At 41.0% G+C, this 1,153,433-nt stretch overlaps 8 protein-coding genes and 2 pseudogenes across 19 annotated transcripts; 4 read left to right on the top strand and 6 right to left on the bottom strand.

Moving 5' to 3' along the window:
* Window positions 1-44,759: 44,759 nt before the first annotated feature.
* Window positions 44,760-135,850, bottom strand: LOC126454743 (beta-1,4-glucuronyltransferase 1-like). Its single transcript, XM_050091134.1, has 4 exons — window positions 135,691-135,850; window positions 74,875-75,213; window positions 45,119-45,751; window positions 44,760-45,032 (listed from the first exon to the last, which is right to left on the bottom strand). The coding sequence occupies exons 1-4, from the start codon at window positions 135,808-135,810 to the stop codon at window positions 44,760-44,762; spliced, it is 1,365 nt and encodes a 454-aa protein (XP_049947091.1). The 5' UTR covers window positions 135,811-135,850.
* An 83,636-nt stretch (window positions 135,851-219,486) lies between these two features.
* LOC126413247 (protein DPCD) lies at window positions 219,487-287,916 on the bottom strand. Of its 3 annotated transcripts, XM_050083151.1 has the most exons (5): window positions 287,743-287,848; window positions 287,376-287,641; window positions 263,804-264,006; window positions 220,343-220,579; window positions 219,487-220,025 (listed from the first exon to the last, which is right to left on the bottom strand). In XM_050083151.1, the coding sequence occupies exons 2-5, from the start codon at window positions 287,437-287,439 to the stop codon at window positions 219,921-219,923; spliced, it is 609 nt and encodes a 202-aa protein (XP_049939108.1). In that variant the 5' UTR covers window positions 287,440-287,641; window positions 287,743-287,848; the 3' UTR covers window positions 219,487-219,920. The 3 variants fall into 3 exon arrangements, with proteins under 3 accessions (XP_049939108.1, XP_049939122.1, XP_049939116.1); XM_050083165.1 differs by lacking the exon at window positions 287,376-287,641 and having other exon boundaries at window positions 287,835-287,916; XM_050083159.1 differs by lacking the exon at window positions 287,743-287,848 and having other exon boundaries at window positions 287,455-287,644.
* Window positions 287,852-350,629, top strand: LOC126413216 (protein FRA10AC1 homolog). Of its 4 annotated transcripts, none has more exons than XM_050083116.1 (5): window positions 287,852-287,986; window positions 302,953-303,103; window positions 303,268-303,433; window positions 336,549-336,708; window positions 350,246-350,629. In XM_050083116.1, exons 2-5 carry the CDS (start codon window positions 302,958-302,960, stop codon window positions 350,518-350,520), a joined length of 747 nt encoding a protein of 248 aa, XP_049939073.1. In that variant the 5' UTR covers window positions 287,852-287,986; window positions 302,953-302,957; the 3' UTR covers window positions 350,521-350,629. The 4 variants fall into 4 exon arrangements, with proteins under 4 accessions (XP_049939073.1, XP_049939096.1, XP_049939081.1 ...); XM_050083139.1 differs by lacking the exon at window positions 287,852-287,986 and adding an exon at window positions 288,013-288,080; XM_050083124.1 differs by lacking the exon at window positions 287,852-287,986 and adding an exon at window positions 288,619-288,744.
* Window positions 350,630-359,072: 8,443 nt separating this feature from the next.
* On the bottom strand, window positions 359,073-824,458 carry LOC126413160 (cytosolic purine 5'-nucleotidase). 3 transcript variants are annotated; one of them, XM_050083065.1, is made up of 12 exons: window positions 824,151-824,458; window positions 476,758-476,831; window positions 468,442-468,559; window positions 467,820-467,915; window positions 456,246-456,392; window positions 448,876-448,969; window positions 432,061-432,243; window positions 418,609-418,783; window positions 410,374-410,596; window positions 410,033-410,270; window positions 383,528-383,647; window positions 359,073-359,996 (listed from the first exon to the last, which is right to left on the bottom strand). In XM_050083065.1, the coding sequence occupies exons 1-12, from the start codon at window positions 824,276-824,278 to the stop codon at window positions 359,865-359,867; spliced, it is 1,728 nt and encodes a 575-aa protein (XP_049939022.1). In that variant the 5' UTR covers window positions 824,279-824,458; the 3' UTR covers window positions 359,073-359,864. The 3 variants fall into 3 exon arrangements, with proteins under 3 accessions (XP_049939022.1, XP_049939015.1, XP_049939029.1); XM_050083058.1 differs by lacking the exon at window positions 824,151-824,458 and adding an exon at window positions 762,601-762,811; XM_050083072.1 differs by lacking the exon at window positions 824,151-824,458 and adding an exon at window positions 602,007-602,135.
* LOC126425115 (5S ribosomal RNA) lies at window positions 472,507-472,625 on the bottom strand (annotated as a pseudogene).
* On the top strand, window positions 578,914-579,031 carry LOC126429670 (5S ribosomal RNA; annotated as a pseudogene).
* A 456-nt stretch (window positions 824,459-824,914) lies between the features above and the next one.
* LOC126413194 (SRR1-like protein) lies at window positions 824,915-847,280 on the top strand. 3 transcript variants are annotated; one of them, XM_050083101.1, is made up of 3 exons: window positions 824,915-825,059; window positions 846,200-846,332; window positions 846,431-847,280. In XM_050083101.1, exons 2-3 carry the CDS (start codon window positions 846,202-846,204, stop codon window positions 847,128-847,130), a joined length of 831 nt encoding a protein of 276 aa, XP_049939058.1. In that variant the 5' UTR covers window positions 824,915-825,059; window positions 846,200-846,201; the 3' UTR covers window positions 847,131-847,280. The 3 variants fall into 3 exon arrangements, with proteins under 3 accessions (XP_049939058.1, XP_049939065.1, XP_049939050.1); XM_050083108.1 differs by having other exon boundaries at window positions 825,059-825,183; XM_050083093.1 differs by lacking the exon at window positions 824,915-825,059 and adding an exon at window positions 825,138-825,293.
* A 1,154-nt stretch (window positions 847,281-848,434) lies between these two features.
* Window positions 848,435-911,510, bottom strand: LOC126413183 (short/branched chain specific acyl-CoA dehydrogenase, mitochondrial). Its single transcript, XM_050083082.1, has 9 exons — window positions 911,356-911,510; window positions 886,586-886,727; window positions 882,563-882,663; window positions 874,692-874,898; window positions 869,716-869,886; window positions 869,494-869,619; window positions 854,772-854,954; window positions 852,030-852,165; window positions 848,435-848,775 (listed from the first exon to the last, which is right to left on the bottom strand). Exons 1-9 carry the CDS (start codon window positions 911,383-911,385, stop codon window positions 848,600-848,602), a joined length of 1,272 nt encoding a protein of 423 aa, XP_049939039.1. The 5' UTR covers window positions 911,386-911,510; the 3' UTR covers window positions 848,435-848,599.
* Window positions 911,511-1,046,611: 135,101 nt separating this feature from the next.
* LOC126413142 (60S ribosomal protein L26) lies at window positions 1,046,612-1,056,784 on the top strand. 2 transcript variants are annotated; one of them, XM_050083039.1, is made up of 4 exons: window positions 1,046,612-1,046,705; window positions 1,047,055-1,047,235; window positions 1,056,112-1,056,252; window positions 1,056,596-1,056,784. In XM_050083039.1, the coding sequence occupies exons 2-4, from the start codon at window positions 1,047,068-1,047,070 to the stop codon at window positions 1,056,737-1,056,739; spliced, it is 453 nt and encodes a 150-aa protein (XP_049938996.1). In that variant the 5' UTR covers window positions 1,046,612-1,046,705; window positions 1,047,055-1,047,067; the 3' UTR covers window positions 1,056,740-1,056,784. The 2 variants fall into 2 exon arrangements, with proteins under 2 accessions (XP_049938996.1, XP_049939004.1); XM_050083047.1 differs by lacking the exon at window positions 1,046,612-1,046,705 and adding an exon at window positions 1,046,706-1,046,783.
* A 38,942-nt stretch (window positions 1,056,785-1,095,726) lies between these two features.
* On the bottom strand, window positions 1,095,727-1,147,227 carry LOC126413125 (ribonuclease H2 subunit A). Of its 2 annotated transcripts, XM_050083020.1 has the most exons (6): window positions 1,146,926-1,147,227; window positions 1,130,073-1,130,271; window positions 1,116,917-1,117,043; window positions 1,116,634-1,116,820; window positions 1,116,028-1,116,151; window positions 1,095,745-1,097,018 (listed from the first exon to the last, which is right to left on the bottom strand). In XM_050083020.1, the coding sequence occupies exons 1-6, from the start codon at window positions 1,147,095-1,147,097 to the stop codon at window positions 1,096,880-1,096,882; spliced, it is 948 nt and encodes a 315-aa protein (XP_049938977.1). In that variant the 5' UTR covers window positions 1,147,098-1,147,227; the 3' UTR covers window positions 1,095,745-1,096,879. The 2 variants fall into 2 exon arrangements, with proteins under 2 accessions (XP_049938984.1, XP_049938977.1); XM_050083027.1 differs by lacking the exons at window positions 1,130,073-1,130,271; window positions 1,146,926-1,147,227 and adding an exon at window positions 1,118,617-1,118,895 and having other exon boundaries at window positions 1,095,727-1,097,018.
* Between the last annotated feature and the right edge of the window lie 6,206 nt (window positions 1,147,228-1,153,433).

The raw sequence follows: 1,153,433 nt of genomic DNA, 5'->3' as shown, positions 1-1,153,433 counted from the left end.
GTAAAGGACAGCAGCACATTGATAGATAACACTTTTATAGACCAAAATAAGTTTAAAAACATAAATTCTCGTCCTGTTGAGAATGGTCTTTCTGATCATGGTGCTCAGCTAGTTAAAGTATATGACATAGTTCCATTCAGTAATTCAAAACTACCCTCCAAAGTTGTGCGTTCAGTTAATGACTCAACAATTAGAAATTTGAGGGAAAATCTTCAGCGATTAGACTGGGATGAGGTGTACAAGGAACCCGATGCTAATTTAAAATGTAACTTATTTTATGATACAATTGTAAGAGAATTTGAAAACTGTTTCCCCAAGAAAGTAGTTAAATCTAATTATAAGAAACCATGCAAAAAACCTTGGCTTGCTACAGGAATAAAAATATCTTGTAACCACAAAAGGGTACTGTATCTAACAATAAGGATGAGTAATGACCCAGAAACAGCCAAATATTATAAAAACTACTGTGCTACATTAAGAGAGGTTATTAAAAAGACCAGAAGCATGTGCATCATGTCTGAGATTGATACCTCTGATAGCATAATCAAAACAATTTGGAATATTATTACAAGGGAGACAGGGCAACCAAGAGTACAGGATGATGGCATTACCATCAAAGCAAATGGAAACTTGGCAAACAACAAGCCAGAAGTCGAAAACATTTTGAATAATCATTGTCTAAATGTTGTAGAGAAAATATGATCTAAATGTTCATTAGAAGAAGCAAGGCAGTTAATGGAAGGGGCCTTACCCACACAATTTGATACAATTGAAATTCCACCCACCTCTCCTTCTGAAATTAGGAAGATAATAAACTCTCTCAAGAATAAAAGCTCACATGGAATTGATGGCATTTCCATCACGATAATAAAAGCTTGTTCCCAAGAGATAAGTGGGATCCTTAGCCAAATATGTAATAGCTCTCTGAAGCAGGGTATTTTCCCAGATAGACTGAAGTATGCCATTGTTAAACCACTGCATAAAAAAGGGGATATCTCTGATGTCAACAACTACCGCCCAATCTCTCTACTGACTGCCTTATCCAAAATTCTTGAAAAAGTAATGTATTGTACAATAGCTTCACAGCTTTGTAAAAATAAAGTTTTAACAAAATGTCAGTTTGGTTTCCAGAAAGGTTTTTCAATGGACAATGCTATATATACTTTCACTATTTAAATATTAAATGCTTTGAGTAACCGGAAGTCACCTGCTGTGATTCTTTGTGATCTCTCAAATGCTTTTGATTGTGTGAAATCATGGAATAATTCTAGATAAGCTCAAGTACTGTGGTATAAATGGGACAGCGCTTAAATGGTTTAAATCATACCTAACTGGAAGAATGCAGAAAGTTGAAAGAAGCAGTTCACATAATATGCAAAAAACTGGTGATTTCTCAAACTGGGGAACAATCAAGAATGGGGTGCTGCAAGGTTCGGTCTTGGGTCCTCTGCTGTTCTTAATGTATATTAATGACTTGCCATTCTATATTCACGAAGATGCAAAGCTGGTACTTTTTGCCGATGATACAAGTATAGCTATCACACCCAACAGACAAGAATTAACTGATGAAATTGTAAACGATGTTTTTCAGAAAATCATTAAGTGGTTCACTGCAAATGGGCTCTCATTAAACTTTGACAAAACGCAGTATATACAGTTCCTCACAGTAAATGGAATGACACCATTAATAAATATAGAATTTGATCAGAAATCAGTAGCTAAGGTAGAATATTCAAAATTTCTAGGTGTATGCATTGATGAGGGGCTGAACTGGAAAAAACACACTGAAGATGTGCTGAAATGTTTGAGTTCAGCTACTTATGCTATTAGAGTCGCTGCAAATTTTGGCGATAAACATCTCACTAAATTAGCTTACCATACCTATTTTCATTCTCAGCTTTTGTATGGCATCATATTCTGGGGTAACTCATCATTGAGTAAAAGAGTGTTCATTCCACAAAAGCGTGTAATCAGAATAATTGCTGGAGCTCATCCAAGATCATCCTGCAGACACTTATTTAAAGAGCTTGGGATCTTCACTGTAGCCTCACAATATATATATATATATATATATATATATATATATATATATATATATATATATATATATTCACATATCAAATTTCTTATTAACAATCCGAACGAATTCAAAAGTAATGGAAATGTACGTGGCTACAACACTAGGAGAAAGGATGATCTTCACTACTCAAGGTTAAATCTAACTTTGGCTCAGAAGGGGGTAAATTATGCTGCCACAAAAGTCTTTGGTCACTTACCCAATAGCATCCAAAGTCTGACAGATAGCCATATAGCATTTAAAAGGAAATTAAAAGAATTTCTGAGTGACAACTCCTTCTACTGATTAGATGAATTTTTGGATATAGTAAGTGGGTAATTTCCCCACCCCCCACCCAAAAACAAAAGAAAAAAAAAACGTTAAGTGTCATGTAATATTTTGTGTAATGTAATATCTTGTATTGACACCTTTTATTAACCTGACTTGTTCCACATCATTACGTAGTGTCGTATTCATGATCTGTGGAACAAGTACTAATCTAAACTAATCTGAACCCATGTTGTTCATCGTTAAGAATATTGCACATTAGTATAAAATTTAATATTCTGTCTTTTATTATGTTTTCTACTATTTTAGAGAGTGCAGATATAATAGTTATAGGTCTGCAATTTATTGGGTCTTTTTTACAGCCTCCATTATACATCTGTAGATCAATTTATCAGACAGGCTAATGGCTTTACTACCCATTTTAAATGGCATTTAATTATTTTAGTGGATATACCTTCTATGCCCTCAGTGTTTTTTGTTTTTAGACTTTTTTACAATTTCTGATTCATTTGTTGGGGCCAGGAATAAGTATTTTGTCTCATGTGGAATGTTTATTGTGTTTGTTTTGGAAATATAATTTTAATTTGTTAATTTGTGCACAACTTCAATATAGTATTTGTTTAAAGTATTGCTGACATTTTGTGCATCCCTGAGTTCCCTCCCATTTACCTCAAGTCTTATGTTTTCAATCTTTTCCACATCTACACCTTTCCCCTCTTCATTTTCAAGAGACCGTATGATCTTAGTGATATTTGTTGAGGTTGGTATCTCGATTTCATAATATGTCGATTTAGTTCCTTTTACCAGTTTGGTGTATGATTTCTTCTTTTTCCTATATGCATCCTAATTTTCTTGTGTTGGCCTCAGTCAACAATTTTTATACATACTTTTCACCTTGTCCCTCTTCCTTCTTACCTCTACTGTGACCCAATTTTTATCATACTTCTCATTTATTTCCCTTCATACTAATAGACATGCAACATCTATGTAATGGCCTAATGTATTGCAGAATGATTCCCATCCTTTACCTAGGTTTTCTGTTAAGTATACTTCACTAAAGTTTTCAGTTTGTAATAGCCTTTGTAGCCTATCTATGTTTGTTTGCTTAGTTTGTCTAAACTCTGTGAATATTTATAATGGACTGCGTGCTAATTCAACTATACCCATAGTGGTCTGCAATGGTTGTGCATATGACCTGTACTGTCTGCTTGCTCTGTGGTGCATTAGTGATTAAATGATCTATTAATGTTTCTGTACTTTTACAGTATCTCGAGGAACTGTCTACTGCTAAATTAAGTCCACAAATTTTAATCAGATCTTGAAAACTTCTTGTATAACAGTTGTCTTTTAGTGTGTTAATATTTAGGTCACCAGCTACAATTATATAAGGGAATTCCCTGCTAGCCTTATCTAACAGGGCTTCTAACTCTTTTAGAAACCCATTTATCTGACTGATTGGTAATCTGTAGAGCTCTCTTGTCACACACTTTTCACCATTATATGTTGTGTGTACTGCTGCAGCTTCAAACAGCATTTTTGTACAGTCGTCTGCTGACCAGGGAATGGTACCCTCTATTTTACTATGTACATAGACCGCCACCCTGCCACCCCTATGTTAAGATCTGTGAATTTAGCAACTTTTTTACATTCCTGTATGTTGTAAAGATTAATTTCATTTCCTGTTGGCCCTTGTCTGACATAATACATATACATGGTAACTCTGCAGCTACTAATACTTTTATCCATTCTAGTTTACTGGATGCATACTGTAGATTCTGCTCCAAGATTCTTATATTATAAATATTTGTGTTAATATTTTGATTTTCTGAGGCATCTTTCTTTTTACCTGCTGCTACAAAAAATTCTGCTCCTTGAGATGCTTTTGCTTCCTTGTTCTTTCACCTCTCTCGTATCTTGCCTGCAGGATCTCTGCACAGCTTCTTCTTCTGCAGGTGGTGACACAGCTTCTTCTGCCAGTGATGATACTGATTCTTCTTCTGCTGGTGATGACACTGCTTTCCCTCCCTTTGCAGAGCAGAGTGATGTTACCTCTTCTGTTCTTTTGTCTTGTGACTATTTTGAGTTCGTTACTGGATACAGAATTGAATCTTCTGTTTCTTCCCTCATTGGCGCTGGTATAGGTCTGTGTACCTGTTCTTGTGTGCTGCTAATTTTGTCTAATATTTCTTTGCACAGAATTTGTTTACCATAGTTGCTTCTGTGTAGGCCACAGTTTGTGAAATGTTCTCTCACTGATCTTGTAGCTTCAATAAATTTAACGTTAGAGAAAATGCTTCATATCTTCCTGAATGTTCTGTTTGTGTTGATGATTTCTCCATTTACACATGAAGCTTCTAGCAGGTCATGACTGTGTGGAGTGCTTACGACATATACATCAGACTGTGTAAGTTTTCCTAAAAATTCTTGCATTCACACTTTTGTACTTATATATGTCATTTCCTCCACCAATAAGAACACATTTGGAACCTTTTGTTACTGTTTTTTTCACAGTCTTTCAGCACTTCATTTAGAGGTGCACCAGGATGGGTAAAACTAGTTACTTTTAGTTTAGTTTGCATAGTGGTCATAATACCTGTTAAACCTCTTCCAGGGCTAGTTGGAAATATGCAAATATCACCTTTCTTATTATTCTCACTTGGTGAAATATTTCGGAAGTGTTTAGTATTTTCTTTCTTCTTCAAGATACTTCTTGGAGATGTGAAATCATTTTTCTTACTTTCCAGCGTTTTATAAGTACATTTAATGTATTCTTTTTTTCATTATATATTCTACATCCTTGAAGATCTCCTTATTTTGTATTTATGGAACAAAAGATACATCTAATCTAATCTAAAAACCATACTGCTCACACTAACAGTTTAAAACTAATCTTGCAATATAAAATTTAATTTCTCACATAATTTGATATCACTACATGAATCTACAAAAATAATGGCCTTGTTTTCACTTATAGTTTTTTTTTTCCTTCCTGAAAAAAATTATTTATTTTATGATTCAGCTTATAGCCATGTTTCCAGTGATATAGAAGTAAGATGCACGTTTAGAAACGGTACTGAATAATGATGAACGTATACTGTTTTCTTAATTAGCACATAATCAGCCTTGGTATGCAAATGGAACCATTGGCTGATTAAAAATGCTCTAAAATATTCTGTTCCAACAAGCAGTTTACATAAATTACAATAGTGACCTTCCTGCTGTATTCATGTTATGATCATATAATCATCCAGATCATGGATAACATATTGGAGATGTGGCTATTAGAACTCAAAGTGTGCATCATTATAGATTCAGTGTTAACAAAAATCTTAGAATGGCAACATCAACAGCTGGCAGTTCCACAGGAACAATAAATGTAGCAAGACATGCTCCAGAAACAGCAGCTACAATAACAGAAAAGTGTTATCACCTCCAATCTGAAGAGCAGCAGCAGCTCCTGTTTAACTGGATTCTGCAACAATTACTACAGCAATTCACAACACTGTCTACACCAACCACACATTTACACCTGGTGATGAGGCCAAGGACTCGGTTATTCCAAGTATCAGTTCTGTCTTTAGAGAAAATGTTGCGCAGATTTCAGGCATTTAAGATGAGAAAGACTGACAAGAGGAAGGTACTGTATCAGAAGTATATAGCATTTTCCTGGATCTTTCCGGTTTGAAAGAATCAGGACAAACATGATGTTACCCAGTGGGACATTTCATGCAGTGCAAGAAGAAAATGACACAACAGTTCATTCCAGCGAACAGCAGTGCATGATATATCGTCTCCTCAGTACTGGAGCATAGACATCAGCATCATAGTGAATATCAAATATGTGAAAAATTTAAGTGTTTCATCCTGGTCCTTCATGTCTGGATTGTGGGGTGTGGCTTGATTATAACAGTAGACAAAGCCACATAAGTTATATTCATTTAATCAAATGACAGCAGGAGTGCTGAATTTCTGTATACAAACCCACAAACACAGGCTTGATTTTACTGCAATACACTCTTAGTACAAAATTTACATGAAAACTTTTTATTTTACAAGGATATAACATTTCAAGCTGATGTGGGTGTGGCAGCCACTTTGATAAATATGCAGCATTGTTGCAGGAAAAAGATTCCAATAAAACTGAAATTTTCAATCAGGCGTTGATACGAAAAAGTAGTATGAATGATAGACATTATAGTAGTGAATTTACTGGATGTGGGAAATATCTTTGGTTTATATGCTATCAGCATTTTTGGTTTCTCAAATGCAGGATTCAGTAAATTTAAATCTAACTACCATTACTTGCACTGAAATGAAGAATCTTTGTCAAGAGTGTATTTCAGCGCAGACTGAAATGTGCAACTCAATTCGAAACACATATTAGTCTTGGAGCAACAGCTACCACAGGCCTATTTAGTCTTCACCAGGCTGTGATATGACCTACCCACAAAATCTTTTTCTGCACTTGGAGTTTCACTGAAAAAAGTTTGTTGAATTGTTGTAGAACTGATCTTGTGGTAAATATTTCAATGCTGTACACTCGGCAATTTTTAACTACTGTGACTTTTCCCTCATGTGTTATCAATACAGATAATACAAAGGACAGCTCCAGTTCTCACAAAGAAATAGCTTTTGCAAGTAGACATCTTCACTGTACTAATTAATCGGTATGGTAATTGTGATGAAGCAAGCTGGGATCTCTTTACTTCCTCTCTTGTTTTGCCATCTGCCACCTTAAATTCATTTTATTTTAATTTTTGCCTAATTACCATTAACATGGATGAGTATAGTCTGCATTTATATTAAAGAGAAAGGCTGGCCCTCAGTCTTAAGGACTATGGCACCAGGTATAATTTTGTGCTTAGTTTTGTGTATGTAATTAATCTCCTAATTCACTTTGACCATTCCTAGATATACCTTTTTTATAGGGTGAAATCAGTAATTGTTTCATGACTTAGCTTACATTGTTTCCTATAAAAATATAAATTGTGGACTAATTATAAACATTTGGAAGAAGAACTACTAGGATTCTTAAAGTATTTATTTGGACCAGGTTTGTCAGAAGTATTATTTGTATAACTATTTCTGTTAATTTCATTATTTAAGCAAATAATTTGGCCTAACCTTTATGATAGAAGGAACTGTTAAAAAGGAAGAATTTTTCAATGTATTCAGTTAATTGAATGAGTTATGTTTTAATAGTAATTTCTATAACTTAGACATTGAACAATGTACAGTTTCAGTGCCTATTAATGTGAGGATATTTAAAGGACTGATTTTTGGTCCTGAGACAGTCAGTCCATTGCCAATTTTCAGACAGGGATGATGTACTGCTTGAAATAACAACAATGCATCAACTCAGCAGTGGAATATGTGTAACACAAATAGGCTGTCTGTTAGATCAAGTAATGACAATGTCTGTTCAATTTATGTGAGAAGTAGTGGCACACGTACCTTATTATTCTGCAAGAACTGTGAACTGTGTGGTTAGGTTTTTACTGTTCATAGATGTTCAACAGCAAACTACTGAAGCAGTATGCTGATGTTTGCCTGCAACCTATTAATGAGCGTTATCAACATTTACAAATAGTGAATTGGCCATATATCTGCGTAATATTGGGGGGTTGTGAACAGTGAAAGTAACTATGCAACTGATGGCTACGTCATTTACAGTAGTCAGTGTTAAACTTCCAACCTCCCCCCCCCCCCCCCTCCCTTTCTTCAGCCAAATAACAAAGCAGTACATCAACACCGAGGACTATCAACAAAGAAATAAATCAGGTGAACATCACACAGTGACAGAATATTCACAGAACACAATCACAGTTGAAATCTGACACAACAAACATATGACAGCAGTGGCTTCGGTTAATACAGTCCATCAGTACATCATGTCTTTTTATAGGTGACACAAGTAAAAAAAAAAGTCCCTATGTCACAGTGCATAATTGGACCCCCAAATTATTCACATACTGGCTCAAAGTAAAATTCATAACACTTAATACTGGCCACTAGTTGAGGTTAACAAATTAACAGAGTCATGTGGGTATACTGAACGTATGAATACTGATGTCAGACTTCCACAGAAATATTAATTATGTACATTAGTGCAGATACTAACCAAAATGTTGGTCATGTACTAAGCAGGCAAAGACTTTAACATAATACTGAATAGCCACAAGTTCCCAAACGTTCTCATATATGTGAGCATGTGAGTATAGGGTTCCATGGCTTTTGTTACAGTCAATAAAATACTTCTGGATATATGAGTATGTTGTCAGTGTGTAAAATTTACACATTGATAATGAGGTCACATATTCAGAAGAATTTTATTGACTTTCCCATAGAAGTTGCCTCTCATATTTCCTGGCCAAGACTGAAGATTTTGGAATAGGGTTGGCTTCATAAAGACTGTTGTATGCATATTTTAGTATTTCAGAAGGTTAGACTTTGTATGCCTGCATTGGGAATAAACCATTTAAGAGTAAAGGCACCATTTTTAGACTTACAAGCATTTATGACAATTTATGCAAATTCTTAATTACTGGCCTAATTATTTAGAGAAGCATGTCATTCAGTTCATAAAATTAGGACAACAGAAGCATAATGGTAAAAGCTGGAATCTACCAAGTACAAGTGTTAAATTTACACTAGAAAAATCTAAGTACTTACAGACATTAATTATCTGGAAAGTTAATTAATTTCAGGAAAATCAAAATATGTTACAATAAGGTCTGGGTGCTGGTCTGTCTAATGAATGGTGTTAACATCTTTAATATGACTGATTAGCTCATACAAAATCTTTTCTTGTATGTTGTCATGGTAAGTTCAATTATTCATAACTTTTAATTAATAAAGGTTCTAGTAACATTAAATATACTAATGCAATCTGCAGCTCAACAGTTATAACAGGAATCATGAATTAGCAAGAAATATAGTGTGAATAATGTTTGGGCCAATTTGAGCACCTACTGGTCGTACTCAATATGTACAATTAACTTCAAAATGGAAAAAAATAATTATTACTAGGGATGCAATAAGAGCAGACAGAATAATTCCAGCTTGCTTGGTTTTAATGGCCATTCATTCTCAAATAGTCACTTAAACAAGGACTGGACAGATTACTTGAAATGGGAGTCATCAAATGCATTTTTACTAGACACTGGGCCATAACAAGACTAGACATAAATAAATCAAATGACCTATTAAGAGTTTATGGACTTAAGAAAATTATGATTAACGATATTTTTCTGAACTTATCAACTGCCCTGAACCCCTCTCAACAGTCCCTAAGGAAATCTCCACTTACAACCACATTGAATCCCTACCATTCTCATTATTGGAGATTCACATGTTTTTCCTAAAACTGAAAAATAACAGAGCTTCAGGAGAAGATGGAAACACCACTGAATGACTAAAACATCCTGGACAAAGTGTCCTCAAATAACTCAAACAAATCATGCCAGAAATTTGGCAGACTTCCTGAAGACTGGGAGAATGCCTTAATCAACCCACAGCACAAAAAATTCAACAGAACAGATTTAAACCACTATCAAGCAATCTCCATTCTCTAAGTTACATACAAAATTTTATCAGCATGCCTCCTGCAAAGAGGACAGGTCCAACTCAGTTTTAAAATTACTAAATATCAAGCAGGCTTTTGCAGTGGTCAAAACAGTATAGAAAAAATAATTTAAGAAAGTTAAAATACAAAGTGCTCAGGAGCAGCCCCATCATAATTATGCTCCTTTGTGGACTTCAAGCATGCATATGGCCCATTAGAATGTCAATCTCTTTTATCATTTTCGAAAAACAAAGACTCAACCTAAAAACACTAAATCTCATGAAACAAACACTCACCAACACAACAACCAAAGTAAAATTCATGGGTGAGGTGTCAGGACCATTTCTGATCACAGCCAGAGTTTAGTAAGATGGAAGTCTGTCTCTCATCCTCTTTAATCTAGTTTCGGACAAAGTCATTTAGAAGTGGGAAAAAGAAGTTAAAAACCAAAACTTGGAAACTCATACAACTTGGAATACCTAAAAAGACACAAAAATTTATAGCCTAGCTTTCAAAGCTGATCTGGCAGTAACACCAGTTGATGAGACAACAGCTATTAAACAGATAGAAACTCTCAAGGAAAGCACTGAAAGAGTTGACTTTGAAACGTCCCTCCAAAAAACTAAGTACATCTGGTCATAACATCCTATTCAAAAACTGATCAAAAAATATGGATGGATCAACAGATTTCCATACTTCAAGTATCTAGGCAAAATCAAAGAATCTTGCAACAAGAAATGTATGTCCATACACACAAAAGTGAGCCACTATAACACAGTTATCAAGCCTGAAGTCTTGTATGCTAGCAAAATGCTTATACTTCAAACAGAAGGTGATCTGGAAGATATCTCAAAAGAAGAATGCAAAATTCTAAGAAAGATAATAAGCCCCTAAAGAACAGAAAATAGATACAGACTACAATCCTGAAAACAGACAAAAACTACTGAATTTGATGGCAGACATCAGCATCTCACAAAATTGCTACATACACAAAACAGCTCAAAACCATACCCTGGATCCAGCAGGTCAAAAAGGATTTAGAAATTTTCAACAGAATGTTACACAATTGAAAAATTAACAAATGGAGAATACTGCCAGAGAATGAAGTCACCACCAGACCAGAGACAAAAGTGGAGTGGAGGAAGAAAAAGGATCCATGAAGGAAAGAAAGAAAGTTGCTTAGAAACTCCAGGGATTGAAACACAATAACTTTGGATCATCTGATAGGGTCCAAGTGCACCAATAATAACAATAAATAAAATAAAATAAAATGCACACTTACCTCACTGTGTGCCTGGTTGAATTTTTAATTAAATTAGTGGACAGAAAACAGTTTTCTAAAATTGACCTCAGAGGTGCCTACTTACAGTTTCCCTTAGATGAGACACTGTGGAGAACTTCTGAGACAAATAATCATTTAGGGTTTTATCAGTATAATAAGCTATTCCTTGTAACCTCAATACAACAGATACATTCATATATGGAATAGGTGCAGTACTATCATACAAAAATGCAGATGGTAGCAAATATCCTAGTACATGTAGTTGTTGTCGTTGTGTGGTGGTCTCCAGTCTGAAGACTGGTTATATGCAGCTCTCCATTTGTAACAACAACAACGCTGTACTATTATACAAATAATATTTTTTTTCTGATTTTTCGATAAATTAGTGTAATCGATGTTCCGATTTCATTTCTTTTTTTTTTTGTTTCATGCCATTATGTTAAAGAAACTGTAAACAATTTCCAATGTGAATATTAATGTTTATGTCAAATTTCAAGCAATATTGTAATAGAATTGAAGTGTAACAAATGTTGAATCTATTATAACATGTTTAAAATTGTAATTGTGCGTCTGGTCCATAGGTAGGCAATGTGTTAGGATATGTAGAATGCAAAACCTCTGGTGAATACCCTGTCTGTAGGGGAGCGGTAAAACGTGGATGGGAGGTGAGCGCGGGAAAACGCACATGGGCGCTGCACGGCATAAGGGGCTCAGCAGTAGTAGTCGGAGTTGGGCATTGGTCTCAGCAACACGTTCTGGATCGAGGAGGCTCTCCTGGAAGACGTAGTTTCATTGAGCCTCGGATATGCCGTTCCGACGCCTATACAGCATGGCAAAATTTCATAGGCACTAAATGGAAAAGTATTGCAACGCTATGAAGAAGTAAAGTGCCGATACATCAAGAGCCATTGCTGTGGTTGTATGTGTGCTCCGTGCCTCGCCATCTCGCCGCCCGGCAACCGCCACATCGATACGAACAGGTTGAAACTTTTAGTACTGTATTCGTGTGGACCAGTGTTACTTTTGTTCCATACTGTTCAATAAAAACTTAAATTTTACCAGAACTATCCTATCATTTAATTATCCTCACAACTAACCTAGCCAGGGTCCTTTCCAAATGTTGTGCAATCCGAGTGTCCCGAAATGAAGAATTAAAGTTTATGTTAATAATAATTATCTGCAGACCTAGCTAGCTATGTTAGAATGATGTTTAAAGAACTTTTTTGTTAATGAACTAACAGATGAATAACAAAGGTCTGACAAAGTTGGAAGATAATTTTGATATTGATTTAGTAGTGAAGTTTAATCATTTCGAGACAGATATAATGGTATTTAAATGAGCAGGAAATAAAATGAAAAGAGTAGTAACTAATATATTGGAAATCTTGAGCACATAATGAATTCAGTAATCGAATTTTTTAATACAGTGATCATAACAGTTTCAGGGTCCCCCCCTCCCCCTCTTTTTTATTCATTTGAATTCTGAAGTGTTCTAGACTGATTTGATCAGCAAAGTTAAAGTCAATATAAAAAACTAAAATTTATCAGTGTTTTACCTTTATCAAAATTGACATTGTGTGTGTGATTCGAAAGTGCTATTTCTAGGGTAACCTATGCCCGATTTTAATCAGATCAGTAGACAGTATGAAGTTTTGTAGTAAATATTATAGTGTAGTGTTATGTATTTATGGTTTATCTCTATCAGTACAGAAAGTGAAATTATCAGTTCAATAGATTTTCTGGTTCTAAAATTTACCATATTATGCTGTGTTACTACGTGTTGTTTTGCTTGAACGTACATCAACTTGTACAGGGAAGAAACTCAGTTAATGCCTAATTAGGCTGGCGACCGTATTATTAACAAATTGGTAGCATCTTCTGTGTTGTTTCTTGTCCGTCCTGACGTGTAGTTGCATTTCGGACTTGCTTGACGTATCATTGTTATTACAGAGTGAGTGTAAGTCTGATTTGCCTCCATTCAGGTACACGCGGTCAATTTCTATACAAAAATCCTTTCTCATAAGGTGAAGCCCGTCAACTTACCATAGTACAGGCTTTAATGAGTATCGTGTGCACTAGCGCAGTGTTACAAGTGGCGACCGTGACAGGACATCCAGTTGTTATCGGTCACAAATTTATGTGAATACCGAACAGTGGATGTTCAGTGGCACGAATTGCAATAATATTTAGTAAAATAAATAGCAGTGAACGTCAAGTACGGTAAGGTGGTGTAATTTGCGTTCAGTATGGATAGGAACGTAGAAACAGTAGATGTGCCGAGCGTAATGGAAAATGCGGCTGGCAATAACAGAGGAGTTTACGCGGCCAGATAACAGATGGCGTTAGCGGAAGACAATTGGCGTACATACAATATCACGAACATGTTAACGAACAGATTGAAATATCGAGATTGCCTAGAACACAGCAAGGAATAAAACAGGAAGTAGAGGGTGACTTTGTAGATGATAGTGGCTACGTGAACAAATCCACTGAGATGTTTGATTCATCACAGATAAAGAAAGAACCGAAAGAAAATTTTGATGTAGGATCGGAACACACCGATTCCATAGAACAAGAGTGTGAAAATTTTAAGCATGAACGATTTATTTGTACAGTTAACCAAACAAATTGCTGGACAGAGTGAGCAGCTCAAAACACAGAATGATCAGCTTAAAAGACACGTTGATGAGCAGCTTAAAACTCAAAGTAATCAGCTCAAAACACAGAATGATCAGCTTAAAACACACGTTGATGAGCAGCTTAAAACGCAAAGTAATCAGCTCAAAACACAGAATGATCAGCTTAAAACACACGTTGGTCAGCTTAAAGCACAGGTCGAAGAACAAGGAATTAAAATTAGTAAACAAATAGAACAGCTAGAACAAAAAGTGGGTAATTTAAGCTCTGTGATAAATACTATGAAGTTTGAAATTGACACAATTAATAAAAATATGAATACTATGCAGGGGGAAATTGACAACATTAACAGTAGGTTTGATGTTGAAATTCTCAACATCCAAGAGAAAGTAGAGCCTCTGGTTGAAACAAAAGTAGACGAAAAAGTTTTCGGTCTTAAAACTGAGATCGTAAACGAATGTCAACACGGAATCTCACAGTTGAAAAAGGCAGTTTCAGACACTGAAAGAGATTTAGACGAGAAAGTTACCGGATGTGTACAAAAGTGTGAACAAAATACATCGAAAATTCAAGGCAAAATTTTCGATCTCGAGAGTAAAATCAAAGATAGGCCTGGTGTTGTCTGTAATGGCACACCACTTACGAAGCTGTTGGAAGGTGAGGAACGCTTCGATCCTGCCAAGAAACATAACGGATGTTATACGTTAGATTTCATCAAAAATTGCGAGAGAATGTTTCCTGAACACTTGTCTGGTCAGGAAAAGATAAACGTAGTAATTAGCGCCTTAGCAGGTGACGCTAAGCGCTGGGGAATTAATTTGAATACCGAACAAATGACGTTCGAAGAATTTAAGCAAAAGTTTACGGAAGAATATTGGTCCGAACAAAAACAGGATCATTTGTGGCACGAGTTTATCATGGCCAAGCTTCATGATAACAGGGGCAGGAATTCTTTGAAAGATTTCTGCGAATATTGGTACCGAAAATTGACACATTTAAGAGGGAGAAGATCCGATTCTGAAATCATATGGGAGCTATATAAAAAGCTTCCAGAAGATTCAAAGAGATATGTGGGAAGCAGTCATCATAGCTTCCAAGCGTTCCTCGAGAGGGTCGAAGACGAAGACCATTGGCGCGAAAGTCGTGCCAATTATCAGAATTTTGGTAACAGAAATAATCGCAATAATGACGGGAGAAATGACGGCGATGGGTTTCGCGTCAACTTGATACAAAGAGGTAGAGGCAGAGGAAGAGGAAGAGGAAGTTATCCAGGTCGCGGTAGAGGGTAAGCCGCGCAAAATAATAACGACGCGGGAAACTGATTTCCGTGAACGTTGCGGGCCAAACGGAAGCGGACAGAACATACCGGCCCCGATTTAAGAAATGTTACCGGACTGACAGTAAAGTTATGAGACAGGTTAGAGACAGGCATGGAACGACGCAACGTGTTGTTGCGAAACAAGCGTCAGGTGCGAGCGCTGGTGAGTCATCTTCGCCGCGCAGAGCAATACATGTTAACAGGCGAGTGGAGCATCAGAGGGCAACGGCCCAGCCTAGCAGAACAGCTGTTCAGAGAGAAGCCGCCACCAAGGCGGCAGCATTAGGTACGAACATTGCCGTAAGAGCTGGTGAATACATTACGAGTGGTAATTCCGTGGCGAAGGAAATAGTAGATAAAACAGTGGATACACAGAGAGGTGCGGTTAGCAGTGTTAGCAATAAAGTAAAAGGCGAGAATGAATTATCAGAAGTAACTGATTGGCGTGTGCAGATCAACGATCTGTACAAGGGCCTCAAGCAATGTGAGTGGGTGGATTTTAAGAAGGAATATGAGGCAAGGAGGTTAATTAGTGGAAAAGGAAATAGTAGGGACGTCGATAAGGTGACGTGGCCCAAATTTGAAGAGGAGAGAGTAAATAGCACCGCGCAAAGTACGCGTGCTGCTGATAGGACAAAGGTTAAAGATAGGAAGGAATTGGAGGATGAAATCCTGAGCATTGATGAGGAAGTAACTTCTGTTAGCGATCCGCCAACAGTACGCGCTGCTACCAAAAGGCACCGTGGGGAAGGGGCTGATAATTACCTAAAAGTAATTGAAGTCCACGAGGATTACACTAAATATGAAGTAACAGTGGATGTGAGTAAAGCCGATAATAAGGCCATTTTGCCAAAAGAACATACTGAGTTAAAATCAAAGCCCGATGAAAATGCAGAGGAAGAACTTAGTGCCTGTCTCAGAAAAGCTTTTATGTTAGAACCTGAAAGCGATCCAGAATGGTCGGATTCGGACGATAGTTCAGATGACGAATATTTCGGTACTAGTGAAAATAATGGGAATACAGCTAATTGTGATATTGTACCTACCGATGATGAAGTGTCAAAACAAAACCCAGATGTTGAGACTGAACACAGAAAGAAAGAGCCACCTGACGACTCAGGGTCTATTTTACAAAGAGTTCAAGTAATTAATGACTTTGAACTCCCGGAACCAAAGAAACCGCCAGATATAGGTGATGTGAATGTTAAAAGCATATCTTGGGACGATGTTATCATCGACCCAGATTTGCTTAGGGCAGACCACAACAATGAAAAGCATTTGACGGTTAAACAAACTGTAATACCAGTTGAAATTTTTAATGTGAAATTGCAAGTACTTCTTGATACTGGATCTCAGATAAGTGCAATCTCCCAGTCGTATTTCGAACACATTTGTGATAAGCCTGGGCTAGTAATTATGTCAGTGACGGGTGTAAAAATTGTTGGTGCTACTGGCAAGACTAGCAAGCTGGTAAAGAACCAGATTTTGGTTGAATTTAGTATAAAAGGACAAAAATTTGAACATGATTTTTTAGTTGTGCCAGACTTGAGTACTGAAATGATTCTGGGAATAGATTGGTTAGATAAAGAAAAGGTTATTATTGATTGTAGCCAGGAAGTGATCAAAATTAATAATGCATCTATGAATTTGGAATTAAAATTTGAGGAAAATGGGAAGGTGTTCGATTCAGGAATTGATTCTTTATTGTTGGAGGTCGACCAAGGAAATGATGGTTTGACAAACATGTATGAGGTGTACCATGTCAAGAGGTTAATAGATGAGAGTGACAAGCAGGGACATGATTTTAAAGAAATTGTGGAAAGTTTGAAGGAGATATCTCCTGATCAAAAAACAGAATTGCTTGATATTTTAGAAAGTAATAGCATCGTATTTTCGGACAAACCTGGCCTAGTTAAGAACTTTGAATACCAGACTGAGACAATAGAGCATAAACATTTCTTTGTAAGACCGTTTTCGATACCCATATCAAAGAGGCAGGCTGTTCAAGTGGAAATAGATAAAATGATAGAATGGGGTGTAATCGAACGGAGTAGCAGAGAATATAATAGTCCCCTTATCATCGTGAATAAAAGGGATGGGGGAGTAAGAGTAGTTATTGACGCCAGGACTTTGAACAAAATTGTAAAGAAGGAAATAGACAGACCTGAAAATCTGGACGAATTGCTCCAAAAATTTTATAATGTGAAGTATTTAACCAGTCTGGACATGACCGCCGGATACTGGCAAATCCCATTGAGCAAAGAATCTCGTAAATATACCGCTTTTCTATTCGCCGGGAAATGCTATCAGTATAAAGTAGTGCCATTTGGGCTTAGCACTTCTGTGGCAGTTTTTATTAGGGCACTGGACTTTGTATTAGGTAGAGAATTGAGTTCCCGGCTAACCATTTATGTAGATGATTTACTGATTGCTACAGAAGAATGGCAAGAGCATTGTGAATTATTGCAGAAAGTTTTTGTTGCTCTACAAGCAGGGGGCATGACACTTAAGTGGAATAAATGTGAATTTGTGAAGTCGAAAATAAAGTTTCTGGGGCACATCATTACTACGACCGGTATTGGCAAGAACCCGGAAAAGTTAAGTGCAATAGCAGGATGTCCAGCTCCTAGAAATAGAAAACAGTTAAAAGCCTTTTTAGTTTTATGTGGGTTCTATAGAAAATTTGTCAAGGGGCAAGTTTTTAATAGTCCTCATTTGAATAATCTACTTAAGAAAAATAGTGCTTTTGTGTGGGCTGAAGGGTGCATGAGACATTTTGAAAATTTAAAACGTGAACTTTTGAATGACAATATTTTGCATCACCCCATACTGTCAAAACCTTTCCACATGAGTACTGACAGCAGTGCTTATGGAATTGGTATAGAAGTTTTCCAAGAAATTTGTGATGGCAAAGAAATCGAACACAGGACTATCACGTTTGCAAGTAGAACTCTAACAAAATATGAGAGAAACTACACTATATCGGAAAAGGAAGCTTTAGCCATTATATGAGGGTTAAAGAAATTCAGAAATTATCTGTGGGGCCATAAGCTCATCATACATACTGACCACAAAGCTTTAACTTTTCTTAAAGATTGTCGTTTATTTAATGGCAGGCTAACTCGTTGGGCTTTGTACCTGCAACAATTTGATTACGAGATTTGCTATGTTAAGGGTACTGAGAATTATGTGGTAGATGCTTTATCTTGATTGCCTAATGGTATGAGTGAATTGCCCAATGAAAATGGTGAAGAGGGTACTTTTCAGATAAGGTATATGAAAGAGGTTTCAGGAAAAAGGAAAATTGAGCAAATATGTAAAAATATGAGATACCATCAGAATAAGGATCCGACATGGAAATCTGTGAAGGTAAATTTTGACAGTGTGCAGTATCCTCAATTTAAGAAGTATTACAAAATCTTTAAAGGCATTTTATATAGGTGGAAAGATTTAGTCACTGAGGAATGGAGAGTATGTTAGCCACACCAGTTTGATACGGATGTCATAGACTATTTTCATTTAGCATTGGGGCATAGTGGGCCAAAGAAATGTTTGGATAAATTGAATAATGTAGTAGTGATTGCTGGTAGTGTCAGTAAGAAGGTGAAGGAACAAATTAAGTCGTGTGATGTCTGTCAAAGGGCCAAAGTACCGAACAGAACTAGTAGAGGTCCAATGCAAAGTACATTACCTGAAGACACCCTAGAATTATTATCAGTAGATTTGTATGGTCCCCTCCCAAAGACTTTGGGAAATTGTGCATATATTTTAGTAATTTTGGAAGTATTCTCAAAGTTTGTGAAATTATACCCCTTGAAAAAGGCAACAGCAAAAGCTGTATTTAGTAGGATGATCGAATACTTCAGAACCATTGGGAAACCCAAGGCAGTACTATCTGACAATGGACTCCAGTTTATATCCAAAATTTGGAAGGAAGGAATGGAGCAAATTGGTGTGGAGGTTACATATATCTCAGCATATCACCCAGCTAGCAACCCGGTTGAAAGGTACATGCGAGAAATCGGGAGATTGTGTAGAACGTACTGCAGTCATAACCATAGAGCCTGGGGTAGATTTATATCGGATTTTGAGAATGTCATGAACACTTTACATCATGAATCTACTGGGTTCCCTCCGGAAGAAATTTTGTTAGGCAGCAGAAGTAAAAGTTTAATTGAGGAAAAACTAGAGTTTCCACCTTGTACAAGCTTGGGGTTGAGTCAAAAGAAAGAATTAGTCAGAAAAAGGGCAAATCAAAAAGATGAATCTAGATCTAAAAGACATGATAAAAACCTGAAAGTTTCAAAATTTAAAATTGGGGATTATGTTCTTTTAAAAACCCACGAAAAATCTAGTGAACTGAACCATGAAATTTCCAAATTTAAATATATTTATAACGGACCGTATATAATACAGAACATTCCACACGATAATGCTTACTACCTGATCTACCCAAAATCCAAGAGACCTTAAGGTGTAAGAAATGTGGACCTGAAACTGTATGTTCCTAGGAGTGAGTGACCTAAGTACACTCAGAGAGCAATTTGCAGTAAATGTGCTGTATCTTATGCTGAAACCATTTTATTCTAAATGTAACAAATCTTTGTAAATGTTGGTTGGTTGGTTTGGGGAAGGAGACCAGACAGCGTGGTCATCGGTCTCATCGGATTAGGGAAGGATGGGGAAGGAAGTCGGCCGTGCCCTTTCAGAGGAACCATCCCGGCATTTGCCTGGAGTGATTTAGGGAAATCACGGAAAACCTAAATCAGGATGGCCGGACGCGGGATTGAACCGTCGTCCTCCCGAATGCGAGTCCAGTGTCTAACCACTGCGCCACCCCGCTCGGTTTTGTAAATGTATGTATACCAATGTCAGTGTGCTAATGTAGTTATGTGAGTTTCAGATTACCAAATGTCCTATAAATGTAAAGATGTATGGAGAAAAGGGTTGAAAAGAAAAAGCAAATGCTGTAAGCCAGATAAAAGATGGGACTGCCGAAAACCAAAGTGGGCAGTATATGAGTCATAATATAAAGGACTGCCAAAAATCAAAGAGGGCAGATAAATAGTCAAAGGAGAATTGTAAGCGTGGTACAGGAGATGTGATAAAATAGTGCAAAATGGACTGCACAAATCTGAATAATAGGCAGCAAATATGTGTAGTAATTTTCTAAATATTATTGTGTGTTTATTAGTAAATAAGGAAATGGACTGCCATTCAATGCAAGCAGCAACAAATTGTTTTATAGTGTATATAGGTGTTTGTATCTGCTTTATTGTTTAAGTATTAGTGTTCCAGAATTTGAAATTATTTCTTTAATAAAAAATGAGTAATTTGCTATTTAAATCATGTTGTGATAGGAGGTTGGACTGTGCCAAAGGCACTTAAGCAAATGATAAGTAAATGTTCTTGATATGTTAAAAAGTATAGACCTAGATAGTATGAGTGAAAGGAAGTTTGTGGTATAAACTTTTGTGATGGGACATTCACACAAAGATTCAGAACCCCTGTATAAATACACTCCTGGAAATTGAAATAAGAACACCATGAATTCATTGTCCCAGGAAGGGGAAACTTTATTGACACATTCCTGGGGTCAGATACATCACATGATCACACTGACAGAACCACAGGCACATAGACACAGGCAACAGAGCATGCACAATGTCGGCACTAGTACAGTGTATATCCACCTTTCGCAGCAATGCAGGCTGCTATTCTCCCATGGAGACGATCGTAGAGATGCTGGATATAGTCCTGTGGAACGGCTTGCCATGCCATTTCCACCTGGCGCCTCAGTTGGACCAGCGTTCGTGCTGGATGTGCAGACCGCGTGAGACGACGCTTCATCCAGTCCCAAACATGCTCAATGGGGGACAGATTTGGAGATCTTGCTGGCCAGGGTAGTTGACTTACACCTTCTAGAGCACGTTGGGTGGCACGGGATACATGCGGACGTGCATTGTCCTGTTGGAACAGCAAGTTCCCTTGCCGGTCTAGGAATGGTAGAACGATGGGTTCGATGACGGTTTGGATGTACCGTGCACTATTCAGTGTCCCCTCGACGATCACCAGTGGTGTACGGCCAGTGTAGGAGATCGCTCCCAACACCATGATGCCGGGTGTTGGCCCTTTGTGCCTTGGTCGTGTGCAGTCCTGATTGTGGCGCTCACCTGCACGGCGCTAAACACGCATACGACCATCATTGGCACCAAGGCAGAAGCGACTCTCATCGCTGAAGACGACACGTCTCCATTCGTCCCTCCATTCACGCCTGTCGCGACACCACTGGAGGCGGGCTGCACGATGTTGGGGCGTGAGCGGAAGACGGCCTAACGGTGTGCGGGACCATAGCCCAGCTTCATGGAGACGGTTGCGAATGGTCCTCGCCGATACCCCAGGAGCAACAGTGTCCCTAATTTGCTGGGAAGTGGCAGTGCGGTCCCCTACGGCACTGCGTAGGATCCTACGGTCTTGGCGTGCATCCGTGCGTCGCTGCAGTCCGGTCCCAGGTCGACGGGCACGTGCACCTTCCACCGACCACTGGCGACAACATCGATGTACTGTGGAGACCTCACGCCCCACGTGTTGAGCAATTCGGCGGTACGTCCACCCGGCCTCCCGCATGCCCACTATACGCCCTCGCTCAAAGTCCGTCAACTGCACATACGGTTCACGTCCACGCTGTCGCGGCATGCTACCAGTGTTAAAGACTGCGATGGAGCTCCGTATGCCATGGCAAACTGGCTGACACTAACGGCGGCGGTGCACAAATGCTGCGCAGCTAGCGCCATTCGACGGCCAACACCATGGTTCCTGGTGTGTCCGCTGTGCCGTGCGTGTGATCATTGCTTGTACAGCCCTCTCGCAGTGTCCAGAGCAAGTATGGTGGGTCTGACACACCGGTGTCAATGTGTTCTTTTTTCCATTTCCAGGAGTGTATAAAGTTCAGTGTTCCCATAAAATTTGCACTTAGTGAAATTTACTGGAAACAGGGGCATGTGTAACAACAACAACGCTGTACTATTATACAAATAATTTTTTTTTTTTTTCATGCCATTATGTTAAAGAAACTGTAAACAATTTTCAATGTGAATATTAATGTTTATGTCAAATTTCAAGCAATATTGTAATAGAATTGAAGTGTAACAAACGTTGAATCTATTATAACATGTTTAAAATTGTAATCGTGTGTCTGGTCCATACGTAGGCAATGTGTTAGGATATGTAGAATGCAAAACCTCTGGTGAATACCCTGTCTGTAGGGGAGCGGTAAAACGTGGATGGCAGGTGAGTGCAGGAAAATGCACACGGGCGCTGCACGGCATAACAGGCTCAGCAGTAGTAGTCGGAGTTGGGCATTGGTCTGAGCAACATGTTCTGGATTGAGGAGGCTCTCCTGGAAGACGTAGTTCCATTGAGCCTCGGATATGCCGTTCCGACGCCTATACAGCATGGCAAAATTTCATAGGCACTAAATGGAAAAGTATTGCGACACTATGAAGAAGTAAAGTGCCGATACATCAAGAGCCATTGCTGTGGTTGTATGTGTGCTCTGTGCCTCGCCATCTCGCCGCCCGCCAACCGCCGCATCGATACGAACAGGTTGAAACTTTTAGTACTGTATTCGTGTGGACCAGTGTTACTTTTGTTCCATACTGTTCAATAACAACTTAAATTTTACCAGAACTATCCTATCATTTAATTATCCTCACAACTAACCTAGCCAGGGTCCTTTCCAAATGTTGTGCAATCCGAGTGTCCCGAAATGAAGAATTAAAGTTTATGTTAATAATAATTACCTGCAGACCTAGCTATGTTAGAATGATGTTTAAAGAACGTTTTTGTTAATGAACTAATAGACGAATAACAAAGGTCTGACAAAGTTGGAAGATAATTTTGATATTGATTTAGTAGTGAAGTTTAATCATTTCGAGACAGATATAATGGTATTTAAATGAGCAGGAAATAAAATGAAAAAAAAGAGTAGTAACTAATGTATTGGAAATCTTGAGCACATAATGAATTCAGTAATCGAATTTTTTAATACAGTGATCATAACAGTTTCAGGGTCACCCCTCCCCCCCTCTTTTTTATTCATTTGAATTCTGAAGTGTTCTAGACTGATTTGATCAGCAAAGTTAAAGTCAATTTAAAAAAACCAAAATTTATCAGTGTTTTACCTTTGTCAAAATTGACATTGTGTGTGTGATTCGAAAGTGCTATTTCTAGGGTAACCTATGCCCGATTTTAATCAGATCAATAGACAGTACGAAGTTTTGTAGTAAACATTATAGTGTAGTGTTATGTATTTATGGTTTATCTCTATCAGTACAGAAAGTGAAACTATCAGTTCAACAGATTTTCTGGTTCTAAAATTTACCATATTATGCTGTGTTACTACGTGTTGTTTTGCTTGAACGTACATCAACTTGTACAGGGAAGAAACTCAGTTAATGCCTAATTAGGCTGGCGACCGTATTATTAACAAATTGGTAGCATCTTCTGTGTTGTTTCTTGTCCGTCCTGACGTGTAGTTGCATTTCGGACTTGCTTGACGTATCATTGTTATTACAGAGTGAGTGTAAGTCTGATTTGCCTCCATTCAGGTACACGCGGTCAATTTCTATACAAAAATCCTTTCTCATAAGGTGAAGCCCGTCAACTTACCATAGTACAGGCTTTAATGAGTATCGTGTGCACTAGCGCAGTGTTACGCATTCTACCCCATCCTGTGCAGGCCTCCTTGTCTCTGAGTAACTACTGCAACCTACATCTTTCTGAATCTGCTTGCTAAAAAGATATTCATCTTTTGGGTTCACTCCACGATTTTTACCCCCGACACCTCCCTACAGCATTCAATTGGTGATCTCTTGATGTCTCAGAACATGTCCTATCAATTTATCCCTTATTTTGGTCAAGTTGTGCCACAAATTTCTTGATTTCCCAATTCTATTCAGTACTTCCTCATTAGTTACATGACCAAACCATCCAATATTCAGCATTCATCTGTAGCACCACATTTTGCAAGCTTATATTTTCTTTTTATCTAAACTGTTTATCAACCATGTTTCACTTCCATACATGGCTACACGCCAGACAAACGCCTTCAGAAAAGATTTCCTAATACTTAAATCTATATTTTACATTAATATATCTCCTCTATTTTGGCTGTCATCAGTTATTTTGCTGCCCAAATAGCAAACCTTATCTAGTACTTTAAGTGACTTGTTTCCTAATCTGATCCTTCAGCACCACATGATTTAATTCAACTACATTCCTTTATCCTAGTTTTGCTTTTGTTGATGTTCTACTTATATCCTTCCATTCAACTACTCTTCCAAGTCCTTTGCTGTTTCTGACAATTAAAATGACAGCAGCAAACCGCAGTATTTTTATTTCATCTCCCTGAACTATAATTCCTACTCAAATTTTTTCTTTGGATTTCTTTACTGTTTGTTCAGTGTATGTATTGAATAACATTGGGGGTAGGCTACAATCCTGCCTCACACCCTTTTCAACCATTGACTCCCTTTTATGCCACTCAAATCTTGTAAGTGCTGTCTGGTTTCTGTACAAGTCATTAATAGACTTTTGATCCCTGTATTTTACCCCTGTTACCTCCATAATTTCAAAGAGAGTATTCCAGTCAACAATGTCAAAAGCTTTCTCTACATCAAACTGTAGGTTTGCCATCCCTTAACTTATCTTCTGAGACAAGTCATCGGATCAATATTGCCTCACATGTGCCTACATTTCTCTGGAATACACACTGATATTCCACAAGGTCTGCTTCTACTAGTTTTTCCATTTTTCTGTAAGGAATTCGTGTTAGTATTTTGGAACCATGATTTATTAAAGTGATAGTTCAGTAATTTTCACACCACTCAGCAACTGGTTTCTTTGGTTTTGTAATTACTACATTCTTATTGAAGTCTTAGGGTATTTCTTGAAGTATGAGAGTACAGGTCAATAATTTTCACACCTGTCAGCAACTGCTTTCTTTGGGATTGGAATTACTACATTCTTCTTGAAGTCTGAGGGTATTTTATCTGAGGGTATACATTTTGTGCACCAGATGGAAGAGTTTTGTCATGGCTGTCTCTCCCAAGGCTATCAGTAGTTCTGACATAATATTGTCTAAAATACTCCCGGGGTCTTGTTTCAGTTTAGATCTTTCAGAGCTTTGTGAAATTTTTCTTACAGTACCATATCTGCCATCTCATCTTCATCTATGTCTACTTCACTTTGTATAATATTGCTTTCAAGTTCATCTTCCTTGTACAGCCACTCTATATACTCATTCCAACTTTTAGCTTTCCCTTCTTTGTTTACTACTGGTTTACTATCTGAGTCCTTGATGTTCATATAACTGCTTCTCTTTTACCCAAAGGCCTGTTTAACATTCCTGTAGGTAGTATCTGTCTTTTACATAGTGAAATATGATTCTAAGTCCTTACATTTGTCCTCTAGCCATTCCTGCTTAGCAATTTTCCACTTCCTATCAATCTCATTTTTTAAACGTTTGTATTTCCTTTCACCTTCTTCATTTGCTGCATTTTTAAATTTTCTCCTTTCATCATTTAAATTCAATATCTTTTGTACTATCCAAGGATTTCTGTTAGGCCCTTTCTTATTTGATGCTCTGATGCCTTCACAATTTCATCTCTTAAAGTGACTCATTTGTCTTCTACTGTATCTAGTCAACCATTGCCTAATGCCCCCTCTAAAACTCTCAACAACCTCTGGTTCTTTCAACTTCTCCAGATCCCATCTCCTTAATTTCCTACCTATTTGCAATTTCTTCAGTTTTAACCTACAATTCATAACCAATAAACTGTGTTCAGAGTCCACATCTCCCTCTGGAAATGTCTTACAATTTAAAATCTACTTCCTGAATCTCTGTCTAACCATTATATAATTAATTTGAAACCTTCAGCATGTCTCCAGGTCTCTTCCACATATACAACCTTATTTTATGATTCTTAAACCATGTGTTGGTGGTGATTAAAATAGGCTCTGTGCAAAATTCTTCCAGGCAGCTTCCTCTTTCATTTCATTACCCCAGTCCATATTCACCTACTATTTTTCCTTCACTTCCTTTTCCTACTATTGAATTTCAGTCCCCCATCACAACCAAATTTTCATTTCCTTTAATTATTTGAATAATTTCTTTTAATTTGTCATAATTTCTTAAATCACTTCATCATTTGTGGAGCTAATTGGCATGTAAACTTGTACCACTGTGGTAGGCATGGGCTTCGTGTCTATCTTAGCTATGATAATTCATTCACTATGCTGTTCATAGTAGCTTACTTGTATTCCTATTTTCTTGATCATTATTAAACCTGCTCCTGCATTAGCCCTATTTGATTTTGTATTTCTAACCCTGTATTCACCTGACCAGAAATGTTGTTCCTCCTGCCACCAGACTTCACTAATTCCCACTATATCTAATTTCATCCTACCCATTTCCCTTTTTAAATTTTCTAACCTGTTGTTGTTGTGATCTTCAGTCCAGAAACTGGTTTGATGCAGCTCTCCCTGCTACTCTATCCTGTGCAAGCTTCATCTCCAAGTACCTACTGCAACCTACATCCTGCTGAATCTGCTTAGTGTATTCATCTCTTGGTCCCCCTCTGTGACTTTTACCCTCCATGCTGCCCTCTAATACTAAATTTGTGATCCCTTGATGCCTCAGAACATGTCCTACCAACTGATCCCTTCTTCTAGTCAAGTTGTGCCACAAGTTTCTCTTTTCCTGAATTCTATTTAGTACCTCCTCATTAGTTACCTGATGTACCCATCTAATCTTCAGCATTCTTCTGTAGCACCATATTTTGAAAGCTTCTATTCTGTTCTTGTCTAAACTATTTATCATCCCTATTTCACTTCCATACATGGCTGCACTTCATTCAAACAGGTGGTGGCAAGTAGTAGTGAAATGATTCTTAATTCATGTAAAACCACATCTTTAGTCGATAAAAGGTGGAGAAAGTGCAAAAAAATGTTGAAAACTAGAATCACATGCAGCGAATGCAACAATGTGTTTCATGTTTGATGTATTAAAATTGACTCATCAGTGAAAGAAAACAACGAATTTATGACAAGCTGGAACTGTATTCAGTGCTGCTTTAAAAACTCAGGTAAAATTACAAACACAAAATGTTGTGACTGTAAGTGTGAATTCTCAGCATTAGTTGAAGATTCAATAAGTGAAATTCAGTGTTTAAAAGCTGAGGTTACATTACTAAATAAAAAGTTGAACAAAATTTATCAACAGCGCCTGTTGAACGATAGTAGGCCTAAATCAAAAAGCGAGGAATGCTTTCCGACTATTATAACTCAAAACAGGTATCAGATTCTTGACGAAATACTGATAGCGGAAGTTGCAACATTGAAATCTGTGCAAACTAAAAACAACCGTTCAAACTGTAAAAAAATTGCCAGTAATAATTTCAAAAAATGCCAAGTACCAAACTCATGTATTAATGCTAACGTAGTGAGTGAACATAAACAAAATGTTCAATGTAACGGCAGTGAAATCCATGAAAGAAATGACAGTGTAATCCATGAAAATGTATGCAAGAAACTGTTCCAAAACGGCAGTAGAAGAAGCGAGAAGAACCACAAGTACAAGAAGGGCCAGATTGCTTCAAAGACCGCAATGATGGAATTTAACACAAGGAAACAAATAGAATATGGCATGAAATTATCCATAGGAAATGACATTGTAAAAAAGGAAAAATGGACAAAGTTTTTGGGAATTACAATCCAGGACAACCTCAAATGTGGCATGCATATCGATTCCTTAGCCTGTAGGCTGTCGAAGAATGTATTTGCTATAAATATGATTAGCAAATATTGTAAGGATATGGGTGTACTAAAAACTGCTTACCATGCCCTATTCTCATCAAATTTAAACTACGCCATAGAAATATCAGGTGCAACAACTCAAGCCAACCTAAGCGCTTTATTAATACTACACAAAAAAGTTATCAGAATTATTTGTGATGCCAAACCCAGAGAATCATGTCAGAATCGGTTCCCAAAATTAGATGTGCTTACCATTATAGGTGTATATATATTGAAAGTTATAATGGTAATGAAAACAATAAATCCAAATTCCAACTGTGACCTGCACCAATATGATACAAGGCAAAAGTTCAGATACCGTGTGAACAGCCACAGAACAGCTTTATATGAAAAAAAAAATGCTCTTCATGCTGGGCTGAAGCTAGCTAATGCCCTACCAAAAAGTCTCACAGCCCTCCCTACTAACAAATCAAAAGATGAGCTAAAAAGAATTCTAATTGAAAACCATTTTTATTCCCTTGACAAGTGCTATATCTATGTGAAAAGTGCTTCGTAAGTATGTCAAGCTCATTGTTTTAAGTAATCTACAACTAATATAATGTTGATAACAACAATATTTGTAATATTGTGGTTGTATACTACCAAATGTAAAATTTATCAAAATGTAAAATTTATTAATGAAAACAAATCTTTAGTTTGTAATTTATAAACTGACGTATTCAGAAGAATAATCTATATGATGTCCTGAAACTGTATTATTTCTAGGGACTGTATTTGATTATTCAGTGTTGAATAAATATTATTATTATTATTATTATTATTATTATTATTATTAAATACTTTCAGAAAAGACTTCCTGATACTTAAATCTATACTCGATGTTAACAAAGTTTTCTTCTTCGAAACACTTTCCTTACCATAGCCAGTCTACATTTCACATCCTCTCTACTTCGACCATCATCAATTATTTTGCTCCCCAAATAGCAAAACCCATCTACAACTTTAAGTGCCTCTTTTCATACTTTAATTCCCTCAACATGACCTGGTTTAATTTGATTACATTCCGTTATCCTCATTTCGCTTTTTTATATGATCATCTTATATCCTCCTTTCAAGACACTGTTCATTCCATTCAACTGCCCGTGCAGGTTCTTTGCTGTCTCTGACAGAATTACAATGTCATCAGCAAATCTCAAAGTTTTTATTTCTTGTCCATGGATTTTAATTCCTACTCCAAATTGTTCTATGTTTATTCAATATACAGATTGAATAGCATTGGGGATAGGCTACAATCCTGTCTCACTCCCTTCCCAAACATTGCTTCCCTTTCAAGCCCCTCAACTCTTATGAATGACATCTGGTTTCTGTACAAATTGTAAATAGCCTTTCGCTCCCTGTATTTGATCCCTTCAGAATTTCCAAGAGGGTATTCCAGTCAACATTGTCAAAAGTTCTACAAATGCTAGAAACATAGGTCTGCCATTCAGTAATCTATCATATAACTCGTGGGGTCAGTTACTAGCCCTCATCTTTTTACCTACTTGATCCTCTGCCGCCTTCACAATTCATCTCTCAAAGCTACTCAGTCTTCCTCTGCTGTATTCCTTTCCCCCATTCTTGTCAATTGTTCCCTAATGCTCTCTTTGAAACTCTCTACAACCTGTGGTTCTTTCAGTTTATCCAGGTCTCATCACCTGAAATTCCCTCCTCTTTGCAGTTTCTTCAGTTTTAATCTACAGTTCATAACAAATAGATTGAGGTCAGAGTCCACATCTGGCCCTGGAAATGCCTTACAATTTAAAATCTGGTTCCTAAACCTCTGTCTTACCATTATGTAATCTATCTGAAACCTTACAGTGTCTACAAGCCTCTTCCATGTCACAACCTTCTTTCATGATTCTTAAACCAATTGTTAGCTATCATTAAGTTGTGCTATGTGCAAAATTCTAGCAGGCAGCTTCCTCTTTCATTCCTTAGCCCCAGTCCATATTCACCTACTGCTTTTCCTTCTCTTCCTTTTCCTACTGTTGAATTCCAGTCCCCAGTGACTATTAAATTATCATCTCCCTTCACTATCTGAATGATTTCGTTTATCTCATCATACATTCCTGCAATCTCTTCATCATCTGTGGAGGTAGTTGGCATATAAACTTGTACTACAGTGGTAGGCATGGGCTTCGTGGCTGTCTTGGCTACATTAATGCATTCATTATGCTGTTCATGGTAGCTTACCCATGCTCCTATTTTTTTATTCATTATTAAACCTACTGCTGCATTATCCCTATTTGATTTTGTATTTATAACCCTGTATTCACCTGACCAGAAGTCTTATTCCTCCAGCCACCAAACTTCACTAATTCCCACTACATCTAACTTTAACCTATGCATTTCCCTTTTTAAATTTTCTAACCTACCTGCCTGATTAAGGGATTTGTCATTCCATGCTCCAATCTGTAGAACGTTAATTTTCTTTCTCCTGATAAAGACATCCTCCTGTGTAGTCCCTGCCCAGAGATCCGAATGGGGGACTACTTTACCTCCAAAATGTTTTACCCAAGAGGACACCATCATCATTTAACCATACAGTAAAGCTGCATGTCCTTGGGAAAAATTACAGCTGTAGTTTCCCCTTGCTTTCAGCTGTCCACAGTACCTTAGCAAAGCTGTTTTGGTTAATGTTACAAGACCAGACCAGTCAATCATCTAGACTGTTTCCCTGCATCAGTCAATCATTCAGACTGTTTACCTGCAACTACTGAAAAGGCTGCTGCTCGTCTTCAGGAACCACACGTTTGTCTGGCCTCTCAACAGATACCCCTCGATTGTGGTTGTACCTACAGTACAGCTATCTGTATCGCTGAAGCACGAAAGCGCCCTCACCAATGGCATGGTCCATCGTTCATGGAGGGTGGGGTTCTTACCTGCCTGCCCAATTAAGAGATCTAACATCCCATCCTCCAATCTGTAGAATGCCAGTTTTGTTTTTCCTGATGATGACATCATCCAGGGTAGTCCCTGCCTGGAGATCCAAAAGGGGGAGTTTGATGGAATACAATGAAATAATAATTTTTCTAAGTGATAATTTTGTCTGATCATTAATGAAAGTTAAGTTTGCCATAGCATAAGGGTCTGTTACTGTGGACTTCTTTTAGTATAATCAATTTTGCATTGGATAAGCAGAGCAGGTGTTTATTTATTAGTTAATGAAGTAAAAATGAAATAATAAAATCATGTTTAGGGAGCCTGTCTCTGCAGTAGGGATATTGTTTGAGAATGCACTTCACTAGCTAACAAGGTAAGAAAGGTAAGCAAAATAATGGATCTGATGATAACTGTACACAAACAAATGCGGTGTAACTGTATTGATGATCTAAATTTTGAAATGGGCAACAGCGGGTACTGTGTATATTATACAATTCATGACACTGCAGCTGGGAATGAGAGCTTAACAGAAAGAACAATATTTTATTGAGGTACAAGTCATATAATGCTGCATTATTAGATCTATAGGTTATCTGAAAACTTCTGTTTGTGTTCTGAGAAATTATGAGCTTAAAGTGGTAATACTGGGACAAAGAACAATAGTTTTGCTTATTTTCTTATAACTGTGATGTGAATATTCTGACAGGTCAACTACTTCGTAACATTTTGTGATTTTGTGAGGATTTAATCTTCTGGCTGAATGATAGTAGTGCTCAGAGTTGACTGGAGAAATAGGACAATGATTTGGTACAACTTCCATCCCCTTAATTTTGATTTGAGTAGTTACTAAGTTATGTGATGGTGACAAATTTTTTTTTCATAGCATAATGTTTAGTAAATCTATGCTTTTATTTATTTAGCCATCCATGGACATTTTAAAATGTATGGATGCTGTAAGTTTGTATACATTAATATATTTGTGGCGCCGACAAGGTTGACACCAGTATCGATATGAGCATTGTCTTTGAACTAAGGTAAACATTATCTTTGTTCAGTTTCGCCATCCAGTTCTTTGTAAGTCTTACTTGTGTAAAGAGGTGAATAAATGAACTCCTGATTATAAGGTGTTTGGTGTAATCGATCCGGGCATCCACCTCACTGGTGACCCCGAGTTGTAACGTCTTCTGTTTTCACTGTTTTACTGTGTCTGTGGCCTCCACGTCGGTTATTTTCACGTGTATTACATCAACACAACATTCGAACAATGGCTTCAGCCCAGCGCCTAACGCTGGATTTTGTGATCGACATTCATCGAGTTGCAGGCGATGTACGCACGCCAGGACTGCAACACGATGCCTCTCACTCAACGATTACGCCGATTTCGCTGGACGTTTTTGTGCCTGCAACAATAAGTGAGGTTAGAAGTGTGCATGACTCCGGCTATCAGATGCCTTTGTTCCCACCACATGTGCCCTCCCTCATCGACGGTGCAGTTACCTCTTACGGATCTCAGTGCAGTGCGGGATCAATGCTGATTTCTGCAAATGCTTCGTTGGATAACCTACCACCGACAGGACAACGGTTTGCCATGCCACAATCCGTGCAGTACCACACAGATTCCTGCCATGTGGCCAGAACTGCTTTGTTCACAGGTCAACCTCCTCAACATCTGACCACGCCCACGCCTGCCTCGGTTCAGCATCAGCACATGCCTTCCTGCTTCAATACCACGGCCTGCAACAGGAACAATAGCTTGTTATCTGTGACTGACCTCCATCTCCGTTCTACTGCTACACCTCAGTGTTTTGTGCCACGACATTCACCTTATCTGCACACCGTTTTGAGTGGAGTGACTATGAACAGTGAACATTCACACATTCTGTCCGACATTCATCATTTTCCTCACTGTGCTTCTGGACAGCCCGCACTTCCACAGCCTCCCTGCAACCAGGTGTCTCCGACTCGTACGTTGAGTTTCCCGTGGACTGGCCCGCGTTTTCAAACTTCGAAATTTTTCTCGCCTGTCGCCCCCGCGAAGGCTCCAGTCGAGCTTCTGCTACCGTTCTCGGCACATCTTGGTGCCTCATCCTCATTGGTCTTCTGTGAAACATCAATCCGTAATGTGTTGAACTTCCGCAACCGCAATTGACACATTACGGTGTCTCACCTGCGCTGGCCTTCCGTGTCGCGACGGATCGCGCTCAACTACAATGCGTCACCTTCACGCTGCCACCCGATCAGCCATCGTCGCCACATATCCTGGAGACACACTCTCCTGGAATACTGCAGCAACAGCAGCTCGTTTCAGGCAGTGCCCCAATGAATTCAACTCAACCTGTTCTTCCGAACCTTCTACAATGCTTACCGACACTGCCACCATTCAATCCTGACAAACCCGGTTCAAAATTGTGGACAAAGTGTTCGACCATTTCAAACTCGACGAATCAACCAGATTTCTGTGCCTTATCACCCACCTGCGCGACCAGGAGGACTTGATTGCTGACCTGGTTGTGCCCCGGACTCAGCCACCCGGTACACTTTAGCCAAAAACACTGTTCTACATTGGCTTGTGTGCTCAACTGAGACAGCAATACAGCAAGTGCTCCACGTCGAGCAACTAGGCAATGACAAACCTTCACAACTCTGGAGACGGCTACGGGCCCTGGTCAGCAATGATCTACTCTCTGACACAGCTCTCCTCGCCATCTGGTTAGATAAACTAGCTCCTCACATTCGCTTTGCTCTGGCTCAGAGATCTCCTGAACCTGTCAAGCAATGAATGGCAATTGCTGACAAACTACATGATGCATCACTGCTCTATTTCGCCAGCCACTGCCTACCTGGCAAGTCTCAGGTTCAGGTTCCTCGTCCCACTGCTGGGGCCACACTGTAGCGACTGTTTTGCTTGCTCTGGGACGCAGTAAACAAGCAGCTGGGACGTCACTGGCTCCGCCCTTGGTCCTGCCCCATCCTGCAACCAAACCGGCTGCGGCCACCGCACCTCAACCACCACCTCTGGTAATGAACTTTCCACAGGAAATGCAACCGCACTACCCATACTGTTACTTCCAGACACGGTTTGGTGAGGCGGCACAGAACTGCAGACCACCCTGCTGCTTCCCAAATGCCAATTGCAGGTAGGTCTGGGTGCCGCCTCCTGCACACAACATGACCTTCCAGTGCTCCATTCTGTCAGGGAACGATCGGATGATTGTGGACGACTTTACATTAAAGATATTTCGTCAGGATACCTCTTTCTAGTGGATACAGGCGCCGATGTTTCACTGCTGCCCACGTCCTTAGCGTCGTCGAACATCCTTCATACTTCACTGCAAGCTGTGGATTCAACTAAACTACTATGCTCGGGTTCAACCTCACACGTCATCTCACTCTCCGCAAACTGAAAACTCAAGTGGGTTTTTTTAGTGTGTGAAATTGACGAGCCTATACTGGGCATTGACTTCTTGTGACACCACAAACTTTCACAGGACCTAGTGCGAAACACTGTGATTCACCACCCGTCCAAGACTCACTTCGCCTGTGCTCCGTCAAACAACCCACCCTGTGACACATCGCTCCAGGATCATCTCATCCGTACATGCTTGTCTCTGTCGACGACGTTACAAGAAACCACACATAAGTGCCTTGTCGAGCTTGAACATGTCGCTCACCTATGCAAGGAAAACTTCGAGCTCTCCCTCTGGCTCTACGAAACACAGCTCCAGCTCTCTGATGGAGCAAAGGAATTACAGACACTACATCAAGGACAAAGCAAGGTCAGTAAGTGTGCTGAATCTGCTAGCAATCCCAGCAATCGAGCTTCTGTGTGTTTACCTCCCGCTACCCCTCACAACTGTGCTATCAAGACTGCCATAATGTGTACTGACAGTTCCGCAGTGCCACACCCCCCTAACACGGCAGCGTTTGACACTCAGCCAGACACAAGTGTGCATGCACGACGAGCGTCACGTGTTCCTGAACTGATGGCTCCTACCCCGCCCCTCGCAGACAGCCCCTCAAACAGTGCAACTTCGGCTCCTGCGCGCCACCGTGCGACTGCCACTGACAACACAAACAGTGCACTCACGCCAAGCATGTCGCCCGCGACTGTGCTGCCACAGCCGCGCCCTCGGACAATGGACCTTCACAAGCTCTATCGAACTCGCCCAACCATGGTGCCACTGCTTCGGGCCGGCGGCCATCTTGTCACGTTGACTCCTGGGACACTTCGCCGCCTCGGCTCTCGTCGGATCCAACGAGTGGCTCCAAACATGACGACCTCGCCTCGCCTGCCCTGCCCGCAACACATTGTAAACAAACTGCCTCCTGTGCCGCCGGCAACATTTCCGTCATCACCAATGGCATGGTTCACAAGCTTTGCCTCACGCCAGGCCCCCCGATCTCCAGTAAACCACGTCGACTTTGTCCCGAGCGCCTCTCCGACCTTTAAAAGCAGATTTCTGAACTTATAAGCTCCGGCGTCATTGAACCCTCTGCCAGCAGCTGGTCTACACCCATTCATATGACACCCAAAAAAGACGGGTCCTGGTGCATGTGCGGAGACTACCATCGACTAAACGCATGAACAATTATGGACACCTACCCCATACCCAACACAGCCAACTTTACCAGTTCCTCGCAGGTGCGACCACGTTCTCTGTCATAGATTGCAAATGGCCCTACCACCAGATCCCCATGGCTCCTGAAGACATTGAGAAGACAGCAATCACCACCCCAATCAGGTTATTTCAGTTTCAATTCATGCCCTTCGGTATGAAAAACGCAACCCAGACCTGGCAACGCTTCATCAACAAAGTGCTATTCGAACTAAAATTCTGCTTTGCATAGCTTGATGACATTCTTGAGTTCAGCTCCTCAGTCGAGGACAACATTCGACATGTGCAAACTGTTTTGAACACTCTCGTGACAGCAGGCATCAAGACCAACCAGGACAAATTTCAGCTACATCAACCTGCTGTCACTCTTCTTGGTTTTCAAGTCTCTGCCGACGGCATTTCACCGCCCCCTGAGAAAGTACAAACAATACTAATCCTACCCAGACCTTCATTATTCAAAGAGCTCTGGTACTTTCTGGGGACGGTTAATTATTATCGCCGTCATCTACCTCGAGCTGCAGAGATTCAGGCTCCACTGATGGATGCCTTGGCAGGCACCAAGACTTCTGGATCTCGGCCTGTGCCATGGACCCCTGCTATGACTGCCTCTTTCACTGCCCTCAAAAATCTTCTTGCCGAGGCCTGCACCATCGCACATCCTCATCCCAATGCGCAGCTTTTCATCACCGCAGATGCGAGCGATACCGGCATTGGTGCTGTCCTTAGCCAGACAGTTGACAGCCAAACTACGGCTCTGCAGTTCTTCTCGCGCAAGCTCACCAACGCACAGAGGAAATATTTCGTGTTTGACAGGGAGTTGCTCGCGGTCTACGAAGCGATCAAGCATATTAAGACTGACGTTGAGGGACGCTCTTTCTATGTTTTAACAGACCACAAACCCCTGGTTGCGGCCATTTCAAACCCGCCAGCTGACCCGCCTCCTCGCCGCTTCAGATGCATGGACTTCATATTTCAGTTCACTACCAATGTCAGACATATAAAGGGTGCTGACAATATAATTGCTGATTTCCTTTCATGAGTCAACGCCATTCATTCGCTGTTAGACCTCTCTGAACTGCCCAACCTCCAACTTTCCGACGAGGACACGCAAAACCTGATTTCAGACTCTGCCTCTTCACTACACTTCGTCCGCACCAGCTTCCCTGGCATTTCTGGTGAGATCTGGTGCGACAACAGTATGGTCACGTACCACCCCCTCATCCCAACCACGCTCCGTCGAGCTGTCTTCAACGCACAGCATAATTTAGCCCACCCCGGTGTTCGTGTATCTGCCCGCCTCGTAGCAGAGCACTTTGTGTGGAGAAACGTCAACAAGGACTGCCAGCAATGGGCACACTCCTGTGTTGCGTGCCAACGCTGCAAAGTACACAAGCACATTTCAACCCCCACCCCCACCCCCCCCCCCCTCCCCCTCGGCGCTTTTTTTATCCCTCCTGGGCATTTCTTCCAGCATATTCATATTGACATTGTCAGCCCTCCCCCCCCCCCCCCCTCCCCTCTAATGGCTTTCATTAAGTTCTCTCGTCTATTGACCGAACAACTTGCTGGGTCGAGGCTGTCCCCCTCCCCTATGATGGCAGAAACTGTTGCTCGAGCTTTCATCGAGTCATGGGTATTGCGTTTTGGATGTCCAGCTATCATCACGACTGACCAGGGCAGACATTTTGAGTTGGACCTGTTAATGAGATTTGTAACATTTGCAGCATCCAGCACCACAGCATATCACCCGCAAAGTATCGGGCTAGTTGAGCGCTGGCACCGCACTTTCAACAAGGATCTTCAATGCCGCGACTCTCTATGGACGGAGGCCCTTCCCCTTGTCTTACTCAGCATTCGTGCGATCTATAAAAAAGAACTCAAAGGCACAATAGCAGAGTTTGTATACGGCCAAAACATTGTTCTCCCTGGCGAACTTGTGAGCCCTTCCACTCCTCTCCCTCAGTCTGACTTACCTTCCTTTGTGGAGTGCATCACAAGCCACTTCATCAACCTCCACATCCCTCTGCCTGCCAGCCATTTCCACCGTAAGGTTCACGTCCCAAAATCTCTGAACAAGTGCGAGTGTGTCATGCTCCGAGATGACACTGTCCGTGCTCCCTTCCAACCTCCATATACTGGCCCATACCGAGTTCTCTGGCGCTCAGCCAACACCTATGACATCCAGATAAAAGATTCAGCTGTTACAGTCTCTCTCAACAGACTTAAGCCTGCTCATGTCGAGCCTGCTTCTACCCACTTTCAGGCCACGACCACGCCACTCACTGTCGTGGCTCACGACGCTCCGACCACTCCCTCTACATTGGACTTACACACTTGGTCGAGTGACTTCCAGCTCCAGTCGTCATGCTCTTCTCTGACCTTGCCCTCTACTCCAGTCTCACGCACTCCATCGAGTGATCACATGCTCCCCACATCAAGCTTACCTACGATCACGCCCTTGCCGCCGGGCCCTTCTCTGGTCACTTCGACCTCTCCCCATCGCCTGCCTCGCCCTGTCAAGGTTTCTCACGCCGCCCCCCCCCCCCCCATCTTGAACATGCCCTCGCTCGAGGTGTTTGTACTTGTCTCCCCGGACATAATCCACGACATCTCTATAATACTAAGTGATGACACACTGTTTGTCATGTGTTTCCCTTCATCCGGTGCTCATGACACAACCTCCGCCATTCCCTGCCACCTGGTGAAATGTGTTCCCCTCTCGCTCGATGTCAACCTGGACATGCTTCGTGTGTTCGCCACGCCCACCGGGGACATCGTTGTCGTCGCTCCGTTCCTCCCGCAAACCACTGGCCTACCTGTCACCACATGACCAGCATGCCCAGTATGACGCCCGGCGTGCTTCAATGACTTCCAGGTTCGGTGGTCGGACCTTCCTTCGTGACATCTACCCACACAGCTCCCCGACGACGCTGTCGAGCTGACCGTGGTCCAGCTCCCACGAACCACCCCTGCCCATGCCATAGTCACTCCCCCCCCCCCCCCCCTGGCATCTCAAGAGTACTCCGTACTGTGGGGGGGGGGGGGGGGCTATGTGGCGCCAATGAGTTCGACACCAGTATCAATCTGAGCATCGTCTTTGAACTAAGCTAAACATTATCTTTGTGCAGTTCTGCCATCCAGTTCTTTGTAAGCCTTACTTGTGTAAAGAAGTGGATAAACTCCTGATTATAAGGTGTTGTTTGGTGTAACTGAGCTGAGCATCCACCTCATATTTATACAGTTTGTTGTTAGATGTAGTTAAACCTTGTGACATATGTTATTTATAATCATTTTTGCTCCTTATCAGAACGATTCATATAGTCAAATATTGTGAAACAAAAGTTATTTACGATCATTTTGTACTAAGGAATTCACTTATAGTGTAAAAGCAGTGTTCCTGCAAAAACAATTTAAGATTGTTTCCTAAAGTGGTCCATGTTATTTGTTTCTTTTCTTTTCTTTTCTGCGGCAGTTTATTATACAGTTTTACACCTTCATACAAGAATCTATTTTGAGTCTTATGTTTATTCTCCCTGTCTAGGTGAAGACAGTGACTTGTTCTTGTACTATAGTTATGAAAACTGTTATTTATGCTATAATTTTCTATATTTTTCTTGAGGTACACTATGGTTTGGAATATAAATTCACAAGTAACAGTTAGAATTGATAATATTTTGAAAAGTTCTCTACAGTGGGCCCGCTTACTGTTTTTTGTTATTCTTATTGCTCTCTTTTGCGCTTTAAATACTGTTTGTAAATTCTGAGCACTGTTTCCCCAGTAAATAATACCGTAACTATTTACTGAATGAACATAACTAAAGTATACAGTTCTCAGACATTAATTACTGCATGTGGATACAAGGACTCTGAGTGCATAACATGTTGTAGATATATTTTTTGAGAATTTCATCGCATATTCACTCCATTTCATTTGACTGTCAGTGTGCAACCCTAAGCATTTTGTTGTAGGTAGATCATCTATGAAGATGTTATCTAGTTTTAAATTTAAGGGATTCTTTTTTCTGTTCATTCTAAAGCATATTGTATTTGTTTTATTTATGTTGAGGATTATTTTGTTTTCCTGAGACCATTTGTGAACATCCCTCAGCACTTCAGTAGAATTTTCCAGCATTTGTGCTGGTGTCTTACTGCTGATTACTATGTTACTGTCATCAGCAAACAATGTCTTCTCTCCATGGCTGATATGTTGTGGGAAATCATTTATATATACCAGAAACAATACTGGGCCCAGTACACTTCTTTGAGGACCCCAATATTGATATATAGTGGATCAGATATATGTTTCTCAGTGTACTTAGATCCAATGGAGACATGTGTGATCTCTCCTGACTGTACTCTGTTTTCTAGATATGAACGAAACCATTTGAGAACCACTCCCCTTACTCCTAGTGCCTCTAACTTATGCAACAGCTTCTGGTGGTCAACTGTATCAAATGCCTTGGACAGGTCTAGGAAAAGGCCAGTTACATAGCTGTTCATATCTAGTGCTTCTAAAACTGTTTTTGTAAATTGTGCTATTGCAGATTCTGTACCTCTACCAGGCCTGAAACCATGCTGGTCGTTGCAGAGGAAGTTGAATTTACTTAGATAGCTCATAAGCCTGTTTTTCGTTATTGTTTCTATCACTTTGGAAAAACATGACAATAGGGCTATTGGTCTGTAGTTCTTAATATTTTCTACATCACCTTTCTTGTGAACTGATAAAATTTTAGCATGCCTCAGATAGACAGGCAAGCAACCAGTTTTGAAGGATTCATTTATGATTTCTGTCAGTGGAGCTTTGATACCATTTATGCATTTTTTCAGCACACACATTGGGATTTCGTCTAACCATGGCAAGTTTTTGTTCTTTAATTGCCTTACAACATTGCATACTTCCTCCTCAGTAGTTGGAAGCAATACCATTGAGTCTACTATATGCTTCTGTATTGGTTGATTAGCACTTTTTGGAACATTTTTTGGTAGCTTCATTGCAATGCTGCTAAAGTAGATATTCACATATTTTACTAATTCTTTTGGGTTACTTTCTAAGTTTTCCTTGCTCTTGATTTGTGTGTTTGTACCTCTCTGCTTCACAGTTCCTGTTTCTTGTTTGACTATAGCCCATGCAGCTTTACTTTTATTACTGGCTAAATTTATGGCCCTATTGTTGCTTGATTTTTTTGCAGTGTTGAGTACCTTCCTGTAGATTCTTTTGTAGTTTTTGTAGTAGTGCAAAAAAACTGGATCACTATTGTCTTTTTAATAGAGTTTAGGTATTTACAAGTTTGAGCACGTTTTCTAATTCCTTTAGTAATCCATTTATTGTTGGTGGGTGTTCCAATAGGAATTAATGCTTTGGGGAATGTTTCTTCAAATTTTAATTTAAACTCAGACATAAAATTGGAGAATTTGCTATTCACTTTAGTTTCTCTATATATTCCTTCCCAACTTTCGTGTTAACTTTAAGGAAAACTCTTGCAAACCTGATGGAGAGTAGACTCTATTATATACATGCAGTTTTGATTCTTTTTTTTTACACAAGCTTTTACTTTTATAATCTGACATAGATGGTCAGACAGGCCCAGATTTTTGGCAAGTACATCACAGTTTTCTCTGCCTACATCTGTAGCTACATGGTGAGTGGTAGATGATGAATGTGTGGTTATTCTTGTTGTACAGTTGACTAGTAATGACATGCCAAAACTACGTAGGATATTCATAAATGTGTTACTGGTGTCATCTGTTTTAGTTGTATTTATGTAAAAATCCATGCAAAGAAGGATATTATGCTTCAGAGTCAATGCTAGTTCTAGGCTTTGTATAAGTTTTGAAAAGAATATCCCAGAATTACCACTTGGAGAACAGTATAACATAATAAAGTTTGTTTCATGGGCATATTTATAGCAACTATCTCTAGTGCTGACACTTCAGAGTCTTTTTCTACAGTTAGCATGATAATATCATTTCTGACTTTAAAATCAATACCATTCTTAACATAAATACATGATCCTCCACCTTTCATTGTGTTTCTGCAACAAGAACATGCTTGAACATATGTGGGTAAATTAATATATAAGATTTCACTTTCTTTACACCAGTGCTCTCTAATACAGATAACAGTGCTTTCTAAGATTTGTAACTCGACTTCCAGATGTTACACTTTCTTTTTTACACACTGAATATTTTGGTGGAGTAGTGTTAGACATTTAATGTTACTTATCTTGGTGGCTTCTTTTCTCCCATATCTGCAATTAAAAAATCCTTCAGTTGGGAAGGAGGTATCCTTTTTCCACCTACTTGCTGCCCTGTGGATGGTTGTTTCCATGTCTGCTGCTGCTCCTGCTATTGCTGGGATTTTTGCTGTTACTGTTGTCTGTGATGCTGCTGCTGATGGTGATGCTGTTGTTGGCATTTCTGCTCCGATTATTATTTGTACTGCTGCATTTTGTGTAACTGCTGTTGGTTGTGGTTGTTCTGCTGCTTTTTTTGTTGCTGGTATCATCTGTGATGAGATGGCTTCTCCATTTTGAGTTGATACAATAATAGGTGTGATGATGTTGTTTGTGTACATCATCTCAGCCATCTAATTTATTCTAGAACCTATGACCTTTTTCCCATGCTATTGCACATCTTGAGTTTTTGCTATTTTGCAAACGGGAAAGAGACCAAATCTTTCAAGTTTAACCTGTTGCAGACAGAGTTATGACTTAGAGTAATGTTTTGTAGTGTAAGGTGTACTTGATTTTAGATTTTTATTGCTCCCCACCTTTCGTACTTTAGCCAATTTTAGTGCTAATTATTGTAATGTTATGAGAACTGTCTGGTAATGCATTTATTCATGAAGTAATGACCATTATTTGCCATTACTGTTAAAAATTTTTTTCTTACCCTTAAGTTACAAGTAAAAGTAAGTGTACTAAAGTAGAGTATTTTGTTTAATTTTTCATGTACTGTGGCAGAGGAGAACCACCTCCAAGGGAACTGATAGCAGTGCATTTTCTTGCTAACTGCCACTTGAACATTTGAAGCTGTGCACAACTTGGTGAGAAAATGTATAAAAGCTCATTAAAAGTGTGAAAGTGTTTGTGAAAAATTCTTAACACTGAACAAGTGCAATTTTCTGTCTAAAAAGTAAACTGCAATGCACAGTGTAATTTAAATTATTGCAACCCATGAGGATTTATTATTTGAAGCAAGACAGGACTTGTACCAAGTGATATGTATTTTAGACTGTAATCTTCACTTACCCAAAAAGGTCATCACTTACAATAAAGATGCCTAATATTATGTTAAAAGTATAACTTGTGGATATTTTGTGACACTGTAGAATACAGTGTGTGTAAATATTTTATATGGAGATTTTCATATGGCCAGTTGAAAAAAAAAAAAAAAAAAAAAAAAAAAAAAAAAAAAAAAAAAAAAAAAAAAAAAAAACATATGTACTGTAGTTTTGATAAGATTTCATATGTAATTTTTTTGTGTAGATTGTTTAACCCACTTCCTGGGGTCACTTGTAGTAACTGAACTGCCCAGTTAGCTATTTGCAATATCTGTCTGCTCAATCCAATGAGGGGGGTGATGTGATGAAGCAAGCTGGGATATTTTTACTTCCACTCTTGTTTTGCCGTCTGCCTCCTTAAATTCTTTTTCCCCCCCTCCAGTTTTAGCTAATTACCATTAACATATGTGAGTATAATCTGCATTTTCATAATCATGAAAGGTTGGCCCTCAGTTTTAAAGAATATAGCACAAGATATAATTTTGTGCTCAGTTTTAGGTATGTAATAGATTTTCTAATTTATTTCCACTATTCCTAGTTAGTATCTTTTGTTATATGGTGAAATCAGTAATTGTTTCGTAACTTAAATTCTATTGTTGACTTATAAACATAACATGTGGAAGAACCACCAATAGAAGTCTTAAAGGATCTATTTGGCTCTATTTGAAAACATGCTAGCAAAGCCAGTCCTTAATTAATTCCAAAGTAGTTAACAGTTCTGTCAAAAGTATTGCATAACAATATCTGTTAATTTCATCAGTTAAACAAATAATTTAGCCTAACTGTTGTAGTAGAAGAAATTGGTAGTAGAAGAAATTGGTAAAAAGATGCAATTTTTCAATGTATTTAGTTAATTTAATGAGTTAAGTTTTAATTGTAATTTCTGTAAATTAAACATTGAACAATGTGTAGTTTCAGGGCCTATTATTATGATGATATATACCAAGGGCCCAATTTTTGGTCCCGAGACAGTCAGTCGCAGCCGAGTTTCAAACAAGAAACCTGTGTTGGTGAGAACAACAACAATGCATCAGCTTAACTGTGAAATAAGTGTTACACCAATAGGCCACATGTTAAAGCAATGACAAAGTCTGTTCAATTTATCTGAAAGATTGTGAAATGTGTGGTTAGGTTTTTACTGGTCACAGATGTACAACAGACTGTACAATAGTCTAACAGTAAGTTGATATTTGCCTGCAAACTATTGATGAGATGTATATAAAGTTAAACAATAGAGTGCACTGGTCATATAATTGTGTCTTATTGGGGGGGGGGGGGGGTGAACAGTGAAAGTAAAGAACTGTGAAACGCAAATGTGCACCTGTCGGCTACATCACTTAAAGTAGTCAGTGTTGAACTTCCAAACTCCATTTTTCAGCCAGTGTAGCAATGCAGTACTTTGACACCAATGACAACAAATAAAGATATAAAGTAGGAGAATGTCACACTGTATGTTACCATTTTGGGAAAAACCTGATGCTATATTGATAGATAGCAGAGCAGCAATTGTTAAATAATGGAGACAGCAGGACTGATGGTGTTATTGTGCAGATCACATGGTTGGCAGCCCCACATGATGTGTTACATGCCTCTCATTACAAAGAAGTTACAAGACTGAAGTGCAGAATTCAAAATCATCTGATGTTGGCCAGTATGCATAGTGCCTGCTTCAATTGGTATTACTATTGTGGATATTGCTTGTACAGTATCACAAACTATACATGAGCTTTCATTCTGGATTACTATGAACAGAATGTTTTGCATTATATACATTGCAATTGCAGAATATATTTAAATCCACTTAACTATTTCTCTCTCTTTTGTCACATGCACTCATTAGCACTAATATTTTTTCTTATGAATTGGCACATTTTCTTCTTCCATTACAATAAGAAGATCAAGAGTAATGTAAATTATCACAGTTTATTATTAAGATAAATTATTTTGCCACAGAAAGTTACTAAACATGACCAGAAATTTAAGTAAGAATAAAATTTTCAGATTCTGTTACATTCAGATTTTGTAGTTTTATTCTTACATTCATTTTCTCATACATCTGCAACAGGTTCAATGGATCCTTGTCATATTTCACTGACTTTTCTCTAAGGAAGTCCTTGAAAACAGCAAAATTATCGAATGCTTGTTTCTTTCTCAATGCACTCTGACTGCTCCGATTTTGGAATCCCCAATGTACTAAAAAGATGTTATTTACAATCTTAAAACTCCATCCATCTAAATACATTTCATAAATCTGTAGGAAAAGGAATGAAATCAGATTTAATGTGCAGAGCCAATATGACAGAATAGTAAAGAACCAACCATGTTGCGGTTACATACCTGTGTATTTCTTGTAAGGCCATAACCTATAAATCTTTCATCATAGAGAGGTGCTGATGTTTGTGCAACATAAATAGGTTCATACCAAAAGGAATATTTACCAGCATCATATGATACTGACATTTTTGAACTTTCCTTTTGATTTTCCCAGTAAGATAAATTCGATAACCATTGGTTTCGCCAGAAGACATTTGAGTGGAAGACTCTTGCATTTCTTTGTTTTACCATCTTAGTCAATTCTGTTTTGTTATAGGGAATTCTTGTAACATTTGAAGATATCTCATATACAGGAATTACATAGGCACATTTGAGACAACTTTTTTGTTTTGGATTTTCAAGAAACTTGTTCAGTTTATCACATACAACTTTTGATGTTGGTATCATATCTATATCAGGGCACACAAAATACTGGTTTTGACAAGTTTTTCTAGCAATATTTCGCAATATATTTTGAGGGTATGGCAGCTTTTCACGCCATAAAAACATATTCTGAGGTCGCTTCTGTAGCATTTTGTCAAGTACTTGCTGATGATTAAAACTGCAAGTTTTTGGAATAAGTTTTCTAAGCCCTTCATTAAAATCTGATGAATTAATAGGTGGAAAATCTATTGGATATATGATGTGGAGGCTGACCTGGAAAAAAAGAAAAAAGTTAGTGAGAACGACATGAATTTTGACCTTTATTGGTCTCATGAATAACAGTCTTACACTGCACTAGTGTGTTACATTGGTACAGATGGCAACATATTAAAAATAAAAATTTCCTTGCAGATATTACTGGTGTTTTCCATTTTCTTTCATTTCATTGATATGGACGAGGGCACATTTTATGTTTGGTAAGGTTTCCACATTCAGTCTATATAGAGGAGGGTACTTTCCTATTTCGTTCCATTTACATTTGCAAAGCAGTGGCATCATACAAATTTCATTATTTAACTGAAACATGTGCTGCTCCAGGGCAGTGTTTCTTATATTTTTCTATTTCTTCATTTACTATTAATTTTCATTAATATTATTTCTGTACTTTTATTTTTATTGTTTCTCCTATTAGTTTTGCCAGAAGATATAAATGATAGAGATGGTGATTATCACTGTACATAAAATTAGAGTTATGGTGCATAATAAAACTTTAGTGCATAGTCAGAACAAGATTAGATTTGATTATATTAGATTAGAACTTGTTCCATAGATCATCAATACGACACTTCATAATGACGTGGAACGTGTCAGGTTAATAAAAGGTGTCTATACAAGGTATTACATTACAAATATATTTTTTTTGTGTGTGTGTGTGTGTGGGGGGGGGGGGGGGGGTTGGGTAAATTACCCACTTATTATATCCAAAAATTCATTTAATGAGTAAAGGAGTTGCCATTCAGAAATTCTTTTAATTTCCTTTTAAATGCTATGTGGCTATCTGTCAGACTGTCAGATCTGGTTTCCTAAAATTAGATTTAACTACTTTCTTGGGGAAACAGTTTCCAAATTCTCTTAAGAGTGTATCATGAAATAAGTTATATTTTAAATTGGCATCATTTGTACACCTCATTCCAGTCTAACTGCTGAAGATTTTCTCTGAAATTTCTAATTGTTGAGTCATTAATTGAATGCACAACTTTGGAGGGTAGTTTTGAATTACTGAATGGAGCTATGCCATATATTGTAACTAGCTGAGCACCATGATCAGAAAGGCCATTCTCAACAGGACAAGAATGTATGTTTTTAAACTTATTTTGGTCTATAAAAAAGTTATCTATCAATGTGCTGCTGTCCTTTACTACCCGAGTAGGAAAATTAATGACAGATGTCAAATTGAAAAAACTGAGCAAGACTTCCAGGTCATTCTTCCTATTACCCTCTTTCAGTGAATCAACATTGAAGTTCCCACAAATAATAATTTGCTTTCCCCTATCTGACAGATAGCACAACAAGGCATCCAAGTTTTCCAGGAATAAATGAAAGTTTCCTGAAGGGGACCTATATACTGTTACAATTATAAAAGAGCCCTCCTTCAGTTGAAGTTGACAGGAAGATGCTTCTATATGTTGCTCTAGACAAAACTTTTTTGTATCTACACTTTTTACATAGTGATAACTTTTGACATATATGGCAACTCCTCCTCTCACCTTATTCTCTCTACTCATATGTGCAGCTAGTTAATGACCACTGACATTTACCTTTTCCATATCAGACACAATGTGATGCTCAGACATGCATTGTATACCATTACATTATCAGATCCAATGTCATCTAAACAAACCAGGAGCTCATCTACTTTATTCTTCAATCCCGGAATATTTTGGTGAAAAATGGTAACATTATTTTTTTACTTTCCTTTGTTATGCACTTTTTCCAGTGGTGAACAAAAGCCTCCTCATATAGCACAAAAAGTGTTTCAGATTGCTGCTTATTTTCCTTCGTTGGGTTCCATAATTACAGTCACCATGAAGGAGAACCTTTAGGGATGTAAAATGAATATCATTTTTTCAATAATGGATGAAGGAACACCAAGACTGTATCATATATTACTGAGGGAGGAACCGTAGTAATTTTTTTTTAATTTTATTTTTTTATTTTTACAGTGCTTGCATGTCTCAAGAAAGAGACATTGTTGACAATGTGTTAAATTCCAAAATGTTACTCACAAATGCAGGTAACTTTGACATTGGCTGCATTAGGAATTGGAACAATACCTATTGGAGACACATGGAAATTGTGGCAGACCAGAACTCAAAACTTGATTTCCTTCTTATTGCAAGCAGTCACCTCAACTATCAGCTATTTATGATCACTTCCAAGACTGATCCAAACTGTGGCATATGGAGGTATGGATTGGTCTGGAAATGTACACAGGTAGCTGAGATGGTTAAGGCAACCACTGGCGATACATGAGAAATCCAAGTTCGAGACCCATTAGGGCACAAATTTTCTTGTTTCAACAAAAGGTAATGGTTCAATACCTTATGCAACGGATGTCTACATTATTCACAGTAGTGACTAATATTTTGGAACTGTAGTAACTAATCACTTCTTATGTCATCAAATTTAATTTGTTATCTTATGCCAGTTTCAGGAATTTTCACACTCGGTTACAGAAGGTGCTCACTTAGGTTATTATGCTAATGATGGGAAGATTGCTTAAGCTTGCAAGCATACCTAAATTTTATATCTTGATGATTAAAAAGCTGCTATAGAGGTTTAGTTGTAGTGCATCTGCAGCTGTAGAAATGTTAGCATATGTGTGCTCACAGTAATTAAGTGTCAAACAGTGTTAATAATAGGAGTCCCAGGTACAACAAAGCTAGGTACTGTAGTTTAGTTTAAATAATAGTCAATATTAGTCAAATCACACAAATGCCTCAGGATAAAAACATGAAGGTATGTGTAATGGAATTATTACATAGTTTCAGTTGTAGGATAAGGCATGCGGCAGACATTGCTTCGTTGGCAGGATACTGAGAATATGTATGAGTCTAAAAAAGAGACTGGTTACAAATAACTTCTTAGATTATTGCTCAATTATGTTGGATCCATACCAAATAGGACTCACAGAGGTTATTAAATGTATGTAATGAAGGGCAGTACAAGTGGTCACAGGTTTGTTTCACTAACAGGAGAACACCACAGAAATGTTGAAAAACCTGAATTGGCGAGCTCATGAAGATAGACACCAATTATCCTGCAAAAGCCTACTTACAAAGTTTCAAGAAACGGTATTAAGTGAAGAATCTAGAGCTATTCTTCATCCCTCTATGTATCGCTCCCATAAGGATTGCTAAGACAAGATTAGACTAATTGCACATGCTGGTCCTCCTCAGCCCAACAAGCGACCTTCCTTAATGTCGGCCTCCACCTCAAGGACGGCAACATCAGTACCTCTATCCACAACAACCCTGCCAACCAGCAACAATTCCTTCACTTCGAGAGCTGCCATCCATTAAACCCTGAGAAATCCCTCCCATACTGCCTAGCTGCCAGTGGTCACTGCATATGTAGTGATGAGTAGCCCCTCTCCAAATATATCAAGGGCCTCACTGAGGTCACCTCGTCCGGAAACAGATCTCCCATGCCTTGTTTCACCATTCACCTGCCGTACCCCACATACCCACAACCTGATCACGAAGAAGCATTCATCTCAACTCAGTACCACCTTGAACTGAAGCAACTACATGCCATATTATTATGTGCAACTGAGAATGACACAACAATAAAAACTGAAGATGAATCACATTTTCTGCCAACATTTTGACTATCTCTCATCCTACACTGAAATAAGAAATATTCTCTGCACCATCCTCCCCACATCTTCCACAGTGGTATTCCAACAACCACCCAACTTACACATTATAATTGTCCCTACTACAGTCCTGTTCCCAACCCCCTGTCTCATGGCTCATATCCCTGCAACAAGCCTCGATGCAAGACCCATCCCACACATCCTCCCACCACCACCACCACCACCACCACCACCTCCAGTTCTAATACTGGCATATCCTCCCCATCAGAGGTAGGGTCACTGTGAAAGCAGCCATGTGTTCTACAAACCTAACTGCAACTACTGTGCAGCATTCTTTGTGAGCATAAGTGCTAACAAGCTGTCCATCCACATGAATGGCCACTGCCATAATGTATCCAAGAGATGGCTAGACATCTCAGTTGCTGAATATACCATCACCCAACACAGCATGCTTCCCTTTAATGACTGTTATCTTGCTTCTTCAGCTAACACCAACATTCCTGAACTGCACAAGTGGGAACTCTTCCTACAGTATATTTCTCCTTCATTTCCATAATCCCCCTTGCCTCAGCCTTCCCTACTCCCTGTCTGCCACCTGATTATCCCCTTCCCTGCTCCCACCCACACCACATACATGACTTCTGTCCTGCCAATGCACCTGCATGTTCTTTTCTCTTCTTTACTTCTGCCAACCCCTCCACCCCCACCTGCACTCCCATCCTTCTGGCCATCACAGCCTCCTGACACTGCACCTAGCACGTATTCTGTCCCCACTATCTCCCTCCACATTCCCATAGGCAGTATTAGCATCCTCCTGCGCCCCTATCTCTGCTCCTCTCCTCTCTGTTCATGGCCCATGTCTCCTTGTTACACCCACCCTCTGACCCAAGCAGATTGCTGTTCATATCAGACACAGTTGCAGTTGAGCCCTAGCAGTCAGGGACGGTAACCGATGTATGTGTCAGTTTTGCTCTGTGACTGTCTGAGAATTCTACCTCTAAGGAAGGAGTTTATCCAAAAGTGTAAATACTTCTAGTATTCTTTTCACTATGCCTTTATGGTACTCAATGCCACCTCTATGTGGTGAGTAGCAAACTAACCTTTTCATATTGTTGTTAATCCATCCTGAACTTCCCATTTCTTGATTTACTTTTTTTAAAAAGTCACTTACAACATGTTTCACTACAACATTTGTAACATTGCATGTGTGTGTGTGTGTGTGTGTGTGTGTGTGTGTGTGTGTGTGTGTGCATGTTGCAGTGTGATGTTTGTGTTATGTGATGATGATGATGAGAGAAGGGTGAGGCTGAAACCCAGTGCTGGCACCTAGCCTACTCCTCGTGAATAGCACCAAGGGGACCACCAAGCTTAATGTCCCCCACCTGATAGATGATCACCATCAACAGTGTCATGTGCCCTCGCTTCATGAGACACTGTTAAGATGTTGGATATTTAAGCCAGGATATTGACACAAAGTCTGGTGGTCAGGAACTTTATGCCACCACCTCTCCTCCCCATGCCTACTAAGTACTGTAAATACTGGTAGTGAAAATTTTTTCCACCACCAGAATTGAAACTGGCTCCCCCTCCCCCCCCCCTCCCCCTCCCCCCCTCTCCCCCCCCTCCCCCACAAGTCATGTGCCATTGCACAAGAAGCATGTGTTAGTAATCTTGGCCATGAAGGTGGTCTCCATTTTTTAAAATTTCAACCAGAAATTTAATTTGATAGTCCATATGATCATACTTTCATTATTATGCTTTGTGATACCACTCAGGAATATGTTTATTGGAAATCAAGAAACACTGCATCTACCTGAATGCCTTGTCCATGCCTTTTAGAATGTTTTATGAGAAAAGTTCAAGTTGAGTTTACATGATCATTATTTTCAGAATATGTGCTGTTTGGCATAGAGGAGCTCAGTTTGTTTGTGATACATCATTGCATTTGAGCTCAGAATAAGTTCTAAGATTCTACAACAGATGGTTATCTTTGAGATTGGATCACTTGTGTGCATGTGTGTAACTTGCACTTTCTTCAAATTACTGGCACAGTTTTTTGCGCATGGTAAGTGGGGCTAACGCAGCTATAAAGTCTGTGTGGAATACGACAGTTGTTGCTACAACTGCCTCATGATCATATTTTTGATGTAAACAGCCTCAAAGAGGTCAGGTCTAGTTGTTGCCATTTGATTCAGTATATTTCTATCACCTATCTGTTCTAATTAGCTTTCAGAGAAAGCATGTAGTAATGTTTCTCAGGATAGATTGTGTTTTTCATGACTTACAAAACTTTTTTGGATGATTAAAGTCTTCACTATTGACAAATGTATGATTGGGGAACATATGTATTAGTCAGTTGAGATTTTATCTGAAGTTTTCAGTTACATCTGTTGGTGGGTCAGATCGTCGGTAGAAGTCTATCTCCACCATTTGTGATATAATCTTCTCTTGTTTTGCCAATATAAGATTGCAAGAACACTACATCTGATTGACTGCTTGAGGCAGAAAGCTCTTTGTTCATCATAACCTAAATTTTCATGTAATAAAAGTTGGGTCTGATGTAACATACCACACACTTTTGGCTGTGACATAAAATTGCTTTAAATTATTCCTCTCCCTTCATACAAGTCATTTTACTTAAATGTAGTCTGTCAGCTCTCACTGTGTGACTCCAATTTCAGAAATCATACCTAACATTACTATGTCTTGGAAGTCAGAACAACGTCAAATTTACAGTGATGTAATAGGTTTTGAAAGTTATTGGCAGATTAAAATTGTGTGCTAGGCTGATACTCAAACTGATGGAAGTAAAATTGTGAGGACAGGTCATGAGTCGTACATGGGTAGCTCAGATGGTTGAGCACTTGCCCGCAAAAGGCAATAGGTAACGAGTTCAAGTCTTGGTCTGGCATACAATTTTAATCTTCCAGGAAGTTTCATATCTGAGCACACTCCATTGCAGAGTGAAAATGTCATACTGGAATAATAGGTTTTATTGGGAATAATTTCCATGAACTGAAACCACCAAGCATTTTATGGGGCTACTGTTTGAGTTCCTTTTCGACTCATTTTTGAAAATGTCTTTTGAAGCACTTGAGGTATCTCAATCAGAGCAAGTGGTTAAAATACCTCAGTTCAGGTAACTGGTTGCACACAGAAGATAATGTTTCAACTAACTGAAACACTGATGTACCAGTAACTTTCAAAATACTTTGCCTTGACAAAATCTGCTATCAGATTAGCCCATAATCAAATGCAGTCATTTGATATAGGCAACAACATTCTGTTCAAATTTAATTATTGTAGTTATTATTGTCTTTGAATGTTTTTAACCCTTCTGAACTCATGTAAACTCAGTCAAATCAACGTATTGTAAACATAATGAACAGCACTAGCAATCTGTGTGGGACTGATTTTTATTAAGATGCATTGCATCTTACACACAACTAACCCAATATGTAATTTGAAATTATATAAAGGATCAAATTAAAATACATGTTGTGATTAGGATGTATGGCTTGGCTTATGCTATAACAATGAAATCATGTCATCTCCTTGACAGGTCAGCGGTGCAGTACACAAAGGAAGCAGCTATTCTAAAATTGGATGCTTTCACCCATTCACTGAAGATGGACTCCATCTGGGTGGTAGATTACAGTCTGTAGGTCTCACCAATGAGCCATGACATCCAATAGTCCTTGATAGGTCACATCATTTCATGAGAGTCCTCATCTTTCAAACAAATATTGATCTTCATCATCTTGATGCATCTCATATGGGTCTGTGCAAAGCATTTTAACTGATAATTTGCAAATGAGATGAGTGAGTGCAAAATTTGTTATCTGACTTTTGACTGATGAACAGAAGGAAATCATGATTCAGATTCCTTAGTAGCCATTGACCACATGTTGTGGAATGGGCTTAACATTGATGTACAGCCGCAACATCTGTATTAATTTCTGTTCAATTGCATGTACAAATAATTTATTTAATATTAACCTGTTGTATAGGATAGTAATCATAGTCCTAAAATTCAGTTTCTACATTACTCATATCCAAGAAGTCTCTTAAACTGTAGAATGGATTGTTTATTAATCATTTATAAAACTTACTTTTAAAATTGTTGAAAGGTGTAATAATTGCAGAATTTGACAGTTTATTTAAAAAAATTTAAATAGTTCGCTTTGTGAGAGTTGCCTGTTTTTGACATCCAATCCTAGGATTGTCAATACACTTCTTGTTTCTGGTGTCATGACAGTGTACATTCTCTCTAGTGTCAAACTCTGCTATGTTGTTTTTCACATACATCAGTGATGCATAGATATAAAGATTTAGCATTGTCATTAATTTGGTCTTAATGAATAAAGGGCAGCAGTGTTCCCTTGTACGAACCTTATACATTATTCGTAGCATCTTTTTCTGGATCAGTAATACATCGATGATGTGATTTGAGTGTTCCCTAACAACAGCCCATAAGATATGTGAGATTGAAAAAGTCACAAATAAGCTGTCCTAAGATATCCATTTCTCATTAGATTAGATACTTTACGTATGAGGTAGGACATCCTTGATATCTTTCTGCAGACGTGGTTAATATGGTATTGTTAGTTTAGTTTGGAATCAATATGTATTCCATGCAGTTTTACAGATTTTGCTTCTATGTCTTTAGCTAATCCCAGCAACAGATGTTGAGTACTCTTCGATTGCACATTAGTTTATTAGATGAGAATCAGTTTAGAGTTAAGGCGAGAGAGTCCTGTGAATTTTGGTATAACCTCAACATATCTTGATCTGTGGTGAGTAAAGTTGTGTTGTCCACACAGCAAACAACTGAGTGAAGCCCAACATAATGTGGCAAATCATTAATTGCAACAATGATGAAGAATGGTCCAAGGACAGAGCCTTGAGGCAGACCAGATGTGACTTTCTTCAGGGAAAAATGCCTATTTTGAATTGACACAAATTGCCTCGAGTCATTTAGATAAGAATTAATTTATTTCTAATCTATATTATTTATTCCATAATATTGTAATGTGGCTAGTATGTGTCAAAGGGGATGCAGTCAAAAGCCTTGCTCAAATTGAATAGCTCAAGAGAGACTGTATTCTTATTTTCAAATGCATTTATTGTGTGATTAATAATTTCAAGGACTGCAGAATGGGTACTTCTACCTTGTCGAAAACCATGCTGTGTACTACAAAGTAGATTATGTTTCTCGAAGTAGTTAGAAAGCAGTATGTGGAAAATACCTTCAAATATTTTGAAAAACATTATAAGAGTAGACACTGGCCTATAGATCCCGAGAAAATACTTTTTCCACTTTCTGTATGTAAGTATAACGTTTGAAACTTTGACCTCGTCCAGGGAAAACTCCAAATTCTAGGTATTTATTCACAATAAAAGCAAGTGGTTTGGAAATAAGGTGTATTGTTTTTTGTTAGTTTGTAGTTAGATAGCCAGTAGCAGTCCAAGCTTTTTGGGTTAGAAAATATTGAAACAGCATGACAAGATATCAATGGAATTCATGTTCTCTAGGAACCTGATCAGGAAGTATATCAGCTGCTGATGGGTTTGACTGGTTAGTTTTAGATCTTAATTCATTTACTATGGTAATAAAGTATTTATTGAGCTCTTCTGGCTCACGCAGGGCGTCTTTAGTTTGGGTAGAAGTGGGTTATTGTTTTATAATATCCCTGGCAGCCTTACATTTTTTCAGAGCTTCTTCTACATAATTTTCATAGGCAACTTGTTTGGTAAGTTTAAGTTCAGCTTTACAATCTTTTTACATTTCAAGTAAACTTTATAAGAAATGTCATACTGCTCTATGCCACATTTGCAATTACTTTTATACATCTTGTATAGTGAAATCATCTTTTTCCTGATACCAGCCAGGTCATCAATGCACCATTTAACTTTTTAGCTTTTCTGTTTGGCGTAGAATCATTTCTTTTCAGTGATGAACAAGAGTAACATAAATCAATATGTATCTTAAGCAAATATTAAAGAGAGTTTCAAGAGTTGATTTATCTACTCGTATTCATAAACAAAGTCCCAATTTGCATTTCTAAGGCAGTCTGTATATAACTTAATACATTCCTCTTTCCAACCTCTAACCCATGTCATGCTTGGCTTCTTACCTGCAGTCACATAATCATTATCTGACCATGTATTGTGGTATGTGCACTGTACTGGATCATGATCTGCAAAACATTCGTCTGCTATGCTAAAAGTGTATAGGTCTATTGAGAAATTAATATTGTCCAAACAGTCTTTCCCACATGTTGGGCTATTGTTAGTACAATATAAATTTAATGATCTGAGTAGGTTTAAAAATGTTTTTGAGTTAGGCTCATCTAAGCCAGACAACTCTAAGTTCAAATTGCCACATTCTGCAACATATGCTTTGTGTTTTAAAAATTTTCTCTTAATTTATTGAAATTTCTCAAAAAATAAATTAACATCATCATTTGGAGAGCTATACAAACTGACAATTATGATATTCTGCATGACCAGTCTTATACAACTAAATTCTCTATTTAATTCATAGTGGTATGAGCTTATATCTATTGTAGAAAATTTTGTGTATCATCTTGCAAATATCGTAACACCCCCCCTCCCACACCCCAGGCCCCCCTTCCCCATTTCTTCTCCCATTTCTGTACATTATAGCTAACAGGATGCACTCATTAAGTATGAAAAAAATCTACTGATTTTTCTGTAAGCCAATGTTCTGAGACACATAGCACATCACATTTTTTAACTTGCAAAAATGTTCCAAATCTAGTAATTTATGCCTGATACTGTGAATGCTGACTTGCAAGAGCGTAAGTAATTTGCATTTGTTTTGCTTCTCCTCTAAGCAATTAGGAACCTGTTTTTTTGAATGAAGTATTTGTACTCTGTGATGATTCTGGAACTAAACTTTTACAATTTTCTCTAAAAATGAGACTTTTTCACTGTACAATTTGTTAAACCCATTTATTTATTTATTTTGAGTCTTTTCTCAATTATTCTGTTAACCTGATTACACAGAAAATATTTCCCTTTGCAATTTAAGTGTAGTAAAATGAAAGATTGATCAATATTTCCTATATCTAAAATGTCACAATTATCACAATGTGAACAAAGTTGTATGATCCAGATGTTTGATTTGTGTACTTTCCTGTTGACACATGAAGTTGAATCATGTCTTTGGGGTATCATATGTGTCAGTTTACATGGAGTTGAAGGATCATCTTCATTCAGATCTGGACTTCATGTCCAAAATTGAAATGCACCATGAAACTTGGGCCTATGGATATGACCCTGAGCCATCAAAAATGTCGGCATTCATACTGGAGCAGATCTATAAATGTACCGCATGTGTTATTGAGCAAGTGAACAGTCTTATATAGGTCTTATCCATTGCCATGCCTATCTTGATGTAGCTGCAAAGTCTACACCAGTGACATGGAAAGGCTTGGATGGTCTCATTCGATCTGGAGGTGGGAGAGCTTCAATTTGTTATCTGCTTGGAGTCTTCATGATATTGGATGGCAAACGTATATTCAGGGCCTTTTTAATGGTTTGATGCTCTTTAAATATCCAAAAACAGTTTTGAAGTTTGGATAACACAATTCAGACACCAAAATGTGCTTGAAGATAAGTAAGTGTTTGAAAGATGAGGGCTCTTGTTACGTGATGTGACCCATCAAGGAGCACTGGGTGCTGCTGTTCATTAGTGGGGTTTAAAAACTGTAATCTATCTTCCAGATGAAGGAGTCCACCTTCAATGAATGGACAAAAGCATGCAATTGTACAGTCTTGTTGGATCAGCTTCCCATGTAGAGTGTGTAGATTTCCTTGACTATTTTGATCCAATAAGTGCACGCATTTGCAAATTTGACTGCTGTCAATTTTCAAGAATGAATCTTATGTTTGTGGCAAAGGACCAGTTGGTTGTATGAATTAGTCTCCCGTGGAAACTGAATTTGGAAATGTCTATGAGGCTGGGGGATACAGTGAGTGCCATCAAATTTTATATTCTTTCTCTCTTCTGGGAGGTCATGACACACATTTGGAGCGCCAGACAAGCAAAATTCTACTTGGTGTGCAAGCCATTGTGGTCCTCTATACCAAACATGTGCACATTGTGTTTGATTGCCTGTGTTGTGAGGCAGTATGACGCATGCATGTCCGAGGGAACATTGCATTGTACTTCTTCACAACACAGACACTGCAGTTCCATATTTATCAGCTGATACCGGGCCTGCAACTTGGAAATGAGGTGCTTCCCCTGAACGGCAATAAAATTAATGGGATATACTAGTACAGGTATGACACATGGATGGTGACAATGGAAGTCTGCTTGGACAGCAGAAACAGTTAAGGTGACTGCATACATAAAGTGGAAAATCTGGGTTAGAGTCCCATTTTTCATTGTCATCATTCCATTGTACAATGGGTGTGGTTCATATTTCCAACTGTGAATACATTTGGCATTGTGCAAACATTAATTCATCACCGGTTAAAGGCAGGCAGTTTCAAATCTTCTATTAATAACTTTGCTATGAAGGATGATTGAATAAGTTTACTTAGTCTTATTGGTTCTATGATGTGCACCTGGCCTGTTTGCAAGAATGTGATGGTTATGTAATTGCATCTATTTTATTATCTGAACAATGCGAGAGAAGGAAAGTTGCTACTCACCATATAGCAGAGATGCTGAGCCGTGATAGGTACAATAAAAAGATTCACACAATCATAGCTTTCAGCCATTAAGGCCTTTGTCAGCAGTAGACACACACGCACACACACTCACGCAAACGCAACTTGCATACACATCTGCAGTCTCAAAGAGCTGAAACTACACTGCAAGCAGCAGCACCAGTGCATGATGGGAGTGGCGACTGGGTGGGGGTAAGGAGGAGGCTGGGGCGGGGAGGGGGAGGGGTAGTATGGTGGGAGTGTTGCAGTTTGGACGGAGCGTAGGAGAGAATGTGCGGAGGGGGAAGGGGAGAAGTAGCCGAAAGGAGAGAAATAAAAATAAAAATAAAAGAAATTAAAAGACTGGGTGTGGCGGTGAAATGATGGCTGTGTAGTGCTGGAATGGGAACAGGGAGGAGGCTGGATGGGTGATGACAGTGAATAACGAAGGTTGAGGCTTGGAGGGTTACAGGAGCACAGGATGTATTGCAGGGAAAATTCCCACCTGCGCAATTCAGAAACGCTAGTGTTGGTGGAAATGATCCAAATGGCACAGGCTGTGAAGCAGTCATTGAGATGAGGGGTATAATGTTTGGTAGTGTGTTCAGCTACAGGGTGGTCCTTTCCTTCTCTTGTATTGCTACATTCCATTCTGGATTTTCCATTGTTTGTTTACTAGCTGAACACCAACAAAAGCAAAATGAGGATAATTGAACGTAATCGAATTAAAATGAGGTGCTGAGGAAACTAGATTAGGAAATGAGACACTTAAAGTAGTAGATGAGTTTTGCTATTTGGGGAGCAAAATAACTGATGATGGTCAAAGTAAAGAGGATATAAAATGTAGACTGGCAATGGCAAAGAAAGCATTTCTGAAGAAGAGAAATTTGTTAAAATCAAGCATAGATTTAAGTGCCTGGAAGTCTTTTCTGAAAGTATTTGTATGGAGTGCAGCCATGTATGGAACTGAAACATGGACAATAAATAGCTTAGACAAGAAGAGAATAGAATCTTTCAAAATGTGGAGCTACGGAAGAATGCTGAAGATTAGATGGGTGTTTCACATAACTAATACAGAGGTACAGAATAGAATTGAGAAGAAGAGGAATTTGTGGCACAACTTGACTAGAAGAAGGGATCGGTTGGTAGGACATGTTCTGAGGCATCAAGGGATCACCAATTTAGTATTGGAGGGAAGTGCGGATGGTAAAAAGTGTAACGGGAGACCAAGGGATGAATACACTAAGCAGATTCAGAAGGATGTAGGTTGCAGTAGTTACTCGGAGATGAAGAAGCTTGCACAGGATAGAGTAGCATGGAGAGCTGCATCAAATGAGTCTCTCGACTGAAGACCACAACAATGACAATGAAGGATGTTTGGCTTCCATTGTCTAGCACACATTGAATAAGTTTACTTAGTCTTGTTGGTTCTATGATGTGCAAATGACCTGTTTGCAAGAATGTGATGGTTGCATGATTGCATCTATTTTACTAGCTGAAGTGACACTGCTCTGTGCTGCTGACATCTCACATGTCATATCTTCAAAACATATTGATTTGTGATGTGGATTTTTTACAGTTAAATAAAGTACCCTACCCTTTTTCCTACAATTTCACACTTTATGCCCCCTGTTTAGGTGCAGAAAACATTTTCTAGTATTAAATGATAATTAAATCAAGACCCTAAGCTGTCAACAGGCATTGATATACATCAATGGGGACAGTTGAAAATGTGTGCCCCAACCGGGAATCGAACCCAGGATCTCTTGCTTACATGGCAAATGCTCTATCCATCTAGCCATCAAGGGCACAGGGATTTATCCCTTGCATGCTCCCTGTGAGACCCACATTCCTGGCTTAATGTCCACACACAACATTCGTAGTGCCCCTGCCCACTACACTGATTACTCGCAGCAGGCAATCTTACCGAGTCCCATAAGAGTTCAGGCAATGCATGTGCATCCAGCACAAAAGAAGAAGGTCAATGGCTGGTTAGCCTTAACTATATGAAGATGGTGTCTGCTCTTTAGGATATGTCCGAAAGAACAGATACCATCTTCATATATTTGTTAGTATTTGTCAGTTTCTGTTTTATTGAGTGACATCAGTAATTTTATTACTTTCTTGGCCCCAGTAGCCACATTCTTCACAGCAGATTAGCGTGGACATGAAAGACTACAACCATGGGTGTGAAAGTCAACATTTTATTCTCATTGCTGATCTTCTGCGAGGCAAGCACTGTGTCTATTTCCATTCCTATAAACTGCATTTCCATTCCTATAAACTGCATCAACTAAATTATATCCCCTTCTGAAAGACCAGTCTGCTTGACACAAATAAGCCCGCATTGACAGATATCATCAGGAAAAGTTTTGAGAATTTTTGGTGCTAGTACATACTCACAAGCATTTACCTCTTCACCAAGCACACACAAAGCTTCGATGTGGTAGTTACAATTGGTAAATGTTGAATTAAGCAATTCTGGATTTGGAAAGTGCATGGGTTTGATAGATTCCAAATAAAGGTGAGCTTGTATAATTCTATTTTTATCACCATATTGCGCTGTGATGATTCTCTTGGTTTCTTCATACGTTAGAGATCACTGCGATACCAACAACTAAACACTTTGCCTCCCCCTCTAATCAGCCACACAAAAATGTGTGTTTATGAATGGTGGATATTGTGGGATCCTGACAAATAGTTTGCTAGATCTGTTCCCAAAAATGAGCCCAAGACTCAGCATCTACAGAAAAGTCTCAAATTGTGTATGGGCAGTCTAATATTAGTCAGCAGAACAAGAGAAGTGAGAATTGTAGCAGGTTGTTTATCACTGATGGTAGCGTGATCCATGAAATTCATCAGTTTCCCTTCTACTCCCTGTAATGTGCTTCAAACAACAAGCTTGGCTGTGTCTATATATTTGTCACATTTGGATGCATCAGCAGCATAATCGATGTCATCAAGAAGATGGTGTATTTTGTTATCATAGTCTGTTAGTATATACAATACACAACAGTTCCTGTAAATGATCTTTAGAAAATTCCTCAATTGAGGGGGAGGGAGGGGGGGGGGGTGGGGTGGGAGAGGGTTGTATCATTGAAGTTGTGTACTTTGTTCAAATAGCTCTTTCTCTTGCCCATACTCTTTCCAAGTGTTGTAAGTGATTGTTGATATCAATGTTTTCTGTGTCAGACATCAAGAAGTGGCTGCAGTTGTCTGAGTGGGCCAAAGTAGTATACAGCTCGATGAACAACTAACAGATGGCAGCATCGGTCATAAGAAATCTACAGGCATAGGTTAAGATCTGACAATCTGTTAAGTGCCATCCAAGTGGCTACAATAATAGCATACACCGTAACATTTGAATCAGCTGTGGTTACAAAAGGCACTGCAAAATGTGTAGTTTGACAATTCAGTTAAGCATATTTGTGTATGTAGGCGGGTGCTGTCAGAAGAGTTTGTTGCCTGGCATGACACTCACTGCCGTGAGCTCTCATGGTATTTCTGTGTGAAGTACTTTCAAAAAATCCAGCACTCATGGAAAATTTCCTGGGTTTTGGCACCAATTTTTATGCTGTGTATGATAGTAGTAGGTAGCAATTTGCAGTGTAAAACAGTTCTTTATTACAAGTCACAGAACATATATAACAAAAGAATTCATAACAAGCCATCATTGAAATAAGCATTACTAAATCAGAGGTATGAAGGCCTTTGACTACACTAATTTTTAGCAACAGGGATGGCTATGGATTTATTGCAATTGGTATGGACAGACAGTCTTGTGAAATAGTTTTGAACATATTTTCCAAAAACCTGAGGGATATTGTGCCAAGTTCTGTTCAATTGGCTTTAGAGTGTCAAAATACTGAGCTTTTTGGGGGTTCCTGCTCGTAATGTTCCAAAGAGTCTCAGTTGGGATGAGATCTGGTGACTTTGCAGGCCACAATAGGGTTTGGAAGAATGAAGACAAACATTAGAAACTCTCGCTGTGTGCGAGCAGGCATTATGTTGCTGAAATGTAAACTCAGAATCGCTTGCCACAAAGAGCAACAAAATGGGGCCTAGAATATTGTAGACATACCGCTGGACTGTAAGGGTGCTGCTATGAAAAGAAATGGCATCCAAGACCATCATTTACAGCTGTCAGGCTGTATGATGGGTGACAGTCAGTTTGGTAGCCCACTGTTGTCCAGGGTGGCTTCAGCTAGATGTTTGCTGGTCATCAGGGCTCAATTCAAACTGGGAATCATCAATAAAGACAATTATATTCCAGTCAACGAGATTCCAGGCCAGAGAGGTGGTATCCCACTGCAGCTGTTGCCTACCATATGGCCTGTCAGCCAAGAGTGATGGTGCAGGATGCCATTTCTTTTCATAGCAAGACTCCTTTGGTTCTTATCAGTGCCACCCTTACAGCAGTGATAAGGCAATGAATTTCTGCACACCTTTGTTGCTCTCCATGGCAATCCATCTTGGTTTTATGTTTCAACAAGATAATGTTCATCTGTACATGGTGAAAGTTTCTATTGTTTGTCTCCACACCTTTCAAACCCTGCCTTGGCCAGCAAGGTTGCCAGATCTCTCACCAACTGAGAATATTTAGAGCCCTCTAACAAGCTTTGGATTTTGGGAATCTAGTGTATCAGTTGGACAGAATTTGACACAATATCCCTCAGGAGGACATTCCCTACATACATTAATGATCAGACAAACAGGGCGAGAAGCAATCTACAGGTGTTTACTGATGATACTGTGATGAACGGGAAGGTGTAGTAGTTGACTGACTGTAGGAAGGTAAAAGATGACTTAGACAAAATATCTAGATGGTGAGATGAATGGCAGTTGCTCTAAATGCAGGAAAATGTACATTAATGCAGAAGAGTTGGAAAGCAATCCCATAATATTCAAATTAGCAGTGTGCTGCTTGACAAGCAACATTGATTAAATATCTAAGTTTAGTGCAATTTATATGTAAGGATTGTAATAGAGAAGGTGAATGACTGACTTCTGTTTATTGTGAGAATTGTAAGAACGATTGGTTCTTCTGTAAAGAAGACTGCATAAGAACACTAGAACAACCCCTTTTGTGAGTACTGCTCAAGTGTTTGTGAACTCCAACAGGTCCGATTATAGGAAGACATCAAATCAGTCCAGAGGTGTACTGCTAGATTTGTATAGGGAGATTAGATCAACATGCAACTATTACAGAGATGCTTCATGAACTCAAATGGGAATCACTGGAGGAAAGACAATGTTCTTTTCATAAACACTATTGAGAAAATTTAGAGAATCAGCATTTGAAGCTGCCTGCTGAATGATTCTACTGACACGCATGTAGATTTCACATAAGGACCACAAAGATAAGAGATTTTAGGGCTAATGTATAGGCATATAGACAGTAATTTTCCCTTGCTTTATTGTGAGTGGAACAGGAAAGGAAATGAATGGTAGTGGTACAAGGTGTCCTACACCTTGCACTATACAATGACTTGTGATTATCTATGAAGGTGTAGATGAGAACATAATCCACCATTACAAAAGACATTGCCTCAGATAATTGTGGGGAGTGGGAGGTAGTGGTCAGTCTGACAGACTGACAGGCTGTAACAAGTAGTGGTTGGTGTGACAGCACATACTTCACCAGAGGATAATGAATATGATACTCATTCAAACATCATGGTGTCTTAATGCTGCCATACAGTTGGAAATTGAAGAGCTTTCCATCAATAGTATACACCAGGAAAGCCCACATTAACAGGCATGACTGTTGTCAAAATGTCACAGTATGTCAACATTGCCACCCCGACAGAAGGCAGGATTCCTTTTAGTCTAGGATCAGAAGACCCTATTCCCTATTTCAAAATTATACACAATGTAGAGGATCCCAAATTGAGTACTTTTAGATGAGCAACTAATGGTTGAAAATGATGGTTGTTTTTTATTGACATAAACTACTTATATCTCACATTGATAACTTAAGCTTACAGAAACCACTGTTCAAATTGAAAACATGTATGACAGAACACTGTCATAGCTGGTCTTTGGATTCAAAATCATTTAGCCCATTTGCTTAGTATCTTCATGACAGGGATGTAGTTGTTGCTCCTTCAGAACTGTCCACAAAGGGGTTTCAAATGCATTTCATGGGCAAATTGATGGTTGTTTACTGATGGTTCTCTTATATAATCCAATATCAGCTCTTCAAATTATACTGAGCAAACAGTTCTTTATCAAGAACCTTCGGTGGCTTTCTGTGGCTTGAATGTCCCAGTTTCTATTTATGGTGATAAACTTCTATCCAGTGTGATAAATTTCTTCAAATTATGACGATGCTTGTTTGAAATGTTTTCTTCTGCTTACTTATTTTGCTTCCCAGTCATGCCATCCTACTGTACCATAATTACATATATGTCTGCAAGTTACTGTAATGAGTAATGTTTCATCTTTGACAAACAATCATGAACTGTAAACAGTAGTTAACTCCTCCGAGGATGTTTGACAGGTATTTGCACATTATTTTTCAAGGAAGTGCAGCCAATTTCAAAGCAGCAGGTACTTGTCTGTTATGAAATATAGAAATATACAAATGTATCCTATGTGTGTACTGGTTGTAACATCTGATATTAAATTTCCAATCATTGCTTCCTTAGCTCAAAATGCTGAGTTCAAGAGCCTCTTCCAATAATTTTAACATTTAAAGTTTGGGGCATCCTGGTAAAATTCAGAGATATAAAATATATTACTTTTAATAAATACAAAGATGTTCAGCCCACTGTAATGGTAAGCAACACTTTTCTTTATGTGCCTGACCTAGCACTTCCTACTCAGGCAACAACTTTTGAATTGATTAAAAATAAACTTCTCACTTCTCTAGATATCTTGGATACTCATGGAAAGTCAAACCAATTATGACCAGATCCCGCCAAAACACAGGTATGAACATTTCATCTTGAAAAAACCTTCTAAACCACAACATGTGGTGCACATCACTCCTTGCTGTGTTTGACCACCCTGTTACCATGCTACATGGCAGCAGAATATGCAAACCCAACCTACTGCACTGTGGCAGGCTGCCAACAATAGCCATCTTATAATTCTGCCTGGAATAGTGCTGCCAGGTATCAGGAGAGAGGTTATGATAGATGTGGGGGAGGGGGGTGGGGACAGCTCCACAACTCAAACTATTTGCTCTTTGGGAAATAACAAGCAAGATAATGGCTTAAATCTAGAAGGAGCTTTGTACAAACCACCAGCAACATCACTAGCACACCCAAAACAGTAAGGCCCCAAATATTGGCAGTGCATTTGGACAATCCCCAGGGATGGATCCAACCTCAAGAAAAGCTACCAGATGACGCAGAAAATGGATGAATGGTGTGGAGATCTATCTACATCTACATTTACATCTACATCTATGTATTAAATCATGTTGGGAATTTGAGAGAACTAACAACATCTGAATGAAATATGGACACATTCTAACTGACACCAGAAATGTGTGTGACTTTGGTGAAATCTTTACAACAGCACATCTCTGAGAATGTCCCATCATGTTTACATAATGTCCTAATAGTGGCAAGTGCAAATGTGCAGAACATGGCTGACATTGGACTCATATTGTCTATCTACCTGTGTTTTATAAACTTAATGAGTTTCTTAGCAACATTCACAGAAATGAGAAACTGTCTACCTATAATCCATCCACCTGTCCTTAAATGCTTTAATGCTACCCAATTCGTGAAATATCCTGATTCTTCCTTATATCACATTTACTTCCAACCCCTTGCCACCTGAGTTATATTCTTGTAGAAAACGTAGGTGCAAGGCTAGTCTTGTGCACTCTTCCAGCACATCATATTACAGTACATACCTTTCCCAGAGATGTTCTACTTTACCAGAGGTAGGACCACCTCTAAAAGCAGTCATGTCAGGTACCAACTATGCTAAAACTTTTGCATGGGCTATTTTTTAGGCTTGACTACCAGCTAACTGCTCATCCAAATGAACTATGCAAATGATAATTGTCTTCACACCACATCCTTTTGTTCCACAACCCTCCTGCTCTCAATCTCCTTAGTTCCTGTCTCACTCGCATCACCATCCATGTCCCTGTCCCCATGTTTCCTCCTCAAAATCCACACTTATGCTTCATTGTATGCCACAAGCAACTCCCCTGCTTGTGCCAGAGTGAGCCTAACAATGCCACATTTCTATCCCATCCATTTGTTGCCTCTCCCCCCCCCCCTCCCCCCAAATCATTAGCCACTCTTCCTTTCACACCTCCCTCCTCTCTCTTCTGCTTTCTCCTCTCATGCACTCCATCCGAAGCTACCCACATCTGAGTTGAGATGCAGCACCAATGCAGTTGGCAGGGCCAATGCAACCACACTCGTGTGTGTGTGTTTTCTATAGTAGTCAATTCTGATGAAAGATAGTGTCTGAAAGTTTAGCAACAAATAATTTTTATGTGTCTATTGACCACTCAATGCCTCAGCCATGTGGTGCTACTTTCACTTTTTCTATTATTTATATTGTCTTACAGGTTATTTCTCTAACTATGCTGACTAACAAAAAAGTGAAGCACCCACAAAACTTGACTGGATGTCAGTGTAACTTCATGCATGTACATGCCATTAGTGGCTATGTAAATGATTTAGAGTTTCAAGCCTCTGTTGTGAGTAGAATGGCCATCAAATTTCATTACTGTTGTTCATGTTTAATGTTGTTACTAGACCTGGTAGAGTAAGGGACATGAACAGTGTCAAATATTGAGTGATCGCTTTGAAGGATGTAGAAATGGTGTGTACTCATGTATCATTACCAGAACCTGACAGAGTTCAAAAGGGACAAATGTGGGCCTCCATTTGGCCTGCTCGTTGCATCGTGCAGTGTTCACATTTGTGGGGCATGTGGATGTGACAGTGGTCCACTGTTAAACTGCTTGGGAAAATGAGTGCAGGCATGCTTATCATCAAGGTTCCAATCAACCATATCTGATCATCACAAGGGAAGATCACCATATGGTGCACCAAGCACATTCTAACTCTTTCATATCTGCCCCTGCCATATGAGAACAAGTAATGAATGCTCTGCAACATTCTGTGTCAACCTGAAACACTGGTCAGAGACAAGCAGAAGCTGTACTAGGGAATCACCTTCCCATGCATAGGCTACTGTTAATACCACAAAACAAACAGGCCCATTTGGAATTATACCATGACTGGGAAAAATGGACTGATGATGAATTGTGTGGCTTTGTGTTCAGCAATGAACCATGGTTCTGCTCTACACTGAATGACTATCATCAGCATTATGGTGGTGACCTGAGGAGAGATCCCATCCTTCCAATGATTTGGAGAGGTACAGTGGTGTCACAGATGGTGTTATGGTATCGGGAGTCACTCAGTATGGTTACAGGACATGGCTGGTACTGATCGAGGGAACTCATGGTACAACAGTACGCCATGAATATCCTGCATCCTCATGTGACAGTACCATGATGCCATTTTTCAGTGGGACAACACATGCCTACAAATGGCATGTGTCTTGATCAACTGTCTCGATAGGATGTAACTAAATTCCTGTTACAGGCTTTGAGGAGTTGTAGTGTGGACAAAGGTGGTTAAGTTTAGTGTAGGAAATCACGTACAGAAACGTATCGTTTCCCTGCTAAACAAAATACCACAACTCATGTTCAAATCTCCCATGGTTTTGGTGCTACTGTCTAGGGCATTACAAGCATCATTCATTGATCACCCAGATCCCATGCCCTCCACAGGCTGGATCACATACAGTTCAGTTGAGTTTGTGATCTGCCCAGAGAGGTTTGTACCTGCTGCTGTGTTTGTGGTCTTTGTCTATACTACTTACAGTAGTAATCATTCATTTCAGTTTAGAATACAACCTGAAAGTACTTTTCATTTTTTGTGTGCTGTAGTTGATCATGGTGAACTACATGTTTGTGGAGTGTACTGGCATGATGTTATTGTGTGGTGAAGCTCAGTGCAATGGGAGGGCTCTGTGCAGAGTGGTTTCTACACCACCAGACACCTTCACTCTTCCTCTTTTCTACAGAGTACCAGTGGGCCTTGGAGACAGGTACATTCACTATCAGCAGAGTTGACTATAGTGCTCCATGGAAGTATCACACACCCCAATTTGAAGAAGCTGTACTCCATGATGGGGAAGAGGATCCGACAACAAATACCAAAAATGCAGCAGGTAGACTGAATGTGGATCACCAGTCTGTCTGTTGTATTCTGCATGAACAGCAGCTACAACCATACTGTGCCAGAAGATACAGGCAATCCAGCCATAGGATTTTGCACCACAAGCCCACTTCTTCAGGTGGTTCTTGCACTTTGTGTGGCTTAGCCTGTCCTTTCGCGGTGAACCCTTTTCACAAATGAAGCGAAGTTTACCAGGGAAGACGTTCTCAACTCCAACAACAGTCATGAATTGGCTGATGAAAACATGCATGCCATCATGTACACCCCCCCCCCCCCCCCTCCCCCCATGGGTTTCAGGAATGATATGATTTGCACATTATGCAGGGTTCTTGAATGGATATGTGATTTAGTCATACCTTCTTCCACCACATCTCACAGGTGCAATGTACTTGTGATTCCTTGGTGGGGCTCTTGAAAGATGCACTGTTCAATGTGCATCAAAACATGTGGTTCCAGCATGATGACACAACACCTCATTTATTGTGTGCGGTTTGAGATCATCTGGAACAATGATTTGGGCAACAGTGGATAGATTGTGGCAGCCTGATTATTTGGCCTGCACATTATTCTAACATCATCCCACTACACTACTACCTATGCGGTCACATGAAATACTTGATTCATCCCTGTGGCATCCAAGAGAAACTACTTGTGTGAGTTATGCTACATGGATACACAGATACCATATCTGAGTTGATGTTGGCAACGATGCCCTTACCTTGGGGCAAGAGGGGCTACAGCCCCCTCTAGTTCTCAGGGAAAGGGAAAAGTTTGGTAGTCAAGTGTTTTTGTCTGAAGAAAATTATTTAAAAATCAATATTAGACAGGTGCTTGACAGGCAACTTTTTATGGGTACTTACATGTCACTATTTGTATTCCAAAATATTAAAAAATACTCCACATCCCCAGATCTTGGACCACCCCACTCCCCCCTGTACTAACTATTCCATGGGTGCTCTCGGATAACACTACTTGGAAGTGGACCCAGACAATAAGCAGCAGGAGGTACAGAGCCACATGTGTTGCAGTATTTTGCATGTAACAGGAAAATGATATATTTCCAGACCAGAGTTCCTACGCTAAACTCAACCATCTTGATCCCCACTACAAGCCCTCAAAGTCTGTAAAAAGAATTTAGTTACATCATATGTAATGGTGATGCACTCCCACGGCCAGCACTATCCCCAGATCTGTCCACAATAGAACATATTAAGGACCAGATCAGATGTCACCTCTGTCCCAGTGCCAATGCCCAAGATATCAAAGACCAGTTATAACAGCTGCAGGCCAGCTTGCCTCAAGAGAAAATACAATGGATTTACAGAACCCTTCCCAACCAAATTGGGGCACGCATCCATGCCAGAAGCTTTGCAAGATTTTACTGTAAAGTGGACTCATACTGTCAAGTTCTTTGTAAACTTGAATCAGTTCTGTAATCACTACAATAGCATCACCCATGAAATTTCATTTCATTCTCCCCGCTTGATCTGGTTGCTTCACTTTTCTGTCTAGCATTGCTTTTAAGAATATTTTCATTTTATAGTTTTTTTGTTCAGTCTGAAGATTGGTTTGATGCACTTCTCCAAGGCAGTCTATCCTATGCAGGTCTCTTCATCTCTGAATAACTACTGCAACTTACAGGCCATTTGAACCTGTATCCTGTATTCATGCCTCTACAGGTCTCCCTCTACAGATTTTAACCCCCCCCCCCCCTCCCACTATGTACTCACACACACACACACACACACACACACACACACACACACACACACACACTCACACTCACTCTCACACTCACACTCACACTCACTCTCTCTCTCTCTCTCTCTCTCTCTCTCTCTCTCTCTCTCTCTCACACACACACATACTGTTACCAAACTGACAATTGCTTAGTGTCTCGCAATGTGTCCCTCAATTGATCCCTTCTTTTAGCCAGGTTTTGCCATAAAATTTCTTTTTTCTTCAGTTTGATTCCTTACCATCTCATTAGTTATTTGATCTATCCATATTATCTTCAGCAATCTTCTGCAGCTTCTATTCTCTTTATGTTTTAACTGCTTATCAGCCATGTTTCACTTCCATACAAGATTACACTTTATAAGAGATTTCTCTATACTTAAATAATACAAATCTAAAATGAACAAGCTTTATACCAATGAGTAGGGGAAGTTTCAAAGCTTTTTTTCATGATGTTTGATATGAATTAATGAATTTATAATAATTTGTAATTAATTAGTTTTTAATAATTATTTAGTAATTAGAAATGTGATAAATGTTATAAATGTTCAATGGTGCTACCGTTGATTGCACGGCAACCACCAACTTGGTAGCCAAACTCATCCCATACACTTGAAAGTGTATCTGCTGTTACTGAGTGCATGACAGCAGTGATCCGGTCCCGCAGATCATTCAGAGTGGTCAGTAGAGGTGGGATGCAAACAGCTTCCTTCATATAACCCCATAAGAAATGGTCGCAGAAAGTGAAATAAGGAGATCTCTATGGCCGTAAGTGCAGAGCCAGGTCCTCAAGTCCCTTGTGACCGGTCCAGCACTGAGGAAGGCAGTCATTCAAAAAGCCTCATACATCTTGGTGCCAATGGGGCGGAGCTCCATCCGGTTAGGTACACAGGAGATGCACTAACCGAATAGTAAAAACATATAGTTGTCAACAGGCACAAAAAAGAAGAATGAAAACTGCTAGTTTTGAGAAGTGTCAGTTTAACAAGCTAGAGGATACACACACACACACACACACACACACACACACACACACACACACACACACACACACACCTGTGCAGCCACTTTGTGCCAGCAAAACACACAATGCTGGGATAGCAGTTTGGCAAGTTGACTGGGATGAGCAAATGTGATGGATGGGGCAGGTAAAAGGAGAAAAAGGCAGGAAGTGGAAGGTAGGGTTGGGAAGGGATAGCTGGTGGTTTGGAGGGAGGCAGCATGTATGTGGTATAGGAATACATGGGGGGAGCGCGGGGGGGGGGGGGGGGGGGGAGATGTAGCAGGTACATGGAACAGGAAAGTGACACACAGGCCTCGGAGCTGGTGAGTTCATGCAGCACACAATGATGATGTGGAGGTATGGACTGGGAGAGAGTGACTGGGCAGAAGAAGAGGAGACTGTTTGGTATGAGGTTTGTGTGCAGTGGATTAGCAGAGACTGAGGCCAGGAGGATTATGGGAGTGAAGCATATGATGCAAGGATAGTCTGGTTCAGAAAATCTGGTGCTGATGGAAGGATCAATATCACACAAGTTCTTAAGGGAGCCATTGAAGTCAAGTACATTGTGGTCAACAGCATATACTGCCATTAGTTGTCAACTGCCACTGGATTGTCAGTTCTGTTCTCGGCCACCATTTGGTAGTGGCCTCCACTCAGATGGATGGCTGTTTAGTGGTCATGCCCACTAACTGCTGTACAGAAATTGCAACAGGAGTGGTATGACATGGCTAATTTCACAGATCTCTCTTCCTCTGATGGGTTAGGATAAAAAGACAGTGAAACGTCTAGAGAAGGAAATGCTGGGTTGTGAAAGGTGCAGGTCTTTCACCTGGATGTGCTGCAGGATATGATATCTCTGGTAAGGAACCGGGAGTCATAGTGGCATAGGGATGGCCCATGATGTCTGGTAGGTTGGGTGGGTGATGGAATACCACTTTAGGTGGCATATGATGCACCTTATTTATGGGCATGATGTTATCTAGCCAAAGCCCTGGCAAAGGACATACTTCAGTTGCTCCAGTTTGGAATATTACTGGGTGATGACAGGGATGCTTCTTTGCAGCTAGTTCTTGGGGTTGGTGGGAGGATTATGGATGTGTGAGGATAAAGTGTGGAAAATCTGTTCAGGACCACGTTTTGCAGGTAATGCCTGTCTGTGAAGGCCTTTGTGAGACCTTCAGCATACTGGGAAAGGGAATTCCCATCACCGCAGACATGCCATCCATAGTTGGCCAGACTAAATGGGAGCGATTTTTTGGTATTGAAGGGCTGACAGCTTTCAGAATGCAGGTAATAATGGTGTTTAGTCAACTTGATGTAGACAGAGAATTGGATGGAGCCTCCAGAAAGGTGGAGGTTAATGTCGAGGAAGGTGATCCATTAGGCTGAAGAGGACCAGATGAAATTAGTGGGAGAGAAGGTGCTGAAGCCGTTGAGGAGTGAGAATATGGTATCTTGGTCCTGGGTTCAGGTCATGAAGATACAATTTGTGATCCTGCATCAGACTAGAGCTTTGGGGTGCTAGGAATATTTCCTCTAGATGGGTCATATGCAGGTCGTCATAGAAGGATGCCATGCGGGTGCCTATGGGTTTGCCATGGATTTGTTTATATATCTCCCCCTCAAAGGAGAAGTAAATGTGTGTGAAGGTATAATTGGAAAGGTTTTAAGGAATGAGGTAGTGAATTTGGAGTTGGAAGGATATTGGGAGGGGTAGTGTTCCCAGTCAGTGCACCTACTGCCTCTCCCATCTTCCTATCCCGCGTTCCTTATCCCACATATGTGCTGCCTGCCTCCAATCCCTCTGAGCCACTGGCTACCCCTCACCAACCTCTTCTTCAGCTTCTCACTACTTTTTCTCTCTACTCATTCCACCTGACTCAACCTCTCGCCACTGTCCACTTTATTGTGTGTCTGCCAACAGTTCAGTGCTTCTGCTATTTGGTCAGTGGTCTCTTTTACATCTAAATTATTTAAACTATTACACTGGTCTTCAAGTCTTAAGAGTATTTGTCTGTCTCGCATATCCTGTATACCAGGTGGAAAAGTTTTTTCATAGCTGGTTCTTCCAAAGATCTTAATAATCCTGACAGAAATTTGTCTACTTCTGGGGTATTAAAAAGAAACAAAACAAATTTTATGTATTACTGTAATGCAAACAAAATGTGAGCAGCATGCAGACTGAATGGTTTTTATAAACATCCATCACAAATAACATCAAAAATTGAACAGGTAGAAAACAGAATATTTCTCATAACAACTAATACACAAGAATCACAGCAAGAAATCAAGCTTCTAAAATCAAAACATTCATCAGGAATAGATAACATACCAGATTTTGTTGTGAAAAATGTGTAGACTTAATTTCTGAAACACTGATGTATCTTGTAAACCTATTCTTCTGAAATGGCTGCTTTCCAACATATTGTCAAACTATAGACCAGTTTCTCTACTGTCTGTGTTTTCTATAATTCTAGAGAAACTCTTTTATAAAAGACTGTCAAATTTCATAAATAAATATAATATACTAATGGCATCTCAACATGGTTTTAGGATAAATCACTCTACTGAAAACAGCAATCTTTTCTTTTCTGTATGAAACTCTACAGGCCCCAGATAGGCAGGAACATACGTCAAGTATATTCCCAGACTTGTCATAAGTGTTTGATAACATCAATCATGATAAATTACTAGGTAATATTCAGAACTGGAGCATTAGGGGAGTAGCGAATAACTGGATTAAATCATACCTCCATGAAAGAAAACAGCTCTTAGAGATAACACACGAAGAAAACGAGACAGTCAAAACTCATCAGTCAGATTTATTAGTGATCAAACATGGAGTTCCCCAAGGTTCCAAATTGGGTCCAATTCCGTTCTCACTACATGTAAATGAGTTACATATAAACTGTAAAAACAGTAAGCTATATCAGTTTGCAGATGACACCAGCATCTTAATTATGGGAAGTAGCAAAGAAACTTCGAAAATGACATTTAGACTGCCACATAGAAGATAGTACAGTGCTTTGATGCAAACAGTTTCATTATAAATCTGGAAAAACTGTTGCAATAAATATTTTCACCACCCAGACTAGGACACCAGCTAATGCTTCTGTAGAAAGAAGTGGACAAAAATTGAAATAACAGGGAGTGCAAAAATTCTCAGTATATGGATTCAGCAAAACATGAAGTGGGATACACACATGGACTATGTGAACAAAAAACTGAACAAAACATGCTTTGTAATGGGAGTAATAAGAAACTGTATATCACATGATAATCTCAGGCTCATAAATTTTGCTTATGTTCATACAATATTGAAATATGGTGTAGTGCTTTGGGGAAATTGTGGAGCTAGTCAGACATCATTTAGATTGCAGAAAAAGATTATTAGGTTAATGGAAGCCACTATTTAGGAAAAGTAAAATACTGCCACTTCCATGTATTTATATACTCCAACCTGGCATACAAGTGTATAATACACTACCCAAATCCACAAAATAATAATGGACTTAAACAAACCAAATCAACTGTGAAGGGTTATTTGGTTGAGCACTGTTTCTATACAGTAAGGGAATACCTAGAAAAACAAAACCTCTTCACCGATTTAGATCGTTTTTGTAAAATGTGTAGAGTAAGGAAATATTGTATAATTTTATCTTTTGTTAAAATGATGTCTGAAAAAAAGAAAAAAATCAAGGAATGTGTATTGTAATTAATGAATGGTCCAATCTCTTTTGTACACTGTACAGTCCTAGCTTCACAGGACCTATAAATAAGTAAATAAAATCACAACTGATATTCCATGAGAGTTTCTGTACATTACTGAACAGCAATAACTATAATAAAAATTACTTTAACATACCTGGCTGGTAATATCTGAGAAACATTGTCTTAAATAGGAAATGTATGCTTCTGCTATCTGGTAATCTAAGTCAGGGGCAAATATGCTCACAGATATGGGACCACACCAGTGGGTAGCTACATCAGCAAGCCAATGTAAATGTTCCACGGATGTGTGTGTTGCAAGGCAGAGAGGTTGTCCTGTCATATTTTGCCAATTACTTGCTATCATAGCAAATGTATGAACTTGGTATTTTTGCGAGGCATCTCTCTGTCCTAGCCACGGAGTAAAAATAAATGTGTAATATTCATCCTTCTGACCACTATCATTTTCTTCCTTTGTATTATTGCAGGCAGTCACCTGTAAAATGTGTAATAATAAATTAAAACACTAATAACTGATAAATATGATCAAATATTTCAGTAATAATTTAACTGTACTGAGTAACCAGAGATTCAGATGATGGACCAAGTAACCACTGCAGACCATAGTCAACAAGTTCATTGACCAAATGGACTATTACAACAAGGCTAACTGCTGGTTGATTTTTTTTACTTCATGCAGCATACAAAACTTTGAATGAAGTTAATATCTGTCTATTATTAACAGTTAGTCATAACCATTTCTCAGTTAGTGATCAAGCAAAGTTGCCAGTGTCTTTGCCCCTTCTCTTATAACTAACAGTAACATCTGTTTGACAAAATTTAGTATCAAAGAACGTAAATGATTGTTACAAACAAAGTATGTATACAGGGTGAGTCACGTAAAACATAACACCCCTTTTATTTTGTGTGGCTCAAGATACTGAAACAAAGTTTTCAACAATTGATTGTGCACTGAGGGGCATGTAATTTTGTTGTATGTTTAATTTTCATAACTCTTGTATCAATGAAGATACTGAGGGATCAATAAACTATTTTACTTTTACTGGCACTTGAAAGCTCTTGAAAAGGCAAGTACAGTGTTGGTGTTGAAACATTTTGCAAAAGTATCCCAGAACCTTGCTAACATTGAAAGGTATACAGGCTGGCATCAGCTGATGTAGTGTAAACAGTGCTGAGTGGTCATTTTTATGCCAGGCTCCATTGTTATATCTAGAAAAATGGAAGGCCTGCACAACTAAGATAAAACATATTTCCTCATGACCCTAATTTATATGGGATAGACACAGAATCAGATATAACTGTTGTAAATGGAAATATATGATAATTTCTAGGCTAACAGAAGCAGCTTAAGAAATATTTAGCATTTATGTAGGGAAATACAGGTAATATAAAGTATTTATTATCCAACAGTGATTCCAATTACCCATCAAGCCTGAGTATTACTAAGCAGAATACATAACAAATACTCGGGCTCCAGGCAACAGCTGCAGCTAGCACCTGCATGAGATGCAGCAGCCTTGGGAAGCAAATGAGGTAGCACCACTCTCTGACAAGAGGTTACCATGAAATACCACAACCTGACCATTGCTAGCCCATCTCTCACTAGTATCTGAAGCCTTAGTTAAGTGCCATTTTGACCTTGCCAGATTTGTGTTCGTGATTTTGATTGGTCTCTGGATTGTTGTATACGCTTAATATTACTTTGCCATGCACTGGACTGGTCTTGGTTATTCATTCACTTCATAATTTCTGCTGTAATTTATCTCTGGAACCACTTGCTTTGTTCCTCCGGTCTCTACATTACCACCAGTGCGAGTTACCATAAACTGTGTTCTAAGAGTAGGATACTGAACAAAATACAGGGTTAACATTAATAAAACTGACTAACTGCAGGGACAGATTCCTGACTGGAAATTGAGGAAGTAAGGTCCTATGAACACATGTCCAGAAATGCATTGTTGCCACAGTGGATGGTACTCATGAATAAAAGTTTCTCTGAGGATGTGTCATGTGTTCCTTGTGTGTTGCAGGCTGTGTGATTGACACAGCATACTGTAAGTGGCAAAATGGTCCAGTATTCATGTTGGGAACAAGCTGAGATAGTGTATGTGTATGACCAAGCAGATGGAAAGGTTGAGACGCAGCCTGGCTATATAAAACCAGTACCCTCACAGACACTAACCAAATCACACAGCATGTCAAACTCCTTTTAGGCATTTGTGTGATCATGAGTCCTTTCAGACAGATAAAAATGCAGAAAGATGGTGGACTGTGCATACAACAGATTTGGAGACCGGGTTCTACAGGATATTGAGACAAACCCTAGTCCAAGCTCCAGGCAAGTAGCCTGCCTACATGGTGTAACTCGTAATCACACAAACATCCAAGAAGGGCTTGAAATGTTGTGTGATGTCTGTGAGGGTACTTGTTTTGGTACACCCATGGTTGGTATATGTTAGGCTATATGTTTTGGCAGAGCCATACTGCCTCTCGGGCATTTCCATCTGCTTGGTTGTACATAAACACCGTCTCAGCTTGCTCCTGACCCAAATACTGGACCATTCTGCTGCTTATGGTATGCTGCGTTAATCACAAGTCTGAAACACACAAGGAACACATGACACATGGCCAGAGCATCTTTCATTCGTCAGTGCCATCTATCATGGCAACGATTCATTTCCGGACACATGTTCATAGGATCTTTCTTCCTCAATTGTCAGTCGGGAATCCACCCTTCCAGTTTGTCGGTTTTATTAATGTCCACCATGTATGCTAAAATCAGGATGGAGCAATAAGAATAAAAGCCCAAGAACCAAGTGATCAGATTAAAAAGGATTTATAACAGAGATGCAGTCTTTCACCCCTATTGTTCGGCATATATATAAAAAAGCAATGGCAGAAACAAAAGAAAAGTTCAGCAGTGGGAATAAAATTCATGTTGAAAGGATTCATAGATGGCACTGCTGTCCAAAGTGAAAGTGAAAGAGAAGAAGAATCAAAGTAATGGCAGAATGGAATGAATGGTGTAATGAGTAAATAATATGGACTGAGGGTAAACCAAAGAAAGACAAAAGTAATAAGGAGTAACAATAGTGGGATTAGTGATAAACTTAACATCAGGAATGGCGACCATAAAGTAGATGAAGTGAAGAAACTCTTCTAATTTGGAAGCAAAATAACACAACAGATGAAGCAAGGTGGACATAAAAAGACTAGTACAAGCAAGCTGGGCATTCCACACCAAAAGAAGTCCACTGGTATCAAACATATGCCTTAATTTGCAGAATATATTTCAGAGAATGTTTATTTGTAGTACAACATTGTATGGAAGTGAATCATTGGATGTTGGAAAACTGTAAAAGAAGATGGTGGTTACATCACAATTGCCTTTTTCAATACACTTGCCTTTCAATTTAGCATGTTTCTCTGATGTATTTGTGAAAGGTTTCAACACCAATATTAATAAGTGGTATATAATTGTATTCATCTTTCCAAGAGCTTTTTAATCCTTTAAAAAATTATCATTCCATGAAAAAAAAGAAAAGCATACTTGTTTCAATATCTTGGGTGGTACAAAAGTTAAGAGGATGAAATATAGATAAACAATGATGTGCTCCTCTGAATAGTATCAGGTATTGACACTTTAACCCTTCATGAAATAAAAGGGGTGTTACAGCTTACATTTTCACCTTGTATATATGTTTAATTGATTATATAGCAGAAGTTGTACCACTCTTAAGAGACGGAAGGATTTAAATCTCAGTTCCCAGAAATCAGGTTGTAATTAAAGCCGCTTAATGACAGGGAAGTTTTGACTGGCAAACAAGCAAATCACATTAATACTCACGGAAGGAAATAGGAGTAATTCACTGAATTACAGACCCATATCACTTATGTTGATTTGTGGTAGGATTTTGGAACATATACTGAACATAAACATTACGAATTACCTCGAAGAAAATGATTTATCGACAGACAGCCAACACGGATTTAGAAAATATCATCCTTGTGAAGACAACTAGCTCTTTACTGTCATGAAGTAATGAGTGCTATTGACAGGGGATGTCAAATTGACTCCATATTCTTAGATTTTCAAAAGATTACTGACACCATTATTCACTAAGTGACTTCTAATCAGACCGTGTGTCTATGGAGTACTGTCCTAGTTGTGTGACTGGATTCATGATTTCTTATCAGCCAGGCCATAGCTTGTAGTAACTGATGGAAAGTCATCAATAAAATGGAGGTAATAAATATATGGCATTCCCCAAGAAGTATTATATGCCTTCTGCTGTTTCTGATCCACACAAACAGCTTGGGAGACAATCTGAACAGCCGACTTAGATTGTATGCAGGGGATGCTGTCATTTACCATCTTGTAAAGTTATCAGATGATCAAAAGGAACTGCAAAGTGATTTAGACAAGATATCTGTATGATGTAAAAACTGGCAATTGACTCTAAATAATGAAAAGTGTGAAGTCATCCACGTGAGTGCCAGAAGGAATCTGCTAAATTTTGGTTACATGATATATCACACAAATCTAAAGACTGTCAACTAAATACTTAGGGATTACAATTAAAAATAACTTAAACTTGAATGATCACAAAGGTTGAAATAAGCAGTTCTCATAATATGCAAAGATCAGCACATTCCTCAAACTGGGGAACTATCAAGAATGGGGTTCCACAAGGGTCAGTCTTGGGTCCTTTGTTGTTCTTAATATATATTAATGACTTGCCATGAAGAGGCAAAGTTAGTTCTCTTTGCTGATGATACAAGTATAGCAATCACACCTGACAAACAAGAATTAACTGATGAAATTGTCAATACTGTCTTTCAGAAAAGTACTAAGTGGTTCCTTGTAAACGGACTCTCACTGAATTTTGATAAGACACAGTCCATATAGTTCCGTACAGTGAATGGTATGATGCCATTAATAAATATAGACCTTAATCAGAAGCATATAGCTAAGGTAGAATATTCCAAATTTTTAGGTGTGTCCATTGATGAGAGATTAAATTGGAAGAAACACATTGATGATCTGCTGAAACGTTTGAGTTCAGCTACTTATGCAATAAGGGTCATTGCAAATTTTTGTGATAAACATCTTAGTAAATTAGCTTACTACGCCTATTTTCACTCATTGCTTTCATATGGCATCATATTTTGGGGTAATTCATCACTGAGGGATAAAGTATTTATTGCACAAAAGTGTGTAATCAGAATAATAGCTGGAGTCCATCCAAGATCATCCTGCAGACATTTATTTAAGGATCTAGGGATATTCACAGTAGCTTCTCAGTATATATACTCTCTTATGAAATTTGTTATTAACAACCAAACCCAATTCAAAAGTAATAGCAGTGTGCATAACTACAATACTAGGAGAAAGGATGATCTTCACTATTCAAGATTAAATCTAACTTTGGCACAGAAAGGGGTGAATTATACTGCCACTGAAGTCTTTGGTCACTTACCAAATAGTATCAAAAGTCTGACAGACAACCAACAAGCATTTAAGAAGAAATTAAAAGAATTTCTGAATGACAACTCCTTCTACTCCATAGAGGAATTTTTAGATATAAATTAAGGAAAAAAAAAAAAAAAAAGAAAAAAAAAAAACCACAAAAAAATAACAAAGTTGTTATAGTAACTCAAGTATGTTGTTAAATTAACTTAATTATGTCATGTATTGGAAAATTTGACTCGTTCCACATCATTACGAAATATCGTATTCATGATCCATGGAACTAGTATTAATCTAATCTAATCTAATCTAATGTTGTGGGACAAGAAACCAGGTTGTGATTTATTGGCAGAACTCTTAGAAAATGGAACAGGTCTACCAAAGAGACTGCTTACACTAGACTTGTCCACCCTCTTCTTGAGTATTACTGTGCAGTTAAAGCATTACATCAGTTAGAATTGAGGGAGGACATTGAAAAAGTCCAAAGAAGGGCAGCTCATTTTGTATTATTATGAAATAGGAGAGACAGTGCCACAGATACGAAACACAAGTTGGGGTGGCAGTCATTAAAACAAAGATGTTTTTCATTGTGGCAGGGTCTCCTCATGAAATTGCATCACTAACATTCTCCTCAGAGTGTGGAAATATTTTGTTGGCATCCAACTACATATGGAGAAATGATCATCATAAAAGCACTCTGGCCGCGCGGGATTAGCTGAGCAGTCTAAGGCGCTGCAGTCATGGACTGTGCGGCTGGTCCCGGCGGAGGTTCAAGTCCTCCCTCGGGCATGGGTGTATGTGTTTGTCCTTAGGATAATTTAGGTTAAGTAGTGGTAAGATTAGGGACTGATGACCTTAGCAGACAAGTCCCGTAAGATTTCACACACATTTGAACATTTGAACAAAGCACTCTGGCAGACACTTATCTGTGAATTGCAGAGTAATCATGTAGATGTAGATGTAAAGATGTGCTCTTTGAAAATATCAAGGATTGGTTTGTCAAAAATAAAATAAAAATGAATGAAGAAAAAACACATCAACTGAAATGTAACCTCAGTGATGTTGGATGTCAGGATAATAGGGAGGGTATCAAACTGCTGAACTTCATGACTGGTAGTAAACTAGCAATGAATGGGCACACAGCGTACGTGTGCTCCAAGTTCTCCTGTGTAATATACCTTCTGAGGAGACTAATGATGTATTAAGTGATCAGTACCACATAACAGTGTATTATACAGTATTTCATAGTCACATTAATGATGGCCAGCTGTTATGGAGTGACTTTTTCTGGTTGCAAGGACATCTTATTGTTACAAAAAAGCTGTTAGGATCAAGCAAAGTACTGGAGCACCGCAGGCCTGTATTTGCCAGTTAGGAATAATGATCATTTGCAGCCAGTAAGGTTTTTCTGCCTCTCCAGAGTAAAAGAAAATCAAGAAATTTTCAGCTTGAGGCTTCTACAAAATTATATGTTACCCTACTATAGGTTTTGATATCTTGAACCATTCATGAAAGGATGTAATGAAAAAATGAATTCAAGATAGAGAAGCCGTGACTGGCGAACAAGCACTAATTAGAACTATTACATGTATAATCTTTAATTATGCAGGACGATGACAAGACATTGTTATTATGCACTACAGGTATTAGCACACAGATATCTTGTAAAAACATTATATTGTGACCATCTTCTGTAAAATAGCAAGGTGTTGCAGTTGTCCCCTTTTATCACTAACCCCTGCTCTGAGTCCTTTAAGTAATCATTAACTGTATAGTATGCTTTACTTATGAAGTATTGTATGTTTTAGCTACCTTTGTATGTAGGTATTTTAGTAACATTTTTCGTCTCTCTGGGCAATTTATTATACAATTTTATTCCATGATAGAATGCTGTTCCCTGCAGTTGTATTATGCTATTACTTCTTATCATTCACTTATTTTACAATTTAAAAATATTCCTTTTCTGTCTTCTTCAGTCTTTCTTCAGTTCTTAACAATTTGAAAAAATTCATTTCCTTTCTCAATTGTGTTTCTTGACTAAATCTTCTCATAATATTCCTCCTCGCTTTTATCTTATCTATGAGGTGCAGCTATAAAACAATGGGACGGTTGCTGTAAAACATTTTCTTTCAAAAACAAGAAAACTAGCCATTCATACAACTTTTGTTTGAATGCTTGTTCAGGTAGTTCTTGTACATATTGTGGAAGCTTACTACATAATTTGTACCCCATCAGTTCATAGCTGTTAAGTGGATTTGACAGTTTATGGTAAGCAGTATAAATGCATCTGCTCCTTCTCATGTTGTAGAAATGTATATTTTCTCTAGGTTTTGCTTTCAATAACTTCTTTTTAGTGTGGGGTAAAGCCATATCTTAGGATGCTTTGAAAAAATGCAAAATACAACATTCTGATATAATTTTAAGTACTCAGTCCATAAGTCACCATAGAAAATACATCACTCTAGACAATTTACCACTAATATATTGTACATGTTGACCCCAGGATAATTTTTCATCCATATGTACCCCTAAAACCTTAACACAACAACTGATAGAGGCTTGTCTTTTAGACTAAAAACCATCTGCTGAATTTTGTTATCATTCAGTAGGAAGCCATTTGCTTTAACCCAGTAGGATGCTTGAGCCATTGTCTCTGCAACACAAGCTTTGAGGCTACTAAAATCATTACTACAATGAAGGAAAGTTGTATGGTGTGCATATAGTACTATCATGGACTCGATGAATGATGGCAGATCATTAATCATTATTAGGAACATAAAAGGCCCCTGTACAGATCCCTGTGATACACCTATTTTAACTAATTCAATACCACCATCAAGAAGTGAGGATTTTTACTGGCCACAGATGAAGACAGCACCTCCATAGTTCATCCCAGAAGTGTTCTTCAGATTAAAACAAAAGGACGGCAGAGGCAAATAAAGGTAAGAGATGAATCAGATATGCCAAGCAGAAACTCCAAGCTTGTAACTGTCCATCAAAATGTGCAGTCATTGTGAAACAAAATTAATGAGCTAGAAGTATTACTATCTGATCAATTAAAATAACAAGTGACCACTGGTATAGATAGTGTAGACATTTCAGGATTTAAGCTAGCTTCCTACTTCTGCAGAGTAGATATGGATGGAGGAGGAGTTGCCACATTTATTAAAAACTGCCATAAATTCAAGAACATTGACATTAATAAATTCTGTTTAGAGCAGCATCTAGAAGCATGTGCAACAGAAGTAGAGTTGCATAACAGATCCTATATAATAGTAACTATTTACTGCGCACCTGCAGGAAATTATAATCTATTCATAAATCATCTAGAAGCTCTATTGGTTATTTAACCGAAAGAAACAAAGAACTTTTGATTGCTGGTAACTTTAATACAGATTTTATATTTATTGTGAAGATTTTATAATGCAATCTTCCAGTAAACATTTACTGCAGTTAGTAATGTTGTCTTTCAATTTAACTCACACTGTAAACTTTCCAACTAGGATCACTAAATCCTCAAGGACAGCCATTGATAACATTTTATAGACAAATCAAAGGAACAAAATCATATCATAAAACCTGTAATAAATGGACTATCAGATCATGACATGCAGCTCCTTGTTTTAGATGTAAATTCTAAGCAGATTATCATGACTGCTAAATCTGAGTACAGGAGAGTAGTCAATCAAACAAAAATTGAGTGTTTTAGAAAAATGCTCAAAGATATGAACTGGAAAGATGTTTATAGTGCTCATGACATGAATGAAAAATATAACACATTCATGAACAATGTCAGTACCATGTTTGAAATTTGTTTTCCTCTAAAAGTTACTCAAATTAAACAGAAGTCTATAATAAAACCATGGATTACACAAAGAATAGAGATTTCCTGTAAGACAAAAAGAAAAATGTATCTGTCGACCAAGAATAGCTCCAATGCTGATGATTTAGCTAAATACAAGGAATACTGTAAAAAATTAAAAAAAGTAATTCAGACATCTAAACAAATGCACTACAAGAAGAAGACAGCAATGTCAGGGAACAAAATAAAAACAATATGGGATATAGTGAAAGAGAAGACCAGAAACCAGAAAGGAGCAGGAGCAAATAGCATTAAGGGTCGATGACACATTAGTAACCGATGGGCATAGTGTGGCAAATCTATTTAACAAGTACTTTATATACGTTACTGATAGAATGGGACTGTCAGGATCAGTAAATAATGCCCTTGAATATCTGAAACTAGCCTTTACAAATAGCTTCAGGTACATGAATACGTCACTCACTTCACCAAAAGAAATAACTTTCATAACAAAATCTTTAAAAACAACGCATTCTAGTGGTTATGATGAAATATCAACAAAGTCAATTAAGGCATGTTCTTGTGAGTTTAGTACAGTTCTAAGTTATTTGTGTAACCAGTCAATTATAACTGGGACATTTCCTGACTGGCTAAAATATGCAGATGTTAAGCCTCTATTCAAGAAAGGGGATAAAGAGACACCATCAAACTAGAGACCAATTTCAGTTTTTCCAGCATTCTCAAAAATTTTAGAAAAAGTAATATGCAGGCAGCTTCTCAACCATCTGACCACAAATAACATATTATCAAGAACACAGTATGGATTTCTGAAGGGTTCTGATACTGAGAAGGCTATTTACACCTACAGTGAAAATGTACTTAATTCATTAAATAACAGATTACAAGCAGCAAGTATTTTCTATGATTTGTCAAAGGTATTTGATTGTGTGAACCACATCATCATCCTAAATAAATTAGAATTCTATGGTGTCGTGGGCAGTGCTGCAAAATGGTTCAAGTCATACCTCGCTAACAGGAAACAAACGGTGTCAGTGCAAGGGACTAGTGAATTAAGTCATCAGTCATCATCAGAATGGGAAGAAATTACATGTAGTGTCCCACAAGGATCCATCTAAGGGCCATTGCTTTTTCTTGTGTACATTAACGATTTAACGATCTCTCATCAGTTACACTGCCAGAAGCAGAGTTCATTATGTTTGCAGATGACACAAGTATTGCAATAAATAGTATGTCAAGTGTAGTTCTAGAAAGATCTGCTAATGATATTTTCATGGATATTAATAAATGGTTTAAAGCCAACTCACTGACATTAAACTTTGAAAAGACTCACTATATGCAATTCAGAAGCTGTAAGAGGTTTCCACTCAGCATATGCGTAAAGTATGAAGAAGAGCAGATAGAAGAGGTTGACAGTCTTAAATTCCTGGGATTACAATTTGATAATTAATTCAGTTGGGAGGAGCACACCATAGAACTGCAGAAACAATTTAACAAATCTGTATTTGCAATTCGAGTGTTAGCTGACATAGGTGACATAAAAATGAAAAAGTTTGCATACTTTGCCTACTTTCATTCCATAATGTCATATGGTATAATATTTTAGGGTAACTCTTCAAGTCAAACAAAAGTTTTCAGAGTCCAAAAGTGTGTAATATGTATTATTTGTGGAGTAAATTCACAGACGTCCTGTAGAAACCTCTTCAAAGAACTGGGTATACTAACTACTGCCTCTCAGTATATTTACTCCTTAATGAAATTTGTCCTAAATAATATACTTCTTTTTCCAACAAACAGCTCAGTTCATACATACAATACCAGGAACAAAAATGATCTGCACAAGGACTTAAAAGCAATTACTTTAGTTCAAAAAGGGGTCCACTACTCAGGAACACTCATCTTCAACAATCTGCCAGCAAACATAAAAAATTTAGTTACAAATAAAGATCAGTTTAAAAGGAGCCTGAAAGACTTACTAGTGGCCAACTCCTGCTATTCCACTGATGAATTTTTTAATAGAAACAAATGATGTATTGTATATATTGTATATATTCATACTATTAGTATTGTTATTTCAGCTTTAAAAAAAAATTAAAAAAATTGACATGTTCCACATCCACGAGAATCTCCTCAGCATGGATATATGGAATGAAAAACTAATCTAATCTAAGTATCTGTAATGTGTTTTAGTGAACATTGGCTAACTGATGAGATGTTAGCAATCACAAGTATACAGGATTATGTCATGACATCTCGTTTCTGTAGAAAAATATCTACACCTGGAGGAACATGTATATTTGTGAAAGACAGTATCAGCTATTGCTGCCTAAAATATCTCGAAAATTTAGGAAAAGAAGACAATTTTGAAATCTCTGCTGTAGAACTAACCTCAATAAAGACAATCATCATTTGCCTGTACAGAAGTCCAAACTCAAGCATAAAAATATTCTGTAACTAACCTGACAGTATCAGGGACCTAAACAAAACAGTTATAATAGGTGGAGACCTTAACATTGACTTTAACAAAGTTTCAAAAGATAGAGATGATCTTATAGCTAATTGTGCAACTTACAACTCGCACCCAATAATAAATTCCCCTACCAGAGTTACAAGTATATCAAGCACCACTATTGATATGATACTGATAAACAAGGAAAGCCACGAATATGCAGCTAGAAACTTCAACACAGGTTTCAGTGACCAATACGCACAGCTTCTTGAAATACCTTCAATGCCGAACTTAATTAAACAAACAGAAACAATAAAAATAGGAAGAACATTCAGCCATCACAACATTGAATACTTTAGGAATTTACTAAAGAAGGAAACATGGACTGAAATGTACAGGTATGAAAACAAAGATGAGAAGTTAAACATATTTATGGATATATTTACACATTATTTTAACATGTCATTTCCAGCTTAACATGTCATTTCCAGCTAAATACCAGAAAATCAAGTGTAGTAGGGTTAACAGAAAAACTGATGGTTGACAACAGGTATAAAAAATTCATGTGCTGAAAAACGAAGATTATATGGGATCTCCAAGTCTTCCGTAGTATCCAGTGAATTCCTTGCATATTTCAAGAATTATAAAATTATACTTAAAAAAGTGATCAAAGAAGCTATAGTAATGGCAAATGACTACTATATAAATAATGCCAATAATAAAATGGAAGGTGTGTGGAGTAGAATGAAACAGCAAACTGACAATGTTTCTCCTCAAAATTCCAATATTAAATTGAATTGCAATGGCAAAGAAATTAATGATCCTAAAGAAATAGCAAATGTGTTCAGTACTTATTTTAGCAATATAATTGAGCAATTAATCACTGAAATTAAACCTTGCAATACAAACTGCCCAGTATCATCTGTAAATACCAACATAAATCCTACTTCATTGTTTCTCTTTCGAACAACCCAGAAAGAAGTCCTGTCAGTTATCAGAACTTTAAAAGTGAATCATTCCACTGGAATAGATGGCATCCCAGACAGCCTTATTAAAAAAAAAAAATGTGGAGATCTCATTAGTGAACCATTAGCTCACCTTTATAATAGTTCCTTTCAAACTGGAATTTTCCCATCGTGCCTAAAACAACTAAGATCAAACCACTATTCAAAAAAGGTAAAAAGAATGAAGTTGCTAACTAGGCCCCACTGCTCTACTGTCTGTAGTCTCAAAAATTATAGAAAAAAATTTTTCAAAGAAGAGTAGCAGATTTTCTCGAAGAGCACAAAATACTATCCACAGCACAACATGGTTTCAGGAAAGGTCGATCAACTGATACAGCAATTTTTGAACTATTAAGTGAAGTACTTCAGAGACTAGATAGTGGCAAAAATGTTTTATTTATTTATTTCATTGGAATATCTCTCTAAGGCTTTTGATATCATAGATCACACAAAAGTACTGCCTACGCTTGACAACATGGGGACTAGAGGAACATCTAACAAATGGATAAAGTCATACCTAAGGGATCGAAAACAAGTGGTTGAAATGTAACATCAAAATTTCAACAAACTCACTCAACACTATTCAAATTATGAAACCATTAAATATGGGGTGCCACAAGGTTCAGTTCTGGGACCTCTCCTATTTCTGTTATATGTGAATGACCTAAACAAATTCTGCGGGAACGTCATCCAGTTTGCTGCCAATACAAGTGTGCTAGTGAGTGGGAGAGAAATGGCAATGCTTCATAAGTCTACAACAGAGACACTGAACAATACTGAAAACTGGTTCAATCACAACAAATTGGTAATAAATGCAAGTAAGACAGTGGCACTAAGTTTCTATAATGTGAAAAAAGGCGAGCACACTGTTAAGATTCACATATCTGACAAAGACCATCAGAATGTAGACAACATTAAGTTCTTAGGAGTATGGCTCCAAGATAATCTTAAATGGAGGATGCACATTGAGAAAGTTTGTAAGAAATTAAGCACTACATGCTACTTAATGAGAATATTAGAGGGATGGTGCAACAAAGATTATCTGAAAACTGTGTATTATGTCTATATATACTCACAACTGAAACATGGAATTATTTTCTGCGCTAAATCTTCTCTTAGCCAAAAGATCTTTAGGCAACAAAAAAGAATTATAAGAATAATGGAAGGTGTAAAATGGAACAAAACCCGTAGACCACTCTTTAAAAGGCTAGAAATCCTCCCACTTCCGTGTATATATGTGTATGAGATAACTGTGTTTGTGAAAAAATATTCAATGGATAATCACTCTCTCTCCCAGAAAAATGAAAATATCCACTCCTATAACACCAGGCAAAAAGGCGACTTTCATCTAGAGCCCACAACATCACCCTGAATAAAAAAGGAACCCTGTATTTTGCGAAAGTTATTTATAATAAACTTCCCCTACAAATTAAATCAGTCAGTAAATGACCTGGCAAATTTCAAGTCAACTGCTAAGGCATATTTGACTCATCACCGCTTCTACAGCCTCCACGAGCTCGTTCAGAAAGTTCACTAACGATTTATGTCTTTGCCTTGGTGATGTAGCACATAAATGTTTCTAGAACTTTAATGATTGCACATGTAAATGTTACTGTAATACAAATATTAATCGGACAGTACAGTACATGCTCTTTCTGCTTTAAAATATCTACTCTTTATTTTTGTCCAATATTTGCTCTGTATATTGTAACTCAGTGATCAGTTAAATGGAGAAATAATGACATTAATGCAAATTTAATACTATATTTTGTTATACATTGACTTGTCCTACATCAGAACGTACCATTTGTGTACTGTATGATTACCAGGACCAATAAAACTCTACTCTACTCTACTGGACTTTTCTTTACCTACACAAAGAGCTTGCTAGCGCTCCTGTAGGTATGATTTTAATAGTTTAAGGCTGTTACCTTCAATGCAGTAGTACTCCATTTTTTCAAGGAGTATTTTATTCTCTACACAGTCAAAAGCTGTACTTAGATCACAAAAGGTGACTTGAGCAAATCCTTTATTCTCAAACACTTGATGTACGTGTTTGACTGCTGAGTCTATAGCATCAACAGTTGACAAGTTTTTCATAAACCATACTGTGATTCACTAATTATTCCTGCATTTTCGAAGTACATGGATAACTGTTGGTATATTACACATTCAAACAGTTTAGAGAGAGCTGGGACCATGGAAATTGGTCTGTAACATGAAGGTGAGTCAATATCTCCTTTTTTATATATTGGGACTACCCTAGACACTTTTAGCTCATCAGGAAAATATCCCTTATATATACACTTATTTATGCAGTATGTTAAAGGATACACAATATAATCTATTACTTTTTTACAATGTTACAAGAAATGTCATATATGTCTACACTCCAGACGATTTCAGTAGAACGAGACTAGGTGGGACCTCAGAGAAGGTTAATATACATGTATTTACTAGTGGTTTACAGACATTTTTTGAAAGAAACTCAGATGAGCTAATGACAGGTTTGGTGATAGCATCTCCTACTTGTTGTACTGATTTAATAAAGAAATAATTGAATTTCTGAGGGCATGTACTGATTTTTTTTATTTCTTTCATCTTTAGTAACACTAATTATTAGTTTCCATGTAGCTTTGCATTTATTCATTGAATTCTCAATACTGCTGAAGCTGTGTGCTCTTTCGGCTTCCACAATGGTTTTTTCATACTTATTCCCACATTGAACATAGGGTGATTTGGCATGGTCGGTCTTCAGATTTTTGTGTATACTGTGCAACACCATAACTTTGTTTTTCAGATTCTATGGCATAAATGATATATTTCAAATGTAATATAATTTTGTAATGTTAATGACATGCCTCTTATTTTCTTTGAATTAACAGTTATATTGTATTATATGCCTGACATTATCTATTGCTGTAATGGCCGAATGACAACAAAATTACTATTGTTATTATTACTATTATTATCATAGATATTTAGTTATTGTCATCCTCAATATAATTCCCTCCTCTATACCTGCAATGCTCCATGTGAATCATCCATTGATGGAAACAGTGCTGGAAGTCTTGCTCTGTGATCCCCTCGATGATTCATACCATTTTTTATTTCATTGCTTCAGCAGAGTTAAATCTTGTTCCTTTTAATGCAGATTTGACCTTGGGGAATAGATAAAAGTTGAATGGTGCTAGGTCAGGCAAATAAGGTTTGTCTAACACTGGAATGCTGTACTTTATTAGTCGGGGAGCACAGGAGCCGCCAGCAACAGCAACCACACAGAAGAGGTACCTGAGGCCTGGGAGATCAACAGCAGAAGCAGCTTCCAATCAAGACAGATGCCTGAGGACTAGGAGACCTGCTACACTAAGAGGGGATTTTTTATGGTACCGAGTAAGCAGAAAGAGAACATGGAAAAAGATGTAAGTAAAACTGTCCAGCTTAAATACCAGTGTGACAATAGTGAGAGGAATATAAACACCGGACAAAGAAATGATCCAGGTTTAATGACACAAACTGAAAAAAATCACTGCATAGTACCAGAAGCAAAGGGAGCAAGTGAAGTGCTTAGTATATTACAGGAAGGGGAACTATTACATTTAAAGCCAACTGTTAGTGAACCAACTCAGTGCATTTTAAAGGAAGATAATCAGAGTGACCAGTTAAAAATACCACTAAGGCTCATGCACCTAAACATACAGTACCTTAGAAATAAGCTTAATATATTACAGGTTTTTGTAAATGAACAGTCACCTCATATAGTAGTACTAACTGAGCGTGGATTAAAATCTGATGAAATTATTTACTGTAAACTAGAGGGCTACTCCTTAGCAAATAGTTATTGTAGACAGCAACATAAGGGTGGTGGTGTGGCAGTTTACATTAGTGAGAATCTTGAGTACAAGAAATTAAACTATCTAGACCAGTACAACAAAGTGACAGGCATCGAAGTCCACACCAAAGAGTGTAGAGAGGTTATGAGAAAACATAAAGTTATTGGGATTTATCATCCACCAAAGGCTGATGTAGTTAGCTTCATAGACATATTTAGTAGAGTAGTGGGACGTTGTGGTCCCAGTGACCTAACTATACTTGGTGATCTGAATATTGAGGCAAAATCTTCCAGTTTGTGTAATATGAGGTTAATAGATACTCTTAACCCATATAATCTCATAAATGTAGTAAATAGTGATACCAGGGTAACAAAGTCCACATCTAGCAGAATTGATTACGTTATACTATGTAAACATATTAAAGACAGTGTTAGGTGCTGGAATATGGATTTTCACTACTCTGACCACAAATGCCAGCTTGTAGAGTATGTAAACACAAGCATCCCAAAATGACAAAAGTTACCGCAAATAAAAGAATCCTAAAAGAGGGTAACATCCTTGCCCTAAGAAATGAATTAGCTATAGAGGACTGGGATCTGGTTTACCAGACTGAAGGATCTGAAAACAAATGGGCCAAATTCTATGATACTATGCTAAGACACTTTGACAGATGCTGCCCTGTTAAAAAAATACAAAGAGTGTTCACCCGTAACTAAAGTGCAAAAACCAACAGACTGATACTTCCAGCAAATATGATAAAACTCAGGCAAAACATCCAGGACCTGGATGTGTTACACAAGTCAACAAACCTGCAGGTTTTTAAGGGCAAGCACAATGATGCCAAGAAAATCTTTAAGAAAGAGCTTTCAAATCTAAGAAAACAGATATACAGCAGTGAAATAGCTCAGTCAGACAATATAGCCGAGACCTCGTGGAGAATTGTAAATCAATTCTGCAAAGCCACACCGAAGCCAGAAACTGAAATTGTAAATATAAGACATGAAGGAAACACAATTAAAGATCCTAATAAAGTCTGCAATGTTTTCAATAAATACTTTATATCTGCAGCTGTTAGTCCAGTTAATAACACAACTGTGAGTAGTGAGGTAAAGCTCTGCCCCTTTGAAGAGCCACCTTTTGAATTCAAACAAGTAAGTGAAAAAGAAATAGGCAGGATAATAAATAACCTAAAGAATAAGTACTCATATGGATGGGATGGTTTGAGTAGTATGTGATTAAAAAATGTAATAAGGAATTAGTTAAAATAATCACCCACCTGGTAAACTGCAGTATTAGAGAACATACATTTCCAAATGTATTGAAATGGAGCACAGTTAAAACAGTGCATAAAAAAGGATCCAAGGAAGAGGTTTCAAATTTCAGGCCCATATCATTAATACCTGTCTTCAGCAAAGTATTTGAAGTTGTGCTGCTGACACAACTTAGTGACTATTTCTTGAAAAATAAGTTCCTAACAGACACACAACATGGATTCCGAAAGGATCATAGTACTACCACAGCAATTACGGAATTTCTTCACAAAACGTATGGTGCCCTTGATCAAGGAATGCAAACAGCTGGCATATTTCTAGACCTCGCTAAAGCCTTTGACTCGGTAAACCATGAGTTACTTTTAAGTAAACTTGAGTCATACAATGTAAATGCTGCATCCATGCAATTGCTGGCTACATATTTATTTAACCGCAAGCAGTGTACAAAGCTGACTTACAAAATCAATAATCAGATCATTAATTTCCAGTCCAAATATGAGACAGTCATGCAAGGTGTACCCCAGGGCTCAATTTTGGGCCCTTTCCTTTTGCTAGTGTACATAAATGATATAGAGCAACCTTTCAACTCCCAATTGGTAACCTATGCAGACGATACCTCACTGTTATTTCTTGGTAAACAAAATGATGAGTTAACGTTGGTAGCAACTGAGGGCCTACGTCAAATAACTACTTATTTCCAAGATCAAGGTTTGAAAGTTAATATCAGTAAATCTCAGTTATTGCCATTTAAACTTACAAACTCACACCAAACCTCTATCAGTAACATAGGTGGAATGGAAGTAGTGGACACAGAAGGCTGCAGATTTCTAGGTATTCACCTAGATGAAAATCTAAGATGGGTAAACCATATCAAATTTTTATGCAATAAATCAGCAGTTCATTACATCTATTCAGCCAGTTATCAAAAGTAGTCCCACATCAGACATTAAAAACAATTTATTATGGAACCATTTTTGCACAGATTAATTACGGGATAGAGATATGGGGTTGTGCTGCCGACATACATATGTACAGAATATTAACCCTACAGCAAAGAGCAATCAGAATTATCCATGGATTAGGGTATAGAGATTCATGCAGGGAAATCTTTGTTCATCATAAATACCTCACAGTCTACTCACTGTATCTTTACAAATTAATTATATTTTTTGTGACACATCAAAACAAAGCAACAAAGTGCTCTGATATGCATGCCTATAATACAAGAAATAAAGACTGCTACTACAGACAAAGAACAAAATTAAAAACACCAGACCATAGTCCATGCATTAGAGGTCAAATATGGTACAACAGATTACCGAGCTCTATAACGTGCCACAAAGGGAACTTATTCAAAGTGAAACTGAAATATTTCTTGATTGACAAGTGTTTGTATCATGTATATGTAATCACATATGTATATATGACTGTACTAAACTTGTGAAAGAATGCTATGACGGTTGCATAAGACACCAGTTGGTGTCTCCATGCAAAAAAAATACAATAAATAAAAATAAATAAATAAATCTCTTAACAGACAACATGGTATGAGCCAGTGCATTGTCTTGATGCAGAATCTGTGCCTTGTCCTTCCTCAATTTGGGTTTTTTTTCTTGTTTTCTCTTGGAGTTGAGCAGAACCTCAAGGTAGTAATGTTGATTAACAGTCTGACCTTCAGGAACCCAGTGAAGAGACACAGTTTCATGAATATCAAGGAAAAAAAATCATCATCGCTTTGAATCTCGATTTCTCATTTGAGCTATTTTCACTCTCAGTGATGTTAGGCCCTTTCAGTGCATGGAATGGTGCTTACATTCTGGATCATAAGTGAAAAACCGAGATTCATCACATGTTATCTCTCTTTCCAAGAAATTACGCTCATTTTCAATGGTATCCAAAGTGTCTGTATAAACATTTTCACAAGCTTCTTTTTATTTGATTGGGCGTCGATTTGGAGAATTTTCGGCACCAGTTTTGCACACACTTTTCTCGTGTTAGTTTGGTTATGTAAAATTTGCTTTACATATTCTTTGTCAATTCCTATAGTTCCAGCAATCGATCAGGTACTCAACTGCATCAGATTACCTACTTTTCTGATATTTTCACCAGTTTTTTATGTTGAAGGGTGTGCTGGGAGTGAATTGTATTTGACACCTTCTTGGCCATCTCAGAAATGCTCGAACCACTCAAAAACTTGCATATGTGATGAAGTCTTTGCCATACACTTTTTTTAAGGAAAAGATAGGTTCCAGCAGCAGGTTTTTTTTTTTTTTTTTTTTTTTTCAAATTTCATGTGAATCTTCAAGACATTTTGTTCCTCTATTAATAAACTTACCTTTTTCTGGCAAAGCTAAAAAACAGCTCTTACACAAACAAGGCCATGGCCACAGTGATTTGTCTACAGACAGCAGAGATACCACATTCAACTGAGATGACTTCATGATTCACAGCTATTGGTTGTTCATGTTTTGTCCATGAATAGTTACTCTATGACAGCATCAGTCACATTATTTTATTACCACACCTCATACACAAAATACATCTCTATCTTCCAGCAGAATGATATAAAAATGAAAATTCAGGATGAAACCAATGTACAAAACACCAAGAAACAAACCATTCAACTGCAGGTGAATGAGAATGCACATAAGGCACACATGAGTGCCTTTGCACTGGTAGTGTTTCTTAAATATTTCTTTGTTTCCAATAGAATGAATTTTCTGTTCATGTATGATACTTCAGAGATGGTCACTCAATGAATGTAAGTCATGAGGCAGTGGTAGATTTGAATACAGAGAGAAGCACTAATCAAGAGGTAGGAATGTGTTTTGAATAAAGTGCATAATTAAAGAAGAAACAGAAGCTACAGAAGTAGAGAACATAAACATTAAGAAAAATACTGATAATAATAAACCAAAAGTTAAAAGGGAACAATAGAAGATTCCATTTCTGCCAGAAAGAGTCAAAAGACTTAACTACGATAACGGTAAAAGTCTACATCATGTAGATTTAGACACCAAGTAAGAATGTAAGAAGACAAAAGAAAATTTGTGATCTTTGTGATTTTTGTTTTATAGACATTAGGCTATGGTCCAAAGTATATTTCTCTGCAATTAATCAAAAGTCACTGAGGATGGAAGTATCAGCCAAGGAAGCCTGCAGAGTATGAAAATTTATAACTTTCCTTTTTTATGCACAACTGCAATAGATTATACTTAAATATTTTAAGTGTAATACACAGGAGAAATATGGAATGAGCTTAGGTGTAAATCTGTCAAAAGTGCAAGAATTTTGAATCAGCTGTAAGAAAGTTTTTGAGATGATCTATGAATCGGCAATTTATTTCTTTGGGTATAAATATGCAAGCAGTCACTTTTTGGGATTTTTGATACAATTATTTTATTGTACTATTAACTACCTTTGGATCCACTGCAGGCTCATCATCAGGTGGAAGTGTTACAGGAACATTATCTGGGCCATGTGCAGCTAGGTAATGTATTAATGGTCAGTGGATTGCCTCATGACATCCATGGCAAATCCATTCTCATAACGAACATTTTCAGGTTATACACATGCATATACAGTATTTTGCTGCACTTGGTTATACACTTATTAATAGGAAGTCATGAATTTATGAATAACATAAGAATGTGAGGAGCTTAAAATTTCAGAAACACAAGAGACAAGTTTTCCAAAATAAAACAACTCTCGAAATGCAGGCATATGATTTAAAAATGTCAGCAACCAGGCTAGAGGTGGAAATAACCAGAATGTGGCATTCAAGGACACAGCAATCCAAGACAGTATTTTGATGAGGTACAAATAGACTTGATCTCTTTGAGGATGTCCATTCTGTAACCTATATCAGTGACCATGAGGCAGTTGCAACAATGATTACCAAAGTAAAAAGACCACTTAAAACAAGTAGAGACAATTGCAAGGACAGAAACCTAGATAAAGAGGCAGCCATGTTGTATCCTAAAGAGGAACTCAGAACCTTTACACACTGGTAGGAATATGTAGAGGAACTGAAGAGCAGTTGGCCAAGCACTGGATACATATGTAGCTAGTAGCACAGCACATGATGGATGACCCTCCATGGTCTACAGCATTGTAAGGAAACTTCTATAGAAACAACAAGGTTAGTCCAGTCACTTACAAATATCATATGAATGAATTGAAATTTTGTTAGTAGAAGTTTCTTTAAAATTTATGGTTACATCTGGAGGTGAGTCTGTTGTTAGATACAAGGAACTAATTATAAGTTTATGGCTGCCCTTGATACTCAGACTTGCTCAAAGAGCCTTGCATGGAGCTTCAGTTTGTATCTCAATGGATTTGAGTATCTTGTCCACTGAGACATAAAAGTGGTGGACAAAAAAAAAAAAAAAAAAAAAGAGAAACGTCACAAACACAACACATTACCATAGCAGATATAGTGTAAGGAAGGTGGTGGCATTCAAAATAGCTTGCAGTCATCTTGGAATGGATATATGTAGGACCTGCACAGTTTTCAAGAAAATCTTATACCACCATTCTTGTAAAAGTTCAGGTAACAATGATGGAGGTGGATAGCAATCATATGTCCTTCTCTCCAAAGACCACAAAGGCTCAATAATATTGCAATTTGGTCACTATGGTGGCAAGAGAAGATGCAAAAATTCATCCTTGTTCTCACACAAACGTCTCTTGGAACATTTGAGCTGTGTGAAAAAGGGTCCAACATCTTGGAACACTGCATCACCATTGGGAAACAAAGATTGTACCATGGGATGGACATGATCAGTCAAATCAGTTACATAATTCATAGCAGTAATGTAGCCTTGCATTGTTACCATGGCCCCATAGTACATCATGATATGGCTGCCCAAGTCATCACCAAACCCTCATCATGTTTCACTCTTGGGACATAATCTCAGCCTGAATTGGAAACAGTGTGAAACAAGACTCATCCAGCCAAATGAAATTCTTCCATCCAGGTTTTATAGCTTCAGCACCACATTTTCCTGTTATGACCAATGGCATCACTGATGAATGGTTTTGGAATTACAGCTCATCTTGCAATTCCTTGCTTCTGGAGCTCTTATAGGGGTCCACAGTGACTTTTGCAAATGTTGTCCTCTTATTTTTCATTGCAATCCTCTTCAATGGCCATTCGTCATGATCATTTAACACACAGTTTTAACTGTGTTGAAACATAACAGATAATGCTTTTCATTTTGCCTGTATGCAGTATAAACCTCTGATACAGTGCCTCTTGGAACATCAAAGCCTTAAATATTTTTGGTATTTTGGTTACAGAAGCACCCACCATATGTGCACCAACAATTTGCCCACATTCAGATTCATTTAGCTCTGATATAATGCACTCAAAGCTAAACAGAACACTGTTCTGATCATGACTGACATTTGAAATATATTGAGAACATAGCACAGGTGCTGTTTGTGGTCAAATACCTGCAGGCTTGGGTACCAATGCATTTATGTGAAAGCTTGCATTTCTAATGGTGTTTTTATATTTTTGTCCAACCCCTGTATGTCAACTTCATTCCCATTCTTTCAACACTCACTTATGTTTACTCCAAAAATCTCAGTGCTGTCAATTACAGATTTTTACTAGCTTTCTGTACCTAGGATTATACATTCTCTTCTGCTTTGCAGGACTGTTTCAAGTACTCGATCTTTGTTGGGAATGCTTTGGCACACGATCACTAAAATTTGAATCAGTTCATTTGTGGGGTGCATTTCTTTGGGTGTTGTCATAGTACTTTCAAGCCTCCTACATTTATCTGGATTGGAAGGAGAGTTGCCTAAGCTGAAAAAAACTTAATGTTCACTCCACAAACAATTTGTCATCTAACGTGTAGGGCAGCTCTGACCCATTTAGGGTGACCCACCAATTTGCATTCCTATGTGCAAATCCAGCAAGTCTAAGCCTGGCTTGTTGAAGAACCTTCAAAGCTTTTAATTTATGCCTTCTAGTCGGCTTAAGCCAGATGATCTTAAACAATTCTGGGGAAAATGCTGCAGATTGTGATCTTTGATGAAACTCCTTGAGCAAGACTGGATATCCCAATCTTCTCTGTCATTTACTGAAATGAAACAAGTGTGACCTCAGAGCTCAAACAACAAGCATTTTTCATACCATTGTGGACTGCAATCCACAGATGGTCACATCCTGTTCCCTGAATCACTATCTAGAACAGCCCCTTCAACAACTCCACCAGGCACATATACAGAGAGCATAAGGTGAGCCTTCCCATCCTTTGTTGACAATTTCCCAAGAGACACAATTATCCACTGTACTTTTGAACTGCTGATAACAAAGAGGCCAAAAGCAGGTTGCAGACTTTGGTTCATTGATGATTTGATTTGATTTGATTTATTTCGTGTTCCATAGGTCAACTGTGTTGAATACACAAGGACGTGGAACGAGTCAGTTTTTTACAAATACAGTCTGATAATCTTATAGCATATACAGAAATTTGAGTACATAATTATATAAAAACTTATACAGTAAATTCTTTGGGCAGCAATATAGAAAAAGAAAATACATATTTTCTTAGAATTATTAAAACACTACAGAAAACAGATACGGAGCACACACAGATACAGATCTCAGGTTAAATAAAATTCGTAGTGGCATTATGTCAACTTGTATAATATAATATTAAAATATTACAATTTATTTAGTTAAAAATTCATCTAGACTGTAAAAAGCTTTTTCTAGCAGAAATATTTTTAGTGCTTTCTTAAACTCGCTATTGTTATGAATCTTTGTCTTTATTTCGGGAGGAAGAGCATTGAAGAGTTTTGCTCCAGTGTAATGGACACCCTTTTGTGCCAAGCTCAAATTTCTGAGTTCACTGTGTATGTCATTCTTCCTCCGTGTGTTATGCTCATGATAATTACTATTTGGTTGAAATATATCTATATTTTTACAAACAAAACACATGAGAGAAAAAATATATTGGCATGTAGTTGTGTATATTTTAAGATTACGAAAACTATTTCTACAAGAGTCTCTTGGGCGCAATCTACATATAATTCTTAAAGCTCGCTTCTGTGCAATGAACACTTTCCTTGCTAATGGCTGGTTGCCCCAAAAAATAATTCCGTACTCAATGAGACAATGAAAATAGCCATAATAGGCCACTTTTGCAGTGTTAGGTTCAACACATGTAGTGACAACCCGTAAAGCATAGGTAGCAGAGCTAAGCCTCTTACAGAGATCAATAATATGTGAAGACCAGTTCATTCTCTTGTCAATGTGCACTCCAAGAAATTTTGTTGTTTCCATTCTGACTATTGGTTGATTACCACATGTCACACTTATCTCTCTCTCTTTTTCTGTTTTTGTACAGAATTGAATAAAGCTGGTCTTACTGGAATTTAATGAGAGACCATTCACCTTGAACCAATTAACCATATCTGAGAGTATGTGATTACTGAGTTCCTCAAGATTGTTGACTGTTCTACTGCTCATAAAAATTGTGGTATCATCAGCAAATAATGTAAATTTACACGGCAGGCTTGTACATGATGGTAGATCATTTATAAAAATCAGGAATAATAGTGGCCCAAGAATTGAGCCCTGGGGCACTCCACATGTAATGGAACTCCATTCAGAATCTGAGGAAGTGTCACATACTCCACCCGAGCTATTCAATACAACTTTTTGTTTTCTGTCTTGGAGGTACGACTGTAGCCAATTGCCTGCAACACCACTTATTCCTACTAATTTTGCTTTTTGCAAGAGAATCTGGTGATCAACACAGTCAAACGCTTTGGATAAATCGCAGAAGACACCAAGTGCTAGCATTTTTTCATTAAGGGTTTCTAGAACTTCATTTGCAAGTGCGTAGACTGCGTCTTCTGTTGAACGGCCCTTTTGAAAGCCAAACTGGCTTTTGCTGAGAACTCCATTCTTCATGAGATGATCAGTAATTCTTACATGTATTAGCTTTTCTAGAATTTTGGAGAAAGCTGTCAGCAAAGAGATAGGTCGATAGTTAGTTAGTTCAGCTTTATCCTCCTTTTTGTACAGGGGCTTCACAATGGCATACTTAAGTCTACTGGGAACAACACCTTTCTGAAGGGAAGCATTGAAGATATGACAGAGAATGTCCCTTATCCACACACAAGAATATTTCAATAAATTACTAGATATATTATCAACCCCTGCAGAATTCGTACTTTTTAGAGACATGATGATTTTTTGAATTTCTTCTACAGTGACAGGATTAAGGTGCATTTCTGAAATTGTGTTAGAATATACAGCTTGACAAAGAGTTACAGCTTCATCAACATCGGGCTTGCAACCAATCTGTTGAGATACTGATAGGAAGTGTTTATTAAAAATCTCAGCCACCCTTTTGGGGTTATCTATTAGGATACCTTCATATCTGATATTATTTATATCATCTTTACTTGTTGCATCTCTTCCTGTTTCTTTTTTTACAATGCTCCAAATTGCTTTTATTTTATTATTAGAATTATCTATTTTCTTCTCATAATAAAGGGCTTTTGATTTCTGTATTAGTTTCTTCAAAATTTTACAGTATATTCTATAGTGTTCCCATTTTTCTACATCTTTACAGAATCTTATTGCAGCATATGTTTCCCTTTTGGTTTTACATGACTGTTTTATACCTTTTGTAATCCAAGGCTTGCTTACAGAATTGGAAGCACTGTTTCTGACCCATTTCTTGGGAAATATTTCTTCAAAAAGAGCACAGAATTCATTTATAAAACAGTTAAATTTAGTATCAACATCATCATGGCTATATACTAAAGACCAATCCATTTGCTGCAACCTGTGGTTGAAAGTTCCTTTCGCCTCTTCATTAATTATTCTTATGACTTTCCATCGAGGAAATTCTTTTTTGAACAGATTAACGTCATAAATAGTGAGAATTTGTCCATCATGATCTGAAAGCCCACTTATAACCTGCCTGACAATATAATTCTGATGTCTATTTACATCTAAAAAAACGTTGTCTATCATAGTTTGGCACTCGGATGTAATTCTTGTTGGGAAATTTATAACTGAAGTCAGATTGAGTAAGTTCATCACAATCTCAAAGTCTATTTTATTCTTATTTTCTGTCAAAAAGTTTATATTAAAATCACCTAATACTACAATATCCTTCGCTTTTGAAAGTAACCATGACAGAAGGAGTTCCATTGAATGCAGAAAAGTTTTTATGTCACCTGAAGGAGCCCTGTAGACAGCCAACACTATTATTGGATAGAATTTAGTTGTTATTTCTGTGGCACATGCCTCAAATTGTTGTTCCACACAATATTTCTTAATATCTATAGCTTTGTATGCTACACTATCCTTAACATAAATTGCTACTCCACCTTTATCTTTATTTTCCCTACAGTAGTATGTTACTAAAGTATAACTTGCTATAGATGGCAAGGCACATTTATCAGTAACATGGTGCTCAGTTAAGCACAAAATCTGGGCATTATTTATACTGTCCTTTTCACTAATGTTAATAAGGAGTTGATCTATTTTGTTTAAGAGGCCCCTTATATTTTGATGAAAGAAAGAGATGCCTTCCTCTTGCTTTTTCATTCTATTAGTGCTGTTACCTGACTGAGAATCCATTGGAGTCTGCCTTGAGACAGGAGAGAGGAGACACCTGACGCTACCTACTGTTGTCCCTTCTTTTTCTTCGGGCCCACACATAAAAAATCGTTGAGATGAGAAGGAGGCTCAGCATTTCTTCTGTCCAACAGCCTTCTATTTGTTGTTGTTGATGGTGGTGCTGTTTCTGACACTTCAAATGTTGGTTCTACCACTACTGCTGTGTTTCCTTGTGAACTTGGAGTCTTCTCGTTTTTGTTATTTTCGTCTAAAATAATACTTGGCTGATGAGGAACAGTAGTTCTTTTGTTGTTGAAATCGATGTCCACTGTTCTTTCTGTTAAAATTTGGTCTTTTTTTACATGTTTAGCTGCTGCTGATGAAGTTTCTAATGAATTTTTTTGAAGTGTTTTCGAAATGGAGTCAGGCGATGGCAATGCAATTATCGTTTTGGTTTTGAATATGTTTAGGTGGTTTTTTATTACCCTGGTTATCAGGCTTGTCAGATAATCTTTCCCCAAGCCATTCAGGTGAAGTCCGTGTTGCGTGTGGAATCTACGTCCAATACTGCTTATATCAACGCATTTCACGTTTTTAAAATGTTTGCAGATTTTTGCAAACTGACTGTTGGCACTTTCTATTTCCCTGTTAACACATGACCATCTTGCAAGATCATAGCGCTGCGGAATATTTACAAGTATTACGTTAGTGTGAGTGAGGTTCCTCAGACACTGTTTAAGATCGCGCGTTGCACTCAATGTTTCATTTTTGTAGACATCGTTTGCGCCTCCCATAAGTACAACGAAGTCTTTGTCATGCAGATTTTTTGCCTCTGCGGATTCGGTCATTTTTTTAATTTCGCTAAGTGGGGCTCCCGGATGCAGTCTGGAAAGATGCAGTCATTGTACAAAATAAGACAGCATACAAAACACTAGCATATCTCGTCTTAGAATATTACTCAAGTGTGTGGTACCAATACTAAATAGAACTAACAGGGGATACTGAGTGTATTCAAAGAAGGGAAGAAAAATTGTCACAGATTGTTTGACACATAGGAGAGCATTGCAAAAATGCTGGAAAACCTGAACTGGTAGATACTTGCAGACAGATGTAAATTATCCCATGAAAATGTACATATTAAGTTTCAGCAAGCAGTATGAAATGAAGAATCTAGGAATATAGTTCGGCCCCCTACTATTTGCTCTTAGAGTGCACACAGAGGCATTTCAGCAGCCATTCCTAATGCAATCTGTATCTGAATGGAACAAAAAGAAACCCAGACAAGTGCACATTGCTGAGTACCCTCTGCCATACAATCCATAGGGGCTTCAAGACTACTGGTGTAGAGCTGAGCATATATTTTCTGATGATGTAACAATTTTAAATATCTCAGTGGCCTTGGCGCCACTTCAGTGACTTGTGCATCCTAACCTACCACAGTAATCCTACCAGGGAAATAAGACCTACAGTTTAACGTGGAATCCAAACCAAGTGTTGTTCCTGGAAAATCTTCACATCATTAAGAGATGATAGAATGAAAAATTTCCATGGTTCAACCATAATTTGAACCTGTGACCTCTCAGTCTTGAGGAACACTCTTTACCACTAGAGCAGTTCCCGATGGTTAACAATTGGCATTGTATTTCTATAGGACATATTGAAATTTTGATGCATTTAGTACTTTCTCTCATAGAAGTACATGAGTTATTTCATATCAACAGTAGAAAATCTATAATGTAATAAATGTTTATAGAATTTATTTCAGTTTGCAAGACAAATGTGTATTTGTTTCATATGCAGAAGTCATAATTCATTGTAACAAAACTTCTGAAATACTAGTCTATATTCAAAAGCACAGTTCAACACAACATTTCAGGTATTCTTCAGCTTATTTATAACTCTTACATAATTTTTCAGCCACTTCTGTTCAAGAATTAGCTCCTTTTTTAAAGTCATTAGCTATAAAATCAGTCTCTCTCTGCCTCATGTCACCAGTACAATACCATTAACAATTCTTACTCTGGATTGCAGAAACTGTAGAGTTCTCCATAAAATTTTTTGGGAATCTGTGCTTTATGCAGATGAACAGCTTCTACAAATACTCCAAAAGATATGAATGACCACATAACAATATCTTAATGCATATAAAAAATTCTCCTGGAGCCAGATAAATGTTTATTTGGCAGCAGAAGGCTGTGAAGTGGATGGTTGAAGTCTCTAAAGGTAAAATATTTTATAGCCCTTATTTTAAATAATTAAATATACTAATAGTTCTATGTATCGAGAATAATTTTTTACACACTTGCATTTGAAAAGTGTTCAAAATAAAATCTAAATATCTAAATAATATGTAAGACTAAACAGTGTTATTTTACATCTTAGATTTTTCTGTGTTGGAAATCACTGTGACGAAGTTCAGTCAGCCTCATGAGGCCAAATGAGAGGCTGTTTTGGATGAAATACACTGTGAAATCAAAACAAAAGTTGTCAAGAGGGTATCAGATTAAGGGCTGACACAAGGTTGGAAGCCAGATCACTTACTTTAAAACTAATTGTTTCTATTTGAGAACTTGTTCATGGCAAATGAATTATTATGAAGGAATGACTTTAATCTGCACTTAAACAAACTTGTGAATATATTTGTACTTAGTACTCCATAATTTAAACCTTTTCTTTGCTGTACAATTCATTTGGTCCTTTCCAGTTCAATGAGACACTCTGGCCAAGAGTTTGTCAGCCCCAGAATACATATCTGCCAAATGCTGAATGCCTTTCCAAGACCTTCACTGACAGGCGCTACCTACAAAACCTGGTGTACAAACCAACTTCCTCTACCCTAATCTTCCATAATCCTAATGCTTCAGCCTCACCCAACACTCAGTGCCAAAAGAGCAATCCATTATTAACATTTGTCAATGGCTAATCAGAAAAGCTACACTTCATCTTACAGTAGGACTCTGCCTCCACTGAAATCAACACTAACATCTGTAATATCATTCCTGTATTTCTAAAGCAGAATTCCTCTGTCCACACAAACTATGGAACACCATTGCACTTACTATGAACTGCTGGAAACATGGTCAAAATTACTCAAGTGTAAGATATTCTCCTACATTCACCCAAAACATTCTGTTCGAATCTTGGCATTTACATTCTTTGTAGTTAGGGGTAGGTAACAAATAAACCTCATTTACCAAATATTGTTACTTATGTATATGTCACCTGACACTATAATTTGCTTTGTGCTGATCATGTATTCTCACTTAATAACTACTGCTATCATGTGCAGAAGCAATGTAGTATGCCACTTAATATTATTATGCACTTCGATTGTGTTGGCCCTGTAGTCTCAATGTATTATAACCATAAATTACTACTCACCCTATTGTGGAGATGCTGAGTCATGATCAGCACAACAAAAAGATTCACACAATTATAGCTTTTGGCCATTAAGGCCTAACTGGCCAAAAGCTATAATTGTGTGAATTTTTTTGTTGTGCCGATCACGACTCAGCATCTCAACTATATGGTGAGTAGCGACTTTCCTTCTCTCTAATATTGTTGCATTTCATCCTGGATTTTCCATTGTGTGATAATCATAAATTAGTTATGTCTGCACATGTCCTATATCATATATACAAATAATGTGCTGAAATGATCCTTGGACCAAAAAAATAAATATACAAGCAGTCCAGCTTATTTCTCATCTTTTGTTTACTTTGTGAGCTGGGTACATGAGTGGGCCTTCAGCTCCAAAAGCCCATATCAATGATGTTTCATTGAATGGTTCTCACACTGACAGTTGCTGATGGGCCAGCATTGAAATCTGTAGCAATGTGCAGAAGTGTTGCACTTCTGTCACATTGAATGATTCTTTTCAGTCATTGTTGGTCCCGTTCTCGCAGAATCTTTTCCAGCCATAACGATGTTGGAGATTTGATGTTTTACTGGATTCCTGATATTCATGGCACACTCATGAAATTGTTGTATGGCAAAATCCCCACTTCATCACTACCTTGGAGATGTTGCGTCCCATTGCTCATGCGCCGACTATAACACCACATTTAAACTCACTTAAATCTTGATAAAATGCCATTGTAACAGCAGTAATCTATCTAACAACTGCACCAGAAACTTGTCTTGTATAGACATTGCCAACTGCAGCACCATATTATGCCTATTTACATATCTCTGTAATTGCATACACTTGCATATACCAGTTTCTTTGGCGCTTCAGTGTAATATTGACTTACATATTCTTCACTATAGTGGTACTGGTTGAACCAGCACTTCTTTTCTACAGGCTGTTAGCATAGATTTTTTCGAGACTGTATCAAAAGCTTTCTCAAAAAAACTAGGACTAAGTAATTCATACTCCTTGCTCTATTGTATGATTCTGTATTTGGCAGAAGTTTCACAGAACCACTTTCATACTATTCCTCGTCTGTTCTGCTCTCGAATAGCATGTGGAAAAAATGAACACCTAAATCTTTCTGCTCAAGCGTTGATTTATCTTATTTTATTATAATGCTCATTTCTCCCTATGTATATGAGAGTTAACAGATTATTTTGACATCTGAAAGGGAAAGCCAGTGACTGAAATTTCATGATACGATCTTGGCACAATGAAAAACATTTTTTCTATCTGTTAAGGATCCAATATCATGCTTCAGTACTCTAGGAGAAGATGAAAAAGTATGGTGTAGGTCTCTTTAGATGACTTGTTGTTACTTCTAAGTGTTCTGCCAATAAAATATAGCCTTTTGTTCACCATCCCCACAATATTTTCTATGTGAGGGTTCCAATTTAAGTGGTACATAATTGTAGTCCATATGTACTTACTTGAATCAATAACTTTTATCATGTAACTGAAATTTAGCAGATTTCTTAGTACACATGTGGAGGAGCTCACACTTTTTAGGGTCAGTTGCTATGTTTTGCACCATACAGATACCTTGCATGAATCATTTTGCAATTGAGGTTTTGATCTCCTCATGACATTTTTTGCTGATAAATGGCAGCATTGTCTGCAAACAATCTAAAATGGCTGTCTAGATTGTTTGCTAAATCGTTTATACAGATGAAGAAAAGAAGATGACTTATAATATTGCCTCGAGAACCCCAGCTATCATTTTGGTTTCAAAAGATGATTTCCTGTCAGTTCCTAGAAACAGTGATCTTCCTGACAGGAAATCACAGTTACAGTCACAAAAATTAGATGATAGTCCATAGGCATGCAATCTGATTGCCTCTTGTCAATAACAGTGTCAGAAGCCTTGTGGAAATCTACAAATATGGAATCAACTTGAGATAGAATATTACTGTGAGACAGGAAATGCTGAAAATGGTATAAATTGCACTCCTCTTATAGAAAACAAAGAGTCTCAATAAGAAAGAGTCATTTATTAAACTGTCAAGAGGAGGAGGTGTGGGAGAAAGAGGAGGAGGAGGAGATCAGTGTTTAGCATCCTGTCAACATCGAGATCATTGGAGATGGAGCACCAGCTCAGATTATGGAAGGATGGGGAAGGAAATCAGCCATTCCCTTTTTCAAGGGAACCATTCCCACATTTGCCTGAAGCGATTTAGGGAAATCACAGAAAACGTAAATCAGGATGGTTGAATGTGTATCTGAACTGCCGTGCTCCTAGATGTGAGTCCAGTGTGCTAACTACTCTGCCACCACACTCAGCATTAAGCTGTCAGACATCATCCAACTGCTTACTAATTACTTGTAGAGTACCACAAGGTTCCACCTTAGGGCTCACACTTTTTCTCCTGTATACCACTCACCTTTCATCAGTAACATTGTCACAAGCAAAGTTTGTTTTGTTTGCAGATGAAACAAACATTGTAATAAAGAGAAAGTCAAAAGTAGTTTTAGAAAGAGCAGTTAATAAAATTTTCACATACATTAATGAATGGTTCCAAGGCAGTCCTTTACCACTAAACTTTGGAAATAAACACTATATGCAGTTCAGAACTTGTAAGATGATTAATGCCAAACTATACCTCAAATATGACAATAAGCCAATGAGAGGTTGACAGTGTTAAATTCTTAGGATTACAGCTTGATTATACACTGAAAAAAAAAAAAAACACTAAGAAGAAGTTGTGCAACATAAGTGAAAGCTGGTAGGCATGTCTCTACATCTGAAAGATGATATCTATTAAAATTTAGCACCAGTCACATATGAGTGGCAATAGTACACCATTATGAAGATACAAATCAGATTTGCTTTAAGTACACACTGTAGTGGTTTTAGTGCTAGTTATATTTGAGACTGGACTTGTTGAGGTGATGTTAGTCAAGAATGCTTTTAAGGTCACTATCTACACTGCACTGAATTTAAATAAGGTCATGTAATTGGGCTATTACAAGCTGGATGTTCCTGCAGAAAGACTTGGCAGCAATGTTGTCCTGTGCATGATTGCTGGTGGCTGTTTTTGTGAGAATGTACCATTGCAAGAAGAGCAGGCTGTGGTCGACGGCCACTTGGCACTACCTAGAGGGAAGACCATCGTGTTCAGTGTAAGGGCTTTGGCAGCAGCAATTGGAGCACCAGTTGGCACCACAGTGACACAACATCTGGTATTTGTACACTACAAAGCCTGCATGTTTGTATGCTTGCATTCAACATTTTGGTGGTTACATCAGTTTTTATTCTTTCAGCATTTCAGATTTGCAATGGGTTGTCTCACACTTACATTAACCAGCTGTAATCTTGCTATGTTTATCACTTAAATATGTTACCAACAAATCTATTCCCAAAATTTCATGACTCTACATTAATTATTCTTTGGTGTTGCAATTTTTTCTCTGTCATTGTAAATTCAACTGCGGGGCAATATCTCAGACTGCTAATGGTCAAAACAAATCTTTATTCACAAGGCAGATATTGTCAGATACAGGTGATGCAAAAATAAAGAGCTGGCATATTTTGCTTACTTTCATTGTGTAATGTCACACAGGATCAGTCTCTTGAATAATTGAGCAAACCAAGCGAAAGTTTTTTGAATCCAAAAAGTGTAATAGATATTGTTTGCAGTGTGAACTCAAAAACAACATGCAGAGGCCTGTTCAAGAAACTAAGGATACTGACTACTGCTTCCTAATATATGTATTCATTAATTAACAATGTAAGAAAAGGCAGATTGCTACTTACCTTAAAGGAGACATATGTCTTCTTTATGGTAATTACAATCTATCTTTTCCTAGATAGCTGATATTCCTAAGTGGGATTTCAATCACATAATGGAAAATCCAGGATGGAATGCGACAATATTATGAAAAAGATAGTTTCCACTCACGATACAGCAGAGATGCTGAGTTGCAGATAGGCACAACAAGACTGTCAATATATAAGCTTAAATAGATGACACACACACACACACACACACACACACACACACACACACACACACACACACACACACAAATGAAACTCACATGACAGCAGCCTCTGGCACTGATGCCACCCAGTGAGCAAACAACAGCAGTGCATGATGGGAGTGGCAGCTGGATGGGGGTAAGGAGGAGACTGGGGTGTGGAGGGGGAGGGATAGCAGGGTAAGGGTAAGAGACAGTGAAGTCCTGCAGGTGGAGAGTGGGTAGGGCTGTTAAGTGCAGTCGGGAAGTTACACAGCAGACAGGGGAGAGGTGGTGGTGGCAGGGGGGGGGGGGGGGGGCAGTGGGAAAGGGGAGAAGTAAAAAGACTGGGTGTGTTGGTGGAATTAGGGCTGTGTAGTGCTGGAATGGGAACAGGGAAGGAACTGGATGGGTGGGAAAAATGACTAACAAAGGTTGAGGCCGGGAAGGTTACAGGAATGTAGGATATATTGCAGGGAGATTTCCTACCTGCACAATTCAGAAAAGTTGGTGTTGGTGGGAAGTATCCATATGGCACAGGCTGTAAAGCAGTCATTGAAATGAAGGATGTTGTGTTGGACAGTGTGTTCAGCAGCAGGGTGGTCTACTTGTTTCTTGGCCACAGTTTGTCAGTGGCCATTCATGCGGACAGACAGTTTGTTGGTTGACATGGCACATAGAATTCAACAGGGTGGTTGCAGCTTAGCTTGTAGATTACATGACTAGTTTCACAGGTAGCCCTGCCTTTGATGGGATAGCTGATGTTTGTGATTGGACTGGAGTAGATGGTTGTGGGAGGATGTACAGGACAGGTCTTGCATCGACGTCCATTACAGAAATATGAGCTGTGAGGTAAGGGGTTGGGAGCAGGGGTTGTGCAGGGATGAATGAGTATATTGTGTAGATTTGGTGGATGGTGGAATACCACTGTGGAAGAAGTGGGAAGGATAGTAGGCTGGACATTTCTCATTTCAGGGCACGATGAGAGGTAGTCGAACCCTGGCAGAGAATGTAATTGAATTGCTCCAGTAATGCACTGCAAGGGGAATGCTCCTCCGTGCCTGGATCATGAGACTTTGGGAGTTTGTGGGAGACTGGAAAATAAGGCATGGCTGATTTATTTTTGTACAATGTTGGGAGGATAATTACAGTCCGCAAAGGTCCTCAAAGAGACCTTCAGTATATTTCATCAACTGCAGGCGTGACTATTACATATGGCTAGGCTGTATGGAAGGGACTTCTTGGTATGGAATTGGTGGCAGCTTTCAAATTAGAGGTATTGCCTGTGGTTAGTAGATTTTATATGGACAGTGGTACTGATGTAGCCATCTTCGAGGTGGGGGACAACATCTAGGAAGGCGGTTTGTTGGGTTGAGTAGGACCAGGTGAAGTAAATAGGGAAGAAGCTGTTGATGTTCTGGAGGAATGTGGAAAGGGTGTCCTCACCCTCTACCCAGATCATAGAGGTGTCATCAGTGGATATGAACCAGGTGAGGAGTTTAGGATTCTGGATGTTTAGGAAGGATTCTTCAAGATAGCCTATGAATAGCTTGGCATAGTATGGTGCCATATGTTTACACATAGCCATTTCCAGGATTTGTTTGTAGGTAATGCCTTGAATGGAAAAGTAATTGTTGGTGAGGATATAGTTGGTCATGGCGACTGGGAATGAGGTTGTTGATTTGGAATCCATCAGGCATTGGGAAAGGTAGTGTTCAACAGCACTAAGGCTGTTAGGATGTTAGTGTAAAGGGAGGTGACATCAATGGTGATGAGCAGGGCACTATGTGGTAAAGGGACAGGAACTGTGGAGAGTTGGTGGAGGGAATGGTATCTTTTATATAGGAAGGTAGGTTCCGAGCAATAGGCTGAAGGTTTTGGTCTACAACAGCAGGAACTGGTGTGTCCTGGGTGGTTAGGTTTATGGACTTTAGGGAGAATGTTAAGGGAGGAGTGTGGGGAATGGTAGGGCTGAGCAGAGAGATGATCTCCAGGGAGAGGTTCTGGAATGGGCCCAAGGATTTGTGGAGAGACTGTAGGTTCTGCCAGATCTGTGGAATGAGGTCACTGTGCTAAGGTTTGTGGGTGGATGTATCTGACAGATGGTGGAGAACTTCCGCAGGTAATCCTTGCAGTTTAAAACAACAGTGGTGGAACCTTTGTCCACAGGTAGGATCATAAGGTCAGGACCAGTTTTTAGATGGTGGACTGTGGTTCTTTCTGGGGATGTAAGGTTAGTTTGCATGTTGAGAGATTTGGGGAATGGTGCTGAGGCAAGGTTCAAGGTTAATAAATTCTGGAACGTTAACAGGGGTGGTTTGGGGGCAGTGGGGATGGATCACGGTTGGACAGAGGAGTGAACTGAGTCAGGCAGGGCTCAACATTGGTCTTTGGTTGAGTCTGATTGCTGGTTGGGTTGGTGGTGAAAAAGCATTTCCACTGTAGGGACCAGGAGAAGGAGAGAAGGTCTTTAACAAGTCCTGCATGATTGAATTTGGGAGTGGGGCAAAAGGTGAGGCCTTTGTAAAGGTCTGATATTTCTGTGGGGCTAAGGCTTCTAGAGGAACAGTTCATGACTGTGTTTTGTGTCTGTTTAGATTCTGGATTCTGTGTGGTGGGGGGAGGGAATGTTGGGGTGTGGGGTAAATGTAGTTGGTCTGTGAGACAGGGTTTGTCAGCTATAAGGGGCTGTGGGGGAGGTTTTGTAGAGGTGGTGGACACTGGTACTCCAAAGTGGGAGTAGGAAGTGAGCAGGGTGGAGAGGTTTTTGGGGTGGCATTGTGCATTTTGCTCTAGTTTCTTGAGGACAAGAATTTCAATGTGTTTTATGGGTTCCAGGAATTTGGGGTTGCATAGCAGGAGAATTTTTTTGGATGGATAGAAGGTATTGCAAGGAGGTTTGGTCTTGGTTTATACGGTTTTGCAGGACTATGTTAGTGAGGGCAAAGGAAACACTTTTTCACCACCAACCCTGCAAGCAATCAGACTCAACCAAAGACCAATGTTGAGCCCTGCCTGACTCCGTCCACTCCTCCATCCAAACGTGATCCATTCCCACTGTCCCCAAATCACCTCTATTAATGTACCAGAATTTCTTAACCTTCAACCTTGCCTCAGCACTACTCCCCACCCTCAACATGCGAACTAACCTTACATCCCCAGAAAGAACCACAGTCTACCATCTAAAAACTGATTCCAACCTTATGATCCTACCTGTGGACAAATGCTCCACCACTGAACTGCAAGGATTACCTGGTAGAAGCACTCTGCCAGCTGTCAGATACATCCACCTACAAACCTTGCCACAGTGACCCCATTCCACAAATCCAGCAGGATCTCCAGTCTCTCCACAAATTCTTGGGTCCATCCCAGAACGTCTCCCCAGAGATTATCTCTCTGCTCACCCCCATCCCCTCCCACTTTGGTCCAGAAAGGTGTACATTGTTCAAGAACACAGAGTTTCAATAATTTGCCAGCAGCCATAAATAGTTAAACTACTAATCAAGTCCAGCTTAAGAGAAACCTAATGGGGTTTATTGGTGGCCAACTCCTTCTATTCCATTAATGGATTTTTAATAGAACTGGCTGATGTGCATATGTTACTAAGAGTCTCAAATTATGTGAGTATTACATTAAATCTGACTCCTTTATATCCTCAGAGCAGTAATGTAACAGTAAGGTGGCCAAGCTGATATTTCTCTTGGCTCACATGTGGCTACAATAGCCTAAGAGTTATCATATGTATCTCTGTGTGTTGTACATAGGTGTTTTGGAACAAGTTTATTTTATTAGCATTTAAATGAACATATGTTTAAGATTTTTTTACTTATCTGAGATCCCTAAGGGCCATTTTACTTGGGATCTGTGGAAGATACTTTATCCTATTGTGGTGCCAAAAGCACAGCAAGCACTACAAAGCAGCATCACAGGCATCAGTTGGTTGACAACCCATTTCAGAGATGGTGTATAGCCCAGTAATTGCTGCATCAAGAAGTTGCTGCAGTGGCACCGCAAGAGAAGTTATATACACCAGCATCACACCACGGCAGGCAGTTCCAAGTCTTCTTGACTACCAAGAAGACTTCTTTCTAGTTGTCTACTTCATGTCACATCATCTGCTTCTAGCGAGTCCATGCCAGCCCTTCTTCAGTGAACATTATAGTGGGACAAGAACTGTTTATTATCTGATTATCTTCTGGAAGCAATATTCAGCCAAATGGTATATCCAAGTCACTGCAAGATACCGCCTCTACAACAATGTTGAAACACCTGAAAGAAAACCCAGTTACATAGCCTCAGCAATTGCAAATTTGGGGGCCCAGGCACCTCCTAAGCCAATATAATTAACAATGTGATGACGTCAGCAATGTGGCAACCCGATGGCAGGGTGTGGGTACGGCAAATCCCCAGTGAACATCATCTGCCAGATTGTGTAGTGCCAACAGTAAAATTCAGAGGCGGTGGTGTTATAGTGTGGTCATGTTTTTCATGGAGGGGACTTGCACCCCTTATTGTTTTGCATGGCACTCTCACAGTACAGGCCTACACTGATGTTTTAAGCACCTTCTTGCTTCCCACTGTTGAAGAGCAATTTGCGGATGGCGATTGCATCTTTCAACACAATCGAGCATCTGTTCATAATGGATGGCCTGAGGCAGAGTGATTACATGACAATAAAATACTTGTAATGGACTGGCCTGCATAGAGTTCTAACCTGAATCCTGGAACACCATCTTTGCGCCAGGCCTTACCAACCAACATCGATATCTTTCCTCAGTGCAGCACTCTGTGAAGAATGGGCTGGAATTCCCCAAGAAACCTTCCAGCACCTGATAGAATGTATGCCTGCAAGAGTGGAAGCTGTCATCAAGGCTAAGGGTGGGTCAACACCATATGGAATTCCAGCATTATTGATAGAGGGTGCCACTAACTTGTGAGTCACTTTCAGACAGGTGTCCAGATCCTTTTGATCACATAGTGTAGAAGAAACACATTATCGCTCCAGATCAGGAAACACCATTGGCTCACACAGTTTAAGGTATCCTGTTAACAAACAACCAAGGCCAGTATCAACTCAGGAAAAGCAAACAACACCCACAATTCAAGCAACCAAAAGGTGGTGAAATAGATCAGCTAAGAAATCACAATGATCACAACGGACCTATAGGTATCAATAAGAAAATAACAGTTAAGACTTCGAAATCCAAAACTTAACTGAAGTTCACAAATCGAAGTTGAATCTTTCTGGTTTCAGCACAGCACAACAAAACTGGCTTCAACTCCCTCATCAGTGTGCCACATTCCAGAGCTGGCTGGCCATGTTGTACATGAAGACAGCACTCAAAGTCAGCCATGGATTCCAACTGTCCCTGCAAATATGCCTAACAACAATTCGCCGGACTCCAGGCCCAAGACGCTTGTGCAAGTGCTCACCTTACTTGCCAGGCGGACCTCTCACACCATCCTCCTCGCTCCATTACCACTCATCAACTCACCACACCACACCACACCCCATCCCCATCAACAACCTTCAGCAAAGACTATGGTGGCTTCAAACCAGAGGGACAAGAGCCTTAGGGGTGACCAAACCAGCTGAAGATGTTGGTTAGATGTGCAATGGTAATGGTCGCCATGATCCCAAGACTAGGGATTAACCACACAGATCTGGCAAATGTGTCAACAGACACCAGAATATATCAGCTGCCCATTTTGGTATGAGAAAGCGGCCCTAAATAATCAATAAGAGTTTGTCCATAGGGTTCTCCTCACTCTCGGATTGTAACTACCCCTTTGGAGGTGTATTATGCTGCATGGCCAAGTGAGGTGAGCCTTAAGCTTTTCCAAGGTTTTATAGACTCCCAGATGTCCCTCAAATGCAGAATTATGAAAATAATGGAAAATGGGAGGCACCAGCTCCTGAGGCAAACAAATTTTAAAGTCCCCGGCTTTGTTAACGATTTTACGCAGTATCCCATTCCTAATGGAGTAGACACTAAGCTCGCCAGCAGATAAGAGTTGCTTTCTTAATGGACCCCACAACAGATCTCAATTGCATTTGGTTTTAAGGTCCACAAGCACCTGGGGAACATAAGCTAAAACAGTACACAAAACTGTGTGAGACTCACTAACACCCTTATTCTCAACAGCTCCCTTATGAAACATGCGACTGAGGGGGTCGGCAACTTCGTTGTCAGATCCTTTTATGTGCTGCACCTTGAAATGAAATGTGAAGATGTGGACTGCCACCTGGCAATCCTACCAGTTTTCCTGAGTCAAGCCAACACCTAATTTAGGGCCTGATTGTCCATCTCGAGATCAAACTACCTATGCTCAAGATAGAACTGAAACTTCTCTAAGGTGAAAAGCACAGCTAGCACCCCACACTCATAAATGGAGTAATTCATCTTGGGACCAGACAACCTTCCAGACGAAAAAGCACATGAGCATTTTGTACTGTGCAAAAACACTGCAGCAATACTGGTATTGGAGGCATCAGTTTTAATGATAAATCTTTTAACAAAATCTGGGATGCCTAAGACCAGCGGGTTGGCGATAGCAGCCTGTTGGCTCTCATTCCCAACAAATTTCTGCCCTTCTTATGAAGTTTATTCAGGGGAGTGGCCATCTGGGCAAAATCAGGGACAAAACAGCAAAAATAATCCACCATCCCAATAAATCTGGCTATCTCCTTCCCATTTCAAGGCTGGGGAAATTTCTTTGACACTTTAGTCCATTCCTGGTCAATCCTAATGCCGTCCCAGCAAATTAAATGGCCCATAAAGGACACCTGTTTACTAGCCAGTGCAATCTTGGATGGCTTAATGCTCAACCCCGCATCCCAAAACTTGAAGGGGACCTCCTAAAGATGGGAAATATGATCCTCAAATGACACCTTCATCAAAGTAATTGAAGACACAAGAAATCTTCAAGCTGCCCAGGATATGATTTAACAAATGAGACAAAACCACCACCCCAGTGGACAAGCCGAACGGCACCCAGTTAAACTCATAAAGGTTCCAGTCAGTGCAGAATGAGGTGACATTTTTAGACTCTGGTAAGAAGAATCTGATAATAAGCTTGGTTGAGATCAAGCATTGTGGACCACTTAGTACCCAAAACCAGGTAAAGCAGTTGTGAAGATCTGGCAAGAGGACACATTCTAAGACCTCCCAGAGTGATCTTGTGACAATAGAGAAATAGAAACTCACAACTGAGTGCTACAAAAAGTTTGTGCAAAAATTCAGCAATGTAAAATTAATAGATATTAGCAAAATGAACCACGATGAACACACCAAGCATGAGCTACACTTGAACAGGAAGGGAAAATTAAGGTTAGTGAATGAAATAAAAGTCCTCTGTGCCCCAGTCACCAACAAGAAGGAACCAATAGCACTAGGTTATAATCCTGAAGCCTTTTTAGAGAAAAGAACCATTACAGCAATGATCAACCAGGCAAATTAGATGTGTGTGAGCCCTGAGCACTCAGTGTAATCACACATGTACAAGATAAGTACAACAGTGAAGGTAATCTCAGTTCCACTCTCACAGAACACAACAATATCCACAGACATATAAACAGAGACTAAATCCAGGTATCACTTAGCGTGATACATCTGAATGTGCAGTACCTTAAGAATAAACTCACTATACTACAGGTATTTGTAAAAGAGCATTCACCACAAGTGTTAGTATTAACTGAACATGGTCTAAAATGTAATGAAATTAACTGTCATAAACTAGATGGTTATGTACTGGTAAACAGTTACTGGTATTGTAGGAAACAGCATAAGGGTGGAGGTGTGGCTATCTTTGTAAGAGAACATATTATCTGTAAGAAACTTACATTATTGAGCACTACAGTGAGGAGGCGATATTAGAAGTAAGTGATATTTCAATTTGAGTAAAAGAGCATGGAGTCAATGTAGTAAAACAGAAAATAATAGGAATATACAGACCACCTTGTGCAGATGTAATCCATTTTCTCAACAGCTTTAGTACCATAATTAGGCAAACTAGTTCCCATGACCTTACTATACTTGGAGACTTTGATGCAAACTCCAACAGCATTGCTAACATGAAACTTATAGATGTATTAACTTCATACAAACTTCGAAAGATTGTTACCATGGATACCATAGTCTCTGATTCTAGTTATACCAATAATTAACAAAATTGCATGGAGTCAAACTGCTAAGTCTAGTAACATAGACTTTCATTACTCAGACCACATTGCACAATGGATAGAATATAGAAAAACAGCTCCTAAAATAATACCAAAAATGTTTGAAAAGAAATGAGTTATGAGCAGTAGTAATATCAACTCTCTGAAAATTAAACTAGCTTAGGAGAAGGGGAACAAATCTACCATGTGCAAGGATCAGATAAGAAATGGTATGAGTGTTATAACATCCTACTGAGATGCTTTGATTCCTGTTATCCCATTCAAGAAATGCAGACAGGGCCAATACACAGTCAGAGTGGAAAAAATAAGAAAAAAATGGCTCTGAGCACTATGCGACTTAACTTCTGAGGTCATCAGTCGCCTAGAACTTAGAACTAATTAAACCTAACCAACCTAAGGACATCACACACATCCATGCCCGAGGCAGGATTCGAACCTGGGACCGTAGCGGTCGCTCGGTTCCAGACTGTAGCGCCTAGAACCGCACGGCCACTCCGGCGGGCAAAAAATAAGAAACTCAGACTTACATCCAGCCATTAAACACCGGAAAGTCAACAACACTGTACATTTTCGAACAAAAATATCCTAAGAAGACCTTTAAAGCAGAACTTTCAAACCTCAGAAAACAAGTCCACAGTAATGAAATCTCTCAATCTACAAATGTAAGCAAGATGTCATGGAAACTGATCAGTAAGTATTGAAAAACCTCCACAACTAGGGACAGTAAACCCTTATGCATTATACTGGATGGTAATATTTTAGAAGAACTCAAAGCATTATGTAACATTTTTCATAAAAATTTCATATCAGCAACCGGAAATCCAACACACACTTTAGAAATGAATGGAGAGATACCGAAGCACATCCCCCAAGCAGTGAGTTTTGAAATTAATAATGTTAAATAAAACAACATCAGAAAGATAATCCTCACATTAAAGAATAAGTACACAGCTGGATGGGATGATATGTCATGTGTAATAGTTAAAAACACATAAAAGAAATAGTTAAACCACTAATGCACCTCATAAACTGTAGTATTAGGAAAGCACTTACCCTAATAGTTTAAAAATAGGGACTGTTAAACCAGTGCATCAGAAGGGGAGTACAAAAGAGGTTTCAAACTACCACTCAATATCCAAAATGAAATTTTCACTCTGCAGCAGAGTGTGCGCTGATACGAAACTTCCTGGCAGATTACGGGATGGGGTGAGAGTCGTGCTTGGGTAGCTCAGTTGGTAGAGCACTTGCCCGTGAAAGGCAAAGGTCCCAAGTTCGAGTCTCAGACCAACACACAGTTTTACTCTGCCAGGAAGTTTCATACCACTCAATATCATTGATCCCTAGGTTTTTGAAATGGTTATCCTTTCTCAGCTCTCTGCTTATTTTACAAAGAACAAATTGCTAACAGAAACACTGCATGGCTTTAGGAAATGTCAGTGCACAACTACTGCAATTGCTGAATTTCTCCATAAAGTGTACACTCTCTTAAACAAGGTATGAAGACAGCTGCATATTCTTAGATTTTTCCAAAGCCTTTGACTTAGTCAACCATGGGTTGCTCATTAAGAAACTGAAGGCTTACAACAGCAAGAACTCATCTGTGCAATTACTGACCACATACTTGACAAATCGCAAATAATGTACTAAACTTTCATGTAAAGTAGATAACAAGGTAACAGATTTCCAATTTTCTAGAGATACTGCAATCCAGGGGATACTGCAGGGATCGATCCATGGTCCCTTACTCTACTTGGTTATGTCAATGACATGACACAATCCTTCAACTCACATTTAGTAACCTATGCTTACTTTATGAAAAAGGCTTGGAGACATTACACTCAGTTGCAACTAAGGGTGTGATGGAAGTAATCACCTATTTTCTACATCAGGGCCTAAACACAAACATCAGTAAATCTCAGCAACTAATATTTAAAACAACTGTTCTCATGAGGCTGAAATAAACAATATTTGTGGTATTACAGCAGTAGAAACAGTTAACATTAAATTTCTTGGTGTCCATCTGGACAAAAATCTCTGTTGGGTAAACCACATTACTTCTGTGTGTGAGGAAATCAGCAGTAGCCTGTATCTTATGAGTCAGATGGTAAGAAAAATGCCAATACAAACCCTAAAAATTGTTCGCTATGGAACACTTTATCTATTTGTTAAGTATGGTATTGAACTGTGAGGTTGTGTGGCAGACCTGCACCTGAACAGAATATTAGTGTTGCAGAAAAGAGCCATTAGGTTAATGCATGGACTAAAGTCCAAGAAGTCTTGTCATGAGACCTTTGTCCAGCATAAATATCTAACAGTATATTTCTTGTATTTGAATAAACTTATATATTTTTTTCTGAATAGTAAAAACAAACTAAATAAGTGCTGTGATACACCTAACTATGGTACTAGAAATAAGGGGAAGTACTTCAGACAGAGCACAAAATTAAAAATAACTGACAATAGTCCTTATATTAATGGGCAGTATGGTTCAACAAGCTGCCATAAGGTTTGAAAAGTTATGAACCAAAGCTGTTCCACAGGAGGTTAAAAGCTGTCATAGTAAATAGATCTTTATATTCACTGAGTGAATTCTAATCTACTTGTTCTCTCTTGTAACATGTATTATAATTAGAATACTAACACAAATGTATGTACCTTTACATTATGTAAGTGCTATCAATAGTAATTTATTCAACCTCTGTATGAGGTTTGTAAAAGACATCAGCTTGATGGTCTACACACTAAAAATGTAAATAAATAAAAAATAAAACAGCTTCAGTTAAGTAAAATTACAAAGCAGAAAATAGCCAAACCTTCAATAATAACAGCTTCAAGTAAGCAAAATTACCAAATGCCAAACAGGCAGGCCTTCAATAACAAAGGCTTCAGTTACATAAAATTACCAAATACCAAACAGGCAGGCCTTCAATAATAATGGCTACAGTTAAGTAAAATTACCAAATAGATAACAGGCAGGCCTTCAATACTGATACCTATAGGTATACTGTTAAGACATCAAAATCTAAAACTAACTGAAGTTCACAAATCGATGCTGAAGCTTGCTGAGTTTGAAAGGTGGCCCAGAATTCAGCACAGCAAAACTGGCATGAACTCTCTCATGGATGCGACACATCTCTGAACTGGCTGGCCAGGCTACACAGTACGACAATACTCAAAGTCAGCCCTGAATTCAAATTAGCCTACAAATATGCCAAGCAACCACTCGCTGGACTCCGTGCCCAAGACACTTTTGCAAGTTCTTACCTTACTCCCTAGGTGAACCTCTCACACCATCCTCACTGCTCTGTTACCACTCCCCAACTTGCCACACCATAGCACACACCATTCCCATCAACAACCTCAAGCAAAGATCTTAGTGACTTCGAACCAGAGGGACATCACATGATGGATCGAGGTAGTGGCACCAGGAATTCAAAAGGCGATGCTAGCAACCCTGCTATGGTTCAGATAGACAAGGATGATGAGTTAGACTCCTCTGAGGTATTGTGTTGTGAGACAGATGCTCTGGATGCTTCCACAGTTCACAGTTTCCCCATGGAATTTTGTCACATAGCACAGGAAACAGCCACAAATGCAGATTTAAACATCGTGATGAATTACATGCGCACAGGGTGGCCAAGGAAAATGAAAGACATTGATCAGCCAGAATTATGTCAATACTTCACTCACTGTCAAACCTTGTCAGTACAGCATAGTGTTTTACTGTTACACATTGGGAATGACCAGGCTTGAGTCATCATCCCATGCCCCTTTCATCAGGATGTTTTAAGGAAGTTGCATCAGGGACACTGGGGTATTGTGAGGATGAAGCAGCTTGCTTGACATCATTGTTCTTGGCCAGGAATGGATGCCCAGGCTGAATACATGATTTCACACTGTGCTGCTTGCATGGAGCAACATGCAGTTCCATCTCAATGCTTTTCTGACTGGCCATGGCCCAGAGGTCAGTGGAAATGCATCCACATTGATTTTGTTGGACATTTCTGGAACACACCATGGCTTACTGTAGCTGATGCCTTCAGCTGTTTTCTCTTTGTGGTTCTGATGAAGTCTACAATGTCGGCCATTACTATCTGAATGCTTACTTCTATTTTTTGCATCAAGGGCTTGTTGTAAGTGTTAATGTCTGATAATGGATCATACTTCACCTCACAAGAATTTGAATAATTTTGTGTGGTGAACAGTATTGAAAATATGACCACAGCACCATTCTAGCTCCAATTAAATCGTGAAGCTGAACATTTCATGCAAACATTCAAGGTGCAGATGAGTAAATTGCATGTAACTCACTCAAGGCAGCAGACCTTGCAACTCTTCCTGTCCACCTGCCTTGTGTTGCCTCAAGATGGACCTTCCCTGCCTGAACTCCTGCATGGTTTCTGGCATTGCACCCTGTTTCATCTGCTGCACCCACCGACAAGGAGTACCAGTCAGTACAAAGTTTCACATTTTCAGATCCAGGACACAGTACCCTTCAGGTCCTTCTGGCAGAGACAGTAATGGCAATAGGGACAATTTTGCATGTCCTTGGACACAACATGTTCCTCATATCTTCTTCTACAGGGTCACTGCTCAGAAGACACTGGAACCAGCTTTGGCCTCTTAGACTCTATAATCTTGTTGCTGAGTTTTGTTCTACAGGTTCAGCACACAGCCAGGAGCCAGGGTCACAGCCATCTGCCATGGACTGGTTGGCATCTCAGACCAAGGCACTACCCATGGGAGTGGACATGCCCTCATCCCTAATGCCATCATCACAGCAGCCCATGTTGCCATGGGTGACGCTTCTGCCCCATGCTGCCTCCCTCTCTGAGGGGGGCCTCCAGTATCCAATATTCCAGCCCTGGATGTAGGCATGAACCCTCTCTGCAGTTTGCCAATTGTTCCTACAGAGACTCAGGGTAAATGCTGGGGCACAGACAACAGCCTGTCACTGGTTTCAGTCCCAGTTCCCATTCCATCTGCTGCGGCTACACCCAGACGTTCCCCTCACCATCAGTTCACACTGCAACCATATGTGGCCACAGCCAGGAGGTTTGGGAGGGAGGAGTGTGGTGTTGTAAACTCAGCACTCACCACCAGGCAGCACCACAGGCATTGATAGATCAATAATTCACTCCAGAGATGGGATACAGGTCAGTGATTGCTACACCAAGAAGTTGTAGCAGTGGTGCCGCCAGGGAAGTGGTATGTGTCAGTGTCACACCAGAACGAGCAGTTCCAAGTCAGCTTGACTACCAAGAATATCACCTCCTACTTATGTACTTTGCACCATATCATCTGCTTCTAGTGAGTCCATACCAGCCCATTTTCAGTGATCATTCTAGTGGGACAAGAACTGTTTACTATCTGCCTTACTTCTGGAATAATAGTTGAAGTTTAGGATCTGCTGGATGAGCCAATTTGTACAAAATTGAGTATTCATCAATAAATCTGTGTATCCTTGTCATTAATCATTATCAGTGTTTCAATGTAATCCTCTTTCTCCTCTCATAGTTCTTCCCTCAGCACACTATAAATAGTTGAGAGTGGCGATGAGTAAAATCTCCTTCTGTGGAAGTACGATACAACAAATGGACTTTTTCTTTGTAAACATGTATTATGTTTTCTTGTTTCAAGATATGTTCTACACACTTAAGGATCTCCTCACTATTGATCCATAAACAAAAAGTTCGTTTAATCTAATTCCTGCTTGATAGCAACCATTAATTCATGTGAACAAACAGCCTTTGGTGTTTCACAAGAATCTGTGCTAGTTATGTATCACCAGAGCATTTTCTTTGAGGTATTTCATAAAGTTGGAATATGGTATATGCTCTAAAAGCCTATTACAAATTAGTGTGAGTGATATGGGTCTATGATTAAGTGGATTGCTTCTACTTCCTTTACTGTGTATTGGTGTGAGCATGCAACATTAGAGTTTTCAGGTACCAGTGCAGAACTTTCATTAAGTGAGCAGTTATATATGACTGTTGATGAGCTATTTCATCAGAACAACCTGAAAGAAACTTAACTAAGATACAATCTGGGCTGAAAGAGTTGTCTTTATTAAATATTATTTTCAGTCTTTTCCCCATACAAAATTTTCATTGTGTCATCTTGCATTGTGTCATCTCAGACAATTCCTAACATTTTTGTCTAATTCTTTATATTCTAGCATATGCCTATTACTGTTTGCTTAAAACCCTCATCTTTTCATTAACAGCTCCCCTTATGCCATTTGAGATTTTATTTTCTAAGATGTAGAACCTGTTATTTATTTTAATCTGGTTACTTATTGGATGTTTCTGCTGGCAACCTGATTCAACTGTTACAATTCAAGAGTCACAGTCAGTAGCACATAAATACCCAGATCACGCAATACTAGTTGGAGGTGACTTTAACCTATCACATATACACTGGTACGTCAATGGATTAAATGCAGAGGGTACAGACATACAGTTTTGTGAAGTACTTTTGAACACTTGTTCTGAAAGCTGTCTTGAGTAACTAGTTCAGCAGCCCATACAGAATGGAAATATCTTAGACCTTGTAGCTACAAACAGGCCAGACTTTATCAATAGCATCAGTATAAAGAGGGGGATTAGTGACATAGATGATAAATATATTTCTTTCCTTAACACATTCCTCATGCTCTTTGAAAGTTGCTTTGCATTAGAATGTTCTAAACAGGGTACTAGCAGTAAAAGACAGTCTGTGTGGTTGACTAATGGGATAAGGATATCATGTAGAACAAAGTGGGAATTACATCATAACGTTAGAAGTAGTCGCAATCAAGCTACAGTAGCCCATTACAAACAGTACCATAAGTTGCTTAAAATGTTATTAGGAAAGCAAAGATTATGTGATATGCAAATAGAATAGCTGATCCACAGGATAAAGTCAAAAACAGTCGTGAAGGAAGTGCCTGGTCAGCAGCATGAGGTTGATGATATAAAGTCAGTTCGTAGTAAAAATATTTCTGTTCTGTTCTGTTTCTAAGTCAGATATATGTACACTACTTAACAGTCACTTCCTGAGAATACCTGGTGAATCAAATAAAAATTCAGATTCTACAGGGAATCATATAACTCTCTTGGAAAATGTTTTTCGAAGGCTGATGACTGAAATACTCCTCTGTGATACTGACAAGGGGGAGATTGAGTCAATAATCAAATCACTGAAGATTAAGGACTCTCTTGGATATGATGGAATACCTAGCAGAATATTAAAGTACTGTGCTGCATGTTAGCCCTGTACTTAGCCATATTTGTAACTTTTCCTTTAAGAATGGTCAGTTACGTGGATGATTAAACTCAGCAGTAAAGCCACTTTATAAAAAGGGAGAAAGGGATAATGTAGACAATTTTAGATCTATATCTATGCCATCAGTGTTTGCTAAAGTTATTGAAAAGGCTGTATATGTAAGGATAATAGTTAATTTCATTTCACATAATTTGTTATCCACTATACAGTTTGGTTTTAGAAATAGTTTAACAACTGAAAATGCTATATTCTCTTTTCTCTGAGAGGTACTGACTGGATTAAACAAAAGGTTTCGAATGCTAGGCATATTTTTTTTATTTAACTCAGGCTGATCACAAAATATTGCCTCTGAAGTTGGACCATTGTGGAATATGGGGAGTAGCTCACAATTGGTCTACCTCTGGCCTTAAAAACAGACAGCAAAAGGTCATTATCCAGAAGGTTGAGAATGGCTATGGTGTGGGGCCTGAGTGGGGCATGATCAAATTGGGGGGGAGTGCCACAGGGATCAGAGGTAAGGGATCCTGTTCTAGTATTATAGGTGATTCTAAAATATTTTCTAATTGCTGATGACACTAGCTTGGTAGTAAAGGATGTCATGTACAACACTGGCACTGTTTCAAATAGAGTAGTTCATGACATAAGTTCATCACTTGTAGAAAATAAATTAATACTAAATCACAGTAAGACACAGTTTTAACATTTTCTAACACACAATTCAACAAAACCCAATGTTTTAATTTCACAGAATGGGTATATGAGTAGTGAAACTGAACAGTTCAAATTTCTTGGCGTTGAGAAACATAGTAAACTGCCGTGGAAAGCCCACATTCAGGATCTTGTTCAAAGACTTAACGCTGCCATTTTTACTATTCGAACAGTATCTGAATAAGTGATAGTTTTACACAAAAAGTAGTCTACTTTGCTTATTTTCATTCACTTATGATATTTGGTATTATGTTTTGGGGTGACTCTACCCAATCTCAAAGGATATTTTTGGCTCACAATAATGGGGAATAAGTGGTGTAAGTTTGTGAACCTCTTGTCAAGCCCTGTTCACTAGTCTGGGTATTCTGACATTGACCTCTCAATATATATATTCTTTACTGTCATTTCTTGTTAACAATATCAGCTTATTCCCAAGAATTAGCAGCTTTCACTCAGTTAATACCAGGCAGAAATCCAATCTGCATTTGGATCACAGTTCCTTGATTCTTGTGCAGAAAGGTGTGCAATATAATGCTGCATCCATTTTCAATAAGCTACCACAAGAATTCAAAAATCTTAGTAGTAATCCACGTGCTTTTAAACTGAAGCTGAATAGTTTCCTCATGGGTCACTCCTTCTCTTCTGTCAAGGAGTTCCTTGAAAAATTTAGCTGATTTCTGTGTTACATTGTTGATTGCATTTAAACTTGTGGCTTGTCTTTTTTGTGTTCATAAACACTTTGTTTTGTCTGTTATTACTTTTATGTTGCAACTTCATGTACTGGCATGTTTTGTGACCTTGGAGATTTGCTCCTCAATTTGGTCCTATGGAACTGGACGTGTAAAAAAATCATACAGAAAATACCACAATCATACTTTACCAAAGGGTCTGGCTGGAAACTTAAGAAAATTATGGTCCTATGCAGAAATGCTCAGCGGGTCTAAGCCTATCATACAGTCATTTGTTGAGCAGTCTAGTGTTGTAGTAGAAGATAGCAGAATGAAATCTTAAGTTTTAAATTTTGTGTTACAGAAACCATTCACACGGGAGAATCATACAAACATACTATTGTTTGACCATCGCACAGAGTGCCATATGAAAGACATAGCAATAAGCATCCCTGGCATAGAAAAACAACAGAAAGAGCTAAAAACAAATAAATCAACAAGTCCAGATGGAATCTCAATTTGGTTTTACGAAGAGAATTCCATGTCATTGGCCCTTAGATTGCATTTATCGCAGACCTCTCACCCAACACAAAGTCCCAAGTGACTGGAAAAAAGTACTGGTGGCTCATAGTACAAAAAAAGGTAAAAGAACAGACCCACAAAATTACAGACCAGTATCCTTAACATCAGTTTGTTGCAAAATTCTTGAACATATTCTGCATCTGAATACAATAAATTTCTTAGAGGCTGGAAAGCTTATGTTCATGAGTAGGTATGGTTTTAGAAAGCATCATTTGTGTAAAGCTCAACTTGCCCTCCTCTCACATGGTGTACTGTGAAGGATGAAGGGTAACAGGTAGGTTCCATATTTCTAGATTTCCAAAAATCATTTCTCACACAGTGTCCCAGTGCAGACTTTTAAAAAAGGTACAAACATATGGAATAGTTTCCCAGATATGCAAGTGCCTCAAAGACTTCTTAAGAAATAGAACCTAATATGTTGTCCTCGATGCCGAGTGTTCATCAGAGACATGTGTATCATCAAGAGTGTCCCAGGGAAGTGATAGGACCACTATTATTTTCTACATACATATATAATCTGGTGGCAGGGCAGCAGCAGTCTGCACTTGTTTGCTAATGATGCTATTGTGTTTATGAAGGTGTCAAAGTTGAGTTACTGTAGGAGGAGGAGGAGATAAAGAGTTTAACATTCCATCGACAAGGTCATTAGAGATGGATCAGAAGCTCAGATTAGGAAATGAGAGGGAAGGAAACTAGCCATAGCCTTTCAAAGGAACCATCCCAGAATTTACCTGAAGTGATGAGTGACTGTAGGAGGTTACACGATAACTTGGACAAAATTTTTAGTTGGTGTGATGTATGGCAGCTGGCTCTAAACATAGGAAAATATACGTTAATGTGGATGAGTAGGAAAAATAAAGTTGTTTACAGCATTGGTAGAGTCTGCTTGACACAGTCATGTCATTTAAATATCTGTGGGTAATGTTACAAAGCAATATGAAATGGAATGAGCATGTCAGGACTGTCGTAACAAAGGCAAATGATAGACTTTAGTTTCTTGGGAGAGTTTTAGGGAAGTGTGATTCATTTGTAAAGGAGACCCACATATATTCTTGACTACTGCTCAAGAGTTTGGGATCCACACAAGGTCAGATTAAAACTAAAGCAATTCAGAGGCAGGCAGTTAGATTTGTTGTTACTGGTAGGTTCAAGAAATATGCAAGTACTATGGAGATGATTCAGGAACTTAAATGGGAATTGCTAGAGGGAAGAGTGACATTCTTTTTGAGGAAAGCTACTGAGAAAATTTAGAGAACCAGTACTTGAAGTAGACTGGTGAACTATTCTGCTGCTGCTGCCAACATACATTTCATGTAAGGACCATGGAGATAAGATACAAGAAATTAGGGCTCATATGTAGCCAGACCCCCCCCCCCCCCCCCTCCCATGAACCATTGACCTTGCCGTTGGTGGGGAGGCTTGCGAGCATCAGCAATACAGATAGCCGTACTGTAGGTGCAACCACAATGGAGGGGTATCTGTTGAGAAGCCAGACAAATGTGTGGTTCCTAAAGAGGGACGGCAGCCTTTTCAGTGAAACTTCCTGGCAGATTAAAACTGTGTGCCCGACCGAGACTCGAACTCAGGACCTTTGCCTTTCGCGGGCAAGTGCTCTACCAACAGAGCTACCGAAGCACGACTGACGCCCAGCACTCACAGCTCCACTTTTGCCAGTACCTCGTCTCCTACCTTCCAAACTTTACAGAAGCTCTCCTGCGAACCTTGCAGAACTAGCACTCCTGAAAGAAAGGATATTGCGGAGACATTGCTTAGCCACAGCCTGGGGGATGTTTCCAGAATGAGATTTTCACTCTGCAGCGGAGTGTGCGCTGATATGAAACTTCCTGGCAGATTAAAACTGTGTGCCCGACCGAGACTCGAACTCAGGACCTTTGCCTTTCGCGGGCAAGTGCTCTACCAACTGAGCTACCGAAGCACGACTGACGCCCAGCACTCACAGCTCCACTTCTGCCAGTACCTCGTCTCCTACCTTCCAAACTTTACAGAAGCTCTCCTGCGAACCTTGCAGAACTAGCACTCCTGAAAGAAAGGATATTGCGGAGACATGGCTTAGCCACAGCCTGGGGGATGTTTCCAGAATGAGATTTTCACTCTGCAGTGGAGTGTGCGCTGATATGAAACTTCCTGGCAGATTAAAACTGTGTGCCCGACCGAGACTCGAACTCGGGACCTTTGCCTTTCGCGGGCAAGTGCTCTACCAACTGAGCTACCGAAGCACGACTGACGCCCGGCACTCACAGCTCCACTTCTGCCAGTACCTCGTCTCCTACCTTCCAAACTTTACAGAAGCTCTCCTGCGAACCTTGCAGAACTAGCAATACCCTTTCTTTCAGGAGTGCTAGTTCTGCAAGGTTCGCAGGAGAGCTTCTGTAAAGTTTGGAAGGTAGGAGACGAGGTACTGGCAGAAGTGGAGCTGTGAGTGCCGGGCGTCAGTCGTGCTTCGGTAGCTCAGTTGGTAGAGCACTTGCCCGCGAAAGGCAAAGGTCCCGAGTTCGAGTCTCGGTCGGGCACACAGTTTTAATCTGCCAGGAAGTTTCATATCAGCGCACACTCCGCTGCAGAGTGAAAATCTCATTCTGGAGCCTTTTCAGTAGTTGCAGTGGCAACAGTCTGAATGACTGACTGATCTGGCCTTGTAACAATAACCAAAACGGCCTTGCTGTGCTGATACTGCAAACAGCTGAAATCAAGGGGAAACTACAGCTGTAATTTTTCCCAGGGGCATGCAGTTTTACTGTATGGTTAAATGATGATGGTGTCCTCTTGGGTAAAATATTCCAGGGGGAAAATAGTCCCCCATTCGGATCTCCAGGCATGGATTACTCAGGAGGACGTTGTTATCAGGAGAAAAAAAACTGGCATTGTATGGGTCGGATTGTTGACTGTCAGCTCCCTTAATTGGGCTGGTAGGTTAGAAAATTTAAAAAGTTAGATATAGTGGGAATTAGTGAAGTTCAGTGGCAGGAGGAACAAGACTTCTTGTCAGGTGAATACAGGGTTATAAATATAAAATCAAATAGGGGTAATGCAGGAGTAGGTTTAATAATGAATAAAAAAAATAGGAATGCAGGTAAGCTACTACAAAATGCATAGTGAATGCATTATTGTGGCCAGGTAGTTACGAAGCCCACACATACCACAGTAGTACTAGTTTATATGCCAACTAGCTCCGCAGATGATGAAGAGATTGATGAAACGTATGATGAGATAAAAGAAATTATTCAGATAGTGAAGAGAGACGAAAATTTAATAGTCATGGATGACTGGAATTTGATAGTAAGAAAAGGTAGAGAAGGAAATGTAGTAGGTGAATATGGAGTGGGGGGCAAGGAATGAAAAAGGAAGCCACGTGGTAGAATTTTGCACAGAGCATAACTTAATCATAGCTAACACTTGGTTCAAGAATCGTAAAAGAAGATTGTATATGTGGAAGAAGCCAGGAGATACTGGAAGGTTTCAGATAGATTATATAATGATAAGACAGAGATTTAGGAACCAGGTTTTAAATTGTAAGACATTTCCAGGGGCAGATGTGGACTCTGACCACAATCTGTTGGTTATGAAATGTAGATTAAGGCTGAAGAAACTGCAAAAAGGTGGGAATTTAAGGAGATGGGACCTGGACAAACTGAAAGAACCAGAGGTTGTAGAGAGTCTCAGGGAGAGCACTAGGCAATGATTGACAATAATGGGGGAAAGAAATACAGTAGAAGAAGAATGGGTCGCTTTGAGAGATGAAATAGTGAAGGCAGCAGAGGATCAAGTAGGTAAAAATATGAGGGCTAGCAGAAATCCTTGGGTAACAGAAGAGATATTGAATTTAATTGATGAAAGGAGAAAATACAAAAATGCAGTAAATGAAGCAGGCAAAAAGTCTCAAAAATGAGATCGACAGGAAGTGCAAAATGGCTAAGCAGAGATGACTAGAGGACAAATGTAAGGATGTATAGGCTTATCTCACTAGGGGTACGATAGATACTGCCTACAGGAAAATTAAAGAGACCTTCGTAGAAAAGAGAACCACTTGTATGAATATCAAGAGCCCAGATGGAAACCCAGTTCTAAGCAAAGAAGGGAAAGCAGAAAGTTGGAAGGAGTATATAGAGGTTCTATACAAGGGCGATGTTCTTGAGGACAATATAATGAAAATGGAAGAGGATGTAGATGAAGATGAAATGGGAGACATGATACTGCATGAAGAGTTTGACAGAGTTCTGAAAGACCTAAGTCAAAAAAAGGCCCTGGGAGTAGACAGCAATCCATTAGAACTACTGATAGCCTTGGGAGAGCCAGCCCTGACAAAACTCTACCATCTGGTGAGCAAGATGTATGAGAGAGGCGAAATACTGTCAGACTTCAAGAAGAATATAATAATTCCAATCCCAAAGAAAGCAAGTGTTGACAGATGTGATAATTATGAAACTATCAGTTTAATAAGCCGTGGCTGTAAAATACTAACACGCATTCTTTACAGACAAATGGAAATCCGGCAGAAGCCAACCTTGGGGAAGATCAGTTTGGTTTCCGTAGAAATGTTGGAACACTTGCGGCAATACTGACCCTAAGACTTATCTTAGAAGACAGATATAGGAAAGGCAAACCTACGTTTCTAGCATTTGTAGACTTAGAGAAAGCTTTTGACAATGTTGACTGGAATACTCTCTTTCAAATTCTGAAAGTGGCAAGGGTAAAATACAGGGAGTGAAAGGCTATTTATAATTTGTACAGAAATCAGATGGAAGTTATAAGAGTTAAGGGGCATGAAAGGGAAGCAGTGGTTGGGAAGGGAGTGAGACAGGGTTGTAGTCTCTCTCCGATGTTATTCAATCTGTATTTTGAGCAGGCAGTAAAGAAAACAAAAGAAAAATTTGGAGTAGGAATTAAAATCCATGGAGAAGAAATAAAAACTTTGAGGTTTGCTGACGACATTGTAATTCTGTCAGACGCAGCAAAGGAGCTGGAAGAGCAGATGAACGGAATGGACAGTGTCTTGAAAGGAGGTTATAAGATGAACATCAACAAAAGCAAAATGAGGATAATGGAATGTAGTCAAATTAAATTGGGTGATGCTGAGGGAATTAGTTTAGGAAATGAGAAGCTTAAAGTAGTAAATGAGTTTTGCTATTTGGGGAGCAAAATAACTGATGATGGTCAAAGTAGAGAGGATATAAAATGTAGACTGGCAATGGCAAGGAAAGCGTTTATGAAGAAGAGAAATTTGTTAACATCGGGTATAGATTTAAGTGTCAGGAAGTCGTTTCTGAAAGTATTTGTATGGAGTGTAGCCATGTATGGAAGTGAAACATGGACAATAAATATTTTAGACAAGAAGAGAACAGAAGCTTTCAAAATGTGGTGCTACAGAAGAATGCTGAAGATTAGATGGGTAGATCACATAACTAATGAGGATGTATTGAATAGAATTGGGGAGAAGAGAAATTTGTGGCACAACTTGACTAGAAAAAGGGATCGTTTGGTAGGACATATTCTGAGGCATCAAGGGATCACAAATTTAGTATCGGAGGGCAGCATGGAGGGTAAAAATTGTAGAGGGAGACCAAGAGATGACTACACTAAACAGATCCAGAAGGATGTAGGTTGCAGTAGGTACTGGGAGATGAAGAAGCTTGCACAGGACAGAGTAACATGGAGAGCTGCATCAAACCAGTCTCTGGACGCAAGACCACAACAACAGCAACATGTAGCCACGCAAGCAGCCAGTTTGCCCTTGCTTTGTTTCTGAGTAGAACAGAAAAGGAAATGACTAGTAGTAGTAGTACAGAGCGCCCTCTTCCACGTGCCGTATAGTGCCTGCTGGAGTAAGTATGTAGACATAAATGTTTATTACAATATTCATAAATAAATGTTCAAAAATATGCATTCAGACACTTTGTCTCATGAGTCTGTTTCATTCTGGATTTGTGTCTATTTGCACTCTGCATCTAAGCACTGGCAGTTCTGAAGATGTTTAAGACTCTTACATACTGTCAATTTTTTTTAGGGTCTGATAATAAATTTTATATCTAATTCCATTTGCACCTTGCCAAACATTTTGTCTACTTGTTCCTTCTAGAGAATTGTGATAATCATGTTGCACCTTCTGGTAATATACAGCTCATTTCAGTTTTACTATTATATCCTAAGTTTCTCACTGAAGAATCATTCATTAGTTTATGGTCAAAATTTCCAATAAAATTAAACATTATCATTTTGTAGAGGCTTTTCTGTCATTTATCAGTTTCTACAAAATCTGTGTTGAAGCCTTCTCCAGGGTGAGTCAGCATAACCTGACATTTTTGACTCAAGTAGTAGCGGGTGAGTCAGCGTAGTTGAGGGGCATGCTTGGGCTAATTGTTTTCCACTACAGCAGCAATTTAGTTACAATGGACAGATTGACTGTGCAACACCATGTATTTGTCATAGAGACATTCCTTAAACTGCAGAATGTATGGCTACCACTCAGAGGAAGTTCCATCTCCAATTCACTGTTCCACATAATGGTACAATTCCAACCTGCAATATAATTCTTCCCTGGGTTAAGAACTTTTGTGAGACAGGTTCTGCATTGAAGAAAAGTCCAGAAGGCAGTAGAAACATAGCCACTCATCAGAGCCCCAATCAAGCCACAAAATGACATACACAGTCTCTTGGGTTATCAAATTTGTACCTTTGATGCATTTCATCCCTAAAAAATTGCAATTGTTCAGGAGCTGAAGCATCAAGATTTAGTGAGACTGACACTTTTTCTGAGGTAATGGAAGAGACATTGAAGGAAGAACCTGGAATTGTGATTTTAATGTCAGATGAGGCTCATTTTCACCTAAACAGCAGTTTTAACATACAAAACTGCTATTATTGGTCTCCAGACAACCCTCAGCAGCTGTACCAGTACCCATTGCATTGTGACAGGGTTTCAGTGTGAGGTGGATTAGGGACATTTGTTGTCATGAGGCTTTATTTCTTCAAGGAAAATGGGAGAGCCATCTCCATGAACTCAGAGTGTTATTTGAACATGCTGCGTGAATTTTTCCTCCTGGAACTTCGTCACCATGGCTTAAATCATCAAAATGTTTGGTTCCAGGAAAATGATGTGAAAGATCACACTTCCACTGTGTGTATGTCCATAGTAAGGAAATTGTTTCCAGGGAAAGTGATACCCAACAGAGGAGATGCTGACTGGCCACCCGTCTTTCCAGAACTTATTCCATGTGACTTTTCTTGGGGGTGTTCTTTGGGAAAAAAGTAAACATTAGTAAGGCACGTACTGTACTTGAATTAAAGGATACAACTGAGTGAGACATTTGTGCTATTCCCTGTAACATGTTGGAGGAAGTGATGACAAACTTCACACTGAGTGTTGACGAGTGTGCTAAAAAGAGGGCCAGTGCTTAAAGGACATTATCTTTCACAAATAACTAAATTTTGTCAAATTAATATATAAGATGTAAACTGTTATTCATTGTTTATCTTTTGGGATAAAATAAGTTGCTATATCTTAAAATGTCACTGTGTACTATAAATTCAAAAACCATCAGACAGCACTGACACACCCTGTACTTGTTGATCAAAATGTGGGCACACTTGCACTGATAAAATGACTTGCATGTGGTATTCATTCTGAGTTTCCTTGATTATGAGTAATATTATTTTTGGTGTTGTTCACAGTGCAGCACACATGTGAATTTTCTCCTGCTCTGTTCCTCTACAGTGAAACATTTGACCTGATTTTAATTCTACACCACCACTTGTACGCTGTAAAACTGAAGTACATAGCAGATGGTTAGAGTTTCATTTCATTCTATTTGTCTACAGCATATGAGAACAAGAACTGCTCAAATGCCTTCATAAGCACTGTAATTAGTCTAATCTTGTCTTTGTTGTCCCTGTGGGACTGATACTGATATGTGAATAACATTTCTACTACTTATACTTAGTGTAAATGAAGAAACTGCAGCTTTATAATTTTACTTAGCAGTGAGAAGTATGTTTGTCATGAAGTGCAGTAACTCAGTATGTGAGTTCATGAGCATTAGCACTGAATGTCTGTGCATTGTTTATGTGCTATCATTGGATATCTGAACAATTATTTGCTGTGACATCTTGGATTGATGTATTTCATGCTATTGTAATTCAACAGATGTATGTTTCCTTTAACAGTTTGTTCAGAGTGTATTATAAACATCTCATCATGGCCATAAGTGCTAGAAGTGACTGACCACGAGCTTAGCTCTATATTTTCTTAAAGAAAACAATAAAAAGAAAGCAAAATGAACTGAGTTCAAATGTTTCTTGCAATCTGTGCAGTTGAGTCACTCTCTAATATACACAATGCTCCATCCCCAAATTTTGTGATTCTTGGTGAAGCATCCATATAATCCATTTGAAGGGGCTGGCAGTACTTACCAGTTCTCTGCTTGGTGTATTATAGTTCTCCATTTCCAAGGTTTCCCTTCAGCCCTGCAAAACTTATTCTTCATCTTTCCTGCTTTGTCATTTTCCCCTTTTCCTGAAGAAAGAGTTTTTAAAAATTCTGGGATTCTGAGTTCTGATTTCAGTCTTTAATTTATAAATCGGCTGGATTTCCTTCAGTTATTCCTGTTTTGGTGGCTGTTATGCCAATATTCATCTTCTACCATAAATGTCATTAACAATATTTTTTTACTTCCTTTTGGGATATGTTAGATTCCGAAAATTATTTTAGAATTACTTACCTCTGTAATAACATTCTTCTGGTCAAGCACGAATGAGTCTTGCTTCACAAATAACTGTGACCATAGCAACACACTACTTAGGACCAAAAATGCTGTAAAAAGAAATAATTTCTTCACCATCAGAGCAGTGTTGTTTCACTAATGACTGTTTTGGTATTGATTTCCTGGGAACATAAAAGAATTTGATTATAATTTCTGTATAAAGAGTACATGATATGAGAGATATTCTGAAGTCATATGAAGTAACATACTTCATCACAGCTTTCAAGATTGAGATTTATTTCATAATTTCATTTGAATGGAACAGATTTTCTTTTTGAAGCTATTCACTGCCATTGGGAAAGATATTTACCAGTAAGGTACAAACATGAGCACTTCAAAAACCAGGAGATTGGTACGTAATGTTTTATATAAATTTGCATAATAACAAAAACTTCCAGTGTATAACTTGTGTTTACTTTCTGACATAGACTGGCAGTAACATTAAGATTTCCAGCTACTAGGGAAACATTCTATTTGTGGTCTATAAAATAAGAATATGTTATTTATCCCACAAATATCATAAATGCTAAAGTTTTTATGTGAGTATGTTTGTTATTCCCTCATGCTGAAACAGCTGCACTTATTTGGAAGAAATTTGGAATGAAATTGGCTTATACCCTGAATCAACACATGGCCAACTTTTAAAAGTGTGCAGTACTATGTATTTATTAATCTGAAGAACTAGAACACAAAATGTGGAACTATAATTACTCTTAGAAAAACATTTTTGCTCTTTGGCTTTTGAACTGTATTGTATTTGTGAAAATTCTTTTATTGATTAATATGGCCTAGACAATATGATTCAATGTAATGAGTACAGTGCTTATACAATCCACAGACTTCCACACAAGCCCACTGCATTTTAGATGCTGAGTATCAGACATACCTTATTACTGCTGAGACACTGGAAGATTCACAATGACAGTGTCATTTAAATTCTGTATGACAGGGATGTTGTGCCTTTACATACTGAATGTGGCAGGCTTTTAGTGATGCTGGATTTAATTACGATATGCAAGCATATCTGCTCATAATAGGCACACAGGTGAGGGCAACTGACATTGTTACACATACAAATATTATAAAATTTTCATAGCACTGAACTAAAAATTGCTTATTTTCTTTCTTTGTCAAGTTAGTGTGTTTATTAGTCTTTGACAAAAGTTAACTATCAAATAAATGCAATAAGTTTAGCTCAGATATTAGTTTTTAACTATTTTGACAAATGAAATAAGTATGTACATAAAACTAGGACAGCAGAAATATTCCTATAGGGTAAATTCATCGCTACACTCCATAACAATACAACTGATGCCTAACCTGGATGCACCAAGACTGTGCAATCATCATGAAGCTGTGAAGGGATATTGTGCAGGCCATCCTCATTATAGGCAGAGCCAAAGGAGAGACGGTATTGATACCGCAAATACCTATCACCCCAATGAACTTAACCTTTCCAGTTCAGACACTCACAATTCCCTTTGTGAGTGGCCTTCTTGATCACTATAAATTAGAGTCAAGGACAAATGTTAAAAGTGGCAGGTATTCATCTGGGCACACCATGTTTTTCACACAGACAACCCTATGTTGGCTGCCCATGTGTGTCAAGAGCCACAAATCTCACCATATAAGCAAAGAACAGAAAGTCTCAGAATTTTGTTTACAGACATTTATTACAGAAGATTTCAGGCTCTCCATATGCACCAAGACAATTATGATCTTTCCCATGCTAGGCATGTTGCAAATAGTCATAAAATTATTTACTCACTTTCTTGGCACATTTCATGATTTGCTACTCAGAAACACAAATTCTTTTCTGCATTAAGGAAATACCTGAATAAATTTCTTCATGGAAGGAAAAAATTAAAAAAATTATATTGCCCTAGAACTACCCGAAACACTCATGACATGGCAACACATGTCAGTAGTGTTGCTAGCTTTGTGTAGACTCTGCACCTACTGGCACTGATGCTTGAAAACAGTTAACTTTATAGTTATTAGAGCCACACTGGTATAATGCGAATTTGTTACAGCCAGCATTAAGGGGTTAACTAGACTTGTGAGTTGTGACTGACATGTCAGCATTTCCTGTCACCTCAGTTTTTATTTTTTTATTTTCTTTGATTTCAAATGGTTTGTTGGGCTGCAAGTGGCTCGTGCTTCAGTACCTCCATGAAATAACTTTTGTGATGGTGCATACACATCGATAATGAGTGGCATTAACATTTCTTTGTAAATAACCGTTGAACCACAGGTAACATCATGGGGCACAGCCAGTAATAAATAAAATTGAGTATTGCACATTGTAGTTCTATTCAATTAATGAGAAAATCTCAGAATCTTTTAGAAAAAATAAGATGGAAAAATAAGAAAAAAATAGTGGTACACTTAAGTGAACCTGCTGTCTTTCTGTTCACATTACAGGATGCTATCGATAATACTACCATCTGAATATAATAGTGAAAACTAAGTTGTGTTGTATACAAGTTTTATAAATGTCTAAAGGCTGTAATCACAGATGTTATTATTTGATATTTAACTATGACAAATTGTACCAAAAATTATGTGCTTTTGATAAATTATCATTGTGCTGCAGCACTGAAATGAAATACTTTAATAGTGTGCAAGTTATAATATTTAAGCATCAAATACGATAAGTCTTTAACTGCTGACATGTAGTTTTCTGTCTTTTTATTACAAAAAATTTACCAAAAATGATGTATTTTCAAAAGATTCTCAATGTGCTGGTGATTTAAAGCAGCTTATTTTCATATCATGTATGCTGTGATACAAAAACAACTGAATATGGAGTTCAACTCCATATGGCTTAATGCAATGTGGAGTCTCCTAAGTTCTGCTTGTGATGTAAAACTGATGCTGCATTACATTGGCTATGTTCCTCTTTAAGGAAAAAAAAAATGCTGCCATGACAGATTCTTGCTTCCATGCTTTGCAATGTAATGGAACATGGAATTCCACGCTGTGATCTTGCCAGCTACTTATTCACAAATGTTTTCACATCCCATGATGGGATGCCTTAAGACTGATGGTATAATTGTCCCACATACCTAAAAAATCACTTGTGCAACCCATTGTTGAGTACTGCATGAGTGTTTGAGGTTCCCTCCAGGCCAGATTAATGGAAGACATTGAAGAAATTCAAAAGCTTGCTATCAGATTTGCTATCAGTAGGTTCCATCAACACATGAGTGTCATGGAGAGGCTTCATGAAGCAAAAGGGAATCACTGGAGGAAGACAATATGCTTTTCACAAAACACTGCTGAAAAAGTTGGAATAGGCATTTGCATCTGTCTGCAGAAGTACTGCTGTCAATCTACGTTTTGCATAAGGACCACAAAGACATGATAACAAAAATTAGATCTTATATGGAGGCATATAGCCTATCATTTTCCCCTTGCTCTGTTTAAAGATGGAATAGTGACTAGTAGAGGTTCACAGTACCCTCCACCATGTACTATACAGTGGCTTGTGAAATATGCATGAGGGGCATTTGAAAAGTCCATGCAAAGTCCGAGAGATGGCACCTCCGGCGCATATTGACGTCATGTTTAGTTATCAGTATCTTTGGAAAGAACGCACACCAAGTTTCAGCCATATTGGTCTATTTCTTTGTGTTTGGCATTCGTGTGAATGAAGGAAGTCGAGTGATTGTCAAAAAATGGACGAAAATGAATTTCATGTGGTGATTAAACATTACTTTATGAAAGGCAAAACGCTTCAGGAGGCTAAAGAGAAGCTTGATAAACATTACGGTGACTCTGTAAGTGGTATCAAAGTTTTTGGAGTGGCCATATGGGCACAAGTGATGCTGAACATTCTGGATGCCCTGTGGAGGTTACTACTCCAGCAATCATTGATAAAATCGGTGATATGGTGATGGAGGACAGAAGAGTTGGCATCTTGAATGAATGGGTACACAATATTTTGCATAAAAATTTGGACATGAGATAACTATCCGCAAGATGGGTTCCACGATTGCTCACGCTTGACCAAAAACCAAATCAAGTGAACTGTTGCAAGGATGGTTTGCAGCTGTTCAGGAAGAATCTGCAGGACTTTAAGCATCGTTTTGTCACTGTGGATGAAACATGGATACATTACTATACTCCTCAGATCAAACAACAATCTAAACAATGGGTTACCAAGGGAGAATCTGCACCAAAAAAGGCGAAGACCAGTCCTTCAGCCAGAAAGATTATGGTGACTGTCTTTTGGGATTTGCAAGAGATAATTCTCATCACCTATCTATCACTATTATAGGTGCATATTCTTCATCTTTATTGAACTGTTTGAAAACCAAACTGCAAGAAAAACACCGGCGATTGGACCGCAAAAAAGTCCTTTTCCATCATGACAATGCACCAGCACACACCTCAGCAGTTGTGGTTGTAAAATTAATGGAAAAAGGATTCCAACTCGTTTCACATCCCCCCTATTCTCCAGACTTGGCTCCCTCGAACTACTATTTGTTCCCCAATTTGAAGAAATGGCTGGCGGGACAAAGATTTTATTCAAATGAGGAGGTGATTGCAGCAACTAATAGCTACTTTGCAGACTTGGACAATTCCTTTTTATTTGGAAGGGATGAACAAATTAGAACAGAGCAGGAAGAAGTGTATAAGTCTAAAAGGAGACTGTGTCAAAAAATGAAAAAGGTTTAGCCCAAAAACATAAGTGGTTTTTATTTTTGCATGGACTTTTCAAACACCCCTCTTATGTAGACCTAGATGTAGAATGAACATATTGCCTATTGGATGAGTACACATACCAATATAGCCACATAAATGTCACTCATGAAACAAATATGTATATAACTGGCATGCATTCTATAATGGCCATCATGTCACATACATACTGGCACTAATGACAGCAGTGCTGTACTATTATCTATAAGAGCTGACTGTTTCAAATACCAGATTGCATAGTTCATCCAGAGCACTGCGATTCAGTGACTCATTTGTCAGATGAGTTTCAATATCTTCCTTAATCACTGAGGCACAGAAAGATGATGTGGATGATAAACTCTTGATATTTTCATAGACCGAGAAGGAGCTTATCTCATTGCAGTGCCCTGCTGCAACAAATTTGTGAGGCAATATCAGGTGGGTGTAGCATGTATGACCCATGCCACATTCTGTAATCGCTCATGTTGTTTTCCTGACATGAAAAAGTAAACACTCACAGAGGATCCTTTATGCACCTACCTTGGGTAGAAACTACTCATCCTTCATTGAACCAATGAGAACAGCTGTCTTTGATAAAGAGCAAGATATTATTTCACTTTATGCTTACAGATGATCTGGCCTCTTTTAGAAGGCTGACTCCAAACTATAGACCATGGATTTGAATATTTCTTTTTCAGCCTCTTGGTTCTGGGTGCTCGCTTTTGGTTTGATCTGCAGACCCATTTTGTGTGGCAGGCAGCAATTATCTTCAAATACTTTTTTGAGATATTTAAATTACTCGTCCATATAGCCGTTGTCCACAATAGTATGTGCCCTAGAGACAAATGTAGTGAGGACACCACTTGTCTGTGATGTTTAGTGACAGTTGTCTGCTTATGATGAAACAAGCTAGGATACGTTTACTTCCCCTCTAGTTTTGCCGTCTGCCTCCTTAAATTCGTTTTTCACTTTTAACTAATTATCATTCACATACATGAGTATAATCTGCATCTTCATAAAAGAGAAAAGTTGGCCCTCATTTTAAACAATATAACACCAGATCTAATTTAAGCTTAGTTTTATGTATATAATTGCTTTTCTAATTAATTTTGACTATTACTAGTTGGAATCTTTTGCTATAGGGTGAAATTCTGTACTAATAGTAAACATTTGGAGTATGGTAACAATTAATAGCATTCTTAAAGGATCTATTTGGCTCTATTCAAAAACATGTTAGCAAAGCCAGCTCTTAATTAATTCCAAAGTAATTAACAGTTTTGTCAAAAGTAATGTTTGCTTGACAATATCTGTTAATTTCATCATTTAAACAAATAATTCAGTCTAACTCTTGTAATACAAGAAACTGTTAAAAAGAACCAAATTTTTGATCTATTCAGTTAATCGAATGAGTTAAGTTTTAACTGTAATTTCTGTAAATTAAACATCAAACAATGTATAGTTTCATTGCCCATTATTGTGAGGATGTATAGAAGGGCCTGATTTTTGGTCCCAAGACAAGTCAGTCCACAGCCAAGTTTCACAGGAGGAACCTGTATTGGTTAGATCAACAACAAGGCATCCGTGAAATAAGTGTAACACAATTAGGACATGTGTTAAAACAATGACAGTGTCTGTTCCATATGTACCTTATTATTCTACAAGAACTGTAAATGGTGTGGTTAGGCTTTTACTGATTGGAGATGTTCAACAGTAAACTATTGTAGCAGTATGTGGATGTTTGCCTGCAACCTATTAATTAGGCTTACGAAAGTTAAACAATAGTGCACTGACCATATAACTGTGTAATATTGGGGGGTTGTGAAGAGAGAAAGTAAAGAACTGTGAAACACAAATGTGCACCTGTTGGCTTCACCATTTAAAGTACTCAATGTTGTACTTCCACATTCCATTTTTCAGCCAGTGTAGCAATGCGGTACATCAACACCGAGGATAATTGATGAGGAAATAAAGCAGGCAAATGTCACATGTGGTGTCCCAGGTGAGGCCTGTTGTATGTGGGCACAATAAACAAGGACTCATGAACATTGACAGTGAAGTGTGAACTTGAGTGGTTTATAGTGACTTAAATGGAGGAGTGCTTGGGTTTCATGAACACATTATGACAGCAGTCAATCAGCAAGCAGGTTCGGAAGCAGGCATTGAGTACAGGAGCAGCAAATCAGCAGGCAGGTGGACACAGCCAACTGAAAATAAACAAGAAGCCTCACCAAGAGAATTACAACTTGCCGCAGCTGTGCAGACTGAGGTGACAACCACAGCAGCAGCAGCAGAAGGAGAGTGAATGAGAATAAGGTAATTTCATAGCAAAAGTTAATTTATTATAAGTGACACACAATGAGTGGCCTTAACAAACAAGACAGTGTGACTGAGAACAAAGCTGTAGAGGTTAAGTTGTTAAATGAACAGAAAGATTAGAGTGGGACTGGTTCTGTAGACGATAGTGATTATAAACCAAACATGAATGTAGCTTTGAATGATGGGGATGACAGTCTTATTGTAAAGAGTGAAGTGGATGAAAACAGTACTGTAGTGGATGAGATAGTTAAGATTAAAGAGGAAGAATCTAGTAGCGAAAGTCAGCAAGAGCAAAAGTTTATGGCAGACGGAAAAGTGGAAGTAATGCTAATGCAAATTTTGAGTGGTTTGAATAGAATATGTGTACTAAAAAAGACATTAGCATGGTGGAAAAGAAAACTGAAAACTGATAGCAAAGAGAAATGACATGGTTAACTTAAAGGATGAACTGAAGAAAGAAATTAAAAAGGAGGTTAAGGTAGTCAGCTTTAATCTTTCAGAATTAAATAAGAATGTTGAAGAGGTAGTTAAAGATTGTGATGAAAAGATAAAGAGAGTAGAGCAGAATACTAATGAGAAATTAACATTAGTGAGTAGTAAATGTGTAGAAGAGAGAGAGAAACTTTGTGATGACAATAGCAGGAAGATGGACGTTTTCGAGAAACAATGTGCTGAAAGTAGGGTTAAACTTGAGAACCAAATTGATCAGGTTAAAAATGATTTTGAAACAGAGGTAGAAACCAAGTGTGCAGTGGCTGTAGAGGAGAAACTGGTAAAAGTGCGTGTGAGATCGCTCTCTAAGTTTTCATCTATTTTTAGGTTTCAGATATATATTTTAACTGTTTTTGTGATAATATTTACTATATAAGTGACTTATTAGTGGTTTCTTCATTCACCTCTGCATTTCTTGTGTTGTGGCCTGATATTTGTGAGTGTTTCGTATCGAGCAACTTAACCTCTTACCCATGTTTACATTCCGCGCTGACCAGTTGCAGCTGTAGCGGTGCATCGAAAGCTAAGTACTAATTAATTGTTTGTGTATAGTAGTTTATTTAGGAACTTTAGTAGTCTTCAACCGGTGTTCTTGGTGTTTTCCGGTGAAATAACTTCAGAAGAAATTTTTGCGAACTGCTTTCAGTTTCGTTACTGTCATTAGATGTTTGATTTTCTTTCTGTGTTAGTATTTTGTTATATTCTCATTTGTTGTTGATTAATACTGTCAATAATAGTAGTTACTTCCCTTGTAGAGCAAGTTTGTGATAATTGTAGTCAGTTTTTAACATCTTCTTATTGTAGTAGCGGAACTTAGATAAAGTTGTTTTCTTATTTCAATAATTGTAAAATTTTACCATGAGTGAGAAGTGTGGGCTTTGCCGTAGGTTCGTGAGTAGTGGATTGCGGTGTGAGACTTGTTCGAAGTATTTTCACTGGGGGAGAATGCAGTGGGGAAGCCAGTGGGCATTCTGGTGAGATCCTCTCCTGGAACTGCAGGTTATGTAGCAAGAGTAAGTTGATAGAGGAGCAGGAGCGTAAGATCTGTGCCCTTCAGGTGCAGTTGAAAAACGCACAGGAGGAGCTAGATAGGATGAGGAGGGAGAAGGGGGTTGGGGAATGGGAGCTGGCTGTTGGCAAGAGATCTGCTAGGAGAAGGAGATTTTCAGATAGTTTTACTATTGGTGTTTGTAATAGATATGACCAACTGTCAGAGTCTAGTGGAGAGGAATCTCTAGTAGCTGTAGATGTAGGAAGTATGCAGCAGACCTCAGCAGTTACAGTGGCTAGGACAGTTGCAAAGTCTAAGAGAAAGAAGAAGGTTCTGCTGTTAGGTAGTTCTCATGGTAGAGGTGTAGGCCACCAGTTGCAGGAAGTTTTGGGGAGTGAGTACCAGGTCACCAGCATTGTGAAGCCTAATGCAGGATTGGCTCAGGTGACTTTTAACATAAGGGGGTTATGTAGGGATTTTACTAAAGAGGATCAGGTAGTGATTGTGGGTGGGGCTGGTAATAGTATTGATAGGGATGGGGAGTATGACATAGATGGTGACCTGGAAAAGATAGGCACTCAGACTGGCAACACGAATGTGCATTTCGTGGAACTGTTTCAGCGTCACGATCGGCCTCATCTTAATACAGCCGTCAGGCGTAATAACATGAGACTTGGGGGTGCGCTGATGACAGAAGGCATGAGTCACATTTCAGTGGTGTTGGTGGAGTCTATCAGTAGGACGGGTTTCACTAGACATGGCCTGCACCTCAACAGGTATGGGAAGGGGAGGTTGGCAAAACTTATAGGTGACAGCATAGGTGGGGGTGGTGGGATCACTCATGGGAAAATTCCGGTAGTTGTGGGTGTTAGAGCTGTACCTTTTTTAGATTGAAGTCAGCTGATAGGTATTCCTGCTTAAGGGAAGTCTCTCTAACAAAGAAACCACTTTCTACAAAGCTTGGGTATCTGATTAATGAGGGAATTAGTATATTTCATCAAAATATACAAGGTATTAAAGATAAAGTTAGTGAACTGCTTATAGATGTTGACTCTGAAATTATTGGTATATCTGAACACTTCTTAAATAAGGAGATAATTCAGAGGCTTCCTTTACCAGGATACAGGTTGGCTGGCAGCTTTTCTAGGAGCTCTTTGCGGTGTGGGGGAGTAGCCATGTATGTGAAAAACGGTATCCCATTTGAGTCAATTGATGTTTCAAAGTACTGCACTGAAAAGGTGTTTGAATGTTGTGCAGGTGTGGTTAAATTTAGTGGAGCTAAACTTCTTACTGTTGTTATTTATAGATCCCCAGACTCCGATTTCACAACATTTTTGCTAAAGCTAGAGGAGGTTCTTGGTTCACTTTATAGGAAATACAAAAAGTTAGTTATATGTGGTGACTTCAATATTAATTGTATAAGTGATTGTGCAAGGAAAAGGATGCTGGTAGACCTCCTTAATTCATATAATCTAATGCAAACCGTATTCTTTCCAACGAGTGTGCAAGGGAACAGTAGAACAACCATAGACAATATTTTTGTTCATTCATCATTATTAGAAGGGCATTCTGTTAGCAAAAAGGTGAATGGCCTTTCAGATCATGATGCACAAATTTTAAGTCTAAAAGATTTTTGTGCTGCAACACATGTTAAATATAGTTACCAACTTTTTAGGAAAGCTGATCCAGTTGCCATACAGAGTTTTGTAAACCTTATCAAGGAACAAGAGTGGCAAGATGTTTATAGTGCTGATACAGTAGACGATAAATATAATGCTTTCCTCAAGACTTTTCTCGTGCTCTTTGAAAGTTGCTTTCCATTAGAACGTTCAAAACAGGGTACTAGCACAAACAGGCAGCCTGGGTGGCTGACTAAAAGGATAAGAATATCTTGTAGAACAAAGTGGCAATTATATCAAAACGTTACAAACAGTCAAAATCTAAATGCAGCAGCCCATTACAAACAGTATTGTAAGGTGCTTAAAAAAGTTATTAGGAAGGCAAAAAGTATGTGGTATGCAGATAGAATAGCTAAGTCTCAGGATAAAATTAAAACCATATGGTCAGTCATAAAGGAAGTGGCTGGTCTGCAGAGACAGGTCGAGAATATAGAATCAGTGCGTAGTGGGGATGTCCGTGTTACTGATAAGTCGCATATATGTACAATACTTAATAATCACTTTCTGAATATAGCAGGTGAACTAAATAGAGACCTAGTCCCAACAGGGAATCATATAGCGCTCTTAGAAAAAAGTGTTCCGAGACTGTTACCTGAAATGCTCCTCCATGATACTGACAAGAGGGAGATTGAGTTAATAATTAAATCACTAAAGACCAAGAACTCTCATGGATATGACGGGGTATCTAGCAGAATACTGAAGTATTGTTCCACGTATGTTAGCTCAGTACTTAGCCATATCTGTAACTTTTCCTTTAGGAGTGGTCGGTTTCCTGACCGATTAAAGTACTCGGTAGTGAAGCCACTTTATAAAAAGGGAGACAGGGATAATGTTGACAATTATAGACCTATTTCTATGCCATCGGTGTTTGCTAAAGTTATCGAGAGGGTTGTATATACAAGGTTACTGCAGCATTTAAATTCACATAATTTGCTGTCAAATGTACAGTTTGGTTTTAGAAATGGCTTAACAACTGAAAATGCTATAGTCTCTTTTCTCTGTGAGGTTTTGGACGGATTAAATAAAAGGTTGCGAATGTTAGGTGTTTTCTTTGATTTAACGAAGGCTTTTGACTGTGTTGACCACAAAATATTACTGCAGAAGTTGGAACATTATGGAGTAAGCAATTGGTTCGCCTCCTACTTTAAGAACAGAAAGCAGAAGGTAATCCTCCGCAATATTGAGAGTGGTATTGATGTTCAGTCCCGATGGGGCACTGTTAAATGGGGTGTTCCCCAAGGGTCGGTGCTGGGGCCACTGCTGTTCCTTATTTATGTAAATGATATGCCTTCTAGTATTACAGGTGATTCAAAAATATTTCTGTTTGCTGATGACACCACCTTGGTAGTGAAGGATCTTATGTGTAATATTGAAACATTATCAAATAATGTAGTTCATTATATAAGTTCGTGGCTTGTGGAAAATAATTTGATGCTAAATCACAGTAAGACTCAGTTTTTACAGTTTCTAACCCACAATTCAACAAGAACTGACATTTTAATCAGACAGAATGGGCATGTTATAAGCGAGACGGAACAATTCAAGTTCCTAGGCGTACGGATAGATAGTAAGCTGTTGTGGAAAGCCCATGTTCAGGATCTTGTTCAGAAACTAAATGCCGTTTTATTTACCATTAGAACAGTATCTGAAATAAGTGACATTTCAACATGAAAAGTAGTATACTTTGCATATTTTCATACGCTTATGTCATATGGTATTATTTTTTGGGGTAATTCTTCAGATTCAAAAAGGGTATTTTTGGCTCAAAAACGGGCTGTTCGAGCTATGTATGGTGTAAGTTCGAAAACCTCTTGTCGACCCCTATTCAATAGTCTGGGAATTTTGACATTGCCCTCACAGTATGTATTTTCTTTAATGTCGTTTGTTGTTAGCAATATTAGCTTATTCCCAAGAGTTAGCAGCTTTCACTCAGTTAATACTAGGCAGAAATCAAATCTGCATGTGGAATGCACTTCCTTGACTCTTGTGCAGAAAGGAGTGCAGTATTCTGCTGCATCCATTTTCAATAAGCTACCACAAGAACTCAAAAATCTTAGCAGTAGCCCAAACACTTTTAAGTCTAAACTGAAGAGTTTCCTCATGGCTCATTTCTTCTATTCTGTCAAGGAGCTCCTGGAAGAGATAAAAAATTAAGCAAATTCCAGTGTTACATTCTTGATTTTCTTTATTTAAACTAACGACTTGTCGCCTGAATATGTTTCTTATATTTCATTTTATCTGTTTCTACAATCGTGTTATAATTTCATGTATTGACTCGTTCCATGACCATGGAGACTTCTCCTAAATGTGGTCCCACGGAACAATAAATAAATAAATAAATAAGTAAAAAATGTAGATGCAAAATTGGCTGAAATAGAGAAAAAGATGGAAGCGGTACAAAATCTAAAGTATAGAGAAAGGGACAGTGGGTCTGATAATCATTTTGGTAAGCAGGATGATAGCTTTTCCAGGGAAGAGATTAAGGGGAGATGGAAGGCAATTTTTATCCCTATTCTGCCAATGCTATTTTACCCTTTGAATAGGTACACTTTTCAAAAGAACTATAATTGATAAAACAATGAAATTTTTACTGCATATATATAACATACATGCCTCAATTGACAAGTAAAATGAACATAATACCTCTTCTGGTTTTGAAGAAAAAAAATTTATTCTTTCACTAGTAAAATTTAACTTTTTTTGTACATTAATTATTATAGAACAGTTTCTGGTTGTTTGGTGGTTCTCAATTTACTTGTAATAACTTATTACCATATGCAGTACAAATTGACTAATTTTCATGTTTCTAGACCCATTAGTTTATCAAATAATGGTACATGAGAGTAAAAAAATGTAGTTTTGTGAAAAATCCATTTAAAGTTTAATATTGCAATTCTAGTATAGTTGTGGCATCGTTAGGTCACATCGACCACGTAAAGCATGATCTTTGAACTCTGACTGCTCTGACGAGCTGCCATGTTAATGTTCCAGTCAGCCTTTGTACCTTTTAGTGTACACGTGTATCATTCATGGTGCTGAAATCTATGTATGTATAGACAGCTTCTTTTGTGCATTTTAAATTAGCAATATCTGCTTTGCAGATTGTCTATTTATCTATTTGCACCAAGGATTTTGCAGTATTTCCACTAGATTTTATGCCTAATAATTCTAAAACATCCAGTTTCTAAATACACCATCACTGAAGCATAAAATAGCATCATAAACACCAAATTTGAGGTTTGTAAGCTGGAAAAATACAGTTTTCGGTAACCGGTTGCAAACAACAGAATTCAGACATTAATTTAAATTTTGGGTTTTCCCATGAAGACATTTCTTCAACAAGGTATCTTTACAAAGGTCTCTAAATATGGATTTAATTTAATTTAATTTAATGCTGTGCTTTATCTCTGCAAGGCGCAAAAAGGAAGGTGTGGCATTTAAATGCCAGATTGCACAGAGTTTCAGGAAAACCATCATACACCATGAAAAAATTGTCATATCTATATAAAATGAAAGCTGTTTCACGCAAGAAAGACCAGGCATTTCAAATATGCTAAAATCTAAAAATCAAATTTTTGAAGCCCACTTGCCTTCTGTATCCCCTTAATGAGGATTTGTTGTATGAAGAGGATCACATGCTGAGTAAAAAGGAAGTGTGGCACCCTGTAATAATAGCAAGTGTACAAGGTATACATGTTAAGTGTTTTCTGGACAGTGGTAGTAATTTGAATGGCATTTTACAAGCATGTTTTGAATCTATTAAGAACACAGAGGGTACAGTAGTTATGCATGTTTCTGGAATAAAAATTATTGGTGCTACCGGTAAGCTATCAAGGAGTGTGAAACAACTCTGGAAACAACTGTGGAATTGGCAGGACAGCCGTTCGAGTGCAATTTGTTGATGATTCAAAATCTCAGCATTGATGTAATATTTGGGACTAATTTCTTGCGTAAATATCAAGTAGGGGGTTCATCATTCTGTGTTGGATTCATTACATGGCGATAATGCTTACCCCAGCTGTCTGTCTCATTTTTCATATTTCCTGAGGCAGTCAAACTCTTCTACTTTCCTATCCATAGTTTACAAGTGAATCATAAACATTCTATCTTCTACTTTCATGTGATTTTGTGCAGTAGTGTACTTTAGTATGGGGATATGTTAGAAAAAGTTTCTCCAGTGTTGTGTGTATTGTGTTAGTAATAAGTAAGGGAGTGGGAAGATGGAAGAAAGTAAATTGGTACCATGAGTAAAGAATTTCTGTCAAACAAAGAGGTAAGGTGAACAGAAAATAAAAGGCGTCAGTATATGAGGAGGAAAAGGTGCAGATTACCTGAAAACTATAATTAACATCTGAAGTAATCAGCTCATGTGCGAAATTAGTAGAATCTGACGCAGCAGCAGAGACAATATGCAGTAAAACCCATCTTAAATACTAGATCTTAATATTAATTGTGGTGTAATAGAAGTGTTTGTGTTCAGTGCAATCAGTATATGGAGATAACTATCTACCTATAGAAGGGTGTCATGGCACAACATTTTCTAACATTAAGGAATTACAACTTTAAACATAGTTGCCTGGAGTAATGTGTGGAAATACTAAGCAAGATTTGTAAGTATATTGCCCTTCAGGCTATAATCTTAAGCAATTTGATGGAATACAGTGAAGTAATAGTTTTTCTAAGTGATAATTTTGTCTGATCGGTAATGAGGGTTAAGTTTGCTTAGCGTAAGGATCTGTTACTATGGAGTGTTTTTCAGAGGAATCAATTTTGCATTGGATAAGCAGAGCAGCTGTGTATTTATTAGTTAATGAAGCAATAATGAAATAATACAATAATGAATAATGTTAGGGTCTTAATGGTTAGGGAACCTGTATCTGCAGTAGGGATATTTTTTGAGAATGCACCCCACTAGCTAACAAGTTAAGAAAGGTAAGTAAAATAATGGAGCTGACAGACAAGACTGAGTAATGAAAAAGTTAACTGTATACAAACAAATGTGGTGTAACTCTACTGAGGATCTAAATTTTGAACTAGGCAACATTGGGTACTGTGTATGTTGTGCAATTGATGACACTGCAGCTGGGAATGAGAGCTTAACAGGAAGAGCAATATTTTAGTGAGGAACAAGTTATATAATCCTACATCATTGGATCTATAGGTTATTTGAAAACTTCTATTTGTGTTCTGAGGAATTATGAGCTTAATATGGTAATACTAGGGTGAACAAAAGTAATTTCACTGATTAACTAATAACTGTGGTGCTAGACTGATGTGAATATACTGACAGGTCAACTATTTGGTAACATTTTGTGATTTTGTGAGGGTGTAATTTTCTGATTGAATGAGAGTAGTGATCAGAGTTGAGTAGACAACTGGGGCTATGATTTGGTACAACTTCCATCCCCTTAATTTTGGTCTGAATAGTAATTAAGCTAAGTGATGGTGACTCTATTCTTTTTTTCATGACGCAATGATTAGTTAATTTAAGTTACTGCACTTGCATTTTTACTATTTTTCAAATGTGAAAGAGACCCAGATCTTTCAATTTTAACCATTTTCAGATACAGTTATGACTTAGAGTAATGTTTTGTAGTGTAATGTGCACTTTTAAATTTTTTAGTTACCACCTTTCCTACTACAGTCAACGTATTGCTAATTATTGTGATGTCATGAGGACTGTGTAACATATCTATTTGTGAAGTAATGCCCATTATTTGCCATAAGTGTTAAAAAAAAATTTTCCTTTTATTTAGAAGTAAAAGTGAGTGTACTAAAGTAGGGTATTTTATCTAATTTTTTCATGTACTGTGGTGGAGGAGAACCACCTACATGGGAACTGATAGCAGGGCATTTCCTTGCTAACTGCCACTTGGACCTGTTGAAGGCATGGACAAGGTGGTGAGAAAGTGTGTTAAAGTTAATTAAAAGTGTGAAAGGGTTTGTGAAAAATACAAAACAATGAGCAAGAAAAATTTTGTCTAAAAAGTGAACTGCAGTGTGCAGTGTAATTTAACTTTTTGTAGCCCATGAGGATTTATTCATTTAAGCAAGACAGGACTTGTATTAAGTGATACAGATCTTTGAATGTAATTCTTGTTTACCCAAAAAAGAACATCACTTATGATGAAGATGCATAATTTTTGTTAAAAGTATAACTTGGGGAGATTTTGTGACATTGGACAATACAATCTATGTAAATAGTTTGTATGGGGATTTTCATATGGCCAGTTCATATAAGTTTAAATTTGAAAAAATATACATACTGAAGTTTTGATAAGATTTCTTATGTAATATTTTTTTGTAGATTTTTAACCCACTGACTGGGGTCACTTGTAGTCATTGAACTGCCCAGTTAGCTATTTGCAATATTGATATGGTCAATCCAATGAGGGGGTGATGTGATGAAGCAAGGTGGGATATTTTTACTTCCCCAATTGTTTTGCCATCTGCCTCCTTAAATTTGTTTTTTTTGCTTTTAACTAATTACCATTCACATATGTGAGTATAATCTGCATTTTCATAAAAGAGAAAGGTTGGCCCTCAGTTTTAAAGAATATAGACCTGATTTAATTTGGTGTTTAGTTTTATGTGTGTAATTGATTTTCTAATTTATTTTGACTATTCCTGGTTAGTATCTTTCATTATAGGGTGAAGTTAGTAATAGTTTCGTAACTTAAATTCTATTGTTGAATTACAAACAAATATAAATTCTGTACTAATTGTAAATATTTGGAGGAACAACTAATAGTATTCTTAAGGAATCTTTTTACCCCAATCAGAAAACATATTACCAATGCCAGTTCTTAATTAATTCCAAAGTAATTAACAGTTTTGTCAAAAGTATTGTTTGCCTAACGATATCTGTTAATTTCATCATTTAAACAAATAATTCAGCCTAACTCTTGTAATAGAAGAAACTGTTAAAAAAAGAACCAATTTTTCGATGTATTCAGTCAATCAAATTAGTGAAGTTTTAATGGTAATTTCTGTAAATTAAATATCGAACAATGTATAGTTTCATTGCCTATTATTGTGAGGATGTATAGAAGGGCCTGATTTTTGGTTCCAGGACAGTCAGTTCACGGCCAAGTTTCAGACAAGGAACCTGTATTGGTTACGTCAACAACAATGCACCTGTGAAATAAGTGTAACACAATTAGAACATGTGTTAAAACAATGACAGTGTCTGTTCCATACATACCTTATTATTCTACAAGAACTGCAAACTGTGTGGTTAGGCTTTTACTGATTGGAGATGTTCAACAGTAAACTATTGTAGCAGTATGTGGATGTTTGCCTGCAACCTATTAATGAGGCTTATTGAAAGTTAAACAATAGTGCACTGACCATATAACTGTGTAATATTGAGGGGTTGTTAATAGTAAAGTAGAGAACTGTAAAACACAAATGTGCACCTGTCAGCTGGATCATTTAAAGTAGTTAAAACTATAGCGGAGAAGTGATTCAGTTGCTACAGTCCTGGGTGGTACTGACTCGTAAGGGAATTGCTCCTCTGTGGTCAGATGGTGGGACTTTGGGATGGAGCATGTGACTGGAGAGATAAGGGCCAGGGGATCTGTTTCCCTTACAAGTCAGTACCACCCAGGACTGTAGCAACTATCTATATCCTTCCTACCAACACTAGCTTTTCTGAACTGTGCAGGTGGGAACTCTCCCTGCAATATACCCTACGCCCCATAAACCCCTTGCCCTCAACCTTCATTAGTCACTGTCCTTCACTCACTTATCACCTACCCTGGCCTCAACAGCCATCTATTCAACCAATGCACCACTCCCTCCCACCCTCCCCTTTCCTGGCCCTGTCTAATATCGTGACTGCACCTAACTGCCTGATCCTGACCCCACCATGTCCTTGTACACTCCCACAAGCAGCGCTTTACTGTCCCTCACCTCTGCTCTGCTGTCTTTCCCCTCCCCGCCCCAGCCTCCTCCTTACCCCCACCACCCAGATTGCTTCTCCCACCATATACAGTTGCTTGCAGTCTGGCATCATGGCCCCACACAGAGAGTGAGTGAGTGTGTGTGTGTGTGTGTGTGTGTGTGTGTGTGTGTGTGTTGGCGCGCGCGCGCACGCGTGCACATGCTCCCGGACACAGAGCGTGGTGATATGATGACTGGAGGCGCCCAGCGTGCCCGTAGGTGAGAGAAGATCAGCACCCAGACCTCCTGACCTCCTGCCTGACATGGAAGGAGTGCACCAGAGTGCGGGCGGGAATGTGAGAAGCCTCAGGAACAAGAATAGATAAGGGAGAGTGGAATGGTCGACTGTGAAGTATCTCTGCTAGACTTTTACCGGCATGGGGAGCGTCGCAGTATGTAGCCAAAAAAAGAAGCACAGCCTCCTCCAGTGGGTGATGGCTCAGCAGCTTATCGAGCTGGGTATTGAATGTCCGCACAAACCATTCTGCCCAGCCGTTTGACACAAGGTGAAATGGGGCAGTACGGATGAGAGAAATTCCATTGGAAGTACAGAACTGCTTAAACTCAGTTGAAGTAAACTGTGGACCATTATCTGTAACTATCATTTTGGGCTTTCAACAGCAAAGAGGCACCAGAGAATTTTGATAGTCTCAGCAGACGTTCATCATGCAGGAGCCATAAGGATATCCCAGCCCAGAGTCAATCAGAATGAGTCACCAGGAACCATGAAACAGCCCTGCAAAATACAAATGGAGATGTTCCCATGGAGGAGCTACATCTGGCCACGAAAAATACTGGTGCAGGGGTGCTAACTGACGTGTTTGGCATGTGGTGCAAGCTGACATGAGGGAGGCAATGTCTTTATCCAAACCACGCCAATAAAGGTGTTGGCGGGATAGCTGTTTGGTGAGGACAATGCCCCAATGGCCACTGTGAAGGAGGTTGAGGACATGGCAGTACAATGCATGTGGTATGACCACCTGGGGAACGTCTGAATCACTATGCAAAAGGATGATGGCACTGCAGAAAAAGAGACTGTGCTGATGATTCCAAAAATGATGGACCTCTGCATCACAGACACTATGGTAGCTGGTCAGCCAACCCACAGTGATTTGGCAGCAGACAGCTTGCAGCGTCTGATCCTGAGCAGTGGCCCACTGGACTACATTGGCATCCAACAGAAGCGTATCCATAGCTGTGTCCACATCTGGTTTCACATGGAAACAAACCAAGGGGGAGGCGTACAACTCACGGTCTGTCACGGCAGGCAGCCGGGACAGATAATTGGCATTTGCGTGCTGTTGAGAGGTGCAATAGACAATATCAAACTTGTACAATGCCAGGAAGAGCGCCCAATGCTGGAGGCGGTGCATTGTCTGGGTGGGCATTGCAACACCTGAGTGAAACAAAGAAACCAAAGGTTTGTGGTCGGTGTGAAGAGTGAAATGACAACCATACACAAAATTGTAGAATTTCATCAGGGCGAAAACCAGTGCCAAAGCTTCGTTTGCAATTTGACTATACTTGGTCTGAGCATCGGTCAATTTTTTGGATGAGAACCGGCCTCTCAATGCCATTGACCATTTCTGAGAGGACTGCACCCAGGCCATATAATTTGATGCATCGGTGGTGACAATTAGGGGCAGTGAAGGATCATAAGCGACCAGGTAAGGAGGGCGGGAGAGAGCTGACTTCAGACGTGTGAAAGCCTGCTCACATGCTGTGTCCCAAACACAATGCACACTCTTGCCTGATAACCTGGTCAGGGCTGCTGAAATCTCGGAGGTGTGGGGTATAAAATGCCAATAATAGTTGATTTGATTGAAGATGGATTGCAATTGCTTCACGTTGGTGGGGGGAGGCAGGTGTTTTTTTTTTTTTTTTTTTTTTTTTTTTTTTTTTTTTTTTTTTTTTTTAGGGCGCACAACTTCAACGGTCATTAGCGCCCAGACTATGTTAGGAATGCACCGCGAGTCACAAGTTTAAAACAGCAACGAAACGGAAAACACGATAAAAGACAGACTGACAGGCATAGGATTAAAAAAACAGCATAATCAAATGTCCTTAGAGAGGTCTGTCAAGTTGATAAAACGAAGAATGCGAGCAGCTGCTCATGGGTCATCCGCTAAAATGGCATCTAGAGTACATGGCAGGCCAAGATCAAGACGCAGTGTGTTAAAATCCGGACAGGACGTTAAAATGTGGCGGACCGTCAGCAATTGCCCACATGGGCAGAACGGCGCCGGCGCCGGCGCAGCCGTCAGCAGATGGCGATGGCTGAACCGGCAGTGTCCAGTTCGTAACGAGGCCAAAACAACCTCCTCCCGTCGAGAAGGGCGGGAGGAGGACGTCCAAGCCGCGGGAAGAGGTTTCAAGGCCCGAAGCTTGTTGTCCGTATGTGCAGCCCAATCGGCATGCCACAGCGATAAAATGCGCCGACAAATGACCCTGCTACAATCTGACGAAGGGACACAACAAGAAGCTGTCTGAGGCTGGAGGACCGCAGCCTTGGCCGTGGCATCTGCAGCTTCGTTCCCAGGGATACCGACATGGCCAGGAACCCACATAAAGCTAACCGGAGAACCGACGTCCACCAGCTGCTGAAGAGAGCGTTGGATCCGGTGCATGAAAGGGTGAACCGGATACGGATCACTGAGGCTCTGGATGGCGCTCAGGGAATCAGAGCAGATGACATAAGCAGAATGTCGGTGGCGGCAGATGTAAAGAACAGCCTGGTAGAGGGCAAAGAGCTCAGCTGTGAAGACCGAACAATGGCCATGGAGCCGCTATTTGAAACTTTGTGCCCCGACAATAAAAGAACACCCAACCCCGTCATTGGTCTTAGAGCCATCTGTATAAATGAAGGTCATATTAATGAACTTCAAACGAAGTTCGACAAAATGGGAGTGGTAGACCGAACCGGGGGTAACCTCCTTTGGGAGCGAGCGGAGGTCAAGGTGAATGCGAACCTGAGCCTGGAGCCAAGGTGGCGTGTGGCTCTCGCCCACTTGAAAGGTTGCAGGGAGTGAAAAATTAAGGTGCTGAAGGAGGCGACGAAAGCAAACTCCAGGGGGTAGCAGGGCAGAGACATACAACCCGTATTGACGGTCGAGAGAGTCGTCAAAAAAGGAACGATAAGACAGGTGGTCGGGCATTGACAGTAGCCGACAGGCATACTGACAAAGCAGTATATCGCGCCGGTAGGTGAGTGGCAATTCACCAGCGTCAGCATGAAGACTCTCGTCGGGCCTTGTATAAAACGCTCCGATCGCAAGTCGTAAACCCCGATGTTGTATGGAGTTGAGGCGGCGTAAGATGGATGGCCGTGCAGAGGAGTATACGAAGCTCCCATAATCCAGCTTGGAGCGGACGATCGACCGATATAGACGAAGTAGGACGGTTCGATCCGCTCCCCACGACATACCACTGAGAACACAGAGGACATTCAGAGAACGGGTACAATGGGCAGCCAAATATGACACATGTGGAGACCAGCTAAGTTTCCTGTCAAATGTAAGACCTAAAAATTTTGTAGTCTCCATGAATGGGAGAGCAATGGGACCGAGTCGTAAGGACGGTGGGAGAAACTCTTTGTAGTGCCAGAAGTTAATACAGACCGTCTTCTCGGCAGAAAAACTGAAGCCATTGGCGACACTCCAGGAGTAAAGACGGTCAAGAGAATGCTGAAGGCAGCGCTCTAGGAAACATGTACGCTGCGCGCTGCAATAGATAGTAAAATCGTCCACGAAAAGGGAGCCTGATACATCAGCTGGGAGGCAATCCATTATTGGATTGATCGCTATGGCGAAGAGAGCGACGCTCAAATGAGCCCTGTGGCACCCCATTCTCCTGGCGAAAGGTGTCTGACAGGACAGAACCCACACGTACCCTGAACTGTCGATCCATTAAAAAGGAACGAATAAAAAGAGGGAGGCGACCGCGAAGGCCCCATGTATGCATGGTGCGGAGAATGCCCACCCTCCAACAGGTGTCGTAAGCCTTCTCCAAATCAAAGAACACAGCCGCGGTCGGGTGCTTCCGCAAGAAGTTATTCATAATGAAGGTTGACAAGGTAACCAGATGGACAACAGCAGAGCGGCGTCTACGAAATCCACATTGTACATTGGTAAGTAGGCGTCAAGACTCGAGCAGCCAAACCAAACAAGAGTTAACCATTCGCTCCATCACTTTACAGACACAGCTGGAAAGCGAGATGGGTCGATAACTGGAAGGCAAGTACTTGTCCTTCCCCGGCTTAGGAATCGGGACAACAATAGACTCGTGCCAGCATGTGGGAACATGTCCCTCAATCCAAATGCGATTGTAAGTATGAAGAAGAAAACCTTTACCCGCAGGAGAAAGGTTCTTCAGCATCTGAATATGAATAGAATCAGGCCCTGGAGCGGAGGACCGTGACCGGCCAAGTGCGTTTTCGAGTTCCCGCATGGTGAATGGGGCATTATAACTTTCACGATTCGAGGAGCGGAAGTTAGGTGGCCTAGCCTCCTCTGCCTGTTTGCGGGGGAGGAAGGCAGGGTGGTAATGAGCGGAGCTCGAAACCTCTGCGAAAAAGCGGCTGAAGGCATTGGAGACAGCCTCAGGGGCCACAAGGAAGTCATTCGTGACCATCAAGCCAGAAACTGGTGAGTGGACCTTAGTGCCAGATAGCCGGCGCAGGCTACCCCAGACAACAGAAGAAGGAGTAAAACTGTTGAAGGTGCTTGTGAAAGCAGCCCAGCTGGCTTTCTTGCTTTCTTTAATAATACGATGACACTGTGCACGTAATCGTTTAGAATCGATACAATTCGCCACTGTAGGGAGGCGTTTAAAGGTGCGTAAAGCACGTCGACGAGCACGTAAAGCGTCTCTACATGCTGCGGTCCACCAGGGGTCCGGTACGCGGCATGGAGAAGAAGTGGGGTGAGGGATGGAATATTCAGCAACAGTGAGAATGACTTCCGTGAGGTGTGCGACCTGACGATCGCAGCTTGTGAAGGTTTGATCCTGAAAGGTTGCCCTGGAAGAGAAGGGCCCCCAGTCTGCTTTGGAGATGGTCCAACTAGATGAGCACGGAGAGGGGGTATGCTGCAGGAGATGGATAACACACGCGAAGTGGTCGCTCGAATATGTATCAGAAAGTGCATACCAATCAAACCGGCGTGCAAGTTGGGTAGTACATATAGAGAGGTCTAAATGGGAATAGGTGTGAGATGTGTCCGAAAGAAAAGTAGGGGCGCCAGTATTGAGGCAGACAAGATTGAGCTGGTTGAAAAGGTCTGTTAACAGGGAGCCCCTCGGGCAGGATGCTGGAGAGCCCCAAAGGGGATGGTGGGCATTGAAGTTTCCAGTTAACAAAAATGGTGCAGGTAGCTGAGCAATAATTTGCATCATGTCTGCCCTGGTAACGCCAGACGACGATGGAGTGTAAACGGTACAAATGGAAAATGTAAAAGTGGGGAGAGTAATTCGGGTGGAAACTGCCTGCAGGCCGGTGTGCAATGTGATGGGATCATAGTAAATATCATCCCAGACCAGCAACATAACCCCTCCATGAGCCGGAATCCCTACCACAGGGGGTAGGTCAAAACGCACAGAGGTGTAGTGTGCCAAGGCAATTTGATCGCATGGGCACACCTTCGTTTCCTGGAGGGCTACGACGAGCGGACAGTGCAAGCGGAGCAGCAACTTCAAGTCCTCTCGGTTGGAGCGAATGCTGCGAATATTCCAGTGAATAAGTGCCATCGTAATAAGAAAAGGAAGATGAAAGAAGGGGTCACCTCGAAGGCCGCTGAGGGCCTGGCTTCGAGCGGGCACTACCGCCGCTATCAGTAGGCGGACAGTCATTGTCCATTGGTTCTATAGGTTCATCGGCCATCTTGGTAAGATAGCCGGGAGGGGGAGTTTCCTCCGCCGGTGAACGGCCAGATGTTCGGCTACCAGCGGTGCGGCCAGGCGAAACGGATGACGGCCTGGGGTGGCAACCGCTGGGTGGCGCAGGAGAAGAAATGCGCCGTGGCGGAGAAGGAGAACTGTGCTTCCTGTGAGCCTTCTTGGAAGGTCGTTTGGTGGAAGTACTGGCCGATGGCTGGGAGGTCGAGGTGCGTAGGAAGTCTGCACGGGACGGTTCCTTCTTGAAGGCCCGTGCATCTGACTTCTGGGTCTTCGTCTTACCAGAAGCTGATGAAGGGGCTGGTGTCTGTGGGGCGATGGGAGGAAGAGGAGACGTCGACCGCGCGATCTTAGCACTGGCCAAACGGACGACCGTGGTGCTGAAGGTCAGATCGCAGGTCTGGGTTGCCACCTCCCTGGTAGTCCGAGGAGAGGCGAGGACAGTACTGTATTTCCCCGCTGGGAGCAGCGTGGGCTTCCTACTAGCTAACAGCTTGCAAGCAGCCGAGGTGGACACTTTCTCTTTGACCTGAATTTCTTGGATACAGCGTTCTTCCTTATAGATGGGACAGTCGCGGGAGGACGCTGCATGGTCACCCTGACAGTTCACACAACGAGGAGATGGAGGTGGACAGTCACCCTCATGGGCATCCCTGCCACAAGTGACACATTTAGCCGCATTGGAACAAGACTGGTGAGTGTGATTGAAACGCTGACACTGGTAGCAGTGCGTAGGTGTCGGGACATAGGGGCGAACAGAAATAACCTCGTAGCCCGCTTTGATGCGCGATGGCAGCTTAACACTATCAAAGGTCAAGAAAAGTGTCCGGGTCGGTACAAGGTCATTGTTGACCTTTTTCATGACCCTATGGACAGCCGTCACGCCCTGCTCAGCAAGGAAAGACTGAATCTCCTCATCAGTCAATCCGTCGAGGGATCTAGTATAGACCACACCAAGAGACGAATTCAAAGTTCGGTGAGCCTCCACCCGGACAGAGAACGTATACAGGAGTGTGGCTCGAAGCAGTTTCTGTGCCTGAAAGGCGCTCTCAGTTTCTAGTAACAAGGTACCATTACGCAACCTTGTACAAGACTTAACAGTACCGGCTATGGCATCTACGCCCTTATGGGTAACGAAAGGATTGACAGAAGAAAAATCCTTTCCGTCCTCAGATCGAGAAACGACGAGGAACTGTGGGGCAGGCGGTAGTACTTTTGTCACTGGGGGCTGGTCATGTTTCCGTTTGTGGGCAGAAGTCGAGAGAGAAGAAGAGAAATCCATTGCGGAGGAATCCCCCATGATTGCCAGCGTCTCCGATGGCGCGCTCCTTCCTTATGGGGACCCTCTCAGAGGGCACTCCCGCCTTAGGTGAATGTTTACACCTCAGGTCACACCTCCCGAGAAACAGAAGGAGGGACCAATCGGCATGGTCAGAAGGTATCAGCTCAGGCAATCACCCCTCCCTGGGTCTGGCCTTTACCAGGGGGTACGTGCGTGCCTTACTTGTCTACCCAGGGCGGGGAATTATGCATTACCCTGTCACCGGCTACGCGTGCGAATGCGTGGGTCGGCCTTCAGGTGCGCACAGGAAGGAAGGAAGAAGAGGAAAAGGAAGAGAGAGAGGATAGACTGTCTCAAACGCTGAGGAGGAGACCAGAGAAGGCAAGGAGAAGAAGGCAAGGAGAAGAAGGCAAGGGAAAGAGTAAGGAAGACAGTGAGATGGAGAAGAACAAAGAAAGGAACCAACCAAAGGAAGGAAGAAACGAGAAATGAAAAACCAAAAAGACCACAAATATAGGTCGTGGAACCGTCCGTCTCTGGACGCAGGCGCTAACTACCCCCTTGAGGGGGATGGACTCCTTTTAGTCGCCTCTTATGACAGGCAGGAATACCTTGGGCCTATTCTAACCCCCTGACCCGCAGGGGGGGGGAGGCAGGTTTTGAATCACTTCAACATACACCTTAGAGGCATGTAGGCCGCAGGCATCAATCATGACCCGAGATAACTGACATCTTGCGTAAAAAAAAAGTCACACTTTTCTTTCCGGCAACACAGGTTAGCCTTGGAAAAAACTTGAAACAGCCTATCCAGCTTGTTCGCAATGTCCACTGTGGACGATGATGATGACATCATCCAGATAATTTGCTACACCGGGCACCTGGCTTGTAAGGCTTCCAAATAGTGTTGGAAAATGGCGGGGCCACTGGCAATGCCAAACAGGAGGCAGTTGTACCAGAAAAGGCCACACGGGGTATTGATGATTAGGATCTGCTGCGATTCCTCATCCAACGGCAGCTGCAAATAAGCATCGCTCAAATCAATTTTGGCAAAAACAGTTGAGCCCGCAAGGCATTTCAGTATGTCGTCCACCGATGGGACAGGATATGCATCAATGACGGACTGAGAATAGACCATGACCTTAAAATTGCCACAGATGCGTAAACCACCATTCGGCTTCTTGACTATCATGACAGACATTGCCCAGTGACTATGTGCAACAGAAGAAAGGATGCCTTTATCTTGTAAGCAGTGAAGTTCCACCTGGAGCCTGTCCTCTAGAGCAAAGGGGACTGAGGGGCAGCAGAGGGAAGAAGTTGAACATACGTGGTGGAACTCTTCACCCCTGGTGTGGAGGATGAGAACAACATTTCGTATTTTCTGAGGAACAGGGTGAGGAGGGTATCCAAGGAGAAGATCGAAACTGCCTGTACCTTGTCCTGCACTGACAAACGCAGACAAGCAAAAATGCCCACACCCAGAATGTTAGTAGCATCGGGATAACCGACCACCAAAAACTGAGCAGTGAAGTAATGATCATTGTAAGAGATTTGTGTGGAAAAACACTGTCGACTGATATAGAATGATTACTGAAACTATGCAAGGTGCGAGTGTATGGGGGTAAAGCCACCAAGCCCAGGCGTTGGTATGTGGCACCATCCACAACGGAAATGGATGATGCCATGTCAATTTGGAAGATCACTGGAACATGCGCGACCTCCAAGGTAAGGAGAAAACAGGTCCACGACGGGGGAATGATGGAGAATACTTGTCCATCAATGGAATGAGAGGCTTTCAGGTCCAGAGGTAATGATTTGTGATGAGCCTGTGCACCTGCAGGAAGTATGGCATCTATGTGATGTTTCTGTGAAGCCTGACACACCACGGCGATATGGCCTGCTTGGCTGCAAGCTGTGCACCATTGGTGAGTGACTTTCTGTCACAGGATGGACCAACGGATCAACAAAACTCCCGCTCAGTGCCAGGCCAATGGCGAGCCGAGAAAACAGCCAGATCAAGATGTGGCAGTTATAGCCGGTGAGACTGTTCAAACACACAAATGATTTGCAGACAGGTGTCGAGCAACAGGTCTTATAACTTCAAATATCAGCCCAAAGACCCTTGTCTGGTGCGTGAAACGCCACCACATCACAAATCAATGAAGAGGCATAAGACTGCTTGCAGGCAATGTTGGTGAACCAAAATTTAAATTGTGACAGAAACCCTGGAGCGTCGTAATCCATTCCCGATATGTCTGACCTGAGGACTTTCGACAAGAAAAGAAAGTCTGATCGCCAGAGATGACATGTATTTGCGTGTCAAAGTACTCAATAAGGCAGCCCTTAATATGGGTAAATGAGAAATCATGAGAGGACTGCTCAGGATTTAATTGTTGAATTAAACAATACAACTGTGGACTGACTGTTGCTAAAAACAAAACCCGACTTCAATTTTTGTCATGGATCCCATGTGCCAGTAAATTTTGTTCCAACTGTTCAACATAATTTGACCATGGTTTGACAGACCTATCAAAAGCAGGAAACATCAGTGGAGCCATGTGCAAAGTGTTCAATTTAACCACAATAGAATCAACTCTATGAGCTACTTCTTGTAACGCTGGGGATTGAGGATGAACTTCTGACCTTGTGAGTGCTGCTTCAATCTGCTGTAGAGTTTCTACCAAGGACTGAAGAGGTTCCTCCGAGGAGGCCATTTCGATTGAAAATGGAAATCCCATCCTCGTTGCCAATAACTGTAGTGTCCTGCAGTCGGCAGAAATGAACTAATAGTCAAGTTTGAATACAGTTTATTATAATAAAAAAATGACCCCTTGGCACTAATTTCCAAATGCAAGAACAACAAGAAACACAACAATTCTTGTGGTGGCAAAACCAGATAAGAGTACAAGACAATGAAAGAAAATCAGGACCAAAATACTACTCTACCAGTTACAAAGATGTAACATGCTACTGAATGCTACGGTGAGTGTCTACTATGCTAGAGCCACCGTAAGTATTGGTTGGAGCTGTCCTAGTTGTAGGTACTCACTGCTGATCTGACTCTCCTGGCATACTTATAACACCAATTCGGCAGAGTACTACATGTAGTCACATGAGTTCCAATTAGTGGATCCCTGTCGCATGTCTTTTTGTGAAGTAGTTCGGTATTTATGCACAAAACCTGTTTTTGTTTACATCCACTGGTAATGTTCCGATCTGAGCTCTTGAAGGGAGGTCAGCAGCCCACCTTGCTTGTCTGTTGTGCGAGCCTTCTAACTGATAAGGGGCCACTACGACAAGACAAATTGCTCCATTACTACATTATGTATGTGGGTTTGTGGGCACTCAGATGAATAGTTGGTTGAGGCTAGCATGTCATATAAATCACAGATTACAACTATACACAGAAAATCACTGTACGGTTAGGGTGGAGATGAAGAAGCATTTTTAGTGTTCATTATGTTAAAATTCTTCCCATTTACAAAAAAGGAAAAGGAAAAAGTATTAGGGTTTAACGCTAGAAGAACCATACCAGTCAATCTGACTGGTAGGCATAGTTTAACATTTAATAAATAGTGTAAATTTTAATTTAAGGGCCTTATTTTTCATGACATTTAATGTACCTTGGTGGTTTATAATTTCTGCAAATGACAAATGTATATTACAAAACCTGAATGACTAATACTGGTAAACATTTTTACCTTAAAGGGCCACAGCCAGTCGTTCTGACAGATGAGATATTTTTATGTTTCATGACTGTGGACTTTTTCACTCACTTACCTTATTTTATTTCATTGTTGTGATCTTGTTCCCTCTCTCTATTTACATTTTAACTTTATTTAGTAGAAGATTGGACATACTTTAGTTACTGTTCTCTGTCAATATGCTGTTTCGCTCTGCAAAGTTTAGCACTTCTCCTCATTATTATGGTGCGCCAGTGTTTCCATTTGGATGAATTACAGAATTACGTGAACAGTTTACCAGAAGAAGATTCTGAAGGAGAAGATATTTTTGAATGTGATAAGTTGGATAATAGAGATGATGAAGCTTTTAAAGATGACACAGAATATTAGCACCATGAAACAGAACAAGGCAAATCATCAGAGTCGGAAGATGAATATTCAGATCCTGTACAACAACATATGAATAAACCAGTGCTTACATGATTAATTCCAGTGATACCACAAATTCCTACTCGCAGCAGAGGAAAAAAAAAATCACAACCATCTCACTATCTGAAAGTTGGAAGAGCAGAGACTGCAGCCAAACTGCACCAGGGCATGTACCTGGAAGATTAGGGCAACAGAACATGTTGGTAGAAACTCTTGGGCCAACTTCTAATGCTAAGAAACTTACAGTCACAGGCAGTTACTTTGCATGGCGAATGTTGATAGACAATAATATTCTACAGAACATAAAAACCTTTACATAAATTAGAGGCTGAGAACTTCTCCAGGACGACACATGGGTACTTGACATTGCCCAATTAGAAGCTGCCATAGCTATAATGTATGTACATGAAGTGTTTGGAGGAAAGAATTTCCCCCTGACACTTCTGTAGCCTCAAGTGTGGGGGCTGGCATTTTTTCCCTCATGCTATGGAAAGAAAGAAGTTTAGAGAAGTCTTGCAAATTTTAAGATCTCATGACAAGCACACTCGTTCTGAAAGACTCAAGCCCAATGGCTTTGCAGCAGCTACCCCATTTTGGAATTCTTTTGGAACTGAATGTATCCAGAACTATAAACCAGGTGCATTTATAACCTTAGATGAGCAGCTCTATTCATGCAAAGCTTGGTGAAGCTATATCCAAACCAGACAAATTTGGTTTGAAGTTCTGGTTTGCAGCAGATGCCAGATGAATAGATTTCCTTACTTGGATAAATAAAGTGAAAGGCCCACTAACATACATGTTGCAGAGCATGTTGTTACACATCTTATGCAACCTGACACTTTGAAAGTAAAATATGTAATGTAACAATTTCTTCACAATCAAACATCTTGTAGAGCAACTGAAGTGGGAGAACACAAGCATGGTGGGTACAATGAAGCAAACCCAAAGAGAAGTTCCTCGATCAGCAAAGTCTACTGTCAGGTCTTTGTACAATACTATTTTATACAAATCTCTGACAAAACAATTACATCCTATCAGGGGAAGACCAAGAGAAATCTTGTTCTATTGAGCATAATGCACCAGTCTGTTGCAGTGGAAAAACAAACACAGAAGAAACTCCCTGAACTATGAGCCTCTACAAGTTCACTAAATTTGGAGTTGATATTTCAGACCAGATGTCTCATCTGTACACTGTCAAGCTTGGCTGCCACAAATGACCTATGCACATGTTTTTCAACATCGTAGATCAGGCTCATCCAAACTGTGCCCCTGGGGCACTAGCATCCAGAATCGCCCGAGGCCAGCACCCCAGGCGAATTCATGTGATGTTGCAGTGGCCCAGCAGTGCCACTCAGCTGACCGTGTGGTGTGCCTGCTGCACCTTGCCATGCCGCTGTACGCAAGCTTCTATGGAAGACAGAACGCCACGCCAGCACTGATATGACACAAAGAAGTTAGTCAACAAACGTAAGGCTAGAGTGCATCAAGATGAATGGTCAACAGCAGCAGACAATAAGCGAAGGAGCAGCACACCCACACTATTTAAACCCAAGTAGGAAATTAAGTTTTTTAAACTGCTGTTGAAAATCAAGCTAAATGTTTAGTATGTCATCGGAAGCTCATGTATTCAAAAAAAGTACTCGACTGAACAACACTTTAATACCTGTCACAAAGATCACTTCAAAAATTTGTCACAAGAGGAATGCCAGTCAAAGCTTGAAGTAGTAAAAAAAATTTCAAGCAGCGTTACATGGAAATAAGTGTTTCTTACTGTATGACTCTTTATTATTTATGAAGATGATAAATAAAACTATGTTCTTTGAGTGACCTAACTGGTCATTTAAATACTTTGAACATTTCACTCTGTTGATTTAGTGCAGACAATTCAATCATTTCAAAAAAACTTAACAGTTGTGCGAGGAGAATTGTGGACACTTCCCTGCATTAGACAGCGTTAAAAAAGCTGTGGATTTTTCAGATTATGTTCAAATTTTTTGTGAATTACAAGAAGAGATTGAAAACGGATTTTTGGAGATAAGTGAGTTTCAACTGACCTTAGATGTATTTGTTCGCTTGTTTTCCCTTCAGGCAGAGGATGTCTCACAAGTATTTCAACTAGAGCTGATTGGCCTGCAGTGCGATATCCTCCTGAAGGACTGCTTTCTTGTGGGTAAAACTTTGGATGACTTTTACAGCTTTTTTCCATGAGAGAAGTATCTTCTTCTGCACCAGCACACCACCAAAGTTCTCTCAATGTATATTTGTGAGCGCTTTTTCTCCCTTTTAAAGTTTGCTAAGACTAAGAACTGTTCACTAATTATTGATAAAAATTTGACTAATTCTTTGAGGTCAGCAGTCTCCCGGAATATTGTACCAAACCTAGATAAAATCAATTCCTCAAAAAAGAAAATGCATTCAATATTTTGTCTTCTTTAACAATGTTGACTGTAAGGATTAACAGTCTTTATAACCTTAATTTTATTTTTAATAAGTTTTTAAACTTGATCAATTAAAATTATTGCATACAAAACAGAAAACTAAGGATCCAATGTCTAAACATTGAAAAGGGATACAAAAAGCTGTAGCACGAAGTACAACAAAAAAATATTTTGTAGCAGCACCACAGTTTAAGATTGGGAAGTTAGATTTGGTGCAGTATTTTGGAGCACACAAGTTACAGCACAGCCAGTTGTGGGCTGGATTGCAGTAAGTTACGCTGACCAGCAATTGCGGAGTGGAATGGAGACCACAGGGGCCATCGAACCGCTGAGAAGAGTAAATGCACAGTTCGCATGTCGCAAGCTATAGGCAGAAGGGGCCCACTGGCGCAAGCGGAGTGTGGGGCGTACGTGACTTGGAGTGATATGTTAGCGAAACTGAGGTGCACGGACGAGTATAAATAGTTGCCATTTTCTAACGAGATTCATTCAAGTGTGGCAGCTCTCCTGGACAGTGGAGTGAGTCATACTACTGGCGACACACAGCAGCAGATGGGGTGACAGCGTCCCAGTCCACGGCGGGTCACTGGTTCGACCCTCTGAGGCCAACACGGGGGATTCAAGTGTGGCAGCTCACCTGGGCGGCGGAGCGTGTCACACTGCCGGGCTACACGCAGCAACAGATGGGGCGACAGCATCCCAGACCAAAGTGGGTCGTTGGTTCGACCCTCTGAGGCTGACACGGGGTCTGCAGCAAGCCATGGTGGGCCACTCTTTGGCTCACTACCACAGGCAGTCGTCATGGCTCCCGACACACACTGTCCTCAGCTACGCTAGTGAGGAAGAAGCAGCAGTGGGGTCGATCTATGGCTCCCGGCGGAGCAGCGCAGAGTCAATGAGTTCAGCACTGAGGCGGCTGCTAGCGCAGCCATCCTGATGTAATTGGAACTTTGCAGCTGGTGTACAAGGCCGAATGGACACAGTGCATTGCACATGTCGCTGGGGTACTACCTTAGCTATGTGGGGCCTGTGACGTGGACCGAGGTCAACGAAGCTCCGTAGTGGAAAAAATAAATCATTTGAAAAGCTCGGACGAGTTTTAATACAGCCCCTCCTGGCACCCATCCACTACATTTGGTGTCAATTTGCCACATTTGGCATCTGATACCCCCCGCCCCCCCATGAACCATGGACCTTGCCGTTGGTGGGGAGGCTTGCATGCCTCAGCGTTACAGATAGCCGTACCGTAGGTGCAACCACAACGGAGGGGTATCTGTTGAGAGGCCAGACAAAACGTGTGGTTCCTGAAGAGGGGCAGCAGCCTTTTCAGTAGTTGCAAGGGCAACAGACTGGATGATTGACTGATCTGGCCTTGTAACAATAACCAAAACGGCCTTGCTGTGCTGGTACTGCGAACGGCTGAAAGCAAGGGGAAACTACAGCCGTAATTTTTCCCGAGGGCATGCAGCTTTACTATATGATTAAATGATGATGGCGTCCTCTTGGGTAAAATATTCCGGAGGTAAAATAGTCCCCCATTCGGATCTCCGGGCGGGGACTACTCAAGAGGACGTCGTTATCAGGAGAAAGAAAACTGGCATTGTATGGGTCGGAGTGTTGACTGTCAGCTCCCTTAATTGGGCTGGTAGGTTAGAAAATTTAAAAAGTTAGATATAGTGGGAATTAGTGAAGTTCGGTGGCAGGAGGAACAAGACTTCTGGTCAGGTGTCTACAGGGTTGTAAACACAAAATCAAATAGGGGTAATGCAGGAGTAGGTTTAATAATGAATAGGAAAATAGGAATGCTGGTAAGCTACTACAAACAGCATAGTGAACGCATTATTGTGGCCAAGATAGATACGAAGCCCACACCTACTACAGTAGTACAAGTTTATATGCCAACTAGCTCTGCAGATGACGAAGAAATTGAAGAAATGTATGATGAAATAAAAGAAATTATTCATATTGTGAAGGGAGACGAAAATTTAATAGTCATGGGTGACTGGAATTCGAGTGTAGGAAAAGGGAGAGAAAGAAACATAGTAGGTGAATATGGATTGGGGCTAAGAAATGAAAGAGGAAGCCGCCTGGTAGAATTTTGCACAGAGCACAACATAATCATAACTAACACTTGGTTTAAGAGTCATGAAAGAAGGTTGTATACATGGAAGAACCCTGGAGATACTAAAAGGTATCAGATAGATTATATAATGGTAAGACAGAGATTTAGGAACCACGTTTTAAATTGTAAGACATTTCCAGGGGCAGATGTGGACTCTGACCACAATCTATTGGTTATGACCTGTAGATTAAAACTGAAGAAACTGCAAAAAGATGGGAATTTAAGGAGATGGGACCTGGATGAACTGAAAGAACCAGAGGTTGTACAGAGTTTCAGGGAGAGCATAAGGGAACAATTGACAGGAATGGGGGAAAGAAATACAGTAGAAGAAGAATGGGTAGCTTTGAGGGATGAAGTAGCGAAGGCAGCAGAGGATCAAGTAGGTAAAAAGACGAGGGCTAGTAGAAATCCTTGGGTAACAGAAGAAATATTGAATTTAATTGATGAAAAGAGAAAATATAAAAATGCAGTAAATGAAGCAGGCAAAAAGGAATACAAACGTCTCAAAAATGAGATCGACAGGAAGTGCAAAATGGCTAAGCAGGGATGGCTAAAGGACAAATGTAAGGATGTAGAGGCTTATCTCACTAGGGGTAAGATAGATACTGCCTACAGGAAAATTAAAGAGACCTTTGGAGATAAGAGAATGACTTGTATGAATATCAAGAGCTCAGATGGAAACACAGTTCTAAGCAAAGAAGGGAAAGCAGAAAGGTGGAACGAGTATATAGAGGGTCTATACAAGGGCGATGTACTTGAGGACAATATTATGGAAATGGAAGAGGATGTAGATGAAGATGAAATGGGAGATATGATACTGCGTGAAGAGTTTGACAGAGCACTGAAAGACGTGAGTCGAAACAAGGCCCCCGGAGTAGACAAAATTCCATTGGAACTACTGACGGCCTTGGGAGAGCCAGTCCTGACAAAACTCTACCATCTGGTGAGCAAGATGTATGAAACAGGCGAAATACCCTCAGACTTCAAGAAGAATATAATAATTCCAATCCCAAATGAAGCAGGTGTTGACAGATGTGAAAATTACCTAACTATCAGTTTAATAAGTCACAGCTGCAAAATACTAACACGAATTCTTTACAGACGAATGGAAAAACTAGTAGAAGCCAACCTCGGGGAAGATCAGTTTGGATTCCGTAGAAACACTGGAACACGTGAGGCAATACTGACCTTACGACTTATCTTAGAAGAAAGATTAAGGAAAGGCAAACCTACGTTTCTAGCATTTGTAGACTTAGAGAAAGCTTTTGACAATGTTGACTGGAATACTCTCTTTCAAATTCTAAAGGTGGCAGGGGTAAAATACAGGGAGTGAAAGGCTATTTACAATTTGTACAGAAACCAGATGGCAGTTATAAGAGTCGAGGGACATAAAAGGGAAGCAGTGGTTGGGAAGGGAGTAAGACAGGATTGTAGCCTCTCCCCGATGTTGTTCAATCTGTATATTGAGCAAGCAGTAAAGGAAACAAAAGAAAAATTCGGAGTAGGTATTAAAATTCATGGAGAAGAAATAAAAACTTTGAGGTTCGCCAATGACATTGTAATTCTGTCAGAGACAGCAAAGGACTTGGAAGAGCAGTTGAATGAAATGGACAGTGTCTTGAAAGGAGGATATAAGATGAACATCAACAAAAGCAAAACAAGGATGATGGAATGTAGTCTAATTAAGTCAGGTGATGCTGAGGGAATTAGATTAGGAAACAAGGCACTTAAAGTAGTACAGGAGTTTTGCCATTTGGGGAGCAAAACAACTGATGATGGTCGAAGTAGAGAGGATATAAAATGTAGACTGGCAATGGCAAGGAAAGCGTTTCTGAAGAAGAGAAATTTGTTAACATCCAGTATTGATTTAAGTGTCAGGAAGTCATTTCTGAAAGTATTCGTATGGAGTGTAGCCATGTATGGAAGTGAAACATGGACGATAAATAGTTTGGACAAGAAGAGAATAGAAGCTTTCGAAATGTGGTGCTACAGAAGAATGCTGAAGATTAGATGGGTAGATCACATAACTAATGAGGAAGTATTGAATAGGATTGGGGAGAAGAGAAGTTTGTGGCACAACTTGACCAGAAGAAGGGATCGGTTGGTAGGACATGTTCTGAGGCATCAAGGGATCACCAATTTAGTATTGGAGGGCAGCGTGGAGGGTAAAAATCGTAGAGGGAGACCAAGAGGTGAATACACTAAGCAGATTCAGAAGGATGTAGGTTGCAGTAGGTACTGGGAGATGAAAAAGCTTGCACAGGATAGAGTAGCATGGAGAGCTGCATCAAACCAGTCTCAGGACTGAAGACCACAACAACAACAACAACAACAACAACCACAACAATTTACTTGTAACCACTAATAGGAAGAATGAGACTCTATATCCCTTACGTACAATTATTTCTAAAATAAAATATTTATGACACCAGTTAATTTAAGAAATTGATATATATTTCAGAAGACGCATACTGTACATATACGAGTGCTCATGTACAATACAAATAGAATCAACCTGTGGGTCAGAAAACAACTAAGTTTTTCTTCGATTTTTGTTTTGGATATTATTTTCTAAAGCTTTGCTTAGTAATTCTGCACACGAACACTAATTTTTACCTAAACAGTTAATGGTTTGCTTGTTTTTTCGCTCATCGACCACTTTTACAGAATTGCGCTTCCTGTGTTATTTTGTTTACATTCGATCTGATCGCAGGACAGTCCAGGGCAGAGCAGTGCTGTGTGGTCTCACTTGCTCCGCAACTAACTCTCTCACTCCTAACCTGGCACTAGTGACACATGGTCGCGTATGGGGCGCTGAACTACACAGCCTTGCGCCCGCAGGGCATGGCCGCACCTGCCGAGCACAATTCTTGGATGAGCCTGTCCTAGACCTTGCTGGAATCAACACCTGTATTCCTTACAGAGAGAAAATAGGAGGAAAAGGTCACTCAATTTCTTTTCAGACCAGCAAAAGAACTTTCCTGTGTGTATCTACAATCAAGAGAAGGACTTTTCTACACTTTCACTGCAACCACTGAAATATGTAAAGTACCAGTAAAGAAGACCCGGCAGCTAGGAGGATGCAAAAGTTTGAACAAAACTAAAAATCTGTATGTGCAGTGCAAGAAATTCATGTGGTTCATATACTGGAAGATTTCAGTATATGTGTGCCAAGTTTTTTGACAAAGTTGGTGGCTTTGGTTTAAAAGACATCATACAGAGAAAAAAATGTTATTTTCTCATTATTGCTACAGCAATTTGTGTCCATTTTTCTTTATTTTTCCTTCTAATTATATGTTTATGACCTGTTTGGGGCTTTGACTGAGTAAAATTCCTAGAGATAAAAAATGTTATTGCAGAAATTATATGTTCATTTGCATTTGTAAGTTTAGTTTAAATTGATTTTGTATTTACAATGTATTCTTTACTTCAATCTGTTTTATTTCATCAAACATACTTTCGACAGAAATTTTTAATCGTAATGCATTTTTATGATAAGCATGATGCACTACTGACCTATTATACTGAAATATCTCAAGAAAACAAAGAAGAAAAACTTCACCAGTCAAAGTGACCAGTAGTGTCCTTCTAGATAGTTTGCTAGTACTGGTTCTCCTAGTCTTAATGCCCCATTGAAAATGAGGTCATTAATGACAGAGCACAAGCTTGGATTGTTTTGTTAAGGATGGGAAAAGAAATCAGCTGTGCCCTTACAAAGGAACCAACCTGGCATTTACCCAGTGCAACTTAGGGAAATCACAGAAAACCTAAATACGCATGGTGGGATGCAGATTTGAATTGCTGCGCCCCCCCCCCTCCCCCCCAAATGCAATTCTAGTCTGCTAACCACGCAACTCTTCACTCAGCCCCATTTTACAATTGGACTGGGTGAAGAATCACTGCTTGTATCTCGAGCTTTTATTACTTCTGTATATTCATTGTATATGTGGGACTTAAATAAGACCTTTCTGTTCTTTTACTATTGTGTCCTTTACTTTAAACTATGAACTATTACTATTTTTCAAGCATTAAACAATAGTTTTGACAATTAAACTAATATTTTTGTTATGTGCAATCTTGAAGAGAGAGGAGGTTTGAGAAACATTGAGATACACAGTGGGTGCATACAATCAAATCAAGAAGTGTCAGTAGACATGTGACTGAACCAGTGTAATGATACGGCTGCTTTAATCCCTGATGAGATCAAACAATTGCAACATTCGAGAACACTGCTGTAAACTGATATAGCTTGTGATCCTACCATTTAAATTATCTTTGTTTTGGAAACATTGCAAAATTAAAGTACAAGTTCAATAATTATCACATTAAAAAAACAATAAAAGGTTCTATCTTTTCAGATAATTGATTGTAGGCAACACCAAAGGATTTAGATTTTATGACTGATTATTTATTCAACCAGTTGAAATAGACAAGTAAATAAAATACTGGTCCTACAAATATACACACAAGCATGAAATAAAATAACCATAATAAACAATTACAGTAAAGATTGCATATGTGCATACCGAAGTGTTAGAAGATTTCTTAAAAAAAAAAAAAATGAAACATATGTGGTTCACAAAATACCAATCACTAAACAGTTCATAAAATAACTGAGGGCTCATGAATAATAAAAATTCAATATAGTGACTAACAGTCTAAGCAGTAATGATCGTGAACTGAAAGCAAAATAAGTGAATATCAAAAGACGCACATCACCAAACATTCGTGAAATGTTAAAGTTTCAACTGGGTCACAGAGTCTTAAGTTCAAGAGTCTAAGTTCCGGAATTCTCTAAAGTATTCATGTTACCACTAGCTGCCCAAAATCTATTACCTTACAAGTCGAACAGCTTTCCAACACACAAGAAAGTGCTCATACTTAAATGAGCACCTGGAACAGAATGACCAGGAGCTGCCGTTCATGCACCCTTATAAGTATTTGTTAAGCCGAACACATTTTACAGCCAACACAAAATGATCACCATTTAAAATATATACAATTTACAAATACAAAATATATGTTCAATCAAGCATATCTCTCTCTCTCTCTCTCTCTCTCTCTCTCTCTCTCTCTGTTGGTCATCCTCACACCACAACAAGGTCCTAAGTCTAATAGTTTATCCACACTTAATTTAAATATTAAATCTGTGCACACACTCAACATTAATAACAAAGAAAATGCCATTAATACGTGGCTAACAGTAAAGACAGCCCACTCAACAGAAGCTCTTTTTGCACTCTGTTTACTAGTGGTATCAGATATTACATTCAAAGTACCACTTTCAAGTGCGCTGCATCTTTACTACAGGCAGAATTAACATTTTGTTAATTAAACAAAAATTACTTACTAACTGTACGTATGATACATGCTGCTTTCGCTTTCTGTGTAAGTGAGGAGAATATGAAATTCTCAAACATTTGCATAATTAGAAATCAATAAAATATAGTACAATTCAGTAAATAGAATAGATACAGGAGTGTGACCTACTGTGGTGATAGCTAGCATCCTCAGCTGTCATCCGATGCCTTGCTTATTGAGACCCCTCAGAGTTTTCGAAAGCATTATTGATTTAGTTAAGGGTTGTACAACACTGAACATTTACAGCATCCATGTGACTCCTGTAGTTTTTTATAATATAACAGATATTACAGGGTCAATAGATGAACCTCAGTGCCATAATTGAGCAGATAAGTTTAGATTTGCAATACAATGAATCTGCGAATTACTACTTAGTTTCAAAGTATTTTTTAGTCACCATGTTGTGCCTTTTGCAGAAGCCACTATGTTCGGATCCTCAGCCATCATCACACATGCTGCCTCCAGTCTAACCATCTCACCTCAACTCCACTCTTTTTCCTGCCATTGGTCACTTGACAAAGGCTGCACAGCTGGTAGCAACTGTGATCGACTCAGCTGCCTGCACTGGCTCAGCACCTGCCTTACCTTGGCCACTCATCCAGGGTGATACTTCTGATCTCAGTAGTTTTACTCCAGCTGTCAGCTCACTAGCATACGTATTGTCTTACAAACATACAGAAACAGGGACCTGGACTATAAGTGCCACTTAATGGGGGAGAATTGGAGCAGCAGAGAGAAGATCACTAGATGGTTACAGACTCATAGATTGGGAGCATAACAGTGAAATTAGAAATGGAATGGGCATCAAAAGCACATGATGGTGGTGGTGGTTGTTTGAACTTTGTCCTTCCCAAATGTGAGTCCAAAAGAGACGTTTACAGATAAATTTAGTGGGTGATGTCATCCAGAGTCCCTGTCAAGCAAGAGACAGAGAATGTCAATGATTAAATATCCTCCTTTCATGCAGCACTGCCTCCTCTATGACCCAGCATTTTGCGTCATTTTCCTACTTTATTCTAAACTCTGTGTTAGACTTTTCTGAAGATACTAGAGAAAACAGCAGATCAGAAGATATAGTTATTTCTGATCACCCACCTCTATCTATTGAGCTTCTGAAGGCAAGCAATCTTAAGTATCATCAACTGTATATAAAAACTTTTCAGTGAATGAAATTTCAATTTTTTATGAAATACCCTAAATGTTGCAAACTGACTTGCAGACCACTACCACTTAAGGTCCAGAAAATATGAAACTTCTTAAATTGTTTCTTACATTGTCCAACAAATCTTTTCCTCCTAGAACTTGGCAAATGTAAGTCAATGCTAAAATGATATGGATTACATCAAGAACAAAAATATCTAGCACTAGAAAGAGCAGCTCCACAACCTAAAATACTCTTTATTAAATGTGAGATGCTAGAAAGCTGTATTCATGAAAGTTTCAATGGTAGCAAAAAAATGGCAAATAATACATTCATCCACTAACACAGAAATAAGACAAAAACAATGTGATCCATTGCTCATTTAGAATTAGGATCCAAAGTCAATAAACAAGTTAGAGAATTAAACTTGAAAATGATATCATAATTAATCCTGTTCAGATTTCAATTAGCTTCAGTGAATTATTCTTGAATGTAATGAGACAAAATGTAGATGAGACAGCCTGTCAGAACAAGGTAAAATTCATAAGCTTGGTCAACAACCAGAAAACAGTATTTCTTCTTTTTTAAAATCATACAAACAGATGTTGAGAACATAGTATTGTCTTTAAAATAATTTATCTATAACATAGGGTGTGTATGACATTATTTCAGAATCACAGAACATTGTTATAAACCACTCCTTTGAGCAGGGGTGTTCCCTAAATGTGTAATTATATACTGAGGAAAAAAAAAATTCAAAAAGGGAGGTTAAGGGGAATTAACACACCATCCTTTTTCTGCTAGTCTTCTCTAAAGTGTTTGAAAATACTACAGTAAAACCAGTTCTAACATTTACTACAAAAAAGAAGTAATTTTAAAAAATCTGTTTGGGTTCCAACAAGGAATAAGCATTGTAAATGTCATTAGAGGATTTACAAGAAAGATAAGCTCCGCATTGGACAAGGGTAAAAAGTCACAGAAATATTCTGTGATCTGACAAAAGCATTTGATTTAGTGAATCCCTCCTTGCTTCTCTACAAATTAAAATGTATGTGGTCAAGGATAGTGCTTTATGGTCAATCAGCTCAAATTTCAAAGAATAATTTAAAATAAAATTAAAAAATAATTTATGCAGAGGTCCTGCTTTGCTATTAGATCTTTAGTTGTCATTATTCTGTATAAATTATATAAATGACCTACCACTCACTATTTATGTCCATTCAGTCTTATCTGCAAATGATATAAAAGTTCTGATAGAAAATGTGGTGCCCAAAAACTTCCGGAAAGAGCCTAAAAGATTTCATAGAAGTTTGGTTCCTGGTTGTATCAAACTGGATTAAAATGAATGTCACTAAAACCCAGGTGATGCAATTTGTGACTAAATCATCAGAATGGAGAGACATAAAAATAATGTACAATAATAGGGAAATCACAATGGCAAACAGTGACAAGTGCTTAGGCCAAAAACTTATGAAAAGCTTCAACTGGGATGTACACAAAATCTACTTACAGAATAATTCTCTTTCTTTTTCTAATTAAGGCTGTGTTAGTGTCTTTTAATTGTGCCCGTCTGCAACTTCACATGTCATCTTTACAGTAAGTAGCAATCTATCTTTTCTTACATTTTTGGTATTCCGACCTGGAGTTTCCATTGTTTGATTTGTAAAACCAGATGTACACTTCTGTATTATAAATATCGTAAATACTGACATGACTCCTGTACAACAGATTAAATTATTTAAACATTTTATGTAATGAGAGGAATAAATCAAACATACCTTCACTTTCTGAGACCTTTACCTCCCTCCTATCTGATGATAACTCCAAATTCAACATTTCATATTTACATTATTTTTATTTGGTCGGTATCTACCGCGACTTGGAAGTGAACCATTTGTTACTGTTGTTACAAATTATGAATTAATTTTTTAATATACATCTTATATCACTGCAAGTTAGTTCTGATGAAGCGGAAGTTATATTCCAACCTTGCTTTGCCAGATAGTAGAGGTACAGTAGACACTGTCATGGGCATGAATTTAAGAACATTACATGTGAGGTACTGCAAAGAACAGTTCTGAGCCCATCTTTTTCTTCATCTATTTGTTTGATTTATGAATGACTTTAAAGGTTGGTGATACACTGTTATGTTTGCTGGTGACAAAATCACAAAGTGCAATGATATATAAGCAAACTTAGTACACACAATTCAGATGACAGGAATACTGGTTCACAGTAAACAGTTTTTTAATCTAACAAAGACTCATATATGCAATGACAAACAAGTAGATATCATCTGCTAGCACCAGACGTAAACCTCAATAGTCATACAGTACATGAAGCACACTGTGTAAAACCCCTTATGGTCCAGCTGGATAAATAGTTGAAATAGAATCAACAGTAGATAAACTAATTAAGAAGCGTGCTGGGCATGTCTTACCCTTAGACACATCTTTCATCATTCTGACCAAAGACAGGAGTGTCAGTTTATTTAGTTTAGTGTGCCTAAAGTAAACAGAGAAACTAAACAGCCTACTGCAGTGTTCCTCTTCTGCTCTCCCTGCTACATGAAGTTCAAGAAAAGGTGAGTTACAGCAATAAATTTAGTAATATTAGATTCTTACAAACCACTTGCTTTGGTTACAAGGATAATTTATTTCTGGATGTCAGGCTGTAATTGCTAATTATGCTTATGACCACAACCTAACATGAAATTATTGACCACACTGTCACACCAATTCAAAATTATATGCTTGTGAAATGAAGTATCATGAGACTGCAGCATTTAAAATGTCACATTTATTAATAAGTCTCATTCACCACAAGTTTTAAGTAGGAAACCATCATTTAACCTTGCCTGCAAAATATTTGAGACTATGCAAAAACATCACAAAAAGCGTAAAAGGGGTTTTATTACCTTTGAGTGTTAGTTCATTCAAGTTACTAACAAGACAGTCATGCCATTCACACTATCACAGAAAGCTGCTGAAGTATGTATAAAATGCCAATTCACTACCTTCTTCATATATATCACAAATGGATTAAACATTTAAAAAGCAATTCTTTTCACACCAGTCTTCATCTAAAGTGTGCATTACACAACAAAATTCACAATGAAGTGTTTCAGGTCACATTCAGACATTTTTCATGTAGCTTCATTATCTTTTTTCTTTGCTTAGCTAAAGAGATAAGGTAATCCTTTAACAATTTATCTACATAGTAGACTTCAGAGTACACACTGAGAAATATATTACTTGTGCAGTGCTTTCAGAGAAAGGTGTGTGGTGATGTTGACAATCTTAATATGAGAACTTTTGAAAAATAATATTGGTATCTTTACTGTGTAGTGTTTCATGTTTGCTGTTGTACTCAGTTATACAACTTCATATATATTTTTTAAATTTGTTCATCAACCACTCATTATATACATGATTTGGGTTTTGTGCAGGTGTACAATTCAAAGATTTTAATTTAAAAGTGATGTTAGATTTAGGACACCATACTATTATAGAATTTGTCTATCTTATGAACACATCTGTTGGTTAATAGATTCTGTAGACATCTCTCAAAGAAATGTACAGTAACTCTATCATTGTCAAGGATACCTTATAGTATAGTTTTAAGCCACTATATTTAAAGCTATCTTGGCACATACTTAGCCTAGTATATTCTAAATTTATATTATTTCTGTTCCTCATTTCATAATTGTGGAGAGAATTTCTTGATGCTAAAGTCTATGGCTCCTTTTTCATCAATAGGAGATATGCCTTAATATAGAGGGAAAGTACTGTAAGGTATTTTTAGTTATTTGAACTCTGGCCAGCACAGTCTCTGTTTTCAGTGTTAGTAATCATCTGCACTGCTTTTTTTGCCCCATAACTGTTCTTGCATCAGAAGAGTTGCCCCATAAGATATTTCTATTTCTGAGACAGGGTTCTAATTTGTGCAACAGGTACATCACTCGCAATAGTTTAGAGCACAACGGCTGTGTGTGTGCATTCCACTTCAGTTGTGAATCCAACTGTATTTATAGTAATCCAATGAAGAGACATTCATATACTTTATTACTCAGTTGATGGAGAATATATAATTTACGTTCTTTTAGTTTGTTTTTGTGTAGCCACTGTTAATGCTTTCATTTGACATTTTCGCATTATTCATATTGGGATAAGTCATTACAACATTCATCACGAATGAGATCTATGGAACATATACATAGTTAATTAACCAACTCAACATTGGATAATTTGTCCCTGAAGAGCACAATATGATCTGGTTTTATCATCCTGAACTTCTTTACATAGGAGACTACTGTACACAGTGATTAAGTTTTGATGATGTGTCAACAATGGGTTTAACATGCCATTATGTAATTAATTTTTATGAAGGTTGGTAATTATTGTCCAAGCATAAGTCTTTTGTTTTTGGATTTCATTGATACAATAAGTACTGACATCTCTTAAATAGATCAAAAAGCAGTGCACAGTTTGTATTTTACACCTACGTCTAGAGTGATACCTCTGATAAACACAAGTTTGAAGTTGCCATATTTCTTCTCCAGATAATTAGAGACAATCTTGATACATTTATTAAACACCCTAACACCATCAGAGTGTGGGTTATATTAGACATAGACAAGTATTAGCTTAATACTAAAAAATGATGCAACTGCAAATTTCAAACACATAGTCTTGAGAAAACGAAATCAACATCTGGTGTGTGACGGTTAATGATAGGTATTTTATTTACAAAAATAGTTACTCCTTCATGGCTAATTCTATCCCTATAGAAAGTAAATGCTAACATACATCCTCCAGGAACACATGAGACATATGAGGCCTGTTCAAAAAATTCCAGAACATTCATAATTTCACACCAATTGTGTGTTAGAGCAAAATGCGGTTGGCATCCCTGCACACACCTGTGTTTAATTTGTAACTGCCAGAAGTTTCATTGTTGTAAGTCTGTTAGTTATTGTTCAGTGCTCTATTTGATAGAATGTTGGGTTGCACAGTTTGTGAATATCGAGATGGCAGAGTTACAGGAGTGATGCATCTGCATTAAGTTTTGCATGAAACTCACAAAAACTTTTACAGAGGCACACTGAGTGATGCGGAAGCCTACAGTGATGCGAGCTTAAGCCATACTTGGTGTTACGAATGGTTCACACGGTTTAAAAATGGATGGATGGAAGTTAAAGATGACCCTCATTGAGGACACCCTTTGACGTCTATCAATGATGCCCATGTCAGAAACGCCAACAAAATTGTGCATGCCAATCAAAGACTGACTGTCCAAGAGATTGCACAAACTATAACGTTTCTGTTGGATCATGTCATGAAATTCTCACAAAGCATCTTGGAATGCATCGTTAAAAAATGGTTCAAATGGCTATGAGCACCATGGGACTTAACTGCTGTGGTCATTAGTCCCCTAGAACATAGAACTACTTAGCCTAAACCTAACTAACCTAAGGACATCACACACATTCATGCCAGAGGCAGGATTCGAACCTGTGACTGTAGCGGTCGCGTGGTTCCAGACTGTAGTGCCTAGAACCACTCGGCCACTCGGGCCGGCTGAATGCATCGTGTTGCTGCCAAGTTCATCCCATGGCTCATGAGTCAAGGCCAGAAGGCCTTTCACCTCACAATCTGTCGATCTGTGAAGAGCATTTGGATCATGCAAATGAAAATGAGATGTTCCTTTAGAGAATTGTAACTGGTGATAAGACCTGGGCCTACGATTATGATGTTGAGACAAAGATTAAATCTTCACAATGAGTTGTGAAAGGTTCTCCAAGACCAAACAAAGCTCATCAGGTCAGGTCGAATATCAAAGCCATGCTGATAGTTTTCTTTGACTTTGAAGGATTAGTTCATCATGAATTCACACTACGGGGACAAACTATTAATTGATGGTACTGTCAGGAAGTGCTGTGACGCCTATGAGAAAATGTGAGAAGGAAATGGCCTGAAATGTAACAAGACAATTCATGGCTCTTGCATCACAATAATGCACCCCCACATTTATCCATCTTGGAGAGTGACTATTGCACAAAAAATGAAATCACTGTGCCGCCTCATCTTCCATACTCTCCAGACCCGAACCCTGCAAACTTTTCTTTTTATTTCCAAAGTTGAAAACCCCATTGAAAGGATGAAGATTTGCAACGATAGAAGGGATAAAAGAAAATTTGCAGACTGCGCTTCGCATGATCCAGCAAGAGGCATACCAAGATTGCCTCGAGAAGTGGAAACAGCATTGGGAGTGTACCCCAATTGTGGGGGAGGACACCATGCATAATAAGTAAAAGGTAAGTGTAGAAAAGTTTTGCAGACAAAGTTCCAGAATATTTTGAACACATCTAGTATTCAGCTTGTGTGAGTCAGTGTTACTTCATACAGAAGATGTGACAGGGGTTTCTGTGTATGAAGATATCTGTTTAATTTAGTTTGGCAGCACATTTAAGTGGAACACTCAAAATCTAACTCTCTCATTAAATGTCCCACAGATCATCACCTGCTATACATTAAAAAGTGAGCAGACCTCCAACCCCTATGTTCTGTAGTGGGGCATAAAACTCCTACACTTTGTGGCCTACTTGTTGATTCCCCATCACTCCACCACATTCCATAGATGCTAGTGATAGTAGCACATGAACAGCAGGCTAGCTTCACAAGATATTGTTTCCAGATGCCAGGCCATAACAATCTGCTCTTTGTCAAAATCACTACGTTAGTGGATTTCTCCATTTGTGGCCTGTATCATTAGAATGATTCTCGATTCATCTCTTCTTGGCTTACCCATGCAATGCAATGTTGTGTTGAGCTGGCCTTGGCCAGCCACGGAGTTCTGATGGCGTTAGGATGTGCTGGCTGCCGACTCAGCTGCCCCCATTTTCATTGCCTCAGCGCAGCTCCAAGGAGCCGCCGAGCGGCCTACTGACAATTGCAAGATGGTCCATGCTGTGTTTCAACACTGGCATGGCTTAGGATGCGGCAAAAAACAAGCACCCATGATCTGCAGCCAAATCTGCGACCCTTGCCCCGGATGTCTCCAGTGCGTGTTGGAACACGGAAGACTGCCTGTTGTAGTGAGCCGAAGAGTGGCCCACTGCTGGCTGGCTACAGACCCTGCATCGGCCTCAGAGGGTTGACCCAGCGACTCACCGAGGACTGGAATGCTGGTGCCCCATCTGCTGCTGCGTGTAGCTGGTGGTGTGACACACCCCACCGTCCAGGAGAGCTGCCAAACTTGAATGAATCTTTTTAGAAATCCACACCTATTTATATGTGGCTGTGCACCTCTGTTTTGCAATACATGCCACTTCATGTCACATACTCATAACACGCCAGGTTGGCAAGTGGGCCCCTTCTGCCTGTGACTTGTGACATGTAAAACCGCTACATATACTCTTTCTGCAATTTGACGGCCCTGTGGCCTCTATTCTAATTCGCAACTGTTGGTATGTGTAACTCACAGCAAACTTGCCCCCACCTGGCTATAACTTGTGCTCAGAATATGGCACAGAACTAACTTTCCCTATCCTACATGGTGGTGCCACTATATTATTCCCCTCTTTGGAAAGACTCGGTCCCCAGGCTGACCCTTAACTAGCTCTTAACTTGTTTGAGTCGGCACCTATGACATATTTCCTTACTATTAGAAAACTTAAATGTGGTCTAGTGCCCCTTAAAACCATGAAATGAAACAAAATGTAAAAATTCCTTACTGGACGACCACTGCTCGATCAACCCCTTACCTACTTGTCTCACGCCCTTGGTATCCAATCCACTGGACTTGGACTACCCTTGGCCCCCTCTTGGAATTCGCTCTCCACCTGATCAAAAAGAAAACAACACAATACAAAGTTAAGGCTATGATGACACTTGGCACAGAGGTGCTCAAGAAGATTGTTATTTGCCATTGTCTTTCCCTATACTGAGCGACATGTTGCACAAGCTGTTCAGCTGCTGTGCGCCCCTCTTGTTCTAAAATGAACTGGCTTATGGATGTCAACAGACCTGGCTCCAGAGTTTGATTGAACAAGGTCAGATTCCACCTTGCCAAAAACTCTAAAGTGGTTTCTGGCCAGTACAGCTGTGGCTGCGTAACATTCAATTGCGTGACTCCTGAAACTGATGCTGGCAGGTGGGAGATTGGTCCTATTGTGTTACACTTAGTTCCATTGATTAAAATTCCGCTCCCCTCGGAGCTCTATACGTTTTGCTTCTGCAAATACTCACCACTAAAAACAACTTGCTACTACTGCCAAATTCTCGTAGGTATAGAAGATCCAACACATCCCGACCAGTTTAGCCCAATTTTGGCTCCATGATGTCCCTTGGACAGTCCATTCCTTTCCCCTCTGGTTAAAAATAACTGCACCATGCAAGTGTCCCATATTTGTAGCTTCACAGATTTTCCTCCAACATTCACTATTTTTGATCCAAACTCAACACCGATTGTGTGACTACTTTCATCCTTAAATTTACATTACATGAACTGGTGCAATAAACATGATTTTCCTGAGCCAGCACTGTCAACAACTAAAACTTTAAACAGGAAATCGTATGACTCCGACATCATTCAACACATATTTACTACGGCTTTGCTGCAAAATTTACTCTGATGCACTTATTTCTCCAGAACTGCGTTTGATTTCTCCTCCAACAACACTCCACATACATCAGATGCTACACTTCCCTTTTCAGTGACCTGAGGACAGGGATCACCATCACCCTTCCTCCTTCTTCAAAAAGATTGCTGCCCCTAGCAGGCTCACAATACTCGAAAACACATATAAAATACAATGCCAAATTAATCTATGTGAACTCAATGGTACATAACCAGGAAAACAACAACAACTACAAATACTAAATTACTATCTAGATCGCAAAGCATACGGTATTTCATGGAGTACTCTATCTTCCTGGTTTTCTCTGCGCTTAGCACCCCTATTCACTCTCTCTTTCTTCCTCTTTCCTTCCCGTGACATGCCTGGAATCACATCCGGGCAACCCTTAAATGGCCGTAACCGCCCAATATGTACTATTGTTGCTCTAGTTAGCACCTGAAGCTAAACATTAAAGGGAGATGTGGTTTCGACAACTTGGTATGGCCTTTGATATCTCATGAGGAACTTCTTCGTTATCCCTTTTTGTGTATAGGGGCGGGATAGCATTACCCATTGCCCCACTCTATATCGCGGTAAACTTCCTTTCCACTTTACTGCATCTTCCTGCCTTTCCAAAGCCTTTGTATTTGCCTTTTGTACCCGTTTCCAAACATCCTGAATTGTCCTTGCGAATTGATGTACAGATTCACTGGTCCTTCCTTTCTGTAGTCCCACCAAATCAAACGGTGACAGTCCATACAACACCTTATATGGAGACAAACTGGTATTTGTATGGACTTTTGCATTTTATGCGCATACAATATGCTTCAAATACTCGTCCCAGCGATGCTGATGAGAATCTACGTAAAAACTCAGCATCCTCCCAATTGTTCTGTGTGCCCATTCTGTCCTTCTGTTGTCCTGTGGCTGCAACTCACTCATCCTCAACTTCTTTACATTCAACAAGTTACACAATTCCTTCATTAAATCCAACATGAAGTTGGTCCCTTGGTCAGTAATTATTGTCTCTGGTACACCAAACTTCAAAATCCAGTTGTTTACTAACGCTTGCATGACCATTGCTGTCTGTTGATTTGGCATAGCCACCACCTCCACATACCTCGAAAAATGGTCTATTATTGTGAAAATGAATCTGTTCGCCTGAAAGGTCCTAAGACATCAATCCGCAACAAAGAAAATGGACATGTCGCTTCCGGTAATCGTTGTAGCTGTATCTGTTTCTGACTCAAATTTGCTCTCTGCACACGTGGTATACAATTCTTGAAATACTGATCCACATCTACTTTCCAACCTCTCCACCAAAACCTCTCCGCCACTCTCCTATTCATCGTTCTACACCCTCCATGACGATATGACGCGTGATCATATGCTTCCTTTAAAACCTCATCCCTCAACTTTGCTGGCACTACTACCCTTGGCCCTAACTTTGTTTCCCTGCACAGAAGACCATCGTACATATTAAATTATGGCTGTGTCCGATACAATTTACAATCATTGTCCACGTCCTGTAATTCTTGCCATACTGCTAGGTCATAACCTATGACTTCCACTTTTGCCACCTTCCTACTTAGTGCATCCGCATTACCGTGCTTCTTCCCAGGCTTGTGCACTACCTCTTAGTGGAATTCACTAAGCCTCGCAACCCATCTAGCAGGTCTAGTTGACAGATCCTTCAACCCCAACAACCACTTCAATGCAGCATCATCGGTCACTACCCGAAATCTTCTCCCATATAAATAACATTTAAAATATGTGATTCCATAGATTACGTTAGGCATTTCCCTCTCAGATGTTGAGTAATTCCTCTCCGCTGCATTCAACTGCCTAGATGCATAGGTTACAGGATGTTCTTTCCCATCAATTTCTTAACTAAGAACACACTGTAATGCTTGATTTGATGCATCACATGCTAGTTTAAACTCCTTTTCAAAATCCGGTAACACAAGAACCAGACTTGATGTTAACACTTCTTTCAGTTTGTCAAACGCTTGCTGACACTCTTCTGTACACTCAAATTTCACACCCTTCTGTAACAATCGCATCAACGGCTGTGCTAAATCTGCAAAACCCTTCATGAACTTTCAATAGAAACTGTAAATTTTGATGAATGACTGCACTTCCTTAACTGTTTTTGGTTCCCAAAAATCCCTTACTGCCTGTACCAACCTCGGATCTGTTCGCACTCCATCCTTACTGATAATATGACCAACATATGTTACCTCTTCTACTGCAAAATGACACTTCTCCAGGCTCAACATCAAATGAGCGTTCTTAACCTCATAAAGACTTCCCTTAACCACTGTCTATGTTGCTCCATACTACTTGAAAACACTATAATGTCATCCAAATAGACCAGACACTGCCGTAGTTTCAAACCCCTCGAGACACTGTCTAGTAACCTTTGAAATGTTGCTGATACATTTTTCAAACCGAATGGCATTCTAATGTACTGGTAATGGCCTCCAGGTGTAGAGAAAGCAGTTTTTGGACGATCCTCTGGGGCCATATATAACTGATGATAACTACTTGTCAAATCCATCGTAGAAAAGTACTGGCACTGTCCTAAGTGATCCAAAGTCTCCGATATGTTTGGAATGGGGTATGCGTCCATTACTGTCTTAGTATTGAGGTATCGGTAGTCACAACAGAACCTGTATTTCTTAGTTGCATCCGTAGATTTTTTAGGCAGAACTTCAATGCCCGCTCCCCAGCAACTATTACTATGCTCTATAATAACGTCCACAAGCTGCTGATCAATGAAATCCTCCACAATCATTTGCAAATACCTCGGTATTCTGTATGGTTTACGGTAAACAGGTGCTTAATTCCCTGTTCGTATCCTATGTTGAATTAATGGAGTTGCTGGTAACGGCCCTTGCAGAAAAATCAAATCCTTAAATTCCCATAATAATTCTTCTGTATGCTCTCTTTCTCCTCCTTTCAAATGTTGTTTTGTCAAGCAATGCAGTTCTATCAGCAATTAGCAGTTGATTGTTTCACCTAACTTTCCAGCACCAGTTTTCGTCATCTGGCACATCCAAATTTGCTACTAAAACTCCTTTCCTGAAATTCGCATCTACAGCACTAAAATTATCCACGTTCACGGGAACTACTCACCTGTCATTGCCCTCCCGTATGCGTACAACACTACGTACCCAAAACTTCATTATCCTGCAATGGTTCAATAACACATACTGTACCCACAGGTAGATTTGACTCCACACTTACTCAAAGTGACTTTCCGGTGCCACTAGACACACACTCATGCGAATTAAGCCTTAATGCTAATGTACGCGGTTCAATTGGTTTGTTAATTACATTGAACGCCCCTCAGGACAGCTCTGCATTGACAACAGTTTCCCCTGAAATAACATTCCACCAAGTTCCACAGTTCGTTGCCCAAGGTCAATTTTGGCATGATGTTGATGCAAGAAATCTACTCCTAGGATCATGCAGTAGCCCTCGCTTAACCATGGCACTACCTCCATCCACGCAATAAATCAGATTTTCTCTATTTGAAAGTCAACTGTCACCTCCTTATCCCCCACTCCACACAACCTATAACATGGTGGGTCTAACTTCCTTCATCCCATTATATTCTTAGTAGCCACCGACACTTGCGCCCGTGTCCAACAAAATCTTAAACTTTTTAGTTCCTGTGGGTCCTACCACTGAACATTCCTCCTCTGCATTCGTATTTATAGCATTAAAATTAAATGGGGGCTCCCTCAGGTGGGTCTTGGGGCCCCCTCGGCCGTTTAACACTTGTCCACCTCTCCTATCTCCACTACTCCATCCTCCCCACTGCCGATTTCCACACCTTCCTTTATCCCTCGGTGAAAGGATACATTGCCTCTGCACATGTCCTGTATGACCACAATTAAAACATTTCACACCCGCTGTTAACACTATTTGCCTCTCGCGTACCCCTGTTGCCACGTCTATTTTCTCACATTGAATTGCCAGCTGAATGGCTGAATACAAATCTTTCATAGTCCCTTCACGCACTTTCCATGACATATGCGGCAATAATCCTCTCAAAAATACATCAAGTGCCCTTTGCTTGACCTCCTGCAACAGAACACTATTCCCTTCATTGCTCTGACCCTAATCGTAAGTATACTCATTAATTTCCCTTACCCCGTCTGCAAATTTCTCCATCGTCTCCCCGTCTCTTTGACATTGTACTTAACCTCTCTCTAAAGTACCGAGCACTATTCTGTTTTTTGTACCTTTTTAAAAGGTTCTGACACATCTCGCATCCCTGACCCTGCCATTGTGTTGCTTTCGTTCCCAGCTAGTGCTGAAACAAAACATTTAAGTACAAGAATAACCCGACAACCTATGCCTCAGTCTCATCATATTTGGTAACATCATACTCAAACCAATACAAAAGTAATTAAATGGCACAAAAAAAAATCTTACTGACCCAAATACACTAACACTTATTCTGACATTAAATAAAATAAATAATATGCCTACACAAAACATCTAAAATGGCCTGCCATGAGCTATGCTCAAAAACACAAAAAGACAAGAAAATGTCCAGTACTCAAAAGAAAACTGGTCAAAACTCAGCACATCTTGTGAATGTAATGTGGGCAGTGGGCTTAAATGTCGTACTGGACAGACGACGTCCGCTATTCTGACACCAAATGTAGTGGCAGCTTCTGCCACCAAATGTATCAAGATGACCAAATGTAGCGGAAAGAGGTAGAAGGCACCATATTAAGACTCGTCTGAGCTTTCAAAATGATTTATTGTTTCCAACTACAGGGCCACGTTCCCCTCGGTCCGTGTCACAGGGCCCCGCAATGCTGAGGAAGCACCCCTGCAGCCCATGCAATGCAATGCTGTGTCAAGCTGGCCTTGACCAGCCACGGAGTTCCGAAGGTGTTAGGATATGCCAGCTGCCGACTCAGCCGTCCCCATCCTCATTGCCTCAGTGCTACTCCAAGGAGCTGCCGAGTGGCCCGCTGACTACTGCAAGATGGTCCGCGCTGTGTTCCCTCGGTGACGTGGCTTAGGACACAGCGACAACAAGTGCCCGTGATTCACAGCCGAATCTGCGACCCTCACCCCGGATGTCTCCAGTGCATGTTGGAACTTGGAAGACTGCCCATGGGAATGAGCCGAAGAGTGGCCCGCTGCTGGCTGCCTACGGACCCCACATCGGCGTCAGAGGGTCAAACCAGTGACCCGCCGTGGACTGGAACACTGGTGCCCCATCTGCTGCTGCATGTAGCTGGTGATGTGACATGCCCCACTGTGCAGGAGAGCTGCCACACTTGAATGAATCTCGTTAGTAACCCGCGCCTATTTATACGCAGCTGTGCACCTCTGTTTTTTCATATGCGCCGCTTCGCGTCACATACTCATAACACGCTGGGTTGGCCAGTGGGCCCCTCCCACCTGTGACTTGCGACATGTAAATCTGCTATGTATACTCTTTCAGCAATTTGATGGCCCTGTGGGCTCTATTCTACTTTGCAACTGTTGGTATGCATAACTAACTGCAATCCGGCCCGCACGTGGCTGTAACCTGTGTTCAGAATATTGCACAAAACTAACTTTCCCTATCCTACATGGTAGTGCCGCTACAGTATCTTTAGATATGGATTAACGAGCTGTAACATTTTGACCACTGCCCACCACAAAACTGAATGGTGCCTGGTGGCGTATCAGGCATGTAACATGGTAAGGGAAGTACAGTATATAAGCTGAGAAGAGATGTATGGGGAATCATTGTAATGATACAGGCAACAAATGGAGAAATCCACCAACATAGTGATTTTGACAAAGAGCAGATTGTTATGGTCTGGCACCTGGGAAACAGCATCTTATGAAGCTAGCCTGCTGTTCATGTGCTACTATCACTAGCATCTATGGAAAGTGGTGGAGTGATGAGGAAACAACAAGCAGGCCACAAAGTGTTGGAGTTTTATGCCCCACTACAGAACAGAGAGGTTGGAGGTCTGCTCACTCTGTAATGTAGAATAGGTGATGATCTGTGGGGCATTTGATGAGAGAGTTAAATGCTGGTGCAGGCAGAAGTGTTTCAGAGAACGCCATTCAGCACACATTGTTGCCGATGAGGTTCCACAACAGATGATATTACATGTCCCCATTGTTGAACCAATAATAATTACCATTGCAGTGGGCAAGGGGCCAGTGAGATTAGACTGTGGATCAATGGAAACCTATCACCTGGTTGGATGAATGACATTTCTTGTTATAAGAGGTTGATGCCTACGTATGCCAGCATCCGAGTGAATTGTTGCTTCAAACATGCATTGTGCAATGGATGTACCTGGTGGGTGGAATATTACACTATGGAGGACATTCAATTGGACTTCAGTGGGACCTACAGTCATAATTGAAGGCACCATGACAGCTGAGGGCTACATGGGCATTAATGCAGATCCCTTCGTGCTTGATGTCTACCCCAGTGACGATAGCATCTTCCAGAAGGATAAGTGTGTCACAGTGCCAAAATCATGCTACAGTGGTTTGAGTAGCATCACAGTGAACTCGCATTGATGTTGTTAGCCACCAAAATCACTTAATCTGAATTCAATGGAACACATCAAGGACACTATTGAGTGGCAGCTCTGTGTCCACAAATCACCAGCCTGTTGTTTACGGGAATTGAGCAACCTGTGAAAAGGCATACCTCTAGAAACCTATCAACAACATGTGAAATCCATGTCACACGCAACCACTGCTGCATTGTTTTCTAAACATGTGTCAACATGCTAGTAAGCAGGTAGTCACTATATTTTGGCTCATCAGTGTGACTGTCTGCTTTAATCAAGTATATTGATTTTCCAAATTTTAGACGCTACTGACCTGCCAATTAGTTGTACTTCATTTTTCTGAAGTACATATGGTACACGTATGTTGTGACTGCCTAGTTGGGAATCAATATGCTTACTTGTTCTAAAAAACATAATTTTTCATGAGAGGGATCATGCCTGATACAATTGTACAGTTCATTCTTCTAGATGCCCTTGGTCCTTGTCCAGGTTTGCGACCTGAATAACTTTTCCTTGCTTGGCTAGTTTTGTATCTACTATTTAAAACAGCTTTGTAATTACAAAGGCCAGTCATTGCAAAAACTAAAAATATTATCCATATGGAATATACTAAATTGCTTTCAGTATCTGTAAAGTTTTTTATTTCACAGTCCATTTAGTTTCCTCCCATTAAATCTTAAGGACAAACAAATAATATTGTCACTTGTAGGTTCATTTCTGCTGTATTGAACAAACTGCTATCACAGTACAATACTTCAAATCTTTATCTAAATTTAGTGACAGGAATTTTGTGGTGCCTTTGATAAGTCTCAGTTTTATCACCCATTTCATTTTACCAGCTTTTTAGCTATTTGTTTCTGTACTGCATAGTTTGGCCATTTCAGATGTTTAGAGTAACAACATTTAGCTGGACTCATATTTCTAGGATACTCAATGTATTAATGAGAGAGTAAGGAATTTAGACAACTTCTTAATTTTCAGTCAATAAAAATGCACCATATCTGAACAAACCCAGTGAAGTGAATTAGTATGAGCAAGACATCAACATAAAATTAAAACAGAATGAACTCTAGAGTGACACTATGAGGCTTCTTGAGTGAGACAATTCACAAGACTAATCAGCCACATTTGAAGTCACCAGTATTATGTTGTCTTTGCATGGTCAAAAAAGATTACTGCAACTTTATTGTTCTTGTTTGCTGATGTATTAATCTTTATCAACACGAGAATGGCTTCTCACAGACACAAGTAAGATGTGCTCTCCAATCGAGTAAGGAGACAAAATAAGACAGTCCAGAAGAAGAAACCAAGTAAAATTACCTGGTGTTCTTTACATATGTAGGGCCACTTGCAACCAAGATTGCTGGAATAAGGGAGAAGCACAACACAAAAAACATTTTCTGCTCAATAGTTAAAATCAAGAATATGTTTGGGTCAGTCAAAGACCAACTAGTGTTATGGGTATCTGTAGCATCAATTGTGAGTGTGGCAGGTAGTACACCGGATGGACAAAGCAATGCACCTCACAGCATTGCTCAAGATATGAAAGGAGTATTCGTCTCAGTCAAGAAGACAAGTCTGCAGTAGCAGACCACAGCATCAAGAAACAGACAAAGGTGTTGATGTGCCATGCCAAAGGGGACTGGGATTCAGTCATCAAGGAGACAGTAGATACAAGAGTGCTTGGCGGACTTGTAGACTGAGTCAATGGTTTCCAACTGAGTTCTGAGTGGGTAGTGGTGTTAGCAAAAATACCTCAAAAACACACTGATGTGAAAGCAGCGAAGGCAGGCAGCACCAGGACTCAACACGTTGAACTCCCATACTTAGCTATAAAGGAACGAACTGGACATGAATTAGACAGTTCATATGAAGATGATGAGTAGGAAACATGTTGAAACATTGTGATAATGCAATACAACAACTTGGCTGTTAATCAGGGAAGATATAATTGATGAAATTTGTCAAGAAAGTCTGCATTCATTTATAAACCTCTTACACTCTTGCCAGTCTTTTCAAGATTTTTTGAGAAAGGTGCCAATGATAGAATATTCACTCATTTTTCCAACTAAAACTCATTAACTGCATCTCAGTTTAGCTTTTGTAAAGTAAGTAGGCCATACAAGATCATATAAATGAAGTCCTGGGACAAAAAAAGAAGAAGAAGAAGATTGATTACCCTGTTGGCATTTTCTTGCACAAGTTAACACATGGATAAATATGAATAGACTGATTGACTTCATGCAAGAAAGTTGAAACTTCTTCTACCTTTCATCTCTTATGCATAAGCCGGCATGACAGTGTGTCAGCAGTCTGTTTACAAACGTACGCTGACTTATATTAGCGATGGTTGAGGAAGGTACATATAAGTAATTCATGTCTGCAGAAACTCAATAAAATATGAACAATTCTCTGATATCATATGTAATATAATTATGTTTCTAATTCCTTCTACGTGGATTGTTGGAATATCTAAATCGAAGGAACACACTTTGTATCAGATATTCTGATAATAAAGACACAGCAAATTAGAAATGAAAGTTGGTTTATTGTTCTGGACATTCTGACAACATGAATGAAGTAAACTGAATTGAGTCATTGATAGGCACGTACAAAAAGAGACAGAAAATTTGCTAGCTTTAAGAATAAATCCTTAGTTGAGCAAGAGTACACACACACACACACACACACACACACACACACACACACGTAATTTGTGATGGGTTGTCTCACAAAGTTGAGGATTGCATTTTGGTAGCTGTACTAATTCGGTGAGGTAGGAGTTGTGTTGGGTGGAATAGGTACAGGGAGATAGTAGTAGGCAGATGGAAGGGGGAGTGGGGTGCGTAGCTAGTGGCTAAGAGGGAAGGTAGCATATCTGCTGCCAAGGAATGCAGTTTGGAGAGCTGGCAATTGCTCAGGCTAGGCCTGTGATGCACAGATGCAGGAGCCAGTAGCATACATCACACAATGAATGTGATATGGAGATGTGGACTGGAAGTAGGTGATAAGACAAGAGGGTTAACAGCGGGTGAGGTTAGATGGTTAAGGGAGCAAAGCATGTGATGCATGGATTACTCCCATCTGCATAGTTCAGAGAAGCTGGTGGTGGAGGGAAATCCAGGTTCCCCAGGTTGTGAAGCAGCCATTGAAATTGAGGATGTTGTGGACCATTGCATGTTGTGCCACTGGGTGCTCAACTTTGACCCTGTCCACAGTTTGGCTGGGGCCATTCATTCTAATGGATAGTTGGTTGGTTGTGCCATGATTGCAGCAGAGTTAGTATATGACACAGCTGTGCTTCTCAATTCTACAATATGGTTGTCTTCACTGGTGGTTCTGCCTCTGATGGAGAAGGATAATCCTCCAACAAGACTGAAGTAGGGAGTGGTGGATGGGTAGATTGGACCAGCCTTTCATTTGGGTCATCCACAGTAACATGATCCAGGTGGAAAGGGGTCACGTTTGGGAGTGGCATAGGGGTGGACCAGGATGTTGCATAGGTCTGGTGCATGATGGAAAAACACTTTACAATAAGTGATAAGGAATTTGGGTAGGAGTCCCTCAATCCCAGGCATGATGATAGGTAATCAAAGCCCTGGGAAGGATATGGTTCAGTTGTTCCAGTCCAGAGTGATACTAGATGACAAGGGAGGGAGGGAGGGGGGGGGGGGGGTCTTTTGTAGATGATTCTGGGGGATGGTTGTAGGATGTGGCATGGGTAGTCTGTGTCCTAGGTTTCATGGTTATGCTTGTCTGTGAAGGCTTTCAGCAAACTGGGAAAGGGAATTCTTGTCATTTCAGACATGCCTTCCATGGGTGGCCAGACTACATGGGACCAATTTTGTGGCATGGAAGGGATGACAGCTGTTGAAATGCAGGTACTGTTGGTGGCTACTCAGGAAGGTGGCTTGTGGAGTTGAGGAAAACCAGGTGAAGTACTGGGAGAGAAGCTGTCGAGGTTGTGGAGGAATGAGGGCAGGGTGTCTTGGCCCTGGGTCCAGAACATGAAGATATCATCTGTTAACCTGAACCAGACATGAGGTTTGGCATTTTGGGAAGTGGAATAGGTTGCCCCTCAATGGCCCATAAAATAGTTAACTAGGATGATGTCACGTAGATATCCATGGGTGTGCCACGGATTTGTTTATTTACTTTCCTCTCAAAGGAGATGTAGTGTTGGATATAGTTGGTAAGTTGCATCAGGAATGAGGTAGTGGGACTGCAGTCTGAAGGATGTCAGGAGAGGTAGTGTTTGATAGTGGTGGGTCATGGGCATGAGGGATGTTGGTATGCAGAGATGTGGCATCAACAGTGAAAAGTAGGGAGACAAGGTTCAATTTTAGGATTAGGTAGGCTCTTGTTACAGTGATTGGAAGCAAAGAGGTGCTTCCATTGTAGGGATAGTGAGAAGTGGAGTAGGTCTTTTATAAGTCCAACAAGATTAGAGTTGGGTGTGGGAATGAAAGTGAAGCTTTTGGATCAGACTGAAACTTCTTTGGGTTTAGTGTTTTGGATTTGCATGTGATCTGAATTTTGTGGAGTGTTAGAAGGGAGTTCAGGAGAATGTAACAAACTGAAAAATTCAGCTAGGCAGAGTTTGGATGCTTTGAGAGGTTCATCATGAATAGGATAAGTGCTCCAAGGTGGAAGTAGGATGTAAACTCATTGGGCAGTTTTGGAGGTGGTGTGTGCAATACTCTTCCAGGTGTTGGATGTCAAGGGTTTTAATTTTGAGGGTTTGATGTATGCAGTTAGGACTGTCCAGTAACTAGATCTTGTGGAGGGAGGAGATGTGGTTCTGGGATGCCCGTGCCATTGAGATATATTGTTCCACAGTACCATGTTTGTTGGGGATAGGGACTGGTGAAATCTGAAAACATGAAGGACATTGTGAAAGGAGGGTGAGACTGGGAAAGGAGAGGTGGGATGTGTAGATTAGGCAGCATTTAAGGAACAAAATGTTGGAATGGATTTTTAGCTAGGGAAATGGTGTCTTTTCTGAACTGATTCAAATGAATGAAGCAAGTACCCATTTGAGCTGGAATAGTGCTAGGAAAATGTGAACTGACACAGGGAATGGACAGATGAAAACATTTCTGTAAAGGGTACTGGATAACGAAGTTTGAGTCTGTGGAGTAAAAAGTATAGAAATTGTGCTGAGGGCAATAGGATAGTTCTGTGACATGCGGATATTTGATACGTACAAATTGTAGTCACACACAGGAAAGAAAAAGGGAAAGCGTAAAATTCTTATGGAAGCAATGTATGAGGAGGGGTATGCGGATTTGGAGATGACATGCAGTGGTTAGTTGCTAAGAGAGATTTTTAACTGTGAGCTTGAGCACAGGTGTCTTGTATAATAGCATGTAACACAATTCAAAAAGCCGCACCTGATGCTGCGGGATGGGATACATGACTATGCTAGTCGAGGTTGATGAAGCATGTACATTACAAAGGTGAGCAGGGAAAATATAGGAAAAGTAGCGAGCATACAATACAGGAGAGACAAAGTAGATCTAAATTATGAGGCAGTAACAAAGGACAGACAACACAATGTTTAGGACTGAAGAGAGGCACTAGGCAGTATAAAGATAGCAGGAAAGTTCTGATAGAAATAAACAGTTTAGAAGAGTTAGCCCATTTGCAAAACCAGCTATGTGCATGATAAGCAATTTGTAAGAAATTGGGAAAAATGAATAAAACAAAATAAAACTGTGGTAGAGAGCTGATATTTTCATATGCCATAGGTCTACCTGATTAAAATATGTGTAACAAACCTCTGAAATATCTAATGAGTAGAAAACAAGTTATTTATATATTTTAACTGCATATAACAGGTTTTGCAATTACGTTGTTCACATAGCAGGTTTTGCCATACTTAGTTTGCAAAACCAGCTACACTTGTAGTGGCAGAGGTTAATTAATTACATGCTCTTGATGGATGAAATTATTTATTGCACACATTAGAACGGACCATGCATAAAAATGTAATGGAAGAACATACTGAGCAGAGTGGAGTACATTACGACGTAAAATACATTTCATATCTTTGCATTCTGTCTGTGTTAATATACAATGAAAGTACAGCAACATAAGAGGTTTATGCTATGTCTATCAGCTTTCATTTGTTGAAAGCCCAAAGTGTCATCATTGTCATCTGCATCTTCATTCAAAATGCATGTGTCAGCACACTGATCTGCAAATACATTGGCATCGTATACCAAATCTGGAGAACTTTCCCATGATTCCCCAAATTGGATGACAAGAAGTCTTTTAACATCCTTGATTTCAGCTGGTTTCACAGCAACATCCATTGGGTATCAGGGATGTTAGCAATCTTAGAATTCTTTCTGCACAAACTTTTTGCTTCACCAATGTCAAAACTGTAGAATGATTCTCCTTGAACTGGGAGAGATTTGTTGCCTTTGGTTCTTGCAACTTTGATCTCTTTGATTTCTGAAGAAATTAGAAATCCCATTGTCCAGGGTTTTTAAGAACGTCATCTTGATATGCTTTTCAGTCCCTAATAGGTGCATTTTCTCCTAGATGTGTAATGATTCTGTACCTCTCTCTAGAAGTGCAAATATCTGATCCTGTGGAATGAATGAATGTCTTAATATAGGGAACATTGGTTCAATTTTTTCAATATTACCAGGTGCTTAAAGAATCCAGAGTAATAACATCCCTGCCACTTTCTTATTTTGACCACCACAACTGTCAAAGAATAAACTGACTGTGGCAACAGTTTTCAGGTCTGTATTCACAAAGCAGTTACAGCAGATGCTATCTGATAATAGCATTTTTAGAATTCATTTTCTGACCAGACATAAGCAAAGGTGTTGGCTTTACTTTCAGAAGATTTGGAGGGACCTTCACAGATCGTAAAGTTTTAACGATAGAGTTGTCTTGCATAATATGCAACCTGGTCAAGTATTTGCAGTAACACAAGGTTCTTTTGACAGTCATAACAGAGAGTCAATTCATTATCAGTCTCTTGACATAATTTTTCATACAAAACCTCAGTTCATTTCTCATGAGTGTTAAGCTGCAGTTTCCATTTTTTATTTATTTATTTTTTTCCTCAGGGTTACTCTTCTTAGCTGATGTCCTTCTCTCAAGAAGACAACATGACAAACATTTGTCAGCACAAGGGCACCAAACCTGATATTGAAATGTTCACTGAAAATGGATCTGTAGTAGTCATACACTCCTGGAAATGGAAAAAAGAACACATTGACACCGGTGTGTCAGACCCACCATACTTGCTCCGGACACTGCGAGAGGGCTGTACAAGCAATGATCACACGCACGGCACCGCGGACACACCAGGAACCGTGGTGTTGGCCGTCGAATGGCGCTAGCTGCGCAGCATTTGTGCACCGCCGCCGTCAGTGTCAGCCAGTTTGCCGTGGCATACGGAGCTCCATCGCAGTCTTTAACACTGGTAGCATGCCGCGACAGCGTGGACGTGAACAGTATGTGCAGTTGACGGACTTTGAGCGAGGGGGTATAGAGGGCATGCGGGAGGCCGGGTGGATGTACCGCCGAATTGCTCAACACGTGGGGCGTGAGGTCTCCACAGTACATCGATGTTGTCGCCAGTGGTCAGCGGAAGGTGCACGTGCCCGTCGACCTGGGACCGGACCACAGCGACGCACGGATGCACGCCAAGACCGTAGGATCCTACGCAGTGCCGTAGGGGACTGCACCGCCACTTCCCAGCAAATTAGGGACACTGTTGCTCCTGGGGTATCGGCGAGGACCATTCGCAACCGTCTCCATGAAGCTGGGCTATGGTCCCGCACACCGTTAGGCCGTCTTCCGCTCACGCCCCAACATCGTGCAGCCCGCCTCCAGTGGTGTCGCGACAGGCGTGAATGGAGGGACGAATGGAGACGTGTCGTCTTCAGCGATGAGAGTCGCTTCTGCCTTGGTGCCAATGATGGTCGTATGCGTGTTTGGCGCCGTGCAGGTGAGCGCCACAATCAGGACTGCATACGACCGAGGCACACAGGGCCAACACCCGGCATCATGGTGTGGGGAGCGATCTCCTACACTGGCCGTACACCACTGGTGATCATCGAGGGGACACTGAATAGTGCACGGTACATCCAAACCATCGTCGAACACATCGTTCTACCATTCCTAGACCGGCAAGGGAACTTGCTGTTCCAACAGGACAATGCACGTCCGCATGTATCCCGTGCCACCCAACATGCTCTAGAAGGTGTAAGTCAACTACCCTGGCCAGCAAGATCTCCGGATCTGTCCCCCATTGAGCATGTTTGGGACTAGATGAAGCGTCATCTCACGCGGTCTGCACGTCCAGCACAAACGCTGGTCCAACTGAGGCGCCAGGTGGAAATGGCATGGCAAGCCGTTCCACAGGACTACATCCAGCATCTCTATGATCGTCTCCATGGGAGAATAGCAGCCTGCATTGCTGCGAAAGGTGGATATACACTGTACTAGTGCCGACATTGTGCATGCTCTGTTGCCTGTGTCTATGTGCCTGTAGTTCTGTCAGTGTGATCATGTGATGTATCTGACCCCAGGAATGTGTCAATAAAGTTTCCCCTTCCTGGGACAATGAATTCACGGTGTTCTTATTTCAATTTCCAGGAGTGTATTCTACACGAAAATCTTCACCACGATACTGTGCATTGTACTTAGCCCGCATTTTCTGAACACTGAGGTCACTCTGCAAATACTGCTGATATTTATCTTTTCCACAACAGTGGTGTCCTTGCAGATGTTTGAATGACCGTATGTGAAATTTCACAGCTTCTTGCTTCTGTTTGTATTTCTGTGATCTTCTATCATTGCCACGAGTCTCAGGTGGCACTGTACGTTGGCCAAGAAACATTTGGCATAGTCTGTTCAGCAGATCCATAACTATTTTTAGTAGGATGTCAAGAAATACTGCCCCACAGACTCATACACTCTTACTAGATTCTCTCTCTCCCTCCCCCCCCCCCCCCCTTTTTTTTTTTTTTTTTTTTTTTTGCAGAGAAAACCTTGTGCTCACCTGACGTTGACTCAAGTTACCTGAAAATGTACAATGTCTCTTTGGGGATGAATTAGAAGCATGTTGAAGGATGAAATTAGTCTGTCATTCTTTTTTGGATGCTGATAGAATGTATGGTGAATCCTTCTTACATCTAAGACTATAGCTTGCGTTGAAATGTACACGACTGATTTCCAAAAGTTGGCATACTTGGAAACCTTTTGCATTGACATCTGAAATAATAGGAACCAGCAGGCAATAAGAGAATGATGCTAACAGTCAATATTTAACTCTAATATGACCATTACAGATAGAGGAAAGTAAACCTGCTGTTTCCTTACTATAATGCTTATTTCACAGTTTTGTTAGATATAATCATGTCCTGTTCTGTGTGGAAATAAGAATCTATAAAATACCTATTCCTACACTTGTTCTTAAAAATAATCAGAACCATTTTTTCATACAAAATATTAAAAACTGACAGCCGATTTCTAAGAAAGTTAAACACAGAGTAGAATTCTTGCAGGCATATGTAGTATTTCTGGTTAGGCAGCAAAATAATACCAGAATGTAAACTAATTCTGATATAATACCAAAAAATATAACTTAAAACTTCAGCTACATTTCTTTTCCCTTTTTGAGGTCATCTCTTCCTCGTCTTCAATCTTCGTGGTTCAGTCTTTGCAATAAATTCTGTATCACTATCACTACTGGTATTTTTTCTTGACATATTATCTTCTTCCACTTTAAACAAATAGCACTGAAAATCTCTTTTGGTACAAGATGTCAGCTTGTAGGCTGCATCAACATTGAACTCAGAGAAATTGGCGAATGAGTGAAACAGTCGAAAGTAGAATTTCACAGATGAATCTCCACACTAAACAGTACAGCCAACATAACTATGAACAACAGAAATAAGCATTTTATCATTATTTTCTTTGACAATGAGGAGTGCAATGCTGTTCCTATGGAAAGGCTAATAGCAGTTTTTGCAACTCCATCCATGGGGCAGCTACATACACATGGCAGGCTTTATAAATGTAAACATTGGCTTGTGAATTTAGCTGCTCTGCATTCCTATAGGACTTAGCAGGCTTTGCAACATTTTGATGTTTCTGAGTTGAAATTTAAAGTGATTACACCTTGTTTAGGAATCTGAAAAGATAGCTAAATTAGAAGCCAGTATCACAAAGCAACTTGGGATACCAGTATCTCATTTTCATAATTTTATGCACGTAGCGGATTTTGCAAATGGGCTACTCAGAATTAAATGAGCCCTTTCACTGAATAGCAGAAGTTTGAGTTGTCAACATGCACATACAAAAGATACAGCTTTCGAAATAAGCTAGTGTGCAAGCATGCAGAAATGCACGCGTGCACTCATCTGTGCATCACAAGCCTAGCCTGAACATCTGTCCCCTGTCCATCCCACTTTCATAACCAGCAACCCTGCAGTCTCCCTCCGAGCTGCTAGGTACCCATCCCAACCCCTCTTCCTTCTTCTCTCTTTCTCTACCCACCCCATCCAATATAAACCCCACCCCTCCCTAGTCCACCTGCTGAAATGCAATCTTTGCATAGTCAATCCAGCCGGCATGATGTCGGGGCACAGGTCTCTCTTTTGTGTGGGCCTTTGATGACACAATGCTTTTGCTGTTCAGTGTGTGATCTCCATTACTCCTAAATTATTTACATTCTAAATGAACTTTCCTTCTACATTTGTACCATCAAGTGGCTCCTTTCCATCATGAACCTTGTGTCGTCCATCCATTGTTACTGTCATGTAAATTACATCTACTTTCTCTCCTGTATAGTCTGTCTGCAAATTTCCCCTCTCACCTTTGTTACACACAGGCTACACCAGTGCCAATCAGTGTAGTCATATATGGTGTTTGTGGCACCTCATAGCATCGGCTGTGGTTGTTTGAATTGGTACACGCTATTGTACACACCGCCCACTTATGTGGTCACAGTTAAAAAGCTCACCTAGCAACAAGCCACTGAATTTAATCTCCAAATTTACCTACCACTCCTCACATATCACTCCCATCAGAATTTCACACGTTTCCTTTTTCTTCCCTGGGTGTAAACATAATTTACATACGATCAAATATCCTCATGTCACATAACTATCCTATTGCCCTCAGCACAATTTTTTGCGCACTTTTCACTCCTCAAACTCAAGGTTTGCTGTTCAGTTACCAATACAGCCACCCTATACTTTCATCTGTCCATGTCCTGTGTGATTTCACATTTTGCTAGCACCATCCCAACCCAAATGGATCCCTGCTCCACCCATCTGCATCAGTTCAGAAAAAAACTCTTTTTCCCTGGCTAATATCCAGTCTGACCTGTCCCTTAAATGCTGACTAAGCCATGGAATTTGCCACAATAGCCTAACCACAAAAAAACCCTTTTCTCGAAACAAGTCTGTGGCACAGCCATGGGTGCCTGCATGGCATCCTGCTACTCACTCTTTTTATGGACCGTCTAAAAGAAAGCATTCTAGCCACCCAAAACTCCAACCCATTTGTCTAGTACAGGTTCACTGATGATATCTTCACGATCTGGACTCAGGGCCAAGGCTCCCTACCCTCAGTACTCCACAACCTCACCTTTTCTCCCATTCACTTCACCTGGTCCTCTTCAACCCAACAAGCCACCTTCCTGGACACTGACGACCACCTCTCTGATGGCTCGATGAAGACCTCCATCATATTACACCCGACTTCTGACAGTATTGGCATTTCGATAGCTGTTGTCCCTTCCATACCATAAAATCACTCCCATACACACTGGCCACCAGCAGACAGTGTATTTGCTGTGACGACAGGAACTCCCTTGCCCAGTAACCATCCACAAGAATTGGCTACAACGGAGTGCCTCCTGTGTCACCCAATATCACCTTGGAATGAACAGTTGAAGCATATCCTTTGTCAAGACTTTGATTATCTATGGGGTGTTCAAAAAGTCTCTCTGCAGTGCCATATGGTTGTTAGCCGTGTGTGCCGTATGCTGCAGTGAATATACCAAAATGAAACTCAGTGAAATACAAGTTATTAATTTACTGAATATTCATTTTTACTTACGAATTTTCACATTAAATGCTGAAAGTGTCCCCCCCCCCCCCCCCCCCCCATCCCTGTTGTTGAATACACAATTCAATTTGTCTAATCATGTTTCCAAACACCAGCTGTAACATTCTTCTGTAACAGAAGCAGTGAAAGTGGATATTGCAGTTTTCAATTCATCAATGGATTTTGGACAGTTTTTATAGAGTTGTTTTCGCTGCACCCCAGGAGAAAAAGTCAGGTGGTGTTAGGTAAGGCAATTGTGGAGGCCACAGTCCCTGTGAAATTATGCAATCACCAAAAACATCAGCAAGCAGTGACACTGAAACGCGAGCTGTATGCACAGTTGCACCATCTCCTTGAAAATAACTGTTCAGTATTTCACTTAACACAAGTTCTCCTATGAATGGGTACAGAATATCACTGCAGTATTGTTGTGCGTTTATTGTTTCATTGAAAAATATGGGACTCACAATCCGATGTCTAGAAATTGCAATCCAAACTCCTATTTTCACAGAATGAAGTGGCTCCTCTTGAATACACAATGGATTTTCCATACTCCACATATGAGAATTTTGTGAGTTCATGTACTCAGATAAATGAAACCACACCTCATCAGTAAAAACCGTTTCATTAAGAATATCCCTTCCATTTTGTTGAATGAAATTTTTTGAACCATCGACAATAATGCAGTCTCTTGCCATGAGCAGTATTTTTCAGTTCTTGCATGACGGTCACTTTGTATGGGAAAAGTTCTAATTTTTTCCTTACAGCTATGTGGGCCGTTCCGACACTAACATCAGTTTCCTGGGCGAGCTTTCTCACTGACTTGTTCGAACTTATGGACATTTTATCGGAAATATCAAGTAGTTTATCCTCAGGCAAAACACTACGACGGCCACTTCTCGGTGCATCCGTCACTGACCCGTAATTCGAAATTTGTTAATCAAATCTCGCACAGTATCGGGATGTGGGAGTGTTGTCTCCAGGAGAACTGAATTAAATGTTTGACGAACTGAAACTGTGTATTTACTGCCAGATTTGAACACTTGTTCGACTAAAAACACAGTGGTTAGCATTTTAACAGCGACAAAAATGAAACAAACGAACAAAGGAACTAAATTTAAACATTCACGTCAACACGTAACGACACAAACCAACAATAATACTGACACTGGCTGAGTTAAACGAAACAGTGGAATGTTGGGCGAGTCCACTTGAAGGGAAGTAACCCAGGCAGGCGAACAATCATAAGGCACTCACAGCTAACAATCATACAGCATTGTGGAGAGACTTTTTGAACATCCCGTATGATTGTGCCCAGAAATTAGGTACATCCTACACAAGGTCTTTCCCACCCACCCTACAGTGGTATTCCATCACTCACTGAACCTGCACAGCATCCTGGCCTGTCCCAATGTTACTCTCACTACCATCCTCCTGCCACAGCGAACATATCCCTGTGGAAGAACCAGGAGCAAGACCTGTCCAATGTACCCACACAGCACTTCCTACTCCAGTCTTGTCGCAGGCTTATACCATTCCATCGTAGATAGAGCCACCTGTGAAAGCAGCCATGTCATATATCAAGTCTGCTGCTATCACTGCATAGCTTTTTATGTCAGTATGACAATCAATCTGCTGTTCACCAGAATGAATGGCCTTGCCAAACAACTTTGGCCAAAAAAAGTTGACCAGCCAATAGTACAACATGGAGCTGAGCACAACATGCTCAGTTCAATGGCTGCTTCACAACCATGGCCATTAGATCCTTCCTTCTAGTGTGTGTGTGTGTGTGTGTGTGTGTGTGTGTGTGTGTGTGTGTGTGTGTGTGTGTGTGTGTGCGCACTCGTGTCGTGTACACTTCTAGCTCGAAAGGAGTTATTCCTACAGCTAGTAAATTTTCTCTCTCTTTTCTGAACTACACAGGTGGGAGGTATCCTTGCAAAACATCCCTCACTACCATAACCAGTCTGTCCTTAATCTCCGTTAACCCATTGTTCCTACACACTGCAACCAACAGTTTCTCCTTCATCTGCCTTGTTACTCGCTCGCAATCCACATCTTCACATCACATCTATCGCGCGCCACAACCTACCAGTTCCTGTATCCGTGCATCACAGGCCTAGCTCGAGCACCTGGCACCCATCCCTTTCATATTCCTAACCAGCAATCCTACCACTTCCCTCAACACTACTAGCTACCCAGCCCGAATCCGTTTTTCTGTTTCTACGCAGCCCATCCAGCACAAACTGTACGGGTCCAAGAGTGTGTGTGTGTGTGTGTGTGTGTGTGTGTGTGTGTGTGTGCGTGCGTGTGCGCACTCGTGTCATGTACACTTCTAGCTCGAAAGGAGTTATTCCTACAGCTAGTAAATTTTCTCTCTTTTTTGTGTGTTCCTGTTGATGACTCAGTGCTTGTGCTATTTGGTGACATGTGTTCTTTACACCCAAGTTATTTACGTTCTACTACAGCTTCCTAACATATTTCTACTTCAGAATATTTGCATTCGGATTATGTTCCAGCATTCATTGACACATGACTCACAATGACATTGGAAGCATAGTTGCTACTCACCATATAGTAAAGAAGCTGGGTAGCAACTATCCTTTTGAAAATTCACATAATATTGTCACATTCCATCCTGGATTTTCCATTGTTGAACAACAACATGGAGGAAGACTTTTGCATCACTTCTACTACCCTCATTGTAGGTGGTCAGACCTGCGTTTTCTCAAACCACTGGGCATGGCTTTTTATTTGAGGGACCCAAATAATATTATCAATAAAACAGGTGATGCTCAATTGCAAATACTGTATAAAATCTGACTGGGATATCACTGTTAAATTTTAGTGATTTCACTGTTACTTAGTGTCACTGGCACTGATATCTGGATCTCTTTTTTCTTCTTCTCCATAGTAGTAAATTTGAATATGAAATAATATAGTGTAATCAATGGAATATCGTGTGTGTGTGTGTGTGTGTGTGTGTGTGTGTGTGTGTGTGTGTGTGCGCGCGCGCACGAGTGCTGTGCGATAGAGAAGTTTTGAACATGGTTAAGCATGAATCACCATATGTAAAAAGAAAAAAAAACTTTGGATAACCACCTAAACGCTTTGATGTGTTTCACTGGGGAAGTGTACCATACTTGTGAAACTGATTCATTCCACATCATAGTGAGTGACTGTGATGATACGCAGAACGCAGAAAAAATTACATCAAAACTAATATCACCTTCGTGGTGGTGCGAGATTAAACTGATGTGGTATTCCTGGGTCTTTCTTTGTAAAGGGACATTTGAAAATGGAGTTCAGCATTTCTGATTTTCCTTTGCTACTCTGAATTTCAGTTCTTGTGCCACCAATGATGTTGGAACATTAACTTGGGTCCATTAATGGCCTTAAGATGTGGCCATAATTTCTTTCGGTGTTGTTTAGGTCAGATTCTGCTACAGTAGTTGCTGAAGACTTCACACATTGTTCTTTTGAAAGCCATGCATTTCATTTAGTATTTCTCTATCACGGCACTATGCTTTGTTTTACATGTACTATGTGGTATTCTCTGTTTCGTTAGAAGTATCTTTACATTGACTGCTTACTTTGGAGAATTCCTCCTATCATGAATATTCTACTAGTAATGTATCAGTCCAGTGCATGGCAAACTAGTCTTTCAAACTTGAGTCACAGTTTCTCTACATGTTCTGCCCAGAAGCAAAGGTTTTGTGTTCTTCTTTGAGGTGCGACCCAGCTGCCTCTTTACCGACTTCACTAAATACGTAAATCTTTTTTCTCGTTTGAGTCAATCTTTGCACCTTAGTTGCCATTGTTGATACAACTGCCTCCTCATGGTCGCTGATGCCAGTTTTGATAAGGACATTCTTAAAGAGGTCATGTCTATTTGTTGCTGTTGGATTGAATATATTTCCATCATAGCTGGCCTTTTGAACTATCCAAGCTAAGTGGTATTCAGAGAACACATTTCATATTGTTTTGCAGTTCCTAATGAGGACCGTGTGATTAGAGAATCTATGTACTACCTGGTTGAGTTTTTATCAAAAGACCTTCGGTAGCATGTGGGCTTAGTTTGGTCAATAGAAGGATTAGATAATACATTTTTGCCCATCCTTGATGTCTTGCTGAGACAATCACAAATATACCTTCAATTTATATTTCAGGGGATTGCAGTTTCTTGTCTACTGTGACGAATGCACTGTCTTCATTTTCCATTAGCCTATCCTTTCAATATACACTTAAGGTTACTATTAAAAGTTACTGCAAGCAATTTTGGGTTTTAATCAGCTTTCTGTATCTGGTAGATGTGAGCTTAATCACTTTTTAGGACTGTTTCAAACTATTGTCATTCTGTTGTAAATGCTTCAGTAGCTGACCATAAGAATTTTAATAGTCTCTCCTGTGGGGAAAATTTGTTTGGTTCTCTCATTAATACTTTGGGATCTTTCACTGGGCTGGACAGCGTGTTGCCTCGGTACACTGCACACAGAGTCACCTACCTGGATAGTAACCTTTGTTATGTAGCACATCCCTGAGCCATGAAGAGGGTCCTGCAGTTTTAAAACAAATGGCCAATATTTAAGAAGTGGCAGCCTGGCTATCACAGACTCTTTGTTGTCCTTGCTTTAAGGTTTCCACTAGACTCTGAATCAGGGGACCATGATCAGTTCTGGGAGCAATTGCAAGTAGTGAGTTTCAATGCTCGGTATCGACAGAATCTTTGTTGATTGCACATGGCATACCATATGCCGCTCACATCTCCATGGATGAAGATTCATTTAAACAAGCCGCCAGTGCACCACCGGGAGCTATGCTCTCTGCAGTGCTCTCAGTCTTCCTATAGATGGCACTATGGATGCAGCACAGGATGCCGTCTTCACTTATACTCTCTGCATGAAATGTATCTATCCACATGTCTTTTTAAAATATCACAAACTTAGCTCCCCCAGTGTCTCACTAGATTTGCAGTGAGACAACTATAATAACATACCAGCAAAATGCTATTGATATTCATTGACTGAAACTGTTAGCAGATAATTAATACTGTACAGAAAATGCAGCAAATGACTGTGTGAGAACCAATGTGGAACAGATGACTGAGAGTCTAAGTTGTGTGTAAAGTACTTTACTTAGCACACTTTGTAATAACATGTTCATGTTTCATTCATTTATTAAAAGTTGGTAGTGTGCTGTGCCATCTCATACCAATTACTGGCACAACAGACATTTCCACTGATGAGGTCAGTCACAGGGTAGGGTAGGCAAACTGACATTTCTTATATTATACTGAGGTGTGGTTACATGCAAAACAAGGGGACTGGGTGGAATATAAACTACAGATTGGTAGCACTTCTCAGCCTACAAAATCTCAGGTGACTCATAACATTCTTTCTTTTTTTGTGGATATTTGCATGTTCCACCTAGTAGAATCTCAAATCCTACCCTATGAGAAAGTCATTAGGGAACTACATAAATTTCCTGAGTCACAGATTCATGTAGCTGCTGCTTGTTTCAACTTCCTTCATATGCATCATCATAATAATCAAACTTAAAGGGAATGGATCACTGATTAGATTAGATTAGATTAGTACTTGTTCCATATATCATGAATACGACACTTCGTAATGATGTGGAACGTGTCAGGTTAATACATTTCAAGGCTTCGCAATCCTGGCCTCACTGATGTATTTAAAGTGACTGAGTCTCAGGAAGTGCAAGACTTTGTGGAATTTGACTTTAACATGTCTGCTGTTGCAAAACTGACTGCGGATAGCTCTAAACGGGCCCTGTCCTGCACAGCACAAACTGACAATGGCCACAAGCAACAGTGTAACCGGTACATGAGGCACCCAACCAGTTTTCCTGCATGTTCAGGCACTTCGAAATCTTTCGTTAGTCGTTAAGTAACACAGGACTGCAAACATCGCTTCTTCCACCAAGTGGAATGCCACCACTGCTACAAGTCAGGACACATAAATCAGTTTGCTTGCAAAAGAATCACAAAGTAAGTTCTGTTCCTGATATAACTAAAACTTAGAAAATTAAAACCAATGTGATTTCACATTCTGACTCCTCATATGCTCCTCCTCACAGCACTCACAGGAACTGTAGATGCAAGTGCAAGAATCACAATGCTGCATTCAGATCAGCTCTCCTCAAACAGATGAACAGTAAAATGCTCTGTCACTCCCAAATCAGAGGAAGGCAGTCTTCTGAAACTCAAAATTAGCATTCGCATTCAGAGGACTAACTGCAAAATGTTCATATCCTTACAGATTTGCAATCAAACTATACCATTTCAGTCAGACATTGGTGCTTCAATCACATTAATGAATCAGAATACATATGAACAATTGGGTCACCCCAAGCTACAGAAATCACATTTGCAGCTCATAGCCTATGATGCTGAAAGTGTCTCTGTTCTCATGATGTGCACTTTGTGAACAAAATACAAACACACAACTATATTAGTGGCATTGTACAGCTCACGTCTTATTCCAAATATTTGTGACATGGCTGCATTTAATTTGTTTGGCATGGATATTCAATACAATGTGCATGCTATCAATATTCAAGTACCTTTGCCAGTGTTCAATAATTGTGTGAAAAATACAGAAATTTGTTTAATGGCACATTTGGACAGGCAAAGAATTTTCTAGCACACATTATGCTCACAGACATTGCCCGACGAAAGTTTTATCTTGTAAATCCGATACCTCACACTGTTCACAATAAAGTTGCTTCTGAATTCCACAGACTAGAATGAATTGATGTTTTCAGAATCCATTTTGGCAAGTCATTGGGCATCTCCTCTAGTTATCACAAGAAAATTGAATGGAAAATCAGATTTTGTGCAGATTTTAAATCCACAGTGAACACATAGATAACTACTGATTCTTACTGCTTCCACATATCAAAGAAAATAGATCACCTAGCAAGTGGCCAATTATTTTCCAAAATTGATTTAGCTAATACTTCCCTTCAACTTTGCCTATATAAATAAAAGGAAAAAAAAGGATTGTGATCAACATGCACATCTGCCTGTATCAGTTCCTATGTTTTTTCTTCAGAAGTGCATCTGACCCTCCACTGTTTCCCTCTCTGGTGAACATCACCTTGAAGTAGCTCTGACCGTGCAGGTGGAGAGGCTTGTGTGTTCGCGTGAAGCTGAGGGCAATGCCGGCTATGGGAACCTAAGGTCAGTAAGATCTTGGCCGGTGGACCACACTAAGTGTGCCCACAATGACCTATCATCCCACATTCATTGCTTGTCCTATCGCAACTCCTCGATACCCAATCCAAGGTGTGATGCAATCCGTGCCAAGTGGTGAGTGGCACATGGGAAGGTGTGTCATGAATAGAGCCTCAGGGGTACTGGATGACCCAGACTTGTCTGGGGCTCAGAGGAGGAAACTTCTTAGAGAACAAAAGTTAAAGGAAGGAAAAGAGTGGCTTCCTAAACAAAACTGGAGGGAACTAAAAGGGCTTGAGCCCAAGAGCTCCAAGAAAAGACTGTCCCAGGGCAAAGGGGGTGTACAAACCCCTTCTACATTTAGGGCAGAGAGTAAAAGAACAAAGGAAAAATCTAAGACTCTCACTTCTCAGAATAAGCGCATTCAGAAAAAGCTGAGGCAAGAAATAGGGAAACAGACCTATAGTGCTGCAGTCTCAGTTTTTAGGATGACAGTTACCCATCATGGCTATCCACTGGTCAAGATCACCTCGCAGCAGGAGCAGCTTGTGCAGATGGCTCTCTTTGAGAAGATTGGAGGGGGACACTGGTCCAGGACCCAAATTCAGGAGTCTACCTGGATCACGTTGCTCTAATGTTTGTCTGTGAGGGGGTGGGTACTGTGGACTGGCTTAAGGAAAAGTTGCCCCTAATATCACTGTGGGAGGATGTGAAGCAGCTGGTAAACACAGCGACGGAGCTCTTCAAGACAGCAAAAATATTAATCTGGGTGCCAAAACTCTTTAAGGATACCTTTCCAGAGACTGTGATTGAGAAAATAGGGTCTCAAAACCCGAAAGTCTCAACAGGGGATTGGAAGGTAATCAACCGGACAGTTGCATCTAACGGCCAAACCCTGGTAGTGGAAGTTGGAGAGATGTCCCTGAAGGCAATGCGGGAACAGGACCTGAGACTATTCTTGGGGTTCTCGCAGGTCGCCACCAGGGTGATCAAAGACATCAGAAGCGACAATGGTGGCAACATGGAGACTGAATGTGCTGCAGATAAATCTGTAACACAGTACAGGGGCCGCTGCTGCCCTGAGTTGTCTTCCGGGAAGACAAGAAGTGGACGTGGCCCTGATTCACGAAACCCTATTCATATAAAGGGGGTGTATCGGGCCTCAGCGGCACTGGAGGTAAGCTGGTTTATGCTAGAAATATAAGAAAATCCAGAACGTGCATTTATGTAAAAAATGGAATCCCCTTCATGCCGATGACAGACTTTTGCTCTAGGGACTTAGTGATCATCAGGATGTGACAAAGTGAGGAAGGTATCATGAGGGAGTTTGTAATGGCCTTAGCATACCTTCCTTACGAGGACAGTGCTCCTCCTCCTCAGGAGGTGAGGAGACTGACAAAAGCCTGTGCACAACAGGGCGACCAACTATTGGCTCGATGCAATGCTAACGCCCACAACTTAGTGTGGGCCAGCAGTGCACCAACAGTAGAGATGAGTACCTTCTAGAATTTCTTCTAACTAATAACTTAAGAAGTCCTCAATAGGAGCAAGGAACCTACATTCAGGAATATAAGAAGGGAGGAGGTAATTGACATAACCTTCGGTTCCACTTTGATGGGTAGTTATGTCAAAAAACAGCATGTGGCTTTAGAGCCATCCTCATCAGACCACATATATATTAAGTTCGAGGTTGAAATGAGCATTATACAGACCACGACCTACAGGAATCCCAGGAAAATGGACTGAGAGGTGTATAGGAGGGACCTCCACTCAAGCCTAATGGAAGTCAGTACTTCGACAAGGAATCCAGTAGAGTTTGAGGTAGCAGAGGCAGTGACCTCTGCCATCGGTGACCTCATTTGTATGCTCAGTCACCAAGAAGTGCACAAATAGGAATGTATCTTGGTGGAACAAGAAGCTGGAATTACAGGAAACAGGTACGAAGACTGTTTAACCTTGCAAGAAGAAAAGGACAATGGGCAGAATATCAGGAGGCCCTTGTCGAATACAGTCTCGCAATTAAGCAAGCAAAGCAGGCGTCCTGGAAGGTATTCTGTGAGGTGGTAGAGGGTGTAGCTGTTCAGGCCAGACTTCACAAAATCCTCACGAGGATACCAACTAAACCAGGGAGAAGCACATGAAACGATGGAACTACTCTTCAAGATTCATTTTCCTTCAATGTACTCTGACCGACAACACAGACCAGGACGATATCCCTGTGTGATATCGGTTTTCAGGTATTCGAAGGGAGAACTGGGAATCTGTCAGAGAATGTGTTGACCATAGTAAAATCCAATGGGTGGTGGGAACATTCCAACCGTTCAAGTCACCTGGCCCAGATGGAATTTTTCCAGTGTTCCTGCAACAAGCAGGAGTGAAATTAATAAGATTCCTATGCAGGTTATTTAGGGTTAGCCTAGCAGCAGGAATCATTCCTAACATCTGGAGGTCAGTGAAGGTTGTCTTTATTCCAAAGCCACGGAGAATTGATCATACCAAGTCCAAGGCTATGAGGTCAATCAGTCTGTCCTCCTTTCTTCTTAAAACATTAGAAAACTGGTCAATATCCATATTAGGGAGAGGAAGTTAACTAGGGTTCCTCTACACATAAACCAAAATGCGCAACAACCAGAAAATCAAGTGAAACTGCACTCCACCAACTTGTTGGGAAGGTGGAGAAAGCACTACAATTTCAAGAAATAGCCCTCTGCATCTTCTTGACATATAAGGGGCTTTTAGCAACACGACCTTCAAATCGATGGTTAAGGCAGCAGAGGTGCATGGCTTGGAGACCACCATTGGCAGGTGGATTAGAGCCATGCTTAGGGGTAGAAAGGTAGAAGCCATCATGATGCAAGAAAAAAAAGGTAATCATCACCACCAGAGGGTGTCCACAAGGAGAGTCCCCCTCTACTGTGGAACCTTGTGGTGAATGAACTCATTGTAGAATTAACTCTAGACAGTACTTTTGCCAGGGATGCACAGACAATCTTGTTATAGTAATACTTGGCAAATTTTCAAATACAGTCAGAGCTATGGCACAAGGAGCATTGAACATTGTGCAAAATTGGTGCAGGAAACGGGATCTAAGAGTCAGTGCTAAGAAGACTGTTGTAGTACCATTTACAAGGAAGCAGACCCGACACACATATATTTAAATTTCAAGCCTCTCGATGCAATTCTACCAGTAAGGGGATAGTGAAATATCTAATGGTAACTCTGGATGAGAAACTATCATGGAACCCTCACGTAAGGAGCACCTGTTCCAAGGCAAAAGGTACTCTACCTGGAGAGCTTGTGGTATAAACTTAAGCACCAGGAGTATGTACTGGATATACACCATGGTAGTAAGACCTATGATCACTTATGGGGCTACAGTGTGGTGGAAGAAGGTAAAACAGCAGGTAGCTGCTAAAGAGCTTGCTAAGGTGCAGAGGTTGGCCTGCTTAGCCATTAAAGCGGAATTAGCACCACACCCAAAGGTAAAGATGGAGGCAGCAGCTGGAGCACACAGGTTAAAGACTGGCAAAAACTGGAACTCACTGGGGTATCCAGGATCTCACACTAAAATACTGAGTGAGGTAGACATAGGTATGGCCGGGGAAATGTTGGCCGACTATATAATAACTCCCAGCTGCTTCAACAAGCCTTTCAATGTAGCAATTGGAAGTAGAGAGCTCTGGGAGAACAAATTTTGACACCATACTGGGGACATAGTCTGGTTCACTGATGGTTCGAAAACAGACCAAGGTGTTGTGGCCAGGGTATACGGAGTGCAGCCAAGGCTGGAGAGTGCAATCTCTCTAGGGAAGATGGCCATTGTTTTTCAAGCAGAAATATCTGCTATCAGGGCATGCATGAAGGAGAATGCTACAGAGGCCGTAGTATTTTCATTTATTCAGACAGCCAAGCAGCCCTGAAAGCACTGGCAGCCTCTGTAACAAGATTAAAGATGGCACGTTCTAAGAGAAGTCTCTCAATCCTGGGATTGAACAGGGGAGAAATGAAACTCATGTTGGACTATTGACAGGTCATGGGAATTTCAAAAAATACCTATATACAATGGAGATAATAGAAGAAGACTCGAAATGTAGGATGCGTGGTGTGGGCAAGGAAACCACATCACATTTGATCTTTGAATGCGAGGCATTGGAGATTAAAAGGCACAGAATATTCAGATCAACCAAACCTGAAGAAATTGTGTCTATCAAAGCACTGGTAAAGGATTTCCTTGCACTGTTCAAGGGCATTGGTTGGCTTTACTAGCGACACAGGGAACGATACCACACAATAAACTCTATTCGGATGCAGGCTTACCAACGTTGTTTTTGCTTTCCTGATAAAATCAAATCAATTCACTGTTTCACTGCTTTCTCATACAAGTGATATCAAAATTTCCACGCTGTACAAATTATTTGGTGACATCATTGTGTCTGGGCAAACAAACAAAATAGTATCTCAAAAATTTAGAATCAAGTTTTAACTGTCACTAGGCAAAAGTGCAATCTGACAAAACGTTCATTTTTCAATACTGAAATGAAATTTTGGGATATCTCATTGACATCCACTGCACTCATGCCCCCACTTAGCACTTAGCAGCCATCCAGAGATTAACCTCTGATAATAATAAGGTACGGGACTGCAAGCAGTTCTTGGAGAACACACTTATTTCATTAAATTCAATCCAAACATATCATGAATTGCTGCCCCCTTTGCATCACCTCTGACGTAAAAGCGTTCCTTTCCAATGGACTGGAGAATGCAAAATCATTTCAAAGTTGAAAAACGCATCACTTCATCACCCACGTCTTATTCCTTTTTATCTGCAGAAGCCAGTAGTGCTTGCAGTTGATGCACCACCACACGGAACAACAGCAGTTTTATCTCACAAGGTTGGAAACAGTGAATGCCCCACCCCGTACCATTTGCACCCAAGACATTGCACAAGGGTGTCACAAAATTCCATAAATTTTTTTCCCTGGCTAATCATAAGCCACTGCCTGCTATTTTTCATCCAACAAAAGCTGTACCTGATCGTACAGCACAGAACCTGCAACACTGATCATTACTTCTTTCAACTTAGCAGTATGAAATTCTTTAGCTTCCTACAGCACAGTATGCAAATGCAGACACTCTGTCTCACGTACCTAGGGGGACTAGTCCAGAATTCGAAGCATCAGAAGCTTCTTGCCTTCAAATTGATCAATCTGATGTGCAAGCACTGCGAGCTTTTCCCATTGATTGTTGGCAGACTGCACAAGCTACAGAATGGAATCCACACTACCACTGCTCAAAGTACCACATTCAGATGGTTTGGCCAAGTAATCCGAAATCAATTTTAGATGCAGCAATGTGAAAATGCCACACTCATAGGAACAGTCTTTTTCTTCAGAATGGTGTAATCTTCTTGCATACTCCAAACATGAGTCATAATACCCACATCACTGCAACAAAATGTTTTGAAACTTTTACATACACAAGATTGGGGGTAGCTAAAAGTAAGCAGTTAACACGCCAGCATTGTACAAGGCTCAGACTCGATAAGCAGGTAGCACAAATCACCACTCACAGCCATGGGCACGTGGGCAACCAAGCGGCCCCATCCAATAATTTTCCACTGACTCAGCTTTGTGGCCCCACATTCATTTTGATTGTGCTGGTCCTTTCTGGAACACACAGTGGCTAATTATTGTTGATGCATACAATAGATATCTATTTGTCATTCCAATGAATTTGACAACTAGCACTAGCACTATCAAAGTACCTGCTTCTAACTTTTGTTTAGAAGGAAATATCATTTCAGTCCTATGTCATTTTCTACATTGGACCTTCACCAGTTTTGCCAACAAAATGAGATTCGCCATATCTGAAAGGCTTCATTCTCTCCTCAATCGAATGAAGAGTCGATTCTACTTGCCCTTATAAGGGTCGATTTCCAAACTTTGAGCTTTGCACTCAATGGAAGATGCTTTTTTGTTGTTTCTCTGTTCCTCAGAAACTCTGCCTTTTCACAACAATTTTCCAGCAGAATTATTACATGCTCATTGTCACCACATTCTGTTGCATCTGTTTTACACTCAACAGCCTGCTTCAGAAGCCAACTTCACAATGAAGTTCCACACGAAGGACAGTTTCCTACCATGTCTATAACAAGCCTCACAACTGGGAATCTGACATCACCACTCAGATGACTGGTTTAGCTCATTATAATGTTCATGGCTAATAAGACACCATCAACGGCACCAAAAGGAGCTTCATTTTTGTGATCCTGCCTTAGAGTTTTATTTTTGAAAAACTGGCTGCAGCTCAGACTGCTGCCTCTGAGCAGCCTTTTCCAGTGCCTGACATTTGGGTGCACGGGTCAATGGAGTATTCTGCCATGTAGGCTATGCAGCCACCGCCAAGGCTGACACAACTGCAACCGTTCACAGCAATGTCAGGCACACACATCACGCCTGCATCAGCATCACAGCGTTTGGCATCCTCAGAAGGGTCCCTGCTGCAACTACTGCTGCCATTGGATGGATCTCCTTCCTCCAGTTTTTTGGCAGATATTCCTGATAGTTTCCATGGCAAATTGTGTGGATGCAGGTTAGTTGACATCATGTGTCATTGTTCTACACCCAACTCTATCAGCTGAACTATGACACAGGCCTTCCCCAATGGTGTACATATTTTGGGGGAGGGGAGGGAAGGGAAGAACATGGTATCCATGGTGACTTTGTCGACAGGACACAGCATGCCACGCACCACTCGCATCTCATGGGTAGATAACACATTTCAAAAGGCTGGAAGTGCATCATTGTGAACTATGCTCTTCCAATGGTTGGTGCTATGCATGCCATCAGAGGACGCTCTCTTCACTTCTTCTTAATGCTTGCAACGAATCCTCCATGCACTTTGTTATGATGCCACACATTGAGTCCCCCTCATATTTCAGAAGATTTGCACTGAGACAAGTACATACTAGCATGATGCTATTGGTATTCAGTGACAAACTGTCAGAAAGTGACCAATAATATTGTGCGGACAATTCAATGGCTGACTGTATGAGAACCAGTGTGGAACAAACAACCAAGAAACCTATAGTGTAACACACATTACTCTGTGCGTTGTTTGAGTAGGTATGTCCATTTTTCGTTCATTTATTAAATGTCTGTTGTGTTATACGACACCTCGTATCAACTATGGACACAACACACTGGAATTCTATGAACAAGGCTGGTCTTCCCAAAATTCTATAATAGTTGCTGGCATGATACATGTGTGATTTTAGAGCACAGACAGCAGCCATCTTTCTCATATGTGTCACAATCTGCAGTTGGTTGCACTTTTTTCCATCAATGGCTGCTTGAACAGCTTCTTCAACATGTTGAGTGAGGCCATCAGTCATATACACTGTGTGCACAAGACGATCCTTCTTGTCCCTTGCTGTCAACTCCTTAAGGGCTGCTATTACATTTATTCAAACTACCAACGATTAGCAATTCTATACTGTTTTCAGTTTACTTTTCCCTGATACAGGACTTGGAAGTCTTCCCAGCAGTTGCTTTATGTTGTGACAGCTACAGTTTCACTGAGAGACAATACCTCAGACTTTTTTGTTAGTAGGAAGGATGTAGTACCCCAAGGTTGCCCAGGTCCATCCACAGTCAGATCAATGTGTGATGATAAAATCCGTATTTCGTGATGATAAAATCCATATTGCCTGAAGACGGGTCCATAATCACATGAAAGGATGGTACTTGGGGTAAATTTTCTCTCTCTTGTGTCTCTTAGTGGCAAGCCCATCACACCTACTCCAAGCACCTTCCAATCTCGAAGCACCTTCCTTCCTCAATAGCACTAACAGTGATTTCCAGTTGACTATAAATAGCATTTAACTCATCCTGTACCCAAGAACTATACAGGTTTTGTACTTGGCTGATTTACCATCAAAAAGGACCAAAAATCATGAATCGTTAACACATCATCAGCTTGGAGCAGATAATGATGCACAGTTCAATGATAAGCATTCATTATAACTGTTCAGTCTGATTATCCTTAAACTCTCATCAACATTTTGCTGATGGTGCCTCCCTTGGTAAATATGCTGTCTACACTTTTCTTCTTCTTGTATTATTTTAGTTAGAATGGATAAACAGGAACACAAGATGAGAGGAACTTAATATTCTGTCTTTGGTAACTTCATACCTCTGTGTGCTGAGTGTCATTTGTGTCAGAGAATTATAAAGTAACTGTTAAGTGCAAAAGCTTTGATAATTTTAAGTGATATTTCTGGCAATCTCACTGTACTGGTACACTGTCTGGCTTGTAGCAGTGTAAAATCACATTATGTTGGCCCTTGTGTCTGTGAGACAGGTGTACCATGGCATGTAATTACAAACAGAAAGATTTCCCTGTGTTTCAACTGCTTCTAATGCAAACACAGAATGTAATTAATGAACAGCTTGTAAAAGACAGAAAAATTCTAATTATTGCTCCTCATGCACAAGTTAGCATTATGAAACATATTACAGACATCATTTATAAAACTTTTGTAATAAGTGTAAGAAATTCCAAGTCTGCAATGGAGTCACGATAAAGGAAATAGTTTTCATTTGCCAGCATGTACACAAACTGGTTAAGAATGAATAACTTAAGAGAAGTTAGCTTGAAATTCTTGTGTGCAAGTAGACCTCAAAATATCATCTAAAATTCTATGACATGTAACACATGTTTAGCACTACATTTCTAAGAATCTCACATGGACCATTTCCTAACAACTACGGTGCTGTAAGTGACAAATACAGGAAACTGTTTCAATGAGAAACTTCAGTTATGAAATAAAGTATATGTAAAATGGGAGTGAAATGATGTCAGCAGATTATATTTGGATATTTGGTAAAGAATAACCAACCACAGTGTACAGTGATCAATAACTGAAGAAGTGATTGTGCCTTGGTTTTCCTCCAAAAAACAATGATGTAAATAAATGCATATTCTTTAAAGAATACTAAAAAAAACAACACCATAATAATTACACTCATTGTTTTGTATACATTCAGCATATGAAAAGTACAATTTGGCATTGTACAATCAACTTCCTTCTTTCTTTTATGATTATATACATTATGGGAAAAAATATCCATAAAATAGAGCATGTTTGCAAATTAGCTAGTAATCCCATGGTCAACAAAATGCTTTTTAGTAACAACATATAAAAAACAGCCTTGTTTATCAAATTGTGAAATGCTGTATCAACAATATCTAATGGATTTATCAACATCCAATTATTCAACTTGGGTTACACTGTGGATCATCCTCTTTTCTTGTTTTAACTTTCTTTACTTCTTCAAACACAAGCTTTTCTAGCTGGAGTAGCTCAGGAGGTTTCTCATACTAAAAGAACAACAAGTAAAATAAAATTACTTTAAGGAAAATTACAGAACTATATTTACTACACATACAAAACAATAAATAATACTACAAAATTAAAGACTGACATACAATAAACATGGTCAAAATGGCTGCAATGACAAAAACAACCAATGATAAAAAAAGTAAACTCACAACATGCAATTTCACTAGTTCACATATTTTTATCAAATATTTGTTAACTTTATATTCACAGGACATGTTTTTAATGTGTCATATTTCATTGTATTAACTACAAACAGTGAAATATAGTGTAAGACATTGAAAAATGTTAGACTCACCGTTATAACCAATGTGTTGTACTTATGTGTATATTGTATTCTGCTTTGCTGAACACTGACACCAGCTCTCTCAAGGTCAGGAACCAGTAATTTTTTGAAATATTTCTTATTACTCGTACGGACTGTTATGCATTTATTTTCTGGATCTGCTGTTACTGAATACATATCCAGTGGGTAAGGCAGGTTTCTGATCCTCCATTCCAAAGATGATTTTGTAATTCTCATTGTAACATATGGCTGCAGCAAACACAAAAACAATCCTCTTATACTAAAACAATGCACATTCTGAAAGATATGCATATATATTGAATTGCAGGCTATTTTGTTTTAACTATATTTAGAATACACAGTTTCCTGTTTATAACTTATACTCCAGGAAATTTAGAAGAGGGTGGAGTAGAGCATGTTATATGAATGTTTGCACTTGAATTCAGAAGTTGTGTTCTAAAGAACTCTGTAATTACCTTCAGAATAAATGATGTGTGTATGTGTCACACACACACACACACACACACACACACACACACACACACACTGAAGGAGCCAAAGAATTTGTTTCAAAACTGGATAGTACCAAATTGAGCCACATCCAGAACATCTCTTTTATAATTGTCAACTTACTCAACAGTACAACGATATGCAGAAGGAGCAACCATCAAAATTTCAGTTTTCAAGTCCAATAAGCTGAATTTTCCTAGGAAGGGTTGGGCAACGAAAATGTAAAAGGAAATTACACTGGGGGCTGTACATGAGACTACATTGTTGAGTGACTGTGAAAGTTGTAAGTGGAAAAAAAAAAAAAAAAAACGTTGCCTAGCAGACAGTAGAGGTCTGGGCATATAAAATGTAAAAGGAAATTACACTGGGGGCTGTACATGAGACTACATTGTTGAGTGACTGTGAAAGTTGTAAGTGGAAAAAAAAAAAAAAAAAAAACGTTGCCTAGCAGACAGTAGAGGTCTGGGCATATAACATGAAATAATGGGAACTGTTCGCAAAAAAGGGATACATAGTTTAGAGCAGTGGTAATCAACCTGGTTCCTACCACCCAGTAATTGGTGTTCCAGCTTTCATGGAGGGCAGTAGGTGGTAAGGTCTTTAACACATTTTCATTAAGTTTTCATAGACCTTTCGCATAAAGTATTTGATTATTATTATTATATGCTTTAACTTGCTGTAAATCTGATTAACAAATTTTGTGAAGTAAAGTCACTTCCCTATTTTATAAATCATGAGGAACCAGGGATTGGTTAGAAAATTTTACCACTAACAGAGATACAGAAGTGGGTGGTAGGTAGAAATAGTTGACTATCCTTGGTTTAGAGTATAAAATAAAAGTAATTTAATAATTAAATAATGTTGAGCTGAGGTCTAATGGCTGAGTGGGTAGAGGTAACACACTTGCTACTGTCCACGTGACCGTAAAAATGCCACAGGGTGCCAAAAAAGTTCTGTGGCATTAAACACAGGAACATAAGAAAGGCAAGAAGAAAACCACAGGTAAAGCTATGGACAGACAACAAACGGTAACAGGAAGTAGTTGAGCCATGTGGCGACATTAATAAGAGTTGTTGTTGTTGTGGTCTTCAGTCCTGAGAGTGGTTTGATGCAGCTCCCCATGCTACTCTATCCTGTGCAAGCTTCTTCATCTCCCAGTACCTACTGCAGCCTACATCCTTCGGAATCTGCTTAGTGTATTCATCTCTTGGTCTCCCTCTACGATTTTTACCCTCCACGCTGCCCTCCAATACTAAATTGGTGCTCCCTCGATGTCTCAGAAAATGTCCTACCAACCGATCCCTTCTTCTAGTCAAGATGTGCCACAAGCTCCTCTTCTCCCCAATTCTATTCAATACCTCCTCATTAGTTACGTGATCTACCCATATAATCTTCAGCATTCTTCTGTAGCACCACATTTCGAAAGCTTCTATTCTCTTCTTGTCTAAACTATTTATCGTCCACATTTCACTTCCATACATGGCTACACTCCATACAAATACTTTCAGAAACGACTTCCTGACATTTAAATCTATACTCGATGTTAACAAATTTTTCTTCTTCAGAAACGCTTTCCTTGCCATTGCCATCCTACATTTTATATCCTCTCTACTTCAACCATCATCTGTTATTTTGCTCCCCAAATAGAAAAACTCCTTTACTACTTTAAGTGTCTCATTTCCTAATCTAATTTCCTCAGCATCACCCGACTTAATTCGACTACATTCCATTATCCTCGTTTTGCTTTTGTTTATGTTCATCTTATACCCTCCTTTCAAGACACTGTCCATTCCGCTCAACTGCTCTTCCAGGTCCTTTGCTGTCTCTGACAGAATTACAATGTCATCAGCGAACCTCAAAGTTTTTATTTCTTCTCCATGGATTTTAATACCTATTCCGAATTTTTCTTTTGTTTCCTTTATTGCTTGCTCTATATACAGATTGAATAGCATCAGGGATAGGCTACAACCCTGTCTCACTCCCTTCCCAACCACTGCTTCCCTTTCATGCCCCTTGACTCTTATAACTTCCATCTGATTTCTGTACAAATTGTAAATAGCCTTTCACTCCCTGTATTTTACCCCTGCCACCTACAGAATTTGAAAGAGGGTATTCCAGTCAACATTGTCAAAAGCTCTCTCCAAGTCTACAAATGCTAGAAACGTAGGTTTGCCTTTCCTTAATCTATTTTCTAAGATAAGTCGTAGGGTCAGTATTGCCTCAGGTGTTCCAACATTTCTACGGAATCCAAACTCATCTTCCCCAAGGTCGGCTTCTACCAGTTTTTCCATTCGTCTGTAAATAATTCGCATTAGTATTTTACAGCTGTAACTTATGAAACTGATTGTTCAGTAATTTTCACATCTATCAAAACCTGCTTTCTTTGGGATTGGAATTATTATATTCTTCTTGAAGTTTAAGGGTATTTCGCCTGCCTCGTACATCTTGCTCACCAGATGGTAGAGTTTTGTTAGGACTGGCTCTCCCAAGGCTGTCAGTAGTTCTAATGGAATGTTGTCTACTCCGAGGGCCTTGATTCGACTCAGGTCTTTCAGTGCTCTGTCAAACTCTTCACACAGTATCCTATCTTCCATCTCATCTTCATCTACATCCTCTTCTATTTCCATAATATTGTCCTCAAGTACATCGCCCTTGTATAGACCCTCTATATACTCCTTCCACCTTTCTGCTTTCCCTTCTTTGCTTGAACTGGGTTTCCATCTGAGCTCTTGATATTCAAGCAAGTGGTTCTCTTTTCTCCAAAGGTCTCTTTAATTTTCCTGTAGGCAGTATCTATCTTACCCCTAGTGATATACACCTCTACATCCTTACATTTGTCCTCTAGCCATCCCTGCTTAGCCATTTTGCACTTCCTGTCGATCTCATTTTAGAGACGTTTGTATTCCTTTTTGCCTGCTTCATTTACTGCATTTTTATATTTTCTCCTTTCATCAATTAAATTCAATATTTCTTCTGTTACTCAAGGGTTTCTACTAGCCCTCATCTTTTTACCTATTTGATCCTCTGCTGCCTTCACTATTTCATCCCCCAAAGCTACCCATTCTTCTTCTACTGTATTGTTCCCTTATGCTCTATCTGAAACTCTTTCAGTTTATTCAGGTCCCATCTCCTTAAATTCCCACCTTTTGCAGTTTTAATCTACAGTTCATAAGCAAAAGATTGTCGTCAGAGTCCACATCTGCCCCTGGATGTGTCTTACAATTTAAAACCTAAGTCTCTGTCTTACCATTATATAATCTATCTGATACCTTTTAGTATCTCCAGGGTTCTTCCATGTATACAACCTTCTTTCATGATTCTTGAACCAAGTGTTAACTATGATTAAGTTATGCTCTGTGCAAAATTCTACCAGGCAGCTTCCTCTTTCATTTATTAGCCCCAATCCATACTCACCTACTATGTTTCCTTCTCTCCCTTTTCCTACTCTCGAATTCCTGTCACCCATGACTATTAAATTTTCGTCTCCCTTCACTACCTGAATAATTTCTTTTATCTCATCATACATTACATCAATTTCTTCGTCATGTGCAGAGCTAGTTGGCATATAAACTTGTACTACTGTAGTAGGCGTGGGCTTCGTGTCTATCTTGGCCACAATAATACGTTCACTATGGTGTTTGTAGTAGCTTACCCGTACTCCTATTTTTTTATTCATTATTAAACCTACTCCTGCATTACCCCTATTTGATTTTGTATTTATAACCCTGTATTCACCTGACCAAAAGTCTTTTTCCTCCTGCCACCAAACTTCACTAATTCCCACTATATCTAACTTTAACCTATCCATTTCCCTTTTTAAATTTTCTAACCTACCTGCCCGATTAAGGGATCTGACATTCCACGCTCCGATCTGTAGAACGCCAGTTTTCTTTCTCCTGATAACGACGTCCTCTTGAGTAGTCCCCGCCCGGAGATCCGAATGGAGGACTATTTTACCTCCGGAATATTTTACCCAAGAGGACGTCATCATCATTTAATCATACAGTAAAGCTGGATGCCATCGGGAAAAATTACGCCTGTAGTTTTCCCTTGTTTTCAGCCGTTCGCAGTACCAGAACAGCAAGGCCATTTTGGTTAATGTTACAAGCACAGATCAGTCAATCATCCAGATTGTTGCCCCTGCAACTACTGAAAAGGCTGCTGCCCCTCTCCAGGAACCACACGTTTGTCTGGCCTCCCAACAGATACCCCTCGTTGTGGTTGCATCTACGGTACGGCTATCTGTATCGTTGAGGCACGCAAGCCTCCCCACCAACGGCAAGGTCCATGGTTCAGGGGGGGATTAATATGAGAACATTGTCCAAAGGCTTGATGACAATTTCAATAGTGTTTGTATGGATATCAATCGCACAAAACCTCAGCTATATGATGAGTGGTTTCTTTAACTCCATCCTTTAATTATATTTCAGTCAGGACTTCCAGCATTATATTAAACACGTATACTATTGATAGATAACAAGATATTTTTAAATTCAGAAATTAACTTTTTCTAATTAAAAGAAATTTTTGTCACTTTACTGAAACCACACTGACATACTGGTTTACCAGATCTAAAAAAGGTAAAGGTGTGCTCAAACTATAAGTTGGTACGAATACCCGAGTGCTTTACTGGGCACGGTCCTTTTGGAGGTGCTATCCCTTGCTTTTCCCTTATGTCTGAACCGACTGACCAGCCATTTATAAGACGACCAATATTTTAATGTAGACCACGAACTACAAGGCAACTTGGCATCTTTAACATGTAAAAATTGTTGCCAGAAAGGAAACAAGTCATAAGTGACAGAAAAAATTCTAGGGCAAACTGAGAATTGAACCATGAAACTTCCAATTTGTAGTCCGAGATTTATCCACTCATTCACCAAACAGAAAAGGCACAATAACTGGAAACAAAAACATTTGTCACTATCTACAATTTGTAAAGTTCACTGAATTTTATAAATAAACATTTCCTGGCAATATGCAAACCGTTGAGTGATTTGCACTTCAGTGGTAATATTAAATGGAGTATCTGTTAAATTCTGAATTGTTTTCTCAATATAGCCTGCTGCAGATATAATATAAAAAGATGTACAAAATATATTTTCCTTTTTTTATGTATTTCATCAATACATTCTACATGAAATTTTGAATATGCATAAGAGAAGAAAAAAGGAATGTGGCATGTTCAGGGGTGAATACTGTTTATTATACAATAGTTAGGTCAGTTGCCTAAATGCTGGAGACAAACAATGGCAAAATGTCTTCAAGTGCCAGAAATTTTTTCTGTCTCTTTAAATATAATTAAAAATGGTGACGCTAATTTCTAAAACTAAATGTTTCTCTAGATAGAGGTTAGCAGAAAATGAGACTGAAAAGTAGTTAGGTACAGAAGTTATCCAAAACCTATATGTACAATGTACCCTTAAGGACACTGTACTTTTGAATGATGGAAAAAATCATAATGTTTTATAAACTTTATTAATTTCTATAGTCTTTTCTGATTACACTGGTATATACTTTATAGCGTTTGGATTGCAAAATGACCATTGTATACTAAATTTTACAGTTACAGTCATCTACACTGCCATGCCCTTTACAGAAAACCATTAGTATTTTGTGAAACAACTGAAGTATTTTTGCTTCCAATGATTCTGTTTTGGGTGTATTGGGCATTCTAGTAATACGGCTGGTTTCCAGTGACTGTAAATTATCATTTTGGCCTTGGTGAGATGTTTTGTTTATTTTTTCTGGGAGTTTGTTGCCTAAGTGTTACAGATCTTTTTTTAGTGTGGATATTTATTAGTATGCAATAAATACACATACAGAAATTCAATGAAAGAAAATTCCAGAGTAACCTGTTTACAAAGCAGTTCATACTTTTGAAAGGAATCTGTGATTAGTTCTTCGCACCTCTTGATGTGGCAAATTTTTACAAATGTCTGCTTGTGTCTGTGTATGTGCGGATGGATATGTGTGTGTGTGTGCGCGAGTGTATATCTGTCCTTTTTTCCCCCTAAGGTAAGTCTTTCCGCTCCCGGGATTGGAATGACTCCTTACCCTCTCCCGTAAAACCCACATCCTTTCGTCTTTCCCTCTCCTTCACTCTTTCCTGACGAAGAAACCATTGGTTGCGAAAGCTAGAATTTTGTGTGTATGTATGTGTCTGTTTGTGTTTCTATCGACCTGCCAGCGCTTTCGTATGGTAAGTCACATCATCTTTGTTTTTAAATCTATTATATATTCATTTATATAAAATGTATTTATCTTCTTAGTTCCCTCATGGTACAAAAGGAATTTACTAGTTATTTTTGTTAAACTATCTAAACAAAAATATATTTACTATGCATTAATTAAAGAAGCAAGAACTGCTAAAAGGAATGTCAAGAGAAAGCTTGAAGACACTGAAATCCATCAGGATGAAGACTATGGTTCAGTAATGTTCTGAGACACAATGTAATATGACTCAAATCTTCATTCGAAATTCTCCTCAAATTGTATTCTTCAGAAGATAGGTAAACATATTTCCTTACATTTGAAACACATTGCACTATTTTGTTTCTTTGACTTGCAAACTGTCTATACCTGTCTAGAATACCTACACTAACTGAATTATAGAGAAATAAAATTTGTAATTAGGAAAAGTATTCTAAAAAAATTAATATATACAATATAATAATAATTTTCTATGGTTACTAAACTTAATGTGGGGAATTAAATGGGTCTAGTATCTTAGTCATCATGTCATACATATATGGTAAAAATTTGGTCTCCTTCGCACGTGTACCGTGAGAGTAAATGGTACCGGAATCTGAATAAGCTTATAAGAAAATGTTGTGCATCCATTTGTTTGTTATTGTTTTTTTATAAACATCAGTAAATCCCAAATCGTTCAAAATACTTGCAAACTGATTAGAAAGTATGTGCATTATGTATGATATATTACATTACAAAACTGTAAAACACACACAAAAGAAGTAGTGACTGATAGAACTAAAGCTGATTTTCAAATAATATGGACCTGAAGCGGTTACCATAGCCATAGCCAAAGTAAATGTCATGCACAGAGGTAAACTGAGGTGAAGCCAATCAAAATAGCAGTATTTTTTAAATATCATTCATTTGCTATGGTGATATCGCATAACAAGTTTGAAGTGTTAAGTGTACAACTTTGATGACGTTATATTCACATATTAATTTATATTGTATCCATAACTGCATTTATTATTTTAACTCCAGATGAATTGCACATCACAAGATGGAATTAATCCCATCACCATCTTCAATTTTAAAAAATATATTGGTGTATTTACAACGATCTATTACATTTTCTAGCCCAAACAAGTTTTCATAGGTGCATTAAATTCCAATATTACTGCTATAAAAACACCTGCATTCAGGAAAGTTGATAAAAAAAAATCAGTTTCAATAATTCTATAACACAGCCGACATGAAAGACATTTACTCAATATCATAATCATCTATCCCTTAACATATATATTTACTGCACCTTCTATGTTGTGTCACAATGTTTTTAATTGATTTGGGCACTTTCTACGTCAGCTGCATCTCCAATTTCCGGAAATACAAAGTAAACATTACCATCGAGAACTTTCTCAGGAATTTCATTTCGTACAAGTCATTTAGTAAGTGTCATTAGAGATTTTAACAATTTTACCAATGAAAAACCTGAACCTTCTGTTCTGTTGGAAATTTCACAATAATAAAATCATTTTTACTGAATTCTTGTCTACCTTCAACCTTTACCTTGTCCATTCCTGTATCTTTGTTTGACTCTCACTGTTCTACATCTACATCTACATGTTTTTGCAGATAGAAAAAGAATCACAATGTAGGGACACCCTGCTTTCAGCACTGCCAATATCACTTTCATGTAAACATGAAATGTAGGAAGGGGAAAGCGAAGGAAATGGGAATCATGATGGCTAACACACAGGGCAGTGTTGCAGTGCAATGGCGAAAGTTGACAATTTGTGCCGGGTGATGCCTGACCGCATAGAAACCACTCTGATATATACTATCACTTTCACTAAAGTCCCTAGAGTTAACAATTAAGTGATTTGCTCTTCTTTCTTTCTTTTCTCTTCTTTTTTTTTTAATATTAGAGTTAGAAGTTATATCTATCTTTTCAAAAATCCCTTTCAAGAACTTAGGAAATTCGTATTTGCTATCACCCCTCTATTCTTTCTTTTACAGTCATCTATCACATTTCTCCAGGTAAGTTTTAGAGGTTTAAAAAAGGCCATATCAAGTGGCTGACACAAATGAGTAGAATTAGGTAGTACAAGCACAATAATAATAATAATAATCCGTGGAGGCCCGGGAAAAGAATAGGCCTCCGGTATGTTCTGCCAGTCGTAAAAGGCGACGAAAAGAACAAACCACTAATAGGGCTAACCCCCCTTCTAGTGTGATTAGTTGGTTCAGGACAGAACTAATGAAGCCTCGGACAAGTGCTGACATGGTCGGGGACGACGCTTGAACCCTATGCCTGTCCACAATGGTAACGACACTACTAGCCACACGGAAAATGATTTAAATCCAAATAGAGGTGTTTTGCAGGATATACTTCCTGCAACCACTCTAGAAGGAAAAAAAAGACAGAGGATGAGATGGTCAGATGAAGTTAACCGACACCTCATGTTCTGTTATTACCAAGCAACAAACTTAGGAACCAACACAACTGGATACAGATCACAAGTATACACAACATTTATTACCAGATACCCAGAATTAAAATTTTTAACAGAACAACGACTAGCTGATCAGATCCATGTAATAATAAAAAATAACAGGATACCCCAGTCAGAATTAGAAAACATCAAACAACAAGTACACCAAATACTGGAACAAAATAATGTGCAATCATAAGAAGAAGAAACTACAGTAATGGACTCAAACATCCCAGTGCAAACAAACAAAAAACAACATGCATCAATCAAACAATCAGAGGAAAACAAAATCTTAAGACAGCCACCAGAACAAGCACAAATAGAACACGAAGTGACACACATGTTAGATATAGAAGAAAAATTTCAGCTGACATATATAGAATACAAAGACACAAATACAGACATTAGACCATTCTTACATAGACCACCAAATAACCCACAAGTTGAAACAACAATAACAACTATCAACACAATCATACACAACAAAATAAATGAAAATACAACTCTGGAAGAGTTACAGCTACTGGTTTATATAGGAGCACTCACTACACTAAATATACACACTAGGCAGAGATCAGAACCAACCAACACACAGAAGAAACCCACAAAACCAGCTTGGCAACACAGGCTACAGATCAGAATAGAAAAACTGAGAAAAGACATCGGACAGCTAACACAATTTATAAGAAATGAAATATCAGACAAAAAATTAAAAAGGTTAGGTAAAATCTCACAACATGAAGCGATAGAGCAATTAGATGAAAAGAAGAAAGAATTACAAGCATTGGCCAAACGACTTAGAAGATACAAAAAAAAGTGAAAATAGAAGGAAACAAAACCAAACATTCAACACAAACCAAAAGAAATTTTACCAGACAATAGATAACACACACATTAAAATAGACAATCCACCAAACATAACAGACATGGAACACTTCTGGAGCAACATATGGTCAAACCCGGTACAACATAACAGACATGCACGGTGGATGCAAGCAGAAACAGACACATACAAGATGATACCATAAATGCCTTGCAACATGAAGTCACCCGAGCAATTAATTCTATGCACAATTGCAAAGCTCCTGGAAAAGATAAAATAGCAAATTTCTGGCTAAAGAAGTTCACCTCAACACATTCACATCTAACTAAATTATTTAACATATCTAAAAACAAAGATGATGTGACTTACCAAACGAAAGCGCTGGCAGGTTGACAGACACACAAACATACACACAAAATTCAAGCTTTCGCAACCAACGGTTGCTTCATCAGGAAAGAGGGAAGGAGAGGGAAAGACGAAAGGATGTGGGTTTTAAGGGAGAGGGTAAGGAGTCATTCCAATCCCAGGAGCGGAAAGACTTACCTTAGGGGGGAAAAGGACAGGTATACACTCGCGCCCACACACACACACACACACACACACACACACACACACACATCCATCCGCACATACATAGACACAAGCCAACCGTTGGTTGCGAAAGCTTGAATTTTGTGTGTATGTTTGTGTTTGTTTGTGTGTCTATCAACCTGCCAGCGCTTTTGTTTGGTAAGTCACATCATCTTTGTTTTTAGATATAAATTAGTTAACAGTTACATTGTAGACCCATACAGAGTCTCTGATACACTCACACAAGGAATGACTTATCTGAAACCTAAAGATCAAGCAGACACAGCAAAATATCGCCCCATAACATGCCTACCAACAATATACAAAATATTAACTTCAGTCATTACACAGAAATTAATGACACATACAACACAGAACAAAATTATAAATGAAGAACAAAAAGGCTGCTGCAAAGGAGCACGAGGATGTAAAGAGCAACTGATAATAGATGCAGAGGTGACATATCAAGCTAAAACTAAACAAAGGTCGCTACACTACGCATACATTGATTACCAAAAAGCTTTTGATAGTGTACCTCGCTCATGGTTACTACAAATACTGGAAATATACAAAGTAGATCCTAAACTGATACAGTTCCTAAACATAGTAATGAAAAATTGGAAAACCACACTTAATATCCAAACAAATTCAAATAATATCACATCACAGCCAATACAGATTATGCGTGGAATATACCAAGGAGACTCATTAAGTCCTTTCTGGTTTTGCCTTGCTCTGAACCCACTATCCAACATGCTAGATAATACAAAATATGGATACAATATTACTGGAACATACCAACACAAAATCACACATTTGCTATACATGGATGATCTAAAACTCCTGGCAGCAACAAATCAACAACTCAACCAATTACTCAAGATAACAGAAGTATTCAGAAATGATGTAAATATGGCTTTCGGAACAGACAAATGTAAGAAAAATAGCATAGTCAAGGGAAAACACACTAAACAAGAAGATTACTTATTGGATAACCAAAGCGACTGCATAGAAGCAATGGAAAAAACAGATGCTTATAAATATCTACGATACAGACAAAAAACAGGAATAGATAATACAAATATTAAAGAAGAACTAAAAGAAAAATATAGACAAAGACTAACAAAAATACTGAAAACAGAATTGACAGCAAGAAACAAGACAAAAGCTATAAATACTTATGCTCTACCAATATTGACCTACTCATTTGGAGCAGTGAAATGGAGTAACACAGACCTAGAAGCACTCAATACACTTACACAATCACAATGCCATAAATATAGAATACATCACATACATTCAGCAACAGAAAGATTCACATTAAGCATAAAGGAAGGAGGAAGGGGATTTATCGACATAAAAAAACCTACATTATGGACAGGTAAACAATTTAAGAAAATTCTTTATAGAACAAGCAGAAACTAGCAAAATACACAAAGCAATCATTCATATAAATACATCGGCTACACCACTGCAGTTTCATAACCACTTCTACAACCCTTTAGATCACATAGCATCAACTAATACGAAGAAAGTAAATTGGAAAAAGAAAACACTACATGGCAAGCACCCATATTATCTAACACAGCCACAGATCAATCAAGACGCATCCAACACATGACTAAGAAAAGGCAATATATACAGTGAGACAGAAGGATTCATGATTGCAATACAGTATCAAACAATAAACACCAGATATTACAGCAAGCATATTATTAAAGATCCCAATACCACAACAGATAAATGCAGACTTTGCAAACAACAAATAGAAACAGTAGATCACATCACAAACGGATGTACAATACTAGCAAATACAGAATACACCAGAAGACATGACAATGTAGCAAAAATAATACAACAACAACAACTTGCCATACAACATTAACTAATAAAACAACACGTTCCCACATACTAGTATGCACCACACAATGTACTGGAGAATGATGAATACAAATTATACTGGAACAGAACCATTATAACAGATAAAACACCACCACATAACAAACCTGACATCATACTCACCAATAAAAAGAAGAAATTAGCACAACTAATCGAAATATCCATACCCAATACAACAAATATACAGACGAAAACAGGAGAAAAAATTGAAAAATACATCCAACTGGCTGAGGAAGTCAAGGTCATGTGGCATCAGGATAAAGTTGACATTATACCAATTATACTATCAACTACAGGAGTCATACCACACAATATCCACCAGAACATCAACGCAATAACAACTACAGAAATCTGTAATTATTGATACATGTTCAATTACCCGAAAGTTCCTAAATGCAATGTAACATATACCGTACAGTCACGCTTGATCAAGGTCCGTATCACTTTCCATTTTTAACCAGACATAACGTCTGAAAAAGGAAAGAAATAATAATAATAATACATATTTTTATTGTCTTTAGGCCATTACAGCAATTGACAATGTCAAATGAAGATACAATGCAGTGTGATAAAGTATAAAACATAATCTCATGTTCCTGGCCCATTTTGATAAGGCTTAGTGACAAATGACTCACAAGATTGTCACCTACAATCAGTTTTGATCTCTCTAAATGCCACACATAGTCAAGACAATCTGAATAAACAAGGATCAAAACACTGTCAAGTCAAACCAACCACTCTGATTCCTGCACCAGTTAAACCTTCTTCAGTCCCAGCTCATAGACATGTTTTGGCCTACACACCACGTAAAGTGGTAGGATTGCACCATCTGTAGCCACTGATACTTGACTTAGAACTATCCACAATCCTTTCAGAATGTCTTGTACCTTGTTCACCATTACTTTCAGTTGACCAAGATAATCACAAAAGTTGGCCTCATCATAATTTATAATATTGGAGGAAGGAACACCATGCGAGGACATTTCAACGTTGTTAAAATAATCACTCACTGTTTCTCAGATAACTGATATCCTTGTCCTCTTTCATTTTCAATTACTCTAACTGTTAGGTCCCCCCGAAAACAAAAACATTTTTCCCCACTCATGATCAGGTCAACTGTCATGAAATCCTTTTTCAATCCACCCTGCTTGATTAAGAGATGCCTGCATGATGTCCCTAACATCATTACTCCTCAAAGGAAAACCCATTTTGCACAACATAATGTTCCCTCAACCAGATTTTTATCCTCACTCTTAGTTAATGCTGTTTAGCCCCATATTTAATATTTGTAACTGTTCTTGAATGTCATTTAATGTTACCTAAAGAACCGTGTATCATTCTGAAGGTTTGTAAATACCTAATTTTCCTACTTTGACAGCCTTCACAGCATTTAGAACAAATTCTGGATTGTAATTGGATTTTTGGGTTGGTTCTAGAACCTTCTTGTATATTTACATGATTGGATTCACTCTACAAAAATGCAGTTTTGTAATTAGACATGTGTAATGTCTAAGTAGTATTAACAAAAAAATAAATAAACAGTAGCACTTTAGAGATGTTCACATGCAAGTAAAAATATTAAAACTTACCAAATGCACACCGGAAGTACCTGATGCTATTGTCAGTTCATCATAAGAATAAACCTTATGTAATCATTATGTCGTGTATTCTTCCACATCTGCATGAATCTCATTGGAATCCAAGCTGTGACCAGTACAGTCAAGTATGATGATGATGATGATGATGATGATGATGAAGTTCCATATTCCATGACAGAGCGTAAGGGAATGATGCGGGAGACCCGCACCACCGTACAAGGCAAAGTCCTAGTGGAAGTGGTTTGCCATTGTCTTCCTCCGGCGTACGATCATAAGGATATGTTTTATGCCGCGTTTCATGCAAGTAGACTGAGTGAAAATGTGGGACAACAGCTTTACCAGTGCATTAAACTTGGACAGCACTGGCCAGCCAGCAGTCCAACTAACCTGCAATGATGTGAGCAGTTGCAGTTCAGACGTAAAAAGAGACGAGCAAAGAGAAATATAGCTTTGAATGTCATTTAATTTTGAAAGAGAATGAAATAATATTCGGAAAAACTTCAGCACTGCCACGAACTTATTAGGTGACCAGACGGAAATCATAAAATGCACTCATTCTCACCTGACAGTATTCTAATTGCAAACAAGAGTGATGAAAATTCTAACTTAAACAGAATCCACGAACTTGAACAAGCGCTGCACCTTCTTTTATGACGAGACATTCTATATCCCGCCAGAGTTTGGCGTGACATGTGAAAAAAATACGTACTTTAAGTATGTCTGGCAGCTTAACAGTCTTGTTACTTCTCAGGTCAAATCCCGTAACTTAGCTCCAGATCAGTTCTGTTTGATTCATACTGTAATGTTACAGTGGCAAATGTAAAAATGATTGTTTTTCATGTTTCTACAATACTTATCTACATCTGTGGTATAAAAAGATGAATACAGTACGAATAATGATTATTTGGTTTTTCATATTTGGTTTTTCATATTTATCTTAAAAAATTAAACTGTTATGTTTTCCTAATTTAAGCAACTTTTATTAAGTGTGTTTCATAAAATATTGATCATTGAGAAATAAGATGTGCATTATCCATAAAAAATGATGATGAATTTTACAACTATGAGATGTAGGTATTTCAAATTGAATGAGAAGAAAAAATGACCCAAACAAGATTTGAACCAGCGAACCATGACTTGACACATTATCAAACTGTTACACTGCCAATTCCGCTACACATCTGTTGAGTATTTGTGTCTCAACTGTAACTAGTATAGTCCCTCGGAAAACTTCAAAGTCGATTATCTCCGTAAATTTATGAAAAACATTAAGAACAACATATTTCTCAGCACTTTTTAACCGTGTTCCACATGCATGTTTCACTACAGAACAGGAAGCAGCCTCAGCCACTTTCATGCTGCGTTTCAACAGCACAACAATCAGTGTACAACGCTTCAGAGGCTGTGACTGTACACTATTTTTGAAATAAAAACTACGTAGCTAAAGCATGATTAAGAAAAACGTTGATGGCTGTTAGTACATTTGAATAACTTCTACATCTACATCTACAACGATACTCTGCAAATCACATGTAAGTGCCTGGCAGAGGGTTTATCGAACCACCTTCACAATTCTCTGTTATTCCGGTCTCCTATAGCACGCGGAAAGAGCGAACACCTATATCTTTCCGTATGAGCTCTGATTTCCCTTATTTTATTGTAGTGAACATTTCTCCCTATGTAGCTCGGTGTCAACAAAATATTTTCGCATTCGGAGGAAAAAGTTGGTGATTGGAATTTCATGAGAAAATTACGCCACAACGAAAAACTTCTTTCTTTTAATGATGTCCAGCCCAAATCCTGTATCATTTCTGTGGCGGTCTCTCCCATATTTCGCGATAATACAAAACGTGCTGCCCTTCTTTGAACTTTTCTGATGTACTCCATCAGTCCTATGTGGTAAGGATCCCACACTGCACAGCAGTATTCTGAATGAGGATGGACAAGTGTAGTGTAGGCAGTCTCGTTAGTAGATATGTTACATTTTCTAGGTGTGCTGCCAATAAATCGCAGTCTTTGGTTAGCCTTCCCCACAACATTTTCTGTGTGTTCCTTCCAATTTAAGTTGTTCGTATTTGCAATACTTAGGTATTTAGTTGAATTTACGGCTTTTAGATTAGATTGATTTATTGTGTAACCGAAGTTTAATGAATTCCTTTTAGCACTCATGTGGATGACTTCACACTTTTCATTATTTAGGGTCAACTGTCAATTTTCATACCATTCGGATATCTTTTCTAAATTGTTTTGCAACTTGTTTTGATCTTCTGATGACTTTATTAGTCGATAAACGGCTGCAGCATCTGCAAACAACCTAAGACGGCTGCTCAAATTGTCTCCCAAATCGTTTATGTAGATAAGAAACAGCAAAGGGCCTATAACACTACCATGGGGAACGCCAGAAATCACTTTAAGTTTCATTTAACATAACTTAGCAATAATACATCTAATACATAAGTAGGACCTACTTCCAAGAGTGTAACAACGCCAGTGTACATGTGCTGCAGCTTCTGACCAAGCATTGCATTTGTGTTTGTTTACATCAGGTTTATTCTTATGATGAACAGGATATAGCAGAAGTTTTCATAGTGATGTATTTACCTCAAGAGTGCAGCCAGTATTTCCACCTTTAGGGATTTCAACCTTTTTAGTGCAAAATGTCTTATATTATGTGGAGTTTAGGGCTATTCTATTTTGACAGAGGTTTAGGAGCATTTGGGGCAAAACTGAACTTAAGACGGTAACCCTATAATTTATAGTAGGCAACACTCAATGTATTAGTTTACTCTGTGGCACTGCCGATTTATTAAAGGGAATCCCTCAAACTCTTATTGAATGTAATCCGTCTGATTTTAGCTTACTGTATTAACAGTGCTGTTACCATTATTAAGAATGACATTGTCACTTAAGTTGTATTACACCTACAATAATCGCAAAACAAGTTGATCGATTACAATGGGGCATGTAAAGTATAGAGGGAAAACAGATATGATGCTGCTTTCTTGGTTGGTTTGTACATTAAAGGGACTAAACTGTGTGGTTATCAGTCCTTTTTTTCCTTATCACACAGGTCTCAGATTAAACCCATACCCCAAAAAAATCCTATCGCCTGAAATCCATGGAAGGAGCAAAATGCATAAAACTGTGTGTAACCACACTGAAGTAGAAAATGAAAGTATCAAGCCAAGATTGAAAACATTAACCAATAGGAACAAAGCAATAGAAACTGTTAAAACAATACAGCAGATGGCCTGGGCTGGCTGTATGGTTGATGCGGAGCAGGCAAAGGACAATGGAATCCCTGAGAGTGGCTTGTATGGATGACCTCCACACTTTTGTGTCTCCTTTATAACACATTAACTTATTGGGTGTAGTTAGGGTGTGCCATTCAGTGTGAGATTCTGAAAAACTTGATGTCATAAAACTGTTCAGAGATCAGTTTCCAGTATGCCGAATCTTCAGACTTGGTTTACGAGTAGCCTCTTTGGCTACCCAGTCAACAAGTTCATTTCCCGGGATTCCGACGCGTCTCAGAGTCCATACGAAGACCACAGACTGTCCACAACATTTGCGGATGTAAACACACTCTTGGATGGCCATTACCAAAGGATGATGAAGATAGCACTGGTCGAGAGCTAGTAAGGCACTCAAGGCGGTGCTACAAATGAGAAAGGACTCCATGGCACAGGAACGTACGAGGTGCAGCTAGAAAAAAACCGGACTGATGCTGGAAAAAACATTTATTTACAATTATTTACAATTTCATGTTATCTCCTTCAATGTACTCTCCTCCTCGGTCTCTACACCGCTCCATACAAATTTTCCACTGTTCATAGCAATACTGCAGATCATTTTCGGTAAGTCCATACATTACTTCCGTCGCTTTTTCTTTTACTGCTTCAACAGTCTCAAATCTAGTTCCTTTCAAAGCTGACTTGACTTTAGGGAAAAGAAAAAAGTCACAGGGGGCCAAATCAGGTGAGTAGGGTGGATGATCTAAGATGGGAATGTTGTGTTTTGCCAAAAACGTCTTCACTGACAACGCACTGTGAGCTGGGGCATTGTCTTGGTGAAGGATCCATGACTTTTTTCTCCACAAATCGTTCCGTTTTCTCCGTACTCGCTCACGTAGGGTAGCCAGGACGCTAATGTAGTAATGGTGATTCACTGTTTGTCCCTCTGGTACCCAATCAATGTGCACAATCCCTTTGATGTCAAAAAAAACAATCATCATTGCCTTGAATTTCGATTTTGACATCCGTGCTTTTTTTTGTCGTGGAGAACCAGGAGTTTTCCAATGCATCGATTGGCGTTTAGTTTCAGGATCATAAGTAAAAAACCACGATTCATCGCAAGTAATAACATTTTGTAAGAAGGTGGGATCACTTTCAATGTTTTCCAGGATGTCAGAACAAATCATTCTTCGGCGTTCCTTCTGTTCAATTGTGAGACACTTTGGAACCATTTTTGAACACACTTTGTTCATGTTGAAACTTTCATGAAGAATCTGCCTAACACTTTCCTTGTCAACTCCTGTTAACTCAGACACTGCTCTGATTGTTAAACGGCGATCTTGTCGAACAAGTTTACCGATTTTTTCAATGTTTGCATCAGTTTTTGCTGACAATGGTCTGCCAGTGCGAGTGTCATCACTGGTGTCTTCGCGGCCATCTTTAAATCGTTTAAACCACTCAAACACTTGCGTTCGCGATAAACAATCATCGCCGTACACTTGTTGTAACATTACAAACGTTTCACTTGCAGATTTTCCTAGTTTGAAACAAAATTTGATGTTAACACGCTGTTCTTTCTGTACACTCAACATTTTCCGACGCACAGACAAAACGTCAACTACTTAAAACAGACGCCACGGGCAGACTGAGTGCAGGAGGCAGATGAAACTCGAGCAGTAGGCGGAGCGAGAGTCACTTGACAGGCCACGCGACTTTCAGCCTTATTGCATTCATTTTATTGTTTCACCAGTACTAGTCCGGTTTTTTTCTATCCACACCTCGTATATGCTCAAGAGTGCGAAGGATGACTACCAGCTCTGCAGTGAAAACACTGCAGCCATCTTTCAAGGAGCACTGTTCAGTATGTCCTGCAATGAGCTTAAGCGAACTCAATGTGACCATCAACTATTGAGTCATCCATGTAAACTGCCTCTTCATCCTGGGACACATCAAAAATAGAGAGACAGAGGTGACAGAGAGCCTCAGGGTGTACTGAGCCTTTTGGGACTTGTTATAGGTCCAAACGAAGCTGTGGTTGAGGTATACACCATGGAAGCATACATGAATGGACCCAGAGAATAGATGGTAGAGAGAAAGACTCGAGTTCAGTGAGAGTGGAACAGACACGAACTGCAATTGTAATCCCAGGTCTGGGCCGCCACTGCGGGAGATGGATCGCCGTGTTAGGGAAAAGAAGATGGTAATTTGGACGTTTACATGAGCTGCGAATGGGCACAGTGTAATTGGCAAGAAGTTGTTGTTGCCTGATCCGCAATGGAGGAACCACTGGTGCCACGAGTAGGCTCTGTTCACAGGGTTTGTTCAGAAAGCTCCTGCCACAAGTTGAACTCCATGGAAGAGTATAGGGTCCAGCATTCACAATGCTGAGGTCGATGCTGAACCATACACCAGGCTCCCATAGTCAAGATGAGAATGTTCAAGAGCTTCGTACAGATGCAACAGTGTAGGGCGATCTGCACCCCAGCTGATGTGACTCAGACATCAAAGAATGTCAAGGTGCTGCCAGCACTTTTGCTTAAACTGATGAAGATGGGGACGCCAAGTTAAGGGGGCATCAAAAGCCAGTCCTAAAAGGTGAAAAGAGTCTACTACATTAAGGAGATGGTCGTGAAGACAAAGTTGTGGGTGCGAGTGAAATGTACGGCGGCAACAGAAGTACATGACGCAAGCCTTGGCAGCTGAAAACTGAAAGACTTGGGTGAGGGCCCATGACTGCATCTTTTCTATGGCTCCCTACAGTTGACGTTCAGCCACACCAATAATAGATGAGCAAAAGGAAATGCAAAAGTCATCAGCATACAAGAAGAGTGACACTGAGGATCCCACAGCTGCTACGAGACCATTAATGGCCACTATAAAGAGTGAGGCACTCCATACAGAGCCCTGAGGGACCCTATTCTCTTGGATATGGGGTAACTGTGTGAGGCACCAACTCAAACTCTAATGTGCAGAGCGACAAAAATGTTCTGAATAAAAATTGGGATCAGGCCCCGAAGGCTCCACTCGTGTAATGTAGCAATGATGTGGCACCGCCAAGTTGTGTTGTAGGCCTTTGTCAGGTCAAAAAACAATGACAACAAGGTGATAACTGAGGCAAAAGGCCATTTGGATGGCACACTCCAGTTATACCAAATTGGCAGTGATTAAGGAACCTTGGTGAATACTGCCCTGGGACGGAACCAGAAGGATCCAAGACTGAAGAAGCCAACACACCGCCAACTCACCAAATGTTCAAGCAGCTTGCACAGAACACTGGTGAAGCTAGCACGATGATAGCCATCCATACCTGTTCCCACCAGGTTTTAGCACTGGAACAATGATACTTACACACCACTGCAATGGAATTCACCTTCGCTCCAGATACAGTTGAAGGCAGCAAGGAGGTGGTGCTAGTAGTCCACTCATAGGCATTTAATCATTTGGTGATGGAAACAGCCTAGCCCAGGTCTTGTGTCAGAACATTGCACAAGGGCACTCACTGAATGCAGCATTACATGGCTCAGGGTGATGTGTGGTAAAATATAGGTGCTGTTGTTCCACCTGCTGTTTTAGGGTACAGAAGGCGGGGTGGTAATTCTCAGGCGCAGAGGTTCAAGCATAATGCTCGGCAAAACGCTTTGCGATTGAGTCTGGGTTGGTACAGGTAGCTAAATTCATGGAAACCCCAGGTATACCTGCAAGGGTCTGATATCCATATAGGCACCTGTGTTTCGTCCAGGAGAGGTTCGTGTTCCAATGATGGAGATGTCACTCCTCAGATCCTTAGGACCATTCCAGAACCTCTCCACCGGAGTCCATCTCTCTGCTCACTCCTACCACTCCCTGCACTCCTACCTTCTACATGCATTCTGAAGTACACAAACCCAACCACCCAGGGCACCCCGTTGTGGCTGGTTACTGTGCCCTCTCTGAGAGAATCTCTGCTCTCATAGACCAGCACCTTCTACCTATTATCCAGAATCTAGCATCCTATATAAAAGATATCAATCACTTCCTTCACCGACTCCCCACAGTTTTTGTCCCTTTACACTACACGGTGCCCTGCTTGTAACTATTGATGCCACTCCCCTTAAACTAACATCCCTAATGCCCATGGCCTTACCACTATTGAATACTACCTTTCCCAATGTTCGATGGATTCCAAACCAACAACCTCCTTCCTATTTGCCATGACCAATTATATCCTCACCTACAAGTTCTTCCCATTTGAAGGCATCACCTACAAACAAATCAGTGGCATGGATATGGGCACCCACATGGCAGCATCCTATGCCAGCCTATTCACGGGCCATCTGGAGGAACCCTTCCTAAACACTCAGAATCCTAAGCCACTCACCTGGTTCAGATTCATTGATGACATCTTTGCGATCTGGATCATGGGTGAGGACACCCAATCCACATTCCTCCAGATCTGCAACAGCTTCTCCCCCATTTGCTTCACCTGGTCCAACTCAACCCAAAGGCCACCTTCATAGATGTTCACCTCTCAAAGATGGCTACATCAGTACTTCTGTCAATATAAAACCTATTAACCACCAGCAATATCTCCACTTCAATACCTGCCTCCCATTCCATACCAAGAAGTCCCTTCCATACAGCCTAGCCACCTGTGGTCATAACATCTGCAGCGACTAGAGGTCCCTCTCGAATTATACCGAGAGTCTCAGTGAAGCCTTCACAGACCATAATTATCCTCCCAACCTTGTACAAAAACAAATCTCCCATGCCTTATCTTACCAGTCTACCACCACCTCCCAAAGTCTCACCATGCGGCCACATGGGAGCATTACTCTCTTAACTCAGAACCACCCAGGACTGGACCAACATTCTCCACCAGGGTCTTGATGACTTCTTGTCATGCCCAGAAATGAGAAATGTCCTGGTCACTATCCTTCCCAACCATCCCATAGTGGTATTCCACCGTCCACCGAACCTACAGAATATACTCATCCATCCTTGTACAACCGCCGGACGGGGTGGTCGAGCAGTTCTAGGTGCTACAATCTGGAACCGTACGACCGCTATGGTCGCAGGTTCGAATCCTGCCTCGGGCATGGGTGTGTGTGATGTCCTTAGGTTAGTTAGGTTTAGGTAGTTTTAAGGTGAATACAGGGTTATAAATACAAAATCCAATAGGAGTAATGCAGGAGTAGGTTTAATAATGAATAAAAAAATAGGAGTAAGGAGTAAGCTACTACAAACAGCATAGTGAACCCACTACTGTGGCCAAGATAGACACGAAGCCCACGCCTACTACAGTAGTATAGGTTTATATGCCAAATAGCTCTGCAGATGATGAAGAAATTGATGAAATGTATGATGAGATAAAAGAAATTATTCAGGTAGTGAAGGGAGACGAAAATTTAATGGTCATGGGTGACTGGAATTCGAGAGTAGGAAAAGGTAGAGAAGGAAACATAGTAGGTGAATATGGTTTGGGGGTAAGAAATGAAAGAGGAAGCCGTCTGGTAGAATTTTGCACAGAGCATAAATTAATCATAGCTAACACTTGGTTCAAGAATCATGAAAGAAGATTGTATACATGGAAGAACCCTGGAGATACTAAAAGGTATAAGATAGATTATATAATGGTAAGACAGAGATTTAGGAACCAGGTTTTAAATTGTAAAATATTTCCATGGGCATATGTGGACTCTGACCACAATCTATTGGTTATGAACTGTAGATTAAAACTGAAGAAACTGCAAAAAGGTGGGAATTTAAGGAGATGGGACCTGGATAAACTGACAGAAACAGAGGTTGTAGAGAGTTTCAGGGAGAGCACAAGGGAACAATTGACAGGAATGGGGGAAAGAAATACAGTAGAAGAAGAATGGGTAGCTCTGAGGGATGAAGTAGTGAAGGCAGCAGACGATCAAGTAGGTAAAAAGATGAGGGCTATTAGAAATCCTTGGGTAACAGAAGAAATATTGAATTTAATTGATGAAAGGAGATAAATATAAAAATGCAGTAAATGAAGCAGGCAAAAAGGAATACAAATGTCTCAAAAATGAGATCGACAGGAAGTGCAAAATGGCTAAGCAAGGATGGCTAGAGGACAAATGTAAGGATGTAGAGGCTTATCTCACAAGGGGTAAGATAGATACTGCCTACAGGAAAATTAAACAGACCTTTGGAGAAAGGAGAACCACTTGCATGAATATCAAGAGCTTTGATGGAAACCCAGTTCTAAGCAAAGAAGGGAAAGCAGAAAGATGAAACGAGTATATAGAGGGTCTATACAAGGCCGATGTTCTTGAGGACAATATTATGGAAATGGAAGAGGATGTAGATGATGATGAAATGGGAGATACGATACTGTGTGAAGAGTTTGACAGAGCACTGGAAGACCTAAGCCGAAACAAGGCCCCGGGAGTAGACAACATTCCATTACAACTACTGACGGCCTTGGGAGAGACAGTCATGACAAAACTCTACCATCTGGTGAGCAAGATGTATGAGACAGGCGAAATACCCTCAGACTTCAAGAAGAATATAATAATTCCAATCCCAATGAAAGCAGGTGTTGATAGATGTGAAAATTACCGAACAATCAGTTTAATAAGTCACAGCTGTAAAATACTAACGCGAATTCTTTACAGACGAATGGAAAAACTGGTAGAAGCCGACCTTGGGGAAGATCAGTTTGGATTCCGTAGAAATGTTGGAACACCTGAGGCAATACTGACCCTACGACTTATCTTAGAAAATAGATTAAGGAAAGGCAAACCTACGTTTCTAGCATTTGTAGTCTTGGAGAAAGCTTTCGACAATGTTGACTGGGATACTCTCTTTCAAATTCTGAAGGTGGCAGGGGTAAAATACAGGAAGCAAAAGGCTATTTACAATTTGTGCAGAAACCAGATGGCAGTTATAAGAGTCGTGGAGCATGAAAGGGAAGCAATGGTTGGGAAGGGAGTGAGACAGGGTTGTAGCCTCTCCCCGATGTTATTCAATCTGTATATTGAGCAAGCAGTAAAGGAAACAAAAGAAATATTGTGAGTAGGAATTAAAATCCATGGAGAAGAAATAAAAACTTTGAGGTTTGCCGATGACATTGTAATTCTGTCAGAGACAGCAAAGGACTTGGAAGAGCAGTTGAACGGAATGGACAATGTCTTGAAAGAAGGCTATAAGATGAACATCAACAAAAGCAAAACAAGGATCATGGAATGTAGTCAAATTAAGTCGCGTCAAGCTGAGGGAATTAGATTAGGAAATGAGACGCTTAAAGTAGTAAATGAGTTTTGCTATTTGGGGAGCAAAATAACTGATGATGGTCAAAGTAGAGAGGATATAAAATGTAGACTGGCAATGGCAAGGGAAGCATTTCTGAAGAAGAGGAATCTGTTAACATCGCGTACAGATGTAAGTGTCAGGAAGTAGTTTCTGAAAGTATTTGTATGGAGTGTAGCCATGTATGGAAGTGAAACATGGACGATAAATAGTTTGGACAGGAAGAGAATACAAGCTTTTGATATGTGGTGCTACAGAAGAATGCTGAAGATTAGATGGGTAGATCACATAACTAATGAGGATGTATTGAATAGAGTAGGGGAGAAGAGGAGTTTGTGGCACAACTTGACAAGAAGAAGGGACCGGTTGGTAGGGCATGTTCTGAGGCATCAAGGGATCACAGACTTAGCATTGTAGGGCAGTGTGGAGGGTAAAAATCGTATAGGAAGACCAAGAGATGAATACATTAAGCAGATTCAGAAGGATGTAGGTTGAAGTAAGTACTGGGAGATGAAAAAGCTTGCACAGGATAGAGTAGCATGGAGAGCTGTATCAAACCAGTCTCAGGACTGAAGACCACAACAACAACAGTTCTAAGTTCTAAGGGACTGATGACCTCAGAAGTTAAGTCCCATAGTGCTCAAAGCCAGTTGAACCTTATACAACCCCTGCTCCCATCCCCTTACCTCATGCCTCATATCCTTGTAATAGACGTAGATGCAAAACCTGTCCCATACATCCTCCTACCACCACCTACTCCAGTCCAGTCACAAACAACACCTATCCCATCAAAGGCAGGGCTACCTGTGAAACCTGTCATGTGATCTACAAGCTAAGCTGCAGTCACTATGCTGCATTTTGTGTGGGCATGACAACCAACAAGCTGGCTGCTGCGTGAATGGTCACCGACAAAATGTGGCCAAAAAACAAGTGGACCATCCTGTTGCTGAGAACGCTGCCCAAGATGACATCCTTCATTTCAATGACTGCTTCACAGCCTGTGCCATATGGATCCTTCCCACCAACACCAGATTTTCTGATTTGTGCAGGTGGGAACTTTCCCTCCAATATATCCTACATTGGCGTAACCCCCCGTGGCCTCAACCTTCATTTGTCATAGTCCTCACCCACCCAGCCCTTTCCCTGTTCCCATTCCAGCACTACACAGCCCTCATTCCACCATCGCACCCAGCCTTTTTAGTTCTCTCCTTTTCCGCTCCCCTCCTCCCCCTCCCCCCTCCAACCTCTCCCCTGCCCTCTGTCTAACCTCCCCACTGCAGGTAGGTGCCCTACCCTGTCTCCACCTTGTCCCTGCGAGCTCCCCACTAGCACTTCACTGTCCCCCGCCACCCACTTGACACTCATATCATGCGCTGGTGCTGGTGCTCGCAGTGTGGCTTCAGTTGCCAGACATTGCAGTCACGCATATGTGAGTTGCATCTGTGTGAGGGTATGTGTGTCTGTTGTCTGTTTTTGACAAAGGCCTTGCTGGTTGAAAGCTTATTTATGACAGTCTTTTTGTCGGGCAACTCAGCATCTCCACTATATGGTGAGTAGCAACTGTCCTTTTCATAATGATGTGATAGCAAAGAGAGAAGAACTATTAATAAACTTTTCTGCACGTCAGGTCACACTGGTGCATATGAAGTATATGGGCATTACACGACATCCTATTCTCTTCCCTGCCTTTTTCTTTGTTTTATGTTTGTAATTGCATGTGTGACTATTTGCTTTGCTAACATATGATGAATTCCTGTTGACAAATGTTTGGGTGATAAATCATTTAATGTTATTTGTTGCAATAATTCCATTAAGAAAATTTAGTTCTAGACTCCTTTCTTCAACTGATATGTCGCTTCTGATGCTGATTTTCATCATAACTGCTTCTTATGCTGTAATAAATCAGGTATTAGAAGCAGTAAAGGTAACTGCTCATCATATAGTTACGACACTGAGAAGTGGTCCATTATAATATCTATATTACTATGTGACTATCCTGGGGTACATAACATGGATCCAGGTTGAAGGTTGTCACTCAATGGTTTCCAGGGCAACAAAAATTTTATTTTCACTATTTCACATAAATACATACCACTTTTAAAATGTTGACATAATCTACCTATTAAAAGGTACAATCTTATGCGAAACATTCAACACAGTAAGACAGGTATTACAGTTACGAACTGTGTATATATCTTGAGGCAGCGTAACTCCCCACATGCAAATACTAAGGCTACATTCATCCAGTATTTGAGAATGAGAATGAGCTTATTGCTAACTACATTTTTGCTGTTCATGTGGTAGTACTACCACATCAGGCATGATGTTTCAATTTATTTCTTGTTTGCTACTGACAGTATTCCCAACACATTTTGCAGATAGTATCCACATATAGCATTGAATGTACGAGCAAAATTATGTTATTGTACGATGCATGGTTCAGGAGATATGGCATTATAAACATCAAAATGCATGAAAAACTAACTTCTGCTTAAAATGGAGAGCAAATCACACACAATATACCATCCAGTGTTTGATAATGAGAGCAGTCTGTGACTTCCAACAAACTTTAAACATAATTTCAATCAACAGTAAAGTAATCATATGTTTGACGTGGTTTTATACATGGAAGTTCATTTCTTTACAGAACTGCGGACTTGCTGGTCTACAATAAACACAATTATTTTAATTTTGAAATGTCAATCATTTTGTATCAAATTTCTACATTGTTTGAAGCAACATGTTATATGTATCTGTCTTGACATGAGGCATCTTACTCGAAGTACTACTCACCACAAAAATGGCCATAAGACTCACAATGTTAGAATTATTTCGCCAACCTCTCAGTCCCCCCCTCCCCCCATCCCCGCCCACCCCAATGAACCATGGACCTTGCCGTTGGTGGGGAGGCTTGTGTGCCTCAGCGATACTGATAGCCATACTGTAGGTGCAGCCACAATGGAGGAGTATCTGTTGAGAGGCCAGACAAACGTGTGGTTCCTGAAGAGGGGCAGCAGCCTTTTCAGTAGTTGCAGAGGCAGCAGTCAGGATGATTGTCTGATATGGCCTTGTAACACTAACCAAAACGGCCTTGCTGTGCTGTACTGCGAACGGCTGAAAGAATGGGGAAACTACAGCCGTAATTTTTCCCGAGCGCATGCAGCTTTACTGTATGGTTAAATGATGATGGCATCTTCTTGGGTAAAATATTCCAGAGGTAAAATAGTCTCCCATTCGGATCTCCGAGCGGGGACTACTCAGGATGACGTCATTAGCAGGAGAAAGAAAACTGGCGTTCTACAGATCGGAGCGTGGAATGTCAGATCCCTTAATCGAGCTGGTAGGTTAGAAAATTTAAAAAGGGAAATAGATATGCTAAAGTTAGATATAGTGGGAATTAGTGAAGTTTGGTGGCAGGAGGAAAAAGACTTTTGGTCAGGTGGATACAGGGTTATAAATACAAAATCAAATAGGGGTAAGGCAGGAGTAGATTTAATAATGAATAAAAAAGGAGGAGTGCGGGTATGCTTCTACAAACAGCATAGTGAACCCATTACTGTGGCCAAGATAGACACGAAACCCACGCCTACTACAGCAGTACAAGTTTATATGCCAACTAGCTCTGCATATGACGAAGAAATTGATGAAATGTACAATGAGATAAAAGAAATTATTCAGATACTGAAGAGAGACGAAAATTTAATAGTAATGGGTGGCTGGAATTCGATAGTAGGAAAAGGCAGAGAAAGAAACATAGTAGGTGAATATGGATTGGGGATAAAAAATGAAAGAGTAAGCTGCCTGGTAGAATTTTGTGCAGAGCTTAACTTAATCATAGCTAACACTTGGTTCAAGACTCATGAAAGAAGGTTGTATACATGGAAGAAGCCTGATGATACTAGAAGGTATAAGATAGATTATATAATGGTAAGACAGAGATTTAGGAACCAGGTTTTAAATCTTAAGACATTTCCAGCGGTAGATGTGGACTCTAACCACAATCTATTGGTTATGAACTATAGATTAAAACTGAAGAAACTGCAAAAAGGTGGGAATTTAAGGAGATGGAACCTGGACAAACTGAACAGAGGTTGTACAGAGTTTCAGGTAGAGCATAAGGGAACAATTACAGGAATGGGGAAAAGAAATACAGTATAAGAAGAATGGGTAGCTTTGAGGGATGAAGTAGTGGAGGCAGCAGACGATCAAGAAGGTCAAAAGACGAGGGCTAGCAGAAATTGTTGGGTAACAGAAGAGATATTGAATTTAATTGATGAAAAGAGAAAATATAAAAATGCAGTATATGATGCAGGCAAAAAGGAATACAAACGTCTCAAAAATGAGATCGACAGGAAGTGCAAAATGGCTAAGCAGGGACGGCTAGAGGACAAAGGCAATGATGCAGAGGTGTATATCACTAGCGGTAAGATAGATACTGCCTACAGGAAAATTAAAGAGACCTTTGGAGAAAAGAGAACCACTTGTATGAATGATGGAAACCCAGTTCTAAGCAAAGAAGGGAAAGCAGAAAGGTGGAAGGAGTATATGGAGGGTCTATACAAGGCTGATGTACTTGAGGACAATATAATAGATATAGAAGAGGATGTAGATGGAGATGAAATGGGAGATATGATACTGCGTGAAGAGTTTGACAGAGCACTGGAAGATCTAAGCCGAAACAAGCCCCTGGGAGTAGACAACATTGCATTACAACTACTGACGGTCTTGGGAGAACCAGTCATGACGAAACTCTACCATCTGGCGAGCAAGATGTATGAGACAGGCGAAATACCCTCAGCCTTCAAGAAGAATATAATAATTCCAATCCCAAAGAAAGCAAGTGTTGACAGATGTAAAAATTACCGAACTATCAGTTTAATAAGTAACAGCTGCAAAATAATAACGCGAATTCTTTACAGACGAATGGAAAAACTGGTAGAAGTCGACCTCGGGGAAGATCAGTTTGGATTCTGCAGAAATGTTGGAACACATGAGGCAATATTGACCCTACGACTTATCTTAGAAGAAAGATTAAGGAGAGGCAAACCTACATTTCTAGCTTTTGTAGACTTAGAGAAAGCTTTTGACAATGTTGACTGGAATACTCTCTTTCAAATTCTGAAGGTGGCAGGGGTAAAATATAGGGAGTGAAAGGCTATTTACAATTTGTACAGAAACCAGATTGCAGTTATAAGAGTCAAGGGGCATGAAAGGGAAGCAGTGGTTGGGAAGGGAGGGGGACAGGGTTGTAGCCTATCCCTGATGTTATTCCATCTGTATATTGAGCAACCAGTAAAGGAAATAAAAGAAAAATTCGGAGTAGGTATTAAAATCCATGGAGAAGAAATAAAAACTTTGAGGTTTGCCGATGACATTGTAATTCTGTCAGAGACAGCAGAGGACTGGGAAGGGCAGTTGAATGGAATGGACAGTGTCTTGAAAGGAGAATATAAGATGAACACCAACAAAAGCAAAACGAGGATAATGGAATTAGTCGAATTAAGTCGGGTGATGCTGAGGGAATTAGATTATGAAATGAGACACTTAAAGTAGTAAAGGAGTTTTGCTATTTGGGGAGCAAAATAACTGATGATGGATGTATTAGAGCAGATATAAAATGTAGACTGGCAATGGCAAGGAAAGCGTTTCTGAAGAAGAGAAATTTGTTAACATCGAGTATAGATTTAAGTGTCAAGAAGTCGTTTCTGAAAGTATTTGTATGGAATGTAGCCATGTATGGAAGTGAAACATGGACGATAAATAGTTTGGACAAGAAGAGAATATAAGTTTTCAAAAAGTGGTGTTACAGGAGAATGTTGAAGATTAGATGGGTAGGTCACGTAACTAATGAGGAGGCATTGAATAGGATTGGGTCGAAGAGGAGTTTGTGGCACAACTTGACTAGAAGATGGGATCGGTTGGTAGTACATGTTCTGAGGCATCAAGAGATCACCAATTTAGTACTGGAGGGCAGCATGGAGGGTAAAAATCATAGAGGGAGACCAAGAGATGAATACACTAAGCAGATTCAGAAGGATCTAGGTTGCAGTAGGTACTGGGAGATGAAGAAGCCTGCACAGGATAGAGAAGCACGGAGAGCTGCATCAAACTAGTCTCAGGAGTGAAGACCACAACAACAACAACATCTCAGTTCAAATAAGAAAGAAATGTTTTCACCGAAACAAATTGTGCAATGCTTAACAGCTTGAGTTCTGCCCCCCCCCCCCCCCCCCCCCAAAAAAAAAATAAATAAAAAAAAAAAAATAGCACTTCTGAATAAAATTAACCATTCCACTCCTTAAAATTATAATTTCGCAAAATTATTCCCACTGCAATCACTGTGATAGTATTGTTCCCGTGTTCATTTTCTATAAATATGGTTTTCGTCTGACAAAGATCCATTGTAAAAATGAGTCCACTTCAATGGTTGCAACAAATTTGTATACAGGGGAGGAAAAAGGTACAGAAATGTTATAACTGTGCACCTGCGATGAATAAGCATACATCCCCAGGGAGGGAACATAGCAGTCCCAGCATTTCTTTTTACTCTGCTTAATAGGGTAGCGAGCCATAGCACGGAGACGCTTAAAAGCAATAAGGTTGGTTTCTGAAGGGTGTTGTTTAAATTGTTCCAACACCCGTCGGTGAATCTAGTTAGTGACTGCTATGTCCTTGGTCCACCATGGTACCTGTCAACGATGAGGTGGACCTGTGGATCTAGGAAGTAAAGGAGTAGCAGTGCCAATGATATGAAGAAGAGTGGCAAAGACTTCTTGCACGACCGCATCAATGCAAACTGAGAGAGAGGTGTCGAAATTCACAGCAAATGTATATAAAGGCCAATTGGCTCTGTGGAACGCCCAACACGGAGGGAGTCCTGTACGCCTGGCAGTGGCAGGGGATGATAGAATCACCAGAAAGTGGTCACTATCAAAGATCATCATGGGGTGACCAATTACGGAAGCCACAAGAGCAGGGGAGGAAATTATGAGATTGACAGCAGAAAGTGGGTCGGGGAACCATCACTGAGGAGAGGCAAATCAAAGTCTGGAATAAGTTGGTCAATTAAAAGATCCCTACCCATTAAAGTGGCACTCCCCCACTGGGGAGCAAGCAGACATTGCAAATGACAATTGCTGGGTTTGTTCACTCTCAAACCACTATTGCATGAAGTGGGATCCAGTCACTAATGACATCAGTGCAAACCAAAGTGCAGACGTCTTCAGATGCTATCCCAGGGTCGGCATGGTTCCGACAGAATACCTGATAACCACGAAAGAGGGTGGTCATCATGGAAGTGTGTTCTTAAAGAGTAAGACAGAATGCAGAATAAGAGAAAACAAGTTGTCATATTTCCCGTAGGTGACGGTAATATCAGTTGCAATTCAACTGGATTATTGTGTAGCGAGAGTTCAGGTTAGACATATAGAAGCCAAGGAAGGGGAGGTGATGTCACTGGATCAGAGGTCATCACTGACAAAGATGGGTTGACATGTATAAAAACTGCATCGTTCCCCCCCCCCCCCCTCCCCCAAAACTGCTACGGTCATTAGCATCCGGTCTGTGGCTTAGGGAACGGTAAAAAAAAAAAAAGTGAAATCAGCAGCAATGGGAGAGAAACTCAAAAAGTTGGGAAACTATTGAAGAAAAAAAAAAACTGAAGGAAAGCTTAGGAAACCACTATAGAATGGGAGTTATTCTCCCTAAAAAGATCTTCAAATGACCAATGTCATCTCACTGACACTAGTAAACTCGATGACGCGATCGGCTGAGCGTGTGTCATCTGCTAAAATGGAAGATATATCATGCGACAGCTGTAGACGGGCGCATAGCGGAGTAAAATAGGGGCACTAAAGTAAAAGGTGTCTCAGCATCCACAGATGAGAGCAATGGGGACAAAGCGGGGGAGGATCGCCACTTAAAAGATGTCGATGGCTAAAAAGACAGTGCCCTATCCGGAGTCTAGTTAAAATTACCTCCTCCCGACGAGTTCGGGAGGAAGAAGTCCAAGCACAGGGAAGAGCTTTCATGTCCCACAATTTATTATTGGGAAGTGTAGACCAATGTGCGGGCCATAAAAGAGCAACACGACGACAAAAAACACTCTGCAGATCGGCAAAGGGAACCATGTGAACAGCAGGCTGAAGAAGAGAGACTGCAGCCCTGGCCGCTATATCGACTGCCTGATTTCCACAGATACCAACGTGTCCTGGGACCCAGAGGAATACCACAGAGATGACCCCCAAGTGAAGCAAGTGGAGGCAGTTCTGAATCTGGTGAACCAGAGGGTGGACAGGGTAGAGAGCTTGGAGACTGAGGAGAGAGCTGAGTGAATCTGAGCATATAATATACTTTATCCGCTGATGGCGACGGATGTATTGCACAGTCTGGAGAACAGCATAAAGCTCAGCAGTAAAAACTTAACACTGGTCGGGAAGCCGAAATCGATTAGGGGTGTCGCCAACAATATAGGCACTCCCAACATCAAATGATGTTTTTGAGCAGTCAGTGTAAATAAATGTGGCATCCTTCATTTGTGCACATAGAGCAGCAAATGCCAGACGATAAACGAGGGAAGGGGTACCATCCTTGGGAAGCTGACAAAGGTCACGAAGCAGGCAGGTCAGGGAGCGGAGCCAATTCGGTGCTGTACCCCCAGTTGTCAAGAAAGTTTTAGGAAAGTGTAATAAAAGAGAACGTAGCAGCTGACGCAAGCGGACTCCTGGTGATAGTACAGAGGAAGGGCAGCCTGCATACCCTAAATCCAAGGAGGCATAAAAAAAAGGTCATGGGTCGGATTAGAAGGCATGGAAGACAGATGGCTAGCATAACGACTCAGAAGGACAGCTCGCCAATTGGACAGTGGAGGGTCAGCAGTCCCGGCATAAAGGCTGTCCACAGGGCTGGTGTAAAAAGCTCCATATGCTACATGCAATCCAAGGTGGTGGACAGAGTCGAGACACCGAAGAATAGATGACCGAGCAGAGGATTAAACTATGCTTCCATAGTCTAATTTCGAGCGCACTAAGGCGCGATATAGGCGGAGAAGACCACTCGGTCCACTCGTCAAAAGGTACCATTCAAAACACGGAGGGTGTTGACGGATCGCAAACAGCGAGCCGAAAGATAGGAAACATGGGAGGACCAGCACAGTTTTCTGTCAAACATAAGTCCCAAGAATTTAGTGACATTCGTGAACAGAATGTTGACAGGGATTAGATGTGGGGAAGGTGGAAGAAACTCCATACGATGCCAAAAATTGGCACAAACTGTCTTACTGGGAGAAAAGCGGAAGCCGGTATCGATGCTCGAAGAGTGGAGGCGATTGAGACATCCTTGAAGACGTCATTCAAGAAGCTGGTCCGTTGAGAGCTGTAGTAAATCACAAAATCATCCACAAAGAGGGAGCCCGAGACATTGAGAAGGAGACAATCCATAATTGGATTTATGGTGATGGCAAACAGTACAACACTTAGCACGGAGCCCTGGGGTACCCCATTTTCTTGGCCAGATAACCATCGAATGCGACTCCTAACTTCTGAGGAGGGAGTGAAGGTGTTAAAAGGGCTAGTAAAGAAGTCCCAGCTTGCCTTCTCGCTATCATGGATGACGCGACGGCATCGCACACGTAACTGCTTACAGTGGATACAGCTGGCAAAAGTAGGATGGTGGCAGAAAACGCGAAGAGCATGTCGCCGCTCATGTATTGCGTCATGGCAAGGCTCACTCCACCGAGGAACTGGGGGGTGCCGGGGCAAGTCAGAGGTGTGAGGTATTGAACATTTTGCGGCTGTAAGAATAACTTCTGTAACATGAGTGACCTGATCGTCGATGCTAGGAAAGTGACGATCATCGAATGTCGCTAGAGACGAAAAAAGTGTCCAATCGGCTTAGGCAAACTTCCAGCATCTCGGGCGCATAGATGGTAGCTGTGGCTGCAATCAAAGGACACATGGAAAATGGTCACTCGAGTGTATCAGGAAGAGTGAACCATTCAAAGCGCCGAGCTATCTGAACAGTACCGACTGAAAGGTAAAAATGAGAGAAATTCGTAGTGGAGGCAGACAAAAATGTAGGTTCCCCAGTGTTGAGGCAAACAAGATCCGCTTGGTGGAAGACCTCAATCAATAGGGAGCCACGCAGAAAAGGACGCAGAGATCCTCAAAGCGGGAGGTGGGCATTGAAGACCCCAGCCAGCAAACAGGGGGGGGGGGGGGGGGGGGGGGCAGGAGCTGACCAAGGAGATGAAGGAGATCAGCTCTTGCCATTGGTGTGGACGATGGAATGTATACGGTACAAAGAGAGAAAGTGTATCCAGAAAGGGAAAGACAGACAGCAACAGCATGGAAGGAACTGTTTAAGGGGATCAGGTGATAATGGACAGTATCATGTAGAAGAATCGTAAGTCCCCCACGTGCTGGAGTGCCATCAACAGAGGGGAGATCAAACTGGACTGACTGAAAACGAGGGAAAACAAAGCGACCATGGGGACGCAGTTTTGTTTCCTGAAGACAGAAGATGACCGGCGAGTGGGATCGTAAGAGGATCGACAATTCATCCCGATTAGCTCTAATGCCACGGATATTCCAATGGATAATTGACATAGGGTGGACAGAAAAGGGAAGAATCTCACTACGGTTGCTCTCAACTCAACGACTGCTGCGAGCCAGCGGCCGACAGCGTGGAATGGCATTCAGCCAAAGGCAGAAGATCCTGATCCATAGGTTGTTCGGGGGCAGCTCCTGCCACCAGCGATCGGCCGGTAGATCGGCTGCCAGCAGTGCACCTTGGTGACATAGAAGACGGCCGAGGGCAGTTACCACAAGGTAGCGCTGTAGATGAGACACGCCATGGCGGACAAGGAGAGGAACTTGGTTTATTATGAGCTTTCTTGGAAACAGGACGTTGAGATGAGGGAGAAATCGAGGGTTGTGTTGTCGGGGTATGTAAAAAATATTCACGAGTAGGCTCTTTTTTGGAAGTCCGGGTGTCAGATTTTGTTTGGGGCTCGTGGTTTAGCAGAAGCCAATGAAGGGTGAGCCATAGAGTGAGCAAGTGATAGTGGGGAGGTTGAACAGGAGATCTTTGCGCTGGCCGATCTAACGACTATGCGCCTAAAGGTGAGATCAAAATTCTGCGTGGCTGCCTCCTTAGTAGGCCGAGGAGATGCAAGGACAGTGCTATATTTACCGGCCGGAGGCACAGTGGGATTTCGACTGGTGAATAACTTATGAGCAGCAAATGTCGACACTTTTTCCTTCAGTCTGATTTCCTGAATGAGCCGTTCATCTTTGAAAATTGGGCAATCTCTAGAGGAAGCAGCGAGGTCACCCATACAGTTGACGCAACGAGGGGATGGAGGTGGACAAGCACGTAACGTATTTTGCCAGATTGGAACACGGCTGACTGGTATGACTGAACCGCTGACACCGATAGCAAGGCATAGGGTTGGGGATGTAAGGGAGAACTGAAATTATCTCATAGCCCATTTTAATGTTCGATGTTAGTTGAACTCTGTCAAATGTCAAGAAGATAGTACGGGTTGGAACCAAGTCCTTGTCAACCCCTTTTCATGACTAGATGAACAGCCGTTACGCCCTGGTCAGACAGGTAGTATAAACCACCCCGCATGATGAATTTAAAGTGTGGTGCGCATCCACATGGACAGGGGAAGTGTGTAGCAGTGAAGTTTGCAGCAATATTTGTGCCTGGAGGGCACTGACTGTTTCTAACACGGTGCCATTTCGTAATCGGGAACAAGACTTTACAGGACCTGCAATCAACACCCTTCTGAATAATGAAAGGGTTGAAAGTGGAGAAGTCTTGGCCTTCGTCCACCCAAGAAACAACAAGGAACTGTGGCATTGATGGAAGAATTGTCCATGGCTGAGACTCATTTAACTTCCACTTGTGAGCAGACATTGTACATGTAGAGGAAACCATTGCAGAAGTATCCCCCATGATTACCGGTGTCTCCGATGGCGCACTCCCTCCTTGTGAGGGCCCTCTCTGGGGGCACTCCTGCCTTAGGTGATTTTTCACACCTCAGGTCACACCTCCCAAGAAACGGACGGAGGGACGAATCTGAACATTCGGAAGGTACCTGCTCGGGTAATCACCCCCACCTGGGCCTGGCCATTACCAGGGGGTATGTACATGTCCTACCTGTCTACCCGGGGCGGGGAATTACGCGTTATCCCGTCACCGGCAACGCGTGGAAGCTTGTGGATCAACCTTCAGACAAGCACAGGGAGGAAAGAAAGAGGAAGGGAGGAACAAAGAAAAGGAAAGGAAAGAAGAGAGGTCTCAAACGCCACAGCAGAGAAGAGGGTAACGAGAAGGGGCAAGGAAAAGAGAAGGACAGAGACTTTCCAGCATAGAAAGCGAAGAAGAGAGACTGTCTTACAGTTACGAGCATCCATCTCCGGACGTAGAAACAAAACATACTCTCAGAGGGAGAGATGGGGAAGGGAAGAGGCGGAGGTGAGGGGGGGGGGAGGATGGGGGATGGGGGAAGGATTTGGAAAAGGAAGGTATGCAGCCCGGAAATAAAAGAGAGCTGCACTAGCTCAGGGTCCCGTGCTCGCCACGCGTATCCACAAAAGAGTTATGGACCCCCTTGGGGAAAACTGGATCTGATTCGGGATGAGGGACAAACCCCCTGGAAAGCTGGGGAAGCCTCATCCTTTGACCTGTGCTGCTGCTTCTTCTCCATTGGAGGGAGGGAGGAGTTGTTATCAGTAAGGGAGTAGGTGGCAGCAATATCTGGATCAGACAGAAAGCGAGCAGCTTTTGGGCCCTTGCAGCATGGGTCCCTCAGCTGACCCAAGGTTGTAGTCTTCCTATCTTGAGAATGCCGGGGAGGCATGTTCAGAGATGGAGCCCCATCCAAGCAGGAGCAGGATGTTTTCTCTGGCTGAGAAGGAGGAGGAGGAGGAGGAGGAGTAGTTCCTTGAGGGGAAGGGATGAAAGCTATCTGGTGGCAGGAAAGAGAAGGGGTCCAGGATGAGCATAAGGAGGGGAGGACGGGAAGACGCAACTCAGGCAAAGGTAGATGAGAGATTCACAGAGTGAAGTTTGTCAAAGTTCTTTCGGGCCTCAAAGTAGCTGAGATGGTCAAGGACCTTTATTTCCTGGATTCTTTTTTTCCTTTGTGTAAATTGGACACACTGGTGAGTGGGGAGAATGGAGACCTGAGCAGTTTACACAGTTAGGCAGTGGGATGCATGGGCTCCACACATGAAAAGGGTGGCCACAGGAATGTCATCGCATCGTGAGGACAGGTGGCTGAACTTGAGGCAACGGAAGTAACACATGGGAGGTGAAATGTATGGTTTGACATAGCATTTATATATCATTACCCTGACCTTCTCAGGCAGGGTATTCCCCTCCAAGGCCAGAATGAATGGACCAATGTCTACCAGATGATCCTCTCTGGACATGCCGAACAAAATGAACGCCACATCGTTCCAGATTAGCCCTAAGGTCATCATCAGATTGGAGGAGAAAGTCCCTATAGAAAATTATACCCTGTGTCGTGTTGAGACGGTCACAGGCATGGAGGGAGGCTGACTGACTGGCAGAAGTTGTCTTATAAGGAGGGAGCCAGGCAGCAGAAGTCCTCCCATCAGTCCTGGTACAGACCAGGAACCACAGAAAGGGTTTCACCCCATACTGGCGGGCCTGGCCTTCCTCCCAGTGGTAAGCAAGGAGAGCACGGCCGGGAAGGCAGAAACAGGAACCGAGACAGAACTATGCCTCGGAAGAGACACAGCTGAAGAAGAGCGGCCAGACAGTTTAATACAAATCATGTGCCAAATGTCTGTTCTGGTACCATCCACTCTGAACAGGGGTTCGCCTCATGGGTACCAACGAGCCACAGCACGAGTTCCGATGCCCCGAAAAGATGGGCAACCACTCCTAGGCATGCACGAGGTGTTCACAGCACAGGTACCGGCAGTTTCATCCCTCTAGTGTCTGGGGGCTCAACCAGATGGGTACATAACAGCCCCACCACACAGACTTGCTACCAAGCTGGTGACCTAGCAAGGAGGTGAGAGGGTTATGACAGGGAGGGAGGGTAAGGGAGGAAATGGAGTGGGGGAGGGAGAGGGGGAGGGGGAGGGAGAGAGGGAAGAGGGAGGGGGAGGGGGAGAGGAGGGAGACACAAATCCACACCAAAGACACTAGGCAGGGAGTTCTTCCCCATCTGATCACATTACAGATTTCAAATTTAGAGATAGAGAGGTCAACCTGAGGGGGACCAAAAAAGAAAAGTCAAGAAAGAGGAGAAAAAACAAACAAACCAAATCTACAAGATGAAGTGAAGTCAGGAAGGCAACTGAGCCGACATAAATAAGAACACCAAAAGAGGACAAGGAAGAGGCAAACAGAAAGGAATAAGTACTGGGAAGAAGAAGGAGGGGGCAGGTAAAACAGGCTGGAAAAGGAGAAAGGCTGCAATAGCTCTGGAACTCATGTGCACCACATAAGTACCCACAAAAGAGCTGTGGGCCACCTGGAGGAAAGCATAGAGTTATCCTACTTAACAGGTACCTGACCAGGCCTTGACACCAACCGTGTCAGATTTTGATGAAACTTGGCACAATTACTTCTTTTATCATCCTGAAAGCACTTGTAAAATTTTTTTGCTCTATTTCTTATACTTTTTTTATAAATTTTTAAAGTTTTTAGATTTGGCGTTGTTTCAGCAGTCGGAAATCTTAACTTAAACGTGTCCTCACAACTAAAAAAAATTGTATATTAAAGGATACTCAAGATATAAGTATGAAATTTTGGAATAAGATTGTGTATTATATCTAAATGTTAAAAAAAAATTACCATAAAGATATATTAAAATCTTCCAAATGGAAAAAAATTTACAAGGTTTTTTTTTTTTTTTTGTTTTTTTAGCTAACGGATGTTTAGTTTTACAAAAACTGCAATATCTAGTCTCAGACCTGATAGAAAGCTCAAATTTGTTTTAAAATACTCTTAATTGTATAGGCTATTAGATAAAAGAAAAATTATGTTGGCTTTTTAACCTGTTTAATAGTTATCTAATTTTTAAAATAATATTAATTATATTTTAAAAATAGAATGTACCAAGTGACTTAGACACCGAAAATAAGTTTTTGTCTTCTTGAAGTAACAATGTACGCTTGGATTTTGTTTTGTTACTCCTGTGTTTTGAAGTAAAAAATTATTACAGTGTTAAATAGTGCTTGGATAGTATTTTATTAAGTTTATTCAAACTTTCAGTAAGTACTATTACTTAGTTTACAGAGATTCTTTTCCAATATCCTATAAAAGTAACCAGAACAGTAATCAGACCAAAAGTGAAATCAGTATGTCAGATATTCAAACCTGTAGCGTAGGGTTATTTAAAAAATCTGACTGTTTCCAAACAACCTACACACCTTCAAAAAAGTTACAATTGGTATCTGAATTGAATGAGGAAGAAAAAGATTTGATCCACTTACGATCTGGAATTAATCTGTGTGAATTTAAGAATATATGTTCACACCACAGCTACTACTATTTAAATGTTTTTGAAAAGTATCAAACAACATGTGTAGACCCACTAAAAAAACACAAAAAGCCCATCAAAAAATCATTGAGAAGTGTAGGCTTGGATCTTTCTAAACAATTACTAGCAAAAAATATTAGCATAAAACCTGGACAAAAGCTTTGCTCAACATGCCGTAACTTTCGTGAGGAAAAATTAAGAGTTGAAGTCAATGAAAGTGAAACAGATGATGAAGTCATGGTTGAATTAGAATCATTGGAATCCAGAAATGAATCCCTCGTACAAACTAAAATTGCTCTTGATAGTTTAGGTTTAGCACCGATAAAGCTTGGCGGCTTGTCAGAACAAAGTAAAGGGTCTTATTTTAAAAGGAAGGTTAGCAGTGTTGAAAAGACTGCAAAAAAGGCGGTTGCAAAAGCATTAAAATATGATGCACCAAGTTCTGATGATGACGAAGAAGATACAAGTGTGGTTGAGAAAGCAAAGGATTTTGATGTAATGATTTCTCTTATGAAAGAGAAGATTTCATCTGTTGGGAGGTCTAGAAAAATCCAGATTCTGACCTTGGCTCCAGATTCTTGGAGTCGAAATAAAGTGATGAAAGAATTTAATGTAAGTGAGTACATGGTGCGACAAGATAGAAAGCTAAAATCTGAAAAGGGTATTTTGGAAACTCCTGGTCCAAAAAAAGGTAAAACTCTTTCTGAAAATACAGTCAGACTTGTAACAGATTTTTATGAAAAGGATGAAAGTTCCAGAGTGCTACCTGGAACAAAAGACAAAGTAAGTGTTCAAAAAAATGTGTACATGCAAAAAAGACTCATTTTGTGTAACTTGAGAGAACTCTATTATTCTTTCAAATGGGAGAATCCCGAGGTAGAAGTAGGATTTTCAAAATTTTGTTTCTTGAGACCTAAATGGTGTATCCTTGGTGGTGCTGCAGGCACACACACTGTATGTGTATGCAGTATCCAGCAGAATGTTAAACTATTACTGGATGCTGTGAAAATTGAAGAATCTTATAAAGACCTAATTAAGATGCTTGTGTGCAACACAGAAAACCAAAACTGCATGCTACATCATTGCGACAGCTGTCCTGTAAATACTGCACTAACTGAGTACTTAACTGAAAAACTAAGTGAAGATTATGATTTAGAAGAAGAAATTGTAATCAGTCAGTGGGTTAACACAGACAGGGCAGAAATAATCAGTCTATCAGTGTTGAAGACTACATTTCTTTATTGGTTAGGTCATTGGAAAAGCTCACCCCGCACTCGTTTATAGCAAAATCCCAATCAGCAGCCTTTAAAAGATTGGAAGAAGACCCACCACCCAAAACAGCAATTATTGTGATGGATTTCAGTGAAAATTATTCTTTTGTTATACAAAATGAGATCCAAAGTTACCACTGGAATAGAGGTGGTTGTACTCTACACCCAGTTGGAGCTTTTCTAAGAAATGAGGAAAACAATGTTTTTGTTTCCAGCCACTGTTTTATTAGTGATGACCAAGAACATGACACTGGTTTTGTTAACTTTTTACAAAAAGAAATTACAAAGTGGCTGTCATTACATCATATTGACATTGACTCAGTTCACTACTTTACAGATGGTTGTGCTGGGCAGTACAAAAATAGAAACAGTTTTAAAAATTTGACTGAACACTTGAGAGACTTTAATTTGAAGGCCCAACACTCTGTTTTTGCAACAAGTCATGGGAAGTCAATTTGAGATGGCCTAGGAGGAAATATTAAAAGAATTTTAAGGAAAGCCAGTCTATACCTTTCAGACGAAGAACAAATAATGACAGCAATCAAAGTGTACAAATTTTGTGAAAAAAATATTGAAAACATTCATTTTCACTTTATTGACAAAAAAGAAGCTTATTTGCTACGGTTAAAACCAGAAAAACGTTTTTCAGCAACCCGAACCATTCCTGGAACACGAAGTTTTCATAACTTCAAACCACTTCCAACAAACAACCTTGAAATTAGAAGGATAACAGATAGTGTAAAACCCTCCTTAGTCTTTTCTTTCCATTCTTCCTCTGATTAGGTTCGTGTTGAACCATCCATAAATAGCTATGTGGCTGCAAATTATGATGGTAACTGGTACTTTGGACTGGTAAAAACAATATTCAATGATGAAGAAGATGCAGAAATTCTATTTCTACATTCTTCAGGACCAGCTGCATCATTTTATTGGCGTGAAAGAGAAGATTCTTGCATAGTGCCTTTGGAGCACATAGTCTGTGTAGTAGACGCACCTCAATCAAGCGGCACTGGAAGAATGTATTACTTCAAAAAAGACTGTATCAAAAGAACTGAAAGCTCTTGGATGAAGTGGAAAAACAGTTTGAATCAGCATTAATGTTTATTAAAAAGACAAAATTACTCAAAAAATTCAATGTTTCAAGCAATCAGTTGGGTTATACATAAGTGTCGTAAGTACACTATCTTTGTACATAATTCTTATGTAATCTACCATAATTAATAAACATGTTAAAAAATCATTATTATTTTTGTTTTATCAAGTAGCCTATATGTTTAAGAGTAAATTAAAACAAATTTGAGCATTCTATCAGGTCTGAGACTCTAGATATTGCAATTCTTATAAAACAAAACATCCATTTAAAAAAAAAAAAAAAAAAAAAAATACATATATATGCTTTTCATAGAAAATATTAATATATTTTAATAGTATCATTTTTATCTTCAAATATGTATAATAAATAAACTTGCTGCACAAATTCATGATGTTATCTAAAAGAGTTTTTAAGATAAGCTATTTTAAAGTTTTGAATACAAATTAAATTTATCATTTACGAAGGTCCGGAAAACGCAAAACATAAAAACTTTAAAAATTTATAAAAAAAACTATAAGAGATACAGCAAAAAAGTTTGCAGGTGTTGTCAGGATGGTATTAGAACCATTTGAGCCAAATTTCATGAAAATCTAAGGAGGTGGGTGTAAAATTTATTTTTTATTGGGTGATTTGATATGGAATGACCCATTAGTTACTTTCATGCAAACCCATGTATTAGAAAGGAACACCTGGAATGATCTAAGAGCTGATAGAAACTGTGAGATGATGATATAGGAAGATAAGTTTTATAACAAAAAGACCAAGAAAATAATTGTATTCACTGTAAGACTATGACAAGTGACAGACAGTAGTTGTGGAATTAATTGTATTATTACCTTCTTTTATTCCAACAGCATCTAAAGTATTTTTCTTGGGTTCTAGGTCCCCACTTCATCTGATCATTGATTGTTCCCAGAAAATTTTTTTCTAGCTCTCTAAGAAAATAATTGTATTAACTGAAAGATTATGAACAGTGGTAGAGTGTAATAATGAAACTCACTGAATTAACATCTTCTTTGATCCCAACAGCATCTAAACTATTTGTCTGGGGTTCCGGATCGCCAACTTCAACTGCCCACTGATGATTTCCACATAGTTTCCTTCTATCTCTCCAAGCCCTTCTTACGAGAACATTTGTGTCCAGACTATACTCTTCCACCATTTCAAGGCCATCTTCCAGTTTGTAATGAATTTTACGCTTACCTGCAAAATAAAGTCAGATGATAAGAACTACACATGTGTAATATGATCACAACATAATTCATCCAATGGAAGCTGCTGCTGTCATACTATCATCTCACATTTCAAGAAACATACACATAAACTGTATGCAGGTGTTCTTTGACCTGTCAAAAGGCCTCAGTGGATATATAATGTGTAGGTGAAATGATTTTTTAATAATTACTGAATCCCATATTATTGTCTGAACAAAATGACTAATATACTTCAGGTTTATCAACTGAAAAATATTTCATAAATGATCATTTCTACTTAAGATTGTTTTTACAACTTTATATTATGAAGCAAACTTTAATAATAGTGCAACTCTTTGCAATTTGTTCAGACATTTAAAAATAAACCCGAATAATATTTAAAAAATAAATAAAATTAACTATCACAATATTATGCCAAATGAGTCACTGGAAAGAAATACGGGAAGTAATATTAATTACTCAGATTTAAATTTTTATATGTAAATCAGATCTGCAGCATACAACAGCACACAAGCAAATAATATTCTCAATAAGTGACAGATTAGTCAAAACTAACTTTCTAAAGATAATTATGATTAAGTCTTAATTGTCAGGTGCAACCAAATTTTAGAATGTTCTTGGTTCTTTGTATATCATCACCAAAAATAAAGGACAAGTTCCCAACTGAACGATGGACTATCCTCTCATCAGATAATCAAGTTCATTCTACCAAAAATAAACAACAACAACTACCACACACTGACGCATCCTTTTTCTGGAAAAAGAATTCCCGTACCAAAGGGCGGTACCCTGTTTAGACTACTTTACCAATATTTTACTTATTGAAGTGACTGAAAGGGGCTATACACTAAGCCACTAAGATGGTTTCACTGTGCACTGTTTCTTATTTCCCACTTCTAGCCATTTGTCCTTGCAGTGAAATGTGATATTTTGACTTTACAGGATGGCCAATGGATTTATGAGGACACCATACTGTACAAAATTGTTAAGGCTTTCGTGGCCACTTGTCGGAATGACTGGACGGTCAGTTAACACCAGGATCAAAGAGCATAAGCGACATTGCAGGTTGGGGCAGGTGGAGAAATCGGCCGTGGCAGAGCACGCACTGAATGAGACTGACCACGTAATAAAATTCGCCAACACAGAAGTTCTGGCTGTAGAGAAGCACTATCACACGCACTTGTTCAGAGAAGCTGTAGAAATACAAAAACACGCGAACAGTTTGAACAAGAAAGAGGAAAGCCTTAAGGTAAACTGATCCTGGCTTCCCGTACTGCAGCAAACGACCGTCGCAGGTAGCAAGAGGAGAACCGCACCAGAAATGACCGCGGAGAAGCCCTCGGACGTTGGCGTGCCAGGTACATACAGCCTGCGGCCGCGAGCTCGGTTCCAGTTCACCACCGGCAATGGAGGGTGAAGCTTTGACAATGCCAGCCACTCGTGCTGGTGAAACGTCAGAAAAATCATTAGATGAACGTCGGCCGAAGAAGCCGAGACACCATACTGTGCTACACTACAAATCTTGCAGGTGCCTTTAGCTGTCACATCCACCAATAATTCATTTACCTGATTTCTTACACAGTTTGATACCTATAACACTGGTACTTCTTTCCCTCCTTTCTCAGGTAAAGAAAGGCTCACCAAATGGCCTTTACCTGTTTTCTGCTGAGAGCACAAACTAAGAGCTGAACTGAGTTGGTGGGTGGAGCTTGGAAAAAAAAAAAGACCAAGATTGTGAGGCAAATGTTCTACAAACATGAGAAATATTGTTCCCAGAAGCCATACAGAGTTGTCTTAACATATTTTGCCTCCAAGTAGTACCATTGGCCATCTCATAATATGACACTAAACAGATAATACTTGCATAGTAAAGTTAGTTGTAAAACTAACTTCATCAGAGTCAGTTTATCTACAGTGGAGTAACATATTCTGAAAACAGTGAAAATGAATAAACAGCTGTTTGGACTAAAAGATTCACAAAGCTATCATCTGCAGGTATACTCTGCAAATGACCTTACAGGCTGTTTTCCCCTTTCCTGTTCCATTAATGAATGATGGGCCGGAAAAACAACTGTCTGTAAACCTCCATATGAGCTCAGAACTCCGTTTTCTCATTGTGGTCATCTCGTCAGATGTATGTAGGAAGTAGAAATATGTTTCCTGAATCTTCTTGGAAACTATATTTGTGGAATACAGCAGTGAACTTCTCCTTCACGCATCTACATCTGCATCTGCGTAGACAATCCACGAGCCACCATACGCTGCGTGGTGGAGGGTACCCTGTGCCACTACTTGATGCCTCTTCTGCAGCTTATGCCACTGAAGTTTGTCAAATCATTCCATGACATCCGCACACTTGCTAAACAAATCTATGACAAAATAAGCTGCTTCTATTTGTATCAGTTCTACCTTTTGTAACACCCTTTAAACAAGGAGAAAAACATGAGAATCACTCACACAAAAGATTTATGAAATTTATTTCCTTAGGATCCTGCCAACGAATCAGTCTGGAATCTGTCATTCCTACATCTAGATTTATGTGAGTGTTCCACTTTAGATCACTACAAATACATACTTCAACAGATATTATGATCCCATAATTGAACAACAATGGGCCTTTTTACCAGATTCTGTGTAATGTGTTGCTGCTGTGTGTTGTATATTTTGTGTGATTGGTAGTATCTTGACAATTCACATGTCACTGTAAGATGACCCTCAGATGAATAAAGATAAATGAATGTACAAATTTATGTCAGAAGTCAACCGCCAATTCCAGACCAAGTGTAAGAAGAAAACCTGCATTGCTATTCAGTTTTTTTGGATTGCGATTTACCTATATTTGACATCATCATCCGCGATCAGGCTAATGGGTATTCCAATATTATCCACTAGATTTTTATATGAACAGTGACGGCAATGCCCTTATAATACTCCCTTTGGGAACTCTCATCTATTGCTGAGCACCACAGCACAATCAGGAAATTAACACATGATATGCTCCAAATTATCTCTGAAGCATTCTGCCATGACAGCTCCTGAGATGTGTGGTCCACAATAGTATTCGTTTACCATATTCGATACACCTACCCAGACCATTTGTCATTCAGATACTGTAAAAACCACAATTAAGTTCCTTATGGCAAAAAAAAATATGCCTCAACCATTGGTATCACCCAGCAGATACTTGAAACAAAGATGATGTGACTTACCAAACGAAAGCACTGGCAGGTTGATAGACACACAAACAAACACAAACACACACACAAAATTCAAGCTTTCGCAACCAACAGTTGCTCCATCAGGAAAGAGGGAAGGAGAGGGAAAGACGAAAGGATGTGGGTTTTAAGGGAGAGGGTAAGGAGTCATTCCAATCCCGGGAGCGGAAAGACTTACCTTTGGGGGAAAAAAGGACAGGTATGCACTCGCACACACACACATATCCATCCGCACATACACAGTCCCAGCTGTCTGTCCATAATATTATGTGGTACTGTTCTCATTAACAAATTAGACTAATTCTGGGATCATACCATGGGCACTCCTGCAATTAACATCACATGCCCCAACCATGGACCATGGACCTTGCCGTTGGTTAGGAGGCTTGCTTGCCTCAGCGATACTGGTAGCCGTACCGTAGATGCAACCACAACGGAGGGGTACCTGTTGAGAGGCCGGACAACTGTGTGGTTCCTGTATGGTCCCTGAAGAGGGGTAGCAGCCTTTTCAGTAGTTGCAGGGGCAATAGTCTGGATGATTGACTGATATGGCCTTGTAACACTAACCAAAACGGCCTTGCTGTGCTGATACTGTGAACGGCTGAAGCAAGGGGAAACTACCGGCGTAATTTTTCCCGAGGGCATGCAGCTTTACTGTATGGTTAAATGATGATGGTGTCCTTTTGGGTAAAATATTCCGGAAGTAAAATAGTCCCCCATTTGGATCTTCGGGCGGGGACTACTCAGGAGGACGTTGTTATCAGGAGAAAGAAAACTGGCGTTCTATGGGTTGGAGCGTGGAATGTCAGATCCCTTAATCGTAGGTTAAAAAATTTAAAAAGGGAAATGGATACGTTAAAGTCAGATATAGTGGGAATTAGTAAAGTTCAGTGGCAGGAGGAACAAGACTTCTTGTCAGGTAAATACACGGTTATAAATACCAAATCAAATAGGGGTAATGCAGGAATAGATTTAATAATGAATAAAAAAAAATAGGAATGCGAGTAAGCTTCTACAAACAGCATAGTGAATGCATTATTGTGGCCAAGATAGATATGAAGCCCATGCCTACGACAGTAGTACAAGTTTATATGCCAACTAGCTCCGCAGATGATGAAGAGCTTGATGAAATGTATGATGAGATAAACGAAATTATTCTGATAGTGAAGGGCGACGAAAATTTAATAGTCATGGGTGACTGGAATTTGATAGTAGGAAACGGTAGTGAAGGAAACATAGTAGGTGAATATGGAATGAGGGGCGCGAAATGAAAGAGGAAGCCACGTGGTAGAATTTTGCACAGAGCATAACTTAATCATAGCTAACACTTGGTTCAAGAATCGTAAAAGAAGATTGTATATGTGGAAGAAGTCTGGAGATACTGGAAGGTTTCAGATAGATTATATAATGGTAAGACAGAGATTTAGGAACCAGGTTTTAAATTGTATGACATTTCCAGGGGAAGATGTGGACTCCGATCACAATCTGTTAGTTATGAACTGTAAATTAAAACTGAAGACACTGCAAAAAGGTGGGAATTTAAGGAGATGGGACCTGGATAAACTGACAGAACCAGAGGTTGTAGAGAGTTTCAGGGAGCACATTAGGGAACGATTGACAAGAATGGAGGAAAGAAATACAGTAGAAGAAGAATGGGTAGCTTTGAGAAATGAAATAGTGAAGGCAGCAGACGATCAAGTAGGTAAAAAGATGAGGGATAATAGAAATCGTAGGGTAACAGAAGAGATATTGCATTTAATTGATGAAAGGAGAAAATATAAAAATGCAGTATATGAAGCAGGCAAAAAGGAATACAAACGTCTCAAAAATGAGATCAACAGGAACTGCAAAATGGCTAAGCAGGGATGGCTAGAGGACAAATGTAAGGATGTAGAGGTGTATATCACTAGGGGTAAGATAGATACTGCCTACAGGAAAATTAAAGAGACCTTTGGAGAAAAGAGAACCACTTGCTTGAATATCAAGAGCTCAGATGGAAACCCAGTTCAAGCAAAGAAGGGAAAGCAGAAAGGTGGAAGGAGTATATAGAGGGTCTATACAAGGGCGATGTTCTTGAGGACAATATTATGAAAATGGAAGAGGATGCGGATGAAAATGAAATGGGAGATATGATACTGTGTGAAGAGTTTGACAGAGCACTGAAAGACCTAATTTGAAACAAGGCCCCAGGAGTAGACAACACTCCATTAGAACTACTGATAGTCTTCAGAGAGCCATCCCTGACAAAACTCTACCATCTGGTGAGCAAGATGTATGAGACAGGCGAAATACCCTCAGACTTCAAGAAGAATATAATAATTCCAATCCCAAAGAAAGCAGGTGTTGACAGATGTGAAAATTACTGAACTATCAGTTTAATATGCCGCAGCTGTAGAATACTAACACCAATTCTTTACAGACGAATAGAAATACTGGTAGAAGCCAACCTTGGGGAAGGTCAGTTTGTATTCTATAGAAATGGTGGAACATGTGAGGCAATACTGACCCTATGACTTATTTTAGAAGATAGACATAGGAAAGGTAAACCTATGTTTCTAGCATTTGTAGACTTAGAGAAAGCTTTTGACAATGTTGACTGGGATACTCTCTTTCAAATTCTGAAGGTGGCAGGGGTAAAATACAGGAAGCAAAAGGTTATTTACAATTTGTACAGAAACCAGATAGCAGTTATAAGAGTCGATGTACATGAAAGGGAAGCAGTGGTTGGGAAGGGAGTGAGACGGGGTTGTAGCATATACCCGATGTTATTCAATCTGTATATTGAGAAAGCAGCAAAGGAAACAAAAGAAAAATTCAGAGTAGGAATTAAAATCCATGGAGAAGAAATAAAAACTCTGAGGTTTGCCGATGACATTGTAATTCTGTCAGAGACAGCAAAGGACCTGGAAGAGCAGCTGAACGGAATGCACAGTGTCTTGAAAGGAGGATATAAGATGAACATCAACAAAAGCAAAATGAGGATAATGGAATGTAGTTGAGTTAACTCAGGTGATGCTGAGGGAATTAGATTAGGAAATGAGACACTTTAAATAGTAAATGAGTTTTGCTGTTTGGGGAGCAAAATACTGATGATGGTCGAAGTAGACTGGCAATGGTAAGGAAAGCGTTTCTGAAGAAGAGAAATTTGTTGACCTCGTGTATAGATTTAAGTGTCAGGAAGACATTTCTGAAAGTATTTGTATGGAGTGTAGCCATGTATGGAAGTGAAACATGGACAATAAATAGTTTATACAAGAAGAGAATAGGAGCTTTCGAAATGTGGTGCTACAGAAGAATGCTGAAGATTATATGGGTAGATCATGTAACTAATGAGGAGGTATTGAATAGAATTGGGGAGAAGAGAAATTTGTGGCACATGTTGACTAGAAGAAGGGATCGGTTGGTAGGACATATTCTGAGGCATCATGTGAACACCAATTTCACCAATTTAGTATTGGAGGGCAGCGTGTAGGATAAAAATCGTAGAGGGAGACCAGGAGATGTATACACTATACAGATTCAGAAGTATGTAGGTTGCAGTAGGTACTGGGAGATGAAGAAGCCTGCACAGGATAGAGTAGCATGGAGAGCTGCATCAAACCGGTCTCTGTATTGAAGACCACATCAACAACATTTTCTGTTTCTGGTCTGCATATTCTCCTCTGTGATTAATGTGATTGATCATCTACTCCACCCTGTGAATATGACATGTAATTAATTACTAAGTCTGTGGAGGGATTTCTCTACCCTGAAACCATGTGCACATGGCACGTTTGTTCTGTGTAGAACACATATGACATATTGACAGAGGTCCTACAATTTGCAAGCTGATAGTGGGCGTCACTAATCTGCACCATCGATCACCATAAAATCATTTATGCCTTTGCTTAAAGCCCTCCATTCAGTTCCAAAGCAGAGACCTCTGGGCATGAGGGTGCAAATTATGAGACTGCCTCCATTCCAGGTGCAAGGCTTGCTATCTGTACCAACAATCATTTGTTGTATTTTGTAGTTCTTATATACAGTAATACTTTCTATAACTGTAAAGGAAAACTGAAGAGATTTTCCTCCTCATGGAAGAATAAGTTTATCCATTTTTGTTCCACCCACAGATGTTTCAGCACTTTATGTGTTACCTTCAGTGGGTTTGTGTGTAAAGTTCTTGTGAATGATAAAATCACGCAGAGGTTCGTATGAAATTCAGCTTGAGGCTATTTCCACGTACAAAGGTGTGATACTCAGACATTAATTTATGTTAGTTTACCTACATAGTTAATGTCTATGACACTTATTGACCAGCTGGGCCACAAAATATGATATTTCTGTATTGTGCTGAAAATTAGGCCTACAATGCCGTTTTGGCAAACAACAAGGTTATAAATGAAATGGTTATAAATAATGAAATTAAAACAATATGGATAAAACAGGATTCTACAAACCACATAGAGGAGGCGTTAAGTTACAGACAGGCACAATGAAAAAGAATGCTTAACATATTCAGCTATTGGACTAAGTCCTTCATAAGATATAGAAAACCCACACACTAGCCAACCCACAAACACATGGCTACTCTTACGTCCAGACACTAAGGCCTGGCTTGCTGTGTATGACATTAGTAGAAATCTTTGCCGATTTGGGCAGTGAGATAAGAGATGTGAGGCAGTGAATGGGAGGGACAGCAGGATATGGATGGAGAGAGAAGAGCTGCATGTGGGAGCATGTAATGGCACGATAGCAACAGGGTAGGGCTGCTAGGTACAGTATTGACTGGCAGTGCTGAGGGCAGAGGAGAGAAGTAGAGAAGGGGAAAGGGCTATGCAGGTGTGAGGTGCACTGGCAGGATAGGAGGCATGTGTAGTGCTAGAGTGGGAGCAGGCAATGGGATAGGCTGCTGGGACAGTGATTAGTGAAGGTTATGTTATAGGAACAGTACCCACTCACACATTTCACAAAAGCTGGTGTTGGAGGGACGAATCCAGAAGTTACAAGACTCTGTAAAGTTGGTTACATGAAGTGCATGTTGGGTGGCATCCTCAGCAACTGGGTGAGCTAGATGTCTCTCACCCACAGTTTGGTGATGACCATTCATGTGGACAAACAGCTTGTTAAATGTTATGTCCTCTCAGAATGCAGCACAGGTGTTGCACCTATGTTAGTACATCACATGGCAGCTTTCACAGGTGGCCGTGCTTTTGATGGGGTAGGAGATGTCTGTGACAAGATTGGAATGGGTGGTGGTGGTGGTGAGAAGATCTATGGAACAGGCTTTAGATCTACGTCTATTGGAGAAATATGAGCCATAAGGCAAGAGGTTGGGAGCGGGGGTGGAACTGCACAGGTAGGCATGGGAATACTACTGTGGAGAGAGATGCAGAGAGTAAATACAAGGATGTTTCTCATTACAGGGCATGATGAGAGGCAGCTGAAACCCTATCGGAGAACGTGATTTAGTTGTTCCAGTCATAGGTGGTACCGAGTCAAAAGAGGGCGCTCTTTCGTGGTTGGACAGTGGATATGTGGGTGTGGTTAGTGACTTGGGAGGCACAGAATATCTGTTTCTGGAAAAGGTGTGGATGGTAATTTTGGTCTGTGAAGTCCTCAGTGAGGCCCTTGGCATATTTGGAGAAGGGCTGCTCATCACTACAAACATGATTCATGTGGTTACACTGTATGCAAGGGATGTTTTGGTTTAGAACGGGCAGCAACTGTCAAATTGGGGGCTGGTAGGGCAGAGTTACTGGTGTATCCATCCTTGAGGTAAAGGTCAATATCAAGGAAGATGGCTTGTTGGGCTGAGAAGGAAACGGGTGAAATGAATGGGAGAGAAGGTATCGAGATTCTGGAGGAATGTGGATAGGGTGTCCTCACCATCAGTCCAGACAATGAAAATGTCACTAATTTAAGCTAGGTGAGAGTTTTGGTATATTCTGGGTAGTTATGAAGGGTTTCTCCAGATGACCCATGAACAGATTTGCCCATGAAAATGGGCAATGACGAGTCGACGTCCATTGCTGTAGCTACCACATATTTGTTTGCAGGTGATGCCTTCAAAGGAGAAGTAATCGTAGGTGAGGATATGGTTGATCATAGTAAACAGGAAAGAGACTGTTTGTTTGGAGTCAGTTGAGCATTTGGAAAGGTGCTGTTTAAAGTGGGGATGTATCATGGATACATAGAGGAGTAAACTGAGACATGGGCATTGGCAATGCTGGTGCAGAGGGAGTGTCATCAAAAGTGGTGAGCAGGGTGCTGTGTAGTAGAGCAACAGAAACTGTGGAGAGACGGCAGAGGAAATTGTTGGTATCTTTTATATAGGAGGGTAGGTTGCAGGTAATAGGCTAAAGGTGTTGGTCCACAAAGCCAGAGATTCTCTCTGTGGGAGTGCAAAACCACCCCAAAATCGGACATCCGTGTGGTTGTGTTTATGTTCCTCAGCAAGCAATTAAAAGGTAAAGAGTTGGAGCGTGGTGGACATGAGGACAGCAATAGACTCAGGGGAGAAGTTTTGGGGTGGACCTAGTGATTTCTTAAGGGACTGGACATCCTGCTGGATTTATGGAATGGGGTCTCTGTGGCAGGACTTGTAGGTGGATGTATCTGGCAGCTAGCAGAGACCCTCCACCAAATAATCCCTGTTAATTGATAACCACAGCCTTTATTGGTAGGTAAGATTATCAGTTTTTAGGTGGTGGTTTGTTGTTGGTTCCCATGTAGAGAGATTTGGGGAACGATGGTGAGACAAGGTTGGACGTTAGTAAATTCTGGAACATTAACAGACGTTGATTTGGGGACAGTGGGGATGGATCACTGTTCAATAGAGGAGTAACCTTAGTGAGGCAGGGTTCAATATTGTTTTTGGATTGAGTCTGATTGGTAGGCCTAGTCATGAAAAAGTGTTTGCACTGCAGGGACCAGAATAAAGAGAGGATCTCCTTCACAAGTCCAGCACGACTGAATTTGAGAATGGGGCAGAAGGTAAGGTCTTTGGAAAGGACTGATACTTCTGTCGGAATGAGGCTTTTGGAGGACAGGTTCATGACTGTGCTGCATGTCTTTTTTGGAAGGGACTTTCTGTGGGTGTGGTAAATATACTGTCTGCAAGAAATGGTTTGGCAGGTATGAGGGAATGCAGGGTGGTTTGATGGAGGCTCTTGTAGTTGTGGTGGACAGCGGTAGTCAAAAGAAGGAGTCTGGGATGAATAGACTGGACAGTTTTTTGAAGTGGTGTTGTGCATGCTGCTCTAGTTCCTGGAGGGCAACGGTTTTCACCTGGGAGATGGCATGCAGGAATTTGGGATCACAGAGCATGAGGATTTTGTGGATGGAGAAGAGGTAGTGCAAGGAGGTTTGGGGCTGTCTTTTATAGTTTTGTACGACTAGGTTGGTGATGGCTATAGAATGACAGAATTTGAACAGATAATGGCAACTGTGGAAGGAGGGGTTGCAGACGGAGATATGTAATTTGATATTCAGGCCATTTGTGGCAACAATGCAGGAACAGTATGTGGGAATGTGTTGTGGCCACGGGTAGGAGATGTTTCTATTACTGATGCAGAAGGAAGGAGCAATAATCCATAGTGAATGACAACAAAACATATAAAAATACAAGGGAATATCACAAAAAAACACAACCAAGATGAAACAGACAAAAAGAACAAAGTATAGTGAAAAAAAGACGAAAACCGACTAAGTAAGGTCTACAACAAAAAACTCAAATGAAATAAAATCAACCCGAAAACAGGATAAGAATTTTACCATCAATCATGGGCTGCAATCTCTCGTTCCACAATGACCTCTATCTGTTCAAATCCCATCAGTCCACAGCTCTCACCAACATAGTCCTGCAAAACCACATAAATCAAGCCCAAACCTCGTTGCACTACCTCCACTCCATCCATAAAATCCTCTTCCTCTGCAATCCCCAAATCCTGAATTCATTCTCCCAGATTAAAACTCCTGCTCTCCAGGAACTATAGCAGCATGCATAACACCGCCTCAAAAAACTGTTCAATCTATTTATCATCTCATACTCCCACCCTGGACTACTATTTCCACCACCACAGGAAGAGCCTCATTCAAACCACCCCACAACCACTTATATCAGCCAAAACCTGTCTTGCAGACACTACTCCCAGAAAGTCCCTCCCACTATCCTACAGAATCCAGAGCCTAAAAAGACCTCCAACACAGCCATGAACCTGCCCTCTGACAGCCTCAGTCTCACAAAAGTATCAGTCCACTCCAAAGGCTTCACATTTTGGTTCACTCTGAAATTTAATCATGCTGGGTGTGTTAAATAAGTTGTCTCCTTTTCCCAGTCTCTACAACAGAAACACTTTTTTGTCAGTAATCCTACCAATCTTACTCAAACCAATATTAGATCCTGCCTGGTTCAGTTTACTTCTTCATCTATCCATGATCCACCTCCACTACCCACAAATTGCCCTGTTTCTTTCCTGACTTTATTAAACTTGAATCTTGCCCTGCCATCGTTCCCCAAATCCCTCAACGTGGAAACCAACCTCATACGTGCAGAACGAAATACAAACCACCACCTAAAAACACTTTAAATAATGGCATAAATGGACAATTTCCTAGGCCAGATATTTTTCTGAGTAACTGGTCTCATTCACGCAGACAGACAGGTTATTAGTTGTTATGTCCACAAAGACTGTGGCACAGTGGTTGCAGCAATGTTGGTCACATGGCTGCTTTCTGCAGATAACCCTGCCTTTGGTGACATAGGAGCTGCCTGTTAAAGGAGAGCAACAGAAAATGAGTGGCCGGGAGGCGCAGAGATCAACCGTCTGTGGAATGTATGTATTATGCTTCACAAAATGGACATTGTCAACATTCAAGATATTCAAAACAAACTATTACTGTGCACCACAAACACCAAATTAAAACTTGCACACTGTAGTGTTAACAAAGGTTTGCAGCATCAAGATCAAAAGCCAATTCCTCGGCAGCTACAAATTGGGCATGATGTTCAGCAAGGTATCCACTCTTAAAGAATGGGTATTGAATCATATTGGCGTACCAAAGTGATGAGAACTGATGGAACGTGATGGCATGCTACTAAAAGCGAAAGAGTCTGTTGTTGAACTTATTGTGAAACTGGCTATCTTTTAAGGTGGAGCATAGCTGCAGACAGTGTGATAATATGTTTTATAGGCACAGAAAAAACAAACAGCCAGAGACTGAATTTGCCCAGTGGTATGAATTGCAATGTGTCACACTTTTCAGGATGGATAATTTGATATAAAGGAGTATGATTTTTACATGCAGACCAGGAATTGAACTATAACATGTTATTTTGACCAGCTATTGGCCAAAAGCAGAGCTTATATCACAGCTGTTGTTCTCTTATGCCTATTTTCCCACACTTGCTTGCTGTGAGGTAAATATCCCCTGCTGCTCTCGCAAGACTGTGCACACAAGAAATAATCGTAAGGGGCAGAGCACCTCCAACTTCTCACAGCACAACAAATAACTTTCCAGACAATTTACCTTCCAGATTAATAACTGGCATAATTGTATATGAATGCATTAAGGCATTGATTCCAGTTGATCTTGGTACACCTCCTTGGTACCTCTAATTTCCAGGGTTCCTTTCATATTCATTTCCTCCTCAAATTCTAATTGGTCAGAGTTGAAAAAAGATTCCTCACTGAACAGTGGAATAAATCTGTTTACCTCATCTACAAAATTTTTGGGCCAATGCCGGGGTTTGTTGTGCTTCATCAAGTTGACACTTTGTTTGAAATTTCGTTATCTCATGTCTTCCAAATCTACAGAACAGTCTGAAGTTATGCAACTGTCCACTGCTTCCCTTGAAATCACTGTAATTTATGGTGCATGCATTTTGATGTGCATAATGTAGCAGGTCACTATTGTGCACATCCTGTAAATTGTATCAAACTTACTTGAAACACGCAAGTACCAGCATTTGTAACAAGTGCATCTTATCCTCCCTTGAATATCCATAGTTTTTCTTATGCACTATATTATGATGTTGCTGTGGACTTTTTCAAAAAAAAATTTTTTTTTTAATGATCTTCCATGTACACAATTATGTTTAGTACCTGCTCCTTGTACAATGATTGTGCTTTACTGTGTTGGACTGGAGACGAGATCTGTGGCTCCCTGTCCAACAAGGATGATGAGCTACGAGGGTTGACTGAAAAGTAATGCCTCCACATTCGTAACTCTTCAACGTTTGGCAGCATTGATATGCGGCAGATACTGGCTTGTTCCATACCCTCTTCTCTACAGCTCCAGTTGGCGGGAAGCCTTAGCATTGAATGGTTGTGTTGTTACAGTGTAAAGTATGGAACCCTATGCAGACAGTTGGTCAATGTAATTAAGTAGAGTATGCTTCATACTCTACATGTGAATTTGTTGATGTATGTCATTATTTGTCATTTGTTACTGTCTGCTGATGTGTGTATTGTGTTGCCTAATTCTGTATTTTGTTGTTTACTTGTATCATACTCATTCTACAGTGCTATTTGCTTCATTATCTTTAGTTTTTTTATATAATCCCAATTGTTGATAGGTGGTGTTATTAGATACCTAAATCTGGTTTGATCATGTATAGTGGGATGATTAGTGAAAACATGTCTATTGTTTTTCTTGTGTATGATGAGATCCAAAAAACTGAACCACTAGCCTTTTATCTGTATCGGTCACAATGGTGTACTGCATTTGTGAATGGATAGTGTTCATGTTATCATTTAGCTTTTGTATGCAGGTATGAGGTTTGTCTACTAACTAAATTATATCACTGACATATCAGTATCAAGTTTTACATTTAACTACTTTAGTTTTACTATACTGTCAAAGACATGGGTTTTGATGTGATTCATAAATGTCAGCTAGGAGGTCACTGATTCTTCCTTGTTGGAAGTACAAGCTATTGTTGAATATAAAGTAGTTTTGTTCTGGGCTGAGCTTGAGAATGACAGATATTCCATGTAAAACATTATGGGCAGGTCAATCTGCCCTCTAGTTTCCATCACAAATAAACTGGCAAACTGTGGATATTTGTTTGTCCTCGAGCAGTTTTTATGCTTATCAAATGACAAATAGCCTTGATTATTTACCAGCTTTAAAAAAGGCAACTTCTACTTTATGACTGCTCTGCCATCAGTGTGTCCATCTTTGAATTTCAGCCATATCCAAAATTTTCCTCTTTTCTCCAGTTGCGATAATGCTATTCAGTTTATTTCACAGTCAATGTCCTCTATTTGTTTCGTTTTGGTGTGCTTTAGGGTGCAAAAAGCAACTGGGGTCATACACACCCAAGTCAAAACTATAGAACTTGAAGACAGAGAGGAGTTAAATGACTATACGTCAGTCCCAATGGACAGAATAGGAGACAGCTAAAAATAGGCATGTGGAAAAGGGGCTAAAAAAACACCATACAGAAACAGAGGTCCAAAACTACAAATTAAATGGCCTTTGCCATATTGCTTTGGTGGATAAAACGTAAAACGCGGTTGACAGCCCGCACGTCATTTGCTAAAACACCTGATAAATCAGACGGCAAACCCAAGCTGGAACGTGAATCATTAAAAAAAAGAGCATTCCAGTAGGAAGTGGCAGACAGTTAAAATTTGGGCGCAATGTGTACAAAGTGGTGGGGTAGTGCCACTTAGCAGATGACGATGGCTAAAAAGGCAGTGCCCAACATGCAGCTGAGTTAAAATAATCTCCTCCTGGCAGGAGGGCCGACAGGAGGTCGTCCAAGGCACGGGGAGAGGCTTAATAAGCTGAAGCTTATTCCCATGAAGGGAGAATAATGGCAATACCAAAGGGACACCACCTCCCGACAATAGCAATGCAGAGATCATCGGAGGGAATATATGTACTCGCGGGCTGAGGTACGAGGACTGCAGCCTTGGCAGCAGCCTCGTTTCCTGGCAGACTGACATGACCAGGGACTCACAGAAAAGTGACACTGGCTCCACCAAGAGTGAGCAAGTGACAGTTTTCCTGGACCAGCTACACTAAGAGATGAGCATTGTAAAGGGCACATAGACTTCGGATGGCATTGAGTGAATCTGAGCAGAGGACATAATTGAAAAGGCTGTATCGCCAGATGTACTCCGTGGCCTGATACAAGGTGAAGAGCTGGGCTGTAAATACTCAGGAGTGTGCCGGAAGCCAATATCAAAATACACAGGTGCCAATGACGAAGGCACACCCGACCCCATGGTCAGTCCTAGGATCATCAGTGTATACAAAGGTACTATCGCGAAGTGCCATTGTCGATGCTCCAGGAGTAAAGACAATCAAGACAGCACTGAAGACACTGTTCAGTGAGACATGTCCATGGAGAACTGCAATAGATGGAAATCGTCATCAAAAAGAAAGTTAGAGACGTCCAGCAGGAGACAGGCCATTATAGGGTTAATGGCGATAGCAAAGAGAATGAAGCTCAGGACGTAACCCACAGGCACCTGGATAAAGGTGTCTGACAAGGCAGAACTCACATGCACCTTGAAAACTCAGTCTTGTAAAAATACTCGAAGAAACCAGGGCAGGTGCCAATGGAAGCCCCACACATAAAGAGTACAGAGGATACAAGTTCTCCAGCAGGTGTCGTAGGCCTTCTCTAAATCAAAAAACATGGCCACAGTCTGCGATTTCCACAGAAAACCATTCATGACATAGGTGGGCAAACTAAATGAGATGGTCAACTGCAGAACGCCGCACTCGAAATCCACACTGTGCATTCATTAGCAAATGGCGAGACTCGAGCCACGACATCAGCCGAGCATTGTTCCATCACCTTGCAAACACAGCTGGTAAGAGATGGGGTGGTAGCTGCAAGGAAGGGTTTTGTCCTTACCAGGCTTAGGTATGGGTATGACAGTGGCTTCATGTCAACATGCAGGAAATGTGCACTCGGCCCAGATCCAGTTGTACATGTTAAAGCAGAAAGTGCATGCCCGCAAGAGAAAGGTGCTGCAATATCTGAATGTGGATGGCATCTGACCATGGGGCAGAGGATCGGCAAGGACTGAGAGCGTGATCTAGCTCCATCATAGTAAAGGTGGGATTGCAGCACTCACAATGCGGAGAAGAGAAGGGAATTGCTCGAGCCTCCTCCACCCATTTCCGATGAAGGAAAGCAGGGTGGTAGTGGGAAGAACTTGAAACTTACGCAAAATGGCGGCTCAAGGTGTTGGAGATAGCAACAGAATCCACAATGACATCGTCAGCGACTGTCAGGCCAGAAATTGGGGAATGGATCTTGGTTCCAGAGAGCCATCGGAGGTTGGCCCACACGACAGAGGAAGGTGTGGAAATGTTAAGGAACTAGTGAATGAAATCCAGCTAGCTCTTTTGCTATCCCGAATAATGCGACAATACTTTGCACGCATCTGTTTATAATGAATTCAGTTTGCCAGTGTAGGGTGGTGGTTAAAAATGCAGAGAGCACGTCTACATGTGTGAACTTCATCACGGCATGCCTCAGTCCACCAAGGGACTGGGACACGATGTGGTAGAGAGGAAGTGCAGGGAATGGAATATTCTTTAGCAGTAAGGATTAAGTTTGTGAGATATTTGACCTGGTCATAACAACTGGGGAAATCTTGTTCTTCGAAGGTCACCAGGGAGGAGAAAAGGTGCCTGTCAGCCTTAGTAAGCTACCATTTGGGCATGCATGCGGGTGGGGTAGCAGTCAGCAAACGGATAGCACACGGGAAATAGTCACTCGAGTAGTAATCAGAAAGAACGGACAACTCAAGACGATGGGCAAGCTGGGCAGTGCAGAAGGATAGTTCCAAATGGGAATAGGTGTGCGAGGAGTTGGAAAGGAAAGTGGGTGCTCCAGTGTTAAGGCAGAAGAGTTTAAGTTGGTTAAGAAGGTCAGCCAAGAGGACACCTCTCTGACAGGTCCTGGGAGAACCCCAAAGGGGATGATGTGAATTAAAGTCACCAAGTAGCAAAAATGCCCAATAAGTTGAAGGAAGTCTGCCCTGGTGACAGCAAATGATGGAGGGACATATACAATACAGAGGTAAAAAGTCGGGTGGGGAAGGAAAAGGCGAACTGCAACAGCTTGAAGAGTAGTAGTCAGGGAGATGGGCTAACTATGAACGTCATCCTGTATGAACAGCATGACATCCCCGTGAGAGGGAATGCCGACCTCAGGGGGAAGGTGAAAATGAAATGCTAAGAAATTTGAATGCTCAAAGCTGTCGGGAGAGCGCAATTTCGTTTCCTGCAGGCAGCGTACAAGGGGACGCTGAGACACTAAAAGCAGCCGTAAATCCTATTTGTGGGACCAAAGGCCGCGAACGTTCCATTGGTGGAGAGTCACGATGAGGAAGAGAGATAGGGGTGTCACCTCAGCAGCTGCCGAGTGACAGCTGGAGAAGAGGCACTACTACAGGCCACAGAAGCTGGAAGATCCTGCTCCATGGGGTTCACAGAAGCATCAGCTTGCTTGTGCAGTCAGTCTGTGGAGTCCAACGCCGAAAAACGGTTGCTGGTGCGCACCAGTGACGCAGATACTGGACAGGCTAAGGTACCACGTGCCGACACCATCGAAGAGGATCGTAGAGGTGGCAAAGGAGAGGACTGTTTGCCTTTGATGAACTTCTTCAAGCCTTTCCGGTTAGATGAAGACTCAGGTGTTTTTTGGCTGGAGGGACAGAGGAAGTCTTCACGGGAGTACTCCTTCTGTCCATGCAGCCTACTGGTTGTGTAGCTGGTGGTTTCGCCCCTTGAGGCAAGAGTTTGACGGCTTGTTGCACAGCTCGATGGCAATGCTACCTTGACACTAGGCGATTTTACAACCTGAGCTGAATTGGAGGTCACATGTCTGCGTGGCCATGTCCTTCATGGAAACAAGAACAGACCTATAGGTATCAGACGGGAGAACACAGGGTTTATGACTAGCAGGTAACTTGCAAGCAACTGGATAAGGCACCTTTTCCTTTACCCATACCTCTTTAACAGCCCGCTCATCAAGACACACTGAACATTCCCGAGAGGAGACAACATGGCCATCATTGTAGTTGATACAGCAGGGAGAAGGAGGTGGGCAATGGCCCTCATGGGCATCCCTACCACGGGTAACACATTTGGCTGGGTGTCGACAAGACATTCTAGGGCTGTTGAAATGATGACACTGGAAGCAGTGCATCGAGTTCAGAATCTATGGATGGACAGTGATAATTATATAGCCTGCTTTGAGCTTGGACGGAAGCACTGCTCTATCAAAGGTGAGAAAGAGAGTGGGGGTGGGCACTACGGAGGAATCTACCTTTTTCATTACACGATGAATGGCAAAGACACCCTGATCAGAGAGGTAAGACTGTATTTCAGCCTTGGTTAGACCGTCGAGCAGCCTGGTGTAAATTAGACCATGGGAAGAATTCAAAGCTCTATAGGCCTCGACATGAACAGAGTAGGCGTGGAGAAGCAATGAAGCAAGCAGTTGTTGTGCTTGAGAATCAGAAGTGGTCTCCAAAAACAAAGAGCCATTCTGTAAATGAGAGCAGGACTTCACAGGGCCAGCAATTGCATCTACACCTTTCTGAATAAACAGATTTACCGTGGCGAAGGACTGGCCGTCTTCAGTATGTGAGACCGCGTGGAACCATGGGGCAGCGGGAAGGGCCTTTGAATCATTAGCCTCATTGCGTTTAACGTTTTGTAGACGCTGAGTGGGAAGATGATTGACTCATAGCGAGGAAATCCCCCATGACTGCCAGTGTCTCCGATGGCAGGCTCCTTCCAACTAGGGGACCCCCTTCACAAGGGGGTGCACACACCTTAGGTGATTGTTCACTCCTCAGGTCAAACCTCCCAAACACCTGACAGAGGGATCACTCAGCAATTTGGGAAGGTTACAGATCAGACAGTCACCCCTCCCTGGGCCTGGCCTGTACCAGGGGGTACGTGCCAACCCTTTATGTCAACCAAGGGCTGGAAATTACACGTTACCCAGTCACCTGTTACGTGTCAGACACATGGTCTGGCCTTTAGGAGCACAAAGGGAGGAAGAAGAAAAGGAAAGAGAGGAGAAGGGAAACAAAGAAAGGAAAGGGTAGCGAAAAACAAAGGTGAGACGGTTCGCATGTCAGTGACAGAATGCAGAACATTCCCAATAATACCCCAAACATGTTCCCCAAGGGAGGGGAAAAAAAAATAGCAAGAGGACAGACATGCAGCACAGAAGGGAAAAAAGGCTGCAAAGGTTGGGGCCACATGGTAGCCATGCACAAACCTGCCAAAAAGTGGTGAGCCCCCTGGGGGGGGCTCTATTTGTGCCACATATGACTGGAACAGTATGCATATTTTCCCAATAACTGGAGAAGACTTTCCTTATTCTACGAATAAATTGATTTTTGTTTAAAATCTGCTGCAATCTCACCATCAAGATTTACAGTGGGTTCCAGTCTACCTATCATGAGTTTGCCTATTTCTCCAGAAATAAATTGATGGAGCTTTGTATTTCAGTAGTAGGATGAACTCTTCAATCACAGCTACACTTTCATTTAGATATTTTTTTGAAATATATGTGTACAGTTTGTATACAGTTAAAAGACAACTTTAGAAAAAGAGTATCTCTGGCTTTTCAGGATCTAAATCAATTCCACTCTATTCGTTTTACAATGTCTCTTAATAACACCTACATCTTTACCAAGTTCTGTGGCAAAGAAATGCCACTCTAATTATGTAATGGTGTAATCCATACTGATGAGTACGTACCTATTTTGAAGCCAGGCAACACTGCCATCTAAAAATATTAACACATTATGAGTGCACACAATAGAGGGTATTTTTCAAAATACCAATATACAAGTCCACAAAGCATATTTTCTGTGGTTCAAGCTCATCACAAGCTAAAGTGTCCAAGCAGTTGCTATGAACAGGGACACCTGGTCATGTGAGCAATGAGCAATTTGAATTTCATCTTGATACATGTGGAATACTGCATGAAGACTCATTGGTTGGTTGGTTGGTTGGTTTGGAGGGGGCGATCAAACAACAAGGTCATCGGTCCCATCGGATTAGGGAAGAATGGGGAAGGAAGTCGGCTGTGCCCTTTCAAAGGAACCACCCAGGCATTTGCCTGAAGCAATTTAGGGAAATCACAGAAAACATAAATCAGAATGGCCGGTCATGCGTGTGAACCGTCCTCCTCCCGAATGTGAGTCCAGTGTGTTAACCACTGCGCCACCTCGCTCGGTGTGGACTCATTTTGAATTCTTTGTCTGACCGATGTTTCACTGATAATCTGGCAATTTGACAGCGTGAGTGGTGGGCATTATCATCCATTGTTCATAGTGGACTGAAATCAAGTTTGTGAGTTTCCAGAACACATGTTCACTCTGCAGCGGACTGTACACTGACATGAAACTTCCTGGCAGATTAAAACTGTGTGCCAATTTGAGATTCAAAAGTGGGAGCTTTGCCACTCGCAGGTTAGTGCTCTACCAACAGGGCTACCTGAGCACGACTCACAAACCATTTTCACAGCTTTACTTCCATCAGTGCCTCATCATCCACCTTATAAATGCCACAGAAGTTCTCCTCACAGGATTAAAGTTGTGAGGATGAGTCGTGAGTTACGCTTGGGGAGCTCAGTTGGTAGAGCATGTGCGCATGAAAAGCAAAGGTTCTAAATTTAAGGCCCAATCTGGCACACAGTTTTAATCTGCCAGGAAGTTTCATATCAGCAAACATTCCGCTGCAAAGTGAAAATTCATTCTGAAAACAGTCCTCCAGGCTGTGGGCAAGTCACATTTCTACACTGTCCTTTCTTCCAAGAGTGTTAGTCTCTGTACAGATGGGTCGTAAATCGTGCTCCGGTAGCTCAGTTTGTAGAGCACTTGTCCGTGTAAGGCCAAATTCCCATTTTCAAGTCCCAGTCCAGCACACAATATTAATTTGCCAGAAAGTTTATAGCTTGCAGGTGATCATTATATACTGTCACCACTACCAATGACTCGAGAATAAGCTAAGAATAAGATCAATGATGGAAACTCTATATGTCAAGCATCTAATTTGCCACCTGTTAAGCAAGCTTTCATACTAGACCTACCACGAAACATTGTTAGGGAAGACTCTGTAAAACACAGTACAAGTAAAACAAAAACACCAGCATCAAATGACAACAAAGGAGCCAACAGTAAACACTGTGATAACTGTGACAAAAGTTTCATGAAATAATCATAGGACTGAAGAAGCTTTCAAATCTTCTGAAACAAATAAGCCAAACTGATTTATCAAAGAGGAGATCACCAGTTTCCCAATAACAGATCTCATGATCTTCTCTGCAAAGAACCTACCAGCGAAAGTTCTGGGACAGTGTGATCTACTGAGTCAAGTAAGCAGGGTATAGCAGTTGGATCTCCAAGAAAAATACATACATCTGGTGAGAGTCTACGGCAGGGAAGGAACCAAAGTATTCCTCTACATCAGATACTCTAAAACATACAAGCCCTACAATTTAATGTGATGAGGAATCCTATAGTGGCTACAAAGTTTTGCAAGGTGATTGAGCAGTTGTTCATAGACATGGCTTGTATTTAGGAATCTTAATACACAATGAGGCTAGAGACTGAAGTTCCCTTGCACAGCATTGTCTCATTGCATTTGTGCCTTGAAAATGACAGTGCGTGCACCTGTCAAAATATCAGCAGTTGTTGAAGATGTCACCTGGCTGCAGTCCTGTATGTTATTTGAACACTTTAGACCAAAGGAGAAAGGTTGTAACTGGCTATCAACAAGCAATAAATTTTTAAGGTTACCAACAAATTGAATCTCAATCTGGATGAAGATCAGTTATTTCAATGAAAGTTGTGATTTCCACAACATCAATTCATAAAAGTACAGAAGACCAGATTTGTATAGATTTCTTTATGCAACAGACCATATTTGACACCTTTGATTTCCAGTTGCTTAGGCTTGTATCACAATATTTTCAATTCTTACAAGTAACTCATTTGCTGAAAGACTCTTCAATATGGCGAAGAACCAGTGGTCAGAGAAAGAAATTAGATATTCATTCTTTTAATTAAATGAAACCTTCAAATAGAAGTAAACTTTTCTGAAAGTTGTGATGAATTTTTGAATTTTCTAAAAAAGAGGGGGGTGGGGGCAATGAAGGATTACTGAAAGCAGCAAAAAATATGCATCAAAAATACAAAACAGTGATCTTGTTCTGTTGAGTATTTTCTTAAATACTTTTTATCTCTATATTTTTTATATGAGCTTCGAATTCAACTTATTATATTGCCTGTAAATATTCACTTAAAAATTAATTTCATGTTCAAATCACAAATCCATACATTAAAATAAGAATGAAAAGAGGAAGAGTTTCTTTTTTTTATTTCTGTGTAAACACAACATGCTGAAAAATTATTGGCACAACAAATTGGTTATATTATTTTTGATAATTATGATCGATACTAAAATGTAGACTTTCACGGACGGAAATTATGATCGAGCAGTTGTGCAGCACTTGGTGTCATGAAACATGGCATCCCAAGTGTCAGCAGATTTTTCTGTTGCGCGATGCTAATTGTAACAATTCATGTGATGAATGGTTATGAGGATCAACTGAGAAGTGTACCCAGATATATCAAACGGCTATAGTGTGATATAATATTAATGCCAAGAGATCACTGCATGTCTCTCAATTGACTTGAAAGATCTACCACAACGACTGTCACACAATAACGGTCACTGAAATTCGTACACCTGCACAACGTCATACAACACAAATAACATATCTAGAAACGAATAACTACAAAAAATTTAAACTTGTAAATCAACAACTTGTGATTAACACGACCTTTTTTATAATATAAAATGTCGTACATCGTAGATATCCCATAAGAAATTCTACTTCTGCTGTAAATGAGAACAAGAACATTGATCACCATGATCGTAAATCTGTTGAAGTCAACAGATTTAACTTTGCATTACGAAGCAATACTTTACCGGTTTTGTTAAAAATAATACACGAGATAATCCATACAAATCCGGAAAAACAAAAATTTTAAAATCAGTAGGCTAGATTAATCCCATGGGAGAGTACTGATATCATTCGCTTTTCATAGTAATGCAGAGTATATTAAATAATAGTTTATTTACAAGATTATTAACATACCATCCGCAATCACACCTATTTTCTCCGCTTTCTTCAACCGGTCCAGCCAGTTTACCGGTGTCATATTGTGTAAACAAACCGTAGCCAGGGTAACAGGCAGAGTAGTTCCATGCTCTCATTACTCTCATACAAGGTTCATTTTTATAATCAGCTTAGGAAGTGGTTTCGGGAAGAAATATCTCCCGTAGCAGCTACTACAGATTTGAATCTTGGCATGTGATTCTTATCCAGTGGTTGAAGAGTGATTGTATTTGCTTTCAGCTAACCTGCTTGTAGAGAAGCGAAGTAACAATATATGAATAATTTTTTTGTTGTTGAGAAAACAAATACAACTGGGGGTTCGGCATTAAACAAAAACTGCTTGTACCTGTTTTAGAAAAAAAAAGCAGAGTTTCCTTGCCGCTAAAACTTTCGGCCGGAATTTAAGTATTCTGATAGCACAGATTAAAATATTCTAACCTCTTTGGACAGTCCAAGTTGTTTGTAATCAAGTACCTCGTAGATCTGTGTTGTTTGTTATGACGTATTAGCTGCGTATCAGTGATTGTTGTGATCATTGGGAGCTGACAGTGGTGGGGTATTGAGCTGAAGGCCAATGAAATAGTGATGGGGTGAGGTTACATTCATTACAGAAGAGAAATCGATTACATAAAAGTGTCAAATATCAGCACTGACATTATTATGTATATTTCGTTGTTATTGTTGGTAAATTCTTGAAAACTCAGTGTACCAGTTTTCTATATGTTACGAGTAGTTGATTGCGTATATTTTGTATGAATTCATAATATTCGTTTAAGTATTTCCGCGTAACATAACAATTGCATTGCGCAAGTGCTGTAGAGTAATTAAAACAGACGTCCTTGTGAAACTCATTGCAGAATTACGCAGTGATGTGCTATCAGCTTTCGATAACAAAAATTAAAAAGAACTGTTTATTTCTGTAACTGTTAGTAAACTCGTATACCATGAAACTGTGTAGTTTTGATATAGCTTCCGTAAATGAACTATATAAAAGCTATAATTTGCCTTACGGTTTGTCGTAAATAAATATTTTACACCCTTTTTCAGTCACCAATTTCGTAAAATCTTAATGTAAGTAGTTGTTGTCACAGTCATGAAAATGGAACATACAGAAATACAAATGTGTAGGAAGAAAAATTTAAGTAAGTTCTGTATAGATCAGGATACAGAAAAATGGCTTGTGAATTAATATTGAGAAATGTAATAATTGTATTTGTTACAGTATACAAGTCTCAGCTGTATAGATGGAAAATTTTCATGAAAAATTTTGATAGTTTATTCTTCTGCCAGTCAGACTCTAATAGAAGTTTATTGATTTTCGCGTTAATTTATTGAGCGAATCTGTCAGGTAGGTGCAGTAAGCCACTCACCATTTAGTATCATTCATAAATCCCCATACCAGAGTTGCTCAACCCTATAAATAATGCATCCATACAACGACTGGAAGTTAAACTTGGACCTATTCTGTGGTAAATGTATTGGTAGTTCATGTTCTTAATCTCATAACTTTGCTACATGTACCGTTCTGAAACACACAAAGAAGAAAATGGCAAAACAACAGATGTAAGCTTAGAAATTGTCGAATATGCCTAATGCTAACTCTAAATTCAATACATTTTATAATGAGTTTGTATCCATTTCTGAAAATAGTTTTCCTGAAGAGCTAATTATGCGTAACATTGGGAAGTCGCTAATAAAACCATGGAATACTACAGCTATCAAATCCTCTTCACAATGAAAAAGGAGCATACTAAACATCTAGAACAAATAAATACTTTCCTACTATAAACAATTCTGAACAATTTTAAAAATCTAGGAATGTAAACATTTTGTCTGAAGTGAACAGATCAGACCATAAAATAAAACTGGCAAGGGATATTGTGAAAAGAGACAGACAGGAAATGAAGCCATAGAAAATGATATTATTTTTGTTAAAGAAAATGGGAAAATTGCTATTGTGCACAGTCCAGGAGTCTCCAGTGGATGCCCTTCTTGTTTTTGGTGGTGAACAGAATTGTGTTTTATATTGCAAGTTGCCTGAAAAAATTGTTTGTGAATCAAGGAACATTGGACAATAGGGATCAGCTGAAATGGGCAGTACAGTTGTTAAGATGCTGCCATATTCTGGAGGTTGGAGTTGCTCTGTCTGGCCACCCTGATTTCAGTTTTCTTTTTCCTAAATCGCAAAGGCAAATGCCTGGATCAGGGGCACTGGCAACATCCTCTCCTGTCCTTGTATAAAATGTTATATGTCCTGTGTGCAGTATATTTTGAGCTAGTGATTTTGTTTTGTTACCTTGACAATTTGTATATTATTATTAGATTATTCCTATGTAAATAAAGATGGTAATGTTTAGCAGGTAGATGAGAGAATGGGCACAAATAGTTCAGAAGAGAAATCGAAACAACACATCGAAGGAAAAATTCACATCCCACTTAGTAAAATAAAAGTTAATCTCACATCCCCATCTGAAATAAAGAAGGTAATCATGACTCGAAAAGGTTAAAGTTCATATGACGTGGATAATATTTCCAAAACAATAAAAAATTGTGGCCGTATAATATCTTATGTTCTTACTCACCTATGCAATCCATCATTAGTTGAGGGTGTTTTCTCACACAGATTATAATATACAATTTAAGGTTTCTCTATAAAAAGGACTAGAATATAATTTGGGACATCCCATTCCCATGAAATCTTGATCATTGTGACAGGAATTCAATGCAGGATAGCCTGGGGTCTAGATAAGGTTGAAAGGCGATAATTTGTATGTGTGTGTGTGTTTGGTTTACTCTAGCTCATCAAAGAATAACTCCGAAAGCTAGCAAGTTTTCTTTCTTTTGTGTGTGCCTATCGACAACTCAACATCTACATTTATACTCCGCAAGCCACCCAACGGTGTGTGGCGGAGGGCACTTTATGTGCCTCTGTCATTACCTCCCTTTTCTGTTCCAGTCGCGTATGGTTCGCAGGAAGAACGACTACCTGAGAGCCTCCGTGCGCGCTCGAATCTCTCTAATTTTACATTCGTGATCTCCTCGGGAGTTATAAGTAGGAGGAAGCAATATATTCGATACCTCATCCAGAAACGCACCCTCTCGAAACCTGGCGAGCAAGCTTCTGCTTTTTGTTGAGTGGTCTCCTTTCATGCAAAAGTATTTATGTTTTTGTTTGTGTCATATTTAAACACACTTTTCCACATTTAATGCACTTTTCACTTTAAAAATTAAAACTGTACACTAACTTCAGGAAATGTAGGTAATAGACAAGCCCCTCACAAGTATTTTGAAGCATATTATTTATATATCTATACTAGGAATAAATTTGCAAAACTGTCTGTTTGCCTTTGAACATGCTAATGTCCAGAGTTAGTAGACAAATTTTTATGGTACTTTCACGGGTAAGTTCATTGTAACTGGGGGCTCTGTATAGGCTAGATTTCAACAAAATTGGATCATGTGTAAAAAATATATTCATACATATTATGAAAATGTAAATGTAAAGCAATTGCTGCGAAGGTAAGATCCACCTACCTATCATAGGGGTTAGGCTGGGGATGAAAAAGAAGTGTAGACCACAACACGTGAATACCCATATTCACCCAGTGCTTGAGAATGAGAGTGCTTAGTGACTTCCAGTGAACTTTACACACAGTCTAAAACCTTTGTGAAACTTTTTCTTGCTGATATGCCTCACATAATGGGGAGAGGAAAAAGTTTACTGCCTAGTATATTTTCGCTGTTAATTTATTACTTCTTTATTGCTAACTGTCTTTGTTACACATTTTTTAAGACAGTGTTCACATATAACACTGAATGTACTTGCAATTGTACAACACATAGTTCAGGATATATGGGGTCATAAACACTGAGATGCTTGTAAAACTGCCACATCACTCATGATGTGTACATTTGTTGTTACCAACATGCTGACCTGATTTAGGTAAAGTTTGGTAAGGAGGTAACTTGAACACTGAGGAAGAATGTAGGCTACTTTAGAAACTTTGTAATACAGTATACTTACCAGTTTGAAGAATATTAGGAAAAAATATTTACTCTTTTGGAAAGCTATTTGCTCCCTGACTTTTGAGCTTTATCATATTTGTGAAAATGCTTTGTTTGGTTGATTTGTACTGTGTGTATTCAAAGTAATGAATACAATGCTTATACTATCTTCATTGTGTTTAATCCATGCTTCCTCACTATTTGTTGCATAATGTACACATTCTGTAATGTATACCTACTAAGCCTGCTATCCAGTATTTGAGAATTAGAGCACCTAATGTTTTGCACAAACATTACACGTAATTTCAAACCTTTACGAAAATTTTCTCGCATACAATCTGCACAAAATGAAAGGAAAAAAGTTTATCACTTACTATGTTTTTGCTGTACATGCAGTAAAATTGCCACATCAGGTGTGATGTTTTAATTTATATTTTGTGTACTACTAGCTGTATTAACACACTGTGCAGACAGTGTCCACATGTAGCACTGAATATGCAGGAAAAATTATATCATTGTACATCTCATAGTTCAGGAGGTATAGTGTCATAAACAATGAGATATGTGAAAAACTGTCACATCATGCATGACATTTGAATTTATTACTTCTTTGGTACTAACTCTATTCATGACATGTATTAGACAGTATCCACAAAGGCTTTAAAAGGTAACTCAAGGAATATGCTATAATCCCCTAATGTATCACTCACATAGGGATCATAAGGATAAGAATAGAATTAGTGCACACACAGAGGCATTCAGTCATTCTTTCTGCACTCCATGTGTGAATGGATCCTGAAGAAACCCTAAAAATACAGTGCACCCCCTGCCATGCAGCTCGCAGTGGTTTGCGGAGTGTAGATGTAGAGACAAGGGGAGGAGTAGATAGGCAGAGAAAGGGAAGAGGAGTAGATGGACATAGAAAGAAAGAAGAGGAGATAAAAAGAGAGGGGAGGAGGAGGAAATGGGCAGAGATAGGGGGAGCAGCAGATGGATGTGGAGAGGGGGAGAGGGAGATGGACACAGAATGGGGATGGAGGCGGTGGGCATGGAGGGAGCCAGAGGTGACGAACAGAAAGAGAGAAGGAAGGAGGAGATTGACTAGTAGAACTGAAATAAATACGTACCCAGATAATGTTGGAGACTCGGCAAGCATTTTCCATAAACTATGAAAACAGGAAGGGTGGTCCATACCATAACTTGTACCGTAAAAAGGGTGAATCTACAGAAGTCAGTGACTATGGCCCATCGTCATTTCATTACTGATTTTCAACATTTTTAAAAGGTAATGTACTCCAGGACTGACACCCACCTGTGTTGTAATGAGACACTTATCTAGTCACAGTTCTGATTTCAAAAGGTCCGCTCTACTGTGTTATTTTATGCATTTAGTGAGGATATGATAAAATATCACCAGTTGTTATCTTCTGTGGCTTACCAAAGACATTAGATTGTGTCAGTTGTAATTTTCTGTTTGAGAAAGTGATAAATTTTCATGGAATAAGTAGTTGAGCACATTCATGGCCTAGTTTGTATTTAAGAAAAAGCATGCAGAAAATTACTCCAGACAGGGTTCTGTCATTGTCCCACCACTGTTATTACTTTTTGTTATGATCTGCCATTTTATTTGACTCAGAAGGCTGAATACAAGCATTATTGTGAAGCCGAGCAAAAAAGGATCAGCAGAGGAAATAGTGAATGATGTATTGTCAAAGCATCTACGTTCAGCTCCCCAGAATCCATAGGCCCGATTGCACTCCTAAGAGTGCTAGATTCCCTCAAAGAGGTACTACCTGGGTAGTGTCCTTTTTTTGACCTTTGATGCTTGATTGTTCAAACTAGTGTGGGCTGGACAAATCCTTACTGGTAATAGAACTAAGGTTGTAAGCCCTGGAGCTTGATAATAGGCCACTCCTCTGGAGTCAGACGCCCTTCGCAGCCGCTTCTCTGAAGAACAGACACTGCTAAATGAAGATAGTTCATCCACTTAATCCACCGTTGGGATATGGTTCTTGTCTTCCACCTTCCAAACCACTGACCATCTTCACCGTCACCCTAGCAGGGGCCCTCACAAGGTACTATCAGCGGGTCAGCTGAACCAAGGTTTTTTTAAAGAGGTGTTACTCCTCTGTCACTCCCCCTTTGTTCTGGCATGTGACTGACAGAGCCTGCCTGTTTTGGAAAATGTCGTTCATTTGTGGAGAAAGTTGTTAGCCCAAGAAGAAACAAATGAAGACCGGTTCAGACTGGATCCTAAGAACAAAGGGTGTACATTAACTGCTTGGCCTCTGCGGATGACCTGGCCATTTTTGCTAACGACATAGAGTCAGCAGTCAACAAGATCAACAGGCTGTCAGAAATTGCTGAAAAAGTTGGGCTCCAGATCTCTATTCAAAAGAAAAAATATATGACAAACATCTGTGATGGACATGAATGAATGATCACCAATCTGAGAAAAATTGGACGAATTAAGAATTTCAGGTATCTTGGTGAAGTCATCCAGGAGAATGGATTAGAAGAAGAAGCAATTAATGTCAGGATGATGAAGTTAGGCCAAGCATACCAACTGACAAAGAATACCTATAACAAAAAGTGTATGAGTATAGGGGCCAAGTTCTGACATTATAATGCGGTTGTAAATTGAGGGCTTATATGCGTCTGGAACTTTGACCATGAATAGAAAAGGTCAAGCTAAGCGGCTGGAAAAGCGAGAGCATAGGATATTAAAGAAAATCCTAGGTAATAGATGGGTTGATGGACAATGGCGAATGAGAGCAAATGAGTACTTATACAGCAAGGCAGAACCTATCACAGCATCCATTAAGAAGAGACAGTTGTTATTTTACGGTCATCTCATGAAGATGGACAGTGACTGACTAGCAAAAAGAATATGGAGTTTCATCCAATCTAAGAAAACAAGGCCAAGATGGTTCGAAGAATATGAAAAAGATCTTAGGCAGATTGGTATCTCAGAGAGATAAATTCCTGACGGGAACAAATTTAGAAGGTTGGTGAACAACTACCAAGGTTTTAAAATGGCATCCCTGCCCAAAAGACTGAGAGGACCATTATCCGAAGAGCATAAACAGGCACTTCTTGGTGGGCTCAGAAGATACTGGTAGGAAGTCATAGTTGGAACATGAACAAGACCTAGACACTAAAATGAAATTGGTTGTTACCACACAGTCCATAGATGCTCAGCTTGATAATAATTTGAAAAAAGGAAATGGTGTTCTTATGAAAGTTACTGACCGGTTTTGCACAAATGTGCCAACTTGAAAACTTTGAAAAAACACCTCATCCAGTTTTCTGCTGTCAAAACAGTATCCCACCTCCTGTTACAGTAGTATACTAACAGGCAGTAATAAACAGGATAGAAATTTCTAAGTACTTATGTGTGCTTATTGATGAAACCTTAAACGGAAAAATTATATAGTAGAGCTGCCAAACTATTTAGGTTTATCTACTTTTGCCATAGGAATAATTGTCAACTTATGGGATGTAGAAGTCATTAAGTTAACGTAGTTGGCCTGTTTTCATTCAGTGATGGCTAATGGGATAGTATTTTGTGGCAACACCTTACACAAAAAGTATTTCTTGCACGAAAGAAAGTAATTTGAATTACATTTGGGGATTACAGGTATTTCTTTAAGCATCTGTTAATATTAACAACAGCCTCACAGTAAATTTATTCATTTGTGAAATTTGTTGTCAATCCATCTGAGCTCGAAAATAACAGACATATTCACAAGCACAACACTAGAAAGAAAAATGATACTATTACCTTTCAGTGGATCCAACTTTGGCACAGAAAGATGTGAAATATGAAGCTATAAAACTCTTTGGTAGTGCACCCATGGAAATAAAATGTCTGACAGATAGCAGAAGCATTTTTAAATGTAGATTGAAGATTTTACTCCTCAGCAAGTCCTCCTGTACCATAGAGGAATTCTGGAATAGAAGTAATCAGCACTACCTTGTCAAAAGTTGACATGTTGAGAGGTATGGCTGTAGTACAATTTAGGGTTTATAATTTTAGCAACACCCAGCCACAAGTATGGATTAAAAAAGTTTATTTAACTCAAACCATAACAGGATTCAGATTTTTACTAGTCTGTCTTCAGATGGGATCTTGCAGCTTTCCTGCTGGGACCTCAGTTTGTGTTTGTTACTGGTGTGGTGAAATAAGATAAGAAAAGGTTTTTCATTTATAGTATTGTAATATTATGAGAGATTTTTTTCGATTTGATCTTCAGAGAAACATCCAAGACTTAATTTTCTCTGATGTATAATGCTTGTGGCTTACACATTACAGTGCATCACATTTAGTTGATTGTGTTTTATATTCAGACAAGAGGGCAGCAACTAACTTACCTACAGATTTGCTCTCTATTTTAAATGGCAATGACACAAAAGTGGTATGCCTTCTAAGATTCTGCAAAATGTCCAACTTGTTCACTAGAATTTTAGAAAGAAGTTTTTAATGTATTATCCTGGTGACTGGCTCTTTTTTTTTTTTGGGGGGGGGGGGGGGTAAGTGACCAGCCAGGCAAGAATCCCTGTGCAATTATGTTAGCTTTCCTGTTGCATTAGTTATGTTTTAGTTGAGAGTTTTAAAACATTTTATCATTTTACACTATTTTACAGGATGTGAGATGGGATGATTGCAGGAGACCATGGGTAAGATTGGGATCCTTTTCACATTTCCTTGTGATTTTCACATTTCTTTGTGATTAATTTCACGGTCTCTTTCCTCACTATCAGGAATGTTTTGTATTTGTCCTCTGTTTTATTGGTGTTGATTTGTTGCCTGCATCCTGTCAATATTGGATTGCGTGCTCACATTCTTCATTCTGTCAAGGGTGCTTTTTCCTCTTCTACAGAGGAATTAGTGATTTTACTGTTTCTGTCAATTTGCTTTGAAGTTCTTGTCAATTGTTTTGAGTTTTTTCCCTAATTTTCCATGTGTATCCTGTTAGTGTCAAATTTGGGAAAGTGTGCTTTTTTGTGAACCTTTGAGGTTTTAAATGTAGTTTTATTCTTGTCAGGTAGTGGTCTGAACCTCTGTTTGCACATTTTCTGAATTGGACTTTCATAATTTCCCTGACGTCTGAATAGGGGTTTACTACATGGGGTGCCAATTTGGAAATCACTGATGAGTGACTCTGATAATATCCATGTCATCTGTTTTGATGGTTTCTTTTTTAGAAGTGTTGACATGATTTTAAAATATGCCTTCATGCAGTTACTGTGATGTTGTGTATATTCTTCCATCTATGTCCTTTTGAGTTTTGTAGTTCTTCTTTTGACTTGAAACCCTTCCAAACTTCGTATTTTGTATTGAAACATGTCCTGTTCTAACATGAGGAGATTAGAAAATATCTGGCAAATATCTTGCAGTTTCCCTGGTTTATCGGTTCAGCTTTACCCTGAAAACAGTTGATGGGCTTGGTACACATGAATTTTGTTCTTAAAAGTGTGGTAGAAATCTCTGGAATTGCTTTTGATAAATTTGTTCTGGAGAACTTTCAACTTCACTTTTTCAGATGATCATTTTGGTCTTCAAAATATCTGGGATGTCTCTTTTCCATATTGTTTAAATTGTGACCGGTGTTTCATCTTTTCAGAACATTCCTATCATCCAGTTTAATGCTGTATTTAGTCATTTTGTATGGACCTTTCATTTAGATTGGTGTGGGTGAGCAGATTTTAACTTTGGAGAGTTAGTGGTCTGAGTTGAATTCACTATTTCTGCTCACCTTGATATTCATTATCACTCTAGTACTTGTACTGGTTATTGCTATGTGATACTGCTCCGAAGTTGAGATTATTTACTTACTTTTTGTGTGCCTGAGGGAAAGACATCACACTTTTCCTCTCCGGAATTCTGCAACCTTTTATGGTGGCATTTAAAACACTATCCGGAGTAGAAGATTCATATGTGTTTTAGTGTGCAAGTAGGTGATTAAGTGTCTGGACTGCCCCACAGCTGCTTGTAACTTACTACTCATACCCACATGAGATCAGATTTGTTGTGCAGCTGAGAATCCTGTTTCTATTAGGGCTTCTCCAAGTAGGGCAGGGTAGGCGGTAACTGCAGCTAATTTCTTCCCTTGGACTGAAGCCCTCTTGCTTAGGAGGGGACTTAAGACAATGTGCTGCAGCTGTGTCTTGGGTTTTCTTTTGTTCTGTTTCTCCCACCAGTCTGCATATTGTGGATGGAGGTTTAACACCAGCAAAAGCGTACCACTATGGGACTGGGGCTGGTCAAAAATACCCTCTAACCAAGCAGACTGTCTCGTTTAAGGCTACATTCAAATGCATGGTGTGGACTGAAGCTCCCCAAACTGGTGCTTGATACTCTCCCATAGAAAAACATTCATAATGCAGTTGACCAGAGAAGCTGGAGATTTGCTCCCCACAAAAGCTGGAGATTTGGTCGCCTCATAGAACCTGTCAAAATGTTGTTTGTGCTGCAGATTTTTCGTTTCAATCCTGTCCAGTGTTTTCTAGAACACAGGATGTGATCTAGAGCAATTCCCAGATATTTTGGGCTGTCACTGTGCCAAAGTTCTGACCCTCTGCATGTAACATTCGGTTTTCTTCTAGCATCTCTGTTTCTTCAGTGAAAGCACATACTTGAGTCTCTCCTGGATTGTGGTTGAGATGATTCTGCTCATAATACTCTTCCAGCCTTTCATGTGTTTGCTTATTTTGATTTTAGCTTCCTCAAAGGTGCTCCCTTGGGCCATCACAGATGTCATCCACATAGATAAAGTGCCTTGCATCTGGAAGATCTGGTTGGTCATTCATATAGATATAGAATCGGTGATCTCACATTTTCTTGAAGTAATCAGTTCTTCTGGTACCTCCTGCAGCTCTTCTTACCATGCATTATTACACAGAATATTCTGCTTTGGAGCGTACCTCTGATTATGTTTATCAGCATGAAATTTCTTTATCGCCCTGTATAGTGTTTGGACAAGCCTTCTGTGATTCATGTGTCATAGGCAGTGCTGGTGCTTATAAAAATTGTGTCAGTTACTAGTTTTTCTCACCCTCATCTTCATTGTGTTGGTTAAGATAAGGACCTGGCTAAAGCATGATTTCTTTGGTCTAAAACCAGGTTGCCCAGAAATAATGTTTTCATCCATACTTGATAAAATCCTAGTCTGTGTCATTCTCTCAAAGACTTTATGTAGGTGACACAAAAATGGGATGAGGCAAAAATTCTTTGGATCTTTAGGTTCTTTCCCTGACATTTAATAGTCTCTGGTCTGAAATTCTTCAGCTTCTCTTTTCTAATATCATCCGGTCTTGCAGCCTGATACTTTTCATTTGCTTTATGACACTTACAAACTGTTGTGAAATACGAGTCAGAGTTCTTTTTCTCAGTTTATCATGACAGTTCCTTAGTTTGTGACTTCTGCTCTTTTTTAATATTCTCAGGTATTGATGAGCTATTTAATTTGGTGTTGCTAAGATGAATTCCTCTTGTGGGTTTTTAGGATCATTGCTTGTATTTTAATTAGTTTCTATGCCCTTCTACTGTTTTGAGCCATATCTAAATTAGCTAAAAGATTTGACCAATTTTCCCTTCTGCCTTCTGCAATACATGTCATCAGCTCTTCACCTGCTTGAATGGTGTCTTCAGCTAGTAGGTTGTTTTTGTATTTAGTACAGTATATCTTGAGTAAGGTAACTGAGCCTTAGTTAAGACTGGATATTTGTCGTATTCTGCACCCATGAGGTATTTGTTTCGGGACACCTTTTTTACTGGGACTACGAAATCCTTATATTATTTTGGAGTCTCTTTTAAGTTTTGCAACTTCTTTGTCCAATTCTTTTGAGAAACTTTCCCAGCGTGTGTTTTTGTACTTGAAACATTGTTTGTAGCAAGCTTGCTGGGTTAATAATTATAACTGCTATACACATTATAGGCTTATGCTGTTTTTCAGTTTCTCGGCTGCTTGTAAACTAATGAAAACATTTCCTGGATTACAGCTCTTCTGCCATTTCCCACCTTGAAATGATGGGTTCAGCTTAGGATCCTACAAGAGTTTCCACACAGCCTTCCAGTTAATCTCCATTCTTGTCTGTAGTTTCATAGCCCCAACTTGTGCTTCTGCAATTGAAATCTCTCAGTACAGTTTTGATACTCTTCACGTCGAAAGTCCTGGGTTTATCAAAACAGAAGTCAGCATTAGGTGTTTTGTGGACTCATGTTATTACACAGGTCTCTAATTATGTTATTAGTAGCATTGATTCACTGTTCCACCAATTCCTGATATAAAATCTTGTACATTATGAATGAAAACATATGTGATACTGGTGGAATATTCTACAATATTTGTTATTTTTACAAACTGATTTTCGGCTGTTAACTTCATCGTCACATATAAACTGACTAGGATAGATTAAAAAAAACTTAAACAATGGCTTCTTTCCTGCTTTATGGACCCCATAATGCATGAAAAAAAAAGCAGAAACAGGTTTCTTGTCTTCTTTACCCTTGTTTAGGAAAAGTCTCTCAATGTGGTTAGAAAGTTTAAATCCCCATAGGCTTTAAAACATCATTTTATGTACACATTACTATTGGTCACTTTTTGCCCAACAGTAAAGAAAGCACTCCAGCTTCGGAAAAGAGCAGAATTCTGATAATTGTGGCAAATTCTATGTAGGTCAGTCTGGCGGGGCAATATACACCCATTTGAAGAAATACCATAGAAGTTGGAAACTTTGGCAAGGAGGCTCTACTTTTGCAGACCACACACTTAAAGAAGGCCACAGTTAACAAGGTGCAACATGAAGTCTTTCATCACATCCTTAAAGGGACAAAGATGAACTGCTGTGAAATAATGGCAATTGATAAACATTTTCCCAATTTTCCTAAGCTTAGTACCGATCAGACACGGTTCTCTCATTCGCCACTTCTTACTGGAAGTGCCACTTGTAATCCCATCCAGACCATGTTGGAAATTTCTCCTCCTACTCACAAGTCCTTTATACCAGTTACTAAAGTTGCAGTTGCCCTGTTAAAAATTGTTCTTCATGTAATGATAGTTGTTTCACTTACCCGTTTGACCTCATTTGTGTATCTTACCTGTTTATAATATTGGACCTGCTAAAGAGACAATTATTTTATTCAGCCACTCCCTGGGAACATGCCACAGTGTGTTGTTCAATTTATTTTCTTCTCAGAACAATTGTTGTAATTTGTTATATAGTACATTGTTTAATGTATCATGTGTTTTATCTAAGTTCAATAATTTTACATCACATTTTCACTGAAATAATTCCTCTCATTTTAGTCCTGAGCCATACATTAACAATTTTCATCTTAGGAAATCAACTAAAATACTGTGTAATTCACTAGTTTAAAATCTTTGATCTTACAAAATTTTACAGCCACATACATTTATCTTCATATCCATGATGGCATAACAGCCAAAAACTGGTTTGCAAAATAATAATAATAAGTATTATAGAACATTGCAGTGTCATGTGTTTTTATTCATAATATAACACTGGAAAATCCAGCATGGAATATAACAGTATTATGAAAAGGGTAGTTGCCACTCACCATATAGCAGAGATGTTGAGTCACAGACAGGCACAACAAAAAGAAAAAAAACTGTCAAAAATGAGCTTTCAGCCAACAAGGCCTTCATCGGAGATAGCACACCCACACCCACACACACACACACACACACACACACACACACACACACACAGGCAGTCGTGGGCTGCTAATATTAAGCAATGAACTCCTTGCAGCATTCTGCTGTGTCATCCCGCACCTTTGATTGTAGACTATCAGCATCCAGGCTAGGGATTAACCCCCCATGCAGAGGGTGCTGTCAACACAACAACATAAATAGCTGCATATTTGGTGATATGTGACCGTGAAGTGTGAGCTGCTGATGAATGGTGTAGCATTGTGTTCAGCAATGAATTGTGGTTCCGCACCACCTTAGTTGACCTTTGTTGGTAATTATGATCATTACAGTGAAAAAGCCCACATTCTTCCAATACTTTGGAGAGCCACAGCAGTGTTACTCTGCGACAAGGTGCGGAAAGCCATCGAGTGTGACTTCAGGTGGCAGTAGCAGTAACTGAGAGAACTCAAATGGCACAATGGTATGTCGCAGACATACAGCATCCTCATTTATCATCATTCATTTGGAGGTATTGTGGTGCCATTTTTCAAGACAACAATGCGCATCCACACATAGCAAGTGTCTCTATAAACTGTCTTCATGATGCTGAGGTAGTCCCGTGGCCAACAAAATCCTCATACCTGTCCCCAATAGAATGTGTGAGACCAATTTGGATGTCAACTGCATCCCAGTGCCAGTATTCAGGATGTCAAGCACCAGTTGCAACAGTTGTCGGCCAGCTTGTCTCAGGAGAGGATACAGCAGCTCTACGACACCTTTCCCAACTGAATCTGTGCATGCATCCAGGCCAGAGGGGGTGAAATGTCATACTGATAAGTGGTCTCATACTGCCAAGCTCCTTGTAAAACTGACTACACATCACACACCATTTCAACCCATTAAGTTTCACTTTGTTTCCTCTTCCCTTTCTGGGTATTGCATTTATTTATTTATTTTTAAATCAGTTAGTGTATGTAAGAATAACTCATATTATCTGACACTACTCAAAACAGGAAATCCAACCTCGCATAATACAATGCTGCTGGACCTAGAATTCCAGGGACTCCCAACATATGCATGAAATATGAAGAGGAATGTCTTTAAACTCCTTCCAAACATACATTCAAGAATAATTACTTCATTGGGATTACAAACAGCAACTCCTTCCTCTTTGTAGGAAGGCAGAAAGACTTGAAAAATTCTGGGACAAACAGCAAATCCAAATCTTAGCTGTACAAGTGACAGGGTTCCTGGATGAATATATAATGGACACATAACGATACTGGATATTCAGAGGAAAGCTGACAATAATGTCTAATTTGCACCTGTTAGGAACCATCTTCTATGTAAACAAGATGGTTAAGGTTTTTTTTATGGTTTTCACTAGTCATTAAGCGAAATGTTGGGATGGTTCCTTAAACGAAGTTACATTCTGTTTTCTACCCCATCAATGTTCATGTTCAATCCAAGGCTTGTTCTCCATCTATAATGACATCTCCATCACACAGACAGTAAAATGTATAAATTGTGTTCTGACCAAAGCTTGCAACATGTAACTGACTGAGCATTTACAAAACCAAATCAATGTAAAAAATAAAAAATCTTTTACTAACAACAGTAAAAAGATTTTATTCATGTGGGGTCTCTTCGTAGACACACTCCCCCCACCCCCCACCCCACCTCACCCCAACCCTCTCTCTCTCTCTCTCTCTCTCTCTCTCTCTCTTTCATCTTAGCTGGACAAGTTGCATTGGGAATCAATTCTGCTTTGTTTCTAGACAATATGTTGCCAGTAATTGTTGGAATAAAGTCATTTTTAATAGCTCATCACATCATTATTCAGCAATAACTGTTGTAAGCAGACCTTTAATACTTTGTGTCTGTCTGCACAGCCGTGATGGATTGCATGCCACAACGTAAGAGATCACTGATGTATATTAAATCATCACTGGCATCATTAAATCCATATGATCTCCACAAGAAGCTCATCAATGAATATTTGTTGAGCCGCAAGGGCAGCACATCACTCTTAAGAAGAGACAGGTAGGAGTGTCCATAGTAAAGTTAACATATCTTAAATCTTAATGAAAACATTCTGAAGTTACTTTGTACTTGTATTAATACTTGTTTGCACTGTTTTAGACTAAAATAAAATGTAAGCCAAGCTATTTTATTATGTCTGCTTTATTATCAATTAAAAAATCTAGGTCTCGAGATAAATGTGACAGTGATGTTATCCGGGAGAATCATCGGTTTCTGTGGGATGATGATGATATTCCAGATTCCTGGGAAGCCCAATTAGCTAAGAAATATTATGACAAATTATTCAAAGAATATTGTATTTGTGACCTTAGCAGATACAAGGAAAACAAGGTAAATATAAAATGTGATTTTTATATGTAATAATTCAAGTCATTGATCCCTCATTGTTTCTCGCTTGAGATAAATGGACTTACAAAAACATCATATAAAAATCTGATAATTCATACTCTGCTAAAATAACAAGGTGTTCTGTATGTGTCAGTAGTGAGTAATTAATGGAACACAATAATTACTATGAAATACATTTGCTGTAATTTCATCCGTGGTGGTTGTGTTATAAACAGGGCTCCTAGACCACAACATTTTTCATGTGGAAGGGAAAGTTTTTGTTAATTATACATAAAATTAATATATTTCAGTATAAAATAAAATGTGATTGTTAGAGCTAGTTATTTGATGTAGTACTCATCTAGTATATCTTTCGTAAAACTGCTGTAGTTGCTCACTGAAGCTGCAGCTTTGATATTTGTCAGGAGTATGAGATCTTAAAACAGAAGTTTCAAGAAATTTGTAGGAAAGATTGAATAAATAATTGTGGCAGTCAGTCAAATTGCTCTGTTAAAACGAGAAAAACTTGCTGGTGAGAGTCTCGTTTTTCTCAATGTCTGAGATAGCCAGATCACTGAAAATCCAGCTCTATTGGGTAGTAAGTGCTTTCATAACTTTTTTAATCCATTTATTATTAATAAATTGGGCCTGTGATTGGATAATTGCCACATTTATCATTTTTATTTTATAAATGAAACTAAAAAAAAAAAATACTGAAGCACCAAAGAAACTTCTATAGGCATGTGTATTCAAATACAGAGATGTTTAAATTGGCAGAATACGGTGCTGTGGTCAGTTACTGTTGCGATCGGTTACTGCTGCTACAGTGGTATGTTATCGAGATTTAAGTGAGTTTGAACATGGTGTTATAGTTGACGCACGAGTGATGGGACACAGCATCTCCGAGGTAGCGATGAAGTGGGGATTTTCTAGTATGATCATTTTACGAGTGTACTGTGAATATCAGGAATCCGGTAAAACATCAAATCTCTGACATCACTGCAGCCGGTAAAGATCCTGCAAGAACTGGAATAACGATGACTGAAGAGAATCGCCCAACATGAGAGAAGTGCAACCCTTCCTCAGATTGCTGCAGATTTCAGTGCTGGGCCACCAACAAGTGTTAGCATGTGAACCATTCAACGAAACAATATCAATATTGGCTTTTGGACCAAAGGCCTACTCGTGTGCCCTTGATGACTACACAACACAAAGCTTTAGCCTTGCCTGGGCCCTTCAACATTGGACTGTTGATGACTGGAAACTTGTTGTCTGGTCAGATGAGTCTCATTTCAAATTGTACTAAGTAGATGGACATGTATGGATGTGGAGACAACTTCATGAATCCATGGACCCTGCATGTCACCTGGTGACTGTTCAGGCTTTTGGAGGCTCTGGAGTGTTGTGGGGCATATGCAATTGGAGTAATATGGGACCCCTGATACATCTAGATATGACTCTGACAGGTGACACTTATATGTAAGCATCCTGTCTGATCATCTGCATCCATTCATGTCCATTGTGAATTCTGATGGACTTGGCCCATTCCAGCAGGACAGTGAGACACACCTTACATGCATAATTGCTACAGAGTGGCTCCAGGAACACTATTCTAAGTTTAAACACTTCCACTGGTCACCAGACTCCCCAGACACAAATATTATTGGGCATATCTGGGGTCCCTCACAACATGCTGATCAGAAGAGATCTACACTTCCCTCCAGCACTACTTCAGACATTAATCGAGTCCATGCCACATCACATTACGGCACTCTGTGTGCTCGTGGGGGCCCTACATGATGTTAGGCAGGTGTACCAGTTTCTTTGCCTCTTCAGTGTATAAAAATAATGCAAACACAGTTCCAGTAGAGCTGGTGCTCTCAGTGACTGTCTACAACTTATCCGTGGATTTGAACAATCCTCATAAAAGACAGGTGACCTTGGAATGTGTAATTCAGTAATTGAATTTTTATCAACAAATGTCATTAAAAGAATAAAATCATAAATAACTTCTGCTAAGCTAACGTATGAGAGACTGAGATGAAATTATGTATTAATACGTGTGTTAATAGGCTCCTGAGAGTTACAAAATATCAAGTGAGAATGACAATCAAAAATATAACAACGAATGGAAGTTAAAATGAGGAAATGCTTGTGCCTCTTCCACTTATCAAGATTTAGATTTAGCTGATAATCTGAAAATTCTGAAGTTTAAAGTATACAAGTACATTTTGCACAGTCATAACTTAAAATCAAAGCTTTAGCAATTTGCCTTACATAAATACTACCAGCGTTCTGTGTAAAGCATGTGAAGTCTTCAAATTTAATTAGCACTTAATCAGCTAGCACTATTTGCAAGTATAGCAGTGTAGTTATGGATTTAGAAAAATCCTGTGATGATGGCATTTTGTGGACTGTAAGTTTTCTCTCTCGGCCATCTGACTTCTTGAACTTCCTATTCATTTCAACTGTATGAAAATAAATAGCAAAAGTGTCATTCTTTTGCTAATCAGAGTATTAGTTGTTTTATGTTCATACCGTACCTACCATATTGTAAGTGTGTGAGAGACATGAAGACAGATAAACAGCTGTGTTTATTCTTTCTTGGACTTTTGAATGACTTATATTAATAATTAAGTTACAACACATCTAACGAGGGGGGGGGGGGGGGGGGATTGTTTTTTATTGCTGCTCAACGTGTTTTCTGTACTGTGGCTGGTTCATATTTAATTTTACTTTTTAGTGTAATATATATTCATCTATAACCATACGAACCTCTAAACATCCCTCTTTTGCTCTTTCGGCTGCGTAATATAATAGTTTGACAAGCATGTCTTGTTATTGTAGTGTGTTGATATTTGTTTTCTTTTCTTTTGTTAATATCAAGCCATTTTAAAGTTGCAACATAGGAGAGGATTTGTATATGTACACTCTCAAAAAGACATGCCATGAAGGCATTCTATGAATAGGAAGGAAATTGGTAGATGTGATGTACATGTACAGATGACCAAATGATTACAGTTAATGGGAAAATTGGATGATGTATTCAAGAGAAAAAGCTTCATAAATTGAAGAAGTCAATCACTTGTTGGGTCCTTGTCTGGCCCTTATGCAAGAAGTTATTCGGCATGCCTCCTGAGGGACATCGTGCCAAATTCTGTCCACTTGGAGCATTAGATCATAAAAATCCTGAGATGATTGTAGAGCTCTGTCCATAGTGCTCCAAACATTCTCAACTGGGGAGAGTTTTGGCAAACTTGCTGGCCAAGGTAGGGTTTGGCAAGTTGCAGGAACTCCCACCATTTGCAGGTGGGCTTTATCTTGCTGAAATGTAATCCCAGAATGACTTTCTATGAGGGGCAACAAAACATGGCATAGAATTTTGTTGACATACCACCACGCTGTAAGGGTGCCTTGAATGACAATTAAAGGAATCCTGCTATTAAAAGAAACGGCACACGTGACCACCGCTCCTGGTTGTCGAACTGTATGGTGGGCAACAGTCAGGTTGTTATCCCGCCGCTGGTCACGGGATCACCAGACATGTCTTCGCTTGTCATTGAGCGTCAGTTCGAAATGTGACTCACTGCTTAAGAGAGTTCTGCTTCAATCAATGAGATTCCAAGCCAAAGACATGTCTGGAGACACCCCTGATAGCAGTGGGATACCAACATGACTGTTGCTCATCATACAGCCCAACAACCAGGGGTGATACCCCCTGCGGGTCCAGGGTAAGAACAGGCCCAAGGTATTCCTGTGACTAAAAGGAGTTCCTCCCCCTCAAGGGGGTAGTTTGTGCCTGCGTCCGGAGACGGACGGTTCAACGATTTAAATTTGTGGTCATTTTGGGTTTTCGCTTATCCTGTTTTCTTCCTTCCTTTGTTTGTTTCCTTTCTTTGTCCTTCTCCTTCTCTCACTGTCTTCCTTACCTTTTACCTTGCCTTCTTCTCCTTGCCTTCTTGTCCACCCTATGGTCTCCGCCTCGGCGTTTAAGACAGTCTGTCCTTTCTCTCCCCTTTTTTTCCTGTCCTTCTTTCCTCCCTGTGCGTTCCTGAAGGCCGACTCACGTGTTTGCACGTGTAACCGGTGACAGGGTAAAGCGTAATTCCCCGGCCGGGGTAGACAAGTAGGGCCTGTGCATACCCCCTGGTAAAGGCCAGGCCCGGGGAGGGGTGATTGCCTGAGCTGACACCTTCCGACCGTGCCGATTGGTCCCTCCATCCGTTACTTGGGAGGTATGACCTGAGGTGTAGCCGGCCGTTTTGGCCAAGCGGTTCTAGGTGCTCCGGTCTGGAATTGAGCGACTGCTACGGTCGCAGGTTCGAATCCTGCCTCGAGCATGGATGTGTATGATGTCCTTAGGTTAGTTAGGTTTAAGTAGTTCTAAGTTCTAGGGGACTGCTGACCTCAGATATTAAGTCCCATAGTCCTCAGAGCCATTTGTACCATTTGAACCTGAGGTGTAAACATTCACCTAAGGTGGGGGCACCCTCTGAGAGGGTCCCCACAAGGAAGGAGCGCGCCATCGGAGATGCTGGAAATCATGGGGGATTCATCCACAATGGATTTCTCTTTTTCTTCTCTCTCAACTTCTGCCCAAAAACGGAAACTTGACCAGCCACCAGTGACAAAAGTACTACCGCCTGCCCCAAAGTTCCTCATAGTTTCTAGATCTGAGGACGGAAAGGATTTTTCATCTGTCAACCTTTTTGTTATTCAGAAGGGCGTAGATGCCATAGCTGGACCTGTCAAGTCTTGTACCAGGATGCATAGCGGTACCTTGTTGTTGGAAACTGAGAGTGCCTTTCAGGCACAGACACTCCTTTGGGCCACACTCCTGTATACGTTCCCTGTCAGGGTGGAGGCTCACCGCACTTTGAATTCGTCGTGTGGTGTGGTATCTACTAGATCGCTCAACGGATTGACTGGCGAGGAGATTCAGTGTTTCCTCGCTGAGCAGGGCGTGACGGCTGTCCATGGGGTCATGAAAAAGGTCGACAATGACCTTGTACCGACCCGGACACTTTTCTTGACCTTTGATAGTGTTCAGCTGCCATCACACATCAAAGTGAGCTATGAGGTTATTTCTGTTCGCCCCTATGTCCCGACACCTACACGCTGCTACCAGTGTTAGCGTTTTAACCACACCCGCCAGTCTTGTTCTAATGCGGCTAAATGTGTCACTTGTGGCAGTGACGCCCATGAGGGTGACAGTCCACCTCCATCTCCTTGTTGCGTGAACTGTCAGGGTGACCATGCAGCGTCCTGTCGCGACTGTCCCATCTACAAGGATGAACGCTGTATACAGGAAATTTGTGTCAAATAGAAAGTGTCCACCTCGGCTGCTCGCAAGCTTCTTGCTAGTAGGAAGCCCACGCTGCTCCCAGTGGGGAAATACAGTATCGTCCTCACCTCTCCTCGGCCAGGGAGGTATCGATGCAGACAAGCGATCTGACCTTTAGCGCTATGGTCGTCCATTCGGCCAGTGCTAAGATCGCCCGGCCAGTGTCTCCTCTTCCTCCATCACCCTTACGACACAAGCACCTTCATCAGCTTCTGCCAAGACTTAAGACCCAGAAGTCAGATGCACAGGCCTTCAAGAAGGAACTGTCCCATGAAGACTTCTTACGTACCCCACACTCCCAACCATCGACCAGTACTTCTACTAAATGACCTTCCAAGAAGGCTCATAGGAAGAAAAGTTCTTCTCCACCATGGCGTGTTTCTTCTCCACCATGGCGCGTTTCTTCTCCTGCGCCACCCAGCGGTTGCCACCCCAGGCCGTCATCCATTTCGCGTGGCCGCACCGCTGGTAGCCGAACATCTGGCTGTTCACCAGCGGAGGAAGCTCCCCCTCCCGACCATCTTAACATGGTGGCCGATGAACCTATTGAAAAAATGGACGATGACTCTCCACCTATTAATAGCGGCAGCAATGCTCGTTCGAAGCCAGGCCCCCAGCGGCCTTCGAGGTGACCCCTTCTTGCTTCTCCTTTTTTTTTTTTTCTTCTCACGATGACACTTCTTCATCGGAATATTCGCACCATTCGCTCCAATCGAGAGGACTTAAAGTTGCTGCTACACTTGCACTGTCCACTCGTAATAGCTCTCCAGGAAACGAAGCTACGTCCATGCGATCATATTGACTTGGCACACTATACCTCTGTGCATTTTGACCTACCTCCTGTGGCAGGTATTCTGTCTCATGGAGGGGTTATGTTGCTGGTCCGGGATGATACCTACTACGATCCCATTACATTGCACACCGATCTGCAGGCAGTTGCCGTCCGAATTACTCTCCCCACTTTCACATTTTCCATTTGTACTGTTTACACTCCATCGTCATCTGCCGTTACTAGGGCAGACATGATGCAAATTATTGCTCAGCTACCTGCACCATTTTTGTTGACTGGATACTTCAATGCCCACCATCCCCTTTGGGGCTCTCCAGCATCCTGCCCAAGAGGCTCCCTGTTAGCAGACCTTTTCAACCACCTCAGTCTTGTCTGCCTCAATACTGGCGCCCCTACTTTTCTTTCGGACACAACTCACACCTGTTCCCATTTAGACCTCTCTTATGTACTACCCACCTTGTACGTCGGTTTGAGTGGTACACTCCTTCTGATACATATTCGAGTGACCACTTCCCTTGTGTTATCCATCTGCTGTATCATACCCCATCTCCATGCTCAACTAGTTGGAACATCTCCAAAGCAGACTGGGAGCTCTTCTCTTCCAGGGCGACATTTCAGGATCAAAACTTCGCAAGCTGTGATAGTCAGGTCGCACACCTCACGGAAGTCATTCTCACTGTTGCTGAATATTCCATTCCTCATACTACTTCTTCTCCACGTCGCGTACTGGTCCCCTGGTGGACCACAGCATGTAGAGAAGCGATACGTGCTCGTCGACGTGCTTTACGCACCTTTAAACGCCACCCTACTGTGGCGGATTGTATTAATTATAAACGATTACGTGTATAGTGTCGTCATGTTATTAAAGGAAGCAAGAAAGCCAGCTGGGCTACTTTCATGAGCTCCTTCAACAGTTTTACTCCTTCTTCTGTTGTCTGGGGTAGCCTGCGCCGGCTACTGGCACTAAGGTCCACTCACCAGTTTCTGGCTTGACGGTCGCGAATGACGTCCTAGTGGCCCCTGAGGATGTCTCCAATGCCTTTGGCCAATTTTTCGCAGTGGTTTCGAACTCCCCTCATTACCTCCCCTGAAAACAGACAGAGGAGGTAAGGCCACATAAATTCCGCTCCTCAAATCATGAAAGTTACAATGCCTCATTCACCATGCGGGAACTTGAAAGTGCTCTTGCCCGGTCACAGTCCTCTGCTCCGGGGCCCAATTCTATTCATATTCAGATGCTGAAGAACCTTTCTCCTGCGGGTAAAGGTTTTCTTCTTCGTACTTATAATCGCATCTGGATTGAGGGTCACGTTCCCACATGCTGGCGCAAATCTACTGTTGTCCCGATTCCTAAGCCGGGGAAGGACAAGCACTTGCCTTCCAGTTATCGACCCATTTCCCTTACCAGCTGTGTCTGTAAGGTAATGGAACGAATGTTTAACTCTCGTTTGGTTTGTCTGCTCGAATCTCGACGCCTACTTATGAATGTACAATGTGGATTTCGTAGGTGCTGCTCTGCTGTTGACCATCTGGTTACCTTGTTGACCCTCATTATGAATAACTTCTTGTGGAAGCGCCAGACAGTAGCTGTGTTCTTTGATTTGAAGAAGGCTTACGACGCCTGTTGGAGGGTGAGCATTCTCCCCACCTTGCATACATGGGGTCTTCGCGGTCGTCTCCCTCTTTTTATTCGTACATTTTAATAGATCGAAAGTTCAGGGTACATGTGGGTTCTGTCCTGCCCGACGCCTTTTGCCAGGAGAATGGGGTGCCATAGGGCTCAGTTTTGAGCGTCGCTCTCTTCGCCATAGCGATCAATCCAATAACGGATTTATTTAATTGATGAAAGGAGAAAATACAAAAATGCAGTAAACGAAGCAGGCGAAAAGGAATACAAACGTCTCAAAAATGAGATCGACAGGAAGTGCAAAATGGCTAAGCAGGGATGGCTAGAGGACAAATGTAAGGATGTAGAGGCTTATCTCATGAGGGGTGAGATAGATACTGCCTGCAGGAAAATTACAGAGATCTTTGGAGAAAAGAAAACGACTTGCATGAATATCAAGAGCTCAGATGGAAAACCAGTTCTAAGCAAAGAAGGGAAAGCTGAAAGGTGGAAGGGGTATATAGAGGGTCTATACAAGGGCGATGTTCTTGAGGACGATATTATAGAAATGGAAGAGAATGTAGATGAAGATGAAATAGGAGATATGATACTGCGTGAAGAGTTTTACAGAGCGCTGAAAGACCTAAGTCGAAACAAGGCCCCGGGAGTAGACAACATTCCATTAGAACTACTGACAGCCTTGGGAGAGCCAGTCCTGACAAAACTCTACCATCTGGTGAGCAAGATGTATGAGACAGGCGAAATTCCCTCAGACTTCAAGAAGAATATAATAATTCCAATCCCAAAGAAAGCAGGTGTTGACAGATGTGAAAATTACCGAACTATCAGTTTAATAAGTCACAGCTGCAAAATACTAATGCGAATTCTTCACAGACGAATGGAAAAACTGGTAGAAGCCGACCTCGGGGAAGATCAGTTTGGATTCCGTAGAAATGTTGGAACACGTGAGGCAATACTGACCCTACGACTTATCTTAGAAGAAAGATTAAGGAAAGGCAAACCTACGTTTCTAGCATTTGTAGACTTAGAGAAAGCTTTTGACAATGTTGACTGGAATACTCTCTTTCAAATTCTGAAGTTGGCAGGGGTAAAATACAGGGAGCGAAAGGCTATTTACAATTTGTACAGAAACCAAATGGCAGTTATAAGAGTCGAGGACATGAAAGGGTAGCAGTGGTTGGGAAGGGAGTGAGACAGGGTTGTAGCCTCTTGCCGATGCTATTCAATCTGTATATTGAGCAAGCAGTAAAGGAAACAAACAAAAAGTTCGGAGTAGGCATTAAAATCCATGGAGAAGATATAAAAACATTGAGGTTCACTGATGACATTGTAATTCTGTCAGAGACAGCGAAGGACTTGGAAAAGCAGTTGAATGGAATGGACAGCGTCTTGAAAGGAGGGTATAAAATGAACGTCAACAAAAGCAAAACTAGGATAATGGAATGTAGTCGATTTAAGTCACGTGATGCTGAGGGAATTAGATTAAGAAATGAGACACTTAAAGTAGTAAAGGAGTTTTGTTATTTGGGGAGCAAAATAACTGATGATGGTCAAAGTAGAGAGGATATAAAATGTAGACTGGCAATGGCAAGGAAAGCATTTCTGAAGAAGAGAAATTTGTTAACATCAAGTATTGATTTAAGTGCCAGGAAGACATTTCTGAAAGTATTTGTATGGAGCGTAGCCATGTATGGAAGTGAAACATGGACGATAAATAGTTTGGACAAGAAGAGAATAGAAGCTTTCAAAAGGTGGTGCTACAGAAGAATGCTGAAGATTAGATGGGTAGATCACATAACTAATGAGGAGGTATTGAATAGAATTGGGGAGAAGAGGAGTTTGTGGCACAACTTGACTAGAAGAAGGGATCGGTTGGTAGGACATGTTCTGAGGCATCAAGGGATCACCAATTTAGTACTGGAGGGCAGTGTGGAGGGTAAAAATCGTAGAGGGAGACCAAGAGATGAATACACTAAGCAGATTCAGAAGGATGTAGGCTGCAGTAGGTACTGGGAGATGAAGAAGCTTGCACAGGATAGAGTAGCATGGAGAGCTGCATCAAACCAGTCTCAGGACTGAAGACCACAACAACAACAACAACAACAACAACAACAATTGATGCACGACTTCCAATGAGATTTTCACTTCCAGAAGAAGTCTTCGTATACCCTCTGCTGGATCATGTGACGCGCCATCTGCAAATTTTCTTTTACGAGGGCTGTTCAATAAAGAATGATCATAATTTTTTATTTTATTTTTTTTTTTTTTTTTTAACAACATACCTTTACTCATCCTCATAATTTTGATGGTCCTTCTCGGAGTAGTCTCCCATGAATGTGATGCACTTGTCCCAGCGTTTCTGCAAGTCTTCAGATACATGCTGGAAACCATTTTTGGTGAGGTGCTTCAAAATCGTCTCAGCAGCCTTCACCACAGCTTCTGGTGATTGATAATACCTCCCACGAAGACATGTCTTCATGTTAGGGAATAGAAAAAAGTTACATGGTGCTAAATCCGGACTGTAGGGAGGGTGAGGGAAGCATTTCACATTGATTTTTGCAAGATATTCAGAAAGAACATTGTCAATATGCGGCCGCACATTATCGTGGTGCAGCATCCAGCCTGCTTTATGGAAATGTCTTTTGCACCTGATATGGACTTGCAATGTTTTCAGGACATCCCTGTAGTATTGTCCAGTTACTGATGTGTGTGCAGGTACAACACGCTGATAAACCATCCCATGGGTATCAAAGAATGAAACGACCATAACTTCCCCAGCAGAAGCAACCACTTTTGCTTTTTTGGGGGTTGCTGATGAAGGAGATTTCCACACTGAGCTTTGCTGTTTGCTCTCAGGATCAAAATGACGTAGGCAAGTTTCACCGGTAGTGATTACATTTGAAAGAAACTCCAGATCTTCCTCTAACATCAACTTCAACTGCATGCAAATCTGCACACTAATTTCCTTTTGTTCAGTAATCAACAGTCTTGAAACCCATTGCACACACACTCTGCCATGTAATTTTGTGCAGGTGGGTGGCACCCAATAAAATGTTCAGTATTTCAGAAAGTGATCTTAAGGTAATTCAGTGATCCTCCCTCACAATGACAGCAACAGTGTTGATGTTTTCTTCCACACTAACAGTAACTAGAGCACTGGGTCCACATTCCTTTGAAATTGATTGTCTCCTCTCTTTAAAAATTTTAGACCACCTTCGAGCTGTGCTGTAGAGGAGAACAGACTCTCCATAGGCCTCCTGTAACAATGTATGGGTCTCAGCTAAAGATTTGCTGAGATGAAAGCAGAATTTCAAAGCCGCCTATAGTTTTTCGTGTGTTACCTCCATTGTAGTGGTAGGCGACACTGAACATATATGACCTTGCCTGCCTCTCACAGCCTGGAACCAGGAGTCTCAACAATGAAACTACTACAGTGTGTTTGTTGCACATTAAGCTAACAGAATATCATAAGATTAAATTTTATCACTAGAAATTATGACCATAAAAAAATTATTGTCATTCTTTATTGAACAGCCCTCGTATCTTATCTATTGTTGCAATTATTCATCCTTTCATTGGGGTTTTCAACTTGTGAAATAAAAAAAGTTCACAGGGCCCAGGTCTCGAGAGTATGGAGGATGAGGCAGCACAGTTTTTTGTTTTTTGTGCAATAGTCACACACCAACAGGGATGAATGTGTGGGTGCGTCATCATGATGCAAGAGCCATGAATTGTCTTGCCAGTTTTCAGGCTGATTCCTTTTCACATTTTCTCGGAAGAACACATCCCTGTAGTGCCATCGATTTGACAGTTTGTCCCTGAGGCAAGATTTCATGATGAACTAATTCTTCAAAGGCAAAGAAAACTACCAGCATGGCTTTGACATTTGACCTGAGCTGACGAGCTTTTCTTGGTCTTGGAGAGCCTTTCCCAACCAGTTGTGAAGATTGAACCTTGGTCTCAACATAATAGGTGTAGGCCCCAGTGTCACCACCAGTTATGATTCTCTTAAAGAACATCTTGTCCTTATTTGTGCAAATCCAAACGCTCTTCATAGATTGCGAGGCAAAGGTCTTTCTGGTGAGCTGTTGGATGAACTTGGCACAATTCACACTGAGGTGATACAGTGTACGATATGACATGCGATACAATGCAGAAGCAACCCATTTCAGCAGAGCGCGAAGAATCATAATGGAAGCAACTTAACTGTTTCATACTGGGACGATGACAATATGACACTGATACATATCTAACAATACCAGAGAAGGAAAGTTGCTACTCACCGTATAGCGGAGATGCTGAGTCGCGATAGACACAACAAAAAGATTCACACAATTATAGCTTTTTGCCATTAAGGCCCTTGTCAGCAATGGGCACACATACACACACGCACACACTCACACAAACGCAACTTGCACACACATCTGCAGTCTCAGAGAACTGAAACCACGCTGTGAGCAGCAGCACCAGTGCGTGATGGGAGTGGCGACTGCGTGGGGGTAAGGAGGAGGCTGGAACAGGGAGGGGGAGGGATAGTATGGTGGGAGTGACGGACGGTGAAGTGTTGCAGTTTAGACGGACGGCAGGAGAGAAGGTGGAGAGGGGGGAGGCTGTAAGTAGCAGAAAGGAGAGAAATAAAACGAAATTAAAAGACTATGTGTGGCGGTGAAATGACGGCTGTGTAGTGCTGGAATGGGAATGGGGAGGGGGCTGGATAGGTGAGGACAGTGACTAACGAAGGTTGAGGCCAGGAGGGGAATGTAGGATATATTGCAGAGAAAGTTACCACCTGCGCATTTCAGAAAAGCTGGTGTTGGTGGGAAGGATCCATATGGCACAGGCTGTGAAGGAGTCATTGAGATGAGGGGTATCATGTTTGGCAGCGTGTTCAGCAACAGGGTGGTCCACTTGTTTTTTGGCCACAGTTTGTCGGTGGCTGTTCATGCAGACAGACAGCTTTTTGGTTGTCATGCCTACATAGAATGCAGCACAGTGGTTGCAACTTCGCTTGTAAATCACATGAATGGTTTCACAGGTAGCCCTGCCTTTGGTGGGATAGGTGATGTTAGTGACCGGACTGGAGTAGGTGGTGGTAGGAGGATGTATGGGACAGGTCTTGCATCTAGGTCTATTACAGGGGTGTGAGCCATGACGTAAAGGATTGGGAGCAGGGGTTGTGTAAGATGGACTAGTATATTGTGTAGGTTCGATGGATGGTGGAATACCACGGTAGGAGGGGTTGGAAGGATATTGGGCAGGACATTTCTCATTTCAGGGCACGACGAAAGGTAATCAAAACCCTGGCGGAGAATGTAATTCAGTTGCTCTAGTCCCGGATAGTACTGAGTTACGAGAGGAGTGCTCCTCTGTGGCTGGACTGTGGGACCTTGGGAGGTGGTGGGAGACTGGAAAGATAAGGCATGGGAGATTTGTTTTTGTACAAGGATGGGAGGATAATTACGGTCAGTGAAGGCTTCAGTGAGACCCTCAGTATATTTTGAGAGGAACTGCTCATCACTGCAGATGCGATGACCATGGGTGGCTAGGCTGTACGGAAGGGACTTCTTGGTATGGAATGGGTGTCAGCTGATGGAAGTAGAGGTATTGCTGGTGGTTAGTAGGTTTGATATGGACGGAGGTACTGATGTAGCTATCTCTGAGGTGGAGTTCAACATCTAGGAAGGTGGCTTGTTGGGTTGAGTAGGACCAGGTGCAGCAAATGGGGGAGAAGTTGTTGAGGTTCTGGAGGAATGTGAATAAGGTGTCCTCAACTTCAATCCAGATGGCAAAGGTGTCATCACTGAATTGAAACCAGGTGAGGGGTTTAGGATTCTGGGGTTTTAGGAAGGATTCCTCTAGATGGCCCATGAATAGGTTAGCATAGGACAGTGCCATGCAGGTGCCCATAGCCGTATCGCGGATTTGTAGGTAATGCCTTCAAAGAAGAAGTAATTGTGAGTGAGGATATAGTTGGTCATGGAGACTAGGAAGGAGGTTGTTGGTTTGGAATCCATATGGCATCTGGAAGGGTAGTGTTCGATAGCAGTAAGGCCATGGGCATTAGGAATGTTAGTGTACAGGGAGGTGGCATCAATAGTGACGAGGGGGGCACCATGTGGTAAAGGGACAGGAACTGTGGAGAGTCGGTCGAGGAAGTGGTTGGTATCTTTTATATAGGAGGATAGGTTCCGAGTAATAGGTTGAAGGTGTTGGTCTACGAGAGTAGAGATTCTCTCAGTGGGGGCACAGTAACTGGCCACAATGGGGCATCCTGGGTGGTTGGGTTTATGGACTTTAGGAAGCATGTAGAAGGTGGGAGTGCGGGGAGTGGTAGGGGTAAGTAGAGAGATGGATACATATCTGCCGTACCCCCGGCACTACACGGAATGCTGGTCACTCCGTACGACTCATATCGTACAATATGCAAAGAGTGAAATTTCAAGTAATCAGATTTGCATTCTGACAAAGTTGTTGTATGTAGATGAAGTAAATCTACATTCATTTCTGCAGTTAGTCTCTCAGTAAAGCTTTAACTTTTCACTTGTAATGTAAAAGCGACATGATTTGGGATTTGTATGTATTCTCTGCCACACAGTCTTTCTTATTCAATTTTGAGGAAACTATTCTGTAAAAAAAAAAAAAAATAAATAAATAAAAAAGTTCTTCTGCATGACTCATCATAACTTGACAATGAACTGGTTTTCTTTTCGTTATTGCTCATAGTTATAGTGATACTTCAAAGTGAAAAGTGAAATATTTTGAAAAATGTAATGGTGGAAGGAAAGTTGTACCTCATTCCAATCTCAAGTAAATGCATGATACATTTTGGTGTTTGGCCACAATGAGCTACAAAGCGCTACACTCAATGCTGTGACAGTGCACTGCACTTTGCGGAGCTTCCACTTGCACGTATGCTGGAAAGACATCTGCATTTCTTTCTGTGCTGCATATAGTCAACATGTTGTTCCGTCAACAGAACTGTTCAAAGATGGTATCTTTTGTTCAAATTGTTGAGAAAGGCCCTTGTCTGTAGGACTACACTACGAAATATTATTCAGTTGCAAAATTCCTGTTGCTGTTGAATGAAAGCTGCATGAAACCAAGAAGGAGGCATCAGAACTTTCCTCATCATCATGGGCTTCTTCCATTTCTAACGCAATATTGTCTACACTTACTTAAAACTCATCACCTAATCACACAACATCGATGGTGACTCATCTGACTTCAGATCTGGTAACAATCCTCGTAAATACATGTGAATCTGAATCATTTTCAGCCGTAATGTACTGAACAGTTGCAGCTTTTGAGATTGTATTCATTATTTAGATATAAAGTATCACACTATGTGGTCTAATAAACGTTTCATGGAGCATTGTACAGGTGCACACAGTACTTTCTTTTCTTTTTCAGTTTGCTGGAGCTGTAAATATTGATAAGCCACAATGATGCCAGAAATGTGATTTATGCTTTACTTGTTGTTTGCCACATCGCTTATCGAATCACATCACCTTAGTGTCAACTTTGCTTTCTAGGGGAAGAGTTTCATGTGTTCTCCAAATCACAATGTTTTTATAACATTAACAATTCATTTTCTAAAGCAAAAAGTAGAAGCAAAAAAAAAAAGGATTGTAGGACCAACTGATGACTGAACGCAAAACTTTGGTCTTGTATTTTGACACTTACCCACTTAGGCATATGTATTTAATTCATCATTTTCTTCCCCCCCCCCCCCCCCCCCCCCCCTCCCGCCAGGCTTGGATGCAGAAATCAAGGGCTCTATCGGATGTAGGGGTTCAGCACCAGTGGCTACATTTGTATGGAGGTATGCCATGTTGTGTCACTGAATCTTAAATTCCTCTGTGTATTCTTTTAAGTATTCTGGATTGATGTCTGATGTTTTAGATTTCTGATAGGTTTCCAGTCCAATATCAAGCTTTGTTTTGATTTCTGGGAGATGCTTGTTGGACTCGAGTAATGCTTGCGTCCTCACACATGGCAGGACAAGAATTTTCTAGTAATTGCTACATAGTCAGTCTGACAGTCACTTATTCAGTTGCTTAATGATTTCCAAGTGGTCTTGTTCATAGACGTTTCTCAAACTGTGTGGAAGTTAGCTGAAGGTTGGCCATTCTTTGTGGCTTTATTAGTGGCTGTCAGTTATTCTCAGAAGATTTGAAATAGCCAATGATGTGTCTTTATTTGCAGATCTTTGCCAATTTGCCCGTTAAAATCTGTACATGTGATTTCAAGATGTGGGTGCAGGGTCTTGAAGAGCTTTCATTAGAATTGTCACCAAGTCATTGGAATTTCTCAAAGTTGTTATTGTCATGTTTACTGATTGCTGGACTGTGTGGATTCACCAGCAGTTTAGCATTTTTCACACATTTAACAGAAGAAATGGGAGATGTTTCAAAGCCAAATTGAAGTCTATTATTATTGTTGTGGTCTCCGTTTTTGAAGACTGGTTTGATGCAGCTCTTCAAACTTGTCTGTTCTGTGCAAGTCTCTTCATCTATGCATAACTACTACAACATGCGTCCAAAAATCAAACAATGGAAAATCCAGGATGGAAATGTGGTTGCCTGAGACTGCAGTTGTGTGTGTGAGTTGCATTTGTGTGTGTGTGTGTGTGTGTGTGTGTGTGTGTGTGTGTGAGAGAGAGAGAGAGAGAGAGAGAGAGAGAGAGAGAGAGAAAAAGAGAGATCTATTTTTGATAAAGCCCTTACTGGCCAAAAGCGTTATGAGTGACAGTCTTTTTGTTGTGCTTGGGTGACTCCGCATGTCCACTATATAGTGACTAACAACATACGTCCATTTGGATGTGCTTATTTTATTTAAGTCTTTGTCTCTCTTCCATCTTTTAGTCAAATTGTGCCATAAATTTCCTTTTTCCCTGATTGTATTCTCATCTTGCCTGAACTATCATCATCTGTCTTTCACTTCCTTGCAAGGGCTACATTCCAGACAAATGCCTTCAGAAAAGACTTCTAACACTTCAGTTTATATTTATTGTTAACAAAGTTCTGTTTTCAGAAAAAGATTTTATTACTGTTTCCAGTTTGCATTTTATGTACTCTCTACTTTGTCCATTATCAATTATTTTGCTGCTTAAATAACAAAACTCATTGACTTACTTTAGGTCTTATTTCCTAATCTAGTTTTCTCAGCTAATCCTTATTTAATTTACCTACATTCCATTAGTCTTGTTTTACTTCTGTTGTTGTTCATCGTAGAACCTTTTTTCAAGACATCATCCATTTCATTAGACTGCTGTTCTTTGTCAACTCTTTGAGAGAATTACAAAGTCATCAGCAAACGACAAAGTTTTTATTTCTTCTTCCTAAACTTTAATTGTGTTTCCAAAGTTTGCCTTTGTTTCCTCTACTGCTTGCCCGTGTACAGACTGAATAACATTGGGGACAGGCTATCACCCTGTCTCTCTCCCATCACAACTACTGCTTCCGTTTGATGTTGTATGACTCTTATAACTGCAGTATGGTTTCTGTACAAGTTGCAGATAACCATTTTCTTGCTCTGTGTTATTCCTGCTATCTCCAAACTTTCAAAAAGTGTTTTCCGGTCAACATTGTCAAAAGCTTTGCCTAAGTCTACAAAAGCAATAAATATAGATTTGTGTTTCATTAACATATCTTCTAAGATAAGTCGTGGGATCACTGTTGCCTCATGTGTTCCTACATTTCTCCAGAACCAAGTTGTTCTATGTCGATATTGGATTGTACCAATTTGCCCATTCTACTGCAGATAATTTGTGTCAGTATTTTGCAAGCATAACTTATTAAACTTGCATTTTTGTTGTGGTCTTCAGTTTGAAGACTGGTTTAATGCAGCTCACCACACTATACTATTCTGTAGACATCTCTTCATCTAGTGCAACCTGCATCCTTTTGAACTTGCTTAATGTATGTATCTCTTGGTTTCCCTCTACAATTTTTACCACCCACACTTCCCTCCAATACTAAATTAGTGATTCCTTGATGTTTTCAAATGTGTCCTATCAACTGCACCCTCCTGTTGGTCAAGTTATGCCACAAATTTGTTTTCTCGCCAGTTCTGTTCAGTACCTTCTCATTGGTTACATCAACCATATAATCTTCAGCATTCTTCAGTAGCATCACTTTTCAAAAGCTTCTATTATCTTCTTGTCTGAACTGTTTATTGTCCACATTGCAGTTACATACAAGGCTAAATTCCAGACAAATGCATCAGAAAAGACTTCCTGACACTTTTCTCTTCTTCAGAAATGTTTTTCGTGCCATTGCCAGTCTACGTTTTCTTTTCTCTGTACTTTGGCCATCATCAGTTACTTTACTGTCCAAATAGCAAAACTCATTTACTGCTTTTACTGTCTCATATGCTAATCTAATTCCTATAGCATTTACTACATTCCATTATCCTTGTTTTGCTTTTGTTGAAGTTCATCTTGTATCCTCCTTTCATCCACTCAACTGCTCTTGCCAGTCCTCTGCTGTCCATGACAGAATTGCAGTCTCATCAGCAAACCTCAAAGATTTTATTCCTTCTCCTTGAACTTTAGAACCATCTCAAAATTGTTCTTTGGTTTCCTTTACTGCATGCTCAATGTACAGACAAAATAACATGGGGACTACAATCCTGTCTCACTCCCTTCCCAACCACTGTTTGCCTTTCATGCCTCTCGACTCTTATAACTGCTGTCTAGTTTCTATACGAGTTGTATATAACCTTTTGCTCCCAGTATTTTACTCTTGCTACATTCAGAATTTTAAAGAGTGTATTTCAGTCGTTTCAGTTTATATCCAAAGCTTTCTCCAAATCTGCAGTAGGTACGATGCTATGTTTGCCTTTCCTTATTTTCTTCTAAGATAAGTCGTAGGGTCAGTATAGCCTTACATGTCCTAAGTTTCTCCAGAATCCGAAGTGATCTTCCCCGAGGTTGGCTTCTGCCAGTTTTTCCATTGTTTTTTAAATAATTCGTGTGAGTATGTTGCAGCCATGATTTATTAAACTGATAGTTTGGTAGTATTCACACCTGTGAACACTTGTGTTTTCTTTGGAGCTGGAATTATTAAATTCTTCTTGAAGTCTCAGGGTATTTTGCCTGTGTTATACACCCTGGATGCCAGTTGGAATAGTTTTGTCGTGGCTTTCTCTCCTAAAGATATCAGTAGTTCTGAGTGTATGTTATCTACTCCAGTGGCCTTGTTTCTGCTTGGGTCTTTCACTGTGGTATCATACCTCCTATCTCATCTTTATCTGCATCCTCTCTTCTCTTTTTATAATATTGCCTTCAAGTAAATTTCCCTTGTATAGCCCTTCTATATATTTCTTCCATCTTTAACTTTCCCTTCTTTGCTTATCGCACTGGTTTTCCGTCTAAGCTCGTGATATTCTTACATTTGCTTTTTTCCTCTCCAAATGTGTGTCTAATTTTACTATAGGGGTTACCTATCCAGCTCCTAGTGATATATGCTTCTACATCCTGACATTTGTACTCTAGCCATCCCTGCTTAGCTATTTTGCATTCTCTGTCAGGGAGATAAAATGACTAAAAAAATGAGAATGTGGCCAGCTTCATTTCCTACATTTTTATTTTTTCTCCTTTCATCAATTAAATTCAGTATCTTCTGTGATATCTGAGGATTTCGACTAGGCCATGTCGTTTTACATATTTGATCCTCTGTTGCCTTTTCATCTCTCAAAGCTACTCTTCATCTTCCACTATACTTCTTTCTCCTGGTCTAGTCAGTTGTTGCCTAACACCTCCTCTGGAACAGTCAGCAACATCTGTTTTTTTTCCAGCTTTTTCATGTCCCATCCCAAGTCCTACCTTTCTGCAGGTTCTTTGATTTTAATCTATAGTTCATAACCAATAAATTATGGGCATATCTGCCCCTGAAAATGCCTTACCATTAAAAATCCGGGTCCAAAATCTCTTACTTACCATTATATAATCAGTCTGAAACCTTCCAGTGTTTCTAGGTTCCTTCCACATACTCAACCTTCTGTCATGATTTTTAAACCAAGTGTTAGCAATGATTAAATTATGCTCAGGCAAAATCCTACTGGGTGGCATTCTGTTTCATTTCTTTCCCTGAGTCCATACTCGCCCACAATTTTTCCTTCTATTCCTTCCCCTAATATCAAGTTCCAGCCCCTCATCACAAGTAAATTTTCGTCTCCATTACTATCTCAATAATTTCCTTTATCTTACCATGCATCTTCTGTGGAGCTAGTTGGCATAGAAATTTGTACTGCCATGGTGGTTGTTGGCTTCACATCCATCCTGGCAACAATAATGCTTTGACTGTTTTCTAATTCATTAGTAGACCTACTCCTGCATTACAGTTATTTAATTTTGTATTTATAACCCTATCATAACCTGAACAGAAGTACTGTTTATCCTGTCACTGAACTTTACTAATCCCCACGATATCTAACTTTAGCCTATCCATTTCCCCTATCCATTTCCCTTTTTAAATTTTCTGATCTTCTTTGCCTGATAATGTTTCTAAACTTCCACACTTCAATCTGTTGATTGCCAGTTTTGTTTTTCCTGATGATGATGATGACATCGTTCTTAGTAGTCCCTGCCCGAAGATCCGAATGGGGAACTGTTTTCCTCCAGAATATTATAACAAGAGGATAAGGATTCATTTAACCATACAGTAGAGCTTGCATGCCCTCGGGAAAAATAATATCTGTTGTTTCCCCTTGCTTTTAACCTTTCGCAGTAGTGGCATAACAAGGCCAGATCAGTCAGTCATTCAGACTCCTGCCCCTTGAACTACTGAGAAGGCTGCTGCACCTCTTCAGGAGCCACAGATTTGTCTGGCCGCTCAACAGATACCCCTCTGTGGTTCAGTTATCTGTATCATTAAGGAATGGATGCCACCCCACCACAACTAGGTCCATGGTTCATTGGGGGTTCAGTAATATTCACTCCTGTCAGTCTACCATTTTTGAAATTGAAATTATTACATTCTTCTTGAAGTAGGAGAGTACTTTGCTTGTCTCATTTTTTGGACATTTATATCCCCTTTAGACATCTGTATTCCCTTTCGCCTTTTTCATGTTGTGCATTTTTATATTTTCCCCCTTCGTCAATTAAATTCAATATCTCGTGTGTTTTCAAGGGTTTCCACTGGCCTTGCCTTTTGCTTGTCAGATTCTCAGCTGCCTTCATCTCTTAATTCTGTCCATCTTCTGTTATGTTCCTTTCCCCTGTTGCAGCCTTTTGCTCCCTTTGTTTCTTTCGGCCTCTTCTGGTTCTTTCAAATTATCAAGATCACATATCCATAATTTCCTACATTCTGCAGTTTCTTCAGCTTTAGTCTGCAGTACAAGCCCAGTAAATTGGGACAGAGTCCACATTTGCCTGTGGAAATATTTTGCAGTTTAAAATCTGGTTCTGAAATCTGTTTCACCATTATATAATCAACCTGAAACTTTCCAATACCTCCAGGTCGATTCCACTTATGCAGCCTTATTTCATGATCCTTAAACCAAATGTTGACAGTGATTAAATTACACTCCTTGCAAAACTGTACCAGGTGTTTCATTTCTTTCCACCAGTTCATGTTCTCCTACTATGAGGGCGTGCTGAAAGTTAATGCCTTCAAATTGTATGTGAAAACTCATAAAGCTTCTGAAATAAAACATATGTTACTGACATTCTATAACTCTTTTCTTCATGTTTGTGTATTTGCAACCCCTTGGTGCTAGAGGGCTCTGGATTGTTGCATGTAACAGGGCAGTGTGTAATATAATTGTGTCGCTGCTTGAGAAACAGTGTGCTGAAATCGAGATTTCAGTTCAAAGAGTTTGTCCACACACAGAGCACCGTGTCCTTCAGCATGACAGTGCCAGACCCCACCAGAGGGCTGTGACATCTGCAACAATCCGATGCCTTGGGTCCACTGCCCTCGATAATCCTTCACACAGTCCCGACTTTACCCCATCCAATTTTCATCTGTTTCCAAAACTTAAAGAACATCTTTGGGACTTCACTTCAGTAGTGACATTTGCCTGCCAGACAATGTGAATAATATGTAAATATTTAGGAGTAAAGGAAATGGCTCACCAAATACCAGAGGCATCGAGTCATCAACAGGCACACATAAAAGCCAAAGGAGCCTTGCTGGCTTTCAGAATAAATTCTTTGTTGAGCTAAAGGACACACACACACACACACACACACACACACACACACACACACACACACACACCTATGTCTCTATATTGTGCCAGCTGGACACAATGCCAGCATTGCATTTCAACAGATGGACTAGGGTCATGTGGCATTTGTATTGGGTGGAGTGGCTAGAGACAGAGAGAGGTGGGAAGCAGGAAGAAGGATTGAAATGGGTAGCTTGTGGCTTGGAGGGATGCAGCAAGTTTGCTGGCCAGGATTGCAGGAAGTGAGGGATGGCAGGTGCACCGTCTAGGCATGTGATGCAGATACTGGACCCAATGAGGTGCAGCACACAATGAAGGTGATGTGGGTTTGGAATGATGACAGGACAAACAAAGGGCTAACTGTTTGGGTGGAGGGTGTGGGGGTAGGGGATTAAGGGGGGAGTACGCAAAAGCAACCAAAATTGTGATTTTTCTTTTATCTTAATTTGCTACACGATATTGAAATTTCAATTCCTGAATATTATGTTCCAGTTCCACTCATAAGTGTGATAAAAATAATTTTCATGGGCCACACACCTTTGTTGTTCTGTACTTCCTGATATTATTTATTCCTGCAGTGTTTTCGTTCAGTTTTGTGCAGTTACAATGTGGGAAATCCAGAACTTCTACGAAAGTGTGTGCATGAAAAAACTCAAAACCTAATGCAAGTTACAACTTTCTGATAGGAAACCATGCTCCAAGACAACATTATTTTCCACGTTCGTAGATGAAGTTGCAGCATATGATGCTTGTTTCATTTGTAACTATGCTAATCTTGGCAAACTACGGACTCTTGAGGAGGCTAGGATTTGCTCGAGGAGCTTTTGCGCTGTCAATATTGAAGGAAATCAATAACGGGAGAATTGATGCAGTTGATGTTATTTGTTACTCAGTTTGAAAGTCAGGTTAACCTAAGAGGACAAGCAAAGAAAAGACTACTTGCAAATGAAGAGAATGTATATGATTTGCACTAGTTCAGGCAGATAAGGTTCAAATGGCTCTGAGCACTATGGGACTCAACTGCTGTGGTCATCAGTCCCCTAGAACTTAGAACTACTTAAACCTAACTAACCTAAGGACATCACACACACCCATGCCCGAGGCAGGGTTCGAACCTGCGACCGTAGCAGCAGCGCGGCTCCGGACTGGAGCGCCTAGAACCGCACGGCTACCGTGGCCGGCGGCAGATAAGGGAAAGCCTATTACAAACACTATCAAATCTTTGATTCAGGTTTCCTGTAACTTATATTTTGGCAACTTTATGTACCTTTTCCTCACAAACCACTGACTGAATAGTACCTAAATGTAGTCTGCAATTAGTCAGTACTATAGTGAATGATTGTATGGACGGGATTTTCATTTACTGCAATAGTAAGGCATTTATGTAAGAGAAAGCCCCTAAGATTTGGTATATTTTTTTGTAGAAATTTTGACAGTTGTAAAAATCTAGCAGAAGAAGATATCAATATTCTGTTCCGTGGATATTTATAATAATGGTATATGAGATTATGTAAAAAAAAAAAAAAAAAAAAAAAAAAAAAAACATTAAATTCCTTCTGACAGGTTTTTCAAAAAAGGAACATCTGCACTGACCTCGTTGGAAAAATTTCAGTTTTAAAAATGTAAAATTTCAATAAGCATGAAGGTGTATCTGTGTATCCATGTAACATTCCATAACAACCCTGCCAAATTTAGTTACATTTAGTTACATTCCCTTGGAAACTTTGGACTTTGTAAGGTTTTTCTTTGTCAAAGTATTGCAACTTTGCATACGTTCCATCTTAATGGAGATTTAGGCCAGGAGCGTTAGGGACCGAAGGATGTGCTGCAAGGGTCTCTCCCATATGTGTAGTTCAGAGAACGTAGTGGCAAAAGGAAGGATCCAAATGGCTTAGGTTGTGAAGCAGCCACTGAATCCGAGCTCGCTGTGCTTACTGGGTGGACAGTTAGTTGGTTGTCATACTGGCATAAAAACTGATTGCAGTAAAGTTGGTATATGACATGGGTGCTTCCACAGGTAACCCTGCCTGTGATGGGGTATGATAAGCTGGTGACAGGACTGGAGTAGGAAGCGGTGAGTGGGTGGATTGGACAGGTATTGCACTTGGGTTTCCCACAAGGGTATGATCAATGTGGCAAAGGGGTTGCAATCAGGATGTTGAGCATATTGGGTGACTCGCCGATATCACTTAAGGGCATCCCTTGCTATGAGTTATAGCCTCTCTATGGGAGAAAGCACTGCCATTCACAACTTCAAAACAGATCCTGACCTGATCATCCTCCTTGCAGACAAAGGCCTCACCACTGCCACGATAAATCACAGTAACTACCTGACAAAAGGCCTCTGTCAACTCTCTGACTCCTCCATCTACAACCTCTGTCATAGTGATCCCATCCCAGAAGTCCAACGAAACCTCTAAACCCTGCTGAAATCCTTCGCCCATCTGAGAATCTCTCCCCTGAGTCCATCTCCCTCGTAACCCAAAAGTCACTCACCTCACTGCTCTTCTAAAGGCTCACCAAAATCCACAAACCCCAGAATCATGGGCATCCCACTATAGCTGGTTATTGTGCTCCTACCGAAGGAATTTGTGCTCTTATTGATAAATAACTACAACCAGTTGCCCAAAACCTAGCCTCTCACATCAGAGATACTAACCACTTCATTCACTGACTATCCACCATCACCATCCCTTCACCTCTCCCTATTTGTCACTATCAATGCCGCCTCCCTAAGCAGCAACATCTGTCATGCTCATGCCCACGCCTTGCTGTTATCAAACCCTACCTCTTGCAACATCCTTCAGATTCAAGCACGCTGCCTCATACACATTACCAACTACATCCTGACATAAAATTACTTCTTCTTTGAGAGGAATGTGTATAAACAGATCTGCAGCACAGCTATGGACACCCACATAGTGTACCCTCCTGTACCAACCCTTTTATGAGCCATCTAGAGGAAACCTCCTAGCCTCCAAAAACCTCAAACCTGGTTCAGGTTCATTCATGATATCTCCATGATCTTGACTTAGGGCCAAGACACTCTGTCCTCATTCCTCCACAACCTCAAAACCTTCTCTCCCATCCACTTCACCTGATCCTCCTCAACTCTCTGATGGCTTCACCCATTCCTCCGGCCACATTAAACCCACAATTCATCAAGATACCTGCATTTCAAATCTGTCATCCATTCCACACCAAAATATCAATCCCTTACAGCCTGGGCACCCGTGGATGGCATACAAGCAGTCACAAGAAGTCCTTTGCCAAGTACACTGAAAGTCCCATGAGGCCCTTCAGAGATCAGCACTACTCCCCAAACCTAGTCCACAAACTGATGCTATATCCTCTGAAACTACACTGAACTCCTACCCTCACACACACCCATAATCATTCCATTACCTGTGAGAATCATCCACAAAGGATCACCTTCCTCCTCACCCTGTGTCATCCTGAATTGGAATAACTGAAGCATATCCTTTGTCTATCACCATGCCAGAAATGAGGGACATCCCACATAAGATCCTTACCACACCTCATAGAGTGGTATTCAGTCGCCCACTTAACCTACGCAACAATCTGGCCCATCCCTACGTCACTCCCACTGCCAATCGCCTGTGACAGGTATAATATTCCTGTGGAAGACCCATGTGCAAAACCTGTTCAATCTACCCACTGAGCACTTCCTAACCCATTTCTGTCATAGGCTTGTCCTACTCAATCATAGGCAGAGCCACCTGTGAGAGGAGCCATGTAGTATATCAAATTTGCTGCTATCACTGCACAGTTTTTTATATTGGTATGACGACCAATCAGACGTCCACCAGCATTAATGGCCACCACCAGACTGTGGCCAAGAACAACCATGACCACCAGTAGTATAACACTTAGCATGAAAACAACATGCTCAATTTCAGTGGCTGCTTCACAATCTGGGTCATTTGGATTCTTCCCTCCACTGCCAGCTTTTCTGAGCTAAGTAGATAGGAGCGGTCCTTGCAACACATTCTTTGCTCCCATAGACCTCTTGGCCTCAGTCTCCATTAACCCTTTGTCCCCACACCCTCCACCCAAAAGTTTCTCCTTCCTCTGCCCTGTCACACCCTCCAAATCAGCTGCCACCACCTGAGTCATGCATTCATCTACATCTATATCCACATCCATACTCTGCAAGCCACCTGACGGTGTGTGGCGGAGGGTACTTTGAGTACCTCTATCGGTTCTCCCTTCTATTCCAGTCTCATATTGTTTGCGGAAAGAAAGATTGTCGGTATGCCTCTGTGTGGGCTCTAATCTCTCTGATTTTATCCTCATGGTCTCTTCGCGAGGTATACGTAGGAGGGAGCAATATACTGCTTAACTCCTCGGTGAAGGTATGTTCTCGAAACTTCAACAAAAGCCTGTACCAATCTGCTGAGTGTCTCTCCTGCAAAGTCTTCCACTGGAGTTTATCTGTCATCCCCGTAATGCTTTTGCGATTACTAAATGATCCTGTAACGAAGTGCGCTGCTGTCCGTTGGATCTTCTGTATCTCTTATATCAACCCTATCTGGTACGGATCCCACACTGGTGAGCAATATTCAAGCAGTGGGCGAACAAGTGTACTGTAACCTACTTCCTTTGTTTTCGGATTGCATTTCCTTAGGATTCTTCAGTGAATCTCAGTCTGGCATCTGCTTTATCGGCGATCAACTTTATATGATCATTCCATTTTAAATCACTCCTAATGCCTACTCCCAGATAATTTATGGAATTAACTGCTCTTCCAGTTGCTGACCCGCTATATTGTAGCTAAGTGATAAAGGATCTTTCTTTCTATGTATTCGCAGCACGTTACACTTGTCTGCATTGAGATTCAATTGCCATTCCCTGCACCATGCATCAATTCGTTGCAGATCCTCCTGCATTTCAGTACAATTTTTCCATTCTTACAACATCTCGATATACCATACATCATCCGCAGAAAGCCTCAGTGAACTTCCGATGTTATCCACAAGGTCATTTATGTATATTGTGAATAGCAACGGTCCTACAACACTCACCTGCGGCACACCTGAAATCACTCTTACTGCAGAAGACTTCTCTCCATTGAGAATGGCATGCTGCGTTCTGTTATCTAGGAACACTTCAATCCTAGCACACAATTGGTCTGATAGTCCATATGCTCTTACTTTGTTCATTAAACGACTGTGGAGAACTGTATCGAACACCTTGCGGAAGTCAAGAAACACGGCATCTACCTGGGAACCCGTGTCTATGGCCCTCTGAGTCTCGTGGACGAATAGCGCGAGCTGGCCAGTAAACCTACTGCCTCCCTCTGAGCAGCTAGCTACCTATCCCAACAGCTCTTCCTGCCTCCCGCCTCTCTCCGTATGTACACTGTAACTTGACAAAGGATTTGTCCCAAATGTTGGCAAGTTTTTTTTCTCTTTTGTGTGTGTTGATAATTCCAAAGTTCTGCTATTCAATAAGTGGTCTTCTTTACTCCTTAAAAAAAAAAAATAATAATAATAATAATAATAATGCACCACAGAGGAGTATTGCGAATTACTCATAAATGCAAAATTCTAAACTTGCTGGCCATTGGATAATTGTACAATGCTGCAGCACAGTTTCACCACACAACTGGCAAGAATAGTAAATAGTGGACTTGTCAATACCAGGGTATTAAGTTTTTGTGAATTTCATGCAATCCTCTGTTGAACAGTAACTATGCCTTGCAGTCAGGTGTGTTAACAATATAGGGTATATGCAGATGTTAGTGTTTGAGAGAGGATGTGCAGTTGGACTCAAAGAAGCCGGTTATTGTAATTGGCAAATTGCTCAATATTTGAATAGGCGCGATGGGTGAACCATAGCTGAACACAACATTAAGAATGAAACATTGTCCTAGAAAGATGACAGAAAATTAGGACCAAGCAATCATGAAAGAGGCACTCAGAACACCAGATTTATCATTATCATTGATCTGACATGAAACTGGTGCTTGAGTCACCATGAGGACCATTAATAGATGGCTCACAGAAAGAGGTCTGAGCTGGTGGTGCCCCTTGTTCTGACTGCCTTTAACATCTCTACACGAACAAGCCAGTTTGCTGTGGTGTCAGGCACATTGCGCCTGTAATCTCATTGAGTGGAGTAGAATTGTCTTCAGTGACGAGTCCTGCTTCGAATTCAGCCCCAGTGACCAGCAAAACTTATCTGGGGATGACCCGGACAGCTGTGTGATGCAACCTGAATGTCGTTACCGTAAGACGTGACAACCGTGAGTAAGGGTCTGGGGTGCCATTTCATTTCATAGCAGGACCCTCTTTAATAGTTGTTGGTGCACCCTTACAGCACAGCGGTACATCAATGGTATTTTACACCCTGTTTTGTACCCTTCATGGCAAAACATCCTGGGCTTACTTTTGGGCAAGATAATGCCCTTCCACACACAGCAGTTTCTTCTGCTTATCTTCGTGCTTACCAAATCCTACCTTGGCCAGCAAGGTTGCCAGATTGCTTACTGATTAGGAGTATTTGGAGCATTATGGGCAGGACTCTTCAACCATCTCAGGAATTTAATGAGTAACGCACCAATTAGACAGAATTTGGCACGATATCCCTCAGGAGAACATCCGACAACTCGGTCAATCAGTGTCAAGCTGAATAACTGCATGCATAAGGGCCAGAGGTGGACCAATGTGTTATTGACTTGCTCCATTTGTGAAACTCTTTCTCTTAAATAAATCATCCAAATTTTCTGACATTAATCATTTTTTTGTCAGTGCGCATACCTCACATGTACTGATTTCTATCCCATTCGGATAATTCTTTTATGGTGTACCCCCATACCCCCCTTTTTAAATGTATTTATGTTCTACCAGAACTTCCCTTACTATATTTATCTAAGTAATTTGTTTTCTCTCTTCATACATTCTTTTCATCTCTTCATCATCTGTGAAGCTGGTTGGCATATTAACTTGTACTCCTGTGTTGGATGTTGGCTTCAGACCATTATTTTTCCCCAGGGTGTGCAGCTCTACTGTACAGCTCTTTGTTCTAAGTGCTATGGGACTTAACAGCTGAGGTCATCAGTCCCCTAAACTTAGAACTACTTAAACCTAACTGACCTAAGGACATCACACACATCCATGCCCGAGGCAGGATTCGAACCTGCAACCGTAGAAGCCGCGTGGTTCCGCACTGAAGTGCCTAGAACTCTTTCACATCTCTGAATTATTTTATAATATGAATTTGGTATACCCATCCTATTTGACTCACTCTATTATCCAAATTATGTGATGAAAAAAAGCAGCTAGATAAATTAATGATTAAATATCATGGCACTTTCTCTTGCCCAAAATACTTACTGCTATTAAAATGAAGGATGTCAGTTGTTACACAAGTAGTAGTAGCGACTGCTGTTGTGCCTACAAAGTTCTGAATACATGTACGGACTGAATATTTACAGTGTGTACTTTTTGTAACTAAAGGCTCCTTACTATGTGCACACCAAGTTTGGGGATATATATGTCTCAGCACACAAACTATCAGATTTTGTTTTAATGTTTAACAATAGTTACTTAAAAAATACATGTATCTATGTTTGAAGATTTGTGACAGTGTAGTAGAAATCATGAAACACTTCCTAGAATGATAATTTTCAGCTTTTTCCATTCGATGTTTCATCTCAGTTCTCTTTTTGTACACACACTGATTATCTGCTTCCTAAGCATTTCGTGAAACAGTATCCTCTTTGGCCTGGATAAATATTGGGTAAATTCTTCATAATGAGGTCTTGACATTAATGTACACTCTAAAATGGACAGATACAAAAATGAACAATTATAAAGCCAAACATTCGGTTGTGGGGAAAGGGAGGGGGAGGGGGAGGGGGGGGGGCAGGTAAGACTGCTTTGTAAAAGCTAAAGCAGTTACATTAGACTGTGATCGATGTTGTAGAAACAGCATTCAGCTGCAAATGCAGAAACTGTCAAACCTGTCTTCTATTCACGAGAGCTTAGGAGAAATGATCTGGTCAGCAATTGCACAATGAATATTTATTAATACCTGTATAGATGATGTGTCACATCTTTTTAAAAACAAATGCATGTTGTTAATTTGCACACATTTTTTTCCTTTGTACTATGCCCTGCTAAAGTTGCTTTGACCTACAAACACTGGCAATAGATGAAATTATCCGTCCCATTGCTTTTCAAAGTACAGTTTATGGATTATGTTTTGGATATACAGTAGGCAAGTGAAGCATGAGGTGTAATAAGGTTTCTGCATGTAAAGAAAATGTCCCCAGTTGAAATTCAACATCAGTTAGTGGAATCAAGTGTAATATCATAAGAACAAGTGTGGTTTTGGCAACAAGAGTTTGATAAATGTGGAAAAAGTGCGTAAAACAAGCAAAGGTCAGGAACGCCAAGCATATCCCCTCAGATGATGCATGCCTTATCGAAAGTTTCATTCAAGCCAACTGTAGCATTTGTGTGAGACAAACTCAGTATTTCACATGGCAGTGTAAATAAAATATTGCAGTGCATACATGTCTAAAGGAACAGGCCCTGCGACGTCTACAACTGTCAGGGATGTCCAAATTGGTTAGGGAGACCGCTCACAGCAAGCGGGAAATCCACATTCGAGTCCCATCTGGCACAAATTTTCAATGTTACCATTCCATTCTACAACAGAAGGTTGTCGTTATTCGCTACTGTGAACACATTTCATGTATGGCAGTGTAAAGATGGCCTCACTGGTACTGTGGCTATTCTTAATTGAGAATGTATACCATATTTACTCGAATCTAAGCCATACTTTTTTTCTGGTTTTTCTGATCCATAAAACCGCCTGCGGCTTAGAATCGAGAGCAAAGTAAGCGGAAGTTCTGAAAAATGTTGGTAGGTGCCGCCACAACTAACTTCTGCTACACAGGCATGCTTTACAGGCACAAAGATAAATACTGGCGCCGAAACCTCTGCCTCAGTAAATAAATTTTAAAAAAAGTTGGCAGGCTAGCTTTTTTTCTCCGCCCCGAGTTTCGACCACTGCATTTTCATACATTATCCAATGAAGTAAATACAAATTCCACATTGTTCATCTTCAAATGTAGCAGCATTTCAATGTACTACAAAAATCCGACTGGCAAGACTGTTTGGGATGTTTGTCAATATGGCCAACTCTACGTTCTGAATTCTTTCCTACCTGTGAGAAGAGATGGTTGCTGATAGGAATGTTTATGAATTGTGAACCACATGCAGTATTCTCTTCACCGTAAGAATAATATGAATATAAACATTTTGCCATGTATTCTTTCATGTTTGCTGCTATCTCATTTAAATCCTGTCTGCCTAATAAACTACGAAACTAGAGTGAGACAACAGTAAACGCGCAAGAATATACATATCATGTCATGTTTGTATTCATTCTTATGCCTAATAGTGATACAGTCAGAAATGAAGCACGGCAATTGACTAGATTTTTAAATCTAAGATGACTCTAATTTCTGTGCAGAATGTAATGTACTAAAGAGGCGTCTGCAAAGATTTTCAAACGGAGAAAAATTTTCGCTAAACTCTCGTTCAGAACATCTTCTATCATACGCAGTCTATTATTTGGTTCTTGTTGATCATTATCAAAGAAAGCAGCGGTGTAAGTAATAACAAATAGCAGTCTCTTGCCATTGTTTCGCTAATGAGATGATTCCTCTCTCTCTCTCTCTCTCTCTCTCTCTCTCTCTCTTTTTTTTTAAAAAGCGGCGGTAGCGTGCACAAAAGCAAGCCAAGCGGCGACAGGCCGTAAACACTCATTATCAGAATGCTACAAACAATGCATGACATAGTACAGTATTGCATTTTCAGCTTAGAGTGACGTAAACACCTATAACAAAGAGAATGGCACTTATCAGATCAAAGAAAAATAAGCAATCGATTCAAACCAGACGAAGCACGTGAAAAAGGAAGGGTACCCGTGTTAAATACGGACGGAGCACCTGACGCAAAGCAATGGCTACCTGGTAAAGCTTAACTGCTAAGCTTACAATTCAAACCAAACTACTGTAGCTGTATCGTCATTCGTTCGACCTAATTGTGTCTCATATTACAATGGACCAACTTTGTTTTGATTTGGAGGTGCGCCCTAAAACTTTTCTCTCCCCTTGAATTTCGAGTCTCAAATTTCTGGTGTGGCTTAGATTCTGGAATTCCCCCCCCCCCCCCCCCCTCCCCTTGATTTCGAGTCTCATTTTTCAGGTGCGGCTTAGATTCGAGTGCAGCTAAAATTCGAGTAAATATGGTACTTAACCCAGTATAAGGCGGAGGGTGTTCCATTTGTGCACCATTCTGTCACAGAGCATCTCGTTGTGTCTTAGAAGGAGAAAGCAGAAAGCATCAATATCGTGTAGACTCCTCTTCTCCCCCCACCCCCCACCCCTTCCAATTCCACCCCTCCCCCCCCCCCCCCCCCCAACCCCCTCTCCAATGAAAAAGTTCAAAACTATGTACTGCTGGTTGATTTGCTCACATGTGAAGAGACCATGTTTGGTGCCAGTTATAGTGCCACACTGGAACGGTTGCAGAAAATGATTCATTGGAAAGGATTAGGATCATTTCCAAAACTGTTTGTGTTGTTGCCTGACCACAGACAGCCATAGTTCTGTGCAATTTGATCCAATGTTTTCAGTGTATTGTATTGCACCAGCCCCCATACCACCCACGTCTTGCACCAAATGGTTTTCGTGTATTCACACCATTAAAGAAACACTTGACCAGTTGCCATTTCTTACCTCAAAGTTTAAGTGGTGAAGTAATGGACACACACATAGAAAATATTATATTAAGATCTCTGCTTTGGTGTAAATATTCTTATCATTTCCAGATATGTTAAACAGCCATTAGTAAACACCACACACACACACAATTTGAAGTGATTTATTAACAAATCTTAAAATGAAAGTGTAATCAGCAATAAGATATCACAGCATCATGTGTGTGGCTGATTGTCATTCATCACTTCAGTTTCAAAGTAAATGGAAATTTATTTCATAGAATTCTTTTTCTGTCTTTCTTTTTAGATGTACTGTGTAACACAAATTTTCAGCTTATGTATGGTTATGTACATGCCAGTTATTTTTTCCCAGCACTCAACTGGATTTTTCACCTGTTTGAACTGACTGTAAATTTGATTGAAGGTGGCTATGCGATGGCGTACAGAACAAGAAGTTGTTGTAGGGAAAGGCCAGTTTAGCTGTGGAGAAAAACACTGCTCATCTAAGGAGGACTTACATACATGGGAAGTGAACTTTGGTTACGTTGAAAATGGTGAAAAGAAGAATGCACTAGTTAAAGCAAGTAAGTACTTGGACCCATCCATTATATATATTGCTGTGGCTGTGTCTAAAACATTGTGGTTTCAAGTGGTTGATACTGATACTACAAAATTCATCCTCTAGTCTAGTGCCTTACCATCTTATATAGCATTTCTTACCCTGGCCAGACCACACTTCCACCTTTTACCTTCTTGTAAGATCCACATACCCAATGGAGCTAGCTGTCTCATAGTTGCTAGCTTTGAAGCACTCACTGAAGTTACCTCTGCCTTGATGATCAACACATGCAACCTGTAGTACAAAGACTCCCCTCCAGACATCAACCATTTCCTTGACCATTTGAAATCTGTGCCAGTCCAACTCCCACCACACACTTTTCTTGTCACCATTGACACCACCTTCCTCCCCCCTGCGGGTCCGGGGATTAGAATAGGCCCGCGGTATTCCTGCCTGTCGTAAGAGGCGACTAAAAGGAGTCCATCCCCCTCACAGGGGTAGTTAGCGCCTGCGTCCGGAGACGGACGGTTCCACGACCTATCATCGTGGTTCTTTTTGGTTTTTCACTTCTCGTTTCTTCCTTCCTTTTGTTGGTTCCTTTCTTTGCTGTTCTCCACCTCACTGTCTTCCTTACTCTTTCTCTTGACTTCTCCTTGCCTTCTCATTGCCTTTTTCTCCTTGCCTTCTCATTGCCTTTTTCTCCTTGCCTTCTCATTGCCTTTTTCTCCTTGCCTTCTCATTGCCTTTTTCTCCTTGCCTTCTCATTGCCTTTTTCTCCTTGCCTTCTCATTGCCTTTTTCTCCTTGCCTTCTCATTGCCTTCTTCTCCTTGCTTTCTCATTGCCTTCTTCTCCTTGCCTTCTCTGGTCTCCGCCTCGGCGTTTGAGACAGTCTGTCCTCTTTCTCCCTCTCTCTCTTCTTTTTCCTCTTCTTCCTTCCTCCCTGTGCGTGCCTGAAGGCCGACCCACACGTTCGCACGCGTAGCCGGTGACGGGGTAACGCGTAAGTCCCCGCCCTGGGTAGACATGTAAGGCACGCGCGTACCCCCTGGTAAAGGCCAGGCCCGGGGAGGGGTGATTGCCTGAGCTGATACCTTCTGACCATGCCGATTGGTCCCTCCGTCTGTTTCTCGGGAGGTGTGACCTGAGGTGTAAACATTCACCTAAGGCGGGAGTGCCCTCTGAGAGGGTCCCAACAAGGAAGGAGCGCGCCATCGGAGACGCTGGCAATCATGGGGGATTCCTCCGCAATGGATTCTACTCCATCTCTTTCGACTTCGACCCAAAAACGGAAACGTGACCAGCCAACAGTGACAAAAGTACTACCGCCTGCCCCACAGTTCCTCGTAGTTTCTCGATCTGAGGACGGAAAGGATTTTTCCTCTGTCAACCCTTTCGTTATTCAGAAGGGCGTAGATGCCATAGCCGGATCTGTCAAATCTTGTACCAGGTTGCGTAACGGCACCTTATTACTAGAAACTGAGAGTGCCTTTCAGGCACAAAAACTGCTTCGGGCCACCCTCCTGTACACGTTCCCTGTCCGGGTGGAGGCCCACCGAACTTTGAATTCGTCTCGTGGTGTAGTCTATACTAGCTCCCTCGACGGATTGACTGACGAGGAGCTTCAATCATTCCTCGCTGAGCAGGGCGTGACGGCTGTCCATAGGGTCATGAAAAAGGTCAACAATGACCTTGTACCGACCCGGACAATTTTCTTGACCTTCGATAGTGTTAAGCTGCCATCGCGCATCAAGGCGGGCTACGAGGTTATTTCTGTTCGCCCCTATGTCCCGACACCTACGCGCTGCTACCAGTGTCAGCGTTTCAATCACACTCGACAGTCTTGTTCCAATGCGGCTAAATGTGTCACTTGTGGCAGGGATGCCCATGAGGGTGACTGTCCACCTCCGTCTCCTCGTTGTGTGAACTGTCAGGGTGACCATGCCGCATCCTCCCGCGACTGTCCTGTCTATAAGGAAGAACGCTGTATCCAAGAAATTCGGGTCAAAGAGAAAGTGTCCACCTCGGCTGCTCGCAAGCTATTGGCTAGTAGGAAGCCCACACTGCTCCCAGCGGGGAAATACAGTACTGTCCTCGCCTCTCCTCGGACTACCCGGGAGGTAGCAACCCAGACATGCGATCTGACCTTCAGCACCACGGCCGTCCGTTCGGCCAGTGCTAAGATCGCGCGGTCGACGTCTCCTCTTCCTCCCATCACCCCACAGACACGAGCACCTTCCTCAGCTTCTGCTGAGACGAAGACATCGAAGTCAGATGCACGGGCCTTCAAGAAGGAACCATCCCGTGGAGACTTCCTCCGTACCTCGACCTCCCAGCCTTCGACCGGTACTTCCACTACACGTCCTTCCAAAAAGGCGCATAGGAAGCACAGTTCTCCTTCTCCGCCACGGCGCATTTCTTCTCCTGCGCCACCCAGCGGTTGCCGCCCCAGGCCGTCATCCGTTTCGCCTGGCCGCACCGCTGGTAGCCGTACATCTGGCCGTTCACTGGCGGAGGAAGCTCCCCCTCCCGGCCATCCTCCTGAGATGGCCGATGACCCTATAGACCCAATGGACGATGTCCGCCTACTGATAGCGGCGGCAGTGCTCGCTCGAAGCCAGGCCCTAAGCGGCCTTCGAGGTGACCACTTCTCTCATCTTCCTTTTCTTACGATGGCACTTATTCACTGGAATATTCGCAGCATTCGCTCCAACCGAGAGGACTTGAAGTTGCTGCTCCGCTTGCACCGTCCGCTCGTCGTAGCCCTCCAGGAAACGAAGCTACGCCCATGCGATCAAATTGCCTTGGCACACTACACCTCTGTGCGTTTTGACCTACCCCCTGTGGTAGGTATCCCAGCTCATGGAGGGGTTATGTTGCTGGTCCGGGATGATATTTACTACGATCCCATCACGTTGCACACCGGCCTGCAGGCAGTTGCCATCCGCATTACTCTCCCCACTTTTACGTTTTCCTTTTGTACCGTTTACACTCCATCGTCATCTGCCGTTACCAGGGCAGACGTGATGCAACTTATTGCTCAGCTACCTGCACCATTTTTGTTAACTGGAGACTTCAATGCCCACCATCCCCTTTGGGGCTCTCCAGCATCCTGCCCGAGGGGCTCCTTGTTAGCAGACCTTTTCAACCAGCTCGATCTTGTCTGCCTCAATACTGGCGCCCCTACTTTTCTTTCGGACACATCTCACACCTATTCCCATTTAGACCTCTCTATATGTACTCCCCAACTTGCACGCCGGTTTGAGTGGTATGCACTTTCTGATACATATTCGAGCGACCACTTCCCGTGTGTTATCCATCTCCTGCAGCATACCCCCTCTCCGTGCTTCTCTAATTGGATCATCTCCAAGGCAGACTGGGGGCTCTTCTCTTCCAGGGCGACCTTTCAGGATCAAACCTTTACAAGCTGCGATCGTCAGGTCGCACACCTCACGGAAGTCATTCTCGCTGCTGCTGAATATTCCATCCCTCACCCTCCTTCTCCACGTCGCGTACCGGTCCCCTGGTGGACCGCAGCATGTAGAGACGCTTTACGTGCTCGTCGACGTGCTTTACGCACATTTAAACGCCACCCTACAGTGGCGAATTGTATCAATTATAAACGATTACGTGCTCAGTGTCGTCGTATTATCAAAGAAAGCAAGAAAGCCAGCTGGGCTGCTTTCACAAGCACCTTCAACAGTTTTACTCCTTCTTCTGTTGTCTGGGGTAGCCTGCGCCGGCTATCTGGCACTAAGGTCCACTCACCAGTTTCTGGCTTGAAGGTCGCAAATGACGTCCTTGTGGCCCCTGAGGCTGTCTCCAATGCCTTCGGCCGCTTTTTCGCAGAGGTTTCGAGCTCCGCTCATTACCACCCTGCCTTCCTCCCCCGCAAACAGGCAGAGGAGGCTAGGCCACCTAACTTCCGCTCCTCGAATTGTGAAAGTTATAATGCCCCATTCACCATGCGGGAATTCGAAAACGCACTTGGCCGATCACGGTCCTCTGCTCCAGGGCCAGATTCTATTCATATTCAGATGCTGAAGAACCTTTCTCCTGCGGGTAAAGGTTTTCTTCTTCGTACATACAATCGCATCTGGATAGAGGGGCATGTTCCCGCATGCTGGCGCGAGTCTATTGTTGTCCCGATTCCTAAGCCGGGGAAGGACAAGCACTTGCCTTCCAGTTATCGACCTATCTCGCTTACCAGCTGTGTCTGTAAAGTGATGGAGCGAATGGTTAACTCTCGATTGGTTTGGCTGCTCGAGTCTCGACGCCTACTTACCAATGTACAATGTGGATTTCGTAGGTGCCGCTCTGCTGTTGACCATCTGGTTACCTTGTCGACCTTCATTATGAATAACTTCTTGCGGAAGCGCCCGACCGCGGCTGTGTTCTTTGATTTGGAGAAGGCTTACGACACCTGTTGGAAGGCGGGCATTCTCCGCACCATGCATACATGGGGCCTTCGCGGTCGCCTCCCTCTTTTTATTCGTTCCTTTTTAATGGATCGACAGTTCAGGGTACGTGTGGGTTCTGTCCTGTCCGACACCTTTCGCCAGGAGAATGGGGTGCCACAGGGCTCAGTTTTGAGCGTCGCTCTCTTCGCCATCGCGATCAATCCAATAATGGATTGCCTCCCAGCTGATGTATCAGGCTCCCTTTTCGTGGACGATTTTACTATCTATTGCAGCGCGCAGTGTACACGTGTCCTGGAGCGCTGTCTTCAGCGTTCTCTTGACCGTCTTTACTCCTGGAGTGTCGCCAATGGCTTCCGTTTTTCTGCCGAGAAGACGGTCTGTATTAACTTCTGGCGCTACAAAGAGTTTCTCCCACCGTCCTTACGACTCGGTCCCGTTGCTCTCCCAATCGTGGAGACAACCAAATTTTTAGGCCTTACATTTGACAGGAAACTTAGCTGGTCTCCACATGTGTCATATTTGGCCGCCCGTTGTACCCGTTCTTTAAATGTCCTCCATGTTCTCAGTGGTCTGTCGTGGGGAGCGGATCGAACCGTCCTACTTCGTCTATATCGGTCGATCGTCCGCTCCAAGCTGGATTGTGGGAGCTTCGTATACTCCTCTGCACGGCCATCCATCTTACGCCGCCTCAACTCCATACAACATCGGGGTTTACGACTTGCGATCGGAGCATTTTATACCAGTCCCGTAGAGAGTCTTCATGCTGACGCTGGCGAATTGCCACTCACCTACCGGCGCGATATACTGCTTTGTCGGTATGCCTGTCGGCTACTGTCAATGCCCGACCATCCGTCTTATCGTTCCTTTTTTGACGACTCTCTTGACCGTCAATACGGGTTGTATGTCTCTGCCCTGCTACCCCCTGGAGTTCGCTTTCGTCGCCTCCTTCAACACCTTAATTTTTCACTCCCTGCAACCTTTCGAGTGGGCGAGAGCCGCACGCCACCTTGGCTCCAGGCTCAGGTCCGCGTTCACCTTGACCTCAGCTCGCTCCCAAAAGAGGTCACCCCCGGTTCGGTCTACCACTCCCGTTTTTTGGAACTTCGTTCGAAGTTCATCGACATGACTTTCATTTATACAGATGGCTCTAAGACCAATGACAGGGTCGGGTGTTCCTTTATTGTCGAGGCACAAAGTTTCAAATACCGGCTCCATGGCCATTGTTCGGTCTTCACAGCTGAGCTCTTTGCCCTCTACCAGGCTATTCTTTACATCTGCCGCCACCGACATTCTGCTTATGTCATCTGCTCAGATTCCCTGAGCGCCATCCAGAGCCTCAGTGATCCGTACCCAGTTCACCCTTTCGTACACCGGATCCAACGCTCTCTTCAGCAGCTGGTGGACGTCGGTTCTCCAGTTAGCTTTATGTGGGTTCCTGGCCATGTCGGTATCCCTGGGAACGAAGCTGCAGATGCCGCGGCCAAGGCTGCAGTCCTCCAGCCTCGGACAGCTTCTTGTTGCGTCCCTTCGTCCGATTTTAGCAGGGTGATTTGTCGGCGCATCTTATCTCTGTGGCATGCCGATTGGGCTGCACTTACCGACAACAAGCTTCGGGCCTTAAAACCTCTTCCCGTGGCTTGGACGTCCTCCTCACGCCCTTCTCGGCGGGAGGAGGTCGTTTTAGCCCGGTTAAGAATTGGACACTGCCGGTTCAGCCATCGCCATCTGCTGACGGCTGCGCCGGCGCCGTTCTGCCCATGTGGGCACTTGCTGACGGTTAGACACATTTTAATGTCCTGTCCAGATCTTAACACACTGCGCCTCGATCTTAACCTGCCAAATACTTTCGATGCCATTTTAGCAGATGACCCACGAGCAGCTGCTCGTGTTCTTCGTTTTATCAATTTGACAAACCTCGCTAAGGACATTTGATGATGCTGTTTTTTAATCCTATGCCTGTCAGTCTGTCTTTTATCGTGTTTTCCCTTTTAGTTGTTGTGGTCAACTTGTGCCTCGCGGTGCATTCTTAGAGTAGTCAGGGCGCTAATGACCATTGAAGTTGTGCGCCCTAAAACCACAAAAAAAAAAAAAAAAACCACCTTCCTGTATACCAACATTCCTCATGTCCATGGTCTATCTGCTACTGAACATTACTTCATCCAGCACCCACCTGATACCAAAACCTGCTCTCAAACAGATCAGGGGTACAGCCATGGGAACCAGGGTAGCTCTTTCCTGTGCTGGCCTTTCGTGGGTCACTTAGAGGGGCCTTTCCTGAGATCTGTTAATCTTCAGACCCTGGTTTGGTATAGATACATTGATGACATCTTTGCATATTGTGAGTTGTGATTTATTTGTCTCATAATGTACATAATATAAATAATTTGATTCAGGTTCAGGAGGCACATCAAATTGTGGTAAAATTTCACCATAAACAAAGAACAGCTGATGTTAACAAACAGTGTCATAATAATAACACAATTTTGTTATATATACATAAAATGAAATATAACACTTACTTAGCCCTTGCTCGAATTATCATTTTATCCTACATGAATTCCTCTATTGAACAGTAGTATTTCTCCCACAGAATCTGCTGTAGCCTCACTTTTAAAATTTGTGGCTTCATATTAAATATGTTTTTGCCCATTAACTTTTTATAAATTACCATCTCCATATATTGGAGTCCGTGCATATAGTTTCAACTGGTGTGTAGGCAGCATAAAATTATTTATATTTCTTGTGTTATATGTATGGTTAAAACGATTATCCTCAAATAATTTTTGTCTGCTGTGTAAGAAGATAATAATTTCATAAATGTATATGGAGGGAACAGTTAGGATTTGTAGTTTCCGAAATAATGGGTGACAAGACTCTGCTGTGCAGTACTCATGTATTGGACAATTTTCTTTTGCGGTTTCAGTATTCAAGATACACTACTTGAACTTCCCCAGAAAATTATCCCATATCAAATGATGAATTTAAAATAACTATGAAAAGCAATTCTTGGCCATGCTGACCTATTGAACTTTTAGGAATCTCTAAATACATTCTCCGTTTAAATTTAACGTGGTCGCATTCCATATCCCTTGCCACTTTCCTCGGTGTTGATCTCATCTTCACTGAGGACCAACTACACACCTCTGTTCTTTCTAAATCTGCAGACAAAGAACAATATTTACATTTTGACATTTACCATTCTTTTCATGTCTCTGTGAAATGACACATTGTGCACTAGCTTTATCTAAATATTGTCTGGCTTCGACACAGGCATGACTATCACAAATTACCAATTAAGATGAGTGGGCATAGACAGAGGATGTATAATAGTATTACGCAATGTGCTGTTGCAGAGCATGCTCTATAACATGATGGTTGTGTCCTCGGTGCCTGTTTCACCACACGTGCCCTCTGGATTCCCTCTCCTGACACCAGTTTCTCAGAACTCGTAGGTGGGAACTGACATAATGTGTGCTTGATTCTTGCCACCCAGCTGGCCAAAATTTATGTTAATTTCTGTGGTCTTAGCATTTATTTTCAGTAATTATTCTTTTAGTTCACGCCCTTTTATTTTTCTGTATCTTTTATTTTCTGACCTGACAAGTTTTTCCCTGCCCCCTTACTTGTCTACCATGCATAATGCACTGTTTCCACTTTTTCACTGTGTTTTACGTTCCATCTGAAGTTCTCCGTTGTTCAAATCTCATTTGGTGCAGGCTCCAACAACCAGTCTTCCCTTCTCATCCCAGCCAGCAATTTTCCTCTGGGTGACTTTCCTGTAACTCATTCCATTTTCAAACCCTCAGTAGCTGTTTTCCTTCCTCACTCTTCCTTTCCCTGCAACCCTTTTACCAGAAGAAGGTGCCACTGGCCCCAAAAGCTCGTGCTTTCCCACATCTTTCAAGTGTTTTGTCCTGCTGCTGCTTGGTGAATAGATGTTTTATCTATCCATATTATGTTATCAGACACTGATTATTTTGGCTTATAAATTAAAAAAAAAAAGTCTTTGGCCTAGTTCATATCAATTCAGGCAGGTTAGGAAAAAATCTTACTGTCATAGTCTCAGATGTTATTGAATTTAGCATATGTTGAAATGAAGGACTAAGTAAGGAACACTTTTTTTTCTCCAAAAAAGGTTCTGCTCTGAGATACAGCCCTCCAAAGATGACACTGGCATACCATTTTGAAGATGCGAATTTTGGAAAAAATTTTAAAATGCTGTATCTCTGGAACAGTTGTATATATTTTGTTGGTTTTTTTTTTATTTGAAAGGTAATTGTGTTATGATTACAAAGAAATCCTCCATTTGGAATGCCAATCCACAAAATTTTGATTTCCCCCCCCCCCCCCCCCCCCCCCCCCCCCGGTTGATTAGTACCATATAGTTCTATATTCCCTGAAGAGGAGAGCTTCTACTTTTAGGTTGAACAGGTTTTCTAAACAATGGAAATTTTTGCCATACATAAAACCTTTTATTACCACATTATCACATACCAAGCCCATAAAAATCAAAACCTAGTCTTATTTAACATAATTTTAGTTCTGAAAAATGAGTAAGAGACTCATTTTTCAAGCATTTTAAATGGTTCCAAAATGTATGTGAAAGGTCCAAAGACTTAAAAGGTTTCAATTTATACAACTTCTGTGCACTCTGTTTTGTACTGAAATTAGCCAGTCAATGAACTAAAAGTTTGTGGCTATAATCTCTGCAATCCACCAGCCACAGTCATACACACACGCCACAAACATCCCCTTTCTCAGGTTGTGAATCTGAATATTATCCTGCTGTTTCTGAGGTGTTGGCTGGAGAACGAAATTTCTTCTTTCTTGCTCTTTAAAGTGTGTGCAATATGAGTTCACCCATCACTTTAAGTCCAAAAATAAGCCTTCTAAATTCCTTTCACAGGAGTAGTTTGTTTGGACCGTTCTTTTTTCTGCTCACAGAATTCTTCGATTTCCTATTTGGATAAAGGAATGAGGGCTGTGGATGTGTAAGATTTCACAACTCTCGTAAAATCCTCGGCATTCTGAATTGCAGCTGTATTTGGTCTGGAAAGATATTTTGTAGCTTGGTGCTTCAGCAGGCCCCCTACACTATCACAAGGCCCCTTCCTGTGACCAGTAGCACTGTATACCCAGTCAGTTGGCACAAGCAACTTACTCAATTCAAACAGCTGGTAACGATTTTTAAAATGACTAGGAGCACCATCAGAAATAATGATGATCTTCTTTGCCCCTGTTTGCAGTTGAAGAATTTTTGTGCATTGCTAGCAAAGCATGTGCTGAGTTATGTCGTGTGTCATCACTTATAACTGCAACACTTGTGGTCTTGTTTTGAAAATGTGTCACTCCTGTAAAAATTGAAACCTGTAACTACTCCAATGATACCCTTGTACTTCTTGTGGGAGGTTTACAGACCAGGTCTCAGCAAAATCACAATGATGCGCTAAACATAATTCTTCAGCCTGTACACACTCTTTCCCTTCTGCAATGTGTTGTTTCAGTTTCTTCAGATGCTTGTGTGTTACTGCTTTCACTGACCATTTACCAAGTTCATCAATGAAACTGTCAAAGGCAACAGTTTTCTTAATTAGTTTATTTTCCTCCCATGTCGCATATGTAATTTCTGCAGAGTTATCTACTACGTCTTCTAGGCCAAGTGTTTCCAAAGACATTCCTCCCTTTCCAGGGCAGTCACCACATTCTTGAAACAAACAAGTCTCTCACTTTACATCACAGACTACTTATGACTTCACATGCCCAACCAAGGTGTCATATGTCAAGTGCTCCAGTAAATTCTTCGAAGTTACCTCACGAAGTTCAAAATTCCCGCAGTACACACATAAGCAGACATCTCTAGATGGGTGTGGAACTACCCTCTTTGGTCACAGTGCATAAAATTTTGATCTTCCAATATGTGAAGTTGTATAGTTGCTCTTATAAATTGCAAAAGTTTCTTTAATACTGTGAGTCATGTACCTCTTCACTTTCACAACTTTTTGATCTCCAACTGTTACAGTTATAGTGTCTTTTTTGTTGGCACTCTGGCGAGAACAGTCCCATTTATCGTCTACATAAAATGACTGCACTATTTGAACTTGAGTTGTTACTACAGGATGACCTTAATAGGGATTTGTTCTTCCAAAGACTCCTTTTACAGACATTACATTTCTTGACTTGTCTCCATGTACTTTGATACTGAAGGAACGTGATTCAAAATTATTTTCTTTGAAAATGTCTGGTGTATAAAACTTGCATCTTTTTGCTGTAGGATGCACCATATTCAACAGTTGAATTGATATTTGTGAAAAATTCCTGGCAAGAGGTGCAAGAGTGCTTTGGTTCATTTTCTTCTGAAGATGGAATTTCTACTTTGAAGAGTGAGTCAGTTTTGCTGTAGTGTATTCATCATAGCTTTAGTAATTTCTCTGTGCTTTCTTGACGCATAGAGCTTATGACTCGACTTCACTGACCACAGTTTCTTAACAGGTCTAACACCCACTTCTGTAGTTGACTGATTCAGGGTATTTAATTTTTCCTCTGTTGATGCAAAATTTGCATCATCTGCACCAAGGGAAGCTTCACCTTGTTCAGATTAGATTAGATTAGATTAGATTAGATTAATACTAGTTCCATGGATCATGAATACGATATTTCGTAATGATGTGGAACGAGTCGAATTTTCCAATACATGACATAATTAGGTTAATTTAACAACATACTTAAGTTAATATAACAACTTTATTTTTTTGTGTTTTTTTTATTTTTATTTTTTTTTTATTTTTTTAATATTTTTTTTCTTAATTTATATCTAAAAATTCCTCTATGGAGTAGAAGGAGTTGTCATTCAGAAATTCTTTTAATTTCTTCTTAAATACTTGTTGGTTATCTGTCAGACTTTTGATACTATTTGGTAAGTGACCAAAGACTTTAGTGCCAGTATAATTCACCCCTTTCTGTGCCAAAGTTAGATTTAATCTTGAATAGTGAAGATCGTCCTTTCTCCTAGTATTGTAGTTATGCACACTGCTGTTACTTTTGAATTGGGTTTGGTTGTTAATAACAAATTTCATAAGAGAGTATATATACTGAGAAGCTACTGTGAATATCCCCAGATCCTTAAATAAATGTCTGCAGGATGATCTTGGGTGGACTCCAGCTATTATTCTGATTACACGCTTCTGTGCAATAAATACTTTATTCCTCAGTGATGAATTACCCCAAAATATGATGCCATACTATCATTGTTGTAATTCTGTCAAAGCATTTAGAACACAAAAAGTTGTCACTGGAAACGTCTTCACTTTGATACGGCCTTCAAATGAGGACACTTATTCCGAACCTGAACAGAGTCTGTTTCTTTTTTTGTCTTATATATCACTCTTTTATGGATATGCAAATAGTCAGCACACTTCACTCTCCTGTGGCCCCAGTCAGAAGACATTTCAAACAGTCCTTCCTACAACTGTGTCAAATGGCAAATTCCTGATGAAAACACGGAACTCACTGGATGGTCTCAGATTCCTTAGAAGCGTGTTCGGTAAACAAATTAGCACTGAGCAACTACAATAAAGAAAACTGCAATGAACAACCATGACAAAGAAACTGACAAGAAACTACAACAAAGTGTAAGAAATATTTGCAACAATGAAAGTGATAAGAAATAACTCCAACAAAAACATTAGAAATAAATATTGTAACAAAGAAACTAGTAAGAAACAACTTCAGTGAAGACAGACATTACCCTTGAAAGTTAAAAAAAGAAAAAACGATTTTTTTTAAATAAAATCTATTTAACTTAAAAGTGGAAGCTCCCCTTTAAAGAGAATATAGTAGTACATGCTACTAATAAGCAGGAAAAAATCTAACTTTTCTGGATTGACATTTTTGAAAAAAAAAAAAAAAATCTCTAAATTATAAAAAAGAATTCAAAAGGCGAGAGTAGAAGAACATTGACAGATATGACCAAACGGAGGATACTATTGTAATTAATCATAAAGAAATTATCTTTCAAAAAAATAAATAAATAAAAAATAAAAAAACTCTTTAACAAGATACCTAGAACCATCACAGAGATACAGCATTTTTAAAAAATTTGCATCTTCAAAATGGTGTTCGCAGTGTCATCTTTGGAGGCCTATATCTCGGGCAGGAATGTTTTTGGGGAAAACAAAAAAATACGTGTTTCTTAAGCCTGAATTTTAACATATTCTAAATTCAATAACATCCGAGATTATATGAAGGGAACCCCCCTGCCTGAAGTGACACAGATTATGCCCATTATGAAATTGTGATTTGGCTTTCGGAGGGGTTCTTTACTTGCTAGAAAACTATTATGGACAGGCAACAGAAAGTAAAGGTTACAAAATTTTAATATTAATTTTTAAATCTTCCTTTTGATGATAGAGATTGGGGAGGGAGGGGGAGGAGAATTGAAGGAAAGTGGTGGGCAGGCAAAGATGTGGCCGGAAACTGTTGGAGTGTCAGAAGGATCTAACTGTATGAAAGATAGTGGGCAGCCACAGGAAACAAGACTCATGTTGCAGCTGGTTACTAGATTTTTGGATAGCTTCTTGAGGTGATCGTTGTGCAGTAGTTGCTAGTTTTTGAGGGATGTGGTAGATGACGTGCCTTGTAGTTGACAGTGAACTGGAATTTATAGAAATCAGCCAAAGATACAATATTAGTGCCTGCAAAATATTCAATAAAATTATTTGTTACTAACTCTGGAAAGTAAAGGTTAAAAACTATTCGGTTTAAGTGTAGTGTAAGGAATCAAAAGTGGAGGCATAACTTGAAACTATTAATGAATGTGTGAATATAGATTGGGAATCCAAAAGCATATTTGTTGAAGGAATTAAGTTGTCTGTTGTAGGATCCTTATTATAAAGGGTATACTCTGAAGAGAGGTCTTAATGGCAGGTGAACAAGAGATAGAAACAGTCTTTAAGACTCATAAGGAAATTCATTACAATTACAACAGTATAAAAATGGAAAAACAGGTGAAAAAACACAGTTAATAATAATGATCTAGTTTATGCTGAGAAAAATAATTTCCAAAAAAGAACAGTCCACATGAGTCATATGTTAGCCATTTAAATATTTTAAGTTTTATTGTAATGTATCAACATTTTCTGTTGCAGGACTTTGTACCAAGTGTTCAGAAAAATTGAATTACAAACATAAAAGGCGTGAAATTACACGTAAGAAAAAAAGAAGACTTAAAGGTCTTCCTGAAATCGAACCTCATAAAAAATTGCGAAAGGATGAGGATGATGATACGGACTTGAACCAGGAATTAAATCCAGAAATAAAAGAAGAGGATGAAAGTGCATTGTGGAGAGAGGCTCATCAGGGAACAGAAGAGAAAACTAGAGATCAAGAGTTTGAAGAATATTTAGAGGATTTATTCATGTAATATAAGCATGTGAGTGGCACAGCCCTCACAGTGTTTTGTATGTGATATATCATGTATGAATGTTGCAATGTTTTCTTGTTATGTGAATAAAATATGCTAAATATGTCAATTCACTGACTTCTGTGCTTTCAAAGCTGATCCCTTTTCCTGTCCCCCTCCCCCTCCTCTTTGAATAATAACCAAACCAAGCATGTTGAAGCAATATTCCATGAAAATTTGACTTTCCATGCAGTATAATGTGGTACCGCCAAATCTATGCACATATGCCACTTTGGTTTACTCTTTTTTAGCAGTGTAGCTAAAAGAGAGCATCATAAGCAACTTCATAATTATCACACGGTGTTAGTATTGTAATAAATATTTAAAAAGCCATGAGTATATAAAAAGAAGTGCCTGTAGCTGTACTTTTATGTAAACTCTTACTGTTGTGCTAGAAAGAGAGAGGGAAGAAGAAAGATCACTTTCTGCCTGAGATTTAAAGAGGCGCTACATCTCACTTTCCCACAATGAAAGCAAAATTTTACTTTTTGCATCTGATTTGGGAAAATGCATAATCATTTCTCAGTCCTTAACCAGGACAAAATGGCACCATGTTAATGAACTGTTTTAAACAGAATACAGTTTCCTGCAACTAAATGAAAAATGTGAGCATCAGGTCCAGCTTAAGAACGATGTGCACTATGTTAGTTTTTATTAATAAAGTGTACAAAAGGAATGGTGATATTCCAACAGCTCATGACTTCTTACTATATCACCTTCCTTACTACATCTTATAAAACGTTGGCAAATGCCATGATTGACAACAAAGCAGATCTGCTGCGGCTTCCAGAAAAGCGGCATTCTTACAGTGCTGTGCAGTATAAATCTTATCTTCTGGGAGTGTGACAATAGTTACGAGTTTATCATTAAGCAAACCGATCCTTGCAGAGGAAACAGTATAATAAAAAAAATGTCCTATATGAACTTCTGTGTGAACTGTATCATGTTGAGGCAGAGATCATGAAACCACACCTTAGAATTTCACCACCTTTTTCACCTCTACATCACGCATATGTACTAAGGTAATAAATGTGCATCTTATTTGTATAGGAGTATTCTGCAAAATGTGACTGTATTCACTTAGGGGCTTTGTAGCCAAAGACCAGAATGTCACCAATATATGATGAATTGTTATATTACCAGCTACATTAACATTTGTCAGTTCAAGGCAATAATTAGTGGCATCCTTTCAGGGTTTTCTTCAGGATACCCCAGTTGTGTTGGAGTCTGTAACTTTTACGTCTACTTCACTTGGTGATTGGTGCACTATATTTGTTTGTCTTTTCTTATGATTCCTTTAACTCTTCCATTCATCACTTTGGGTTTCCATGAATGTAGATGGACTGTTGGTTGGCCAGGGTGTTCCACCAGCTACTGATAATGGTTTGGTTTTCGCCTGCACTGAAAGCCAAGCATCACTACAGGGCCCACATGGTTATGCTGTTAATTGCAACTTGGAGGTGTTGACTAAAGTGCCAGGTGTTCATGCTCCGTTTGAAGACTGCTGTGTTGTCTGTTTAAAGTGTGAGCTGGATGCAGTCTGCCAGTTTCCACATGTCTTGGGAAGCGACCTCCAACTTCTCCTTTGCTGCCATGAGGTGATATGCAAATGAACCATTTACTGAAATTGGAATTCTATTATAAATTTCCCCAATGCAATTCTTGTGCACTTAATGACATCTGACTATGTAATCCAGGTCCCTATTGAAGAATCAGTTTGGGTGAGGTCATAGAAAGTGGTTATGCATGTAAATTATTAACATCAAGTTAATGCCACCAAAGGAATTTACATATACTCATTAAGGAGGTGATGTCTTTTGTGTGGGGCTAGATTAATAACTTAATAGAAAGATTCTACAATTATAAAACCAAGCAATGCGGATTTGCACTTCCCCTTAACTGAATGAGCACAAGATTCTATACCATGTTCTTTCCATTAGTATCTAATCACAGAAACAATGCGAGAGAGTGCTGTGATGATCAATGGCTCAGTGGCCACCCGTTTCACGTTTATAAACTGCAAGGCTGATTGTGCTGCGGCCAGAACTGCGTATATTACCTATTCTGCTCCACGACGAGGTCCGCAGGCGACTGTTCATCATGCTGTTATGACGATCAGGTATGATGTCGCTGCAACCACAGTGGAGTGTGTACATAACATAGTTCCACGAAATGATCTGGAGTTCCAGATAAGGTACACAACTACCCCATATCGCCCAGTACAGAGTACTGTGCCCTCATCGGATGGATGCTGAAATACAAGTGTCCCATTTCTACCAAAATCTAGTGCAGCCTGCCGCTCTGCAGCTGCGGCTGTCCAATTGCAACATCTTAACAAATTTTTAACCAATGAGTATCAGCGTCTAAATGGACACATTCTGCTCCTGTGTCCCAAGCTCAAAAAATGTGGATTGGGGGATTCGCACAGGTACATTTCTTGCTGGCAATGTCACGCATGACCCTTTCGTGAGCCCAGGGTGGCATGGCTGAGATAAAAACAGGGTCTCCCGGTGTTGTTCACTTTGGGGAGACATTCTGTATGCCTCACTGTGTTCTGTTGAAAATGCTGCCCGCCGATCGGGCCACATCGAAGTGCTGCTGCTACAGACCAGCCTGGTGCGGCGAGTACGTCCTACGCCCCCCCCCCCCCCCCCAAAAAAAAAGGTTCCTGTCTAGCACCTCTTGCTCATTTTAATGTGGTGTCTCTAAACCAAACCACTAGCATGATTTGCTGTTAATATTATTAATAGATATACCATTATCTTCGAGAAATATAAGTTTAGTTAAATACTGTGTTAGTTTCTTGCGCATCTTTTAAATGACATTTAAGGGAAATGTTTCCTGTAGATTTTGTGGATTTGGAATAACTGAAAGATTACAGAATATGTTTGGAATACACATGCCAGATGTCTGCCAATTTTGTGTCCCAATGTAGTTGAAAGCAATACTTGTTTCCAATAAGTTTCTTGGTAACTTCACTATTATCTGTCCAAAACTAAGATCATGAAGGTATAAATACTTTAAAACAACAGATTCCTGTAAGAACTCTGTTCTAAATAGCACTTTTGAAAATCCATCTTCTATACACATCCATTTTTGTCTTTGATACAGTCAACACTAAATTTTATTTCTACCGAGTGAGGTGGTGCAGTGGTTTATACTCTGGACTCGCATTTAGGACGATGATGGTTCAAACCCACATTGGCTATCCTGATTTATGTTTTCCATGATTTCCCTAAATTGCTTCAGGTAAATGCCAGGATGGTTCCTTTGGAAGTGCATAGCCAACTTTCTTCCCCCAAACAAATTTTTATTTACTTCATTTGGCTATTTTAAACTGCCAGTACCCACAAAATGAAACAGAAATCACTACCTGACTGTCAATTACAAAATCCTTTTATAGTTGTTGAACTTTTGTATTACTTTGCTAACACTAGCTATTCATTTTATCAAACTTGTCCTGAACTTTATTGCTGTTCTACACCCTAAACCAACTCTTACTTTTCTTATTGCTTTTCTCATAACTTATGTGTAGTATTGTTCTGCTGACCCTAAAGCAAATAACATCCCTTTAACTTCAGAAGTCCATTGGACATTCGGCGTAATATTAGTGACTTGCTGAAATGTTACGCCAGAGTCCAATCTTACAAGTATATGTCACCAGGGGTGTGACTTGACTTTTTGGAACTACCTATATGGTATTGAAGGGTTAAGTACCAGGTATCACACCTTGCAGTCATTGACCACAAAGGTCCCTTGATTGCAACTAATGGATGAAAAAAAAATTCAAAATTATGTGTGATGCACTGCAGCTGTAAAAAAAGTAGTGATATACAGATCAGTTTTGTAAGCGTAATGCTTATAGTACAGGCCTCACATGCAGGATGTTATGGGTTCGAATCTCACAAGATGCCTCTTTATTTTTAAATCTGTATCAAAATTATTTTGATAATTATTTTTATTCAATTAACTGGCTTAAATGTAATTTTTTACACCTATTTCTTCGTCCCATAATTTTAATTGCTATATTAACTTCTTCAATTGCTCTCATTTTTCTTCCAGCAATTCTTTTTCCAGCTGGAATCTTTGGTATGTGAATTTAATTATTTTTATCTATCTGTCATTATATTGAAATATTCCAAAATGCTGATCTATCGGTTAAAAGACAAAATAAACTATTTATACTGACTCGGCGATGGTGTCAAACATGTAAATTTTCTTGAATGTTAATATTGTTCTATAGACAAAACAATGCAAATGAAAGCTTAAACCATAAAAAGGATTATAACAGAAAACAAATTTCAAGCAAAATGAGGAATAGAAAGAATGAATGAGTGCAATAACATGGACAAAATATAGGATGATAAAATGGAAGAAATTAGAACTGATGTTACTGCATATAAATAATTTTATTCACATGAACAAAGACTTCAAGTGGAAAAATAATTATAAAAAGAGAGCAATTGAAAAAGTGATTAAAATGATGTGACAAAGGAATAGAAACAAAAAATTACATTTAAGTCAAATTTATTAAAAATAATGGTCAGTCATTCCAATAAAGATTTAAAAATAAAAGAACTTCAATTAATCTAATCAGATTAGAACACACAACCCTTTGCATTTGATGTCTGTACAATAACAGCTATACTACACCAGCTACCTGTATTACATTACTTTTTAAAAACTGTAGACTATCACATGAAACTCTGTATTTTTTTTTTCTTTCTTTTTTCGATTTCTCACAAATAAGGGACCACCAGGGTAAATGGTCGCAGGCTGTGATACCTGGGACTTTAACCAGCATTACTATAAATGGTTTCAAAAAGGCATTTCCACCACAAGGGACCTCTCCTTGTTAGTCAGTAGTGATACCAATTGAGACATCTGAGGGTACTACACACAATGAGACAAAATTTCAGCCTGACATCACATCTCCGTTTCTCATCTAGTTTTCAGTACTGATCTCTTCCCAAGATAGGCAGTTATGATACACACACTGTGTAAGAGAACAGTTTTCTAGGTTGAGATGATTCTTCGAGTTGTCGAAAAAGCAGAATGTAGGGTTCAGTCTGAACTATATTTTTTGAATATTTGTGCAGTGCGTTAAAGTGGAATTTTTCAGTAAGTCCACCAGGTAACTGCAAGAAAAAGGCATTAATCTGTTCAACTCAAAATCCCTCCAGAATCCTGATTATCAGGGATACATTCACATTTTTTGTGAAAATGGAATTAATATACTATGAATTATTGAGTGTGGAAGTAAGGCCATATGCAAAAAGAGTTAAACGAGCAATATTGAAATTATAAAGGTTTTTTGTGTCACGAAAACAGTTGATTTCATGTTTGCAATGGAATTACACCACTAGGAAAGTGTTTGTGTGTGTACATGCAAGTCTGGTATGAAAAATATTAGGCACAGTCGATAATAAACAATACCGAACAATAAATCTAATTATAAAGAAGACAAGGCTTGTAAATGATTTACTATTCACAGCATTTTATCTGTGGTAGATAGCCCAGGAGAAATAGAAGAAAATTCTTTGTGAATGGTGGAAAGGAAGAGATTAATGGCACCAATGGTGTAATTCAGGTTTTGATGAAAATGAGTTTCATTCTATGAGATGTGATGGAAACTGCACTCTGTTGCATGGCATAGTGTTGTATGTCTTCGTATGCACAATAGGTTCAAAGATGGCACCACAAGTTCTACTGTGAAATCGTTTATATGTTATGGCATAGTAAAGTAAGTCTGACTTGTACTACAGTGACATGAAACAAAATTAGATTTTCTGTCCCACCATCTGGAAGTTTCTTTCAATTATTATTATTGTCTTTATTTTGCAGAAAAGTTCTCAAAACTGTTTTCAGATAAGTTTTGTATTACAGCATTGTCTAAACTGTTTCGAGGCAAGCTTTGTAATCATTGTCTAAACTGTTTTCAGATATGTTTCGTGTGATAACATTATCTGAGTTTTATGTTATTATATTGTTCTCTAAACTATTACTTGACTATTTGATAGGTGTTACTGAGGTTTGTGTGGACTTATGTTTATGCTAAAATGAATAATTCAGAAAGGCTTAGAGAAATCACAGATGAAGAGCATTGTACTTCAGAATATCGTCTATCCAAAAGTGAGTCTAATGAAGATAATGAGCAACAGAATTCATGTAAAAGAAAATGACAGAGAGAATATAGAAGACAGAAGACTAAACTGAAAAGGAATCATGAAGAAGCATACAGTGCCATGCCAGAAAGGCAAAATAGTTCCTACAAAATATTTTGTAATGGTGGTTTGCCACTGTAGACTAAAATGTGCTTCAAAAATAACTGAAGAAGAAAGGAAAAGAATTTTCGATAGTTTTTGGAAAATGGGATCTTTTAACTCTCAAAATGCCTACCTATGTGGACTAATTAGTTCAGAATCTCTTGCAGCTAGAAGAGCACAAAAAAGGATCCCAACCTCAAACGGTCTGTATCAACAAATACTATTTACATGCTCAGAATATTCAGTTAAAGTCTGCAAAGAGTATTTTCTGAGAACTTTCCTAATTTCCAATGGCAGGATGATTGAGTGTACACAAAAAGTAAAGAAAGGAGAGGAGCCTGTTAGTGGTTTAATTTCCGATAAAGCAGCAGAAGATACAATCAGTCATACTCAGTCCCACATTAAAAGTTTTCCATGTCATCAGTCACATTATTCTTGATCAGAAAACCTAATAGACATTCTTGAGTCCTGAACTGAATTGAACATCAGCGTTATGTACCATTTATATAATGAAAAATGTGTTGAAGATGAACATAAATTCAAATGTTTCAAAACTTTGGAACCAGCACAAATTATTCCAACATCAATCATTATTTATATATTTTTACAGATTCTCAGCATTCACCTTGCATCACACAGCAAAATAATAATAATAATAATAATAATAATAATAATGCCAACCAACACAAACTCAATTAATAAACATGAGTGAGGCAGTGGCTATCACATTTCTAAGCAGGAGATGCTCTGTTTCTGGTTCAAATTCATCACTTCTGAGTTGTTCAATGCTTGATCATGTACGGTATCTTTATTTCTTTTGCGTTGTCTTCCATGTCAGGGTGCCCTCATCTCATTTAACTGCTTTTCTTAATAGTTATCCATGAACAAACACAAAACTCATTAAGGTGTTGTGGGTAAACACAGGTTGATGGGGATGGTACATAGTGCACAATGCAGTAATAAAAGTGGAAGCTTTTGCACATCTACATGTTTCTTTGCTTCAGGTCACTTAAAATACACAAAGTTCAGTGCAAGAAAAATCACAAACCTTCACAGGCTGTATGAGGATAGCAAATGAATGTTTAAAATTATGACAAAATGTTTATTTAAAATGATATAAACAAATAATGTGCTATCTGTCATGCTACAGGTAACAATGACTTTGTGTCAGAAAACTTCCATAGTTTCAAATTTTGATTAAGGCTATCTGGTAATCCATATTCCTGAAGATGGCTTTTATTGAATAAAAATTGTTAGCTATACATCTACAACCCACAAAAAATGTTTTCTGTGGGCTGTGAAACAGCTCTACTTCAAATACACACAGAAAAAATTCAGCTTAGCAAGCAGCAGCAGTCACAAGTGGACAATCAAGTTAAGTGTAAACTTGCAGTGCAGATGTTTCTTCACCTGATAAGTTTGCTTCTTGCGTGGAGATCCATGTTCTGCAATTGTCCGCATCACTCAGTATTATTAATCTATCATCTTGTCACAGTTGTGGAAGTGACATTTGAATACCCCCCCCCCCCCCCCCCCCCCCACACACACACACACACAAAAACATACTATGAGTTATATCAATGAGTTGCAGCTGGTATTTAATCTAAGACTGCACCTTGCTGACTAGAAAATACTTCTACAAAAGGAATATTTAGATAAATTCACAAAACACAACCAGAAAGTCACAAAAATGACGTCTGCAGCTACTTGATAAATAGAATTTTTATCTCGTTGTATTTGATTGTAGTTTCATTCTGAGGATCATTTTCTCAAAACAAAATATCAAAAAATAAATAACAAACATAGCTTTCTTGAAAAGTAAAAAGTAACCTTGATATACATGGTGGCTGCAATATGAAACTAACTGTTCACTGATGTTTGTGCAAGTTATCATCTTATGTGGATCCCGATCAAAAGGTAAGAACAATGCCATTAGGATATCATGAAAAATTGTAATGGAAGACACAAAAAATGTGGTTGTTAGAAAACATTTACAATTTTAAATGGAAAAGAAATGCAGATTAATGTTACAGCCTTTTTAAAATGCAATCATTTTTTTTTTTTACAAAACCTTCAGTTCTTTTTATTACAGTTTTACTTCTCATGGGTTTTCCTATCATAACATATCATAAAAAAAGAAAGGGTAAATTGCATAGAGAAACTTGAAACAAGCCTACAGTCAAATAATGAGTTTGTGCATTTGTTGGTAAAATGTGTATGCTTTATATATACATGAAATTAACTACATACAGAATATATGTTCTTTATTGTGCTCCAGTTAATTAAAAACATAAAAGAAAACAGTAGTGATGACTTAATGCAAACAAATAAATCTATGCAAATATTAAAGCTGTAATTTGGCAGTAACACAGTCAACTCCAAAATGATGCGGTGGAATCAAATTCAGGAATGCAAAGAAAACAAAAGGTTTTTCCCTATAGCACACTTGAAGAAAGAAGTAACTTTCTTCATAAGCTATGTTTAGCAGCAGATACTGCTCTTTGAAAATAAATGCAATAAACTATGTGAAAGTAACGGAATCCCAATTTAATGCAGTTTAACATATTTGCTGTTCATACTGAATATTTATGCGTTTAATTAACCTATATGCCAATTTACAAATATCTATTTCTTTTGCATTATATGTATCAAAAACAAATAGAAAGTGTCAAATGAAATGTAAGGAATGACTTGGGTTTCAGGAAAATGCTTTAAATTTCAACTCAAGTCTGAGATATGAAAACATTTATGAATTAATAAAAACGTTTATGGGCACTAAGTTTTAAATCTCTTACTCATCATGTATTTGAAGTCAGATATTTCAGTCATTTACATTCAGCACCATTTAAACAGACAAATCTGTCATTCACATTCCCTTAATATACACTCATATGCACAATTAGCTACCACAGTTCAACACAGAGTCAGAGTCTGTTCTTTTAATGTCAGTACATATCAAACTCAGTGTCTTCAGTGAGAAGGTAGCCACATGTTTGAGCATGCCTTAAAAAAAAAAAATCAGCCTCAAAAATACGACTTTCAACCAGCCTTTTCTTCTGATGACTTGCTGTCAGTTTCCTCATCTGAGTAGTCTTCATCATGATTGTGTGTTACACTTCGAGGAGTTTCTGGCCTTGGATGTGGTAACTGACCTTGCGGCCGTTCCATAAACTGCAACACACAGGAAAACAAAATAACTCAGTTTCTTAATTCTCAGGTATTAGTGATCAGAAAACAACCAAAAATGATGCATTTACAAATGTGGATATCCTAAAAGTTCTAACACTACCTAATTATGTACAAACATGCAAATATTTTTTTAAATGAATAATAAGAAGTTAAATAAACCGTTACAAAATGGTTCGCACTTAACAGAAGAACAAAGATCTGATTGAAATATTTACAGTTCTGTGAAAGATCAAAACTTTGTTACACCTAATTAATAAGATGTTGTTGTTGTGGTCTTCAGTCCTGAGACTGGTTTGATGCAGCCCTCCATGCTACTCTATTCTGTGCAAGCTTCTTCATCTCCCAGTACCTTCTGCAACCTATATCATCCTGAATCTGTTTAGTGTATTCATCTCTTGGTCTCCCTCTACAATTTTTACCCTCCATGCTGCCCTCCAATACTAAATTGGTGATCCCTTGATGCCTCAGAACATGTCCTACCAACCGATCCATTCTTCTTGTCAAGTTGTGCCACAAACTCCTCTTCTCCCCAATTCTATTCAATCCCTCCTCATTAGTTATGTGATCTACCCATCTAATCTTCAGCATTCTTCTGTAGCATCACATTTCAAAAGATTCTGCTCTCTTCTTGTCCAAACTATTTATCGTCCATGTTTCACTTCCATACATGGCTACACTCCATACAAATACTTTCAGAAACGACTTCCTGGCACTTAAATTTATACTTGATGCTAACAAATTTCTCTTCTTCAGAAACACATTGCCAGTCTACATTTTATATCCTCTCTACTTCGACCATCATCAGTTATTTTGCTTCCCAAATAGCAAAACTCCTTTACTACTTTAAGTGTCCCATTTCCTTAAGAAAAGGAATAGGAATATAGTAAAATTTTATGGGAATTCTCATGTCATGAAAGCTATATTCTAGGGATTGAGAACAGATTTCAGGATGAAAAATATTACTTTGGAATGTTGTTTAACTGGACTAAGCCATACCAAAGAAAAAATTCTTCTTTATCCTGTGTGAGGTTGAAAGGCACTAATCAATCACTTCCTCATTTGGCACATAAAAAAATGCCATACAGGTATAGTGGAGTACCAGGACAATAAAATAATGGGAATACACCAAAAGTAGGAAAAACAGGAGAAGCTTGAGCCACACTGAAACCACTGGCAGGAAACTCAATATTAAGCCTCTGAATCAGGACTGTGGCTTATTGAACAGACCTCAGCATAAGAATAAGGACTTTGCTTTTGGAACATGGAATGTTAAAAGTGTCTACTGAAAATTCAAAAATTCAATGAATAAATCTAGGGAAATAAAATTTTCATTTAGAATTTGGCTATAATTATTTTACAAAGACCTATACCTAACGCATCATTCATTAGAGCACAGATCATATAGTTCCAATGCCAAACGCATATTATCAACAGGCACAATCTTATCTCCTTAAATGCATATGTATCCACTTTACAGCCAATTGGAGAAAATATACAATTCCTTGAAGGTATACGATACCAACATAAATGATGTAATACTCTGGAAAAAAGACAAAGACCATCAAATAGTGGATTAATTAAATATGTAAAGAGGAGCTTTGGACATGAGAATGGCAGAAGCAGTGTGGGTGCAAATCAGAGACAATACAGAAATCAAAGATGAGCACATTAGTATCTGGAAGGAAACAGAGATTGTAAGATTAGAAAGAGATGTACTTTACGTACAGGCTTAATAAGGAAAAAAACATTTTGGTCACCTTAAAACACGAGAATCTAAATAGGTTTACAAAGAAAAAACAAGACAATCAAGAACCTGAAGAACAGCAAAATATGCAAAGGAGATCATTTGCATGATGAGAGAGGTTTACAGGAACTAAAATCACTTCTGGAAATTACAGAAAGAAAAGAAACTATATCTACAGACTGCCCTCATATGTCTCTTAATAAAGATAAATTATGCCTTTGTCTGGGACAACCGCAGGATAATTCCTCTACTGGATGTCACATACGCAAACTATTACCTACTTGCCTCCTGAAAAAGACTGGCATCTGTCATGGAAGACATTAGAGAGGCTTTCAAAAAACGATGGCAGTAAGCTACCTTTCCCCACTTAAGACACCAGAAAATGTCTCTGAATGTAATACAGGAATCGTTATTCCCACTGTGTATGTCAGAAGTTGTATGATAGCCAAACATTGGTAAATATTTTCAAAGAGTTTGATTTATGCTCAAAATTAATCTGTTTAGTATTGAGGTGTACAGAAGAAACTTACTGCAGAATCATGACACCAGTGGAAAAGCATTTAAAGTTAACCCTCAACTAAAGCAGGAAGTCCTTTAAAACAAATACTAATGGAATTAAATTGAATCATTAGGTTGCTTATGCAGGTGATTAGTGCCACTAAGAGACTCAAGATGCAAAAATATTATAAAATGTTCAAAAGTGGATCTACATGGAAATGAAAAATAACATATATTTTGCCTGCATTGCAGCTGCCTTCCCCTGGATATAGATTGATTTAACTGGGAGGTGGTCTTCAATACACTACATTTTTATGTATGTTATAAGACCACCAATGCCAATTTTCTAAGAACTTACTGGCCCTAAATTACCACAAGTCTTTTGTGCTACTAACAGCAGGGAAACTCGGTCCCCAATTGCTTATCACTGATTCACAATGGACCACCAATTGACAGCAAATTCTATAACCCATTAATACCTTCTCATATTATGCACTCCCTCTATTCTAGCAGTGGCCATGGGTACTTTAGGACCAACCACCGTGGTTCAGAGACCCTGTTATCCTGTAGCTCCCCCTATGACTGGCTGGACATGTCAGTTCAAAGGTCAGAAGAAGGCGACCACATACTAGTTCCATCATAATCGTGCCTAGCAAAGCACTGTAGTGTCCAAACCAACACTCGATTTGATAACAGCTTTACCTTCGGCATCTCAGAAAACTGACATCAATTGTCTTATGGTATGAACACTAACACACCAGCTAAATTAGTCTATCCCTTAGGAAACCAAAAGAATATGACCATGTTTATCACTTTAAGCATTTGATATGATGATGCAGCAGTAAATCCAGAAAGATTTTAATAAAATTTACACTGGTTGCAGAAGCCTACATACATATAGCAGATACTTTCCTTGTCATTGACATTTCAGCATCAAAAGAGCCAAGTGGTTTAAATATCTAAGACATCTTTTACAGAAATAATATCTGAAAGGAAACTGAAATGAATACACACATAACAGATGCTAGTAGAGCACTCGAGAGGTTCTCTGATACATTTTTTTTTTTTTATTTCAACCATGTGAGACAATAAATTGCTTGTCTCAGAGGTCAGTATCTGCCTCCTCTAATCACTCGTGTTAATGTTTCTGTAAAGGATGAAAGGCTCTAAGCTTTGGAAAGAAAGATGAGAACAGATTTATAGCATTAAAAAAATTACAATGATGGAGGTTTGTATGTGTTACAAGCAAGTTATCTCTGGAAAGGAGAACTACAAAGTATTAATATGTGGCGTAAAACTATTACAATACTGTCCAGGTACTGAGACAAAAAAGCTGGGAAAGTAATTAGGATGCTCTAAAGCAAGCACCCTTCCAAATCAACATCCTGTAGACCTCGTGGAACCTGAAGCGGGAAGCCCAAACCATAATAGAATGGTAATATCCAGGACATTGTGGCATATACAGAGGAAAGATTTACAGGATAGAATCTGATAAAAGAATTATTGAGCAGGTGTATGATCAACTAAGGTAATTTCTCCAAAAAATAATAAAACAAGCATTACTCAGTGCCCAAGTCATTGCTCTAAAACAATCAGACTGCAGTCAGAGGTGGTAATAAGGGAAATTTTAGTAAGGTGCTTCTGCAGAGGTGTGTGATATGCGCAGGTGCATGTGCTAAAGCTAAAAATAAGTTATTTTCTGTCTTTAAGGGTCTTATGCATCACTCATCATTCACTTGCAAGAGACAAACTGCTGGCTCTCTTCACACTCCCTGCACCTCCCCCGTTTTGGTTATATATCTTCAAAACTTATATCATAGCTAACATTTGGCTCAAGAATCATAAAAGAAGGTTGAAGAATCATAAAAGAAGGCTGTATACATGGAAGAAGCCTGGAGATATTGAAAGGTTTCAGATAGATTATATAATGGTCAGACAGAGATTTAGGAACCAGGTTTTTAAATCGTAAGACATTTCCAGGGGCAGATGTGGACTCTGACTACAATCTATTGGTTATGAACTGTAGATTACAACTGAAGAAATTGCAAAAAGGTGGGAATTTAAGGAGATGGGACCTGGATAAGCTGACAGAAACAGAGGTTGTACAGAGTTTCAGGGAGAGCATTAGGGAGCGATTGACAAGAATGGGGGAAAGAAATACAGTAGAAGAAGAATGGGTAGCTTTGAGAGATGAAATAGTGAAGGCAGCAGAGGATCAAGTAGGTAAAAAGACAAGGGCTAATAGAAATCCTTGGGTAACAGAAGAGATACTGAATTTAATTGATGAAAGGAGAAATTACAAAAATGCAGTAAATGAAGCAGGCAAAAAGGAATACAAACATCTCAAAAATGAGATCGACAGGAAGTACAAAATGGGGCCAAGCAGGGATGGCTAGCGGACAGATGTAAGGATGTAGAGGCTTATCTCACTAGGGGTACGATAGATACTGCCTACAGGAAAATTGAAGAGAGCTTTGGAGAAAAGAGAACCACTTGCATGAATATCAAGAGCTCAGATGGAAACCCAGTTCTAAGCAAAGAAGGGAAAGCAGAAAGGTGGAAGGAGTATATAGAGGATCTATACAAGGGTGATGTTCTTGAGGGCAATATTATGGAAATGGGAGAAGATGTAGATGAAGATGAAATGGGAGATATGATACTGCGTGAAGAGTTTGACAGAGCACTGAAAGACCTAAGTCGAAACCAACAATCCATTAGAACTACTGACAGCCTTGGGAGAGCCAGGCCTAACAAAACTCTACCATCTAGTGAGCAAGATGTATGAGATAGGTGAAATACCCTCAGACTTCAAGAAGAATATAATAATTCCAACCCAAAGAAAACAGGTGTTGACAGATGTGAAAATTACTGAACTATCAGTTTAATAAGCCATAGCTGCAAAATACTAACATGAATTCTTTACAGACGAACGGAAATACTGATAGAAGCCAACCTCGGGAAACATCGGTTTGGATTCCGTAGAAATGTCGGAACACGTGAGGCAATACTGACCCTATGACTTATCTTAGAAAATAGATTAAGGAAAGGCAAACCTATGTTTCTAGAATTTGTAAACTTAGAGAAAGCTTTTGACCATGTTGACTGGAATACTTCTTTCAAATTCTGAAGGTGGCAGGGGTACAATGTAGGGAGCGAAAGGCTATTTACAATTTGTGCAGAAACCAGATGGCAGTTATAAGAGTCAAGGGGCATGAAAGGGAAGCAGTGGTTGGGAAGGGAGTGAGGCAGGGTTGTAGCCTATCCTCGATGTTATTCAATCTGTATATTGAGCAAGCAGTAAAGGAAACAAAAGAAAAATTCCGAGTAGGAATTAAAATCCATGGAGAAGAAATAAAAACTCTGAGGTTCGCCGATGACATTGTAATTCTGTCAGAGACAGCAAAGGACCTGGAACAGCAGCTGAAAGGAATGGACAGCGTCTTGAAAGGAGGATATAAATTGAACATCAACAAAAACAAAACAAGGATAATGGAATGTAGTAGAATTAAATCTGGTGATGCTGAAGGTATTAGATTATGAAATGAGACACTTAAAGTAGTAAATGAGTTTTGTTATTTGGGGAGCAAAATAACTGATGATGGTCAAAGTAGAGAGGATATAAAATGTAGACTGGCAATGGCAAGGAAAGCGTTTCTGAAGAAGAGAAATTTGTTAACATCGAGCATAGATTTAAGTGTCAGGAAGTCGTTTCTGAAAGTATTTGTATGGAGTGTAGCCATGTATGGAAATGAAATGTGGACAATAAACAGTTTAGACAAGAAGAGAATAGAATCTTTCGAAATGTGGTGCTACAGAAGAATGCTGAAGATTAGATGGGTAGATCACATAACTAATGAGGAGGTATTGAATAGAATTGGAGAGAAGAGAAATTCGTGGTACAACTTGACTAGAAGAAGGGATCGGTTGGTAGGACATATTCTGAGGCATCAAGGGATCACCAATTTTGTATTGGAGGGCAGCGTGGAGGGTAAAAATCATAGAGGGAGACCAAGAGATGAATACACTAAACAGATTCAGAAGGATGTAGGTTGCAGTAGGTACTGGGAGATGAAGAAGCTTGCACAGGAATGAGTAGCATGGAGAACTGCATCAAACCAGTCTCTGGACTGATCTGCATCAAACCCGTCTCTGGACTGAAGACCATTACAACAACAACATCTTCAAATTACCATTATTTCTACTTCAGACAATGGGAAGTCCAGGATGGAATAACAAAATGTGGAAAGGGTAGACTACTACACATCACACAGAGGTGTTGGAGTCGCAGACATGCACAACGAAAAGAGGATGTAAGAAATATTTTTTTGCTTTCAGTCACAATCCTTCTTCACAAGTAGGAAACACACACACACACACACACACACACACACACACACACACACACACACACACATGGCCACTATCTCTGGGTATAATTCCCGACTGACTGTGTCTGAAATCAGCAGCAATCTAGCTAGGGTGGGTAAATGGGGATAAAGAAGAGGGATAGCAAGGTAAGGGAGGAATATGGTGCTGATGGTGGGAGCGTGCAGGGATGTTGTGGGGACAGGACAGGGTTGTTAGGTGCAGCATCAGATAGCTGTGCCGGGTGGGGTTGGAAGAGGGATAGTAGGAAGGGGAAAGGTAGTGGGAGCAGAGAAGGCGATAGGACAGTGCAGGACAAGGACTAGCAAAGGTTGGGGTCGGCAGGGGGGGAGTACAGGAATGAAGGACATGTAGTAGGGAGACTTTCCACATGCACAATTCTGAAAAGCTGGTGTTGGTGGGAAGAATTCAGATGGCAGAGGCTCTGAAGCAGGCATTAAAATGAAGCACATAATTTTGGGCAGCCATGTTTGCAACGGGGTGGCCAACCCGTCTTGTGTCTCAGTCTGCCAGTGACCACTGATGCGGATAAACAGCTTTTTAGTTGTCACACCCACATAGAATCAGCGCATTCTAGACATGTCACTGGCATCTACTACCCTGTCATAGGCAGGAACACCTGTGGAAACCACCATGTACCTACTGACTTACTGTTCCCACTGTATTGCATGCTACATGGGCATGACAACTAACAAGCTACCTGCCCACGTAAATTACCACTGCCAAACTGAGGCCAAGAGACTGCTGGACCATCCAGCTGTTGAATGTGCTGCCCAACATGATGTGCTTCATCTTAATGACTGCTTCACAGCATGTTCCATTTGGATTCTTCCCAACAACACCAGCTTTCCCGAATTTCCCTACAACACATTCCCATATCCCCCCTTGGCATCAACCCTCACTAGCCCATTCTCCACCTTCCTTTCCCATTCCCTACTCCCACTCCAGTATTACACATAGGTTCATACCATCATCCCGCCAACCAATCTACATAATCCTTTCCACTTCTCCTACTTCCTGTCCCTTCCCTGTTCCCTCTCACTTCCCTCCCCACCCCTCCTCCATCTCACAGGCAAAGGCAACGCTATCGTCTTCCTCCTCACCTACCCTGCTGTTTGTTCCCCTCCCAACCCCATGCTGTTTCTTATGCCAAATATTCACCCTAGCTAGACTGCTGCTCCCATCAGATGTAGCCGCAGTCAAGCCTTAGTGCTGTAGGCAGTTGCCATGTATATGTGAATGGTTTTTGTCCAACAAGCATGAATTTTCTACTTCTGAAGAAGAACTATGCCTGAAAGTTAAAAATATTTCAGCATTCTTCCTCAATGTGCCTGTGTCTGACTAAACAACTCCTTTATGTCGTGATCAACAGTCTAGCCTTTCCATATTGTTATTCACTTGCAGTGAACAAAGAGGATTTGGCACACTCCGTTCTTGTTACTATTCATTCCATCTATTATCAGGGAACTCATAACAGCTGCATATATAAGAAGCCACTCTACAGTGTGTAGCAGAGGGTACTTGGTACCTATATGGCAACCATTCTTCCATATTTCATTTGTGTACAGGGCTTATTTTTGAAGACCCTACGTATGATTCACAATGAAAGCAAAAGAACTGTACATTCTTCTTCGACTACCATGTCTCAAAATTTACCCAAAACAGTTCTGCATTAGCAATGTCACCTTTCTCCAAGATATTCCTATTAAGTTCCCCATGTGTCACCATTGCATTTTTGTATGGACTATATTGATATGTTGTGGTCCTAGGAGTGCATCTTTGAATTCACATGATGTCTGCTGTCATGTCTACTTGATAAGGATTGCATTTGTTGGAGCAGTACTTCAGAATTGGTTTCACTAGTCCCTATTACTGACTTAAATGTGAACATTCCGTTCTGTACACTTCACTGTGTTATCTGTAAGCATTTAAGTAGTTAGAGACTTCAGAAGCTTACCACTAATATACTGAATTCTATTTCTTTATTGTGGATGTTATTTTCCATTTATTCACATTGAAACCATACTGTGATTTAGTACAATATGCTGATATTTTTATGCAAGCCATCCTGCATTTCTTACCACAATACAATGATGACGTGCTTCTATAGACAACAGCATTGCCAATGAACAGTCTGAGTGCTGCTGACACAATCCATATATCATTTAAGTTGACTAAGAACATCTGTTGTCTTACTGTTGTCTTCCTCCCTTGAGGCACACCTGATGTTAATTTTGTTTCAGCTTTAAATTTGCCATCCTGTACAACATACTGGGTTCTAATAAAAAAAAAAATCTTTGAACCATTCACAGTGACTAACTTATTAAGCTTAGCCTACTTTCTGTGGAATTTACACACTTGTCCCAGTCAATGCTGTACCATAATTTTATTGAGAAATTGTGTCGAATATGACATCATCAGATGTTGATAGATGCTCAGATTCAGTTCTTCACATGGCCCCTCCTCACACCTAATAGCCATTGGCTCTTCCTACACCTCAAGAAATGGCTTTCTTCTCAACTTTAATTCTGGATTGTCTAACCCCCCCCCCCCCCCCCTACACACACACAGTCAGAGGGATTAAAAAACTTCTTAAATTGAATCAGAAATGCTTAGAAAATAATGGTGGCCATGTACAAAGCTGAGCAGAAAGCAGATACATGTAGCTATCATATTACATTTTTTATCTTCATCTCCAGCGCCTCGTATACAGAAGGCCACGTATAACACAATGGTGACAGTTCACACCACTAATGATGAACTTAATAACTGCAGTTGAGTTCCTTCTAATCATTCTTCCAATGTCCTACTGCAACTCCAGGCCACCATTGTTACAAACAAGTACAGATAATTATGAACACAAGCCACAAGTATCTGCAATGTAAATTAAACAGCAGCAGCTTTCTATCTGCTCAATAAATTTCTAAAGTATCAGACACTTCCTTTTTGAATGAAACTTCTTCCTGGAGTAATACACATTGTTTGTAGTGTTCCTCAATCCTTCACTTAATCCACAACAAATACATTATAAACCTGAGAAATCTTAAATAAATAGTGAGAAAACACCTAAGAAGGGCTATTTTAATATATACAGGAAATAAATAGGTAAATTACTTCAGTGTAATAGAGAAAAGCATGGAGTACATAATTCATTAAGTGCCAGTCGACAACAGCATCAGAGGCATGCAGAAATAAAATAGAAACCCAGTTCTATCAATGATAATGACATACAAAAGAAAGCTTACTCACATCATGCTTCTAAAAGTTTATTTAGTTAGTTCTTCAACATAATAATAGCCATTCATAGTTCTACATTCCGTATCTATTCTACATTTGTTTAAAGTAAGCACTATGTATTTTACTCTCTACCAATATTGACTTCCAGAAGTGGGAGATGTTCTTTCTATTGATAATATCCATTCTCCAAGTAGATAAAGGGTAAAATAATTTTTCAGTGATAATTTTAATGTAATGGTATTAATTTGTTACATAACTACCCTTCAATAATTCTCAGTGAATCAGCAAAATGCTGCAAGATTTATTGATTAAGTGTGTTTTTGATTATTCCATTCTACCAAATTTTGAACATATTTAAACTACAGCTAAACCACTAACAAAATAATAAAACTGAACTTCTTAAAAAATGCACATTTTTAATCAGTGCAATACGCATTAGTTAGGTTTCTGCAGCAGCCCTTAAATGCTTTTGTGCAGCTTTGGATCTGTACTGGACCATCTAAATGTTCTAATAAAAATGAAAAATGTGTGTTGCAGATATACATGTTTTGCAAAAATGCGCAAAGAGCATAAATACTGAAGGAATTTTTCAAGAAATGTTTTGTGCTTCATATAGTGCACTTTTTGCGACAGAGTTAGAAATTTCTCTGATGATGGTGACTGTCTATTTCTTTTAGGGTAAACATAATGTTCTTCCAATTAATCATTTTTGCTTCACAGACATAAGCTGTTGTTAACTCTTAGGAGTCCATGGGATACACGTTTTCCACAATAGCCTCTCCACTGAGCAATATGGTGCTGTGGTTAGCACACTGAACTCATTTTCAGGAGGACAATAGTTAAAATCCTTGCCCGGCCACACCAATTTAGGTTTTCTGTGATTTCCCTAAATTGGTACAATTCCTTTTAAAAGGGCCTGGCCAATTTCCTTCCCTATCCTTTCCTAATCTCAGTTTGTGCTCCACCCATAATGACCTCGCTGTTGATGGGACATTAAAACACTGCTCCTCTTCATAGTCTCCCAAAATACTGCCCCTCCCCCTCCTTTGCTAAGATAATATCACCAGGAAAGCAGCTTGGATTGTTGTTAAGAACTCTAGAACAACACTGCTCCTCTTCATAGTCTCCCAAAATACTGCCCCCCCCCCCCTCCTTTGCTAAGATAATATCACCAGGAAAGCAGCTTGGATTGTTGTTAAGAACTCTAGAACTCTGTAGACACTGCACATAGTTTATTGAAATCTCCACATGTATGAAGTTTATCTTAAGATGTGTTTGTTCATTTGGACACTTATAGCTTTCAAAGTTTAAGGGGCCACTGAAAAATGATTACCCAAACCATTACAACATAATTTTCCATTTGCAGAACTCCGTCGGTATCCACTGCTCAACAAAATTAACAACAATAATGAATTTGGCACATAAATATTATTTAATATGGTACACATTTCACATTATGATTATAGCTCATAAAATTTATGTTTTCAAAAGTCTACTTTATACTTTCTGAAATATCAACACATGTAACTCTGTTTAATCATACAACCATAAAAGTATTTGAGCAAGGATAAAAAATGCCAAAGTAACGTAAGTCCTATTTTATTAAATGATGATAGCATTTTCTTAGATAACCAGAATTTCAAATGAACATTTGAACTGTAACATTTTTCGATTGAGTGTTAAGAGAGTAATGTCAAATTAAACTTCGGAAGCTTATTGCATAAAGAAGTAACATTTTTAGAGGCAGATAATGTTTCAATATGGCACTAAGATCACTCTGAGTGTGGAATATTTGTATGTTTAGTGTTGTACACAAAGGAACATCACATTTTGTACAGAACTTTTTTTTGCTTTTCAAAATTTTGAAAATTTCTTGGTGACTGCCACTTTAAGCATTTCTGGTGGATGAACAGCTGATTGATGACTTTAAGTGGAAAATTTGCAATTAGTTGCTTTCCCAGGCTGATTATGAAATCCACTTTGCTTTTTCTAGCACTATCTAACATGAAGAAAGAACATCAAGGATTAACTCATTATTCTGGTGAAGTGTAAGCCCAGCAAGAAAAAAGTAAGTTGCCCTCACTGTTATTTATCCATCCATTGATCTCAGCTCAGAACCTTGGATGTAGACTTTTACTCTAGCTGGTGCAAATCAGTGGGATAAGTAAATATACAGCCTGACAAAAAACTAAAACCCCCATAAGGGGAAGAGGAAGCAAAATGAAACTTCACAGATTGGGATGGTATGTCATGGTATTTCAGTGACTACAAAACAGTGTCAAATTTCCAATGAACTTGGCAACGTGAGCACACTTATCAGTATGACATTTCACCCCCTCTATCCAGGGCATGCTGTACTGGTTCAGTTGGTAAGGTTGTCATAAAGCTGTTGTATCCTTTCCAGAGGAAAGCTGGTCCACAACTGTTGTAACTGGTCTTTGATATCCTAAATGCTGGCAATGGGATGGATTTGAAGTCCAAGTTGGTATCATGTGTGTTCTATTAGAGATCTTGGTGGCCACAGGAATACCTCCACATCACGCAAATATTTCATAGAGACACATGCCAAGTGTGTACAGGCATTGTTCAGTTGAAAAATGGCACCATAATGCTGCGACATGAGAGGTAATACATAACAACACAGGATGTCTTTTATGTACCACTGTACCATCAGAGTTCTCTCAATCACTACCAGCTGTAACCAAAGCCAAACTTGATGACTTCCCACACCATAATGCCAGGAGTAACATTGCTGTGTCTCTCCAAAACATTATAAAAATGGAACCACTCTCCAGGACACCACCTTACTTGCTGATGATGGCCATCCAGGGTAGTGCAGAACCGCAATCAACCCATAAACAAACTCCAATACCATTCAACAGGACTCCATTTTTCCTGATCATAGCACCACTCCAAACACAGCCTTTTGTGTTGTGGTGTTAACAGCAGCCTGTGCAAGAGGCAGTAATTCCGCAGTCCAGCTATGAATGGTGCTGGATGACACAGCATGTTGCAAGGAGTCCATTACTTGTTCTCAGGTAGCAGACACAAATGTGCTTCATGCTCATTATGATGATCTTCCTTTGTGGTGGTCAAACGTGGTTGACTGGAATCTTGATGATGAGTATGCCTGTGCTCATGTCTCCATGCAGTCCAACACTGGGCCATTGTCACACCCGAATCCACTACAAATTTGGATTTTACGTAATTTGACCAGCCAGCCAAGTGGAGATCCACAATGAAGCCCCCCTCAGAGTCTGGCAGGTGCTGATGCTGTGATCTCGCAGATATGTGGCATCTCCATGTTCTTCACAGTGATTGTTCAACATCTGATGATGTCCATACCCTCTTATATATATCCTATCAGGCCTGGTAGTAACAAAACTAAAGCAATCTGGTGGCTGTTCCACCTGTCACAGAGAACTGCAGCTCTATAATCATTTACATACCAACTGATGGTGTGTACATGTGTGAAGTTACATAGACATCCTACTATGGCTTCTGAGTATTTCATTTTATGCATCAGGAATGTATATGCATCTCCAGGACCACTCTACAGTTCACATCCAAGTGTTAGGCAGAGGGTTCATAGAACAGCATTCAGACTATTGCTCAACCATTCCATTCTCAAAAAACATATGGGGAAAATAAACTCCTAAATCTTTCCATGCACAAGCTTTTATTTCTGTTATTTTATTACACTGGTCTGTAAGTAGTCAACAAAATACTGCAGGAGGAAAAGAAGAAAATTGGTGATTGAAATTTTGTGAAAAGATCACACTGCAACAGAAAAGGCTGCAACCACAACTCACATATAAGACCCGCAGACACTCTCCCCCCTGTTTTGTGAAAATACAAAATGAGCTCCTCTTCTATGAAGTTGCTGATGTTCTCCATCAATCCTATTTGGTAAGAATGCAATACCACTCAGCAGTACTCCAGAAAAGAATGGACGAGCATAGTGCAGGCAGTCTCTTTAGTAGATTTTTCTAATAAAATGCAGTCTTTGGTTTGCCTTCTCCACACCACTTTCTATCTGATGGTCCCTATTTAAGTTGTTCATAACAGTAATCCTTAGTATTTAGTTGACTCAACAAGATTTAAATTTGTGTGACATATCATGTAACAAATACTTAACAGATTTTTTATTACTCACGTGGAGGACTTCACACTTTTTGTTGTTTAGGATCAACTGTCACTTTTTGTGTCAGACATCTTGTCTAAATAAATTAGCAAGTTTAAGGAAAGCAAATATGGATTTCTCATGAGATTCTATTTCATAATTTTTCCAATGATTTCAGATGGAAGGGAAAAAATGTGCTGGATATACTGTTTCCTATTAAAATGCTGTCCAAGAATCCATGACAACTGATCCCAAATCTCTGCCAAACTACATACTGCCCATGGTTGATGTGTGATTAAAGACTTCACAAGAAGTATACATTATTCAGTTTTGCCAGACATGAGGAGAAAAAGCTGATTTTATTATCAATCCTTTTTTTCTTAAAAACATTACAATGGTTCTTATGCAAAGTAAGAGCTAGGGAAAGTCCTATAATTGTGCATTTCTCTTTCTTTTTGTATCTGGCTTACACAGGAACAAACATCTTTGATTTCAGCAAAATACTCCTAGAAATGGAATGAGAGAGATAGATGCATTTATAATATTGTTCTGTGTCAATGAATATGCAGTCAGAGGTAAAGTAGAAGAGCTAACTCATTTGTCAGGTGCCTATTAATGGGATTCTGCATACTGTGTGGTACCTGATGGTGTGTGGTGTATGTGTCACAGTGACAGGTTTTTTTTATATATATATATATATATATATATATATATATATATATATATATATATATATATATATATATATAAAAAAAACAAAGATGAGGTGACTTACCGAACAAAAGCGCTGGCAGGTCGATAGACACACAAACAAACACAAACATACACACAAAATTCAAGCTTTCGCAACAAACTGTTGCCTCATCAGGAAAGAGGGAAGGAGAGGGGAAGACGAAAGGAAGTGGGTTTTAAGGGAGAAGGTAAGGAGTCATTCCAATCCCGGGAGCGGAAAGACTTACCTTAGGGGGAAAAAAGGACAGGTATACACTCGCACACACGCACATATCCATCCACACATACAGACACAAGCAGACATATTTAAAGACAAAGTGTTTGGGCAGAGATGTCAGTCGAGGCAGAAGTGTAGAGACAAAGAAGTTGTTGAAAGACAGGTGAGGTATGAGTGGCGGCAACTTGAAATTAGCGGAGATTGAGGCCTGGCGGATGACGAGAAGAGAGGATATACTGAAGGGAAAGTTCCCATCTCCGGAGTTCGGATAGGTTGGTGTTGGTGGGAAGTATCCAGATAACCCGGACGGTGTAACACTGTGCCAAGATGTGCTGGCTGTGCACCAAGGCATGTTTAGCCACAGGGTGATCCTCATTACCAACAAACACTGTCTGCCTGTGTCCATTCATGCGAACGGACAGTTTGTTGCTGGTCATTCCCACATAGAATGCATCACAGTGTAGGCAGGTCAGTTGGTAAATCACGTGGGTGCTTTCACACGTGGCTCTGCCTCTGATCGTGTACACCTTCCGGGTTACAGGACTGGAGTAGGTGGTGGTGGGAGGGTGCATGGGACAGGTTTTGCATCGGGGGCGGTTACAAGGATAGGAGCCAGAGGGTAGGGAAGGTGGTTTGGGGATTTCATAGGGATGAACTAACAGGTTACGAAGGTTAGGTGGACGGCGGAAAGACACTCTTGGCGGAGTGGGGAGGATTTCATGAAGGATGGATCTCATTTCAGGGCAGGATTTGAGGAAGTCGTATCCCTGCTGGAGAGCCACATTCAGAGTCTTGTCCAGTCCCGGAAAGTATCCTGTCACAAGTGGGGCACTTTTGTGGTTCTTCTGTGGGGGATTCTGGGTTTGAGGGGACGAGGAAGTGGCTCTGGTTATTTGCTTCTGTACCAGGTCGGGAGGGTAGTTGCGGGATGCGAAAGCTGTTTTCAGGTTGTTGGTGTAATGATTCAGGGATTCCGGACTGGAGCAGATTCGTTTGCCACGAAGACCTAGGCTGTAGGGAAGGGACCGTTTGATGTGGAATGGGTGGCAGCTGTCATAATGGAGGTACTGTTGCTTGTTGGTGGGTTTGATGTGGATGGACGTGTGAAGTTGGCCATTGGACAGGTGGAGGTCAACGTCAAGGAAAGTGGCATGGGATTTGGAGTAGGACCAGGTGAAACTGATGGAACCAAAGGAGTTGAGGTTGGAGAGGAAATTCTGGAGTTCTTCTTCACTGTGAGTCCAGATCATGAAGATGTCATCAATAAATCTGTACCAAACTTTGGGTTGGCAGACTTGGGTAACCAAGAAGGCTTCCTCTACGCGACCCATGAATAGGTTTGCGTACGAGGGGGCCATCCTGGTGCCCATGGCTGTTCCCTTTAATTGTTGGTATGTCTGGCCCTCAAAAGTGAAGAAGTTGTGGGTCAGGATGAAGCTGGCTAAGGTGATGAGGAAAGAGGTTTTAGGTAGGGTGGCAGGTGATCGGCGTGAAAGGAAATGCTCCATCGCAGCGAGGCCCTGGACGTGCGGAATATTTGTGTATAAGGACGTGGCATCAATGGTTACAAGGATGGTTTCCGGGGGTAACAGATTGGGTAAGGATTCCAGGCGTTCAAGGAAGTGGTTGGTGTCCTTGATGAAGGATGGGAAACTGCATGTAATGGGTTGAAGGTGTTGATCTACGTAGGCAGAGATACGTTCAGTGGGGGCTTGGTAACCAGCTACAATGGGGCGGCCGGGATGATTGGGTTTGTGGATTTTAGGAAGAAGGTAGAAGGTAGGGGTGCGGGGTGTCAGTGGGGTCAGGAGGTTGATGGAGTCAGGTGAAAGGTTTTGCAGGGGGCCTAAGGTTCTGAGGATTCCTTGAAGCTCCGCCTGGACATCGGGAATGGGGTTACCTAGGCAAACTTTGTATGTGGTGTTGTCTGAAAGCTGACGCAGTCCCTCAGCCACATACTCCCGACGATCAAGTACCACGGTCGTGGAACCCTTGTCCGCCGGAAGAATGACGATGGATCGGTCAGCCTTCAGATCACGGATAGCCTCACCACTGCTGAAGCCCAGGCTATCCGTGATCTGAAGGCTGACCGATCCATCGTCATTCTTCCGGCGGACAAGGGTTCCACGACCGTGGTACTTGATCGTCGGGAGTATGTGGCTGAGGGACTGCGTCAGCTTTCAGACAACACCACATACAAAGTTTGCCTAGGTAACCCCATTCCCGATGTCCAGGCGGAGCTTCAAGGAATCCTCAGAACCTTAGGCCCCCTGCAAAACCTTTCACCTGACTCCATCAACCTCCTGACCCCACCGACACCCCGCACCCCTACCTTCTACCTTCTTCCTAAAATCCACAAACCCAATCATCCCGGCCGCCCCATTGTAGCTGGTTACCAAGCCCCCACTGAACGTATCTCTGCCTACGTAGATCAACACCTTCAACCCATTACATGCAGTTTCCCATCCTTCATCAAGGACACCAACCACTTCCTTGAACGCCTGGAATCCTTACCCAATCTGTTACAACCGGAAACCATCCTTGTAACCATTGATGCCACGTCCTTATACACAAATATTCCGCACGTCCAGGGCCTCGCTGCGATGGAGCATTTCCTTTCACGCCGATCACCTGCCACCCTACCTAAAACCTCTTTCCTCATCACCTTAGCCAGCTTCATCCTGACCCACAACTTCTTCACTTTTGAGGGCCAGACATACCAACAATTAAAGGGAACAGCCATGGGCACCAGGATGGCCCCCTCGTACGCAAACCTATTCATGGGTCGCGTAGAGGAAGCCTTCTTGGTTACCCAAGTCTGCCAACCCAAAGTTTGGTACAGATTTATTGATGACATCTTCATGATCTGGACTCACAGTGAAGAAGAACTCCAGAATTTCCTCTCCAACCTCAACTCCTTTGGTTCCATCAGTTTCACCTGGTCCTACTCCAAATCCCATGCCACTTTCCTTGACGTTGACCTCCACCTGTCCAATGGCCAACTTCACACGTCCGTCCACATCAAACCCACCAACAAGCAACAGTACCTCCATTATGACAGCTGCCACCCATTCCACATCAAACGGTCCCTTCCCTACAGCCTAGGTCTTCGTGGCAAACGAATCTGCTCCAGTCCGGAATCCCTGAATCATTACACCAACAACCTGAAAACAGCTTTCGCATCCCGCAACTACCCTCCCGACCTGGTACAGAAGCAAATAACCAGAGCCACTTCCTCGTCCCCTCAAACCCAGAATCCCCCACAGAAGAACCACAAAAGTGCCCCACTTGTGACAGGATACTTTCCGGGACTGGACAAGACTCTGAATGTGGCTCTCCAGCAGGGATACGACTTCCTCAAATCCTGCCCTGAAATGAGATCCATCCTTCATGAAATCCTCCCCACTCCGCCAAGAGTGTCTTTCCGCCGTCCACCTAACCTTCGTAACCTGTTAGTTCATCCCTATGAAATCCCCAAACCACCTTCCCTACCCTCTGGCTCCTATCCTTGTAACCGCCCCCGATGCAAAACCTGTCCCATGCACCCTCCCACCACCACCTACTCCAGTCCTGTAACCCGGAAGGTGTACACGATCAGAGGCAGAGCCACGTGTGAAAGCACCCACGTGATTTACCAACTGACCTGCCTACACTGTGATGCATTCTATGTGGGAATGACCAGCAACAAACTGTCCATTCGCATGAATGGACACAGGCAGACAGTGTTTGTTGGTAATGAGGATCACCCTGTGGCTAAACATGCCTTGGTGCACAGCCAGCACATCTTGGCACAGTGTTACACCGTCCGGGTTATCTGGATACTTCCCACCAACACCAACCTATCCGAACTCCGGAGATGGGAACTTTCCCTTCAGTATATCCTCTCTTCTCGTCATCCGCCAGGCCTCAATCTCCGCTAATTTCAAGTTGCCGCCACTCATACCTCACCTGTCTTTCAACAACTTCTTTGCCTCTACACTTCTGCCTCGACTGACATCTCTGCCCAAACTCTTTGTCTTTAAATATGTCTGCTTGTGTCTGTATGTGTGGATGGATATGTGCGTGTGTGCGAGTGTATACCTGTCCTTTTTTCCCCCTAAGGTAAGTCTTTCCGCTCCCGGGATTGGAATGACTCCTTACCCTCTCCCTTAAAACCCACTTCCTTTCGTCTTCCCCTCTCCTTCCCTCTTTCCTGATGAGGCAACAGTTTGTTGCGAAAGCTTGAATTTTGTGTGTATGTTTGTGTTTGTTTGTGTGTCTATCGACCTGCCAGCGCTTTTGTTCGGTAAGTCACCTCATCTTTGTTTTTATATATAATTTTTCCCACGTGGAATGTTTCCTTCCATTATATATATATATATATATATATATATATATAGAGAGAGAGAGAGAGAGAGAGAGAGAGAGAGAGAGGGGGGGGGGGGGGGGGGGGGGAGACAACATTCCACGTGGGAAAAAAATATATCTAAAAACAAAGATGCTGTAACTTACCAAACGAAAGCGTTGGTATGTTGATAGAGACAATAAACACACAAACACACACACACAAATTTCAAATTTCAAGCTTTCGCAACCCAAGGTTGCTTCATTAGGAAAGAGGGAAGGAGAGGGAAAGACGAAAGGATGTGGGTTTAAGGGAGAGAATAAGGAGTCATTCCAATCCCGGGAGCGGAAAGACTTACCTTAGGGGGAAAAAAGGACAGGTATACACTCGTGCAAACACACACATATCCATCCACACATATACAGACACAGGTAGACATGTGTAAATGCAAAGATGTTGGACAGAGATGTCAGTCGAGGCGGAAGTACAGAGGCAAAGATGTTGTTGAATGACAGGTGAAGTACGAGCGGCGGCAACTAGAAATTAGCGGAGGTTGAAGCCTGGTGGGTAACGAGAAGAGAGAATATACTGAAGGGAAAGTTCCGGAGTTCTGATAGGTTGGTGTCAGTGCGAAGTATCCGGAAAACCCGGATGGTGTAACACTGCGCCAAGATGTGCTGGCCGTGCACCAAGGCATGTTTAGCCACAGGGTGATCCTCATTACCAACAAACACTGTCTGCCTGTGTCCGTTCATGCGAATGGACAGTTTGTTGCTGGTCACTCCCACATAGAAGGCTTCACCGTGTAGACATGTCAGTTGGTCAGTCACGTGGGTGCTTTCACACGTGGCTCTGCCTTTGATCGTGTATACCTTCCGGGTTACAGGACTGGAGTGGGTGGTGGTGGGAGGGTGCATGGGACAGGTTTTACACCGGGGGCAGTTACAAGGGTAGGAGCCAGAGGGTAGGGAAGGTGGTTTGGGGATTTCATAGGGATGAACCAAGAGGTTACGAAGGTTAGGTGGTCAGCGGAAAAACACTCTTGGTGGAGTGGGGAGGATTTCATGAAGGATGGATCTCATTTCAGGCCCGGATTTGAGGAAGTCGTATCCCTGCTGGAGAGCCACATTCAGAGTCTGATCCAGTCCCAGAAAGTATCCTGTCACAAGTGGGGTACTTTTGGGGTTTTTCTGTGGGAGGTTCGGGTTTTGAGGGGATGAGGAACTGGCTCTAACTATTTGCTTCTGTACCAGGTCGGGAGGGTAGTTGCGGGATGCGAAAGCTGTTTTCAGGATATTGGTGTAATGGTTCAGGGATTCAGGACTGGAGCAGATTCGTTTGCCATGAAGACCTAAGCTGTAGGGAAGCGACTGTTTGATATGGAATGGATGGCAACTGTCAAAATGGAGGTACTGTTGCTTGTTGGTGGGTATGACGTGGACGGATGTGTGAAGCTGGCCATTGGACAGATGGAGGTCAACGTCGAGGAAAGTGGCATTGGATTTGGAGTAGGACCAGGTGAATCTGATGGAACCAATGGAGTTGAGGTTGGAGAGGAAATTCTGGAGTTTTTCTTCACTGTGAGTCCAGATCATGAAGATGTCATCAATAAATCTGTACCAAACTATAGGTTGGCAGGCTTGGGTAACCAAGAAGGCTTCCACTAAGCGACCCATAAATAGGTTGGTGTATGAGGGGGCCATCCTGGGAGCCATGGCTGTTCTCTTTAATTGTTGGTATGTCTGGCCTTCAAATGTGAAGAAGTTGTGGGATAGGATGAAGCTGGCTAAGGTAATGAGGAAAGAGGTTTTAGGTAGGGTAGCAGGTGATCGGCGTGAAAGGAACTGCTCCATCGCAGCGAGGCCTTGGACGTGCGGGATGTGTGTGTATAAGGAAGTGGCATCAATGGTTACAAGGATGGTTTCCAGGGGTAACAGATTGGGTAAGGATTCCAGGCATTCGAAAAAGTGGTTGGTGTCTTTGATGAAGGATGGGAGACTGCATGTAATGGGTTGAAGGTGTTGATCTACATAGGCAGAGACACGTTCTATGGGGGCTTGGTAACCAGCTACAATGGGGCTGCCGGGATGATTGGGTTTGTGAATTTTAGGAATAAAAAGGTTAGGTGGACAGCAGAAAGACACTCTTGGTGGAGTGGGGAGGATTTCATGAAGGATGGATCTCATTTCAGGGCATGATTTGAGGAAGTCGTATCCCTGCTGGAGAGCCACATTCAGAGTCTGATACAGTCCCGGAAAGTACTCTGTCACCCGCCGTCCACCTAACCTTTGTAACCTCCTGGTTCATCCCTATGAAATCCCCAAACCACCTTCCCTACCCTCTGGCTCCTACCCTTGTAACTGCCCCCGGTGTAAAACCTGTCCCATGCACCCTCCTACCACCACCTACTCCAGTCCCCTAACCCGGAAGGTGTACACTATCAAAGGCAGAGCCACATGTGAAAGCACCCACGTGATTTACCAACTGACATGCCTACACTGTGAAGTCTTCTATGTGTGAATGACCAGCAACAAACTGTCCATTCGCATGAACGGACACAGGCAGACAGTATTTGTTGGTAATGAGGATCACCCTGTGGCTAAACATGACTTGGTGCACGGCCAGCACATCTTGGCACAGTGTTGCACTGTCCAGGTTATCTGGATACTTCCCACTGACACCAATCTATCAGAACTCTGGAGATGGGAGCTTGCCCTTCAATATATTCTCTCTTCCCGTTACCCACCAGTGGTAAGTTTCCGCCCCTCGTACCTCACCTGTCATTCAACAACATCTTTGCCTCTGTACTTCCGCCTCGACTGACATCTCTGCCCAACCTCTTTGCATTTACATATGTCTGCCCACGTCTGTGTATGTGCAGATGGATGTGTGTGTGTGTGCGCGAGCGTATACCTGTCCTTTTTTCCCCCTAAGGTAAGTCTTTCTGCTCCCGAGATTGGAATGACTCCTTACCCTTTCCCTTAAAACCCACATCCTATCGTCTTTCCCTCTCCTTCCCTCTTTCCTGATGAAGCAACCACGGGTTGCGAAAGCTTGAATATTTGTGTGTGTGTTTGTGTGTCTTTTATTTTGTTGTGTCTATCAACATACCAGCGCTTTCTCGTTTGGTAAGTTAAAAGTTAAAGTATCTTTGTTTTTTATATATATTTTTCCCATGTGGAATGTTTTGCTCAAATCAAGCAGAGAAAAAATATTAACACAATAAAGAAAAATTATACATGGAATGTAAACAAATGTAATCATGAAAGACAACTATGTACCATTACGGGAAAATGTGGGAGCAATAGATGGGGACATAAAGAAAATAGTTCAGTTTTAGAACTAACTTTCTTGATTAGTACATGCGCGCGCGCGCGCACGCACACATATGCACGCGCCCACTCACGGCTTGCACCCAGCCACCCTCCCACACACACACACCCACCCACCAACCACCCACACGGAGAATCCAGCAGCTCCCTCAAGATATGTTTGGTCTCTCTCTCTCTCTCTCTCTCTCTCTCTCTCTCTCTCTCTCCCCTCCCCCTGCCCCCTGTCACTTCTCCTATCTCATACCATTGTTTTGAGGAATAAATATAGTAATATTAAGCCCATCACCTTTTTTCAGATTTGTTGTGATGTGTGTGCATGCTTGCTACATTTTATTTTCACTATTATGTAATGGTGTTGGAGACATTATACAAATAAATACATGTATTTCTTGAGATTTAAAATGAGGTGGGCCGTATAACTGACATGTCACTAATCACTGAATAGCAACTAAGACTTATTTCTTTAAAACACTTGTTTAACTTTTTGAGTAAATAAGCTTGTTTCAGTTTCTGTACAATCCTTACATGTACAAATATAGAATGCCATGCACAACTTTTTCATGCCTTGTATTCAAAACAGAATATGACAAAGTATTGGCAGACTTATCTCCACAGAAATATGCTTTACATTTGTATTTAGTGTGTGAAAGCACAGGCAGTCCTATGTTCAATTTTTACTTGAGGCACTATTACTAAATGACCTAAGAGCAATTAGCACACAAGTGATAAAACTGATTATTTCAATAGAATGAAAGAAATTAATACCTTTGTACTCCATCTCTGATGACAGGAAAGATACCAAAGAAATATATCAGTGTACAGCCAATAAAATATTCAAATGCCAATCAAATATAGAAACAGGACGTCATACTTTTACTTAGAGAAATGAGAATAGTTGTAGTTACACAGAATGAACTCACCTTCTGATGCTTCTCTGAGTTTTCTTCATCCTCAATTACAGAGAAAGTTCGAGAACGAGAAATCATGGGACTCTCCATTACGAATCTTTGTTCGTGTGCAACTGTTGATTCATGGGGCATCTGATAGAGAAATGTGAGATTTATTATTTAACAAGAATACTTCTCTCTCTCTCTCTCTCTCTCTCTCTCTCTCTCTCTCTCTCTCTCTCTCTCTGTGTGTGTGTGTGTGTGTGTGTGTGTGTGTGTGTGTGTGTGTGTGTGTGTGTGTGTGTGTGTGTGTGAGTTTTCACACATTTACACACAGACATAAACACACTATAAACCAACAGGAACAAAATAATGCTGCTGGACTTCCAGAAACTCATATAATGCATACCCAAGTAAACATGCTTACATGGAGAAGATTGTTCCCCTTTATTTCTTTTTTTTTAAATTTATTCTTAACCATATGGAAATTCCAAACTATATTCTACATAAATCTTGCTATGATAGATATTTAAGATTGGATAATGAATAAAACTATATCAACCCTGTCCATGATAAGATGTTCCCTATTACGAACAATTTTATATTAAATTGTATATATCCAACACAATCAATATGCAATATTATTCCAATAAAATTTATTTCAATAGATACTGGTAACAACTATAAATCTATAATAGTCTACACTTTTTGTTTCACTAATACATGCAATCTCAAGAATATTGCATTATTGAACAACACTGCATATTGCAGCTACAAGAGGCCTACACAAGGGCTCAAGCAGCTTCACAGATAAACAGAGGCAACATTTGGATACTGAGTGATGCATGCTAGTATGGTATCACCCAGATACACTTCCAAATGAGCAAAAAACAACTAACTACAGTTATGGGTACTGGAGATTATTTATATGAAACGGAAAATGTAATAACTTTCATTGTTGTGTGTTCAAAGGATTTCTTTTGCATGTAATGAAAGGGTAAAGTTATGAAAACTGAAAATAAATAGAACCATGGTGTAAATGGATGTGGCGGACAGCAAAATGGTGCTCTTCAATTCAGAATGAAAGAAATAGATGCATAACAATTACTAACCTGTTTAATGTTTTTCTTTTGTTCATAAAAGATAAGGGTGACAATGAAATTATTTTGAAGCTAATCAAGCATATTATACACAGTAATTCTTACTGCCATCTGTTGTTTGGGTTCTAAATCAGAGGTCTTCAGAATGTGACCCATAGATCAAAGTGGGCTGAGTCAAGTATTGTGGCCTGAGTCAAGTATTCGTGTGGCCAACGGTTCTCAGACTATTTTATATTAATGCTAGCTTTTTACTCCTTGCTTAGAATGTGTACACATATGTCACATATCGATGGTAGGTGTTGAAAACCTAGTGACTCCATCTGTCTGTGAAAACTCTTAATTCCAGTAACCAGTAGCTCCATAATCAAAGAGAGATTTGAAAATGCATGGATTTCTCTAATCTGTCAATAACTCAACTTCTACTATGCAGTTACACATGGAGCAACTTTATAAACCACTTTATTATTTTTTTAAGGAACAGTCTTTGCTTCAACTGTAAAATTTTACAAAATGGAGTTAGGGTTTTTCACTACCTACCACTGATATATTGCAAAAATATATGTTCGGTCTCTGCTGTTTTACACCGTGCGACACCAGAGAAGATGTTAAATTTGTGTGTGGTATTGAGCTGCGTGGCACAATTTTAGGTCCTAAAACATGATAAAATTGTTGCCTTCCTGCATACACAGGTGATACACTGGACAGCACTAATAAGAGACAAACTGCAGTTTATACTTTTAAAAAATTCGAAGTCAGCTAAATACAGGAAAGAGACAAGTTGGCCACTCACCGCAGTGGCAGAGGGGTAAGTAGTGCAGTGACTGCAGGTTTAGAGTTTGTGAGAGGAAAATTGTTTTATTTTTTTTCTTACAGTACTGACAACTCATGAGCATTTGTTTCTCCTAGTGATCAGTTTCTGTGGTACAGATATGAAATGGAAGTAACATGGATTTGTGAATGCATATTACAGAGATGGTCTTCTTGAAACACAATACATATTTGTAGCAAGGAATATGAAATTAAATCAAGGTTGTTGTAATATAATACAACGACTAGAAGAAAAGTGACATTCAAAACTTTTTGGGTTGTGTCTCACACCGCATAACGCATTTAAACATAAGCGTAATTACTGTATTTAAACAGTTAATCATCCGCTCACACAAACAGCACAACACTTCATCAGGTAACTACAGTGTTACAACTCTGGAGTCGCTGTGGGTGGCAGCAGTCTGAAACACAGGACAGTTGATACAAAGTGTTCCAATTGGTAGGACTTTTAACTATCAGTGCTGGAGGGCTGACTGCCCACTTATTATGTCCTTACCGTAACTAGTGCATTAAGGGCATCTCCAGGCACATCTTTGCTGATCATCGGGGCTCAGTTCAAAGTGGGAGTCATCACTGAAAGTAATTCTACTCCAATAAATCAATAAATGAGATTCCAGGCTGAAGACATGTCTGGGGCACCACAGACAGTAGTGGGATACCAACCTGACTTCTCACTCCATACAGCCCAACAGTAAGGAGTGATGGTTTGGAGTGCTATTTGTTTTCATAGCAGGACCCATTTGGTTGTCATCCACAGCACCCTTACAGCACAGCAGTATGTCTACAATATTCTATGCCTCATTTTGTTGCCCTTCATGGCAAGTCATTCTGGGCTTACATTTCAGCAAGATAATGCCCACCTGCACACGGTGAGAATTTCTACTGCTTGTCTTCATGCTTGCCAAAGCCTACCTTAGCCAGCAAGGCTACCAGATCTCTCCCCAGTTGAGAACATTTTGAGTGTTAGATTTTGACAGTCTAATGGCAAATTGGTCAAAATTTGGTACGCTATGACTTCCTCAGTTTGTGAAGTTCTCTCTCTTGAACAAATCATACAATTTTTCTGAAAACGGTAGTCATTTGTTTGTCTGTACATGTACATCACATCTACTGATTTCCATTCCATTCAGATAATTCCTTTGTGGCAAGAGTACACAATGTTTCACGTGAGGAATATAATCAAATGATCATTAACATTACTGTTATAATATAATATAATATAATAATTTCAGTCAAAATGTTATATCGTTACTGGTGAAAAAACTCATAGCAGTAGCTCATGCAAACTTTCACAGTGTGTGCCACCATTCCACATACTGAAATATCTTCAATTTTCATCTGACACCTAAAGTGTGCATGAAACATATTCAAAGCTGCAAATGTGGACAATCATTAGCTGCGTAATGGAATGATGACAATGAAAATTTGTGCTGGTTCGAACCCAGATTTCCCACTTATCATGAGTAGTCACCTTATAATTAGGCTATCTGAGAATGATTCACGGCCAGACCGAAACTTCCGTATGTTGTCAGCTGTGTGTTTACAACCTGTACTCTTGCATCCATTATGTATCGCCCTGTACAGGGGAGAAATTTTAAGGGCCTGTGTTGTTCCGATGTACACTGCAGTGTTCTTTCAGACATGCATACTTTGGAAAAACACAGGCACTGCAATATCGTACTAATGCATGCAGTTATGTCCCGGGCTCATAATTACAATTAAACACCCTTGAAATCCTTGTACATATCCAAGAAAGTTAATTTCAGGAACCTAAGAAAACAATTCCTGATATAAAAGGAGTGATACCTAGCGTGTTATGGACTAGCATTTGTGGGAGAGAGATGTATTAGTTTCCAATGCCCTGTAACTTAGAGACCCTTGAATAAATACATGACAAGGATATCAATTAACAGAAAAGGAAGGAGGTCTTTGGCCTTATAGAGGTTGTGATAAAAAAAATTGAAATAACTTATGGCATTATTGGCTGGAAGACCCTGCCTGGGGTTGGTGGAAGTCTTTCTATCTTATGCCACTTCTGTGAATTGTGCACCTCTGTGGTGATGATGAGATGAAATGATTAGAGAACACAAACACACACTCCCCAGTGAAGAAAATCTCTGACCCAGCTGGGAAGCGAACCCAGGTCCTGTGGTCTAGAGGCAGCAATGCTAACAATCAGTCCATGAACTATGGGTTATTAATGAAAGTATGTTTAAACAATTATACTTATTCAGCAACCTTCAGGAACATCCCACATACGATTTGTGGAAGCAACGTTAGCATTTGAGCTCTTTTCTCTAATCTAATGTTACAAATATGGGACTGAGATTCCTACATGTTTGTAAATCACCTCACGATCTCATTGGGACTAAATATGAGCGTCATCTACAAAGTAAGTTCTGTTTGGTTAGATAAAACAAACATGTACAGATACAGAAAAAATATTTATTGTAAAAAAATCTACAACTGTTAAACTATTTTTTTACATAGCTTCCAAAATTTTGTAGCCAATTGTCACAGCATGGCACAAGTTTTTGTATGCGTTCTTCATAGAAGGTTGCCACTTGTGTATTCAATCATGTGGTAACATGTTCTTTCAGCTCATCATCCTCATTGAAGTGTTGACCACCAAGGAAAGATTTTAGGCGTAAGAAGCGATTAAATTCGCTAGGAGTGAGGTCTGGGCTGTACGGAGGATGATCAAATGCGTCCCAATGAAATTCTTGTAAGAGTTGTTTGGTCACATTCATCATATGAGGTCCGGTATTATCGTGGAAAAAAACACCTTTTGACAGTAAGCCTCGGTGCTTGTTCTGTATTGTGCAGCACAATTTCTTAATGGTCTCACAGTAACCATGTGCACTCATTGTTTGACCTCATGGTAAGAAATCAATCAGTAAAATGCCTTTTCTGTCCCAAAAAATGGTGCACATGACTTCTGAGGTGTTAAGATTTACTTAGGCTTAACCTTTGTTGGGGATGAAGTGTGTCTCCAATCCACTGATTGCTGTTTTGTTCCAGGGGTGTCGTACAATACCCAAGTTTCATCCTCTGTGGCCATCCAAGAAAGAAAACCATTGCTTTCTTCATTGTAGCGCGTCAAAAACTGAAGTGCACTGCCCATCCATTGTTTTTCGTGTGTTAGTAAGAATTTTGGGTATCCAACATGAGCAAAGTTTTCAAAATTTCAGTTTTTCAGTAACAATTTCATGAATTAGTGATCGTGAGATTTGTGGAATTTCCATAGCAAGGGCACCAAGTGTAAACTTACGGTTGTGCTTAATCTTCTCTTCAATTGTGTGAACCAGTTCATCAGTAGCCACGGATGGGCATCCACTTCATTCCCCACCGTGCACTCGATCACGTCCTTCATTGAACAGTCTGACCCATCTTCTAATCATTGAGTGACTCATAGCATTTTGTCCATGAACCTCGCAGATTTGCCTATGATTTTCCTTTGGTTTAACTTTCTTTGCATTTAGAAAACGAATCACAGATCCAATTTCACACGCAGCGGCGTTTTCAATTACAGCTAACATTATAAAGAAGCACTACAAACAAAGCACATGTTGGCGGCAGTGATCTGAAAATGGCGTCCATGTCTTCTCCTTGAGTCAGAGTAACTGCTGCGCATGCTTGGAATTGCGATCGCAGCACTGCCGCGGATAGAAACAAAAACAGAACCTACTTTGTGGATGACCCTAGTACTTCTTTCATCAATGTTTATTTAAATCCTTGCAACCCTAATCAATTTCAACTATGAAAACTAGTAAAGCTCTCCTGGAACGAATACTCCAAGTTTAGGAATGATAACATTCAACATTTCTGGCAGAAAGGTTCAAAATCTTATAAAAAGTTACAATTTTATTTCAGATGACAATACATGCTGTTTCCCAAAAGCTCCACAATGCAATGTACCACAAAGAAGGCAGCCTGTTTCACAGATTCACTAAATGTGCAGGAAAACTATCAAGTAAACAGAAAACTGGATCCAAAAATAAGTTCTTATACATCTATCTAAAGTTATTAAGGAAACTTAGAAAATAGGACAGATTGTTTACTGTGCATGACATCACAGAGGTGACATGAGAAACCAGGTAAATTTCTCTTTAGAGAAATCCGTACAACAGGAGAACCAGGATTTCTGATGAAATTCAAAGACAAACAAAGGTGACATTTCTCTACCAGCACTTTTTTCCACATTCTGGTTTTGAAACACAAGAAAGGTTTCTTTGACAGTTTCTACAACAATCAATGGACAGATTAGTCACACCTGTCACCTGGGCCTAAAATGTGATCTCTTGACTGTGCCAGAAAAACTAGCTTATCAATCAAGAAAGGTGCCAATTAAGTGTATTACAATCAAGGACTTGGGAAAACTCCAATGTTATCTGCCTGATGAACATCTACCTTTCTATGGAGAAAGGTCTCACCAGGGCAAGAGAAAATACAATTGCAAAACTTCACTATACACAAAATTTCTCATTCTTTAGATATCGTGTGACGAGAGTATGAACCCATTTGTGAACTGTCAGTTCATGAAAGGACAACATTTGATGACCATGTTAAAAACACTCTGATCAATCCCAATGTATTTAAACGTCCAAAATTGAACCTTCTTTGTCATTACTGCAAACTAAACACTGATTTGCTTAAACTGAATAGGTAAATTGGTAGGGATAATTGGTATGCGGACTAAGAGAGAGAGAGAGAGAGAGATATCTCTCTAGTTACTGGACCTGTGAGGACAGTAGGTGCAATGACATTACTTCACGTAGTTTTAATCTGCGAACGAGTACAATTACAGTGTTTCGGACAATTCAGATTGTGTAGCAATAGTATAATCACAAGTCGTTAAGCCATAAATACCACTTTCCTAATATACAGTTTTTATGCTAAAGCCAACTGTGAGGAAGAAACCAAAATTGCACCTTTTCACTGCATGTTATTTCCCACAGTTGGTTTTACAAGATCTACACATTGAAAATAATCAATTATTGATAATACAATGTACATGGACAGAGAAAAAATCTACTCACCAGATGGTGGCAGGGTAAAACACACACAGAAGGATTTAAATTTCTCAAGCTTTCGGAGCCAGTGGCTCCTTCTTCTGGTGGAAGAGTTGAAGGGGAAGGAAGAGGGATGAAGGAAAAGGACTCGAGAGGTTTAGGGAAAGGGGTACAGTTTATAAAAGTTTCTAAAACTCCAGGTCAGGGGAGACTTATTGGACGGGATGAGAAGGAAAGCCACTGGCTCCGAAAGCTTTAGAAAGTTAAATCCCCCCCCCCCCCCTCCCCTCTATCTCTCCTTCTCTCCTCTCCCTCTATACAAAAAAGCACCAATGTCTCAGTAAACACGGGTTCGAAAATGAGCTGCTTGCGAGATAATCATGACTGTATGGTTCCAAGCTGCCACTGACATCACTGTAAAAATCATCCTAGTTAGTACACATTAATTTGAAATTTAGACTTTAGTATTGGGTTGTACATCACAATTAGTTCACATTTCAAGTATGGGGTACCTGTTAAAGGAGGTGTTCGAAGTGTTTTCTTTGCATATGGATGCAATACTGTACTCGTCTCTGCAATGAATTTCGAATCCTTTAGAAAACCCCTGGATCATTCTGGAATTCTTGACAAGCATGTACAACTCTCTGCCCCAGTTCTTCAACTGTGTTAATGGTTGTGCTGCACACTTTGCTTTTGAGGTGACCCCAACACAAAAAACCAATGGACTTAGATCAGGTGATCTTGGAGGCCAAGGTACAGGTCTGCCTCGACCTATCCATCTTTGGCTGTATCTGAGCGTTAAACGCAGTCACACACCATCAGCAAAATGTGCCAGAGCTCCATCAAGAACATACCACATACTCTGACGTTGCTAAAGGGGAACATCCTCAAGCAATCCTGGAAGATGACACCGCAGAAAGCTAAGGTACCTCTGTCCATTTAAGTTGTGGTTGAAGAATGTGTGGTGGCGGTGGTGTGTTGGGGCTTATGGGCGCTCAACATCGAGGTCATCAGCCCCTGACACACATTAAAAGGAACGAATGTGGACAGACCTAAGAAAACTAAAGCACACACTCAAACAAAGCAGGAAAAGAAGGAAAATGCTACCTAAGAAAGTAAAACCTAAGGAAAGGGAAACATAGCAACAAGAATGTCACAGGAAATTGTTATTGGCTGGCCAATTACATAAAATATGGGCGAGCTTGTCACAAAGTGAGCAAATTAAAATCCTCTCCCTAAAATCTTTGTAAAAACATTTGATAGGGCACAGAACTTTAAAACTTTAGCCACATTCGTCCGAGTGTTGCCTAAAAGAGATGGCAGGTCCGCTGGCAAGTCAGCCGCGACCCGCTGGTCAGAAAATAAAACGCAATCCAATAAAATGTGGCGCACAGTGACCTGGACGCCGCAAGCACCACACATTGGAGGGTCCTCTCGCCGGAGAAGGAAGCCATGTGTCATAGGGCTGTGGCCTATTCGAAGCCGAGTGAGGAGAACCTCGTCCCGTCGATGGGGCAGAAAGGAAGTACACCACACATGCGTTGTGGGCTTGACTATACGGAGCTTATTGTCAGTCACTTCCAGCCACTCATCCTCCCACCGACGCATGACCCGTGAGCTCAACAGCGAGGTGAGTGCGCGCAAGGGGATAGCACACTGAGATACTTGTGGGGCGAGACACGCCTCCTTGGCTGCGAGATCTGCCCTTTCATTCCCAGCAATGCCAACATGACCCGGAACCCAACAGAAAGCTACAACTTTCCCCAGTCACTGTAGTCGGAGGAGGGCATCCTGGATGGTCTGGGCAATTTTGTCTGCCGGATACAAACGTTGCAAATGAGTGAAGGGCACTGAGTGAATCGGAACAGACAAGAAATTTAGGAGAGGAAGAATGTCTCATGTGCTGCAGTGCCCGCAAGATCGCAAACAATTCCGCATCAAAGACAGTAAAAGTCTGAGGCAGTCGGACCTTGAGGACACGATATGGAAAAACAACTGAGCAACCAACAGAATCCCCTTGTTTCGACCCATCCGTAAAAACAGCTACATAGTCGTGGTGCTCAGATGAAATGGCAGAAAATGCTGCATTAAAAACGGTGGCAGGAGTGCAATCTCTCTTGTACCGCAATAAATCTAAAATCACTCCAGGCTTCTTCAGTAACCAGGGTGGCAGGCGGTTAAACCTTGGATTTGGGGTTGTACAGACTCCACACTGAGGGACTCTAGTACACGTTGCACACGGATCCCAAACGGCAACATAGCCCCGGGACGGCGGGAAAAAAAGGCGGTCCAGAGGTGGATGGGCAACAAGATGGTGAGCAGGTGATCTGGGAGCTGCAAGAAACTTACAAGCCTGGCGCACCAGCAGGAGCTGCCACCGGATGGTAAGTGGCGGTTCGCCAGACTCAGCACAGAGGCTGGGTACGGGACTGGCCCGATAAGCACATGTGGCAGTCGGATCCCAGTATGGTGAACAGCGTCAAGGATCCGCAAATAAGATGGCCTCGCTGACCCATATACTGTGCACCCATAGTCCAGCCGTGAACGCACAAAAGCTCCATAAAACTGTAGGAGACACGCCCTGTCCGCGCCCCAAGACCTGTGGCTGAGGCACTTGAGGATGTTCAGTGCCTTCAGCGTTCTGGCTTTCAAGTCACGTAGGTGTGGCAGCCATGACAACCTGGAGTCAAAAATTAGGCCCAGAAACCGCACTGTGTCTCTAAAACGTAGGACAGTATCCCCCATATGCAAGGCAGGCAAAGTAAAAAGATGACGAGAACGATTAAAATGAACACAAACACACTTTTCGGCAGAAAACCGAAAACCCGTCTTTGCAGCCCACTCCTCTAACCGCCGCACTGTTAGCTGCAACTGACGGCTCACGGTTGCGACACTGGAGGAGGAACAGAAAACAGCAAAGTCGTCCACAAATAAGGAGCACTGTACTGGACTTCTCACTGTAGACATTATACTGTTGATGGCTATGGCAAAGAGGGTAACGCTTAAAACACTGCCCTGTGGGACACCGTTCTCTTGCTCAAAGCGATCATACAGTGTGTTACCAACGCGGGTCCGAAAAAACCGCTGAGACAGGAAAGACCGAATGAAAATGGGGAGGCGGCCACGAAAGCCCGATTGATGCATTTGTGCAAGAATACAGTGTCTCCAAGTAGTATCATATGCCTTACTGATATCAAAGAAGATACCGATACAGTGATGCTGACGGAGAAAATCCTGCTGAATAGCTGCCTCTAGAGGGTCAGGTTGTCGACCGTGGACCGAAATTTTCGGAATCCACACTGAAAGCGGCTAAGGAGCTGTCTGGTCTCTAACAGCCAGACCAGACGCCGGTTAACCATCCGTTCCAGGGTCTTTCCGACACAGCTTGTCAAGGTGATACTACGATAACTACCGCGACATGTGCGGTCCTTTCCTGGTTTGAGGAGAGGGATGAGAATTGCCTCCCTCCACGAGGTGGGGAACACTCCTGTCTGCCATATGAGATTAAAACATTCAAGGAGGATTTCCTTTGACGCCGCTGGCAGATGTCGAAGCATGGAGTACCGGATGCGGTCGTAACCTGGTGCAGTGTCAGAAGTCTCAGTAAGTGCCGATTCAAGTTCCCACATGGAGAAAGGGGAATTGTAGGCCTCAGAACTGTTCGACTGAAAGTCCAAGATCGCTCTTTCGACAGTCGCACGGTAGCGTCGTAACGCTGGATCCTGATTTGCAGTGGCAGTACTTTGTGCAAAATACTCTGCCAATGTCTGAGCAATGGCTCTGGGTGTCGTTTGGACCCATCCCTGGTTCAGGACAGCAGCTATTGGTAAACGGCTACGTTTACCGGAAATCCTCCGGATGGCTTCCCATACTCTTGTGGAACAAGTGGAACGGTTGATGGAGTCCAGGAACTCCTGCCATGACCTTTTCTTGCTCTCTTTAATGACACGGCGTGCCCTGGCTCTCGCGATTCGAAAGGCGGTAAGATTGACCGCTGATGGGCGGCATTTAAATCGGCGAAGAGCCGCACGCCTGTCCCGGATGGCTGAACGGCACTCTTCCGTCCATCAAGGCACAAGGCGCCGCTTAGGAGGGCCAGAAGACTGTGGTATGGACAGGTCAGCAGCATGATGGTCCACAAGCGTGATGTGATCCACCCATTCCTGTAAGTTATTGTGGTGGTCAAATACAGCCAACCGAGTGAACAGTGGCCAGTTAGCCCTGCCAATCAACCACGATGGTGGCCGCGGCTCCAGCAATACACCATCCAGGAGATGAATGCGGATAGGGAAGTGATCGCGGGAATGAAGGTCGTCAATGACCTCCCAGTGAACAGAGTCAGTGAGGGTTGGAGAGCAGAAAGATAGGTCAATGGCTGAGAATGACCCTGTAGCAGTAGAGAAATGAGTCGGAGTACCTGTGTTGAGGATGCACAACACTTGAGATGTTAGGAGGCTCTCCAAAATTCGACCTCGAGCGCAAAGAGAAGTGGAGCCCCACAGGACATGATGGGCATTGAAGTCTCCCAGGAGAAGAAATGGGCGGGGGAGTTGGTCGATAAGATCTGTGAGAGCGTCTAAGGTCATTGCATCCAGAGGGGGTAAATAAAGGGAGCAAACGGTAAGCCTCCGAGGTGAAAGAATTTCAACTGCAACTGCTTGCAGGTCAGTATCCAGGGGGAGGGCAGAGGAGTGGTGGTCATTATTGACAAGCACAGCGACTCCGCCTTTGGCCCTTTCTCCAGTCAGGTCATCTTTGCGATATGACATATAGCCCCTTAGTACAGGAGCATCAGATGGTTTTAAATGCGTTTCCTGTAAACACAAGCACAGGGGGCGTTGCCGTGCTAGGAGGTTCAGTTCCTCCACATGTGCCCGGAATCCATTCATGTTCCACTGTATAATGGGAGCCATCTATCAGGGTGGGAGTACCTTCATTCTCACTTTCTGTTGGGGAGGAGAGCCCACAATAGGTGGAGGCTCAGTTTTGGGGCGAGATGATTGCCCCAGTCTGACATCAACCTCCATCGCCTCAGAAGAGGAGTCGAGAGAGACGTCAGAGAGAATGACATCCACATCAGGAAACTGTATAACTGCAGTCTCCTTTAGTGGGCGAGTCTTCACCTTTGTCTTTGGCTTCGATGTTCTGGCCTGAGGTGGCATTGGAGCCAAAACCTCAGAAGCAGTAGGGGGTGTAGCAGTGCTGGGCAGTGCACAAGACTGGACCCGGGAAGGGGCAGGAAGTTCCATGATGTCAGCTACCACGGCCTGGTCAGAAGGCCGGGGGGGAGCAGCAGGCTTCACAGGAACGGCAGCAGCACACATACATTGACAAGCGCAGGTGCTAGTGCTGACAGTAGCAACCTCCGTTTGTGTAGCGGCATCGGTTTTCAAGACTGGTTGTTTGAGAACAGAAGAAAAGGAAGCAGCGAACGTGGGCGGCTGCATGGACTTGTAGATTTTCTTCGCCTCACCATACGGGATGCGTTTTGTAGTTTTTAGTTCCTGGATCTTCCGTTCCTCAAGGAAAACTCTGCATTCCCTACTCCACACAGGGTGATCCCCAGAGCAGTTGACACACTTGGGAGGAGAGGAGCAATCAACTCCCTCATGGGCGGCTTTACCACAATTCCCGCAAGTGGCTTCCCCTCTACAGCCGAGAGTAGTGTGTCCAAAGTGTTGGCATTTAAAACACCGCATGGGGTTGGGGTAATAAGGCCGTACACTGAGACATAGGAAACCTGCCTTCACATGCTCTGGCAATTTGGTGCTGTTAAATGTAAGGATAAATGAGTCAGTCTTTATGAGAGCACCATCCACCCGTTTCATAATGTGTTGCACGTCGACAATTCCTTCCCGGGACCATTCAGCCTTCAGTTCGTCTTGAGGAATGTCAACGAGATCTCTGCAAGTCACAACACCCTTGCTGTAGTTCAAGGTGTTGTGAAATTCAGTCTCTATCGCAAACTCCCCAAGAAATTGTGCCTTCTGAAGGTTCTGGACTTGCTGGAAGCTAGATGTTTGGTGCCATTTCGCAAGCGCTTTACAGATTTTAATGTGCCAGCAATACCTTCTAAGCCCTTCTGTATATAAAATGGCGAAACTTTTTCAAAACTCCCATCTTTTCTTTTAATTATGAAAAACACATTCTGCGAAGCAGCATGCGTTCTGTTACTACTACCTGAATCAGGAGGACTGGCTACACGAGCCCTCTTGTTGGATTGGGTGTTAGAACCCACCAGCGGTCCACCCTTTCCGCTGGCAGGAGAAGAATAAAAGTTCGAGGATTCCATCTCGGTCCCACAAGCAGCTAGGGAACTAGAAGTCCACCTAGACAGAGCCCCGCGTGCCTAGGTAAGCCTTATACAACTGGGGCGCGGCAGGTGCCCCAGAGGTTGCCCACTTGCGACTGTTCCACCCCAACAGCCATGCATCTTATAGGCGCGCAGCACACCGTAAGATTGAGGGGTTTTTATAGAGGTTTACCTTCCTCGCAATCCAGGCGGTCAAGCCAAGATTACCATTCCCCGCAGCACACAACATTCCACCACCGCACCATGCGGTGGTCGCTGAAGAATGTCCGGGGGTTACGGTGACAGGAGACTGGCGGCGCTGACCAGTCCCCAGCTCAGGACCCCGGGGTCGCCACGCCCGTACTCAGCAAATGAATGCTGAGCCCCTGGGGGGAAGAATGTGTGGCCCAATAAGTTGATCGCCTAGCACCCTAACCACACATTCAGTGAGAAACATTGCTGATGTGGTGACTGATGAACAGAATGTGGGTTTATTTCACACTACAAACGTGTATTATGATAGTTAAACAACCCAAGGTGTGTGAATCCTGCTTTGTCTGTAAATAAAATGTTACAAGCGAAATGAGGGTCGACTACAGCCTGCTGTTGCAGCCACAGACAAAACATCACTCTAGGAACAAAGTCCGCATAATTGAGACACTGAACTCGTTGGAGGTAGTAAGAGTACAGTAAATTGCGATGTAAAATTCTCCATACACTACTGTGGCTTAATACAGGCACTTGCGTGGCAATTCTTCTTGCCGAGATTCCTGGAGATGCTGTACTGCTTCCAACACCATATCCTCAACCTCAGGTGAAATGCAAGCAGGCGTACCTCCTGCTCTGCCATGTGCAGAACCCCTGTGTTCTCTCAGGCACTGATGGACCCTTGTAAATGTATGACTTTTGGGGTGTCTTCAGTCAGGATATGTTTCTTGGTACAAGCGTGCAGCCTCCCATGCATTGCCATTAGCCCTGCCATACATGAATTGCATATCCGTTACTGTACGGTTCCATTGTAACTACAACACAGCACACGTCACTCCTCAGACACGACTGATGCCCTTTGAGACTGTGTACTGTATCCATCCTGTACGTTCTGCGGGTACGGTGTGATTCTAACTCCACCTCTTGGCAATGTTCCGTTGTGTAAACAGTGAACATAGGATGGCCTTAAGTGCGCAAGGGGGAAACTGGATGATGTTACAAACAATGCCGTCAGTGGTGGCGTGGAACCAAACGGTCTTGATTATTTCACAAGCGGCTCATTTGCGGACACATGTTCACTGGGACATTTGTGCTTCTATTATCGTTTACTTTCAACCGTGTAAGTTAGCACCATCCTTTTTGATACACCCTATATATACTTCACAATTGCCAAATACGTCCGGCAATTGAATATACATCCTAATCTCCTTCTGCTCCCCCTCTCTCTGTCCATATCCTCCTCCACCCCTCTCTCTGTCTATAACCTCCCCTCCCCCCCTATCTTTCTCCATTTACTCTTCCATTTCTCTCTGCCCATCTCTTCTTTCCCCTCTCTATGTCCACCCCCTCCCCTCTCCGTCCATCTCCTCTTCCACCCTCTCTCTGATCTCGAGCCTTGTTTATTCTTAATGCAAATGAAACCTTGATCAGGAGTTGAATTAGCTTAAAAGGAATGGGAAAATGGTTGGTATCATTGGCACGCATGATGAGAGAGACCTCTCCATCTGCTGGATCTATGTAGGTAGTCGCTTCAATGACAGTATTTTGCACAGTTTTAATGTGTGAATGGGTAAGATTACAACATTTCGAATGATTCAGATTCTTTAGTAAGGTTCTAATCATAAGTCAATAAGCCATACAACTACTTTCCTACTTTCTGTTAAATCCATCTATAAGGAAGGAAACAAAATAGCACATTGTTGTATATACAATTCATGTTTAAAATTATATACAGGATGATTCAGCTGCCTGTTGATGGGTTTTATGCAGCCTGCAATGCCCTCAGAAACCATGCACAAGATTTCTATATTCTCTTGCGTGCTGAGCACAAACTATTAGCCCTAAGGAAAACATGAACAGGACCTTTTTGTGGAAAATTTAATGTAGCTAAATTTTATACTGGGATACGTTTTCACTGGAGTCCATGATTCTTGAGTCATTCAAGAAAACCGCATTTGAAAGTCACCTTTGTATTTTTTCTTGAATGACTCAAAAAACTGTGGCCTGTAGTGAAAACAAATCCCAGTACAATAGTTATCTACATTAAATTTCCTACAAAAAGGCCCTGTTCATTTTTCCTGTGGGAATAAGATTTTGCACATAGCGAGGGAGAGAATATGAAAATCTTGTGCATGGTATTTGAAGTCATTGTGGGCTGCATAAAACTCTTTGGTAGGGGCAGCTGAATCATCCTGTATAAGGAGAAAGATTATATTTGCGAAAAACCATTTGTATAATGGTTTAAATGCCCTGCTATCATAGTTAAGACTGACTGTGAAAATATTAGCGAAACTGACAACATTTTCTTTCTTCAAGTTAGTTTTAACAGAAAACTTGCAAATTCTTGTTTAAAAAATATGTATCCTATGTCAGTATGAATATTTATTACAGCATCATGTAAAAATTCAAAGTAAATTGGTCAAGTACTTTTTGAGATTTTCGCTAACAATGTTCCCACTTTATGTATTACATACAATTACACATCACATATATTACAAAAAGATAGCTGATGTCCATCCAAATGTTTATTAGAGTGTCATGTAAATACTTAATGTACATGGATCACAAGCTTTTCCAGAATTTTGATAGCAAATTTTGCCTTTCTTTATTCTATATATATTTATAAATTATAGCCTATGTCTGTCAAAATGTTTATTAGATTATGGCGTAAAAATTTGAAATAAATTGGTAAGAACTTTTCGATATTTATGTCTTATTACATATATAATGGAAACTCAGGTTCAAATATCAACAATATAAGGAAAAAAATAGATTGCTACTCACAGTAAAGACAACATCCTGAGCTGTTGACAGGCACAATGAAAATACTGTTACACACTCAGCTTTTGGCCAAAGCCTTCTTCAGAAAAGGATAAACTCTCTCTCTCTCTCTCTCTCTCTCTCTCTCTCTCTCTCTCTCTCTCTCACTCAAACAATTCATTCACACAAGCTAGTACATCTCACGCATACGACTGCCATCCCCAGCAGCTTCGACCAGAGTGCAACTGTCACTTTGAACAGAAGCAGCAGTCTGGAGGGGACAGAGAAGAGGAAGGGATAGCAGGGTACACTTGGGGAGAGAGAAGGGCGCTGTCTGGTGGAGCGTGCAGGGACTTGAAGGAGGCATGACAAGATTGCTACCAGGCACAGCATCAGGAGGCTGTGGGACAGGGAGGGGAAAGGGGCAATGGGGAATGGGGAGCAGAAAAGGAGAGAAGCAGGGAAGGGAAAAGACAGGCAGGAACATTGGTAGAGGGTGGCACACAAAGAGTATAAGAAGATGTGAACAGGAAGGGGATGTTAGGACAGAAGGGGTGGAAATTGTTGAGTGGAGGGTGGAGGGATAGTTGGTTACCTTAGCTGAGGCTGGTACGATTATGGGAGTGAAAAATTTGTCATAACAGTAACTTCCGTCTGTGCTATTCAGAAAGGCTGGTGGTGGAGGGGAGGATCCACATGGCCTGGGTTATGAAGCAGCCACTGGAATCAAGCATGTTATGTTCAGCTGCATGTTGTGCCACACAGTGATCCACTTTGCTCTTTGCAACAGTTTGGCAGTAGCCATTCATTCTGGTGGACAGCTGGTTGGTAGTTACTCATTATAAAAAAACTGTGCAATGATTGTAGCCCAGCTGGTATACAACATGGCTGCTTTCACAAGTGGCCCAGCCTCTATTGGGGTAGGAAAAGCCTGTGACAGGACTGGAATAGGAAGCACTGGGTGGATGGATTAGGCAGGCCTTGCTCCTGTGTCTTTCAGAGGGATATGATCCCTGTGGCAAGAGGTTGTGATTGAGAATGGCATAAGGATGGACTAGCATGTTTTGGACGGTTAGCGGGGGTAGGATGTCCTTCATTTCAGAGCATAATGATAAGTAATCAACGCCCTGGCACAGGATGTCCTTCATTTCAGAGCATAATGATAAGTAATCAAAGCCCTGGCAAAGGATATGCTTCAGTTGTTGCAATCCAGGACGACACAGGGGGACAAGGAGGGTGCTCCTTTGTAGCTGATTCTCATGGGTGGTGGGAGAATTTGGGGTGTGTGAGAATATGGCATGGGCAATCTGTTCACAGAATTGGTCTGTGGAATAGTGTCTGTCTGTGAAGGCCGTAGTGAGATCCTCAGCATACTGGGCAAGGGACTACTTGTTGCTGCAGGAGTGCCATCCCCAGGTGACCAGGCTGTGAGGGAGGCTGTGTCGAACAGATGAACAGCTCTTGAAATGCAAGTACTGTTGGTGGAGAATGGCCACCGCAAAACTGTGGAGAAGAGCAATGACTTCTTCACAACCTGGACCATCTGGACCCTTCACTCCACCATCAGCTTTTCTGAACTGCGCAGATGAGAGTTATCTTTATAACACATTCTCTGTTCCTGAAATTATCATGGCCTAAACCTAAGGCAACTTACTGCTCCCACAGTTTGCACCCCTCTGTCCTATCATATCCTTCCTATTCACATCCCTTCACCATCTTTGTGTACCACCCTCTGGCAATGCACCTGCACGTCTTGCTTCTTCCCTGCTTCTCTCCTTTTCCATTCCCCATTTCCTCACTTCCCTCCCCCACAGCCTCTCAACACTGCATCAATCTTATCATGTCTCCTTCTGGGGGGTTGGGTTGTTTGGAGGAAGAGACCAAACTGCGAGGTCATCGGTCTCATCGGATTAGGGAAGCACGGGGAAGCACAGGGAAGGAAGTCGGCCGTGCCCTTTCAAAGGAACCATCCCGGCATTTGCCTGGAGCGATTTAGGGAAATCGCGGAAAACCTAAATTAGGATGGCTGGACGCGGGATTGAACTGTCGTCCTCCTGAATGTGAGTCCAGTGTGTCTCCTTCTGGTCCCTGCACACTCCACCAGACAGTGCTTTTCTCTCCTGCCATCTGTACCCAGATTCTTTTCATTGTGCTTGTCTTGCTTGTCTGCAACTCAACATGTGTAGTGGTGAGTAGCAATATATCTATCTCCTTATACTGTTGTTATTATAAGAACCAGATTTACTAAAAAGACATAGCCTGTGTCCATCTTAACATTTATTAGACTATCATGTAAAAGTCTGAAACAAATCAGTCAATAACTTTTCATTGTTTTTGCTAGCAACATTTTCCCTTTATGTAGTATATGTATAGTATATGTACAGTTAAATACTAGATTTAAAAAAATATGTAGCCTATGCCCTTCCAAACATTTGTTTAAGTTAAACAATAACTTGTCTTTATACAGCAGTATAGATTATAGAAATTAAACTGTTTTTCTCAATTTTTCACAAAAGTGTGTCAGCTGACTTATGCCCATTTAAAAATATACAATTCATATAGATTGAAGGTGAGATGTTTCTACACGAACAGGACATTTCCTGACTTTTATTTCATCACATTGCACTAAAAACTACTCCTAACTACTCTTTGCTTCACTCCATTTCAGTTTTCTACATCTTTCATTGTCTTTCCTGTCTATGTTTTAACCCCCCACTTCTGTTACGTACAATGCACTTAGCTTACTCACTCTTATTAACTCATACACGATGTTCTAGTAGTAATCTCTGTCTTGCATATTACCCTGTCTCCCACCTTTAAGCTCACAGATTTTCAAATCTTGTCTGATGCAGTCCTCAACAATCAGTCTTTCCTTCTCGTCCCGTATGCTAAGTCTCCCCTGACCCGCGGTTCTGGTTGACTTTCCCACAATCTGCCACTTTTCCTAGACTTCTCCGGTCCTTTTCCATCACCTTCTTCCTTCTCCTTCAAACCTTCTGCCAATCACAACAGCCTTTTATGTGTGTGTTCTGTTGCCACTTGGTGAGTAGATTTTTTACCTATACAATTAAATAAAAACAAAGCAATTTTGATGGACATTTTGTGTGTTAGTGCCACTAAGCATGGTATTTTCTTGGTACACAGATTATAATACATTAACTACCAAATACAACACTTTAGCTTCAAAATGATGAAATCCATCGTGGTGTTGAAAAGAGTTTGGTGTTTTTAACTTGTGCTACATGTAGTCAAACAACAAAACACTGAATTTGTGTTCGAGTAACACAAAAGTGTCTTAACAACTGTGAAGACACGAATGTACAGTAGAGAAGGTTTGAAAACTGTTGTAATCGATCACTGTACTTTTAATCGAATGAACTCATAACAACAACAAAACAAAAAAGTAAAACATATTTTTTACTGAAACTTCCTGGCAGATTAAAACTGTGTGCCCGACCGAGACTCGAACTCGGGACCTTTGCCTTTCGCGGGCAAGTGCTCTACCAACTGAGCTACCGAAGCACGACTCACGCCCGGTACTCACAGCTTTACTTCTGCCAGTACCTCGTCTCCTACCTTCCAAACTTTACAGAAGCTCTCCTGCGAACCTGCAGAACTAGCACTCCTGAAAGAAAGGATATTGCGGAGACATGGCTTAGCCACAGCCTTGGGGATGTTTCCAGAATGAGATTTTCACTCTGCAGCGGAGTGTGCGCTGATATGAAACTTCCTGGCAGATTAAAACTGTGTGCCCGACCGAGACTCGAACTCGGGACCTTTGCCTTTCGCGGGCAAGTGCTCTACCAACTGAGCTACCGAAGCACGACTCACGCCCGGTACTCACAGCTTTACTTCTGCCAGTAACTCGTCTCCTACCTTCCAAACTTTACAGAAGCTCTCCTGCGAACCTAGCAGAACTAGCACTCCTGAAAGAAAGGATATTGCGGAGACATGGCTTAGCCAAAGCCTTGGGGATGTTTCCAGAATGAGATTTTCACTCTGCAGCGGAGTGTGCGCAGAAGTAAAGCTGTGAGTACCGGGCGTGAGTCGTGCTTTGGTAGCTCAGTTGGTAGAGCACTTGCCCGCGAAAGGCAAAGGTCCCGAGTTCGAGTCTCGGTCGGGCACACAGTTTTAATCTGCCAGGAAGTTTCATATCAGCGCACACTCCGCTGCAGAGTGAAAATCTCATATTTTTTACTTTTTACACTTTGTAAATTTTAACTGCCATTACAATACTTACAGCTGTACGTGTGTGTGTGTGTGTGTGTGTGTGTGTGTGTGTGTGTGTGTGTGTGTGTGTGTGTGTGTGTGTGCGCGCGCGCGCGCACGCGCGTCACATTTTAAAAACTATTTAGTGCTACATATGAAGAGAGATTTGTGACGCATACATACCCACACACTCTACAAAAATATGCATCACTTACTACATAACAGGATAATGCATGCATTTTGTAGTATGTCACGGAACTGCTATTGACAAACAGCTTCTATGTCCTTGCTTAATGTATTTAGCAGCACAAGTGCCTTTTGCTTCCTTAGATGTAAACACAATCATTATAAAAATGTGGGAAACAGCACTCAAAAAATATGTCTAAAGTGTGACATTTAACAAAGGATCAATGTCTACCAGAAGAGAGAGCTATGGACATCTGTCCACAGTACTGCTGCATAAAATATATGGAGGCTTACTTAAGGTTATGCCAGTGGTAAAAGTGGTCTCTCATTTTCATTAGTTTGCGTGGTAGTTAAAATATTCACAATACTGTCTTCTGCATAAACACTACAATAATCATTACAAAATAAAGCAGTCTCTCATTGTTGTTAGTTCATATGGTACTTAAAGTATGACTACAGTTGCCCAAGAACTTTATGTTCAACAAATCTGTTAAAACTGTTAAAATAGCTTACAATAACATTATTAATACAATCAATTATATTCATTACTGCATAAAATTTACCATACCTTTGTTACAACTCTGCTATGTCAGTGAGGAAAATGCCTCTCATTCTACTAATATGGTATTTTAAAATTCATAATACTGTCACTAATGTAGTAAAATATAATAGCCATTATAACATAAAACATGAAGTTGTTTTTTAACATTGTCAGATGTCATAATGGTAAAACTAGTCTATCATTTTCATTGGTTCATATGGTATTCAAACCAATGTTATTCACTTTAAGACAGGCTGTCTAAATACAGAAAGTAGTGTGTACTACGAGATTCTGTCAAAGAGCTGTTTGGGATAACATTTTTGGTTTTACATATTGCGACAGGCTTTCATGGAAGCAGCACATTGATCATGTCTGAAAAAAAAGTCCTGTGTTAAAAAAAAAGTATTCCATAATTTGAGAGGTGGTGATATGGACTAAAAAATGTCCACCAAACTTGCACTCTAAAATGCACACCTTACAAGCTGTGAGCACTTCTTTTGCAAAAGGGACGTGTTTCACAGTAGTGAAGACAGACACGTGCTCATAGCTCTTATGGCATGCTTTTTATAGCCCATGTTTGCTGCATTCCCCCCCCCTCTCCCCATACTACCACCTCGCCACATATGGAACACTTTTTTTTACATCCTCTATACATTAAAGAGAGTATCACCATACCTTATTCTGAAACCAAAAGGAATGCATTCTTTGTATTAGTTTAACCTTTCTTATGTTATGAAGTAGTACTGTTGGGCAGTTCCTGCCAAACTAATACAGAAAGGGGTTTCAAATTGCAGAAGAGAGCACCGAGGATCACAGCAAAAGTGAAATTATGGGCATACTGTAATAGCCTATTTACTAGTTTTAACACTCTCACTACCTATGTCACGTATATTATGTTTGTGAAAGAAGACAATAAGGGCACCATTAGGAATATGCAAATTCCCCAGCCATGATACAAGGCTTAAAATACGTTTTCATGTGATTAACAGAAGATTAATGTTAGCAGCAAAATACCCTTATGTCAAAGGAACTATTTTTTCAATATAATGGAAGGAAACATTCCACGTGGGAAAAATTATATATAAAAACAAAGATGAGGTGACTTACCGAACAAAAGCGCTGGCAGGTCGATAGACACACAAACAAACACAAACATGCACACAAAATTCAAGCTTTCGCAACAAACTGTTGCCTCATCAGGAAAGAGGGAAGGAGAGGGGAAGACGAAAGGAAGTGGGTTTTAAGGGAGAGGGTAAGGAGTCATTCCAATCCCGGGAGCGGAAAGACTTACCTTAGGGGGAAAAAAGGACAGGTATACACTCGCACACACGCACATATCCATCCACACATACAGACACAAGCAGACATATTTAAATATGTCTGCTTGTGTCTGTATGTGTGGATGGATATGTGCGTGTGTGCGAGTGTATACCTGTCCTTTTTTCCCCCTAAGGTAAGTCTTTCCGCTCCCGGGATTGGAATGACTCCTTACCCTCTCCCTTAAAACCCACTTCCTTTCGTCTTCCCCTCTCCTTCCCTCTTTCCTGATGAGGCAACAGTTTGTTGCGAAAGCTTGAATTTTGTGTGTATGTTTGTGTTTGTTTGTGTGTCTATCGACCTGCCAGCGCTTTTGTTCGGTAAGTCACCTCATCTTTGTTTTTATATATAAGAACTATTTTTTCATAATTTTCTATCAAAGATGTTAATGGAATATTTTTTAAAGGGAGCTTGAGCAGTGGCTTATCCTTAAATGCTTGTATAACTGGGAACTAGCATTAATTACAATGTAAGTGACAATCCTGTCCTAGCAATAAACGTGGTACTAAATTGCATATGAAAACAAATGTTGTAATGTGGACTGCACTACTGTCTTAAACAGACTTATTTTATGTCTGTCAAACTTTTATTATTTCAAACTGCCAGCTTTCCAGCAGTGTCACACATCTTCAAACCTGTTACACAATATAAAAATAAATGACAATAGGGTTCTAATCCCGTGTTCACAGTACTGCAGAGCTAAAGAATCTCTATTTGATTACAATACAAATGTTGTATAACAAACCATTTCCTGTATTTACAGCGTAAACAGTTTCATCAAAAGTATCAGTTTCACTGTCATATACAAAGCTAAAATGGTATTCTGTTGCTTTACATTACAGCTTAAAAAAGAAGAAGAAGAAGAAGAAGAAGAAGAAAGAAAAACAAATGTGTCCTGGTAATGAATGCCCTCTATATGTACTATGTAAGAAAGCAAAATTTAAAAAAATTGTTACTGTGACATAAAAATGGCGAGTGGCAGAGAAAACTGCCAAATTTTTACGAGAGAATGTAGTTGTAACATATCAGAATGAAGGGCAAATTGCATGCAGATAAAGGCATAAACCTCCAGTTTGGCAAAAAAGAACCAATACAATAACTCCGACGTGTATAAAATGAAATATGCAGAGAGTAATAAAAATTAGACTGATGTGACAAAAGTCATGGGACAGCAATATGCACATATTCAGAAGGCGGTAGTATCACGTACACATGGTATAGAAGGGCAGTGCATTGATGGAGCTGTCATTTGTACTTAGGTAATTCATTTGAAAAGATTTCCAACTTAATTATGGCTGTATGATGGGAACTGAACAAGCTTTGAACACAGTATGGTAGTTGGAGCTAGACACATAGGACATTTCATTTTGGAAATTGTTAGAGAATTCAATATTCTGGGATACAAGGTGTCAAGAGTGTGCCACTAATACCACATTTCAAGCATTACCTCCTACCACAGATAATGCAGTGGTCAAAGGCCTTCACTTAACAAGCAAGAGCGTGGAGTTGTCAGTGCTAACAGATAAGCAATACTGCATGAAATAACCACAGAAATCAATGCGAGACATACAGTGAATGTATCCATTAGGACAGTATAGTGAAATTTGGCATTAATGGGCTGGGGCAGCAGATGACCGATGCAAGTGCCTTTCTAACAGCACAACATTGCCTGCAGCGCCTCTTGTGGACTCGTGACGATATCGGTTGGACCCTACATGACTGGAAATTGGTAGCCTGGGCAGACAAGTCCCAATATCAGTTGGTAAGAGCCGATGGTAGAGTTCGAGTATGGCACAGACCCAATGAAGGTATGGACCAAAGTTGCCAACAAGGCAGTGTGCAAGCTGGTGATGGCTCCATAATGATGAGGGCTGTGTTTACATGGAATGGACTGGATCCTCTGGATGTCAGCCACTTGGAGAACATTTGCAGCCATTCAAAGATGTCATGTTCTCAAACAATGATGGAATTTTTAAAGATAACAATACACCATGTCATCGAACCACAGTCATTCACAACTGGTTTGAAGAAAATACTGGACAATTTGAGCGAATGGTTTGGCCACCCAGACCGCCCGACATGAATCCCATCAAACATTAATGAGACATAATCAACAAGTCAGTTGTGCACAAAATCCTGCACCGCCAATACTACTCAATTATGGATGGCTATAGAGGCAGCATGGCTCAACACTTCTGCAGGGGACTTCCAACAACTTGTTGAGTCGATGTCACTTCAAGTTGCTGTGCTATTCCAGGCAAAAGGAGGTGCGACACAATTTTGGGAAATATCCCATGACTTTTGTCACCTCAGTGTATATGTAGGCCAAACTGGGCAAAATTCAGAGGGGTAGTATCAAGAACATTGTGGGCACAATAATATGATGGCATTTGGGGCACACATAAGACACAGTAACCAAGAACTTTGTACAACAAGAGGACACATGAGAATACTGCACAGAGCTCTAAAGAGTTTTCATTTGGATTTGCAAGAGGAACTTGAGATTTATGCCCACCAGCTAAAAACTCCACAAGAACCACTGAACAAGCAAAGTGATTTTGCACTTAGTAATTATTTTGAAATTTTAAAAGACATGTTCTAGCCTTTATTAGCACTTCATGTTGGGATGGAACAAATCACTTTACCACAAGTCAGCTGTGGTGGCCCACTGTTTACTGGAAGCATTGAGTTTGCATGATGGAGGAAAGCTCAATGTGGTGCTACTTTCGGCGTGACACTTTGGGAGCTTCCTCTATGATTGTTTAATGGAAAAGAAGAAAGGACACAGTCTCCAAAGTTTTTTAACTGTTTATTTTTAATGAAATGTATTTATCAGTCTATGAAATGTAATGTTTTATGCTTGATGGTCTTGAATGTTTTGCATATAAATTATCTCAAGAGTATTTTTAAATCCATTAGTACATGTACAGGGCATTCATTAACAGTATAGCCTTTTTACATCAATCAGGTTTCTTTCAAAATTTTAGTATAGAGTGACAGCATACTCAATTTGCTTATGTATACGATGATGAAACATGGGATTTAACCCTTTGGATTCACTGTCGGGGTACATCCGACATTACAATTTTCTGCTACGACTCCGATGTCAGACAATGTCTGATGCATTTACTGTATAGTGCTATAAATGAGAGTTGGGGAGAATGCAGTGAGTAGAAAAATTGTATTGGAAAGGGTTGACCTCTATAATAATTTTATGGCACATGAGAGCATATACATTTGTATCTACAACGTAGGAAGTAATTTGCTGTATCAACAATGCAGTAGTGTAGGGGTGGCAGTTAGTACTGCGTGCCAGCGTCATTTCTATTCGAGCTCTCTCATGAATTTTCACCGACTATTGTCTTGGCCTGGCACACTCTTGATTTAATGTTAGAATTACCCTCTGTAGTATACTCCTTGTAAATAATTGTATGAAAGTGAAGCAGCTGTGTAATGGCACATGGTATGGAATTGTGTTATAAGAAAGTATTAATAACAATAAAAAATGTAGTTGTATTGCAGCACTTCTATTTTAATCAGCTGATGAGACCTCAAAATTCAAGTGACAGATGCCACAAATCATCTTGTTGTGGCACCATGAACATTGTCTACATATCTGGAAGGAGAAGGGGGTGTTACAAACTGATAATTCCATTAAGACTGGTTATTCTGTACTTACAAGAAATAGTATGTTGCACAACGTTTGTACTGTAATCAGATAGAGATTTTTTAGCCCTGCAATATTGTAAGAAAAGGACTAGAGCCAATCTATCATTTATTTTTATATTGTTTATCAGGTCTGAACATGAGTGACACTGCCCAAATCCTACCAGTTTGAAATATTAAAAACAGTCATTGACAGACGGCAATTAAGTCTATCTTCTTCAAATAAGAATTGGGGTACCTCCGTGCAACAAGTAAGTCCAATTTGATGACTTATTATCTTAGTATATGAACTAAATAATTATGCAAAAGTGTAAAAAGGCTTCCCTGCATGCACAAATGATGATTTAATCGTACACTGTTGACGTTGCTCAGCCTATAAAATTATGTGTTATGATCAGAAAATAAAATATGTGTACATACCAACATTGCTGGTGCTCGGAACATGTAACTGAAAGGGTAGTAGATAAGGTTGAGGAAAGTAGCTGCATACAAATCAGCATATCGCACAACTTGAGAAGAGAAAAAAGTCTGTCTTGATCCACTGCGAAAAACGCTGCCCATCATTCCATAAGCCAGGTCCATCTTATGTGTTACATCTCGAATAGCAAGCCGTATTTTTGATATATCTGGTTTCTCTTTTGTACTGCTGTCTAGATTCCTAAACAACATTCACCCATATTTTAGAAACATGTAACACTATTCTGTACAACAGCAGTATCTATTATTTTGTTCTGTAAAACCTCACAATCAATCACACCTACTTGTACATTTCTCCTAGCATAACATCTAGTGCCTGCAGTTCAGCAAAAAGCTGACATTTGTCCGTCCATACATGGAGTTCCTGGACTAATTCTGGAACAATAAGAAATGTTCGCCACCCGCGAATCTTTTTTGACTTCAGAATATCACCAAATATGTGATCTCCTATGTATAGCACATCTTTGCCTTTTGCACCAAGAAGTTCTGTGAACACATCACAGTTGCCTGAAACATAAGAAATATTTATGTACACTGACCCATAACACTAAATTGAAACTATATTCTCCAATTTTCAATACAATCTAGAAAGTCCTGAGTGAAATAAAAGGCACAAAAACAAGACTGAAATTATTGCTAAGCTTTTGGACAATAACTATTTTAATCCAACCACTACATCGAATAAACAAACAAGTCATTTTAGTGTACATTGTGGATGTAGTTTTGCATTTTTAAGCAAGCAGACTGCTGTTGTTGTGCTTGCCACATGGCATGTGCTGCTAACATGTTGTGTGGAAGAGTGTGATTACTAATATGATCATACATGTTTGAATTCAGACTGCTTGGAACTAAGTTCCAGCATGTCACACCTTAATGTTGTAGATTAGGATATAACATTCCTCAATGCTCGACAATGATTACTTGTTGACACTGCAATTGTAATCAATATTCTTGACAGCCATTTGGAGAATGACTTCATTCAGTAATTATATTAAGTCTGTGGACACAATGCTCATCAAAATTCCAATTTCAATTGTTGCCAATAAGTTAAAGGGGTTAAGTTTATTTTTACTCTTCCTTGCAGGTTGCAACGAGATGGGACTCCACTAACTATATTCATCAATGTTTCAAGAAACTGGGGGATGCTGCAAAAACAACTATAGCACTGAAATGCAAAGACTTTCCAGTTGTATCAGAGAAGTAGTCTAAACCACACAAAGAAGTGAGTGATGTGTTGAAACCATGTAAAGGATTAACTGTCAAGGTGGTGAACAGTATGTGACAGATAGTCATATTATGGTTCTCACTTATGGTCTCGTATATGTTTGCAAGAAATTATAAATTAAAATTTATCTGAGGTGATGTAGAATGTGGTCAGTCTGTTACACAAATAACTGATTACATGAATGAAAGACACTTATATAACAAACAGTTGCAGTGCCCAGTTGTTGGACCTCAGGTTTAAGTTACTGGCATTTAGTGTTGACACTGCTGTCCATTCAATCAAACCGCATTGGAGGAATTAATGTTAAAAGTGTGGAGCCAGAATACCTGGATCAGAATAAGAAAATGATTTACAGTTAGTAGTTTACAAAAGGGCTACCATAACAACCACCAACAGGAGAAAAAACTCAGTTGCACCTTCTCTTTTATTTACAAATGGGTATTACTCCGTGGACAGCAACTGGGCCCATTAACAAACTGTTGTGACTCATCTTCGACATGCACTTTGTTTCTTCGTGTTAATTTTTTCTAATAATGTACAACAGAATGTATGCAGCTGATAGAAAAAGTGATAAGACTATCACAACCCACCAAGGCAAACTCAGTACCTTAAGTTAGCAAAAAATATTCTGAGAGGTTCAGTACTGGATTCGACAGCTGGTGTCACGGTCATATTGAGCACACGGGTAATAGTGAACTGCCTATGTCACCCCTTGTTGAGTCTTTCACTTACTTTGTTATTCTGATTCAGGTATAAACATAACAGAACCAAGTCACCACCAACATCCTGTGCAAAAATCTCGTCAAGTGCCACTAATCAGTCAGCCCATGACATCCAAGCGGAAACAGCAAAAAATGTGCAGTCACACTCCAAATCAGTACCACTGGAAACTGTGACAAGATCTTCAACACGAAAATGCAGACCTCCAGCCTAGAGCCAGGATTTTTTATGCGCAAGAACACCAGTAGCTCCCTGCTAGCAGCAAACCGAAGGAAAACAGATGCAAAACCGAAACTACAAGAAAACCCGGTGAGTGGTGTCAAAAATCATTCCATTGGAAAACAGTCACTATTATCCTTTAAAATATTACACCATAATGCGCAGTCAATGTTTAATAAGTTCCTAGAAATAGATCTCTTCCAAAAAAACAAAGTCACACTTAGATGTTCTCTGTATTACTGAACACTGGTTAACAGAAGACAAAATTTAAAAAAAACACCACTTGGCGAATTTACTCTAGCTGGTTAGTAAGGGAGGTCGTACAGCAATCTATGTAAAAAAAAATTTAAGCTACAAAAGCCTCACAGAGTACAATAATATGCAAATAGAAACAGACTTTGAATTCTTCTTAATTATCTTAACACACTATAACCTATTGATACTGAATGTATATAGAGCCCCTGATGGGAACATCCAAAGCTTCAATCACTCCCTTGAAGCACTACTCACAAAAATTACTCACTAAACAAAAATCTATTAATAAGTGGAGATTTTAATATTGACTTCCTCACACCTGGAAAAAACAAAGCTGAATTGTTGAATACTACAAATTCATTCAACCTATCCCCAACTGTAAACACACCAACCAGGATCACAAAAAATTCAAAAACAGCTCTAGATCAGATTTTCATAAATGCAGACAAACTACACCACTCAATCAAAGTCATCACCACAGGTTACAGTGACCATGAAGCCCAAATACTAACGGTGAATTTAAATTACATAAGACAATATCCCACAAAAACTAAAATGCAAAGGCAATTTAATGATGATAATATAAGGCTTTTTAACTATCTGTTAAGGGCTGAAAACTGGGCAGAGTTCTATAAAGAAAATGATGTAAACTACATATTTAATTCCTTCCATGAAACATTTCTCCACCACTTCAATACTGCAGTTCCACTGAAATCCAGGAAAATAGGAAACAAATACACAAACTCATGAATAACAAATGGGATAAGGACCTCCATCCAAAAAAAAAAAAAACGTGACTTAAAAAATCACATGAAACATGATGAAGTCGAAAGTCGATGATCAGTTTAGGTCATATTGTAAGACCTATTTTGAAATCTACAGAAAAGTAATCCAACAAGCAAAAAAATTATACAATGATAAATTTATAAAGGAATCCAACAATAAAATGAAAGGCTTGTGGACAGTTGTAAAAAATGAAACAAACATTAAGCAGCATGTTATAAACAAAACATTAAAACTAAACCTAAATGATGAAGTCACATCAGACCCCGACAAAATAGTAAATGGTTTTAATGACTATTTTAGCAAAATAGCAGGAAACCTGATAAAGAAAAACTGCCACAGACCAAATACTCAACACCAAACACTATTGAAAACCATACCAGTACAGGCATCAATGTTTTTTCACAAAGTCTCCAATACTGAAGTACTTACAACTATAAAAGGACTAAAGAATAAGTACTCTAGTGGCAATGACAACATTCCCAATTTAATTGTGAAGAAATGTGGAGAATCCATTGTAGAACCCCTAACCCACATAATAAATACATCCTTTACAAATGGAGCTTTCCCTGACCTACTAAAGACTTCTAAAATCACCCCACTTCACAAAAAGGACCCTAAAAATGATGTAGCCAATTACAGGCCCATGGTACGACTCAGCTCATTCTCAAAAATATTTGAAAAATTATTTTACACCAGATGTGGACTCTGACCACAATCTATTGGTTATGAACTGTAGATTAAAACTGAAGAAACTGCAAAAAGGTGGGAATTTAAGGAGATGGGACCCGGATAAACTGACTAAACCAGAGGTTGTACAGAGTTTCAGGGAGAGCATAAGGGAACAATTGACAGGAATGGGGGAAAGAAATACAGTAGAAGAAGAATGGGTAGCTTTGAGGGATAAAGTAGTGAAGGCAGCAGAGGATCAGGTAGGTAAAAAGACGAGGGCTAGTAGAAATCCTTGGGTAACAGAAGAAATATTGAATTTAATTGATGAAAGGAGAAAATATAAAAATGCAGTAAATGAAGCAGGCAAAAAGGAATACAAACGTCTCAAAAATGAGATCGACAGGAAGTGCAAGATGGCTAAGCAGGGATGGCTAGAGGACAAATGTAAGGATGTAGAGGCTTATCTCACGAGGGGTAAGACAGATACTGCCTACAGGAAAATTAAAGAGACCTTTGGAGATAAGAGAACCACTTGTATGAATATCAAGAGCTCAGATGGAAACCCAGTTCTAAGCAAAGAAGGGAAAGCAGAAAGGTGGAAGGAGTATGTAGAGGGTCTATACAAGGGCAATGTATTTGAGGACAATATTATGTAAATGGAAGAGGATGTAGATGAAGATGAAATGGGAGATATGATACTGCGTGAAGAGTTTGACAGAGCACTGAAAGAGTTGAGTCAAAACAAGGCCCCAGGAGTAGATAACATTCCATTAGAACTACTGACAGCCTTGGGAGAGCCAGTCCTGACAAAACTCTACCATCTGGTGAGCAAGATGTATGAGACAGGCGAAATACCCTCAGACTTCAAGAAGAATATAATAATTCCAATCCCAAAGTAAGCAGGTGCTGACAGATGTGAAAATTACCGAACAATCAGTTTAATAAGTCACAGCTGCAAAATACTAACGCGAATTCTTTACAGACGAATGGAAAAACTAGTAGAAACCGACCTCAGGGAAGGTCAGTTTGGATTCAGCAGAAATATTGGAACACGTGAGGCAATACTGACCCTAAGACTTATCTTGGAAGCTAGATTAAGGAAAGGCAAACCTACGTTTCTAGCATTTGTAGACTTAGAGAAAGCTTTTGACAATGTTAACTGGAATACTCTCTTTCAAATTCTGAATGTGGCAGGGGTAAAATACAGGGAACGAAAGGCTATTTACAATTTGTACAGAAACCAAATGGCAGTTATAAGAGTTGAGGGACATGAAAGGGAAGCAGTGGTTGGGAAGGGAGTGACACAGGGTTGTAGCCTCTCCCTGATGTTATTCAATCTGTATATTGAGCAAGCAGTGAAGGAAACAAAAGAAAAATTCGGAGTAGATGGAGAAGAAATAAAAACCTTGAAGTTCGCCGATGACATTGTAATTCTGTCAGAGACAGCAAAGGACTTGGAAGAGCAGTTGAATGGAATGGATAGCGTCTTGAAAGGAGGATATAAGATGAACATCAAGAAAAGCAAAACAAGGATAATGGAATGTAGTCGAATTAAGTCAGGAGATACTGAGGTTATTAGATTAGGAAATGAGGCACTTAAAGTAGTAAAGGAGTTTTGCTATTTGGGGAGCAAAATAACTGATGATGGTCGAAGTAGAGAGGATATAAAATGTAGACTGGCAATGGCAAGGAAAGTGTTTCTGAAGAAGAGAAGTCTGTTAACACCGAGTATAGATTCAAGTGTCAGGAAGTCATTTCTGAAAGTATTTGTATGGAGTATAGCCATGTATGGAAGTGAAACATGGACGATAAATAGTTTGGAAAGGAAGAGTAGAAGCTTTCGAAATGTGGTGCTACAGAAGAATGCTGAAAATTAGATGGGTAGATCATGTAACTAATGAGGAGGTACTGAATAGGATTGGGGAGAGGAGAAATTTGTGGCACAACTTGACTAGAAGAAGGGATTGATTGGTAGGACATGTTCTGAGGCATCAAGGGATCACAAATTTAGCATTGGAGGGCAGCGTGGGGGGTAAAAATCGTAGAGGGAGACCAAGAGATGAATACATCAAGCAGATTCAGAAGGATGTAGGTTGCAGTAGGTACTGGGAGATGAAGAAGCTTGCACAGGATAGTGTAGCATGGAGAGCTGCATCAAACCAGTCTCAGGACTGAAGACCACAACAACAAGAACAACGACATTTTACACCAGATTGGAAGACTTTACTAATAAACTATCCTTATTAACAAAACACCAACATGGTTTTAGAAAACAAAAGACGACTACCACCGCTATTTATGAGTATCTCAACAAAACCTTAAAAGCACGGGATAATAAGGAAATCTTTACTGGTATCTTTTTAGATTTATCCAAAGCCTTTGATGTAATTGACCATACCATACTCCTTAAGAAGCTAGCTAATAAAGGTACAAGAGGAATTGCAAACAAATGGTTAGAATCTTACCTGTCAAACAGATCACAAAAAGTTGAAATTAAATTTGAAAAAAAGAATACAACCACCCATCAATGTACTGTCCTCTCCTCTGACACAATGCCTATTAGATGTGGTGTGCCACAAGGCTCAATCCTGGGACCAACACTGTTTCTGCTATACATTGATGACATAAACACGAAGCTTGCTACAGGACATACCACACTATTTGCCAGTGACACGAGTGTAAAGAGTGTACTAATAATAGAAACTGATACAGAGGACCACAACCAAAAAATTAAACCGCTTATGTCGTCACTCAGCAAATGGTTCAACAAGAATAAACTGATTATAAATATACAGAAAACAATGTACATCAACTTCAGACTCTCATCCCAAAAAGAAGAAATGCCCAATGTGATTCTAAATAATCAAGAGCTTTTGTGTGTGGACTATGTCAAGTTTCTTGGCATATGGCTTGAAGAAAATCTTAAGTGGGAGACACACACAAATTATATCTCAAAAAAGCTATCAACTGTGTGTTAAATTTTAAGGATACTAAAAAAATCAGTCACAAAATTTGTTCTCAAACATGTATATTACGCTTACTTCCACTCAACATTACAGTATGGAATCAGATTTTGGGGGAACTCACCTGCGGGTAGATATATTTTCAAAATGCAAAAAAGGGCAATACGCATAATATGTAACCTAAGACATAACGAATCATGCAGACTACATTTCAAAACAAATGGCATTATGACACTGCCCTCTGCTTACATTTATAATATCGTCTCATTTGTCAAGTCATACCTGTTAAACAATGACTGCACATTAAAATTCATGGAGGTATCCATAACTATGCAACAAGGCAGCAATCTGACCTACATATGATTCAATCCAGAACTACCTGCTACCAAAAAAGTGTTTTAAAAGTTGGGATACAAATGTATAATAATTTACCAAATGGAATCATAACAACAAAGAACCCAAGAGCCTTCACACATAAGTTAAAAAAATATCTCTTGGACCAATGCTTTTATGCAGTTGATCATTTTTTTGAAAGGAATTATATACTGTGCATGTCTATGAAATATACTGGATTGTTATATACTGTGCATGTCTATGAAATATACTGGATTGTTATATACTGTGCATGTCTATGAAATATACTGGGTTATTTTACTATTGCATTTGTATTGGCTGTTTGTATTTTACTATACAACATTTGTATTTACTGTTTTGTTAAAGACAGATAACTTCCTCATTACAAAATAATGTAAAATCAATTTACTAAAAATTACTTGCAAATATGTTCTCTTGACCTTCCAAATTCATACGTACAACCGTACAATTCTATGATTTGTATTGACTGTTTTCTTTAACATAGATAATTTCTTCACTACAAAATAATGTAAAAATCAATTTGTAAAAATTACTTGTAAATATGCTCTCTTGACCTGTCTAATATCATATGTACAACTGTAAAATACTATGATTGCCTGGATCAATAAAATACAATACAATACAATAATTACATTTCATTTTTGTTACATTACTTAAATAAATTTAAAAATACTTTAATAGCATTACTAGTATAACTGCATTCTCAGAGTGCAGTAAACAAATCTGCAAAGTCTTTGCATATCACCATCAATATTTTAGTTTTATTATGAAGTGTTTTGGTATTACATTTCAGTGACAAAAATGTCTTCCACCTTTGTAGAAATGAATCCTATTTGGAGAAAGACTATCTTCACAAGGCCAAACAATCCACTTCTGTGGTGTAAACAGAACCAGCATTGTTATCCAATATTGTCAAGAGCCTTGTGCTCTAGATTACACATATTGCCAATGTCGATGCCTTTCTAGAGGATTTTTATTTAATTTTTTTCAAAAACCGGGATAGGTAAAGGACTGTCATACTCAATCACAAAAATAAAGAAAAGATTCTGTTTTTAAATATGATGTCATGTTCAAGGATGCATGACTACCTAGTTTTGGATATTCAATGCATCTTAAATAAATCAAAATTCAAAATGATTTCCTTAAGCACTAGACTAGGAGTGAAACATCATACATTTTATTTATTCTGCATATATTTTAAATCCATCAGTAAAACGGCTACCTACATAAGAATGTCCTGCGGAAAAGAAGTAGAATACCCCAAAAGTATTTACTGAAAGTATTTTCATGTGGTGGTGATACTATACCTCCAGAATAAACTTGTCCCTGCTGCAGAGGCCCCACATGGGAGCCTATCTTCAGGGCTCCAGTGACAGTGTCCACCTGTCGAAGAATTGTGCCTTCACCAAAAAATAAAGGTTTTCGGGCATCTACCACTATGGTGTCAAAATAGGTCTTCCAGTCTCTGTGGGGTTCGTCTGGCTAAATAAGGAAAACAAACATCTTAATGAATACAAGCATGATGGTAAGTTATAACTCACTAATGCTAACTGATCAAATGTAATATGCTGTAATGCACAGAATATAGACACCTTTTAGACAAAAATGCATCTACAGATTGTAAGAGGTCCGTAGGCCCTTACTATAAGTTTGCACTCGGCACAGGTCGATAGGCCAAACAATCGATAGTGTCATGTTGCGAGAGCAAGTGTAGAGTTGAGAGAGTTCCCAGGTTGCGGGCCGAGCCGTGTGGAGGCCTGTTGCTGTAATGCAAGGCTTTACCGACAAAGGGAGTGGCCATCGCCGCGGTTTAGCCCCTTTGTGTTAGAATAATACGGGAAAGTGAAAAAGTATAATTACGAAAGCGATCAGTGATATTTCTGTGCCGATATTTGTGGTTCCGCGTCTACCGCGCCGGCATCATTTAGATTGCAGTGTTGGATTGCAGTGATTGAATTTGTGTGTGACGATAATGAATAGCGAGGAAGCCTTTGCTGAGCTTAGCCGTAATAAAATACGTATGACGAAGGCAGTGGCTGTCTCCTTCTTTTTGTGTTTTTTGAAACGAATATAGGTTCTTGATTAGTGAAGCTGTGTTGGTGTTCCTTCTTGTCACCGGACATTTCATTATTACAGCATTTGAGAAGGACAAAATGGAATGTAACAACTCCGTAGCAGTCAAATCTGATTGCCAGCCCCATTAGGTACACGGTCACATTAATTAATATTTATTTGGACTGCTATCAGATCCCGATCGAGCGGGATACATAAATCGGACTTGTTACACCCTTGGCTTACCGTGAAAGGACAAGTGCAATTTTCGAACGAATCGTAAGGAACAATAGGTAATTTTATCTTGCTTAACGCGAGAAAATATTTTTCAATGTTGGATCGGGACAGAGCATAAACTTTAAAATAGCGACAAGAATCAGTGCATTTTTGAACAGTACGAAGTAATAGCATCTTACAATTGTGACTAAACTGTTTTTTCTTGCCATATTAGATAAGAATAATAGTGTCGATAAACTGTGTTATAATGTGCAAATGCGTTAATCCGTGCGAAAAACTGTGAAAAGTGAACATTAAAGAAAGACACGTGTGAACATTACAACAGCAAAATGAACTAAGAATTCGTCACAAAAGCTTTTAAAGAAGTGTTTAGTGGTAATATTTTGACTGAAATTGCCTTTTTGAATAGTGAAAATCGGACAGCTTCAAGTGGACCCATAAACTGTTATGCGGACGACAATTTATTGTGGCGAAGGAATTGTTGAGTGACGTCACGCAGACCCGTGTAGCAGCTGCGCCAAAGAGCTTCAATCCGCGAGGTGATTTCACATGTCATCCCGACTACCTGTGCAAGGAGTAGGTCAAGCACAGACGCACTACACCGACGGTCTTCAGCGCGATTTCGAGACACCGAGCGCCAACCCGGCATCTAGCTGCCGAACTACAAACTACGCCCGCCTGCAGCGCCACAGAGCGGCCAGCTGAGAACTACGACGTCCCGCCACAGTGAGCAGCGCGACTTCAAGACACCGAGCGCCGACCCAGCATCTAGCGGCTGAACTACAAACTACGCCCGCCTGCAGCGCCACGGAGCAGCCGACGGAGAACGACGACGACTCACCACAGATCTTCAGCGCAACTTCACGCGGCTCCGGCGGCAGTACAGCGCCACGCCCACTTCAAACGTCAAAACATCGCGACTCGTGGTAACGTCAGTTGGTGAGTGAAGACGACTGGTTGACATAACATTAAATTGTAGTCTGCAGTCTTCGCGGTAAATAAACATTTGTAAACTGAGTTTCGCATTAGGAAAAGTGCCCAATTACAGTAACTTCCGAAAAGTTTGCGAAACATACTCTGAAATATAGCATAGTTATTTATGCATACTGCATTGTCTAAATGGTAATTATACAGATATGCTCATTGTTTTTGGGGATTTTACATTTATAGATTGTTTGAGTGGTGTGATTTATCTTATTTAAAACGTTTTACATAAACTGTGTATGTGAGAATTGATATTTGAAGTTATTAGGTTTTGAGAGTTGTTATGTTCAGTACTCATGCATATTGTATCAATTTTGGGATTAACTGAAGATACTGCAGTTACTGTTTGATTAGCTTCATGGTAATTAGGAGTGTTTTGGGTTGCTAGAAGTTATTCTGTATTACTTGCCTGTGCATTAAAAATAAACCAAACATGTCTACTGAAGATAAGCAGGTTTGTGAGGCAGTAGTTGAAAGGAAAGGGATAGGACAGGAAGACAGAGATGATTCAGGAATCAGTGATTATGGATTGTCATTAGATAGCCCATTAGCACATTCAACTAGTTATCCCGAGACACTGGGACAAACGAGGAGGAATGAGTCAGTTTCAGAGGATGCCGATAGGTGGTCAATGTTGATAGACTTGATAAAGAAGAATAACGCATCATTAGAGAAGGGTTTACAAGAAACAAGAGAATCACTAAAGGAAGAGTTACAAGAAACTAGAGAAGAGGAAAGAATATTCCGAGAATCATTAGAGAAGGGTTTACAAGAAACTAATGCATCATTAGAGAAGGGTTTACAAGAAACAAGAGAATCACTAAAGGAAGATTTACAAGAAACTAGAGAAGAGGGAAGAATATTCCAAGAATCATTAGAGAAAGGTTTACAAGAGATCAAAACATCGCAAATGAAGATGGAATGTAATCTGAAGAAGGAAATGCAGGAGTTACAAGAACGAATGAAGATGGACATCAACGAGAGAGAGAGAAAGCTACAGAAGAGCATAGACCAAGTCCAGGGAGACGTGGAGAAGATGGGAGGAAAGTTAACAAAAAAGATAGAAGACGATATTGAAGGAACTAAAGCCGAATTGGGAGAAAGGATCAACGAAGTGGAAACAAATTGCAATCATCGAATCGCCGAGGTGACGCAGATGCAGAAACAATGCAATGATGCGGTTAAGGAGATAGGAGATAGGCAAAACCAACTGGCTGTCAATCTGAGAAATGCTATAGCCATGCAACGAGAAGAGGATAACAAGAGGGTTGCAATGGAGGTCAGGCAATTACAACAGGGAGTGCAGCAATTGGAGAGCAAGACAGAAGAAATTGATAAACGAATTAGCAATGCCACTTTAACCGTTGGGGAAGGTAGAGTCGTTACCTTGATGAGCAGTGATAATCGGTACGTCAAAAATAACACAGGGCAGAAATTTAGACCGAAAGGAGGGTTGCACCCAATGATATTTATGAAATGGTTAAAAGGAGTTTTCCCAGCACATCTTAAAGACTCAGACAAGATTCAATTTGCAATAGATAGAATGGAAGGTGAGGCCTTCACTTGGGGAGTCAGGAATAAGGAAGGGACTACTAGTTATGATCAGTTTGAAGAGGAATTCTTGAAGAAATACTGGTCCAAAAGTCATCAGTGTGCAGCAATTGAGGACCTACTCCACCGCAAGTCACTTAGTACATGGAGAGGAACGTTGAGAGAGTTTGCCGAACATTTGTGGGAATTGAACGAGACCTTGGAACAACCCCTGAGTGATGAGCTGGAGAATGCAAGAAACTGTATCCGGGAGCCTAATTAAAGATAGGGAGGCCTTGATGGAAATACTGGAACAGTTGGAATCTGTTCGATCACAGGAACACAATCAAGCTAATGATCAAAACCGAGGGGGAAGTAATGACCCAAGGAATCATTTTGGTAATTCGTCTAATTATAGAGGAAGTGGTGGTGGCCATAGGTACAGGAACCATGGTGGTGAACGGCAATGGAGAAATGATTGGAGAAGGAGTGAAGAACCAAGAGATCATGAGAGAGGATGGGATAGGCGAATGAATGACACAGTGCATATAGAAGAGGCGGAGAGACCGGAAAACTGAATGACACTCCAGATGAAGTCCGGTCAGGAGTGAGAGCTACAAGGACCAGAGTAGACCTACTAAGACACGACAATGGTGGAGATCTGAGAGAAGATCTACTGGAGGAAAGAAGTAGGATTCCCAAAGAACCCATGCTACCCATGATAGGGATCAAGCTATGTGGACTGAATATCGAGGCATTAGTCGATACAGGAAGTGAAGCATGTGCAGTATCCAAGAGGTTATATGAACAGGTACTAAAAGCAAATATTAGCTTGCCTAGTTTCCCGGTAAGTGGAGTGAGAATTGTGAATGCGTTGGGTGCAAGGAGTAAACCTATTAAAGAACAAGTGTTGATTACATTCGAGATAGAGGGAGAGGAATACGAAGCAAAATTTTTGGTGGTGGCTGGATTGAACACATCAATTATTTTAGGGATAGATTGGTTGAATGAAGTTGATGCAATAGTGAGTTTTGATGAAGGTACTATCAAGGTCAAAGGAAGAAAGGGAGAAGAGAAGAGGTTAAAGTTTGCTGAGGGGAGTGCAATCGAAGAAGAGGAGGAATTCAGATGGATAAGTTTGTGTTATGAAGAGGAACCCACCATGGGATGCGGGAAAGAGGAACCAGAAGAAGAAGTGTTGATATACCTTGAGGGATTAGCATGAGAGGATAGACATAAAGAGAATAAGATCAGTAAAAAGTTGGAGGAGATGACACACCTAGATGAGGGGACTAAGAGGAAATTAGCCACAGTATTATACAGGCGTTGTAAGGTAATTTCTCAACAGCCAGGTATCATGAAAGGGGTGGAGTGTAAGCTAAAGATAAAGAACCATGAACCGTTCAATATAAAACAGTATTCCATTCCCCAGGCAAAACGAAGAGCAGTAGATGAAGAGATACAGAGGATGGTGGACCTTGGTGTTATAGAAAGGGCCAACAGTCAATATAACAACCCCCTATTTGTTGTTGATAAGAAGGATGGAAAGGTGAGGATAGTTTTGGATGCACGAACAGTGAACAAAATCATCGAGCCGGAGCGGGACAAACCTGAGACTATAGAAGAACTGATTCAAAAATTCCGAGGGGCAAAGGTGCTTAGTAGTATCGACTTAACTGCTGGTTACTGGCAAATACCATTGGCCACAGAGTCCCACCAGTATACAGCATTTACTTATGGAGGGAGGTGCTATCAATTTAGAGTGTTGCCATTTGGGCTTAATGTGTCGGTGTCTGAATTCATAAGGGCGATGGATAAGATACTAGGCGAGGAGTTACTTAAAAAGGTCACCGTCTACGTGGATGACCTCTTGATAGCAAGCGAATCATGGGAAGAACATTTAGATTGGATGCAATCTTGGCAGCTTTTGAAACCGCAGGGGTAACTGTAAACCTGGACAAGTCAGAATTTGGCAAATCAAAGATAAAATTCCTGGGCCATTTAATATCAGAGGAGGGTATCTATCCTGATCCTAGTAAAATGGAGGCTATTAGAAATTTTCCGACCCTCCATAGTAAGAAGCAGTTGCGAGCATTCTTTGGGGTTTGTGAGTTTTATAGAAAATTTGTTAAAGGATCTGTACTTAATGCCCCGAGTAGGAGGGAATTGACCAAGGCGAGGATGCCGTGGCATTGGAGTGCAGAGTGCCAAACCGAGTTTTAGAATATCAAGGAAGCACTATATAGTGCAGACATATTGTACCACCCGGTTTTTCCAAGGAGTTTTATTTAGGAGCAGACAGCTCTGACTATGGGCTAGGAATACATTTGTACCAAATGGAGAGGAGCGGAAATGGTGAGAGTGTAAGAACAATAGCGTTCGGTAGCAGAAGTTTAAATGCTTGGGAGAGGAAATATTCGATTACTGAAAGGGAGGCATTGGCAATTGTGTGGGGGTTTAAGCGTTTCCGGTATTATTTGGCCGGGAGGCATGTGAAAGTCGTGACTGACCATAAGGCCCTTACATTTCTGACCACAAGCAAGTTGAGGCATAGCAGACTAACGCGATGGGCCCTGGCATTACAGGACTATGACTGAGATAATTTATGAACCAGGAGCAACACACATAATACCTGATGCTTTGTCAAGATTACCAGCTGACTCGAGAGGAATGTTGGTGGACAGGCAAGAAGGAGGAGGAGTTAGAATTAACCTGATGAAGGGAGTACAGTATGAAGAATTCATAAGGAAGTTCCTAAAGAATGTGCGCAGGGAACAGAACGAGGACGAGAAATTAAAGATAATTAAAAACAAATACAGGTGTGCAGGAGAGGAAAGAATTCGCACATTTTATTATATTCATAATGGGATACTTTATAAAAGAAACAAGGAGAGTGAGAAGAACTGGAAACTCTGTGTGCCTGAGCATGTGGTAGAAAAATTAATTTGGTATACGCACTATAGTAATGCGCATTATGGACCAAAAAAGTGTCTGGAAAAGTTTAAGTTAGATTGTGCATTCAACAACATGGGAAGGCGTATACGTAAGATACTGAGTACATGTGACACCTGTCAAAAATCTAAAACGACTACAGTACAGCACAAAGGATATATGCATCCAATTGTACCAACAGCAATGAAGGACATAGCTGCAGTGGATCTCTTTGGGCCACTTCCTGCCTCACGAGGGAATTACACACAAATCTTAGTAGTGGAAGAACTGGTTTCCAAGTACATAAAATTTTACCCGTTGAAGAAAGCTAGTAGTAGAGCCATCATTAACCATTTTGAGAAAGATTATTTTCAAAAGGTGTGTATTCCTAAGCGAATTTTGAGTGATAATGGGTCACAATTTAGGTCAAAGGAGTGGACAGAGATGCTAAATGAGTACAGAATAGAACGAATTGCCATTTCTAGGTATAGGCCAGCTTCTAACCCTGCAGAACGAACAATGAAGGAATTGAACCGTTTATGCCGAACATACTGTCATAGGAAGCATGGTTCATGGAAAGAATATCTGGAAGAATTTGAGCGGGTCAGGAATCACCTCCCACATGACTCTACAGGGTTTGCACCATGCGAAGTATTGCTCAATCAAGAACCCGACAGTATTTTTCGTGAGTTGCTAGTCTACCCGCCAGGAAGTTCATTGACCTGGGAAAGGAAATTGGAGCTAGTGGAATTAAGTATGAAGGAGAAGGCTCGGAAAAGACAGGAAAGACACGACAAGCTAGTGAAACCGATAACTTACCGAGTGGGAGACTTGGTACTAGTAAAGTTTCATGCAAAATCAAAGAAAATAAACTCTGAAATACATAAATTCAACCACGTTTATAAGGGACCATACAGGATTATAAAAATTGGTCATCCTAACACTGTGGAGTTGGAATATGCACGGACAAAGAGAGTGCATGGTAAAGAACATGTGGAAAACATAAAAAGGTACTACTCACACGAGAACAGGGATAACCCAGATGAGGAAGGGGAACTCGATTAGGGCAAATGTCTGAAATGAGAGTGTTCAAGCTCCTTGATGTAGTTGGGTAAGACATCTATAGAACATTTAGTTGTTGAACGGACATTTGAAAAAGGGGAATGTTTACTTGCATTGTATTTTCTGATGTATTATAACTAGAACTTCATATTTCATATCGACGATTACCTGAGAATGAGTGTAAAACCTGTAGCAACTAATTTGTAATATAATAATTCATATGTCGTGTGTTCACGTAATAATTTTTGATTGTATGTTGTGTGTTTCATTTAATATGAACTATAGAGGACTATTGCTGCTTGATAAAAAAATTGTAATTTAGACAATGCCATGTTTATGAGATGTAATAGCCTTTTGTAGAATATTATTGTGGAGGCAGTCCACTACCGGAGTCGAGGGATTATTTGGTGAATTGTAATTTCATTAATTATTTACATTGTGTGTTTTGTTCAGATGTAGCAATGTCTAATTCCCTTGCCGATTCTTTTACGCCAGAGGCTCCAAAGAAGTTTTTGAGGGCGGGGATGTTAAGGGGACCGTAGGCCCTTACTATAAGTTTGCACTCGGCACAGGTCGATAGGGCAAACAATCGATAGTGTCATGTTGCGAGAGCGAGTGTAGAGTTGAGAGAGTTCCCAGGTTGCCGGTCGAGCCGTGTGGAGGCCTGTTGCTGTAATGCAAGGCTTTACCGACAAAGGGAGTGGCCATCGCCGCGGTTTAGCCCCTTTGTGTTAGAATAATACGGGAAAGTGAAAAAGTATAATTACGAAAGTGATCAGTGATATTTCTGTGCCGATATTTGTGGTTCCGCGTCTACCGCGCCGGTATCATTTGGATTGCAGTGTTGGATTGCAGTGATTGAATTTGCGTGTGACGATAATGAATAGCGAGGAAGCCTGTGCTGAGCTTAGCCGTAATTAAATATGTATGACGAAGGCAGTGGCTGTCTCCTTCTTTTTGTGTTTTTTGAGACGAATATAGGTTCTTGATTAGTGAAGCTGTGTTGGTGTTCCTTCTTGTCACCGGACATTTCATTATTACAGCATTTGAGAAGGACAAAATGGAATGTGACAACTCCGTAGCAGTCAAATCCGATTGCCAGCCCCATTAGGTACACGGTCACATTAATTAATATTTATTTGGGCTGCTATCAGATCCCGATCGAGCGGGATACATAAATCGGACTTGTTACAAGATTCTTTTTCTTTGAACACGAGACAGAATCAGAATAACAAGACTCTGTGACGAAGCAAGCTGAGATAGTTTTTACTTCCTCTCTTATTTCACAATCTGCCTCCATAAATTCATTTTTTATTTTTGACTAATTATCATTAACATACATGAGCATAATTTGAACTTCCATAAAAGAGAATGGTTGGCCCTCAGTTTTAAAGAATATAAAACCAGATCTAATTTTGTGCATAGTTTTATGTATGTAATTGATTTTCTAATTTATTTTTACTATTCCTAGTTAGTATCTTTTGTTATAGGGTGAAATCAGTAATTGTTTTGTAAGTCAAATTCTATTGTTGACTTATAAACAAACATAAATTCTTCACTAATTATAAACATTTGGAAGATGAAACACTGGTGTTCTTTAAGTATTTATTTGGCTATATTCGAAAACATGTTAGCAAAGCTAACAGTTAATTAATTCTAAATTAATTAGCAGTTCTGTCAAAAGTATTGTTTATATAACTATATACGTTAATCTCATCATTTAAACTAACAATTCGGCTTGCAGTAGAAGAAACTGTTAAAAACAAAGATTTTTCCATGTTTTCAGTTAGTTGAATGAGGTGTGCTTTAATTGTAATTTCTGTAAATTAAACATTGAACAATGTGTAGTTTCTGTGCCTATTATTGTGATGATATATATGGGCCCGAATTTTGGTCCCGAGACGGTAAGTCCATGGCCAAGATTCAGACGAGGAACCAGTATTGGTTATAACAACAACAATGCATCCACTTAACTGTGAAATAAGTGTAACAGGCCGTGTGCTATAACGATGTCAGTGTCTGTTCAATACCTACCGTATTATGCGGCAAGAACTGTGTGGTTAGGTTTTTACTGCTCGTAGATGTTCAACACTAAACTATTGTAGCAGTATGTTGATGTTTGCTTGCAACCTATTAAGGAGACTTGTTGAATGTTAAACAATAGTGCACTGGCCACATAACTGTGTATTATTGGGGGGTTGTGAACAGTGAAAGTAAAGAACTTAAAATACGAATGTGCACCTGTCAGTTACATAATTTAAAGTAGTCAGTATTAAACTTTCACTCTCCATTATTCAGCCAGTATCACAACACAGTACATCGACACCAAGGACAATCAATGAAGAAAGAAAGAAAGAGGCTAACGTCACAACTCTACCCACCAATTTTTAAAACATATAATTTTTTTCAGTGCCTCCCAGACACACCAATGACAAAATTGATTTTCATACTCCAGATTCATGAACCAGTTTATTTATAGTAGGATATAAGAGAAAAGGGAAAAAAGTACATACAGCAAAGATACACTATCAATTCACTATCCTTTGCAAATAAGTTCTCTTATATTATCAATTAATTTCATTTAATCCCTCAGTACACTCAGTTTCAGACTTTTACTGGAATACTGCACCATCTCAGACCAGCCTTACCTTTGAAAGAGGATCTGTCCACAAATTTGTTCCAGTGTAGTACATTTATTTTATGAGAATGGTCTGATCTCTGGTTTCATATCATTTCTCCAGATTCAATTTCTTTTTAATACTATTACGGGTACCACAACATACAACCCCTATTCATGTTATCTAAACTCTGAATTTTTTTCTGGCTTCCTGAGTTCTGCTTCTGCTCCTTTGTCATGTAGACTGATAGATTAAGCCAAAAAGGCACCATACAACTTATGTAAAAGTGCAGTATATGGCCTTGATTTATGATCTTATTTTATGTTCCTGTATCCACATGTCACATGTAGAGCACGTAAATTCATGGATGTTTTGCAATGTCTCGTCAATACTAATAGGTCTATCATTTTTCCTTTTTGCTATTTAATTCAATTTTCTGACATCCAATACAACATTGAAATCTTCATTCTTTTTGTCTGCTACTGTGAAAGAATTGCTGTATCAACATGCTTCCTCAACAATTCCCTGGACCTTGCACAGGAACAAATTTCCTGTGCTTTGTCACTCCATTCACTTATTGTCTAGCCACAGAAGAGTGCTTCCTCTCGTCACTCAGTACGACCCCCAGGATTGGAGCAATTGCATTCTCCATCATGGTTTTGACTACCTTTCATCGTGCTCTGAAATGAGAATGTTCTCCCCACTACCCTCCCCACCCATCCCACTGTGATATTCTGCCACTCACCAAATGCAAACAATATCCTTGTCCATCCCTAATCCACCCCTCCTACCAGCTCCTTGCCTCATGGCTCATATCTCTGCAATATATACAGATGCAAGACCTGTCCCATAAATTCTCCCACCACCATCTATTCCACTCCTGTCACAGGCACCTCCAGCCCCATCAAAGGCAGGGCTGTCTGTGAAAGCAGCCATGTGATTTACAAAATATGCCACAGCCACTGTCTATGTGGGCGTAGCATCTAACAAGCTATCTGTCTACATGAATGGCCACGGGCCAACTGTGGCCAAGAGGCAGCTAGACCATGCAGTCACTGAACATGCTGCCCAACATAATAAGCTTCAGTTATATGCTTCACTTTCATGACTGTTCACAGCCTGCATCATCTGGATTCTTCTCACCAACATCAGCTTTTCTGAACTGCACAGGTGGGAACTCTCCCTACAACACAGCCTTTGTTCCTGTAACCCCTCTGGCTTCAACCTCCGCTAGTCCCTATCTTCCACCTACTTATCATCCCCTTCCCTGCTCTCATGCCAGTACTACACATGCCTGCTATCCCACCAGTACACCTACCAGTCTTTTCCCCATCTCTACTTCTCTTTTAACAGCCTCCCTCCCTTCCCCAAACACACCCTACTGGACTGGACCTAGAAGCCCTATCCTATCATCACCACTTCCCTGTACACAGCAAGTACCCCCCACCCCTAACCTGTCATTCCTCCCCCTCCACACTCCATGCCTCCCCATGTCAGACACAGTTACTGTCTGGCCCCAGCACCAACAGATAGTGGCCATGAGTGTGAGACTTGTGCTTGTGCTTGTGCTTGTGCTTGTGCTTGTGTGTGTGTGTGTTTTCTATTTTGTAAGAAGGACTTTGCTCGAAAGCTTAATATTTTAGCAGTATTTTTCACTGTATCTGACTGCAACTATGTGGTGAGTAGCAATCCATCCTTTTTCATTTTATTGTTATTCTATCACAGATTTTCCATTATTTAATTCCCCTTGCTGACATTTTCATGATTTCCTTCCTTACTGTCTTTTGTCCTCTGTGACCCGTCCCTCCCCAAAAAATAAATGATACGATTTTATAAAAGAAGGTTCACGTGGTTACATTTAAAAGTTACTTTCAAAATCTTTTGCTAATGCCACTCAATCCATAAATATTGCACAATTTTGTACCAATTTTTTCCTTAGTCCTACTTTTGGCTATCGGGTATTCCTGCTATGTTTTTTATCCTCTCCTTTACTTTCAGTTTTGTTTGTTGGGTATTTTGGGTCTTGTTCTTATTTTCCATTGGCAAATATCTGAAGCTTATATCCACTTCATTTTGTTCTTTTATTTCTATCCTTTAACTGATGATGCAGCTTTTCTTTTTAAAGTAGCAGAACTTTCTTTATAATTTACTTTGTTAAATTTAGCTGGCATTAGCATGAATAGTGCTAAGTGATATAGTGATAATTTATTGTTGATACAGTTTACAGATTAACTTTCTACAATTTGCTTGCCTTTTGTTAATACATAAATTGGCTCAATAAGGAGAATTAATAAGAAAGCGAGGGAGGGGGGGGGGGGGGGGGGGGGAGAATTGCTGACGTAGAGAGCTAAAAAGAAGTACAAATTGTTCAAAAGTCTTAGTCATGAACCACAAAGACTCCAGAAAAAGATAATTTTAACTCCAAAAATCAGATCCTTTGTCTCTATCACCTCAAAATGAATAAATTAAATGATTTTGGCTAATACAGTCACACAGTCGAAACCTTACGGGAGGCAAAATTCCAGTGCTGCTGAAAGACACATTTTAAAACTGAGAAAACTGTTCCAAGCTTTTGGTGCTGTTAGTTGCAACCTCAGGGAGGAAAGATGACTAGATTGCGAAGGTTACAAAGTAGGGGCAAATCACTCACATGACACAATTAAAGAGACCCATCTGTCTTGTGGGCAAAGGGGGGACAAAGACTGAAAACAGTATGCGCACTGAATTGAAAAGACTAAAACTAGTTCAGATAGGAGTTCATTACTACATCATTAACCTGTTTAACGCACGTCAACTGCATATCAAATGCCTTCATGAACAACTGCCAAAATTCGAACTCTGAAAGAGTCGCTGATAGAGAGATCTTCTTATACAGTTGATGAAGTTTTGAAAGAAAATGAATACTACTACTATACTTACAACTGTTTTACAAATACTTAATTTTGAGCACTAGCATACACATTCAAAAATTTAGTGACTGGTATTTACATATTTAGTTATTTATTGTAATACATAGCTTAACTTTGCTTCCTGTACATATTACTGGTCTTCCTAAGTGTAACATAACTTTCTGTTAACTCAGTATATGTTCTTAACTTGATATTTATTTACATTGTATCTTTTATTGTATTTATGTAAGTTATGCAATTCACATGCTACCTGGATCTCCAGAACATGAAGTAGATAAATAAATACAAATAAAATGCAAAAAAAGCTATATGGAATCACAAATTCTTGTGAGAATATTCACCACTTTAAATTCACGGCAAGATATCAAATTCTGTGTATAGAATGCAATGGTATATTTCAAACTCTGAGACTACAAGTCACTTTCTCACTACTTACTCTTGCTCCATGAGGGAAATCGAACAGATGTTTCATTATCTTGTCTGTAAAACAGTAGTCACTGTTAGTGAGAAGGAACACTTTTGCTCCACTCTCTCGTATCCTTGTGAGGAACATGGGCAGCCTTTCATCTTTTTTCACGTATTCATCTAAGTTTTTAATAGTCTCAGATTTTAAATCTCCCTGAAAAACAAAGAAAAATCACATGTAATACCTTATAATTTTTTGAAATATGTAAAAAATAGCTTATGAAACTATATTAATTATAGGCATTCAAAAAGTTTACCCATTTATAAATTTCCATTTCATGAATGAAAACAATACACAGTATGCAAGAGTGTTTCATAATACAGCACTTATAGAATAATAATAACTATAATAATAATAACAACAAGCCCAAAACCACTAGTGTCTGTTCTGGAATCCAGTGGGTAGCGGCCAGCATCTGTTCACCTAGTTGGTGCAGCTGCTCGATGCTCTTCTTGATCTCAACAATCAAATTGTAAACATGTGACCTTCATAGAAGATCACCGCAAAACAAGTTTCAACTTGAATAAGCATGATGGAACAAAAGGAAAGAAAATCCACTACTCCAGGAATCAGTCTCTAGACTGAATCTTCCTGGTCATCGGATTCTGGGGGACCAGGTACGTCATGCGCAGAAGAGTCGGAGCTTCTCAAAATCTCTAAGACCAAAACAGAAAAACTTCATAGGACTCTCAACACAAACACACTCTCCAAAGTAGGTAAACTCAAACAACTCACAAATACTATGGAAAAATTCCACATAAAAATCCTTGCTTTTCAAGAAACACGACTTACTGACGAAAATCATTTTGATTCAGGAAACTTCAGAATCTACAAAGGAAAACCATCAGTCCAGCTGAGCAAGGGACCCAAACAATTTGACACAGCTTTTGTTGTGCACAAATCAATTATAGACTCCATAATAAACTTCCATTCAACATCACAAAGAATCTCGACAATCTCAGTAAAATCTGGAAACAAGACATACACACTGATAAATGCATATGCCCCCACAAATGATTACAATAGAGAAAATCCAAAGGCAATAGATGACTTCTGGGAACTACTGGAGGAAACCTCAAATAAAATCCCTACTCATCACATGAAAATTATGTTAGGAGGTTTCAATGGACAACTTGGTAAAGAGAAAAAAATTCAGGAAAATAATAGGAATTCATACAACTCACAAGAGAACAAATAAAAATGGCGAGAGACTGATAAAACTTCTGCGAAAATTTTGATCTTAAAATCATGTCTACCCAATTCCTTAAACCTGTAAACAAACTTACAACATGGAAATCACCAAATTCAACTTATGGTGAATTTCAGATAGACCATGTTGCCATATCTAATAAGAATACCAAAGAAATACTCAACGTATGAACAAGAAAGGGATTTTTTGAGTCAGACCACCACCTGCTGCAAATAAAGATTAGATTTCAACCTAACAGAAAGAAACCACCAATGAACAAAACGGTTAGAATTGATCCAGAATACCTTAAACTTAACAAGAGGGAAATTCTACAGGAAATTGGGCAATCAAACACAACGAACTGGAATGAACTTGCAGAAGTACTGAAAAACACTATGAAATGTGGCAAACCCCCAAGAAAGAGAAAAAACAGATGGTGGAACAGTGCATGTGATGAAGCAATAGAAGAAAGAATACAAGCTTGGAAAACTTCCGGTAGCAACAAAACTACAGAAAAATGGCAGGAATTTTTGAGAATACAGAAGAGTTCATCCAAGGCAATACAAAGAGAAAAATGTAGATATGATAAAAGCCGGCTTAAAGAAATTGAACAAGAATTTATCAAGAACAACACCAGAACTTTTTACAAAATTTTCAAAGAAAACCTAACAGGGTATCAACCACCTAATCTGCGCTTTCGCCGGTCTGATGGATCACTGGCAACCAACCCTAAAAATAACTGTCAAATTTTAGCTAAATATTTTCACTCACTTCTCAACTGCGAGCCTCCGACAGAACAACTAGATTTTGAAAAACCCACATCCAATCCCGATTCAAATCCACCATCACTTAAAGAGGTAAAGGAAATAATCAATTCTTTGAAGAACAACAAGTCTCCAGGAAAAGACTGAATCATAGCAGAAGTATGGAAATTAAATGACAATAATCTCACACAAGCAACCCACAGAATTAAATCAAATATTTGGGAAACTGAACAAATGCCTGCAGAGTGGAAATGTGCATTAATTCACCCCCTCCACAAAAAGGTGCAAAAACCGATCCAAATAATTACAGGGGAATTTCACTGCTCCCTGTAATAAACAAAATTCTTTCAAGGGCCCTGTTGAACAGACTAGAGGAACAAGCGGACCAGTTAATAGAGGACTATCAGGCAGGGTTTCGCAAAGGGAACTTAAAAACAATTTTGCAAATGAGAAGATGTAGAAATACTGTGGTAACTTTTGTCAATTTTAAAAAGGCTTACAATTCAATAGATGGACAAACATTATTTCACACCTTAGAGGTGCTCAGGGTTGACAGGAAAACAAGGTCAATTATTCAACAGGCACTAGCAGATACAACCTCCAAAGTTAAATTCATGGGAAAAACATCAGAAGCATTTCATATCCACACTGGTGTTCGCCAGGGAGATGGAATGTCCCGCTTTCTGTTTAACATGGTTCTGGAAAAAAATTGTGAGGACATGGGAAAAGGAAATAAAAGGAATTCAGTTTGGGATTAAAAAAGAGCAGAGAATTAGGGTGAAGTGTCTGGCTTTCGCAGACGATCTTGCCATTCTAACGAACAATAGAGAGGAAGCCAAACTTGCATTGGAAAAACTACACAAAATCTCACAGAAAACTGGGCTACAAATCTCCTACGAGAAAACATAGTATATGGAAAACAAACCTGTAGATAATCTCCCCATTACTACTCAATATGGGAAAGTAGCACAAGGTGCCCACTTCAGATCTCTGGGAGAGATAATCCAACCATCAGGACTGAACTCAATAGCCAATAAAGATAGAATCTCTAGATTACAAAAAGCCTATAAGCTGTCAATGCAAAACTAAGACATTACAACATAGGAGTCCTACCAGAAGCACTTTATGCTGCAGAAACTACGGTGATTCATGGTTATACTAAGATCAGAGAGATTGAAAAGCAGGAAAGAAAAATTCTGAGGAAAATATATGGACGAGTGTTTCGGGAAGGAATTTGGATAAAGAGACCAACTAGAGAGATTTACAAAGACATAGAAACAATAACAGAAACCATTAGAAAGAGAAGGACGAAATTTTATGGACATATCAGTAGGATGAATAAAAGCAGGCTCACAAGACAAATCTTTGAGATAGTAAACAAGAGCAAAAACAAGACAAGTGGATCACTGAAGCAGAAGAAGACATTAAAGAACTGGGGATCACACAAGACAACATAAACAACAGACAACAGTTTAGAAACATCATATAGAAACACACACTTAAGCAAGAACATATGGACAACAGAACCAGAAAAAGATGGTCGGAAGAACGCAAGAGGGAACACAGTGAACATATGAAGAGGATTTGGGAAGAACGAAGAATGAAGAAGATATCATGACTACTCAAGTTCAATCGCTCTCTCTCAAAATGGAATAATCAAAAATAATAATAATAATAATGGTGATAATAATTTCAGTCACCCTGGACTTGCTATACTGATGCACAGTATTTCTAGTATCCAAACCTTGTCCAGCTGTGTCAAACTGGGAAATAGTTTTGTCTCCAAATCATATTCAGAACTATATGCGAGCATAAGATAATATAGAGCTTATGTGCAAAATACAGGGTGTCCAGTTGAAAGAAACCAAAATAAAAACTTTAATAACTTGCAAACTGATGAAGTGACATGAAGATGTAAACACACAAAACAGTAGAATATTAAGTAATGAAAATCCACACGTCTCATGTGAAATGGAAAGGGACATCAAAAGTCAACCTGGGCACTGGCTTAATGTATAACATGGTGATCATAGTGACAACTCTTCCTCTTAGAATGGACAGTGACTGGAATTTTGTACCAGGATATGCTCAAATGGTATGGTCTCCCATAACTACCACATAAAATTATCTTCCAGCAGGATGGAGCTCCACCACATTTCAGCCCCATCATCAGGGAATTTCTGAACAGAGAAATGCCTGGGAGGTGAACTGACAGAGGTGGGCCAAATGCTTAGCCTTCTACATCTCCAGACGTTACGCCATAGATTTTTTCTTATGGGATTATGTGAAAAACATTGTACACTACGTTAAGATCAACAATCTCTTACACCTGAAAGACCATAATATGGGATGCTATGGCTTCAGTAATACCAAAAATGCTCCAGGCTTCATGGATGAGATAGAATATTGTTTGAATATTTGTCGTGCCACCAGAGCATCTCATATTGAAATCTACCGAGGACGTGGCATTTAGCGGAACAACTTTTGTAGTCTCTATTTGCAACATCGTAGGCCATACATTTATATAAAAAAGAAATGCAAGTTACACATTGTTTATTTTGGACACCTTCCATATCAACACTCAATACTTGTGAAGCTTACAACATTTACTTCTTTCATGATACTGAATCAAGAGTCTCATTTAGCAATTACAGAACATGAATTAAAAAGATAAAACCTTCTTCACAAATAAATCATGATAAATTACATCACCACATTCCAAGATGATATTTACTTCACAAGTCTCAATTTCTGAGTTCTATAATTATTTCGCCACTATCACAAAATACTGAACTTACAAATATATAATTACATGCATTAAAGAAACTGTTTCAATTACCATACCATTTAGTTCTATTCATACAGAGAGCGACTAGCAAAAAATGCATGAAGTGCTATACTTATAACTAAGTACAGTTAGTTCTAGCACCAGTTCTGTCTATTAAGATTTCATTTTATGCTGATTTCTATTCCTGTGCTTGAAAACTTAAAAGTTGAGAACTTTCTAGTTTCAAAAGAATCTGTCAGGTGTGTGTGTGTGTGTGTGTGTGTGTGTGTGTGAGAGAGAGAGAGAGAGAGAGAGAGAGAGAGAGAGAGAGAGAGAGAGAGAGAGAGACACTGACATGGTGTAAGTATAAATACAATGAAACTTCGTGGGAGATTAAAACTGTTGGTAAGAACACTGTCCACAAATGGCAAGGTTCTGAGTCCAAGTCCAGCACAGAGTTTTAATTTGCCAGGAGGATTCAAAACAGTTCACACCCCACTGCAGAGTAGAAGGTTCAATCTAAAGTTACAACCTCTCAGCTACTATTACAGGCTGCCTTCATTACAATATCTGCTTGTGGTATGACATTGCAGATGTATGTATTCTACTGTACCCCTCACCTTCCAGTTGTCACATGGGAGAGGTATCTTTCCGTCTCATCTGTTGACTGAATTACAATGTGAGACTGAGGTATAGTGCTTTATTATTGGGACTGTTAGATGTTAACTTTTACTGATTATCATTGATTAATCTGGTGGAAGTTGCAGCAGAGAGAGATGTATTTTCCTGGGATGCCTGCAACAAGTCTGTGACTTCTGTTACTTCTAATGTCACATCAGAAAAACATGGGAAGGGGAACCATAGTCAGCCCACTATACAGCAACTACTTGCAAGCTGGCCTGTCAAAGACAGCAAATAAAATTTAAAAGCAAACCCTCTCAGTAATAGTGCAATAAGACATTGAACCTGTCACATGAAAATGGAGGGACAGGGACTCAACAATAGATATGTTTCACGTCCCTTAGAATACCGTGTACATAGTGATGGATGTTTCACTGTCAGGCCAGGCCACTGTGTCAAGTGTGAGGCATGAGGATTCACTGTGGCTGCCAGTGGCCCCATGGCAGTGTTAAGGCTCTCTCTTATTACAGGATTTACAGAAAAAGAAAACACTGTGTGAATGAATGAATAAATAAAGACACGTACAGCAACATATCACAGAATCACTCTGATGAATGTTGCCTTTAACAATACTCAAAATGAAAAGTTGGGCAATGAGCAAACAAAACAGACAAAAATTTTAAATCTGAAATGATTTTTCCATACACCTTCCCAATGTACTATGGATTCACCTTAAAAATTAAACAGAAGTGAGAGAAAAACTCTTTTATACACATTATCTTCAAGTATGCAAGTACACTGTTCTGTAAAACTTAGGGAAGATAGATAAAATAACATAATATATTAACTATTTAGTGGAAATGAATGGAAGTGCAACTGAGGTAGGGATGGGCAAAAAATATGGATATATATTGATGCGATTTAAATTACAGATTAATTGATACTGAATATTGGAAGCGATATTTTAATTTTCTGTCCTTTCTTAATTCACAGGCACTATAGTTATCATCAGCAGATTTCTTGCCCATTCCAACTACTACCAATCTTTCCAATCTGACAATAAATGTCTTACAATGCGCTTAATTTATTTTCATATTCAGTTCTACAATTGAGCACCAGATTTGAACATGAATGTATCTATACTGCGTATTCATGAAAGCTTTTTACTTCTGTCATTTCTACCATTGCAAATGATAGGTACAATGTGCAAAACACACACATTTTGTGACAGCGCTGAATGAGAATGGTGGAAATTATCACTTCCTCCTCCCAACTATGAGGCAGAATGTGTGCTTCTCTGAACCCCTGATTGCCTGGATCAAGAAAAGATACACACACTGTAAAAGTAACGTACACTCAACACAAAAATAACACACTCTACAGCACTGGTGTTTAATGGAAAACAGACTCTGTTTTCTGACATGTTTATGGTAAGTACAATATTTCATGTTCAGAACATGTATAAAAAGTGTTTCACTCCCAAGAATTCAAGACTTCTCTCTCGTCATCCATTTCACTTCTGCTGCCTCGTCATTGTCAGGAATGTCTGGCTAAACAATATTCCCAAGAATGGTGGAACTCAGTGTGGCATATGATGTGTAACATGCCATCTATTGACAATATGGTGAAGCCATTCAAACAGTACCTAGAATACTCATCAAAGAATGAGGCACCCTGATGCCCTCCTACCAGCTACGTCTTAGTTGCTTAGGTGCTCTGCTATTATTTGCTGGTTATCGTGATTTGACATACTTTATGTAATTGAATTGAACACAGTGACAGTGCATTGTGCGACCAGCCCACACATTGGTACATGTGTGTCTGTGATTGTGCTCAAAAAGTAACATCAATGTCTGGTTTGTCTTCAAGTTGATTTTGAGTCTCCAGAACAACTATGTCTGCAGGGGAACATATTAAACAGAGAGCTCTGTTAATGTCTATTGGTGATGATTATTAGTTTCATTAATTAGTTTCTATATTTTTAATAAGTGATTTTATAGTACATTGTGTGTGTCTTTATTAGTTAATACAGTATTTGTCAATTTTTTAATGTTTGTTAATCTTTTCTGTGACTTCAATTTTTTTTTTTTTTTATTTCTGTTAATACTGAAAATATTGGCCGAAATATCAATATTTTTGTCTTGATAATATCAATTTCTTTTATAAATATTGATATAACATATGTTGATATTTTTAAAAATTTGCCAATCCTAGGGTGAGGTCTCCCAGTCATGTTCATCAGCAACATAAGGCAGTTGAAGGAATAGGAAAAGAGAGTGTGTGTCAATCAGGAAGCAGTTATGCTGTAATGTGGTGCTGTTCATTACAACATGGTCCGGAGACAACACTTGGACGACTTCACAAGGGAAACTGATTGACTGATTAACTGAGAGAGCTTATGGGACTAAACAGCTAGGTCATCAGTCCCATGATTCCAAAGTTACCCAAGGAAGAGAAGGGCTCTGCTAAAAGTGAGCGGCCCCAGTCAGAGGAGTCAAACTATAAAAACGAGGAAGTTAAAACACGTTCAGGAGAAGGTATAAAAGGGTAGCCCAAATCTGAAAACTTGGAAAACAAAGGAATAAAAGAGCAACCTTCGTGAGGGGGACTGGTCATGGGTCCCAGACTGAGAAAACATGAAGAGAGGCCCCAACCACAACCACCCAGCCCCTGCTCCAGGAGTAAAGCAAAACCTTATATCTGAAAATACAAACCACTTTCACAAAGGAAACTGAGGACCACTTCAACCATCCATGAATCGTCTGCCAATATTAAATTTAAGGAATCTGGAAGACTATACCTAGTACAAAGAGCCAAAGGAAAGGCACATTCCACCAACATAGGGGATACAGTCAGTCTGGCTGTTCATTACACAAGAGGAAACAATGAATGAGCCTGGTAAGACCAATGCGTAGAGATCTTACGATAGTTCACTCCTTCCGAGAGGAGCTGAAGAAAGACCGCCAAACTGCAGTAGACTCCTTAATTCTGCAGAGTTTATTACTGAGAGCAGTAGCACACCAGATGTCATTTCACGTTTGGGGCAAAGAGATATCTGATGTAGATCCACATATCTGCAGTTGGAATCATGAAAGGGAAAGGGGGGAGGGGGAGGGGTAAGTGTCTGCTTCTCTAGCCAAATGATCAGCCAGTTCGTTCCCTGGGATGCACATGACTTGGGACCTAGAGGAAGACAACTGCGTGGCAGCATGGTCATGGGCAGCAGAGAGAAAGTCATGGATAGCAGAGACCAAAGGGTGATGAGAGTAGCATCGGTTGACAGCCTGCAGACCGCTCATTGAGTTGGTAGACATTAAAACACTGAGGAAGGAGGCCTGAGAAACAAAATGGAGGGCTCCATGGATGGCTAGCAGCTCTGCTGTGAATATACTACATGATCCCAGCAATAAATGGTGTTCTAAGCAAGGAGGAGATGTGAAAGCATACCGCGCCTTATCTATCATCTTAGAATCATCAGTGTAGAAGATGGTGGCACCTTGGAACTCTGCAAGGATGGAATGTACAAGACAATGGAAAACCTTAGGAGTGACAGAGACCTTAGGACCTTGGAATAGATCGGTCTTAAATCATGGTCTAGGCACCATCCAAGGGGAAGAGTAGGAAGGGGGGTGGGGAGGAAATACACAGGGCGCATTCCAGTGAGTGGAGATGGAGATCCCAACAGAGGTAAGTGAGACGCATCCCAACCGGCAATCTGACCCATCGGCAGTTATCAGGAGGGAGACATCCCTTGTTTGCAAAGAGGAAAGTGTACACCGGACGGTCAGGGAATTGGCAATGGTGATTGCGTAAGAAACCAGGAGGTGGCTCTGTCGTATTTGTAGAGAGGCAATCCCTGCTTCTGTGAGGAGACATCAGGGTCAAGTATTTTCAGAGTGGAAGGAGCCACTGACCCAAAAACTTGACTACCACAATATAGTCTGAACAAGACCAGAATACGGTATAGACGGAGAAGAATAGCATGGTCTGCACCCCAAGATTTGTGGTCCAGGAGACGGAGAGCATTAAGCTTCCGCATGCATGTAATCTTCAGGTGGCAAATATGGGGCAGTCATATCAGCTTTTTATCATAAATAAGGTGCAAGAAATGGGACAGTGCTACAACATCGAAGGGCTGGTCGCCTAAATAAAGTTCTGGATCGGAGTGTACTGTGGTTAGACAACAAAAATGCATAACCCATGTTTTGGAGGGAGAAACGTGGAAGCCATGGGAGATTGCCCAGACGGAGGCCTGTCAGACGGCGCCTTGGAGCCAGCACTCAGCAGATGCTACCAAATGGGAGCTGCACCAAATGCTAAAGTCAACTGACATACAACGCCGGGGTAACCACAAGCTCAACAGAGGTTACAAGCCCATTGATTGCTTTGAGGAAGTGTGTCACACTTAACACAGAACCCTGTGCGATACCATTCTCCTGAATTGGAGAGTGCTGAGTAGAGTGCTAACTCAACCTGGAGGAGCCGGAGGGATAAAAATGAGAAGGGCGCTGTAAAAGCCCAGTCATGAAGGGTAACTAAAAAGCTATGGCGCCAAGCCTTGTCTTATGCCTTATGTAGGTCAAAGAAGACCACAACAAGGTGCTAGCGGTCTGTCGGATTGCTGTTTCCAATCTCAGTAAATGGTCAGTTGGACATCGCCTTCCGGGAATCCATGCTGATATGGGTACAAAAGGCCCTGAGATTTCAGTAGCCAACATAATCGGAAGCTAACCATCCTCTCAAGCAGTTTACAAAGTACGTTCGTCAGGCTAATTGGGCTGTAGCTATCGAGAGGCATTGGGTTCTTCCCGAGTTTAAGGATGGGAATAACTATACTGTCTCGCCACTGTGACGGGTAAGCACCCATGAGCCAAATGCAGTTGAAGACCCTTAGTAGGTGCTGCCTCTGAGTAACGTCCAAGTGATGGATCATCTGGCTGTAGATGGTATCCAGGCCTGGGGCTGTGTCATGTGAAGATGTATGAGCCTGCAAGAAATCCCATTCAGTGAAGGATTCATTAAAGGGTTCAGCGTGGTGGGGATTAAACAAAGAGAGGTCTATTCAACCCAGCATTTCTGCTGGACAAAAGTAGCGAGATAGGAAGAGGATGCTGATGCTTTGTAAAGTGTGTCACAAGGTGCTCTGCAAGGGCCAATGGGTTAGTGCACGGTGATTATGACAACTGATGCACACAAGGGGCAATGCAAAGGGGCTTCTCTCATGGAGCGCATGTCCACAGTCATCACATAGAGGGTCTGTCACACAGCAGAAAGACGTATGTCCAAAGCACAAGCACAAAAAGCACCTCATGGGTGGTGGGATGTACAGTTTCACGTTGCATCTGTAGCATGTAACCTTGACCTTCTTTGAGAGTGTATCCCCCCAAAAGCCAGAATGAAAGCGGTGGTATCAGTGTGGTTGTCTTTGTGACCCTTCTGCACACGTTGAACAAAATAAATGCCGTGTCACTCCAGATTAGCCTGGAGTTCCTCATCAGTTTGCAGGATGAGGTCCCCATGACAAATCACTTCCTGGACCATATTCAGGGACTGGTGAGGGGTAATAGACACTAGGAGATGGCCAAGACAATCAAAAGCACAAAATGCTGCAGATTGGGTGGCAGAAGAAGCTATGATAAAAAAAAGAAAGAAAGAAAGAAAATATTGGCTTTGTGATGGTGAATGTGTCTGTCCTAATATAGACGAGGTAGCGGAGAAAGTGTTTCTTCCCATGACAGCAAGCCTGGTCCTCCAACAGTGTAGCCAGGGAAGGGAAGGCTGCCAGGTCATATGAAGTGGCATTCAGTGATCCTTCACCATTCAAAGAGGTGGATGTTTGAGAATGGCCAGATTTTTGCAGCTCGATATGCCTCATGCATCTTTAATTACCTACATGTTCCCTTTCTTTCAAAATTCTTTCCACATAAGAGTTTTTAGGCTAATAAATTCATTGAAAGATTTATGGTTAAATATGATTCATACTTTCTAACCACCTTCTCTGCCATTTTTTGAATATCTTCATTTTCTAACTAAAAAGGTAAAGTAATCAGAAGCATTGAAAACTGAGTTCTGAAAAAAATGTTAGTGTATTCACAATTTTATGATCTGCAGAAAGCTTGTCAAAAAGTTTCTTCACTTTATGGGTACATTTTGAGATCAACTTTGATCAATGCTCCAAACTTCTGCTAGTACCCTTTGCTTTTTCCATTACAACTTCAAAACTGTTTCTCATGGTGAGTAGTTTGTTTCTTGAAGTTTGAAGTAGTTGAGACACATTCTCTATGTTAGCATTATGGGACTCAGTAGTTTGGAAACTAGGTTAAGATTTTCCAAAACCTTACTTTGAAGTACAAGAGACAGGGAAAAAATCTAAAGTTTCCATATTTTTTTATCAAATTAGAAACTTCTTCCCTCCCTCTCTGCTCGCTTCTTACTCTTTAAGATGATACTGGATGGGCACTGCAAAATTTGTATGAAACTCAGTTTGACTGGTAAAAATGAATCCAATCTGGACGAACTCTAGGTGTCAGTTGCAACAGTTCCATTTTTTTGTTGTCATTGAAACACAGAAGTACTAAAGAAAACATCAATATGTCATATTTTCTCATAAAATTTTTTCAGTTCCACTATATTCACAACAGAATCATTAAAAACTAAATTTAAATTAAACTAAATTTAAATTAAACGAAGTGTAAACTCAGCATTTTGGACCTGTGCTTTAATTCTTGACTGAGTATTTGTCACTCATAGATGCAGCACCATCATAACCTTAATCTCTGTACCTTTCTAGCTGTATGTTCATCTCTCTAAAGCAATTATTATTTCTTTTCAAAACTCTCACCATGGCCCCTTACCACACGGAATCTTAACAACAGTTCCTTCATTTTGAACACTTTTTCAGTCTGGTTTACTTATATCTAAGTGCAAATACTCGACAATAAAACTAAGTTAGTCTTTTTTGATGCATCAAGAGGGGGGGGGGGGGGGGGGGGGGGTGAAAAATAAGTGAAAAGAATGCCCACTGTTTAATTTCCCCATTGATCTTCTCTAAAACACAATCATTTAACAATTGTATCATCTTATTTTGAATTCGTGGGCTCAAATATTTTGTTTTAGAGTTTTTATTTGAAAGATGTGCCCTTGGAAACGATCGTATCTGGGGAGTAGGTCCATTATACTTAAGAAATGGAGAATCTGTTCCCCTTTTTCAGATTCATGAAAGCTACTGAAAGCAGTTCGACATAAACCTAATGTCCTTGTTACAGTAAGCATTCCAGAAATTATAGTTTTCATCTGGTCATGACCTTCATCAAAAAGTGTATTAATGGTTTCACTACATTTCCAAAAGCTGTAAATAATACACATATTTAAATGTGTAGTGCAAGTTTCACGCTCATTTATTTTCTTGTTTGGACTTCGCCAATCAGTAATTTGTGCATCATGCCATGTAGTTTTCTACGCAATATAAGTTACTGCAGTTAATTTAGGGGTGTAGCAGCACCAAAATCGTTCAATTTTTTGATGTGTTTTAGTATAATTATAATAATAGTCACAGCTAAATTATCTTTTGGTCTTAGTGTATCTAAGGGTACGATACTGAGGCTTGCATGGCATGCTATTTACAGTTTTTAGTTTACTCCATTCATTCAGTTTGCCCTGGAATAATCCTAGATCAGTACTACAAGGCAATTTTTTCTGATTATCTTGAAGTTGAGATGAACAATCTGTTGGTGGTGAATCAGCTCCTATGGCTGATGGTCTGTTTTCAAATTGTGCATCACCAGAATTTACACCCCATTCATTTTCACAGCTGGTATAGTGTCCTCTATGAACCTGCAAATTGTCAGAACCCTCTCCTGTTTTGATTTTGCAAGTATATTGACTTCCACTTTCAAGTTTCAAATCACCAGATTTTTTTTTTCTGATTTCACTTTCATTACTAATTTTAGTGCATATCTGTTCTGAGCATGTAGGTGATTGCTGGATGATTTTGTCTATCTTCATGGCCTTTTTAACTTTGTCTCAGCATGCTTTTAATTTTCTCTTTTGAGCATCACTTAAATATGACCTACCATTAGACACTGTTTTTTTTTTTTTTAAAGCAAACATTTAAGAGCAGCCCATATAACAAAAAATATCAATAAATTTTACATTAATGCAAGAATGAAGAAGAAACAAACTGGATCATATCGATAACTGATGTCCATATTTGTAATTTATTTATTTATTTATTTATCCATCTTTAAGCATTTACATGCAATCGATGTCGTCATGAGTAATGTACAATTTACATATAACTATTGTGAGGTACCACACAAAGCTAAAGTATACACTTTAAAAGAACATACATAATAAAGGAATACATTTGATACATAAAGATATCCCACATAACTAAAGTGTGCATTTTAAAGAACGTGCATAATAAAAGAATACATTTCATACATAAGGATTTCTCCACATGTTTAACAGTTAAATATGGAACTAAGGACAAAAAAAAGCTTAGGAAGAGGTACAAACAGAGTTGCAAGTTATTTCGTAAGTCAGGTCCATTTTTGAAGAGTTTTCGAATTCTTTAACACTGTAAAAAGCTTTGTCTTTCAGCCATTTTTTAGTCTTACTTTTAAATATACTAAGAGAGACACAATGTGCCTGCACAGGTAATGTGTTGAAAAGCCTTATTCCCATGTATTCATAACTGTCTTGTGTTTTCTTGAGTCGAGTTGTTGGTATGCCTATCTTAAATGTTTGACGAGTGTTAAGATTATGAACGGACTGCCTAAGGTTGTAACTGTTAAAGTTTTCTTTTATGTACAAAAGGCAATGTATATAAAAAGAGAAGTGACAGTCATTATCTGTAATTCTTTGAAGTATGACCTACATGATATGTTATTTTTGGTAATCCCAGAGATGCTCCTGATGGCTTTCTTCTGCCAAATAAAAGTCTTCCTTGACCATGGAGAATTACCCCATAGAAGAATACCATAGCTAATATGGCAATGAAAGAATGCATAATAGGAATTAATCAGCAGGCTTTCAGAAACACAGGTACGTAATTTTTTCAGTAGATAGATAACTCGCGAAAGCTTTCGAGATATGTTGTCTATGTGACTCTGCCAGGTTAACTTCGTATCTAAGTATATGCTAAGAAGTTTGGTAGAAGTGTACTCAGTATCAGCATTGGATAAGCTGAAGGATATATTTATAGTCTTTTCATAGTTAATAGCTAACTCATTGGCTTCAAACCACATATTGGATAATCTGAGAAAATCTTTACTTTGCTCCTTCAGTTTATTTATGTCCTTCCCTGAATTGATGAAAGTTGTATCATCTGCGTAAAACACAGATTTGCATGGCATATTGCTGGGCAGGTCATTTATAAATATTATAAATGGCCCAAGCACTGATCCTTGGGGAACACCTCTAGTGACATTCAGTAACTGTGACTTTTGACCGCTGTAGCTTACAGTTTGCTTTCTGTTACTGAGATATGATTTAATGAGGGAGAGTTCCAGATCCCTAATGCCATAACACCATTGTTTTTACAGCAGTATTGTGTGGTTTACAGAATCAAATGCTTTGCTAGTGTGGCTTCAGCAGATAATTTGGATTCAAAAGAAGATTGCACAATAGAAACAACATTTTCAACAGCATTAATTGTTGATAACTGGGCCCTAAAACCATATTGAGACTTAGTCAGTATACTGTTTTTTGACAAATGCATGTTAATTTGCTTTTGTATACAATATTCGATTATTTTTGAAAAAATAGGTATCAGAGAAATTGGACAATAATTATTAGTGCAGGATTTATCAACCTTTTTGTGCAATGGAATTACTACTGTCTTCTTTAGACATTCTGGAAAAATACCACTGTCAAATATACAGTTTATGAATGTGCGGAGAGGGAATGATATCAAGTCGATTATTTTTTTAATCACAAAATTTGAGAGGCCATAAATATCTTCTGATCTGGAGTCACTTAACTTTGCCACTGATTTAATTACATCACTTATTTCCACATGTCCCCAATTAAAGGTTGGCACGGTATCAGCAAAGTTTTGTAAAAACTGGTTTATATAAGTAGATTGTGAATTTGATTTTGAACTCTTCTTATGAGGAGATGATGGATTAGGGTTTGCTGCATTGATAAAAAAGAGTTTAAATTCATCTGGGGTGACATTAACATCAGTTGTAACTTTTACACTATGACTACCTGTACCTAATTCTGCTTTAATGACCCTCCACGCAGCCTTACACTTGTTATTGGAGTTTATGATGAAGTTATCATTTGCTCTACATTTTGCTAATCTGATTTGTGATCTATAGTGTCTCTTGAGGCTAACATATGTTGCATTGTCAACACTACCATTTTTTACCTTATCATAGCATATCAAAACCATTAATCTTAGCTTCTGTAAATATGGTGTGAACTACCTATGTGGAATAGTTCGACCATGCTTTCTTGCCATAGTTTTGTTTTGTTTGGTAACCATTGGACAGGAGGTATTGAAAATTTCAGATAGAGTACTTATAAACCTGCTACAAGCCTCCTCAACATTGTTGGAAGCATATATTACATTATTCCAGTTTAGTGCCTTCAGCTTATCCCTGAAGCTATTTATGCTTTTATCATTTAATAACCTGACATACCAGTTTGGTTCACAATCCCCCATTGTTTCATTAATTGTTAGTTTTACCCATATACCTTTGTGATCTGTCAGATGGTCGACATTAAGGAGTCCCAATTCAAAATCATCTTTATGTATATTTGTGACAAAATTGTCGAGACAAGAAAGTTGTAATGTGCAAATCACTTTCTATTAGCAGTTTCCTTGCATTCCAGCACTGCATCTACACAAACATACAAAAAAGCTTAAGGGATTATTAGTAGGAGAGCCTATTTTTATCAACACAAATTGAAGGACACAAAAATGAAGAAGGCAGCACATTCCACAGCACTAGCTGATGTACCCTGACCACTGTTTGTGTAGAAAAATAGCACTGGTGGTATCTGTGGGTGTCAAGTAGTACTGGCTGGCACATGCTGTAGCATTCCAGTTAACATTGAATAAGAAAGAGTATGAAACACTTGCTGGCACACTTCTGTTCACTTCTGCTTCATGAGCTTCCATGGATACATTGAATGTAAGAATACATTTTTAAATTAATCGCTAAAATCATTTGGGCCCACCCCCCTTAATATGAGGTGCTTCTTAGCATAGGGGGCTCCCTGCACTTCATGGCCTGTGGGGCCATTATTTACAGTGCTGCACCTTTCATGTGCCTTACATGCCTACCATTTTCACACACACGAAGGACATTGACCTACTGCACTGTTCAGTGGCAATGTACTTTGATAACATGTGCACTCCTTAGAATATGAATTATACAAATCAGAAAGTGTGGTTTACATGAAATAATATTGTATCTGAAATGATACACTACCTGTAAATGCACCCAATCAACTGCATTACGAATATCTTGGAACATTGATTTGTAGGACATGAACAGATCACCCGCCTTCACACCAGTTGTCTCACTGTATGAGGAATGAACAATAATTTGTATTATACAAACTGAAATGCACTATTTTTTTAAGAAATAGTATTTTACATTAGGCATTTCTTTAAAAAAAATACAAAAGAAATATTAAATGTTGTAAATATACACTTTGCTCTTGAATAATATTTCTGAAGAGACAAGACTTGTATTATTTGATCACATTTTAAGCCACACAAATACTACTTTGCGTGCTGCATATATCAATATGTTTATCACTGTAGAATAACAAAACAAAGAAAAAGGCTATATCTGTATGAAATAACGCACCAAACAATGGAAATTGCAGGTTGGAATATCAACAATTATGAAGATCATAAATTGCTATTCACCGTAAAGCTACAGGCAAGCATGACACTGTTACGCACTGAAGATTTGGCCAAAGCCTTCTTCAGAAAAGACAGGAAAATACACACACTTTCACACAAGTAAGCACACCTCACACACACAACCACTATCTCCAGCTGCTTTACCTAGCAGAGACAAGTTTGAGGGTCTCGAGATAACAGTAGTGTGCGTGAGGTGTGCCTGCTTGTACGAATGCGGGTATGTTTTCCTTTCTTTTCAGAAGAAGGCTTTGACCAAAAACTCAGTGTGTAACAGAGTTTTCATTGTGCTTGTCTGTAACTCAATGTGTTATCTTTACAGTAAGTAACAATCTATCATTTTCATATTTGTTGAAGTAATGCTTGACATGACAAAAGGGACATAGATCAGCATGGGTTTCTTCTGTGTCAAGAGTAGTTTCTTTGTGTTGTTTCTGTTTTTTCTCTTGTAGAACATATGAAAACTATTTCAAACAAGTTACAAGAAACTGAAAGGGGCCTTTCCTTTCTCTATGGATATAGATAGACTTCCATGCTAGCAAATTTTCATAAATACAATATAAATACAGGATTTTATCATCACCTCAATGAAGAAAGTTTATAGTGAGAGGTCTGTGAGAATAAGAACAATCCATAAGTCCTTTATTCACATCCACAAATCTTTCACCTGCATCTGCTGACATTAAAATTCTGTAAACCACTTTAAACCACTCATCACGTAAGAGATTTGGCAGTGTGCCTGTGCCTGCTCCTACAATCAAAGCGCAGTGCTGCCTCATGCAATCATGTCCTTCGATCACATATAATGCAAATAGACAAAAATTGTAATACTGGCATTGTCTTCTAACTTTCAACCAACTAGTAATTATATTGCAGTTATCTGGATTGCCATAAGCTTTTATCTGAAAAGTATTATTACTATGGCTATCCACATCTCACATATCTCTACATACAGCATCAAGCTGGGAACTTTTATGTTACTGATGTTGGAAAATGTGTTTGTGTTAAATCTACGAGGGCAGTTCAATAAGTAATGCAACATTTTTTTTTTCTCGGCCAATTTTGGTTGAAAAAACCGGAAATTTCTTGTGGAATATTTTCAAACATTCCCGCTTCGTCTCGTATAGTTTCATTGACTTCCGACAGGTGGCAGCGCTGTACGGAGCTGTTAAAATGGCGTCTGTAACGGATGTGCGTTGCAAACAACGGGCAGTGATCGAGTTTCTTTTGGCGGATAACCAGGGCATCTCAGATATTCATAGGCGCTTGCAGAATGTCTACGGTGATCTGGCAGTGGACAAAAGCACGGTGAGTCATTGGGCAAAGCGTGTGTCATCATCGCCGCAAGGTCAAGCAAGACTGTCTGATCTCCCGCGTGCGGGCCGGCCGTGCACAGCTGTGACTCCTGCAATGGCGGAGCGTGTGAACACACTCGTTCGAGATGATCGACGGATCACCATCAAACAACTCAGTGCTCAACTTGACATCTCTGTTGGTAGTGCTGTCACAATTGTTCACCAGTTGGGATATTCAAAGGTTTGTTCCTGCTGGGTCCCTCGTTGTCTAACCGAACACCATAAAGAGCAAAGGAGAACCATCTGTGCGGAATTGCTTGCTCGTCATGTGGCTGAGGGTGACAATTTCTTGTCAAAGATTGTTACAGGCGATGAAACATGGGTTCATCACTTCGAACCTGAAACAAAACGGCAATCAATGGAGTGGCGCCACACCCACTCCCCTACCAAGAAAAAGTTTAAAGCCATACCCTCAGCCGGTAAAGTCATGGTTACAGTCTTCTGGGACGCTAACGGGGTTATTCTGTTCGATGTCCTTCCCCATGGTCAAACAATCAACTCTGAAGTGTATTGTGCTACTCTTCAGAAATTGAAGAAACGACTTCAGCGTGTTCGTAAGCACAAAAAGAAGAAGTTATTGATGCAGTACGACGTTGGCTCCGACATCGACCAGTGGAATGGTACCGTGCAGGCATACAGGCCCTCATTTCAAGGTGGCGTAAGGCCGTAGCATTGAATGGAGATTACGTTGAAAAAAAGTGTTGTGTAGCTAAAAGATAGGGGAATAACCTGGTGTATTTCAATGCTGAATAAAACAACCCCTGTTTCAGAAAAAGAATGTGTCCCATTACTTATTGAACTGCCCTCGTATAGACTTTTTCATGCATACTTGAATGCAAGGAAAGAGCATTTTCGTACAACAGCAATTTAGATAGCAATTTGGACACCATGGTACCCCCACAATGTTATACAATAGTTAGTATGAACAATTTAACAACAGAAGATTCATTTGTCATCCAAAGGAAAGGACCTGTGAGGAAGTCTATTGCAAGCAAAGATATGGTCAGCAAAAGGCATGAAAGCTTACTGTGGAGCCCATTGAAACTAACACAGATAACACAGAGAGCCACTCAAAAGTTGTAGTTATCAACATCAGCAGTGAGGAATATTCTATATAAGGAATTGCAGCAGGCTCTGAATAAACTGCATATGGTACACAAACTGCTGCCAAATGAACTTCATGCAAATATTCTATGAGAAATTTTATTTCCATTACTGAATACAGTGAGGATTTATTGCAATGAATCACACAGAGAATTGAAGTGAAATTTCACTTATGTATCAATGTCCAAACATGGGGACCTGAAAGATCAAGCTCTGTCCCTGAGAACACATGTGTCAGTGCAGAAGTATATGTGCTTTGTGCTGTCGTTGAACAGGGTGTAATCAAATTATAACAGCATATGATGAATGAGATTTATTCTTTAGTTATGAACTAATTGTGAAAATGATGCTTAATTTGCTTGTTTCACATTTTCTGTACGAAATAACATTCTGTAACATTGATTTTCAGCTTTTACACTATTTCCCACTAGCTTCTCATTAAATACCTCAATCTTATTATTGTTAAATGTGACTTCTGAACTTTTATCAGCTGTTCCTCCCACTGAAAATATATACACTCCTGGAAATTGAAATAAGAACACCGTGAATTCATTGTCCCAGGAAGGGGAAACTTTATTGACACATTCCTGGGGTCAGATACATCACATGATCACACTGACAGAACCACAGGCACATAGACACAGGCAACAGAGCATGCACAATGTCGGCACTAGTACAGTGTATATCCACCTTTCGCAGCAATGCAGGCTGCTATTCTCCCATGGAGACGATCGTAGAGATGCTGGATGTAGTCCTGTGGAACGGCTTGCCATGCCATTTCCACCTGGCGCCTCAGTTGGACCAGCGTTCGTGCTGGACGTGCAGACCGCGTGAGACGACGCTTCATCCAGTCCCAAATATGCTCAATGGGGGACAGATCCGGAGATCTTGCTGGCCAGGGTAGTTGACTTACACCTTCTAGAGCACGTTGGGTGGCACAGGATACATGCGGACGTGCATTGTCCTGTTGGAACAGCAAGTTCCCTTGCCGGTCTAGGAATGGTAGAACGATGGGTTCGATGATGGCTTGGATGTACCGTGCACTATTCAGTGTCCCCTCGACGATCACCAGTGGTGTACGGCCAGTGTAGGAGATCGCTCCCCACACCATGATGCCGGGTGTTGGCCCTGTGTGCCTCGGTCGTATGCAGTCCTGATTGTGGCGCTCACCTGCACGGCGCCAAACACGCATACGACCATCATTGGCACCAAGGCAGAAGCGACTCTCATCGCTGAAGACGACACGTCTCCATTCGTCCCTCCATTCACGCCTGTCGCGACACCACTGGAGACGGGCTGCACGATGTTGGGGCGTGAGCGGAAGACAGCCTAACGGTGTGCGGGACCGTAGCCCAGCTTCATGGAGACGGTTGCGAATGGTCCTCGCCGATACCCCAGGAGCAACAGTGTCCCTAATTTGCTAGGAAGTGGCGGTGCGGTCCCCTACGGCACTGTGTAGGATCCTACGGTCTTGGCGTGCATCCGTGCGTCGCTGCGGTCCGGTCCCAGGTCGACGGGCACGTGCACCTTCCGCCGACCACTGGCGACAACATCGATGTACTGTGGAGACCTCACGCCCCACGTGTTGAGCAATTCAGCGGTACGTCCACCCGGCCTCCCGCATGCCCACTATACACCCTCGCTCAAAGTCCGTCAACTGCACATACGGTTCACGTCCACGCTGTCGCGGCATGCTACCAGTGTTAAAGACTGCGATGGAGGTCCGTATGCCACGGCAAACTGGCTGACACTGACGGCGGCGGTGCACAAATGCTGCGCAGCTAGTGCCATTCGACGGCCAACACCGCGGTTCCTGGTGTGTCCGCTGTTCTGTGCGTGTGATCATTGCTTGTACAGCCCTCTCGCAGTGTCCGGAGCAAGTATGGTGGGTCTGACACACCGGTGTCAATGTGTTCTTTTTTCCATTTCCAGGAGTGTGTGTGTGTGTGTGTGTGTGTGTGTGTGTGTGTGTGTGTGTGTGTGTGTGTGTTATATATCCCCCAAACCAGGTACATATGATGCATCCTCCAGTGTACAAGGTTCCCACACACAACTTACTAGTTCATTTAACTTGATTGATCAAGTACCTTCGCATAGGCAACTGAATTGTCTACTATCTGAACAGAAACTATGAACTTCCCTAGCATTAAAACTATTTATTATGTGACATCATGTGGTTTGATGCAGCACTATCAGCAAGCCAAACATTATTATAATTAATAACCAAAATGTTCCCGATTTCTGCACTCAGGGCTTACAGTTCAGATTCTTGACTTTCTCTTGACAATTTCATCTGTCCTTTCTTAGGTGCAACCTTATAATGACCATTCTTACAATAATAGCACTCAAAATTCTTCTTATTTGGAGAACTTTCACTTACATTGCTTTGCAAACAATGTCCCTGAGTGATTACCATACGTAGTTGTGGTTTCTTCAGTCTGAGACAAGTGCTGCTCTTCTTTCAGAAACCCTGGTGTTAAATTATTAAAAGTCTGGTTGCTTTTTTCACTTGAGTCCTAAGCTGTAACAAATGCACCATATTTTTCCAGAAGTTTACCTAAAACTTTGGCAGTCTTCTCTGTATCTGCTACTGGTTCACCAACATCTGCAAGAGACTGTGCTAGTGCTTCAACTTTATGACATGTTGTGCAATAGTGTCCAGAGTGACATCTTATAACTAATTATTGCAGACTACAGATTGGTGCTCATGAATTATTTTAAGCCAATTCCACATTTACTGTCATGACATGACAGTTTGCAGCTGGTTGAATCAATACCAGATGAAATAAAAAGCGTTGCCTCCACATTAAACTCATCCCATAAGTTCTGTGCACCTGTAACTTCAACTGGTGTTCTTTACTTACACTAACTAACGATGTCTAGAAAATTCTCACCTAAAAGATAATTTCTGTTTGATACTTCCATAAACGAAGATTACCGCCATCAAATTTTTGGATAGTGAAAAGCTCCATTTGATCCATGTTTTACCTTTCTGCTTTCCAAGGAAAACGCTCAATGTACCAGAATGCATGTTGGAAACGATTAATGTGAAGAAAATAAAATGTTACACCTGGAAATTAACAAGTTTTTCTGGGCCCATAAACTATTGGGCAGGCTGCAGTTAAATTATAACAGCATATGACTTCCATAAGCTCCTTGTTTTTGAGAGAAAAGTACTTCGGAAGATCTTCGGTCCGGTTCTGGATGCAGATACAGGGGAATGAAGGATCAGACACAACCAAGAGCTTGAGGAACTATACCAGCAGCCCAACATAGCAGGAACTGTCAAAGCCAAACGAATGCAGTGGGCCGGCCATGTGGCCCAGATGGAGGATCACAGATGGCCTCGGAAGCTCCTGGATTTCACACCTACAGGAAAGAGACCAGCAGGGAGACCCAAGAAGCGTTGGAGGGATGGACTCCATGAAGATTTAAACCAAGTGTCAATAGATGTGGACGAATTGCGGATAGCAGCAATGGACAGAATGCAGTGGAGGAGGAAACTTGTAGATGCGTGCGGTCCACTGGGCCTGATCACGTAGTAGTAGTAGTAGTAGTAGTAGTATTATAAGAATAAAGGCACTTAAAACACAAAACACAGGACTTTTTCAGAAAACAAGGCAAACATATGCAAAGGGATAAAAGACTGTGTGGATATGCAAAAGTGGTCAGCACAACAAGCTATATTATGCAATGGCTGTTAATAAATAGTATGTAATTGGCCCACTTTTCTTTTCCAATAGAATTGTAATAGATCACGTGGACCTGGATGTGCTTTTCTAATGATTAACGTTAGTAGCTCATAGCAGAGAGAAAGTAACAGGGTTTCTTTTTCTGAAAAGACAGAGTTCCACCATACTGCCTTACAAATATTCAGGAGTGTTGTAAAGTTGATAAAGTGGCCATACATTAGCCACAAACAACACTTTCTGCTCACAGAAGCGCTATTGCCAGATCTCAGTGAGCACTATTTCTCAAGGACTAAGTCTATGTTTCTACATTTTCTGTGATGTTTCAAAAATTCTGAAGGTTCATTACCAAAGCCATATAGAACGCTACATTAGACTTATATGCAACTACTAGCATGAAGAGGTTCACTGCAAGATCATCTGCTATGTTATATGCATGAGTATTGACACAAAACCTTCAAACTTTCCTCTTCACAGTGGTGACAAGATCATTTATTTATACATAGTGTTATTATGAAAACATCCAATAATGTTTAATCATTATGTATTACTATAGCACACAAGTAGCTGGAACAACATTTGTCTATAAATTTATCCACAGATCTTTAATTTTATTTCAACAATCCTGTAGGAAATTGAATGATCTAATGAAATAATCTATAAAAAAAGGGACAATTTGAAAACAAATCTCTTGTTTTTATCCTACTGCTAGTACCATTAAACCCAGAAAAAAAGTAAATAATATTGCAGAAGTTCTGAGATGCTTATTTTATTAATCTTACCTTGTGTACTGTGGTGAATTTGTGAAAAAATCAATTAGGCATGCCAGCAAATACGTTTCAGGAAGATTAAACAATGTGTTGAGTACATACACACGAGATTCATCCAGTTGAAGGAATTTATTTGGGTAGAGTTCATACACCTGGGAACTAAAAGTGCAAAATATTATTATTTTCTTACATGACATATACGATAAACACAATGTTGTAAGCATTGAAACAAGACCATTAGAGATGCTCAAAAAATGAGCAAAATACTGCAAGTTACCAAAATTGATATACATTTCTGATTTAGAAACCAGATATACAAGTGCAGCTCGCAGTCTGTTTGCTATTTTGTATCTCCTACAAGGATGGGTGTTATGCAACTTAATTGTCACTGTAAAACATATATAGGGAAACATTCCACGTGGGAAAAATATATCTAAAAACAAAGATGATGTGACTTACCAAACGGAAGTGCTGGCAGGTTGATAGACACACAAACAAACACAAACATACACACAAAATTCAAGCTTTCACATCCAACAGTTGCTTCATAAGGAAAGAGGGAAGGAGAGGGAAAGACGAAAGGACATTTCATGTCTGCTTGTGTCTGTGTATGTGCGGATGGACATGTGTGTGTGTGCGCGAGTGTATACCTGTCCTTTTTTTCCCCCTAAGGTACGTCTTTCCACTCGCGGGATTGGAATGACTCCTTACCCTCTCCCTTAAAACCCACATACTTTCGCCTTTCCCTCTTTCCTGATGAAGCAACCGTTTGTTGCGAAAGCTTGAATTTTGAGTGTATGTTTGTGTGTCTATCGACCTGCCAGCACTTTCGTTTGGTAAGTCACATCACCTTTGTTTTTTATATATATATATATATATATATATATATATATATATATATATATATATATATATATATATATATATATATATATATATAAAAACAAAGGTGATGTGACTTACCAAACGAAAGTGCTGGCAGGTCGATAGACACACAAACATACACTCAAAATTCAAGCTTTCGCAACAAACGGTTGCTTCATCAGGAAATATATATATTAATAGGTAAACATTCCACGTGGGAAAAATATATCTAAAAACAAAGATGATGTGACTTACCAAACGAAAGCGCTGGCACGTCGATAGACACACAAACAAACACACAAAATTCAAGCTTTCGCAATAAACTGTTGCCTCATCAGGAAAGAGGGAAGGAGAGGGAAAGACGAAAGGATGTGGGTTTTAAGGGAGAGGGTAAGGAGTCATTCCAATCCTTTTTCGAGATATATAACAGCTTATCCCGCTGCAGTCTATTAAAGGTCTATGTACACAGCATACGCTTCTTTGCTCTTTTCTATGTATCTTTCGCCGATGGTTCTTAGAAGTCCAATGGCATCTTGTGTTCCCTTTCCCCTTATGGAACCATATTGTTCTTCACCAAGTGTTTTCTCCAGAGTTCCATACAGCCTGCTATTCAGAATTCGAAGAACTACCTTTGCTGCCTGCGATATTAGGCTAATTGTCCTGTGGTCGTCACATTTTTGGGACTATTTGTCTTTGGGATTGGAACTATTATACTTACGAGAAAGTCTTCTGACCATTGCTCAAATGCCATCTACACCACGCACTTTCTTATTTTTAAGTTCCCCAATGTGTTATTTACCTCTGAATCTAGGGTAAAATCTCCTTTTTCATCTTCATTTATTGATTCTTCCTTCTCAATCTGCAGATTGGAAGGTCTTTGATCTGCTTCATAGAGAGTTTCAATATATCCTTTCCAACTATTCTGAACAGTGTGTGGGAAACTTAAAAGGGTTCCATTTTCTCCTTCTATCTCCATATTAGTTTTGTTCTTCCTTCCTTGAAATACTATTTCCTTGGCTACTTGATACACCTTTTCATACTTGCCCTCTTTCTCCAGTGTCTCAATTTCTGAGGATATTTCTCTCGTCCATTTTTATCCTGGCCTGATCAGAGTTACTCTTCTCAGCTCATTATTCAGTCTTCTATACTGCCGTTTTCCTTCATCATTTTGTGTGTTTTTCCATTTTCTCCTTTCTTCCATCTTCAAGATCATGTCATCTGTAACCCACAGTTTACTTCTCCGCTTGCACTTCACCATACCAAGAACATCTTTACTGGTTGCTTTCAGGGTGTCTCTGAACTGGTTCCACTATTCATTTATGCCTTCTGTCTTTTCTCCAATTTTCCACTTGTCTCACAACTCTTTTTAAAGCTTTTTAGTTACTCCTTCTTCTTTTAGAGTATCCACGTTAAATTTTGTTCTCACTTTACCTAGCAACATTCTTTTCAATCTAACCTGCACATCTGCTACAACCAAAATCTGCTCCTGGATAAGCCTTGGTATTTCTCATGCATGTCCGGAATCTACTCTGTATTAGTATGTAATTGATCTGGTATCTGCTATTGTCTATATTTGATGTCCATGCATACCGTCTTCTTTTATGATGTTCAAAAAGCATGTTTACAACTACCAATGAGTTTTCCTTACAAAATCTTACCATTCTCACACCTCTTTTGTTCCTGTCACTGAATCCAAACTTTCGAACCACATCTCCGTCTTTCCCTTCGCCACCCATCACATTCCAATCTCCCATTACGATGATGCACGCCTTTTTCTTCTCTCTCTCAATCAGTGATTCAATTCTGCTGCAGCACTCCTCAGTCTCATTGTCGCTGTGTTTGGTGGTTGGCATGTAGACCTGTATCAGAACTACACCTTTCTTGTGACCTTTCAACCTCAGCATCATCAATCTGCTGTTTATGTATTCCACCTTTGTTATCATGGTTTTTACCTTCTTTATCATGATAGCTATTCCATTCATTCCATTTTTTTCCTTGTCTGAATAAAATAGTTTGTAGTCATCACTCTGTAACCCACCATCGCCTCCCCATCTCACCTTGCACATTCCAAGAATATCTATATTGTTGTGCTCCGTCCTTCTTTCACATTTTCCAATTTGCCGGATTGTAAGAGGGTGTGAACATTCCATGTACCAACCCTTAACTTTTCCTCTTTCCTTTTCTTTTTCTTTATCTTTACACTTTCAATTAGCCTCGATGTACTCCCCTCCCGGAGATCGGATTGAGGGGATGTTTTACCTCTGGAATCACTATTTTGCACATAGAGGACCATGTCAAGTACGCCTTGGGAATAGTAATGTGGTAGCTTCCCGTTGCATTCCACATGTGATATCAGCCACCGAGTCTGAAACCCCTACAGAGCATGTCCCCAGGTGGCGGATTGGGGAACGCCTCCCAGATATGGGTGGTAGGAAGAAAATCAAATAACTCCCGCAGAACAACAGACAGCTGCAGTGTCTGACTCAGAGTGAGCAACAAGATGACAACACCAAAAATTCCATTATGCACATTCAATAAGGTGCATTCATAGAGGATGAAATAATAATTTGAGCAAGGGATAATTCAGCGTTAGATTTTATTGTATTTACATAAACAAAATTGTATTATTATTATGATGCTGTTAGTTAACATCAACTGTTCTTTGTTTAAGGTGAAATTTTACCGCAATTTTGAAATGTCTCCTGTAACTGCATCAAATGATTTAAATTATGTATGTTATGAGACAAATAAAGCACAATTCACAATATTTTTTTTAAATCAGCAGATCGCAATCACAAAACTTAATTTCTTTTTTCAGTGCTGAGCAAAAACCGTGCTGTATGATTAACTTGATTTTATCATAATTGTTCTGGGATGAGTCATTGTGTGTGGCATAGTTAATTAAAAATCAAAATTAAATTTAAAAAACCAGTGATACTAAACATTATCTTCATTTAAGATGTCCAAAAATTGTTATTAAAATAAGACAAACATTACAAGTAACTCATAGAACATCCAAATTAATACTGGACTGCAAGACAAACAATTCACTCACAGCGCATGTTACTGCATGTAAGTCACATGATATCCAAAAGAATTATTGTAGTAGCAATAGAAGACATCTTCTCACCAAGCATTCACTACAAACTTTACGTATTCCTGTGTAACTGTGAGAAAACTTATTCCATAAGGATTTGCATATTTAAATTTAATTATCAGTTTGGATTTCCTTATAACCATTGTGCACAGTGACTGTATGTAATTTGAACAGGAAGGAAGTCAGCAATGAGTCTAAAGTCAACCTGTACTTTATTGCAGGTCTAGATTTCAGCTACAGTATATCTATCATCAGTGCCTACATGAAGCTTTAATCATTGTTTTAAGTTTTTAAAAAATTTTGACATGTTTCACAACAGCACCTGTGGGTTAGTCAGTTAGTTAGTTAGTCCATGTTCCCTGGATCATTTTGTACAATAAATCGTAATGATGTGAAATGAGTCATTTTGCATTCAAACCACAAGTTAATTTGTGAATATGGCTACATGCTGAATATTTATAATTATTTTATTTTATTTACAGACGTGAGTTAGTAATTCCTGCCCTCCACCTTTTACATATTACAATAATTAAAATTCTTCTACAGAACAGAAGGAGTTGTCAAGGAGAAACTTTTTGTTTGTTTCCAAATTTTACTCTGATGTTTGTCAGAAATTTTGTATGACTGGGCAAGTAATCAAAATTTTTTTTGCAGCATTGTGCACCCCTTTTAGTGCCAAAGACAACCTTAATGTGGAGTAATGAACATAATTCTTCCTTCTGGTATTGTAATTATGTACATAACTGTAGTGGATCATTTACAACAAACTTCATGAGGGAATAAGTATACTGTGAAGCAATAAGTAGTCAAAATGCCCAACTCCTTAAATAGATGTCTACAAGATGATCATGGGTGAGCACCACATATTATTTTGACAGCACTTTTAAGCAATGAAGACTTTCATTCTTAAAGATGAGTTATCCCAGAATATTATCCCTTATGACATACTGAATTGAAATATTCAACATATGCCAACTCACTGATTTTTCTCTCCCCGAGACTCCAAGTGCAGATGTGGCTGAACTAAGTTGTCTTAGGGGTTCCAAAATGTTCTTTTTCCAGTTTAAATTCTCATACGTATGGGCACCTAAGAATTTTGAGGTTTCCATCCCATCTATTATTTTCTCATTATCTGTTAAACTTATGATTCGTGTAGTACCTCTAGATGTGCTAAACTGAATATGTTATGTCTTTTTAAAATTGAAGGTGAATCCACTCACAGAAAACCAGTCAATGATACTTCTAACAATACTTTTTATCATTTCTTCTGTGTCTGTCTGTACGCTTGGATTGATAATACTAGCGTCATCTGCAAAAAGAACTAATTCTGCTTCATATACATTAGACGGAAGATCATCTACATATGTGAGGAACAATAGTGAAAGTAAGATTGAGTCTTGAGAAACACTATACATGATTTTTCTCTAGTCAGAATTACATCCCCGGGCTATATTGGTTTAATTACTAAGTGCAACTTTCTGCATTCTTTTGGTTAGATATGACATTATCCATTTGTTGGATATACCATCAAGCACATAAAACTTCAGTTCATCTAGGAGAATATCATGATTCACATAGTCAAATGCTTTAGGTAGGTCGCAGAAAGTACAATGGCATTAATTATTTAATGCTGGTAAAATTTGGTGAGTGAGTAAGTGGCATTCTCGATACAGGCAACTCTTCTGAAACATAAACTGTAATCTGCTGAGGATATTATTGTTGCTAAAGTGATATACTGTTCTAAAATACATCACCTAAATAATGTACACTGTTCTAAAACACATCATCAGTAAAACAGGTTGGTAGTTATTGACATCTCTCTTACAATCTTACTTAAAGAGGATTTTAAAAATTGTATATTTCAGTCTCTTTGGAAAAATGCCTTGAGTTAGTGTTGCAGTACATAATTCAGATACGACTGGGTTTATTACATGGGAATGAATCATCAGTACTCTGTTGGAAACATCATCAAAGTCAGATGGGCTTTTATTTTTGAGAGAACGTATAATTTTCTTAATTTCAGAATGCTGAAATTTTTCTTTTGAACTGTTTGTCCCTATGCTTTCTACTGTATTTTAGAAATGATTATTAAATATAAATGCTACCTGTGACTCATCATTTATAGTTCTTTCGTTCAGTTCAGTAGTGATATTATCCAGTTCGGTGGCTGGTTATCCTGTCTCTCATTTCACTACATTCCACACAGTCTTAAATCTACTAAGTCATTATATTGATCTTACTTTACCTTGTCATTTGTTTAATGCAAAACTGTTATTCTATTATAATTGTACTTTGTCTACTCTTATTTTAATACAAAACTGTTTGGATTGCTAGTCTCACATATATTTCTTTGACATAGAGGGCACTGTTCCTCTACGACATATACTGCGGCTGGTTGTATAGGTCTCTAAACAGCAGCCTCAGTCTGAATTAAGTCAGGTACATGTAATAACCAGTGCATTTACTGGCCTGTTGATGCTATTTGACTCACTTCAAATGGTATGTCATTTATTATGGAGTCTCCAGGTCTGTATAACTGTGATATAAACTTTGTTTGTTACCATTCAGTGTCTGATTCCTTAGTGTTTCTTATATATTATAGCACTCATGATAGCTATACTATGACTGAAATGTAGATCTGCAATAAAGTACAGACTGAATCACATATGATTGCTGATTTCCTTTCCATTTAAATTTAATACTGGCAGTAACTATTTAAATATAATGCATACTATTCTGTCTACAAAATATGAAATCTAGTATAAGTCTGAATGAAAAATGTGAAATTTCCTGACTCAGAAGTAAAGCTGAAAATCTGACATTCCATATAAAATTAAGGAAACTGTATGAAAAAAAAAGTGTGGAGCTTTAACAGTCACATACAAAAAAGAAAAAAGAAATTTGTGAACACAGACATGAGAAGCGAGCTGACACAGGTTGAAAAAAAAAAAAAGGGCAGAACACCCATATGATGTCGTCAGATGTCACTTATACAGCACTGGTGGGTATGTAGATGATTAAGAGTTGCAATTCCCGGTGACAAGTAGAATGGCCACCACAGTGCATTAGTGTTGTTCATGTCTGATGTTACCAGGCCTGGTGAGGTATATAAGGGGCATGAACGGAGGCAGATGTTGCGAGATCACTGTGAAGCGCACAGAGATGCTGCATACTCAGTGAGACAGCATTACCAGTACCTGACAAGAGTTTGAAAGGGCTGTCATTGTGGGTCTCTATTTGGCCAGTTGATCAGACTGTGCAACATCTACATTTGTGGAGCATTCAGATGTGACAGTAGTCTGATGAAGGACTGTATGGGAACATGATCAGGCATATTTGTCGTCAAAGTTCAAGTTGAATAAGTCTGATCACACAAGGGAGCATCAACATACTGTGTACCAAGCATATCATAACCCCTTCAAATCAACAAGTAATGGAACCCCTGCAATATTCTGTGCCATTGGTCAAAGATTAGCAGCAGCCAGATTAGGGAATTACTGTCCCATATGTAGCCCATCATTAACACCACACCACAAATGGCTGCATTTGGAATTATGCCACAACTGGGAATCATGAACTGCTGATTAATGGTGTCACATTATGTTCAGGGATGAATTGCAGTTCTGCACCATCCCAATGACCATTGTCAGCAAATATGTCAGTGAACTGGGAAGACGTCTCATTTTCCCAATGTTTTTGAGACACACCAATGGTGTTACTCCTGGTGTCAAGTAGTGGGAAGGCATTGGCTATGATTCTAGGTCAAGGCTGGTAGTGACTGAGGGAACTTTGGAAGCACAAAAGCCTCCTGCGTCCTCGTGTGTAACCTCTCATGAGACAATATGACAGTGAAAGTTTTCAACAACACAATGCTTGTTCACACAAGGGAGGTGTGTCTATGAACTGTTTATGTGATGTTGAGGTACTCCCATGGCCAGTGAGACCCCTAGATTTGAGGCTGATAGAAAATGTGTGGGACTAGCTTAGCCAGCAACTCTGTCCCAGTGCCAGTATCTAGTTTATGAAAAACCAATTACAGCATTGTGAGCCACTTTGTCTCAGAAGAGGATCCAATGGCTTTATGACACTCATCACAACCGAATCAGAGCAAACATCCAGGCCAGAGGTGGTGCAATGTCATACAACGATAAGTGGGCTCATATTGCGAAATTCTTTGAAAATTTGACTTAATTTGGTATCACTGAAATAATATCACATACTCTCTGGACCTACAAAGTTTCATTTCATTTCCTCCTCCCCTTCTTGGTGCTTCACTTTTTTTACCGCGCATTGTACAGAATGTAGATGAAAAGTACACGAGTATTATAATGAACGACTGAACAAAGGCAGTAACGTAAATGTATAAGTGCAGTAACACTAATGACAATACAGCGAAACCCATATTTTTTGTTTTCTTGTGGTCCTGGCATAAAAAACACAAAATTGAGGAAAATGTTAAAACCCCACAAAATATGAGCAAAAACACATGTAACTAGCACATATGATTAAAAATCGCAATTTTCTCCAATGCTTTGTATGAAATCTGTCTAAGTGAAGGAAATTAAATGTACAATACAACGTTTATATATTTATTTGTCATAATGAATTTCATTAGTTCTTAAAAAATCACAGATGTGTAGCAGAAAGTAAAAATTCATCAAAAACTTGAAAATGGTATTTGGGTACAAGGTAATAGAGCTGTTTTCCAACATGCTGTGACCACAAATTATATATTCATAACATGTGTTTTTGAGAGATCATCCTTTGTGCTCACCCAGAAAAAAGTAAAAACTGATGAACATGTTGAATTAAACCAAAAACATCGCAGCAGTTATGTGGTTAAACCACCAGCACAAATGCAGACATCTGCTTAACAACATACTTTGTCAGCATTGCTGTTATTGTTTAATGCTTTTCTTGCAGGCCACACTTCATATATACTCACCACTGTTAGTGCTATTTTAGGCTTGATGACAGAAACACAGATGTGAAAAAATTGAGTTTACTTCCCCAATTGATGTTACAAGCTTGTTAGAAGTCAGCTAAGTGAATTTCTGTACACTGTGCAAAGTGTAAATTTGAAAGAAAGCTCAGGTGCTACAGTTTTGCATCATGCTCTGTCATTGGTGCCAATCTTCACAATCTACAGTGTGTTGTGTGTGCGGTGCAAATACACGAGTAGATGATGTACGAGGGGTGTTTGAAAAGTCCATGCAAAGTCTGAGAGATGGCACCACCGGCACTTATCAAGGTCATGTTTAGTTAGTAGCATCTTTGGAAAGAACGCACACCAAGTTTCAGCCATATTGGTCAATTTCTTTCTGTTTGACATTCATGTGAATCAAGGAAATCAAGCGATTGTCAAAAAATGGATGAATAAGAATTTCATGTGTGATTAAACATTACTTTATGAAAGGCAAAAAGCCTCAGGAGACTAAAGAGAAGCTTGATAAACATTACAGTGACTCTGCACCTTCGATTAGAACAGTTTATAAGTGGTTTCAAAATTCTTGGAGTGGCTATATGGGCACAAGTAATGCTGAACTTTCTGGACGCCCTGGGGAGGTTACGACTCCAGAAATAATTGATAAAATCCATGTTACGGTGATGGATGACAGAAGAGTTAAGGTGCGTGAGATTGCTAGTGCTGTGGGCTTCTCGAATAAATATTTTGCATAAACATTTGGACATGAGAAAGCTATCCGCAAATGGGTTCCGCAATTGCTCACACTTGACCAAAAATGGAATCGCGTGAAGTGTCACAAGGATGGTTTGCAAGTGTTCAGGAAGAATCTGCAGGACTTTTAAGCGTCGTTTCGTCACTGTGTATGAAACGTGGATACATTACTATACTCCTGAGACCAAACAACAATCTAAACAATGGGTTACCAAGGGAGAATCTGCACCGAAAAAGGCGAAGACCATTCCTTTGGCCGGAAAGGTTATGGTGACTGTCTTTTGGGATTTGCAAGGGATAATCCTCATCGACTATCTGGAAAAGGGTAAAACTATTACAGGTGAATATTATTCATCGTTGTTGGACAGTTTGAAAACCGAGCTGCAAAAAAAACGCCAGCAATTGGACCGCAAAAATGTCCTTTTCGATCACGACAATGCACCAGCACACTCCTCAGCACTTGTGGTCACAAAATTAATGGAAATATGATTTCAGCTCGTTTCTCATTCCCCCTGTTCTCCAGACTTGGCTCCCTCAAACTACTATCTGTTCCCCAATTTGAAGAAATGGCTGGTGGGACAAAGATTTTATTCAAATGAGGAGGTGATTGCGGCAACTAATAGCTATTTTGCAGACTTGGACAATTCCTATTATTTGGAAGGGATCAACAAATTAGAACAGCGTTGGACGAAGTGTATAAGACTAAAATGAGACTATGTCGAAAAATGTTTACGCAATACACGTAAGTATTTTTTATTTTTGCATGGACTTTTCAAATGCCCCTCGTAGTTGTTGCAACTGTATCATGTCAGTTTTGAACACAAAACTCTTTAAAATGTGCTACTGCAAAACCCTTGTTCTATTTCCATGTGACATTCCTGTCACAGCACATCATTGTGCTACTGCAAAACCCTTGTTCTTTTTCAATGTGGCATTTCTGTCACAGCACATCATATGTACGTAAAGTATATTTTCAGCATTTCACAAAATGCTTTCACCCCTACCTGCACTCCCGTCGCTGAAGGGCCACTACCCCTCTCCACAAATCCATTAGGCAAACTCATTTTCATGAATTGGTGTGGTGTGGTGGCTGCGTTGGCTATTGGGTGGCTTAACAAGTTGCTAGCCAACAAGAGTTCACTAGCCAGAAATGGGCGACGTTTCCTTGATTATGACCAAGTATATTCTTTGAGACTCAGTGTTTGAATTTAAAGGTTGACAATTGATATTGTTGCTCAATACGGTAAATTGGAAATGCATGCAAAAAGATGAGACAGAGACATAAGTTGCACAAGAAAAGGTAATGGTTGGGCCAGTTCATCATGTATGGGCTTGGACCGGAACACTTCATGTCGACTGTCTTGTTTTTCCATTACTGCTGCAACCTAACAATAGTTGTATCATAATTGGGCGGTGAAGCTGACTGTTGCAAGTTGTGCTGGCAACACCGATTGTGAATTCCGTCACATTTCCTCTCACGTCTCCTCTCTCCACCATGGCCTAAAATATTCCCTTAATTCCCCCATCACCCATGGTGTGAACTGCCACTTATAACTCATTCTGTCACATCAAATGTCAATAGGAAGAAATACGGGGTGAAGTCAAGTGAGACATTGAGTAAGACCTTAGAACTGAGGTAAACCTCATTAGGAAGAAATGTAAAATCAGCGAATTTTTAGCATTCATCTTATGGGTTTTACATAGGAGCTATGAATTTATGGTGTAGAATCATGAAAAACTTAAAAGGAGAGAATGTAAAACTGAAGTTCCACTGTAGTACTCTTAATGAAATTCTTAATATGATTAAAGCAACGTTATTCCTTTTTATGTAATTAACAATGTATTTTCTTTTTAGCAAAAGATTTAGAAAATATGGAAATTTAGAAATTTTTATTCCTTTTGGAAGCCATGCATGACATTAATTTCAATATTTCGCATAAATACTTACTGTTTCAGGAAATTAAATCCATGAACACAAACCAATATGTTCCCATATGCATCAACTTTTAGAAGATTCCCATAAAGTGTATCAAACCAAAGTCCTCTGAAAGAAATAAGCCAATAAATTTAACACAGTATGAAATGGTGCAGAGTTTTCTACACAACACTTTTGTGTTAGATGATTTCAGTTATATACCTTAATATGTGTGTTACTATTTCACTTTCACCTGACTTGTTTGCCTCACTTAATAGATCTAACTGTTGGTTCCTTGTTATGACTTATCTGCACATGTGACAATATAATGTAAATAATGTATACAGGCATTACTCTGTAATTTTTATCTGATGACTGTGTGTGAACATATTGTAAGAATGATGATTATCTATGAACATATAATTTATATGAGTGTAAATCTTAAAAATGTCTATATTTATGCCTGTATGCAACTGAATCAAAATGTATATATTTATTTATGCATGTAACTTAAATGTGACCTGCCTATATCTACGTGCACAAACACACCAAGATTTCTGGAATCAATAAAAATCAAATAACATTCTACTGTTCCTTTGAGTTTTCATTTGCAGACAGAATACACACAGAAACATGTACACACTCATCTTTTTACCTTATGGGGAAAGATGGATCATAGACAAACTCTCGTATTTCTTGAGGATATCCAAGAGAGACAAGTCGTTCTTTTACTAAATTAAATCCTAATCTCTCATACTGTGGAGATTTGTACTCTGAAAAAAAAAAAAAGATGTGAATAATTATCTTAACAAGAATATTCTCACAATTTGGGTAATAAACACACACACACACACACACACACACACACACACACACACACACACACACACACACAGTACTTTGATATAGATTGACTTAATTATTGTAGAATGTGTTTGACATTGTCTGGTGTAATAAAGGTCTACCAACACCAAAATTATCAAAAGCCAAATTCACTTTACAACACTAAAAAATTACAAGAAAACAGAATGGCTGATTAGCGCTAACCTTCATGAAGCAATATTCTATGTACTACCAATAGAAACATATGAAAGGAGATCCATTCTAGCTTTCAGAACTGTTAGTTCCTACCTCAAGGAGGAATAAGGGATAGATAGGTTGGGTTAGTTTTGGAAGGAGGTCCAGGTCACCCAGACATCTGGTTGAGAGGGGCCCATCTTACGAGAAGATAAGTACTAGCCAGCCATTTTCCCTCCTTGTAATTTTATAACACTAAAACTATTACAATTATAATATTATCTGCTTTTATATAATAATTTCATTTCCAGAAGGTTTTTGATACCATACCATACAAGTGGCTTGAAATCAAATTAGGTGCTTATGGAATATCATATTAGTTATGTGACTGGATTCATGATTTCCTGTCAGTCACAGTTCATAGTAATTCATGGAAAGTTATCAAATAAAACAGAAGTGATTTCTGAGATTCCCCAAGATAGTGGTATAGGCCCTCTGTTGTTCCTTATCTTCATAAATCTAGTTAGGAGGCAATCTGAGCAGCCGTCTTAGATTGTTTGCAGATCATGCTGTTATTTATCATCTAGTAAAGTCATCAGAAGATAAAAAACAATTGCAAAACAATTAAGATAAGATATCTGTAATGGTGCAAAAATTGGCACTTGACCCTAAACAATGGAAAGTATGAAAATCAATCAAATCTAAAGGATGTAAATTCCACTAAATACCTAGGAACAACAATTACAAACAACTGAAATTGGCAAGAACACATAGAATATGTTGTAGGGAAGGTGAACCACAGACTACATTTTATTGGCGGGACACTTAGAAGATGCAACAGATCTACTAAAGAAACTGCTTACACTACACTTGTCCATCCTATTTTGAAGTACTGCTGTACGGCGTGGGATCCTTACCAGATAGGATTAGTGGAGTACACTGAGAAAGTTCAAAGAAGGGGCAGCACATTTAGTACTATTGAGAAACAGGAGAGAGTTTGTCACAGACATAATACAAGATTTGGGGTGGAAATCATTAAAACAAAGCTGTTTTCCATTGCAGCAGGATCTTCTTATGAAATTTCAATCACCAACCTTTTCCTCCAAATGTGAAAATATTTTGACGACACTGACCTACAAAGGGAGAAAAAATCATCATATTAAAATAGAGAAAATCAGAGCTGAAACGGGAAAATACAAGTGTCCTTTCCTTTTGTGCACTGTTTGAGAGTGGAATATTAGAGAATTAGTGTGAAGGTGGTTGAATGAGCCCTCTCCCAGACACTTAAGTGTGATTTGCAGAGTTGCCATGTAGATGTATATGTAGATGTTATGAATATGCAGCAACAATTAAAAATCTAATTCAGACCACGACTCTACCCTGGATTTCTTGCTTATAATATTCATTCACCATAACTATTAGGCTGTCTGGACATACCACTGGACCTGGGTTAAACCTTCATTTTTACTGATGGTTCCACTGTCACTGTATCTTCACAAATTTTATTTTCTTCCATACATTCTGTACATTTCAGTGCATTTGGTTACTTTCAGTTTTATTGTTGTTAGGCCAACTGACAACATCAAACACAATATATAATAAATACATCAATCCACACAAAAGTGCAGACATAATACAAGATTTGGGGTGGAAATCATTAAAACAAAGCTGTTTTCCATTGCAGCAGATCAGCTGTTCGTAGTACTGTTAATGAATTCCAGCAAATCAAATCATGCAATGGGTGGGCAACTAACCAGTCCATTGGTACTACAAGGCAGTTAAAATTACTTTCAAATAACGTGCCAAGTCACTGAGATACAATGAGTTTCACTCTTAGTGGTAATGGAAATAACATTCTAAGTTGGTCTTCTCACAGAAAGAATGGGGAAGTCCAAGGTTTGCTACCACAGTTCACATTACAGCTGTTAGGTCACTTAGGTTGTGACTGCAAATGTGATTGGCTGAGCTTTTTACTCTGAGCTGTTTCCGGATAACAATCATGTTAAGTTTGAAGTGTGAGAGTAGTGTGGTCCTCTTTGGATGTTTAATATGTGTGGATCATCACAAGATGAAGGTAAGAAGCCATCCGTTACTCAATCAGCTCAAAAGAGAGAATGTTATTGCAGAATGAGTACTGTTTGTGGGTACCTTAGGGCAAAGTCTCATGACTAGGTAGTGACTGCAAGTGCTCAGTGTTTGAGTGATTTAAACAAATCAAACCCCACAAAAGAGAAATTTAATTTGTTAGGTAACTGGAATAATAAATCTTACTATTGAACCAGCTTAATTTCTGTGAGGAAGATTGATTGTGGAAGGTATGACAATTCTAATACCAGAGATTGCTCTTTCTGATACATTGTAAGAAACAAACAAGATGATACAATGAGTGAAACTTCTGTTTGTCAAAAGGCCTGCATTGCTTTGCATAGAATAACAAAGTGCAGACTGCATACTATACACTGAAGTATACAGGATAAGGGAACACCTCCCAAAGGCAAATTGGCCTTGGATCTATCTAAAGAAGAGGCGGCAGCCATTATAAACACAGGTGCATTTAAGGGCAAGACAGACAAAATTTACCTTCAAGAAGAACTATCAATAAAAAAATGGCACATAGTATATAAAGAAAAATACCTTGAACTCCCTGTTGCATTTGAAACATTCTGGAAAATTGAAATAAAAGTTTTCTGAGTACCGCAACCCAGAAGAATGCCTCCGTAACCACAGCCAAAATGTTGGTTCTCCAGTATAGCATTTACATTACAATGTGGGTCAATACTTAAAAAGCTTTTATGTCAACTGATTCTGGCCACAGAAGCCTAGGCAATTACACCGGAAATATTGAACAACAAATTCATCTTATCATTTGGGTACTTACGGACTGATAGCTGCTCAACATTTGACAAATTTCAAGCAGAATTAAAAGGTTTGAATGCAAAGCTTTTATAAAATATCTGTGAAAAATAATAGTTAGAAATTACAAATTAAAGAACTTTGTATGGGAGACAAGGTTCACAAGTAAAGGCTATTAAATTTTATTCACGAAAGTAAAAAAGATGGCAGAAAATGAAGCCACACGCCATCAGGTGGCTTGCGGAGTATGGATGTAGATGTATATGTAGACTATAATAAAAACCTATCCCTGCCAAATGCCAGCACTAACGATATTTGTTGAACTAGTGTCAATTATCATTCTACAGTTTCAACCCTCATCAAATGCTCAACAGTGATGAAATTATTATGCTTACACCGAAGATGTGGGAAACAGAGGAGTGAATCAAGTTATTAGTTTTTTGCACAATTATGTGAGTCAAATCCTTGATCAAAAAGTAAGGGTATCTGTAATATTTTTTTGATTTGTGCTCAGGACAGAATAAACCTATGCAGTGTTCTTATATCTTCACTAAGCTGTTAATATCATTACGAGATTAGATAATGCCAAAATATTACTTGCGATATGGGTACACTCTTAGGTACTAACTAGCTCAGTCCGAACAGGCCTTGGAAGGCCCAATGAAACCGACCGGCTGCTGTATCATCCTCAGCCCACACGTGTCACTGAATGCAGATATGGGGGGGAGGGGGGGGGCATGTGGTCAGCACACCGCTCTACCAGCTGTATGTCAGTTTAAGGGATCAGAGCTGCTTTTTCTCAATCAAGCAGCTCCTCAGTTTGCCTCACAAGGGCTGAGTGCACCCCACTTGCCAACAGCACTCAGCAGACCGGATGGTCACCCATCCAAGTGCTAGCCCAGTCTGACAGTGCTTAACTTCGGTGATCTGATGGGGAACCGGTGTTACCACTGCGGCAAGGCTGTTGACAGACTCTTAGATGGAATGTGATAAAAAACTTCAGAGTTGTAGAGTTACCAAAAAAGAGCCTGAATGCCAGTAGATTTGGAATGTTCCGAGTGGTCTGCAAGGACATGTCGAGCCTGAGTATCAAGCAAAGGAAACTATTGAGTGATTTTCAATATGAAACTTTTTGTAAGGTAAATCAAGAGTGTTTTGCAAGTAAGTAAGGGTATAATTTCAAAGCTCCTGTCAATATTTTATGAAAAATATGCAGACTTTAAAGAACTTAAACAGTTTTATGGTCAAAATGCAATAAATTTGTGCTCCTATCTATCACAAAATGAACCAAAATCCAAGACAAGCAAAAAGAAAGGTCTGAAGCTAAATACCACAAAGAAGGGACAAAAAGCCTGCCAAAAAGTGATGGACTTAGCACCTTCTTTTCATGGTGAAGAAGTACTTTCTTTGCATGTTTTGTCTTTTTCATCATATAATTTCAGTTGCTGTTTTTTTCCTTCTGCAATTACTCTACAATCATTAAATTTGGCTTCATAATTATATTGGTTACATTTGATTACAGTAAATATTGTTGGTACTTAATAGAGTCATGTGAACTCTGCTTTGCAAAGTGTATGAGCCAGCACTGATAGCATGAAAGACACCATTGGTCACAAAGTAATGAATCCAGGGGGATCACACTTCATAAACAGGACAGTTAGGTTGGATGTGAACAACTTGCTCTAGTGCACACAATATGCTCTGTGGTTGGTGACCAGACTTCCTGCACTCTGCATCAGACAGCTTGGGATTCATAGTTTACTTCTCTGGCAGAGGGCTATGGATATCAACTTCCCCTGCAATTACATTGCAGCCTCTCCCTCTTTGAGACATCGTCACTTTTCTAGTGAGCTGGCCTACAAATTGGCTTGCCACTAAGCTCACTACTGTCATACCTAAAGATGATGAGTAGCTGTCTCACTGAAATATTGCACAGTTTATAAGAAAACATTCTATGTTACAACCAAGAACCATACAAGGACTTATTACACTGGGATAGGCTCTAATTTTTCAAGTCCATCAAAATGCACCAGCGTAAGGAAAGTTTCATTTAACACCCATTAAAGCAACTGACTGATTTTCTGTAGCATTACCATAGATAACAGAAAAGAAATAGACAGCTGTGAAATGCTCTTCAAAACTTTAAAATACCAACTTTTAACAGTTTTTATAAACTACTAATTGTGGTTTAGAAATAAAAGTAAGGAAGATGGCTAAAGTGGTCTCAGTAAGTGGGGTATGTAAGCATAACAGAGCAGAATTTTAAATAAGCACTGGTTGTATGTCAGTAAATTTTATTACTTGTTGTTGTCTTCCGTCTGAAGACTTGTTTGATGCAGGTCTCCACACTAGTATGTCTTATGCAAGGCTCTTCATTTCTACACAACTACTGTAACCTACATCCATTTGAAGCTGCTTACTGTGGATGAGCCTTGGTCTTCCCATACAATTTTTATCCCCCCCCCCCAAAAAAAATGATAACTTGTTGCCTTAGGATGTGTCCTATCAATAAGTCCCTTCTTTTAATCAAGATGTGCCATAAATTTCTTTTCTCACCACCTCTGTTCAGTATCTCCACATTAGTTACGTCATCTAACAAATCTTCAGCATCTAAGACCACATTTCAAAAACTACTTCTCTCTTGTAGCCTGGTCTGCTTATACTCCACGTCCCACTTCCATACAAGGACACACTGTAGACAAATACCTTCAGAACAGCCTTCTGAACTTTTAAATTTAAATTCAGTGTTAACAAATACCTCTTTTTGAGAAGTGCTTTTTTGACGAAGTGAAGGTAAAAAACTTCTAGGTTGTTAGGTAACAACAAATTCCTCTCCAATTTCTTCTATACAAGCTTTTCTCACTATTGGCAATCTGCATTTTATATTTTCTCTACTTCAGCCATTGTTACTTATCTTTCAGCCCAGATAGCAAAACTCATCTCCTACTTTTAAAGGCTCATTCCCTAATCTGATTCCATAAGCATAACCTGAGTTTCTCAAATACATTCCATGGTCATTGTGTTACCTTTGTTGATTTTCACCTTTTAACCTCTTTTCAAGACACTATCCATTCCGTTCAACTGCTCCTCCAAGTTCTTTGCCCATTCTGATGACTCTGACAAACCACAAAGTTTTTATTCTTTACTCTGAACCTTAATTTTCTTTCCCCAAATGTTAATTTTAAACTCACACACACACACACACACACACACACACACACACACACACACACACACACAAAATATAAGAGTTAGAAAGTTTTCTTTCTTTTCTGTACATGCCTCTCGATGACTCAACGCACCTGCTTTTCAATGAGTGGTCTCAATAAGTGGTGCTTTCAATTTCTTTCAGAGCAATCTCCTTGTTACCTATCTTTGTGCAATATTTTTCAGTTTTAATCTGCATTTCATAACCAACAGATTATGGCCAGAGTCCACATCTGCACTTGGAAATGTTTTGAATTAAATTCTGGTTATAAAATTAACTATTATCTATCTGAATCCTTTCCATGTCTCCAGGTCACTTCTACGTATATATGTATCACAAAAAATTTTCATCACCCTAAATGAGCTGGATAATATCTTTAAACTATTCATAATTGCTTTCAACCAACATTCCATATTCAGACCTGCAGAATGCCCAGTTTATTTTTCCTGATGACAACATCCTCCTGAGTAGTCCCCACCTAAAGAGCTGAATGGGAGGCTATTTTATCTCAAGAATATTTTACACAAGAGGATGCCATGATCATTAAACCATACAGTAGAACTGCATGTCCTTGGGAAATATAACAATTGTAGTTTTCTCTTGCTTTCAGTTGTTCAAACTACCAACACTGTGGGCCCTTACTGGTTAATGTTATAAGGCCAGGGCCATCATTCATTCATATTGTTTGCCCTGGAAGCACTGAAAAGGCTACTGCCCCTTTCAAGAACTTTACATTAGTCAGGCCCCTCCACAGATACCCCACTAACGTGGTTGCACCTACAGTATGACTATCTGTATCGTCAAGGCACGTAAGCCACCATACCATCCAAAGGCCCTTTGATGTGCCTATACCTCGGATACATTACAATTCTTTACACAGTTGAAATAAGCTGACAATGGAACTGGTTCCAGTACCACATCTTGTTTATCTCCATAATTTGCATTTCCTGAATGTGATCCTCTGTTTTTTGTTATGAAGGTAAGAGTCTAGCTACACATAAGGAATGCCTTTCTTTTAAAAACAATGTTACGTTTCACACAATCATAAGTCTCGCCAAAATTACAGAATACAGGCCTTGCCAAAATCGCAGAATATACCTACACCATCACTTTCCTTGTCTAGTTCCATTGAGACTTAATTTTTTATGTTTATGAAAGCCAAATGGCATCTTCCACTGAGAAAAAGAAAGTCAGTGTGTTAAGTAGGCCACCTGGTTTTTAAAACACTGAAACAAGTCAAATGGCCCAGTAAGTAGATGTGTTTTGCGTATCTCCAGTTTTGTAGATGGGCGATGATGATGTTCGATTTGAGGGGCGCTCAACTGTGTCGTCATCAGCTCCCATAAAAGGTCCCAATTTTTACACAGTCCAATATCTTACACAGTTGAATCGAGCCACTGTCACAAATGATGATGATGATAATGATGACAACACAAACACCCAGTCCCCAGGCAGAAAAATCTCCAACCCGGCTGGGAATCGAAACCAGGACCCCATGATCCAGAGGCAGCAATGCTAGCCACTAGACCACGAGCTGCAGTCTTGTTGATTGGTGTTACTACTGCAGATTTAGTTCTATCAGAAATTATGTTGCGAGTCATTGATTGATTGATTGTAAAGATACCACATTTATCAGCAACAATATCATAACCAAACGTATGTAATTTTCAGCAAATGAATGATTTCACAACCACCTTTGGGACTGTATTTTAAAAAGCAGTCTTTCAGTTTTGTTTACACTGTCTGCAGGAGTAAGTCTACTGCAACTGTATTTAGGTGTTTATAATAATTCACTGCACCATCTACCAAGGTGTTCAATATAAGCCACAACGCAAAGTGAAAAATTATGTTCTATTTATACTTTAAAAGACTTGCATAATATTCAACACTCACCAGCCAATGTATAATCCATGTCAAATCCATAGAACTTTATGTTCTCCAAATGGAGACTCCGATTCACGAATATCCTGTAAATAAAAACAAAATGGCATGTCAGTTATATCAGTCAGAGATTATCGGCAATGTTAACAGTCATATTTTGTCATTTCACAACTAATTTGTTCAAATTTTCTCACTTGGATACTACAAAGTAAACACAAAGCAACAAAAAAGAAAGGCAAAACAATTTCTGTGGGTCTACAAGCTACATAATACAACAAATAATACTTGTGTTTGAAGCACTATTCATAACTTAGTCACAAATTTAGAACTGTTTTTGCTACATGCCGGAAATGCTTTAGCATATTCCACCATATGTTTTATGAAACTGAAATGTGTAAGCAAAAGGATACTACTTCATTTTCAAGACTATGGTAAGGGATTAACCTACAATAATACCCACATTAGAAGCATTTTCTACTTCACATTTTCTAAGTGGAGACAGGCACTGATGCATAATTTTGGTTTATTTTTATTATTAAAATGACATATGGAGTGGGTTTATGAATTCTGGAACAGCAGGAAATGTGGAATTCTAATTGATTAGGAGAGGTAAAGCAGCTTGCAATGTAAGAGGTGGTTTGAATGCCATGGTGACTAACTAGGAACAGTTCTGGTGGATGTGACTTGTTCTTGTCTTAATTCCTAACACTGTGACTTAAAGGGTGACCTACAATTTAAAAAGGAATCAGGTCTTAAACATAGCTTGAAATTTTTCATTAGGGGTGCAGATGGGAGCACTTAACAAATATGGATAATCATTTGTCATGAGGAGGATGTAAATGGAGAGTCTTAACACATAATATGGTGCCAAAACTAACTGCTAGATGGACAGCTCATCTCCAGGCAAAATATCAGGATAGATATGAAGACCTATTGGACTATGACCTATTAGCCCAGGAAGCTCTGTATGTATCAGAGTTAGCATATTTCTAGCCAGGTGACGGCTTTGACATAACTCATACTTACAGTGTGTATTTCATGGATCAACAGAACAAAATCTGTCTTTGTAAATCCGCTGTTAGGACTGAGTTATATACACGAATGGATGGAGTCACATGAAGACACAAATGGGTAATTTAATTGAAGCATTTGTACTTATTTATAATATTTCAGTGATTACCTAATATGTATGTATTCATATGTCCTCAGTTACTTTGATAATAATGATCTCTTCAAGGCAAGGTGTTGGATGTGATCATTTTGACACTATTATTAAAAAGTTCAGTCTATATTACAAATGTATTTATTTCTTATGGTGCACACAGTGAAGTATAAAAAATAAAATTATTTGCGATCAAAACTGAACTAACTAATGAAACTAATGAATCTAATAAGTGTGGAGCAAAACAATTTTCCTGTTGTAGTTATATTTTTGTCTTTAACTGCACTAGCTGGTTTCAAATTAGTTTCATTTATTTGTTAGTTAGGTATTCATATTCAACATTGTTTGATATTTTCTAATATTTTAAAGCACTTATTAGAGTTATAAACTCTGTATTGAAATAACAACAAAAGCAAGCTCCAAGTACGAATTGTCTGTCAGGTATAAGAAATCTATTCTGCCCATAAGAAATGTTATTATGAATGAGTTCTGTAACCTAATAGCAGGAATCTGGATAGTTTCTTCTCAAAAATGCTACCAAGAGCTGATAAGAGGATCCAGCAACCCAATTTAGCCCAACCTGAAATTTATTTGCGCTATTTTCTCACCACAGTTTTACATTCAATTAATTTATTCCATAAACTTCACAAAGTAAGCATTGTCTGTCTGCCCTTGGCTACAGCTCTACTGTATTATATTGTTAGTATTTGTTGCAACCACTCTTTCTCAGTTGTTAAATCAAAGCTGTTTATCTTGAAGGTAAGAATAGCTATTGCTGATGTTTTGGAACCAAATTTCAAAGGTAATAGTTAATTTTATCCACAAAATAAAAAGCATATATCTAATATATTATTTATTTTAATATTTGATCAACCAATTAATTGCTGTTTCCCTCAAATAAAGTTAGTTATTAATACATGATCTCACATAACATGACCCATGAGATTTACACTCATTAGCTATTGAATTACAGACACCCTTCATTTTACCCTGATGGCATAGTATCCACAAGGCACTGCAAGCTTAACTGCCACTGCAAATGTTGGAGCTGTGTCCGAGGCATACACATATTACTCAGTGGGGTCTCATACTGCAGTGAGGTCAAGTGACTTGCTGGGAGCACAAAGCTCTAGAATGTAACTGTGTATTGCTGCATTTGAAAAAAACATTGATGTACCTGATATGGCAATAGGTTCCTACATCACTAGTCAGTGAAAATGATAAGACGCTGGTCGACATATCAGGCATCTTATTTCATCTGATGTAAATATCCCCCACACAAAAATACTTCCACTGCCTTCCTGAAAACTGCTCTGTTGGCTAGCCTAGTGGATCACCTAATGCCATTTCTTACCTACTTGTACCCTGCCATGTTGTGTAACAATGTGTAAAGCAAATCATCAGTTCAGACTATCTTTTCCATACTTCCAGCATCCAAACAGGTTTCTTACACCCAAGCTAATCTTTTTAACCTGTGACAAGTAGTGAGCAGTGGCTTTTGAACGCTAAAGCAAGGTGGTGGCTCTAGACGGTACGACTGTTCACCAGGACTCAATTGACAAGTGAGGTATTGCACATCAACCTGTTTATTCTCTGTCACAAACCATGACATGAGATGCCAATTCCTATCATCACTGCTGACAGTAACTGAAACTGATTTTAGTTACCTGTAAACAACTATGTTGCGTAAAAAATCATAACCTCTTGTTACAAATCTGATTGTGAACAAACACACACACACACACACACACACACACACACAAAGAGAGAGAGAGAGAGAGAGAGAGAGAGAGAGAGAGAGAGAGAGACACCTTAAATACTCTTACACAGAAATTGTTCACAACAATTACATAAATTAGGTTGTAAGCCTAAGTTACATTTTTGTTTGCTCACAATCCCTTTCAAGGCATAAGATTATCATTTTTTTTCATTGTATATAAATTCATGTGTTGTAATATAATTTTTCTTTCAACCATATCTGTATCACCATTTTAAATTTATTTTCATGCTATTCCCTAGTGTCTAACAGAACGTTATTGAAAACTATATGTAATTGCAAATGTGTTGCCGGTGCTGGATCTTGTGCATAAACTAACCTTTCGATTAAGTCCATAAATATATGATGGAATTCATGTTGGGCGACCTGGTTGGTCAAATAATTTCGTTGTTCTGAACGTTCTTCAAATCAATCAAAATTCAGTCATTGTTTGGGAACATGATATGCGCGAAGGGCTGTAAACTGTCTGCAAGTAGCCAAACATAACCATTTCCAGTCAAAGATCGGTTCGGTTGGATCACAGGACACAGTCCATCCCATTGAACACAGCCCACACCATTATGGAGCCACCGCCAACTTGTACAGTGACTTGTTGACAACTTGGATCCGTGGCTTCGTGGGGCCTGTGCCACCCTCGAACCATATCATCGGCTTTTGCCAATTGAAAACGGGACTCATCTGACCAGGAACTGGTTTTCCAGTCGTCTAGGGACCAACTGATATTGTCAAGAGCCCAGGAGAGGTGCTGCAGGTGATGTCGAGCTGCTGGCAAAGGCACCTGGGTTAGTCGTCTGCTGACAGCCCATTAATGCCGAAGTCCACCTCACTGTCTTAATGGTTATATTATCCGTAAGTCCCACATTGATTTCTGCGGCTATTTCATTCAGTGTTACTTGTCTGTTCGCAAACTCGTCGAGATACGCAAATGCCGCTGCGTCGGGTCGTTAAGTGACGGCCGTCGGCCGCTGCGTTGTCCGTACTGAGTGATAATCCTTGAAATTTCGTATTCTCGGCACACTCTTGACATTATGTATCTCAGAATTCCCTAAAGATTTCCGAAACAGAATGAATGTCCCACGTGTCTAGGTCCAAATACCATTCTACATTCAAAGTCTGTTAATTCCCGTCGTGTGGCCATAATCTTTTCACATAAATGCTACGGCACCCGTGGTCTAGGGGTAGCGTCTTTGATTCATAATCTTCAGTTCGATCCCCGCCACTGCCTAAATTTTGATAAATAATCAGCATTGGCGGCCGAAGACTTCCGGCATAAGAAGTCAGCCTCATTCTGCCAACGGCCTTGTCAAAGAGGGCGGAGGAGCGGATAGAGGTTCAGGGCACTCTCTTGTCCTAGGGGTGGGAAATTGCCCCTAAAGGCATGAGAATGCAGAAGGCAATGGAAACCACTGCATTAAAGACACGTAATGTGTATCCACAGGACATGTGGCCTGTAATTGAAGAAGTGTCATGATGATCTCTCCATTGGCAAAAGATTCCGGAATAGTCCCTTTAATATTTCTAAAATTTAAAGAACCTCTCTCACACCGGCCTGATTTAGCTTCACTGATCAGGATAGTAAAAACATGCGTATATTAAGGGAATTTTCATTAACAAAGCAGACTTATCACATTCACACAGTTCAATACTGTTCTGTCCTGATTAAATTAAGCTTAACTTAGATTCCAATAAGGCAGTGAAGCAATTTCGAAGTCTCGGTGCGACGAAAATTGTCAGTCGATCTCCTGGAAACATTTGTAATAATTATTAACTTTCGGTGATCACATGGGGAAGACCGGAGATCTGCTGGTAAGACCGTGTTAGCCTATTTATTTGAAGTAACTGGATATCTTGAGCATTCAAAACGGCAGGTTCGTCCAGTGTAAATCAGACGTTCCCCACTGATCCCGTGCAACACAACGTAGTAAGCAGACACTGTCAATAATAATAATCCGTTAAATAATACGCGAACACACTTACTTTAGTTTAGTTCATGTATTAAATTCCTTCTCATACAGAATCTCATCAAGATGGCGACTCGCTCAACAATACGTACATATATTTTCTTCTTTCACGACTAATCGGCAAGAAGTTCCTCTTCTTTTCATAAGAGAAAACATAGATAGCAGAGAAGCTATTCCATGGAGTAAATGGACGCTCCAAGGAATAATTGGGCTTGAAACTACTTTGCATTGATAATCAGTAAGATAAGAAGAGATATGTACTGAGTTATATATTTTATAAAATTTCTGAAAATATCGTGGAGAGACCGCTGCAAGAGACATCACATCCCCCATTCGGATCTCCGGGAGGGGACTGCCAAGGGGGAGGTTATCATGAGACAAAGACTGAATAATCTACGAAAGGATAACGTTCTACGAGTCGGGGCGTGGAATGTCAGAAGCTTGAACGTGGTAGGGAAACCAGAAAATCTGAAAAGGGAAATGCAAAGGCTCAATCTAGATATAGTAGGGGTCAGTGAAGTGAAGTGGAAGGAAGACAAGGATTTCTGCTCAGATGAGTATCGGGTAATATCAACAGCAGCAGAAAATGATATAACAGGTGTAGGATTCGTTATGAATAGGAAGGTAGGGCAGAGGGTGTGTTACTGTGAACAGTTCAGTGAGCGGGTTGTTCTAATCAGAATTGACAGCAGACCAACACCGACAACGATAGTTCAGGTATACATGCCGACGTCGCAAGCTGAAGATGAACAGATAGAGAAAGTGTATGAGGCTATTGAAAGGGTAATGCAGTATGTAAAGGGGGACGAAAATCTAATAGTCGTGGGCGACTGGAATGCAGTTGTAGGGGAAGGAGTAGAAGAAAAGGTTACAGGAGAATATGGGCTTGGGACAAGGAATGAAATAGGAGAAAGACTAATTGAGTTCTGTAACAAGTTTCAGCTAGTAATAGCAAATACCCTATTCAAGAATCACAAGAGGAGGAAGTATACTTGGAAAAGGCCGGGAGATACGGGAAGATTTCAATTAGATTACATCATGGTCAGACAGAGATTCCGAAATCAGATACTGGATTGTAAGGCGTACCCAGGAGCAGATATAGACTCAGATCACAATATAGTAGTGACGAAGAGTAGGCTGAAGTTCAAGATATTAGTCAGGAAGAATCAATACGCAAAGAAGTGGGATACGGAAGTACTAAGGAATGACGAGATACGTTTGAAGTTCTCTAACGCTATAGATACAGCAATAAGGAATAGCGCAGTAGGCAGTACAGTTGAAGAGGAATGGACATCTCTAAAAAGGGCCATCACAAAAGTTGGGAAGGAAAACATAGGTACAAAGAAGGTAGCTGCGAAGAAACCATGGGTAACAGAAGAAATACTTCAGTTGATTGATGAAAGGAGGAAGTACAAACATGTTCCGGGAAAATCAGTAATACAGAAATACAAGTCGCTGAGGAATGAAATAAATAGGAAGTGCAGGGAAGCTAAGACGAAATGGCTGCAGGAAAAATGTGAAGATCGAAAAAGATATGATTGTCGGAAGGACAGACTCAGCATACAGGAAAGTCAAAACAACCTTTGGTGACATTAAAAGCAACGGTGGTAACATTAAGAGTGCAACGGGAATTCCACTGTTAAATGCAGAGGAGAGAGCAGATAGGTGGAGAGAACACATTGAAAGCCTCTATGAGGGTGAAGATTTGTCTGATGTGATAGAAGAGGAAACAGGAGTCGATTTAGAAAAGATAGGGGATCCAGTATTAGAATCGGAATTTAAAAGAGCTTTGGAGGACTTACGGTCAAATAAGGCAGAAGGGATAGATAACATTCCATCAGAATTTCTAAAATCATTGAGGGAGGTGGCAACAAAACGACTATTCACGTTGGTGTGTAGAATATATGAGTCTGGCGATATACCGTCTGACTTTCGGAAAAGCATCATCCACACAATTCCGAAGACGGCAAGAGCTGACAAGTGCGAGAATTATCGCACAATCAGCTTAACAGCTCATGCATCGAAGCTGCTTACAAGAATAATATACAGAAGAATGGAAAAGAAAATTGAGAATGCGCTAGGTGACGATCAGTTTGGCTTTAGGAAAAGTAAAGGGACGAGAGAGGCAATTCTGACGTTACGGCTAATAATGGAAGCAAGGCTAAAGAAAAATCAAGGCACTTTCATTGGATTTGTCGACCTGGAAAAAGCGTTCGACAATATAAAATGGTGCAAGCTGTTCGAGATTCTGAAAAAAGTAGGGGTAAGCTATAGGGAGAGACGGGTCATATACAATATGTACAAGAACCAAGAGGGAATAATAAGAGTGGACGATCAAGAACGAAGTGCTCGTATTACGAAGGGTGTAAGACAAGGCTGTAGCCTTTCGCCCCTACTCTTCAATCTGTACATCGAGGAAGCAATGATGGAAATAAAAGAAAGGTTCAGGAGTGGAATTAAAATACAAGGTGAAAGGATATCAATGATACGATTCGCTGATGACATTGCTATCCTGAGTGAAAGTGAAGAAGAATTAAATGATCTGCTGAACGGAATGAACAGTCTAATGAGTACACAGTATGGTTTGAGAGTAAATCGGAGAAAGACGAAGGTAATGAGAAGTAGTAGAAATGAAAACAGCGAGAAACTTAACATCAGGATTGATGGTCACGAAGTCAATGAAGTTAAGGAATTCTGCTACATAGGCAGTAAAATAACCAATGACGGACGGAACAAGGAGGACATCAAAAGTAAACTCGCTATGGCAAAAAAGGCATTTCTGGCCAAGAGAAGTCTACTAATATCAAATACCGGCCATAATTTGAGGAAGAAATTTCTGAGGATGTACGTCTGGAGTGCAGCATTGTATGGTAGTGAAACATGGACTGTGGGAAAACCGGAACAGAAGAGAATCGAAGCATTTGAGATGTGGTGCTATAGACGAATGTTGAAAATTAGGTGGACTGATAAGGTCAGGAATGATGAGGTTCTACGCAGAATCGGAGAGGAAAGGAATATGTGGAAAACACTGATAAGGAGAAGGGACAGGATGATAGGACATCTGCTAAGACATGAGGGAATGACTTCCATGCTACTAGAGGAACCTGTAGAGGGCAAAAACTGTAGAGGAAGACAGAGATTGGAATACGTCAAGCAAATAATTGAGGACGTAGGTTGCAAGTGCTACTCTGAGATGAAGAGGTTAGCACAGGAAAGAATTCGTTGCGGGACGCTTCAAACCAGTCAGTAGACTGATGACAAAAAAAAAAAAAAAAAAAAAAAAAAAAAAAAAAAAAAAAAAAAAAAAAAAAAAACCTGAGTACGAATGTCGGGCCGGTCGGGGTGGCCGTGCAGTTCTAGTCGCTACAGTCTGGAACCGCGTGAACGCTACGGTCGCAGGTTCAAATCCTGCCTCGGGCATGGATGTGTGTGATGTCCTTAGGTTGGTTAGGTTTAAGTAGTTCTAAGTTCTAGGGGACTGATGACCACAGATGTTAAGTCCCATAGTGCTCAGAGCCATTTGAACCATTTGAACGAATGTCGGCTCCGCCACTGTACTGCCTATCATCACATTCTGATGAGGACTTTACACCAAAAGAAGAATTAAATAGTAGCTTATTGTCTATCGGTATTTCACCCCTGAAGAGAACAGTAAGCTACAGAGATAAGCCCCAATATGTGAAGAAGAAAATTCAAAAGGCTCAAAATGTGATTAAAAACAGAATTGTAAATGCAATGGGAGTAAACCGACAAATTGAAGATGCTAGTGAAATTAAGGAATGTGGAAACTGTGCCGACTATGCACATTTGCTGACTGAACTGAAAGCCAAGATGCAGAATGCAATTCATAAAGAACAGATGCAAATTTTAACCTTGGCACCTGTAAGTTGGACAGTCAGACAAACAGCAGCTCAGATCGGTGTGTCCGAAAGAATGGTGAAGAATGCTCGGAAGCTTAAGGCAGAGAAGGGCATTCTGGCACGTCCCGAAAATAGCCAAAGCAGGAAATTACCAGCAGAAGTTTCTAGTAGAGTGTGAAATTTTTTTGAAGATGATGAGTGTGCCCTGGAAAAAAAGATGGTATTTCAGTTAGACTTTTAGATAGAAAGACATACATGCAGAAAATATTGTTACTTTGCAATTTACGGGAAATATGTGTTATCTACAAGAATATAAATGGTCCAGAAATAGGATTCTCAAAGTTTTGTAAACTTAGACCCAAATGGTGTGAAACAGTAGGATCAGCTGGAATGCATGCAGTTTGCGTCTGTGCAATTCACCAAAATGTTAAGCTTATGCTTAGCGGAGCTGGTATACGTGAAAATTATAAGAAGATTCTCAGCAAGGCAGTTTGAACTCTAAACAGTGCATGCTACATCGCTGTGAAAGGTGTCCTGGGCCCGAAGCTATAGCATCTGAAATTGCCAGCTATTTCCTAGATCATGAGCCACAGGAAGTTATTGTGTTTAAGCAATGGATACATACCGATCGGGCCACACTGGACACGAAGCAAATGGTAGTGGATGAATTTAGTGAAGATGTAAATAATAAAATATGGAGTCTGTCATGCCATCATTACATCGCCAAGCATCAAAGCTTGCATTTTAAAGGCCTTAAATGTCATCTGAAAGACGAAGAGCTTGTTGTCCTAAGGGATTTTGCAGAAAATTATTCTTTCATCATTCAGGATGCTGTGCAAGGCTTCCACTGGGACAATAGTCAAGCAACAATTCATCCATTTGTTATCTACTTTCGTCAAAATGATAAAGTAGAATCTTTTAAGTTTTTGCATTATCAGAGATTGTTTGCGGCTTGACACTATTACAGTTCACATTTTTATCAAGGAGCTCATCAAATAAATAAAAGCACAGTTTGCACAGATATGCCACATTCATTATTTCAGTGATGGCTCCAGTGCTCAATATAAAAATTTCAAGAATTTCCTAAATTTGTGCTATCATTTTGGAATGACAGCCGAATGGAATTTTTTTGCTACTAGTCACGGGAAATCACCTTGTGATGGGATTGGAGGTACAACAAAGCGGTTAGCACCAAGAGCAAGCTTGCAACGGCCACTTAATGGACAATATCTTACTCCCCTAGATCTGTTTAACTTCTGCTCTGAAAACATTAATGGAATTAAATTTGTTTTCGTCACTAAAGGTGAAATTGAAAAAAATATTGTGTCACAAGAAGAGAGGTTTAAACTTGGACAAATTGTAGCAGGCACTAGAGAAAATCATCACTTTTTACCTATTGATGAAACAAAAATTCTGGTCAGCAGAGTTTCAAATGATTGTTCATCTTTTCTACCTAAAATGGGTCACAGTAATGAAGGAGGCATATTAATGTCTGCTCTCCAACCAGGACAATATGTTGCATGCATCTATGAAAACGTGTGGTGGATTGGGAATATCTGAGAGACCTCCACAGAGCAAAGGGATGCATTAATAAACTTTATGCACCCACATGGTCCAGCAAATACATTTTATTGGCCGCCAAGAAGTGACAAGTGCTGGGTTCCGGAACACCACATTATTGCAGTTATTCCAGCTCCATCAGTAAATTCGTCTGGCCGGCAATACACCATTCCTTTTGATATTCATCAGAAAATTAATGTAGCATATCAAAAATTGAAACAGATTAGAGGAAACAATCTAAGGAACCCAAGAGTGCCTTCTAATTTTACACAGGGCACTTAAATAATTTTACTATCAGGCTTGGGAACCTGTGTAAAGAAATCCTTATCAGGCTTGGGATCCTGTGGTAAAGAAACCCACCCGTGGCTGTTGTTGCTAAGCTATCGGGCGTGGCCCCTATGGCAATGGGAAAGCTGGTTTTCTCAGGTGAAATGAAACTAGCAGTGGTTACGCCACCATGGACCATAGCAACTCATTTATACACTTCTTTCCCATCCGTGAGCTGGTGTTGTTCATTACACAGGCATCTAATAATTAGATGATTATGCAAATAAATTTTACGATTTGCATTCATTCTTAATAATAATTGTGTGTGTGTGTGTGTGTGTGAGAGAGAGAGAGAGAGAGAGAGAGAGAGAGAGAGAGAGAGAGAGAGAGAGAGAGAGAGAGAGAGAGAGAGAGAGGGGGGGGAGAGAGAGAGAGAGAGAGAGAGAGAGAGAGAGAGAGAGAGAGAGAGAGAGAGAGAGGGAGGGGGGGGGACAATTAAGAAATAACATTGTTTCTATTTTTATTCTTTTGCTATTCGGACTTAGGCTAGGTCCTATTCATCAGGACTTCTTATTTCACTTATCCCAGACATTAATAAACAGGTATAAGGCAAAATAAAAGATTTCAGGTATAATTTGAGTGCCAGAAAAACGTGTTCAAACTTCCAGTGCGCCTCTTTGATGATGCTACTTTTTAGGGCCTTGTATGCTTGCATTGCAAAACCAAATCCACTTTTCTAGATAGTTTAGAATATGCTCTTTCTAATGACCATAGTTTAGAAGAGTTTGGAGAAAACTTTTTTTGAAAAATTTGACTAAAAATACCCATTTTTAGCACTTCTTGAAAAATCGTCAATTTCACCCTAGATTTGTGAAATAATGGAAAGCAATAGGAGAATGAAATTTTATGTATTGGTGAGTTATGGTGTGCAAAGTTTCATGTACATCCCACAATTACTTTTGGAGATATAAAAAACTAAAGTTCAAATTTTTTTAAACAGTTTTTTTTTTCGCCCAACTTTGCTTCAAATTATCTATATGAAAATTGCTCAGAAATCCTTTTCTTAATATTTTACTTTAAAGAGCTCTAAAAGTTGTATAAGATGGCCAAGTTTTGTTTCTTTCATGCAAATACTTACAGATATATCTCATCTCAAAGTTGCTGAAAATTCAAGGACGCACTATAGAAAGCTGTGCTATGGTCTTAAACAAGTGACTGTATCTCCGAAAGTATTGAATTTCTGAAACTGAAACTTTACCAGTGTTCATTGAGAACATGTGTGAATGTTCATACAAAATATCATCAAAATCCATGAGGGTCATGTGGGAGCCTCTAGACCACTTGGCATGGAATGACCCGTTTACGTGGCAGCAAAATTCGATTGCGGAATTGAGAAACAGGAAACTAGAAGCGGATTTCCAGAATCTACTTTGAAGTGACATGGCCATCCATTAGTTGTACTGGGAAATCGGTTTACGAAATCCGGTTTTATGAGTCCTATGTAAACAGGGTGTGAAGAGTCACGATCCCGTTTAAACTTGTCACATAATCATGTCTCATATTAAGTACACGACTATTCTTAACAATGCTTCTATAACAAAGCAAACAACATTCAAAAACAAAATCTCACTGCAAAGTAGAATATAGTTTTGTTTGACACAATTCATAGTTTTATCTGGCACTAATCGATGGTGGCAGTCATATACGTATTCATGGTTTTCATCTTACGCGACATGACTCGACTACTTGTCGGTAATGCATCATATTTGATTAAGTAAAAACACTATTATACGAGATTACTGAATGTTTGTTGCGTTATTTCTGTCACCACAGTTTCGATTCAGCAAAAAGATTATTCTTCTGCATTTATTTTTAATGGCACCGTTTTGTCTTTCAAACGCTGTACACAGCACCTCTAAATTGATATAAACTCTTACTATTGTCGAGATACAACGCACTCAATCTACTTATTCTTACCTAATTGAAGCCTGTCGACTATGGCCTTTTCGCCCATCGAAATAACCGTCATCAGCAAAATCATCCATGAACAGCTGAATTGTTGAGGTATCAATACTATAGTGGGCAGACCTCAACAATTAAATTATAAACAGGTTTCCACTCCATTCTCCGCTAGCTCTGACTCAGTTTTAAACTGCTCATTTCGTTGTTCTTATTTTGTTGTTCCGAACTACTTCGCATCTCCACTATGGTTACTATACGATCTGAATACAGAATACAGACCGAAAACAGTTGTCTGTTGTCTCATAATCCGAAAACGTAACTTCCGTGCAAAGATAATTAGTGGTCGTACACTATCGCTGAAAGTAATCGACATACACAATTTTGACTGGAGTGGGAATGTAGTTTGTCTTCTGCATTGCCCATGATAAATCTCTATGGCCATGCAAATTCTGAAATTTGTGAATTGGTTTATGAATTGTGTCATGGAAGGTTTTAAAACTTGAACCGTTTCACTCTTTCTCTAAACTTTTAGCAATAAACGATGATGAAACGTGGAGGTAAAAGCATATAACTCAGACAATTAGCAGACAATGTGTGTTGATATAGATTTAGTTACTATTCATGGTTAGAATTAACCCAGATGTTAAGTCCTATAGTGCTCAGAGCCATTAGAACCATTTTTTAGAGTTAACCGTGGTTGAATATAACAGCGACCGCAGTGGATGGTTAACGCATTCACTGGTGTATTTACATATATCCCATTCGTTACGTCCCATTCAAGTTTTGTGAGTTAATGTAGTACGGTCATAAGCCACCTGGCTGTCTTTATTGGATGTAAAGGAACAATTGAGAGAGATCTTCATTGAGGTCGCCCAGGAATTTCGTCCTGTCTGGTTACATCTGCTTCCTTGTTACTATTCAATGATTTTTTTTCTGTTTAGCTACATCTTTCGAAAGCACCAACATTTAGCGACTGTGGCATGTTCATTTTATTTTGAGCCGAGTTTGAATTCCAAGAATTTGTCTACTGTCACACGCAATAACAGCATCTTCCGATTAAATATGTCGTTTCTCCGAAGTCCTCTAAGGGGAACAAAGATGATACGACACTCTAAGTGGTGTGCACATTGTGGGAACTTTGTCATAATGCAACGGAATGCTTCGCAATCTCTCCTTACAAGAGAAAGTGGGAATTTCCCCCTATCGATCTGATTCGTACCGACAGCGTGTGTAGGGCACGTCTACGACTTTAAAAAAAAAAAGTGTGAATGGAAGACGTAACTCTCACCGTTCTCGAGAAAATCGGGTTTGAAAATTTTAGGCGTGCTTATAATACTTTGAATGGTCGCTAATTCGCAACGTGTCTGCAGCCGACACGCATGTAAGTTTGTTTTGCAATAGACGCTTTGGAAAAGAAAACAACAAACGTGGTCGTACAAAAATTCGACGTTCTTTACATCCGGTGTATGTCGCGATAATTATTACTTTCCATATTTCTATGATCAGTATTAGCCTGACTTATGCAGTGCTGCATAGGTTACACATTATACCCGTCAGAAATGTAGATAGAATAATATAAATAGAATATCAGCCGTGCCCGATGGCCGAGCGGTTCTATGCGCTTCAGTCCGGAAACACGCGGCTGCTACAGCCGCAGTTCGAATTCTGCCTCGGGCATGGATGTGTGTGATGTCCTTAGACTAGTTAGGTTTAAGTAGTTCTAAGTCTAGGGGACTGATGACCTCAGATGTTAAGTCCCATAGTGCTTAGAGCCATTGAACCATTGAAATAGAATGTCACAATTAATCAAATATTCCAGGCTATTACGTCGTGGTCGAATGTTTCCCACATTTAAACCCAATGTTTCGTCCCCATCCGCGGAGGACATTTTCAATGGGGATCGTAGTTTGAGTGTTCGATCACACCCCAACTGCAGCAAAATTCAGTTTGCGCGTGCTTCCACGCAGTGGCGTGGCGTCAAATGTTTTGAACACTCGACCGCAATTGGCCGTTGTCGACTGCCGTCATCCGCTGTTCCTATCATCCGCGAGAAAATCGACCACGACATAATAGGTAGGAATATTTTATTAATTGCGTTACTTCCGGCGGTGAAAGTATACATTTTACGTAAATGGAATGACTACACCGATTTGATTGAAAGTTCTAGAGTATTCTTTCCTCCATTTCCAATCTCTTTAAGAAAATCCCCTTTTCATCCTTTTTCCGTGTTAAAGAATGAATGGTTATGTACTGATTCTCTTCGCGGTCATGATAGATCTGTTGTTAGAATTACGTGGGAATGGAAAGCAAATTACCAGCAGCGAGATTCCGTCCAGAAACCTGGCGCACACGAAAGTGCTTGCCCGTTCGGCTGCGGATTCCACTGCAAAGCTTACGGCATTAGCACGCCTATAATTTTCAGACTCGATTTTCTCAAAAACATTTGAAAGTCCGTCTTCCTCTTTACATATGTTAAAGTCCTAGTCGTGCGCTACACACACTGCCAATACAAACCAAATCGGCGCGGGGAAGTTTCGTACTGTCCCCTTGTACACACTGTGAAACGCATGACAGAGTTCTTCACTTAATACTGGTTTCTGAAATTTTGTAAATAGGCTTTCGCGAGATAATGGACAGCTTTCTTCAGGCGTCTTCCAATTGACGTATTTCAGCATTTCCGTAGACGCTCTCCCACGGTAATACTATTACTATTACTATTACTATTACTACTACTACTACTACTACTACTACTACTACTACTACTACTACCACCATCACCACTACTACTTTTACAACGATATTTAAAGCTGTTGAAAGTCAAATGTAACATATACCGAAAGTGTATCTAATCAGACAATAATTCGTTTCTTTGTCTCCACGTCTTCTTTTTGGTATGGTCTTTCGTGCTTTATACACCCAGAACACCGCACGCCCTCAGTGATCCGTGCAAGCTGAAATAAAGCAGTCGTCAATCCAGTGGTTGGTTTGAATAAGACTATGATTTATCAGGTTTCGTAGTATTGAGGGTGTTGTGCATCTGCTTTTGTCCAACCCGAGAATCGGCGCATCCTCTCATATAAAGGTGGATTGGCGGCATGGGGATGTGAAGGAGAGGATCAGTTTAACTGTGGAAATACCTTTAAGTGTCTGAAAGAGGTACCATGATATACAGAGAGCAAACCAAAGCTTTCTAATAGCAAGTCTAAAAAGCGTTCGTCAAATTCACGAACCTTGTGTATTTGTAATCTGACACGCTCTGATAGTCACTCGTGACCGTCCTTGGCTGAACATCTCCCCCGCCCCCTCCCTCCCCCCCGGCCCCTTCAACGTCCCCTCTACAGCTTTTCTTGCCAGATTAACGTATCTAAACTAACTTACAGTACATGCGCCACCAACTTTTCCTCACAGCGAGTTTTTCTGATAGATTTCTTGTCTCGTCCATTTCCAACATCTTTCTGAGCACTATATTTCGAATACCTTGCCGTTGGTGGGGAGGTTTGCGTGCCTCAGCGATACAGATAGCCGTACCGTAGGTGCAACCATAACGGAGGAGTATCTGTTAAGAGGCCAGACAAACGTGCGGTTCCTGAAGAGGGGCAGCAGCCTTTTCAGTAGTTGCAGGGGCAACAGTCTGGATGACTGATTGATCTGGCCTTGTAACACTAACCAAAATGACCTTGCTGTTCTGGTACTGCGAACGGCTGACAGCAAGGGGAAACTACAGCCGTAATTTTTGCCGAGGGCATGCAGCTTTACTGTATGATTTAATGATGATGGCGTCCTATTGGGTAAAATATTCCGGAGATAAAATAGTCCCCCATTCGGATCTCCGGGCGGGGACTACTCAAGAGGACGTTGTTATCAGGAGAAAGAAAACTGGGGTTCTACAGATCGGAGCGTGGAATGTCAGATCCCTTAATCGGGCAGGTAGGCTAGAAAATTTAAAAAGGGAAATGGACAGGTTAAAGTTAGATATAGTGGGAATTAGTGAATTTCGGTGGCAGGAGGAAAAAGACTTTTGGTCAGGTGAATTCAGGGTTATAAATACAAAATCAAGTAGGGGTAATGCAGGAGTAGGTTTAATAACGAATAAAAAAATAGGAGTACGGGTAAACTACTACAAACAGCATAGTTAACGCACTGTTGTGGCCAAGATAGACACGAAGCCCACGCCTACTACTGTAGTATAAGTTTATATGTCAACTAGCTCTGCAGATGACGAAGAAATTGATGAAATGTATGATGAGATAAAAGAAATTATTCAGGTAGTGAAGAGAGACGAAAATTTAATAGTCATGGGTGACTGGAATTCAAGAGTAGGGAAAGGGAGAGAAGGAAACATAATAGGTGAATATGGATTGGGGCTATGAAATGAAAGAGGAAGCCGCCTCGTAGAATTTTGCGCAGAGCATAACTTAATCATAGCTAACACTTTGTTTAAGAATCATGAAAGGATGTTGTATACATGGAAGAGCCCTGGAGATACTAAAAGGTATCAGATAGATTATATAATGGTAAGACAGAGAATTAGGAACCAGGTTTTAAATTGTAAGACATTTCCAGGGGCAGATGTGGACTCTGACCACAATCTGTTGGTTATGAACTGTAGATTTAAAACTGAAGAAACTGCAAAAAAGTGGGAATTTAAGGAGATGGGACCTGGACAAACTGAAAGAACCAGAGGTTGTACAAAGTTTCAGGGAGAGCATAAGGGAACAATTGACAGGAATGGGGGAAAGAAATACAGTAGAAGAAGAATGGGTTGCTTTGAGGGATGAAATAGTGAAGGCAGCAGAGGATCAAATAGGTAAAAAGACGAGGGCTAGTAGAAACCCTTGGGTAACAGAAGATATACTGAATTTAATTGATGAAAGGAGAAAATACAAAAATGCAGTAGATGAAACAGGCAAAAAGGAATACAAACGTCTCAAAAATGATATCGACAGGAAGTGCAAAATTGCTAAACAGGGATGGCTAGAGGACAAATGTAAGGATGTAGAGGCTTATCTCACTACGGGTAAGATAGATACTGCCTACAGGAAAATTAAAGAGACCTTTGGAGAAAGGAGAACCACTTGCAGGAATGTCAAGAACTTCGATGGAAACCCAGTTCTAAGCAAAGAAGGGAAAGCAGGAAGGTGGAAGGAGTATATAGAGGGTCTATACAAGGGCAATGTACTTGAGGATAATATGATGGAAATGGAAGAGGATGTAGATGAAGATGAAATGGGAGATATGATACTGCGTGAAGAGTTTGACAGAGCACTGAAAGACCTAAGTCGAAACCAACAATCCATTAGAACTACTGACAGCCTTGGGAGAGCCAGTCCTGACAAAACTCTACCACCTGGTGAGCAAGATGTATGAGATAGGTGAAATACCCTCAGACTTCAAGAAGAATATAATAATTCCAATCCCAAAGAAAGCAGGTGTTGACAGATGTGAAAATTACCGAACTATCAGTTTAATAAGTCACAGCTGCAAAATACTAACGCGAATTCTTTACAGACGAGTGGAAAAACTGATAGAAGCCGACCTCGGGGAAGATCAGTTTGGATTCCGTAGAAATGGAACAGGTGAGGCAATACTGACCTTACGACTTATCTTAGAAGAAAGATTAATAAAGGCAAACCTACGTTTCTAGCATTTGTAGACTTAGAGAAAGTTTTTGACGATGTTGATTGGAATACTCTCTTTCAAATTCTGAAGGTGGCAGGGGTAAAATACAGGGAGCGAAAGGCTATTTACAATTTGTACAGAAACCAGATGGCAGTTATAAGAGTCGAGGGGTATGAAAGGGAAGCAGTGGTTGGGAAGGGAGTGAGACAGGGTTGTAGCCTCTCCCCGATGTTATTCAATCTGTATATTGAGCAAGCCATAAAGAAAACAAAAGAATAGTTCGGAGTAGGTATTAAAATCCATGGTGAAGATGTAAAAACTTTTGAGGTTCGCCGATGACATTGTAATTCTGTCAGAGACAGCAAAGGACTTAGAAGAGCAGTTGAACGGAATGGATAGTGTCTTGAAAGGAGGATATAAGATGAACATCAACAAAAGCAAAACGAGGATAATGGAATGTAGTCAAATTAAGTCAGGTGATGCTGAGGGAATTACATTAGGAAATGAGACACTTAAAGTAGTAAAGGAGTTTTGCTATTTGGGAAGCAAAATAACTGATGATGGTCGAAGTAGAGAGGATATAAAATGTAGACTGGCAATGGCAAGGAAAGCGTTTCTGAAGAAGAGAAATTTGTTAACATCGAGTATAGAATTAAGTGTCAGGAAGTTGTTTCTGAAAGTATTTGTATAGAGTGTAGCCATGTATGGAAGTGAAACGTGGGCGATAAATAGTTTAGACAAGAAGAGAATAGAAGATTTCGAAATGTGGTGCTACAGAAGAATGCTGAAGATTAGATGGATAGATCACATAACTAATGAGGAGGTATTGAATAGAATTGGGGAAAAGAGGAGTTTGTGGCACAACTTGACTGGAAGAAGGGATCGGTTGGTAGGGCATGTTCTGAGACATCGAGGGATCACCAATTTAGTATTGGAGGGCAGCGTGGAAGGGAAAAGTCGTAGAGGGAGACCAAGAGATGAATACACTAAGCAGATTCAGAAGGATGTAGGCTGCAGTAGGTACTGGGAGATGAAGAAGCTTGCACAGGATAGAGTAGCATGGAGAGCTACATCAAACCAGTCTCAGGACTGAAGACCACAACAACAACATATTTCGAATGTTTAAAAATCTTTCTTTTTCATTTTGCGTACTGTCGATCTTGTACTTGCCACACTGTGTCCCAAACATTTCAGAAAATTCTACATCAATCATGGCACAAAATGTCAGTTGATAATAAAGTCTTTCTTCGCCTGATCATTTCATTCTTATTACATCTGGCTCGCGTAAAACTGTTCTCTAAACAAAGATAGTTCTACCACCATTTGTATCTTTCCCAGTTTTACAGTCATCTGTTGAATACACACAGTCAACAAGGATTTAGAAAACATAGTTCCTGTGTACCACAACTTGCTCTTCGCTCGCACGAAGTGTTGAGTGCTATTGACAAGAGATTTCAAATTGATTACGTATTTCAAATGGTTCAAATGGCTCTGAGCACTATGGGACTCAACTGCTGAGGTCATTAGTCCCCTAGAACTTAGAACTAGTTAAACCTAACTAACCTAAGGACATCACAAACATCCATGCCCGAGGCAGGATTCGAACCTGCGACCGTAGCGGTCTTGCGGTTCCAGACTGCAGCGCCTTTAACCGCACGGCCACTTCGGCCGGCTTACGTATTTCTGGATGGCTTTTGACACTGTACCAAACTAGCGGCTTGTAATGAAATTTCGTGCTTAAGGAATATCGTCTCAGGTATGTCACTGGATTCGTGATTTCCTCTCAGAGAGGTCACAGTTCGTAGTAACTGACGGAAAGTCATCGAGTAAAACAAGTGATTTCTGGCGTTGCCCAAGGTAGTGTTATAACCCCCCTGCTGTTCCTTATCTATATAAACTATTTGGGAGACAATCCGAGCAGCTGTCTTAGGTTGTTTGCAGATGAAGCTGTCGTTTATCGACTAGTAAAGTCATCAGAAGTTCAAAACAAATTGCAAAACGATTTAGAAAAAAATATCTGTATGGTGGGAAAATTGGTAACTGACCCCAAATAACGAAAAGTGTGGGGCCATCCACCTGGGTGCTGGAAGGAATCCGTTGAACTTCGGTTACACGATAAATCAGTCAAATCGAAAGGCCGTAAATTCCACTACTTAGGAATTACAATTACGAACAACATAAATTGGAAGGAACAAACAAAAAATGTTGTGGGGAAGGCTAACGTTTTATTGGCAGGACACTTAGACTCCCAACACTACGCTTGTCCGTCCTCTTTTAGAATGCTGCTGCCCGGTGTAGGATCCTTACCAGATAGATTGACGGAGTACATCGAAAAAGTTCAAAGAAGGGCGTCACGTTTTGTATCATCCCAAAACAGGGGAGAGAGTGTCACTGAAATGATACAGGATTTGGGATGGGTACCACCAAAAGAAAGGCGTTTTTCGTTGCGGAGGAATCTTCTCACGAAATTCCAATCACCAACTTTCTCCTCTGAATACGAAAATATTTTGTTGACGCCTACATACATAGGGATAAACAATCACCACGATAAAATAAGGGAAATCAGAGATCGCGCTGAAATATATAGGTGTTCGTTCTTTCAGCGCACTATACGAGATTGGGATAATAGAGAATTGTGAAGGTAGTTCGATGAACCATCTGCCAGGCACTGAAATGAGATTTGCAGAGTATCCATGTAGGTGCAGAAGCCGCTCTTTTTTCCGACGACTATAAAAAAGAATACAACTACGAGGAAAAAAGAAGAAAGCGCCGAAACAGATACGCACGCTGTTTAGTCGCATACACTTTCGGTATATCCTGCATTTAATTCTGGAATTTTCTTCATTGTTCGTAGACATTCAGGTTAAACAGCGAGAGTGCTTTAAAAACTATGCGAGGCAGGGGTGCCGTATTGCACGAGAAATGTATCAAAATTAGTGTTTCCCGTCGACAACTAGGTCAACAAGAACTTAAGCTCGGTTTAAATACAGGGTTGGAGATTCAGCGTGGCCTTTTCATAGATATCATCTCGGAATTAGCCTTAAGTGTTTTGGAAAAGCCACGGAAAGCTTAAATCTGGAAAGCCCGGTAGCGTTTCGAACCCCATTGCTCTGGAATGCGAATCCAGTGGCCTAATCACTGGCCACCCCACCTCTTAGCTGATAAGGGGACAGTCGAACTTCCTCTCACCGATCTCATCCATATCGACACGATGTGTAATGCATGACTGGGACTTAAACATATGTAAAAAAGGAAGACGCAAGCCTCAACCGTTTTCGAGAAAATCGAGTTTGAAAATTTTATGCGTGCTTATTCAGGGTATTCGGAAATTCCCATTACAAGATTCTAGGACATGTAGATGGGAGTGATTACATGATATTTTGAATACCAACACATGACAGGGAACGTGCCGTTTTCGTTCTGAGACTATTTAAATTCAGATGTGTGACGCGTCCACGTCTGCTAAGGTTAAGAGAAAAGTCTCAAACAGTAAGTTTACATGCGACACATCCTCCGAAAGACGAAAAACGATTTTTGGAAATCGTTTTTCGCTGTCATGTTTACATGTTAAGGTCTGAAGCGGATTTGCTAGCCAGTTAAATATGGCGTCTGGAAAACAGCTATTCCAGTTTCTGATTCAGTCAGCACTATTCCTGTTATCTCTTCACTTAAATGCTCAGTCTAATACTCCTGTGACTCTTTCATTGCACGGTAAGTTACTTCGCCCATATTCACTGAATATTTAGAAAACAACACGTAAGCAAGACAGACCAAGCACATTTCAAAAACTTTTGTGTTTACATCGGAGCAATAATCGATTGTGGACGTGCAAAACCGACAGCTAAAAACAGATTTCCAGAATCGATTTTGGAGTATTTACATGACTAACCAGCACAGGTACTGAAAATCTATTTACAAAATCCGATTTTGGGAGCTCATGATCTTGTCCTGGTATGCAATTTCAGACGATCATTTGATGTCAACGTCTGCCTTATTGCGAGACTTCTGTAGAGACAGAGAAAGATCTGCCAGCACGTGTTCTGGCGCCTGCACTAGAAACTGAAGAGCCAGGTGGGATGGAGAGTATGTATGGTTCAAATGGTTCTAAGGCACAATGGGACTTAACATCTGAGGTCATCAGTGCCCTTGACTTAGAACTACTTAAACCTAACTACCCTAAGAACATCACACACATCAATGCCCGAGACAGGATTCGTACCTGCGATCGTAGCAGCAGCGCGGTTCCGGACTGAAGCGCCTAGAGCCGCTCGGCCACAGCGACCGGCAGACAGTATGTAACAACACGTTTCGTAGGTACAATGTCTGCAATAACGTTGGTGGTCGCCACATCGCGCCCCTGTTGTAATGCATCAGTACTGTTCTGTACGTACAGTACGCTGGGTTCTTTTTTGTTTTGGAATAATGTAAACACGTAATGTTTGAATGTTAAAATAAAGGAATGTACTTAAGTGATAAATGGATGTTTCGTTAAATTTCCTTGCAAACTGCTGCCTAATGACTGTACTCCGTCACGCCTAAACCAGTTCCTTAAGCAGAAGTGGATGGGTTAAATATCTGAATTGAAACCGTCCCAGAATGGAAACGGTACATTTCCGAACATGGATTCATATTCAAAATATTATGTACTCACTCCCCTCTACAATTCCTCGAAGTTCGTAGCGGGAATTTCTGAACACCCTATACACTTTGTGGAGTCGCTTGTATTCAAGCAATCCGCAGCTGAGCGAGCAAGCGTTTAGTTTCAAAAGCGCGAGGTTCTTGGATTGAATCTCCCTGCCAGCATTTTTCTTCATTCCCTCGTAATTCTAACTACAGAATTATTATGACTGTGAAAACTGTCAATATTTAATGACTCATTTATTATTTTCAAAATCGTCGTGTTGAGAAAGAAGTGCAAATTTTCGTGAGAAGATTGTAAATAAATAAAGAATACACAAAAACTTTCAATCAAATCATTATAGTCATTTCAAGTACATAATTATCGCTAGATTTGTGGCAATTATGATGTGTAACCTATGGAGAACGGCATGAATCATGATGACACTGATCGCAGAAAGATGAAAAACAATACACGTAATTACTGGGACATGCAGCACTTGCAATGAACGCTCATTTTTGAGTGCGCGTTGTTTGTTTCGGTATGTCTATTGTGAAACAAACTTGGTTTACATTCATAAACGACTCTTGGTTATCACACGATTTCGTGGCGTATCACGTATATCTGTTGTTAATTACGTGGCAGCGATCTACATGGAAATGAGCGTACGGCATTGTGGGCTGGGAGCCCCCATTCGGGGAAGTTCGGCCGCCGTGGGCAAGTACTTACTGCATTCGACGCCACATTGGGCGACTTGCGCGTCGGAGATGGAGATGAAATGGTGATGAGGACAACACAACACCCAGTGCCTGAGCGGAGAAAATCTCCTACCCCAGCCGGGAATCGAACCTGCCACGCTGACCACTTTCTTATTTTATTTTATTTTTTTTTAAATCTCATTTTGTTCGTGTTAGTTCGTTGCATCTGCTCGGGGCGGACGTCGCAAGACACGGGTTTCAGTTCGTCGTTGATCCATTAACTCAGTTTTTTCTTTCTTTTTATTACAGATGGCAGCTAACCCTCTGACCGAACACGCTGAGCTACCGTGCCGGCGACCACTCAGTTAACGGGGACGGACAGCGATCCACAGATCCAGCATGTGAAACTAAGCACTTACACGTTCGGCTGTAGCGTTCTTGGATACCAGCGATCATACAAATTATATAAGCACGCCTTACATACTCAAACTCGATTTTCTCGGAAACATTTGAGTTTTACCTTTTCCTGTTGTGTATGTTTACGTCGTAGTCGTGCCCTAAGCACCCTGTCAATAAGAATGAAATCAGCGAGAGGATGTTCGTACGGACCCCTTGTGAGCGCAGTCTTTCAGATTCGTCACATTTATCTTTTCTCATTTTTCGTAGACTTTGTTAATTTTTCGCACATTTCTTAATGCCTTCCTATACTACTTAAAATTACAAGCACCATGTTCCAGTTTATAGCTCTAGAAATGACAATGATATAATTTTCTTGGATTTTTTAGTTTTTCCTCTTTCATTACATTTAAAATCAGAAGTGTTTACTAGGTACCTTTACTTTGTCTCATTGAAGTTCAGTTCTTATTAAACTTTTCTTTCTGTTCCCCTTATGATATTCAAGTTAACAATACAAAATTGATGAATTTTGTGAGTCTTGAAATTTTTCCTGCGGATAGAATCTTCCATCATATTTCAGGAGTGCATCCATGAAGGTAGTACTTCCTCTTCCATTATTTCAGCTGTTAACCTTACAGTCTACGTAAACGTGGGCACTCAGAATCAGTCACCGACTCACGTTGAATATGGCTGTTAATCTTAAGAATTCGTGTTCCGGATGGCCGCCCAAAAAATGATAGAATATAAGTACTCATGATTTTTGTTCCTTAAGTGTGTGAGCAACACTCTCTTAATAAGTATGATGACACGTCTCCTACTTCACACTACTTAACTATAATGTGGAACAGTCTTCTGGAGCCTGAATACCATTTCATCTCAGAAAAACTGAAGGGGTCTTATCGATAGCAGCTGCATAGCATCAGCTGTCATGTTTCAATCCCGTGTCACGGATCTTCTGCGATGTCAGGAAAGCATGCGTCTTTGTTGTATCTTCTCATCTCCGCGGCGAAACTACCATTTAGCATTTGTACCACGAAGAGAAGGCTTACGTTTTGACTAGGAATAGGCCTACATGCTATTATCACTTAGAAACGATTTGTTCAAGAGCTTAAATACATCCTTGTAAATGTATTCAGACGTGATTACATTTTCGTTTCTTTAAAGAAACGCATTATTTATGCGCAGAACTTAACAGTAGTAGAAATACAGCGACAAACTAGAAAGTTTTACGATGGGTGTAAATATTTCTTACAAAGAGTGAAACGAGAGAGAATCAAAAATGACACGGACTTCTGATAAGGGTTGACGTGGTGATTAGAGATGCAAGGCATTTCACAGTGACGACACTATCGTTACCGTGACCTTGCGATAAGAATGAAACTGTTGCCAACTACTTATCATTGCGGAGGAGAAATTTCCGTAACGGGGATACATGGAAAAGTAGTTCAAGATAAGTATATTAACAGCTGAGGCAATTATGTAGAATACCAGTAGAAGGTACCATATTAGCATGTACACTAGAGATTATCTTAGTAAAACATTCTCGGTTTCCTTGCCGCGTCAATTCGGAATAAAATCTCAAGCTTTCGACGATAGCCTCCATCGTCATCGTCAGGAGCAACTGACGATGACGATGGAGGCTATCGTCGAAAGTTTGAGATTTTATTCCGAATTGAAGCGGCAAGGAAACCGCATATGTTTTACACATCAGTGCTGTAGCGGAAGACATCGTTCTCAGAGATTATCTTTATTGTTATTTTTATATTCTAAGTACGGCATCTTTCTGGAAGACTATTGTACTTCTCCTCTAACAACCTCTTCCTGTTCTATCGACACAAAGGTTCAGAACTTAAATTACAATTTATTGTGCTACGTTGGCTGCCGATATACAGGTTGTCCCAGACCTTTACGATCAGCATGTACAGACGATAGAAGATCCTAAATTATTTTAATATCAGGAATCCATGTTCAGAAACGAATGTCAGACGATACGATGTCTTATATGAGTAGTGAGCGTGAGGCGTGAGTTTGGAAATTGCTACGTTTTGTAACAAAACACGATCGTTTGCGATGTGTCCATAACGGAGTGGACCAGTGTTTGCAGTTCAGGGTTGGTTGTCGAAGAAAGAGTATTACTTATGACAGACATTGGCACACATGCATTTAATGTATGAACGTAGTGATCAGATAGCTGAACGACTGTACAGAAAAGTTTCGCAGCGGCCGTCATCCTAGCTGGAAGATCGACTGATATAGTTAGAAAACTGCGAGGAAAAGAAAAAAGATACTGATGTCCCGTCGACTAAGAAGTCATTAGAGATGAAACAGATTGGTTAGGGACGGGGGAGGAAATCAGCCGTATCCTTTTCGAAGAAACCATTCCCGCCTTTATCTTAAGTGATTTCGCGTAAATCTCGATGGCCGGGTGCATCGATTTCAATGTCCATGAGCTCACTGATAGAAGTTATCTTCATTGGTGGGCTGGTAGGAGAGGTTTTCTGCCATGTCCGTCACTATCACCGGATCTCACTACTACGGATTTTCTCCTATTAGATTACGTGAAGATAGTAATGTTTGCATTGAGATTGACGGTCGTTACTTTGAACAGCTATCACTTTGAAGAGCTTCGAGCTCAAGTTGTTGCTAAAAGGTTTTTTAAATAAGTTTTTAATATCAATTGTTGTCGTTGTTGTTCAGTCCGAAGGCTGATTTTCCGTATTTCTCCACGCTTGTCTATCGCGTGCCTGTCTCTTCATCTCTGCATAACTACTGCAATCCACATCCCTTTAAGCCTGCTTGCTATATTCGACCCTTGGTCTCCCTCTACAATTTTTACCTCCACACTCTTCCCTCCATTACTAAACTAGCGTTATCTCCATGTCTCAAGATGAGTCCTATCAACTAATCCCATCTTTTAGTCAGCTTCTTCTTTAAATTTCCTTTTTCCAATTTACATTCGGTACCTACTTATAAGTTATTCGATCTACCCATCTAATCTTCAGCATTATTTTGTAGTACATTTCATAAGCTACTATTCTCTTCGTGTTTCAACTGTATGACCCACGCTTCACCAGCGTACAAGACAATGCTCCAGACAAACACTTTCAGAAAATACTTCCAAACACTTAACTTTGTTAGATGTCAACAAAACATCTTCAGAAATATTTTTCTTCCTATTGGCGTCTTGCATTTTATATCCTCTCTACTTCGGCTAACGTAATTTATTTTTCTGCCCAAATAGCAAAACTCACTTACTATTTTCAGCGCAATTTCCTAATCTAATCCTCTCAGAACATCGGATTTCATACGACTACATTTTATTACTCTTGTTTCATTTCTGTTGATGTTCATGTTTTAACCTCCTCGACGTCGCTGACAGAGTTACAATGTCATCTAAAACCTCAAAGTTTTTATTACTTCTCCCTGAACTTTATTTCCTACTCCAAATTTTTCTTTGGTTTCCTTTACTGCTTGCTCAGTGTATGGACTGAACAATATCTGGGATAGGCTACAACCCTGTCTCACTCCTTTCTCAATTACGGCTTCCGTTACATGTCCTTCAACGTTTATAACTGCAGTCTGGTATCTGTACAAGGTGCACATAACCTTTCGCTCCTCATATTTTATCTCTGCTACCTTCAGAATTTGAAAGCGTGTAGTGCTGTCAAAACTATCAAAAAGCCTTCTCTAAATCTACAAGAGATACACATTTCGGTTTGCCTTTCTTGGTTATTTGCAATCGTTAGTTCCTTATTTGGAAGTAGTTGGATCAGGATCGTCTAATACTCGTATGTCCGTAATTTTTACCATAAAGTTATGGGACATCCCGTAGAGTCTGCTGACAGAAATGAATCAGAACAAGCCGCCTCGGCTAGAGAGAGGGAGAGCAGAGCACATAACGCGGCTACACAATAAAAGCGACCCCGGCAGGGGGAGGTCAAATCAATAGCGTGTGCCGGCATACAGGCACACACGGACACGCCGTGAGTTGCTGGCCGGATGGCAGGCGTGGAGGTTGGGCGTGCTGCCGGTATAGGACACTGCTATTAATTCCAACGCAATTAAAGCTGACGATTTTTGTATGCCGAATTTATACACCTTGTTAATTCAGTAGGGTAATTCCCATCTAAGACAACAACAGTTCGTGTATTTGTCAGCTCTGTGCGTAAACCGGCGTCACTGAATCATACGGACAAATACTATCGAAACAGTAAAATATATTACTTAGACTCTGTTTATTCTTCCTATTACCTTTTATTTCAACACGATATTTGACAAAGAAATTTATTGAAACGCACTATGCAACAAAAAATTCAATTATTTAATCAAATGAATTTTTGTGTAACAGCGTCCTCAAGAAGTTGGTAACAGTCTTTTAAACTAAAGTGAGCTTTCTAGTGCAAATTGGGAATGACGACTGGACGAACCTGCGTAACATGTGAAAAGTATATGCCGGGCAAGGATTGGGTTCCAGAGTATCACAGAGATGCAGTTTCTGAAGGAAATTCAATCGGTGGGCTGGCCACCCATTGGCGTCTTCCGAGGAGGCTTCAGAAAGATGCCAGTTCTACGGGCCCCATCGGAATCGTCGATTAAAACCAGATGCTGAAGCTGACTACTGGTCTTGGAGTAATAATGCGGACAGAAGACACCAATGTATAAACAACCACACGATAAATAATATATCTTTAAACAGAGCGTCCACGCACAATCCAATGAAAAAAAATTAATAAAGAAAAGAATTGCGATTTGTACCCCTTACAGTCATTCCTACCTGGATTTCTTACATAGTTGTAATTTCGCCGAGTAGAATACCTGCATGAATTTTAATGACAGTTCTCTTACAGGTTTACATTAAACTTAATCAGTAATCCTTCCCTTCGTATGTCTGCTAGAGGAACCGTTTGCAGGACTCGATGAAACGTACACTTCCTGAATATGCCGCAGTCTGCACACGCGCGGAAACGGAGGCTGCGGGATTGGAAGTTGACCTATTGTTGCTATGCTAGCTCACGTTATAATGGATATGGTGCTTTTGTGTCTCCTTAATCTTTATTTTATTGCGCCCTTTATTTTCGTTAGACACACAAAGGTTTCATGAAGACTAGATATTTTGCCTACTAGTATTCTCTCATAGGAGACACCACATATCTGAAAGCAAAAGGTATTTAGATTTTACGAAAATAAATACGAACGTAAACATATAAGCATTTTTTGATGCACTTTCTCTCAACAGTTGAATATTCCGATCTGCTGAACGAGAAAAATAGATGTCGATGTTATCTGACACTTAAGAAACTATGAAACAAAGGATAAAGTGCCGGTCGGGGTGGCCGAGCGGTTCTAGGCGCTACAGCCTGCAACCGCGCGACCGTTACGGTCGCAGGTTCGAATCCTGCCTCGGGCATGGATGTGTGTGCTGTCCTTAGGTTAGTTAGGTTTAAGAAGTTCTAAGTTCTACGGGACTGATGACCTCAGAAGTTAAGTCCAATAGTGCTCAGAGCCATTTCTGAAAGGATAAAGTAAAAAGACGTTGTTTACTGCTTTCTCAATATTGTCTGATGTATTTGTATGTATACATTTTCTCGGGTAAATAAGTGTTGATGTATGGACAATATTTTTCCCATTTTTTCAGTTCTCGGCAGTGTGGAGAAAATACTGAGCAGCCTTTGTCAAGAGCATCCACTACGAATTTTCCGTTGGTCATTCTGTTGCCACTGCTAGTTCTTTAATTCCAATACTATATTTTATTTTTTATGGATGGTATGTCATAATATCGTCTTCGTCATCCCGATACCTAACTAGACGGCAGACAGCTGTCACAACACTCGCAATTTTCGCAGCTGCGCGAACACAAAAACAACTCATCACAGTCGAGATTCAGTACTGCTATAATACGCCCAGGGCGATCCAATAGACATACTCGTCGCAATTAGTGAATATAAACAAGAAAGTTGCTAGGGTAAAAGGGGCTTTAAACTGTTTTGTGACATATTAGCAGGATCAGAAAGTTTCCGTTCGAAGACCGTACAGTCCAGGACCGGTATGCCAGTCAGCCAAAACGCCGTGAGCATTGAGGCAATTATACCACCGACTTACAACGTTGAAGATGTCAATTTGCTAAAACACCGTGTCCTGCTGCGATAAGAAGGCCGTAGCTGCCTGCTGCACATCCTCGTCAAACCGTCAAAGGCGTTTTTTAAGGTACTGAAAGCGTGACACTCGCATGGGAGAGATCTGGACTACAGAGCGAGTGCTCGAGTATCTCCCACTTGAATTGGCCCAACTTCTGCCTCCCGGATCGACCGGCGTCTTGTGCAGAACCGCGATTAGGGCGGAACTTGCCGCACAATTCCACAACGGTAGTTTTCGACTGAAATGCCGCTCCATATACATTCTCCGATGGATGTCTACCAGTGTTTGTCCTTTGACAGCCAAGAAAAAAATAACAGCACCTCGGAGGTGTTTGGACGCATTTGGTAATAACGTCGCCTGGTAAACCTTTCCGCATTACGCACGTTGGAAAGACACGAATTCGAATCTAATTCCTCGCCCACGTGTCGGTGCTTGTATATCCGCATCGGAGTCGCGCTACGTTGCATATGAGCTGCAGCAACGCCCTCGAACGGAAACTTTCTGACCGCCCCTTATACACTACACGCTACGCGCTTACGACGAACCGCGAGGTTTCGACAGAAGCCGACCGGCCGCGAGCGCCAAGACGTGCGCTGTGCCGCATTGCAGCGCCGCGACGCCCTGAGTGGTTGCCAAACTGGCGCCGCACGCGACGCCACGCGGCCCGCTTCACGCCATCGCTGCGAGCCCTATAAGCACACTGCCGCGCTCGCCTCCCTGCACGACACGGCGGCGGCGTTAACATCGCGCAACTGTCTGAGGTGTCCAAATACAACGCTTCAGCTAGTTGACTTCGGAAACGAGAGCTAGCCGTAAGGTTTTAGTTACTACCTCAAAAAAAAAAAAAAAAAAAAAAAAAAAAAAAAAAAAAAAAAAAAAACCAGAGTTACATATTTTTTTTAAATTTCTTATTATATTTTTTGTGGCAGGTACATGCCTGTAGTCCTGGTACACATTGAAATCTCCTGACCACACAGCTGTCTGTTCCGCGCCACCATAAGCGCCACAGCAAAACGGCGCAGTCCACAGATAAAGTGGGCGGTACTGTTTTCTGCATTTGAAGGAGAACAAAGCTCAACAATCCACGCTGAGTTGGTGGAAGTGTAAGGCGACAATGCACTATTATATGACAATGGGCAGGCGCTTCCAGTGTGGTCAAACAAGTCTCACTTGAAGTGACAGACCATCCAGGACCGGTTATACAGGGTGGTCCATTGATCGCAACCGGGCCAAATATCTCACGAAATAAGCGTCAAACGAAAAAACTACAAAGAACGAAACTTGTCTAGCTTGAAGGGGGAAACCAGATGGCGCTATGTTTGGCCCTCTAGATGGCGCTGCCATAGGTCACACGGATATCAACTGCGTTTTTTTAAAATAGGAACCCCCATTTGTTATTACATATTCGTGTCGTACGTAAAGAAATATGAATGTTGTAGTTGGACTACTTTTTTCGCTTTGTGATAGATGGCGCTGTAACAGCCACAATCATATGGCTCACAATTTTAGACGAACAGTTGGTAACAGGTAGTTTTTTTTTTTTTACATTAAAATACAGAACGCAGGTACGTTTTATTTCGGTTGTCCAATGTGATACATGTACCTTTGTGAACTTGTCATTTCTGAGAACGCATGCTGTTACAGCGTGATTACGAGTAAATACCACATTAATGCTACAAATGCTCAAAATGATGTCCGTCAACCTCAATGCATTTGTCAATACGTGTAACGACATTCCTCTCAACAGCGAGTAGTTCGCCTTCCGTAATGTTCGCACATGCATTGACAATGCGCTGACGCATGTTGTCAGGCGTTGTCGGTGGATCACGATAGCAAATATCCTTCAACTTTCCCCACATAAAGAAATCCGGGGACGTCAGATCAGGAGAACGCGAGGGCCATGGTATGGTGCTTCGACGACCAATCCACCTGTCATGAAATATGCTATTCAATACCGCTTTAACTGCACGCGAGCTATGTGCCGGACATCCATCATGTTGGAAGTACATGGCCATTCTGTCATGCAGTGAAACATCTTGTTCGAATCCTGCCTCGAGCATGGATGTTTGTGATGTCCTTAGGTTAGTTAGGTTTAAGTAGTTGATGATGACCATAGCTGTTAAGTCCCATAGTGCTCAGAGCCATTTGAACCATTTTTTTTACAATCCTTGCGAAGATATTCATCGATGGAATAGAAGGAGTTGGCCAACAGGAGGTTCTTTAATTCACTCCGAAACCGATCTTTATCACTTACAAGACCTTTGATATGTTCTGGTAAGTTATTGAATATGCGAGTACCCATGTATTTGACTCCTTTTTGTACTAATGTTAAGCTTTTATAGTCCTTATACAGATTGTTTTTGGTTCTGGTATTATAATCATGTTTTGCACTATTTTGTGTAAACAGAGACATGTTGGAAATGACAAAGGACATCAATGAGTGTATGTACTGAGAAGTAGTAGTTGGAATACCAAGTTTCTTAAAGAGGTCTCTGTTCGATGATCTAGGACTGACACACGATATAATTCTAAAGACTCGTTTCTGAATTTTGAAAATGTTCTCTTTGTGAGAGGAGTTTCCCCAAAAGATGATTCCATAATGCATTTGTGAATGGAAGTAGGCAGAATAAACTAACTTCTTCATTTTTAAATCACCTATTTCTACTATCATACGTGCTGAAAATGTAGCTGAACTAAGGTGTTTCATTAAGTCTAGAGTGTGAGTTTTCCAGTTTAGGTTGTGGTCAATTTGTAGCCCTAAAAATTTGACACTGTCTACAGCTTTAATTTCATTGTTTGAATACATTATACTTATTCTGTCAGTTATTCTTTGTGAGGTACTAAACTGTATGTACTGGGTCTTGTCAAAATTCAGTGACAATCCATTTGCTGTGAACCACCCACTGATACTTACAAATGTTTCATTAGCTGATTGCTCAGTGAGATCACAGGTACTGTTTTCTATACCAATACTTCTATCATCTGCAAATAAGACAAAATTTGCATTTTGTGACATTGCATATGGAAGGTCAATAATATATAATAGGAACAACAAGGGACCTAAAATAGAGCTCTGGTTTCATATTTTGAATGATAATTGTTATGTGGTAAGCCTGATACAGACAAACACTTTTTTCTTTTAAAAAGATAGGATGAGAATCCATGAGCCTGCTACTCCTGTTATTCCATAATATTTTAACTTTGGTATAAGGATATCATGCTTAACACAATCAAAAGCTTTAGCCAGATCACAGAATATTCCAAGTGGTAATAACTTTCGATTTATTGATTCTAATACATCATATGTAAAAGTGAATATAACTTGATGGTTGACAAACCTTCCCGAAATCCAAGCTGATTGTGAATGAGAATATTTTTCTGTACTAAGTGTTTATAAAGTCTATTGTACATAACCCTTTCAAACACTTTTGAAAATATTGCCAATAATGAAATGGGACGGAAGCTTTCCACTCATGATTTGTCTCCTTTTTAGTGTAATGGTTTGACAATAGCATAGTTAAGCCTATCTGAAAAAGTACCACTGTGGAGGGAGTCATTACATAAGTAACTCAGTAGGTTTGAGGAGCAACATTTAATTATGGTATTGCTGATTTCCTCATAACCACTGGAACATTGGTTTTTAAGAGAGATAATAATATTAGAAATCTCGTTCAGTTAGGTAGGATATAGTTGAATTTTGGCAAACTTCTGCGAAAATGCATTTTTTAAATATTTTAAGCTGTCTTCTGAGGAACTATACAAACCTAAGTTGTCTGTTACAGAAAGAGAAAAATTGTTGAAAGTGTCTGCAATTTTGGAGGTATCTCTAATCAACTCATTATTTACATTTAGCATAATTTCCTCATTTGCCTGATTAGTTTTTCCTGTTTCACTTTTTACTATGTTCCATATAGTTTTTATCTTGTTATTAGAGGCATTTATTTTTTCTTGAAAATAAATAGATTTTGGGGTTCTGATTACTTTGTTTAGAATTTTACAATATAATTTGATATGTGATTTAGCTCTGAAGTTATCGTTTTCCCTTGACATTAAGTACATTGTACTCGTACTTTCACTTATTGATGTCATGTGAAAATAGCGTTTAACGCCAATTCCAATCTGGAACGGATTCCAAAAGCGCGTTATCCGGTTCCCTTGAGGTTTTAAGTCGCAAACTTTTTGTAAGCCACTATGCAACTTATACTGACATTGCAGCACCCCCCCCCCCCCCTCTCTCTCTCTCTCTCTCTCTCTCTCTCTCTCTATCTATCTATCTATCTATCTCTCTCTCTCTCTCACACACACACACACACACACACACACACACACACACACACACATTCTCATGATATTTGTTATCGACAACATTGTTCGTTTGAATGGAACAGCTACAGCCTTTCACAGATCACAAGACAGGAAATGATACGTACACAAGGATGACGCCCTTTCGTATCTTGCATCATATTTCATTTGAAAAAGGTTTCCGCAAGAATTGGCCTTCGAGTCCCTATTCCCTTGCCAAACTGTTCTCCGCCGCAATACGTGTGATTACCGTCACGGTAAGCTCTGATTTAGGAAATGGTTCAAATGGCTCTGAGCACTATGGGACTTAACATCTATGGTCATCAGTCCCCTAGAACTTAGAACTACTTAAACCTAACTAACCTAAGGACAGCACACAACACCCAGCCATCACGAGGCAGAGAAAATCCCTGACCCCGCCGGGAATCGAACCCGGGAACCCGGGCGTGGGAAGCGAGAACGCTACCGCACGACCACGAGATGCGGGCCCTGATTTAGGAAACATTGCTCTTGTACAGACTTCGGGAGCGTTACCTGGACCATTTGCCATTTTCAACGAATTGCATACTTAATAATAATAGTAGTTACATCTATATTTCACAAGTGTGTGGAGGAGAGTACCATGTATACCAGGCTCACTTTTCTCCTCATCTCTTCTACAATGCACAATGGGACAATGATTAGCATGCTGAACTCACATTCGGGAGAACAACCGTTCAAATTCGCATTCGACTATCTAGAATTTCGTTTTTTGTGATTGCCCTAATCACTTCAACCAAATTCCGGGATGGTTTCTTTGAAAGGGCATGGCCGATTTCGTTCCCCACCCTTAATTAATCCGAATTTGTGCTCCATCCCTAATGACCTCCTTGTCTACGGGAGTTACATCCTGATCTTCCTTCCTTCCTTGTCTTCCCATTCGCGACTGGCACGCAGGAGGAACAATTAACAATTGTTCAATTGTTGGTAAGCCTCCCTGGGTGCTCGGTGCTCGAATCTCTCTCTCTCTCTCTCTCTCTCTCTCTCTCTCTCTCTCTCTCTCTCTCTCTCTCGATACGAAATATCCCTATGAAACGAATGTATCTGAGCTCTCTTCCTAAACGTTACGTAATTTAACAAGTGAAAACCCCACACAGTGGCTATCTTAATACAAGCTATGACCGAAAAATGATTCTACGTGCCTACCCAACGCTCACCTCTAATGCTCTCTATGATAAACACACGGGCAAGTGTTCCCTCATCAAGAGTATGAACTAGATGAAGTGTAATACGTGACTTAATAGCAATTACGAGAAAAAACTGCGAAAAAATTAATTCTAGTACAACTTCTCAAAAAGCTTTCACGATCAGTTAGGCCAATTAACAAAAGGAAAGGACACTTTGACGAGGAGGCCATCAAAATTTACGCTCTGATGGAAGCAAAGAACCTATGTCACACAAAAACGAATGGAACAAACTCTTGACTCAAAAAGAGTCATTGCATCGTAATTCCCGCTACATCCAATATGCAATGTACTTAGTCCTTTAGTAGACTGTACAAGGATATAATATCAGACGTTAAGGTTTTTCTTTTTAAATTGGAGCACATTTGCTAAATTAATCAGACAGTCTCCATTCTAATTAATCAGACTGTCTCCATTCTAAGGAGATCATTTTATATTTTTTATAGTTATGATAATTGTTCGATTTCGACATTTCTTGTTAAGTGATGTCCGCCCCGACAGCTGAGTGGTCAGCGTGACGGATTGCCGTCCTACGGGCCCGGGTTCGATTCCCGGCTGGGTCGGGGACTTTCTCCACTCAGGGACTGCGTGTTTTGTTGTCTTCATCATCATTTCATCCCCATCCGGCGCGCAGGTCGCCCAATGTGGCGTCGAATGTAATAAGACCTGCACCAATTTCCATTTTGTTATGGGATTATACGAGTACATTTTGTCGTGGCGATTACTGCCGTAGTGCAGCAATTGTATTTGCAGCATACACGCCTAGTATTCTAAGCGCCAGCGAGTCGCTAACGCAGAAGCGAGTTGTAGACAGCTAATTAGTTCAAAAAATGGGTCAAATGGCTCTGAACACTATGGGACTTAACTGCTGAGGTCATCAGTCCCCTAGAACTTAGAACTGCTTAAACCTAACTAACCTAAGGACATCACACATATCCATGCCCGAGGCAGGATTTGAACCTGCGACCGTAGCGGTCGCGCGGTTCCAGGCTGTAGCGCCTAGAACCGCTCGACTTCCTCGGCCGGCAGCTAATTAGTTTATTTGCACAACTGTTCGACGCTTTCTTTCTTATTTGCACCTTCCAAGACCAGGATGTCAATTTTGGCTTAGTTCACATGGAGACCGTATGTTTCAGGAACGGAATGTTTTCTAACGCCACCGTGTTCATGGCACGCCAAACAGGCTCGTGTTTACCAGGTAACATTCCCGACAAACAAACTTTTTATACACGTGTGCGTCAACATTCACTGTGATCAGTGCTAAAAAGATTGTCCTCAAGACCTCTCGAGCTTAAAAAGGCGCAGTTTACTACGTGCAAAACTTCATATTTTCTTAAATCGAGCGATTTTGTGCATTTATCAAACCCATGGAGTCGCTTTCGGGACTAGCAGGGATCAAATCCCCATAGAACCATACAGATTCACGCTACCCGTGGTTCCCAAATACTCGTAGTTTCGGGTGAAACAAAGGATAATGTCTTGGAAAAAGATATAGCAAATTTCCCTCCATATTATCGCACAAGCAGAGTTCCTGCTCCATCTCTACTTGTTTCGTCGTCGACAGGGTAGTAAACTATAATGTTCCTTCTTTTCATCATATTTTGGGGTTGGGTTGTTTTGGGGAAGGAGACCAGACAGCGAGGTCATCGGTCTCATCGGATTAGGAAAGGATGGGGAAGGATGTCGGCCGTGACCTTTCAGAGGAACCATCCCGGCATTTGCCTGGAGCGATTTAGGGAAATCACAGAGAACCTAAATCAGAATGGCCGGACGCAGGATTGAACCGTCGTCCTGCCGAATGTGAGTCCAGTGTCTAACCATTGCGCCACCTCGCTCGGTCATCATATTTTAATGCATTGTGGTGTCGCAAGAAAAAAAAAAGTGAAAGACGCCCTGCACTAGCATGCAGGGGCAGGTCTCATGAAAAGTAGCAACTAATAAGTATAGTTTGTTTTAATAACATCAGAGTGGTAAAGCTCTATAGCCGCAGTAATGTACTGGGCTGAAATTTTGGTTTGGTTGTGTTGGTAAATGTCGCACAATGTTTGCAATTTAGGTGGAACCGTGATCTGAAGAATAGTTTAGTTTATATGACATTTGTTTGTGTTTCATTTAAATAGATAATCTCTGTTACAATGGCATCATTAAGTTCTTTGCTTTGAAATTTTTTATCGTCAGTGGTATTTATCCAACAATGGCAGTTTAGAGGGGGCTGCTCCTACATTTTCAACTGTTAACAAATAGCCAGCTGAATTATTAAAAGCAGCATTTCTTTTATGAAATGAAATGATTGTATGGTATCGATAGCCGGAAGTCCCCACCTGGAGAAGTTCGGCCTCCGAGTTGCAAGCCTTCCACGAGATGCGTTATTGGGTGACTTCCGTGTCAACGATGATGAGGACAACATAAAAACCTCTCCCTGAGCGGGAAAATCTTCGACCCGCCCGGGAATGAAAATCGGGTCCTGTGCACGGCAGCCAGAAGCTCTGACCACTCGGCTAAGGGAGGACGACCCGTACTGCAACCCATTCAAAAACATCGAGAAAATGGACTATTATTGGTCGTTCGGCGACGAGCCAAACAATTATGGCTACCTGCTCAACAGAGTGTGGACCTACCTTTGGGATGCAATACAGCAGCGTGGCATGTATTCTACGAGTCTTTGGTAGGTCTCAGTGGGTCTGTCACGATAGACATCTATGCACAGTCACGCAATTCCCATAAATTACGGGCCGGTGAAATCTGGCTCCCGATAGCATTCCCAATGTGTTCCATTGGATTCGTCAGATCGGAGGAATTTAGTGGCCAAACATCAATGTGAGTTCAGTATCATGCTCCACAAAACGCTTTAGCACTATTCTGGATTTGTGACATGGACTGTCACGTTGCTGGAAGATACCATTACTATCGGAGAAGACATCAAGTATGAAGGGATGCAGTGATCCGCAATAATGTTCAGATAATCCACAGCTCTTATGGTGCCTTCGATTATTACCGATCCCATGAAAGCCCAGGTGAAGGCTACCCATAGCATAACATCGACCCCACCGACCTGCGGTCGTGACGCGGCGCACGTTTCGAGCAATCGTTCGTCTGGATAACGGCGTATCCAGACACGATTATCGGCCTGATGCAACAAGACATACGATACATTCAACGAGGCAACACGTTTCCATTGATCCATGGCTCGATCTCGATAATCCCGTCCCTATTGCAATCGTAATCGACGCTGTCGCTGGTCGATATAGGAACATGTAGGGGTCGTCCGCTGCGAAGCCCATGTTCAACAACGTGCGATGTAGGTGTGCTCCGAAACACTTGGGTCTGCACCAGTATTGTACCCTGACGTCAAATACGCCATAGATCGCCCTCTGTCTTGGTTTACAGAGTGGGAAAACCTCCGACCTGTACGCTCTGTGAATTGGTTTGGACGCCTAACACCTTGCCGCTCACCACTTTCTATGGGTGCTCACGATAGTAGCAAGCGAATAGCCGACCAGCTTCGCCGTTTCCGACGTTCTCGTCCCCTGGCGTCAGGCCATGACAATCGGCCCCTTGTCAATGTCAATAGATAGCGGGCCGTGTCCTCTTCAGAACGATTTTCCATCCGTCTCTGCTCCGTTTTAACACTTCCCTTACCGCGCCTCGTGGCCTGAACATCACTCTGCGGCATTCAGCCTCTCGGTGGACAGCGGCCATAACTCTCTGGCTCGTAAGTGCATATATGATATAACTGGTGCCACAGGCAAATCAGAAGAAAAATTGCCGCAAATTGTACTTGACGAATTAACCACGAGAAGAATCTGTGGAAGCCAGATGTCACATTTATTGATCGCCGACCAAAAGCAAATGCGAAAAAAAACTTCTCAACATTGCTTGAACTACTTTAATTGATTTCGTGCGCTTATTTGTTACTATGCGCAAATTCGGACAAAAAACGAAACAGGAAGCAGAGGAGACGTCAACTTCATCTTCTGGGAAGGTTATTGCCATTGTTTCTGGGAAGTAAAGAAATTATTTATTTTATTTAGGTGCTTTTGATCTCCTATAGCTGTTTGGAAATTAGTTGGCAGGTTTCCCACGAGTAGCGCCACTGGTTGGCATTAATTTTATCATTAGGTTTTTATGTATTACTTCTTACGCTGCTTATACGCACTTACATTTTTATTTATGTCTCATAACAACTATAGTTCTGTAAGGTTTTGTTTTATTATTCTATCTTACGTTTACACCCAACCTCAGGCAAACCGCAAGATACTCATGTTATTAGCTGATTAGCTTCATTTCTGGCATAGTACCTGCACTTTATGTCTGCCTTATTTACACCCTTTTTGTACAGAAACTGTGAAACACACATAAACATTTAAAACCTCTTTTTGTATCAATGGATTCATTGTTGTATTACTTATTGCTCTTGTATCTTTTTAGGACTACAGCAGTATGCTGCATGCATCTTATTGTTGGCACTCGCATATAATCTTTCTATTTTTAGATTTTTTAACTTTTCGTTCTTAATTTTTAACATTTTTATCCAGCTTCTAATTATTTGTGGTATATTTTTCTGTACAGCCTTCTGAAGAAAAGCACTAAGTACCTGAAATCGGTTAAGGAAATAAAATTTCTTTTATACTGGTTATTTCGATATAATAGGTAAAACGATACCTGACGACTACTAGGCAAGACGTTTGAACCAAATACATTAAAAAATGTCAGGAGAGTCCTGAACTATAAAATAAAATATCAATACGATGTGCTTACCGACAAGAAAGCAACGCTATTAAAACTGATGGGTTTTAAGTACGAGTTTTGGAACGCGCACTCTCTTCACCAGACGGTAGCCTCTGATTTTCAGCTACTCGCACGTTTAAAGATCTTATTATCTGAGAATACTCTGATTTTAACAATGCGATTACGACAGCGTCAAAAAATAATCCGCAGACCTTACGACCATCCAATTCAGGGGTGAACTTCATTCACTGCAAAATGTCAGACAAATTGCACTGAACCAAAAGAAGTCCATGCCGAGAGATAAGTGCATTTTTCACTTAAAAAAGCCTTTCCTTCCCAGACAGAGTTTTCTTCCTTGAAAGGAGGTAAACAACTCAGGATTCTTCTTCCAATTCCTGGCCCTATCCAGTATCTTCACGGGGTCGGCATGTTAATCTGGGTTTGGCAATGTTAGTGGTAGACGGCGATAAGATGTTGTTAGCCCCTTCCCTCCTCCTGCCTACCCCAATGAAGAACTCATTAAGAAAGAAAGAAATGTCATACAGGCAAATATTGATAAAAATAAACGAAGTTTTCATGCTATTGCAACAGCATCTAAGGCTTACAGACAGAGGCGTTTTAGAGATGTGGTTTCTCAAGTATTTACTCTGAGGAGGTTCCGATACGAGTCTATAATTTAGTGGAAATCATTCAGTTGTCATCATTTGCAATTGTTAACGAAATCTTTAAGCTTTACGCTCGTTAATGGAGTCCGGTGACCTGTTACCAAAATATGTGATCACTGCAACAACTGAGGTTCACGTTATAAGTTTCTTCGTTAACGACTTAATGGTCCTATACCATAATATCCAAATAAAGAGTGATGTGATCCAATAACAACAGCCTTTCAAGTGACAATTCCGCCGTTCCCTGTCACTCATTAACGAAAATGCTGAAATTGGTAGCACACTCAGCTGTCCTGAAGGCCGCATCGTTAAATGCCCGCATTCCTTGAAGAGCTGATTGTTAATATTCATCGGTGCACGTATATAAAATTCTTTACAGGATACACAACGCTCGGCAACAAACGCCGAAAATCTACCTTTACAAGGTTTTCGACAGTAGACCTTACTATGCTGCTACGCAGAGTAAATTACACGTAAGCGTACTCACACAGGAGGAAGAGAAAGAAGAGCCAACCGCAATGGTCTGGAGTGGTTTCATTCGACAGTAGATCTTACTATGCTGCTACGCAGAGTAAATTACACGTAAGCGTACTCACACAGGAGGAAGAGAAAGAAGAGCCAACCGCAATGGTCTGGAGTGGTTTCATTGTGAAAATTACTTTCTTCATCAGCACTATTAAATTTTTCAACGCACTGATAGTTCAGCTGATCGCTGTGTTCTTTTAGATATGACGTCATTTTATTCCTAAAAAGAATAATCTAATGATTTTCTTCGAATACTTATACTTTGGGTTGTTGGGTTGTTTTGGGGGGAAGAGACCGAACAGCGAGGTTATCGGTCTCATCGGATTAGGGAAGGATAGGGAAGGAAGTCGGCCGTGCCCTTTTAAAGGAACCATCCAAGAATTTGCCTGGAGCGATTTAGGGAAATCACGAAAAACCTAAATCAGGATGGCCGGACGCGGGATTGAACCGTCGTCCTCCCGAATGCGAGTCCAGTGTGCTACGACTGCGCCACCTCGCTCGGTGCACTTATACTTTAAATGATGCTGTTCGTCCCATGCAGAAATCATTGTACAAAAGACGATTCTAGATCCGTGAAATGCTCAATACCATAAAGTCTAAAAATAGAAATCCAGAACTCCAGATACGTTCCGTAGCTAACCCGTTTCCCTAATACCACGAATTGGCTGTAACATTTGTGGTCTGTCTTGCACCTTTCCGGCTCTTGTCAGAAATTTTCACAGAGTTCTAAATTTATGTATGAATATATCCCCGAGATATCCTGAGGTAATGGGCCTTCGTCAAAAATTAGCCCTTCAAATATGTGAGAACATGGCTTTACGAGATGTAAACATGATTCCCTGTTATTCAGTGGCTTTATTCGTATTTACGACTCGTCTGTTTATTACTTTAAACGGCTATAGAGACTGATGGCAAGCAGACAATACCCTTCTTTGCAAGGATGAAAAGTAGCTCTTCTAGCAGGCAACCTGTGTAACGCAGAGGGGATTTCTAATGTTTTACAGTTCCTGTACCAATGAGAGCAATGTTGGTCACGCACCAGACTTGCTATCCTTGCGCCAGAACACTTTCGTTGGCGTCCGTAGCATAAGCACATCGTCTACAACACATTGTTGTGTACTTGACTACGCAGCGGATAACCTGCAAATACAGCAAAACATTATTGATTCAACGACGTCACAGTTATGATTGCAGCGGGTACGGAAACTTACAGATTACACTATAGGCAAATGAAAATACCCCACCCTGAATGTTACATTATAATGGTAGTCTTTACGTCCTCTTACAGGTTTACGCGATCCAAACGCGACCGTAGGTACGCAGTCCATTGGTGGCAGTACAGTCCATCTTGATTATCTGAGATTTCAAGGGACCAGGACGTTATCGCTTGTACAGGTTTCTCATTTACGGACGTTCAGGAGTAGCTTCTGGCACGTATTGAGGGTTTGTTAATCCATGTCTACCAGCCGTAACTCTCACTTAGACAATTGTTTTTCTTTAAGAAAAGAAGAAACAAGATAAAGAATGCACACGAAATTGTGGAATACTACAGCAATTTATAATTACCTACAAAAGTTTTATGTACAATGATGCACTTAGGGAAAGAAGTCTGTCACTATCCTATGCTTTTTCCGTTTTGATATTTTCTACAGTTTTTCATGCTTACGATATGTGGCATAAAATAACGGGACTACTGCTGTAAAACATTTTATTTCAAAAATATACATATTTAGTTGTCTTCACCATCAGTATACTCCCCTCCTCTATCCCTATAATACTCCTTCGGCCTTTTTCACTGTCCGTGAAGTTGGGCTCTTCCAATGCACGGACTGGCGGATCATAATTGAAAAACCAAGATTCGTCACATGTTATCGCTGTTTCCAGGAATTTAAGATTATTTTCAATCGTGTTCGAACTGTCAACACGAACATTTTCATGAATTTCCTTTTGTTCGATCGTGAGAATTTTCGGCACAAATTTCGCATACACTTTTCTCATGTTAAATTGGTTATGTAAAATTCGCCTTAAGCATTCTTTGTCAATTCCTACAGTTTCAGCAATCGATCGAATACTCAACCGACCTTCAGATCGAATCAAATTACCTACTTTTTCGATATTTTCATCCGTTTTTGATGTTGTATGGCGTCCCCGGGTCATCTTTAAAGTCTTCTCGGTTGTCCTTGGAAACGCTTGAACCACACAAAAACTCGCTTACACGATAAACGGTCTTCGTCATCACGTCTTTTGGTTAAAGATGGACGTTTCAGTATCAGTTTTCCCAAGTTTCATGTGAAATTTCACGACAATTCGTTACTGTATTATTACACATCATTTTTCCGGGCAGACAACATAAAAGCTTTTAACACAAACGAAAGCCACGGCTACACTGCATGCACCAGAGTTTCCGTATTCGACTGAGAAAGCTTCACGATTCACAGCTGTTGGTCATTCATCTTTGGTTCTTACTCTGTGACAGCATCAGTCCCGTTGTTTTATAGCCACGCCTAGCATATGTCTAATCGAAAACTGACCGATCAGCATGCTTCGAAACTTCAAAAAACGCGTAAATGTCTCAACGACTGACACTAATCTACTAATTGCTGGCTGTTTCTTAAAGCATTGACGTCGTGCAGATAAGCAGTAACTACACGTGTATTTGTATCACCTCTCAAAACACGCACAACTCACTGCATTCCACGGTGTATGTACAATATTCGTCGTTCATTTTAATCACACATTCGTAATCCACCCAATTATGGAGTCAGTAACAACGGACGTACGTATATTTATATTTGAAATTTCTGATAAATTGATTATGTATGCAAACCGACTGAAAATAGCTGTCGCTTATGAAGGTCAGGTGGTCTCACAAAGACAAGGACAAGAAATACACACTCTTAGGAGCCTTTACTTTCTGACTGTACCTGGCGATTAATCTCACTTATCCAGAGTAATTCTGTGAAGATTTTACAAACTTTTAGTGACGTTGGAGAAGTGTAAATGAAGCAATTTTAGGTAAGGGACCCTGGTCTTGAAACGACCGAGTCAAAAGCTATAAACGAAAACTGTTCTAATACTTCTGACAGTGGAATACGTGTAGCAGTACTGTTGTTGCTAATATTGCAAAGTAGGAAACTTTCAGAGGTGGTAGTGTGGATCAGAAAAAGAAAAAAAATACTAGTAAACACGGGGTCAAAAACGCATATCTTAAGAGGTGTGAGAACTTGTTTACCTTCCATATTGTGAACACATCTCTTCTACTGCACGCTGTTTGTTTCCGTGTTTTTGGAAGAGGTAGCATGGACGAACACAAGGAAAAAATTCACGGTGAAGATGGGCTCTAAAATTCTTAAGAGCTGTGCACACTTGTTCATCTTCGCTGCTGTGAAAACCATCTCTTCTACTGAACAAGTGCTCATAGCTCTTCAGGTAAGAATTTTAGGCCCCATCTTCACCGGGCATTTTTTTCCCTTGTTTTCGTCTATAATACCTCCTCCAAAAACATGGAAACCAGAGAGCTTGCGGTAGAAGAGATGTGTTCTCAGTATGGAAGATGAACAAATGCCTTTAGCTCCTAAGGTATGCATTTTAGAGCCCATGTTTATAGACTTTTTTCTTGTTTTGGTTCGTACTACCGCCGCTGAGAGTTGGCTACCCTACAATCATAGCAACAAAAGTACCAGTACATGTATTCCACTGTCAGAGGTATCAGAACGATATTCTCTAATAATTTTCGAATGGGTCGTTTCACGTCCAGGGTCCCTTAGCTCAAATTTATCCTTCTCCATCATCCCCGATAGTTTGTAACACCATCAGGAAACAACCTGTAAAGTTCTCTCACGTATTCTGGTTAGAGAACACGTAGCAAGAACTTGTACACGTCATATCACACAGAATTGCCGGATTTAGCGCTTAAATGAACGTTATTAGATGGGTCGTCTTAAAAGCCTAGCTGATCAGATTCTAGGTCTGCTGTACATTTGAGATATACAGGCTGCCTTCTTCAAACGTCAAAGAAACCCGTGTAACGAACTAAGGACTTACTTGGTATCTAGCAAGTAAATGCATTGTGGTCTGTACTCTACATTCTGCCGTTTCAGAATACGTCTACAAGCAGAAAGCGGAGACGGACAAGAGGACTGTAGTGCTGTTTGGCGCGCCGCTGACGAAGCTGGCGCGTGCGCCAAGGCCGTGCGGTCTTCTCTGACGTTTTTGTTTGCACTTCCGCTTTCTGTTTAGTATCGCTTGACGGCCAGCACGGCGGATAAATGCCTTCCTCTCATGACCCGGCGAGCTGTTCTATGACCTGGAAGTGTTTAGCAATACGGACCTACGTTCCGTAATTTCAGAACTGACAATTTATCATTAAAACTACAAAAAGCAAATTTTACCAAAGCTGTTATAATTTAATGACGAAAATTACACCTCACTAATTAAACCTTACCCACGGAATTGCTACGATGATTATTAACACTGAAGAAATTGTGTAATTTGTAGACATTTAATGCTAGTGAAAAAGCAACAGAATCGGTTCAAGGAGGTTACTGAAATGCCCGCTTCCTAAGCTTTCTCGCAAAAGCGACTACGTATACAAGCTGTCGTTTCACTCGGCATCTATCATTGCTGGGCATTGACAATAAAAGACATGAATAACAACTTTTTGTAATACTGAACAGTATCAGCTGCAGATTTTTCCATTGATTTACGACTTTTTTAAAATAAGACAATATCCGAAAGAATTCAGACAAGCACAGCATTTTTGGGGGCTACACATTTAAACAAACATTGTGAAGTGCGACGTATCGAACAGGACACTACTGAATCAAGTAAATAGCTTAACAGTGATCATTTCGAAACAAAAACGATAACTATAAAAATAACAGTTCTTACTCTATCTTCTTCAAAATAAATGTATCAAACGCTCCCATATTTTTAAAATTTTTATCTCTGCGCTAAGAAAAATAAATGAATAAATAAAAACACCTGACGTAACTGTGAATCAACTGCGCGACATAGATTTTGTGATGGTCCAAATCAGACGGTATGGTTTCACGAGATTAACAGTCGCACCACATTAGATACAGACAAAATCACTGAAATAACTTTGTTGTTATCGAAGTGGTAGCATAGTCATTTTTACGTAAGTTTTCATAATCATGTTGCAGCAGTGAAGCTACATATAATAATCATTCTGATTATAGTTTGAAGTGTAAAGACCTCACATTTCATTCGTAAATGGATTCCCTCATGGGATATTTTCTTTTACATATATGAATTTCGAATGCACTGTTTATTTTTGCTGTACTGGTTTTATTTCCGTCATTTGACTTTAGATATTCTGTAAGTCCAACTCTAAAATCCCTCTGGGTGAACGCTGTGAGAAGAACAGATTCGAAAGCGACAAACATGGCAAAATACGTCCTCAGAATTTTCGGGAAGAGCACATAGACCAAACATCAGTTTCGTCAGCCCATATCAGAGAAAGTGCTGGATTACAGAAGCTGCCTTCTTATTTATTGAAAACGTGTAGAAAAAAGGAAGTTACACTGGCGAGGCCAAAAGCGTCGTACTACTGAATTAAATATACATTTAAGACCAGAAAAACGCTTAAAATGTGTTAATGTTCCTACTGTGTTATTCACAAGAGCAATGTAACATTCAATATTTAAACGAAATATTGTGTGCACACGATGGAAATTAAGACCAAGAAGAATCGTAAACAGTAGTGTGATAACGCTTTGGGCCGTCTAACATGTGGCGCCGGCTTCAAAGCAACGTGAAGCACAAAGGAGCCCTTACACGTTCAATAATATTGTCAAATTGCCAATATATTTACCGTCTAAAGGCGTGTATTGACGTACTGTCAACCACAGAAATATTGATGAGCAATATTGATGGGCCTCAAAATATTCTCAGTATTGTCAATACATACTGAACGTGTGAAGTCAAATATTGACTGTTTGCTAATATTCTCCGTAAAGATGCTGACAGACCTTCAGGAGTCAGTCACGCGGCGTTAGTGTGCACTTTTTTTTTTTTTTTTTTTTTAGTTCGCCGTTTTGTGTATATCATACCTTAGATTCAATTTTTAAGGAGTCTTTTAACACAAAAGAGTTTTAATAGGCATATGCTAGGGTAATCACTGTATATGCCACTTTATGATGGTTAACGGAGCATCCTCTATGGCGTTGCTTACTTTATAATTTGATAATATGGTATAGATTGTTGTGTTACATAGCAGTTTTGAAAAACGAACCCATTTCGAAAAATACGTCATATATTTGCAGTGATTAGTAAGAGGTCTGGGAAGCGAGTGTCAGTTTCAACAAATTATCACAAAACGCAAAAAGGAAATGTTTGACGTTAATTTCCCGAACAGGTCGTTGCCAGGGAGATATAACTGCTTCATAGGTTTCAATAGAATTTTACTAATTGTAAATTGTACTAGTTGATATTACAGCCGCGCGGAGTGGCCGCAGGTTTAAAGCGCCCTGTCACGGATTGCACGGCCCCTCCCGCCGGAGGTTCGAGTCCTGCCTCGGGTATGAGTCTGTGTGTGTTGTTCTTAGCGTAAGTTAGTTTAAGTAGTGTGCACGTCTAGGGACCGATGACCTCAGCAGTCTGGTCCCTAAGGAATTCACAAACATTTGAAAATTTGCTGATATTACAGAACTAAACTTCGTGCATTAGAATGACCTGTCTCTCGGCAGACATCTCTAAGTTACTACTACTGTTTTGCCGAATGCGACTGCCTCTCTCATTATCGTATTTTACTTCCCTATTTCATCTCGTATCAAGACTAATAATGTGTCGTACGATGCAGAAGTCATCTGAGAATAATACATAAAATCTTTCAGGTCCATGATTCTGACTCAGTGAGTAAATTAACATGTGACCAGTGGGGCCTTTTTTCAACCAATCTCGGACCCATTTCCTCTTTTTCGTTGTTTTATGTTGCTTGCTAGGTATAGCTAATATAACTGGGTGTTCGACATTTTAACCTTGTAAAATCGTGTTGTCAACTGACAATTTTGTCAATGCTATTGATCGTGTGAGGTCGCTTCAACACATTGAAGGTTTGACAAATTGGTATTGTCAATAAACACCAAACGTGTGCCGGGCCCTGAAGTCTGTAGCGTCATCTTCGTTTGTTATGTCTCCATGCTATCAACCGACAGTCAACACCGTCAATACCACTATTGTTAAAAGAGTTAATAACCCTGTTTATTTGTTGCTTTTTAATGGTAGTTCAGAATGAGCTTAAAGGCAGTTCAGATTTTGTTCGGGAGTCGGCCGGATTCGTAAAGTCTCATGAAGTCGTATCAGAGAGTAGGCTCTTTTAGGTCAATGGGCTACAATAGATTGTAACTTTAACGCAAATCCAAAAATAGAGTTTTTCGGTTCACTTTTAAAGTTTTTGATTAACCAATTTCAACTATTATTAGCATATATGAGGTAGTTACGATGAATGGAATATAAGTTGAGGCAATGTTAAGAGATCATTGACTGATTTTTGAGTTAGCAGGGACTCTTTAACTGTTTAAACAGTTGTTTCTACGGGAGATAGTTTTGGTCGGATGACTATCCACGCTGTTTTCTGTTCGAATTAGTTTGCCTGGGCAGAGTAGACGCGTTTCTGTTATTTGATATTGAAAGGACGGCAATGTGTTTGCTGAGAGCATAGAAACGACTCAATTGTTTGACTGGTAGTGAGGGGGGGGGGGGGGGTGCTATCATATTACCCGAACAGGTCCTTGCCAGGTAGATATAACTGCTTCATAGGTTTCCATAGAATTTTACTAATTGTACTTGCTGATATTACAGCCGCCCCGAGTGGCCGCCTGGTTTAAGGTGCCCTATCACGGATTGCGCGGCCCCTCCCCCAAACAACCCAACCTGCAACCCCTAACCATCTGAAGATGATTATGCCAGTGAAGTAAAACATTTTAAAAAGAATTTTTGTGGCTGGTTGCGTCATTCATCGACTATAAATAAGGAACAAAATAAGATGGTAGTTTACTTTAAAAGGTCGACAGTTTGTTCTCTGTGAGAGAACAGTGAGTGCCAATACGTCTGCGTGTGCATAGCCGGGTAGTGTGTTCTAACGACCTCGGCACTTAACCGCCATCATACGGGGTGAGCATGTCGGTGGATTTTAAATTTTTTCCCGCACGTACCACCACACACCGATGATTTCCCAGACATTCCTGACATGTGGAACTGCTAGTGTCAAAATCACATGTGCTTGGGTAGGCTGTGAATAGCGAATAAATAACATACGATTTGTTGGATTTATTGTGTTTGAAGATTATTGTCCAGCTGGTCATCTTTTAACGAAGGTAAGCAATACAGAAAGTATATAATACTGAAAATTTCTTTGCAGTATTTGCATTTATACCACAGTTAGGCGTGTTGCTCACATTGTTGAATATTTGCGCTAAAAGTGTGTTGATACTACAGGGTGATTCAGAAAGAAAGAACACATTTCATTTTTTTACTGCGTTGCGAATGTCACTGGATAGGTTCAGAGTTTTATGTTCGCACGGACACTATACCATACACTCAACATGAGCACCATGCATTGCTCGAGAAACATCGACAGTGGTCCATTTCATTCCACATACGAATCAACAGGTCCCTGTTTATTGAACCGGCTGCCATAGGTGGGAAAAAACTGTCGTTTATGTATTACCTCCCCCCCCCCCCCAAAAAAAGAAAAAAATCGCAAGGTGTGAGGTGTGGTGACCTGGGAGGCCAAAAGCAATGAGCAGTGTCTTGTTATCCGCCTCTTCCAGTCCACCGTTGTGGGATGGTTTTGTTAGGATAACGCCGCTCCTCTAGGTGAAAGTGAGACGGGGCTTCGTCATGCGTAAAAATGAAATCACAGAAATTTTCGTCAAGTTGAGGATATATCCATGTAAAACATTCTTGTCACAGTTTCCTGTGCAAAAAAGAAATGTTGATAAACTTTGCAAACAGAAAGGGTACAAAACACATTCAGTTTCGGTAAGCCTCGTTCATGTTGGACGCTAGGATTTTGTGATCTCTGAATTCTTACGGTATGGCGGATTACTTTACCCGATAGATGAAACATCGATTCGTCCGAAAACACGAGTCGTTCTAAAAAACGGTCCTCTTCCATATCATGATTAACTGCAAAATTCGGAATTTCTGTTACTGTCGCCGGGACGCAAATTGCAGTAGTAACTGCAATTTCTGAAGCTTCACATGCAGACGTCACTTCAGAACCCGCCACACTGTTGTTTGGGGAAGTTGAAGTTTCTCGTCTGCCCGTCTGGCAGACTTCCGAGGGCTCCGTGTGTGTACGCATCTCGGATACGCTCGATATATTCATCAGATATGCGTGGCCGACCAGTGTTCTTCCCTTTGCATACGCAATTCCAAGAATTTCCTGTGCCAATCATAAATCTCCTTGTGCAGAAGTGGCTTCTTGCTGAATCGACGGCGGAATGCACACTGCCCTTGGAAACGGACAGACTTCGCGCAAATTCCGACACATAAAAATTTCTCTCGTGGTGTAGTCGCCGTGTTGGTACAAACAAACAACAGCGCAGCTGCGTCAAAACTTCGAACCTTCCAGTGACATGCGCATTGTGTTTCTATCTTTTATAGTTTGTAATAAACAACTGAAAACTGTTCTTTCTCTATGAATCACCCGGTACGTTTCTGCGATGTATAACAGCCTGAAGCACATTCATTATTCCTTACAGATGCCTTACCACTGTGTGTCATTCTGTAAGAACGATAAATCAAACACTAGTGGCATAAGTTACAACGAATTTCCCGTTGATAATGACCTAAGAAATAAGTGGGCTCTCCAGCAGACTTCACTCCAAAGATGCTGTGAAATCTCTTAGTTCCTAGGGAAAAATCTGAAAAAGATAATATTTCCAGCAGATTTCCAAATTACCCTCTCCATAATATTTCAATCGCATCAATATCTAGGTACCAAATTAAACATCAGCCTATCAATAATACGATGTGTCGTAAACGCAAAAAAAGTGCAAGCTCTATGCCAAAGACCCGCGGAAATGTACCACTAAATGCATGCACGGAAGCTGGAAGTAAAAACCGGATAGCAAGGCCTGTCTCATTGTAGCATGTAAGTTTCTTTTCAAAATATTTTTAGCTTGGAAGAAGAACGCCGAGCTTTCACAAAAACCGTAGCTTTTGTTAGATCATCAGAAAGACTAAATACGTCAGGGTAACTCGACATCAGCTCTGCTAAGTGTTGTGCACGAGACTTTTTCATATTTATACTTTTATTAAATTTGCTATCAAAGTTAGCTGTGCTGTAAACAGAAAAGAAAGGTCATGAAAAAATGTAATTTAAAAACTTAATGCTGCATTTTAAAGATCTTCATCACATGCGGTAGACATGAAAAAATGTTGTACTGGTATTTATGAATTTGTAACACACATCATTCCTTAAAAACAGGTATTTAGTTGCGAATCAACGTTTCAATCACTGTATACAAAGTGCTACTCCTTAAGTGCAGTTACAGACGGTGTTAAGCCTCTCGTCCTTGCAAAGCTCGTCGAAGTGCTTCTCCACCGGTGTAATTAGTTTGTTAGGCAATTATACTCAATGATCATTTTACACAGATATTGAAAGTTTCGTCAAGTAGTTTGTGGTATGATCCTTTAATGCTAGCTACTTACATTTCTGACAGCAACCGAGCGATACGTCGCAGTGCTAACAAACTGAACTCGCATTCGGGAAACGGCCTATCCAGAGTGAGTTCCACCAAATCACCTCTCAGGCAAACACTGAGATACGCTAGATATCCAACCTTTCCCAACCTGAGTTTTCACTCTGTCTCTAAAGACCTCGTCATCGACGGGACTTTAAACCCTAATTTTCCATCTTTATTTTCGTCGGCGTCGTTCGTAACAAGTCACATACATCTGCAAAAACCGCATTCCCATTGCAAGTCATTAGATGCTGTATTATTTTTTTCTAATGGTTTATATTGACTCTGTAAGGGTAAAATTATGTCTTTAAGAGCAGTTGATGCACTTAATCCGCTACATTTCACATCCTTACAAATTATGTTTGCCAGAGCCATAAGAAAGTCAATGAATCTTTCAAGTATATAAATGGTTTCTGATCTCCTAGCCCAATTTGGTGTGTCTCGCTTTACCTTGGAAATACTCTTGGGACAAATTTTTAAATCGCACTACCGTAGAATGGTGTGATAAAAAATACTGTGGGTGTCCTCAACTGTTTCGAAATACAGGGCTATTTCTCAATCAGCGTCGCAACCTATGTACCGCCTTTAAGAAATACGTTTTAACTCTGATTTCTTTTTTGCACACCACTGTATAAACCACTCATGACGTGTGCTCCGGCAAAGTCTTGGCCGAAGCACCTGCTCACATCTAACCCCTTTTCTTTCCATATATATTCAGATACCCGATGTTCGTATCCTGATGCACACAGATCTTTGACTTCGGTAAAGGAGATAAATGATTCGCATCTCTTTACGTCAGAATGTTTCTCAAGAGAATCTTTCATTGTTTTGCCATCGGGAGAGACTTATTTTGACTGATCGATTTTAATCATTGCGCACTTTTCCTCCCTGATTATACAACTATCGCGACGAGACGCAGTTCTCAACAATACCGAGGTCTATGAGGCTGCCCACGAAGTTGCTTAGCTTCAGTTTGAGACGAGACGACTGGCGAGCATTATAAATGTGGCCATCCCCAATAAGCGAAATCTTAAGAAAACCGAGAAATTCAGTAAGAGCACGGACCAATGATAGCATTGAGAAGGCAAGCCATCTTAGTCCCGCCAATCCGTGGCATCCAAAACACACGTGTCAAATCTGTAGCAACGTTATATGGACACTGAACAAATTATCGAAGGCATTTATATATATCTAATGAACATGCACATTTCGACTCTACGGTTTTACTCACAGTAATCTGATGTAGAAAGTCTGTGATTCAGTCATTTATCAAGGTTTCTCTGTGTTTGTGTTGAATTTACGGGAAAATCGGACTGGTAAAAATTATACGTTATCCTACGAAGTTTCTGTGTCACGTGATCTTTGTATTCGCTTGTATAGACACTAATCGATAAGTCGTTTGCGTTACCGAGTTGTCTTGAAATAAGTTTTCCATTCACATATAAGAAATAATACATTATTATAAGAATTTATAACTATTTTAGAAGGATGTCAAACATCAAGGTGTATTTTTTCATGGAATTAAAACAGAATGAAATACGATTTGAAATTATTGTTTTTGCTTACGTACATTTAAATAAGATGAGTCATCTTTCGGCTTGGTGCCGGTACAGATGGTGTCCTCAATCCCAGTACAGTGTGCCCACATTTCTTGTCTTCTCGTCTCCCTAGAACCAATCGGTAGACGTCGCTGGAATTTGAGCCCCTAATTTGTTGATTCTTCTCGCTTCCAACATTGGCAATCAAATGACACTATGTGCAATAGGCCTGACGCTATAGCCGTCGTTGTTTAACAGTGTTTTCATTTCGGTGATAAGTAGTGTGTAGCAATGAGTATCATTTCACGTAGCCTCTTATGCCCTGTACCCCTTGATCTGCTAAAACTAGTAATTACGGTTCAATTTGAGAAGAGTCTCGGAACAGTAACTGACGGTTCATAGCTGTTTCGGTAGGGATCTAAAAATTGTATATGACATCTGAACGATATTCATTTGTTTTCGGTCGCTACCAATCTTAGATTACAATATTGGATGCAAAGGGTATCTTCACTAAACGTATCAACGAATTTCAACCATTTCAAATTCAGTTACGTATAATATTCCTGTGATCATGAGCTCCAATTGCTACGTTTACAAGTACAAAGACAGAGTGAACACAGCACGTCTGCTAGTTAAAGCTGACTAAATGATTTTCATATCCTTAAGTCTGAATGATTTCCAAAACTATTTTAATATATAGAAAGACTTTAGTTGACTGATGTTTTCCGATTTCATTTTTTTCCGGGCGCCTGCGCCTGGAGTCAACGCCCCCGGTGCCACAGCCTACTTACGTCCCTGACCAATCATTAAAGGAAACGACAGAAACCTAAATCAGTATGGCTACCCGGATGTTTGAATGTCTCCAGAATACTTAATCACAGCCGCAGCTTACTCAGTGCTTGAGACAGGGTAAACTGAATTGCCTCGGAAGTAAATACCTGTTGAACTTCGTCATTTCATTTACCCTTTTCGAAAACTGCTGGGGAGCATCATGTTTTCCATGTACGCTGTTTCAGAGTGAAGTTGACGCCAGAAGGTACTGGTAGTGGATAAGCAGATGGTCGACTTGAGTCAAATGTCGGAAACCTTGCGAGTGAAATGAGAATGAGTAAGAGAACAGGTTTCTCCAAAATTATCCTTACAATTTTGATCAAGTATTTTTCAGAATGGATAGGTGGAAAAGTGTGGCCTGCGGCAAATGCTCACATACACCTAAAGTTTTATTAGCCATGTAACAGAGTTCAATGTGTGCGCCGTTTGTAGCACACGGGATATCTAACAATAAGCGATAGGCCAGTTCCTCCCATCTCCGGTTTCCCATGTCCTCATTTACATGTACAGTTCTTGCTCTGATGCAAGCTCGCATTTTCCGGTGTGTGGTAGACAGAATCCTTCACAAACCCCAAAGAAAAAAATGAAATGTGGTTATGTTTGAAGATCTTGCTGGCCACGAAATGGCTCCTCCTCTGCCAATCACGCGACCTGGGAAATGTGTCCTCCAAAGCGGTCCTACTGATAAACACCAGTAAAGAGGAGCCACATCTGCTGCAGCATGATATCAGGTTGCAGTTCTTCAACCTGCGGAAACTGGAAGTGCAAACTCTTCCGAAATGTCCACGCGAACAGTCGAGATTTTTGACGCCTCTGCAAAGAAAAACGGTCCCACCACACGCCCATGAAGCGGACCACACCACGCGTTTACGTCTGGATCGTTGCACACAATTTACACGCTAAATTAGAGCTTCTCAGAGCTCCTGAACGTCACATTGTGTCGATTTGCTTCTAGGACACATGTAAGCAAGCTTCGCCCTTGAGCATAGCCTTTTCACGTAGTCTGGATCATCGTCCAAGCGACTCAGAATCTCAATTGCAAATGCTTTGCTCTTTGGCCTGTCATCAGGTTGAAGCGCACGCAGCAACTGCAGGCTCTTGTGTAGCACCTTTCGCACCGTAGTTAGTGGTTGCTGCAACGAGACGCTTGGTGGAATGATTTTGTTGAGCTCTGGATAAACGCCTGGTGCACCCTTTCCACACCTGCATCACTGATGTTCGGACTCCCAGAACTCAACCTCTTCACGACACTTTCAGAGTCCTCGAACCCCGTGCACCGATGTAAAATGGTCGGGCGTGATGATGGTGTGTTTCTGTAACGTGCCAGTAAGTTACGCTGGACCTGGCTATCAGATTTGGTCTCTATCAACCATTCTACACACTGTGCCATCTACTAAGAGGGGCCGCAATCTTCGTCAATAACTAACCTAAAAAATTTAAAAATAGAAGTACTCCACCTTTCTACCTATTCTAATTTCTGAAACATACATAATAAAAGTTAGTAATATCATTTGAGAATACGCTGTACGATACCTAAACTAAACGCGCCAGGTGGCTAGTGACCACGGACAGAGCACCTAATCTCCTACCTTCCAAACTTCACAGAAGTTTTCCTGCGAAAGTGGAAGAAAAAACATTTGGAGAAGGTAGGAGATGAGGTACTGGAGGATTAAAGCTGTTTGGACTGGTCGTGAGTCGTGCTTGGGTAGCTCAGGTGACAGAGCACTTGCCCTTGAAAGGGAAAGCTCCCACGTTGGAGTCCCCGTCCGGCACACAACTTTAATCTGTCACGAAGTTTCATATCAGCACACAGTCAGCTACAGAGTGAAGATTCATTCTGAAACTATAATCTTGTATAAATTGAATTATCTATATGCAAACGATACGCTTTGTGAATTACTGCTTTCATTCGATATGAATAGAACTATATTGAAGTTAATTAACAAGAAATATGAGAATTTAAATTTTATATAGTTACTTGCAAAAATGTTTTCATTAAATTATTCAAGTAAAAAATGTGTAAAGCCAATTTAGATACTTCAGTTCTAACAATGTAAGCGACTACATTCTTTGCCTACAATTGTAATCTCGCTGATATTTCTCGTTCGGTGGGAAGAGGTCGTGAAAAAGTCTATTACGTGTGTGCAATCGTGGCGAGTGACTGGAGCTTTGTAGCTTATGTGAGCAGATGGAAATTACATTACTGTGGAAGCTGAATGATTTTTATGAACCCTTTGTTGAATGTTGAAGCTAAAATGAGTGAACTTTCATAATTAATTGGTTTGGGCCAATCATAGAGCTATTACAATTTCGGAAAGTTCCAAGAGAATATGATGAAAAGTTATGCCTCCGAATTTTTTATTGGCTCAATATCGGTTGAGATATTGCATGTCATGCATATTACTCGGTCGACTTTCCCGCTTCGCATACGCAAATTGCAACCATCTGCCTCTAGAGAGATCCTAACTGTAAAACAACCATCTGCCGCTATAGGGATCCTAACTAATTGTATGTCATGTATATTACTCGGTAGACATTCCCGTTTCGCATACGCAAGTTTTGCAACTTTCTGGCGTTAGAGGGGTCGTAATTGTAGCGTGTAACCTGATGGTGTGTAACTTTACTACGTCGATGCATGACAGCATGCTGGCATCGAGTTTCTAAGGGCAGAAAATGTGCCTCCAATTTAAATTCACAGAGGAATGAAAGCTGTGCACGGTGATGATTGTAATGACTTCAATAATATGCGAAGTTTGGTTGTTCGTGCGCGTAAAGAAAGGAACGGTGATAACCTGAACCTGACCTCGTGCGATTTTCATCTGTTTACAGAACTTAAAGAACACCTTCGAGGACTTCACTTGGATAGTGATGAAGCGGTGCAAGTGGAGGTGAGGTTATGGCTCTGTCAAAAAGACAAACAATCCACAGTGACGACATCAATAAGCTGATGTCTCGCTGGGAGAAATGTATTCTTCGCCAGGCTGCTATGTTAAGAAATAAATAAGAGAAATGAACAATCAAGATGTAGAATGTGAATAAAGTTTGTTTTATTTAAAAAGCCTTAGGAGCTTTCGCGTAAATAATTCGGAGGAATTACTTTTCAGCACACCCTCGTCAATTTATTTGAACAGGAATAACTCAAGGCAGCAGTCATACCCTGAAGAAGACAAAGAAGCCAACAAACGACCAGAAAAGTACCAGACTCATAATTTATCAAAATGGGTATGACTGCTTTTGCTTTAACGAAAAATGACGAATATCTACAAAGCTATACGTCCTTGGAAATATCATCCCTTTCAAAAAAGCATGTCTTACATAGCACTCTTTCTAAACAATACAATATAGTAATTTGTACTTTCTTAGCACTGTCAGGCAATCTACGCCTGACAGTGAACTAAACAATCTCGACAGCAATAAATGTGTAACACTGATGAATATGCTAAGTCGTCCGCACAGAGGTAGACATTAGCCTACCTTGTCATAAAAAAGAAAAAAAAAGCAGAGGATTTGTTCGCAACTTCATATCAGGCTGCAGTTTGCTCCGCCCGTTCCGAGTTCACTTCACGTTGGACTGGGGCAGGCAGAACAGGACAAAGAAAGTGAAGGGGTGTGACGCCGAGAGCAAGGCTGCAGGTAAGACGCCCACTCGGCAGGCGTGGGCGGCGTTAAGTGTGGGGGCGGAGGCGGGGGCGGGTGCAGTCGACCCGGCGCGCTATCGACCGGGCGCTGCTATCGCCAGCCACGCCGCGTCATCGACCCCGGCGGGGGCTACCGACACTCACCCGCGCTCGTTAGTCTACTGACCAAATTACACCGCTGCCACTTCGTGAGTACTACGCCGCAGCCGCTACACCACACAACGCGGAACTGGCTCGTTACTCTCCACTGCGTGCCAGGGACGCCAAAACGATGCGTGCCAAATCGTTTGTTACATGCTCGCAGCCGGCTCCCGGTAGGCTGGGCGTCAGTCAGTGAACCCCATGTTTGCTGCGATTACCGGCTACCGCAACGTGTCAAAACTCCGTGCTATCTTTACTCGATAATTCCCAGCATAAGAGCTATAGCGATCTCTACAGCACAGCTGGGCACGGTCCCCTCGGAAGTGTAATTCACCTTTGTGATCATCTCGTTCTGAACCTTCCATTTTAGTTCTTTATTGGAACTTTTTTTTCACACTTCATATGTACAAGCACTATTAGATCTTGACATCGTGGTAACGACATAACATACTTAGAACTTACAGGGCACTGAATTCTGTACCCTTGGATTTGGAGATAAATCCTCGAGCAGCTCAGTGTGCAATTCATAGTTTCGGTTTCTTTCCGTATGGATTAGGTAAGATTGTTTTTATTCGAGTGTAAACATGTGAAAATACTTTTCTTAATAAAGACTGTAAACGGAGTTAATTTATCACTGAAAAATGTAACCCTCGAACAGGCATTCGAAAAGTACAGTAAATCGGAGGCTTTGCAACTGTTGAGTCCATTGTAATGACAAAAGCAAAGAAACTTTGAAATTATTAAATGTTAGCTGCATCCGACCAATCTTTGCTGTGGCTCAGTCTGTTTAAGTGGAAATGAAGTAAGAGAGAATGCACACAATTCTAATTTGTATGGGATTTGGATATACGTCCTAATCTACTCCTCTCCCATGTATCTGCCCATCTCCCCCTCTCCCTGTCTTTGTCCATCTCCTCGTCCTACCCACTCCCTCTGTCCACACACTTCTCCCCCTCTCTCTGTCCATCTTCTCCCCCCCCCCTCCCTCAGTCTCCCCCTGCCCCCATTCTGAGTCCATCACCTCCTCCCTACTTTCTCAATCCCTCTTTTCCTCCCCCCACCCACTGTCTCTCCATCTCATCTTGCCCTTTGTCTCTCTCCATCTCCTCCATCCAGTTTTCTGTGTCCATGTCCTCCCACCCCTCTGTCCATCTCCCCTTTCCCCTGTTTCTAACCTTGAGCCTTCTTCATTGTTATCGCAAATTCTGAGTCTGTAGTAGTATTCTAATTATAAATCAATACGCCATAAATGCAACTTTACTGTTTGCTAACGACGTTTCACTATTGCATATTTTACATATTTATATATTAAAAAGTATGTAGCTGTATGTGTCTAAACGTATATTACAGTAAAGTGTAAAAAGCTGAAATAAATCAGAAATGTACATTTTGAGATTTTTTGGTAACAATATTACACACGTATATATATATTAGAAACATACATATATTAAAGAATTAGGTATCAAATACGCACCTGAATTACAATTCAATGTTTTGTCAAAATTTCAAAGCAATCGGTTAAGAAATTGTGGAATTTTGAACAAACGAACATTTACATTTTTCTTTATACAGATAAATTACTTAAACGGAAAATGAACCGAAGTACTAAATATCTGAGAGACACTGAGGACTGGAGCCTTGCCCGAGTTGCAGTATGCTCAAGACTAACGTTGCAACAACAGGAACACGCCGGTGTGCTAAATTGGACGTTGGCGAGCCATAAACGAAATTTGTGGCGCAGTCTCCATTGTGAATGCAGCTTCGAATAGTTTCTTGGTAATTACGGAGTCTCTTGAGTGGGAAGTGACGGTTCCGAGGTCTGCATAACTGACAACGGCCGGGAGAGCAGTGTGCTGACCCCATTCCCCTCCATTCTGCATCCAAATGACGCCATGTGACATAGAATGACACGGTGGCAGGTCAGCATCGATTGCAGAGCTGTTTTAAAAACTTGAAGTAAACAAAAATTAGCTCAAAAGAAATCGGGTATTTGTATTCTTTTATATAGTCGTAGCATGGTGAAACTATCGTATTAAACTCTAGTTTAACTGCGTGTTAGATGCGTAAGTCTTGTATATTTATATATAACATGTTTATGATCTGCGAGAAGAAAAAATTGCGACTACGAAATTTACAAATGATTTCGCGATGAGTGGGAAATGGCTGTGATACACGGCGCACTGGAGATAAGACCAACAATGATTTTATATCGTGCCGCAGTGCAAGCGGGGTAAATATCTTTGCACTACGAACCCACCATTGAAACTCTCAAACGGGCAGTAGTAGCATTATGATTATTGTATATAATTAAAAAATCGGGTTCATGCCAGCCCACCCATTAAATGAAGTACTTTCGATGAGGAATAAACGTTTCTCAGTAATATTTGCGAAGAGATGATCTGTCAGTTCCAGTAGTTCCTCCAAACATGTTGTGCAGAGTATTTGAGAACGTTATCTTCCGATTGTTGTGTCAGAAAATGTTTCAACGGAACTGTTATGCTGTATCCACACTAACGGACTGACCAAATACACAATGAGAAAATTTTGTGTGTTAATGAAGGTTGTAACGCAAGTCGGAAAGTTGGTCGATCACAAGCGAATGTCATGCTAATACGGTCCAGTGGATTAACAGACAATAGAAATGTAAACGATGTGAACGCGTAATCCATCATGATTCTACCGGTACAAGTAGCATTGCTACAGGCGTCATACGAGAATTCGCTGTCACTTCATTTATGATTAATGTATAACATTCGTACCTACTTTCTTGAATACTTTACATTTCTTTCACTATTAACGAACAAGTTTAATTACTGCTCAAATGAAGACGTTGACCCCGGAGAGAAACTCGTAACGGGACGTATTAAATCAGACAGAAGACTGATTCTAGAGATGAAAAGAATTCTGGTGGCATTGTGCAGATATTGTCACTAAATTCTGTAACACCAATGACACAGCGATTTCAGTTACATAATTAGGTTGTTTAGGGACTTCAAACCGAGCGAGGTGGCGCAGTGGTTAGCACCCAGTACTCGCGTTCGGGAGGACGATTGTTCAAATCTGGGCTCGGCCATCCAGATTTAGGATTTCCGAGATTTGTCTAAAATCGCTCCAGGCGCGGCTCAACCCTTTGAAAGTGCAAGACCAATTTCCTACCTCATATTAAACATTCCAAGTTTGTGCTCAGTCTCTGATAACGTCGATGTCGACGAGACTTTAAACCATAATATTCCTCCATCCCTTTAGGAATGTCTAACGACGGCGCAATGCGCAAAGATTTATGGGTTTAAATTACGACATCACGAACTTAATTAGGGGGCTATGAGCTATTTTTCCATCACAGTCAACCAAATTCCTAACCACTTTATTCTTTACTTCGTTTCGGGCAGTTGAAAAAAAAAAAAAAAAAAAAAAAAACGCTATCTTGCGGACTCCAAGCAGAATACACACGGAGGCAGGATTCGAACCTGCGACCGTAGCAGCAGCGCGGTTCCGGACTGAAGCGCCTAGAACCGCTCGGCCACAGCGGCCGGCTAAACGTGACTCCTGTTATTAAAGCAAAACGTTGTTCCTGTAGCAACCTATTGTAGCCAACAAATGTAGCTTCATCTGCCGAAAATGAGTAGTTTTTGTTTCGCACTCTTCACACTGTATGAAGACACAGTCCTCTCTCGCACAGAATATATCCATACTAATAACAACAGGCTTACTTTTTCTTGATGGTGATCAATAGTCAACCAAGATGCAGCGATTTAATGATGACTGTAAAGCGTTTCCGCAATATTTCACTGCTAGCAACTTCTACATGCCTAATATGAAGTAACTTTTTCTTAAGAGAGACAAAAGCATAAACCTTTCAGTTCTGAGTCTAATTTGCGAACATAACGGGTCAGACAGTACCTTCAAAGTTCTCAATCTGCGTTTCCACAGTAACTGGAATCTGCGATTCACTTTCATGCAGTACTAGCGACTGACACACCATCACTCTTGCGTTCTGGAAGAGACTGAGGGAATACTACAGTGTTCGAGAAAACGAAATCCTTCCCTCCATAGTTTGACGTCATTCCTTTCTATTGTCTCTCCAGTGGTTACAGCTTAGTTGCATTCTGCAACGGTTGAGTATTATTCTATAAGAGTTTTCACATACAAAATTCAGAGGCATTACTTTTCAGCATGCCTTCGTATATCAGAGATCGCTAGCTGCTTCAATTTAGGCGCTAAAAATAGTTCCAAGCGTAAATCTATGGATGACAGGATCAGAAGATCACAAATGTGGAAGAAGTCATTCTTCACATTCATATTAACATTTAATTACCTTTTTTCCACGTCTTCTGACTGGTTTGATGCGGCTCGCCAGGATTTCCTCTTCTGTGCCAATCTCTTCATCTCACCGTATGTCTTACATCAACATCCTCAATTATCTGTTAACGCATCCTATCAATCTGTCTCTTCTTCTAGCTGGTGTTTCCCATACATTCCTTTTCTCGCCGATTCTGCGAATAATCTCCTCATTTGTCTTAACGGTCAACTTAATTTTCAACATCCTTTGGCGCCCTACATCATTGGTGTGCTCCAGACGTACATTTTCAAAAGTTTTTTCTCTAAAATGAAGGTCTAGCACTATATTCTTCACTATAATAGCGAAATTTTGTGAAAGGAATGCTCTCTTTGCTTGCGCTTATCCACTTCGTCCGTCTACGTTATTTTGTTTCTACACTAGCATTATTCCGTCGTTTCGTTTCTTTTGTAGTCCTGAATTCTGATGAATAGTCTTCAATAACAGTATTTCTGCTGTTCCACATTACTTCCGTCTTTCTATAGTTTACTACTCTCGATTCATACTCTGTGCTCAGTAACGCCTTCATTCCGTTCAACAAGTCTTGAAATTCTTCCTGACTTCCGCAGTAGAAAGCAATGTCATCAGTAGACAGCAATGTCATCAGCAAAACAAGAAAGCAGGAAGTGCACGATTATATGAACATCTCTGATGTCACAAAGGTTCCAGATGAATTAACACGTCTGATGATGACTATGTTTCTGAATACATTCGAGACAATTTCTCCTGAAAGAGTACAGCACGTCACATAATATCATTGTTCCTGGCACAATTTGACTGAGATACTGAAGGCCGAAATGCAGCCTGCTGTTCTTATTTTGGTCAAAACAAATAGAAGATTTTCTTGTATGTTTATTACATCTATGAAAGTTACTAGACACTCTGAAGTCTTCAGTTTCTTCTGTTATAGTGTGCTGGCTGTTGTTGACGTGTTACATCTGCTGCCCTGAATTTCACGGTATACTTCAGTGGCAATAAGTTGCAAACACTATTTCCATTTTTTTCTCTCCTGTACCGAAATGAACAGTGGACCTGGAAGACAAACACCCCCCTCCCAATTTTTTCCGTCTCTCTGCTGCTTTTCTAGATTTCCGGAAAGCGTTTGACACAGTGACGCTCTGCAGACTTAACAAAAAAGGTCCGAGCAATCGAGAAAGGTTCTCAGATATATGAGTGGCTCGAAGACTTCGACGGCGAATGTTCATCGGAGACAATAGGTACCGTCACGAGTGCCCCAGGGAAATGTGACAGGTCATTGTTCCTATTGTCGGCAGATCATGCAGTTAAAAAATAAATAAAAACCTGGGTTATTAGAACTCGTCCATTCTCTTCATTACTCCCTTAGTCCGTTTTCCCCCGTGCAATGAATAGAATTGTTTCCACATTCGGAATTCGAGTCGGCTACATACGAATTGCCACCAGCGCAATTTACTAATCGCGAGCAGGAACATGTGTCTGAAGCTTAATTAGCAGTGAATAGTCTTAGAACATCATTTCTGAACCCGCAGTTGAGGAAAACAGTCTGATAAAAAGCTCAGGAATCGAGCGAGATTACTTCCTTAACTGTCGGCAACGCCCATGTTGTGAAAGTCACCTCCATTTTTCTAAGAATATTACATCTACGTATACCTCTGCACTTCTTTCCAAAAGAACCCTTGTTTCTTTCCAGAAGGTGAGATTCATGGTACGGTGGTTTGAAGAGCGTGAACAGAAATTCCATCTCATTTTCCGGATCCCAAATTTGACTAATGTAAGCCACACCCACATCTCAGGTCTCCCACAACACTTTCATGTTATGTACACTAACTTAGTGACCTGCGTGCAACGTCGAGGTTACTACAGATCGAGATGAAGTTGAAATAAAAGAAAACTGACCACGTTCTTCTCAAAGCAATCATCCCAGCATTCGCCTTAAGCACCTTAGAAAAAACCACGGAAAACCTAAAACGGAATGGTCGGACGGAGAATTGAACCTCGCTCATCCGCAATTCGACCCCATCTACATCTGCACCTACGTACATGCACACAAAGAAACCCCGAAGGTCATCTTAAGGTCCGTGATGGAGAGTACCTTGTATTACTAGTAGTCAATCCCTTTCCTTTCCCACTCACAGATGGAGCGAACGGAGAACGATTGTCTATATCCTCCCCTATGGGCCCTGACTTCTCTCGTCTTCGCCGCACTTCGTACGCTGTATGTAGGTGGCAGTGGGACTGTTCAGCAACCTGTCACAAATGCCGTTTCTCTAAAGTGTTTCGCAAAAGGAACTTGTTTTGCCTCCAGCCATTCACATTTGAATTCTCTGAGCATTTCCTTAATACGTCTGTGTTAATCGAACCTACCTGTAAGAAATCGCCGCACGCCTCTGAATTGTTTCGATGTCTTTCTTTAATCCGACTAAGTGTTCTGTACGCGGTCTGGTTTATACGAGGGTTGTAACCTTAATAGTGGCTGCTATTTATTTACAGCTCGTACAAAATAGATACGTATTTCAAAGTTTTATTGGTCTTCAAAGTAATCACCAGCATTGTGTATAACCCGTTGCCAGCGATGTGGAAGTCGTAGGATACTCTCAGCAGTGCCAGTTGTGTTGACAGTTCGAGTGGCGCGGTCTATTGCCCGACGAGTTTGTAGTAGTTCTAAAGCGAATTCCGTGAAGTGTTTCCTTCAGTTTAGAAATCGAGATGAACTTACGAGGGCTTAAGTCAGTGGAGAGCAGTAGGTGGTGTAGCACTTAGCAAACCCATCATTCAAACAAATCAGTAATAGCTTGCACTGTACGTGCTTGAGCATCGTCCTGCAAAATGATGGTCAGGTCCTGCAGAAAGTGTCATCGTTTCTGTCTCTAAGCTGGTCGTAGGTTGTATTCCAAAAATGAACAGCGTGGAGACAGAAGAGATGACACTTTCTGCAGGACCTGAACATCATTTTGCAGCACAATGCTCAAGCACGTACAGTGCAAGCTGTTACTGATTCGTTCATTTTTGGAACACAACCTACGACCAGCTTAGAGACAGAAACGATGACACTTTCGGCAGGACCTGACCATCATTTTGTAGGACAATGGTCAAGCACGTACAGTGCAAGCTGTTACTGATTTGTTTGACTGATGGGGCTGCTAAGTGCTATATCACCTAATGCACTCCCTTGACTTAAGCCCTCGTGAGTTCAACTCGATTTCTAAACTGAAGGAAACACTTCACGGCATCCGCTTCAGAAATGCTACAAATTCGGGGCAATAGACCGCGCCGCTCGAACTGTCAACACAACTGGCACTGCTATGAGTTTCCTACGACTTCCACGTCGCTAAGACGGGTTATACACAATGCTGGTGACTACTTTGAAGGTCAATAAAACTTTGAAACACGTATCTATTTTGCACGAGCTGTAAACAAATAGTTGCCACTATTAAAGTTCCAACTCTCGGAGCGAAACTACACATTCATAGAATCCTCTCAACAAACCGAAGTCGGTCATTCGCTTTCCTTACATCCCGACGTTATGTGCTCGTCCCATTTCATGACGCTTTGAAACTTTATGACTAGATATTTAATCAACGTGACTTAATCAATGTGACTGCATCAATCAGTGCAACACTATTACTGTATTCACACATTACAAGATTGTTTTTCCTGTTCATTTGCTTTAACTAACATTTCTCCACATTTAAAGCAAGCTGCCATTCATGACACCAAATGGAGATTCTTTCTAAATCCTCCTATACCCACCTAAAGACGATATTTATCGGAACACTAAGGCATCATCAGCAAATAGTCGCAGATAGTTTGTTTGTACAGGGAACAAGAGCGGTCCTGCCACACTTCCTGGGGCACTCCTGACGATTCCTATTGTCTCCGATAAACATTCGCCGTCGAGGACATTGTACTTGGTTCAACTACTTAAGTCTTCGAGCTACTCACATATTTGAGAACCTTTCCCGCATGCTCAGACCTTTGTTAACAGTCTGCAAAGAGGCATTGTATCAAATGCTTTTCGAAAGAAAAACTAGAAATACGGAATCTCTCCGCTGCCCGTTCGCAGGATACCGGGCGACAAAAAGGCAAGCGGAATTTCGTACGAAAGATGCTTTCTAAATCTGTGTCGATCTGTGGATATAAGCTTTTCTCCCTGACGGAACTTTATTATATTTTAACTTAAAATATACTCAAGAATTTTGCAGTAAACCGACGTTAAGGTTTCTGACAGGTGTAGCACATACGCGGTAAAAGTTCACTAAGGTAAGATTATCGTTGTTGGCATTTAGTGACGGTGTTCACAGTTTCATTCCCCCACTTTGTAAGCTCTCAGTTTAGTTTTGGCTGGGCACAAAGCTGGCATGCTGGTATGAGCAAGGTTCAGCGCGCGAGGAAAGCTACATGGCGTGGCTGGCGCCAGTAAACAGGGGAAATACCTGGGTCACGATAAAAGCAGCGTGCTCTGGACAGGAGCCACTGTGCGCGGCCGGGGGGCGTGTGTAAAGGTGAGCGGTCTCGCAGGCAGGGTCCAGGAACAGGCTCCCAACCAATCGATACCCCGCCTGCACCAGCCGCTAGAACTGCAGCTACAGCTACACCGCGTCCCCACAACAGTCCAACGCTGCCGGGGCTCTAGCATTCTCAAGCAGTCCACAGGCAAGCCACGACTGTCTCCAATACTGAACCAACTCTCTCTCTCTCTCTCTCTCTCTCTCTCGCTCACTCACTCTCTCTCTCTCTCTCTCTCTCTCCCCTGTACCCTCTTTCCAGTGGGCTCGCAGCTTACGTAAGGTCGAAGAAAGTCACATTTTATTGTAAACACAAGTTTTTTTTTAATGTCCAATTTATTTATTTACTCGTAGTGATACAAGTTACACGACGAGCTCGTTTTGGCATATTGCCATGATCACATATTTTACTTGCGTTTAAAAAGCCATGAACACAAACCAGAAAATATTGAATATGCCTTAAAAGTTATATACAAAGTTCCTAAAGGACATACAATGAACATTTTGGAGAAAATATACGTTTACACTCACAGAAAAATACCTAGAATACATCCTCAATGAACAAACAGATTTTGAGCATAATAAATACCTCAAAAATGTTATTGATGTTATAAAAGAGCAGAACATTTATGACTTACGTAAAAACTAAAAAGTACTATTTCTGAAAAATTTATAGCTTCGCTTGAGCCGAAGCTACCAGAAATAACTTTACAGGATCACGTAAATAAAAAGTAAACAGATAAATAACGTGATCACACCATAACAAAAAGGCAACCGATATTTACAGGTACACTTGATAGTGGCAAAAACGCCGGAACGAGCTCACACACACGCACACACACACACACACACACACACACACACACATACATACACACACACATTTCATCCTTTTCAATTTACTGTCTGCTGATACCCAATCATACGTAGACAAAACTTCCTTGTCTTTGGTCACGAGCTAATACTCGTTATTTTCTCCCTACTTAAGTCCACATATTTTGTTCCCACCCTCGCAAAACATTCTACAGAGTGGGACGAGACCTATGATGACATTTCTGCAGCTGAGAAAGCTACACCATAACGTATTTTAAAAAAGTGTTAGAACGTGTCTGATTTCGGAAAAATACTCGTTTGTAGACTGGAGGTCATTAAAACTCTAATACCATGAAGATGGCATGTGACAAACGGCAAACTGGTAGTGGGTGTACTACACACCGCCCAACCAGACATTCCAAAGGAGGACTTTTCTTATAAGGCTTCTCTTGGTCAACGAAGTGAAAAAGCTATCTTAATTTTCAGCATGACCTTTATTTGTCTAGATCTTGAGGTTATAAAATGATACGACCAGTTTAGATAGCGCTAGCAATGTATTCATATCTAAAATAGACGGAAAATATTCTTCATAAAAAGTTCTACGTACTTACAAGATGTACAGTAAAAAGAAAAGCAAGTGACAAAGAATATGCCATAAAACATCGTAACAGGGTGTAACATGTCATATGTTGCACAGCCAAGTATGGAGCCATTAAAATTTCTGTGCGCTTCGTGATGCTGCTATTTGTGATAAAAACAAACGGTGCATTTGCTGGATGACACCACTGCATGCAAAAGTTCACGAAAAGTCCATTTCATTAAAACAAAACAAAGTTGTCACGTTAACTTAGAGCAGTAAGAGACCAATAACAGAAAATAATAAACGTAGGGAGAGTATATGAGAAGAATTCTAACGAACAGGCGACTAACTGTACATGGAGAATGATTGTTAGTAAATGTAAGGAATAAAATCCAACGTACAGAAAAGAAATACTGTACCGTCAGAAGGTTCATTGCATTTCGGTAAATTACGGAATAATTTAACAAATAAAATGCAAAATACAGCAGGGCAGGGAGGTAACGTCGCGCCACCGATAAATTCATTACAGTCACCGGGGATCACGTGGGTTGCTTTCGGCGCGCTGCATCGTGTTGCCGCCAGTCGTCGATGTATTGTAGAGCGTGCATGTAAGACCTTGAAGTAGCCTCGCAGTCTTCACATGAAACAGTAAGCGTCACAATCACTTGTTTTGTTTCTACATATCACTGTATCACATCTTAGTACGCGGCGTCAAAGCATCAGATTACTAGCATCCCTCCTCAAAACGGTTTGAATACTAGTTCTGATCACACTCACATTGTTCATTTAAAATCTGTTCCGGAAAGCACTTTTTGCTAACAAAGATTTCAATCGCGCAATCTTCCTTCAACAGCTGTATATAGCACTGTCACGTTTTGTTCTATGTTTGTTGTAGCGTGTTTATTTTCGACATTGTATGTAGCAAAAACTGTTTTGAGAGAACTCACGCTCTTGAAGACGTGGTTTGAATGACCGTCCAGTCTCACAAAGTAATAATGATCACAGTCACCGCGGTTCACTTTGCTGCGCAGCCGAATTCAGGGATCTGTCACGTTTAGGTTCAGTTTTATGACGGAGACATAACCCTAAAGTGAAAACCTGTTGTAATGTTTGATCTTCAAAACATTTCTCTGTTTTTTGTGACATTTTGTTGTCGTATATCATAGCAACACATTTAGTTTTTCTTTTCTAGGCCTCATTCGTGACTGGTTTACTTGAATATGTTTATATCGCTTCTTGATTTTTCCACAGTGTTGATAACAACACGGTTTTATTGCCGTTTGCTACAGCAATATGTTTCAGTACACTGCTTCTTTTTTATTTCACTTTGATGCAATGGTATCCGTTCTACACGGTGGGCCATACAGCTGAAAAAAGCTGTTTCACATCGTTGAGGATAACTTGAAACAGCGTTTATAGAAAACGAGCCTGCATAGATGTAATAAAACATGTACATTTGTTTTCTGGTTACAGCTAACGAGGCAACCGTGCATAGTCATCATCGCCGATTACGTCCAAATTTATGGTACATACAGGACTTGGGCAGAAATTAAAGTGACAGAAGTGGGAGCTGCACAGGGCTATGCGATAAAAAAAATAAAAATAAAAATATTGGCAAGAGTCTGGCGAGGCCTCGGCCATTTACGTTATCCTAGGCTCGCTGCAGCGGTTAGCGCTGCAAAAAGAGTAGAGAACAGTAATCCGAAGATTGGAGTCCCTCTGTAGAAACTCTAATTTTCTGTTTTTATGTTACTTGGACTGGAAATAAATCGAAATTACGTTCAGTATATTGTACTCGCTAATATTTTCATTAAAAGGTATGAAAGGAAAGCAAAAGAAAATTTGGGATTGCAAATTTCCAAGACAGGATTTCCCTCAAATGCGTTCCCTTACTGAAATATTGCGATGTCTATTTTTGTCGTCAGGTGAAGAATTTGATCAAAAAACTTCAAAACTGCTCTTATGTCATCAACGGGGAAAGAAATAGCATTTCCAAGGAGACTGCAACAAAATAAATTCCTTTGTACATCATCAGTTATCCTCGCCAGTATTTGGTGAAATGATGCGTTACGCGTGGTTTGCTGCCAAGCTGTTCCACGAGAGAAAACCTTTTATGAACGTAAACTGTTTTGTTTTTCTACAGAAACTTTAAAAACCAGAAATAATTGCAAAAAAAAAATGCTACTTTTATAGCGTTTTCAATATACCGAGAAAATTACAACTTCCCTGTTTTTACGATGAATATCACTCCAGCACGTGTAAATCACCCACTGTAAAATAATAAAAGTACCTAATTTTACACAAGTTATAGTGTATACCATGCACTCCCTACCTGGAAATTTATTTGCAAGCCCACATTTTCCCTTGCCTTTTGTGAAAAACTGAATAAATACCATAAACTGAGGTAATTTCGAGGGATTTGTGGTGCAAGAGACGCAAAAATTGAAAATAAAGAATGTTTCTGCAGAGGGACTCGAACCCACGACCTTCGGATTACTGTTCTGTACGTTTCCCGCACGATAACCGCTGCCGGGAGCCTAGGCTAACGCAGATGGCTCATATCTGCCCCGACTCGCGCCAAAATGCTATTTTATTGTTTTTTCTAAACGCTTGGCTACCCGGAGCTCCCACTTCTCTTATTTTTATTTCTGGCCAAGCCACGCATACATCATAAATCTGGACGAAATCGGTGATGACGGGTAGGTGTAGCCCTCTTGTAGTTACAGGAAGTTAAAGCAGTTATGCTCTAATTCAAGAACGAAGTGGCTTTTTGGGTTCATGGAACTCATAGTTTGTGCGAAGTTATCTATGTCTGCTTATCATCTACGTACCGTTTGTAATACACGAACGTGCTAGAGGAAATTGAAATCTTTAGTAGAAAGAAGTGCTCTCCGGAACGTATTTTACACAGTGCGAGTTAGATCAGAACGAGTATTTTTGAGGAGCTTCTGTGGCCCGATATGTATTAAAATGTGATATAGTGATACTCAGGTAGAGGGATTGTGAAGCTTACTGCCTCGGTGGAGACTGCGAGACTGCTTCCGCATGGGCCCATCTGCAACCGTCCACAGTGCATCGGCTACTGGGGGCATGAACAAGACGCAGACCACTGGAAGAAAGCTACCCCCTGGTGGCTCCAATGAACTTACCGCTGACGCTACGTTTCCTCTGTACGTCTCTGTGTTTTGCATTTTATTTGTTAATCGTAATTCACTGATATTCATTTACCTTTTCGATGGTAAATTTCCTTTTTGACCTTACATTCTATTTGTCAAATTGGTTTGTAATTCACTAAGGAGGACCTTCCATTGTCAGTTGTTTTCTTTTCATATGCTATCCTCACATTATATTATTTTCTGTAGTTGAATTCTTTTACTTCTTTTAACCTGCCAAAATACTTCTGTATATTATTTTTTTAATACGATGAATTTATGAAATGTACATTTGTTTTTTGTCTTAAATAGCAACATCACAAAACCCACAATTATTTCAATGACTCAGTACTTGAATGTACAAAATGTGACGTTTTACACTTTGTCACCTGCGTTTTTTTTTATATTGTACGTTTTAAAAGTAGGCAGAACTTTTTATGAACAATACTTTTTTCTGTCTATTTTACACATGAAGATGATTGCTGACACTATCGAAGCCGGTGATATCGATTGATAAACTCGCGATATAGACAAATAAAGGCAAGATTACGCAGCGGATTTCCCACACAGAAACCGGTTTTGAATGTTGGTTGTTTGTGAGAAGTTCGTGTTACGCTTCGTGTTGATGGAGAAACATTTACCAGCACAAATAGGAATTCGACAACAGAAGGATCGTGGGCATCGAGATTGTTGTTGATCGTTCCGCATTCTTGCTGCCCGTGTTGGCCAGCATCCCATGACTGCCATGCGAATATGGAGTCTACAGTTTCAGGATAGCTGTACTCAAAGTCATGCAAAATAATGAGATTTCCACCCGCCTGGCGCCCGAGAGGACATCTTGTTCGTGCCGTAGTGCAGGATCGTACAGCCACGTCACCTACTCTTGAGTCATGAAATGTGCTTGTCTGCAGCGAGACTGCTACCCGTACGGACAGTGTCACGACATCTAGAGCATCAAGGACTGCAAGAGTATTGTTGCGGCTTTCCATGACAGTGTAAGGTGCACTGATAACAAAGCATCCATCGACAACACTGGGCCGGCCGGAGTGGCCGAGCGGTTAAAGGCGCTACAGTCTGGAACCGCAGGACCGCTACGGTCGCAGGTTCGAATCCTGCCTCGGGCATGGATGTGAGTGATGTCCTTAGGTTAGTTAGGTTTAAGTAGTTCTAAGTTCTAGGGGACTTATGACCACAGCAGTTGAGTCCCATAGTGCTCAGAGCCATTTGAACCATTTTGACAACACTGGACAGAAGAGTGGCAACAAGACGTCTGTTAAGAGAAGCCCTGGTTTTGCGTACAGCATGATGGTATCTGTAGTCGTGTGTGGAGACTCGGAGGAGAAGGAATGTCAGATAGCACTCGTTATCGTCATGCAGGCCTATACCAGGAGTGTGGGTTCGGTACATAACAGCATTATCTATGGCTTGCATAGACGGTAATTCGGAAACCAACCGCTACATTTCTGACTTGGTAAGGCTGATTGGTGTGGCTTGTCTATGAGATCTCCCTGACTTTTTTTCCAACAAGATAATGCCGGACCGCATTTCGCCTTTGCTGACCCGATCTACGTCGATCCAGAGTTTGTTCGACAGTGCGTTGGCTCCAGGTCTCTCTCTCATTGAAAACACCCGCTCATGGCTTGTTGCCAGACTGGCACGCCACTACTTGTCAACCACAACCACTGATGAACTCTGGCGTAGAGTTAAGAAGCATATCTGTTATCCACGCTCAGTTCGACTGGATACGAAGCCCAGCTGGAGTCGTTTTTGATGCCAGGGGTTGCAGCTCTGTACACAGTTTGCATCCTGTTCACCGCTAAATCACCTATAGATTTAATCATGTATTGTTCCTGCTGCACTGCACCCCCACTATATGTGATATTTCGTTATTTGATATCGTTCCTGGTGTTGCGAACTTAATAGCCAGCAATGTATTCATTTAATCTAATAAAAGGAAAAGTTTAGAAAGTAGAGAGGAATTGGTAATCCGAACGGGCTGTGAGGCGTGCCTAAGTAGGTGAGTTGAAAAGATTACTGATGCGAATGGGCTCGAGTTAAGGTGAGGCACACAGTTTTAGTCAGCCGGAACTTCCTATTTCGCATGAATTTGTGTTTCGTCTTACGTAAAACTGGATATCGTCGTCTTCACATATCTCCTGCCTTAGACATTAGAGCTATCCTGTCTCTTGCCTAAAATGACGAAGTCTCACTAGATTTCCTACCCCATCCTTGTCCATTCAAGCAGTTACTAATGACTTTGACATCGACTGTTCGACGCTGGACTCGTATACAGGAGGACGGTGATCCAGATCCCCATCCGTCCAGCCACGTGTAGATTTTCCGCGCTTTTGCTAAATCGCTTAAGGGAATGATGGGATGCTTTATTTGAAAGAGTAACGCTGATTTCCTCCCCTATCCACCCCCATTCGAATACTATGTTCCGTCTCTAGTAACGTGTTCGTCAACGGGCCGTAAATTCCCAATCTTTCGATGTCGATTCTGTGTTTCCTTCTCCCCTACGAAAATAATAAGATTATTCTGTAGACTCTTACGTACAAACACCTGTCGCAGTCATTTGACGCAGGTAAGCTGTGTGGGAATTTGGTGCTGTCTTGCGACATTCTTTGGTCGTTCGTAACGACCTCTTATTGCTGGAAAATTTCAACGGCGTTACCCCAGGTTTATATAGTTGCTGACCAGAGGCCGATTTAGCTCTTGTTTCATAAGCTGAACTAAAATTTGCGCGCTGTCACAAGGCTCCCTACAGTATCCGCTAGTGAGGCCACCTGACTTTAAACGTCCAGCTACGTAACCTTCGCATGCCGTTCACAGACAGTCCTTGTCTCTTGCGGCCAGGAATACAGCCAGAGATCATATCTGCCGGGGAGCACAGAACGTGTCCGTTGTACAGAGCGCCTTTAATACGTGTCTGCGACAGAACTGCCGCGTCCGTGTCGGATGCGTGCCCTACACAGAGTTCTTGTTTACATCTCTAATTCCAAGTCTATATCTGTACTCTCTGTCACAAGGACATGCCTACCGAGTCGAGAGGAGTCCCTGAGCGCCGAGATGCCTTTGCCGAGACTAGCGTGAAGCTGTACAGGAAAGGGCAACGGAGAGGATAGAGTTCTTTACCCTGCGCAATCGCATGTTAATCACGAAATCAGAATGGCAGATTTGCTTCCGCGTTGCTAGTTTGTGAGTCATTACTAGACTGCGGAGGGCGATAGAACGATTGCTTCTATTGTGACAGTTAATTTTTTTATGCAATAAATGTTCGGAAATGTGAAATCATTACACTAGCCTCATTGAGGTCTGTATATAGTCGACACGATGTAAGATGATCCCTGCCAGTTCACAGCACTGTTGTTGGCTTTCAACTGTGAAGAGCTAACGGCTGCAGACGAAATCAGTAGCAGTCATCTACATAGCTGTGACGAAACTCAGGCGTGGCCATAGAGACGTTTACAAAATCGCGTTACGTTATTGGCTGAGGTAGGACCGCGAAGCTGCCGCGCCCAGACCACTGCAACTGTCGTTGATAAATTTACGCCGTCTCAACTATATTTCTCACATCTTTATGCGAATCGCCGTATCTGTATATAGATCTACGACGTGAGATATTAATCAATATCATTGATCATCCGAAACTTTATGGCCTTCTAACAAGGTGTCAGTTCACTTTGGGAAGACAAAGTAACTGTAATTCGTCGTGGTGTGGATTGTACAACGTTTTCGTGGATGCCTGAAGTTAGATAGCACAGGATGTTCACGCATATGTCACGAAATTCCTGCACATTGTGTGAAAGCGTCGCGTGACGTCGGAGATGGTGCCCGATGAACTCAGTCATGTGTTCAACAAGCTTTTACGACCAATTTGGTAGACTCTAGAAGTTGTCCCCTCCTGCAAAAATCACCAACCCGTTGAAAAAGCGATTCAAGGTACTAAGCGAGAAGTTTGCACTGTCCCACTGAAGTGTAATGCACTGTCTCCCGTTTGAAAACGTGGAAACCCCATTGTAATATAAGCATCGAATAACAACTGAATTACAAAAAGTTCTCCACATGATATAACGGAAAATCACCATTCATTCTCGAGCTAGAAGGCAGTGCGCATTAAAGCATGATAGACAAATTATCAGATTCATCAAATTTTATTCAGCAATAAACAGAACCGGCCTCGATGACAATATAAACGAGCTCATTCTACATATAGGCGCAAAAGATGCCATCCACCAGATCAGCGAAAGCTCGGTCATCCCGACAAATGAAACCACAAAAATCAATTTGACTGCACAGCCACGAAATATGTAAGCAATGAATTTGGTGTCAGCACTAGGAACGGTCGAACCGTCCGCAGAACTATAATAACAAAAGATACTCCAGTCGATCGGAATCCGAAACGCGAGGACGACGCGTCAAACCCGGCCATCCTGATTTAGGTTTTCCTTGATTGCCCTAAATCGCTCCAGGCAAATGCCGGGACGGTTTCTTCGTAAGGACATGGCTGACTTCCTTCCCCATCCTTCCCTAACCAGATGGGACCGATAACCTCGCTGTGTGGTCCACTCCCCCCAAATCAACCAACCGAAATGCGAAGTAGTACGTCCCAATAGGCGCAGTGCAGCCGTGTTAAACGGTAGTCAACTCGATGAGCCCGGAAGATAATGTAAAGCACGCACGCGAGCGCCCACACACACACGCACACACACACACACACACACACACACACACGTTACAGATATGATGCATAAGCATAGGCTTCTACAATCGGAGTCAAATATCATAGCTTTTCAGCTGTTTAGGGGCGTTATATTGGAAAATGACTGACAGTCAGTGGATGATAAAAACCGACGTTTCTGACACGGTTGCAGTGGTCTTTAGCAGGGGATCCAGTACACCTAAAAGCAGACCACTGCAGCAGCGGCCGAGGCACTTATTTTACAACAATACGCGGCACAGCACTCGGGAAACTTGCATGTTAATTACACACATGGGTTGTTGTACCAGTAGGAGCGTTCAATGTATGACCCAAATCTTCCCCGCCACAAGGGACATTTTCGTACGCCGCGCAAACGGCTGACGCCTGGAGAAGGCTTTGTAGGGATTACGTTTTTGCTCCCGTCACTGGATAAGCGTATACGTGTTTGGTGTCCACCGATCTCTCGTGTACGTTATACACAGTGCGAGACTGGCCGCATTAGTTTTGGAGTGTGCTGGCGTGACAGAAGCGTGGAACTAGGGAGCACCCGGAAGAACCTATGAAAGGCTAGCGGTCTGCCTTCAGAAATTCACTGCTTACAGTAGAGAAATACGTGGAGAAGCACGGTGATTCTTCTGCAATAAAGTGTGAAGAGTCATAAAAATATCTGAGTTGTCAACTAAAGATTGCGGACCAAGTCATTACAGAACCAAAGACATCAAAAATTCTCCTTTAAATGCAGGACTATTAGTTACATCTATGAACCATTTCTGTTGCGTGTTGATGAGACAAATAGTAGCAGAACCAGCATGAATCCAATTATTTGCAATTCACAAAAAACATACTGATTACCCTAATTTTTATTTTTACATAACAGCTCTGGCTCTTGAGAAGGTTACTGTTCCAAACACTGGTTGAAGTAGCATACAGCAAGCGGCTTAGTTTCGGTAGTAGAGTTTTCCCAAAGACTCCTGGCTGGGCTAGGGCAGCGTCCGGCAAGCTATTTATAGGCGCAAAGCGCCAGGAACGCTGGAGCGCTTCCGCGTTCAGTGCCAGCTTGCGGTTACCCAATCCAGACGCGTAGTCGCGGACACGGCCCCAAATACAGCGTATCAACAGGGTCACAAACCGCAGATGCTAATACCCTCTGTACGTAACTCTTAACCCTCAACTGGCTGTAAATATATGCCAGTCAACATATACGAGTACATGAAAAACATATCACTCCCATCCGCATACGTCTTGTGAAATTATCACGATGAGAAACCAGTAAAAGTAGAACTTACGCGGGAGTTTAGCGACAGCCGTTCTTCCGGCGCGCCGTACGATGCTGGAACGTGGAAGCAGGAAGCTGAGAGTGCGGTGGATTGCGGAGAGTAGCTATTTATGTAATCAATGAAGGAACGGTCGCTGCCTCTTGCATAAACACCGGAAATCAACCTGGAGAATATTCATTGGGGCAAAAAAGTAGGAAACCTGGTAATAACGGAATCACCGTCTAGTGTCTCTATCTGGATGACGAATTAAGAGAGAAATGTGGTGCACTACACGAGTCAAAGAGAAATAGACGTGGCACTCGCTTGACATCTTCAACAAACTGTTGAACCCTTGCCGAAATAAAAATGGAAAAAGTTAACGTGGTCTCTGTAGTGATAGGTAAAGCTTATTTTCTTTTGTGCTCCTCAACATGACGAGTTGTTTATGGCTGAGCAGCTGAATCGTCGTTTTAGGATCACTCTGTTGCTGATTGGATTTCGGTGTATGTAACAACCTTCAAACATGCCTTCAAACATGCAGACACCTGCTTGAACCCCTTGCGTATCCAGCTCGACTTACGTACACTACCGACACTCACTACTACCGTATGATTTTTAATAAACTGAATAATGCAAAGGTGTCAAACGGTCCGGATTTCCTTTAAGGTTGCGCGTCCTCCGAATACACTAGGCTAGAAGGCAAATGTTGGAACATGGACAAATCGTAGCGAGCAAACAGCAAACCACGAACTTCGGAACCCATCTTGGACACACAGTGCAGTCGTCTGCTCTGATCCATCCGCCTGCCGGCTATGCGAATAGTTATAACGGGAAGACTAACATTGCACCGACACACAGTTTCGTCGAACGAACAATTTATTTGCCCATTATTAGTCTGAGCTCTAATGACACGACCAGATACTAGTAAACATTTCTTATTCAGATTACACGCTTCTTGCGCAGAACAGCGTCTTCTGTTTCGTGAATCAACTTGGTGCTTAGAAAGCGTCTGTACCCCTTTTGCAGAAAAAGGACTCTCTCTCTCTCTCTCTCTCTCTCTCTCTCTCTCTCTGCAACAGAAGTGAAATGTAATTCACCCTTCAGAGATATGGTGCAGTCTGACGACATTTTTAGGGCGAAAACCAATTACAGTTGAAAATAAGTCGTTCACTGCAGAATATTGTGAGGTTTTTTTTTTTTTTTTTTTTTTTTTTTTTTTTTTTTTTAAGAACGACATGTTTTTTACCTCTGAGCTGTAGCTTGTGCTTTATAGTTCAGGCACTGAATAAGTTTTAGAACAATCCCATTATTAACAGCCATCGCGAAAACATTACTAATGATTTCAAGTAGTGAGGGCACCACGGTAGTTAGGTTTCTTAGAAAGAGCGTAACACGTTAGCCGGCCGGTGTGGCCGAGCGGTTCTAGGCGCTTCAGTCGAGAATCGCGCTACTCCGGTCGCAGACTCGAATCCTGCCTCGGGCATGGATGTGTGTGATGTCCTTAGGTTGGTTAGGTTTAAGTAGTTCTAAGTTCTAGGGGACTGATGACCTCATATGTTAAGTCCCATAGTGCTCACAGCCATTTGAACCATTTTTGTAATACCCTACACTGTATTCATTAAAGATATGGAATTAACAATAAAATCAATATCAGTAAAATATAGCAATGAAATACGTATCGCCACATATTCCTTATACACGTTGAACCCAGCTGACAGCTGATCACAGTTGCCTAAATCAGCAGATAAGAGCTATTTTGAAAATCACAGCCTATACATTACCAACTAATAATGTTTGGTACACTTTAAGAGATGGACGCACCTGTTATTAATGAATATACGGCAGTATTTTACTAACGCTATAAGATGTGCAGTTCCGAATATGAACAATGAAACACAAGTTACAATTCACGCCAGGAATAGAAAACATGTCGTGTTTTACGAAACTGTGACTCGTTGTAAAGTCATTCGCGTTGTATTGAAGTCTAATTACCTGCAGAGTTCTGCAGTAACCACTGTTAAAATAACCGTGCGTAGGACATTCCCGATGTAACTGAAACTGAAAAATTATTTTATAAGTATGTCGATGTGACACGAGGGCAGAAAGAAAAATACATATAAGGAACGCTGAAACAAGTGGTTTGAAAGAAGACACCACGATTCCGAAAAAGATACTGCGTCGTAGCTACGATACACTGGCGACACTTCAGTGAACAATAAACAGATGATGAGTTATGCAGCTGTAACGCAGTTCCCTTTGCGTATTGCACGACGGCGATTGCACACGACAGCTTCCGCAGGAAGTGGCTACCCTGCATACGTAGGTCGGAGAGTAGGGCGTGCGAAACGATAGGTAAGCAGGGCTGCCAGAGACCACCGAGCTTCGCTGGCTTTCACGCCACGCCAGCAAGCGTGCAGGCAGCTAGCCAAGCGGCCGGGACCTTGAACTGCTCAGCTGTTGCTGGCGGACGCCGCCTGCTGTCAAAGAGCAGCTTCTTATCGGCTCCACGGCCACTGACTCAAGCTCTTTGCTTGCGTGCTCACGTGTGTGTGTGTGTGTGTGTGTGTGTGTGTGTGTGTGTGTCAGGGCGGCGCGTTCAGTAGGCGAGAACAAAGCCATCCGTACACGTCTCATCTGTATATACTCGGTTTCACAGCTTCCACTTTTCCATCAACGAAATTGTCGTCTGGGATATCAAGAATATCCCAAATATACTGCGGTAAACAAAGTGGCAGACCATGCTTAGGCCGGTATTACACTATCAAATTTATTTGTGAAAGATTTGATCAAAGATGTGATCAAATATTCCGTCAAATATATTTGACAAAGATCTTTGACGTGGCGCTAGAAGCGGTATTACACTGTCGTCATATTTTTCGTCAAAGTTCAAGATAGCTGACAACAACTTGTTATTAACCGCAGCAGTTGCATGTACCACAATTGCACTGTGTGCATATGCGGAAGAGAAGCGGGGGAAAAAAAAGGAAACATACCTGGGTGAAGCCGTGGGTTTTACGACGACACGATAAACGCATTCAACAAAACTTGTTACGTGAGCTTATAGTGGAGGACGTCAAATCGTACATCAGTTACTTAAGATTGGATGAGCATACATTTCTGTATGTGCTCAATGAAGTGTATCATCATAGCACAAAGCACAATATTCACTTAAGAACTGCTACATCTGCAGAAGACAGGCTCACTGTTACACTCCGATTCCTTGCTACAGGAGAGGGTCAGGTTATCTAAGGTTAGGTCAGGTCTCCAATCTTCGTAATCTACTTTTGTATTCAGCGTGCCTCACGTTGTAAAGCGCTTCATCAGCTTCATACATCTCTATTAATTTTGTAGTTGTCGGCACACACCAATTGTATTTACCCGCTATGTTCATAAAAACACTACAGACGACAGAATGCAGCGATGCTAGCGCTCCATGTGGTAACATGTCACATTGCAGTGAACAGAAGACAAGTGACTTCTTTGATCAAATCTACAGCGAGGTACTAGATTTGATCAAATATTGGACGACATTTGACAAAGTTCCCTATTACACCATCAAATAACTTTGACAATGATATTTGACAAAGAAAAAAAACCGGCCTTATTCCTGTTGGCTCCAAAGAATTATCGGTAATTTGGAAAAACGCTTGCTATCGATATATATCGAAGGTGCGGTATCACAGAGCCAGATATCGATTTTGTGTAAAGCGATGACAACTACAAGGACAAAAGATAAAAGATATGGATTACATCTACAGGCTGCCAAGCAATCTCCATTTCAAATGATCAATGTTTCAAATGATAGTTTTTGTAACTAAATCATGGGGCTTGGTGAATAGATGGGTCAAGGAAAGTGGTTCAGTTTTTATTGCCAAAAGTAAGAACACATGCTGAGGAGAAGCAAGCCTGTAAGTATGATTACTGCTCGATTCAGTGCGGCAATGTGTCACGAATTTCGAAGATGTGGTTAGGCAGGAACCTAATAGCACAACTTTAATTGCTGCGACGGAAACGAGCAGTAATCATATTTACCGTCCTGCTTCTCCTCTGAATGTGTTATTACTTTTGACAGTAAAAACTGATCCACTTACCTTCACACATCCACCTAAGGTTCCATGATTTAATTAAATAAAAAAAAAAACACCTCAAACATTGATCATTTGAAATGGAAACTGCTTGGCACGACAGCCGCGTCGTCTTCATTGTATATATGGAGTATATAAGCTTGTTATAAGAGCCGGCCGGAGTGGCCGTGCGGTTCTAGGCGCTACAGTCTGGAACCGCGGGACCGCTACGGTCGCAGGTTCGAATCCTGCCTCGGGCATGGATGTGTGTGAAGTCCTTAGGTTAGTTAAGTTTAAGTAGTTCTAAGTTCTAGGGGGCTGGTGACCTCAGAAGTTGAGTCCCATAGTGCTCAGAGCCATTTGAACCCTTTTTGAACCTTATTATAAGAGCAAATGAGCTCGTCTTTCACAGTTAATTATGCCGTTGTACTTTGTAGAAGTAATAAAAAAATACCTCCAACATTGTAAAAGCAGCTATTTTTAAATATATCACATCGACTCAATTATTATTGTATTCTGACGTTAGCACAACAGGGGGTATTAGTTTCACGTTGTATTGGAAAAGTCGCTCGCTTCGCCGCACTTTGTGTGTCCGCCCTCACAATCGATATCTGGCTCCGTGACGGTCGCACCGTCGAATTATATCGCTTGCAAGCTTTCTTCAATATTACCGATATATCAATGATACTTAAGTCCGCAGAGTTTCGTGGCCATTGTCATCGAAAATAATCTTCTGGGTGATTAGGTAACATTATAATCCTCTTCAAACTACTACTTAAACAATCAACGTTCTAACATCTCGACTGTGATCTCTCTAAATAGTCTTCCAGTATTCCTGGTTTGTTGAGAACAGTCGAAATCCGTTATAGCGCTCTCTCACAAAACAATATTTTCCCACACTTGTTCCGAACGAATGGAGTTTTTAGGTTTAATTCTGTGTGCTTCCACTGGTGGCCCATCGTAATTGGATAATGGTGGTCAGAGAGGGTGGGATGTTACGGAAGTATTGTTTTCATGCCGCCGAGCTAGTTCCCTGATAACAGTAGCAGTACTTCTCACTGGTATCACAATCACATTATGTGAGGTAGCATATACATCTGCATGATTACTCTGCAATTCACAATGAAGTGCCTGGCAGGTGGTTCATTGAACCACCTCAAAATTATTTCTCTACTGTTCCACTCTCGAACAGTGTGCTCGTAAAATGAATACTTGAATGTACCGTGTGATCTCTGATTTCTCTTATTTTAATATGACGATCATATCTCCCCAGGTACGTGGGCTCAAATGGCTCTGAGCGCTATGGGACTTAATATCTGAGGTCATCAGTCCCCTAGAACCTAGAACTACTTAAACCTAACTAACCTAAGGACATCACACACATCCATGCCCGAGGCAGGATTCGAACTTGTGACCGTAGCGGTCGCGATGTTCCAGACTGTAGCGCCCAGAACCGCTTGGCCACACCGGCTGGCACGTAGGTGGGAAACGGAAAAATATTTTCACACTCTGAGGAGGAAGTTGGTGTTTGAAATTTTGTGAGAAGGTCCTGCCGCAGCGAAAAACGCCTTTTTTTTAATAACTGCCACCCCAGTTCATGAATTATATCCGTGGCACTGTCTCTCTTATTTCGCAGTTATAAAAAATGGGCTGCAATTCTTGGTTACTTTATTTTTTTTAATTACGTGTGAATTTCGCTTTATGACCACAGCTGGCACGATACACAGTCTACAGTCTTCCTGGTAGTTCTTACGTTATTTTATATTACTTATTTTAGTAATCTCAACTGTGCACCGAACTAGCGATTCACGGCAAAACTGAAGTCTTGCTTAGCGTGCACGAAACTGCAAAATTGCCTAGTGCAGTGCCGTGGCAGTGGACGGGTGGCAGTTGGCTGTTAGCAGCCGGTGATAGAGGCCCTGCGTGTGTGGAGTACAGGACGCCCGCTTTCATCGTGGGCACCGGAAGCTAAAAGACGGTATGCAGAGAGCCAGCGAGGACGTACAACAATCAGCGAACAACTGAGATGGGAGTCAGCCGGAGAAGACGGAGTGGCAAGTTTGAGGACCAGCAGGTGAGGCAGCCTGATGCAGTCTGGACCTGCTCTAAGGTTGACTGATCAACAGGAGACATCGGTTCTTGATCCGGGTGAACAAGATGGTACCCGGCGCCTTGACTCGAGGGAAGATGGTGCTGACAAGACCCAAGTGGGTATGATATGTGGTGTATGTGCTCTTGGAAGGCAATAGAGAGATTTTTAAACCTCGTCAAGAAACAAGAGTGGCAGGATGTTTATAGAGCCGATAACATGATGACTAATACAATATTTTCCTTAAAACATTTCTCATACTCTTTGAGAATTGTTTTCCGTTAGAACATTCTAAACGGGGTAGGCCTACTAGCAGTAAAAGGCAGCGTGGGTGGCTGACTAGTGGGATAAGGATATCATGTAGAACAAAGTGGGAATTTACCAAAATGTTAGAAGTAGTCACAATCAAGCTACAGTGGGCCATTACAGACAGTACTGTAAGGTGCTTAAAAATGTTATTAGGAAGGCAAATAAAATGGCTAATTCACAGGATAAAATTAAAACTATATGGTCAGTTGTGTAGGAAGTGCCTGGTCAGCAACACAAGGTCGACGATATAGTCAGTTCGTAGTAAAAATATTTCTGTTACTGATCAGTTTAGATATATGTACAGTATTTAATAATTATTTTCTGAGCATCACTGATGGATTAAATAAAAATTTAGTTTCTACAGGGAATCACATAACTCCCTTGGCAAATGCCTTTCCGTGAGTGATGTCTGAAACACTCCTCTGTGATTCTGACAAGGGGGAGCTTGAGTCAATAATTAAATCACTGAAGACTCTCGTGGATATGATGGAGTGCCTAGCAGAATATTAAAGTACTGTGCTGCACATGTTAGCCTTGTACTTACAAGGGAACCTCCCCATCGCACCCCCCTTAGATTTAGTTATAAGTTGGCACAGTGAATAGGCCTTGAAAAAGTGAACACAGATCAATCGAGAAAACAGGAAGAAGTTGTGTGGAACTATGAAAAAATAAGCAAAATATACAAACTGAGTAGTCCATGTGCAAGATAGGCAACATTAAGGAGAATGTTAATTCAGGAACGCCGTGGTCCCGTGGTTAGCGTGAGCAGCTGCGGAACGAGAGGTCCTTCGTTCAAGTCTTCCTGTGCGACCGTGCGATTAGTAGACGCTTTTGCGGTGCGGTCGCAAAGCACAGACACTAAACTTATTACAGTGAACAGAGACGTCAATGAACGAACGGACAGATCATAACTTTGCGAAAATAAATAAAGTAAAATTTTCACTCGAGGGAAGACTTGAACCAAGCAGCTGCTCACGCTAACCACGGAACCACGGCGTTCCTTGGCTCATATTGTTCTTGATGTTGCCTATCTTGCACGTGGATTACTCAGTTTGTATATTTTGCTTATTTCTTCATAGTTCCACACAACTTCTTCCTGTTTTCTCGATTGATCTGTGTTCAGTTTTTCAAGGCCTATCCACTGTGCCAACTTATAACTAAATCTGAGGGGGGTGCGATGGGGAGGTTCCCTTGTTAGTAATATTTGTAATTCTTCTTTTAAGAAAAGAGCGATTAAAGTACTCAGTAGTAAAGCTGCTTTATAAAACGGGAGAAAGCGATAATGTAGACAATTTTAGACCTATTTCTATGCCATCAGTGTTTACTAAAGTTATTGAAAAGGCTGTGTATGTAAGGATAATTAATCATTTTATATCACATAATTTGCTATAAAATATACAGTTCGGCTTTAGAAGCTGTTTAACAACTGAAGATGCTATATTCTCCTTTCCTTGTGAGGTACTGAAAGGATTAAACAAAAGGTTTCGAACGCTAGGCATATTTTTTGATTTAACTAAGACATTTGATTGTGTTGATCACAAAATTTTGCTCCAGAAGTTGGAACATTACGGAATACAGGGAGTAGCAAAAGGTCATTATTCACGGTGTTGAGAATGGCTTTGATGTAGGATCTGAGTGGGGTACGGTGAAAGGGGTGGTGCCTCAGGGATAAGTGTCGGGGCCACTCCTGCAGTATTAGGGTAATTCTAAAATATTTCTCTTTGCTGATGGCACTAGCTTGGTAGTAAAGGATGTTGTGTGCAACATTGGCTCGGTTTTAATTAGTGCAGTTCATGACATAATTTCATAGCTTGTAGAAGATAAAATAATGCTAAATCACAGTAAGACTCAGTTTTTTTTTCAACAAAACCTGACGTTTTAATTTCACAGAATGGGAATATGACTAGTGAAACTGAACAGTTCAAACTTCTAGGTGTTGAGATAGATAGTAAACTGTCATGGAAAGCCCACATTCAGGATCTTGTTCACAGACTTAATGCTGCCATTTTTGTTATTCGAAAGGTATCTGAAGGAAGTGATCCTTCGACACGAAAATTAGTCTACTTTGCTTATTTTCATTCGCTTATGTCGTATGGTATTATATTTTGGAGTAACTCTTCTCATTCTAAAAGGATATTTTTGGCTCACAAAAATTGGAAATTTGTGGTAAGGTCTTATGGGACCAAACTGCTGGGGTCATCGGTCCGCAAGCTTCCGCACTACGTAAAATAACTTAAACTAACCTACGCTAAGGACAACACATACACCCATATCCGAGGGAGGACTCGAACCTCCGACGGGGGGAGTCACGCGGACCGTGATAAGGCGCCCTAGACCTCGCGGCTACTCCACGCGGGTTTGGGCAATAAGTGGTTTAAGTTCGCGAACAAACATTTTATTTCTATCTGTTATTACTTTTGTGTTGTAATTTCATTTACTGACACGTTCGATGACCTTGGGGATTTGCTCCTCAATTTCGTCCTACGGAACTAGACGTGTAAATAAAAATAAAGAAGAGTCTTGTGCTGGTTGTCCTCCGCGACAAAACGTCTGATATGCAGATGTCTGTGTCCGGCTGTGTTCCATCTAAAGTTGTGCTACTTCTTATAATGGTCGTAATAGTGGGGCTGCTGCACTGCCTAGTGTGTTATCTGAAATAAGTTTTAGTAGGAGAAGATTCTGTACGAATTAAGTCCTGACAGTGATTCTGATTTTATTGTCAGTTCTGCTTAACTTACTTACGTCTCTGACTTCAAATTGCTGGCCTTGTTGAATCTGGTCCGTTTTATTTTGTCCTGTCGCCAACTTTGTGTAGCCTGATTCCATATACTTTAAATATCTATTTACTATTATCTCTTGCTGATTAGTTGTATTTGGACTAGATAACTTCTGCAGTTATAACTGGTATGGTTTCCTATTGTTCTGTGCCCTCGTCGTTCTAGTCTAGGTAAAATTATTTTGAGCGTCAGGAATTTTATCATTTGGCATGTTACATTAGATATAACGTTAATACTTATTTGTGAATTGAACTCTAGTCATTTTCCTTGTATTTTAATTTTGCACATTTATACCGACTTATTGAATTTATGTTGTTCATAAATTATTTAAAACTTGTTAAGTATTTGAAGCCCCAGCCATTTTCCACTCCTACCGTTTCCTCCGCCACATATCTTAGTTAACATTAGTGTTTCTTTTACTGCTCAATGTTGTAACATAGGCTTAGCAAGATATTATATTTTTAGCTATTTTACTTTTCTGTCAGTTCCTTTTAAACACTCAGCTTCTTAGCCTTAAATGACAGTTGTTTAAATAAGTCCTTAGTCTGGTTATAGGTGTAATAAATTCAGTGCGAAGCTTTGTATCGACTTCTTTCATTACCGCCGGCGGGAGTGGCCGTGCGGTTCTAGGCGCTGCAGTCTGGAACCGCGAGACCGCTACGGTCGCAGGTTCGAGTCCTGCCTCGGGCACGGATGTGTGTGATGTCCTTAGGTTACTTAGGTTTAACTAGTTCTAAGTTCTAGGGGGCTAATGACCTCAGAAGTTGAGTGCCATAGTGCTCAGAGCCATTTCTTTCATTACCTTTGCAACGCTAGGGTCATGGTGTCTGTTGTCTCCATAGTGTACATCTGTTACATTTCTTACCCAGCCGTCAAGTGTGACCATTACAACGTACCAAAAAGTTAATGTCGTAGTTTTTATGTGGTTTTGTGATTATCCTCGTAGCTTATAATTAGACTGCCTTTCATACTCGTCTGATGTTTGGACTAGCAGCTGCGTTTATGCCTGTGTGTATATCCATATTTAAGGCTTGTAACGACCGCTATCCACAGTTTTTGTTTTCTTATGAAGAAAAAAGCTTATTTTATGAACCACTGTAAGCACTGCGTTGGGGTACATTTGCAGCTGCGTGAAGATGAAGTGTGATTCTCGAAACTGCAAACGCAATAAATAAAAAAATAAATTTGACAGCCGCATGCAAAAGCGATCGTGTACAAGAATTTCTTAATTTTAATCTCATCCAGAAGCTATACTGCGAAACACGTTAGGTACCTTTAAGAAAGACACTCGTCAGCTGGTCCAAGAGTGTTGTGTGGACTAAACGACTGTATCAGGGCCGTGCACACGGAAGCAAAGCAGTGGCCCTGTCGAAAATGAAGCCGGCGCAAGGTCAACAGTCCGTTCCGTTTGACGTCTCAACCTGGAGTACATGGAGTTTGAAGGGGGAGTTTCAAGCCAGTTTGAGGGGAGCTTTGAGTTAACAGGGCTCGAGGATAAGCCGTTGCCACGGTCGCGCTGCGCTGCAGCGAGCGTTTGAAGACTCAGCCGCGGCGTCATGCGCCACTTTCACCAGCTGGGCCTGACGCAAGTACTCGGCAGCAAGACGTGCCAGCTCTCACGGTGGCCGCAGCATACCACAGCGACAGCTAAGGGCGGTATTACACTATCAAATTTCTTTGTCAATGATTTGATCAGAGATATATTTGACAAAGATCTTTGACGTAGCGCTAGAAGGGGTATTACACTGTCATCAAATTTTTCGTCAAAGTTCAAGATGGCTGCAACAACTTGTTATTAACCGCAGCAGTTACACGTACCGCAATTAAATTGTGTGCACATGCGGAAAAGACGTGGGGGAAAAAAAGGAACCATACATACGAGGTTGACAGTCTTAAATTCCTGGGATTACAACTTGATAATAAATTCAGTTCGGAGGAGCACACCACAGAACTGCAGAAACGCCTTAACAAATCCGTATTTGCAATTCGAGTGTTAGCAGACACAGGCAACATAAAAATGAAAAAGCTTGCATACTTTGCCTACTTTCATTCCATAATGTCATATGGCATAATATTTTGGGGTAAATCTTCAAGTCAAAGAAAAGTTTACAGAGTCCAAAAGCGTGTAATACGTATTATTTGTGGAGTAAATTCACGGACGTCCTGCAGAAACCTCTTCAAAGAATTGGGTATACTAACTACTGCCTCTCAGTGTATTTACTCCCCAATGAAATTTGTCCTAAATAACATATCTCTTTTTTCAACAAACAACTCAGTTCATACATCCAATACCAGGAACAAAAATGATCTGCACAAGGACTTAAAAGCACTTACTTTAGTTCAAAAAGGTGTCCACTACACAGGAACACTCATCTTCAGTAATTTGCCAGCAAACATAAAAAATTTAGTTACAAATAAAGATCAGTTTAAAAGGAGCCTGAAAGACTTACTAGTGGCCAACTCCTTCTACTCCATTGACGAAATTTTCAAAAGAAACCAATGGTGTATTTTATTTATTCATACTATTAGCATTGTTATTTCAGCTTAAAATAATTTGACATGTTCCACATCCACGAGGATCTCCTCAGCACGGATCTATGGAACGAAAAACTAATCTAATCTGGGTGAAGCCGAGGGTTTTACGACGACACGATAAAAGCATTCAACAAAACTTGTTACGTGAGCTTACAGTGGAAGATGTCAAGTCGTACATCAATTACTTAAGAATGGATGAGCATACATTTCTGTATGTACTCAGTGAAGTGTATCTTCATATCACAAAGCACAATATTCACTTAAGAACTGCTACATCTTCATAAGACAGGCTCACTGTAACACTCCGATTCCTTGCTACAGGAGAGGGTTATGTTATGTTATGTTAGGTTAGGTTAGGTTAGGTTAGGTCAGGTCAGGTCTCCAATCTTCTTAATCTATTTTTGTATTCAGGGTGCCTCACGTTGTAAAGTGCCTCATCAGCTTCATACATCTCTATTAATTTTGTATTTGTCGGCACATACCAATTGTATTTACCGGCAATGTTTATAAAAACACTACAGACGACAGAACGCTGTGGTAACATGGCACACTGCAGTGAACAGAAGACAAGCGATTTCTTTGATAAAATCTACAGCGAGGCCCTAGATTTGATCAAATATTGGACGACATTTGACAAAGTCCCTATTACACCATCAAATATCTTTGACAAAGATATTTGACAAAGAAATTTGAAAAAGAAATTTGATAGTGTAATACCGGCCTAAGGCCTAGGGGGCGCCCACCTCTGGGAAATGCGACCACCCAGCTTCCAACATCCCCTCCTTTAACGGCAAACGTTACATCGACCACACTGGCCCAAAGTACCAACAAATTTAGTTTAACAATCGAATTCCGCTTAATACTGTGAACGGCAAATATTGTTTCGTAACTGGCTGGCACGGGTGAGTAATAGTGATGTTAAATTTCTGAGAGAGGTTTTGTATTTTCACTTTGGTTGCCTCCAAACTCGCATTGCATTAGGTTGATGCATAAATAAGCAGCATTTTCCCATAAGCTGACTACAGATACACATAACAGAGACTTTACTCGTCAACAATATGTACTCCTTCACTACTTCCAACAGTCTACCAACGCTCCCTAACTTTCCGATCCCGCGACTGCAGAAATCACGAGGTTTTGAGTCGAAGAACTCGTCGAGCCATGTTCGGAGCGCATTTTCATCCGGAAAACTTTGAAGGTTTGTTCGACAGAGACCGGAAAAGACGAAAATCTGGGAGTGCAAGATCAGGTGAATAACGTGGGTGCCGAATGACTTCCCAACCGAACTCCTGTACAGTGTCTTTTGTCAGTCTAACCTTGGAGAAGCAATTCGTAGTACACCGCACCATCGCTGTCCCACCAGATGCAGAACATTACCTTTCGTGGATGCGCGCAGGTCTTTGTTCGGGTAGATGCCGCTTCGATTGGGGTCTGAGCTCTTCCATTTCTTTCTTTTCCTTATGATGGCATAAAGATACCGTTTCTCGTCGTCAGTAACGATACAGGGTAGGAATGGTCGGTGTTGTTCACGACCCAATTGATGACGAGCAAGCAGAGATGTACATATGGCCACCTGTTGATTTTTGTAATTTTGGTTTAGAGCTTGCGGTACCCCTAGCTCGATTTTCGGACCTTCCCCACTGCATGAAAATATCGCACGATGGTGGAATGATCATAGTTCGTCACATTTGCGGGAATGATCATAGTCCGTCACATTTGCGACTTCTCGAGTACACTGACGCGGATCATTGTGGATTAATGTGTTCAGACTATCTTCATCAAACCCCGCAGGTCTTCCTGAACGTGGAGAGTTACTAGCCTCAAAACGATCCTCCCTAAAACGAGAAAACCATTTTCTTGCCGTGCCCTGTCCAACAGAACTCGTATTATCCCCATATACGGCGCAAATGTTTCTGGCTGCCTCCGCTTCTTCTTCTCTATCGAACTCAGGCCGAAGAATATGTTGGAAATATTACTATTTCTCAACTTAGCACTCCATTTTCTAGCGTCCACAGCTGCACTCATTATCTCCCACTGACAACTCAAATACGTGAACTCAAATAGCAACGGTGAACTACAAATAAAAAATGACAATCGATAAATAAACTCAGAGCAACAGGAATACCAACACGCAAACCAAAAACTCTACGAACTTATCCACCAACCTCATAGTTAACGAAATGACAACATTTTCGCCAGAACACTGTATGGGTATAGTGTCCGATTTTATTCCACAACCGATTTCGCCATACCGTCCATTTTCATGTGTTTAATTAACTAGCGGGAATGTAGCTGGTTATATCGCTCTCGACAACCGCTGATATTTCGACAGGGGGAACACTCCTGTCATTTTGAAGATCCTGAGAGATCGCTGTGCATGGCAAATTAAACCCTTGGTGGGGGAGAGGAACAACTTCAACCAAGAAACAAGAGGGCTTTGCAGAAAGACAATACATACCGTAAAAACTAGCGCCGCCACAAATCTGAAGATAACCAGTTCCAGACGTAATCGATAGTGAAATGGTAACAAAAGTGAGTAAGCAGTGGTAACACTGTCCACCTGGCGTGCATTTTCAGCTACTGGGGGAGCTGTTGAGATTAAGGTAACAAGAGGCGGAGATTTCACTGAAATTCTTCCTGAATCCTGATCTCTGCCTGTTTTAACGGAAGAAACAGGTTTAGCGCCACTTGATTCCCCACGGCTACTTGATATTTCACTACCGATTACATCTGGCGTTCTTATCCTTGGCTGTGCCGTGGTAGTAGTTGTTATGGCGTGTGTTGTCTTTCTGCGAATGCTGTCCTCTGTTTCGTCTTTCACGCAGTTCCGCCCACCGATGGTTTATAAGTTTTTTATGCACAGAGATCTCTCGTTTCATTTTTGTCTTGAAAATCACGGGAAATATCGGTGGTTGGCGAGGACGTTAACCGACTGGATTCCTGCAAATTGTCTGAACATTCGATACAAACAGGGAGAAACTCAACTTTCACATTTTCATGTGGTTTTGAAGTGCCGTATCACATGCCATGTTACAGAGTCGCAGAACAAAGTGACATAATATGTGACATCCTCACACTTCACACCTGTAAGTAGGGTATTAGAATCGAGCATAACACGTGCCCTCACCCGCAGTGCTGTGGAAGCCAATATACACTGATGAGCCAAAACATTATGGCCACCTGCTTAACAGCATGTCTCTCCGTCTTTGTAACGAAATACATCACTGATTCTGCTTATCGGGGATCCGACAATTTGTTGGTAGGTTTGTGGAGGTATGTGGCATCAGATATCTACGCACAGGTCATGTAATTCGCATAAATAGCGAGTCGCTGATTTGCGTACGCGGTGATGGCGCCCGATAGCAACCCAAATGAATTCCACAGGCTTTACATCAGGCGAATTTGGTCGCCGAGACATTTACGTGAATTCCCTATATGTTCCTCAAAGCACTGTACCACGGTTCTAGCTCCGAGACATGGTGGTGGAAAGGTGGCTCTGTTTATTGACGATCGGTGTCAAGCAATGTCATATTCTGAAACTTTATTGGTCCTAGAATATTGTAGGCTAGCCATGAAGGAAAGGGGATGATAGGAAAGAAGCCACTGGTTGTGTAGCCGGCATGTCACTGATTGGCGACAGTCTGCAAATCAGCGCTTGTCTTATTGTTGGCACGTTTTCTTCCCGGTGTGCGCAGAAATGCACTGGCAGTTCCCCTGTAGCAGTTTGTTTAGTCTGCTGCGTACGTGTCCGGTGAAGTTTCTGCGCCGCGACTGCTCGTGGCCCGTTGGACTGGGACATCTGGCAGCCAGGACGCCGGAAGTTTGTAGCCATCCTTTCTGTTGATGTTGTCAGGCTGCTTAATAATTTAAGTCGCCTCTCGAATTTTTCGTTGGCGTATCCAAGACTTTCGCCAGCACACGGGCTTCCTGGAACAAGATAAGCCGTCCCCAGTACCGGTGATGTTCCGCCATCTCCGATTTATTATGCTGTCCTAATCCCACATAGCGTTCATGTTCTACTACTCGAGTGCTAACTGGTCTTCCTGCCTCCCCTATTCGAGAGACGATTGAAATTATTAAGCAGCCCGACAACATCGATAGAGAATATGGCTACAAACTTCCGGCTGGCTGCCAGTTATCCCAGTCCAACGGGTCGCGAGCGGCCACGGGGCAGAAGCCACACCCTACACGGACGCGACAGCCTAAACAAACAGCTACAAGGGGAACTGTCAGTGCATTTCCCCGCACACCAGGAAGAAAATGTGCTCACCAGAAACCAACCGCTGGTTTGCAGACTGTCACCAATCAGGCCGGCTAGCCTACGAATAGCTTCTTTCGTACCCTCCCCCTTCCGTCAAGACTAGCCCATTATATTCTAGGGCCATTTAATGTTTCAAAATACGACGTACTGACACCGATCGTCTGCAACAGAGCCTCCTTTCCTCCACCAAAACCAGTCTTGCCCTGAGGAAGGCCGTTGTAAAACGACCGAAACGTTGCTTTTAAGTTTATAATCAAAGTATTTTATACTATGACGCGGTACATCATATTATGATACCGGCCGAGGGAGCCTACGTCAAGAGCAACATTAGGTTTGCTCAGTCACGAGATGTGCTGGCCCAGTCTCAACACGTAGTCCAGACTTGCCGGGACGTGTTCAGAAGTACTCTCAGTCGAGAGGCGTGCTCGTCACTGCACTCCAGAGATAATTACTGTTTTGCAGCATGTCGCTAAACACTGAGCTTTGATGACGATTGAGTGGTTGATAAGAAAGAACTAATCGCCCAAAGCAGAGCATAATGCTTAATTAAAAGTCGATGAAACTTGTCTCTATAATTTCAAGCTGTTTCGGATATCACAGCGATTTGCACGTCCGCTAATATTGTGTAGTATCGCGTTTCACGAAATCTTTACATACAAACTTGTGCAGCACGATAATAAATCGCATAGTTTCATTCATCAGCTATATCGCCATCCTCGATATTGCACGTCAACCGTATTCGGACACTACGGTTTTTTCTGTTAAGTGCGGCACACTCCACCAGCCTCTGCAGAAATCACTTTCATAAAGAGGATTGGGATGGCTTGCGTTTTTATTCTGTGCCCCCGGTACTGTTGACAAGACTCGCTCTATCTGAATTCTAGTGAAATGCAAGCCAAAGGAAACGCTCGTCTTTGGGTGTAAGTTTTCCTGGACTACCTCGTCCTCATCTTCGAATGAATCAAATTGTTCAAATGGCTCTGAGCACTATGGGACTTAACATCTGAGGTCATCAATCCCCTAGAACTTAGAACTACTTAAACCTAACTAACCTAAGGACATCACACACATCCATACCCGAGGCAGGATTCGAACCTGGACCGTAGCGGTCGCGCGGTTCCAGGCTGAAGCACCTAGAACTGCTCTGCCACAGCGGCCGGCTTCGAATGAATCAGCTGCTAGAAAGCGAGTATCACTGTCGCCATAGTATAGTCGGGTAAATACCGTTACCCTGTCGTCCGATTATGTCCAGACACGCCCGTCTAAATGCCCCATCATGACTTATCTCTGGAGAGCCATGAAATTACACGCTTACAGGAAATTTGATACCTCACGCTGTGACTAACAACTATCCTGGAAATATTTCATCATACCACCAAATCACTTCGCTGTAATATCACATCATCACTACTCTTATCAAAGTGAACACTACAGCGAAAAGTGAAGATTTCCAAATCTGCAGTACCTCACGTATCAGTTTCGTATCTACATGAATAAAATGGCTCTTTCCTCTTTATCTAGATATAGTATTGCTGAGGAGTGTACAGTTTCCTCAGGATCCTTCTTCAATGCTATTACTTCGTTTGTCCGTAACTATTCACAGAGTTTAAAGAGCTCTTTGTTGCCTTCCTCGCTCCTGTCTCTCTTTCTATTTCTCTTTCTCTCTGTCTCTCTCTCTCATCGCTCGATACACGATAGAAGAAGAAAAGAAATCACAAGGTTCATCGTACACCATAATTGCCTCCCTAGGAAAATATCAGCATTGGTAACCTCGTATATCTCTATGAATAATATTTTTCTGGGTTTATGGCCGCATTATCAATATGTAAAATTACCGACGTTTCGGTCACTATTACAGGTGATCTTCTTCAGGGTGGTTTTGCTTACTGCCGAATGAGAAAACTTTGTCTCTTATGTATGGTCACAAACCCAGAAAAAAAATTATTGATTGTGACAATGGCCGCGGATATATATTGTATATATACTCTGTTTGAAATAGCGATATCTACGAGTTTCCTTAACGTTTACCGCAATACTCCTTCACTTAACCAGAACTGTACGTTTAAAACGAGGAAGCGATCACTTCTCATCGCCTAGGTATTCCTCGCTTCTGGTAAGAGCATTATTTGATATGCTGAGGGAATTAGATTAGGAAATGAGACACTTAAAGTAGTAAAGGAGTTTTGCTATTTGGGGAGCAAAATAACTGATGATGGTCGAAGTAGGGAGGATATAAAATGTAGACTGGCAATGGCAAGGAAAGCGGTTCTGAAGAAGAGAAATTTGTTAACATCGAGTATAGATTTAAGTGTCAGGAAGTCGTTTCTGAAAGTATTTGTATGGAGTGTAGCCATGTATGGAAGTGAAACAGGGACGATAAATAGTTTCGACAAGAAGAGAATAGAAGCTTTTGAAATGTGGTGCTACAGAAGAATGCTGAAGATTTGATGGGTAGACCACATAACCAATGATGAAGTATTGAATAGAATTGGGGAGAATAGGAGTATGTGGCACAACTTGGCAAAAAGAAGGGACCGGTCAGTAGGACATGTTCTGAGGTATCAAGGGATCACAAATTTAGCATTGGAGGGCAGCGTGGAGGGTAAAAATCGTAGAGGGAGACCAAGAGATGAATACACTAAGCAGATTCAGAAGGATGTGGGTTGCAGTAAGTACTGGGAGATGAAGAAGCTTGCACAGGATAGGGTAGCATGGAGAGTTGCATCAAACCAGTCTCAGGACTGAAGACCACCACAACAACAACTAAAACTTACGTTGCACACTGGTCACACACAGTCTTTGGTTGGAATGACTACGGAATGTTTCTAAACTAAGACGCGTATCATCCGATCAGGAGTGTCCTGACACTTATTAGTGGACGTTAGTATGCGCTGTGTGCATTCTTCGCCTTGATGGCAGTTTGAACTCTGATGAGGACATTTTTAATGAGGTGTCTGACTGTCTGTGAGGAATGGAAGTCCATTATTCCTCATAGATGGTAGTGATGTACGCTGGGATCTGGAACTAACTCGACGTTCTAACTCATTTCAAGGGTGTCCCGTTGGGGTTAGCTCGGGAGTCCGGGCCTCAAAGATGCTGCTTTATGTCGGGGTGCATTGTCAAGCTGATACAAACTATCATCGTCTCCGCACTGTACCTTTACTGTATGCAGAATACAAAGTTGTAAAATGTGTTTATGTCCTTCCACATTTCGCGTTATCTTAAGCGCAATAAGGGGACCACACCCTAATTATTAAAACACCCCCATACTGTAACAATATCTTTCCCGTGCATCAATGTTGGCACTACATATTACGGCAGGTAATGTTCTCCAGGCGTTCGTCTAACCCAAACCCTTCCATCGGATTGCCACAGCGCGATTCGTCACTCGAAATCGCTTCCAGTCACCCACTGTCCAGCAGCGCCGCTCTCTGCACAACCTCCAGCATCGCTTAGCACTCACTACAGGAATGCGCGGCTTATGAGGAGCTACTCGAACGTCGTACCCCACTTTCTAACTCCCTAATGCGCACAACCATTGTGCTAGCCCGGCTGCTGGTAACACTTTGCAACCCACAAGTGATTTCTTCCGCTGATTTAATGCGACTTGTCTACAGCCACCCTCTACCATACTCAACGGGCCCCGCCAGTCAGCACATGATGTCTGCCTGGTCTTGGTTTAGTTGTGGTCGTTCCTTTGCGTTTGCACTTCACAAAAACAACTATCGCACAACTATAGAAGGATTCAGCCGTCTCTGATGGATTTGTTACTCAGGTGAGTGCCAATGACTGGTCCTCGTCACTAAGCTCTCCTGACCCACACTGCTGTTACTGCTTCCCTACAGACAACACAATGATGACGTGAGCTTTGGTACTGAAAACTCTTAACTTGAAGGTGAAGATGGAGTTTTAACACTATGTGTTTTGCCTTCAATTATCTTGCATTGTTTTATGTCTGGTTTTTACGTCCGGCTGCCATTACTTGTTGCAATACTAACAACACAACACACGTTGACTCCTTTTATATTGGCGGAGTAATGCATACGTGCATTCCCTTCACGTGTTTAGGTAAAGTATTACGCACATTTATGTGATCGGGAATGCTCAGTAGCAGCCAGGCTCAATTATATCCGACAATTATGCGTCAGCAAGGAGCATTAATGATAATATCATAGGAGGCAATGTTGTGCAACGTCAGTAGGGACAAGATCCGACTATTCGGGAGTAGGATCTTACTGTCTCAGACAGTGTTATATTGGGTGTTCAGATCGCTGTTGCTAGGCGGATCTGACATCACGTTTGCGGACATTGTGATGGAAGTTTGTCTCGGAACACTGTCTCAGACTGTAAGATCCTACTCCCGAATAGTCGGATCTTGTCCCTACTAACGTTGCACAACATATATATAGGAAACGAGTGAAGTGTCCTTATTGGCTGAAGGAGAAAGGTGGGGTTGTCTCTCTTGTCCTTCGGGAAGACAGGGCGAGTTAGCAGCGAGGCGCCACTCAAAACGCACAGTCGAGTAACCGGGGGCGGCCCCAAAACAACGGTCGCTAGTAAATATTCCAGCTGTTAAACATGAGATAAAGTGAAGGTTAGTTATCAGTTAACGGCACGTGTCGTGGTCAATGTATATCACGAACTTGGAAAATGAGAAATGTGTTATTGTGTTGTAAAGGGTTGAATAACGGCGTAGCCAAGAGCCGCCATATTGGAAATTCTGTGAAGTGTGTTTCAAAGTATTCTTTATTAAAACGAGTATAGTACAACATGCAACCTGGCGCCTGAGCGCTACTACTGTGCAACGAGGGACTACCGAAGCAGCAAAACACAAGGTTAGTGATACAGAAACTAGAGAAGTAAGGCAGAGTCGCTTCCTTCTCGGTACAATGCCACAGAGGGCATTGTACCAGGACCACCTTTCGAAACATCTAGTGGTCAGTTCCGCATTACATAGGGACTCCCGGATACTTCTGATCAGGTACTGTAGTTTATCGTCCCGCCAACGTTGATTTCATTAAATGCTGTGCATTAGCTCGTCTGAACAACAGACTAGGAAGGAAACAGAGTTGACCTTGTTGAGCAAAAATATCGCCTAAAGTGATTTCAGGAAAACACGGAGATTCAAAATCTGGATGGCGGGACGATCCAAGTTTCTTACGTTTAGGACGGCAGTGAGAATGACTGAATTAGCAGAAGGCGGCTTTGACGGACCGATAAAAAATTATAAGCCTTTCCATTTGAAACTGCTGTATATCAACGTCGAAATATGTACGAGGTTTTCCTATATGAAATATTTACCGTGCAGGATGAGAGTAACTGATCGAAAACCATGGAAGATACCGTGAATGAAAAATTCGTATGGAGATCTTAACATTTCACATATAATTTCTGATTTATTATTATTATTATAATAATTATTATTACAGAACTTGGCCGATTCTAGAAAGCCTAGAACCTAAGACTACGGTACATTTTTTCCTTCTTATCTTCCCAGAGCTACTTCATGCATTGGCTGATGACCTACCTCTGTTTATTTATTCAACATCACTCTCTAACGTGGTGGTTTCTGTTGTTGAACTTCCCTGTCCGGTTTGGTGTCTTCTGTGGTATTAAGTCTGCTCAATTCCTTCTTGTCTCTTACAGCCATCCTGGGAAGTTCTTTTAATTTGGAAATGAAACTGCAAATTTTAGCCTACTGTCATTCATTCTGTCAATACGACCGTAAAACATTTCTCCCCTCTTTCTTATTTGCTTGTGATTGTTTCTATATTTCTGTATAAATCTTCATTTCTCCCCTTCGTTCAGTTGTTATCTTCGTTGTTTTGTGGTCCTAATTTTTTTGTAAATATTTTTATTTTTTCCAGTTCTTCTTGCAAACCGGACAGAAAGGCATTCAGATCCGTTTCGTGCATCGGGTTTAATTATTGTTGCGTGGCGTCTATTTCAGTATGGAATTATACCGATATTATTCCGCATTGTTTCGCGTTTACCTCTACCCATCTTTCGCCATACATGGCTATTTTAATATTTTGGTTGTTCCCGAAGGCCTAAGAAAAAAATTACTTTTTGTGAATGGTAATAACCGTTAGTAAAAAAAATAATCTTACGTTTGAAGTATGCCAGGTTGTTCATAAGTTAAGTGTATAGTTTCCCAAATGTTGCGCTGTAAATACACAGACACTGTTTCAAATTAATCACATGTTATTTTGAAATTTCATAGGGACAGTGGTACAATTATTTGTTCGAATTAATTCAAGCATATGTCATAAAGTGAATTTGATCACGTACGCCTTGTATGGATATTATCTACATCAAATTGCCAAGTTTTATGCTATTTTATCACGATTATTGCAGATTCAAATAGTCCAGACGCGCTGCATTGCTGTAGGAAAAATTATCTATTATATAATCACTTGTTAATGGCGAAACAGAGGCAAGAGATGTCGTCAGACTGTCTGGACACCTGGAAAGTGGTATGTGCTGGAATCCTTAGAAATATGCCGATGGTTTATTAGAATAATATTTCATAAGAGGGATGAAATGGATCCAGCATCCAGAATTTCGCGTCGGTAGCGATCAGTGTTCACGATTTGTAAGCAGTTTTCTAAACACAAACTAAAACAGCATGAACACACGTCAGCAGGCAGTTTGGCGACGTTCAACCGGGAACAAAGAGCGCTGATAAGCCTGAGAAAACGGCACGTGACGCGGAGGACACCTAGCAAGCCACAAACAAACTTGAGTTTCGGCGCTACTGAGCAGACTGTTCTGTATTACAATAGCTCCCTAGCTTACGGATGACCTGAGAATTTACTTTTATTGGTAACTGATTAAAGACCGCTACCTACAGGGTTTTACAAAAAGTGTCGAATATTTTGAGAGACTGTAATATGCATCAAAACAAGAAAAAAATTCCACTAAATTTGGCCTCTGAAATGCATACCTTAAGAGCTATGAGCACTTGTTCATCTCCGCTGCTGTGAAACACCTATCTTCTATTGAACACGTGCTTATAGCTCGTAAGATATGTATTATAGTTCCCATGTTTACTGGACTATTTTTCTTATTTTTACCTCTCAAAATATTCTACACTTTCTTTTGAACGCTCTGAATATGTACAATTTGAAAGTTATACTGTACTGCGTGACTCATACTCACCTCATAGTCAGAAATAAAGTATTTCACGAAATAAAACAATTACTTTATGACTTTTACCAGACATCGTTAGAGTCACCAGCTCTTCAACATTCACACTTGAACGTATAGCCAGGAAACATGGGCCGACACTTCCAACACAGTCAATAAAGGAGCTTTAACTTCCATCCCTCGCAAAAATGGGAACAAAACTTGTAGTGAAACTGCGAGAGTATCATACTTTGACTATTCGTAATTTACTGTCTTTTTCGTCTTGAGTAATTTAGCTACAAAAAATCCATACAGATTTACACTGTCTTTTCTTAAATACGTTCCTAGCATCAAAATCTCAAAAAAAAAAAAAAAAAAAAAAAAAAAAAAAAAAAAAAAAAAAAAAAAAAAAAAAATCCGTATACGTAGAGACAGAAATTGGAGAGGTGAAAGGAACAAGAAATAAGAAAAATTGGATAACAGACAGTGTTTGGATAAAATAGATGAGGGAGGAAATGGGAAAACGACAATTCGAAAGCAGACAAAATACAGAACGGAAAACTAAACACTGAACATGAAAGTTAAATGAACAAGCTAGAGAGCATTGGCTGACGGAAAGAAGGGAGGAAATAGAAGAATTGGAAAATAAACGAGAGTTGAAAATAATGTACAGTATGGTGGAATTCTTAAAAAGAAGAGGAGTAAGGAAATAAACAGACATTGAATGTTGAATAAACATTGCAAAAAACTTTATATATAGAAGAGGAGAGGAAGGTTAGGATGGATTAAATGGAAGAGGCGTGCGGCGCACAGAGGGATAACACACGAATGGTTTTCGAAGAAGAAGGGGACAGGATGAAGACGATCGGGGTCCTAATGTATTGGAGTGGGAATTAGAGAAAGCAATTCACAAATTCTGGGAAAAGAAAGTATTGGGGCTGTGACAGAAAACCATCTGAGGCACTGAAAGTCTTAGGTCCAATTTCAATAGCCAGATTAACTGAGGTAGTGGTCACAATTTATGACAAAGAAATTTGGCATCAAGATCTACTTACGACGATTCCTAACCTTCACCTAAAAGTGCGACGCACAGGAATGCAAAGACTATGGGACAACTAGTTTTATAAGTCACGTCACAAAGGCTGTTACGACAGTCATATTAAGGAGAATTGAAAACAAAATTGAGGAAAGTAGTACGGAAGACTCGTTCGGGACTAGAAAGGCTAAAGGATCAAGAAAAAGACAGAAATGGATACGGATGTGTATATTTGTTCTATGGATTGGGAGAAGGCATTTGATAGTCAACTGGAGTATACCGCTGATAATTTTAAAATATTTTGGCACAGACTGGAAAGATAGAAGCCAACGGCCTTGCCGCAGTGATAACACCGGTTCCCGTCATATCACCGAAGTTAAGCGCTGTCGGGCTGGGCTAGCACTTGGATGGTTGACCATCGGGTTTGCCGAGCGCTGTTGGCAAGCGGGATGCATTCAACCCTTGTGAGACAAACTGAGGAGTTATTTGACTGAGAAGTAGCGGTTCCGGTCTCATAAATCGGCATACCGCCGGGAGAGTGGTGTGATCAGCACGTCCATCTCCGCATCCAGTGACGCCTCTGGTCTGAGGATGACACGGTGGCCGGTCGGTATCGTTGGATCTTTCAAAGCCTTTTCGGAAGGAGTTTAGTTTTAGGAAATATAGAAGCTTACAGAAGATGTACACAAGGCAAAAAGTGACAGAAGGGTGAATGAGGAGACGCGAGAGATGAGCATTGGAAGACGGAGTAAAGAAAGGATATTCACTGTCACCGAAGCTGTTCTACATACGTGGACAAGAACTGACATGTGAGGCCATAGAGGACGCTAGAGACATTGTAAATGGAAGAGAAACGATAAAGACTATAAAATACGCGGATGATATAGCACTGTTGGCGGAATCAGAAGAGGAGCAGTAGCAGATGTTGGTGAGTATTGCAAGAATGAGCGATGAATAGGAAACGAAGGTAAATATAGAAAATAAAGACGAAAATGTTAAGAATAAGCAAGAAGGACGCTCTAGTTAACATATTCTCAGGGGCAAAAAGATGAAGTGAAACCCTTTCTGAGCCTGTGAAGTTAAATGACACGGAACAGAAACTGTACAGAACAAATAAGGAGGGAGACATGTATAGGAAAGAAAGCATTTGAAAAGGTGAAACAGTTATTAACATCGACAAGAATTCCAATAGAGCTGACGGAAAGATCTGCTGCGTGTTGCGTCTGGCGTATAGTGTGATGCACCAGTGAATCACAGTTAAAAAGAAAGAAGAAACGTATTTAGAAAGTTTTGAAATGTGGATTTGGAGAATAACGCTTAAGGTGAAAGAGACTGACTGACTTAAGAATGAAGATGTAATTAAGAAAATAGGGGAAGAAAGAAGATCACCAGAATTGATCATACATAGAAAAAATACTGGTCGTGACATACACTGCATAGGAATTGTCTACAAAAAAGAAATATAGAGGGAAAAGTGGAAGGAATAAGAGGAAGAGATAGGAAGAGACCTCCACTTGACACTGGAATCTTTCCGAACTGTTCACCCCAGCTGCTGTTCAACAATTTTCTTTGGTCTACTAGATATGAGTCACATAGCTTCTACACAGTCAATGTTCTGAACTAATTTACTTGGGAACGTATACAAAGATACGAGAGTGTACACTGTCGTATGTACACATTTCTGATTTCCTCTGTCGGCACTGAACGCCGCCTACAAGTATCTTATGTTCACTCAAGTATTAAAAATTTTCTTTTGTGTTGTTATCATTCTGTGGAAATTTTGGAGCACTCGTTCATGTCTCATGATTTCATGCCTCCATAGCCCCTAAAGGCACAACATAACTGCCGACGTTCACTACATGCAGATACTTCGCATGTTGTCGGCGAAGAACTATATTTTCTAGTCATGATAAGGATGTGTTTATTTCTGACTACTTCAGTGTTCGGAAACATCTTTGATAAGCATATCTTTAGTCCAAGATGCGGTCTTCTAACAACGTAATCTTTGACACACTCTCACTTAGAAAGCAATGTGGAAGACATTAGCTTGAATAATCACAAATAATACTTGCATTCCCAAGCACATGAGATGACAGAAAAAGATTCTAGTTAACGGAAGCCGCTAATGATGACTTGTAGTAAGCAGCTTAAAATCGGGAAAGGACCTACCTAAAACGCCGTGGTGTCATCAAAAAAATTCTCTCTTATAATTAGATGGATAATTACTTTTTTTACGTGTCGTCAAGAAAATTAGATATTGATATCGGCTGCTCTATGTCGCAGGACATCCGAGACAGATGGAGCTGATGGAGGTGAATAAGGTAAGATCCGATTCCATTTATCACAAGATGCCTAGTACGTAAGGCACAGTGTATGTACTTCTAGGTGACTTGCACACACATATAACGAGAAACAATAATATTGATGTATATTATCCTCTAAGACATGCAGGGCAAAATAATGTGAACACCTGTACTTACTTGGGAATGGTTTATTAATAAGGGGTTGGACCCCCATTTGCCCGTAATACAGCTGCGATTCTTCTTGGAATACTGGCATATAATGATTGTATAGCCTCCAGTGGAATGTTATGCCACTCATCTATCAGAACGTCTTCTACTGTAGTGACGAGGGAGGCGGAAATCTGCTTCTGAGCCTGCGCTCCAATACCGCCCAAATGGGTTCGATAATGTTAATGCCCGGAGACTGTGCTGGCCACGAAAGACGCTACAGTTTCAGTTGCATGATCTTCAAACCACCATTGTACTGTCCCGGCTGTGTGAATGAGTGCACTATCATCCTGAAATAAGGCATCATTGTCGGGGAACAACATTTGAACCACAGGGTACACCTGATCACCTAAAATGTTCACATAATCGTTTTCTGTAACACGGCCTTTGATAGTAATGACGGGACCAGCAGAATACCATGATATGGCTGTCTACACCATCACACTTCCATCTCCATGCTTAACCGTTGGAATCAAGCAATCAGGATTTTCAGCTTCTTTTGGCGTTCTCCAGACGTAAACCCGCCCCGATGTTGGAAATAACGAAAACGTTGACCCGTCGGACCATATGAGGTGTTTCCACTGATCAGCCGTCCATGATTTATGCTCCTAACACCATGTTTTGCTCTTCTTTGCGTTGGTTGTCGTCACTAATAGTTTCGGTATAACAGCTCGTCCACGAATATTCGCTTTATGCAGTTCTCGACGGACAGTGCCGAAAGATACCGAGTCTCGAAGATGGCTATTGATCTCTGCAGTCACTTTATCCGCCGTAGTTTTGTGTTGTTTTTACACAGTTCGTGTTAGCGTACGGCGATCTCTTGTCATTTAGTTTTGATTTGCGCCCACTATTAAGATTACACAATGATGTCTTTCCATGTTTTGTGTAGGTTGTCATGACTGTTGAAACAATTGCTCCTGGAACATTCAATAAGTTGGCTGTCTTGGTTACTGATGCCCCAGCTAATCGGGCCACCACAATCTGCCCTCTTTGGAACTCTGCTAGGTCTTTCATTGCACGTCGACCTCGGCCTCTGAATGCAAATACGAAGTGTACACTACTCGTAAACAAGTTGCACTGATGCCCAGTCCGTACTGAACAAGCACAGTCCAGCGCGACAGGTGCCTTACCAGCATAGTTGACCATCAAACACACCCATCCCATTACTACCACTGTTCACATTATTTTGCCTATCCCCTGTATATATGGATCTGTACGGTACTACAGTATACATGCAGCTGCTGCAGCTTCGAATGGTGGACAGTATCCTAATATTAATGCCCGTGTAAATGACTGCAAAGGATAACACCAAAAATAAAGTTATATGGAAGAAACGCTGCTATTGATTCAGTTCGTTGAAATTAATCCAAGAAAAAATACTAATATTTTCGAAAATGTTTCAAAAACCATATATTTAGATGTTAAAATGAAAATCAGTATACTGTACCTAATACAAAAACGAATTCACAAGTGCTGGTCAGTATATTAAACAGCTCCAAAATTTAAAAAAAAAAAAACATTGCAGAAACCCAATCACTTCATCGCGCTTCCGCGCTTCTGTAGACAGCCTGAAATGATCGAGCGAACTAGACAAAATTTGGGAAAGGCATCTTTGCTGGGTGAGCAACCAGCCCTGTCTGGAATTTACGGCAGTACTGACTTGCAGTTAAATGTCAAAATGCATTGGAGGCCTCGCATTTAGTGACTATTGCGATAGCACTTGCGCCTCTGATTACTGTGAGAGCACAATAAATTTCCTCTTCTGCGAAAATTGTACCTCCCCAGCATACTGTAACTAAGAACGGGAAAAAATTGTAACTAGTGACAATTTCCTCGAGAAAACTATGTATTTGGGTTTAGTTCGTTCTGACCTGAAATCGATTTAGGAAGAAAGCAGAAATTTCTCTCGCAAATTATACATCGTTTCTAATGCACTACGAACAAATATATACTGAAATTTCTCTAAATACCACTACACATCAAACAATATCGCAACAGTGATCCCCAGCGGGGTCAGTGTTGCAGGAAGTGTATTTTAAGCGTGAATGGTCGCATCCAGTTCCGCGAAAGTGTTGTATTCCTGCGCTGGTAGTCTGCCAGGAATTCTGAGGCGCTCGGGCACTTCGCACGTAACACCCGCGACAATGTTGGCCTATTACAAGTAAGGGACCGTCTAATAAGCGTCATTGGTTAAGAGCCATTTTGTCGTTTACCGCAATTGCTAGGTTCCGCTGGCCAACAACGGTGTTGGAAACCACATGTCTCTCGGAACAAGGACAGCACAGTAACGACAGTCATTATGGCGCACAATGAGCTACTGTGTCTGGCCATCTTGTCACACGTAGAAATGATTTTCTGAAATCTACACTTATTATTAATATGATGTATTTATTTGCCAATAAAACTGTCCCACTTTGGATCTTATAAGTCCAGATGGAGATCAGTGACTGTAGTGCTCGATAAGTTCAGAATTATACCCTTATAAATAGCATTTTTCACGGTATTCTAGAAACTACAATTTATATTTGAAAGGAAGTACTAAGCATTTAAAAAGCTTTTGTCTGTGAGGATTTAGAAATGAATGATCTGCTTCCTGCATTTCGCTACAATTTTCTAGCGTTGTTGCGGATTCTACGTGTATAACTACATCACTCGCGAAAAACGTCATGGAACTTACGAAGTTATTTGTTTAAAGTAATGGTCCTCCCTTGGAGTACGCCCGAACTTACTTATACGTCTGAAGATTTCTCTCCGTTAAGAATGACATGCTGAGTTTTATTTGCTAGGAGCTCTTGTGTCACAAAACTGGTCTGATATTCTGTAAGCTCGTGTTTTATTCAGCAGGCGACAGTGCGGAACTGTATTGAACGCCTCCTGGAAGCCACGAGACACGGAACCAACCTGAGAGCCCGCGTCTACTGCCTTGCGGCTCTCGCCGACGAATAAAGAGTTGGGTTTCACACGATCGTTTGCCTAACCCATGCCTATCCCTACAGAGGAGATTTTCGGCCTCCAGAAGTGCCATAAAGCGCGAACGCGAAGCTTCTCGTGGAATTCTACATTGATGAGCCAAAGAAACTGGTACAACTGCCTAATGTTGTGTAGGGCCCCCGCGAGCACGCAGAAGTGCCGCAACACGACGTGTCACGGACTCGACTAATGTCTGAAGTAGTGCTGGAGGGAACTGACATATGAATCCTGCAGGGCTGTCCATAAATCCATAAGAGTACGAGGGGTGGAAATCTCTTCTGAACAGCACGTTGCAAGGCATCTAGGATACGCTCAATAATGTTCATGTCTGGGGAATTTGGTGGCCAGTGGAAGTGTTTAAAATCAGGAGAGCATTCCTGGAGCCACTCTGTAGCAATTCTGGACGTGTGGGGTGTCGCATTGTCCTGCTGGAACTGCCCGTCGGAATGCACAATGGATATGAATGGATGCAGGTGATCAGAAAGAACGCTTACACACGTCTCACCTATCAGAGTAGAATCTATACATATCAGGAGTCCCATATCACTCCAACATAACACCCCCCGCAACATTACAGAGCCCCCACAAGCTTGGACAGTCAGTCCCCTGCTGATATGCAGGGTCCATGGATTAATGAAGTTTTCTCCATACCCGTTCACATCCATCCGCTTGATACAATTTGAAACGAGACTCGTCCGAGCAGGCAACATGTTTCCAGTCATCAACAGTCAAGTGTCGGTGTTGACGGGCCCAAGCGAGGCGTAAAGCTCCGTGTCGTGCAGTCATCAAGGGTACACGAATGGGCCTTCGGCTCCGAAAGCCCATATCGATGATGTTTCGTTGAATGGTTCTCACGCGGACACTTGTTGCTGACACAGCATTCAATTCTGTAGCAATTTGCGGAAGGGTTGCACTTCTGTCACGCTGAACGATTCTTTTCAAAAAAATGGCTCTGAGCACTATGGGACTTAACAGCTATGGTCATCAGTCCCCTAGAACTTAGAACTACTTAAACCTAACTAACCTAAGGACAGCACACAACACCCAGACGATTCTTTTCAGTCGTCGTTAATCCTGTTCTTGCAAGATCTTTTTCCGGCCGCACCGATGTCGGATATTTGATGTTTTAACGGATTCCTGATAAAATTGTCGTTCGGGAAAATCCCCACTTCATAGCTACCTCGGAGATGCTTTGTCCCACCGCACGTGTGCTAAGGACGAGGTAGTAATAAGCATCCCTGACGTAGGGAAACAACTGTCAGATTTGAAAGCAAATAAATCACCAGGTTCGTGTGGTATCCCAATTCGGATTTTCAAATATTACTGTACACCATTAGCCCCTTACCTAGCTTGCGTTTATCGCGAGTTCCTCGCCCAGCGCGAAGTCCCAAACGACTGGAAAAAGGCGGGTCCGTTCTTTTAGCCTTCTTATACGCAGGGGTCCTCCTGAACGGACCCGCATAATTACAGACCAATATCGCCAACTTCGATTTGCTGCAGGAGCCTTTAACACATTCTCAGTTCGAAGGTAATACATTTTGAGACCGAGAAGTTGAAGTACACGAATCAGTGTGGTTTTGGAAAGCAACGCAAGTGCGAAACTCAGCTTTCCCTTTTCGCACATGATATACTGCGAACTATAGATGAAGAACAACAAGCAGATTCCATATTTCTATATTTTCGGAAAGCATTTGACGCGGTGCCCCAGTGCAGGCTGTTAACGAAAGTACGAGCATAAAGAATAGGTCCATAGATATGTGAGTGGCTCGAAGACTTTTTAATTATAGAACCCAGTATGTTGTCCTCGACGGCGAGTGTTCATCAGGTACAAGGACAAGGGTTTCGTGAAGAGCGCCTCAGGGGAGTGTGATAGGACCACTGTTGTTCTCTACACAGGGTGGACATTAATAAAACCGGCAAACTGCAGGGACTGACTCCTGACTGGAAATGGAGGAAAAAAAAGGTCCTATGAACATGTATCCGGAAATGGACAGTGTGTGTGCAACGACAACAGATCGTACGTGAACACAGTACAGAGCTGCACTGTATCCAGCCACAACAGATGTTTAAAGTGGCCTCCATGGGATCAATGCACGCGTTCACACGTCGCATCATGGATTGCCGCATCCTCTCGCAAGTTCCGGCATCTCACCGAATAGCGATATAAACGTCTTGAACACGCTGTTAAAGGGTCTGTACATCAGGAACTGGTTCAGCATACATAACGCTTTTCGGATGCCCTCAGAGGTAAAAATCCAGGAATTTAAATCCGGTGATCCAGCAGGTCGTGCTACAAAGCCTGCGCGCCCTATTCAACGTCCGGAAATGTTTTCGAGGTGTCAGGGAAATGTAAAGCGGAAGAGGGGTGATGCTTCGTCGTGCAGAAACCACATCACCTGTCGTATGGTCAAAGGCACATTCTCATGCAGCCCAGACAGGGTATTCCGCAGGAAGTCCAGGTATGTTCCTCCATCGAGGCGTTTTTGAATAATGAACAGTCCAAGTGTGAGATCGACACGAATTCCTGCCCACACACTGCTGCTGAATCGGTGCTCATGAGTCGTTTCAACTATTCCCCAATGATTGTCTGTAGCTCACAGGTGACGATTATGCAGACTGATGATGCCAGTTCTGGTAAAGGTTAATCATTTCCGTGGATGGAAATCCGCTGCTGATAATCCTTGCACTCGTTGCAGGTGATAGAGATAACAGCGGTTGTCATGCAGGATATTCATAATCGTACTTTGGCGTACACCATGTTGGCGGTTCACTTGCCTGGAGCTTGTACTAGGGTTCGTCTTAGTATCCTGTAGAATCTGGTTCTCCAAATCTGGTGTACGGACAGTCCGCCGCCTCCCTGCACGTTCATCTGTCTTGAAGGGACCCTCGCTCATACAAACGCCCGAAGAGGGCATGAAATGGTGTGTGATGTGGTTGGCGTTTGTGAGGGTACTTGTTTTGGTATAGCCGTGGTGTCTCTCGGACGTTTCTATGTGCTTGGCCGTACACAGACACCATCTCGGCTTGTTCCCGACACGAGTAGCGGACCATTCTCTGCTCACAGTACGCGGCGTCAATCACACAGCCTTCAACATACAAGGAACACACGGCACGTTGTCAGAGGGACTTTCATTCGTCAGCGTCAACTACTGTGGCAACGATGCATTTCCGGACACATGTTCACAGGACCTTTTTCGCTCCATTTCCAGTCAGGAATCCTCGCACGCAGTTTGTCAGTTTTATTAGCGTTCATCCTGCATACATAAATGATTTGGCCAAAAAAATGGGCAGCATTCTGCGGTTGCTTGCTGATGATGGTGTGGTGTACGGTACGTTGTAGAAGTTGGGTAACTGTAGGAGGATACAAGATGACCTAAACAAAATTTCTAGTTGGTGTGATGAATGGCAGCTAGCTCTAAGTATAGAAAAATGTAAGTTAATGCAGATGAGTAGGAAAAACAAAGCAGTAATGTCGTTTAAATATCTGGGCGTAATATTTCAAAGCGACATGCAATGGAACGAGCATGTGAGGATTGTGATAGAAAAGGCGAATGGTCGATTTCGTTTTATTGGGAGAATTCTGGAAAAGTGTGGTTCAACTGTAAAGGAGGCCGCATATAGGACTGTAGTTCTACCTATTCTTGAATACTGCTTGTGTGCACGCAAGTGTTCTTCGGAACTGAAACGGGAATCCCTGGGAGGAGGGCGACATTCTTATTGAGGAACTCTATTGAGAAAATTTAGAGAACCGGCATTTGAAGCTTACTACAGAACGAGTCTAATGCATCCAGCATACAATGCACGTAAGGACCACGAAGATAAGGAACGAGGCTTTAGGGCTCTTACGGAGACATCTGGAAATTTTCTCCCGCTCTATTTGCGAGTGGAACACGAAAGGAAAAGACTAGTAGCGGTATGGGGTACCCTCCACCACGCGTTGTGCGGTGGATTGCGGAGTATCTTTGTAGAGCGATATTTTCTGAATCCATGATGGTTAGCATGGAGAAGATCTTCGTGTTCAAGATAGCCCGTTACCCTCAAGCTCTTTTCTCGAGTAAAAGTGACGATACTTCTGCCTTTCACGCAACATATTAACTTTTTGAAGACAGTCTTGACTTGTCTGCAATTTGTTTGTGGACTTTGATTATCGATACATTACGACAGAACACTCAAAAGAAGAAGCAAACCTGAAGTGGTACGCGTAAATAAACGAAAAATTAGGGTATGAACGGTTAACTGCAATGGCAAAGGCAAAGACAGATACATTAGCCCTGTTCTTTGAACTGACGTTGACATATAGTTCTGATGGAACAGACAGTGGAGACAGTGACTGGAGATTGTGATTAATCGGAAGAGATCTGGGCAAGTGGTAACCCATCAGGATGGTCTGAATTTTCAATGACTTAGCGTCCACATCAAGTCGGAGTAAAGGAAGAGGTTATGAAATTCTCACGAGTAAGACAAGAGTTCTTGTGCTCACAGTCGAATGAAACATGAAAGATGTTCGAGATCTGCATTGTCTATCTGTGGGGGAGAGGGAGGGGAGGGGAGGGGGGGGCGGGAATCACAGGCAGCAAGCTACAGGAAAACATGAGGCATCTGAGATCGTCACTTATCGAACAGCAGTCCAGGGAGTCACATGCTGTGACTGTATGCTTATAGAGCTATAAGGCAGAGTATCAACTAGACTCGAAGAAAGGTAGTTAAAAAACTGTCAGTTCAGCTGATTTGGAGAAAGATGGACGAAGGAATAGACCACATCATAATTTGCCATAAAAGTTTTAGGGTACCCACGGAAAACCTAAATGAAGGATTTCAATCCAACTCTTCCCGCTGCCACCACACTCGTTGTTACTGGCTTGGATAAGGGAAAGAAGTAGCAAAATTACGACTTACCAGCATTTTCATCTCCCTCTTAACATCATGCTGTCATCGGATCAGTTATTAGGGTCAACGACACATATTTCAATGAAAGGAGATAACGTATCGGACCGTGCGTAAACCGGCTAAATATTCGTTACATAAGTGCATACGCAGTGTCATAATAATCTTTACTTTTGACTGATAAAAAGGTGACATTTGAAGATACAACTTATGGCAGAGAAAATTATGAGTTTTCTTCGTGAATCTATAGAACGCAGAAGCACGAGAAAAAGATGATAGTTTGGGTGTGTCTTTTACTTTGCCCATGTTGAAGGTGGACTAATAAGTACTTAGGCCTACGCATCATTTCGTCCTGGTAAAGACAATGTAAACTAAGTTTCTGCCTGATAATTGTCATTATAAAAACTATACTTTTACTTTTTGTAGCAGATTTACCATGTCGGCTAAAGTGATATCTCAGATTTCTGGGTTTGCACTTACACCATGTTAATCTCACGATTGCGTCTCGCGGATTATGTATACAAAAAATATAGCTGCAAGTTTTCTACTAACATTAATCCCGCCGCCCGTCTTCGTATAAGCATATGAACCTTGATAACTGAAGACCAGTGTGGGAACACTGGTCGACCAACGTATTTACGGAGCGGGAAAGCTCATGTTTATTCCTTAAGTCGAGACACTTTAACTGCATAATGCAAAGTAGAAAGATAATTCGGGGTACTGACCCAGGGTTGAGAAACAAGTTTTTCTGCGTATCGAATTCTGTTTCCTTTATCACATCAACATAAGGTAATTAAATACTGTGCGAGTACTGGAAATCCACGTGCTAACGACTTTAAAGGTACCAGCATTCACTTAATACTGATTAGAAAAGGTGCCTACTCGATTTTTCGATCCATGGATTATTAGCAAGAGACTTTTTCCTTGACAATAAAACATTGTTAGAAATTGTAATTGTGTCCCATTCTGCGAAAAATCTAAACTGTCTGTCGTGGTATATGCAAAAGGAAGACAGATGATCGTGGATTAATCGAGATGAGCGTGGTAAATCATTTACAAAGTCACTGGCTCGTTAAGTGGAGTCAACCTGGGAATTTCCACACCCAGTCTGAGAGATTCCTTACTTTGGTGAATGGTGTGATCAGCCGGATAATCTCACAAATTATTAAGAACAAGTGCACCTCATTTCCATTGACTCTACTTATAAGTAATATTTTCGAGTGAGCAGGTGGCTTTTACTTTCTTGTCTGTGCGCTAGTAAGAACATAATTCGTTTCGAATGGAACAAATCTGGAACAGCTTATACAAATGAGCATTTCCGGTTTACATCAATTTCAGTTTTTTTGTGTGTCTACTGTATCTACGTAGGACTTAGGGCAACAAGGGGCTGGGGCAATGAACAAATCAATACTTTTATCACTTGTTGTCACGCGTCACATACCATAATATCAGAGTAGTTTAGTCTGTTTGTTTATCCTATAAATACAGTTTTTTGTCTCTGTAGAAATGTTTTTAGCAGTGAGCAGCGAGGAACTCACAAAAGAATGGTAATCATTCTGCTTCGAATGCCCGCTAGATACATCTGTTTTTCTTTCTGCAGTGAACACAAAACAAAGTGCCATATACAATCTGTTTAAACATTCACTGGATATATAGTGACTTGTTCTACGGCAACTGCTTTCCAAATGATAAAAGAGAGATACTCACTTGGCTTGCGATTGGCTGCAAAGGTTGTATGACATCTGCTTTTTTGCCATCAGAGCTTTATAAATTTCGAGAGCGCGTTTAACGTACTTGATTGTTTAAATATTTCAAAATCGGTCTTCTCGATTTTCCGCCGCTGTAGTTACAATTACCCTCTTCTACAGCTTTTGTCCTGAAAAGAGCCATTGCTCCGAAACGATGCTGTGACTAAAGCTTTCCAATCTAAGCCCCATCAGCCTGTTTACACGGTTGCACACAGTACTCATAATTACATGCTTCTGAATCTGTCTGATGCGTACGAAAATTTACCCGAAAGTAAGAAAACAGGAGTCAGTGACGAAATTGCATTATTCGCCTTCAAACCAATCACCATCGACTACAATTTTTGCCAGGATTTGTAAAGATGCCTAAAACTGTCAGCGAATTTTGGAATCTGTTGAAGCGTTAATGTCACACTTCTTGTCGTGCATTCAGCTATGCTAGCTCAATGCAGGTCCACTAATCGTCGCCTTTTTTTTTTGCAGATTGTGCGAACTGTGAAATTTATGAGTTTGTTCATTGGACTACTACATAAATCTTCGCACTTAATACGATCACCGATCGAGGTGGCGCAGTGGTTACTGCACGGGAGTCGCATTCCGGAGAACGGCGGTTAAAACACGGGTCCGCCCATCCAGATTTAGGTTTTCCGTGATTTCCCTAAATCACTGCAGGCATATGCGGGGATGGTTCCTTTGAAAGGGCACAACCGATTTGCTTCCCCATCCTTGATGCAATCCGAGCTTCTGCTCCGTCTCTAAAGACCCTCGATGCCGTCGGGACGTTAAACCCAATCTCCCTTCCCCTTAATCCTATCGCCTGGCTGTAGCAGACATTCGTTTACCGGGTCAATGTGTTCGACCGTAGCGGCTCTCGAATTAGTGTTCATATACGAAGTTTCAGACACGTCATTTTGATGTGTATACTGCGCCACGTCTGTTTTAGTAGGCTGCAGCCGTTTTCAGTTGCTGCTGGAAACACTTTTTTGTCGTCACCGACAAGTATCCAGCTACTGAATATCGTACTACCCAAATCTGAGGACACGCTATTTTCTCGGCAAATAAAATTCACTTTCCCAGTGATTCTAAATAGGGTCGTCATTCCAGTTTTCAACAAAGATCATCGAAGATACGCTCAAAATTATAGACTTATATCGCTGAAGCCAGTCTGTCATACACCGAAGCGCCAAAGAAACTGGTATACGCATGCGTTTTCAAGTACAGATATATATGTAAACAGGCAGAAAACGGTGCAGTTGTTAGATCGGTTACTGCTGCTAATATGGAAGGTTATCAGGATTTAAGTGAGTTTCAACGTGGTATCTGTTCTTTCGGACATGTCCGAAAGAACAGATACCATCTCCATATATAGTTAAGGCTAACCGGCCATGACCTCCTTCTTCTGTGCGGATGCACACGCATTGCCCGAACTCTTACGGGACTCGGTCAGATTGTCTGCGCGAGTAATGAGTGTAGTGGGCAGGGGCACTGCGAATGTAGTGTGTGGACATTAAGTTGGGAATGTGGATCCCTGCAGTCGCACTATCCTCTGTGCCCTCGGTGGCTAAGATGGACAGAGCGCCTGCCATGTAAGCAGGAGATCCCGGGTTCGCGTCCCGGTCGGGGCACACGTTTTCAACTGTCCCCGTTGACGTATATGTCCGAAAGAACAGATACCATCTCCATATATACGAATGATCACAGGTTTCCTCGCCCCACGGGAGAACGTCACGAAAATGCTGAAAAACGTGAACTGGTAGATGTTTGAAGATAGACGCAAGCTACCCTTCGGAAACCTAATCGCAAAGTTTCAAGAACCACTATTAAGTGAGGAATCTAAGAATATACCAGAGCCACCTACGTACTGCAGTAATTACAGCACGCACCGATGCGTTTAAGCAGTCATTCTTCCCGTGCTCCACAACAGTTACATCTGGTACAATGAAAAGTACCCTTCGTAATGCACTTCATAGTGGTTTTTAGCGTATGAATGTAGATACAGACGTTTCTGATGGTGACGATCGAGCGACGACACCCAAAACCTCTCCAACCGAATGGCTTACACGAATGTAACAATCCTTCCATAAAATGTTTACAAGATTTAACGTGTTTCAACGGTGACTGAAGTACTGCGCGTTATAACTGACAAACATTAGAAACAAGCAAATAAAGTAGTCTATGAATCGTTATTTGTAACAGCTGTCACACCTTGCAGCTGGGATGCAAGAAACGTGACATTCCCCGTATTCCTCTCACGACGGTTTAAGTGACACAACAGCTGTGCGGCTAGTCATGATCTCCAACTGAGTCCACGAATAGCTTGCCGAAGCTGCACGCCTAGAAGCAAACACGTCTCGCGCCGTAATACGTGGTTCCGTACAATGCCCCCCATTGTCTACAGCTCTCTCTTGACGATGCGTGACGCTTCCTGTGTTAGGAATGGATGGGTCTTGTCGTCAGTCCGCAGAACGCCCAGGCATTTGTATCACTACATCCCTACCCAAGTGATACTTCTTCAACATTTAACAACCGAAACCAATCCCACTGTAATATAAGTTACGGTAAGCTAGGATTTATTTTACTCTTTTTCCCAGAGACAGTATGCGTAAAACAGAATACTTCAGAATAGTAGATCAAAACAGATCCACAGCAATAAATGAAAGAATTCATAAAATTTAACGAGACCAGGCATCTGGGAAGCTTAAAATCTCTGAAGATACTGGTGTGCAAAACTTAAGAACGAAAGTAGCTCTTGCGTGTTGTGTCCGTGGCAAGTAACAACTCGATGAAATCTGGACCGTACACGGAAAGAACTGCTACGGTGTGGTACATAAGGTAACTGAAAGAAATAGGCAGTGAGTCGAACTGAAATGACACTATTATTCAAAGAGGATAATTGTTCTGAAGTCACCACGACTTATGGTTGTTTCCTGGACCTTACAAAAGGCGGGACATGGTTCTTAATAGGGTGTATGATCACCACGGACGGCAATACATGTTCTGCAGCGTGCACCCATGCTGGCCACAAGGTAGGTAGGAACTCTTACGGTATGGGGTTTCAATCCTCCACCAGCAAGGTCGATAACTGTTGGATTGTCGTTGGTGCCTATGGAGTGCTGGAATACGTCTGCCCATCGCATCACACAGATGCTCAATGGAATTTAAGGCGAGAGAACGGGCAGGCAGTCCAATCGCCGAGCATCCTTTCTTTCCAAGAGCTCCTCCACCTGCGCAGTTCGATGCGGTCGCGCATTGTCATCCGTAAGAGTGAAGTTAGGTCTCACGCACCCCTGAAAGGCAACCATGCGCAAGGAGCGCAGTGTAACAATAACGTTGATCGGTAGCTGTACTGTGTCACGTACGCCTATACAAAATAATGCCTCCCCATACTATAATATCTGAACGACCAGCTTAATGTTCCTGGGTGCCCATCACTCGCTGTATGAGAGCGCGTTCATCAGCACCTCTTTTCTCTTTTTTTTATGGTCCAGTTGTTGTGATGGGGGAGCCATAATGTTAGCAAATTCTTGAACTCGGTACTCTCACCGGTTGTTATTGTGACACTGTACTCCTTCCTCACGTGCGTCTTTTCGGGGATATATTCCTCGCTGAGTTAATTTTTATGGATGACAATCCGCGACCGCATCGAACAGTGCCAGGTTGAGTAGCGCTTGGAACGAGAGGATATTCAGCGAACGGACTGGCCTGCCCATCCCCAGACTTCAGTTTCGCCGAGCACGAGTGGGATGAGTTGGGGAGACATAGTGCAGAGCTATATATCCAACTCCCACCCAGCAGTTGTCAACCGCTCAGGTCGATGGATAGGACGTCCTACCACAAGAACTCCTTACCTACCTTGAAGCCAGCATGGGAGCAGTTCCTGAACATGAACTGCCGTTTGTGTTGATAACCCATCCTATTGGGAACCATGTCCCTCTTTGTAATGTCCAGCGCACCATCATAAACAGCGGTAGCTTCAGTGTAATCATTGTCTCGAATAAAAGTGTAATTTCTGTTGGTCTCATTGAGTATTTCTTTCAGATATTTTCTGTATTATACTGTAGCAGTTTTTTTATGCGTTGTCCAAGTTTCACCGAGCTAAGTTACTTGGCAGTGACATATCATGCGAAAGTTACTTTCAACCTTGAGCTCTGCAAACTAGTGTAGAATATACCCAGGAAACATTTACAATACAAAACAATATAAAAAATGAGTTCGTATTTTATAGATTCGGACAAAAAAGTACAAAACTGACACTGTGCAGAGTGTAGGTTTTATTTTGGCATGTGGTTCGGCATGTTATTAGTCATAGAGAGGAAAAAAAACTATAAAATGGCTCTCCGGACAGCAAATATAGACTTCCTACGAAGAGTCTGCTGAGTATCTATCACAGAACGAGTACTGTATGATGAATTAAGAGAAAAGACAAGGCGCTATTAAGGAAAAATCATAAGAATCGGATGGATATACCGTATACTGAATATGGCGAAAGAAAGATAATAGGAAATACTAATAGAATATACGCCCTTCTCCAAGAGCAGAACATGGAGTCATGCATATTACCAGTGACTTTATGACTACTGGAGGAACCAAAGGTAGTCACGAGGAAAAAGCAGAATGTAGCGAAGGCCATGGAAACTCCGCCCAATAACAACAGGATAAATAGAACACGCGGGACTTTCACGGGCTATGCAAACGATTGTAAATCTCCCCCTATCAACATTAACCCTAGCCTCACAGTCCATGACTGCAGCGCCTAAGACCGCTCGGCTAATCCCGCGCGGCCCAATATTTAGTAACATTATAAAATGGGACGCCAAGCCACATTTTGGGAACACACAGCAGAAATTTTCAATGAATTACATCTGGTTTCTGTTGATCAAACTTTAACGAAATAACTGCAGTTCTTTGTGCCTCCTGTGATTTATTATCCTTGCTTAAACTTTAGTATCTCAAAAAATCCTTCTAAACTACACTCCTGGAAATGGAAAAAAGAACACATTGACACCGGTGTGTCACACCCACCATACTTGCTCCGGACACTGCGAGAGGGCTGTACAAGCAATGATCACACGCACGGCACAGCGGACACACCAGGAACCGCGGTGTTGGCCGTCGAATGGCGCTAGCTGCGCAGCATTTGTGCACCGCCGTCGTCAGTGTCAGCCAGTTTGCCGTGGCATACGGAGCTCCATCGCAGTCTTTAACACTGGTAGCATGCCGCGACAGCGTGGACGTGAACCGTATGTGCAGTTGACGGACTTTGAGCGAGGGCGTATAGTGGGCATGCGGGAGGCCGGGTGGACGTACCGCCGAATTGCTCAACACGTGGGGCGTGAGGTCTCCACAGTACATCGATGTTGTCGCCAGTGGTCGGCGGAAGGTGCACGTGCCCGTCGACCTGGGACCGGACCGCAGCGACGCACGGATGCACGCCAAGACCGTAGGATCCTACGCAGTGCCGTAGGGGACCGCACCGCCACTTCCCAGCGAATTAGGGACACTGTTGCTCCTGGGGTATCGGCGAGGACCATTCGCAACCGTCTCCATGAAGCTGGGCTACGGTCCCGCACACCGTTAGGCCGTCTTCCGCTCACGCACTAACATCGTGCAGCCCGCCTCCAGTGGTGTCGCGACAGGCGTGAATGGAGGGACGAATGGAGACGTGTCGTCTTCAGCGATGAGAGTCGCTTCTGCCTTGGTGCCAATGATGGTCGTATGCGTGTTTGGCGCCGTGCAGGTGAGCGCCACAATCAGGACTGCATACGACCGAGGCACACAGGGCCAACACCCGGCATCATGGTGTGGGGAGCCATCTCCTACACTGGCCGTACACCACTGGTGATCGTCGAGGGGACACTGAATAGTGCACGGTACATCCAAACCGTCATCGAACCCATCGTTCTACCATTCCTAGACCGGCAAGGGAACTTGCTGTTCCAACAGGACAATGCACGTCCGCATGTATCCCGTGCCACCCAACGTGCTCTAGAAGGTGTAAGTCAACTACCCTGGCCAGCAAGATCTCCAGATCTGTCCCCCATTGAGCATGTTTGGGACTGGATGAAGCGTCGTCTCACGCGGTCTGCACGTCCAGCACGAACGCTGGTCCAACTGAGGCGCCAGGTGGAAATGGCATGGCAAGCCGTTCCACAGGACTACATCCAGCATCTCTACGATCGTCTCCATGGGAGAATAGCAGCCTGCATTTGCCTGTGTCTATGTGCCTGTGGTTCTGTCAGTGTGATCATGTGATGTATCTGACCCCAGGAATGTGTCAATAAAGTTTCCCCTTCCTAGGACAATGAATTCACGGTGTTCTTATTTCAATTTCCAGGAGTTTATAACGCACTTGATAATTGCTGCATCAGGTAAATTACTAATCTACTGTCCACAGGATCACAGCACAGTCAGCAGAAAACAAAAAAAAAACAACTTATGTAGTCAAGTGGTTGGAACTTCTAACAGCTGGATTTCTTTGTTATTCATTACTGAGCAACCGATTTCGGTCTATACTGGACCAGTTTCAGGCTGTACTGTATAAAACATGGCCACCTGCGCATCACAAAACCTATTCCTCCAATATCACTACTTTATGGTAACAAAACTTGTCAGAATTCACATGGACATGTCACGTGTAATTACAATGATTGTACAGTACACACACGACTTTATCAAAATGTTGCGTCACCGAAACTGATAAAATTACGCAGTGATATTTAATTGTAGAATTTCCTCCATAGGAAATCATTTTCTTTGATGCAACGTCCCAACAACGTCGTGAATGTGCAGTACTTCAATCGTGAAGGCATGTGATTTTTCCCATGTGATTTTTGGCACGTTTGCCCGTGTTCCCGGGTTCGATTCCCGGCGGGGTCAGGGATTTTCTCTGCCTCGTGATGACTGGGTGTTGTGTGATGTCCTTAGGTTAGTTAGGTTTAAGTAGTTCTAAGTTCTAGGGGAATGATGACCATAGATGTTAAGTCCCATAGTGCTCAGAGATATTTTTTGGCACGTTTTGTATACCACGAAGAGGTCAGATTGTAAGGATATGTGTTGTATGATTTTAAGCTGATTATGTTTTATATAGCGTGAAGATGGTGCAATACAGACAAATCGGTTGCAGGTTGACAAATAAAAACCAACTGCAGCTGTTTTACATCCTAGAAATTCTTCAGTCTTACAGCTCAGAACGACCGCTAACATGTGTAACCCGCTGGAGATCGACTCTCACTCCATCAGTTCTATACATACTACACTCCTGGAAATGGAAAAAAGAACACATTGACACCGGTGTGTCAGACCCACCATACTTGCTCCGGACACTGCGAGAGGGCTGTACAAGCAATGATCACACGCACGGCACAGCGGACACACCAGGAACCGCGGTGTTGGCCGTCGAATGGCGCTAGCTGCGCAGCATTTGTGCACCGCCGCCGTCAGTGTCAGCCAGTTTGCCGTGGCATACGGAGCTCCATCGCAATCTTTAACACTGGTAGCATGCCGCGACAGCGTGGACGTGAACCGTATGTGCAGTTGACGGACTTTGAGCGAGGGCGTATAGTGGGCATGCGGGAGGCCGGGTGGACGTACCGCCGAATTGCTCAACACGTGGGGCGTGAGGTCTCCACAGTACATCGATGTTGTCGCCAGTGGTCGGCGGAAGGTGCACGTGCCCGTCGACCTGGGACCGGACCGCAGCGACGCACGGATGCACGCCAAGACCGTAGGATCCTATGCAGTGCCGTAGGGGACCGCACCACCACTTCCCAGCAAATTAGGGACACTGTTGCTCCTGGGGTATCGGCGAGGACCATTCGCAACCGTCTCCATGAAGCTGGGCTACGGTCCCGCACACCGTTAGGCCGTCTTCCGCTCACGCACTAACATCGTGCAGCCCGCCTCCAGTGGTGTCGCGACAGGCGTGAATGGAGGGACGAATGGAGACGTATCGTCTTCAGCGATGAGAGTCGCTTCTGCCTTGGTACCAATGATGGTCGTATGCGTGTTTGGCGCCGTGCAGGTGAGCGCCACAATCGGGACTGCATACGACCGAGGCACACAGGGCCAACACCCGGCATCATGGTGTGGGGAGCGATCTCCTACACTGGCCGTACACCACTGGTGATCGTCGAGGGGACACTGAATAGTGCACGGTACATCCAAACCGTCATCGAACCCATCGTTCTACCATTCCTAGACCGGCAAGGGAACTTGCTGTTCCAACAGGACAATGCACGTCCGCATGTATCCCGTGCCACCCAACGTGCTCTAGAAGGTGTAAGTCAACTACCCTGGCCAGCAAGATCTCCGGATCTGTCCCCCATTGAGCATGTCTGGGTCTGGATGAAGCGTCGTCTCACGCGGTCTGCACGTCCAGCACGAACGCTGGTCCAACTGAGGCGCCAGGTGGAAATGGCATGGCAAGCCGTTCCACAGGACTACATCCAGCATCTCTACGATCATCTCCATGGGAGAATAGCAGCCTGCATTGCTGCGAAAGGTGGATATACACTGTACTAGTGCCGACATTGTGCATGCTCTGTTGCCTGTGTCTATGTGCCTGTGGTTCTGTCAGTGTGATCATGTGATGTATCTGACCCCAGGAATGTGTCAATAAAGTTTCCCCTTCCTGGGACAATGAATTCACGGTGTTCTTATTTCAATTTCCAGGAGTGTATGTCAGTCGCGCACCATACACCATCCGACAAAGAGAATTAGTAGGTAGTGCTGGTATTTTTTTATGAAACACGAGAAAATTCGTGGTAGGATTAAAGATTCTAACGCAAACAACAAAATACTTGTTCTTAAAACAGAACTACTGTTTGAAAATTCAGTATTTACGGTGACTGTTCTAAGTTTCTTTAAAAATATTACATTTGTTCCCTTTTAAAGCACACTTTAGATGGAGCTTGTTTTATAAGAAATTAAATTCGAAAACAATTACTTCCTGTCAGAATGCAAGAGAACAGAGGCTGCTCCACTTCGCAGCTAATTCAATACGAAGAAGTATTAGCAATACAAAGAAGAAAAACAGGTTACTTGGTTAAAACAAAAATCTTTATTTTAAACATAAACCAATAAATTTCGTCAATAAAAAGCAAATAAGATCACAGGCGAGGTGTGTAAATTCAGCGACGAGTCTTCAAGGAATTTCATGAAACAAAGCTATAGGGCTAGAAACACTTGTTCCATCACTGGAAAGAACGGTAGGTAACATTGTAGAGTAAATGATAAAACAACAGAAAAATAAGTTTTGAATGTCAGGACTCGTCGACATCATGGTGGCTGCAGCAGAAATATTAACGTAGCTATGGAATTTCGGAGAAGAAAACGGATGGGCCATGGCTCTGCTGAGGAAAGAAGCTCAGCACTTATCTGAAGCCAGGGAAAATCGTAAATGCGAATGATGCAGTTGGTATTTTAACTCGTTCTTCCCTCAGTGTGCGGAAGAGGGAATGACAGTGGAAACCTGTCAAGCGACTGTATACAGGTTGATTCAACAAAAAACTACACTTACTCGCCGAGGAAAGCAGAAGCTGGGAAGCGGGCGTAGCTCGTGGTGGGGGGCGGCGGGGTAGAAGGGTGTGCGAAGCACGGTCAAGGTCAACGTGCGTGCGACGCCTCTCCTGGCTGAACAGCTGTTCTTTATAAACAGCACAAAGGCGCGGCGCGGGTAGGTGCGGAAAAACACGGCAGACGGCCAAGAAGCGGGAACACGCACTTCCGTGACGTCGTCCCCGGGTCCGTGACTAACCAAGTGACGCGCTGTCGGATTTCACATCAGCTCCTGGGCATTGTGTAAACACGTCTATCTTAGCCTCTGGGCAGCACACTCGCATTCTCTGTTGATACTTTTCGGCCACACACTAACTTATTTCTTAAATCGGTCTTTTCATGTAGCGTATTCCTTGAAGAAATAGAGAAATTACGATGTATACCCAAACGTCGCAAATGGAAAAAAAGTATATAATGAGGCAACAGCATGCAATAGTCTGCTCACTTAGAAACTTAATGAACAGCCTCACTTACAAGTAATGATGTTCTTAACTGAGAACTGAACCACAGTACTTGTAATAAAGGGTGACGCACAAAAACGGGCCCCGAGTGCAGACTGCTCGCAAGTTAAACACGCAGATTTGCCCGACAAGAACAGTTACTACAAAAAATAAAGTGTAATAATTGAATATTGATACAATACTAACAATGCAAAACGTAATCGCAACAGTTTCGTAGTCCGAACAGTTTCATAATGGGAACAGTTTCGTAATCGGAACATTTTCGAAACAATAAATGACAACTGGCGGGCGACAATGAGAAATCTATTCCTCGGGGCCTGCTTTTCGTGCGCCACCTCCTACTAAACCATTCGGAATTGTGCAGTGTTGAAGTCCCTTGTTACGTTTTACACTGTTTCGTCTCGCCGCTACAACTACTAGACTGTTCCCCTTTTTTTTTTAAAGTCCATGGTAGCTTCTTTGGTACATCACCGTCCAATGCAAGCGTAATCTCGACTGAATGTTAAGCATCCATCTCCCTTTTATGATACTGAGTGCTCGTAAAAACCAGTGCTTCCCTTACACGGGCTAGCGTGATGCACATCACGGCTATGCACGTCCAATGCAATTTCTTGGTCCGAAGTTATCTCGCACTCGAGAGAACAGAGTGAGCACATGACAGCAGCAGCCCTAGCGGCCACGCCTCTCTTATCGCAGCGTCGAGATACTCCAGCTGGGCTATGTGGCAGTTCAAAGTTAACCATCCCGGCATCTCCAATAGCAGATTCACTGGTGGCGGCTTTATACAGCACAAAGAATGGAACGCTAATTAAACACGTCCAAAAAGAAGTTAAATAAACTGTGTAATTTGAGGAAGATTCCTCGTACGAGAAAGCAGCACAGAAAGCAGATTTCGAGGCTAAGGCGTACGTATATTCAGATTATATGTGAACGGAGAAAAAATGCATTGTCACTGCAGGGGCAAGTAGCGACGACCTAGAGACGAAGACAGCGCGATGGAATGCCTTAATCCGCGACGAAACTTTACACTGGCGTTTACTTTGCTGATGAGTAAGAAAATGGTGTGTTGTCTGCGAGGTAACAATAAGCGCTTGCGGAAAATGCTGGCGCTGATAGCCAGCCCGAGGAAGATAGTGTTGGTGAATAATAGGATGCTGGGAAGATAACGCGTGAGAAAACAAGTGACAAAGAGCGAGTTGTGCATTACTGAACGCTGTAAACACGGGCGCACCAGTGTGACAAGTGCCCTCCCTGGTTTTGCGCCCCGGAACGGAAGCCCTCTGTGATACTCACTCGTTGGGCGCCGCCTGTCGAGGGCAGTCGCCGTTGACGGCAGCCGACGCGTCACTGGGATCCTTGAGCCACATGAAGAGCAACGAACGCCTGATAGGTGCACTCTGCCCGGCAGTCGCGCGAGCACTGGCGCTGACGGCGGGTAGCCCGCTAGCCGCCGCTCATTCAGCCCACCGCGCATGGCCCGGGAAGCGGAGCGCCGGAGGGGGAGGGGGGGCGAGGAGTGGCGCGGCTTCCCCTCACCGCAAATTGTACACACTACCCGCACTCGTCTCCAGAGGCACTGTCTTATCAGATAAGTTGTTATCATCATCATCATCATCATCATCATCATCAGTGTTCTGCCAAAAGGCAGGTTTTCACATGGTAGTTCTCCAGGCTGTCCGGTCTTCTGCCATCCTCTTCAGGTCTGCATAATTTCCTCTTCCCTTTATGTTGTCTATCATCTTGTATCTCCTTCTTCCTCTCAGTCTTCTCCCACAAACCAATCCTTCCAAAGCACTTGCTAGCAAGCACTCCCTTCTCAATGAATGTCCCAACCGGTTCTTTTTCCTTTCTCTTACACCTTCGGCAGACATCTTCTCTCACCAGCCCTTTCCAATACTCTTTCATTACTCACTCTTTCCATCCAGCTTATTCTCTCCATTCTCCTCCACATCCACATCTCAAATGCTTCTAACCTTTTTTCATCCTCTCGTCTCATATAGCGCCACACTCCAGGCAAAACATTTGCCAAGCCTTTTCCTTAGTTCTTTATCTAATTTGCCACGTAAGAGTCTCCTCTTTCTGTTGAATGCCTCCTTCGCTGTGGCAATTCGAGTTTTCAATTCCTGGTGACATCTCAAGTCTTCAGTTATTGTGCTGCCAAGATATTTAAATGCAATTACTTGGCTAATGGTAGATTGTCCTATTTTAATATCGGACAGTGTGTGTCTTGTACTGATGACCATACTTTTTGTTTTTGCTGTGTTTATTTGCATCCCATATTCCACAGAAGCTTCATTCAGATCTTTAAGCATGTTATTCACTGTCCGCTCACTTTCTACCACTAACGTCACCAGCAAATCTTATACATTCTATTCTCTTTCCACCAATACATATTCTTCTTTTCCCATCCAAGCTTTTCGCAATAATCTCTTCAAGGTATACGTTAAACAACAGTGGGGAAAGGCAACAACCTTGTCTAACACCTCGTCCAATGTTGCTCCCTTCTGACATTTCATTTCCAATCCTTATCCTTACCTTCTGGTGTAAATATAGATTCTGTATCAGTCGTCTCTCTTTCCAACCTACTCCTTTCCTCTTCAAAATATCCATCAACTTGTTCCACTGAACTCTGTCAGAAGCCTTTTCTAAATCTACAAAAACAGCAAAGATTTCTCTACCTTTTTCCATACATCTTTCACCTATAGTTCTTAACAGGCCAATATCATCTCTTGTTCCTTTTCCTCTTCTAATCCCGAACTGCTTCTCTGCAATCCCTCTATCCAGCTTGCCATATAGCCTTCTATTCAACACTCTCAGCAAGACTTTAGCTGTATGAGAAATTAGACATTTTTAGTGTTTCTCTTTTACTCTATTGGTACCATAACTGTTGCAAGGAAGTCCTCTGGCCATTCCCCTTTGTCATATATCTCGTTACAGATATCTCGTGTTGCTATAAGACGCCCTAGATGCAACTACAGGCAGCAAATGCAAGAAAATGCTGATCACTACAACCAAAGTATTACGTTCGTGCATAAGGTCACACTGTCTTTGTTTTGTATGTTGGTATTCCGACTGCTATGGGTTTATTTATCGATTGTTGCTTTTTTATTTGTAACTTACTGTTGATAATTGAGTTTATGCATTGTAATTTTGTCATTTGGAGATAGTGAGTGGCGCTATGGACGCCAGAAAATGGAGTGCCAATTGGAGAAATCGGAACATTTCTCACATATTCTTCTGTTCAAGTTCAATAGAGGGATGACAGCAACGGAGACAGCCAGAAACATTTGCGTCTTGTATGAGGATAATGCTATTGGACGGAGCACGGCAAGAAAATGTTTTCTCGCCTAAAAGGAGGATATTTTTGACGTTAGCGGCTCTCCATATTCAGGAAGGTCATCGGGATTTGATGAAGATCGTTTAAACCAGGGGTGTCCAACACGCGACCCGTAAGCCGCATGCGGCCCAAAGCAGTTAACAATGCCGCCCTAGTAGTATCTATCACAGGTCGGTAAAAAAAAAAAAGTTCCATAAAAGTTACGATAAATTGAATATTTTCAATTTGAAACTCCTGTGACACGAAGCTATTCTATCACTAGTCTATTCCTTTTTTCTCGGTGATTTTTGTTAGCCTTTAGGTTTGATACGTGCGACTTGTCTTCTCCCTATATAGTCCTGCAAACCGAATAGGTTGGACACCCCTGGTTTAAACGCATTAATCCGCAATGATCCACGTCGGTGTGTACTCGAGAGCTAGCAAATGTGATGAACTTTCATCATTCCACCATCGTGCGATATTTATATGCAATGGGGAAGTTTCAAAAATCGGGTGAATAACTACCGCGTGCTCTAAGCCAAAATCACGACAATCAGCGGGCGGCCATATTTTCGTCTCAGCTTGCTCTTCATCAATTGGCTCGTGAACAACACCGATCATTCCTATCCTATATCGAACTGGTGACGAGGAATGGTGTCCTTATGTTAACATAAGGGCAAGAAAGCAATGCTTGACCCTAAACAAAGCAGCAACTCCCTGTACAAACTCTTGCGCGCAACCACAAACGATAATGTTATGCGTCTGATAGAACAGCTACGATATAGTGTCCTACGAATTGCGTCTCCGAGGTATACTCATCACTGCTGACGTTTATTATCAACAACTACGACGTCTTCCAGACGCAGTCCAAGAACAACGACCGGGGAAAACTGAGTGAATTGATGCTACTCTACGATAACGCCCGCCCGCATTCTGCTCCTCTGACAAATGACACTACAGGAGATGGGTTCCGAAGTTATTTCCGCACCCACCGTATTCACCTGATCTTGCTTCCTCTCTCTATCGAACAACCTTCAAGGACGTTCCTTTGCAGATGAAAATGAGCTCTCCAAGCGCGACTCGACGAGTTCTCCGCCTCAAAATCACGTGATTAGTACAGTCGCGGAATCGCCCAGTTGGCAGACTACTGTAAATAGTGAAGTTTCTGTCATATGTACTTGTTGCATTTATTAAACTTATGGAAAAACCGCAACGAACTTGTGTGTGTGGGGGGGGGGGGGGGGGGGGGGGGGGGGGAAGGCGGGTGGAGTTAAAAAACGGAACAAGAGCTATTCAGAAAGTAAACTGTGTTATTTATCAAATGTTCTTCCTAATGGCAGTCTTAACAGTGTGGTTTATGGATTTCCTACTTCACTTTTTGCTATTTTCTGCCATCAAAAGATACTGTCTTCTTCCTCCCAAATCATCCCGTAAATCTTCCTCTTTTTCCACCGCCAGCAGTTCCTATCAGTCAATGACACACGACATACAATGACAACAACACATGTGTTTCTTTCTAAGGCGCCTTGAACGGTCCATGCGGCTCCCCCCGTCGGAAGTTCGAGTCCTCCCTTGGGCATGGGTGTGTGTTTTGTTCATAGCGTAAGTTAGTTTAAGTTAGATTAAACAGTGTTAGGCTTAGGGACCGATGACCTCAGCAGTTTGGTCCCACCAGACCTTACCACAAATTTCCAATTTCCATCTCAAACGTGCGACAGGTAGTCATAATTTTCAGTTATCACCTCAAAAAAACAAATTTTACGTATTTATTTTCCAGATGCAGGCCACTTCAGATTTTTTTAGCTGTTTTGATTGGCGTCACACAACTACTACATTTGCGTTGTTGCGGAAAACGAATTACAGCACAATCAAAATATTAAATACATAACTTTAGTTTTTCGGGGTGATAATTAAAACTTTATGACTACCTACCGCAATTTTCTCTTGCGAATCGTAGCGAGCATAGATCTTTCTTCTCTATCTGCGCTGACATTATTTTCATTTAAGATCTTATCCGCTTGATTTACTTGCTCCTCTTTTTGCTGTATTACTTTCTCCATATTTCCTGTCTATTTCTACGGGTCTAAAAATGGTTCAAATGGCTCTGAGCACTATGGGACTTAACATCTGAGGTCATTAGTCCCCTAGAACTTAGAACTAATTAAACCTAACTAACCTAAGGACATCACATACATCCATGCCCGAGGCAGGACGGTCGCGCGGTTCCAGACTGAAGCGCCTAGAACCGCTCGGCCACACCGGCCGGCTCTACGGATCTAAGTCAGCTATTGCATCACTTACTATTCCAGACCAACATACTTCTATGTTATATTAAATTACTGTTGTGTAGGTGCGTTATGTTTTTTATTTACGTAATGTTTAGATGGACTGGCGCTAGAAACGCGCTCCGCAGTTTTGGGAACATTCAGTGTCCCCAAATACTGTTACGTTGTTAGATACTTGTTGCACAGTAAATATCAGTAAAGTGTCGCCTAAGGGTAGTATCACACTACGAAATCAAAGTCTGTGTTTTGATCCTAAGTCGGTCCCAGGTTTTTTTCTGCCTCTTTCGGCTTTTTCTCCACTGGCAATAACATGTTAACGTGAAGAACATGAAGTCGCTGCATCGTTTTAAGTCCATGTTGAAACGTACGTCCCCCTGTAACTGCCTGTGTATATATCAGCATGAACCTCTATTCTACAAAAAAATGAAATTAACTTTATTGTTGGTGTATAGCCAACAATTTATCGGCTCGAGTAGATAATCCAAGAATTTTGCAGCTCTTTTACATCTTTAGTGAAGTAGGAACAGTATTGAGTGTTGGATTTGTGAATCTCAATAGAATGTATCTTGGGTTCGGATATCGTAGCAAGCAAAGTGTACATTTTTTACCATACCTATAATGGAAAAAAATTGTTAAGCCCCGTCTTGGTAAGCAGAATTTATTTTGTTGTACAGCGCTTACAAAGGTCTACTTTCTTGTTTTATGAATATAAAGGCGTACCGGCAATTTACCCAAAATCTGAAAAATCTCTTTTTTGCTACTAGTCGCCATTACTTTTCTGATTCCATCTTTTAATAACTGGTAAGTAACGTTACCACGTCCACTAGGTCTTCATTGTCGCATATTATGAGAGGGGAATGGGAGTGAAGGATAAACACAGCAGCCTAACTGCTGATCAGTGCGCTGAAAGTATTAAATCTTTCTTTCGAATTCCGTGTTTAACCCAGAAACCAATGAAAAAAGAACCTATTGGCTTACGGAAAGAATTGCTAACTGCATAATCGTTCCTACATGCGACAGTGGTAGTGAATAAGGCAGATCATGTGATCACAACACATCTAGCAACTGATACGCATCAGAAGAAGAAGAAGATGCTGAAGATGATGATGATGATGAAATAAGAAACAAGATGAATGTGGCGCTAGTCAGCCCATTTCTAGATTCAGCAGCAAAATACATCTAATGCCTACTCTGTTATCCGTCTAATTCTTAGGACGCATCAAAATTACTAGAGAAAAGTTTTACATCGGTATATGAAAGAACTAGGAATTACTCAGCCGCGACGACCGCGATTGAGCCAGTTAAGAAAAAAAATGTTTTTTAGTGTTGCGGCAATATGTGAAATAGTTACGGTACCTTTAATAAAAGCAAATACAATAGGGATGGAGACTACAGTGGAAAAAAGAAGAGAGGTTGCAGTAAAAAAGAAACTGAAGAAGCTTCTGGAAGAGCAACCTTTATGTCTTCCAGCTTCGAAGACATGCTTGCAGGACTCTGTTTGACTCGAAGCAGACCGACAGCCAGCCGGAAGTAAACATCCACAATATCATCATTCCGATTTTTAACGTGTTTACAAAATACTTGATTAGGTGAACATCCGCAACTGAGGAACGTGTTTGTAGAACAAAAATCCGCTTCGCTGCTAACAATTTTCTTCATTTATTCCACGACCGGTTTCAAGACTTAAAGCACCAAATAATGAGGAGAACATAAATGTTTGGCGGTCGGGCCAGTCAATCATGGGGAATCACACCCACGTCAAATAAACGCGTGGGAGCGTAGGACCAGAAACCACAGCGCCCACCTTGGCGCCGGTCGTGGAATAAATTAAGAAAATTATTGGCAAATTAAGCGGATTTTTATTCTATAAATATTTAACGTGTGTGTGTCAGCACTGACAACTGTGCAAATGAAGCCCGATACTCTCGCACATGTTAACGTGGCATGCGCCATCAAACGGATATTTCGCACACTTGTTTCTACAGTTAGAATTATTTTTCGATGGATGCTCTTTTCAAGAGAAAAAACGATATTCGCCGGTTGATGACATGCACACTCTTCTCTTGTCCACTACTTCAACATTAGGCTGGTATGGGCGTGAGTACCACCGGCGGTCGTTATTGGACGCTTTCATAGATGCCTGCTATGAAACGAACAGATCTGCTTTAGCCAAGTTTCATTCAGTGAGCTACAACCGAAAGCCACAAGCAAGCCGAACAAACTGCCTCAGTGCTATTAAAGTTCAGTGATAAGATTATTGCGTTAAATGCACCTGCCGTATCGCAATATCACGACATCAAATTTTCCGTATAGAGTCATGTTCACGCTCCTTGTTCAGTCCAAGAATCATCGATGAGCTGTAAGTCAAACATGCTTCTCCACGAAGTGCCGTTGGACGGCGTTCATAAAAAAATAAGTCCACTGTAGATTAACGCGCAAGGCCCAACTATGATGGTTACGTGAACAACATTCTTGAACGTAGAAAGCTCTGTTACAAGAAAAATCAGCGTTTAACGTCGTATTAAAAAGAACCACTCCGGCATTTTTGCCTCGAGCGGATTAGGAAAACGAAGGAAAACCTAAATCTGGATAGCTGAACAGGGATCTCGACCGGCGTTCTTCCGAATGCAAAAGCAGTGTCTTAACTGCTGCGCCATGTAGCTCGGTGGACAAGTCAGAGTCGGTTCAGAAGAATGAAGCGGTCAGTGACACCAAAACCAGTCGCAAGCCCATGCAACATATTCATGGGGGGGGGGGGGGGGGGGGGTGTTGCCAAATTTTACGTGTATTAAAGTTTCTCTGTTATTATTGACAACAAGCACTATATTTTCGATATGCAAATAGTTAATATGATCATACCGTCTGTAATGACCGTGTAGTCGACGGGGCATTACATACATCTTCCTTTCTCCCACCAAAAGCCTGCTCAGCACTCCTGTCGTAACAACAGTTACACTATACCTGTTTAGTACTAAGTTCATGTGGTCTAGTATCAGAATATATTCTATTTAGTGGAGGCAGATCGACTAGTTCAACTGAAGTGCTGCAACACACTGTTGTTGTCAACGACTATCATTTACTGTTTCACAGGTGTTGCTGTAGCACTCCGCTAACTGCACCGAAGGAAGAGTGCGGGAACTCGAGCAAGGCTGATGGCACAGCTCAGAGTGGACAGGAAATTCAGTGGTACCTCGCCGTGTAAAGCACCGACCGAATCTACCACTTTCTCGCAGCTTACCTGGTGCAAACTGCAAAACGCCGCTTGAGGTTACGTCATTTGTACCTGAGCAGTCACACCCTGGCATTGTCCCCCGTATAGGAGCTGTCTTACTTATATACTAAATACCAGTTATCTTTATCCATATTTCAATAATATTCCCAAAGAGAAAAGCCGTGAACACGACGATGTTTATTTCGCCCATGATTTTTGAGAATCAGCCGCTGACTACATTTGTCCACCCAGATAAATTATTCATCCTCTCTCGCATTAACAAGCTTGTTTAAACACTCATGTATGTAAGTTAAAGGTTTTCAAAAGCCAGTAGAGACATAGTGTCATAGTAACAATGAGTCGTCTAAAGAGCATAAAAATATGTGACATAGGGGGTACACTAAGACCGCTTGATTTATTTTACCAAAATAGTTTCGTGCGTTCATCGGAAGTATCTGCAACATAAAACACACATCTTTATTATAACACGTTATTTGTAGCACATACGGTGGCGTTTTATGGCTATGTGACTTTCATACTATTGTAATGTAAATTGCCTTGTAAGTACTGCTTTTTAGCGTATGCCAAAGACAATTTTTTTGTAATAATCGTATAATAATACGATTATATGAATTATACAGCTTATGGTTCAAATGGCTCTGAGCACTATGGGACTCAACTGCTGAGGTCATTAGTCCCCTAGAACTCAGAACTAGTTAAACCTAACTAAACTAAGGACATCACAAACATCCATGCCCGAGGCAGGATTCGAACCTGCGACCGTAGCGGTCACGCGGTTCCAGACTGCAGCGCCTTTAACCGCACGGCCACTTCGGCCGGCTATACAGCTTATGAATATATATCCAATCAGCGTAAGTCATATTTACGAAACTACGCAGTTCTAAGTCACAATTGTTGTATATGCAAATGTCGTTTGACTTGTATCAAACTATATGTGATGTTATTTCGAATTTGTATCATCTTTGTTAATAAAAAAACAATTGTGTTGTATATTAAAGAATACTAGTGAAATTTTCGATGAATGTTTTGTCTTTTAGATCGGTCTGTTCATTTAAAATAATGTCGGGATGTTTCATTATAAATGTGGCAATATCTTTTTCATCTAATATATTTAGTAAGCTGTCTTTTCTGGCGACGTATGGGAATGATGGCATCGTGTCGTATCACTGGCAATTTGGTTTTGTTGTTTTGAGTGTATGCTAAATGCAGACAGGTTTATGCTAAACAGATTCAGATGTTCTTTAAATCATATTTTGAAATTTCGTCCAGTTTGTCTGTGTAAATGTTCTCACAGTTGCTGTTCTTTAACTTATTAACACCTGAACATGCATATTTGCAAGATTTGTCCATATTGTGACACATTTGTGATTACTATGTGTAGTGTGTTCTGAAGTCTACTCTTAAATTGATTTTCTGATTTGCTACCCTGGTTTGACCTGAAATTTTTCTCCGTTTTCGTATAACAGTGAACTGCGTATTTTTTCTGTAATTTGTCTTCTATACAGTCTGTTCTTCACACTGCAAGTGTACTTCTCTGTTCTCGATAGATCTCGAAAATAAAGAACTTAAAAAACTGTTATGTTAAACAAATTAAAATTGATGTTAGCGCCGAAAATACTGAAATACTGAATACGTGTTCTAGCAGACACGTTCCGAATGCAAACGGTGCTGAAACAATTCACTTAAGCTGCAAATGATGATGAATTTGTAACGTATCGCTGAGTGAGCGATACGGTACTTAAAAAGGTTAGCAATTTAACGCAATGAAAACGTAGACTATTAATACAGTGTCCGATATTAACTGCGAACGAAATGAAACATTGCTATTTCTTTCGAGGTAGACATGTTTTTATTGTAACTGTTGCACTCAAAGGTAATTTCATCCAACATAGTTTTACCCCTTGCTGCTGGAAATAGTAGCAGACTCCACGAAGAAAAATAAGAAAAGTACGATGCTGGCAGCGTCGTAACTGTCATCTAATTCTAAGCACATCAACATAATCTACTTTGTTGTCCGCACATTTCGTCGACGGAACAGATGCTGAAGCTTACAATGTTGTTTTTTACGGACAGAATGACTTCAGTATTCGTGTGCGCAACAGGGAAGACAGTAGGACCGTTGTGTCAATCGCATTGTTCAGCTGGCCTTCAGAGAGAAACAGGTTTAACTTGTCCCTGCCACCTGCAGCCGCAGCATGCATGCTAACTTCGACATCCATTTCAGGAAACGTGCTACGCAGTCATATGATGTTAGATTTAATCCGACGTATGGCAAAGATCCTAGGGATTCAATTTGAGTATATTTCTGGGCTACTACTCTTTCTGCCTCGCTCCATTAAGGAAAAAATAAACATACGGCTGCATGCTGCTTCAGTACTAACTCTCGTATTCAAATAACTTTTTTCCTGGTATCACCACTATCCGACGCCATCACAAAAAACCTTTTATGAGCTCGCACGACGAAGACACCAAGTAAGGAGCCTGTAGGTTGACATATGGGCAAGGATACGGTATGCATTTTACATTCAGAACAGATCGATGTACTTTTTATAGCTTTACTTTGTACTTGTCAGGCACAATTTCTTCGTCAACATGAAGATTAAGAAGGTCCACAAAAAGGAAACGTATTTGGTGAATTACTCTTTCAGCTTCTATACTGACGGAAATGGAAAGTGCTACAAGATGAAGGAGCATTCCGATAGTCATCAGCCTGTGGAGTTGTTCATCACATACAGCGTATTAAACAACTAAATTGATGTCCAGGATTGGGTTGACCAAACAGCGAGGTCATCGGTCTCATAGGATTAGGGAAGGATGAGGAAGGAAGACGGCCGTGCCCTTTCAAAGGAGCCATCGCGGCTTTTGCCTGAAGAAATGTAGGGAAATCACGGAAAACCTAAGTCAGGGTGTCCGGACGCGGAATTCAACTAGTCCTCCCGAATGCGAGTCCAGTGTGCTAACCTCTGCGCCACCTCGCTCGGCTGATGTCCAGCGGCAATGTCAGGTGTACCCCAATGGGCACGAATACAAGTTTGTTTCCGTGGTATTGGAGTAAACAGACTCTGGATGTCTTGAAAAGCATGCTGTACCAGGTAATGAAGTTTACTGGCTAGAGACTGCTCTTCCCATCGCTTCCCAGGCGTGCTCCATGGATGACAAATCGGAAACGGATAGTCCAGTTAAGGATCCACGCACTTTTCGAGGCGTTTGCGGTATGAACTGCACTGAAATTCCATTCTTATACTGGAATATGACATTTAGTACCCTGATGATAATCTATATGACATGATTTACCGTCCTTTTAACATTCTGGTGATCATTCAGCCTCCCTTAAACAATTGCCATATCAGTCCATTTCTTATATCTCATAGCTCTTCACACAATGATTGGAGGAGATGGAGAGGTCTCTATAATGGCTACTTCCTGTGACTTTCACCAAGCCGTCTATGGACGTAGCCACAAATAGATGCGAGAGTCATCGCTGAGCACAAAAGGATGCCACTCAGTGTCCCAGCTGGGCTCTCTCTGACTTTTCACCATCGAAGTCTCTGTACTCCATGGTACAGTGGCAATGCATGGCAACACGATATCTCAACCAAGCTCCCAGTAATCTGTTCCTGAAGGAAGGAAAGAAGATAGGGTTTAACGTGCTGCCAACAACGAGGTCATCAGAGATACGAGTAACCTGTTCCTGACAGTCCGTGGAGAGACACTGTCCGTCACCTATCCAGGATTTCAGCTGCTGACATTCGCCTGTTCGGCAGAGGTAGTCGAACAGTCTTACGATCTTCTCGTTGTGTAGTCTTTGTGGAATGATCCGTACCTACTGTTCTTGCCACACTGTCAGCACTCGTCTGCAACAGTTGTGCTACAACGATCTGCCGGTATGACGCAGCTATGTCCTTCATGCTAACGACTGGACCTTTCTCGAACTCGAAATATGATGATGATAAACTGCACGTACATGTTCTTTGTGTGTGTTTCGTTGCTATTCACACCAGAAAAGCTCCAGCAACGTTAGACACATCCAGTTGTCATAACGTACTCATCACACCATTCTTAGTCTGCAGATATGTTTCTTTCTTTAAAAAAAAAAAAAAAAAAATCTGTACAGGAAATACTGTAACTAAGCTCGCACAAAGATGAATTTTTAAACACGATACCTCACAGACAGTGAAATATTGGAGGATCTGCTGGGTAGCGTTCGTGCAAGTGTTGATGGTGTAACACTTCTAATTTCCGTCAGTTTATTTACAAGGAATCCGGTATGTTTACTATAGAGGGCTCTAAACTGACTTTACACAGATTAATACATTTTTAATTTTTATTCCTGCAGCTAAGAACGTTATTAGTCTGTTCATACTCAAATTACGGTAAAGTGGGGTGTCAGTCAAAAATGCTGTAGAGAAGGTTAGTTTATGACATGAAGTGTAGATTGTGTATGCGATACTCGCCCTTCTGGTGCTAGTAACGAAGCTCTTGTTTTCTACGTCGTACTAGCAACTTCTGTCGTCATTAGCTGGTAGACTGGATCGCATCTTACGACGCTGGCGCTTTCGTGGCTGTTTTGTGAACTGTCCAGTCGCAATAAATCACACTGTAGAAAATTCCAGTACAAATGATTGCGCCGGACAGTGATTGTCATTATTAGTTGAATAAATGAAGTCATACCGTAGGTCTCAGCGGTCATGTCTTCTTGTTTCAAACGGATTCCCATCTACACAAAACATAGTGAACGGTAAGAAGTTCTCTACTATATCACATGTGGAAACGTGGGCAATTTTCCATACTCTACAGCTAAGATTCGCCTGTGTCGTGTTGAAAATACTGGGTGTCTTTTTAATTACGAATTTTCGCTCAAGTACTTCAAAAATGGCTCAAATGGCTCGAAGTACTATGGGACTTGACATCTGAGGTCATCAGCCCCTAGACTCAGAACTACTTAAACCCAACTAACCTAAGGACATCACACAAATCAATGCCCGAGGCAGGATTCTAACCTGCGACCGTAGCAGCAGCGCGTTTCCGGACTGAAGCGCCTAGAACTGCTTGGCCACAACGGCCGCCTCAAGTACTTCAGTTAACACAAGTTAGAGATCCAAGAGAACGGATAGTTGGCAGTTTCCTAACATTACTGGAAATTTCGAGGAAAAAGTCTAATAGGATTCGAAAGCACAATCACACAGGTAGAGCTCCCCCCCCCCCCCACCCCCCCCACCCCCCACCCCCGCACGCGCGCGCACACACACTGTATTCTCAACCGAAAAATTACCTTCAGCCTGTTTTTACTTCCAAATTTTTTCCTATCCTACAAATTTACAACCACTCTACCAGAGGTTGACACACTACCGACTAACACGGAAGCAGATTATCAAGACTGCTGAATCTGAGTACAGGAGAGCATTAAATCAACCAAAAATTGAGTGTTTTAGAAAACTGCTCAAAGATATGAACTGGAAAGATGTTTATAGTGCTCATGACATGAATGAAAAATATAACACATTCATGAACAATGTCAGTACCATGTTTGAAAACTGTTTCCCTCTAAAAGTTACTCAAATTAAACAGAAGTCTATAATAAAACCATGGATCACACAAGGAATAAAGATTTCCTGTAAGACAAAAAGGAAAACGTATCTGTCGACCAAGAATAGCTCCAATGCTGATGATTTAGCTAAATACAAGGAATACTGTAAAATATTAAAAAAGTAATTCAGACGTCTAAACAAATGCACTACGAGAAGAAGACAGCAATGTCAGGGAACAAAATAAAAACAATATGGGATATAGTGAAAGAGGAGACTGGTAGAACCAGAAAGGAACAGGAGCAAATAGCACTAAGGGTAGATGACACATTAGTAACCGATGGGCATAGTGTGCGAAATCTATTTAACAAGTACTTTATATCCGTTACTGATAGAATGGGATTGTCAGGATCAGTAAATAATGTCCCTGAATATCTGAAACTAGCCTTTACAAATAGCTTCAGGTACATGAATATGTCACTCACTTCACCAAAAGAAATAACTTCCATAATAAAATCTTTAAAAACAAAGCATTCTAGTGGTTACGATGAAATATCAACAAAGTTAATTAAGGCATGTTCTTGTGAGTTTAGTACAATTCTAAGTTACTTGTGTAACCAGTCAATAATAACTGGGACATTTCCTGACTGGCTAAAATGTGCAGATGTTAGGCCTCTATTCAAGAAAGGGGATAAAGAGATACCATCAAACTACAGACCGATTTCACTTTTGCCAGCATTCTCAAAATTTTAGAAAAAGTAATGTACAGACAGCTTCTCAACCATCTGACCACAAATAACATATTATCAAGAACACAGTTTGGATTTCTGAAGGGTTCTGATATCGAAAAGGCTGTTTACACCTACAGTGAAAATGTACTTAATTCATTAAATAACAAGTTACAAGCAGCAGGTATTTTCTGTGATTTGTCAAAGGCATTCGACTGTGTGAAGCACAACATACTTTTAAATAAAGTAGAATTCTATGGTGTCACGGGCAGTGCTGCAAAATGGTTCAAGTCATACCTCGCTAACAGGAAACAAAGGGTGTCAGTGCAAGGGACTAGTGAATTAAGTCATCAGTCATCATCAGAATGGGAAGAAATTACATGTGGTGTCCCACAAGGATCCATCTTAGGGCCATTGCTTTTTCTTGTGTACGTGAATGATCTCTCATCAGTTACACTGCCAGAAGCAGAGTTTGTTTTGTTTGCAGATGACACAAGTATTGCAATAAATAGTATGTCGAGTGTAGTTCTAGAAAGATCTGCTAATGATATTTTCATGGATATTAATAAATGGTTTAAAGCAAACTCACTGACATTAAACTTCGAAAAGACTCACTATATGCAATTCAGAAGCTGTAAGAGGTTTCCACCCAGCATATGCATAAAGTATGAAGAAGAGCACATAGAAGAGGTTGACAGTCTTAAATTCCTGGGATTACAACTTGATAATAAATTCAGTTCGGAGGAGCACACCACAGAACTGCAGAAACGCCTTAACAAATCTGTATTTGCAATTCGAGTGTTAGCAGACACAGGCGACATAAAAATGAAAAAGCTTGCATACTTTGCCTGCTTTCGTTCCATAATGTCGTATAGTATAATATTTTGGGGTAACTCTTCAAGTCAAACAAAAGTTTTCAGAGTCCAAAAGAGTGTAATACGTATTATTTGTGGAGTGAATTCACGGACGTCCTGTAGAAATTTCTTCAAATGGTTCAAATGGCTCTGAGCACTACGGGACTTAACTTCTGAGGTCATCAGTCCCCTAGAACTTAGAACTACTTAAACCTAACTAACCTAAGGACATCACACACATCCACGCCCGAGGCAGGATTCGAACCTGCGACCGTAGCGGTCTCGCGGTTCCAGACTGTAGCGCCTAGAACCGCACAGCCACTCCGGCCGCCAAACCTCCTCAAAGAACTGGGTATACTAACTACTGCCTTTCAGTATATTTACTCCTTAATGAAATTGGCCTAAATAATATATCTCTTTTTCCAACAAACAGCTCAGTTCATACATACAATAGCAGGAACAAAAATGATCTGCACAAGGACTTAAAAGCACTTACTTTAGTTCAAAAAGGGGTCCACTACTCAGGAACACTCATCTTCAATAATTTGCCAGCAAACATAAAAATATTTAGTTACAAATAAAGATCAGTTTAAAAGGAGCCTAAAAGACTTACTTGTGGCCAACTCCTTCTACTTCATTGACGAATTTTTTAATAGAAACAAATGATGTATTGTGTATAATCATACTATTAGTATTGTTATTTCAGCTTTAAAAAGAGACATGTTCCACATCCACGAGGATCTCCTCAACACTGATCTATGGAACGAAAAACTAATCTAATCTATCTAATCTTACTGAAATAAACAGTTCAACAAAGTTTATATGGTATAACGAAAAACAAGGGGAAATTCTTGAATGTTAGTATACACATGTATATATCAAGACAAGTGACTGCAGTAATGACATCATATAATGTGTTTTTAAATAATTTTTAACGATTCGTTGGCCGCATTTTAAATACGCCAGGAATAACGACTGATGTATATAGAGTCGTATTATTCGAATAAAGGAATGCACTCAGAATGTGAGAAAAGAAATTTATGAATGCAGGACAGCTACCCATTCCACTCTGCCCCACAAATTAAAATTTTGAATTTTAAATTGTATTGTAAAACAGTTTAACGAGAATTAGCTGTAAAATATTGGTAAAATACCTGTTTTGTTGTATGTCAACTATCATCAAAGTTTCATTTATACCGCAGGTGAAACGTGATCTCACTCTAGTGACAATATATATCAAAGAATTAGGAACCTAAATTTACGCCTGTATTACAATTCAATGATGTATCAAAATTTCAAAGCAATCGGTCACGAACTTTCGGAGATGTATGATTTTGACTCATATTTATTTATACAGATTAAATTCTTAACATCATTGGCTAAGTGGCCAAAAGATTTTTACAGACGAATGTGCCAAACTAAGGCTGTGTACAGGATATTGAAAGTCACTTCTCTTTATAGTGTAATGGTTCTGATGATTTTTTGTAATTGTGACTGATTGTTGGCAGCTGGCCGCTGTGACCGAGCGGTTCTGGGCGCTTCAGTCCAGAACTGCGCTGCTGCTACGGTCGCAGGTTCGAATCCTGCCTCGGGCATGGATGTGTGTGATGTCGTTGGTTTAGTTAGTTTTAAGTAGTTCAAAGTCCAGGGTACTGATGACCTCCGATGTTAAGTCCCATAGTGCTCAGAGCCATTTGAACCATTTTTGATTGTTCGCAACAAACTTAATAACGGAGGAAAATGTTGTCAGTATACTCAATTGTTTAAATATGTTTCTACAAGAGTCTCAGCGCACTGGACATAGACGCACTAGGTTTCAAAGATCTTTAGCGAGCTTTCTACGAACAGTCCAGTTCTCGTGCCGTGAGACTTAGTTCGTTTCCACAAGCGAAAACCTGGTTGTAAAATTCCCGTAGCAGTGTCTGTAGGAGTTAAGTACTGTGGTTTCTGAGAGAGCCGCTGGACAGAGGACAACTTCTGTTTTGTCAAACTGGAGCAATAGCCGAGATGCTACACTGTATTTCTGCCACACGGTGCAGCCACACAGCAGAGGGATACGGCGGGCAGGCTGGGGACTGCCGTCACGGCCGCCTCGTCAGGCGATCCGCTCGACTGTTACGTAACGTGAAGCCAGGCGCGCCATGCAGGATGTGGTATTCATCGCGCGTTTGGTCCTCTCGCGAGATGCATGAACCAGCATGCAGCGAGGGTACGCAGGATACAGTTGGACGACCACGCGTCCAGCGCTGCGTTCCGCATCGGTTACTGCCTCTGTAATTCTAGCACCAACTTTAAATCTGCTTTCGGATTTAGTTTGTCGAGATGTAAACTTCTTCCACCACCAATATTGAATCGGCTTCAGGGACAGCGAAAGGGATTATATTAATGTTCGCTGCAAATTTAGGCTTCATAGAGAGAAGACATCTATCAGCTGTTCTGCTTTCATCCGGTGGGGTACTACGTGCATAGATTCGGAATGAGAATTTCCGATATCTTGAGTAATGTTCCTTTAAAATACATTTTCATTGGCAGAAGAGACACAGACGTCAATTCAGCAGGAAGAAAGTTCCAAGCAATCGACGGAACAACAGTTAAAACTTTAGAAAGAGAACATCGAAAGAAAGATAAATTATTTAAAATGTGTGTGTTTGAAATCTTATGGGACTTAACTGCTAAGGTTATCAGTCCCTAAGCTTACACACTACTTAACCTAAATTATTCAAAGGACAAACACACACACCCATGCCCGAGGGAGGACTCGAACCTCCGCCGGGAAATTATTTAAAACTATCGCACTACTGTTATTGCTGTATGTTTCTGAAACGGTAAACATTTACAAAAATGTAGACAAATACAAAATTCAGAGAGCAGACGTCTGCGTCAACTAAGCGTGAAAGCAGTGTTACACGAGATCACAGCAAATAAGTCTACATGAAACGTATTCGCAATTGCGCATAGGAACGACGATCAGCTGTATAATGCAATGACGGCAATGAAAATTTGTGCCGGACCGGGACTCGAACCCCGATTTCGCGCTTACTGCGAGCGGTGGCCTTACGATTAGACTAGCCGAGCACGACTCACGACTAGACCCAAAATTCCATATGTCGTCAACCATATGTTTACAGCCTGTACTTGTACATTCACTACGTATATTCCCGTACAGGGAAGACATTTTAATGGAAATCGCTTGCCCGCTGTCGGCGAATAAATAAGATACTGCAGTGTCTTTGCTGTCCGAAAGTACGACGCAAAGATCCTTCGCACAGCATACATGTTTTGTTTTAAAAGTGAGTGTCTCACTCTGCAGCGGAATGTATGCTGTTTTGAAACTTTCTGACTTGGGTCCTGATTTGTGGATGAATAGCTGAGTCCGTAAGAGCGTTGCTCGCGAAAGACGAAGAACCTAGTTCGAGATTTGGTACATAGGACATCCGCAAATGAGAGGTGTGATAATTAATTTAGAGAGATCCGCTTCAGTTGTACTAACACTTCTTCAAACCACGACCGGTTTCGAGGTTTCAAAATCTCATCTCCAGGTGTATGAAATTACTCTGTCTGGTAACACACAACATGCGGTCGGACCAGTAGTGCAAGAGCTGTAGTCATTGTAAGTAGGCAGAGACCACTACTGCAGCAGTTGTGGTTCCTACCGTGCGGCTGCCCGGCGGCGGACAGTTTCCGCCAACAAGCAATAATTTCATAGCACTGAAGATGGGATTTTTAAACACCGAAACCTGTCCTGGTCTCAATAACTATTAATATAACTGAAGCAGATCTATCTCGTTCGAGTTCCGTACTAAATTTCAAAACATCGCGTATTCCTCTTCTTTACAAATATTTTGTAATTGCAAGGTTTTAGCACGTGTTTATACGTATCTCACTCCTTCCTTTAAGAATGATGCCCGCGGCTTCTCATCGGAATAAATTCACAATTACGACAAATTAAAACTATAGACCCGTCCAGGGCCTGCACTTCCAAACGGGCGCCCTGAAGCCATCTGACAGACTCGATGCCTCAACGTGGCTCTACTTTCTCACCTGTTTGTTTTGCCAGTGACGCGTTGTTGATTTTACTAGATTTTTAAGATGTAGCTTGAAGTTCAGTGACCAGCAAACTGCCTCTGAAACGCACGTGTGATAGTTCTAGTCCCTACTGGCTTCTCGCTGCCACAAAATTCGACGTAGAGAGTACGCCACTGGGAGTAAGTCGCTAAATTTAATCAGAACAATTAGCCGCAGCACGATCGAAGTAGCTCATTCTCTTATTCATTCTCTGTTTTCGGAACAAGCAGACGATCCTACCCTGACCTGAATACAATGACTGGTGTTTTCCATCATTTCTATAAACGTTTCAGCCAAATTCCTGGATGGCACCACGTATAAGTTCTGCATTCAAATGATTCACATTTCTTAAAAGCGGGATTCTAGGAGAGTTTCGAATGATGGCCGAATCTCCACGCGCACTCGGTATGTGCCCACTTTCATTCTAGTAGCGAAATTTTGGCAAGACGTGAAGCAACAACGCTTACTGGAAGCTTTTCCGAAAGCTCGTTACCGTAACGCATATAAACATCGGGGACCAAAAATAGAAACGTCCAGGATATGCCAGCCAACTAGTGGAGCTTGGCAGGGCATAGGGCCAGAATGAACGATAGCAGGTGGAAGTACATAGTGACTTAACGGTGCCTAAAAATGAACAGCGGGGAGAAGAACCCCCGAACAGTAAGTTTCCGGACAGCCTCAGTGCAACTACTTCGAGCGAAAATGTGATTGTCCAACTATGCTTTATGATGATGATGGCAACTGTGACGCTGAGGACGACAATGGTGACCATTAAATACATTATAAATGGTGTGGTTGTAGATTTCACCAACTGCGGCATAGTCGCCTGTAAAAACAGTGACCCAATACTGTCAAATGTTTTTTATTCCAGTCTTTGATCACAATATCAGTTCTTTAGACGATGACCGGTTTCAGTCCGTAATGACCATCCTCAGATCTGTTTTACACCATGTCCTGAAGTGATAAGGCCATAATGGCATCGACAAAACATATAAATATAATCAGCACTGCACTTGCTAGCCAGTTGCAATAATGACTGTGTGGACGATGTGGCCTATCCTACACGTTATTTTAGATCTATGTGACCATGCTGCGCTGATTGTATTTATATGTTTTGACGATGTCATTATGGCCTTAGCACTTTAGGACATGGTGTAAAAAATATCTGAGGATGGTCATTACGGACTAAACCGGTCATCGTCTAAAGAATTGATATTGTGATCAAAGACTGGAATAAAATACATTTCGTTGTAGATTTCCTCATCCAGACAATTTCAGCCTTCGACAGTCGCGCTAGAAAATGCTCCTGCACTATTTTACTTACCCAGCCCATTAATCCTTTCTTTCAGCTCGTTTGTTCCCTTTACTTCGCTGGAATATTCTTAAATCTGCTGAACAGTAGCGCGATTAGCTTTTTTCAGTTTATTTATCTCCTGTACCTCTTGTTTTCATACATGCAACTACATTGTATCGTCATTTTATTCGTTTTCATCGTTCCTGAGTTGCTTCAAAATTCGTGGAGTTACGTTCCGCCTTTGCAACTAAATGAAAAACAGTTTGTCTTTTGCCACACGCGTTTCGCTTCCTTTATATACGAAGCATCTTCAGTGGCGATTTCCATTGTGCTACCCCTGGAGATGCGTTCATTCGTGTACCATACTCCAGCTGGGGATTTTCAGCGTTTTTCACCCATGTTTATTACAGTACATCACTTGCACTTTTCATTGCATGGTATTGCCAACAAAGAACGCCGGAAATCGGCCAGCTGAAGTGTGGTAATCGAACGAGAACATCTCCAGGACCACACACAAGAACTAACAACATTCGAAATCGACACTGAAGTAGCTTCATAACTAAAAGAAGCAAAACGCGTATGGCATAAAACAAACTGATTTTCATCTACCTGCAAAGACTGAACATATCTCCATGTACTAGAACGTAGTTTATTTCGAGAAATTTCTATACAGTGTCTGTCCACACAATTACTGCTGTCTTTCTATCACATTTCTTTCAATGTCTTCTGTTTTTCTCAGTAAACATACCACCTGTACTGCCTTTTCGTTGCCGATAAATTTTTTACAGACTGAATATATATTTCACATATGGAATTTGGATATTAGCATTTATTTTCATAATATTTGTAGCTTATGTGGGTAGTTGCTTTTTTTTCGGAAATATTATTGCATGAGACTTCCAACTGGATAATTACGTGGTGAATTTCTCAGTATTCGTTACCTGATTTCCTTCTGAGGAATCTTATCGAAGAGCGACGTGAAGTACGTACCAATACTAATGAAAGTCCAGTGTGGGCTGCAATGATTGTATGGCAGCGAAATTTGATAGATATGGTAATCCGTTAATGCGGAACCAATTTACGCTGGAAAACAAATTAGTTACAATTGTGGCCACTAGGTGCAAATACGGCGCTGCACACACTTTGTATGAGGGTATGATATCCACGTTGCCATTTGGTAAGCCATTCGTGAATGAACAGTATGGCTATCGAGAAGAGAGACTATGCGTTGTCTGTGAAACTGTTTTACGTGAACGGCAGAAATTACTGCGCTGCATCGACAGTGTATCGCCGACTAAAGACCTGAGGGGAGATCTGACTTCGTTAACTGGTAAGAAGACGATCATGAAATTCTAAAAAACACAAGTGAGCTTGGTGTAACTCTTGAAGGAGAGGAAAATGTCCTGTCCCGATGGCAGTTATTGACGAGGTTGCTGTTGCTGTAACTGACCATGCAACATGGGCCTGGGTAGCGCAGAGTACGTCACGAGAACTGTCAAGCCCATGGTCAACAGTACGGAAAGTTTTTGTGGTTTGTTTTACACTGGCACGACGGTACAGTAACTGAAACTTCGTGATACGCAGCAATATTCTGAATTTGCTCTTCGGGCTCTGGCACGGATCTTATTTAATGACATGTACCTGGACAATATTTTATGGAGTGGCGAGGCACATTTTACAATGTAGGATAAAGTGAATTCACAGAACCGCTGAATTTGGGGTGCTGTTAGACAACGTGTTGTGCACACTCGACGTATGTGACTGGTGTGGATTCACAAGGACCCTTGTTCTCGGTCCTTTCTTCTTTGAAGAGAATGCACCCATATGGCCTGTCAGGTGTACCGTGACGTCTGCATGTTATCGAGGCCGCGTTGCACCGTATGTGATTCCTGCTTGAAACCGCTGTTTTCATGCTGGATGATGCAAAACCTCATGTCGTTCGCCCAGTGAGAAATCTGCTTAATACAACTTCCCATGAACGTGTTATTTCCCAGAGGCTTTCCAGATGCATGGCCTGCAAGATCACCTGATCTTAGCCCATGTGACTTTTCGCTCTGGGGATATCTACCAGGGACACGTTCCGTGTGTGCGTGATCTGAAAACCAGTACACAAGAACACGTTGATCAGATTCCACCAGAACTACACTGGACTCGCATTTGGGAAATGACGGTTCAATCCCGCGTCCGGCCATCCTGATTCAGGTTTTCCGTGATTTCCCTAAATCGGTCCACGCAAATGCCACGATGGTTCTTTTGAAAGGGTATGGCCGACTTCCTTACCCATCTACCCCTAATCCGATGAGACCGATGACCTCGCCGTCTTGTCTCCTCCCCAAAACAACCCAACCAAACCAACCAGAACTGCTGCAAGCAACTGGTGATCCCGTCGTTTTACGGACACAGCATCCCATCGACGTTTCCTGTGCTTATATTTAACAAACTGTGTTAGTGGCAGCTAATAATAACATCAACAGCATGCTTTTCTCTCTTGTTTGACCCTTTCTGCCCATGTTCCGTTTCTAATACATTATATATCGAAACATTTCTAACGTATTTCTTGCATTCAAAGCGCCACATTTGCACCTGGTGGCCAAAGTTGGAACTAATTTTTTTCCTAGCGCAAGCCGGTTCTGTATCAATGCACCAGAATATCTACCAAGTTTCGCTGTCATACAATAATTGCCGCCCAGACTGGACCTCTTTGAGTAGCTGCACTTTAATATAATCACCCAGTATAAGACTGCTGGCTCTTACTGGCAAGGGAATGAAGGGAAGATTTGGGTGCAGTGCGCTGTCGACAACTAGGTCATTACACCCATCGCTCGGGTGAGGGAGGGAGTCGGTATCAAAATTTTTTTCAATGGAACCATTCCTAGAATTCTGGAAATTTGTGGTAAGGTCTTATGGGACCAAACTGCAGAGGTCATCGGTGCCTAAACCTACACACTATCTAACTTAAACTATCTTACGCTAAGGAAGACACACACACACACACACACACACACACACACACACACACACATGCCCTAGGCAGGATTAGAACCTCCGACGAGGGAAGCCGCGCGGACCATGACAAGACGCCTGAGACCGCTCGGCTACCCCGCGCAGAATTCCTAGAATGTCTTTAACCCTTTGAGGGATAGTTGTTGCATTCAAAACTGATGCCATTCGTGGAGTTATTTCCAAAACAGCGTATTTCATATTAAAACACTTTCAAAATTCACATGCAGTTTTTTTCTATTTTTGAAGATATTAAAATGTTACAGGAAAGCTAGCAACAACATATGAAGGAGTCGCGTGTGAAAGTAACTCAACAGTGATGTAACGGGGATGAGAACGCAATGACATTTGTGAAGCGATCCAATGAAAGAAAAGCAATTACGACAGGCTACTTAAGGGCATCTCTTGCACGAAAAAAGTAGTCTGTGCTGGAGGCTTGCAGCCGGAGTATACGCGAAGGACCTCTGTTGAATCTTCAATCAAATAACTGGTCAGCCCAATAAAACGAAGACGACCTGTCTAAAAGGACACGGCATTTAAGCTACTTTTACCACATGCATATTGCGTAGTACTCTGTTCTATGCAAGTGAACTGTTCTCTGTAACCTAAACGAGTGTCAGATGCAAAATCTGTGTTCACTATGTATTCTGATGGTAATTCCACAGCTACACTGACGAGAATTAGTAATTAGTTCGAAAAACTAGTAAACTAAATATGCACATTCCGAAGACGGACCACCGCCCCCCCCCCTCCCCTTTATGTCAATATTAAAATTTAGAATAACATTTCCGCGCTCCGTCCACACAGCCACATCCAAATAACGATACAAAACGCAATACACATAACAGAAATTAGATGCATAAAAACCTTCATTATAATACACAAATAAGATTTAGGAAGTCATCTATTATTTGACACCAGTATGATCCCGGCGGAGGTTCGAGTCGTCCCTCGGGCATGTGTGTGTGTGTGTGTGTGTGTGTGTGTGTGTGTGTGTGTGTGTGTGTGTGTGTGTGTGTGTTCGTCCTTACGATAATTTACGTTAAGTAGTGTGTAAGCTTAGGGACAGATGACCTTAGCAGTTAAGTCCCATAAGATTTCGCACACATTAGAACATTTGAACACCAGTATGAGATTTCTTCAGAAATATATATATAGAACTACAACTAAGAAAAATATGGACCTTAGTAAATAAACAGAAGCCTAACTATATAACCTTCTACAGGCGCAGACACAGCGTTCGCTTAGCATAATAGTTTCTCTAATTGACGGTTTTGGAAAGCATTATTCAGTCACCAAAACTGGCGTTTACAAACGTCTATCCATATCCACCCACACACGCATACAGAATACTGTCGAACGTTACTGGCCCTATCCAATTTTTATCGTCCATATAACGAACGCTCTGCTAATGAAATGTAAGTAAATTCTGCTTTACTTTTATCTCAGATCGTCAAACTGGCGACTCGGCAACGTTTTTAATGTGCTTCAGTCATCAGCTTCACGACCGTTAGTGTGACAAATCATTGAAAAGCTACAAGAAGCTTATAAGAAGACTAGATACTGGCATAATTATCTAGAAAAGCTAAGGGTCTATGGCTGCATACTAAGAACACGTATACAAATTCACTAATAACTGTGTAAGTCTCAGTGGTTGAGAAAGGACATACAAGAGTAAGAGATGTTCAGGGGCCCGAGTAGCTTATAAACTGAAGATGCACAGTAGATGGGATATGTGTGTGGTGGGTTTCAAAAATTAGGCGCCGAAATACGCGATGGTTCAACCGGAACTTTTTTAGAAAATGATGACGGAATAAAGCATGAAATCTGATGTATTGTTAGGCCGGTACTGGATGGAGTAGTTTGGGTTGCTTCGGCAGACAAAGAAGATGCAGAGAGTGTGATCGCTGCTGATGCTAATTAATCTTTTCGGGAGGTGAATATCTTTGAAATATCGGCAGAAATTAGGAAACGACAACTGAAGGACTTACAAATGTGGTTACTAGCGAACGGCTGAGACTCCAGTTGTTGTCAGTTGAGGCTGGATTTTAAAGAGCTCTGGTTAGTTTTACTTTTAAGTGCTCCGTGAGAAACTAGTCAAATTACTACGTTGCTGAGATAATGGACTGACATAATCTGAAAGGAAAATAAATGTCTGGATTTCTGAGTTGGTAGCTAGAGCAGCCAAATATGACAATTTGGCTTTTCCGTAATGGAACAGTGTCCACCTAGTGTTACATTGCTCTGCTTGAAGTTTTGAGTGGCATCGAAGGTAGACACTAGGAAGTGGAAAAATTTGGACATTTGTGGTAAGTTCCTATGTGATCAAAATGCTGAGGTCATCGGTTCGTAGGCTTACACACTACTTAATCTAACTGAAACTAACGCTAAGGACAACACACACACACACACACACACACACACACACACACACACACATGCCCGAGGGAGGACTCGAACCTCCGACGGGGGCAGCCGCGCGAACCGACTAGGAAGTGGATGGAGAGTACGAACAAGTTTCGCACGAAAAGAATAATTCTTAGGATACTAGACAGATCATTTGGACACGAGAGCGGTAACGTAAGGGCACTCGGTATATGGAAAGATTTTTTTAAATTACTGTTTTGCTTAAAACTTTACAGCAATTTGCTGGAGCAAACATGTCACACTATTACATGTTCATTCATGCTTAGACACCAATACTTTCAACTTATTGCTATCTATAATTCTTTTACGTTACAAAATTTTAAGAAAATACTAAAAATTTGAGAGAGGTGACAAATCATTAAAAACTACTTTTAAAAGGTTCTGACATATGTGTCAAATTCAGCGCAGTCGTTCCTGATCGTCAACCATGCCCTTCTACAGTATGTTAAAATAGGCAAACCTAAAGTGTACTGTCACTGTGTGCACGATGTACGACATCGTTGGCTGGGAAATCCCACGGGATGGGTTCAGACGCCTAGTCGGGAATGGTGTTTTCCTCTGCGAACTCTGACCCCTTTCCTCGCGGATAGGTGAGTCGTGTGTCGTATATATATTTCTGAGTCTAGGCGAGTGTATTGAATTCATTTATTATGTAGTGTTAAGTTTTGTGGTGGTTCTGAAGGAAAGGGTGAAACCCGGTGCTGGCACATTGCCTACCTCCCGAACAGCACCAAGAGGACCGACGAGCTTAACCTTCATACGATGGACGAATCGCCATCACATGCCCTCAGTTCATGGGACACCGCGGAGAGGTTTGTAATTTAATCCAGGACTTGGGCATAAAGATTGGAGATACCAAACTTTACCCCACATTCTCTTCTCCACTTGCCGGCCAAAGTGAAAGTTTTATCCACCAACTGGATTCGAATCGGCTTGTCTCCAAGTCTAGCAAACCCACACAGGCGTGCGTTAGCGACCTCGGCTACGGAGGCAGGTTTCATGATGATTTATAATGATACGTAAGAAAACAACGAAAGATATGTCCAAGAAGTTACGCTGCGCACAGATCTGAAACTGACTGCTTCCAATGCAACAACTACTAATATAAAGATGTTCCGTAACTGAGTGAAACCGGTTATCATAGCGGAAAAAGTGTGACGGCAGCCTGTAACGAAAAGACATTATAAAAGAATGCATCGTTTCTGACGAGCGCATTACAAGCAGCCACACTGCGCAAGAAGTCCAAGGAACGCAACTGGGAAAGTATCTGCATTCTCACAGGATTTCACGACAAGCGCATCGTGCGCCACGAAGGAGGGATGGAAGAGAGATTTGAGTTTAACGTCCCGTCGACAGCGTGGTCATTAGAGTCGGAGCATAAGCTCGGATTATCAAAGTATGGGGATGAAAATCGGCCGCGCCCTTTCAAAGGAACCATTCCGGCATTTGCCAGGAGCGATCCAGGGAAATCAAGGCAAACCTAAACCTGGGTGGTCTGAAGGGGATTTGATCCGTCGTCCTCCGGAATGACATTACAGTGTCACAAACTACTTTATATTCCGAGCAACCGCAGCTGTTGAAAGGCATGATGCTAGGAAGAACTCCGCTCACAGCTGGTAAAACTGTTGTTTATTAAAACACGACTGGTATCGCGGCTTTAAGCCGCATCATAAGTTGAACTTACGTGGTAAAAAGCAAAGTACATTGTCACCACTTTTTGTGGATATTAAAATTAGTAAAGGAATGTCCAGAATGTACTCACAATGTTAAAAGGTCAGAGGCACACCCATCGCTCCTAGTCAAAAGTTACTATTCAGAGAATATCGTCAATAATATGGCGAACGAAAGGTAAAGAAATGCTTATGATCTTTTAACACTGTGGGTATATTTTAGACATTCCTTTACTAATTTTAATAGCTGCAAAAAGTGTTTTATACCACGTAGGTTCACCTGATGATGCGGCTGAAAGCCGCTAGCAAAGGTAACATTAACTGCAGGCTCTTCGTAGGTGGCGCAGTTATCTATAATGAAGTACTAGCTGAAAAAAACTGAACAAGTAGAAAGATTTGCATAAGGTTCCAAAGTGGTGCGCAAAATGACAGCTCGCTTTAAATGGATTTCCAGCAAGCAGGTTTAAGAACGGGACAGTAACTTGTGTTACCTAGTTTGACATAGAAATAGCCAAAGTTGCAAGATTCCCTTTTTTTATTTAATTGATCGGGTAACATGAAGCCGTTTTTCAAATCACCCATACAGAGAAAATAGTATTTTCCTTACTAGCATGCAAACCACGCTACGACTTATCAAAGTCAAATTTTTCTATGAACAGTGGCAACAACTTATGTGTTTGTCCTGTCACTGTTCATAAAAACTTAACTTTGATATAAGTATATGTACAATCTTAACATGATTTGATGCTATTACGGAAAATACTGTTCTGTCTGCCTGGATGATTTGAAAATGGGTTCAGGTAACCCGAAACTAGTCATCAATCAAATAAAAAGAAAAACTGAATCTTGCACCTTTGGCTATTTCTATATCAAACTGCTTTAAGTGTCCCGAAGTGTAAAATTACGTACGCCACAGAACAAAAAACGTCCAATCTCACGACAACAATATTTATGAGATACAATTGCAATTAGTAGTTTCATACAAACACCTGCTTGTAACAATCTGTATGGGTATGAAATGAAACGGTCATACAGTCTCACTCGCAGGTAGTTACAGTGGCAGAATACCAGTCACTGATAGGATATTGGGAAAATGTAGTGTGTAAAAATCATTGTTTACAAAACACTCGTCCGACGCATCCTAAAATATTGCTCAAGTTACAATAAACTTGCTAAAATGAATGAAAGGGTTTGTGCATGACTGTGTTAAGATTAGCATGGGCCTGGAAATGAACGTGAACATTATCAAGGTTCAGAAAATATTGTAGTTGTGACAGTATTTCCACCTTTCATTCAAAATTAAGACCTTTTTCCCGATTCTTGGAATAGTTACGTTGTATGCAGCCTGGTGCGAGTTGCAGTACGGAAGGTTTCTGCTCGGCTTTCCTACCGGCGATCTGCTGCAACGAGTTCACTGGTAGGTGCAGGTAATGGACGAAAGAGGGATACACATCAAATAGGACTAAGAAGGGATACTGAATACATACAAAGAAAGGGAATCTAAATGGCAGACTCTGGAAGGTACACGCCAACTATGCTGCTAGGGCCAGCTTACGAAGTTTCAAGAATCAGCGCTGACAGAGTGATCTAGGAAAGTACTACCAACTCTTACGTCAGGGATCGCGAAGACAGGATTAAACTACAGCGTGCACAGAAACATGTAAGCAGTTATCCTTTACTCGCTCCATACGCGAATAAAATGCGAAGAAGCCCTAATAAATGGCACAATGAGAAATAGCCTCTGCCATGCACTTCAGAGTGATTCGCAAAATGTAAATGTATGACGAAAGTCCTAGGCTGTACATACGAAGAGAATTGATTTATTCATCAAGCCTATGTTTCCTATCAAAGCAGGCACGTAACGACTACAGTTTACAATTGTTTCTTCCGTAGCACTCAAAAATGGTTCAAATGGCTCTGAGCACTATGGGACTTAACTTCTGAGGTCATCTGTCCCCTAGAACTTAGAACTACTTAAACCTAACTAACCTAAGGACATTACACACACATCCATGCCCGAGGCAGGATTCGAACCTGCGACCGTAGCGGTCGCGCGATTCCAGACTGTAGCACCTAGAACCGCTCAGCCACCCCGGCTGGCCTTCCGTAGCACTAATGGGTTATTTGGCAAAATACGTTAACCTATGGTACTCTTACTGTTCCGGCCTTCTTAGCGAAACCTTGATTTCTGGTTACGCAATTCTGGCAAAGAGGACCGTGCAACGTTCCCCTTCACCTCAATGCTACACCTGACGCTCTATCCAAATACTGTACCCAGGAGCTGACGCACGCAATCGTGTTTGTACACACGCTCTGCTCGCCAAGGCTACTACGGGCCTTACTGCAGAGGCCACGTGAAGTAGGAGTGGCTTGACCTGTAGGAACCAACCTCCAACAAAACAGAATACCAGGTGCAGATAGGTCTTCCTGAATCTGTGGTCGGAGTTTGCTTACTGCCCTGACAACGGAGATCGTGTTAAATACAATGCGATAAATATCTAGTTAGGTAGAAAGATAACATCTGGTTGGTTGATTTGGGGGAGGGGACCAACAAATATAACATCTGAGTGGCGTGTTGCCAAGAAAACTTCGCACTGTTTAGTTTAAGTCTGTGCTGGCACTTCGATACATTGGTTGCTGATGGTTAACTGGCGTTCGATAGTGATACGGCAGTAACTTGATGTGGCGTTTCGTAAAAGGCGAAACACAAAAGCTTCAAATTTCCTGCACGAAAAACAGTGAAGCACGACACTTGCATGCATTATCATTCATTACAGGCCGCGCACTTTTCATCGCGCAATGCAGGCCTTGAATCATTCAAGGGAACGCTGCTGGGATACGGCTCTTAAGCACCCCACCAAATATTGTTTCATACGTACAACGTGAGATCCCAAGCACAACGTGAAGCCGCGTTGGACATTTGGTGGCCAAATGAAAGCTACTCAGTAACGAAAGCAATGTTTCTACACACCTTCATAAGAGTAGTTCAAGCTACATTCTGCAATTATTCGGTATCAATAGCGATAGATAAGTACCAATTTAGTATTAGCACCCTCTTCAATACTCGAAATGCTCTGAAAGCTTGAGTGTAAGATCGACTTCGTCGCTTCAGGGCCATATACGTTTGGCCGCATTTCCGTTTACGTATGGCGTCAGGAACATTTGGCCTCTGTATCTTTAATCTTCTGCAACATATTTTTTGCATCTGCGGTGCCAACAGACTAAATGCAGATGAGAACAAAAACTAATCATTCTTAGTTTTACAGTGGTTGAAATAAAAATGCTGGAGAGTTCTTTCTATTTCAAAAATAAAAATAAAAATGTTTAAAAATTCTAACGACATCACTGCTAACAAATGTAACGACTGATCTCTTACTTCGTGGAACTGATGAGGACTGCATACAAGTGGAAGCAAATATGTGATGAACCATTCGCTAACAAAAATGTGTCCAACTGAACGAATAACTGTTACACATAACAAATTCATTTTCTGTCTCGCCCTCTTGCGTAATGAAGGAAGTAGTCACTGAGAAGACGACACCACCTTCCACATTTTACAGCTGTCATCAACTCAGTTTTATGTGGGAGTGACAGGACACTGGGGAAGACTTAAAAAAAGGCGTCTTTCATAATACTGCAGATATAATTTCCAGACGTTCTCGCAGTAAATGGCATCCAAAAACCCAAAAAGTGATGCAACCATGTATTTCACGCCACTTCCTTCATTTAATTAGGGTCGCATGCTACTCGTCAATGTACATGTGCCACAGTCCTTTAAGATGTGCAATAACTCGTTGTTTATGATCAGTACAGGTAGAGTCACGAGTGGACCAAAGATGTTTTAGGCAAAAAATGTACATTCATTTGTGGAATTATCTATGTTATATCAGCCTACCGCAGTGGATAGCACAGTGGACTGGCATTCGGGGGGGGGGGGGGGGGGGGGGCGACGGCTCGAACCTGCGTTAAGATTTTCCGTGATTTTCAAAATGGCTCTGAGCACTATGGGACTTAACATCTCAGGTCATCAGTCCCCTAGAACTTAGAACTACTTAAACCTAACTAACCTAAGGACATCACACACATCCATGCCCGAGGCAGGATTCGAGCCTGCGACCGTAGCGGTCACGCGGTTCCAGACTGAAGCACCTAGAACCGCACGGCCACACCGGCCGGCTCCGTGATTTTCCTAAATCGCTTTAGGCAAATGCGGGAAAATTCCTTTGAGAGGGCACGGCCGATTTCTATTCCCCATCCTTCCCTAATCCGAACTTGCGCGCTGTCTCTAATGACCTCGTTATACACTAATCTCAGCCTGCATCATTAATTTTCACTTCCCCCCCCCCCCCCCCCCCCCCCCCATGAACCATGGACCTTGCCGTTGGTGGGGAGGCTTGCGTGCCTCAGCGATACAGATGGCCGTACCGTAGGTGCAACCACAACGGAGGGGTATCTGTTGAGAGGCCAGACAAATGTGTGGTTCCTAAAGAGGGGCAGCAGCCTTTTCAGTACTTGCAGGGGCAACAGTCTGGATGATTGACTGATCTGGCCTTGCAACACTAACCAAAATGGCCTTGCTGTGCTGGTACTGCGAACGGCTAAAAGCAAGGGGAAACTACAGCCGTAATTTTTCTCGAGGGCATGCAGCTTTACTGTATGGTTAAATGATGATGGCGTCCTCTTGGGTAAAATATTCCGGAGGTAAAATAGTCCCCCATTCGGATCTCCGGGCGGGGACTACTCAAGAGGACGTCGTTATCAGGAGAAAGAAAACTGGCGTTCTACAGATCGGAGCGTGGAATGTCAGATCCCTTAATCGGGCAGGTAGGTTAGGAAATTTAAAAAGGGAAATGGATAGGTTATAGTTAGATATAATGGGAATTAGCGAAGTTCGGTGGCAGGAGGAACAAGACTTCTGGTCAGGTGAATACAGGGTTATAAATACAAAATCAAATAGGGGTAATGCAGGAGTAGGTTTAATAATGAATAAAAAAATAGGAGTGCGGGTAAGCTACTACAAACAGCATAGTGAACGCATTCTTGTGGCCAAGATAGACACGAAGCCCATGCCTACTACAGTAGTACAAGTTTATATGCCAACTAGCTCTGCAGATGATGAAGAAATTGATGAAATGTATGATGAGATAAAAGAAATTATTCAGGTAGTGATGAGAGACGAAAATTTAATAGTCATGGGTGACTGGAATTCTAGAGTAGGAAAAACTGAGAGAAGGAAACATAGTGGGTGAATATGGATTGGGGGAGAGAAATGAAAGAGGAAGCTGTCTGGTAGAATTTTGCACAGAGCAGAGCTTACTCATAGCTAACACTTGGTTCAAGAATCATGAAAGAAGGTTGTATACATGAAGAATCCTGGAGATACTAGAAGGTATCAGATAGATTATATAATGGTAAGACAGAGATTTAGGAACCAGGTTCTAAATTGTAAGACATTTCCAGGGGCAGATGTGGACTCTGACCACAATCTATTGGTTATGAACTGTAGATTAAAACTGAAGAAACTGCAAAAAGGTGGGAATTTAAGGAGATGGGACCTGGATAAACTGACTAAACCAGAGATTTTACAGAGTTTGAGGGAGAGCATAAGGGAACTAGATAAGAATGGGGGGAAAGAAATACAGTAGTAGAAGAATGGGTAGCTCTGAGGGATGAAGTAGTGAAGGCAGCAGAGGATCAAGTAGGTAAAAAGACGAGGGCTAGTAGAAATCCTTGGGTAACAGAAGAAATATTGAATTTAATTGATGAAAGGAGAAAATATAAAAACGCAGTAAATGAAGCAGGCAAAAAGGAATACAAACGTCTCAAAAATGAGATCGACAGGAAGTGCAAAATGGCTAAGCAGGGATGGCTAGAGGACAAATGTAATGATGTAGAGGCTTATCTCACTAGGGGTAAGATAGATACTGCCTACAGGAAACTCAAAGAGACCTTTGGAGAAAAGAGAGCAACTTGTATGAATATCACGAGTTCAGATGGAAACCCAGTTCTAAGCAAAGAAGGGAAAGCAGAAAGGTGGAAGGAGTATATAGAGGGGCTATACAAGGGCAATGTAGTCGAGGACAATATTATGGAAATGGAAGAGGATGTAGATGAAGATGAAATGGGAGATACGATACTGCGTGAAGAGTTTGACAGAGCACTGAAAGACCTGAGTCGAAACAAGGCACCTGGAGTAGACAACATTCCATTGGAACTACTGACGGCCTTGGGAGACCCAGTCCTGGCAAAACTCTACCATCTGGTGAGCAAGATGTATAAGACAGGTGAAATACCCTCAGACCTCGAGAAGAATATAATAATTCCAATCCCAAAGAAAGCAGGTGTTGACAGATGTGAAAATTACCGAACTATCAGTTCACAGTCACAGCTGCAAAATACTAACGCGAATTCTTTACAGACGAATGGAAAAACTGGTAGAAGCCGACCTCGGGGAAAATCAGTTTGGATTCCGCAGAAATGTTGGAACACGTGAGGCAATACTGAACCTACGACTTATCTTAGAAAATATATTGAGGAAAGGCAAACCTACATTTCTAGCATTTGTAGACTTAGAGAAAGCTTTTGACAATGTTGACTGGAATACTCTCTTTCAAATTCGAAAGGTGGCAGGGGTAAAATACAGGGAGCGAAAGGCTATTTACAATTTGTGCAGAAACCAGATGGCAGTTATAAGAGTCGAGAGACATGAAAGGGAAGCAGCAGTTGGGAAGGGAGTGAGACAGGGTTGTAGCCTCTCCCCGATGTTATTCAATCTGTATATTGAGCAAGCAGTAAAGGAAAGAAAAGAAAAATTCGGAGTAGGTATTAAAATTCATGGAGAAGAAATAAAAACGTTGAGGTTAGCCGATGACATTGTAATTCTGTCAGAGACAGTAAAGGACTTGGAAGAGCAGTTGAACGGAATGGACAGTGTCTTGAAAGGAGGGTATAAGATGAACATCAACAACAGCAAAACGAGGATAATGGAATGTAGTCGAATTAAATCGGGTGATGCTGCGGGAATTAGATTAGGAAATGAGACACTTAAAGTAGTAAAGGAGTTTTGCTATTTGGGTAGCAAAATAACTGATGATGGTCGAAGTAGAGAGGATATAAAATGTAGACTGGCAATGGCAAGGAAAGCGTTTCTAAAGAAGAGAAATTTGTTAACATCGAGTATAGATTTAAGTGTCAGGAAGTCGTTTCTGAAAGTATTTTTATGGAGTGTAGCCATGTATGGAAGTGAAACATGGACGATAACTAGTTTGGACAAGAAGAGAATAGAAGCTTTCGAAATGTGGTGTTACAGAAGAAAGCTGAAGATTAGATAGGTAGATCACATAACTAATGAGGATGTATTGAATAGAATTGGGGAGAAGAGGAGTTTGTGGCACAACTTGACAAGAAGGAAGGAGGCATCAAGGGATCACAAATTTAGCGTTGGAGGGCAGCGTGGAGGGCACAAATCATAGAAGGAGACCAAGAGATGAATACACTAAGCAGATTCAGAAGGATGTAGGTTGCAGTAGGTACTGGGAGATGAAGAAGCTTGCACAGGATAGAGTAGCATGGAGAGCTGCATCAAACCAGTCTCTGTAGTGAAGACCACAACAACAACACATTAATGAAATTCCTGCCACTGTCAAATAAGTCATAAGAAAAACATCAATTGACGCATTATTACACAATAGCCACTTCTTAGTGCAGAAAGATTCTTGGATGAAACGACTTGTAGCTTTAAGCCTGATACCGCTAACAGAGTCCATCATATACTAATCGAAAACAAGAATAGGTACTAGATGTTCATAGATAATTCGGATATATGGTTATTAGTATTTCTTCAATATACTATACCGCCATAATTCGAACCGCTAACATACGGTAGATGTCGACCGCGATGTAGCCGGTTTGAATACCAAGAGTGGAAGAAATTTACCACCAAGCGAATTTGGTACGCTATGACAGTTGAGAGGACGACGTACAGATTTTAATCATCGGATTATAAATGAGTAATGGTAAGTCATTTTTGAAGCTGTTCCACCTATCGGATGATTAAGTTAAGCTCGACAGTTCACTTAGCAATTTTCGACAAGGTACCCAATGTGTCGACACTGGGTTTCATTAGAGTCCATGTGATATACGCACACACACGGGCGCGCACCACACCATACATCTCTGAGCAGTGGGAGGAACGAAACAGTTAAGTCGTGTTCCCCACAGAATTTCAGACGACAGCAATGAGAAATTACTGATTCGAGTATGGGACTAACTTTCAGTAGAATATGCGATTTAGCTGCGTTAGAGACTCTCCAAATACACTCTTAAAAATGAATACAAGTAACTTATGTGATGTCATACCGTCGTAAAATAGCAGCTGAATTCTGAGTGAACAACGACGTCCTACCACTGCGACGGTGAAAACAGGCACAAAGCAAGCCTCGTTTGATATCTAGCATTAACTTCTTGCTGCAGGAGTTATCTGTGTTTATCATTAGGCACACCCGCCTGAAAAATTGCCATCCATAGATATTCCATGTAATTAGGTAGCAAGGCGCAGTGGGTTTGTTTAGCGATGAGTGGAAAATTTCACATGGTTGTAGAACGAGCGAACAATGTGGTTGATACTAAAGAACGGTCCTTGTACTTTCCCATGTGTCAAACGCGACAACAAGCGCAATGATTCAAACTTTGTTCAACATACCAGCAATATACAGAATGACGTCGCCTCAGACAGCAGATCCCGACGGTGAAACCCAGTTTATCGCATCAGAGTTTCGTTTTTGCCAGCGTAACAAGTTTAAGCTGTCCGCTCGCGGGTAATCACTTTACGAGTGCGCAACGAAATTGTGATTCGAGCGTACCTGTTCAGAGTTCACAATTACGATGAGTCGGTGCACATTGTCGAATGCTGGTTATTGATAATGAGAAAAAAAAGGGAGAGGATGCAAGGTATTAACGGCACTCTATCTACTACTTTCAAAATTAGACACGGTATTTTTTTGTTTAACGTCCACATTCAAGATGGTGGTGAACTGCACACTGTAACCTGTCATTAAAATGTGTCGTGATGCTGGTTTTGAACCATTTATCCACACATCAATGTTTGCATTTATAGTTCTGAATCACTGTACAACGTATTCCCGAATATACACGGTGCCAGTACTCTTAGCCATCAAATCAATTCTATTTAATTTTATCCGTATTTTGCAGCTTCAAACGTGACTGTGTTCAATACACTAGAAGTCACAAATTTTCGTGTTTTATTAAATACACCATGCATTTCGGACCCTGTAGGTCCACCATCAGGTGTAATTTGTCTTAATACACGATTTATTTTTCCTCTTCAATGAAGTGAAATGCATATTCCTGTCATGAAAAAGTTTGATGTTAGATTATGAATTTCGTAAGTCAAACGAGGAAAATATGTGCGAAATAGTGGAAAAAATAAAGTGTGTAAACTTATCACATAATCCAAGAAAAGCGTTTTTAGCTTTTTAGCGTCATCAGTTCTATTACTAATGTTGCTCCCAAGAGAAGGAGACCGTCTGGAGGTATTCTTTACTTGGCCAAATTCCTCCGAGTTTATCGTTGTGGTTCTTAAGCGTTAAATACGTTTCTTGCATTTTGCGGAGGACAGTGGTAGTTCCCATAATCCAAGAAAAGCGTTTTTAGCTTTTTAGCGTCATCAGTTCTATTACTAATGTTGCTCCCAAGACAAGGAGACCGTCTGGAGGTATTCTTTACTTGGCCAAATTCCTCCGAGTTTTTCGTTGTGGTTCTTAAGCGTTAAATACGTTTATTGCATTTTGCGGAGGACAGTGGTAGTTCCCAGAATGTACTTAGGTTCCGACACATTTCTTGGCCGATCTTAGTCTCTTCTCTGGCAGCCGTCAGTCTTCTGTCAACTGTTGAGTTAACTTCTAATCAAGCCTCAGAAAACACTTTTTTAAAAACCCAAAAGAAAAATTTAACAATAAAATCCGTCTACTATCTTTTCAATAGAGCTGTTTATTATGCCAACGCACATTCTGAAGGCACAGCAGCATTACCAGGGCTTCAGTCACTATGTAAGTACCTTCATTGCGACGTCAACACACCAGACACATATTTTCCGTCGATGGATGACGACGTGACCGCCGGCAACCCAAGCCACCCCTCTTGGGAAATACGAAAATGGCAGTAGACTACAACCAGCCCAGACCACACGGAAGTATGCGTTCTCTTCGGGTGGTGGTGGTGGTGGTGGTGGTGGTGGTGGTGGTGGTGGGGGAGGAGGGTAGGGTGGAGCTATATCAAGCAGATCATCGCCAGCTAAGCTACGTCGTGTTGTTATCTCCCCCCCCCCTCCCCCCCCCCCTCCCCCCCCAGCACTGCCACTGGACTCTGGTCAAGACATCGCTTCGTCCCGCTGTTGAGTCCCACGGAACTTCGGCTGTGTCCTTAGCCTTCGACGACGAGGAACAGGCTCTGAAACATTTTCGTTTGATATTTGCGCTACCGTTGCCTACGTTGTGTGGATAGCTCCGAATTTGCTCACGATATTATCAAGTGTTACTGACTGCACACTGTAGTAGACGCTGAACTTCTACGACTTCAAATGTTATATTGTTTCTTGATTTTTCTATCTTTGTTGCTTTCGCATTTGAACTAATGGTGAACAGTTTCGAACGTATTCTTTCATTTTCAAACCATTACATACAGTATGTGATCAAAAGTATCCGGAGACCACTAAAACATACGTTTTTCATATTAGGGGCATTGTGATGCCACCTACTGCCAAGTACTCCTTATCAGCGACATCAGTATTCATTACACATCGTGAGAGAGCAGAATGGGGCGCTCGCGGAACTTATGGACTTCGAACGTGGTCAGGTGATTGGGTGTCACATGTATCATACGTCTCTACACGAGATTTCCTCACTCCTAAACATCCCTAGGTCCACTGTTTTCGGTGTGATAGTGAAGTGGAAACGTGAAGGACACGTACAGCACAAAAGCGTACAGGCCGACCTCGTCTGTTGACTGACAGAGACCGCCGACAGTTCAAATTCAAATGGCTCTAGCACTATGGGACAACTTCTGAGGTCATTAGTCCCCTAGAACTTAGAACTAGTTAAACCTAACTAACCCAAGGACATCACACACATCCATGCCCGAGGCAGGATTCGAACCTGCGACCGTAGCGGTCTCGCGGTTCCAGACTGCAGCGCCTAGAACCGCACGGCCACTTCGGCCGGCCCGCCGGCAGTTGAAGAGGGCTCTAATGTGTAATAGGCAGGCATCTATCCACACCATCACACAGGAATCATGATCATGATCCACTGTAAGTACTGTGACAGTAAGGAGAGAGACGATTAACGTGGATTTCATGCTCGAGCGGCAGCTCATAAGCCACACATCATGCCGGTAATTGCCAAACGACGCATCGCTTGGTGTAAGGAGCTAAACATCGGACGATTGAACGGTGGAAGAACGTTGTGTGGAGTGACGAATCACGGTACACAATGTGCCGATCCGATGGCAGGGTGTGGGTATGGCGTATGCCCGGTGAACGTCATCTGCCAGCTTGTGCAGTGCCAACAGTTAAATTCGGAGGCGGTGGTGTTATGGTGTGGTCGTGTTTCTCATGGAGGGGGCTTGCACCCCTTGTTGTTTTGCTTGGCACTATCACAACACAGGCCTACACTGATGTTTCAAGCACCTTCTTGCTTCCCACTTTTGAAGAGCAATTCGGGGATGGCGATTGCATCTTTCAACACCATCGAGCACCTGTTCATACTGCACGGTCTGTGGCGGAGTGGTTACACAACAGTCACAACCCTTAACGGATTGCCTGCACAGACTCTTGACCTGAATCCTACAGAACACCTTTGGGATGTTTTGGAACGCCGACTTCGTGCCAGGCCTCACCGATCGACATCGATATCTCACCTCGGTGCAGCACTCCGTGAACAATGGGCTGCCATTTCTGTGTCCGAATACTTTTGATCACATAGTGCACGTTAAACGTACATCATTACAAAAATTGTAAATAAAAGTACTGAAGTTTATAATGAGTTTTCTAGTACTCTGTATGTTCAGTCGCAATGGTTCATTATTTTGTGATTTGACCATACAAAGTGCTCGAAAACTGTTTACACCAAGGTGACAGAAGTCGTGGGTTATCTCCTAATAACGTTTCTCACCTCCTTCTGCCCGGCGTAGTGCAGGAACGCGACATGGCACGTACTGAACAGGTCCTCTACTGAAATGTTGAGCCACGCTGCCTCTGTAGCCGTCCATAACTGCGAAAGTGTTGTCGGTGTAGGTTCAAATGGCTCTGAGCACTATGGGACTTAACATCTGTGGTCATCAGCCCCCAGACTTAGAACTACTTAAACCTAAGGACATCACACACATCCATGCCCGAGGCAGGATTCGAACCTGCGACCGTAGGTCGGTGTAGGATTTTGTACACGAAATGACCTCTCAATTACGTCCCATGAACGTTAGATGGGTGGCCAAATTATTCGTTCAACTTGTCGAACAAGTGTGGCCCGGTGCCATGGCGCTCTGTCATCCATTAATAGTTCACCATTCTTTGGAAACATGATGTGGAGGAGATTAGTGTTTAACGTCCCGTCGACAACGAGGTCATTAGAGACGGAGCACAAGCTCGGATTAGGGGACGATGGGGGGAGGAAACCGGCCGCGCCCTTGCAAAGGAACCATCCCGGCATTTGCCTGAAGTGATCTTGGGAAATCACGGAAAACCTAAATCAGGATGGCCGGACGCGCCACCTCGCTCAGTGGAAACATTATGTCCATGAATGGCTGCAAATGGTCTCCAAGTAGCCGAACATAACCATTTTCAATTAATGATCGGTTCAGTTGGACCCGATGACCCAGTCCATCCCATGTAAGCACAGCCCACACCATTATGAAGCCACCATCTCACCACAAGCTTGCACAGTGCCCTGTTTACAATTTGAGTCCATCGCTTCTTGGGGTCTGCGCCAAACTCGAACCCTGCCATCAGTTCTTACGAACTGAAATCGTGACTCATCTGACCAGGCCACGGTTTCCCACTCGCCTAGCGTCCAACCAATACGGTTACGAGCTCAGGAGAAATGCTGCAGGCGATGTCGTGCTGTTAGCAAAGGCGTCGGTCGCATGTTGCCAGATTTTGCCTAACAGTCCTAAAGGATAAGTTAGTCGTACGTCCCACATGGATTTCTGCGGTTATTTCACGCAGTGTTGCTTGTCTTTTAGCACAGACAATTCTACACAAACGCTGCTTCTCGGTCGTGAAGTGAAGGCGAGCGGCCACTGCGTTGTCCGTGATGAGAAGTAATGCCTGGAATGACGTATTTCCGGCACACACTTGACACTGTGGATCCCGGAATATTGAATTTCCTGACTATTTCCGAAATGGAATATCATATGCGTCTAGCTGCAACTAACATTCCGCATTCAAGGTCTGTTAACTCCCTCGTGAGGCCATAATCACGTCGGAAACCTTTTCACACGAAACACCTAAGTACAAATGACAGCTCCGGCAGTGCACTGCCCTTTTATACCTTGTGTACGCGACACTACATGTGTACGCGACACTACATGTGTACATATCGCTATCCCACGACTTTTGTCTCCCGAGTGTACTTTAATATTTGAATTTTATATTGTAACAAACGATGTTCTTTTAACACGCGTAATGATTTGAAAATAAATGAATAAGTGCGAAATTAGTCACCATTAACTCTAATGACAAAGCAACAAGGGCATAAGAATAAAGAAACAATAAGATTAAATAAATTTGTTGGTACTTCTGTCAATTCAGTGTTGAAATTCCACCTCAAATATCAATTCTTCCTACTTCGATAATTTTCTGGTAAACTTTTTCCCCAGATACTAAGATGCCGCGATTTAAATGGTAATAGACATTAATACTGTTGTTACAGCAGTTGTCAACGCGATCTGCGAATTTTGCAGATTATTTTTTTATATATGAGACCACACTGAGACGCACCTGCAGATACTCACGAAATGAACAACGTACAGGCAAATGGTATCAAGTATTAGACAATGTTCGTATGGTGACGGAACTGCACGCGGTCGAATCATCATTAACTATATTCTTCATAAAACGTTTCATATCCGAAAGGAACCCGTTTCGCAGAGGAGTCGCATATCGAAAGAGAAACTGTTTATCCACAGGCTACCAGTTATAAAACCGCCAACCGTTATATAAGTAAGGAAACGTGAGAATGCTTCCGCGCAGTACCAGTGGATTTCCACGATTTGGAGAGCTCTACTGCAGAAGATACACAACGAGCCGAACAGAGCACCTATTAAGAACCTCTTTCTGTAAGACCACCAGCAGACGGGAAGGGTGTAATGAAGCAATAGAAAAGACATCCTTATTTTTTTCAGTACTTACGGTCCCCTTGCACGATGAAATGCGGCGGAATGTGAAACTTGACAGGTTTCGCTTTGCTCGTGATTATTTTGTACGCAGTACTGTGGAGACACTGGGTCCGACACAGGCAGAAGCGCATTGCAACCGCCTGGCATGGCGACAGCGGCTGTGGCAGGGCCCGTGAGTTGCGCCTGCCGCGGCACAAAGCACAGCACTGCTCGTTATCTCGTCCCGGCCTAAGGGCCTACTGGCCCTGCGGCGCGTAAGGCTGCGTTCACACTGCCGGCCGGGCCGAGCCGAGCCTGGCCGGGCCGCCGCCCGCTTTGATATCAAACACATGGTTCTGAATTGCGGTGTTCACACTGGCGGCCGGGCCGCGCCGACACGGCGTAAGCCTCCCGGAGCCGAGCCGGCGACATCTCGAATGTTTAATATTGCCGGCGCGAGCCGACCGCAGGCGCGAGCCTGTGGAGCAGCACTACTGCTTCTGCAGTACACGCATCACACGTCTCCCTTCTGCTTTCTTCACAAGTGTGACTGCACACGTCTTTTATTTTAAGATGTTACCTCACATTTCACAATCAGTGAGGAAAAATTACGTTTATTATAATGATACATGCGAAATTACTTTTATTTCATTTATTTAATCTACCGTATTTACATTTGAATCTGTGTTCTGTTTCGAAATTTTGTCTTGAATGTTCTGCAGCACATACTAAAATGTATTATGATTCATTCTGTAATACGAATAAAATTTTTCAGGATAGTTTTTAAGTGCTTCATGTAAAGAAAAAAACTCTCCTAAACGTCTGTCGCTATTTATGGGATGAATCCATAACCTCCTAGTTCTTCTGTACTTCAAAACTCGACGAGTTACAGCAGATTCAAAACAATACGAATAAAAGAGTGAAGACATTGTTCTACACGACAGCACAGACTAGCTAAAGGCAAGCAGCTGTTGGCTGCAGCTGCGTTTTCTACTGACTTGCTTGTCAGCTGTCGAAGGGTGGGGATTTTTTAAAATTTATTTATTTGGTCTCCGGCAGCTGACATCCATTTAGCCAAAGAGTGGGTATTACCTTGACAGTGCAGCGCAGCCCGCCAAGGAAGAAAAAAAACAATGAAGAACAATGAAACGCACATCTGTGTCGATGTACAGTAGTTTCATTAACTCTCCATTATTTTTTCTGTCAAAGTAGACAACGAGACTACAGAATTGCGCTTCAGTTTCTGCAGTAAACGTATCACAAATCTCCAGTTTGTTTTTGTGATTAGTTTTACACCACTGATCACTAGTAATTAGTTTTTTTCTGTCCTGCATTATATGACTACATTAAACCAAGCTGTAACCGCTCGAACTCCGTGGCTTGCGGACGCGGCACTGACGCCACTGAATATCTCGCATTACTTGTGACCAGAGACAGATATCAGTGCCATTATCATTTGAAAAACTTTTTGGTACTTTTAGCTACATTTCATTCGCAACAATGTATGGTCTAAAACGGATCTAACAGTAAGCTACCCGCTACATAACTTTTTCACTACAAGATTTGTAAATCAAGTGCACAACGTTGACAAATAGCATCACTTCACAATGACTGTTAAGAAATATGAAAAGATAAATGATTCAACACGAAGCTAAGATGTTACACTAGCACGTGTACAAAAATCAGATTTTTTAGCCGCATACTTTCTTCAAAATCGGTTGGGAAGCGTTACGAAACTAAGAAATCACGCGAAACGAAAAGTAGACTTTTTCTTTTTTCACGACGTAAGTAACGCTTTTAAGGAAAAAATGAGTTCATAAAACGATGTGGCGCAGTCTTATATACCGCTAAGAATTTTTAGAACATGAAAATCGGAGAAGTGGATTTTCCCCCATTTCGCCGACCCGGCTCGGCGCGGCGCGCAGTGTGAATGCACTACACGTCGGCCTGAGCTGGCTAGGCACGAGCCGAGCCAGTACGCGACAGCCCGGCCAGGCCCGGCCGGCAGTGTGAACGCAGCCTAATGATGGCGCGGAAGCCGCCGCCAGTGTCCCGAGTTCGCGAGAGTCACGTAACAGCGGCTCCAGTTGCACAAAAAAAAGGGCCTTTATTGCCACAAATTGTTGTGGCCCCCATGACATTTTCGGGTGACCAATTAGCTGTCACAAGATTCACGGTGTAAGTCCTTGAGTATCCATTAACTAGAGGATGTCCCGAGCACTCAAAGATTTCCAAAAATTTCCAAAACCAATCGTGACAATAAATACGTTATGCAACTGGAGCTTGTTTTATACCACAATGCACTAGTAGAGTCAGAGTTAACAGAGCTTTCGAAGAGACGAGTTCAAATTAGGCCAAAGGCTTCGATAACATTCCTTCTGAATTTATAAAATCTTTGGGGGAAGTGGAAACCAAGGGACTGTTCAAGTTGCTTTGTAGAATTTGCGAGTCTGGAGACATATCATCAAATATTGGAAAAATAGCATCCACACAATCCGGAAGTTGGAGGAGGAGGAGGAGGAGATTAGTGTTTAACGTGTCGTCGACAACGAGGTCATTAGAGACGGAGCACAAGCTCGGATTATGGAAGATTTGGGAAGGAAAGCGGCAGTGCTCTGTCGAAGAAACCATCCCGGCATTTGCCTTAAGCGGTTTAGGAAAATCACCGAAAATCTAAATCAGGATGGCCTGACAGGGATTTGAATCGTCGTCCTCCCGAATGCGAGTCCAGTGTGCTAACCATTGCGCTGCCTCTCTCGGTAACCGAGAAGATAGCAAGAGCTCACAAATGCCAAATATCCAACAATCAGCTTAACAGCTAACGCATCAAAGTTGCTGACAAGAATAATACACTACTGGCCATTAAAATTGCTACACCACGAAGATGACGTGCTACAGACGCGAAATTTAACCGACAGGAAGAAGATGCTGTGATATGCAAATGATTAGCTTTTCAGAGCATTCACACAAGGTTGGCGCCGATGACGACACCTACAACGTGCTGACACGAGGAACGTTCAGCCGCGCGGGATTAGCCTGGCGGTCTAAGGGGTTCGAGTCCTCCCTCGGGTACGAGTGTGTTTGGTTGTCCTTAGGATAATTTAGGTTAAGTAGTGTGTAAGCTTAGGGACTGATGACCTTAGCAGTTAAGTCCCATAAGATTTCACACACATTTTTTGGGGAAAGTTTCCAACCGATTTCTCATACACAAATTGCAGCTGACCGGCGTTGCCTGGTGAAACGTTGTTGTGATGCCTCGTGTAAGGAGGAGAAATGCTTTACCATCACGTTTCCGACATTGATAAAGGTCGGATTGTAGCCTATCGCGATTGCAGTTTATCGTATCGCGACATTACTTCTCGCGTTGGTCGAGATCCAATGACTGTTAGCAGAATATGGAATCGGTGGGTTCAGGAGGGTAATACGAAACGCCGTGCTGGATCCCAACGGCCTCGTATCACTAGCAGTCAAGATGACAGGCATCTTATCCGCATGGCTGTAACGGATCGTGCAACCACATCTCGATCCCGGAGTCAACAGATGAGGACGTTTGCAAGACAACAACCATCTGCACGAACAGTTGGACGATGTTTGTAGCACCATGGACTATCAGCTCGGAGACCATGGCTGCGGTTACCCCTGACGCTGCATCACAGACAGGAGCGACTGCGATGGTGTACTCAACGACGAACGTGGGTGCACGAATGGCAAAACGTCATTTTTCGGATGAATACAGGTTCTGTTTACAGCATCATGATGGTCGCATCCGTGTCTGGCGACATCGCGGTGAACGCACGTTGGAAGCGTGTATTTGTCATCGCCATACTGGCGTATCACCTGGCGTGATGGTATGGGGTGCCATTGGTTACACTCTCGGTCACCTCTTGTTCGCATTGACGGCACTTTGAACAGTGGACGTTACATTTCAGATGTCTTACGACCCGTGGCTCTACCCTTCATTCGATCCCTGCGAAACCCTACATTTCGGCAGGATAATGCACGACCGCATGTTGCAGGTCCTGTACGGGCCTTTCTGGATACAGAAAATGCTCGACTGCTGCCCTGGCCAGCACATACTCCAGATCTCTCACCTATTGAAAACGTGTGGTCAATTGTGGCCGAGCAACTGGCTCGTCACAATACGCCAGTCACTACTCTTTATGAACTGTGGTATCGTGTTGAAGCTGCATGGGCCGCTGCAGTTGTACCTGTACACGCCATTCAAGCTCTGTTTGACTCAATGCCCAGGCGTATCAAGGCCGTTATTACGACCAGAGGTGATTGTTCTGGGCACTGACTTCTCAGGATCTATGCACCCAAATTGCGTGAAAATGTAATCACATGTCAGTTCTAGTATAATATATTTGTTCAATGAATACCCGTTTATCATCTGCATTTCTTCTTGGTGTTGCAATTTTAATGGCAGTTGTGTATGAGGAAGAACGCTAAATAAAACTGAGGATGTGTTAGATGACCATTAGTTCGGCCTTAGGGAAAGTAAAAGCCCGAGCGAGGTAGCTCTGAAGTAGCGCCTGATAATGGGAGCAAGACAATACAAATCAAGACACTTTCAGAGGATTTGTCGACTTAGAAAAACCGTTCAATAATGTGAAATAGTGAAAGGTGTACGAAATTCTAAGGAAAATAGTTGTAAGATGTAGGGAACGACGGGTAATATAAACGGTCCACTCACATTGATGTGACCGCCTGTCAGAAGCCTGACTAACCAGCGTTCGCAGTGCGGACGTGCATAAAGAGTGTCATTGTGGTTCTAGAAGACACTACAGTGATGTGGAGCCATGCCGACTCCAGTACAGTTGTCAGCTGCGCTATATTTCACGGCTGAGTATCCATGGGGAGTCCGATCGAGATGGTCCCAGAGATCTGGATTTAAATCCGGTGGGGGGGGGGGGCGGGAGGGGAGTACGGTAAAATCATCCTCGTGCTCTTCGAACCACGCATGCAAACGGCGAGCTGTGCGACACGTTGCATTGTCCTGCTGGTAGATGCCATCGTGCTGAGGAAAAAGAAAGGATAGATGCATACTTGTGTTGATCCACTGTGCCTTCTAGAATGACGAGATCACTCAAGGAATGCCACGAAAACATTCCCCAGAGCGTAGCGCTATCTCCTCCGGCCTGGGCCCTTCCGACGACTGTTGCGCCCGTACATGCCAAAGGACATCTGCCCGACTGAGAGTAAAACGTGATTCACCTGAAAAGGCCTCGTGTCACCAGTCAGTGGATGTCAAGTTGCAGTATTGGTGTGAAAATTCCAGCCTTCGTCGCCGATGAACAGCAGTCAGCGCGGGTGCATGAACCAGGTGCCTCCTTTGGACGTCCATACGCAACAACGTTTGCTGAACGGTCGTTGATGGGACACAGGTGGTAACTTTTTGTTTCATATGGACGGGCAATTGCTTAACAGTTGCCTGTACACATCTCCCATCGTCGTTCTCCCTTGTCATCTATGGACCGCGGTGCACCGCAATGCCCTCGGCACCAGTTTTGGATAGCATCATTTTGCCTTGCACGGTATATTTTAACGCAGGCGGCACGCGAAAAGTTTCCGAACTTAGCCGTTGCGGAACTGCTTCCACCCTTGGCCGGAAAACCAATGATCATGTCCTTTTGGGCGTCAGATAAATCGCTCTCTCGCTGCACTGTTTCCTGCATCCCACCCCCCACCCCCCTTTCCCTCCGACACGCTTTATACACCCACCACTGCCAGGGGTGACACCTGCCTTTTGTGGGTAGTTATTGCACGCTGACGTCGAACGCAGGCGGTGGCCACATTCATGGACTGCACCGTGTACAATATGTATAAGAATCGAGAAGGAAAAATAAAAATATAAGACCAAGAACATCTTGCTCAGGTTAAAAAGGCAATAAGACAGTGACGCAGTCTTTGTCTCCTAGTGTTCAGTCTGAGCACCGAAGAAGCAAAGGTAGAAATAAAAGATAGGTTTAGGAGCAGGATTAAAATTGAGTGTGAAAGAATATCAATGATAAAATGAACTGATGAGATTACTATCCTCGATGAAAGCGAAGAAGAATTATAGCACAGCCTGAAAATAATGAGGAATCTGCTTGGTGCAGATATGGATTCAGAGTAAACTGGAAAATGAAGAAAATAATGAGGAATAGAAGGAGATTAGTGTGAAACATACCATCAATTTCAGGGACAAAGTGAATTCTGCTGCCCAGGAAGGAATATAAACAGGAAGATAGGAAAGCAGACTAGCACAGGCAAAGAGGGCACTCCCGGCCAAAGGATGTCTGTTGGTATCAAACATTGGCGTTAATATGAGGAAGAAAATCCTGAGTATGTACGTTTGGAGCATCGAAGTGAAACGTGGACTGAGGAAAGGGGGAAGCAAGAGACTCGGCGCATTTACAGATGTGCTGCTGTAGAAGGATGTTCAAAATTAGGTGGACAGGTTATAAATGAGGTGGTTTCCCGCAGAATTGGTGGTGAGAGGGACATTTGGAAAACAGTGACAAGAAGAAGGGGCAGGATGATAAGAGATGTGTAAAGACATCGAAGAATAGCTTCGAAAAATGGCTCTAAGTACTATGGGACGTAACATCCGAGGTCATCAGTCCCCTAGACTTAGAACCACTTAAACCTACCTAACCTAAGGACAACACACATATCCATACCCGAGGCAGGATTCGAGCCTGCGACCGTAGCAGCAGCGCTGTTCCAGACTGAAGGGCCCAGAACCGCTCGGCCACAGCGACCGGCAGAATAGCTTCCATGTAACTCAAGGGAGCTGTGGAGGTTAAAAGGGCATCACAAGACAGGGGCTGAAGTATATGAAACAGATAATTGCAAGTATTACTCTGAGATGAGGATGTTTGCGTAGGAGAGAAAGTCGTGTCAGGCCGCATGAAACCTATCCACTGCTATTGTCCTATGTTCGTGATTGGGGAGCGAAAATCTCAAAGGATAACGACAAAACTTCAGAATTAAGTAGACGCCGGCCGGAGTGGCCGAGCGGTTCTAGGCGTTACAGTCTGGAGCCGCACGACCGCTACAGGCGCAGGTTCTAATCCTGCCTCGGACATGGATGTTTGTGATGCCCTTAGGTTAGTTAGGTTTAAGTAGTTCTAAGTTCTAGGGGACTGATGACCACAGAAGTTAAGTCCCATAGTGCTCAGAGCCATTTGAGCCATTTTTGTTAAGTAGACAGTGCCGTGACGGGCACGTTGCCATCGAATTCAACATGAACTTCCTGGCAGCGTTAACTAGCGAGGTCGTCGGGCGACCAAGACGGCGCAGTTGCTACCTCCTTGGCCAAGGTTAACTGATGGGCGCCGGCCGTGACGAGCATCGGTGGGTGTTCCACTCGGCGACAACCAGCACGCCGTCGTGTGTTGGCGTGACGGGCACTGACTGATCTGAAGTTGCGGGCTTCAACGTGTCGGCGATACGGTCACGAAATGTTGTTCGAGCCTTCTCGTTGAAGTTACATGTACATCGGGTCGAAGTAACCTGGTTCTGCCATTTCCGGTGGGTCACACAGTCACCAACTACAGTGCAGCCATAAGAGGTGGCACCTTATTTTAATTTCCGTTGGTGGACTCTTGTCCAACCCCTTCCTAATATTTCTTTTATAACACCTGTAATTTCTTATTTTCAAAATAATTTGTCACAGAGTTTGTTAGTGTTAAACTGAATTTGTGATACTTTTAATATTCTGACTTTTTAATTTTGAGCCATACAGGCCAGCCAGCATGAATATTTCATTATATTTCGTAATATTTAATGCTGAATAAATTATCGTAAAATATACCGCGTACAATCAGCCCAATTCTCCCGCTCCCGTTCTGTCCGGTGTCAAGACTAAAAGGTACTGGGTTGGTGCATAAGTTCGTAGAGTTTTTCCGTAAGTTTAATAAACACAAGACATACACATAGCAGAGGCTTTAGTCATCAGAAATATATTCTCCTTCACTATTTGCAACAATCTGTCAACGCTGGGATCCCTTTTCGATTTCACGACTGTACAAATAACGTGGTTTTGTGGCGAAGAACTCGTCGGCCCACGTTTGGGACGCATTTTCATTCGGAAAGGAAGTCCCTTGAAGGGTGTTCGATAGAGAGCGGAAAAGGGAAAAATCTGAGGGCGCACAGTCAGGTGAATAAAGTGGGTGCAGAATGACTTCCCAACGCAACACCTGTGTAGAGCTTTTTGGCAGTCTAGCAGAAAGCGGACGGGCATTATCGCGGTGTACCATCATTTCAGCAGTTTTACTGCTCGTGGTTCTTGGATTGCGTCGGCAATACTTCTTAGTTGTTAACAATAAATGTCATCAACGACGGTTACATCCCGGGGAAGCGATTATTAGTACATCACACCGCCGCTGTTCCACCAGATGAATAATATTATCTTTTGTGGATGCCCGCAAGTTTTTGTACGGCGAGTTGCTGCTTTGTTTGGGGTCATCCATTCCCTCCTTTTCCCTAAACTAGCATAAAGACACCATTTCTCGTCACCACCAACGATCCAGGATAAAAATGGTCGGTGCTGTTGATAAACCAATTGATGACGAGCAATCAGAGATCCACATATGCCTACCCGCTGATTTTTGTGATTTTGGCTTAGGGCATGTGGTACTCATGCTCCCGACTTTTTAGCCTTTCCCATCCAAGTAACGCACCATGGAGTAATGACGACAGATCATCACGTGTGCCAGTTCTCGAGTACACTGAGGTGGATCATTGTGCATTAATGCATTTAAGCGATCTTCATCAACCCAGAAGGTCTTCCTGGACATGGGAGTCAGTCACGTCTAACAGATTCTCCTTTAAACGAGAAAAACATTTCTTACCGTGCTCTGTACAACGGCGTTCTCCCCATAACGGTGCAAATGTTTCTGACTGCCTCCGCTGCTGTCACCCCTCTACTGAACTAAAGCAAGGAATATGTCGGAAATGTTCAGCGTTCTCCAAGTGGCACTCCATTTTATAACGTCCACAACTCCACTCATTATCTCCAAATGACGATATGCAAATTCAATTAGCAACAGCGACTACAAATAAAAAGTGACAATCGTTAAAACTGTAGCAACCGGAATGCCAATATGCAGGACAAAAACGCTACCAACTCATGCACCAACCGAATAATAAAGCACCAAGCACCAGAGGTTAAGAATTAACTCAGAGACTTCAGTGATTAATGTGTGACCAAATTTCCAAATCAATTGTGTGTGTGGTAAGAGGGCGACCGAGAGAGGAAAATATATATGTATACAATTTTCCCTGATTTCTTAGATTCGATATCTAACTGTACTAAAAATCCATTAATTATCGCCAAGATGGCGATTTACGTTAAAACCGAGTCTGTGTAGGTAGTGTAACATTTTGGCGCGTAAAGATACGTGTAAGGTGAAGAGGGCGGTTAAGAGGACGCCAGTGTCTCGCGACTTAATGACTTAGAGCGGTTCTTCCAGAACTGCTGGGAAAGATTTAGGTCGGCCATAAAAAGTCTTGCCATTTTGGTCTGTCGACTGCTTTCTTTGGGAGCCGAGACTTTATACTGCACCCTAAGCGAGCAGCAGCTCTCATTTGCTCACGTCCTGGACCACGATGGAGAAGTCACGCACAGTTGACCTCCGGGCCACAAGGACCAATACTTTAGGTGCCACGTTGTAGTAGTAATTACAAGTATTCCTGAGACCTGAAGCCTCGGTAATTTAGGTACGACTGCAAGTTTTTAACGAGCAAATTCTTTCAGCATACTGTCACATCTAAATCACAAACAAGTCCAAGTACTAAGGTTGGGGTCGTCAATGAAGTCCAACATTTAGTACTGTAAACACGCTTATTATCAACATCTTCGTAAAGCCGGAACATAACAGACCTACTGCACAGACAGTGCAGTTGTTTATACAAACATGGAATATTACCAGGTGCAAGTATTTATACAGCCATCGAATATTCCAGATATACAAACATTAGAAACGTAAGATATTACAAGAACCTTCAAGAAGTAATAAGTACGAAATAACAAGTAATTCCTGGCGGTCGGGTTTGAAACGGTGGCCCGCAGAACCCCAGCCAGCAACGCTAACCACATCACACCACAGCACCAGAGTTTACACAAGACGAAGTTTTTAACGAGCAGACCGTTTAAGCATATTCATGATCGCTTGTCACGACACTTGGTTAATAAATATCACGACGATAGCTCGAAAGAACGACGGCAGAGTAATACATCCTGCCGCTCAGGAAGCTAGGAAAAAATCTACTGCGACGTAGCATATACCCCCCCCCCCCTCCTCTCTCTCTCTCTCTCTCTCTCTCTCTCTCTCTCTCTCTCTCTCTCTCCCCCCCTCCCTCCCTCCCTCCCTGTTCATTTTCGCGGATATTTTAGGATTTATTGCGCGCGATTCCCTCCTGTTGACTGAGCAGTGACTGCTCGCCCAATAACCTGTACAAACTGAATAACTGACCCACACTTTGGCACTCATTTCAGTGCCGCCACAGTGTCAGGAATTTTTATTCAATATATCAGTTTCTTTGGGCCTGTATACGTTTTTTATTTACGTATCCTCTCTAACTTTCCTTCCTGCCCTTAATTTCTATTAGTCGCTTGATCATAATCACAGTAACTGAGCGAGTGGCAGAGGTTATTTACGCCTGCAAGTACGAGAGGGCAGGAAGCGGTAAGGTAAGCGCTCATATTGACCGTGCGCTAACGGCGTTGGGGGAGTTTCGCAGGGCGAGAAACCTTTTGGACACAATAACAGTTAACGAGTATCAGCAGTTTGTGCCAAGGTTCCACAACAGCTTACGTCTCAAAGAGAAATACGCTGCGAATTGCTACGGTCGCAGGTTCGAATCCTGCCTCGGGCATGGATGTGTGAATGTCCTTAGGTTAGTTAGGTTTAAGTAGTTCTACGTCTAGGGGACTGATGACCTCAGATGTCAAGTCCCATAGGGCTTATAGCCATTCGAACTCTGCGAATGAAAAACAAGTAGCTCCCTTTTTGTTTTATGCCTGTTTAATTTCCCCAATATAATTATTAAGATTCCTGCTGAATATGCACCGTCCACTTACGTTGTAACGATTAAACCTTAGACCTGAGGCCGGACTCGCATCTGGGAGGCCGGTGGTTCAAACCCCTGTCCGATCCTTCAGGTTTAGGTTTCCCGACACTTCCTTGTGTTGCTTAAGGCAAGTATCGGGATGGTTTTTGTGAAACGAACACCGTCGTTTTACTCCACCATACTTTTCCACAGCATGCTTGTATCTATCTAATGACATAGTTGTCGATGGAAGGTTAAACCGTGATCTCCCTCCATTCCTTGAGCTCGTAGCTGCTGTGAGGGGGAGAGGTACATTCTGTAATGTTTTGATACTACTCATTCTGTAAACTACAGTTTAACACTCTTGTATTGTTAGACAGTCTGTATGTTAGCAACATCCTTCATAGTGAACAGGGTGTATTGCAATTAACAGCGAAAAGTGACACGGATGAAAATATAAGATAATAAAAATTTTCTACTCAACGTGGATCTGCAGAGGAGAAGAATGCAAATATACGGTTACAAATCACAACTGACACTGAAAGTTGTCTGTTATAATGCCAATTTCCATGAATTAAGTTTCACGCATCTGTTACTTGAGAGAAGTCTTCTGCTGTAACATCTGCGCCGACTAATCGATTATTTGTGTAGCCAGTTACTACGGCTCTGTTACACTGGTTTATCTTAACTGAAGTCTTGGAGGGAAGTGGGCTTAGCCAACGTCAGTGCAAGGCAGCGAAAGACACATCGTGACCTGCACAGAACACAAAATTATAAAAAGTGCAAGGCCCATGCTATGATACGGAAACAAAGAACGACAGCAGTGCTCTTAGTAGCCAAGCACTTTACTTCGAACGTGGGGAAATACGACGTGAAAATCTGTATTCTTGCTATGCGAAGTTAGTGTAGTAGAAGATAATGTTTTTCATTTTATACTTTACGGGTGAACCTGGTAGATTGGTTGTAATATTTATCCCTGTAAAAGTTTTCGTTACCTTGCAAAGTAATATATTCTAGAAATCTGAATCAAAAACTAACTTCTCACAGCTGGGTTAACATTCATGTAAAATTTTGTAAATGTATGTGGTCGCCTTTTGACTGTAAAATTACTTATTTGTAAAACACCCGTTAACATGTGGAATTAATTGTGCTTCAGCACATGTCATCTGATGTTACATGACAGAAGTTGGTTTCATTGCACTGTGTTCCTGATTACGACCACTTTGTGTGTATCCCTTTCTTTGACTTGCCTTGTAAATACGTTTCTCATATTTTGCTTAATTTTTGCTGATATTCGTAGTATTGTGTGGGGTAAATGATTCCACATTGGTTTTTGTTTCTTATAAAACAGAAGCTGGTTTCATCGCATGGTATTCTATGGACTCACGCCTATTTGTCGCTGTTTGCCAATCCGCGTGTGAAGTGCTCGATTTAAGTACAGTGTAAGTATACTGCTCGTATTCTACGTTATTTCTCTCCGAATCCGTTTTTCGTACTTTCTCCCATTTAATGGAGGCCTCTGGAATTTTCAACTGGAAGGGATGATTCTACTACATCGATTTCTGCCAAACTGTATTGTTTGTAGTACCTGCCAGTGACGTGCGAACACAATTGCGTAACTACTGTTGCATTTTTAGCATTTGCAAGGTAGAACGCTCGAATCACTAAGAGCCCAAAGCATACTCCTCTACATTTACATCCATACTCTGCAAACCACTGCATGGCAGTATGTGGCACGAAGGGAAGAAGCAACACTATGCAAAGCAGAGTTAGTTACTCATTCCTTAACAAGATGCAGTGAAACTGTATGATAGTTCTGACAAAAGTTGCTAACATGGAGTTCTCCATTAAATGCGAGAAACTGCGAAAAATGGGCGCGAACAAAAATAACGCAGAATCGAGCAACGTACTTAACAATGCATTTAAATCGAGTAGTTCATACGTGGATTCGTAAGCAGCAACCAATGTACGTACGGCCACAGAACACCAAGCAATAAGACCAGATTCTGTTTTATACGATGCAAGAATTCATCCAGAATCATTTACTCAACCTAATGCGAGCAAAAATCCAGAAGAAAACGATCAACATATTTACAATTTAATTCAAAAAGTGCAATACTAAAAAGAAGTCGTTATCAGAAACATAATGCGTTTAAACCAGCTTTTGTGTACGAATATGATAGACTTCACCCAACACGAAAATAAAATGATGGACGATTGATGAACTTGCAGCGCTCCACGTGGCCTGGCAGAGAATCAAGTTCGTGTAACCGGAAGTCCCTATATGACTTTCACCCCCGTGGCGGCCTGAAAATTTCCCTGTTCGTTCTTGATGGTTATGTTCTGTGGCTTTATAAACCATGATTGTAACGTATTGTTCTTGCAAATGAAGTTTTTGTTTGACAGTGACGTAAGTACCAGGAGGTTCATGTCACACTAATGTTGATGTTCTATGTAACTGTATTCTTTGGACATTAATAAAGACATTAAAATCAAATCTTCAATCTTTATTTACATTTCATTCCCTCATCAAATGAAGCGACATTATATACTCATTGATTCCTCGTATAGCAAGGATAAAGGCTCACAGCCTTGTTCCTTCAGCTTATTCGATGAGAACAAATTCTCATGTTGTAGGCTACAAACGGTTAAGAAAGAACAAAATCATTTACATTATCAAATAGAGAGCTTTCAGATTCCAGAAGATAAGTTTGCCTCGAAAACTTCGAACAAGCAATTGTTATGCCATGTTCCATATAATGTTTTATGGAAATGCCGTTTATCTTTATAGCAAAGTATTTCGAATTGTAGAAGAAGCCCACTCATAATTCATGTTTTGCTTATTAGGCTAATATAGATAATGTTCATGGAATCAAATATTAGATGTACAGATGAGAAATTTGATCATTAAATAGCAATAAACTACAGCAGGTGGCAAAATATATCCGTTGCACTTAACATGTGCGTCTTCATTAAGTTATTCCTGAAGAACGGTCGGATCGCGTCACGATATATTTTTGCGTCATTGTTCACAAGGTAAAGTGCGCATCTTTCAGCAGGTAATCTTATGTAGAACATTTGTGTCTACTAGTTTAAACTGTTTTTACATACAGACACCATACAATTACAGCGAGAAATATTGCCCTAGTTAGTAAACATCTCGATTACGTCCACATCTAATTTGGCTCAAATTTTGTCATTGGCCCGTAGTTGAGGAATGTGGTAGATCAATCATGGGGCACCAGCCCTTTTTCCTGCTGACGCAATTCTAATGCGCTGGTAAGATCGAAGATGGTTAGGCCGGACAGCGTCTGTAACTTGGTCTCCGACATCACCTTCCCTAAATCGTCTTGATTTTTCGGTCAGGGATCATCTGAATAGTGAATTTTACAGTTGCAAATGTAATGCAGTCATTAACGGTAGTCGCGATATGAACTATGTCAAAGAGCTTAAGCATATCTGTTACCAAGAAACCTAAAATATTTTCTTCGTATGTGAGCTTCCTAGCTACCTATTTCCAGTGTTTTCGAAAGAGGTTATGCGGAATTTTTGTTTCGTTCACTTCGTCTATAACATAATAGCAGACCACGCGAAATATGAACTTTTATTCCCCATTAATTTCCTGCTCATTCGACCGGATTCGCTAGAAATGTGTCTCTGCCTGTCAGACTGTCCATATACTCGTATTTTCGACTGGTGGGTCAGTTAATGCCTTAACCGAGGTAAGCTTTTCGTAGTACACAGTATACCTCTGTTTCTAGTTAAGAGATGTACAAGGTATATCTAGTATTCAGTTAGCCACGTGTATTTTAGAAGCTCTTCTTATTAGGTGACATTTTGCTACAGCTCCCAAAAACTGTTATTTAGATCTTCGTATCAGCTACCCGGCCCGGCTTCGTACGGCCAACATTACGTGTCTACGGCCAGACGACTTATCTGGCGTAGCGTGTTTAGTTTACGGGCCACTGCGTCAATTTAAAAATAAAATTCTGAGAACAACGTTAAGTAAATGAATATCATCACTGTCTTATAACTTATGTAAGAAGCGACGTCAGGAAAGTTCTCTGGAGGCATGAATGTTGTGTGTTCCGTATTGAACTGGCGTTTGCGATGATGTCTCATGGCAGTATTGGGTCACGTTGGGATTTAAGTAATATGTTTACAAACAACGTACATGCTGTATGCAAATCATGGATAAATGTGTGTGTGACTGATTCAGTATGTATCTGAGACTGAATGAGGTGGCACAAATGAGAGAAAAAATACGAAAAACCACGCATAAATGTACATGTTTCCCCACGTTACAGCACTCCCCTCGTGAAGCTTAGCACGCACTGTGATGCATTGTTGAGACTCATTGCTGCAAGACAGATTTCTTCGCCACGCCAGGAAAATAATCGTATCCGCATCTAGATTTTATTCATGCAAGTTGAATGCTGAGTCATCTGCTGTGCTGCTGAAAGAACATACTGTCATACTGAGGTCCATTTTCGCAAAACGTCTTACATGTAGCTTAAAAAAACATCACTTATTTTGGATTCACATTTTTTTTTGTGCTATGTAATCGATTCCAAACGACTGAAGGGAACTATTAGTTAAAAATATTTGATTATTTCAAAGGGTAAGTCTCACATCACAACCTGAGGACATTTACTACCTGAGGATATTTATTACGAAACTTGAAAGTTGAGTAACTCACTGCCCATTGTTTGAAGAATTTACAGTGAACCAAGAGCGCGATTTTTGATTGCTAATCTGAGGGTAACAGAAACTGGCAGTCTAAAAGTATTATCACGTTTCGAAACGCGTATCTTCGCATTATTGAGATGTGAATCTGGGTTAAAAGGCAAACTAAAAACAAGTGAACTAGCCGGAATTAGATCTCAAACCTTTTAGCTACGCACTCTACTGCTTGACCACCACACCAGATGCTAATTAGACCCCGCTTTGTATGTTCCGAGGCACTGCTCCTCTCTCTAGTTATGGCGGCTGTTTGCTATGTTCTAGTAGCATAGTTTTCGCAACTTTAATTCATTTTAACTCAGGTAATTTATACGAAATATTTATAAATTATATACAGAAACATTCCTCGTAAAAGAGTGTATCTGTCAGTGAATACCGGATGAAAATCCCTGCAGCAGTTCCTGAGATTAGCCTCCTATTAGACGGAGGGGTCCGACAGCCGATCAGTTCCAGCCGTTCCACCAGGAAGGAGGTACACGGCTCGTGTTTGTAGTTCAGCCATGCCTAGACGGCAAATACCGCGGTTCGATCGCGTCCGCATTGTTACCTTGAGCCAGAAAATGCTCTCAACAAGGGAAGTGTCCAGGCATCTAGAGTGAACCACAGCGATGTTATTCGGACATGGAGGAGATACAGAGAGACAGGAACTGTCGATGACATGCCTCGCTCAGGCCGCCCAAGGGCTACTACTGCAGTAGATGACCGCCACCTACAGATTATGGCTCGGATGAATCCTGACAGCAACGCCACCATGTTGAATAATGATTTTCGTGCAGCCACAGGACGTCGTGTTACGTCTCAAACTGTGCGCAATAAGCTGCATGATGTGCAACTTCACTCCCGACGTTCATGGCGAGGTCCATCTTTGCAACCACGACACCATGTAGCGCGTTACAGATGGACCCAACAACATGCCGAATGGACCGCTCAGGATTGGCATCACGTTCTCTTCACCGATGAGTGTCGCATATGCCTTCAACCAGACAATCGTTGGTGGCAACCCGGTCAGGCTGAACGCCTTAGACACACTATCCATTAAGTGCAGCAAGGTGGAGGTTCCCTGCTGTTTTGGGGTGGCATTATATGAGGCCGACGTACGCCGCTGGTGGTCATTAAATGCGCCGTAATGGCTGTATGACACGTTAATGGCAACCTCCAACGGATAGTGCAACCATATCGGCAGCATTTTGGCGAGAAATTCGCCTTCATGGACGACAATTCGGGCCCCCCTCGTACACATCTTGTGAATAACTTCCTTCAGGATAACGACATCGCTTGACTAGAGTGACCAGCATGTTCTCCAGACATGAACCCTATCGAACATGCCTGTGACAGATTGAATAGGGCTGTTTATGGACGACGTGACCTACCAACCACTATGAAGGATAGATGCCGAATCGCCTATGAGGAGTGGGACAATCTGGACCAACAGTGCCTTGATGAACTTGTGGATAGTATGCCAAGACAAATGCAGGCATGCATCAATGCAAGAGGACGTGCTACTGGGTATTAGAGGTACCGGTGTGTACATCAATTTGGACTACCACCTCTGAAGGTCTCGCTGCGGTACAACATGCAATGTGTGGTTTACATGAGCAATAAAAAGGGCGGAAATGATGTTAATGTTGATCTCTATTACAATTTTCTGTACAGGTTCCGTAACTCTCGGAACCGATGTGATTTTTTTTTTTTTTTTTTATGATTGTATGTAGCCTATGTCCGTTCAACAGAGTATTGTGTAAAAATCTGAAGTACGTCTGTTCTAGAACACACGATTGGTAACAACGTTTCTCGTTTATATACTACCTACACACACACACACACACACACACACACACACACACACACACACACACACACACATATATATATATATATATATATATATATATATATATATATATATATAACTTATGAAAGCCAGTGCTAGTATCAAGTTCACCAAAGAATGTCTAGCTTGTGATTTCCGTCCTGATTATGTCAAAGTGAAGGTAAAAAATAAATCTCCTGCAGCTCAGATTGGCCGACGAAAGTGCGAGATAATGTTGATGAAGTGAGAAGTAAAATCTCAGCGTAAGAGGAAAAAAGATGTTATTAAGTACTGTTATTACACATACTTACAATTAACTAATACATACGCCCATTAGAACTGAAAGCTGCCTAAGAGTATGTTGAAAGTATTGTTAACAAAATGCAATCTAAAATCACATGCAGGCACCATATAATTTAGAAGCCATGCAACTAGAACTGCATCAGCAACAGGACAACCAGCCATCCAAAAAAACACAGTTTTATGGAAGAGTCATTAGTCAAACTGACATCACCTTCAGTGAAAAAGAACTCCATCTACTCAGGAAAGGGCTAAACGACAATGCGAAACCCAGTTTAAGTAACAATAACCCAAAAAACCTCATCATACACACTAAAGAGGCAACTGATTAAGCTGACCTAAATAACACTGAACAGACTGTTCAAGGACACAAGCCGGCCGTTGTGACCGAGCGGTTCTAGGCGCTTCAGTCCGGAACCACGTGGCTGCTACAGTCGCAGGTTCGAATCCTGCCTTGGGCATGGATGTGTGTGATGTCCTTTGGTTAATTAGGTTTAAGTAGTTCTAATTCTAGGGGACTGATGACCTCAGATGTTAAGTCCCATAATGCTTAGAGCGTCCCCCCCCCCCCCAAAAAAAATCACACAACATAAATAAAATTATTCAGGAAAGCATAAGTAACCACAAACCCCCAAAGCAGTATAAACATGAAACTCAGTAATAACAACGCCATGATTCTGCAAGCGGACAAAAGAAATTTTGTAGTAATTACGAACAAAGATAAATACATCACTAAAACACTGACTTTCTTTTCTGAAAACAACATAACAGAGCTTAAACAAGATCTAACTGTAAAATTCCAGAACAAAATCAGAAAAAATGGTTAATAAATGCAATTTCCTCTTCATAGCAACGCAAGCAAAAACATGCATTTTAATGAACCCCCCAGCCCCAAGAGTGAGAGCTCAACGTAAGAGCCATAAACCCCATGTAGCATTGAGGCCTACAGTTAATACTAAAAATACACCTGCCTCCAAAGTCTCCCAATTACTGAACGAAATTCTGAAGCAGTACTATAGTTTTGGTTTCAGTTAAGAACACAGATGAATCGGCAACTAAAATTAAAGATATAAAAATTACTGAAGGTGCCATGTTTGCCTCTTTTGACGTACCTAACCTATTTACAAACGTACCAACTGAAGTAACAATAGACATAACCTTTGAAAACTTAGTAAAACATAAAAAAATCGTCAAATGTAAAAATATCAGACGTCAAGGACGTTTTGCAGCTATTATTGTCTCGCAACTACTTTACATTTAATGGGAAAGTTTACCAACAGAAAGAGGGTCTTGCCATGGGCACTAGCATATCAAGTTTCCTGGCAGATATATTTCTTAATCACCTGGAGAGTAAGTTCTTTAATGAAGACAATAGACTCAAAAGTAAAATAATATATTACTGGAGATATGTTTCTGCTATTTGATGGAACAAATGAGGAGATTAAAGAACTACAAGCAGTACTCAGTTCCTTCCAAAAAACATAAAACTTAAAACAGAACATGAGGACAACAAAAGCATTAATTTCCTGGATCTTAAAATCGCCAACTACCAACAAAAACATAAGTCCAGCAGACACAGAAAGCACACATACACAGACATAACACAAGACAATTCAGTATGCCATCCCACCACACAGAAACATGCTTCATTTAGGTCCATTCTATACAGAGTACACTTTGTTGATTTAGAAGAAAAGAGGCTCAGGAATGAGGTAGATACAATAAAGAGCACTATCATAAGCAAAGGGTACACATCCAAAAGTACTGACAATTTAGACAAATACACAAATGTAAGACAACAAGTGGCTATACTGTGAAAGAAGAGAAAATATTTGCCAGTATCCCATACCTGGGTCCGATATCACAAAAAATCGCTAACATTATAAAAAAAATAAATGTAACAATTGCATTCTCAATTAACAATAAGTTAGGAAACTTACTAGTCCATGACATTAAATAGAATACATAAACATACAACAACAGTGGAGTGTACAAAGTTTCATGCCCTAGGTGTCCTGCCTACTATGTAGGGAAGACAGGCAGTAACTTCAAAACCCGTTTTCAAGAACACACAAATGCTTTCAGGCTCAACCACTTCGAGTTATTTCAGAACATATATTAGAAACGAAACACAAAATCTATGTTAAATGAGCAAACAGATTTCGCAATCCACAGTTATTTCAGTAATTTTTAAGACCTATTCTGAAGTTATTGCCTGCATATGTGAATTGTTTAACAATTAGATCTCCGGCACTATGAATAAATTCATCTTTGATCACACGATGTACAAAAAGATCTGTGAAGTGGTTACAAAGTGTGTATGCAAATGTGCCTCTGGAGTGAAGTGATATGTACGAACAGGATGGAGAAAAGAACGTATGATGTGCTAAAAAGTAAAGTATGATGTGCTTGGTTTATGTGGTAAGTTTACACTGTTCATTTTTCCCACTATTTCGCACATATTTTCCGCGTTTGACTTACGAAGTTCATAATCTAACATCAAACCTTTTCATGACAGGAAAGTGCATTTCATTTCATTCAAAGGAAATAATAAATCGCGTATTAAGACAAATTACACCTGAGGATGGTCTCACAGGGTCCTAAATGCATCATGTATTTAATAAAACACGAAAATTTGTGACTGAAGTCGTTTTTTTTTTAAATTCATACTTCCAGTGTAAAAATGCACAGCTTATGCCCGTTAGAATGTTTGCAAGAAGATCACGTAAGACTTTGATGATAATCGCCCAAGAACTTTTCGAGAATTTTGTGAACAATATTTCCCACTCACATATTAAATATATATTTATATATTATATAACTTTAAAAATATGTAATTTACGTCCGTCTGAATGTTCATTAGAGTATCTTGCAGAAATCTGAAGTAAATCGGTCAAGTATTTTTCAAGAGTTTTGGTACCACCGTTAAACAACGACTTGTCTTTATAGCAGAACAGACGTTCAACCACGAACATTTTAGCCCCTGTTGGGAGTGTTAAGCGCAACTCAGCAGATACTTTTGTGAGGGCTGGGCACAGTGATGAATCATTGAACAAAGGCCTTTTGTTCATTCCTCATACAGTCGGTTACTCAGGTGTGAACAGACAAGCCATGACGAGACCATTGTTCTGTCCATTACTTTGTTCACTACTTTCCTCTGGAAAGAGAATATTCGTGACTTCAACCATCTGACACTTTTGGTTCGTCGCTGATGGCAAAAATTGGTCGCTGAATTCTAATAGAAATAGTCCAAGCACTTGTAAGACCGTAAGATACTTGTTGCTTTTCCTGCCAAGTTTCCTGAGCGAAAAGACTGCAACTTTCTGTTTAAGAAAAATGTTAGTCTATTACGGTTAAGCTGATGATGTAAAATATTATTGCGTAGCTTAAGAAACAACTTAAGCAATTACACAGAATACTATCTTACCTCGAATTTTTGTTTAGTTCGCACAGGATCCTGTTTTAGTGAAAAACCTACTTTATGCAAGCCTGTTTGGAACGGGATACCTAAAATAAAAAAAAGGTTTTTGTTGCAAATTAGTCTAGACTGTTACCGAAGATAGACAAAAAATGAGATGCTTTTTGCTCGAAATGGCGTAGTATCGAGCTGTCTGGACTGAAAGAATTTCGAAATAACTGAAAGCTCCATTTCTTAAAATCCAGGACTGAAACGTAACTAGCAACCTGTTTAAGAGTACATTTCTACCGAATCGTAGTTTTTGCCCTAGTTTCGCAGTGGCTTTGATTTCAGACCGCACCAGGAAGCAGATCTCTGCGGATGGTAATGTTAAAGTTTCTGTAAAATACGAGCTTTGGCGGTTTCGTCCGCGGGGCTGGTATTGTCTGGTTTCGTCCTACCTTCTGGCTTTACTGCTGTAAGAAACTGCTGTTACTAGCTAGCATAATAGCTAGTGTACCGCTAGAATACAACGGGTATTAACTTACAATCAACAGGCACATTAGCTAGCAAGTTGTTTTGTTGGTGGACATGTGCGCGAGCTACCAGAGAAACGTTGGTATGCCGGCATTAGCCAGTGTCGCTTGCCCGTCAGCCTGTCTCAATCAACCGCGTGCTGCGCGTGTTGAAGGTGTGGATGTTTACCAGCAGTCGATGCCAACAAACTTGTCGACGAACTCAGTGGAGCCCACGCAGTTTAAAAGCGTCTTTACCATCCCTCAGCAATTCATCAACGCAGACGCCTCGTAATGTGACCTGTGCTAGGCCACCTCACATTGCTCTTGCCACTACGCAGTAAAAACTGCAGACGAGTTACATTCCAGCTGCAGCCGTCACAGGCATCTGAGGGGGCAGGTTTCAGGTACGTTCGCTGGTGACGGCCACCGCCCTTCGTAAATATGAACACGCAGCTGTGACATTAAGACGCTGCCTCAGCTTCGTAACTGTAAGTGAAAATAAGCCACACCCAAGTTACTCGGAGTCTGTATATGTCTATGGCAGGGTGTCCTATATTTACTCAGATGCACAATATGACGACAAACAGACCGCACAAAAATAACGAAACAGCGAACGTAATTTTTGTACTTCGAGTGTCATAAAGCATACAAAAATATAAGGCAAATGTTTCGGTTGCGTGTATCTGTCATATTTAAACAAAATTCAGCATTATACATAACAATCAGCAAATTAGTAAAGCTGGTGGGAAAACATTATTCGTTTTCACAAGACTTTTCGACATTTCGAAACGACAAACTATTCAATGTCGTTACGTCAGTACAGAAAGTGGTGCTAAGCGTCTTGGAAAAGAAAACTGTTTGTGATTTCGAGTATCGTTCTTGCCTTCTAACATCAAATTTTAGGAAAGCGGAAAACGTTGTCGTACATTTCACTGAATTTTTTCGTCATTTTTTCAGCTTCTTGCAAATAATTTCGTTAGTAGCGGAAGCTGCTTTCGTATTTCATACGCAGCATAAACAATTCCATTTATTTATTCCTTTTTCTATCATGGCCATTGCGGGTTTCGAGTGCTCGTTTACATCGTACTAGAACCTTACATTTTACAAAGTGAATATAAATACTTTTGCGTGGCAATTCATGGAAACGCATGATAATTCATAATCTACTTGTATTGAAATCAATGTAATACAAAATTAAACTACAAGGAGGTAAGAAAGAAAGGGACAGAGATAGAGCTAGATAGATAAAAGAGGCAGGCAATTAAAATGTGGCCAAGATTTTATACAATTGCACACTACAGGCTGTGGTAAGCTTGGGTGCAGGAAGAAGTAAATGTAATTCTAATATTATTCCGAAAGATAACATTAGTTTAATTGCAACTGGGGAAATGTATAACTTCTATGATATTACTGGCGCATGAGCATTTCCGTGTCGTCTGCTTTGTTTCTTTCTTGTGTTTATACAGTGGCATCTCCCGAGTACTTACTTTTACAAAATCTTTTGAGTACGTTCACGGTAACGCAGTACACTGTAGGCACAGTGTCACTAATCTTGACCAGTGATATTCGATGAAAGTAAATTAAGCTTGTATAACTGTCACCTGTTGGTGAACATCGAAGGCTTACAATAGCTTGTTTCGCTGTTTATATTGCAGGTCTAAAATCTATGTCTTTCCGTTGAATATGTGGTACTAGCCGGAAGGGTTCTTCAAACTCCACATTTTGACAAAATTCTTGAAACTTTGCGTGCCTTCCATGGAGAGCTCTTCCAATACAGAATAACAAGCTCCATGCGTTTCCCTTTGTAACAAAAACTTTTTGGACCACATATGGCTATTTTGGGGGTTGATTTTCGTAATGCATCTTCACAGTCAGAACCCATTTTCCTTTCTGTAAGAAAAATAATAAAAAATGCCAAATGTGTTTTTCTATAAGGGTTTGAAACTATTGTCAACATTTTGCATCAGTTAACAATAGTTATAAGTTTGCCGACCTCACAACAGTTGCGAGTTTGCCAAACTTACAACAGTTGTGTGTCTTTGTTTGTAACAGATGGTTTTCAGTGTGAAGATACCTTTAGAAAAAGTCGTGCTGAATAATTCAGACAATGTTGGAAATGTAGAAAATTTTAGTGACATGTTGTTGTTGTTGTTGTGGTCTTCAGTCCTGAGACTGGTTTGATGCAGCTCTCCATGCTACTCTATCCTGTGCAAGCTTCTTCATCTCCCAGTACCTACTGCAACCTACATCCTTCTGAATCTGCTTAGTGTATTCATCTCTTGGTCTCCCTCTACGATTTTTACCCTCCACGCTGCCCTCCAATGTTAAATTTGTGACCCCCTGATGCCTCAGAACATGTCCTACCAACCGGTACCTTCTTCTTGTCAAGATGTGCCACAAACTCCTCTTCTCCTCAATTCTATTCAATACCTCCTCATTAGTTATGTGATCTACCCATCTAATCTTCAGCATCCTTCTGTAGCACCACATTTCGAAAGCTTTTATTCTCTTCTTGTCCAAACTATTTATCGTCTATGTTTAACTTCCATACATGGCTACACTCCACACAAATATTTTCAGAAACGACTTCCCGACACTTAAATCTATACTCGATGTTAACAAATTTCTCTTCTTCAGAAACTTTTTCCTTGCCATTGCCAGTCTACATTTTATATCCTCTCTACTTTGACCATCATCAGTTATTTTGCTCCCCAAATAGCAAAACTCTTTTACTACTTTAAGTGCCTCATTTCCTAATATAATTCCTTCAGCATCACCCGACTTCATGAGAGAAAACAAAAGGAAGTGCACACGGTTCAATTTTGAGTCCACTCCTATTCCTTAATCACACTCAGGTGACAAAACTCATGGGATAGCGACATGCACATGTACAGATGGCGGTATTATCGCGTACACAAGGTATAAAAGGGCAGTGCATTGGCGGAGATGAGTCGAAAATACTAAATTTCGGGCGTTATCCCTCACCACGCACAACTCATTGGCCGACGGCCTTCACTTAACGACCGAGAGCAGCGGCATTTGCGTGGAGTTGTCAAAGCTAAGAAACAAGCAGCACTATGTGAAATAAACGCAGAAACCAGCGTGGGACGTACGACGAACGTATCGCTTAGGACAGTGCGGCGAAATTTGGCGACAGTGGGCTGCTAACAGCACATCGCCTGCAGGACCTCTCCTGAGCTTGTGATAATATCGGTTGCACCCTACACGACTGGAAAACAGTGAGCTGGACAGGTGAGTCCCTATTGCAACCGGTAAGAGCTGATGTTAGGGTTCGAGTGTGGCGCAGACGCCACAAAGCCATGGACCCAATTTGTCAACAAGGCACTGTATAAGCTGGTCGTTGGCTCCACAATGGTATGGGCTGTGTTTACGTGGAACAGACTGGGTCCTCTGGTCCAAATGAACCAATCATTGACTGGAAATGGTTGTGTCCGGCTACTTGGAGACCATTTGCAGCCATGCATGGACTCCATGTTTCCAAAGAAGGATGGAATTTTTATGGACGACAATGCTGCGCCATGTCACTGCGACACAATTGTTGGTTTGACGAGCATGTTCCACATCGAAAATTTACGGGACATAACTGAGAGGTTAAGTCACGCACAAAATCCTACACCAGCGTCACTTTCGCAATTATGAACGGCTTTAGAGGCAGCATGGCTGAATATTTCTGCAGGGGACTTCGAACGACGTGTGAGTCCCTGCCACGGCGACTTGCCTCACTATGCCAGGCAAAAGGAGGTCCGTCACGATATTAGGAGGTATCGCATGGCTTTTGTCACCTCAATGGACTTGAATGTCCTTTCACTTGACAGTCAACAAGCAGAATTTGTACTTTTTGCAGTAGTGTTCTAATAAATCCCATTAGAGAGAAAGCAACAAAAGAGGTTGTTAATGATGTTTTTAAAAAAATTATCAAGTGGCTCTCTAAAAATAGACTCTTCCTTAATTTTGTGTAAGCACTCTGATTCAGTTCTGTACAACAAATAGTCATACTACCAAAATTACTAAACTATATGACAAATACGCTCCAATAAAGACCAGAAAAGTAAAAAGGAAACCTGCACCTTGGCTGACTGATGAACTAAAACAGCTCATGAATCTCAGAGACGCTGCTTATCGAGCATACAAGATACACCCACAGGCATGCCTGTACATTAGCTGACAATAGATGTAGACCACCTATCCTGTGGAAAAGTCTCCGTAGTCTCGGTTTAGGCAAAATAAAAGTTGCAGAAAATCCCATGGTCCCAGCTGAAGAACTAAACCGATTCTTCACATTACCTGCAACCGCAATTGAACCGCAAAAAAAAAAAAAAAAACAGAGAATCATTGACTACTTCATGGGGATGAACGACTGTAGCAAAGAAAAATTCTATCTACGGCACGTCACTTGCAATACTGTCAAGAAAGCCATAATGCGGATTAGATCAGCATCTACTGGACATGATGGCATCACTATCCAGATGGTAAAACTTATTATTGATCAATTACTGCCCTCTATAACAGACATTTTCAACGACTCATTAATCACAAGTGTTTTCCCTGAGGCCTGGAAACTGGGACAAATTAAGCCACTGCCTAAAAAGGACATCGCCACAGCACCCTCTGACTACCGCCCCATCTGCCTTCTTCCTTCACTATCAAAGGCCTTAGAATATATAGTCCATGACCAGCTCACCAACTACCTAACTACTAACAACCTACTAGACGAATACCAATCAGGTTTCCGTAAACATCGAAGCACAACGTCCGCACTGATAAAGGTGAAAGATGATCTGAAACTTGCCATGGACAGACAAGAAGCGACTATCATTTGCTTCTTAGATTTCAGCAAAGCATTTGATACTGTCGACTTCGACGTCTTACTAGCCAAACTTAGCGGTCTAAATTTCTCACCAAGTGCAGTGCAATGGTTTCGCTCATACATGACGTCTCGTCAGCAACGCGTCCTGTCCGGGAATATAAAATCACAATGGCGGCAGGTAGTGTCAGGCATTCCCCAAGGCTCAGTACTAGGTCCCATACTCTTCTCTCTGTATGTCAATGATGTGTCATCGGTTCTGACTTATTGCAAATATCATATGTATGCTGATGACCTTCAGTTGTATCTAAGTGCGGAACCAAACAATCTTAAGAAAGCTATTGAAAACTTCAATACTGGTCTCGATGCACTATCAAAATGGGCACAGCACATAGGACTAAAACTAAACCCATCTAAAACCCAAGCGGTACTTGTTGGTCACTCTAAGCTCATTAGCCCAAAACATCGGGAATCCGTACCATCTCTTATCCTAAATGGAACAAATATTAACTTCTCTCCCTCAGCAAAGAGTTTGGGAGTAATAATAGATGAAAATCTAAATTGGACAGAGCACGTAACTGCAGTGTGCAAAAAATCATCAGCATCCCTTCATGTCCTACAAAAATATAAAAAACTCTTCGCTTTCGATCTGAAAAAGAAATTAGTACAAACGCTTATACTCCCAATCATTGATTACAGCGATATTATCCTACAAGGCTTCTCTCAGGAAAACTCGCGACGTCTGGAACTGGTCATGAACGCCTGCGTCCGATATATCTGTGACATTCGACTTTTTGATCACATTTCACCAGCATATGCAAAATTGTCCTGGCTGCGTGCAGACAAACGCAGAGATTTCCATACACTCTGTCTCATCTACTGCCTTATAAATGTACACTGTCCCTCATATCTCTCCTCGTCCTTAACGCTTATGTCTGAACAACATGACAGAAACACACGTTCCCATCATAATAAAATCCTCTCTGTTCCACTGCATCGCTCAGTCACCTTCTCCAAGTCCTTTACAGTAGCGGGAACCCGACTCTGGAATAACCTCCCTCGGTATGTTAGAGAACTTAAAAACATGTCCAGCTTCAAAAAACAGTTAATGACGTATCTACTTAAGCAACAGTAATGCTTTCCTTTGTACACGAATGCACTTCACCTCATTACTTCCCTCTTTCCCCCTCCTTAAGTCTCCCTCCACCAAAACTCGCTATACTAGTAAACATCTACTTTACACACCAAGATATTATTGTACATCTGCACAAATCTTCATTACTATTGCCCATTTTTCTCATGTTTATCATTATTATTTAATTTTTTTACTGTTACTATTATTACTTTTATCATAATTTGTATGTGTAGCACCTGTCGTAAATGTACTGCCAGTACTTACTTTATTAGGTCTTAGTTATTATTCTTTATTCATATTGTGACTAGAGTAATCTAATTTTCTTATTTAAAGATTGTCATGATGTAACTCTGATGTGTGAAATGCTGCATGTGTGGAACACTGGTCCGATATAAGAGAGGGCCTGATGGCCCTAATCTGATCAGGTTAAATAAATAAATAAATAACAACAACAGGCATAGCACATGCACAGGAGTAAGTAAGTAGGGTAGAAAGCTCCAAATTTTGGGGCGCACATTCTGGTGAAAACTTGAACTGGAAGAAATATATTATAGATCTTCTCAAACAATTAAGTTCAGGTACTCTTGTTCTTCGTATAATTTATAGCCTCGACACATTTTACATTTTTCACGTCAACTGGCTGCATCGTCGCTGGCGAAATGTGTTATTCAAAGACAAGTCCAGATATCCTATGACGCAAGGTGACTGCCGTGTCAATGTGCGGGGCTTCCAAGGCTCTGTGATGTTGTGGGAAGGCTTCAGTGTTGACAACCATACGGTTCTTATTGTTGCCCATGGTCACCTTACCGCCAGGCAGCACATCGAACAGATCCTGTTGGATCATTTGGTGGCTACTGCATAGAGTGGTGTCCTTGAATTCGTCCTAATGCTAGGGCCTATGTGGTGATCGTCAGCAGGGATGTCTTGCAAAGCCTGGACATTGAATGGACACGGAATGGTCGGCGGTGAGTCCCAGTCCAGACTTCATCCCGAGTATGTGGGACATGCTTGACAGACGTATTGGTGTTTGCGGTCGTCCTGTTTCACCACAGACTCCCCATGGGCTCTCATTGAAGAATGGAAATGGGTACCACAGGGTGACCTCGGAAAACCTATACTGAGCATACCACGTAGGTGTTAGGCACTGATAAATGCTCACGGAGGGCTCACAGAGTCCAACCAAATGCACCCGGGATGAATGATAGCTTCCATTCTGTTTTCGCCACCTGTCGGACATTTCAGTTCTTTTTATGTAAACTACTGAGAAGGTAATGATGTTTTGTTGTGTACTTAATTTTTGAAAAACAAGGTATAATTTGGTGACGTACCGAGTCCTCATTTATTGCTCAATGTAGTATAGCAGACACGCGAAGTCATAGTTACGCATTTTAACTGCGTCATTACACTACGTATATTCGTTACTGAAATTCGTCATAAATAATCCATCACAGTTTGAGAAAAATAGTGATGTCTACATCTAAAATACTTGAGGAAAAAACGACCTTTATTACCCATTATTAAAGCAGTCCTTGGCTCAGAAATGAGTTCAATATGCAGCGACAAAAGGTTTTGATCGTTTTAGCAATAACAAAAAATGTTTGATAGGTAGCACAACAAGCTTTAAGTCCAAACTAAAATCATTTCTCCTGGACAACTCCTCCTATGGCATGGACACATTTCTATTTCAAAACTGGCTGTCTGTAACAAAGTAGTTTTAAGAATAGTTCCACTAAGAGGACTAAAAAAACTGGTCATTAATGTTAACACTAAACACGTATACATATCACGTAAACCGACCAGTTTTGCATCATTTCAATAAAAGAATCGCTAAAATGATCTGTGGAAGGTTCAACTAACTAAAGGAGGGATTCAACGAATTTCAGGATACACTGATCGAGTAACTAATTATTTTTGTTGATGCAGGAACTCTACATTTTTGAGTTTGCTGTCTCAGAGGATCGACCGAGCGAGCAAAGTGTGTGATAATCGCGACTTCGGACTGTATGCAATCAGAATAGTTCTCTTTGGGGATAGGTTGTGTGTTCATAAAATATTTATTAAATTCCGATAAAGAAAAAATCGCCATTGGGCAAATATTTTGCGCACATGAGAAAGTAAATTTGAAAACAATATACGAGGATTTAAATAGTGGCAACTATTTATTCACAACCGATACAAAAGAGTTACATGTTTACACCAGTTACTGTCCTTCAAAGTAGTCACCAGCTTTATGTAGAGCCAATTGCCAGCGATGTGGAAGGCGTAGTATACCGTTAGCAGAGCCTGTTCTGTTGATGGTGCGAATGGAGCGGTCTACTGCCTGTCGAATTTCTGGAACAGTTCAGAAGCGAATGCCACGAAGTGGTTCCTTCATCTTCGGAATCAAATCAAAGTCACAAGGACTTAAGTCCGGGGAGTATGGTGGATCGTACAGTACCTCTCAGTTCTATCGACCGAACAGAGCAGCCACAGCCTGCGCTGAATACGCCCGCGCATTGTCGTGCAAAATGATGGGTGGGTTGCGCAGAAAGTGTCGCCGCTTCTTTCGCAAAGCTGGCCGCAGGTGATGCTCCAAAAACGAACAGTATTACCGTGAACTGACGATCTGTCGTGGAGGAACGTAATACGTTAGGATAACACCATGACAGTCGTACACGAGAATCACCATAAATTTAGACCGCCCCATTCGCAGCATCAACAAACTGGCTCTGCTAACGGTATACTGCGCCTTCCACATCGCTGGCAAAGGGTTCTACACAACTCTGGTGACTACTTTGAAGGACAGTAACGGGTGCAAACACGTAACTCTTTTGTATCGGTTGTGAATAAATAGTTGCCACTATTTTTGTTCCAAGTCCCGTACTTCGTTCAGCAATGAGGTCAGTAAAAAACAACCAGTGTAGGAGTCAGGTTCAAATGTCTCTGAGCACTGTGGGGCTTAACATCAATCCCCTAGAACTTAAAACTACTAAAACCTAACTAACCTAAGGACATCACACACATCCAAGCCCGAGGCAGGATTCGAACCTGCGAGAATAGCGGTCGCGCGGTTCCAGACTGAAGCACCTAGAACCGCTCGGCCACACCGGCCGGCTTAGGAGTCAGGGAGTTAAAATATCTGGGCGCAGTATTCAGAGATAAAGCATCCAGTAAAATAGAAATACAGACAAGAATACAGGCAGGTAAACGCTGCATTTTTTGTAATATTCGTATACAATACTAAAATTGTGCTGCTTGACACAGTCACGTTGATTTAGTATCTAGATTTAACGTTGCAAAGATGTATGGAATGGAACAAACTCGTAAGGGCGGTACTAAAGAACGCGAATGGTCGACTTCTTGGGAGATTTTTAGGAAAGTGTAGTCCATCTGTGTATAAAGGAGGCCGGGTATAAAACACTAGTCTGACCCAATCTTGAAACTCTAAGCGATTCAGAAGTGTATGCTAGATTTGTTAGCCATAGGTTCGACCAACAAGCAAGTATTACGGAAATGTTTCGTGGACTCAAATGGGAATCCATTGGTGGAAGATGACGTTCTTTCCGCGAAACACTTTTGAGAAAATTTAGGGAACCGACATCTGCAGCTGACAGCAGAACGATTCTATTGTCGCCACGTACATTCGCGGAAAGACCGCGAAGACAAGATAAGACAAAATTAGGACTCGTACGGAGGGTTATAAACTGTCGCTTTTCGCTCGCTCCACTTGCGACTGGAACAGGAAAGGTAATGACAATATAGCAGTGGTACACTGTACCCTACGCCATGCACCAAACAGTGGCTTGCGGAGTACGTATGTAGATTTAGGTAATCATTAGCCGCTTGGGAAACGAGTTCACAACTTTCCGAACAGAACTGTCGGACCACGTCCTCCTGATATGTACAGGGTGAGTCTTCCCCTGGTTACAAAATATTATTACTACAGAACCACGCCAGATACAGCTGCGTGGTTGGTTTCTCAACTCAGAAAGTGTTTGCTGGTTACAGTTCCACTTGTACGTGAGGTATTTCTGCAAATGTTAGTTTAACTCGTGAAATTTTTATGGGTACAGTTCTACATGTGCTCTGGAAGCAACCGATTTTTTTTTCTCCCTCTTATTAAAGGCAGCATGATTCAGTAGTGCTGCTGTCACGAAGGCGTCTACGCTGGAAAAAGCACAACGTTATCAAAGACGTTCGCCTAATACAGTTCAGCGGCATTCCGAAGCGTAAGATGTGAGGAGTATCAAATGATGGTATGCAAAGATTAAAGAGACTAGCAGTGTTGGTGACAAAGCAAGACGCGGCACACTTGGAGTGGATGACGTCACTGTTGATGTCGTGTGTGCAGCGTTTCAGCTCAGTCCACGGAAATCGACGCGTTGTGTTTCCAGAGAAACAGTCATACGTCAAAGCACAGTAGTGCAGATTTTACATAAACGTTTGCATTTCCGTGCAGACAAAGTGCAACTCCTGAATCTTTTGCTGACAGATGAGAGGCCAAGACGTGCTGAGTTGCTAGCAACATGCTGTAGACTACGGCTACCTTAATAATACTTGTTTTACTATCAAGCGGGTTTTCACACATCGGGGAAAGTAAACAGGCATAATGTCGGAATCTCTGGTCGGAGACAGACATATCGTGGCACAGCATGTAAGCGACGGCCTGAAAATGAATGTACGGCTTAATGCACAAGAAAATTATTGGACCGATCTTTCTCACTGAGTCTACTATTACGGCAACAGTTTATATTGGAACATCACGTTGTATCTCAGTTACAGGAATTTCGACCACGGGTTGTGTTTCCACAAGACGGCGCACCGCTACACTGGGGATTATTTTTCGGCAGTTCTTGGATAAAACCTTTTTGTACAGTTGTATCGGTACAGCCGATGCAATATCACCGCCACCGCTTTCACCACAAATAATCTCTTCGAGTTTTTAGTGGATTTGCGTTTATGATAAAGTATTTAATTCACCATTTCCGATGTGCAAACTCTGACTGCAAGAATACGAGGTGCTGTACAGGCGGTGACTGAAGAGACGTTGGCAAAGACATGGAAAGTGGCTGAGTAGCGTGTAAACGTTCTACGGTCAACAACCGGAGTACATGTGAGAATATATCAATGAAAAGCTTCATGAGTTAGGCTACCATGAGCAAGAAACCTTAAAGCTGTTTGTAGCGTAGTTCGTTAGACATAAATTTTAGTAACAAGGAAAGACTTTAAAATAGTTCAAATGGCTCTGAGCACTATGGGACTTAACATCTATGGTGTTCAGTCCCCTAGAACTTAGAACTACTTAAACCTAACTAACCTAAGGACATCACACAACACCCAGTCATCACGAGGCAGAGAAAATCCCTGACTCCGCCGGGAATGAAAGACTTTAATTTCACGCTATATGACTGTTCGGCAGAGCAAACCATGAAAAATAAATCCAGAGGATCGTGGAAAATGAGACCTGGCAGAAAAAAGGAATTAAAATTCGCGTGATATGATATACGATGCAGAAAGGAATGTGAATGAAGAAAAGATTTTTCCGACACCAGTAAGATTATTCTACGGAAATATAATATCAGATCAGTTTTTCAAGACACTTTAGGGAAATCTTTATATAAAAAGTGTGCATCAGAACAAAGCCATTATTCAGACATAAAAACGCTAACATAATATGTGGCTGAGGAAGAGATTCCTACGTCATTCAGAGCACACACTTTTGTGAATATAAATTCAGTGTCAACCTACACCTTGACTGTCATAACATGTAGGAACATCTAATGGAATACTGCCAATTAATTCAGAAATATAACTCCCTACGCACGCCGGCTGTTGCAACTGCGATATTTTGGGGTTTTGCGTCCTTCCAATTTCAAGGCAAATAGGAAAGAGGCAGTGGGTCAAGTCTAGCTAGAAGCGTGCAGCACGGCCTTGATGACTGTCGCGAAACTGAATTTCCACACATGGTTGCTCTTTCATTTCCTTTTCCCCTTCGCTTTAAAGATGGGCCTAACTGCAGATATCTGAACGCACTCTTACCGAGAAGACGGACACTATGTTGCAGCCTACGCACTCTTACCGAAAATAAATGAGATGGTGAAGATTCAGCAACATGGTGGCCCGGCGAGAGAAGGGAATTTGCCGCAATATTGTCGCCAGCTGCTTGGTCGAGTCAGGTCACTGATCAAGGAGATATCCACCCGTTTTTTGAAACTTCCTAACAGATTAAAACTGTGTGCCGGACCGAGACTCGAACTCGGGACCTTTGCCTTTCGCGAGCAAGTGCTCTACCAACTGAGCTATCCAAGCACGACACACGACCCGCCCTCGCAGCCTCAATTCTGCCAGTACCTCGTCTCCTACCTTCCAAACTTCACAGAAGCTCTTCTGTGAACCTTGCAGAACTAACACTCCTGTAAGAAAGGATATTGCGGTGACATGGCTTAGCCACAGCCTAGGGGATGTTTCCAAAATGAGATTTTCCCTCTGCAGAGGAGTGTTTTTTGTTTAGGACGCACAATGTCGTAGACATCAGCGCCCTTACAGATACTTTACGAGCTAAATGTGGTTGAAATATACGGGATGTCTCCAAGACATTTTCTCTGGTGTTTCGGCAGATATTTGCAATTTCCTTTTTGCAACGTGTAGACCAAATGAATACCACTCAGCACGTCTTCCATGCGACGCAGCTTCTACGGAAAGTGCCGGTTTGTTTCTCGTCACAGCCAGAATGATTTTTAAAGTGAAATTTTATGTGCGCATTCGATAGCACTATTCCAAATTAGTCTAGTGCAATATTCCTTTATGGACGCGTATTAACAGGGACAGCGAAACACGAAGAATAGCCAGTAAGTTACTCCAGCAGCGATTGCAGCCCCTAGCCCGCACTGACTGCTACCGCCATGCAGAAGCGCTGCTCAGCTGCTGCGCGAATAGTGAATTTTGTTCGTGTGGTAATGCTCCCGTTAATAACACATAGATAAAGCGAATAACGCGCTAGACTAATTTCGGACCGTTCTGTGGCATGTACACGTAAAATTCCACTTTTAAAAATCATTTTGTTTGTAGTGGGAAACAAGCCAACGCTTTTTGTCCACGTTGGGCCTCGTATGAAAGATGTGATGAGCAGGATTTGTTTGAACTGACTCCAGCTACACGTTGCAAATACGAAATTCTGCATCTACATCTACATCCATCCTCCGCAAGCCACCTGACGGTGTGTGGTGGAGGGTACCTTGAGTACCTCTATCGGTTCTCACTCCTGTTCCAGTCTCGTATTGTTCGTGGAAAGAAGGATTGTCGGTATGCCTCTGTGTGGGCTCTAATCTCTCTGATTTTATCCTCATGGTCTCTTCGCGAGATATACGTAGGAGGGAGCAATATACTGCTTCACTCCTCGGTGAAGGTATGTTCTCGAAACTTCAACAAAAGCCCGTACCGAGCTACTGAGCGTCTCTCCTGCAGAGTCTTCCACTGGAGTTTATCTATCATCTCGGTAACGCTTTCGCGATTACTAAATGATCCTGTAACGAAGCGCGCTGCTCTCCGTTGAATCTTCTCTATCTCCTCCATCAACCCTATCTAGTACGGATCCTACGCTCCCGAGCAGTATTCCAGCAGTGGGCGAACAAGCGTACTGTAACCTACTACCTTTGTTTTCGGATTGCATTTCCTTAGGATTCTTCCAATGAATCTCAGTCTGGCATCTGCTTTACCGACGATCAACTTTATATGATCATTCCATTTTAAATCACTCCTAATGCCTACTCCCAGATAATTTATGGAATTAACTGCTTCCAGTTGCTGACCTGCTATATTGTAGCTAAATGATAATGGATCTTTCTTTCTATGTATTCGCAGCACATTACACTTGTCTACATTGAGATTCAATTGCCATTCCCTGCACCGTGCGTCAATTCGCTGCTGATCCTCCTGTATTTCAGTACAATTTTCCATTGTTAAACCTCTCGATATACCACAGCATCATCCGCGAAAAGCCTCAGTGAACTTCCGATGTTATCCACAACGTCATTTACGTATATTGTGAATAGCAACGGTCCTACGACACTCCCCTGCGGCACACCTGAAATCATTCTCACCTCGGAAGACTTCTCTCCATTGAGAATGACATGCTGCGTTCTGTTATCTATGAACTCTTCAATCCAATCACACAACTGGTCTGATAGTCCATATGCTCTTACTTTGTTCATTAAACGACTGTGGGGAATTGTATCGAACGCCTTGCGGAAGTCACGAAACACGACATCTACCTGGGAACCCGTGTCTATGGCCCTCTGAGTCTCGTGGACGAATAGCGCGAGCTGGGTTTCACACGATCGTCTTTTTCGAAACCCATGCTGATTCCTACAGAGTAGATTTCCAGTCTCCAGAAAAGTCATTATACTCGAACATAATACGCGTTCCTGCAAATATCTGCCGAAACTCGCAAAAAATGCGCCTGGTGACCACCGGAGAGATAGCCGGTACAAACTATAGACACCAAAAACTAATTAAAATCACACCTGCTCTTTCCCACTCTTACTTACATTAGTACTAACAGGTTTACAAAACCGAAAACTGTCAATATTGTGTGTTAACAAGTACTGTTAAAATACGATTACAGTATTAGAAAATGACATAAAACAGCCAGACGAGAAATGGTGGCTGGGTGATCACTTACGTAATAAGCTAATGAGATAGCCTTCTTCTGCACACACTAATGCGAAATCTTAAAACATGCACCACATTCGTCCCATTGTCACTTAAAAATGAGGATATGTCTTCTAATAAACCAGTATAGGCCCTCTTTTCATGAAACGAAACACTCTTCGTTAAAATGTGGTGAATTGCAATTTTACGCCACTGGTGGGACTTCACGTCTAGGAAGGAATATATGCGTCAGGGTGCCATGCCTGTTTGAGGATGAAGTAAACAGACTTCATTGCGCCTAAATGGTCAGAAAGCCGTACGCCACGACCATACAGTGGCTTTAATTAGTCCACTCTTCGTCCGATAAACACATTACAGATCTTATCAGCTATCACACAACGCCACTCAGAGGGATAGCACACTGTATCACCCTTGGTAGCCTGTCTTTGTAACTGAAGACGGGCGTTTTAGATATTATGCACTGTTTTACCATCTAGATAAAGATTTTGAATGATGTGCAGAGAACTTAGGGAATCCGAAAAGGTCAGGAGTTTCAGTCCCTCATCACGTATCATCTGATCCAGAGCTATCAGCATCGCTTTATGTTCAGCGTGAAGTTCTTTAATTTCACTGGGAAGACGGATTTTGTGGATAGATACCCACTTGACACAGGTGCTGATGTAGCTTTAGGCGTCCGTTATTTGTCGCAGCTGAACACCGACAGGAAAACACTTGCCTTGTGTCACTTGACCTCGACATTTTAGTTTCCTTTTGAATATGTAGCACGCAAACTAATAAGCTGAGAAAATTCCGCGGGTAACCCAAGCAAATCAGATGTCACATGTCAGCTAGAGGAATTCTTGTTTTAATTAGGTTAATAGTTCGAAAAATTACCAGCCGTTCTCAGGAAGAAGTAAAACAAAAAAAATGTCAACAGTTAAAAAAATGGTTCAAATGGCTCTGAGCACTATGGGACTTAACAGCTGTGGCCATCAGTCCCCTAGAACTCAGAACTACTTAAACCTAACTAACCTAAGGACATCACACACATCCATGCCCGAGGCAGGATTCGAACCTGCGACCATAGCAGTCGCGCGGTTCCGGACTGCGCGCCTAGAACCGCGAGACCACCGCGGCCGGCTGTCAACAGTAAAAAATAACGAGCAACCGGCATGACGGGTCGGAAGTACATTACGTATGCACAGGAGTAGTAAGTTGCAACTGTTTGGTGGCCCGCAGGTAGAGGAATAACGGGGACGCCCACAGAGCACTGCCCACGCCGTCTGCCGCGGGAACGTTGCCCATAGCGGGAGCTGACGCCGGCACAACTGACGCCGTGGCTGGTGTTTCCACGTACACTGCAGGTGGCCTCCTCATTATTACGTCAAGCGAAATCAGCTGAGCGAGCAAAACGTCAGTAGACTAATTCCAGAACTGCGGCCAACCAAAAGACAGTAAATTGATGAAAGGCATGCACTTAATATGGCCGGTCATTGAAACTGCAATACCAGAAAGGATATTAAAAAAAGAGATTGTGCATATACAGTAGAGTAGCGACAACACATTTCTACATACAGGGGTATAGAGGGTGCGAAATTTAGTGCATGGAGTTAGTAACTTTGGCAGCAAGCATAGACATCGAGTCGAACTGAGCATAGATGAGAGATGCGCATACATCACTCCACGCTGCTTCAGTTTTATGGCACAGTTCATCTACCGTAGGGGCTGATGAGTGGTGGTGTGCCAATCTCTAGGCAACCGATAAACAGAAACTGTCGAACATCCTACGTATCGAGGGTCAGGTCAGCACGAACAACGTGCAGTCTCGCTTTGTTAAAGGTAACATCACGGACACTTTGGAGATAGGGCGCAGCCGTAGGCCTTAGCACGACACAAATGTAATGGCTGCTGTGCCAATTACAGAAGTGATCGTGTCGGTACCCCACACCATCACGCCGGGTGACGAGCCCGTATGACAATGGCGAAAGCAATCTGGTAACGGTCGTTCCTTCCCGTAGCGTCGACAGACGGAGTAAGAAAGGACGGCGACGGAAACTGGACGTGCCCTTTTCAAAGGAACCGTCCTGGCATTTGCCTGGAGCGATTTGGGGAAATCACAGAAAACCTATGTCTAGATGGCCAAATGGGGTCTGAACCGACATACGTCCGAATGCGAGTCCAGTGTGCAAACCACTGCGTCATTTCGCTCAGTCAAACAATATGCCTGACCTCTCTGGCACTAGTCACTGAGATCCAACTTTTCTTGTGTATGGTCTTCCTGAATCCATCGATTCCATATTCACATGACAGTCTTAGTAACGCAACTAGCGCGAGCAGCAACATCGTGGTGCGATAAAATGCGGTCCCTATAGGCCACGATTCTGCCGCTGTCGAATTTTGACACATGCTAGCAGACATTTCTTCTTCTTCTTCTTCTCCTTCTTCTTATTCAATAAGGCGTAAAACGATCTTCACCCAAACAGACGACATTCAAACACGATTTCGGAAATACAAACCAGCTGCGTAACCTTTACTGGTTTAAAAATGGCTCTGAGCACTATGGGACTTAACATCTGAGGTCATCAGTCCCCTAGAACTTAAAACTACTTAAACCTAGCTAACTAAGGACATCACACACATCCATGCCCGAGGCAGGATTCGAACCTGCGACCGTAGCGGTCGCGCGGTTTCAGACTGAAGCACCTAGAACCGCTTGGCCACACCGGCCGGCAACCTTTACTCACATACAAAATGTAGATAGCGTTACTCTTAACTTCTTTATGTGGCTGCGATGAAATGCTAATCATTTGATCCAGGCATTCAAACACTTTATGACAATTCGACGTTTGTTGCATGTGACCTTCATACTTCGCAATTTTAATGGCAGGGAGTGAACATCTTTCTTTTAATCTAACTTCCCATTCGAGAACCGGTCATCAGAAACGAAGACACCAAATTACTGCAAAATCAATGGTAAGTACCGGCTTCTCTTTATGTACCAACACTAACAGAGAAGACCGAGTGAGGTTGCGCAATGGTTAAAGCGCTGTACTCTCAGTCAAGAATGTCTTCTGCATCCTGTGACTTCCCTGAATAGATTACGGTGAATACCTGGATAGTTTCTTTGAAAAGGACGCTTCCGATTTCCATCACCAACATTATCTTGTCTGATATTATTAGTCTGTGATCCCTATTTGTTATTTTTCGCAGATTCTTCGCTTTTGATGCTTTAAATCTTGAAGTCCTTGATCAAGATTCTCGTGTATGACGTTCGTGGTCTACATCATTTCTGCTTTATGTTTCTTTGTAACATATTGTTCATTTTCTCTTTGCTCTCATTTGATGTTGCAGTTTTTCATCGTTCTTCACGTGGAGCATCTTCAATAAACGTACGGCAACGCTGAGTATGAACATCGCTTTCTTAATTGGTGGAAACGAAGCAGCTAACTTCTTACTAACATTCGCCAATTTTTGTTGAGTTTGCTTTGGCAATAACCATTGAAAACAAAGAATTATATGACGACACGGTATTCCATTTTATCAGTCGAAGCCCAATACGACTTGTTGCCAAATCCATATAACCAAACTACTCCGCAGATAAGGCTGACACGAGCTTTTTTTTATGCTTATTGCGCAACCCTGTTCAACATAACAAGAACAAAAGTTTATTGATATCAACTAGGCCGAGAGCTTTTCACTTTCCCTTCACATCTTTTCTTGGCTCCTGTTGAGTGACATGTAAATCAAGTTCTTTGCAAAATATCCATAATTTTTCTGGTCTAGGATGAGTAAAATCGTAGCTCAATCTGCATGTTACCAGATAAACTTACGTTCCTGTTTCGATAGTAAGTTTCATCGATGCGACATCCATGTTTTCCTGAATTCTATTTCATCTTAGAGCAATATTTTGTCTGCAAAAGACTTTAATTTGCCTCTAACAATTTTGGATGTATTAGAAATTATGGTCTGTAATAGTTAATTTTTTCGTAGTCTTTAAACGTTGCAGTACTTTTTTTGAAGTAATGATTAGAAATTGTTCGTTTCCCAAACTGACAATATTACCTGTTACCCCCAACGCATTTACGATCTCACCTCACAATTACGACGACTGCACTTGGTGGTTTGCTGTTTTCATCATTATGTAATTCTTCTTTAAGCTCTTCATAGTCTACGTAACAGCCTTACACGTCTTCCTTCGTATTTCTTTGTCAACACTGTACCGGAGGGTAATTTTCATCTAGTATTTCTTAAATTATTGGTGTTTTTACGATTCTCCTACGATTCTCCTCTTCATGATGATCCTATCAAAATTTAGCACTCTAATTTCATGCGTAGTTTGGGCATTGGAGGAAGTCGATTTTGTGTGCGATACTTTAGGCTTTACGGTCGTGCAGCTTTAGGAAGAATACCAGATTGCAACTAAATCAACGCACTCAAATTTCCTTCTACAGTTCAAAAGTAGCTAATTATTCGTAACTGTTCGAAACTGATAGCATGGAAGTTATGCGCAAACACAGAAACTCTTTCCAAAAGTTATTAAGGGGACGTCACCCATGCGTTAAACAACCCGGAGCAAAATGGTTCAAATGGCTCTGAGCACTATGGGACTTAACATCTATGGTCATCAGTCCCCTAGAACTTAGGACTACTTAAACCTAACTAACCTAAGGACATCACACAACACCCAGTCATCACGGGGCAGAGAAAATCCCTGACCCCGCCGGGAATCGAACCCGGGAATCCGGGCGTGGGAAGCGAGAACGCTACCGCACGACCACGAGCTGCGGACAACCCGGACCAATGACGACCGTCATTCAATATGGGTACAATGTCTGTTTGCAGGCATTCGCTTTACCGCTAGACCACCAAGCCCGAGATCGGAGTGAGTGAAAGGAAAAGGAGACCCCGTCAACGATGACATCTTTAGAAACAGATCAGATGCTCGGATTGGGAGAAGCACGTAGAAGGAAATTGGCTGCGTGCGAAATCACTTTTAGGGAACCCATGGACAAGCTAAATCTGAGTGGTTGGATGAGGATTTGGCATGCCAATCCAGCGTCTTTCCACTACGCCACTTCGTTCGGTCCAAAGAGAAGAATAAAACGGTTTGAAATGTGATGTTAGACGAATATAATCTTGAATTTATGAATTAGAATGGTAAAAACGTTCTAGTGGAGCTACGACTCCTGAGATATAACAGTCTATTACACATCATATAATGTGTTATATCAGTCAAGGAAGGAGTAAATCAAACAGCTTGGATAGAATTAGCATTCCTGAAAATTATTGAGCTCAATACACTAGCATGTGAACGCATAGGCTGAAAAACGTTTGCAAATGAAACCAATGATTGTAGCCATAGAAAAAGAAATCTTTATAGTGTCTTCAAATTAGGAAAGAGACTTCTTAACACTTCTCGTTTCTTTTTGGATAACAATGCACTCAAAATTCGGCACTGACACCTTCTTATACTTCGATCACTATTATATCAGTTAGCTGTTCAGCCTCATGGTTTTTTAAACGCCCCAGTCTTAGTCATGTCCTCGATTTCCCGAAAGATTTCTTGACTACTGTTACTGTTACCATCAACACATACTGCACATCTCTCCACACTGAAGGTTAATTAACAGCGTATTACGCCGTCTGCAGAGGGGGCTGGGCTTTGACGACGGTCGCAGCCACAAATGCTTTCCTCTTCGAAAGACGGATTCCAAACAGTGAGCTTGAGGTCCAGCGGAACCGCGTCACCTAATTTGAAGACATGGGCCATGAAATTATATCAGAACTCTGAGACACGGATGTATATCAAAGTTCAAATGGCTCTGAGCACTATGGGACTTAACATCGATGGTCATCAGTCCCCTAGAACGTAGAACTACTTAAACGTAACTAACCTAAGGACATCACACAACACCCAGTCATCACGAGGCGGAGAGGATGTATATCATCTGGCGCTTGTAGGTGCTGTGACTTTTAAGCCCTTTCGATGACAGGTAATTAATAATGCGTTGTTCTTGTAAATGTAACACACAGTCTTCGAAAAATGTGTTTTATTTTCTAACCAAAAGACTCGAAGGGAGGTAGAATTGTGACAAAAAGCGACGCTAATGTGGTTTCTTATAACCATACATAGGGGGAATCACCAGACTCTTTCACTGTTCAAAGATATCGAAAGGAGGTTTCCGGTATAAGATAGTACACAGAGGGGCACATAATTTAGTTGTGCGTTTAATCGACTTAACTCTTGGATAGACTGAGATACTGAAGCAGGTATGTTTTTTTTTTTTTTTTTTTTTTTTTTCTAAATGAATTGATATACCTTTTCTAAAAGCATTCGAAAGCTCTTCAAACGCGAGCGCAGTGATATACATTGTTCAGCCAGAATGTTATGACCACCGACCTACAATCGATATAAACCCGTCCAGGCGATAGCAGCGTCGTCTGGCGACGAATGGCTACTAGTTAGCACACGGCAGCGCATGTAGTACCAGTGAACAAAAAAATGGTTCAAATGGCTCTGAGCACTATGGTTCAAATGGCTCTGAGCACTATGGGACTCAACATCTGAGGTCATCAGTCCCCTAGACTTAGAACTACTTAAAACTAACTAACCTAAGGACATCATACACATCCATGCCCGAGGCAGGATTCGAACGTGCAACCGTAGCAGCAGCGCGGTTCCAGACTGAAGCGCCTAGAACCGTTCGGACCAATGAGAATGTTGCCCGTGTGCAGAATGGGGAGTTTGACCGAGGGCAGATCGTGATCGCCCGGAGACTCGCCACGGTCATTTCGGACATCACACGACTTGTCGGGTGTTCCAGGAATGCTGTGGTGGGTGTCTTCAATACGTGGCGAAACCACGTCCAAACGTCGTGGAGTTGTATGGCCACCCCTCATTACAGATGAAGGACGTCGTTGGCTGGGCAGTTTGGTAAAACAGAACACGTGGTGAGTTCTGGCTTAACTAATATCAGAATTTAATGCTGGGCAGAGTACAAGTGCGCCTGAATACACAGTGCGCCGAACACTCCTAACGATGGGCCTCCGTAGCCGACGACCCATGATGTGCCAATGTTAACACCACGACATCGGCAACTACGACTGAAAGGGGCACTTTACCATTGGCGCAGTGGTAGAACGTTGTATGATCTGATGAATCCCGATATTTTCTTCATCATGCCGATGGGAGGGCGCGAATCCTTCGTCTTCCAGGGCAACAGCTTCTCGACACCTGTACTGCGGGATGGAGACAAGCTGGCGGCGGCTCCATTATGCTCTGGGGAACTTCCACGTGGGCATCCTTGGGTCCAGTGGAGCTGGTGCAAGGCACCATGACGTCCAGGAAGTATCGCACACTGGTTGCAGACCACGTACACCCCTTCATGGCGATAATGTTCCCGACGGCAGCGGCATTTTCAACAAGATAATGCGCCATGTCACAAGGCCAGGAGCGTGATGGAGTGGTTCGACGAACACAGGGCGAGTTCCAATTGATGTGCTGGCCCCCCCAGCTCGCCAGATCTGTACCCGATCGAACACATCTGGAACGTGATTGAACGTAGCGTCAGAGTTCATCGCCCTCATCCCCGGAATTGACGGGGATTAGGTGACCTGTGTATGAAGATGTGGTGCCAGTTCCCCCAGCGACCTACCAGGGCCTCATTGTTTCCATGCCACGACGCGTCGCCGCTGTTCTCCGTGCCAAAGGCGGACGTATCCGCTGTTACGTAAGTCGTCGTAATGCTCTGGCTGATCCGTGTAAGCTTATTAATGTTGGTGTTGAAGCTTTCCGCAAAAGTATCCGAGAAATTAACTAAAATTCAAAGGAAAAGCAACAATTTTCTATTTCGGCCACAACCGTTATATAGTGCCCCTATGCATAGTATCATAAGCCGAAAACTTCGTTGTGATATCTTGAATAGTTCACGAAATAAAAGGGGTTCAAGTTTTAGTTGATAGGTATGTTTATAAATAAACTTGGATATGTTACCAGCCACAATTTTATTTACATTTTCCACGGCGCGTTTCGGAAATGTTTCCCATTTTGAAGTGCGTTTTTCGTGTGTTATGCTATTTATTACTGATTATTTGATGGCACAAGACACGAAAATCGCACCTGAAAACGGGAATCATATCCCGAAACGTGTCGCGCAAAATATAAGTAAAAGAAAATCGTGACTGGTAGCACAAAAAAAAAAAAAAAAAAAAAAAAAAAAAAATTGTACAAACCCGTACTTTCACACATTATGGACTCTGTTGTGAAAACTTTGACTGTCAATAAAAATTGCGCCAGTCAGAAGTTTTTATTTCATCCACCACGAATTTCGACAATTAAACTATTATTTTTAGGTGGGACGCATGTCTTAGACGTTTCTAGTGAGCATTGCCGATTTCTTGCAGCAGTATGCCAAGTGGCCAAGTTGTCACCTTACATGCTGATGCGCAGAATTGTTGGCTTCTTTAAGTACCTGCTACATCTCTTTTAGAGTTGTCTGGCGAACAGGTCCTGAGCCGCTTCATACATATGAAACTACTGACACTCCCAAACAGTTCAAAACACGAACCCGCGTGTCCTGATTTCGTTTCATACGACCAATTCGAGCAGCGCCCACGTAGTTACATCAGGATGGAATGTCACCGAATGCCGACACAATTACGCGAACGCCTCTGCTGCGCTATAAATCGCGCGTCACTGGGTGTTTATTTCGTGACAGGTTAATGGCAGCTCCTTTCTTGGTGAGGCGAGCAGCCGCAGCCGCTGCCTCTCCCACAGCCTGTCTGGTGACGGACGGCTGCGACGTGGCGCACCCGGCGCCGGCAGGTGCAACGGCAGCACTGCCCGGACCACTTTCGTATTCAAATGTAGCCGTCGCCTTGACTCCGTACCGTCAACACATTCCAACCTCAGCCAAGGGGCTGCCCCTAAGCTTGCGTCACTTTTCCTCTACGACATCGCGAAACAGTTTATCAGGGTAACCTCACCGTTCAAATTACCAATCTTCGTGGATCCATTATGGATCGTGGGACGACGGCTGGCATGAACTTCTTGGTGCAGTAATCTACCAACAGCCGTATGACCTGTAGAAGTTTATTTTATTTTAAGAACTTCTATGTGCTACCAGTTTCGGCATTACATTGATGCCATCTTCAGGGCCCACTCGTCATAGTCGTAAAATCGCTATACACGGAGAGGGCCATATGACTCTTGGTGGCCAGGCGACACAGACTTTGAGTCTGTGTCGCCTGCCCACCAAGATCTGTTGCATGACGTTTTGATTCACGGATCCAGTTACATGGCCCTCTCCGTGTATAGCGATTTTACGACTATGATGAGTGGGGCCTGAAGATGGCATCAATGTAATGCCGAAACTGGTAGCACATAGAAGTTCTTAAAATAAAATAAACTTCTACAGATCATACGGCTGTTGGTAGATTATTGCATCAAGAAGTACAAATTACTAGTTTCGTGATTAAAACAGCAAACAGGTGGTTTTGTAGTGCTGTGGATGACGTACAACTGGTATTACTGTAGATTTCCAAAAAGTGTTTGACACGGTGCCCCCTGCAGACTGTTAACGAAGATATGAGTGACTCGAAAAAGGCTTCGAAACCCGTTTAGTCTTAATAATCTAAAAAAAATTCAGTTCTAAAATTTTTCACAAAGGTGATCTTTATAATCATAGTAAGCAACGAATACAAGAAGAAATTGTCAAAAGGTAAACAATGAATTACTTAGAGGAAGAGTTTTTACTTTAGAATATAATTTCAAAATATTTCACAAAATTAACTTTTATTATTGCATTAAGCAGCGGATACAAGAAAAAAATTGGCAGAAAGTTAATAATTAACTGTTTTAAGGAGGTAGTCTCACTTTGGAACCACTGAGATACACATTTTTGAACCACACATCATTTCATGAGATGTAGTTCAAAGCAATTTCGCATTTTCCCAAGACACAATCCCACATCTCGAAACTTCCATGAACTCATAATGCCTAAAACAAATTACAGTCCCAAATAACGCGCAAAAATAGGCCTAAAATTTAATAAATTTATGTCAAAAGTATATACTGCTCATTTTGATACCACTCATAAAAGCAGGGGTACAAACTTAAATTTGCGTTACAATAATTTCAGATATACGTACTTCCACTGTCAGTGATATCCTGAATATGATCGCTATATACAGGGTTATTACAAATGATTGAAGCGATTTCATAGCTCTACAATAACTTTATTATTTGAGATATTTTCACAATGCTTTGCACACACATACAAAAACTCAAAAAGTTTTTTTAGACATTCACAAATGTTCGATATGTGCCCCTTTAGTGATTCGGCAGACATCAAGGCGATTATCAAGTTCCTCCCACACTCGGCGCAGCAAGTCCCCATCAATGAGTTCGAAAGCATCGTTGATGCGAGCTCGCAGTTCTGGCACGTTTCTTGGTAGAGGAGGTTTAAACACTGAATCTTTCACATAATCCCACAGAAAGAAATCGCATGGGGTTAAGTCGGGAGAGCGTGGAGGCCATGACATGAATTGCTGATCATGATCTCTACCACGACCGATCCATCGGTTTTCCAATCTCCTGTTTAAGAAATGCCAAATATCGTGATGGAAGTGCGGTGGAGCATCATCCTGTTGAAAGATAAAGTCGGCGCTGTCGGTCTCCAGTTGTGGCATGAGCCAATTTTCCAGCATGTCCAGATACACGCGTCCTGTAACGTTTTTTTCGCAGAAGAGGAAGGGGTCGTAAACTTTAAACCGTGAGATTGCACACAACACGTTAACTTTTGGTGAATTGCGAATTTGCTGCACGAATGCGTGAGGATTCTCTACCGCCCAGATTCGCACATTGTGTCTGTTCACTTCACCATTAAGAAAAAATGTTGCTTCATCACTGAAAACAAGTTTCGCACTGAACACATCCTCTTCCATGAGCTGTTGCAACCGCGCCGAAAATTCAAAGCGTTTGACTTTGTCATCGGGTGTCAGGGCTTGTAGCAATTGTAAAACGGTAAGGCTTCTGCTTTAGCCTTTTCCGTAAGATTTTCCAAACCGTCGGCTGTGGTACGTGTAGCTTCCTGCTTGCTTTATTCGTCGACTTCCGCGGGCTACGCGTGAAACTTGTCCGCACGCGTTCAACCGTTTCTTCGCTCACTGCAGGCCGACCCGCTGATTTCCCCTTACAGAGCCATCCAGAAGCTTTAAACTGCGCATACCATCGCCGAATGGAGTTAGCAGTTGGTGGATCTTTGTTGAACTTCGTCCTGAAGTGTCGTTGCACTGTTATGACTGACTGATGTGAGTGCATTTCAAGCACGATATACGCTTTCTCGGCTCCTGTCGCCATTTTGTCTCACTGCGCTGTCGAGCGCTCTGGCGGCAGAAACCTGAAGTGCGGCTTCAGCCGAACAAAACTTTATGAGTTTTTCTACGTATCTGTAGTGTGTCGTGACCATATGTCAATGAATGGAGCTACAGTGAATTTATGAAATCGCTTCAATCATTTGTAATAGCCCTGTATATAAATCACCTATCATAATCTCCGCGTCGACATTGCTTTGAACGCTGTAACTGACTGCTACAATGTTCTACATTCGTAGAAGTACCTCAGTGTAGCACTAGATGTCTCTGTCTTGCAGTAGCATCGGTGGTTCCATGCGAAAGGCATTGGTACTTTAAACCAAATTAATGAAATGGCAGTTTCAGGCAGAAACCACTGTTACTCAAAGCGGTAAATAATAGAATCTAGTACGTTTTCCTCGACGGCGTGTATTCACCAGAGACAACGATATCCTCAGGAAGGCTATCTGATTTGGTGAAGACTGCCAGTCTCGCTAGCGGGATGAAAGCAGAGCTAACCATCTGCAGCATCGTCGACAGGACTGACTGCGGACCTTTGGTACAAAGCCGAGTGGAGGGTCTGAATCAGAGGCTGAGACGGTTCTGCGACCGTGTGGGCTGCAGATTCCTCGACTTGCGCCATAGGGTGGTGGGGTTTCGGGTTCCGCTGGATAGGTCACGAGTCCACTACACGCAGCAAGCGGCTACACGGGTAGCAGGGGTTGTGTGGCGTGGACTGGGCGGTTTTTTAGGTTAGATGGCCTCGGGCAAGTACAGAAAGGGCAACAGCCTCAACGGGTGCGGGGCAAAGTCAGGTCATGCGGTGACCATGCAGCAATCGGTATTGTAATTGTAAACTGTCGAAGCTGTATTGATAAAGTACCGGAACTTCAAGCGCTGATAGAAAGCACCGAAGCTGAAATCGTTATAGGTACAGAAAGCTGGCTGAAGCCAGAGATAAATTCTGCCGAAATTTTTACAAAGGCACAGACGTTGTTTAGAAAGGATAGATTGCATGCAACCGGTGGTGGCGTGTTTGTCGCTGTTAGTAGTAGTTTATCCTGTAGTGAAGTAGAAGTGGCTAGTTCCTGTGAATTATTATGGGTGGAGGTTACACTCAACAACCGAGCTAGGTTAATAGTTGGCTCCTTTTACCGACCTCCCGACTCAGTAGCATTAGTGGCAGAACAACTGAGAGAAAATTTGGAATACATTTCACATAAATTTTCTCAGCATATTATAGTCTTAGGTGGAGATTTCAATTTACCAGATATAGACTGGGACACTCTGATGTTTAGGACGGGTGGTAGGGACAGAGCATCGAGTGACATTATACTGAGTGCACTATCCGAAAATTACCTCGAGCAATTAAACAGAGAACCGACTCGTGGAGATAACATCTTGGACCTACTGATAACAAACAGACCCGAACTTTTCGACTCTGTAAGTGCAGAACAGGGAATCAGTGATCATAAGGCCGTTGCAGCATCCCTGAATACGGAAGTTAATAGGAATATAAAAAAGGGAGGAAGGTTTATCTGTTTAGCAAGAGTAATAGAAGGCAGATTTCAGACTACCTAACGAAAATTTCTGTTCCGACATTGACAATGTTGAGTGTTTATGGAAAAAGTTCAAGGCAATCGTAAAATGCGTTTTAGACAGGTACGTGCCGAGTAAAAGTGTGAGGGACGGGAAAAAACCCACCGTGGTTCAACAACAAAGTTAGGAAACTACTGCGAAAGCAAAGAGAGCTTCACTCCAAGTTTAAACGCAGCCAAAACGTCTCAGACAAACAGAAGCTAAACGATGTCAAAGTTAGCGTAAGGAGGGCTATGCGTGAACCGTTCAGTGAATTCGAAAGTAAAATTCTATGTACCGACTTGACAGAAAATCCTAGGAAGTTCTGATCTTACGTTAAATCAGTAAGTGGCTCGAAACAGCATATCCAGACACTCCGGGATGATGATGGCATTGAAACAGAAGATGACACGCGTAAAGCTGAGATACTAAACACCTTTTTCCAAAGCTGTTTCACAGAGGAAGACCGCTCTGCAGTTCCTTCTCTAAATCCTCACACAAACGAAAAATGGCTGACATCGAAATAAGTGTCCAAGGAATAGAAAAGCAACTGGAATCACTCAACAGAGGAAAGTCCACTGGACCTGACGAGATACCAATTCGATTCTACACAGAGTACGCGAAAGAACTTGCCCCCCTTCTAACCGCCGTGTACCGCAAGTCTCTAGAGGAACGGAAGGTTCCAAATGATTGGAAAAGAGCACAGGTAGTCCCACTCTTCAAGAAGGGTCGTCGAGCAGATGTGCAAAACTATAGACCTATATCTCTGACGTCGATCTGTTGTAGAATTTTAGAACATGTCTTTTGCTCGCGTATCATGTCGTTTTTGGAAACCCAAAATCTACTCTGTAGGAATCAACATGGATTCCGGAAACAGCGATCGTGTGAGACCCAACTCGCTTTATTTGTTCATGAGACCCAGAAAATATTAGATACAGGCTCCCAGGTAGATGCTATTTTTCTTGACTTCCGGAAGGCGTTCGATACAGTTCCGCACTGTCGCCTGATAAAGTAAGAGCCTACGGAATATCAGGCCAGCTGTGTGGCTGGATTGAAGAGTTTTTAGCAAACAGAACACAGCATGTTGTTATCAATGGAGAGACGTCTGCAGACGTTAAAGTAACCTCTGGCGTGCCACAGGGGAGTGTTATGGGACCATTGCTTTTCACAATATATAAAAATGACCTAGTAGATGTGTCGGAAGTCCCATGCGGCTTTTAGCGGATGATGCTGTAGTATAAAGAGAAGTTGCAGCATTAGAAAATTGTAGCGAAATGCAGGAAGATCTGCAGCGGATAGGCACTTGGTGCAGGGAGTGGCAACTGATCCTTAACATAGACAAATGTAATGTATAGCGAATACATAGAAAGAAGGATCCTTTATTGTATGATTATATGATAGCGGAACAAACACTGGTAGCAGTTACTTCTGTAAAATATCTGGGAGTATGCGTGCGGAACGATTTGAAGTGGAATGATCATATAAAATTAATTGTTGGTAAGGCGGGTACCAGGTTGTGATTCATTGGGAGAGTCCTTAGAAAATGTAGTCCATCAACAAAGGAGGTGGCTTACAAAACACTCGTTCGACCTATAATTGAGTATTGCTCATCAGTGTGGGATCCGTACCAGATCGGGTTGACGGAGGAGATAGAGAAGATCCAAAGAAGAGCGGCGCGTTTCGTCACAGGGTTATTTGGTAATCATGATAGCGTTACGGAGATGTTTAGCAAACTCAAGTGGCAGACTCTGCAAGGGAGGAGCTCTGCATCACGGTGTAGCTTGCTCGCCAGGTTTCGAGAGGATGCGTTTCTGGATGAGGTATTGAATATATTGCTTCCCCCTACTTATACCTCCCGAGGAGATCACGAATGTAAAATTAGAGAGATTCGAGCGCGCACGGAGGCTTTCAGACAGTCGTTCTTCCCGCGAACCATACGCGATTGGAACAGAAAAAGGAGGTAATGACAGTGGCACGTAAAGTGCCCTCCGCCACACACCGTTGGGTGGCTTGCGGAGTATAAATGTAGATGTAGATGTAGAAGGCCCCAGGGAAGCGTGATAGAACCTCTCTTCTTCTCTGTATACATAAATAATCCGAAGGGTAGGATGAACAGTAATCTGCAATTGTTTGCTCATGCCGCTATGGTATAAGGGAAAGTATCGTTGTTAGGTTAATAGAGAAGGGAAGAGGATCACTTAGAAGTTCTATTTGGTATGATGAACGGCTGCTACATCTAAATCCAGAAAAATAAAAGTTAATGCGGATAGTAGGAAAACAATCCTGTAATGTTCGGATATAGTATTATTGAGAGGGCGATTGGCAGACTTCTGTTTACTGGGAGAATTTTAGAAAAATGTAGCGCCTATCTGAAGGTCGCGTACAGAGCTTCTTGAGTACTGCTCGTGCGTTTGGAATCCCTACCAGGTCGGATTAAGGAGAACATCGAAGCGATTCAGAGGCGAGGTACAAGTATTACAGAGACGCTTCTTGAACTCAAATGGGACTCCCTGTCGGGAGGATGACGTTCTTTCCGCGAAACACTACTGAGAAAATTCAGAGAACCGCCATTGGCAGCTGACTGCCGAACGATTGTACTGCCACCAATGTTCAGTTCAGAGAAGGACTGTGATGACAAGAGAAATTAGGGCTCTTATGGAGGTTTATAGACAGTTGTTTTTCCCTAGCTCCGTTTGCGAGAGGAACAGGAAAGGAAATGACTAGTAGTGGAACAAGGTACCCTCCGCCATGCACCATATGGTGGATTGCGGAGGCTGTAGAGTAGACGAAGATCAAGCGGTCATGCGACCATCACCACTGACGTAAGTGATTACCGTGAAATGGTGTATAAGAGTCAGTCAATTGCGGGGAATAAGAGCAGTAAAAGTGGGTCGATGTGGAGCTGTGACAGTATGGTAGAAGGGAACTACCGTGTTTGAATTGTTGGTGTAGCAACACGGACTTTACAACCTGTCTACAAGGAACGAAGTGCCACTCGGAGTCATACAACATGGCGTAGGAACAGTGGTTGTAGAAAGACCCCGACTGTCAGGGACTGGAGTAGAGTTCACATCTTGTCAATGACAGTCGGTTTCAAAACCGCCAGGAATTCCTGCTATCGGCGAATTTAGGTCTATTGTGTTGTGTTTTCTGATGCAAGTTGGTTCTGCCTCTGTGTCACTGATGGCCATTAGTTATTTAGGAAACGTTTCACATTTGCCATCTTATTTGCGCTGACATTAACCTGTGGTCTTGCATTGTCAATCACTTAAATATGTTACCTAAGCAAATGTATTCCCGAAATTTCTTCACTCTACATTACTTGTTTTTTTGGTGTTGCGATTCTTTTCCGTCAGTGTATTTGACATGGATGAAAAGTTCCTTTCGGTCGTGCCACGGAGCTTCCGTAGCGCCTCGCAAAACTGACCCCACGGCTGCAGTTGAAATCCACGCTGTGGGGGCGGTGTTAGGCGCGCCAGAAAAATTACGATACGCACTGGTCGACAGATTACCCGGAAATGTCTTCTGAGGACCGGAATTACCTCTCCGCTGTGTTACACTGTATCCAGTCGGCCTAGCTTTGACCCGCGAGAAATGGTTAAAACTTCTCACTACTCCAAATCAGATAACTAAATGAAATTTAGCTAACTAGCTACACTCACGAAGATTCCAAGGTCTGACCAGTTCACTGGAAGATGCTCACCGCTATCTGTTCAGTACACTGCCTGCAACTGGGTACTAGCAACTATCGCCGATAGCCTCGAACACAACAAAGAACGAATACAGTTCAAAGTCAACAGGGAAAGAGTCACACAAAAACATCATTCTTAATTTTCCACGGAAAGAAATATAATACGTTTGCTTTTATTAAATCTTGCCAAGTCCGTCTCGTTCACAACAACATACCTCTAAGCTAGTTACTAGCTCCGAGATCTGAATCAAGGGCTCTGCCTACCGCCCACGTACACAACTCACTACACTACACTATATTACATTTGTATCTATACTCCCTCTTTGGCTAGCTTCTTTCTGTTAGTCCGTGTTTCAGAGCTGTAAAGTAAATGTGATTGACTGATGACAGTGTGAATGATTTTCTCTTTTCTGCACTAGCTCTAATTCAACGAGTTTAAACTTCATAGAGTGACTACGCGTCTGCCATGTTTGTAGCAAGCTGAATACTCATTATAGCTGTAGTCAAGGGCGTCGCCTGCTGTCCCCCCCCCCCCCCCCCCTTGGAACTGACTTTAACTAACTTCAGATAGCTCACGCCAACTTTATTTTCTTTCAAGAAACGGTAAACAGCTGTGATTTATGTGCACTGGCAGCAACACAGAAAGTTTAAGTTGAAATATGGATAAACGTTTCAACGTAAATAATACTGCAAGACAACTCAAAACATTTTAGTCCACTCACGATGACTTACTGTTGCTCGCAAACTGAACGTAAACCAATGCAAAATAAGCAGGTGCCACCTGACGAGTATGGAGTAAACTTAGAAATGCGTTGTGGTTAGCTAATGGTTGTATGTAAATATGTAAAAGCAGTATAATTATTAAATTACAAAAATGGCTCTGAGGACTATGGGACTTAACATCTGAGGTCATCAGTCCCCTAGACATAAAACTACTTAAACCTAACGACATCACACACATCCATGACCGAGGCAGGATTCGAACCTGCATCCGTAGCAGCAGCGCGGTTCCGGACAATTAAATTACAGACTTACTGTGTGCTACTGATACACATTACGAATATTATTGACAAAATTGTCGAAAGTTCGCTTTCTGGGCCCTAGTTGTGCGATTTCATATTTCTTTTGTAAACATTGTGGGGAAAATTAAAGACAGTTAGGATTGCCTTACACAAAAGGCGTCTCTGATCATTTGTATCGTACATATATTTATCTTCAAAGTTATTTAGCAGATGTACCTCGTCGTTATTCGAAACAATTTGTCCCATTTCATGTTCGCTACCCATCCCCAAGTTACCTCCCGTCATTTCGATACGTGCAATTCAATGCCAATCACATTTTAGCCATCTTTAATTTATATCTCGCTAAATAAATTGCAAAGAAAAATTAAACGATTCCTCTCAAATAAAAAAGCAATTCACTTTCCACACATACTATACACTGGTTTCTCTCAGCGTTGTGACCAGTCAGTACGGCGGCCGAGTTAACACTGTTTGCCAAAAGGAGCGCTTAACTGATGTGTTAGCCACTCTACGAAGTTCAAAACTTTTTGTATAACTGCACTTCAAAAAATGTTCAAATGTGTTTGAAATCTTATGGGACTTAACTGCTAAGGTCATCAGTCACTAAGCTTACACACTACTTAACCTAAATTATCGTAAGGACAAACACACACACCCATGCCCGAGGGAGGACTCGAACCTCCGCCGGGACCAGCCGCACAGTCCATGACTGCAGCGCCTCAGACCGCTCGGCTAAACCTACGCGGCAACTGCACTTCACAAACAGATCGAAGATGTCATTCGCTTGCATCTTCAGCTTTAAAAATAATTCATATGTCTTGAATCTTGTCTCCGGTACCTTATCTTCTTCGCAGATTTGTAGTATACTTGCAAGGCCAGCTCTAGCTTTGACGTTAACATGTGTTTCATCTTACTTTCATTGATTTCCAGATTCACTGTCGAAGACTGTTTTCCTGCCTGTCGTACCCTTTATTTTCAACAATGTCATTTGTGTATGATGTATGTTCTGTCCTGTACTATTACACATTGTATGATGGCACCAGATTAAATAACTGTACGAATAGTGTATCTCCTTGCCTCAGATCACATTACAGCTCATTTCATACCTTTCAGACATCTATAATGTTTACCGACTGTCACTCTTCTCATACACCATATGTGAATGGACCAGGGAAGAAGGTACCAGAAGCACTCTCCGCCAGACACCGTTAATGGCTTGTGGAGAATTGATGTAGATGTGCAGTATTATTACTACCATCTCCTCCACACCCCATCTCTTTCTATCTCTTCCCCCTCCCTCTCTGTCCATCTCCCTCTTCACACTCTTTCTGCCTATCTCCTCCACTCCCCCCACCTCCCGCCTCCACTTACTCTGTCCATGTCATCCACCCAATTTTCACTATCCACCTCCTGCTCAGCCGTGTTCATCTGCACATTTACCCCATGTAAAGCCCTCCAATACTACCCATACAACACACTAGTTGTGCAGGGCAGCCTAGACATCAGGTGTCACCAACCCTTTTTCACCTCCACCCCAGCAGAAGCAAATAGGCTGGGAGGTCCAGCAGTTCATAAACCTGGCCCTAACTTTCCCTTATTGCCAAAACATTTTTGTGGTGGACATCTCAGCTGATGAAAACTGACGCTTTTACTTCATAAACAAGGTCTTTTCTCCCAGGCATACAATGTCATTAACAGATTACAATATTATTCTATTGTGATTTATCTTTTTGTCAAAACAGTAAAACAAACACCCCATTAAATCGAAAAACACGAATGCCATCGTCTTTCGTGCTGATGGAAGTGATCTTGCCGCTGTAGTCACGACCAATGTTTGCACACTAATGCCCAGTTTTGCATTCAGATCTCATTCACTGTAGCACACTGGCACACAAACACAGACTTAGCCTTGTGAAAATTGTGTAAGGTTAATTTTAAAAATTTGACCATTTGTGGCTGAACTCCAAGCAGCTGTGGATATATTATTATTTCGAAGTCGTGACCATTGATGATCATGCCATGCACAGCTCCGCATGGCATGTGATTTTTCATATATACTTATGAAAGTGATGTTTCCACATCCGTTTGTGCACTTGAGAATATGCACATTCTTAATAACCTGCTCGAGCAGTCTTAGATTAGATTACATTAGATTATATCAATACTAGGTCCATGGATCATGAATACGATATTTTGTAACGAGTCAAATTTTCCAATACATGACATAATTAAGTTAATTTAACAACATAATTAGGTTAATACAACAACTTTTTTATTTTTTTGTTTTTTTTTTAATTTTTTTATAATTTTTTGTTTGGTTTTTTCTTTTTTTTCTTAATTTATATCTAAAAATTCCTCTATGGAGTAGAAGGAGTTGTCATTCAGAAATTCTTTTAATTTCTTCTTAAATACTTGTTGGTTATCTGTCAGACTTTCGATACTATTTGGTAAGTGACCAAAGACTTTAGTGGCAGTATAATTCACCCCTTTCTGTGACAAAGTTAGATTTAATCTTGAATAGTGAAGATCATCCTTTCTCCTAGTATTGTAGTTATGCACACTGCTATTACTTTTCAATTGGGTTTGGTCGTTAATAACAAATTTCATAAGAGAGTATATATACTGAGAATCTACTGTGAATATCCCTAGATCCTTAAATAAATGTCTGCAGGATGATCTTGGGTGGACTCCAGCTATTATTCTGATTACACGCTTTTGTGCAATAAATACTTTATTCCTCAGTGATGAATTACCCCAAAATATGATGCCATATGCAAGCAATGGGTGAAAATAGGCGTAGTAAGCTAATTTACAAAGATGTTTATCACAAAAATTTGCAATGATCCTTATTGCATAAGTAGCTGAACTCAAACGTTTCAGCAGATCATCAATGTGTTTCTTCCAATTTAATCTCTCATCAATGGACACACCTAAAAATTTTGAATATTCTACCTTAGCTATATGCTTCTGATTAAGGTCCATATTTATTAATGGCGTCATACTATTTACTGTACGGAGCTGTATGTACTGTGTCTTATCAAAATTCAGTGAGAGTCCGTTTACAAGGAACCACTTAGTAATTTTCTGAAAGACACTATTGACAACCTAGTGACAGTAATGTCATTCGTTAAATTTTTCGAGATTCTAGTGGCCCTTCAGAAGAAGTCAGTTATTACGAAGGGTTATCAAAAAAAGACAAATATTACAGGATATTTTTGGAGAAGCAAATAACTCTCGAGGACACTGTCTAAGAGGACAACTATTGCTGCCAGATGCTTCCGAAAGGATGATGAAATGAAGTCACAGTAATACTTCTTCAGTCTCTACAGGCGTCCTCCACACAGTGATTTCTACGATGTTACTTCTCGAAGCGGCTCTTTGTGTGAGTAACCAGAATTACCGCCAACTATCCGACTATCAACACCAAGAGAGATGGCGCAGTGGTTAACACACTTGACTCGCATTCGGAAGGACGACGGCTCAAACCCGCTTCCGGCAATCCTGATTTAGGTTTTCCGTGATTTCCCTAAATCACTTCTGGCAAATTCCGGGATGGTTCCTTTCACAGGGCACGGCCGATTTCTTTCCCCATCCTTCCGTAATGCGAGCTTGTGCTCCGTCTCTAATGACCTCGTTGTCGACGGGACGTTAAACACTAATCTCCTCCTCTCCTCCTCCTCCGATCATCAACTGTGCAGTTCTCAAGACTAAGATATTTAGAAACGCTTAGTTTCCGTTGAACCAGAAGCCCCTGACAGCTAAGTACTCTAGCAGTGTTAACGCGCCACGTGTATGCCATCTCTTTTATACTAATGGTTCAACAGGTCGGTCCACTCCTGGTAGGTGTTACCAGATGTTGCTACTTCTGATCCCCAAGTGGATCACGTTTCCGTTTTCAGAGACTAGTGAATAGTTTTGGATTCCAGAATAAATTACACGCTACTTTTCGCAGAAATTTGCAAACCATGTGAAGATATAGTACCAAGATTTAAAAATATAACAAAGGAATAAGAATTCGATTCTTCATTGTTTGGATTACTTGTATTTTGATAATCAAAGCCGTGCGGAGGTAATGACTACGTGCCAATGTCCTACAATTACTGCCGTTCTCAGCGTTCATAATGATATAATCTGGAACGGTAACGTCATCCGCAAAAGATTCGATACTCGCCAGAACTCCAAATGACTGGGACTCACCAACAGCATGTTTAAAGACAGTTTCCGTTCTTCACTCTATCTTCCTTCAAGCTGGGCGTTTGCTGTCAAGAGGTTTTCTTTCCTTTGACCGTGAACAACTGTCACATTACCTGGACATATGCTGTGCTGCCAATTGATTTCTTACCTGAAACAACAGAAAGAGAAACGTTAGCCTCTGCGGGATCAAACATAGTTTTAAAATTTAATGCACGTTAACCATAAGTACAGATTCAGAAGGATGTAGGTTGAAGTAGGTACTGGGAGATGAAGAAGCTTGCATAGGATAGAGTAGCATGGAGAGCTGCATCAAACCAGTCTCTGGACTGAAGACCACCACCACCATCACCACCACCACCACCACCACCACCACCACAACAACAACAACAACCATAAGTAATGGGTTTTACGCAGTGACTATTAAATGTAAGTAAGATTTTCAGTCATTCGGCGCGCCGTGTCATATACGAAAACAAAGGAATTTTAATGCATGCCATTTAATCAATACATTTAAAGTTTTTTTTTTCAGTCCTTGTCCAAATGGACAAGACTAACATTTGAGATCTCGGCCAGTTATAGATGTTGGATCTATTTCAGATTCCAATAAATAGAGATTGGAACAGCAAGCTCCCAGATTCGGAATATTTTGAAGGGTTTCCAGTTATAGAATTTGCCTTACAACGTAGTAAAACCCCTCAAAACCTCAGTCAGAACCGAAGGATTAGAACATTTTTATTTGTCGCTTGGGCAGCTCTGTCTCAGACAAAAGTATGGAAGCCTCGAGTCTGCGTGTGTAACTGTCTGCAAGCCAGCCGCTGTGATCGAGCGGTTCTAGGCGATTCAGTCCGGAACCGCGCGACTGCTACGGTCGCAGGTTCGCATTCTGCGTCGGACATGGATGTGTGTGATGTCCTTAGGTTAGTTGGTCTTAAGTAGTTCTAAGTTCTAGGGGACTGATGACCTCAGATGTTAAGTCCCATAGAGCTCAGAGCCACTTGAACCATTTTTTGTCCCAAATGACGTCCTTTTAAAACTTTTTCAATTTCTGGAAAAGAAAAAAGTCACAATGACTTAAAATTAACGCGATATCTACGTGCAGTAATCGCTCCTGGATATCTGATGATGGATAAATTCCGAAATGCGTCATATGAGCAATTAAGTCATTCCTTGCCTGATGTTCGACCTTTAGCACTGCGAGCCAGTCAATCTGAATGAAGAACTACTGATTATTACAAAAATTGTCACCTGCCTCCTGCACGACTGTATGTCACATTTATATTATTGAAATTAACACATTCCCGAAAATCCTGGAATCCCTGGAACCAATATCTTTTCAGTATCAATGTCGGTAACAGAAAATAATGGTCGAGATTCTCGATTCCCAAAATAGATGAACTGTCTATATACGTAATTAAGGTTGTACGGAATAAATAAATAAATAAATAAATAAATAAATAAATAAAAATGGTTCAAATGGCTCTGAGCACTACGGGACTCAACTTCTGAGGTCATCAGTCGCCTAGACTTAGAACTACTTAAGCCTAACTAACCTAAGGACATCACACACATCCATGCCCGAGGCAGGATTCGAACCTGCGACCGTAGCGGTCGCTCGGCTCCAGACTGTAGCGCCTAGAACCGCACGGCCACTCCGGCCGGCTGTACGGAATCCTCAGTGGGCGAGTCCAAGTGGCACCCGCTCAATTTTTCATCTGCCTGCAGCAGAATTATTTTCAAGTGGTGGAGAACTTTTTAATTGGTGGAGAAAAACGTTAATTTGTTGATGCGGATATATTAAAAACCGGAGTGCACGCTGCAGTATAACTTCATGAAGGCTTGAAAATGTGTGTCAAGACTACAAGCCAGGCATTTACCTATAGGTATCTATAGGAAACTACTAACTGTGATTATTGTGAAGCATTGTTTCATTTTAGCATAGAAAGCAGTCCGTAAAGGAGCCCAAACAAAGGTAAAATGTAAAAGATGACAGATGTTAACAGACATGACATACGTTAAATTATGCTAGTTTGGTAGACGAGAATCGAAAACGAGAATATATATATATATATATATATATATATATATATATATGACGCAGGCTGTGAAGATAGTTACAGCTGTTGGGCAACCGGCACAGTCTAATAGACTGTGGCAACGGACAGTGAAACAAACAAGTGACTATCGACTGGCAGGTCAGAGATCATAAGGGTCCACAGCAGTATTTCATGTTCTTTTCTACCGAAGTGAAGCAACACATCTGACGTGGAATCTGTCACAACTAGGTAGCATGAAGAACAAGTAATTCACTTTCTCTGTTGCGTTATTTACCAATCCTTGCCTTAGCGTAAAACAATTCACTATTATAAGAGGGTTAACACGGCCAATAGGGTAATGCACGAGTAGTTATAATAATGAATAACAAATAGGAGTGCGGGTAAGCTACTACAAACAGCATAGTGAACGCATTATTGTGGCCAAGATAGACACGAAGCCCACGCCTACCACAGTGGTAAAAGTTTATATGCCAAAAAATCGTAGAGGGAGACCAAAAGATGAATACACTAAGCAGATTCAGAAGGATGTAGATTGCAGTAGGTACTGGGAGATGAAGAAGCTTGCAAAGGATAGAGTAGCATGGAGAGCTGCATCAAACCAGTCTCTGGACTGAAGACCACAAGTACAACAACACGACCAAAGAAAGTATTTTGCAGTGAACGCAGTTTTCTTTCAGATTCAACTTGTAACAATAAAATGCTTAAACACAAATGCTGTACGTATGTTTTTAAATCGTGTACGTGTTGTGTAAAACCGATATCAAATATATTACCACACATAGACTGAATGCTGCTAAACTGACCTCACGAACAGCCTCTTCAAAGGACCACAAAATATACCATGAATTAATCGTATTTAATAGAGACCTAGACTGGAAATCTGGTAATCTTCGACAAATCTATTTTCCAACGACAGAAGCCGAATAATATCTTGCGATTAGACCTCAGAGAGCGCTATGCGTTTCTCATTTTGTATTTACGTTCGCGAGTAGTAATCGCGTTTCTGTATATTGCTATTATTGGATGTCGTTCAGAGGTATCGGGATGCTTTCGTTCAGTGATTTCCATACCATGGAGCGCACTGTTTTAACCACTGACATGATACTGTACCCACTGAGTGTGGGCCAGTTAGAACAGGATTGCTCGGCTATGCATATAGAATGAGGTTTAACGTAGTTTGTAGTAATTACGTAGAAATTTTGCAGTTATTGATGAAATACGTTTATGGCCCGCTAATGGTCTTTGTGCAAGAAAATGAAAGAGAACTATAAATCATAGTTGTCCTGACAAACAACGCGTTTCGTTCATGCGGAATATCATAAATGAAGGGCATTTTGAAGACTCCACTGCTGAAGCACAATAGGCCTAATGCAAACGGAATGGTGAATTCTAGTAACACTGCAATGAAACTACGATCTTCAGCTTGCACAAGCGATTACGAAATGCACCATTTGCTTTTAAAACAGGAGCTGTGTGCGAATGGTGGCAAAATTTCAAGAAGACGAACGAAATCGCATCGACTCCCTGATATAAGTTCTGACAAGAATTCGTTTTCTGAAAGAGTGAAACAAGGCAAGACGAGGTAATGAGCGAATCAGTGGTTCTTAAACCTGAGCTAACGTTCACGACGATGCGCGAAGCACGCAATCATGAAACGTAACTGAAGATAACTTCGCGAGCAATTCTGCGCAGAATTTTCTCAAGTAGGTTACAGCATCGGAAACTATGAGCCCAAATGGTGTCAGTGAAGCCGATGGAAGAACAGAAAATGAAATGACCGGATGTTTATTGGAATTCTTGGTGCGGTAGAATGCTGGAAGTTACGGATTTCTTGAGACACCGACTCTGGGAGCGAGACGTAGATGTGTCACTCAGTCTCTGGGAAAACACGGTAATCTATAGAATGCAAGCAGACGCCAGCGTCAGCAAATACGTAAAACTACATAGCAGACGTCAGCGTCAGTAAATACGTAAAACTACATAGACAACGTTTGATGAATGACGTGACCCACTTATCAAAGGCGCTATATCAGTCTGTGATGATAAACTGCCGCAGCTCAACAACCTTTTGTTGAGAGCAAGGTCCTGATCCTCCCAACCGTCATGACCAACTCGCCAGAGATATTTCGCCTTTTTTCTGAAATGTCACATCATTCCTTGCCGGATGGCGCTAGGATGACGATGACGAACAGAAAGAAACTATCAACAGCTGATCATCGTGGCATGCTAAAACATTCCTTGCCAGACGGCGCCGAGACGACAGAAAAGCTATCACCAGATGATTATCAAGGCAGGCCGTATTTGTATTGTTCCATCTGTAAGATGAGAGCATAAGAATACTGATCACAAGTTACCATAAAAATCTGAATAATAGAGACTAGTATAGTAGTTTGTGTGTGTGTGTGTGTGTGTGTGTGTGTGTGTGTTTGGGTGGGTGGGTGGCTGGGCGCGCGCGCGCGCGCGATAGAGAGAGAGAGAGAGAGAGAATATGCAGGGTGATTCAAAAAGAATACCACAACTTTAGGAATTTAAAACTCTGCAACGACAAAAGGCAGAGCTAAGCACTAACTGTCGGCGAATTAAGGGAGCTATAAAGTTTCATTTAGCTGTACATTTGTTCGCTTGAGGCGCTGTTGACTAGGCGTCAGCGTCTGTTGATGCTAAGTTGGCGACCGCTCAACAGAAAGCTTTTTGTGTTATTGAGTACGGCAGAAGTGAATCGACGACAGTTGTTCAGCGTGCATTTCGAACGAAGTATGGTGTTAAACCTCCTGATAGGTGGTGTATTAAACGTTGGTATAAACAGTTTACAGAGAATGGGTGTTTGTGCAAAGGGAAAAGTTCTGGACGGCCGAGAACGAGTGATGAAAATGTAGCACGCATCCAGCAAGCATTTGTTCGCAGCCCAGGAAAATCGACTGGCAGAGCTAGCAGAGAGCTGCAAATTCCACAATCAACTGTATGGAGAGTCCTGGAAAAAGGTTAGTTATGAAACCTTATCGTCTGAAATTGGTTCAAGCACCGTCTGCAGCTGATAAGATTAAAAGAATCGATTTCTGTGATTTTATCCTTGCTCAAATGGAAACAGATGAATCTCTCGTTTCAAAGATTGTGTTTAGTGATGAAGCAACTTTCCACACTAACGGGAAAGTCAACCGTCACAATGTCTGTATATGGGGCACTGAGAATCCGCGGGAAACAACTCAGTATGAACGTGACTCGCCTAAGGTGAACGTTTTCTGTGCCATTTCAGCCAATAAAGTTTTTGGTCCCTTTTTCTTCGAAGGTGCTACTGTAACTGGACTACAGTATCTGGAGATGTTAGAGAATTGGCTGTTCCCTCAGCTCGAATAAGAAGCACAACAATTCATATTTCAGCAGGATGGAGCGCCACCACATTGGCACTTATCTGTCCGTAACTACCTGAACGTCAACTACCCGAGGCGATGGATCGGCGGCCAGGCAGCCCGTGACAGAGCACTTCATCACTGGCCTCCAAGAAGCCCTGATCTTACCCCCTGCGATTTTTTCTTATGGGGGTGTGTTAAGGATATGGTGTTTCGGCCACCTCTCCCAGCCACCATTGATGATTTGAAACGAGAAATAACAGCAGCTATCCAAACTGTTACGCCTGATATGCTACAGAGAGTGTGGAACGAGTTGGAGTATCGGGTTGATATTGCTCGAGTGTCTGGAGGGGGCCATATTGAACATCTCTGAACTTGTTTTTGAGTGAAAAAAAACTTTTTTAAATACTCTTTGTAATGATGTATAACAGAAGGTTATATTATGTTTCTTTCATTAAATACACATTTTTAAAGTTGTGGTATTCTTTTTGAATCACCCTGTATTTACTTATTGTACAACACCTTCCATTCTGGAAGACGCTTGTTGCCGTGACAGGACCTTTACAGATCTACAAATATTTTCGAATTGAGGTTCAATTTAGACATTCAGGAATGAATATTTTATTGGAAGGAAAATGAGCACTGGCCGTATTTTGTTGTTTTATTGTCAGCGAAATCGCTCACAGCGCATGTTTTAAAAACAAATGGTGCATTTCGTAATCAGGACGATCTTCACTTGTGCAAGCTGAAAATGGTAGCTTCATTGCAGTGTTACTGGAATTCGCCATTCCGTTTGCTTTAGACCTATTGCGTTTCAGCAGTGGAGTCTTCAAAATGCCCCTCATTGATAATATTCCGCGTGAGAGAAATGCAGCTGTTTGTCAGGGCAACTATGATTTATAGTTCTCTTTCATTTTCTGGCACAAAGACCAATAGCGAGCCATAAACGTATTTCATCAATAGCTGCAAAATTTCTACGTAATTACTACAAACTACGTTAAACCTCATTCTATATGCATGGCCGAGCGATCCTGTTCTAGCTGGCCCACACTCAGTGGGTACAGTATCATGTCAGTGGTTAAAACAGTGCGCTCCATGGTATGGAAATCACTGAACGAAAGCATAACAATACCTCTGAACGACATCCAATAATAGCAATATACAGAAACGCGATTACTACTCGCGAAAGTAAACACAAAATGAGAAACACATAGCGCTCTCTGAGGTCTAAACCCAAGAAATTATTCGGCTTCTGTCGTTAGAAAATAGATTTGTCGAAGATTACCAGATTTTAAGTGTAGGTCTGATACCAGTGCCTACCAATTTTAATTGTATATTACAGCACTGAGGATGGTCACCAAGTGACTGAAAATCGATTTTGCTGACAATAAAACAACAAAATACGGCCAATGCTGATTTTCCACTATTTGGTCGTGGTGCACACAACACGCCATGGAGTCGCCAATCAAAAATATTTTATTTCTCTGCATGTATTTACTTTGTGCTCCAGTTTGTTGCATAGAGGAAAGTGTAGTGTCACTTGCTATACTAGCTGATTCGAAATGACTAAAAGCGGAAGAATTTACACAACTAAGGCATGCACGTATGTATATTACCCACAGCACTATCTAGCAGTTAGTGGTAGAAGTGCGGATGTACTCACTTTATCATCAACAAAGATGAAGCAGAAAATAATATTACATCTTATAAAAACTAAATGCGAAAAAAAGTCAAATATTGATGATAGTACATAGATCACATTTTCTAACACACAACCCGAAATATTGTAGCTGCTTCCTTCTACGGACAATTTATGCACCAGAAACATGTAGTTGTCTTTCAGTAAAATGCAAGAGCCCGTTTTCCACCCACGAACTGGTAACTACTATGTCATTTTGTACTCAACTCGAAGCAAAAAACTTTGGAACAAGCCTGGCAAATCTCCCGAACTCCTGAAACTTCGTGTTCGGTGTATAGCTTTGGCACAGCGTACTGCATCTGCAGCAGTAATCTGAGCAACAGTTGGCACCACGTTGACAATGAACTGTTAGAATCGATGACGTCAACAACAACTCCGAGCCGGTCTGTAGCGCGCATTCCACTGACCCACACCACCACCATTTGCGAATTCAGTGGTGGCAAGCCAGAGCTCACTGGAGGGCAGGGTATAGATCTCAAATGGCTCTGAGGGTGTAGATCTGCTGAGTTTTTTGATGAAAGCTGGTTCTGCCTTGGTGCCAATGATGAACATTTTTTTTTAGATAGAAGGAGGCCAGTTGCAGCTCTACAATCGAGCTGTCTGCATGCTAGATACGGTGGCCATACACCTGGAGGTTAGGTCCACATAACATTTTTTCTTTATTTGTGTGTGAGGAATGTTTCCTGAAAGTTTGGCCGTACCTTTTTGTAACACCCTGTATACGTTACCTAAACAAATGTATTCCCGAAATTTCCTTACTCTACATTTATTATTTTTTTGGTGTTACGATTTTTTTCAGCCAGTGGATTTTACCTTGGCTATTAGCTACTTAGCACAGAGCTAGTAAATAGATGTTGATATCTCTCTGAATGCATCACTCACCCTGTATTCAATGTATCACAGGTGTTATCCTTATTTTCATTCTGCATACTGCATCTGAAGTAGATTATGAATTATACTGTATAGTAAACATGAGAGATAGTACATTTAAAACCCACACTCATGTCTCAGGCGGGATTCGAACCTGTGACATGGACTTTACGAGGCAACGACCGTACCGCAGGGCAGATCCATTTATTTATTTGTTTATCCGACTCCAAAAAACACTATAACACAATATGATCCTAAAACTACACTCAGTAAGGACAGAGAGAAATTCACACTTGTTTGAGTCCAATGTTCAAGCAGCCAGAACGGCACTGTCATTCGCTGCAAACGAAGTCTTCCGCGTCGCTGGGTTTTCTCCGTTTACTTCAAACCAACAAGTGTTTAGAGTCTTGCCTTGCCACAAATTTGCAAAGCTCGTCAACACAGATTCTCCACTTTTTCATATTAGCCTTGCAACTTGCCATTCCTGTTCCCAAACTCTTGAGGGCCTTCCAAGTCCCGTATTGGGTATGGCAGCCTGAAAGTAGCTACTCTTCTGCCGTCCATAATCCTCCAGGAGACTGTTCTGCACAACTCAGTTCGGCGGGCTTCTGCTGAAGTTGGAGTTGGTGCTGTTGTAAGGAGGAAGCTTTTTCTCGATTTCAGCCTTAATCGATAAGCACTAGTTCCAAACAATGGGTGCCTTGGCTCTTCAAATGGTTCAGATGGCTCTGAGCACTATGGGACAACATCTGAGGTCATCAGACCTGTAGAACTTTGAACCACTTAAACCTAACTAACCTAAGGACATCACACACATCCATGACCGAGGCAGGATTCGAACCTGCGACCGTAGCGGTCGCGCGGTTCCAGACTGAAGCGCCTAGAACCGCTCGGCCACACCGGCCGGCGCCTTGGCTCCGTTTCTTGCTTCTTCTTTTCAGTCTCTGTTGCTATCCGAATTCTCACATACGAAGGTAATGAGTGGAAACACTTGGAAGGCTATAGCTTTCCGTCGACACTGACAACTTTAGAGACGAAATATTCCACCGCAAGTACCCTAACTTTAAGACGGCAATCGCCACGAAATTTATTCAGAAAAGGTCTTTAAGAAACCATAAACGATATAAAAGATATAGAATTCTTTGACCTACTGTTGCCTCATCACAATCGATATTTCCGTTATCGTTCGCACGTTAGTGTCCGTAATTAAGGGAGCGGAGCTTGGTTTTCGCCAAAGGAACAAACGATTACTCGCCTTTATACAGGTCATGTGCCGAAACTTAGATATGTCACAACATATATGCACATGAAGAACATATGATTCCGTTAAATACGAAAATAAAATGTTATTATACTGTACATTTAGAAGATTATTTGTGGACAGTATAAAGAAAATATACATCAGAATTAAATATTTCTCTCCCACGAAAGAACTTACACTAGTACGGCCGGCACGTGTATATGGTTGTGAATCCCGGGCGACATCAGCAACAAGTCAATAAGCAATTTGTGCTTTCCAGGGGAAGATACTTTGAAAGATCTGTAGAACCGTCTACAATACCATGGAAGGCAAATCGGAACGAAGAACAACAGAAGTCCTGTATACCAGCGGTTTGAAAAGCCACATATTGGCCGAATATTAGGGCAGAATTGGCTACAGTGGTTTGGCCATATCCTTCGAGTTGATAGATTTCTCCCATACCGGATCCTCCATTCTCAACCAGCTGGAAACACCAAAGGGGACGTCCAGTGTTGGAAGGATCACGAGTAGTAACAATCCTCAAACAAGTGGAGCTGACAGCGGTGGAAGACGAAGCTAGAGCCGGCAGCTATGGACTACCATCTGCAATACATATCCCCTCTCCTATGACTGACTTTCTTTTTTTTTTATTGCGCTTTTGTAATGTGTTCCTTTATTATTTTATGGTGTGCTGATTTTTTTGCCTTTGTTGTTTGGTTATTTCTTTTTTGCATCTGATACAGGCCTTAAAGGCCCGTTAAAGCAATAAATGATGACGGTGACGAAAACACTGGTTTCTGGGTTTTTTGAGAATCAAATGTAGGACTTAAATACCCCCAAATCACTAACAACGACAAAGACACGCTTTCTAAATACAGAGAACGTGCAATAAAATGCAAATCTTAAAATTCCGTTGATACATTTGCAAGGAAGTCGTTTTATTTTCCATGACAATTTTCAGGTAGTTTTGGCGATAAATGTGAATGACGTTGTGAATAAGATAAATGTATTCAACCCCATTAGTATCGACGAGCCATATTCTTTGTAAGTCTGCTCCTGAGACCACAGATGTTGGTCAGAGAGGTTACTTCTTTTGAAGAGAGTAGCAGGCAGTGTGTGTCAGTCAGTCTGACGATGCACTTGGTTTGAAATGGATGGAAGCTGACCTGGTGTGTAGTGAAGGCAGCATTATTTAAAAAGGATTTTGTATTAACATATTCTGAGGAAAAATTTTGTGGAACTGAGTTGATATGAATACGATAATGCCAGAAGGAAATTTTTCTAAGGTAATCTAGTTTTTTATATATTCGTTAATTCTGTAGTTTCTTATTGTTAGACCACTGATGATGATGATGAGACCCATACTTCTTTACAGAGCGTAGGGAAGCGACGCGGGTGACCCGCGCCGCCTTACTAGGCAAGGTCCTAGTGGAGGTGGTTTACCATTGCCTTCCTCCGACCGTAATGGGGATGTTTGATTAAAAGTGTACTGTAGAAATTTTATAGTGAAGCAGATGAATTTGTCTTACAATTCAAACAGGTGTCAAGGAAAGTAATTGTACACAGGAAAATTATTAATAAATATTTTGCTAACTTGTCACGTTGTGAAAACTTTATGAATGGGTGTATTGTTGTTATGGCTTAATGAAGCATAGTTACACTTGGAGTCTTTGTTCTCTTTTTCAATCGTTTAGTTTCTCATTCTTCACTCTTTACCTCTACGAATGTGTTTGTATACTCTCACTGCACATCGCGAGTTGTCTGTTCGCGGAAACATTTTTTTATGAAAAGTGATAAGATACCGCCATGCATTGCACATCGCATGTCCAGCAAATGAAATTTGGTTTTGGACAACCAGATCAATATTCCTAATAGCAACAGGATGCGGAACAGACGAGCGTTCCGTGCGCACAGGTAAGTCAACAAATTTAATTATCGTCAAAATTCGTGTCCATTGTAAGGTACAGTGATTGTCAGATCGCTATCTGTGAAAATACTATGTTAGTTCAGAGGCTTAATACCAATAGAGGATCTTAGTAAAGAGTTATCTTGTGCGTTTTCATGCAGTTTTATTAGAAACTCAGATGCGTTAAATTTTACGTTCATATGCCGTGTAATTAAACAGTTTTCGTATAGTCATTGTTTGCACGCCCAAAGATAAAGATACACAATATTCAGGGTCAATATTTTAATCTGAGTCATTTGTTTTGCAGTCAAAAAGGATATATATACCTTCACTGAAAACGGATTGCTTTGTCCCGGGCGAATTGTTTGATGCACTGGCGAGTCTCGATTTCGCATCGTGTAGCGTGAGCTTCATATATTTCCGCTCAAAATTGATTTTAACACAGTTCCGTTGCCCTGCACTGAGATTAACGTATTTCGATATCAAAATAAGTTTCATACCAATTTTTCAGATACCAAGCTCGAGTTTTAACCAATACAAACACGAGTTTAATAAATAAGATCACGTTTCACCTGTTATTCCACAATCATAACAAAAATAAAAAGATATTATGTGATCCATGCATTGTTGGGTCTTTAAAATGTAGGAAAAGCAGCCAATAAATATAGTTAGTGACGACTCTGCTTGCCATTAGATTGGCCACACCAGATTTCAGAACTATGTCAAAGTTGAAAGATCTGTTTTCGAAGCAATATTTGTACTTTAAATCTTATTGTGCTCTTTGTTTTTGGTGGACAGAAATAAAATGTTCCATTAACGCAATTCACTTCGCACCGTCCGATGTATCTCTGTGTGCACTTTTCTGTAGATATTTTCTTTTCTAATTTTTATGTGCTAATGCTGATGTAAATGTCTCCCCGTACCGAGAGCGGCGGTGCATCAGTAACATGCAAAACCAGAGCTCAGCGCCCGGCAGGGCTCCCGTGAATGGCTGCACAGGAAGCTACTCGAGAGAGTGTTTATTCACATGCCAAGACAACTGTTATCATTCCTCGGTAATTGTGTAGATGTACATAGGTGCAGTTCGTTCTGACATCTCAAATGTATCGTAACGGGAAACATCGCACAAGTTGTAAAGCCGCTTATGTATCGTAAGGGACTGTTTGGCGTATGCGAGCTGTAAATGTTTCGGAAATCAAAATTTATAATTTTTAGTAATTACCATTACATGCTTCTATTACACTCTAAGAAAAAACGAATCACCACGTAGAAATTATCCGAATGGGATAGAAATCAGTAGATGTGATAGGCATGTACAGACAGATGAAGTCTTCGCTGGTCAGTTCGAAGCGGGACTCACCACTGAAGACAATTCTACTCCAGTCAATAACATTCCAGACCGAAGACGTGACTGGAAACGCCCCGGACCTGACTGTAGCCCGCCATACGCCCCGACAGCCAAGAGTGATGGTCTGGAGTGCCGCTTCTTTTCATAGCATGACCCTCTTTAGTGGTCATCCGCGACACGCTTACACCAAACGGTATGTCAGCGATATTCTACGCCCCGTTTTGCTGCCCTTCGTGGCGAGCCATCTTGGCCTTACATTTCAACAAAATAATGCCCGACCGCAAAGGGCGGGAATTTCCACCTATTGTCTTCGTGTTTGTCAAACACTACCTTGACCAGCAAGGTCGCCGGATCTCTCCCCAATCGAGAACATTTGGAGCATTAAGGGCAGGACCCTCCCACCAGCTGTGGATTTTGACGATCTAACGCGCCGATTGGGGAGAATTTGGTACGATATCCCTCACGAGGACATGCAGCAGCACTGTCACTCAATGCCGAATACTACTTGCGTATGGGCCGGAGATGGACCAACGCATTACTGACTCGCTCAATTTATGTAGCTCTTTCTTCTGAATAAATCATCCAGTTTTTCTGTGATTATAATTATTTGTTTCACTGTACAGTACATCACATCTACTGATTTTGTATTTTTAAAGCAATTTTAACTTTTGTTCCATGAAACGTTCTTTGCCAACGTCCGTATCGTTATGCCGGGGAGACGTGTAGCACCGGTTGGCTGCTAGCTCATGGTTCCAAAAATAATGCAAACTCTACGTGGGGCAACAGTCTTTCTAATACAGACAGGCTCGTGTTCTCCCTATCGCAGTTACTGTATCTTTCTTGAGTCAAAATTTAGTGGCTACGAGGAGCATACATAAACAGGCACTATGCAGTTAATAGTATTTTTCGCCAGAAGGTGATGATTGTGACAGATGGTGATGATTATTACACTCGTTGAAACGGCGCGGTATCTAAAACGCTGCCACCCATGTAGAAACTCAAAATCTTTTCATCACAATCTGATATTTAGAGTTCATTTCAGCATTGGTGGATACATACAAACGTTATATTCAGGACATAACAGTAGAATTTTATGTTACTGTATTTTATTTATTTTTCGCTAATCTATGCTACGTTATGATTGTTGTGCCGTTTTATGGTCTTCAGTTTGATGCAGCTCTTCATGATACTCTATCCTGTGCAAGTCTATTCATCTCAGAACAACTACTGCAACCTACATCCTTGGTTCAAATGGCTCTGAGCACTGTAGGACTTAACATCTGAGGTCATCAGTCCCCTAGAACTTAGAACTACTTAAAACTAACTAACCTCAAGACATCACACTCATCCATGCCCGAGGCAGGATTCGAACCTGCGACGGTAGTGGCCGCGCGGTTCCAGACTGAAGCGCCTAGAACCGCTCGGCCACTCCGGCCGGCCCTACATCCTTCTGAATCTGTTAAGTGTATTCTTCTCTTGGCCTCTCTCTACGATTTTACCTCCCACATTTCCCTCCAGTACTTAATCGATAATCTCTTGATGTCTCAGAAAAAATTCTTTTCTCCCCAATTCTATTCACTACCTCCTCATTAGTTACATGATCTAGCTATCTAATCCTCACCATTCTTATGTAGCACGACCTTTTAAGAGCTTCTGTCCTCTTCTTGTCTAAACTGTTTGTCGTCCATGTTTCACTTCCATAGATGGCTACTGCCCATACAAATACTTCCAATAAAACTTTCCTTACACTTAAATCTACATTTTATGTTAAAAAATACCTCTTCTTCAGAAACGCTTTTCTTGTCTTTGACAATCTACATATTATATCATCTTTTATTATTATTATTATTATTATTATCATTATTATTATTATTAACATAAATTTTGAAACACACACATTGTTATGTTTTGTATTATGTATTGTAGGCAATTAGGGAACAGGTCATATAAAATAAGTCCCAACAGATGTTTGAAAACATAGCAGTTTTTTGTCTGTTTAATACTGGTAACTGCTAGCTGAAAAGTGAAGCAAGCGAGACGGCTTTGAACCGAAGAGAGAAACATTTTAACATGAGACGATCTATTATACCAAATTAATTGCATTAACCTACAGACAGCACTTCGACTCACTCTGGTGGTGTTGGATTGCCGTGTGTGACACTGTATCAGCCTCCACTTTCCAGAAACCACATCCGCCTCAGATTACAATACCACGTGGATAGTGTAGCTGGTGTGCTGATTAGCATGTTTACCGTTCTCGGAGAAGTCCTGCTCAAAGCTGTACTACAGTTAAGGGCAGCTATGTATTAGACGCTATCTTGGAATCCACAATTTCACATGTTATTCTTATGTTGTCGGACTATTACTGTTCGCTATATATATATACAGTGATGAGCCAAACATTGTGACCACCTGCTTAATAGCTTTTTGTCCATCTTTGAAACGAAATACATTACTGATTGTGCGTATCAGGGATCCGACAGTGTGTTGGTAGGTTTGTGGAGGTATGTGGCATTAGATACCTACACACAGGTCATGTAATTCGCATAAATAACGAGCCGCTGATTTGCTTTCGTAGTGATGGCTTTCGATAGCGACCTAGATGGGTTCCATACGATTTACATCTGGCGAACGTGGTCGCCGAGACATCAACGTGAATTCACAATAATGCTCCTGAAACCATTATAGCACGGTTCTGACACCAATATACGGTCAATCATACTGCTGAAAGACGACATTGTCGTCGGGGAAGATATCAAACATTAAGGGATGCAAGTGGTTCGCAGCTGTCAGCGTGTCTTCGACTACTAACACGGGTACCATGCAAGCGCAAGCAAATGTCTCCCACAGCGTAATACCGCTCCCACCAGCCTGCGTCTGTGGCGCGCTGCACGTTTCAAACCGCCGTTCACCTCGACGACGGCGTTTGTGGAGGCGACTATTAACCTAATGTGCCAAACATGTGATTCACCCGAAGAGCCCCACACGTTTCCATTGATCGACAGTCGAATGCCGATGGTCCTGTGCCTACCGCTATCGCAGCTGACGATGTCGTTGGGTCAACATACGAACACTTAGGAGTGGTCTGCTGAGGAGCTCCATGTTCAACAACATACGATGTACGCTGTGCTTCGAAACACTTATGCGAGCACCAGATGTGCTCTTTCGTCGAGATGTCACAGATCACCATCTATCCTACTTTACAGAGCAGACAAGCCTCCGAACCCCACGTTCTGTGAAGAGCCGTGGGCGTTCAACCATTTAGCGCCCAGTGATAGTTTCATTGTCCTACTCTTTCCGTAGATGGTCACGACGGGATCACGTGAACATTCGACCAGCTTCGCAGTTTTAGAGATGTTCGATCGCAGGCCTTGCATAATAATAATCTGGCCTCTGTCAAAGTCGCTTATCTCACTGGATTTCCCCATTTGCAGCCCATATCTTCGCTAGGGTGATCCCCCGTCCGTATCTGCTCCGCTTATACATTTGTTTTTAACGCATCACGTGCCCGCAATGCCACCAGGCGGCGCCCAGCGTCGCGGTGGCAGTGGTCACAACGTTTTGACCGATCAGTGTATATGATCTACTGGATGATGTTCCAAGCACCCCGAGGCTGTTGTACTTACAGAAGACACTGAGCTAGAAAAGTGTAACAGAAGGATTGACACTCGGTGGAGGCACTGGCAGTTGGCCCTCAACCTAAATAAATGTAACGCACAAACATGCAGAAAAACCTGTCATGGTTTAACTACACGATTCCTCAACAATCACTGGAAACGGGGACACCCACTAAATATCTGGGAGTATGGCGGACAGAATAACTTAAAATGGGAACAATCACATGAAATTAATTATGGTATAGGCAGAGAGCTAGTCCTGACAAAACCCTACCATCTGGTGAGCAAGATGTATGAAACAGGCGAAATACCCTCAGACTTCAAGAAGAATATAATAATTCCAATCCCAAAGAAAGCAGGTGTTGACAGACGTGAAAATTACCGAACTATCAGTTTAATAAGTCACAGCTGCAAAATATTAACACGAATTCTTTACAGACGAATGGAAAAACTAGTAGAGGCCAACCTCGGGGAAGATCAGTTTGGATTCCGTAGAAACACTGGAACACGTGAGGCAATACTGACCTTACGACTTGTCTTAGAAAATAGATTAAGGAAAGGCAAACCTACGTTTCTAGCATTTGTAGACTTAGAGAAAGCTTTTGACAATGTTGACTGGAATACTCTCTTTCAAATTCTAAAGGTGGCAGGGGTAAAATACAGGGAGCGAAAGGCTATTTACAAGTTGTACAGAAACCAGATGGCAGTTATAAGAGTCGAGGGACATGAAAGGGAAGCAGTGGTTGGGAAGGGAGTAAGACAGGGTTGTAGCCTCTCCCCGATGTTGTTCAATCTGTATGTTGAGCAAGCAGTAAAGGAAACAAAAGAAAAATTCGGAGTAGGTATTAAAATTCATGGAGAAGAAATAAAAACTTTGAGGTTCGCGGATGACATTGTAATTCTGTCAGAGACAGCAAAGGACTTGGAAGAGCAGTTGAATGGAATGGACAGTGTCTTGAAAGGAGGATATAAGATGAACATCAACAAAAGCAAAACAAGGATAATGGAATGTAGTCTAATTAAGTCGGGTGATGCTGAGGGAATTAGATTAGGAAATGAGGCACTTAAAGTAGTAAAGGAGTTTTGCTATTTGGGGAGCAAAATAACTGATGATGGTCGAAGTAGAGAGGATATAAAATGTAGGCTGGCAATGGCAAGGAAAGCGTTTCTGAAGAAGAGAAATTTGTTAACATCCAGTATTGATTTAAGTGTTAGGAAGTCATTTCTGAAAGTATTCGTATGGAGTGTAGCCATGTATGGAAGTGAAACATGGACGATAAATAGTTTGGACAAGAAGAGAATAGAAGCTTTCGAAATGTGGTGCTACAGAAGAATGCTGAAGATTAGATAGGCAGATCACATAACTAATGAGGAAGTATTGAATAGGATTGGGGAGAAGAGAAGTTTGTGGCACAACTTGACCAGAAGAAGGGATCGGTTGGTAAGACATGTTCTGAGGCATCAAGGGATCACCAATTTAGTATTCGAGGGCAGCGTGGAGGGTAAAAATCGTAGAGGGAGACCAAGAGATGAATACACTAAGCAGATTCAGAAGGATGTAGGTTGCAGTAGGTACTGGGAGATGAAAAAGCTTGCACAGGATAGAGTAGCATGGAGAGCTGCATCAAACCAGTCTCAGGACTGAAGACCACAACAACAACAACATAGGCAGATACCAGACAGAATCATTGGAAGAATTCTGAAGAAGTGTGGTCCACCAAGGAAAGAGATAAACTTATAAAACCCTAGTTTACCGATAGTTGTGTATTTCCTGTCCGTCTGGGACACTTGCCATTTAGTAATGGTGGGGGAAATAGATAAAAAAAGGAATGGTGGAGGAAATAGATCCAAAAAAAGAGCAAGGAGTTTCGTCACATATTCACTTAGTAATTGTGAAAGCGTAACAGAGATGAAATGGTTCAAATGGCTCTGAGCATTATGGGACTTAACATCTGAGGTCATCAGTCACCTAGAACTTAGAACTACTTAAACCTAACTAACTTAAGGACATCACACACATCCATGCCCAAGGCAGGATTCGAACTTGCGACCGTAGCGGACGTGCGGTTCCGGACTGAAGCGCCTAGAACTCTCTGAGTCTTAAGCGGTTACATGCCCGAATAAAATCTCGATTTTCAAGCAGCATCATTTCCAATAAAATTCTCGAGCTTTCGATCTTCAAAATTGAGAAGATTTTATTCGTCACAGATAATCTCATCCGTCTCCAGTGGCAGACGCTAAAAGGGTGGCGTTGTGCTCTACGGTGAGGTTTATTGTTGAAATACCGAGAGCATACGTTCCTAGAAGAATCAACCAACATATTGCTTCCGGCTACGTACATCTCGCGAAAAGACCTTGAAAGGAAGATTACAGAGCATCGAGTCCATACGGAGGGAGACACTTAAATTAGTGGATGAGTTTTGCTATTTGGGCAGCAAAATAACTGATGATGGCCGAAATAAAGAGGATATAAAATAAACCGACAGTGGCAAAAAAAGTGTTTCTGAAGAAGAGAAATTTGTTGACCTCGAATATAGATATAAGTACTTATATCAGGTCTTTCCTGAAAGTATTTGTGTGGACTCTAGCCATGTATGGAAGTGAAACATGGATGATAGCCGGCCGGGTGGCCGAGCGGTTCTAGGCGCTACGGTCTGGAACCGCGCGACCGCTACCGTCGCAAGTCCGAATCCTGTCTCGGGCATGGATGTGTGTGTTCTTAGGTTAGTTAGGTTTAAGTAGTTCTAAGTTCTAGGGGACTGATGACCTCAGCAGTTAAGTCCCATAGTGCTCAGAGCCATTTGAACCATGGATGATAAACATTCTGGACAAGAAGAGAGCAGTAGCTTTTGAAACGTGGTGCTACAGAAGAATACTGATCATGAGATGAGCAGATTGCGTAACTGACAAAGCGGTACTGAACATACATGGGGAGAAAAGTAGTTTATGGCACAACCTGTCTAGAAGAAGGTATCGGTTGATACGGCATCAAGTGATCACCAGTTTAGTATTGGAGGGAAAATGGGGGTGTAAAAATCGTAGGAGGAGACCAAAAGATGAATACAGTAAGCAGATTCAGAAAGCTGTAGGTTGCAGAAGTTATTTCGAGATGAAGCGACTTGCACAAGATAGAGTAGTATTGAGAGCTGCATCAAATTAGTCATCGGACTGAAAACCGCGACCAGAACAACAATAATATCACGTAGGCTTACCAGCAGTCGTTTTTCCCGTGCAGCATTGGCGACTGGAATAGAAAAAGGGCAAATCGACAGTGATATACCAAGTACTCTTCACTGCGCACCGTATAGTGACTTGCAGGGGGCAGATGTAGATGCCGCACGATGATCGGCTTAGATTCAAATGGTTCAAATGGCTCTGAGCACTATGGGACTCAACTGCTGAGGTCGTTAGTCCCCTAGAACTTAGAACTAGTTAAACCTAACTAACATCCATGCCCGAGGCAGGATTCGAACCTGCGACCGTAGCGGTCTTGCGGTTCCAGGCTGCAGCGCCTTTAACCGCACGGCGATCGGCTTAGAGGACAAAAGTGTCACAGATAGGTATTTGCTTTTATAACGGATAGAAGTTCGAAGTAACCACTGATAAATTGGTAAATCTTCCGGGTTGTGCTCCAAGAAACTTTTTCGTCCGTAACATTTCGTATAAAGCTGCGCTGGACATTTTCGGAGGTGCGGGGTTGCGTTGAGTGTTGCCGACTGACTAGCCGGACATCGGAGAGCGACATAAATACTTTGGAAAAGGAGTCTGCTAGAAGTTTACACGTGGCAATCATTTATGTCGGTCTCCGCGGAACCGGGCGCATCTCCGAGGATGACAAGCTCAGCTCTGAACGAAACATTAGGAACGTAAAAGTTTCATGGACCACGACCGTTTAACACAGAAGATACACTAGCAGCTACGACAGGCTTCACTCTACGGTCAGAAGTTGCAAGTGCGTGGAAGAACTGCGTCACACGCTAGCGCGGCGCTATAGTCCGACGGCCGTGACTTCCTGTCGCGTCCGCCTACAGCCGTGGGCAGAGAAAAGTAGAACGTCATCGAGACTGGCGCCCAAACACCCACATGTGGATGCCATTGCTCCCACACGAGTCACACTGAGGCGGAAGCGAGGGCGCTCAATATATCTGTCGTCTTTTCTGCCCCCGTCGTCCATCCTCATATTCCTCCCTTTCCTGCTCACCCTCAAGCCACCTCTCTACGAAAACACGAATAAAATGAGCACACAATCTCTGATTATGGCAGTACCGCATAACTGTGAAGGGACACACATAAGAAGCAATGACTGCCTCCGTATGAGTAAAACGTACAAAAATGTTAATTCCACCCAGAGGGAAACATTGTTATTTAAATACGACTGTTGTGTCATTTTAGAACGCCTGTGCCTAAATTAACATTAAAATGAAGTAACGAGCTATACTGCGCAGCAGACTGTCGAAATTCTTTTCTAAACTCTTGAAAATGGTTTCGAATGCAGTTTAGGAATAAATATCTAACACGCGGAAATCTGTAAAGATTCAAGTAGAATTTATAACCAATCAAATAGTGCAACCCCATATAAGAAATGAAATTTAACAGCTTCTTAACGCTAAACTAATTTAAAAATTCGGTGTTCACCTCTTCGTTCGTAATTCATTTGCCCGTTACAGTTTCTTCACTTCTGGCAATGCTTTTTGCGTGTACAAAATGACAAACTGCGCCTTGATACGGATTTCACTTCAGTTTTAGGTCCCTCCAAACCGACTGGATAATTCAGTTTACAAATCGAAGTATAGTTAAGGTGTATCGCTTCTAGTAAGGCCATGGGTATTAAAACATTGTAGATGACTGCTTGAATTTCTTAATGATCAATTATATTTTTTTCTGAAAGCCATAACTGGCACTAGCAATGGCGTGTTGCTTACAATTCTGTAGACTAAAGCTGTTATGCACCTTCGATTTGGCGCTCTATCTGCAATAAGACGAATTAAGTATGGGATTATTGCTAGACACAATGTATAAGACAAATGGATATTTTCCACATGAGTGCCGACTGTATGCTCGGCGTGTAAAAAAAGACTGAAGAAAAATGTTAATTGCCTATGTGCTGGTTTGTGCTAAGTTTTAACGGCACCCACCCGTGCTTAGTTCTGACCCAGATAAAAGCATGCCTACGCGATACATGGCGTGGTCCAAACGGTACCACAATACTCTGTGTGAGGCGAATCATTCCAGTATACCACCGCTTGTTACTACACAAAAATTAAGGATTTGTTTTTTCATGGAGGATATTACTGCCTGACATCATCTCGTAATATAACCATTTGTGGGCGGTAGACAGGTAATGGCAGTTGATTTTCTGGTTAATATTCGCACGTATCTCAGATTCAGTGATTCTTCTTGCTTGTCTGTGGGATGCGCCGTGTTAACATTTATCACCGAACCTATCTGCAGGATTAAATGCAACGTAGTTATACAAGCGAGACAAAAAAGCTATTTCTAACCAAAAGTATTTCACAGATGGAACATTTCAATAACGTACGCTTAATACAATGTTGGTTGTACATAATTATGCTAAAGACTGATAGATGGGACATTTCTAATGAACTCCTGTTGTTTGTCTTTCCGTTCAGCTCGCAATTCAGTTGAAATCGAGGACACAAAAAAGCGCTTTTCAAATATATATCAAACTGGGAATTCCCAGAACAATTACGCATTCAGTTATTTAGAAAAGTACGATTCTAAATGTACTGGATACATCACGTTGAAAGGGTACAGTACCGCCCAACATTGAAAATAGGTACGAAATTCTTGTCAGAACAACACATTTTTTGTGTAAAAGTAACTCAATTTCAATTAATACAGCGAAGCCGGATACCAGTGTGGGAAAGAATGACAATTTATTTATTTAATTGATCACATGTGCACTCCCTCAAAATAAATCCCTACATCCAGTTTGGTGAGATCTGTGAAAGGAATGAATGTATGGTCGTCTGCTAACCACAGATAGTGAATCGGAATATATGATCATCTTTGAGTCGATCCTTTGGCTACCTTTGGTGAGACCAAAGAGATGGAAGTTACCAGAGCCTTGAGCGTCTGAAATGTGGCTGACCAATACGATAGCAAGGTGCTTCCCCCACCTCGACAGAGATGGGAGAGAACCTCAGGAACGGCCATGTTTCAGCACTCTGCCGCTGAACCTTCTGCTGTAAAGACCTGTTTTTTTTTGTTGTGCTCCGTAATGAAAGAGTGGAGGCATGGTATGGATGTGGAATATTTAAGAGTAGTTAGAATTAATAATTTCTCTTTCACAGGACCTTTTGTGGGGAAAATTACAAAGTGAGGCAGGTAATTTTAAGGGGATTGTAGTAAACCAACGGTCACAAAGAGCCCACGTGTAGTTATAAGTTGAGATACTTCCGTGAGCTTAAGCTGAAATATTTAAGAATTAATAGCGTGTGTACAATAAGCTGAAATATTTAAGAATTAATAGCGTGTGTACAATAAGCTGAAATATTTAAGAAATAGCGTGTGTATCATAAGTTGAAGTATTTAAGAAATATCATTCCGTGTGACGCTAAATTTAAACTCTGAGAGAGAACCAAGGTGAGTCGGCCGTTTTTCCAGCAACGCCACTTGGCTTGCATTGCACAGGAAGACGTGCGTTTATCTCCAGAGTTCACAGTAGGAAAGTAGAATTACAAAGTGGGGCAGTGTCGTGTGAAACTGGGATAAATATTGATTGAAGTGGGAAAGCGGAAAGTGATGAAGTTGTAACCGTTCTTTGTGTAATATTTCATATTGTTGTGTTGTGTATGTCTTGTAATTTGGGTATGTGTGTTTTGCATGGGAGTAGCAAGGTAGTTTCGAAAGATTTGTGGGTATGCCTGTTCCTTCTGTATCGCTCGATCTGGAGGAAAGTTTCGTGAGGATTATTGTGAGAGGCGAAGTGTGAGGTATAATAAAAGATCCACCATCCGATCCAGGGAGTGCACTGTTGCGGTAAATAGATTACGAGACCATAGTATAGCCCACTGGGCGGAATTTCTCATGTGATTTTGTTGTAGGTTGTAGAATTTGTGTGTTGAGGAATAAATCAAATAGTGAAAAGAAAGAGATTGGTGGCATTTTTCATTAAATTGTATGTTATCGTAATGTCCCGAATTTATATAAAAGCCGTTAAATCAAAGACAAAAGGTAAATGTGGTATTGCCAGTGCGTAGTGTACAGTCAGAGTTCTATAAATCACTGATAGTCAGATGCGTGTTTCCGTTGCGTATTATTCATACAGGAGGATAATTTGTAACTAAATGGTAAGATACGAGAATTCATGTTGCTCGATAAATTAAGGAAGAATCCACTCGCTTGGCAAACCACTCATCTTGCAGGCCTGACTGCTTGATGCCACAGTATGAGAAAGGCAAGTGGGTGCCTCTCAACGTTACAATTGAATCCATGGCAATACAGTATTTTCAGTCTCTGAACGAATCCAACTGATGCGGATTTTGCGAAGAGAGGTAGAAGAAATAAAACAATATTACCCGACATCCGAGAGGAAAATACTCCGAAGCCGGCAGGAGTGGCCATGCGGTTCTAGGCGCTACAGTCTGGAACCGAGCGACCGCTACGGTCGCAGGTTCGAATCCTGCCTCGGGCATGGATGTGTGTGATGTCCTTAGGTTAGGTTTAATTAGTTCTAAGTTCTAGGCGACTGATGACCTCAGAAGTTAAGTTGCATAGTGCTCAGAGCCATTTTGAGCCAAATTACTCCGACTTAACTGCGCAACATATACTATTTCTTCCTTCGTAAATTATAGCCCTTGCCGTGGTAAACTGTTTGCGTGCCTCAGTGATATAGATAGCAGCAGTCCTGTAGATGCAACCCCAAAGGAAGTGTATCCGTGGGGCGGCCAAGACTGACCTATGGTTCCTGAAGACGGATAGCAGCATTTTCAGACGTTGCAGCGACAGTAGTGTGGATGACTGACCGATCAGTCCTTACAGCACTACTCGACATAGTCTTGCTGTGCTGGTACTGCGAACAGCTGAAAGCAAGGGGAAACTTCAGCCGTTAGCTTGAAGTTAGCTATAGTGAGAATTAGTGAAGTACGGTGCAAGAAGGGCAGGATTTCTGGGCAGGTCAGTACATGGTTATAAATTCAAAATCAAATTGGGGTAATGCAGGAGTAGGTCTAATAATGAATGAGAAAATAGTAATGTGGATAGCTTCTATGAACAGCACAGTGGACGCATTACAGTTGCCAAGATACAAGTCTAAACCAGCAGCCACCACAACAGTAAAAGCTCATATGACAACTAGCTCCGCAAATGATTATGAGATTGGAAAAATATATGATGAGACAAAATAAATTCTTCAGATCATTAGTAAAGACGGAAATTTAATTGTGGCAGTGGACTGACATGCGATAGTACGAAAAGGAAGGGAAGGAAAATAGTAAGAGAACATTGATTGACATAATTCTGCACAGTCTATAATTTAATTATCGCCAATATTTGGTTTAAAAATCAAAAAACAGGCTGTATACGTGGAAGAGACCTGGAGTCACGGAAGGTTTCATTCATATTATATGAAGGTGGGCAGAGATTTCGAAAGCAGATTTTAAATTGCAAAATATTTACAAGTGTACACGTGGACTCTGACCATAATTTATTGAGTCTGAAATAGAGGTTAAACTTTAAAAAACTGGAGAAAGGAAAAGTTGAAAGAACCAGATGTTGTTGAAGACTTTGAAAGAGAGCATCAGGCAACGATTGACTGAAACAGGGGTAAGGTACATATTAGAATATTAACGGGTAGCCTTGAGGGATTAAAGAGCAAAGACAGAAGAGGATCAAACAGGTAAAGAAGCAAAGCCCAGTAGAAATGATTGGATAAAGTGCGAGAAAGGAGAAAATATAAAAATGAAGCATATCAAGCGGACAAACTGGAATACAGACGTCTAAAAATAAGAATGACAGAAGTGCAAAAGGGCAAAACAGGAATGCCTAGACGGGAAATGCAGGAATGTATAAGGATACATAACTAGGGGAAAGCCATAAGGCGACTAAAGCAAAACTGAAGAGTCTTTTGTGGAAAAGAAAATCATTTGTATAAACATCAAGAGCCTAGATAGCAAGCTAGTACTAAACAAAACAGGGAAGATGGAAACGTGGAAGGAATATGTATTAGGATTATACAAACGAAACAAACTTGAAGGTGATATAACAGAAATGGAAGAGGAAATAGATGAAGATGATTTGAGAGATATGATATTGGGAGAAGAATTCGACATGGCACTGAAAGAGCTAGGTCGAAACAAGGCCTCTGGGGTAGACATTTCCTCACAATTATTCAGATCCTTGGGAGAACCAGCCTTGATAAAACTATTCCACCTGTAGCGCAAGATATATTATGAGACAGGCAAAATATCCTCAGACGTCAAGAATAACATAAAATTCTAGTTCCGAAGAATGCAGGTGCTGACAGGTGTGAATGCCATCGGACCATCAGTTTAGTAAGTCATGGATCAAAAATACTGAAACAAATTATTTACAGAAGAAAGGAAAAACTGGTAGAAGCAGAGCTCCTGGAAGCACAGTTTGGGTTCCAAAAGAAATGTTTGAACACGCGAGACAATACTGATTCTACGACTGTTCTTAGAAGGTTAGTATAGAACAGTCAGACCTATATTTATAGAATTTTAGATTCAGAGAAAGCTTTTAACAATGTTGACCGGAACACACTATTTGAAATTCTGAAAGTAACAGGAACAAAATACAGGGGCGAAAGGTTATTAATAACTTGTGCAGAAGCCGGACAGCGGTTATAAGAAGCGAAAGACATGAAAGGGAAGCCGTGGTTGAGAAGGGAGTGAGACAGGGTTGTAGTCTATCTCCGATGTTATTCAATCTGTACACTGAGCAAGCAGTAAAGGAAATAAAGGAGAAATTTAAGAGACGGAGTTAAAGTTGAGGGAGAACAAATTAAAAAATTTTTGTGGTTTGCCGACGACACTGCCAGAGACAGCAAAGAACGGGGTCGAGCAGTTAATTAGAATGAATGGTGGTTTAAAAAGAAAAAAGGTGAACGTCAACAAACGTAAAACAATGTTAATGGAATAGTGGAATTTAGTGGAATTAGATCACGTGATGCTGATGGAATCAGATGAGGAAATGAGCCACTACAAGGGGAAGATTTGGGCAGGAAAATGGATGAAGTTAGCTGCAGTAAGTAACACGAAGAAAGGCTATTGCAAAAAAAGGTGTTTCTGAAAAAGAAGGAAAGGATGAATACAGAATCACGTTCAAATAGATATAGATTTCAGTAATGATTGGGAGATGAAGGGGCTTGCTCAGTATAGAGTAGCTTAGAGAGCTGAATCAAACCGATGTTGTTTTTTTTCCCTCTCTATTTCGTCTCTGGAACGCCCCTTGGTACGCTGCATGCATTACATCAGTAATTCTTTCTCTACAGCTTTAAGATCTATTTTATGGCGTCGGAAGCGCAGACTCCGACGTGACGGAGAAAAGGCTGGAAAGCAGAGACAGACAAATGGAGACCTTTTCGCAAAATATTTATTATAATGGAACAAGAGTTTCGAGACTACATGCACTTGAAGGTTAAAAATTCTTAACTGGATAATAGGACATACTAGTTGTAGTTTTGAATACTATGGACAGTACCTCCGGGAATGAGTTTAAAACATAATACGGTAGAATTGCTAAACGAAATCAATATTAACGTTAACGTTCTATGCCTTTCAAAATGCCTTGCTTCTTTATGCGTAGTGGATGAACTGAGTCGACGACGTTCTTTTTTACTTAAGTCACATTAAGAAGGTTGATTCTGAAATCAGGTCGCGCCAAGAGGGAAGCCGAATAAATTGCAGCCGCTCAGTTAAATATAGTGCGATGCTATGTAAACCACAGCCACGCTTGGCAAGCACTGAAATTCTCCAGCACGTTTCGCTCCATAGATCTCAGTCTGCGTGTTTGCCATATCGTTCGCATTCGTCGGTCCAGCAGCAAATGGACGTGTGCGCAGACTACATTCATCTGTCATTGCTTTCAGATCGTGACGGGCTTTTTACACTTCAACATTTAATTTTTCAGGTATTCTTATCTCTGATGAAGTCTTTACAGAAAGCTTTTACCGGCTACATTCCTCAGCTCCAGCGAGCTTCTGCCTTCGTCATGTATGTTTGCGTGCTCAATGATAACTGAGTGAACTTGAAGTTCGGCTGTTGTATCGCGGAAATTGCTATTTTGATTTGGATTTCAAAAATCTTTGCATTTTCAGGTGCTTTTACCATGTACCGTTCCAACAGGAGTAAAGCGTACGTGTTAGGTGGTTAGTCGCCCAGGATCTAATCACTAGAAAAATCACACTGGTGTAACTTAATGCTAAGGGCCCTTACAATCTTTTATTTTATGTCGATATATCCATTATCGCAAATTCGCATCTGAAAAACTGACTCTCCTTTAAACGAATAATGTTCTTCATTTTGTACAGAAGCTTTCCAAATGTTTCAAACACCTAATGGCTGTGCACTGTTGACAAATGTGTCATCATTACTCTGTCACGTTAGGAACTATCGGACAAGCTTTGTATGTGAACTGAGAATTTCTTAGCAGATGCGACTCAGGACATCGTTAGTTATGGAGGAAAATGTTTGATTGAGCATGTCTCGAGATAACGTTAGTGTTGTTACTGTTTGCGATGAAAATAACTACTCTTGTGGGTAACGTCGTTAACTCATTTGCTGCTGTTTGTGAGTGATGTTGTGCGAGTATTTATCTCGTTAAACGACTGACCTAGTACACTGTCATCAAGTCCCAGGTGCAGGTTGCTTAGAACGGCTTCCAAGGGCAACAAAAATTTGATTTTCAGTATTTAATATAAATAAGAAAAGAATTTAAAAGTTTCAAATGCTGTCACAATTTAATCATTAAGAGTTCCACCTGTAAATCACAGGTTTAACACAAGAAGACAAGACTTAAAGTGAAAAACTATGTATATGGGATGAGCCAATGTAATATATGGCAGGCAAAATAATGAGGCTACATTCATCCAGTATTTGAGAACGCTCAATTCCAATTCTACACTGGCGTCCAAAATTAAAGCAACAAATCGCTATTTCCCGCCCGTGTCTAATGCACGATATAGCCATACAAAGTTTCAACAAACGTTCGTATGATCGTGTACTGCAGTGAAGATGAAATTCCGGTCTACGGTCAACCAAGCCAACGATGACGTCAGGGCACCTCTCAAACGGGGTAGTGTTTGCCGGGTAGTCGCACATCCACAATCGCTTGTACACAGTCACAGACGGTACAGTATGGCAAGACAAAACGCCTACCACTCTCTGCGGTGGAGAGCCATAGAAAGAATGGAAGCAGGACAGTCGCAAACTGATGTGGCCCGATGGTTTACTGTGAATCGTTCTGTTGTTTCTCGCATGTACTGCATCCCGAAGACCAGGGTGGAGCCGACCATGTGTGACAGCAGAAAGAGACGACCGTTATTTGGCTGTAGGTGCACGACGACACGGCTTTGGAACTGCATGGCAACTGGCATCCTACTTCCCTGTATCCATTGGAGGTGTTGTTATCAAGGCAGACGGGGTACAGAAGGGTTCGGCAGAGTGGCCTTTATTGTCGGAGTCCTGGTGTTGGTGTACCTCTGACGCGTCTTCACAGAAGGGAACGTCTTAGAGTGGAGTCGTCAGTAGGCCACCTGGACAGTCGAACAGTGGGTCAATGTTCTTTTCACACATGAGTCCTGATTTGATCTGGAGAGTGAGTAGCGATGGATTCTCATCTGGACGGAATGTGGAACACGATTTCGTGACCTGAACGTTGTGAAAAGAGACCGATATCGAGAAGGATCCCTAACGGTGTGGACAAGGTCTGTGTCAACCACTCGAACACCTCTTCATGAAATTGTACAGGTGAATGGGCAAGATTTAACTGCTGCCGGACGGAGTGGCCGAACGGTTCTAGGCGCTACAGTCTGGAACCGCGAGACCGCTGCGGTCGCAGGTTCGAATCCTGCCTCGGGCATGGATGTGTGTGATGTCCTTAGGTTAGTTAGGTTTAAGTAGTTCTGAGTTCTAGGGGTTGATGACCTCAGAAGTTGAGTCCCATAGTGCTCAGAGCCATTTGAACCATTTAACTGCTGTCAGGTAGCGTGATGAGGTCTTCGGACTTCATTTGCGGTTGTTGCGAGGTGCTGTGAGCCCAAACTTCGTGCTGATGGACGACAATGCTCGACTTCATAGAGCACGAGTGGTTGATGTTCTCTTGGAAACGGAAGATGTTGCACGCATGGCGTTGCCTGCTCGCTCTCCCGATTTGAATCCCATAGAGCATGTCTGGGATGCACTATGGAGACGGGCTCCATCATGTCAGCATGCACCAACCACTCTCCAACACTTGCGAGCAGCTCTGCAGGAAGAATCAAAAAATGGCTCTGAGCACTATGGGACTCAACTTCTGAGGTCATTAGTCCCCTAGAACTTAGAACTAGTTAAACCTAACTAACCTAAGGACATCACAAACATCCATGCCCGAGGCAGGATTCGAACCTGCGACCGTAGCGGTCCTGCGGTTCCAGACTGCAGCGCCTTTAACCGCACGGCCACTTCGGCCGGCTCAGGAAGAATCGCGTTATTGCCTCAACATGAGGTTGATGACATCATACACAGTACGCCCCGTCGCTGTCAGGTCCATATTACTGCCAGAGGTGGTAACACCCCATAGTGACGTCATTAACCAGTTGTCGGAAAGCGTGTGTAAATCTGTTAAGATGAAAAAAACGAAAAACATTTTCTTCTACCCTTATGCATGTTTCAGTTGTTTACAATCTGCGTTCTTTACATTGTTTCTACTTAGCTGTCACCTGATTATACTGTTTTGTGGCAAAATAAACGCAGTCTTGCAAAATTTCCGTTTGTTGCTTTAATTTTGAACACCATTATATATGAAGCCTTTTCTCGCTGACACCCTCCACCCTCCGCCTCCAAACACACTAAACGGTGAAAGGAAAGAAATAATCATTTGCTACATTTTCGCTGTTCATGTACTGAATCTTCAGTAGCAGGTATGATGTTTTAATTTGTTACTTCTTTACTTGTAACTCTATTCGCAAAATGTTATGAAGGCAGTATAAACATGTGCCAAGGAATTTACCTGCAAAATTATACAACACATAGCTGTACAACAATAGTTCAGGAGATACATGGTGTGTGAGAAAAGTAACGAGACTGATTTATATCTACAAAGCTTTTTTTTCTTTTCAAACAACAATATTGTTCCCTTCGAAGTAGTTCTCCGGTAGTTACGCACCGGGGGAGTCGCCGTTCCCAGTCTTGGTAGCAGCTCTGAAAGGCTTCAACCGGTAGGGCCTTTTAACGTGTCGGTCACATCCTTTTGAATATTCTCTTTGGTCCCAAACAACGTCCTTTTAAAACTTTTTCAATTTCTGGGAAAGGAAAAAGTCATAATGACTCAGAGCAGTGAATGGGGGCTATGGAACAACTTTAATCAGAAAACACAACAAACGTCCACCCTGCTCTCCTAGGAGCATTCTCTTGACACCACTGACGTCGCAAATGGCGGTGGTGTGTCGTCAGTGGAATGCACGCTATAAGGCTCCAGCTTGGAGCTGTTCTTGATGTAACCGACTTGCAACAGTTCGTTGTGTCACTGTGGTGCCAACTGCTACTGCAGATACAGTACGATGCGCCAGAGCCGTTCGCCGAACACGATGGTCTTCCCTCTCGGTAGTGCCACGTGGCCGTCCGGAGCCTGATCTTCATGCGGCAGTACATTCTCGTGACCACCGATGCTAGCAATCATGTGCAGTGGCTGCCAAGACTTTCTGCAATACCGCAGTAGGAACATCCATCCTCTCGTAGCCCAACTGCAGTGAGGTGCTGATAATGGGGTCTTCGTCGCCTCAATGTATTCTTGACTAACATCAACTAACCACGTCTAATGTCAAAGGTAGCTAACGCTTACGGCGTGTATTTGAAGCAAACTTGATTTGCAACCTGATAGTGGCGCTACTAGCGCCACTCTTATGCGACTGGCGCGAAATTTTAATAGACATCACCTTTAAGAAGCAGAAAGACGCCTACCAACTTTCGTTTATGTTGCATATCTCTTGGTGGGTTGCGTTTCTTTTTTTTTTTTTTTTACCGTCTATGTATTACAGATCATCTTAAACATCCAAGCTCTTCAATTTTTGGGCTGCAGATAATATCAGATTTTGGAGATGAATATGTCAAAGTTGACGAACTTTTCGTATTTTCATTTACTAATATCTTGTGGCACCATATTCTGCAGTTAATCGTCACTGAGGAACAAAGCGTTTACTGCTCAGAACTGTAACGCTAATATGTGGTGTACATTCTAGAATCTCTTGTAGACAGCTCTTTTAAACAGCCTCACAATACGTTTACTCTTTTGTGAAGTGTGTTAACAACGTTATCTGAATACCCCTACTTGACAACTCATTTTTCGCAGAATAATTTCTGAACGCGTAGGATAGGGAGAAAGAGCGAGTGAGAGAGTGAGATGAGTGTGTGTGTGTGTGTGTGTGTGTGTGTGTGTGTGTGTGTGTGTGGTGTGGTGTTGTGTTTGTGTATGAGAGAGAGAGAGAGAGAGAGAGAGAGAGAATTGATTATAATTAAGCATGGCTGTCATTAAAAAATATACCTGTATGTAATTAAAAAACGTAAGAAATCATGTAAACGGTCAGCATGTTGCTATTTTTTCCGCTTAAAAGATAACGAGAGGCCGCAATAATGATCCATTGAAATGCAGACAACTAACTAAACTAACATGCGCAAATAGTGACTCTTCGAAAAGCTCATGTAACCGACTTAGTACAGAGTGCTCTCATAAGATGCTCCGCCAGAAGACGAAGGACATGTCGCAATAAATGTCGCGATAAGCGGATGCTTGCCTGAAATGTTTGGCCAGTAGGAGCGAATATACAATGTCTCTTTAACTACGTAGATAACAAGACGAGGGTTAACCGTTGTTTACATGGAACAACCATATACGTAAGGCTAAATACGAGTCAGCACATTGCTGAAAAAAGAATTGTCTCAAATTAGGAGACATGCTTCCACTAGAATGTGATTTCTTCGTTAAGTTAAAAAACTATTAAAGAAATAGTTTGAGTACCGGTGTCTGAAGCTAGTCCGAATATAAATACGCAGAAACTATCAGCCACATGAAGTCTCTTTCGAGACACAATACAACACATACACCATTTACAAAATACAAATAGATCAACAACAAGTGTCACAGAATTCAAGTACAGCTCACAAAAACAAGAAAGCATAGGATTCATACAAAAAAATACTGAATTTCACGGATGTTTGCAGAAAAATGAGCACAATTGACCAGATTTTTGTACGGAACCGAGTTTTGGAGACGAAGGGCATACTACTACTCATAAGTGTCCGCAGAAATTTTTCCAGGAGGGCGCAAGACTCAAAACTTGCCTTTTTTATATAACTGATTCGATGAATTTGAAAATGTGTCATGCCCTTCGAACAAAATGTGGAAGAAGTACACTAATATTATGAGGCTGATAGTTGTCTTTTTACTATTTTCAACCCTTACTGAACTCCTGGGTAAAGTCGTGTACATTATATTTTACTGTGTCTTAGCTGCAGCAGAAGTATTTTTTCCCAATGAAAACCTGATGTGTGCATTTATGAATGTTCAAACTTTTCATCATGCGGAAGTGCTGCCTACTGTTGGGTATCATTATGAAAATATCAGCAAGTCAATGTAGCAGTGTGCAGCAGCTCATGACCACCAGAATACACGGATGTGATTGGTTTGTTGTATTCTACGGTATAACTGAATATTGTCCTTGTTATTCTACATGGTAATTACTGAATGAACATTTTACTATTTACTATCATAGAGAATATTTCGTAATTAGTTATTTAGGTCCTTAAAATGAAGCGAAGTGTAAAACTATGTTTTGAAAACGGATACATGCTTTTGTATAAATCTTGCATCTAAGATCATTAAAAAATCACCGAAGAGCATTACCACATAAATAAAAAGTTTGCTCCCCACAGACAAAATTCAGGTCTGAGAGGTTTGAAGTACATTACTTTGGTAGCCAAACGGTAAATATATTTCAATAGCACATGCAAAGTACATCACATTATGTTATTAAAGAGAATATTGGTGCCACTTATTTGATTCAACGATCTCGGATTACGTCCGCAAATGATTAAATTTAGGATATCCAACAAGTTGTGAAATAATGATAGAAAATATTCACAAAAATAATTTTTTCACTCTCCTATGATGTTAGGTTGAAATTAAAAATCTTAAATAGGGAAAAAGTCGCGATGATTGAGAAAATCCTGCTGGATATCAACTAAAATGTAACATTAATACTGCTCGAAGCGGAGAGACATGAAATAAACTTTACAAAAGTCTTAGTCAACTGTTAATACTGTACTTTAATACTATGTTTGCTTATAAAACTTCACATCTGTTCACATTAGTTGATATTCTGCTTTATTTTCAAGATTTATGTTTTTTAGTGTCAACTGACATGAATGAAGTCGAACAAAATGTGTTTTGAAAGCTACAAAGTGTAGTCAGGGCCAGTATACAACTAGATATGCACGGACAACATTCCAAAAGCATCCTAAAATTGGCTGGTAGAATCAACGTTTAGCAGTCTGGGATTGCACCAGGGTAACCTTTATCTCTCCTCATCGCCACGTTATTGTGGAGCATGCCAACTGGAATCCAGAATTCGTAGCTTGTGACTGTATGTGGCGCTGTGCTACACCTACAGGCTTCGAGACGGCACATTTTTTACCATCTTGAAATATCACACGGTTCTGCCTTTCTTCTAGCGCAAAGAAAGGTGTTTTCTTCCTGCGACTGACGGGTTTTTGGGATTAAGTGTAGAGGTACACACCTACAATGAAGCATTGCTGTGCCCTTCAGAGTGTACAACAGTAGCCCTGTCAGACCTGAGTTAATCTCGACGTATACGATGTTCAGATAACTTACGGGAATGTAGCTGGGTGATGCCGTGTACAACCGCTGATATTTTGCCAGGTGTCTACCCTGTCATTTTCAAGGTAAGACTACAGCAAATAAGTGCTGTGCAAGTGAATTTAAAACCTCGGTTTGCAGCACAATTCCGGAAAGAAAAGACACACAGTCACACACACATACAGACTGTAAACACTAACGTCATCACACACATCCAAGCTGATCGACGCCGGAAGTTATCAAAAGTGAAAATTACTAAAAACGGGCGAGGCAGCGTTAGCTTTGTCCCTCTTTTTTGATTCCGTTGTACATCAACGGGAAAGGGCATCCTTACGAAAACTGGGGATAGATGTCTGGCGCATATACTGCCGTCCTGTTTATTCTGTTGGGAATAGACGACGGAATCTGCGCTCCGGAGTATTAGAAAGGCTGCATTCTGCAGCTCGATAAGGGCTGACCGAGAGGTAGCGATAGAAAAAGACTGTATACGCGATTTCGATACGGTTATGTAAAGGATCGCCGGAGTGGCCGTGCGGTTCTAGGCGCTACAGTCTGGAACCGAGCGACCGCTACGGTCGCAGGTTCGAATCCTGCCTCGGGCATGGATGTGTGTGATGTCCTTAGGTTAGTTAGGTTTAATTAGTTCTAAGTTCTAGACGACTGATGATCTCAGAAGTTAAGTCGCATAGTGCTCAGAGCCATTTGAACCATTTTTTTTTTTTTTTTTTTTGCATCCATCTTATCTGCAGATCAGCGTTGAAACCGCAGCTGCACCAAGGAATTGGCATAATTTCCCGTGAAAGGAGATAACAAATGGTGTTCAAAATACACTTTACAAACTTTTGGGACAGCTTCCTTACACCACAACAAGAAAAAATTGTCTAGTAAACATGGGCTCTAAAATGCATACTTTGAGAGCTATGAGCACTTGTTTGGTAGACAAGATGTGTTTAATGAGTGCAATGCGGCGGAAGATACTGTTAAGCACAACTCGATCGTAAGGGGATGAGGGTCGCTCTTCGGTAATGCCGTTTTTTCTGTTGTTGTAAGATCTGGCGACTGACCGGCCAGAGGACGTCTTTTCCTGACTACCATTTATTAGGATACACAGTACGAAGATGATTCCGAACATCCACTATCGATAGTGGCAGTACCGTCATGTGTTTCAGCCAGGATGGGACGTATCTGTGAAAGAATGCCAGTAGAATGCTTGTGTTAGATGAACATCGATGAAGCGAAAAAAGGTACGAACAAAGTCTAACACCCCGTCCACAGCAGCGTCATTAGTGACTGCGCAGAAGCTCGCACTTGGGAAGGATCTGGAAAGAAATCGGCATTGCTCTGTCGAAGGAACCATTTCCGCGTTTGCCTGGAGCGATTTGGGGAAATCAGAGAAGACCTAAATCTGGATGACTGGACGGGGATTTGAACCGTCGTCCTCTTGAAAGCGAGTTCAATATGATAACCACAGCTCCACCTCCCTTGGCATCAAAGAAACGACTACCAGTGAGATAATTACCCACGATTCCACGGCATACGATCGAGCTGGATCGCACAATGGTTAGCACACTGGACTCTCAGTCGGGAGGACGACGGTTCAAACCAGCGTCCGGCCATACAGATTTGATAGTGCTTAAGGCAAATGCACGGACGCTTTCCTTCTCCATCCTACGCTAATCCGAGCTTGTGCTCCGTCTCTAATGACCTCGATGTCGACGGGACGTTAAACACTAATCTCCGTCCCCCTCCACGCCATACATTCATACTCTATGTTTCCTACAAGACTACCAATGGCTGTTATCCATATTTCAATACTGCATATTGTTTTAATTAATGACTATCATTATACACCGTCGATTCATCCGTAAATGGGATATGAGCTTCAAAGCCACCTTTATTATCCGCATAGTGTTAGATTCAACGACAGAATATTAATCGAGCACCTAAATCATGACTGTAAACACCCGATGTAATTTTAAGGGGTACGTGTTGTATTCATAAGTAGTTTCTGCACAGCAGGAGCATCTATGGTTCTGGCTTATTGTGCAATGAATGTGTGCTAATGTGAGGGTTGTGTAGAACAGGGTCCAGCATAACCTTTTGATTTTCAGCCCTCGTTATTGAGTTGTCTCTAACAGGCCACCCCTCTGGATAGTGTAAGCGATTCAGGCGACGCGCCACTAAAGCTATCTTACCCATAGAGCAGTAAAATATCCAACCAAGATATCCCACTCGTACACAATTCACCCAACTGCCCTTAAAAAAGCATACCGGCTGAGGACTTCAACTAGTTAATTAATGCCCTACCCACTCAATCGAAATCGAGTACACTTGTTCATCTGCGAAGAGAGACTTGAAGTGGAAGGGAATTTCCAGCGCAGACAGTACTTCGTCTTGACCTCTTTATGCACCTTCTGCTATAATGTACTTCTTATTCATACTTATCTGCGGTTGTCTTACTGTACTCTGCAAGTTCTCAAAATTGAACTGCAAGTTCTCAAAATTGAAATAACAGCGGCGCTAACGATTCTCGCTCTCTTCTAGCCCGACACATTTACATGCCTCGTTATATCATCCCAGATATCACATTCGTTCGTGAATAGCTGTTTAACGGCGCAGTGGCTGAGAGCAAAATTTATTTCAGTTTTCGCAAGCGTAGGGGATTTATTTCGTCACCTTAACGAAGGGTCCAAGTCGATAGTAGCGTGTAGTGATTTATGAAAAACTAGTGACCCGCCCCGATTTTGCACGGGTAGACTAAGTATCTACAGCCGGATGTTTAGCTTAGCGACAATAAATTAGATACACAAATCTTCCTTGAGAATCAGTCGGTCTATCAGTAAAACCCGAGTCAAAATCCCTAAAGTAGTTCCTGAGATTGGCCTTTACATACAGACAGACGAGCTGGGAGACTTTAATTTATAATATGTAGTGATACCGAAGTCACAAGCACTGAACGTGGACTTGGATTCGTCCGATTGAGAAAGATTGTCCCATTTATTGTCTTTATGATAATCCTCGCCGTGCGGAAGAGGACAATCTTTTACAAACTGATTGCCTTCAAATTCAGCCGAAAAAACTAAACAAACGAACGTCATTCTTGCCCTATGTGAAACCTATATGGTGTGAAGAATACCGCTATCCCTAAAAAGAAAAAAGTCTTGTAAAAAAGTTTCGCTTGACATTGTAAGCACTATCTGTGAAGTGCGGTGCAAAGTTGTCTGTATTTAAGACGTTGACGCAGGGGGTCTGATGATCAAATACTGCTAATAATAGCGAAATCGTGACCCCGTGCTTTGGAGAAGATCCAGATAAGAGATTGATAAGCCAGCCTCTGCTGCTGCCATCCAGCTGGGACGTTAACCTGCCACGGAAGGGAGGAACACGCTGCATCGAAAGCATACGACACTGGGCGGTACAGCAACAGATTCCACGCCAGCCTTGGTTTCTCAGCTCCGAGCTCACGAGAAAAAAGATCGTTACTATTAACACACTAAAAGCAAGTCACGCCAGTATTACAAATTCGCCACTTGCGAGCAGGACTCGTCCACTGAGGGTTCGGCACAAACTTAATTACGTATACAGACAGTTCATCCGTTCTCGGAATCTAGAATCTCGACCATTTTTGCCTGTTATCCACGTCGATACTGGCAAAATGTCGGTCTCAGGGACTCCAAGATTTCCGAGAATGTTTTAATTTCAATAACATAAACGTGACATAAAACCATGCAGGAGCTAGGCGACCGTTATTATAACTATCAGTGATTCTCCATTCAGGCTGACTGGGTCGCAGTGGTACATCATGCAAGGAGCGCTCCTGGATATCTGGTGATAGATAAATTCAGAAACGCGCAAAATGAGCAATAAAGTCTGGCTGGCTGGTATTTGATTTTTATCATTGCAACACAATTAGCCTGGATGCAGAGCTACTGACGGTTTTAATTTCGAGCTTGATGTCCGATAACAAAAGGCAACTGAAATATTTTTTTTTTCGTGAAACATAATTACAAATAAACAATTCTCGGATTTTCTCCTTTACTTGTACTGTGAGAAACCATGCTTTTTGCCAAATTTCATGACTCTAGGTCAATGGGATGCATATCACTCATCAAAACCTACAGGATACTAGTATCAAAATATGTGACATAAACGGCCGTTTATTTTGAACGCATTCACTTAGAAGCTTCAGTTTTTTATGCCACCAAGGGACCATAGACCTTAGTATGTGACATTTATGTAAACTTGATGCGTCGACCGGTTCATGAGAAAATGGGTTTTTAACAGTCGGACAGACAGACAATAATGCGATCGTGTAAGGGTTCCGTTTTTACCGACTAAACGCAAGTAACTCTAATAAAACGAGACATTTGTCAATATTAATACCGTCTCCAAACTGTGATTCCTGCCTCATTGAAGATGACATTGTATATGCATTGATAGAATGTGAGAAACACAATCGTCCAAGAATAATTACATTCTACAATGTTTTACAAGTTACTGATTATTTCTGTCTTAAGAGTACCACTTGGCTACTTGAATAGTACCGTTACTTAAGGTATTTGTCACTGCATTTGTCTCTGTGAAATCCGGCAAACGTCCTGTTCCTCATTATGCCACATAATTGTATCTGGTCAAACGAGCTTTACCTGCATCCAGTAAATAAATAATTAAAAAAAACATGATGAGATGAACGCTTCTTTACCTACATTCCTACCAAACAATACGTGGAAAAAAATTTTCATAGTATCCAGAACCTCCTAGTCAGTTATCAGCTTTGAAAGCAGTTTTTGTAAAATGCCTTCATGTGCGGCTGTTATTACTATGCCTCGATATTTTGCAAATGGTTTCGAAAACATTCATTTTACTACGGTGTTCTACAGGGTGTTCCAGGACGACAAATAAATATTCTTCGAATGAGTGAGAGAAGCGGCCATTTGAAAGAAAAAACTTCATGAACATATATCCTCTGTTCCACATGATTTCCAGGGTAATAGTCGTTTTCGTAGATAGAGTTGTCATTATTTAATAGTGTGATTTTGTTATTTATTTTTGTGTGGTAGGCATTTTTATTTATCAGGTTAAAATGTTGCAGCAGTTTGCAAGCAATTTGCAGTTGATCGAAACCAGTATCAAGCAGTTCACAATAAATTTTCTAAAAGTGCACAACCTACTTGAATATACCTTTCCACTCGCACGAGAACATGATGTGTTCCTTGTCTCAACGAATCCTGGCGTAGCTTACAAAGCCCATCATGCAGCGTAGGAGCTTGGTATCCATCTTTCTTCTTTACATTCCTGTCTCCATCCAAACCCATTAATAAATCTTAATCGCGTAAGACGTGGATATATTGGCGGGCAGATGACTATTACACCACGACTAATGTATCTATTACGAAAGGGCTGATGAGATATTGTCACACACGTGGTGAAATGTCGAAGGGCTCCACATTGCTGGAAGCGCGTTGAATTTGGTGTGGGCAACTGAATGAACTTTAGTTTCATGGAACGTTACTTCAAAAAAATTAAGTAAAAGAGCACAGACCTATCCATATCTGTAGGAACCTTTTTGCTTCAAATGGCAAAAAAAAAACCCTCCCGTTATGGTGCCATTTTCTCCTTGTACTCCCTGTATATTTACTGATACACTTGAGAATCTACTTCTTTGAGCTTTTACCTCAGCTTTTACCTCATCTGTTTATTTTATTATTTATTAGCCTTTCGAATGGTTTCATGCAGTCATCCATATTCTCCATCCTGTCCTTATCTATCTCTGTATATTTACTGAACTTAACCGAGAAGGGATTTTTATGCAAAATGCGTAAACAAGGAAAATTCGTGAAGTAACACACTACGCACACATGACACTTTCAGTGACTGTATTTTTCTCACTATGATATAAATTGATTTTTAAAATAAAACTTTTTGTTATTGAGCACAAAGTTTTGCATTAAAAATAGTTTTTAATCTTTGGTTTGCTATAATAACTGCAAAGCGTTTCGAAATTGATCATCATTGTCTAATGCTTAAGGCTTTCATATTTACACATTAGGTCGGTTTTGTGTACTTTCTAACGAGTAAAGACTACATTTTATGCTTCGTCTTGCATTCATATTTATCTCACGGTGAGAACAAGTATCTAGGTCTGCAGTTGCTAATGTTACAGAATTAACTTTTACACTGAACAAATGCGTATTGTTACGTCTGGAAGAAGGAAGATTCGATTTTAACCGCTCGTCGGCACTGAGGTCATTAGAGCCACCGCTTAAGATCGGAATGGATTAAGAAGAAGGTGAGACTGGCTACGACATTTCTGAAGGAACCATATCGACGCTCGTCCGAACTAGTTTGGAAAAAGGACAGAAAACCTAAACCACGTTATTTAGTTGCTTCTATTCTCCTCTTAATTTTACTGGAAAATCAAATATAAACTGCCGTGATAAAAAATTATTAAATTGTGCAACCAATAAAAAGTTTTCAAGTGAAACATTGTTTAATCTGTAATAGTTACGGGAATTACATTCTACCTTAAGAGTTATATACAAGTAACTTTGATATACGTGTAAGTCATATTTACGAACACAGTCTAGTTATACATATGTAATCTTTGAAATACCAGTTTGTTTTATCGTACTATTTACGGTTCTGTAACTTTGTTACACATGAAAGATTTCCTGTAGTACCAGACATTTGTGCGATAAAGAAATGTTGGTATATTTGTAACGAAAGAAGTACATAGTTTATATAAAACATGGGTACTGTTTCAGTACAGCGAGAGAAAACAAAAAGGGACGAAGAATTGACTAAAGAAATTTGTAGACGAGAAAGGACATTTGGTCGATGTAAAAATGAGGAACTCTAACTGCTGAAATGTGAGACGCTATTCCTGATAAGTTCCATAAACTAAAAAATGACCGGTTTACAGAGAAATTTTTCAAAGAAGTTAGTAACATTCACGCTCACAATCACAACCTTCCGTACGTCCATAATGGATTCAGTCGAGCTATTTCGTGAAACACAAAATAATTGTGGTTTAAGAAAACGCCGTGATTGTTGAGACAATTGTTTTCGTCTCTCCCGACGATAAGTAAAACTTGTCGCTGTCGTCCAGTTAAATATAGTAAGGAGAAAAAGTTAGGTTTATTTACTAGCAGCTAGTGCTAAAGTTGTCTCCACTCTGTAATAACATTTTTGTTTGTGAAAGCCGACGAGTAACGCTACTATATACTTTTCGAAACAATTGCTCTATACGTCTACGTGTTTGCGCGAAATATGAAATACGGTATAGCGCCGATGCACAGTATTTGTACACTACTTATTCTCGAACACCTCGTAGGCGCGTTACTCTTCGTAAATTTATCACAGATAGAATGAGTTGTTCTGGCAACTTGGCGAAACATTTCGCCAACAATTGCTTGGAAGGTGGTTACGCTCCGTCAGAAAATTCTTCAAAACCAACAAAGAGGTAGCCAAAGGCGCTAGCGTAATTACGTATGGGAACAGTCTTCCTTAACGAGAGACATTACCTCTCTGGTCCTCTGTTCCTTAGGAATACGGAGTCTGCCGCTGAAAACGGAGTGGACATCGTGCAAATTGCGGCTTGAGACCTCAGCAGCGTGCGAGTACACCGCTAGCGGCGGATGGAAGACTGCGCTATCGGGACGGCAGGAGTTGAAGGCGCCGTCGATAGGGAGGCGATGACTCCTGCTCAGCAGCGATACGAAGAGGCGTGGGTGGCAATTCGCACATACCGACGAACAGAAGTGTCTGCAGTTTTCGTAAGGCGTCTGCAGTATCACCGTTGTGTTCGTATCATGGACAAGAACGAGAATATTCCGCAAGTATGGATGCCAAAGAACAACTGAAGGATAGTGTAACTGATAACTGATGAAGAAAATGGAAGACAGTGCATCTTTTTAGAGGTCAGTGAGCATGTTCACGCACTTATACACAATTTTTTCGTCTTCTTTCCAATTTATTATTTATGAATACACATTTCGTGACTCAGCCATTCTCAGATCAAAAACTTAAACAATGAATAGTAAATGGTCGTACTTATACTTGACACTATCTTGTACTATTTGAAGTAACACGTTGTGCTGATCTTTTAAATTCTTGATCTGAGGACGGCTGAGTGCCAGAATGCGTAACCGGAAATAATAAAGTGCGACCAAGACAGAAAATATAGGTACAACTGAACTGATGATGATTTTCATTTTATGGGCTAATAAGTCCCTCCTCCTCTAATTTTATTACCAAACTCATGCACACCAGACATAAAATTAATCACCCCGAGGAACATGGCGCTAATACTGTGTGAAAATAAATAAGTCGCCACGTCTGGATGGAATCCCAAAAAAATGGCTCTGAGCACTATGGGACTCAACTGCTGTGGTCATAAGTCCCCTAGAACTTAGAACTACTTAAACCTAACTAACCTAAGGACATCACACACATCCATGCCCGAGGCAGAATTCGAACCTGCGACCGTAGCGGTCGTGCGGTTCCAGACTGTAGCGCCTTTAACCGCTCGGCCACTCCGGCCGGCCGGATGGAATCCCAATTCAGATTTGCAAAGAGTACTGTACGGTATTGGCTCCTTACTTAGCTTGCATTATAATGAATCTCTCGCCCAGCGCAAAGTCCCAATTGGCTGGAAAAAAGGCTTGCCGCTGTGGCCGAGCGGTTCTAGGCGCTTCAGTCCGGACCCGCGCTGCCGCTGCGGTCGCAAGTTCGAATCCTGCCTCGGGCATGGATGCGTGTGATGTCCTTAGGTTAGTTAGGTTTAAGTAGTCCTAAGTCTAGGGGACTGATGACCTCAGAAGTTGAGTCCCATAGTGCTCAGAGCCATTTGACTGGAAAAAAGCGCGAGAAAAAGAACGGACCCGCAAAATTACAGACCAATTTTCTTTACATCGGTTTTCTGCAGAATTCTAGAACATATCCGGCGTTCGAAAATAATAAATTTCCTACAGACCGAAAAGCTTACGTCCACGAATCAGCGCGGTTTTAGAAAGCATCGTTCGAGTAAAATCAGTCTGCACTTTTCTCACATGATATACTGCGAACTGTGAATGAAGGGCAACAAGCAGATTCCAATTTCCAGATTTCCAGAAAAAGTTTGATACGTTACGCCACTGCAGACTGTCAACGAAGGTGCGAGCATACGGAATAGTTTCACAGATATGTGAGTGGATCGAAGACTTCTGAAGTTATAGAACCCGGTATCTTGTCCTCGACGGCGCGTCTTCATCAGAGCCAAGGGTATTTTCAAGTGTGCCCCAGAGGGAGTGTGATAGGACCGCTATTGTTTACTACACACATAAATGATCAGGTGAACAGGGTAGGCAACAATCTGCGGTTGTTTGGCGACAATGCTTGGTGTACGGGAAGGTGTCCAAGATGAGTGACTGTAAGATGACACAAGATGACTTGACCAAGTTTGTAATTGGTGTAAGGAATGATGATGACGATGATGATGATGATGTTTGATTTGTGGGGAGCACAACTGCGCGGTTATCACCGCCCGTACAAATTCCCAACCTTCATGAATGATGATGAAATGATGAGGACAATACAAACACCCAGTCATCTCGAGGCAGGTGAAAATCCCTGACCCCGCCGGAAATCGAGCCTGGTGTAAAGAATGGCAGCTGGCTCCAATTGTAGGAAAATGTAAGTCAATGCGAATGAGTAGGAAAAACAAACCCATAATGTTCGGATAAAGCATCAGTAGTATGCTGCTTGACGCACTCACGTCGTTTAAATATCTGGGTGTAACGTTGCAAAGCGATAAGAGATGGAACGAGCATTTGAGGATTGTGATAGAGAAGGCCAATGGTAGATATTGGTTTATTGGGAGAATTTTAGGAAAGTGTGGATCATCTGTAAAGGAGACCGAATATAGGACGCTAGTGCAACCTGTTCTAGAGTGCTGCTCGAGTTTTTGGGATCCGCACCAGGTCAGATTAAAGGAAGGCATCGAAGCAATTCAGAGACGGGCTGCTAGATTTGTTAACTGTACGCTCGAACAACACGCAAATATTACGAAGATGATTCGGGAACTCGAATGGGAATGATTGAGAAGAAGAAGAAGAATGACTGAGTTTAACTCCCGTTGATATCGAGGTCATTGGAGACGGAGCTCAAGGTCGGATGGTGTCAAAGATAGAGAAGAAAATCGGCCGTACCCTTTAAAAAACATGCAGCTCTCGCCACCTAGTGGTGCAAAGATCTACTGCTCCTACTTTCCAGATGGCAGCACGAGTCCCGAAAATGTTGGATTCCACCTCGTATATTCGGCGCAGGAACGATGGGACACAGCATCTCCGAGATAGCGACGAAGTCGGGATTTTTCCGCACGACCATTTAACGAGTGTACCGTGAATATCAAGAATCAGGTAAAACATCAAATCTCCGACATCGCTACGGCCGGAAAAAGATCCTGCACCAACGACAACTGAAGTAAATCGTTCAGCATGACAGAAGTGCAACCCTTCCGCAAATTGCTGCAGATTTCAGTGTTGGGCCATCAACAAGCGTCAGCGTGCCAAACCATTCAACGAAACATCATCGATATGGGCTTTCGGAGCCGAAGGCCCACTCCTCTACGCTTCATGACTGCACGACACAACGCTTTACATCTCTCCTGGGCCCGCCAACATCTACGTTGGACTGTTAATGACTGGAAACAACCTGGTCGGACGAGTCTCGTTTCAAATTGTATCTAGCGGATGGACTGTACAGATATGGAGATAACCTCATGAATTCATGGACGCTGCATGTCATCAGGGGACTGTTCAAGATGGTGGGGGTTCCATAATGGTGTGGGGCGTGTGCAGTTGGAGTGATATGGGACCCTGGTACGTTTAGATACGACTCTGACATGTGACACGTAAGCATCCTGTCTGATCACCTGCATCCATTCATGTCCACTGTGCATTCCGGCGGACTGGGGCAGTTCCAACAAGACAATGCGAAACACCACACGTACAGAATTGCCACAGTGACTTCAGGAACACTCTTCTGAGTTTCAACACTTCCACTGGCCACCAAACGCCCCAGAGATGAACATTATTGAGCATATCTGGGATGCCTTATGGTGTCAGCTAACTCCAGTACTACTTCAGACATTACTCGAGTCCACGCCACGTCGCGTTGCGGCACTTCTGCGTGCTCGCGGGGGCTCGAGACGATATTAGGCAGGTGTACCAGTTTCTTTGGCTCTTCGATGTATATGCCGATATTAATGCGTGGCCGCACAAGGCAAATCGTTTGAGGAATTGGAAGGGGAATTGATGCGGACTCTCGAAGACTTAGCGGTCTACCTCAGACAAAATTTCCTCAAGCCAAATCCCTGTAAAACTCAAGTTCAAAATGTTCAAGTGTGTGTGAATTCCTAAGGGACAGAACTGCTGACGTCATCGGTCCCTAGACTTGCACACTACTTAAACTAACTTAAGCTAAGAACAACACACACACCCACGCCCAAGGAAGGACTCGAACCTCCTGCGGGAGGGGCCGCGCAATCAAAACTCCAGTTTGTGCCTTTCATATTAAAATAAAGACGCACGTAGGTAAAGGAAAGTGATGTGGCAGGAGTTAGGAACCATGATGATCGCGGAAATATCCGACTTGACAGGACTCTGACATTTCGAAGGCACTGTCAGAACGTTACGGGAAAAGTATGGAATAATATCATCCGAAAACTCATCTGCAAGAAATGGGAAGCTTAACCTCAAATTCTGAGAACGTCGGCTGTCGCACTATGTTAGTGTGAGAAGAGAAAGAAAGCCGGTAGTCTGCGTGCCGACTCGCCGCGCAGTACAGCGCAGTTACAACCGACCACCTTCGGGTGCACATAGAACGCTGGTTTGCCTGCTAGTCAAGCCGCAGCAGTGCCAACGTCATGCGCGCTCCGTCAGCTCTGCAGTCTTTCTCACATGATTTTGCAGAAAACAATGGCAAAAAAATTAATTTTCGCGTTACTTAAAGCTTTATATGTTAATTTCGATAATGGTAATACTTAAAATGAATTCGCATCTAAGTACGACATTCTGCGGATTTCGAAAAAGCTTCCGATGAAAGATATGGGTCGCTATGATTTTACGTTTGGTGCATATTACACCATATGTTAGTGTGAATGAGATTTGGCTTGGATATTGAATTTTTCTTTAGGCTTGAGCGGAGGTCTCTATCTACCTCCAGTCTCGAGAAAATGGAATTTATGTAGCGCGATCACTTCCGACCGCACGCGCACGGGAGTTAAATATTCATAAAACATGCTTCATATCTCCTAAGCTGTTCGAGATGTCGATACGAGATTTTGGCAAGTGATAACATGTAAAGAGGAGAGCATTTTACTATATGGTTAACTTTCTAATCTACGGCGATATAGCAAAAACTATGGTTTTTATTTTCTTTTTTCAATCCAACACTGTGATTTTTCAAGGTCTTAGACAATTACTGAAAACAGAATTTGCTAGAATGAAAGTAAACAAACCGACACAATTTGGTTTTCTATAAGCTACTGACCTGTCGCCTACTGCATATTAATAAGACACTGTTTCAAGATATTGTGGCAAAACAGGTATTGCAAGGTAAATCTGCAGAATTTATACGGTATATTAACAGAAAAAAAGGAACGTTAACCCTGGCAGCAAGAGAAATGTAGGCGTTCTTCTAAATGATCATGTTTCTGGAAATGAAAAAGTTAACAGTTCAGACAAAAATAAGTCACCAACTCTGTTGCTATTTGGGCTGAATCCTGTAACCCATTGTACAGGGCGTACATTAAGTCCGGGAACACTTTCAATTACTTATTGCACATGAACTAAACATTGTACAGATGTCATACATATTGCATTTTGAAGAGGAACTCTTAAAGTTTTTTACAAACATTCGATATGCGAACCATGAGTGACCCCGCAGATGTCAATACGGTAATCGAATTCTTGTCATACCCGTCCCAGCATGACATCGTCGTCGGAGCTGAATCGCTTTCCGGTCAAATGTTCTTTTAATCTAGGGAACAGTTGATAGTCACTGGGCGCCAAGTCAGGACTATAAGGTGGGTGGGTGGGTGATTATTTTCCACTGAAACTGTTGCAGGAGAGCAACGGTTTGCCGAGCGATGTGTGGGCGAGCGTTGTCATGGACAATGTGTACGCCCTTGCTCGACATTCAACTTCTCTACATCTACATCTACATCTACATTCTCCGGTTCTGAATTGCCCATTTGAGTTCTTTCAGAGTCTCGCAGTACCTGTCATCGTTAATTGTGGTCCCAGCGACTCAGCTCCGACGACGAGGTGAAAGAAGAGGTTCATAACTTTCTGAACAACATGGCGGCGAGCTGGTATGACATGGGCATACAAAAACTGCCACACCGTCTACAAAAATGCATCGACAGAAATGGTGATTATGTAGAAAAATAGCTAAATGTTCACGCTGTAAACTGATGCAAAACCATTGTAGAAATAAACAGGTCTGTGTACTTATAAAAAAATAGGAGACCTTACTTTTGGGATTACCCTTGTAGTTGGTGACACGGACACTTCACGTAAGTAAGTATCGAATCACACTGCATGCTTCCAATTTTCTAGTGTCTAGCGTCTGTGTTGTCTGGCCCACTGAAGACAGAAAGTTTTATGTGGCGTGTGCAGCGGCCTTTTGCGAGATATTCGACTCCAAATGTCGACTGCATATAGTTTCCTTCACTCGGAAACTGGTTGAGATGGACCAGCATTCACTGGCACCAATAGTCCTTCTTGGGTTTGAGATAGATTGTCAGTGATAAGGAATGACACTCGTCTCCGTCAATGTCGGTTAGGATCCTTTTACACCACTGTTCTTACGGCGTATTACATACCTGTAACTAACACATTTCTTACATTCATATTGGACAACCCACGTTGACTCACCAACAGCTCCGGCAATTACATTTACGGTGTGGTCAAGAGCAGGTCCAGAGACGGTAGCGCTTTTCCGACATTCTGCAACGTCTCGGCCCACCTTACTGCAATGATTCCATAGAAATGACTCGCACGTACGCGCCACTCACTGCCGTGACATGTCAGCGGTGGAACGTCACAAAACTGCTTGATAAGTGGGGATCGAATTTTCATGCAGTAATAAACCCTTAAATATGTATGCACTTGGCAACAAAAAATCTAAAATATGCACATAAAACACGCACATAAAACTGTTCGCGTAAAAGAGTATAAAAACTGAATTGACATTGGTTTGGTACAAAAAGGATTACGAAAATGCCTGTGAATGACTCACAAAGAAACGTTTACAAAACAGGCAAGAAAACTAGTATTTTATATTAATTTACGGAAAGCTTTTTTGCTCACAATTTGTTTTCCACTTCCCTTCCGATACAGTTCACAATCACTACATGTTTCAGATGTTCCAAAGTAAGCCTACCTTACAGGAGCTTAAGAGTGCATTACAAACGCGGCTAGCTAAGCTGTTGGCGACGTGTTGCTTAGAAGTTCGGTGTGGTTACCGGTTACAATTTCATCAGCTTCACAAATTTGTTCGTATCGTGGATTTTTGAAAATATGCTCTGAACTTTATCCTTCCCTCTTTCACCAACGCTTCAAGTTTAAAGACTGTGGTTTTGAACACACTTAATAAATCACAAAGAGTGGAATTGCGAGCCTCCATAGAAACAATTTCCGTCAGAATATGAGAAAAATGAGCAGATATATAAGCAGCACTAGACCCTATTTCTGGAGTGTTCAAAACATCTTGATCAGCTTCAATTGAGGCTGCACTTTTAGGATCAGATGTAGATACGACGCTCTTAACAGTTTCCAAATGTTCGATGTAGTAAATCACTGCAGACAACCATGTGGCCCAGCCCAAACAGCAACACACGCTCGTACTGAATGCCATTTGGCCATAGTATCTTCGATAAAAACTGGAGAACCTGCGGAGCTATTTGTCATTTGAAACTGCTCTCTTGCAAGCAGATACGGCGTAGACCGTACACGTTTATTAAGAGACCCATTAACAACATCTGAAACGAACCATCCGTCACAGTCTTGTGTTTCGTCGATTGACACCTAGCTAAAGGTATTTTGAAACTGATTCCTTATTTTTTTATGTTTTGGTTGTAGCACTGCTGTACCTAATTTTTACGTATAGAGGATTCGTCTTGCACTTTACACACCGTATACTTCTCAATGAAATTTCTCAGAACAGGATTAGTTAATTTCCAGAGCGGAATATCTGCCGAAAAAAGGCTTCGAACAAATCAAAATAAAACTGCGAAACAGTGCTGTTCGAGCATTCACCTAAGAACATCTGAACGGGAGCACTTTTCGTGGCTTTGCGTCTTACGTTCTCTTTGTGTTTACTGGTGTGCGCATGCTGAACGACTTGGAAACATTTCTTACTACCAATTGTTTTTTCACATGCTCGGCAATAAAATATTTTGCTTTCTGTCGTTTCATCTCCCCTTCGAACACCCATTGCAATTTAACCTAATTACCTGTTTTCACTTTTGGCATCGCACTTCATTGTGAAGAACTTTAAAACAGACTGCCAAACCACTAGCCAGTAGTCACCACTCACCAAAGATATGAACCGATTATCTGTAGACAGAACAGGGAGTCAACTGAAGATATGTAACTGAGGTAAGCTTCGAAAACGAGTCAGCCGTCACTTCAGTGCAGGATAAATTTAAATTTTACGAATACCATGAAATGAAACATTTAAAAAATCGTACACATATTAAATAACAATGCTAAAACTGTTGCTCGGTGTTACATTGCAAGCAGCTGCAAAAGACACAGTTCCGACTTGTCACTTAATACCGTATTGGTGCAACTCTGCAGGGAGAACGGGGAAGTCCCGCAGCCAAGGCCACGTACTACGTGAGCAAGCGCGAAGGTAACTCCTAGCAGCGAATCGGGAAGAAAGGAAAATCATAAAAAGATACATAAAAATAAATATTCGCAACAACCGAGCATGTGAACACACAATTTAAAATGTCCGTGTTTTTTAAAGGTTAGCATTTTAATTAAAAGACAGGCAAAAAATGAACCACAATTAAAGATTTTCGAAAATACAGGCAAAACATGCATTTATGTGCACTATAAAAGCGTGCCTATAATGTAAGAAAAGAAGTAACTCGAACATACTATCAAATAAGCGTACTTCTCGAATAATAGAAAAAAAATTGCATCTGCATGAAAATCCGGACTCTTATGATAACACTTCCAGATTATTTACAGTGATCCAAAGAGCGAGATAAGTTTAGTCTTGCCTAGTTATGTTGCCTTTCATGACATAAAAGCATCTGTACTAAATCCTCGCCTTCCTTGTGATGTGTGCAACTGGACTTCAGTGAGTATTCTTACTGTGGGAAAAATCGTCACAAATTGCGCAATTACGTTTTAAGCCAGGCCTACACGTAACGTTTTGTCATCAGTCTTGTATGATCACGCAGAACTGACAAGAGACACCAATCGCGCAGCTATACTATTCAAACTGTTGCTCAGTCGTTCCGAGGTAGTCGTAGAACAAGAAAAACGATGTGACGACGCTTGCGCAATGTGCTCTTAAACTGAAGAAGAAAACAAAGTCTACACGTCGTTCACGAAGGTCCCACGATTGTTTATCGAACAGAGGGACGTTCTCCCATGTGAATTTTCTCCGTGTACTGCGGCACTAACCAGGAGATTGGCGCAATTATTTACGTATGGACACAGAAGGGTACTGTTAACATTTGTAACACCAGAAATTGAAAAAGAAGCCAGTGTCACAGGGCGGCTTTCAGCCCCCACGAGAGACTCGCCGCAGATTTTCAGCGGCTGGCAGGAGTTACAAGGACCTTTAATTGCCTAATTTTGTATGAGGGACGCAATAAATAACGGTTGGTGACCATCAAAATTAAGTGATTTTCGTTACTTAACTTCTTTTCGGAATTTTCTGTGTCTGACCATGATCTTCGACATTCAAGAAGGAAAGTAAATCAAAGAACCACAGCGAAAGTTTATAAATTCTTAGTTCCGGGTTCAGATCTCATGGACGATTTTATTTTCGTACATTGTTTGCTGTAAAATGATCAAAATGAGTTGATCTTTTTGGTGACTAACTGGTGTTGCTCCACGGTACACTTCTTTGTACTCTTTAACCGAATGGTGTATGGTTAGTTTTCCTTGTCTAGGTTGCTGTAATCCTTAGAGTATACTTACCAGAGGCAAGGAAAAATGTGGTACAGCTCTATGAACTCCGTGAACAATTCGTGAGTTCAATGTAGCCAGTCTATCGTTTTCTTTTGCCACTACACACACTAAAATGAGAGTTGGAACCTCTAGCATCACCGAGAGTTGATTGGCAGCAGAGCTAAATTTGAACGATAAGACTGACGAGCGACTACATACAGACACTTGTCGGTATTTTTGCATGTACTCAAACCTAGACCCCATCGGTCATTTGCGAATTCCTCAAACAAAATTCAGTACACGCAAGAATGACAAACTTCCATCCTCACGTAACGTTTTATTTGACAAATCTGGCATGATCATGCAAGACTGACAAGCAAATAGTTGCGTGTGGACCAGGCTTTAAGATGTCTTACCTTTTCAATCTACCGGCAACCGAAAAATGCTCAAGAATTTGTCGAACGCAGATTTATTTCCGAAATCTCCTCATGACATTCTCAGTAATATTGCAGGCTGGATTTTTGCTATACAACTCTGTTAACTGTGACTGTCAAGTTTCCTTCTTAAACAAGTTTCCTTCTTTAGAAGAAAGGAAGTGCTATACGAGCACTTCTGCGGAACAGTAGAAAACAATAACAGCAAATCGGTCAAAATCATTTTGTTTGCACTTTGCAGAGGACGGGGAATGACTTTCCAAACTCCCTTGAGGCAGAATAATAATTTCTTGATATTGTTTTGAAAATTTACCTTATGCAAACACTACTTATTTATTTTTATTCGCCCAGACATGTCTTAACACCTTTGTGTTATCTTCTGTGGGTCAAATTGTTTCTGTGAAGTATAATATAACGTCTATAACAATTTATCTATTGGAGGCCTAAAAATTTTAACAAGTTTATTGTGTATGGTTTGTTTCGATTACTCACTTGAAAATTACTTTGTTCGTAAAACTACGATAGTATAGATGGGTTTTTGTGCAATTTTTGTCGTTTTTGACAGTATGTCATCTGCAAAACAGTCGTGAAGAAAATTCTTTGTGTTTCTGATGTACTATTTCGTGGATAGTTGTTACGTATGTTACTGTACATTCCGTCCTGTTGCGTATCTCTTTTACTGCTTTGGGTACACTGTTTTCACACTGCCATTTAAAAAATTTCACTCGCAACTTTACTTCACACTTATTTTCCACAAAATGTGATTTGAGAAGACACTTCCGTCTCGTTACTCATTGAGAGGTGCTACATTGTCGTCGCTGCTCACTTACTCATTGTTTGCCTCATGTTTAATGTGGCGCTAATTTTGAGTGTTTTGTGACTCACAGATGATGGCACATGGGTTTCGAAACAAGTTTGGGTGAATAAAAAGAAATAAGTGGTGTTTGGATAAGGCAGATTTTCAAAACAACCCAATTTTAAACCGATAACACGAAAAAAATCAAGAGGCTCTTCAAACCTTAGTGATAGTAATTACTGTTAAACATTATAGCTTCCGCTTGCTGCCGTTAAAATTTGTTTTGTTCATCGCAATTGCAGTTTCGAGTACTGCCCATCTCCAGTCAGAAATTTCAAATGCAAATATGCGCACAGGCAAAAATACAGCAGCTAGTGAGTAAGAACGGTTTGTAAGTCATAGAGTACACGAATAATTACCAAAGCATGATGCAGGCGATCAGGAAAGGACGCGAATGTCAACGGATGATCTTGTTCAGCGAGTGGATCAGCCGATTCGAGAAAATCGTCTACGAAGGGCAATTCGGGACTAGGGAAGAGGAATGTTTTCTCGGCTGCACACTGCAACCGTAACAAAGACACTCCTTGCAGCGCTTTCGATGAGAAGTGTTTGGTCACCGCCAGCCGGGATGGCCGAGCGGTTCTAGGCGCTACAGTCTGGAACCGAGCCACCGCTACCATCGCAGGTTCGAATCCTGCCTCGGGCATGGATGTGTGTGATGTCCTTAGGTTAGTTAGGTTTAAGTAATCTAAGTTCTAGGGGGCTGATGACCTCAGACGTTAAATCCCATAGTGCTCAGAGCCATTTTTTGTTTTGTCACCCACCACAAAGCCCGGATTTAGCTGCCTCTGAATATCATGTCTTTGCTGAGATGAACCGCTGGCTATGAGAACAGCATTTTGGCACAGACAACGAGATGCAGACCACCGTAGCGGAAAGCACACGCGTTGCCTTCTGTGACTAGGATATTGGAAAGTTGGTACAACGCTACGACTAATTTGTAAGTCAGACTACCGACTATGTAGAGACATGGCAGGAAGTTGTAAGTTGTAGCTAAGTGCCGCAAATAAAACATTTTTGATTTTCACTGTGGTTTCCATTTCGCGATCGAACGGACATTGGGGAAAACGACAAAACAAGAAAAAATTGACTCTAACTAGCAACAAGTGTACCCAGACCCGCTTGTCGTGCAATATTTAAACTATTTCGCCGTTCGTCGCTATGCTGCTTGCAACTTAAAATATCGGATGGCCCTGGACTCTAAATGCTTCCATCCGCGGTGTACCTTCCGTTCACGATGTTCCTTTTTCGTGTTAAAAGTCAACGTAAAAGGCACTAAAAATGCGAACAAGAACGTATTGGCACGTAGGGCTGTCTTTAGTTACTTGCCTAACATCAAAATAATATGTCCAAATACCATAAAAGTTATACTCTCTCAGTTGAGTACCTATTATAAATACCTTTCAGTTAGGTACCTGTTACAATATGGTAGTAATAATATGATTGCAGATCAGTAAGCAAAGCTTTTCAATAGTTTCGACATCTGTTTTTCAAGGACACTTGCATCGTTTCCTTTAGCTCCGCGGTCAAGAAGATACACATACGACGTTTCCTCTAATCTCCCCCTTGCACGAAACTAATATGACCAGGGTTTCCTATCGCAAATTCATGTATTTGTCTTTCTCTATCTTCCCAGAAGTTTTGAACCATCATCGTGGAAACACTGAAAGCATCGACACAAGTTTGCAATATAATAATAGTGGTTTCATTTGGCGAAGCTGTTGTCATTGCTTTAGTTACTGCCTGGTTCGTTATTTTTATTTGCCTCACGCCACATCAGCGACGTGTTCGGCATGAGTTGTTGGCTCACTGGAATTCAGCATACTACATTGTTCTGCATTTTCATTCTTTTTGTATCATATTCTACACTGTTACTATTACGCGTGGCTGAAGTTAGTAAGTGATAAATTACGTCTTACTTAAGGCTACCACTAGTGTTTGGAGGGCTACAAACCAAGCGAGATTGCGCAGTTGTTAGCACATTGGACTCGCATTTGGGAGGACGACTTTTTTTATTTTTTTATTTATATTTTTAAGGGACCAAACTGCTGATGTCCTCGTTCCCTAGACTTACAGACTACTTAAAGTAACTTAACGCTAAGTACAACACTCACACCCATGCCCGAGGGAGGATTCGAACCTCCGGCGGGAGAAAAAAAAAAGTTCAAATGTGTATGAAATCTTATGGGACTTAATTGCTAAGGTCATCAGTCTCTAAGCTTACACACTACTTAACCTAAATTATCCTAAGGACAAACGCACACACCCATGCCCGAGGGAGGACTCGAAACTCCGCCGGGATTAGCCGCACAGTCCATGACTGCAGCGCTTAAGACCGCTCGGCTAATCCCGCGCGGCTCCGGCGGGAGAGGCCGCACGATTAGTGACATTCGTCTCTAACCGCGCGGCCACTCCGCGAGGCGACGACGGTTCAAAACCGTATCCGACCGTCCTGATTTAAGTATTCCGTGATTTCCCTAAATCGTTTCAGGCAAATACCGGGATGGTTCCTTTGAAAGGGCACAGCCGATTTCCTTCCCCAATCTTCGTATCCGAGCTTGTGCTCCGTCTCTAATGACCTCGTTGTCGACGGGACGTTAAACACTAATTTCCTCCTCGATGGCTGCATAACGTTTACATGTGTTTTCACTGCAGCTGTGAATTGCGTATGTCTGTAGACTGCTATATTTCTAACTGCACTGGAAAGAGTGACGTAGGGATCGGAGTATTCATAATGTCACAAGTAAAAGTTGACTTGTGGTATCGCCATTACAAAGTAAAGGTTAGGCAAACGAACAGAAGAAAAAGGATTAAGATATTATGTCCCGTCGACGACAAGTTCATCAGAGACGGAGCACAATCCCGGACAAGACATGGGACGGGAAAGAAATCGAAAGTGCCCTTATCAAAAGAACAATCTCGCTATTCGCTTTAAATGATTTAGATGAACAGCGGACGATGAGAATGGTCGCACGGGACTTGAAGCCTGTTCTTCCCGAATGCGATTACAGTGTGCTAACTACAGCAATGTTACTAGAAAATGATTTCAAGATAAGTCAGTTAAGTTTCAGAAAACATCGCTTTGGAACATCAGTGCACAGAAAGTTTCTTGGATGGGAAACAAGCTTTTTTTTGGTAGCTATTTCGTCATCCCCTCCATCCCAATCCTATCTGAACGAGGAATCCCATCCTAATGGTTCCTTTATATTTTTCTCGTGGAATTATAGATTAGAAAAAAATGAACTCATGCAAGAAACTCGTTTATAACAGTAACTACTAAAAGCAGTTTTCACGGATTATCCGACATTGTGTGCCTTTAAATAAGTGCTTGTTCTCCTTTATCCACAAAGGTCCCAATCAGCCATGAACTTTGCGACCTCATTATTACGAAGGACCAGCGTCCGAGAGAGAAGCACACAGCCAAGAGAAGATTTGAATAATGCAAGACTTCCGCCATATCTAATGCGCAACACGACAGTCCACCGAAACTACGTACGAATATATCTTCTTTACAAGAAAGAAGGCAGAGAAATTTCGCGTTTGATAATTTGTCAAGTTTCTAAACCTTTAAGGCACTGAACGACAGCATTGCTGTAATGTTTCCAGTCACGGCAATGGGTGTGACGTTTCTGTAACATCAGTGCATTGCAGAGGCAAGTTGTGATCTACTTCTAGCGACTATGCTTTTCTTTATGACACCGAAAGAATACAACAAATGTTTCAGATCGTTTTCTGGTCAACTTGTTCGTGCAACAAACACCAGTCCTACGGACAATTAGTGACTTAACATATTTAGGCTTTTAGTGACTAGCGCTGTTGGCTGCCAGTGCCGAGATCTTCGTACACCTCCACTTGCTCTCTGAACACACGGTTTTACACATTCGCTAGGCTCTGACATCGAATCTTAGCCATAAGATTCCTATCTTGGTTCCTCGTGTTCCCCTTAAATCGAGACAAGCGCAAGTCGAATTGTCCACCTAATGTTGCCACAGTTGGTTTCTTGTTCTGCTCTCGTCATGAGCCGAGAGCTCTAATTTGCAGCACGGAGACGCAAGAAGTAAAAAAAAATCAAAAGCAAACAAAATTGCCCTCTTTATGTGAACGGCGACAGCGACACGACTAACAACTGAGCACATTCTTAATAGAGATACAGTGTTAGAATTAATATAGCTGCTAATTACTCAAAGTGCTCGCACATTGATACCGTCCTTCGAACACTGTGAGTTCTTACTTAGCTTTTCTGTGATTTTTCCCACACCAGCAAGAGATAAAGAGTGTATGTGTCAATTCAGTTCTATAGCTACTTGAAGAATATAAAAAGGGTAACGCTCTGTACAAATCAAAGAAAATGAAAATAACCTCGGACTATTCACTCATAGGGAGTGAATACCGGGTAGTTATAATTACAGAGCAGCTACTCGCGGAGGCCCTGTGTGGGCTGTAGTTATCGTATGGCAGCCAAGCTTTATAGATATGTTAATGTGCTGATGCGGAATCGATTTAAAATCGAAATAAACTTGTTCTAATTTTGGTCACCAGGTGGAAATCTGGCGCTGTACACTGTATGACGGTAGGACATTCACGCTGTCTTTTGTCAAACCATAACGTGAATGAACAGGATGGCTATAGAGAAAAGAGAGACGTTGACTGTTAGTGAAACTGTTTTATGTGAACAGAAGCAATTAAAGTGCTGCACTGAAAGAGTATCGCCGACTGATAGTTCTGAGGAGAAGCCCGAAGTCATTAAATGGTTTAAAGAAAATGATGAAATTCGAAAACACGGGTGAGCTTGGTGTGACACCTGGAAGAGGAAGGCGTCCTTGGAAGTTATTGACGAAGTTGCTGTTGCTGTAACTGACGATCCAGCACGTGCCCCAGGTATAGCTACAGTCCAATCCACGAACGATGGCGGTTCGCGCATGTCGAGGTACGGAGCGGAAGGCCATTGTTGACGATTGCAAGTGACAGTTGCGGTACGCTTCCTCTCGAAGAAAGCGTATATCCTGCAAATTAGGTCTCTCGCTTGCTTATGCAGAATTTATCACTTACCACCACCATTAGCGATGACAACTCGTAATAAATGAAATAGAAACTCACTAAACGACTCACTACGATCACATCTGATGTTCGCACTAGCTACGATATTCAGAGCAGAGCGCTCAGAACACTGCTGGACGCTCATTAGCTATCGGATTATGCGTGGCGTAGGTGCTCGGAACAAGCTTAAAAGCGACAGCCATCGTTCGTGACTCCAACTATAGTGCTGGTGCAGGTCACGAGAATTGTCCATCCAATGGTCAACAGTACGGAAAGTTTTGCACTCTATATTACATTGGTACCCGTACAAAATCCAGACGGCGCAACGACTGACACCTCATGATCTGTAGCAATGTTCTCAATTTTCTCTTCGTTTCTGGCAGGAATCGATGCTGATGATAAGTGGCTGGTCAATATTCTATGGAGTCACGGGGCACATTTTGCACTACAGGGTGCTGTGAATACACAGAACTGCTGAATCTGGGGTGGTGTTAAACCGCGTCTTACTCTCGAAGCGCCATTGCACTCGCCGTATGTGACAGTGCTGTGTGGATTAAAAAGCACCTTTACTCTCGGTTCGTTCTTTTCCGAAAACAGTATCCCAAAGGGCCTGTCTGGCGTATCGTGACGTCTGTACGTTATCAAGACCTCCTTGTGCAGCATGTTATTCTTCCGTTGTAAGGGTGAAACTGTGTGGAAATCACTGTTTTCATGCGAGATGGTTGATTATTAAATCACTCGCTTGATCTTTCTTGCCCACCGCCCGTTCTTCGTCCACTACATATGGAAACATTTCTATATATCTTTCTTACGTTCGCAGCGCCAGATTTGCACTTGGTGGCCAAAATTCGAACTACATTTTTTCAGCATAAACCGGCTCTGCGTTAACGGTTGCCAAGTTGCCATACTATAATTATAGCCCACATTGGACCTCCCTGAGTAGCTGCACTTAAATGATAACCATCCAGTACAACAAAGTATTTTCATGTTGATGATGTTATTTGTGCAACCATCGCATACTGAAATAATTATATACACGTTCTTAAGTATGCTGTCACAGCTATTGACACTTTAAGGTATACTTAAATCACCATCTCATCTGCTAATAAGAAAATGCTTTAATTTTCAGTTCCAGTTACGTTCATTAAACTCCACCATGTGACAATCGCTGTGATCCTTAAGAAGTAGTTTGACACATGTAACACGTCTTTCTGTTACTCGATGCAGAAACTGTTTCAATATGTTCCAAAGCATTCCACAACGACACGGGCGCTTGTGCTATACTGAAGTTCGACAGTGAAAGTAAAATATTTTCTTACTAGCAGGTTATGAGGTGATTTATGTATACTTTAAAGTTTATGTAGTGGACAGAATTATATACTATTGACTTTCAGGAAGATCAAAACATTCCTGAAAAACTGAAAGAAAACTTGCTTAAAGCAGAAAATGATATTTCTAGGAATGTTTTTTTTTTTTTTTAACGGCTTATGAAGATGTGACGCTGACGCCGTTTGCAACGCTTTACATTGCTTGTCTCTCTTTGTAATTGGAAGATACTGTTCAGAAGAGATTATCTTTTCTTATGGCGCCATTTTGTCTACAATGTAGATGCTGTCCTCCGTTTCTTCCTGTCACCTGTTAAACATTTTTATCTCCGCACCCCAATTGGACCTGGGATCGGATTATATGCTTCATAATTTCAAATCTTTGCCTACCCCTAAATTTTCTCTTCCAGAAATCTTTACAGTGCCGAGTATTTTGTCGTGGAACGTCTTCGCACATGCCCCAAAAATTTGGCAATTCTTCTAGTAATGGTTTTCCATAGATTTCTTTCCTCGTCTATTCTTTGTGCTACATCTTCGTATATTTCTCACTTTCACCGTTGATTTAATCTTTCAACAGTTCAAGTTGTCAAAAGCTCCTGGTTTCTTCTCTGGTTCTCGCATGCTTCCAACTTTCACGTCAGTATAGTGTTATGCACCAGATGTAAGGTTTTAGACGTAGCTTCTTCAAATTCAACTAGAATATTTGCTACAAATTAAACTCTTTTATTGAAGAAATGTTTTTTCTGTCCCAAAACTATTCTGATTTTTCCTTTGGTCCCACCATCTTGCGCAATTTCTTTACTTCTACCTTTTTCGTCTGCTGCCTCTTTTCGTTTATATTCGGTCCCAATTCAGTGGTAAGCAGGTACTCGAATCCGTCCACTAGTTCTTCTACGTCTCCCTTACTTTCAGCTACGCTTCAGCTTCTTTTTGTATGGCTGAAAAAGGAGTCGATAGTACCCGCACAAAAATGAGTTTATCTGCTAGTATGAATCTTGCGAAGAGTTTTACAAACAGCTACGTATTTTACATTGTTCAAATATAACGTTCTCGTAAGCCGAAATAAATACTAACTGTCGAACTTTCCCTGATCGTGGGGCTTCCTAGTTCTGAATCGCTAGAAATCCATAGGAGTCTGAAGATTTCTGACCACTACTGTGTAGTGTACAGCTACTGCCAACGTTACAGATTTAACATACGCAATACTACTGTGCTGCATTGTACGCTAATAGGTCGTGTCACGTTGTGGGCTTGTTTGTTTCAAAATGTGCGATGTGGCAACTGTAGGCCCGTTGCGGGAGCTACATACTACTACTCGGTGAAGGTTTGTTAGAATACAGAGTTAAGTGAGAAATCTAATTAAATGCGTTTCCGAATGCTGTTTTTTGAGAACTGTGTGGAATTTGCAGGAATAAGCACCATTACTGAAAACGAATATGTCAATAAGGCACTATTACGAAATATTTAAGTGTTCGTTATTCCAGTGTGTTATTTTTAATTTTGAAGTGATCCCGATTACGAATAATATAGAGCACGGAGGCTGTGTGAGACGGAAGAGCTTGTTCCTTCCATGGTGATTTCAAATGGTGAGCGGCGCTTGCTTTCACCACTCTCTGCACCCGACGCAGTAAGCGATCAGGAAAAGTTTGACAAACTAATTCCATCAAAATTTAAAAAACAGTGGTATAAGCCCCACTCCATCCTCCCTACCCCAGTATCAATTACGAAGCATGGAGTGGCGTCTATTGCAGTAAGAGATGGATCTGCCTTTCGCTTGAACACAAATCCTACTCTGTTTGGAATGAATACGCGACTCTGACGCTGATGAACTGCACTGTGCGCGCCAATGGTCTATTACTAACGCGTAAGTTCGATCATTTGCAGCCTTTTGAAGCCCGTGGTTCTGACGACCCACCTGTGAGAGAGCTCACGAGCGTCGATCCAGGAATGGTCGATGGCGGCAACGCCCTGCGAGAAGCAGTCTAGGTCGTTCTCGGAACGGTCATTCCGTGTGAGGTGCGACGGCGGCACGTTCAGGCTGATATCCAGCGGCGGGAGCGTCACGGACTTCCTAGTGGCCATCGGCATCTTGGCTGGCGGTCGGTACCAAACTGAGACCTCGGCCGCTGACCGCTCAGCTCTGCGGGAGGGCACGCTATCGAGGTCCTGGCCGGCTTCCAGATGATACGGCACAAAGTGGCCGATAACCCCAGTGAGAAAAAACACGAAAAAATAAAAAACGCTCGCTGCTTACACATAAAACATACTCGCTCGCGTCTGTCCACATGACAGCAGGATGGGCAGCACACACAGGACAGAGGATAAAGGACACACGTCTCCATCTACAGTAAAGAGAAACGAGAGACGGAGAGCGCTTCGCGGCTACGTGAGCGTCTCCAAGTCTCGCATAAATTTGGGTTGTGCATTCAGACCTGTGCACCAGGCGCTTCACGAGCAAGAGTAGATATACAACTAGAAGGGTACCAGCGAAAAAATGCTCCTATCGCAGCACAAAAAATGCGAATATGTTCCTGTTTATTTAAAAGACTCTGCCTGAAAAGCGGGGTACCAGCTGCAACACACAACCTTCCTCAGCACCTCTAAAAATTTTCCCAAAAATTTTGGCATGCGAAAATATTCGCGGTTTTTTTAACATACAACTCACTTCAAGCTCTTACAAGCTTCCCTAACTGTACCTCACTCACACCCACTAGTCCATCGCTGAATGTCGCTCATACCCATCCACTCCCACTTGCCCATTCTCACTCATTCATTCAGCCGAACTCAGTGTCTCTCGAGGAAGAGTAAACATCTTTCAACAGTACAACTTGTCAAAAGCTCCTGGTTTCTTCTCTGATTCTCGCATGCTTCCAACTTCCACTTCCGTATAGTGTTGTACACCAGATGTACGGTTTTAGAAGTATCTTCATCAAATTCAACTAGAACATTTGCTACAAACGAAACGTTTATTGAAGAAATGTATATTATTCTGCCCCAAAACGCTTCTGATTTTTCCTTTTGTTCGACCATCTGGCGCAATTTCTCCAGTGTAATTTCCACAGTCTCCTTCGTTCTGTCCTACTACCACAGTCTCCTCTTACTCTCATTGTCACTGTCTCCCACTTGTTCCCTCTCTTACTGTTAATATCTCATTACTTCCTTCCTACTGCTGCTATCTCTTCTCGGTTTTCTCTCTCTCTCTTCCTCATTGTCATTGTCATTGTCATCACTGGCTCTCACCCACTTCCACTTTCTATTTATTCTTTCTCCTCCCCCTAGCATTGTCTCCTTCACTCTTTTCCCAGCACTGTTCTGTCACTGTCAACTGTGTTCCACTGCCACAGTGTCCTCCTCTTCCTCTCACACTCCCATTATCTCCTTTGATCTTTCTATAACACAACCATAGCAGACTATCTTTCAGTATTTACTGCTTTTCCGTCTCTGCCACTATCACTGTCTTTTTTTCTCTCTCAACATAAAAAAGCGCGAGTTGTTCGCATGCCAAAATTTTTGAGAAAAATTTTAAAGGTGCTCAGGAAGGTAGAATGAAACAGCTAATACCGCTCTATTCAGACAGTCTTTTAAATAAATTCTCATTTTTTGTGTCGCCCTAGGAGCAGTTGTCCGCTGGTTCTCTTCGTTTCCCTGCTGCAGCTGGAAATATAACTCATATGAAAAGAAATGTATTGGTGAGTTAAATCTTGAAAGTTTACTTGAGCGAAATTGAAATAATGCAAAACTAATTTTACACCTCAGGCCGGATTTTACGTGCAAAAAAGATTTGAATGTGCTTCAATACTACAACATGGGGTTCTCAGATGATGACTTAACAGCTCATTTCTCCGTGCTACATCACTTTATACATTAAGTTTTCGCCTCACGTGGGATTATATGAGTATATATTACGTGTACAAGTACACTATGTGATTAAAAGTATCCGCACACCTGGCTGAATATGACTTACAAGTTCATGGCGCGGCGCATCGGTAATGCTGGAATTCAATATGGTGACCGCCCACGCTTAGTTTTGATGACAGCTTCAATCAGGTCGGTCGGTGCGGCCTGGCACGAAGTCAGCGTTCCAAAGCATCCCAAAGGTGTTCTATAGGATTCTGGTCAGGACTCTGTGCGGGCCAGTCCATTACAGGGATGTTATTGTCGTGTAACCACTCCGCCACAGGCCGTGCCTTATGAACAGGTGCTCGATCGTGTTGAAAGATGCTATCGCCATCCCCGAATTGCTATTCAACAGTGGGAAGCGAGAAGGTGCTTAAATCATCATTGTCGGCCTGTGCTGTAATAGTGCTACGCAAAACAACAAGGGATGCAAGCCCCCTCCATGAAAAACACGACCACACCACAACACCACCGCCTTCGAATTTTACTGTTGGCACTACACACGCCGGCAGATGACGTTCACCAGGCATTCGCCATACCCACACCCTGCCGCCGGATCGCCACATTGTGATACCGTGATTCGTCACTCCACACAACGTTTTTCGATTGTTCAATCGTCCAATGTTTACGCTCCCTCCTTACACCAAGCGTGGCGTCGTTTGGCATTTACCGGCGTAATGTGTGGCTTTTCAGCAGCCGCTCGACCATGAAATCCAAGTTCTCTCATCTCCCACATAACTGTCATAGCACTTGCAGTGGACCCTGATGCAGTTTGGGATTCCTGTGTGATGGTCTGGATAGATGTCTGCCTATTACACATTACGACCCTCTTCAACTGTCGGCAGTCTCTGTCAGTCAACAGATGGGGTCGGCCAGTACGCTTTTGTGCTGTACGTCCCTTCACGTTTCCAATTCACTATCACATCGGAGACAGTGGACCAAGGTATGTTTAGGAGTGTGGAAATCTCGTGTACACAAGTATGACGCAAGTGACACCCAGTCTTCTGACCACTCGAAGTCCGTGAGTTCCGCGGAGCGCCCCATTCTGGTCTCTCACGATGTCTAATGACTACTGAGGTCGCTAATATGGAGTACCTGGCAGTGGGTGGCAGCACATTGCAACTAATATGAAAAACGTATGTTTTTCGGGTGTCCGGATACTTTTGATCACAGTGTAGATAACTTTGATCATTTGTATTTCGGAAACGGATAAGGACATGAAGAAAATTTTCAAGATTGTTTGATATCGGTTCTTAGGAATATCGTAAAAATTACAGCCGTTTGGTGCGCACAGCTATCTCGGAATACGCGGCTGGGTTTTGGTACCAATAAACAGATTTTTGGGGTGTTTCGCGATAACGAATAAAGATTTCTGAAAACGGGGACATTGCTCTTCTAGACAACGGCCTAGTGAATTTACCATTAAAATTTGACAATATGCTGCGGTTATGTATTACTTAGATTTCGCTTCATACCGGATTTCACGTGTAGAAGTAGAACAATTTACAACCTTTGTATCTTGGAAACGGATAAAAATACCGAGAAAGTTTTCAAGTTTGTTTGAGTTCGGGATCTTGGGAATATATAGTAAAATATCAGCCGTCTCCGAATCTTCGGCTGGGCTTTGATCCGATGGTGACGGCGAAAAGATAGTAAAAAAATCTTTTTCGTGGTTTTCCGAGAAACCGCCCATGAACTAATGGTGCCTCCATACTTCCCATCAGGCCTACCGTAGAGCACATCAAATGCCAAAAGATACAACCGATTTGCTCCATTTGTCTAAGGAGGAGGAAGTGTGTAATATTCATACTTTGACACTGTAAGACAGCGGCACTAAGATGCTCCTTCTGTTGGTCGCTAGCCCAAGGCCTATCCAAAACTCCTGACCCTATCTTTTTATACCAATACAACTCGACGTAAGATCAACGAAAATCCCGTTTTTATACGTGTGCGTTTTGGAACGTATTAGGTGCGCATGCTGTCGCGTACATACCGACACCTTTCTCCACACGTACTCAAGCGTGATTTCATTCACACCTAGACAGAAGAATGTACGCTTATTCCAGGGTCCTTCGTCCGTTTTGTTAACATTTGATGCCGCAGTAGACAATATTAATTTGCAAAAACAGACCAACTCCAAGGAAGACGCACAAGTAATGCCTGAGTGGCTCTGCTCGGCTAGATAAAAACGGCAAGTAATGTGTTCACCATGAACTTGACCAGATTATAAGTTTGTGATAATATTTTATCTCAATGGTCCATTGATAGAGAAGGAAAATACGAAACGCAGTGAAGCCACGTTTCTGCACTTCTAAGGCGCCAAGAATCACTTTTCTTCCCCGACAGGTAATGGTCGCGTACTTGTCAGCAGTAAAAACGATTGTTTTTATTTTGTTCTGCGTAGCATTTTAATTTTTATTCTTTGCTAACCTCAGGGCATAGCTCACACAGCTAGTCACCGTGTGTTTTATCCAAGTATACATGTAGTGTGCCTCTGGAGGTACATAATATACTATAATATGCAACAACTTAACTTTGCAAGTTACAAATATAACAGCTATTATATAACGTGTCATAGTTTGATATGATTATCTTGACGGGTGTTAATCAGTTGATGATTTATGTTGCTGGAACTTTGTCTTTATTCCTGTATTTGTTGACTCTCTACTCAGGGTTTGTGTAGGTAACTAAACTGTTGTCTTGGTTGTGCCCTAACTATTCAAATTAGGAGAAACTGGTGTTTTACATCTTTTCTCGTCGTTTTCTTCGTCCCCTTGTATGTCCGAACAATATGCACAGGCAAACTTGTGCTCACGATAAATTGTACAGGACTAAACGCACCCGTAGAGATGCAGCGACCGTACGTAGTACTAATAACGTTACCTGGCTCGTATCATTCATAAGAAACACGATCAGTTACAATGCGTTACACAACACAGCCAGCCACTACCGCAGCGGACAGTTCTTCCGAATATAAAGTAACTCTGAACGAGGCTTCGTTATGCAATCACAGACTTCTGAGCATCTGCTAAAGCGATGTAGATTCTCCTTTTGTCTTCCGCACTTACGTAGTCCAACGCAGTGTGGCTGGCTAGCGCAAGAAGCAGGCTTGCGGCATATGGCGCTGCATGCAAAGCGATTTTACTGCCGATTCGTGGGTGGGGAAGTATCGCGTGACTGGATGTGCAGCTCCATGAAGTCCCACAAGTGCTCAGCTGGATTTGCATGTGTGCAGTTTGATGCCACTCGGAATAAAACAAAGGTCAGATGTTGCAAATCTTGACGTGGCAACGGAAAAGTTTCACCTAACGGAGGACAGAATTTGGCGTCCTGTCGACATCGATCAGCATTCACTCTGATTTCTGGTCCTTCTCTAAAGAACCAACCTGGAACACGCTTGAAGCATTCAGTGAACCCAAGGAAAATCTAAAACAGGAAGATTGGGGCAAGAATTTACACAGAGGCTTTTTCAGAATGTTACTAAAGTTAACTTCGGCGCACTCCTGGCATAATGCGGATTTTCATGGTTTTCTTTTTGTGCACCTTGTTGCACACCGTGTAAAGCAAGGAAGGATCTGTGTAAATTACACGGTCGGAAATATTTGGACACCCACTGTTCATTCCAAAGAGGCAACTGATAGCGCCTTGCACTCGTTGCTACTCTTCCAGCTTTTAAGCGGTGGAGACTTCCTACTGCTCTTCGATACAACAATGGTGGCGTTTGCTCCCGTTTCTCCAGAACTTTGACAAACCGTCGTTGTTGGGTTTTGAAATGAATTCACCTCGCACGCAACCGATGCTTTAGTTCAACTCAGGAATAATCTGTGAAGTTCTGAAGGGGATTCTGCTCAGGTTAATGCAGTAAACCCGCCAGACTGCCCTCGATCCTTGGCTTGTGGACAGCAGCGTTGTCATATTGTCAAAAATCCAGTTCCAAGCCTTTGTCGCAGTGAGAGAAGTATCCTGTAGTCTGCGTTCATTTTACAGTCAATCGAAATACAATACGACGCCAATTCTGGGAAAAATAACTCCAGGACGTAACATTACACTTAATGAATTTTCTCGTCTCCTCAGCACTGTAGGGATGGCTGTTATCGCTGAAACAACCGGTATTCAGTTATATTCCACACAAGTTTAACCTAATTGTTAAAACCGCTCAAAATAACCAGTCTCTGAAATAACCGATTTTCCGTTTTTTATAGCTATTATTTCCTGTAATAAACATAGTAATCGAACAAAGACTGAAAAAATTTGATTCTCTCAGTTTCAAGATACATAAAATCAAAATATTCAATTAAACAGGCAAATAAAAGAAAACTTAGTCTGTCCAACGTTCGCTTCTTTTCTCGAAAAGTGCTATGTGGCTGAATACTATTATTGATTCTATTTTTTGAAACTGTTCAAATATCCTGTTGTAATCGGATATCGTACCATTGTTTGGACATTACTAATAAAGTTGAAGGGTGAAAATTCAGGTCGAAGAGCTCTTTTGTGTTACTTTGTCGACTTTTCAAGGGCTACAAGCCGATAAAGGTATATGAGCAGACAGATAGCGGATGAGCTGCTCTCTATTTTTATTGTGTACCATGGATGAATTGTTAAGTTTTTAATTTATAACTGGCACCATAATTTCCTTCCTATTATTATTTCATAGAAATGGCAGACAAGTCTTTCAAAGCAGCTGAAGCGTTGTGCTTCAACGCTACGTCAATTCGTAAAAATATTTCCAAACTACGACGGATGCCCGGCGACGACAGCGAGAAACTACCATATAGACCAGGTAGGAGCAAATCTTGCACACGCACGAAACGCGTGCCTCAAAATTATTGCCTCAGCTATGCTCTACCAATTCTTACGCCATGAGTTTGTTGGTCGTTTCTGTCGGCGCTGTAACTAAAATAGCACTGACTGCTTTTCCTATTTTGTATAATAACACAACATATCAAACTAATGCCAGTTTCACGAATAAAAATTACTCCTTTTTTTAAAAAAAACAAAAACGTTTATTTAAAAACGAAAAATTTTAACACTGCTGCTATAGATCATTGATACTTCGATTTTTTTACTGTATTATTAGTGAAAACAGTAAAACACGTTTTATAACCAAGGGCAAACAAATATCGAAAAATTACGGTTATTCATAACAAAAATACTGCTCCATACAATAATGTTCCACCTCCTCACGGATGAATGACATTGTTTACACCGCCACGGGTAGGCAATCGGCGGTCCGTATCCGGCCCACGTTTGATTTCAATCTGGCCCGCCGAAGAAATTAGCGGGAGCGAGCGAGGCGATCGAATTGTACGAGTACTTCGTCCGGGATTTATTCGCGATCAGTCTTCAAAAGTATTTTTGGACAAATATTTAAAATATGCCTGTTATTAGTGTCTGTGGATGTTAACATCATAAATTTCAAACACTCGAATGACCGGCCCGTGGCCAAAAGCCACACAGTTATTCCAAATTTCTTGTCGACAAGAAATGCCAATCTCATTGCCGTATTTTATTTTCTAAAAGAAAAAAAAAATGGCTCTGAGCACTATGGGACTTAACTTCAAGGTCATCAGTCCCCTAGAACTTAGAACTACTTAAACCTAACTAACCTAAGGACATCACACACTTCCATGCCCGGGGCAGGATTCGAACCTGCGACCGTAGCGGTCGCGCGGTTCCAGACTGTAGCGCCTAGAACCGCTCGGCCACCCGGCCGGCTTTTATTTTCTATTCTTTCTCGTATTAACAGTAAGTAGTTATTGTCTGTTGTGGAGGTATAGGAACACTGTAACCATTGAAACTGAAGATAATTTGTAATGAATTAGCCAGTTGCTTTTATAGGCTTTTATTTTTCCATGATGACATTTCAAGATGCCTGGTATCCCATCTTCAGACGTTTTCATTTATTTATGTGTCATGAACATTGTTTCTTTACTAATGGCGATGCAGAATTTAGCAACGGAAGTTTTTAAATAAATTAACATTGTTCAATATGCGTAAATAAGAGGGACGATGCAACATTTTTTTTTCTCGGCCTTCGGTTGAAAAAATGACAACGTGGAATATTCCCACTCTAGCCCCTATAGTTTCGTGAAGTTCCGGTAGATGGCAGCGCTATACGTAGCCTTCAAAATGGCGTCTGTAATGGAGGTGCGTTCCAAGCAGAAAGCTGTCATTCTTTCGGCAGAAAACCAAAGCATCGCAGATATTCATAGGCGCTTGTGGAATGCCTACAGAGACCTGGCAGTGAACAAAAGCACGATGAGTCGTTGGGCGAGGAGTCCGTCAACATCGCAACAAGGTCGCAGAAAACCTGTCCGATCTCCCGCGTGCTAGCCGGCCGCATATAGCTGTCGTTCCTGCAGTGTTGAAATGAGCCGACACTCTCATTCTAGGTGATTGACGGATTAGAATCAGACACCTAACTGGACGACTCTGTTCATATTGCTGACACACTCGTCCATTAATTGGGGCACTCAAAGATGTGTGCCCGCAGGGTTCCTCGCCGCCCAGCAGAACACCATACAGAGCAACGAAGGACCATCAGTGCGAAATTTCTTGCTTATTACGAGCCTGATCGTGACAATTTTTTGTCGAACATCGTCACAGTCGATGAAACATGGGTTCATCATTTCTAACCGGAGAAAACGGCAATCCGTGGATTGGCGCCACACCACATCTCCTCCAAAAAAAATGTTCAAAGCCACAACTTGATCCGGGAAAAGTCATAGCGACAGTCTTCTGGGACTTTGAAGGCGTTATTCTGTTTGATGTCCTCCCCTATGGTGCGACGATCAACGCTGAAGTGTATTGTGCTACCCTAAGGAAATTGAAGAAACGACTTCATCGCGTTCGTCGCTCAAAAGTGCAAACAAACTTCCCCTTCTCCATGACAGTGCAAGGCCTCACACAAGTTTGTGCGTCCGAGAGGAGCTAACAAACTTCGTTGACAGTTCTTCCTCATCCACCCTACAGCCCAGAAATTGCACCTTCCGGCTTCCATACGTTTGACCCAATGAAGGACGCACTTCGTGGGAAGCAGTACGTGAATGATGGGGAAGTTACTGATGCAGCAAGACGTTGGTCCGATGTCGACCACTAGAGTGGTACCATGAGGACATACACACATCAAAAAAAGTTTTGCATTACCTCGGTTCCGAGAGTTCCAGAAGCTGTACAGAAAATTGGAATAGAGATCAACATAAACATCATTTCCGCTCTTTTTATTGCTCATAAAAACCGCACATTGCATGTTGTACCACCATACAGCGAGATCTTCAGAGGTGGTGGTCCATATTGCTGCACACACCGGTACCTCTAATACCCAGTAGCACATCCTCTTGCACTTATGCATGCCTCCATTCGTCATGGCATACTGTCCACAAGTTCATTAAGGCACTGTTGGTCCAGATTGTCCCACTTCTCAACGGCGATTCGGCGTAGATCCCTCAGAGTGTTTGGTGGGTCACGTCGTCCATAAACAGCTGTTTTCAATCTATCCCAGGCATGTTCGATAGGTTCCATGTCTGGAGAACATGCTGGCTACTCTAGTCGAGCGACGTCGTTATCCTGAAGGAGGTCATTCACAAGATGTGCACGATGGGCCCCACATAATGCCACCCCAAAACAGCAGTGAACCTCCACCTTGATGCACTCGATGGACAGTGTGTCTAAGGCGTTCAGCCTGACCAGGTTGCCTCCAAATACGTCTCCGACGATTGTCTGGTTGAAGGCATATGCGACACTCATCGGTGAAGAGAACGTGATGCCAATCCTGAGCGGTCCATTCGGCATTGTTGTTGGGCCCATCTGTACCGCGCTGCATGGTGTTTTGGTTGCAAAGGTGGACGTCGCCATGGATGTCGGGAGTGAAGTTGCGAATCATGCAGCCTATTGCGCACAGTTTGAGTCGTAACACGACGTCCTGTGGCTGCACGAAAAGCGTTATTCAACATGGTGGCGTTGTTGGCAGGGTTCCTGCGAGCCATTGTCTGTAGGTAGCGGTCATCCACTGTAGTAGTAGCCCTTGGGCGGCCTGAGCGAGGCATGTCATCGACAGTTTCTATCTCTCTGTATCTTCTCCATATCCGAACATCGCTTTGGTTCATTCCGAGACGCCTGGACACTTCCCCTATTGAAAGCCCTTCCTGGCACAAAGTAACAATGCGGACGCTATCGAACCGCGGAATTGACCCTCTAGGCATGATTGAACTAGAGACAAAACGAGCCGTGTACCTCCTTCCTGGTGGAATGACTGGAACTGATCGGGTGTCGGACCCCCTCCGTCTAATAGGCGCTGCTTATGCATGGTTGTTTACATCTTTGGGAGGGTTTAGTGTCATCTCGGAACAGTCAAAGGAACTGTGTCTGTGATGCAATATCCACTGTCAACGTATCCACAGGCAACATCCATCTTCAGGAGTTCTGGGAACCGGGGTGAGGTAAAACTTTTTTTGATATATGTACATGCTCTCCCAGTAAGGTAGCGTAAGGCCTTCCCATTGAACGGAGATTACGCTGCAGACTAAAGAGTGAGGGATAATATGCTGTATTGGAATCCTGAATAAAACCAACATGCTTTCAAAGACGTGTTGCATTACTTATTGAACGCCCCTCGTAAATGTAACCATCTGAAGATGGTTTGAATATAAAAGGAACGTGCTCTCAATAACGTAAGTTTTGAGGCATAAGTTGCTGGCGCGGCGTGTCGCGAAAGAGTGCCATTCATATTGGTGCGCTATCCGATAAACATTAACGTCATGGATGTTTCAGTTTTGACTTTATGCGCTAGGAACGCTGCTGTCGCGTCACGTGACGGGGCGGCCGTAATATAAGTAATCATGTGAATCAAGCCCACAGATCACCAAAAGTTTCCCATGCCGCCGTCTGCCGCAAGACGCAAACCGACGCTACGCAAAATCTCCTGTGACTATTATTAATAAATACGCGACTTAGTATTGTAGATGTCAATGTCGTAATCACGTATGTTTCAGCCACGACACGCACCATTGTATCAAAAGTACCTGAAAACCTGTTAGTGGCCCTTAAGATCGAGCGTCCACCCTTCGCCATTACGAGGGCTTGAGCTCTTCTGGACATAATTTCAATGAGTTATCTGAATGCATGTTGAGGAAAGGCAGTCCGTTCTTGCTCAAGAGCCGAAATCATTCTAAAGACGTTGCATTGGGTTCGGATTGGGTCTCCGCGGAGGCCAGTCCAGTTTCAGGAATATTACTGTCTACAAACCATTACCTCACAGATGCTGTTTTATGACAGGGTGCACTTTCATGCTGATATAGTCAGTCATTGTCTCCAAACTGTTCCTCTACTGTACACAGTACATAATACTGTAAAATATGTTACCATCCTTCCGCATTTATCTTTTTCTTAAGCGCAGTAAGGAGACCACACACTAACCACGAAAAACACCCCAAAAACTTTAACGCCGCCTCCTCCGTACTTCACTCTTGGTACCGCACTTGACGGCGACTAAAGTTCTCCAGGCATTCGCCAAACCCAGACCCTTCCATCGGATTTCCACTGGATTTAGCGCGACTCATTACTCAAAATCTCTCGTTCCCCTTCATCCACTGTCCACAGGTGTTGCTCTTTACACCACCTAAAGCATCGCTTCGCACTGACCACACAAATTTGTGGCTTACGAGGAGTTGCTCGACCACTGTACCCTATTCTTTTTAACTCCCTACGTATAGTGGCTGTGGTAGCTATAAATTCACGAGTGATGTAATGTATCGCGAATACATGGAAAGAAGGATCCTTTATTGTATGATTATATGATAGCGGAACAAACACTGGTAGCAGTTACGTCTGTAAAATATCTGGGAGTATGCGTGCGGAACGATTTGAAGTGGAACGATCATATAAAATTAATTGCTGGTAAGGCGGGTACCAGGTTGAGATTCATTGGGAGAGTCCTTAGAAAATGTAGTCCATCAACAAAGGAGGTGGCTTACAAAACACTCGTTCGACCTATACTTGAGTATTGCTTATCAGTGTGGGATCCGTACCAGATCGGGTTGACGGAGAAGATAGAGAAGATCCAAAGAAGAGCGGCGCGCTTCGTCACAGGGTTATTTGGTAACCGTGCTAGCGTTACGGAGATGTTTAACAAACTCAAGTGGCAGACTCTGCGAGAGAGGCGCTCTGCATCGCGGTGTAGCTTGCTCGCCAGGTTTCGAGAAGGTGCGTTTCTGGATGAGGTATCGAATATATTGCTTCCCCCTACTTATACCTCCCGAGGAGATCACGAATGTAAAATTAGAGAGATTAGAGCGCGCACGGAGGCTTTCAGACAGTCGTTCTTCCCGCGAACCATACGCGACTGGAACAGGAAAGGGAGGCAATGACAGTGGCACGTAAAGTGCCCTCCGCCACACACCGTTGGGTGGCTTGCGGAGTATAAATGTAGATGTAGATGACTCCTTCCGCTGATTTCTTGCGATTGTTATACAACCACCCTCCGCGATGCTCGATGGTCTCTGTCCGTCAGTAAATGAGGTCTTGGTATAACCGTGGTTGTTTCTAGGTCCTTCCATTGCACAGTCACATCACCAACAGTCGACTTGGACAGCTTTAGTAGGGTTGAAATGTTCCTGATGAATTTGTTACTAAGTGACATCCAATGACCAGTCCACGTTCGAAGTCACCCAATGACCAGTCCACGTTCGAGGTCACCGAGCTCTATTGACGGACCCGTTCTGCTGTTACTGCCTCTCTACTGACAACACGATACTTCCCGCCTCCATTTATATTGGCGGGTCTGCCACTCGTGACTCGTTGTAGATTCCGAATTACATAAAGGTCTCCGAATACTTTTGTCAGACAGTGTATGCATTTACATAATTTAAAGTTTCTTTTGCATACTTGGAATTGTAACATATTCTTTGGTTTTTATAAACCAAGTGATCTGAAGATGAAAAAGTAACTACCTAATTGTGATTATTTTTGAAAGTATGTGTGAAAAATATTATTTCACAATTGTGTCTTCATGAATATGCAGTGTAACGATTGCTACTGCGTAAAGAAAAAAAAGGATTGGAATGGTGAAGATTAAGGAAAGCGCTAAACCAATAACATATTTGATGTGAGACAGAGTGGCAACATTCATTTTAAATGAGTGTTTTTAAACATCTGTTATTTTGAGATGAAGGTTAACTGATAAAGTCTCACGTGATTAGCCATGAATATGAAGACGAAGAGTGAGAAAAACTATATTAAAGGTTATCTTGGAATGACAGTGCAAAATCTAGAGCTCCAGTGTAACTATTAGTGAGCTCCATGAGCGCTCTATTAAGCATAATCGTTGATTGTCTGATCAATGCTGACATCAACAACTATGACACGACGCGATTAATATAAAATTCTAACAAGAAGTTATTATCATACGTTAGCGCCCCTAGTCTAATTAAGAAGACAAACCTGAAAACTAATAAATATAAATAAGTAATGGGGTACACGTAGCTTTGAGCAAAACCACTTCACAGCAAACATGTCTGCATCGCTGTAACCTTTCCGAACATATATACCGCGGGATACATATCTCTGTGTAACACAGACCGCTTTCAGAGTGGCGACAGGAGCCTTTTGTTTCAAATGGCTCTGAGCACTATGGGACTCAACTGCTGAGGTAATTAGTCCCCTAGAACTTAGAACTAGTTAAACCTAACTAACCTAAGGACATCACAAACATCCATGCCCGAGGCAGGATTCGAACCTGCGACCGTAGCGGTCCTGCGGTTCCAGACTGCAGCGCCTTTAACCGCACGGCCACTTCGGCCGGCCACCTTTTGTTTCAGCTATCCTTTGTACGTGCATCAGGAAAACAAAATGATTGACAGTTGGGGTTGAAAATGGATGCTGGCAGTGCGACGTTAGCCACGCGCACTATATGGCTCCTGCCGTAGCACCAGCTGTGAGGTTCACTTCTGACGAGTTCACACGCTGCCGTTACTCAGGGAGTGTAGTGTTTGCTCTACATTGCCGTCAATACCCTATTGACTTCTCCGCTCACTTTGCTACAGCTATGTGAGAATGTTGTTGTTGTGGTCTTCAGTCCTGAGACTGGTTTGATGCAGCTCTCCATGCTACTCTATCCTGTGCAAGTTTCTTCATCTCCCAGTACCTACTGCAACCTACATCCTTCTGAATCTGCTTAGTGTGTTCATTTCTTGGTCTCCCTCTACCATTTTTACCCTCCACGTTGCCCTCCAATACTAAATTGGTGATCCCTTGATGCCTCACAACGTGTCATACCAACCGATCCGTTCTTTTAGTCAGGTTGTGCCATAAATCCATCTTCTCCCCAATTGTACTCAGCATCTCCTAACTAGTTACGTGATCTACCCACCTAATCTTCAGCATTCTTCTGTAGCATCACATTTCGAAAGCTTCTATTCTCTTCTTGTCTAAACTATTTATCGTCCATGTTTCGCTTCCATACGCTAACTCCATAGTTATACACTGAAGCGCCAAAGAAACTAGCACAGGCATTCGCATTCAAATACAAAGAAAAGTAAACAGGCAGAATACGGCGCTGCGCTAGGCGACGCCTATATAAGACAAGTGTCTGACGCAGTTGTTAGATCGGTTTCTGCAGCTACAATGGCAGGTTATCAAGATTTAAGTGAATTTAAACGTGGTGTTATAGTCGGGGCACGAGCTATGGGACACAGCATCTCCAAGGTAGCGATAAAGTGGGGATTTTCCTGAACGACCAGGAATCCGGTATAACATCAGATCTCCATATCGCTGCGGCCGGAAAAAGATCCGGCAAGAACGGGACCAACGACGACTGAAGAGAATCGTTCAACATGACAGAAGTGCAACCCTTCCGCAAATTGCTGCAGATTTCAATGTTGGGCCATCAACAAATGTCAGCGTGCGAACCATTCAGCAAAACATCATCAATATGGGCTTTCGAAGCCGAAGGCCCACTCGTGTACCCTTGATGACTGCACGACACAAAGCTTTACGCCTCGCTTGGGCCTCTCAGCATCGACGTTGGACTGTTAATGACTGGAAACATGTTGCCAGGTCGGACGAGTCTCGTTTCAGATTGTATCGAGCAGATGGTCTGTACGAATATGGAGACAACCTCATGAATCCATGGACCCTGCATGTCATCAGGGGACTGTTCAAGATGGTGGGGACTCCACAATGATGTGGGGCGGGTGCAGTTGGAGTGATATGGGACCCCTGGTACCATTAGATACGACTGTGTAAGGTGACACGTAAGCATCCTCTCTCATCACCTGCATCCATTCAGGTCCATTGAGCATTCCGGCGGACTTGGGCAGTTCCAACAGGCCAGTGCGACATTCCACACGTCCAGAATTGCTACAGAGTAGCTGCAGGAACACTTTTCTGAGTTTAAACGCTTCCGCTGGCCACCAGTTTCTTCAGACATGAACATTATTGAGCATATCTCGAATGCTTTGCAACGTGCTGTTCTAAAGAGATCTCCACCCCGTTGTATCCTTACGAATTTATGGACAGTCCTGCAGGATTCATTTTGTCAATTCCCTTCAGCACTACTTCAGACATTAGTGAGTCCATGCCACGTAGTGTTGCGGCTCTTCTGCGTGCTGGCGAGGGCCCTACACGATATCAGGGAGGTGTACCTGTTTCCTTGGCTCCTCAGTGTACATACTCTATGCTTGGAATAATGTGCACTGTTTTTGCGATACTCGTATGAACGTACCGATAAATAAATGATCATTTTGTCACGATCCTTTATTATATCTACGGTAGTGGCATTAATTTTTGACACTTTGTTGAAATGTTCATTCACTTTGACATCACGAATGTAAGCAAGTTTTGGTATACTAAATAAATAAATTATACTTTTATTTTTTATGATGTATCCTACTGAATATTTATCAATTTTAGAGAATGTGATGTTAAACTTCTCGGTTTTAACTACTTGTGCAGCTGTTCGTAATTCTTATGTTCCGACAAATCAACAATGGAAGCGTGTCATTATTAATTTAGGCAATGGTAAAAAGTGTTCTGATCACTGTTGTAACTCCGGTAGTAGGGATACATTGTTGTAGGTGACTCGTAAAATTTCTTTACTGTAAGCTGAGTTGAGATGAATGACTGAAAAGATATCTCCTGTACTTAAACGCGCTGACTGACCACCAAATAAACTCAGTGAAGAACAGTATACACATGCAGAAATAGCAAAAAGGTTGAGTGAAGGTGCTATAAAGTCGGGTGTGAGGAAAGCTTGCAACTGGTATGAAGAAACTGGTTGACCAATCAAGACTGCCATAAAATCTGCCGTCATCCTTTGCAAGATCGCTGGCGTACCGCGAAAGACAAACTCCATCTTGAAGACTTCAACCGTTGAAGTTTCTGATCGAACCGTCAGACAGAAACTTTGCGAAGATGATTGCGAGCTCCAAGGAAGAAACCTTATCTCAACAAAATGCAGAGGCAGAAACACATGGAATTGACACAAGCAGACTGGGCTAGAGTCATCTGGGGTGAAGAGTCTAAGATGAGCATCTTTGGAAGTGATAAAGTATTGTTCGTCGTCGACCAGACCACCACCGCCACTATGAAGCATCCCATCAGTGTCATGGTGTGGGATAGGATGGGAAATCATGGCAATGGACATCTGGCAGTGGCACAGGACAACATTACTGCAAAAAAGTACCAAGACGAAGCCTTGGATTAAAATCATGGTTTCACGACGGAATGACAGTAACATGAGGGAGCTCCTAGAGGCCGTCGTCAAATCGTGGTTCAGAGTGGTCCAACTGGACGATCTTCGACACTTGAGGACACGATGCCGCAGACAGTTGAGGCAGTGATTAAATCTAAAGAATATCCCACAAAACACTACGAAATATTGCACTAACTTTTGTGGCAAGTGTTTGATTCTTAAAATTTTCAGTTAAATTTTTATATCTGAACTTTAATTTTCAAATAGTGGACATTAAGGCATGTTTTCCGAAAGTTTGTGGTGAATTATGTTGTGTATTTCAACCAAAACAAACTCCTGAATGCAATACTCGATGAATCCCTATAAAGTGTCCAGAATTAATGCTACTACTGTGGTACCCGGGCAGACTTCCTGACTGTCGTCTCAGTCGGTAAAGCTAATTTCGATGCTCGACTGGTGTCGTATGGTATTCAACAGGATCCTAAAACTTTGTATCTCAATTTCTCGAAAAAGCTTTAGAAGCGCAGTTGTTGCATTCAAGTGTGTTTATGCTGCCACCTCGCTGTTCATTGGTCGCCAGCATGAATCAAAACCAGTGACTCTTACCAGTCCATTTAATCTGTACCATCGCTGCTCGCTGCTATTGTCGAAAGGTGATGATATCACACTGGTTTATGTTTTACCCTGCAACCATTGCCATATGTCCTGAAACGTGAGCTGTGATTGACTGCTCCAAGGTCACTCTAACAGTGTCGTGTTTGTCTTCTCCTCGATGCGCTGTTTCGCATGCACAATACGTCTACTTCAGCATCTCCATCTACGTCCATACTCTGTAAACTACTGTGAAGTGCATGGCAGGAGGTACTTCTCACTGTACTACATAACGTTAATAGTTTCTTCTCGTCCCCATTCCCGTTTGGAGCGAGAGGAAAAATGATTTTTTAAATGCCTCTGTGCGGGCTGTAGAGTGCATGCAGAACAATGCGGCCGGTAGATCTAAAGGACAAGCGAGGGGGAGCGATTGTGGTGGGAGTTGTGTGTGGGCGCTGAAGGAGAAATTCCGAACGCTGGAGGCAAAGTACCATTCTAAACTGAAGCCTGCGTTCATATTTTTTGTAAATATTAATTGGAGCCCCTCTGTGCCCACACTTGCATGGTGACCTCTCGCAAAGATTCACTGTCACTTCTGCATTGGTTAGTATCTAAAAAGAATTTCGCTGAAAATGCAACAAAAACAGCGTTTTATTTTCGCTTAACTTGTTAACCATTTGTAACTTTCAGAGAAGCGTCATAAGTGTCGAATTTTGTGTAAAATCTACCCTGTCGCCATTGTAAATTCGCTCCGCGTCCAATACGACGATTTGGAAACAATTCATGAAGACACGCTGTAGTACTTCGTGCACTATGGACTAGACAGTCATCATGTTGGTATCCAGGCTCCTCCGAACCTGCAAAGGGACGTCTTCTAGCATCTGTGGAAGATGGTCTGTTAAGGCCAACAGAATTGTCAACAGACCTCGTCATGATTGTTAAACGTGGCTTCATCAGTAAAGAATATTCATGTGGAGTATCTTGGCGTAACGCCTATGTACAGGAGTAAACATGATTCTCATAATCGTTTCCATGTCGTCCTTGACCGGGAGGATGTGACAGGGATGGAACCTACGTCGATGGAGAATGCGTGGGCCACTTGCCTGACTCATGCCGCTTCCTCTTACGATTGTGCAGGAGCTAACGTGGAACTCAACTCCAACAGCAGCAAGAACATTAATGTTATGCTCTCCTGTCGACACTTGTTTCCTTCTGTTACATTGTCTACGTGTTACACTACCTCTTTCATATAACTGGTTGAAGAGGTTAATTAACTGAAAAGATCGTTGACGTTTATTGGAATATCTTGCGGCATACACCGCACAAGAACGAACTGCATTCTTCCTATACCACCCATACACCATGCCCATATTGCCTTTTCCTGCAATGGTAAATCCCGTTGTCCACTCACGACTTAATGCTTGAACTGTCACACACTAACTGTCTAGCAAGTCTCAATGCACTCAAGGAACACACCAGCACACTGTAAGCAAATATAACACCATTGTACCTAACAACCACACAAGTGTCAATGTGGAAACTTTGTACAGTACGATATCTCATAAACGACTCACACTAGATTCCTACAACAGACACCACTTTACATTCCAATTTACCCTACTTTTAGTTTGTTAATGTCAATAGGCATTATTCCATTTAAAAAAGTGTATATTTACACAAAAACTACACTTTCTAAGTATTATTACAATCTGTGTATTAGCTAACAATACGAGCCCCTGACTACGAATCCAGTCTGTGGAAACTGCACATTCATTCATAGCAATTTCCTTTTCTGCAGTAATTGTAATGCAAGTTCTGTATACTACAACAGTGTGAAAGATGAGTGGCCCCCTTGTTAGTTCCGCCATGTCAGGTACCTAACTTGACCACCTAGGTTCGAACGTCTGTCAAGGCAGAATAAAGAGCAGTGAATAACAGTGCGAGGTGACATGTGTCACTGTCAGCTATAGTTGCAGCAACAGAACTAGTCAACAGGGCAACAGATCACTTGCCAATACAAACCAGGTCAACACCAAAGAACATAGTGCTCAGAGCCATTTGAACCATTTGAACACCAAAGAAGCATCTGTACCATCCAAACCATCTGCTGATTACAATGTAAAATTTATAAAATGCTTGATCAGTCCTATCAACTGTAGGTAGATACGCAAAGGTAAGCATGCAATATGCTCACATGGCTGTATGAGACACGGCACATGCTAGTACATACCAGTCAAGCCGGCTGTTGTGTGGCCAAGTGGTTCTAGGTGCTTCAGTCCGGAACCGCAATGCTGCTACGGTCACAAGTTCGAATCCCTCCTTGGGCATGGATGTGTGTTATATCCTTAGGTTAGTTAGGTTTAAGTAGTTCTAAGTTCTAGGGGACTGATGACCTCAGATGATAAGTCCCACAGTGCTCAGAGCCATTTGAGCCATACCAGTCATAGGAAACACGAGGCAATGAATCCATACTGTCAGAAGTAAACAGTTCAGGCTGCGGGCGTCATGTAGAATGACATGGCACCTCATGCTCATCTGCCTTCCCCCATCGCAGAAGAATGTATTATCATGTGGAGCCACTGGTGCCTTTATAGGCCGTTTCATACTAGATGCCAATGGGCCGTCATGTCACGTCAGGGTATACTCATGCTGGACATCACGTCACGTCAATTCGCTTAAGCTCAGTAGCAAATGGTGAAAGTGAGATTTTGAGATAACATCTGACGTAGTATAAGAACTGAGAAACAAGTTCATTAACGTTCAAATCAAACTTCACAACGTGTGTTATTGGTCAGTTTTATGCGATAAAATGCTGATAAGCGAAATAACATTTAAAAACATCGACGTTTATTTGCTAACGAAAATCTGTACATCCAAAACAGAAAACAAAATTTATAAGGGAATAAATAGAGCCTGTTACCTTACCCATTATGTTTTTTCCCTTACATAACTAATAATGACTTAAACAACTGTGTTTTTCTCCTTCATTGGAACAGACTTTCTCATTTAAAAGTGTAATTTATTGAAAAATTACTTTATCAATTTACATTCTTATTTATGCACAGTGCAGGTGTAAAGTTCTGTTCTGTTTAATCTGATCTTGCTGATGGGAAAACACTCATTGTAACAAATATCCAGGTTGTCATGTAACATTTAAAATTTGCCATGAAAATAAAGCAAAATCATAAAATAAAGATATGAAGATTACTATAACAAGTGCGGGCATTGCGAAAACTGGTTAACTTACACTACTGGCCATTAAAATTGCCACACCACGAAGATGACGCGTTACAGACGCGAAATTTAACCGGCAGGAAGAAGATGCTGTGATATGCAAATGATTAGCCATCTTATCCGCATGGCTAAAACGGATCATGCAGCCACGTCCGATCCCTGAGCTAACAGATGGGGACGTTCGCAAGACAACAACCTTCTGCACGAACAGTTCAGTGACGTTTGCAGCAGCGTGGACTATCCGCTTGGATACCATGGCTGCGGTTACCCTTGACACTGCATCACAGACAGGAGCACCTGCGATGGTGTACTTAACGATGAACCTGGGTGCACAAATGGCAAAACGTCATTTTTTCGGATGAATCCAGGTTTTGTTTACAGCATCATGATGGTCGCATCCGTGTTTGGTGACATTGCGGTGAATGCACATTCGAAGCGTGTATTCGTCATCGCCCTACTGGCGTATCACCCGGCGTGATGGTATGGGGTGCCATTGGTTGCACATCTCGGTCACCTCTTGTTCGCATTGACGGCACTTTGAACAGTGGACGTTACATTTCAGATGTGTTACGACCTGTGCCTCTACCCTTCATTCGACCCCTGTGAAACCCTACATTTCAGCAGGATAATGCACGACCACATGTCGCAGGTCCTGTACGGGCCTTTCTGGATACAGAAAATGTTCGACTGCTGTCCTGGCCAGCACATTCTCCAGATCTCTCACCAATTGAAAACGTCTAGTCAATGGTGGCTAAGCAACTGGTTCGTCACAATACGCCAGTCACTACTCTTGATGAACTGTGGTATCGTGTTGAAGCTGCATGGGCAGCTGTGCCTGTATACGCCACCCAAGCTCTGTTTGGCTCAATGCCCAGGCTTATCAAGTCCGTTATTACGGCCAGAGGTGGTTGTTCTGGGTATAGATTTCTCAGGATCTATACACCCAAATTGGGTGAAAATATAATCGCATGTCAGTTCTAGTATAATATATTTGTGCAATGAATACCCATTTATCGTCTGCATTCCTTCTTGGTGTAGCAATATTAATGGCCAGTAGTGTATAATGTTAGCAGATGACAACATCGTCAAAAGTTGCTTCCCGAGAAATATTGACAGTGATGTGATGATCTGTCAATGGCCTGTGTGAATTGTGCCATTTGAAATGCAAAGTGGAGAGTTCTGACGTGATGTGACAACAGGAAGTGTGCTGAATACTTGACAGTAGTGAGACAAAGTTCGTTCTGGCACATTTTGTTTGTGCATGTTGCATATATTCAAGGGCATGTCCTTCCCCTTAACCTGTTGCTGTGTTAATTGATTTATGAATGACTGGGGTTGATTTACGACCCTCTGGGGATACTTTGTTTTTCTGAGAAAACCCCCACCCCTCTACGGAAAGGGATCACGATCATGGGATATTATTTTGTCACCCCCCCTCCCCCAGTTCCATTCTGAGACACTTATCTCCTCTGGGAAATCCCCCAGCCTTCATTCCTCCCCACCCCTCCCCTATATAAAAAAATGGTTCAAATGGCTCTGAGCACTATGGGACTGCTGAGGTCATCAGTCCCCTAGAACTTAGAACTACTCAAACCTAACTAACCTACAGACATCACACACATCCATCCCTGAGGCAGGATTCGAACCTGCGACCGTAGCGTCGTGCGGTTCCAGTCTGAAGCGCCTAGAACCGCTCAGCCACACCGGCCGGCCCCCTATATCCAAACTGGCAGAAAACACTCAATCTGTGCTGAGCTGTTGGTGGTAGGATCTCAAATCACAAAATTCAAATCAATGTCAATTACATTGCAGAGGATACACTGTTTATTTATAAAATTTAATTTGCATATTTTTAATTTGATTATTTTGTAGGGGACATGGCTCCTCCCCTCGCCTCCACTACTTGTGAATTGGTGGGAAAAAGATCCAGTCTGTGTTGAGCATCTGTGTAGGAAGGATGTAAGGTACAGTGTTCATTTATTTATGTGTATTATTCTGCTGCCAAAATTTTGTAGGGAAACTGAACTGACAATTACCTTACAGCCTTGCTGTTTGAAACTGAAATAAACACTACTGCTTATAATTAGCAGGCCGACAGAAAAAACTGTCTCATAAAAAATGTGTCTTGTGACATGAAATGGGCAGCAAATTCCAGCAATATATAGATTATTTATTTAAACACTGATTAAATTAATTAAGTAAATTACTGGGAAATGTGTTCAATTGAAGAGATCTTGGTGTCCCACAGAGGAGTTTAACAAGCGCATTACTTGTAAGCATACAGCTGAGGACTGCATCTGTAGCCTCCTACATGAGGAATGGAAGGATGTATAATGAATGAAGGAAGGTTAAGGGGAATACTTTTCAGCAAATAGTGGTGATGCAGCAGGATGGATTGAGGATGCATTTCACAACTCAAAGAGACTACAGAATGTGCTCAAGCTGATCGTATTTTCTAAAGAGGCAAGTCAATCCACTGTGCACAAGACAACTTTGTCCTAGTCCAGGCTGAATGAACCAGAGTTGCTCGCCTTGGCGTATGGGTCTCGACTGAGGAAGCTCCAAACAGGTTTGTATGTGTAATTTTTTCACTTTGCTGTGTGCCCTAGCCTACAATACCATTCGAAATTGCCAGGGAACTGTACCACAGCCACTGCTGGAAGAACTTCCTCCTACCAATCTACAAGTGTATAGCTGATGTGGAACTTTTGCACATATACATGGTAAAATGGACAGGTCAGCAAACTATCAATGAATTCTAAGAAGAGCAGCCTCCTACCGCTCTGCAAGTGAAATAGCTGCTGAGGAATTTGTACATCGATGACGTGGTAAGAAGAGATAGGGCAGCAAACTGTCACTCGTGTGAAGGACGGCCATATACGCAACCACAACTCACAGAAAATGCTTCACTGCTGTAAATACATATTGAAATTGTCGTGAAAAAACAAGACTCATAAATTATGGACAATAATGCAACACACAAGATGGGATTTGAGAACAGTAATTGTAACAGCACATAACACAACTACTGCAAAAATCTACCCCAAAAGATCTTGCCAGGTGCAGAGTGGCAGCAGCTGCACTTGTGTTCATCTCATTGTGTGGATACAGACTAAGCAGCTTAGAACCAGTCTTACCTTCCCTCCTCCCTCCCTCTGTAGGTAGTGATAACCAGTTTTACAGGCCTGTTCTAGTCTGTCGCTGATGGTACAAAAAAGGATCCATCTGCTGGCAGTGATATACTGTTTCCGGTCTGCACAAAGCAGTCTCAGATCGACAAAAGACTCAAGAACAGTATGCTTCCTGCAAGCTTTTAAACGTATTTCTCAGAAAGACTGGCCCACCCAGAACAATAGCAAAATATCTGACTATTTGTCATGAATGAACAACTGAACAGTCAACAGCGATGTCCTTCCAAATGTTCTGTGTGTGCTGGCACTGTCTGAAAGTGGTCCCCGGCTAAGTAAAATCAGTCTCATGCAGGAAAAACATTGAACTAATATATCCCTTGTAAGTGAGACATACATGGGTCTTTATACAAGTTGTCTCACTGTGCACCGACCTGCCCGCTCTGCCCCGACAGGCAGAGGGCAGTGCCCGCACTTGGTAGCCTCGACTGCTGCATGTGGCTATAATCCATCATTGCTCACATTTATTCTGCTTCTTCATGTACACTGTCCAAAGCTGTCTTGTAGAGGTTTCAGATGCCCCACAGTACACAATAACAGCTGTGTGTGTTTGTATGTTATCGTATACTGTGGAAGGATGAGATTCCTGCTGTGCAGATGACCCAGGAATAGACAGTGGAGGAATTTTACATGGGTCACCTGCTCCTCATGGAGAACACATTGTGGGTGTGCCTAAAGTGTTGCCATTCTTAGCAGCTCATCTGTTGAAATCTCAGCTCATTTATTTATACAAAGTGACTGTATATACACAAACACTCGCTAGCTGCATGAAGTATTAACATCTTGTATTCTACAACGAATATTGTACCAACAGAGCTCACATTACATCATCTAATTGATGTAGTCTTACGCTTTTAAAACGAATAGTGCAGTGCCAAGAGCACAAATAACGGATGTAGTACTAAAACCAATGAAATATCAAGCTGTATATGTGTAAGCTTACTCTTGTGCTATGATCTTATGTTTGCTACAATGAATATTGAACTGAGAACATTGAATCTTTTGCTGAATATACAACACTTAACATCATCCAACAGTTCTTAAACATACATTCAGATAGCAAGTCCCCCCCCCCCCCCCAATTATGATGAGTAGAAGACTTCACCAATAACATAATGCTGGTAGGACCAAGCAACAACACGAAGACCAACACTGAGCAAACATTACAGGATGGATAGACATGTTTTTCTTCTGAGTGGTACCAGTGTGTCTTAGGAAGACAAGACATAATCCTCTTATAACTGAGTAACTATTAAAAAATGGGCAAATCAGCAATTACTGCATTAAGCTATAAGTGCATCCTGGCCTTGGTTCTACAGGAAGATGAAACACTGTGATAACTTCATGCAGTTATTAAAAAAATAAATTAAAAAATAAACTTCCTCCAGAACAGTGCATGTGTCTTCATCTTGTTGTTTGGATACTGACTAAGCAGTCTAAGTCTAACCTCCCTTCCACCCTCTCACTCCTCCCCTGTATGTAGGGATACTGATTTTTTGGGCCTGTTCCAACCTGTTGCTGGTGGTACACAAAAAGGTCCCTCGACTGCAGGTGCTCTGCTTTGGTCGGTTTTGGGTTGATAATGATGCACTGTTTCTGGTCTGCAGCCGGATCCTCCCATAGGTAGAGCTTTTGGTTTCCCATGACTGTTCTAACCTGCTGCTGCTGGTACATTAAGAGATCCATCTGCTGGCTATGGTCTGCTTTGATTGTTGCTGGGCTGACAATGATGTAATGTTTGAAATTTGCAGAAATCAAACATATTTTTGGGAGTGCCAACCACTGGAAAAATAGCAGAGTGCTTGACTATTCGTCATGGACAACTCTCCAGAAGAAGAATGGCCAACGGCATGTTATGGACCTCAGCTTACTAGAGGGTCAAGCATGATGAGCTGCAGCCATTGTGGTCACTACAGGCAGTCGCTATTCAATACACTTGCTCTGACCACCACCGCTGCCACCAGCCACTTCCAGCAGCCTCCCACATCCCACAGCCTGTGCGTTCTCCTGGTCTCTGAGCACTCAAAGTTAGTGTCTGTGGAAGTCTTGTAAATAAATTGTCATGCATTTGGGTTTTACATAAATATCAGACACACAAATATCAATACAGAACAGAAGCTTTCGTCTATCTATTCATCTTGGGTCCCACTTGGGAACCCAGCACATGAAATAGCATAATTGTATTGTGTTTACAACAGAATAATGTGAGCTCTCTAACCACAAATAGCAATCCATGTAAATGTGCTTTACTGACAGATTATAGATACCCTGGCTGGATTGGAGGCTTTTATCAGAGTTGGTGGTATAAACATAGCACACCAGGTAAGTAATAAGAGCATATACATAAGGAAAATCCAGGCAGCAGCAGTGGGAGAAATCAGCTCCATACACAGGTCAACTTCCTGGTCCAGCTCCCTATGCGTTGAAGTGGGAATCAAGTCAACATACAGATCTGTTTCCACACATTGAGTTTCTAGCAACTCCGCCAATACACAAGTCTGCAGGCATGCACTCTGATGTATCCGAGTAGGACACTGAATTGTTTCCAGGCTACGAGTTTCCGCTATATACTTCGCACGTAGCACTCATCAAGTCTCATATAGCTACAAAACGAGGGTTACTATACTTTCAGCTATCTATGTTGATTACTTTCATGCTTGTCTCATCCTAAATGTATGCGTATGGATCATTGGAAAGCGGGAAATTCTCAGGTTTTTTAGTAGGTCGAAGATTATTACCCATATAAATAAAACCACACCTGGTTATGATAGCAATGTCGGCATATATGTTTCGAAAAAAGGTGGTAAAAATGACATAAAATCAGTAAACATTACGAAAGTTGACAGAAAATATTTATAAATTGAGGGAAAATATAATAAAATTTGGGAAAATTGAGGGGAATGAGTACTTACATGCCTGCTTGGTGCAGGAAAATTCTTGTACATGGGAATGAGTGTGTGACAGGAAGAGGAATATGAGAAGTAGTCCACATAGAAGCACTGGGAACCAAGGGAACAGTATCTGATTGTGGATAGTGATAAGACAGATGGAATTGACTGTCGAACATGGATGACTGCCAAATGTAGAGTCATAAATTTATATGTCGCATCAGAAGCCCAGATGTGACCCCAAAGTTATCAGCAACCGCCTTACACATTTTTATAAGGCGTCTGGGCATGTGACTACAATGATCTTTATGTCTTCCTTACCTAAAGAGCATTGTATTACCAGCTTGGGGACTGCAATATACAACTACAGAGTGCATCGCGTCTTTCACCGTGTCCAAGACTGTTTAAGTGTTTTAAACACTAACAAACAGTTTTTACAACATGCTTCTCTGGACTCTCTACCAATCACAATCATGCAGTGTCAGTAGCAAAAACCACACAGAACAGTTGCTGCATGCTTTTTAACAACATTCTGCAGTATGTCTACTGAGATAATAGGGATACAAGCAAACTGGCTGCTGTCTTGGGTGCTTTCCTAAAAAAGAGAACCATCTGTCTCTACATTGGAATGCATCTCCGTTAAAGGATAATGCTTTCTAGAGAGAGGGAGATGATGTGGCAGGTTATTTATTACACATTTAACCATTTTTTCTGTTGTACTCTCAGACTGTTCAAGTCATACATAATCTGTTTGTTCGGGGTGTGACTTAGAGTGCTATCTACCTGCTTTCTATTAACAGCCAACCTCTTCTCGCAACACATGGTAGAGGACTTCCAACACACGTGTGATGAATCATGTCCACCAAACTGATGGAAAACCTATTTCAGCACCCTCCTCTAGATGAACGAAGATGCATGTAAAGTACTCTATTTCCCTGCCGCATTTTGGACATAAATCGAATCTTTAGTTTCATAACTACAGTGATTCTAAATCAGCGACAGGGGTTGAGATATTGCTATCCCTGTGTATACGTTTGCTTGGCAGTAGTTGTCTGTGGAATAGACTGCGTTCTGTTCACATAGTTTAGAACAGCATAGTATGTAATTTCACATGTCAAACACAACTGCTATGCATTTGTCTATTTCCTCATAAGATGTTGTTTCATGCATTCTTCATTGCTGATGATTATTCTATAGGGCTAATGTAAGCATAGAATAATGTCTGAACCATAACTGGATGTGAAAAGTGGGCACTCTATGTCTCCAGAAACCTATAGTGCATATATTACAAAAAATGTTTTTTTTTTTCTTTTGTGTAGAAGGTAGTGGTTTTTTCATCTTAAAGTTTGTAAGTCATAGTGAGTGAGGGGCAGAAAACTTGGAGTGTGAATGTATATCAGATACTGGAAATATATTTCCTGCATTGGAATATTTACAGCATTGCAGCCCATGACTAATAAATTGGAAACCACACTGCTTTAACATTATAGCATTTTTAAGTGCAGAACCATGTACCCATAGGAGTGTGTGTCAATGATCTATGATCATCTCTCTTTTTCCAGTACCTCCTTCATATGGACTCCAAATACTAGAACAATACTCCAGAATTGATAGCACAAGTGATTTATGTAAAATATTTCAAACTCCTTCCATCTGGAGCTTCATCATACATAAACCTTGCACTTCTTCTTCTTAAGTGTCTGTTATAACACCACAATACTCTCAAATGTATCAGGCTCGTACCTACTATATACCAACAATGAGTGCTAACCTCCTCAGCATGCATGCATTTCGAGATTTCATGTGTACTGGGATGGGTGACATGGGTAAGAATGGTATGGAACAGTCTTTGCAGAACAGCGGTTATGGTATTGGAATGAGAATAGTGATTTATATCACTAGCGTCAATCAGTTGTGTAAGTTTGGAACCCATGTTATGCTCTTCCGGAAAGCAAAACATCAAAATGTATTGATTACATGAAACTCAGCTCATTCTGTCCCTTCACGAGACATTGAATATAGCAGATATAGTCAGTTCCATATTAAATCAGAGACAATGCTGCAGGGAAGGTTGGTTAAGATAGAGGAATAGTCACAAGATGCAGAGAGACAATCTAGAGTTTTGCTCTGGATCCTTAGCCAAAAGGTCAATGAAGGGGCAGCTCATTTTGAAATAAGAGGACAGAGTGCTGCTATGTATGTGTTTGGTTTGTTGGGACGGTAATCATTAAAGGTGTTATGAGATCTTATCCTATGAATGGAAGAATACTTTGTGATTCCCATCCATGTAGGGAGAAATGCCCAGTCCTAATAAAATCTTAGCAAATTTAAACTATGTTTCGGCTAAGAAATATTTCGCATCTCCTCTCTGCTGCTGGCTATTTCGCACACTATGTAGTAGTATTTGTATCATGTGACACAAGTAGTGTAACAGGATTAATATGTTTCCATGTACATAGCACTTACAAGGTAATGGAGGGGGTGATTTACCAACGACACCGCGATTGAGAACTGTGCTGCAATATCATTGGCTGACAGCATCATGAGATCGATGTATGAGACATTTTGTGTATGTGACATGGCATCGAGAGCAGTGAATTGGAAATCGAGTAACTGGTTAAAATGCGTTGAAAATTACGGAAAACCTGATAAAATTGCGAAAATTGGTGGAAAATAAGTAAAACTGAGGAAAATACGACAAAAATGATTTTTATAGAGCTCCAACTTCAGCAGTTTGCTCATCCATCATTGAAAACAGTATCAAATCGAGTTCGTAGTTTTACGCTTTGTTACATCTGTAACAAATTAATGAGGAGGGGATACAAACTGTAGCCATTTTTGGGTATAAAAACGACAGTGTTTCATTTTATTCCGACATGCGAATAGACAGCTTGAAAGCCACTGTTCTGTATTGACATTTCTGCATTAGAATTTTTGTAAATATCCACATGAATGACAATTTATTTACAAGAATCCCACAGACACTAATTTTGAGTTCTCAGAGGCTAGAAGAGTGTGCAGACTATGGGATGATGTTGGAAGCGGCCAGCGGCAGTGGTGGTGGTCTGCACTGGCAATTGAATAGTGGCCGCCCACAATGACCTCAATCGGTGCTGACCACAACACCTATCCCTTTGGCGAATGCAGCCCCCTGTAGCTGCTTCTTCCTACCGTAAGACGTAGCTGAGGGCCGTAGCATGCTGTTGGCCATTCTTCTTCCGTCTAGACAGTTGTCTACGACGTACACTCAAGATTTTGCTGTTGTTCCAAGGATCTGAGTTTCCTAAAAATACGTTTGATTTCTGCAGGCCTTAAACAGTATATCATAGTCAACCTAGCACTGACCAGAGCAGATCATCGCCAGCAGATGGATTTCTTTGTGTACCATTAGTGAGAGGTTAGAACAGGCCTGGGAATGCAGAACCACTACCTGTGGGAGGGTACAGCTGCAGACTGGAAACAGTATATCATTGTCAGCCCAACTCTGACCAAAGCAGAGCACCTGTATTGGATGGACCTCTTCATGTAGCACCTATGACAGGTTAGAACAGGCCTGGAAACCAGTATCGCTGCCTATGGTGGAGGAGAGGGAGAGAGGACAGGAGGTAGGAAGGGAGGCTAGACTGGTTCTAAGCTGCTCAGCCTGTATCAATGCACTGACTTGAAGACACATGCACTGTTTTTGTTCTGCTTCTGTTTTTGTTGTGATAGTTGTGTGATGTTATCACAGTGTTTCGTCTTCCTGTACAGTCAAGGCCAGGATGCACTAGTAGCGTAACAGAGTAGTTGTTATTGTGGTTTTTAATACTTTCTCGCTTTATAAGAGGATTACATCTCTGTCTTTTCCTAAGACACACTGGCACCAATCATGAGAAAACATGTCTATACATCCCAGACTGTTCACTCAGTATTGGTTATTGTGTTGTTGTTTGGTTCTACCAGCATTTTGTTATTGGTGAAGTCTTCTGCTCATAATATGGTGTGGAACTTGCTAGTTGAATGTATCTTTAAGGACCGTTGGACGGCGTTAAGTGTTTATTTTGTAGTATATTCAGCGCAACAATCAATGTTCTTGATTCAATATTCATTGGAGCAAACACATGTCCATACCACGGGAGTGAGTTTATACTTATTTAGCTTGAGATTTCATTGATTTTAATACTATATCCACTATTTGCACTTTTGTTGTCACAGTTTTTGTTTTAAAAGTGAGATGAGATCTGTCGGTACTAAACTCGTTGCATCAAGCATAAGAATCAAACCTGGAGAGTAAATTTACACTTATGTAACTGACGACTTCATTTAGTTTAGTACCATATTCACCATTTGCACTGTCACCATCACAGTAAACATTTTAAAAGCATAAGACTACAACCTTTACATGATGTGATGTGAGGTCTTCCAGTACAACATCTGTTGTAGAAAGCATAAGAATCACATCTGGAGAATACAAGATGGTAACACTTCATGTAGCAAACCAGTGTTTGTGTTTATTCAGTCCCTTTTTTAAAATAAATGAGCTGACATTACAGCAGTTGAGCTGCTAAGAATGGCAATACTTCAGGCAGACACGCAACGTCTCCATGAGAAGCATGTAAAATTCCTCCACTGTCTATCCCTGTGCCATCTGCACAGCAGAAATCTCATCCTTCCACAGTATACGATAACACACAAACACACACAGCTGTTATTCGGTATAGTGGAGCATTTCAAACCTCTACCAGACAGCTTCGGACAGTTTATATGAAGTAGAATACACACAAGCAATGAAGGGTTATAACCACATGCAGCAGTGGAGGCTAGCAAGTGCGGCCACTGCTAACCACCTGTTGGGGGCAGAGTGGGAAGTTTGGTGCACAGTCAGACAACTGGTATAAAGATCTGTGTGTGTCTCATTTACAAGGGACATATTATTTCAATGTTTTTCCTGAATGAGAATGATTTTACTTAGACGAGGACCACTTTCAGACAGTGCCAACACATCCAGAGCATTTGGAAGGACACCACTGTTGACTGTTCAGTTCTTCATCAATGACGAATAGTCAGGTATTTCGCTATTGTTCCATGTGGGCTACTCTTTCTGAGAAATATATTTAATAGCTTGTAGGGAGCGTCCTGTTCTCGAGTCTTTTGTCCATCTGAGACTGCTTTGTGCAGACCGGAAACAGTATATCGCTTCCAGAAGATGGGTCTCTCTATGTACCATCAGTGACAGGCTAGAACAGGTACGGAAAACATTTTATTCCTACCTACAGTGGGAGGAGAGGTAAGATTGGTTCTAAGCTGCTTAGTCAGTATCCACACTGCCAACTACGCCATTTTGTTGGGAATGCAGAGGAACGGCGTATGTTATCTTCAATCAGAGAGATTCCCAACAATTAGTAATAAAATGATATTTATTAAATATGAAGAAATATTCAACTTAAATGATGCTGCTTCTTGTGAAATGTCCAACACAATTAGACATTTGAAATTTTTACAAGTTCTCTAAAGTATTTAAGTCCTGTCACTGTGTCTCGCTTGATGTGAAAGTAGAGACCAGAACTCGCCTCCAACGCCTACAGAGCTTAAGTCTCAGAGACAATGGATGAACACTGCAGCCTGGAGACTGTACATGACTCGACACACTAAAGAGAGTTGTCTGCTGTAGCTCCGTGGTCCGGTATTTAGCGAGGCATCGACCAACCACTATCCACATAGGTAATGCCCATGGGATGCATCTGTTAACCCTGGCGAACCACGGTACACTTCGTACTGCCAACCTATGCGGTTACTGTGCTATGAGCATTTGAAGTGCAGCTTATCGATTGTTGTGAAGTGCTCTCAGAGTCATGAGTACCATCACCACACACACATCGAGGTGAACATATGTGAAACTGTTGCCACTCTCTCTTGGTGAGATCTTTTGTGGTTGGTTTTTGTGGTAGCTTATTTTTATCAATTCCCAGTGTGCATGTTGCATGATGATCCATTGTTAACGAGTATTGTTTTTTCATGATTTTGATGTATAATTAGAGCAGTGAAGCATTTTCTGTCAGATGTGGTAATGTGTATTGGTCTTCCTCCACCTCAGTGGTAGTTTGCTGCCCTATCCGTTCTTACCATGTATCCATGTACAAGTTTCTCAGCAGCTTCATGATTGTTGAACAGCAGGAGGCAACTGTTCTTACACTTTGGTGACAGTTTGCTGTCCAATCCCTTCTTACCATGTACTCGTGTCTACGGCCTCAGCAGCTTATAGATCAGTAATACGCAGTTTTTCGGGACAGATTATGCCAGGCGCTCATAAATCAACCCCTAGATGGTCATAAATCAATTAGCATAATAATAGGTTAAGAGGAGGGGGAGGGCCATAATTTTCCCTGAATGAGTGCTTGCTCCTGAATGTATGCAACCCGCACACAAAATGCACCAGAACGAACTTTGTCCCAACACTCTTGACCCCATAGCTCGTCCATTGTAGGAGTGATTTGCTGAACTCTACATGGAATGTTAGTAGGAAGATTAAGAGATAATTTGAAGTTATCAGCTATGTCCTTTTCTAAAGAACCATCTCGACATTTGCCTCAAGCATGTGGAAAACCTAAATCTGCAAGACAAGGAAAGGGAATTGGCCTCTGGTACGTCTGAATCCGAATGCCGCTTGACGAATGTGTATCTCACTTGGTGCAGACATAAAGGGACTTGCCTATCCCTCAAGGTCACATCTGCAAGCTGTCAGGAGTGAAGTACGTGCACTGGTCTCTGTCCCATCAGTGACCACGAGTTGTGGCTCGCCACTATGCTGTCATGGATCAGCAAGATTTCCCAAAATGTTTCCAGAGGTTCTTTGTGGTCCACTGTCTCAAGTTGTCACCAGCTAAGAAGAAAGGAACTATAAGGAAAATCGATCGAATCTACTGTTCATTAGTGTTTATGTGGGGAGTAAGACCTCTTACTCTTTTACAGAATAATATGCATGTACTTATCGAAGTGGTATTTTAAGCGGATTCCTACACCACTGTATATCCTACAACAAAAATTTAAAAGGCGCAAAACACAAAACGGCACTTATACGGAGAGGATTCTGCAGTTTCCATCTGTGCAGACACAGGATTCTGCAGTTTCTACCTATGTAAACAATCATGGTTCCTCTTAATAATTTCCTCAGACTGTCTGATTGATTTGCATCTTGAAACTACAACACTGGAACGCAGTGTAGCTGCTTTAAGATTTACTCCTGATACTGATAAAGGCAACGTGCAAAAGCGACCAAAACACTGAAACTTGGTATGTGAGGACTTGGTCACATACCCACAAGAAAGAAATCAGTTAATTTAATAACACCTGCTTGGCTGTTGTTTTTTTTTAATAGTGAGAACTTAAATACAGCCAAATGTCATCTTACACATGGTTTAAGACTTGAAATGTCAGTTTTAATTCTGCTAGTACTTCTCCAAACAGGAAAGAATGAAATCATTGCCCACGAAATGGAACGCAGAGCACTCATTTTAATCTGTCAGGGAGTTTAACATCACTGGTGCTCATGCTCATCCTGTTGGTTATGCAGCAGCTGACTATTATATTCCATAAGACTACACTAGGTAAGCCTCGCAGGCATATATTTTCAAATGCAAATAATTTGGCGGATAGAGCGACCTAATTAGTCTCCCTATCTGGATCAGTTACAACATGGGTGGTTGCGCTCACGAAAGGCATCTTGCTGGTCATAGTTCGCCTCCTCAAAGACATGTTGCGCTGGCAGCATCTTGGTATCCACCAACAGAGCTCTTAGGTGTCATGTGGTAGTCGTTTGGTGCTCGAGGATATGTTTGAACACAAAGTCACTGATTGAAATTCAGTTTCCATGCTCTGTTTACTCTGTGTTATATGTTGGACATTCTGAGAAAATTTCTTCACACAAAATAATAAGTTTTGAGATACAGAACTTTTTTTATTCTTCCTTAATTATGGAAACCAAAATATTATTCAACATGGGTCAAATATAGAAGCCTAGGAGAGGAAAGATGAAATTTGTGGTAACTACGTCAGCGAAAATTAGATTTAAGGAAACAGTTATAAAAAGTTGTAAGTCCGAAAGAACAGATACCACGCGAAATCTGCAGCTATGATACATTATATGTAAATTGAAGGTGCAGGGGAGGAGGAAGGAAAGGAAAGAGATTACTGGATCCACCTTCTTCAGTGCGGGTGCACAAGTACGTCCGAACTCCTGCAGGAATCTCAGAGTAGCGAGTATGGAGGAAATGGACAGGGACTGGCGTTCAATGGGAGTCACAGGAGATCCCGGATTCGAATCCCGGTACGGTACATATTCTTCACTCGTCGACGCTGATTCCGCGTAATGTCCCGATACAGTTGACTCCAGTAATCCCTTCCCTTCCTCCCCCCGCCCCCCCCCCCCCTCGACTTTCAATTTGCATATAAGCAAATATACAGTGTTTGTAAATTGTGGACACGAGAGGGCGTGGGGGTTTGTCAAGACATACATTTATCTTTCGCATATGTTAATTTGTAATAGAACTGCCCATTTCGAAATACCAACAGCATACAACCACACTGAAGGTGGCAGGGGTAAAATACAGGGAGCGAAAGGCTGTTTACACTTTGTACAAAAACCAGATGGCAGTTATAAGAGTCGAGGGGTATGAAAGGGAAGCAGTGGTTGGGAAGGGAGTGAGACAGGGTTGTAGCCTGTCCCCGATGTTATTCAATCTGTATATTGAGCAAGCCATAAAGAAAACAAAAGAATAGTTCGGAGTAGGTATTAAAATCCATGGAGAAGAAATAAAAACTTTGAGGTTCGCCGATGACATTGTAACTCTGTCGGAGACAGCAAAGGACTTGGAAGAGCAGTTGAACGGAATGGATAGTGTCTTGAAAGGAGGATATAAGACGAACATCAACAAAAGCAAAACGAGGATAATGGAATGTAGTCGAATTAAGTCGGGTGACGCAGAGGGAATTAGATTAGGAAATGAGACACTTAAAGTAGTAAAGGAGTTTTGCTATTTGGGGAGCAAAATAACTGATGATGGTCGAAGTAGAGAGGATATAAAATGTAGACTGGCAATGACAAGGAAAGCGTTTCTGAAGAAGAGAAATTTGTTAACATCGAGTATAGATTTAAGTGTCAGGAAGTCGTTTCTGAAAGTATCTGTATGGAGCGTAGCCATGTATGGAAGTGAAACATGGACGATAACTAGTTTGGACAAGAAGAGAATAGAAGCTTTCGAAATGTGTTGCTACAAAAGAATGCTGAAGATTAGATGGGTAGATCACATAACCAATGAGGAGGTATTGAATAGGATTGGGGAGAAGAGAAGTTTGTGGCACAACTTGACTAGAAGAAGGGATCGGTTGGTAGGACATGTTCTGAGGCATCAAGGGATCACCAATTTAGTATTGGAGGGAAGCGTGGAGGGTAAAAATCGTAGAGGGAGACCAAGAGATGAATACACTAAGTAGATTCAGAAGGATGTGAGTTGCAGTAAGTACTGGGAGATGAAGCAGCTTGCACAGGATAGAGTAGCATGGAGAGCTGCATCAAACCAGTCTCAGGACTGAAGACCACAACAACAACAACAACAACAACAACCACACTGATGATCTGACAACAATGATTCGACACTCTCTTGCAGAGAATCTGTACGAAATAAACAACGTGATCAGACGTAGCGATACGCGAAATGTTTTGCTTATAGTGGGGCAGATACCCTTGCCGTATTCCTGTAATGACGGGATCAACAGCTGATTTACTGAAACGTTAAATTGTTATCTCTCAACGCAAGACGCATTGAATTTGTTATTTATTTACTGTTGGATAAATTTTATGATGCATAAAGCTGAGACAAGGCGTCTAAGTTTATTTATTTTAATTTAAAAAAAGAAACATCACCATCTACTGGTATCTGAAGAGACTTCTTCCGTAGCCACATTTACACGTCATAACTCATTACGCTTTTACACGCTTTATGTCTTCCGGTGCCATTAGACGAATGTATAGTGTTGAAAGATATTGCCTCTACACAGTGTATACTTAAAACATCAGGGAGATTCAGCACTGTCTACTCCCATCACTCACTGTCTGATGACAGCACGAAAGTATATTTTAAAAACCTATGTCATTCCAAGCTGATTCTGTTTTTTCTTCTTGAGTGCTTCCTATAACGATCTCATATTTACCATTCTAGTCACATCTTTTAATAAATGTAAATCAATACTCCAGGAAACCGAATGGAACGACAAACATTGCAAGCATTTATTTTTAACAGATTTTGCGATTAAATAACAAACTGGTTGCTCGTATGCAGGGATACAGAATAACTTGATCATTGTCCGTAAAGCCACGAAAAGCTTTTAACAAGAATTATTTTTACAAATATATGTGTATAACACCCTAACTTTTAGAAAGTTCATTAAACAGACTGACAGTTTTGTGAGGTCTACATACTTTTTCTGATGCCAGTCAAAAAAAAAAAAAAAAAAAATTGCCTAACAATTATCAGCCACTTCTAAAAAGTTAATTATGTCTCCAGAGTATGAATGTGGAATACTTTGGCCGTCCGCATACAGCCGTACATCAGCAACTGGTTGCCGACTAGCTGGCAACGCAGTGCACACAGGGCAACTCAGAAATGAGAAACTGCAGTTGTGAGCGAGCGCGGAGGAGACGGAGTATTGTTTCATGCACCCGAGCATCTTCTGATGACACTCAGCATGTCGAGCACAGATTTAAGATCAGAAAAACACGATGTTTCTGTATTATTATTACACACGAGTAAGAAAAGGAAAATACTCTGGATCCATCTGTACATCCAAAGAAAAACAACCTGCAGGCTGTGTGAAGATTGTAGCAGCCAAGTAGCTGTAACAGGTTCGAAATTCACAGCTGTTTATGTAAAAACTAAACAATGCTACTGTGATTTGGCGTATTTGATTTCTTCCGCCATAACACATCGTTACTTTCATTTTGAACACCCAAATATCTTATATACACGGAAACGTAGTAATGATGGTTTGTGCTCGTTAAACCATTTGTATCAACACCATTGTATTTACACGTACCGGAGATTTGTGGCTTTTCACTGCTCGTTTCCATCTGACAACATGGTTTCACAGAACGACGAAGGCTGCTAGTCAAGCAAAATTATTTGAATTTTTTGTGTATTTGCTTCCATTAACGTTTCGATAAATGTATTTTAAGCAATAGATTTACTATACACTACACATGTCAAATGTCGTTCTATTCCCTCTTCACACGCGCTTTTTCTTGTCAAATCTCTCCTGCAGTAGCCTGAGAGTTTGTGGTCGATGTTTTTCGACTTCCAGTGCAAAGCTAATGTGCACAACCTACTCGTTCATGTTCAAATGAAACCTATACAGAGTTGTGTTCGAGGACACCACGGAACTTAAGATCACGGGCTCCGAGTCGTTGGCAAATGGTTGACAACGGCATGCAAGCGACTGACTGCATTCGCACCTTCTGCGGAGCCCTATTTAATTACAAAGGAAGTGATTTCATGCCGACCCGTACCACCACACACCTGCAACGAGTTGCTTTTCAGTCGCTCCATGTGCGGAGGGCCTTACACTGATGTCTTTCAAAAGGTGGATTTTTGCAAGCACAGTTGACAGAGCTGGATGTACTACTCATGTAGCCTACTTAAGAAAGTCTAATACGACAATATTTTTGAATATGAAGTGCAACAGTTATTTTAACCCTCAGTCGGTGTCGTGAATGTTTTATGAAATAAACTGTGTCGTAGGGTATTTACATACCCCAGACTATCATCGAATTTTCTAGACAGGCTTTTGAACATAAATATAAAGCAAGGGATACAGGCTGTTCCCCTTGCTATTTAGTCTTTATTGCCATCAAAACAGCTTTGCAAAATCAAAACATAACAATGGTCTTTTTAAAAATTAATACCTCCTTAGCTCACGATCTTCAAACGCGAAGTATCTGTTAATTGCCGAAAAAAATTTAAAGTATAACTTTGAAAATAAAGCGCAGTTCAGGTATGCGCTTTCTTGTCCAAAATATCAAACAAAACAAAGATTAATCAGGTAAGGTTCAATTTAACGCAATTCCACAAGCCCTGAATTTGAGCAAATTGTCATTTATTCACACACTCGAAACAGATTGAGTGCCTATAGGATGCACAAATATGTCGTTTGCAGTTTATACAGACCATTTCAGTCTTCTTATCCGATGATCGAGGACACTGGAAACACCTCTTCCGTTTCACTAGACCAACATTTTGCACTGAAGATGGCAATGGCTTATTGAGAATACGTCCAATAGAATCTTTGAGTCCTCTAGGTAGTCTTACATTGAGTAACCTGTCATTTAGGCACATCTCACTCAGTTGCCTTGAAAGGTCATTTGTTGTTGTTGTTGTTGTGCTCTTCAGTCCTGAGACTGGTTTGATGCAGTTCTCCATGCTACTCTATCCTGTGCAAGCTTTTTCATCTCCCAGTACCTACTGCAACCTACATCCTTCTGAATCTGCTTAGTGTATTCATCTCTTGGTCTCCCTCTACGATTTTTACCCTCCACGCTGCCCTCCAATACTAAATTGGTGATCCCTTGATGCCTCAGAACATGCCCTACCAACCGATCCCTTCTTCTGGTCAAGTTGTGCCACAAACTTCTCCCCAATCCTATTCAATACTTCCTCATTAGTTATGTGATCTACCCATCTAATCTTCAGCATTCTTCTGTAGCACCACATTTCGAAAGCTTCTATTCTCTTCTTGTCCAAACTAGTTATCGTCCATGTTTCACTTCCATACATGGCTACACTCCATACGAATACTTTCAGAAATGACTTCTTGACACTTCAATCAATACTGGATGTTAACAAATTTCTCTTCTTCAGAAACGCTTTCCTTGCCATTGCCAGCCTACATTTTATATCCTCTCTACTTCGACCATCATCAGTTATTTTGCTCCCCAAATAGCAAAACTCCTTTACTACTTTAAGTGCCTCATTTCCTAATCTAATTCCCTCAGCATCACCCGAGTTAATTAGACTACATTCCATTATCCTTGTTTTGCTTTTGTTGATGTTCATCTTATATCCTCCTTTCAAGACACTGTCCATTCCATTCAACTGCTCTTCCAAGTCCTTTGCTGTCTCTGACAGAATTACAATGTCATCGGCGAACCTCAAAGTTTTTATTTCTTCTCCATGAATTTTAATACCTACTCCGAACTTTTCTTTTGTTTCCTTTGCTGCTTGCTCAATATACAGATTGAAAAACATCAGGGAGAGGCTACAACCCTGTCTTACTCCCTTCCCAACCACTGCTTCCCTTTCATGTCCTTCGACTCTTATAACTGCCATCTGGTTTCTGTACAAATTGTAAATAGCCTTTCGCTCCCTGTATTTTACCCCTGCCACCTTTAGAATTTGAAAGAGAGTATTCCAGTCAACATTGTCAAAAGCTTTCTCTAAGTCTACAAATGCTAGAAACGTAGGTTTGCCTTTCCTTAATCTTTCTTCTAAGATAAGTCGTAAGGCCAGTGTTTCTACGGAATCCAAACTGATCTTCCCTGAGGTTGGCTTCTACTAGTTTTTCCATTCGTTTGTAAAGAATTCGTGTTAGTATTTTGCAGCTGTGACTTATTAAACTGATAGTTCGGTAATTTTCACATCTGTCAACACCTGCTTCATTTGGGATTGGAATTATTATATTCTTCTTGAAGTCTGAGGGTATTTAGCCTGTTTCATACATCTTGCTCACCACATGGTAGAGTTTTGTCAGGACTGGCTCTCCCACGGCCGTCAGTAGTTCCAATGGAATATTGTCTACTCCGGGGGCCTTGTTTCGACTCAGGTCTTTCAGTGCTCTGTCAAACTCTTCACGCAGTATCATATCTCCCATTTCATCTTCATCTACATCCTCTTCCATTTCCATAATATTGTCCTCAAGTGCATCGCCCTTGTATAGACCCTCTATATACTCCTTCCACCTTTCTGCTTTCCCTTCTTTGCTTAGAACTGGGTTTCCATCTGAGCTCTTGATATTCATACAAGTCGTTCTCTTATCTCCAAAGGTCTCTTTAATTTTCCTGTAGGCGGTATCTATCTTACCCCTAGTGAGATAGGCCTCTACATCCTTACATTTGTCCACTAGCCATCCCTGCTTAGCCATTTTGCACTTCCTGTCGATCTCATTTTTGAGACGTTTGTATTCCTTTTTGCCTGCTTCACTTACTGCATTTTTATATTTTCTCCTTTCATCAATTAAATTCAATATTTCTTCTGTTACCCAAGGATTTCTACTAGCCCTCGTCTTTTTACCTACTTGATCCTCTGCTGCCTTCACTACTTTATCCCTCAAAGCTACCCATTCTTCTTCTACTGTATTTATTTCCCCCATTCCTGTCAATTGCTCACTTATGCTCTCCCTGAATCTCTGTACAACCTCTGGTTCTTTTAGTTTATCCAGGTCCCATCTCCTTAAATTCCCACCTTTTTGCAGTTTCTTCAGTTTTAATCTACAGTTCATAACCAATAGATTGTGGTCAGAGTCCACATCTGCCCCTGGAAATGTCTTACAATTTAAAACCTGGTTCCTAAATGTCTGTCTTACCATTATATAATCTACACTCCTGGAAATTGAAATAAGAACACCGTGAATTCATTGTCCCAGGAAGGGGAAACTTTATTGACACATTCCTGGGGTCAGATACATCACATGATCACACTGACAGAACCACAGGCACATAGACACAGGCAACAGAGCATGCACAATGTCGGCACTAGTACAGTGTATATCCACCTTCCGCAGCAATGGAGGCTGCTATTCTCCCATGGAGACGAGCGTAGAGATGCTGGATGTAGTCCTGTGGAACGGCTTGCCATGCCATTTCCACCTGGCGCCTCAGTTGGACCAGCGTTCGTGCTGGACGTGCAGACCGCGTGAGACGACGCTTCATCCAGTCCCAAACATGCTCAATGGGGGACAGATCCGGAGATCTTGCTGGCCAGGGTAGTTGACTTACACCTTCTAGAGCACGTTGGGTGGCACGGGATACATGCGGACGTGCATTGTCCTGTTGGAACAGCAAGTTCCCTTGCCGGTCTAGGAATGGTAGAACGATGGGTTCGATGACGGTTTGGATGTACCGTGCACTATTCAGTGTCCCCTCGACGATCACCAGTGGTGTACGGCCAGTGTAGGAGATCGCTCCCCACACCATGATGCCGGGTGTTGGCCCTGTGTGCCTCGGTCGTATGCAGTCCTGATTGTAGCGCTCACCTGCACGGCGCCAAACACGCATACGACCATCATTGGCACCAAGGCAGAAGCGACTCTCATCGCTGAAGACGACACGTCTCCATTCGTCCCTCCATTCACGCCTGTCGCGACACCACTGGAGGCGGGCTGCACGATGTTGGGGCGTGAGCGGAAGACGGCCTAACGGTGTGCGGGACCGTAGCCCAGCTTCATGGAGACGGTTGCGAATGGTCCTCGCCGATACCCCAGGAGCAACAGTGTCCCTAATTTGCTGGGAAGTGGCGGTGCGGTCCCCTACGGCACTGTGTAGGATCCTACGGTCTTGGCGTGCATCCGTGCGTCGCTGCGGTCCGGTCCCAGGTCGACGGGCACGTGCACATTCCGCCGACCACATCGATGTACTGTGGAGACCTCACGCCCCACGTGTTGAGCAATTCGGCGGTACGTCCACCCGGCCTCCCGCATGCCCACTATACGCCCTCGCTCAAAGTCCGTCAACTGCACATACGGTTCACGTCCACGCTGTCGCGGCATGCTACCAGTGTTTAAGACTGTGATGGAGCTCCGTATGCCACGGCAAACTGGCTGACACTGACGGCGGCGGTGCAGCTAGCGCCATTCGACAGCCAACACCGCGGTTCCTGGTGTGTCCGCTGTGCCGTGCGTGTGATCATTGTTTGTACAGCCCTCTCGCAGTGTCCGGAGCAAGTATGGTGGGTCTGACACACCGGTGTCAATGTGTTCTTTTTTCCATTTCCAGGAGTGTATCTGATACCTTTTAGTATCTCCAGAGTTCTTCCATGTACACAACCTTCTTTCATGATTCTTAAACCAAGTGTTAGTTATGATTATGTTGTGCTCTGTGCAAAATTCTACCAGGCGGCTTCCTCTTTCATTTCTTAGCCCCAATCCATATTCACCTACTATGTTTCCTTCTCTCCCTTTTCCTACACTTGAATTCCAGTCACCCATGGGCCATGACTATCAAATTTTCGTCTCCTTTCACAATCTGAATAATTTCTTTTATTTCATCATACATTTCTTCAATTTCTTCGTCATCTCCAGAGCTAGTTGGCATATAAACTTGTACTACTGTAGTAGGTGTGGGCTTCGTATCTATCTTGGTCACAATAATGCGTTCACTATGCTGTTTGTAGTAGCTTACCCGCATTCCTATTTTCCTATTCATTATTAAACCTACTCCTGCATTACCCCTATTTGATTTTGTGTTTATAACCCTGTAGTCACCTGACCAAAAGTCTTGTTCCTCCTGCCACCGAACTTCACTAATTCCCACTATATCTAACTTCAACCTATCCATTTCCCTTTTTAAATTTTCTAACCTACCTGCCCGATTAAGGGATCTGACATTCCACGCTCCGATATAGAACCGAAGACAGGTTAGCATTCGTTTCAATGACATTGTGCAGCAAAATATATCGCGACCGGTACCATTGGTAGCAAAGAGGGATTCAAGATTCTCTTTATTGGATTTGAAAATTGCAGTAAAGGTCATTTAGGAAATCGAATTTTCAGGGGGGTTTATTGTACCTGAAGGCTGAATAAAGTATTTGCACCAGAAATGTTTAGAATTGCAAAGAACATTGCCATTGGCCGACAGGTGCGCCTGCTAGTTGAAAAGGTCATACATTTTTTATCTAATCTGTCAACACCTCCGTCTGTTTGATTATAAAACAGTATTATTTCAGGCTTGCCTGTCGCATTATCCGTGCTTTTTGAGTGACGCATAGTTGAAATTAATGCCACAGCTTTTTTTTTTTCCTTGGACACACATGAAACCAGGGTCCTGTCTTTAGTAAACCCATATTCGGACGAGCCCTGTTTACGATACTTTTGTGGCAAGAACTCTAATGGAATTTCCCTTTTATTTTTCTTCGAGAGTGCCTACACAAGTCAGCTTCTGTTTTTTCAAATCGACAACCACCTCTATTGAGCTGAAGTAATTGTCAACTGTGATATTTCTCCAAGTACCCTGGACAGGTTTGGCCAGTCGAATTATATTCTGTGCTGGCATCAATGATTTCTTCTCCTCAGGTGACAAACCCATTCCGTCGCTGCCTTTGCCAGTATAAATGAAGGCGTTTAAGAGATAGTGTGTTCTGGCATGACATAAGATCATGATTTTCAGTTAGCAGTCTTGACTGTTTCTGAAAAGTGAATTAAATAGATATGATATTGCAGCTGCAGGATCGGTTTTCAGTCTCTCATTCCTAGTTCCGGAGTCATAGAACCGAAGACAGGCTAGCATTCGTTTCAATGACATTGTGCAGCAAAATATATCGCGACCGGTACCATCGGTAGCAAAGAGGGATTCAAGATTCTCTTTATTGGATTTGAAAATTGCAGTATAGCACAGTACTCCAATAAAGGCCTTCATTTCTATCAGTGAAACATCTCTCAATTCTGTTCTGGTTTCATCAGCATATCTATTTCTGTATTGTTTGATTTTCTCATTTGTGTGTGTGTTACAACTTCAGTTAGCGTGTCGTCTGAAAGTAAAAGAAAAGAAAGAAAGAAAGAAAAAAAAAAAAAAAAGCAAGCCTTCCCATACCTGCAGTGGTGTGCAAGAATGGCCAAGACGTTGTGTATTCCCTTTGGGTCCAGGAAGATGCACTATAATATTGTGAGCAAGCGTTCGAACATTTAATTTCTCTTAGGTTCCACTGTTGACCACTTATAGCGGTTGCATCCATAGAAAATGTTCTGTTTTGTTCCTTCTCTAACTCGTTCACAATCACTATCTGTTATATCCAGTTCTTATTCAGTATCATGTTCACTGTTGCGTTCAGGATCACTGTCGATGGCAGTTTCAGCATCACTTTATTCAATATCTTCCACCTTATGTAACCACTGAGTGATAACAGTCCGAAAATCTGGATCAGAAACACCCACTCTGGCCTTGCTAGCCATGCTCAGTGATATTTCTGTAAGAAATGTAAAATATAAAGTGTTTAAAATTACCGAGTTCAATAACGTAAACTGTGTGGTAGAGTCGCGTCATACCCCAAGCAAATTATTCTACTTACCAAGTCAGAGTACCAGCAGTTCGCAACAGTGACTGCTCACTACAATTGCTCGTAACAATCTGAACGAAAGCTACCGAGAAGCGGAAGTGCACAGTACGTAAAATTCTGACGTTTTGCGCATTGGAATTTTGGAGGGGGTATCCTCATACCCCACAACATCAAGTGAGGGTTAATAGGAAAGTAGTCTCTTACTAATAAAATAGATAGTATCAGCAACTCAAAAAAATTGAGGGCTATTTGTATTCAGTTAATTCATATTTCGATTGGTTGATTGTTTAAAGGAGGGGAGGGGGGGGGGGGTACCAAAGTGCTAGGTCATCGGTCCCTCGTTCCGTTACAAGAATTCCATAAGTGAGAGAGTAAAATAATCGAGACGTACAAAACACAGCTGGACGAAAGGGGAAAACCACAAGAATGACATAAGGGCAACAAACGTTAAAATGGACAAAATCGGGCAAGAAAACCACAGAGACACGCAAGAAATATGTAGAAGAGATCAAAACAAGAGAGCAGATTACCATGGCTGGCTGACTATGAGAATAAAAAGAAGTCAGCCACTCTGCAACGCATTAAAACCTCCACCCTAAAAGCACTAGGCTGGAGGACAGAGGGACAAAGGACATGCGCTAAAACTTAGATCAAATGATAAAACCCACCCTCACAAATAAAACTAAAGCTGCTGTTGAGGCACTGCCGCCCAACACCGAAGGTAGGGTGCTGGGAAAGTTAAAAGTCCGCCAACGAGCGGCTAAAAGTGGGTAGTCCGACAGCAAGAGGTGGATGACCGTCATTTGTGAGCCGCAGCGACAGCGAGGTGGGTCCTTACGACGGAGGAGGTAACCATGCGTTAGGTCCGTATATCCAGTGCAGAGCCGGCAGAGGACAACTGATTCCCTGCAAGGGGACTGCATGGAAGACTTCCACACATTCGTAGTCTCCTTAATGACACGCAGTTTGTTGTGAATACTGTTATGCCATCCCTTCTCCCAAAGCTGAAAAACCCTGCAGTGTAAGACAGTCCGAAGGTCAGTTTCGGAGACGTCCATCTCCAACAGTGGTTTTCGCGTAGCCTCTTCGGCCAGCCTGTCGGCAAGTACGATGCCTGGGATTCTGACGTGTCCTGGGGTCCACACAGACACCACTGAACGATGGGACCGTTCCAAGGCATAGATGGACTCCTGAATGGACGCTACCAAAGGATGGCGAGGGTAGCACTGGTCGACAGCTTGTAGGCTGCTCAAGGAGTCAGTATACAGGAGAAATGACTCGCCAGGGCATGAGCAGATGTGTTCAAGAGCACGAGATATGGCCGCCAGTTCTGCAGCGAAAACACTTCATCCCTCTGGCAAGGAGTGCTGTTCAATATGTCCTCCATGAAAACATGCAAAGCCTATGTGATGATCAGCTATCAGTGTAAACCGCTTCATGGCCCCAGTACATGCTGAGAATCGAGATGAACTGATAGCAGAGAGCCGTGGGGTTAACGGAGTCCTTAGGACCATGCAAATGGTCTACAAGAAACTGTGGCCTAGGTGTACACCATGGAGGTATACATGAATAGGCCTCGAGGAGAGGTGGTAACAGGTAGGACTCCAGTTCAGACAGAAGGGAGTGGATGCGAACCACAATTGTAAGCCTTGACCTGGGCCACCAATGCGGGAGATGAACCGTCATGGTTGGGAAAAGGAGACTGTAATTCGGATGCGCAGGAGAACTATGAACATTTCAAACGTAACTGGCGAGCAGTTGTGCACGCCTAGCCTTCAATGGAGGGACTCCGGTCTCCATCAGGACACTAGTCACTGGACTTGTTCTAAAAGCTCTCATCGCTAGGCAAATGCCACAGTGGTGCACTGGGTCAAGTGAACGCAACGCTGAGGTCGCCACCAAACCGTAAACCAGGCTCCCGTACTCAAGGCGGGATTGAACAAGGGCTCTGTAGAGATGCAGCAATGTAGAGCGGTAAAGTTCTGGTTCTGGATGAACAGTGCAATGCTGACAGAAATGCATGGCACACGACTTCGGAGCTGAATACTGGAAGCTGTGGGTTAGAGCCCATGGCTGCGCCTTGTGAATGGCTCCCTGTAGGCGCCGCTCAGCAACACCAGTACTGGAGGAGCAGTACGGAATGCAGAAGTCATCGGCATACAGAGAAGGTGAGACCGATGGCCCTACAGCTGCTGCTAGGCAGACTCAATACGGAGCCCTGGGGAACGCCATTCTGCTGAATACGGGGGGGGGGGGGGGGGGGGAGGGGGGAAGACTATGGGAGGCACCGACGTGGACACGGAAAGAATGGAGCGACAGGAAATTTGGAATTTTGTGGTAAGTTCCTAAGGGATCAAACTGCTGGGGTCATCGGTCCCTATGCTTACACACAACTTAACCAACACAAACACCCATGCCCAAGAGAGGACTCGAACCTCTGATGGTGGGAACCTCGCGGACGGTTGCAAGGCATCTCAGACCGCACGGCTACTCTGCGCGGCGGCGCGACAGGAAGATTTCGATTAAAATCGAGAGTGGGCTCCGGAGACCCCACTCATACAATGTGGCAAGGATATGATGTCGCCAGGTCATACCGTATGCTTTAAGTAAAAAAAAAAAAAAAAAAAAAAAAAAAAAAAAAAAAAAAAAAAAAAAAAAAAAAAAAAAGAAAAAAGAAACGCAACCAGATGTTGGTATCTGGAAAAGGCTGTTTGTACGGCAGACTCGAGGGTACAAGATTATCAGAGGTTAGAGCGACCCTGGCGGAAGCCGCCTGGCATGGAGCCAGTAGGCCATGTGACTCCAAGACCCAACCCAACTGCCGATACACCATAGGTTCCAGCAGCTGAAAGTTGGTGGGGCTGGTAGCTATCCACATCAAGCGGATTTTTACGGGGTTTTCGCACCGGTATGATGGTGCTCTCCCGCCATTGCGATGGAAAGACGCCATCGCACCAGACCTGGTTCAATATGACGAGGAGATATCGCTTGTAGTCAGACGAGAGATGTTTAATCATCTGACTGTGGATCCAATCCAGCCCAGGAGCTGTGTCGGGGCAATGTGCAAGGGTGCTATGGAGCTCGCACTCTGTAAATAGGGCGTTATAGGGTTCACTGTGGCATGAAGCGAACGAGAGGACTTTCCATCTGCCATCTGAGGGTGCAAAAGGCTGGGGAGCAGTTCTCTCACGCAGAGGCTTGAGCATACTGCTCAGCCAAGTGCTTGGCAATCGAGTTTGCATTGGTAGAGAGTATGCCATTGATGTTAACGCCAGGGACACCTGTTGGGGTCTGGTACCCAAAAAGACATCTGATCTTCGTCCAGACTTGGGAAGGTGACGTATGGCACCCAATAGTCGACACATACCTCTCCCAAACCTCCTGTTTCCATCATTTTGTAAGCTGGCAAACGCAGGTACAGAGCCGCTTAAAGGCTATAAGGTGCTCTAGGGAAGGGTACCGCTTATGTCGCTTGTAGAGCTCGCCGACGCTCTTTAACTGCCTCAGCGACTTCCGGCAACCACCAACGAACTGCCTTTCGCCAGGGGCATCCTAAAGAACGAGGGATCGCGTTTTCCGCCGCAGAAACGATCGTTGTAGTGACGTGCTCAACATCGATGGCACCATGTGTGGGAGATTCAGCGGTGACAGCAGAGGTGAAGGCTTCCCAGTCTGCCTTGTTTAAATCCCGTCTGGGTAGGCGCCCGTGGAAATGACGCCGGGTGAGTGACAAGAAGCTGGGGAAGTGGTCACTACTACACAGGTCGTCATGTGCTCAGGTCGTCATGTGCTCTCCAGTGGATAGATGGGAGAAGGCTAGGACTGCAAACCGAGAGATCAATGGCCGAATATGTGCGATGTGCAGCAGTGAAATGTGTGGGGGCACCTGTATTTAAGAGGCAGAAGTCGAGTTGTGACAGTAAATTTTCGACATCCCTACCTCGGCCAGTAAGCATGGCGCCGCCCCACAAGGGGTTACACACATTAAAATCTCCCAAAAGTAGGAAAGGTTTAGGGAGTTGATCAATCAATGCAGCCAATATGTTCAGGGGTACTGCACCATCTGGAGGAAGATATATACTGAAGACAATTATTCCCTGTATCGTCCTTATCCTGACAGCCACAGCTTCAAGAGGGATTTGAAGGGGCACAGGTTCACTACAAACTGAGTTCAGGGCATAGACGCAAACTCAACCTGACACACTATTATAGTCGCTACGTTTCCTGTAATATCCCTTATAGCCGCAAAGCGCAGGGGTCCGCATTGCCGGGAACCAGGTTTCCTGGAGGAAAATGCAGAAAGCAGGTGTAAAGCTTAAGAGTTGCCTTAGCTCGGCCACGTGGTGGAAAAATCAATTCCACTGGATGATTACGTGATCGTGAGACTGGGAAGGCATGAAACACTCAATGAGGCAGTCTACGCACCAGGGTCACCTGCTGCCACCAGATGAGTACCTATGCGATCGACATCCATTGTGTCTGAGGGCCCAGTGAGACCTAGGTCCTCAGCAGACGCCAGAATCTCCACCTCATCCTCAGACACAGAGCTTGTAGGTAGTGGTGGTGGTGTGGGTGTCACCACATTGCCTTTGTTCTTGTGGGTCATTTTCTTTTTAGGTTTCTCTCACTGCTCCTTAGGTTTGTCCAGCTGAGAGGGCTTCACTAATTCAGTCTCAGGGACTGAGGAGGACCGTGAAGCTCTCCAACCAGTTACCTGTGGTTGCTTCAGCCACTGGTTGGTGTCAGCTTTGCTACTGGTAGGAACCTGGGATGGGAGTGACCCAAGGGATCCCTTCGTGGCGAGAGGAGCCTAAGAAGGCTTACACTTCTCAGCTGAGAAGTGGGGACTGAAATTCCCAATGGTTGGGAGGGGGTGTTGCACCTGAAGTAGATTTTGCAGGAGCAACATGGAGGGAAGTGCCCCCCACCATAAAGGGGGCAGTTGGAGTGTGACAGCTCTGAGAGCCAACTGTACACGGCAGAACGAAAGATGGTAGAAGCATTGTCATAGTGGCAGTGTAGGTTGGCGTCATATGCACAGAACGTAGCCTCTCATATTTTCTCTTAGCCTCAGTTTAGGTCAGTTGATCCAGAGTCTTGTATTCCATTATTTTTCTTTCTTTCTGGAGAATCCTGCAGTCTAGCGAGCAAGGGGAATGAGGATCTCTGCAGTTGACACAGATGGGAGGCGGGGCACAGAGAGTATTGGGATGTGAAGGATGTCCACAGTCCCAACAGGTGACGCTGGAAGTACAGTAAGAAGACATACGGCCAAACTTCCAGCACTTAAGCACTACATTGGGGGGAGGGATATATGTCTTGACATCACAGTGGTAGACCATCACCTTGACCTTCTTGTGTAATGTGTCACCCTCAAAGGCCAAAATGAAGGCACTGGTGGCAACCTGATTATCCCTCGGATCTCAGTGGACACGCTGGACAAAATGGACACCTTGCCGCTCTAAATTGGCGTACAGCTCATCGTCAGACTACAAAAGAAGGTCCCTGTAAAATATGATACCCTGGACTATATTTAAGCTCTTATGGGGTGTGATGGAAACAGAGCAGAGGATACCGTTTTGATCAAGACCGATCTTGACCGCATTTTGGACAAGACCTCCACCTCCCCAAACTTGTTCTCTAAATGCTCCACAAAAAACTGAAGTTTCATTGACAAGCAAGATTCCCCATCAACTCTCGTACAAATAAGGTACCGGGGTGAATAAGCTTCGCTGCCATCCTTAGCCTGACGTTCCTCCCATGGTGTGGCCAGAGAGGGGAACAATTTGGGGTCGTAATTCTGTGCATTGAATTGAGCCCGTGAACACTTATAGACTGCTGGTGTTTGACCACCAGCAAGAAATGACTTACTAAGCTTCATGGCGTGTCATCTGACCTGATGCCACCCACTCTGACCAGGGGTCCTCCCCACAGGTGCCACCCAGCCGCAGCAAAAGCCACCTGGCAGGACGGCCATTGCTGGGAGTCTCGATGCCCCAGGGTGACGGACATCTACTCGTTGGCATACGTGTGGAGTTAGCACCGCAGGCGTCAGCAGAGCAATCCCTGTGTGGTCAGGGGGCTACAATCAACAGGGTACATGGCGGCCCCACCACAATGGACTGGCTACTGCGCTGGATATCAGGTGCAAACAAGCTAAGAAGTTCATTATTGTCGACAGCGCAGAAAGTGATACTGCACATAGGATTGAGGAAAACGCATCCAGGAGGGTGACCTCGCCCAACAGCTGGAGAATGAGCGCAAGTGCAGATCCACGTTGACAAAGGACGCATGATGGATACTTCCCCAATTGGCTCGCTCCTTGGAAAAGTTTTGAAAAATGAAGGTCAAACCCTACAGGGGACCATCACATAAAGGCAGAAACATGTGAGCCTCCCTTTAGTTGCCTCTTATGACAGGCAGGAATACCTCAGGCCTATTCTAACCCCCGGACCCACAGGTGGGTCATATTTGGAACTAGTAGTAACTATTTGTTACAGACACCACCAATGTGTTCATTATAGCTTTTTATACATTGTTCTCCAATACATTTATTTCAAGTAAGATTTATAAATCTGGCTACATTCCTGGAATCAACAAACAGCTAGTAACTTCAGTGATTTCACACTCAAATACTAAGTGCTTTTATTGTAATGGTAAATCCAAATTAAGCAAGTCAACACACAAATTTCACAGACACTTTCCTTGCACTGCTGTTCAGTCTACTCTGTTATATGCAGTCCAGCTTGTGCAGCAAAAGCATTGCTCCAAGATGTGGTTTAATTGTTTTGTAACATTTTAGCTAGCTTGAACTTTCCTCTGTTAGCTCTCTTCCACTTATATAAAGGGCATTTAAAATTCCTATTACAAGTTTCTAAAGGTTATTGGGGGGAACCCATGTCTGAAAATGTTCCATTTGGATTTAAAACAAGTTCGAAGATCAGATCACTTTCAAATCTCCCATTTCAGGGTACAAAAACAAACTGAGAAGAGGGTCGCAGATACCGACATTTCTGCAAGTAGTACTGATGGAATTATTGGAAGAATTGCCACTGTCACTTCATCAGCAAATGTTTCCAAAATCGTGGCACATCTGCACACTTGCACATGACATCCACAAACATCTCAACCAAACATATGGTGAAAGGTGGATAGGTTGGGTAAAGCCACTTCTTGGCTACCACTGTTGTGAGAGTTAACTCCTCTTCACTTTTTCTTGTGGGGCCATATGAAGAGTCTTGCAAACGAGACACTATTCACTGTTGGAATTATTCAGCACACACCAATGCATGAAAGTATGCATTGCAGATACACCTTGTGCAACAAACAGCAGTACCACCATGTGTAGCTGCTCGCTACTGCAGAGCACTCAGGTCAGAGTTCACTGTTCATGGTCTTCAAATGCATTTTACATCCTAACGGTACATTTCCAGGCATGGGTTTCTTATCAAAACTTATCTACTAAGTACCCATTACCATCCCTATACGCCTGTAATAGGAATTGTGTAGCATCTGGTACACTACTTGTAGCTTCCAGGTCATCAGAAAACATTGTCTCTCTCTCTATCACAGTTTGGTTCAGTCTTATGACAGTTAAGACTTTATAATGTAAAAGGCACTAATGACAGCACTGCTTTCATATAGCAACTTATGGGCACTGTAAATTGGAATAATCAACAGAAAAAAATTTTCTCTTGTACTTAACTAACATGTTTCCATATGCTGTGGCATTATCACTGTCTTTATATGTTCGTATTGCTTTCTTTAGTGAATATGTCATGACAATTGAAAATTAGTGTCAGACCAAGATAGAAATAAAGAACTCTTAATCATTAACAGCATCCGAGCACATTTCCAATCCAGACTCAAAGTTTCAGTACTACTGTCTTCTCCTATTACTTCCAAACATTACATCTAGAGATTAACCCATTATGTGTGTTGGAATAGGATCATTATGGAGGGGGTAGCTGAGACTAGATAGAGGAACTAGTTAAGCCTGGCACAATGATATATATTTACTGAATTCAGTTACATGGAATGGCGTGAATGGAATCAGTCGAATAATAATATTAGTGAAATCAGTTTTGAAATTCCACCTACAAAAGTTACACTTCCAACACCAACTGAAACTTTCAGTGTCACTGGTGATTTCCTCCCTGCTATTCCTACATACCTCAAGGTGAGAACTTATATTGTCCAGCAGTAATAGGAGGGAAACATCAGTGACTCTGAAAGTCTGAGGAATCTGCAGGTGTGCTTGTAGAGGTTAAATTGCGATGGTGACTGCTTTTAGTTAGGTTGGAATGCTGGTCTGGCATGAATTTCGTTTCTTGCAAGATTTTCATAACATTGCAAGTTCAACAATTTTGAAATGATTTAACTGATTTCATGTCATATCACTCAGTTTAACTGTTTTCAATTCCATTCATTTTATTTCAGTGAATTTAATCAAGTTGACATCAGTGTATCACTCTTTCTCATGATTTTACATTTGTGTTTTTAAGAGAACATCATGGCACATCACCTTGAAATTTTGTAGCTTAACTCTATATTCACAACCAGGAGTTAGGATGACTACTCTTATATTTCAAATAACAGTTTCTCATTATTATGCAGCAGTATGAAGCTACCTGATATGCACCTTGCACTTAAATTTTGTCACAATATTAGATGTGACATCAAAAATTGTTCCTCGGATACTACACTTATTGTCACATTACAAATTGTGTGTTCTCCTGAGAGCTGAGTCACTTTTACCACAGATTGCCAGTATGCATCGAGTTGATTTGTGTCGTTCAATGCTTCAGTGTCACTCACACTTACTTGCCTTACTCCATGAGTTCCATTACTCTAAATTATTTCTTACCCATTGACAACTGACACTGCACTTGCTCAACATAAACAGTATCAGATACACTGGCTTCTGAATCGGACAATATTTCTTCTTCAAGAACATTGTTGTCCAGCAGAAAAGTCTTCTTGCAGCATTTGGCAATTTTTATCAGCAGTCAAAAAAAATCTGGAATATTCAGGCATTACTAATGACCCGTCCTCACAGCTTCACTTCTGCCAGTGCAACTCTCCTACTTCTTTCTTCTAGGGGTGCTAGTTCAGCAAAGTATACAAACGGGAGTTAGTGATGTTCGAACAGCATGAGAAAGGTACTGAAAGAAGTGAAGTGGTGAAAGTTACTCATTACTCATGCCGGAACAGCTCAATCAGTAAGCATATTTTTCACTAAATGTAAGGTTCTGGATCAGAGTCCTGGTCTAGCACACAGTTTTAATCTGCCCAGAAGTATCTAAACAGCTCACTACAGAGTGGAAGAATCATTCTGGAAACAATTCCCTTGATCATGGCTAAGCCATTTCTTCACAGTGTCCCTTCTTCCAGGAGTACTAGTCCAACAAAGTATGCAGACGGGGGTGGGGGGCTGTCAGAAACTGTGAGAGTAGTACCTGGATAATTCAGTTCATAATACAAGGATTGCTTACAGGCTCCTAGATAAATCTTGGTATCCTACATGTACAGCACATAATTTACTACTGTAATGTTGTCATATATGTTGAAAGAAAAGTAATGTTAGAGACTGCTGAGCAAAAATACATTTTTTATCATTTAGACTATTAAATGTCTCATAATTCTGTTCAAAACATACTGACATGAAAACCATCAAATCCTTACTTAAAGTCAAATTTATTCTCAGCTATGAACGAAAATTACTTCAGAATGGAGCAAAGAATTATGAATCTAAATCATATGCAGCACTCATAGCTCTGAAATTATTCCTCAGTTCAAATTTATACAATCTCTTCCACACTGCACCATAATCGGACCACAGATGGAACTGCTCGCAGAGGGAGGGCATAGAAGTCGACTGTATGCCTTCAGGAGCTCAGTCCATCAGCACACCTAATGATGGCAACATGTCTGATCGCCGAAATATTGGATATGATGAACTGGCAGTACACCCATGGAATGTTTGATCAACAAATATATTCGGAGAAACTGAATAATAATAATAATAATAATAATAATCACAATAACAATAAAAAAAGGAAAAAAAAAACAGATTCTCAGAGATCTTATTGTATAACTGGATGAACATCTGAACTGGACTGAATACACTGCATCTCTATGCTGGAAGGTATATGCACTCCTATAAACTGTACAAAAACAATTTTTTTTCCAGAGAAATCAAAAAGAGTATGTCTAGGGCCTAGTTTTGCCACTTTTCTATTATTTGAACACCCCACAACAAAGTAAAAGTAGCGACAACTCCTTCACCCAAAATTCCTGCGAGATATCCACAACTAACACACAATAATATGATCCAATTACTTCTTTCCAAAGACAATTGTCTTCATCGTATGCAGTACAAATGTGTGATTACCATACATCTAGTTTGCAGTACTGATTCTTCAGTAAAGAAAACTCAAATATCTGTACGCAAATATGGAATTTTACACTTGCAAGAAACTCAGTCTAAATCACTTTCAACCACCCTCCCCCCCTCCCAATAATTAAAGATGCTTTTCTGGAGCCCTTACGTGCTGCAAGCTGTACGGAATAACTTGCTCCATAACATTACTATTACCCCCAATCTGCATCTCAATACTGTTTCACAGTCTTTAGATACATTTTAATGTCCTACCTCTCTAATATCTTTCTCCATTTAGAGTCCAAAATCCATCGTCGAATGTGTGGTGAAAAGTAGACCCTACTTTACCTACCACTTTTATTTCTCTTTCCAAATGATGAGTGAGACGAGTAATTGTATGTATGACTTCATATGAACATGAATTTCTCTGATTTTATTGTTACTGTTACTTCAAGAGACATGTATGGGAAGAAATAATGCACTGCTTGTTTCTTCTCGGCACTTCACACTTTAGAGAGAACTTCTCCATGATTCACAACGCCTGTCCTGTAATCAGCCACTGGAGTTGAATTGGTGATTCTGTGACACTCTTTGCATTTACTAAACAAACCTGTGATGAAATGTGCTCCTCTTTAGATCTTGTCTTTACGTCTATTAATCCTATCTGGCGAGAGTCCCAGACTGACAAGCAATACTGAGGCACCTGTTGATCAAGTTGCTTTATAAGCTACCTATTTCAAGAGTGAATTACATTTTATAAGGAAATGTCTCCTAAAATTGTTTTTATGTGTAATGAAAATCTTATGATCTGATAAGGGAAAACAACTGAATAAATAAATAAAATAACAAATAAGTGCACATTAGCGAGTGTGTAATTTTCCAATGCAGTTATTGCTTGGTGGAAATTTGGCAATGTGATACTGTGTAACAATACAGTAGTATATAACATCAATATGGTGCAGTGTGTCATTTAGTAACTGTAGTTAACATGATTTTGTGTATTAACTTTTATTCACATGTGAAAACACAATATCTACATTACTGTTAAGACGGTAAAGAATTTACAAAGAGAATAAACAGGAAAACCTACTGGTAAATCTTAAGAGTTCTACTGTGTGCAGGAAAGTTAAGAAAATTATGAACATTAAACAAAAATCTGGCAACATTATTATAGCTTTCTATTATTACCAAAATCACAAATGTTTCTAAGAAGTAACTTTTTATAACAAGGTAATGTGCATTACTAACAAATCCAACACCGTTTTGACAAAAGTTCTGCAGTACAATAGTGGGGAGCTATTTGTTGCAAAATTCAATCAACTTAGCAGAGTCAGATTTAATGTCCTCTATTTCGGAATCGCTCAGCTGGAGGGGGATATGGGAGGGCATCCATTGTGACCTTGTTAATAGAATCAACCCTCTGACTAGAATTAACTTGGGAATTAGGGTGTCCAGACTGAGTTATGAATACTGCTTCTACTGTGTAGCATCCAGAGTTTTAAGCACTGTGCCATCGCAATGTTTCTGTCTTTCAGTTCTGGAAGTCTTACCCTTCACATAGACAGTTTTGATATATTTTCCCAACTTTTTGCTTTTTTCTACAGAAGAATGAAAGCTTGGTTTCAAAGAAGAACAGTTCTTATGCCCATCCGACTAATTTCCACTATCCTGTCATGTCAGGTCATGGGTACAGCAATCATGTTAGTAGCTTATTTATTTGTAGTTACATGTGTACAGAGATTCAAAGTAGTAATAACTGTGCAGTTCAGTGGTGAATGGTCCACTAAACCATTTGAAAACTGAAATGGGGACACAAGACCCATTTATCACTCTGAGATAATGTTCAGTCCTAGTTCACTAAGCTCACATACTTTGCTTTGGTTCACAAAGGAACAGAGGAATAAGGCATAGATTTTCATGTGATGCAAGTCAGTTGTATAGGTTTACATTTAATCGAAAACAAGAAATTGGCAATAAATTGATGTGGAGACAAAACAGGTGTGGAGGTAATGTAATCCTACTGCAAATTAATTCTTCATGTGCTCATTTTCCCATGATTCTTAACATACAAAGTATGAGCTTTACAACAAAAATAAATTGGCTTTAACTGATTTTTTAAAATTTCATGCAAATGTATTTTTTACTAAAAAAAGACATCTATGATGCTCAACCTGTCTGTCACGAGAATCCAAAAATAACAATGTCTACAGGCCACCTGCTCTTGGACAATGCATGCAAAGTAACAATAAACATTGCCCAAACAGAAGCAGGCACAATTATAGGTTTACTGGCAGCTTTGGCAATTTGTAGTGCAATACTGTAATAACATACTGCACAATAAAATAATGAGGACAGTCAACCAGTCAGTTGGGGATGAATGATTGGTGACACACAGGCACATTTGATAATCAGATAATTGCACTAGGCTTTGAGTGAATGCATCTTATTTTGTTTTAGCATGCACCTCTCCCCACCCCATCCCAAAACTCAAACACAGTGTGCTGGAAGGAGGGAAAAGTTTCTCCTAACCTTTCATTAGAAACCTACTTATCACGTAAAGCAGAAGGAAGCTCATAGATGATGTTAAATTCCTAGCTTTCAGAACGAGGGGCTTTGGTGGAAGCAAGGAAGGATTGAAGGAAATACACGGGTCCTATTCCATTTTTATTAAAAAAAGGGACATTTTAAAAAGTTTAGAAAAATCTGGGACAATTAAGGAAAAATGGTACACAAAATTGTCTTGACAAAACTTAATGGACACAGAAATCTGACTTTGCATCATGTACTCAGATAACCCCAACTCACTTTTACAATTATTCTGCAGCACTGTTACTGTACTTTTCACTTTTATGTATTTTATCAAGGAGTGCATTTTCGTTTGAAAACTCATGCGACGTTTCTTCATCTTAATGTGATTTGCAAGGTCTGATTTGCGCGACATACATTCTACATTTTCTCCACTGCCAGTGATAAAAGTAAACTCACTTTTTATATTGCTGTTAAAATTAGACTCTCATTTTGGCATGATAAAACAGTGAACATGAATCAGTACTATGAACATTGCAAAACATTAACAGTAAATAAACAAAGGCTGTAGAGCAAGTTGTAAAAGTACTGTTTCCTGGCATATATAGTCTCATAACGTGCGGTAAAATGCAAACATTTCGTACCATGAAATACTTTAGCCAAACAGAATCACAAAAATGTGTGACATATTACCATCCCCAAACAAACTTTCAGGACATGTTGGAAAAAAATAGAACACTCTCAGGAAAAACAGGATGAAGGGACATGATAAGGAAATGACAATATCATGCTCAAGAGTACAATATGCCACACGAAGAGTTATCCACAACCACAGGTCATCGGAGGCTTGCCACACAGAAGGATAACAATGTTAGTGAAGACAGAAGTGAAGATATGGCTGTCGATTGCTGGACATGATGTGAACAGAAGTATGGATTTAAGAGTAAGATTTATGCAATGCTCCCCCCCCCCCCCCTTTGGGCTTTCCATTGTTGACATATTTACATAAGATGTGTCAAAATACTCACAACAGATTTACTTCAGAGTTATCTTGCAGGTTTAGTTATTTACAACGAAAAGTGTGTTAAGTATGGTGCAAATGTAGATCTCACGCTATGCTGCAGATCACTGTGTTACCATGACCTTTGTTTTCTATTGGCAGGCTCCACAAACTGACAAGCAAGCTGTCACCTTCCAATCTAACAATGGAAAATCCAGGATAGAATAATGACAATATTAGGGAAAGGATAGATCGCTACTCACCACATAGAGGAGATGTTGAGTCACAGACAGGCACAACAAAAGGACTACTACACAAGTAAGCTTCCGACTAAAATGCCTTCTTCTGAATGAGACAACTCCCACACACATGACCACTGCCTCTGGCTACAGAGTGGTGGGGAGAGAGAGAGAGAGAGAGAGAGAGAGAGAGAGAGAGAGAGAGAGAGAGAGAGTGTGTGTTGAAGAAGGCCTTTTAAAGCTTACTTGTTTATCAGTCTTTTTGTTGAGTCTGTCTGCAACTCAACATTTTCGCTACATACCTTCCAATCTAACCTATATCTCAGGCAACATTGTAGAAACCAAGGTTTCAGAAGGGTACACTAACACAACAGAAAAAGAAGTGAATGGCAGAATCAAGAAATGTAGTACAAGATTTAGAGAAAAAATATGTAAATCTTACAACAAATAAGAAACTAGGGTTTTTTTTTTTTTTTTTTTTTTTTTAAAAAAAAAAAACCAAAAGTAATGACACAAGTGTAAGTCAATACACCAATGGCTATGTTTCTATGCAGAATCTGAAACTCTTTCCATGAATTCCAAAAAGTCCTTTTGGGGTTAAACTTGTAGATTCTGGCAGAGACAAACCCAGCCTGGTTTCTATAGTTATATCCTTAATTTTATTAGAAGGCTGCCTCAACATTACATTATTAGTGGTATTCCATGGATACTACTGGAACGTGGAACCTAAAAACTTAATGTCAGTGACACTGGCAAGAAATAATGTATTGTGCTTAATAAAAGCAGTGATGAGAAATGAAATATTGAGAACGCAGATGAACCCAGGACCTTTATATCTAGTAGTTGGTACAACATTATACCTTTAGGGCCTGAATAGGTAACACATTCTTGTTTCTATTTCTTCCAAATGAAAGATTTTTTATAAATGTGTTGAAACTAAAGATTAAACTGTTTTCAGTTTGTCCGTTGTTTGCTCTGCTCCAGTTACTCCCACTTTAGTAACTTGAGAACAGATTCTCATATTTAGTACTTCGTTATGGGAAAGTTGATATCATCTGTAGTGCAAAACAGTGGGGTAAAACAAAGGATTTTTTAGAATTATCAATGAAGGTAAGTTTCCAAAATTATCCTTGGTATTATTTAAGGAACTTACCTGTGGTATTGAGAAAAAGTGTTTCTATTTATTTTTTTCATTTATAAGCTGTAATATATAGCTTCATCAATGAACTTCTAAATAGAACTTGTGTTCCCATGTGGTACCAGTTTAGTTATACAGCATACAAATAATTTTCTGCTCATTTGCCAAGGCACTTTAAAGGGCTATTAAAATGTAGAGCTAGCATATTTTCTGACATGTGTGCCGATCATTATTAAAAAGAAATGAAATATTAGTGTTTAAAGTCTTGTTGACAGCGCGAAAATTAGAGAGAAAACACAAGCCTGGATTGGACAAGGGTGGGGAAGGAAATTAACCATGGACTTTGCAAAGGAACTACTCTGAAACTAATCATATTTTATGGAAGAGAAATCCCATTCCACCAGTACCTCAACTGCTGCATCTCCTTATTCAGTCCACTATTCAAGACACTGCAAAAGACTACTAGTATGGCAGGGACTGCTTTCTAAGCATTCTATTGTAGTGTATTTGAATTGGGAAAGTCAGTCTCTCATAAAGAGCTATGCTTTGTGCTTTTCGAGTGATTCCAGGTCACACAATGCAGGTATTTTCATTGCACAGAAAGTATTTGCTTGCTTTGTAGCACGACAGAATATTCAGTTGTGGCTTTGCTTAGCAGCAGAAATGTTATGCTCGGACTGTATTTGGTTTTTTTTACTAAATAATGTTTATCTACAATTACACTTAACACGAGACAACAATGCCCATTTTAGAAACAAACAAACCGCAATATCATGTATAGTACATAATTTAGGCGGCAAATAAGTAAAATGAACTATAATAATGCAATGGCGAAGACTGTAGTCTAGGTTTGTTTCATCTTCTTAAAACTTAAAGAGATTACCAAGCGTTATCGTTTGAGAACTGTGTAAGGAGTTACCGAATTATTAAAAAACTATTTTAAGTATAAATTATTATTTTATGCAATTCGCTTTATAGCAATACCCAAAAAGAAAGATGTATTTCATTTCATTAATAATACTAAACGAATCAAATCATCATTAATGTGGTATACGTGGACGACGACGTATTTCTAAACCCTTCAGAGAAGAAGCGTGTAAGAATAAATAAAGAACTTGCAATGTCACTTATGACAAAAAACGATTTACTGGGTTTGAAGAAGAACGATGTAGTCATCAGTTGTTGCAAATGGGCAGAATGAGTGTTCAGATTCTTGAGCCCACACATTTACTAAGAAATCGTTGTGCAATGTATTTGTGATTAGTTTACAGTTCAAAACAGTGTTTTCAGGCTTTGGGACATTTTCCTCCGTAATGCCATATGACGAATTGTGTATCATGTGCACAAAACGTTTTGGCGCAGTGTATTACAAACAGCAGAAGGTGAAATAAAGTTCGCAGGCGGGCTAACCTGTGTTCTGCTTTTCTGTACCATTTCCCGCTGCGGCCAGGTTGGTTCCCGGAAGGGCAAGGTGTTATACCGGGCGACAATATACTATTCATATCATCTCGCACGTAATTTCTAGATGTATTTGCCATGACACTGATTTTCGTACAAGTTATGCAAGTGAGATCAACGGCTACTGTACACAAGCATCCCACACAACTAGCACGTAGAAATACACAATACGCAATGCACAACACCCGTCACATGTAAACAACGGCTGCCAGCATTCCAGAATTCTTTCACGATACACACTTAACCGCAAAGCCTTGCACATGCGCAGCTACCCGATGCGGTAGAACTGCTGTGACAAACAGTATCTTGTGCGAAAAGCCTGTCGTACAAACTGCAAATGAACAGTGGAAATGAGAGATATACCGCTAGCAAAAACCATGTAATTGTTGAAAATGATGGTTAAATTTAGTTATTATTGATGAAGAACGAAGTTTTACATGAAGTTGTTATGCGACTTACTTTAACTGAAAAATATGCATATACTGTAACGCTTTAGTCCGGGCGTTTTGTTGTTCCTTCTACAACCAGGAAAACTGGGCAAGTTCTCTTAAAGAAATGTTTGAACCTATAAACCGTACTAACGGATGTCGATGCCACCCCATTAAAACGCCATGGTAATCAATGCTTGAAATTTTAATTATACGAAATTACGAACTCTTGAATGATTATGCATGGAACTGGATAAAACACCAGTCTTAGTAATCCCTTCGAAGCAAAAACTTCTAGAAATTTGCTGCGCGAGCAAGTAACGGAAAATACGGTTAATATAAAAGTAAGTGGCAGTGAAGGTTCTCGCCGATCAAAAGACAAGCAAAGAACTTCGCGGACACAGATTACGAAATCGTACACAAAGCGGCAAGGGTGAGTACAGAATGTTAAGTCTAATTTATTGGCAGACGCAGAAGATGATTTATCTGAAAACATTCACGGTTGTATAGCCCTGACAAGACTTCTCCGTGATCCTAGGCACAGTGCCAGTAATTTGGTAATACTCTGCTTTTTGGATTATGTAATCATCATGCGTTTCGCGATGCAGTGTTACTAGCCACTTGGGATACACTATCGTTTAGGAAGTATGGAATTACAGACTCTCAAGTACGTGTTTATTTTGTTAATTTCATTATGCCAAAAAAATGAGCATGTGCAGAATTTGCTCGTGGTCGCGTGTAATTAGAACAGTGAGATGATCTCTCCTCATAATTCATTATGTAGTGCCTAGTGCCGGCAGCCTAGATTAATAATGTTCTGAACAAAGTCCACAAATTGTCAGATGCATGTAATTTACTTGCAAGCCTTAAGGACGATTAACACAATAAATAGCAGTAACATTAGCATTGTTGTTATAAACAGGAGATAAAAGTAACATGAAATTTACACAGATTGTTCTAACTTTTTGGATGTGGATATTCGGGAGAACTATACGTCACCTTAAACGTGTCTAAGTTTTGATCTGCAAACGATTGATAATATATCTTTTTTTTTTGTAATTACTCTGCCAGATTATTATTATTTTCCGTGCTGTAGTTTGGAAAATATTCGCCAAATACTGGTCACAGTCTGGCATGAGTAGCATTCACAATTATAAAGTACAATGCTAGAAATAAAAAGAGATACCCAGAACATGTGGCTTAATCTTTGTATGGTAAAGAAGCAATCACTCTCTCTACCTGCCCTTGTGACAATGCAAGACAAAGCCATTTTGTCATAGAATGAGTCACTATATAGATTACAAAAACCTGATAAGAAAACTTTTAAAATGTGTAAAAAAAATGTTGCAGTGCAAGGTTCTAAACTACTGCAAGGAGTTTCTTTACAGACTAAAACCACTGTTCCTTAAGGAAGCACTCCTACTTTGAATTGGAAAATCTGTGATTATCACTCAAATCTTACAGTTCTGCTGGAAATCTTTAACAAATGAAAAGTTCAGAGAGCACATTTTTTTCATTGGTTAAAGAAGTGTTATCAAAGTGAAATCATTCTCTGTCTAGTATTAATTGAGTGATTGTGGTGGTTCCTTTTGAGTGATTCCATGTTGTTAAACACAAATCCCAAAAGGCAGTGTATGTATAAGAGTAGCAGAGTTGGAATTCAGAGACCCTTCAACAGTGACCTGCATGAAGTCTGTGAGTTTTTTTTTTCTGTGTGGCTGTTCCACCTTTTAAAAGTGTGAAACATATAGAGGGATGTCATAGGATCAATTTACGAAAAATTACATCAGGTGGGATTTGGTGTCCCCTCTTCCCTGGCCCTCCCACTTCCTTGTACATATCTATACTTTCTAAAATCTTAAATTAATTTGTTCATCATATTCTCTAAGTTACATCAAGGAGGATAACCTTTAGGGATGTGGAACAAGTAAAGGATGTTATTACAGACTTCTATTCATCTTGACAGATATGTCTGTTCCCCAAGGAAGTGTGTTGTTGTCAAGTTGGCATTTTCTTAACCTCGTACAACACTTACTTATTTGCTTTATTCAAGTACTATAGTGTAAAAGATCCAGGGCTGGTGCACCTGACCAAATCCTGAAAGTGCCATGCACAGCTATCTGGGTTTAAGAGTTTGTCCTCATAAACAGTGAAATTAAGCCAGACAGTGAAGGAAGACTAGGGGGAAAAATTAATGTAGTTGCAAATTTTTGTACAATGGTAGGAGGGAGTATCGCAAATGGCATACTAAAAATCCTGACCCCATGGGGTGAAAGGTGAGGGGGTGTTTTAAGATCACATTTTAATATTTTTGTTGATAACTCGCACACTGAACCAGCAAAAATGTTTCCCAGTACAAAATTAAATTACATTAAATTTCATACAAAAAGGCCCTATTCATTTTTTTCTGTAGGATTAATACTTTCCACATTATAGGGGATGTAAAAATCACAGAAAATTAGCTTTTTATGTCGTCTTGTGGTAGCGTTCTGACTTCCCGCGCACAGGGTCCTGGGTTCGATTCACGGCGGGGTCAGGGATTTTCCCTGCCACGAGATGAATGGGTGGTGTTGTATCATCATCATCATCATCATCATCATCATCATCATCATCATCATCATCATCTTCCATCCCTATTACGGTCGGAGGAAGGCAATGGCAAACAACCTCCACTAGGACCTTGGCTAGTCAGGGGTGTGGGTCTCTCGCATCGCCCGTTACACTCCTCGGAGTATGGGACCTCATCATTATCGTGATTTAAAATTAATGTTTATTGTTGAATGTAGTGGGTTAAGAACAAATACTAAATGTGTGTATCACATCTAAGTGCAATAGAGCCTCATTGAGGGTTAAATTGTGTCCAGGGGATGTAACAGAGTGAAGGGGGGGGGGGGGGGTTGGAGAATAAAAATATGAGGGTAGGTAGCTCACCGGATTGATGTCACGCATTTCACTCCATCATAGGTTTGCAAACTGAAGAGCGAGCATGTTATTCACCACTGTCTCTACCCCCACCATTTCACAAGAAGCAACTACAAAGTGTTTCTCAAAGTTATATTGACCCTTCCGCAGCTCGACTTATGAACCACTGGCTATGGTGCTTGGAAAAGCCTGGGGGCTGTTAATTTTCCCAAAGTGCGTTAACATATACAGATATGATTTAGCAATAACATTAATAAAACATAGGCATGTGGACAGAATCTACATAAATCTCTGCACACTGTTGTACACTGCTAGAGGAGAAATTGATTCTTAGTCATCCTATATGGCAGTTGTAGTGTTCTTCCGTGAAAGATGACTTTCCCCACTGTGAGCACTGTTTGGTTTTCAATTTACAGACTGATTGTACCTCCCAAGCATTTCTAGTCCATTTCTCCTATCTAAATAGACAAAATAACTTCTCTGGGCTTGTGTTTATCTGATGAAGTTACTTTCAGCGTATTAAGAGAGTGCTTATTTGCAGTTTTTCAGTGAGTGTTTATGTGAAAAAACTAAACAGCTAGAGCTGTCAACTGTCTATCACACTGAAAAGCATGCCCCAAGTATACCGTGGTTCAATATTTATTTGACATTATCAGATTCATTGTCTCTGCTGGCAATGGTTGGAAATGTTTTCACAACATAAGGAGTGTCAAATGCATCACCCCAGCCTCAGCTTACCCAACATCTGAAGAGGCCCAGAGGCTTGAATTGGCACCCTTCACAACAGAAGTAGATCACCAATATGTTACGAAACTTCATGTATTTCAACATAAGTCAAGAAATGCATTTTGCATATTATTGTTTTAGTCTTGAATATTCTCTCTCTCATTACATCAGAGGTATTCAAATCCGCCTTCCAAGATATACTACGGATGTGTGATTAAGTGGCTCCATTCAGTGTAACCTGTCTTACAAGTCCCAGCAATTCTGAATGGAAGAGATTTATGCACTCTACCAGTAACACAATGGTGATAGAAGTGCAGTAGCTTTCTGGTCATTCACTAATTCACTACCAAGTGAGTACAACACAATTACACAGCTTTGCTACACACTGTCAATGTTAGACATGACAAGGAGCTACATTTACTGATCCAATAGTATTCCCACCAGTACTAAATATGTCACTGACAAAATCACATTTATAACTTAAACACTTTTCAGCGACTGCTAATAAAACAGATTTTACGTTGAAGCTCACTTAACAACCGAAAATGAGTGCTCATTTAATAACCCAAAAATAACTCCACTATGTAAACATGAGCTCATTGGAGTTATTTTGTCTACTCAAATAAGAGAACTGGAGAGTGCTACAGTTTGTCAGCAAACTGAAAAGTGAGTGGCACCTGTAGTTGAGGAAGTTCCCTTTCCTGCAAGAACAGTACAATTGTCATACAGGATGACTAGGTGTCAGTTTCCCTCTAGCAGTGTAGAAGTATGTGCAGAGATTTACATGGAACCTGTCAAATGTGTTTCTGGTGTTAGTATTATTAGTATCTTATATATATATTTCATGTAGTATTAACACTCTTTGTGGAAAATAAACACACCCCATGTGTGTCTGCTCATTGTATTACCAGTGATTCATGAGGTGAGCTGCAGTAGGTTGGTATAACTTTGTGAAATGCCCAATTGTTGCTTCTTGTTACATAATGGAATAGAGTGAGTGTGGAGGACTTGCCTGTTTGTTCTTCAATTTGCAGACCTATGAAGGAGAGAAGTTCACGACCTACCTCTCATCACACGTCTACTCCCACCCCTTCCCGACAATTACGCCTGTGGAGCACAGTTTGTCTCTTAGTACGTACTGCAGTACTTAGATGTGGTACACCATTTAATATTTGTTGTTAAGCCACATCATTTAACAATAAAGATTAATTTTAAACCATTCTACATCTACATGTATACTCTGCAAACCGCCGTGAGGTGCGTGGCAGAGGGTTCGTCCCATTGTACCCGTTATTAGGGTTTCTTCCTGCTCCATTCACATGTGGAGTATGGGAAGAATGATTATTTGAATGCCTCTGTGTGTGCAGTAATTATTCTAATCTTATCCTCATGATCCCTGTGTGGGTGATATGTTGGGGGTTGTAGTATATTGCTAGAGTAATCACTTAAAGCCAGTTCATGAAACTTTGTTAATAGAATTTCTCGGGATAGTTTACGTCTATATTCAAGAGTCTTCCAGTTCAGTTCCTTCAGTATCTCTGCGACACTCTCCCATGGATTAAACAAACCTGTGACCATTCATGCTGCTCTCTGTATACATTCGATATCCCCCGTGAGTCCTATCTGGTACAGGTCCCACACGTTTGAGCAATATTCTAGAACCAGTTGCAAGAGTGATTTGTAAACAATCTCTTTTGTAGATTGATTGCATTTCCCCAGTATTCTGCCAATGAACCACAGTCTGCCACCTGCTTTACCATGACTGGACCTATGTGATCATGCCATTTCACATCCCTACAAAATGTTACACCCAGGTATTTGTACAAGTTGGCCAATTCCATTAAGACATTAAAACAACAGTCTGAAATTTCTCCCATCCCCTGCAATATGGAAACTATTGGTCACAGAGAAAATGTGAATAGAACATTTTTTTGTACAAAATTTAATGCAGTTTAATTTTTTTTACTGCAAAACATTTTTGTGAGAAGCTGCGGCTTTTGATTTATTAAAAAAAGTGATATCCAAATGCACACCCCCTCCATCTTATTCCTACCCCTACCCCCACCAGTAGGGATATTTAGTGTGCTGTTTGTGGGTGGCACTTCCTCCTACAGTATTTTTTCCCCTAATCAACCTTTTTCGGTTTTTGTTGACAGGACTAAATGTGTCCTTGTCATCCTCATTATATGTGTTCGTGTTTTGAAAATTAGAAGTATCTGTCTGTACTGCATACTTTTCTCATCTGTGTTTGAAGTCCTTAACTCAACTGTACATAATGGACACAGCTTTCTCCCCAAGGACCAGGAAGCATCAAGATTTTTAAAAGTATGGTCATTTAATTAATGTAATGTGGAATTTGCTTCTTTCAGCATCTGTGTATATACTGAATAAAAGCTGATCATCCCCCGATCAGCTGATCTCCATTTTTAATTTCTAGTCTTTCACCTGTGATGCCAGTCCTTAGTTGCAAAAAAAAAGTGTCAGAAGAATCACATAATTCATATGGCTGACTGTGCATGTCCTTTCTCTGGAACATGGGCCTAATAGCGTTATGGGAATCATATGTAATATTTTTCATTTCATAGAAATTGATTACAAGACCACCGTCTAGTGCTTAATTCCTGTTTTCATTTCAGTAATACAGGAGGTACTTCAGTGTCTCCTAGTGTCTTGTTTGACCTTTCTTTATTTCATGTGCATAGATTCATATTCACTGGATTTCTAACATGGTAGAATTCAGTGTAAATGAGTAGATGTTTGGACATTTTCTGAACACAACTGTTCAAGGTTGGATGAAACTTGCATTGATTTGAGGCTAGGCCATTGGACTTTATAACTGGCTTTGTGTTCAGTTAGTTACTTTAATTCATCACTTAAGTACAAAAATGCAGTTATCATTTTTGAGCAGAGTTTACGTTGCTTTCCAAGAATACATTTTTCTCTTTTGATTGTTGGTAAGTGTCCTGTTTTATTTGGTACAGATCTACCAAAAGGGGAGCAGAGGGGGGGGGGGGGGGGGGGGGGGGGAGGAGACGAGATTACCGTATAAAAAGCGACAGATCAGTATGAGACTAAGACTTCATGTCCCTGCATTTAAAGCTTTTCTTTTGAACACACAGATTGTTAGGACATTTCTGGAGAGTCCTTGCAGGATTTCTTTTACTACATGAGTCAATTTCTGTTCATCTGTTGGAGATCTTGATGTAAATTATACAAATAAAAATCAGTTGCCGCATGTGTGAAAAATCATCACCTGGGAATTTCTTAACCAAAAATTTTTTTTTTGCCAGGACAAGATTTGTGTCCAAAAATTTTTTCGGAAAATCCAACGGAAAAGTCAGAAATTAACATCTACTGGCACATGTATGAAATATTATCAATTAAGAATGTCTCAATAGATTTGGTCGATTTTTGTCTTTGTTGTGTTCCTGATTGTCAGGACAAGGTTTGTATGAAAGGATCTTTTTGGAAAACTACCAGAAAAGCCAGAAATTAAAATCAGTTGTGAAAATCTTCACTGTAGAATGGCTTGACTGATTTTTGTTGTTGCTTCATAATTGTGGATGGTAATGATATTTTTGGTACAAAAAAGAAAATAAAACAATATTTGCATCCAGTTCGACAACTGTGCTGTCAGATGCTTTAAAAAAAATAAACAAAAAAAAATTAGTGTGACAGTTGTATGTATAAATACATACGTATTATGTAAAGGGGAAATGTTGCCGAAATTGTCACTATGTTTTGATCAATTTACTACAAATTTTTACTTGACACTCTGTTGAATGTTTGGATAGATATAGGCAGTATATTTTTGTAATATTATATACATGTATATGAATACCTAAAGGGGAAACGTAGGTACCACAAATCTCGAAAAGTTCTTGATCAATTTACTTCAAATTTTTACATGATACTCTACTGAATATTCAGATGAAAATGGACATAGAGAGGGGGGAGGAGATGTACGGAGCTACTGAACACTTGGACAGAAATGGATAGAGAGAGGAAGGAGAGGGGTTGCATGGAGAGAGAGGGGGATGAAAGGGTGGGCATAGAGGGCAGGGGCAAGGAATTTAGGATGTATATACAATTCCCAAACATATTTTGCAACTGCGAAGAATTGCTGGGTTATCTGGTACTTAATAAACACTTAAATTGCAGAAAAAAAACAATATTTCTGTGTCTTAGTAGATGTTTGTCACTCCATATTTTATAAGGGTCTGCGGTGTCCATGGCATCTTCACCATTCGCACTTGGTGCAACACACACAGCTACACGAGAGACGGCAAGTTTCGGTCTCCTGCCATTGCGCTGCTGGTGAACTCACTGTTCCGCTGACTACTGTTTGTAATTGGGGGGGGGGGGGGGGGGGGGGCAGCAGTCACGACACATACACGCCACCAGAGGATGCTAAATTCACATGACCTGCAACTCTTATTGGGTGGTGTGTCTTTTTAAGCAATTGCACTCGGTGCTTCATCCCCATACTCAGTGAATCTGCAGACTTATCAAGCTTAATATGCAAGAATACAGTGAGAAAAATAGACTGTCATAGCACTACACTGCTAAGCATTAGTACCCTCTGTGTCTTATCCGATTGTATCAACATCCAAGATTATTTGTTTTTATCAAGAACATTAGCCTAATCATATATAACTCAGCATCATGGAAGAGCCTAAAGCATTTCAGACACTGGAAAGGCCAGGATGAAATAACAACAGTTTTATGATAAGGATAGATTGCTAGTCACCACAGATTGGCAGAACCTAAAGACTGCTATACATTTAGGCTTTCAGCCAAAAGGCCTTCTAATGAAGTGGAAAATGCACACACATTCACAGCTCACACATACCACCACTGTCTCTGGCCACAGTGGTTAGAGACAATGGTCATGTGGGTGAGTGGTTTATGCTTGTTGAATGTGTGTTTCCTACCTCAGAAGAATGCCTTTTGGCTGGAAGCTTAATGTTTAGCATTGTCTTTGCCTTGCCTGTCTGTGACTCAATGTCTGCTCTACGTGATGAGTAGCACTCTATCCTTTTCTATCCTTTTCATAATACTACAGCATTCAAGTTATCACCTCAGTTATTAAGTGTACATGTTGCAAACCAACTTATTAATGTTGTCTGATTGTTTGTATTTTCCACCTAAACTTTTGACACATAAGGACACAAAAAGGTTTTTTCTAAGCACTGGGAAAAAAATATTGTTTTAAGACTAGTAGTCCCCATATTCAACTATTGTGATGTCCTACAACAAGGTCAAACAGTGACAACTCTCACTGCCCTGACCTTGGCCTCAATTTCTGTGTTTGTGTGACTGGTTGAGGAGGGGGGGGGGGGGTTATCATTTCTGGGTATTCCACAAGGATCTCTCTTAGGTCTATTATAAACAATATTATGAAAAAGAAAGATTGGTACTCACTGTAAAGATGATGAGTTGCAGAGAGGTGCAGCAAAAAGACTAAAGCCTTCTCCAGAAAAGAAAACGCAAAAATTCACACAAGCAGGTACACATTACCGCTCTCTCTGCCCAGACTTCTTGTGTGAATGTGTGCATGTCGTTTCTTTCTTGAAGGTTGTTTTGGCTGAAAGCTCAATGTGTAAAAGTTTTTATTTTGACTGTCTGCAACTCAAATGTGTCATCTTTGCAGTGAGTAGCATTCTGTCATTTTCAAAATATTGTTGTTGTTCCAGTCTGGACTTTCCATTGTTTGATTAGGCCCAGTATTGTTTCTCATATATGTAAATGACATTTCATCTAGTATACAAGAAGCAGAATTAGTTCTTTCTGCAGATGAAACTAGTACTACAATCTGTCTAAACAGACATACAGCAACAGAGGAAATTGTAAATAATTTTCTTAAAAGTAAGGCATTATTGAATGGTTTTCTGTCAATGGTGTCACTCTCACTTTCAAAAATATACCAACATATTCATTCATGCACATCTAGAGATACTGCAACAATGATACATGTAATACATGGCGTAGAAATAATAAATAGGGCAGAAGCTTCAAAATGTTTTGGTGTACATATTGATGAGAATTTAAACTGGAAAAAGCACACTTTGGAACCCTTGAAACAGCTCATCCACAATTGCACTTTAAATCATGGCAAATCTCTGGGAGTGAGAGTTCAATAACTTGACATATTTCTGTAATTTCATTCAGTAATGTCTGTGGAGTAATGTACTGGAGGAAAGTCATTTCTTTCAGAAAGTAAGTCTTTGTTGCTCAGAAACAGGCTGTGAAGAATAATCTGTGATGCTCACTCATGATCATCATCCTGAAGTTAGTTGTAAATAATCAACTGCAGCCTAAAAGGAACAATGATGGACATAATTGCAATACCAAAAGAAAAATGATATTTATTACTCCACATTGAGGTTCTCTTTAGCACTAAAAGGGATGCACTATGTTGCAACCAAAAGTTTTGATCACCTGCTTGGTGATATAAAATATCTGACAGACTGTGAAGTAGCTGACAGACATTAAAGTTAAATTTGAAAACAAACTGAAAAAGTCTCTCCCTGATAACACCTCTGTGGAATGACGTCCATTTTATTGTAATATGTAAAAGGTGGTGGCTAGGAATTACTCACATCTGTATAAACAACAATTAAAAAACTTGAGAATGTGAATGTAAAACAGCATATGTCACATCATTACGATTAATCATACATATGATCTACGGAACCTAAAACTAACTGATTGACACACCGTGTATGACTGCATTATCTCTTTCAACAGAGTAGCAACCTAGTGTTGAACTTTTCAAAAGTACAACAACAACACATTGGGTTTGCTCAGTCAACTTCTCAGTAATCACAACTGCCAACATTTAAACTTCAGGTACAAAAGGATGAAAAGATTCACTAGTGTTTGACTACATAACTGGAGTCAGTTGAAAGTGTGGCCTGAACTAAAATATGGAAACACCAGAGAGATGCATGCTTGAACATAAATGCAGATGATAGCCAATCCTCCAGGTTATACTGCTGTTATATGACCATGGACAGCAACTGTGTAATGTCCTCAATACTTTGCAAGCATTAGTCATTATCAAAAAAGTATTCTGTGTATTGTCAGTGCATTATGTTCGAGCCAAGTGCACTCACCATTGGCAAACTGTTGGTGCTCATATGGTGGTAACCAAGGTAGGCAATGTGTTTGGGGGTTTCAAGAGGCTCCGTAACAAAGGTTTTTACTGCACACAGGGAAAACAGAAAAACAGCATCCATTAAGTCACAATGTGGATGAAAGTGTGTGTTGAGTGATTGTGACAGGTGGTCATGAAGAGGATTGTGACGAAAATAGGGGAGCGACATCACAGCAGAACTGAATGTCGCACTTGCAAACCCTGTCAGCATAAGGTAAAAAAATCCCTGGAATTCCAAAACCGCTCATCAGTGGTGCAAATGTCCTTAACAGTGAAACATACCAAAGCCGCAAAACCTGGTCTGTGGACCAGTGGAAGAAAGGTATTTGGTCAGGTAGTCTTGTTCACACCGTTTCCAACAGCTGGCCGAGTGAATCGGGGTGGGGTTTCAGTAATGATTTGGGCAGCTGTATCATGGTATTGTATGGGCCCCACAGTTACTCTGAGAGGTTGCAATACTGCCAAGTATTATGTGACCATTTTGGGTGATCAGGTCCTGGTACAATGTTTGTTTCCTGATGGTGATGCAGTGTTCCAAGATAAAAGGACCCCTGTTCACACAGTTTTCATAATCCAGGACTGGTTTTGCGACCCTGAGGATGAACTGTCGTATTTTCCCAGCCATCACAGTTACCAGATCTCAATATCATTGATCCTTTGTGTGTACCTTGCACAGAATGGTACGTGATCATTATTCACATTATATCATCATTATCTAAACTTGCCAATATTTTGCAGTAACAGTGGCATAAGATTCCCCTGAAAACCATGCAAGGTCTGTATTTATCCTTTCTGAAATGACTGGAAGCTGTTTTGAACACAAACAGCTTACCTACACCGAATTAGGCGTGGCAATGTGTTTTTGGTGTTTCTGTGCCCAGCTGAAAAAAGGCATGTGCTATACAGTGAGAGTTATTAGAAGCATCTTAAGGAAGTGTAATTTCTACATGAAAGAGGTTGCTTAAAAAAAACTAGTTAGATTAATTCTTGTATATTTGTTAACTTGTTGGGACCTGTACCAAGTTGGAACAGATTGAGAAGATTCAAAGAACAACTGCACGCCTTGGGTTCGTTTTGCCACTGTGAGCATGTCATAGAAATACCCACTTTTGAAACAAATCTAGAAACACAATACTTCCTTCAGCATGCATTTGAGATAATTACAACAGCAAATTTATATTCAAACTTATATAGAGAGATACTGACAACTGCATATCTGCATACCAATCCACATAGGAAGTGGTAAAATGAATCTTTATTATACATACTCTGCACCACACACTGTATGGTGATCTGGCCAGTACACGTGTAGATAGTACCACATATTGCAGACTTTCTGTTTCAGTCACATTTATCTAATAAACTAACAAAAGTTCCTTAATACAACTGTAGTCTTTCTGTTACTGCACTGTGGTATAGCTGCTGCTCCTCCCCTTCTGATAGCCAGCTCAAATAAATACTGCACTGTAATAACACCCCCCCCCCCCTCCCCTCCATGAACAATGTAACTTGTTGTGGTAAGGTGGCTTGCATGGGTAAACAATAACAGATAGCATACTGTAGGTGCAACAACATTGGAGGGTTATCTATTGAGAGACCAGACAAATGTGTGATTCCTAAAGAGGAGCAGCAGCATTTCCAGTAATTGTAGAGGAAACAGTCTGAACGATTGACTAATCTAGCTTCATAACATAAGTCAACATGGCCTTGCTGTGCTGGTACTGTGAATGGCTAAAAGCAAGGGGAAATTACAACTGTTATTTTTCCCAAGGGGATGCAGCTCTACTGTATGGTTAAATGATGATGGCGGCATCCTCCTGGGTCAAGTGTTCTGGTGGTAAAATAATTCCCATTCGGATTTCCGGGTGAGGACTGCACTGGAGGACATTAGGAAAAAAAAAAAAATATTGGCAATCTATGGGCAGGAAAGTTTGGAATATTGGATCCCTTCATTGGGGAGGTATGTTAGAAAATTGAAAAGGGGAGTGGAGAGGTGGAAATTAGATATAATGGGGATTGGTGAAGTTCAGAGGTAGGAGTTCTGGTCAGGTGAGTTCAGGGTTAATCAAACAATGGAATGTCCAAGATGGAATAACAACAATGTTATGAAAAGAATATATTGCTACTCGCCATATAGAGACGTTGAAATCACAGACAGGCACAATGAAAAAACTGCTATACATTTAAGCTTATGACCAGAAGGCTTTCTTGTGAAGTAGAAAACGCATGCACATTCCCATACACGTGAACACTGTGTCTGGCTGCTGTGACTGGACTGCAACAGCAATTTGGACTCGGTGAGCGGACACAGCAGCCGTGTGTGTGTGTGTGTGTGTGTGGTTTTTTTTTTTTTTTTTTTTTTTTTTTTTTTTTTTTTTTTTTTTTTTTTTTTTTTTTTTTTTTTTTCACTTTGGAAGGAAGCCTTTTGGCCAAAAGTTCAAATCCATAGCAGTCTTTGTCTCATGCCTGTCTGCGATTCAACGTCTCCTTTATATGGCGGTAGCAATCTATCCTTTTCATAATATTGTTAAGTATGAGACTGTAAATACAAAATCAGATATGGGTAATGCAGGAGTAGGTCTAATAATGAATAAGAAAGAAGGAATGTGGATAAGCTTCTCAGAACAATATAATGAAAGCATTATCATAAGCAAGATAGACACGAAGCCAATACCCACCGCAGTAGGACAAACTTATATGCAACAAGCTTTGCAGGTGATGAAGAGATTGATGAAGAAGTGTATGATGAGATAAAAGAAGTTATTCCAATAGTTAAAGGGAAAGAAAACATAATTGTTATGGGGGACAGGAATTAGATAGTAGGAAAAGAAAGAGAAGGAAACCTGGGTTGTAAATAAGGACTGGGGGAAAAGAGTAAGCCACCTGGTAGAATTCTGCAAAGAGCACAATTTATTCACTGCTAACACTTGGTTTAAAAATCATGAAAGAAGCTGCATGTTTGGAAGAGATCTGGAGATACTGGGAAGTTTCGATTGATTGTATAATGGTAAGACAGATTTTGGAACCAGATTTTAAAATCTTAAGACATTTCCAGGGCAGATGTGACCTCTGGCCACAATTTATTGGTTTTGAACTGTACATTAAATATGAAGAACTTTCGAAAAGGTAGGAAATTATGGTGATGGAACCTTGAAAAATTGAAAGAACAAGAAGTTGTTGAGAGTTTCAGAGGGAGCATTTGGCAACGATAGATTGAAACGGGGAAAGAATACCTTAGATGACGAATGGATAGCTCTGAGAGATGAAACAGTGAAGTCAGTAGGGGATGAAATAGGGAAAGACATAAGACCTAGTAGAAATCCTTGGACATCACAGGAGATATTGAATTTAATTCATGAAAAGAGAGGACGTAAAAATGCAGCAAATGAGACAGGTGAAAGGGAATACAAAAGTCTAAAAAGTGAAATTGACAGAAAGATCAAAATGGCTAAGCAGGAGTGGCTAGAGGACAAATTTAAGGATATAAAGCATGTACTCCTTTAACTAGGGAAAAGATAGATAACACCTGTAGGAAAATTAGAGATATGTGTGGAGAAAAGGAAAGCAGCTGTATGAATATAAAGAGCTCAGATGGAAAATCAGTTCTAAGCAGAGAAGGGAAACATGGGAGTATATAGAAGGGAACTGAACGTAAAGTCAGTGTTACAGAAAGGGAAGAGGACATAGATCAAGATAGGAGATGATACACTGCGGGAAGAATTTGAGAGAGCACTAGAAGACCTAAGTAGAAATGAGGCCCCTTGAGTAGACAATGTTCCCTCAGAGCTACTTGTATCCTTGGGAGAGCGAGCCATAGGAAAACTATTCCACCTGGTGTGCAAGATGTACAAGATAGGCAAAATACCTTTAGATTTCAAGAAGAATTTAATAATTCCATATGCAAAGAAAGCAGGTGCTGTCAGGTGAGAAAATTATCAAACTATCAGTTTCATAAGCATGGTTGCAAAATACTAACACGAATTCTTTACGGAAGAAGAATGGGAAAATTGATAGATTTGTTACCGCTAAGTATAAAAACATGCAATATTATGGAGATGCTTCAGGAACACAAATGGGAATCATTTGAGGGAAGGCGATGATCTTTCTGAGTAACACTATTGAGAAGATTAGAGAACTGGAATTTCAAGCTGACTCCAGATGATACATTTCGTTTAAGGAGAATGAAGATAAGATACAAAAAATAAGGGCTCATACGAAGTTATATAGACAGTCGTTTTTTGCTCACTCTATTTGTGAGTGGAACAGGAAAGGAAATGACTAGCAGTGGTATAGGGTACCCTCCGCCTCGCACTGTACAGTGACTTCTGGATTATGTATGTAGGTGTAGATAGGTGACCTTGGGAAAAATGATTCTAGAGAAGTGTAGGAACATGTGAGGCAGTATTCACCATACAACTTGTTTTAGAAGATAGATTATGTAAGCAAACCTACATTTATAGCTTTTGTAGATTTGGAGAAAGCTTTTGACAGTGTCATCTGGAATACACACACTGAAATTCTGAAGGTAGCAGGGGTCAAATACACGATGCAAAACTTGTACAGAAACTGGATGGCAGTTATAAGAGGCAAAAGGCATGAAAAGGAAGCACTGGTCGAGAAGGGAGTGAGAAAGGGTTACAGTCTATCCCCCATGTTACACTGAGCACACAGTAAAGGATATCAAGGAATAATTTAGAGAAGGAATTAAAGTTCAGGAAGAAGAAATCAAAACTTTGACGTTTCCTGATGACATTATAAATCTGTCAGACAGCAAATGACTTAGAAGAACAGTTGAACGAAATGGACAGTGTCTTGATAGGATGATATAAGATGAACATTAACAAAAGTAAAACAAGGGCAGTCGAATGTATTCAAATTAATCAGCTGATGCTCTCATTAATAAACGGTCACAATGCCCACATAGTACTAGGGACGGAAAGTTGGCTGAAACAAGATGTAAACAGTAATGAAAGTCTAATCTTAGATTGGAATGTATACCACAGAGACAGGCTGGACAATGAAGGGGGAGGCGTGTGTATAGCAATAAAAAGTGCAATAGTATCGAAGGAAATTGACTGAGATCCGAAATGTGAAATAATTTGGGTGAAGGTCACGGTTAAAGCAGGCTCAAACATGGTAATTGGATGTCTCTATAGGCCCCCTGGCTCAGCAGCTGTTGTGGTAGAACACCTGAAGGAAAATTTGGAAAATATTTCGAGTAGATTTCCCGACCATATTATAGTTTTGGGTGGAGATTTTAATGTACCAGATATAGACTGGGAGACTCAAACGTTTATAATGAGTGGCAGGAACAAAGAATCCAGTGAAATTTTTTCAAGTGCATTATCTGAAAACTACCTTGAGCAGTTAAACAGAGAACCAACTCGTGGCAATAACATATTAGACCTTCTGGTGACAAAACAGACCCGAACTATTTGAAACAGTTAATGCAGAACAGGGAATCAGCGACCATAACGCGATTACAGCATCGGTGATTTCAGCCGTAAATAGAAATATTAAAGAAGGTAGGAAGATTTTTCTGTTCAGCAGAAGTGACAAAAAGCAGATTTCAGAGTACTTGACAGCTCAACACAAAAGGTTTATCTCAAGTACAGTCTATGTACTGACTTGGCTGAAAATCCTAAGAAATTTTGGTCTTATGTCAAAGCGGTAGGTGGAGCAAAACAAAATGTCCAAACACACTGTGACTGAAGGTACTGAAACAGAGAATGACAGACTAAAGGCCGAAATACTTAATGTCTTTTTCCAAAGCTGTTTCACAGAGGAAGACTGCATTGTAGTTCCTTCTCTAGATTGTCGCAGAGATGACAAAATGGTAGATATCGAAATAGACGACAGAGGGATAGAGAAACAATTAAAATCGCTCAAAAGAGGCAAGGCCGCAGTGCCTGATGGGATACCAGTTCGATTTTACACAGAGTAAGCGAAGGAACTTGCCCCTCTTCTTGCAGCGGTGTACTGTAGGTCTCTAGAAGAGCGTAGCATTTCAAAAGTTTGGAAAAGGGCACAGGTCATCCCCATTTTCAAAAAGGGACACCGAACATATGTGCAGAACTATAGACCTATACCTCTGACGTCGATCAGTTGTAGAATTTTGGAACACATATTATGTTCGAGTATTATGGCTTTTCTGTAGACTAGAAAACTACTCTGTAGGAATCAGCATGGGTTTAGAAAAAGACGATCGTGTGAAACCCAGCTTGCGCTATTCGTCCACGAGACTCAGAGGGCCCTAGACACAGGTTCCCAGGTAGATGCCGTGTTTCTTGATTTCCGCAAGGCATTTGATACAGTTCCCCACAGTCGTTTAATGAACAAAGTAAGAGCATATGGACTATCAGACCAATTGTGTGATTGGGTTGAAGAGTTCCTAGATAACAGAACGCAGCATGTCATTCTCAATGGAGAGAAGTCTTCCGAAGTAAGAGTGATTTCAGGTGTGCCGCAGGTGATTGTCGTAGGACCTTTGCTATTCATGATATACATAAATGACCTTGCAGATAACATCGGAAGTTCACTGAAGCTTTTTGCAGATGATGCTGTAGTATATCGAGAGGCTGTAACACTGGAAAATTGTACTGAAATGCAAGAAGATCTGCAGGGAATTGGCGCATGGTGCAGGGAATGGCAATTGAATCTCAATGTAGACAAGTGTAATGTGCGAATACATAGAAAGAAAGATCCTTTATCATTTAGCTACAGTATAGCAGGTCAGCAACGGGAAGCAGTTAACTCCATAAATTATCTGGGAGTAGGCATTAGGAGTGATTTAAAATGGAAAGACCATATAAAATTAATCATCGGTAAAGCAGTTGCCAGACTGATATTCATTGGAAGAATCCTAAGGAAATGCGGTCCGAAAAAAAGGGAAGTAGGTTACAGTACACTTGTTCGCCCACTGCTTGAATATTGCTCACTGGTGTGGAATCCGTACTAGATGGGGTTGATAGAGAAGATCCAACGGAGAGCAGCATGCTTCGTTACAGGATCATTTAGTAATCGCGAAAGTGTTACGGAGATGATAGATAAACTCCAATGGGAGATTCTGCAAGAGAGACGCTCAGTAGCTTGGTATGGGCTTTTGCTGAAGTTTTGAGAAAATACTTTTACCAAGGAGTCAAGCAGAATATTGCTCCTTCCTACGTATATCTCACGAAGAGACCATGAGGATAAAATCAGAGAGATTAGAGCCCACACAGAGGCATACTGACAATCTTTCTTTCCACAAACAATACGAGACTGGAATAGAAGGGAGAACTGATAGTGGTGCTCAAGGTACCCTCCGCAACACACCATCAGGTGGCTCGTGGAGTATGGATGTAGATGTAAAGAAATGTTTGACTAAAAGGAATTGATGAGTTTTGCTGTTTGTGCAACAAAATAACTGCTGATGATTGAAGTGTAGAGAATATATAAGATGGGGACTGTCAATGGCAAGAAAAGTGTTTCTGAAGAAGAGGAATTTGTTACATTGAATATAGATTTAAGTGATAGGAAGTATTTTCTTAAGATATTTGTCTGGAGCGCAGCCTTGTATGGAAGTGACAAGTGGACAATAAACAGTTACAAGAAGAGAACAGAAGCTTTTAAAATGTAATGCCACAGGAGAATGCTGTAGATTACATGGGTAGATCATGTAACCAATGAGGAGGTACTGAGTAGAGTTAGGGAGAAAAGAAATTGTTGGCATAACTTGACTAAAAGAAGGGATCGGTTGATTGGTCACATTCAAGTAGCAGGAATGGAAAAAACAGATAAGTTATGAATAACCAGTATTTTTCGGTATTTGTTTGGTCTTGGTTATAATAGGTGTTTTTACTTTTTACTAATAACCAGGTATAAAACTGAATTAAGTATTTTCCATAGCAGCTGTGGTAAATTTTCTGCTAATTTTTGTTTTGTTTTTAATTAACCTTATTTATTTTTTATTCATAAAATGTGTGTGATTTGATATATTGCATTATTATAGAAAATGAGAGAAGGATCAATACTGTTTTAATAACAGTGCTAACAGAAATGAGAAACAAATACATGGCATAAGAATTGGTACAGCATTGTTGAAACTGTTGTGACTTGGCAAGACAGCCAAGTCACAATGAGAGGAAGCCGAAAGGCACGCGTTAAGGTCACGCAGGCTGGCGCGAGGTCTGGAACAGTTAAGGGAATTAATAGTAGCAAATAAAGTACGTAGTTGATATAATACTTAACTTTAATCCACAATTGTAGAACATCTCTCTTGACGGTACACATTATAACCACAATATAAAATAATGTCCAATGCTATGGCGCCTTGCTAGGTCGTAGCAAATGACGTAGCTGAGGCTATGCTAACTATCGTCTCGGCAAATGAGAGCGTAGTTGTCAGTGATCCATCTCTGGCTAAGTCGGCTGTACAACTGGGGCGAGTGCTAGTAAGTCTCTCTAGACCTGCCGTGTGGTGGCGCTCGGTCTGCAATCACTGACAGTGGCGACACGCGGGTCCGGCGTATACTAATGGACCGCGGCCGATTTAAAGGCTACCACCTAGCAAGTGTGGTGTCTGGCTGTGACACCACAGAAACAATAATGTACCTGTTTCTGTGTGGCATGGCCTATTAGATGGTACGTGTGTTCATGCAATCTGCAAGACTTGCCCCATCTTCTTCATATGGTAGTATATCACTGTCGCCTTCAGACATCTGTTATATTACAGAATGGCACCATCCCTAGTCTCAACGTATTTTATGAAGTACAGTGTTCTATTTTCTTTAAAAGATTAAAAACGGGGAAGCCACAACAAATTTGTGAGACAATATAAGGGGAAAAGTTAGAACTTAACAGTTCATTCATCGTTATAATAAAAATTGAAAGCAGCTGATTTGCTGCCTGTGTTTACGTAACATGCCTTTAACTGCTTGTAGCACTTGAAAATGGAGACATTAATGAGAAAAAATAGTTCTTCAACTTCAGTTTTCATCTTTTAGCAGTGACTACTCATACTCTCCAGATAGTGGTATGATCCCCAATTAAACATAATTCTTGAACAGAATTTCAAAAAATTAGATAAATATGAGAATATTAGCTATTTTCTGTGGCAGTCAACCACTTATCATTTTTCAAGAAAAGCAGTGAATGGTGGATGGACTGAATTTTCTTTGATTTGCCTATTTAATCTAAAAATTTGATTCCTCACATCTTGAAACTGCGGGAGTCAAAATTTTTCAACTTTGTTCGATTTCTACATTTGTTACAGGAAATAACAGAAGTAGAAAACTGTAAATAGGTTGCCAAACAGTGGAAAATCTAGGATGGCATACTGATAATGTTATGTAATATTGAAACATGGTGATTTCATAAACTGATTATTTTTAGTGGTTTTAACAGTCTGTTGAAATGGTGTTGAAAATAGATATAACTGAGGACCAGTTGTTTCTGCAATAACTGCCAACTTTAAGGGATCACCAATTAACAGTAAAACATGGTCTTTAGTTCACCTTCGCTGCAACATTTCCTGTTTGTTCTTTCCAATTTAAGTTACTCATAATTGTAACATGAAGGTAAATTTATCCTTTAACCAAAGACTGGTTTGAACACAAAAATGCCGTACTGGGCATAGTCGTATTAGATGTGGTATACCTTGCCTTACCCTGAACGTAGGACTGATAATCCAGCCTGTTATAAGGGGGCTGACTGTGTAATGCGAATTCCTAACCACTGTGCAGCTGCCCATTTTCTACAAATGTAAATTGGGTCAACTGAAACTGCTGATAACTGATGTTGGCTTCATCCCGCAGTGTAGTAATGTTATGGCATGGGACAGCGGACACACAGAAACATGAAGAAAACAGGAGACTGGCAGTTTTAAATATAAGCTGATGTACGTGAAATATAGCCTGAGGTGTAGGATAGATTCAAAAGTAATGGTTTGATTGAGAGTTGGCGAAGCCAACGAATGTGAATGCAAAATCTTAATTGTGGTGGGATAATGATCTGTAGCATAGACAGAGGTCTAAGTTATGTTGATAGATGTAGTCAGACACTCGCCCATTGAGCTACTGAGGCACACAAAAGTGAATACTTTAGTATAAAATAGCAAGTATTTTGACACAGAATGGAATGAGTAAGGATCGCAACTCAAATTATAGTGAAGTTGTTTAAGAAGAGAATTGGCACATAAATGAGAACTTGAGTATTGTAGCTCAGATTTCAAACTTGGGTTTCTTCAGAGTGCACAGCTAAATTTACTGTTGTGTAAAGCGTAGATCTTAAGCTGCAACTGTCATGAAAAATCTTTTGAAATGCTTGTGTGCCACTATTGATCGCTGTTTACACTTACAATCTTCATGTTTCCTCCCAGAGAGGCATAAGGACCAAAACAAGACAAAACACTATTCACTAGAACAACCTCTAAGAGCAGACAGAATGCTGATAATAGGTCTGAAAGCACCCATGGCAGAAAAATAAAGCTTAGTAAAAGTATTTCTGACTGGATACATCCTCAGTTGAATGACATCTACAGAGTTCAACAAGATCCACCACAAGTAAAATAATATTCTTGTTACATTTCACCAGTGTAACCACCTTGGAGGTTTACAGATTGGCATGCATAATTCATGTCCACTATTAAGAAAAAGAAATAAAAGTTCCTAAATAAGCTCTTTTCAAGTTAAAGTAGTTTCATCAAAGACTGAACTGATTTCTATTTACAGCCTTTTAGTTCAAGATGATTAGTTTAGAAGATTATACTGCAATATTTTATTTCACAGTGATGCTGGAAGGTGATTTCAAACTGGTTTCTGCAAAGAAAAGATCAAACAAGTCTGCCCAGAGGAAAGAGTCTACAATAACACGCAGTCAGTTGACTGGCATTCCTGATATTAATAAAGAATCTGCAATAAGGTGAGAACATATGCTAATGATACTAAGCTTTTTTCTTAGAAGTAATTATTGAAGTTTGCCTAGTTGATTTCAACAATATGTTTACAATATATTTACAGAAGGATAGAATTAGCGAAAGAAGAAATTCAGGAATCAGATTTCTATACAGCAGTTCGAGTAGTGCTACTTCAGGGACTGAAATTGCTGAACAGCTCTGAAATTAAAGAAATTATTTGTTATGGACTTGGACATGTGGCAGAATGCATGACATCCAGATATCAACTAGGCCTGCTACTTTTACTGAAAGACAATTTTAATTCTGAAGTGTACATTCATGATCCTGTTTTCTATTCTGCAGAGTGTGAGCTGCTCAGAGATCTAAATTTCCAGTTGATTACAGAGAATGAAGAAGGGAAGCGTAAACTGAAACCATCTGTAACGACACTGGTTTATTTGCCCCACTGCCCTAAACAGATAACAAATAATTTCTTGTGGGCTAATTGGGGTCCACAGCTTACAAACTGTCTCCTGTTTTGTAATAGTTTCAATAAAATTGTAGAAACAAATCCAAAGACAGTACTGTATACAAGTGTAAGTTATATATTAAATATATTTCCACATACTGAAGAGTTTGGGGTGATAAATTCATTTCAGTACAAGGAAATATTTAATGACTTGGCTATACACGTGTTTCCTCAGAAGAAACTCGATTTAGTGGCATCCGATCTTTGGAACTATTGTGAAGAGCCGAAGTATTCAGCTGATGATACAGAATTCATAACCAATAAATTGCAGTCTGCTCTGAGGTTAAATAGCTGACAATTGGGCAAGAACTTTTAATATGGGAGGCCCAGGATTAAGGATTCTTCGCCAGCTTTTGTCAGAATTGCGCCACATAAGCTTTGATGGTAATTTACAAGATTCCTTATTGAAGAAATACATTTTGCAACAGTATCGTAAGTTTCAGGTAACAGATCTACAGTTATGTAAAGCCAGGGAAGAGATGAATTTTTTGGCACAGACATATGTGTGTTACCTTCAAAGTCAACGGCGCTATAAAGAAATTCATGAACAATATCATTCTAAAGGTGAAAGATCTGTCAAAGAGACAGCTGATATGGTTGGATTTAAACTTCCTCATGACCCTAAGTGAGCAAATGTTTGATTTTCACTGAACAAAGATAACATTGTAGTTATAATATGAAATGTAAATGGTATGCATTTTGTATTCCTGTAATTTTAGTTAGTTATGTTTTAATTGCTAAATACTTCTTTCATCCCAGCCATTATGAATGTGAGTCTGGTTACTTTTACTTGAAAGGTATGAATAACTGCCATCCATGGCTGAATTGTTCAGATATAAATGAAATTGAAGTGAAAGAACTTATTGGATTGGGAGCAGTTAAGGCAGTTTATCATGCAGTTTGGGAAAATTTCAGTGTAGCTTATTCAGTGCTAAACAATGAAAACTACAGTGATGACTTTCACAATGGCCTCAAAATGCTTAAAATTTTCAGTCCAAATCCTAACATAGTACAGTTAGTCGGCTTCTGTGAGACACAAAACATTATTGTAACTGAATATCATAGGCTTGGTGATGCAGTAAATATAAGCCAGTTACTGAGTAAGAAGTACAATAATAGTTTCATGGTCAGTTTGAGATTTTGTCTGAATTATGCTTTGATTCTGGAGTTACTCCACCATGGTCCTGCAGGTACTAGAGTAATGTGTGATTCAAGTGATCTAGTAAAATTATTAAGTCAGTTGCTTGTAACTGATGAAATGCGGTTAATATTGAATGATTTAGATGCTTTGCCAGAAGTACATAAAGAACAAAATATTAGTGTAAAATGTGGACATAAAGCATTGTATGGCACATTTGTAGCCCCTGAACAAAGGTGGAATTTCAATAAACAATTTAGTTATGAGGAGATGCCAGGATATGATGAAAAATCAGACATTTGGAAAGCAGCATCAGTGTGTGATCATTTTATTGGACAGGGAATAGGTACCGATATTGTACGATACAAACTGTTTTTTATTCATAAAAGTTGTAAAAATGTGAATGCAAAATATAGGCCAACAGCTACACAGCTTGTTGCAGCTTATATAAAAACAATGTATGAGTTAAACCAAGAATTGTAAATTTATTACATTAGTAATAAAGCAGTTGTACAAAAATATAAATCATCTTTCAGTCTTAATAATTCTGGCACCCTTCATTCATTCAGCAGTATAAAAAAATATACAAAATATTTGTACAAGATGGATTGTGTCAGTTCAGAAACTTATGAATACTCTTTTTCAATTAATTTCGCAATTGTATTTAACTGCATATTGCTTGTGCCTTCATAAATACTGCCAATTTTGCTGTCTCTAAAGTACTTTTCCTGGGGGAAGTCTGTGGTGAAACCTACACCACCCATCCAGTCGATGCATTTGACTGCAGTGTATGTTGCTACTTCTGCAAATGGAGAAAAGAAACCACAATTAGTAAATTGCAGTGCTTTGACATGTACAAACCATTGCTATTGTAAACATCATAGAACATAAAGAAAAAACAATGAGGAAGGTTTGGTTTTTTGACACCTGCTCCCGCTGATTAATGTTATTTCAGTGTTTTCCTCATTCTTTCCTCGGTTATTTCCCCCGCTTTCTACATTAAACAGCTTTAGTTTGTTGATCAGGTATAAAACGTGCAATAAGCAATGGTTTCAAAATTAGAGCTTTCTCTTTGTGTTTTCAGACCTACAACTGTGCAGCTATACTGCTTAAATTGCATTACCTCTAATTAACTGACTACAGAAATTACATTGGACTGTTCAGAGCAAGCCATGCTCATTCCAGATCTTGAGCTTAATGATCACATTTCCTCACATGTATTTCAGCAAAAGTTTTGATTTTGCATATTTTTATGCATCATCAAAATTCTCTAGATGCATGACTGCTGGTAGCTGTTACACATGTTCCAATCCCAGGTAGCAAACTTAGGAGTACAGGTTACACAGTGTGCCTGGAGGTGCACATGTTCCAATAAGTATTCTAGGGTATGTAATTTCTGGATAACCTGTTTACTTGTCCATCACAATCAATTCACATGCACAAATTTATATTATATAGGTAATTCTTATGCACTCATACCATAACTACTTGTAAAAAAAATACGAGAGAACCTGGCACAATAAAATTGGGTAAGTTGACTTGAAAATCACATTGGGAGTGCACGGAACACAACTGAAGTTTTTTCTGTTACCTTTGTACAAATATTATTACAATCCACAAGGACAATCACATGGGGAAACTTGCTACTTTATACCTGAATCAAAATAAGTTACTGTCACTTGTTTATGTAAGAGCTACCACACAACAACCAACCAACCAACCAACCAACCAACCCGTGTGCCTTCTGCTTCATTTACTGTTGCCGTATCACTCTGTGGATGCCAATTTTTGCTGCTAATTTAACACTTATTTGGTTTCATTAAATACTTTGCTTCCAAGTGCCAGTTTATTTTGTATTATGCAAAAGAACATGTGCAACTAATACTCAAAGTGAGCAGCAAAAAATAACACTTATGATCTTGCAAGGCGAACTCAGTACTGCATGTTGTTAAAAAAAAAAAATCTGCACAGCTGTTGCTGCCAAGGCTGTACCGAGCTTGCGGGTAATGGTGGACTGTGAACACCACCTTCTCCTGTATCTATCAGTTAATTTGTCATTCTGATCCAGCTATAGTGAACAGTATTCAAATGATGAAGGCATCACCTGGATCTTGTCACACTGTCTAAGTAATGTGCCCGATGCTGATGTACTTAACTTTATGTGTGTGATGTTCACAACAGAAACAATGTTGGCTGCTTCAAGAACTTATTCCTTTTCTTCTAAATATACAGTGATTACATTGCCACATTGTGCCAACACTTTTTATATGACTGTCAACCTGATTTGGCTAGGTAGTGCATTTAGTTACCTCGTGGTGTAAGCGCGCTCAAGCTGATTGCTGTAAGTGTTGTGCGAATAAGCATTATTGACAAGTAGGAGAAAACAAAATTCTTGTTAAACTTATATACCCCAAAAAGACAAAATGCTCAGAACAAGAATTATATTGAAGGTACACAATTTGTTTTGTACTCAGTTACATGATAGTAAGATGATCAGATAGAGATACTGTGTGTTTCCAAAGGATAATGACAAATATTGGCAACCCACGTACAGGTGTTATTGAGGAATACCATGACTAACAGTAAAAAAATTGAGTTTATATTTTTAAAAGAAGATTAGAAGCTACTTACCAGCCACTTCAGCAGTAACATAGTTGAATATCTTCTTCCAATCTCTATAGTAAGTAATTAATCATTTATGGTAAATGCTGTTTAATTCATTTTGTCTTACACCTATGAAGAGAGTAGTGTCAATATATTTCTGTAACCTTTAACTTTCTGTATTTTCTTTAGTAACAAGTTTTTTAAAGCACGTGTCCATAATTTCATGATCAACTGTACATCCCTGCCACATAAAGATCTCACATTGTTTCGGGTATGCAATTTCCTTAGAGAAAGGTCTCTAAAGGGGTGCTCTGAGTTTCATGAAGGCTAATGAGGTGCTACCTGAACAAGCACCAACTCTGCTTACAAGAGAACCTCCCCATCGCACCCCCCTCAGAGTTTGTTATAAGTTGGTACAGTGGATAGGCCTTGAAAAACAGAACACAGATCAATCGAGAAAACAGGAAGAAGCTGTGTGGAACTATGAAAAAATTAAGCAAAATATACAAACTGAGTAGTCCATGCACAACATAGGCAACATCAAAGATAGTCTGAGCTCAGTAGAGCCGTGGTCCCGTGGTTAGCGTGAGCAGCTGCGGGACGAGAGGTCCTTGGTTCAAGTGTTCCGTCTAGTGAAAATTTTACTTTCTTTATTTTCGCAAAGTTATGATCTGTCCGTTCGTTTACTGACGTCTCTGTTCACTGTAATAAGTTTAGTGTCTGTGTTTTGCGACTGCACCGCAAAACTGTGCGATTAGTAGACGAAAGGACGTGCCTCTCCAATGGGAACCGAAAACATTTGATCGCAAGGTCATAGGTCAACCGATTCCTCCACAGGAAAACACGTCTGATATATTCTATACGACACTGGTGACGGCATGTGCATCACATGACAGGAATATGTTGCGACCCACCTAACTTGTACACTTGGCGAATGGGTAAAAAGATTCTTCTACCTTGCTCGATTTAGGTTTTCTTGTGGATGTGATAATCACTCCCAGAAAAGTGATGAAAACATAACGGACGGACAGATAATAATTGTTTGAAAATAAAAAGTTAAACTTTTCACTCGAGGGAAGACTGGAACCAAGGACCTCTCGTTCCGCAGCTGCTCACACTAACCATGGGACCACGGCGCTCCTGAGCTCCGACTATCCTTGATGTTCCCTATCTTGTGCATGGACTACCGAGTTTGTATATTTCGCTTATTTTTTTCATAGTTCCACACAACTTCTTCCTGTTTTCTCGATTGATCTGTGTTCAGTTTTTCCAAGGCCTATCCACTGTGCCAACTTATAACTAAATCTGAGGGGGGTGCAATGGGGAGGTTCCCTTGTTAGTAATGACAGGAACTGTGAAGTACACTATAGGTATATAAATAAGCCAGTCTGCTCAGTGTGCCTTCTGATCCCTTATTAGTTTTGATAACTCAGTTTCAATAAAAATACTCACCGGATGCAAACAGTTTAGCCATTGATGCTTGCTTGATGAAAGGTTTTCCCGCTTCTTGTAGCCTTGCAGCATTGTATACTAGCAATCGTGCACATTCAATTTGAGTAGCAACTTGTGCAATCTGATGTTGCATGCCCTAACATAATAAAAAGCAAATTGTAAAAATAGGCAGATAGTAACAGCATGGTGAATATTAACAAACTATTACCTATAAAAGCTACTGAATACTGATTTTTCCAACATAAATTGCAGAGTACAAAGATAACCAACTCTAACAATTTTAGAAACAACTGATCATAACTACAGGTTTAGCATATTCTAGCATCTGTTGCTGATGGAGTGCCAATACTGGGTGTTGGCATCTGCTATGGTTTAGCAGCAGTTCCAGCACGAACCTTTGGAGGACAGTGCTAACAGAGTCCCTCAACTGTACTCTGTCATATTGATGCAGACACACTTATCAAAGTGTGGAAATGTTTGACATTCAAGCTTTGTGACATGAGATGTGCGGACTTATACTACCCACAATGCCTAAGACTTTAAGACATTACAGTTACAGGAAACTGCAATTTGTTGCTGATTAAACTTTGAGGACAGTGGAGTGGACATCTCTGTAATTGTCAGGCAACACTTCAAGAAAAGACCCATAGTCAAACTATTTACAAAATTCAGACAATGGAAAATCCAGGATGGAATAATGACAGTACAATGAAAAGGATTGATTGCTACTCATGATATAGTGGGGATGTTGAGCTGCAGACAGGCACAACAAAAAGACTTCTAAATACGTATGCTTTCAGCCTGAAGGCCTTCAGAAATAGACAACATAAACAAACACATTCACACGAAAGCAGCTCACATATAAATGACCACTGTCTCTGGCTGCCTGGGACAGACTGTGAGCAACTGTGCAATATGGGGGAAGCAATCTGGGTGGAGGTGGCTGGGGTGGGGAGGAGAGGGAGAGCAGGGACGGTTAAAGTGCTGTTTGTGGGAGCATATAAAGACGAGGCGGAGAGATTGTAGGGCAGCTAGATGCAGTTGGGAGGTAACATGGTGAAGGGCAGAAAAGGAGGGAAGTGAAAAGATTGTGGATGCATTTATGGACTAGAAGGCTGTGGAGTGGGAACAGGGAATGGGATAGGCGAGTGAAGGGCAATCACTAACGAAAGTTGAGACAGGAGGGTTATGGGAATGTAGGATACATTGCAGGGAGAGTTCCCACCTGTGCAGTTCTGAAAAGCTGGTATTGGTAGGGAGGATCCAAAAGGTACAAGCTGTGAAGCAATCATTAAAACGAAGAATGTTGGACATTGTGCTCAGTAACTTGGTGATCCAGCTGTTTCTTGGCCACAGTTTTTCGGTGGCCATTCATGTGGGCAGACAGCGTGTTAGCTGCCATGCCCATGTAGAACGAAGCACAGTGTTTGCAGTTTAGTGTTTAGATCACATGACAGGTTTCACAGGTAGCCCTGCCTGTGATGGAATACATGATGCTTGTAACTGGACTGGTGGATGTCTGTTGTCTGTTCGCATGAATGACCACCAACAAACTGTGGCTAGACCACCCAGTTGCTGAGCACGCTGCCCAACACATTCTTCATTTTAATGACTGCTTCACAGCTTTTTCCATCTGGAGCCTCCCTACCTAGTGCTTACACTAACAGTATATTTCAAGTCTTAGGTCAGGCTAGTCACCCTGTCAAGAGTGTTGCACAATGTCTATAGTACCAATGAAAGATGATTATCACAATGAAAATATTTTAGTTGAAGTAGTGGGTTTAGATTTATCTATTGTTTGTGTGTGTAATCTCATTTGTGCATGAAACCTGGTGCAAATGGACACAGCACTTCTGCAAGACACGACAACGATAAAGCAACTATCACGCATCGTGGCACCTAATGATTTGGGCTGTTTATACTGAGCGATTTGGACCCGATATGCACCTCACGTCACAGAACAACAAGAACCATGACAACCAGGCTTATGTCATGGGCAGAAAAGAAAAAGTGTTTCATGGTTGTCAATGTATTAGTGTTTCTGGAAGAAAGAATTTTTTTTACTTTTTTTGCAATCTTTCATGATTTTGTCATTACACTTCAAAAGGGTTAAAATACCATCTCATTTTTAAATTTTTCGCAGATACAAGGTTATTATACTAACTCAAAGGACTGCCTGTTTCCAGGAAATTTGGTTACTTTGTTACCTAGGATTATACGACTTATAAGAAGTTAACATTTTTGGAGACGATTGCCACCATTTAAGTTCTTGATGAAATGCATGTGACACATCTATTATTACAACCACCATCACATATGTACAAATCAAAACGTAACCAGAAATGTACAAAGTCCAATCAGTTATACTTTATGTGGTATAAACTAATACTTATAAAAATTCACTTATTATTCATATATTATAGAGTATCTTACCAATACTTTATATGGTTTACCATACTGATATGAAACGCTTACATTCGTGAATAAAGTTTGCTCTTTTGTAAGTATTCGTTTATGCTCTTTTGTAAGTATTAGTTTATACCACCTCATATATACAATTTTGGTCTTTATGCATGGTTGCATACTGATGGTTTGAAACTGAAACTGACTTTAATAATGAAAAAGACATCTTAACAGCTCATACCACACATTTTACAAGCCTTATAAAAGCTTTGTACCATTTCAATAAGAACTCTGCTTAAGTTCTTCTCTACCTAATAAAAGTAAAACTTTTGTTCTTACCTGGAAAGAGTATATTTTCTGGCCAAATTGTTTCCTTTCCAATGTATATGGAAGAGTGGCATCAAAGCAACCTTGAGCTAAGCCAACCATTTGAGCACCTATGCCAATTCGCCCCTCATTCAAGAAACCAGCAGCATATTTGTACCCATGACCAAATTCTCCTAAGATATTGCTCTCTGGCACCTGAAATTAAATACAAGCAAGTGTTTTGAAAGAAGTCTTACACAATACATTCAGTTTTATATAAAATTGTAATGCCAATATGGATACATGTTACTGAAATAGACTATATACAGGGTTAAAGTACCTCGGAGTTTCAGAAGGCAACTGCGTTAAAACTACAAGACATGCGGTGTGTGTGTGTGTGTGTGTGTGTGTGTGTGTGTGTGTGTGTGTGTGTGTGTGTGTGTGTGTGTGTGTATGGGGGGGGGGGGGAGACATATCAGTGGATAGAGCATCTCTCCAAGTTTTCATTTGTAATACATGCCTCATATAGTTGCAGAGCACACCACTAGGGGCAGGTCTGCTAGAACAGACAAATCATTCACTCTGTACCATCACATCAAACGAGTTCAAGATTGCAGATAAGTAACTCTATGAGATTACGAAAACAGGCTGTTGCTGCTGCACATGGATGCACACACTGATTCTCGTTGCATCAGAAATGATGCCCATATTGCACACAACTGAGTCACAAACTTTGAGAGATGCTCTATGCACTGAAATGTGTACGTTTTATACTCTGAGGTGACAAAAGTTATGGGATAACGATATGCACATATATTGATGGTAGGAGTCGCATACGCCAGGTATAATAGGGCAGTGTATTGGTGGAGCTGTCATTTGTACTCAGGTGATTCACGTGAAAAGGTTTGTGGTGCGATTATGGTCACACAATGGGAATTAAACTTTTGAACGTGGAATGGTGACAGTATCGGTTGGACCCAAGACGACTGGAAAGCAATGGGCTGGTGAGATGATTAGTGTGTGGTGCAGGCCTCATGAAACCATGGACCCAAGTTGTCAACAATGCTCTGTGCAAGTTGGTGGTGGCTCCATAATGGTGCGGGCTGTGCTTACATGGAACTGAACCGATCATTGACCAGAAATTGTTATGTTTGGCTACTTGAAGAGTATTTGCAGCCATTCACGGATTTCATGTTCCTAAACAATGGTGGAAATTTTCTACATGTAACTGCGCCATGTCACCGGGCCACAACTGTTCGCCATTTGTTTGAGGAACAATTTGAGCAAACGATTAGGCCAACTAGATCACCCAAAATGAATCCCACAGAACATTTATAGGACATAATCAAGAGGTGACAGTGTGCAAAATCCTGCAACACAACACTTTTGCAATTATGGATGGCTATAGAGGCAGCAGGGCTCAATGTTCCTGCAGGAGAGTTCCAACGACTTGATGAGTCCAAGTTACATCTAGTTGCCAACTATGCTGTGCAAAAGGAGATTCAGCACAATATTAGTACGTATCCCATGACTTCTGTCACTTCTCTGGACACCATGTAGCTTTCATGCAGTCATCTACTACAGATTATGTAAATGCCAGTTAAAATAATAATAATAATAATAATAATAATAATTGTTGTGGCTTGGCAAGACAGCCAAGCCACTATGAGGAAGCCGAAAGGCACGCGTTTAAGCTCACGCAGGCTGGCGTGAGGTCTGGAACAGGACAAGGAATTTATAGTAGCAAAGAACGTACGTAACTACTGGAATACTTAACTTTAATTCATAATTGGTGAACATCGCTCTTGACGGTACATGTTTTACAACATCAATAGTAACTGGTAATGGCGCCTTGCTAGGTCGTAGCAAATGACGTAGCTGAAGGCTATGCTAACTACCGTCTTGGCAAATGAGAGCGTAATTTGTCAGTGAACCATCGCTAGCAAAGTCGGCTGTATAACTGGGGCGAGTGCTTGGAAGTCTCTCTAGATCTGCCCTGTGGCGGCGCTCGGTCTGCAATCACTGATAGTGGCGACACGCGGATCCGACGTATACTAACGGACCGCAGCCGATTTAAAGGCTACCACCTAGCAAGTGTGGTGTCTGGCAGTGACACCACAATAATAATAATAATAATTTGGACTTTGGAGTTTACAACTGGTCCCTAACAGAGAATTAAGTACATTGTGAAGTGCCCCTCAGAACCTCTTCGCACCTTGGTATGGATTCAAAGAGGCTCTGGGTATTTTCCTTGGGAATCTATCTTCTAGCAGTTTGTGCGCAACTGATTATCCATTAATGAAGATCTCTTCAGTCAATAACAGATGGAAACTATATAGCAGCAACAGTCCATAAGACACTAATCAGATCTTTGACTAGGAACACTGATCAATTGGCAGAATTGCTGCCACCTCACATTCCTTTGAAATGCACAGACTAAACGTGGTTATATAGCACCAAACATTACACAGAGAACCATGCAATGGGCATTTGTGAATTTCTCAAGTGTTATCTATCAACATGTACCAATTATTTTGTTCATTTCCAATGATACATTATAATATATGCTGTTGCAGAATAACACAACAGTGAAATGATATATTGCTTATGTTCCCAATTAAATTCTTGGCAGGTTACCCAATGTCAATTCTTGACTAGTGATCACTTCGGAGGGATGTGCCTCTGACATCAGTAAAGCGCCTACCTCATATTTTTAACTGGAAAAACCCAAGGAATGCATGCACTTTCTGATTTACCACGCAACTTGCTTGATTATGCGGCATTCATTTCGGCCGTCTCTGACAGAGTGGTCTAATTTCAGAAGTCGTTCCCGCATGACCATCACCGATTTTGCTGAAATTTTGTGAGAACATTCACACATGCTCCCAGTAACACTGGTAAAGTTTTATTGTCACCAATTTAATACTTGCATTTAATTCTCCTACTGTTTGCCAACAGTTTACAAACTGAGAACAAAGTTGACAATTTTTCTAAAGATGCCCACTTGTGGCCCGATTTTGTGAAAAGCGTCTACTGCAAGCTCTTTTGAACCATTTTCATTAGAAAGAACATGTACCAAATCACTTGAAAAACTATTTTTGAATTTGCAATGTGGCACGTAAGGCCCTAAGAAAGTACAAGGTGGAGGTATATTGAAAATGGGCCCATATTCCACTCATACTCAAATTAAATCTGACATCTTACAACTGTTTGGTATTCCCTGTGCAAGATATCAAAAGTCATGATGATAGAAAATAAGCTTGAGTCAGAGAAACTGCAAGTAAGCAGTCTATTTTATTTCTTAGGGTTCTGTGCCTCAATCTGTAAAAACGGAACCCTTATAGGATCGCTTTGTTGTCCACCCAGCTGTCTATACAACTGTTAAGAACCTTTTATCTCAGGAACAGGTAAACATCTCAAGTTCAAATTTATGTCATGTATCAGGGCTTGTGGTTTCTTGGTGAAAGAAACATTTTAAGCTTCTAAGTAAATTCAGTCACAAGATACGGCCATTTATGTTACATATTTTGATACTCACTCATCAGAACTTACAGGATTCTTCCCACTGACATAGAATCGTGAAATTTGGCACGAAAAAGGGTTTCACAGTACAAAAAAAAAGTTAATTTTATATATATCTGAAAGATTTGTGTGTATCAAATCCCAATTTATGCATGTACTAAGGTCTACAGTCCGTGGGCAGTGTAAAAATTTTAAACTTCTAAGTTACGGCCATTTGTGTCACCTATTTTGATGCTCAAAAATTCATTCAAAAAGCCTATAGGGTACTTCTAGTTAAGCTAAAATCAGGAAATTTGGCAAGAAGTACGTGTCAAAGGAAAAATTCAAAGTTGTTAATACATAATTAAACCACATGAAAAATATATTTTTTTTGTCACTTGTTATCTGACTTCGAACTTCAAATTAAAGCATTCTCAGAAGTCTTGAATTCCTGGGACAGATATATAGGTAACAGGCAAAAATCGTCAATACCCTTGATTTCCAGAATGGATAAACTGTCTATATACATAATTAAGTTTGTACGCAACCTTCAATGTGCGAGTCCTAATCGCACCAGACCACTTTTTATTCAGACACTGTACAGCATTCAGTTCTACAAAATTCGTTTTATAAAAATTGAAATCGAGTACGGAATTCAATAAAAAGAATTGTTTTCTCTTTTTTGTGATTCTAATAATTTGAGGTAATCACATTTGAAAAGTGTAATTTGTTGTGTTCTGCCTTATCAAACTTTCTTCCCAAAGAACCCCATCAGTGACATCAGCCAGCCAGCAATCTAGTTTTCCTCACGATATTTTACAGCAAACTAATGATGATGATTTTGGGTGAGGGGAGTTCAACATCATGGTCATCAGCACCCAGCAGTTTATAATCCATTCAAGTCTGCCTCCCTTTGCCACCGATTTAGGGATGAAGCCTGACAGTTCACTAAACGGTACCACTCTTTTAACAATGGAATTACTATCAGCGAGGATGGAGAGCAGATATCTCCATCGAGACTGACTGCTGCCCTGATATCAGCATATAAGATACATGTTACCAAAATACGCTGAACTGAAAAATGGCACAGCGTAAACCTCACAGAATGATGGATCTCCCGCCAGAGGAGGAAGCCATGTGTTAAAGAGCTATGTCCGATGCTCAGCCTGGTAAGCAGAACCTCCTTCCAGCAGTGACACTGAAATGAAGTTTGCCATGCCTGCGTGGTCAATTTGAGCTGTTGTAGTTTGTTTCGTCACCTTCAATCACTTTGTCGGCCATGACGTTTCCCTTATCCTGATGTGGTCAGTTATCCAGCAAAAGATCACATCCTTGCCACGGTATTGGAGCTGCTGTAAGGAGTTCATGGATGAGCTGAATCAACTGATCTACTGTATACATCTGGTGAAGTGCTTGTAGCGCACTAAGCAAGTCAGAACAGACCAAAAACCTTGTATGGTGAGGTCTGTGAATCCTATCCAGTGCCATCATAATGCCATACAACTCCTCATCGTTATTTGTAAATTGCTCCAGAAGGTACACTTTGAAAACGACCAAGGAAAACAGCGGAACAATCGAGGACATTCTCTTGCAGGGATCCGTCTGTATAAACAATGATAAAACTGAGGTACGTACTTAAAGTGGAAGGAAACAAAGTTGTAAAAATGTAACCTGAAGTACAAATTTTCTCGTACTGCGTCAAACTTAAAATCACCTTGGGCCTCTCAAGATACCAAGGCAGCAATGCGTTTCATCCCTGGCTGTGTATTCAGAGCTCTGATAGATCCAATTCTTGAGACAGTCAGTTGCATGTATCCTGAATGGCTTGATCGCATGGGGCCAGTTCCTGAACAGCTATTCAAAGTTGGGTTGGACCACTGCACTAAATGCCAATGACTAGGGTGACGCTAAGATTTTCAGAACCTGTCAAGCCAAAACGGTATGTCGTCAAACCAGAGTAGTGGTGGTGGCGGTTCACCAACCTCTGAACTGGGCTGCTCCGAAAGGCTCCAGTCGATATGCGAATGCCCTCATGGTGGACAGAGTCTAACATCTTGAGATACGAAATACGGGCTGATTCTTTGACTATGCTGCCATCATCTAAATGTGATCAACACATGCCCTACAACACTGCAGGAAAAGGTATCTGTCAGCTCCTCATGCTTTTCTCCTAAAGCATTTTAAAATATCCAATGACTGGCAGACCTTTAATCATAGATCTTCCATGTGTGGGAGGCAAGTTAATTTCTAGTCAAATAATAAACCCAAAAGGTGCACAGTTTCCTGAAAATGTGAAAGATTGTCCCCATTATGTGCACTGGTTGGTTAAAGTTTCGATGAACACCGTTAAAATTGACACATATAGTCTTTTCTAGTGGGCACCGAAAACCAGTTGTCTTGGCACAGGTTTCCAGCCTCCTGATGGTCAGCTGTAGCTGCCTCGTCATCACTGTATCATCACTGTAAGATCAGAGGAAGAGTAGAAGACTGTGAAGTCATCTGCAAACAAAGAGCATTTGACAGGGCTCTTGACTGCAGAGAAAATGCCACTGATAGCAATGGCACACAATGCGACACTGATTACACTGCCATGGGGGAACCCCATGTCTTGAACACAGCAGTCAGACAAGGCATCACAGCGCCAGTACACGAGGAAGGATTGGATTGGATAAGAAACGGCAGATGTCCATGAAGTTGGTGAAGAATGTTGTACCTCCAAGTAGTGGTATACACTTTTTCGAGGTAAAAACCACGCAAACCAAATGGTTTCAGCATAATAAGGGCTCCTGTATTGTTGTCTCCAATAGAATTAAGCTGTCAAGGGTGGAACAGTAGTGCCTGAATCAGCACTGGGGCTGCTCAGGTGGCTTCTGGATTCAAGCAGCCAGACGAGGTGGCAGTTGACCATGCGTTTAAGAGCCTGGTAAGGGTTACACTCCTGTAACTTTTAGGAGCGCTATGGTCCTTGCCTGCTTTCCATAATGGAATTAATATTTCCTCCTAAGTTGTGGGATACTGTCCATCAAACCAGATCTGATTAAAACAAGAGAGGAGCTGTCCTTTTGCTTCAGGCACAGATGATGGGTCATGGCATAATGAATCTCATCAGGCCCTGGAGCAATGTCTTTGGCCGTGGACAGAGCAGATTCCAGTTCCCACATGAAGAATGGAAGGACTACCTCATTATGTGAAAAAAAGTGGGGCTTCCTCATCTCCCCAGTCGTATGGAACACCTGAAACACAGGAGCTTGTCTAGATGAGACAGTGACTGTAAGAAAGTGTTCAGTTAAAACCTGAGCCATGTCTTTAGGCACATCCACCAAGATCCCATTTCTTGAGAAGGCCGTAAAGGGATGTGTACTGCCCTCGCCTGTAATCCACCTTATTGATTTCCAAACTTGCGCAATGGAAGTGGACCGATTAATGAAAGTTGTGAATTCCTTCCAGGAGTTCCTCTTCCATTCTTTTATCACTCACCTTGCATGTGCTCCCGCAGATCTGAAGGCATGAAGGTTTTCTGTAGTTGGATGGTGTTTGAAGTTCTGTAGAGCTGTTCGTCTTTCTCTGATTGCCAATTAACAGTTGTCATTCCACCAAGGTATAGGCCATCATCTGAGATGGTTGCTAGACTGGGGGATGGGCTCTGCGGCTGCCCATTGAATCTCACAAGTGATATAGGCCACCATATCCTGTGCACAACCCTTTTGTCCAGAAATAGCCTGTTGATTGTACAGCAACCAATTTGCTCTTTGAATCATCCATCTTTGTGGTCTCCTGTCAACCACTGTCAGAGTCAACAGATGGATCCACACTGGGATGTAATCTGAAGTCATTTCCCACTGAACCAAGTCTGCAATAGCTGAGGAGAAAAAACATAACTCAACGACTGAAAACGACCCAATAGCTGTGGAAAGGTGTAATCATCTGGCCCAAGTTCAAAAGGTAGATATTCTCATAATGGACAAGTCACTCAATAATTTGCCCCTGGGGCAAGTGATAGCTGAGCCCCACACCACATTGTGTGCACTGAAGTTCCCCACATGGAGGAATGGGTGTGGGAGTGCCTGGAGATCTGCCAGAGCGTCTGCATCCAAAGAATCATGAGCTAGAAGACATAAAGAACAAACTGTGATGTTACATTGTGCTACAACTTTTATGGCAACTGCTTGTATAGCCATGGTAAGAGGGCAGGAGAGGAGTTGCATCTGTCATCAATAAAAACAGCCATTCCACCTTTAGCCCTGCCTCCAGTAATATCGTCCTCCCTGTAAGGGTGGTAATCCTTTAATGCATGTGTATCGGTGACTTTTAAATAAGTTTCTTGTAAGCAGGACATGTAATTCTTCCAAATGTGATTGGTATCCATTTAAATTCAACTGCAACACAAAAGTCCCTATGGGAGCCATTGATTAGTGATGGTTAGTCTTGTCTTTCTCCCTCGGCGAAGGTGATTCACCCAGGAGGCCAGAGGGAGTGTTAGCCGGTGCCCTGTTCTCTGGTTCTTCCAATTGGAAATCCATATCGTCACGAGTAGTATCCATCTGAGGAGGAAGCTCACCATTCTGAAAATTTAACTGCCACTTTCTTCAAATTTGAACTACTTTTTGAAGGATGTTTTTCCTTACTTATGGGAGGAGTTGGTTGCTTGGGTTGAGGGGACAGCTTAGTAGACTTCCGATGATGGTGGGTAGCAGTATTTGGCTTAGGTTGTAAGCCAATCACTGGCAGCTTCTGAATGATTTCTGGTTCAACTGTAGCACTTCCCCATGGAAACACCGATAAGTGCATGTGCTCGTAGTTGAATTTGTGGTCCCAGTTTGTATGGAGGGATCACAGTTAGCGACTGGCTTCTTAAGGATACAGGTTACTTATAAATGGTGGAAAAATCAAAATGTTTTTGACTTTATATACATTATAGGGTTTCAAATGATAAACGACCTATATATACCAAATTTTAAAGTTACAGTCATGTATGCCGCCACGCCCCCTTTATTTCTGTTACAGAAAACAGTATTATTTCGAAAGGAACCATGAACTTACTGTTTCCAGCCATTATATGTATGATTCATTATATGTTGATAAGAGTGCAGGTTTCTAATGTCTGTAAATGATTATCTTTGCTAGTATTTACTTTCTGTTTCACTGAAGCAGTTTGTTCACATGTTACTGAATGTTTGTTGCCCCTACATATATTTGTGGAAGTTCATATCCTTTAGTGTGCAATAAATACGTACTTTGCTATGCACCAAGAAATTCAATAAAATGAAATTCCGTGGTAACCAGGTCACAAACAAATCAAGCAACACTGTTGAAAGTAACCTATGTATCAGTTCTTCAGGGAAGAAACTCCCTCATGGCACACTTCCTGGTGATTCAAATTTTTGTGTTCACAATTACGCTTTTTGTAGCGGATTTGTCGTTGTTGTTGTTGGCATCTTATCTTCTTTGATAAAGGAAGTGGCAAAATGTAAACAATGTGATAATGTAGGATGTCTGGAAATAACTAAACAACAAAGTAGGAGCAAGGGTTTAGCATCAAAATTAGTTGTTCTGTGTAGATCCTGCAATAAATCTACCTCGAAAATGACTTCAAACATTGTGAATTTGAAGTTAGTGTATGCAATGTGTGCAATAGGAAAAGGAAAAAAAGGCTGCTCAAACATTTTGTGGTTTGATGGAGCTTCTTCTTCTTCTTCTTCTTCTTCCTCCTCCTCCTCCTCCTCCTCCTCCCAGTAAATTCAGCAAGTCATAAAAATAATTTTAGGTGCCTTGACGGTTGTGTCTAAAGCCTCTATGAAACTTGCATTAGAAGAAACTGTAAATATCAGTGGAACCAGGGACATTGCTGTTGCACTTGATGGGACATGGCAACATCAAGGACATCGCTCCTTGAATGATGTAGGTGTTACTTCTCTGGAGAATGGAAAAGTTCCTATGTTGAGTGCTTATCTAAGTACTGCCCCACCTGCCATGGTAACACTGAAGGACATATTGAACATCAGTTTTCTAAGAATTATGATGGCTACAGTGGAGGCATGGAGTGTGATGGAGCTCTTCAAATATTTCAGAGGTTGGTACCCGGAACGTTAGATATACGAAGTACTTAGGTGATGGGGACTCTAAAGCTTTCAACAAAATTAATGAGTTCACTGTGTATGGTGATACCTTGGTAACAAAACTGGAGTGTTGTGGACATGTGCAAAAGAGGATGGGTGCTAGATTGAGGAAACTACAAAGAGAAATGAAAGGAAAGTTGCTATCTGATGGAAAATCTCTTTCTGGCCAAGGCAGATCGACAGAAACTGAAATAGACCTCCTTCAGAGTTATTATGGACTGGCCATTAGATGAACTGCACCTCTCAATGATGTTACAGCAATGAGGAAAGCTGTATGACCCACCTACTTTCGTAAGTTTTCCACATATGACCACCTTGTCCATGGACTTTGCCCTAAAGGAGCAGATTCTTGGTGTGGTTACCAAAAAGCAAAAGAAAGTGGTCAAATGTACCATCATAAGGATTCTCTTCCTGAGCCTGTTATGAATGAAATAAAACCAATTTTTATAGACCTGAGTGACCCCGTTTTGCTTCATGGGGGGCACTCAGAACACAAATGAGAGTTTCAGCCATTGCATGCGGGAAAGATTACCCAAGAATGTTTTTGTAGGACAAAATACATTTAAATTTCGTATACTAGATGCGGTGATATGTTTCAATGATAGAGTGAAGTCCTGAGAAATTTAGGCATAAAACGTGGCTCTAATATGGAAGATCAGTTGCTTGCATGTGACAGACAACAGGTTCATGAAGCTGAAAGATTCGCTCTTTAAGTTACCAAAGAAGCAAGAAGAGCTAAAAGGAATACCAAGAAGAAGCTTGAAGATAAAGAAATGCTACAGGATGAAGACTATGCTTCAGGAATGTTCTGAGGCACAGTTTAGTTTTCCTAAAGTTTATAAAGTATTGCTCTAATTTTTTTCTGTAACTTGCAATAGTCCATATCTATGTAGTAGACCTAAGCTTTATTGCAGAATCAGCTAAATTATAGAAAAAAATAACATTTTCATTAGGAAATAAATTATAAAAACTAAAATGTAAGATGTGATATTTTTTATCCTTGTAATAATAATAATAGGTGGAATTAAATAGGTCTAGTGCCACAGCCATCGTGTCATGCATATCTGGTAAAAATTTGGTCTCCTTCAAGTGTATAACATTGGATTAAATGGTACCTCAAATTGAGGAAGCATTTTGGGGAAAAAAATGCATCAATTTCTTTGTAATTTTCTTTAATAACTCTAAGCAGGTTCAAAAATATCCAAAATACTTCTAATTTGTTTAGAAAGTGTGCTGCATTACCTGATATCAACAAAAAATCTGTATGACGTATACATTACAAACAGTGCCTGAAAGAAATAGGTGTTGATTTTTATATAATATTGAGCCGGAAAAGTACCCTGTATCCTTAAGGGCTGATGAAAATAAGTAGCAAAAACCAGAGGTTGCATAGCTTTTAAATATTTTTTAGTTTCATCATAGGGTATGCGTCTCTTTACTTTCAGCTCCTGAATTTTCCTTTTCCTCATTGTAAACCTAACTCTTTCTGCTCCATAGTGGGTGATCCCCGGAGCAATTTATACATTTTGGAGAATTGCCCAATTTGTGAGCTGTGCCTCCACAATTTCCACATTTAGCCCTCCCATTACATACCATAGTGGTATAGCTAAATCTCCGACACTTTGAGCACCACATTGGGTTAGGAACATATGGGTGAACCTCAAGTTGGATATAGCCTGCAGGGATATGTTCAGGTAATTCTGGAGTGCTGAAAGTTAGATTTTTACAATGTGCCATCTACACTCTTCATATAGTTCTGCGCTTCCGTGACATCCATATTTCTCCATTCTTCACTTAACTCCACAGGGTCCATCTCCATTATATTGGAGCAGGTAACCCCGCCTTTATAAAAGTTAATGCTGTTATGCAACTCAGCTTAGACTATGTTGTCACTTAAGGCCTTACATCCCAGAAGCTTAGACACCTGGTTTGAATTACCAGTTTCAACTAGAAGTGTTCCATTATGAAGTCATTTGAGAATTTTTATGGACCCAGCAATACCATCCAATGCCTTGTGAATATAGAAAAGGGGGAGGCCTTCTCAAAGGTTCCTCCTTTTCTCTTTATTGCAATGAAAGTGTTGTGGCATACCAGTGCCCTGTTACTATGATTCTGAGATTTCTTCGTGGAAGGATTGACCAACCGAGCTCTCTTTGATGGGTGTAGGTACTACCTGACTACACCCGTCCTGTCGTGAGTAGCTGTTTGATGAGACCTTTCCATAGGGATCCCATGAAATGCCAGGAAAACAAACTTCAAGCCAGGCAGAGTCCTGCACGCCTGAGGAAGCCTTGTACAACTGGGGAGCAGCAGACGCTCCAGAGGTTGCCTGCCAGATACTTGTTTCACCTCAACAGCCATTCACCTCATCAGCACATAGCATACTTTGAGGATGAGTGTTTTTCCCCCACGGCTGCTATTGCACAGCTATCGAGCTTGGCCCCTATGGTGATGGAGATGCTCGTTTTCTCACTTTAAAGGGAACCAGCAGTGGTTAAGCCATCTTGACCATGTCAACACATTTATACAGTTTTTCATGTGCACACTAATATTCCACATTAACCACAATCTATGCTAACGCAAAATGCACTATACCTTAAACCAGAATTGAACTAGAATATCAGTAGCATTATACAAGTAAGGACATACTAATAATTCTCCACAACATAAATGTCAGGAAGACTGCTGTGAACTTGCCAAATTTTCGCAATGTGACAGTGATGTAAAACATGCAGACTACTCACATGACGTGTGCTGCAGCTGTTACGCAACAATTTTACTAACATGATCTCCATAGTTAAATTTCATAACCAGTTTGATTATGTAGTTGTAGGAAAAAACATAGTGAAATATGTCACATGACATCATGAAAAGACACTTTTTTTTTAAAGTTTTTAGTGTTGTTTGGACTTTATCTCACTCCAAGGCCTCAAGGCATTCCCCAGAGAGTACTAAAAAACTGTAGAATGTAATAAAAAATATTACATTTAATCTGAGTATAATCAGAATATGGGCACATTTTCAATGCACCTCCACACTGTCATTGTTTTTTAGCACCATACAGGCTCGCATTGCAAACCCAAATATAGTTTCTAGATGGTTTTGAACACGGTCTTCCTAATTGCAGTAGGCTCTTTCTTTGTAACACTGGGCCAAAAACAGGCATTTTCAGAACAATCATCAACTTTGTTTAAACTGGAAAGCAGCAGGAGAATGAAACTTCATATTTGAAGACCTAGTATTAGTAAGTTATAATGTGCAATGTTTCAGGTTTATTCAGCAGTTACTGTCTGAGATATAAAAAGTTTGATTTAACATTTTTTTGAGGATTTCATCAAAATCCATGATGGGCTTGTAGGAACCTCTAAACTGCTTGACATGTAATGACCTGTTCAACACTTTGAAACAGGCTACTTGATACCCATTTTAATATTAATCTAATCACTCCCTTTTCCAACACTCACTTCATGACTGATTTTTGGACTGGAAACTATAAAATATCAATAAAAGTGACACAATAATTGTCAATTTTCTTGAAAAATCTTTTGTCACTGAATCTGTAATACGAATTGTGGCACTGGATACAGCTTTGCCACTAATAACTAACAGACCCATTTATAACACTACTTCCTCTACAGGCAGATGAGTTACCAGGCCAAAAATGTGAGCTATTGATGTCACTTTACTTTTCTAACTTTGCAGTGTTCTGACTCTTCCTCTAAGCCTACACAGCCTCTGGCTTCGCATACAAGTAATATTATGTATGGATCTGTAAGCTTTCCCATTAGTATGTATACTCCATACATTCTCAAAATATATTAAAAGGTTGTCTCAACAAAAATAATTATACAGAGTCCATGCATTGCTTCCAATATTCACTGTGCACAAATGAACATTCATCTGGCGAGTCACTCATTGAATGAGGAATTACAGTGTAGATGTACCCCACCATACAGTGGCTTGCAGAATATCTACGCAGATGTAGATGTACCAATGGCCTTGCCGCCGTGGTAACACTAGTTCCCATCAGATCAATGAAGTTAAGCACTGTCGGGCTAGGCAAGCACTTGAATGGGTGACCATCCGGTCTGCCAAGCACTGTTGGCACATGGGCTGCACTCAGCCCTTGTGAGACAAACTGAGGAGCTCCTCGATTGAGAAGTAGCGGCCCCAGTCCCATAAACTGATATATGGCCAGGAGAGTGGTGTGCTGACCACATGCCCCTCCATATCCCCATCCAGTGATTCCTATGGGCCGAGGATGATATGGCAGCTGGTCGGTACCACAGGGCCTTCATGGCCTGTTCGGGTGGAGCTTGCATCAATCACCACCAATGAAACTGTGGTGTCACTGCCAGACACCACACTTGCTAGGTGGTGGCCTTTAAATCGGCCGCGGTCCGTTAGTATACGTCGGACCCGCGTGTCGCCACTATCAGTGATTGCAGACCGAGCGCCGCCACACGGCAGGTCTAGAGAGACTTCCTAGCACTCGCCCAGTTGTACAACCGACTTTGCTAGCGATGGTTCACTGACAAAATACGTTCTCATTTGCCGAGACGATAGTTAGCATAGCCTTCAGCTACGTCATTTGCTATGACCTAGCAAGGCGCCATTATCAGTTGCTATTGATATTGTGAAGAATGTATAGACAAGAGCTACATTCAACATTGATGGATTAAAGTTAAGTATTCCACCAGTTACCACCTCTTTCTCTAAGTTCTAATATCCTTGTCCTGTTCCAGACCTCACGCCAGCCTGCGTGAGCTAAACGCGTGCCTTTCGGCTTCCTCTATTCATATGGGTTGGCTCTTCTGCCAATCTTCAACAGAAACTACCTCCATTACCCTCCCCAAAACATAGATAACTGGTTGGACAAGTCTATTTTATTTCTGTTTGTAAAGTGTATACAAGTGGAAACTGCACAGGTATGTTGTGTGGCAACCAGCAACCACCCTCCCCCCCTTTCCAATTGTAAACTTGTGTTATTTGAGCTGAAGTGTTAGTTCATGAAGAAACCGCGTATTTAAAACAGTTCACACTACGGATAATCCAACTTCAAATACAAATTTACTCTGATGGCAAAAGGCCAGTTTAAAAGAAGAAGAAAAAGAACAACTAACATCCAACACACTTACTCTAACATTGTCAAAGTGTACCATACAAGTTCCAGATGCCCTGATTCCAAGTTTACTCTCTTTCTTTCCAACTGTTAAGCCAGGCGTATCTCCGTCAACAGCGAAACAAGTTATTCCTTTGTATCCCTGTGGAATAAATAAAGAAATAGATAAAAGTGAACTAGTCAGTGCTCATACAAATTCACTATTTTCAAAAGTAAAAACTGCTCTAAGAATACTTACAGCTTCAGGTTTCGCATTCGCCATCAAGATGAAGAATTTTGCAACATCAGAATTAGATATCCACATTTTTGTGCCATTTATTACATAATCTGACCCATCTTTCTTGGCTACTGTTTTCAGGGAGAAGGCATCTGAACCTGACTGTGGCTCCGATAAACAAAAACTACCAACCTGTTAAAAAAAGAATTGCTGAACTGCATCAAGCCATGCCAATAACAGAGAACATGGTATACTGAATAAAAGAACACAAACATTTTGAAATGTGGATTACTTCAAATGTGCTGATTTTATGGACAGTTATCTGAGTCGTGTGTAATATTTCAACCATACAGTAATAAAAATAAGATTTAAACATTCCTGTATTGTTTTACTTTGCAATTAAACAGACTGTTATATACTTTATTAGCTAGAAACTTATTGAAGCATAGCTATTAATTAGTGGCTTACACTTATACTGAAGCACATTTAAAATACACACTTAAACAACAGCACAAATTCTTTGGCCTATTATAACACTGAAAATTCAAAAATTTAAAGAACTTAGAAAAACTGAGAACACGCAGTTACTCAGCTATTGATTAATCTTTAGCATACTTAATCATACAATGTATGGCATACAGTAGGTAAAAAGAGTTGCATGGTTTCCTTGCCTCTTTCCTAAACTTACAATTTTTTTAGCTATCCTGGGTTTCATGACTCAGGGTTCAAGATGACTGACTTTTTCAAGTAATCCTTGACCCATGGCTAATTTACTTTAAACACAAGTATAATGCTGATACCATACTGTGGCAATTGGAGGGGCAGTAAAAAAATGAGAACTCAAGCTGCCCAAGGAGAGACGAACAGAGGCTTTTAGAGGGCTGGCAGCCTATGTCCTTGTTCTGTGCTCCAGCAAAAGCAGATCTGACTTAATGGTCACAGGGATCACCAATACTTTATGTGTTGTGAGGGTTGTATTCTAAGTCATACACTGGGAATAGTCTCTTCATTCAAAATAAAAAAAGAAAGAAAACAATGAACAAAATGAAAAGCAGAATAAATAAAGCATATGTTAATGGTTACAGTGCCATTGTTTGTTGAGGTTGGCAATGTCAAATGTGGTAGTTCAGGCCCGACCTTTACCAGTATCTTAAGCAACCAAATTTCAGAACATCCATTACCTGAAACTGCAATGAAGAATTATCAGCAAAATAAATAAACACAGAATAATACAGTAAACAGGAGCAACATGCGACTGCTCTCAGTCATACCACCAGTGGTAGGACCCGTGGTCAAATACAAAGGGGTAAGTCTGCAAAGTGATCAAAGTGTAACAGACAGATAAAAAGGAATTTAATAAGATTGAAGTGAAATGTTCTACTTCTTTGACAGAATTCTGTTGAATACAGATACTGCAGTGTCATCTCACATGGCCCATCTTGAGTAGTATTCATTAAATACATTTGAAGACACTCAGATCAAGTTATAACTAGTGAATTTACTCAATATTACACATTCTACTAGGCCTTTCCTTTATCATATTTAATCGATATTATGGTATCACATAATTAATCTCTTAACTGAGTAAAGATTGGGAGAATATACAGAACACGTATCTTACAAAATGACAATGACAAAACTGAGAGTCCCCATATCTCTAATGGACTATTAAATGAAGACTCCGTGATCTCCTCTCCCCTCCACCCCACCCCACCAGTCAGCAAGTGTGAGGCTGGGTGGCAGCAGCTCCACATTCTTCTCTCTTGTCTGCCTTCTGCTTCAGCTCATAGTATGAAGAACAATACACATCCTCCATTATTTATTAAAAATAGTCCTTCCTCTGTAATTTCTGCTTTCTAATGCTCCCTCCATTATTCTTTTCAAAAGACCATAATGTCAGAGTATATGGTCTATCAGCAGAACCCTTCTTCTTTGGTGTTTCATGAAGCATCTTTTCTCTCTTACTCTAATGGAAACTTCCTCTTCCGTGATCATTTCTCTCCAACTGATATTCAGCACTCTTCTGTAGCACCATGTTTCAAATGCAGTAAATCTCCTCTCCTCTCTCACTCCTATTGTCCAAGTTTTGCTGCCATATGTTGCAATGCTGGTCTTCACCATTTTTTGCTTCACATCAAGGCTTGTATTCTTTGTAGTGAATACATGTTTCTTCTTATTAAAAGCATTCTTGCTCTGGGCAATTCTGCATACTACCTTCTTGTAGCTTCTTCCATCACACATGATTTTACTTTTCAGGTAATTAAACTCATTTACTTCCTGCACTGTTTCATTTGCAACTTTACTGCAGTCTTGCTTTCTTTATTTCTACTGCACACTATAACTTTTGTTTTGTACGTTTTTACTGTCATATGGAATTCCTCCTCCATTATTCTATCCACTATGTTCAGGATTTTTTGCACGTCTCCTTAACATTCTACACTTAGTGATACATCAGCAGCAAGTCTCAGCATATCTACCTTAGCTCCATCAATTATGACTCCTATGTTTACTCCTCTCACCCCGTCAATTGCCGTCTGTATGTACAGATTTAACAAGTATAGGGATAGGTAGCAACCCTGCCATAAACACTGTTTAATGCTCTCCGATTCTTCTTTATTTCCACAGCAAACTACTCTGATTGGTAGGTGTCATCTTCTCTCCCTACAGCTGATTCTTGATTGGCAAAGGATATTGCACAAGGATATTGCACAATACACATTGTCAAATGCTTCTCAAAATCTGCAAATACTAAGACTGTACTCTTGTCCTCCTTTAACTGTTTTTCTATCACTTCCCTCAGTACCAATATCACACCTTCTAAAACCATTCTAGTCTTCCGACAATAGTCCTATTTGTTTTTCCATTCTTCTGACAATAATTTTCATGACTGTTCAATACATGGCACATCAGGCTCAATGTTTGGTGTTACTCACATGTCATTGCATCTGGCATTTTAGGTAATGCATGTAACAAAGTCTTCTGGTAACTCTCCAGACCTGTGAATATCACATAACAGTCATAAAGTGCCATTTTCATCTATCACTCAACTTTTTAAATAGTTCTCCTTGTATGCCATCAGCTCCTGGAGCCTTCCTTCCTCATAAGTCATGTAGTACTTTCTCATACTCTTCTTTGATAATATGAGCCCTCATCCAGCTTTACTACTTCTTCCTTTTTGACGGTCAGATTGCTGCTGTTTCCTCTGTATCCCTGTTCTAGGTATTCCTTCCATTGTTTCACTATAATTTTTTTGTCCCATCTTTTCCATAATGCTAATTGTTTTCACCTTTCTTATTCCAAAGAACTATTTTATATCCTTTATGCCACATCAATTTGTCCTGCCGGCGTGTTCATAAATTTCCTCTGAATGCTGTTCTTTATCTTGTTTTGTCCTCTTATTAATCTTGTTCCTTAAGGTCTTGTTCATTACTTCTCCATCCTCTGGGTTTTCATACGGTCTTCTTTCCTTTATCATATTTACGACTTCCTGACTTACCCATTCTTTCCTAGTCTCCTTTTTGTTATTTCCTAATAACACTTCTGACGAGTTTAAAATGAATTTCTTTATTGTAATCCATTTCTGTTCTACCCTCTTGTGTTATCTAGTATCCTCATTGGTACTATTTGTTTGTGTCATGTACTGATTTTGGGTAGACTCATCTTTAAACTTAGATATCTCCCAGTTTTCTCTTTTTCACCTTTAATCTTTTGAACTTTAGTTCACAGTGCATTATAACTAGTTTGTGATCGCTGTTGACATCAGCTTCAGGGTACATTGTGCTGTCCTTCACCTGATTCTTGAATCTTTCTGTTGCCAGTATGTTGTCTATTTGTGCCCTTCTGACATCTGCTGGGGCTGTCCATGCATATCTCCTTCTTGGACGATGCTGTAATTTTCATATTATGTCATGCGCATAAACTCTACAAATCACTCTCCTCTTCATTTATTTATCCCAATTCGTATTTACGAAGCGTATTTCCTTCTGTTCCTTCTCCTATTGCTGCATTACAATCTTCACATAAAATAGTTTTCTTTGCCCTTTATTTTCTCTAACAACTCACTTAGCTCCTCATAACATTTTTTCCACCACTTCATCTTCCTCTTCTGTTGCTGGCACATAGACTTTAACTATCACATTTTCCTTTGGCATAATTTCAATTCTTACTACAATTAGTCATTCACTGTATTTGCAAAAATCCCTTTATTCTGTTTCCCAGTGTCTTATGTATGATTATGCCCACTCCTTCTCTACTGTCTGTTGTATCAGAATGGATTACTCTTATCATTTTCACTCCTGAGGTCTCCAGGTAGTGGCTACCTCATTTCTGCTAAACCTAATATGTCTGAATTTAATTTTTTTAAGGGGAACCATATCTACAAAATGTTATGAAGCCCCCTGGCCTTCAATACAAGATCTGAATTTTTGGACTCTAAAGCTGCAAATGTCTAATAGCCCACTATGTATGGTGTGTCGGAAGGAGCCATGTTAATACATGTCCAGCATAGGATGAAAAAACCTGGCACTGAGTAAGGCACTGGATTTGCACGCAAGAGAAGAGTGTTGATCTCTCTACTCAACCCTCCACATTTGCATGCTAAATCACTTATGCCTAATCCTCAGATGGTTGTCTCAAAAAGGCTATAGTTTATTTCATCCTGATCTCATTCAACTCAAATTTTTAATACATTTCTAATGATAATGAACTTGCCAACGGCATGTTCAAACTTGATATTCCTTCCATCTTTATAATGCGGGTATGATGTGTCATATTCTACAAAGTAAACAATCAAAATAGGTAAAAAAATAAAATAAAATAAAAAATAATAAAAAAATCCAATTTTATCTGGTTAGCAATGTGTTTTGCAATTGTTACTCTACTGCACTAAATCAAAATAATCCTATATAGAACACCACTTTTTTTTTCCTTTTTGCTCCCAGGATACAGCATCATGTATAATATATTGATAACAAATGTCTGTTGATGTTATACTATACCGTGTTTTGTGCCAGCCGTGGTAAGTACTTCTCCTTCTGCTCCTTTGTGCCAATTTTCTTTATAAGTGAATTAACCAATGTGTTATGTATGTCAACCAAGGCAGACACGGAAGGGTCAACTTTTGCCAATTCTTCCACTGCCAGCATAGTTGCAAAAAAGGACAATCCTGATCCACCATATTCGCTTTCTATTTCCATTCCCATTAGCTGGAAAAAAAAGGTCAACAATGAAGGGAATTTTTTTCAAAGTTCCACATATTTATTATAGATTAATGAGTAATTTATTTCTCTCTCGTCATATGCCCAATAATTACACTCATCTGTAAAGGCAAGAACAAGAGCAGGAAGCCATGGAAAGGGATAGGGGCTGGTACAAGTGAAGAATTATAGCTCTGAGTCTCAAATTACAATTAATTTAGTCAGTTCCTTGAGTAACGTACACATAAGAAGGAAGGAGGTGGTGTCATATCCAGCAACGAGGGGCAGTGTACCACATGAAGAACCAGCCAATAGCAATCAATCTGTGAGACTTTTATCTGTACTCTGGGGTAATTGCAGTTCATTTATTTCTAATTTTCATGTTAGTTTTGTTATGGTTTGGCTCATGAACCACTGCAATATTAATCATGAGGCATATAAGCTAGGGTGACAAGTACAACATTAACAACTTTCACATTTCCCCCTGTTATCAAATTGGTGATTTCTTGATGCCTCGTGAAATGTCGTACTAATTAATCCCCTTTTTGGTGTTGTGGTTCAATACATTTTTTCCTCCATGATTTGATCAGTATATCTTTAATAGTTATCTGATCTACCATTCTAATCTTCTCCATTCTTCTGTAAAACCACTCTTTGAAAGCTTTTATTCTCTTCTCGCCTGCACTGTTTATTGTCCACATTCTACTTTCAAATAAGGTTACATTTGAGTCAACTACTCTCGAGGAAGATTTCCTAGCACTTAAATTTATATTTGATGTTAACAAAACTCTTTTTAATGAATGCTTTTCTTGCAATTGTTATTCTGCATTTATATCCTCCCCACTTTGGACATTGTCAGTTATTTTGCTGCCCAAGCAGCAAAACTCCTCTACCACTTTTAGTGTCTCCTTTCCTAATTTAATTCCCTTTGTACTCCCCGATTTCATTTGTATACATTCTATTACCCTTGTTTAAGTTCATCTTATGATCTTGTTTCAAGACACTATCCATTTCTCTAAACTGCTCTTCCAGTCACTTGCAAACTCTAAGAGAATTACAATTTCATCAACAAAATGCACATAGCTTTTTCTTCTCCCTGGGCTATAATTCTTTTTCTAAATTTCTCCTCGATTTCCTTTAAGGGGCTCCGGAAAGGCTCAAAATCATGAAAAGTTCAATTTTTACTTTTTTGCGTTTCCTGAATCTGCAGTCTATTATCTTTTAATAGATATATAATTTATTCAATTCCGAAGACTACAACTATTTTTAATTTTTTTTTTTAAATGTGTTCTACATGGGCGTAACCCACTGTGGCGCTGTTAAACTGCTGTCAACTGGTGTTATTATTAATGTCAGTGTTCATCAGGTACATTTTAGTGATGTGAGATAAAGTATGTGTTGTGTTGTAGCTAACCTGTGATGGTTCAATATATATCGCTGGTGTGATTGTCGATTGTTTCATGTTTATTTACTCTGTCGTTATCTCGAAAATATTCGTAATTAATTCTGTTTCTTGAGTCTCTGTTTTGTTGAAGTATAATAATGAGTAAAAGTAAAGTTATTAGAAATCCTCTGAAGGCTTTTAAGAAAAGGAGAAATGTTGGAAAGCCAAAGGTATGTGTTATTACCGTAAAGAATAAAGACGATAACCAAGTGAGTGAACCTAACTCTCAAGTACACCTGCCCATAGCAGTCAAAGTGGGAAAGAAAATACTTCACAGAAGAAGCTTGGTTCAATGAGTGAAAACTATGAATGTTTTATGGGTGAATCGGATGTGAATGAAATATTTGATATGTCGGTTCTCAAAGGAATTTTTTCAAACTGTGTAAGATGTATTCATTGTAGTGAAGTTGGTCTGGAACTCTCCATAATAAAGCACGTAGGACTTGCTAGTGAAATACAACTGAAATGTGATAAGTGTTCATACATGACCACCTTTTGGAACAGTGTTGCAGTAACTGCAACTGAAGGAAATGGTAGCAAAATCTACGAACACAACAACGAGCGATGCTTGCTTTAGACAAGGAACGCCTTCGGGCTGCAGACAGGGCTGTAAAGAGTCTAGAAATACAAGCAAGAGTAAACAGGAGGAGGAACAAGAGGAAGCTGGAGGAGGAGTTCGCAGAGGATGAAGATAATCCATCCTATGGACCTGGAATGCACTAAAAAGTTAATCCAATCTTTGTCGCTCGATTCCCAAAACTTTTATTTTCTCATACTAATTACATGTTTTCTAAGGATCTTCCAAACATATTTGTTTCAAACTTTCAGTAACTGTTACACAGTACCTTCTGCATAATTTAACACAGCCTTTTTCCAAAAAACTGTATATTTTTGAATATATAAATAAAAAATTGCAAAAAAAGTTGTGAATTTTCATTACAATTGAAAAAAATCATCTTCAATAGCTGAACTAAAATTTTGTAAAATCCCTGTGTTAAGTTGTAGCCCATATTCCAATAAATAATCTGTAAAAAGTTCAACTTCCTACCTCAAATACTTTGTGAGGAAAGATGTAATTTATAAGCGTTATTTTAACATTGCAAGTATAGGGCGTTCCGGAGCCCCTTAATGCTTGTTCAACATACACATTGAATAACATCAGGGATACACTACACTCCTATCTCACTCTATCACTGTTTCCCTTTCATGTCCTGCAGCTCTCGTAACTGCAGTCTGGTTTCCGTACACATTATAGATAACCTTTCACTTGTTTTTTGTCCCTGATACCTTTGAAACGTTTTCCAGTAAATGCTGTCATTACCTTTCTCTAATCTACAAATGCTATAAAGTATGCTCAACTTTCTTCAGTCTTTTCTCCTAGCTTAAACAATAGTGGTGAGTTGTTATTCACAGTTTCATTTTACATTTGAAGTGATGTTCACCAAGAAGGAAAATTATGGGTCAGCTGAACCTCCTGGTACCAGATGCGGGTCATTCCATGACGTTATCTACATCTATGTCTACATCTGTATTCTGCAAACCACCACGAAGTGCATGGCAATGGGTACATTCCGTTGTACCAGTTATTATGGTTTCTTTCCTTTTCAGTCACATATGGAGCATGGCAAGAATGATTGTCTGGCTGCCTCTGTGCATGCTATAATTATTCTAATTTTGTCCTCACGATCCCTATGTGAACAATATGTAGTGGTGGTTGTATATTCCTAGAGTTATCATTTAAAGCCAGTTCTTGAAACTATGTGAGTAGACTTTTTTGAAAAAGTTTACATCTATCTTAAACAGTCTGCCAGTTCAGTTTCTTCAGTATATCTGTGGCGCTCTCCCATGGATCAAACACACCTATCACCATTTGTGCTGTCCTCTGTATATGTTCAATATCCCCTGTTAGTCCTATTTGGTATGGGTTCAACACACTTTGGCAATGTTCTAGAATGGATTGCACGAGTAATTTTTAAACAATCTTCTTTGTAGACTGACTGCACTTCCCCAGTAAACTGAAGTCCACCAACAACTAAGCCTATCCCTACAAAGTATTACACCCAGGTGTTTGTATGAGTTGACTGATTCGAACTATGGCTCGTTGATATTATAGGCATAGGATACTATGTGTTTTTGTTTTGTGAAGTGCACAATTTTACATTTCGGAACATTTAGAGCAAGTTGCCAATCCCTGCACCAAGCTGAAATCTTGTCAAGATCTGACTGAATATTTGTGCAGCTTCTTTCAGATAGTACTTCATTACAGACAACATCATCTGCAAAAAGTCTGAAGTTACTATTAACATGTCCACAAGGTCATTAATATACAATATGAACAGCAAGGGTCCCAACACATTTCCGTGGGGCACACCTGGAGTTACTTCTGCATCTGATGGTGACTCTCCATCCAAGACAACATACTGTGTCCTCTCTACCAAAATGTCCTCAATTAAATAAAATATTACACTTTATACCCCATATGATTGAATGTTTGACAATAAGCAAAGGTGTAGTACTGAGTCAAATGCTTTTCAGAAATCAAGAATTTATGTGACTACCTTGATCCAAAGCTTTCAGTATGTTGTGAGAAAAGTGCAAGTTGTGTTTCACATGATAAACATTTTCGAAAACCATGCTGGCTGGCACTGAAGAGGTCATTCTGTTCAAGATATCTCATTATGTTTGAGCTCAGAATATGTTGTAAGATTCAATTTATCAAGGATATTGGATGGTACTTTCGTGGATCACTTCTACCACGCTTCTTGTAGACGAGTGTGACGTGCACTTTTTTCCAAGAACTGGGAATGGTTTTTTGTTAATGGATCTACGATAGATTATAGTTAGAACAGGGGTTAACTCAGCTGAAAATTCAGTACAGAATCAGATAGGGATTCTGTCAGGCCCTAGAGCTCCTTTAAATTTTAACGATTTCAGCTTTTTCTTGACACAACTGACATTAATACTTATTTCACTCATCTTTTCAGTGGTACAAGAATTAAATTGGGGGAAAATCTCCTGCGTAAAAGGAAATGTGAAAACAGAGTTAAGCATTTCAGCTTTGCTACCCTAAATTTCAGTTACTGTCCCATTTGCTAGAGAATGACACTAACGTTGGTGCCACTAACAGCTTTTATCTATGATCAGAATTCCTTTGGTTTTTGTGAAGGATCATTTGACAGTATTCTGCTATGGTAGTCACTGAAGGCATCATGCATCGCTACCCTCACAAGTCACACAAACTTCATTCAGCATCTCTCCATGTAAAGCCCTATGCTTTGTTTTACATCTATTATTCAGTAATCTTTGTTTCTTTAGAAGTTTCTTTACAGTGACTATACCATAGGGTTCCCTACCATTAGGAACTTGTCTACTGGGTACATATCTATCAGTGCAGCTATTCTTTCAAACTTGAGCCATCATGCTCCTACCCTGGGATGAAGTTTGATGTTCCTCACTGAGATACGAAACTACTGAGTTTTTTTACCTGATTTACTGAACATATATCTCTTTTTGCTTGTTTTTGTTGACCTTTGTACTTTGGTAATCATTGTTGCCACAACAGTGTCATGGTCACATACCAGTTTTGAAGTGGACATCCTCAAAGAGGTCAGGTCTATTTGTTACCATTAGATCCGATATATTACCATCACAAGAGGGGTTCCGAATGATGTGGCATATGATGTAATACAAGTGCTAACATGACTAGAACAGAAAATCAATTCTTTTATTTTTTCTCCCTTTTTTTTGCGCATTTGTTGGAAAGCAGGCTGTGTTGAAACTGATCTGTAGCGTAGCCTAAGGTATCGGTTAGGCTTAAAGGTCACTACAGTATTTGGTTGTAAGTTGAGGAAGCCAATGAACATGAAATCCCTGAAGCATAACCCAGGGCATATGTTAGATTGGAAGGTAACATTTCAGTTATACTAGCATATTGGAAAAACAAGAGTGCCACATTTCTCAATTTGTCTTTGTGAGCAGGGGGGAGGGGGGGGGGTTCAGCAAGCAATATTCCTTACTAAAGAGAATTTTTTCTACTTGGAGAAGTCGGCTTTTTGTCTTTGAAAATGCTAACATGCCATTGTCTAGTAACAATTTATCAAAAATAATTACCGAGATTTGATGTGATATGTGATGAAATGATGATGACAACACAAACACCCAGTCCCTGAGTTGAGAAAGACATGACCAGGAATTCAACCTGGGGCCCCAATTACTACAGGCAGGAATGCTAACCAACTTTGTAATGTGTGACTGAATTCTTCATACTCTCTCAATAACCTTATGGCATTAGCATTTTGGTGGATGATTGCTTTGCATTGATCTAAAGCAGTGGTTCCCAACCTTTCTGAGACCATGCAGGTGCTACTGCAGTGTGGTAGTCTTACATACACTAAGGCAGTGCAGCTACTCAACGTGGTATGGACCCAACAAGCCTGAAGTCACCTACAGAAATATTCAGCCATATTGCCTCTACAACCATCCATAACTGTGCAAAGTTTTTTCTGGGCAAGATTCTGTGCACCCACTGACCTGCTGATTATGTCCCATAAATGTTCCATGGGATTCACGTAAGCCGATGTAGATGGCCAAATCATCTGCTCAAACTGTCCAGAATGTACTTCAAAGCAATCGTGAACATTTGTGGCCTGGTGACAGGGTGCATTGTCATCCATAAAAGTTCCATCATTGTTTGCGAACATGTTCACAAATGGCTGCAAATGGTCTTCTAGTACCTGAACATAACCATTTCCAGTCAATGGTCAGTTCTGTTGGACCAGAGGAACCAATCCATTCCAGTGTAAACACAGCCCACACCGTTATGGAGTCACCACCAGCTCGCACAGTGCGTTTTTGACAACTTGTGTCCATGGCTTTGTGAGGTCTGCAACAAACTCAAACCCTACCATCAGCTCTTACCAACTGAAATCAGGGCTCATCTGAGCTGGCCAGTCATCTATGGTCACAAGCCAAGGAGAAGCACTGCAGGCGATGTCATGATGTTAGCAGAAGCACTTGCCTTTGTCATCTGCTGCCACAGCCCATTAACATAAAATTTTGCTGCACTGTCCAAATGGATATGTTCATCGTACATCCCACATTGATTTCTGTGGTTGTTTCACACAGTGTTGCTTTTCTGTTGGCACTGACAACTCTATGCAAATGCCTCTATACTCTTGGTCATTAAGTGAAGGCCATCGGCTACTGTGTTGTCTGTGGTGAGAGGGAATGCCTGAAATTTGATATTCTCGCCACACTCTTGACACTATGGATCTTTGAGTACTTAATTCCCTAATGATTTCCGAAATGGGATGACCCATGCCTCTCGCACTAACTACCATTCCAGATTCAAATTCCCGTCATGTGACCATTATCATGTCGGACGCCTTTTCACTTTAATCACCCGAGTACAAATGATAGCTCCGCCAATACGCTGCCCTTTTACACCTTGTTAAGGTGTACCATCATTTGTATTGTGTGCGCACATCGCTATCCCATGGCTCTGATATCTCAGCACAGTTACTCTTGAGCTCTCAAATTAGTTCTTTTATTGTCGTGAAGTGCATAATAAAGCAATTTCTGGTCTATTCCGGGAACTACCAACAGCTCTGAAAAGGCATTTTAATAACATATTTCTGTGTATGTGATGTATAGTACAAAGTGCATGTTTAGTATGTGGACTATGTGTGGAAAATGTTGTTCATAAAGTCACCATATAGTGGTGATCCTAAGTGGCAAATAGGCACAATAAAAAGGATGTCACAAAATAAGCTTTTGGCCAACAAGGCCTTTGTCAAAACACACACACACACACACACACACACACACACACACACACACACACACACACACACACACACACACACACACGTAAGTCTTACGAAAGCGAGATAATAGTAGCGGTCTTTACAGATTGTTTAGCTTCGCGACTGAAATATAATTGCACTATTATGTTTTTACCCCTCAGAAAATTTGATTTTACCCCTTAGGGGGTAATTACACCCAGGTTGTGAACCACTCATCTGAAGGATAGTTACTGATTTAATGTTGGTGTAGAAGTATGACAGTAAGGCTATTTGCAACCGACGCCTCTAAGCCACAGGGTCACTCCTCAGTATCTAACTTGTTTCCTGTGTTTCCAGATGATAAAGACCCTACTGTGATTCTGGAAGACCAGCTCCCAACACTTCACGTTACCAAATAACAGTTAAAATTTTAAATTGCAACAAACCCCATTTTCGAAGAGAGCATCCAGCACACTTTGGTCTATTTTATGTTCTTCATCCATCTTCTTGACAAGAGGTGCTATCTTTTCAGCTGCAAGCCGTGCCACTGCAAGAAAAAGAGGAAAGCATTAGTCTTAGTTTCTACAGACAAAAAGATGCATGTATAGTTTTGGGTCGAGTTCTTTATATTATGTTATTTAAAAGCATAAAATGTGATGTAAAACTATCCATTTCCTGGGAAAAAGTCATTGCCATATCACAAGTATTCTGGGATCAGTTTAATGCTCTCCAAAATTATTGTAGGGTATCAGATTCTGTAGTGGGCAGGTGTGGGCATTTCCCGTCATGTACAGCCTGGAGACAGCTGATTTATTCATTCACTGATTTACAATAAAAAGTTTAGTACAGAAGTCTTGTGCCTGCATCCGGCAGGCTGGGTGGTGGGTTTTGAACCCACAGTCCTTCGTGGGCAATGCATTGTCATAAAGATGCCAGTGGTTGCTGTTCCAAGCATGGCACAGAAGTGTGGGACCTTGCCTGATCGGCATTGCTGGGTGGTGGAAGTGCAGCTGCATCATGTGCTGGTGCGACACTCTGGCCTAGCTACGCCACTAGAAATGAAGGTTGATGGTCTGCCATGGCACGCATTGGCAGTGGTGACATCTGGGTATGAACCCGGGCCTCACGTCTGAAAATGCCCAATGGCTTGGTGACAGAGGGCCTTAGCTCAACCCATCCCAAGTAAGTGGTCCCATAGGATGGCGAACAGAGATAGCAGCTCCAGTGTATTGCGAATGAGGAAAGACAGCCTGCTGCAATCACTATCCAATGCCACTTGTCTGTGGATGGCCGCTATTTATACGCATCAGGGCAGGCTTGTTGACATATCCATGCCCGTGTCAGGTACTCCACTTGTTACAATGCTGCCAAAGCATCCTGGGTTTTGGTAATTGCTACACTAGCTGATTACAGCCAGCAGTGCAATTATGGCAATGAGCACTTGCATGATGAGCTCACAACGACCATTAAATGGTACAAATCAACTTAATAGGGCATACCGTGATTCGTTCAGCTCAGTACCGTAGCAGTCCCAAGGCTAGAAGCAGTGGATTATGTAGCACTAAAACCAGCACTCTTTACACATTAGGGGCATCCTCAGTTAGAATGCCTTGTGACCTTGGGATGTGCAGGTAGGTAGATGTAACCACAGTGGAAATTTGCCCATTTCACTGGAACTTACCACTTCCTTCTCCCTTTGGCAAGAGCTGACAGCAACTGAGGCAGAACTTCAGGGGTGCCCTTAAATGGATGAACTCCAGTAGTACGAGTCAGGAGCTGTAGTCTTAACACTGACCAGGGACATCACTTCAATCGTGTGATTGAAACCCTAGTATCACATAATGAATTTCTTCGTTTTACTTTTCGAAACATGGGCTGATTAAAAATCACCCATGAAGGCAGCTTGGTTTTCCCTTTCTGTGCACCTTCTTGCCTGTCTAGGGCTTTGGCATTTGTGTTCTGCACCTGCTGCCATGTGACCCTTAAAACAATGGAAAATTCTGGATAGCTGAAACATCCTAACCCAGGGGCAGTTTACATAACTCCGAGGGGGGAGGCATCTTCAAACCACAGACATCATCACAGGGCAACAATCCCATAATCTGACGCATGTTCGAGTTGTAAGCCGGTCAACATATGGCAGTAGAATGTCCCAGTCACTATGGTGACTGTTCACATAATTACTTAACATTCTGTTTTGTCCTGTACACTCACTCTGTTCTCTCATTGACTTGCAGATGCAGTGCCCTTGTCCTCAACTTCTGAATCCATGAAGAGCCAACATAACTGCTTCATAAAGACATAAAATTAGTATTCTGATCAGTTATCATAGTTTCCAGAATGCCAAAATTCAAGCTTCAGTGGTTAACCATTACCTGCACTACTGTCTCTGCTAGTCAATTTGTCACAGCAATCAGATACATAATGCAAAAAGTGATGAATAATGGTTAAAACATGCCTATTCCCCATTGGTATTTGTGTGAAGGGTCAAAGAATATTCATTACCAATTATTTGAAACAGTTGCCACGACTCTGCTGTTGGCTATGATCAGTCATTTGTGCACAAGGCACACAGTTTTTCACATTCTGCTTCGTGTTCTGCTTGTGTGTCCACCAGCAATTGTATTGTATTGTATATTTATTGGTCCTGTGAATCATACACTGTACAGGGGTACATAATGATATAGGACAAGTCAAATAATTTGCAATGAAGTTTAACAGAAAAATTGTGGTATGGTTTTCAGTTTAAGAGCAACGACATTGCCCCACTTTATCTCAAGCTTCTGCAGCTTTGGGTATGCATCTGTTACTGTACATTGATTTAAATGCCAACAGTCACAACAAAACTGGTATGCCTTACTCCCACCTGAGCTTTTCTTAGATACGATTCCTACTGGCACTCCTAAAGGTCTGGTACTTTCTTCTATAATCCCACCACATAGTTTGGTTTATAAATTCTTCCATAACCAGTTGAAGGTAATATGGAACTTATGGATTCTTTTGCACTCTCAGAGGGAATTTTATGCTACATTATAGACTTCCTGGCACTAGTTCGAAAGAATTAAACAATTCCCCATATTTATCCAACAACTTATCCATCTCTTCCTTCTAAATGTGATACTTTTCCCCACAGTGTGGCTAGACATAGATTGTCTTGCCTTATACTGTTCTGTATTCATATCCCTATCTACCTTTTCTTCCTCTGGTACCTCTAATAGGTTGGCCATCAGTGCATCTCATTATAGCTCTACTTCCACTAAACCAAAATTATCCATGCTGATAGACACTACCCAGCTTCTATCAACCTCTTACACATACGATAAACTATGGCAAACAAAACACTGATTTGTCCAGTTCTTCATTTCCCACTAACGGTTCTATTACACACAACATATTGAGGCTACCCAGACTAATTTCCCTTTACCTTGCAGTATATTATCCTGCAAGTCAATTCTAAGGGACCATGCACGCCATTTTGGTGGCTTCCTTGATGTTGGGGTATGCCTTGTGGCGTTTCAGTAGTCTGAGCAGTAGTACCTAAACAGAGTTGAACACCATCCAGGTGCCGTTCCAGATCGACTTCAGTGTGATGTTTACAGAGAAAATCCAGTCCTAGTATGAAATCATAGCTGTTGCAACTTGAGGAACTACTTCCACACGAGTCCAGTAGTCTTTTTCCTACTCAGAAGTTCATTAACGCCAAAATGAATGAATGAACATTATCCCACCTATGCCAATCAGTTTACAATGAGGTGGGGTTCAAATTTCTTATCCCAAATACACCCAGACTAGCCACAGATATCTGATCCTTTATCCAATAAAAAACTTACATAGCCTTCCTCCTACAAAGTCCATCATACACTAACCCGCTACTAATTCCACACTCAGATCTCCAGCACTGCACTACGCCACACTACTGGGACCGCTGCACAGGTCACAGTGTTCCTGCTTATGTTTACTGTCCGGGTGTGAATCCCATCCTGTGTCAATCTACTTTGTTCCTGTGGAAACCTGTGTTGATATCCCCACTCCGAGCTTCCAGTCTTGTTACATCTTCCAGTTGCACTGAATATGCTGACCACATCAACGTGTGACTTCTGTATTAAAAACCCTCAAATCCCTAGATATGGTCACTACATCTATTTCTGCAAAAGCTGTCACAGTTACCATGGTTTTGACTTGGGAAATACTAGCCACACTTTATGGGAAATTTCAGCTGACAAACACCATAGAACTGCATACACCACCCTTGCTCTGCCTCTTGACGAATGTCTTTGCTGGTGCTATCAATAATTTCATCAAGCTATACCACCAATCTTCAAACTTCTCAAATAGAGCTTCATAACTAAACAATTCTTAGATACACATTGCATAGGCAAGCAGGTAGTGGCATATTGATCTTAGAATTTAAGAAAGTTCTGCTTTCTGATAGATATAAATTAAGACAATAGTTTATTAGAAAAACTAACCTGTTTCCTTCATCATTTGTTCCTCATCTGTGAAATCATAAAGAGAGGTCGGTTTTGAGACTGCCTCCACACCATCTGATAGAGACCTCTGGCACTGACGAATCTGTGGAGACAGCCTCAACCCATTTCTAGCATACAACACCTGCAACATACAAAGCAAAGAAGAGGTGGTTTAATATTTTTATATTCTGCTTAGGCTATTATAAATAGTGGTGTTGATAGTTGAACTTAGCAAGACTGTGAATTTAAGTTTAAACAAAGAAATCTTATGTAATACATAATGTTTCAAGCACTGATACCCATTCATTAGTGCCTTTTGATTTCAACATTAACAAAAATCTGAATGTGCCAGAGCAAACTGATATACTGTCTGGATACTTTTTCCACTGACTCCAATCAGCAGTCAGAAGAGTTCTGCCAAGTACATATGAATGTACATGTGCATGAGAGAGAGAGAAATTTGTTACCTGTACACAGGAAGTCAAACAGTGATAAAATACAGTCAAATAGAAGCAATACAGGAGTTGGTTTAATAATGAAAAAGAAAATAGGAATGTGGGTAAGCTACTATGACCAGCATAGTGAATGTATTATCATAGCCAGGATAGACACAAAGGCCATACTCACAACAGCGATACAAGGTTACAGGCCAACTAGCTGAGGAACCAGAATGAGATAGTAGAAAATGGAAGCAAAGGAAAAATAGTAGGTGAATATGGACTGGGGGTAAGGAATGCAAGAGGAAACCGACTGGTACAATTTTGCACAAAGCATAATTTAATCATCACTTACACTTTGTTTAAGAATCTTGAAAGAAAGTTGTAAACATGGAAGAGACCTGGAGACACCAGATGTTTTCAGACTGATAACAAGACGCAGATTTCAGAACCAGATTTTAAAGTGTAAGTCATTTCCAGAGGCAGATGTGGACTCTGGCCACAATAATGTAGGAAATTAAGGAGATGGGACCTGAAAAAGTTGAAAGAACCAGAGGTTGAGAGTTTTAGAGGGAGCATTAGGCAACAGATGACTAGAACAGGGGAAAGGAATACAGTAGAAGATAAAGGGTGGCTTTAAGGGATGGAATAGTGAGGACAGAAGAGGAGCAAACAGGTAAAAGAAAAGGTCTAGCAGAAATTCTTGGATAGGACAAGATATGTTGAATTTAACTGATGAAAGGAGAAAACATAAAAATGCGGCAAATGAAGCAAACAAAAGGGTATACAATTGCTTAAAAAAAAAAAAAACTGACAGGAAGTCCAAAATGGCTAAGCAGGATTGGCTACAGGACAAATGTAAGGATTTAGAAGCATATTTCACTAAGCTGGTTTGTTGGTTGGTTTAAAAGAGAGGGGGGAGGGGGACCAAACTGAGAGGTCTCATCGGTCCCTTGTTCAGTGTAGAACAATACCCAAGGAAAAGAAGAAAACAAAGAAGACTTACAGCACAATAACAGGAGAAAGGAAGAACCACAAGAACGTCAGAAGGTCAACAAACACTACAATGGACAAAACAGGGCAAGAAAATCACAGAGACACGCAAGAAACAGGGAGAAGAGATTAAAAACAAGAAAGCAGATTACCACAGCTGTCTGACCATGAGAGTAAAAAAAGGAGAAGCCAACCACTCTGCAACATATTGCAACCTCCACTCTAAAAGCCCTAGGGTGGAGGACACAGAGGGACAAAGGACATGCACTAAAACTCAGATCAAACGATAAAACCCACCCTCACGGCTACAATGTAAAACTAAAGCTGCTGTTAAGGCATAATTGCCCAACACCAAAGGTAGAGTGCTGGAAAAGTTAAAAGTCCGCAGCAGAGTGGCAGAAAGTGGGAAAACCAGCAAGAGATGGATGACTGTCATTTGAGAGCCACAGTGACACTGAGGTGGGTCCTCGCGACAGAGGAGGTAACCATGTGTGAGCCACATACTGCCAATGTGGAGCCAACAAAGGACAACTGATTCCCTGTGAGAAGCCTGCAGGGAAGACTTCCACACATTCACAGTCTCCTTAATGACATGCAGTTTATTGTGCACACTGTTATGCCACTCCGGCTCCCAAAGCCGAAAAACCTTGAGGCCTAAGACAGAACGCAGCTCCGTTTCAGAGATGCCCATCTCCAGGAGCAATTTCCGCGTAGCCTGTTTGGCCAGCCTGATAGCAAGTCCTTTGCCTGGGATTCCGACGTGTCCTGGGGTCAACACAAACACCACTGAATGACTGGACCATTCCAAGGCGGAGATGGACTCTTGGATGTTCGCTACCAAAGGATGGCGAGTGTAACACTGGTCGATAGCTTGTTAGCTGCTCAGGGAGTCAGAACAGACAAGAAATGACTCACCAGAACAGGAATGGTTCACGAGATATGGTCACAAGCTCTGCAATGAATACATTGCAGCCAGCGGGCAAGGAATGCTGTTAAATATGGCCTCTGTGGACATGGGCAAAGCCAACATTACCATCAGCCATCGAGCCGTCAGTGTAATGAACTTCAGAGCTCCGGAACTCGTTCTAAAAGCTCCCGATTCTGGGCGAATGCCACAGTGGTGCACTGAGTCGAGTAAACGCAAAGCTGAGGGTGCCACCAAACCGTAAACCAGATTCCCATACTCAAAGCCGGATTGAACAAGGGCTCTGTTGAGATGCAGCAGTGTAGAGCGATTTACACCCCAGTTGGTGTCGCTCAGGCAGAGGAGGGCCTTGAGGTGCTACCAGCACTTCTGCTTAAGCTGGTGAAGATGAGGTAGCAAAGTTAATCAGGCATCGAAAACCAGTCCTAAGAATCAGTACGTCTCCACTTCAGTGAGTGGATTGACATAAAGACTAAGTTCAGGTTCCGGACGAACGGTACAGCGCCGACAGAAGTGCACGACACATGACTCCGCAGCTGAAAACTGGAAGCTATGGGCTGGAACCAATAACTGTGCCTTGTGAATGGCTCCCTGTAGGCACCACTCAGCAACACCAGTACTGGCCGGAGCAATACGAAATGCAGAAGTCATCCGCATATAGGGAAGGGGAGACTGACAGCCCTACAGCTGCTGCCAGGCCATCAATAGCCACTAAAAATAGAGACACACTCAATGTGGAGCCCTCCAGAACGCCATTCTCCTGAATACAGGGGGATTATTGGAGGCACCAACTTGGACACGGAAAGTATGGAGCGACAGGAAGTTTTGGATAAAAATCGGGAGAGAGCCCCAGAGATCCCACTCATACAATGTGGCAAGGATATGATGTCACCAGATCATGTAGTATGCTTCACGTAAGTCGGAAAAGACAGCAACCAGATGTTAGCGTCTGGAAAAGGCTGTTCGGATGGCAGACTCAAGGGACACAAGATTATCAGTGGTAGAGCGACACTGGCGGAAGCCGCCCTGACATGGAGCCAGTAGGCCACGTAACTTCAGGACCCAACCCAACTGCCAACACACCACAGGTTCTAACAGCTTACAGAGAACATTGGTCAGGCTGATGGACCGATAGCTATCCACATCAAGTGGATTTTTACCGGATTTTAGTACCGGAATGATGGTGCTCTCCCACCATTGCGATGAAAAGATGTCATCGCACCAGACCTGGTTCAAGATGATGAGGAGATATCACTTATAGTCAGACGAGAAATGTTTAATCATCTGACTGTTGATCCGATCTGGCCCAGGAGCTGTGTCTGGGTAATGTGCAAGGGCGCTGAGGAGCTTGCACTCTGTAAGTGGGGTGTTATATGGTTCACTGTGGTGCATAGTAAACGAGAGGACTTTCCTTTCCACCCGCCGTTTGAGGGTGGAAAAGATTTGGGGGGTAGTCCTCGAATGCATAGGCTCGAGCATAGTGCTCAGCCAAGTGCTTGGCAATCGTGTTTGTGTCAGTAGAGAGCACGCCATTTATGTTAACGCCAGGGACATCTGTTGAGGTCTGGTACCCAAAAAGACGTCTGATCTTTGTCCAGACTTGGGAAGGTGACATATGGCACCCAATGGTTGGGACCTACCTCTCCCAATACTCCCGTTTCCATCATTTTATAAGCCGGCGAACACGAGCACAGAGCCGCTTAAGGGCTGTTAGGTGCTCTAGGGAAGGGTGCTGCTTATGTCACGGTAGAGCTTGCCGACACTCTTTAATTGCCTCAGCGATTTCCGGCAACCACCAAGGAACTGTCTTCGCCAGGGGCACCCTAGAGAACGAAGGACCGCATTTTCCACTGCTGAAATTATCATTGTAGTGACCTGCTCAATCACAACATCGATGTCACCATGTGGGGGAGATTCAACGGCAACAGCAGAGGTAAAGGCTACCCAGTCTGCATTGTTCAAAGCCCATCTGTGTAGATGTCTGTGGGCATGATGCCAGGGGAGTGACAGGATTATGGGGAAGTGGTCACTACCGCACAGGTCATCATGTGCTCATCTGGGCTGCAAATTGATAAATCAACAGCCAAGTAACTACCATGAGCCACACTAAAATGTGTGGCGGCCCCAGTATTTAAGAGCCAGAAGTCGGGTTGGGACAGTAAATTTTCAACATCTCTGCTATGGCCAGTAAAGATGGTGCTACCCCACAAGGGATTATGGGCATTAAAATCTCCCAAAAGTAGGAAAGGTTCAGGGAGATGATCAAGCAGTGCAGCCAATACGTTCAGCAGTAGTGCACCACCTGGAGGGAGATATACATTGCAGACAGTTATTTCCTGTGTCGTCCATATCCTGACAACCACAGCTTCAGGAGGAGTTTGAAGAGGCACAGGTTCACTACATACTGAGTTCAGGACATGAACGTAAACTCCACCTGACACTAATATATTAGCTACAGTTCTTGTAATATCCCCTGTATCCGCGAAGTCCAGGGGTCTGCATTGCTGGGAACCGGGTTTCCTGGAGGGCAATGCAGAAAGCAGGTGTAAAGCTTAACAGTCGATGATCGTGAGACTGGGAAGGCATGAGAAAATGTGGCAGTCTGTGCCTCAGGGTCACCTGCTGCCACTGACTTATTTCGTGAAAAGGCTATATCCATAGTGGCTGAGGGTCTGGCGAGATCTAGGTCCTCAGCAGACGCCAGAATCTTCACCTTATCCTCAGACGCAGAGCTTGTAGGCAGCGGTGGCGTGGGTGCCACAGCAATTCCCTTGGTCTTGGGGGTCTTCTTTCTGAATTTCTCTCGCTGATCCTTGGGTTTCTCTGGCTGGGAGGGCTTCACCAATTCAGTCTCCGGGACTGAGGATGATTGTGAAGCCCAACGACCAGCTGCTTTTGGGCACTTCAGCCACTGGTGGGTGTCATCTTTTCCACTAGCAAAAACCTGGGAAATGAGTGACCCACGGGGGCCCTTCCTTGTGAGAGGAGCCGAAGATGTCTTACGCTTCTCCAGCTGAGAAGTGGGGACTGGTGTTCCCAATGGTTGGGGGAAAGTGCTCCCGAGGTAGGTGGTGTGGGAGCAACAGGGAGGGAAGTGCCCCCCACCATCTGACAGCTCTGAGAGCTGAATGGAACTTGCGGAACTGATGGGGCTATAACTGTTCTCGTAGCGGCGACCTAAGAGGAGGTCATAACCACAGGATGTAGGCACTCAAATTTCCTCTTGGCTTCAGTGTAGGTTAGTCGGTCCAGGGTCTTGTATTTAATGATTTTCCTTTCTCGCTGTAAAATACTGCAGTCTGGTGAGCAAGGGGAATGATGCTCTCTGCAAATGGAACAGATGGGAGGTGGGGTACTTGGAGTATTGGGATGCGATGGACATCCACAATCTCGACTTGTGATACTGAAGTACAGCGGGAAGACATATGGCTGAACTTCCAGCACTTAAAGCACTGCATTGGGGGAGGGATATATGGCTTGACATCACAGTGGTTGAGCATCATCTTGACCTTCTTGGGTAATGTGTCACCCTTGAAGGCGAAGGTGAAGGCACCTGTGGCAACCTGATTATCCCTATGACCCCAATGGATGCGCTGGACAAAATGAACCATCATTGCTCTAAGTTGGCGCACAGCTCGTCGTCAGACTGCAAAAGAAAGTCCCTGCAGAATATAATACCCTGAACCATAGTTAAGCTCTTATGAAGCATGACGGTAATGGAAATGTTCCCCAGATTGTCACAAGCGAGTAATGCCCGTGACTGGGCAGAGGATGCCGTTTTTATCAAGACTAACCCTGACTTGAAGCTTCATCAAGACAAAGGAGTCCCCATCAGCTCTCATACATATGAGGTATCGGGGCGAATGAGGTTCGCTGCCACCCTTAGCCTGGCATTCCTCCCATGGTATGGCCAGGGAGGGGGATGATTTAGGATCATAACTCCTTGCTTTGTACTGAGACTTTGAATGCTTAGAAACTGCCGGCATTTGATCACCAGCAAGTGATGACGTGGTACACTTCATCACGTGTCATCCGCCCTGATGCCACCCACTCTGACCAGGGGCCCTCCCCACGGGCACCACCCAACCACAGCAAAGGCCACCTAGCAGGATGGCCATTGCTGGGAGTCCTGATGCCCCAAGGTGACGGGCATCTACTCCTTGGCATACATGGGGAGTTAATGGCACAGGCATCAGCAAAGATATCCCTGTGTAGTCACGGGGCTACAACCAACAGAGTACATGGTGGTTCCACCACAACAGACTGGCCACCGTGCTGGATATGAGGTGCAAAGAATTCCATGATCATTTTCGGTGCAGAAAATGACATTGAATAGTGGGTGGAGGCAAACGCACTCATGAAAGTGTCCTCACTCAAAATATGGAGGACGAGCAGGACTGTAATGCCACGACGGGAAAGTGGGCTAAAGATCTCAATGCACGATGGACACGATGCACCATGTAAGGCGCTCTTCCCAAATTGGTTCGATCTTCAGGAAAATTTTGAAAAATGGGGGTCAAACCCTACAGGGGACAATTGCATAAAGGCCGAAAGGTATGAGACTCCTTTCAGTCGCCTCTTACAACAGGCAGGAATACCTCAGGCCTATTCTAACCCCCGGGCCTGCAGGGGGGATTTCATTAGGGGAAAAATAGACAAGGCCTACAGGAAAATTAATGACGCCTTTTCGAAAAAAGAGAAACAGCTGTGTGAATACCAAAAACACAGATGAAAAACCAGTCTGAAGCAAAGAAAAGAAAGCTGATAGGGGAAGGGCTATATAGAGGGTCTAGACAAGGAAGCTAAACTTGAAGTCCGCAGCTCGTGGTCGTGCGGTAGCGTTCTCGCTTCCCGCGCCTGGGTTCCCGGGTTCGATTCCTGGCGGGGTCAGGGATTTTCTCTGCCTCGTGATGACTTAGTGTTGTGTGATGTCCTTAGGTTAGTTAGGTTTAAGTAGTTCTAAGTTCTAGGGGACTGATGACCATAGATGTTAAGTCCCAGAGTGCTCAGAGCCATTTGAACCATTTGAACCTAAACTTGAAGACAATATTACAGAAATGGAAGAGGATATAAATGAAGATGATATGAGAGATATGATACTGCAAGAAGAATGTGACAAAAACATTGAAAGGTCTTAATTCAAAATAAGACCCCAGTTGTAGATGACATACCATCAGAACTACTGATAACCTCAGGAGAGCCGGACATAACAAATTCTTTCCATCTGGTATACAAGATGTATGACGTAGGCGAAATACCCTCTCACTTCCAGAAGAATTTAATAGTTCCAATTTCAAAGAAAGCAGTTGCTGTTAGGTGTAAAAATTACTGAACAATCAGTTTAGTAAGTCATGGTTGTAAATACTAACATGAATTCTTTACAGAAGAAAAATGGAAAAACTTGTAGAGGCCAACATTGGTGAAGATCTGTCGGAACATAAGGCAAAACTGATCCTACAACTTATGTAAGAAGATAGTTTAAGAAAGGCAAATCTACATTTAGAGCATTTGTAGACTTGGAAAAAGCTTTTGATTATGTCGACTGGGATAGGCCTAATCACTTTGAAATTTTTGAAGGCAGCAGGGATACAATAGAGGAAGTGAAAGGCTGTTTACAACTTGTATAGAAACCAGACAGCAGAAGAGTGGAGGATCATGAAAGGGAAGCAGTGACTGAAAAGGGAATGAGACAGGGTTGCCTATCCTTGATGTTATTCAATCTGTACCTTGATCAAGCAGTAAAGGAAACCAAAGAAAAATCTGTAATAGTAATTAAAGTTCAGTGATAAAAGAAGAACTCTTGAGGTTTGTCAGCAGCATTGTAATCCTGTGAGACACAGCAAAGAACTTGGAAGTTTAGTTGAACGGAATGGACAGGGTCTTGGAAGGAGGATAGAAGATGAACATCAACAAATGCAAAACAAGGATAATGGAATGTAGTTGAATTAAATCAGGCAATGCTAAGGGAATTAGATTAGGAAACAAGACACTTAAGATAGTAGATGAGCTTTGCTATTTGGGCAACATAATAACTGACAATGACCGAAGTAGAGAGGATATAAAAGGTAGACTCGCAATGGCAAGGAAAGCATTTCTGAAGAAGAGAAATTTGTTAACATCGAATATAGATTTACGTGCTAGGAAGTCTTTTCTGGAGTTATTTGTCTGAAGTGTAGCTGTGTATGGAAGTGACATGGACGATTCGCAGTTTAGACAAGACGAGAATTGAAACTTTTGAAATGTAGTGCTACAGAAAAATGCTTATGATCAGATGGGTACACCAAGTAACTAATGAGGTAGTACTGACCAGAACTGGGGAGAGAGGAAGTTTGTGGCACAACTTGACCCAGAAACAGTTGATAGGACATATTCAGAGACATCAAGGGTTCACCAATTTAGTACTGGAGGGAAGTGTGGGAGATAAAAATCATAGAGGGAGGCCAAGATGATAATACAGCACGCACATTAATACAGATGTCGGTTGCAGTACTTATTCGGAGATGATGTGGCTCGCACAGGATAAGGTGTGGAGAGCTGCATCAAACCAGTCTTCGGACTGAAGATCAGAACAACAGAGAAAATATCCTAACAGTGAATTTAAGTAGGCAGAAGTAACATTCTAAACCTAAATAATGTAATAGAGACAAAGATATTACTCAGTACGAGTGCAATTAATCAATGAAATCATTAATGTTGTGAATATGGTATTCTCATTCATCCATTAAGAAATTCAATATGGAACTGTGCTGAATAGTGCACACATGCATATGCGTACACAAAACACCACCACCTATTACTACTGCATATTCGGTAATTATATGGAGTAGAATGAATTGTTAAGTAGACATGATTTTAGTTTGTTTTTGAAGTTAATTTTATTATGTTGTTAAATGCTTTAACACTCTGGGTATCTTGCCAAAGAATTTTATAACTGAATACCGTACTCTTCTCTCTGTCATGATGAGGCTGAGTGATTGACAGTGTGGATCATTTCTTCTTCTATTATTACATTCATGAACATTACTCTTGTTTTTTAAATTGTGGTCGATTGTTGACAAGAAATTTCATAAGGGAGTAACACACAGTAAAGCCGCTGTCAGTATGACCAAATGCTGTCTAAAAGAGGGTCTGGAGTGAACACCCCATTACACACTTCTTTCCAACAGATACCAGCATCTTACAGTTTCAAAAGATGCCACATTTTGGGTCTGCAAAGAACTGGATCATTTGAAGTGTCACACTCAATCTGAAAGATTGCTTGCATGTGTGTGTAACTACTGCCAGACCGCCAACACATTGCAAACACAACTGCAATTCTGTGGCCAACATTGCTACTGTGTGACACTAAAGGCATGCTTGTTTCTATTTACATTTGGAGGTAATAACTCTGCTGCTGCCTGCCATGTTGCTGATTCAACATGGACTGATTAAGGCATCAAACCGTGCAGCAGTCGTAAGATACTGAAGAGGGCCCCGGGAATGTGACAAATTTTCCTCTAAAAATTCCTAAATTATAAAAAATACTAAGTTATAGCGAGACTCCTTCCAATATTAGCAAATACAGGAAGAATACGGTGGGGAGGAACAAAATATAGAAAAACGGTAATATTTTGGGAGAGTTGCCAAATAAAGTTTATAAGACAATGTGTTTTGATTTTTAAGAACTTATTTCCTTTATGTTTTACATGAGCCAAATGAAACTGTGCACACAATGGATAAGGAATGAACAAGTCTACGACAATGCAATTCTGCATGAGATAAAACAAATTCTAACTATTATCACTTAGCAACAGTACAATTCCTTGTAGTATAAAAAGAGGAAACACCAGTCATGGTAAACAGTTTTTAACTGGTGTCATAACATGGAAACATGGACAATGCCACGAAATTTTCAGTAATGCACTTTTATATACCTAGACTTCAGACAAACAGTGTGCGAGTACATCTGTACCAAGTAGGGCTGTGCTAATAATGATGCGCAACAACAGTATTATTATTATTATTAAAATTATTATTATTATCTCTTTCCTTTCTCAGACGTTATGTCTGGTTAAAAATGGAAGGTGACGCGGACCTTAATCATGCGCGACTTCCTTTTAACTGCACGGTATAGGTTACATTGCATTTAGGAACTTTCGGGTAATTGAACATGTATCAATAATTACGGATTTCTGTAGTTGTATATATAAGTCTGGATGTAGCTGTATTGCATTGATGTACTGGTGGATATTGTGTGGTATGACTCCTGTAGTTGATAGTATAATTGGTATAATGTCAACTTTATCCTGATGCCACATGTCCTTGACTTCCTCAGCCAGCTGGATGTATTTTTCAATTTTTTCTCCTGCTTTCGTCTGTATATTTGTTGTATTGGTTATGGATATTTCGATTAGTTGTGTTAATTTCTTCTTTTTATTGGTGAGTATGATGTCAGGTTTGTTATGTGGTGGTGTTTTATCTGTTATAGTGGTTCTGTTCCAGTATAATTTGTATTCATCATTCTCCACTACATTTTGTGGTGCATACTTGTATGTGGGAACGTGCTGTTTTATAAGTTTATGTTGTAAGGCAAGCTGTTTACGTATTATTTTTGCTACATTGTCATGTCTTCTGGGGTATTCTGTATTTGCTAGTATTGTACATCCGCCTGTGATGTGATCTACTGTTTCTATTTGTTGTTTGCAAAGTCTGCATTTATCTGTTGTGGTATTGGGATCTTTAATAATGTGCTTGCTGTAATATCTGGTGTTTATTGTTTGATCCTGTATTGCAATCATGAATCCTTCTGTCTCACTGTATATATTGCCTTTTCTTAGCCATGTGTTGGATGCGTCTTGATCGATGTGTGGCTGTGTTAGATAATACGGGTGCTTGCCATGTAGTGTTTTCTTTTTCCAATTTACTTTCTTCGTATCTGTTGATGTTATGTGATCTAAAGGGTTGTAGAAGTGGTTATGAAATTGCAGTGGTGTAGCCGATGTATTTATATGAATGATTGCTTTGTGTATTTTGCTAGTTTCTGCTTGTTCTATAAAGAATTTTCTTAAATTGTCTACCTGTCCATAATGTAGGTTTTTTTATGTCGATAAATCCCCTTCCTCCTTCCTTTCTGCTTAATGTGAATCTTTCTGTTGCTGAATGTATGTGATGTATTCTATATTTATGGCATTGTGATTGTGTAAGTGTATTGAATGCTTCTAGGTCTGTGTTACTCCATTTCACTGCTCCAAATGAGTAGGTCAATATTGGTAGAGCATAAGTATTTATAGCTTTTGTCTTGTTTCTTGCTGTCAATTCTGTTTTCAGTATTTTTGTTAGTCTTGTCTATATTTTTCTTTTAGTTCTTCTTTAATATTTGTATTATCTATTCCTGTTTTTTTGTCTGTATCGTAGATATTTATAAGCATCTGTTTTTTCCATCGCTTCTATGCAGTCGCTGTGGTTATCCAATATGTAATCTTCTTGTTTAGTGTGTTTTCCCTTGACTATGCTATTTTTCTTACATTTGTCTGTTCCAAGAGCCATATTTATATCATTGTTGAATAGTTCTGTTATCTTTAGTAATTGGTTGAGTTGTTGATTTGTTGCTGCCAGTAGTTTTAGATCATCCATGTACAGCAAATGTGTGATTTTGTGTTGGTATGTTCCAGTAATATTGTATCCATATTTTGTATTATCTAGCATGTTGGATAGTGGGTTCAGAACAAGGCAAAACCAGAAAGGACTTAGTGAGTCTCCTTGGTATATTCCACGCGTAATCTGTATTGGCTGTGATGTGATATTATTTGAATTTGTTTGGATATTAAGTGTGGTTTTCCAATTTTTCATTACTATGTTTAGGAACTGTATCAATTTAGGATCTACTTTGTATATTTCCAATATTTGTAGTAACCATGAGTGGGGTACACTATCAAAAGCTTTTTGGTAATCAATGTATGCGTAGTGTAGCGACCTTTGTTTAGTTTTAGCTTGATATGTCACCTCTGCATCTATTATCAGTTGCTCTTTACATCGTCGTGCTCCTTTGCAACAGCCTTTTTGTTCTTCATTTATAATTTTGTTCTGTGTTGTATGTGTTATTAATTTCTGTGTAATGATTGAAGTTAATATTTTGTATATTGTTGGTAGGCATGTTATGGGGCGATATTTAGCTGGGTTTGCTGTGTCTGCTTGATCTTTAGGTTTCAGATAAGTTATTCCTTGTGTAAGTGTATCAGGGAATGTGTATGGGTCTACAATGTAACTGTTAAATAATTTAATTAGATGTGAATGTGTTGAGGTGAACTTCTTTAGCCAGAAATTTGCTATTTTATCATTTCCAGGGGCTTTCCAATTGTGCGTAGAATTAATTGCTCGGGTGACTTCATGTTGCAAAATTATCACTTCAGGCATTTGTGGTATCATCTTGTATGAGTCTGTTTCTGCTTGTATCCACCGTGCATGCCTGTTATGTTGTACTGGGTTTGACCATATGTTGCTCCAGAAGTGTTCCATGTCTGTTATGTTTGGTGGAGTGTCTATTTTAATGTGTGTGTTATCTATTGTCTGGTAAAATTTCTTTTGGTTTGTGTTGAATGTTTGGTTTTGTTTCCTTCTATTTTCACTTGTTTTGTATCTTCTAAGTCGTTTGGCCAATGCTTGTAATTTCTGCTTCTTTTCATCTAATTGTTCTATCGCTTCTTGTTGTGAGATTTTAGCTAACCTTTTTCATTTTTTTTTTCTGACATTTCATTTCTTATAAATTGTGTTAGCTGTCCGATGTCTTTTCTCAGTTTTTTCTATTCTGATCTGTAGCCTGTGTTGCCATGCTGGTTTTGTGGGTTTCTTCTGTGTGTTGGTTGGTTCTGATCTCTGCCTAGTGTGTATATTTAGTGTAGTGAGTGCTCCTATATAAACCAGTAGCTGTAACTCTTCCATTGTTGTGTTTTCATTTATTTTGTTGTGTATGATTGTGTTGATAGTTTTTATTGTTGTTTCGACTTGTGGGTTATTTTGCGGTCTATGCAAGAATGGTCTAATGTCTGTATTTGTGTCTTTGTATTCTATATATATGTCAGCTGAAATTTTTCTTCTATATCTAACATGTGTGTCACTTCGTGTTCTATTTGTCCTTGTTCTGGTGGCTGTCTTAAGATTTTGTTTTCCTCTGATTGTTTAATTGATGCGTGTTGTTTTTTGTTTGTTTGCACTGGGATGTTTGAGTCCATTACTGTAGTTTCTTCTTCTTATGATTGCACATTATTTTGTTCCAGTATTTGGTGTACTTGTTGTTTGATGTTTTCTAATTCTGACTGGGGTATCCTGTTATTTTTTATTATTACACGGATCTGATAAGCTAGTCGTTGTTCTGGTAAAAATTTTAATTCTGGGTATCTGGTAGTAAATGTTGTGTATACTTGTGATCTGTATCCAGTTGTGTTGGTTCCTAGGTATGTTGCTTGGTAATAACAAAACATGAGGTGTCGATTAACTTCATCTGACCATCTCATCCTCTGTCTTTGTTTTCCTTCTAGGGTGGTTGCAGGAAGCATATTCTGCAAAACACCTCTATTTGGATTTAAATCATTTTCCAGTTGGCTAGCAGTGTCGTTACCATTGTGGGCGGGCATACGGTTCAAGCGTCGTCGCCGACCATGACGGCGCTTGTCCGAGGCTTCTTTAGCTCTGTCCTGAACCTAAAAGGGGGGTTAGCCCTATTAGTGGTTTGTTCTTTTCTTCGCCTTTTACGACTGGCAGAACATACCGGAGGCCTATTCTTTTCCCGGGCCTCCACGGGGGTTATTATTATTATTGTTATTAACATAAGGATGCAACAACGATTGGGTATAATTCCAAATTACCTATTATAGGCTAGTTGTTAACTGGACCGGCAGAACAGAGATACTTCTCAAGCACCTTTGTTTGGCACGAAATTTGGCTGTTAACTTCGACTCAATGTTAAATTGGTTTGCAAGATATTAAAGAGCTTGCCCCAGGCTGTATATTATGAACACTATCGGCAATAGCAAATATGTCCAGAGACAGATAGGTTCTACATTCTTTATAATAAAACAATGAAGTTGCAATATCCGCCTTATGTCAGTAACTTGTAATGGCAATGAAGTTACATTCTTTCACACATTAAATTTTCTTTAAGGAAATAGTGATGAACCAGTAGCTGCTCGATTGTGTTCTATTGTAAGTATTCTAGTACCAATTCTACACAAACAAACTGTCCACACAAACACTACAGATCATTCAAAGTAAGATGGTGTTTTGACTAAATATGGCTCTTTCAAAAACTGTAGGTATTATTTCAAGAGAGCTCCTATAATATATCCGAACAAGCCAGACTCTTCACTTCTACAAATTTCCTGAAAGCCACACTAAGTCTTCAAGTTATTTCTCTCTTCTTACACTTACATTCCCAAAATTTGATATTTGCAATCAAATAAATGCATCATTTACATATTTATGTTTCTTTTAATTGCCACAACTGGTTTTGGCCCCCCTGAGGACATTTTCCAGAGCTAGTATGTCTATCATTGCAGGATTACACTGACAAACATCTGTGCTATGGGGGCAGGTGGAGAGGGGCTTTGAAAAGTTTTTTAAAAAATAGTTACAATGGCAATTTATGGCGCGTAAATTAAAAATATTTTTTTGCAAGCACAGAGTCAAGACACTGTCTGAAAGTTTGGCATTTTTTTTTTTTTTTTTTTTTTTTGTGGTTTTAGGCCGTGCGCACAACTTCAACGGTCATTAGCACCCAGACTACGTTAGGAATGCACCGCGAGTCACAAGTTAAAAACAGCAACGAAACGGAAAACACGATAAAAGACAGACTGACAGGCATAGGATTTAAAAAAAAAAAAAAAAAAAAAAAAAACAGCATAATCAAATGTCCTTAGAGAGGGTTGTCACGTTGATAAAATGAAGAACGCGAGCAGCTGCTCGTGGGTCATCCGCTAAAATGGCATCTAGAGTACATGGCAGGCCAAGATCAAGACGCAGTGTGTTAAAATGCGGACAGGACGTTAAAATGTGGCGGACCGTCAGCAATTGCCCACATGGGCAGAACGGCGCCGGCGCAGCCGTCAGCAGATGGCGATGGCTGAACCGGCAGTGTCCAATTCGTAACCGGGCCGAAACTACCTCCTCCCGCCGAGAAGGGTGTGAGGAGGACGTCCAAGCTGCGGGAAGAGGTTTCAAGGCCCGAAGATTGTTGTCTGTAAGTGCAGCCCAATCGGCATGCCACAGCGATAAAATGCGCCGACAAATGACCCTGCTACAATCTGACGAAGGGACACAACAAGAAGCTGTCCGAGGCTAGAGGACCGCAGCCTTGGCCGCAGCATCTGCAGCTTCGTTCCCAGGGATACCGACATGGCCAGGAACCCACATAAAGCTAACCGGAGAACCGACGTCCACCAGCTGCTGAAGAGAGCGTTGGATCCAGTGCACGAAAGGGTGAACCGGGTATGGATCACTGAGGCTCTGGATGGCGCTCAGGGAATCGGAGCAGATGACATATGCAGAATGTCGGTGGTGGCAGATGTAAAGAACAGCCTGGTAGAGGGCAAAGAGCTCAGCTGTGAAGACCGAACAATGGCCATGGAGCCGCTATTTGAAACTTTGTGCCCCGACAATAAAATAACACCCGACCCCGTCATTGGTCTTAGAGCCATCTGTATAAATGAAGGTCATATTAATGAACTTCAAACGAAGTTCGACAAAACGGGAGTGGTAGACTGAACCGGGGGTAACCTCCTTTGGGAGCGAGCTGAGGTCAAGGTGAACGCGAACCTGAGCCTGGAGCCAAGGTGGCGTGTGGCTCTCGCCCACTCGAAAGGTTGCAGGGAGTGAAAAATTAAGGTGTTGAAGGAGGCGACGAAAGCGAACTCCAGGGGGTAGCAGGGCAGAGACATACAACCCGTATTGACGGTCGAGAGAGTCGTCAAAAAAGGAACGATAAGACGGGTGGTCGGGCATTGCCAGTAGCCGACAGGCATACCGACAAAGCAGTATATCGCGCCGGTAGGTGAGTGGCAATTCACCAGCATCAGCATGAAGACTCTTGACGGGACTAGTATAAAACGCTCTGATCGCAAGTCGTAAACCCCGATGTTGTATGGAGTTGAGGCGGCGTAAGATGGATGGCCGTGCAGAGGAGTATACGAAGCTCCCATAATCCAGCTTGGAGCGGACGATCGACCGATATAGGCGAAGTAGGACGGTTCGATCCACTCCCCACGACATACCACTGAGAACACGGAGGACATTTAGAGAACGGGTACAACGGGCAGCCAAATATGACAAATGTGGAGACCAGCTAAGTTTCCTGTCAAATGTAAGACCTAAAAATTTTGTTGTCTCCACGAATGGGAGAGCAACAGGACCGAGTCGTAAGGACAGTGGGAGAAACTCTTTGTGGCGCCAGAAGTTAATACAGACCGTCTTCTCAGCAGAAAAACGGAAGCCATTGGCGACACTCCAGGAGTAAAGACGGTCAAGAGAATGCTGAAGACAGCACTCCAGGAAACAAGTACGCTGCGTGCTGCAATAGATGGTAAAATCGTCCACGAAAAGGGAGCCTGATACATCAGCTGGGAGGCAATCCATTATTGGATTGATCGCTATGGCGAAGAGAGCGACGCTCAAAACTGAGCCCTGTGGCACCCCATTCTCCTGGCGAAAGATGTCTGACAGGACAGAACCCACACGTACCCTGAACTGTCGATCCATTAAAAAGGAACGAATAAAAAGAGGGAGGCGACCGCGAAGGCCCCATGTATGCATGGTGCGGAGAATGCCCGCCCTCCAACAGGTGTCGTAAGCCTTCTCCAAATCAAAGAACACAGCCGCGGTCGGGCGCTTCCGTAAGAAGTTATTCATAATGAAGGTCAACAAGGTAACCAGATGGACAACAGCAGAGCAGCGCCTACGAAATCCACATTGTACATTGGTAAGTAGGCGTCGAGACTCGAGCAGCCAAACCAAACGGGAGTTAACCATTCGCTCCATCACTTTACAGACACAGCTGGTAAGCGAGATGGGTCGATAACTGGAAGGCAAGTGCTTGTCCTTCCCCGGCTTAGGGATCGGGACAACAATAGACTCGCGCCAGCATGCGGGAACATGTCCCTCAATCCAGATGCGATTGTAAGTACGAAGAAGAAAACCTTTACCCGCAGGAGAAAGGTTCTTCAGCATCTGAATATGAATAGAATCAGGCCCTGGAGCGGAGGACCGTGACCGGCCAAGTGCGTTTTCGAGTTCCCTCATGGTGAATGGGGCATTATAACCTTCATGATTCGAGGAGCGGAAGTTAGGTGGCCTAGCCTCCTCTGCCTGTTTGCGGGGGAGGAAGGCAGGGTGGTAATGAGCGGAGCTCGAAACCTCTGCGAAAAAGCGGCCAAAGGCATTGGAGACAGCCTTAGGGGCCACAAGGACGTCATTCGAGACCGTCAAGCCAGAAACTGGTGAGTGGACCTTAGTGCCAGATAGCCGGCGCAGGCTACCCCAGACAACAGAAGAAGGAGTAAAACTGTTGAAGGTGCTTGTGAAAGCAGCCCAGCTGGCTTTCTTGCTTTCTTTAATAATACGACGACACTGTGCACGTAATCGTTTATAATTGATACAATTGCCACTGTAGGGTGGCATTTAAAGGTGCGTAAAGCACGTCGACGAGCACGTAAAGCGACTCTACATGCTGCGGTCCACCAGGGGACCGGTGCGTGACGTGGAGAAGAAGTAGGGTGAGGGATGGAATATTCAGCAGCAGTGAGAATGACTTCCGTGATGTGTGCAACCTGACAATCGCAGCTTGTGAAGGTTTGATCCCGAAAGGTCGCCCTGGAAGAGAAGAGCCCCCAGTCTGCTTTGGAGATGGTCCAACTAGATGAGCACGGAGAGGGGGTATGCTGCAGGAGATGGATAACACACGGGAAGTGGTCGCTCGAATATGTATCAGAAAGTGCATACCACTCAAACCGGCGTGCAAGTTGGGGAGTACATATAGAGAGGTCTAAATGGGAATAGGTGTGAGATGTGTCCGAAAGAAAAGTAGGGTCGCCAGTATTGAGGCAGACAAGATTGAGCTGGTTGAAAAGGTCTGCTAACAGGGAGCCCCTCAGGCAGGATGTTGGAGAGCCCCAAAGGGGATGGTGGGCATTGAAGTCTCCAGTTAACAAAAATGGTGCAGGTAGCTGAGCAATAAGTTGCATCATGTCTGCCCTGGTAACGGCAGACGACGATGGAGTGTAAACGGTACAAATGGAAAATGAAAAGTGGGGAGAGTAATTCGGATGGCAACTGCCTGCAGGCCGGTGTGCAACGTGATGGGATCTTAGTAAATATCATCCCGGGCCAGCAACATAACCCCTCCATGAGCCGGGATACCTACCACAGGGGGTAGGTCAAAACGCACAGAGGTGTAGTGCGCCAAGGCAATTCGTTTCCTGGAGGGCTACGACGAGCGGACGGTGCAAGCGGAGCAGCAACTTCAAGTCCTCTTGGTTGGAGCGAATGCTGCGAATATTCCAGTGAATAAGTGCCATCGTAAGAAGAAAAGGAAGATGAGAGAAGGGGTCACCTCGAAGGCCGCTGAGGGCCTGGCTTCGAGCGAGCACTGCCGCCGCTATCAGTAGGCGGACAGTCATCGTCCATTGGTTCTATAGGTTCATCGGCCATCTTGGTAAGATGGCCGGGAGTGGGAGCTTCCTCCGCCGGTGAACGGCCAGATGTTCGGCTACCAGCGGTGCGGCCAGGCGAAACGGATGACGGCCTGGGGCGGCAACCGCTGGGTGGCGCAGGAGAAGAAATGCGCCGTGACGGAGAAGTAGAACTGTGCTTCCTATCAGCCTTCTTGGAAGGTCGTTTGGTGGAAGTACCGGTCGATGGCTGGGAGGTCGAGGTACGTAGGAAGTCTGCACGGGAAGGTTCCTTCTTGAAGGCCCGTGCATCTGACTTCTGGATCTTCGTCTTAGCAGAAGCTGATGAAGGGGCTGGTGTCTGTGGGGTGATGGGAGGAAGAGGAGACGTCAACCGCGCGATCTTAGCATTGGCCGAACGGACGACCGTGGTGCTGAAGGTCAGATCGCATGTCTGGGTTGCCACCTCCCTGGTAGTCCGAGGAGAGGCGAGGACAGTACTGTATTTCCCCGCTGGGAGCAGCGTGGGCTTCCTACTAGCCAATAGCTTGCGAGCAGCCGAGGTGGACACTTTCTCTTCGACCCGAATTTCTTGGATACAGCGTTCTTCCTTATAGACGGGACAGTCGCGGGAGGATGCTGCATGGTCACCCTGACAGTTCACACAACGAGGAGACGGAGGTGGCCAGTCACCCTCATGGGCATCCCTGCCACAAGTGACACATTTAGCCGCATTGGAACAAGACTGTCGAGTGTGATTGAAACGCTGACACTGGTAGCAGCGCGTAGGTGTCGGGACATAGGGGTGAACAGAAATAACCTCGTAGACCGCCTTGATGCGCGATGGCAGCTTAACACTATCAAAGGTCAAGAAAAGTGTCCGGGTCGGTACAAGGTCATTGTTGACCTTTTTCATGACCCTATGGACAGCCGTCACGCCCTGCTCAGCGAGGAAAGACTGAATCTCCTCGTCAGTCAATCCGTCGAGGGATCTAGTATAGACCACACCACGAGACGAATTCAAAGTTCGGTGAGCCTCCACCCGGACAGGGAACATATACAGGAGTGTGGCTCGAAGCAGTTTCTGTGCCTGAAAGGCGCTCTCAGTTTCTAGTAACAGGGTACCATTACGCAACCTTGTACAAGACTTAACAGTACCGGCTATGGCATCTACGCCCTTCTGGATAGCGAAAGGGTTGACAGAAGAAAAATCCTTTCCGTCCTCAGATCGAGAAACGACAAGGAACTGTGGGGCAGGCGGTAGTACTTTTGTCACTGGGGGCTGGTCATGTTTCCATTTGTGGGCAGAAGTCGAGAGAGAAGAAGAGAAATCCATTGCGGAGGAATCCCCCATGATTGCCAGCGTCTCCGATGGCGCGCTCCTTCCTTATGGGGACCCTCTCAGAGGGCACTCCCGCCTTAGGTGAATGTTTACACCTCAGGTCACACCTCCCAAGAAACAGATGGAGGGACCAATCGGCATGGTCAGAAGGTATCAGCTCAGGCAATCACCCCTCCCTGGGCCTGGCCTTTACCAGGGGGTACGTGCGTGCCTTACTTGTCTACCCAGGGCGGGGAATTACGCGTTACCCCGTCACCGGCTACGCGTGCGAACGCGTGGGTCGGCCTTCAGGCGCGCACAGGGAGGAAGGAAGAAGAAGAAAAAGAAGAGAGAGAGGGAGAGAGTGGACAGACTGTCTCAAATGCCGAGGCGGAGACCAGAGAAGGCAAGGAGAAGAAGGCAAGGGAAAGAGTAAGGAAGACAGTGAGATGGAGAAGAACAAAGAAAGGAAGCAACCAAAGAAGGAAGAAACGAGAAGTGAAAAACCAAAAAGACCACAAATATAGGTCGTGGGACCGTCCGTCTCCAGACGCAGGCGCTAACTACCCCCTTGAGGGGGATGGACTCCTTTTAGTCGCCTCTTACGACAGGCAGGAAGACCTCGGGCCTATTCTAACCCCCGGACCCGCAGGGGGGCATTCAGGAAGTGAAATTGTAAAGTCTTTGGGGTCTGAGGTTGCAAACTTCTGTTCCAAGAAATATGCACCTCTGTAAGTCTGAGTAATGTTCCTAACAAGAATTCATGGGAGTAGCATTGCAACAATTTTGTTTTTATTAAGAAGTAAAACTGGTAAACAATAATAATGAACAATAATCAATGTAAACAATAATAATGGGCAATAACCAATGCACATTCATCAGGAATCAATATGAATTACAAAATGATTTATACACAACATCTGCATGGTACAAAAAGTAGCAACTGATCCTGAACAATAGAAGGTGTGAGGTTCTCCACATGAGTACTTTTAAATGTTTGTTAAATTTCAGTTACAAAATAAATCATGCCAATTTACAGGTTGTTGATGCTATTAAATACCTAGGGATTACAACTACGAATAACTTAAATTGGAACAATCACATACAAAATGTTGTGGGGGAAGGCAAACTGAAGACAGTATTCTGTTGGCAGAACACTTAGAAGATCCGACAAATGTACTAGGAGAGTAATAAGTGCAATAAGTGAGTTGCGGTGGCAGTCATTAAAACGAATGCGTTTTTCACTGCAGTGAGATTTTTTTCATAATATTTCAATTGACAACTTTCTCCTCCAAATGAGAAAATATTCTATATAAGGACAAACAACCAGCAGAATAAGAGAAATCGAAGCTCACACAAATGTATAGAGTACATTTTATCATACATACTATTTGAGAGTGAAATGGTGTGACATAGAAATTGTTTCTCTTTTAAGCCTTATCCATTATCTTATCGTCATCATTGTTACTTCCCCCTTAAGGAGAGTACTAGAACACAACGAGTTTTCATGGCATTTCTTTCTGTTCACTTCTTCCGTGTTTTCTTCCCTTTGGGATTTGCTGAAATTTGTGTTTTCTGATTTTTTTCCTGTATGTCATGTCTACTGTGGAGATATTTAGGTTCTTGAGGTCTTCCATGGTCGTCACTACATTAAAAATCTTCTTGGTCAGTCTATTTTTGTTTATCCTATTTATATGTCCATGGAAATTTGCCCTTCTTTTCCTGATGTTTGTAATCATCTGTCTGTTACTACAGTTCTTCTGTCCCGTCTCTCTATCCAGATCTCCTTTTTTCTGAAGCAATGCAGATCTTTCTCAGTATTTTCCTCTTGTTTTCCCATCACCTCGACTTTCATTCTTCCCTTGATTACTGTAGTTTCCCCGGCCTACAGGGCCTTTGGTAAGGCCTCTGCACTGAAGTGTCTTAATTTGATACTGATGGAAATTATTACCTAATATACCTATTTTACACATGACACAAACTTAAACATCAGGCTACACTACAGTGTAGTCTGTTCCCACAACCTTTATTTGGCATTCATGTTCCTGGGAGGGGGGGGGGGGGGCTAAGAGAGGAAGAGATAGAGATACCAGCAACCTTTAACATTATTCATGCTGCTAAATTTTGTGAAAAAGGTACCTCCCACCTCAGTAAATGTAATCAAAACTGTAAGTAGATAGGCTCACACATTCGAGAAAAAATGCTGAAAGTATAATTTTGTACCAGAAGGTGTTTTGCCAGTTGAACATTTGTATCAAGCAACCAAAGAATGTGCCTGGCCACACTTGTGATCAGCCTCATGTTTAAATTGATACACATTTGAAAAATGTGTTCAAATGGCTCTGAGCACTATGGGACTCAACAGCTGAGGTCATCAGTCCCCTAGAACTTAGAACTACTTAAACCTAACTAACCTAAGGACATCACACACATCCATGCCCGAGGCAGGATTCGAACCTGCGACCACAGCAGTCTCGCGGTTCCAGACTGAAGTAGCTAGAACCGCTCGGCCAGATATATATTTGATCACATTTAAATTTATCATGCTTCAAGAACAGTAAAAGTTAGAGCTGCACCCTAAACTGACAGTTCATCAGAGAACTGGCTCACATGGTGCGGTGAAAGCCATGGATAAGAAAAATGCTTAAACTGATAGTATAAATGTGGCTGTCACTCTAAACATACAGAAGTGTCGGTATATTCCTTTATTTGAATACCTGTGACTTTCAACAAGTCTCTTGTGAGCTTTTAATCTGAGTGAACCCAATGAATCACAAACATACGACTTCATCTTACGTGAAGATGATATCATCCAAAGAGCTGAGCAGATGGTATCTTGCTTTGCAGAAAAATCTATAGTGTGGCAGAATTTATGAGTAGACAATGAAATCAAGTTCCTTATTCATCCTATGAAGAACACACGTTGTGTACCCTATTAAGAGAAAGTGGGTAAAAGTTGTGTACTGCACCACCCTTGCATTTTTCACTATGGCACAGATGTAAACATTAGGTTTTGCTAACAGTCAATTTGATACCACAAACAGATTTTCTGCTTTCACGCTCATTGTCTTTGCCAACTCTCAATCAAATTGTCACCTTCTAAACTATTCTAAACCCTGAGCTGCACTACGTATCAGTCTGATATCACACACAAGATTTATTCCCCCCCCTTTTTTTGGGGGGGGGGGGTGGGGGAGGAGGAGGAGGAGAAGGAGGCAGGAAGGGGAGGGGGATTGTCCAATACCACACTTTAACCATAAGGTGAGCTATCGTTTGACTCAGCTGTTTCATTATGGCACATGTACAATCAAAATTAACAATTGTATTTTTTTAAACCCTGATGCTGTACATTTTGTACTGTAAATCACTGTGTATGATATTACGTATACGGCCTGTACTGTGTAAGCTTTAATAAATAAGCTATTTATTGTCTAGATAGTAAGAACAACAATATGTCCCACATTATAATACAGAGTCGTACAGAAAGTAATTTCTGCGACCAATGAATGGCCAGAACAAGAAGTCACACAAATGAATTCCAAAACGGTACACTGTATCTTATTTCTCAAGACTTCCGGTCTCATACCAATCCAATCTCCTGTCTTTGCTACTTTTTTAACTGGCACAGAGAAATCAGTCTGTTTACATGAGTCTTAACAAATAGTATTCTGTATCCTCAGAGAGGAGTATACAAAGCTTTCAAAGAACAGCAAGCACAAACTATAAAATCTGCTCCAGTTTTAGCAGATTCTTAGCACATAGCTGAAACGTTTCAGTTATTTGAGGACACGGTAGTGCTGGAATATAAACTGTGCCATATGAATCACAATACCCATGTTCACATATGTGATGACATCAGCTCTTATTGGAACCACTGAAGATACAGGTAATATGAGCAATGTATCCTAGCTGACAGTTAAATTTAATGAAAAATTAATAAACAAAAATTGTTTCAGCGACATGTCAAATTCAATAGTCAATAGAACAAAAAATGTAACACTGAACTACTGTAACGGCTTATGTACGCGCTCTGAATTTCATTTGCATCGGCGCTCCATATGTTTCAAAACAGGTTATATACGAACTACCATACTTTCGCGGTACACTCTACCCATAAAAGACTAGGGTGTCAAAATAGACGAAAAATAATCTGCTGAATTATGATTCTGGATTTAATCTCGTGTCCCATATATTATACTGCTGCGGATATTTCTTTCCATTTCTTGCTATCGTTTGTCATCATAAAGCGAGCTATAAATCACAAAATATTACAACAAAATAGATTTTAAAGAAACAACAGGGCTCTATCCCATCATAAAGAAAAACAATATTTTGAAGTACTCTGCTCCCCATTACATAACACGTTCTGCCGGGAATCATGTTTTTTATATATATATATTATTTTTACTGCAAAAACAATGCTCTTATGATCCAGTAGAGTAAACTTTTGCGCTCGTACTTACACATTTACTAAGATGTTTTGCGGCACTCATTCTTCCTTCTTAGCTGCACACGTGTGAACGCACGAAGGCAAGCGTTTTACGCAAATGGAAACAACCTCCTGTTGCTTGCTGTTATCATTCGCGCCCAAGGCCACACGTGTCATAGTCCAACTCTTTTATTATTGGCAATGGACCTTTGTTTACTGTGTTGAGCTTGTTGCCAACCTCTTCTCATTCCTCGCCTGTTTCGTTAGCTTTGTAGTGTGTCACAGTGTGTTACATAGTGTTTATTTCTACTATAAATTGCCGTTGTTCGTTTAGTTTAGTGGCAAATTTGAGAAATGCCCAATATGCAAGATACGAAACAAAACAGTGACTTCACACTATGTCATTACATCAGTAGCATGTGACTCCTTCCAAATATGTAATTACTGAATTAGGTACAGAAACATCTTCAGATCCTTAGAAACAAACAATGTTTTGATAACGGGCGGATCTTATAACGAGTAATTTTATCTGTAAGTACGGCCAATGCAAGGGCAGCAAAAACATAATGATGAATACCGTATAGTATTGTATTTGTATTCGTCTCCATGACATTTTACTGATCATCTGATTGTACTGTACAGCAGACACACCAGTTTTTGGCTTTCGATATACCGGTACATAGTTACATAATTTTTAACACTAATTTTACCAGCACAGGCTTATGTTGAACACATAACCACGAATTTATATATGTGCGGCATAACAGGAGTCTGTTTTATGCTAACAATCTTATTGCATGAGAATGAGACGATAAAGATTCTTCGAGTGCAGAGCGCTTTACAAAGCCGACTGTGACGCTTGGATGAAGATCGTCTATGTTAACTATTATACAGAACTAGCGTGGTGCACAGATACATTGATTATGCTGCGGTACCCAAATACAGCAATAAATATAATAAAAATTGACGAACGTATATATATGGCCGCAGTGTCAGAGCGGTTCTAGGCGCTTCAGTCCGGAACCGCGCTCATGCTACGGTCGCAGGTTCGAATCCTGCCTTGGGTATGGATGTGTGTGATGTCCTTAGGTTTACTTAGGTTTAAGCAGTTCTAAGTCTGGAGGACTGACGACCTCAGATGTTAAGTCCCATAGTGCTTAGAGCCATTTGAACCATTTTTTATATATTTTTGTGTGTGTTAATATCTACTCCTAAACCATTGTACCGATTTCAACCAAACGTGGTACTTACATTTATCAATCTCTCTGAGGGGGTAAGAACCACCCACCTACCAAAGGGATGGTAGGAGGTGAAAAAGCTGTGTAGACCACGATACCCATATTTTCGTCATCCAGTATTTGAGAATGAGAGCGGTTTGAGACTTGCAACAACTTTACACATAATTTCAAACCTTTACGAAACTTAACCCCCTAGACGATCCACGGAAAATGATGAAAGGAAAAAAGGTTATCGCTCGCTACATTTTCGTTGTTCATGCAGCGAAGCTGCCGCATGAAATTACTTCTTCACTACCTAATGTATTCGCGACATAGTTTGCAGACAGTATTCACGTATTCCACTGAAAAGTACCGGCAAAATTATATCATTTTACGACACACGGTTGAGGAGATATGACGTGCTAAACATTGAAATGGCCGCATCATGCAACACGTTTAAATTTATTACTTCGTTGCTGATACCTCTGTTCGAAACACTTTTCACAGACAGTATCCACATCTGCTGCTGAATGTACCTGCAATAATATACCGTTGTACGATGCATAGTTCAGGCGATATGACGTCTTAATCACTGAGATGCGCGAAAAACTGTAGCATCATGCATGACATTTCCAACTTATTACTACTTTAATTCTAATTTATTCACAACGCATTTTGTAGAGAGTAGCCACATATACCATTGGATGTACCTGCAAAATTCTGTCATTCTACAGCACATAGTTCAGGAGATATGACATCATAAACATTGAGCTGCGTGAAAATGAAATTGCAGGGCGGAATTCGCTACAGATGCAGGTGAAATATCTGTACACACACGAGTGAAATATGTTAAATATATGTGAAATATATGGGCACAGATAGGGGCAGAAGGAGACTGACAGAGTGAGGGGGAGGGGTAAATAGACAGAGAGAGGGGATAGGAGGAGATGAACAGAGAAAGGAATGAGGAGGAGACAGATAGACAGAGGGAGAAGGGTTAGAAGGAGCTGAACAGGCAGAGGGGAGAAGGTCAGAGAAAGGGAACAAGAGGAGATGGACCGAGAGAGGGGAGAGCAGGAGATGGAAAGAGAAAGGAAAGAGGAGGAGATGAACAGGGATAGGGGGAGGAGGAGATGGACAAAGAGTAGTGAGAGGAAGAGATGGAAAGAGGGGAAAGGAACAGATGAACCGAAGCTAGTTGCCGGAGTGGGTGGTGAAGGGAACGTGGGCAGAGAGAGGGCAGGAGGGTATGGGATAGAGTGGTGTACAGAGATGGACAGAGAGAGGAGGTGGAGGAGATGGACAACAGAAGACTGGAATAAATACATACCCAAGCAACACCGGTTAGTGAGCTATATAGAGAGAACGTTAATAAAACCGACAAACTGCTGGAACAGCTTCCTGACTGGAAATGGAGGGAAAAACGTTCTGTGAACATGTGTCCGGAAATGGACGGAGAGTGTGAAACAACAAATCGTCCCAACGTAGTACACAACTGCATCGCATCCAGATCACAACATATGTTCAAAGTGGCCTCCATGGGAGGCAATGCACGCGTCGCTATCACACAAAGCCCAAAAAGAGCCTGAAATGCTGTGTGATGTGGCTACTGTCTGTAAGGGCACTTGTTTTGGTATACCTGTGCTGCCTCTCGATTGTTCCCATTAGCCTGGCTGTACACAAACATCATCTCGGCTTGTTCCTGACATAAAAACCGGATAATTCTGCTGTTCACAATATGCCGCGTCAATCACGCAGCCTACAATACACAAGGAACCAAACGACACGTGGGCAGAGGAATTTTCATTCGTCAGCGCCATCTACGCTGGCAATGATGATTGCCAGACACATATTCATACGACATTTTTCCTGCAATTCCAGTCAGGAATCCATCCCTGCAGTTTGTCGGTTTTATTAATGTTCACCCTGTATGTACTAGATGTCTTTCTAAGAGTCGTCGGGCGCATTTTCTCTAGTATTTCAGCAGATATTTGCAATTTCGTTTTTGTTATGTGTAGCTGGAGACGGCCCAAACAAATGCCGCTCATCATGTTTTTCATGCCAAGCCCAGTGTCAACGGAAAACGTCTGTTTGTTTCTCATTACAATAAATTATTTTTAAAGTGGAATTCAACAGAGCGCTAGCGAATTAGTCTCATGCGATATCTGTTTTATCGAAACGTAATAACAGGGGCATTAAGACACGAAGAATAACCGGTACGGCAACAATACTGGTGCATGGCGCTAAGCAGTGAGTGCTTGTTTGTACAGGAAACAAACCAACCAACGCTTTGCGTCGACACTGGGCCTCGTATAAAAGACGTGATGAGCCGTATTTGTTTTGTGGTTTGACTCCAGCTACACATGGCAATAAGTAAATTGCAAATATCTGCCAAAACACAAGAGAAAATGTGCCTAACGACTCTCTCTCTATATACAGGGTGTTAAAAAAGGTACGGCCAAACTTTCAGGAAACATTCCTCACACACAAAGAAAGAAAATATGTTGTGTGGACATGTGTCCGGAAACGCTTACTTTCCATGTTAGAGCTCATTTTATTACTTCTCTTCAAATCACGTTAATCATGGAATGGAAACACACAGCAACAGAACGTACCAGCGTGACTTCAAACACTTTGTTACAGGAAACGTTCAAAATGTCCTCCGTTAGCGAGGATACATGCATCCACCCTCCGTCGCATGGAATCCCTGATGCGCTGATGCAGCCCTGGAGAATGGCGTATTGCATCACAGCCGTCCACAATACGAGCACGAAGAGTCTCTACATTTGGTATCGGGGTTGCGTAGACAAGAGCTTTCAAATGCCCCCATAAATGGAAGGCAAGAGGGTTGAGCTCAGGAGAGCGTGGAGGCCATGGAATTGGTGCGCCTCTACCAATCCATCGGTCACCGAGTCTGTTGTTGAGAAGCGTACGAACACTTTGATTGAAATGTGCAGGAGCTCCATCGTGCATGAACCACATGTTGTGTCGTACTTGTAAAGGCACATGTTCTAGCAGCACAGGTAGAGTTTATCACGTTGGAATGAAGCCTCATCCGTAAAGACAACATCTGCTCTGAAATGAGGATTGACACATTGTTGGATGAACCATTCGCAGAAGTGTACCCGTGGAGGCCAATCAGCTGCTGATAGTGCCTGCACACGCTGTACATGGTAAGGAAACAACTGGTTCTCCCGTAGCACTCTCCATACAGTGATGTGGTCAACGTTATCTTGTTCAGCAGTAACTTCTCTGACTCTGACATTAGGGTTATCGTCAACTGCACGAAGAATTGCCTCGTCCATTGCAGGTGTCCTCGTCGTTCTAGGTCTTCCCCAGTCGCGAGTCATAGGCTGGAATGTTCCGTGCTCCCTAAGACGCCGATCAATTGCTTCGAACGTCTTCCTGTCGGGACACCTTCGTTCTGGAAATCTGTCTCGATGCATACGTACCGCGCCACGGCTATTGCCCCGTGCTAATCCATATATCAAATGGGCATCTGCCAACTCCGTATTTGTAAACATTGCACTGACTGCAAAACCACGTTCGTGATGAACACTGACCTGTTGATCCAACGTACTGATGTGCTTGATGCTAGTACTGTAGAGCAATGAGTCGCATGTCAACACAAGCACCGAAGTCAACATTACCTCCCTTCAGTTTGGCCAACTGGCGGTGAATCGAGGAAGTACAGTACATACTGACGAAACTAAAATGAACTCTAACATGGAAATTAAGCGTTTCCGGACACATGTCCACATAACATCTTTTCTTTATTTGTGTGTGAGGAACGTTTCCTGAAAGTTTGGCAGTACCTTTTTGTAACACCCTGTATACTGCTCAACAAGTGTGGAATTCTATCGTAAAATGTAGTCTAAAATACTACAGATATCACTAATCTAGGCACTTGATGTATTATCTAGTTAGATCCCATGTTCTGCATAGTGTTTACTAATGGCATGCTCTGTGGCCGTTTCCCAGTCATGTTAACATATTGCTGCCATAGGGGCGCAGCACAAGAATTCAAGTATAGCAACAGCTTCATTCATTCTGTGTTCAGCACTGCAGTAACACGCTACATAGAGGCATACAACACTTTGATGGAGTCAGGATAGTGGCTTTACTTTCAGTAGGTCATATATTGCAAGATGTTGCCGATCGGTTACATGTTACTCAAAGTGGTCAGCCTAAGGTGCAAAGAAAGCACAGAGAGGTGGAAAATGTGAACGGTAGATGTCGCAGTGGTTGTCCTTATATGAGAACATCAATGCAGGATCGTTTTCCCCAACTGTCAGCTCACAGGCGCCCAACATCAACTGCAAGAAATGTTGGAAATGACTTCTCCTGGGTAACAGGGATTCATATCTCAGACCGAACAGTGCATAGAAGATTGCGCCAGGGTGGTCTTCATTCCAGATGACCAATGAGAACTTTTACACTGAACCAATGGAACTGACACAATCGAAGGGCCCGGATTAATTCACATCAACATCGGACCATTGCAGAATGGAATAATGTCATGTTTGCTGACAAGACCAGGATTGGTTTGCGACCAGACAGTAGATGTGCTTTGGAGGAGCACTAGATGACACCAGGAATGCCGATACGCTCAGGGAGTCCATCAGTTCGCTGGTAGAAGTATAGGGTTCTGGGCTGCAGTAATGATGGGACAGCGGACTCTGCTAATTCCCATCCTCGGCAATCTGACTGATCCCCAATACCTCCTAGAGGTCCTACAAACGATTTCAAGGCCCTATAGATATGTGTCAACTTCATCCTAGTTGATGACAATGCAAGAGCACATTGTACTCTAGAAGTGTCTCGATATCTTCAAAGATGCAGCATCAACCGAATGCAATGGCCAGCACAGTCCCCAGACATGAATGCAATCGAGCATGCATGGGACCTGTTGAAGGTAACCATTGCACAGCATCTGAATCCACCTGACAATCTTCAGGACCTCACTGAAGCTGCCATTGAGGAGTGCGACCTCATACCCCAAGATAAAGTTGATGGTCTCATCCAGAGCATGCCTCGCAGAGTGGAAGAACTCATCCATGTGTGGGGAGGACATACTCACTACTAAAGACTGATGATCAACATCGTGAGAAAAAGATATTCATTATTTTTGTTTTCAAGATAGGAGAGAGCTTGCTTTGTTTTGTAATGATTTTTTGTAACAAACTAAAATTGTTCTTTTGTTCAGAAGGAATTATGTTCTTTTGTAATAAGGTACTGTAGGAGCCTCAATGATTTTACTATACTCTACATTAATTATCTTTTGGTGTTGCAGTTTTTTCGCCGGTTTACATATATATACACCGGCGAAAAAAATTGCAATGTATATGTATATATATATACCCAAAAAAATTAATATGTGGGTCAACATTTCTAAAACTCTAATTGCTCTCTCTCAAACCCCATCCTATGGGGAGGGAGGGAGAGTTTTAGTTTTAGCGAATCAAAATTTACGAAGTAAATAAGTATTTTTTGTTTATCCGTAACCATTTTCCACGCAAAAATGAGAACATGGATTTTCTTGAATTACAGCGCCAACTACCAAGAATCAAAACAAATGTTTAAGACAAAATGTACGTAGTTTTTTATGTAGATCTGATTCCGGAATAAAAAATGGGGGTTCCCATTTGAATTTTTAAAGCTGCCTCCCGCCCCAACCTCAGGGGGCTGGGGTGGCAGGCTAATTCTAGCACCTGTAGATGTCCCCCTCGAAAATAATCAACTTTGGATTCTACACTACGCCTACTACCAACATTCGTTTATGTCGCACACCTCATTGTTGGTGTTGCGATTTCTTTTTCCACATCAGTGTATATATGGGGTGTCTCTCCTAACAGTCATAGGTCACGTCTTCTCTTTGAATATAAGCAGATATTTGCAGTTTCGTTTTTGCATTGTGCAGCTGGAGTCTGAACAATAAGTGCCCATCACGTCTTTCATGCGATGTACAGTGTAGACGGAAAGTGTCGATTTGTTCCCGTTGGAGACTAAATGATTTTTAAAGCGGAATTTTACGTGCCCATTCGACAGGACAGTCCCAGATTAGTGTAGAGGAACTACAGGGTGGCGGACGAAAATATTTCTCAAATTCAGGATTTTTTTCTCCATACAGGAATGTAGTAGACAACTAGGGTTTGCTGCAGTGAATAAAGCATACATCGAAGTTTTTATTGTAATTTTTTTATTGAAAAGCCGGCCGGTGTGGCCGTGCGGTTAAAGGCGCTTCAGTCTGGAACCGCGTGACCGCTACGGTCGCAGGTTCGAATCCTGCCTCGGGCATGGATGTGTGTGATGTCCTTAGGTTAGTTAGGTTTAAGTAGTTTTAAGTTCTAGGGGACTGATGACCACAGATGTTAAGTCCCATAGTGCTCAGAGCCATTTGAACCATTTATTGAAAAATATTAATATCTTCACTGTGTGATTGTGATTTTCCCGAGGCAGCTCTGAAAGGAGGCAGATCGACGGTTGTCGTTTAACTCCGGTTGCGGTTACCTGAAACATGAAGTTAACATATTTAAAAAAATTACGAAATTATAGATATTTGAAAAATTGCCATTTTTGGACCTCTCTTTTTTGGCCGAGAAAAATACTAAATATCTACATAAAAAAATTGGATACGACGAACTAAAGAGAATTCAGTTTGCTTAAAAAGAAACCAAAAATCATTAAAATCGGATGAAAATTGTAGCGTGGGCGACGACAGCCATGCCAAAAAACATTGTTTTGAGAAAAACGCGTTTAAAGTTTGACAAGTATTTATCATATAAAAAAACGGACAAAGCTTGAAACTTACAGGGTATCATCGATGCCTGATCCATAGTAAGTATCGCCCCGGCTAGTGGGTGGCCGCCTTCTGCTACTTTGGCCTGATAAACCCCCATTATCGTCCTCAAAGCCCCTTTCGTCGCTGAGCGCCTCGCCGCTGGCATCTCTTATCTTCACAGATTCGGCGTATTTCATGTCCGATTTTGATTTGAAGGGCATTTGCCACGTGCATTAATGCAGTATGGCTTACATTGCCACCCGGTAAGCTGTGCGGTCTAACGCACTGTTTTCCGGCGGGAAGGCGTGCCGGTCCCCGCCACGAATCCGCCCGGCGGATTAGTGTCGATGTCCGGTGTACTGGCCAGCCTGCGGATGGTTTTTAAGGCAGTTTTCCATCTGCCTCAGCAAATGCGGGCTGGTTCCCCTAATTCCACCTCTGTTACACTATGTCGGCGATTGCTGCGCCAACACTGTCTCCACGCACGCGTACACCATAATTACTCTACCACGCAAACATTGGGACTACACTCGTGTTGAATGAGACGTTCCCGGGGGATCACTGGGGGCCGAACCGCACAATAACCCTGGGTTCGGTGTGGGGTGGCGGTGGGGTGAGTGGACTGTTGTGGGGTTGTGAACCACTGAGGGCTAAGGCGGGGACGAAGCCTCTCCGTAGTTTCTAGGTCCCCAGTTCCACACAATACAATACAATGGCCTACATTGAATAGACTTAGGGCCAAATCTGAAGCGTTGTTGACAATTTCGCTTCGGCTGGATGTTATTTTTCGGAGAGTATCTCCAAGCGAGACTATTGAAACCTTCGTTCACGTTTTGAGCAAACCCGCCCAAACAACTTTCCAGCAAATCGGGTTTACTCAGATTGTTGTAAATACGTGTGATTGCATCGATAACGGCTTGTGGCAATGGCTTTTTGTGTTTATAACTTTCCAATTCAACGTTTGCTTTAGCTTCAAACACTCCCAGGATAGTTACTTTTTGGTGTTAGAGCACAATATTTTAGGGAATAATTCTTCAATGTGTATATATGCGAATTCTATAATAAAAACTCTAGTTTTTTTTCGACCGTCACCCTGTCGTTCCCTCTTCAGTAAGAGAGGAGTCAGTCTCAATTGACGTTGTGCGCTAAGAAGGACTTACAAAGCTTGTCAGTACGTACTCCTGGGCAAGGGTTATTGGTTGCCATCGGACATTTGTCTGCATCTACCTATGCTTGTATATCCCTTATATTGTGATGAGTATTTGAACCTAAGGGTTCAATTAAAGCAACAGGATCTGCCACTTTCACGGTTCGGAAAGTTTGGAAAGTTGTGGTAAGTTCCTATGGGACCAGACTGCTTAGGTCATCGATCCCTAGGCTTACACACTATTTAATCTAACTGAAACTAACTTGCACTAAAGACAATGTTGTAGAAGTTGTAGAATTTTGGAACACGTATTATGTTCGAGTATAATGACTTTTCTGGAGACTAGAAATCTACTCTGTAGGAATCAGCATGGGTTTCGAAAAAGACGAATGTGTGAAACCCAGCTCGGGCTATTCGTCCACGAGACTCAGAGGGCCCTAGACACAGGTTCCCAGGTAGATGCCGTGTTTCTTGACTTCCGCAAGGTGTTTGATACAGTTCCCCACAGTCGTTTAGTGAACAAAGGGCATATGGACTACCAGACCAATTGTGTGATTGGATTGAAGAGTTCCTAGATAACAGAACGCAGCATGTCATTCTCAATGAAGAGAAGTCTTCCGAAGTAAGAGTGATTTCAGGTGTGCCGCAGGTGAGTGTCGTAGGACCTTTGCTATTCACAATATACATAAATGACCTTGTGGATGACATCGGAAGTTCACTGAGGATTTTTGCGGATGATGCTGTGGTATATCGAGAGGTTGTAACACTGGAAAATTGTACTGAAATGCAAGAAGATCTGCAGCGAATTGACGCATGGTGCAGGGAATGGCAATTGAATCTCAATGTAGACAAGTGTAATATGCTGCGAATACATAGAAAGAAAGATCCCTTATCATTTAGCTACAATATAGCAGGTCAGCAACTGGAAGCAGTTAATTCCATAAATTATCTGGGAGTACGCGTTAGGAGTTATTTAAAATGGAATGATAATATAAAGTTGATCGTCGGTAAAGCAGATGCCAGACTGAGATTCATTGGAAGAATCCTAAGGAAACGCAAACAGAAAACAAAGGAAGTAGGTTACAGCACGCTTGTTCACCCACTGCTTGAATACTGGTCAGCAGTGTGGGATCCGTACCAGATTGGGTTGATGGAAGAGATAGAGAAGATCCAACGGAGAGCAGCGTGCTTCATTACAGGATCATTTAGTAATCGCGAAAGCGTTACGGAGATGATAGATAAACTACAGTGGAAGACTCTGCAGGAGAGACGCTCAGAGCTTGGTACGGGCTTTTGTTGAAGTTTCGAGAACATACCTTCACCGAAGAGTCAAGCAGTATATTGCTCCCTCCTACGTATATCTCGCGAAGAGACCAAGAGGATAAAATCATAGAGATTAGAGCCCACACAGAGGCATACCGACAATCCTTCTTTCCACGAACAATACGAGAACCGATAGAGGTACTCAAGGTACCCTCCGTCACACACCGTCGGGTGGCTTGCGGAGTATGGATGTAGATGTAGATGCAGATGTAGACAACACACACACTCATGCCCCAGGGAGGACTCGAACCTACGACGAGGGGAGCCGCGCGAACCGTGGCAAGGTGCCATAGACCGCAGGCTACCCCGCGCATCTTTTACATACATACATACATTAGTATGTATACCTGAACTTTATTGAAGTTACAGTCTGGAGTGGCCATTTGTTCTGGTAATGGATTCAAAAATGGTTCCAATGGCTCTGAGCACTATGGGACTTAACATCTATGGTCATCAATCCCCTAGAACTTAGAACTACTTACACCTAACTAACCTAAGGACATCACACAACACACAGTCATCACGAGGCAGAGAAAATCCCTGACCCCGCCGGGAATCGAACCCGGGAACCCGGGTGTGGGTAATGGATTGGATACTCTTAGCCTCGTCTATGTTTTTATAAGACAGTGTCTGTGCTCTTCTGCATGTTCACATTGTTAACACGTGAAGAAGCAGATCTGGTGATCGAGTACGCCAGGGCAAAATGTCGACACACTATAGAGCGTGTTGGGTTACAACAGCAGCACGTGGGCGAGCGTTATCCTGTTGGAATTCACCCCCTGGAATGCTACTCGTGGATGAAATTAATAAGATTAATATCGAGATTTCAGACACTACTGTAATCTTGTAATATAATAATGTTAGATTTAATTCATGCAAACTTGTAGCACACGCTATAAAACCAAAGGGTTTAGCTGCCGTATCACTGACTATTCCATAAAACTTGCTACAAATCTTTAACGTTGACGCATCTGCGCTACCTGCGCTGCCCACTGCTGTGTATAGGTTGCGTGTTAGCCGTAAAGACGTTAGCTAATTAGTTTCATGTTTCAGGAATCTATTGCAATATAAACTGAAATTTGTAGCGATGTATAACGAACTATTTACGTTCAGATAACTAATTAATTTACAAATATGGCTACATGTTGACCAGCAACAAGTTCTTTTTTATTAATTTATTTAATTTATATAGTTTCGTAACCCAGCATGAAAACCTGTGGATTCAACCCAACGTTGCGTCATTGTTCAGCTTTTAAAAAACTTAATGTAGATATGGCTGAAAATTTCTCGTTGTAAACACGAAAGCCACTTCTTCAAGAACTGGTGGAAATTGCTCAACAATATTTCACGTTGTTTTCTGTTTAACAGGCTCTTTTTCTTTGTTTCGCCACCTTGTCACGATCTGCTGGCTATTGAGAGCAAAATTTATATTGATCACTCACTCATGAAATAAAAACCCTGGCAGTAGTTAGCACAGTAGCACATTTTCTTTGAACAGTACCACTGATATCTATTTTAGATAAAGAATTATTTTATTAACTCTTTTAAAATCAAACAATACTCGATTTCTACCCAAGAAAATGACATCGATCACACATTACCCAACTTCCCGAGCTAAAAGGTGGACACATTATGTATACGTAATGCAGTGCCTCAGTATTCTCGTATTTTCTTACAGCCAGATGAAAAACGGTAACAAAAATACATTCACTTTTACACGGTTGACACATTTCTTATTTTACTTAGCCTGTTTTCGTGAGTGGATACATAGTTTTATACAAACTTTATCGCTGTTTTTTCACAATGCGCAAATTGCCTGAAAAAGTTTTTAGAGGAACTTGATGCCATCTATTAGTCGTTGCGAGCAGTTACAGCATGTCTTACACTTGCTCACACATTGAACGCTGCTTCGCTCTCACTTGGTGATCGTAGTGGCTCGTGCTTGTCGATTAATGAAACTGAAATACACAATTATCAGTAAATCGTCCAACACAATCTTCTCATTCACATCTAAATTAAATTACACTTAAATTTATTAGTTTGATGTCTGCCTTGTCTTATTTATAGCTGACTGGCACAGAGACAGAGATTTTATTCGCCACTCCTGTGACGTTTTAGATTGCATAATAAACCCAGTATGGGACCTGACACGTGCCATGTAACTGTGGGGGTACCGCTGGCAATATATGCTACCAGTGGAACGAATTTTCATATTGATTTGCTGCCGGTTATGGTTAGTGGTATGGCTTATTCCTGGCATCGGAGTACGTTTTTTTATTACGTGGTGGTATCAAATGATGAGGTACGAATGAAAAGAGCACTGAATTTATATCATGTTTACGAATGATGGTAACGTTAAAGAATCGTAAGTGACAGTTGACAGGTACTTCAGAAAAAATTTTTTGGGTTGGCTAATGAGCTGGACATAGTACCACTGCCATTCTTTCGTTAACAGTATGGGAGCGAAAGTATACAGCAACGGAGATGGAGGCCACGCTGTTCGTCAATGTAAATGTGCAATTGTGTACGTACAGTATGTATGAGACTGTATGAGTGCGTATAGAAGAGGCAAGATGTTGCTGAATATGCCAATGTAGGTATCCTGACAGAGATACGATATCTTGGCGTTAAAAACGTGGGTATACAGGGTGTATCATAATTAATGGCGTAATCGCATACAGTTGAAAGTACACGATACTAGAAGCAAAAAAGTCTCACAAGGGGAGGCCGCCAATTGCGAAATTCAGATTCGATTCATACTGCGCATAATAAAAGGTCATGGCCAGAGGTGTGATGTGGCAAAGCACCAAGATGCACTTCTCAGCCGTTGTCGAGAAAATCGACAGTTAAAAGAAACCGTTCCGGTGAAATACTGTCTACGATTTATAATTTATTACAGCGTCGTGGCGCAGAGGTAAGCGTTCGGGTTCGTAATCTGAAGGTCGCCGGAACGAATCTCGCGCCATGCGAACTTTTTTTTTTTTAGTATTTGTTTTTTGTAATTCAAATATATATATATATATATATATATATATATATATATATATATATATATATATATGTCGTGGGGTCTCTACTCTAATTCGAACGTTTGACTTACACTATACGTATTCGTTTCGGAATATCGTTTCTACTTCCGTTAACTACACGTGTAAACATTACGAAGACAATTAATAACATTTGTGAAATACAACTTTGTTTGCGGAAAACATAATCATGTTCGAAGTCGCCAGTTTTTCCACGACAAACGACTTTCAACGACTTATTATATGCATAATTGTTGCAACTGATTGCCGGGAAAATCGTAGAGAGTATTTCACCGCAACGGTTTCTTTTAACTGTCGATTTTCTCGACAACGGCTGAGAAGTGCGTCTTGGTGCTTTGCCACATTACACCTCTGGCCATGAGCTTTTATTATGCGCAGTATGAATCGAATCTGAATTTCACAATTGGCGGCCTCCCCTTGTCAGTAAATATAGGGTCGAAAATGCCTACCTTAAGAGCTACGAACAACTTTTCATCTTCGATACTGTGAAGCAAATCTCTTCTACTGCAAGCTCTTTGCTTACCACATTTTGGGAAGTAGTAGTATGGGCCAAAACAAGAAAAAAAATCTCCAGTAAACATGTGCTCTAAATGCATACCTTAAAAGTTATGAACAATTGTTCATTAGAAGTGTCGTGTTTCCAAGTAGCGAGATGAGCACGTGCTCATAGCTCTTAATTAATTAATTAATTTATTTATTTAACCTGATCAGATTAGGGCAATCAGGTCCTCTCTTACATGGGACCAGTGTTCCACATATGCAGCATTTCACACATCAGAGTTACATCATGACAATAGTTTAAATAAGAAAATTACTCTAGTGACTTAAGGTAAGCATTTTAGAGCACATGTTTACTGGATATTTTTTCTTGTTTTGGCCCACATTACCATTTCCCAAAATATGAAAAGCATAGAGCCTTCAGTAGAAGAGATTTATTTCTTTGCATCGAAGATGAAAAATTGCTCGTAACTCTTAAGGTATGCAATTTCGACCCTATGTTTACTGAGACTTTTTTACTTCTAGTATCGTGTGCTTTCAACTCTACGCGTTTACGCTATTAATTATGATACACCCTGTATGTCTCTAGGCCATACGAGAATCAGAGCATTTTTCTTGGAAGTTAAAGTATTGATGGACAGTAGTGCTTGTCATTGTTATTGATCTCGAATGGTGTTGTCAATCGTAATAAGAATAAAGAAGAGTCATTATCTGCCCCATATGTGGAACCATCGATTCAACTTCATTCTCTGATAAGTCGTTATAATTTTTTTTTAGAGATTTTCTTCGAACTTTTTTAAATTTGTGATATGTTTTTTTTCTTTTTAAAATGAAATTTGGTATCAGCATACACTCTTTAAAGTTTTGATTACGTGTTTCCTCATGATCAGTTTAAATCCTCAGTAACTAAAGTCTTAAAATACGTTATCATGATATTTTCATTTAAATATTCTTGATAAAACTTTAACTTTAAGTTTGCGGAGTTTTGTGTGTATTGTACTGGACCTAACAAATCCCTAAGGAAGATTGAAAATGAACTACTTCAACGTGACATACAACATTATACATATTAGACGTTCAATTATTTCTTTTCATTAAGAGTTCCACACGTGAGCGGCAGATCGTAGCGAGCCGTTGCGTTGGCGGCCAATCGCTTCGTAGAGCCCACGTGTGTGGGCAAATCGCGGCGATCGGTCGTTCCCCAGATAGCACAGTAAGCTGGTTTCAAACTTGTTTCCAGATGTAAAGTTCATGTATATAAGCCTGATCAAAGCTGGAATATTCAAGCCTGTTAGTTGGATTCAAGCTTTAAACAAACATCAAAGTTGGCAGAGTTCAAGCTATATTTCAAGCTTGACTTATCAAGTTTGGCTCCAGCTGTATCTACACACATGGAATACAGCCTGGTATTTACAGCTTGTTTTAAGCTATATAATTATTAATCTGAATTTATTAAACCTAATTAATTAAATAAATATCAGAATGGAAATGGTGTGAAAAAAAATTATCAAGACATGTACGTTTAAAAATTTTTATTTTCAAAGTGTTTAAAATTGTTTTATTTTAAATTTTAATTACTCTGAAGCCCCTCTGGCCCCAGCACACAGACCAGAGCAGGATCAAATATCGCTGACTTCTGCTGGTACAATGATCCTGTAACAGGTAAAAGAAAATGTTAGCCATACTTAAACATAAAAAATGTAAAAAGTTGAAACTGATCAACCTAAATATAATTTATGCCCCAGATTAGCAAAATAACTTCAAACTCACTGATGTAGTAAGTATCATTAACTAGTATAAACGTCACTGAGTAAGCAGCTGCTTCTGGTGACTTCATTCCAAAAGGGTTTTTAAAGTAATTTGAAATAACTTTTTGTTTGAAATTTTGAAAGTAAAGATGACATTTGAGTAATTTTGCGATGACTTCATGAAGAAGCCACACATCGCTATTTCTAACAGTTTCAGGGCCATTTAATCTGAATTATAAAGAAACAATTACTTGAAATCATATAAACCTCATACTGTAAGCTTATAAGGAAACTACCGTTTAGAAAAATGTAGACGGTTTATTCTATCCACAATTATATTTTGGTGAGTAAAACTGAATCAAAATGAAATAAAAGATGAAATCGAAATGAATTTAAGAAATTACCAATTCAGTGGAACTGAAATGTAAAAGAACAAAAAATGTTCTCCTTGTCATATTTTAATATTGCCTTTTATTAGATTTCAGCCACATTACAAATAACAATAAAAGTAAGAAGTACCAGTAGGCCTTGCAGTATTATTTCACCTAGGGAACAACAAAATTAAGAGCAATTGAAGACCAGCCAAAGCTACATAAATAAAAAATACTGACACCTATGTAGTGACTGGTTCTTGATGCACTTTTCCCGTTCACCATGTCATTACTATTTGTATTAGCAAAGAAACTTTTCACACTTCACGATTATTCATTCATGGTGTGACACACGCGAGTATTTACAAGTAAACAAATGTAATAGGGCGATATATATAAAAAGGCGAGATTTTAAAAAGGTAAAATAACATTAAGTTTTAATTTATTAGTGCCACGTACTAGAGAGCTAGTTTAAAATGACCTTTTTGCTGAACAACTTGTAATATGTTTTCTTAGCTGGTAATCCATTTCACTTTCATCCAGGTTCAATTTTTCTACATAAAAGAATATGATATTTCTTTACGTTACGTAATAATATTTAACATTTGTAATATGAGAAAAAATGCACCAGCATACCTGTAATACACTATATATCTTCTTCAGACCCGGTGTAGCAGTAAGGCAGAGGACGCCACACACTTTCCGAACTATTTTCCAGTATAAAACAAACTTCACAACAGTCAACAATCATTAATGCACGTCACAAAAATAAAATGGCCGTAAACCTAGCAGAGTCAGTGCAGCTGCAAGGCTTATAAACGCTTGTGGCGCTTCCTGTGGACGTCTATGGAAGCTATGCTGCGCGCGCATCTGCTGTACAGCCTCCCAGAGAAATTACAGTTTATTTCAAGCTTGGGAAAATTATTTTAATTCAAGCTAAATTTTTACAGCTTGATGTAAACTGTGTAACAGGTTGATTTTTCAGTCTTGAATTTTCAACTGAACCTAAACTCGATATCCACCTTGAAATAAGCTGTGTAACAGGTTGATTTTTCAATCTTGAATTTTCAACTGAACCTAAACTCAATATCCACCTTGAAATAAGCTTGAGTGCTAGCTGGGTCACCGCTGAAAGTAGGGAAATCCCAGAAAATCTGTTGGAATCGTATACGCAGCAATGTGTGACACATGGCTGCGACTCGTTTCTCTAGCTATTAAAAGTAGCTTTGTTTCGTCCCTCTTTGACCATCTTGTGTAAGAACTTTAGATTAGAATTTACAGTTTTTCTGGGACCATGAACTACTCTGAGAAGTGAAGTGAAGGCCGGAATTGCCGTTTATATTAAGAATGTAAAATATGCCCTCCGATTTTCTAGTGATTAGCATTTTGAAGCCTGTTCTATAGAAGTAGAATTTACGGGAATTTCATGTAACAATGGGCTCCATTCAATGATTCTGAGTTATTTATGAAACAAACACACGAATTATTAAAGTTTCAACTTCTAGACAGAATGACAAACGTACTGTAATGTTAAGTGGACATTTTAACTTAAATGTTCAGGGTAAATACATTATACAGCTATACCCAAGCCCCTTGGTATTTCATATAATCTAACTCCCTCCATAAAATTTATAACAAGAGCTATGTAAATCAGCAGTGATGCCATTCACAACAACCCAACAGGCACATCGAGGCTGCAAAAGAATAGTGTAAATCCTTGCAGTAAACTATAAGACTAATGCATAAAAAAATGAAACGAGTGTACCGTGAATATCAGGAATCCGGTAAAACATCAAATCCCCGACATCGCTGCGGCCGGGAAAAGATCCTGCAGAATGCATTGTATTAGCATACGGAAAGATGTACACAATTCCCTTGGCGTCAGTGTGAAACGTAATACACCTAAGCGCCAAACAAAGTGGTATAGGCACGTGTATTCAAATACAGCGAAATGTAAACAGGCAGAATACGGCGTTGCGGTCGGCAACGCCTATATAAGACAAAACGTGTCTGGAGCAGTTGTTAGATCGGTTACTGCTGCTACAAAGGCAGGTTATTGAGTTTGAACATGCCGTTGTATTTGGCGCACGAGCGATGGGACACAGTGTCTCCGAGGAAGCGATGGACTGGGGATTTTCCCGTACGACCATTTCACGTGTGTACCGTGAATATCAGGAATCCGGTAAAACTTCAAGTCCCCGACATCGCTGCGGCCGGGAAAAGATCCTGCAGAACGGAACCAACGACGACTGAAGAGAATCGTTTAGCGTGACAGAAGTGCAACCCCTCCGGAGATTGCTGCAGATTTCAATGCTGGGCCATCAACAAGTGTCAGAATGCGAACCGTTCAACGAAACATCATCGATATGGGCTTTCGGAGGCGAAGGCCCACTCGTGCACCCTTGATGACTGCACGACACAAAGCTTTACGCTTCTCCTGTGCCCGTCAACACCGACATTGGACTGTTGATGACTGGAAACATGTTGCCTGGTCGGATGAGTCTCGTTTCAAATTGTATCGAGCGTATGGACGTGTACGAGTATAGAGACAACCTCATGAATCCAAGGACCCTGCATATCAGCAGGAGACTGTTCAAGCTGGTGGAGGCTCTGTAATGGTGTGGGGCGTATGCAGTTGGCGTGATGTGTGATCCCTGACACGTCTAGATACGACTCTGACAGGTGACACGTACGTAAGCACCCTGTCTGATCACCTGCATTCCACTCATGTCCATTGTGCATTCCGCCGGACTTGGCAATTCCAGCAGGACAATGCGACACCCCACACGTCCAGAAGTGCTACAGAGTGGCTCCAGGGACACTCTTCTGAGACTAACACTTCCGCTGGCCACCAAGCTCCCCAGAAAAAAATGCGTTCAATTGGCTCTAAGCAATATGGGACTTAACATCTGTGGTCATCAGTCCCCTAAACTACTTAGACCTAACTAACCTAAGGACATCACAAACAGCCATGCCCGAGGCAGGATTCGAACCTGCGACCATAGCAGGCACGCGGTTCCGGACTGAAGCGCCTAGAACGCTCGGCCACAGCGTCCGGCCCAAGCTCCCCAGACATGAACACTATTGAGCATATCTGGGATGCCTTGCAACGTGTTTTTCAGGAGTGATCTCCACCGCCTCGTGCGCTTACGGATTTATGGACAGCCCTGGAGGATTCACGGTGTCAGTTCCACCCAGCACTACTTCAGACATCACTCGAGTCCATGACACGTCATGTTGCGGCACTTCTGCGTGATCGCTGGGGCCCTACACGATATTAGGCAGGTGTACCAGTTTCTTTGGCTCTTCAGTGTATTACAGGGCTATTACAAATGATTGAAGCGATTTCATAAATTCACTGTAGCTCCATTCATTCACATATGGTCACGACACACTACAGATACGTAGAAAAACTCATAAAGTTTTGTTCGGCTGAAGCCGCACTTCAGGTTTTTGCCGCCAGAGCGCTCGAGAGCGCAGTGAGACAAAATGGCGACAGGAGCCGAGAAAGTGTATGACGTGCTTGAAATGCACTCACATCAGTCAGTCATAACAGTGCAACGACACTTCAGGACGAAGTTCAACAAAGATCCACCAACTGCTAACTCCATTCGGCGATGGTATGCGCAGTTTAAAGCTTCTGGATGCCTCTGTAAGGGGAAATCAACGGGTCGGCCTGCAATGAGCGAAGAAACGGTTGAACGCGTGCGGGCAAGTTTCACGCGTAGCCCACGGAAGTCGACGAATAAAGCAAGCAGGGAGCTAAACGTACTACAGCCGACGGTTTGGAAAATCTTACGGAAAAGGCTAACGCAGAAGCCTTACCGTTTACAATTGCTACAAGCCCTGACACCCGATGACAAAGTCAAACGCTTTGAATTTTTGGCGCGGTTGCAACAGCTCATGGAAGAGGATGCGTTCAGTGCGAAACTTGTTTTCAGTGATGAAGCAACATTTTTTCTTAATGGTGAAGTGAACAGACACAGTGTGCGAATCTGGGCGGTAGAGAATCCTCATGCATTCGTGCAGCAAATTCGCAATTCACCAAAAGTTAATGTGTTTTGTGCAATCTCACGGTTTAAAGTTTACAGCCCCTTTTTCTTCTGCAAAAAAAAAACGTTACAGGACATGTGTATCTGGACATGCTGGAAAACTGGCTCATGCCACAACTGGAGACTGACAGCGCCGACTTCGTCTTTCAACAGGATGGTGGTCCACCGCACTTCCATCATGATGTTCGGCATTTCTTAAACAGGAGATTGGAAAACCGATGGATCGGTCGTGGTGGAGATCATGATCAGCAATTCATGTCATGGCCTCCACGCTCTCCCGACTTAACCCCATGCGATTTCTTTCTGTGGGGTTATGTGAAAGATTCAGTGTTTAAACCTCCTCTACCAAGAAACGTGCCAGAACTGCGAGCTCGCATCAACGATGCTTTCGAACTCATTGATGGGGACATGCTGCGCCGAGTGTGGGAGGAACTTGATTATCGGCTTGATGTCTGTCGAATCACTAAAGGGGCACATATCGAACATTTGTGAATGCCTAAAAAACTTTTTGAGTTTTTGTATGTGTGTGCAAAGCATTGTGAAAATATCTCAAATAATAAAGTTATTGTAGAGTTGTGAAATCGCTTCAGTCATTTGTAATAACCCTGCGTGATCGCTGGAGCCCTACACGATATTAGGCAGGTGTACCAGTTTCTTTGGCTCTTCAGTGTATTACTATTAAGTCTTCTAACCCGTAATCGCTTCAAGTGGGAAGAATAACAGTGTGAAAGCTCCAGTAACTTTTCGCGCTACGAGTCCAAGCTTTATCTTTGAATGCAGGAACTATCCCCAAACTGAGCGATGGGTACAGACCAATGAGGAGATACTTATTATGAGTTACTAAGAGAGACCGCTAAAGAATCAAATGCATCAAGGAACAGAGTTGAGCAGATGTGTGTGAAATCTTATGGGACTTAACTGCTAAGGTCATCAGTCCCTAAGCTTACACACTACTTAACCTAAATTATCCTAAGGACAAACACACACAACCATGCTCGAGGGAGGACTCGAACCTCCGCCGGGACCAGCCGAGTTGAGCAGAAGACGTTAATAACGACTGTAATGAAAAACAAATGTAGATGAGCCGTCGTTTAGCCAGACGAATTGTTGCTGGATGAGCCAAGGAAGTTCGGTACTGGATTCCAAAACATAAGGAAAAACCGAGCAATGTGTTGGAGCAGCATGTACGTATATTGCTCAAATCCATAATGGATAGAGAAGTGTAGAGGTGATCATAAGGCTATCTGGCAGTAGCATACAAACGGTTGATAAGCATAAACAGGTAACTATGCCTAAATCCTATAATTTGGTCAAACGAATGGATTATTTCAGATGTATTTAGGAAATTAACTTAATTGTGTAAACTCTTATTTTAAAGTTCATTGTCACAGGGATTCTGTTGACATTCCTTGGATGTCAAGCAATGGAAGTAATAGAAATGGAAGTTGTGAGTTAACAGTAGTACCTAGTAACTGTGTTGAGATTTTACTGAGCTGATCATGAATCTCCAGCAGTATTGGCGACAGTAGCTGCTTTTGTGTTGCCCAGCAACCATGTTCCCAGGTGCAGTAATAAATTTTGGAAGCTGTTGCTGCACACACACCTTAAAAGAACGACGTCCTACTCAGACCATGTGTGACAATCATAACCTAGAGCACGCAAAGAGGACCAGTATTGCAAAAGGAGGGCAACGCTCGTAATTCATTGCTACACAGCGTGCGGAGCTATAGCAAGGTGTGCAAACGCAGCAGACGACACCCGAAACAGTCGTTTTGCAAATTCTACAGTACGGAGTAATAACGTGCAACATTCGACCTCTGATGCTGAGAGGCGCCATTGTGCTGATGATAAATGCAGTGGCAGGGAAAACCGCCCATACTTGTGATACCACACTGAGGGCAGGACTCCTAACACCTCTAGGTGAACGAGGGCAAATGGCCACCTAATCCGCTAAAATGACATGATGTCTGGCTTGAAATGACCCTGTTCCAGATATGTGGTCCTTAGCGTCTGGTCATTCCGTCTGTATCAACGATACCGACAGAATGGCAGTCTCGCTAGTTGTGGGTTAGCTCTGCTGGGGAACTGTGGTGTGCTGCTTGGTCCCTGTTTGAAGACTTCAGCTACAAGACAGCAGCCTGCCAGCTGTGGGTGGACTTCATTGCTCGCTGCTGGCACTACAGACAGGTCACAGCCGAGACTGATAGAAGGCGAAAACCTGTTGGGCCTTTCTCTGGTATCGGATCAAACCGACTGACTGAAAGCTACCCTTTTTCCACTTGCTAGGTGGGTGCCTGAGAGCTGTCTACCAGGATGTATGTGTACCGCCTCCTCGGCTGTATGCTGTGTGTACTGAGGGAGCCCTGGGCTTTCGCATTCAAAACAACCACCATCCGGAAGATGCTGCGGATACAGGTCTAAGTGCACGAAAACCTTTGAGAGCATTGAGTCCATTCATATCCACTGAGGCGCGCCCCCAGGCTGCCTCGCAGGTCCCTGCTACCGCCTCCAGGCGGTCTCACTGTCAGGCAGTGTGCCTGACCTGCCACTCAAGCCGCCAGAGTGCTGTGTCTAGCATTCCTCGCCAATGCCTGGATGAGCAGCCCCTCCCATTTCCTGAGTGCCAGAGAAGACAATATTCAAAGTAGCAATCACGTTAATAAAATGTTACTACAGATACCGCTGTTTCACTGACGCCTTTGGGTATAAGTCTGGAACACTCACCAGCGCTCACAGCTCGACCCCTGACACTTGTAACATCACCGCCTCACTGTCCAACCTTGACACCCACTGACAGCCGCGTGGAGTGGCCGCGCGGTTTGAGGCGCCATGTCACGGAGGTTCGAGTCCTCCCTCAGGCATGAGTGTATGTGTTGTTCTTAGCATAAGTTAGTTTAATTAGTGTGTAAGTCTAAGGACCGATGACCTCACCAGTTTGGTGCCTTAGGAATCCACACACATTTGAACACCCCCTGACCTCGTGACCTGAAGAGTGACCGTTACAAATCTGTGAACAGAAGTGGGCCCGTCGAACCCAGCACCGTCCCAGCTGGCGTCAGAAGAGGGTCACCACGCTACAACTGGTGACCACGAGTTGCTTCATGACACCAAACTTCATCACAAGCGCTCGTCAACTTGACATTACTGTCTGCACTTGGAAGGAAGGCTGGTGAGTGAAAGTTCTTTTGGCACCTTGTAGCTAGCCTTTTTGTTTCCTTGTGCAATTTGGTGGCCATGGTAGACCTCAGAGACACTCGTCTTAATCTAAGAATAGCTCTGCTACAGCATCGTGAACCTCCTGTTCTGTCCGAATTCAGAGATAATTGTCGCGAAACATATTTACACAAGTCACGTGTGCATTTTGTAATCTTTCTGGGCACGAGTTGCCATGCACCAAGACTGTGCCAGTCACATGTTTCACTTGGCGACGTTGGGGTCATATGGCACGATATTGTAATGAATGCAGATGGGCTATGACACGCCGCAGAAATTAGAGAAACTCTTTTGGTATTGTGTATCTTATAATTTGGACCTGATATTCGCTTGTCTTGTTCTGAATTTTTCTTTGGTTAGGCAGTACTAGTGTACTCAAAACGTCAATGGAAACACGACCGATTTTTTTTTTTTTTTTTGCCTCTATGACGGAAAAGACTGTTAGATTACAAACTGCGCTTGAGGAGAAAATTGCGGAACTGGAACATTACAGAAGCCAGGCAGAAGCAGTGCAGGCTGACAAGGAACATGTACCGGGACAATTTCAGGATGTTAAAGTCACACAGATTGTGCCCCCTCCTTCTATCGATCATGCGACAGCAAATTTAATAAGATCTTTTTTTGGCAAGGCAACATGACCAAGCACTCCGTCGTCAGGCCACAAGTGGCCCATCGGGACCATCCGACCGCCGTGTCATCCTCATTTGAGGATGCGGATAGGAGGGCGTGTGGTCAGCATACCTCTCTCCCGGTCGTTATGATGGTTTTCTTTGACCGGAGCCGCTAATGTACGGTCGAGTAGCTCCTCAGTTGGCATCACGAGGCTGAGTGCACCCCGAAGAATGGCAACAGCTCATGGCGGCCCGGATGGTGACCCATCCAAGTGCCGGCCAAGCACAACAGCACTTCACTTCGGTGATCTGACGGGATCCGGTGTATCCACTGCGGCAAAGCCGTTGCCTAAGGCAACATAAGAAATAACTGTATTTTTCAATGCCGTTTTAGCTTCAGCCGGGCTGGGTGGATGGTCTGACGAAACATGCCTCCGTAAGGCCAATTTATGACTGGTTGGGGAAGCTAACGCTTATGCCATGAAACTTTGCGGGAAGCAAAAACATTTGAACAATTACCTGAGGCGTTACGCACAGCATCGGAAACAGAACAATATTCTCTTCTTTAGGGAAAAGTTAAACACGTTGACTCAGAAGCAGAACGAGTCGGCCGAGTCATTCACGGATAGGTTCCGATGATTCAATGTTCAGACATATGGACTGACACTAAATGAAGAATGCGATGTTAAACTGAGAAGCTGAAAATAGGACTCTCGATGTGTTTTTGCGTGGCATTCCTCCTGAAATGTCACCTAGGGTTATAAAGGAGAATGCTTCCGATTGGCCGCTGTTATTAGAGAAGCTACGCACTTGCAGGATATAGATATTGGGATCAGGAGTCGTGGTAACCGTCGTGTGTTTGTTTCGACAGCAAAATGTTGCAGGTGCGGGTGTGATGGCCATCTCCAGAAACAGTGTCATCAGGCAAAGTACTACGAATGTGAACAAGTTAGTCACAATGACCGGGAGAGAAGGACTGAGAAACGAGAGAGTCAGTACCGGGGGAAGCATTCGTTAAACACGAACGGAATATACCAGCCGTCGGAAGACGTTCCCAATAAAATGTGATATTGCACAGTTAGATGCAGATATGGAATGCTGCTTGTGAGGTTTTGTTAGTGGCAAGGAACAGATTTTTAATAGCTATAGGGACGCATGTTTCGGTCGTCGCACTAGATCTCTTGAATCGTAAGAGAGTAGGAGCCCCTCCTCATAGGTTACATAGAGTAGGTAACAATGATATGCATTCATAGGGAGAAACACAACCTGTAAATGCTGGTCTGTTGTTTGAACTGCGTGACTGATCTGGTACGGTGTTTTGCCTATCACGTTTCCCTCCCTGATAGAAAGTTACACTCACATGCTGATCTGCGGCCCCTGGTTCGTAAAGACGTCGGACTTCTCTCTGCACGTGTTTCGTCGCCTAATTGACAGTTTCATTTAATGACAAAGTGGCTGTGGGAAAGTTACAAAACATGATGGGCTGTAAGCATGATTAAAATGGCATATATATTGCAGGAAAAGGCACGAATGTTAGGCAGCCCTGTCACAAGATTAATAACATGTACTCACAAATCTGAGGGACTTGTATCGAAACCACCTTGCTGTAGGACAAGGTTTTATAACAAGAAAACAAATCGAAATACACTGAAATTAAACGAGATTACGTACAGCCCCCAGAGAGCGAAGAATGGCTGAACGAGAGAATGATAAGATGCCAGCCATGAGATCCACATAAAGAGAAAAGGAGCAGGGACCGAACGACAAAGCTTACTTCATTACGATTTGTGAGGTCGCGATACCGGGTGTTCGCTGTACCAGTGGTGTAATTGTTCGGTAGCAACCAAGTGCTGCAAGCTTACGAACGCGAATCATGCTGGTCTACAACGACGGCGCTAACACACGGCCTCTCCCTAGGTGATGAGATACAACACTTCGGTAACAAAACGGCAGCGAGTTCCTCAACACTACTGTCCGCGAAGTGAAGACGTCCGAGGTCAGCAACCGAATGGGGTGTAGCGTGGCTCTCGGTGGTGTTTGTAAACTCAGGTGGCGTACCGCAGTGTGCGTCTGCATATCACGAGTAGGTCCCAGCAGCCAACATGACAGCGGTAGGGACCAAACTGTTGGTGCGCCCTCAACCCCAGAGGGCGGCACAGTCTCTTTGCCTCTCAAACTGAGGCACCAGCCTGGGCAGTGAATTCTCCGCACGAAGGAAAACTGGTATGCCCACGCCACTGCATGGCTTCATCTTACTTTCAAACGTAACCGCCAGCAACTGTTACGCAAATTCGCCATTTTGAGCATTTCCTCCATTACCCAAATAAAGAACGCGAAAACTACTCTGCTCCCTCCATTTGATAGTACTCCATATAAGAAATCATTCGGTGATACTCGTTGTCTCGCGAATATTACTCTAATTGCATAAAACGCCCAGTTTTGTTTTATGACTTGTTAATTAAAGAACCATCCAGTCTCAGATTATTATCAATGAGTTTAAAATTTTGCTGGCAACTAGATTCTGTGATTGACATTATCTAATTAATTTTATTTGGACCTCTTTCTTTGTAATGGGAACTGGCTGGTACAGCCGTTGTGGTGACATCCTGGGCGTTGAATGTCCTCAAAAAATCTCTGCAGTCACGTACGGAAGGACCGACACCACATACATGATTACGGCGATGACGGCTAACGACCCCTTCAGTGCAGATGCACACGAAGCTCGAACTCTTATGGAAATCGGCGAGATGCCGCGGGTAGTGAGGCTAATGAGCAAGGGCACTAAATCAGAAGTGTCTAGTGTTGTTGTGGCCTTCAGTCCAGAGACTGGTTTGATGCAGCTCTCCATGCTACTCTATCCTGTGCAAGCTCCTTCATCTCCCAGTACCTACTGCAACCTACGTCCTTCTGAATCTGTTCAGTGTAATCATCTCTTGGTCTCCCTCTATGATTTTTACCCTCCAATACTAAATTGGTGATCCCTTCATGCCTCAGAATATGTCCTATCAACCGATCCCTTCTTCTAGTCAAGTTGTGCCACAAACTCCTCCTCTCCCCAATTCTGTTCAATACCTCCTCATTAGTTATGTGATCTACCCATCTAATCTTCAGCATTCTTCTGTAGCACCGCATTTCGAAATCTTCTATTCTCTTTTTTTCTAAACTATTTATCAGCCATGTTTCACTTCCATACATGGCTACACTCCATACAAATACTTTCAGAAACGACTTCCTGACACTTAAATCAATACTCGATGTTAACAAATTTCTCTTCTTCAGAAACGCTTTCTTTGCCATTGCCAGTCTACATTTTATATCCTCTCTACTTCTACCGTCATCAGTTATTTTGCTCCCCAAGTAGCAAAACTCCTTTACTACTTTAAGTGTCTCATTTCCTAATCTAATTCCCTCAGCATCGCCCGACTTAATTCGACTACATTCCATTATCCTCGTTTTGCTTTTGTTGATGTTCATTTTATACCCTCCTTTCAAGACACTGTCCATTCCGTTCAACTGCTCTTCCAAATCCTTTGCTGTCTCTGACAGAATTACAATGTCATCGGCAAACCTCAAAGTTTTAATTTCTTCTCCATGGATTTTAATTCCTACTCCGAATTTTTCTTTTGTTTCCTTTACTGCTTACTCAATATACAGATTGAATAATATCGGGGATAGGCTACAGCCCTGTCTCACTCCCTTCCCAACCACTGCTTCCCTTTCATGCCCCTCGACTCTTATAACTGCCATCTGGTTTCTGCACCAATTGTAAATAGCCCTTCGGGCCCTGTATTTGACCCCTGCCACTTTCAGAATTTGAAAGAGAGTATTCCAGTCAACATTGTGAAATGCTTTCTCTAAGTCTACAAATGCTAGAAACGTAGGTTTGCCTTTCCTTAATCTATTTTCTAAGATAAGTCGTAGGGTCAGTATTGCCTCACGTGTTCCAACATTTGTTCGGAATCCAAACTGATCTTCCCCGAGGTCGGCTTCTACCAGTTTTTCCATTCGTCTGTAAAGAATTCGTTTTAGTATTTTGCAGCCGTGGCTTATTAAACTGATAGTTCGGTAATTTTCACATCTGTCAACCAGTATAAGTTGAATATTTGGGTCTGATGCGAGGCTTCATAAGGTAGTCCATGTGGTTGGCATGACCACTGCATCTGGTTTTTGTAGTGGTCAACATATCGCCTACTAAGCACGAGACCCAGGTTCGAATCCCAGTCCACCACAAATTTTCAACTTGCACTATTGATAAAAATCTTTACTCACTAGGCACTAATCTTTTAGTTCCTCAGTGTTTTGATTCATAGGGCTGCAGGACCAAAATGGTCCCTGTTCTTTCAGATATGTCTGGTCATCTGTAATAACACACTCTAACACTGCTCTATTTTCACTGTACTTTTGGACATTGACATGGTAAGGGTCCTATCTTTTGTAGTATTTACTAAACTTTTAATCTTTTGAAGTGTATTTCGTGTTAGATGTGGCTTTCAATTTAACAACGCCCTAAAATTTGCGAGTAAAACATAAACTGAAAAGGGCATATGACAAATCTGATGGCTTTTGTGAGGTAATGGGCGAGTCGTGGCGCCCTGAAAATATTCTAAGTTCGGAGTTGGCGGGGCCGAGCTTGGGCCTCTCGGCAGGCCGCGGCCAGGCAGCAAACACCTGGTGCCGAACGTTAGCATAGCAACCGCGTGATGCTCTAGAACGGCTGACCCACGCAGCTGGGAATTCCACGGTGACACTGTGTTGATGAGGGAGACACGCCAGGAGTGCCAAACATGGCGGACTTTGTGAAACCTTATTGGCAGGCATTTCACAGTTCGTATAGAAATTAATAGTAGCTATATGAATCATGATACCTCAAAAGGAAACATGTACATTACCATTATTTGCACGACGATTCTGATGGTGTAATCAGATTTTCAATATCTTTATTAGTTAAAAGTTTAGTATCTGAGGATAAATTATACAAGTAGCACCCAGCATCGAATTTCCAAGATATAAACGTTTCATCCGATTTTGTCGATCGCCGTGTCTTTAGACAGCTGTTAGTGTAAATCTAAATTGATATAAATTACAGGCTTGAATAGTACATGAGTTATTGGAGGTCATAGTGGCTGATTACTATTGATCGCGTCAGGCCATAAGTACTCTACAGTTACACGAAAAAACGGTAGCAGCATGCTTATAATTATATTTATTCATGTATGTCTTTGTTTATATCCGATATATAGTATTCATGAAGAAATTGGTTAAATGTTTACTGTGTTTTAGAAAGCACAGAGACATTAGGCTACTGGCCTACCTTTTGTTGCTATTCCTTTGATATATGTTTATTTAATTTGTTTATGTATTTAATAATGTGTGTTAGAGCGTGTTTATGGTCCAGCTGTAGGAATATTTATATGATTTCAAGTTATTTAAACGTAAATTCAGTATTTCGAATGTGTTTCATTACGTCTGTGTGGGTGCATTGGCTTGAAGATATGGCGTGAGCGCTCTGGCCAATCACAGCGCTTGTGAATGGAGAGACTGGATGGAAGTGGGAGAAGAGCATCGTTTTGAGAGAGAACACTAGGGGTTGCGGACAGTGCGGTGCGAGGGGGAGTACGGCACAGGACCTGGCAAGTGCTGGACGCGACGGCGCAACGGACGCAGAGAGACTTAAGAGAATGTGGAGCGGTTTGCGCGTGGTCGCGAGAGATAGAAATACTTCAGAGGGCCGACTTCTGAACTTGTGAGATTTCCGAGGTTTCTACACTGAAGATGTAGTATACGTTTAGAAATGAGTATCTCGCGAGCTATGTTCTCGTTCATAACTAATTACGTGCACTAGGAATTACTGTTTCCCTGTTATTCAACTTATATGTTATTTAATTTCTGGACCATCGACACCAGTAAGTGTTTTGCAGAAATATACCACATTCTCAAAAGTGCTTCTACTATCGTACTTATCATTTAATGTCGTTGAGATAGTACCTGCAGATTTTATTTAATTGCAATCTTTCATTTATAAATTTCTATATTAATTCGCAACTGCCGAATGATAAGAACCTTCGACCATTCGATTCATGTGTGTATTCATATTGCATACTGTAGACTCAGCAGTATTTGGCTTGTAATGCGGCAACTATGTATCCCAGCCCCTAGACAACGAAACCAGGCAAAACTTTTAATATTTCAACTCTTGAGTCGGAGGGTACGTAGTTGAGGGCCACCACCTCACGTCCTTTCATCATTTAATTTGAAAGCCCGCACTCTGAAGTATACAGGATTGATTGTAATAACTACGCTTTTTTAATGTAAGGTTTAAGGAGCATTCGCAAGTGTGTAACAAAACTGCTTTGGCATTGTATTAATCAGAGACTAATCATTCTATATGAAGTACTGAGAATAACATGCTTATTCTGTGCAGGGTACAAAAAAGCCTTGCTCTCAACTTGTCAGAAGAACTTGAAATTTACAAACTGAAAAAGAAGAGCCACCAAAGGTGATCAATGGCCAAAGCGATTTTGTACCCAGTGCCTACCTTGCTCTGTTTAACAATGTTCTGTTCTAATCACTGAATGCCTCTCTTTTATATCTTATCTTTGTCTTTAGCTAGTATAGAGCACTTTATACATTTACTTCGTTTTCTTACATTGAGCGTCTTTTCTCTGTTTATATAATATTAATTTATGTAATATTAATGTATATAATATAAATTTCATAAACTAGATAATATTGTTAATTTACTGGTACGATATTTTATCATTCTGTTCTTGGAAAATGTGTGTCGCAGGGTACGAGGGGCCCACTAGCTGTTAAGTTCCTCTGACCACCTCTCGCCTACGAGTATGTGCCATTCTGTCATTCACGCCAACAGATTGCACTAATTACTTACTACGTTCTGGTTTCGTTCCTTTGACTTGTTTCCGTACTTGTTTTATCGTTTTTATGTTATTCTGTGAACTCTGTAAGCTTGTCCTTGAGTAGGTTATTATATTTTTATCTAAAATTCATCACAAGAGCATATTAGAATTATTATCACTCGACTATTTCCTTTTTAACAATCTAACTTCGATTGTGTTTTAATTTATTGCATTTTATTACTGTCATAATTTATACACCTGGTAAACCTCCTTCAGACTTAACTGACTGTATTCTTCTTTTTATTCTACATTGCACAGTCATATGATAGAAGAATATGTGAACGCCTACATCTGGTGAGCTTGCGACATACATTTTGTGGGTACTGTACGGCAGTTAGTTTTAAACAGTAGCGCTTTTGACAAAATGACTGAAGTATATACGATATTTCATTTATGTGTGGCAATGCTGAGCTGATTTTGTGTTATGTTTCGACGATGCCACCGTGGCCCCATTATATTAGTACATGTTCTTAAAACAGGTATGCCTCGTCATGTTTGAAATGCATGATTTTCACATCTATGTCAATAATACTTTGCATTGTGGCCTATTTGATTGTTTTAAGTTGTAGAACAATCCACTGGTTTCTGTTTTTCCCATATTTTGCTGCAGAGCTGGAGATGGCCATTGCTGATCGAAACCGGTATTCCTAGGATCTAACATTTTTATGACCATAAATGGAAATAAAGAATTTTTTTTGCTTTGGCCGTTATCTGGTTCTCAATATCTTCAGCCTGATCACTTTGTATAGAAGTGAGCTGCCTTGGTTTTAACTTACTTTACTTTATCCCATAGCAGTACTTCCCATAGTCTACTTTTGTCTTTACCGGATCTATGGTGATTCTTTGCTGTCGGCATTCAAATAGCATTCACCCGTACAGAAGTCCATTATTGCATCCTCCTCATATAAAATGTCAAGGCCCAAAATGCATTTCACTATTAATTCATTTGTGTTTAAGAATGGGCTTTTTATTACTCCATTTCTTAACCTTATTTCTACCTGTGTCTAGATCCTGACATTCCACGATTTAACTCTGTTGGCACCCAGGATTCTACAGTTCTAGACATGATACTTCGGTAACTATGTAACCTCGTGTATTTTATTGTATAAACTAACTGACATAATATGGGTGTCTCTCATAAAACTGTTATACTTCACATACCAGTTAATCATCCCCAGTCGAATTACTTGGGAAGTGGTGACACTGTTGGCTGCACTGCATTTTATCAGAAAGTTGAGTGGAGCTGTGTGTTCATGCGCCAGTTCTTGTGAGACGCTGATATTGTTGTGTTGTTACAGAAATGGTGCAGTTAGCATTAGAACAGCGAACTGACATTGTGGAGTGTTACATAAAGACAGGCTTCATACAGCAATGTAATGAAATGTTCTTTCAAAGTATTATGGTAGGAAACTCCCCACGTCAGCATTATTCAAAATATGTACAATAAATGGAGGGCTGTAGTATCCGTTCTGAATGTTCATAGGAACAGGCAACCGGTAGTGGGGATCCCTGAAACTATAGGGAGAATTCACATGGACATTACAAGGAGTCCCACATGTTGGTAAGGAGGTTATCAGAGCAGCTTGGTGTATCTTGTACAGCGGGTACTAAAAGATATGAAACTGAAAGCCCATAAGCGTGTGGTGTAAGAGTTGAAATTTGAGGATCAGGAAAAGAGTTCGTTATTGTAACTGGCCGTTAACATCAATTGGTAATGGTTACTCGGACCTGTTGCTTCGCTTAATGCCAGATGAGGCCTGCTTTCATTTGTCAGGTTATGTTAATACTCAGAATTGCAGATACCGGTTGCACGTCAACTTAAATACTTTATGTGAAGAACCTCTCCACTCAGAGGAGATAGGGTCTTGCTGCACATTGGCCGACATGTGCTTCATTGGATAAATATTTTTCAATTTCACCCTAAAAAGTGTCAGATCTCTAAGGATATTTGACTCTTTCTATGCACAATTAGCAGATGCAGAGAAGCTGTATGCAGCGTTCCAACAAGATGGAGCAACCACTTACACATTCAATCAAAGACTGGCCCACATCACAAGTATGTTGCCTGAAGACAACGTCTCAATTAGAGGTCTCCAGACTTAACACCATGTGATTTTCATTTATGGGATACACCAAAGAGAAAAGTGTACACTGACAATCCTTGCACAATAAACAATCATAAATGAAACATTGCCAGAGAAATTAACATCACGCTTGCAGAATTACAGCTGGAAACATCATCACACGAGATGGTAAGGTCATCACAAGAAGTCAGCAATGCCTGGGTACCCATGGCCACCACTTGCAGCATCTCTTATAAACAGATAAGTACATAGCTTCTGTGAAGTTTGGAAGGTGGGAGACGAGGTACTGGCGGAAGTAAAGCTGCGAGGACAGCTTCTGAATCGTACTTGGTTAGCTCAGTTTGTAGAGCACTTGTCTGCAAAAGGCAAAGGTTCCAAGTTCGAGTCTCGATCCGACACACAGTTTTAATTTGCAGGAAGTTTCAGGTAACTGCATATTTTTAACGTTACTTTTTTTCTTCTTTTTATGTTAGTTTATTGTTGCAGAATCTCAGGTGTGAGGTGTACTGACTTTTTATGGGACACCATGCACTTACCTTAACACCTGTATCAATCACAACGTCAATTGATATTCTTCCTACCATTGCACGTATACTAACCTGTAATATCTCTTTAGTCTGACCGCTGCATTCAAATTGATTTGTGGCTAACCCTTCCCTGATACTGGTATCATCATTGTAACATAACATCTTTATTGGAGTTTCTATGCTGCCCCAAACCGTCCCACAGTTTATCATCAGTGATCACACTTAACTTAGTAATTGATAATATCTCGTAGCATGGCTCCCACATTTGTTCTTATTAACAGAATGGTTTGATATAAAATCCCATGTAGAAATATTCTGTTTATACAGTGTATTCTCTAAGTTGGGTGTGAAGCTAAGTAGTCCAGTATTTGTCACCCTCTCTGCTCCGTTATATGAGATTTGGTGGGCCACATTTCACGTGCTGAGTATAATGTAGCTGTAACTTTATTTGCTGTATTACAGAATTGACATTATTTTTTTTAGCATGCTGTCACTGTACAATTTTTCGTACGGCAAACAGAAACGTTCCATGCCATTTTTGTTGCTGGTATTGTTATTCCAGTCACTACGGTGGTTTTGCTAGTGGCCATTCCCGGTTACGTAATATCCTGGAGAATATCTGCTGTCACCTCAATTCGAGTGGTGCACGATCTATGTGCTGTGGCGAAATAAATAAAAAAAATTAAATTTATTAGTTTTTTGAAAAGGGGTAATTACGGACATGGAACTGTAACTTGAAGGGCTTTTTTACGGACTGTATTGACCGGCTTGAATGCGGACAAATTCAGTGCTGCGTGAAATATGTCTGTAATATAATTTACCATTCCGATTAATTACCTATTGATTTCTACGTCATTGTTGATTTAATCAGAGTTCTCACCTTAGACGTAGAATTAGTCCTTCTGCCACAATATTAATTCATTAGTCGCCATCGATGCTCTTCTCTTTGTTGACCATGTGTATCTTCCTAAGTCGGCATCGGTTCACTTCACGAAGACGGTGGAAACCAAGGAATACAATGCTACGTCGCTTTAAATAATTTTCGTAACACTTCGATACTTCTCACTATTTTTTATTCACAACACAATAAGACTTGCTGTGTTCGTCGCACAAACCATAATTACTAACTATATGGCTGCCTTTCGGCACACTCCAAAAATCACGTCCATCCTTCACAAGGCAACAATCGCAAGTGTCCCTTAGCTCCTTCTTGGAGTATGAAACAAAAGAGAATCCAATGTGAACATTCCAAAGATTATAATCTACATGCCTCTCAATGTAATCTTTGGCGCAGCCTTTAAGGTATTGTATGTCTCTGCGTCGGAATGTGTCATTAAAGTGCCGTGAATTTCGCATAAGAGGCAGTCCCTGCTGCATTACGTAATGTGTTCTACTCGGCTGTTCTTGCAAAAGTTTGCCTCTGTGCTACAATGTGGTGGCCTAATTCCTTTTAACTCATAAGGGTAGTAATTATAACTAAATGAAATATCTTAATTTTACGTATAAAAATTTGAACTGTTTAAATATATTTTGTAATTAATCGTTTAACATTTTGAGATAAAAAACGAATAAAATGTTGGTAACTGCTGGAATCGAACCCGAGTCGACAAACGGCTAGTCCACGCACTCAGTCAGTAGGCTACGGAAAGGTTGTTTGTACTGCTGGTACTGTACACTAAGAGAACTTTAGCTCTATTGGCGTGTTTAGGCGTCCAGTTACGCCGACCCTCTCACTGCTACAAACGATTAACTCCATATCTTGACGCACAAAAAAGTTTAGAGTATTTACCAAAAAATACGCGTGCCTCTTTGTGTGCTGTCATTTGCAGAATACCTTGTTTCAATATCTTGAACCGTTTGTCAAATATGACTATTGTTATGACCACATGATTACTGATGCCTAGCAACAAAATGGGTGCGTCGCTTGCAACTGTTCGACGGATATAAAAACCTATATCTCAAGAACGAAATGAGACATCCTCTTGGTCTCAGTTTTAAATAAAACTTCAATACCTTCCACACACAGCAACCTTTGGTCTAAAGTCAACCAAAAGGAAAGTTTACGCAATGCGTTTGCACCTCACAAACACTTTAGACTTTCGTGCAGTGCTTTACTTAATGGAAACATGAAATATGGAGGACCTGAAATCTCACTGACTAGAGTAGATCTGTCTTCCATGGTGAGTCCCACTTCGAACTGAGGTCCGACTACCAGTGAAGACGTGTCTGGAGACGTCACAAATAGTGATGGGATACTAACCTGACTGTCGTCTGCCATATGGCCCGGCAACCAGGAACGATGATCTGGGGTGCCATTTCTTTTCACAGCAGTGCCCCTTTCGTTGTCATCCTTTGCACCCTTACAGTAAAGAGGTATGTTGACGATATTCTACGCCCCGATTTGTTGCCCTTCATGGCAAGCCATCACGGGCTTACACTTCAGCAAGATAACGCCCTCCTGCACACAGCGAAAATTTCTATTGCATGTTTTAGTGTCGGCCAAACCCTGCCTTGACCAGCATGGTCGTCGAATGTTTCCCGAACTGAGAAGGTTTGGAGCAATATGGACAGGGTCCTCCAACCATCTCTGGATTTCGACGATCTAACGCGTCGTTTGAACATAATTTGGCATGATATCCCTCAGGCGGGCAACCAACATCACTGCCAACTAATACCAAGACAAATAAATGCTTGCATAAATACCAGACGTGGATCAAAGCGTTATTGACTTGTTCAATTTGTGAAGCTCTTTCTCTTGAATAAATCATCCGATTTTTCTGAAATTTTTGTCATTCGTTTGTCTGTATATACACATCACATCTATCGATTTCCATGCCTTCGGAAAATTCCCTTGTGGTCGATTCTTTTTGTCTTAAAGTGTGTTATGAGACCAAGTTGGTATTATGTGCTTTGTATTTCCCATGCTGAATTTCGTCTCCATAAGCAATGCCATCTATTTTTATGTTATGGAGGCGCACCTACTGCCACAATGTAATGAATTGTTTGACAAATGTAACTGAAAATGTACTAGTCTCATGATTACCATGTTAACTTTTGAAAACCCATACATTTCTCACACCTTTCCCACCCCCCTCCCTCTTACTCCCTCCTCGTTTCAATCTTTTTCCTTATTGCTATCTACCCTTACCTCACCCTGTCCCGTAACCCACACTGATCCTCACTTTCTTCCACCTTCACTGAAGAAGTCCCATCCTACCCCTCCCCTAGCCCCTTTTTCCTCCTACCTCTATGTAATATAACGATTTGCTCTTATCTTCCTTTCGTCCATTTCATGCACAAGTGGAAAATAAAGTATACATGAAAATGTATTCAGTGTTTAATACATTCCACTTGGGATAGATGCAAATTGTATTGTAAATTAATGAATTTATGTAATTTAAATAGGCTCATTATGTTGACCATGATGAACTACTTAGAGTAGTCAGTATTTACAATGAGATTAAGCAGCATATATTTCATAAATAATGTCACCAAATTTGTATCTGCACTGTGATATTACACCAATGTACGCCACCTGAAGAACTGTGCTATTACGTCGATCTTTAAATGAGCAATGTAAAGTGCTATTACTCTTTTCATCACAGCATTTTTCTGTGTATGCGTCCTGTCACATGCTTTTGTAAATAAGTTTAACTGAGAGATGTATTCTGAGCTTTGTATTTACTGTATATGTACATGCTGAATTTTGTCTCCATAAGCAATGCTATATGTCTGTTTTGACAATGCGATTACTTGCAGGACAAATGTGTCTGACAATGTACTAGTCTTATGGTTACTTCGTTAACTTTTTTAAATTACAAAAATTATGAAGAGGTCGTAAGGTAATTGGCGGACATATAACTACACTAGCGCCCTCTTGTTACCAGCTTGAATTAAGGCCACATTGCATTACAATCAGTTTGCACTTGCTGTGGTTCACAGCAGGTGATGAGGTAGGATGTACCCATATGTCAATATTGTTAACAGTATTTTAGCACAAACATGTTTTATAGCCGGCCGGAGTGGCCGAGTGGTTCTAGGCGTTACAGACTGGAACCACGCGACCGCTACGGTCGCAGTTTCGAATCCTGCCTCGAGCATGGATGTGTGTGATGTCCTTAGGTTAGTTAGGTTTAAGTAGTTCTAAGGGACTGATGACCCCAGCAGTTAAGTCCCATAGTGCTCAGAGCCATTTTTGAACCATGTTTGATATTTATAAAATTTGGTAGAATGTGTCCACAAATTTATCAGATCCATTGTGATATTATAGTAACCATTACCTGTTTATGATGCTCTGTATATACTTCTTTTTAGCATTCGAAAATGATGTAACATCGAAAAGTGTAAGGCAGTTTCATTCAATAAAAAGTGTGGTCAGACATGTGAAATTTGAAGTGAAAAAAGGTCACAACGTCTTATACTGTGCTGAAATAATGCATGAGCTGTTGGCAATTTTGCAAAATTACAGGATATGACAAAATATGCGAAACAATAAAAACAGAATGCATTCAAGAGCTGAATTCAGGAGCTTAATGAAGAATTATTATCTAGAGATTAGGAAGAGTGTGAGAAATAATTCGGGTAGCACAATAAAAATACGACTATAAAAAGTCGCTACCTCAGACTGAAAATGCAATAGTGTGATCAATAATTCAGCTCTCTTACAGAAAGCCTGTCTTATAATGACAAATGTATGGACGTGAAAAGCTTACGGAAAAGGAAAGAAAAGTGACATAGGAGACAGAAAACACCGAGAACTAGGAATCAGAAATCTTATCGACGGATTCTGTCGGAACGAACGAAGCAGTTAGAAGTCGAAAGCAGTTAGAAGTCGTAAGGTCAAGGAAGAAAAATCTAAAAGAAACTAATCAGCAAGGTTAAAGATAATGTAGTGGCTAATGCGAAGAACAAGAAAATCATGTCTAAGAAACGCGCTGAGTTAATATCAAAATGAACAAAACATTATGCGAAACAAGAGAAGATAGGTTTGGAAGAAGATATGACACAATTCAATGACCTATTTTTACAACCACACTGTGTGACAGAACAGCATTTCAGTAGCGTAATACAGTTAATGAATGGTGGAATTCTGATTTGACAAGTCGGTAGCTATCTGCCTTCCTATCATTTATTTTAGCCTCATTAGTGAAAGTACTTTGTTACGGTATAATAATACGAGATCTATTCGGAAAGTAAGTTCCGATGGAAACGACAGTGCATTTGCAACAGTTAACTACATATCTTCCAGCTACTTCTGTACGTAGTAGTTGCTCTGACAGACATTTGTCGTGGCATTGCACCAGCTTTCCAGTGCCAACGTCATAGAAGGCGGCGCCTGGGCTTTGCGTCAATTCTTTACACTGATCTGCAGTTTGTTGTCTGTGGCAAAATGTTTTCTTCACAGCCAGCGGTTCGTGTGAGCGGAGGTGAAAATCAGAGGGAGCCAAGTCTGGGCTGTATGGTGGATGATCAAACACTTCCCATCGAAAACACTGCAGGAGCCCCTGAAGTGTGCAGCCGAGAATTGTCATGAAGAAGGAAATGCATGACAGTTATATTACGTGGAGTTGCATGAAATCAGGAGAAATCTCTCGGCAGGCATCCATGCTTGGCGGAAGACACACTTTTCTAGGCATCTTTACGTATTCATTGTGGCGCTTAGAACTCAAAAGAGCAACGTGACGCAAACAACAGTCGTACTAGAGGGACTGTCCAACACATATGTGCAAAACATCATCAGATTTTCACTGTGTTTTCCATTTCATGACCAATGCGATCTTAATTTCCGAGTAGCCCTCAAATAAATTTGGAATAGCTAGATTACAATTTAACAGATTAGTAGTTAATTTCTTGTCCAGCACATGGATCATGTTGATGCCGGTTCTGCAATTGCAGTATTGATTTCGAATAAAAAAGCGACGACCGGTAATCATTCTTAAAACAAAAAGAAATTTGCAACGATGCTGGCACTTTATTAACATCAATAATTCCCCACTTGGGAGCTGGTTAACTGGATAGTGTCATCAGTTCTCTGTTATTGTACGTTCTGAATTCATTTCACAGTCAATGATGGTAAGTGGTGGAACGGTATCTTAGCTTAGTTCCGCAAATCGCAAGGAAATTGAGAAATGCAAAGACATTCATGAAAAAAGACCCCCAACTCAATATGGGGAACAAACCATTGAGACTACTGTTTGTTACTGCAGCTTGTGGCGCATGTCGAAAGATCTTCAGATCTAGTGTTCAGTCTGTGTGGGAATAGCTGTCAAGAAGGTATAACAACATTTCCACGAAAATAATCAAGAACGCCAACTCTGCCGAGCAGGACTCAGCGAAACTAAAAACAAGAGAACGCGGCGAGACGGCAGTGTCAGAATGAACAAAACCAAACGTGAAAACAGATGAAAGGCTACTCAGTAATCTGACATGATGCCGCAGTGTGATGCTTCAACAATTTGGATAATATGAAGAGGGAAGAGGTAATTCTTTCCTGAAGATTTTAAGATAGACTGTGTGAGATAACCGATATCCGCTTAAACATGCATCGAGATTGAGGACTGTTGGAAAAATTCTTTCATTTATTGATTTCATATCAGTAGCTAGTCAGTTTCATAATACGTAAGTTTCTGTACACTCAGTTTTTCCATACACAATTTTGTACCTGACAACAGGCGAAGATGGTCGATAGTCTAGGCAGTCGACATCCGTGTTTTTGGAATAACGTCTATTGTCTCATACAGGGGACGAAGCTGTTACAACTCCCGCCTAGGACAGACTATGCATCTCGATTGTCGTTACTGTGTGGCTTGTCTAGAAGATTAGATTCTTGTAAATACGTGCTGAGCGATTTAAGTGCATTAAACTGTAATTCGTGGATTCGAACTTCAGAATTTCAATTGACGAAGGATGGCTAAAAGATGACCTTTTTGCGACACCATATTAAAAAGGTAACAACGAAAATAAAAAATTCAGAGCATGCAGAACATCGAAGCGTGAATGTATTGACAGAAGGTTAGAGTTTCACTTGCCGTTGTTGACGCGGTGATTGAATACGATACAAAAACTCGTGTATGATGTCGAAAGAAGTCAGTCATATTCTTTTCAAATGAACCATTCCGGAATTCGCCTTAATCAGTTCAGGCAAACCACGGGAAGCTTAACTGTGGATAGCCAGACAAGAATATGAACCCCAGCCCATCCCTTTCCCCTTTGCCCCCCACCAGGTCCATTGCCTTAATCACTTAACCACTACGCCATCTCATCCGATAACTTATAAGCGTAGGAGATTATTGCTTATCCTTCCAAGTGAATGAATGTATTTAGAATAATTTAAATCTCACAACGGCCGAAATAGTAGTGGCAAACAATCGAGTATTCGTGTCCAGTGGGGAACATACTATGGTAGGACGAAAAGTTCTCCGTCTGGCGTAGAAATGGCATTGATATAAGTGAAATTTTATTTCTGTTATGCTTATACCTGTTGTGCAATGAAGAAACACAAGTGTCAACTGATCTGCGACGCAGTTTGGTTTACAGGGCTTTTTAAAGTACCAGGTACTGCCAAAATTGGAACTAATTTTTTTCCAGTGTAAACCGGTTCTTCACTTACGCTTTAAAATATCCACCAAGCTGCCATACGATAATCAAAGACCACACTGGACTTCTGTGAGTAATTGTCCTTTAATTATAACCACCTGGTAGCCATTTCTGAATCTTTCGCACAAATTATAAAGTCAGTTTACCGTTATAAAACACTTTCTTTTGGAAGGTTGATCACCAATAGAAATTCTTCCAAAGTTGCTGATATTTGCCATCGTGATACGAAACTATAGCGAGGTGTAAGTACATAGCATACAGTGTGAATGTTGCACCATAGTCGGTTGCACATCAAAATTTACGAACGGTAAGTTTCAGATGCCAAGTATACATTTTCAACTTTCAAATTGCGGCGTGGCCACCACTTCTTTGAAAGATTTCGGTGCCAAAGTGATGGCTTCGCCGCTATTTGAAACTACAAAATAGTTTCTTGAGATTCGAAGCTTAAAGCTGTAATTATTACCTCTAAAGAAAAATAAGATTACGTAATACTTTTTCGCACTACCGTAGCAAGCCGTTAGAGGATCCAATACAAAGTGGCTCAACCCATTGTCAAAGTGGAGTAATGTGCATTATAGTCCAGCCAATGAAGCAAAATTGGAGGAGAAAATTGATGTAGTCACAAATTTTTGTACAGTGGTAGAGGGGAGTGCCACGAAGAGTATACTAAGAATCTCGACCGGTGGCGTGTGAGTGTGGGGATGAGGGGCGTTTAAGGATCACTTTTTTATGATTTCCGTGAACAATTCGAAAACAGCGGCTTCTAGCGAAAATATTTCCATTACTAAAGTAAACTCCATTAAATTTACAAAACAAAAGTCCTATTCAGTTTTTCTGTAAGTTGCCGGATTGTGGTGTTGCAATACCCTCCTTCAGAGGTCTTCAAACGGAAGAGCGAGCACGTGTTTCTCCACTCTATCTGCCCCACTACATAACAAGCATCAGTTATAGGATGGTCTGTGTCACTTAACCAGTATGTTCTATGATGCTACATTGCTTCCGTACACTTCCACTAACTCAATACGGTTTCTTGCAGTGGTGTTCCTCTTCAAGTACAGGAACGAAATTAACAGCTCCATCAACAAAGATAAAAAAGATCAAATAGAGGAAAAATTCTTGCAGTCTAAAATTTTTGTTAAGTGGTAGGAGATCCCTGCTGGTCGGACGTGACCGTGGGGCTGGGGGTTGGGGGAGGGGGGGGGGGCGGGGACGTTCAGAGTTAGCTTTTCATGTTTTCCTCGAAAAACTCGAAAACGCTGGTTTTTAGCGAAACTGTTTCCCAGTACATTACATTTCCTGCACAAAAATGTCATGTTCACTTTTTCTCTAGGACAAATAGTTTCCGTGTTTCAAGGGGCTAGGAGAGATTATTTAATATTTGTTAGACTGTTTTAAAACAGTTTTATATTAAAAAGTTTCTCTATTTAAATTGTTATTTTCTGCTTTTTAGTCTTGTGTGTGTGGAATTTTTCAACTGATTTAAAACATTTTGATGAGATACAACGGAGACATGTGGTAAACTTGAGGTTTATTTCAGTTTCTCTTGAACTGAGTCGACCAATATATCGCTTTCTCGTAGGCATGTCTTGTGAAAAAGACCGTGAATATAAAAATGAGAGGGAATCGAGCTCACAGGAAAGCTTAGCAGTAATCATCCTTAACTGCGAAATATTCGCGACTGGAACAAGAAAACAGGGAAATGGCGGTGGTGCACAATGTACCTACTCTCCGCCACACTCCAGAAGAGAAGGCGAGTCAACATTGCATTGTCATCCAGTTCTGAGCTAAGTTTAAAGTTTCAAGACTGTAGCTTATCGGGAAGTTGTTTAAAATCAATTGCAAAATTTGTACCAAACAGACAGACAGACAGACCGAAAAACAAAGTACACTCCGCCACATACCAAACTCGAAAGCGAGTTATTATTGTAGTGTCATACAGTTGTGAGCTATGTTAAAAGTTTCAAGTCTCTAGCTTATCGGGAAGCTAGTTTAAAATCAATTGTAAAATTTGTGCCGAAAAAACAGACAGGAAACCGACCTAATAAAAACGTGTTCAAAAGTGATTTTTAATATTTTATATATACACAAATCTACAGTGCGGCATCAGAAATAAAACTTTTAAAACCAACAAAAAATTGATATTTAATACCACAAGTACGAAAATACTTATTTCAGTAAGTAAGTACATGCATTTTGAATATTCATTATTTTTAGAAATATACTTTTCATTCACATCTCCTTGAAATAAGATACTTTATTTGTCTCTAAAGAAGTTGTCAACCCTAATTATGGTACATATGTCACCGAGAAGCCTGAAAAAGATGTAAGTAAAATCGCTCAAACAGTTGAGTGAGTGAAAACATTAATATAACGGCCATAACCAATGGAGACTTGTTTCAGGTGGTTGTCTCGCACTGAGTAAAACCACTCAAACCCGATGAGTGAGTGAAAACATTGATATAACGGCCGCAACCGGTGGAGACTGACATGTCTGCAGAGACTAATTTCGTTCGCTTGTTTCATTCGACTGAGAAAACCGAGTGAACGAAAAAATAATCGAGTGACCAATCGATTGTTAGAAACAGTCGATTGTCCCACCATTAGGGTGAGCTACCCTCTCTCTCGTACTTCTTCCCTCCACTTCCCCCGTCCCACTCCATTCTATTACACCACAGAACACAATTTATCAATTAATACGGCACTACTGCACTTAGACGTAGTACATGCTTTTAACATTTGTTCTTAACCCACTTCATTTAACAAAAAACAAATTGTATTCATTAAAACACTATTTTTACTGATCTTCAATTTTTCCAACCCCTGAAACGCGGGAACTATTTGTCCTAGAGAAAAAGTGAACAGAACCTTTTTGTGCAGGAAATGTAATATTCTGGGAAACAGTTTCGCTAGAAGCTGCGGTTTTCGAATTATTCCAAGAAAACATTAAAAAGTGACCTTTTTACGCCGCCTACCCCACCCTCACGTTTACATCAAACCAGCCGAAATTTTTAGCATGCTTTCATCAAGTTTACTATGGAGGGGCTGTGTTCATGGCGCTCTCTCCTACCACTGTACAAAAATATGTGGCTGCAAATACTTTTTTCCCTATTAGTCCTCTTCTTGTCTTCGTTGACTGGGCTACTAATTTGTTTCCCGCATTTGAAGGTGAACAACGCTGCAACAAACCATGCTGTGTAGTGGAAGTGTGTGGCGACAATGCACCATCAAGGACATACTGTTTAGTTGGCACAGACGTTTCAAGTGCGGTCAAACAAGTCTGAATGACAAAGAATGTAACGGCAGACCATCTCTATGTAAAGAAACTTGGATCAAAACAGAATCTCAAAGACGGGAGTTTCAGAATGGAGGCGACAGTGGAAAAAGAGAGATTAGTGATGGATCAGTTTTCATCATCTTGCACAACATTCTGAACATGAGAAAGATTGCCCCCTGCTAGGTTCCACGACTGCTCGCATCCATTCAAAAAGCCTACTAAACTGAGTCAGCAGCGGAATTACAGGAGTCGCCCACACTCTGGCTGGAAACTCCTACTGTTTTATCAAGATATCTGGCCCGAGGACCTGTGGGGCATCGCTTGACACCAATAAAACAATGTTAATAATTACACAATTTATTGCTCAATACAAATCTCGCAGCTGTGGCCTCAGTGACAGCCTGTTGCTACGTACATAAGCTGTAGTGGAATCTGATGTCATCAGTGGAAGATTCAAGGCTGTTGCTGAGGCAGCCCTTATCATAGTGATGCGACTTGTGGTCTCATGGGTTCCCACACGCCAGTTCGAAGGCACTTCCCACCCGGCAGATCAACCGTGTTGAGGGTGTGGCCGCAGTGCATGTGTTATTGGTTCGCATGCCGCCCTGAGAATGCTCTATCCCTCTCTGGTCACTGCCACAACCATGACGTCACGCGTCGTGATATCTGATGATGTGACGTATGCCGATGTTAACCCACTGGTTAGGTAGGCCGTCTGCAGTGTTTACTTCCGTCCTGGACTTCGCGCCAGTTATCTGTGGTTACGTAATTGCTGTCATTATGTCAGGCAGCGTGTCAATACTGCACGATCTTACAGAAGATGTTGCAATACAATAATCAGAGATTCGAGTGCAAGCGAAGTGGATACCATTGATCCTGCTGATCGACTGACTCTATACTGAGTGGTCAGCGTATATATACTGAACTGAGGAGAGGCTTTACTATGTGACATCATTTGTAACAAGCATATTGGTCCAGTTTATAGTGGGTGGTCAGCTGTCTCTAGGCCTGCTACATTTGATAACGGGATTGTTTCAGTATTGTAACTGCTCCATCAGGTCCCTGATAACGCGTTGTGGTGTCTATTCTAATGCATCTTCCTTAATGTTATGAGAGTTGTAACGAAGGCAGTTCTGTGTGCACTTGCCTTACACTTTTGCACTGAGCTCGCTTACACTCTCTTCAGTGACTATGCAAAACTATTTTCGTCCAGCCACAACTGTGATTGCTCTGGGAGAAGGTTCATCAAACTAGAAAACATGAACTACCAATTTACTTTATTGCATAAATGAGCAAGAGCTTTACTTAACTTTGACACAGATCATTGCCACAGGATTGATTGATAAGTTACAACTGTTACTAACCGTAAGTATCAAAGCATCACTTGATGCAGTAATTAACAAATTGCTCTCTTAAGGTGTAGTCTCAAACATTAATAACACTGCAACTTCATCGGAAATTGTAACTACTCATCCGTCCTAGATACTGAGTGCTGTAGCTGAGATATCGAACTGGGGCGGAGCTCTTGCTAGCTCAACACTATATTGACCTCAACGTGAGGCGGCTACTACGCCTGTCAGCGTGGTCTTCAGGAGAGCCTTCCATACGTCGCTGCGGATTGCACTGAGCCCTCTGTAATAGCTGTGTTATCTATTCGCGTTGCTAACTTTGGTGTGGCAAAGCGATTCTTGGACGATATCACATTCTCACAAAAAGTGTCGATGTCGCACTCTGTGTCGAAATGTTTACGCCCTGTGGGTGGTTTATGTTGACACGTCCCTATACTGAAGCAGTGCTGGGGTGTGGACTTACTATCCCATTCCAGGACTACATTGATGCATAACAGAATTGTTGCAGCTGTATCGGACAAATCCAGCTGAATTCTTTAGCAGCCTAATCACTAGGTAGATTATTTGGACCCCGAGACATAGAAGCAAAGCAATCTGTGGAAATGTGTGGATTCATAGTTGCTGTAAAGAAGGCCCAACCAGCATTGGGGGAAGTGATGCTGTGTTTTCTGGGCGTGTCATGTTGTGGTGCTAACATATTATGCTCGTAAGGTCCAAACTGTCACAGAGTCATACTACCGAAATCTTACGCGGATGTGGAAGGGTGTCAAGACGAAGCGCTACGAGAAATTATCTAAAGGGGTGGTTTTTCTCCATGACAGCACATCAGCTCATTCTGCGTAGGACACAGTCAATTAAATTCCGCCTAACCCTCGTATTCTCCAGACACGACACCCAGTAAGGTTTTCCACTCTCCTTAGATGAAGAAAGCATTGTGTGGCAGCAGCCCCAGAATGATGACGAGGTGATTTTCGAGGTGGAAGGTTTCCTGAATAGCCGAAATAGGGGCTTCTACAACCAAAGTTTCCGCTAAGTCATCCATCGTGCAGGAAAATGTGTCGCATGAAAGAGTGAACATCTACGGAAGGTCTAACGCCATCATCAAGTGTCAAGCTTGAGTTTTTTGAGGCGATAATCAAAACATTACGACTCAACCTCGTACTACATCCACATCTGAAGTTGGCAAGAAGTTACACAGAGTCTGATCCTTCATGTTCAGCAATTTAGAAGTGCGCAGCTGAATTTAAAGTGGCACACTTATCTCGAAGAAGATGTAGGTGAAGAACATCGAAAATTACAACCACATTTGTAATTGACAACATGAATTCATTCATTCAATGAATACTAGACGCTAAAACGACTTGCACTTGGGTAACACTTCCTGAATCATTGTACGGGATGTGCGAAAGTTCAGTCAATATGTGTGTTCCGAATGAACTACACATATGCCATGTAGTAGTCATCGAACTCTCAACTAGATGAAATGACCAAACTTCATTCAGTGCTATCGCCTTTTAAATCAGTATTTCGTCAGCTTGAAGTTACAATCGGATTTTATTACATGTTGACCATACATCTGACAAGAGATTAGCATGCATCTGTACGTTAGACTGCTATTCAGTTTAGACACTAACATGCAGTCAATCAGAACGAGATGCTATTAGAAAAATATTCAAATTAGGTTGACATTACTGGTATATACACTCTAAGACAAAACAAGGAATAAAGCAATTGGGACGGAAATCTATAGATATGATGTACATGATCAGACAAACAAATGATTACAATTTCAGAAAAATTGGATTATTTATTAAAGAGACAGATCTTCACGAAATAAGTAAGTCTTCGCTGGTCATTGGGGCACATTTAGAAGTGGGACCGATCAGTGAAGACAATTCTACTCCAGTAAATGAGATTCCAGGACGAAGACGTGTCTGAAGACGATTCGGAAAGCATTGGGATACGAGGGTTACCAACCTGGCTGTCGCCCGCCATACGATCCGCCAACCAGGGGTTGTGATCTGGGGTGTCATTTCTTTTCATAACAGGAACCCTTTGGTCATCATTTGCGGCACCCTCACAGCACAGCGGTATGACGACATTATCCTATGCCCCGTTTCGTTACCCTACATAGCAAGCTATCCTGAGTTTGCATTTCACCACGGGAACGCCCACCAACATACGACGAGAGATCCGACTGCTTATCTTCGTGCTAGCCAAACCCTGCCAATGTAGCTGGATCTCTCCCCAATTGAGAAAGTTTGCAGTCTTACGGTCAAGGTTCTCCAAGCTGCTGGGAATTTTGACGATCTAACGCGCCAATTGGACAGAATTTGACACGATATCTCTCAGGAGGACATCCAGCAACTTTGTCAACCATTGCTAAGCCGAACAGCTGCTTGCACAAGGACTGGAGGTAGACCAACACGTTACCAACTTGCCCAGTTTGTGAAACTCTTTCTCTTGAATAAATCATACAACTTTTCTGAAATTGTAATCATTTGTTCGTCTGTACATGTACATCACATTTATCACTTTCTGTTCCACTCAGAAAATTCCTTCATGGTGCTTCTTTTTTTGTCTTGTATTACTTCTTTTGGGGGGACGGGATGCACCCATACAACCACCTTAATGGTGTAATGTCAATTATGACGATATGAATGAAACAGAGACACCGAGTCCCTGAACGGAGAAAATGTCCGACCTGGCTGGGAATTGAACCCGGGTCGCTTTGGCAAGCAATACGCCGTGTTGACTGCGCAGCTACCAAACGGATGCCATATTATGTTCGATTATATGAATGCATTGTGTCTGTTCTTTTGGACATGGACATGTCCAAAAGAACAGACACCATGTATTCATATAACTGATTCACCTCAATGGGCAACGAATCCAACTTCTTCAGTGGAGAAGCACAATTACTCTGACGTCCTGTGGGAATGCCAAAGTAGCGAGCGTGGAGGATATGGACAGAGCCTGCAGATAGCTGGCGCTGGGTGGGAGTGTGAGTCAGCTCAGTGGTGTGCCAAGATAGCCTATGCAATGGCGATAAACACTGTGTCCTGGTGGCGCAGTGGTTAACACAACAGCAAAGCAAGCAGGAGATCCCACGTTTGAGTCCTGATTCAGCACACATTAGTAGTAGGGCAAATGGGGTGCCACCCCATGCTGCACTGGTGCCAAATTTATTCAAGATGATGGATCCAAGATGGCGGCCATAGATGTGGCAACTTCACAGTGACGTCATGGCGAGAAATTCAAATTTTGGTGGGAAAATCGGTCAATTGGGCTACCTCCACTAACCTAGCTCCAACCCCCTCCCCCTCCCTTTCCCTCCCCTGTCTGGAAATTGGTGGGAAAAGGACTCAGTCTGTGCTGGGCTGACAGGGTCAGTATGTAATACTTCCTCCTCCTCTTCGTTCAGCAGTAGCCTTGAAATGTCAAAGCCTGCAAGGCGAGTGGCAACATGTCGACCTCTGCTGTGTCTGGACCTGCAGCAAACTCAGCCACCATCTTGCCGAGACCTGCCCTGACCTGTGGACCTGCAGCACCAACAACATCCAGCATGGCCAAACCTGTAGCGACCACATGAGATCCTGTAGCGCACATAGCCCACTTGATGGAACAGAATAAGACGCTGTTATTGTCTGTCCCACCCATCGATTTGGGCAATGAAGGTACCTGCTGGTAGTCCTAAAAACAGCAAGATGGAGGGCAGTACTGGTCACTGACATATGACCCATCCCAGTAGAAAATCCCTGTGCTAGCACAGGGACAGAGTGCAGATGCTGTGGATAAGGAGGTATCAAGTGTACCCATGCTTTTCAGTTCTGCATATAATTTAACTCTTAGTGGAACAAAATGCATAAATGTGGATGTAGAAGAATATCATGACTGGGGCTTGCCTGTGAGGATAGAAACTGCAAATGCATCAAAGAGTGTTAAAGTGCCTATTTCTGAGTTCGACTGGGATTAAATATGTCATGCAGAACGCTACATCAATCAACAGATGATCACAGCGTATTACACAACCTGTGCCCCCCATCCCTACATTCGCCTTACGGGTGTGACACTATCTATCACAACAGTGTATGATGAGTCTGCACTACATGTGAAATCGAGTGGCAAGTGTGTATATCTATGGCACACATCAGTTACGAACTTATATAATGTGGATACTGTGCTATGCGTTACGTTGGAGAGACTGAGTCATTGGTTTCCAAGGGTAGACTCCACATCAAGATGTTGCAAACTTTCTACATGCACATAGTGTACATGCTGTGTACATGCTGTTGATTTGGAGCAGTACCTTTGTTTGTTCATGAACCCAGAACCAAAAGAGAAACATGTTAAATGTGGATGTGAAAAACCAGAGTATTGTGAGATATCATCGATCTGAAGGAGATACACATGGAATGTATTGCATATCAAATAGCTTTATTTGGGAAATACTGTACAGATGTGAAGGAGAAGTAAATAAAGAGTCTGATAATTTTTTTAACTGCTGCATCCAATTTACGAGATTTAAATAAATATTTAAATTAAATAAATAAATTTAAATAAATATTTACATAAATAATGTTTGTATATACTCTTAGACTATGTTTGTGTTTTATTCTGTACTTCTCTCATAGAGTCCAAGTATTACACTTATTAATATTATTTTCAATGCTGCACCTATAATCATGAAGCAGCAGACAATTCAGACAATTGCCTCAAACACCTCCTCACCAGTCATTGTCGAAATGAGTGATGAAGTTACTACTACATGTATATTTGTGTGCGTGTGTGTGTGTGAATCCTCTTTGTGTCCAATATAGCTCAGTGGCTACACGCACTATTACCATCCTTACAAGTGTATCTTTCTATATATGTCAATTACTTGTCAGTACCTGATGTAGTCGCTATCATGGCAGAGTGGGTGAAACATCCTCATCACAAGAACTTTGTCGTTGCTGACTGGTCCCGTGAAAATGCAAAAGAGGATCTGAATAAGAAGAAAGGACGAATGAAATACTCCTTTCTGGTAATATACGAGCAATTATTGCAAGTCCATCCAGTTGTGGCAAGACTAATGACTTCATGACGCTGCTAACACTTGTAGATGGAGCTCGATTTGAACATGTTTGTGTACTTTCAAAAACGTTGTTTCAGCCCAAGTATCAGCTATTGTAGGAGATACTGCACAGTGTAAAAGGGGTTACATACATGACAATCAGTGAAGACGGTGATATCCGCCAACCTGAAAAAGTAAAGCCAAATAATGTCTTCATATTTGACGATGGTGCTGTGGAAAACCAAGGCCAAATTCGAAAATATTTCTGTTTCAGTCGCCATCTGGGTGCTGATGTATTTTATCTAAGCCAAACATATTCCAGAATCCCGAAACAGTTGGTTAGGGACAGTGCAAAACTGATTACAGCCTTCAAACAAGACAATCTGAATTTAAAACTCATTTACCATGCAAATGTAGGAACTGTCATATCGTTCAATGATTTTGTAATGATGTGTGCCGATTTTTGAGATCATTCACAGTATGGGCTTCTCGTTATTGATAAAACAAGAAAAGTGAATGATGATAGGTACAGACGAAACTTTCAAGAGTTTATGTATATATAGCCCGGTAAGAGAGGTGAGTACATCAGTATTTGGTGCACCATGGACAAATTGGCTTTCATTGGCTCTCAACCCGAAAGAATAGGTGTACATAGACATAACATTCGCTTGTACATGAATGCAAAAATTCAGGCTATCGTGGATAAAGTTGGAGGATGCGCAGGGAGCTAGAGACATATTACAAGCCTCTCCTGAAAATGATCAACACATTAAATGAGTTAGTTAATGAAATCTGTAAGAAAGTAATCGACTTAACTGAAAAGGTCGAGGCTATCGAGGGAAGAATAGATGTAGAGGCCCTTGTTGTTGAAAAGAGGGAACAGGCACGTAACAAGAGGAAGAGGAGTGGATATGTAAAGCCTCACACTGCAGAGACGTCTGATTAATAAACACCAAGCTATCAAAGAAACAGAAAGTCATTCATGTGCGGAAAGCCGTTCGAGAGAAATTACGGATGCTAAGGTTAGAGCATATGGATCGACAGCAAACACCAAGAGACACCTTTAAGCCTGTTACTGAATCTCTGAGGTAGCTATCAGCAAAAACAAAACCACACGATAACGATGGTGTTGCCATTGACGAATTCATTATCCGTCACGCCCCTGGCCAAATAGGTAGGACATTCGACATTAGCAGGGGAAGTATTCCTGTGATGACACAGCCCAGATTGGTGATAGGCGGTTTGAGAGAACACCTGTCTTAATGACTCTTATTTTCTTAAGATCCACGAAAAAAAAACATTATTCAGTTAATGATAGGGAAATCTACCATGAAACATTGCATTTGACAGATGTACAGAAGATCACAAAAAGCGCGAGCAACAAGAAATATAAAACCATTATAAAACCAATACTTGATGGTGAAAACAACAACAGAAGCAGAGGTGATGGTATTGACATTGAGCACGAAGCAGTGAACAATCGAATCCTGAAATGTATTTATTATGACGAACCCAACGAGCTAATAGATCTACTACAGCTGCTCATGGCATCAGCTGCGGCAGGTAATACAGCCCATTCGAATAAGGCTGTTTCAATTATCTCGAACATCAAATAAGTAAACCAGCACGTAAAACGTACCCTCGTAGGCATGTTATGATTAAAGGTTTGGATGACTTATGGCAGGCTGATCTTGTAGAGGTGAGGGCATATTCACATGAGAATAATAGATTCAAATATATTTTAATAGTTATTGATACATACTCCAAATTTGCCTGGTCATTAACTTTTAAAACAAAAATGAGGAGAAATGTTGCGCATGTGTTTGAGCGTTTGTTGCAGAGAGGGACGAATCAATGCCCAGATTATCTCCAAATCGATCACATGAAGAGTTTTACAAAAGGTCCTTCAAGACCGTGATGCAGCGGTGTGGGATACATCACTACTCAGCATTCACACAGCTGAAGGCGAGTATCGTGGAACGTCTGAACAGAACGATGAAAGGTCAAATGTGGATGCGTTTTAATCTTAGTGGCCCATGCAATTGGACAGATATCCTCCCAGAAATAATAGCTCACTATAATCGAACCAAACACGGCACAAGAAAAATGTGACCAATCGATGTTCGTGATAATGGGCTCATAGATACGGTGTACTGTCGCATTAAAATGCTGGAGCCACACAAACAGAAATTTAATGTAGGCGATTTGGTACATATGTCAAAACACAAGACAACATTTGAGAAATCGTACCTACCGAACTGGTCAACAGAGATATTTATAGCTTTAAAGGTGCAAAGAACAAATCCTAGAAATTATACCTGGAAGGATAGTAAAGGTGAAGAAATTGCAGGTTGCTCCTACACCAAGGAGTTACAGAAAAGCTCAGAACAGGATGTGTTTCTCATGGAGAGAATCGTAAGACGACGGGGAAATCGAGCGCTAGTCAGAGGGCTTGGTTTTCTGCAGCACAAAACAGCTGGATTGATGCTAACAATATACTATAAAATGGGGTGGCGGTCCATAACCACCGCAGTATCATAACGTGGGTGCTACGAGACGCATTAGAGAAGGTAGTGTTATTCTAGTCAAACTGCCAGTGGAACTACACATTCCATATACAGGTAACTACTGTAGACCTGGAAAAAACGGTTGGCGCGAGGTGATAAGGGGATTAATCCGCTCGACGAACCGTGTGTGGAACACAACATTGCATATGTTGCAAATAAAGATCTCCCAAGTCACCACTTTTCAGGCAGGATTTTAGATGATAAGGCGAAGACGATAAGAAGAAGAAAGGATATTGGTATAGGTCAACGCATTGCAACATTTGCAGTTGATAAAACCACATGTGGAAAAATTGAGTTGGATTTAGAAGTGGTAAATTTCATGTGAGTTATGAATGCTGCACGTTGTGCACTAAAGAAGAAGAAAGAGAAGAAGAAGAAGTAGTGTGAGAAGCAAAGATATTTGAAGAACTGTATCTTGATAGCTATGTATGCAGCTAAGAAGGCTCTGAAGCAGAACGGTGTGGGAAGAAGAAGAAGAGGATCGGTTAAAGCACTTCGCATTCTACCAATACCCAAGACGTCCGGTGGTTTTCTTCCATTCCTCATCCCAGCCTTCTTCGCTCTCTCGGCAGTGAGGCCGCTCGAAGATGGTGCTGCAGCTATTGCTCGAGCGGTCAAGAACGCGCAAAACTCCCAAGCGCAGTTAGAAGAAGCAAGAAGACATAATCGCATGATGGAAGCCGCAGCCGTTTGAAAAGGACTATGCTTGAAACTGTGCGGGAAAGGGCTTGGTCTGTTCATAAATAAAGAAAGCCCTTTAGCAGGCCTACCAGATCTTCCAGTCACAAATACTATTCCTCTTAAGTTGGCTAGAAAAAAATTCATCATTTCAGAATTTCGTGGTGTGTTTATGCGGAATACATTACCGAAGACTATGTGGAAAACTGGTGAATTTGGTATTGTTAATTTAGATGTTGCTGGACGTCCCAGTACCCACTGGGTGTCATACGTTATAAAAAATGCAAAAACCGTCTCCTATTTTGGCTCATTTGGAGACCTGCAACCGCCAGAAGATGTGTGTTCTACAATTTTCGATACTATCAGGACTTCAATATGCACTTCTGCTGAGATATATGCATCATGTTTCTCCTGATGTTACAAACAAGAAGAAGAATATATAAGCAAGAGCTTTAAACATTCCTTCATCGGTTGAGCTTCAGATGCAATGTCGTACACTTTGGCTTTAAAAGAACGATCTTCTGTATTACGTGCAAACTACTTGCCGCCAATTGATTTGAGCATTGGTGAATGGAGAATTGTATTGATTGGCCTGGAGACATACAACAGCATCCAAAATACCACCGACACTAACATCAAACTGCATCTGGATGTTAATGCTGAAAAGACTTTGTAGAAATAGAACCTGGTTCATGCGATATCGACGACATAAACGATGTCTTAAAACAGTCTTGAAAATGCATTGAGCTACGTGCAAATATCAAGACTCTTAAATCTGAAAAACAGAACTGTGAATGCAACAACTGAGTTTAACCAGAAAGGTTCAGTAGGGGGACCACTGGGTTTCACAAAAGGACAGGTTTTACAAGTCAAATCAGACTGTCGACATTCCGCCTGTCAGCACAATCCGAGCCGTGAGTAACATTGCAACGAACCCCTATCTCAACGACAATCTGATTCATACTATTTAAGGATTCTTCCCCTCAGTTGCAACAGGGTATAAAATTTTTGGGACTACCAGCAATGCAGTACATCTTCCAGTGTCAATCCAGACATTGGACTATTTGGAGCTGCATGTTGTGGACCAGAATAATCAACTTGTTGACTTTTGTGGTGAGGAAATCGTTGTACGATTACATCTAAGGCAGGATGGGTCTACAGTATAAAACCAGTGCAGTTAGTTCACCATACGTCACTTCGCTGGCGAACCGCAGAGTGATAACACATACGAACTACGAGTTTCTTAAATTTGCTGGTTTGAAACCTCGCAAAATTAAGTCCTCACTCAATGTTACCAGTCTAGTAGAGCATGATGAGCGAATTACATATCAGGAAAACTTCTTGCATAAACCTTATGCTTCAACCACATTTAACAAGAATGATGAAATTAGGATTGTCATCCAGCACCAAGACGCACTGCCTCTTCCGTGCAAGAGTTTCATATATTTGGAGGGATCATCCAAGAAAACCGACAGTAGTGCTACAGTGGGATCCAATCTTGCACGTAACGCTTTAGCATTCCTGTTTCAAGAGCTACGTTATGAACTCAATGTTTCTGAAATCGACCATACACGCAATGTCGGCATAACATCAACCCTTAAAACATACGTCCCCGCATCACCCACGGATCTGAACAGTTTAGAAAATGCCGGGCGGTTCATAAGCGACCCAGTGGACAGAACAGTTGCAGAGTACAAACGATTTACTGCATGCATACCTCTAAAAATGCTTATGAGCTACTTTGAGAACATGAGGCATATTGTTATGAATGCTAAATAGGAACTAATTCTCATACGGAGTGCGACGGATAATAACCCATACATTCAAGAAGCTCAAGAGGAGAATATGAGCACAATCAGCAAGATAATAGGGAAAATGCTTCACATCATTATATAAGATGAGGAGCTTTTGAAGCTTTCAAAAGTTCTGAATTTCATTTTATATCTGTCGCTACCATCCCGCTCTTGGGAGGTTTTCGAGTACCCAGTGCTACCGACTGCAAGCAGACAAACATGGACTATTAAAAGCACTTTGCAGCTAGAGACACCTAGATTCATCAACTTGCGTTTCAGACTTATAGAAGAGGGAATATGGTAAATAATTCCACAGTATTCGACAACTGCAAGTTAACTAATGCCAAAGTCTACCTGAATTCAGAATTCTACTCATACGACAATTTACATCTGCAGTGGGATGAAAATGTGTGCAGTCTAGCATACGACATGTATGCAAGGTTTCGTGCTTCTTACTATGAAAGTGCTGAAGAAGAAGGAGAAGGGTGTCTACTCATTCCACGGAAGTTCAAGGAGCTATCATCGATCGTCCTAAAGGACAGCTCGAAACAGAACGACATAATTAAGTATGGACCTATAGATGTACGAATTGAATTTGAATCTTCAGCAAATTTTCCGGGACACTGCAGAATATGCACTACTTCTACATGACAGCGTGATTAACTATTGCCCTCTGTGTAACGAACAGGGGTTGCACCATACTCAGAGCATTGCACAGTGGCATCTCAGGGTGTGAACATCTGTGCAGACTCTCAGAGTTTCTGTGATGATGAGCATAGACAGTTCATTTTTAAAGATGTTGCATTCGTAACGTGCCGCGCGGGATTAGCCGAGCGGTCTTAGGCGCTGCAGTCACGGACTGTGCGGCTGGTCCCGGCGGAAGCTCGAGTCCTCCCTTGGGCATGGGGCTGTGTGTTTATCCTTAGGATAATTTAGGTTAAGTAGTGTGTAAGCTTGGGACTGATGACCTTAGCAGCTGAGTCCCATAAGATTTCACACACCCATTCGTAACGTACACAGAAGATGCAGGAATAATATAGACATTCTCAGCAAACGTTGCCTCATCGAGGTGTTTCAAGGATGTGAAATGCGCTAAACCATGGAAGAGTGCAAAGTGGTTAACAGATTTCTACAATGGAATTCACTGGGATGGTTCTGGCATACCCTATAAAGATATGCTGACGTCTCTTCGATTATTTGTCCACACGGATACCATAACCTACATGAAGGGGAAGGAGAAGATGTCGTGGATGCATTGATTTTCAAGTTTGCAGCAGCAAGACCTGTAATTCTACTGGTGTTCTGCTCTCCATCGACTCAAGAAGAAGATGTCTGAAAATAGTGTTGATGTGTCTGCTTATGAAAATGTGAAATTACTTTAACGTTGGATGAGAAATAAATAAATTTTTACCTCTCTCTTCACCCTGTTCCCGCTTTGTTAGTATACAGTTTCGTCCAGATACTATATCTGTGTTTTTCTTCAAGCACGGGAGATATAATTTTAGATATGTTTGCTATATGTCTTCGGAAGCGTACGTGGTCAAGTGCTTCCTGCTCCCATTACCTAATTCATGCTGTACGATAGGCGTAACTCCATGCAACCATTCTATATATTATGTTATACTCTGTCGTAAACTTCACCGCCTTAATAGCTCTCGTCTTTAGAAAAACTAATGTCATTTGTGTCATGCACAGCCTTTGTATATACATACATAATGCAATAGAGGATTGTTTTTTAATAAATAACAACAACAACAACAATAAAGACATATGGTAACGAATTTTTTCGTTTATTCAATTCACACAAATACAATTCAGTTCTTGAGGTACAATATACTGCTTGAGATACAATCTGAATCTGCTATTCCAATGCAGGAGATACTTCTAACTTACACGCTACAACGATAACACTGGTCGAGAATATTTTTTATAATTTTTTTTCCTCAGTAGCACCGGATGAGAATGTTTACAGTTTTTCCAGATATATAGATCTATGCTAAAAACTAATGCGGAGATACTTTTTTTTACTACTACAACTAAATTCCACACTAGCATAGCTTTTACAATAATTCTGATGAACTGTGTACACTTAGCAAGTAATTTCCTCAGCCCCAATAGCAAAGATTTTTACAACAACAATTCTGATGGTCTGTGAGCTATATAGATATATATACACTTAAAAACTAATCTGACTTGGATGGCTAGCGGCAGGTGAAAATTTAAAAACTATTCTATTTACAAGACGCACACTGTGCGTATACAGCATATATACACAAAAGGGTACACATACGTTGCGTATGAATAAATATACAAGTATTTTTTCTGTTTATGCTTTTTCAATAAATATAAATATTTTTTTGTTTTCGACTTTTTAAACATTTTTCTTTTTGTCTTTTTGACAAAGATGGTGTGTGTGTGTGTGTGTGTGTGTGTGTGTGTGTGTGTGTGTCTGTACAAGTACATAGTAAACATAGATAAATAAATATTTACAGCACACACACACACACACACACACACACACACACACACACACACACACAAACACACAGACAGGCAGACAAAAATCACATACACTATGACAAAAGGGTCATACTACTACTCTGCAGACTTTCTCTCTCTCTCTTTCTCTCTCTCTGTCTGTCTCTCTCTCTCTCTCTCTCTCATTCTCTCCTTCTCGCTCAGAGTCCCCCACCCCTTCTCTCGCTACAAGTGAGTAGTGTGTATATGGCAGAGTATCAGTCCCGTTATCACAAATGACCCTTTTATCATCATGAGGCCACAGATCGATTTTAGACTGTAGCACAGCGTACACATGATGTCCTCTCGATCGAATACTAGTTTGCCATACCGTATGTGGAGGCTGCAGTGCACTGCACTGCAGTGCACTGTGTGAACACCACTATACAGGCATCGTAAATAGTCTTTGATAGAGAGGGCTCTCGATGCCATACGAGGCACACCCTTAGCCCACCTCTGGGTGACACCTTCCAGTGTGTGATACGCATACATTTTCTATCACAGACCTACAGAACTCCACAATCGGCTATCCATTCGCCTCGTCTTTCATAAGGCCAATAACCTTCTTGTTCTGTGGTACAATTCCATGAGGATTATCGGCCGTGTAGGAGGACGTGTCGAATTCATCACTGTGGTACCTCATTACTTCATATGGATGGCAGTTCTTCAGCCAATAGATAAACCTGTCTGTACCCATATAAAGTAATTTAGGATCTGTGAAATGAGTTTTCGCAAACGCATAAAGAAAGCGATATATGTGGAGTTTGGATAGGTCTAGTATGCGCACCCCCTCATAAATAGGTTTCATAAAGTCTACTGCAGTATTCGCCATCTCCACAGCAACAAAGTTCTTACAGAATAAGGTGATCTGCTTAAAATTTGGTCTGACAATGCATTTTCTTACGCCATAACGCACATCCCATTCGGTTCTAATCAAAATTTCACGGCGGTTCCCTCAAATTCCCGCTGTTTACCCGAAAATGGAATATTTCATTAATTTATAAAAGTCTTTCTCAATGTCACATGTCGCGGAAACTCTCTGTCTCGCATTCAAAAACAATATACTCCTTCAAACAGGGGGACTGCTTGACTGGGATAGCACGGGCGATTCTAACCAGCTCCATCCCCAAGATGAGACACTGTTGGAGATTACGATAATGAATAACGTAGCTCCGCTTATTCGCGAGTGTAGTCACCAGTTTTGGGATGGAGCATCCTTGCAGAACTGGTAGTCATGGTAAGTGACGTTGTGGGGACACCTTCACAACGGGTCACAGTAGCGAGGAGATCTTAAATATCGGTGTACACTACAAACGGGCATCGCTCCTGGTGGAGAGCATTTTTAATCTTTGTGAGTTTGTCTTCCTCAGTGTGCATACCTACATCTACATCATACTACGCAAGCCGCTTAATGGTGTGTGGTAGAGGATACTTTCGGTACCACTATCTGATCCCTCCAACCCTGTTCCACTCGCGAATAGTGCGTGGGCAGAATGATTGTCGGTAAGCCTCTGTATTGGCTCTAATTTCTCGAATTTTCTCCTCGTGGTCAATACGCGAGATGTACAGTAAGTGGGGGGAAGTGATATGTTGCCCGACTACTCCTGAAAAGTGCTGTGCCGAAAATTCAATAGTAAATCTCTCCGTGTCGCACAACTTCTCACTTATAACGTCTGGCAGTGGAGTTTGTTTAACATCTCCGTAACGCTCTCTCGCCAGCTAAACGATCCTGTGACGAAACGCGCCGCTCTTCGTTGGATCTTCTCTATCAGTCCTACCCGATAGGGATCCCATATAGATGAACAATACTCAAGAATCGGGCGAACAATCGCCTTATAGGCCACTTCTTTCGTGAATGAGTTACATTTCCTTTAGATTCTTCCGATGAAACTGAGTCTGGTGTCTGATTTTCCCACTATCTGTTTAATATACTCATTCCACTTAAGGTCGCTCTGGATAGTTAAGCATAGATATTTTACGGCAGACGCTGTCTCCAGCTGTTTGTCATCAATAGTGTAGCTGTACAGTAGTGGATTTCTTTTCTTATGTATGAGCAATGTGTTACACTTATTTATGTTCAGGGTCAACTGCCAGAGTCTGCACCATTCATCAGTTCTCTGCAGGTCGTTCTGCAAATTCTTACTATCTTCTGGCGTTGCTACTTTGGTACAGACAACAGCATCATCTGCGAACAGCCTTAAAGAGCACCCGACGCTTTCTATTGGATCATTTTTATATATTGTAAACAGCAACGGTTCTATCACACTCCGCTGTGGTACTCCGGATATTACCTTTACATCTGTAGATTTAGTTGCGTTAAGAGCGACGTGTTGAATTCTATCTGCAAGAGAGTCTGGAATCCAATCGCAGGTCTGCTCCGATACTCCGTAAGCTCGTACTTTTTTCATTAAACGGCAATGCGGGATGGTGCCAAATGCCTTATTGAAATCAAGGGACACGGTATCGACCTGAACGCCGTTGTCCACTGCGCTATGGATCTCATGGAGGAACAGAGTGAGCTGAGTTTCTCAGGACCTCTGTTTGCGGAATCCATGTTGATTGTTATAGAGTAGATGTTCATTTTCCAAGAACGTCATAATTCTTGAGCATAAAACATGTTCCCTAAATCTACAACAGATTGACGTCAACGATATAGATGTATAATTGTGTGGATCTGTCTTACGGCCTTTCTTAAAAACGGGAATGACCTGCGCTTTAGTCGTTAGGTACCTTTCGTTGCTCAAGCGATCTACGATAAATTACTGCTAGAATGGAAGCAACTTCTTTCGTATAAACTTTAGAGAATCTTATAGATATCTCACCTGGTGCTGAAGCCTTTCCGCAAGCGATTGAAGCTGCTTTTCAATTCTGCGATCGGTTTATCTCGATATCTGCCATTTCGATATTCGTACAACGATTGAAAGGAGGGACAGTTTTACGATCTTCCGCGGTGAAGCAACTTCCGAAGACCGAATTCAGTATTTCGGCTTTCTCTCTGTTATCTTCCGTTTCGGTGCTGGTGTGGTCCCTGAGAGAATGAACAGATGATTTTGATCGACTTACTGATTCGTCACAGATGCTGTCAAAATCCTTATGTTCACTGATACCTTCCCCCACGTCAACTGATTCGATAAGTTCAGATCTATTTGTTGCCAGGAGCTCTAAGACGTTACCCTCACGAGTTGGTTCTCTGACTATCTGCTCAAAGTAATTTTCGGTCAAGACATCCAGAACAATGCCACACGATTCCCTGTCTCTGGCACCAGTTTTTAAGGCATAACGCTTCCAATCTATACCTGGCAAGTTGAAGTCAATCAACGGCATGATCACGAAAACTTCTAATGATGTTCTGCAAGTTCTGTGTGAAGCGCTCTACAACTGCAGATCCTGACCCACCATTCAATCACCATTTTTGATCGTTCATTGATACTGAGTTTCACCGAGATTAATTTATATTCGGAATACATGATAACCTCGCTAGATTTCATCGAATTTTTTACTGGAATAAACACGCCGCTCCACTGGCGACTAACCTAACCTTACGATAAACATTCCAATCTGAACTTAGGATTTCGTTGTCATTGACGTCTGGTTTCAACCAGGTGTCTGTTCCCATAACCTTCAGTTAGCGATAGTAATTCTGGGAGCTTTTCTTGGATGCTCCTGCAGTTTCCTTAAATCGTATTAATCTTTTCTATCTCTGGTCTGCGAGGACCAAGATTGCCTGAGGTCACTGTGGCTGATTTAACAGGCCAATCGTCTTTGTTCCCAAGGGAGGGGTTCTCTAAACTAAAAAAGCCTCATGTGCACGCCACACGTACTCCGCTATTCCAGTTGCCGCTTCCTGCGTGTAGTGCACGCCTGACCTATTAAGGGGAACCCTATAATTCTGCACCCGATAGCTGAGGTCGAGAAATTCGCATCCGATACCGTCGCAGAGTCGTCTGAGCCTCTGGTTTAGACCTTCCACTCTGCTCCAAACCAGATACCGCGATCAACCCTGGGTACGAAGATACAAATAGACAGCTTAGCCTGCTCCCCGCGTGCGTTGCTAGTTGCCTTCACCAGATCAGCCAGCCGCCGAAAGGAGCCGAGGATGGCCTCAGAACCCAAGCGGCAGGCGTCATTCGTGCCGACATGTCTCTCTACATGCAGCCGGTTGCACCCAGTGCGCTCGACATCCGCCGGCAGGGCCTCCTCTACATCACGGATGAGACCTCCCAGCAAACGTGCCGAATGCACAGTGGAATTCTTTCTCACCTTGCCTGCTATCTCCCTGAGGGGCTCCATCACCCGCCTAACATTGGAACTCCCAATGACTAGCATACCCACCTTCTGCACTTGTCCGGACTGGGCAGGAAAATCGACTGCTGGCCCAACAGGAGGGGCATCCAGTGCTGGCTCAGAGTTATCAACAACACTGGGTAGTATCTCGTGCCTGTTGCTAAGACGCAGGGAGCCAGCCACACTGCGTGCTCCCTCTTTTGCCTTCGGCCCAGTGACACGCAAACCCACCACTGTCTGTTACCCACTCTGGCGTGAGGACAGACCGGTCAGATGTTGTGTGTATCGGAAGCTGCAGCGACGTCCGGGTCACCAGGGGATTCCAGAGGCACCAAAGGTGTCGCAGGTCTCGTCACTGGCTCCCCGACGTCACCGCAACTTTGAGCGATAGCTAAAAGCTTGTCCACGGTAGCTAACGCAGTTTTCAGCTGTTTGTGGACAGCACCTAACTCTCCTTGTGTCCGCTCACAGCAAGCACAGTCCCTAGCCATATGATACTGTGTATAAAATAGATATAAGGTTTGAAAATATACTAAAGGAGGATAAAGTAACACTAAAAGTTGTTGTGCAGATTTCTCACTGTACTCTGAGACCGCAAGGTATTAAACAGAAGTAAATTTCTCTAGTGAAGTTGATGTATTTACAGATACCTGTTATTAGAAATCCTGTTTGCCAAAAAGTTACTCCACGAGATAAATATTCAAACTAAAATGCACTGATCTAAATTGTGCGCTGCCTACTAGCACAAAATTAGAACACAGTGGCGTGACGGAGTTTGAAGCGACAAGAAACTTTACACTAGGTGGTCGCCCTAAAGAGGATATTCACAAGACTTATGCAACAACAAAAACTACGATTAATTTTCTAACCACTAGTCTACACAGTAAAATACACACGCACAGTTAATTTCTTTTCAGAAGCATGTGAACAAAAAACAAAGATTAAATTAACTTACAGTTTATCAGACACATGCTGCTGCTGCTCTGCTGCACGTCTTCTCGGCCTTGGAAGCAAATCTACTAGATGCTCTGCTAACAACTTGTCTGAGGAAAAGGCACTGAGGCACCTTAAAAAATATCCTTTTCTACCATTAAGCTTACTCAGTTGGGTGGAAAGGAGTCGGGATATGTTTTTGATCCAAACATAATGATAATTATCACCCACAGAGAAGAGCAGCATGTTTACATGCATCTCACGCTAACTGGCAAATTTTGAGTTATGGAGGGGGCTGTCGACAATATGCTTTTCCTGCTCATCAAGAAGTGGTTCAAATGGCTCTGAGCACTATGGGACTCAACTGCTGAGGTCATTAGTCAGAACTAGTTAAACCTAACTAACCTAAGGACATCACAAACATCCATGCCCGAGGCAGGATTCGAACCTGCGACAGTAGCGGTCTTGCGGTTCCAGACTGCAGCGCCTTTAACCGCACGGCCACTTCGGCCGGCTTTCCTGCTCATCTGGCTTGCTTTTCTTCTCCAGGCCATAAACATGAACCGATATTCCGGTATTTTGCGCCTAATTTATAAGTATGTCCTGGATCTTGACGTGGGACTTGAAACCATCAAAGTTATAACACCCAAAAATATTATCGCCCAGATGGTACGTTCCAGGACGCCCAGGATGATCTCTGTAATTGTAATTTCTCTCGCAAGCGAGGATTGACAATGCAAAACAAGCCTGATCATTTCTATTTTCGACATTAATGTATGCCCGCTTATTAGCTACATCTTTAGAGAGCTTGATGTATCTAGACGCTCCATTTACCAGATCATCATATGCGTATGGATGTCCGGGTGTAGTTTTCGGCTGAGTGCTTTAGCTGACCCTCTCACTTCCATCTCAGAAAACTGTGCCAGTATAGCACTCAAGGTGGATTTACGAAACCACTCGGCGATTGACGTGCTCTGCGTTAACACGCCATTCCACCCCCCCCCCCCCCCCCAAAGATAATGAAAACTTGTCTCTTCAATGCCACAATCTACTTTGGGGGGTGTGACGGTTCGACGCAGAGCACTGCACTGCATTTAATGGCGGGATAATGCGGATCATTGACTACTTTGAGGATCTCTGTTTCCATGACAAGAAGGCACGTCCTTAGAGACCTGAGAGGGTCGTGGTAACCTCCTGCTACGCGCTGTTCACATCCAACTGCCCAACACTACAATAGCGAATATTCCAACAATGCCAACCAGCCACAAACTGCACACAGCACAGCCAGTGATTTTCATACAGAGCCCTACGCGACGTTACCAACATAAAAACCTTAACAGCCTACTTACAAAATAAATAGAACAATCACAGCAGAACGTGCGCCATAACAAACCTTTTCACATAATCAAAATAGTTCTAACCATCGAAATGACTTCGCTACTCAATTTTATCAAAACGCTCAAGTACGTATGCTGGTTGATTAATACACCAAACTAATACATGATTTTCCTGTTAATCAGATGGTTTCCTTTTTTTGAATTCTTGGCAGTAAAGTAAAGTAAAGTCTCGTACATACTCAGAGGCTCCCTCTATTTCACATATTTCAGTTTTAGTAGGCTGAGCGATAAATGTAAGATGTGTTGTACGAGTATATCGGAAGGCTTCCTTGCAACACTCACTCTTTAAATCTCACAAGAGTTTTGTACAGTAGTGCGGAGACTGCCGCTGTAATACGGTATTCGTTTATAGGTAATAGCGTAAATTCCATACATTCACAAGTGGTTGAAAGATCGATGTGATCGAGAAGATACATCGCGAGTCTCATGTGCAGATAACTACAAACAGCGATTGGGACACAGCTCTAGTCACACCCACTTACATGTACTGAAGAAATGAACTAATATCCTACATCAGCCACTTCTCTGCTTTTTTTTTATATTCCAAGTAATCCTACTAGATTTGCAACTGAGGCAGCTGTAATAAATATTTTAAAAAAATTAAACAGTCGTGGAATCTCTCGTGACAATACATCATCCATTAGCACTTCATTCTGGTAGGCACTCTAACAAGGGAACCTCCCCCCTCAGATTTAGTTATAAGTTGGCACAGTGGATAGGCCTTGAAAAACTGAACACAGATTAATCGAGAAAACAGGAAGAAGTTGTGTGGAACTATGAAAAAAATTAGTAAAATATACAAACTGAGTAGTCCATGTGAAGATATGCAACATCAAGGACAATGGGAGTCCAGGAGCGTCGTGGTCCCGTGGTTAGCGAGAGCAGCTACGGAACGAGTGGTCCTAGGTTCAAGTCTTTCCTCGAGTGAAGAGTTTAATTTTTTATTTTCAGTTTATGTGACAAGCTCTTATGTTTTCATCACTTTTTTTGGAGTGATTATCGCATCCACAAGAAAACCTAAATCGGGCAAGGTAGAAGAATCTTTTTACCCATTCGCTAAGTGTACAAGTTAGGTGGGCCGACAACATATTCCTGTCATGTGACGCACATGCCGTCACCAGTGTTGTATAGAATGTATCAGACGTGTTTTCCTGTGGAGGAATCGGTTGACCTGTGACTTTGCGATCAAATGTTTTCGTTCCCATTGGAGAGGCACGTCCTTTCGTCTACTAATCGCACGGTTTTGCGGTGCGGTCGCAAAACACAGACACTAAACTTATTACAGTGAACAGAGACGTGAATGAACGAACGGACAGATCATAACATCACGAAAATAAAGAAAGTAAAATATTCAGTCGATGGAAGACTTGAACAAAGGACCTCTCATTCCGCAGCTACTCTCGCTAACCACCGGACCACGCCGCCCCTGAGCTCACGTTCCCCTTGATGTTGCTTATGTTGCCCATGGACTACTCAGTTTGTATATTTTACTAATTTTTTTCATAGTTCCACACAACTTCTTCCTGTTTTCTCGATTGATCTGTGTTCAGTTTTTCAAGGCCTATCCACTGTGCCAACTTATACCTAAATCTGGGGGGGTGGGGGGGGGGGGGTGCGATGGGGAGGTTCCCTTGTAAGGTAGATATCGAATACGTACTTAGAAATTCCATGATCTGATTTTACTGAATGGAATCTACGAATGTAAGAGTGATGTTCAAAAGGAAAGGGACGAAACAACACTGTGGGTATGACTGAAGTATTTATTCAAAAGATTGACCGTGTGACTAGGGAGACGTGTAGATGCGCGTCATCGTGGATCGGCATCACTCCCTCCGTGAGCAGCCCAGGCCGTTTGCACTTGACGGACTTGCGTAGGCTACGGACTGTCTCACAGTACACGCCATTGTTAATGGTTTTCCCGTGATCGAGGAAACGAAGAATATTAGACCCCGGACGTCTGAAAAAAAGGTGTGCATCATTTTGCTTGCTAACGGGACAGCTTCGAAATTTTTAGATTTTTCATTATGTTATTCTAAATCGGCATATGCAAATTTCAACCGATTTGGTTGTTATGATGTTTCGCATTTTTCGTTTGAACGACTCTTATACTTCAGCTCCCTATAAAGTGAAAATACGAGTAGGTTAGTAATAACTCGCACAGACAAGGGCGGACAAAAATCAGGAAGCACAGCGAGAAATGCATACTTGATCTTACATGCAGATGCTAGTCAAACCCTCAGTTTGCGCTGTTGTATTTGACCACGAGCAGCACCTGTGCAATGTCCTCAACAGGTTGCGAGTGTTACTCGTGGTCAGTAGTTGTGAGTGCAGTGTGCACTTTGTGCACTAATTGAATATCTATGTTGGAAAATTGTTGGTGCTCGTATGGTTTCTGCTTCTGTAACCAAGACAGCAAAAGTGTTTGGTGTTTCAAAACCCACCGTATCGAAAATGTATACTGCATACAAGGAAACCGGAAAAATATCATCTTCCAAGTCCCAACGCGGACAAAAGTGTGTGTTGGGTGATCTTGGCGATGGTCATTGAAGAGGAGTGTGTCAAAAAAGGGAAGAGGACGACAGCTGCAAAACACACTGCAGAACTAAATTTCACACTTTCGAACCCTGTCAGCACCAAAACAACACTAAGGGAGATCCATGAACAACACTAAGGGAGATCCATGAGGAGGGAATCGCAGTGTGGGATGAAATTCCAAAACTACACATTAGTGATGCAGATGCCCAAGCCATAAAACCAAAGCTACGAAGCAATGGTAGAATGTCATTTGGTCCGTTGAGCCTTGTTCGCAATGTTTCCAATTTCTGGCGCGGCTAACGTCCCAAGATGAAACATGGCCCTTTTTTTTTTTCACTTTTCATTTCCTCCTCTGATGGAGGAGGGCGGGCCGTTTGAGGGCATGCTGGTGTTCCTTTTCAGCCATTGGGTTTTTACATAGTTATTTTTATTTGATACAATTTATTTTTCCTGCAAGTGCATTGTTCTAATTGGCTGACAATTTTGTTACTGCAGGTTTTTAGCAAAGTGAAGACAACATAAACAAGCATATTAACATAATGACATAATAAAATTTAGGTTTACAAAAAATGAAAACAACATAAACAGGTATATTAGCATAGTAAAATTTAAATTTACAAAAAATGAAAACAACATAAACAGGTATATTAACATAATCAAATTTAAGTTTACAGGAGTATAGCAGCGAAAGAGAAGAGATATATAGAATACAAAATAATTGGGATACAAAAGACATATAGAATACAATTTTGTGTTTACATTATAAGAATTTATTGGATGATTGAGTTCAATATATGTCTTGTGTATATGTTTATGTGTGTGGTTGGTGTGAGAAGTTGATACATATATACATATAATTATTCTGTTGTGTATTACGGATTCCGAGCGTAGCTGGCTCTACAAAAGTTCATAGTTTAAAATGAAATATATATAATAGATTGGTATTACTTTTATTTTTTTATTTTTTTTCCTTCCCTAAGAGGGGGTGAGCGGTGTTTGGTGTTGTTTAGATAGTTTGTGTTTCCTGTGGTGGTTTGTTGTGTGTGTGTGTGTGTGTGTGTGTGTGTGTGTTTGTGTGTGTGTGTGTGTGTGTGTTTGTGGTTAATCTGCTATTCTTTCGTCAAGGTGAGTTGGTGTTGTTGTGTCTGCAGTTAAGGGTAGGAGGATTGGGATAAGGTCAGGGAATGTTTTGGCTGTGTTTTGTGCTATTGTGCGTGATGGGGGAATGTATTTGTACTTCGGTTTTCTGTTTTCTCTTGTATTTATAGTGAGAATATCCTCCATGTCTGGTCTGTTGTGGAGAATGTGATTTCCATATCTCGCCCTAAGTTTGGCCATTCTGGTTTGGAGTGGTTCTATGCCAGAGCTTGTATATACTTCATTGCTGGGGGCTGTAGGGGGTAGCTTGGTGATGCTCCTTTCCGTTTTGTACAGTTTTTCCGCTATGTGGGCCTGTATTCCCCCGAGGGGGGCGACTGCGTATTCGAGTATCGGTCTTATAAATGTTTTATATGTCTGTAGGGCTGTTTCGTCGCTGCAGCCGTGGAAGCGTCCTTGAACCTGTCTTATTAAGTTTTGTCGTAGTCGTGTTTTGTTCAGAAGGTGATTTAGGTGTGTTTTCCAGTTCAGGTGTCGGTCTAAATATACTCCAAGGTACCTGGCTGAGTTGGTCAGTGCGAGTGGCGTGTTCCATAGTGTTAGTCGGATGTCGTTGTCGTCTTGTCGTTTTTTTGTCAGATGTCTGTGTTTGAAAAGAACTGTCTGTGTTTTGTTGGGATTAGGGCGAATTCGCCATTTGGTCATCCATTGCTCTAGTCGTGTGAGGTAGTCGTTCGTCTTTCGTTGTACAGTGTTTGTTTTTAGTTCGGTGCACCAGTAAGCTGTATCGTCTGCATACAGTCCTACAGTTTCGGTTCGTGTCCTGACAGTGGGTATGTCGGCTGTGTATAACGCGTAAAGTAAGGGCGATAATATTCCGCCTTGGGGTACCCATGCTTGAGGGGTAAAGGCTTCGGATTTTTCTTTTCCTACATGTACTATGCAGGTTCTGTTGGTTAAGTAAGCTTTTATAATTCTTGTCATTTTCGTTGGGATTCCTATTTCTATTAATTTGTAAAGTAGCCCGTTGTGCCATAATTTGTCAAAGGCGCGCCCGATGTCCAGGAGTACAGCGAGCGTGCAGTGTCCTTTGTTGAATCCTTTCGCTATGCTGTCAGTCAGTCTCAGTAGGGGGTCGTTGGTGGAGTGCTTCTGTCGAAAACCTGCCTGTATAGGGGGGATTAGTCCTTTGTCATCTGTGTATTTCCGTATCCTGTCCGTCAGTATGCCGGGGGTTGCGCGATGAGTTAGACAGCCATATCGTGGTATTCCATGGGTTTCGTGGTTACTCTGCAAGATTACATTACTGCCAAGAATTATTATGAGACCATTTTAGGTCATCAGGTGCATCCCATAGTACATGATGCTGTGTTCCAAGACGACAGGCCCCTCGTTGACACTGCTCGCATCGTCCAGGGCTGGTACTGTGAACACGAGGATGAACTGTCGCATTTGCCCTGGCCGTCACAGCCATTATATCTCAGTATTATTGAGCCTCTGTGGTCTGCTTTGGACAGAAGAGTGCGTTTTCGCTATCCACCATCGTTCCCTGAACTTGCCACAATTTTGCAGGGATAATGGTGTAAGATACCATTGAAAACCATACAGGACTTTCCAACGCACTCTTTTCACCAGGTTCTAGCTACCCCTAGATTACGACTTTGTGGTAAGTTCAGTGCAATGCTTGGAGTGTGTACTTATCTTGTTAGTTTCGACGACTTTTGCCGGCCGTTGTGGCCGTGCGGTTAAAGGCGCTTCAGTCTGGAACCGCGTGACCGCTACGGTCGCAGGTTCGAATCCTGCCTCGGGCATGGATGTGTGTGATGTCCTTAGGTTAGTTAGGTTTAATTAGTTCTAAGTTCTAGGCGACTGATGGCCTCAGAAGTTGAGTCGCATAGTGCTCAGAGCCATTCGACGACTTTTCTCCATCAATTCAATGTTGTTTTGGATGCATTATATTAATTGCTTCACTACAGAAATCCCAGGAGTCAATGAGAAAAGTCGATAATATTAAATAATTTACACCAACACCTAGTTTGCATTTTGTTTTAATGTTTACATTGTTCCAGAACATTCGTACAGTGCACAACTCAAAGAAAATGACTTAACAGATCATGTAGTCGAACTAACTGAAAACAACTGCCACTCTACTCCAACTCCAGATCTCTTAGGCTCACTGATTGTACAGTTTCTTACAATAAGAGTTCTTTGACAGTATTGACCAACAAAGTAACATTAATTGAGTTAAAATCGGTTGTGACATAAAAAATTATCTCGTGTGCAATGCTACATGATACAGTACAGAGCACCGAAAGTTGTATATTAACATTTGCTGTACAGTGAAATGTGTATGGTATAATACGTAAACGCGTAGTACCGAATACTTCATAAAAGGGTCCCCAAGCGTGTCCTATCACGACCTGCATTTATCTATTCCAAGACGACTGGAAGCTATTATGAATGCCAACGGTTTTCCTAGCCCATATTAAGCGTTTTAACGTGTCGTGCTTTCAGCGTTTCCAAATTTTTGTCCGCCCTCCTCTAGGTGTAGATGAACGAGTCGTTCTTGATGTGCTCCAGCAGTGAATGTAACGAGAGGAAACCTGAACGAAAAACACAACAAGAACTATGCTAGGGCTCTGACAGTAGTTTGGAAAGTACACATGATGTAGGGCAACATGGCAATTCCAGTTCAGCATTTATGAAGAAGGCTGCGACCATCTTCAATTAAATGAAGTGGCAGACGCATTTAACCGCATGCATCCTGAAGGTGACATTTTAGAACACACTTTTAGGCATTACCTTGAACGTCCATAAAACACTAGAGATTTCCATTGGAATGCTAAACATGGTAAAGAATATCTGTAACAGAAGTTTGCTTGGGTGAAAACGTGGGGTAAATTGACGAAATTACTTTTCTTTTAACTTAAACCTATGGTTTTCGTGAATAAATAGAGTGAACTGAGTTTCACTCGTCATTGGCTTGCTGAACCTGTAGAGATACCTAGAGAGCTAATCGGATGTCAACATAACGTCGTCCATGCGACTTGGAGCTGGAACATTGCGCATATGTTCTGTGACCTAGCTCACAAAATTATGGAGGTCTAAGCTCTTTTTCACTCACTGGGGGTTCTAGTCTTCCAGCGGCATTAATAAACGGCTACTACAGGAGCCGACGACTCCGTTGCATAATCTGTGTACCATGTAATAGGTGTCTCACCAAATCCCGTGACGCTCTCGTTATCGGTTGGCTTTAATTGCTTTTAAACACTGCTATGAGATATATCTGTATTTGTTATCTCTGTTTACCAACTTCAGGTACGATCGAATGTTCTTGGGAATTACTGAGAATGCAATAGATTAAACTTTGTCTTACGGTTCACTGAACAACTCTTTCATAGAGTTCATTTTACTCGATTTGATTTTGTTTGCTGTTTCCAGAATGAACATTTTACGCTGAAGAGGAGCGCTCACTGTTATGAAACTTCCTGGCAGATTAAAACCGTGTGCCAGACCGGTAATGGCACCCAAACCTTGTCTTTCGCGGGCAGTGTTCTTAACGATTGAGCTATCCAAGAAAGGATACTTTTGATAGCGTCTCTTTAAATCCAAGCTATTATTAATGGAATAGGAATTTTGTGATCTTTTTTGATTCCTTCGTCCAAAAAGTTGTTATCTAACTTCTTCGGAGAATACTCCGAAAACACATCAGTATTATTTAATATGTATCTCTTTCGCTTCCCTCCTCTCCCCCCCCCCCCCCCCCCAGTGCTAAATTGATATAGCTCGCAATTAGTTTCACCAAAACTGTATTGTGTTATTATATCATGAAACTAATTGAGTATCCGGCGTTGCCCAGGTACATATTTATTGCAGTCTTCTATTATTCCATCTCCTCTTCCCTCCTCTCCAGCCATCTCCTTCTCTCCTCCTCGCCTTCTCTGTTCATCTGCTCCTCCCCCTTTCAGTCCATTTGCTCCTTCCCCTCTGCCCATCTTCTCTTCTCACCTCTAAGTCAATCTCCTCCTCCCCCTCTATGACCTCCTCATCCCGTTTATATCCTCCCTCCCCCCCCTCTTTTTGGCCACCTCCTCCTCTCCTGCCTCTCTCTGTCCAACACCTTCTTTTTCCTTTCTCTGTCCAGTTGCTCTTTCCCCACCTCTCTGTCCATTTCCTCCTCCTCCTTCTCTGTTTCCATCTCTTTCTCCTCTCCCTGTGCTTCATTCACTTTCCTTTCTCTGTCCATCAGCTTCCTTACCTTTATCTCCATTTCTTCCTCCCCCTCTTTCTGTACATCTCCTCCTCCCCCTTCTCTCTTAATGTTGTAGCACTCATTCCAGTAGGAAGCTGCTTGTGCTTACCCTTTAAGTATTTCTTACCAGACAGTAAGTAGTATGTGCTCCAAGTGTGGTTGAAATCGATGCAGGGGCTTAGGAGGAGCTTCTTACCCGTAGCTTCATCCATCTACGCACAGGTCACATATATTTAACATATTTCACACATATTTGTACACAAAATTCGCCCTACAGTTTCACTTCCACGCAGGTCAGTGTTATGAAGTCGTATCTCCTGAACTATGTGTGGCCGGCCGAAGTGGCCGTGCGGTTAAAGGCGCTGCAGTCTGGAACCGCAAGACCGCTACGGTCGCAGGTTCGAATCCTGCCTCGGGCATGGATGTTTGTGATGTCCTTAGGTTTAACTAGTTCTAAGTTCTAGGGGACTAATGACCTCAGCAGTTGAGTCCCATAGTGCTCAGAGCCATTTTTGAACTATGTGTCGTACAGAGATATAATTTTGTATGCACATTCAGTGATGTACAGGGTGATGTACAAACTCTTGGGATTGATCGATGAGAGGATACGGAACAATAAAGGTCTAATGAACTTATGTCCCGAAATGCGTGGTTTCCATGCTAGACACCATTTATCCAATCAAACTTCGTTACAGAGACTGCTGTCTAATACGCGCTGTACCATGCAGCCACAGTTACAGTATGCATTGTTTCCTCCTAGAGGGTGGTACTGTTCCTGATACGTCATGCCCTAGCGCCCTCTGCTGCCGCAGTAATTGGTAATGTTGTGTCCGATTCACTTCTCTTGCTGAGTTACCTTGCTTGCTGTGGATTGGATGCAGTGTTCTACACAGTGGTTCCATGTTCGAATCGATAGTTTGCCGACATGGCGTTTACTTACGGAAAGGCAAATGGCAACGGGCGCCGGGCAGCAAGGTTGTATCAGAAGACCTAACCCCGCCGACAACAACCACAGCACTCAATGTTTGCAACAGTGTTCCTCCGTTTGTCTGAGACATGGTGTTTCAGGAAGCAGGAAATCATAAAGGACGTACCCGAAATATTCGGACACCACACTTGAAGGAAAATGTGATTAACACTGTGGAAGGCAACTGCCGCGTGAGTACCAGGCATTTGGCCCACCAGTACTGGGTAAGCCAGACGACCGTGTGGGACATTCTCCGTGGCAATTCTAGCTACCTTTATCACTTACAGCCTGTGCAGGGCTTATCAGCGACAGACGTTCCATATCGCGAGCAGTTATGTCACTGGTTTCCACGATTCCAGCATTTGTGTCATCCATTCTGTTCACATATGAGGCCACATTTACGTGGAGTGGTATCTTCAACTTTCATAACAGTCATCTGTGGGACACTGTGCAGAACCCCCATAGTATGGTGACAGTGAATCATTAGCTTCGGTGCAGCCGGAATGTGTGGGCCGGGATAATTGGCGACCGTATTTTGGAATCAGTCGTCCTTTCGCATCACCTAACAGGCCGGAACTACCGGCGTTTCTAGCGGGTGACTTTACTTCCCTCTGCTGGAAGAAGTACCACTGATGATTCGAACGGTTATGTGGCTGCTACATGATGGTGCTCCAGCCCACTACCCCGTTAACGTCCAGACGCATCTCAATCGTGTCTTCCGTGGTCGATGGATCGGACGAGGTGTTCCAGTTGCATGGCCTGCTCGTTCACCGGATCTCAACCCTTGCGATTTCTGGTTATGGGCCCATCTCAAAAGTGTCGTGTATGCAAGGCTCGTTCCAGATGTGGAGACACTGGAGCAGCACATTCATGTTGCCTTTGACACTGTTTGGATGCAGCCTGGCCGATGTGAACGTGTGGGACAGAACATGCTACGGCGTGTACACTCATGCGTTGAGGCACACGGAGTTCAAAGTTAAATTAATTCGTATCTGCCGTGTAGAGTTTAGGTAGTTAATTAAAACTTTCGAAAGTAAGTTTAAAAGTTTGTTTACATTAGCGTATAGTTACGTATTAGTACAGGTTACGAAACTTCAGTGCTCTTGTGCCAAGTTATTCTCTGCTTTTGTGTAAATTTTTCTGTCAGACCATATGCGACAAATGTGGTGGTTGCCGTAGAAATCTGAAGGAGGGGATGTTCTGTGAAGACTGTAGGTTACGGTTTCATAGGGGCCGAATGTAGCGGCGAGGAAACAAGGGTAGATAATGAGGCTCTTCCAAGGCAATGTATGTTACGTAGTAAGGACAGAAAAACCGCTGAACAGGAGGCAAAAATTTGTGCCCTTAAGGCTGAATTAGAAAACACGAATTTGGGATTATGCACCCTAAGGGAGAAAAAAGAGACGGGGTGCTGGGGAAAGGCAGTAAGATAAGGGCGAAAAAGGGAAACCGTTGAAAAAACTTTCGAAATTCAGTTAGTAAATCAGTTTGGCTTGCTATCTGAAGTAGTGGAGGAAGGACCTCAGCCAGATGTAGTTGAATGTAGGTTGAAGCAGAATATTAGCTTAAAGAAAAAATACAGGTCAGCATCAAATCAGAATAGTAGAGAAGAATTCTGCTTCTAAATAGCAGTCATGGGAGTGGTGTAGGCCAACAGCTTCAGGAGATATTAGGTACGTGTTACCAGGTCACAAGTTTTGTGAAATCAACTGCTAGCCTCAGTCAACTGACAGAAAACTTAAGTCAGCTATGCAGGGACTTTGAGAAAGAATAACAGGAAATTACAGTTCGGGAGAGGGAGGTGGGGAGCAGGAAACAGCCTGGCTATGAATCCACAATATAGTATTAGGAGTGACCTAGATAAAATAGGAGCAGAAACTGGGCACACAACTGTGGGGTTTATCGAGGTCTTTCAGCACCTTGATCGGCCCTGCGTAAACAGTGCTGTAAGGCATGTTAATACTGAACTTAACAGGATGCTCCAGACACTGTCAAAATCGTACATAAGTGTTGTTCCAGTTGATGCTATTGGTAGGTGGGGATACACTACACTTGGTCTTATCTTAAGTAGGAAGAGGAAAGATAAGTTAGCTTCGCTATTAGCAGACACTGTAAGGGTTCCACAGCCACACAAGGCATGATACCTGTGGTTAATGGAACCAGGAAGATAGGTTTTATAGGTTAAAGCCAAAGTCCAGACAACCAACAATCAAGAAAAATTGAATAAAAGAAGCTCTGTGTACAGTAAATAGGGATAATTTAAGGGTAGTATTAATTTACTTTATCAAAATGTCAGGGGAATTAAAATAAAGTAGATGAGCTGTTAGTGTATTTAGATGATATCAAAAATATGTATGAGATTGATATACTTCGTCTGAACACCATGAAACTGTGGGAATGGAGACTGTCAATATCAATGGGTATAATTTAGAATCTTTAACTTGCAGATCTAGCATGGATAAAGGAGGAGTTACCATTTACACAAAACAAGGATATAAATACAAAACTGTAGAAGAAAGGAAATTTTATGTCAGTCTGCATTTTGAAGTTTGTGCATGCGAACTACAGCTAGATAATGTAGTGTTGGTAATGGCAACAGTGTACAGGTCCCAATTAGGAGATGGGAGCTATTCATAAAAAGTTTGACTCCCTATTATGCTGTTTGCCAGACAAAAAGAAGAAGTTATTAATCTGTGGTGATTTCAATATTAACTTTCTAAGAAAATCTGACAGGAAAACTGAACTAGAAGTGTTATTAATGACATATAACACAGAGTAGTGATCAATTTCCCTACACGTATAGCTCAAGACAGTACTATTCTAATAGATAGTGTATTTGCACAGCAAGAGGGTGTAAAACTAACACATGCTTACCCTGTGATAAACGGATTATCAGACCATGATGCACAATTGATTAACTTACAAAACCTAGTTGGGTGTGCATTTCAGAAACCATTAAGTAAAAGTGTAAGATTGCTCAGTCCAGTATCAATAGAGCACTTCAGAGAAATTTTAAGATATGTTGATTGGGGATTATATATATATATATATATATATATATATATATATATATAATGAGCCAAACAATAATGATAAATACAACATATTTCTTGATATATTAACATCCCTTTTTGAATACTGTTGACCAAAAAATTACTAAATGTAACACCAAACAGTTTTCAAAGGAATTTTGGATTACTACAGGTATTAAAGTGACTTCAGAAAGAAAAAGAAAACTGTATGCAACAGCAAGAATTATTAAAAACCCAGAAGCAATTTTACACTATAAAAATTATTGTAACATTGTCAGAAAAGCTGTCAGTAAATCAAGAAATATGTATGTTAGAGATGAAATTAGCAACTCAGGAAATATAATCAAATTGCTATGGATTGTTGTTTGGAGGGAGACAGGAAAAGTAACCACTGGGGTACTATTAAAGAAAATGAGACCATCTTAACCAACAGCACATAAGTAGCTAAAGTATTTAACAACCATTTCTTAAGTGTTGGTGAAAAAACTGGTGCGAATAGTTCAAAAGAAAAAACCAAGTAGTACATAGAAGAGTCACTTTCGAGAAATCTTAGTCAGATTAATTTTCATCTCACAATCTCTTGTGAAACAAGGAAAATTATTAAATGTATGAAAAATAAATGTTATGTGGGTGTAGATGATATCTCTCACAAGATATTAAAACAATGTTGAGCAGTTACAGCTGATGTTCTGTGACACATATGCAATGCATCACTAACTTACGGTATTTTCCCAGACTGGTTAAAATATGCCGTTGTAAAGCCTCTCCACAAAAAAGGGGACATCACAGATGCCAATAAGTACTGGCCAGCATCCTTGCTCACAGTGTTTTCAAAAATCGTTGAGAATGTAATGCACTCAAGAATGGTTAGCCATCTCAATAGTAATGGGGTACTTAGTAAATCACAGTTAGGATTTGAAAAATGCTGTTCCACTGAGACAGTAATATAAAGTTTCACTGCCCACGTAATAGAGTCTTTAAATAGTAAAATATCACCAATAGGAATTTTCTGTGACTTGTCCAAAGCATTTGATTGAGTGAACCATGCCATTACGTTACATAAATTACAATTCTATGGTATAAATGGAACAGCATATGAGTGGTTTTAGTTATATTTACCGAACAGGAAGCAAAAAGTTTCTTTATATGGTTTAAGTGATTTAAGGAAATTTTCCCCTTCATCTAACTCAGTGAATTAAATTAGCTGTTCCAAAGGGTTCGATCATGAGTCTCCTTCTGTTCTTGATGTACGTGAATGAGCTCGCTTTTTATCTGAAACAATAAGATAAACTGACACTGTTTGCGGATGATACAAGCATCATTATTAATCCAGCAAAAGAAACTCCATTAGAAAATTATACAAATAATGTCTTTGAAAAAGTTAGTAATTGATTTTCTGCGAATGGGCTTTCTCTGAACTCTGAACACAGCACATCCAATTTTCTGCTGTGAGGAGTACAGTCTCTTCAATAAATATAATACATCAACAGAAGTTTTGGATCTATTAAACCAACTAGGTTCAGCAGCTTTTACAATCAGAATAAATGACAATTTTGAGGATATAGAAATTAGTAAGCTACCATACTTTGCATACTTTCAGTCTCTGATATATGGAATAATATTTTGGATTAACTCAAAGCTTAGACAAAGAGTATTCACTGCTCAAAAGAAATTGGTTAGAATAATGTGTGGAGCTCATAGATGCACATATTGTAGGCATCTGTTTAAAAGGTTAGGAATTCTTACAACGGCCTCACAGTACATTTCCTCAGTAATGAAATTTATTCTCAACAACATGGACCAGTTTAAAACAACAGAGGCATTCATGATTATAATACCAGAAGAAAGAAAGACTTACACTATCCTCTGCTTAACATATCTTTGGCACAGGAAGGGGTAAAATATGCCGCTGTAAAACTTTTCCATAAATTACCAGATGAAATAAAATGTCTGACAGACAGCAGTAGCAGTTTCAAAAATAAATAGAAATCGTATCTCCTTGACAGCTCCTTCTATACCATAGATGAATTCCTGAACAGTAATAAATAAATCTATAGTTATAATATATGGATTCTGCGCCATTTGAGGGAATGGGGTAGGTAATAAAAATTTTAAGCTCTTTTTTTAAAAAAAGCCTTGATTCAGTGTGCACAACTTATGCATTTCTACATCTACATCTACATCTACATTGATACTCCGCAAGCCACCCAACGGTGTGTGGCGGAGGGCACTTTACGTGCCACTGTCATTACCTCCCTTTCCTGTTCCAGTCGCGTATGGTTCGCGGGAAGAACGACTGTCTGAAAGCCTCCGTGCGCGCTCTAATCTCTCTAATTTTACATTCGTGATCTCCTCGGGAGGTATAAGTAGGGGGAAGCAATATATTCGATACCTCATCCAGAAACGCACCCTCTCGAAACCTGGCGAGCAAACTACACCGCGATGCAGAGCGCCTCTCTTGCAGAGTCTGCCACTTGAGTTTATTAAACATCTCCGTAACGCTATCACGGTTACCAAATAACCCAGTGACGAAACGCGCCGCTCTTCTTTGGATCTTCTCTATCTCCTCCGTCAACCCGACCTGGTACGGATCCCACACTGATGAGCAATACTCAAGTATAGGTCGAACGAGTGTTTTGTAAGCCACCTCCTTTGTTGATGGACTACATTTTCTAAGCACTCTCCCAATGAATCTCAACCTGGTACCCGCCTTACCAACAACTAGTTTTATATGATCATTCCACTTCAAATCGTTCCGTACGCATACTCCCAGATATTTTACAGAAGTAACTGCTACCAGTGTTTGTTCCGCTATCATATAATCATACAATAAAGGATCCTTCTTTCTATGTATTCGCAATACATTACATTTGTCTATGTTAAGGGTCAGTTGCCACTCCCTGCACCAAGTGCCTATCCGCTGCAGATCTTCCTGTATTTCGCTACAATTTTCTAATGCAGCAACTTCTCTGTATACTACAGCATCATCCGCGAAAAGCCGCATGGAACTTCCGACACTATCTACTAAGTCATTTATATATATTGTGAAAAGCAATGGTCCCATAACACTCCCCTGTGGCACGCCAGAGGTTACTTTAACGTCTGTAGACGTCTCTCCATTGATAACAACATGCTGTGTTCTGTTTGCTAAAAACTCTTCAATCCAGCCACACAGCTGGTCTGATATTCCGTAGGCTCTTACTTTGTTTATCAGGCGACAGTGCGGAACTGTATCGAACGCCTTCCGGAAGTCAAGAAAAATAGCATCTACCTGGGAGCCTGTATCTAATATTTTCTGGGTCTCATGAACAAATAAGGCGAGTTGGGTCTCACACGATCGCTGTTTCCGGAATCCATGTTGATTCCTACATAGTAGATTCTGGGTTTCCAGAAATGACATGATACGCGAGCAAAAAACATGTTCTAAAATTCTACAAGAGATCGACGTGAGAGATATAGGTCTATAGTTTTGTGCATCTGCTCGACGACCCTTCTTGAAGACTGGGACTATCTGTGCTCTTTTCCAATCATTTGGAACCCTCCGTTCCTCTAGAGACTTGCGGTACACGGCTGTTAGAAGGGGGGCAAGTTCTTTCGCGTACTCTGTGTAGAATCGAATTGGTATCCCGTCAGGTCCAGTGGACTTTCCTCTATTGAGTGATTCCAGTTGCTTTTCTATTCCTTGGACACTTATTTCGATGTCAGCCATTTTTTCGATTGTGCGAGGATTTAGAGAAGGAACTGCAGTGCGGTCTTCCTCTGTGAAACAGCTTTGGAAAAAGGTGTTTAGTATTTCAGCTTTACGCGTGTCATCCTCTGTTTCAATGCCATCATCATCCCGTAGTGTCTGGATATGCTGTTTCGAGCCACTTACTGATTTAACGTAAGACCAGAACTTTTTGACACGTTCCACATCATAACGGTTACTGTGAGAGTGATCAATGGAACACATAACTAATTGACTAACTAAGTTACTGTTGTTGCTTTAATTTTGGACACCAGTGTATTTTACATTCCTAGTATAAGCCTTGAGGAGTGTATTGTAACGGTATCTGCAGAGACAGATTGATTAGTCTAGTAAATTTCAATGAAATAAAGGGAAATTTAATCAATATTTCAAATAGGTATAGCGTACATTTTGCAGTCATCTCAAGTGGTAGATGCAGTATATTTTGTGGAAATGAGTAATGACGAGTAACAAATAATGATAAAATATTTTAATTTAATTAACTAGATATGAGCCCAGAGACATAGTTGAAGGACAATCATGGGTCTCTGTACCAGCAGACCATTTATTAATGTCGATAGTTAAATTCAAATGCCGCCGTATGAACACTGCAGTTTTGATCCGATCCCGACGACCAAACGTGCTTTATTCTTAAGGAATGGCCGATAAAATTAGTATTATCCTAGTAGACTGTGTTGCATCAAAACTTGCAGGATTGCTGAGATGGAAAGAAATGCATGTGAAGCCAGTATTTGTTAACCTGAATAAAATTTAGTGCAAAATCGTGTTTGATTCTAGCGTAATCCGTTCGTATGGAGCCGTCGTATAACTACAGTAATATGATACTCAGGAGATTAAACTGTAGTTAAAGCACTCAGTATTTGCTCTCAGGATATCTTCATGGTTGTCAATTTGGAGAAGTAGCGGACAGTAATTGGTTCTTATAAAAGGGCAAGGGTGTACACAGGATCCGGTGGGGCGGAACGGGGTGCTAGGGCAACTCCCATTTGTTTTCACAGTGAATGACGAAATAATTTTGAGTCTTCACTAGAAACGTTTGTGGGTACATTTGCTTGTTCCGCCTTTCTTCGAAGCGATACTAAAGTGATACGTTTGTCAATGTGGCTGCCAGTATTCGAATTCGGTTTGTGAAGATAATTTTTTTAGTGCGCAAAGATGTGCTTCTCCTCCCACTCACAGATCACCTTTTGCAATCCAACAGTGTACAAGCTTGATTTTTAACTTGTTACCATTCGTGATATTCCTCAAATTTGGTCCATATGTCTGTTTAAGTTTAGTAACCCCAAATATGTCTTGGAGAGCAGAACTGTTCGTTGTAGAAAGTGGGAATCTGAAACAATCCGTTGAGTTCAAAATAGATTATGTTGACAAATAAACGCTTGTTTCTGTAACAAAATTTGTGATTTGTTACCAAGTTCATCAGTCACCAAGAGTACAAGCCCGGGTAGGAAAATGATGAGGAAAGAAATTGGCTGTGCTGTTTTCAAAGGGACTATCCGAGGAATCACTAGAAATCTCAGACTAGCTAAATCTGGGTGGCCAGACGAATATACGAATTGAAATTTATACCTGAAATTCCACTTAATTGTAATAAGTATAAATTTATGCCAGACCACGGCTCGAAGCCGGATTTCCTGCTTATTACGAGCTGTCCTCTTACCACTTAGGCTATCCGAGTGCACTCCCTTGACCGACCCAAACTTCGATATGTCACATACACTATGTGATCAAAAGTAATCGGGCACCTGTCTGAAAATGACTTAGTGGCGCCCTCCATCGGCAGTGCTGGAATCCCGCTCAGATGGTAGAGCACTTGCCCGCGAAAGGCAAAGGTCCCGAGTTCGAGTCTCGGTCCGGCACACAGTTTTAATCTGACAAGAAGTTTCATCCCAAAGGTGTTCTATAGGATTAAGGTCAGGACTCTGTGCAGGCCAGTCCATTACAGGGATGTTATTGTCCTGTAACCACTCCGCCACAGGTCGTGCGTTATGAACAGGTGCTGGATGTTGTTGAAAGATGCAATCGCCATCCCCGAATTGCTCTTCAGCAGTGGGAAGTAAGAAGGTGCTTAAAACATCAATGTAGGCCTGTGCTGTGATAGTGCCACGCAAAACAACAAGGGATGCCAGCCCCCTCCATGAAAAACACGAGCACACCATAACACCACCGCCTCCGAATTTTACTGTTGGCACTGCATACGCTGGCAGATGACGTTCACCGGGCATTCGCCATACCCACACCCTGCCATCGGATCGCCACATTGTGTACCGTGATTCGTCACTCCACACAACGTTTTTCCACTGATCAATCGTCCAATGTTTACGTTCCTTACACCGGCGTTTTTCCACTGATCAATCGTCCAATGTTTACGTTCCTTACACCGGCGTAATGTGTGGCTTATGAGTAGCCGCTCGACCACGAAATCCAAATTTTCTCATCTCCCGCCTAACTGTCGTAGTACTTGCAGTGGATGCGGTCTGGAACTCCTGTGTGACGGTCTGGATAGATGTCTGACTATTGCACATTACGACCCTCTTCCACTGTCGGCGGTCTCTGTCAGTCAACAGACCAGGTAGGCCTGCACGCTTTTGAGCTGCACTTGTCCCGTCACGTTTCCACTTCACTATCACATCGGAAACAGTGGACCTAGGGATGTTTACGAGTGTGGAAATCTCGCGTACACACGTATTACGCAAGTGATACTTAATCACCTGACCATTTTCGAAGTCCGTGAGTTCCGCGGAGCGCCCTATTCTGCTCTCTCACGGTGTCTAACGACCACTGAGGTCGCTGATATGGAGTACCTGGCAGTAGGTGGCAGCACAATGCACCTAATAAGAAAAACGTCTGTTTTTGGGGGTGTCCTGATACTTTTGATCACATAATGTACGTATCTATTTCTCCATACAGATTATTTATTCCTTTACCCACACTCGGCACATATCGTGATTCCTGTGCAAGTTTTAAAAACCAAGACAATGAGAAATGATAGACTATCGATGTCATATTCGACACAGGTCGATCTTCGCGCCGCGCGGGGTAGCCGAGCGTTCTATGGCGTCTTGTCACGGTCCGCGCGGCTTCCCCGTCGGAGGTTCGAGTCCTCCCTCGGGCATGGGTATGTGTGTCGTCCTTAGCGTAAGTTAGTTTAAGTTAGCTCTAGTAGTGTGTAAGCTTAGGGCCCGATGACCTCAGCAGTTTCGTCCCATAAGACCTTACCACAAATTTCCAAAAAATTTCTATCTTGGCCCTAAGTATTACGTTTATGCTAGAGGATGAACTACAGTTTGAAATGCTTGAAAATTATTACTGTGATCAATTTAAGTGTAATAGGTATAGATGAACTAACTAAAGTGACAAATAAAAGTTGGTACAAGACCGGGACTCGAACCCAGATTTCCTGCTTACTGCTTCCCTGGCCCGGCAAAAATTTTCATATGTCGCTTTAGGTAGTTCATATATGCTTATTACCATTGAGTTGGACTTCATGAATAAATTTCAGTATTTGAAACTGTAGTTCATCATCAAAAATAAAAATAAAGATAATATGAATGCCATTCCTCCAGATATCCCATTTACTATATCATAAAACAAGCCGAGAAACTGAAGAAAAATCAGTTGTGTATTGGCAATGCAAGTCGTAATTTTTGTTAATTTCGATGTCCGCGATTTTGGGACTTGCATAAGCTAAGATTTGTTTATCATGTTATTCATACCTCGGGGATACGATTCCGATAGATGACAATTTTAGCAGCTCTCCTTAAATTCCTAGTTTTCCGCATTTTTCATATTTACGTACTTCTACGCCTTTTTTACCTCTTGCAATTGTGTCTCATCACTTTACTTTCATGGGCGTGAGTCCTGACAACGCTCATTACCGGTACTCATTATTTCATAATCTTTCATTTCTTCACCATCTTACATAATTTCTCACTTTACAACCCCCTTCTCACATTATCGAGACTGGAAAACCCATTTCCGTCTCTTGGGCCATCCCCATCTTCATGTCCATCTTCATACCCGTCTCTCGGTCTCTCTCTCTGTCTCTCTCTCTCTCTCTCTCTCTCTCTCTCTCTCTCTCTCTCTTTCTCTCTCTCTCTGTGTCTCCATCTCCATCATCATCACCATCTTCGTCTCGGTCTCCATTATCATCGCAGTTTCCGCTAATTTGGCGTTAGTCTGGGTAAACTGCAACCGATTAAGTCTTATTTCAAATATAGCACGGTATGACATTATTTTTTTTTTTTTTTCGTACATCATCACCCAAGAAAGGTGTTACCTGTAGTAAGTGATCAAGTAAGGGATGCTGGAATGATGAAAGACGTGTTTTCCGTATACTCAGTTGACATACATAAGGGCGTCAGGACGAGAGCTTTGCCACTGTCTCCCATCACGGTAGTCACTGAGGGCGCACAGCGGTCTCAGATGGAGCGTATTAGGCGACAGACAAGTCTTCACCTAGCAATCGTTAACCTAAAGCCCCTCTCACACAGAGTAAGGTTCCCTGTAAGCTTTCTGGATGGTGTGTTTGACTGCCGGCTAGCTGGGAGGAGTGACAGCTGCAATAGCAGGCTTGCTTCACTGCGTGAACGGCAAGGTGCGCTAGCTGACCGATCTGAAATCTTTCTCAAACGATTTAAAATGAGCTACTCAGCAAAAAACTGTGGTTCTCACACATATTATAGCTTCATTCGCCATCTTCATGTTGAACAGTGTATAATTCTGTCGATGGTCACGGTTACCGTGATATTTCGAGATTAACCCTTCACCGATCGCGCCGTTGTGTTTTGTACAACAGCTGGTTTATTTTACCTGCCCATCAATTCCGGTGAGCTTTTTGGAATGTTGGCGCCAGCTATTCCTCGTGACATTACTCTTCTTTCCGCCCGTCCCTCCCCAGGCCTTTGTTGCGGCTGTTTTTCTGCCCAAAAACAGTTTAGTCAGTACCTGCCTAACTGTTGTGCGGGGTACAACGCGCAAGCCATCTTTCTGATTATTTTTGGTCACGTTTATTCTTCATTAAGCCATTTTCTTATTTTAATGTTACTGAGTAGAGCAGAACACATTTGGAATGTCTTTGTTAGGTGGAGCCCGATGAAACTTGAAAATTTTCCTAGACTTTACAAGAATTAGAAGGAGAAGAGATGAAAGAAAAGCTCAAAGTGAATCAACTCTAAGTATAGAGGAAAGCGATTCCGATTTGGGTGAGGAAGAAATAACAAATGCTGACAACGATTCTGAAATTGAAGTCGACGGTATTAATGGAGAGGACAAATATGAAAGAAGGGCTGAAAATTTTCGCGTAGGTTCTTGTAAAGTTACGAAATGGTGCTAATGAAGTTAATTGAAATCTTTAAAAATGAGGAAAGAAGTGTATAAAATTATACCTGGTGCAAGAAGAATAGTAAGAGATCCCGTACCTCCAACTGATGTGTTTTCGAAACTTTTCGATGTAAACATGGTCGATGAAAAATCGAAAAGTTACGTCCAATGTATGTGCGACCCCTGAGATTGTATTGGTCTAACTAGTGAAAAACTATTGGCCGCTTTCGATATTCGCATTCAAATCGGCTTGTAAAGGGGATGAGTCGTAAATGTGGAACAGTTCAGGGCAAAGGATATGACGGGAATGACACTTACAAGAGCGGCCACGAGTTCTCACAGCTTTCTGCTAATTTTGAGGAGCCTTCAATTCGATGGCAGGACAACCCAGCAGGAAAGACGGAAGCTTGATAAAATTGCTGTCGTAAGATACATAAAATTCTTATATATATATATATATATATATATATATATATATATATCACAATAATTATTACAATAATAAATCCAAATGTTTAAAATAAGATATTTAATACATTTAATCTAAAATAAGACCAATAATTGAAGCAAAATACGTTGTACTTTGTGTAAGAAGCAACCGCTCATGTGATAGATATTAGTGCGATATCGCTATCTACTGCCAGTCTCGAGAAAATGGATTGCACGTAAAACGCTCCATCCTGAACGCGCTCACCAGCGAAAAATCCAAAAAACTCACATTGATTTCTTCTTTTCTTTTTTAGCCATCCTGGGCCCTTACTCAATATCTCTTCCTCTGGGAGTCTCTGTGAACTGTATGGTTACGTAAACTGTGGCAAAGCGCTGTTGCGGCCGCATGACCTTGGCCGCTGATCGCCGTGCGGAGTACACGGGCCCTAGAGCTCCCTGGCCCGCATCCACGCTAGAGGGGGCTTGGACTCTGGTGCGCGCGGCGTCTGACATAATTCCAAGGCCGTTATCTGTGTATTACGCCATCCAGTTGCCACATCGCCTTATAGGTAAACGCTCTTGGGCTGTTAACTCATTCGCCGAGATTTCTCGCCGCCGTGTGCATCGTGTATTCCTTTGGCGGCCTACTATTTACAAGAGGGCTTTATATATTGGAACTGACTGCAGTATGAATGTTGATGCTGTTAAGATTGTTGAAGTGGTACACGGTCCATCAGTGTTTCGTGGTGGCTGTATTGATTCTCCATTGAGTAATGTTGATGATCAAGCTGGTCAAGTGTGGGATACAGTTGTTAATGTTCGTCTTAATTCAGCATTGCGTTCTCTGGCTACAAGTTTGGAAAATTTACCTCCACGTAATGCGCTTATCGAATATTTATGGTAATGCAAGCTGAAATTTTTGCAAGGAGTGATATAGTAGAAAATTTTTAATTTATAAACCTATGTGTATTCGTACTCGTCGTATGTGTAAATTGTCTAAAGATGAAACTGTATTACTGTGTTTTACCAACACCAGATGTTCCGCACACATATAAACATTTCTTAAAGCTATTCTTCAAACCTTCTTTCCACCAACGAACTACTTCACCTGCCCAACAGCGATTCATACCATAATATAAATTTTCAAAAACATAACATGGAATATTACTTTCCCAAAAACTGCTGAATAAAACGATACTGTTTGGTATTCTAAATCATAAAGGGATTGGTAGCATAACACTCACAACTTAATTTACAGTAATAATGCAATTACAAAAGAAATGCAAGAAAACTCGTGTTACTAACAGAAACATGAAACTAACAGTTAACATCCCCCTCAATAACACACTTCAAAACTGATTTCGGAGACTTACAAGCCTGACAATCTAATAGCAGTAGCGATTTATTTTCTCCGCACTTTTTACACCTATTCTTTCTTCAAAGAAAACGCTATCAGCGACGAGTTTTGAGTAATATCGGGTGGTTATAATTTCCCTCTTTAACACGTTAGAGTACAGAAACTTAACTACCGCACGAGCACCAAATTTGGAAGCATTGATGTCCAGAGTATGAGGTGCTTGATTTCCATGCGTCACAGCGCCACCGTCCAGTTGCAACTATTGGCCCCACGTGCCATGATCAGTTATCGTGAATCATATTCTCACGCTCCTGACCAGTCGCAGTGCATTTGTTGGCCTGTCAACATGACCTTGGGCAAAAGGAGCAGGACATTATTGTGAAGCTCTATTATCGAAACAACAATAATGTTGCAACTGCACATCGAGAATATCGCCGGCTGGAAGGATTACGGAAGGGTCTCCCTTCTCCACCTACTGTGTGGAGCATGATGAAGAAGTTCGAATCAATTGTTCGTCTGCAATGAGTACTCCCACCTCCACTGTCATCTACACCTCCCCCTCCCCCTCTCCCACAGTCACTTCCTGGAGTGCCGCCCCTGGCCTCCCTCCTTACACCCCCTCTCCCCTTCCCCCACTTACCCATCCCCCTATCTCCTCCCCTGCTGTATACCCACACCTCTACACCCTTCCTCCAGCCTCCACACCCTCAACAGCTCCCTCTACTACTCCCGCTCTCACGTACGCCTCTGTTGCCGCCTCTGCTGCCGCCCCTCAGGTGGTCGGCTTCCCCTCTCTCACCCACCCCGTCCCTTCGTCATCTGCATCTCGTGCACGCATCACGTCGCGCCGAGCCACCATCGCCACCACTGAACCGGCTGCTTCTCCCGGCGCCCCCACTACGCCACCTCCCTCTCCTCCCCGTCCCTCTCCCCTCCGCCCAGCCTCCAGTCTCCAAAAAACCCCAAAAGCGCGTCATTACCGACTCTGCTCCTGCCACTTCCCACAAAAAGTCAACACCACCCCCCCTCCCCCTGCCGTCTCCATGGACACTACCCCTCCTCCTACCACCCATACCTCGGCCCCCAACCTCCACGCCTTTGTCCTGCCAACTCCCGATCCTAAGTTCCTCGACACTCGTACCCTCACCATGGAGATCAGAAAGTACTTACCTAGTGCTCCCATCTCCCAACTCATTCCCCGCAGGGAATCAGTCCTTATCAAGTCCCCGTCCCCATCCTTTCACACAGACCTCCTGCAAAAACTCCCACGAGTTATGTTTGGCCCCCAAGCCTCTCTGACACCCTTCCTTTCCACTTCCACTCCTCGTCAGCCCCAGCCTCCCCGTCGCCCCCCTCCCCCCACCTACACTGCTGTGATCACCAAGCTCAGCCCGGTGATAACAGAGGATGAAGTGTTGGCAGAACTGAACTCCCACCCGGACTTGGAAATCCATTCTGCCCGCCGTATCCACAATGCCTCTGGTGCCACCTACCTCATGCGGGTATTCTCTGAGTCTGCCCCATCCATTGACCATTTCCTCACCCAGGGTGCCCTCATATACCACCGTCGCCACCCTGTTGAATCCTCCAAATCCCCTCCCCAATCCTACCGTTGCCAGCGGTGCCTGATGTACAATGACCACCTGACTCCCAACTGCAAAAACCCCCCTACCTGTCCCCATTGCAGGGCTTCCCACTTTCTTAAGAACTGCCCCAACCTCGCTACTCCTCCTTCCTGTAATACCTGCAATGGCCCCCATCCCACCTACTCCCACAAGTGTAAAGCTAACCCCCTCCAGCCACCCCTGAGCTTACAGTCCCAGTTCATCCCATCGATCCCCCTGTCCATCCCAACAATTCCCTCCGTCCACCCCCCACGGCTGAGGACATCATCCGGTTCCTTACCGTTGTCCTCCAAAACATTCACCCTTTTCAGCACCCCCACACCTTCCAACAAATCTCCCTTGCCGCTCGCTCCGCTTTCCACTTGAACACCTTCGCCACTTACTCCCACAACCAAGCGCACTTCCCTTCAACCGCCTTGACACCCTCGTTTAAGTCTCTTCCCTTCCCTCTCTTCCCCCCCTCCTTCCCGCCATAGCGCGGCACGAGTATCGCATCCTCTTCCAGAACATTCGCTCCTTCCGCTCCAACAAATACCTCCTCATGCACACCCTCTCCCACCACCAGGTCAACACCTTCCTCTTGAACGAAACCTTTCTCCAGCCCCACCATTCTATCCACACCTCTCCCTATATCCTCCACCGCACTGACGCTCCTGGTCCTCGTGTGCAGGGTGGAGTCACGATTGGCCACCTTAAGCATATCCCCGTCCGGCCACAACCCCTCCTCAATGACCCCACTGAACACCTTATCCTTAGCGCCTTCTTCCCCTCACTCACCATTACCTGTGCCACCATCTATGTCTGCTCCACTGCTCCTCTTCCTTATGACTTCATCTCGCACATTGACCGCACCTTCTCCACCTATGTGATTGCCGCCGACCTCAACATCCATAGCCGCACTCCTGCTGCCCTTCGGCGGTGGCATCAGTTCCTCTCCACAATCCAAGGTGACCTTGTTCCCCTTCCCCAGCACACCCGACCCGAAAGTGACACCACCCCCGATGTTGTCCTTGCCTCCGCCAACCTCCTTGGGCGTATCGCTGTCGCTGTCCTTGACCCCACAGGTAGCGATCACCTCCCTGTCTTTCTCACCATAACGTCTGCTCACCGCCCCCCTCTGGCTCCGCACCCTGCACCCCCTCCCAAGGTCGTCCATGACTGTCATCGTGCCAACTGGGATGCCTACCGGGACTCCATCTCCACCCAGGTCGAAAGCCACCCCCTTACCTATCGCCATCCTGACGACATCATCCACGCCTCGTCCTTCCTTCAGAAGGTAATTACTGACGCTGTGGAGGCCCATGTTCCTACTAAAACCATCCACCCCCACCTTCTCACTCTCCCTCCGCGGGCTGTCCTCCTCCTCTGTGAATCCCGCCGCCTCTATCGCTCCTTCCTGCGCACTCGTGACAGGGATACACTCCAACGCCACCGGCAAATACAGCGACACGTACGGAACCTTATTACAGCAACGAAACGCCGAGACTGGCGACAGACATGCACACGACTCAACACCACCCTCCCTATCAACTCCTCCAAGTACTGGTCCGCCTTCCATCGCCTTACTGGCTCCCTTTCCGCTCCCCACTACCCCCTCCTCCATAAAGATCGCCCCCTTCCTGACAACCTCAGTAAGGCCAACCACTTCGCTTCCCACCTTTCCGAGGTCTTCTCTATCCCCGATGATCCCCACTTTGATTATTCTCTTTTCCCCACCGTCATGGAACGTGCCACTACCTCGGTCGCTCCACTTACTCCTAGTCTCCAGTACTTGGGGCAGTTGCCCCCCTCCGACATAAAGACTCCCATCACAGCACAAGACATTAAACAAATCCTCCGGTCCAAATGCAACACGGCCCCTGGTCACGACTGTGTCACCTACCGTCACCTTCGAGAAAGCCCCTATTCCTTCCTGACTGTCCTCGCCCATCTCTATAATGTCATCCTCTCTACTGGCTTCTACCCTGACCTGTGGAAGACCTCCCGCATCCTCTTATTCCTCAAACCCAAGAAACCCCCTTCTGCCGCCTCTTCCTATTGTCCCATCTGCCTCACCTCCATCTTCAGTAAGGTCTTTGAATCCCTCCTTTCCCGCCGTGTCCATCAGCACCTTGCTCATCACCACCTCCTCCCCCTTACCCAGTGTGGCTTCCGACCCTCCTTCTCTGCTGAAGACCAACTCCTTAACCTTGTTCACCTTCTGTCCCTCCAGCTCAACTCCCGTCGCTCCGCCATTTTTGTTTCCCTTGACCTCCAAAATGCCTATGACCGTGTATGGCATCCTGGTCTCCTCTTTAAACTCCAAACCTACGCCCTGCCTATCAATTTTGTCCGTCTGGTCGCTTCCTTCCTCTCGCACCGTCCTTCCTATGTCACCCTCCACAACACCAACTCCTGTATCTTTTATCCCACAGCTGGTGTTCCCCAGGGTTCTGTCCTCTCCCCTCTCCTTTATCTCTTGTATACAGCTGATATGCCCAAGCCACACCCACCAGTCCACCTTCTCCGGTATGCTGATGACACCGCCTTCCTGGCTCTCTATCCTACCCTTCAACGGTCTCAACGTACCCTCCAAACCCACCTTAACCAGTTCACCACTTGGTGTAACCAGTGGTTCCTCTGTCTCAACCCCTCCAAAACCCAGGCAATCATCATAGGCTGCACCACTCGCTCCTTTCGCCTCCATGATTTCTACCTCACCCTTTATGGTCATCCCATCCAGCTCACCCCCACCCTGAAATACCTTGGCCTCACCCTTGACCGACACCTCACCTGGACCCCTCATCTCCAGACTGTCCAGCAGAAAGCCCATTCCCACCTCCGCCTTCTGAAACTCCTGTCTGACCGGACATGGGGATTGCATCCTTCTACCATCTTCCACACCTACAAATCCCTCATCCGTCCTATCCTCTATTATGCCAGTGTTGCCTGAATCTCCGTCCCCACCCGCTTTTACAAGGCCCTATAAATCCTTGAACGCCATGCGCTCTGCCTTGCCTTCCGTATCCGCCTTCCTTCCCCCACACGGCTCCTGTATGAACTGATCCCCTTCCGCCACCTCCTCCTGTTCCTCCAACATCTCCACATCCTTTACATTGTCCGCAGGCTTGATCCCCCCCACCCTCTGGTTTCTTCCTTCCTCTCCACCCCCCGCCCATTGCTGCGCCTCTATCGCTGTATCCCTCCCTCTCTCCACCTTCACACCCTCCATCTCTGTCATCAGGGCAATTTCCAACACCTCCCCCTCCCGGATGACGAACTTCGCCGTAACATCTACCCTTCCTTCCAACTATAACCTGGCCTTGTTCCCCCCCCCCCCTCCCCAGGGCCCCCTTTTTCCTCTTCCCTCCTACTCCCAGAGCGGATTTTCCTTCTTCCCCCCCCCCCCTCCCCTGAGACCCTGCACCCCATACTTGCCTCTTTCCTTCCCACATCCCTCCCTACCTGGCCCTCCTCAGCGTGCCCCCCGCTCATCTCCGCCATCTCTTCCCCTCCCTCCCTTCTTCCGGTCTCCCTCATCTCCTTGTGCCTGGCAGATCCTCTGTTTTGATCATCGTCAGTGTGCCACATCAGTGTTGTGTTTAGTGCCGTTTCTCCTGTGCGTCAAGAGATGTGATTTTAATTGTGTACTGCCTTGAGGTTCGCCGTCAATGTTTGTTATGTGCTACGCCATCCGTCGATACCTTTTATGCTCCAGTCATACTATTCCTTGTGTTCTTTTAATTGTCGCAGTGTGTGGCTTTTTGTGTGTGCTACTTTTAAACAGTTTTTTATCTCCATTTTACAGTCACCCCGTTTTTTGTATATTGCCTTCCTTGATGTTCCCCCTTTTTTTATATCTATGTTCACCATCTTCTCTCCTTTGTTATTTTTAAATGTCTTCTATTGTTTGTTTCTATGTCTTTTGGCTGAAGAGCAGCGCATATGCTGCTGCCAGCCGGCCCCGATGGGGAATTGAAATACAATAAAGAAAAAAAAAAATTTCCTCTGGCAGTTATCGTTATTGGCTCACAGTTCTCGCTCTCTGGCAGTTATCGGACTACCATTACAAGTAACCTGGAAGTTGGTAACGGAATAACTGTATGTCTGTGTTCCTGATACAGTAACTCCAGTCTTAGACCCCGGTGATATTACAGAGACGATAGTTACTGGAGCGAACAAATATTTACGTACTTCTTCGGAAATAGCCGCTGGCCATCGTGAATGACAAATAACATGTCAGAAAGTATAACATAATACAGTTGAATATAATAATTATTATCCTCATCATTTGTCAGGAGATTGTCAAAATATGTGAATATATCACAGCAACTGCTAATATTTACGGAATTGATACACGGTCAGAATAAAACACAGTTACGCACTTTTAATAAATTTATCATACACAGAATACCCGATCTTGACTGTTGCAACCAAGTGCTGTCAAAACTGAAATATAGCAGAATTTTTACCTATGCTGGTCTATCAGCCTCTGTTACGATATTCATCTACAGAGTAGAAGGAGGGGTCAATGGAAGCGTCTGATTCCACCCGTCTGCTTCGACGTAAAGGTGTTGTGGTGTGTGAATGTCATTATGGCACGGTGTTTATGAATTGGTTTTTGTGTGTGTGTGTGGGGGGGGGGGGGGGCTGCCGATCTAGTTTGCAGTGCCGGAATTTGCAGGTGGTAATTAATTTTTTTTCTAGCTGTGATGTTTTGTGTATTTATGGAGTATTGAATGTGATTTAATTTATGTAGGGATGATTGATTTGTGGACTTTTGGGATTGTTGTTTTATTTTTCGCAGTTGTAGGTGTTGGTTTTTTGGCATCAGTAGCTGTGGTGGACCTATATAGGTCACCAGAAATGACCGATTCCCATTTTCATAGTTGTATGTGTTAATATTTTAGTATCGTCATCTGAGGTTGACCTATGTAGGTCAAGGGAAATGTCCGATTCCAATTTTTTGTATTTTTAGTTGTGGGTATTGGTGTTTTGGTATGGTCACCTATGGTTGACCTATATTGTTCAAGGGAAGTGTCCGATTCCTGCAGATTTTTGTTGGTGTAGCAGAATGCTGTATTTTTTTTTCTTTTTGTTCTTCATTTTGTGTTTTGGGATCATGGTGTGTTTTTCTTTTTACTAGCTTGTCCTCACTCTAAAACCCCCAGCTTCCCGCAGTTGTCCTGTTGGTTTGATTGTATTTTTGGTGGGAGATGTTATTGTATTATTTATATGTATCTTCGTGTTTGTTGCCATATGTATGTAGTGACGTCATGGACACACTTAAAATAGCCATTTCCGGCATATTGATGACGGGTGGAATCAGACACTTCTGTATCAAATAGTCTTTCAAACATACTGTAAACCGTGCTTTATCTGAAACCAAGTTTTTAATGGTTGCTGACTTGCTGGCAGTCTATTGAAAATGCATGTTCCTGAATATTAGACCCCTTGTGGACCAAGGTAAGTGATTTTTTATGTAGATTGCTGTTCCTATTTCTAGTACTGATATGTATTGAGCTATTGGTTGGAAATACTTGTAACAAATTTCATTAAAGAATAAATATACTAGGAAGCAGTGGTTAGAATACAAAGTTTCTTGAATAGGTTCCTACATGATGTTCTTGAATTTATACCACAAACGATTTTTACTACACGCTTTTACATGCGAAAAAGTTTTGCTACGTTTGATAAGTTACCACAGAATATGCTCCCTTATGAAATAATAGAGTGAAAAAATGTGGTATGCCCTTCCCAACTGAATTTATTATCGAGTCCCAGAAATGTAACACTGTCAACCTTTTCGATCTGCATGTCTTCATATGTTATAAACATGCTGTAGCTGGAGAAATCGAGCAGTTCCCAAATCTGACATAAAACTTGGATTAGCGTACTCACAGTTTCCCCAATAGGACTAGCTTTTATAGCACAGGAGTAAACGAATGTCAAATGGTTCAAATGGCTCTGAGCACTATGGGACTTAACAGCTGTGGTCATCAGTCCCCTAGAACTTAGAACTACTTAAACCTAACTAACTTAAGGACATCACACACATCCATGCCCGAGGCAGGATTCGAACCTGCGACCGTAGCAGTCGCGCGGTTCCGGACTGCGCGCCTAGAACCACGAGACCACCGTGGCCGGCTAAACGAATGTCACATTACGTATATTTTTGTTGTATTACAAGGCTGTACACTTTATTCTATTATGTGAGCAGCACAAGAAATTAAGCTTCGAATTTAACCTACGGTACTCTGTTTACATATTACTTCATACTTAAAAACGCACGTCGTTAACATTTTACTTAAACAGTGCTGTGGCGAAGTTCCGCGTACTTTCTGTCGCAGCTGCGCAGATAATATTTCTAATAGCGATCGATAACCTACAAACATATAATATGAAACACTAACAATCGTTCTAACATCAACTAAAATGTACCCGGAGTTAATAAGCTAAGGTTATGACACGATTCATACGACATTCCTGCCATTTCACACTACTCGCAGTTATTCTGATAACTAAACTGATGGATTCCGTTTCCAACTATGTCGTTATTTAACTGTAGCCCCTCGGAGTATTCGGTATTCGCTAGCGAAAAATAACTTTGCAGTTATTAATAACTGTTAACGATAACGGTTATCAAAGAATAACTGGAACTGTGATAACGGTTACTCCAGAACAACCGTTTCGCCCACCTCTATGCACTGACTGAGGGTGAGCGACTGGGGTAGACAAGCAGTGGGGGAGGCTCAGTTCGCAAACACCTCGTTAGGGAACCGGTTGCTCTGGACAGCTTCGCTACCCGCTGCACCCTTGTAGGAAACCCAACGATAGGAAACCCCGCGTAGCCAACCGTGAGGACCCCCGCAACCGATAGGACATCGCCTCTCACATAATTTAGGTCCTGCAGGCACAGGACGCAAGTGCTTATCCTGCCCCCACATGTGCCTTAGGACGGCACTTTAGTCAGCCAGCCAGCCAGCGGCAGCGTCTCCTGGTCGTGCAGGCTAAATCCTGCTCTGAAACTGTTATCGTTATATCCGCCGCGACCCCCGGTAGCTGAGTGGTCAGCGTGACAGACTGTCAATCCTAAGGGCCCGGGTTCGATTCCCGGCTGGGTCGGAGATTTTCTCCGCTCAGGGACTGGGTGTTGTGTTGTCCTAATCATCATCATTTCATCCCCATCGACGCGCAGGTCGCCGAAGTGGCGTCAAATCGAAAGACCTGCACCAGGCGAACGGTCTACCCGACGGGAGGCCCTAGCCACATGACATTTCCATTACCCCACACGCAGCCGCTTCTGTCTTCTCGCCGTCTCTCATTCAATGCTTCGTTCTGCCCCAAGGTCCCACAGTGCCGTACGAGGTCTACTGTGAATAGCGCATAATTCGAAAGGCGCCTCGGCGGCCACTGCGGTGGTAAACTTACGCGCCCTTGTATCTTTGTTTGTTACTTCGCCGACATAACATCTCATTTGAGTGTGTAAATACAAGACAGTAATTTAAGTATGGAGCAAACAGCAACCAGTCACTGGTTACAGATTTTTTTTTTACATACTACGAGAAATTTGTTCACAACTAAATGCAGTTTATTACGTTGGCGTGAATGCGATTTGTGCCGTTTCATTGTTTGGAGCTCCAAATCTTTTAAGTGAAGTGTACTTCGCATCACATATTCTTTCCGGCACCTGGTACACTACGTTTTTACCGTTGTGTGCCATGTGCTGTATGCGGGTGAATCCTAATACCTCACCTGGGATGGTTCCTTCGAGAGGGCACGGCCGGTTTCCTTCCCCATCCTTCCCTAATTCGAGTTTGTGCTCCCCCTCTAATGACCTCGTCGGCGGGACATTAACGACTAATCTCCTTCCTCATCCTGATACCTCACTGTGTGATGTGCTCGTCAACAACTGCGCTATTTTACAGCCACACAGTTTCGTCCGTTAGCTAGACTCTATTATACATGATGGCGCACGAAAAACTGTCTCCGAGTACATACTGCTCGCCAGGTACACACGAATAGGCTATTTCCTATGTTAAAAATATGGTTCGGATTGTTGTTATTTTGATTGATTATAACATTCAAATAGCATTCACGGTCAATATTCTCACAAAACACCTGTTTTTAGTAATTAAGGCTTGAAAATCGTCAAATATCAAGATTCGGTCACGTGATCGAAAACGCTCTGTTATTGGCTGAAGCCCTGGTGACGTCACAGACCGCTGTACGTGTGTTACAGGAATGTTAGCGGAAGTTATGAGGTTTCTACGTACTTTTTCTGCATATAGTTTAGCTACAGTTAAACTTTTAAGTAACAATAGAAGGAATTTTATGAATGCTGATAGTGGAAACCTTGCGAAAGTTGATGCTCCACCCGTTTAGAGCGGCGATACGTGCAACGGCGGACATTCTTTTCCCTGCTCCCTCTGATATCATTAAACTCGCTCAAAACTAAGAAATGGTAGAACTTTTGTAAATGGGTTCGTATATTATAACTAGATTGCCGACTACCAGTTACGGGCTACGCCCCAAAGCACAATAAAGTCATTCTTGGTAAATCCTAGTGAAGAAACACAGTAGACACATCCAGACGAGCAGGTGCTCACTGGCGCAATGGATACTGTATCTTTTTGCGGTTCAAGAGCTCACGTGTTCGAATCCAGGAATGGTCATTTACTTTTAAATATCTCACACAAAATACGAAAATAACGTTAGCAAGAGCTGGTCCCAGTTGTTGTTTCGATAGTAGGATGTGTTACATATGGCTTCAGATTGATCATAATCTGAGATGTGGACAACAGAGGATAAATGCATTTACTTTGCGAGCAAACAATTCACTTTTTTGGAAAGCATTGCTAGTAGTGTAGATATCGCCATACGCTTACAGTACGACGAGTTGTAGGACGATGAGGTTTTCTACACGGAGAGAAATTAAGCGTATACAACGTGCAGGTAACACAAATGTAAGGGCTGTGATGTTTGTGAATGTAAACTAACGTCCGTGTCAGAAGCAGAATTAGTTGATCTTTACGTAAGATGACGAAACTGTGGTCACATTTACTACAAAATATCTATTTAAACTTGATGTGTGTGAAAAGCGATTGCAAATGTAAGCGCAAGTAAACAGCAAGGAAAACATAGTAATACTCTGTTTCTGATCGGTGTGATGAAGTTTTGTACTTCTGAATATAAGACGACCGTCGAATCGGTTGACAAATAATTTAATATATTCACTCACATTAATTTGAAATATCGACCTATGGATATAATCTTATAAAATTCTTCAGTTCATTGGTCTACTACCTGAGCTACCAAATGACGCGCGTGATACGTGATATAACGACCATTTTCACTGCGAGTTTTATTTCGTTGAATGATGCTGTCCTTCCTTGTAACATTGGGAAAGTATATCTAGGAGGTTAAGTTATGTTAACTTCATAGTGCAACACACTTTTAATTAAGTTAGTGAACTTGTGTATCGACGTGGTAGCAATTTGCTAATACAGTGCAACCTATGCATCTTCTCATTCCCTGGAAAATTCAAAAACAATTTATCAGCAGTTTTTATAGATGTATTTGTACAATGTGGTACTAAACAACATTTGTAAACAATTTTCCGAATCGTAGATTCCAAAACAATACATCACTGAATTAGCATTACTACAGCAGGATCAGCGAGCAAGTCAGTGACATCACAGGCATCACATGACTCGAATGGAGCGCTTTAGCGAGCCTTTAAATTATTTGTATTTCATTTCCGTTCAAGAGGGAAAAAAGCGTGATAGGGGCCCAAAGTGACATAATTAATAATTTAAGACAGTTTTCTGAAAACAGTTAGATACCCTATTGCTGCCCGCCAAGAGCAGATACAACAACAAATAGATAAATATGTTTTAATTACATAATAAAGAATAATGAAAAAGCTTATGCAAAGGTCTACATTTACTGACTTGATCTTGTGTTTCAAATAACATTAGATGCTGAAAATGATCCCCTTGTGCTTAAATGCAATTTTGCGCGTGCCCCGTCATGTTAATATACAGGGTTATTACAAATGATGGAAGCGATTTCACAGCTCTACAATAATTTTATTATTTGAGATATTTTCACAATGCTTTGCACACACATGCAAAAACTCAAAAAGTTTTTTTAGGCATTCACACATGTTCGATATGTGCTCCTTTAGTGATTCGGCAGACATCAAGCCGATAATCAAGTTCCTCCCACACTCGGCGCAGCATGTCCCCATCAATGAGTTCGAAAGCATCGTTGATGCGAGCTCGCAGTTCTGGCACGTTTCTTCGTAGAGGAGGTTTAAACACTTCACCATTAAGAAAAAATGTTGCTTCATCACTGAAAACAAGTTTCGCACTGAACGCATCCTCTTCCATGAGCTGTTGCAACCGCGCCGAAAATTCAAAGCGTTTGACTTTGTCATCGGGTGTCAGGGCTTGTAGCAATTGTAAACGGTAAGGCTTCTGCTTTAGCCTTTTCCGTATGATTTTCCAAACCGTCGGCTGTGGTACGTTTAGCTCCCTGCTTGCTTTATTCGTCGACTTCCGCGGGCTTTCCGTGAAACTTGCCCGCACGCGTTCAACCGTTTCTTCGCTCACTGCAGGCCGACCCGTTGATTTCCCCTTACAGAGGCATCCAGAAGCTTTAAACTGCGCATACCATCGCCGAATGGAGTTAGCAGTTGGTGGATCTTTGTTGAACTTCGTCCTGAAGTGTCGTTGCACTGTTATGACTGACTCATGTGAGTGCATTTCAAGCACGACATACGCTTTCTCGGCTCCTGTCGCCATTTTGTCTCACTGCACTCTCGAGTGCTCTGGCAGCAGAAACCTGAAGTGCGGCTTCAGCCGAACAAAACTTTATGAGTTTTTCTACGTATCTGTAGTGTGTCGTGACCATATGTCAATGAATGGAGCTACAGTGAATTTATGAAATCGCTTCAATCATTTGTAATAGCCCTCTACAATACACTTCGCGCAACTCTGCCGCATCAGTTTTCAAAATTTCGTTGCAAATATTCTCCTTCAAATATTCGAATGTTATTGGGTTGTTTGCATACGCTTTCCCTTCAGACTACTCTACAGAAAAATTGGTTAGGTCCGGCGAATGTGCGGCCACAATCGTTTGCTGACAGCCCTTTCTTCTGTGAGCCTTTCAGGAGTTCGTGAGATTGACTCGCGTGAGGTTGACATGTCGCGTCATCTTGCTGAAAGACAGCATACTTACATTCACGGGGGTCAACTATGCGTAAAATTGAGCAAGATTCGCATGTACACAGCGGTATTCACTGTTGTTTTAAAAATATGAGACCCGAAATCCGACTTGCTGAAAAGGCACACCACACTGATTTTTTCACCATGAAGAAATTCCTCACTAATCGTACAGAAACTGTTCGTTGACCAGTATGTGGTATTCTGGGAGTTGACATGTCCTCTCAGAGCGAACCACGTTTCATCACTTATGACACACCGAGTGAGGTGACGCAGTGTAGCACACTGGACTCGCATTCGGAAGGACGGCGGATCAAAACTGCGTCCGGCCATCCTGACCTAGGTTCTTCGTCATTTTTCTAAATCGCTTCAGGTAAATGCCGGCATGGTTCTTGTTAAGAGGGCACGGCCGACTTCCTTCCCCATCCTTCCCTAATCCGACGGCACTCATTGTAACGCAGCAAGTTATTACGAGATGAGATGACATTCGTTGCAGTAAGGCACGGAGCCGTCTAGTACGGTGGCTGCAGGACGACTGTCTTTTTTTTTTCCCCGCTTTGGTCACAGCACTGCTGACGCTGCCCGCCGTGCGAACTGCGTAGCGTTAACATTCAGTCGATACGAAGATTCATACCCTCTACTACTCTAAACAATCCATATTAGTTATTGTCCGAATTTGTTGAAATTTGGTACACAGCCTTTTGTTATTAATGGAATGATGCTGTCAAAATATCAGATTTTTATTTATTATAGTTCTGGAGATAAAGAGAATTACCTAAAAGTCCTAAAACTACGCTTGTTTTTTAAAACTAAGTTAGGAACAATAACAGATTGACTTTCATTATTATTTGAAGCCATTCCAAAGTTATCAGTGCATAAAAATCAATTAATTAGAATTTTCTTTTTAAAACTTTAGTCACTGTGCATTAAGTAATACAAAAATCGGTCAATTTGATTATATTTTGCCTTGTGAGTGCGTGAGAATGATTGAGAGAGTATATGTGGGACATACGTTAAAATCTAATATATCATTTTACGTAAAACCTTGCGCAAACGAACCATGCGAAAGTTATGTTGTAACCACGATTCAGGTGACGTATGTCGGCGTGTGCTTGCTTATGTATAAAAACGGCCAGGATGGAAGTTAGACACGGAATAAGTTTATTTATCAATTTGAAGAATATTTCGCACTTCGTTTATTTTGATTAAACAACATAAAAAAATTGAAGTTTTGCTGGCATTAATTACTGCCGGCCGAAGTGGCCGTGCGGCTAAAGGCGCTGCAGTCTGGAACCGCAAGACCGCTACGGTCGCAGGTTCGAATCCTGCCTCGGGCATGGATGTTTGTGATGTCCTTAGGTTAGTTAGGTTTAACTAGTTCTAAGTTCTAGGGGACTAATGACCTCAGCAGTTGAGTCCCATAGTGCTCAGAGCCATTTCAACCATTAATTACTACCAAATTAGTGATTGGATAAGGCAAGATTTGCCGCGAGAATGATCTGCAAGGAACGTTCTAATTGGTCGTTTGTATCAACAGCCAATCAGAATTAAGTTATTCCCGCGCGAATGCACAAGTGTGCATATAGGAGAGTACCTAGAGAGAAGTCGCTTGCTAACCGGTCTACGGATAACACAATGTTAGATCGCTCCCTAAAAATACTCTGTAAGATGAGGAAGTTGTGAGCTAATTCCGGTTCGAACATATCGCGACTGTAGCGACTAGAGCTACGAACATATTAGTGAAAGTTTGGTGTTTCTAAATTAAATAGTTGGAGAGATATGAGCGTGTGAACTTTCTGGTAGTAGTAACAACTACGCGTGACGTGTTTCGTGCACTGTACGGAATATTTTGGCGAGCACTTCTTATGAGGTAGACCACTGAAACGACCGTATGTTTAACTCGCGCATAGTTGTGGGTCTGTGACTTGTAGAATGTGAAAATTAGTCCGGTCGGACGTACTAAAATTCTGGCTGCTTTTCGAGTGAATATTTGTTATACAGACAGTGAACCGTGGATGATAACGTTTTAGCATATTAAATATGGACTTGACAGCCATTTCATATGTTTCAATGTGAATAAAATGCAGAGTTAATCTAATTTTAAACGCTTTTCTGCAAGTAGACTGAAGGTCTCGAAAGACCGATTTTTTTTATCATGAACTTTAAGGAACTGACTTTCAACTAGAGTTACGCGGCCTCTGTGTGGTAGGTATTAGGTGGTGGTTTCATCAACACTGCTGTACACTGCCTAGCACGTATCTGCCACCACATAGTGAAGGGACATCAACAAGAATCCTATCGAGATAGGTGGACTGAACGATAGCGTTAACAAAAACGCAGAGGACCGATCCCGCCCCGCCACATGATGACCTCGCTGTTTGGTCCCCACCCCTGAATCAACCTACCTACTTACGAAGTATAGCAACGGATCCAACATTCCACACTATATTTTTTGACATAGCCACGCACAGTATTTCACACGTTTTGCCAAATCTTCCGACTTCAGTTCTTGCACACATATCATTTTGAAGGGCTTCATCCCTATATGGTGTAAAACATGTTGACAACACTTACATGAAATGTTTTTGCTTTGGACTCTTAATTATTCGTGATCACAGCAGATGCTCGATTCATTTTTATGTTTTCGTCTGACTCTGTTGTACGCCACTTCATCATATCCTGTATACTGCTCTTTGCTGGTACGGAAATGCCAGGAAACTGTAGCATAACATGTATGTAGATGAGCGATTTGGCTGCCCAGTACTGGTACGAGGTAAGATGAAATCGTTGTACGCCTGAATGGTAGCAGGCCCAGGGCTCGGGGCTCGCCGCAGAAGGTCCGGCTGTTGTTGTGGTCTTCAGTCCTGAGACTGGTTTGATGCAGCTGTCCATGCTACTCTATCCTGTGCAAGCTTCTTCATCTCCTCCCAGTACCTACTGCAACCTACATCCTTCTGAATCTGTTTAGTGTATTCATCTCTTTGGCTCCCTCTACGATTTTTACCCTCCGCGCTGCCCTCCAATACTAAATTGGTGATCCATTGATGCCTCAGAACATGTCCTACCAACCGATCCCTTCTTCTAGTCAAGTTGTGCCACAGACTCCTCTTCTCCCCAATCCTATTCAGTACCTCCTCATTAGTTATGTGATCTACTCATCTAATCTTCAGCATTCTTCTGTAGCACCACATTTAGAATGCTTCTACTGTCTTCTTGTCTAAACTATTTATCGTCCATGTTTCACTTCATACATGGCTACACTCCATACAAATACTTTCAGAAACGACTTCCTGACACTTAAATCTATACTTGATGTTAACAAATTTCTCTTCTTCAGAAACGCTTTCCTTGCCATTGCCAGTCTACATTTTATATCCTCTCTACTTCGACCATCATCAGTTATTTTGTTCCCCAAAAGGCAAAACTCCTTTACTACTTTAAGTGTCTCATTTCCTAATCCAATTCCCTCAGCATCACCTGACTTAATTCGACTACATTCCATTATCCTCGTTTTGCTTTTGTTGATGTTCATCTTACACCCTTCTTTCATGACACTGTCCATTCCGTTCAACTGCTCTTCTAAGTCCTTTGCTGTCTCTAACAGAATTACAATGTTATCGGCGAACCACAAAGTTTTTATTTCTTCTCCATGGATTTTAAAACCTACTCCAAATTTGTCTTTTGTTTCATTAACTGCTTGCTCAATATACAGATTGAATATCATAGGGGATAGGTTACAACCCTGTCTCACTCCCTTCCCAACCACTGCTTCCCTTTCATGCCCCTCGACTCTTATAACTGCCATCTGGTTTCTGTACCAATTGTAAATAGCCTTTCGCTCCCTGTATTTTACCCCTGCCACCTTCAGAATTTGAAAGAGAGTATTCCAGTCAACATTGTCGAAAGCTTTCTCTAAGTCTACAAATGCTAGAAACGTAGGTTTGCCTTTCCTTAATCTAGCTTCTAAGATAAGTCGTAGGGTCAGTATTGCCTCACGTGTTCCAACATTTCTACGGAATCCAAACTGATCTTCCCCTAGGTCGGCTTCTACCAGTTTTTCCATTCGTCTGTAAAGAATTCGCGTTAGTATTTTGCATCCGTGACTTATTAAACTGATAGTTCGGTAATTTTCACATGTCAACACCTGCTTTCTTTGTGATAGAATTATTATATTCTTCTTGAAGTCTGAGGGTATTTCGCCTGTCTCATACATCTTGCTCACCAGATGGTAGAGTTTTGTCAGGACTGGCTCTCCCAAGGCCGTCAGTAGTTCTAATGGAATGTTGTCTGCTCCCGGGGCCTTGTTTCGACTCAGGTCTTTCAGTGCTATGTCAAACTCTTCACGCAGTATCGTATCTCCCATTTCATCTTCATCTACATTCTCTTCCATTTCCATAATATTGTCATCAAGTACATCGCCCTTGTGTAGACCCTCTATATACTCCTTCCACCTTTCTGCTTTCCCTTCTTTGCTTAGAACTGGGTTTCCATCTGAGCTCTTGATATTCGTACAAGTGGTTCTCTTATCTCCAAAAGTCTCTTTAATTTTCCTGTAGGCAGTATCTATCTTACCTCTAGTGAGATAAGCCCCTACATCCTTACATTTGTCCTCTAGCCATCCCTGCTTAGCCATTTTGCACTTCCTGTCGATCTCATTTTTGAGATGTCTGTATTCCTTTTTGCCTGCTTCATTTACTGCATTTTTATATTTTCTCCTTTCATCAATTAAGTTCAATGGTTCTTCTGTTACCCAAGGAGTTCTACTAGACCTCGTCTTTTTACCTACTTGATCCTCTGCTGCCTTCACTACTTCATCCCTCAGAGCTACCCATTCTTCTTCTACTGTACTTCTTTCCCCCATTCCTGTCAATTGTTCCCTTATGCTCTCCCTGAAACTCTGTACAACCTCTGGTTCTTTCAGTTTATCCAGGTCCCATCTCCTTAAATTCCCACCTTTTTGCAGTTTCTTCAGTTTTAATCTACAGTTCATAACCAATAGATTGTGGTCAGAGTCCACATCTGCCCCTGGAAATGTCTTACAGTTTAAAACCTGGTTCCTAAATATCTGTCTTAGCATTATATAATCTATCTGAAACCTGTCAGTATATCCAGGCTTCTTCCATGTATACAACCTTCTTTTATGATTCTTGAACCAAGTGTTAGCTATGATTATGTTGTGCTCTGTGCAAAATTCTACCAGGCGGCTTCCTCTTTCATTTCTTACCCCCAATCCATATTCACCTACTACGTTTCGTTCTCTCCCTTTTCCTACTACAGAATTCCAGTCACCCATGACAATTACATTTTCGTCTCCCTTCACTATCTGAATAAGGTCCGGCTAAGTGACCAAAATGGGCGAGTCCAGGTACAAAGACGAGCACTGTCGTCAGAATAGGTAAATCCTTAAGTTGGGAGTTTAGAAGCCTGTTGCTCGCATGGCCTTTGTACAGAATACAACGCCCCAAGAAAGGGCTGCGTGTAAGACAAGCTGAAAGATGGCTTCTTACAGGTTTTCAAGAATCTATAACAATTCAGTCAAGTGTTAAAGGAAATCTGAATACATCTGCAATCTTAGAAAAATGAGGGACATTCAATGACACAACAGTATTTTAATATCTTTAATACTACGGAAGTTAATATTTCACAGCGAATAAACATTTTCACAATGGACCTCAAAGTTAACAACGTTTAAACACATCCTGTGATCTCAACATATGATATCTCAGATGATAGACTGCACTACAGCTATCATCTCCAAGAGCTAATTTATTTCTTGCTTTATTACGTTATTTTACATGGACGAGCCAAAAAGTTATGACCACCTGCTAAATAGCTTGTTTGTTGATCTTGGGACGAAATATATCATTGGTCATGCGTATCAGCGATCCAACAGTTTGTTGGTGGGTTTGTGGAGGTATGTGGCATTACATGTCTACGCATAGGTCATGTAATTCACGTAAATTATAGCTCACTGATTTGCGTATACTACATGGTGCCCAATAGCAACCCATATGGGTTCCGTAGAATTTACATCAGGCGAAATTGGTCGTCGAGAAATCAATGTGAGTTCACTATAGCGCTCCTCAAACCACTGTAGCATGGTTCTGGCTCCAAAACACGGACAGCTATACAGCTGAATGATGAAATCGCTGTTGGGGAGGACATCAAGCACGACGGGATGCAGATGGTCTGCAGCTATCAGTGTGTCTTCGATTACTATCACAGGTCCCATGCAAGCGCAGGAGAATGTCTCCCATAGCATAATACTCTTACCAACAGCCTGAGTCAATGACACGCTGCACGTTTTGAGCCACCATTCACATCAGTTGGTTGGTTGGTTGATTTGGGAGAGGAGACCAAACGTCGAGGTCATCAGTCCCATCGGATTAGGGAAGGATAGAGAAGATTGTCGGCCATGCCAATTCAAACGAACATTTGGCTGAATCCATTTAGGGTCATCATGGAAAACCTAAATCAGGATGGCTGGACGCAGGTTTGAACTGTCATCCTGCCGAATTCAAGTCTAGTGTGCTAGCCACTACGCCATCTCGCTCGGTCCACCTCGCTGACAGCGTTTGTGGAGATGACCATCGACATAGTGTAGCAAACATGTGATTCCCCGAAGTGCCGACACGTTTCCATTGATCGCCCAATGGTCCCACGCCGATTTCAATCGTAACTGACGATGTCGTCGGGTCAACATGTGAACATGTAGGGGTGGTCTGCTGCGGAGCTCTATGTTCGACAATGAACGGTAAACGGTGTGCCCCAAAACAGTTGTGTGTGCACCAGTATTGTGCTATTTCGGCAGAGATGCCACAGATCACCATCTGTCCTGCTTTACAAAGCAGACAAGCCTCTGAACCCCAAGATCTGTGAAGAGTCGTGGTCGCCCAGCCATTTAGCACCTAGCGGTAGTTTCACTGACATTCTACCTCTTTCCATAGATTCTCATAACAGCAGCAATTGAACATTCGACCAGCTTCACCGTCTTCGATGTACTCGTTCGCAGGTTCTGTGTAATGACAATCTGGCCTTTGTCCAAGTCACTTATCTCAATAGATTTCCTCATTTGCAGCCTATTTCTTCGCAAGGTTGATCCCCCATCCATGTCTACTCCGCTTACATATTGTCGTTACCGTGTCATGTGCCCGCACACCACCTTGTGGCATTCAACATTGCGGTGGATGATCGTCATAATGTTTCGGCTCGTCAATGCATATATATTCAATATGCAAGTGTTTTTCACAACATCCTTTCTTTCACAATTACACAGCAAGAGAATAGAGTATGAATATCTCACATTTTGTCATACTTCTGTATTTATTTAATGGACAGTTTTTCCTCTAACTATATTTAAATATTGATTAAAATTGATAATATAAAATCATGATCATTTAAAAATAGGTCAGTCACGTGTGTTATCTGACATCACATTTGTAAGAGAGTGTCAAAAGACATTTCTGACAAGCAGACATAAATAATTTTTTAAACAATATTTAACGACGACCTGTTGTCATTGATTATGAGTGCACTTGTGCAAGAACACTGGCTTATTTATTTATGAACAAACCTCTATTTATACTTGTTGTGAATGGCCAGAGTGTGACCATATGTTCATATCATTTCTTTATTTAAATATTGTTGTAATATATTAGTTTGGCCCAGGAAGTGGCCAAGTAGGATCATTTGATGTCCGTAGAGCGACGTATTTTTGGTGGCGGCAGCCTTCAGCCAATGGAAAAGCAGACAGTAGTGGAACACTACGTCAGTCAAGTGGAGACTGGAACACTTTTTCCAGTGAAGAGCTCAAGGGAGTGATTCTGGCACTTTTATGTGACTTCTGGAAGGAGGCAAACTTGTGTGTGGTAATGAGCGGAATTCAGTTGTGGAGGCGTTTGATTCTGGGCGATGATGGGTGCGACCATACTTTAATTTCTGAAGAGACCTCATATTTCGAGAAGTCTGAATGTGCCCCAGAGCAGGACTCTTAACTCTTTCCGCTTCTATTATACAACTGATGATAGACATAGTGCGAGCTACTGTTCTTTGTATCGTCTGTGATAAATTGTAGATCATCATGTTGAATGCTCCACTATTTTGAGCTGGTGAATATTTTGTGTATTGTGATTGCGAAATGGATTTAGTTTTCGTGATTCTTTGATTAAAATTTAGTTTGGGAATTTTGCTACCATTCTCCTAACGCTCTCAATGAAACTTTACAGCTTTTGATAAGGGTTTTTCTGTCTGTAATTTAAGTGAATATCGTAGGATCACTTTCCGTTTATTGTAAGATGTCCTTCCTTAAATGAACATTACTCAACATAATTCTGTCGTTTACATCAATTACACACGTTGGAATAGGCCCTTGTTATTAAATTATTCATTTAACTTTTATGTTGCATTTATGGGCATTTTATTAACTCGCAATTCTAGCCAATACATAAATTATTTGACTGCAGGGCACAGCTACAGGTTATTATATGCAGCGAATTACACTGATAAGCCAAAACATGATGATTATTACCGACCGCGATGTCGGAAGCCGCCTGGTGCGGTTGGGGCATGTACCGCGGTAAAAAAAAAAAAAAAAAAAAAAAAAAAAAAAAAAAGGGGCAGACACAGACGGGTGACCACCCTAGCGAAGATTTGAGCTGTAAATTGAGAAACCCGTTGAGATAAGTGGCTTTGACAAAGGCCAAATTGTTATTACACAGAGCCTGTGAACGAGTATTTCGAAAACGGTGAAGCTGATCGAATGTTCATGTGCTACTTGTCATGAGCATCTACAGAAAGTAAAACTACAAGTAGGTGCTAAATTGTCGGATGTCCGCGACTCTTCACAGAACATGGAGTTCGGAGGCTTGTCTGCTCTGTAAAGTAGGATAGACGGTGATCTGTGGCATCTGCCAAAAGAGTGCAATGCTGGTCCATGCAAAAGTGTTTCAGAGCACACAGTTCGTCGTACACTGTCGAACATAGAGCTCCGCAGCAGACCAATCCTACGTGTTCACATGTTGACTCAACATCATCTACGATTGAAGTGGGCATGGGACCATCGGGATTCGACCGTCGATCAATAGGAATGTGTCGGCACTTCGGGGGAATCACATTTTTGCTACACTATCTCAATGGTCGTCTCCACAAACGCCGTCAGCGAGGTGAACGGCGGCCTGAAACGTGCAGCGTGCCACTGGGGCAGGCTGTTGGTTGCAGTATTATCGTATGAGAGACATTCTGCTGCGTTGCATGGGACCTTTGGTAGTAATCGAAGACGCGCTGACTACCGACGGCGATGTCATCTTTCAGCAGTATAATTGTTCGTATCTCGGAGCCAGAACCGTGCTACATGGCTTGAGGAGCGTTATAGTGTATTCACGATGATGTCTCGGCGACCAAATCAGCCTGATGTAAATTTTATGGAACCCATCTGGATTGCTATCGGGCGCCATCATCATTGCATACGCAAATCAGCGGTCCGTTTTTTATTCGAATTACATGAACTATGTGCAGACATCTTATGCCACATTCCTCCACAAATCTACCTACAAACTGTTGGATTCCTGATACGTATGATCAGTGATGTATTTCGTTCCAGGGACGGACAAATAAGCTATTAAGCAGCTGCCCAAAATGTTTTGGCTCATCAGTGTAGATGTGGAGCAGAAAAGCAGACTTGCGTGGCTCGACCCTATGACTAAAACGAGCTGTTCTTTTGAACAGAGCCGCCCATAGTCCAAGTACAAGCACGAGTAACCACAGGTAAAGATGCAACTCGTTTGCTCGTAGGGGATACTGTTTAGAAGAGCAACCACACTTAGCAGTAACAATTAGGTACCATTGCAAAACTGTCTTCTGTTTCCTTAAATGAACTTTTAGACACATATGCCTCCACTGCCGTGATTCTATCTTGAAGAGGATACATCTTGCCTAGATATTTACTTCACTCCTCTTAACCAAATCGCAACGGCTGGATTTCATACCAACAATATAAAAAGTAGTAGTAACAAGCAGGAAACGGTGAACAGTTTGCTACTCAGGGCTTGTTTTTCATGCGTCACCCTGTCCTAGTTCCTGATGTTTTCGCGATTCCTGAATCTGCACCTACCATTTTCGTTTCTGCTCCAGGGTTATATAAGTTAGAATTCTGTTCACTATTTTTCTCTGCTTGTTCCTCCATGATTTTTACTACTTTAGCCTCGTTGCCCTGATTCCCACTTTCTGACATACTGTATTAGTTTAGTCACAGCGCACGCGCAAAATACACTTGCACTCAACGATTCCAACAGCAACAATGCCAGATGCAGCGCACTGCGCCAGTGAGGCTTTCTCGTGACACGTTTTATGCTTGAGAACGTAGCTCGCTGAGCTGTCGTCGTTTGTGTGTTGTGATATGATATCTCATATCACTGTAATCAATCCTCTATTCTGCAAACTAAAAAAGCCACTGACGACTCAACATTCTTATTCCAACGATATATTTCCCGTAAGCGCTATTATGCACTTTAGAATTCAGTAGGGGTAATGCAGGAGTAGGTTTAATAATGAATAAAAGAAAATAGAAGCGAGGATAAGCTACTACGAACAGCATAATGAACACATTATTGTTGCCAAGGTAGACACGAAGCCCACGCCCAACACAGTAGTACAAGTTTATATGCCAACTAACTCCGCAGATGATGAAGAGGTTGAAGAAACGTATGATAAAAGAAATTATTCAGACAGTTAAGGGAGACGGAAACTTATTAATCATGGGAGACTGGAATTCAATAGTAGTGAAAGGAAGAGAAGGAAAAGTAGTAGGTGTATACGGACTGGGGGGTAAGGAATGAAAGAGGAATCCGCCTGGTAGAATTTTGCGCAGAACATAATTTGGTTTAAGTATCATGAAAGAAGGTTATCTACGTGGAAGAGGCCTGGAGACACTGGAAAATTTGAGATGGAATACATAATGTTAAGAAAGAGATTTAGGAACCAGGTTTTAAATTGGAAGACATTTCTGGGGCAGATGTGGACTTTGACCACAGTTTACTGGTTATAAACTGTAGACAAAAACTGAAGAAACTCCAAAAAGGTAGGAATTTAAGGAGATGGGACCTGGATAAACTGACAGAACCAGAGGTTGTAGAGAGTTTAAGGGAGAGCATTAGGGAACGATTCACAAGAATGGAGGAAAGAAATACGTAGAAGAAGAATGGGTAGCTTTGAGAGATGAAATAGTGAACGCAGCAGAGGATCAAGTAGGTAAAAAGACGAGGGCTAGTAGAAATCCTTGGGTAACAGAAGAGATATTGAATTTAATTCATGAAAGGAGAAAATGTAAAAATGCAGTAAATGAAGCAGGCAAAAAGGAATACAAAGGTCTCAAAAATGAGGTCGACAGGAAGTGCAAAATGGCTAAGAAAGGATGGTTAGAGCACAAATGTAAGCATGTAGCGGCACATATCACAGGAAGATTAAAGAGACCTTTGGAGAAAAGAGAACCACCTGTATTAATATCAAGAGCTCAGATGCGACACCAGTCCTAAGTAAAGAAAGGAAAGCGGCGATGTACTTGAGGACAATATTATGGAAGTGGAAGAGGATGTAGATGAAGATGAAATGGAAGATATGATACTGCGTGAAGAATTTGACAGAGCATTGAAAGACCTAAGTCAAAAAAAGGCTCCGAGAGTAGACAACATTCCATTAGAACCACTAATAGCCTTGGGAGAGCCAGCCAGGACAAAACTCTACCATCTGGTGAGCAAGTGTACAAGACGGGCGAAATACCCCCAGATTTCAAGAAGAATACAATAATTACAATCCCAAAGAAAGCAGGTGTCGATCGGTGTGAAAATTACCGAACTATCAGTTTGATAAGTCGTGGCTGCAAAATACTAACACGAATTCTTTACAGGCGAATGGAAAAATTGGTAGAAGCCGACCTTGGGTTTCGATTCCGTAGAAATGTTGGTACACGCAAGGTAATACTGACCCTATGACTCATCTTAGAAGATACATTAAGGAAAGGCGAATGTATGTTTCTATCATTTGTAGACTTAGAGAAAGCTTTTGACAATGTTGAATGATTTACTCTCCTTCAAATTCTGAAGGTGACAGGAGCAAAATAGAGGGAGCGAAAGGCTATTTACAAATTGCACAGAAACTAATTGGCAGTAATAAAAGATGAGGGGCACGAAAGGGAAGCAGTGTTTGAAAAGTGAGTGAGACAGAGTTGTAACCTATCCCTGATGTTATTGAATCTGTATATTGAGTAAGCAGTAAAGGAAACAAAAGAAATATTTGGAGTAGGAATTAAAATCCATGGAGAAGAAATAAAAGCTTTAAGGTTTACGGATGACATTGTAATTCTGTCAGAGACAGCAAAGGTCCGGGAGAGCAGTTGAACAGAATGGACATTGTCTTAAAAGGAGGATGTAAGGTGAAAATCAACGAAGACAAAGCGAGTATAATGGGATGTAGTCGAATTAAATCAGGTGATGCTGAGGGAATTAGATTAGGAAATGAGACTCTTAAGGTAGTACAGTATTTTTGCTATCTGGGGAGCAAAATAATTGCTGATGGTCGAAGTAGAGAGGATATATAATGTAGACTAGCTCTGGCAAGGAAAGCGTTTCTAAAGGAGAGAAATTTGTTAACATCGAGTAAGTATTTAAGTATCAGGAACTCGTTTCTGAAAGTATTTGTACGGAAAATGGCCATGTACGGAAGCGAAACATGGACGATAAATGGTTCAGACAAGAAGAGAATAGGAGCTTTCGAAATGTTGTGCTACAGTAGAATGCTGAAGATTAGATGATACAGATCGTGTAACTAATGAGGAGGTGCTGAATAGAATTGGGGAGAAGAGGAATTTGTGGCACAACGTGACTAAAAGAAGGGGCCGGTTGGAAGGACAAATTCTGAGGCATCAAGGGATCACCAGTTTAGTAATGGAGGGAACCATGGAGGGTAAAAACCGTAGAGGGAATCCAAGAGATGATTACATTAAGAGGATTCAGGAGGATGTAGGTTGCAGCAGTTGTTCAGAGATGAAGAACCTTGCACATGATAGAGAAGCATGGAGAGCTGCATCAAACCAGTATCTGGAATGAAGACCACAACAACAACGACAATTCAACTTCGCGTATTTTTGATTCCCATGTTTTTCGTTACATGTTCACTCGACTGACTCTGTCCCACTACTATTGTCGCATGCTCGTCACTAACTGGCATTGTCGCCAGGACGCAATCCTGCAACGTCAGTCGGAAAAGGCGAGAGACTGTAGAAATTTCTTGAAGCTGAGGCTCGCCAGATACCGCCTGTTGCTGCGTAATTCACTTGCAAAGATATCGATCACAGTATCCTTGCAAAGGGAACCTGAGAAAAATTTTTGGTGTGGCTGATGAACTGGGCATAATACCACTGCCATTCTTTCACTAACGACATAAGAGGGAAACATATACAACAACAGAGATGGAGGCCATGGTGATCGTCAATGTAGATTTGCTGCTGTGGATGCATATATTAATGCGCTGTATATGTATGCATATGGAAAAATCAAGATGTTGGTGAATATGCAAGTGTAGGTGCCTTGACAGAGAAAATGTCCTGGCTTTAAAAACAAGCATATATAGGTCTAGGTCCCATGAGAATCAGAGCCTTTTTCTTGAAGGTTAAAATACCAATGGACAGCAGAACTTCTCACCCTAATTAACCTTGAATGGTGTTGTCAATCGTAACAAAAATAAAGAAGATTCATTTCCCTGCCCCATATGTGGAACCAACTATTTAACTTCATTATGACTATTCATTATGAAATTTTTTCAACAATTATCTTCAACCTTTTATATGTTTGCGATATGTTTCCTCTTTAAAATGAAATTTAGTATCATTATATAGTTCTTTAAAGCTTTAACTATATTTTTCCAGCTGGCCGGAGTAGCCGAGCGGTTCTAGGCGCTACAGTCTGGAACCGTGTGACCACTACGGTCGCAGGTTCGAATCCTGTCTCGGGCATGGTTGTGTGTGATGTCCTTAGGTTAGTTAGGTTTAAGTAGTTCTAAGTTCTAGGGACTGATGACCTCAGAAATTAAGTCCCATAGTGCTCAGAGCCATTTGAACCATTGTTTATATGTTTCCTAAATATCACTTAAATCTTCAATAATTCAGTTACAGTCTTCAAATACGATGTCCTGTTACTTTCATTGAAATTTTCTCGGGTGCCATCGTTTATTAACTTCCAATATGCAGAGTTATTAGTGGCGGATTTAAAAATTTTGCGCCAATAGGCACACCATGTTATATGCGCTCCCATAAAAAACGTATTTTAAATAATAACTATACCCGATCACTTCACAATTGCAGTTTTGGGTGCGAACACTGTGAGCTGTTTCTGTACTCTGGTATTCGTTGATCTGAAGGACGTGTCAGCGGTCTAGTCACGCTCTTGCAAAACGTAATATGGTTCCTAAACTGTACTTGGTGTATGGCAGCGGATAAAACAAACTTAAAACTGCATTGTGTTAACACATTCTTCTGTCGAAAGACAACAGAAACGAACAGAAGGAAAATAACTTATCTTTCATGGCCTAAAAACTGAGCAGAGCGTGTAGGAGACAACGGATTTTTGTCATACATTCACTTTTGATATGTTTTTTTACACGAAACCGTGAATATTATAATAAAAAAATTGTGTTGCCATCTAAAAATTGAAGCAAATGTGTCGTACATTAGAAATTAATACGTACTTTTACAGAGATGCTTTCAAAATTAAAAGATCGTTTTACGACCTAATAACTGGAAGGTGTAACAGATAAAAAAAAAAAAAAAACATGTTCGGTATTAATATGCGAATCTATAGGAAAGTGTAAGAAGTGAAAATGAAATAGAGATTTCGGTGCACGAACTAATAACTAAATACAGACCAACAAACACATAACTGGATTTACTATTACATAATTTTATAGACTATTGTGGAAAAATCAAATTTGTTTTATAATATAATATTTAAAGTTTAAAGCATTAGGGTCTGTGTAGCTAGATGCTGCATAATAAGTGTACACAATACCTTCAATCCACGTAAGAGCTGAACAGTTTTGTACTGCAGCTTGCACTATCCATAGCTCTTTCTAACGGTATTATCAAAGCTTTTACGTATTTATGGACAGAACCGGACAATGTTATTTATTAACACTTTTTCATCTGAGCGTACTCTCCAATGACGTGTATTTTCGCGATAACTATACATTTCAGCAGACGCAAAGCATTAGCATCAGTTGTAATACACGCGGGCTGAATGAAAAGCAATACCTTCATCTTCATTAATTGGGTATATTTTAATAAATCAAACAGAAATAATCCTTAGAATGTGATCTTTCATTACCAATATTCACTTTTCAACATAATCACCAGTCAACTGGATACATTTCTGCGACCAATGAACACGTTTTCTGAAGCCGTCATGGAAGAAGTCGACACACTGTTTCCACAACCAGTCTCACAGTTCTCTCAATGTCTTCGTCAGAAGTATAATGATGTCCTCGCAGATCGTTTTTCATTATCGGGGACAGATGGAAGTCAAATGGTGCTAAATCTGGACTGTATGGAGAATGCCGAACAATGGTGAGATTCAGTCTCTGAAGTTCTGATGTGGTGGCACTTGAAGTGTGCACAGATCTTCCGATAGCCAAGCAAAGCAGTAATGTGACCCACACGTTCTTGTGAAATGCCGATTGTGCTTGCAATTTCTCTCTGAGTGATACGACGATCGTCCTGAATCAATCTGTCAACATTTTGCTTGTGAAACTCGGTGGTTGCTGTCATAGGACGTCCAACTCTTTGTTTGTCACACAGGTCAGATGATCCTGCCTCAACATCTTTAAACTTACTTGCCCAACGACGCACAGTACTCACATCAACACAACCACCATAAGCTGCTTTCATTCTCTGATGAATCTTCTTTAGTGTGACACCTCCTGCTGTCAAGAATTTAGTGACTGCACGTTGCTTAAATAGCATTGACCTACCATCTGCGCAGGGTTCCATACTTTACACTGTGACAACACAACCATTCAATGCTAAGGCTTCCCGCCAACTGGAGCTGTAGAGAAGAGGCTACAGAACAAGCCAGTACCTGCCCCATACACATGCTGCCAACTATTGAAGAGTTACGAATGTAGAGGCATTACTTTCCAGTCAACCAACGTACTACAGTATCAGTGTGACATGACGGTATAGCACCGAGCGGCCTGGGTCATTGGGATATTGTTTAGTATTGTCGGACGCCTTTGGTAACGTCTCCTCATAAACGAGGTTTAGTTCCGCTTTCTGCCATCGGCATTTATAAAATAAACAGGTAATACATAATTTGTAAATCCAATGAATGTACTCTAAGATACAAGGAAAATCACATTATCGTCCTAAATTTTTAAAACTAATATGAATAAATAAACAGACACGCTAGCCAACGAAGTTTGCATCTGGCTTTGATGCCAGAAACTCGTTGATCATATCTTCATAGTTCAGACGGTTATCAGTTAGGTGATCGCCTTCGATGTGAACAATGGACAAGGCGTTCAATCTCTCCTCAGACAACGTAGAATGTAGGAACAATTTCAGTCCTTTAAGAGCCGAAAACGAGCGTTCTGCTGAACAACTTGCAAGTGCCATACATAGAAATATTCTATTTGGAAACAAGGACTGTAATCTCTCTTTTCGTAAAAATTTACTGATTTCGACTGGTATACACTAATCTCAGAAGATTTCAAAAGTTCCGTGAAGTGTACTCATTCACTAGGGAAGGAAGGCTCTAAATCTGTGTCATATGACACTTGGAGTTTTGCTGCACATTCAGCAGTATCGCCAGGTAAACTGTTCTTACGGTTACTGAAAAATGTGAAGGAGTCCAATGGTGTTCTATAGCTTTCCTTCCTCCTCACTAATTCGGCATACAAGTTGTCAAGTGCTGGAAGAAATGTTTCAACTAAATTTTTCCATTCCATTCAGAAAAACTTCTTCAGAGTCCCCTTCTTCATCATCATGAAATTTGCGTTTTCGTGACCTTTTATAGGTGCAGACCTACTCTATATCAGTCACAATCTCCATGGCTTTATTTTCATAATAGTCGAACATGTCATGAATAGATGCCATAAATCCTACAGGTGATTCATGTAATTCATGCACTTATTTAGTATCAATATTTACACTTTGCAATTTCGGATTTACACTATTAAATCTCTGGAGTATGTCCTTCCAAACTGTCATCATGAATACTGCTTTTAGTCTGCTGAGTTGATTCAATAAAGCTGAAGCCTCATGTCGCTCAAGTGGTTTTTCAAACGTATTATTGGCAATATGTGTGAAGGCATTGATAATGCTCTCCCAGTTTTCATATAGACTTACACATGCTTCCTCTCTTACTGACCAATGTGTTTTTGATAAACTTTTTACCATTTTGCTTCCTGGTTTCGTGAAACAAAGAAGTTTATCCCAGTGCTGTACAGAAGCAGAGAAAAAATTATAAAGGTTTTGCACTACATTGAAAAATATATGTGCTTCCCGACAACCGCTTGCACCACAAGTGCTGACTAAATTCGAAGAATGTGCTGCACGACGCACATAATGCGCTTTCAGATTTTGTTCTTTAAGGCGTACCTGTAAACCAGTGTTGGTTCCTGACATATTGCTTGCATTGTCATATGACTGGCCTCTACAGTCAGTAATATCAATGGAATTTGTAGACAGGACTTTTAGTACAGCCTCGGCTAAGTTTTCGGACTTGTGTCCTGGGTTTGGTAAAAACAGGAGGCACCGTTCAACAGGTTCACCATTCTCGTTCACATATCTTAATATGAAAGTTAACTGATCAATATGTGAAATGTCCACAGTAGAGTCTACTGTTATAGAGAAGTATTTACCCTGTTTTATTTCACTTATGATAATTCTTTTTATTAGTTCAGAAAGAAGCTCTATTGTTTCATAACAGATTGTTGAAGAAAGATAACTTGTATGTCCCTGCCCTGGATTTCCATATCATTCAAAGTTCTCTACAAGAAAAGGATCAAACTCGGCTCTAGGTTCAAGAGGAATGATAAATTGACCATTATGTAATGAATGGAATCTTTCAATGTGTCCACACAGGGGAAGTCCACAAGTTGCTAGCTACTTCACTACTGCAAACACCCTTTTCAACACACTGCATCAGCACATTTTTTCTGTCTCAACATATGACTTGAACTGGTTATGTGTTGTTCCAAGTGACTTTTTCCTTGTTAAGAGTGATAACTCAGAATTTTTGTGATCAAGTGAATTCTCATGATGAGATAAAATATTAGAAATATTTTTCCGATTTTCAATACCATTAGTAGCATTCGTGGCCCTACCTCTGAACAATTTACGTGGTGCACAAAAAACAGCACCGGTGCTAGTATACTAGAAAATCATACGGAGTTCATTCACCATTTAAAAGTTACAGTAATATACATTTTTGTTCAAATAGCTGGTTTTATCACCTATTGATTTTCATGAACTAGAAAAATCACCGTTACAATTTTCATTAATGCCATGTTGTTAGAGAATGTCGATTGTTGATTCACTGACACATCATTCTGCAGGATCATCACTAACGAGGTTATTTCTTTTTGTAATGCTGACTTGACACTTAGTTTTGCGTGAAACTCGAAATCAGGAACAATTTGCTTTTCTTCATTTTTAACTTCTGTTTCATCTGTATTTACTTCTCCTGAACTCAAAGTCGGACCTGCAACATTTTTTGCGAAAAATTTATCTACTCTGCCCAGCGTTTTAAGAACATTGGCTTCTCGTTCTCGTCTTTCCTTCGGTAATTTCCGCAATGTAGCCCCACTTAATTTTACACATTTGCTTTTTTCACTGTTATTCATGTTAAGTGACTTACAAAATTGTCAACCAACAATAAAAAAAAAGAAAATATTGTAAAAGGAAAGAAAGAAAGGCTGCATCCACTTCCAATCGTATTACACAGCACATGAGGACTTTAAACACGGCACACGGGCACAATAATATTTAAAGGTCCAACTCGGATTACTCGACATAACTCTGCTATGAAAGAACGACAATGCAGAATAATTTAATTTCATTGTCGCCTGTTTCTCTGTTATCAGAGAACAGTAGAAGCACACCTGCCAGCTGTAATTAGGCTCGTAAAGGAAACCGGACAGTCCCTTTTCTGGCTTCTGGCTTCTGTTCCGGAATTTTAGCTGGGACACAGATATGTTCTGAATATTCTTGACACTGTCTTTCTAATTTAAAAAACAAATAATTTTTCGCAATTTCTTCCAGTGAGGTGTGGTGGATCGACTTTTATCCCACTTATTCTTATAACGTTTTAGCGATTTCTGTGGACAGAGAAGACAGACTACAAAGTTTAAGTAGTCTTGTTGGCAATTTATGTGGTGTGTTGTCATTTGTGTGAACACTGCTGTTATGTGTACACGTAAATGCACGTTTTGTTCCAACATAATATAAAAATAACCTTTCCTCAAAGAAAAAAAAGCTTAGGTGAGACGTTTAATATAGAATTTGCAATGTGACATATTATTCGATTGTACAGAGTGGGAACTTTGATATCATGCAGGCTGCAGCACAATAAATGAGACAAACGAAAGTTGGTTTGTTCTTCTTTTCTGCCAAAATAAGTAAATAAGTAAATAAAATTTTAAACAGTTGTGATGTGTATTTCACACATTATTAGATATTCTGCTTATGTTCTTTTCATAGGAATATGTGTTTAAAAATGTAAAACATTCTCAGTATCAACATATTTTATTAAATAGGTGTCATTAAATCAAAGCTCAGATATTGAAGACTACAGAGCTTTCATATTAATTACAGTTGGGGTTGTTTTAGGGGAAGAGACCAGACAATGAGGTCATCAGTCTCATCGGATTAGGGCAGGACAGGGAAGGGGGTCGGCCATGCCCTTTCAAAGGAACCATCCTGGCATTCACCTCTAGAGATTTAGAGAAATCATGGAAAACCTAAATCAGGGTGGCCGGACGCAGGATTGAACCGTCATCCTCCCGAACGGGAGTCCAATGTGCTAGGCACTGCACCACCTTGCTTGGTATTAATGACAGTAATGGAGGGTTGACTTGATACTTCCCTATAATTTCTACAAGAAATTTAAGTAGAGTTGGGTTTTACTTACTGAGGCCCACACATGTTACAATATTTAAGAAACTGCTGATTAGTTTATCGCAGTTTTTCAGGTGTTCCAGTTTTTTCATGGGGAAGATATGGTAGGGTTATGGAGAAGTCGACAACATTCTCAGAATAATGTTTCAAACATTGGATTGTAGATTGCTTTCAAAATATTTTGAGCAATGGTGAAAATGATACCAGACTGAAACCCAATGTTAAATTTCCGCTCAGTCACCAAGTAAACTATGTGTATCTCCAAGCTTGTATTGTAGAATTTCGTTCTTAAATCTTATTTAAACTAGCAAATTGCTTAACAATATTAAAAATTTTTGTCGTTTTGTAAGCACAGTTATTTTAAAATGTAAAAGGTCAAAATAAGTAGAGAGCAAAAAATGCCCCCCCCCTTAAAGTGCCACCCCTAGGCCTATGCCTAGTGGGCCTATATGTAAATCTGCCACAGAGAGTTATGCATGTATTCATGTAACAGATCAGTGTATGTCTTCTTAAGTAAGATTGACAGGGAAGTGAACTGCTTCAAAATGACATACAACATTCTACATATTAGTCATTCAGTTATTTCTTTTCATTACAGTTGAACCAGAGTCCAAGACAAGTTGATCTTTAAGTAACACAAATGAGTCAGAGCTCTGCTGCACTGAACTGTAGGGTCTTATTATCGCTGGCTGTTGCATAAGTTGCAGCTGTGTCTACTTCAGCTTATGCATCGAGGAACAGACTTGAACAGAAGACAGAATATTATATTTTTATTTCTTTATTGGTGCTTTAAATTGTGATTTAGTACAGAATTTTCACAAACTACATAAGACAATTCAGGTTTGGTATTGTACATACAATTAATGCAAACAAAGATTAGGAAAAATCATGTGTTACATGTTGCATATTGGTAACATATTTATAAAACAAATAATATTACTGAAGTAATAGTATAGTTAGAAATATTTTATCCAATACACTAATTTGATGGTGTTCCAAAAAACTCAGAAACTGAATAGAAGTAGGGGTAAGCAAGTGGTCTTTCAGTTTCACTTTAAACTCATGTAAATTATGTATCTGTTTCAGACAGAATGGCTTGTGATAGTACAACATAATGCCAGTACAATACACTCTTCTACAAATGCTTTTTTACTTATTATAATAAAAATATATGTAAGTGAGCTGACCGTATAGCCAGATGCATAGTTGGTAGATGGGCCAAGGAAATTCTTTGCTGGATTTCAAAAGATAAGGAAAAGCTGAGTAACGTAAGTAGATAACGTTAAAAAAACATGTTGGAGCAGCATGGAAGCATATTGCTCATGACCATCCAAACAGGCACAAATTGATATGCCTAAATCAAAAGAATGGGTTAATTTGGCTATATTTAGGAAATGAATGTAGTAGGGAAACTCCCTTATTTTAAAGTTTATCATAGAAGAATTATTTTCAGTATTTTCTGGGTGTCAAGTAACCCAAGTAATAGAGATGGAAGTTGTGAGTTATCAGTAGCACCAAGTAACTGTACTGATATTTTACTTACTTTTTGTTGGCTGGTAATAAACTTCTTGCCATATTGGTAACAGTAACTGCTGTTGATGACTCTACTGACACTTTATGCAATAAGTGAAAGTTGGAATCTCCTTATATAGCTTGAGCATGACTGTGAAAAGACAAACACAGGAATAAGAACAACTGACACAGCCTGAAGGACACAGGTAAATAACAGAGGATTACTACCTGTTCACCAAGAAACCCTGGGTCAACCAACAATGGCCAGTGGTAATTATTCCCTTTAATTAACAAATCTTTCAGCTAGAAGCTGTATGTACTCCATCAGGCATTCTCTTATTTCATATATATTTGAGGCTTTTAGCACAATGCAGTCGTGTATTGCTCTGCTCAAGTAGATGGTTTATTTCAAAAATCCTATTATTGGAGTTTACAACAATTTCACACATGAAAAAAACTTCACACTAAATAGACCATAAATAGTTTTCGTTTAGAGTCCAAATACATGTATACTCTTTAACAATCTGAATAAGAGTGAGCACATAACTTCCAATAAGACAACTTTTTCTTACATTAACAATTGACAATGAATAGGCATATTCCTATTTCTCTCACATGACTCTTGCAGGGCCTTTTGATGTATTGAAAGCTTTGCTTAAGAATGGGACCCACCTTCTGTTTTCATTTCTGGTTCAGTACTTGTTTCGTGATGCACACTGCTATCCACCTCCATCCAGGTGTACTGTTATATTAATATAAACATAAAACAAATAGAAATTCTCCAAAATAACATTTCTGTAGAGACAATTACCGAAATTTAAGTTGAGGTAGATCTCAATCTTTATGACGTCTTTGGTTCTGGGCAGCACTTTATAGGACATAATTTTGGCAAATCACAATTACTTATGTCCCCAGAAAATCCATGGCAAATTGAAGGGGAGAAAGGTTCTGCCTTAAGACACACTATTATGGCATCAGTTGTGCAAAATAGCTCAATTATTTAAATATGTATTGACTTATTGTTGATAAATTCTTCAGTTTTGTCAAATTATACTTGAGGTACAGTTATCTAGTGCTGTCCTCCAGTTAATAAAATCTTGTAAAATATTCCATATTTGCTTAGTTTACTTGAACTTATTGTGAGCATTTACAAATAATGTACACTATTTTCGTTAAAGCAAAGTACAGGGTGTTTATTTGCAGAATTGAACATTTAATTACACTGTGAGTGGGTCAAAATATGGGCCACTTAATTATCTCCAAAAGTGATTATCATATTTTAAAGGTGAACTATGTCTGCATGAACTGTGAACAGAAATTTCTGTTTCCCTTGCAACATTTTGTACAGTCACAGGGACTTATCAGTCACTGACTATGCATCACTATGGTATTATCTTAGTTAGCCAGGTATGTTAAGATTTGAAAAGTATGATGTACACATTTTAAATCCAGTCCTAATGTCCCAATTCGTACTTCATTGTAATATTTGCACTTGATAACTAAAGCAAAAATTTGTAGTGAAATCTACATAACTTGCCAAAATTGATAGCTCAGTATCAATGTCAGTGTTCAGAAGTCATATTCTCAGCCACAATACCTCTAAAATATGTTGTGTTACTGAAAATGACGCTGTGTTACTTTAATACAATCAAAAGAAATAGCCGGACATCAGTCGGAGGTGCCTACATCAACGTCTAACATTGAGTACTTTACAAAGTATTTAACTGCATAGTAAAAATCTAAGCCTTCTTTGCCATGACACAAACTATTTCTGTAACCAAAAACACAGTTCAAAATCTGTGCTGTAAACTGAACGAAAGCAGAACAGAAATAGTTCGAACTAGAGCAAACACAATAAAAACTTTACTAAATCATACATACAGCCACATGATTGAAACTTCCTGGTAGATTAAGACTGTATGTCAAATATGGACTCGAATTCTTTCTGAAGCTGCTGAAGCTCTTTGCCTGTAGTTGGGGAAGCTTCATGGGGCCAGTACATTAAAAGGATTTTAATTTTTCTGACTGTCATGCTATCTGTGATGACAGTGAGCCAGTAGGGTGTTTTCACAGATCAGTTGACATGGGCAGTTTCACGCTGATACAGTCCATATGTTGAGTGATAGAGAGAGAGAGAGAGAGAGAGAGAGAGAGAGAGAGAGAGAGGGAGAGATCTTGTTGAAGCCTATTATGACAGCACTTGTATATTTAAATGACCAATATACATCACATAGACCTACATAAGATGACTGTAAAATTACAGTGATTTAAGCACTCGAAAATGGCAAATCACTGAAATCAGCTGATCATATAGAATAAGTGACTGTGAGCATAATGCAGCCAAGGGGGAAAATGGAATTGTCCTTTAACTAATAACTGCAAATCTGTGGTCCTAAGCATCAGTCATTGAAACAACTATTCTAGGAATGTAATACTCCATTGGGGTACATTACCCTGAAATGCTACACTTAAACACCAAAGAAACTGGTATAGGCATGCGTATTCAAATACAGAGATATGTAAGCATGTATAATACAGTGCCACAGTCGACAACGCCTACATAAGACAACAAGTGTTTGGCGCAGTGGGTAGATCTGTTACTGCTGCTACAATGGCAGATTTCAAAATTTAAGTGACATTGAACATGGTGTTATAGTCGGCGCACGAGCGATGGGACACAGCATTTCCAAGGTAGCGATGAAGTGGGGATTTTCCCTTACGACCATTTCAGGAGTGTACTGTGAATATCAGGAATCCAGTAAAACATCTAATCTGTGACATCGCTGCAGCCAGAAAAAGATCCTGCAAGAACCGGACCAATGACGACTGAAGAGAATCGTACAACATGACGGAAGTGGCACCCTATTGCAGATTGGTGCAGATTTCAGTGATGGGCTGTTAACAAGTGTCAGTGTGTGAACCATTCAACGAAACATCATCAATATGGGGCTTTCGGAGCTGAAGGCCCACTCGTGTACCCTTGATGACTGCACGACACAAAGCTTTACGCCTCGCCGTGCCTGACAACACCAACAGTGGTCTGATGATGACTGGAAACGTCTTGCCTGGTCAGACGAGTCTCGTTTCAAATTGTATTGAACGGATGGACGTGTACGGGCGTGGAGACAACCTCATGAATCCATGGACCCTGTATATCAGGAGGGGACTGTTCAAGCTGGTGGAGGCTCTATAATGGTATGGGGCATGTGCAGTTGGAGTGATATGGGACCCCTGATAGCCTAGATACGACTCTGACAGGTGACATTTATGTAAGCATCCTGTCTGATCACCTGCATTCTTTCATGTCCATTGGACATTACGACGGACTTGGGCAATGCGACACCCCACACTCCAGAATTGCTACAGAGTGGCTACAGGAACACTGTTCTGAGTTTAAACACTTCCACTAGCCACCAGACTCCCCAGACATGAACATTATTGAGCATGTCTGGGAAGCCTTGCAATGTGCTGTTTTGAAGAGATCTACAGCCCCTCGTACTCTTACGGATTTATGGACAGCCCTACAGGACTCATGGTGTCAGTTCCCTCCAGCACTACCTCAGATATTAGTCGAGTTCATGCCATGTCGTGTTGTGGCACTTCTGCATGCTTGTGGGGGTCCTACACGATATCAGGCGGGTGTACCAGTTTCTTTGGCTCTTAAGTGTATAAATTAGGATATGCCAAAGACATTTATTCGTTATTTTTATTTAACCGTTTAATATTCATTTCATTCATTCGTTTATTCAAACTTCATGTTCTGTGAAGCCTAGCATAAGAGAGAGCTTTCAGGGATGTGCAATAAGTCATAGACTAATAGACCAAGGCAGCCATTGAAGGTTACTTCTGTGAGGTATATCGTCATTAAATAAAGCTTAGAAGTCTCCTCCATCCAAAGAACAAAGATAATAAAAAGTTTACTAAGTCATACATACAGTCATATGATTGAAACTTCCTTGCAGATTAATACTTTGTGCCAAAGATGGACTCAAACTCGTACTGACTGAGCTATCCAGGCATGCAACCTGCCCTCACAACATCACCTCTGCCAGTATTTCTCCTCTATTTCCCAAACCCCATACAAACTCTTCTGCCTATCTTCCAGGTCAAGCACTCATGGATGAATGGTTATCACAGAGAAATGACTTAGTCACAGCTTAGATATTGTTTCCAGAATGAGTCCTTCACTCTACAGCGAAGAGTGCACTGTTTAGAAACTTTGTAGCAGTTAAAATCTCTTAATAGACTGGGACTCAAATCCTGAAGCTTACCTTTCAAGTGCAATGCACTTTTCCACTTATCATCCAAGCACAACTCAGGATGTGCCCACATAGCTGCAATTCAGTCTGTAATTGGTCCTGCTTGTGTGAACCTCAGCCAGCAGATGAGGATTACTGGCAACATTGAAGCTGTGGAGGTATCTCAAGCAGCACAGATTCTGAAAATATCGATCATAGAAACCCAATTCGGTCTTTTATCATATGACATCTTGAAAACCATTGATCAGGGCAGGTACGTAAATGTAGTGTTTCTTGATTTCCAAATGACATTTGACTAACAACACACATACACGTGTTATTGAAAACAGGACCATAAGAGGTACACTCGAAATTTGTAACTAGATTGAGGATTTCTTTGTGAAGAGGACATGGCTTGTTATCTTCTTGGATGGAGAGTCATCGACAGACATAGATGAAATGTCAGCTGTGCCCCCCAGGAAAGCTTGTTGGGACCCTTGTTGTTCATGTTTTATATTAAGGACCTTGCACAGAATGTTAACGGTGACCTCAGGCTTTTTGCAGCTGGTGCAGTTATCTCTAATGAAATACTGTCGGAAAATAATTGCACAATTATTCAGTCAGATCTTGATAAGAATTCAAAGTGGTGCAAATTTGGCAATTTGCTTTAAGTGTTCAGAAATGTAAACTTGAATAAGTGATAGAACAAAAAACTAGTATCCTATGACAAATATGCCAATGAGTCACAGCAGGAATCAGTCAAATCACACAAGTACCTAGTATAAGAATTTGTAAAGATGCGAAATGTAACGACCACATGGGCTGAGTCATGGGTAAAGCAGGTAGCAGACTGTGGTTGATTGCTAGAATATTAGAGAAATGCAATCAGTCAACAAAACATTTATGTAAGCCATTCTAGAATATTGCTCTAGTGTCTGGACCATACCAGTAACGAATAACAGGGGATACTGAACTGCAGCACAAATAGTTCTAGGCTTCCAGAATGAGATTTTCCAGAATGAGATTTTCCAGAATGAGATTTTCACTCTGCAGCGGAGTGTGCGCTGACATGTAACTTCCTGGCAGATTAAAACTGTGTGCCTGACAGAGACTCGAACTCGGGACCTTTGCCTTTCGCGGGCAAGTGCTCTACCACCTGAGCTACCAAAGCACGACCCACGTCCGGTACTCACAGCTTTACTTCTGCCAGTATCTCGTCTCCTACCTTCCAAACAATACAGAAGCTCTCCTACGAACCTGCAGAACTAGCACTCCTGAAAGAAAGGATACTGCGGAGACATGGCTTAGCCACAGCCTGGGGGATGTTTCCAGAATGAGATCTTCACTCTGCAGTGGAGTGTGCGCTGATATGAAACTTCCTGGCAGATTAAAACTGTGTGCCCGACCGAGACTCGAACTGCCAGGAAGTTTCACCTCTAGGCTTGTTTCATGTATCAAAGAACGTAATGGAGCTACTGAGAGAAATGAACTGGCAGTCTCTTGACGATAGATGCACACTATCCAATGAAAACCTACTCTCATATAGGCCCGCATTACTTAGAGAATCCAGTTCCCATGTATAAAGTGTCATATCTATCGAACTATGTGTTGTACAATTATATACGCCGTGGTGACAAAAGTCATGCGATAGCGATATACCGGTATCATAACGAACACAAGGTACAGAAGGCCACTGCTTCAGTGGAGTTGTCATTTGTACTCAGCTGATTCATGTGAAAACACGAGGGTTGGAACTTAAATAGTGGCAACTATTTATTCACGACCGATACTAAAGAGTTATGTTTGCACCTTTTACTGTCCTTCAGAGTAGTCACCAGCGTTGTGTAGAATCCATTGCCAGCGATGTGGAAGGCGTAGTATACCGTTAGCAGAGCCTCTTCCGTTGATGGAACGAATGGAGTGGTCTACTGCCTGTCGAATCTCTGGAACAGTTCTGAAGCGACTGCCGCGAAGTAGTTTCTTCATCTTCGGAATCAAATCAAAGTCACAAGGACTTAAGTCCGGAGAGTATGGTGAATGGTACAGTACTTCCCAGTCCCATCGACCGAACAGAGCAGCCACAGCTTGTGCTGTATACGCCCGCGCATTGTCGTGCAAAGTGATGGGTGGGTTGCGCAGAAAGTGTCGTCGCCTCTTTCGCAAAGCTGGTCGCAGGTGATGCTCCATAAACGAACAGTAATACTGTGCATTTGTTTCCGAAGATGAAGGGACCACTTCGTGGCATTCACTTCAGAACTGTTCCAGAGATTCGACAGGCAGTAGACCGCTCCATTCACACCATCAACAGAACAGGCTCTGCTAACGGTATACTACGCCTTCCACATCGCTGGCAACGGATTCTACATAACGCTGGTGACTACTTTCAAGGCCAGTAACAGGTACAAACATGTAACACTTTTTTATCGGTCGTGAATAAATAGTTGCCACTATTTAAGTTCCAACCCTCGTATTTCCGACGTGATTGTTGCCACACGACAGGAATGAACAGACATTGAATCCGGCATGGTAGTTGGAGGAGCTAGGTCCATGGGACATTCGTTTCCGGAAGTCGTTAGGGAATTCAATATTCCGCTGTCCACAGTGTCTCGAGTGTGTCGAGAATATCAAATTTCAGGTATTACCTCACACCACAGACATGTTGGTCGACAGCCTTCACTTAACGGCCGAAAGCAGCGACGTTTGCGTAGAGTTATCAGTGCTAACAGACAACCAATACTGTGTGAAATAACTGCAGAAATCAATGTTGGACGCACGACAAAAGTATCCATTAGGGCAGTGCGGTGAAATTTGGGGTTAATGTGCTACGGGAGCAGGTGACTGACGCGAGTACCTTTGAAAACAGCACGACATCACCTGCAGCGCCTCTCCTGGGCTCATGACCATGTATGTTGGACCCTAGACGACTGGAATACCGAAGCTTGGTCGGTTGGGTATCGATTTAGGCTGAAAAAGCTGATGGTAGTTTGTCCCAGACCCCAAGAAGCAATGGACCCAGGTTGTCAAAAAAAGCACTGTGTAAGCTGGTGGTGGCTCCATAATGGCTGGGTTGTGTTTACATGGAATGGACTGGGTATCAGGTCCATCTGAACCGATCATTGATTGAAAATGATTATGTTCAGCTACTTGGAGACCATTTGCAGCCATTTGTTGACCTCATGTTCCCAAACTACAGATGATAATGCGCCGTGTCACTGGCCCACAATTGTTCGCGACTGGCTTGAAGAACGTTCTGGACAATTCAAGCGAATATTTTGGCTACCTGTTGAACATCTGTGGGACGCAATCGAGAGGTTAGCTCGTGTACAAAATCCTGCACCGAAAACACTTTCGCAGTTATGAATGACTGTAGAGGTAGGATGGCTCATTATTTATGCAGGAGACTTCCAATGACTTGTTCGGTCCATGCTACATCAAGTTGCTACACTGCCAAAGGAGGTCTGACGCGATATTAAGAGATATCCCATGACTTGTCAGCTCAGTTTAATTTTGCGAGTACATTCAGTAGTATGTGTGGAAACTGCTTGCTATATGTGTTGTGAATAGAGTTAGTGGTAAAGAAGTAATAAATTAGAACGTCATTCCTGATTCTGCATTTTTACTACATGAACAGCGAAAATGTAGTAAGTGATAAACTTTCATTATGTTGTGGAAAGCGTCAGTGAGAATAAAGTTTCACAAACTTTTGGAATTAGGTGTAATATTTGTTATGAGTCGCTAAGTGCTCTCATTCTCAAATACTGGATGAATATGTTGTTGTTGTTGTTGTTGTGGTCTTCTGGCCAAAGACTGGTTTGATGCAACTCTCCATGTTAATCTATCCTGTGTGAGCCTCTTCATCTCAGAATAACTACTGAAACCTATATCCTTCTGAATCTGCTTACTGTATTCATATCTTCGTCTCCCTCTACGATCCCCCCCTGCCCCTACACACACACACACACACACACACACACACACACACACACACACACACACACACACCTCCCTCCAGTACTAAACTGCTACACAGGTCATGTTTCAGAATGTGTCCTATCGATTGATTCCTTCTTTTATACAAGTTATGTCATAAATTTCTCGTCTCCCCAATTCTGTTCAGTACCCCCTTATTAGTTACATGATCCACCCATCTAATCTTTGACATTCATCTGGAGCACCACATTTCAAAAGCTTGTATTCTCTTCTTGTCTAAATGGTTTCGCTTCCATACATGACTGCACTCCAGACAGATACTTTCAGAAAAGACTTCTTAATACTTAAATCTATCGCAAATGTTAATAAACTTCTCTGCTTCAGAAACGCTTTTCTTGCCACTGACAGTGCACATTTTATATCCTCTCTACTTCGGCCATCACCAGTTATTTTCATGCCCAAATAGCAAAACTCATCTACTACTTTCAGTATCTCATTTCCTAATCTAATTCCCCTGGCATCACGTGATTGAACTCTACTACATTCCATTATTCTTGTTTTGCTTTTGTTGATATTTGTCTTATATCTTCCTTTCCAGTTAATGTCCATTCTGTTCAACTGCTCTTGCATGTCCTTTACTGTCTCTGACAGAATTACAGTGTCATTCACAAACCTCAAAGCTTTTATTTCTTTTCCCTGAAGTTCAGTTCCTACTCCAAATTTTTCTTTTGTTTCCTTTACTGCTTTTTCAGTGTACAGATTGCATAGCATCAAGGATAGGCTACAACTATGCCTCATTGCCTTCTCAGCATCTGCTACCCTTTCATGCTCCTCGATTCTTATAACTGGTGTCCGGTTTCTGTAAAGCTGTAAATAGCTTTTCGCTCCAAGGATCTTACCTCTGCTGCCTTCAGAATTTCAAAGAAAATATTCCAGTCAATATTGTCAAAAGCTTTCTCCAAGGTTATGAATGCCATAAATGTAGGTTTGCCTTGCCTTAATCTATCTTACATCACTATTGCCTCACATGTTTGTACATTTCTCTAGAATCCAGATATATATAGTGTGGGTAATTCGTGTACCATGAGTCATGCTGCTTAGAGACGTATATGCAGTTTCTAACTCTAATCTTGGCTTAATGTGTCAAACCTTTTACATAAGAAGATAGCTCTTATTGAGAACATTGTGGCAGCATTTTACGTTTTCAAATTTGGTCGATATCTGTATGAAATATTGAAAATCAAATTTTTGTTGCCTCCTGGAAAATGTTAGGTAAACACCTAGCAACTGGTTAGCCATTTAGTAATATGGATTCACAATTCTTTGTGTATTTTTGAACATTGATATAGAGTAATTAGCTATTTTAGTAATTAATTTAGACCACAGCAAAATGTTTTGACACCTGCTGTTTATTTCGCACATACGTTACAAATATGTGAGCACACCTCTCTGTGCCTCCATTCAATTTCACATCTAACAGGAGAAGACAAATTTAGTCTGAATTTTTATGAATTACCTCCATAGAGATCACAGAGACAAGATAATATTAATTTCTGTGCAGGTAGATGTGTTTAAGCAGTCGTTCTTCCCACACTCCATATGTGACTGGAATGGGAAAAAACCGTAGTAAATAGTAAAATGGGAGATACCCTCTGACATGCCCTTCACAGTGATTTTTAGAGTACAGCTATAGATGGAAAGGCAAAAAAGGTGCTAGTTAATATGGATTTTTAATCTACCCTTTACCTGTAGTTCTTTATTTTGTAATTGTTCAATGTTTTACCATCTTCAAGTGAATGTGTCTTATATTTTCCACATTAAATATTATTTTATCATTTGATATGGGTTTTGACCTCCCATTTTCGTTCTTTATAAGTGTGATAAAAATTGGTATCTCTGGAACTTCTTTGTAGGTTTCCCCAGATTTCTGTGCATGCAGTAAATTGGTGCTAATTTTGTTTGTCCATACAGCACAGTTTCATCGACAAAGGACTGCCATCTGTTAGTCTAGGAACTGATTTTCAGCGATAAGTGGCTACCCTCTCACACAAGATATTTCAGTTCCAGTTCAGGACACTAACTGGGAATGCACAAACTCTGTTGTGGTCTGTGTTTGTAACTAACTTTAAAAACTGTTAACGAAGTGTCAGAGGCGCAAAGGACGTTCCAATGGTGAAGAAATCGCTTCTTATGCGATGGCTGTTTTCACATATTAATTTGCACCATGAGTTACTTGGTGAACTTGACGACTTGGTGAAATTATTTGCGCTCATTACCCACCATATGACGGAAGAATATTTGTACTAGGAGATTAATGTCATCACATGTAGAGCTGATAGCAGGATTCCGATTTCTGGTCTGAGGAATAAGTAACAATGATTTGGAATTTTCGACAGCATTGTGTAAACAATCATTGGGAGAAAGAATATGTGACACTGAGTATCCATATAACACTTTCCTGAAGAAGGATTTAATGAAGAGAAGTTAAGCATCTCAATTATACAATAACACATCAATTATGATAAGTTATAGATAATATCTTTACATTTTAGATATATTTTTAACTCTGTAATTACACTCTAACAAGTTGTAGTAGGAGCCCAATAGGTGTTTTCTACTTTGTTCTGAGTAAGTAGAGATTTTTAAGTCTCTACCTGAAGTCTACCAGCAACCTACAATAAGTGTTATCATCAAATATAAAACTGACTCTATATAAGTGTTTGTAGTCTATATAGGATTTTCAACTTTTAATATTGTCAGGGTGAATGGACGTTTTACCTTTAATTCACTCTTGTTGTAAATCACATATTTCATTAGGGAGTAAATGTATTCCCATGCAAGTTTAATAACCCCTATACCCTACAGACACTGTTGGAAGATGCTCTTCATTAACTTAATACAATATGCTGATTGCACTCTTCTGTAGAACAAATGTTTTTCTCCTTGTTCCCAACCTTATCCTGCGAGCTCATGGAGTCAGTATGCTATTCTGGATTTGGCATTGTTAGTGGTAGAGGGTGGATAGATGCTCTTCCTCTCACTACTATTTTCCGCCTGCAATAGAATTTGTGTACCCCATCTGTTTGAGTCTAGTGTTAACCCACATGGAAGTGTAAGAACGTTTTTCTAAATGTTTGTGAGTCATGTAACTGAGGTGGGGGATACCAATTTGGTACTCACCATGGCGAACATGGGAAACCACCTAAAAATCACTTTCAGGCAGGCTGCCACACCAGCCCTAGTTAATCCACTAGATGGATTCGATCCAGGCCTGCACATTCGCCCTAATCCCAGAAACAGCATGCTAATGTGCACAGGTATCCAGGTGGATCCTTCTATAGAACAAATTCATTATATTTTATCTACATTGCTTCAAAATATTATGGTGTAGGATTGTTCTGAGTTAAAGTATGTTGGCAATCACTTATGCAGGTCAGTGCCACGAGAGATTTCTGAGTGCAAAGCAGACAGAATTAGCATTTTTTCTTAAATAACACTTATCCTGTTTGCTGTGGGTTAACTGTTTTTGTTTTCTCTTTCAAAGAATTATAAGTAGCTGCCTTCTCGTCACGATCGGTGTATTCCTTGGGCTGAACTTTCCACGAAGATGTGTGATTGTTGTATATTTCAACACATTCATCAATGAATTTTGTAAAGTACTATCAGTTGTTAGAATTCACTGTGTACGCAAAGATGAGAAACACTAATCTGAACGAATAGCTGTCTTTAAAATGTTTGTGATGATCTCCTGCTCACATACTATGATTTGTCTGTTCAGATGCACCCACAGATTTGAGGAGTTTTGCTGAAACCTCGATTTCTAACTTCCATGATTGCGCATGTCTCTTATTTGTATAGATCTCCTGATCACACTTTACGATCTATCTTCGCAGATGTTTAAAGGCTTTTTACGCTGACTGGCACCTCACCGTACGATTAGGTCAAGGTGTTTTCACACTTTCCATCATAAACAACTGTATTTTTCCTTCGTTGGAGCTCGATTTTCACTTAAAATGTTATTTTATGAAAACTGGTTTATCTTATTTATGCACATAGTGGACGTCAGCTCTTTTCTGCTATTGTAAAATCTAAATAATTTTTAGTTTTCAGATATCTGACCGATTTGCAATTTGCCCCGAAAACATAGCATGATGACAAAAATTACGATTGTAAAGACGTAGAAGTACAAAATGAGCTACTGTAACATGAGTGAGCGCGGCTTAAATAGGTTGCCTTCCGATATTAGCAGACGGTGAAACCGTCAAAACTTTCTTCCTGAGAAACGTTGACGTGACGTAATGGGACGTAACAATCCGTTGACGACCTCTAGGAATGCCGTCGTTTGAGATGCGTTGTGAAATATTTTGACATGACGTGACGTGACGTGCACGCGGGACGGACAATGTGAATTGGCCTACATGTGTGTCGACATTTGCGCATATAGATCTTTGCGTGTGGAACAAACTTTTGTCAGAAGTGATTCAAGAGGTCAAGACCGTTTACAGATATTTTAGAATGTTGGCTGGTTGGTTGATTTGTGGGAAGGAACTAAACAGTATGTTCATCAGTCCCATCGGTATAGGGAAGGATGGGGAAAGAAGTCGGCCGTGCCCTTTCAAAGGAACCATCCTGGCATTTGTCTGAGGAGATTTAAGGAAATCAAGGAAGACCTAAAGCAGGATGGCCAGAAGCGGGTTTGAACCGTCGTCCTTCCGAATGCGGGTCTAGACTGCTAACCACTGCGAACCTCGCTCGTTTTTTGAATGTTATAAAATAATTATATTGAATAACATACCTGTAATCGTTGATGCGAAAGTATTAGAAAATTGTATCATCAAATACCTTTCCAGTCAAATATATTGTCTCTGGTGTCGGCGACTGTAGATCTTTGACTTTGTACCATATCTGTGCAAAGCTTTGCTTCGCAGTTGGCAACACGTGTATGAGAACCGGAAGTTTTCTGGGGGATAGGGCCTTTCGGCTGGAGGCTGAAGGTAAGACTGTAAGCTTTGACTATGTGTGATACGTATCGTATTTAATCATCTTTGTTGACGGTATTTTGCTTTACCTAGGTAATCATGTTTAGTGTACATTTTTTGAACATTTCATGTGTATCTCTACAAATGTGACAAACTACGTGTGAGTGTGAAATACATGCCGTGAGCATGTTGCATTAAGCACGTCACGGTAGACAGCCGCAAAATCATGCTTTCCCCGTTTTTTAATACTTCATCGTGTAATTGGCGATTTTCCATAGCTAAAGAGAATCCTGCTAGTAGAAATTAATTTTATGGTCCACTTATGAATTCTTCATTTTTTAGCTGTAAGGTAATTGTTTTGCAGTACTAGGGAGACCATGAAGCTGAACAAGTTGGTGTCGTCGTCGCGTAGGAAGAATCGTAAGAGGCACTTTACAGCACCATCGCATATCAGAAGACGTTTGATGTCTGCGCCCTTATCGAAAGAGCTTCGACAAAAGTACAATGTTCGTACGATGCCAATTCGTAAAGACGATGAAGTACAGGTAATGTTTAACTCATTGATTTTAAAACTTTATGAATGTAATGATTTGTTGCTTGCTATGAGCTCACAAGCTACCTTGTTGAAATTAAGTTGCAGGATGATGTGTTTACCAGTTTGTGTTGCTAATTCTAACAATACGTTTGGATTTCTTACGGTTAATGCTTTCTGTGAACATACTAATCAGTTTTGCTAGCTTTAATTGGGGCATATAGTTTAGGTTGTTTACAAGCTTTGATTATCGTCATTAATAATTCCAACGGTATGAGAAAGTATCATACGACCTGTCTATATAGCTGTGGTTTGTGGGATCGAAATCGGGGGCATTAACTTTCTCATCATTTCTGTTGTGTAAGTTGCAGCCACAATGTTTCACATTAGTATTTCTTGTTGTGCCTAGTAGGCTGTGCAATTTCTACATAACAAGAATAACCAGAATAACGGAAATATGCAAATGAATTTTAATGGTAAAGTAGAAATCTTGCTGATGATTTACAAATTGTTCAGGAACCATGAACCATTGGAAATTTGTGTGCAGCTTTTTTTGGGGGGGGGGGGGCAGTGATTTACATTGGGATTGCGTGTAAATTGTAATTTCTAATACATTGGTGTTGAGGTCTTCATAAAATTGGCAGAGTGTTACATGTTAGGACAGCATGCAAAATAAGGGTACAACCAGTTGTGCAAAATACCATGTGATTTTACTCCTAGTAACTTTTGTTGGAAGAGGACATATGCATTGAACATTGTCTGTTACGGCCCAATTTCTTGGACAACATTTTATAAAAGCACACACCCTAACTTGTATAACGGTTAGTGTGTGCCATTTGTCCTCGAATTGTTTGACACAGATCAGTCATGCAGCTTATTACTGTGCTAGTGGATGCCCTCTTAAAATCTTGTGACTGATCTGTATTGTAGCTCTGAGGTCTAGGTTAGGTTGTAAGGTAATTGGAGTAGAAGCCAATAAGTGGAGGTATGTGGACATTGTATTACATTGATCAGTTGTGTAGTCTGTCCATTTGTGCTATGTTTAACTCACTTTTCATAATAAAAATCTGCAGTGTCAATGCTAAAAGCTGTTACAGTATGACCAAGTCCTCTGGTGAGTAGTCTTGTTATTAGGTTCGTATGAGCAGTTGCCAGCGGGCTCATGCGCAGAGCTGAATTCACGTATGAGCAGTGCCTTCCTCACGCTTCTGGCTACTTGGAGCGTGGCTGTTTGGTGTATGAGCAGTAGCAGCAAGTAGCCAGAAGCTACCAGGAAAAATTTTCCTGGCGCGCCCAAGCTGCCAGATTTGCGCATGTGTAGAGCAAGCTGAGGTATAGTGGGGGGTCCGTCCCCACGTGACCCGTGGCCGTGTATGTGTTTCGTGTCTTTGTTTACAGCTCCCACGTCAAATGAAAACAAAACAGATTTCTGTGGCCAGGAGCCGTAAAGTGAATTAATATACATTCTCATAACCATGAAAGACCAAAATAAGTTAGTAGTTTCAATTTTCTGATTTTATATTATTTCGATGTTACTAGCAATCAACCATTAATGTTTTCATGAAGCTATTTGTCTGTTTTATAGAGAAATTTGCTTCAGTTATTTTTTTTCTGCTGAGGCAGTTCATTTATTTGAAAAGAAGTTTCATTCCGCGCTATTGGCTACTTTCAACCTCGTTCAGTTTAAAGTGCAAATTTTCATTTTCTGGGACGAATGACGTTATACCATAATAAAGAACCAAACATGAGAATACAGCACTGGACATCCAAGAAAATTGGTATCACGAGAACCACATGAAAAGCTGAATATCAGGTACTTCAGAGTCCATCTGGACATAGAAATGTGCAATTAGAGCGGAATGAAGCATTTTAGTATGATTTATGAAATTCAGATGCTGCTGGAGTAGTCTCTGATTTCGTGTTCCTTCTATGACACTGAAAGACCTCTTAATGCTATATACGTACGAACATACGTAAACATTGACTTGAAGCTAAGTAGGCAAATTTTGTCAGTTTTGAACTAAATATTTTTTCAAATATGACAGCTGTAGCAGAATTTTATAGATCCGCCTTCTGTGAAAGTGTTTTTCGATCACAAGGCACTTGTCTGGTACTTCCTCTGGGCCTGAAGTTATTTCTTAATTTGTGTTTACGTCTTAAATTTATAGAATGCCATTCTATGCTAAATTTTAGACATGGCAGCATACCATGTTTTATCATTTTAACTCCTCACATGGCTTCATATTTATTCTTAGAGTAGAATATAAACTCAGTTGTACAGTTTCTTTGCCTCACAGACAACCATGTTAATTTTTTCACAATAGTCATGAAATTTATCGTCCTTTATTCCGGTGTAAGCAACACAAGAAACTCTTTTTTTTTTTGTTGCAAGTAATTTGCATTCCATCCTATTAGCTTCTTGCAGTGCCATGTAGATGTAAACCTGTTGGAAATGCTACATAGCAGTATTGCAGAGTACAAATTAAAAAAAAAAGTCAATTCTATGGTACTTCGAGCTGTGGAGTCTAATTTTGAAATGATATTTTGCCAAGAACTGCTTCCTTATTTGCATCCTTTATCTGTGTGGGATATGATAAAACAATTGCTCTAAGTTCAACTCAGTATGTCCTTGCAACAACATGCTGCACAAGTGGCACAGCTACACATGGTCCCGTGATGCCCCACCAGAAATACGACAAAGCGTATGAGCAGAGCAAGCACCAAGCACGGGCTGCCTAAGTCATCGTAGCTGCGCATGTGCACTACAGCCTGTTGTCTGGCGCTTTCTGGTAACTGCTCAAACGAACCCATTATGTATACTGTGCATTAAACAATGAAAAATTCAAGGGTGAGGTCCACTGTGTAACTTTCACTGTGCAGCGTGAGAACTTGAGCTGGAGCTGTGCATGTTTACTTGGAAGTTGCTGATGAGTTGAAGTGAGTCAGGAATTTGGAATAAAATAATTTGTTCATAAGACTAATTTTAATTTTGTGATGTCCTGTAAATGGCAGATTGTAGTGTTCGATCATAGTAAGTGTTCCTTAGGATTTATTTGGTCAAGCTGTTTATAGCTTCATTAACCCTTCTACTACCATTGGGTTGTAGGATCGAAGGTAAACTTGCGACCATTGTAAGGGAAAGTAAATATATAGGCTGTAGGTTCACTATAGGAAAAAAGTTCACTATAGGATAAAAGTTAACAAAGAACTTCAAAATATCCTTTTTCAAAATTAATACATCACAGCTGTGTTCAAACGTTTTAAATTATATCTAAAGTAAAATGTTTGGTAACATTCACTGTAGCTATGGCCAGTCAATTCCCTATTTTTTGGCCACTGTATTATAACTGGGGCTGTAAACAATTACAGAATCAATTTTCTAGGTAGTAATTTGTTCTTTATACAAGCCATATGAAAACACATACATAAAGTAGATAAGTTACAGCAATGTAGTGGTACTGCAAGACAAGCAACTGAAAGTGTGTAATGATTGGCCTAGAAACATTCTAAAGTTTCCATTTAGGTGCCAGAAAAAGGTTTCATCCATATTAAAATTTTAGGGTCGTCGTGACATCCTATTGAAGGATATATACTTACTGAAGCAATTTATTTTTTCCCCTGTAATAGAAGTCCCATTAACATTCAGCATTTTCTGTGACAACTGTCATAAAATTCTTTCAAAATTGTTTGCTATGCTGCCTTCGAACTTCACAGATCTGACTTTTCAATGAGTTCCTGCACACAAGTCTCCTAATATAGCATCAAATGCAATAAGTACTTGCCCTTGGCGGCCGAAGTTCCCCAAATGGGGGACTCCTGGCCCACAATGTTGTACACTCATTTCATTGAGTTTTGCATAGAAACGTTTTCTTTAGTGAGTACAAACCCCATGTTAAATAGGTAAAATATGAAAATACAATTGTGCATTGCTTACAGAAAAACTCTGAATTTAAACTTCAACATAGACCTTTTCACAATATTGACTCCAAACAAGAAGGAACAGAGAAATTGAATAACATATTTCATGTTGATAATAAGCTATCGTAAGGTAGGTTGGTACTCAAAAGGATCTTAAAAATTGACATCAAATGTGGTGTAATGGCTGGAACTGGAACATTGACCCTACATCTCTCGTGGCATGTTGTCATAAAAATGGTAGAATTTGCTGCATGTCAATTTGTTTTTGCAGAACTGTTTCACCCTGTTTTAATGTCCGGAGCTTGTGGTAGTGGGTAGCATTGATGCCCCTGGATCATGGGATCCTGGGTTCGATTCCCAGCTGGGTTGGGGATTTTCTCTGCCTGGGAACTGGGTGTGTGTTGTCGTCATTTCAGCATAATTTGACAGTGGCTAAATTGGACTGTGTAAAAATATGGACTTTGTACAGGTTTAGTGCCTCACAAACCAAACTTCACCACCCTGTTTCAACAAGGAGGATAATTTGGCTGTAGTGTTTTACTCTAATTTCCAAGTATTGATAGAGCTTCAGTTGGGAATGATCTACCAAAGTGTCAAATATTAGTAATCATAAATATGATCAAAGTGCTTCCTTGAAAATGTGAGTGAATATATGGGTTGCTAATTTCATTATCTTTGGGGCATATACAGTTTCAGTTGGCCCATTTCTGAGACACAAAGCAAGCAGAGCCCCCATGTAGAACTGCAGAGGTGAGAGCTGTTGAGGAACAAGCCATTCCTACCCTTTGCATTGGTGACACCACAAACAGCACTTTGTGCTACTGCAAGTGCAGAAGTTGCACAAGGAAGTAAAAAAATGGCTTAAACATTTTTAAACAAAACTGAAGTTGTCATTTGTATTTACATCAATAAAGATCCCAGCTGCAGATGTGTGTACATATCTCAATTTTCTTTGAGTATCACTCATTTGTGGTCATGCAAATGATTTTGGTGGAGACATTCATTTAGTTGCAGTGGGTCATGACTACCTGAAAGCTGTTTATATTGGTCAATAGATGGCTGTGTCTAGTCACAACTGGTCACAGGGATTTCTTCTAGTAACTCTATAAAGTGGTCTATACCTTCCTCTAAAGACACAAGCCCAAGCATGTGCATAGCTTTTGTTTGATTTCATAGCCTTGTCGAATACTAATAGGTTCCTGCTAAGTTCTTCAAGATAATGGTACATCTGAACTATATGAAAATGCAATGTGTAATTCCGTGAAACAGATTTTTAGAAGAAATCTGTGTATATGAATCCTAAGCTTGGAAAACAAAAGGAACTCACTAACCTCCAATACCTAAACTTTCAAAATTGAAAATTTTTCCTTCTTTCTTACAGGGGTTAGATAACAAGGTCAAAAGATGTCGGCAAGTGTTGTCATTGTGGAATTTCACTGAGAGTTTGAAGAGATTCAGTTACTAGTTTAAAGGTTTCTCGCAATGCCCTAACCTCAGCAACCATAATTTCCCACAAGCTGCCTTCCATGCCTTGATGACTTTATGCTTGGTCGACATCTCGTTGTATACTATACCCGGGCCGGTGACACGTCACTTGACAGCTCTTGTTTGGTTGGCTACACTGTGATTGTGCGGTTGCAATAGCTGCAACCGCACAGGCCCACAACTCCGAAGTAAGATTTGTAAATGAATGCCTCAATCAGTGTTCATACGTAAGTGCAACAAAGTACATTTTTCTGACAATGGAAAGAACGATGTTGGAGACTAAGTGTTTGATGGTATATGAAATCGGCAAATAAAAACACCCGATGTTAATGACAATATCTATGAAAAGTCGTTCCAAATTGCTACAGTAAAGCTGCATGTAAAACGTATAATAATGTAAATGTGCTATCCACACTCTTAGAAAGAAATAAAGCAAAACATGCATAGCTCTGCCCGATTGCAGAGAGAAAAAGAATTAATTCTGTATACATTTACACTCACCAATTTACGATGTCAGTGGTGCAATTCCATCCAGTTCTTCACTATCATCGGAATCTGTGCCAAAACTGTTGTCTTAATCATCACTAAGAGAAATCATTAACTGTTTTCATTTATAATACCGTCTATAGTCTGTGCTTCTTATCAGTTTAGCAACATGGTTTACTTTTTTCCTCCATGAGGTAGTGTCTACAGTAGCAAGACCTTCAGGTAGCAATCTTGTTGTTGCTTCTAATGTACACCTTCACTTCAATCCAAACCAATTCAGTTGGATTAAAATAGCAGTGATAAGGTGGTAGCCTAGTGACCCTGTTCACTGGCAATTTCATCTAAAACGTATTTAGGTGTCATAGGCTTATTTTGTTTCACGAGTGAGTATAACAGTAGCTTTGTCGTGCTCATATCTGCAGCAATGTCTCTTGCCTGCAACCACTGCACCATAGTTTCTTTACGGTCATTAGTGGTCGGAGTTTTATCGAAAATGACGGATTGGTACGGTGCATTGTCAATCGTGAAAACTGTCGGAACACTAAACTGTAGCAACAAATTTTTAAACCACTGTAGAAACTGTGGGTGGTCCATATCTTCATGATAGTCACTGTTTTTTTGTTGAAAAAAAACTAGAAGTCTTTCAGGCATAAAGCTGTTTGAAGATCCTGCATGGGCTACAATTAATCTTGATCCTCCGTCTGTTGGCTGATGACCGCTGCTATTGGGAGTATCATCTGTCCAGTATTTTTCAACTGATTCTCCAGCGTTGACGCAGGTTTCGTCTAACCGTGTCATTTCCTACAATTTTGTGCAAGAAAATAGTAAGAGCTGCAACGACATGAGCTTTTTCTAGTAATAGCTTTTATCCATCTAACTTTTCAAAAACGGAAGCCAATACTTTTTAATATCATCTCAAGTGATGTTTTCCCCTCTGAGAAAAGTTCACTTTTATTTTAAAGAAATTAGCAACTTCGCTATTGTGGGGTATTCTTTCCTTTTATAGTATCCGTATATGTGTCGACAGTTTGTGTCGGATTGGAAAGAATCAATTGGGGAGTCTGGGCATACACACTCTGGCTACAGACAAATTGTCACCATAAGCAAGATTGGGGAGGAGGTGGTGCCAGATACAACACTTTAATCGAGAGGCCTGCCAGTGCAGTGTCAAAATTTTGAGACATGCAGATAATATGCTTTCCGGTAGTGTACTCAGGTGTGGTCCAAAGTGTTTAAACTGATACTACAGTGACTGTGGTGGTAAAAATTGCTTCCCATTCATTAATATACTTACTGTTAATAGCACTAGCCATACCTTGGTAAACTTGACATCTTGTAGCCATTCTGTAGCAACCTATATAGACATCTATACTCTGGAAGCTGAGAGATACCATTATACCAGTTATTATGGTTCCTTCCTGTTCCATTCATGTATTATGGAGTGTGGGAAGAATGATTTTGTGTGTGTGTGTGTGTGTGTGTGTGTGTGTGTGTGTGTGTGTGTGTGTGTGTGTGAGAGAGAGAGAGAGAGATTAGTACCAAAGAATAACAATTTTATTTTACCAAAATGAGACAATCTTGGCAAATTTGTTAGTATACGCATGTTATCAAAATATGCCTAATGGAGGTGGCACAGTACCTGAACCTCAAGACTACAGTGTGAGCATAGGTTTCAACTAGTACCACAGGTGACTAAACAGCAAGAAGTGTGAAAAATGCATTTGAGTAATGTAAAGGTGTCAATGATAATGCACCTGCACATCTGCAGTAGACTGTTTGGAATGGTTGATACGTCATGATCTGTTTACTCTAATGAGCCTCAAATGTCCATCAGCTGAAGCCTTTGGACTTATACAGATTCAAGACTAGGGAGTGAATTGGCTGATGTACTTCAAGACTAGGGAGTGAATTGGCTGATGTACTGCAAGTTCATCAGACTGCATCTCACCACATCCCTTGGTGGAAAATGGAACTGTGGGAAATCTTTTTCCACATTGTTGTTCTGACTGCATTAATTGAAAGTTATTTGTTTACTCAAAATAGTAAGAAATGATTAATACACATCAAAAAGAATAGTTTTAAATAACATGTAGGAGTAACTTTGCTACTATTGATGCTCCACAAAATAAACATCCTGTAGCAATGCTGCTATGAGGCAAGTTAATTTCAACTTGAAACTGCAGAACAAACTTCCTGAACTTTGACATCTAAAAAGTGATATGAAAACTGTTTTGATGTATACTGTGTAGAATTTTGGGTCCAGACTAATTAAATATGGCACACACATCATTAAATTGCAACTTGAACAAAGTACAATCACCATCTAAATCACTTGAAGAACAAGAGCCATTTCAAAAGATGGCCTCTGATTGAACAATAGTACTGTGTGACCACGATGTGTATTATCAGAAACGTGGTGGTGCTACAGTAAAAAAGTGCAGTGGGGACTGATGAAAACACATCACATTGTGAATGATTTAAACGCAGTTGTGCTTATATATAAAGTGGCTCAGCAGGTCGTTTATCATAAGCTGACTGAAATGCCGTTACTCTCAGGTGCAATAACATTATGGTTTGACTAATAAATGAGATGTTGAGTGGTAGGCAAGCACACATTTTTCAAAGTAGCTCTTTATCACTCAGGGTTATGAATATCAATGGTGACCGATGAATTAATTTGTTTCCTTGAAATTCTTTTGTTGACTAATGTTTATATATACAAAAGTCATTTCTTTCTGTTAAGGTCTCTAAGGTTTTATTTCTAATCAGTATGTTGGTTTGTATAGGTGTTGGAATAAGTGAATTCTAAAGCTTAATTCAAATACCTGTTACGAAGGCTGTGTTGAAAGAGAGTCATTTCTTTACTATCATGCTTACACATACTGAATGTATGCAGTTCACATTGTTGATTGTACTTGGCATGTATTTAAATGTGTGTGTTGCTCAGTAGATACCATAATTACTGCAAAGACAAATTTTAATACCTTTTCCTTTCTTTAGGTAGTGAGAGGCCATTACAAAGGACAACAGGTGGGAAAAGTTGTCCAAGTTTATAGGAAAAAGTTTGTAATTTATATTGAAAGGATTCAGAGAGAGAAGGCTAATGGTGCCAGTGTCTATGTAGGAATCCATCCATCAAAGGTTAGTGTGGCCGTATTTACGTAAGATTGATGTAGTGAGCAATTATTGTCAATGTATTTCAATGGAATTAGCAATTTAGTTGCATTCTGTTAACTGTTTCATTACTTACTGTATTCACATTCATTGATTTTTGTACTTTGCTGAATGATGATCTAAACCATTCTCAGATGAAGCAAAATATGGCCAGTAAGATGTTTGGTTGCTCTTAGGGTACTCCTAAGAGTAGCTGATGCTTCTGGCCAGTTTGCTTCCTGGCGAAAATTAAGGCTCTGACCAAATCTTTCAGTGTTAAAAAAATGTTCCATAGCTGAGCGGTGTCTAAAATTATCTTTTCCTCCTCCAGACAGTAATTGTGAAACTAAAGATGGATAAGGACCGAAAGAAGATAATAGACAGGAGATCGAAGGGCAGGTTGGCTGCTCTTGGGAAAGAGAAGGGAAAGTATACTGAAGAAAGTGCTGCAGCAACTGCAATGGAAACATCTTGAAGAGAACTGTAATTGTGATCGTTAATAATAAAAATTTCCAAAGAACATGTGGAGTTAATTTCTTTAAATTTGTCCCTTTATTTTTGGCCATTCTGATAGATTTTGGTTGACATTATAAATTTTAGAGTGATGTCCATGTTTACGTTTTTCTGCCTTTGATTTAGTGTGGGGTCACATTCAGTAATGATAGTGATCTGATAAAGGAAATTTTACAATTAATGTTAATGTTGAAGAGGTGTCATTGACAGTTTTCCACATTTATTGTTGCATACAGTACAGTAATAAAGATAAATCACTAAATCTTATTTCAGTATTGTGATTAACTCATTTATTCTTTACATTACAAAGTACTTGGGAAAGAGAAGGGAAAGTATACTGAAGTAAGTGCTGCAGCAACTGCAATGGAAACATCTTGAAGAGAACTGTAATTGTGATCGTTTGTTATTATTTTATGTTGGTATGTGTTCAAACTACGTAGTTACCAATTTTTGTTTAGTTTATTGAATGGAAACAGCTGTTTGAACTGGTCTTGCATATTGTTTCTAACATTTTGTAATTTGCATATTTGGTAGTCTAGTGCTTCTTTTTTGCACTGATTTTCACTTCTCCCCAAGGATTGATTCAAGAGAGGTGATCCAATAAAAATAAGTTGGTTGCTTGACCATATTTAAATATTTTGGTTTTATGTGATTATCCTGTAATTGAGAAGTTCGAAACAAGTATAACAAAATTACCTTGCACCTGTGTTGAATGGTGGCCATTTTTATTTGTAAGTCCACAGTTTTTAAATTTGGAGACATTGATGTTAATTTTAATCCCTGCACTGGGCCAAGTTACAGCATTGCAGTTGACATGATTGTTTTTAGAAAGGTCTCCTCTACAACATTATTACCCAAAATACCCTAAATTCAAAAATATCTGGCTAAAATACCTCTAGAGCTTGGTACTGAAAATTTAGAAAATTCACCTTTTAGACCTAATGATAAAGGACTTTCAATTTGTATTTTTCTCTCCAGTTAGATATAATGAACAGCCTTTTATAGAGCAAGAACATACAAATGTTTTCCTAATCTTTTATAAAGTTTTGAAATTAGATAAAGCCCTAAGTTTGGGAGTTTGGTGGGACTGAATATAAAAATTGTACTGTAAAAATTTCAACATTGGTATTTGACTGAATGAAAATAAGAATTTTTGAAAGTGAGGAAATAGTTCGCATTACACAGAAACTGATCTTGTGGCTATTGCTTCATTCATGTGTGATAATGGAGTGCAAAAACACAAATTACTGAACTCTACATTTATATTATCTTCACAAATTTAAATATGTTCAATTAACATGCTTTAGAGATGTGCTTCCTAATCCTAAGAATCATTAAGGGCACTTATTTCTTCAGTGTGTGGTAGAATGAGATCTTCCAGTAGCTGTGATTAAACCCTGAAAGCTTATTTAATAAGATTTTCATTGGTATCCAAACTGTCACTACTAGATTGTTAAATGATGTTGTGGGGCCAGCAGAATGGTAAAAATGCACAAACACATTGTTTTCCAAACTAAGTGTTTAAACTTGTGCAAGCCACCATTGTTAATCACACACTCGTGGCACTGTCATTTGGTGTTGAAATTGTGCTGACACAATGATCCCTGTAACTTTTGGTTTCTGATGTTACATAGATGAAACTTGTTTCCTGCAATGGTAAGGAATTTGTGGAATTGCCTTCTTCCTTTTATTGCTGCATGGTTTTAAAATGTTTTTTGTATGAACTACCACTTCTTGATTAGTGTAGGTAACTCCTGTAATATTCTTGCAAAAGGTGTTTGTTTTCTTAAAGAACTTTATCTGTGTTCATTTTTTGTAGTCTAGCTTTACTCACTTTACATTTTGTTGTACCTCCTACTCCCATTGCATGCATATTCACCAGACAATGGCAAGAAACAGTGTTCCATTGATCTCCAACTTGAAATCTACTTTGTGGGTGCAAAGATTTGAAAAATTCTTTTTGTTCTTGCATTGACTACAATTTTCACCTAAAAAGTTGGTGTGTCTCAACCCTGGGCAATTTTTATTTTATGTAATGTTACATACTTTTGAAAACTGAAGTGTTGTGCTCAAAGTAGTCACTTAGAATGCAACTTAAAGGACTGCAAACTTCATCTCTCATTTTTAAAATCTCTGCACTGTTGCATAGCCCTTGACCCAGTGGTACCCCTGTATTTCATTTCGATCCACATGTGTAAAGTTTCCTGTAAAATCAGTTAGGACTGTGCATTCAGTTTCATAAAGTTGTGCTTTTCTGTGCTTCAGAAACTTGCTTGCTTAAACGGCCTTTTGAGATTTTCTAAGTTATCAATTAGATTCAAAGTATCGTCCTGAGATTTAACCAATGTTACCATTTCAGCCCTGTCGGTTGTGACCTGCTGTTTGAAGTTAATGTTGTCAAGCATTTCCTCCTCAGATTTGTTACAACTGCATCTCAGTTGCTGATAAGTTTTCATGTGACCATCCTCTAAAAGGTCATGTCTCTTTTTTCCCCATTAGATCAGTTTCTATCATGAGTGGGGTTTTTATCTGTTCTAGGCAGTTTTCAGAGAAGGCATTTAGTCAACATCCACAGGATGTCTCAAACTCCCACTGCCAATTGTTTTCCAATTTGATTAGTCTTCACTGATTATAGAATGATTGGAGAACTTATTCAAGTGAACCGAGGTCTCCTCTAAACATTCCAGTTACATCAGGTGAAAAGTGATGGGTGATAAGATCCAATTATCATTTCATGCCCATCCCTGATACCGAGTCTTGCCCAATTGATCTCATATGCAGTTTCAGATTCTACCTCAGTGGATTTGAGTTTCTGCTGCAGAAAATACACCACCTCAATTTCCCATTTGCCTATCCTTTTGATATACACTTCAGTTTTCCCCAAAAAACTCACTGCTGTCAATCGCAGGTTTCAGCCAGATTTCTGTACCTAGTATTATGTGAGCTTTGCTGCTTTTCATGAGAGCTTCAAATTTGGGTACTTAGTTGCGAATGTGTTGGCAGTTTACCATTAGGATTTTAATACTTCCAACTATGAGAGGCATTTCTTTTGATCTTACAATGATACTTATTGAAGCAGCTATTGTTATTGGGATTGGATAGTCTCCCAATTGAAAAAAAAACCTGTGTGGACCCAAGTCAGCTACTAGAGTAGCAGCCTCTTGTGTACTGTCCTATTTAGGGGACCTAGAGCTCTCAACAGTATGCTAAAAGTCCAGGAAGTTTCAGCCTAGCTGGTTATGGAACCTTCAAAGTATCTGGTTCAGTCCCTCCTTGAATCAGAACCAGAGGGGTGCAATCAGTTGAGACAATGCTGCAAATTGTGAGCTTTGTTGAAGCTCCATGTGCAAGGTTGCTTCTCTGCCAGTCACTGGAATGAGCCAAGAATGACCTCAGAGCCTAGATGACTGGCATCATTTGTTCCAGTGTGTGCTACAATCTGCAATTGGTTGTTCCCTCAGTGGCTCCCAGAATAGCCTTTTCAAAATGTTGAATGAGGCCCCCTGGTATGAACACAGAGTACCTGGTGTCCTTTCCAGTCTCATGATGCCATTTGCCTTAGGGGTACCATCATTCACCGTACGTTTGAACTGCTGGCGATTAACAGACTTCCCCTTTTGCGCTTGCCGCCTCCTGCTAGTGGACAAAACAGGTGGTGTCACTGTCTGTTTCAGTGAAAGACAGCACCTCGATCTTGTTTGTTAGGTGGATTGGCACAATACCCCGAGTCCTCTGGTCCCCACCCACCATGTACAGGATGCCTCTAGGTCTACCACTGACACACAACTTGCAGTAAAGTAGAGTTAGCGACAGATCCTGCGCTTTATGCAGAGACAGGATCCACGGGGGAGGATGGTATAAGACTCTTGGCAGCTGCCAGTCATCTGATATTAGTCAAGGAGATTTCCAGCTGCTTAGGAATGGCAACTGACTCGTCTAGTTTCAGAACAGCATTCAGTGGTGTCTGCTTCAGTGTATTACAAGGCAGTGAACTAATAACTTAAAGCCCATTGATTACCTTTTAATCTGTTTAGCTAACAAGGTGCTAATTTCCTATAAGAACTGAAGCAGGTTAACAGAAACCTGTGCTAAAAATTACTAGTTTCCAAAAATGTTCTGGTGTTAGTTATTGCTAAACTCAGTTAATTTGTAAAGCTATTCCTCTTTAAGGGAAAAATAAATCTAACAGTGTTACAAAATCCACTACAGTAACTAAATCACAAATGCTGATTTGCTAAAACTTGCTTGTAGATATGGAAAGGACTGGTGGCTTTCAAAAATTCTCAAACGTTTGCATTGATATACAATGAAAGTTACGGGTTATGTATTCTGTCTTAACTATAAACCACAAATGCTGATTTGCTACGAGATAAACTAAGTGTCTAAAGCACATACTGGTATAGTTTTGTGAGTGTTGAAAATTCTTACCTTCTTCTGGAATTGTACAGTGACTGAACACAATTGTTTTGAATGAAAATACTTCATTCTGAAATTTTTTTCAATTGCACAGTTTTTGGTTTAGGCCTGCAGTTGATGATACTAGTTTATTGCCACACTTCTGAATGTTTGAAATTTCACGATTACAACACAAATGGGTTTTGATACAATCAATGAAAGATTACGCAGAAGTGATGCGAACAGTAAAGAGTCTAGAACTTTGAATTGGCACACAATCTTGTACACATGGCCTCAAACAAGCGAAAATTTGTAAGTTGGATATTACAAACATGAGTATTGCATTGGTTTTCAGTTAGCTGAATCTGTGTACACTGGCACCTGGAGAACACTACAGTATGTTTATCTTGTAAATAGTCTTCACGGGTTTGCCACCGGATCACGTTCTGCAAATTCATTCCACAATATTTCTTCAGAGGAACTGTCAGACATCTTTAGGTGGTTCAACCTTGCTTGTGGTTAGGTACGACTGACTGTATACGCACACCGACACTGTTTTTAGAACATACCCGCGAAGAATGCGTAGCCACGGAAATCGCGCATTCGGGTTGACGAAGGTGTGTATGACACTGATGTTCATTGCAGCGTTCTTGTATTGTGCAGCTTGTCTGGCCTATATATGCTGCCCCACACTGATAAGGAATCTTGTACACAAATTTCCTCGGTCCAAGGTCATCCTTAACCGAACCCAACAGGTTTCTTAGTTTTGCAGATGATTGAAAAACACACTTAACTCCGTACCTCCCGAGGATTCTTCAGATTCTTGACGACATGGCACCAAAATTATGGCAAAAATACCAAAGTGGTGGGTGTCTTCGTATGTTCATTCTGCTCCATAGATTGAACTTGCGTGGGCCTGAATGCATTACGTGTCTGTGTCTCAGAATAACCGTTTTGTCGGAACACTGTCTTCAAATGTTGTATTTCACTCGACAGACTCTCAGGATCAGATACCACATGTGCTCTATGAACTAAAGTATGTAATGCACTACCGCATTGTGCAGGATGGTGGCAGCTTGTGGCCTGCAGATATTCACGTGTATACGTTGGCTTACGGTAGACGCTGTGTCCCAATGTTCCATCTGCTTTCCTTCATACCAAGACAACAGGAAAAGGCGAAGTACCATTTTTTTCCACTTCCTTTGTGAAGTTTATATTTAGACGGAGCGAATTCAGTTGCTGAAGAAACATAGAGTATCAAGTCCATGTGGCCACACCACAAATGTATCATCCACATACTGCAGAAAACAAGTGTTTGAGAGTGGCTGACTGTAGTGCTTTTTCGTCAAATCCCTCCATAAAATAATTGGCCACCACAGGAGACAGAACTTCCCTGGCGACAGTCACCAGAGGGATTTTGAATTCGGCTAATCACAGCGCATGTGCGATTTCTGTGGCTGCGCATTCTTTGCGCGTGTGTTCTGAAAATGGGGCGTCTGTGTGCAGATACCTCAGTCTACCTAGCCATGAGCAAGGTTGAACCACCTGAAGATGTTGGACAGTTGCTTCGAGGAAATATAGTGGAATTTGCGCGTGATCCGGTGACAAACTCGTGAAGACTATTTACAACACATCCGCTGGGAAAGCTTGAAGAGTCACATAAGTTTCTCTTGATCAAAATTGCTAAAATTTGCAGCACCAACAAAGCAGATCTGTTTGTCTTAAAACTGCTGGATTTTTTAGTTGTTTCTTTACGTATACCTACTAGTTTCTTCTGTGTGTGTGCATCTATACTCTGGAAACCAGTGATTTGTTAACACTTAGTGGTAACTCAAGATTTGTTTCAGATTTAGTCGCTGCAAATGGTTTTTATAGCTTCCCAGTGAATTCTAAATAATTAATTTTGCTCCTGCAGGTACTTCTGGAAATGAATCGGATCAGGTTTCGCCTTCTACATCTACGAATACTCAGTGACAATTGCAGTTATGTAAAAAAAAAATCCTTGCTATTTTGCTGCTTATGGCAAGAAGTGAGGCCAAACGTGAAGAGCCGCTGGAGTACTGATCCTGTTGTCAGCTGTAATTTTTGTCTCAGTGTTTTATCACGAGAGATTTACAAACATTTTATTTATGTTTGTCCTCAAAGACTATACAATGCAAAAAAACAACTAGGTTTTGATGCACTTTGTACACTTGGACCTCTCCTCAATTCATTGAGAGGGAAATTCCAAAATATTTATTATCCAGAGGAAATACTAAGTCAATGAAAGAATTTGTCCCTACAGAGGAAGAGTAGGTGTCAAGGTTTATAAGGTCAATAAACCAAACAAATATGGCATGAAGCTGTACGTTTTGGCTGAATCCAGAACGGGGTATATCTGGAATTTTGAGGTATACCATGAAAAAGGTAAGACAGACAACAGTGCTTCTAGTGTCTTAAAGCGTTTGACCAATAAGCTTCAGGGTAAAGGGCACGATTTGTATGTTGATCGTTTCTACACAAGTGTACAATTAGCTGACGATTATACTGGTCTTGTTGGGACATCAATGAAAAACAGGAAAGGGCTTCCAAAACTGCTAAAAGATGCAAAGCTGAGAAAAAGAACAGGTCTTCTGTTGCAAAGTGAATGTGCTCACCTTGCACTGGAAAGGTAAAAGAGATGTCAGGACGATCAGCACAAGACACGCAGCTACAATGCAGAGTGTCAGAACAGAAAGAGCAATGGAGAAACTGAAACCTGCAGCAGTTGTTGACTATAGTAAAAACAAAGCTAGGGTGGACCTAATTGACTGACGACTACCGTATAGGGCTCTGGATCACAAGACTGTGAATTGGTGGAGGAAACTAGCTGTACGTTGCATAATAATGGCAGTATCAAATTCCTGCATACTGCATAACATATTCAAAATGTAAAAGCTTGCCAACTCTCAGTTTATTTGAGAAGTATGTGCAGGATTGGTGGTGTCTGCTGGGGTTTTGACAGAGCTTTCCAGACAGATCATCAAAATTAGCACGACTCGTGTCAGCATTCCAGAGGGGAAGGAAAAAAAATGTGTAGCGAAAAGGAGAAATGATCAACAGGGAAGGCTGGAAGAAGCCACCTCATATGAGTGCACTGAATGTCATGTCAGGTTGTTTATCTCCCCCTGCTTCAAAGTTTATCACACTGTTGTCCATTCATTCATTCATTCATTTCATTGTTGCCCTTATGGACAGTGTTTGAACTCGAAAATCACATGATGACGCAATTTTCACTTCTTTCCTTTCTTCCTCTTCTCTTCCCAAAATCTCCTCATCCTTTGGCTGTGCTCCTGTTTCCTTTGCTCTGTCCATAATGTTCCTTTCTTCTTTCTCTCCTTTACAATAAATTTTGCACTCCTAACTTTGTTTCTGAAGTATTTCCTGTCTCCTATCATTTGCCTGTTGATCCCTATCTGCCTTAAGTCTTCGTCTATTTCATGATACCAATTTGTTTTCTTGCTTGAGCTGTTTACTACATCAAAAATTTTCTTTGTAAGTCGGTTGTTGTCCGTTCTCTGTATGTGCCCATAGAAAGTTAATCTGCGTTTTCTGATCGCGTCTGTTAGTCTGTCAGTGTGCTGGTACAGCTCTTTGGCAGGTCGCTTCATCCATACGCCATCTCTGTGAATTGGTCCAAATATTTTTCTGAGAATTTTGCGTTCTATTTTTTCTGTGTCTATGATGCCTGATGCTCCAATTGTGGTTGTTTCTGACGCGTACAATGCTTCTGGTAATACAACTGTTTTGTAGTGCCTAAGTTTGGCCTGCCTCGATATGCTTTTCTTATTATAATGTGACCATGTGATTTTGTATGCCTTCTGGAGTTTCTTCGTTCGTTCCATGTTAGCCGCCTTGTTTGATCCTCCCATTTGTATGTACTCCCCTAAATACTTAAATTTTTCGACTCTTTCTACGGATCCATATACCGTATGCATGGTGTGTACATTGTTGGTCTGTCGTTCCATATATTGTGTCTTCTCGTAAGATACCTGCAGACCTGTTTTAGCAGCTATTTCATGCAAGCATTCCAGTGCTTCCTTTGCCTCCTGTGTATTATTGCTGAGTATGGCTTTATCATCTGCAAATGCCAGACATTTTATGATTGTTTTGGTTTCACGTGTTCTTCCCAGCTGTATTCCTTTAACTTGTTCCTCCCACTGCTTGATAATTTTGTCAAACACCATGTTGAACAGGATTGGTGAGAGCCCGTCTCCTTGTCGGACACCTGTGTGTATGTGGAAGGGTTCCGAAATTTCTCCCATGAACTTAATCTTGGAGGTAGTGTCTGTAAGCGTCTGTTGTATAAGTGCCCTGGTTTTTCTGTCGATACCATATTCTTCCAGTACGTCAAAGTGTGTCTGTCTGTCTATGGAATCATATGCTTTTTTAAAGTCCACAAAGGTAACTACAGTGTTTCTTGCCTGTCTGACTTTCAAAAGTGTTCTCAAGTTCCAGATCTGTTCGATGCATGATCTCCCTTTTCTGAAGCCTGCCTGATATTCCCCAATTTGCAGATCTGCTTGTGGTTCTAGTCTGTTTAATAGCACCTTAGAGAAAATTTTGTATGTAACTGGTATTAGCGAAATGCCTCTGTAATTGTTTGGATCTGACTTATCACCCTTTTTATGTAACGGATGGATCAATGCACATTTCCATTCCTCTGGCACTTTCTCTGTGATCCAAATTTCGGAGATAATCTTATGGATTTTTTTGGTGATGTTTTCATCTTGGAGTTTCCAGATCTCGGCGATAATACCATCTTCTCCGGCAGCTCTGTTATTTTTCATTTGTTTTATGATTTCCTCTATCTCTTCTATTGTGGGTGGATCAGAATCGGCATTAGATGTGGTCTTTTGGAATGTTAATTTTCCTGTAGGTTTTTTGCAATTAAGAAGTTTATCAAAGTAATGTTTGAGAATTTTACAGTTTTCTTTTGTGTTTGTTTCCAGGGATCCATCTGTTCTTCGGAAGCAGAGGCTAGGGGGTTGATAGCCCTTAATATTTTCTTTGAAAGTTCTGTAAAAATTTCTTGTGTTATTTCTTTTGAAATCTTCCTCAATTTCTTTTAGTCTGTTATTGTCATATGCTCGTTTTTCCCTTCTGATTTCCTTCGATGCTAGTTTCTGAACTTCGTGAAATTCTTTCCATGTTTCTGAATTTCTGTAGCTACTGAACTTGTCCCATGCTTGCTTTCTTCTCTCAATGGCTTCATCACACTTTGCGTTCCACCACCTATGTTTGCGTTTTCTAGGTGGTTGTCCCCAGCACATAGTCTTCTGAACTGCCTTCGCCAGATCTGTCCATGTGTCTATTGAGTGCCTATTAATTTCTTCAACGATTTTATCCCTGTTTATCTTCAAGTATTCCGGATCAGGTTTGACTATTTTGTTTTGCGCTGTCTGTTTCAGTCTTGGGATTGGCATAATCTTAACTTGTAGCAAATAATGATCAGACTCGAAGACTCCTTTACGTGTTCTGACATTTAGAATTTCCCGCGAATTTTTCTTGGATATGGCCACATGATCAATCTGAAATTCTCCCCACACTGTGTTGGGTGCTTTCCATGTCGTAAGTTTTCGTCTTGGTTTTTGAAATTGTGTTGACATGATTTTGAGGTTAAAGTTTTGACAATATTTTATGAGGTGTTCCCCATTTCTGTTCGTGCGAATATGTGCTGAGTATGGGCCTGTTATTTCTCTGAATTTTCTCTCCTTACCAAGCTGCGCATTGAAATCACCCATTACAATTTTCACATGTCTTTCTGGTACGTCGTTAGTTACTTCCTCCATGTCTTCCCAGAAGTCTTCAATTTCTTGTGGCTTCTTTCTGTTATGGTCATTTGTAGGTGCATGTGCGTTGATAATTGTGTATGCTTTATTACCTGATTTGAAGGACAGTGTCGAGATACGTTCTGATATTGAATTGAAGTCTATGATGTTATCCATGACTGATTTGTGTACTGCAAACCCTGTACCAAACAATAATGGTGTTCCTCTTCTGACAGCAGGTTTACCTTTGTAAATCCTGTAATGTTCTGTGTCGAAATGGTTTTCATCTACGAAGCGCGTCTCTTGGATGGCAAGAATTTTAATGTGAAATTTATCTAGCATGTCTGTCAGTTGTTTTAGTTTTCCAAGTTTGAACAGTGTGTTTGCATTGAGAGTGCCAAGGTAGTGCTTGCGAAGAGGTTTTGAGAAGCTCCGACTCTTCTCCTCATGATGTTCCTGGTCCCCCAGAATCCGATGACCAGGAAAGTCCAGTCCGTTGACTGAGGCCTGGGGTAGCGGATTTCTTTCCATTTGTTCCATCATGATTACTTCAAGTTGAAGTTGGTTGTGGTGACCTTCAACAAGATCATGGTAATTGCAGACTTGATTGTTGAGATCAAGCCATATTTCACTGCCGCACCAACTAGGTAAACAGACGCAGACCACTAGTCGCTGGATACCAGAACAGACACTAATGGATTTCTTGATGTTGTGTGTTTGGTCCGCGAGAGCTATTTTATTTCGCTCAAGTCCGCCGGCAAGCCGGTGAGGACCCCCCTATCCGCCACCTGGGACGCGCCACGTCGGAGTATCATCTCTCCGCCTGCTACGACACCGTAGTAGGTTCGTGGACTGTTGTCCATTATGAATGTTAAATTGTATACTGAACTTATGCTCATTGTTGTTTTTCTTTATTTCAAATATTTTGTAAATATTTTTTAGAGGATAACAAGTGTCATTGTGTATAACAGTACTGTAATTCTTTTTCAATTTTTTTCCGGCTATAAATATCACTGACTTGAAATTTCATTGATGGCTTCATATTTAAAATTATTGCCTCCAAAATTTGAGTACTTAGTGTAAAAAGTTCAATAAACATAAAAATGTTTAGGAATCCCAATAACAGTGAGCTGTACAGTAACAAGAAATTACAGAAAACACTGATTTTACCCAGTCCGAAGGTGATGGCAACTAGAAACTACACTCAGCACTGTCAGTGTTAAACAATTAAAGAGCAGTTTCTTTGGCAGGGCATTTCTGACAAGCTCATCATGCAATCATAATTGTTAGTGTCACAGACCAGTAAATCAAGTAACTCTTTGTAGTTATCGTTGAGTTTTGCACCTAAAATCATCAATTTGACATTTTGATGTTACAGACACATATATGGAATGTGTTCCTGAGGAGCCAGTCAAAATACACCACTTACGGTGAAGGTCACAATTTTGGCTTTATTTTGCATTCAGGAGGGGCACTTTTGAAAGCTACATAAAGTTCATTTAAATGGGCAGTACTAGCTGTTTGTGCTTTGTTAATTTAACTCCATTTATGACAACTCTTTTGCTGTCTTTGCTACTTGGGCACATTCCACTGTTTTCATTATCTTCTAAAAAATTGCTGGGTCTTTTCATTTGTTTCTTCCCTGATACCTACTCCTTTCTTCTTTCCTGAAACTGGTAGAGTACCTTGCTCTTTTACTAATTTTCAGGTTAGTCCAACCAAACAATCAGAAACATAGAGCTCATGAACCATTTTTTTTTTTCCTCTTGGCCATGAGTCTGGAAGTAAACTTAAAATCCAAACTTTTTCTCTAGGTGCCATTGAACACTTTTTAATTTCTTGATTAGGCTACAATGTTCAGTGTTGGGTCATGCTAAAGGTAGGTTTTGTTGTTTTTAGAAATACTGATGGTATCAGTATTATTAAATCACAATTCAAAGTCTTTCCTAATTTTGCCCGAAATTCTTTGTACCTTGCTTTCAGTAGCTGCTTTTCTTTTTCTGCTACTCAATTTTATTTTTGAAGAGGGGGATACCTGTAAATTAGAACAAGCAAAATCCAATTTGCTAACACCTTCCTTGTTAGGAATATAAATGTCATTAACATGGTTACAAGATCCTGGTTCTGGATTCACAATATTTTTGAATAACAATCTGGGCACAGGGAATTTCGAGGAATCACATTTTCACTCGGAAATCTGTTTTACTCGCACTTAACAAGGACAAATGTTCAAGTTTTATTTGCGTCAAACCTTTAATAATTTGCTTTTTATGCACTTTCGAGTGGATTAGGGCATTTTTCCCAAAAATGTGGTTGTACTTGAATATTTGTTTTTCTCATGAGACAAACTGATACTACAGAAGTTACTTGTAATTTAAACAAAGTTTATCTTCATAAGTCATTAACAGTAAAGCTTTTTGGAACAACCGTAAACTGTTTTGTGACACACTTCACAGTCTGTCCAATAGAGCGCTGTTCATTCATTTTATTGAATTCCAATTAGTCTTTCAAATTTATTTATTATTAAATCTTATTTTAGTTAATTGAAATTCATTTTCAAGACAAAAATGTTCTACTCGCAAGGAAGTGTGTAAATCCACTCAGCAGAGGTTCTGAACAGACTGACTACAACAATGCTACAACCAGCAAATGTAATGGGGGTACACAGTCCACGTACAGACTTGTCACTCTCTACTGGTCTCCTGTGCAGACTTGTTTCTCTGCCCACCGAGCTCCTGTACACACTTGTCTTGAGGACTGAACTCTTCCATAAGACATGGCTTTCTCAAGAGCGGAGGTATTTCACTTGTTTATTATTTTACTTTTATCATTTTAAACTTGTAATAATGTGCTATTTAATTGAGAATAAATCTACTTGTAAATGGACCATTTTTTTAAACAGAGAACTAAAGCAAAGGCTCCTATTGTTTAATATTTTATGATTAAAAAAAATACTAACTAAATATTGATTTATAACTATGTAGGTTACAACTAAATTTCATTACAATGAAACAACAAACCATTTAAATAGGCAACAAAAATAAGATCAATTGTAGCATAAAGTGAATTATTTCCTCATTTTCAAAAATGTGTATCTTTGTTCAGTCAAATATCAACATTGAAATTTTTAAATTACTTTGCTATCATATAGGGTACGAAGTGTGCAAAAACCTACATTTTCTATTTAGACCCACTAGAGACAACTCTTCCCCATGAACCATGGACCTTGCCGTTGGTGGGGAGGCTTGCATGCCTCAGCGATACAGATGGCCGTACGTAGGTGCAACCACAACGGAGGAGCATCTGTTGAGAGGCCAGACAAATGTGTGGTTCCTGTTTCAGTAGTTGCAGAGGCAGAAGTGTGGATGATTGACTGACCTGGCCTTGCAACATTAACCAAAACGGCCTTGCTGTGCTGGCACTGCGAACGGCTGAAAGCAAGGGGAAACTACGGCCGTAATTTTCCCCGAGGGCATGCAGCTTTACTGTATGGATAAATGATGATGGTGTCCTCTTGGGTAAAATATTCCGGAGGTAAAATAGTCCCCCATTCGGATCTCCGGGTGGGGACTATTCAAGAGGACGTCGTTATCAGGAAAAAGAAAACTGGCGTCCTACGGATCAGAGCGTGGAATGTCAGAACCCTTAACCGGGCAGGTAGATTAGAAAATTTAAAAAGGGAAATGGGTAGGTTAAAGTTAGATATAGTGGGAATTAGTGAAGTTCGGTGGCAGGAGGAACAAGACTTTTGGTCAGGTGAGTACAGGGTTATAAACACAAAATCAAATAGGGGTAATGCGGGACTAGCTTTAATAATGAATAAAAAAATAAGAGTGCGGGTAAGCTACTACAAACAGCATAGTGAACGCACTATTGTGGCCAAGATAGACACGAAGCCCACGCCTACTACAGTAATACAAGTTTATATGCCAACTAGCTCTGCAGATGATGAAGAAATTGAAGAAATGTATGATGAGATAAAAGAAATTCTTCAGGTAGTGAAGGGAGACGAAAATTTGATAGTCATGGCCCATGGGTGACTGGAATTCGAGAGTAGGAAAAGGGAGAGAAGGAAATATAGTAGGTGAATATGGATTGGGGCTAAGAAATGAAAGAGGAAGCCGCCTGGTAGAGTTTTGCACAGAGCATAACTTAATCATAGCTAACACTTGGTTTAAGATTAATGATAGAAGGTTGTATACATGGAAGAATCCTGGAGATACTAGAAGATATCAGATAGATTTTATAATGCTAAGACAGAGATTTAGGAACCAGGTTTTAAATTGTAAGACATTTCCAGGGGCAGATGTGGACTCTGACCACAATCTATTGGTTATGAACTGTAGATTAAAACTGAAGAAACTGCAAAAAGGTGGGAATTTAAGGAGATGGGACCTGGATAAACTGAAAGAACCAGAGGTTGTACAGAGTTTCAGGGAGAGCATAAGGGAACAATTGACAGGAATGGGGGAAAGAAGTACAGTAGAAGAAGAATGGGTAGCTCTGAGGGATGAAGTAGTGAAGGCAGCAGAGGATCAAGTAGGTAAAAAGACGAGGGCTAGTAGAACTCCTTGGGTAACAGAAGAAACATTGAACTTAATTGATGAAAGGAGAAAATATAAAAATGCAGTAAATGAAGCAGGCAAAAAGGAATACAGACATATCAAAAATGAGATCGACAGGAAGTGCAAAATGGCTAAGCAGGGATGGCTAGCGGACAAATGTAAGGATGTAGGGGCTTATCTCACTAGAGGTAAGATAGCTACTGCCTACAGGAAAATTAAAGAGACCTTTGGAGAAAAGAGAACCACTTGTATGAATATCACGAGTTCAGATGCAAACCCAGTTCTAAGCAAAGAAGGTAAAGCAGAAAGGTGGAAGGAGTATATAGAGGGTATATACAAGGGTGTCCGCTGCTCGTGGTCTCGCGGTAGCGTTCTCGCTTCCCGAGCGCGGGGTCCCGGGTTCGATTCCCGGCTGGGTCAGGGATTTTTCCTGCCTCGAGATGACTGGGGGTTGTGTCATCATCATCATCATCATCATTCATCCCCATTACGGTCGGAGGAAGGCAATGGCAAACCACCTCCACTAGGACCTTGCCTAGTAAGGCGGTGCGGTTCTCCCGCATCGTTCCCCTACGCTCTGTAAAGAAGCATGGGACTTCATTTCCATTTTTTCATTTCATATACAAGGGTGATGTACTTGAGGACAATATTATGGAAATGGAAGAGGATGTAGATGAAGATGAAATGGGAGATACAATACTGCGTGAAGAGTTTGACATAGCACTGAAAGACCCGAGTCGAAACAAGGCCCCGGGAGTAGACAACATTCCATTAGAACTACTGATGGCCTTGGGAGAGCCAGTCCTGACAAAAGTCTACCATCTGGTGAGCAAGATGTATGAGACAGGCGAAATACCCTCAGCCTTCAAGAAGAATATAATAATTCCAATCCCAAAGAAAGCAGGTATTGACAGATGTGAAAATTACCGAACTATCAGTTTAATAAGTGACAGCTGCAAAATACTAATGCGAATTCTTTACAGACGAATGGAAATACTGGTAGAAGCTGACCTCGGGGAAGATCACTTTGGATTCCGTAGAAATGTTGGAACATGTGAGGCAATACTGACCTTATGACTTATCTTAGAAGAAAGATTAAGGAAAGCCAAACCTACGTTTCTAGCATTTGTAGACTTAGAGAAAGCTTTTGACAATGTTGACTGGAGTATTCTCTTTCAAATTCTAAAGGTGGCAGAGGTAAAATACAGGGAGCGAAAGGCTATTTACAAATTGTACAGAAAGCAGATGGCAGTTATAAGAGTCGAGGGGCGTGAAAGGGAAGCAGTGGTTGGGAAGGGAGTGAGACAGGGTTGTAGCCTGTCCCTGATGTTATTCAATCTGTATATTGAGCAAGCAGTAAAGGAAACAAAAGAAAAATTCGGAGTAGGTATTAAAATCCATGGATAAGAAATAAAAACTCTGAGGTTCGCCGATGACATTGTAATTCTGTCAGAGACAGCAAAGGACCTGGAAGAGCAGCTGAACGGAATGGATTGTGTCTTGAAAGGAGGATATATGATGAACATCAACAAAAGCAAAACAAGGATAATGGAATGTAGTCGAAAATTCAAGTCGGGTGATGCTGAGGGAATTAGATTAGGAAATGAGACACTGAAAGTAGTAAAGGAGTTTTGCTATTTGGGGAGCAAAATAACTGATGATGGTTGAAGTAGAGAAGATATAAAATGTAGACTGGCAATGGCAAGGAAAGCGTTTCTGAAGAAGAGAAATTTGTTAACATCGAGTATAGATTTGAGTGTCAGGAAGTCGTTTCTGAAAGTATTTGTATGGAGTGTAGCCATGTATGGAAGTGAAACATGGACGATAACTAGTTTGGACAAGAAGAGAATAGAAGCTTTCGAAATGTGGTGCTACAGAAAAATGCTGAAGATTAGATGGGTAGATCACATAACTAATGATGAAGTATTGAATAGAGCTGGGGAGAAGAGGAGTATATGGCACAACTTGACAAAAAGGAGGGACCGGTTAGTAGGACATGTTCTGAGGCATCAAGGGATCACAAATTTAGCATTGGAGGGCAGCGTGGAGGGTAAAAATAGTAGAGGGAGACCAAGAGATGAATACACTAAGTAGATTCAGAAGGATGTGAGTTGCAGTAAGTACTGGGAGATGAAGCAGCTTGCACAGGATAGGGGAGCATGGAGGGCTGCATCAAACCAGTCTCAGGACTGAAGACCACAACAACAACAGAGACAACTAGTCTCAAGCTTTACAAAAAAGAATTTTTGAAGTTTAAAAATCTATAAAAAATTAACTTAACATTCGTCAATGTTCTTACTCGATATAAGGCTATTAGTCTGATGTCTGATTAGAGGGAAAAGTACACTCTGATAAATCACTTCTTGGCAGTTATTTTTGAGTCTCCTTTAGAGTACCTAAATTTTCAGTACCAATCTTTGCAGGTAATTTTTACTAATTTTTGAATTTAGTGTGTTTTGGTTAATAAACAGTCATGTCAGTTGCAATGTTATAACTTAACCCAGCATATAGAGATTCAAATTAACGCTAATGCTTCCAAATTGAAAAACCGTCATGTGCCTACAAATACAAATGGCTGCCATTCAGTAATGGCGCAAGGTAAATTTTTTAAAAAATAATTTTGAACTTCTCAATTATAGGGTAAGTACATATAAAAAATCAAAATATTTAAGAATGGTCAAGCAACCTTCGTTAGATCACTTCATACAGATTGACCCCCAAGGATCTGCCAAATTTTTCTTGACTGATGAGGAAATCACATCACTAGTTTTAACAAAGGTATTTACATCAAAATGAAAGATTGAGAATTCTATGCAATAATTTTATAAGGTGGATTACATAACCACTCGTTCATTGTTCCAGTTCAGCATGCACGTATTGATGGCCTGCATGTTGGCTCATGTATGATAATCAATACCTAATTACAGATTCAGGTTCTGGTGAGTTGACGTTTCAGAAACTGTTTGTTGACGGACTGGGTTGATACTGAAACTCCCAAAACACCTGCTAAACTCTGAGGTGTAGGAGTTTATTCATTGCAGGACATTGTCACTTACTAAGTGTGTGAGGTTTTATACATTTCATTCCAGATTATCATAATCTTCATGCTGTTACCTTCCCAAATTGCCAATTGGTTCCTCTGTTAGGAGTTTGGGAGGTGTGAATCGGAGACGCTGGCAATTGTGGGAGATTTTCTCACAATGAGACAATCATCTTCTTCTCAGTCTACATCTACTAAGCATAAACAGAATGAGGCTAATGATTCGAAGATCCTCCTTGCTGCACCTTGGTTCCTCATGGTTTCACCTACTGAATATGGTCAGGCCGTTGCTACGGTTAATCCATTTATTATTGAAAAAGGTGCCGATGCAATTGCCAGCCCTGAGAAATCCAGCTCTCGTTCATGCAATGGTACTTTGCTTTTGGAGCCAACTTCTGATTTTCAAGCAACACAACTGCTTGCAGCTTTGCTACCTCCACGGCCATCCTGTTCATGTCGAGGGCCATCGAATGCGGAACTCTTCCCATGGTGTTATTTACATTAGGCTGCTTGATGGTCTGCCTAAGGCAGAAATCCAAATGCACGTCTGTTATCAGGGTGTTTCTGCAATCCATTGGGTGACGAAAAAGGTAGATGCATCCTTAGTGCCTACACGAACTTTTTTCCTCATTTTTGATAGAGTGGTGCTTCTGTCAAAGATCAAAGCAGGCTATGAAGTTGTCAAAGTCTGACTGTACATTCCGAACCCGATGTGCTGCTACCAGTGTTATTGTTACAACCACACTCTGATGTCCTGTTGACACCTGGCCAAGTTTGTAACCTGGGGTAGGGATGCTCACAAGGGTGATTGTCTGCCTTCTCCTGTCCACTGTATCAATTGCAGTGGCGACCATGCCGCTACCCACAAGATCCTCATATTTCAATGAGCAGGCCATCCAGGAGATTCAGGTGAAGTAAAAAGTACCTTACCCGGTCGCCTGCAAGTTTTTGGCTACTTGGAAACACTGTGTTCTACCATCTGACACACACAGTGCTATTCTTGCTATATACCTCTCCACAAAGAACATTGCCATGTAGACATGTGATATGAGATTCAGCAGCGCAGCTGTAAAATCACCCAGTATCGTGGAGTGTCCCAACCTCCTCCAGCTCTGCATCAAGCCATCAAACTTTCATCTCACGGAGTGGAGTCACCTGCTACAGAACTGGCAGGCCAGAAAGGGCAGAAGGCATACTCCCGCGAAGACTTTTTACGTCCTTCCAGCCAACAAACATCTGAATCATCATATGCCAATCAGAAAGGCTTCAAGATATCAAACAAATGCAAATGCTTTGCTCAGAGATCCTCTTTGATGGTGTTGCCATGTGATACCCTTGCCTGGCTGATCTCCTTGTCCGTGTGCACCGCAAACCGTTTTTCTGCCCTGTAATGTGCTGAGAGACAGGAGGAGGATGCTGATGCCTCTGTAGATCTCATGGAGCAGGATCCTCCAACCTCTGAATGCCCAGTAACAGTGAGTCTTCGAAGGCTGGCACTCTGCAGCTGCATTTTTTCGCTCCTCCCCTTTTCTCATCACGACTCTCCTTCAATGGAATGTTTGCAGCCTTAGATCCAACAAGGAGGAATTACAGGTGCTCTTTGAATTGTTGTGTCCACTTGTCTTCTGCCTCCAGGAAACAAAATCATGTCCTCACGACTACTTTGACCTCTCATGTTTTTTTTTCCAACCTGTTTTGCCCTTGCCCCTGAGGACAGCATTCTTCTTTGCGGTTCTCCAAGAACCTGCCCGAGAGGTGCCCTCTTGGCTGATCTTGATCAACTTAACCTCATCTGCCGTAGCATGGGAGCCCCCACGTTCCCTTCAGACTCTAAGCACACCTATTCCCATTTGGGCCTCTCCTTCTGCACTGCCCAGTTTGCCCATTGTTTCTAGCTGTCTGCTCTCTTTGACGTGTACACGAGCGACCATTTCCCATGTGCTATCCCTTTGCTGACTCCTACCCCCAATAGCAGCTTTCTGAGACTGAATGGACTTGACTCTTCTGTGGCGACCTTCGCCGAACAACATTCCCAGTTGTGATGCCCAGGTTGACTACCTTACAAACGTTATTCATACCGCTGCAGCAGTCCCATTCCTCGCACTTCTCCTTTACCGCCCCATGTCCCGGTCCCTTGGTGAACTGAGGCATGCCGTGACACAGTTCGCACGCGGAGAGGTCCTCTCTGCATTCTTAACCATTGTCCTGCAGTGGCAAACGGCATTTGTTATAAACAGTTGCGTGCGCAGTGTTGTCGCGTTGTTCGGAATAACAAAAAAGCTAGCTGTAATTCGTTTACTAGTTCCACTCCCTCTTCTGTTGTGGGTCAGCCTCCAACAGCTCTCTGGGACCTAGGTCCATTCCCCAATTTCCGACCTGACCATGATGTCATAATGGACCCTACTGCAATCTCCAACACCTTGGACTACTTTTTGCGAAGATTTGAAGCTGCTCCTGCTGTCACCCTGCCTTCCTCCACCGGAAACAAGTGGAGGAGGCTTGCACGATACCCTTCTCATCTCAGACTCGTGAGTTCTACAATGCCGCCTTTACTACAAGGGAACTAGAACATGTTCTCACTTCATCCCAATCCTCTGCCTCAGAGCCAGACAATGTTCACATTCAAATATTGCAGCATCTTTCTCTTGTGGGCAAGCACTTTCTGTGTCATATGTAAAACCGCATCTGGGGAGATGCACCGCTGGCGTGAAGCCACTGCCATACCCATACGTAAGCCTGATAAGGACAAACACCTTCTTTCTAGCTACCTCCCCATTTCTCTCACCAGCTGTGTTTACAAGGTGATGGAACGTATGATTCATGCCCAGCGGGTTTGATGACTCGAGTCTCGCAATTTACTAACCACTGCATAGTGCGAATTTCGAGCAAGTCGTACTGCAGTTGACCATCTCGTCACTTTGTCCACCCATATCATGAATGGTTTTCTGCAGAAATCCCAGACTGGGTATTGGAGAAAGCCTACAACACCGGCTGGAGGACTATTATCCTTCGTTCTCTCTACATGTGGGACTTTTGTGGCCGCCTACCATTTCCTTCGGGAATTTTTATAAAAGACTGAGTTTTCAAGGCACGTGTGGGTTCTGCCTTGTCAGACACCTTTAGCCAGGAAAACAGTGTGCCTCAGGGTTCCATCCTGAGTGTTGTCCCCATTGCTATTGCCATAAACTCTATAATGGCCTGTCTTCCGCCGGGCATCTCTGGCTCCCTTTTCGTTGACAATTTTGTCATGTATTGCAATTCTCCATGGACCTGTGTCATTGAGCGGCGTCTTCAGCAATGTCTCAATCGTGTTTACTCTTGGAGCATTGATATTGGTTTTCGTTTTTCCTCTGAAAAAACTGTTTGTTATGAATTTCTGGGGGCATATTATGTTTATTCTAGTCTTTACATCTTGGGCCTGTTGCTCTTCCGTTCATTGAAACTACGAAACTGCTGGGGCTCATGCTCGATAGAAAACTTTCTTGGTCCTCTCAGGTGTCTTACCAGGCAACCTGCTGTACGCGGTCCCTCAATGTCCTCAGTAGTACTTCGTGGGGAGCACATCGAACTACCTTCTCCATTTGTATTGGTCCCTTGTCTGTTCGAAACTAGACTATGGGTATTTCATTTCCGCATCTGCACAGCTGACCCTCTTATGCTGTCTCAATACTATCCACCATCTTGGCATCCGTTTGGCCACTGGCGCCTTTTACACTAGCACAGTTGAGAGTTTGTATGCAGAAGCTGCTGAACTACTGCTGTCATAGCACCATGACTTTCTCCTCTGCAGATACACATGCCCTTTGTCTGCCTTGCCTAGCCACACATCGTATACCTTTTCCTTCGATGACTCCTTTGATTGCCAGTACGGGGTACATCACTCTTGTCTGTTGCCTCCTGGAGTTTGCTTTTGGCTCTTGCTCTGGCAGCTTTAACTTTACACTACCTTCCATTTTCCCAGTGGTGTGAACTCTTCACAACCTTGGCTTCATGAGGTGGCCCGTGTTCACCTTGGCCTCCATTTGCTTCTTAAGGACACACTCCAGCCCCATTCTGTCGCCGAAAGTTTCATGACCTTTGCATGGAACTTCGCAATAGTACCTTTGTGTACACTGATGGCTCTCGACTGACTGTGGTGTTGGGTGTACCTCCATCATTGGCACTGACGATTTTTGGTATCAGCTTCCAGAACAATACTCAGTATATACAGCAGAGCCTTTCCCCCGGTATCAGGCCATGCAGTGCCTCTGGGGACACAGGCTTTTCAATTGTGTCGTCTGCTCTGACTCTCTCAGTGTTCTACAAAGCCTCTGTGTGCTGTACACCATCCATCCCTTAGTGTAATGGGCCCAGGGGAAAGCTGTCACTTGCTCACTCTTGATGGAGCCACTGTGACGTTTATGTGAGTTTCTGGTCACATCGGTCCGACAGGAAACAAGACCGCTGATGCTGCTGCCAAGCCTACAGTCCTCGTACCTCAGCCTGCTAGTTCTTCCAATCCCTCCAGTGATCTCTCTGTTGCCGTCTGTCAGCAGATGGTGTCACTTTGGCATCACCACTGGTTCTCCCTTCACGGGAACAAGCTCTAGGAAATTAAGCCTCTCCTAGCGGCTTGGACGACCACCTCTCATTCTGAGGAGGTCATTTTAGCAAGGTTGCGTATTGGGCACTGTCTTTTGAGCCCCCGCTGCTTTATGCTCATTGTCCTCAACCTTTAATGGTTCGCCATTCCCTGACAGAATGCCCTTTTTTAAACCACTTATGGTCTCATTTATGTTTGTCGTCTTGAGTTATGGGCCATTTTAGTGAACAATGCGTGGATTGTCAACCGCATTTTACTTTTTAACACTTGTAGCAATATGGCAAAGGACATTTAATGTGTGATTTGGGACCTCCTTTGCTCTGTGGCGTATTTTATGGATCTTTCTCCAAGTCCCAGTTTTTAGCAGTCTTTCATCGATTGGGCTTAATGTGTAAGTTGTTTTTAACTCTTATTGTCTTTCGCGTTTTATGGTGCTGACTTGGGCTCATATGACCCTAGTTGTTTTTGCGTCCTAAAACAAAACAATGAATTGCCTATAGAATGGGTGCTTGCCATTCTTCTGAATGGTAATACATTGAAGGGTATAGTCACTTCATTAAAAAGCACACTGGACTCGCATTCGGGAGGACGACGGTTCAATCCCGTCTCCGGCCATCCTGATTTAGGTTTTCCGTGATTTCCCTAAATCGTTTCAGGCAAATGCCGGGATGGTTCCTTTGAAAGGGCACGGCCGATTTCCTTCCCAATCCTTCCCTAACCCGAGCTTGCGCTCCGTCTCTAATGACCTCGTCGTCGACGGGACGTTAAACGCTAACCACCACCACCACTACTTCATTAAAATTTAACTTCTTACTTAAGTTTATTTTTGTCTTATAGAAGTACGATGTCTGCATCTCCGGTTTGTACAAAGAATATCCACTGACGCTAGGATACTGAAAGTCCAATGAATTACTGATTATGAAATAAATAAATGTCTGCATTTTGAATATTTATATTTTAACCCTTCAAACTGTCAGAATATAACGTGCATTTGCTTCTTTGAGCTTTCAGTTCCAACTACAATGTCTGCTTTGTGCCACATCACAAACACTATTTTTCTCCATTATTCCACACTTGTCAGAAAGCCTACACAAAAGGACAAAGATAACATCTGAAACAAAGAGGTGTACATCACTGTCAAAGACAATAACCCTTACAGTACCAACATATTTTTTTATAATGTGCCCACCACAAAAAAATTATGATTCAAATTTTTGTAATTGTTATTGACATAATTAACAAAATATTGCATAAAGAGCTACTGATGTTTAATAAAGGTGTGTGTGTGGTGGTCTTCAGTCCTGAGACTGGTTTGATGCAGCTCTCCATGCTACTCTATCCTGTGCAAGCTTCTTCATCTCCCAGTACCTACTGCAACCTACATCCTTCTGAATCTGCTTAGTGTATTCATCTCTTGGTCTCCCTCTACAATTTTTACCCTCCACGCTGCCCTCCAATACTAAATTGGTGATCCCTTGGTGCCTCAAAACATGTCCTACCAACCGATCCCTTCTTCTAGTCAAGTTGTGCCACAAACTTCTCTTCTCCCCAATCCTGTTCAATACCTCCTCATTAGTTACGTGATCTACCCACCTTATCTTCAGCATTCTTCTGTAGCACCACATTTCGAAAGCTTCTATTCTCTTCTTGTCCAAACTAGTTATCATCCATGTTTCACTTCCATACATGGCTACACTCCATACAAATACTTTCAGAAACGACTTCCTGACACTTAAATCTGTACTCGATGTTAACAAATTTCTCTTTTTCAGAAACGATTTCCTTGCCATTGCCAGTCTACATTTCATATCCTCTCTACTTCGACCATCATCAGTTATTTTACTCCCTAAATAGCAAAACTCCTTTACTACTTTAAGTGTCTCATTTCCTAATCTAATTCCCTCAGCATCACCCGATTTAATTTGACTACATTCCATAATCCTCGTTTTGCTTTTGTTGATGTTCATCTTATATCCTCCTTTCAAGACACTGTCCATTCCGTTCAACTGTTCTTCCAAGTCCTTTGCTGTCTCTGACAGAATTACAATGTCATCGGCGAACCTCAGAGTTTTTATTTCTTCTCCATGAATTTTAATACCTACTCTGAATTTTTCTTTTGTTTCCTTTACTGCTTGCTCAATATACAGATTGAATAACATCGGGGAGAGGCTACAACCCTGTCTCACTCCTTTCCCAACCACTGCTTCCCTTTCATGCCCCTCGACTCTTTATAACTGCCATCTGGTTTCTGTACAAATTGTAAATAGCCTTTCGCTCCCTGTATTTAAAAAATAAAGGTACAGAAACTAAATTTCTTTAGCACTCTCTACAAAAACACATTTAGTATTTTTCACTTTTCATCATTTTAAGTTTAGTCTTATTTTTTTGAGCAGTATCTCTTTATATTGGTAGTAAGACATTACAGAGTTATTGAAGAATACTTCATTATAATTCAAAAAAATTACAGTTATTACATAGCAGTTTACATTGCATAGTTTCTGGAACACTTAGTCATCACTTTGTTCAGAAATATCTTCACACTTGGAACATGCTGTGTTTACTGCATGTGCTTTTATATTTGTTGCAGATCGTTGTTGTTTTGTTCACTTTATTGTACTTCATTGCTTTTGACTAGCTTTCACAACACAAATGACATCTTTCCCTTCCTCCTCCAGCTTCCTTCGCAGCAAACTTCTGCTTGATATTCTGTCTAAGAATACCTCTCATGGCTGGACTCCCACACTTCTGGAGTTCTCTAATATTCATAGCCCTTTGGTCATTGTATGGTTTTGTGAGTTGTAGTCCTGGTTATTGAAGAAAAAGCTGATGCTCATTAGATTTTGTCTTGTTCCAGGCAGGGAAGTTGAGCAGAAACAATGTATAACCATTTAATGCCATTAGGTCTGCAAGAGTACAGAAAATAGGTAGCAGCCACCTTCTTGTAGTCCTTTTAGTTGAGAATTTCCTCGCTATTAAGTCTATTGTGTTAGTGGCACATTTTGTCTCAATATAATATAAATTTATGACTGGTTTCTTCATAGTGTCAGTAGATGAACCAGTTGCAGTGTCATATGTTGAGTCGACAGCAACAGAAGGCATGTAAGAAACAATTTTGACTGGCATATTACAAGTACTAGAATCACTGGTGGCTAACTTACTGGAATATAATCCAGATTTTTCCTTCATGAGGACCTCGAAGGGACACCTACCGTTCAACAATGACAACATTGCACAAATAACAGTGTGCCTCCCAGCTGAAAAATATCTTGGCAGTAATTCATTCATTTTATGAAACACTTCTCGTATTGCAGAGAACTTGTCATTTTCCCTGCACTCATTTCGCTTCTCTCTTTTATGAAATCTTACTATTTTAGTAAGCTCAGAGAATCTAGTTCTACTAATAGTTGTAGTATAAACAAACCTTATTGAGGTGGTGGACCATACTTTTCCAGTGGTTGTAAAATACGTCTCACTGATGTCACCATGTGTCATTATCTGCTGCAGATGCCCAGAGTTTATCTTCAGAGTCTGTTTGTACACCATCACTCTCAACATCCGTGCACACAAAGCATTTCCTCTCCAGTTTACTCACAACTCCATCACTATCAGGAAATTCAATTTCAGAATATGTAGATTCTTCTAAACTGTCTAATACTTGTATCTCAGTAAGAGAGTGAAGGTATGTTTTCAGCCACAGATGTGTCTAAGACTGGGCATATAGTAACCCCCCCCCCCCCCCCCGCCCTCCCACCTGGTACTGTAAAAGTTAATAAATATTTATATAATGGAAGGAAACATTCCACGTGGGAAAAATTATATATAAAAACAAAGATGTGGTGACTTACCGAACAAAAGCGCTGGCAGGTCGATAGACACACAAACAAACACAAACATACACACAAAATTCAAGCTTTCGCAACAAACTGTTGCCTCATCAGGAAAGAGGGAAGGAGAGGGGAAGACGAAAGGAAGTGGGTTTTAAAGGAGAGGGTAAGGAGTCATTCCAATCCCGGGAGCGGAAAGACTTACCTTAGGGGGAAAAAAGGACAGGTATACACTCGCACACACGCACATATCCATCCACACATACAGACACAAGCAGACATATTTAAAGACCGGTGGAAAGTGTAACATGAGGTGAAATGAAAATGAAAATAAAAATATATGGGGAGAGATAAAGGTGAACCGGAAAGAAACTGGAGATCTGGAATGAAAAAAGGCGAATAGGTGTTGGTTACAGCTGGGCTATGTTGGACTTGGGTTGGTAGACAACGATGTGCATAAAGGTTAGGTGGTTGTGTTGCCGCCAAAACACGTTAAAGGACGGAGAAATTCGGGAAAATTTCGAAAAAACTGCGTGTAGTATATTAAAAGGAGTGGTATTGTGGTGGCAGATTATGAAAATGAGGCTAACAATTGTCTGACGAAGAAATAACCGCGTTAAAACCTGTGGGAAGCGGCTAAAAATGATCAGTGGTGTGGGAAAAACGGAAATGGAAATAAAGCGAAAGTTATTAGAACTGGTCGAAATGGTTGTTTAAAAGGTGAAAGGAGCTGTTCGTGAACTAGAAACGGTGGATATTATAGCGGCGGTATTGCTGAAAGCGGCAAAAAAATTTTTTTGGTTATGGTTTGGAAGTGGGTTACGTATTATTGAGTATATATATAGGCGGGATAAAATAGTATAGCAGATTACGGTAAAAAGGAGAAGGTGAATACAAAGTGAAACTACTGGCAAAAACAGAAAGAGGAAAATAAGACGACAGAAAAGATTTCGAAATGCAACAGTGACAATAACAAACGTAATTGTTGAATTCAAATTAATGATATCAATATAATGGAAGGAAACATTCCACGTGGGAAAAATTATATATAAAAACAAAGATGAGGTGACTTACCGAACAAAAGCGCTGGCAGGTCGATAGACACACAAACAAACACAAACATACACACAAAATTCAAGCTTTCGCAACAAACTGTTGCCTCATCAGGAAAGAGGGAAGGAGAGGGGAAGACGAAAGGAAGTGGGTTTTAAAGGAGAGGGTAAGGAGTCATTCCAATCCCGGGAGCGGAAAGACTTACCTTAGGGGGAAAAAAGGACAGGTATACACTCGCACACACGCACATATCCATCCACACATACAGACACAAGCAGACATATTTAAAGCAGACATATTTAAATATGTCTGCTTGTGTCTGTATGTGTGAATGGATATGTGCGTGTGTGCGAGTGTATACCTGTCCTTTTTTCCCCCTAAGGTAAGTCTTTCCGCTCCCGGGATTGGAATGACTCCTTACCCTCTCCTTTAAAACCCACTTCCTTTCGTCTTCCCCTCTCCTTCCCTCTTTCCTGATGAGGCAACAGTTTGTTGCGAAAGCTTGAATTTTGTGTGTATGTTTGTGTTTGTTTGTGTGTCTATCGACCTGCCAGCGCTTTTGTTCGGTAAGTCACCTCATCTTTGTTTTTATATTTAATAAATATTTAGCGAAACTTGATAATGACGCGGTCATAGGGTCGAGCCACATGTCTTTCATGCCCCAAGGCTAATTTGCTGCAAATAATAACCTGTAGCTGTGATCCTATAGTTAAATAACCTAATTAAGTTAAGAAAGTTAATAAAACACAGGGTGGTGCAGTTAAACATAGTCCGCCTCCCCTTTGAATACAAATGCAATATTTTGACGAAATAAACAGCTACAACAGTGGACAGTTTTATGCAATAATAGATTGTTAGCATTCTTCTGTCAACATTTCAACATTGTTCCTCAGAGAAGTTAGACATTTCTCTTTGTGGTATGCAAAATTGACTTTCTCAATAGAAGGAAGTATTGAAATTGTTGAAGCATATGTGAAAAGAGATTAAGTTAAAGAAACTTCGTGAAATCTTCAGGGTCAAGAATCTGGATAGAGGACTATGAGCAAAAAGAGCAATACAGTCTGTGTATAAAAATTGTTGCAGCTACCCTGTGCAAAATGTAAGATAACAAAGGATTCCTTGCACTCACACACCAGAAGTTACTGCAGACATTTGCTAAAGAATTATTCAGAAGCCAAAGAAGCCCAACAGGGGCATGTAAATAGTATAGTTGGTAGCAGATATTGAAAAAGTTGTAATTTGAAGCCATATTGTGTTAGTTGTGCAGATTTACTGGAGGATGACAGAAACATGTAGGTACTGCACATGGCTTTTGAATAACATTGATGGTTTTTCCGGTCATGTTAATTCAAAGACCATGAGTTTCTGGCTGATGGAGAACCCCAACATTGTGTGTTGGCAACTACTCCACAATGAAAAAATTGGCATTTGATGTTGTGTAACGGGAATATACATCATTGGACCGATGTTTGACACTACCCTGATGAACATGGTTGCATGTTTGGATATTTTTGATACATTTTGTGCTAAACTCACCAAATATGAAAGACAATACTGCTTTTTCCAGCAAGATGGGGCAACATGACAAATGTCTAAGTATCCCAGGAACAAGTCCATGATGTCTTCACTGAGGAATGAACTGTGATCAAACATTTATGGCTACCACATTCACCAGATCCAACATTTTTCCTGCGGGGCACTTGAAGAGCAAGGTCTGTGAAACAAATCCATCACAATACTGGATGTGCTACGCTGTGAAATTGCCGCCATCAATATCCAAACTTTACGCATGATGTATCGGACACTTTCAACGTGTATTTTTCACTTTTTGTGAAATAAATGGCAAGTCCATTTCAGATCCTAATTTCTATAATTTCATTGGATTTCTTTCACACTTACATGGGTTGTTTTTATTTGTGCCACGTGGTAGAGATATAAAAGTTAAAACTTGCGTAAAAGTGCCCAAGCATCGCTCTCTTGATCTTTTCACTCGAAAAGTTCCAACCTCCACTTGACTCCCGTAATGTTTGGCTGCTGTCTGCGTTTCTACTGGCTGACAGCTGTCCCCATCAAAAGTACATCATTCTTCAGGCATTTGATTTGACTCTACAACTTCCTGGACTAAACTGTTACAACAATATTTAAGTAAAGAAATGTTATAGTTATTCACACTCAGGTCCTTCACAGTAATAGCACAGAAAAGTTTGTTCACAAATAAGCTAGTATTCATGCGCAAGGGCACTCGTGTTAATGACAATGGATTGCCGGCAAATATTATTAAAAAATTTTTATTCCTTCTTGACAGAAGGGGGGGGTTGTCTTTTCAATGGTGTTGTCCACTAACAAGTATGATTGACCACTTTAAAATTAGCACAGTTTTTTTTAACAGCACATGCAATCAACATTTAAGTAAGTTGCTGGCAAAAGTAATATGATCATGAAATAACTATACATATATGTCAAATATCTGATGTATTCTTGCTGTATTCATTTGCTGTGTAACTGTGGATGATATACTGTTCTGACAAACATTTGCATAATAAAAAAGATATTAAAGATGCAGTAAGTTAATAAATAAAACAGATACAGATGAGTGGCTTTCAGGGACATTGCTTGTTGAAAGTGTTTAAATAATTGAGAAGTTCATTGTGAAAATGTTTATTTGCTGTGAAATATTAACTTCTGTTGTTTCAAAGATATTGAAATATTGTCATTGGATGCTCCTCATTTTTGAGAGATCACAGAGGTATTCAGATTTGCTTTTAATACTCTACTGTGAATTATTATAAATTCTCCAGCTTGCCTGTGTCTCCATTTTTGGTGCATCTGCACAAAGACCTTGTGAGCAATAGCCGTCAAAATTCCCTGAAGTGGGAATTACCCCATTTCCGATCCTGCACTCCTTGTCTGTGCACCTGAGCTTGCCAGAAGTGGCCACGTGACATCCCCGTCCCGGTGACTTGTACTCAGCCAAACAAATACAGCTCTCCTCAGTGTCAGCCCCAGGTGGATGAATAACTCTTCTACATATTTGTAATGTTACATTCTGCAGTTGTTCAATATCCCAATTTTTTTCCATACTGAGCCTTCCATACAACTATCTGATGCATCAGCCTACTCTTTATCATTACTAAATTGTGGTCCGAGTCTGCATATACTCCTGGGAACACCTTACAATCCACTATCTGATTTTGGAGTCTCTTGCTTCACTGTGATGTAACATCAGCTGGTATCTTCCTGTGTCTCCTGGCCTTTTCCAAGTACTTATGTGCAATTTTCAAAGAGAGTTTCCACTATTATTAACTGAAATTTACTGCACAACTCACTTTCTCCCCCTCATTCCTACTACCTATCCCACTTTCTCCATAAGTGGCTTTGATTCCTGCTACTACTGTGTTCTAGTCCCCCCACTATCATTAGATTTTAATCTCAATATACTGAATTACACATTCATTATTCTCATATATTTTCTTTACCTTTTCATTTTCTACTTGTGACTTCACCATGTGTACTTTCAACTATTCTTGTTGGTGCTGCTTTCCCATTGATTCTGGTGAATTGCTCACAATAATTCAATCTCTGCCCTTACCTTCCTATTCTTAACGAATCCTAGTGCCATTATACTACTCTTTGCTGCTGCTAATATTACCCTAAATTCAACTGATCTGAAATGGTTACCCCCAGGTAGTTTTTATTACTAGTTAAAAACTCACCTAGAGCACAAGTGAGATCTTCAAAATATTTATAAACATATTTAGGTAACTAAGTAAAAACTCTATTGTTTTTAAATATCAAACAGTGGAAAATTCAGGATGTTGTGAGAGTCTTTTTGTTGTCCCTATCTGCGACTGAGCATCTCCGCTATATAGTGAGTAGCAGCTCCCCTTCTCAGAGTATTGTTTGTAAATATGATAGATAAGTGTGAAGACTGTTGCAGAGTAGTGAGAAGTGATTAACAGTATCTTTAATTTCTCCATTAGGGTGTTGTGAAACAACCTAATTGGGGTGTAGAACCCATACAGACATTGGACGATTATCTGGTTGCCACCATGTTCTTAACAGAATGTGTGGGTAGTATCTGAATGAGAAATGTAGCCCTCTACTGACTACAAGTGTAATGAGATGGAGTTGAGAAATAAGCACTTTGATCTATTAGTTGCTAACATACTAAAGTAAACACTTCTCTTAAACTTGAGGAATGTTAATAATTTTAACTACTCAGCATCAACAGGGTCTAGTGATGGCAGCTCAGATGTGATAGCAGCCTGTAGAGTGCAGACAGGTTGGACGAACTGGAAAAGCTCATCAGGTGTATTGTGCAGTGAAAGAATAAATCTGAAGACTATCCGAGATCTCTGGTGAACTTCAATGTTTATTTTGAAAATATTTGCTGCATGCTTCGCCTTCTCTCTCTTTGTCTAGCATACTGTAAGCACCTCATGTTATTTGCTTCTACCATATTTGAAATAATAACCATGAAGCATTTCTTAATTAATGTTTTATTTATAAAAATATTAATATTCTTTACAAATTCAGCATAATTTGCTTTTTTGTTGTCTCAGTGCTAACTATGTTGGAAAGTGATCAATTTGGTGACACGATTTATTTGCTGATTTGCGTGGAACAGAAATTTTGAACCCCTTGCAGTCTAAATTTCTTTAGTGAAGTCAAATTCATATGTTCTAGTGTAATGCAAATCATTTTGCTGCATTATACTTGCAACCATGGTCCACTGTCACCAGACTTATCTGCTCGCCTAGACAGGTTCTGAACCTGACTACTGGAGCAACTAAGAAAGTCAACTTAAACAGACCATCTGTAGGAAAAGTTATTAAGAATTGAAATTTATTATATTATGCTTTCCATATTATGTCTCCGTGGTGGTAAATGTGTGGCCCAACTCCTGAACAGTTAGACTTTTGGTATTAAATAAGGGCTGGCTTTGCTATCATGTTTTCAAATAAAGCTAAATAAATGCTTAAAGAATCCTAGTAGTTCTTCTTCCAAATGTTTATAATTAGTATAGAATGTATATGTGTTTATAAGTCAATGATAGAATCTAAATCACAAAAAATTACTGATTTCACCCTATAACAAAAGATATTAACTAGAAATAGTCAAAATAAATTAGGAAATTTATTACATACGCAAAACTAAGCACAAAATTATATCTGGTGCTATATTTCTTAAGAATGAGGACCAAACTTTCTGTTTTATGAAAATGCAGATTATACTCATGTATGTTAAAGGTAATTAGGCAAAAATGAAAATAAAATGAATTTAGGGAGGCAGATGGCAAAACAAGAGAGGAAGTAAAAAGATCCCAGCTTGCTTAGTCACAAACCCAGTCTTTTAGCCTAGTTGTCTAAAACAATAGAACTTGTGTTTTGTACTACATTACTATTATTTGTAAATGAATTGCCCCATTACTTCGTGTTTGTCTTTAGTACATTTACCCCATTTGTTACCTTCTTACAGGAAGAGGCTTACCTTTTACCTTAAAGACATGCTTCAGTCACATTGCAATATAGATTGTGTGGTGTGGTGTCCTGCCCTCCTGCCCTATCCACATTCCATCCCTTTTCTCTACTTATTTAATCAGACTATCCCACTGTAACCCCCTCCTACTCCACCCATAACCCTCCACACTCCATCAGCCACTGGGCACTTTATCAGCTTACTAGGAATCAGCAAGCATCACAATTTTCGAAGAGTCCTCTGATGTTACAGGCAAATCATTTACACAGGTCATGAACAGCAGTGGATCAAGCCCCGAATGTAGACACCAATTAATTTTAGTTCCTCTATTAGAATTCTCTTATTTACTTTCTACACAAAGCCTGGCAGTTTATGGTATTTTTTCCTCTGTAGAAAAGCCTTTAAGGGAATCAAGATGAAGTGATAAAGTTATCTTCAGACACATGATTCAATATTCTGTTGTAAACTACTTTATCAAAAATTGAGGCCATGAGGAGGAGGAAGGCAGCTCTGCAACTGTATAATTGTGTATCTCCAATTTTAAAAATAGGTATTACTACCGTTTGTTTCACTCTTTCAAGAATAAACTTGATCCATCAGATAATCAGAAAGTTAACTCAAGGTGGGCACTAAAATGCTAGCACGAGATTTTAATGCTCTGATTAAAACAACAGCACAGACATCTTACAAGGGAACCTCCCCATTGCACCCCCCTCAGATTTAGTTATAAGTTGGCACAGTGGATAGGCCTTGTAAAACTGAACACAGATCAATCGAGAAAACAGGAAGAAGTTGTGTGGAACTATGAAAAAATAAGCAAAATATACAAACTAAGTAGTGCACGCGAAGATAGGCAACTTCATGGACATTCCGAGATAAGGAGCGCCGTGGTCCCGTGGTTAGCGTGAGCAGCTGCGGAACGAGAGGTCCCTGGTTCAAGTCTTCCTTCGAGCAAAAAGTTTAATTTTTTATTTTCAGACAATTATCAAAGTTCAGGCACTCACACATAATCAACTTAACTCTCCAAAATTACAGGACCAGATTTGCTTGGACATACGCAGGATTTGACGGTCTACACACGGAAAAATTTGAAAACGTAAAAAACATATGTTTTGACAGAGCACAGGGAAAAGTGTGCGAGTGTGAGACTTTTGGATTCATTTCTTGCAGTTTATGTGACAAACTCTTATGTTTCATCACTCTTTTGGGAGTAATTATCACATCCACAAGAAAACCTAAATCGGGCAACGTAGAAGAATCTTTTTACCCATTCGCCAAGTGTACAAGTTAGGTGGCTCAACAACATATTCCTGTCATGTGACGCACATGCCGTCACCAGTGTCGTATAGAATATATCAGACATGTTTTCCTGTGGAGGAATCGGTTGACCTATGACTTTGCGATCAAAAGTTTTCGGTTCCCATTGGAGAGGCACGTCCTTTCGTCTACTAATCGCATGGTTTTGCGGTGCGGTCGCAAAACACAGACACTAAACTTATTACAGTGAACAGAGACGTCAATGAACGAATGGATAGATCATAACTTTGCTAAAATAAAGAAAAATTTTTCGCTTGAGGGGAGACTTGAACCAAGGACCTATCGTACCGCAGCTGCTCATGCTAACCACGGGACCACGGCGCTCCTTATCTCAGATTGTCAATGATGTTGCCTATCTTCGCGTGCACTGCTCAGTTTGTATATTTTGCTTATTTTTTCATAGTTCCACACAACTTCTTCCTGTTTTCTCAATTGATCTGTGTTCGGTTTTTCAAGGCCTATCCGCTGTGCCAACTTATAACTAAATCTGAGGGGGGGTGCGATGGGGAGGTTCCCTTGTTAGTAAAATCACATATATTTGTATAAGAATCTAATCTTTCTTATTTATCTGTCTTCTGACGTTCAAATGGAAAAGTCCACATGTAATACTTTTGTTAGCCTTTCTGCCATTGAAACGAGTGTTTTCTTTTTTTTCCTTTATTGATCGTTGCAACTGTGTCCATAGTTGTTCCTTATATTTGTTTTTCAGAAGTGTGTATTCTAAAAATTAAAAAAATGCTAGTAAAAAGGTATAAAATATCAAAGCTTGGACGCAGTGATCTGGTTAAACAGGATGCCTGATGCCTTTGGAAATTAGTCATGCAAACAACCTCTGCTCAGAAACATTCAGATGTAGACCATGTCATATGGTGGGACTGTATGATGGGTGTGTGTGATTGTTGTACTCTGTAGAGTTAACTCCTGAGACTCCATATAAATGTTCAGCAGAATACTTCTACCAGTTATTTTTTTTAATTCAGTTGGTGGTACGTGATAAAATTCTTACGATAGTATGTGGAGCATTGCTTATGATGTGCCTGATGTCATCCTGAAACACTCAGTTGAGTTTATGATCCAAACTACTACTTGCAATAACCACTGATTTTTTTCTTTGCCCAGAGCTTCCCCAGACAGCCAGAATTACAGATGGCATTGCTTATGTCAGTACTTGGCTTAAAAATGCTACTTACACATGATATTTTGTGAAAAGGTAGTTCTGTACTGTTTCAGACATTCCCCTCCCTCAACTACTTCCTAACAGAATGATCTTAGTCTTTTTAACCGTCTGATTACTACTAGCCTCTATTTCACAACCAAGAGAATAATGGCCAAGCTTATACTTAATCTTACAAAGACTCTTATCACACACTTCCAAAGTGATCGAAATGACTGATATGTAGCAGAAATACACATCAGCAGGTACACACTGGGTGAGGCTGCATGTTTGTGGTTCTTAGATATCTTGTTGGATAATAAACTGAAGTAGCACCACACATGGATAAGTAAACATAAGAATTCACAAAACCCCCTCATTCTACATCTACATCCATACTCCGCAAGCCACCTGACGGTGTGTGGCGGAGGGTACCTTGAGTAACTATCAGTTCTCCCTTCTATTCCAGTCTCGTATTGTTCGTGGAAAGGATTGTCGGTATGCCTGTGTGTGGGCTCCAATCTCTCTGATTTTATCCTCATGGTCTCTTCGCGAGATATACATAGGAGGGAGCAATATGCGGCTTGACTCCTCAGTGAAGATATGTTCTCTAAACTTCAACAACTTATGTTGACATGCAGACAGAACTGCTAAGATCCCATTCTTCAGCACCATCTTGTGGCAGAAACCTCAGACAAAGCAGCTAAGGTTAAAACAATATATATTCTAGAGACTCATTTGAGTTGATAATTGAACATATTGCATTAACTTCAGGGACCTAGGGATTCTTACACCTACATGCAAATACATATACTCCTTGATGGTGTTGGGGTTGATAGAAAGAGTGGATTTAACATTAGCTGTGCAATTCAAAACCACAAAACTTTTATGATTTTCCTTACTGACTATACATCTCTTTTTGGGGTTCAGGATGGAGTTTTATACTCTGGTGAAACAATCTAGAATAGTCTGCAAGGAAATTGAAAAATCCTGGAGCATCAAAGACTACGTAAAATATTACCTTATTAGCTACTTATTCTAGGATTTATCAGAATACTGATACTCATGAATGTAAGTTCTATTTAACACCGTATCACAAAAGTTTTTACTTGGGCAGTGTGTAGACAGCTGATAGTGTTCTCTGTAATATTATGTAAATGCTTTTTAAAGTGATTTAAAACAGTAGTTAAATAGTGTCAGTCGAGGAGCAGTAGCTTTTTCTCATATACAATGATGAGATAAAACATTATGACCAACTGATTATTAGCTTAACTGAAACACAGCACAGCAGCCATACTGTGAGGCATAGACTTGACAACTGCTTGGCAGATTTCTGAGGTATGTTGCACCAGATGCTTATGCACATATCCTGCAATTCCTGTAATTACAGGCCAGTGATTTGCAGGCAAAGAGCTGGTGTCTGATAGCATCCAGATGTGTTCCATCAGGATCAATTTGGGTGAATTTGATGGCCAAGACATCAATGTGAGTTCTCATTCTCCTCAAACCATTGTAGCATGATTCTTGCCCAGTGACAGTATCCTGCTGGAAGAGACTATCACCGTTGGGAAAGGCATCAATCATGAAGGGATGAAAGCAGTCCACAGAATGTTCATGTATTCCACAGATGACAATATGCCTTTAGTTATTACAAGTCCCATGGAAGACCACGTAAATGAAGCCCAAAGCATAATAATACTGCCTCCACTAGCTTGAGTCCATGGAAGTGGTGTGTTTTGAGCAGCTGTTCGTCTGGATGACAGCATATACAGACATGATCATGAATGACATGTAATAAGAAAAACAATTCATCCAACCTGGCATCCCATTTCCATTCATCCATGGTCTGATCTCTATGATCCCATGTCTACTGCAAATATACCTGGATCAGCACGGGAACACACAGAGGTCATCTGCTGTGATGGCCTATGTTCAACAATGTGTGCAGAATGGTGTGCCCTGAAACAATTTTGCCTGCACCACATTTTTACTCTGTCATCAGACCTTCCACAAATCACTGCGTATTCTGCTTTATGGACAGTTAATCCTGTGACCTCCACATTGTGTGATGACATGTGGATGTCAACACCTTCTCACACAGTTATGGTTACATTGTCCTTCAGCAACTTTCCGTCAATGCTCATGACAGCACCATGGGAGGAGCTGACCAGCTTTGCAATTTCCGAGATGCTCTTTCCCAGGTGCTTGGCCATAACAATCTGCACTTACTGCATATATCAGTGTCAGTGGATTTTTCCCCATTTGTGGCACAAACTGTCACTGCAGTGAAACCACTATTTTACGTTTTCGTGCAGCCAGACTTAAAATATGCGAAACTGAGGAAAATGCACAATCTAGGAAAATGTTAAAATCCCCAAAATATGAGCAAAAACATATGTAATTGGCATACATGATTAAAAATCACAATCCTCTCCGTTACATTGCATAAAATCTGTAAAAGTGAAGGAAATTAAATGTAGGGCACAATGTTTATGCAATAATTTGTGGTAAATAAATTTCATCAATTCTTAAAAAACAAAACCACAGATGTGATTTAAATGGCTAGATAAAAAAATCCACTCACCACGCAGTGGCAGGGGAACACGCACACCAAAGAGTCTAACTTTTACAAGCTTTCGTAGCCAGTGACTCCTTCTTCTGGCAAAAGAGTTGAAGGGGAAGGAAGGAGTGAAGGAAAAGCACTGGAGAGGTTTAGAGAAAGGGGTACAGTTCAGAAAAGTCACCTAGAACCTCAGGTCAAGGGAGACTTACCAGACGGGGTGATTGTAGGGGACCGCACCAGACAAGATTTGAAAACCTGAGAGCTTAAAGCTTCAATTCTTCTGCCAGAAGGAGCCACTGGCATTACATTATATTATGATAATGGATTATTTTCATTGTTATAAAATCACAGATGTGTTAAAAAATTGAAGTTGGTATCTGTGTAGAAGGTAATCTAGCTATTTTTGACATACTACGGCTGCAAATCATGCAGAAAAACACATGTCTTTGAGAGACCTTTCCCTTGTGCTCACCCGGAAAAAAAAGCAAACATTGATGAAAATGATTAATTAAACTGAACTATGGTGAAAGGCATTGGAATCCAACATGTGGGAGTGTGTGGTTTCCTTTTGTTGGAAATGGCAGTGCAGCATACTCTAGTGATGCAAACACAGTAAAGTTTAGGGTAGCAGCAGGCAAGATCATTTTGTATGTGTTAAAATCCCCTTTTATACAATAGTCTTTCTTGTCTCATTTGACTACTTGAAACAAGTGCATGTACTGCAGTGCCTCTGCTGTTTTATTTCTGTATCAAGTCAAGTCTGTTTTGAGTGGTCATTTTTGTGTGTGTGTCAGTACCAGAATTGTGGATGTGACAGCTGTCTGCTGTGAAGTTTCCCATCTGAACGGCGAAAGTGAGGTTACAAAGAATTATCCTTTTTAAGGAAAAATCTAAATATAGCAACAAAATGTAGGAAAAAGCAGTGTCAACAGAGTTTATTAATGACCGAAGCAGAATCCATAGTGGAAGTTCTTGTCAAAGCTCTTGAGGTAAATTGTTTGTGTCCTGAGAACTGAAAGAATAGCTAAAGTGTCATCCAAACATTTCACAACATACACATTTATTCGCTCGAGAAAATATATACTTTAAAACGTGTCGATTTACCTATTTACATTCTTATCTATATGCAATGTAGGTTCTTTCTCTGTAGAACATACATACTTTTTGCTTTCAGATATTTAGTCTCTTGTATTTCAGTGTGCCATGGAAACAAAGCTAACAACACAATACAGATTACGAAGACAATATCACAAAATCCATTTCTATAATGTGAGTGAACTCTACCAGAATAGATTGTGACTTCCAATGTTAGCAGATGCTGCCATAGTCCATTGTCTCTGTGCAAGTGCAGCTTGCACCAAACTTGGCACAATCTATAGATCATTGATGTCAGACACACTCGAGTCGTGGTTGCTCACTGGTTTACACGTACGTATGAAAGGTGCACACACTTCAAGTAGTCGATTTTGACTAGTTAGCTGCTCATTTAAACTGGATTTGTGTGGTGTGATTACTGTGCTGGCTGTTGGGTGACCTAACACGTCGCCAACCAAAGCTCACTAGCCAGAAATGGTCACGTTTACTTGATTCTGACCAAACACATTCTTCAAGACTCCGTGTTTGAATTTAAAATGTTGACAATGTGGCTCATGGAAAAGGCCCCATTGTCACGTACTGGCTAAAATTGTTATTCAATTGCTGCCATGACCTAGCAGCAGTTTTATCATAATTGTGCAGTGAAGCTAAACATTGCAAGTTGTATTGGGTATGTTGGTCAACTACATCAGCATTTTCTCTCATGTCTCCCCTCACAGCAACAGCCAAAAATATTCCCTTGACTCTGCTACCACTTGCGGTCAAACTGTCTGTCTTTTGTGCCACTTACAATTCGTTCAGTCACATCAAATGTCATTAGGAAGAAAACTGTATACAGTAAAGTGAGACATTGGGTAAGAAACTACAGCTGAGGTAAACCTTAATAGGAAGACACATCAAATTGAGGAATTTTTAGCATTGATCTTAGAGGTTTTTCGCAAGAGATACGAGTTTATTGTGTACAATCAAAGTTCCATTGTAGAATGATTTCACAGTCATATCTCCTCTACTTATACACTATCCTTAATGAGTCACATGTTTGTTATGCTGTCAGGTGTCATTCTATCTTGCAGTGGGCAGTGGTCATAATGTTTTGGCTCTTGAGTGTACATAATCCAGATTTAGTTCCCTGTGTCAGTGCCTAATTTTTCAGAGAAAGTTTCCTCCCTGTTAGCAGCTGTCTCCACCTTCACACATACAGTTTTGGGAATCAAGGAGAAACAAGATACTTGTGTGATACACTTTTAATCACATCGTTTCAAGATTTGAGAGTTTTCTATGTACAAAAAATGGATGTTTAGATCTCTTCTTTTTCTTCTCAACTTGGAAAAATGAAGTAATGCTTGTATTTGATTTGTCTGCTTCAGCATCGTCATCTTCTTCTTCCCTATAATTAAAATTTATTCTCAGTTATTTGCAATGTCAAAGAATACACTGGAAGTAAAACATAGTACATTCTGATGACAAATAAAATTTGATGCAGCATTAAACCCTGAACCAAAATATCGGTCTGAGAGACCTTTAGGGTTATTAATATGTCATTGGCAATACTGTTCTGTTTGCTGCTACCCCCTCCATGCTTTCCTCTCATTGGCAGAACATAGCAAAAGCATTGCAGTTCAGTTTGTGGCTTCTCATCGTCAGTGTAGATGTATGTTGGACGAGGATAGAAACTGTCAGGATGTGTGGTATTAAAACTCATCCAAGTTTACCAAGTGATTTATTTTTTATAGCTACAGTGCCCCCATTCCTCTTGGTCTGCGTCACCGGCTCCCGCAATGCTGAGGACACCACTTCGCTGTCTGCGAAATGGTTTGGCATGCAATGGCTGCCTCAGCGACCCGTGCAGCGCGTCGGCCTTGTACAGCCACGGAGTTGTGACGACGTCAGGAGGCGTCTGCAGTCGACTCGGTGGTCTTCGCCCCGGTAGCTACAGCTCTGCCTGTTAGGAGCTGCAATGCGGCCCCGGCGTGCTTCCTTGCCGGTGTGGCTAAGATCACGGTGACAACAAGCGCCTGAGATCCAGCATCTGAATCTGCGGCTCTCGCCTCGGGATGCCTCCAGCATTTGTCGGGAGCCAACAACACTGCCCACAGTAGTGAGCCGTGGCATGGCCTGCCACTGGCTGGATGTGGACCCCGCGTTGGCCTCAGATGGTTGAACCAGCGACCTGCCGTGGACTGGATTGCTGGTGCCTCATCTGCTGCTGTGTGTAGCCGGTGGTGTGACACGCCCCACCGTCCAGGAGAGCTGTCACACTTGAAAGCCTTGTTAGTGAACCGGCACCTGTTTATACGCGGCTGTGCACCTCTGTTTCGATAACGCGCTGCTCCAAGTCATGTACTCAACACCTAGGTAGGCCAATGGGCCCCTTCTGCCTGTAACTTGCACCATGCAAACCATTGGGTTTACTCTTTTCAGAGGGTCTACGGCCCCTGTGGCCTCCATTTTACTTCACAACCACTGGTAAGCGTAACTTACTGTCAACAGGCTCGCACCTGGCTGTAACTTGTGAGCTCAGAAATATTGCACCAAATCTTAACTTGTTCCTATCTTAAATAGTGGTGCCGCTAAATTATTCCTCCCTTCGGAAAGACATGGTCCCCATGTCGACCTCTAACTAGTCTTAAACTTGTTTGAGTTGGCACGTACTTATATTTACTACTACTATTACAAGACTTAGATGTAGTCTAGTCCTCTTGAAGCACATGACATGAGACAAAACGTAAAAATTCCTTACTGGATAACCACTCTACTTAATGCTCGATCAACCTCTTACCTACCCGTCTTACACCCTCAGTATCCAATCCACCGGGATTTGGACTACCGTCGGTTCCCTCTTAGAATTGGGTCTCCTCCCGATTAGAATGAAAAACACACTCAACAGAATTAAGGCTGTGATGGCACTTGGCAAAGAGGTGCTCAAAATGATAGCTACTTGTTGTTGCCTTTATCTATATTGAGCGACATGTTGCACAAGCTGTTTGGCTGATGTGCACTCCTCTTGCTCCGAAATGAACTGGTTCATTGATCTCAACAGACCTGACTCTAGGGTTTGATTTAACAAGGTCAGATTCTGCCTTGGCTAAACTCGTAAAGTTGCTTTTGGCCAGTACAGCTATGGCTGTGTAACATTCAATTGCGTGACTCCTGAAATTGATGCTGGCAGATGGAAGGTTGGTCCTATTATGTTACACTTAGTTCCATTGATTAAAATTCCGCTCCCCTCAAGCTCTATACATTTCGCTTCAGCAAATTATCCCTGCTCAAAACAACTTGCTACTACTACTAATTTTTTGTAGGTGGAGAAGATCCTATGCATCCCGATCCATTGCAAGCTCAATTTTAGCTCCATGATGTCCCTTGGGCAGTCTATTTCTTCCCTCCTGGCTAAAAATAACTGCACCGTGCATGTCTCTGGATTGGTGCTTATCACCCTGGCTGGACATACATTACCTTCCCTCTGTGGCAGCTCCATAATTCCTCCCTTGTCATCTTGGCGTACTGGCTGTTAACTACCGAGATCAGCAATACATCCTCAGTTTTTACTTCTACAAACTTGCTCAACACTCCCCACTTCACTGGACACGGGTGGACCGTGTGACATTGAAACCTTGCATTTTATTCCATAACTGGGAATTGAATCAAAATATACACTCCTGCACGGGCTATTGTTACCTTTACTGTTTTAACAGGGTAGAAAAATGGCCAATTTTGCTCGCTGGGCTCCACTATTAAATATAACCCTGACAGTAGTTCCCTCTGTGCCTTGCGCAACCCGCATAAATATTGGTCTGGCGATGACAAATCAGTACTTATCTGGCCTCGCAAAGTGTGATGCAGTGCTTCTTGCAGATTTGTTATCATTCCCTGTACATCCCACACACTGTCAGCAACCCCCTGCAGAAGTCTAGTTAACACCACCTGGAAATCTAGGGCTTCCAGACACACCTGTAAGGTTCCCAGGTTACAATTTATTACATCTTCTGACGCCTTAACGTATTCCACTACCTGCCCTGCTAATGAACGGAGCAACCGTGTGTTATTCAGGACTTCCCCCTCCAATTTCCCTATCCGGGTTGTGTGCCATGCTTCCGCTGCTCTATTCCCCTCTTCAAGTTGCATCACTGCTTCCACCATGTTGTTCATCTCCTTTATATCACTTTTGTCCGTGATTCCGAAGACTGTTTTCAATATTTTCCCCCCTGCGTTCAGCCACCCTTGTTTTCATCTTACCCGTGGCACCGCTTCCTCCATCCACCCTACCTGCTTCCGTAGTGTCTCATAAGCCTCATGCAATTTCTTATACTCCCTGGCTACTTCCTTCAGCATTCCCTTGCCCTCTGCACATTGCCTAAGCTCTTCAAACACTTCCTCAAGCCACCTTACTTCATTCCGCATTTCCCATACATTTCATACCAACCTTAATGCTCACTGGTGACTTGACACCACCACATCTTCCTGCCTCGAGTACAGCATACCTCCATCCGGGTGCTGAACCCGCAAGGCGTCCACCCCGATGATGAAGAGATGAATTACCGCCAACACTCCCTCAAAAAGACAGCTGTCCCCAGCAGGCTCAGAATACTCAAAAACACATACAACATATGAAAATACAATTTCTAATTAATCTACACAAACCCAATGATGCAAAACACGAAAACAAAAAACTATAAATACTCTACTACTTTCTGGATCGCAAAGCATACGGTACATCATGCTGTACTGTATCTTCTTGGTTTTCCCTGTGCTGAACAAATCTGTTCCCTGACGGTGTTCGACAAAGGTCCTAAGACATCAATTCCCAACATAGAAAAATTAGATGTTGCTTCTCGCAATCATTGCAGCAGCACCTGTTTCTGACTCAAATCTGCTCTCTGCACACACGGTATACAAGTCTTGACACACTGATTCACATCTTCTTTCCTGTCTCTCCACCAATACCTTTCTCCAACTCTCCTATTCGTCGCTCTACCCCCACCATGACCACATGCCACATGATCATGTACTTCTTTTAAAGCCTCATTTCTCAGCTTCGCTGGCACTATTACCCTTGGCCCTAACTTTGTTTCCCTGTGCAGAAGACCGTCGTACATATTAAATTGTGACTGTGTCCGATACACTTTACAACCGTTATCGGCATCCTGTAATTCTTGCCATACTGCTAGGTCACAACCTATGACTTCTACTATTGCCACCTTTCTACTCAGTGCATCCGCATTGCCGTGCTTCTTCCCAGGCTTCTGCACCTCCTCGTAGTTGAATTCACTAAGTCTCACTGCCCACCTAGCTTGTCTAGTGGACGGGTCCTTCAACCCTAACAACCACTTCAATGCAGCATGATCTGTCACTACCCGAAATCTTCACCCATATAAATAACATTTACAATATGTGATTCCATACCATAGATTACGCTAAGCATCTCCCTCTCTGTTGTTGAGTAATTCCTCTCTGCTGCATTCAACTGCCTAGATGCATAGGCTACATGATGTACTTTCCCATCAATTTCCTGACTAAGAACACACCGTAATGCTTAATTTGATGCATCGCATGCTAGAATAAATACCTTTTCAAAAGTGGAAACACAAGAACTGGACTTGATGTTAACACTTCTTTCAGTTTGTCAAATGCTTTCCAACACTCTTCTGTCCACTCAAATTTCACACCCTTCCGTAACAATCGGGTCGATGGCTGTGCTTAATCTGCAAAACCCTTCACAAACTTTCGATAGAAATTGCAAATTCCGATGAATGATTGCACTTCCTTAACTGTTTTCGGCTCCCAAAAATCCATTACAGCCTGTACCAACCTCAGATCTGTTCGCACTCCATCCTTACTGATGATATGACCTAAATATTTCACTTCTCCAGGCTCAACGTCAAACGAGCTGCTCTTAATCGCTATAGTGTCATCCATATAGACAAGACACTGCCATGGTTGCAAACCCCTCAACACACTGTCTAGCAACCTCTGAAACGTTGCTGGAGCATTTTTCATTTTTCAAACCAAATAGCATTCTGATGTACTGGTAATGGCCTTCAGTTTTTGGACGATCCTCTGGAGCCATATCTAACTGATGACCACCACTTGTCAAATCCTTCGTAGAAAAGCACTGGCACTGTCCTAAGTGATCCAAAGTCTCCAATATGTATGGAATGGGTTATGCATTCATTACTGTCTTATTATTGACGTATTGGTAGTCACAACAGAACCTTTATTTCTTAGTTCCATCCATAGATTTTTTAGGCACAACGACAATGGCCACTCCCCAGCAACTACTTCTATGCTCTATAATACTGTCCACAAGCTGCTGATCAACGAAATCCTCCACAATCGGCTGAAAATACCTCGCTATGCTGTATGGTTTACGGTAAACAGGTGCCTTGTTTCCTGTTGGTATTCTATGTTGAACTAATGTAGTTGCTGGTAACGGCCCTCGCAGAAAAAACAAATCCTTAAATTCCCACAACAATTCTTCCATATGCTCTTTTTCTCCTGGTTTCAAATGCTTAACTTTGTTACGCAATGCAGTTCTATCAGCAGTTAATGGTTGATCACTACGCCTACCTCTCGAACACCAGTCTTCGTCATCTGGTAAATCCAAATGTTCTCAAATTCACATCTACAGCACTTCAATTATCCATGTTCATGGGGACTACTCGCCTGTCGTTTCCCTCTTGTATGTGTACAATACTATGTTTCACAAAAGAACATAATGGATCCAAAAATTCATTATCCTCCAATGGTTCAATAACACATACCGTACCCACAGGTAGATTTGACTCCACACTTACCCAAAGCGACTTCCCAGTGCCACTAGACAAACACTCGTGCAATTTAAGCCTTAATGCTAATGTATGTGGTTCAATTGGTTTGCTCATTACGCTGAACACCCTTCGCGACAGCTCTGCACTGACAATAGTTTCCCATAGAAGAAATAACATTCCACCAAGTTCCACAGTTTGTTGTGAATGGTCAATTTTGGAATGATGTTGATGCAAGAAATCTACTCCTAGGATCATGTCCTAGCCCTCGCTTACCCATGGTACTACCTCCAAGCATGCATCAAATCGGACTTTCCCTAAATCAAAGTCAACTGACACTGACCCCGAAGGTGCAACCTATAACGTGATGGGTCTAACTTCCTTTGACCCATTAAACTTTTAGTAGCCACAGACACTTGGGCCCCTGTGTCCTACAAAATGTTAAACTTTTTAGTTCCTATGGATCCTACCATTGAACATTAAACCTCTGCATATGTATTTGTAGCATTGAAATTAAACAGGAGCTTCCTTAGGTGGTTCTTGGGCCCCCTCTGCCATTTAACAATTCTCCATCTCTACATTATTCCACTTCTCCATCCTCCACACTGCTGATTTCCACCCCTTCCTTTATTCCTCGGTAACTGGGTACATTGCCTCTGACATGTCCCGTACGACTACACTCATAACATTTCACACCTACTGTAAACACTGGTTATCACGAACCCCCATTGCCACGTCTATTTCCACATATTGGATTGCCAGCTGAATGCCTGAATACAAATCTTTTGGAGTGCCTTCACGCACTTTCTGTGACATATGCGCTGGTAACCCCCTCAAAAATACATCAAGTGCCCTTTGCTCGGTCTCTTGCAACATAACACCATTCGCCTCATCGCTCTGACCCAACTTGTAAGTATACTCGTTAATTTCTCTTATCTTGTCCGCAAATTTCTCTACTATCTCCCCCTGCCTCTTCGTCATTGTACTCAACCTCTCCCTGAAGTACCGAGTGCTATTCTGTTTCTTGTATCTGTAAACACCCCTCCTTCAACTGCTTAAACTGTCCTGCCTTCCTTAAGGCCTGAGAACACCTTACATATGTCTTCGCTTCACCCGTTAATCAAATCTTGGCTACATGTAACAACTGTTCATCAGACCAACCATTCATCACAGCTGAAGTTTCCAAGTCCTCAACAAACAAACGCACATCCTCAGATGCCTTGCCAGAAAATGGAATAATCAAACTCGAGGCAGATGGATCAATCTCCTGCTGCGGCACCCTAGGCAACAACGACTGATCAGATGTGGTTTCCCATTCACTCCTACATATTAATTCACTTCTCATCTGTGCATTGTTTGCTGTCAATTGTGCTACCTTTTTCCAACAAAATCCATACCGCTTCTGGTTCCGACACACCTTCCTTCCCTGACTCTGACAATGCGTTGCTTTCGTTCCCAGTTAGTCCCATTTCAATCTATAAAATCCCAGAGAAACAAAACATTTAACTACAAAAATCAACTGACTTCCTACAGCTCAGCATCTCATCTTACATTTTGTGCGATGATGTAATAGGAGGAGATAAATAAAACATCATACACAAACGTAATTAAATGCCACAAAAAAATCTTACTGCCCCAAACACACTAACACTTACCCTGCAACACAAAGAAAGAAAATGTCTAACACTCAACACTCAAAAAGAAAAATTGGTCAATACTCACCATATATTGTGACTGTAATGCAGGCGGTGGGCTCAAACGTTGTACTGTACAGACGACGCCTGCTATTCTGACACCAAATGTAGAGGGGATTTTGGACGGGAGGAAACTGTCAGGATGCACGGTATTAAAACTCGTCCAAGTTTCCCAAGTGATTTATTATTTCCAGCTACAGTGCCACGGTTCCTCTCAGTCTGCGACACCAGCTCCCGCAATGCTGAGGACACCACTTTGTTGTCTGCGAAACTGCTAGGCGCGGAATGACTGCTTCAGCAACCTATGCAGCGCACTGCTGTGTGTCGGCCTTGTATGGGCGCGGAGTTGTGATGACATCGGGAGGCGTCTGCAATCAACTCGGTGTTCTTCGCCCCTGTTGCTTCAGTCCTGCAATGCAGCCCCCGGCGTGCTTCGTCGCCGGTGTGGCTAAGAACCAGGCAACAACAAGCACCCACAATCCAGCGTCTGAATCTGTGGCCCTTGCCCCAGGATGCCTCTGGCGTGTGTTGGCAGACAACAAGACTGCTCGCAGTAGCGAGCCATGGAATGACCCACTACTGGCTAGCTGTGGACCCCGCGTTGGCCTCAGCATCTGCTGCTGGATGTAGCTGGTGGTGTGACACGCCTCGCCGTCCAGGAGTGCTGTCAAACTTGAATGCCTTGTTAGTGAACGCGCCTATTTATACGCAGCTGTGTGCCTCTGTTTTGCTAACACGCCGCTCTGAGTCATGTACTCATAACACCTAGGTAGGCCAGTGGGCCCCTTCTGCCTGTAACTTGCGCCATGCAAACTGCTGTGTTTACTCTTTTCAGCAGGCCTCCATTCCACTTTGCAACTGATGGTAGTGTAACTTACTGTCAACAGACCAGTGCCTGTCTGTAACTTGTGCGGTCAGAAATATTGCACCAAACCTAACCTTTTCCCATCTTAAGCAGTGGTGCCGCTATGTCAGGTATGTATGTAATTTTACGAAACGCACAGATCTATCTGACTGAGTGTTTCATATTAGGAATGAAATGGCTCAGTCTGTTAGACTGTATGTTTCGTATTACATGTAATTTTTTATAACTGCTTTCTTTTTGTGGTATATTTTAGAAGATGCGTCATGAATAATGCTTCAGCATGTGCTCATAAATCTACAAGAGGACAAAGGAATGAGAGAATACGGCACAGTGATGCCAATTTTGAGAAGGAACTTTCAGAGTGAGTGCAGCAGAGCAGCGATGAATCAGAGATGAAAATGATTACTCAGATGCAGATTAGGACTTTGTAATTACCGATGTGAGAGAAAAGGTTCAGAAAAGATAAAAGTATGGCAATATGCTGATAGTAAGTCAGAGCACTGATGATGTTTAAGACAACTGTGACAATATATTAAAGGTGAACGAGAACTAATTTGTGACAATACACATGGAAAAAAGGTCACACACCAGAAATTTTTGTTGGTTACTATACAAATATTGTGCTTCATTGTTACTGAAGACTAATATTGCAACTGTTTATAAAAACCATAGTTAATTTTGAATGAGCAGAACTTAAATAATACTCAGTCCGATGTTTCATAGGAAAATGAACAAAAATATTACCCTAAACACACAAACAAATTTTTAAAATGAAACCTAGGAAAAAATATGATGAAGGCAAATTCATGTCTCTCAGACCTGATGTTTCTCATTATGTGCTATCGACCTATGTTTCTGTTTAGAGGTTAGAACAGCACACAAAACATGAATGCATAATAGCAAAGTTACATTGACTCTCAAAAAACAACTGCATAACAAACTGTAAACACTGTAAAATGAGAGGACTATTGTTTTGATACACAAATGACTAAATTTCTGCCATTATCTGCCCATTCTGTCATTAGACACTCATGTAAAGAGAGTTATTAGTGTTCACTTTTTCAGACTGGTGCACCTGCTTAAACGACCTCAAGTTTATTCACCACGAACTCATACTGTAAAGAAATTCCTGACAACCTTTCTAAATCAAACATTAAATTCCCCACAGGAAAATAATATGGCCCTGACAACAAATCCCTCACAACCACCACTAACTTCTGCAACACATCCCACCAACACTGTCTGAAAACAAATCACCTGACCAGTTACCTTTATCCTCACTCCCAACAGTGAAATTCCTCTTCTACAACACTCAGATCAATTATCCCCCACCTTAGAATAAATCAGCATCAAATAGGGATTGAATGCCTATAGAGTGTTTAAGTGGTAACATGGACCAAAAATTTTGTTTTTATGGGTCCCAAGTTAAAAAAACGGAATTGTTTTTTTTGGTTAAGGGACCAAAGAGCAAGGTTATCAGTCCCTTGTTCATTTTGTGGTTTATCTGGACACAGTCACATCAGGCAGAAAATCTGAACTATTGTGATAGGATTTAGAAGAGAGAAAACAGAGACACTGAAAGCAATACTAGTACCAGAGGTAAGAAATAACTGCACAGCAATGATAGTATATGGGCCAGGCCGGGCTGTCATCCAGAAGGGAGATAACGATTAATCAAGGGATCATCTGTGGTGTGAGATAGCTTTCCCAAACCTGAACCCCTATGGGTCCAACACAGAAGTAAGTCAGTAAAGGGTAAACAATTCCTTCTAGCAGATGGAGAGATCTGTAATTGTGAAAGTGAAGAGGCTAAAAACTAAAAACCTAATGAACACTGGCGGCACTGACAATAGTAAAAACAAGGCAAGAGAAGTAATCAGATGGGTAGGTGTGTGGACGTAGTCTAGAGTCCCCTAGGGTTCAACATTCGTGGGAGGCATCCCTCCCACAACAGTCTGAACCCATATCTGATATAGTTGAAATGTTTAAGATGGGAATAAAACCCACTCTCTCTCTCTCTCTCTCTCTCTCTCTCTCTCTCTCTCTCTCTCTCGTGTGTGTGTGTGTGTGTGTGTGTGTGTGTGTGTGTGTGCGTGCGTGCGTGCGTGTGTGTGTGAGTGAGTGAGTGAGTGGCGGTGGGGGGGGGGGGGGGGGGGCAGAGATCACCACCAGGACACCTGGCAGAGGAGGCAGGGTTGAGCAATAACTGGGCCAACATGCTGCATGAGAAAAACCCCAACCTCCCCTCTCCTAACCAACAGCATAGCAGTCTAAAACATTAGATATGAAAAACTGCTTAACTGACCATACACCATCTACCAACATTAGAGACAGAATCTGCAAGACCATGCTTGCCGTGAACGGACAAAAGGAAATTCACTTCACCAGGAAGTGAGCTACTGTCCAAAGCTCTGCATCACAATGTGAGTCTGGCTCATTAAATAACTATGGGTTCATCTGGTATGACGAAAGTAGATGTTACATAATTAAGTGGATTTCATCCGGTAGGAACCAGAGGACGAATGCTGTAGAGCTGTCGGGTCCTTGACAGCTTGAAGTTTTCGAATGGGGTAAGAGCCCACCAGATGACGTTCCATCACCATGTGAGTAGAGGTCTTACCAGCACCTGGGAACATCAAAGCAAATGTTAGAGTAGTCACCTTTCTAACCAAACAGTTGACCCTCGTTCCCCAGGATACCCTTATGACTAGATAGCCTGAGAAAGAAAACTGAGCAGGTAGTACGACAGTCAGGAGATCATGAACAGCAGATACTGCATGGAGACAACAACATCGATGAATAGCCTAGAGACGTCTCATTAAGCCACTACAAATTGAAATGTGGTTGAGGAAGGTCGGTTTATTAAAATGTAGGGCTCTGCCAATGGCTACGAGTTTCACCATAGGAACATTATATGTCCCCAGCAAAATAGTTGTTTCATGACTGGTGGGAGATGTAGAAGCCTATTCCATCTTAGCCAGGTTTGTAGAGTCATCAATATAAATGATGACAGCACCATGATATCCATGATGAAATAAGATGAATATACAGGGGGGGTACCCAAAAAATATGGGAAATTCGTCATAACACCTTTAATTTCTTAATATTTTTACACCACATTTTGATCACCTTCAAAGTATTCTCCATTGACCACAATGCACTTCTTCAAACGATCCTTCCATTGTTCAAACAGTTGTTATTAAATTCACTTATGCCTTTATGCCTTCCAGCAATTTTTGTTTTACCTCCAACACAGGGGCAAAACACTTTCCTTTCGCATCCCTTTTGAGTCTGAGAAACAGAAAGAAACCACAGGGAGCTAGATCCGGTTAGTAGCAGGGGTGGACAAACGGTGACATGCCGTTTTTCATCAAAATGGTTTTACAGAGGGGGTGATGTGGGCCAGCGAGTTGTTGTGATCATAGCGGTACCACCGTTTAATATAGGAAAAGGTTTAGATTCAGTGCAATATTTCTGAGCACACAACTTACAGCCAGGCGCAGGCCTGTTGACAGTAAGTTACGCTTACCAGTGGTTGCGAAGTATAATAGAGGCCATAGGGTCATAGATCCACTGAAAAGATTAAATGCAGTGGTTTGCATGGTGAAAGTTATAGGCAGAAGGGGCCCACTGGCCCAGCCTAGGGGTTATGAGTACATGACTCGTAGTGGCGCGTTATCAAAACAGAGGCGCACAGCCGTGTATAAATAGGTGCCGGTTTTCTAACCAGGGGGATTCAAGTGTGACAGCTCTCCTGGACAGCGGGGTGTGTCACACTACCAGCTACACACAGCAACAGATGGGACGCCAGTGTTCCAGTCCACGGCGGGTCGCTGGTTTGACCCTCTGAGGCCAATGCAGGGCCCATAGCCAGCTAGCAGCAGGCCACTCAGTGGCATGCTACTGCGGGCAGTCATGTTGGTTCTCAACACACGCCAGAGGCATCCCAAGGCAAGGGCCGCAGATTTGGCTGTCAGATTGCAGGTGCTTGTTGGCCCTGTGATCTTAACCACGACGGCAAAGAAGCATGCACCGGGATGCCGTGCGTCTCCCAGCAAGCGGCACTGAGACAATGGGGACGTGGGCCACTGAGTTGGCTGCCGACGCATCCTGATATCGTCAAAACATCACGGCTGTATACGGCCGGCAGTATGTTGCACGGGTCGCTGAGGTAGCCCTTCTGCACCAAGCTGCTTTGCAGACACGAAGTGGCATCCTCGGCATCGCGGGACCCGGTGACACAGAGAGGAATGCCACATTGTAGCTGGGAATAATAAAACGCTTGACGATCACGGCCGAGTTTCGATGCTGCACATCCTGACAGTTTCCATCCATGTCCAGCAGTCCTCCACTGCACGCCAACATCTACATTTGGCAGTGACAGCTACATTTGGTGTCAGAATAGCGGGCATTGTCTGTACAGTATGATACTCGAGCCCACCGCCTGCATTACAGTCACAAAATGTGGTGAGTGTTGACCCATTTTTCTTTTTGAGTGCTGGAAATTTTCCTTCTTTGCATTGTAAGAGTAAATGTTAGTGTGTTTGGGGCAGTAAGATTTTTTTGTGGCATTTAATTACTTTTGTATTGGGTTGAGTATGATGTTTTATTTACCTCCTCCTATTACATCATCGCACAAAACGTAAGATGAGATACTGAACTGTAGGAAGTCAGTTGATTTTTGTGGTTAAATGTTTTTTTTTTTCTCTGGGATTTTATAGGTTGAAATGGGACTAACTGGGAACGAAAGCAACACAGTGTCAAGTCAGGGAAGGAAGGTGTGTCGGAACCAGAAGCGGTAAGGATTTTGTTGGAAAATGTAGCACAATTGACAGCGAACAATGCACAGATGAGCAGTGCATTAATATGTAGGAGTGAATGGGAAACCACATCTAATCAGTTGTTGTTGCCTACAGTGCCGCAGCAGGAGATTGATCCACCTGCCTCGAGTTTGATTATTCCATTTTCTGGCAAGACATCAGAGGATGCGCATTTGTTTGTGGAAGGCTTGGAAACTTCAGCTGTGACGAATGGCTGGTCTGATGAACAGTTGTTATATGTAGCCAAGATTGGATTAACGGGTGAAGTGAAGACATATGTAAGGTGTTCTCAGGCCTTAAGGAAGGCAGAACAGTTTAAGCAGTTGAAAGAGGGGCGTATGCAGAGGTAAAAGAAACAGAATAGTGCTTGCACTTTATGGAGAGGTTGAGTACAATGACAAAGAGACAGGGGGAGATGTTAGAGAAAGTTGCAGACAGAATAAGAGAAATCAACGAGTATACTTACAAGTTGGGTCAGAGCGATGAGACAACTGATGTTCTGTGTGTAAGCAAATATTATTGAATAATTATTGTTCTGTTGCAGGAAGCCTCCTTACTTCATTCTGCATTTCCCCTACATTCCATATGTACCGGAGAAAACAATTACTGACCAAGGGACCAACTTCATGTCAGATTTAATGAAGGAACTGTGTAAATTGTTGAACGTTAAGAAGTTGAGGACGAGCGCATTGCATCCAGAGGCAAACGGAAGGACAGAATGAGTACACAGAACAGTCAGGAAGATGCTCAGTTTTTATGTGGATTCTCATCACCGTCAGAGGGACGCGTATTTGAAACATATTGTATGCACATACAATGCAAAAGTCCATACTGATACCAGTTTGTCTCCATATGACGTAGTGTATACATTCCATAACAACCTTGATGCCCACTGGTGACCACATCATCTTGACACCACCACATCTTCCTGCCTCGAGTACAGAACACCTCCATCCAGGTGCTACACCCGCAAGGCGTCCACCCCAATGATGAAGAGGTGAATTACTGCCAACACCCCCTATTCAGTGACCTGAGGACAGGGATCACATGACCCTTCCTCCCTCTTCAAAAAGACTGCTGTCCCAAGCAGGTTCACAATACTCAAAACCACATACAATGTACGAAAGTATAACACTTAATTAATCTATGCAAGCCCAATGATATAAAACAAGAAAACAAAAAACTACAAATACTCTACTACTTTCTGGATCGCAAAGCATATGGCACATCATGCTGTACTCTATCTTCCTGGTTTTCCCTGCTCTTAACATCCCTCTGCACTCTCTCTTCCTTCCTGTGACATGCCTGGAATCACATAGGGACAACCCTTAAATAGCAGCAATCACTCAATGTGTACTATCGTCCTAGTTGGCAGACCGTCGTACATATTAAATTGTGGCTGTGTCTGATAAAACTTACAATCGCCGACAGCGTCCTGTAATTCTTGCCATACTACAAGGTCACAACCTATGATTTCTACTATTGCCACCTTTCTACTGAGTGCATCCACATTACCGTGCTTCTTCCCAGGCTTGTGCACAGTTGAATTCACTAAGCCTCACAGCCCACCTAGTGAGTCTAGTGGACGAATCCTTCAACCCTAACAACCACTTCAATGCAGCATGATCTGTCACTACCCGAAATCTTCACCCATATAAATAACATTTAAAATATGTGATTACATAGAGCACGTGAAGCATCTCCCTCTCTCTTGTTCAATAATTCCTCTCTGCTGCATTCAACTGCCTAGACGCATAGGCTACATGATGTTCTTTCCAATCAATTTCCTGACTAAGAACACACCATAATGCTTAATTTGATGCATCATATGCTAGAACAAATACCTTTTCAAAACTGGAAACACAAGAACTGGACTTGATGTTAACACTTCTTTCAGTTTGTCAAATGCTTTCCAACAGGACGGTCTTCTGCACAGGAAAACAAAGTTAGGGCCAAGGGTAGTAGTGCCAGCGAAGCTGAGAGATGAGGTTTTAAAAGAAGCACGTGATCACGTGTTATCTGATCATGGTGGGGCTAGAGCGACAAATAAGAGAGTGGTGGAGAGATAAGAAAGTAGATGTGGATCAGTATGTCAAAAGCAGAGAGCAGATCTGAGTCGGAAACGGATACAGCTACAACAATTGCCGGAAGCAACATGTCCATTTTCTATGTTGGGAACTGATGTCTTAGGACCTTTGAGTTGAACACCATTGGGGAACAGATTCGTTCTGACAATAATAGACCATTTTTTGAGGTATGTGGAGATGGTGGCTATGCCAAATCAACAGGCAGCAACGGTCACGCAGTTGTTAATAAACAACTGGACTTTGAAGTTTGGTGTACCAGAGCTTCCTTAGGTGGGTCTTGGGCCTCCTCTGTCGTTTAACAATTGTCCACCTCTACTAACTCCACTTCTCCATCCTCCCCGCTGCTGATTTCCACCCCTTCCTCCATTCCTCGGTGATTGGGTACATTGCGTCTGCACATGTCCCGTATGATCACACTCATAACATTTCACACCTGCTGTAAACACTGTTTGTCTATCACGAATCCCCGTTGCCACCTCTATTTCCTCACATTGGATTGCCAGCCGAATGGCTGAATACAATACTTTTCGAGTCCCTTCACGCACTTTCTGTGCCATATGCGCTGGTAACACCCTCAAAATTATGCCCTTTGCTCGGCTTGAGGAAGTGTCTGAAGAGCTTAAGCACTGTGCAGAGGGAAAGGGAATGCTGAAGGGAGTATTTGAGGAGTATAAGAAATTGCATGAGGCTTATGAGATGCTACGGAAGCAGGTATGGTAGGACAGATGGAGGAAGTGGTGCCATGGGTAAGACGGAAACGAGCGTGGCTGAACGCGGGGCGGGGGGGGGGGGGGGGTGTTCAAAAAGTCTTTGGAACTGTGTGTGTAACATAGTAGGACCAACCTTCCACCTGCCAGCGTCAATTTCAGGAGTCATGCAATTGAATGTCACACAGCCAGCTGTACTGGCGAGAAGCAACTTTATAAGTTTTACCAAGGCAGAATCTGACCTTGATAAATCAAACTCTGGAGTCAGGTCTGTTGAGATCCGTAAACCAGTTCATTTCAGAGCAAGAGAGTGCATATCATCCGAAGAGGTTGTGCAGCTTGCCGCTCAATGTAGGGAAAGGCAACGACAAGCAGCCATTGTTCGGAGCACCTCTGTGCCAGGTGCCATTGCAGCCTTAACTTGGTTGTGTGCTGTTTTCACTCTCATCAGGCGGAGAGCCAATTCCAAGAGGGAACCGACAGTAGTCCAAATCCCAGTGGGTTGGATACTGAGGGCGTAAGACGGGTGGGTAAGGGGTTGATCGAGCAATAAGTAGAGTGGTTATCCAGTACGGAATTTTTACGCTTTGTCTCATATCATGTGTTTTAAGAGGAATAGACCATGTCTAAGTTTACTAATAGTAGTAGTAAATATGTCAAATACGCACCGACTCAAACGGGTTTTAAGGGTAGTTAGAGGTCGATCCGGGGACCAGGTCTTTCTGAAGGGGGAATAACGTAGCGGCACCACTGTTTAAGATAGGAACAAGTTAAGATTTGGTGCAATATTTCTGAGCTCAGAAGTTACAGCCAGGTGCGAGCCTGTTGACAGTAAGTTACACTTACCAGCGGTTGTGAAGTAGAATGGAGGCCGCGGGGCCATACACCCTCTGAAAAGAGTAAACACGGTGGTTGGCATGGTGCAAGTTACAGGCAGAAGGGGCCCACTGGCCTACCTAGGTGTTATGAGTACATGATTCGGAGTGGCACATTAGCAAAACAGAGGTGCACAGCTGCTTATAAATAGGTGCTGTTTTTCTAACGAGGGGGATTCAAGTGTGGCAGCTCTCCTGGACAGCGGGGCGTGTCACAACACCAGCTACACGCAGCAGCAGATGGGGCACCTGTGTTCCAGTCCATGGCGGGTCGCTGGTTCGACCCTCTGAGGCCTACTGGGGTCCGCAGCCAGACAGCGGCAGGCCATTCGATGGCTCACTACTGCGTGCAGTCTAGTTGGCTCCCAACATACGCTGGAGGCATCCCGAGGCGAGGGCCGCAGATTTGGCTGCCAGATTGCAGGTGCTTGTTGTTCCCTGTGATCTTAACCATGATGGCGAAGAAGCATGCAGCGGGCCGCCCTGCGGATCCCAGTGAGCAGCTCTGAGGCAACGGGGACGAAGGGCGCTGACTCGGCTGCCGGCGCAGCCTGAGGTCATCAAAACACCACGGCTGTACATGGCTGGCACGCCACAGTATGCTGCACGGGTCACAGCGTTCCGCACCAAGCTGCTTTGCAGACAGCGAAGTGGCACCTTCGGCATTGTGGGACCCGGTGACACAGACAGAGAGGAACGTGGCACTATAGCTGGGAATAATAAAACACTTTAAGACCACGGCTGAGTTTTAATACTCAGTGAACAGCCTGACTAAAGAGACCTGAGCACCTACTATCAAATGGATTTTCTGGATTCCCCACATTCTTTTTCTTCTCTGAAGATGCCAAAATGTAGGAGTGTTGTTCTTTATTTGTGTGTGTTTCTCTCAGCTTTATTGGCAACTGTCTCTACTGAAGTTTAGTGCCGCCCAACCCAGGTTTCTCTTTCTGAATTTAACATTATACAGGGTTATTCTAAATCATGGACCCATTTTCCAAAATTTGTAAGTATTCAAGTACAAATCCAAAATGAACAAGCTTTATACCAATGAAAGGAGGAAGTTTGAAAGTTTTTGGTGGGCAGCAGAAGATGGGTGGTGATGGTTTCAAAAGTGGCCGGTAGAGTTTGCGCAGCAGTAGGGCTGTCATTCTGTTTCACTGTCAGTTGCGAGTGAGATGGTGACGATGGAGCACAAGGTTTCCTTTGTTCTTGAGTTCACGAAAAGTGAGTTGCAAACTGCAGTGTAGGGGGCATTTCGTACTAAATTTGGTATTCAACCACCAGGTTGCAAAAGCGTTAGCTGTTGGTTTAAGTAATTTAAACAGACTGGGAGTGTGCGCAAGGGAAAAAGCACAGGCTGACCGCGTGTGTCAGAGGATGATGTCTGACAGATTCGAGAATGTTTTGTGCGCAGTCCCAGTAAGTCTACTAATCGAGCCAGTCGAGAACTTTGAATACCCCAACCAACTGTATGAAAAGCTCTGAGACTGTGTTTGCTGTACAGGGCCTACTGATTACAACTTGTTCAGGCTCTCAATCCCAATGACAAAGGGAAGCGTCTCGCATTTTGTTGTTATGTGCTAGCAAAGGTGGAGGATGACGCATTTCTATAGCGTGTAATTTTTAGTGTAGAACTAATATTCCACCTTAGTGGTAAAGTCAACAGACACAATGTTCGGATATGGGGTTTGGAAAATCCACAGTCACCATTGCAATACCAAAGACTCACCAAAGATCAACGTGTTCTGTGCCGTATCCCGTACAAAGTTTTACGGACAATTTTTCTTTCAGGAAATAACTGTAACAGGAATCACGTATCTGGACACATTGGAACAATGGACTGGAAGATTCCCAGGGCTTCATTTTTCAATGGGATGGAGCTCAGTGTCATTGGCACTGTATTGTATGAGGCTTTTAGAATGACTCCCTTTCTCAGTGCTGGATCGGTCGCAGGAGACTTGAGGATCTGGCTCTGCACTTCTGGCCATCCCCTGATCTCTCACCCTGTGACTATTTCTTATGGAGTTATGTGAAGGAAGCTGTTTACACCCCACCCCTACCAACCACTCTGAACGATCTGCAGAACCAGAACACTGCTGCCATGCACTCACTAACAGCAGATACACTTTCGCATGGATGGGACTAGTTTGGCTACTGTGTTGATGTTTGGCATGCAGCCAATAGTGGTCATATTAAACATTTATCACATTTCTAATTATTAAATAACTATTAAAAACTAATTAATAACAATTTATTAAACTTACTTCAAACATTATGAAAAAAGACTTTGAAACTTCCTCTTTTCATCAGTATAAAGCTTGTTCATTTTGGATTTGTAGAATAAATATGAAGTTTTGAAAATGGGTCTATCATTTAGAATAACCCTGTACTTTAAGGACACACAGACGTCAATCATAACCTTGGTCACGAAGAGGCCAACATGGTATCTCTCAAATGTTTATTTAAATCACCTTGTGATCAATGAATGAGACAGAATGAATTACATGGCTAATATGTCAGAGTAGACTTCTGTCAGTCAAAGCTTTGACAGTATTATGATAATAATAAATATTTGTTTACGTACCACTCAACTTGCACAGCATTTTCTTGCAATATTTTATCTGCAGTCGACCAGCTAAATCTAACAAGTTGTGGAAATCCAAATACCGGGTCAATGTTCTCTATTAAAAACTTTTTAGTTACTGGGTCTGGAATTAAAAAGAATGTTTATACACAAAGTTGTATACAATTAATGAGCTATTGCAAATACTATTAAATATTCAGAATGCAAGCTAGTAGAAACTGGAATTGCTTAAAATGGAGAGGTAAATGCAAATCCTGCACCAAATAACCAAGTCACTGAAGACTGGCAATATTATGAGAAGGATAGTTGCTGCTTACCATGTAGTGGAGGTGCTGATTTGCAGATAGGCACAACAAAAAGACTGTCAAACATGATGATGGTGAGCAGTAACTATCCTTTTCACAATATTGTCATTATTCCGTCCTGGATTTTCCACTGTTTGATTCACTAAAGTTTGTGAGAGTAGATCAATTGCAATATATAATATCAAGTGATTAGTAAATAACCACATTGCTTATCTCTGTGCACTGCTCTGACCGTCAGCATACAAGGTCATGCAAGCATTTAATGTGATTAGAATAAAAGGTAATGTCACACAATTTATACCATTGGGGTATCCACTTCCAAATTCTTTAGCTGTTAGTTCCAACCCTTCTGTGAATTTCCATACTGAAAGTGCCCGGTCTCTAGAAACTTTAGCACATATGCTAGCGGCACTAACAATAGGATATGTAGCATCAGCCTTCTTTGCCACAGTGATCTTAAGTTCAGGAAATATAGCAGAAAGCTTTGCCTGAAATTGAGAAAATGGATAGAAATCATTATTTCCAAAATCCAAGCTTCTAACTGATGAGAGCATTTGGTTGAGCATAAACTTAAAGAAGCTTACCTGGTACTTTTCTGGCATTCCAACTGTGTCAACATACACTTCTGCAATTCTAACACCTTTTGAACATGCACTGTTTATGAGATGCACTGTTGAATCTTGAGCAATCTGATTTAAAGAATACTTTTGCCTGGAATTGTTTAAAAAAAAAATCAAAACAGTATTAAAAGACTTTACATGGACTCCTACATTAATTCTAATAAATTTTAAATAATGAAAACATATGTAATATCAAATGTTAAATTAAAATGTCTTTTCACATGAAAATACCTAACACCAAAGGACATTATAAAACTGATGTATGTTTGTTGCTCTGAGGAAGCAGAGGAATCATTCACTGCAGCTTATTTTCTTGAACTTTGTTTGAAATATGGCTTATGATCTTTGAAATAATCTTAATTTCCCTATATATCCCTTTTTGAACTGTTCTACAGATGAGACTTTATTGGCCCAGCACCAGAAAATAAGCAGTTTTGGGAAGAGATTGTACACTAGGTATCATCAACCAAGATTTAATTGTGTGTCATTATTTACATTACCTTGAATAGCTAAGAAAATAAAAACGCAAATCTTACAGGTGGAAATTCGTATAATAGAGATTAAAATGAAATGCTGATCAGATAAAATGGATAAAATATTGTCTCCAATAGAGAAAAAGCTAGACAAGCAACATGAAACAACTAGATGTAGTAAGAAGACCTGGAAAGGGTGATGGCTTAATCCAGCTGCAGGTTGAGACTCTGGGCCGTGAACACTGGTCAAAGTCTAAGTCAAGATAATAATTATTGGGAGCTTCAGCAATTTCACTCATCAGTCGCCAAGGCAGTGATTACAGAATGAAATAAGAGTTAAAGTGCTCTTCTGCTCTCCTGTACTGCTAACAAGGGAATGGGCCACTCTGTCAAGTAAAACCTACTGTTCAAGCTGACTGAGGCTCTGTAATGGTGTGTGCAGCTGGAGTGATATGGGACACCTGAAATGTCTGGATACGACTCTGGCAGGTGGCATATATGTAAGTATCCCGTCTGATCACCTGCATTAATTCACGTGCATTGTACATTTCGACAGACTTGGGCAATTCCAGCCGGACAATGCAATGCACCTTACACATCCAGAATTGTACAGAGTGGCTCCAGGTACACTCTTCCGAGTTTTAACACTTCCGCTGGCCACCAAACTCCCAGAAATGAACATTATTGAGCATATCTGGGATGCCTTGCAACATACTGTTCAGAAGAGATCTCCACCCCCTTTTAGTCTTACAGATTTACGGACAGCCCTGCAGGATTCATGGTGTCAATTCCCTCCAGCATTACTTCAGACATTAGTCAAGTCCATGCCACAGTGTTGCGGCACTTCTGTTTGCTCGCAGGGGCCCTACTGGTATTAAGCAGGTGTACCAGTTTCTTTGGCTCCTAAGTATATAACAATTAAATACGAAGAGTCTACCTAAAACTTTTAAAATATATCAGATTATCAAGCAGAAATGTTACTGAAATGGTACACTAACTTTCACATTCTCACACACCTAACAGCACAAATTCATTACATATCAGAAGAATAATATAGGGGGTCAAAATACTAATAAACGCACACGTGTTTGACAAATGATGTCATGTGATATACAGAATTAACCACCTAAAAAAACCATAACACTGAATTCATGCACTGTCAGTCTGGGGAAGAGCCCTACTACTACTCACCATGCAGTTGCCTGTGCAGCAGCAAGACCAAGTACACTAGGAACTCCGCTACCACCTCTTACTATGGCAACAGTGAACCATCCATTTCCATGTGAGAAAGTGTCATTTATATCCAAGCTAAAATTAAGAGAACATCCAAGAAATACACAAGGTCCATCGACAATGCGATATTTCTTGTCTCCTGATGTTGTTGTAAGTTCAATGTTTTCTATGGTTTTGTAGACTGTTGTGCGGGTACGACGATACCTCCTGTAGGGCATGTTGGCGGTATTCATTGCAGTTGCCTGTGCAGCAGCGAGACGCAGACTGAGCATAGCGCGAGAGCGCGCTTGCTTATATAGTGTGAGAAAACTTTGACCTTAGATAAGGACTCAGAGTTTTCGCAGTGGCCAGCGGGACGTTATCCCGGCCGCGCACACTAGCCATACTAGGTGTGCGCGTCCCCGCTGGCGCGCTGCCAACGCTAAGCGATAAGAGTGTTTACATAACAAAACTGTTGCATCCTTGAGCCTATCATATAAATTATGACAGCACAAGAATTTCTCTTGTCAGAATACAAACTACAATGTATTAATGTGTGTCCCACTGGTATTAGTACACTACAAATGTAGCAAACTAATCAGTATTGTCAATGTAGAAAATAATCATGTGTGGGTATAACAACATACACACATATGCCTGTTGGGTAAAAATTTGACTTGCAAAAGAGGATCCTAAATCAAATACCTTGAGATAAGGAACAAATGGTCAGAAATGTTAGACCTGTTTAGTTTTTATTGACATGAACAGCTGAAACATTATAACAAGTCCAGGGTCTGCAACAACTGTTTAAAGTGACAGACGACTGCATGTCTCACTGGCTGCATTACATTACAATCCATTGACAGAACTGAAATCCGGGTTACCCTCATTGCTTTAATATAGTGATCATTCTATGGGTATCAACTGCTGCTCCACCAACACATTTCACGTTACTGTTCGAAGTGCGTGTTTCATGGACTGCTTGGTGGGTGCTCATTAATGAATATCCTCAAATCATCAATTTCATCAAATTTTATGTTTTATGTGGGGCTTGGCCAGAAATGAAAGTGACAGAAGCAAGACTCCAGACGACCAAGCATTAAGGAACAATTGCATTTTTAGTGCAAGTTGGGCAACACACAAGACGTTCATGTTGGCAAAGTTTACAGGAGGGGTTGTTGCAGCCAAAAGAATACATAACGGTAAACTGAGGAATGTGGGGCCAAGTTCTTAAGTGAAAACATTTTCTTTTTCCAACTTCTACATTACTTTCATGGTAAACAAGTTGAAATAACGCTCAGTATATTTTATTTATTAATATTTTATAAAAAGCATGAAACAGGAAGGCAAATGAAAATCTGGGACTAAAAGCAGATTTCAAAAAGGGAGTGTAAGGCATACATGAGATCTTTGTCTATAACATTAAACACATTATTTTACAGTTGACAATTTACACATCACCACCATCATCATCTTTAACAGTTCCCAGGAACAAGCTGAATCTTTCTGGAACATAAGCATTCCCATCCAACTCCTCCACACTTTTCAGCCCTGCATCCCTTGGTCTTCCTCTTTATCATTTCCTTACCTCTTCATTTCATGTATCTTGTTGGGAATCCTCTTTTTTCCATTTGCTTTAAGTGCCCATACCATCTAAACCTTGATGTTTCTATCCCATTCTGTAGGGGTTCTTCTTTCACTAATTCCCTTAACCTTTCATTCCTCAACCTATCTCTCCTTGTTCCTTCTGTTCTACTTCTGAGGAACTTCATTTCAAATGCCTATAATCTGCTTACATCTATTTTCTTCATTGCCCATGTTTCAGACGCATAGGTCAGAACTGTGATGTAGTAATGCCTATACACCACTCCATTGCTTTTTTCTGGGGCATCTTTATTCAAAACCAGGCTCTTAACACTTCATAGGAATGCTTCTGCATGTCTGCTACATTCACTGATCTCTTTCTCATTTCTTCCATTTTTCTCTATTACACTTTCCAAGTACCTGACACTTACCACCTTCACCAATTGTTCATCTCCAGTCCTTACTATGCTAGTTGGTCTGATGGCGATTTACATGCTGGTGTGATTTTCATTGTAAAATAAATACGGCATTTTTACAATTACATAGTTATTCTAAATTTTCTGTTAAAAAACAATATTCTATCACGTTACTCAGTCAAGAGCTAGCAAGCTAATGAGCTCTGTGGCCACAGCTAGTATTGTCCCCAACGGCCAATGGGCCTATTTCACCTACACTGAGAACCTATTGTTCTCATGCAGTTGTCAAGGGTTGCCTGAAGGTCAAAATGAAGCTAAAGGAATACAAAGTCTTATACAAATTACTTACAATCCATTCTTGCAAAGTTATGTGCAATCCCAAATTTTTCTTTGCCTATTCATTTATATTTATATTGTAACACAAAAACTGAAAATAAAAAAGTTTCCAGACAGCGACTCGACCCCACAACCCTGATTACCACTCTGTATTCTGTCTGCTGTACCAACTGCTGCCTGCCAGAAATGGCTCATGACTCATCTGAGCCCCTGCCAAAAATGCTATTTTTTGTAAATATTTTATAACATGGAGCTCCCACTTCTGTCACTCATTTCTGACCAGGTCCTTCACTTACCCATTAATTTGGATGATACTGGTGATGACAAATAGGCACAGTCCCCCACATGCTAAACCTTTATCAAGAACCTTGGGCAGATTTCTGAGGGTTGAAGAACTCAAGTTTCAAGTAAATCTCTAACTGAGGTGATATATTTCTTACTTTCACAATGACTCCTGTATTGAAATTTTCCTCTGTATATTCAATCAGCTTTATGGGCATTACATCCTGTCCTGAACACTAAATACATGTGTGTGTTCCTGTAATGAGTAATATTTTATGTTTGAAAACCATTAATGATCAGTTAATGACAGTAAGCTAAGCCATGGCCATTTCACAGTTAACCGCACATTATTTTTCAAAATAATTCCACCAATGTGAAAGTGATATTCTGAAATATAAGCAGTTTTTTGATGGGCTATAGATGTGCTACTCACTGAAAACCTAGTAATACCTGAAATATATGTTTCCAACTATTGGTTCTCTATCCAAAACACCCAGTTTAGGCTTCTCTACCATCCCTGTATGCAAACTCAGGGGATGGGAGAATGTACAATACTAACTGGCTGTTTATGTCTCTGAATGTAGTTTGCTGTTGCTCAGTCCCAGCCCGTCACTCTGATTTTTCCCCACCTCTGCTTCTATGAGAGTGTATTCTACAACACACTGCTTTCATTATTCAATCAGCTATTAATATTCTGTGTGTCCTATATTATGTGGTACTTTGCAGAATAGCTTTCTACAGCTGTCAAATGCTACAGTCAGGATAGCAAAGTACTTCAACACCTAATTAAACAAAGAAAAATGGTCACAAGTTTATAAACTTAACGATAAAAAGGAAAAATTAACACCTTCATTGATATTTTAACCTAATAGTTTCAAATCATGTTTCCACAAGAAACTATAATCATTAGGTGCAGTTCTATAACAAACAGTTGGATCACAAGCAGAAAACAGGTTTCATGCCAGACGAAGAGACTACCGCATAAAATGTGCAACTTAAATAATGCCTCACCTAAATTACATATGCTATAAAAATATTTCAAAATACTAAGAAAAGTAATAAGAAGTTAAAATGTAAATGAGAAGCACAAATATAATTCAACAAATAAAACTAACTGGAATATCACAAAACAAAAAACTTGTGAAAACAGAGCATCATAAAAATATAACGCTATCACAAGAAAATGAAAAAGTAACAAATCCCTTAGAAGTAGATAACATGTTTAACAATTTTTTCACTAGTGTTGCAGATAATATGATAAAATCAAACACAAATGAGAAAACCCAGTCCAACAAATATAAAATAAGTATACTCCAGATGAAGTAGCAAAAGCAATAAATGGACTAAAAATCTAGCTCTGCAGGTGGGGCTTGTCTCACCAACCAACATCCTAAGAGCCAATTGCAAGCTTCCAGTCCCAACATCCTCCGCTCAGAGGAAAAGTAAAAGTGTGTGATCATTATTTATCCACTTTGTATTTCTTTGTTGTACTGTGTTCAGCACAACACAGTAGCAATTAGGGTCAGTTCATATCTGCCCCTGGAAACAGTTTAAAATCTGGTTTCGAAATCTGTCACCATTATCTAATCAACACTGCCTGACAAAACAAATGAAGCATCCAGAAGACATGGTCACGTCAATGTAACTACCTAAAGGTAGCTACCATTGGCAAGTAAATGAATAGATCTGCAATTCTCTATAAGAGGTAGAACAGTTACTACAGTACATTTTGTGTTGTTGCCAGGCCTGGTATGATGCATACGCGGCAAGAAGTGTCAGATGCTGAATGACCACTGAAGGGCACAGAAATGCTGCCTACTTGTCCAAGACAGCGTTATCAGCAACTTCAGAGTCTGAAACGGGCTCACTGTGGGTGTCCTTATGGTCAGCTGGCAGTATCCAGATTGGTGTGGCATTCTGATGTGACAGTGGCCCGATGCTAGGTTGCACACATTTGTGAGGGCAGGCATACTTGTCAATATTTCATTCAACCACTACAAGAGATAATCATAGTATTGTGCACCAAGCACGTCTTAACCCCTTCACGTCTGCACTTGCCATTCAAGAATGAGTAATGGATTCCCTCATTCATCTATGAGTCCATGCTGTGCTCTATCTCAGATCACCATTGTTGGCAAGTATAGCAGAAACCTAGGGAGAGGTCCCATTCTACTAATGTTTTGGAGTGGCACTGTCCTGCATCTTGGTGTGGGGAGCCATCAGGTATGACTTCATGACACAGCTTTTAGTGACAGAGGAAACTCCAATGACACAATAGTAACAGACATCATTTGTCATCTGTGGTATCCTTGTGTGACAGTACTGTGGTGCCATTTATCAATAGGTCAATGCTCATTCACAGATGGCATGTATCTCTGAACTGTATACGTCATTTTGAGCTACTGGCCAGCAAGATCCCCATGCCATAATTCACATCTGTGTCAGTATCCTGGATATCAAGGACCAGTTACAGTAGCTGAGATATCCTTGCCAACCGAATTATTGCGTGCACGCAGGAAAGGTTGCAGTGTAACAGGGTATTTTATCAAATATCCAATACCTGCTAAAGATGATTGTGGTTGCTGATATATGTCAAGTAGTGTAGATAAAAGGAGCAGAGGCTATGTGCCCCAGTCTGAGTTTGTACAGAGTGTGTGTGTGTGTGTGTGTGTGTGTGTGTGTGTGTGTGTGTGAGCAGTAAGAACAAGAGCAGCAGCAAGTCATCAGCACCACTCACTTACTACCCAAGGATATAGATATGCTTTGACACTCTTGAGTTGGCAGTGTCATGGACAGCTGGGAGTAAGAGGGCCACCAACGATGTCAATGGGGACCCAAAATAAATGAATCACTTTTTGATATATGGTTCATGGCTCACACGTGTCATACTGTGTTGAAGGTTTATACTATTTTGAGTTGTAATTAAGGAGATCTGTCGTCATGAGAGACGAAGAACTTAAAATGTGGAGAAGTGAAACTTAAAGAGTTCAAAGTAGTCATCATGATCTCATATTTCAGTGTCACCCTATAAAGAAAAGTCCAGAAGAAGAGAAAGTGTGTACATGGTGGTGGGTTAGAGCAGATGGATCACCAGAACAATTCATAAACGTGTCTGAAAATGATCAGTAATAATGTAAAGGACAGTGACAGATCCAAAATGCGAAGAGTGTCAAGAGCCAGCAGCAGGTGGACATACCAGCTATTAGGTAGGTAGTTGTTATGCTCTGGATGATCAGTGTATAAATAGAAGTGCAGATATCTTTATTAGTGACTGAGGACAGTGTACTGAACATTACTTCAGCATCTACTTGATTTGGAGACTAACAGTTATAGCTATTAGCAGTAGTATGTTTTTAGGTTGGTTAGTATCTCCAGTGGCAAGTGTGAGCCATTAATTCTTATTTTCCCCTGGCAGCAGGTCCGGCATTTAAGTGTGGACACAAGGATGTCTATACTGACAGGTGTAGTCCAGTTAGTAGTGCAGTTACAACTGCGCAGAAAACAATTATGTGACACGATTGTGGGAAGACTGTTAGATGCTGAGGGGAGTGAGTAACACACTGAAGTGGGTACATATTAAGGTACCAATGACCACAACATCCACACTTATGCCCCTAATAACACATATATGAAATATATAACAGTGAAATGTTACGAAGTAGGAAAGTTGTATTTATGGCTTACTGGATTACGATCACAGTACTACTTCAGAATATGAACTTGCAATAACAATAAAGACAGCTCAAGGTCAGAGAGAGGGGGAAGAGGAGATGGATATAGAAAGCAGAAAGTAGGAAATGGACAGAGAGAGGGGGCAAGAGGAGATGAACATAGGAAGGGGGCGGGGGGAGGAGGACGAAGATAGACATATTAGAAATGTGTTCTTTCTATTTTCTTTCTTTTCCATTTAACCAGACTGAGCCACAGCAATGCTTGGCAAGGAACATCTAGTTTCTAAGAAGCATATTTCTCTCACCCGATATTAGTTTATTTAAGAACTATGTCCATATCTTAAAGCTTCATTTAGATGCTCATTGGCATTTACACTCCTATTACCACACAGCTTAAATCTGATACACACATGAATATCATTACTATTAAGTCTTCATTCTGAACATTTAGTGAAATCAAAAATCAGCTGCTCATTCACATATTCATATGTGGGTTTATGATACTCTCATAGTATAATATATCTGTTATGATGCAGAAATCTATTTTGTTTTCTAGAGCATCACCTAAGGAATTAGGTGTAGCGTTAACAGATTAGACATCCTTTGTACTTTCAGTTCAATCAGTTCCTGTAGGTGCTCCTCCAAACTGGTAAAAAAAGTCTTAACTTTGTTCTAACATGTTTACCGACCTCACATACCTGAGATTTGAGTATTTAACATCTTAGGTTCATCGTGTACCCCTTTAAACTGTTCATTTTATTTCTTACAAGGTTACTCTGTTTATTTTGTTTAGACTGTATCTTCTTTGGTAAATTTGTTACAGTTTCTTCTATTTTAGAAATTTTATCTACTTTTGTACATACCTTCTCTGATGCTTGTCCAAGGGTATTAATCAACTAGCTCTAACTTTTTGGCTATTCTGCTTGCTCTTTCATAAGGATCATTGTTCTTCCATCTTGTGTGTGGTGACTGACATTATATATAAAAAAAACTGTTAGAATGTGGCTGTTTACAGCTCACCTAATCGGGCACATAGCAAACTGAACTGCACTGCTTATGTGTTGTGCACGGGTTCTGTTACAGAGATAAGCTGCTATGCAATAGTGGTGTGGCCAGCTGACCAACCATTGCACTGCAAATCAAAGCTGCAATGTAGTCTTGTAGACTGGCCACTGCTGAGATATCATTGGAAGCTGCTGTTGCTGAACTCATAGCCTCTAAATTAGCACTCTGAATTCTTCCTTGTTGTCCGTGTACTGCTTCTTGAGTCACATGCCAAAACTTTTTATTCACATGCATGTATACATCTGACCATGTTGCTATAGTCAACTATACCCTTGTATTTTATTCCTTATAACAACCCAAATGCCTTCAGTTTTTACCAGATAAAAAGGATTATTTCTTAAATATTTTGATTATATCTGACAACACTAAAACTCGCCTATATCTTCTTGTCTGTTTACTCAGGTCGCTTTTTGCTTCTCTCATGATCACCAAAATGGAATGTAACATCACTATTCTGTAGCTAGACTGAGCCAAGAAGATGGGTTACATCTTTCGATCTGTCACCTTGATGTTATCCCTAATACTTCTTATCTTAATTATTTGCTTATACTGTACCGCCTTGAAGTTTCTTAATGTAGTGGAGCTGCTATGCAGTGCCACAAAAGCTTGCTGTGCAACTTATTCACAGTCTGCAGAGGGTCAAGGGCTGGAAAAGAGCTTCGAACTATCCAAGCTATGAAAAGACAGAACTATTTAAATAACTCTTCTGTATTTTGCTGCTCTGATGTAACCATTACAATGTTAAGTTAACAGATCTCTTATTAATTCATGAATAAGAACATCTCCAAAGAGTCTTACAACAGAACAGAACCGAATCTCAGAACACAATGAGGTTTCTATACTGAGAGCAAAAATACTATTGCAAAACCAAAAAGGAATTGTGAGGCATAAATGAAAGTTGATAGGCGTGTTTCTACGTCTGAAAGATGATGTCTATTCAAATTCTGTGCCAGCTGCATAAGAGTGGCACTAGTAGCACTAATCTGACAATGCAAATCAGGTTTGCAAGCATTAGTTATCTTTGAGAGAGGGCGTGGTGAGTTGATGTTAGTTAAGAATGCCTTTAATGTGTGACAGACGCCATTATCTACATCTCGCCGAGTTTGAATAAGGTCATGTAACAGGGCTATAAGAAGCTGGATGTTCCTTCTGTGATATTGCAGAAGGACTTGGCACTGTACACAATTGCTGGCAGTGGAGGTCACGAGACTGTACAGTCATAAGAAGACCAAGCTCCGAATTGCCAAGTGGCACTACCGAGAGGGAAGACCATTGTATTCAGCATACGGCTCTGGTGCACCATACTGCATCTATAGTAGCAATTTGAGCAGCTGTTGGCACCACAGCGGTAATGAACTGTTACAAATTGGTTACTTCAAGGACAGCTTCAAGCCAGAGCCAGATGCACTGCAGCATGCATTCCACTGACCTCAAAACCACTGCGAGTTGTGACTTCAGTGGTGTCGTTAGATCATTGGAGGGTAGGGTGGAGGTCTGTTGTGTTTTCAGATGAAAGCTGATTCTGCCTCAGTGCCAGTGATAGCTGTGTGTGTCAGAATGAGGCTAACTGAGGGCCTGCAACCAACCTGCCTGCATGCTAGACACCAGGAGTTAAGGTGTGGGTTGCGATTTCATGACAGCAGGAGCTCACTCATGGTTATCCCATGCACCCTTACTGCAAATCTGTATGTCAATCTACTGATTCGACCTGTTGTGCTGCCATTCATGAACAGCATTACAGGGAGTTTTCCAAAAGGACTACATTTGCCCACATACCACTGTTGTAATCCAACACGCTCTACAGTGTCTACATGTTATCCTGACCTTCTCAATCACCAGATGTGTCTCCAATTGAGCACATATGGGACATCATTAGATGACAACTCCAGCTTCACACTTTCAATAGCTTATCTCTAGCATTTACATTAACCCGTGCTCTTGCAGTGTTAATCTCTTAAATATGCTACCAAGACAAATGTATTTCCGAAATTTCATTACTCTACATTAGCTATTTTTTTGTCAACATATTAAACTTTCTTTAGCTGTTTCTGATCATTGTCATTATCGGCAATGCTTCTTCCTCTCCACCACCAAAGCAGCTGGAGATGGTCAATCACCATTGCACTTTGGACATGTCCTGTACCCACCCTTCGCTCACATCTGCATGCACGTGCGTGCACATGCATACACGCACGCACACACAAAGATATCAAACGAATATGTGCACAGTGGGAAGTTTTCTCCTTAAATAATATGTAAACAATGTTTTCAGGCAGACACCTTGACTTAAGAGGAAGAAGGGTAAAATTTTATTCTCAATGAACAACATGTCACACCACGCTATCTTGACTATGGTAATGTGTTCACTATGCTGTTTATACAACATTACCTGCATTCCTATTTTCTTACACATTATTAGACCTATTCCTGCATTACCCTCTCCAATTCTGTATTTGTAGCCCTGTTCTCATCCGGCCGGAAGTTCAGTTGTTCTTGTCACTGAACATTAATAATTCCCACCATTTCCAACTTCAACCTCTCCATTTCCCATTTTAAATTTTGTAGCCTACCATACCATTCCATTCTCTGAATCTTCGAATTGCAGTTCTTTTCCCTGACAATGTCCTCATGGGTAGAACCTGTCCAAAGATCTAAATGAGGAGTTAATTTTCCTCCAAATTATTTTACCCAAAATTATGTCATAATTTATTCACACATTAGAGATGCACACCCTTGCAAAATACAATGGCTGTAGTTTTCCCAATGCTTTCAGTTGTCTGCAATACTAGCACAGCATGGCCATGTTGACAATTTTTAGAAGGGTACTCAATCAATCATTGATGGTGTTGCCCCTGGAACTACTGAAAATACTATTGCCCCATTTCAGGAACAATTTGTTTGTCTACCTTCTGTGAAGATACCTTGTTGTGGTTCCACCTAAGGTACATCTGTTTATGTCACTGAAGCATGCAAGCTACCTCACCCTGGCAAGGTTCACAGGATGTGGATTTTAACTACACCTCTTGAGAGTACAGTTGTGTACTTTGTGTCACATCTACCAATGCACAGGTTAGTGTCGAGAATTCCAATACTATATTCATTGTTTTCACTACAGACAAAAAATTATCACTCTGTCTGTGACATCCTCCATCACTGGTAACCTCCACCCCTGGCAACCTAACTCTGCTGGAAGCAGCTAAACAGGAGGTTTCCCTACTTGACAAATTATAGGCTACTTTCCATTCCTAAGAAGGCAAAAATAGCTTATTTCCATGCCACTGGATTCCTAGGACATTTTCCCATTCTCATAGGTTCCTGCCGTTGAAATAATATCTTAAATATCAAGCTTGTGACATGGAGCAGGAGAATCTGGTGCTCTTAAAAGACCAGTTTAGATAGTAATAAAATTTCATCCAAGAAAAAAGCATTTGAATGCATCCTGTTTAAGACTGAATTTGTTATTTTCTGGTTATTGTGCACTCTCACTCCCTGATCTTTCAAATGCACGCATGTAGTTGGTTGCCGGTTTAGGGATTAAACAGCCAGGTCATCAGACTCTTACCCAAGAAAGAGTTCACATGCAGTTAGTGACGCCAATCAGAAATTTGGCCTAATTGTGAACATAAGTAGGAGTGGTAAAACCAAGGCACTGGAAGCAATATTGGTGCCAGAGCTGAGAAATAATTTAAGGAGACTAAAAGCATTTGTGTTGTGCTGGCCTATAAATCAGAGTAGTTGAGTGGTCTCCCAGGACTAATATGTGGTAAGAGAAACCCCTCCTTCATCTGATCCCTGCCAAGAGCAAAGACAGTTACCAAATAAAGAATGCCTTATGGCTGGGAGATTCATAATAGTAAAAGTGAGAGGGCACTGACCTCCAAACCATGTAAGTATAAATAAAATCTGAGAGAGCCATTCCATAAAGTCACCTTGTTAGTCTCCATACACAATCTTGTATCAATTTTTTTATTGTATGAGTTACCACACGATACACAAAAAATTGAACAGCAGCAAGAGCAGCAAAATCATTCATCAATAACAGTGCGCACTGGAGTTGGAACTATGAATAGCGGAAAGTTACCTCTTAAGCATATTATTGCAGATAGTTTTTGGTGATATAGCTTCAACGATCCAGCCAATTGTATCGCGCTCACTGCAAATTTTTTTAAAAATATCTTCTCTTTTTTCTTCTGTAAGACTTTTGGAGTCAGCACATCCTAGATCATTCAAAACGTCTTGTTTGCTCTTTGGGCAATAGCTGACACCATATACCATGGGACCTGCAATGATGTTATTTGAGACAAGAAGTTATGCTGTATCAGATGAAATAACAACATAACCAAGACATCTTGTTTGTGGGTATGCAGAACATTATTATGCAAGTAAAAAGCTAACACTATCATACATCTTTATACTATGAACAGAAAGAATTGCAATCTGATTCTTGACAAAACAGTAATATACCTAAGGTTTGAGTTTAATGTGTTTCATTCTTAACCCATACCTCCTCCTTCAAATGTTGTGTTTTTGTCGGTTTCACAATATAATTAAACACAACAGTTATTTAAAAAAATGATGCCACCCGTCACGTTTTTCAGTAATTTCAAATGTTTCTACCACACTTCAGCAGAGTCTGATTTGAAAATCACATTCTTATAGTACTTTAAAAAGCAAGAAAGAAGTACAAAGGATTTGAGATAAAGAGCCTTCACAGCTTTCTTTGCACATATATACTGGCACTGTCTGTTGCAGAATAATAATGGAAAAGTTATAAGTCTTTATTAATCAACAGATTTCATATACTTATTGCCACATTTACTAAACCCACTACCTCTTATGCCCAAACTAGATCGTATTGTACACAGCATGTTTGATACGTTGACGTCATGAAAACCATTTCATAGTTTTAAACACTTTACTACTTACAATACTTCAAAAGCTTGAAATAGCAAGGAATGACAAAATCTAAATATCAAACTAGGTAACAAAATCAACTAACCTACGAAAAGGAAAAGAAAGTAGAACATAAGCCGTTGGATCTCACCCCAAGTCTACTGGTCCTGTGAGTGTCCTGAACAAAACTCCAGGACTGCTGGCAAACCAGCAAGGGTTCATTCCTAGTGTCAGCAGCTGTAACTATGTCTATTATTCATATGATCTAGGTCTATACACCAATATATTCACCAAATTGGAGGAATTTCCATGTGATTTCTACAGCAAACTAGAAGTTCTAAATAGACAAAGCCATAATGAATATTCAACTTGCGTTGGAGTGCGAGCTGATTTGAAGTTTTCTAGTAGATTAGAAATGTGTGCTGGAAGGCTGCCCAAAATCATTGCCTTTTGTGAGCATATGCTCTACTGACCCCCCATGAACCGTGGACCTTGCCGTTGGTGGGGAGGCTCGCGTGCCTCAACGATACAGATAGCCATACCGTAGGTACAACCACAACGGAGGGGTATCTGTTGAGAGGCCAGACAAACATGTGGTTCCTGAAGAGGGGCAGCAGCCTTTTCAGTAGTTGCAAGGGCAACAGTCTGGATGATTGACTGATCTGGCCTTGTAACAATAACCAAAACAGCCTTGCTGTGCTGGTACTGCGAACGGCTGAAAGCAAGGGGAAACTACGGCCGTAATTTTTCCCGAGGGCATGCAGCTTTACTGTATGATTAAATGATGATGGCGTCCTCTTGGGTAAAATATTCTGGAGGTAAAATAGTCCCCCATTCGGATCTCCGAGCAGGGACTACTCAAGAGGATGTCGTTATCGGGAGAAAGAAAACTGGCGTTCTACGGATCGGAGCATGGAATGTCAGATCCCTTAATCGGGCAGGTAGGTTAGAAAATTTAAAAAGGGAAATGGATAGGTTAAAGTTAGATATAGTGGGAATTAGTGAAGTTCGGTGGCAGGAGGAACAAGACTTCTGGTCAGGTGACTATAGGGTTATAAACACAAAGTCAAATAGGGGTAATGCAGGAGTAGGCATAATATTGAATAGGAAAATAGGAATGCGGGTAAGCTACTACAAACAGCATAGTGAACGCATTATTGTGGCCAAGATAGATACGAAGCCCACACCTACTACAGTAGTACAAGTTTATATGCCAACTAGCTCTGCAGATGACGAAGAAATTGAAGAAATGTATGATGAAATAAAAGAAATTATTCAGGTAGTGAAGGGAGACGAAAATTTAATAGTCATGGGTGACTGGAATTCGAGTGTAGGAAAAGGGAGAGAAGGAAACGTAGTAGGTGAATATGGATTGGGGCTAAGAAACGAAAGAGGAAGCCGCCTGGTAGAATTTTGCACAGAGCACAACTTAATCATAGCTAACACTTGGTTTAAGAATCATGATAGAAGGTTGTATACATGGAAGAACCCTGGAGATACTAAAAGGTATCACATAGATTATATAATGGTAAGATAGAGATTTAGGAACCATGTTTTAAATTGTAAGACATTTCCAGGGGCAGATGTGGACTGACCACAATCTATTGGTTATGAACTGTAGATTAAAACTGAAGAAACTGCAAAAAGGTGGGAATTTAAGGAGATGGGAACTGGATAAACTGAAAGAACCAGAGGTTGTACAGAGTTTCAGGGAGAGCATAAGGAAACAATTGACAAGAATGGGGGAAGGAAATACAGTAGAAGAAGAATGGGTAGCTTTGAGGGATGAAGTAGTGAAGGCAGCAGAGGATCAAGTAGGTAAAAAGACGAGGGCTAGTAGAAATCCTTGGGTAACAGAAGAAATATTGAATTTAATTGATGAAAGGAGAAAATATAAAAATGCAGTAAATGAAGCAGGCAAAAAGGAATACAAACGTCTCAAAAATGAGATCGACAGGAAGTGCAAAATGGCTAAGCAGGGTTGGCTAGAGAACAAATGTAAGGATGTAGAGGCTTATCTCACTAGCGGTAAGATAGATACTGCCTACAGGAAAATTAAAGAGACCTTTGGAGATAAGAGAACCACTTGTATGAACATCAAGAGCTCAGATGGAAACCCAGTTCTAAGCAAAGAAGGGAAAGCAGAAAGGTGGAAGGAGTACATAGAGGGTCTATACAAGGGCGATGTACTTGAGGACAATATTATGGAAATGGAAGAGGATGTAGATGAAGATGAAATGGGAGATACAATACTGCGTGAAGAGTTTGACAGAGCACTGAAAGATCTGAGTCGAAACAAGGCCCCCCCAGTAGACAACATTCCATTGGAACTACTGACGGCCTTGGGAGAGCCAGTCCTGACAAACCTCTACCATCTGGTGAGCAAGATGTATGAAACAGGTGAAATACCCTCAGACTTCAAGAAGAATATAATAATTCCAGTCCCAAAGAAAGCAGGTGTTGACAGATGTGAAAATTACCGAACAATCAGTTTAATAAGCCACAGCTGCAAAATACTAACACGAATTCTTTACAGACGAATGGAAAAACTAGTAGAAGCCGACCTCGGGGAAGATCAGTTTGGATTCCGTAGAAATACTGGAACACGTGAGGCAATACTGACCTTACGACTTATCTTAGAAGAAAGATTAAGGAAAGGCAAACCTACGTTTCTCACATTTGTAGACTTAGAGAAAGCTTTTGACAATGTTGACTGGAATACTCTCTTTCAAATTCTAAAGGTTGCAGGGATAAAATACAGGGAGTGAAAGGCTATTTACAGTTTGTACAGAAACCAGATGGCACTTATAAGAGTCGAGGGGCATGAAAGGGAAGCAGCGGTTGGGAAGGGAGTAAGACAGGGTTGTAGCCTCTCACCGATGTTATTCAATCTGTATATTGAGCAAGCAGTAAAGGAAACAAAAGAAAAATTCGGAGTAGGTATTAAAATCCATGGAGAAGAAATAAAAACTTTAAGGTTCGCCGATGACATTGTAATTCTGTCAGAGACAGCAAAGGACTTGGAAGAGCAGTTGAACGGAATGGATGGTGCCTTGAAGGGAGGATATAAGATGAACATCAACAAAAGCAAAACAAGGATAATGGAATGTAGTCGAATTAAGTCGGGTGATGTTGAGGGTATTAGATTAGGAAATGAGACACTTAAAGTAGTAAAGGAGTTTTGCTATTTGGGGAGCAAAATAACTGATGATGGTCGAAGTAGAGAGGATATAAAATGTAGACTGGCAATGGCAAGGAAAGCGTTTCTGAAGAAGAGAAATTTGTTGACATCGAGTATAGATTTAAGTGTCAGGAAGTCATTTCTGAAAGTATTTGTATGGAGTGTAGCCATGTATGGAAGTGAAACATGGACGGTAAATAGTTTGGACAAGGAGAGAATAGAAGCTTTCGAAATGTGGTGCTACAGAAGAATGCTGAAGATTAGATGGGTAGATCACATAACTAATGAGGAAGTATTGAATAGGATGGGGGAGAAGAGAAGTTTGTGGCACAACTTGACCAGAAGAAGGGATCGGTTGGTAGGACATGTTCTGAGGCATCAAGGAATCACCAATTTAATATTGGAGGGCAGTGTGGAGGGTAAAAATCGTAGGGGGAAACCAAGAGATGAATACACTAAGCAGATTCAGATGGATGTAGGTTGCAGTAGGTACTGGGAGATGAAGCAGCTTGCACAGGATAGAGTAGCATGGAGAGCTGCATCAAACCAGTCTCAAGACTGAAGACCACAACAACAACAACAACAACAACAACATGCTCTACTGAGCAAGCTCTCCAGGCACAACACATGATCTGCCTTCACAGCTAAACTTTCATCAATGCCCCTCTTACTTTATAAATTTCACAGAAGTTCTGGTAGATTAGTTGTAAAGTTTGGAAAATATGAGAGGTAATGGCAGAGGTAAAGCTGTGAGAGCAACTTCTTAGTCTTGCTTGGATAGCTCCGTTGGTACAGTGTTTTCCTGGGCAAAGCTTCTGATTTCAAGCCCAGTCTGCCTGTCAGTTCTAATTTGGTAGCTAGTTTCAAAACTGAAATAAAATATTAAATATACTACACTGGAATCCGCTGTTGACCATTAAGGTGAACAATCAGATGCTATCTGCCACACCAACTGTGGCTGTTGACACCTCAGCAGACCATAACAATGGCCCCAGGAGATGGCCATGGTAATGTGGGTGATGTAAACAAAGGTGAAACTATTGTAATGTGATGTTATGATATTTATATATATATCCTTGTGTCATCTGATGTATATTGGACAGGGAATTTACTATGAAATCTGGGGAACCAATCCCTCTGCATTCTCTACTGCTCCTCGTTGACCCTAGATTCTGAAAAGGTGTGGACAGTAAGAGCCACGTCCAATCAGCAGGTGAACACATGCTATGACTGGATAGATAGATACACATTTTGTACCAAACATCATAGATCCACAGTGATCAGATCCCCAAGGAAGTAGAATGTCAAAAATGAAAAAGGCAACAGATGTTTGCAAAATAAGATACATTAATGTTTGTTCCATAGATACTTTTCAAGGAAGTGGAATATATAAAAGATTTGAAACAATTTTCATTTAAAAATCAACAAACTTACTCCAAACATTAAAATGTGTACATACATCCATCGACAAGCCACCATGTTGCGCACGACAGAGGGTAATTGATGTAATAATGTCAGTGACACTTGCCTGTGTATCTGTGCATGCTTTGGCATGAGTCATCCCTCTCTCCCAAACCATACCTCTCGGTTGTTCTAACATACTACAACCACTGAGCTTAGTGGGTTGTAACAGAACTTTATTTGCTTTACTAAGATTCCTAAACATGCCATGTACAGAAGATGTAAATTTAACATCAGCGTCCACTTCATAGTTTTTGTGTGTGTACAATTTGGCTTCATCTGCTGATCACACACATCAGTTCCTTCCATTAATAGACTGCACTTGCATACAGTAGATGTGCACACTGAGGAAATGTCAGTACTGACTGCAGCTTTTTCAAAAAATTGTTTATTGAAATAACTTAAGAAACAATGTTCCCAATTTGTAACTTTGACAACTTCCTGAAACAAGCGAAATGAAACTCTCCTTGAAAATATTGTAAGTGGTAAGGTACCCTGCTGTGTCTGATCTTCAGAAGGTTCTTTTCCCAAACATGTTGTAAACTAAATTTTTCACATTCTGTTGGGGCAGCTGTGATCAGAACATGCAAGTTTTGTTCCTTTTGCTGTTTCTTATGTTATTGTTGTTGGTTTATGCACCCCAGGTTTCCTTTTTGGCATTGTTGCATCTTCACTGAACTGTGAAACTCATGCTTCAAAACCTTCACCTGAGAAATATAATCCATATGAATTTTTCCAGTTTGCACTAAGTATAATCCAAGGTACCATCATCATACACCCAGTGCGCATCGGACTACTTTCCAACCCTGTATGCACTGAAGTGCATGAGATAATTTTAAGACCCATAGCTAAACCATATTACTATAAAGATGTGCAGAAATGAGAGGTGGTGCAGCTTTAACCTTTCCTGAATGTTTGGAAAGATTTTGCAGACCCACTGACTCTTAGGTCAGACTTGTCCACCAGATCACTCAGCCAGTTTCCTAGCTGCCAGTGTTCGTAAGAATTACATAGTTCTTCCCCCTCCCATCTTGAATTTTTCGTAGTTTATTTTGCAATACATGAAGACAATATGCAAAAAACAATCAGAAATTTGTTATCTAACACAGTTTCCTGAATTTTTATAACAAATAAAGTGTTAACATTGAGGAAGCTTAGGTATCTGACTGTTGCAACAAATTTTATTTTGAATTCACATTTACTGGCATTACCAACTCACAACCAAACTAAGCTAGACCATGGTCTCACTACAAATCACTGTCACCACAATCAAGATATCAAGGGAGAAGGGCAGTACTAATCACATATCGCCATCAGTGCTTTGAATGGACTTTATTGCAAATCCCTTTACTGGTAAACGTCTGGATATTCTCCAGATAGTCCGTAATTGAACCAATGTGAGGCAAGATCCCTTGTTGCAATGCACCTAAAATCACTTGCAGCGACTCTAGTAGACTGATTTCAAGTACTCCAATAAGACTCTTAATCACACCCCTCCATGCCCTCCACAAGGCAAAGCTGGGGCACCTACAAGCCAGTCACAAAGCTGGTATGTCCATCTGGAATAAAACACCATATCCCCTATTGTTCCTGTGCACTGCTCATTATCTTGGGAATTACTGGGCATACAAATAGAAGACCCTAGATCTTTCACTTCCAAATTTAATTTTGACAGCCACAATGTGTGGTGAGAGATACCTTTAATTGTGTATGAATTGTTGAGTGTTACCACCATTCTCATCAGATGAATGTGACTGACATTTACTTTCTTCTTAGACATGGCATACGGAAGACACCCCTGCTCAGAGTATGGCTCTTACATTATGTTAGTCATATTCCAAGGAGAGTGGTCTCTGGGATGTGGAAAGATATCAAAGATGCACACTTAAGTAAAAAGTAATGAGATGTCATAACATTCCTGTATTACAGGGCTAATTCTAATCATATATAACTTAAAATATTATAGTTTAAGTGTTTTGTGAAGATTTTCTTCAATGGAGAAGAAAGAGTTGTCCACGCCTACGTATCAGACTCCTTTTTGTACTAATGTTAAACCCTTTGACGCCTTCATAGAGGTTCTTTTTGTCCTAGTGTTGTATCCATGCTTTACACTATTTGTTTTGTGAAAAAGAGACATATTCGTAATGATAAAGGGCATTAATAAATACATGTTTTGTGAAGTACTTGTCAAAATATATGTTTGTTTTAAAGAGGTCTCTGCAGGATATTCTTGAATTAACACTGGATATAATACTTGTAAAACACTTCTGTATTCTGAAAATAATATTCCTGTAACTTGAATTTACCCAGATAATGATTCCGCAACTCATTAGTGAAAGGAAGTATGCAGAATGAAATAGTCTTCATTTCTGAATCATCTATAGCAGTAATCACACTTACTGCAAATATACCCAAGCCACGGCACTTCATTAATTCAGAGGGTTTTGCAATGGAGGCATTATCTATTTGTAATCCCAATAACCTTACGCTTTCTACTTCTTATATTTCACTGTTTGAGAAGCTTATTTTTATAGTTTGTGGGTTTCTGTGAAAAATACTGAACTTTAGGTAGGGCCTACTGTGTCTTGTCAAAATTCAATGATAATCAATTTGCCTTGAACCATCTGTTGATGTTTTTGAATAAAAATATAAAAGATTTGCATCTTCTGAAACTGCAAGTGGAAGATCATTTACTTATATAAGAAAATACCAGAAGACTCAAAATCTAACACTGTGGTATACCGTGTCCGATTGCTTCAAATTCTGAATGTCTCTTGTTACGTGATCGACATCAAACTCATATGTGCTGCTTTCTGTCATCCCAATAACATAAGAACCAGGAACCTGCTGAGTCTAATATTTTAACTTTTGCATTGGGATCATTATTCACACAACCAAAAGCCTTAGTCAAGTCTGAAAATATTCCCAGTGGTAACAATTTCTGATTTACTGATTCTGGTACATCATCTGTCACGGTAAATACAGCCTGTTCTTTTTTAAATCCAACTGTATGTTTCCCTGTAGTAAACAAGCAAAGGTCTACAGTACATTAAATTTTTGAAAATTCTGGCAGTAATTACGTGGGTCAGTAATTCTTTACTAATGCTTTGTCTCTTTTTTTTTTGTTAAGTGACTTGACAATGGCCTTTGTGTCTCTCTGGGTAAGTACTGCATTAAAGATATTCATTATGCAAGTCAGTACATTACTAAGCTCAACTGCACAACATTTCATTATCTTGTTAGAGATTTCATCATAACCACCTTACCATTTATTTTCAGGAGCGAGAACACCAAAAACTCCTTTTGGAGATGCTGAATGAAGCTGAATTTTATCAAACTTGTTTTGAAAGGCTTTTCTTAGGACTGTAGGCCATCTGTTAAAGTGTTCAAACATAAATTGCCTACTACTTATAGAAAAGCGAGTTATTAAAGGTTTCTGCAATTTTACTGTTATCTTTGATCATTTAATTCTCTACCTTTAAAAAAAATTGTTTCATTTTCTTCTTTTGATTTTCCAGTCTCACTTTTTACTATGTTCCAAACAGTTTTTATTTTGTGGCTGGGTGAGTCTATTTTTTGATGCTCTGATTACTTTACTTGAGCTGCATTGTCCAAGGTGCAGCTGTTGCCTACAACTGAGGCTGCACCTGCTCGATTTTTGTCGCTGGGTATATGGCATTGTGACCCCCACCTGTTTGCAACTACACTGTTTTCCAAGGTACAGCCCTAGAAACAGCTGGCAATGAATAGAGAGAAGCATGGTCTAATTGGATCTGACTTGGAGCTACTTATTTAGATATTTACTGCAAGCAGAAGAGGATGACAGTTGTGGCTCCTCAAAACATGGAAGAAGAAGATACTGAACGACCGGACTGTTACAGGGCATACATGGACTCATGGATGGTCACTATCAAAGGATGACGAGGATAGCACTACTCAAGAGCTTGTAAGCTGCTCAAGGAGTCAGCACACAGAAGAAACATCTCCCCAGGGCATGAACGGATGTGCTCAAGAGCACGAGATATAGCCACCAGCTTGGCAGTGAAAACACTGCAGCCATCAGGCAAGGAATGCTGTTCAATATGTCCTCCATGGACATACCAGATGCCGACATGAGCATCAGCCATCGAGACATCGGTGTAAACCACTTTGTGGTCTGGGTACTTGTGAAGAATCAAGAGGAAGTCGCAGTGGAGAGCTGTGAGGTTAACCTACTCCTTAGGGCTATGTGAAAGGTCCAGGTGAAGCTGTGGCCTAGATGTACACCGTGGAGGTGTATAGGTGGTAAAGGCAAGGACTCCAGTTCAGAAAGAAGGGATCGGACACGAACTGCAATTAGAAGCCCTGACCTAGGCTGCCGATGCGGGAGATGAACCGCCATGGGTAGGAAATGGAGACGGTGATTCGGATGCTCAGGAGAGCTACGAATGTGTGCTACGTAACTGGCCAGCAACTGTGCACGCCTAACCTGCAATGGAGACACTCCGACTTCCACAAGGATGCTGGTCACCGCACTCGTCCTAAAAGCTCCTGTCGCTAGGCGAACGCCACAGTGGTGCACTGGGTCAAGTAAATGCAACGCTGAGGGTGCCGCCGAACCACAAACCAGACTCCTATATGCAAGGTGGGATTGAACAAGGGCTCTGTAGAGCTGCAGCAGCATAGAGAGATCTGAACCTCAGTTGGTGTTGCTCAGGAAGCGGAGGGTATTGAGGTGCTGCCAGCACTTCCGCTTAAGCTGACAAAGGTGAGGAAGCCAAGTCAATCAGGCGTCGAAAACCAGTCCTAAGAATCAATGTGTCTCCACTACAGTGAGTGGATTGTAATTAGAATAAAGTTCAGGTTTCGGATCAGTGGTACGACGCTGACAGAGGTGCATAACACACAACTCTGTGGCCGAAAACTGGAAACCAAGGGCTAGAATCCATGACTGTGCCTTGTGGACGGCTCCCTGTAGGCACTGCTCATTAACTCCAGTCCTGGTGGAGTAGTACGAAATGCAGAAGTTGTCTGCATACAGAGAAGGTGAGACGGACGGCTGCTGCTAGACCATTAATGGCCACTAAAAATAGAGAGAGACTCAATACAGAGCCTGCATGACCCCATTCTCCAGGATATGGGGGGAACCATGGAAGGCACCAACTTGGACACAGAAAGTATGAAGCCTCAGGAAATACTGGATAAAAATCTGGAGTGGGCCTTGGAGACCCCATTCGTATAATGTGGCAAGGATATGATGTCGCCAGGTCATGTCATACGGTTTTCGTAAAAAAAAACAGCAATCAGGTGTTGGAAAAGGCTGTTTGGATGGGAGACTCGAGGAACACAAGATTATCAGTGGTAGAGCCATCCAGGTGGAAGCCACCCTGACATGGAGCCATGTGACTCCAGGACCCAACCCAACCATCAACACATCTTAAGTTTTAGCAGCTTACAAAGAACATTGGTGAGGCTGATGGGCCGATAGCTATCCACATCAAGTGGGTTTTTAACGGGTTTGAGCACCAGAATGATGGTGCTCTCCTGCCATTGCGATGTAAAGATACCATTGCACCAGATCTGATTGAAGATCACAAAGAGATGTCGCTTGTAGTCAGACGAGAAATATTTAAGCATCTGACTGTGGATACGATATGGCCCAGGAGCTGTGTCGGGGCAATGTTCAAGGGCACTTAGGAGCTCCCACTCTGTAAATGAGGCATTGTAGGATTCAGTGTGGTGTGTAGTGAATGAGAGGACTTTCCCTTCCATCCGCTGTTTGAGAGTGCGAAAGGCTGGGGGTGATGAAGAGGCTCGAGCATAGTGCTCAGCAATTGCGTTTGTGTCCGAAGATAACACGCCATTTATGATAACACCAGGAACACCTGTTCGCGTCTGGTACCTGAAAACACGTTTGAAATTTGCCCAGACTTGGGAAAGTGACATATGGCACCCAATGGTCGAGACATATTCTCCCAACACTCCTGCCTCTTTTGACAAGTTAGTGAATGCGAGCATGGATCTGTTTAAAGGCTATGAGGTGCTCCAGGGCAAGGTGCCACTTATGCCGCTGTAGATCTTGCCGACATTCCTCGATTGCCTCAGCAACTTTCAGCGACCACCAAGGGACTGTCTTTCGCCGGGGCACCCTAAATAGCGGGAAATCGTGTCTTCTGCCAAAGAAACGATTCTGATCAACCATCACATCGATGTTCCAGTGTGGGGGAGATTCAATGGTGACAGCAGAGGTGAAAGTTTCCCAGTCCGCCTTGTTTGAAGCCCATCTGGGCAGGCGTCCATGGGCTTGATGCTGGGGCAGTGACAGGAAGATGGGGAAGAGGTCACTACCACGCAGGTCGTTATGTGCTCTTCAGTAGATAGATGGGAGAAGTCCTGGGCTGCAGATTGATAAATCAATGGCCAAGTAACTACCTCAGTCACATATTTCAGTGTGGTGGCCCCAGTATTTAAGAGGCAGAGGTCGAGTTCTGACAGTAAAGTTTCAACATCTCTGCCTCGGCCAGTTAGCACGGTGCCTCCCCATAAGGGGTTATGGGTGTTAAAATCACCCAAAAGTAGGAAAGATTTAGGGAGTTGATCAATCAGTGCAGTTAATACATTCAGGGATACTACACCATCTGGAGGAAGATATACACTGCAGACAGTTATTTCGTGTGTCGTCCTTATTCTGACAGCCACAACTTCAAGAGGGGTTTGAAGGGGCACAGGTTCACTACAGACTGAGATTAGGACATAAACACAAACTCCACCTGACACTCGATTACAGTCACTACGGTTCCTGTAGCATCCGTTACAGCCACGGAGGGCAGGGGTCCACATTACTGGGAATCAGGTTTCCTGGAGGGCAATGCATATAGCAGGTGCAAAGTTTAACAGTTGCTGTAGTTCAGCCAGGCAGTGGAAAAAACTGCCGTAATTCCACTGGAGGATGACGTCGTCATGAGACTTGCAAAGCATGGAATATTCAATGAGGCAATTTGCGCCTCAGGGTCACCTCCTGCTACCGAATTTTTTCTTGAGCAGTCTAGATCCATTTTGTCTGAGGGTCCAGCAAGATCTAGGTCCTCAGTGGCCACCAGGATCTCCGCCTCATACACAGACGCAAAGCTTGGAGGTAGCGGTGGTGTTGGTACCACCGCAATTCCTTTGGTCTTGGGGACCTTCTTTTTGGATTTCTCTCGCTGTTCCTTGGGTTTCCCTGGCTGGGAGAACTTCACTGATTCGGTCTCCAGGACTGAGGATGAGTGTGAAACCCTGCGACCAGAAGCTTTTGGGCTCTTCAGAGACTGGTCGGTGTCATCTTTCCCACTAGCAGAACCCTGGGAAGGGAGTGACCCAAGGGACCCCTTCCTAGTGAGAGCAGCTGAAGAAGTTGTACACTTACCTGGCTTAGAAGTGCGGACGGACATCCCTGATAGTTTGGGGGAGGGGGGGGGGGGGGGGGGGGCACAGGGTGTTGCTCCTGAAGTAGGTGGTGCAGGAGCAACAGGGAGGGAAGTGTCCCCCACCATCTAGGGGGCAGGTATAGTCTTCTGGCTCTGAGAGGTGACTGGGGTTGGCAGAGCTGATAGGGCTAGAACTGTTGTAGCACCAGCGTAAGACTATGCCATGCGTACAGGATGTAGGCGTTCAAATTTCTTCTTATCCTCAGTGTAAGTTACTTGGTCCAGGGTCTTGTAACCCCATGATTTTCCTTTCTTTCTGGAGAATCCTGCAGTCTGGTGAGCAAGGCGAATGCTGCTCTCCACAGTTGACACAGATGGGAGGCAGGGCACATGGAGTATTGGGATGAGATGGGCGTCTGCAATCTCAACATGTCACGTTGGAAGTACAGCAGGAAGACATATGACCGAACTTCCATCATTTAAGGCACCGCATTGGGGGAGGGATATAGGGTTTTACATCACAGCGATAGATCATCACCTTGACCTTCTCGGGTAATGTATCACCCTTGAAGGCCAAGATGAAGGTACCTATGGCAACCTGATTATCCCTCAAACCCCGATGGACATGCCACACAAAATGTACACCTCGACTTTCTAAATTAGCGTCAGACTACAAAAGAAGGTCCCTATGAAAAGTGATACTCTGGACCATATTTAAGCTCTTATGGGGCATGATGGTTACAGAAACATCCCCAGCTTTTCACAAGTGAGTAATGCTCATGACTGGGCAGAGGATGCTGTTTTGATCAAGACTGACTCGGATCTCATTTTGGATTAGCCCTCCACCTCCCCAAACATGTCCTCTAAATGTTCAACAGAAAACTGAGGCTTCATCGTCATGAAAGATTCCCCATCAGCTCTCTAACATACAAGGTACCAGGGCAATTAAGAGACACTGCCATCCTTAGCCTGACATTCTTCCCATGGTGTGGCCAGGGAGGGAAATGATTTTGGATTGTACTTCTGTGCATTGAATTGAGCCCGTGAACACTTAGAGACTGCTGATGTTTGACCACCAGCAAGAGATAATGTACAATGATTCATAGTGTGTCATCCAACCTGATGCCACCTACTTTGACCAGGGGCCCTCCCCACGGGTGCTACCCAGCTGCAGCAAAGGCCACCTGGCAGGGTGGCAATTGCCGGGAGTCCCGATGCCCCAGGGGGATGGGTACCTACCCGCTGGCATACGTGGCAAGTTAACGGCGCAGGCATCAGCAGAATGATCCCTGTGTCATCAGGGGGCTACAACGAACAGGGTACATAGTGGCCCCACCACGACGGACTGGCTACCATGCTGGATATCAGGTGCAACCAAGCAAACAAGTGCATTATCATCGTCAGCATAGAAAACAATACTGCACAGTTGATGGAAAAATACGCACCCAGGAGGTGACCTCGCCCAACAATTAGAGAATGAGCAGAAGTGCATTTACATGTTGATGAAGGATGCAATAGGTCTCAGTGCATGATGGACACGATGCACCATGTAAGGCGCCTTTGCCCCACTGGCTCGCTCTTCGGGAAAATTTTGAAAACTGTAGGTCAAACCCTACAGGGTACCATCACAAAGGCCAAAACATGAGAGACTCCTTTTATTTGCATTTTACGACAGGTCTAGTCTAACCCCCGGACCCACAGGGGAGAGTTGTGGAAGAAGTACTGTTCACATTTGTCCACAAACTTCCACCTATTTATTCACCAATTCCTTCAACAGAAAAAAACTGTGGTACAACTACAGGATTTTTGGATATAACGGCAGTCCTGGAACAAAATGCCCTTTAACATATGACGCTTTAAATCACATAGACACTTTTGAGAGACTGGCTCAGAGTATTACTTCCTGTGAGTGTGTCATTGCAGTTTTCTTTGGCTAGACATGCCACACTACTACGCAGAATTCCTCTGTCACACAGCTTCCACCATGGTGCTGTTCACTGGTGCAGTGCTGTGGCTGCGGTCACAACAGCCATGTCACAGCCCAAACTCAAACTGCGCATGTAGGACCAGGCAGCCTTGTTGCAGTAGTGTGTCCTGTCACAGCCGACAGTCACTGTCATGTCTTTGACAATGTGTCTTTAGAATTTTACAGCATAGTTAGAAATGTGATTTAACACTGCCATTGTCTTGTGTCCCTGATGCCAAGGAGAACCTTCTTTCAGTTATTTACAATATTCTGATCCCATGGATTCAATCTGCTCCCACCAGTTAATTTCACAAGCAAACAGCTTTCAAAATAGCCTCTGACTATGGTACAGAATGCAGTGGCTTGCATCTGTTATTTACAGCAGGTGTGTTTTGTATAGTTTTCAAGCTGAAGTCCTCAATTCCATTTTCATTTACTGCCCTTCTAGTACCCCAAGTATTTTTATTCATATCGTGCACTCTGATACTGACCGCCAGCTGTTGATCATCATGGCCTGAGAGGCCATTAATTATGGAAATTACACTACGACTTGGCACTTTCAATACATTCATAACACTGTGGTCATTAGCACATTGCTGATTTCCATAACACTTGTTCCTGATGGTACAAGTGAGCCAGATTATATCAAATGGCAAGGGACTTTTAGCACAGATCTAGAACAGCCCGACCCTAACAAATTTAAATTAAAATCTCCACTTAATATTACCTCATTGTGCCTGGAAGTCAAGAAGTTTAATAATGAATCATCATAATTAATTCGAAATTATTATGACTTTCTATGAAAATCAACTTGGAAAGTGATCATTTTGAAGCTTGTGCTGCAGAAGTGTGTGTGTGTGTGTGTATTCTTATGTAGGTGGCAACACCACCTTCCTTACTTTACCTGCAATAACTGGTTGCTAAGTTACATACATCCATTTTCAGCACTGATATTCGTGTTGTCAGATGACGTTCTGAAAAACATTACATCTACACAATTTGCAGGCTGCAGATCACCTGAAGAAATAAAAAGTTTGCAGATTTTATTTCTTCATCCTCTAATATTCTGACACATATTTATTGTAGTAAACTCCTTTTCATACTGGTGGCTTTAAATCTGTGTTTACCCCCCACCCCTTAAAAAAAAAAAAAAAAAAAGTACTGCCCTCCCATCAATGACTACAGACATACGATTATTATGTGACAGTGTCACCCTTTAACAATTCCACCATCCGCCCAGGCAATTTCTCCTTCCTTTTCCTGTTGAGATGTATGTCACATCATCAACTATCCACAAACCTTATTCAAACCTGCACCTGACAGAAGCTGCTCACAATGCTTCAAAACAGGGACAAAATAAACATTTTTGTACCTTTTTGTTCATAGCAATCATCTGAAGGATCCTGGTGTAAACAACAGACTTTGGGGACTGTTGCAAGTAGTTCATGTATATTTTTCTGTGGGATCTTACTAAAACCTATGCTTAGGTCAAGAATCATATTGAGACGTGAACTTGTTTCCATCTCACATCAGGCAACAGAAATATTTCACATTAGTAGGTAAGAAGGCACGTAAACTCATCCTGTTTGTTTATGGATGGGGTACATAAATGATTGCCCACCAGGCAATCCAATCAAACTAGCAATATTTCCAGTGCCTGAAAATTCATACCATTTCTAATTTAACATACATTTTGGACGCAATTTCACAGTACATTTTTGTTTCAGTGACAGACGCTTGCACTAAGCTGTTCAGAGCTTTGAGTATTTTAAGCTTCTTATTTGTTTCGTGTGTCCTATTACTAAGAATGGCACTACCACTGCTAATATCTGCATTGGACATGACACATCATTCTTTGCAGTTATGGTACAAATTCACTTTATGGCATTACTTTTTACTTCATGGTATACATTTACTTTACTTGATTAAATTGATGCTTGTTCAGATTTCACACCATACCCCCAAATCTCAAAATTGCGACACACACACACACACACACACACACCAATCTTTATATTAAGTAAGTAAATCAAAGGAAGGGCAAGTACCAAGAACAGGTCCTCTGCCAGCTTCATCAACGCCGAGAATACATGGTTCTTCTGTGCACAAAGCAGGAACATTTGAACACAAGGTCAAATTCTCGCTGTTGTCAGAGTTCAAAAATGATTGCCCAAAATCTTCAGCACACGTTATTTCCTGAAACTCTTCTTCATTCATCATAACTGGATAAACAGTTCAATCACTAGTAGCCACGACTCTAACCTAAAACTCTAAATGTAAATGACTCGAGCATACACTCTACCAGCTACTCAATTTTCGCGCGCGCGCTATAGTATAGTAGTCTCTGACGCATTCATAACATCAGCGATCTCTACCTAAACTGTAGTCACCTAAACTTAACACTTAACTTAATGCGGATTTAAAATATACTCATGAACCTTCTTTAAGAAAAGTTATTTCATTAATACCCTTTCATAACATAGCACACAAGTGCGGGACTTGAATTACCCGTGTGTGTATGTGTAGAATGAAGTGGGGTTTATGCGGGCACGTATCGTTGGCGCACGTTGACTTACGAACATAAAGATCAGTGTGTAAACACCCAGAACCGCACATCATCACAATTGGCGCATGCACAGATGAAAATTGAACCTGGATCTACTTACTTACGCAGTTGGCTTCCTTCCACTACTTTTTCATCGTATTCACGAGATAACTCTTCTTGCCGAATGGCATTACTGTTTTTGTCGGTATGTGAAAGTAGCAAATATTTTATGGTAATATACATCGATACTAGGCATGTGGCCTCTTCCTTGTTAAAACAATAATACACAGTATATACTATTTGTACAAATTTAATGAAAAGTGCTGCATGGTACAGCAGTCTTCCCTATGTGCGAAGTTATAAAAATTAACAGATCTGGCTTACAAAAAAAGAATTCTAATGTTCAGCAGTAGTCCTTCCCAATTTTCATTGCATAATGCAAGTGTGGGGGCTATTCCTTACCATTGAGGTAGGTTGTTGCACATCTGGATTCCTTGTTTTAAATAGGACACCTAAAATACAGTGGTTTCATCTTTCTACGCATGGGGTTTAAGATTTTTTCCTCGTGCAGCCTACATTTGTTTTTACGACAGCTATATTTCTGGCATATATTCGCTACTGTATTTGTTTTATTGAGCTACAGTTATACATGAATGAACAGACAGTACATGATTTAATTAATGTACCCCAGTACGAAATCAGTCACTTACTTTAATGGGTTACAGAGGGGCAGGGTGTATAATGCACCACAAAGCAGATGAGGCACTGGTGGAAGTAAAGCTGTGAGGAAGGATGTGAGTTATGCTTGGGTAGCTCAATTAGCAGAGCACTTGCCTCTGAAAGGTGAAGGTCCCGATTTCGAGTCTCGGTCCAGCACACAGTTTTAATCTGACATGAAGTTTCATTTTCTCTCTTGCATTCCACATCAGTTAAATCAGATGAAATATTAAAGGTATTTTGTGCTGTGTTTTGGAGTTAAATTTGGTGCAAGGGCACTAAAAACATGGTATTACAGCATTTTATCCATCTTTAGCAACTGTAATTATATACAGAAATAATCAGTAACCAATAGCTGCATAAACGAATTTGTATTTCCTTAACCAACTTCAGGCACTTAGTGCCCTCCTTCAGGAGGCTGTGCAGAAAGATATACCACAAATAATTAGAAGTTAGACGACAATATTAAAATTAAGGAGTAAAAATTAAAAATTTAAAGATAAAAAATGGTATATATTTATGACTGTCCCATTATTTGCAAATGTCAGCATCCTATTACTGTGCCTGTACAAAAATGGTATAAAGAAGCCAAACAACAATTGTAAACATCATGCGAGAATGAGAGCGAATCAGATAATGAAATGCATATCTTGAGGTTGGTCACAGAATGGGGATAAAAGTACAATAAAACAGAACCTTTCACTACTATCGTTGTCATAAAGCATGAACGAAAAATGTAAGTGCATATAATCAGCATAATGAGTAATATAAAAAACCTAATGATATATAAAATAAGTTAATACCAACGAAAAGCGGCGCTGTGGATGGGAAATATGGGAACTAACTTCCAGATTGCTGTAGTGAGGTCAGTAAAATGCTAGCAGAGAGTTTGTCAGCGAAAGCAAAGTGCAAAGCACATCATGGTGCTGGAAACTGTAACCTGAGTAAGTGGGAGACAGTTCTGTCACTAGTAATATTAAGTGTCGGAAAGTAGGTATAGAGGAAGAGACGTTTGGGCACAATTTTACTGTAGTGAAACCTTTAAACATCCTCCTTCACCTTTTTCCCTCTCACCATTTTTTCCATAATTTGGTCTACTGCAGCTGAAGTGTTTTATTATCAATTGGTGATATACAGTCAGTTCCTCAATTATACATAATTAGTTAGAGGAACCTGTCAACCTTCATGGGTAGAATGTAATTACTTAGTAAGACACAATGAGTGCCACGATCATTCTGTTGCAGTTATGAGCAGTAGGTTACACTCCATAAGCTACAATTAGTTCGTTATTTTCAATAGTTCGCAGAATGTTGGTATAATCATGTAGCAACTAATTATCATGGTTACTGCTCCTTATCAGCTGTAAGAATTTAGCTGTTATAAAACATTTTTGTTCCTATTTATATCAGTGTCCCAATGCTCCCTACCACCCCCACTATCCCAAACCACCAACCCCTTCCCACCCAGTTTACCACCTTATCACACCTCTCCCTTCTCAAACTTAGCCCTATCCCCCCACATGTTATGTCTTTCTCACAGAGTTTTGTGTATATACTTTAGCTGCTCTCTTTCTTCCCATCTTTCTGTGTGTTTGAAACTATTCTGCCTTCTTCCCTTCCACAATTCTCCCTCTTCGCTCCCCTGATTTCCCCAAATCTTCAATCTCATATTTTTCTTCTTATTGGTCAATTATGACAGCAGTGCTATAAGAATCTCTCTAGGTTACAGTTGCTGCTACTTGTTTGGAGTTATATTCAGTAAGTTGGAGTCAGTAGATTGCAGTTAGTATGATTGTTTCAATAGTCACAGTAAGTGACTATACTCTGTTTCAATAGTCACAGTAAGTGACTATACTCAGATGGTCACTGGTTTTCTGTTTATAGCTAGTAGATCTTTAGCAGAGACCAAACATATGTGACAGAACTTGGGTAAAAATTTTGTCTAGTGTGGGTTGCTTGATCTTTGGCACAGTTCAGGATAAAGAATTAAAAAATATATATATATCGTAGAAATAAAGTCTGGATGTCCATATTTACAGCAGGGGTGGCCAACCCGCAGGCCATATGTGGGCTACAGGGTGCTAATTTTTGGCCCATGTAGCTGCTCATATGAAAGAAAAATTTAACTTTAATTTCATGTAAAACCCCCAAAAGAGCATTCCATCAAGCCTCTTGTGTATCATATCCAATTATAATAGACATATGCCCATTGATTAAACTATCGTTAGAGTTTTGTCTATATTCTTGTTTGAAAAAATCACTATGATAGAATTATTTTGAAAAGCGCTTGTACCATGTTGAAAAACATGGAGTTTCCTTTTCTGATATGCAACCAACAGTTAACGGTAGTAAGGACTGCATAAGCAGACGCATTTGTTGCGCTGAGCAAAACGAGTGCCAGATGTAGCCAATACGTTCCATATTTCATTTTACTGCAAACTCACAATACTATCAGATGTAAAGTTATGGCCCTTCGCATGTATATGTGCTGCATACTCAATCGCGATAGACCCATCATCACTTCAGGTAAGTAAAGCTAGCTTTCATCTTTTTCAATTAATCTTTGATGCTTGTCTTTAATTTTAGTAGGCTTGCATTTATCTTATGTATCCGATCATGGTGTGTAGGTACACCAATCTACATTAGCAACGTTTCTGCCTCAATACCTCCTTTTAATTTTAGTAGTTAGTACAAAGAAAATGAATACTTAATTGTAGTAATGAGTTTTTACTGATGACTATTAAGGGTTCTGCATTACAAAGGTAGAAAAGAGACCCTCCTAGTGCAACTTCCTATTTTATTTACAGCAACTTAGAAGTCGAAATAGGTGTCGAAATTTTAATGTAAGCCTGCTGGGTTAAGTGAAAAAAAAAGCACTCCGTCTTCAGGTCACGAGTGGTCTACCGGGACCATCCGACCTCCGTTTCATCCACAGTGGAGGATGTGGATAGGAGGAGTGTGGGGTCAGCACACTGCTCTCCCGGTCGTCATGATGGTATTCTTGACCGAATCCGCTACTGTTCGGTCGAGTAGCTCCTCAATTGGCATCACGAGGCTGAGTGCACCCTGAAAAATGGCAATAGGGCATGGCGGCCAGGATGGTCACCCATCCAAGTGCCAACCACGCCCGACAGCGCGTAACTTCGGTGATCTCAAGGTTAAGTGAAGCATATGTAATTTTCTATATTCATGATACACAACGTTCAGAAGTAAAATATCAATTTCCTAAAGCAGCTGAATACTACTCTCAAAAATTCTCAAGAGAACAGACTATAAGTTTCCCAGGTGGGTATAATACTCAAATGAATGACTGATAACATGACGAACAATGTAGCTCTGTGGTAAGATGCAAACCTTCCATGTGGAGGGCCAGACCTCGATTCACAGGTAGATTGTGCTTTTCAAAATAGATGGACAATTGATATATATTTTTAAACGTATTCACATGCTCTACAAACATTTCTATAAATTGTGAAGTACATAAAGATTGAAAAAAACAGCACTCGAAGCTGGTAATCGCTGAGTTGCTGGTTCAGGTTTAGTTTCAGTCATTAATTTTTAGTTTTTTTCTGTTCAATTCGAAATATGAATATATCTAATTGGCACATATTTAATTGCCATTTTTATGAAAAATGCATGTCTTGTTATTTCTAATTACATACCACACCCAAAAATCCAATTTTCATTGCAGATATAAATCCCTAATCACCATTCCTTCATATATATTGTTGTTTGAAAAGAGAAAAACATTTCAAATTAATTTTTTTCTTCTTCATGTACTCTACGCTTCATGGAAATGACCATCTCAAAACAGTCAGCTTGCTTTATGGAGTTAAATAACTTCAAGGAACTTTAAAGTAGGGAATTTTGGAGAGTTGCATCACACTACTTTAGGTAACAGATGTTTTATTCTGAACTTCACCTATCATATACATAAAAGATTGCAGAACTCCGATTACCATGTGGCCTCTTTATCAGCTTCCAAATTACGGAAAAAAAAGACATGAACTTGGTATGGCAACAACGAGAAAACAAATAAGCCCTAAGCAGAGGAAAGTTACAGAGGAGTTCTCAAGAAAAGTGGACTGTAAACTATTATTTTGTGGAATATATAACCAAACCAATATGTCTGATATCCAATGAATCTGTCTGGGTTCGAAAAGAATGTAACTTCAAACGGTATTACGAGACTAAACATGTAGTTATGTTTGATAAGCACAAGGAATTCCGAGAAGGCCAGATAAACGACTTAAAAATGAACTTTTCTGCTCAGCAGCAGATTTTTACAAGGGCAAATTCAGAATCCGTATGCTATGTGAAAGCGAGTTATGCAGTAGCTCTGATACTGACAAAAAAATCAAAGCCATATTCACATAGTGAAATGGTTAAGGAATGCTTAAAGACAGTCGTTGAAACTGTGTCCAGAAAAGAAAAAGAATTTCTCTAAAATAAGCCTCTCTCATCAAACTATTATTAGACGTGTGGACGACATTGGAAGACAAATTGAAGATAACTTAAAAAATCGTGCATCTGAGTCTATATTTTACTCTCTAGCTTTGGATGAACGCACAGATATGGCAGATACCGCCAAAGTGGCGATATATGTCAGAGGTGTTGATGCCCATTTTAATAAAACTGAAGAATTAGCGGCATTGTATCAACTTAAGGGTATATAAATGTCATGAGGTATGTTGGAAACAGTTACATCGACATTGAGTCGCTTTTCGTTAAAACTTAACTACCTACTGTGGCTAACAATGGATGGTGCTCCAGCAATGGATGGGAAATACAAAGGTTTGGTTCAGTTGATTGAAAATGAGGCCCACAAAGTTGGCAATATGTCGGTGCTAAACTTTAATTGCATTGTCCGTCAAGAGAATTTATGTGCCAAGTCCAGCAAAATGGACCATGTCATAAAGGTAGTTATCAAATCAATGAAATTTATTACGTCGAAAGGACTGAATCACTGTCAGTTCCAAGAATTTCTGATGTCTTTGAGTTCAGAGCCTGGTAAGATTTCGTACTATAAAGAATTGAGATGACTAATCCATTCGAAAATGTTGAAGAGAGTGTTTGATTTGAAGCAAGAAATACAATCATTCTTTGAAGGCAAGTTAATGAGACTCGTGGAGTTCGAAGATAGAGGATGTCTTTCCAACTCTGCGTTCTTGGTCGTTATAACTACCCACCAAAAAGATTTTAATACTCGACTCCAAGGAAAAGATCAGCTGATTAATGTCATGCGTGATCTTATTTCCACATTCAAAATGATATTTGGGCCTTTGGAACAACAAT

This window comes from Schistocerca serialis, chromosome 1 (assembly GCF_023864345.2).
Source record: "Schistocerca serialis cubense isolate TAMUIC-IGC-003099 chromosome 1, iqSchSeri2.2, whole genome shotgun sequence".
Lineage (NCBI taxonomy): Eukaryota > Metazoa > Arthropoda > Insecta > Orthoptera > Acrididae > Schistocerca > Schistocerca serialis.
The sequence above is the reverse complement of the archived record's forward strand: the minus strand, read 5'-3'. Positions and strand labels throughout refer to the sequence as shown.

Coding starts and splice junctions, on each gene's coding strand:
- LOC126413216 (XM_050083116.1), top strand. CDS start 302,958: ATGGATTGCATGCCACAACGTAAGAGATCACTGATGTATATTAAATCA. Junction 303,104..303,267: donor TCACTCTTAAGAAGAGACAG/GTAGGAGTGTCC, acceptor TAAAAAATCTAG/GTCTCGAGATAAATGTGACA. Junction 303,434..336,548: donor GCAGATACAAGGAAAACAAG/GTAAATATAAAA, acceptor ATTTGATTGAAG/GTGGCTATGCGATGGCGTAC.
- LOC126413247 (XM_050083151.1), bottom strand. CDS start 287,439: ATGACACCGGTAAACTGGCTGGACCGGTTGAAGAAAGCGGAGAAAATA. Junction 264,007..287,375: donor AATAGGTGTGATTGCGGATG/GTATGTTAATAA, acceptor TTTATTTTGCAG/GTAAGCGTAAAATTCATTAC. Junction 220,026..220,342: donor ACAACACATTGGTTATAACG/GTGAGTCTAACA, acceptor TTGTTCTTTTAG/TATGAGAAACCTCCTGAGCT.
- LOC126413160 (XM_050083058.1), bottom strand. CDS start 762,773: ATGCCGATGGCCACTAGGAAGTCCGTGACGCTCCCGCCGCTGGATATC. Junction 410,597..418,608: donor GGGACAAGTTTATTCTGGAG/GTATAGTATCAC, acceptor CTTATGTTTCAG/GCAACTGTGATGTGTTCACA. Junction 410,271..410,373: donor ATGCTAGGAGAAATGTACAA/GTAGGTGTGATT, acceptor AATGTTGTTTAG/GAATCTAGACAGCAGTACAA.
- LOC126413183 (XM_050083082.1), bottom strand. CDS start 911,385: ATGAGTGCCGCAAAACATCTTAGTAAATGT. Junction 869,887..874,691: donor CACGGCTGGCACAAAACACG/GTATAGTATAAC, acceptor TTTTTTTAACAG/GTTGGTAGTTTTTGTTTATC. Junction 854,955..869,493: donor TACACTTTGACAATGTTAGA/GTAAGTGTGTTG, acceptor ATTTAATTTCAG/GTGCCAGAGAGCAATATCTT.
- LOC126413142 (XM_050083039.1), top strand. CDS start 1,047,068: ATGAAGCTGAACAAGTTGGTGTCGTCGTCGCGTAGGAAGAATCGTAAG. Junction 1,047,236..1,056,111: donor GTAAAGACGATGAAGTACAG/GTAATGTTTAAC, acceptor TCCTTTCTTTAG/GTAGTGAGAGGCCATTACAA. Junction 1,056,253..1,056,595: donor TAGGAATCCATCCATCAAAG/GTTAGTGTGGCC, acceptor TTCCTCCTCCAG/ACAGTAATTGTGAAACTAAA.
- LOC126413194 (XM_050083093.1), top strand. Junction 846,333..846,430: donor AATAAAGAATCTGCAATAAG/GTGAGAACATAT, acceptor ATATATTTACAG/AAGGATAGAATTAGCGAAAG.
- LOC126413125 (XM_050083020.1), bottom strand. CDS start 1,147,097: ATGATGAATGAAGAAGAGTTTCAGGAAATAACGTGTGCTGAAGATTTT. Junction 1,130,272..1,146,925: donor TGGCAGAGGACCTGTTCTTG/GTACTTGCCCTT, acceptor ACATCATTGCAG/GTCCCATGGTATATGGTGTC. Junction 1,097,019..1,116,027: donor AATGCTGTGCAAGTTGAGTG/GTACGTAAACAA, acceptor TTTTAATTATAG/GGAAGAAGAAGATGACGATG.
- LOC126454743 (XM_050091134.1), bottom strand. CDS start 135,810: ATGGTGAAGAAATTATTTCTTTTTACAGCATTTTTGGTCCTAAGTAGT. Junction 75,214..135,690: donor AGAAGAATGTTATTACAGAG/GTAAGTAATTCT, acceptor CACATTTTACAG/GTGACTGCCTGCAATAATAC. Junction 45,752..74,874: donor TCTCAGATATTACCAGCCAG/GTATGTTAAAGT, acceptor CTTTTTTTCCAG/GTCAGCCTCCACATCATATA.